This window comes from Felis catus, chromosome A2 (assembly GCF_018350175.1).
Source record: "Felis catus isolate Fca126 chromosome A2, F.catus_Fca126_mat1.0, whole genome shotgun sequence".
Lineage (NCBI taxonomy): Eukaryota > Metazoa > Chordata > Mammalia > Carnivora > Felidae > Felis > Felis catus.
In genome coordinates, this window is record NC_058369.1 from 33,535,716 (window position 1) to 34,454,829 (window position 919,114).

General features: G+C 43.1%; 3 protein-coding genes, 4 long non-coding RNA genes, 2 other non-coding genes and 3 pseudogenes across 20 annotated transcripts; 7 read left to right on the top strand and 5 right to left on the bottom strand.

Moving 5' to 3' along the window:
• Nucleotides 1-20,128: 20,128 nt before the first annotated feature.
• Nucleotides 20,129-21,424, top strand: LOC101087141 (annotated as a pseudogene).
• Nucleotides 21,425-78,893: 57,469 nt separating this feature from the next.
• Nucleotides 78,894-79,978, top strand: LOC101087388 (annotated as a pseudogene).
• Nucleotides 79,164-79,292, top strand: LOC111559636. Its single transcript, XR_002740760.2, has one exon. It is a non-coding gene; the product is annotated as a small nucleolar RNA SNORA64/SNORA10 family (small nucleolar RNA).
• A 2,747-nt stretch (nucleotides 79,979-82,725) lies between the features above and the next one.
• On the top strand, nucleotides 82,726-221,012 carry SLC25A26 (solute carrier family 25 member 26). Of its 11 annotated transcripts, XR_006593880.1 has the most exons (13): nucleotides 82,753-83,099; nucleotides 97,721-97,877; nucleotides 102,089-102,198; nucleotides 121,771-121,875; nucleotides 123,424-123,471; nucleotides 187,073-187,117; nucleotides 207,746-207,784; nucleotides 207,905-207,974; nucleotides 214,178-214,242; nucleotides 215,249-215,322; nucleotides 216,816-216,909; nucleotides 219,739-220,069; nucleotides 220,425-221,012. XR_006593880.1 is itself a non-coding variant. In XM_045051832.1 (12 exons), exons 1-12 carry the CDS (start codon nucleotides 83,001-83,003, stop codon nucleotides 219,808-219,810), a joined length of 978 nt encoding a protein of 325 aa, XP_044907767.1. In that variant the 5' UTR covers nucleotides 82,753-83,000; the 3' UTR covers nucleotides 219,811-220,123. The 11 variants fall into 11 exon arrangements, 10 of the variants coding, with proteins under 10 accessions (XP_044907773.1, XP_044907775.1, XP_044907772.1 ...); XM_045051832.1 differs by lacking the exon at nucleotides 220,425-221,012 and having other exon boundaries at nucleotides 219,739-220,123; XM_045051839.1 differs by lacking the exons at nucleotides 82,753-83,099; nucleotides 220,425-221,012 and adding an exon at nucleotides 90,994-91,012 and having other exon boundaries at nucleotides 219,739-220,123.
• On the bottom strand, nucleotides 220,883-335,449 carry LRIG1 (leucine rich repeats and immunoglobulin like domains 1). Its single transcript, XM_011280158.4, has 19 exons — nucleotides 334,531-335,449; nucleotides 296,498-296,569; nucleotides 286,512-286,586; nucleotides 255,421-255,558; nucleotides 252,902-253,045; nucleotides 250,939-251,082; nucleotides 248,570-248,713; nucleotides 246,492-246,635; nucleotides 244,479-244,559; nucleotides 239,014-239,085; nucleotides 238,103-238,174; nucleotides 233,609-233,772; nucleotides 227,318-227,638; nucleotides 225,741-226,022; nucleotides 224,764-225,183; nucleotides 224,272-224,397; nucleotides 223,515-223,661; nucleotides 222,669-222,953; nucleotides 220,883-222,570 (listed from the first exon to the last, which is right to left on the bottom strand). The coding sequence occupies exons 1-19, from the start codon at nucleotides 334,749-334,751 to the stop codon at nucleotides 222,311-222,313; spliced, it is 3,312 nt and encodes a 1,103-aa protein (XP_011278460.2). The 5' UTR covers nucleotides 334,752-335,449; the 3' UTR covers nucleotides 220,883-222,310.
• Nucleotides 335,450-351,195: 15,746 nt separating this feature from the next.
• Nucleotides 351,196-379,888, bottom strand: LOC123383740. Its single transcript, XR_006593881.1, has 4 exons — nucleotides 379,684-379,888; nucleotides 360,617-360,697; nucleotides 356,558-356,632; nucleotides 351,196-353,457 (listed from the first exon to the last, which is right to left on the bottom strand). It is a non-coding gene; the product is annotated as an uncharacterized LOC123383740 (long non-coding RNA).
• Nucleotides 379,889-380,285: 397 nt separating this feature from the next.
• On the bottom strand, nucleotides 380,286-775,516 carry LOC109496568. The gene is made up of 8 exons (XR_006593882.1): nucleotides 773,307-775,516; nucleotides 534,765-534,880; nucleotides 499,249-499,326; nucleotides 490,724-490,838; nucleotides 451,593-451,640; nucleotides 381,549-381,655; nucleotides 381,318-381,444; nucleotides 380,286-381,090 (listed from the first exon to the last, which is right to left on the bottom strand). It is a non-coding gene; the product is annotated as an uncharacterized LOC109496568 (long non-coding RNA).
• On the top strand, nucleotides 381,415-381,523 carry LOC111559627. Its single transcript, XR_002740752.1, has one exon. It is a non-coding gene; the product is annotated as a U6 spliceosomal RNA (small nuclear RNA).
• On the top strand, nucleotides 422,372-425,737 carry LOC123383742. Its single transcript, XR_006593884.1, has 2 exons — nucleotides 422,372-424,612; nucleotides 425,460-425,737. It is a non-coding gene; the product is annotated as an uncharacterized LOC123383742 (long non-coding RNA).
• LOC123383741 lies at nucleotides 636,546-641,500 on the bottom strand. The gene is made up of 2 exons (XR_006593883.1): nucleotides 638,854-641,500; nucleotides 636,546-637,120 (listed from the first exon to the last, which is right to left on the bottom strand). It is a non-coding gene; the product is annotated as an uncharacterized LOC123383741 (long non-coding RNA).
• A 24,373-nt stretch (nucleotides 775,517-799,889) lies between the features above and the next one.
• On the top strand, nucleotides 799,890-812,561 carry KBTBD8 (kelch repeat and BTB domain containing 8). 2 transcript variants are annotated; one of them, XM_006928926.4, is made up of 4 exons: nucleotides 799,890-800,019; nucleotides 800,597-800,807; nucleotides 804,870-805,984; nucleotides 809,224-812,561. In XM_006928926.4, the coding sequence occupies exons 1-4, from the start codon at nucleotides 800,004-800,006 to the stop codon at nucleotides 809,685-809,687; spliced, it is 1,806 nt and encodes a 601-aa protein (XP_006928988.1). In that variant the 5' UTR covers nucleotides 799,890-800,003; the 3' UTR covers nucleotides 809,688-812,561. The 2 variants fall into 2 exon arrangements, with proteins under 2 accessions (XP_006928988.1, XP_011278459.1); XM_011280157.3 differs by lacking the exon at nucleotides 800,597-800,807 and having other exon boundaries at nucleotides 799,939-800,019.
• A 42,443-nt stretch (nucleotides 812,562-855,004) lies between these two features.
• Nucleotides 855,005-855,168, bottom strand: LOC111559665 (annotated as a pseudogene).
• Nucleotides 855,169-919,114: the final 63,946 nt, after the last annotated feature.

Consider the following 919,114-nt stretch of genomic DNA (forward strand, 5'->3'; position numbering starts at 1 on the left):
AGAGAGTATTCTACACAAACGTAGAAAGTATACATAAGCATTTACAACCTTTTGTTTTTCGCTGTGACTATAAAGCTGTATATATTCAATTATATACTGCATACAGCATATTACATTTGAAATATAGAAATATACGATAAAGCATAAAACATGGCGGTCGGTAGGTCAGGTGACTCTTGGTCTTGGGGTGGTGAGTTCAAGACCCATGTTGGATATACAGCTTACTTAAAAAAAATGGCAAGAAACAAAATCATCCCTCACATCCCACATCCCCAGGCACACACATCACGCCTCAAATTCAACCATTGTTAATTTTAACAGCTTCTATTTTTTCCTATGATTAAAAAAAAAAAAAAAAAAAAAAGCTCTGGGGCACCTGGCTGGCTAAGTCACTAAAGCATGCAATCCCATTTGCAGGGATACAGTTTATTTAAAAATAAAAAAAAAAACGGGGCGCCTGGGTGGCTCAGTCGGTCAAGCGTCCAACTTCGGCTCAGGTCATGATCTCGCGGTTTGTGAATTCGAGCCCCGCGTTAGGCTCTGTGCTGACAGCTCAGAGCCTGAAGCCTGCTTAGGGTTCTGTGTCTCCCTCTCTTTGCACCTCCCCCGCTTGTGTTCTGTGTCTGTGTCTCAAAAATAAATAAATGTAAAAAAAATGTCAAAAAACAAAACAAAACAGAAAACTCGGGGGTGGCCCCTTGGTGGCTTAGTCTGTTAAGCGTCTGACTCTTGGTTTCGGCTCAGGTCATGATCTCATGGTTCCTGAGAATGGGTCCCACGTCCGGCTCCGCACTGACAGCAAGGAGCCTGGTTGGGATTCTCGCTCTCTCTCCTTTTCTCTCTGCTCCTCCCCACTCACTCACTCCCTCTCTCAAAATAAATAAAATAAACTTCAGAAAAAATAAAGTCTGGAAAAATAAGCTTTTTTAAAAAATTTATTTATTTATTTATTTATTTTTTAATTTTTTTTTTTCAACGTTTATTTATTTTTGGGACAGAGAGAGACAGAGCATGAACGGGGGAGGGGCAGAGAGAGAGGGAGACACAGCATCGGAAACAGGCTCCAGGCTCCGAGCCATAAGCCCAGAGCCTGACGTGGGGCTCGAACTCACGGAGCGCGAGATCGTGACCTGGCTGAAGTCGGACGCTTAACCGACTGCGCCACCCAGGCGCCCCTGGAAAAATAAGCTTTATGTACCCCAGATACGACTACATGTGCAGTTGTGTAACTTGGTGTTTTCACTTACCATTAGATCTGAAGCATTCAAAATTCTTTCATTCAGCATGGTTTTTAACGTTTGACCCACTTTGGGGCATGCCTCATCCCTCATGGAATCTGCCAACAAGAATGTCAACCTGTAAACTCTTCAGTAAAATGTTTCCAAATGACCAGACAATTTGGGTAGGAGGAGTAGGGCTGTGCAGGGGCAGATAGGAAAAGAGACGCAGATGAAGGGAGGTGGGTAGGGAAAGAGGCAATGGGGACAGTCACCTTCACGCACCGGATTGGGAGGTCCTGAACACGGAGGATGGTTCTCTTGGTAGATCCTGGAACCCACCCATTAATCTCGAACTCCCTCTGCTGGCTTTGCCAGAAACACATCCACGGCGTGATTAACGTGGACAGTGGCTACAGAGGAGCCGAGCCCATTGACATCACCTGAGACGGACAGAAAAGAGACGCAGCACCCTTTCTGCGATTTTTATAAGACCAAAGTTTACATCAACATTGCCAGAGTGATTGGCTGGTCATGCTTACTCAGTTGAAACAAATCAGCCTTCCACGCCCCTGTCGCGTTGTTTTTCTTGCTCCAGGAGAATGAAATTCTAAAGGTCTCAGCTGTTTTTTTCAAGATGCTTCTTACTCTCCTTCCAGGTCTCTGGTGATCTCCTTGGTTGCTTCCCTGAACTGTATCATGCGGTGGCTTTCTCTCCTTGCTCACAGTCTGTGCCTTGCTGGTGCCGTTCATGAATGAAAGCGTAATGGTAAAACCCTGCCTTTGCCTTGCAGAGCAGTGCTCTGTTAGCGCCTCTGATTATGCAGCCTCTTACTTCTTCATTTGTGCTTAATTCAAAGCTGTAAAAAGCTTTTCAAAATAGGCGTATGCTCTGCTTGACGGTTGTGATAAAACAATGCCTCCAATAAAGAGAAAGCAAGACGCATTGGCAATTTCCTCTTCCATAATTTATAGTGATTTAGCTCCCCCCCCCCCCATCAGGAGGTAAGAATTTCTTTGGGAACAGTTTTCTTTTAATAGCACCATCTGAGGCAGCAAACATTTCTCGTGCAGTCATTAGAGCTCCTAGCCTACGAAACAGTGACTGAAGATTGAATTAGGATTTAGAGAGAGGCTGCCTGCATCATATAAATAAACAATGGGGGCCCCCGCCTTTTTATTACGGAACTTAAATAAGCAGTACAGACTGTCAGCTGCAGCACGGGACATGCATAACCTCTTTAAAAGAGCACGTTACAGGGTCAGAGGCATTAATGTACTCGCAGTGCCGTTCATTTACTCTACTTGAGATACTTCTTTTACACTAAGCATCAGAGCCGTGGGTCAGGCAAATTATTGCAGGCGGTAATTCAGATGAATGAGAAGATAAGAAAATTGCTGAATGATGGGAGGACAAATAATAAATTCGCTTAAGGATTTATGGCCCCACGTGTAACCTAGTAGATGTTATTTGCCACTGATCCTTCTCACTGAGGTCCAAGTGACAAGCCATGCATAAATAAATAAACAAACAAACTCAGATTCATTTAGGTACACACAAAAAGTAGTTTATCCTCTTATTAGTTCATGTGATTGGTAAGTTCAGAGCTTCAGGTATAGCTGGTTCAAGATGCTCATGTAGAACTGTCAGGTCTTCTCTCTTCCATGTTGGCTTCATATACAGCGTGCTTGCCCTGCTGGTGTTCACTGATGCTCTCTGTCTTCAGATGAGTACTTTCAAGTCCATTGGAAAAGTACTCTTTGTCCTAATTATTCTGGCAAGAGATCAGGGATTACATCTCTGTGACCAGTTTTGAGTGTGTATATTTTCTGAACTAATTGTTTTGTCCACAGGGATGGAATGTGTTGATTGAGTCATGGGCTCATCCTGTGAGCCATGAGTGTGTGTTGGGGTTGGGGGGAGGTGGGGGGCTTGTGGATAGCACCACCAAAGCAACTAGATCAGGAGAGGAGATGAGCAGCCCCCCAAAGGGAAATGTAGATGCCAATAGTAGAAGATGGTGGGATGGATGCCAAGTAGGCAAAAATGAGATGTCTAATCCTTCAACCAATACCATTTAGAAAAGAGTATTCACTAGAATCTTCAAATGAACTCATAATTAACACACAAAAGACCCTACAGTAAGCACTGAAAGTGTCTTTATGTCTATTAGTTCTCCTGAGGTTCTGGTTCCAATTACATATTAGCAGGCTGAACTAACAAGTTTTATTCGTAACTAAAAACAAACTAATTGGCATCTTTTATAGGCTACCACTCAATGTTTGTCAACTTTTATGTTGCCTATTTTCTCAAATGACAGAATAAAGTCTTACTGTACCGTGTCCCTCATATTGTTGAACTGAACAGAATACTGCAGCCCTTCTAAGAACCACGGTGCTGAAAGGGTCAAGTGTATATAAAAGCCATGGTTGAACTAACAGGTTCCAGACTGCTAAGCCCCTGCCACTACTTTAGAAATACTTCTTTCTTTTAACTTGTATTTGGAACCATTTACTTGTGGTTACTCTGGTGGTGCCACAATCTCTCTGGAATTTCTTACTAGATAACAGACTACAGTACTAAAAGGAACTATTGTTCTACTTCGATATGAAAGCAGGACACACACACACACACACACACACACACACACAAATGAGTACATGTAAAACCACTGAAATCTGATGGAGTTAGATGGATTATTTTCAACGTCAGTTTCCTGGTTGTGATGCTATCCTCTAGCTTTGCAAGATGGTACCATTGGGGGAAACTGGGGAGAAAGGAACACGGGATCTCTCTGTATACTTTTTTACAACGGCACATGCATCTACAACTATCTCAAAAATATTTTTTTTAATAAAAATAGCATGAGACCAACAAACGACAACAATACCCAAAGACATAGTCATAGGGTTAGCGTTATGATGATAATAATGTCCTGTGTCACCTTGTTGGAAGCAAATGTTTCAAATGTTTTTCCAAATAATGGTGTAAATGTGTTCTTATCTTCATACAGACTCAAAGCTTTGAACTGAAATTGTTGAAGCCCCAGACTAGGTTAAGAATACTCTGGGCTTAGTCATGGAAAGAGTTCTGAAACAAGTTTTGTAGTTTTGTAACTTTATTTTTCAGTCTTCTTTTTTTTAATTGAGGTAAAATTTATACAACATAAAATTAATCATTTTTAAACACATAATGAGCCATTTTATTTTATTTTTCAAAGTTTTATTTATTTAAGTAATCTCTACATCCGACATGGGACTCGAACTCATAACCCCAAGATCAAGAGTCACTTGTTCCCCCGACTGAGCCAGCTAGGTGCTCCATAATTAACCATTTTAGAGTGAACGATTCAGCAGCATTTAATATATTCCCACTGTTGTGCAACCACCATCGCTATCCAGTTCCAAGCAGCAGTAGCACCCCAAAATAAAATTCCGTATACATTAAGCAGCCTCTTCTTCCTCTTTTGCCCCTCCCAGCCTCTGGCAGCCACCAGTTTGATTCCTATCTTTAGGAATTTTGCCTGTGCTGGTTATTTCATAAAAGCAGAATTATATAACATGTCACCTTTTGTGTCTGACTTATTTAACGTAATATTTTAACTAAGGCAAATGTTCATCTGTGTTGTAGCATGTATCAGTACTTCATTCCTTTTCATGGCTGAATAATATTCCACTGTATGGACATACCACATTTTGTTTGTCCCCTCATCAGTTGATGGACATTCATGTTGTTTCCGCCTTTGGGTTATGGTAAATAGTGCCACTATAAGACTTGTGTACAAGTGTTTGAGCGCCTGTTTTCAATTCTCTTGGTTATATACCTGGGAATAAAATAGCTGGGTCATATGATAATCGCATGGTTAACTTTTTACACATATTTATTGGCCACCTGTGATATTCCCTACAGTGCTGGTAACACAATATGGAAGCAAAGAGAGAAGATCCCTGTTTTCCTAGGGCGTATACTGTATTAGCAAAGAAACAGTGGGGAAAAAAAAGCATTTTGTACCTAAGATGCAAAATGAAAATGCAGGTCTCCGGGGTAAGATAAAAACCATTAAAAATGTCATGATGGCAACAGGAGAGCATTAAACCCTATGGAGCATGCTTCAAAGTGTGGAGCTGTGAGAGACTACACATTACTCACCCTGAAACCAACCTTAACAGTAAGCATATAAATATGGTAACTTTCCAAGCACCCACAAATACACAAAATGGGGCAACATGCCAGAGAGCAACTGGAAACGCACGAGGTACTTCGGACAGGCGGTTGGGAAGGTCATGTTCAAACTCAGACCTGGATGATACAAGAGAAACAGCGATATCAAGATCTATGGGGAGGGTATCCAAGTAGCGTGGACAGTTTGAGCAAAGCCTCTGAGACCTGAATGCACTTGGTGTGGTTGAGAAACAAAAACAGTGAAACCAAGCTAGTGTGGCGGGAGCCTAGTTAGCCATTCTAACGTTCTAACAGAAGGCACCAAGTTTTTACACCGCCAATCAGTATGAATTTCGGTGTGTTCTTTGGAATGAAGCTGGTAAAACTGTCTCGGTAACTTCAGGCTCTGGACCCATGGTTCTCAACGAGTAGGACATGGCACGCTGGGGTTCCCCAGGTACTTCTCAGGTGGGCCCCAGATATGCCTAACGTGTACAATTTATTCTGCTTCGATGGAGAACATACCTGTGGGAACAGTGTAGTAGAAATAGGAATATGAAGAGCATCTGTAGCAATGCTGAGCTGCAGGATGGCCGGATGTGGTGTGTGTGGAGGGCAGTTCGATGCTAACAAATGATAAGAAGCATACCATCATGTCAACACGGTGCCAAAGGCTGTCTTCTGGGATCTGCGGAGAATGTGGGTTTCTGAGAGCAAAGTCCCGGAAGTAAAGGGGACTGACGTGAGGCCAGGAGGATGGAAGGATTTTTGTGCACACTCTCATGGATACCACCAGAGAGTGTTCAACTGGAGTGGAGTCTGCACTGTCCTCACTGCTAACTGTTCCAGCGTCTTTTCATCACTTTAAGAAAGTCTTCAAGAGCTCTAATATCCTGCAAGTTCTGGCAACCGGAAAAACTGTGGACGACCCTGCTCCAGCCAGCGTTCGCAAAGACTATGGAGATTCGAGAGTCAGACGTCTGGCTGACCTAGCAGTTCTGTTTGCAGCCGGGAAAGGCCAACGCCAAGAAGGAGGGTTTACAGCATGCCAACACTTGTCTGGAGCCATGAGGTGACTGACAGGGATGATGCAGTCTGGAAGGAATCCCTTAGGAATTACTATAAAGTCAACGATTTAGAAAACTGAATTAATGAGCATGGAGACAACTGTCTCTTAGCAAGGGAGAAAAATCTATATTTTCCGTGTCTTCCCTAAGTAGTATTAGAAACTATGAGAGATGGGCAATCAATTTCACCTTAAAGAAGAAGGTGAAGATACCAGATCATGGAAATGGTTGAGTGTGAATTTGGATGCTCCAGAAGGTTTGTATGAGTAAATGTTTCCCACAAATGTGGTCATATTCCTTTTAAAGGACATTATCTTAGTCATTTGGGGCTGCTGTAATGAACTGTCACAGATGGGGCAGCTTAAATGACGAATATGTATTTCTCACAGTTCTGGAGTTCTCGAGTGTGAGACCAGGGTACCAGCATGGTTGGTTCTGGTGCGGACCCTTTTCCAGGCTGCAGACAGCCAGCTTCTCGTTGTACCCTCACATGGCAAAGAGACAGCAAGAGAGATCTCAGGGGTCCCTTTTATAAGGGCATGAATCCCATTCCCCAGGGCTCCATCCTCTTGAACTAATTACCTCTCAAAACCCCCCACCTAATACCATCACGTTGAGGGTTAGGATTTCAACATATGAATCTTGGGGGTCGCAAACATTCATTCCACTGCAGCCCGTGTCGGGTTCTGATGTGGCCTTCCTCTTCATTGCATCTGAGGAACTACCAGTTGGTGAGGACATTTGTGAGTGGTATCAGCCATGCCTGGGGGCCAGCTATAGGACAGATTTTGGCCGGGTACAGAGGCCCAAATCCTTCCTGTTTAATAGGCATTGCCGAATCAGCATTCCATTCAGATCGTGCAGTATGTAACTTTTGTGTTTTTAAAATTACTCATCATCATGGGGTGCCTGGGTGGCTCAGTTGGTTAAGTGTTCAAATCTTGATTTTGGCTCGTGATCTCACTGTTTGTGGGTTCGAGCCCCACACCGGGCTCTGTGCTGACAGCATGGAGTCTGCTTTGAATTCTCTCTCTCACTCTCTCTCTGCCTTTCTCCCACTCTCTCTCTCTGCCCTTCCCCTGCTCTCTCTCTCTTAAAATGAAATAAAAATAAAATAAAATAAAATAAAATAAAATAAAATAAAATAAAATAAATACTCATCGTTACTGGGAAATTTTTTTTATTCTTTCAAAGTGAAATACCTAGGGAGAATGTTATACTCTATTTAAAGCTAAATATAACAACTACAGATGGAAATAGAAATTAGAAAATGTCCCATTTCCTTTCAATTTTTCCTTTTTTTTCTCTACTATGATAGCATGAGAAATTCACAGAAAGCTAGTCAAGTCAAAAAATATTCCCCACATTGAATTTTCCCGGCCTGAGTAAAATTTGAAAGTTCAGGCACTTCTTTATGAGAGAGAACTCTCAAAATACAGTTGTTTTGAAAAAGGTGAAATTATAATCATCACCATAAAATTCTACAGCCATTAAGTTAACTTTTAAATGATTGAAGTTGAATCTGAAAACATTACCTTCCTAATTACCTGTTTTAACAGGAAAAGAAGCTATTTTACACTCTTTTTTTGCTTTTGAGATTTTTTTCATTTAAACATCTAACCATCACTGCACTTCTGTTAAAAAAAAATCTGTATTTAAGATGCAAAGAATAAAATATGAAAGGGTATATCCCAAAATGTAAGTAATTGTCACATCTAGGGGTAAGATTAGGTATAAATTTTCTTTTCTTTTTTAATATTTTCATATTCTGCAATGACATATATTTGTATAATAATATGGGAGGGGTGAGAGAGGACAAATGAAGGCAAACTATGAGGCTCTTTGCTGTAAACAGATGACATGCCCAAGAATTGAATCAAGTTGAGTCACTTTGTGGAGAGGAGTTGGACAGGGTTACTGAAGCAACAGGGCCTGGGAAGCACCCACACACTAGCACAGTGGGAAGCTGTTAGCAGTCTTACAAAAGGCCAAAGGGATGTGAACATGATTCCGGAGCCTGGAGAGAGCTTGAGACTCGCAGGACTTTGGCAAGGCAGACCGTAGGGGAGACAGTTACCTTAACCTTGCTTTCTTCCCCCACTCAGTCTGAGCCCAGTGGAGCCCAGGTGAGGCACTCCTAAGAGAAGGATCTCAAGACTCAGAGCAGCTCTCAGAGCAGAGGATAACGGATATGCTGCAGCAAAGGGGGGAAGCGGCTGTAGCTCCTGGAGGTTTCCACCATGGTGGAAAAAAAGTTATTTTTCTTTTTAGCCATTATTTTCTTCTCCTTGGCTCTTCATGGAATGGAAATAAATTTTGTGTGTCTCTGTCAGAGGCCATGATGGAGCCGTGAATCAAGGGCACCTGTTTCCCTTGCTGTGTGGTGGACATGTGACCCCGGGCAGGCCATTAGGCATGCTTCCTGTCCCTGGACGTGGGGATAAGTGGGCCCCCGGTTGGGGCCGCTCAGATTCCTTTTCCAAAGACTGGTGTGAACACGGGGAGACAGAAGATCTGTCTCCTTCTCAAATCAAAAACTCCAGGGGTGCCTGGGTGGCTCAGTCAGTTAAGTGTCCGACTTCAGCTCAGGTCATGATATCATGGTTCGTGAGTTCGAGCCTTGCATCAGGTTCTGTGATGACAGCGTGGAGCCTAGAGCCTGCTTTGGAGTCTCTGTCTCCCTCTCTGTCTGTCCCTCCCTCACTCATTCTCTTTCTCTCTCTCTTGAAAATAAATATTACACACACACACACACAAGTACCTGAACCCCTGCAGCACCTGAAGCTAGGAACCCCCCGGACAGCTCAGTTTTATGTTTAGCTTTTCTTTTCAGCTTATTTTACTTTGAGGTGTATTTCCCACACTTGAAACTCAAACATAGCCTGGAAAATAGTATCCAATGACGAAGACGGGGGGGGGGGTGGATAACAGCTCCTGTTCATTGTGTTCTTGCCTATATTTTCATTTATTCCTATAATGACTCTTTGAGGAAAATATTATCATTGCCATTTTCTGCTTAAACAGAGGTACAGAGAGGTTGAGTAACTTGCTAACAACACTCAGGGACTAAATTGTCATTCAAATCCTAGTTGGTTTAACTGCAAAACCCATGTTTGTTTGTTTGTTTGTTTAAGATTTATTTTTTTAAGTAATTTCTCTACCCAACACAGGGCTCGAACTCACAAACCTGAGATCACGAGTCTCATGCTGTACGGATTGAGCCAGCCAGGCATCCTGCAAAACCCATGTTCTTAATGAAACAACTATATAATTTATCAGCTGTGTCAGGGCATTTTTATAGTGACACTAGAATAATCAACAGAAAACGAGGACTGTCCCAGGCAAACCGGGGCACCTACTTCCTTACCTTTCTACCATGACTCTTCTGATCCCTGCCGGACCGCTGAGGAAACTGACATGTAGTCTGGTTAAGTAATTTATCCAAGGTCACATACGAGCACGTGTTAGAGCTCTGGGGTGGGGAGGAGAAGGATTAGGGTAGGTGACAATCAGCCACAACTGTGACTAGGCTGTGACCCCTCTCCCCCACCACAAGGCTTTCCAAGGTCCATAGCCACCTCATTCACACATCAGTACAAAGGCACAGGAGACCAACGTTCAGCCTTTGACCAAGGCGTGTCTCTAAAGCAGAGGAACTTGAAGTACAAAGGTGAATTTGTTTAAATAGTAGGTACTGAGTTGCTTGAACACCAAAGGTATGAACTTTAAAAAATATATGATATGGCACCTAGAAGAGTAACAATTAACAGGATAAATTTGAGACTGTCTCAGAAACTTTGAGATAGTAGTTAATAAGGACATCTCCTTTTCTCCATCACTTACAACACCACCTGGATTGTTCAGTAGTTATTTAATATTTAATAGACCCCTTGTTTTATGTATTTATGTATTTATGTATTTATTTATTTATTTATTTATTTATTTATTTTAAAAGTTCATTTCTTTATTTATTTTAAGTAATCTCTACACCCAACATGGGGTTCGAACTCAAGACCCCAAGGTCGAGAGTCTCATAGTCTTCTGGCTGGGCCAGCCTGGTGTCCCCAGACCCTTTGTTTTAAATTGCGATAGCCGGTGGTGGGAACCAGCAGCTCACACTGTCGAATCCCTTTTGGGTGTGTGTGTATGTGCGTGTGTGTGGGAGAGACGTGTGTGTGCACGTGCATGCGTGTGGGCCAGGTGGGGGGAACCTGGCATGTGTTTTGCACTGTACTTATAGGGTCACCTCTCTCACAAATCCCTTGGAAGCTGTTTTTATTATCCCATTTTACCTGAGCTGGGCCCTTCACCCAACAGGTATTTATTACTCCCCTCTCTGGGCCAGGGTATCCGGTAGAGTGCTGGAGTCCTGATGACAGCATGGTCACTGCCATTGTGGCACGCAAAGCCAAGAAGATGTGGAAACTGGTTTAATCCAAGTCAGCCGACCCATTGCTCCATTCTGCCTGTCAGCCCCACTTAGTAAGCGTGGCGTGAACACGCCACGCTGTGGTGGTCTACTCTGCTGGGCTATGAGGAAAGAGAAAAAAAGATGAGCAAAAGGTGTTGGGAGACGATTGTAGATCATTCTCAACCAGTGAGCTGTGCCATGCTGGAAAGTGCTATATTGAAGAAGTGTCAGTGACCATCTGCAGAGCAAGGAAACCACCAACAGAGTCAAAAAGTATTCTATGGAATGGGAAAAAGTATTGCAAACCGTATATCCATTGAGAGTTTAATCTCTAAAATATATAGGGAACTCCTACAACTCAATGGCAAAAAAAAAAAAAAACAACAACAACTAATAACCTGATTAAATGCATAAAGGACTTGAAAAGACCTTTCTTCAAAGAGGACAAAGGGCCGAGAACTGTATGAAAAATGCTCAGCCTTACTATTTATTAGCAACATGCTACTCAAGACCGCAATAAGATACTACCTCATGCTTGTCAAGATGGCTGGTATCAGAAAAGACAACAAGGGGAAGTGAAGACGTGGAAACATTGGAACCTTTGTACATTGTTAATGGAAAATGGTGTGGAGGTTCCTCAAAAGATTAAAAATAAAGCTGCCCTGTGATCCAGCAGTCCCGCTTCTGGGTACGTATCCAAAAGAATTGCAGTGAGGATGTGGAAGAGATATTAGTGTTCCCGTGTTCATCGCGGGATTATTCACTATAGTCAAGTTGTGACAACAATCTGAATGTCCGCTGACAGATGAACAAATAAAGAAAATGTGGTAGATGTACACAATGGAATACTAAACAACCTTACGCAAGAACTAAATCCTGCAACATGCAACAATGTGGATGGAGCTTGAGGACATTACTGTAGTGAAATAAGCCAGTCACAGGAAGACAAATACTACACGATTCTGCTTATATGAGGTATCTAAAATAGTCAGATTCAAATCAAATAAAGAGTGGAATAGCGGTTGCCAGGAGCTAGAGGGAGAGGGAAAAGGGGAGGTACTAATCAAGGGGCATAAAGTGTCAGTTAAAGAAGATGAATACGCTCTAGAGATCTGCTGTATAATATCGTCAACATACAGTCAACGATAACAAATTGTACACTAAAAAAATTTATTCACTAAGATAAAACACAATTTAAAATAAAGTAAAATGCATTAGTGGGCTTTCTGTTGCTTGAGGATCGAGAGGGAAAACTCCCCAACACGGGTTTTAAACTGTTATATGGCCTGGCCATTGGCCACCTCTCCATGCTCACTATGAACCTCTCTGTTCCCAGCAGCTCTCTTTCCTGGGATTTCTATCCTCTGGCAGCTCATTGAGTTCACCCTGCTTCTTCCCACATGGACTGGCTTATGCGTTGTCCTTTCCTTTTGTTTTGGGTATTCGCTTTACCCGTCCCTCCTTCTCAACTCTTCAGATGTCTTTAGGGCATCCTTGCCACATCACATGATCAGATCAAATCTCCCCCATGTACCTCTCCAGGGTAGTACTTACATAACTGGCACCTTATCATCTTTTGTATGTTTAGGTAATATCTGTGTTCTCAAATAGATGAGTTGCTTAAGGGCAGAGACTGCCTCCTCTCTCTTCTTTGCTCACTTTTTAATATTTTTGCTAAATTTCTAGACATGGTGCTAAATAAATATTTGTTGAGTGGATAAAAGGATGAATGAATCAATGAAGTTGAGGTGTTGGGTAGTATACAACAGGGCATCTAACCTACTCTGAGAAGCCCAGTAACCTTGCTTGTTTTTTGCTTTTCATTGTCTCTCTATCACCTTGCCCAGTGCTTTGGAGATCAGTTATCTAAGCCAGTGATTTATTTATTTATTATTATTTTATTTTATTTTATTTTATTTTATTTTATTTTGAGAGAGAGATTGAGAGCATGAATGGCTGGGGGAGGATCAAAGAGAGAAGGAGAGAGAGAGAGTTCCAAGCAGGCTCCACCCTTAGCATAGAGTCTGATGTGGGGCTCGATCCCACGAACTGTGAGATCATGACCTGAGCTGAAAACAAGAGTCGGACACTTAACCGACTAAGCCATCCAAGCACCCTGCTTAAGAATCTTTTTCTTGGATTGTCTCTCTTTTTTTTTTCCTTTGCTCATTTGTTTGGTTTCTTAAATTCCACACATGAGTGAAATCCTGTGGTATTTGTCTTTCTCTGACTGATTTGTTTTACTTAGCATAATATACTCTAACTCCATCGTGTCGTTTCACATGGCAAGATTTCATTCTTTTTCGTGGCTGAATAATATTCCAGTGTGTGTGTGTGTGTGTGTGTGTGTGTGTGTGTGTGTACTACATCTTTTTTCTTAAGTTTATTTATTTTGAGAGAGACAGAGACAGTGCAAGTGGGGAAGGGCAGAGAGAGAGAGAAAGAGAGAGAGAGAGATAGGGAATCCCAAGCAGGTCCCCTGCTGCCAGTGCAGAGCTCCATGCAGGGCTTGAATTCACGAACTGTGAGATCATGACCTGAGCCAAAACCAGGAGTCGGATGCTTAACTGACTGAGCCAACCAGGCGACCCTATACCACATCTTCTTTATCCATTCATTTGTTGGACACTCGGGCAGCTTCCATATCTTTGCTATTGTAAATAATGCTGCAGTAAACATAGGAGTGCATGTATCCCCTTGAATTAGTGTTTTTGTATCCCTTGGGCAAACAGCCGGTATCCTACCTGAAATATTGATTCATCCGGTTTGGAGTGGGGCCTAGTCGTCTTAACAATTATTTTGATAAAGTTGATTTGAATGCAGGGGTTTCACAGACCATGCTTTGAGAAACACAGTCACAGAATGCACACTTAATGTTGTGCTCTCAGCCGGGAGCCCGGGCTGAGTGTAGAAACAGCCTCATGAAAGGTGATGTCTATGACCTGTGACTAATGTGAGGTAAGAAGGGAGGAAAACGAGACCCTCACGGTGGGGTGGGGGGGACAGTTTAGTTGAGTCCTTGAATGTAATTGTGATGAGCCTTGTTGGAGTTTCAGTGCGTATCGTCGTCTCCCTGTGGTGCCTAAACACGCAGCCGGGCTCCCAGACCCTGAGAGGTTTGGGGAAGGGACTGCCTCATAAACTTGAGCCTAGGGGGCCCCCTGGGGCTCTATCGGGTCTGGTGCTGCAAGCAGACCCGCTAAGATCCCCACTGTAGCAGCTTCAGCAGAGAGAGCTGACTTCTCTCTTTGCCTCTTCTCTTTGCTGCTTGCATTGTTTTGGCAGAGTTTATCCTAAAAATAGTACCGCCGAGCCCCGCCCGGAGGCCTTGTGCCCTGAGTTTCTGCAGGGCTATACAGTGTGTTTGGCTCTTGCACACTTGCCGTCTCACAGAAGAGGCAACATTTTGTAGGAGGGCAAAAAGGAAAAACACAGAGTTGTGGGGACAGAAGACAGCAGTTAATAATCTGCCTCTGCCTCTGACTAGTCTCACTGACTTTAAGTCACTTAACCCTTTTGGGGCTCAGTTGTAGAGACTTGCCTGTAAGACAGGCATCTTCTAAGACGAATCTCATGGAAGCAGCCTGAGGGTCCAATCAGATAGAATATGTGTCACTTTTCGCTAAAGGACAATATGAGGGTTCTTCCTTCTGAGTGGACTGTGGTCCCCTTAATATCAACGATGACTTAGGTGTCTGCATAACCTAGCGCCATTCCTGATATATACCAGGCAGGGTCTGATGCCAAGTTGAACTCACTGTTCCTCTCCTTGTCTTAATTCTATTAATTGCTGTCTCCTTGCCAGAATCCCACAAGGGCAGGGGCGGTGTCTACTTTTTGCACACCTGTTTGCCTCTGTCTTCTAGCCCAGTACCTGGCTCAATAAATACTTGTCGAGTAAGTGAGTAAATGAATAAGTGGAAAATGAATTTATGTCAACGGAGGGTTTGAGGATGCCTCCTATATGCTAGGACTTTGCAGTCAGGAATGGTTTGTGTGCAAGAAATAGAAACCCAGCCAAACTAATTGTGAATTGAAAGAAATAACCAAGGCTGTAACTGAGGAAGTACAGCCAGGTCTCCAGGGACTAGGTGAGCACTGAAAAGTCAGCACATTCGGATCAGCCAGTCCACCTGCCCGGACTCTGTCTCTTTCTGTCTCTACTGCCATCCTTTCTCATCTCCTCACTTCCTCTCTGCGGGTAGTTTTATCCTCTTTGCTGCATACCGGCTCCTTCTGCTTTGATCAGACTTGAGACCAGAACACTCCAGCCTCTCATTGTAAGCACCAACTCTTATCAAAAAGAGTCTCTGAGTGCCAAACCCAAATTTCCAAGAAAGAAATGATGAGTGTCTTAGTTAGGGACGGAGTCTACTCCAGTTGCGGTCAGCTACGATATCATGAGGTGGTGTCAGAGAGAGAGACCTTCCAGCTCGTCCCGCATTGTGCAGGGGCCTCAGAAGCAGGTGCTGATGGGGGGGGGGGGGCATGGACAGGTTCCCCCAGAAGGAGAGAATGGAGACTGAGAGATTATCACCGGTAGAGGCCTGTCGAGTACAGAGGCACTGTGCCGAGTGCTGGGGTGAACACCGTTTACTTATTCCAGAACTATTCACTGGATGCCTATTTTTTTGTGCTAGGCACTGTTCCAGGTGCTGAGGATACAGCAGTGACAAGAAGGACAAGAACCATGCCCTCCTGGAAGCCTCGTTCTACATACAAAAATTCTACGTCCCAGCAAACAAGAACACGAGCAAGAGAACTTCAGATAGTGGTAAGTGCGCAGAGAAATTGGCAATTCGATACACGGTGATGGGTCAAATGGCGGGAAAGTTATTTTCAATTGCCATTTAGAGTGTCCTATTCTGTCATACTGGCCAAAAATACCAAAAATAGTGCCCAGATCTAGTTGTTCTGTTTATAAAGGAGGAAGTGAAATAGAGTTCAGGATGTTCTTTGCAGTTCTCTCTCTGCTTGTCATGTTGTGGGGGACGAATGGGGACACAGCATCTAGCTTGGACTGGATTAGGGACAGCCAGGCCCTGGAGTCACCCTCTCTAACCCTCTTTTGGAACTTACTAATGCAGCCCTGAGAGGCTCAGGACATGCCACATTCCAAGAGCCACCTGCCTCTGCTTGATTTGGGGGCTTGCCCAAAACAGGCTTCAGGGGGAGTACAGGGAATGTAGGGGGAGAGCAAGGTCACCTACCTCAATGTCAAGCCTCTTGGACTTTCCCCAATAGTCTTCCACAGAAAGGATACAGCGAAAGGTAGGGCTGTTCCCTAGCCAGTTTTAGAAATAACAACAAGCTGAGGCTTATTGAACACTTAGCATATGCTAGACATGTTCTAAAAGCTCTATGGGTGTTCACTTACTGAATTTCTACAGTGATCCTGTGAGGTAGGTGCTGCTAGTATCCCTATATTCCAGGTGAGGACATCAAGGCCAGAAAGTTTGTAGAACTTGCTTCAAGTCACGTGGTAGAACTAGACTTCAAATCGTGGCATTCTGGCTTCCCAAATTCATGGCTTTTATGAACAATGCGTGGTCCTAGCCAACTCAGATCCTTATCTCTGGCTTCTCTCAAAGTCAGTATTAAATCAACTAAGTGACTACGTCATGCTCACTATTTTCATCGAATTTTCTACTAAATAAGAGCCACATGCATATCCTAAGATCTTTCAAAGCTCCTATTCAAATGTAGAATAGGGGAGCGAAAAATCTGGGATTTTAGGTCAAACGTAGAATGATTTGTGTAGGCGTGTTTTCTTTTGTTTTGTTTTTTGCAACCTTTCCATCAAACCATTATCGTTTGATACCCAGTGAGGGGGTAAGTACTGTTTTATGCTTATCTTCATTTAGAGACAAGATTGGTCCCACAGATGGCTTCACAAATGTGGAGAGCAGGAAAGTATTAAGATACTCAGATGAAAAGAAGCTCCACGGAATTGTTTCAGGCATCAGCAAGCAGGTGGGGGAAGTATGGGGGGCGGGGGCAGGCCAGCTTTTTGAAGCTTTTAACTGCAGTCCTCAGTAAGGATAGTGGAATGTATCAGCTCAGCCCAGGTCCGATTTTGCTAGAAGGAATTGGGGAGCTGGTGACTCTTTTTTCCGATTCCTCAGCTTTAAAAAATCTTTTCAAATTGAGATGTCACTCACATACTATAAAATGAACGTTTCAGAGCATAGAATATTCACAACGTTTTACCAACCATCACCACTCTCTAATTCCAGAACATTCTCTTCACCCCCAAAAGATACCCATACCTATCAGTCACTCCCTATTCCCCCTTCCCTTAATCCCTGGTGACTACCAATCTACTTTCTGGCTCTATGAATTTACCTATTCTGGACATTTCAAGTGAATGGAATCAGACAGTATGTGTCTTTGTTCTTCTCTCACTGAACACAGTATGTTTATGGTTCATCCATGTTGTAGCGTGTTTCTGTATGTACTTCATTGCTTTTTATAGGTTAATAAAATTCTCTTGTATAGCTATACCCTATTTTATGTATCCGTCCATCATTTGATGGGCATTTGGGTTGCTTTTATTACTTGAGTATTATGAATAATGTTGCTATCAACATGACTGTACTAGCTTTTGTGTGGATTTTTAATTATTTTTATGATTATTTTAATTTAGTTATTTAATTCTCTCAAGTACATACCTAGGATGGAATTGCTGGGTCATGTGGTAACTCTGTGTTTAATATTTTAGGAAATGCCAAACTCTTTCCCAAAGTGGCTGTACCATTTTACATTTACAGTAGTGTGTGAGGGTTCCAGTTTCCCCACAACCTCACCAACACTTGTGGCCATCCCTCTTTTTGGTTATAGTCTGGAGATTCTTGTAGATATTTGGTTCATAAATGGTTCTATTGGGTGACTTTGTTTTTTTGTTTTTTATTTATTTATTTATTTATTTATTTATTTATTTATTTATTTTATTTATTGAGAGAGGGAAAGAGACAGTGGGGAAGGGGAGAGGGAGAGAGAGTCTTAAGCAGGCTCAACATCCAGCCTGGAGCCCAAAACAAGGCTCGATCTCACGACCAGGAGATCATGACCTGGGCCAAAATCAAGAGTCAGGGGCTTAATCAGCTGAGCCACCCAGGCACCCCTAGGTGGCTTTGGTTGTACTGGCTGAAGGAAAGTGAGGATTTATTTATGTATTTGTGTGTGGAGAGGCAGGGGAAAATGGGGGGACACGGACAATAGAGAGTTTTGTCACTCAACCTCGTCTAGTGAATTTATCTTGAGACTCAGGGAAGAGAGGAGACAACTCAGAGCCCAAGAAGTTCCTGAAAGAGCTTCTAAGACTCTTTACACCAGCAGGATACTTTGGGACTCAGGGACCAGGTTCATGAGTGTAGGGACTTTTCCCCATTGACTGATGCTGGAATGTGGGACAGCACAGGGGCGGGGGTGCTGAGGGACACGAGCCCATTGTTGGCACAGTGGTCAATGTTCACTAAGGGCGCTGGGGAGGAAGCAGGGTCTGAAAGCCATCCTCACACAGCTGATGGCAGTGGCTTCCATGAGGAGGCCAGGGTACAAAAACATACCGTGACATGGTGAGTCAAGTCCTGCCTTAGAAGGTCAGAGTCAACATGACCTGGGAGTGAAACTGAGCCACAGGCTGGCAAACTCGGGTACCATGTACCTACTGCCCTGCCTCAGAGGCCCTATGCAAACCCACACCTTTTTACTTTTTTGCCTTCTAGGGAATTCTAGGCCTGACAGGTATCAGTAGCTTTGACCCTAACAAAGAAAAGGAAGACAGAAACATCCATGACCTTTTAAATCCTCATTTTTCTGCCCAGCCTGGTGTTTCTCATTACCATTTTACAGACTGGAAGGAAATAGATTTTGTGCCATGTAAATTATTTTGAGTTTATGGTCTCTGGCTGGAAAGCCAGGGTTGATTCCTCAGAGGATGTTTTATGCCAGCCCATTAGCGTGAGCTTCTTATTGACGAACCAATAAAGCATGACCTGCCTGAGCCTGGTAATGGAATCTCCCAACTCATAATTAATATTCAGGTAAAGTGCCGCCACATTAATCCACTTTCCCTCCCATGGTAATTGGTGTTTAATTTCTATTTTATTAACCAGGATTGGTAAATCTTGGGAAGTTCTGGTTCCAGGCATTTACTGTAAGAGGCTTCTGTGTTCTTCACAGATACTTTCTGGTACACACAGAAGCCTGTAATGCCTTAACTTGTGGTGTACATTAAACTTTAAGAAGCCCTTCTACGATCTCACTTGGGCCCCATGCCAATTCTGGATGGTAGAGTGAGGTAGAGATCACAAAGCCCCATTTTAATGCATGGGGAAACTGAGGTTCGAGAATGGTCCTAAATGGCAAAAAAAAGAATATTGATTCTCTCAGCTCTATACAAGTCCTGTGCTGCATTTACAAAGTTTTAATAATGAAACTTACAAGCTGGTTTTATTGACTTGATTTATCAAATCAGTTCTGTCTTCCATTTCTCTTGGTATAATACTTCAGAAGCTAATGCTTGGAGCTAAAACGCTGTCAGGATGACTGATGTATTCAGTTAAAATAAAATAAAGTTCTGCCCCAGCAAAACAATTTTAAAAATCAGATACAAATGTTTAAGGAGATGCGTTTATTTCCCCAAACACTTGGCCTCTCCTCCCCTCCAATGCCGTACAATGGATTCTCCTACATGCACAATAATCTGTGACAAACTTGAATTGGCATATTGGGTTAATAAACTATTATGAAAATCAATAGTAATTAAAGGGAACACTTGGCTGACAAAGTTGAGAAAACTGAATGTATTTGTGAGCTCTTAATTTTCTTTTCCCCTTTAATTGTTCCCTCTGGCTGTCATGGCTTTCAGTTGTTTGCTATCCAAATACCAAAAAAACTGAGCTAGCCTGGGTATTACTGGGTAATTTCAATTACTGAAAGCACGAATTGGTATTCCACTGGAAAAAAAAATTTTTTTAAATTTATTTTTGAGAGAGACAGAGAGAGGCAGAATCTGAAGCAGGATCCTGGTTCTGAGCTGTCAGCACAGAGCCTGACGCGGGGCTCAAATGCACGCGCCGTGAGATCATGACCTGAGCTGAAATTGGATGCTGAGCCGACTGAGCCATCCAGGCGCCCCTGGTATTCCACTTTTTAAAAGAACTTCTCTAATCTCAGACTTACGCCTTTAAACTCTGTCAGTGTGCACTATGATTGATGGTTTCATGGAAGATGGTGACCAGCTGCTTTCCTATGGAATTAGTATAAATGCTTGTAGGAGGTACCAACTTTAGTTACTTGACAGTTTCCTAATTGTGGATTCCTAATTACTCAAAGAATCTTTCTTATCTCTTCTATCTTCCCCATCCTGACTCCTGTGGGGAGTGTGATGCAGAAATGGTGAGACACAGAACCAAGATACGTAATGGAAAACCCGCCAGAAAATTTCCTTTCACTACTAACAGTTCTAGGACTATGACGTCATAGGTCCAGTGAGGTGTAGATACTTTGATTAGAAGTTAGGGAATTTAGGTAAACCGCCAAGAAAAACGCAGCTCTAAATCCGTGCCTGGTCTTCAATGAGCATTTTCGTTTGCCTAAATCATCTGGAAAACTGACAGGATATTTTTTCATTCATTTCCATCCACCTATGGAAAACATACTCCATGTCTCCTATATGCATCTGGGCAATCAGGTCGGTCTTGATGATGCAGAGACACGTGATCCCTGACCTCAAGACCTTCAGTCATCTATCTACTCCTCAAGACATTTCATCAACCAACAGAAACCCGGCCACCTTAAAAGGACGACGGAACATAGAGGCTGTAGCAGCTGAGCTCTACCCACCTGCAAGTGCGGCAAGTAGGAGGAAGCTAATTGCAGTGAGTGGCGAGGAGGACATGGTGATTGGCCTCTTGCTGGGCGGCACAGAGGAGCTTAACAAGAGCCGTCATCCTAATTCCCTTTTGGTGGAGAAGGACACAAGCATCAGTGAGATCAAAGACGCTTGCCAGCAGTTTCTAACTGGGATGACAACATGGCCTCATGTTCATCCACCAGTACCTCCCAGAGATGGTGTGGTGATGTGCTGGACGCCTGCCAGTGCATCATTCCAGCTGTTCTGGGCATCCTGTCCGAGAAGCACCCCCATGACACTGCCGAGGACTCCATGCTCTGCAGGGCCAGGGGCATGTTCACGGCCCAAGACCTGTGCGAGGGCCCTGCCCACAGCCACGCAGCCTCTCCTCAGGCTTACCATCAGCCCTTCTCTAAGTTTTGAGCCTCAGATTTCCACTTCCCTGCCCCTTCCCCCTCCATCGAGAGGCTAGGTGCGGTGCCACCAGGTTGCTGGGGCCCTGCCGTTCAAGTCAAGGCTGGTTAGGGAACAGGAAGCCTGAGTGTCTTGTCTCCACTACCTCTTTCCTGTGCTGTTACACAAGGTCATTGTTGATGTTGAATTAAAGTAACGTTCTTGTTTCTCTCCCCTCACACATAAAAAAGGGGGGGAGCTAGAATGTAAAAAGGAGATAAGTCCATATGATAAGTGTTTTTTTCAAATGTCGATTTATTTTTTGACAGAGAGACAGAGTACGAGCGTGGGAGGGGCAGGGAGAGAGGGAGGCACAAAATCTGCAGTGGGCTCCAGGCTCTGAGCTGTCAGCACAGAGCCTGATGCGGGGCTCGAACTCACAAACTGTGAGATCATGACTTGAGCTGAAGTTAGACGCACTTAACCGACTGAGCCACCCAGGCGCCCCTTGAATTATCCATTTCAAAGCCCTGTCTCCAAACACATTCTGAGGTACTGGGGGTTAGGGCTTCTACGTACGGATCTGAACAGGGACACAATTTAGCCCACAACACAAGGGAAGTGAATTTCAAACTGGGACTTGAAGAAAAAGTAGGATTTAGTCAAGTCAGGAGCTGGGGAAGAGGGAGAATTTTCTGCGCCAAAGGTGCTCATGCCTCAGGTCTTGGAAGCCAGAGGAAGTCGTGTATGCAGCACACGGCAGGCACTGTGGGATGGCCCCAGCCTAGACGGAACATGCAAAGCACCATGATCGGAGGCTGAGCATGAGGAGGGCTGGATTGTCGCGGTCCCTGCCATCCAAGTTATGGCTGGGACAAGGGGGCTCTTGGAAGAACTTTAAGCAAGAGATTGAGGATTGGATGTGCATTAACCCAATACCTAAAGGCCCCTGATGGGCGCATGAACACATAGCACGAGCCCTCCATAAGCCAGCAGTAGACTGTTGACCCCTCACAGAGAGATGGGAGTTGTGGAGGTCATGAGGATAACCATCCTTGCGGATCCTGGTGCAGTTAAGGAAGCTCTTTCTTGCAGATGACCTTTTGTGATCCTGCCAACTCCAAGCTGGGAAAACGAGGTCTCAGAGAGGCGAAGGGCGCTGCCTGAGGAAGGTCACAGAGCTCAGCACGGGGCGAGTCTGGATCGGAGCTCCAGCCTTTCACGTCTTTGCTGCAGCCCTTTTGAGGAAATCAGCGTCCTTTCTGAGCGATGAACGGCATTCTCTAGCCTCTCTTCCAAGAAAAGCCCTGCAGCACATAGTTCTTTGTGGTCTACTTGACATCCTTGTTAAAACGCTCACTCTTCTAAGGAGGGAAAAAAGCTGTCATTTGAGAGGCATTTACTGCCATAATTACAGCCACCGTTTGGTGAAGTTGAGCGAGAAAACCCCAGTGACTTAAAAGGCAAACCACCATATGCCACAATCTGTCAGGGGCCAGCATTTGACAGAAAACAGTTTGATGGAAACTTTTCTGTTGTATTTTCAAAAGAGACAGGCACGGTACAGAGAACCACCCTGATACATTCATACAGTTTTCTCAGCATTGGGTTGTGGGTTTCCAACCTTTATGTGCTATCTTCTCATCCTACCCTATCCTTTATCAAACTCTTTGCCCCAAAGGGCTACAGCCTCCCTGAGCTCTCTGGGTACCACCGGCAAGATCACATTTCTTTCTTTTCTTCATTGTCATCTGGCTCTCTGTGGTCCCCAGGAATGTTTTGCCTAAGACACAGTCAAAGAAACTTTTCTCATTATGCTCCAATAACTTCTCCATACCAAAAAGGACCAGAAGAGGAGGGTGGTCATGTTTATCCCTGCCAGCTTCAGACCCAGCTGAGATTTCTAGGGTGGCCACTTTCCTCCTCTTCCTTTGTCCTTGGGATCCCATGTAGCCTTCTCAGGGTCTCACCGTCCTCAAGGCCTCTGTGCCTTGACTACAGTTTGACTGGACCCCATGATGAACCTGAAGTTTTGCATAATAAGTAATCTGCACTAGAAATTAATATCCTAAGAATCAGGATATAAGAAATTAGACTAGTGGTTCTCAACCCAGAAGTGATTTTTGTCCCTCAGGGAACATTTGAAAATGTTTGGGAACATTTTTGTTTATCGCAACGTGGAGGAAGGCGTGTAAGCAACATCTAGTGGGTGAAGGCAAGGGATGCTGCTGAACATCCCCCTACAACACACAGGACAGGCCCCCTAAGACAAGAAGTTATCTGGCCCCATATGTCAATAGTGCTGGAGTAGAGAAACTATGACCTAGACAACCACCAATACTTAAGGCTTTATTCTATGGCAGATCTGAGAGTAGAAATAGGGATTCTGTGAGAATCATAGATTTTTGACCCCTCAAAACTCAGTCTAGAGGGGCACCTGGGTGGCTCAGTCAGTTAAGCAGCTGACTTCAGCTCAGGTCATGATCTCACGGCTCATGGGTTCAATCCCTGCATTGGGCCAATGTGCTGAGAGCTCACAGCCTGGAGCCTGTTTCAGATTCTGTGTCTCCCTCTCTCTCTGCTTCTCCCTGCTCATTCTCTCTCTCTCTCAAAAATTAACATTAAAAAAAAACCTCAGTCTAGAGGGGGGTATATATAATTTAGAATGTTCTCAGTTACAAGTGACAAAATTCCCAAAGAAGGCCTTAAAGATAGTTGCACGTTTCTCATGTAACAAAACTCTGGGAGTAGACTGTTTTGGGATTAGTCAAGTGAACAGTTCAACGATGTCAGGTGTCTGGGTCAGTTTCTCCAGAACGCTTTTGGCTTACCCCTCATGGTGGCAAAATGGCTGTCACACAGCTATTCTCACCAGATAGCCCTCAAGGCAGGATGGATGAAAGGTATAAGGGATCTCCTCTCATGTATCCATTCTTATGAGGGAGCAAAATTCTTTCCAGAAGCCCCCCAATGTCCAGTACCTTTTTTTTGTACCCTTCATGTCAAAATTGGGACCTGCCTGATTTAAACTCTGCAGAGAAAGTTGGGAATGGGGTTACCATGGGTAACTTAAACCAGGGCTTAGCATACATTTTTGGTAAAGTACCGTGTAGCAAGTATTTTAGGCTTTGTGTACAATATGATCTATGTTGTACATTCTTCTTTTAATTTTTATAACCTTTAAAAATGTTAAAACTATTCTGAGCTCAGGGTTGCACAAAACAGGCCATGGACCACAGTTTGCTGATGCCTGGAAAAAGTGCTTTCCAATACCTGCACAAAATCAGGATTCTATTAGCAAGGAGAATGGGGATAATGGCTGTTGGTAGGCAGATAACTGTATCTGCCACAGCATAGTGCGAATAAAATGTAATTTCCCTAAATGTTTATTTTTTAAGAGAGAGAGAGTATGAGAGCAGGGGAGGAGCAGAAAAAGAGGGAGACACAGAATCTGAAGCAGGTGCCAGGCTCTGAGCTATCAGTACAGAGCCAGATGCAGGGCTTGAACCCACGAATCATGAGATTGTGACCTGAGCCAAAGTTGGACGCTTAATAGACTGAGCCACCCAGGCGCCCCTAAAATGTGATTAGAGTACAGTGGTTCAAGTGCTGTGAGAATGCACACAAGAGGCTGTGGGAGCCAGCCTCAAAGATGGCTCTCAATGGTCCATGCCTCCTGGTATTCACACTCTTGTGCCAGCTTAGTTTGCTGGGCTGATGCAAGTGATAGTGTATGACTTTAGAGGCTAAGTCATAAAAGACATTGTCATTTCTACCTTAGTCTCTTGGAGTGGCCATTCCGGGGGAAGTCAGCTGCTACATTTTAAGATACTCGACTGTTGAGAGGCCCACATAGTGAGCTGAGGCTTTCCACCCACCACCAGCACCAGCTCGCCTGCCATGTGATGAACCACCTTGCCAACGGTCCTGGCCCCAAACAATCCTCCAGTTGACTGAAGCTTGGGCTGATACCTTTACTGCAACCGCATGAGAGAGGCTGAGCCAGAACTTCTCAGCTCATCTCCTTCTGAATTCCCAACTCACAGGAACTGTTAAATAGTACATATTGGTTTTAGGTCCCTTAGTTTGGGGCTGATTTATTATGCAGACGCAGGCAACAAATACACAGGCATCTAAGAGGGGTGGCCATGCCTTGGCCTTAAGACTCTTAGAATGGAATTTTCAAATATCAGTGACACAGTAAGGTGTGTGAGGGAGGGCAGAGGAGGGAAGGATGCACCAGACGAGGATTTAGGAAACCTGGGACCTCTGGTTCATTTGGGAACTTGGGGCAAATCGATTCACTTCTTTGGACAGCATAAGCAAATCCTGGGGAGGAAAGGGTAAATGTCAGACATATGAGAGAACGATCAAAAGTTTCTGATGCAAGGCTCACTTCTGTTTTCTCTGAGGTAGTAAATAACATATCTTTCCCCCCATCCATCTTGAAAATAAAAATACAGGAAAACCCACTGCAGCAGGAGAGAGTGGGCAGGATTGCAAGTGTCCAACATCACGAAAAGAGACTCTGCGGGGAGTAGTGGTTCAGAACCAAGGACAGTAGCCTACATACCTCTACTGCTTTCCCCCACAGAACACTTAGGGCTTGCTATGCATTTTATGGCATCCATTCTTTGATATATAAAATTAGAAGAGTTGAATCATATGCTATTTAAAACTCAGCTCTAATCTGTAAATTCATGATTCCAGGTTATGTGCACTGCTTTCAAATCCCTGTCAAATCCTCTGCTCAGTTGCTGCCAATGCAGAAGGTCAGTCTTGTCTCTCAGATGGACATAGCATTAAAGGTGATATATTGAACTCACATCAATTTACCGAGGAAATGAGGACAAGCAAAGGGTGTTAATTTATTTCTCTTTATTCAGCTCACATTTACTGCTATTTGCTATCATTTGCCAAGCCCTGCAGGGGATAAAGGAGGGAAGTCACAGATTCTTTCTTCAAGAAGTCTGCAGTCTAGAGGGGAAATGACAAGGACTCAAATAACTCTCCTTTCTGCATTTCTCCTTCCTCCTTTATATATACACTGTGCTCATCTCCTTAAATAAGACTGACTCTCAGAGAACGATCTTATAACATTTTTGCTTTCATGTGGGTTTAACTCACTGTGTTACTGTGCACTTTAAACCTCATCTATCTCATGGAATGGAAGATTTAATCTTCTGGTAAAGAAATTTGAGGCCATCATTGGCAGACTTTTTTAATTTGGTCAAGTCCACGGTTAAAATTCCTTAATCTGCAAAATGGAGCTAACAATATTGACACTGACTATTTGCATCTTTTGTCAGCTTAGCACTCCTCTTCATTCCACTGCTGAGATAGGAGCCCCAACCCTGATTCCATGTGGCTGTGGCTGGGCTTTCAGTCAAAACCACTGGCTGGCCACTGTAGTAGCCTTAGCTCCATTCTTCATAGAGATTGGTTCAAGGGATGGGTACGTGGCCTAAGCAGGGCCACTAAAAATCTCTACACATGGTCTGATTTCTGCTTCATCTGGAATTGCAACCTACAAGGATGATGTAAGCTTTAGCTGTTTGTACGAAGCCGTCTACAATAAGAGAAGATGCTGCTGACGTGTTGGAAAAATGAAGCCAAGATACAGAGAGGGAAGGGGCAAGAGAGAATGAAAGAGACTAATGAGAGAGGTAGAGAGAGGTTGTTTGGTCTCTGGACCTAGACAGGCCTGAACGTCGCACATTTTACATAAGCCAATGCATTCTCTTTCATGCTTACGTGTATTTAAGATATGTATCTTTCATTTATAGCCTACAAGAATCCTAACATGCTAATTATAAGCGTTATTATGAGGATCAAGTAAAATGTTTGAAAGCCCTTTGTCAAACACAAAATATAAAAACTGCAGTAACGTTCTCTGGAGCTAACCCTTTAATCTCGCCATATGTTTCCAAATGCATAATAGATACTATTCCATTCAGTTCCGTCCTGCAGCCTTGATGCAGTGATGATGGGGCAGATCTTCAGTTCTTCTTCCTTTGATATCAAGCTAATGTGTTTCATTTATTAAATTTCTCCATGAACTAAATAATAACCTGAAAAGATCTCTGTGTTCTTTCAATACAGGTTAAAAATGCAGAGCTACTCAAAGTTAAGTGCAACCAGCTTTTGGCATTACTTTATAACAAGAACCTTCAGGGACTCACTGCTCCCTTGATGTTTTGCTTAAATTGCAGTGAAATGGCTGCTGCTCTGGGTGATAGAATTCTCCACCATCCACTGCCCTTGATTTCGTCTGTGCTAAGAGGAATCCATCACAGTGACATTCCTGAAATTCTGAGGCAGGGCAAAAACTTCGGCAGATGTTTTCTCCAGTTAAGTTCCTATTTCTCTCTCTCTCTCTCTCTCTCTCTCTCTCTCTCTCTCTCTCTCTCTCTCTCGTGGGGGGCACAATCTCTTTAGAAAAACCTTAACCTTGGGACACCTGGGTGGTTTAGCCAGTTAACCGTCCGACCTCGGCTCAGGTCATGATCTTATGGTTCATGAGTTCAAGCCCCATGTCAGATTCTGTGCTAACAGCTCAGAGCCTGGAGCCTGCTTCAGATTCTGTGTGTGTGTGTGTCTCTCTCTCTGCCCCTCCCCTGCTCACGCTCTGCCTCTCAAAAATAAATAAACATTAAAAAAAAAATAAAAAGAAGAAAAGAAAAACCTTCACATTTCTAAAGTACTTGTAGGAAGTCCTTTTGGAGCTTTGACTTATAGTCAGAACTGTAATTACTTTTATTTTTGCTCCCAAACTGGAATGATCTCTGCTGGACACATGGGACTTGGCCTTTTCTCCCAAAGTAGGTAGGTACATATTTGGAAATCATTCAGACATGTTGAATATTTGAGGGTCGAAGTAAAAGTAGGCATTGAAGTGGGGCGTCTCAGAGGTTGACGGGTCTGAGCTTTCCCCCAATAGGGGTGGTTTTGAGCCCACCAGAAGCCATCTAGCTCAGCAATTCCTAAAACTTGATCTGTAGCCCATAGGTCTTCCTGTTACGGTATTTAATAATTGAAAAAAAAAAAGTGCTGGTTTTCTAGATTTTCATGATTACACACAGAGTCTCTTCCTAAAAACCCCTGAGTTACTAAGTAATTATTGATGCTTATTCACATTTGACACCCAGAATCTAGACTTAGTGCACTGTCACAGTTACTGAGGCCTCAAATTCAGTGTTAACTATGTGCCAGCTACTCCCGTCCTGTCTCTATTCTAACTATGTGCCAGCTACTCCCGTCCTGTCTCTATTCCTCCTTATTCCAGTAAGACCAACTTCATGACCTACTTTGGGCCTTTGCACTTGTTATTTCCTCTGCCTTGGAATGCAGCTTCTTAATTTTCCACACAGTTGGCTCTGTGTGGGCACTCAGGTATCAGCCCCAATGACTCCTCAGGGATATCTTCCCTGCTCACCTGATTAAAATAGCCGCCCACCAGTCACTCCTGGTCACCTTATCCTATTTCGTTTCATACCTTGCCTTTTATGTTCATTGTCAGTCTCATCCCTGGAATCTCCCTGAGAACAAGGGCCTTGTTCTTCTTGTTCACATCTATATCACCAGCTTCTAGAAACGATGCCCAAATGCATGGTGGACACTCCATAAGTATTTGCTGGATGAAAAAATGTGGTGTCCACGCAAGTTTACATAGTAGCAAGCAGATATTCGATTCCTTCTGGACCACTGGGAGGTGGTACAGGTGGATTATGGTGTTTTTTTTTGCTGCACTAAAAAAATGACAGCAGGCTATTTATTTATTTATTTATTTATTTATAATCTCTACACCCAAGGTGGGGCTTGAATTCACAACCCCAAGATCATGCTCCACTGACTAAGGCCAGCCAGGCACCCTGACTGCAGGCTTTTTAAAAGGTTTGGAGTCACTGATCAAGAAGGGTTCTTCACCTGGAATTCAGAAATGGGGTCTAGTGGCCTATGAACCCTCTGAAATTTTATACACATTTTTCTGGGAAGAAAGGCAATAATGTTCTTCATGTTCCCAGTGGGATGGGCAGCACTGGCCGAAGCTGACTTGTCACCAATCTAGACAGGGTCCAACGCGATTCTGCTGCACCAAAGCACATACCTGCGTGAAGAGCATTTCTGCCTCTCCAGCTCAGACATTCTGCGTTCAGCCTCCAAGCAACTTGCAAATTGATTACTTTTATTGACCTTTATGAGCTTTAAAACTTTTTAAAATTTTTTAATGTTTATTTATTTTTGATTGGGACAGGAGGGGCAGAGAGAGGGGGAGACACAGAATCCAAAGCAGGTTCCAGGTTCTGAGCTGTCAGCACAGAGCCCGATGCGGGGCCCGAACCCACAAACCATGAGATCATGACCTGAGCCGAAATTGGATGCTTAACTGAGCCACCCACGTGCCCCTAAAACAATTTTGAGTTTATTTATTTAGAGAGAGACGGAGACAGCAGAGCGGGGGAGGGGCAGAGAGAGAGGGAGAAGAGAGAGAATCCCAAGCAGGCTCTGTGTCGCCAGGTCGAGCCCAAGTCAGAGGGTGGAGTGGGGGGGGGGGGGGCTGGAACTCAGGAAACCACCATATCATGACCTGAGCTAAAACGAAGAATCAGATGCTTAACGGACTGAACCACTCAGGTGCCCCTGCCTTTATGGGCTTTTTTAAATTGATCGTATATGAAAGAAATACTTAAAATTACTGAAGTTCCAGGGGTACCTGGGTGACTCAGTCGGTCAAGTGTCCCACTCTTGATTTCGGCTGGGATCATGATTCCACGGTTCATGAGTCTAGCCCTCCACTGGGCTCTGAACTGACTGCACTGAACCTGCTTGGGATTCTCTATCTCCCTCTCTGACTCTCTTTCTCTCTTTCTCAAAATAAATAAATGAACTTTAAAAAAAATTTAAAAATACTACTGAAGTTCCTAAGAACTTGGTGAACAGATGTGCAAAACTAAGCAGAAAATATGTTTTGAAAACTCTGATAATTTCTTTGTTGCCCCCAACTCTCTGTGCTTTTATACCGTAGGTATAACTGAAGCACTTCAACATAGTTTGCTTCTACTGTCAATCTTGTGAATGTCTAGGATGTCAGGCTCTGGAGTCAGATGTACTTCTGTTCCAATGCGGACTCAACCACTCTGTGTCATCACGCACAGGTTACACTTTGGTTTCCGCATCACAAAATGGCACATCAGCCTTGTAGAATTGGGATGGGGGTATTATATGCCCAGGATCTTTCTAGCTACTTTATATACATTAGTTTAGCAAGATAAGAAATCCTCCTAAGAATCTGTAAAGTAGGTCATTTAAAAATCATTGCCACTTTATAGACTGGGAGACTGAGGCACAGAGGAGGTAAGGAACTTGACCAAAGACACACAGCTATTAAACATCCCATACACATACGATCCCACAGTGCCTGACACATTGTGCGCATATCATAGCGTCTCTGGAGTTGCTGGAATGACTAAATGGGAAGAGGAACGTCTTACATGGAGCCCAGCACAAAGCAAGCGTGTAATCGATGTTACTGTTTCCTTGAAAGCCGTCCTCCTTGTTGGAATCACTGGCAGCAGAAGTACCCCACATGTAGCCCAGTCCCTGAAGACATTGTGAATATTTGCTTTTGTGGATGACAGTGTATGGGCAAACCCAGCGTGAGCTGCAAAGTGTCTGTAGAACACTTCTCTGTCCTCGGTGACAAGTGACACCTGTAGCCCAGAGTGTGATGCGCAGTATTCAGGGCAGCGGCTGCAGAGTCCTCTCACATCTGGTTGTGTGCACGGTTTCGATTATGGTCTGGCTGCTTGTTTCAGTCAGGTTCTCTGGGAAGCCCTGCAATCACTTGGTTTATGTAATATTCTTGGAATAACCTTTGCGCCAACTTCTTTTTGTCAACCGTGTTCTATTGCTTATCACTCAGGATGCTTGAGATTTTCATTGCATTTGTTCATCAAACATTAAAAAAATTTTTTTTAATGTTTATTTATTTTTGAGACAGAGAGAGACAGAGCATGAATGGGGGAGGGGCAGAGAGAGAGGGAGACACAGAATCGGAAGCAGGCTCCAGGCTCCGAGCCGTCAGCCCAGAGCCCGACGCGGGGCTCAAACTCACGGACCGCGAGATCGTGACCTGAGCTGAAGTCGGACACTTAACCGACTGAGCCACCCAGGCGCCCCTGTTCATCAAACATTTATAGAGCTGCTACTATCTGACAGGCACTGGGCACAGTGAGAGGCACATAGAAACTTTCCTGCTCTCAAGGAGCTTCTGTGAAAATAGCCTTACTCCTCCTTTCCTTCCTTTCTGCAAGTGGTCATTCTGCTGGTAAAATAGCCCCAGCCTCCTTCAATCTTTCCTAGGTAACAAGTTTTAGTTCTATCACCATCCTGGTCCCCATCCCTCATGCTCTGTAAGTTGACAGAGTATTTGTGAGGAATCTTCCATAGCAAGTGCCAGAAACTCAATCAAATTGGATTAAGGAAAAAAAAAAATACACACACACACACACACACACACACACACACACACACACACACGCATTGGTTCAGGAAACGGAAAATTCCAGGGTGAATTAACTTCAGGCTGGTGGTCAGTGACTCTGTACTGATATTGTCTGTGTTTTGGAGGATAGAAGTTCTGGATGAAGGTGTGGGCAGGGTTGGGTTGTTGCCCTCTGAGACGGTGAGAGAGAATGTGTTCCATGCCTCTCTCCTAGCTTCTGGTGGTTTGCTGGCCATCTTTGGCATTCCTTGAAATGAACCTGCTGAAAATATTAAGTAGCAGAGAACAGACAGTATGCCCCCATTCAGTATTCCACAAAATGAGACTTACTTAGTTCTTCCATGAGAGAAGGTTCCTGGCTGATGAACGGCTCTCCTCAGAAAACAGGGTCTCCTTAGTCTCCTCATTAGAAATAAGCAACAGTTCCCGAAGATGCACCTAAGTTACGGAGCCCAGAGCACTCACGCCTCCCCACTTTAGCATTTATATCCACATTTCCATTTTGAACCAAACTTTCTGGAAACTCACTCACTCATGTGACAAGGCTCTCACAAGAAAAGACACTGTGCCTTGAGCGCTTATTAATATTCATCATTATTTCTAAATGAAGACCAAAATGAGATGATGTTGTCAGGCTTATAAAAATGCATTATGAAAAGTCACCAAATATTGCTATGCAGAGGACGCCGCCTAAAGCTTTAAAGATACACTCAGCACTGGGGTGCCCGCGTGGCTCAGTTGGTAAAGTGTCCGACTCTTGATTTCAGCTCAGATCATGATCTCACCCATCTGCGCTGACAGCAAGGAGCCTGATGAGCATTCTCTCTCCCCTCTCTCTGCCCCTCCCCCCACTTGTGCACCCTCTCGCTGAAAATAAATAAACATTAAAAAAAAAAAAAAGATAGAGTCAGTACATTCCAGTGTACCTAGAATCACACTTTAGTTAATCCAGAAAGTGGGTAGAATTGCATGCGGGTTAATTTTATTTTATTTTAATTTTTTTTAATATTTATTTATTTTTGAGAGAGAGAGAGAGAGAGAGAGAAACTGTGAGTGAGGGAGAGGTAGAGAGAGAGGGAGACACAGAGTCCGAAGCAGGCTCCAGGCTCCGTGCCGTCAGCAGAGAGCCCGACGCGAGGCTCAAACCCACGAACTGTGATATCATGACTTGAGCCGTAGTCGGACTCTTAACCGACTGAGCCACCCAGGTGCCCTGAATTGTTTTTAATCTTGAAACACATACCCTATCATGCTGCAAAAGGAGTGTTTCGTTGTATATTTAGTCTGCAGTAGAAGAGTAAGTTATGCCTCTAAGTAACTGTTTTGAAATCCGTCTGCGTATACATACAGTGCGGAGTTCTTTAAGAAAAAAACTGGAGCAAATATTCTGGCATCTTCCATGGAAACTGAGAGAAGTGTTGAGATGTTATATAAGCATAAAGGACTAGGGATGATGGACGCTGTTACAGCCAGAAGGGGAAAAACAGAGGGAGTTTGTGGATGGTGGCGTCCTTTACAAGTGACAGTCCTGGTTTCTTACACTATGCCGCTGTAATATAAATTCAGAGGACGTCTTGGAGCCTAGTAAATCAAAAATACATTTGAACCTTATTGATTAAATAAAAAAAATCAAATCAGTCTTCTCCTGAAACCTATTTGCAGTTACAGGATATTACCTGAATTTTGAGGCCATTGAGGGAAAAAATGCCAACTAAAAACACGGTGTTAGAATTTAGAAAGTAGTAGACTCTTGTATTTACTTGACTCACCTTTTCAAAGTCTGACATCACATTAACCTAACCAACAAAGTAAGTGTTATCACTGGGGGGACAGGAATCAAAGGATACCTGACACTGTCCTTTTTCTTAAGGACCCCTCATAATTTTGGAGGATCTGACGAGCATTTCATTTTTGGTTGCCTTAATTGGGGAGGAGTAAAAGGTGATGAGATGGGCTGAAAGGGAAGATGGTAGGAGATCTATCCCCCTTACCCACGAAGTATGAGAGGGAAGAGGTGTCTGGTCTCTTTTTATACCACACACTTGACCCTCTTATTCTTATGATTAATGACCCGAGATTTCTTTCTAGCCCTGTAATTTTGTAATTCCAAGAATAAAGTCTCTCTTTAGCTATCAAGGCAATTAACGTAAGCCTCACACTCAGGCAAAAGTGAGATTATGGCCAGAGTGATCCAGATACTTATCATAATCCTCTGCTTCCTTTTGTCATTGGCAGCCTGGTATGTGTAATTGAAAGAAAGGCCCCCGGGTGCCTGGGGGGCTCAGCCGTGGAGCGTCTGACTCTTGGTTTCAGCTCAGGTCGGGATCTCACATTTTGTGAGTTTGAGTCCTACATCGGGCTCTGTGCTGATAGTGTCAAATCTGTTTGGGATTGTCTCTCTCTCTCCCTCTCAAAATAGTAAATAAATGAGAAGAAAAGAAAGAAAAAGAAAGGAAGGAAGGAAGGAAGGAAGGAAGGAAGGAAGGAAGGAAGGAAGGAAGGGCGAGCAAAGCCAAGCCAGGCCCTCTTGAGTGAGCAAATGGATGGTTCGTTGGGCTCACTGAGAACTGCAGATACCCTGGGTACCACAGCAAATGTTAGCTGATATGGTCTCTGCCCCGCAGAATTTGCAAAGTGCTCATGTAGCTGGACTGAACACAGTAGAGAGTCTTGGAGGTTTGGGCAATCTTAATGATAATGGAAAGTAACAAGAAAGTTCTGAAGAAAGAAGTTATTCCAAAAGCCACTGGAATACATTGCCTTTGCACATAAGGAGAAACACAGGGGGTGCCTAGCAAAATTGTGAAGACACAGAAAATTCTGTCCAGCCACAATTTACAACTTTCTTAGTTTCACCCTCTTTCCTTTTGAGCTACTCTCTTCCCTTGCAAGCATCTCTTCTTCCCTCCAACTCACCCTGAATCCCTACTCTTGCCTTTTGCCCTATGAGGAACCTATACTATGGCCCCTTCTTTCTCAGATGTGTCCATCCTCTCTCCTAGGACTGCCCAGGGGACATGAATGAGTAGGGTCACCTGGAGAACTGGATGGTGTCTAAAAGCCCCTCAGATTATGGACTCATCCCTTGAAGAGTAATGCTAAGGAAAGCTGGAATTTTAGGCACAATGTGAGGTCCACAGTTCCCAGTCATTTACTGAGTATCTACTGTGTGCTGGAGTTTCACAGATAGCGGTGGCCCATTCTTTTTCACTGTAGTCTGGTGCAGGCCAGTGAGGAAACTGTGATTGACTTTGTCACACTACAGGGCAGCATTTTCTCATTCTAAGCATGGGGAGGAAAGTGGTGAAGACGGGTGGTGTAGACAGTTGATGTTTCGGTTTGCCTTTAGGCTATAGGACATGGGTGACTTCAGTGATGGTGACTGCTCCTTTGGAATTTTCTGACGGAGACAACTCTTGAGGACTGGCAAACCTGCCTTTCCTGTCATTTGCTGAATTTGAGGAAGCAGGCCAAACCCATTCTGTGTAGTCAGATTGGATTCATTTGTAAGAAAGAAAGAGGCCTGCCAATAGCTCTTGTGTAGCCAATATGGCCCCAGCTGGAGGCCAAGAGGTCTGGGTGAGCTCAGATCCACCCCATCTGGCCACGTCCCACTCAAAAATACGCACTGTGGACCCTTCTTTTCTGCTTCGGGTCCTTTTCTGATGCCCTCATGGCCCGTGGATGGTATAGCCCAGAATTGTGGGTGAGACTAATGCCCTGGGGGCCATCTCCATCCAATGGGGCAGTGGAGCTTATAGATGAATCTTCCAGCCTGCCTTCCTTTTAGGCAGACAGTTCTGGGCAGCATTTCATGTGCTTTTCAAGACGTCCTGGTGGAACAGAGCCCCTGTTGCTTCCTCCCCGCCAACGGCAGTTTCTCTAATGCACAGTTATGCTGGCTTTCTGACCCCCACACTTCGTTACTCTTTGCTTCCTGGTTTTCTCCCAATAGATTAATTACACTCAAGTCCTTGTCTTAGGGGTTCCCCAAGAAAGAAATCAGGGGAGTGGCATTTTCTAATAATATTCTGTACAGTGTTGGGACTGTAGATATCCCTCAAATACTTGAACATAATTAGAGTTATGATATGTCTTATCCTGCTAATTAAAGTCAAAAATGTAAATTTTTAAAGAAGCAATAAATATTTTTTAAATGCCAGCAAGTAACACAGGAGGAAAGCCTTCAAGAAAGCATGATGAGATGAAAAATTAAGTTGAAGAATGATTCATTAAGATTCTTACATAACTGTTTAAAGTCACACAAAGTAACATCTTATGTAATTGATGGCTACTTATATTTGTGGCTGAAGGACACATTCCAATTTGTGGTGGTAGGAAGTTAACCAGAGAATGGGGCTTCCAAGGAGTACACAGAGGATTTCAACTCTGTTACTTTTGTCATATGTTTTATTTTTTTATTTACTTATTTTTGAAGATTTTTTTAAAAGTAATCTCTACACCCAATGTGGGGCTCGAAATGACAACCCCGAGATCGAGAGTCACATGCTCATCCGACCGAGCAGGCCAGGCGCCCCTGTCATATATTTTAAAGAAAATAGTTGAAGAGAAGTTTACAAAATGTTAACATTCGTTCACTTGGGTTGGAAAGTACACAAGCATTTGTTATATTTTTCTCTATCACACATTTAAAATTTTTCCCAAATTCAAAAGTTAAGGCAGTTTTAAATTTTCTAATGAAATTCAGTGAATGCAAACCCTTGGAAAAGAACAAAGATGACCCTACAAACTCAATCCCAAACCATAACAGGTATTGCCTATTTGAAATATGTTCCTCCAGGTGTTTTTTTTTTTTTCCTAAGTTAATATCATTGACTTAAAATGCAACTTTTAGTCTTGTTGTCCTCAGAAGCTCAGACCTTCTATTGCTGACTATGGTGACCAGGGAGAAAGCATTGATAACAGAGGAATTTTAAAAATTTATTAATTTCTTTCCCAAAAAATGTGAGATTAGCCCTATGAGATTAATTGTCACAGCCCTATGGGATGTGACATTTCACGGTCACACAGAGAAGGTTCCCAGTGTAAAGAATGTTTGTTTTTGCCCCACATAGCTAAATACCCAATCCAGAATTTTTATCAGGAATAAATCAAATTCAACCCTATTTCTATCTTTCCTCTGCCACCCATCTATAAAAACAATTCCATACAAGCTTTATTCTGTCTTCCAGAAGAACTTCCGGTTCCTGGGCTGGTTTTTTTTGTCTTTTTATGATTACAAATAGCCTCCACTAAATTTGCAAACCAAACCTACAGAATCTCGTGCATGGCTGCCGCTTGGTATTATTTAGTATTATTTTTATTAATACATGTGTTGGGAGACAAGAGAACATTTTGATAAATACTCATGAAATGTGCCAGATCGATGCATATTTAGACCATCTATTTGCACAAAGCAATAATGTGAACATATGGCTCACAAGTTCTGACGCCTGATACTGTTAGAGAGATTGATGCTGGTAATTTATCATGTACGGTTAGAAGCAGAGGGATGAATTGTAAAACCCTTTAATGGCTTCTGGCATCCAGGCCACAAACCTTTCTGGCCTTTCCGTCTGTGCCCTCAGACTCATCAGTATCTCTGTGTAGGAGGATTCAGGGATGAAGTCAGTATGAAACTTTTCCTCTAAGTTTTCAGGAACAGACCAAGGACTCGGTTATGAACAGACCTAAACACAAAACAGCAGAGGAATCAAACCACAATTCATTTTCCTCTGAGGCTTTTTTTTTTTTTTAATTTTTTTTTCAACGTTTATTTATTTTTGGGACAGAGAGAGGCAGAGCATGAACGGGGGAGGGGCAGAGAGAGAGGGAGACACAGCATCGGAAACAGGCTCCAGGCTCCGAGCCATAAGCCCAGAGCCTGACGTGGGGCTCGAACTCACGGAGCGCGAGATCGTGACCTGGCTGAAGTCGGACGCTCAACTGACTGCGCCACCCAGGCGCCCCTCCTCTGAGGCTTTTTAAGGAGACTTACGCCTTTTCGTGCTGGAAATCTTTCTCTTTGTTTCTCCTCTCCCCAGACCCTGACCGGGGAACCAGGAATAATAGTTTCTAATGCCTGAGCGGAGATGGTGGGGAGCACCTGGCAAGGGTAGGGAAGTGATTTGAAAACTCTTGACTCTTTCAGACCCTCCAGGGCCAGAAACTATAAATAGGAATGCTTGGCAAGAGGGGAAGAAGGGACAGAAATTTCACTTCTTCAGAATGCTCTCGAGCAGGAGGGAGAGAGTGGGAACATTTTAAATATTTTGTACAAAACCCACCTCATTCCTTTACGGGAGAGCTGCTTGGCCTTATGGGAGAGTAATCGTCTGAGCAGGATTCAGAGCAGAGAAATTTTGCTGCAGTGGCTGCTGTTGACCTGATGGGATTTTTAAAAACCCTTCTTTGAGGGAGAAAAAGTAAACAACTTTTTTTATTTTGGGGAGTATTTGTCAATGACATGCGTGTTGGTGACTGAATTATGCCCCTCCCGCAGTTCACATGTTGATACTCTATTCCCCGCCCACCGCCCCCCCCCCCCCCCCCAGCAATGTGAGATAGGGCTTTAAAGGAGGTGAATTAGTGTTAAAAGAGCTCCTAAGGGTGAGGCCCTTATAAGAAGCGGAAGAGACAGCAGAGATTGCGCTCTCTTACCTCAAGCACAGGGAAAAGGCCATGTGCAGACACAGCAAGAAGGCAGCGGGAAGAGAGGCCGCCCCAGACACTAACCCTACCAGGACCTTAATCTGGGACTTCGAGCCTCAGAACTGTGAGAAAAGACATTTCTGCTATTTAAGCCATCCAGTCTGTGGTTTTCAGTCATGGCAGACAATGTTGCTTAACACGGGGAGGCAGATTTCGTTTCGTTTCCATCTATGAAAGTCACTGGATACATATCAAGGTCTGAGCGGGAGCAGAGTGGTTAAGAGAATTGGCTGTTGGGGGGCTTGGGGGGCTCAGAGGGTGAAGAGTCTGACGTTTGATCTCAGCTCAGGTCATGATCTCAGGGTCGTGAGTTCAAGCTCCGTGTTGAGCCCTGCACTGGGCGTGAAGCCTACTTAAATTAAGAGAGAGAGAAAGAGGAGAGAGGAGAGAGAGAGAATTGGCTGTTGCACTCCAGCAGGCCTTGTTCAAATCCCATTACTAGGTGTGTGACCTCTAGCAAATGACTGGCCCTCAGTAGGTTTCTTCACGTGTAGAAGAGGAATAATATCTTCTACTGCAAGATGGTCGAGAGGTTAAGTCCTTCCATGCACGTAGAGCGTGCCATAGCGGCTGGCAGCCAGCACTCTGCAGAATGCTAGCTCTCACCGTGGTGCTGGGGGCCTCACTTGTGCATAGTATGTTCCACTTGCAAAGTACTTACATCACCATCATTACATTTGATTTTTACAGCAATCTTAGGAGATTCGTTGGGAAGGAAACATTACACCCACTTGAGGGAAGAGGAAACCCAAATTCAGAGAGGCCAAGAAACTTGCCCAAGCTCAAGTTCCTAATAAATCTAATAAGTCAAGGAGAGCTAGCCTTCAAATGAAGGTCCCCTGACTCTCCATTCAGTGCTTTCCTCACTCAATTTCCTGTCTCTCTCAACTCCTCCCTTCCCCCCAGTTCCCTTTCTTCTTATCTTCTTTTCCCTTTACCAAACACTCATCAAGTTTCTAGCATGTTCTAGGCATTTCCCCTTCTTCCCCAGGATTCCTGTGTTGCTTTTCTCTTTATTCATTTTGACCTGGATGCTATGTGTGTGTGTCCCTGCATGGCTGTGTGCGGGAGTGCGCCTGCGTGCCCACACTCCTGCGTCCTGGGCTGTCATTCTCACTGGGGATGACCCTCTGCCTTGTGTCTCTTCTCCTTACCTGCCAGTTTTTTTCAGCTCAAAGAAGTCAGCACTCAGCCTTCAAGGGCATATTATAAATAGAGCCTTAACAGCCAACTCTCCTTCCTTATCTGAAAACTGACACCAAGCACAGGCAACCAGGACAAAAAGAAAGGCAACAGGGTCAGTGGTGGAGCAGATAATCAATATCTTTAAGTGATATGAGAGCAGAGATTCCCAAAGGGGAGGTGGGGAGAGACCTGAAAATGACAGCCTGAGAAAGCCTGCTGGGCTCTCCCAGGGAGGGGGTGGGAGCAGGCATTGTTTCCAACAGCAGACTCCATGTTACATTTTTTTTTTTAATTAAAAAATCTAATTGGTTTTATTCAGTGATTCATGAATTGGGTGGCATCCCATCTAACAAACAGAAGGGTGCTCCCCGTATTACAATTCTTATATTTGGCCGGGGGGGGGGGGACCCAAAATCTCTTATTCTCACAGTACAAATGACTGAAATTGCAACTCTGCAGAATCTTGACCTCTGGAGCTGTGTAGAGTTGTAGCAGGTCCCAATGGGACAGGAGGTGGGCTCTGAATTCTGAGGTGAGATCATTACCCTGCAGTTTTGGCCATTTGAGACATGAATTCTAAAAGCAGAGAAATGCTTTAATGCAGAGTCTTCAGAAGAGAAGTAGGGCCAGGCAGTTGGAAGGAGTCAGTGCCCAAAAGGTTCCCATAGAGTTTAAAAAGACCATCAAATCCAACCCTTCTGTTTTACAGACAAGGCAGCTGAGGCACAGAGAGAAGTCACTGGCATGAGGGCTAATAGGGCCATACCCAACACTTGCTTTGCCTTGAAGGTGGGGGGATATAATGAAAGATCAGGCACTCTCTGAGAAATCATCTTCTAATTCTAATAGAGAATTAAAACTTGCCTTTAGGAGGCTGGGACCAACCCCAGGGTGCTGGCTCAACAGGCTTGAAGGAAGAGACAGGGAAGGCTACAAGGAACACAAAAGCAGATTCCTCCTGCTGTTCTTTGTGGCTTCTATGTGGTTCCTCAAGTAGGTCCTTCCAAAGACCTGAAGTAGTGGGTTAGACAGGAAGGGATGTGGGGAATCCCAAAGCAGCTGTTGGCTTCCGTGCAAATAAAACAACCCCCCTCTAGGGAATAGAGTTTTTATCGATCCTACACAATAAAACACACCAACAGTGATGGTAACCTTCATTCTCACACTTCTGTCATCTCTGACCCACACCCTGACCTTTAGCCTGAAGCTGAACCTCATCCTTTCTTTGGCCCTGACCCTAAACCTGCCTCTGATCTTTACCGTGTCTCTGAGCCTGACACGCTCACCCTCATTGAGAACATGACTCTGATTATGAGCCTCACATTGAATGAGATCCTCAACCTGACTTTGACTCTGGTTTTCACTCTGACAGAACATGGCCCAGTCCTTCACCCTGTCCTGACACTACCTTGTGTCTTAGCCTGATGCTTGCCCAGACTTTGGCTCTAACTGACATTGACATGGACTGACTCTCATCTTTACCCTCATATTAAAATTGTCCTCTATACTGACTCTGATACTGAGGCTGAGCCTAATCTTGATCCCACAAATGACCTGACCCCCAACTTTCTCCCTGACCCTCACCATATTCCTGCACCTGACTACAGCCCTCACACTGACACTGATCCTTAACCTGGTGATGATTCTAAATATTTCCTCATATTCCCTCTGAATCTTATCGTAATCTTCACTCTGATGCTCACAAAGACTCAGATTCTGAACCTGATCCTCACCAAGATCCTAACCCTAACCTTGATACTCCCAGATACTCAACCAAACTCTTTTCATGACTGAACTCTGACCCTTAACTTGAATGTCACATTGACTCTTATCATAACTCCAAGTCTGACCCCTGAACCTGATTCTGAATAAGCTCCTGACCTTAAACCCGGCTCTCACCCTGACCCTACTTTCATCCTGACCTTCATCCTCACCCTGTCTTTGAACCTTACTTTGAACCTGACACTAATCTAACCTTGATCACAGGCTTCATTTTGACCGACTCTTACCTACACCCTATTAAGACTCTTATCTTGATTCATATCCTTATACTCACTCTAACTCTGACACTGACCTTCATTTTCGCTTTGACCCTGATTTTGACCCATACCCTTACCATGATTCTTACTCTACATTTCACAGTGATCTTGAACTTGACCCTGAATCTTACCCTCACTTTGACCCTAATATTGATCCTAACTCTGACCATCACCCTAATCTTTACTCCGAAAAATTCTGAATCTCTCTCTAACCTTTGACCCTATTTATTTATTATTTTATTTATTTATTTATTTGTTTGTTTGTTTATTTATTTATTTATTTAAATTTACATCCAAGTTACTTAGCATATAGTGCAACAATGATTTCAGGAGTAGATACCTTAATGCCCCTTACTCATTTAGCCCATCCCCCCTCCCACCACCCCTCCAATAACCCTCTGTTTGTTCTCCATGTTTAAGAGTCTCTTATGTTTTGTCCCTCTCCCTGTTTTTATATTATTTTTGCTTCCCTTCCCTTATGTTCATCTACTTTGTATCTTAAATTCCCCATATGAGTGAAGTCGTATGATTTTTGTCTTTCTCTGACTAATTTTGCTTAGCAAATACTCTCTAGTTCCATCTACGTAGTTGCAAATGGCAAGATTTCATTCTTTTTCATTGCCAAGTAACATTCTATTGTATATATATATATACCACATCTTCTTTACAGCATTCATCTGTCGATGGACACTTGGGCTCTTTCCATACTTTGGCTATTGTTGATAATGCTGCTATAAACAATGGGGTGCATGTGCCCCTTCAAAACAGCATACCTGCATCCCTTGGATAAATACCTAGTAGTGCAATTGCTGTGACCCTAATTATAACAATGGCAATGTCACTGACCCTCATTCTTTCATATAACTTGACTCTGACCATAACCCTCACACTCATACACATTCTGAACCTGACCTTTACCGTGGTCCTTACCTCCTATTCTTGGTACCCTGACTGGTCACCTTTATACTTTTATGAACTTATACTAAACATTATCCTTACCCTGATCTTAATCCTAAGTTTCACAATTACCTTGTCCCAAAAGCTTACCTGACAATGACCCTCAACCTGACAATCACCGTGAACCTCATCTCAAACTCTCCATGATCATCTCCCCAAACTGACTCTGATGTCACCCTAACACTGGTTTTGACTTTCTCACCCCTGACCTTTACTTGAACTTGATTCTCACCTGGCTTCTACCTTTAACATGACCCCAATTATCACCCTACATTGAAAGCCCTGAACCAATAATCCTGAAGCAGACCCTGACCAAGACACTACTCTCACACTGACTCAGATCCTGAACTTGACCCTAAGCCTTACCTTATTCTCAACTTTACCCTGATTTTCACTATGTTTTCAATCTGACAGTGATTATGACCATCAAACTCGCCCTTACTCTGACCAGTTACTTCTGTAATTTGCCCTTAGCCCTTACTCTGACTTAACCCTTAACCCTGACCCTCTCCCTGAATTCTTATTCTCACCATGTTTATATCCTTGTCCTTTACCCACACATGTACACAGAACCTTCCCTTCGTTAAACAGACACTAAGTCTCTACTTGACCCTGACCTTTCCTCATTCTGATCTGACCCTGACTCTGACCCTAATATTGACATTTACCCTGTTCTAGACCCTCACTCTAAGCATGCACTTGACTTTGACCCTCACTTTAGAGTGAATCTCATCCATACAATCACCTGACTCTGACCCTAACACCTTGCCTGACATTGATTCCAACCTCACTTTTATCTTTTTTTTTCAATCTCACTTTAATCCTTAATTAAACCTCACTCTAATTCTGAAGATTAACCTGACCATGATTGTCACCCCGACACTGATCATTATCCTGACCCTCACATAATGCTAACCAACCCTGATTGACTTTGACCCTGAAATTGAGTCTTACCTTGACTGTCACCTTGATTATGTTAACCTGTCCCTGAGACTTATCCTGCCCATGACCCTTACATTGACCCTCACCCTAAATGTATCATCTTGACACTGACTGGACTTTAGCTGAACCGACTGTGAACATCACCATGACCCAACTCTCACCTTCACCCTGAACCTATCCCTCACCATATGCCTGATGCTGTGGCCCTAACAATGACCCAGACCCTTATGCTGTCTCTGACCCTATTACCATGACTTTGACCTTGACCTAGAACTTTACTTTCATGACTGAATTTGAGCCTGAAACTCATATGACCCCAACTTTCAGTATTAGCCTGATCCTATCCTTCACCATAATCTTGATGGTAACTCTCACCTGCACCCTTAAACCTTATTCTGATCCTCACTGTGTCCCTGATCCTGCACTTGACCTTGATTTTCACTGGGAACTTGAACCTCAGTCTCAACATGACCATCACCCTTATTCTGATTTGGATGCTCACCTTGACACGAAATCTGATTCTTACTCCTACCTTGACACTTCCCAGATAGTGACCTTCACTTCTGCCCTGTCCCTGAGGTTGACCATGACTGTTAATACCATGACACTCTGACTCTGACTTCTACTTTGATCCATACCTTGACCCAGACTGTCATCTTGTTCTTGACCCTATGAAGCAGATATGCTGACCCTCACCCTGGCTGTCTTTAACTGTGACTATGACTCTGCATCAGACTTTGAATCTGACCCTGATTCTGATCCTTATGCTCATTATTTACCTTCTTCACAACACTTATCCTCAATGTAACATTAACTTTGATGCTACCCTGACACTGTATCTGACTTCCTTATTCCTTGAATATTACACTGTCCTCAATGATCAACCTGACCTTGAGTCTGTTCATCATTCTGAAACTAACCAACACCCTGACTTTGACCCTTACATTACTCTCACCCTGAGAGCGAATCTGATTAGAATCCTCACCCTGACCGAGATCCTCATGCCATCACTCCCCTAAACAATGACTATTACCCTGAGCCTCATCTTTACTTTCACCTTGACCCTGATCCTAACTTTCACCGGGACCCGGAACTTCTTTCAGATGTTTGTCCTCACTCTTGACATGACCCATACATGGAATCTCACCCTGACTCTGACAGTGACCTTGATCCTCAACCTGACCCTCACCCTGACCATCGCCTTGACACTGATCCTTTAATCTACACTCACCGTCACTTGGCCCTATATCAGACCTTCTCTTCTCCCTCATCCTAACACTAATCCCTTCCCTGACCATGACCCTCAAGTTGGTCCCAACATACAATCTGACCCAGATCTTTTTTTTAAGATTTTATTTTTAAGTAATCTCTACACCCAACATGGAGCTCAAATCCACAACCCGAAGATCAAAAGTCACATGCTCCACTAACTGAGCCAGACAGGTGCCCCTCACTCTGACCCAGATCTTGATCCTAACACTAATCCTGACCCCACCATGATCCTAGAACTCCCTGTCATCATGACCCTAACCCTCAATCTCACCCTATGACTATCTCTCTGACCTTCAATATGATTCTGACTCTCATAATGGTTCTTATCATGGTTCTGACATTAAAAATGACCTAAGCATTACCACATTGAGTTTGAACATGAAATTTTGTACATTTACATGCTAGTTTCAACTAGATTTCTTACAACTAGTGTATTGCTATACTTTTGAAATCTATGTATAATTCTGAACTTGTTTATACTTGTACAGCATGTTTTTAAACATGCTGTGTTGACTGGTCTTCATATGGTCTACCTCAAAGTAAGAAAGTGTCTGAGAACATGTGGTTCTCATTGATCTGCCTCATTGATCTGCCTCAGATAAAGCATGGGTTAATTTTAGCCATCAATAAAAAGTTTCTGGAGAGACTAATGTCTGATTTCTTCTTTACTGTTAGTCTGTTCATGCAAATATGATTTTCAATGATATTTGCTTTAACTCACAATTAGAAGTTACTGTGTGAAGAATAACGTGTAAATCTGGCCTCCTTTTCACATATATGGCTTGAGTTCCTCTTGTTCTAACTCACAGGAAGAAAATGCAGTGAATGTGCAGATGAATGCAGATAAATGTAAGTGTCTGAGGTTTCTCGGGTCGTGCCATACACACATCTCTGTGTAAGCAAACAGAAGTGGAACTGAAAAAAATGTGTGTTAGAGCAAAGAGGCTTCATCTCAAGATATTTCTCTCAAAATAAGAGTACATGGAGATGAACAGAGGCATGGATGAATGTGTGCCTTTCATCTCCAAGGCACAGCCTTACTGTGAGGTTACAGCAAGCAAGGAAGAGTCCAGGAGTGGTAGTGAAAAGAATCTGTACTGATATAGACAACCTCAGTGTCAGACTTTCCTCTCAAAAATAAACCCTTATTGCATCTCAGAGTAAAGCAAGATAAACACAAGGACAGAAAACACATTTCAAAACACATTATTCTTAAAAAGAGAAAAATAGATAAAAACATAGTTTTAATTGACTCTTTGTTCTTAAAATATCTGTGGTTTGGCAAAATATGCAAATGACTTTGGGTAGTAATACATATGAAGTTGTATTTGCCTTCTCAAAGCTTTATTATTTATTTAAATAATCTTTACACCCAATGTGGGGCTTGAACTCACAACTCCAAGATCAAGAGTTAAACACTCTGCCGACTAAGCCAGCCCTTCAAAGCTTTTGATTAATGTGAAATAAATGCTCATAAAAATTACCTGGTGGTTTTTAACTTTTTGTACTCTAGGTGTCTCTTGTGTCTAGAGAAAAAAAATGGTTAAAAAAAGTGTTTGCTGTAGGTAGTTGATTATTCTGGGTACAAACACTACAGAGAGATACAGGTCTAAGTACAGGATTTGATTTTCTGTTTCTTTTTAACAGTTATGCAGTTCACCCACGTAATAAATTTCAGATGATATACTGCTTTATTTATGAGACTGACAACTGTATTTTAAAGCTATAGTTTAAGGGGCACCTGGCTGGCTCAGTCCATGGGCATGCAACTCTTGATCTTGGGGTTGTGGGTTTGAGCCCCATGTTGGGTGTGGAGGTTGCTTAAAAATAAAATCTTAGGGGCGCCTGGGTGGCTCAGTTGGTTGAGCGGCCAACTTCGGCTCAGGTCATGATCTCGCGGTCCGTGAGTTCCAGCCCCGCATCGGGCTCTGTGCTGACAGCTCAGAGCCTGGAGCCTATTTCAGATTCTGTGTCTCCCTCTCTCTGATCCTCCCCCGTTCATGTTCTGTCTCTCTCTGTCTCAAAAATAAATAAACATTAAAGAAATTTAAAAAAAAATTAAATCTTAAAAAAAATAAAGCTATAGTTTAAATTATCTATATGTCTTATATCTATATATGTCTTTTTTTAGGTAAGCTCTTTACCCACTGTGGGGCTTAAACTCACAACCTCAAGGTCAAGCACTGCATGCTCTACTGACTGAACCAGCCAAGTACCCCACATATCTATATATGTCTGGAGGCAGACAATTTGTTACATAAGTAATGTACCAAAAGAGTAAAATTAGGATTTGAGGCTTTTGTGTAAAATGACTTATTTTATGCCCAGATCAGAAGTTCCTTTTTGTCACCAGCTATTAATTATTGGTTAATCTTAATGCTCATGCTTTTTGCATACTCTTTAATCATTTTCTTAGTGATTCAGATACTCTTAATCAAATTTTATTTATTAAAAAGAATTTTTTAATATTTATTATTTTTGAGAGACAGAGACAGAGCACGAGGGGTGGAGGGGCAGAGAGAGAGAGGGACACACAGAATCCGAAGCAGGCTCCAGGCTCCTGAGCTGTCAGCACAGAGCCCAGGGCAGGGCTCAAACCCACAAACCACGAGATCATGACCTGAGCTGACGTCTGACACTTAACTGATTGAGCGACCAGGGCATCCCTAATTTTATGTTTTTAAAGTTGAAAATGTTATCCCATAGTTAAGTTCACCCTTTGGACATAGACAAATTCCAGAAATTAAGTCACTTCAGGTGACTAGCATAAATCCCCTTACCGGGGGTTGCCAGGTTACAAAAAATAAAAGTACAAATATTTATACTGATTGAAAATGTGCTTTTGAGGTGGTCCACAAATTCAGAAATGCGATATAAATTGGGCATTAAAGAACTTTTAGAAAATTTGCCATGACCTAAGAAAAGAGCTATAATAAAAATAAAAGGTCAAAGCTAAAGACCAATATTCTCACAGTAATTCTTTGACCACTACGTTAGTGTTAACCCAGATAGATACCTTATAAACAAATGGACAAGACAAGTCTTGGAGAAATTCAAAGAGGCTGTTACTAACTCTCAGAAAGAAGTCTCCAACTCAGTTTCAGGTACTCATTGCATCTCAGGGTGGCTGATTATACCAAGACACTTGAAAATGGAGTTTAACAAAAATTCTTCATGATGTTACTCCTAAAACAAAGGTGAATCAGCAACAATATTCAGCTAACACTGGTGGCCTCGTTTTAGGTGTAGATGCCAAAGATGTTTCCAAAGCAACTGCACAGTCCTGATAAAACAGTCAAGGTGGGTCATGGACAGGAACCAAGGGCCCTATGGTCTTAGGAACACCTCCACATGGACTTCATACAAATACTTTTTGCAGTGTATTAGAAATTGTGCCATTTATTGTGTATTTATTCTCAGCGCGCAATGAAGTTTTACCTTGCTGAAAAGCTACACCCATACATGGGGTGAAGGGTGTAGGGGATGGCTTGGTTTTGCTTTCTCACCTGGCAAATTCTCACTCACAGGGGAGGGGAGAGAGAGAGGGAGACACAGATTCCGAAGCAGGCTCCAGGCTCTGAGTTGTCAGCACAAAGCCCGGCGCCGGGTTCAAACTCACAAACCGTGAGATCACGACCTAAGCCGAAGTCTGACGCTTAACTGACTGAGCCACCCAGGTGCCCCGATTAAGTACTTTTTACATAGAAACTTCACTGTCCCTGGTATCTCCAAGTTCTCAAGAATTATAGAGAGAACAGAATTTTAAAGTAAAATCAACAAAGCTCTCAGAAATCCTCAAAATCCCACCACCCCAACTCCCATGAGCGTTCCAATCTGTGAGATCAACCCCTTCCGGGACCCACACATTTTCTCCTTATTCTGCAGGGGCGAAACTTCCTCAAAGGGTCAAGTGGTTGGGCCCATTCCTCTCTTGGGTGGAAGGGAGCAAGCGGCAACAGATCTCTGCTTGCTTCTTTCCCACTTCCTTTACCTGTGGCCCAGTAACAGATCGCAAGTTTTACACCATCCAACGTCCTTTTGCAGTTTAATTTTTGTGGGCCTCCACGCATGCTCGCTGGCAGGAAGTACCACTGTTGGCAAAGTTTGCAGAGAGGAGCAGCAGCCCCTGCACGCTCCTCAGAACCCCGGGCGGTCAGCACTCACTGTTGCTAGGGAACGCGCGCGCGCGGCAATCCCCTTGACCCTGCCAATTACTGACCTTTGGGGAAAAGCCGCCTGGCTGACTATCAAGCATGCTCCGACTACTCCGGGTGCTTTGGCTGCCAGATTGCTGTTCTGGAAGAGGGAGAGCTAGGGAGAGCCGTCAGCACCCGCCAGGAACGCCTGCTGCGGCGGCCGGGGGAGCACAGGGGTTAGTGGGGAGGTCTGTTGCATCCCCCTCTTTCCTCAAAAGGAAGAACGACACAGGAGGCAGTGGCGGGACTCAGATAAACATCAGATTCCACTTGCTCCTTCAAGGAAGTGCGCTTGCGCTGGGCAGGCCCCTAGACACGCGCTGAAACCAAGGGCAGCGGGGCCCGGAGCGCCGGCTCGAAGTCTCCACCTGCTGGTGATGTGGTCCGTATTTCAGGGTGAACTGATGTCTCTGATGGCATTTTAGAATAGGAACAAATAAAACTAGGTCAGGGCTATCCCAGGGAGTCGTAAAAGAATAGTTAAAAGGTATGTAAACAGCATGATAATTCGGTGACAAAAGGAACTTCTATTGATCTGGGCATAAAATAACTCAGTAATTTTTACATGAAAAACCTAAATCCTAATTTATTCTTTTGGCACATTATTTATGTAACAAATTTTAGGAGATGATCTATTGATATGCATTTGTTTGTATGAATTTAGGAATTCATTCATATACAAACATAAATAGGTGATAATTTAGTTTCTGATTTTGACTTTAAAATACATTTATCCTGAAATCTCTATCAAAATAACACCAGCATTCTTCACGGAGCTAGAACAGACAATCCTCAAATTGCTATGGAACCAGAAAAGACCCCGAATAGCCAAAGCAATCTTGAAAAAGAAAACCAAAGCTGTAGGCATCACAATCCCGGACTTCAAGATGTATTACAAAGCTGTAATCATCAAGACAGAATGGTCCTGGCACAAAAACAGACACTCAGATCAATGGAACGGAATAGAAAACCCAGAAATGGACCCACAAACGTATGGCCAACTAATCTTTGACAAAGCAGGAAAGAATATTCAATGGACTAAAGACAGTCTCTTCAGCAAGTGGTGCTGGGAAAACTGGACAGCGACATGCAGAAAAATGAGCCTGGACCACTTTCCTATACCATACACAAAAATAAACTCAAAATGGATGAAAGACCTGCACGTAAGACAGGAAGCCATCAAAATCCTAGAGGAGAAAGCAGGCAAAAAACCTCTTTGACCTCAATCGCAGCAACTTCTTATTCAACGTGTCTCCAGAGGCAAGGGAAACAAAAGCGAAAATGAACTATTGGGACCTCATCAAAAGAAAAAGCTTCTGCACAGTGAAGGAACCGATCAGCAAAACTAAAAGGCAACTGACAGAATGGGACAAGATATTTGCAAAAGACATATCAGATAATGGGTTAGTATCCAAAATCTGTGAAGAACTTATCAAATTCAGCACCCAGAAACAAATAATCCAGTGAAGAACTGGGCAAAAGACATGAACAGACACTTCTCCAAAGAAGACATCCAGAGGGCCAACTGACACATGAAAAGATGCTCAACATCACTCATCATCAGGGAAATACAAATCAAAACCACATTGAGATACCACCTCACACCTGTCAGAATGGCTAACATGAACAACTCAGGCAACAACAGATGGTGAGGATGTGGAGAAAGAGGACGGCCCTCTTTTGCATTGCTGGTGGGAATGCAAAGTGGTGCAGCCACTCTGGAGAACAGTGTGGAGGTTCCTCAACAAATTAAAGATAGAACTACCCTACGACCCAGCAATTGCACTACTAGGTATTTATCCAAGGGACACAGGTGTGCTGTTTCGGAGGGGCATATGCACCCCCATGTTCATAGCAGTGCTATCTACAATAGCCAAAGTATGGAAAAAGCCCAAATGTCTATCGATGGATGAATGGATAAAGAAGAAGATGTGGTGTATATATATATATATATATATATATATATATATATATATATACACACACACACACACATACATACACACACACAATGGAGTATTACTTGGCAATCAAAAAGAATGAAATCTTGCCATGTGCAACTACATGGATGGAACTAGAGGGTATTATGCTAAGTGAAATTAGTCAGAGAAAGACAAATATCACATGACTTCACTCATATGAGGAATTTAAGATACAAAACAGATGAACATAAGGGAAGCAAAAATAATTTAAAAACAGGAAGGAGGACAAAATATAAAAGACTCTTAAATGCAGAGAACAAACATAGGGTTGCTGGAGGGGTTGTGGGAGTGGGGGATGGGCTAAATGGGTAAGGGGCATTAAGGAAGCTACTCCTGAAATCATTATTGCACTATATGCTAACTAACTTGGATGTAAATTAAAAAATAAATTGATTTATTAATTTAAAAAACACAATTATCCTCAGGTGCCTGGGTGGCTTACTCAGTTGGGCTTCTGACTTTGGCTTAGGTCATGATCTCACAGTTGGTGAGTTTGAGCCCCGCATCAGGCTCTGTGCTGGGAGTCTGGAGCCAGCTTCAAATTTTGTGTCTCCTCTCTCTGCCCCTTCCCCGCTCAGGCTCTCTCTCTCTCTCAAAAATAAATAAACTTAAAAAAAAATTAAAATACAATAATTCTATACATAGGCCTGTGTATCTCTGCAATCCTTATAGCTACTATGAATAACATTTATATTAATTAGGACCTTTAATTAATCAACCCTCCTTTTGTTCCCCCTATAGACATAAAAGCCACCCAGAGAAGAGAAATTTTAAAACCATCCAATGTTTTATTATTTTAAAATTTTGAAAAGGTAAAAACAAGGTATTCTAAGCCTGGCCAAGCTGACTCCACAGGTTCTGTGCCCATGTGTGCGTTTGACTTGTCAGTGCCTTTGAGCCAGACTCTGGGAACATACCTGTGATTGAATACATTGGGCTTGTGACTGGTTGCACTGGGGGAGAATGCACCCACTGGGAACCAAAGGGTGTCACATCAAGAGGGTGTTAGAAAGTACTTATTATAAAATTTGGTCTTTAATTGGGTAACTTTAAGAAGGCCTAAGGAAATGAGTGTTTGCTCTAGACTGAGTGTTGTTAGAAAATGAGGCCAATTCTGTGATGGAGTACTTTGTGTATACACCAACACATACCTAATAATTTAAAGTTTTGGGGGCATCTGGGTGACTCAGTCAGTTGAGCATCCGACTCTTCCTTTTGACTCGGGTCATGATCTCAAGATCTTGGGATCGAACCCCAGGTTGGGCCCCACGCTCAGCGTGGAGCCTGCTTAAGATTCTCTTTCCCTCTGTCCCTCTCCCCTGCTCACACACTCTCCCTCTCTTTCTCTAAAATTAATAAAACAAATAGTTTTTAAGTATAAAGCTTTAAAGTATAGTTTGTCAGTATATTAAATAAAACAATATATATCATCCTAAATTTACAATGTGAACACACTCCAGCAACTTTCTAAAATAAAGAAGCAGAAAATCAAGGAGAAGCTCTCCCTAATTTTTGTACCCACTATAATCAACTGTCTGTGTTAATTATCTTTAATTGAAGAAATCATTCTTTCTTTTTCTGTAGACATAAGTGACACCTAGAGGACAGAAAGCTAAAAACCATCCAGGTAATTTTTTTGTGAGCACTATCTCATATTAATTAAACGTTTTGAGGAGGTGAGTACAAACATATATGTAGTGTCATCCAGAGACATTTGCAGATTTTAATTCACTGATATTTTAAGAAAGAAGGGGGTCAATTAAAATTACAGCGTTTTATGTCCTCTTTTTTTCTGCAAGCAAGAATGTGCCTTTGAAATGAACGTGTTTTGGGGCGCCTGGGTGGTGCAGTCGGTTAAGCGTCCGACTTCAGCCAGGTCACGATCTCGCGGTCGGGGAGTTCGAGCCCCGCGTCGGGCTCTGGGCTGATGGCTCGGAGCCTGGAGCCTGTTTCCGATTCTGTGTCTCCCTCTCTCTCTGCCCCTCCCCCGTTCATGCTCTGTCTCTCTCTGTCCCAAAAATAAATAAACGTTGAAAAAAAAATTTTTAAGAAATGAACGTGTTTTGCTGTCTTTAGGCTTATTTCAGCTTAAGGAGCAATAAAGACTTTCTTACGAAAGGGATGTCAGAGGCTGAGCCAGTTTGGACAAATGTGAATTGTTTGCAATACTACTTGTTTGTGTAAACTGTGAGGAGAAAACCCCCAAATTCACAAACACACTTCCTCTCAAGTTCTCTATCTTCCTAGGAGTTTCAACAAGGTGAGGGTAATCTACTCTGTATATATGAAAATGAGCTCATAGTTACACGTTTTTCTTACTCTTTGCAAATTAAAGCCAAAACAGTTGAAAAATTGTATGTATGTGTTACAGACAAGCAGTAAAGAAGAAACCAAGCTCAGAACTGAACATTCGAACCTCAAAATCAAGAGTTGCATGCTCTACTGACTGAACCAGCCAGTCACTCCTAAGGAGAATTCTTTTTTTTCTTAATGTTTATTTTTGAGAGAAAGAGAGAGAAAGAACACGAGTGGGAAAGGGAAAGAGAGAAAGGGAGAAACAGAATCCAAAGCTGGCTCCAGGCTCTGAGCTGTCAACACAGAGCCTGAAATGGGGACCAAACCCATGAACCGTGAGATCATGACCTGAGCCAAAGTTGGATGCTTAACTGACTGAGCCACCCAGGTAGTTAAAATTAACTGTTAGTGTTGAACCTATGCTTTACCTGAGGTAAATCAATGGGAACCACACGTTTGTCTCAACTGTACTTTCGTACTTTGAGGTGGACCACATGAACACAAATCAGAGCAGCATATTTAAAAACATACAGTACAGGGGCGCCTGGGTGGCTCAGTCAGTTGAGCGTCCGACTTCAGCTCAGGTCACGATCTCGCAGTCCGTGGGTTCGAGCCCTGTGTCGGGCTCTGGGTTGATGGCTCAGAGCCTGGAGCTTGCTTCTGATTCTGTGTCTCCCTCTCTCTCTGCCCCTCCCCCGTTCATGCTCTGTCTCTCTCTGTCTCAAAAATAAATAAACGTTAAAAAAAATTTAAAAAATAAAAATAAATAAAAACATACAGTACAAGTGTAAGTTCAGAAGTATTCACAGTTCTCAACAGTACTTTCCTATCATGAGTTACTAAAGAATCTAGATGAAACTAGAGTATAAGGGTATGAGATTTCATATTCAGAGTCATCTTGGTGATGGCGAGGCTCATGTCAGAGCCAGAGGTCAGGGTCAGTATCAGGGTCAGTGTTAGGCTGTGGTCAGGGTCAGGATATTGATCCAGTATTCCGTGACGATAGGGAGTGTCAAACTGGATAGGGTAGGGTTCAAGTCAGGGTGAGGATATTGGTGAAGGTAAGAGCCAAGCTTTGTGTCAGGGAGAAAGTAATGGACAGATGGAGGATGATCATCAAGGTTCGGGGTCATGTTGAACATGAGCTTCATGGTCACAGTAAGGGTCAGAATCAGGGTAAAAGTGTGTGTCAGGATCAAAATAAGGGTCACAGTCAGTGAAGGGTATATTGTCAGAGTGAGGGTCAAGGGATAGTCAGGTACAATGTCAGAGTTAGTATTAGAGTGAAGGTAATGTCAGAGACAGGGTAAGGGTGTGTATACTATTATGGCAGGTGTCCAAGTGATAGAGTCACATTAAGAATCAAGGTTATTCTTAGTGTCATTGTAAGAGTTGGGGTCAGAGTGAGGGCCAAGTGAGGGCCAAATTATGGGTAAAGATGACTTCGGTTTCAGAAACAAGGGGAGTATTAAGATCAAGGTGAAAATATGGAGTCAATGGTTAGGAGAGTCAAGGTGAGAGTCACAGTCATTTTCAGTATCAAGGTGAGTATTAAGATCAAGGTGAAAATGTAGAGTCAATGTTTAGGAGAGAGTCAAGGTGAGAGTCACAGTCCTTTTCAGTATCAATGTGAGATAAGGGTCAAGGTATAATCAGAGTCAGGGTCAGAGTCAAGGTAAGGTGAGGGTCAGATGCAGAGTGAGCATCAAAATCAGGGCCAACATCTGGTGTTGGTTAGGGTCAGGGTCAGGTTGAATATCAGTCAAGTAAGGTCCAAGGGATGAAGAGGTCAGAGACAGTGTCAGGGCAGTGTCAGGATCAGAGTCAGATTGAGCCTGAGGTATTGGAGAGGGTAAAGGTGAGGGTCAGGGTGAGGGTCTGATGCAGGGTCATGGTCAGGGTGAAGGTCAGATCATGAAAAGGGGAAGGGTCATGTTGAGAGTCAGTGTCAAGTTAGTTAAGGATGAGTGTCAAGGTTAGGGTGACAATCAGGTTCAGATGACAGTCAAAGTAAGAATCACAATCAGGAAGAGGTTCAATGAGGGTCAGAGTGAAGGGAGAATGAAGGTAAGGGTCAGTGTCAAAATGTGCCATTGTAAAAACAAGAGTGTTAGCATCAGGGTAAGGGTGAGGGTCAGTTTCAGCTTCAGGATTAGCAACTGGGCAAAAGTGAGGGTCATGATTAAGATGAAGTTCAAGGAAAAGGACTAGAATAAGTAAAGGATCAAGTTGAGTTTGAGGTTCAGGGTCAAATGCAGAGTCAGGGACTAATAAGGGTAAGAATGAAGTTGAGGGTGTATGTGGTGGTCAGTGTCAGGAAAATGGAAAGGAATAGAATCAACATGACAGTTTTAAGGCCAAGTGTCAGGCCAGAATGAACGTGATAGTAAAGTTCTAGGTTAGGATCAAGGTCATGTGAGGTAATTGAGGTAATTGTGAGGAGCACTGGGAAGGTCTGGTACACAGCGCGTATCAGATTCAGCTTCAGAGTAAAGGTTAGTGTAAGGGTAGGCATCAGGGACACAGTGAGGAATAAGGTCAGGAAAGAGGTGAAGATGTTATGGTTAGGCCATGGTGAATTTCAGGGTCAGGTTTAGTATAATGGTCACCATCAAGTTGAGTTATTGTAAGAGTCAGGGTCATTGTGAGTCATTGTAAGGGTCAGTATAAAGGGGTCAGGATTAGGATAAGTCTCAGGGTTAGCTTCAGGGTCAGATCAATACCAGGTGCAGTATCAGGGAGGATCAGGGTTAGGGTTAGTTTCAGGTTAAGAAGAATAGCTGAAATCATTGTCAGAATGAGCAATATAATCAAGGTCAACGTGAGGGTAGGTTTCAGACTTGGATGAGGGCCAAAGTCAGATGTAGGGTGAAGGTAAGTGTCTGAGTTAGGGAAAGGAAGGCCAGAGTCAGGGTGAGTGTCAATGTCATTTCATTATTCAGAGATAAGGTCAGTGTGAGGTTGAAGATAAGGGTCAGTGTCAAGTACAGGATGGGGTTATTGTGAGATAAGGGGGGGATTCTGCATTAGTGTTTCTGTGAGAGTAAGGGTTAAGGTTATAGAAATGGTGAGTTTGAGACTGAAATTCAGGGAGATCAGAGTCAGATTCATGATGAAGGTCAGGTCTAAGCATGAGGGTCAGAATAAAGGTCAAGGTCAGGTGATGGACATGGATAGGGTTACATTCAGATAGAGGGTGATCGTCAGTGTCAGGATAAGGGTGAGTATATATTTCAGGAAAAGAGCTTGAGAGTCATGGTCAGTATGTGGTTGAGGGTCAAGGTCAGAGCTAATGTTACAGTGAAAGTCAGAGTGAGAGTTAGGGTCAAGTAAGGTTTAGAGTCAAGTTTAGGATCAGGGTCAACATCAGGGTGTTTTCAGCATAGGGTGATAATCAAAGTTAGGGCATGGTCAGGGTCAGGCTAATCTTCACACTGAACCCAACACTCAATATGACCTTTACCATGTCTATGAATATGATTCTCACCTGATTGTGACTCTCATCCTTATCAAGGCAATGCAAATTCACACCGACTCTCAAATTCACATTTACTCTTACCTTGACCATGAACTTTTAGACTCCCCTTTAATCTCACTCTCACCTTGATATGACCCTCATCCTGAAACTAATCCTGACGTGACTTTTACCCTGACCTTGCCTTAACCCTCATCCTGACCCCACATCTGAAGTTTAACCTCAACCTGACCCTTAACCTGACTTTGACCTTCACCAGACACTATCACCCTCACCTACACTCCGACACTTATCCTGACCCGACCTTGAATCTGACGCTCACTCTCACACTTTCTCTGACTTGTTACTCTACACCTCACCCTCTCTCTAACCCTTACCTTCACTCCATGATGATCATCATGCTGACTCTCACCATGACCCTGACCCTTATCCTGATCCCCAACTAACGGATACATTCACACTGACTGTAAACCTGACTCCAACATTCAACTGACCACGACACTAAGTGCGCGTTAGACCTTCATCCTCACATTCACACAATACAGAGCCTGAATGTTACTCTTCCCCTACCTTGACCCTGACTCTGACCCTGACACTCTGACTGTCCCTAATGCTCACATTTATCTTGACTCTGATTCTTCCTCTCACACTGACCCGTTTCATGAAATAGATCTAGAACTTCACCTGACCTTACTTTCACCCTGACACTGAACTTGACACTCAACTTTACCCTTATCATGGTCCATACCCTGAACATGTCCTCACTCCGACCTTCACCTTAGCTATGACATTGACCCTGAATCTCACTAGGTCCTAATCCTCACTTCTTTCCTCACAATGGTCCTGCCTATGATCTTTACACTTACCTTGGCATTCGTGCAGACCTTTGTGATGATTCTGGCTTTGAACCTGATGCCGAACTTGACCCTGCCCCTACTCTCAAACTGACTCTGACCCTCACTATCATTCTGATCCTGGCCTGAATCAGATTCTGAAACTGACCTTACCTTGTCTGTGACCCTCTTATTCACCCTTTAAAAGACCCCACCCTTCAAAATGCCTCTGTCATCCTGACACTCTCTGATCTCCCCACCCATGAGAAGTTACCCTGAAATTGACCTTTAACCTAATCCCAGTACTGGCCCTGATTTAATCCCTGGTTGACATCCTAAACTTGGCTTTGAAGTGTTCTTAACCTTTATACTTCTTTGTCTTTGACCCTGTCCTGAAACTTACCCTGCACAAAGCTTCATCCTAATCTTCACCTAGTCTTTACCCTCAAACAATGCTGACCTGCACCAGGATCCTCACCCTTTCCCTTAATCTGATCTCTCACCCTAAACCTTACCCTGAATCTGAATCTGAAATTCACCCTGACCCTCATCTGAATGTAACCCTGATCTTCACCTCAGGTTGAATCTCCTTGACTTTGACCCTGAACCAGACCTTTTCCCTAACCCTGATTCTTATCCTCACTCTAAACCTGGCCTGTACCCAGCAGCCACCCTGCTCTGAATGTGATTTACACTGTAGACTACCTTACATTGATCCTGATCCTGAACTTGACACTGAAACTTACCCAAATCTAACCTTCCCCCTCACCTTCGGCATGACCCTGACTCTTACCTTGCAACCTGACCATGAGCCTGACCATCAACTTAACCCTTTCCTTGAAATGTACACCCACACTTACTCTGATACTGACCATCATTTCTCTCGGATTCTGACTCTGTCCATCACACTTACCGTGACACTCAAGCTGAATTTGACCTTGACCTTCTGAACTTCATCCCCATCCTTACCCTCTACTCTCACCATGTTTACAACCTTTATCTTTTTTTTTTTTTTTTACAAACTTGATCTTTACCCACACATCTACACTGACCCAGAACTGGCCCCCATCTCAAAATGACTATTCATTGGACACTTCACCCTGAACTTCAACCTCATACTCACCTTATCTGTCACCAGGAACCTGATATTGACCCTCACTCTCCCCATGGCTCTCAACCTTCAACCAGACCATTGCCTTCACCCTGCACTCAACTCTGACATTCACCATCATCTGAATTTCATTCTCATGTGAGACTGACTCTCCCCCTGATGTTCATCTTGGTACTGATTCCAACCCTTACCTGTATCCTTTAAAAAATTTTTTTTAATGTTTATTTATTTTTGAGAGACAGAGTGTGAATGGGGGAGGGGCAGAGAGAAAGGGAGACACCGAATACGAAGCAGGCTCCAGGCTCTGAGCTGTCAGCATGGAGCCTGCTTTGGATTCTCTCTCTCCTCCCTCTATCTCTGCCCCTCTCCTGCTCTCTCTGTCAAAATAAATAAATAAACTTAAAAAAAAAAGAACTTAGTTTCTGGGTCACAGTTTGAAGCTATGAACCTAAATGCTATGACCATTGCAATGGATCTTTTAGGATCCTATTTATTACACTCTGCAAACACACTTCCATAGAGAATGATAATACACACATCAGTCATGCCTAACAAGACCAAGGAGATCAATGATCAGTGTACTTTCATAACCTTTTCCAAGGGAAAAAAACAAATCAACCTATGCTTATGTTTTTAGGAGGTATTTTTATCAAAGTTAATTGGCTTTATAGGTTACACAACTATGTATCTTATAAAATACAACCAGAGATTACTTTTAGAGGTGGCACAAACCTTTGAGAGTTCCTATTGGATAAAGTTTCCATTGAGAACTTTCCAGTAAGAAAATGTCAGTGAACATAGTGTGGGAGAAAATATCTTAAGACTACAGAATCCTTCTGGGATGTCTGGGTGGCTCAGCTGGCTAAGCATCAGCCTTCTGGGCTCAAGTCATGATCTCATGGTACATGGGTTCAAGTCCTGCATCGGGCTCTCTGCTCTCAGGACAGAGCTCACTTCGGATCCTCTGTCTTCCTCTCTCTCTGCCCCTCCCCTTCTCTCTCTCTCTCTCTCTCTCTCTCTCTCTCTCTCTCTCTCTTTCAAAAATAAACATTAAAAATTTTTATATAAAAAAAACAGTACAGAATGCTTCCTGTGTGCCGGACATAGCCCAGGGTGCTATAACCACAAAGGGGTTAGTCTAGTATAATCATTAAATTAAAAAGACTCTGATATTACTACTTTGTAGCCAATAACCTGGCAGTTCACTGGAGCAGCCAATAGTCCAGGCAGAAGAATGACAACTGAATATTTTTCTGACTACACTCCTCTTTCTTACCAGAAGAAAATTAGAGAAGTAAAGCAAAAGTCCAGATATTCGGGAGAAAAGGGAAAAATGGCCACGGCTTACTTTAAAAAATAGAGCATTTTCTTGATCAAACAGAATCTTTTCTCAACTTGCCAAGCAGTTCATTGTTTTTAATCCTTCACTATAAACCCAGTACCTCCATGTTGCAGATGAAGAACTGATCTTGTCATGTCACTTCTAACTTGGTTTGTAAGCCGCATCATCAACATCATGATGAATATTTCTTATATAACCACAGACACCATATCCCTGAATGGACAAGGCAGATGGCTATACTATTAAACAATCAAAACTTAAGAAACACAGCCCATATTTTACACTGCAGGAGACTAAAAGTAACTGCTCTAAAGCCATTAGCTTCCTATAAAAGCTTATTTAAGGAAGAAAAAAAATTATTGGCCAAGTTTACTTCAGTAAAGGTACTGGAGTGTCCCAAACTTGTGGCACCCTGAGAATGACCCCAGAACGATCTTCACCAGTTAGGGCTCCTACGCTCCTTCCTCCTAAAGTTCTAATTTCAGCCCATGGGATTGTACATATCACCAGGCTTCAGAAAAACCATTATCTTGAGAAGAGAAAAGGCACAAACAAAAGACAGAATTCTGCTAAATTAGCTGGCTTTCCTATTTAAATAATTTTATTGGTAAGTATTTGAGTGGCAATCCTGAAACTTCTACATCGTTCAGTTTCTAACAGTTTGTTGCCCATAAAAAAACACAAAACGTTAGTGTGATATTTTGCTTTGTTCAAGACCAAGGTTAAATTGACAATTAAAAATATATATATATTGGGGCACTTGGGTGGTTCAATCGGCTCAACAACCAACTCATGATCTTGGCTCAGGTCATGATCTCACGGTGTGCAAGTTCTAGCCCCACGCTGGCAGCACAGAGCCTTCTTGGAATTCTCTCTCCCTCTCCTTCTGCCCCTATCCAACTCGTGCATACTGTCTCTCTGTCACAAAATAAATAAATAAAGTTTTAAAAAATTAAAAAAATAATTTCTATATTAAATTGTATTTAGCTAACGTAATAGTGGATGTTTCCTTAAATGGTTTAGTTTTATAAAATTTTTATAGTGCAACTCATAAAGATACAATATGTCAACTCAACTGTGATTTCTGATTCTTAACTAACTTTAAAAGCTTAATTAATTCAGGCTCTGGGCTGATGGCTCAGAGCGTGGAGTCTGTTTCCGATTCTGTGTCTCCCTCTCTCTCTGCCCCTCCCCCGTTCATGCTCTGTCTCTCTCTGTCCCAAAAATAAATAAAAATGTTGGAAAAAAAAAAGCTTAATTAATAAATAAGTAATTTGATAATATTTAATATTTAATTAATTTTTAAAAGCATGTAATTTCTAAAGGAGAAATGCAAAAACTGCTAACTAGATAGAATTTTAATTTCTCTTTATTTCTTAAAATGTCACTAGATTAATAAAATATGAAAATGCTTTTAGATGATAATACATATAATTGGTTTTGCCTTTTTAAAATTTTTAAATAGTAGGAGATATGTGCTCATACAAAGTTACCAGGATTTTTAAAATTCAGTGTATTGAAACTAAAGAAAACAATGGGTGCCTAGGTGGCTTAGTTGGTTAAGTGTCTGACTTTGGCTCAGGTCATGATCTCATGGTTTGTGGGTTTGAGTCCCACATCAGGCTCTGTGCTGACAGCTTGGAGCCTGGAGCCTGCCTCGGATTCTCTGTCTCCTTCTCTCTGCCCCTTCCCTTCCACCCACCCCCCCAATCTCTCTCTCTCTCTCTCTCAAAAATAAAATAAACATTAAAAAAAAGAAAGAAAACAAAAACAATCCATCTATTTCTTCCATCACCCCAATCCCCCACCTCTGGCAACAACTGACTTGTTCTCTATATCCATGAGATTGTGTATTTATTTCTATTTTTATATATATTAATATTCCATATATAAGAAAGGTCATACTGTATTTGTCTTTCTTTGACTTATTTCACTTAGCATAATGCCCTCAAGGTCCATCCTTATTGTCACAAATGGCAAGATTTCATTTTTTATGGCTAAATAATATTCCATTATGTGTATATGTGTATATGTGTGTATATATATATATATATATATATATATATATATATAGTATACATTCTTTATCCATTCATCCATCAGTGGACATTTATGTTGTTCAGATATCTTGGCTATTGTAAATAATGCTGCCATGAATATGGGAGTGCATATATCTTTTTCTTCCTCCCTCCTCCTGTGGGTGCATATATCTTTTCATATTAGTGTTTTTATTTTCTTCAGATAAGTACCCAGAAGCAGAATTCCTTGATCATAGGGTGGTTCTATTTTGAATTTTTTTGAGGAAACTCCATACTGTTTTCCATAGTGGGTGCACCAATTTATATTCCCACCAACAATGTATGAGGGTACCCTTTTCTCCATATCCTCACCAACACTTATTTTTAGTCTTTTTTTTTAACATTGTTTAAATGTTTATTTTTTAAGGAGAGAGAGGCAGAGAGTGATTGGGGGAAGAGCAGAGAGAGGGAGACACAGAATCCGAAGCAGGCTCCAGGCTCTGAGCTGTCAGCACAGAGCTTGATGCGGGACTCGAACTCGCAAACCGTGAGATCATGACCTGAGCCAAAGTCGGACGTTCAACCGACTGAGCCACCCAGGCACCCCAGTTTTAGTCTTTTTGATACTAGCCATTCTGATAGGTGTGAGGTGATACCTTATTTGGTTTTGAAATCCATTTTTGCTGATGATTAATGATGTAGAGCATCTTTTCACATACCTGTTGGATATCTGTAGTCTTCATCTTTTTTAATGTTTTATTTATTTTAGAGAGAGCGCAAGTAGAGGAAGGGCAGAGCGAGGGAGACAGAGGATCTGAAGTGGGCTCTGTGCTGAGAGCAGAGATCCTGATGGGGGGGCTCAAACTCATGAACTGTAAGATCATGACCTGAGCCAAAGTTGGATGTTCACCCAACTGAGCCACCCAGGCGCCCCATGGGTAGTCCCTTTAAAAAAAAGTTTGTTCATGGGGCGCCTGGGTGGCGCAGTCGGTTAAGCGTCCGACTTCAGCCAGGTCACGATCTCGCGGTCCGTGAGTTCGAGCCCCGCGTCAGGCTCTGGGCTGATGGCTCGGAGCCTGGAGCCTGTTTCCGATTCTGTGTCTCCTTCTCTCTCTGCCCCTCCCCCGTTCATGCTCTGTCTCTCTCTGTCCCAAAAATAAATAAAATCGTTGAAAAAAAATTTAAAAAAAAAAATAAAAAAAAAAAATAAAAAAAAAAAAAAGTTTGTTCAGATCTTCTGCCCATTGTTTAACCAGGTTTTTTTTTTTTTTCCTATTGAGTTATATGAGGTCTTTATATATTTTGGATACCAGTCCCTTATCACATATTTTGATTCAGTAGATTGTTTTTCTATTTTGTTGATGGTTTTCTTTGCTATGAAGAAGCCTTTTAGTTTGAGGTAGTTCTACTTACTTATTTTTGCTTTTGGGATCAGATTTTAAAAAATCATTGCCAAGACCTATGTCAAGGCAAAAGAAGACCTGTGTTTTCTTCTAGGAGTTTCATGGTTTCAGGACTTCCATTTAAGTCTTTAATCCATTTTGAGTTAATTTTGGGGTATGGTGTAAAGGAGGGGTCCAGTTTCTTTTTTTTTTTTTTTTTTGCATGTGGCTGTCCAGTTTTCCCAACACTATTTGTTGCAGAGGCTGTCCTTCTTTCCTCATTGTATATTCTTGATTCCCTTGTTGTAAATTAACTGACCTATGTAAGCATGGATTTATTTCTGGGCCCTCTATTCTGTTCCATTGATCTCCATGTTTTTATGCCAATCTCACATTGTTTTTGTTACTATAGCTTTGTAATTTAGTTTGAAATCAGGGACCAGGACAGGTTTTAACTTTCTGTCTTCTGGGTGTTTCTTAGATCTAGAGAAAAGAAAATGTCAATTACTTTAAAGATGGCATTGTTTGGTGTGTGGTGGTGTTGATACAAGTAGTTTACTATTTTGAGAGCATTTGGTGCAACAGTTCCACAGTGGATCAATTACACTCAAGGGTGGGCTTGGTTTGCTAACAGAGTGAGCTCGGGCCCTGGTGGTTCACAGCACTACTCTGAGATCATCTATATATGTTTCCGTACCCCTCGTTGTGCCGGGAGCATTACAATGGCAGAGAATGAAACCCAATCATACGTGTATCCCCATATCTAATTTAGAACCTAGCACAAAATAATCATGCAGCATGTTGGAAAGAAGAGGAGAAAGGAACACTCTACCTAGTTTATTTCCCTTGTTCCCCTCTCTCTGAATTTTTATCAAAAATGAGATAATTTGGGGCACCTGGGTGGCTCAGTTCATTGAACGTCTGACTTTGTCTCGGGTCATGAGCTCATGGGTTCATGAGTTTGAGCCCTGTATCAGGCTCACCACTGTCAACACAGAGCCACATGTCTCTGGCTCTCCCCAATTCTCACTCTCTCTCTGAAAAAAAAAAAAAAAGTTGACCTAATGATGCAATGCTAGAATTCCTGGCCTTACAGCTGGAAGCTTACATGAAAATATCAAGAAGAGTTATTTGATGGAGCTTGCGGCCAAAAATACCCATACTGTTTATTCCTGAAGGTTCATCTTTTTGGATTTCCAGAGTTTTCTGTTTTTACGAGAACTTACTAAAATGCCGATAGCCCAGGACGAGCTAGGATATTGTCTGTTGTGTTCACCATCGTACCATGTCATCAAAGACATTGCTTTTCATTTTATATTCCTGGTCAGACCAGTGCTTAGAATGCAGTAGGAGTTCAGGATAGTTGCGTTGAAGAAATGACTTTCTTCTACCAGCTCTGGTCTCTGCTGGCTGTTGCTTTAAAGGGCCTGATGGTGTTTCAGCACTAGATTAGCAGTGTCCGCCTGCACAGTCAGGCAAAGTCAGGGCTTTTGTAACATTTTCTTCCTACCTTAGCTGTCAGCTAACACTTTAGACAGTTGGCAGCAAAGAGGAAGACTATGGTACTAGAAGGTGGGAAAGTGTATTGACGAGCAGGAGTAAAAGGGCTCTGAGATGGACACGAGAATCCTGGAGAACAGATTTTGCAGCTTCTATATTGGCTGACTACCTTGGTGGAAGGGGAGAATTTCAAGCTTTTCTTATTTGCCAGTTTTTTGTTTGTTTGTTTGTTTTAGTTCTCCCACAAATTAGAAGGGTAGGTTGTACAATGCAAATAGTGTTTTAACATTTTAGTAATTGAATGAAGGCAGTGATGCACAACCACGAGGTCTTCACATTTATTTACTGAGGTTGTGCATGCCCTGTGTTAATTTCACACTCTTTGCAAATATATTCCTCCTTGCATTAGAGAGAGACAGAAAATGCCTTGTTGAGGCTCAGAGATAAAGGAGTGATGTTAAAGAACAAAGAAACGGATTTATAATTCCCTGTCCTCAGAGCCTCATATCTTTCTCTGGTTAGGAAGCAGGTGCTGTCATAATTTTTCTAAAGCCAGATTATCTCAACGCTTTGTGTCCAAAATCAGAATGGGGATATTTGCAGGTTTTTTTTTTTAATTAAGAGCTTGAAGAGAATTTGAGGGGTAGAGGAGACATTGTATGGCATAAACACAAAGGTTCTTATACTTCTCCTCACTCAAAGTTACAATATGAATGTTATCACTGCTGTCTAAAACCCCACGAATTTGCATCTGGAATGGGGTATGCTTTGTTGCATTCGTGAAGGGCAGTTTTTTGTCACATTGCCACACGTGCAGTCTGAGGTACGAGCACTCAGTGTTTCACTTGTTCTTCCTTCCCACCTTCCTGATCAATGGAGGCAGCCCACGGCCTCATGCAAGAATCATTCGTTCATTCACTCAACAAATATTTAGCCCTGGGTCAGCACTCAAGTTACAAAATCAGCTAATGGCATTTGTTTCTAAAAGCATCTGTCTCAGTCTGGGTTTCTTGTAAAATAGACCCTGACCCAGAGACTTGGGTTCAGGTAGTTTTTTGGGAGAGACACTTCCTGGAAACACAAAGAAGAGGAAAAAGTGAGACAGGAAAGGACAAAAAGTTACAAGGTTGACATAAGATAGCTGTAGGCAGTGGGGCCGAATTCTCCTGGGGAACCTCTGGGAAACATCAGAGCGAAGGCTGGGGCATTTCTTTATCCATTTATCTTTTTTTTTTTTAATTTCTTTTCTTTTTTTTTTCAACGTTTTTATTTATTTTGGGACAGAGAGAGACAGAGCATGAACGGGGGAGGGGCAGAGAGAGAGGGAGACACAGAATCGGAAACAGGCTCCAGGCTCTGAGCCATCAGCCCAGAGCCCGACGCGGGGCTCAAACTCACGGACCGCGAGATCGTGACCTGGCTGAAGTCGGACGCTCAACCGACTGCGCCACCCTGGCGCCCCTATCCATTTATCTTGATTGTGCCTGCAAATCTCCTGTGGTGCCAAAGAGAAGACTCGGGGAGAGGATAAGAGACTGTGATTCCCGAGCTGGTGTATTGTCAGGGACTGTCGAACTTAGAGGAGCCAAGGACATATGGGGCAGTGCATCACTAGCACTGACTACCAAATCCTTGCCTTCTCTACTAGGTTCATTTTGGAACTAACAAACTTAAGACTGCGGTATAGGTCAGTGCCACCATATGTGGTTGTGTAGGATGTGCACTGGACAACTCCAGGGGTTGTCACTCATATAGAATGCAGCGTAACTTTTGTCCCCCAGAGCTGGGCAATGAAAAAACTCTGTAAGACATTCACATGAATTACAGTGTAACTGGTATCCCTTGGAAGCTGTAGTGCACAATCTGGAAAGCCGTGCACGTGGTTTCTCTTATAAGAACATCTTCCTGTGAAGGGTAGATATTATTTTTGAGATCAAAAAAATTAGTATAGGGGCGCCTGGGTGGCTCAGTCGGTTGAGCATCTGACTTCAGCTCAGGTCATGATCTCGCGTCCGTGAGTTCGAGCCCCGCGTCAGGCTCTGGGCTGATGGCTCAGAGCCTGGATCCTGCTTTGGATTCTGTGTCTCCCTCTCTCTGCCCCTCCCCTGTTCATGCTCTGTCTCTCTCTGTCTCAAAAATAAATAAATGTTAAAAAAAAATTAGTATAAAGCATTTCTGGTTTTTGTTTATTTGTTTGTTTGTTTTAAGCATTTCTGAATAAAATAGACTTCAGTTAACATATTTGCAGCAGCCCAGCAGTAGTTACAGGTTCTAAATGGCATTTAGGCTCCAGAGACCCCGTAGGCTTTAAATTAACACCGTTTGCCTAGTTGTTTAGGTGGATGGATATAGGACCACATGCAGAGCAGCTGTGCCTCATTGGGAAGGCCAACTGCTACTCAGAGTCCCAGCTCTGTGACCTTCCTCACCTACACAGGACATGTACAGCTGCCACACGTACAAGATATGAGTGTGTCCCCTTAGCACAGAGGGGCTGCAGCCTCAGTTTCCCACCACTCCCTGAGACCACGCTAGTCTAGTTCAAGGCTCTTCCATTCGCAGTGTGGTCCCCACAGTTAGAGGTTTTACTGTAAACGAGGCAGATATAACCTTCCCTATTGTCTCTTAATTTGTCGTTTGTAATGAGACAGTTCTATCGGAAAATAGTCTCTGAATTTGTTTTAAAGGCACATCTGGGTTCAGCTCAGGGCCTGATGTTGACATTTCACTCGAAATACTCTCCATGATTCTTTGATGAATGAGAACACAGTGCATACACAACAATTCCTCTCATCTCTAAATTCTTGCCCAAAGCAATTGGCATATGTTGTGAATTTCCATGTAAATAAATCCATAGTTAAGACCAAGTTGTAAAAAAAATTACAAACAAGTCTCATTGTTAATTATAGAGTATTCGAAAAGAAGATAAACACACAATATGGATTTTAGAAATATATTTCTCAACTTAATTTTAAATCTTGATCACAAATCCTGTCCCAATTTTCTTGTCCACCTAAGTTGTCTTTTGGACTATTTTATTTTATTTTAGAAAGGTGTATTTATTTATTTTGAGAGAGACAGAGACAGCATGAGTGGGTGAGAGGCAGAAGAGGGAGAGAGAGAATCCCAAGCAGGCTCTGAGATGCCAGTGCAGAGCCCTACACCCCCGAAACATGAGGTCATGACCTGAGCCGAAACCAAGAGTCAGATGTTTAACCTACTGAGCCACCCAGGCGCCCCTAGAGGACTATTTTAGAAGTTGAGTAGGAACAGAGGCAGAAAAGAAGGGCACAACAGATCACCTACTACTGCCATTGATCAGTTGTTCCACGACAGAAGTAGTTCTACCTGGTTTTCATGAACTAAAAATTCATTCTTTGTAGGCGTGAAGTAAGCATACGATGGGTGTTTGGTTAAGCACAGGATTCTCTGAGCACTTACCGAGGATGACTTACATATCGCATGGGAAAAGACTAATTGAAACACTATGGAAACATTACTTCTAAGGGATTAGTTAATGGTATGCTTACATTTTTGAGAGTTATTTTAAATCATTCTTTCCCCAGGGGCGCCTGGGGGGCTCAGCTGGTTGAGCATCCAACTTCAGCTCAGGTTATGATTTCGGGGTTCGTGCGTTCATGCCCCGCGTCCGGCTCTGTGCTGACATCTCACAGCCTGGAACCTGCTTCAGATTCTGTGTCTCCCTCTCTCTCTGCCCCTCCCCCACTCATGCTCTGTCTGCCTCTCTCTCAGAATAAATAAACATTAAAAAAATTGTTTTAAATCACTCTTTCCCCAGACTTACTATGACAAAAACCTAGGTTTTTCTTTGATCTTCTCATTTCTGCAAGCAACATAGGATGTCATGGATGACCATCATGTCTTTTAAAGTTTTGTTTTTAATGTTTATTTTATTTATTTTGAGGGGGGTGGGAAATGAGGAGAGGAGGGGCAGAAATAGGGAGCTTGAACTCAACAAACGGAGATCATGACCTGAGCAAAAATCAAGAGTCGGGCACTTAACCAACTAAGCCCCTGAGGCATCCTGACCGTCACGGCTTTTAAAAGAGAGGTGCTCGTCTGCTGTTGTGAAATGGCCAATCTATTGTCCACAATGACACTGCAGAACTAGCGTCTCATCCTCCTGATTGGATTCACCTGTGTTTTTGAGCGAACTCATTTCTTGAAAGGAAATCATGGCAGGCCATTGGTAGTGAACTCTGGGAGAAGCAGGGATCAGGGAAATCAGCATAAAGATTGCTCCATGGGTTCTACATGCTCTCTTCTTGCCAGGAACACATACTCCAAATTGACATCCTTCCTTTTCCTACTATCTTCCACGAAGAATAGTTCTCGGGGGCAGGGCAAGAGGAGAAGGGGATCCTGAAGATTTCAATAGCGTTACTAATCCTCTAGTATTGGTCTCCAGGACCGTTTGGTGCCCACTGCCCCTTCTCAATGCACATTAGCCTTGTTACAGAACTGAAGATGCACTTGGGTCAGACATTTCCTTAATTCCTTTCCCTCATTTCTCTCTCCTTTCTTCCCTTCATTCCAACGTTTGAGCTCAACTGTGTCTCTGGCACTGAGTACACAGTTGTGAACTTGATAAACATTGTCCTCATGTTAATGGATTTTATAATCTCGTGTGGGAGAAAGGTGTTAAGTGAGCACACAAATATAGGATTACAAGTTATGACAAGTGCTGGGGAAAATGTATGACACTCTGGGAGAAAACTGGTGGGAGCTGGGTGACGTGAAGAGAAGACAGCCTCTAAGGAAACCTCATTAACTGAGCCCTCATTGAAGTTCACATAAGAAGGAGAAATGTAGGCATGGGGGTTAGGCACGTGCGAAGGCCCTGAGACTGAAGATACGAACAGGATCAACTCATCTGAGGCACCAAAAGCCCTCAGTGTTGCTAAAGCTTCATTAGCAAAGAAAATGGACTGGCAGGCCATGAAGTTGAAGCACTAGCTAGAGGCCAGATCATATAGGCTAAAGGGAAAAATAGAAAATGCCGAGAAATACAACTTGGAAGAGGAAAAAAGTAAACATTAACAAAGGATGTGGGACTTCATTTCAGCGACACATTACTCTGCAGGTAGTACTGTGTTCTTTTGTAATTATTTAGGGGAACTGTGGCCTGCAATGTTAGCAGCATTGAACTTGAGAAATGAATGACAAAGGTATAAGCTCCCTTTTTTCAAGATCCTTTGAACTCTAAGCAGGTTCACCTGAGAAAGATAAAAAAGATTGCTGTTTGGCCTGTAGCATTAAGCCTAGAATGTTCCTTTAGGACACATGCTGCTAGCTCCAAAGAATAAAAGGTTGTGCCCTTTTGAACACAGGACTGTTGTTTGTTTGGCAGAAGGTAACAAAGAAAAAGACCACGGTGCCACAGAGCTGTTTGGAAAGCTTGCAATGAGGAAGGTATAAAATGGTAAACTGAGTCGAGATAGGTATGTGAGGAGAGAGTTGGTGAATGGAAATTTGAAACAATAAATATTCTTTAAAAAATTTTTTAATGTTTATTTGTTCTTGAGAGAGAGATGGGGGGGGGGGAGGGGCAGAGAGAGAGGGAGCCACAGAATTCAAAGCAGGCTCCAGGCTCTGAGCTGTCAGCACAGAGCCCGACAGGGGGCTCAAACTCACAAATCGTGATTTCATGACCTGAGTGGAAGTCGGACACTTAACCTACTGACCCACCCAGGTGCCCCAATAGTATTCGTTAAAAATTTCCCAGTGAATGCTCAGGGGCTCTGTGTTGTGTAATGGAGGGATCCCCTCATGGCTGTCTCCCTGTCCCCTTCCTTCTAGCAACTGACCTATGAGCCAAAATGGCATTGAAGGGATAGGGAGAACTTTGGTGATTGGTTGATTAAAAAAAGTGGTGCCTCAGGTTTTTTGTGTGAGACTGAGATGCATTTCACCTTTGAAATGGAATATATTGAAGATATTCTATCTCCTATGAAGAAAAGGCGTCTTGCTTATGGTGGTTATATACACATAACATGAAAATGACCCTTTTAACCACTTTAAGTGAACACTTCACTGGCAGTAAGTAATCCACACAGTTGTGCAACCATCACTGCCATCCATCTCTACAACTTTTTCATCTTCCCCACCTGAAATTATGTACCCGTTAAACACTAACTACCCATCTCCCTCTGCCCCCTCCTGGCTCTTGGCAACCAACAGTCTACTTTCTGTCTATCAATTTGACTATTCTAGGCACCTCCTGTAGGCAGAAGAATATAGTATTTGTCCTTTTGTAACTGGCTTATTTCATTTAACATAACATCTTCAAGGCCATCTATGCTGTGCCATGTGTCAGAATTTCCTTCCTTTTTAAGGCTAAATAAAATATCATTGTATGTTTACACCACATATTGTTAATCCACAATTGTCGACATTTGGGTTGGAGAAAAAGTGTCTTAATATCAACATGATTTTTTTTTCTTACATTATCTCACTTTTCTTCTTTTCCTTTCTCTGACCTTTCCCTTGCCTTCTCTGGCCTTCCCTTCCCTTCCTTTCTCCTTTCCTTTCCTCTCTGTCTCTCTCCTTGGCTATAAGCAAGATAGAATGTGACTAAAGGTTATTATCATCGGGAATCTCAAAGACTAGTACAATGACTTCCTTTTTTATTTTATTTTTTAAGTTTATTTATTTATTTTGAGAAACAGAGAGCAGGGGAGGGGCAGAGAAAGGGAAAGAGAGAGAGAACCCCAAGCAGGCTCCATGCTGTCAGCCCAGAGCCCAATGTGGGGCTCAATCTCATGAACCATGAGACCATGACCTCAACTGAAATCAAGAGACAGATGCTTAACTGACTGAGTCACCTTTTTTTAAAAAAAAATTATTATTATAGTAGACTTTTTTTTAGACGAGTTTAGGTTCACAGGAAAATTGAGCAAAAAGTACAGAGTTCCCATATATTCCCCATACCTCTCTCCAGCCCATCCCCACTGGAGTGGTAAAATTGCTAAAATTGATGAACCTTCACTGAAACATCACAATCATCCCAAATCCATAGTCTATATAGGGTCAATCCCTCTTGTCATTGTATATTCTCTGGGTTTGAAAAAATGTATTATGATTTGCATCCATCATTACATTATCATACTAATTTATTTCACGGCCCTAAAAATCCTCTGCACTCAGCCCATTCATTCCTCCCTCTTCCTAACCTCTGGTAACCACCGATCTTTTACTGCTCCATAGTTTCACCTTTTGCAGAATGTCATATAGTAGTTGGAATCATATAGGATGCAGCCTTCTTGGATTGACTTCACTGACTTAATAGTCATTTAAGGTTTCTGCATGTCTTTTCATGGCTTAACAACTCATTTATTTTTACTGCTGAATAGTATTCCATTGTCTGGATAGACCACAGGTTATTTATCCGTTCACCTACTAAAGGACATCTTGATTTTTCCAAGTTTTGGCACTTGTGAATAAAGCTGATGTAAACATTCATGTGCAGGTTTTTGTGTGAACACAAGTTTTCAACTAATTTCAGTAAATATGAAGCAGTGTAATTACCAGATCAAATGTTAAGACTATGTTTAGCTTTTTTTTTTTAATTTTTTTAATGTCTATTTATTATTGAGAGACTGAGAGACACAGAGAGTGAGCAGGGGAGGGGTAGAGAGAGGGGGAGACGTAGAATCCGAGGCAGGCTCCAGGCTCTGAGCTGTCCGCACAGAGCCCGATGCGGGGCTCGAACTCACAAACTGCGAGATCATGACCTGAGACGAAGTCGGTTGCTCAACCGACTGAGCCACCCAGGCGCCCCAAGACTATGTTTAGCTTTGTAAGAGACGGCCAAACTGTTTTCTGAGGTGGCCATGAATTCCTTTTGGGTTTTGTTGTTTTTCTTTAAGAAACAAGGAGTCCAGGCTCAATTATAATACCTACATCACAGGTGACAGCTTGGATTAAGTGGGAAAGTAAGTGGGGAAACGGCCAGTCATCTCATAGGGCCTGATATAAAGTGATTGCAATTTCTTTCACTCATGCAGAGCTGTCCAGGTGAACTGGACAGGGGGTTATGGAGTCAGCAGGAGGTTTATATGACTGGTTCATCCATTCATTAGCCAAGATATAATTTTGAAGATGTTTTGCAGAGATAAAGGAGAGGAAGGTAGAGAAGGGGTGTTTTTGAAGGTAATGGTTTGCTTCAAAGATAAATGAGAAATTAAAAGGCAAGCTTCTTAAACTAGCATATTGTAAGAATCATGGAACTTTGATAAAAAAAATGAAACTGGTAGGGTAAGATATTTATATGAGAAAAAGGGGATTATGGACACCCAGTAGGTGCTTATTTAGCACTTGCTGATTGAATTAATTTGAGGAATAATTAAGTTGTGCTTATTATGTGGTTTAATGGTGACATTTCTCTTTAAGTTTCCTATAATGGGAAGATCATGAACCCCATTTATGTTTTCCCATTATCCTCTACTGTAAAGAAAAAAACAGCTCAATTTGCCCTTGAATATAACAATAGTGAGTGACTGAGAAAAATCATTTGCTGTCCCCATCTGTGTCACAAGGGTGACCTGTAACTATTTGTTGCCACTTCAACAGAGGGGAGTGATTACACCAAGGGCACTTCCGTATTATATTTCAGTGTGACAGGCTTGCCAAACTGATGGGCAGTAAATGCACAAGGCATAAGGTTTGAAGATAATTTCCACGTCTGATAGGGTGGAGCTCTTTGTCAGAGAATGCAAAAATTAGCTGAACAAATTTCATTCTGATTATTTTTGTACATATCTTGGAAACCTAGCTATAGCTTCCCGTTGGGTCAAATATGGAACAAAATCCAATTATGGCAGATAATTTATTCACTCTTTCTAAAGTCTAGACAGGTTTATATCAACTTGCTCATGGAAAATGGTAAAGAAATTAAGCAATGTCAAGTGAGGGGCTGTCACAGTTAGAGATAGGTTAGCAACAAGAGATTCAAATGATGATAGCAGTCACAGCAGTAGTAATTATTCATTAGACATGAACAGTAATGCAAAGAGAAAACAGAAAGATCATTTTTAATGTACCCAAAGATAATCGACGATCATGCAGACTTTTTCATGTGCATTTGCAAATTATATTTTGCCTCTAAGATTGCCGCCAATGATTCCTCCTGCCTCTGTTCATTTCCTTGTGTAATCCCCTCCCCCTGAGTGTGGGCTGGTAAAGTTTATGGGATGTCAACTCAGAGGTCAGATGACCAAGTTTGCGGCTTCTAGCCTGGGTGTTCTCTTTCAGTCTTGCTTGCTTGCTCCCTCTGATGAGAGCCAGGGCCATGTTGCAAGCTCCTATATGGAAACACAAATGTGGCAAGGAACTGAGGAAGGCCTCCAGCCGGTAGACAGTGAAGACTTGAGCCCTTCAATCCCATATCCTGCAGGGAGCTGGCTCCTGCCAACACCCACGTGAGTGAGCTTGGAAGTGGATCCTCCCCCACTTGAGCCATCGGATGGAATTGCAGCCCTGGTGGCAGAATGACAGCAGTCTCGTGAGAGACTTTGAGCCAGCCTATGTGTAGCTGGGTAATATTCAGATATTGGACCCAAAGAAATTCTGAGATCGTAAATGTTTGTTGTTTTAAGCCGCCAAGGGTTGGGGTAGTTATGTAGCAATAGATAATTAATACATGTAAGTTTACAAAAATTGGATTGGGGCACCTGGGTGGCTCAGTTGATTAAGCATCTGATTCTTGCTTTTGGCTCAGATCTCATGGTTTGAGAGTATGAGCCCCACATTAGGCTGTCTGCTGCCAACACAGAGTCTGCTTCGGATCCTCTGCCACCCCCTCCCTCGGCTCCTCTCCCACATATGTGTGTGCGAGTGTGCACACATGTTCTCTCTCTCTCCTTCTCTCTCTCTCAAAAATAAGCAGGAAAAAAATTGGATCACATTGTCTTTCATCAGCCAGAGTTTTATCAGCAAAAAGAGGGCACCCAATTGGGATTTTTGAGCAGAACTGTGCACCATGTTAAGAATATCAGTTAGGGGGCGCCTGGGTGGCTCAGTCGGTTGAGCGGCCGACTTCGGCTCAGGTCATGATCTCGCGGTCCGTGAGTTCGAGCCCCGCATCGGGCTCTGTGCGGACAGCTCAGAGCCTGGAGCCTGTTTCAGATTCTGTGTCTCCCTCTCTCTGACCCTCCCTGTTCATGCTCTGTCTCTCTCTGTCTCAAAAATAAATAAACGTTAAAAAAAAATTAAAAAAAAAAAAAGAATATCAGTTAGGTATGAAAGAAGCAGCCAGGGCTTATAACATTATGAAAAATCCATTATCATCCATAGACCTGAAGAAGGAAGGGAAGGAAACCGTGTTAGAAGAGGCCAAAAAAAAGGGGAGCCACAGAGGGAAAGTTGTCTTACAGGAGATTTGTCCAGGGACACACCACCTGTCAGAGTTGGGTCAAGGCAGGGAGCAAGCAGAGAAGAAATACCCTGGCATCGTTCTTTTGCCATCCTCAGATTGCCCATGACTGTTACTGGCCAAACCCAGCTGGAAACCAGAGGGCAGTTCCTAGGGGTCAGCGCCCTAGGACAGAAAACAAGGCAGAGAAGGCAGAGAATAGATCTGCTGAGGCATAAAGAGAAAAACCAGCATATGCCCATGCTCTTGTGCAATTATTTTTATGTTTATCATCTTTCTGTATCATTAACGATTCGTCTCCATTATGGTTTTATTTATTTAACTTTTTTTCTTTTTAATGTTTATTTATTTTTGAGAGAGAGAGACAGAGCACAAGCAGGGGAGGAGCACAGAGAGAGGGAGACACAGAATCCGAAGCAGGCTCCAGGCTCTGAGCTGTCAGCACAGAGCCTGACATGGGGCTTGAACTCACAAACTATGAGATCATGACCCGAGCTGAAGTCAGACGCCCAACCCACTGAGCCACCGTGGTGCCCCTACGTCATGCTTTTAAATAGCTACACATGGGACCTATTACAAATTATCTCAGCCACATACGGATGAACATTTTTAGATGTATAAAAAAATTCTTCTTTTGCTATGGTAAGCAGCGAAGTGAATATCCTTATAGTTCTATTTCTATGGATTAAAAAAAAAAGTTCCTTCGAGCACAATGCAAGAAGTAGAAATAATTAAGGACAAAGAACATTTTTAAAAGGATTTTGATACATCTTGCCATATTACTCACCAGAAAATCTACTATACTCTCCCTCTTGGAAAAAAATCTTTGCCTACTTGATAAGATTTTAAAAATAGGCTTTATTGGGCAGTCTGGTTGTTTTAGTAGGTAGAACATGTGACTCTTGATCTCAGGGTTGTAAGTTCAAGCCCCACGTTGGGTGTAAAGACTACTTAAAAAAAAATCTTAGGGCACCTGGGTGGCTCAGTCAACTAAACTTCGAATTCTTGATTTTGGCTTAGGTCATGATCTCATGGTTCATGGGATCGAGCCCTGAGTCAGGCTCTGCGCTGATGGCATGGAGCCTGCTTGGGAGTCTCTCTCTCCCTCTCTCTCTCTCCTCCTCCCCTGCTTTTGCTCTCTCTCTCTCTCAAAATAAATAAATAAACATTAAAAGAATAAAATAAATCTTTACCCGAAAAATGCTTTATTGTTTTTTAATTTTCATTTTGGTACTACCAGTAAATTTAAAATACTTTCCACATGTTCATTAGCCACTTGTATTTCTTCCTTTATGAACTTTGCCCATTTTTTCCATTTGTATTAGTCTTTCTCTTATTGATTTATAGGAGGTATTTAATGTTAAGGATTCATTGTTGTCATATATACTGTAAATATTTTCCTTAGTATAAAAAAAGTCATGCATAGAACCTGTTTCTTTACCTAAATAATATTAAATATTAAATATTTAATTTAATAATATTAAAATGTTTACCTTTTTAAAACCTATTTCAATAGTTTAATTATGTCAAGTAAAAGTTTTAAGCCATTTGGAACAGTATTTGGAGGTAAAGCATGAAACAAGGATGAAAAATTATTTTCTTCTAAATGTGTGCTTGACTGTCCCCACACCATTTATTGAGAGGACCATCTTTTTTTTTTTCTAACTGATTTGAAATGGAAAGACAAAGCCACATGGCAGGTATACTCTTTTTTTTTCAATATATGAAATTTATTGTCAAATCAGTTTCCATACAACACCCAGTAGTATACTCTTGATTCTACTACTTAAAGGAAAACAGGCTTTTAAATTTTTTTTTTCAACGTTTTTATTTATTTTTGGGACAGAGACAGAGCATGAACGGGGGAGGGGCAGAGAGAGAGGGAGACACAGAATCGGAAACAGGCTCCAGGCTCCGAGCCATCAGCCCAGAGCCCGACGTGGGGCTCGAGCTCACGGACCGCGAGATCGTGACCTGGCTGAAGTCGGACGCTCAACCGACTGCGCCACCCAGGCGCCCCGAAAACAGGCTTTTAAAATGAGCATTTTTGCATTTTTCATTGGACTTCCTTTCCATTACATATATTTGCTATCCTTTGCAGATGGGTTAAAATACCTCCATGGATACTTTTACTGAACGTGATTCTATGACCTCATTTTAAAAAAAAATTTTTTTTTAACATTTATTTATTTTTGAGACAGAGAGACAGAGCATGAACGGGGGAGGGTCAGAGAGAGGGAGACACAGAATCTGAAACAGGCTCCAGGCTCTGAGCTGTGAGCACAGAGCTCGACGTGGGGCTTGAACTCACAGACCGCGAGATCATGACCTGAGCCGAAGTTGGCCGCTTAACCGACTGAGCCACCCAGGCGCCCCTGACCTCATTTTTTAATAAAGATCCACAACAGTGGCCTGGAGATTGGGCCTAGCGCTGCCTGAACATTATGTCCTTCGTCTCCCAAGTTAGGCCTAATGTGTTTTTTGAGGTATGTTTTTTGACTTACTGCAAGTTCTTATAAATGCTATTGAGATTTGAGAACTTGTTTAAAAGTAAACTTGGCTTACGGTGGTAGATTTAATTAAAGAAGACAGTGTTATCATGTAATTTCTCATGCTTAATGCAAATCAACGCTTACCTAATTTCCAGTGTCTCTTCACATTGAAGATTTGAGGACATATCATACCTGCAGGGTGGTGACAATGATGATGCATTGAAATACTCCATTTAAAAGGTATGTTCAAGGGGTGACAGATATTTCTTTCTTTTTTTTTAATTTTATTTTTAGAGAGAGAGCACCCATGTGCTTGCATGTGAGCAGGTAGGGGCAGAAGGAGAGGGAGAATAATTTCAAGCGGGCTCCATGCCCAGTGCAGGGCCCATGACCCTGGGATCATGACCTAAGATAAAATCAAGGGTCCGATGTTCTATCAACTGAGCTACCTGGGCACTCTGGTGACATATTTTTCTGCTAGCATTTTATGAAAAGGAGGTCCCGGGTCATGTTGTAAGATCCGTGTCTCCAAGAGGGCTTCTAGTGGCATCATGAAATACTTGGCGAAGCTTTTACCTTTGTACAAAAGGAGAGAATGTCACATTTCTTCTTGATTCTAGAAGGCATCCAATGCATTGTATTACCTTCCAAGTTACCAGAAAGTGGCATCAACATAATTTCTTCCTACATAGTTGAAGACAGTCATCACATTGAAGAGGAAAAGAGTTTCTCCTTAATTTTAGAACCAAAGAAGTACTGTCTCAAAATTAAAATCAACAGTCTGGGTTAAATTCTTTCTTAGGGGAAGAGTTGCATCTAAGACTTCCAAAATCATTAGTAACTGGAAAGAACATCTGTTTTCTCTTAGGGAGGTATGATAGCGTGTATCACAAAGTGCATGTGCACCTCAATAATTTATCAATCTCTCATTCATAACATTCAGACTCTATAACATCAATGGGAAAATACTGAATAAATTTAATTTTTTCTACAAGCCAGGCAGTGGACTCAGTCCTTTCCATGAATCTATTATTAAAAAATCTCCATCCAGGTAGACAAATATGTTATTTTAGTCAATGTTATTGAGGTATAACCTACATACAGTAAAACGCATCCATTTAACTCATGTAATTAAAAACAATAAATTGTGCAATTCAATGCATTTTTGTAAATGTATTGCATATATAAAACATATACCCAAGCAGTGGCCACCACAATAATGATACAGAATATCTCTATCACCAAAAAGTACTCTTTGGTGTCTCCTTTGGAACCCGTTCCTTGCCTCCACTCCAGGGCCTTGTTTTGTTGCTATAATTTTGTCTCTTCTGGAATTTCATATAAGTGTGATGGACACATGTTTTCATTTCTCTTGTGTAAATACCTAAGAGGCACATTGGAAAGCTAGGGGGTGGGGGACAAAAAGCACTTGGGGAGGTAGAAAATTATAGGTGGAAATTAAAAAAAAAAATGGGAAGAGAGAGAGAAAGGATCTCCTCAGGACCTCAGACTGGCCTCACAGAAGCCACTCTTTCCTGGAGTCATGCAACAGGTCCTGGGTGGGTTACTGCTGCCGTGCAGGTCAGGGGACCATCAACCTTCTCGGGCTGTTCGCAGGCATTTGCTGCCATCGGAGATTACAATGAACATATCAGTCTGGATGTTAACTGCTCTAAGGAGGTAGCCACTGCCATCCATGGGGCCATCATCCTGGCCATGTTTTCTGTTGTCCCCATGTGGCGAGGCTCCTGGGGGAACAAGACTGGCAAGCCCCACACTGTCCCATGCAAGGTGACCGGCCGCTGTGGCTCTGTGCTAGTTCCCCTCATCCTCATCCCCAGAGGCCCTGGCATTATCTCAGCCCCTATGCCCAAGAAGCTGATGCTGATGGCTGGCATTGAAGACTGCTACACCTCAGCCAGGAGCTGCATTGCCACGCTGGGCAACTTCACCACGGTCACTTTTGGTGCCATTCCCAAGACCTACATCTATCTCCCTCCCACCTCTGGAAGGAGACTGAGTTCACCAAGTCTCTCTATCAGGAATCCACCGACCATCTTGTAAAGATCCACACCCCGGTCTCCAGGCAGGGGTACAGCCACCACCTAGTTTTATACAAGAAAAATGAAGTGAATTAGAGCTTGTGGGGAAAAAAAAATGCAACAAAAACATATACAAAACAATAAGAGGGGCATTGGTTTCTGTAGTGGTCGTACCATATTACATTCCTAGCATGTATGAGATGCTCTTCATTCTTGCCACAATACTTGGCCTTTTGGGGCTTTCTGATTGTTGTCACTGTAGTGAGTAGGTCCCTGGATCTCAGTAGAATCTTCACTTGCATGTCTCTGATGCGGTATTCAGCTTCCATCGTGACACTCCATGATTCTCACCTGCTGGTATTCATTCATGTCTCTGTTTAGTACAATCCCATAAAAAGTAGGGATGGCCTGTGGTAACAAATAGCTATTGCAGGGGCGTCTGGGTGGCTCAGTCGGTTAAGCGTCTGACTTCAGCTCAGGTCGTGATCTTGCAGTTTGTGAGTTCAAGCCCTGCTTTGTTCTCTGCGCTGACAGCTTGAGCCTGGAGCCTGCTTTGGTTTCTGTGTCTCCCACTCTCTGCCTCTCTCTCTCTCTCTCTCTCAAAAATAAAGAAACTAAAAAACACACACACACACACACAAATAGGCTATTGCAGGTATGACCACTGAGTGATTTCTCTGATCATGGAAAACATTTTAGTTTCTTTCTTGTTCTCCCTTAGATCACTCACTCTGGGGAAAACCAGCTGCCATATTATCACGACACTCAAGCAACCCTATGGAGAAGTTTCTGTCACAAGGAACTGGGCCACTTGCCAAGAGCTGGCACTAATTTGCCAGTCACGGGAGTGAGCCATTTTGTAAGTGGATCCTCCAGTTCCAGTCAAATCTTCAGCTATATCCCTAGCTGATAACTTGACTGTAGACCCATGAGGGACACCCTGAGACCAAACCCCTCAGCTGAGGCATTCTTGGATACCTGTCCTACAGAAATTGTGTGAGGTAATAAAGGTTTACTGTTCTAAGTTTTGGGATAGTTTGTTACTCACCAATAGACAACCAGTACAGATTTTGGTACCTAAAAACAATTTTTTTTAAGCGTTTATTTATTATTAAGAGACAGAGAGAGACAGAACATGAGCATGGGAGGGGCAGAGAGAGGAGGAGACACAGAATCCGAAGCAGGCTCCAGGCTCTGAGCTGCCAGCACAGAGCCTGACACGGGAATCGCACTCGCGAACCTCCAGATCATGACCTGAGCCGAAGTCAGAAGCTTAACCGATTGAGCCACCCAGGCGCCGCTTTAAAAAAAAAAATTTTTTTTTAAATGAGGTTTTGGTACTTAAAAATGGGCTGCTGCTGTATCAAACATTCAAACTCTAGGAGTGGCTTTGTCACCAGGCAGTAGATTAAAAAATGGAAGGACTTTGAGGAAAGCATTAGTGGAAGCCTACTGATCAAACCTTGATGGCCTTGGAGGAGTCTGCCAGCAAGGGCTTATGGATAAATATGGTTGGCATAATTCTAAGATGGTTCTAAACATTCCTGCCCTGTTAATTCATACGTTTTGTACAATCACATCCCTTGAGTGTGATTAGAACCTGCTAGCGTGATGAAATATAACTTCCATGATTATGTTGCAAAAAAAAGATTTTGCATATGTAATTAAGGTCCCTAATCATTTGAATTAATCAAAAGAGAGATTATGGAGGGCAGGGGTGGGTAGGGCTGACCTCATCGTATAAGCCCTTAAAAGAGACAAACAACAGCATAAGAGGTCCTCCTGCTGGCCCCCGGGGTGGGGATGGGGCAGGTGGGGGGGGGGGGGGGGGGGGGGGGGGGGGGGGTGGGGGGGGGGGGGGGGGGGGGGGGGGGGGGGGGGGGCGGGGGGGGGGGGGTGGGGTGGGGTGGGGGTGGGGGGGTGGGGTGGGGTGGAGTGGGGGGGGGGCGGGGGGTAGTGAACCAGCATATTTTGAGATGGCCTATGGATTGTGACATGTGGCAAACAGGAGAGGACCAATGTTCTGCAGGCAGCATAGGGAAAGGTATTGGTAGAGGGAACAACAGGGGTAAGATGGGAGAGCTTGAAAGTGTATAGTCTGTGACTGGTCTAGCCAGTGGATAGAGTGACAGAAGACACCATCTGGGAGGTGAGTACCATGATAAGGAGCTGGACTATTTCACATGTGCAGCAAAAGAGTAATTTAAATCAGGAAAGTGATGTAACCATCATCGTTAGAGAATACTTCCCGTGCACCAAGAACTAAGTTGAAAACGTGCATGCGTTACCTCACTGAATCTGTAATAGTACCAAAAGAAGTTACTCTCAGTATCCCAAGTTCACAAGGGAGGAAACTCCATCTTGGAGAAGTTTTGCGCAAACCTAGTAGGCAAAGCTTGGAATTTGAAACCTTAAAGGTATGCTGGCTAATTATTTCTAGACCACACATCTAGATGAGAATAAAGAATGGTATGAACATCGATTAAAGAAAGGCAGACAAGGAGCCTGCTAAGGCTACTGCAAAGGTTTTGAGGGAAGATGCGCACTAAGAAAAATTTCAAGCCTGGCTCTGCTATGTTCCCTGTAGCTTTTGGTTGGGACTTCTGGATGTGCGCACTCGTACCACAGCGAACAGGATGAGCAATTCTGCAAATAGATAATTTAAAAAGTAAATACTATTAGATGCAGTAACTGTAAGAGGTTTAGGATGCTAATTTTTACCTGGAGTAAGGAACCTTTTAAAGCCTTTTTCTATATCTTTAATAATCGTCTGATGTTGAGTCTGTTTTATAGCAACTCAGACAAAATTGGTTCAAACTGAGCTAAGAGAAAAATTAAAAAGAACTGGAAACTAAAAGCCTCATCCCTTAAACTAGTCCCGCCCCTTCATTGCCCCGCCTTCCACCAAGCCACGCCTCTTTGGGGCTAACAGTAGCTTTCCCCAGCCTTCACCCGGTGACTCTCAGTTCCAGGATCCCGCAGCTTCATTTGCTCGCGAGAGTTTCTTCATCTAGCCGAATCACAAGGCTGCTGCAGGAAACGGAAGCAGAGAAGAGTCGCGAGACTTGGCTAGACCGCATGCCTCCCCAGACCCCTCCCCTCCCTCCCGGCGCACTTCTGGCCCAGCTTTCTCGGTTGCACGTGTAGTTGTTTTGGCTCAATCTCACGTGGCCGCGGAAGTGCCGGCGCTACAAGTCCGCCCCCAAGATGGCGGCACCCAATGAATGGGGTCGCGATCCGCTTCTGCTCAGTCTCGAAGTATAGCCTTTGCGGTGTCTGCGGGGCCATGGAGCGGCCTGGGTTCATGGCTTCGCTGGTGGTGAGTGCTGGACGGTAGGGTGGGGCGCTCGGGGTGCCAGAGTCGCTCAGTGGAGCCCGTAGTAGTTTCTGTCCCCTGGCACTTCCGGTTTCGCGCGATGACCCGTCTTCAGGTCAGTGGTCACCTGGCAGGTCCCGGAGGGAACGCCGGTTTCCTGGGCCACCGCCGGGCCTCGCGTCAAGGCTGTGCCTTTCCTACCTGGAAAACAGAAGGACACGGGGGTGGGGTGCTTGACAGTTTTCCTCAAAATGGAAAGAAAACAAAAGTTGCAATTATGTAGTGTGACCACATTCTGGAGAACTTGGGAATTAAGTATACGTAACAACAACTACCCCCCCCCCCCCCCCGCCAAAAAAAAGTACCCACAACGAAACAAAAACGCTCGCATCGCTCAGATTCTTCCTGTCCAGGACTATGTTTTTTATTTAGCTGTATTTGTTTTCACTCTCATAAAATGACCTGTTCATTCAATATATAATTAATCTGTTTATTTAAAGTGTTCTTGTAAGCTTTGGGTATATTGATAAGTGTAAATAATTACGGAGCCAATAAGATAGTAGTGTGTAGAAACCTACCAGAATTAACAGGTTTGAACATCAAAAACAACCCAAGAACCAAAACGTCTGTAATATTTTGAAGTCTCTGTTACGTTAGGTCCAGTAGGGATACCGGATACAGCAGTGAACAAGGCAGATTGGCTGCTTGTGTGTGTTTTCATTGTGGAAGAGTAGGAAGAAACAGTAAAAAACAAAAAACACAAAACACAACATTTGAAAAAGCTTCCACTGGGGTAATGGAGGCTCAGTAGAATTTCATTTAATTATTTGTTGTTGCAGGTGTTAGGGATAATATGGTGAACAAGACAGACCTCACGTGGGTCAGATGGTGGAGACAGAATAGTAAAATGTTAGCTGAGGGCTGGTTTCATAGTGTTATGGAGGATGTGCAAGGGAGTGCCTTAGCCTCACTTGTGGGATCATGTTTTAAATCTAGGTCTATTGAGACTTGTGTAAACTAGGTTTTAAGGATACAAAGAAATACACCATTTTGAAGTTTTCCACTCTAGTGAGACAGAAGTAGTAGCTTTGACAATTAAGATTCCTTTGCTGGGAACTGGGGTAAGCTCTTTACATACATTGATTTTTCAAGTTCTGACAATCAGTTAAGTCTTTTTTATTTATTTATTTATTTTTATTTTTAAAAATTATTTTTAATTTTATTTTTTAAAATTTACACCCAAATTAGCATATAGTGCAACAATGATTTCAGGAGTAGATTCCTTAGTGCCCCTTATCCATTTAGCCCATCCCCCTCCCACACCCCCTCCAGTAACCCTCAGTTTGTTCTCCATATTTATGAGTCTGTTATGTTTTGTCCCCCTCCCTGTTTTTATATTATTTTTGTTTCCCTTCCCTTATGTTCATCTGTTTTGTCTCTTAAAGTCCTCATATGAGTGAAGTCATATATTTGTCTTTCTCTGTGTGACTAATTTCAGTTAGCATAATATTCTCCAGTCCCATCCACTTAGTTGCAAATGGCAAGGTTTCATTCTTTTTGATTGCCAAGTAATACTCCATTGTCTATATATACCACATCTTCTTTATCCATTCATCCATTGATGGACATGTGGGCTCTTTCCATACTTTGACTATTGTTGGTAACACTGCTATAAACATTGGGGTGCACGTGTCCCTTTGAAACAGCACACCTGTATCCCTTGGATAATACCTAGTAGTGCCATTGCTGGGTTGTAGGGTAGTTCTGTGTTTAGGTTTTTGAGGAACCTCCATACTGTTTTCCAGAGTGCCTGCACCAGGTTGCATTCCCATGACAATCAGTTAAGTCTCATCTTAGTTTTCCAAATGAGGAACTGAGGTACAGAGAGGTTAGGTAACTTCTCCAGAGTCACACAAGTGATACCTGTTTCACGTGTGTAAGTGTCAGAGCTCAGATTCCAAGCAGGCAGCGTAACATGGGATTTCATGCTCATAAACACTCCTTGATACTCTCCCTGAAGTCAGCAGCAGTAGCTAGCCATTGCTAAAAACAGGTGAGTGCCAGAGTTAACAAATGAATGGTAGTTTTAAAATTTATTAAAATAGGATACAAAGGCCAAAAGATACTTTTTTTTTCACCGCAGTTACAGAAGGCATAATTAGGATCAATAAGTAGAAGTTTCGAGGAGGTTAGATTTCATTCCAGCTAAAGAGGAATGATTTTATTTGTTAAGCACACACAGTTTATCGGCCATGTGTTCTGTCCACCAGGCACTCTGGACACTAGCCCTTGGAGGTATGGTGGCGAACCAACCAAACTCATAAGTACCGTTTAAAAAATGAACTGAGGTGGGCTGGAGATAGAACAATATTGGAGAACCTTCTTGAGATTCTTGGAATGACCAAGAAAGCCCCCTGAGGAGGTAACATCAAGCTAAGACATGAAAGGTAGGAAAGGGAAAGACACTTTCAGGAGCAGAGGAGAAAATTGAAAGGGAGCAGTGTGAACGAAAACCCTCAGGTGGAAGGAATTGAGGATGGTAAAGTGGTGGCTACGGCCTAGTGGGTAAGGGTAGTGTGGCAGGGGGTCTTGTATCAGAGGTGAGTCTTTGTGGGCCATGGAAAGGAATTTGGATTTTTCTTTTCTTTTTTTATTTAAAAAAATTTTTTTTCCAACGTTTATTTATTTTTTTTGGGACAGAGACGGAACATGAACGGGGGAGGGGCAGAGAGAGAGGGAGACACAGAATCGGAAACAGGCTCCAGGCTCCGAGCCATCAGCCCAGAGCCTGACACGGGGCTCGAACTCACGGACTGCGAGATTGTGACCTGCCTGAAGTCGGACGCTTAACCGACTGTGCCACCCAGGCGCCCCTCTTTTCTTTTTTTTTAAATGTTTGTTTGTTTATTTTGAGAGAAAGAGCACAAGCATGAGAGAGGCAGAAAGAGAGGGAGAGAGAGGATCCCATGCTGGCTCTGAGTCATGGGCTGGGAGTCCACTGTGGGGCTCAAACTCTGGAACCATGAGCTCAAATCAAGAGTCAGATGCTTAACTGTCTGAGCCACCCAGGTGCCCCAGGACTTTGGATTTCATTTGAAGCATAATGGAAGTCATTAGAAAGTTCTATTATCAAAGTAGTTCAGCAATGGAATGGCCTCCCCCCACCCCCCCCCACCCCTGCTCAGGTTGGGAGTATCTTTGAGGTAGGCTAGGTGCTCCTGGGGGAGTTGTGTTTTGCTTGTCGCTGTGCTGCCAGGGCCTGGCATTTTGTAGGTACTCAGTCTTACTTACTGAAAGAATGAATGAGAGATAGGTGTAAATGATTGCCGGTCTTGAAGCTTAGGTTCTAAGTATTGAATGAGAATGTTAGATACGCAGTACAGAGCCTGACATGTAGCAGTCATTTAAATACTTGCTTCCTAAAGCTTCACGAGGAGGATTGAAGGGTCGTAGAGTAGAAGGGAAGAGCCCCTGGGATGTTAGTGTTCATTTGGAGCAGAGTAGGCTGTTGAGAAGGAAAAAAACCTCAGAGCACAGTGACCGATTCATACTTTTAGGAAAGCAGTTGGAACCAAGTATTAGCAACCTAAAGATGTTCATAACATTTAATTCAGTGAAGACAATAGAAAGCCACTTAAACGTGACACAAGAGAGAAGTGGTTAGGTAAACGGTAATAGATGCATTTCATGAGCGACTCATGGGCCATTAACAACAGTGCTGGTGAAGAGTGTGTGCTATAACACGGAAAATACTTGTAAAAGAAAAAAAATACAAGACTGCACGTAGATATATCTGCTCATGCCTGATTAAAACTATAAAAATAAGATCTGTTCATGAAAAAAGGACTATTGAAATTTCCCAAGATAATACAAAATAATTTTGATAATAGCATTACTTTTTCTCTAGGTTTTTTTTTTTTTTAATTTTTTTTCCACGTTTTTATTTTTTATTTTTGGGACAGAGAGAGACAGAGCATGAACGGGGGAGGGGCAGAGAGAGAGGGAGACACAGAATCGGAAACAGGCTCCAGGCTCCGAGCCATCAGCCCGGAGCCTGACGCGGGGCTCGAACTCACGGGCCGCGAGATCGTGACCTGGCTGAAGTCGGACGCTTAACCGACTGCGCCACCCAGGCGCCCCTCTCTAGGTTTTTTTTAAGATACAAAAAGTACTTTTTTTTTTTTTTTTAATAAATACCGCCCCCTGTATTACGTCTCCTTTCCTGCCTGCCTCTTCTCTCCCCTTCAGTACGTAACGATTTCACCGTCCTTGTAGTTCATGAATTCATCTGGCTTGTTACTTGAATGAGACACCCAAAACATCCTGCTGTAGTTACTGTGAACCAGTCCTCGGTTCAGGGAAAAGAAGCTTGGCAAGTGTGGGCACTGTGCAGTGTGAAGTAAAGGCGGGCGGTCCTTTGGGTGGTTGCCTGGGTTATCAAAGTAGCCTTGAGAACTGATGAGAAAAGGTATGATTATTTAATGACCTCTAAAAACTCTCGTCAGTGTTAAATGACAGACTCTTGCTGTTGATGTAAATGTGTAAGGAAATGAAAAAAATAGTAAGGCTGATATTTAACTGTAATTTACAACATGAGAGACACAGAGTTTCTTTGTGAAAGTGTGTCAGAAGGAATTTGAACAGTGCTTATTTTCTTTCTTTTAAATTTTTTTTAGCGTTTATTTATCTTTGAGAGAGACAGAGTGTGAGTGGGGGGAGGGGACACAGAATCTGAAGCAGGCTCCAGGCTCTGGGCTGTCAGCACAGACAGAGCCGGATACGGGGCTCCAACTGGGAATGGCGAGATTGTGACCTAGGCGGAAGTTGGAGACTTAATGGACTGAGCCCCGCAGGTGCCCCAAACAGTGTTTATCTTCTAGTCACATAACTTACATAGAACTAGCATCTTTGTTATGCCTCGGCAAAGTGTCACACAGCTTCGGGTCAACTTCCAACGTTTTATCCTGTGCTTTCCGTGTTAGAAAGTATGTCAGAATTCTTTGATGGGAAGACTTTTGCTGGCATCCTTTCCTCTGGGACACTTCATCCTTTTGGTGATAGCCGCTTTCCTCACTGAGGTTGATAAGTTGGCCTTTGCTAATTGCCTCTCTGCATATCTAGATTTCAGTGTTCCCACTTTTCAGTTATTTGCTGCAGTTTGATCTTTGTTGGCCTGCTCCCTCTATTGATTTTCTGCTTTTGGAAAATGTCACTCTGTTTACTGTAATATGAACCATGGTGTTGGATGTCTTGTGTTACTTGTACTTGGAATTCATGCCTCCTCTTCCTGTGTAAGGCACAGGCTGTTTCCTTGCCTGTTCTTTTATTTTTAAATTGTTTTCTTAGGTGGTTCTGAAAAAGTTCTTTCATAATACTGGTGTCTTCTCCCTGGGCCTGACCTCTGGCTGAGAACCACTGGCAGAATGTGACTTGAGGGGAATGACAGGGGTTGTGTTGCTATGGCTTCTTCGGTGGGTGAGCAAACAGTGAAAAGAGAGGATGAAGTACTGGACATACTTTGAAGGGAAGTTTTCCACGTTCTTTGCCATGTATTTTTCTTTCCTCGAAGGTTGCCTCCTAGTTTTCAATCTGGTGTAAAGGGATGTTAGTATCTTATGATGAAATATTATCTCCAGATCTATAAGGAGTTGGGAATGATGCTTCCACATTCTCTAGGTTGCTTCGTGTGACTTTTTTTCTTTTGGCATTTTAAGTCAGAGTGAGCAGATCGTTTTTGCTTGTTTTGATGTTGAGCTGTACCCTGGACACAAGTGTATTCTGAAGTTTGATCAGTCACTGGAGCCTGCAAGGTCCCCTCAGAGACCCTCGGTCATCTAGGACCACAGTTGAGAACCAGTGTTGGTGGACGCCTTTTTTCTGTGTCTCACGTACTGGGAGATGGGACCGCTTTTCCTTTCTCATTTTTCTTTAGGCCTAAGAGGGGGTTGGAGGATTGTTTTAGTATTTGATAATTGCAAAAGACTTGTTAATGTGATGTTTTGTTACCACTTCTGAAAGAAATGCTACCTGTTGAAATAAAAATTTAGTAGTGAAAATTTATATGATACAGAATTTGAGTAGCACTAATGAAATGTCAAATAGAGAAAAGGAAAAAATGCACCCAGGCCTTTTTCACCTCCACAAATCAGGCATCTTTTACCTGTTCAACGAGACATATATGTTAGCCTTTGCTCTGGTAGTGGATAAGAGTGCTTCAAACGTAAGGCCCCTGCCCTCCTGCTTTATAGTCCAGTAGGAGACAGATGTTAAAAAGAAAATGAAACAAAAATTAGCCATGCAGTCGCAAATAGTGATGAAAAGTAGCCATTTACTGAGCACTTTAACATGTGCCTGTGCACATTTTTCACAGCAAGTCTTATAGTTACAGTTTTGTATTTTTTTTTAAGTTTATTTATTTTGAGAGAGAGTGAGCGCGAGTGAGCAGGGAAGGGGCAGAGAGAGAGGGAGAGAGAATCTAAGCAGGCTCCCTATTGCCAACATGGAGCCTGATGTGGGCTCGAACTCACTAACCGTGAGATCATGACCTGAGCCAAAAAATGAGAGTTGGACCCTTAACTGAGCCACCCAGGTGCCCTTTGTATTCTGCTTCTAAAAAATTAACCCATAAATTCAAATCTAACGGTTATAAAGAAATTTGAACGTATGTATTTCTCAAGTTTTTTAGTTGATGCCGAATTGTTCCTGCCATGCATCACATGATTTGGCTTTGTGTGGAGTGTGTCCATAGGTGATTCTTGTCCAGGAGGCAGAATTTGAGGAGAAATTTAAATTCATTATTACTAATAAAAGACTTGAATTTATGTATTTTATATATGAATTTATTAAATTTAATATATGAATGTAATCTTCAATCTTTATCACCTAAGTCTTTTCATGGCCTTTAATAGTCATGTCAGAAATACTGCATCCAGGAAACTTTGAAGGATATTTATAGTAACATACTAAAAATAATAATTTTTATTTATTGATAAGTGATAAAGGCTGGCATTTTGCAGTTTTTTACTGGCGTTTCCAGCTTTTTATTATACACAAGCATGTAACAGGCTCACGTAATTGTATTTAATTCTCATTTAATCTCCCTTTTCCTCGGCTGCAGTGACTTCTTACTTGACATGTCTCTGAAGGCAAGGAAAATAAAAGCAAAAATGAGCTACTGGAACCTCATTAAGATAAAAAGCTTCTGCACAGCAAAGGGAGCACTCAGTAAAATTAAAAGGTAACCAACGGAATGGGAGAAGATATTTGCAAATGACATGTCAGATATAGGGTTAGTATCCAAAATCTGTGAAGAATTTACCAAACTCAACACCCGAGAAACAAATAATCCAGTGAAGAAATGGGCAGAAGACATGAATAGATACTTTCCCAAAGAAGACATCCAGATGGCTAACAGATGAAAAAATGCTCCACGTTGCTCATCTTCAGGGAAATACAAATCAAAACCATGTTGAGATATCACTTCACAGTGGTCATAGTGGCTAAAATTAGCAACTCAGGAAACAACTTCTATTGGAGATGATGTGGAGAAAGGGGACCACTCTTGCACTGTTGGTGGGAATGCACACTGGTGCAGCCGCTCTGGAAAACAATGTGGACATTTCTCAAAAGTTAAAAATAGAATTACCCTATGACCCAGCAATAGAACAACTAGGAATTTATCCCAAGGAAACAGGAGTGCTGATTTGTAGGGGCGCATGTACCCCAATGTTTATAGCAGCACTATTGACAATAGCCAAACTATGGAGAGAGACCAAATGTCCATCACCTAATGAATGGATAAAGAAGATGTGGTCTGTATATACAATGAAATACTACTTGGCAATGAAAAAACAATGAAATCTTGCCATGTACAACAATGTGGATGGAACTGGAGAGTACTCTGCTAAGTGAAATAAGTGAGTCAGAAAAAGACATAGATATATTTTCACTCATGTGGAATTTGAGAAACTTAGCAGAAGACCATAGGGAAAGGGAAGGAAAGATAAAAACAGAGGGAGGGAAAGCATAAGAGACTCAAATACTGAGAAAAAATGAGAGAACCAATGGGGTTGATGGGGGTGCGGGGAAAATGAGTGATGGGCATTGAGGAGGGCACTTGTTGGGATGAGCACTGGCTGTTGTATGTAAATGATGAATCATGGGAATCTACCCCGAAGCCAAGACTACACTGTGCAGACGTTAGCTAACTTGACAATAAACTGTTAAAAAAATATAATCTCAATTTTGAAAAACTCCGTGAAGTAAGGTACTATTATTTTCCCCATTTCATGTACGAAGAAATAGAAGCTTAGAGAGGGTTAAACAGCTTTCCTAAGGAGACCCAGTTGAGATTGAAGCCAGGTCTGTCTGATGTGAAAGCTGTGTTCTTAGGTGATAGTTAATCTGAAAGAATTTCTGGAGAAATTGAAGGGTACTCAAAACATTACTGTGTTCTTGAGAATAGCCTCACTAAACAAAACAACCTACGTGGCCTTTTCCTTTGGGAAGTGATGATCAGCAGAATTTCTGGAGAAGTCACCCTAAATAGATCACAAAGCTATCTGTTGAAATGGAATGCTAAGAAGTATAGTAGCAGACAGATGGCACTGGCTTTCAGCTATCACAAGTGCTCTGGCAAACCACAATTGGGACAAAGAGTGACTTTTTTTATTCTGAACATTTAATCTTTTTATAAAGTGTTTTCTCATCATCTCCCATATCCGTTTGATTCAGACCAGCAAACTAGTGCTGAAGCCCTGCTACATATGAGGCTCCGGGTTAGATACTTAGGAGAGCAAAGGTGACTGACCTGGCTTCTGTTCTGAAGGATCATAATGTCAGGTCAGATGTAATGATTACTTAGTACTGAAAGTGAAATCTAAATGGGGTTATGTAGGGGAGTCAAGGAAGTAGCATTTAATTCTCACCGGGAGCTTGGGAAGGATTTTAGGAAGCTCATGGCATTTGGTCACAGCCTTAACAGTGGATAGGATTTTGGCAGGTGTGTGTGTGTGTGTGTATGTATATGTATGGTGGCAGGGGAGTAGGTAGCCTTCTGTAAACGGGAGACAGAGGGCAAAGAGAGGACATTCCGCACTGAAAACTAAAGCAGGAGGGCAGAAGTGAGAAGTTGTAGGTCATGTTCGGGAAACAGGTTCCTGAGACTCACCAACCATAAGAGTATGCAAAATGAAGCTGGGTAGGTATGAACATGGGTAAGGGTTCTTAGTTACCTCTAAGTGCCAACTCAATACCACATGCAATCAGTGAATTAGGATTTTTTTTTTGGTGGAGCAGTATTATTTGAAATCTTTACTTTTATAAGTTTATAATGCTCATTATAAAACTGGAACAATACAAAAATTAGCAAGATGGTAAAAATACTACTCATTCCCAATCTCTTGCGACAGAGGTAATAACTTGGAGGAATTCAGTGTGTATGCTTCCAAAGTTCAAGTTAGGCATATGTATAGATCCATACACATTTCTTTGTAAGGTGAGATTATATGGCATATATGCTTCTATAGCTTATTTAATTAATGAATATAACATATTTCTGTGCCAGTGAGTTCAGATTGACTTCTTTCTTTTAAAGGTTGTGTAGTATTCTGTTACTCAGATAGAATTTATTTAACAAGATCCCAAGGATGGATCTTTAGACTACTGCCAGTTTTTTACTGTTATAAATAATTGCTGTTGTAAACCGTCTTGTATATTTATGCACTTATTTCTGTGGAAGAAATGTTTGGAAATAAAATCACAGGTCAAGGGCTTTATAAATGAAAATTTTCATTTTGCCAAATTGTCCTTCACAAGATTATAATAATTTGTTTCCCCTAATAGTGCCCATAATCATTCTTCATTTTTTTAACCTTTTTAATTTATGGGGAAATTGTTTTGATTTGTTTTATTTGATCATTAATGATAGGGAAGCACACATTCATAATTTGGTTGGCTGTTTATATTTTTCTTTTGGATATTGCATGGTCCTTTGTTTTGTAGTTTGTTTTTATTTTTATTGATTTTTTTGTAGTTTGTTTTTAATTCAGTGTACCTTTTTAAGGTTGACTTGTAGTACCTTCTAACATATGGGTAGTAACTTTTTATTAGGGCCATTGGTTCATTCATTCTTCAGATGGTTATTGAGTGCCTCATGTGCTGGTGCTGGGAACTTATTGGTAAATGGAACAGGTCTGAACCTTACAGTCTGGTGGGATCAACAGACATCACATCAGAGGTTAGATGCTCAACTATAGAACTAAAACTGTGATCAGCATGTGCAAACAAGAGGGTCTAAACCTAGACTGGGAGATTGGGGAGCATGTGTACACAGTCCTAGACATGAGGAGGGTCAGGTGACATGGAGGAAAAGAGAATCAGATGACATGGAGGAAAAGAGAGAGCAAGGGGGCGGGAAGGTGCCAAGCAATGGGCAGCAGTGGGCAGTGGTGGTAGAGCCAAGGGGGAGTTGGGGACCAGAACTTCCAGAGTTGTAGGCTGTGCGGTGATTTCGTTCTTCATCCTAAGGGCTCTTGGAAAGGTTGGGAGACTTACAGGCTGGAGAGTGGCAAGATGAGATTGAAATTTGCATTTCACAGAGATGCTGCTGCCATGAGTGTAGACAGCCCAGGAGCTCAGCAGGGAGGAGTGGTGATGGGGAAGAGAACTGGTATCCCAGGAGGGTGAAGTCGGCAGTGTCTCCTTTGTTGTGGAGAAACCCGAGGAGGGGTGTTCTCTAGGAGAGCCATGTACATGGTGTGACTGGTTCCTCCTAGCTGTGGTATAGTCCTGCGGCCAGTGATGAGTCTGCTTAGTTAAATTAGACAGGTGGTTTGGTTTTGTCCCATAGTTGAGCAGCAGTGACATTTTTCTGGTATTGTGCCGGCCTCCGTTTGAGAAATAAAGGTTTTATAGCACGTGATCTTGAATTTTTTTCAACTCTCAGTGTAATTTCCAAGCGCTCATTAGATACTTCTTCTCTACAGGCTGTCACACTTTATTAAGTTAGAGGCCTATTTTATGTTAAGTTCTCACTACATTGGTATGTTGTAGTGAGGCTTACTGGTTACATGGGTTATGTTGTGTATATTTGGATTTGGTCAGGTTCTTTTTTCTTTCAGTGTTTTTATTTATTTGATAGAGAGTGTGCACACATGAGCGTAAGCAGGGGAGGGGCAGAGAGAATCCCAAGCAGGCTCTGCTCTGTCAGCACAAAGCCCGACACAGGGCTTGATGTCATGAACTGTGACATCATGAGTGAGCCACACAGGTGCCCCGAATTTTGTCTAGTTCTTAACTTGAAGTTTTCAGTGTCAGCTACCACAGATCTTGAAACTAATCGTTTGCCTGATAACCTTTTTGATAAATGATCATAAATAAAACAATTTCTCTGACTAAAGAATGAAAGAATTTAATAGAGTTCTTTATATTCAACTGATATTGGCATGGGCATTTTGTACATAATTTTTTTTTTTTTTTTTTAGTTTTATTTATTTTTGAGAGAGACAGAGACAGTGTGAGTGGAGGAGGGGTAGAGAGGAAGAATCCCAAACAGGCTCTGTGCTATCAGAGGCTTGAACTTGTGATAGGAGGCTTGAACTTGTGAAACCGTGAGATCATGACCTGAGCTGAAACCAAGAGTTGGATGCCTACCCAGCTGATTCACCCAGGCACCCCTTGTACATAATTATGTACAAAACAGTATTAATGTGAAGTTATAAGCACTCCCTAAAGTTTTTATTTAAATTTTAAATCTGTTGCTGTGTGGCTAAATACATAGGTATTTTTATTTTATTTTTTTCTATTTTCTGTTAGCTGTTTTGTTTTTTTTCAGTCCCATGAATTTAAATGACATTTGACTTATAGAAGTTTGAAATCTCCAGAAGCAATTAGTAACTTTTGATTCATGTTTTACTAGCTAAACAAATTGAATCTGGTTATTTTATTCTCTGAAGATAAGAATTCTGATGAAAGAAGCATTAGAGAATCAATGCATGCAGAGTAGCCAAATAGATTGAAAGACTAATTAACTTACTGATTAAAACTTAGCAGTAGATGGCAAGCATCTCTCCGAACCCTCTCCTAGGATTAAAGAGAAAATCAGAATGAAGTCGAGAATGTTTTTAAAGAATCTAGTCTGAGCAGACATTCCCACCAGGATTTTCGTTTTCCTTGTGTTTTAAGAAAATGAAGAACATGCAAAATATTTTGTTTATGTACTGAATCTTAAAAAAGCCTTTAAAAATAATTGAGAAGAAAGTTGGAAGAGATTGGCTCCTTTTTCACTGGCCTACGTTACTTATGAACATACTCCTATGACTTAGAAAAGGCCACCTTTATTTCCAGAAAGAAAGCCCAGCTTTTTGTCATCCTTTTCCTGCCTCTCGTGGTTTTCTTCTGGCACTTCTCTGTAATGTGTTAGTGACCTCATTTTAGGTCATTTGCAGAGCAGACCTTCATGATCTACGAGATTCAGTCATGTTCCTCAGGCTGATCATATAGTACAGTATTAATGTTTATGGTAATGAGCTTATCTGTTTCTCTTAAAATAATTTTTAATAATTTACCTCTGCTAGTTAATGACTGGATTTCTCATGAGAGTAATTTCATTTTTGCAGTGAACTCTTTATTGGTTTTATGGTGAGTGGTAAGTAGAGCAGACAGTGTTTATTATGTCCTGAGGTTTGTACCATCTGAGCATTTCGTATACCCAAAGGATGGAAAAACTCATCATTTTGAATTTTGCCTGTATGTTTGAATAATACTGATTTTTCTTTTCCTGCATCTTAGTTTTTAATGTATAGTTTTTTTTAAAGTATATTTCTACCTTCTGATAGGTAATCTATCCATGTGGTTCAAAATCTGGAGGATAAGAAAAGTTAATGATTCGTTTTAAAAATTACTATGTAGCAACCGTATTGAAAGTCTTTTTTTCCTCCTTGTAATTCTTCTGTCTGCCCATGGGAAACAGGTTTCGATTCACATTTTAAAAAAATGTTTATTTTGAGACAAAGAGTGTGAGTAGGGCAGGGACAGAGAGAGAGTGGGGGGGAGAGAGAATCCTAAGCAGGCTCTGTACTGTCAGTGCATAGCTCGACGTGGGGCTCGACCCCATGACCCTGGGATCAGGACCTGAGCCAAAATCAAGAGTCGGACGCTTCACCAACTGAGCCACCCAGATGCCCCTGATTCACATTTTTAAATGATGCCCTAAGACTTTGTGTATTGACCTTTGACTCTGTACTTGAGTTGATATTTTACCTAAAATTGTTTTCCTGAATTTCTTTTTGCTTTGACTAAGTTGTAACCAGTTTTAAAAAAAATAAATTCTACATATACTCCACTGTAATCATTAGGTGAAAACTTAGTTTTTAAAGTGCACCTTTCTAAAGCAACATGATGTCTCTTGGGAGATGACTAGTTGGGACCTGGTTTTAATATTCTCTAGGAATTTAGCTCCCCCGCCCTGCTTTTATTTACTTAATTAAAAAATTATCAAGGAATTTTTAAATATAAAGGAGAGAGAATACTACGGGAATCCTTAGATGTGTGAATCTTAAAATAACAGATCTAGTTCCCAAGGACCATTACCTATTTATTTATTAGACAGCGAGAGCAAGCGAGCAGGGCAGAGGGGCAGACAGGGAGAGAAAAAGAAAAGCAGGCTCTCCACACTTAGTGCATAGCCCGATGCAGGGCTCGATCCCATCCTGAGCCTAAATCAAGAGTCCAATGCTCAACTGACTGAGCCACCCAGGCACCTCCCCATTACCTATTTTAAAATGACAGTCTCCCCCCAAAAGTCTTACTTCGGTTTTACTACTCATTTATTAAAAAGACAAAAATATAAATTTGGTCTGATATGGAAAGATCAGCAAGATAAATTACGTGATAAAAGTAAGGTGTGGTGCACTGCCTATTGTATATACCTTTTTCAAAAAAAAGGAAAATATATATTCGTGTTTGCTTGTATATACCTAAAGTAACTTCAGAAGGATCCAATAAGCAAACAGCAGAAGTGGGTATCTGAGTTATTAGACAAGGGAAGGAGGCTTTGGACTCTTAACCTTTCTGAGATTGTTTGCTTGTTTACTTTTTGAACCGTGTGAAAGTATTGAAAATGAATTTAAATTTGATTTTAAAAATAAAAAAAATATTGGGGCGCCTGGGTGGCGCAGTCGGTTGGGCGTCCGACTTCAGCCAGGTCACGATCTCGCGGTCCGGGAGTTCGAGCCCCGCGTCAGGCTCTGGGCTGATGGCTCAGAGGCTGGAGCCTGTTTCCGATTCTGTGTCTCCCTCTCTCTCTGCCCCTCCCCCGTTCATGCTCTGTCTCTCTCTGTCCCAAAAATAAATAAACGTTGAAAAAAAATTAAAAAAAAAAAATAAAAAAATATTGAAAAATTACAAGTTAAGAATATAGCACAATAATCATTATTTCCCCAGGAAAATTTATAAATTCAGGTAGAAGGTCTTTTGTTTGACTATACCAAATAAGTTGTGGATCAACAGGTATGAAAAATGTGCTTTAAAGATTACCTTTTTCTTATCCCTACCCCCCAAATGGCAGGGTAACCTTTGATTGTAACCTTATTTTCCTTTCTCTCTCTCTCTTTTTTTTTTTAAAGGCTGGTGGGGTAGCAGGTGTGTCTGTTGACTTGATATTATACCCTCTGGATACCATTAAAACCAGGCTGCAGAGTCCACAAGGATTTAATAAGGCTGGTGGTTTTCGTGGAATATATGCTGGCGTTCCCTCTGCTGCTATTGGATCTTTTCCTAATGGTAAAATTTATGTTGATATTCTTGTCCCTGCTAGAAAGCCAACATAATGAGGTTTATTTTCCGGATGGTATGCGGTGTCACCCTGTGTAGAATCACTCATGTGTTGTAGCTTATCTTCTGAATTTGTTTTCCATTCATTAACTCATTGCTTTTGAATCGCTAGTGTGAGATCCTGTTCCACTCTACTTGTAATAGAAGTACAATGGTTTTTAAATGTTTTTTCCTGTTAAAATCCCCAGTTAGAAGCTTGAAAATGTTACTCTAATATTGGTTGTCATACCGTAGAGTAGTGGTTCTCAACCTTGCCTGCGTATTGGAATCTCTTGGGAAGCTTTAAAAAATACTGATGCCTATGTCACCCCGGTAAATTTAATTGGTCTGGGTTTTGCCTGGGTATCAGGAGGCTTAGTAGCTTCCTAGGTGATTCCAATGTGAAGCTGAGTTTAATAACTACTGCCTTGGAGATTCTTTTGGAGCAGGTGAACCTAAGAGGCCTTAAACCTTTTCTGTCTTAACTAAATTCCGCTTGTATGATGCAACCATTTCCCACTAACCTTCTCCTGGATACTCCCCTTCAAATGTCTTTGCTTTTGTTTTAGCTTTGGAGCCACATTATGTGATTTATGGCCTTATTTTGTAATCAATATAATCTGTTTTATTTAATCCACTTGTTAGTATACTTACTATTTTAATTGTTTACTGATGGTTTCAGTGGTACTCAAGCAAACCAAGCAAACAAAACCCTCCCCCATCCCCCAATCCCCGGTTATAGAACCTCAGCTCTAGGAGATTCCTAACCTCTAGAGTCTGGTTTCTTTTTTCTCAGGATAATTCATGAGCAATTCTTTCCTGGTAACCTGGCATTTAAATGTCCATCTGTGTTCATCTGGAGCACAGTATTCACATAAAGATTGGTAGTGCAGAGAGAAATTACTGTTTTGGTCCTTTGGTTTCTTCCCCCAGCAGCCCTTAGAACAGCCAACTGTTTTTGAGGTTATCCTTGAGTTTTATTTGTCTTACTACTTTTAGTAATTGACTGTAGCAAGTCATTAGCACCCACTCCCTGCCAAGTCCAGTTCTATATGTGGAAGAGAGACAGTGGTTCCTAAATTTGACCACAGTACAATCACCCAATCACCTGAAGACATTAAAAAAGTACGGACACTGGTGTCTCACTTCCAGAGATGTGATTTCATTGGGCTCAGGTGTGCCCTTGGCATTGATGCTTAAAGTCTGTTTTTATAGTACTCATTGTTCTAAAGTTTTTTTTTCTCATACATATTGCACCGAGGAATTAGTATTGGTAGTATTACCAGTAGTCCAAGGAGTCCATGGTGTTTTAGGCTCACGGGACTTAATTTAAATTCTTGCCACTAGGACTTTAGCTACATGTGGTTTTGAATTTTTGCACGTGTGAGAAAATGTTTTTCTTGCCGTACTTTTTTTGTTTTTTCACCATCTCCTGAACAGCAGTGGATGAGTGATGCTGGGTAGATAGTGCCTGCGTTTCAGAAATGGCCTTTTTGTTCTTCTGGGAGTTTTTGGTGACTTGAAGTTTTCTATCTGGCATCTTTTTTTTTTTTTTTTTTTCTTGTACTATTTAAGTTAAGGTTATAGTTTAGGTTGTAATCTGAGTACCATACACCAATGTAATAGTCAGTGTTTGTAGACTTTTCTGAGAACATACAGTGGTCCTCCTTATCCGTGGTTTTGCTTTCAGTGGTTCATTTACCTGTAGTGAACCGTGCTCCAGAAGTAGATGATCCTCCTCCTGATGCATCATCAGAAGGTCATTAGTAGTGTAATGCTATGTCACAGTGTGTACGCCATTCATCTTATTTGATCTCATCGTGTAGGCATTTTTATCATGTTACATTATCACAAGAAGAGAGATGAGTACAATATAGGTATTTTTTTTAAAGTTTATTTATTTTAAGAGGGAGCACACGCAGGCGAGGGACAGAGAGCGAGAATCCCAAGCAGGCTGCATGCCGCGAGCCCAGTGCCCAAAGTGGGGCTCAGACCCACAAACCGCGAGATCATGACCTGAGCCAAAATCAAGAGTCAGCCACTCAACCGACTGAGCCACCCAAATGCCCCCACTATAGGTATTTTTGAGAGAGAGCCCACGTTCACATAACTTTTATTACAGCGTATTGTTATAGTTCTATTTTATTATTGTTGTATTGTCTATTGTATTATTATTGTTTATTGTTATCATCGCTTACCGTGCCTAATTAATAGGTTACACCTTAGCACGGATAGGTATATACAGGAAAAAAATATATATGGGGTCTGGTACTATCCATCATTTCAGGCACACACTGGGGGGCTTGGAAGAAATTCCCTGTGGATAAGGGAGGACTGTAATACTCTGCAGGGGTCAGGAGTTAGGGATGAAGAGAACTGAGGGTTGAAAGAAGAGGCAGAAGACCCCTCTTCAGGATCCTTACTCTTATTTAGAGGGGAACTTAGGGGACACGCCTGGGTGGCTCAGTCGGTTAAGCATCCAACTCTTGATTTTGGCTCCGGCCATGATCTCATGGTTCATGAATTGGAGCTTTGAGTTGGGCTCTGTGCTGGGCCTGGAGCCTCCTTCTGCCCCTCTCCCCCTTGTTCGTTCTCATTTTCTCTCTCTCTCTCTCTTTCAAAAAAAAAAAATTTAAAAGGGAACACAAAACTATAGGTTTTTGTTTTTAATTTTTTTTTTAATGTTTATTTATTTTTGAGACAGAGAGAGACAGAGCATGAAGAGGGGAGGAGCAGAGAGAGAGGGAGACACAGAATCTGAAACAGGCTCCAGGCTCTGAGCTGTCAGCACAGAGCCCGATGTGGGGCTTGAACTCACCGACCGAGAGATCATGACCTGAGCCAAAGTTGGACGCTTAACCGACTAAGCCACCCAGGCGCCCCGGTTTTTGTTTTTAAAGAGCTGGCAGACTCTGTAGGTATTAGCCCAACCCCTGTTCTTTGTTGTAACTTGTCCATAGCCTCACTTGGAACCTTGTGACATCATTTGCAATTAGTGGGGCTTTCTTGGGTGTCACACAGGAGAGTTTTGGGATTTATATTTCTTTTTTGGATTTACATTTCTAAAGAATTTTGTCTATCACAAAAGTAGCGATACAGTCTGACTAGGTTGAGGTGGTTAACCAGGTAAACGTAGAAACTTGTGGCACTTTCTCCTTTGCCTGGAGGTGAAAGGAGAAGGGGGGTGGAGGGTGAAATGTGCAGCAGGTGCAACTTACAGCTGAATGCGGTTGCAGATATTCTAGCTGTACGTGTAATGTGCTAAAGTAGAAAAAGCCTTATTGAGAACCACTGTGGGAATAGGGACCTAGGTTAATCGTATAGAACTGTTTGCATTGGGACAGTGTGCCTCCTCATTTGGCCTCGTGTTTATTTGTTAGCAGCCTGAGGAGAGTTTAAAAGCCTGTTGATTTTAACTGTGGAGAACTGGTTTTCATTATCAAGCTCTTTTTTTGAGCGTTTTAGACTTGAATGTGATTGTGGTCAGATGTCCTTCAGAAGATGAATTTGTCATTCATTTATCTTTCAGGCCTTATCTTTTATGGAAGTGATAGACATCTTTTGATTAACAGTACATGGCAGGTTTTAAAGCCCTCTTATATAGCTAAGATTAGTTCCTGGTGATAGGTAGCTTTTTTGAGATTTTGATTTACAGTTGGAATTAAATAGTTGATTGTTTCCTTGATGTAAAGGTGAGTTGATGTAGTAAAAGGTAGCCATGGTTATTTTGAGTGAACAGAAATAAAACTTACCAAATAGATGTTTTATTTAATGTGTATGTTTCCAATCTTAACCTGTCTATAAATCAGTGTAGCTCATTATTTTATTACTATATGTAAAGATATTTTGGATCACAGAAATTCGTATCTCATTCTAGAAAGCTTACTAAAAAATATCAAGCGACTTGATACAAAATGGTGAATGCTGGGTTAGCTGTCAGGCTCCCTCAGGGCTGGGATCACGTCTTGTACATTTTCATAAGTCTGGGATTGGCTTTATAACATGGGTTCAGTAGATTCTGCAAGAGTGGGGCAGGAAGGAAGAATATATGTTAAATTATTATCTTTATCTGTTACCTCGTAATTTAATAATTAGAGTTTAATTTTTTTGAGAAACTTATTTCTTAACCGTTTGAATATATATTTAAACTTTGTGAAAGACTGGCTTGTTTTAAATTTCAGCTGCTGCTTTTTTTATCACCTATGAATATGTGAAATGGTTTTTACATACTGATTCGTCTTCATATTTGATGCCCGTGAAGCATATGTTGGCTGCCTCTGCTGGAGAAGTGGTAAGTAACAAGTTATGCATATAAAATACTTAAGGAATGCAAACCGTGCTTATATCTTTGATACAGATAATACTTCATTTCATTTTTAAAAGACAGTTCATTTTTAAGTTATGAAAGTCATAAACTCCAATAAATGTAAATGGATTAAACACGATAGTTAAAACATAGAGTCTAGGTTGGAGGAAAGAAAAATCCAGTGATGTGCTGTTTTCAAAAGACATGCCTAAAATGTAATTGCACAAAGAATAAAATTAAAGAGATGGAAGAAGATATCCATGGAAATTGTGGTGGCTTTGTGTTGTGTCAACATAAATGAGCTGGAACTCCATTTCTTAGAACTCCCTTTCCAGGATGGGTCCAGGTTAGGCTGGCTATGAGAGAAACTTGTACAAGAGTCATAAGGTGGACGTGAAGCAACAGTTGTGTCGGTGCTCAGAAGGTTGGTGTTAGAGTCAGGCATTGTTGCAGTGTATGAACCTCCTCTCTGGTCTCCAGCCTCTCCAGTTCCTACTGGATCTTCTCTGTCAGCTTCTCTAGATTCTGAGTCAAATGTGTTGTCTGTGCGGTGAAGGATGCCAGCTTATACTGCAGGTAACCTGTATCATGAAGGTTGATGAGAAACCAGTGTGGCGGTTTATCCTTGCTCTTCCCCATTTCACACCATTTCATCCACCCCATTGCCTGCTCTCTGATTTCTTTCCTAACGCTGGATGTGGAAGCAACAATTCTATGTAACCTGCTTAATCAACTCCCATAAATACTGTTCACACCTTTAATAACTCTTTATTCTTTTTTTTTTTTTAAGTTTATTTATTTTGAGAGAGTGAGAGTGCAAGCTGGGGAGGGGCAGAGAGAGAGGGAAAGAGAGAATCTGAAGCGAGTTTTGTGCTATTGGCACAGAGCCCAACATGGGGCTTGATCCCACTAACTGTGAGATCATGACCTGACCCCAAATCAAGAGTTGAATACTTAACTGACTAAGCCACCTAGGCACCCCAATAACTCTTCATTTTTATGATTTATAGTGGTTCTACTTCTCTGATCAACTCTGATACAGAAATACAAACTGAAAAAGAGCTGATAGAATAATGTCAATGTCAGGCAAAAAAGACTGAAAGTAAAAAAACAAAGAGACCGTTGTACAGTGATACAGTGAACAGTTATCTTGGGAGATGTAATAAACCTGGACCTGGCGTAAGTAATACAGTCTCAAAGTAAAGCAGAGATGGGCAGAATTATAAGGAGAAATGAATAGAACCGTAATCTTTTTTTTTTTTTTAATTTTTTTTTTTCAACATTTATTTATTTTTGGGACAGAGAGAAACAGAGCATGAACGGGGGAGGGGCAGAGAGAGAGGGAGACACAGAATCGGAAACAGGCTCCAGGCTCCGAGCCATCAGCCCAGAGCCTGACGCGGGGCTCGAACTCACGGACCGCGAGATCGTGACCTGCCTGAAGTCGGACGCTTAACCGACTGCGCCACCCAGGCGCCCCATGAACCGTAATCTTTAAAAATTTAATTTAACTTTTTTTTTCATAAGTGTACTCTCTAATCCCCATCACCTCTTTCATTCATTCCCCCTACCCATCAGACATATAATCTTTGTTGGAGATACTAACTTCTATTTGTAAAAGTCTTAAGACTAGGCAGACATGAACGTTTATTGAGACCGTAGAAGATTTAAAAATGAAAATGGCAAGATTGGGCTAATGGATATATATTGAGCTCTGCAACCGAGACTTAAAGATGATTCAGGTCTTTTTTTTTTTTTTTTAATTTTTTTAATGTTTTTTATTTCTGAGAGAGAGGGAGAGACAGAGCATGAGCAGGGAAGGGGCAGAGAGATAGGGAGGCACAGAATCCGAAGCAGGCTTCAGGCTCTGAGCTGTCAGCACAGAGCCTGACGTGGGGCTCGAACCCATGAACCGTGAGTTCGTGACCAGAGCCGAAATCAGATGCCCAACCTATTGAGCCACCCAGGCGCCCCTATTCAGGTTTTTTTTTTTTTTAAGCATACTTGAAACGCTAATAAAAATGTATGACCCAGTAGTACAACAATGCAAATTTCAACGAGTAGTAAAGAGGCAATGTCATACAGATCATTTGGTATCTGATGGAGTAAAATTGGAAAGCAGTGACAAGATAGGCAGTCCATCTCTACCATGTGTTTTAAACAATTATTTGTCTCTTGTAAATAATTCATTACCAAAGTGAAATCATGATGTAGGTGATAAACTATTTGTAATTAAAAAATAATACAGATATTTTTTCCACCCAAACTAACACAGAGAAAGTTAAAATACCAATAAAAGTTCCCCACTGCCCTCACCCACTCAGCTTTCTTCTAACCCCTCCTACTCAGTACTAACAGACATCCTGTAATAAAATATTTTCGTGTATCCATCCAGAAGTTGTCTGTTCTTTACTGTTGTTATTTTCAAATTACATGGTCTGGTGTTTACGCAGTCTTACTAAACCCAGAACCTTGTTATGGGCAGGGCACATTAACAAGAATGGACGACAAAGTGAAGAGAAGGGTCTTAGTATATAAGCCTGTTATCATTTCATCCATTTATATGATTTTTCTGTTTAGAAAAGTAGTGGTATATGTTTACATGAGGAAATTTGAAAAGTGAATCAGGCTTCATAAGATTTACATTAAATATGTGATACATTGTGGTTTTGTATTCTATGCAGTATTTTTTTTTTTTTTTAGAAAAGTTGGATGAGAATCTATAAACTATTTTGTAATCTAATTTTTTACTTGAAAATACAGCAAATGGGGAAAGCAGAGATCATGATAGAAAAGTAAAAGTACAGATTAACTTTAAGAAGACAATTAAAAATAACAGATTTATTGTAATGTAATTTACAACCTATATAACTCATTTGGAGGTATAATCAAAGGTTTTTTTTTTTTTTTAGTATGTTCAGAGTTGTGCAACCATCACCATGGGCAATTTTAGGACATTGTCATCTCTTCAGAAAGAAAGATCATACCTGTTAGCAGTTACTCCTCGTTCCCTCAACCTTCCCACCACGAATCTACTTTTTGTCTTTATAGATTTTCCTATGCTGGACATTTCGTATAAATGGAAGCCTCAACATGTGGTCTTTTATGACTGGCTTCTTTGGCTTAGCATGATATTTTCAAGGTTTTATCCATGTTGTAGCATTGTCAGGGCTTCATTCCTTTAATTGCCAAGTAATATTCCATGTGGCTTGAATATTTGCGTTATTTTATGGACATTTAGGTTGTTTGCACTTTGGGGCTGTTATGCTAATGTTCCTTTCATGAACATTTTTGTGCAAGTCTTTTTGTTGATGTATGTGTTCATTTCTCTTGGATGTACACGTAGGAGTGGAATTATTGGTCAAAGTGGCTGTGCAATTTTACATTCCCAGTAGCAGTGCATAAGGGTTCTAGTTTCTGCATATTCTTACCACGACTTGATATCTGTCTTATAAATTATAGTCCACAAATAGATGTTTGGTGGCATCTTACTGTGATTTTGATTTATATTTCTCTGATAACTAATGATTTTGAGCATCTTTTCAAGTACTTAGGAGTTATTTGCTTATCTTCTTTGGAGACATATCTATTCAGATCCTTTGTTCTTTAATTGGGTTGTCTTGTTACTGAGTTGTGGAAATTCTTTATATATTCTAGATACAAGTCCATTATGAGGCCTATGATTTGTAAAATTTTTTACCATATTGTGCTTCGTCTTTCCATTTTCTTAGTAACTTGCCATTTTCTTCACTTTGAAGCATAAATTTAAAAATTTTTATTTTACCTGTTTTATTTTACTTAATGCTTATGGTTTGGTGTTACATCTTTGAAACCATTGCCTGATTTGAGATCATGAAGATTTATACCTGTGCTTTCTTTCCAGAATTTTAGTTTTAACTCTTACTTTTAGGTCTTTGATCCATTTTGAGTAATTTTGTATCTGCTGTGAGGTAGTCAAACTTGAGAATTTTGCATGTGGATATCCAGTTGACCCAGCCCCATTTGTTAAAAGACTATTCTCCATCCATTAAAGGGCTTTGGCACCCTTGTTAAAACCTAATAGATTGTAAATGTGAGGGTTTGTAGATTCTCAGTTCTGTTCTGTTGATCTCTGTATCTGTCCTTGTGCTGGTATCACACAGACTTGATTAAGTGTAACTTTGTGGTAAGTTTTGAAATCAGTAACTACAAGTCCTCCAACTTAGTTCTTCTCTGTCAAGATTGATTTGCCTATTCTGTGTCTCTTGCATCTTCACATGAAGTTCAGAATCAGCTGCTCAACTTTGGAAAAAAGGCAACTTAGATTTTGATAGGGGTTGCACCGACTCTGCAAATCAATTTGGAGACTGTTGCTATCTTAAAAATATTAAACTTTGTGATCTATAAATATGTGATGTCTTTCCATTTATTTAGGTCTTATTTTCTTTCAACAGTGTCTTATAGTTTCAGAGTATAAGTTTTGCACCTGTCTCGGTAATTTATTCTTTTAAAAAAAATTTTTTTTTGTTTTATTTATTTTGGAGGGAGGGGGAGAGAGAGAGAGAGAGAGAGAAAGGAGAGAGAGAACAAGTGGGGGAGGAGCAGAGAGAGAGGGAGACACAAAATCTGAAGCAGGCTCCAGGCTCTGAGCTATCAGCACAGAGCCTGACCTGGGGCTCGAACTCGTGAACCACAAGATTGTGACCTGAGCCGGAGTTGGATGCTTAACTGACTGAGCCACCCAGGCACCCTGTTTTTTCTTAAGTAATTTATTACTTTTGATGCTATTCTAAGTGGAAATTTTTAAAAATTTCATTTTTAGTTCATTGCTAATTATAGAAATACATTCATTTTCATATATTGATCTTGTATTGTGCAACTTTATGGAACTCAATCAGTTCTAAAGTGGTTTAGTGGATCCCTTAGGATTTTCTGTACATAAAATCTGTACACTCTATTTGTATGTGCAAATAGGGGTTCTATGTCTTTCTTTTCTATTTCATTTTCTTGCCTTAATTGACCTGGCTTGAAGCTTTAGTACAGTGTAGAATAGGAGTGACAAGAGTGGACATCCTTAACTTTTTTCTGAACTCAGGAAGAAAGTTAGTGTGCCACTATTAACTATGATGTTAACTGTGAGGTTTTCATAAGTGTTCTTGATCAAGTTGAAGAAGTTGCCTTCTATTCCTAGTTTGTTGGATGAAGGTTTTTTAATTTTTGAAGGGCTAAATTTTGTCCTTGATTCTGTTCATCCATTGAGATAATCGTAAGGTTTTTGTTTTTTATTTTGCTGATATGGTATATTACATTAACTGGTTTTCAGACATTTTCAGATCAGTCTTGCATTACTGGGATAAACCTCATTTGATCATGGTATATAATACTTTTTATTTAGTGCTAGGTTTGTTTACTAGTATTTTGTTGAGGACTCTGTTCATAAGAGATACAAGTCTGTAGTTAACTTTTTTTGTGCCTTTCTGGTTTTGGTATCAAGATAAAACTGGTCTCATAGAACGAGTTGGGAAGTATTAGGACAATTTAAAAGAAAGTTATTTTTAAGGGAATGTAGTCAAATTAATTACATCATTGTAGTTGATGAAAACATACCAGATTATATCTGGGAAATCCAAGAGAAAAGGAATTATGGGGGTGATAGTCTATTTTATAGAAAAGCAAGTGTCACTCTGTGTGATAATTTGAATTGTTGAGGTTATGATATTTGATAGGGACAAAGATGACCTTTGGTCTTCTTTGGTATTTTTGCATCTTAAAAATTTATTTTGTATATCTGGGATATATGAAACTATACTTTTCCATTTCTATAAAAATGAATTTCTTTAAAAAACATTTATTTTAGTATAGTTAACATACAGTGTCATATTAGTTTCAGGTATACAGTATAGTGATTCAACAATTGTATATATTACTCTGTGCTCATCATCCATGTCACCTATCCCACCCCCCCCCCCCCCACCCAGCTGCCCTCTGGTAACCGTCCATGTGTACTCTTTAGTTAGGAGTCTGTTTTTTGGTTTGTCTCTCTGTGGTTTTTGTTTGTTTGCTTATTTTTTTTTTTTTAACTTTGTTCATGTCTGTTGTTTCTTAAATTCTACATGTGAATAAAATCGTATGGTACTTGTCTTTCTCTGACTGGCTTAATTCACTTAGCATTACAGTCTTTAAGTCCATCCAGGTTGTTGCAAATGGCAAGATCTCACATCAACGAATTTCTTGATGTGAGAAATCTGTTGTATGGTTCCTTGAAGAGAATGTTGAAATTAGCCTAAGAAACACTAAATTCACTAAAGTTGATTTTATAAAACTTGCTTTGATATTGTTTTAAAAATGATTTTGCAGGGCCCAGGTCCCAAGTTAACTCTGGAATTTTTTAAAAGAAAAATTGCCTTTATCATTTACCGAAGTTAGAAAAGTGATGAGACTAGCAGTGTATTATTTTCTCAGTAGGAAGCAACACAAAGTAGTAACTCCTTTATGAGCTGCAGACCCCTTTAGGGCTCTAATGAAACCTGTGAACGTCTCTCCAGGAAATGAACATGAGGACATTTTGCATAGAATTTCTGGGCATTTTTGTTCCCTCTGCTCTTACCCAAAGTAAGAATTCCAGTGCTTGAATTGTACTGGAAAATTAGTTTAAACTGCAATTTAAAACCAATTTATACTTCATTTAAAAACAAAAAAAATTTAAGCTGTTACCCAAGGTTCAGATTGTTTTTTGTGATTATGTTCTGGCTTTAGAACCTCTTTACATACAGTAATTTTTGAGTATATATACTAAAGAATAACAAGTTGTGTGTGAGAGTTTTATTGTCTCAGGTTGTGAGAGTTTGTTCTTATGACAGCCCTTGCCTCACATTATTTTAGAATTGTGTATTGCTTTAACCTTAAATATTCTCATAAACTCAGTATTTGGTTTATATTTTATATTTTATAGTATGTTGTTGAGAACAAGCAGCAAAAAGAACTTGGCCAAACAGGGATCTCTTGCCTGAAAGCTAATTTGCCATGTTGAAGGACAGGTTTTCTTCAATTTAAGAATTTTCTGTCTCTTAAACTTAGCTGGAATATGTAAAGTAATACGTAATTACGGCAAATGATAGTTGCTAGATTGATCATGTTAATGGCATATCTTTTCATATCTAAAAAATACTTCATATTTTAATACACTCTGTAACTGACATTTAAAAAATATTGGAGCCTTTGTTGTTGTATTCCATGTGAACTCTTGCACGTGGGAGGTGGTATAGGTGGATGTTAGTTAGGAAGCAAGTGTCCATAACACAGGAGATAAACAATTCTGGGACAGTCATACCTTTGTTGTGTCTCTTAGGATTTCCATGGTCCCATAAGTGTCAGGTGTCTTTTTATATTTCTTGTGATGCTTGGAGAACTTTGGAAGGAGAATTGATCAGTAGTGGGTATAGAGGTTGACCTCACAGGTGAAACATAGCTTGATGTTGACCTTTGATTGATTTTAAATTTGGTTACAGTTTCATATGTTGAAGAGATTTTTAGGGTTTGTGGAAATGCTGGTTTTGACACTCCAGATATCTTGGCACTTTCTTTCTTTTCTTTTCTTTTCTTTTAAAGTTTGCGTACATATTTTTATTGCAAACATTGATGAAAGAGTGAACATCACAAGATTTTTAAGCATAAAAATTAATATGTAGGAAAATGGACCAACTTCAAGGAGACAAAGCAATAATGTTAAATTTGTTACAGTTATGGAAATCTTGTTCATGTATTTTTTTTTTAATTTTTTTTTAGCTAGGACTTTTTTATTTTATTTTTAATTAATTTCTAAATTTACATCCAAGTTAGCATATAGTGCAACACTGATTTCAGGGGTAGGTTCCTTAATGCCTCTTACCCATTTAGCACATCACCCCTCCCACAACCCTCCAGTAACCCTCTGTTTGTTCTCCATATTTAATAGTCTCTTATGTGTTGTCCCTCTCCCTGTTTTTATATTATTTTTGCTTCCCTTCCCTTATGTTCATCTGTTTTGTATCTTAAATTCCTCATATGGGTGAAGTCATATGATACTCGTCTTTCTCTGACTAATTTCACTTAGCATAATACCCTCTAGTTCTGTCCACATAGTTGCACATGGTAAGATTTCATTCTTTTTGATTGCTGGGTAGTATTCCATTGTATCCATCTTTATCCATTCATCTGTCGTGGACATTTGGGCTCTTTCCACACTTTGGCTTTTATCGATACCGCTGCTATAAACATTGGGGTGCATGTGCCCCTTTGAAACAGCACATCTGTATCCCTTTGATAAATACTTAGTAGTACAATTGTAGGGTAGTTCTATCTTTAATTTGTTGAGGAACCTCCATACTGTTCTCCAGAGTGGCTGCACCACTTTGCATTCCCACCAGCAATGCAAAAGAGGGCCGTCCTCTTTCTCCACATCCTCACCATTTGTTGTTGCCTGAGTTGTTAATGTTTGCCATTCTGACAGGTGTGAGATGGTATCCCATTGTGGTTTTGATTTGTATTTCCCTGATGATGAGTGATGTTGAGCATCTTTTCATGTGTCTGTTGGCCCTCTGGATGTCTTCTTTGGAGAAGTGTCTATTCATGTCTTTTGCCCATTTCTTCACTGGATTATTTTGTTTTGGGTGTTGAGTTTGATAAGTTCTTTATAGATTTTGGATACTAACCCTTTATCTGATATGTCTTTTGCAAATATCTTGTCCCATTCTGTCGGTTGCCTTTTAGTTTTGCTGATTGTTTCCTTTTTGATTGTGATGAGGTCCCTATAGTTCATTTTTGCTTTTGTTTCCCTTGCCTCTGGAGACATGTTGAATAAGAAGTTGCTGTGACTGAGGTCAAAGAGGTTTTTTGCCTGCTTTCTTCTTTAGGATTTTGATGCCTTCCTGTCTTACGTGTAGGTCTTCCATCTGTTTTGAGTTTCTTTTGTGTATGGTGAAAGAAAGTGGCCTAGGTTCATTTTTCTGCATGTGGCTGTCCAGTTTTCCCAGCACCATTTGCTGAAGAGACTGTCTTTAGTCCATTGAATATTCTTTCCTGCTTTGTCAAAGATTAGTTGGCCATGCGTTTGTGGGTCCATTTCTGGGTTTTCTATTCTGTTCCATTGATCTGAGTGTCTGTTTTTGTGCCACTACCATTCTGTCTTGATGATTACAGCTTTGTAATACATCTTGAAGTCCGGGATTGTGATGCCTCCAGCTTTGGTTTTCTTTTTCAGGATTGCTTTGGCTATTCGGGGTCTTTTCTGGTTCCATAGAAATTTGAGGATTGTTTGTTCCAGCTCTGTGAAGAATGCTGGTGTTATTTTGATAGAGATTGCTATCTTGGCACTTTATTAAACCAGCTTTCCAAAGCCATTCAATATCCATTTTCTCAATAAATGCCTGAGAAATGTATATACCGCCTTTTTATTTTAGTAACTTATATCAGTTTCATAGAGCATAAACTTTTGGTTTCAGATTCATACAGCTGTAGTTTCCAAAAGTGACAGAAAGAAAGGGGTGAATGTAGGAGAAGCAAATTTTCATTCGTAAGGTAAAAAGAAATGGAAAACAAAAACATTTATAGCTGTCATTGGTCAGAAAGGAATAGAGATCTAGAGAAAATAAGAAATAGTTTGGTGATTTTCTGTAACGTTTATTTTGATAGAAGATTGTTAGGTTGCAGACAGATTCCTTAGAAACAATAACGTATTTTGTTGGTATCCAGTGTGTCCACAATTACTTTATCGTAGCAACTATAAGTGTATGAAAGAGACAGAAGCATGCTGCCATAATAATTGTTCCCTGCAGCTGCGCCTTGATTAAAACTTAATGACGAATCAATAGAACCATAACTACCACCTTCTACCTTATGTTTGTAATTTGGAATACAGTAAAATCGATCAAATAAGATTTAATATGTAACAACAGTTAGAGTCTTGTTTGTGCCACTTTTATTAGGAAGGTGGCTGTACCAAATCTCTAAATCCCTACCTCAATTATTTTACAGCTCAGCTTTCATCAGACACAGAAGAAGTCCTGTGAGAAGTAGAATCTGTAATTAGATCAGAAGGGTTGGGCAGGTTTACTTTAATACAACAGATGCTGTAACGTTACAGTAATAGTGGTTTGTTTTTAGTGTTTAAGATTTAACTTTTCCTGGGTCTTATTCTACTTTTGGCTTAGATTCATGTTGTTTTCAGAAACGAAAGATCCTTGAAATTTCTTTGTAGCCTAAGGCTGTCACTCTGAATTTAATGTATGCATGGGTGACGTGTGGATGTCCTTATACATGTAGGTGCTGGTTGATTATCCTTTTGGTCCCATTCTAATTTGGAATTGAGAAAGCTAGGAAATAAATTTTATCATATTTTGTAGTTGCTTTTCTGAGAACCTCTAACAGTAATTCTCCAGGCGTAGTCCAAAGAGCACCTAGACTCCGTTGCCCGGGCAGCTGGTTACAGATGAAGATTTTTGGACATGGCACCAGGAGCCCTGCTTTTTAAACACAATTCCTGGGTGGTTCTGGTGCTCAGTGCTATTTAAACACCACTGATTTAGAGTTATCAAAAATTTAAGGGGCACCTTGGCGGCTCAGTCAGTTGACTGTCTGACTTCAGCTCAGGGCATGATCTTTAGGTTGGTGAGTTTGAGCCCTGCGTCAGACTCGCTGCTGTCAGTCTGTCGGCACAGAGCTCACTTGAGATCCTCTGTCCCCTTCTCTCTGTCGTTCCCCTGCTTGCACTTTCTGAAAAATAAATATTAAAAAAATTTAAATGTCTCTCCCACTACTCAATTTTTATACTGTATTGGTTCAGCAGTCCCATCCTTACGAATATGTCAGTGGGTGCTGAACACGAGGAGTGCCACATGCTGACCAGAAGTGCCATCCCTTTCGTCTGCCTCAGAATTGCAAATTTGCAGACCCACTGAGGGATCTCGTTTAGTGACAACTGACTGGTTCTGAGGGTGGCAGCTTACTTGGACACGTTGATTCAGATTTGGAAGATAGAGTGAGGTTTGCAGCTACATCTGACATTTTCTTCAAGGCCTGTGCCATCCCAGACCCTTGAAAACGAAGACAGTTTATGCTGTTGTGTAGCTCATCTACCACACCTTTGTTGTGCTGTCGTCCATTCGGGGCTTATGGGTTAGCAGCATATGGATTAGGCGAGTTGTTAGCACATCCTCTTTCTTCGGCTTCCCCACTGAATTGGCTCCTTGGAGGATTCACAGGCCTTGAAGCAGTCTAGCGTCTGTCAGGAGCAAAGCACAGCGCGCGTGTTGGTCACCATTGTGTTTTCCCTGGGGGAGATTTAAGCCATTTTTGATGGTGTTGTGAGTAGCTTTTAAAATGTCTGTTTAGGGACACCTGGCAGGCTCACTTGGTAGAGCTTGCGACTCTTGATCTTGGGGTTGTGAGTTCGAACCACTTCGCAGGTAGGGATTATTTGAAAAAAATCTATTTAGTGTTTTTCGTGGTCTTTACTGGCCTTTTTTCTTTTTCTTTTACAGAAGAACCACTGAACAAGATGATAAGATAATAGAAGGAGGTTGACAACTTTAGAAACGTGTTTTATCTTTTGAAATAATCCTAATAGATTTTGAAATACCCATAAATTCTTGGAGAGTCATTTTGGTTTGCAGTTGTAGTATTATTTTGCCAGACCTGTGTGTGGTTGTGTGACCGAGCCATGGAGACAGGATGAGCAGGAAGGAAGATGACTGCGCCCGAAGTGAAGTGTGGTTATTAACTCAGGCAGCAGCTCCGCGAGGCTGCGGACGGAACTGGTTGTGTCTATAAAGGTGGAGGCGGCACGCATGTACAGGTGTTGCTTGGAGATTTGTTGGACAATTAGAAGCTGAAACTGGACTGTCACATGCTTCGCTACTCTCAAACAAGGGCTTCTGTTTTTGATGCTTTCAAGCACCCGCATCATGGGGATGTGCTAAGGCAGCCTTTTACCCTATTCTGTTTATTAGGTAGTGTTTCTGGGAACCTTTTTTTTTTTCTTATTTTGAATGTTTGTTTTTGAGAGAGAGTGAGGGTGAGTGCCTGCGCTCACGTATGAGTGGAGGAGGGGCAGAGAGAGAGAGAGAGAGAGAATCCCAAGCAGGCTGTGCGTGTGGAGCCTGATGTGGGGCTTGAGCCCACAAACTGTGAGGTCATGACCAGAGCCTAAATCAAGAGTCAGATGCTGAACCAACTGAGCCACCCAGGTGCCCCTAAAAATTTTACATTTTTAAGTAATCTCTATGCCCAGCGTGGGGTTCACACTCAGGACCCCACAATCAGGAGTCACATGTTCTACCAACTGAGCCAGTCAGGTATCCCTGGGAACCTTTTTTCACTTTAGGGCCTTAAGCACATTAGGAACAGACTTTTTTTCTTTTTTCTTTTTTCTTTTTTTCATTTAAGAGAGAGAGAGAGGCATGCACAAGCAGGGGGAGGGGCAGAAGGAGAGAGAATCCCAAGCAGGCTCCACAGTGAGTAGAGCCCTGATCTAGGGGCTCCATCCCGTGACTCTGGGATCATGACCTGAGCCAAGAGCAAAGAGTCAGGTGCTCAACCCACTGAGCCACCCAGGCACCCCGAGGAACCCAGACTTATTAATAGTTTCCCAAGAATCCTAAAGTATAAGAATTAAACAAAAAATTATCTCAAGAATGTAGAAATAACTTGCTTTCCACCGTCATCCTTTAAACCCTGTCCTTTTCGTGTCCGTTCCTCACTTGGACGTCTTTGATTCCTGGTACGTAGGCTGCTTTCCTCCAGCTCCTCCATTTACCCTGCAGGTGCAGATTTAGATGGAAAGTCCTTACTAGGTTCTAGGCGTTGGGGATAAAACGGCAAGATAATACACTGCCTTGGAAAGGCTTGCCATCTGAGGTGGAGATGGACGTTTAAGGTGTAAGTACACTAAAGGGTTACAGGTATTTTAAGTAACGTGAGTACAAGATACACTGAGAGCCTGATAAGAAAAGGAATGGTGTTGTCTCGATGGTGTTGATTCAGGAAAGGCCTGATAGAACAGCTAACCCTTGAGCCACATTTTAGGGTATGATTGTTAGGTGGGAGGGTGTCAGCACGGGTATTGAGTTTGTGCAAAGTCCTTATTAGACATTTTCAAGTTCTAGATGGAGCATAGGCATGACTGGGCCATCATGAAATGAAGCAGGGCAGGGGGTGCTGGAGGGCTTTGCCGGCTGGGGGAAGGACTTTGGCTGTTACCTTTTGAACGGCTGCGTAGGAGGGCACCATTGGTGGGGATTTTAGGAACCTGCCCTCGTAGCTGTGTGGGGGTGGATGTGGTGTTTGAACGGAACACAGGAGACTACTCCAGAACCCCCCAGAGAGAGAGAGATGAGCAGAGCCTCAACTAAGGCAGAGGCATGGGGTCCACAGGGAGAAGGTGAATTTGAGTGATAAGAGAATTGGCCTAAGGATGGTAATTCTTTCATTTTTAAAAAAAGTTTATTCATTTTGAGAGAGACGGAGACAGCATGAGTTGGGGAGGGACAGAGAGACAGGGGGAGAGAGAGAATCCCAAGCAGGCTCTGTGCTGCTAGCACAGAGCCAGATGCAGGACTTGAACTGACAAAACTGTGAAATCGTAACCTGAGTCAAAACCATGAATTGGACACTTAACCGACTGAGTCACCCAGGCACCCCAAGATGGTCGTTCTTTCAAAAACACTTCCAACAGCATTCCTCCAATGCATATCGCTTCATGGATACCTTTGTTAGTATGGGGTGGGGGTGGGGGTGAGGGGGTGCATAAGCTTAAACTGTGCAGTGGAGTCTTCTGAGCTAAGTCAGCAAGCACGTCCTGTTTCGCAGTTGTCCCAGCCATCTGAGCCTGAGTGAATGTGCAGAAGGGCCAGGGAGACCCTCTGGGCTTGGCACGACCGATGTCTGCTGATGACCCCACTTTGAGTACGAGCATGGATGTGCAGAGAGGTTTTTCAGGGAGGCTTTTTGTAAAGGACCAGTTTGCCCCACCACCCCTCCAATTTCTTGATGATTTCCTCCTTTAACACATTTCAGATTATTTTCTGTTTTATGGATTTGCTTGTCTCTCCCTAGTGTAGTATGCAGCATTAATTCAGACCATATTGATTCTTGATCTAGGACAGTGCGTTTCATTGACTATCTTGTTTACTTACTGGACAAGAGGGAAGGGAAGCTCTGTGTTGGCTTTTTATTTAAGAGCACTATCAGGTTTTGGAACACAGTTAAGTTCAATTTTATAGAAACAGTGAACAAGATTTTCATGTAAGATGATGAAGTTGAAATCATTTCAAGCCACGGGAATATTTGGTCAGTTAGTGCCACTACATTTTAAATGGAAAAGCCAAACACTTGTCTCCCCAAGGACCAAACTACTGATTAGCCACTTCTCTGTAAGATGTCAGTGATAAACCTTTACTTTCTCACATGCTCTTTGGTTAAGATTAGGGTTCTTACCAGCATAATGAATTAAATCCCACTGTCATAGAATTGCTCTAATTTGTAATTGTATACTTTTCAATATTTGAATGCCTATTCTCTAACACTGTGATTGATGCTAAAAAACATAGAGTAACACATTTTTATCCCTGTCCTTGAGGAGTGTATGAATAATAAATTGGATAAATTTATTAAGTAGCTGGAGAATATATTGACTGCCTCTGTAAGGAGACAGTATAAGGGTCATACCTGTCCAGTAACATAGATCAGGCTTGGAACTCTGACTTGTTACGCACCCTGTTTGCTATGTGTGTCCGTAGGCCATATACCTAACTTCACTGAGCTGCTTATTTTCCTCATCTTGAAAAACAGGGTTAATGCTACCCAACTCACAGTTCTTGTAAGAATTAAGTAGGGGCGCCTGGGTGGCTCAGTCGGTTAAACGTCCGACTTCAGCCAGGTCACGATCTCGCGGTCCGTGAGTTCGAGCCCCGCGTCGGGCTCTGTGCTGACAGCTCAGAGCCTGGAGCCTGCTTCGGATTCTGTGTCTCCCTCTCTCTCTGACCCTCTCCTGCTCGTGCTCTGTCTCTCTCTGTCTCAAAAATAAATAAAAACATTTAAAAAATTTTTTAAAAAGAATTAAGTAGTACATCACTTAAAAAGTGCTCAGCCTAGCATCTGATCTGTAAAGTCCAATTTTCCAGTGCATGTCACACAAAGTGCTTTATGTAGCACATTTTCAGAATTACATATTTTTTGGAGAAAATCATCTCAGAAGAAGACATTGAAATTGACAGAGTTTCAGTGACTTGTTCAAGGTTCCACAGCTGCTGTGGACAGTTAAAACACCATTGGAGAATGAATAGTTAAGACGAACATTTCTCTGTGTAGTTTTTACTTTTGATGTAATATTTTTAAAATGGCAGAAGTGGTGCAAAAGTGGAGATGAGAGGTGTATTATTTGGGTAATATTATGAACTCTGGTTGCTGTGGGTTTCTTAAAATAAGAAAAGGTTGGAGTTCTAAAATGTGCTGTTGGTTACAGTGGTAGGCAGAATAATGGCCCTTTAAAGATTTCCTAGTCGCTAAAACCTGTGACTATGTTACCTAACATGGCAAAAGGGGCTTTGCAGATAAGGTAAAGTTAAGGATCTCGAGGACAAGATTTTCTGGGATTATCTAGGTGAGCCCAAGGTCCTCCTAAGTGGAACGCAGGAGTGTCAAAGGTTTTATGATGCTGTGCTCCGTCTTGAAGAGAGAAGGGACCACAAACCACAGAATGCAGTGGGCTATAAAAACAAGGAACTAGGTGCTCCTTTAGAAACTCCAGAAGGAATACCAACTGGCTGACAATTTGATTTGAACTCAGTAAGACTTAGTTTGGAATTCTGACCTCCAGAATTCTGAGAGATTAATTTGCGTTATTTTAAGCCACTGAGTATGTGGTACTTTGTTAGAGCAGCCATAAGAAAGTGATACAGTTACCTTGACATTACAGTCTCCTCCACTTTCAGATTTTCTATGAGTTGGTATGTATGCATCTGTCCACAGGGCTTTGTCACCTCCTGGGAATTCATGGCTCCTTTCTGTTACAGAAAGGAACAAAAGTGAAAAAGCCATTTACAACTTAAGTCTTATGTAACATTCTGTGAACAGCCTTTAGAAACAAAGCCTACACAATGATATAATTTTTGTTGGGAGGACTATTAAGTTTCTGTTGGAGTCTGGATTATCAAGAACAGTAATTTTGTCAGGCAGGAGAAGACTAATATCTACAAAAATTAAATATTTTCTTCTAATGACTTTTGGCTGTTTATGTAGGTGGAAGGAGTCTAATAAGTAAGAAAGGTATGACAAACTTGTGTCCCCATATCAGTGGATAAAATTTAAATCCCAAGGATGATAAATTAGGAGTTAGAAATTGCTGCTAGGATGGTTTTATCAATAGCTGTGATTCCATTTGTAACCAGAAGATGGCAGAATTGACACACAGATGAACTTACAGTTAACAGGTTTTTGATTTTAAACGATGGTTCAGAAAGATATGTTAGATTTGGAAACGTGTGTTCCAGAAAGAATTTTGAGAATTACACAAAGAATGTGTAATAAAATACAAGTAAGTAACTTGCACATTGCAAAATTTTTCAGTGTCATAAGGTTTTTCTCCCTCTTACTAATTTGCCACACTGGAGTTTACTCTGCAAAGTCCAAAGCAGCCCTTGCTCTGAATATGATTAAACTTTGGCTGTATTCAGTTTATTTAGGTTTCTGTTGAACTGACAAAGATTTACCTGTCTAAACATGAAGAATCAGCCGAACTAAACTTTGAAACTTTAAGTTCATTAGATGCGTGTTGATATATCTTTGATGGGAAATAATTCTGGAGACAGTAATCAAAAGATGTGGGTTTCATCCTAACTTCCTAAGCCAGGTAGTGCTCTGACCTTCAATAGCTTCTGTCTCAGGCTGGTATGTATTTAACGTGCTGACAATTGGCTTCTAATATCAGAGGCACATTTATGGGTCATTGATGAAGTTTCCTTTAGAAAAATGAAAATCAGGTAAATGATCGTGAGCTGTGTTAAAACAATTGGGGAAATGATGTAATGTTAATGGAAGGTACTTTCGGTGGTGCCCAGTGGCCTCAAAGAGCATTTCAAGAGTGACAGGACAGAGGTGAGGCCATAACAGGCTGGCAGCGAGGCGTGGAGGTGTGGGACGTGGCCGTGGCAGTGAAAGGACCAGAGGTTCCTCTTCTCTGCCTTCACTCAGTTTACCAGGTGGGAGGTTGAAGTTGGCAGTAGTTTTTTCCCTTTCACACACTTAGTCTTAGAACTTGTAGTGTTTGTGTCTTGGTGTTTAATAAATACTAAAAGGAGACATTTCAGTTTCCATTACAAAAATAAATTAAAAAAAAACATATCAGGGTACATTGTTTTTTTTAATGTTAAAGAAAAATCTTGGTAGCAGCTTTATTATTATTATCAATTTTTAATCTAAACTTTATCTTATTTTTGACATGTTTAATTCTCATGAAGCCAGTATTGTATTTTAATGTGGCTTAAAGATGGGGACGTATATTATCTTTATGTTTTATTTTTATTAGTTTTATTTTTTGGTAGACCCTCAACATATAAGACGCTCTTGGATATAATGAAAATGCCACCATTTCTGTGTCATGGATTCATACCGAACCCCAGATTTATGAGGAAGGAATTCTCTAGAGAACGGATTTACCAAGAGACCACGGATGACATTATCTTGATCCCCCTTCATGGAATCACAATACTGTAACGTGTTTTTGTTCTTGTGCAGTGAAATACTCTGTTGTAGCTCAGATTCAAATCTAAGAAAGATCAGAGTTAATAGAAAACCAAATCGAAGGCATTGGAGTTACTGGAGGAAATAGAGGCGTTCCTTCGTGGCCTCTCTCTCATGCCAGAATTGCCACGCCACGGAAGTCAAGGAGCCTTGCTGGGCGCTTTGTACCTCTTCCGTTAGTGAGATTGTTTTTCATCTAAGGACCTTTTCAAAGTTTTTGTTTTGCTTCTGTATTTTTAAGAAATAAAAACATAATGTAAGAACATGAAGGGTTATGAAGCATGAAGTTCCATAAATATTTATGCCAAGTCGCAAAAGTAGACCATTCCTATTTTCTTGACATATTGAGGTCATATTTCACTCTTGACCTCTTGAATTGAAAAATACAAGGAGTTAGTGAACCTTTTTCTTTCTTTTCTCTTTCCTTATTTATTTATTTTCATTTCTTTAATGAGTTTTAGAGGCTGGGGGCTATCCTTTTAGGTTCATGTAAGTTTCAGCGGACTTTGTTTTCTGTCCTGGCTTATAAGTATGGATTTAAAAGTTTGCACACTTATGAAGAGTAACACGATTTATACCCAATTTTAGGCCGTAGTGATTAGCAGATATTTAATCTGTTTTTTGTGTGTGTCCTTATCTGTAAAAATTGGTATTTGTCAACGTTAATAATAAGTAGGGTTGCATTGAAAAGCACATTAAAAAAATTTGTTTTTAATGTTTGTTTATTTTTGAGAGAGACAGAGCGTGAGCAGGGGAGGGCAGAGAGAGGGAGACACAGAATCCGAAGCAGGCTCCAGGCTGTGAGCCGTCAGCACAGAGCCCGACGCAGGGCTTGAACTCACGGACCGCGAGATCATGACCTGAGCTGAAGTCGGATGCCTAACCGACTGAGCCATCCAGGTGCCCCAAAAAAGCACATTTTAAATTGGCCCTTTCATTTTATTTTCTCCCTCATTTAAAATCTTTGGTCCATAACATATTTGTTTTCTTTGATATTATGTTAATGAAACTTACCAAGTAATAATACCTGTTCATGATAGAGAATTTAGACATGCGGGTAGGCAGAAAAGGAGAAACGTTCCTTGTAATCCCACTTTGTTTTTTCAAGTCTTTAATATAGGTAATCTAATGTTAAGTACAAAGAAAAAAAATATCTTAAAAATTCTGGAGTATTGGTTGTTGACCTGTCAGATGTGATTACGGTCTGTTTAGGACCTGTGTCAACTTGAATGCTGGAGCAGGACCCAAGAGTACCTGGAGTTTCTCCTCCGTTGTTGCATGGTGGTGTGGTGATAGGGTCTAGGGTGCTGGGGTTGGGAGCTAGTTGAGGCTGGGGTGGGGAGTGGGACAGATGAGTAGGTGTAGCCAGCTGCTGATCAGTCTTGCTTCTGTTGATGTATGCATTATTTACAGTAGAGCAAAAGCCCTTTTGGTTCATTCTTTCAGCCTGTTTGAAATGACTGGCATGTGAACACTAGGTGATGCTGTTCTAGGTGCTGGGGGTTCAGAATAAGTCAGTGTGTTTCTTGCCATTGAGGGACTTCTAGACAGATGGGTCTGGAACAAGATGGCAGGAGGTGTGAGGATATCTATAAGCACAAGGGAGATAAGTTTCTGGGCTGACAAAACAGTGCATGTCCATTAAGGGTCTGAGGCTTTTAGGTTGAAAAAATGCCTTTGGACATGTTGCAGTGACCCTTTATATTATTCCTTTTTGACTGTATTTTTTTGATTATGAAAATAATTTCAATTTTCATAGCAGTTACTTCTTTTTTAAGATGTAATTAATTAAATTATATATTTTAGGTTGCCTGTCTGATTCGTGTTCCTTCGGAAGTGGTTAAACAGAGGGCACAGGTGTCTTCCTCTTCAAGAACATTTCAGATTTTCTCTAACGTCTTATATCAAGAGGTGAGATATGTTTTTAAACTCTTTCTTTATTGAGAAAGATTTTATTAAAAAAATTTTGTTTTAATGTTTCTTTTTGAGGGAGACAGAGACAGAGTGTGAGCAGGGGAGGAGCAGAGAGAGGGAGACACAGAATCTGAAGCTGTCTTCAGGCTCAGAGCTGTCAGCACAGAGCCTGACACGGGGCTCGAACTCATGAACCGCGAGATCGTGACCTGAGCTGAAGTTGGATGCCAACTGACTGAGCCACCCAGGTGCCCCGAGAGAGATTTTATAATAGCTAATATGAACACTGTGGTTCTCATCCCAGGGGCCTTAGAAGAGACTATGAAGATAAATTTAATGCTCAATCATAGCAGCTTTTTATGCCAAGATTATCTTTGCTTTTTTATTTGTTTTCAAATTTTAATTTTAATATTTTTTCTCCAAATTTCTAAACAGCACGTACTGAGTGCCCCCACTGTGTACATGTCCTACATTGTCATTGTCCTGTAGGAGCTTCAGAATCAGACATGGAATAAATCATAAAAATGTGAAGTGAATAAAGATACCATGTTAGAATGTTACCATAGAATTTGGGGACCCATGGAAGAGGAGTACAGTAATGGGCATAGTGACCAGCATCATTATGTTTATATTAAAATTAATTCCGGGGGCGCCTGGGTGGCTCAGTCAGTTAAGTGTTCACCTTTGGCTCAGGTCATGATCTTATGGTTCATGAATTCGAGCCCCACATTGGGCTGTTCACCTGCTTCGGATCCTGTCTCTGTCTCTCTCTGTCCCTCCCCCAAGCGCATGCTCTCTCTCTCAAAAAGAAATAAATGTTAAAAAAAATTAATTTCTTTTTTACTTGTTAATGTTCCACTGTGGATCAAAGGTCATTCTTGCTGGCCAAGTCGCTAGGGACCATCAAGCTGCTTTTCTTTGTATTTTTTTGCAGAAGGCCCCTCCTCCCGTGTTTTAAAAACAGTATTCAGTCACATGGAAATTTCAATGGGTCTGGGTTTTAGAAAAGTTACTCTTAATAGTTTTTTTGTCACTTAGGTGAGGAAATAACTGAGTATTTGACCAGAGGATCATGAGATCAATCCAGTAAAGAGACCCTATTGTGAATCATGTGGACAGTTGAATAAATCAAGGCTTGTCCAGAGATACTTATCACCTTGGAGGATTATTAATGAATTTCTGATATCTTCTGTTTGAAACTATGAAATATAATTCTGTTTTTATAGGAAAGGATGGTTGGCGTTTTGTGTGCATTTGAATTTGGGAATACATACTGAAATCATTCAAGTATTGTTTTCAGGAGCAGAAATTCTGAAAGTGACTGAAGTAGTCAGTTTGATTATTTTAGACATGTTCCCATTTTAAAGAGAGCTGACCCGAGCTTTATATATTTTAGGCCAGTTTATAACCTTTAACCTCTTATAGAGTGTGGTCATTGTGCAAGCTTTAAAACTCAGACTTCAGCAACTCTGCTTTACTCAGAGTATCATTCAGATCTCTGTGCTGTTCTAACTTACTGAACTCTCGGCCTTTTGTTTGTTTCAGGGCATCCGAGGATTGTATCGAGGCTACACAAGCACAGTTTTAAGAGAGGTAACTCACTTAATTCCCAGTACTGAAGTGCAAAAGAATGATGTGCTTTGTTCAGCAAATTCACTCAGAGAAACTGGTTGAAAAAATTAAAAAGGGATACTTTGATCACCTTTGAAACACCGTTTAGTCTTATCCTGGTTCTTATAGCTGACGAATGGGCCAAATAGGTTCGTTAAAAGAGCAATCCCACTGGTCAGAATGGCACCCACGCTTTGGCTTCATTGGTGCTAGGTTGGTTAAATGTCCGTTTTGGCTGAAATCGTAAGAAGCAACCACTGAGGTTAAGATACCAAGTTAATTACCAGAAGACACAGTTAATGAGAAATTGGTAATGAAAGCAACGTGCTAAGAGACAAGTGTCTCAAAAGTCTGTATCATGCGGTGCGCTGTTGTCTTCCCGATGGCCATCGCAAGGTACGGTGAGCCCTGGACCCCTGGCCCTGCAGGTGGCTGGCCGTGCAGTGTGCCCCCAGGCAGCCACTTTGCCTTCTGAGACTTCTGACTCGAAAATTCTGGGATTCAGTATTTTTCTTCTTCTTTTGGTTGAAAAAGCAAAGTGATTTCGGTATATTGCTTGTAGGAAGTATGTTTCTAATTTTTGCCTCACATAGGGGACAATATTTTGAAGTTCAAAGGGTGATTTACATAAGATTTAAGACCAGTCTTTGGTTTGGGACGTAATCATAATTTTCTTTCTTCCTTTTTTTTTTTTCTTTTTAAGAGTTTAATTCCTAGGATTTTTTTCAGCTGTATTGAGATATTGTTGACAGGTACAATTGTAAGGTATTTAAAGTGTACGTTGTGATGATTTGGTCTATATATCCCTTGTGAAAGGGGTTGGGACATAATTTTCTATTAACACAGGAGAATCTGCATGCATACCTGTGCGCTCTCTCCTTTTTTCTATTTGAAGTTCCTTGGTCAGTAACATGTTTGCATTTACAAAAATGTTTTTAATTTAAATAAATGTTGTCATTAATTAGCAAAACTTTGAAATGATTTGAAATCTCTAATTTTATTTCCAGGTAGTTTTTGATTACCTTTTGTTTTTACTATAGATTACAATCTTCTTTATGAAATACAAGCACTGTCACATGTTTTATAAAGCTTTGATTTCTGCAAGATAACAGCCTTAATGTAGTGTGGTGTAGTTGATGTAGATCTTTGAAAAAACTTCTTTTGAAGGAAAACTGAATGTTGTGAAGTGAGTTTGTTTGTGTGATGATGACTTCTGTCTTTCAAAAATATCACCCACGCTGTCTCTTGGTTCTTACTTATTTTCTGAATCACTAAACACGTGTGATTTAGTCAGCTTTCACCTGGGTGCAGCAAACCCAGGGCCACGGGGGAGGGGTGGGGGCAGTGAACCTCCTTTATTTTTCTGAGAGATGCTGAATAAATGAATATATTTACATGCCCGACAATACTGGTTTTGCATACAAACAGACAGAGAAAACACATGGTTACACCTGCTTTCTATTCTTGTAAAAATTTGTTTTGACATATGTCACACTAGTAATTAATTTCTGGGCTGCAGTTTTTGCACATCATGTGACCCTACTGAGATGACTTTGTTTACTCAAAATGGCAGTGCTTTGTTGGAAATTTAATTGGGGTCTTCTGCATTATGCGTTTTCATAAAAGATCCTTCAGATCTGATTTTAGTTGAAATATTGCTTTTGTACAGATTCTCAGAGAGAACGAGAGAAGAATTACTGCTGAATGAAACAGCTTCTTTTCAAAATGAGAAAAATAAGTAGTGATATGTCTGCTTTAAACAACATTTTTGCATTATAAATAGTTTCAAGTTCTTACATTATTCTGACACCAATATCGAATCTTTTTGCCAAGAGAGCTTGTTTGATTATTTCAATAAGAAAATACATTGAAGCCTTAGTGTGAATCACCTGGAAACTTACATGTTTATTCTGTGTACAATTTTTTCTTTAAAACAAGTTTTATCTCCCTGGCCCATTAGAATGAGATTGGAGTTTGAATCCATGCAGTATAGGAGATTATGTGTGTTCTTTAGATTTGGTGAATGCCATCCCGTGTTTTCCGCTACGTTTGATGTTTGTGGAGATTGTGTCTTATCCCTTATGTTCTCTGCAATTATTTTAGTTGCTCTCAACTTTAGACTGAGTGTAAGCAGGGTCAGCAGATTATACTGTAGGCCTCACCCCTTCCGTATTCATTTTTCTTTTGCTCTGGACCAAACATTGTGGTGCAGTGCTGTTATTGTAAGATGGAACTGGGGAGCGAGTCCACAGCTGCCCTCCCCCCAGCCAGGCCAATTTCCCAGCGTCCATTGCCCTGAAAGTTCTGTGGAGAGCAGCCTCATGATCTTCTACGTAGGTTAGGAGGACTTCTAAAGAGGACGAAAGCTGAGAAAGGCACTTTGTTGCAAAAGAAGTAGGTATAAGTTAAGCTCAGCAAATAGGCTTTATCCACAGATTCTTCTTCACAGTCATTTTAAGAGTGCCTCCTGTGTGTTGGGCACCACGTGAAACGTTTCTGCACGGATCCTCAAGGATTCGTGTTCTTACAGGAAAACAGGCGGGAGTAGGCATTTCACAGTGCTGTAACGATATGTAGGTACTAGATGCGGCTGAGATGGTAGAGGAAGCAGCGCTTGGGTGGTACTCAATTAGCATTTGTTGCATTAAAAAACATGAAATGTTGACTTAATTCTCGAAGGAGTGGTAGTTAGAAATAACCAAGGAGACAGGAGTTGTAACATCAGGAGCAAAGGCACAAGGCTGTAAAAGCACGCGTGTACCTCACTTATTAGCTCAGCAGAATTGGAATTTTTATGCGTAGAGAAGAGGCAAGAGTGATTTCCCTCTATGTCAGGCCAAGTGGGGATGCTGCAGGCAGGTGTTCAGCCAAGTGGAGTGTTTGCCAGGAGGAGACGTTGAACCTCTCCCCCTGGCTGGGTGCTTGCCAGGAGACTGGGGGACAGCACACGGGAGAAGGCCTTTGAAGAGCCAGGCATGGCTCCCTGGTATTTGGAGGATAAATGACTGGCATCTGACTCTTCTCTACATAAATCTGATGGCAAGATGGTGGTTGGCTCTGCCTCAGTGGAAGGACGTTGCCATCGTGGTCAGGGATAACTCCGGCTTCTTTTTGGTTGATGAGAGATGTGAGATGGGTGAGGATGATGTCTCCCTGTCTCCACAGCTCTGCCACCAGGCTTCACCAAAAGCAGTCCTCCCACCAAATTCTGTCACACATGCTGTCAAAGTCAAGCAGGGCAGACAAGTCCCTCAGCCTCTCTGTAAGTTCATCGAAGCCTTGGATCTCTCCTTTTAGGGCCCCAAATCCTCACTGATTGAAAAGTTCACTCGCAGGTAGGCATGGCAGCCTTTCAAACTTAGTTCCCCTTATTGTCTGTTTTAGACCATAGAGACCCCCCCCCCCCCCCCCCCCCCCCCCGCCGATGCAGTGGCTGCAGGTGAGACCTTTTAGGAATCAAGCCTTAGGGATGTCCTTCAGCTCTGTTGTCTGTCCCCTCAGTTCCTGTGCCCCTGCAACTCCTTAGGTTGTATAACTCTCTTGTGTGTCTTTCCAGAGATACCCTGTCTTAGGTGTTTGACCTCTTGTTTGTTTCTTCAGCCCCGATTTTTTTTATCTCTTCACAAAGATCTTCCTTTCATTTTTATGATGGCATAGTACTCCATGGTAGACACGACCCATTCATTATTTAGCCAGGTCCTTGTTGGTGGACATTACAAACGTGCTGCAGTGGATATTACTGCACTTAGGTCCTTTTGTACCTGGTTGAGGATGCTTGTAGGGTTAATGACAGAAGTGAGATTGCTTGGCTAAAGGAGTATGGCATTTATCATTTTGATTTTTTTTAATGTTTCTTTTTGAGGGAGAGTGGGGGAAGGGCAGAGAGAGAGGGAGACAGAACCCGAAGCAGGCTCCAGGCTCTCAGCTGTCAGCACAGAGCCCCACGCGGGGCTCGAACCCATGAATCGCGAGATCATGACCTTAGCTGAAGTCGCTTACCGGATTGAGCCCCCAGGCGCCCTAGCATTTGTAATTTGGTACCTACGGCCAAAGTGCCCTTCGTGGAAAATACCAGTCGACCCCTGTTCCAGCATTGCAGGCCTTCTTTTCCTCTGCCTCACCGACTTTACCAGCCGTCTGAGAGGTGATCTCACTGTTGTTTTCATTCTGACACGGGCATAAGAACATACATCTCAGAACTTTTTGATTCCCTTTACTGTGAACTGTGCTGTGTTAAACTTTGTGCTGTGTTAAAGTTCTTGTGAGAATGGCATGGGGAGATCGTGTGAAGGGCTGAGCCTGCCATGTGGGATGTGTTTAGTATGCGCAGAACTGCAAGGGTTTTTGACAGGAAATAACACCTAAGTGTGAATCGCAACTCTGCCCCGTACCAGCTGTCTGCTCTTGGCAAGTTACTTAACCTCTCTGAGCCCACATTGGCCCATCTGTGCTAAGAACTTTGCATAGACCGTTGTCCTTGAAATCTCACGGCAGTCTTAAGAGAGAAGGATTAGAGCAGTGTGGTCTGCCAGGGGACTCAGAAACGAAGAAGCCTCCCTCTAGGTTGTTGGGGTCCTTGAACTGCCGTACAACCTTGATCGGTCTGTGTTTAAGCATCTGAATGCCATTTCATGATGATGAGTAACAATTGTGTTTGAATTACAGGCCAGCCGTTGGTATTACTTGTAAAGTGTCTCAGCTACAATTGGAGGGTGTGTTATCTGAATGTCTTGTAGAGAGGAATTTTGTATTCGTTTAACATACTGCCACCTGCAACTGATTTTGTATTCACTGGCTGCTTCTGTAGGAGAAACCACATACTGGTGGTAAAGATGTCAGAGTTGCCCCAATAATTGGTGGTTGAGTTGGTCAAAAATCGTAATGTAAATATGTTAGAAAAATTTTTTGATGATTCTCTTTTGGGTCCCATTGATAGTTTACTGGAATTTATTTCCCAAGTAAGATTACCCATTTAGAGGAAGGCTTTTCTTACTGAGATTGTGACCCTTGAATGTTTTTCTTTGAAAGATATTTTAGAGCAACTGTAGCTAGAACCTCTGTTACTTATTTGCCATCTTTCCGCCTGTGTACTATTTCCTGCACTTGTGAGAGTGGAAAGAGAAAACACTGTGCTGATGAGAAAGGATTTTTTTCTCCTGGTGTCACTGCTGTATCCCTTTATGTTTCTATGAAATGGTTTTCTTCGATTTGTTTCTTTCTCTTTTGGTTTGTCCTTACCTTTCAGTTCTATTCAGCTACATGTAATGATGCTGACTCAAGAGTCAGACACCATATGATTTGCCTTCAAAACAGCTCTTGGATTTTTCCCTCTCCATAGCATGTGCAGACTCTAGCATAATGCCTTCCCCAGAGTTAGCACTCACAAAATATTTATCGGTTTTTTTATTCTTTTAAGTCTGATTAATTTTTGTTCAGATGCTGCTAGACACAGCATCCCCTTCAGAATGCTGAGGGAGCTCGAGCGGGACTGGGAATTAGGCCGGGGGGTGGTTCAGCCTTGGGCTCCAACTCCACTCCAAGACCTTTGCGTTTTAGACAGCTGATGAAGCACCAAGGAGTATATGATTTTCTAAGATTTCATTCTTCTTAAACCTTGAAAAGATAGTTTCTGTAAGCCTGGTTTCATCAGAAACCAGCTAATTGCTGTAATAATTCCCTTATTTCCCCCCTCCTAGTAATTCCACTGAAAAGGAAAAAGGTGATTATAAACCTTTCCAAACTTTTAATGTGAAACTATTTCTCGCTTAAACTCCCAATGCAAACATATTGAACCCTGTTTTAATCCTCCATAATTCATTTTATTAACTGTGACCAAATAGAACATCTGTTAAAATTCCATAATGTTAGCTTCATGGGAAAAGAAAAAAAAAATGTGTTTGCTTTTGGAATTTTTCCATTGTTTTATTGTCCAGGCTTTCAGTAAATGTGTAACGGGACATTCTTATTAATGGGAGTATTAAACAAATGAAAATGAACTATCCCCTTTAATCACAGAGGTTTATAAAATGAGTCACTTAATTGCATTTACATTATGATAACTTCATACTGTAGAGATGTTCTGTGAAAAATGAGTGATAGTTCATCCTTTAATTGGAGAACCTAAAATTATTACTCCTCAAATACATATTTTAGCCTGCAGTTTTTCATCATCTCTTAAATAAACAAGCGTTTTTAGAAAGAAAGATTTAGTAAAATTATCTTCATATAGAAAAATTACTTGAGCCCTCCAGTGCACATTTCCTCATGTTTTGTTTACAAGAAACCAGCTGCTATTTACTTTTCTCATCCTCTGGACACGTTTCATTTGCTCTCTGCAGTTTTGAAAACGCTGCCTGTTCCCATTGTCGCATGGTGGCCAGGCTATCCTGAAGGGACACCAGTTCCTGTGCACAGAGTTGACCGGCATGTAAGTGCAGTGTCCTGACTCTGCCATGCACACACACCAGAAGGCTGCTGGTTGAAGGTGGAAAAGGTCTCTTAATTCTTCATTTCAGTTAACATCAGAAACCGTCAGGTTGAAGTACCTTTCTCTTTGTTGTTTGTGCTTTTCATCCCATGCAAAGTATTGTCTTCCTTCATCTTTGTGTGTCAGTGTAGACTGCGTTTAGGCGGCACATAACAGAAAATCTGACTGTATCGGCTGTAGCAGATAAGGGTCACTCACCGCCCCCCACCCCCACCCAGTAACAAGAAGCCTATAGATAGTCAGTCTGAGGCTGGTGTACTAGCTAAATGAAAGCATACAGGATCTAGGCACTTTAATTCCACGTGGTTAACCTTAATACTCCGCATGATTTACTCATGGTCACAAAATGGCTTCACCATTTTAGGCCTCACAGCCCCCTTCTAAGCATGACGAATGGGGAAGGGCCAGAGGCAGAACGAGCCCGTCACTCTGTGTACAGAAAACAGAGCTTTTTTGGGCCAGGTATCTTAGTGCCTTCTTGAGTTGAATGGGGAGTGGGGAGTTGAGTATGTAGCTTTTCAGTGTAGGAGGGGAAGCCAGGCAAAGAGGGGGTTGGATCTGATGTTCCTGAGTTGCCCTACAGTGTCTGCCGTGTTCTGTCTCGTCATGTTTTTCTAGCTCAAGTTCCATTTCTGCAGAAAGGAAACCCCATTTCATCCATCTCTCACTTCATCCCATACGTGGGTACTTGGGATGTTAAGAGCATCCAGAGCACTTATCTGGACCACAGTTTTGGACATTTAGTTCTACTCTGTAAACGGGGATGTCTGTTCTTAATCTTTCTTTGTTACCTTTGGTTTTTTGGGCACCAGTTGGGAAGCCTTTCTTTAAAAATCATTTGGCACTCTCTTTTAATTCTGAATTGTAATTATTCTGAAAACAAGAGTTGACTTCGAAGTTACTTATTTTTTATACAGTTTTGATTTCAAAGTTAAGATCTCAGAATACCCTTGTTGGTACATTCATATGTAGACAACTTTCCTTAAAAATATATATAAATCACAATTGAAATACTAGCTAATGCTTGCTAAGTACTCAACGCTGTTCCATTTGCAGTACTAAGTTTTTTATGTGCAGTGTTTCATATAATCTTCCCAGTAACCTGAAACACCCCTGCTTTATAGAAACTGAGCTTTTGTAAGGTTGTGGTTCACTCAAGAGTCTTTGTTCCAGTAGGGGAGAGAACTGAGGACTTCAGAACCCATGATCTTAACCTTGTGGTCAGCTGTATATTTTGCATTTTATAGGCAGATACATTTTTCTAGGAAGGAAAATAAAGATTTCAAATTAATAGTACATTCTTTGATTTGTACACCTTTAAGTAGGCTCTAGTGCTAAGAGTTTGGGGAAAATAGGTTCTCAGCAACTGACTTTAAAAGAACAGTTAGAGGACTTAAGCCTAGAGCATTTGCTTTGGTAGGGATGTTCGTGAGGGTTGGTGGTTTGCAAGTCTGGATTATACATATAATCCCGTATGTCCGTGTGACTTGCTCTTACCTAGCAGGTGTTAGTTGTCATGTCCCTTCTCCGAGGGGCCTACTGTGACCACTCTACCTAAAATACACCTACCCCAGCCCGGAGCACTCAGTTGTTACCCTAGTTTGCACCATTATCTGAAATAATCTTCTTGTTTATAAACTTATTACCTGCCACCCTCCCCCAACAAAAATATATGCACTGTGAGGGCAAGTGCCTGTTGGTTGTTTTGTTCCCTCTGTTAACTCTGTACCTAGAAGAGGGCTTGACAGGTAGCAGACTCAGAAAATGTTTAATGGACAAATCAGTGACTTCATCATGCTTGCTTCTTAGACCAGTTTTAAAGTACTTAGATACTTGTAATCTCCAGCAGGTGCTTAGGCTAAGACGCATTTGGCAAGAATGATGGAATCCTCACTTAATTCCCAGGGAGGGTAGTGGTTTTGTGCCATAGGAACTTTATGCACTGAAAATGAGGTTTTCTCCTTGTCTTTTACCATATTTCCTGGTATTCCTGTGCCTTCCACAAATAGCCTTTATTTTAATTTTGTCATTTCTAGTTAAGGGCTCTTCCTACGAATCTGTCATGTATTTAAAACACTTTTCGAAATGACATAAGAAAACAGTAAATGACTTATTCATGAAGAAAATCCTTCCATTCGTTACAGGCAAATGATATCTCCTGAACACAAGGGGTCAAAAATTACTCTTGAGATTCTGAGTACTGTACAATATCTTACTGCCGGAACAAACATTATCTTGTAAGGAGTATTAAGAAACTATTAATATAGTTTAATATAGAATTATTAGTATTAATATTATTAGTTATTATTACTAATTATTATTAGTATTGGAATTAATAATAATTATTGTTAATGTAGAATTAATATAGAAACCCAGGTTTAAAGAAAATCTGGAATTTTTACGTGTAATTCAAGTATTGTGGTTGAAGGGAATCATTTAAAGAACCTCTTGAAAATGGGCGTTGGGCTACCTGGTTGTCTCTTATCTTGGGATCATATAATGGTACTAGTGACAGTTTGAATTTTGATCATTCACATGTATTTTTCTAAGCTTCAGATAAAACTGTAAGATGTTAACCTTGTCTTACAGATCATCAGGCTGAGGCTTGGGAAAGGTAAGCAGCACGGGTAGTATGTGGCGGGACTAGAAGCTCAGGCTGGGCCTGTGTGATCCAAAGCCTGTGTTTGTTACACTTTGCTTCCTGCTCGTGTCTTGCAGTGGAATTCACTGTTCATTCTTGAAATTTTTCAGTAAATCAGATCAAATCTGTTGACTTGAAGCAGAGCACAATTTCTGATGATTAGCATCCCGAAAGGTAGAATTGGGACCGTATATACAGGCAGAACACAACCAGGTGCTTTTAAATTAGACATTAATTTGATTTCAACATCCTCTGTCCAGCCTCTGTTACGATGGCTTGAAAATGTTTTGACTGACTTTGGACTTTGTCCTCTTTTCTTCTCTGGGCTTCAACATGTGTTCGGAGAGACAACACAATAGTAGGAAAAAGTTGAGTGTTTTTGGCATTGAAATGTTTTTGTATTTAGCTAAGTAATTAACAGATATTATATTGACTAGTAGAGAAGCAGAAAGAGGTGAGAGAGAATCTGGCTGTTACTTTTCTTTTGTGAAAATACTCTGCTTTTTAAATTCAGTTTGTCGATACAGAAGTCTTGTCATAGAATAACCCACTAGAGGGCGCACAATGCCTGTGTTTTAAATATTGGTGGCAGTAACTTAGTCACATAAACCTGGGAGCTCTTGAGGTGATTGCTTTGATACCTTTGAAGTGATTCAAATCAAGAAATGAAAATATAAGCATGATAAGTACTGTTTTCCAATCCGAAATTCCTAAATAAATGCAGTTGTTTTATCTTTTGATCTACGTATGCACAGATTTTACTTGGGTTCTAATTTTTAAAATTTCTATCATGGAAACATTTAAAGATACACAAAAATAAGTTAGTAAAATGAATCTCTTTGAGCCCATCACTCAGCTTCAACAGTTATCAACTCTTGGCCAATATTGTTTGATCTGTACTCAGACTGGCACCCCTTGCTTAAATTATTTTGAAGCGAATGTTACACATTATCTTACTTGATCCCAAAATACCTCATTGTGCATCTCAAAAAAAAAAAAAAAAAGTACTGGTAGACTGGTAGGTACATTTAACTTAGCAAAAATTAAAGTCTGTCTCAAAGTGTTTCTCCCAAGGTATCTACCAGCTGCAAAGGAAAAAATAATAACTTTACAGTTGGAAAAACTGACAGATGCTACCTTATTCAAGTGACCAAGGTTCACATCACCAGTAATAAGATGTGTTGACACCCTGCACCCCCAATGTGATGCACCAAGAAGAACACAATATCACTTTTTTGGTCTTCTTGCCAAAAAATGCATCATCTCAGTCTGATCATGAGAAAACACCAGACAAACTGAAATTGAGAGACTTTGTACACAATCGTCAAGATCATGAAACAGAAAGAAAGGTGAAAGAACTGTCACATCCAGCAGGAGACTGAGGAGACCCAACAAACAAGTGCAATGTGAAATGGTGAACTGGATTCTGGAGAAGAAAGGGTATTAGGGAGAAGAACCGGTGAAATTCAAGGAAGGTGTGTAGGTTACCTACTCGTGTTGCTGCTAATACTTAGTAGTTGGTTTTGATGATGAGTCTCGTTATTTAAGTTGTTAACATGAGGGAAAGCTGGGTGTAGCAGGTATATAACAGGTGTACCATGTTAGTAACTTTTACGAAAGTCTATAAATTATTTAAAAAATAGAAAGCTGAAAAACCAAGAATGCTAGAAGCCTTTGGATGAAATACTTTATTTTTAAATGACCATCTAAAATAATGATAAGTTCAACTTAAAACTTATTACTTTATTTTTAATTTTGTCAAAGTAAAGCTTCATGGATCTGTCGACATGTCATATGGTATAGAACATATGATGAGAAGCAACAGTGTCCTGTGTTCTTTCTCCATTCCATTCTCACTCTCTGGAGATAATGTCTTCTAACTGTTTCTGCATTTAGTTCATCTTATTACATCCATATTTCTGGATAATATATTTTAACATCTGTTTCTTAATTTGTCAACCTTAGATACAATCTGCTGAAGCTTTGGAATGAAATAAGTGGTTTAGCTCACTTTATGCTCCTCCCAAGCATACCTCACCCTAGCATTCCAGTTACATAAATCTTACTCCTTTGGTTATTTTGGAAATTTTAAGTCATGTATTTGTGTCTTGGTTTTTTATCCTACAAACTTGCATCTTGTAACTTTCTCTTTATGAGTTGAGGCTGTTACTTCTTTTTGCCACCTTACACTCTTTGACTTTCAAATCCCACTGTCTGGAATGACTCTCAGGTGCACGTCACTCCAGTTTGTCAAGTTGCCTGTCAGTTTCACCCTGTCCATCATCCACAGTCACTTCTTCCATGTCTTTTTCTGGATTGATTTTAAAAGTTGAGAACTGTGAACTAGTGTTTGTATTGAGTCTTCACAAATGATCAGCCGGACAAGTAGTGTGCTAGGGTTTTACAGCTGACCTTCAGATGTACGTGGGTGTTAAGAGTGCTGTTGCGCTGTGCAATGGAAAATGTGCATTTTGTCTCCCCTCCAAGTTCAACTACTAGTAGCCTGTAGTTGACCAGGAGCCTTACTGATGACATAAACAGCCGATTAACACATATATTTTATGTGTTTTATACACTATATTTTTATGATAAAGTAAGCTAGAGAAAAGAAAATGTTATTAAGAAAATTTTAAGAGTGAGCAGATACATTTAAAGTACCATATTGAAAAACAAATCTGCACATAAATGGGACCAATGATGCACTTAAAAAATTTTTTTTTATGTTTATTTATGAGAGACACAGAGAAACAGAACATGAGCAGGGGAGAGACAGAGAGAGAGGGAAACACAGAATCCGAAGTAGGCTCCAGGCTCCGAGCTGTCAGCACAGAGCCTGACGCAGGGCTCGAACTCACGAGCCATGAGATCGCGACCTGAGCCGAAGTCGGAAGCCTAACCGACTGACCCACCCAGGCGCCCCCCCCAATGACGCACTTTAGACCTGTGTTCCAGGGTCAGCTGCATTTCCTTTTGTATGCGCCCTGTGTCACCCTGAAAGAGAGGTTTCAAATAGACTTTCTTCTTGCACTCCATTAGTTGCTAAAGTTGATCTCATATTTTAATTTGCTGAACATTTGAGGCATGAACTTTGTTATTTTTCTTCTTCAAGTTTCTAATTGCTCTTGGGGGGGGGTGCATTATTTACCTTTTTTCATATATTTGAGCGTGACAACCTCAGAACCTTTTTGTTTTTTTGTACTGACTTTGTTTTTCCCTTGGCAGTCTTGGAATCTTCCATCATTCTGTTCTCATCTGGTGTGGTCACTCGCTGTGTCTGGACGTTGCACTGCCTTCTTTGGGTTGGATTTGCTGCTTCCTGGAGGTCTTAGAGCATAGTGGTTTGGGGTTGGGCTTTGCAGCCAGACTGCATGGATTCTGTTCTTCTGTTTTTATCACAGCTCTGCCTTTGACACGGTTACATCGCTGATGCCATACTGTCCTCATCTAGTGAAAACGTTTTTAGGCACAATAAATTAAGGATATAGCTCATTTATTTAAGGCTTTTTTTGTATCCTGATTTTTTTTTTGTCATGTGACAGTCTGTCTCTAGTGCATAATGAAATTTTATAAAGGTTCTTACTAACAGCATTTGATGATAACTGTTCATAAGGATTCTTCGACCTCGAGTGTGTTTCCTTGATTTTTTAGGTAAGCAGGAATTATATCAATGAATTATGATTCTTAGAGAAGCGTTTTGATGTTATCAGTTTAGTGTGCCTCCTAATTGTATTTGAGAAATAAATGATTACATTTGTGTGCAGGAGTCTTTTAAACTGATAACCAGGTTTTCTGATAAAGCTCCCTTTGACCTTGGTCCACATGTTGTGAGTCTTCTCTGTTGTTTATCCATGAATTATTCCCCACCTCTCTTTGGGAGAATAGAGTGATGACCAAGTTAAAAATCACTTGGGAATGAATTTATTGTTCTTTAGAGGCTAAACTAAGTATATCTTTGGCCTGGTAGAAGATATCAATAATGCCTGTGCTTCGAGGAGACTGGTATGTCTTCTGTTGAGCAACCAAGATCTTATGAAAGTTACACTCTGTGCCATTTATCTGTTGGTTTACACAATTGTTTACAAAAGTTCTTTTCTTCATTCTTAAAGAAATTTAATATGAATTTGAAAAAAAATTGTATGTTATGTACATAACACATCTCAACCATTAAGTTTTGAGCTAGTTTTGATCAAGTAAAAACATGGAAGGGCCTGGCATATATATAGTAAGCTCTTGGTGTGTGGTAAGTTGCACTATCTTGTAAACCATTTTATGAAATAACAGATATTTTCCTATTTAAAACCACTGAGAAAACTGACAGTGGTGTAAGTAACTTGATTTCTATAAAACAGTATAGTTCATAGAGGGCAGAGTTGGACTCTGAATTCTTCGAACTCTTATGTTCTTTTCATAACAATGCACATACATTTTTTGCTTTCTGGGGGCTATGGATGAGTAGGTTTTGAAGCGAATAGTAGCACCTTCTTTTTCTTCTTTGTCTCCCACTTTTTCCTTTGAAAAACTAATTTTACAGAAAAGATAAAATATGTATTATTTTCCCAAGATTCAGTGATGAACTTTTTGCCTTGTCTGCTTTATCCTTCTTTTTCTCTATTTTTTCCTGAAATATTTTAACTAGGTAGCAGATATTTGGTACTTAATATTAAATATTTATATGTCTCCTCTAATAATGGAGTCATGCTTCTCGTAATTACCATACCTTATCATACCCAAGACATTTAACGTTAATATGTTAGTTATTATCTAATTTGTTACCTAATGTATGGTCATTTTTGTAATGTTCGCTATTATCCCAATAATAAAAGCTTTATAACTTTTTTTCCTGTCTCCAGTATCCTATAAAGAATCACACACTGATTTGGTTGTTAGGTTTCCCCAAACTTCTCCCCGCCCCCCCCCCCCCCCCCCCCCCCCCCGCCTGACGTTGATGTTCTTGTATTTGCTTAAAAACAGTCCCATAATTTGCATTGTCTTATTTCCTCGTGATGAGACTCTGGTTGAAGATGTGTACGTACGTACATGGATACTACATGGGTGACATTGGGTACTTCATCTTGCATTACACGAAAAGACATACAATGTCCCCCTGTTGGCAAAGCCTAAGTTTAGTCATTTGATGAAGTTGGTGTTTTCTATATTTCTTTACTCAATTCTCTCTCTCTCTCTCTCTCTCTCTCTCTCTCTTTCTCTCTCTCTCTCTCTCTCTTTTTTAATGTTTATTTCTTTTTGAGAGAGAGACAGAGCATGAATGGGGGGGGGGGGAAGCAGAGAGGGAGAGGAGGACACACAAACCGAAGCAGGCTCCAGGCTCTGAGCTGTCAGCACAAAGCCAGATGTGGGGTTCGAACTCAAGGAGCTGTGAGATCATGACCCGAGCTGAAGTCGAAGGCTTGAGCCACCCAGGCGCCCCATCAGTTCTCTTTTGTTACTAAGAAGTAATCTCTGGGGTGATATTTTGAGACTATGTGATTATCCTGTTGCCCAGTAATCTTTTACCCAATAGTTGGAACATCTGTAGATGCTTCTTGCTTGAAGCATTCATTACATTGGTGATTGCAAAATGATGATTTTCCTAATACTGTCATTTTTCTCTGAATTTGTTAACTGGCGGTCTTCTGTAATGAAGCTTTCCTCTTCTACTCTGTTACCTCCCACTCCAGCTCCATCACCTGTTTAAAATAGCCATACGGACTCATGGAGTCATTTTTTTTTGGTTTTGTTTTTTTTTTTAAACAGTTTGATTGAGATGTCACTTGTACCATTTAAGTCACTCATTTAAAGTGAAACAAACCATCATTATAGTCGTGGGTTCTTTCTTATTCAATAACTAGAAGCCATTAGCATTATTCTTCCTGATGCTCAAACTGTCTCAAATTTGGCCACGGGGAGCCTCTTTAAGCCTACTGCTCTATTTGCAGGACATTTTCCCCATTAATCTTGAAGAACTTCCTTATTGTTTTAACAGGGTATCCTGGTCCTGTAATCAGCCCCTCTCCAAGGAGCCCTTGATTGTTTTTGGTAGGGAGTAATATTTAGAAACGGAGATGTTGACTTGAGGTGTATCACTGCCTCTAGGCTCATTGATTGTACTGAAAGTTTTTTTTAATGAAATATGTTTTTATTAATGCTTATTTAGAGAGAGAGGGGGTGAGAGAGCGTGAGGGAGGGGCAGAGAAAGAGGGAGAGAGAGAATTCCAAGCTGGCAGTACAGAGCCCCACGTGGGGCTCATTCTCATGAACTGTGAGATCATGACCTGAGCCTAAATCAAGAGCTGGACTCTTAACTGACCGAGCCACCCAGACTCTCAGAAATACATTGTTTTTATACTTCATTCCCACTGCCTTATATTTATTTCAGGCAAGAACAACAAATAGTTACTGTTTATTTTATTTTTAAAATTACCACATTGTTAAAATTGACTTTTTTTGGTCTACAGAGCTATGAATTTGAAAACATTTGTCCATTTGTATAACCACCAGCACAATCAGGGTGCAGAACATTTCCATAATCCCTAAAAGTCCCTTATCTTATTCCTTTTTGGTGGTTCTATCCATGTCCCTGCTTGTGACCTGTCAATGACCTCTTTTCCATCACTGTAGTTTTTTCTTGGTGAGAATGTTATTTAAATGGAATCATACGATATACAACATTTGAGACTAGTTTCTGTCACTCAGCATGATGGGTTTGAGGTTCAACCCAGTCATCGCATGTATCGATCGTTTGTTCATTTTAATTATTTCATTGTTTGGCTCTACCACAGTTTTTCCATTGACCCATCCAAGGACGCTTGAATTGTTTCCAGTTTGGAGTCATTATGAAAAGAAGTATTGCAAGTATTCTTGTGCAGGTTTTTGTTTGTACGTAAGTTTGCTTTCTCTAGGGCAGATGGGAATGCAATGTATGGTATTTTTGGGGGTAACTTTATAAGAAAGTGCCCAACTCTTTTCTCTAGTGGCTGTATAATTTTGCATTCCCACTAGTCATACATGCTCTGCATCACCTGCCCTTGTTCCGGGCAGGATTTGAGCCATTCCATTAGGTGTGCAATGGTATCTCATATGATGGTTTTAATTTTCCTTTCCCTATTGGGTAGTCATGACAAACATCTTTTCATGTGCATATTTGCTGTCCTTACGTATTTTTTTTTAAGTTTATTCATTTTGAAAGAGGCGGTGATGGCTTGAACAGGGGAGGGGCAGAGAGAGGTGGGTACAGAGGATCTGAACAACGTGGACCCTGCTGCCAGTGCAGAGCTCAGTGCGGGGCTCGAACTCAGGAACCGTGAGATCATGACCTGAGCTGAAACCAAGAGTGGGACGCTTAACTGCCTGAGGCACCCAGGCGCCCCTGTCCTTGTGTATTCTTTGGTGAAGTACCTTTTCAGGTGTTTTGCCCATTTTTTAAATAGGGTTGTTTCTTAATGTAGTGTTTGAAAGTACTTGATGTTTGGGATGCTTGTCGTTTGTCACTTAGGTTATTTGTAGCTTGAATTTTCCTTCCCTGAGCAGTATTATTCATAAAATAAAAGCTTTACGTTTTGGCAAAGTCCAATTTATTAACTTTTCTTTCACGAATTGTACTTTGGATGTCAGGTCTGGGAACTTTCCCCAAACTCCAAGTCATGAAGGTTTCTCCTTGTGTTTTCTTTTACAAGTTTTGTAGTTTTATATTTGACATTGACATCTATGATCCATTTTGAGGCGATTTTTAAGGGGTGAGGTTTAGGGCAGTGTTTGTTATTCTGCATATGGATGTCCTGTTCCGGCAGCACGTGTTGAAAATACTATCCTTTTCTCCACTGAATGCTTTTGCATCTTTATGAAAAATCCATTGGCCATATTTGTGTGGGTCTGTATGTGGGACAAATTTGTATTGGTTCCTTGCGATGTGTCAGCAAACTCTTTGGTTTTCTTTCTCTACTCAGGGATTTGTGTTCATATTTTTGACCATCAGTCTTAAAAGATGGTGTTTTGATTTCTCTCTGTTTCTTTCTTTAACTGAGAGGAAGAGCTAAGAAAACCCCCCCAAAACTACATGACTTGCTTTCCACTGTGTTTTTTTTTCTTCCTAAAACATCTCTTAAAAAAGAAAAAATAACTGTTCAGAAGGACTAAGAACATTCTCAAGTGTGGAGTCTTTTACCTTTTTCTTCCGTTTTTCTAAGAATGACCTACTTTGTGTGGAATTACTCTACCTTTAATATGTACGCGTCAGTGGAATGGAAGTTTCTTTAACTTTGACTCAGCGTGAAGTTCATGTCACTTCCTTTTATAGATTGGGTCACTTGTTTTTGTTTTTTTTTTTTCTTTTTTTGTTAATTGCTGTTACATTGCCAGGTAGTATAAATAATCATGACATTTATGACTTGAAGAAGGCAGAGGTGTTGTGTATTTATTTTATCCCAGCATGAAGCATCTTTCTTTGAGAGTTGTCCTCTTGGGGCACCTGGGTGGCTCAGTCGATTAACTGTCCGACTCTTGATTTCAGCTTGGGTCATGATCTCTAGCCCCGTATTGGGCTGTGCTCTGGCAGCCCGGGGCCTGCTTGGGATTCTTTCTCTTCCTGTCTCTCTGCCCCTCCCCTGCTCATGAGTAGTGCTCTTGTGTGTGCTCGCTCGCTCTCTCTCTCTCTCTCTCTCTCACTCTCACTCAAAATAAATATTAAAAAAAAGAGAGAGTTGCTCTTTTCACAATGTCCTGTAAAATGCAAGATCTCAAATGACTTACTAAGATCATTCTGCTCATTTGAAGATAAAACCTAGAATTGGATTATGTGACTCTTAATCTAGCAGTGCCTTCCTGGAATGGCAGGTCTGCAAACTTCAGAGTTAATGTGAAACTTTTTTTTTTTTTAATGTTTATTTATTTTGAGAGAGAAAGAGAAAGAAAGAGAGTAAGCATGGGGATGTACAGAGAAAGAGAGAGGGAGAGAGAATCCCAAGCAGGCTCTACACTGTCAGCAAGGAGCCTGATGCAAGGCTCGAACTCATGAACTGTGAGATCATGATAAGCCAAAATCAAGAGTCTGATGCTTAACTGACTATGCCACCTCAAACTCCCCTAATGTGAAACTTTTAGTGCAAAAGACATTATGTAAATTTTCTTTGTACCCTTTAGCTCAAAAGAAGTTCATTGTGTTGTGAGAAAAATACTGTGACTGAGGTGGTGACCCAGTGTTTTTTAGCTCACCTGAAAACATTTATAGAGTGAGTGTGAGGTACAGAGCAATGGAGTTAGCAGTGTGTGGATAAGACAGAGGAGATCAAAGATTCTGCCCTCAGAGAACTCCGGTTATTATACAAGGGCATGTATATGTATTTGTGAAGCAGTTCATCAGTAGTTGAAAATTACTGAAATTGCTTAAGTACTAACAAGTGTAGAAATAAATGAATAGTCAGGGAGTGGATCCCTGTCTCTGGATGAGTTCAATTTTGGATAATCCTTTTATAAAACTTAGGAAAAGGAAGAGGAGAGTAATGGAATTGATAGGTCAGTATGGGGAAGCATTTTAATAAAAAGTGTGCTAACTGCCTTGTAAAGAATACTTTTTTATCTTTTACCCAAGTGGTATAAAAACAGTGAGTTTGGACTTGTAATCACATGTGGTGAACCCTGTTTGGGGTTGGGATCTTTGTTCATTTTCCCCCTCCCCCTTTTTTTTTTCCTTCGTGCCTAACTCTTGCTTAAGTTAGAAGGCAAAAAATAAAAGTGCAAGAAGCCAAGGTGGAATTCACACGAAAGGCTCTGTGTACCGTTCTCATGTAAATTCCAGGAATGGATCTTCTTGGAGCATCAACATTGTTGAATAGAAGAATTAAAAAATATCAATCTGGTGGTAGACCAAAAAAAAAAAAAAAAGGAAAAGAAAAGAAAACAACCATGGAGGTATTAGCTAATTAACAGTCTCCATTTAATACTTAGTACCCTATTTACTATGGATTTTTCATTGATTATCCGAAGTAAATGTTAAGAAAATGGGTAGCAAATTGTGGTAGCAAATGTCTCCACGAGGCTCAAGTGTGTGAATAGTAAAGACATATGCTTTGCTCTTGGCTGTTAGGTGTGGGATTTCACTTGAAAGATCTTGAATAAATCTCTCATTGTGGTTAAAAAAGTAGAACGCTAATCTCTTATCAGGAACACTTCACTATGATTCCTTATGTGGAAGTAAAGTTAGATGTATGCTGAATCTCTTAAAACATGACTGGATACAGAAAAAAATGTTGTGGAATTCATTTCATGCAAATCAAAACCCAAAAATCATTTACGGCCTATTTGATAGCTTAGAATTAAATAAGTGTCACTCATATTTGGGACTTTTTGAGGCATTATTCAACCTTATGTGACTTTGTTAGCTTGGACTAGGCTTTGCATTTTCCCAAATATGCTTGTCGTGCGTTTTTTTTAAAACTAGTTTTAATATTCTGGTTCTTAAAGAATTGGAGGCATCAAAGTTGGCAAGCATTAAGCATGCTAATTAGTTCAACATACTGACCAATTTTTCTGAATTATTAGTTCAAAGAAGCATGTGGACAGGGATGAAATTAGATTTGGGCATTTTTCACTCTAGTTGTTTTAGGATACTCAGGGTTGCTTTGATCTGTAAATAACAGATGCTTTTTCACGCATGGTTCAGGATACATCAAACACGTCTGAAACTTTGTCTCAGATTTAAGACTCATCGTTCTTATCCTGAATTGGATATACATACTTGTAAGTGTACGGCAACTTTAGAAAAGCTTTTTTTGACTTTGTGTTTGATAGTTAAAGCTAAAATATTTTATTTTTCATAATATGTATGCACAGGCTTTACTGTTTTTTTATAAACTGGCGTAAGTAGTAATTAGACAATGCATAAAACTTACGTTGTTGCTAACATAGATTCCCTTACTCAGATGTCACTTTTAGGAGTAAAAGCTTGACAGTTATGAAAGCATAAAAAGTATGTATATGTGTGTGTGCATACACAATAAAGTGTGTGCTTATGGTAAAGTATATTGCTTATTTGTGTATGTATGTATATACACATAATGAGATATGCTGAGTTATCTTTGGTAAAGATAAGCATGTTTGCTTTATTTTTGTTAGCTAAATAATTCTGTTTAACCTTAATAACTAACAACTAGAATTGAGAGCAAGTCTAATAGTCTGCGCAAAACATCGTTTTTAACTTAGGTTTCATAACTTAGTCCTTCTTTTTTGGCTTTTATATGAGAAAATTTTAATACCATTGGGGACAATTTTTGAGAGGTATAATGGCATTCACTGAATGGAGGATAGGATGAGAAATGTGAAAGACTGAGATGGTGAGCCTTGAGAGAGCCTGGTGTCCCCGTTTCCCACAGTCCCTGACCGGAGGGCTGGCTCGCAGGCCCCGCTGTTGCCCGGTGTAAGACGCAGGGGCGCGATGTGACCGGTCCAGGGAGTCCCCTCCACCGTGTAAGCCTCTTGTTTAGAAAAGGTATTAGAAATAGTAAATGATAACGTCTTGTATTAATCAGATAGTATTAAATACATTCTTTTGTTTAGTAAAGTCATTTTTGTTTTCCTTTTTGGTCATTAAACAGCATAAAGTTTTACAAGACATTTTATTTGTGGCTTTTGCCAAAATAATACCGTAACAGCTTCTTTATTGTATCAAGCATTAGGATGCCCAAGTTCTGGTTGCGGTTGTGCCACTTACTATCTTGTGCCTTTTGAAGTTGTGTAACCTCCCTGGGCTTTGGTTTTCTCATTTTTAAAATGGTTGGGAAAGTTGTAGGCCAAGTCTGGACCACAGCCTGTTTTTGTAATAACGTTTCATTGGCACACAGCCATTCTCGTTCATGTATGTCGCATCTGCGGCTGCTTTCACACTCTAATGGCAGGGTTGAGTATTCTGACAGAGTTTGTATGGTCCACAAAGCCTAAGGTATTAATTATCTGGCTCTTCACAGGATCTTGAACTGGATCATCTGTAATCTGCCTGGCTTACATTTTCTTTATGCCAACTTCTTTTTGATCCTAAGGACTAACAGTCTTGTCTTTTTTTTTTTTAATTTTTTAAATGTTTGTTTATTTTTGGGGTGCCTGGGTGGTGCAGTCGGTTAAGCGTCCGACTTCAGCCAGGTCACGATCTCGCGGTCCGTGAGTTCGAGCCCCGCGTCAGGCTCTGGGCTGATGGCTCGGAGCCTGGAGCCTGTTTCCGATTCTGTCTCCCTCTCTCTCTGCCCCTCCCCCGTTCATGCTCTGTCTCTCTCTGTCCCAAAAATAAATAAACGTTGAAAAAAAATTTTTTAAATATTTATTTTAGAGAGAGAGAGAGAGCACAAGTGGGAGAGGGGCGGAGAGAGAGGGAGACACAGACTCCAAAGCACCTCCAGGCTCTGAACTGTCAGCACAGAGCTCGACGTGGGGTTTGAACCCATGAACCACGAGACCATGACCTGAGCCCAAATCAGGTGCCCAACCGACTGAGCCACCCAGCTGCCCCTGAAAGTCTTTTCTATTAAAGATACAGTATACTATATACCATTTTCCAGTATGTTTTTCCCCTTCACCCACTTAGCTAATTCTCAAGGTAGAAAATACTGGCTGTATCCTTGGTTCTCAGAGTAGGGGTTCCTGTCCTGGCAGCAGCAACAACATTATCTGGGAGATGTTTAGAAATGCAAATTCTAGGGGTGCCTGGGAAGCTCAGTCGGTTGAGTGTCTTTGGCTCACTGTTCAGTTGAGTCAGCTTCGGCTCGGGTCATGATCTCACGGTTTGTGAGTTCCAGCCCTGCGTCAGGCTCTCTGCTATCAGCATGGAGCCTGCTTTGGATCTTTGTCCCCCTCTCTCTCTGCCCCTTCCCTCCTCTCCCTCTCTTTCAAAAATAAAAAAAATAAAAAATGAAATACAAATTCTAAGAACTGAATTTCAGGCGTTCGGGCCTCCAGGTGATTCGGATGCTCACTGAGGTGTGAGAACACTGGACTGGGTGATATCAACTTGGCTTAAAAGATTTTCTTGATCTATTTTGAAGTGAAGAAAAACTTAAATTCTGTAGCTGATTGGTAAGTCAGGAGAAGAATGAAATGTTGGATATTACTACAGAAACCAATGGCTAATATTTATTTTCCTCCAGTAAAACCTTTTGTCATAAATTGTGTAGACGTTTTTAATATAATGAAAAATTTATTAAAGATAGGTCATAATAGGTCACGTTCAGCATGATTTTTTGACATGATGAACAATGTCATTGATTTCTTTATGGGATTTTCTCTTTTAGGTGGGGGATTGAGGTATTTTAAAAGTAATGTTTTGAAATAAACAGTTTGCAGAATAAAAGAAATCCATCAACAGTTGTTTTGTTTGTAAGTTAACACTTCAAGAAAAGCGTATCTAGGGGGTATAGTAGCCTGTCTGCTCTGGCTGCCTTTCTTACTCATTTTAAGTGAGATCAGTGTTAAATTGACTTTTTCCTCATTGAGAAAAAGCACTAAAAATGAGCACCAATCAGATACTCATCTACGTTAGGAAAGATCACAAACATAGTGCTTTGTATTAAATCTCAAAGAGAGGAGTAGCAAAATTGCACATGTCAAGAAAGCATTACAGGATGACGCTGTTATTTGGAGAATGGCTTTCATCTTTGAGATATCTCACACCTGCTTCATTTGGCACAGAATGTTCCATCTCATGAAAAACAGCCTTTTTCCTCCCCCTGCCCCCAATCCCAAAGTACTTAGATAAAGCATGGTAAAAGACACAACTTTTAATGTAAAAACTCACTTAAAGGTGCTATCTAAAATTTCAGGGAATATAGCTGAACTTCCTCTAAACTAACTTCATTTTGTTGAAAAGAGACCTGTGGTCTTCTGTGTGTGTGTGTGTGTGTGTGTGTGTGTGTGTGTGTATGCACATGTGCAACATACAGACATGCATGCTATATATATTTATACACTTATAAACAATTTATTTGATATGTGTGTAATTACATATAAACACATTTGTTATGTATATATATTTAAAACCACGCATACAACAGATTTCACATATATAATCCTTTAATACTATTTTTTAACTTCTAAAATCTCTCAACCCTTGGACACTGATACACTTATATAGGCTGAATTTACTGTGCTGGTTACTTTTACTTTTCTCCTTTTTAAGTGCACCAAAAATATGAAGTAATTGGGGTGGACAGAAGGGTGTGTGTGTGTGTGTGTGTGTGTGTGTGTGTGTCGTACGTACGTACGTACGTACGTACATATTCAGCCATCCTTTGTTAATAGAGTAAAATATCTCCAAATTGTAAAATGGTAAATTCTGTGAAGTCTTCTTTTCTTCACATAAAGATTTGGTTTGTTAGGTTACAGGTGTTTTTTGTTTTTGTTCTTTTATTAAAATTATCCTTGTTTGAATGTCATATAACTCCTTGAGCGCCTTTCTCTTGCTAGCAGTTTTTGATGAGGGGAATATTTATTTGCTTCAGTTTTTCAAGGGGGTGGAATCAGACTTCTTTTTCACGTTTTATAGATGACACATTTGGCTGTCCCTGGGCAAAATCTAGTTAAAAAATAATAGCATTTAATATTTAATAAACTACCAGGCTTTTCGAACCATCTGGAACTTTATTTTCTTTGCACGCAGCATCTGAGTTTCAGCTGTTAGCATTTCTCCTTTGCTCTGGGAAGGGTCAATTGCTTTTAAAGTCTTTGATGCTTGCTGTGTCAGCCCTTTTCATATTTTCAAAATGCCCGTGTAAAAGGGCTTTTCATCCATTCATGCTGATAATTCTTTTGAACTTGAAGTTTCAACCAAACTAATCAAATTTAATTATAGCTCAAATCCTGTTACAGTGAACTCCAGTAGACTCCTAGCTTAGGTTAAATTTTTTGTTTGTTTGTTACACTGTAGTTGGCCATTACCAGCATCACTTGGAATGGGCTGTTGACTGTAGTTTGGGCCACCTTTTGTAAAGCTGAGAATTTTGTTCTGTTGACATTGGTGATAGGATTTGAGCTTTATTATTTTCTAAAGGAAATAGTGAATTAGTCTCGAGAAAAATTTCTCTTGCTTTGTGTGTATTTCCGGTGATCTCTTCTTGTTGGTCTTTAACAGTTCAAACAATTGTAATCTAAAAACTACTTTCTTAAAGATTCTGCCGTTTTGTTGTTGCTGATGCTTGTGTTTTGTTTGTTTCAAATATCCATGACTGAGGATTTAATTATATCCTCCTGGGAGTTATCCTCCCGCCCCCCACCCCGGCCATGATTTCTACATATTTGCCTGGTGTTCCCCAGAGATTGTTTTTTTTATTTCTTTTTGTTTCATTAGAAAAGTTTGAACAGTATTATTTACTAGAGAGCAAGTAGGAAATATGAGTGAGTGAAGACTCGTATGAGTGAGACTGAAGTATATATTCAAGGGAGGTAGACTAGTAATGATTTCTTTAGTGCCTTCTTCACAATGATTGCTAACACATGCCTATTGTATTTTAGCATCTTGTTAAATTCACTTGTTACTTTGTATTTACTCACTGCTGAATGTGCAGAGTTCTTTTTCTCTACAGTTTAAATTTCTATTTTTAAATTAGATTTTATTTGGATTTCCAAGCAGATTTGGGAGTAATGACATTGAAGATCCTTTAAGTCCCTTTTCATCTCGAAATAAAATCTATACATTTTTATAATGTTGGACCAGTTTGTGATCTGTAAGAGTAAAATGACAGAACTCACTCTTGCAAGCTTTTGATTCCGAAATGGGAAATTGGGTTCATCAAGAAGAGCAAATTGTAGAATTCCTCCTGTTAAAGATGAAAATGGAATTTTCTTTTTTAAAATTCATCTCAGAATTACCAGTTTCCCAGACTTTGTTATCACAAGTGCTAGTGTTTTGTAATGAAGTGAAATGTGAAGTTAATTTGCATCCTAACTGCTTTGAAGTATAATTTTGCTTCCTAAGTTGTTACGGATTTCCGATACTTAAATTTACAGGAATTTTAGTAATGATGCTGTCATTTGTGGCATCTGTGCAGTTGGCCGTGTGTAGGACAAGTTCGCTGCATAAATCTTCGGTGGGTTTTAGAGTTGTCTGCCATAGTTCTCAGTCTGGTCAGAGAGCGTGGCCACTTCTCACACGCCTTTTGATTTGAGTGCCGGAGAGTGGGACATGTACATGTGTTTGTTCGTATTCTTAAGTAAACGGAAGCCCACACTGTCATTAGGAAAGTACAGCTTCCAACTAACAAGGACTCAGTCTTGCTAGACCTACGTAATCTCTAGAGGGTAGGGTTTAACATTTTCATTTTTAGAAAAAGTGCTTCTCCTTCCATACGTGTTTAGACAGTACACTGCGCATTGTTTTGGCCTTATCTAAGTGTTGCCATTAAGCACTTAGATTGATGAAATCTATTTATCTACAGGTACAGATGGTGACAGATACAGTGTTTAGTGCCTACAGACATAAACACGGGAATCCCGATAGAGGAGATGGGTGAGAGCGTGGCCTCTGCAGGTCGCCTGTCTGGGTTCAGCTCTCAGCTCCAGTGCCTACCACTTCTGTGTCCTTCGGCACGTTATTTAATCTCACCTCATTTTCTCCATCTGCCAAGATGAGGGTAATAATAATACCCCCTCATTGATTGTTGAGATTACGTGTTTGTACCTTTAAGGTGCTTAGGAGAGTGTCTGAAATACACCCTATAGAGTTGTTGTGATGTTTTTGTTACTGCTGTCCTCGTGATGTTGTCATCATTATTAGGGCCGTCCTGAAACTTACGGGCCTCTTCCCAGCCCGTTATCATTGAGCTTCATCCTGAGTGTGGCTAGTAGTCCATGTGATGTACTGAGTATACCCTGGATTTGATCTTTTTGGAGCCTCTTCAGTTGCCCTCGTTATAATTTCTAGACCATAAATTTCAAAGAGGTGGTCCAAAATGTTGGAGCCATGAAGTTTTTTTTTAAACTATAAGCCAACATCTTAAAATTGGTTTTAAACACAATTCTAGATATCCAACTTTTCTCGGAAAAATCAGAATATCTGGCAGCATCTAGTCTACATACCGACACGGTGGCAACACTTGGCTTGAGCCCAGTAGCAGCCGCGTCCTTAGGCAGAAGCTGTGCCCCCAGGTCACCAGAACCTTTACCCCTCCCTGGTATCTCTGACACTTTTCCTCACTGCAGCCATTTGTATCATTTGCTTTGGCTGCATAATATTTATTTGCTGCCGGTACTATAGACACACTCACGTTTCCCTGACCCTTCACTGGTATAGGTTGCCAAATTTTGATCAGTGCGTAAAATATGAATTTGTTAAAATCAGGTGTATGCGATAGTATTTTGATTTTGTCTGTCAGATGGAAGGAACGTTGTGCTGTGCAGGTGGGTCTGTGCTTGAACAGGGTACAACTTGCTGAAAAAAACAGATGAGAAATACAGCATGTGTTTAAGCTCAAGCCAAAGAAAAAGTGACTGAGGGCCAAGCCACAGAAAATTGGGATATGGAAGAATTTTGCCCTGAGTGTGTAAGGGGGCACAGTTGATATAAGTCACAGTGCCACGGGGTCAACAGGAGTAAAAGGAACAACTGTGATGCCTTAAAACAGGCCTTCTCAGCCTGTGCACAGTTGACATTTTGAGCCTCATAAATTATTTGCTGCAGGGGCTGTTCTGTGCAGTACAGGAGGTTTAGCAGCATCCCTGGCCTCCACCCACTAGATACCAGAAGCACCTCCACTCATCCCCTAGTAGTGACAACCATATGTCCCCTGGGGGCAGAATTGTTTGTGTTTGAGAACCACTGCTTTAAAGATACAGGAGACATTATTATAACCCAGCAGTTACTGTTCTCTGGTTACCTTTGACATCTCTGGTGCTGCTTTTAGTCTTTGAGTCTTCTAGTGTCTGCTTTAAAATCTTTCTAAAGCATGCAGTGTTTATTCTGCAGGCATTTAAATGTAATAGAGAGAGGAGATAATTCTTGGTCTCTCCACCCTCTACAGTCAGGCCCATGACTAATCTTTAACAGGAGGCCACCTGATAGACTTCTGAGGGAATACCTTTGTGTGTTGAAGATCGGGGCTCTCGCCCTTCTCCCCTGCTCAGGAGCTCAGTGAGCCTGGGGAAGTCCATGCCCTCGCTTTATGTAGCTAGTCTGTAAATGAGGTGGTTGTATCAGATAGTGATCAAGATGCCTTCTGGATAAAATTTAGACTGCAAGTCAGAAAAAACTATAAGATTTCTAACACCTGAAGTGTATATGTGTGTATGTATATATTTTAGCTATTCCCTCATCTGAGGTCAGACATTAATAGTCAAGATCATTGAGCCAGAATATCCCCCAGTTTTGACTCTTTTAAAATAAAGGACTTCAGTAAGAGGTCACGTCCCATCAAAATGACTTGGGGGAACATTGGAGGTGCTTTAGAGGACTGTGTTGGTTTTCTATAGCTATAATAAATCAGCTCAAACTTAGTGGCTTAAAACAACACACACTTAACCATTCCTTAGAGCATCCTGGCAGTGTGGCTGGGTTCTCTCCTTAGGATCTCACAGAGCAGCAGTCAAGGTGTCAGCTAGGGCTGTGATCTCATCTGACGCCGTGGGGCGTCTCCCAAGCTCACATGGCCATTGGCAGATTTCTTTCCTCCTGGCTCTCTTGATACATTAGGATCAGGAAGTTGATCATGACATGTATTAGGATTTTTTTGAGTTAAAAAGACCTGGTAGACTCACCAACATTTTACTCCATGTTAAACTTGAGAGGTTTTGTCACTAAAAAGTGTATCTTGTTTTTGTTTTTAAATTTTTAAAAAATGTTTATTTTTGACAGAGAGAGAGAGACAGAGTGTGAGCAGAGGACGCACAGAGAGAGAGAGAGAGGAGAGAGCAGAGGACAGGCAGAGAGAGAGGGAGACACGGAATGTGAACCAGGCTCCAGGCCCTGAGCTGTTGGCACAGAGCCGAGCGTGAGACTCGAACTCAGGAACTGCAAGATCATGACCTGAGTTGAAGTTGGACACCTAACTGGCTGAGCCACCCAGGCAACCCTATAAAGTACATCTTGTTTTTGTTAACAGTGGTGTCAGTTGTTAGAATCCTGGAATTTTTTATTAAGCAACTAACAATATTCTGAGACGTAAATTTTACCCTTGCAGCTGTCAAAAGCCAAAGCTATTCCCAAATGATCTTTATCCCCTTCCCCCAGAATAATAATTCACAAGCTTGTTAAGTTTCTTGGGTTCTCATGAATGTGAGAAGTTTGGAGAAGCAGTGTCTAGATATGGGAGATGGAGTTCTTTTCCATTATTAACTGTATTGCTGTAATTTACAGACAGAGGAGAACATAGCTTTTTTCTCAGGTAGATCTGAGTATTTTTCTCCTCGGATGGTTCTCTGAGAGTAATGTGACTGAATAATTTAGCCAGTGGTATAACAACAGGGAGTCCTGGTTAGGATTTTAAGATGATGTTAACAGACACCAAGTTTATAGCTTAAGGTTAGGATATTTAGATTCATAAATTCCAGTGATCCTCACCATTCCCCACCCGTTGTGATGCACACTCTACATACTTATAAACTTTCACACAATACAGATATATTATCTTACACCAAAGGCTGTGAATATAAGAAGGCAGAGTCACAGCCATGCTCAAGGAGCTCACAGAATATCATTTAAACAGAAGTTGTAGAATCAAAGTTAGTGAAGTACGAGCGTGTATTAAGTATACAGCTTATTAGAAATTTCCTATATAGCAGAAGCCATATTACATCAATTTGAATCTAATGAAATTATTTATCTTTTTTTTTTTTTAAGTACCAAAAGTAGTGAAAGAAACAAGTGAGGGATGCCAGAAGCAAGTGAGACTATATACAACTGCAAATTTGTCTTATGGCTAAGCAAGTAAAAATTACGGTCACAGATAACATTCTGATACATAACACATCCTGCTGCATATTTATCGAAACACTTTATGTGTTTTCACTAGGCAGTTCATTTTTCATAGGATTTTGGGAAAACGAAATTAGATAATTTTTTTAAAATGTTTTTTGATTTATTAGAGAGAGGGAGAGAGAGAGAGAGAGAGAATGAATGGGGGAGGGGCAGAGAGAGGGAAACACAGAATCCAAAGCAGGCTCCAGGCTCTGAGCTGTCAGTACAGAGCATGACAGGCATCTTGAACTCACGAACCGTGAGATCATGACCTGAGCCAAAGTCAGACAGTTAACCGACTGAGCCACCCAAGGCTCAGCCCCTGAAATTAGGTAATTTTTAAATGAAACGAGAGTCAACGGCATTCTTGTACCTTCCTGGCCTCCGATTTGTGAGCTAGTTCTTAGTAACTGTTACTGTCTTTCGCAGCTTACTTGACTAAATTTCATGAAAACTGGTGTCTGGTTTTCCATAAGTAAGTTTTCTTAGCATGTAAGTACTGTAGACAAAATGAAGCCAGTAATGGCATGTCTTTATAACTTAAGTGCTCAGCTAAACTGAAATCAAAGTACTGATGCCAGCAATTTAATTTCCATTGGGTTTTTAGGACAGTAATTGACCTTTGAACTTTTTTTTTGGTAGTAAAAAGTATATATATAACAAACTTGGCCATTGTAACCATTTTTAAGTGTACAATTCAGTAGCATAAATTACTTTCACAGTGTTATGCAACCGTTACTCCTGTCTATTTCCAAAACTTTGTCATCATCCCAAACATGAACTCTATGACCATTAAGCAATAACTCCTCATTCCCTCCCCCAATCTTTAATTTTTTTTTTTTTAATGTTTGTTTATTTTTGACAGAGAGAGCATGAGTGGGGGAGTGGTAGAGACAGAAGGAGACACAGAATCTGAACAGGCTCCAGGCTCCGAGCTGTCAGCACAGAGCCCAGCCGTGGGGCTTGAACTCACGGACAAGGGAGATCATGACCTGAGCTGAAGTCAGATGCTCAACCAACTGAGCCACTTAGGTGCCCCCCACCCACCCCTAATCCTTAGGAAGCTCCAGTCTACTTTTTGTGTCTATGTATTTGCTTATCTTAGATATCTCACATAAGTTCCTTATAAAATATTTGTCTTACGTGTTTGATTTATTTCACTAAACACAGTGTTTTCAAGCTTTATTCAGATGTGGTTTGTATATCAAAACTTTAAAAAAAAATTTTTTTTAGACGTTTATTCATTTTTGAGAGATAGAGAGAGACAGAGTGTGAGTGGGGAAGGGGCAGAGAGAGAGGGAAATACAGAATCCGAAGCAGGCTCCACGCTCCGAGCTGTCAGCACAGACCTCAACGCAGGGCTCAAACTCACAAACCGCAAGATCGTGACCTGAGCCGAAGTCGGACACTCAACCGAGCCGCCCAAGCGCCCCTCAAAACTTCTTTTTGAGGCTGAATAATATGCCATTTTATGGGTTAGCATATTTTGTTCATCCCTTTCCCTGTTAATGAACCTGCTTCCACCTTTTGGCTGGTGCGAACAATGCTGCCGTGTCTTAGTCCATTAGGGCTGTCGTAACAAATATCACAGGCTGGTGGCTCGTCAGCAGCAGAAATGTATTGCTCGCAGCTCTGGAGGCTGGAAATCCCAGAGCAGAGTACCAGCCTGGTCAGGTGAGAGCTTCCTTCTGGGTAGCAGACTTCTTATCCTCACCTGGAAGAAGGGGTAGGGAGTACTGTGGGCTGACTCTTATAAGAGCACTAATCCCATTCATGAGGGCCCCATTCTCCCTACCTCATCACCTTCCATAGGCCCCACCTTCTAACACCATCACGTTGGGCGTTAGGATTCCAACATAGGAATCTTGAGGGAACACAAACATGTAAATGGAACATGCAGTGAACATTGGTGTACAAGTTTCTGAGTCCCTGCTTTCTCTTCTTTTGGGTTTATACCTAAGAGTGGAATTATTGGGTGATGTTAGTAATTCTGTTTAGCTTTTTGATCAACTGCCAGCTTTCCACAGTGGGTGCATCATTTTATATTCTCAACACATGAGGGCTTCTATTTCTCTGCAACACTTACTATTTTCCATTTTTGATTATACGCATCCTGGTAAGTATGAAGTGGTTTAAGCCACTTGAGTGTTTTGAAGTAAATTTATGATAATTTATTTACGACAGTTTGAAACTTTGTTTAAAAATACCTTGAGGGGCGCCTGGGTGGCTCAGTCGGTTGAGCATAGACTTCAGCTCAGGTCATGATCTTGTGGCTTGTGAGTTTGAGCCCTATGTCGGGCTCTGTGCTGACAGCTCAGAGCCTGGAACCTGCTTCGGATCCTGTATCTTTCTCTCTCTCTGCCCCTCCCCCACTCATGCTCTGTCTCTCTCTCTCTCTCTCTCTCAAAAATAAACATTAAAAAAAATACCCTAAATTTAAATATTTTAAAGAAATTGTATTCTAAAATATTTTACGTAATCAAAAAATTTGTTAGATCTCATTTTTATTCCAGTTGTCAAGATCTTTAAAGTGTTTTTAGCCGAACTAAAAAGGAAAAGAAAAGGAAACTAATGAAATGTAAACATTCTTTGTGGAGAAAAAGGAATTCATTACACATTAATGCAAACTGTATTCCAACCACAGGGAACTAGTTGGGAATCGGTAAACAGACCAGGTACATCTGCTTATACCAGTGGTTCTCAAAGTGTGGTCCACTGACGATCAGCATCTCTTGGGAATTGGATATAAACGCAAATTCCCAGGCCCTGCCTAAATCAGAAACCTGGCAATAGGGCTCAGAGAATGTGCTTTAACAAGGCCTGCAGATGATTATGATGCATGCTACATTGTGTCACTCCCCCTGTCCTTGATAGCATGTAAAGAGTCTGTGTATCTCCTGCGAAGACTTGCCTTCTCAACCCAGCCACTGCTGGCTCTGGGTTTCCAGAGTGCTCTGCTGTGAATTCTCATAGTTTGTGGGGTATCCCTTCCAGTTTGGGAAGCCCTTTACTGTAAGGATTTGTATCTCTTTGACTTGTTTACCTATTATAATGCCTAACAAATTGTCGAGGCTCTTTAAAGCTTTCTTCATTTGAATTGTATGCCCAGCACAGGTCTGTAGAGATTACCGGGAATATTTGACTGAGGGGGTAGTGGAAAGCATGACAAAATATGGGTTTAAGTTTTTTTAAATTATTCCTTGTGGGGTTTTATTATACTTCCTTGTTGCTTAGCTTTCTTAGATTCCTTTACCTCATTGCCTTTTGCCTTATTTAAAAAAAAGTTTTTTGAATGTTTATTTACTTTTGGGACAGAACAAGTGGGGGAGAGGCAGAGAGAGAGGGAGACAGAAAACCTGAAGAAGTCTCCGAGCTGTCAGCACAAAGCCTTGACGCGAGGCTCCAACGCATGAATTGTGAGATCATGACCTGAGCCGAAGTTGGACGCTCAACCAACTTTGCCTTATTTTAGCAGTGGTATGCTGTTTAGAGTTCAGAATTATCAGGAGGAACTTGCGTTAAAATACACGTGGCTGTCTGAAATGAATTTTGAAAGGAGTTATATGAGGAAGCGGATCCCGAGATGATTGTGTTTTATTTTTTTTTAATTTTTAGTTTAGAGCATGAGTGGTGGAGAGAGGCAGAGGCGGGGATAGAGAGAATCCCAGGCAGGCTCTGCACTGACACGGGGCTCGATCCCGCGACCCTGGGATCATGACCTGAGCTGAAATAAAAAATCTGACGCTTAACCGACTGAGCCACCCAGGCACCCCTGTTTTCGTCTTTAGTATACGGCAAAGTATCTTTTAAGGAAGTTCTTTTTATTAGTATGATTTTACTAGTTCGATAACATGCTTTAGATTTTTTGTTTGTTTGTTTTTTAAAGGACGTTTTTACCCGGCAGAATTTGAATACACGACTAGGTGAAGACATCATTCAAATTTCTGGCACGCATTCTCTCATTAAATACTGGGCTCTGTGTTTTCCGCTTTCTGGGTTAAAAATGATTAACTTGGACAGTGGCTTCAGCCTCGCTTTCACTACAGCTGCAGTAGAGTTTCCTTATTAAGACAAACCTGTTTTCACTCATGGATGGGCTTTTTAGCTTAGGCTTCACAAAGCCTCCTAACTGATCTTGTGTTGAAGTTGAGTGTCTTGCCTTTAACAGACTTGTAGGGCTCTGTTTGTTTCCCACAATTTTCTGCATGTTTGTCTCAAATGAACCATAAAATGGTTCAGTGCCAACATGTGGTTTTAATAACAAAAAAGCACGGGCAAATGAATGTTGCATTAGAATTGGAAGTTTTATATGTATACCATGACTTTAACTTCTAAGTCAGTTTACAGCCCAGTTCTTAGTGTGAAGTAATTTATCAGTTAGTATTTGAAATTTTTCATCCCATGCATCAATTATTTGGACTGTCTGTTGATGATAGAAAGTTACACATTTTTTAGTAAGAAATTTTCTGCAAGTTTTTCATAGTATATTTCTAGTCAAGTTTTATGGTTACATGGGATGGGAGTAAATTTCCTCCTGAGCTCTTTTTTTACCTTCTTGATTTTTAATTATTGTGATTTATATTGCATAAAAATGACCATTTCAGGTACAATTTCATATTATAAAATGCACTTCTTTACAAAAGTTCCTTTTGATAAATGAAGCTTTCTAAGTAGCCATTGACACTAGTAGCTGCTTTAAGCATCAGGATCAGGTGTGAGTGGAGGTTCCTTCTTTCTCCCCCCTCTGGTGGAACAGCAGGAAGTAGAGTCCGTGTAAGTGTGTCTGTTCCTTTAGATGGGCCATGAGCTGGGAGTGAGGGGCACAGAAGGGGGGCAGGACAAAGAGAATTAACACAAGGCCCCCGGAATTGAGGCTCTTGCCTTTAACAAGTTTTTGGCATATCTACAACTAATTTTCCAATCTGCTTTACTGTAATGAAAATGATATTCTGATCTAAAAATAAATAATGCATTATATTTAAAAAGATGTTTTCAGTTTTTGAAGTTCGTTTATAGCTCAGTTTTGTTTCTTTTGCTTTACATTTTGTATCTTTTTTTGGTAAATTCTGGGACTAATACTTTATTTTTACCTAATGATTCAGTCTCTTCAAAGCAGTTGTTCCTTTCAGGTCACTTTTATAGAGCCACCATTTGCCTATAATATGTCCATTTTAAGCACACAGTTGAGTATGTTTTGACATACTCCTATAACCTTGTAACCTATCATCCCAAGTAAGGTAGAGATAAGGAGCAGGTGGCAGCAAATTTTTTGTGTAAAGCGTTAGATAATAAATATCTTAGACTTTGTGGGCCATAAAATCTGTGTTGCAACCACTCAACTCTGCCCTTATAGCGTAAAAGCAGTCAGAGACAACACATAATTAATGGGCACGGCTGTGTTCCAGTAAAAGTTGATTTACCAAAAGAGGCAGCCAGCCTGCACATTGTAGTTAGCCCGTCCCTGATGTAGAACGCTTTCCTCACCCCAGAAAAGTGCCTTTGTGTCCTTTTCAGTCGAATCTCCATCCTCAGCCTCAGCGCTGTGCAACTGCTGCTAATCAGCTCCCCAGCACTTTAGAGCCAGTGTACGTTTTAAAGATCTTAAAATAAATGAAACCATGCAGTATGGACTCTGGCATCTAGCTTCCTTTGCTTCGCAGAATGTTTTTGAAGTTCATCCATGTTGCAGCATGTATCGGGGTTCGTTCTTTTTTGTTGCATGGTATTCAGTTGTGTAAATACATCATGATGAGTTTATCTGTTCTCCTGTAGATCGACATGTGGTTTGTCAGTTTGGGACTATTAAAAAATGATCACCTGGAGCATTCTTATGCATGTCTTTGTGTGGGTATTTGTTTTAACTTATTTTGGGCAGATACCTGCAAGTGGAATAGACGGGCCATATGATATGTATTTTAACTTTTAAAGAAACTGCCAAATCGTTTTCCAGAGGGCTTGTACCGTATTACATTTCTCCCATCTCCGGCTGAGAGTCACATTTGCTCCGTCTCCTTGCCAACACTTGGTCCTGTCAGTCGTCTTACTTTTTTACTCACCTGTTCCAATATGCATTCTTCTTGTTTCCTTACCTTACGTACTGGCTAGACCTTGGAATAAAATGTTAGATAGAAGTGGCAGCCGTGGACCCCCTTGCTGTTTCCCCAGTCTCAGGCAGGGGGAAGCATGCTGTCTTTTGCCAGTGAGTAGGGTGTCAGCTCTACGCTGTTTATAGCTGCTCTGCCACAGGTTGGAAAAGTTGCCTCCTATTGCTAGTTTGTTTTTGTTTTTGTTTTATAACTGGTGTTTAATTTTTCAAAAGCTTTCCCTGAATCCCTTGAGATGATCATGACTTTTCTTCTTTATTCTATTAAAGTAGCAAATTATATTGATTTTAGAATGGTAAAACAACCTTGTATTCCTGGAATAGAGCTCACTTATGTTGCATTATTATCATTTTTATGTATTTCTGGATTCACCTTACTAATACTTTGTTAAGGATTCCTTCATGAGGAATATTGATCTGTAGATTTATCTTGAAATATCTTTGGTTTTGGTGTCAAGGTAATTCAAGCCTCTTAAAATGTGTTAGGAAATACTCTCTTTTACTTTCTAAAAGTGTGGATGTAACATTGGTATTCCTCCTTATTGTTTGGTAGAATTGAACAGTGAAACCATCTGGGCCTACTAGGTTTTCTTTGTAGAAGGCTTTTAATAAATGTACTATGTTGGACAGATACAGAGCTGTTAAGGTATTCTGTTTTGTGTCAGCTTTACTTTTGTGCCAGCTTTTCAAGGAATTTGTCCATTTCATCTAAGTTTGTCTTGTCCTTTTACTGTGATGCCTCCTTCATTCCCAGTATTGGTAATTCGTGTCTTTTTTCTTCTTGGTCAGTATAACTGAAGATTTGTAAATTTATTGATCCTATTCAAAGAGCCAGAGCGAGCAAGCAGGGGAGGGGCAGAGAGAGAGAGAATCCCAAGCAGGCTCCTCTTAGCGGGAAGCCCGATGTGGGGCTTGAACCCACGAACCGTGAGATCATGACCTGAGCTGAAACCAAGAGTTGGACACTCAACCAACTGAGCCACCTAGGCACCCTCAAAGAAATCAATTTTTTAAAATTGATTTTATTCAATTTTGTTATTTCTGTGTCCTTGCTTTCTGCTTTTATTTTTATTATTTCCTTTCTCCTATTACTTTGGTTTATTTTGCTGTTCTCTTTCCAGTTTTATAAGTTAGAAGCTTAGGTATTTTTTTTCCCTCATGTAAGCATTTAAATTTATATATTTTCCTCTAAGAGCCAGATTAGCTGAATCTCCCAAATTAGGATATGTTGTGTTTTCATTTCCATTCATAGCATCATGTTTTCTTTCTTTTTTAAAAATTAAAGTGTAGTTGATGATATCCAGTGTTAAATTAATTTCAGGGGTACAACAGTGATTCAACAATTCTGTACCTTATGCTATGCTTACTGTGATAAGTGTAGTTACTGTTAGCATACAGCATATAGAGTCATTACAGTATTATTGATTACATTTCCTTTTTGCTGTACTGTCCATCCCAGTGACTTATGGGGAAGTTTGTACCTCTTAATCCCTTTCACCTATTTCTGTACCCCCCTCCCACCCCCACCCTCTGGCATCCATCAGTTTGCTCTCTGTTTTTATGAGTCTCTTTCTGTGTTTGTTTATTTCACAATATTTTCTGAAATGAAGTGACAGGATTTTCTTCGGGATGTATAGTGTCACAAGGAGATAATATATAAAATAACAGTACTTTTTCTTGAGCCCATCGTAGAGCTGAGATTGCAAGGCACCCAAGGAAACTGAATTACGGAGGGTCACAAGCCCTTGTCTCCAAGAAGAGACAGGGCACACAACTGTTTTCACCTTTGGTAAATGGGAAGAGGTGTAGCCAAAGAGGGTGTAACAAGGACATACCTGAAATACTAACATCCTTTGGAAGGCTCAGTGTGGTCTGTTGTGAGAGCTTAAAATTCCTTCAAGTCTCAAGGACCAGGAGTATCTGCACCCATTTAGCTCATTTCTTACGTTACTCTGCAAGAAGGATTTTGGGGGTGAGGTCGAAGACCTGACAGAGTCCCCTTGTGGCGTAGAATCCCAGGATGGAGCAGGAGTACCCAGAAAAGCCTGTCTGTGCTTTGGACCCTACGTGAGTTCGAGGTGTTGATCAGGAGAACAAGCACAAAACTCACCTGTATTCCAGGCCAAGGTTGCCTGTGGCTAGTGGAGGAAAGATAGAAATCCTTTCTCGGTTTGGTAATTATACCAGGAAAGTGCCATCTGCCACTAGGAGAGTGCTGGAAAATAAAGCGGAAGTATTGTATTTCTGCACCTTGTTTTGAGGAAGTGACTGAACGCATGTAGAATACCTGGTGGGCTTCTGACTGATTGATGGGGGGCCTCGTTGCAGGACACGTTCACCTGGCGCACTTACTTAGCTTGAGATTACTGCTAGTGTTTCTTTTGAGAGTTTCTGGTCGACATCCTTTGTTAATTTTATGTTTGAGATGTACTTAATCTTCTGTGTACTCAGATGTACTTAGATGTACTTAAATTGTGAAGTACAGCGGTGCCTGGGTGGCTCAGTTGGTTAAGCGTCCGACTTTAGCTCAGGTCATGATCTCGCGGTCCGTGAGTTCGAGCCCCGCATCGGGCTCTGTGCTGACAGCTCAGAGCCTGGAGCCTGTTTCAGATTCTGTGTCTCCCTCTCTCTGACCCTCCCCCGTTCATGTTCTGTCTCTCTCTGTCTCAAAAAATAAAAAAAAATAAAAAAATAAATTGTGAGGTACATATTTGGGATATCAATCTTTGGTCATGTACATTGTAAATATATGCCCAGCTATGTCGGTTGTCTTTTATTTTTCTCCAAGGCTTTTGTCTTTTGTGTTCCATATGGAAGTTTTATATTATTATGTAGACACTTTGTATCCCCTTCCATCATTATTTCTTCCTTTGCTTTTAGGAAAAGGCCTGTATTGGTTTATTTTCCCGAGGCATAATTTATATATTTTCAAGTGGATAGGTCTTCAATGTATAGCTCAGTGTGTTGCGCATAGTATGTGTCTCCATAACCACCACCCAGGTGAAGATAAAAAACTTATTCCTCACCCAGAAGCTCTTGGGGTCTTCCCATTTCGTGTTTACATCCTCTCTCCCCTAGAGTTAACCACTGTTGCGACTTTCCTCATTAAAGATGTTTTATCTGTTCCTGGCCTTCGTGTGAATAGAATCACATGCTGTGTGTTTTGTGTCAGCCTTCCTTTGTTGAGATTCAGGCATGTTCTATGTATAATAATTTTTATTTTTATTTTTATTTTTATTTTTTACAGTATATACCACCATTTGTATGCCACTTGTTCTGTTGGTAGATATTTGGGTTGTCAGCAGGTTTTGGTATCATGAATAGAGCTGTCACGAACACTCTAGAACGTGACTCTTGTGAGTTTAGGTACTCATTTCTCTTGGGTATATACATAGGGGGAGAACTGCTGTGTCATAGGGTAAAATACAGATTTAGCTTCATAGATGCTGCCAAACTCTTAGCCAAAGTGGTTCAACCATTTTGCAACTCCCAGAAAAGTAATTCAGCCATTATTCTTCTCTTGTTGGAAAGATTCTTTTTATTTTACACGTTTCTAGTGAAAATTCTATTTTTAGTTCCTCTTCAAACTGTAACATGCACTGTGAGAAATACTGTTTATATAATTGAGTGACAAAAAACAGCTCTGTGAAACATGACAATAGGTCAGGCCTAGGACCCCTAGCATATCTAAGTATTCTTAAAAAACCATTGTTTAGGAAAAGCACTTACTCCTTTTCAAAGTCAATACATACCTTGAACAACATTTTATTAGCTCACGTAAATTCTTTAGGTGGGATAGACGGTGTTTGGCAAAATTTTGTTGTGGTTTTATTTAAGTGTCCTGGTGTAGAGGAGACTTTTTGTGAATGTTATTTAATTGATTATATTTAAATGAAAACAAACAAAAATGGTTTATTCTTTCTTTAAGGATGTAGGAGAGTCTGTTGTCCCTAAGTTCCTCTTTGGCTTGGAAATCTGGAAATCTCATTCTTAATGTATTTGAGACCTTCAAGGCTGTTTGAGTTTTCTACTGACCTCCTGTAAAAAGAAAGCTCTTCCTATGTTCACATCATGTGTACTTGGCTTGATAAGTGAAATGGTATGATTAGAAAATCTGTGTCACAGGGAAAGAGGTTTGGCTGTTATCACTTACAGAATGGTTGAAGTGCTTAGAAAACATTGAGATATCACATGGAGCCTAGGATTCTCCAAAGATGGGACCACTGTCTCTAGTACTTACTCACTTGGGATTGTTATCATGCTGGTTCAGACTCCGTAAACAAGTTAGCCCCACCAGGGGTCTCCTTCCCCAGGCCTCCATTTTGCTCAGTGGTTTCTGTGCGTTTGTCCCTATATTCATAAAGACATTCTGTGTGGGAATTTCTCATGTTCCCCTTTCTCACTCTTGGACATGCTGGCACTGACTCCTTACCAAGTGAGGTGGCAAGAATAGCAAGAAGGAGCAAACTCTGTTTCTGCTTCACAGTGCCTGCACATCCACTGGCCCATAACACAGATGCTGTAGCTGTCCCTGGTTCCTTACCATGAATCCAAACTTTGCTTGTTCTCTTCTGTTTGTTTGTTTGTTTGGTTGGTTGGTTTTTTTTAATGTTTATTTTTGAGAGAGAGAGAGCACCTTGTTCAGGTGAAAGGTAATGGTAGTTTGGACTAGGGTTGCAATGGAAGGAGATAGGCAGGTTGGGGAGATATTTAGGAGAGCAAATTGACAGGATAGGATTGGCTCCTAGCTTGTGAATGCAGTGATGGTGCCAAGTACAACCCATGGGTCCCTAACACAGTCACCTGGATATATAGTGTCCATGTTCACCAAGATAGGGAACTCGGGAGGATGGGCTTTGAAGGTTGAAACACTAGATCACAAGAGTTACTGAGTTTAAGTGAGTTGCCTGTGTGATAGTCAAGTGGAGATGCTGAGAGAGTAGTTGAACATATGGATCAGGAGCTAGAGGACCTGTCTGGGCCAGCGAGAGAAATTTCAGATGGGTTTTTGAAGAAAACATGTGTTTGTTGACCAACAACTTTGTGAGTCCCATAAGTGTTATTGGAATGTCCAGTATTACAGAAATTAGCAAATGCCACAGATTATTTTAATAAAATCTTTTCTCCTTAAAAAAATATCTTAAAGACAGCAGCAGTGAGGTAAAGTAGCTAGATTAAAAAACCTTGAAATAAGGTTGACTGTAGAACCACCTGTAGGGAAGCTACCATTCATTGAATACCCACTGGCAGCCAAATGTGATACCCAGCTCTTCTATCTCTCATCTTCCCAGTTAGTGCTTCTCTTTGATGGCTTCAGTATTGAGGTCGAGAGACACTGAGTGACTTGCTCAAGGTCATTTGGCAGATCTGGATTCAAACAAGACTGTTTGACTTTATAGCTTTTTCTCTTTACACTAACCTTGTTGCAACCCAGAACACCATTAAAATAGTCTTCAGTCAATTTTAAACTCATTTTTTGAAGCATCTGTGGTCCCACTGATAGGTTGGAATGCCTTCTATTTGCATAGCATCCTCTTAACTTCCCTGTTTGTCTCTTGTAGTAGAGCTCTCTCAGCCATCCAAACTTAATATCTTGGAACCTTAGGGTGCTAAAACTGTAATATGGGCAGGGACTTGAGAGATCTTAGAATCTAATAGGCTTGCTTTATAGGTCAGGAAACATAGACCTCTGGGTCACAGATCCTGTTAATGGGAAAGGCAGACTATAGCACAGACATCACACTCTGTGTTCCCTCTTCACTAGCAGACCCTGCTGTTCTCTTTGACTTCTGTCAGCACTCACATTCAATTGCCAAAGCTTCATCATCTGTTCTTCTTCAACACTTCTCATCCTTGCTTCTATCTCCTAATTTCTACTCCTTCTAGCCTGGTTTAGTCCCCCATGCCCTGTTTACTTCCACCCTGTCGCAGGAACCTCCTAACTGGTCTTTGTCTCAAGCACCACTGTGTTTATGTCCCTCTTTTTTGGGTTTATTTTTCTCTTAGTTGGGAATGAATTTTTACATTGATTGACATGTTATATAGCTGTGCATTTATTACACTATCACTGATTTTTAAAAATCATTTACACTCAAAAGATCATTTGAAATAGGGTTCCACTGAATATTTTCCTCATTAAAAAAATAATACAGGGGCACCTGGGTGGCTCAGTTGGTTGAGTGTCCTACTCTTGGTTTCAGCTCAGGTCACGATCTCACAGTTGCTGGGATCAAGTCCCATGCAGGCTCCTCACTGACTGATGACAGCACTGAGCCTGCTTGGGATTCTTTCTTCTGTCTGTCTGCATCCCTCACCCTCTGCTCATGCATGTGCCTTCTCTCTCTCTCTCTCTCTGTCTTTCAAAATAAACATTCAAAACAAAACAAATTCTTGGTTAGTTTTGCATGTTCAGCCCAGCTTTGTAGCTTATACAAGTAAAAAATGGATATTTCATCCTGTCTGTATCACAGCAATATGTCTTAAAGGGTTTTGAATTTTTGGCAATTGACAGTATTATTCTCACATAGATAATTATGACTTTGGTATATATGTATATGGTATATACATACGGGTATATATACACACACCAGCTAATGTGTATATCTCTTGTCCCTACCTGTCCCCTTTTCCTCTTTCTGTAAACTGTTTTCAATGTTACTTGTTTGTGAATTCTCATATTTTTTGGATCAAAGTTGAATGGAGTTACTAAACCCTTCAGTGCTAATGACCCAGTTTCTTTTTTACCTAGTACAGAGGTAATTGCAGATGTGCAGGCCAAACCAGTTCTCCTCCTTGTTATTAAACTAGTAGCTGAAAGAGGCTGGTTATCCTTCCTCTGATTCAGATTATGATTCTTCTTATCAAGGGGTACCACAGAACTGGTCCCCCGAGAAGAACCTTCTTGAAATAAGGAGTTGCTTCTGCAGCTGTGTCTGGGGGCGGGTATCCACAGAACTTCAGTATCTATCCATCTTCCTGTTTTTTTCAGCCCTGGAATTTGAGAAGGATAAGCTTGTAAGAAGGAAAGTCAGCTGGCCCCCACCTGTATGCTTTGTGCCTTTTCTTGCCACTTCCATCTAGGCTCTAATTCAGTTCAACTGCCTTAGTGGTCAGGCCCTGTGATATTCGTGGGATGTGGAGCCTGTCACTAATATTCAGGAGAGTAACATCTGGTATAGTTAGCTCTTTCTTTTTTTAAAATAAATATATATATACATATACATATACATATATGTATATATATATATGTATATGTATATGTGTATATATATATATATATATATATATATACACATATACATATACATATATATATATGGAGAGAGAGAGAGACAGAGACAGAGAAGCATCAGGGAGGGGGTGAAGAGAAAGGGAGAGACAGAATCTCAAGCAGGCTCCACACAGTCATCACAGAGCCTGACACGGGGCTTGAACCCATGAACCATGTTCTTAACCTGAACCGAAACCAAGAGTCGGAGGCTCAAGCAGCTGAGCCACCCAGGCACCCCTGGTATAGTTAGTTCTTAAAACATTTTTAAGACCGGTAGATTGTCGTCTCCTTGAGGCCAAAGACCTTTTATTGATCATCCTTGTATTCCCAGGGTCTGTATTCGTTCTGGATGCTTAATGGGCCTTCAGTCGAGACTGAATTAAACTAAGATATATGATTTCACTGTGTCTTTTAATTATGCTGATCTTTCTTTGTATTGTGATGATTTTGTATTCTTTCCACACAATTAATAGAATAGAATGAAAAGTCCTATTGAGATGCAAATTCAAAAAATGGATTACTTCATTAAAAAAGTATTTCTTTTTAGTTGGACCTCAATGCCTTTTCCTCTGAAATTTTGTTTGATAGGAAAAACTGCTTCTGTGAGGCACTCCTTGTGTGAATCAGTGTTAGGCCCTCATGGTCTTAAACTTGGTGCATGTGGTTTAAGGCATTACCTGCCAAGAGGTAGGAGTTCAGCTGTGGCTTATGTATTTCTGAAGAGCTCCCCTATTTTCAGATGTTTCGTTGTTATCCTGTTACCATTAACAATGGCATTCTTAAAACTTTGCCATCTGACCCACGTCTGTCTCCTGTTTAACAATCCTTCATTCTTCTAGACCTCCTAAAGTCATCTACTGTATTATAAAAGTTTTACTTGAAAGAAAGCTTGGTGTTCAAGAAATAGCTTTAAGTGTATTTTATTGAGTATTACACATTCTCTAATAAGTAAAAATTGCGTGTCAGTAAAACACACACAATTATGTTTTCTTTAGGTTTCTCCTTTCAAGGTATTCTTTTGTAATTGTTTGCATTTATATTTGTATCCTTAATTTTCCTTTTGTCTAAATGGCACCATTTTAAAATGTTATAAGAAAACATTATCATTTCCTTATTAGATTATGAGAAAAGACTATCTTTAAGGAAAAATTACCCTGTAAACAGGTAATTTACAGTAGTACTTTTGGCTAATTTCTGTTGAAATCCAGAATATATGCTGGTTATTTTTGAGTTGAATTAGAATTAGTTACATATTATAACCTGTTTGTAATGTAAAGTGCTTCAAACGGTGCCTGACACATAGTGAGAGCACTAAGAGTTTGCCTTATTATTCTTGATTTTAAAGATGGAAAAGAAGTGAAATGCCTTTTTTTGATTTTGCATTGAAATTCCATATTGCCATAGTTCATTCTGATAAATTTATAGTATATGCAAGTTGTCAAAGATTGTCTATCTTCAAATTTAATTTGTATTTAATTTGTTTGTACACATTTCCTCCTTTGGAGTTTTTCTATAGTTTTTTTTTTTTTTTAAGTTTATTTTATTTTGAAGGAGAGAGTGTGAGCATAGGAGGGACAGATAGAGAGGGGAGAATCCCAAGCAGGCTCCACGCTGCCAGCTCGGAGTCTGACATGGGGCTGGAACTAATGGAACCATGAGATCATGACTTGAGCCCACATCCAGAGTCAGATGCTCATCTGACTGAGTCACGCAGGTGCCCCAGTTTTTCTGTAGTTTTTAAAAATACGTATCATATTTAAGAACCTCTTTATTTTTAAAAAATTCTGCATGCTTCTGTTAACCAAACCATTTAGAAAGCATTCAAATTCTGTGAATCTCAGTGGTAGTGACTGCAAAGCAAAGGATTGTTTTCTGTAGGAACAAGCCGTATTGTATGCTGTTCTAATAAGGCAGAACTTTGCAGTAAATTTGCTTTAAAAAAAAAATCTCCCTGTTTTTTCCATTTACCCCCACTCCTAAGGATGAATGTAAATGTTAGGCAAAATTGAAGTGAGTTTCCATTAAGGCTTTTGAAGGAATTTTTCATTTTAAAAATTGGATATTTATTACGTTTTGAAATATAAGTGAAATGAAAGAAGAAAACCACTAAAAGACAGTCAGTTTTAATATTTTGTGGCAGATTGTTCATCTTTTTTCTCCACTTTAATATTGATTTAGATGGTGATAAGTCAGCTCCTAGAATTAATAGCTTCTAGAATAAGACATTTTATTCTTCTGTTTCATATGTTTTTTTCTGAGATGTACTAACTTATTTAAGAAATATTTAATAAGAACCTGTTATATGCCAAATGATCTAGGAGCTTTGATTCATTAAGACAGTGTGCCCCACCCCAACCTACCCGTCTCCCAGTCTTCTCCACTCCAGACTTGAGGAGTTTCCAGTAGGTTGGCCTGAAAGACAGGATGTGGTTTGTTAGGGAAGAAGGAGTAGTTCAATTTTCTGAGAGTTTTTGTGAGAATGTTTGTAACTCAGTCAATATTTTAAATTTACTGTATTATAATCTAGAGTTTCAGTATATGGAACATATTAAGGGGAAAAGTCTCCTTTAATATGCTTTTATTGTTTCAGTTTTTGTACTTATAGATAATTCAGTGGTATTTTACTATTCTGTAACTTTATTGTCATAAGGGTTTTCATTTTGAGCACTATTAGAAGCAGATTTTACATGTTTAACTGTTAGTCATTTTTTTCACTCATTTTGTAGCTGTGTAGGTTCAACATATGTCCCTATTTTATATAGGAAACTACTTGATAAAAATGTTATAATTACAATATGAAATAGAATTATCAAATAATATACTTCTCATTTAGGGATGTTTTCCACAGGGGCAATAAAATGATGACTCCTAGGCTTACAGCTTTTAGCATATGTTTGAGGGGCTTCATCTTTATTATTTGAGAAGAGAAAATGTAGATTTCCCCCCCCCCCCTCTGGTTATGATTGTGCTCCAGAAAGCAAATAAAATTGTAACAACCTTTATATCTTCATAATCTTCAACCTTTCTCTTTTTATGCAAGGATATTTTTTCAAAGTATAATTTGTATACCATTATGACTCCTCATTTTAAGTATACAAAGCAATGATTTTTAGTGTAATTACAGAGTTGTAACTTATAAAACAATCTAATTCTTGTCACTCCCAAATTATGTGCATTTACGGTGCTCTCCTGGGATAATTTATGTATTTTTTTTAATTTAAAAAAATGTTTATTTATTTTTGAGAGAGAGAGAGTGTGTGTGTGTGTACGAGCTGGGGAGGGTGGAGAGAGAGAGAGAGAGGGAGACACAGAATCTGAAGCAGGCTCCAGGCTCTGAGCTGTCAGCACAGAACCTGATGTGGAGCCGTGAGATCATGACCTGAGCTGAAGTCAGACGTTTAACCAAGTGAGCCACCCAGGTGCCCCAATTTGATTTATTTACTTATTTAAAAAAACAACAACAACACGTATTTTAAAAGAAAGTAGGGGTAGAGGCGGCATACCTCAAGATCATAAAGGCATATATGAAAGACCCGTAGCTAATGTCATCCTCAGTGGGGAAAAAGTGAGAACTTTACCCTTAAGGTCAGGAACCATGACAGGGATGTCCCACCCTCATCACTGTTACTTCTTCCAAAGTGTCGGAATTCCTAGCCTCAGCAGTCAGACAGCATAAAGAAATAAAAGGCATCCAAATCAGCAAGGAAGAAGTCGAACTTTGACTCTTCGCAGATGACATGATGCTGTATGTGGTAAACCCAAAAGACTCCACCAAAAAACTGCTAGAACTGATACATGAATTAGGTAAAGTCGCAGGATATAAAATCAACGCGTTTAGTTGCATTTCTACACACAAGTGTTTGGTGTGTAGAAATGAAGCAGCAGAAGGAGAAACCAAGGAATAGATCCCATTTACAATTTGCACCAAAACCCATAAAATACCTAGGCATACACCTAACCAAAGAGGTAAAAGATCTGTATGCTGAAAACTGTAGAAAGCTTATGAAAGAAATTGAAGAAGACCCAAAGAAATGGAAAAACATTCCATGCTCTTGGATTGGAAGAACAAATACTGTTAAAATGCAAATCTACATACCCAAAGCAATGTACATATTCAGTGTAATCCCTATCAAAATAACACCAGCCTTCTTCACAGAGCTTAGAACAAGTAATTCTAAAATGTGTATAGAACCGGAAAAGACCTCAAATAGCCAAAGTAATATTGACACAGAAAAGTGAAGCTGGAGGTATTACATTTCCAGATTTCAAGTGATAATTTACAAAGCTGTAATCATCAAGACAGTATGGTGCTGACATAAAAACAGACCCATAGATCAATCGAACAGAATAGAGAACCCAGACATGGACCCACCAACGTATGGCCCACTAATCTTGCACAAAGCAGAGAAGAATATCCAATGGAAAAAAGTCTCTTCAGCAAATGGTGTTGGGAAAACTGGACAGTGACACGCAGAAGAATGAACCTGGACCACTTTCTTACACCATACACAAAAATAAACGCAAAATGGATGAAAGACCTAAATGTAAGACAGGAAACCATGAAAATCTTAGAGGAGAAAACAGGCAACAGCCTTTTTGACTTTGCCCGTAGCAACGTCTTACTCGATACGTCTCCAGAGGTAAGGGAAACAAAAGCAAAAATGAACTATTGGGATCTCATCAAGATAAATAGCTTCTGCACAGCGAAGGAAGCAGTCCACAAAACTAAAAGGCAACTGATGGAATGGGACAAGATACTTGCAAATGACATATCAGATAAAAGGTTAGTATCCAAAATCTAAAAAGAACTTATCAAACTGAACACCCAAAAAACAAATAATCCATTGAAGAAATGGGCAAAAGACATGAACCCTTTTTGAAAGAAGAAATCCAAATGGCTAACTGACACATGAAAAGATGCTCAGCATCACTCATCATCAGGGAAATACAAATCATAACCACAGTGGTTACCATCTCACACCAGCTTCAGTAGCTAAAATTCACTCATGAAACAACATGTTGGCAAGGATGTGGAGAAGGGGGAACACTTTTGCAATGCTGGTGGGAATGCAAGTTGGTGCAACCACTCTGGAAAACAGTATGAAAGTTCTTCAAGAAATTAAAAATAGAGCTACCCTACAACCCGGCGATTGCACGACTAGGAAATTATCCAAAGGATCTAAAAATGCTTATTTGAAGGTACGCATGCATCTCGATGTTTATAGCAGCGCTATCAACAACAGCCAAATTATGCAAAGAGCCCAAATGTCCATTGACTGATGAATGGATAAAGAAGATGTGGTGTGTGTGTGTGTGTGTGTGTGTGTGTGTGTGTACACACACACACACACACACACACACACACACACAGTAGAATACTACTCAGTGATCAGAAAGCATGAAATCTTGCCATTTGCAACAACATGGGTGGAACTAGAGTGTATCAGGCTAAGCAAATTCAGTCAGAGAAAGATAAATATCATATAATTTCACTCATGGGAAATTTAAGAAACAACAGGTGAACATAGGGGAAGGGAAGGAAAAATAAGATAAAAACAGAGGGAAGGAAACCATAAGAGATTCTTAAATACAAGAACAAACTGAGGGCTGCTGGAGGGGTGTTGGGTAGGTGGATGGGCTAAATAGGTGATGGGTATTAAGGAGGGCACTTGTTGGGATGAGCACTGGCTGTTATATGTAAAGGATGAATCACTAAGTTCTACTTCTGAAACCATTAAAAAAAACACAAACTACAAATTCTCCCCCCCCAAAAGAGGTGTCCATTTAGCACATAGTTTAATGACTAAATATGTAAGTTCTTGTTTAACATATTCTAAATTATTAAAAATTTATGTTATTTCTATATTATGAATATTTCAATTAATATTGTAATTTATTTTTTTATGTTTAGTTTTGAGAGAGAGCAAGCAAGCAGGGGTGGGGCAGAGAGAGAGAGGGAGAGAGACAATCCCAAGCAGGCTCTGCACTATCAGCACAGAGCCTGATGTGGGACTCAAACTCAAAAACCATGAGATCATGACCTGAGCTGAAACCAGTAGTTGGAGGTCTTAATCAACTGAGCCACCCAGGGGCCCCTTAATTAATTTTAATTTAAAATTTAATTTAATTTAAATTAATTAAATTATTTTAATTTTTAACTATTTAAATTGTTAATTAAATTATTTTAATTAATATTTTAATCTTGTAGCTAATCCTCCTTGTTAAGAAATTTCAAGTATATTTTCAGAGTATCTTTTTAAAGTATAAAAATCTGGAGCAAAGGTATACATATTTTTTCAGCTTTTCAAACATACCACCCAACTTCTAGTTTGGGTTTCATTTTTTTCTTCTTTTAAATTATAAGCAAAGTAAAAAAAACTAAATATTTATGTACAATTTATATTATATATTGTAATAATTTCATATAAATTCTCTTGTTAAACTTGTAAAATATCTTTAAAAACTTATTTGAGTGCTTCTTTGTTTTTTAATAAACTTTATTTTTTAGAACTGTTTTCAGTTTAGAGTATTATAATACAAGATAATACAGAGTTACCATATTCTCTATACCCTATTCCCCCGTTATTAATATCTTTCTCAGTATGATACATCTGTTACAATTAAGGAGCCAATATTGATACATTGTAATAAACCAAAGTCTTTAGTTTACTCAGATTTCCTTGGTTTTAATGTCTTTTTTCTTTTCTGGGATCCCATCTAGGATATCACATACTTGGTTATCATGCGTCCGTAGGCTCTTCTAGATTGTTTCCCAGACTTTGTTTTTGATGACCTTGACAGGTTGGGAGTTCCGGTCATCACCTCTGGTTGTAGAATGTTTTTTTTGTTGGAATGTATCTGGTGTCTATCTCATGAATAGACTGATGTTAGGGTTCATACTCTCAATACTAGTTATCACTATTAATATCGGCCTTGATCACCTGGCTGAGGTAGTGCTTGTCAGGTGTCTATACTATAGAGTTACTCTTTCCCCCTTTCCATACTCTCCTATTTGCAAGGAAATCACTGTGTGCAGCCCACATTTAAGGAGTAAACAGGTGTGCTTTATCTTATCTGCATGAATTATTTGGAATTCTTTTGTAGAGCTTTGTCACTTCTCCCTAATTTAATCATTTATTCAATCATTAAATTAGTGTGATTCATGGATATTTATTTTATACTTTGGATTATCATTCAGTACTACTTTATTTGGTTGCTTGAATTGTTCCATTTGGGTCATTGGATATCTTTCAGTTGGCTCTTGTGTCCCTTGGACATAACCCCCATCGATGTGAGTGTTGGTTTTGTTTCTGTTTGTTTGATTTTGAGTGTTGCCTTAATTATTGGCTGTACAAGAGGCTCTTCTTCTAAATTGCCTGCCCTCTTTCTAGAATCAGCCCTTTGTACAAGAAGCACAGGTTCTCCTTCCCTCTGCTTTTTTGCCCCTCTCATTCTGTATGGGGACATTTTGAATGTACATTATGTGCTTGCCACTGGTGGTAGGCACTGTGGCTCTAGGGTGACAGAGGATAAATTCCATACTGTTTTTCTGACATCTCAGACTTTCTAAAATTCTGTCCTGGTGTGTCTTTCTAGCTTTCTCTTTTCTTTTTAAATTTTATAATGTTTCTTTTTTTCACATATTCATATAAATAAATAACAGTGCCTAAGAATGTTTATGTCCTCCCTGCTCTGTGTTGTGTTAAAAATGTTTTTTTTTTGTTTTGCCTTTTTCTCCGCTCCCCCTCCCCCTTTTTGCCCTCCATAACGCATATCAATAACAATAAATATTGTGTTTGCATATCATTTTGCTGTTGATTTCACAGTATGATAATCATATCCAAATAATTTTCATTTTATGCTTTGTAAAACATGGCTGATTTGATACACAGTTTTCTGCATTTTGTTTTTCTGTCTTAGTACCTATAGAGGTCTCTTCATGTCACCTTGTTACAGTTCTGATTCATTTGTGTAAATGACTCATCTATGGTGGACGTTGTTTTAATGTACCCAATGATTTCCGTATTAATGACACCCATATACTTTGTCTCTAGGCATCAGCCACTATAAATTCCTTAGAGTGGGTTTTCTGTATCTAAAGATAATGTTTGTAAGATAGAGGTTTCTAGATTGTAACATTCTTTCTTTTTTACATAGAAAGAGAGAGAAAGAGAGAAACTATAACTTAATTTCTTTCAGGCACACACAAGCAGGGGAGAGGGGCCGAGGGAGAGAGAGACAAGGAGAGAATCTTAAGCAGACTCCATGCTTAGCATGGAGCCCAACATGGGGCTCGATCCCATGACCCTGGGATCATGATCTGAACCAAAATCAAGAGTCAGAAGCTCAACCAACTGAGCCACCCAGGCACCTCTGTTACATGTTTTAACTTGTGGTTTCTTGTCCCTTTTCTTAATTTTGCTGGTTTAAGTTATTTTCGTTTTTTTTTTTTTTTTAACTTTTGTTACTTTGGAGTTTTTACTGTGCCTTTCCATTCCATTAATTATTACCTTTTCTTTCCCTTTCTTCATTTCTCTGTATATTTGAGTATCCATACACCTTTCCCCTCTATGTGCCAGGTGTAGAGTTTGAGCATCTGCTTTTCTCCCAGTAGTTGTTAGGACCATTGCTCTAGCTTCTGACATTGCAAGTGAGAAGTCTGGTAGCCCTCTGAGCTTTCCCCTCTGTAAGGAATATGTTCTTTCCACCTGCACGCTTGTAAGTTTTTTCTTACAGAATTGAGGCATTTACTAGGTTATGCCTAGGTCTGTGTCTAGAATAAAGTAAGCTCTGTTAGTCTACAGATTGAAGTCCTTCTTTGGCCCAAGTAAATTCTCTTCTGTTATGTGTTTTGTTATTGCCTCACTACTATCTGTTCATCTTTCTTCTGCTGGAACTGCTGTTCGTCTCATTAGTTCTGTCCTCCAAGTCTCTTATCTCTTCTATCGTGATTTCTCTTTTGCTGCTTTGAGCCATTTTTTCCATTTGATCTTTCAGACCACAAATTTGGACCTTTGCCATGATCCATTCCTTCCTTCCTTTTAATCTGCTGTATGGCTTATTTGGAAAATTGTGTTTTTAGATGCAGGAAGATTTCTCTCTGCTGTAGTTAAATCTCACTAAGTTTGCTTATTATTTTTCTGATCCATAAGGGCCTCTTACTCTTCCAATAGCTCTCTTCACTTGTGGGTTTGCTTCCTTTGCCCTGACTGGTAACTGTCTTTCTAGATGCTCAACCTTGTTATGTGTTGTCATATTTTCCTTGTCGGCTCATAAGGGTCCAGTTCCCACCTTGGCCTCGAATGATTTAGGGAGACCTGCCCCCCCTCCCCAAGGGTCTTCAGATCTCCACAGTCCATGCTTTTTCTAGAATCCTTAGTTTACAGTCATTGTTTCAGGGTTCCAAGAGGCTAGTCTCTGAGCACTTGTCCAGCTCCTAGAAAAAAATTAGAAGTACACATCCCAGTCTCCTGTTCTGCAGTCCAAAGGGCCTAAGCCTTCAATGCCATTTACTATTCTACAGACATCAGGCCTGTTTATCTGTTGCAGCAGATGGATTGAAAATAGTAGTAGGGGTCACGTGAGGGAGGTGGAGGTGTTAGGCTCTTGTCATCATCTTCCTGGAATCTTCTTTGGCCCTGGATATTTCATTTTATCTTTCTCCTAATGGTTGTGGATGTAATTTGGCCTAGAGTTAACCAACGGTGAGGAGAAAAGTATCGGACACGGAAGTTGGAAGATCTGTGGGAAAATTATAATTCTCCTTTCTTTGCTTCTTTCCTTGTAAGAGGATCAATTATTCTTCCCTGCCTGTGGTTAAGTGATTCGCACTGTCTCCCTGTCCTGTAGTCAGGCTTGGCACTATGATTTGTTTTGGTCTGTGGAAGGTATGTGGAAACCAGAGTGTTCTCTCTAGTTCTGGAAAGAGCCCTAAGAGGTGTAGCAGCTTACTCTCAGTTTCTACCTTTTCCCTGGAGAATGGTATGTCTCAGACACGGTCTGTTGCTTCTGATTGGGCCTTGGAATCAGAGAACACCTGGAACAAAAGCCACTGGCTCAAGGCAGCCATGGCCAGCCTATAGCTGACCTGCAGTGTGAATGGGAAGAACAAGTTTGTTGATGCCCCTAAGATTTGAGGGTTTTTTGGTCATGCATCAAAGCTAACTGATAAAATCTGGCTTAATTTCTTGTTCCTCCTTTTATTAGATAATATTTATTTTTACACATCATTAAAAAAAAATCTGTATCAGATCCTAAAGTTTATTTCCTGTCTCTCCAGCTATTCTCTTATTGGCTCACATGCATACAGTAGTATCATGGTTGTGGTCAAATGCCAGCTGTGGAGAGTGTTCACAATTAAATAATAGGACCCAACCCACGTAGCACAACTGAGGATAAAGAAACCAGAAAACTGCGGGCGCTGTCTCGTGGCAGTTGATTACACTCATTTATCTAATGCCCTAAACTCCATACAGGTTACTCTTCTGAAAGCATGGCTTCTCTTTGATGGTACAAAGTAGGTTGTTTATGGTTCTTGCCACCTGGGTTTTAAAGCTGTTTTCTGTTAGAAGTAAATAAGCGTTCATTGGAGATATATTTATAACGTGGCTGTCCAAAGCTTTTATTTCCTGGGATGTGGAGATGGTATGTGCATTTTCATCTGACTTTTGACTTAACTAACAAATGAAATGAATGGGATATGTTTTTGTATTTTATTCCCTTTGCATATGATTGATATTTTCCCCCTTATTAATCAGCTCTCAGAACATCGTTCTAAGAAGTATTTGTAAATCACTAGTTCATAAACGGAAAGAGCATTCAGTGAGCTCTGAGCCAAAAGACCTGGATTCTCCTCTAATTCTGCCACCCGCCCTAGTACCTGCCTTCCCTTCCTCCGTTCCTTCGCTTTGCCTCATTCACTCGTGTGATCGTTAGTGAGCCCTCTGTGCTGCCAAGCCCTGGGGTGCAGTGGGGAGTAAGCCAGACCCCTCTCCCTTCGTGCCCTTAGCAAGCCGCTGCTCTTTTGTTTTTGGCTCCTCAGCCCCTTCTTCTTTCTTCTGACCGTGCTGTGAACTGGTCAGCGCCACACTGCTGCTCAGCCTCCTTGTCATTTTATGTTCGTGGGGCATCTTCACTTATGCTTTTAGTCCCACTGCATCATTCCGCTGAGGCTGGGGTGGGGGGGGAGCGGTCCTGAGAGAGGAAGATAGGTGAGTGGGGGAGGCGGTCAGGGGGCAAGTGAGCCACCCATGTGGCCCAACCCCTATCCAGACCTATTTTTATTTTTTTTATGATTCAAGTTGTAATTCTGCATTAATGCCCAAAGAATGTAGCTATACAGATGATTTGGATATTTGGTGAGATTATTGCTCCTGGCTGGTCTTTTACATTTTATTTATTGTATTTTTATTCCTTAGAGTTTGGGAGACCATTAATTAGAACATCTTTATTACCGAAAAACGGATTGCTTCAGAAATGGGGAGAACCTGGGTAAATAAGCGTGTGCCTCCGTGAACAAGGACATTTGGTAGAATAATAAGAAAAATCATCTACTTTCTCTTGTAGGACTTCTTGAGGGGTTGGTTACTCCTTTTTCCTCCCCCTCTCTTACGCTTGCTGAGGAAAGTGCTAAGCGTGCTGGCTGGACGGGCTGAATGTAATCCTAGGTGAGAAAGCCGAGTGACTCTACGTGCAAACGCCCGCTCTCGCTCGCACACAAAGATCTGAAGAACAACCTGGTTATGTTTTGTAAGGGATTCCCGTTGCTTGAGATTCCAACTGAAAACATCTGTTTCCTGACCCTGTGCCAGAGTTCTAACATCTTGACAGGAATTCTGGTTGTGAAATTTCTCAAGCACCTCCCTCAGCTATATACATACTCTCTGGCTGTTTTCTTAGAAGGCTTAAGTCAACACAACCTAACATATTGGAAACGACACTGAAGAACTGAAAATGAACTTCTTCGTTTGCTTCTTACACAGCGGAAGAAAATCTCAGGTTTTGTTAACAAGTATCACACTCGTTGCTGAGTGACTGTTGTAGGAATTTTGGGGTGATCCACAGTTCATTAAAGAAGCCAATGAAAATAAATGCATCAGTATGTATGTGTGTGTGTGTGCGCGTGCATATGTGTGTGTCTTTATATAAAGATAGATTTTTTTTAACTTTATTACACAAAATGCAAACTTTTAAAAGTATTTCCAACTTTATTTTTTAAGAATCCCAACTGACAAAAATAGTTCATCATTTTAGGTAGGGCACAACTTCTATCTACTTGGGACCTCACAGTTATATTCTGCTCAGTCATACATGCATTGGTTATCTTCAATACCATAATTACCCCATGTAAGTACTGTGTGCAGAGCCCTGGAAGCAGGATTAAATTTTTTTTTTTTCAACGTTTATTTATTTTTGGGACAGAGAGAGACAGAGCATGAACGGGGGAGGGGTAGAGAGAGAAGGGGACACAGACTCGGAAACAGGCTCCAGGCTCTGAGCCGTCAGCCCAGAGCCTGACGCGGGGCTCGAACTCACGGACCACAAGATCGTGACCTGGCTGAAGTCGGACGCTTAACCGACTCCGCCACCCAGGCGCCCCAGTAGTTCATCATTTTAGGTAGGGCACAACTTCTATCTACTTGGGACCTCACAGTTATATTCTGCTCAGTCATACATGCATTGGTTATCTTCGATACCATAATTACGTGTGCAGAGCCCTGGAAGCAGGATTAAATCTTAATGCAAGTGTTGAACATTTGCTAGGAGTTAGTGTTGAATGGTGTGTTAGAATCAGTTACTTGTGGCGTAAAAGCCGGTGTGATTTTGTGATTTTTTTTTCATTTTCAATGATTTGGTAAATTAAACTTGATACCTAAAAGATTATCTCTTTGCATTTTGATAGACCTGAATATTTTTTTAAATGTAATTTATTGTCAAGTTGGCTAACATACAGTGTATACAGTGTGCTCTTGGCTTTGGGGGTAGATTCCCATGATTCATTGCTTATATACCACATCCAGTGCTCATCCCAACAGGTGCCCTCCTCACTGCCCATCACCCATCCCCCCCCACCCCATCAACCCTCTGTTCTCTGTATTTAAGAGTCTCTTATTGGGGCGTCTGGGTGGCTCAGTTGGTTGAGCATCTGACTTCGGCTCAGGTCATGATCTCACAATTCATGGGTGCGAGCCCCGCGTCCGGCTCTGTGCTGACAGCTCAGAGCCGGGAGCCTGCTTCCGATTCTATGTCTCCCTCTCTCTCTGCCCCTCCCCCATTCACACTCTGTCTCTCTCTCCTTCAAAAATAAATAAACATTAAAAAAAAAAATAGAGTCTCTTATGGTTTGCTTCCCTCCTTCTGTGTTTGTAACTATTTTTCCCCCTTCCCTTCCCCCCATGGTCTTCTGTGAAGTTTCTCAAGTTCCACATATGAGTGAAAACTTACAGTATCTGTCTTTCTCTCTGACTGCCTTATTTCACTTAGCATAATACCCTCCACTTCCATCCACGTTGCTGTAAATGGCAGGATTTCATTCCTTCTCATTGCCAAGCAGTATTCCATTGTATATATAAACCACATCTTTATCCATTCATCAGTTGATGGACATTTGGGCTCTTTCCATAACTTGACTATTGTTGAAAGCAGTGGTATAAACATTGGGGTATGTGTGCCCCTAAGAGGCAGAGGGCATCTCAAGCAGGTTCTGCACTCTCAGCAAGGGAGCCTGACATGACAAACCCACGAACCATGAGATGATGACTTGGGGCGAAAGCAAGAGTTGGATGCTTAGCCGACTGAGCCACCCACACGCCCCTATGCAGTATTTGTCTTTTTTGTTACTGGCTTATTTTACTGGTTATAATGTGCCCAGGGTTCATCCATTCTGTAGTATTTGTTAGAATTTCCTTCTTTTTAAGGCTCATATTCCATTGTGTGTATGTGTACACACATACCATATTTTGTTTATTTATTGATGGACAGGTGGACACTTAGGTTGCTTCCACCTTTGGGTTGTGGTGGAACCACATAGGCTGCTTTGAACATAAATGTTCAAATACCTCTCTGAGACCTTGCTTTCAGTCCTTTTGGGTGTGTACCCAGAAATGGAATTGCTGGATCATATGAAATTCTATTTTGCCCTATTGTTTTCCAAATGGCTCTGTCATTGTATATTCCCACCAACAGTGTGCAAAGGGCTCAGTTTCTCCATATCCTTGCCCATACTTGTTCCTTTCTTTTCTTTTTTTTTTTCTTTTCTTTGATGGTAGTTTCCTAATGGGTGCGAGATGATATTTCACTGTGGTTTTGATTTGCATTTCTGTAATGATTAGTACTGTTGAACATCTTTTCACACGATTTTGGGCTGTTTGTAAAACTTTTCAAGAGAAATGTCTACTGAAATCTTTGCCCATTTAGAAATTAGGTTTTTGTTGTTGTTGAGCTGTAGGAGTTTTTTAACTCCTCAATCTTAACCTTATATTCTGAATCTTAATCTCTTATCAAATACCTGATATACAGATCTTTTTTTGTCATTCTGTAGGTTGCCTTTTAATCTAGTGATTGTGTACTCTGATGTACAAAAGTTTTAAATTTTGGTGTAGTCCCATTTGTCTAGTTTTACTTTTGTTGCCTGTGCTTTTAGTGTCCTATCCCAGAAAGCACTGCCAAATACACTGTCACGAAAGTTCTCCCCTATGTTTTCTTTAACGAGTTTTATAGTTTTATGTCTTGCATTTGGATGTTTGATCCATTTTGAGTTAATTTTTTATATGGTGTAATGTAAGGGTCCAACTTTATTCTTTTGCATGTGTGTATCTAGTTTCCTTAGCACTATGTTTTAAAGATACTTTTTTTTAATGTTTGCTTTTGAGAGAGAGAGAGAGAGAGAGAGAGAGCGCGCGTGGGCAGGGGATGGCGGAGAGAGGGAGACACAAAATCCGAAGCAGGCTCCAGGCTCTGAGCTCTCAGCACAGAGCCCCATACAGGGCTCAGACTCACCAAGTGTGAGATCATGACCTGAGCTGAAGTCGGACGCTTAACCGACTGAGCCACCCAGGTGCCCCAGCACTATTTGTTGAAGAGAATACCCTCCCACTGTCCTGGCACCCTTGTCAGAGACCATTTGATTATGTATATGCTAGGGGTCATTTCTTGGCTCTCTGTTCCATTGATTTGTATGTCTTGATGCCACTGCCACGTCGTTTTGCTTACTGTGGCTTTGTACTATGAAATCATGAAATATGAAACTTTAACTTCCTTCTTTTTTAAAGACAATGACTTTTGGCTCCTTGGAATCTCTTGACAATTCATATGAATTTTAGGATGAATTTTATTGATGCTACAGATGTCATTGGGATTTTTCTTAGTAGCACCTTTTGATAAGCAAAAGTTTTAAAATTTGATGTAATCTGATTTTTCAGTTTTGAGAAATTTTATGATTATTGCTTCTTATGTTCTAAGAAATCTCCTCTTACTTCCAGGTCGCCAAGATATTCTGGTCTGTTTTCTTTTAAAAGTTTTATAGGTTTAGCTTTTATTTTTAAGTCAGTGGTTCATCCTGCATTAATTTGTGTATATGGTTATGAGGTTGGGGGTCACGTTTCATTTTTATGCATATAGATATCTAGCTGTTCCAGAATTATTTATTGAAAATACTGTTTTTGAACTGTTTTCTTTTGTTGGGTCTGTGCTTAAGCCTGTTGTCCTGATGATTATCCTGATAACTGTGTCTTTATAGTACTTCTTGAAATCAAATTGTGTTGGTCTCCTAGGATTTGGTGTGATTTTTCAATATTATTTTAGCTATTCTTGGTCTTTGGCATTGTCAGGTAACTTTTAGAATCAGCTTGTGTGTTGTTGTTGTTGTTGTTGTTGTTCTTGTTTTTTAAAGAAAACCTGCTGGGATTATATTTGGGATTTCATTGAAATTATAGATTATTTGGCAGATGATAGATATTTTAGCAATATTGAGTCCCCTAGTCCATTGACAATGTATTCTGTATTTTTTAATTTTTCTTTAATTTCTCATTAAAATATTTGGTCACTTAAATACATAGGTCCTACGAGTCTTCTGTTAACTTTTTTCCCCAGTTGAATTTTAATCCACCTTTAAACACATTTTTTTTTTAACATTTGTTTTTCACTAATTTGCTGCTAGCATTTAGGGATTTTGTTGCTTTATTTTCTTTCTTCTTCTTCTTTTTTTTTTTTTTTTTGTATATTGATTCCTTAAGATTCTTCAGAATTTTCAGCATGCCTAATCATGTCATTTTGATAGTGACAGCTTCCTTCCAAATTTTCTGCTTTTTTTCTTTTTCTTGCCAGTTATACTGACTAGAACCTCCAGTGTAGTGTTGAACAGAAGTGAGAACAGACATCTTTGCTGTGTTCATAATCTTAAGAGGAAAGCATTCAGTCTTTCACCACAAAGAACGGTGTTTGTGTGTGTGTGTGTGTGTGTATGTATACATATATATATATACACGTATGTATATATACATATATATACATATATATGTATATATATGTATGTATACGTGTATATATACATATGTGTGTGTGTGTGTGTGTGTGTATATATATATATATATATATATATATATATATATATATATGTATAGGAGGATTCTGTAGAAAGCAGAGAAAGAACACATAATCACTACCTTCAGTGCCAAAATTCACTAAGGATATGCTGTGCCTAGCACATGGAGTTAATGATTGGTGATATCCTCAAAGCTCCTGGCTGAGTTCTAAAAGATTTACTTAAGAATCAAACTGCTCACATGCATCTCCTTTTCTTTATTAGATTTTGATGCCCTTTTGTCCACTTTGTGCTTTTTTGGAAAGATGTTTTAGGACTTATAGGATCTCTTATAAACCTCAGGAATAATTCACTTAAGATTTTTCCTAATTTTAGGTTAATTTCCTTTATTAGGTAGATGTTCTATTCTCTATATACAGTGCACATAAGTGGATAATGGCTGTTCAGTTGAAAAATCAATGTGTGTTTACTGTTAGAATTCAAATGCTAGCTAGCACTAGACCAGCTTTAAATGGCTGTCACTTTTTTTAATTTAAAAATTTGGAACAATAGTTACTTTGAAGCACAAGGTTTCTTCAGCTTGATTTGTCCTTTGTTACCCTTGGGGTGAATGGTAAAAGGCACAGCCTATTTAAGAGGAGAATGGCTTTGTTAGCAATGCAACACTGAAGTGGAAAACCCTAAATCAATCACAAAAATTTGGACGTTGTCACACAGCCAAAAGGAGAATCTCTTTGGGTCACTTGGAGGGTCCCTTGAAAATCGGAATGGGCCAGTTCTTGGACCCATTGTGATATCCATAGCAGGCCTACCAATCCCATGCTGTATGAATCTTTCTAATTTGAGATCTTAGCAGAAAGTTTAATTTTTTTGTTTGTTTTATTGCTAGAGAATTTGGGATTATTTCTGCCAAGGTACAATAGCTTTCACAGCTTTTAAAACATACTTTTTTATTCTTATGATTCCTAGATCATTCATAATAGTAGTGTATTCATTGTAGCTTATAATCAAGTCTTATTTTTAAGAAAGTGTTAATGCTGATACGACTTTTCCACGGAAAAATAGAATTTTGGTGGTAAATAATACCTTAGATATCATTATCTTTGTATCACCTTGGTTTGTTATAAATCACTTCATTACTTTTTAAGGACCATAAGATGAGGGACACTTGTTTTAAGATCACAAGGCTCAAAGCATTGATTGGCTTCAGTGATGATTCTAGTCCACTACTTAATCAGAGGTGAAGCGTGTTCGTCACGTAATTTTGTACATTCTTTATTTCATTAGTAATGGCCAACACTTCTTACCCTGCTCACCACACCTATATTTGATTTTGTCTACTTCACCTGGAATCCTCACATGCGCTCTTGTATAGAATTATTACTGTGTTTATTACTGAGTGGAGTCCATGTCGAATTTTAGCAGGTTTCTCTCTCTCTGCATCTGCCTCTTTGATGGGAGCTGAGTTTACTGCGCTCGCTTATTAGTGCCCTGGGTCGTAACAACCTTATTCAAACAAAACATCTTAAATGGAGGCATTAAAAAGGTCACAACAGTGAGGCATTTTGTAACTTTCAGAGCAATAAAATGAGTATGTTGTGTTTTGGAATATAAGACCTCTGAGTGCAGCTATTCATTTTCTACATCTATAAAACGTTTCGGAATAACAGCTTACATCTGTTTGGGGTTTAAAATTCCACGTTTTGAAGAAACATCACTGTTATGTAACTCCAAACCAGATTCGGGGAGGGAGTGAGCTCTTTGACAGGCCCGTGTTCTCGGGCAGCCTGGAGAAGTGTTTGTTTTAGCCGTGGAGCACTGTTTGCTGGCGGCCCTCCTTCCGCATGCATGCAGCACATTTTCATTGTTGTTTGTTCCTCTCGTAAACGACCGAAAGCATTCGATAGGATCTTGACTTGAAGAATATTTGAAAAATTTTTACATGTCAGGAGTTGATCTTACAAGGGATATTTCACTACCAGAAACCAGAAGTAAATTTAATTATTTAAGCGTTTACAGCACATTTAATCACCTTAGGCTGTCAGTTAATCTTGTTTTAGAGAGTAAATTGGGGTTTACTGTCGGCTCACTTTTTAAGGTAAATACCCAGTGGAATAGTTTGGCCATTCCAACGGTATGACTTTTACATTACTTCTTTAAATTTGAAGGAACAATTTAATGAATAACTTAATAGAGGAAAATGGGCAAAATGTACATCAGCAGGATTCAAAATCTATTATTATTTTTTTAAGTACCAAAAAAGTGCCGGGAACATACAATGAAGTTTTTACAGGTTATTTTAATCAAGAAGTAAAGAATGCTACCGTGGACCATTACAATAAGTTGTAAGGCCTTTTTTTCTTCTTATTAATGTGGAATATTTACATTCTTATTAAAATGTGAAATATTTACATTAGGGAGGGGAGAGTACAAAGAAGAAAATTAAAGTCATTATCATCCTAGTACCTGTTACAGCCCTCTTGCGTGTTTTATTACACACTGTAAATTTTTTTGAAATTTAGAAAAGCTTTTAGAAAACTAATATGTAGTCAGTTTGGGTGGGGGGCTTGATAGTTAATTGAAAATACAGCACTTTAGTTTCAGAATGGACGTTTTGTCAGGTGCTTTCAAATTTTGGTGACAACAAAAACTAAACTAAATGTCACCCCTGTTGTGGAATTTTGACATCCAGGGTGGGGTGCTGCTTACTCTGAAGACAGCCAGCTTCTCTGAGATTCTGCTCTGTCAGCCTAAACTAGACTGTTGCCTTTTTTTTTTTTTTTTTTTCTTACTGCCATTTCCTGCTTGAGCAGAAGATAGATCTTTTTTTCTGTGTCCACTCTGAAACTCAGGGCCATCATTTACTCCAGCAGAGTAAAGGCAAATGATACTAGACTTGTAATTTGTGATTAAATGGAAATACTTCAGAAGTAATTTAATGCCCTCGATTCGTGTGAAGGTAACTGTCCGTTAATGCCTTCAGAATCGTGGTCTCTACCACACACACCCTTCACGGACTCACACACCCATATGCATATTGACACTGTCCAAAGTCCACGTTTTACTCTCTCCTTTCAAGTGAGTACAGAAAACAGTACTGGGGCCATGCCTTTTTGGCCAGTGATGGGATGTCATCAAGACTAGTGGGTGGTGTTCACTGGAATTGAGGTATTTTTGTCTTAGGAAATAGGGAGGTGTGGTTCTGTTTTCCAATTTTAGAAAATGTCATTGAAAGCAAACAGGTTGTGCTGTGGGTGAATTTATGTGCAGTAAATGCACTGAGAGGTGTTTCAGGCAGAGTAGCAGACGGGGCTGTGGAGTCAGATTGTCTTGGCTTCTTAGGGTGTCTTCAGTCAAGTTATACAGCATCCCCGAACGTCCTCTTCACCTGTAACATGGGGAGAGTAATAATACCTACCCGTCTCACAGGGTTGTTGTGATGTGTGAAATAAAGCTTAGGAAGTGCTTATTAGCACAGTGCCTGATACACGAGAAGTGCTTGGTCATTCTAGCGCGTATTGCTGTCCACATGACTGCAAACACTCACTGTGAGTGAGCTGGTTGTCTTCAGTGTCACGCTTGGCTACTGCAGATGACTCCTCTCCCTGCCTTCCGCGGGGACTGGCCGGCCCTCAGGCCCAGTTGTGCTCTTGGGCCCCTGCACTGCTGACATGCTGTGCTTTCCCACCGCCACACTGGCCTGTTCCTCCTTCCCTGTTTCTCCACTTCCTCCTGTAAGTGGCTCTGTGGCCTCCTCTCTGGTTTCCTGCCTGCTCTTTCCCTCCGCCTGCCTCCCCTCTCTACCCCTTTGTACTCTCCTGCTCCTCCTCCCCTTCCCTCTCCCTCTCTTCCTTTCTTCTCCTCTCCCTCTGGGCCTCTCCTTCTCTCCCTTTTCACCTCTCTTCTCCTCTTCCCTTCTTTTCTTCCCTTCCCTTCCTTTTCTCTCCCATCCTGCTCTGCACCACCCCCCCGTCTCCTCCTCCCCCAGTCTTGCTCCCTCTCCCTGTCTGTTTTTTTAAGTTTTTAAATGTTTTTATTTAATTTTGACAGAGTGAGAGAGGTGGTGGGGGGGAGGGGTAGAGAGAGAGGGAATCTGAAGCAGGCTCCCAGCTGTCAGCCTAGAGCCCAGCGTGGGGCTTGAACTCATGAACTGTGAGATTGTGACCTGATCGGACACTCAACTGACTCAGCCACCCAGGCGCACCTCCCTGTTTCTATTTTAAACCCCAACATTTGGCCCGCTAAGGAGTAGACAGCTCTGGTTCTACAGAAAAATGTCAAGTCTTTAAAGTCCTTATTGCTTGTGATAGGAAATATTTGTTTTGTCAGTTCAGTAGCCAGATCTCTGTACTGTGTTTCTCTTTCTGTTTCAAAAGGGTTTCACACCATCATTTTATGTCCCTTGGGTTCAAAAAGTTAGTAGAACTCTACAGGCAGTTACAGCTTAACTCTTTTTCTGAAAACTGTATATACTGCACCTATAAATTTAATGTTAGTTTTGTTATACACATAAAGTTAAAATGAACTAAGGCTTATAAATAATAATTATAGGTTCATATAGTAGGGCTAGGCAAACTCTGATCTTTGCCGCCTAATTTATTTGATTTTTTTTTTTTCTCTTCAGATTCCTTTCTCATTGGTCCAGTTTCCCTTGTGGGAGTCCTTAAAAGTAAGTTTTCCAATCTTCGTATAAAATTTCTGCCTGATTCACACACATGCCCACCATTTTCAGTGTGGAATAGTAGAATAGAATATTGACTGGCAGTTTAAAAACTCAAAATTGTTGATAGTTGAAAATACTTTTTGTGTGTGATTTATATGCCAGTTCAGCCTTTTAAACTTGTTCTCTCTGTGATACTGGAAAATCAGCACAGCAGGCATGACTGAAATGCATGGATGTTAAGAAAAAACTTGGCTTTACTTCCTTCTCTACTGCAACCCTTTTTCTACCTGGTGGGATTCTGTTTCATTCCGTGTGTGCGTGCATGTGTGTAGAGGCCAAGGAACAACAAGGTGGGTAAATGGACAGAAATAAAGGTCCCGAGTATTTGCAGGCCGGGAGCAGCAGAGGCTTGGATTCTGACAGTCCGTTCCATCTCTGCCGTTCACCCCAGCCAGCTGGGGACCCCAAGGGAGAACAGAGTGTGGTGAGTTGTGAGTCAGCCTCAGGGAAGGTCACTCATGTGTTTAAAGACAAATAGGTGAATTTTTAAAAGCCTGTGTTTAAAACAGGCAAAAATGTTAATGAGGTTTTTTTTCCCCCATCTTCTGGGGCGATGATTTTGAAAATTGTGTGTCATGATATGGATTGTGTGGCTATTTGACAGCATTTTAAGGACTCTAATGTGAAAGGAAATATTAGAGAACATCTCATGGTAAGCGTAAGTCTTATTTCGTACAACCTCAGTGTTGCTTGCACACGCACACACACCTCTCTCTCTCGGGTTGCGACGGAAAATGTGCATAATGGTCAAAAGAATTTGAAAGCCCTTGTTCAACTGAAAATGGCTTATAGCAGACCAAACTGTAAAATGGCAAACTCTCTAGGTGGGCATTTGATAATACAAAGGGTAAAATCATTACTCTCATAACTGTATGGAATTAGTAATCAAAGCATGCTCATACAAAATGTGTTTTGAAAAGTAAAAAATAGATATATTTGAACTCTGAGGTTGTATGCTAAGGATAATAAGATGAGGTAAAACATGACTCGTAAAAAAGACAATCTGGAATATTAAATATTGAGAAATATTTCTTAGGAGTGATCTGCTTTTAAATAGCACAGCTTAGTTTATATCTATGTACTTTGTATAATCGTTTCTTGGGTCTTTTGTTGTCATTTTTGTTTTTACCGTTTTCTGCGTGGTGCGTGCTGAGAATGGGTTCTTGGGCAGTGTTTCTGGGCATGACGTAACAGCTGTCCAGTGAGAAGGCCACATTCCATGAGCATAAGAGCTCTCCTCTTCTGTTTCTGACGGAAGAGCAGTGGAGCCGACAGCTGTCCAGGAAACAAGACTCACTTTATTAGCGCCTCAATAACCAGCATTCACACAGCACACTCACACCCGTACAGCCCTATCTTTGCATAGGAATGTTTTGAGGCCCAAAGAGGGGAAAAAGCATGAGGTTTATCTCTTTTCAGTATTAAGGACATTTGTAGTATTCTAGCTAGTTAAGAAATGTCTAGAATTTTTCGGAGTAATCATAGACAATAAAGTTACACCTTAACAGTTGTCTTTGAGCAAATGTTAAAATGCTGTCTTTTTCTTTTTTCTTTTAAAGTTTGGTTTATTGAGTAATTTTGATACCGGAAAATTCACCCTTTGTGAATGTACATTTTTATGCATTTTGACAAATGGCTTGTGACTACCACCGTAACCCAAATTCAGAATATTTGTAGTTTTCCCTTTTCCAGAATATTTTATAAATACAGTCGTACTATGTATCCTTTGTGCCTTGTCTCATTTCACTGAATATGCTTTTGAGGCACGTTCATATTTTTGCCTGTAGCAGAAGTTACTTCCTTTGCATCACTGAGTAGTATCCCGTTGTATGGAGGTCTGCAGTAGGGTTTGTTTACCTGTGCACTGGGTGATACACATTTCAGTTTCCAGGTTTGTGATTATGAGTAAAGCTGCTATGAATTTGCATGCAGGTACTTGTATGGGGACATACGTTTTTGTTTCTCTTGGGTAGGTCCCTAGGAGTGAGGTCATAGGGAAAATACAAGTTTAATTTGGTAAGACACTGTCCGAGGTGGAGGTTGCCCCATTTTGCAGCAGTGTGTAATGAGAGTCCCGGTTGCTCTGCACCTGTGTCACTTCTTGTTAAATCATTAGATTAAAAACATGGTTTTTAGCTATTCTCATAGTATGTTGCTATCTCCTTGTGGTTTTAATTTGCAGTTCTCTCATGGTTAGACAATATAGAATATCTTTTTCCATAACAATATTATTTTGTTTCAATGTCCAAATGTGAACTCACAGTGCTTCGTAGGAGACCGTTTTGGCCACTTCTTTTATTTTTGTAAATAAAATTTTTACAATTTTGTGAATAAATTTAAAATTTTTCAATTTTGTAAATAAATTTTATTTTGTAAAAGCAAATCCATTCACATTTGCTTTTGTACCCATAGAGAGATTAAAATACGTGCAAGAACTTTTCTATTATGTTTATGTGAGAATACTAAGGAAAATTCTTCCCCACAAGGACTTGAGCAGATCTCGTATGTGTTGTGCTGCAAGGGCGGGGCAGTGGGGGAGCGGTCTGGAAACAGAGAGTGGCCACTGTCATCTGAAGCCTCTTCTGCCTGCAGTTAAAGGTACCACCTTTTTGTCGAATCACTTCCTCCTGCTGCCTCCATTTCTCTTGAGCATACTGCTCGTCTCCTGACCCATTGGTCTCAAACCCTGGGTTATAATTTCATGGTCTCTTTCTCTGTCTGTAGCACATCACTCAGCAAGTCTGGGTGGACTCTGACTTTGTGGACCCTGTGGCCTCCTTCTTATCAGATTCTTATTAACTTAAAAGACGCAGTCGTGACACTTTCTCTTCTCTCTTATCCATTCTACACATTGAATTTATGTGATCTTCATTCAACATCTCTTTGAAGTTCTCAGCGGTTTGTAACTTTCTGAAACTCTAAAACCTAAAGTTGTTGGCACTCATGGATGTCCGCTCTGTGTCTTCACGGTTTTTTCCAGCTCCCTTCTCCCTGTACTTCGTTGTTCAAAATCTTTTCCCTCCAGCCAGAATAGACTCCTTCCTGCTTCTGTTTTTTAGCTGCTTTCTGAAATATGCTTCCACACCTCCAGACACTGTGCATCTTCCAAGACCAGTTGAGTTTTGTTGTTTTTTCCCCTCCTTGAAGTCTTCCAATCCAGGCCTTGAAGATTTATCCAAACTTATCTCACGTTTGTGTGCATTCCTTACTGGTATTTAATCACACACTGTCCTTTGTTTAAAACAACTGAGAACTGAGCTTTAGAGTACTGGAGCAAGGCCTCAGTCCCTTGCGTTTACAAATGGGTGACAGATGGTGTGAGGGTACATGTATTGTCTGTGCACTCCGAGCTGGACGTTGGCCCATTTCACAGCAATGCAAAGATGAATAAGAGGGTTAATGCCTTTGAGGAGCTTGGGGTCGATCGGAGAAGCACAACACCCCCACGTAACGTTCAGCTGATGTGTCTGTAATTGTACACTCTGCAAGGAGATGTGGGGGCCAGTCCTCCTGACTCCCCCAGGGATGTCACTACGCTGCCTCATTTCTTCTGTTTTCCCTTTCTCGTTGTACATAAAGTAAAATTTTTACAATTTTGTAAATAAATAAATTTTGTTTATGTTTGCAAGAAAGAAGACTGACACCGTAAAGAAGAGGAAGAGTAAAAGGGATAGATTTTCATGTCCAGAATTCCTAAGAAGAAAATTTTCCTTTAAGATTTATGTTGTGTTTGGAACTTTCTGGCAACCCAACCAGAAGTGAAACATGATAGATGATGTGGTTGTTATTACCTGACAAAGACCCATCCCTTATTATTTCACCTTGTCCCTTGGCTTTGACTGCTGTCCTTACAGCTCTGTCATGGACCACCTCCTCTCATGTACAGCCTCTTGTGACCAGATTCCTAGTTGACGTCCTCACTCAAGATGTCTCAGGCGAACCAGTTCATATATTTGGGGGCTCCTGTATCTGGCGCATAGACATTTATAATTGGTAGCTCTTCCTGATGGATAGACCCTGTGATTATTATATAATGCCCTTCTTCATCTCTTGTTACAGCCTTTAATTTAAAGTCTAGTTTGTCTGATATAAGTATGGCTACTCCAGCTTTCTTTTGACTTCCAGTGGCATGATAAATAGTTCTCCATCCCCTCACTCTCAATCTGAAGGTGTCCTCAGGTCTAAAATGAGTCTCTTGTAGACAGCAAATAGATGGGTCTTGTTTTTTTTTTTTTTTTATCTATTCTGATACCCTATGTCTTTTGGTTGGCGCATTTAGTCCATTCACATTCAGTGTTATTATAGAAAGATACGGGTTTAGAGTCATTGTGATGTCTGTATGTTTTATGCTTGTAGTGATGTCTCTGGGACTTTGTCTCACAGGGTCCCCCTTAGGATCTCTTGCAGGGCTGGTTTAGTGGTGACGAATTCCTTCAGTTTTTGTTTGTTTGGGAAGACCTTTATCTCTCCTTCTATTCTAAATGACAGACTTGCTGGATAGAGGATTCTCGGCTGCATATTTTTTCTATTCATCACACTGAAGATCTCCTGCCATTCCTTTCTGGCCTGCCAAGTTTCAGTAGAGAGATCGGTCACGAGTCTTATAGGCCTCCCTTTATATGTTAGAGCACGTTTATCTCTAGCTGCTTTCAGAATTTTCTCTTTATCCTTGTATTTTGCCAGTTTCACTATGATATGTCGTGCAGAAGATTGATTCAAGTTACATCTGAAGGGAGTTCTCTGTGCCTCTTGGACTTCACTGCCTTTTTCCTTCCCCAGATCTGGGAAGTTCTCAGCTATTATTTCTTCAAGTACACCTTCAGCACCTTTCCCTCTCTCTTCCTCCTCTGGAGTACCAATTATGCATATATTATTTCTCTTTAGTGCATCACTTAGTTCTCTAATTTTCCCCTCCTGGGTTTTTTTTTATCTCTCTTTTTCTCAGCTTCTTCTTTTTCCGTAATTTTATCTTCTAGTTCACCTATTCTCTCCTCTGCCTCTTCAATCCGAGCCGTGGTTGTCTCCATTTTATTTTGCAACTTGTTGATAGCATTTTTTAGCTCCTCCTGGCTGTTCCTTAGTCCCTTGATCTCTGTAGCAAGAGATTCTCTGCTGTCCTTTATACTGTTTTCAAGCCCAGCGATGAATTTTATGACTATTATTCTGAATTCACTTTCTGTTATATTTAAATCATTTTTGATCAGTTCGTTAGCTGCTGTTATTTCCTGGACGTTTTTCTGAGGGGAATTCTTCCGTTTCGTCATTTTGGCTAGTTGCTGGAGTGGCGCGGGACTGCGGGGCACTTCCCCTGTGCTGTCTTGAATAACTAACGTTGGTGGGCGGGGTGCAGTCAGACCTGATGTCTGCCCCCAGCCCACCGCCGGGGCCGCAGTCAGACTGGTGTGTGCCTTCTTTTCCCCTCTCCTAGGGGCGGGATTCACTGTGGGGTGGTGTGGCCCGTCTGGGCTACTTGCACACTGCCAGGCTTATGGTGCTGGGGATCTGGCGTATTAGCCAGGGTGGATCGGCAAGGTGCACGGGGGCGGGAAGGGCAGGCTCAGCTTGCTTTTCCTTCGGAGATCTGCTTCGGGAGGGGCCCTGCAGCACAGGGAGGGAGTCAGACACGCCGGAGGAATGGATCCGCAGAAACACAGCTTTGGGTGTTTGCGCGGTGCAAGCAAGTTCCCTGGCAGGAACCGGTTCCCTTTGGGATTTTGGCTGGGGGATGGGCGAGGGAGATGGCGCTGGCGAGCGCCTTTGTTCCCCGCCAAGCTGAGCTCTGTCGTCCGGGGCTCAACAACTCTCCCTCCCAGCCCTCCCATTCTCTGAGCAGAGCTGTTAGCTTATAACCTTGCAGATGTCAAGTCCCGCTTGCTGTCGGAACACACTCCGTCCCGCCCCTCGGCTTTTGCCAGCCAGACTCGGGGGGCTCTGCTTGGCTGGCGGGCCGCCCCTCTGCCCCGGCTCCCTCCCGCCAGTCTGTGGAGCGCGCACCACCTCTCTGCCCTTCCTACCCTCTTCCGTGGGCCTCTCCTCTGCGCTTGGCTCCGGAGACTCCGTTCTGTTAGTCTTCTGGCGGTTTTCTGGGTTATTTAGGCAGGTGTAGGTGGATTCTAAGTGATGAGCAGGATGCGCGGTGAGCCCATCGTCCTCCTACCCTGCCATCTTCCCAGGATCCTCTCAGGTGAACCAGTTCAGAACAGAACTTTTGGCTTTCATTCTGCTTGTCTCTAGCCAGTCTTCCTGTGTTGACCCCCTCTCAGTAAATGGTACAAGTATCTGCTGCTAGCTAAAGTAGAAAGCTGGGAGTTACTCCATAGTTCTCCGTTCCTCCCATCCCGATAACCCAGCCCGTCATCAAGTCCACTGCTCTCATTGAGGCCTCGGACTCGCCTTTTGTCTCATTTGGCACTTTGGCTCCTCAGAAGGTCCCCCTGATTCCATTCTTGCTTCTCTAAAATGTGTTCTTTTCACAGCAGCCAGGGTGATCTTTTAAAGAAATCAAGTCATACCACTGTCCCTTAAACCCATCGGTGGCATCTCTTTGAAAGAAGAATAAGATGTAGAGTTTAAGCTATGGCTGACACTGTTCCTGTGTCCTCTGGCCCCCTCCTGTGTCACCCACCTCCTGCCACCCACCCACTAACCACACTGCAGCCACAGTGTCTCCACTTACTGCTGGCCTTCCTTCGGTTCTTTGTGGGCTGCTCAACTGGGGTGTTGCTTAACCCAGGACCCTTACATTTGTTGTGCCCTCTGCCATAAACGCTCTTCTAACATCGTCACTGAGCACTACTCAGTAGTAGTGAGCCTGCTGCATGTCAGGAACTTCTCGGCTTGGGGACAGCATGGTAAAGAGGACAGATGACAGTCCCTTTTCCTCACTGAGCTTCCATTCCAGATCTTTCCCTAGGCTTTTCTCCTGGCCAGCTCCTTCTCCTTCCCCAGGCCTTAGGCCATATGTCACCAGAGAGAGGACTTCCCTTTCCACCCCTCTTCGGAGGAAGACCTTCTCATCTTCCCTCCTCAGGAACCATAGCCCCTGTTTATTCCCTTCCTAGCACTTTAATAAAATTTGTTCAGTTAGGACCTTGTATCACCTGAATACTTAAAAAACATATCTGTTGTGTGTTGAGCAGATACTATGTGCCAGGCACTGGGCTAAGTAAGCACTACACGTTCATTAGCATCTGATTCACATCACCTACAACCTGGGGTGGGAGGCCTTGTCGTCTGCATTAAGACAAGGAAAGGGGCTGAGAGAGGTTGTCTTCATCTGTAATCCAAGTCTCAGTTTCCTGTCCAGCACCCTTTTACTGTGTTAACATTGTTAATGATAGTAACTGTAGTAACAGCATAATACCCAACATTTCTCTAAGTTACAATGCACCAGGAGCCATGATAACCACTTTCCACGGATTATCTCCTATTCAAATTGCATTGATTCCTTAACTTGATAGTATAGAGATTAAAAACACTGGCTGGCATATTTCTTAGATAGACTCTCCCAAGCATCTGTGGTTCTCCTGTCCTTGGGCAGGGATTCAACAGTGTTCGCTTCAGGAGTCAGCCCTGTGACCGGCCAAGGGTGAGCACAGGTAGTTTATGGTAATGAGAAAAGCCAGACCACATTTTTCTGTGTGTTTGTGTTTAATTTCTTGTAGTTCTTCGCTTATTGGAGGAAGGAATTTTGTCTTCTGATTGTTTATATATATGTTTATGTTGTTAATAGTTCTTTTACACAGCAGGTGTCTGTAACGATTTACTAATTGAAGTTTGGCATTCTTTCTTTTTCAAATTCAGTGCAGAGTTGGATAATATATATTAACTGTTTCATTTATAATGAGTTTCTTTTAGAAGTATGTCCACCACTATAGCATACGGGTTTACTCTTAGTGAGCTTTAGGTCAACAATAAGCATATTTTGGAAGGATATGATAAAATTCCCTGTAAGAATGTCACATTTTTTGTATTAACTGAATATTTAACAGAAGTAGCAGTGTAGTTTAGAGGATTGTTAAGAATGTGGTCTGGTCTAAACAGGCTTCTGGCCACAAGGTGTTACAAAGTTGCAAAGCACTAACTGGAAGAAATGCAAGCTTTAAGTTCAGATGCAACTGTTGAAGTAAAATGAAAATAATTTTGGTTATGTAAGACTGTGACACCATGCTGATGATTTTGTAAGCTGAAATCTTAGCTTTGTATTAGAAGTCAGGACAGGGGATTATTCTTTGAGTTATAGTACAATGTATAAAGTCGTCACTTAGATTTTTGATGTATACTTCAAGTGTTTTTAGAAGTTAGTACTTTAGAAAAACCTGGTTTTATTCAAGTGGAAGAGTAAATAACTTGTTTATTCTTGATTCTTATTTTGATAACACTTAAAATGTCTTTCACCATATTCCAACCCATGACAAAATTCTACACCTTTTAACTATCTGAGTAATGCTTTAGGGGAGCCTGGGTGGCTCATTCATTAAGCGTGCAACTTTGGCTGAGGTCATGATCTCCCAGTTCGTGAGTTCGAGCCCCATGTCAGGTTCTGTGCTGACAGCTCAGAGCCTGGAGCCTGCTTCAGATTCTGTGTTTCCCTCTCTCTGTGCCCCTACCCCACTCGGGCTCTGTCTCTGTCTCTGTCTCTCTCTCTCTCTCAAAAATAAACATTTAAAAAATTAAAAAAAATAATAGTAGTTTAGAAGATGCTCAGTGCTCATTGTCCTCATGTACACACTTTCATTTCTAGTGTTGTAATGGACATGTTTGGTCAAAACATGATTGCTAATAAAGGCATGCTAAAGATTGAGAAGGGCAGGATAACAGATCTTGCTCTGTTTTATCTGTGTGTGTGTGTGTGTGTGATTTTTGCTACAAGCTTAGGGTAAGCTTGTACCCTAAATTAAATATATCAGTGTGGAAGAAAACACCTGAAAATAAGACCAAAGTATTTGTTGTATGTCCAGACCACCAGTTGAGTCAGAATGTAAGCAGCTGATAAGGATTTTAGCAAAATCGCAGAATGAAGCAGGCATCTTTGAACAATTCAAAAACTACAAGAACATCTGAATTCTTAATTTGCATCCTGGAAGATAAGAGACACTTTGTGCAAAAAAAAAAAAAAAAAAAAAAAAAAATCTTAGTGCCCTTTCATTCAATTTATAAAAGTAATAGGTGACATTTTCTTGTTTCTAGGGCCACTCAGGTAGAGGGAGAGAGAGAGATCCCGTAATATGGGAGTTAGGAAAATAAAAACTTCCTCCTACTTTCAGGTGGGATTCCGTTTGTAAGCAAAATGTTTTGTAAGTTGTTGTTTTGTGTGGTTTGGGCAAGGCAGTGAGTGAAAAAGAGATGTCCAGGAACACTAAGTAGGGTGGAGGACTGGCCTCTTTAGCAGGGGCCCTGAGACGGCAGCTGGCAAGGGCGTGGCTTCTGGAGCTCTGGCTTCCTCCCCCAGCCCTCCTGTGACCTGGGCACCCAGCTGCCCATCCATGGTAGCTGCAGCGAGAGGCCACAGTGATGACGACACCACGCAGTTCCGTTCCTGAAGGTCAGATTTAAGCCTGCCTCATCAGTGCGACATCTTAGAGGGTAGGGGGTTAGGGTCCTTGGTCAAAAACGGTAAAAACCACGGCAGGATTCTTCCTTTGTCTTCTTTCTTTTTTACATTGATCTCCTCCCTGGGCAAGTTAGTGACTGTAAGGAGATAAAGAGAATCAGTCCCTTAGAAGATGACTGTGTTGAGTCACGTTGCCTTTTTTGCTGAGACAGAGTGTGAAAAAAGAGGCGAGTTGACCATGCTTTAGTTTCATCAGATTATCAAACATAGTACTTTAAAAATGCCTAGGGTCATGCATCCGGCTTCTGTTCAGGTCCTGATCTTGCAGTTTTGCGAGCCCGAGCCCCACATGGAGCTTTGTGCTGACAGCTTGGAGCCTGGAGCCTGCTTCAGATTCTGTGTCTCCCTCTCTCTCTCTACCTGCCCTCTCTCCCTGCTCATGATCTGTCTCTGTCTCTCATGAATAAACACTAAAAAAAAATTTTTTTTTAAATGCCTATAATGATTCCAGTTTCTTGGGAGTTTATATACCTTGCCAGTAGTTGACTTCAGAGGACCCATGTCTAGGTTCACATGAAGCCTCCTTTGAAAAATGAGAAAAAAGGAGGGAGCTTTGTTTTTGTTTTTTAAATTTGCTCTCTGGTTATTTGCGAGCATTTTTGGTGCTTGTTTAGTCTGTCTGGCTTCAGTACGCACTGGGATGGCGTTGCTGCTGCTCCGGTGTCTCTCTCGGCGGCCGTGCCCCGTTGATCAGAGCCCTGCGTCCAGCTGACCCTAAACAGAACCTTTGACCCACATAACAGCTCGCCGGAAAGCCTTGTCCACCTCCGTCACTTGGGAGTCCTGGAGGTGGAAACTGTTTGCCGTTCCCGGTCTATGTGGTTCTCTGCTGGGCCAAGAATGAAAACTTGGGATTGTGATGTTTGGCCAGTTCTTGTCTTCCCCTGCTCTTTACACAGAGGTGAAGTTATCAAACACTAGGTTGTCGCTCTTCATCTAGGGAGCAGGCATTTGCCAGCCTTCTGTAAGGAACAGGGCAGGGCCTGTGGGGAAGGCAGTGAGGTCTCTCTCCTAGAGAGTTAGGGGTGAGATGAGACTGCTCATGAAGGTCAGTGAAAACAGTGACTCCTTACTGTGTATATTTTTCTGGTGCTGTTGAGGAAGGAGGCTTGCCAGTATGTTTGTTTCCAGCTACATGGGGCTTAGCAGGGCAGTCCCTCCGTTCTTTCATTTCACCGATAAAAATCTTTCAAAAATATTGTTCCTTAAATATAGTAAGCCAGGTGTGCGTTTGCAGGCAGAATTATTAAAAATAATCATACCTGTTTTTGTTGACTCCCAGTCAATATCATGAGCATGAGTTACCGTAATTTGTTTTATTTTAACTGTTACTCAGTGATATGTCTAGATATTGTTAACAGAACAGGACCCCTTTTCCCTACCCAAAACTGACAAGACATCCAGAGCCAGAAAACTCCGAGAGCACCCAATCAGAAGAAATGCCTCTCTAGTAAAACTTAGCCACATTTACCCCAAATTAATACTTTTTAACTATAAAACCTCAATATTACTAAGCAACTCAGCATTTGAGCCCATCTTGATTTTGCTCAAGAATAATAAATGAGTTATTTATTACCTTTAATTACCACCACAGTCATTCATTAAAGACTTTGTTACAAATTCTTTGTATCTTCACCACCTTAACTTGTCTAGAAGTCAAGTATCTCAGTATCCCAACGAACCAAATACAGTTTCACCAAAAACGAGTTTACATACCAGCCCACACAAAGTTGGTGCTTTGACACATCTGTGAATGGTTTCCATGCAGCCGCCATTATAGCTATAATTAGCCTGTGTATTATAAATGATTCCTAATCTTCCGTTAGGTACATCCACCTTCAGTTAGGAAAACTATTGTAGCCATTTGATGATGTTGCCAGAGCCATAGTGTGGCAGAAGTGAGAGCTTGACTGTGGTCTCAATTGTATTTAGTAATGTTTTCGGTTTAAAACTTTGCTTTGGAGATCTCTTTTGAAGACATGTTGGTATATGACTACTTACAGAGAGATGATTCATTTAATTGGATAATAACAGGGTGCCTGGGTGGCTCAGTCGGTCGAGCATCCGACTTCGGCTCAGGTCATGATCTCCCAGTTTGTGGGTTTGAGCCCCGCATCAGGCTCTGTGCTGACAGCTCAGAGCCTGGAGCCTGCTTCAGATTCTGTGTCTCCTTCTCTCTCTCTGCCCCTCCCCCGCTCATGCTCTGTCTCTCAAAAATAAATAAATGTTAAAAAATTTTTCATTGGATAATAACATTTTGAGCAGCTGTTGCTTTGTTTTTTAAAGTGTATGTTCCACAGTGGCCCTATCAGCTACAGTCTGGAGAGCGTTAGCGCATCTCTGCTGTCTCCACAACATTCTGGTGGTGGACTCACAACACTAAGGCCTGCACAGAGGATTGTCTTTTGTTTCGTCTAAATAGATTGTCACCTGAGGTTATTAATGTGGACTCAAGGAGATGATCCTGTACGTGTGCCTATCCTTGTACCCCCAAAAGCATTGGCAAAGTTTCATAAGCCTGCAGTACTGGAAGCTGCGTAACTACTTTTGAGTATGACAGCTGAGGTCCCAAACTGGGAGTTTTCCTGCACTAAAGCCAGAACACTTTTTTTCGATTTGTTACTCATTTATAGGACAATAGTGTACATTCGGGTGGGTCTTTTGAAGTGAAAAACAAAGCCTTCTCTTCATGCTTCATACTATTATGCTCTAATAGAAAACACCTGACCCAGGCCTGCCCTCCTAGCCATTTAATAGCACTGAACTTGGTGTTTGCTTTCTATCCTTTGAATGCTCAGGCTAGTAGCTGTTACTCTGGGGTTAGTGGCGGGGGGGGGGGGGGGGGGGGGGGGAGAAGCTTGGGAAAGCCAAATTACGTCATGCCGCTCTTCCTCTCGTAGGCCTTGAGCCATGAGTGAAGAATTGCTTGGGAAAGTAAGACGACCTACTTGTTTTCTTGTGCTACCAATAGGTATTCAGGATTCCTCGTGATATCCTAATGGATGATAGAAATAATGTTAATTTTAAAAAAGCTCATGTTAGGGGCGCCTGGGTGGCTCAGTCGGTTAAGCCTCTGACTTCAGCTCAGGTCATGATTTCACAGTTAGTGAGTTCGAGCCCTGCATCAGGCTCTGTGGTGACAGCTCAGAGCCTGGATCCTGCTTCGGATTCTGTCTCCCTCTCTCTCTGCTCCTCCCCTGCTCGTGCTCGCTCTCTCTCTCTCTCTCTCTCTCTCTCTCCTTCAAAAATAAAAAAATAAAAAATAAAAAAGCTCATGTTAAAAATTGCATATCTTTATAAACAGTATGAATGATGAAATTCGAAGTCTGTATGTGAGTAGTATTGTACCTACTTTAATCTCCTGTATTTCGTTGTACTATAGTCATTTAAGATGTCAACATTAGGGGAAGCTGGGTGAACGGTATATGGGAACCATATTATTTTTGCAACTTTTCTGTAAGGGTAAAATTTCTTCGAAGTGAAGTATCTAAGCTCTTGGAAATATTTTGTAATCAAGCTATGTTATGGAAACTTAATAAAAGTTATAGACACTAAGCTGTGAACCAGACTCCAGGCAGCTGTGAGGATAATAGTGAGCAAAGGAGATGTTTTGCTCTTATGTAGAATCTTGTAGTTCTGCCATGAACATGCCTACCTGTTGTCACTTACCTTCCTAATCAGGAAACAACCATGTAAGCAACATTAAGAGTAATTTCTGCCTGTCTCATTACTTCCACTTGAAATTTCTCACTGACCTGAAATGGTAACAAATATGCATGGGTTCATCTGAAAATTTCAGTTTTTATTTGAAAAAGAAACAGGACATTGAATTGGGATAAATAAGCCAATATTAGGTAAAGGATGCCATCTGCTTTTTTAGTTTTACTTATTTTCGTACGCATCCTCTATCATAGGAGTTGAGATTCCCAATACTATGGTTTTTCACATTTGGGCTCACTTTCTGCCCTCATCCCTACACTCCCTAGTCATTTATCTGCCTGCACAGTAACCATTAGACCTCCATGGAGGTGGAAGTACTTACTTAGGTTGAAAAATTATGGCAATTTAAAATGTTTTGGTGTTCAGATAGGTCCTTAAAAAAATCCTCCATTACAAACCCACATTATTTGAACAACTGGTACAGACATCACAATATTTTAATAACTTACATATTGTAATGTAGTTGTATTAGAAGGTGAGCTGTGTATGGTAGTGAGGAATCTTACAATGATGCATATATGTTATCTTGTCTACAAGACACGTGGCTTTGCGGGGAGCCACCAACCAGCTTCAACTGTCTTGCTTACTGTCTCTCTGACCTTTGACCAATTCCTTACAGTCATTTAGCACCGCCCCCATACCTGTGTTTGCAGATCATAACATTTTCTAAAACTAAATAAGAAATATAAAATCTTTAGCATAGCTCCTGGAACATGCTAGGTGCTCAGCAAGTGGCAAGTACTCTTGTCACCAGTAATCATTCCTACTGTTGCCTGCACTGTGTTTTTATTCCATTTTCCAGTCTACTCAAGTTATTGAGAAGTCACTAGCAATAATATTTACGTTTCCACTGACTAACCTTTCCTGTCTTCCCAGCCAGTTTTTTGTGGATCTCAACCTCGTCGTCCCTGCACATTGATGAACAAATTTGTCATTTCACAGTACTTTGGTAATTCATATGCAGTACTTTCTACCAGTCAGGTTTTTGTTGTTACTAGTGGTGGTGGTGCTTAGGAATTTTAAAGTAGTTCCCAAGTGAAACATTTGTACATAAATTGATCTTTTTAGCTTGGTCTCAATATTCTCCAAAGTTTTGTTGTTGTTTTTTTTTTCTTTTGAGACAATTCCTCATGAAAAAAAAAAAATGCACTCCTCTTATGTAAAGCAAGTTGTTTTGGGCAGTGACAGAGTTTGTTCATTCGCTTGGGTATTTGAATAGCATACCGGAAAAAATTATGGTCTGTATGTAGAAGTAAGGTGTCTTACAAATACCCTTCTGTTGTCCAGACAGCTCTAACTTGCAGGTTCAAGGCCTCTTCTTTCTATTCTGTACCAGAATGTCTCACCCGTTCCAGTTCTGCTGTTGTCTGTTTAAACGTTGGCTAGTTACTTAACTTCTCTGAGCCTCAACTTCCTTGTCTGTAAAATGAGGATAAAAAGGCCCGTCCCTCAGAAGAGTTGGAGGTAACGAGAGTTCATGTATGTAAAGTTCTCAGTGCGTGGAGCGTAAACAAGTTCCATGCAAGTGTTCGTGATTGTTCTTTCTGTCCTGTTCTGTGTCTGCCACTGAAACTTCTCACTGGATTCTAAACCCTCTGGTTCTAGAGATTTTTTTTTTTTTTTTTCAAATACAAAATGATTTCTTTATATGTTCTTAGACTAAATTATTCTGGCCAGGTGATAATGGAAAGTTATGCTTATCTGTGGAGATTTCTATTTTTAAATTGTGTCTTCAGCCATCTGAGTCTATTTTGGGCAAGTGCCCCCCCCCCCCCCTGCCGCTGCCCCAACACAATTTTTTTCCTCCTAGATTAGAGCAGACAATTCTGTGAAGCCTTCTCCATCACCTGCCTTCTCTCTCTTAGAACCCTTTGCTGCCCACACTGTGCCCCTGTCGAATGTTAGACCTAGGGACTGCTCTTCTGTTTTCCTTTGAAAAAAGTGCCTGATAGCCAGTTGCTACTCCGTAAATGTTGAATTTATGAATTAAATAACATTTTTGGTTTTTTTCCTTCTTCTGTATGACCTGTAATTCACATCTTATTATTTGTCCTTTATTATTGGTTATAAAGTCAGCATTATTAGTGTATTTTTGGTTTGTTTTGAGTAAACTTCTGCTCTTTGGAGCTCTTGAAGATACCAGTAGATTAATTGAGGATGACCTTCAGCCATCACTAAAGTCCAGTTTATGTTTAATTTTCCTGTTCTAAAAAGTCAGCACATTAAATCATGGTGTTAAAACTGGCTTTTCCCTGATAAAATGCTCATTCTTCCACCTCTAAAGTAAAAAGATAATAGGGGCGCCTGGCTGGCTCAGTCGGTTAAGCGTCTGACTTCGGCTCAGGTCATGATCTCGCAGTTCGTGAGGTCGAGCCCTGTGTCGGGCTGTGCGCTGACACCTCAGAGCCTGGAGCCTGCTTTGGATTCTGTTGTCTCTCTCTCTCTCTGCCCCTGCCCTGCTCACGGTCTGTCTCTGTCTCAAAAATAAGTAAACATTAAAAATTAAAAAAAAAAAAGATAATCTTTTTTTTTGTTTCTTCTGCTGCCACCAGTGCTTGTATGAATTATGGAGAAAATAATGCTTTCCACAGAAGCACAGAGATATTCACAAACATTAAAGCATTTACTGGAAAAGTACCAAGTATTACACTCAGTGGCAAGGCTATCTTCAGAAGGCTACGTGTGATAAAATATTTTTTAGCGTCTCTGTTTCCATGAGAAGTTTACAAAAATCTATTTGGCAGCTGTGCCCTTAGGCTAGTGAATTTAATAGATACACTTTTTAAGTAATCATTCTCATTAAGCGGAAGGAAATGTTGGGAGCCCTCCGATACCACACATTGTTATATATTTAATTAAGTAATTTGCATACTTAAGCATGTGACTTAAAAGTTGTTACCTGATTTCAGACTATATTACAAAGCTATAGTAATTAAAACGACAAGATATTGGCATAAAACCTGTGTGTGTGTGTGTGTGTGTGTGTGTGTGTGTGTGTGTAATTTATGACAAAGAAGGCAAGAATATACAATGGGGCAAGGACAGTGTCTTCAATAAATGGTGCTGGGAAAACTGGTTAGCCACATGCACAAGAATGAAACTGGACCACTTTCTTAAATCATACACAAAAATGAACTCAAAATGGATTAAGGACTTGAACATAAGGCCTGAAACCATAAGACTCCTAGAAGAAAATGTAAGCTCCTTTAACATAGATCTTGGCAGTGGTTTTTTGAATCTGACCCCAAAAGCAAAAGCAATAAAGGCAAATGTAAACAAGCGGGATTACATCAAACTAAAAAGATTCTGCAAGCAGAGGACATAGGCAACCTACTGAATAGGAGAAATTATTTGCAAATCATATCTGTTAAGGGGCTAGTATCAAAATACATAAATAATTCATAAAGCTCAACAGCAAACAAACCATTTGATTTAAAAATGGGTGAAAGATCTGAATAGACATTTTTCCAAAGAAGACATACATGACCAACAGGTACATGAAAAGGTGTTCAGCATCACTAATACTAATCTTCATGGAAATGAAAGAACCACAATGAGATATCACCTTACACCTGTCAGAGTGGCTGTCATCAAAAAGATAAGAAATAACAAGTGTTGGCAAGGATGTGGAAAAAAGGGAGCCTTTGTGCACTGTTGCTGGGAACGTAAATTGGTGCAGCTCCTGTAGAAAACTGGAGATGTCTCAAAAAATTAAAAATAGAACTGCCATGTCATCCAGCAATCCCACTTCCGGGTACTTACGTTAAGGAAGTAAAAACGCCAACTTGAAAAGATATCTACATCCCTGTGTTCAGTGCAGCATTGTTTATTATAGTAAAGATAGGAAACACTCTAAGCATCCATTGACAGGTGAATGGATAAAGAAATTAGGATATACATACACACAATGGAGTATCATTCAGCCATCAAAAAGTATGAAATCTTGCCATTTGTGACAGCATGTATGGACCTTCAGGGAAGTGTGCTAAGTGAAATAAATATGAGAAAGACAAATACTGCATGATCTCTCTCTCTCTCTTTAATGTTTATTTTTGAGAGAGAGAGAGAGAGTGTGTGTGTGTGAGCAGGGGAGGGGCAGAGAGAGAGGGAGAGACAGAATCTGAAGCAGGCTCCAGGCTCTGAGCTGTCCACAGAGACCCCAATGTGGGGCTTGAATTCACGAACTGCGAGATCATGACCTCAGCCAAAGTCAGATGCATAAGTGACTGAGCCACCCAGGCATCCTTGTATGTATGATCTCTTTCATGTGGAGTCTAAAAAACATATATATACTCATAGGTATGGTGAACAGCTGGATGGTTGGTAGAGGTGGGGGATTACTGAATGAAAGGGATCCAGAGCATAAAAGAAAAAGAGCATAAATCACACATAAAAATTGTTGAAATTGACCAAATAGGGCCATATATGTCTTTATTTATTTATATGGCATCTTCCCCATTTCTGTAGCAGCCTTCTCAATATTCTAGATATAACATCACTGGGGAAATATTGAGAGTAGGAAATTAGTACCAACTTTGGTGTTTTTCTTTCAATTGTGATATATTTGATTGTCTCTAAAAATGTCATGCCACCATCACTTGGTCATTTATATTATTCTAATTTTTTTAAAAAATATATTCAAGAAATCTTTTTTCTAATATTTGTCATCATTACTGAATTGCATACCAGTAGGTTAGAGTTCCTACCCAGTGCATTAAGGCAAGAAAAAGACATAGAAGGCAGTAATCCATATTGGAAAGAAGAAGTGAAGTTATGTTTATTCACAGATGATACAATAATGGATGTAGAAAATTTGAGGAAATCTACAGAGAAGCTATTAGAATGGATAAATTTAGCAAGGTGGCAGTATACAAAATCACTACATAAAAATCAATTTATTTCTACATATTAGCAGCAATCAGAAGCTGAAGTTCCTAAGGCAGTACCATTTACAAGAGTGTCAAAATATTAAATACTTAAGGATACTTGGGGATAAACCTCAAAATACAAGTCCAAAACATATATACTGAAAATTATAAAAACACTTTTGAGAGAAAATAATGGAGACATAAGTAAATGGAGAGATATGCCATAAATATTTATGGGTCAGAAACTCACTTTTACCAATACCTCCATTCTCCAAAATGATCTGTATATTTAATGCAATTCAGGTCCAAATCTCAGCAGACTGTTTTGTAGAAATTGATAAGCTGATTCTCAAATTCATATGGAAATGTAAAGAACCTGGAATAATAAGAACAATTTTGAAAAAGAACAATACTGGAGAGTATTCCATGATCTCAAGATTTACTGAACACCTGTAGTAGTAAAGGTAGTATCCAGTTGGTGTTAAAATAGATCTATAGATTGGAGCAGAATACAGTCTAGAAGTAGACTCACACATAAATGGACAACAGATTTTTGAAAAAAGTGGGAAATTAGTTAATTGGAGAAAGGATAGTCTTCTTGTGGAACAATGAAATACTCATAGGTTAAAAACATAACAAAGGAACCTCAATCCTTACCTTGCAACATACATAGAAACTAACTCAAAATGAATGGTAGATCTAAAAGTAAAACCTAAAGACCAAACATTTCTAGGAGAAAACATAAGTGAAGTATCTTTGTGGCCTGAGTTAGACAAAGATTTCTTGTATGTGTCACCAAAGCGTGATCTAGGTCTAGGAGAAAATATTTGCAAATTACTTTTATCTGGAATGTATAAAGAACCCTCAAAACTCAGTAATTAAAAAACCCAGACAATTCACTGAAAATGTGCAAAACATTTGAACAGACACTTCAAGAAAGGAGATTGAGGGGTGGCATAAATGTACATGAAAAGAAGCTCAACATCATTAGTCGTTGGGAAAATATGAATTAAGACTACAGTGACATACTTCTACACACCTATTAGAATGGTTAAAATTTTAAAGTACCAGTAATACTGTGGGTAAGGATGTGGAGAAATTGGAACTGGTCAGAATGTAAAATGGTACAAGCAACTTGGAAAGTGATTTTGTAGTTTCTTAGCATGTTAAACGTATTCTTAGAATGAAATCCAACTATTGTACCCCTAAGTGTTTCCCCAGGAGAAATGAAGGCATGTGTCTGTATAGAGCCATACATATAAATGTATGGCTTTTATTTTAGCCATCATAATGGCTTTATTTATAATAGCTAACAGTTGCAAAAATCCCAAATGTGCTTCAGTAAGCAGAAACCTATTGTAGCTATATAATGCAATATTATTTAGGAGTTAAACAGGAATGAAGTATTGATGTACACAATAACATGGATGAATGTTACAAAAATTCTGAAGATAAGAATCCAGGTTAAAAAAAAATGTCCAATTACCTTTACATAAAATTCTAGAAAAAGCAAACTAATCTAGAACGACATCACATTGTGTAGGGGGGTGGCGAGGAAAGTCAGGAAAGAGGAATGGCAGAGAAAGCTTTTGGGGGCGATGGACATATTCACTATCTAATTATGGCAGTGTGTGTGTGCGCGCGCATGTGCGTGTCAGAGAAAGAAAACAAGTTGCATACTGTAAATATGTGTAGCTTGTTGGATACCTACTTAAAGCTCAGTAAAGTAAAACAAAAGCAAAAAGAAAGACCAGAATGCAGGCTGTGCTGTTAGAAAGCCTAAGTAAAAGGCGGGTAGTAAGTAACAGGGCCCAACTGTTAAGGTTGTTGTGAGGAGTATTAACACATGTTCAGAGACGAGACCAGTGCCTGATTCATCCGATGTGTGTTCTCCATCCGATGTGACTGCATCTTGTCTCTACTGGATCAGCAGCTCTTGGTGAGCAAGGCACCATGTCTCTGCCATCATTTTGCCTAGTTTGAAACTTGGAATGAGTGTTTATTTGTATAATCTTCAATTTATTTCATGAAAAGTGCAAAAAATGTTTTGATGAATTTAAAATCCCTGCATAAGTAACAGAATTCACATCCTTCAGACATGGGCAATATGGAAAAAGACTGAGAGAAAAACCCGGAGGAATATGGCAGACAGACACTGCTGTGGACTCATTTGTGAATTATGTTATTTATATGTTGAGAATCAGAGGGGAAATATTTAAAATGTTACCTTGTCTTAGAGATCTGTCTTTATTTTTATTTGTACTCGTATACACAAATGTGTGTAGATCATGCACATTTCCTGAAAATTGTTTCCTTTGAGCACTCAAGTGTAGCTGTCACCCTTTTTCTTTGACTTTTTTTTTTTTTTTTTAGAATGCAGTTAAGTCCTTGGGAAAATCGCTTATGTCATCAGTAAGGAATGTCACCAAAATAGCTTCTCACTTAAGTTCCCATCCCCAGAGCTAACCCACGGGAGGGTCCGATAAATTCAAATAGTTAATAACTTGTCTTTTTCTTTCTCCTTAAACACAGGCCCTCTGGTCCTGGAGGCAGGATCACGTGGTGGATTGTTGGCAGTCAGCAGTCTGTGGAGCTTTTGCAGGTGCAAGGGATTATATTATACTGGGAAAGACCAAAGGGGGGAGAAAAATGTGAAAATATTAACTATGCAAAAACAACATTCTTTAGAAATTCCAGATTGTTTAGATGAAGAGAGTTCCACTAGTTGTTTGAGAAAAGAGAGCGACTTCGGGGGCGGGGTGGAAACAAACCCTGCTAAAAAGGTGTCTGCTTGAAAGACAACCAATTTGTTTTTGACAAATTTTTCTTTCTCTTTTTATCTTTATTAAAGCCTTCACTCAGGCCCTTGGATTATCTCAAAGATGATTTATAAAGTCCTCTCTGGGAAGAGACTTGCCGTGGGTGCAGGGCTAAGTGTGCAGCTGTCTGCCTTGAGCAGTGCTTTGGGGGTTTCAGTGATTCCTGCAGAAGGCAATGATTCACGGTTCGTGTGACATGTTTGACAGCACCACAGATTAACTAGTGTCAGGAGGGCCGAGGCTGCTCGGCAAACTTACCGAAGGCTCAACTGCTCTGTGGAGAAAATACGGAGATCTAAACATCTGGCCATTTTCCAGGCATTAAACCAAGAGCAAAGTGACAGTGTGCAATAATAGTGTGTTATCCATCACTAAGTCATGTGAATTTTCCAGTGAGGCTGTAATGAGGACTCGGGTCCTTTACAAAATTGAAGAAGTGATAGGCTTAGCAGTCTAAGAGAGAAGTGCATCTTGCTGTTGCACATAAAGGTGAATTAGAATTACGGTTGAAATAAAGCAAAGTGGAGATGCACCAGAAAACGTAAACTGCTAGTTTTGATGTGTAGCCAGTAAAGAGATAAGTAGTTTTAGGATGTCAACTTTATTAGGAAATGATTCTTTTGCCATTTGTGTAATGGTTGTTGGATTGGGTTTTGGTTGTGGTGATTAGGAAAACAGAAAGCATGTATTTCATAGGATTCTTTATTAATAATTGGACCTATTTGACGTGTAGAATTGATAATTAAAAATAAGAATCTTACCTCTAGACATGAAACCGCCTCAAATGGATTATGATGGGTAATTGTTTCCACGTGACCCTTCGTCATTAGCTGTGTTAAATGACTAGGTGGTCTTGATTCACTTTCCGGAGGTCAAGAGTCTTTACTCCCCAGTCCTTAAGTGAAATGTGTGGGGTTTTTTTGACTCCCTCCAGGGGACAGAGTAAGCATTACGGAACTTTGGTCATCCTGGATAAGGAAGGGCACTTCTTAAATTTAGCGCTTCCATAAAACCTCCACGTGTTGAAGTAAGAAGGGTATATTCTCCGGTCCCATTTCTGAAGTAGCTCATTCAAAGATTTGCTTACAAATGCACTGTTTCTAGTAAGGAAATTTACATTCACTACAATGCCTTTTTCCAAATAATGCTTTGTAATGAGTGCTAAGCAGGTAGATTAGTCAGAAGCGGGGAGGGAAGAACTAGTTATCAGCCATCCGCGGTGCGGTAGGATCCTTTCGGCCGGGCCCTTTCAGTCTGGGGGCTCCCCGGCGGAGTGTGGCCCAGCAGTCCTGTGCTCCGGTGACTGATGGACGCTTCATTGTGAAGCAGGGAAGGGACTTGGCCAGAGCAACATACCTGGTGTGGGCCAGCTTGCTGGACTTAAGAGAATTGTCAGGTCTCAGCTCTGCCCCCAGTTCCCTTCCTGTTACAGGCACGCCCCTCCTGGCCTTAGCGGGGGGATTACGGCAGGGCTAGGTGAGATCACGTGGGTATTAGTACTTGTGATCTATGACACCGAGCTGATTGATGAGAGGTATTATTTCTACTGCAGTGGAAACACCCAATACCCAGAAAATGAAAAGCTGTCATCACATCGATTCCTATTCACCACTGCATTGAGAGAATAATATGTTGATAAGAGTTTCTATACATAATTATCTCTAATAGCATGTGGATTTAAAAACTCCTCCAATTCAGTTGCCTTATTTCTTCTGCTGAGGTTCTGTAAGTGAAGGAGTTTGTCAGGTTCTGCAAAAATCCACCGAGGGTAGATCCACGTGTGTTTCTTCCCAAAAATGAGTGTATTTTTGTTTATATCTCTTTTGTTTTGAAATTTCCGTTGGTGTGCTGTGACAGATAGAGTTACTATTTTAAAAACTTTGTGAAAGATGAACATCATTTAAAAAGTACCGTAACTTGCGAAGAAGCGATCCCCCGTAGGAGTCTGTTGTGACACGGTGCATTGCACACCACAGAGGAATGAATAATGCCTGGTCGCCCGGGGCCGCCCCTTGCAGGCCTGCGCGCTCAGACTCCCCAGCCTCACGCGGCCACAAAGGCAGTGATGTGAGACTTGCCCGTAAGTCAGAAATTAGATTACTCTTCCTTGGGCACGTTTCTGGTTTTAAACTGGTTAAATCATCACGGATGAACCACTCTGGCCCATGTTTGGCGCTCTTCTGTGCCCGTGCTTGTTGTATAAACTACTTGGCACAAATATCCAAAAATGTCCCTTGAGATTGGAGGTGTTGATGGCTTGTCATGCCAGAAATTCCCTTGGCTTGTGGTCAGGGGTTAAACGAGGGGAAAAAAAAGGACTTTGCCAACTTCCTCCCTTCAAGTTAACTTCTAAACATACAGCCATAATTCAGTCTAACTAATTATGACATTTGCTACTCTACTGATACGTGCTTTGATAATCTAGTGTTCTTTGGTCAGTTTCTCATAATTAACATCTACTTACATTTTCTAAGAGAGAAGGAGTGAGACTGAAAGACAGGGTCGGAGGGAAGGAAAGAGAGAGCTTCCCATGGCTTGAAATCCCAGAATAGGGTGAAGGATTTGTCTGGGTAAGACATGGGAAGGCATGACGCGAGCTTTAAACAGAAACACCCTTCTGTTGTTGTCGAAGCCCTCCATGTCTGGCCACTTGTTGGGAGAGCATATGCAAAGGAGGTGCGTGGATGTGCTGTTCTTGCTGTGAGCCTCATCAGGAGATGGGAGGCCGGCCGGGAAGGGACAGTGCATGGCGGCCCTGCGCAGTCCTGTCCCCACCACCGCTTTCACAGCTTGTTGTGAGGAAGGTGGCCCCTTTGTCCAGAGTGCTAAAGAATCTGCAGTTGTTCAAGGACACACGACATGTCATTTCACTGTAAACGTCCTGTTTCCCCCGAACCTGGTGCCTGAAAGCAGTTAGCCCGACATCCTCTAAAAGTCTAACTCTAGTGGAGCCCGTAGAAAATGGTTTCATGCATGATGTGCTGCACCAAGTAATTATTTCCTGTCTAATATGTTAGCATGTTCCTTGTATTTATTACCAGCAGTTTACAGTTCCCTTAAGTAAAATGTAGAAAATAACTACATTTTAACTAAAAGCATAGGTCCCCAGTGCCCTCTCCCTGTTGTGACCCGTCATTCCATTACACGATCTTCACAGGGCCTTCTTTGCAGCCTCATAAATATTGTGAGGGCTGTGTATCACAGCAGTCGTTGACATTTGAAGACATTAAAATTGGTTTCTTAATAATTTGCATAAAATACAGCTACCATCATGGCTGTAAAATTAGGACCCATTTAAGCATATTGTTGGTTTTTGTCTTTGACTTCTCTTCGTATTACCTGTATCAAGCAGCAGTCTCTGAGAGTATGTCACCAAGCACCCAAAGTCGAGGGGCAGGGACCTTCTCACAGCCAAGATAAGCTTGACACCCAGTACCTGCATATACTAGAAGGCAAGGAGTTTTCAGCGTAAGTGACTCAGGAGAGCTTGAGTCGTCAGACAGGGGGCAGGCGAGGTCCTTGCCAACTTTTAGGTCTTTGAAGTTGGTTTAGGAAACTTTGTGAACATTTTTTTTTTTTCAATTTTTTTTTCAACGTTTATTTATTTTTGGGACAGAGAGAGACAGAGCATGAATGGGGGAGGGGCAGAGAGAGAGGGAGACACAGAATCGGAAACAGGCTCCAGGCTCCGAGCCATCAGCCCAGAGCCCGACGCGGGGTTCGAACTCCCGGACCGCGAGATCGTGACCTGGCTGAAGTCGGACGCTCAACCGACTGCGCCACCCAGGCGCCCCTTTGTGAACATTTTCAAATAGGATAATGGTGTATGCACTTCAGAGTTTTAACACTCGGATGCGATTTAGTGTCTTACCACACATGAGACTGATTACGTAGTGAAAGAGCCCTACTTGTGGAGCTGAGATGCACGTGCCTTTGAGTCCCAGCTCCATACTACTGTGTGGCCCTGAGCAAGCTGTCTGTAAAATGGGACAGTAAGACCCACGCAAATGAAACAGAATTAGTGGCCATACCTAGTACAGGCCCAGCATGCCAGGTACAGAGTAAGCACAAATATTGGCTCCGAGCTTCCCCTCCTCCTCTCTTTCAGAGGACGGGTTGGAATCTTGGGTTTATAAGACCCTTGTCCAGGGTACCCAGCAAGCGTTTGTGAGTGTCTGCTGTGGGGGGGGCGGGGGGGGGGACTAGAGACATGAAGGAAAATCGCAGATTATCTCTTCCCATGCAGAAAAGACCCAGTTCCTAGCCAGTTCCTTTGAGCTCTGGTGTGCACCAGGCACTGTCCTAGACACTTCGCACAGACCCACGTAGTCCTAGATCCTGCTGCTGTCTGTGTCTTAGAGACGAGCAAACCGAGGCCACCACGCACCCAGTGGCTGTGAGCCCACATTCTGGAGTCAGTAAAGTTCAGGTCTTAGCTCTACACTAAGTAAAACCTTCTGTGAGTTCTAGAACCTCTCTGAGCTTCAGTTTCCCCACCCATAGCGGGAGGTTGCAGTGACAGAAGTACCTGTCTCCGGTGCTTGACCTAGAGAGTAAGTGTGGTCCCTAAGGCCAGTCCGCTAGTAGAGTAGGGATTTAGTTTAAGGCTTGGTCTTTCTGACTCTGAAAGAGTCTTTCAGACTAGGCCCTGCTAACTCTTGCAGCCAGAGAGGGAAACGAAGTCGATTTGGGGTGGGGGGTTTGGACAGTACAGGTCGCCTGAAGTTTAATAAAGTACTACCTAAATTTCAGGCAGCTTTTCAATCTGGAAAAAAGTGTTTCACCTGTTTGTAACACAGAAGTGGCTACAGCAAAAGGGGACTCTAATATTGATGTAATTGGTAATTTTCAGTCCTCAGATACGTGTCCTTTGTGGATAATCAAATACGGAACATAAAAGCACAAATGGACACATCTTTCAAAATGTCATTGTCCTAATACGTGCTACCAAAGGGAGGCGGTTCCGTGAGGATCCTATTTCAGCAACATGTTTAGAAAGATATTTGGCAGAGATCAAATGACCTTCACAATTGTCCCCATGCCACAAAATTCAGAGGGGGAGGTGCTATTTCTGGAGCATCCTTCATGCATGTGCTCTGTTCACCTAGCTCACGCAAGCTGAATCTTTAGAAAACCCTTTTGTGTTTATTAATTCTGTCTCCTTAGGGCCTCTTCAGCTTTAAAATACATCTTTGTATTTCTCTTAATAAAATATCGACATCATCTACTGTGGTTTCTGTTGAAAAAAAAAAATCCTCCAATTCCTCTGTCCACAGATATGGATATTAAAATAATCAGTTTGGCAGTCATGGTATTCCGTGGAAGAGAAGGTGGGAAGGAAGCTGTAGGAGGATTGCCTGTTGAATCAGCACCGACTGACAGGATGCAGAAAGGGCTAGAAATGTCGTTACTCTGCTTGGTCCGTTATCTGCAGCCTGGAGATACAGAAAGCTTTACTCTTATAACTCAGAAGAATTTAGCCATTAATACCGAGAGTCCCTACAGCAATCTGCATACCTCTGTTTGCCCATTTTGTCTGAGACCAGAAAAGATAGAGGCGTTTCGGAGTCCCATTAACCAAGAGTGTTCCGTAGAAGGTGGGGGCCCCGTGAGAAGCGCAGCGAGCGGCGAGCCTCTCATACTGACGGTGGGTGTGTGAACACAGGCACACAACCGTGTGCACACGTAGGTCTGCTGCTGCACCCACGAGCCCAGTGAATTATGGGGCCTTGTTTTTGTTTTTATCTCTGAGCGTGTAGAGCGTTCTCCTGTCACCTCTCTTACGTGTGGTTCAGCGTCACTGCAGAAGCAGTGGAGCGTGTGCAGTTTGCACGCGTGCATCCTCTTCTGGAATCAGTCAGGTGGACACAATGACAAGGAAGTGATTTGGGCAGAGCTTCGAGGGATTAGAAAGTACAAGTTCTGCCATCCACGTAACACAGTTAACAATACCTCCTTTGCGTGCCGGGTATTTTTATACGCACAGGTGGATTTGCAGCTGTGGTCACCACGCCTCTGGATGTGGCAAAAACAAGGATCATGTTGGCAAAGGTGAGTGTAAAATGTAACGTAGACGCAGCAGATGTTTGTGTGTATTAGCACCAGGGCTCACGTGTATGTAAGTGGCCAAGAGCAGGGTAACGCTGATCTAGAACAGCAGCCTTACGCTGCCCTGCCGAGGCACGAATGACTGACGTTGACGGCACAGTGTCCATAGTCGTCACTATGACCGGTGTCGCCACAGCTTTTGACCTTTAGGAAAACATTCTCACTGATGTTCTGTGAGAAGCATCAGAGCTGGGCCTCTGCCTGGTAATACTGCTTTCCAGTGACCTCTGTTTTTACGGGCGACAGACCTGAGGCTCCCAGAGTTGACTGGCTTCACGCCAATGCCTCAGGTAAGCTAGAGGCTCTGAACTCAGATGATGCTTGGCCTTAACCGTCTGGATCAGGACAGTTGTCAGAATTGTTTGAAAAGTTTTCATTGAAAAGAAACATTGTTAGAAAGCAGTCTGGACCGAGGTTCATGGAATGCCATGCACATAACCTATCTGGGGCCAAACAATAGAAAAGAAAGAGGCATACATACCATTAGGGAAAAGTGCAGCCATAAGGGCGGAAATCTAGTATGGAGGTTGACAAGGCCAAACCTGAGTATCGGTCCTGTTTTAAATTGAACTTGCTAGTACTCTTCGTTAAATGCGGTCATTAGCTGCTCCGATAAGTTCATAATTGGGCCATTTATGCTGATACTCCCCTCTCTTCTCAGATCAGTTACTGTTGCTTTCTGTCTTTTTCCTGTCAAACAGTTGTTGGTGAGTTATCTAGATGAGGCCTGGCTCCAACCTAGAAATGCAGCTTCCTGTCAGTCAGTGCCTCCCTGTGGGCTTGAGTGGAGGGGCTTCTGGTCTGGTGAGGTCCTGGGGTCCTGATTGCAAAGAAGCTCCCCAGTCTACTTCAAACTGTCCTAGAAGACACTGGTTGGGGGCCAGGCATCTGAGGACGTCATTTGGGGGATTTCCTACGATAATGGCCTGTCTGTTGTCCTGTCGTGCAGGTTGGTTCCAGCACCGCTAGTGGGAATGTGCTCTCTGCCCTGCACGGGGTCTGGCAGACACAGGGGCTGGCGGGGTAAGTGCAAGATGGAATGTTCGACTGCCTTCCTGCCTCTCTTCCCAGCTCTTCCTCCTTTAGCCTGAGCAGGAACCGCTTTGCCTCCTTCTGCCCGTCCTGGTTGGGTCTCTGTTCACATTGCACAAAACCCGTTTGATGGTGCCTGTGTGAGATGACCGTGTGCCCTTGAGTCGATGCGGCATCTAGCAAGTGATTGCCCGCCTTGGCTATCTTGATACTGGAGCGCCTCGGCAGGCTCGGCCCCCTCTCGGTTCTGGGCTGCAGCTCTGAGCAGACGGGCTCAGTTAGGTGATGCAGGAATGCACGTGAGCCAGCGTAACATTTAGAAGAAAGCAGTTGGGGTTGGGGCTACTTTTAACTGCCGTCAGTCACAAATTACTTTCAGTGCCCCAGTGTGTGGCTCCTCACTTGCAACCCTCTCTCTTTTCCCCTCGGTGCCTCACCCTGCAAGCATCACGTCCTAAGATGCTTCCCTTGCAAAGCTTGCTTTCACCTTGCTTTTGCAGTCTGTAAACATGTCTAAACGTTGGGATCCGTACAGTCTGTGAAATTACCATGTTCTCTTTGGAATGACCTACGAGGGGTTTTCCTGAGAGAGCACAGCTTGCGGCCGCCTCTTGCAGGGCCAGGAGTGAGCCTGTTGACAGGGTGTGGCCGGTGGGGACAGCCCATCCGTGGCAGCGCCACCTCCTCATCGTAGTGCCGTGTGGGTGACTCGATCTGATCGCCGTGTCGTGTGCATTCGACAGGCTTTTCTTTCGGCTAGTTGATAGTTGGGGAAAGTGGGGCACATAGGTCAGGCCCCAGGTAAGGTTTTTGCAGGAGAACGGCCCCATTCTCTTCAAAATTTGCAACCGTTAGTTGCAAAAGTAGGTCCTGTTGGGTGGTTTTTTGTATGCGGCGGCCCTGAGGGACCGATGCTGGTTGCCTGACAGACTTCCGGGTTCTGAGAGGAGGACTGGGTTTACCAGAAAGGGACGCTTGAGGGCGACCAAGGGCATGGCAGAGCGGTGGCTTGTGCGCCACAGGCCGGCCGTTTACAGCTAACGTGGCGTGAGGAGGGGAGAACGCGATTGCTCGCGGCGCAGACACGCCGGTCCCGACACACATCTCACACGGACACCCAAGTGGCGTGGGAGGAGAAAGCTCTGGAGCAGCCTTTCAGTTAGCGGGTGAAAGATTCTCAGGGTTCCAGGTAGTTGTGGGCCACACAGAGATGGTGCTCGCAATGGCTCTGTTGAATCTAAAGTCACAGTGCTCGATTTCACTGCCCCGCTTTGTTTCCCGTGTGGCTCACACTGGATTCTTTGGCAACCGCTGGTCACACCTCTGCTCTGTGGAGTTGGTATCGAGCTGCAGGTGCGTCCGCCTTTCTTGAGAAAGCGGTGACATGTGGGTGTGGTGTGGTCGGCAAAACCCTGGCCACCGGGAGCCTGAGAGGCAGGAGCTCCCTTGAGCAGATGACTGAAACGAAACCCTCCCTGTCCCAGTGCTGGTGTCTACTTGCTGTCATGTGACCCGGCAGCGCCAGAATTCCGGCAGAGGATGGGTGTCGCGAGCCTTCCTTTCCGGGGCCCTGGAAAGGTAATTTGGAATTTCGCTTACTTCTTAAGCCTTGGGCTCTCATTAGCATACACGCTGTGGTCCTTGGCAGCCCGTTTCAAGCAGCCACGCTCGTCATTTAAGAAATGATAGTTTTGGGGCGCCTGGGTGGCGCAGTCGGTTGGGCGTCCGACTTCAGCCAGGTCACGATCTCGCGATCCGTGAGTTCGAGCCCCGCGTCGGGCTCTGGGCTGATGGCTCAGAGCCTGGAGCCTGTTTCCTATTCTGTGTCTCCCTCTCTCTCTGCCCCTCCCCCGTTCATGCTCTGTCTCTCTCTGTCCCAAAAATAAATAAACGTTGAAAAAATAAATAAATAAAAAAAAAAAAAAGAAATGATAGTTTTATTAGCTTCCTAGTAAGACGATAGAAGGCAACGAATAATTGGACAAAAGATTTTAACTGAACGCAAACAAAGCAAATCCCTGCCCACGTGGGCGGCTGCTCTCCCAGCGGCCCTGGGCGTCCTCAGCCCCGACGGGGTCTCGGCCTGCCTCTTCTGTCCGGCTCCGACACAGCCCTGCGGGCCCTTCCTGCTGCCTCTGAACACACCTGCCGCGTTCCTGAGTGTTCTGGATCCTGGCAGGTAGCTTCCCTGGCGGCCGTGAGGCCCTGCTGGCCTCTCAGGGTGAAGTGGGGGCGCTTTTTGATCTCTGTGTCGGTTCACACAGGGGAAGGCTGTGTTCTGGCACAGACTTGGAATACAGGCTCTAGGGCAAACTGGTTTCTCCAAAATAAAAACACCACATGCTTATTCAGTCCAACAGCCGGAAAGTAGACGGGACGCCCGTTTGTGCCGCGTCGTTCATTCCTACTCGTCCTGTTAATAAGCAGCCGGCTTTTCGTGTTTCCTGACTGTGCCCTTTATGTCTTAACCGCTGCTGCCCCGTGTGCACCCCCTCCGAGCCCCGTGCTCTGCCCAGTACGTTACCTCGTTTGAATCTGTGGTCCCCAGAACACAGCCGCGCTCCACTCAGGTCTCTGCCTCCTCGTCTGGTTGGGGCGCTCACTGTACAAATTACCCTGCTTTAAGGCTATAATTATGTTAATGGATTCAATTGTCATCTGGTGAGACCGTAAACTGCTTCCATCTGCCTCTTGCCAGAAGCAGCTGAGTTCATTAGCAGCAAAAGCTGCACCAAGACACGGGTTTCAGAAGTCGGATCGCGAGGGAGGGTATCGTGGCCTAAGTGCTCTCCTATCTCAGCTTCTGCTGGCCTCCCTCCCGGCACCCTTCTCTTTGTAGGCGGGGCGACAGGAGTAATCCCTGTTTGGGGCCACAAGGTCCCAGTGGCCTCCGTGTGGTAATGGAGGAGTTTTGTCTTCACCTACCACCTTCTGCAAGAACGACCTGCATCGTGCTGAGGCAGACGACTTTTTTCCTTGCATAGTTTTCACGGTTGCTTCTAGAGAAGAGGTTCTCGTTTCATCTGTGGGATTTTACTTCATGATTTAAATCCTTACTCAGCTAACACAAGTAAGGGCCCCCTAATGCTCAGTCCCATTTTCCTCAGAAGTGCTAAGCACGCCATTCAGAGGGCAGGCCAACTGACCTCTCCCAGCAGGTGTGCAGAAACCAGGCGGTGGGGGCTTTGTCTCCTGTCCACCGTCTTGGCCAGTCACCATTGTCCACCATTGTGGACATTTTTTCCTGTTTAAACGGTTATGTCCTTTTCACATAACCTGACCTGTATGTTCGGGCCCTGACCTGGGCCCGAGCCAAAGTCTTCTCACTAGAAGTCCGCTAGTTCTGATTTTTACTGCTTACAGAAGTAAATGCTTTTGGTAAGAAGACTCAGTCATTCGAGAAAGATAGGGGCTGTTTCCTCTAATCCTGCCCCCCGGGAGAGAGTTTAGGGCCCATCCGTGCCGCAGAATCAGATGACACACATGGCTTTGGGACTTTTGTCAGAACCTGTTGGATTTTTGGTCGTGGATCCCGGGGCCTACCTCATTTTTACCGGCTGCGTAGTGTCCCCCCGTGTGGACATGGCACCAGAATTTGTGTCACCAGCGGGGGTTTGCAGTTTCTCTGGTACCAGCAATGCCAGGATGAACACCTCTGAACGGTTACCGGGGGACAGCTACAGGATGGCTCTTACAGAGTGAAGCTCCACTTCACACCCCCAGTAACATTCTTTGACTTGGCCTTTCTTGGTTCTAAAGTCGTGCCACCGACTGGCCTCGTGTGCGTGGGGACAGAACCTGGGGGGACGTGCACTCTGCCTAGCCCGTTCACCTTTCTTGTCCTTCCTCAGAGGAGAAGACAAATAGGGACTCCACGGAGACTGGCCTCCCTGTTCTGGTGTCACATCCGTGGGCCTCTAAGGACCAAATGCAACTGAGTCACTGGGAGGGGGGCAGGCAGAGTCGTGGGGAAGATCTCCAACACCCGAGCCCACCTTCCATCGCTGTGGCTGGCCGCGCCCACCCGAGGAGTCAGGCCTTTGACTCCTTTACAAAAGTCTGTTTCTCCATCTCTCAAAGAGCCAGTCTGGAAGTTTTCCGCAGGACTGCTGTGGGGACAGAGTTCTTGTTTCTTGGCTAATTACTGGACCTAATCGCGAGGCTCCCAAATAAGCTGTTTGGTACTGAGCCACGTTAGCCAGCAAACAGCTGGGCCTAGACTTCAACAAGTCTACTTGGGAATGTAATTTAGTGCCATTCTGAAAGGAAAAAGCACACGTTTTAAGTGCTGTGTGGGGTTTAATGATCCTGGTGTGTTGAGTTGAGCAAGCTGTGGGTGTTGGAATTTAACCTTTCTAACACACACCAATTTGAAAAAAAATCTTTCCTGCTTTTTCCCTTCCCTAGATTATTTGCAGGCGTCTTCCCTCGAACGGCAGCCATCAGTCTGGGAGGCTTCATCTTTCTTGGTGCTTATGACCAAACCCGCAGCTTGTTATTGGAACTTGGCAGAGGGAGCCCCTGAATCCAGGACGGCCCCACATGCACTTCTGTCCAGAAAGGGGGCTGCTGTGCGCACGGGCTCCCTTCCGGCGAGCAGCTGCTCGCCCATCTGAACCGCCCGCACCGCGCCCCTGTGTGAGGATAGGACCTTGAGGATGTCTTGCCTGCTCCAGCCTGGCTGGAATGTCGACTGCCGCCTGTCTGCCAGATCGCCAAGAGGACCGTGTCCACAGCGGTACTTGCGACCATTTTCTCAGAACCCGTTAATAAATAAGTTTGGTGATGCCGAGTCCAGGCTGCTCAGAGCCGTCATTTGATCTGTATCTGATCTTGAGCTTCCTGCCACCTGCCAGTGGACGCAGCAGAAGGCAGAGAGGGTTCTCCTTCCGAAAGGATGGCTAGACCGGGAACAGGAAGGAGACTCAGGAGAAGTGCACGTGGGTGGGTTTCTCTCTATTGTGAGAGCTTAGGGCTTTGTTTAAAAAGCATGAACTGCAGGTGCATAGCCGGCATTCTATTAGGCAACTGGGCTGCTGCTCTTAATTACCCTCAGATTTCCCCGGAAAACACACAGTTGTATTATTTTACAGAGTTTACAGAGAAGGATCCACCGGCCGGCGTGGTGTGTGTGAAAGCAAGCTGGTAGTTGCAGCTCCAGGGACGAGGTGGGCCCGGTGCGTCCGCGGAGGGTGCTGAGCCCCCCCCCCCCCCCCAGGGGCCTGGGCTGGCTGGGGAACAGAGCAGGGTTTCTTCGTTCCTAATCGGGAAGGTTTATTGTCTGCAGTTAGAAGGGGAGGTCACCATTTCAGAGCTTGACTAATAAGCTCCAGGTGTTAGAAAAATTCAGAGAGAAATCTCAGGAATCTAGTGGTGGTGTATCCTCCCTGGGGCTAAAGTATAGGATTTTGCTTCGCATAAAAAAATTTCCCCCGTTCTGGGGGAAAAAAAAGATAATTAAAGGCAGAATAAGTGCATTTGGTTTGTGAGTTTCTGGAATGGAACATACTGCTTACAATGTCACTAGACAAATGACCCCAGCCACCCAATGAACGTTTATAAATGAACCTTTATTAAAGACACTGCAACACCGTTTGTTAGACACTTCAATATTTTACATGTTTTTCAATGTACATTGTACCAAAATTTCTATAAATAAATAACTTTGTACATAAAAGTAATACTTCCTCTTTCACATTGCCTCTCAGAAGCAGCAAATTCACATATTTTGTGGAAGTAACATGAATCAGTTGACTGTTGAGAACACAATTCTAAATGTGCTTACCTTTTGCAACAGTGATGACATCAGACAGTGAAATTTAACAACCCTTTTGTCAATCTCTGCCTTCAGCCTTTTCGCTAAAGGAACTTGCTTTCCGAGATCTTAAGGACCTTGTTTCAATGTCAGTTTTCCTGAACTACACATTGGCACTCACAAGATGGTTAGCTTCGGGTCTCAAAAGTGCAAGTATACCCAGGTGCGGGGCCTAACCTCGTACAGTCCCAGCCCGGGTCGGCTATGGGAGGGAAGGGTGTGGACAGACATGCCCCGGATCCTCAGTAGAGAGAAGCTAGCCCTGAAAAGTAAGGACTCGATCCTTTTCCTCCCCCGCGGTCAACACAGTATTAAGGATATTGGCAGAACTAAAACAGCACTATTGAAAAAATCCACAGGTACCAACACCAGCAGCCTCTATCTTATTAAAAAGCCTCAAATGACAATCGAGTGATACAACCACCACATTCGCTTTTCTCACGGAAGGAAGAAAGGCAGTGCTCAGTTGTTTGGAACAAATGCTTGTGGTGGGTTCACCCCCCTTCTGCTTGGCGAGGAACTTACAAGAAAAAAGTCACATATGGCAAAGGTACGTGACGCGGGCGTCTCGGGACTCTGCGGGGGGTGGGGGGGGTGAGCTCCAACAGCCTCCACACAGGAGCAATACTGACAGGAAGTTCATTCCCACGCAGACGACGGCTGTGGCGGGAAAGCAGGCTAGGGGGTCTGTCCTGTGAAGTGCAATACGAATCCAAGGACTTTCCATCCTTCCCACCCACCAGAAACTCCTGGGAGCAAATGCGGTTTTTAGCTTCTAGAAATTCCATCCATGCATTAAGGCACCAGAACCATCCCCCCTCCCCAAATTAAACAGCAACCTGATAGGAAAAATAATATTGTCAAAATTGTATGATTTCTTTGTTAACCATGCACTAAAGATTAAAATAGCCTCTGCAAAAGATATATAATATATATGAAATCTCTGAAAACTCTTATGTACAATGGTATCAAATACTTTTCTGTTTTGTACACAACAGCCTCTGGCAGTTCTGTGCTGTGGCTGCAAGTCCTTTACACTACGGATACTCCACATGGAAGTTTAAAACCTATGTACACATCAGTGACGCTTGAACCCAAGCTTCCTCACAGCCTCTCCTACCTCCTTCCTGTAGAGACGGACACAAGAGCTGAGGTAGACAAAGCCTAGATTTTCGGTGCAAAGAGCAGGGGCACGCCCCGTTTCCCAGGCGGCTGTCCTGTCAGTGGTGGGTACTCGGGACTGGAGTCACATGCTTTGGGGAGGTGTCCATTGTAAAGAAGCAAGTGCTGGCCTTCGCCGGGGATGTCGGGACAGCCCGAGGAGGCTTCTGTGAGCTCAGGACTGCCTGGAGTTAATGTCAAGGGGGGCTGGAGGTCCACGGAGTCTGACTCACACAACCTTGCTAAAGTCCAAGAAGACGCCCCTGTGAGAAAGGAGAGGACACGTGAGAGCCTCCAGTCTGGCTGCTGCCCTACCCCCACCCACCTGCCGGGAACTCCCTGGAAGACACTGAACATCTACCTTTTCCATCCAGAGGTGCTGTGGGCTTTTTCTTCAAGGAGGCTGGCATTCTGTCGTGGTTACTGGGGTAGAGGGACCCCCTGCAGTCGGCGCGGGACCCGTCAACAGTCCCACCGGTCAGATGGTGCGGAGAATGTTCTCGGTCACTCTGACTGGGCTCCGGGCCGCTTAGCGTACCTGCCTGTGTATGGTCTCTGGGCACAGGCTGAGGACGGGACGCTTGTTCCTTGCAACTGCTGTCCGGGTCAGTGGTGTAGTCACCGCACACAACCAGGCTGCTGTGCTCTGCAGGGCCAAGCCAAAGCCGGATTAGAGCCATGGCCACCGAAGTGTGCGTCCCCACACAGGAGAGGGAGCTGAAGTCCCCTGCTGTGAGGCTGCAGCCCTGCTTAGACCAACGCTGTGGAAGTCCTCTCTCTCCCAATTATGGTCACAGAAAAAGGCCTGGGCAAACAGGAAGTCATTATCGAAGAGTGGGGTCCTCCACGTTTCAACATTTCAGATTAATTTCTGTATCAGAGCAAGTGGCCCTACTGTTATGACATACCATGTAGGGGCAGGAGGCACCTTGATCAGAAATACCTGGTGAAAAGGTTCTTCAGTTTGGGCCATGCCCTTTACTCAAATTGCCCGTAAATCTGGAAACTTCAAGCCCAGGATCACCATACCACAGACTGATGTAAGACACCTCCTACTCCAGAATTATGAGAGCCAGACCACAGCTTCCTGTTTACACACTGAATACCAAATTCTGAGACCATTAATTCCTCTTTCCCTTTCATTTAATGAACAAGTCAACCCAAATTTTAAGAACCAAAAACTATTCCGGATAAAAGCATCTCTTACCCATCTTCTGTGGGCCAGGTCTCCGCTGGGCTTTCTCAGTCACGGCCCAGGGCTCCTTGTTATAACCAGCACAGGGCTTGGGCTGCCTGCACGTCATGCCATGAGTGTCCACCTCTGAAAAGAGGCTTGTGTCTCTTGGACAGACACCTGTAGTAGATTCCCACAGTTAGAAATGCCAGACTTACCTTTTCAGAGTAAGCTTTAGGAGAACAATGGGCAAGGCTAACAGAACAGTCCTTCTTACAATGTTCTTGACAGAGGTAGGTGCCTGGGCGGACCAGCAAGAAACATTTTGTAACAGGCTTCCCAGCAGTCAGGCCTTCCAGTGTGCAGAGCCATGGTGGTGAGCAATTCTAAGAATAAACTTGTCCCCAACAAACAGTCTCCCCTGTGGAGGAGGCTCGCCTGGCAGACCACTCTAGTAGCAGGGACCGGACTACAGCGCAGGCCTGGGCCCTTTCCCTATGGGCTGGTTTCAGGCCCTGTCATGTCCTGTTGGACCTCTTCTTTTAATCCTACCCTATCCCGACTAGGAGATCCTGAGCCCCTTATAAAGCAACCTCCTGCGGTCTGGACTTTTAAAACCCTGCAAAACTTACACAGGGAAGAGCCAACAAAAGTGTAACAGAAGGCTGGAGTCTGCCAGCCTTCTAGGTCAGCTGTGCTCAACCTAAGGCCACACACCTGCCCCGGGGAAGGGGCCAGAGGCCACCTCCAGCTCCTGAGGACAAGATCACATCAGGCTTGGAGCCCTTACCGTTGCTCTCGATGTGCCCATTGGCCTGATGGCCACCCTCAGTCCTGATCACAGTTTCCTGTCGGTCAGAAAGAGTCCCCTGAGAAGACAGGTAGCTTGGAACATCTGGTGGCACAATGGTTTCATCTGCGAGGAGACAGGACAGTCAGACACTAGGTGTCCCAATCCTTCGTGGGGACAGGAAATGAAACACTTGTTCAGTATCAAGCCCAGACACAGCACGGCCACCAGCAGCGGCCCAGGCTGTGCAGAGAGACTGTCCGCAGGGCCCAGCTTAGCCTTCCTTTCCACCTGGGTGTAAAAACAGTGTGGCAGTCGGAGGCCTGAGGCCACCAGAGAGAGCAATGATGCCAAGAGAACCACAACACCATCAGGTCACTGCAGCAACAAGCCACCACGTGGCCACCATGCAATGGGGCGCCTCTGGACCCGGCCTCCTCCACAGCGATCCCTGCTTTTCTCCTGCCCTGAAAATAGTCAGCAGTGGCTAACCTGTGTTGGTGACACTGTATTCCTCACTCTTCTTCCTGGTCTGGTAGATGATGCACACCCAGACCAGGGACGTCAGGACAATACTGCACACCACAGCGATGGTGAAGATGCCCACGGTGGTCCCATCCTTCCTGCAGCCAGGAGTGGGCAAGATGCTCAGCTGGCTGTGGGCGCGCTCCGTGCCCAGGGCATTGGACATCTCGCAGGTGTACTGGCCCGCGTCCTCCACCACCACGTTCTGAACCACCAGCAGCTGGTTGCCGGGGGTGAAGTGGTGGCGTTCGGTGAGGCTCAGAGGGCGGTTCCCCTTGAACCAGGTGATGCGGGGCGCAGGGCTCCCGGTCGCCTTGCACTGGAGAGCCACCGTTTCTCCCATGGACACCACACGGTCTTCCAGAGGCACCACCAAGGACGGGGTTTCTGCAGGAAGTTAGAGGAAGCCTTCCGGTTATTCTACGGGCCTGCCTTGTCTTCTGGGCAAAGAACAGTCCAGCATGTCAATGAAATGCCCTATGAGATCGTTAGCAGACTGGCAAGCTTTTCAGAAGACCTACCACAGTAACTAAATCTTTCCCATTGTGGGGGGTGGCTCCCACAAGGAGGAGGAAGGAACCTTGAGCCACAGGAGCCCCTACTGTCCCCCACCTGCCCTGTGCCACACTTCTGCTTCTAAAGCAGGCCACACCCAGCCAGCGTAAGGGCAGTTCTAGAATGTTCCATACCAAAGCCCTATACTCTAATTCACTGTGGATCTTAAACAAAAAAAAAAAAAAAACAGAAAAAAGACAAAACCACTTGAAGAGAATATTAGAAAGCAACTCAAAATTTGAAACCAACAGAACCAGCACACCACACGCCGCTCCACACCGTAGGCTCCACCCTCGGAGAACCTGGCCTCTAGGTGTCTGGCACCTGAGGCCCCTCTTCCACACCCACACCCACGTGCCCTTATGTACTCCGCGTATGAGTGGTCGGACCTAAGACTGTCAGAGTGGCATTGGCTGAAACGGTGCCGGCCGAGTTCTGGGCGGTGCAGCTGTAAACCCCCATGTCATCTATTTTCACGTCCGTGATGAAAAACACGTCGTCATCGGGCATGACGTGCATGCGTCGTTCGCGAGCAGCGGGGAAATCTGTGCCTCCATCCTTCTGCCAAGCGATCTGGGGGTTGGGGTGGCCGGTGGCAGCACACTCAAGGCGGGCCATCGTGCCCGTCCGGATGGCGATGTCGTGGGGTATTTTGGTGAATGATGGCAACACTGCAAAATACATATGATGTACGGTCAGGCTCGTGTCATGGGAAAGCCAGATGCAAAGGCCAGGACGACCCTCTGCCAAGAAGACCTCCTGCTCTGTGTCCGCGTGTCCCCTTGGGCACCCTTCGTGCCAATGTCTGCTTAGAACCACTCGTGCCATCTTTGAGCGAAGAGCGGCAGGCTTCCCCAAACTGCCCGCCTCTCCCTTCCGTGGGCCGCCCTTGTTCACCTGAGCCTGGCTGTCCCCTCAAATGAAGACTTCATGAAGCGTTTGGCCTTTTGTTTCTCACATGGCTGTCGATGCGGGGACACTCGGTAAATACTAGGGTCTGACACGTGACTGCCTTAATTAAGCAACAGAACAGAGCCTGGGAAATACAAATGATCTGCTCCGGCAAGACACGATTACGGCAGGGAGAGTGACATGCCCTCAACCTGGGCAGAGCGACAGGACGGCATGTCCCTCCCAAAGTCACCTATGGTGGAGACTTGGTGTTGGGGCCACAGTACTGCACCCACGCGAGCTCAAGTATACACCAGCTTATTTCAGCCAAGAAACATCCAGCCACACGCCAGGCATCGCTGCCGTTCCCATCGAGGTTACTTTGCTGGAAAAGTCTAACAGTTCACTGAGTTTTTGATAAAGAACACTCCTTCAGAATAAACCAAGACAACAGGCCACAGTGGGGTAAAGAATGTGTTTTCCTGTGGTCTGTGAGGGCTTAAAGACAGTGGTTCCAGCACTTCTTAACTGGAGGCTTAATAATCAGGAAAACCTTACCAGGTTACTTTGGGGGGGGGGGCGGTGCTTAACTACTCCAGCTATTAACTTCTCTTCTTCTGCCCTAAACTCACTGCAACAATAGCCCTGAAATAAGCCCTGAAAAAAGCCAGCTTGATAGGCTCTAAAGCTGGTTGCAGAGTAAAAACTCCTCATCAGACACCCCAGGGCCATCCTATCGGGCTGGGAGTCCACAGGCTCCGTGGCCATCTACTCAGAGGGCAGGAGCTTCCCCACAATCAGGGCACATGCTTGGAACCTGGACACCAAACATCATGGGTGATGGAGAACAAATGTATAAAAATGCAAGGATGAGGCCCTTCGTGTCACTTAGCAACCGGATAAAAAAGTCACCAAAACCAAAACGACAATTCACTGAGAATAACTTCAATCTATAAAACACGCTCTGGGGCCGACTGGACGGTAATATCCCAGTGAAGCTTAGGCGTCTCCCATCTGCATCCTTCCTGTGTGGATGTGCAGGACTCTTAAACCAGGGCAAAGAGCACTTCCTCACCATTCACGACGAGCCTGGCCTTGTGTGAGTAGGTGGAGCCGAAGTGGTTGGTGATGACACACTGATAGCGGCCCTCGTGCCCGAAAGTGACACGGCGCAGGTGCAGGATCGTGGTGTACTCCATCACCACCCCGTCCTGCGCGCGCACGTGGGCAAAGTTCTCCATGTCGGCATTGGCCAGGACCTCGTTGTCCTTCTTCCAGGCAAAGGTCATCGGGGAGCTGCTGCTGCTGGCTGCCGAGCACGTGAAGCGGATGTCCTTGCCGACCACGGCCATGGTGGGCTCTGGCTGGGTGATGATCTGTGGCTTCGGTAGGTCGTCTGGGGAGAGAAGAACCAAATTTAAGGCTCCCCAACCCAGGCTCTCAGGACACACGGGGACCTCATCTTTCAGTGTCCCTGCACAGCCTCCCACACTGTAAAGGCCAGGAAAATCCATGGATATCTGGCTTTCTCCAGTTATAAACCCATGAGCAGTGATCACCTCTGTGACCACACTCCTTGATTACAACGCATCTGCTATTACTCATGTACCAAAAGCATCGATTTTAGGAGTTTCCAAGAGAATACTACACTTGGCTTCACTTGCTTACCTTAACACAAAACACACTAACAGACAGGAACCACCCGCCATGACTGCACAGACCTTACCATAAACTTTACTCCAAAAGGAGTGGGGTAGAAAGCACTTCCAGAATGTGAGAAGAGCTCTTCCAAAACTGCCCTTCTTTAATGTAGGGAGAACACTAGCAAAAATGGTTGTAATCAACGGTTTCAGAATTCTGGAAAATAACCAAAGGCTGTAACAGCTCATGAAGGGCAGACTCAAGAACAAGTCTGAATCTCAGGAAGAAAAGTGAGCTTTGTGGCATTCTAACTTACGTCCCATCCCTCTCTCCCCTAGCCTTAAAACCCAGCAGCATAGTAACCACTGAGAGGGGCAAAGTAGGTTTGGAGCCCCCGCCACCCCCCGCCCAAAAGCCCCATCCTCTGGGCTGGCATGATTGGATCTGATGTAGTTTGCTGAGCAGGGAAGCCCTCCCCCTGGGCTTCCATTTGATGAAAACAGTCAGCAGGCACCGATGAAGCACTTTCAGCTGGAGCCAACAAGACACTGGCCAAAAAACTAAAAAGGAAAAGTAGTGCGTGAAATGTTGATGGTGGGCTTTGAAAAGGTCTACCGTGTTCCTGAGGATGTAGAAGGCCACAGGCATGTGCAGCACCGTATGCTTGCCCAAGAAAGGCCTGAGAGGATCCTAATTTCTTACCTGTGATTAGGGATCAGCGCAAACAGGAAGTGGTGGCACACCCCCCAGCACACAATGTGGATGCTGGACAAAGGATGGGAGACTTTCTGAAGTGATCTAAGGACTGTCTGTCCAGGTAGTAGCTAACCAGGGCTACTGGTTACTGGCGGCATCCAACAGACTTTAAAGTATTTGTCCAGAAGTGTAGTAACACAGAGAACAACAACAAACCAAGGGGAAGACAGAGAGGGAATCTGATGCCCAGAGTTGCCACATTATTTTAAAGACTCAGTTTCCAACAAAAAACTATAAAACTAGATAGTTTTTATAGCTGACCGCTCAGAGCCTGGAGCCTGTTTCAGATTATGTGTCTCCCTCTTTCTCTGACCCTCCCCAGTTCATGCGCTCTCTCTGTCTCAAAAATAAATAAATGTCAAAAAAAAAGAAATGGTTACTAGAGACAAAGTAACTTTTTATAATGTAAAACAATCCATCAGGAAGACATAAACATCATAAACATATATGAACCTAACAGAGCTCCACAAAACATGAAGCAAAAACTAAAGAAATGGACAGTGCAACAATAAGTTTGTAGAATTCAATACTCCGTGTTCAATGATGGTTAGAACCACTAGGCAGATGATCAACAAAAAAGTACAAGACTTGAATAACACTATAAGCCAAATAGACCTAGCAGACATCTATAGAACTTTCCACCCCCACAAGAGCAGAATAAACATTAATTTCAAGCACACATGGAATACCCTCGAACAGAGACCATATATTATGCTGAAAAACAAATTTCAGTACATGAAAAAAGAGAAATCCTACCCAGTGTCTTCAATGACAATGGAATGAAGCCAGAAATCACTATCAAAAGCAACACTGGGAGTCTAATTTGTGGAAATCAAACTGAACTTCTGTAAGTCAAAGAAGAACTCATAAAGGAAATTAGAAAATACTTTGAAATGAGTGAAAATGAAAACACAGATACAAAAACTTAAATGTTGCAGCTAAAACAGTGCTTAGAGGAGAGATGGAGAGCTGTCTACGTTAAGGAAGACCTCAAATTAATAACCTCACCTTCCTCATTAAGAAATCGGAAAAACAAGCTATCCCCAAACGAAGCAGAAGAAATAATTATAGAGCAGAAATAAGAGAAAAAAGGGGGAAAAATCAATGAAAAGTTAGTTCTTTGAAAATACTAATGAAATTGAAAAATCTGTAGACTAGCAGAATGGGGAGGGGGGGAGAAGACACCAAATACTAAAATTAGGAACAAAACTTACCAACTAACCTCACAGCAGCAAACGGGAATACTATGAATAATTTGTATGGCAACAAATCAGATAAGCTGATAGATGCACAAATTCTAAAAAAGAAAAATTACCAACACTGACTCAAGAAGAAACAAAATCTGAATAGATGTTAATAAGTAAAGAAATAGGATAATTTTGGCATGCCTGGCTGGCTCAGTTGGTTAAGCATCTGACTTCGGCTCAGGTCATGATCTCATGGTTTGTGATTTCAAGTCCTGCATCGGGCTCTATGCTGACAGCTCAGAGCCTGAAGCCTGCTTCGGATTCTGTGTCTCCCTCTCTCTCTCTCTGCCCTCCCCTGTTTGCACTCTGTGTCTCTTTCTCTCTCTCAAAAATAAACATTAAAAAAAATTTTTTTTAATAATTTAAGAACTTCTCACCAACAAAAAGCCAGACCCAAATGGCTACACTGATAAATTTTCCCCAAATTTAAAGAATAATTATCACTAATCCTTCAGAAATTCTTGCAAAAAACAGATGAGTGAACATCTCACTCCACTGTAGGAGTCAAATATTCCCAGACAACAAAATCAGACAGAAACCCAACTATACACCTGAGTACAGATGCAAAAATCTTCTACCGATATACCAGCAAAGCAAATCCCACAACATATAAAAAGGATTATACACCACGACCAAGTTGGATTTATCCCAGGAATGCAAGGTTGGTTTAACACCCAAAAATCAATGTACCATATCAATAAAGTTTGGGGGCGGGGCACATTATCCTTCAACAGATGCAGAAAAAAGCATTTGACAAAATTCAACACCCTATCATGAAAGAAATACACAACAAGTTAGAAATAGAAGGGGAATTCCTCAACCAGGTAAAGGTCATCTATGGAAAACTTACAACTAATACCATATCCAACAGTGAAGGACTGAATGCTTTTGCCCAAATCAGGAAAGACAAGGAAGTCTGCCCTCACCACTTCTAGCCAACACTGGAAGCTCTACCCAGGGCAATTAGGCAAGAAAAAAAGAAAAAACAAAGAAGCTATCGAGACTGGAGAGGACGAAGTACAAGTGTCTTTTTGCAAATAACATAACGATCAAATATAAAAATCCTAAGCAATTCAGTGAAAAACTACTAGAATTAATAAATGATTTCAATACAGAGGCAGGATGCACTCGTTCACTGTTACTGGGAATAGGCAGTGGTGCGGCTACTGATGAAGACAGTCTGGCAAGTGTTCAAAAAGTTGAACAGTTCCTGTATGACCCACAATGACATTCCTAAGAACCACAAGAGAATTCACAAAAACTTACATATGAACGTTCACAGAATTATTTAGAATTACCAAGAAATCCAAACAACCGAAATGTCCATCACCTAATGAACAGCTAAATACATGTATATCCATACAATGTCATATTGCATTAAAAAAAATAATGAATACATAGTAACACATTCTGCTAGGTTAAAAAAAACCTAGTCACAAAAGACCATTATTATAGGATTCCATTTATATGAAGGTCCTCAGGGACAGGGGACAGTGCAGTGACTGCTGTGAACATGGAGTTTGTTTTACGGATGATGAAAATGTTCTAAAATTAGGTGGTAGTGAGGGTCACACGGCTTCCCAATACTCTAAACACTACTGACTGGTACACCTGAAACAGGTGAATGTTACAGTGAGTAAATGATACAACCATCATCACAGTCCCTGAAAGTAATTTAATCTCCCTAAAAAGAAACTCCCTACCTTTCAGCTATCATCCTTTCTCCCTCCACTCTAAGCCACCAGTAATCGCTCACCCTCCTACCACCCCTGGAGTGGCCCTTAGATGGGATCCTATTCTGGACATGTCATGTGGATGGAATCATACAGTGTATGGTCCTGTGTGATGAGCTTCTTTCACTTCAAGTGTTTCAAGGTTCATCTGTTGTGTGAACAATTGCTGTTTATGGCCTGATGATATCCCAGCGCCTGGCTCTACCACGTTTTATTTATCCACTCCTGGAGTGGTGAGCATTCGGGTTATTTCCACTCTTTGGCTGTTACGAGTAATGCTGCCATGAGCATTTGTGGCCAGGTTTTATGTAGATCTATTTTTGTTTCTCCCCAGCACATAGCTGGGAGTGGGTCACGGCTTAACTGTGTTTAATTGTCTGAGAAATTTCTAAACTTTTCCCAAGGGGCTGCACCACAGTGCACTCCCACCAGCACTGTAGGAGGGTTCAGACTCCACCCTCCTCACCGACACTTGTTGTTGCCTGACTTTTTGATTCTAGCAATGCTGGTGGGTGCGAAGCGGTTCTATTTTCCTTTTATAAAGAAGGAGGTGGAGACTCCCACACAGCTTAAGACTTTGATCTCCTGCCAAGTGTTTTCCTGATGCCCATTCTTACGTGACGACGGGTTCGGCATCCTGCGCTGCCATGTGGAGGTGGGCTAACGAGTGTGAACTGCCGTGGGACATGCCAGGGCCATCGGCCGGAGGCTGGGCACAGCAGGTCACAAGTCCGACCCTGGCTCATCCAAAGGGTAAGTTACGCCCTGTGACAGGAAAAGGGAGGAAGGCGCAGGAAGCCCCACTTCAGGGCAGCTAGTTAGCAAATTAATGGTCAGGGCCCAGGTACGTGGTGAACAATGGACGGCACAGTCATCGTGTGCTACTTGGAACACGAGGCGTGCACAGCCCGACATTGTGCACGGACGTTCCCAGAAGACTGACCACTAAGAAAACACCGGATGCTTTTAAGGCTTCTCGCTGGACTGGATCAGCACAAAGGAGGGCGAGCCTGCTGGCAGAGGTGGTGGTGGGTAGATGATGGAAGGGGGCACTTGTATCCTGAGGTCAGCAGGCACACTGGCTCTTGCCGTGCCCAAGGAGGAGGCTGGAGAAGTGGACCACAGGGTTGCCTGCACTGCTCCGGGAGCTCCTGGTTAGGATCATCAGTCACACCCAGGGCACAGGGGCAGACCGGGGAAGACAGAAGGCAGGAGGCACTCACAGGAGTTCCGGTCACGCCCGGGAAGCCCACCCTCGCTCCTGCTTAGAGCAGAGACTGGAAACCCTCCAAGATTCGTCTCATTCTCTGACCACATCTTACTGACCACGAGGCTGCGCATTTCCACGTGAGTGTGGCGTATGGCACGCAGCGTGTGCACAGCCTCCAGTCGTTCAGCATCTTCTGTACCGTTTGCAACCAAACCCGGATCGCGACCACCCCCGGTCCAAAAGATGGCAAGACCCACGCTCCAACAGTCAGAAGGAGAAGAGAGCTCATAGCTACAAGTGCAGATTTCAGTGGTTTGGAGAAACAGCGAGAGTGCAAGTCAACAACAAGGAATTATTTTTACGACACTAACTGTTCTCCTGAGACTTGTTCTTCCTGTATTTAACCTTCCATTCTTGGGGCTGGAAAAAAACACACATTAAAACCCCAGCCTCAGACACGGAGTAAATTCACAGCTAGACCCAGGCACCAGAGCCATCCTGAGATGACACAACTTTCGTCCAATAACCGGTTCTCCTGATTTGTAACCGAACCAAGTCCTGCTCCCTTCTCATTAAATGCATGCACTCCAGGAACCACATAATGAGGCGACTCCACAGTAAGTACTACGTGTGGTTTCAGCGGGAAAGAACTTGCATCCAGCAGCTGATTGGGAACCACGGATTGGGGTTGACTCTGATCACAGAAATCACTCCCATAATGAGGACTTCCTCCTGGCCTCCCTGCCCTTCAGGAAAGAAAATCACAGGGACGGCCTTACCACACACGAAACTCTCCGGCGGCACAGAGAAAATGCTCTGGCCCTTCAGGGATTCCGGGTGGGCACAGGTGGCTGTCACGAAGGGCTGCAGCATCCGGCCCAGTAACCACGGGGGCAGCCACTTCAGCTGGCAGTCGCACAGGAAGCTATCACTGCTGATGTGGCTGAAAGGGAAACAAAAGGGACATGTGAGGTGTGACCTCCAGAAAGGGATATTCCCTCGGCCCACAGACTCCTCCCCCAGTCACCGCTGATCGGCTTCTGTCCTCAACACCAGCCATCTGGGAAGGGAAGAGATTTTTCTCTGTTCCTCTTCAGTGACCCAGAGCAGCACATATAATCTACCTGGAGATTTTGATAAAACGATGCTCTGGCTCAGAAGGCTCGGGGTGGAACCCAAGATGCGGCACTTCTGACAAGCTCCCGGGTGATGTGGACACCGTCAGCCTCAACAACGCCGCGGCATACCAACAGCCCGCAGTTCACACGTGTCCCAAGACGGGCACACACTGCTCCTGTGTGACCCTGGGGGCACCATCTGACCTCCTCCAGACTCTGTCCACCCGACAGAGCTGAGGAGCACTGTGCCCTCTCTGCTTTTTCCCACCCTCCTGATAAGCTACGTGGAGCTTCCAGATTCATCTGCAACTTAGCTCTCGACTCTCAGGTCCTGAGGAGGGCTGTTTTTCTATATTGCTGTTAGTTTTCATTTGGCCAAGCTCCATGTTTTCTTACGTCCAGACGTAAGCCCTGCCAATGCGGCCCCCTCTTGTTTGTGGATCTCTACAGCACCGCTCAGGAGGCCGGCAGAATTCGGCTCCGCTCCCTAAATAGTGCTTGTTAGTTAATTGCCACTGCCCAGGGAGCATGAGAATGCAATACTGGTTTTGTGAGGCTCCAACCAAAACAGAGAATATTTTCTTTTTCATTTCTCAGCAACTGAGAATCAGCTTTTTAAACAGAAATCGGAATCACCATCTCAGCGGACATTCCTTCCTAAGGAGTCACTCGAAGATAAGTCAACCGAAGAGTCTAGCTGCCCTGTTCCTGGAAGAGACCTCAAGGCTATGAGCTAACAGAGGTCAGTGCATGGCAAGGGTGAAGGCACGTGGGCTCCCCTGTCATGAATCGCCTCTGGTACAAGGTACAAAGTACACAGTGACAGAAGGGGTGCTGAAGTGTACTTAGATATTCCACAAGGGGCACCCGGGTGGCTCAGCTGGTTAAATGTTTGACTTCGGCTCAGGTCATGATCTCATGGTCCGTGAGTTTGGGCCCCGCATCGGGCTCTGTGCTGACAGCTCAGAGCCTGGTGCCTGCTTCTAATTCTGTGTCTCCCTCTCTCTCTCTCTCTGCCCCTCCCCCACTCACACTCTGTCTCTCTCTCTCTCAAGAAAAATATGTTAAAAAAAACAATTCCACAAGCATCGCATGGGCCAGGATCCTAGCAATAGCCTCCACCACCCACCATTTCCCTCAGAAATCTTCTCTTCCTTCCTGTTCCTCATGGTTACCAGATTAGCCATCTTATTAAAATTACTTTTGGGGGGCGCCTGGGTGGCTCAGTCGGTTAAGCGTCCGACTTCAGCCAGGTCACGATCTCACGGTCCGTGAGTTTGAGCCCCTCGTCGGGCTCTGGGCTGATGGCTCAGAGCCTGGAGCCTGCTTCTGATTCTGTGTCTCCCTCTCTCTCTGCCCCTCCCCCGTTCATGCTCTGTCTCTGTCTCAAAAATAAATAAACGTTAAAAAAAATTTTTTTTTAAAAATTACTTTTGGAAAGTGCTTTTTCAAAGACTGAAATAATTGATCTCAAAGCCATGCTAACTGGGATGTCTGCCCACATCAGACCTTTAAAGGTCGGCATTTGGCTCCTACTCTTAATTTTTTAATTTTTGTATTTTTATTTGACAGGCAGGTAGCTGTGTGCTTAGAGCTATCTCCCGGAGGGCGGTCGTACTGTGGAGTTACCCAGGTAGCATGAGGGCTCCCCCAGCTGAGCCTGAGAAGTGGCTGGTTCCGGCCCAGTACCTGGGGGGCTACTCCGGGCCGGCTGTGGTGGCGGGTGGACCGGCTGCCGCCAGGTACCACACACTGAGCTTCAGTGACAGAGGGTCAGGGATTCTGTCAGAAGCGCGGTCACGAGCTCCCCATCAAGCCAGTGTTGGGCGCGACTGCCCCTTTCTGGGCTGGCAGCAGGAAAGCCTGAGTAGAGTCTAGAGGAAGACGCTGGGCTATGGCTGTGAGGCTTCAGGCACTTGTGTGGAGGACAGGAGCAAACTAAGGAAGGCCAAGTTGACAGTGATCCTTGGTCACAGATGTGTGTGGGAAGGGTTACTCCTTACACCACGAGTGTAGGCCTGGCTGGCTTGAAGATGTCCTACCTCTCCCACAACGAGGCCCACCTCACACAGAGGAGACCAGACCTCAGAAAGAGGTACTAAGGGTGTAGAGATAGCGTTCCTGAAGAGCGAGTCAGGACCAACAAGACAGACAGTGAGGACACTGACCCCCTGACCTCCCTCCACATGCACACATGGCTTTAAGGACAAAGGTGAGGTTGAAAGGCTGGACCAGGAATTGCCAGCAACCCCGGGGCTTTGCAGATTTCCGCTATTCTTCCTGCTGGTCAGCTGCTCAGGGGTGCGGCTCTCCACGACTCCCGCCTCCGGCCGTCCCATCACTCTGCTGGCTTACGGTGCATTTTCATGATTCCAACTCAAAGTGTGTTTCTAATCATCGCTTGTGGAAATTTACCCAGAGCATGACTAAGTGCACGGTACAACCTGCCTTGATCAGATGGAGGAAGAAAATGACCAAGTGGAATTAACCGTTTCTCCCAGCAGAGGACTGGGCCCAGGGCCAGCCACGGCTGGGTACGTGCAGCGAGCGACGGGAAACCCAGGCAGGGGCCAAGGCTGAGCCTCCAGAACCACGCCGAAGCAGATTTTGGGCGTGGGGTGTGGTGGAGGGTCCCAGTTGCCTAGAAGGGTCCAGTCCTTCCCAACTAGGAAAGTATCTCAGAAAACCTCAATTGTTAAGGAGAAGCAATCTTCTCTCCCTGTCCTTCCCTCTTTCTCTTATACCCTCTTCCCATCTAATGAGATTACTTCCAACATTATATTTGAAAAGTTGCAAACACAGAGAAGTTGAAAGAAATGCACAGTGAACACTTAACCATTCTAAGACCGTGACCCTTTGGAGAAGGCAGTTCTACTCAACAGGCCTGAATCTCACAGCTAAGTAAATGCCATGAGGCAGGTGCCTAAAAGACCTCCTCTCTCCTCACCCAGAGGAATATCACCAGGGGCCTGCTTTGCTTTTAAAGTATGGGGACTGCGCCTCCCTACTCCCCCATTTCTCCCGAAGGCCACCAAGAGTGGCCTCAGGAATGAGGATGAGTTCAGGATGCACAGATGGCTGTCCTCTGTCGTCTGCCCTCCATCAGCACTTCTGAGAACCAAAAGCCACATCTTTCAGGGACTAGTATTACAGCTAGACTTTGCGGCAGCAGAATCAGATTAATGCACAGAAAGAAGAAAGGAAGCTTGGGTGTTGCTACCTGCACACCCTGACGAGCTCCTCTGCCAGAGACTAGGGCACAGGCGAGCTCTTCCAACCCCGTGACCCGGGGGCCCATGGTGAACATCTATGGTGGCGGCACCACCACCTATGAACCGCTGTGGTGGCCTCGGAACAGATGTGGGCTGGGCGCCACATCACTAGTCCACAGTCATCTGTGACCACCCCCCAGATATCTCTGCCTCACTCACAGGCCACCAAACGCGGCAAAGAAGCCACTCTCAGTATAGGTCCTCCATTTTAGGCAGACCTAAATGATGAAAACTTGCCCTGACATCATTTCAGGAATGATCGCCCATTTTCTAGAAGAAAGTTCATGTCCCCTAGAGCAGCAGTCAGTAAGCTACAGCCTGCCCTGCCAGCCTGTTTTTTAATAAATAACTGACTGGCACACAGCCCTGCCCGCCTATTTGTGTATTATTTATGGCCCCTTTCTGCTACAACAAGGGAGTCTGCTTGCTAATGACACAAACCCTATGGCCCACAAAGTTGAAAATTCCATGTGACCTTTTAAGAAAAGGTGTGCTGAGGGGCGCCTGGGTGGCTCACTCGGTTGAGCGGCCGACTTTGGCTCAGGTCATGATCTCGCAGTCTGTGAGTTCGAGCCCTATGTCGGGCTCTGAGGGAGCCCGTTTCAGATTCTGTGTCTCCGTCTCTCTAACCCTCCCCTGTTCATGCTCTGTCTCTCTCTGTCTCAAAAATAAACGTAAAAAAAAAAAAAAAATAGAAGAAAAGGTGTGCTGACCCTGATCCAGAATAAGCCCCCAGGGGGCATTGCTTTTCTAAAAGACAGCTTACACACAAATGCTAACAGCCCCATCTGTTACATATATTGACACATCATGGAATCAAGGCGTTTCTGACTCCAAATTCTCTAGTCATATTAACCAGGACCCTGGAACCCCGGGTACTTACAGCTCTTTGAGATTCTTCATCTTCACAAAGGCATCAGACTGGACAGATCTGACTGCATTCTCTCCGAGGTTCCTGCAAAAGAACACTCTTCAAGTACGGACACACTCTCTGGGCGCCCTTCAGGTCAGCCACCTGTTTGAGCCAAGAGGCTCAGGTGGCTTCCGAGAGAGTCCCAGTTTCCCCAGTGTGCTGGCCGTACCACCCAGACCCCGTGTCCCAAGTCCACTTAAGTGGCTGTCACCTCCCAGACACTGGCACAAGCACACGGAAAAACCTTGGAACCAAGCCAGCCTGAAGGGCAGCATCACAGCTAACGGTGAGGCCGGCTCAGCAAGTCAACAAGCAAAGCTTTACCAACAGAATTCAGGTCCACCTTGATTCCAAGGCCAAAGAGACTAAGAATCAAGCACTAGAGGCATCTGCCCTCGATGGTGACCACACAAATGTGTCCGGGCTGGCCTCATCCTCGTCCTCCCGGGCTCTCAGGGACAACCAGGCCAGAACACCTCCCGGCTGAGCCCAGCGTGTGCTCGGCCCCGTGAAGCTGCTTCAGTGGGGCTGGGAGCCTGCGCCAGGAACGCGCGCCCTCACAGAGGTGAAGGGGAGGCCGGGGCCTGTGGAGGAGCCAGCGCCAGGGGGAGACAGGGTTGGAGGACGGGGGAGGGTATCCATCCAGTCGGCAGCCGCACTCGTTAGGAACTCACCGACCGGCCATGTGTTCTCTAACTGTTCCTGGCATAGGCAAAATAAAGGCCAAAGTTGAAGCTGACTTATAACGAGAAGGAAGCAGCTGGCGTTTCCAAATAGGCTGTTTCTCAGTTTACAAAGATGTGATTAAATTGCTAGCAGACTTCCCCGGCAGCCGCATTTGGCAGGCCTGTGGGTCAGGGAAGGTCTGGTGAGATACTCACAGGTGCTCCAAGCCCTCCAGCCCTGAGAAGGCTCTCTTAGCCACGGACTTGATCTTGTTTCCAAACAGAGTTCTGCCATTTCCAAACATCATCCAGAGACAGGGAAAAAACAAAACGCAGAACCGGAGGGGAAGAGACAAGGGAGGAACGGGAGAAAGAGAACACACAGTTAGGCCAGTGCCATCTGATAAGTCTGTCCAGTGAGGGCCAGGTGGAAATCTGACCTACGTGGAGACTATGGGTCCGAAGTATGCAGGCCTTGCCCTTCTGAAATGAAATGCTTTGATCTTTATTAGAATTTAACGTGATGACAGGATGCACCATCTCGCCTGAAAAGGCTCCTTGCGATGTTTGTGGAAATCCCCTCGTCCAGCCCGGGCTGTGCCCAAGGACCCAAGGGCCTCGTGAGAAGGAGGGGACTCATCACTGTTCCCATGAGAGGAAGCAGAGTCATGGAATGTAATGAAAACTGGAACTAAAATCCGCCACCCTCTTCTGAAAAGTGGGGGTGAAGGTTCCCCGAGCAGGCAAGAAAAGGGCAGGAAAACCGGCCTCCATCAAGACGGCTCCCCAGCGATTTGCACTGAGACATACCCGAGCAGCCAGGACGTGGCCACAGGGAGCTGCGCCCCCGCCTCTGGGAAGGCCACCCGGGGTGTGCAGGGCATGCCCTGGCGCCGTGGCCTCTTAGCAAAAGCCCAGACCTTAAATGATGCCCAGGGGCCCAAGGTTCTTTAAATCGCAGACGCATCCTAAAAGGTCAACCTCCGAGGTGATCTAATACCCAGACCCGTGGACTGCCTACCCACGAGAAAGGGCTCCTACTTCCCGGCACTTGCATTCACAACTTCAACGGCAACTCCTAAGAGTTTTCTCAGAAACCAAATTCTCGTCCCCTGCAGTGCACATGGAAGAAATGAAGGCTTCCTCCAATGGGCTACATAAGCCAACGGACTCTCCAGTCTGTTTGGGGGATGAGGGGTTGGGGGGGGGGCACCCAGAATGCCTGGACACTGGGAACGAAAAGCATCCGTGTTCCAGTTTTCCCTCCTCTGACAGCCGACTGGGGCACTCCCTCTACCTCCTGTAGGTGCGGGCAGCCGTGAGCCCCTGAGAGTCATGCTGACAGACACGTGGGCTCTTCAACGTGACGTCCAGCCAGACTACCTAAAGGGCTAGTCAGGAACGGGGAATGCTGGGAGTCAACTCCTGCCACATCTCACCGGCTCCGGGAGGGGGCTTCGTAAGGGGGCACTGCAGACAGCCTCCGGAGAGCAGCGGTCTCGTCTGGGATCCCACCGAGACCCGTGTTAAGATGGGGTCCCCCAAGAGAAAACATCAAGTACCAGCCCCTCCCTGAAAAGGGCCAGGAAAGCAACAGGAGCCTCGAAGAAAACCAAAGATGGCAGGGCGGCCCAGGTGGCACCTGCCACACGGGCCCCGAGCGTCACCCCCCCTGCATAGGGCTCCCGGCACCACCTACACAAACCCTAGGATGCCGCCTTCGGGAAGACGGGGTCACATGCAGACAGACCGGGCCAGTGCCACAAACCACAGGAGGTGCTCCTCGCCCCGCCCCACTGCCCTCCAGGGCACCAAAAGCCTGGGGGGAACCTGCAGGGCAACCACAGGAGCTTCCGGGTACCCCCACTTGATCACGAACAGACCCCTCCTCTCGGAGCCTGCAGCCTTCGGACAAAGCCAGCACCTCCTGCCTCGGGGAGGATGGAGCGGCCCGAGACCCCTCTGACTGCTCCTTCTCTCGGAGGCAATCTGCATATTTCCACTCTCTCTCCATCTGAAGCTTTGATTCTCAAACACACAGCCCAAACACGCAGAAGTCCGGCGGCCACACTAACTCTCTTCCCCTAACCACACAACTAGCCCAGCAAACACCAGCACACGGCACCAAACCCAAGTATCTGCAAGAGCCTGCCAACTTCTCACTTACTCAGATCCCCCAGGCCGGGTCACTGTGCTCCAGGCCCTAGTAAAATGTATTAACTGTTTAGTGAAATCTCCCGTAAACCAGATCCAGGAAAAAGCTGTGCTTTATTTCATGCATTACGTATTAGTCACACTGACCTCTTTTACAATGAGGGCAGACTGTTATTTCTAATGGTAACAATAGCAATAAAACAAATTCTCAATTACGTAGGGGCTAATCATCCTGCTGCGGGATTAAAATAGCCCCTTACTTTCTCTAGGCGGACATCTGGGGGCTGGGGCTCAAGCTGGCAGACTGGGACAGTTTCAATAAAGGCAGCCGTGCGCAGAACGGATGGCGGGGGCCGCGGGCCGGGTGGTGCTCATTCTGTCCACACGACAGCGGGCAGCTGAGACTCCACTGTCCCAGATCAGGGGCTCCCAGAGAAGGGACCGCAGGGCCGATGCGCCTCACACCCCTGCCTCGGTGCGGACAGCGACCCTGGAAGTCAGCCGTCCACTCCTTCGTGCATCTCTAGTGCTCCCCAAGGCCTTTCAGCTCTTGCTAACACCGCCCGGCAGACGCCAGGGGAGGCCTGGTCCAGCTCACGTTCACCTCCCCACCTCTCCTCCACCTGAGACACTGAACAGCACTCCGTGGGCCCTGCCACTGCTCTGTCAACACACGGGGGAGGGCGATCTTGCCCAGGCTGGGGGGCAGCACTCACCCAGGCCCGCCTCACGGGAGAGGCTTGGCCTCGTGGTCCAATTCCAGGTTTCCTCTAACGTTTCCCTTCGCGCATGTCACGGCCCCGCCCCGAAGAAAGCCACGGAAAGAGCTGGAACCATGGGGCAGGCACTCACACCACCCCTCGTACACACGTGGTTAAGTGCTCCTCTCTCTGCTAATCTGTGTTCCAGAAAGCCTCCCTCCCTGCTCACATACTAGGACGCTGTGCACACTTCCCAGAAGGTCTTCCACCAACATGATGATGGGGGCGCCAATGGGAGGTGAGCATACTGACCACAGGTGAGCAGGTAACACTTGCCCTGCCAGGAAGCTCCGGTTTGAAGAGCTGTCCACATGGCCGTGTTCAGCAGGCGGAAACATTACGGGCAGGACAGCACCCACCACAGCTGCCCAGGGAAGCCTTTTAAGGCTCTGCTGCTCCCGTGTTCCCTTCTCGGAAAAGATTTTAATTTAGGTCTGGCCTCTTCCATGACAGGAAGGACCCCGGGTCCTTGAATGGGTGAAGGCAAAACTTTCTCCCTTCCCATTCTCAGGTCCCTGAAGACCTGACCCCAAGGGCTTCAAAGGCGGGCCCCACCAGGTCCAAGGGACCCAGCACTGACCGCAGCCCCACCGCGTGAATGAGTCCACGTGACGTGACCGCTCTCGAGAGGCAGCCCTTCCCTGTGCTCACACGCTGCCCTTTTCTAATGGATCCCGACACGCTTGCCACCGGGCCGCTCAGTAAGGCAGGGAGGTGTGAGGGCCACATTTCCCAGCCACGGCCACGCAAGAGAGCGTCCGGGCAGCGCGTGGGGGAGGTGGGCGGGGAGGAGAGCCAGGCAGCACCGGTCCCTTCCTTCGCTCTGCTGTCAACCGTTTACTCAACACCTTCCATACACCCGGGGGAGTGGTTTTTACCCAAGCTACGCGCCACCATCACGGTGAAGTGTGTGGGCTTTCCTTTCCTCCCCTTTCCCGGGGAGGACACCGCACACCACAGGCAGGTGGGGGAGCATCGCGACCCCCATGGGTGCCTGCTTCGTCACCCAGGGGTGCTGGTACTACTTCACCTCTGTCCACTGCCCCTTCCCCAGCCCCACAGGCTGAACGGGAACCCAAGTCACGGGCACCACAGCATTTGTTTTTCCATCCGGGACGAGGATTCTTTTTTTCTCTTGCGACGTAACCACAGTACCGTTCCGCCTAAACAACTATATATATTTAATCAGATTAAGCAACTACTATCCCCGTTCCCCCAACTGTGTGTGTCCGCCCTTTATTTTGAAACCTGCCAGCCCCACAATTTTGATCAGTGAGGCTGGGGGGGAGGAGGCTGGAGGTATCGTATTTCAACAAGGTCCCTGGAGTCTCAGGACCGGGTTGGTGCGGAACCCGCGCTGCCTTCCGGGAGCCTGTGTCAAACAGCACAGAGCAAGGGAGGCCTGAGGACTTAGGATCTCAGGCAGAGCTGCTGACCCTGGTCCAGCGGGTAAAAGGACGAGAGAACACAGGGGAACAGGCGGCAGCATCAGGCTGGACTCTGCAGAACCAGGAGTCCCGGCACAGGCACCCCTGCCCCTGCAGGGCAGAGCTCTGGAGACACGTCCGCCCCCGCCCCCGCCCCCTGTGCACACACACACCTGGCCAGGCAGGCCCCGGGGAGCAAGGCCTCCGCCCCAGGGGCACAGCCGCTGTCCTGTCCCAGCGCTTGCCGGGCAAACTGACTAGGAGGCGGGGAGGAGAGGGTGTTTTTTTAGGGAAGAGAAAGGAAGACAGAGACACGCTGGAGAAGAGCGAGAATCCTGAGACAGCCAAGAGAGCTAATCTTACTCAGAACTCTGAGTATAAATGGTGTGAAAAACCACACTTTTCAAAACCACCTCTACAGAAAGACATCCACCGCACCCCCGACAGGCTGTTCCGGAACCTTCCACCCCGCGGCTGCTTTCAGAGTATCTGCTTGACACTCGTACTGTGCTCAGCTCGCGGTCACCCGAGCAGGCCCGAGGAGGTTGAGCAGTGACTGCCTCTTTCTGTCTGCCCCGGACCCTTCCTCGGACTCCCCTGCCCCGTCCCAGAGGCTCCTGCGGTGGCCCACTCAGGGGGAACAGTGTGGGCTCCAGAGCCAGACCGGCCGGTCCCGACCCTCCAGAGCATGTGGTCTTGGGCAAAGGCCCTGCACCCGCGTTTCCTCAACGACAAAAAAGGTTGGATAACAGAGCCTAACTCACGAGGTTGTTGGTTGTTAGATACAACACATGTACACACATGCCTTGCACAGTAACTGACAGCTCCAAGAGGCTTAAAAAAAAATAAAAACATCAGAAACCGGGAATAAAAACGAGTCATTACATTACCTGTCGTAATGACTGTTTCTGTGTGACGTTATGACTGACCACAGAAGTACTGACCAAAGACTCAAAACCGTCGATGGCACTTGGCTTTAGACATCTCACACAATTTCTAGGAATCGAGTATCCGGGTGAGACTCCTTTGTGCAAAGCAGGACAAAAAAACTCAGCCGTTTCCCGGTCAGTCACAAATTCAGCGGGACAGAAAATCCAACAGGCCTCTGAACACCGGATCTTCGGCCCCAAAGGAACCAACGCCCAGGGCAGTGATGAGACCACTGGCCACAGAGAAGCTGGGACGTCTTGGCTCTCTTATTCAGACTTTGCTTCCCAAACAAAGGAAGATAAATGGGAGCCAGCCCTTCTCCAGCTGGGCCCACGAGAGAGGCGGCACGGGGGAGCCTGAGAAGCACTGTGCGCCCCCTCCACAGAAAGGCCAACGCCGAGATACTCACAGCTTGCTGAGACTGTCAAGCCCGGTAAAGGCGCCACTCGTGTCCTCTATTGTGCCCGAAATCTCGTTATGGTCCAGATCCCTAGGGAGGAGACAGAGAGAAGGCTCACCATCCAGCCTGAGTTCTCGACCCGCTTTAACACGAAGCGGGAAAACAGACAGACACCCGCTCTGTCACCCGATGCCCAGCTGTAACGTATGGCCAACACCAGTGTGGCCACTGGGCCACAGGAACCCCGTTCTGCACGCCTTGCGGTGTAGCCTGGCCTTCTCAGCCTTCCCGCATAGCCAAGGCACGCCTCAAACTCACAGCCACCCCAGCTCCGTGGGCTGCTCCCCAGTTGGGTAGGGCAGGGCCCTGGGGTAAGGACAGGGTGCGGACAGCACATGGGAAACCCCCCAAGAGCAGGCATCTGACCACTGGCACTGGGAATGAGCCCGAGAGGTTTTTTGAGGCTCCTGTCTGCTCTCACACCAGCCAGAGTCCCTTTCCTAGGCTTGACTGAGAAACTGCCGAAGGCACATGGAGGAAAGAGCGAACAAGAGGCCCCCACACGGGGTCCTCCCTGGGGCCACTCCATGCTGGCAAGTGGGTTCGGAGGCCCGAGTCGCCCCTCCTCACAGGGTCTGCACAGGCGCGGACTCGGAGCCAGGGACGACATCTGGGCGCTGAGTCAGACTTGTGACCCACTTGCCAGGGTTGGCGGATGAGGCCAACTTTTCAGCCCAGTCTCCTCCAACAATGCAGATCACAAGGCGGATGACTCAGCTCCCTCCCCCCGGCTTCCAGGGCAGAGGACAGCGCCAGGCGATGCTCCCACCTGGCGACCAAGCCCCCCTCTCTGCCCCCACCAGCAGCCCCTCCAACTTCCCCCGCCACGGTTCTTGGCTCCTACCCCTTCCTCCGCCAAACCCTGGCTGAGGCAGGCCAGGAAGAGAAAGGGACACTGCTCTTGGCCCCGTGGGAGCCTTCACAAGGAATGAGCACTGCCAGGAGGGAGGGGGGCCCCCGGCTGAGAGGCACAGTGCTCCTTCTGACCTTGATCTTACAGCAGAAGGCTCGGAGCCCCGAGATTCTGCTGCTGGAAGGGACCTCTCCTTTCAGCGGGTCTCTCCTTATTATCTTCACACTGAAAGCCGGGACCCAGGGCTGCCGCTCTGTGTGCCTGTCTCCCAGCTCCTCACCCTGGCTGCCAAAGCTTTTCTCTTCTTTCTGGCTCAGTCTGAATGTCCCCGGCCTTGTTATTCAGGCCGTGCAAGCGCGAAGGCTGGCTGACCTCGGCTTCAATAGCCTGGCATCCGGGCTGTTTCACACTCCCCAACAACGGCGCAGCACTGAAGCCCGCTCTGCCCTCCCCGCCAGGTGCAAGTGCACAGGGCCTCCTGTCACACTGGAACAGGCCCTCCGGGCAGCGGGGCACGCTGGGAAGGCAGCTTCAGATCTACTACGACTGTCCGTGGAAAGCCATACACCCCTCTCTGGGGGCCTGGAAGTTCTCCAGAGCCAACAAAAGACAAATCTTAACTCCCAGGAAAACATCCTGAAGCAACTTCTGGCAACCCCACCTAATAAGGAATTTGAAAGAAAATGACATGAGTGCCTCTATTTTTTCAATGGTCCTACTGAAGTTCAAGGGAAGACAGAGGAGGCCCGAGATACCTCTCTTGAAATTGGGCCTCCTGGACACGGGTTGTGAAAGCACATGGGGAAGATTCGAGACTCGACAGACGGACCACACGGCCGCTCCCAACAAGGGGGCCCCGGCATCCCAGCGAGGGCATGGCAGAATTACCGCTTGGTAACGGCAGGGTTTTGAGTCGTCGCCTCTATCGGCACCACCCTCGGGGGGACCGAGAGACGTTTCTCTGCCCCACTAGTTCTTTGCTTGACCCTCTGCACAAATCTGACTGCACAGCAACGGGAAGGGGACTCGGCAAGGTGGCATGTTTGCTCTATCCCGCCTTCCCAGCAGGGAACCCCTTCGTTCTGCCCACCCCACGATGAACGACGTACAAGACACGCAGGTTTTTGAGTCCCCTGAAGGCGCCTTCTGCGATGTGGCTGATGGAGTTGTGGCTGAGGCGCAGGATGCTCAAGCTACTCAGGTCTGCCAGGCTCTCCTCGTCCAGCCGGGTGAGATTATTGAAGGACAAAACCCTGGGGAAGGGAGGGGGAAGCAAACGTCACCAACGCGGCACAGGCTCATGCGAGGCCCAAGGGCCAGAGTGGTCGTGCAGCCAGAAACCCAGCAGGGCCCCACACCCACACAGTTAGGCTCCTGGAATACTCGTGCCAGCCACGGAGACCGGACAGCAGATCAGGCTGTGAGGACGACGCAAGGTCATACAACACCAGAACCCTAGGGTTCCAATCTCTCACGCTGGGGTCCGTGCGGGGGTCCTGACTCAGGCCATCAAAGACCACTCACGACAGTGGCCCGAGACCCTGGACGGGGAGCCCAGGAGGTTCTGACGGTGAGCAAGGGAGTCCAGCGAGAGTCCCGACATCGGCCAGCAGAGGGCGCCACCAGCCGCTGCGTGGTGGAGCCTTCCTCCCACAGCAGTGCATCCGACCTGGGCGGCAGTCTCCCGTCCCCTTGCCCCCATCCAGGCCAGCCTATAAGCGTGACATCCTGTAAGCAGGACAGGGAACACACTCCCCCAATCACACACACCCCCAATCACACATCTTCCCCGAGCATCAGAATCAGACCTTCCTCCCAGCACGCCCTCATGGCACCTTGACACCACACGGCCCTGGGTTGTTACTTAGTAGTCCTCCACCGTTGAAAAATGGGAAGTTTGGGTTGGGACAGGAAGAAGCCAAATAAACTCGGAGAAGATTTATGAGTTTTTAAAGGCAGCAGGAAGTAACATTCTTTCCCTCCTGGAGAAGTCAGTCCTGGTGTCTACCAGTCACAAAGACCTGGCAAGTGATCAAAATTGCATCCTCACCTGCAGTTAAAGCATTTAGCTTAAAGGAAGGGCCAGAAACGCTGGAAAGCAATCCTAAATCTGGCTCCGAGATTACCAGACGTCGGGAAAACTGACAGGCTGGTCAAGGCATTTCCATGACCTCTCTGCCCCTTGTGAAGGGGAAAGACAGCTCCACATGGGCCACCTGCCAGAGAGGGGCACTGGGAACACTCCCTCACAGGCTGCCTCAAAACCTGGGGTGCACACAGCCTCCTCACTTAGCCACTGGCCTGGCTCAGGCCCGGGCAGCAACCAGCGGAGATCAGTCCTGGGAGTTGGTGGGGGTGGGGGAGGTAGGGGGGCGGCGGGAGGGCGGGCGCATGGCCTGAGGCAGGAGACGGTCAGAAGCCATTCATTCAATACCACTTGAGAAGAGCAAGCCGCACTGCCCCGAAGGTCTGGAAGCTAAATCTCAAGGGTTAACGCTAACGCACACACTCACAAAATCCAAGGAGGGTACGTTCAAGGAAAGAGACAGGACTATGGGTTTTTGCCTGAGATAATCACGGGTTCAGTGACATACAAACTCCAGGTCAGTGTGCAGTGGGTGTGGGGAGGAGGAAGGGGGAGAAGAGGGAAAGACAGACAAAAACACCACCTGCAAAAGACTCAACACTGAGCTTCAAGCACCCCCTTGCTGGCTGGGTGAAGTCAAGACACACACAAGACACAAGCTTGGCACTTTTAACACCCGGTCATTTCCGTGGGTGGCTCTTTGCCTACAGTCAAGCCTAGAAAAAAAGAAAATCCACCCAGATCCTCTTAAAAAAAAAAAGCCCACAACCACAGTGGAGTAAATTGGAACCGAGAAACCTGGAGCGTGTTAAAGGGAAGGAGCCCACATGGTGAGGATCGACTTTATCCCTCTAAGACCACCTGTCTTCTGCACATGTTGAGAAACAGGGGGACACCGGCACGTCCAGCGGGGGGCCGGCGGTGCCACTGTTGCAGTCAATGACCCAGTGACGCGGCACAAGGCCCGGGCTCCGAGCGCCCGCGCCGGCCGGGCCCCTGGAGGTCGCCGTGCCTCGGGCCCGGGGCCGCCCGCTCCGGAGGGTCGCCCACAGGCTCGGGCTCCCAGAGTCGCCATGCACAGGGCCGAGGCGGGACACTTACAACTCCTGCAGCCTCTGGCAGAAGCTCCAGCCGTCACGGTTGATTCGGGTGATGGAGTTGCCGCTCAGGTGGAGCTGCTGCAGGGCCGACAGGCCGTAGAGCGAGCCGCTGTTCACCTCCACCAGGCTGTTGGACTCCAGGTGCCTGCAATGACACGGCACGGGGGTGAGGGCGGCCCCTCGGCCTCAGACACGGGCGCAGGAGACGACGGGCAAACCCGACGGGGGGCCGCCAGCGTCCAGGTGGACTCGGGGTTCAGAGGGCAAGGGGACCCTGTTAGCCGACTCCAAGGGACCCAGGTGCGCACGCGGGCACACAGCGCCCGGCAGCAGCCGAGCCCATTAAAGGAAGAGAAGAAGACAGAATGGTGGGGGGGAGGGACCTCTTATCCCCATCTGACAGGTAACGTGACACTGAGGCAGGGAGGAGCGAGGTATGACTTCCAAGATTCAGTCCCCAGCTCAGTGGGCAGCGAGGGGCCAGAATTCGAACCCAGGTCTGGTGCCCAGAGACACCTTCGCTCTGGGGTCAGGCTACTTGGATCGATATCCTAGTTTTGCCACTTTGCTGGCTGAATGAGGCGGGAACATCTATATAATACGAAGAGACCCGAGGTGGCAACTTCACAGGGCTGATACGAGGAGCACAGAGGAGAACGCGCGTCACAATTTCAGCACAGTGCCCAGCACTTAGGCCCCACCGGGTCGGTCAGGTGAGGACGTTCTTACCCTGCTTCTCGACCCTGCACACCCTAGCCCAGGACGACCGTCCTGGACTGGCCTCTTGCATAAAACATACTAACTCCAATGTTGCCCCACGTTCAGTATCACAAGGTCTTTGGGCAACGGGGTTCCGCCCTGTCTATCTCACTTTCCACCACTGCCCAAAAGGTGAGCACGTTTATAAATAACCTCTCGGGCAACTCATCCCCCCACAGGGGATGAATCTGCTCAAACTAAAAACCAAATGGGATGTGCTAACTCCATTTTCTTCTGAGACTTCTCTTTGAACGTCGGCATACCCAGCACATAAGCACCTGGGATTCCAAGTTCAAAACGACAGTTGTAAGCACGTCAAGGGCAAGTGTTTCTGAACAGATACAGAGCTGAGGCCAATCAAAGGACCGGGAAGAAGGGGACCAGCAAGACGGCACCGCTAATGCGAATGCCCCCACCCCACAAAGTGTGTGGGTCTGGGGCTGGGCGGGAAGAGGCGCTCATCAGAGACGCTTCGGATAAACGAGCAGGGTGCAGAGCCGATGAAACCGGATGTGGGGTTTTTGTTCTCTGTCTCAGCTGCAAAGATAACAAAGGATGTGAACACAGTGATGTAACTGGTAAGACTGGAAAGGAGGGGGCAGGGGGCGGGGTCCTGAGCAAATTACATCGCTGACCACAACCCAAGAAACCTCCCGTTGACAAACGTAGACACAGTGGGATACGTCCCGGAACGTGGAAATAACCACGAACAAAACTCCACACAGAAAGACCAACAAGGAGGGGTGCCCCTGGCTGGCTCAGTCGGTGGAGCGTGCCACTCTTAATCTCACAGTTCTAAGTTCAAGCCTCATGTTGTCTGCAGAGATTAGTTAAACATAAAATAATAAAAAAAGAAGAGAAAAGAAAAACCAACCGGGAAAGGACTGTAAGTGACCGCCCCTTGGGAGCAGAAGTGGGGGGAAGAGGACAGGGGAAGGGGACCCCCGGCTGCTTTTTTACCCTCATTTTACTCAGTTACGAGTGTATGTTACTTCCCGTTGAAACTAAACTAATTTAAATGTTTAAAAATGGAAGATCAGAGCCGCCTTTCCTGCCCTTCTCCATATGTCTTCCTGCCATGGTTTTACGTGACTCGGCGCACAAGCGAGCTCTGGGGCCGCGCATCTGTCTGGAGAGCGCGCTCCCTGGATAAAAGCGGAACATCTGCGCCGAGCGACTTGATTAGCTCACGAAACATAAATAAATCTCCCAGGATGAACTATACATTTTAGGCCCACCTGCACATCAAGACAGACGGTCAAATCCCCAACAGGGAGACAGGGAACTTCCTGCGGCATGGGGGAGAGGGGAGGGTGTGGGGTGGGGGCCCACTCTGCACCCCGCTGCTCACGGAGGATGCGGAGTGGGGGTGGGGGGGAGCCCAGCAAAACGGCTCCCTCTCCCACCTTCACCAAGCTGCTTCCCTGACCAAACCCTGGGAGAAGACGACGCTCAGCTGGGGCGGAGTCCCCGAAGACAGGGAGCCGTGCCCGGCCAGAGGCCACACGGCGGGGGCCCGGGGCCGGCTGAAGTCCGACGTGACCCCTCCGGGCAGGGGGCCGAAGGAACACACACAGGCCCGTGGCGCCCGGACCCCGGCGTCGCGCTTACAGCACGTGTATCCTGGACAGGCCCCAGAAGGCCCCGTCAGTGAGCTTGCTGATGTTGTTTCGCTGCAGCTTCAGCACCTCCAAACTCTCGAGCCCCTGGAACGTCAGGCCCTCGATGAGCCGGATCCGGTTCCTGTTGAGGTCCCTGAGGAGATGAAGACCGTGGGTTCAGAGGGCTCGCGGCACGCACCCTGCCGACGCCTCCCACCGTTCCCACGCAGGCCCAGAAGCCCGGCCGGGAGAATCGCGGCGAGGATGGCCCAGCGGGGCTGCGACGTGTCTCACGGACACTCCTGCCCGCCACGCAGGCCCGGACGCTGACCGGGCCACAGCTGGTGGAGGAAGGAGCGCACGGGGCTCCCCAGATGCTGGCCGCACCGCGCCCCCACGTGAGCAAATGCTCCACTTCCTCCCCAACTCTCCATGGCTCTGTAGTGAGGAGGTGGGTGTGACTCAGGATGTGAGCGTCTGAGGTGAGGTGTCTGTCAGCTCAGCAACAGAAATCCGTACCGGACGCCTCACCCCGGGAAAAAACCGATCCACTGGGTGCCAAGTGGCAAGGACGCTTCCCACTGAAGGCACGAACGGGGTCCCTACTGATGGAGAGAAGGCAGTGCCCTTGGGCGAGGAGGGGGCTGACACACCAGTGAAGCCCACACATTGGGCTTCCGACGCCAGTGTGACAAAACCTCAGTTGCCCGAAAGATTTCAGGAATCTGGGTGGGCTGGATCCATTAGTAACACTGGGGGAAGGGGAGGGGAGAACACAGAGCTAACCAGAAAGCCCTTGGTTTTCCCCAAATACTTCTGCAGTGTCTCATGACTCTGTCCCCCACACAACCTCCTGAGCATCAAGAGACCTTCTCCAGAGCTGAAGAGAGCAGAGTCAGAGCCTGGATCTAATGAGGGGTGTGTGTGTGTGTGTGTGTGTGTGTGTGTGTGTGTGTGTGTGTGTGTGTGTGTGTGTGTGTGTGTGTATGCACACGCGTGCACAACACAGGCAGTGAGAGCTCTGGGGGGGGGGGGCACACTGTCTTGCTACCAAATCTGGCCCTGAACAATCGGTGCGTTCTGTTTAAACCCCGTTTCCAATATCAGCTTCTTTTCCTGAAACGGTCTCTTCTAATACAAAGAGAATACAGGAAAACGAAAAACCAGGGAACAAACGGTCCACCGGGCTCTGGAAAACAGGTTTTCTTGAATCCAACCCTGTGCCATCTTAGGAGAGCATTCGGCCTCAGATATCAAAGAACTAAACAAATAAATGCCTTCTTCAAAAAAAAAAAAAAAAAATCAACCACCTCATAAGAGGTAGCAGATGGAGATGGTCCATCTCGGTCTACACTAACTTCCTCTGAGACTGCTCAAAAAGTGTGGGACACCATAACGTCCACGGTACAGATTTTTTAATTTGAGAGAGAGCGCACGTGTGCAAGCGAGGAAGAGGGACAGAAGGGGGGAGAGAGTGAATCCCAAGTAGACCCCGCAGTCAGTGTGAACCCCAATGCGGGGCTCGATCCCAAGACCGTGAGATCATGACCTGATCTGAAATCAGGAGTCAGACGCTCAACCGACTGAGCCACCACGGTACAGATTTTATGGGTACTTTAAAAAAAAACCAACACAGAAAAGCCCAAGATAAATAACCCAAGCCACAGAGCCTAAGCATTAGCCAGGATCAGCTCACCAGCAGGACTCCTCGTTTCATTTTGCAAAGTGCCAATGAGGACAAGCATATATATCCTCAGTGGATCTTTTTCTCAGCAACCTGAGGCAGCCCACAGGCACCAGAGCCGGCTTCTAATTTGCTTTTATTAGGTGTCGCCACAAGGCCATTAATGACGGCGTATGTAAAGCCTGACGGGGAGTGAGGAAGGGGTCGCATTTGGAATGAGGTCCGTGGGGAACGCTGGCCTCCGCAGAGTTTGGCTAACCTTAATTAAAGTGCAGGTTTCTATACTCACAGTTGCGTCAGCCTGGGTAACTTGAATGCTTTCACAGGAAGCTGGGTGATCCTGTTTTTGCTCAAGCGAAGCATTACCAGCGACCGGGACAGGCCATCAAACGCTCCCGACTCCAGGCTGCCAATGCGATTGCTTGCCAGGTTGCTGGAAGGACAGAGGACAGAAAATGAAACGGTCAGGAGGAGGCTTCCCTCACCCCGTTACAGACACCGGAGTTGCCTGGGGTGGGGAGAAGCCAAAGCAACACCCAGAGGGGTGGGTTTCCAGGGACACATCGGTCACCTAAACTCCCGGATGGGGGAGCCAGGAGACTTGGGTGTCAGCACCCTCCACTTCAGGCCCTGGTGGAAGTGTCATTTCAGCCCCCCAACGCGCTGTGCTTGTGGCCAGGGCCTTCCGCTGGAGGGCCGGGGGGTCAACGTCAGTCACCTCCACCCCAGCACCCTCGCACCCCAGCCTGGCCGAGCACCGGCCGTCTCCAGAGCTACCTGCAGGAGTCCCTCAACACCCCCCAACCAAGAGTTGGGTTTCAAGGTTGGTGAGAAAAGCCCTAGGAATCAGAATGTCAACTTCCAGGCGAAGGGCAGAATGGATTTACTAATTTAGACAAATAGTCTCAAATGTTAAAGTGGGTCTCACCACACAACTTGATATGTATACAGATACGTTTATACGTTTATATACACACCCACGCACACACACTTACAAATGTGTCTTAACTGATTCATTTTAATCGTTTGAAACGGTATCCAGAGAAACACTAGTGAAGGAGACCTGCACAGGATCCCTTCAATTCTGCAACGGGACGTCCACTTAGCGGATTATGTATGTAAAGGGCACCTCCCCTCACACCACACTACAATATACTAGGTTGCATCCGGGCTTTCCACGGTGCACAAATTCTATCAATAAAAAAAAAAAAAAGAAAGAAAAAACAGAAAGGGAAGGAATGATACACTATTCCTATCAGAAGTCACTGCCATTGGGGCACCAGGGTGGCTCAGTCGGTTAAGCATCTGACTTCGGCTCAGGTCACGATCTCGCGGTTTGTGAGTTCGAGCCCCGCATCGGGCTCTGTGCTGATAGCCTGGACTGCTTCAGATTCCGTGTGTCTCTTTCTCTCTGCCCCTCCCTCGCTCATGCTCTCTCTCTCTCTCTCTCTCTCTCTCTCTCTCTCTCTCTGTCTCAAAAATAAATAAAAATTAAAAAAAAATTTTTTTTTAAAGTTACTGTTACTACTTCTCCTTCCGCCTTCCCTGGACAAATGCTGCTTTTGGTAGCGCGAGGAAAAAGACCAGAGAGAGTCTGCTCCACCAGAGAAGGGAAGAGAAGCAGGCATTTCTTGCCTCCCCACCCGGCCGTGGCCCAGGCCAGGGCACAAGAGGATTCTGTGCAAATGGGGCTGGACTGTGTGTTCTTAACACTCCCCATTACAGAAGAACAGTCTGTGGGATGAAGATACACACCGGCCAGTAGCTACCAAAATAGTCCCTCCTGCTTTTGTGCAGACAGAGGTCAATGTGATTCAGTTGAGCAGTTGTTGGTCCTTCGTCCCAAGCGAGGGAATGCCAGGCGGTGGCCGGACACTTTCACAAAGCCATGAGTGGGGGCTGAGCACGGTCGCACGGGCTTAATAGAGGCCAGGGCCCCCCCGTTTCCAAATCTGGTGCCTTGAGGCAGCATTAGAAAGAAATCACGCCCCCTCCTGGGGGTCTTGGAAAATCCCTGTGCCAAGCCCTGGCCTCCCTGAGCTTAGGGGTCATAACGACCCCTAAACCAGCCTCATGGACGATCTCCAAAACGACTCAGGGTCAGTAAAAGAACACAGGAAATGAAAACTCGTGTCATTTGAAGACCTCTCCGGAGCCTGGGTTTTTCGTTTCTTCCCCGAAGCACCATTTTTCTACCAACAAGCAGCAAGCTCAACAGGCTTTCACGGTTTTTCCTCCCTCCTATCATCCACTGGGTGTGAGAAGGGCTAGGACGAGGGGCGGACAAGACACAGACCAGCAAAGAGGACAGGGCCGGGGAAGCCGCAGAAGGGAGTCAGTGCCTGCTCGAAGAGACCTCACGCCAGGCTTCGGGGGTCAGTGCCGCAGAGGCCAGCACCCACTGCTTCAGCCTCGGCAGGGAGGTCTCCCCGCAGTGCTGTTTTCTAAGTGCCCCCCAGCCTTCTCCCCAAGCTCTCCTGGGAGGCAGCCCGGGAAAGGACAAAGAACACAGGCCCTCTATCAAGACAGACCTGTGTCTGAGGGCCAGACCCTCCCCTCAGCTGGTGGGTGTGAGAGGCCCCTTGCCAAACTCTCCCTGGGCCCACCTCCACCCCTGCTGTCAGAGAAACGCGCTCCTTAGGAAATGCTCTCCACCTGTGCCCAGGGGCGATAAGGAACCCAGGCGCCCTGCCGGGGGAAGCCAGAGGGGTGCGCCCAAGCCCGGAGTCTCAGGCAGGCCACGCGGGGGAGAAGGACACGCGCACTCCGCGTGCACGTGGGTGCTGACGGCGGGGCATGGGCACTTACAGCTCCCTGATGTGCAGCCCCTGCGGAAAGCAGGCGCTCCGGATCTCCGTGATGTTGTTCGAGCTCAGGTCCAGCACTTCCAAGGAAAGGTAAGCCTTCAGCTGACTCCCCTCCACGCTGCGAATCTTATTGTGTTGCCTAAAACACACAAACGGACAAGGGGACCTGAGCGTGTCTTTCTGCAAGGGAACCATTATTCCCCCTACCCCCCCCCCCGCCCCTTTTCACACGTCTTCCTCCCTGCTTTGCTCATCCAGAAAATTATAAAAGTGGTGTCACGTTTTCTTAGCGTTTATTTATTTTTGAGACAGAGAGGAAGAGCATGAGCAGGAAAGGGGGAGAGAGGGAGATCCAGAATCGGAAGCAGGCTCCAAGTTCTGAGCTGTCAGCACAGAGCCCGATGTGGGGCTTGAACCCACAAACTGCGAGATCATGGCCTGAGCCAGAGTCGGACGCTTAACCGACTGAGCCACCCAGGTGGTGCACCTGCCCTCCTTTAAAAAAAAATTTTTTTTTTAATGGTGGTAGCATTCTTAAAATGAGCTCTCCCATTCTTCTTGGTGTGACCTTACCACCTGCTGGCTGGCTGCTACGGTATTGAATTCTCTGTCGATGACAAGTCTGTCCACCCAAACTCAAAGCCTAGGTTCTCCCCAAGGAGAAGCCCGCAGGAGTAATGTGGAAGGCCGCCATGCAAAGGGCAGCGAGACCGCAACTCAGAACTGACCAGGGTGCTTTCCCAAAAGGAATGTGGCCGTGGAACCAGCCAGCTCCTGGTGTGGTTCTCACATAGCATCTTCAGAACGCAGCCCAGCCCCATCACTTAGGAGGCTCCGAGGACCGAGTTCAGGTCTCATCTAACTTAATCCACCGCCATGCACCACACGTTTTGCCAGGTGTGAAGACAGGCACGAGGGATTTTTTGTTTTTTTTTTTTTAACTGACACGATTCTGTCAACCTAAGGGCAACAGGAACTGGGCGCTCAGTCTAGCTGGAATCGAATCCTCCAATCTTTCCGACTCGACCCCCTTGACAGTTTTGTTCCTCGGTTTCCTCGTATGCAAGATGGGGCCACCACCCCTTATTTCAGGCATACGGCAGACCCACTAAAGCAGACGTTAACCCAAGCATTCGGAGTGTTTAACCCCCGCCCAAGGAAGGCAGTCTACCACCGTGACTTACTCGCACGTGTCGTCCTCCTGAAAAACCCACGGTCTAACCGACCGGCCAGTACCGGTTGATCAGGAGAAAGACAAGAAACACGGACAACGGCTGCAGGACCGGGGGTGGCCCCCACCGTGGATTTGGCTCCGTGGGGCAGATTCAAACCCCAGCAGCCCTCATCCCAATATTCAGATACTTCAAAATCTGCTGGGGTTGTGCTGGTTCCAGGCCCTCACTCGGCCCAGTTTCTGAGTGAACAGTGTCAGGGGCCCCGGCCAATCAAAGCATTCTCGAACACGACACGAGTAAGCCAGGCGTCGCGTACCCAGTGGCACCTCTTTTAAACACACGCTTGGCCAAATCGGTTCCAAACAGGCATAAACGAGGCTCTCTCTCCCAGAAGCCCTGGGGCGTCTTGTCCGCTCCTTTGTGTTTTCACAACTCTCCCAGGCCCTGAACCCAACACCCATTTACAGGGGCACAACTCCAGACACGGGGAAGTCTCCCCAGAATGAAAGGCCGCTTTTCCCTTCGAGTCTCCTCCCCACCCCCCAGAAGCTATTTCCTTTGAGTTCTTTACAATGTGTCTAACAGAGATGGTCTCTTCAGTTTTCTGACTCCAAAAGAAAAAGAAAAAAAGAAAAGAAAACCTTTATTATGTTAAGTATGGGAAAGAAAGAACAAGAAATAAAGGCAGCAGAGCTGAGCCTCGTCCAGAAACTGTGAATGCGGGACCAAGGAGCCAGGAAGAGACGATGTGAAAGCAGGCAAGAAGCCCCAGTGCGGCCCCGAAGTGGGGCAGAAAGGGACCGTGCACACAGCAAGGGCCCACGGGACAGCTGCGAGCCCCCCGACATTTCTCTCGCTGCACCTCGTCTCTCAGTCTCTGCCTTTCATCTTACACCTGTCTTTGTCTTTCCTGCCAGTCTGTTTATTTAGCGACTCCAGCACGTTCTGTGGGGCACCAGCCCCACTCTGGAGGAAGGCTACTGTAATGAGGATGGGGCTCTTTCACACGCTGTAGACAGCTCCCCAGTTGGCCCAAGGGGCAGCCATGCGGATGAGACACAACAGAGCGTGGGAGTGAGGGTGTCGGAGGCAAGGTGGACAAAATGTGCCAGGAGCCGTGAATTCTGCCAGACCAGCATGCGGGGTCCAGCTCTGGGGGCAGGACCGGACACTGGGGACAGACAGAGCACACCAGGCGAGGGCCCCCAGGCCACCCTGGGGAGCAGGGACCCCACGTGCCCGTGGTCGAGGAGAGACGGGGCAGCAACACAGACACAGACGCAAGAGAAGAGGACGAGAGGGGCCCCCGGGAGCCGGAGATGACAGCTGGAGGCTGCATCAGTGATACTAAATATTCTGGTTTGCAAATATTAAAATACCCTGGTTAGGCTAGTGGCTATGCCTTCCATCCTTGTCCACATAATGGACCACTCCCAACCCAGTAACCACAGAGATCCTTTAAGGCATCCCAAGAAATGGGGGGAAAACATTTGAAAATCATATATCTGACAAGGGATTAGTATCGATAATATACAAAGAACTCCTACAATTCAACAACCAAAAAACCCCAACAACCTGATTAAAAAATGGGCGAAGGACTTGAACAGATATTTCTCCAAAGATGGACGAGTGCATGGCCAGTGAGCACAGGAAAAGACACTCAATAGCACTAATCATTAGGGCAACGCAATGAGAAACCACCTCACACCCATACGATGCCTATAAGCATGTAGGGAAAGAGGAACCACAACAAAGTGCTGAAGAAAATGCCAGGATGGAGCCTCAAAACATTAAAGAACTATTACATGATCAAGCAGTGTTACTTCTGGTTATATATCCCAAAGAACTGAAAGCACATCTCAAAGACACATGCAGGGGCTCCTGGGGGGCTCAGTCAGTTAAGCGACTGACTTCAGCTCAGGTCATGATCTCGTGGTTCGTGGGTTCAAGCCCCGCGTCGGGCTCTGTGCTGACAGCTCAGAGCCTGAAGCCTACTTCGGATTCTGTGTCTCCCTCTCACTCTCTCTGCCCCTCCCCCATGCTCATGTGTTCTCTCTCTCTCAAAAGTAAACAAACATTTAAAAAAATTGAAAAAAATGAAAGACTTACACACACAGCCATGTTCAGAGCAACATTACACACAATACCCAGAAGGGGAAGCAGCCCAAATGTGCCTGGAGGGATGAGTGGATGAACACAGGGCCCCATACATGGACCACGGACTACTCTTCAGCCCTAAAAGGGAAATTCTGACCTGAGCTACAACATGGATGAATCCGGAGGGCATTGTCAAGTGAAACCAAAAAAAGCCAATCACAGAAAGACAAATGCTGTTTGGTTCCACACCTGTGAGTTTCCTGGCGGAGTCAGATTCACTGGAGCAGAAAGTAGAGTAGTTCTTGCCCGGGCTGGAGGAGGCAGGAAAGGGGAGGTGTTCAATGGGTACAGGGGTTTAGTTTTGCAAGAGGGAAAAAGCCCTGGAAATCAGTTGCACAAAGTGAGCGTACTTCTCATTACTGAGCTTAAAAAAGGATTCCGATGGTAAATATTGTCACGATATAAAAACCAAACCGAAAAACAAAGTCAGTTTACAAGAATCCACTGCCTACAACTCAAAAGATGGCTCTTGCATCTCATTTAGGACTAAGTCCTCACAACGGTCTCCAAAGCCCACGTGATTGCCACACAGCGCCCTGTTGTCTCTGCACTGTTCCTCACACACTGCCCCACATGGACCCTCTCCCACGCAGGCACACACCTGTCTCAGGACCTTTGCACTTGCCCTTCTCTCTACATAGAATGCTCCTCCCCGCCCCCCCCCAGACCCACAGATGGTATCCCCTTACCCCTTTCCCATCTTATTCAAATGTCCTTGGCCATGTTGTCTAAACCCACAGGCTCCTTCACCCCATCTCTCTCTCACAAACACACACACACTTTCCACTACACTTCCTACGGTATTTTTCCCAAAAGCTCTAATTATCACCTAATATATCCAGCAATATGCTTATTTCCAGTTTAACATCTTCCCTCCCACCAGGATGTGGCTCCAAGAAGGCAGAGCTATCAGTCGGTTTTGTCCACCAATGTGTCTCCAACCACTGGAATGGCGTGAGGCACATAACAGGTGCTCAATAAGTATGTGGTGAAAAAAAATGAATACAGGTTAAATTTCTGAACCCCACAGATCTGGGGCTCGCCGGCATTTCAACAGAAGAAAAGCCTGCAAGCAGATGAGTTCAGTTAGGGAAGATGAAGGAAAGAAAGGGTGTCGACTGGCCTGTGGCAGCACGGCCCAGACAACACAAGAGACGTGGCCCGCAGCAGCTCAGGGCTTAAACACCCCTGTTCCCAGCTGCCAAGGATGCACTGCCCTCGCCCCGCTGGACTAGGCTCTCTGCTCCACACTCTTTTTGGTTTTTAATTTTCACTTGCTCATTTTGAGAGAGAGAGAGACAGAGAGAGCGCGCGCACGAGCGCGTGAGAGAGCAGGGGAGGGACAGAGAGAGAGGGGGACACAGAATCCAAAACGGGCTCCAGGCTCTGAGCTGTCAGCACAGAGCCCAATGCGGGGCTCAAACTCACAAACCGTGAGATCATGACCTGAGCTGAAACCAAAGGCTGGATGCTCAACCGACTGAGTCACCCAGGCACCCCTCTCTGCTCCACACTCTAGCCCAGAGCCCTGATCACATCCTTCCTGAACTCCGTGTACTCTGCAAAACTGACCACACAGTTCTGCGTTCCTGTGGACTCTGCCTCCCCTCCTTCTCAAAACAAGAATCCCAGCGGGTGAGAGGTCTCCGTGGACCGGGGCAACTCCACCCACGGCCAGGAGTTCTTCCTGGGCTGGGACTTGGCACAGCACAGAACATGCCGCGAGCACTGCCCTGCCTGAGTTCAAACCCCAGTTACACAACTTCCAGGCGTGAACTTCAAGAGGAGCCTCATCTATAAAGCAACGTGTGAAGTTCCTATGCCCCATGGGTGATATGACCTGACACATAGCAGTTGCTCAATAAAACCGGTTCTTGTTTTTATTAGTCATATTTGTATCCTCAGAGCCAGGCTCAGGACCTAGTTAGCGGGAGGTGCTCTGGCAAGAGAATGAATAAAACGAATGAATGACTGGATCCTGTCTACTCCTCTGCCCTTTCGGTGCGAGGAGGCAGGCCTGACTCCTCTCTCAGCAGCGAAGCGTTGACTCAGAGCTCTGCCTCTTGGCTGTGTGCATGAAACAAGCGTGCTCCGGCTGGAGAGCATCACACCCAGCCACGGGGAGACCGGGCCGTCTTGGGGAGCTGTGCCTCAAAGTAAATCCCAGACGAAAGCTTCTGCAGGACTCCATGGCTAGAACCCCGATGGATCCCCAACCAGCTGCATCACACCCCCTCCTCGCTCCCGCAGCCAAAGCATAGCTTATGTGCACACCCCTGACCCCAGCCCACCAAACTCTACCCTGCCCGCCCCCTATCCCGGGGGAAGTTGGCCTGTCCAAGCCACCCCCCTCCACGCACCCATCCATAAAGGCTCGAGCCAACAGCCAGTATTCAGGGGAAGCCCTCCTACCTCCTTGAGCGTAGACAGTTGGGAAAATGTGGTTGCTGCCCTGATTCCATCAGGTGGTCTACTTTCAAGCAACTGTCCGTGCTTTTTATATTTATTTATTTTTTTTTAAACTTTTTTTTTTTTTTCAACGTTTATTTATTTTTGGGACAGAGAGAGACAGGGCATGAACGGGCGAGGGGCAGAGAGAGAGGGAGACACAGATTCGGAAACAGGCTCCAGGCTCTGAGCCATCAGCCCAGAGCCTGACGCGGGGCTCGAACTCACGGACCGCGAGATCGTGACCTGGCTGAAGTCGGACGCTTAACCGACTGCGCCACCCAGGCGCCCCTGTCCGTGCTTTTTAATGCCACGTGCAAACATGGAAGCGGTCACCAGGTGACTCCTTTACCTAACTGCCCAGTTCCCAAGTAAGTCCACACGCATCTAATTTCTGGGTCCCTGTTCAAGTTCCTTTTAGCAAGAGCTGGCCAATACCTCAACACCTAGAGGCAGCAGGCCCTGGGCGAAAGCCTCAGGGAGATCACACAGCGATTAAAGACGAAGGTACCGTTATTTTCTGTGCATTACGGTGGAAGAAACTGAGGCTTGGAGATCCTGCTGGGATTCTCCTGAGGTCTCACACAGCTGAGAGACGAGGGGAACCAGAACGCAAACTCAGGGGAGGAGGACCCTCCGGCATGCCATCTGAGAGGCTCTCCCAGCAGAATTTTAAGAACCTCGTCCTGGATTCGATCCATAAACCTTCAGCAAAGCTTGGCTAGATCTGAATGCTAGCCGGCTACTTCCTGGTCACCTCAGACTGCTCTGGGTAATTAACTGGCCGCGGCGAGGCCCAGCTTTTGTACCAGCTTCCCGGAGTCCTGCGTGAGCAGCAAATCTGCAGAGGGCTTTGTGCGGGGGGGCCCCATCTCCGCGCACAACGCAGAGGAAGGGAAAGCGCTTACGCAGGACATTCTGCGTAAGAAAGAAGAGAATAGTTGCTTTGAGACCATGTCTTTAGGGACCTGTATGTGCGAATGGCTACCTTTATTCTTAGGGAATGGAGAGCTGGGGAGGGATGCCCAGCCTGTCTCTGCCACTAAACCAAATTAGGACGGTTCTGAGGTTGTGCGGCTGGCGAAGGGTGAAGGGCCCAACATTTGCCTCCACCCTGTGGCAGTTTACCCCTCAGGCTGCCCTCTGGGGCGAGGAGAACTTAATACAGCAGAAGTCTATTAAACCAACACCTGTTAAAGGCTTCAAAATAAAATCAGTCTTCAAAGGCAGAGAGCAGGCAAGATAAGCCCTCTCCACTTGGCTACGTTTTCAGAGCTGATGTTAAATTGGACGGTAAAACAGACAGAGGCATTTGAAACCAACATTTAAAACTTTTTATCATAAGTGACTGCTCCACTATGGTTCTGTGAAAGCCTGGTTTATAAGGTATTCCCCTTGGTGGTGGAAAAGATCTCGTGTCACTAACAACAGCCACAAGAAAGGGCAAGGAGATCAAAGGAGGCAGGGTCAAGGTGGGGCAAATGGATTGCAGCTGGTTCCTGAAGTTATGCACCTATTGTCTACACCACGGGTCAACAAACGTCTTCTAGAATAGACCTGATGGTAAATATTTTAGGCTTGTGCATCATGTATGCTCTGTCACAAGTGCTCAACTCTGATGCTAGAGTGTAATATGACACTGGGTAAATGAATGAGTGTGACTGTTCCAGGAAAACTTTATTTACAAAAATCAGCTGAGGGCCACATGTGGCCCACTACCTCTAGTTTACTGTCCCCTGGTCGACACTATAGCAACTACTGTGCGTCGGTGTAGGGAGTCCCCCAGATTCCATTTCCAGCTCCGAGGCAGCTTAGCAACTCGTTTTGGTAAATCGCTGTCGGCATCTGGTTTAACTGCCTACAAAATGGCAGTAAATGCCTCCCTACAGCGAAGAACCCTCCTATTGTTCCTCCAGGGCTCATGTCAGACATCACTAATTAGAATCTTTCCCACTGATGTCTTTTCTATCTCTTCAGGAAGTTGAGTGGGACCTAAGTCTTCATCATTATTATATTCCTCCAACGACAACCCGGGATCCTGCCTGGAGCCAGTGGAGACAGATAGGTGCAAAGGGTGATCTGAGAGAGAACAGCGATCCTCAGTTTATCCTTACTCTCTTTAATTCTTCCAATTAGGCAGACACATTGAAGCTGGCCAATGCAAAGTCCTCACATTTAAGCAGGCACACCCTTCTGCTCTTCCAGAGAATGATGGTGACTCCCAGAAATCCACACCGACAACTCCCAGAGTATGAATTCTCACTGGTGACAACACATCTTCCGTGTTATCTCAGTCATCAAACTCTCCGTACATCTTACTTAACACAATCAGCAAAATTCAAATTCCAGATCTCTCTCCGTTTGAACTTCTGGCTAAGAAATAGTTTCACACAATCTAGCCCCGAAATGGGGGGGGGGGGGCAGAGTCCCGCACCTGCCAGCACTGCCCCCACCCCGCACTCGCCACCAGGATCCCGGCTGGATGCTCCCACTCCACACCCTGCAGGAAGCACCCTGCAGCCGGCCCACCCCGTGGTGCCACAGAACTCGTGCTCTGGCTCTGCACCACCGTATCTCCGGCCCCCGCACAGGCACATACGCTCGGTGACGCTGGGGTGGGGGGCTGCCATAGTATTTTACAGCCCATACATGGAACCCACAGGAAACGAGACAGTTAGTGACCTCATCACCGATTTAGTGTAAAACCCAGCACGGGCCACAGAGGCCCTGATGCCTGCCTGTGGGGTTTGGCCGCACTATGGCAAGCACCAGAAGATGCTAATCATTTCAGGAACGTGGATGAAGATGGTAATTTCTCCTTTGTTGAAAACTACAGCACTACCCAGCAGACCATATGGCCCAGTGGTGGCAGCTGTCCTATTTGTTTGTAAACGTTTTTATGGCAACCGCACGGGCATGCGGAGAAGTGCGTAAATTCCAAGCGCAGAGCTCGATGCGTTTTTACCAGGGCGTTCACCCGTGTGCCAGCCACTCACATCGAGATACAGAATGTGTGCGGCCTCCTTCCTGTCACTCTCCTAGTGGCTATGCTTCCCAGAGGGAACAGCTCTGTTCTACCACCGGGGACTAATTTTGCCTACTTTGGGGCTTTATACGCATGGAATCATTCCAGGTATGTTCTTCAGCGCCCAGCCTTCACTCAACATTATGTTCATGGGATCCGTCCTTGCCTTAGTAGGGAATTCCTTTTCGTCACTGTGTGATATGTCTATAGAGAGAGTACACAGCGATTTATATTTTCTTCTACCGTTGGTGGGCACTGAGTGATTTCCAGGGTGGGCTACTGCAAGAGTCCCAGCTGTGAACACACGTCTTTTGCATGTATCTTTGGTGCACACTGGCATGCGTTTCTGGCAAGCATCAATGTCCAGGAGTGGCGCTGTGGCACAGTCACAGGGCATGCAAACGTTGTTCCCCCTTATCAAACACTGGCAGTTTTCTTTTCTTTACCAACCCCCCCCCCTTTTTCGGTAGTTTTCTTTTAAACCAAATCCTCCAGAGTTGAAATGTGTCCGAAAAGTCATTTCATCCAAATGCCCTGTTGCGTGCTGCTTCATTCAGCCACACTGTCAGATGGCAACCACCCTCAAGTGCCCCCCTGCCTGCACCTGTCCCCCACAAAAAGCCTCAAGAATACAGCCTGGGGCCACAGAGCAGGGCCAAGCCCAATCGAATCTTGTTCAGGTGTCAGAATGATTTTAAGTGGGCACCTAATGAGCACCAAAAAAGCAAAGAAGAGAAAATAATTCTGAGTCCCAAGTTGGCAAGAAGTAATGTTATGCGAAGTACTGGGAAGAACACCACAAGCCACTTGAAATAAGAAGGTAAGGAGGTTCCAAAAAGAACAAGTGAGCGCAGAAGAGGTTTCCTAGGCCAGTGTGGAGAAGTTTCTCCTCTCGGAATGACGGTCCAAAGCATCGCCCTCTCACCAGCCTGCTTTACATTCACCTTAAGAATGAAAACCAAACCATCTGCATAATAAATCTACTGCATAAATCTACTGACCATTTGCTCTAAGAGACGAGCGACGCCTAAGAAACGGCCCAGCCTAGGGTGTTTGCTGGACAGGAAATGAGAGTCAGAATAAGCAGGTTTCTCTCTCTCTCTCTCTCTCTCTCTCTCTCTCTTCTTCTCACTACCCCCGCCGCCGCTGCTGGTGAATCATCAGTTCCCTGGGGAATTCTGGCAGATTCTCAGCCTGGCTGGAGATGACGTTCCCGATCTGTTTATTCAGGTGGAGATCGGATAAAAAACAAGAGTGGCCCAGTGGCGGGATAAACAGCCTCCGCCAGGCGGGGTCAACCCTTCCGAAGGCAGGACTAGGCTGTGTCAACTATCCTCCTGACCCCTCCACTTCCTTTAGGGTCACTGTCCCCTTAGGGTCTTCAACGAACTGTTTTAACTCCTCGCAAGGGAAACCTGATGTCCCATCCCCATGGGAGTGGGTGGCCCCAGGCACTTCGATGCAGGAGACCCCACTTGGTCCCCCCACCCTGACACACAATCAAGCTGGAAGTCTAAGATCTGGAAGGAGGTAAGTTAGGCACGGCCAAGAGTCAGCAACCACAGTCCTGTAGAGTCTAGAGTGACCCACTCCATAAATGACTATAAGTCATGAGGATCCCCATCCCAACTACTTCCGCCTTCCGTTTTTACATGTGCAAACAAACACAAGAAAACCTCCTAAGGAAATGGACATGGTTGAGCGAATGGAGCTAATCAAAAAAGGCTATCTTGGAATTTACGATTCCAATATAGGATATTCTGGAAAAGGCAAAACTATGGGGCCAATAAAAAGATCAGGACTTGCCACAGGTTATGGAGAGAGAAGGATGGACAGGTGGAAACACAGGGGATTTTCAGGGCAGTGAAACTACTCTGAATAAAAGTGTAAATGGTGAATACAGGCCGTGAAACATTTACGGAAGCCCACAGAACGTAGAACAGCGGGCCCTAATGTCAACCAGAGGTTTACTTCATCATGTATCAATACTGGCCCATCCATTCTAACAAATTTACCACACTAAGGTAGAATGTTAACAGCAGAAACCAGAGGAGGAGGTATATAGGAAGTCTCCATACTCTCGATTCAATTTTTCTATAAACCTAAAAGTGCTCTAAGAGTCTATTAATTATAAACAGATTAAAACAAAGCTTCCTAAGGTATTAAGTAGTCCCATGGTCAACACATCATTAGAAAGGAATTAGAATTTTTAGCCCAACTTCTTTAGTGCTATATCCTTTGCACCCAGTCCCATGCTTGGAACAAAAATGGTGCTCAATAAATATTTCTTGAATAAAAAAATGAATTACAGCTTTAGATCAGTCTCCTACATTCACCATCACAGACCTGAACCAAAAAAAACGTTATTAGGTAAAAAACACTGAGGCAAGACCAACTATCCAATTAAGAAAATTTTTTCAAGAAATTAAAGGTGTAACCTGGAATTACCTTTATTAGATAGAAAAGCCGTCATATTTAAAAAGAAAATGCCTAATAAAATGGACTTTGGGGTTAACTGCACTTCCCCCAGTTTAACCCCAAGCACAGACATTCGCTGATTAGCCAGGGCTGGTAAAGGGGGAACAGCTCTATTGATGGTGCAGCGGCCAACGGTCCATCCGTCCGTCCATCCTTCCCGCATCCGGCAGCGGCGAGGAGCAACTCTACCCACATTCTCCATCGTCCCTGGGCCACAGGGGGAAGGGTGACGAGGAACTCAAGTAGGGGTTCTTTCCTGGTCAAGGCCAACATGGCCGCTCAATTCTTTCAGCTTTCTTCTCACCTAAACCAACCCACACATCCCTTGATTTCTTCTCCTTTTCCCCCTTGCCTTGGCAGCCTGCCGCCCTGCACACGGGTGGTGTTCCTCTCCGGCACCCTGGAGCCCTCACGGAGGAGGCGCCCTGCCTGCAAGTGCACAGAGCGTCAGGCTGTGGGTCCCTGTTCCGTGGAAGCACAAGCCCTGGCACAGCAGGGAGCCTGTGGGGGCCGCAGGAACGTTCTGGCTCACCTGAGTTACTCTCATCACCACTGTCAAGGCCCATGTGTCTGGGCCTGTGTGCACTTGGCTCTGTCCCTCAATGGCAGTAGGGAGGGAAACCAGTGCCCCTCACAAGGGGCTCCTGGCACAGACTGTTCCAGAAAGGAGGGGCTGGCCAAGAAAGGTGGGCAAGGCGGAGAGGTGGTGGCAGTAAGGAGCACGTGGTCAAAGAACCCCCTAAGGCCAGGCTCAGATCCCAGAAACTCTCGCCAAGGGGAGCCCCCTAGCTCCTTGTGGACGGTGTCAAGAAGCCACAAGGGGTGAATCTCCTCAAACTGAGGACTCAACACCAAGAGGGTGGGGTGGAAACATCCCAGTCCCTGCCCTGTGACAGGTTACAGCTGCTACACCACACAGAGCAAGCGCCTCTCCCCACACTCAATGCCGGGGAGCAGCAGGGAAGGGGGTGTGGGCACAGGGGTCACCTGAAAATCTACAACCAGCAACAGCCTTTGTCTTCGGCTACAGCGGTTTCTGTCCCTGGGAGTCCTCACCAGGGCTTGAACACAGGTTCGTTTTGAGCAAAGACGGACAGACCTTAGCACCTGCTTTTGCAAACTGACAGAAACCCAAAGAGGACTTCTGCTTCAACGCAAGGAGAAGTGCTTTTTTGCTTTATACCATTTTGGCTTACAAAAGGTTTCACAGGAACACTCTTCTTCCAGACAGCAGGGGAAACCTGTGAACCCCACCGTCCTCACAATTTCCAAACAAAACTTAATGTTCTCGTGGCTGCCCTCCCACGTCAGCCCTGGACACTCGGGATTCTGCCCATACCGTAATCTAGAGCAAAAGGCAGGGTGCACTGGGAAGTGATTCCCACGACCGCCACTCTCCCCAAGAAGCCAGCAGAAAAAGGATGGGAAATACCCTAGAACGTTCTCTTGGACACAGCAGGATGACCATGGAATTTTTCCCATCCTCTCTTTTGCATATTATTTTCATGTGCTTTTTTATGTAAGTAAATTAAACTGCTATTTGACAAAGCTGTGAACACAGCCTTAGACACCGGACTCTGGGACTTGATCCTTAAGTGTAGAAACGCTGGGCCTGCCCGACTGTCCGAGGCAGAGGGCCTTCAGGGGTGAACACGCCGAGGGGCCGGCCTCAGCGGTAGAGGCCTTTCTTCCCTGCGGGCCAGCAGGGCGGGGGCCCCACCCATTCATCTCCAGGCCGGGATGGTGCTGGGTTCCAGAGTCTCCTCTCGGACCCCGTGAATCCTGACAGTCTCGGGGCACAGAGCCTGCTCCAGGTGGTAAAAACTTCAAAGGGCCTTTGTAGTTGAAGCCTGGAATGGTGCCCTGGGGCCCCTGCAGCCTCCCGGAAACGGTTCCAACGCTCGACTGGGCTGCCGTTCACCCACCAAGAAGGCACACCACACTTCTTTGTGCAAACGGAGCAGTAGCAGGGGCCATAACAGCAGGAAGAGGGGTCTCAAACGTAACAGCGCATGAGAGCTTACCAGGAGCAGGCTCTGGCTAGCTCATTTAATCCTCACGACAAACCAAAGAATGGATACTGCTACGGTCCCCATTTCACAGACGGGGACGCTGAGGCACGGGAACGCGGCAGGAAGCAGCACGGCCAGGACGGGAGCCCAGTCGTGAGTCCTTGTCCCGCACTCCTCCTCCGTATGTGGTACTGCCTCATAATGGAAGCAGGTGGAAGAGGGCTTCCCTGGACAGTCCCCCGGGCCACTCACCTCCTCTCGGCACACTACACCCCCACGTCTGTGATTCCATCAGAGGCAGACCCAACTCTGCGCGCTCAGAGGGGGCTCGCGCGCCTGCCCCTCCACAGGCACACGTCAGCACACGGCTGCTGCCGGGCCTAGCCGACCCTCTCCTACTGATACTCAAGAAGACTGGAGTGGTCCCTAAATGGGTGAGCCGAGCTCTTGACAGCATGACAGGACAACACTGGGCCTTCTCCAAGGAGCAGAAACTTGTTCACCCCCTGCTCTCTTCAGGCCACGGGAGGCACCTGTTAAACCAGGTTCAGAGACGTCAGGCTCTGGGTCTGGAGCCACCCAGCTCACCAGCAGGCAAGCGCGGGTCTCCTCTGACTCCAGGCTGTGCGGCTGTCTCAAGAGGAGATGCACCCAAGTTTTACCAGCCAGCCTGAGGTTAAGAGGACAGAAGACGGGTGTGTGGGTGCCAGGGTGGTCCTGCAATCCCTGGGAGGGCGGGGGGCACAGAAGGAGCCTCCCGGGCGCTTCCTTCCCATGCCAGCTTCCCGGCGGCTCGGGGGTTCCAGAAGAGGAGGAAGTGGCTTCTGCACTTGGCTGCACTTTCCAAGACAAGTCCCTCTCCCCTCTGGGAGTGATACCACTGATGTGCCTTTAAAAATAAAGCCAGGCCCGCTTCCTGCCCCATCTGGAAGCCTTTTGATCTCCCAGTCATATGACTTAGGGGTATCTCTTAACCACGCAATTCCCCAGGCCTTCAGCATAGGATCCGACCGTACTTGGGGAGGGTTCAGGACGGGTACACGTGCGATTAGAGTTGGCCTTTGTAGGTCAGTCCTCATCTACCCTGAAGATGGTGAGCCCCGCTACAGCATCGACGCGGCCCCCTCTCCGGTGGTCCTGCTCTGCACCTACAGCCACGCCATCCCCTCGTCTTGCCTGTTACAGCTTCCTGCAGGAGCCTGCACTTGCTGTGTCTTTCTTAAAACCACAGGCTTCCAGTTTCTTCTTTGCTTCAGGTTGTTTTTTTGTTTTGTTTTTTCAATTTATCATCACAGACCTAAATGTGAGATGTAAACTACAAACTTTTAGAGAAAACACAGCAGAAAATCTTTGGGATCTAAAGCTAGGTAGGGGTGCCTGGGTGGTTCAATTGGGTAAGCATTTGACTCTTGATCAGCTCAGGTGGTGATCTCGAGGTTCGTGGGATCGAGCCCTGTGCTGGGCTCCTCGCTGTGAGTGACGATTTTCTCTCTTTCTCTCTGCCCCTGCTCCACTCACGCGGTCTCTCTCTCAAATAAATAAAAGTTAAAAAAAAAAAAAAAAGCGACACCACCAAATGCTGGCCATGATGCAGAGAACCCAATCATTCGTTCCTCACTGATGGGAATTTAAGATGGTACATTCGTGCTGGAGAAGTGTGGTGGTTTCTTAAAGAACTACACATACAAATATCACACAATGCAGCAATTAGGCTCTACAGCATGGGTCCCAGGAAAGTGAAAATTTACATGCACTCAAAACCTGTACATGAATGCTCACACCGGCTTTATTCTGAACAGCCCAAGTGTGGAAACACCCCAGATGTCCCTCGACAGGTGAATGGGTCAACGAAGTGCGGCACATCCGTATCATGGGGTACTATTCTGTGATAACAGAAGTCACCTATTGATACATGCGACAAGCTAGATGGATCTCCAGGGAACTGTGCTTCCAGACAAGAAGTCAGTCCCAAAAGGGTACAGGCTGTATAAACCCACTCGTATCCCATTCTTTAAATGAGAGTCATATACAGAGAACAAATTAGACACTGCCAAAGGCATGTGGGCAGAAGGGAAATGGGGAAGCTTCCAAAGGCAAAACGAGGGATCATTCTGGGGATGGAGGTGTTCTGTATCTTGACTGTATCAAGGTCAATATCCTAGTTATAAAAAGCTTTCTACAACGTTACCACTGGGGGTAACTGGGTTAGGATATAAGAGGATCTTTCTACACTATTTTTTGTTAGAACTGCATGTGAATCTGTAATTATCTCAGAAGTAAAAGGTTTAAAACACCAAAGACACATGTCACGATCTGCCTTGTGGAATCAGATAGAGGCCTCGGCAGAATTCACGGTGGAATCAGACAGCCAATCTGCTACCTCACTGGGTAGCTATTCCAACAAACCAGCAGAAACTTACTTCCTATGACTCCATTCAGAAAGCCTAACAGTGCTGGGCACTGCGGGATTTCTGAAACATTTCATATGGGTAAGCATGAAATGTTTAATTATTTCCCACTGTTCAGGAAAGGACAAGGGGGCCTGGTCTCCTGGTGAGAAGGGAGATGTTGACAAAGCCTGTTAGAAGACTGCACGGCCCTTGGGGGGGGGGGCGCATCAGGAGTGACCACCCGGTCCTGTGCCCTCTACTTCAGCCGAGGCCCCAACACTGCCTGGCCGGGCAGGAGGGCTCGCTAGGTGGCCACACCTTGACCCGGGTCAGACTTGGACGGCCACACCGGAGATTCCCAAAGCACCATTCCTGAAACACTAGCTTTGGAGGGGCTCCATCAAACGGCTGTGGAATGTCTGCACACATCCACCCTGTGGGTCCTTGCTGACCCCCCGAAGCAGGCCAGCCACAGGAAGGTACTGACGAGGACTCTGATAAAGATACCTTTCGTTCTGCTGGATTCTGCAGTTTGTAAGTTTACGTGGCGCCACTCATCCCACACAACACAGGCTCACTGAAGGTGGGAAACACCAAGCTCCATCCCCTCATTAGTAAAGGCTCTGACACATCCCGCAGCCAAGAAAACCGCTTATCTGTAACTCTGGGTTTTCTCAAGTTTCTTAGACAAGTAGTCAGGACGGGCTGGACGCATGCACAGACCGGCTGTGATTCTCCAGCTTCACTCTGGAGAAAGTCTTTCCCCAAACCATCTGGTGGCCCTCAAGGGTGAGCAGATGCCCGCAGGCCAGGGTAAGGGCAATTTCTTACCTAAAAAGCAGCCAGGTAAAGATTCAAACCTACACCAGGGCCCACAGGGCCCACACTCCTCCCTCGAAGCCACACGGCCTGCCACGCAGTAGTTTCCACTACATCCTTCTCTCCCGTAATCCTCGGCCCAGCCTGCCAACACATCGGGGAAAAGCTAGTCCTATCTCTGGGCTGGAAAGAGCCATGCCTGCTGGAGGTCCTAACAGACGATTTCTGTTATCACTTGTCCCGAGGTGGTCCCGTCATCTCGATGATAAAGGTCTGGAACCACCCAGTATCTGCCCCGTGTTCCACGATCGCTTACTTTTCTACTGACCGATTTAGTGCTTTAATTTTTCGAACATGCCTACTATGTGCAGCTGCCGTAAAAAATAAAAATAAAAAAAGGCATATTTGACGGCAACACCGCCGTCCTCCTTACCCCACCCCTCATGCCCCAAACACGCACGGTGGAGTCGAGGAGGAAAACACAGATGTGACAGGTGCGTTGACAGATGGGGACTCGAGGGTGTGGGGGAGCAGGCTGGGAGGAGAACAGCCACATCGGACCACGGAGACACCACGAACGAGACACAGAATCCAAGCCACGGCTTTCCCCACGTGCAGTTTTGTGCAAAGATCAGGGCAGGAAGTGGTGACAGGGAGAAGGAAACGGAATCGGGACAAAGGCGCAAGAGCTGAGACCTGATCTCGCAGGTAACGGGGAAGCCACAAAGGGATCCTTCGCTCTTTTCCTCAACAAATACAGACTGCAGGGCAACCACAAAGCAGGCAGTTCCCTGGGTGGTAAGCGTGGAATGTGGACTGAGGCTGGGGCTCCCTGGGTGTCTCGTGGGGAGGGAACAGCTGAGTCCGAGCACCTTTGGGACCGAGGCCAGGAGGAGTCCCTGGAGAGACGGGGCAGTCCGCAAAAACTGGCTACGGTGCTACCCCCTGCGTCATTTAACCAGACTTCTCAACACCGTGCCCGGCGGGCCCACCGGACAGATCTCGGCACCATCCGAGCCTCTACGAGGACCCCAGGGTCCCACAGCCAGGTCCCACAGGCTGACAGGAGAGGACGCAGCCACGTGCATTCTGGACACTGCTCCAACGTGGCTGATACAGCACCAGCTCCTTTCCTTACTGGTGAGGGAACAGCAGCTCAAGAAAGGCGCAGTGACTTGTGGAAGACCTTGCAGCAGGGTCTCTGGGCAGAGTCAGGGCTGGAAGCCAAGAGGCTGGACACGTTCCTCTCTGAAGGGTACCGGTGCTGACAAGGGGGAGGCCATGTGCACCAGGAGAAAGGATGCTTCCTCCCCGCCCCTCGGAGTCAAGCACCTCTCACTGCAGGATGGCTTGCATTCTGGGGTCCAGAGGTAGCATGTGCTCTGATGGGTGATGTCCAGACGAGAGAGGCAGGTGGGGTCCTCGCCAGCCTGCGTTCTCTTCCCGGAGATGACCCAGGAAGCCACCAGGGCAGGGAGAGGATGCACCTTGGTCTCACTCAGGAAACCGACCTGATTACGTCCACACTGCACTGTACTCTGCTTTCTGAATCCATCTGCTTGGACGATTTACTGAGTCTCTCAGAAGCTGGAGCTCTTCTTCAGGGATCGGGGCACAGCGAAGACAGGCACTGGACTCTTACGTGGAACCGCACAATGGCTGGAGAACTGTTAACACACACTGGAGAATGAGGGAGGGGGCAGGGCCAGCCTGGTCTGTGAGGAGCCCTCGGGGGCTAAAGGGAGGGATCGCGCTACCGCCTGCGAGGGCAGGAGGAGCGGGGGCTCCTGGGACGGCCGGTCCTCACTCTGACTCCCAGAACCCAATGAAAATTACGAGGCGGGAAAACTTCGCTACGTGTGCCGATAACCACTGTTTTTCTCCTTATAAAAAAGAACACGCTGGATTTGGAACAAACACCACATTCTAAGAAGTCTCAGGCAATCTTTTCCCATCATTTCCAAAATTCTAGTTACTCTTTCCAACCTACGGAAGGGCCTGATTCCAAACCCAGCCCTCACAAACCCCCATCACATACATCACGTGATCATCAAAAATCAACGTTAGCGCTAGACTCCTGCTGTATCCCAACAAGTATTTAAAAAAAAAAAAAAAAAGAACAGTCTTACTTTTGGAATTACGAAGAGCAAGGTTTTTGAAAAGAATGAATTAAGTTTTGCCTGTCACTGTACCATGAAGAGGGCTTTCCCCCCATCGTCAGGAAGGTTCTTCTCTGACTTACAGGTGGAATCCACCTGACAGATGGTATAGTAAACCAGTTTTCAGGGCGAAGAAATGACCTGGATTAGGCGGCGACCCACAGTCAAGCTCCGTGATCACCAAATGAGGTAGGCATGTCCAACAGACCCCAAGGCCCGCCCCTGCACACCCCAAAGGCAAGGCAGTTTCCTAGTAAGTGGATCACTTCACAGTGTCTTCCAGATAAATCAGTAGTAACAACCTCAGATGGGGTCCCCAGGATCCTAAGTGCTAATCTGAAGGTCATTCTTACCACTTACTTCCCCTCCGCCTGGAACAGAAAAAGAAAAAGGAGAGGACGGGAAGGTGGGGGAACCTGGCTACTCTCAGGGACAGGTATGAGAGGGAAGCAGAGAGGGGAAGACAATACCTTTCACTTGCGATTACCCAGCTTGGGCTCATCAAAACTTGGGCAGCGCATCGAAATGACCTCTAGAGAGCTTTAAGAAACTACCAGTGCCTGTGCCCAGGGTCCCTTCCTCCGCAGCCCCCCAGTCCAACGTTTTGATTTACACCGTCTGGGATGGAGCCTGGGCATCTAGGGTTTTTGTCTGTTTTTGGTTTTCAAGCTCCCCTGGTCATTCTACTGTTCAGCCAAGGATGACAGCCACTGCTTAGGTGTTTGCTTAGTGTTTCACGGGCTTGCTGCTCCCAGCCCAGGTAAAGAAACAGCCAACAAGAGGAAAAAAACCAATGCTACCGATTCACCACTGAGCTCTTGTAATAGGAATTCACCTATGAGAAAGCTAAGGACCCCCCCCCCCACCACCACACAAATATGGGGATGATCTATAAATTTCAACTAGGTCGCAAGAGAGGGAGCCATAATGGGTGTCTGCAAGTGAGGTCCCTTTTTTAGGGATGCAAACTGCCTCTGCGCCAGTCTGGCACCAACCCCCTCGGAACACAGCAGCCAGCTGTGTTCCTACACAGCTGGATCGGGCCAGCTCCACCTACACCGGAGGGAGCTCAGTAGACAGGGTCCATCTAAAACAGTATCTAGCAAGGAGAGCCTCGGCGGCTCAGTCGGTTAAGCGTCCAACTTCAGCCCAGGTCACGATCTCTCAGTGCGCGAGTTTGAGCCCCGCTTCGGGCTCTGGGCTGCCAGCCTGGAGCCTGGAGCCTGCTTCCGATTCTGTGTCCATATCCCCTCTCTCTGTCCGTCTCGGAAATAAATAAACGTTAAAAATTTAAAATAGCATCCAGCACTTGGTACACGTTCATTATACACCACACACTGTATCCAGCACGTGGTATTCAGTGAATCCTCACAGCCTGCTGTATCGGAAACTACCTCTGTCTGGGGAAGTAAACTGAGGCCCAGAGAACACGGCAAAGGTGAGGATGAAGACAGGCTTAAGCGGAGATCCTTTTGAGCCAGAGGCTTCCTTAACCACCACGCAGAGCAGCCCCTCCCCATAACGCCCTATGATGCAGTCATTGATGGAAGCTGATAACACCCACTGCACCTACCTTTTGCTTCAGTTACTTGGGGGAGGGAGCCTTGGACTCTACAAGCTTATCTGACAGCAGCCCAGCCATGTCCTTCCCCAACAATAAAATGTCTCTTAGCCCCCAAAGAGACTCTCCACCCACACAGCTGGGCAGAGACCAGTGGCCTCGAGGGAGGACACCTCATGCATGCCATAGAACTGCCTGCTACCAGCCTTCACACATGCTGTTTGAGCTCCGGGTTGAAGGAGTTGAGGAGAAAGCACCACAGATTGGCACCTTTATCTCAGCTGTTTGGGCTTGAAAGGCATCCACGAAGCGAGGAAAGGGTGCGGGAATTTGCCTGGAAGCTGTGTGTTCCAGGCAGGTGGCCGTCGTCCGACAGGCTGCTGGAACATGTGCACTATCCATCCACGGAGACCTGACAACAGAATTGTTTTCCTTCTTGGCGCCCCTAAAACATGGGCAACCGTAATCGGCTCAGAGTAACTAACCTTCGGGTGTGATCAGGCGGTGAGGGGAGGGGCAGCCTGTTGTTCGGGACAGGAGAAGGACTTCCTGTGACTCCACATCCGCTAATGAAAATCACCGAGGGGCTGCTGAGAGTCAGATCACCTGACAGCAATGTGGCAGAGGCCAGCACTCGGCTTTAAGAGAGGCCTCTGCCCTGGGTCGAGCATCTCATCTGCACTGCTGAGCATCCTGGCTGCAGTCCCCAGGCCTCTCCCTCCTGACACAATTTGATAGGTCGACACGTGACATTACAACACCCTACCAGGCTCCCAGACCACATACTTCCATGTATACAGGGAGTGCAAAACCCAAAGGTGGACAGAAGAGAACTCAAGATCCACCTGTGCCAATTACTGTGTGACCTCAAGGCAACTTTCTTGCCCTCTCTGTGCCTCAGGTGCCTCATCGGTAAAATGTGCTGAGAACAGACCCTATGCCGTCTCCAGGGACTGCAGAAGCAATATAATGCGAGGAGGCCTGTGAAGGCACCTGGAGCAGGGCCCTCCGTCAGGGAACCACGCAGACTGAGTTTCATCTCGGAAGGTGGAACCCTAAGAGATGGCTGATGTTTTTTGATCACTTCCGAATGGCAAACAAACGGTGATTTTGTATGACTCTATGTAATGAGTAAAAACTCTTCTACCTTGAAGAACCCCTGCCTTTGGATAAGCAGGGTGAATCTAATATTCCCTCCATAACGTCCAACAATGACAGACCTTATGAAAGGAAGGCCCAGCATAAACGCAAACACATTTCTTCCACTTGGGCTATAAAAGCTGAAAATGGCTCCCAGGTGTGAGCAGACACAATAGGCCCTGCCTTCTCTGCAAGGTCACCACGCGGGTCAAAGTCAAGCCAGCCATTTTCGGATTAACTGCACACGCTCATGAGGCTTCCCCAGCGGTAAGTGGATTACAGAAGCCACCTGCAGGAAGTGGGCGAGAGGGAGGAGGAGGAGGAGGAAATGGTCCCAGTTGGAAACAGCCTGTTGATACGGCCTGCTCCTTTCACACGGGAGAGAGGGGGGACTCTCGTGCAACCCCGGAAAGCGGCTCGCCTCCAGGCTGGGGCTCACGGAGCCCTGGGGGGCGTTCAGCACCCACCGCGGCGAGGACAGGCACTTCCCTGCAAGAGCCTTCACACCTCCCCAGCTTCCCTGTGCTCCCTGGATCTCACGCCCTACCGAGAGCTTACTGGTCATGAGAGAAAATGAGAAAGGAGAGCGGAGCCAAACACACAATAAAAGCCAGCTCTGAACAACAGAACCTATGCTACTGAGTTCCCAAAAAAGAAGTGACCTCCATGGCCACACTCCTATTTCACCGGCCTCCCCTTCCTCGGCTCCCCAGACCCACAGCTGGTGTTCGCTTCACTTTCTCAGCAAATGACTTGCAGATGACCGCTCATCTGGCTGACTCACTACCCCCACTCACAAAGAAATCAAAAAAAAAAAAAAAAAAAAAAGGAAGAAAAGACAGAAGGAAAATGACAAGTCATGACTGTGTGTAATTTGGCAGGCGTGCGGGGGGGGGGGGGGGGGGGGGCGGGGAGCCGGAGCTCCTTTCCCAGAGAGAGGCTCCCTTGGACTGGGGGCAAGAGGCAGCCTGCACGACAGAACCCCTGGGAAGTTTCCGGGACAGAGGGCTGCTCTCCCTTGTAAAGTGCGTGTTTAATTTTCTATCCGGAGGCTCACTGGTGGTTTCCAGCCGCTGCAGGGTCTGCGGTTCTAAGAACCGAGGGTCCTGCTCTGCCTTCCAACAGAAGCGTGCTGGCCCTTCACAGCAGCCTGCCTGCTGACAAAGGCAAACACGGGAACGGGGCGGACTGGCCTTAAAAGGGAACTAGCCATGTCCCGTTCGTCCTCCCCCAAGCACCCCACACGTTGGGCGTCGGTCCAGCTTGCCAGGTGCTCCATCTGACGCCTGTAACTTACACTCTCTTGTGGGGGGAAAGAAAGGAGATCCACGTAAGGAGGAGCCTCAGCTAAAATGTCTGGGAAACTTCCCCCTCTTACACCAACCGTGTCTGTGTCAGCGGGGAAAAGCCCTCCTTACGGGCCTCCCCGGCCCTCGCTTGCATTATGGCTGTGCCCCCAGCTTTCTCTGCAGCTAGCCTGCGGGTTCCTCGAGGGCAGAAGCCCCAGCCTGGGAGACATGTGTGGTCACACTGGGCTTCACCTCACGAGAGCCCTTGCCGCACTGCACGTGAGCCCCTGGTCTCTCTCCATCCTGAACCCCCCTAAGCCTCCTCCCCGGTCATGTCTTTTGCTCGGTGATGAGCAGGATGACGGCCTGGCCATAGCAGAAGGCAGGGAAACCAGGAGGTGAGTAACCGGGGAGGGGGTTGGGGTGCGGGGCAGCTGTGGGCCCTGGGTTTTGATCCCCCCCTAGGGCAGGGGATGACTGCCCACCTCTCGGACCCTCCCTCTCACTTCCACCTGGAACAAAGCAGTGCACCATTCCTGACTTAGGCGGGGGCCAAGATTCATCTGGAGGCAGTGCCTGAATCGGCAGGAAGGTCAGTGCTAAGCGCACCTGCCGGCACCGGCCTGTCCTGCCCAGGGCGGCGGGGTGCTACGCTGAGCCGAGCCGTTCGTACCCGCACGCGGAGGCAGGAACAGGTCTCCCACCAGGCTGTTCACTCAGCACTGCGTGCCTCTGTGGTAACTGGGGAAGGTTGGCTGGGAGACCACAGCCATCACCAATACATAGCAAATTAAGTGACAGACTTCTAACAGCCAGAGCCGTTCTGCCCCTGCTCAGTCATTGTCCACCGCCCCCAGCACTGTGGTCAGAAGTAAATGCCTAACCAGGATTGTGAGCCCCACTGTTCCAAACAAATGCCTTTGCCACACCTGCAACATGAGGAAGTTGTCTAAGTAGCCTACTGCCCTCCAAAAGTTAAGCGGCTTTGTAACAACTCCACACGTGAGTCTTGGAGGGCCGCTCCCCCCGCCCCATCCCTGTGTGAGCCCAGGCCTTCTAGGTGATTCTGACAGGTGGCTCAGTTTGAGAATCACACAGGTGATGGGGAAGCCACCATCTCCCAGGGGAATGGCTGTGATGTTTCATCCAGAGCAAAGATTCAGTTCACACCAACAATCTCGGAGCAAACAAGGCAGAAAGTGAGCATGTCTCTGAAGACACAGGACAGGAAGCACAGCCCCCTTTTTATACATAATGTGTTTTCTGACTAAGGCTATTGCTTCCCTTTAGTGTCTGGGAAATGAACAGGCTGCAGACTGCTCAAGGAACAAGGACAGTCACTTAAACTCAACTTGGGACTTTTTTTTTTTTTTGAGAGACAGAATGAGAGAGACTGAGCACGCACATGTGATAGAACATGAACGGGGCGGGGCAGAGAGAGCGGGAGAGAGAATCCCCCGCAGGCTCGGCACTATCAACACAGAGCCCAACAGGGGGCTCAATCTCACCAACCGTGAGATCATGACCTGAGCCCAAATCAAGCGTCGAATGCTCAACCGACTGAGCCACCCAGATGCCCCGTCGACTTGGGACTTTTACACACAACTTTGTTCAGTTCTTGCCGAAAGTGTCTCAGTCACTGTCAACTCCACACTCCTGATGAGAATGCATGAAAAGACGCCAATGACCCAGACAGGGTATCCTTTTACACCAAAACCAAAACCGACTGGCCTTCCTTCACCAGCCCGGCTGAAGGGTATTCTCAGGTGGAGGGCGCATCTCTGAAGCAGAATGGGGAAAGAGCGACCCAATTCGACAGTTTCTAAGAAACCTGATTAAGTCTGCTCTTAACCTCCTGATTTGTGGACACTTCAGCAAATTCCTCTACAGGAAGGGTGATGATCCCTCCCCTTCAGGAGAACAGCTACCCCCCACCTCACCTCTCGCACACACACCTGCAGTCCCCCGTCCCCATGGGTCCAGCTACGATCAGTACACAAAGAGTTTCACAGTCCTAGATTACCACTCAACATTTCTAGATCAACTATTACTTCTGACTTCTGGTGATAAACATGGTACGTAAAAAGAAAACGTTTTAACGTCAATTCTCTGTTATGTCTGCAGATGATGATGACCTTCCTCAAGATAAGGCAATATGGAAAAGTTTAAAAAAAAAATTTTAATGTTTCTTTTTGAGAGAGAGACAGTGTGAGTGGGGGAGGGGCAGAGAGTGAGAGGGAGACACAGAATCTGAAACAGGCTCCAGGCTCTGAGCTGTCAGCACAGAGCCCAACGAGGGGCCTGAACTCATGAACCATGAGATCATGACCTGAGCCGAAGTCGGATGCTCAACCGACGGAACCACCCAGGTGCCCAAGGGTTTCCTTTTTTTTTTTAATAAATTTTTTTAATGTTTATTTATTTTTGAGAGAGAGACAGAGCATGAGCAGGGGAGGGGAGGAGAGAGAGGGAGACACAGAATCCGAAGCAGGCTCCAGGCTCCGAGCTGTCAGCACAGAGCCCGACACGGGGCTCGAACCCACGAACCGTGGTGAGATCATGATCTGAGCTGAAGTCAGACACTTAATCAACTGAGCCACCCACGCACTCCAAGAGAAAGTTTTAAAGGCAGCTAATTGAAGAGAAAGACAAGAGGCTTCATCCCAACTCACTAGATGGAGGCTCTCTCTCTCTCTCTCTCTCTCTCTCTCTCTCTCTCACACACACACACACACACACACACACACACTTCTAGGAACCCCAGCCAGCTATGTATTACGCAGCGTAATGCCACTTGTACTGTACCCCTGATCACTAACAACCTGGCTCAAATCTCCAAGAGGAGCCTCACTTCTGAAGCTGAGTTCTGATTCCCTTTCTCCATGGCTTCTGAGCCCTCTGAGAGAGTAATTCCTCCCCTCCGCCCTGAGCGACCATGGCCTCCGAATCCTCATCACCGCCTCCCCAGGGAGGCCTGCTCTTTAATTACACTTTAATGTGAATTGATCTTTGCTTTAATGAGCCTGTAAAGAAGATTGATCTGGGGCCTCTTTTTTCCTAGAGGTTTAGCAGGCAGGCACGTGGAGAGTTAAGTACTACTATTGATTTGACTTCCCCAGAAGAATCAGCAGAGAAGAGCCAGCCCTCCATCCTTCACGGCCTCGGGCTCACTCAGCTCCACCCAGGGCTCCTGCCACTTAACTGGCTCTGAGTGGGGTCACAGATAGGACACCAGGTTTCATTTGTGCCAGGTTCTATTCTCCGTAAGTTACAATAAAGACATGTTAAATACACCATCCCTGTTATTTAATCAATTCTTCTTTAGCTAAGAAGAGGTCGCAACAAAATGTGTAACTGTGGAGATTTACACCCACCTCGGGTATTTTTATTTATTCACATTCTAAGTCTTCCAGATACACCTGCTAACATGAGAGAAAAATACTTTTCTCAAAAACAAGTTAGTTTTTAGATTAGTGACTGCCATCTAAGGAGATGGGGGAAATCACTGCCTAAAGGGCATGAGGTTTGTTTTCAAGGTAATGAGAATGTTCTGGAATTAGAAATTGGTTGGGGTGCTGGTTAAGTGTCTGACTTCGGCTCAGGTCATGAATTCGCAGTTCCTAGGCTCAAGCCCCATGTAGGGCTCTGCTGAGAGTTCAGAGCCTGGAGCCTGCTTCAGATTCTGTGTCTCCCTCTCTCTCTGCTCCTCCCCTGCTCGCACTCTCTCTCTCTCTCTCAAAAATAAATAAGCATTAAAAATTAAAAAAAAAAAACAAAACTGGTGAGAGCTAACACTGAGAATGTACTAAAAAGCCGCTCTAAAGTGCTTAAAGCAGCGGGTTTTACTTTATGATAATTTTATCTCAATAAAAAAATTTTCACAAAAAATTTTTTCAAGACTAGAAGTAAAAGGTGTTTCGATGTGTTTTCAAATACAACAGAAACCTAAGGGATTTTAAAAGTACTATTACAGGGCCGCCTGGGTGGCTCAGTCGGTTGAGCCTGTGACTTTGGCTCAGGTCATGATCTCACGGTTCGTGAGTTCGAGCCCCGCATCATTGAGCTCTGTGCAGACAGCTCAGAGCCTGAAGCCTGCTTTGGATTCTGTGTCTCCCTCTCTTTCTGCCCCTTGCCCGTTTACACACTCTCTCGATAATAAATAAACATAAAAAAAAAAAAAGTACTATTACAGAGTCTCAAGTAATCGTGTGCAACTAATCTCCAGCTAGCTCTCCGGTCTGACCTAGGCCAAAGGTGGAGGAAAATGAATGAAAACACATGGTTAAGGGACAAGGTCTAAAATATACATCAACTGGGGGACACTTGGCTGGCTCAGTCGGCAGAGGATGCGACTCTCGGTCTCAGGGTTGTGAGTTCGAGCCCCACGTTGGGGAGAGAGATTAGTTAAAAAAGCAAACAAAAAACAACTACACACACACACACACACACACACACACACACACACACACACACACACACACGCTCCAACTGGAAAAGAAGTCACCTGGACAAAGCCCAGGGCTGAATGGGAAACATGTTACAGCTGACACGCATGAGACAAAGAGCTGCCTGCTTTAAAGCTAATGTCGATTTCACAGCAAGCTTTTTACTCCCAGGACTGAAAAAAGTCCAACTGCTTCGACTGTAACCAATCTTCTCAATGATACAAGTGCAGTAACACCACAGGAAAAGCGGAAATTTTTCTTCACCAGAAATGTCACTTATGCATCAGACAAAATTACTGTTGCCGTGGGAATCGTAACATGAGTTTCCTGGACCTCAAATTAAAAAAAAAAAAAAATCCAAAAAACAGACACATAAAAATCTACCAGCAGATTTTGCCCCCGTTTAACAAAACTGTTTCTTTTTCTGAGAACTGTTTTATCAAATTAGCTCCCTCACTCCCCAACCCAATCCTATTAACAGCTTTTCTTGAGTTTCATGCTTTTTTGTTATTAAGAACAAATGGCTTTGGCATTACCCTCAGAACGCAACACAAATATATCTGCTCTCTGACAAATACTTTAATTGAATTAGATTCCTTTAATCAGAAAGTATTAACCAATTGAAATTATACTCAGCGACTTCAGTTCCCAAAACTCCGCAAAAGTTTGTTTTGAGGCTCCGATAGTAAAGCCAGATGAAAACAAACCTCTTCCCGTGACGCCCTCCCAACCGTGACCCCTGGGAAGGAGGCCCTGAAGTCGGGGGCCGCCGAGCACCATCGTGTGAGCGAGGAGCCGGGTTGCGGGCATGGACGCGAGACACTGGAAACCAAGCATGGAGATGATGAGCTCGTTTGCAGAGGCAAACAAAATCCGGAGGCAAAAGTAATCACAGGCATCAGAGCTGCAAACCCCAAACCCAGACTTCTGCGGAAAGCCAGAGGGCTGCACGAGTGGTTACAGGATGCCAGTCCTGGTCGTTTCTCTTGTGGCGTTACTGCCCCCGCTCCCAGTTTCCGGGTCACAGACGGACTACGGAAGCTGCAAGCGGTCCTTGTACCATCTGTCTCAGCCCCTTCATTCAACACACGAACAGAAGCGACCTGTCCCAGGTCACAACATCAGCCGGAGCTCGGCATATGCCTGGTCCGTCCTTTCTCTGATGCACCTACCTATGAGCGTGTCCCAAGAAAGCTGTGCTGGCTTCTCTACCTCGGGTGGCCTCGGCCATCTGGTCCCTCCGTGCATTTTTATTATTTTTCAGATCCTCTGCCTGCCCGCAAAGGGAAGGCGAGATGGAAATAAGAATGTGGGGACCGGGGATATTAAATGAGAAACTTACTGACCTCCGTGACCTGCGCCATTTTCACACACTATGTCAGGGGCTTCCCAGACAGGACAGCATTGAATCCTCGTGAGGTCCCTCTCTGATGGCATCTGGGCCCCAACGTTGGGGCACAGAAGGTACCTACTACGTGTCTGCTGAACGTATGACACTTTTTAATTCAGTGTTTCTAAAGAGCCACAGACACACCAGCAAAACAGGCTCTTCAAGGCCTGACAGACTGGAATTATCATGTGAACAGAGGTGCTAAGGGTTCACGGGCCAGGTGCTCGCTGCTTACTTTCTCCCCTGTCCTTTGCTTGGTCCCCTTGACAAACAGCAAGGCATGAAGGAGGGAAGCAAAACTATCTACGCAGATGGCATGCTGTGAACCCAGCTTTGCAGGCACTAAACCCAGGGAACACAGGCCCCCCCCCCACTCCCGAGAAAAGGAAGATAAAGACCCTTCAGTTTCTGTAGTTCCAGAGAAATCATTGACCAAGTCAGATGGAGACCAGCTTCAGGCCAAAGAAGCGGCTGCCAATACTAACCGGCATTTTCCAAACTCCATTGAAACCAGGAGGGAGTCTTTATTTTTTTCCCCTGCTTTACAAAGTTTAGCGCTGTCTAATTGGAATAGCAGGAACGAGGCCAACCGGCCCCACTGGCTCCAGGCACTTGGGCCAAGGAACAGAAATGTATTTTTAGTCAGCAGAGCAAAGCGTGATTCAAAGTGCACCAGGCCCTCGGGGCACGCTGGGGGCCCTGCCCGTCTCTGGCACAGGGAGGCACAGAGTCACCTGCCACACGCCGGCACCCAGCGCACGGGGGCAGATGAAGGAAAAGAGCACGGGCTCGGGCATCGGTGTCCAGTCTCAGTCCCACCTCTCGACTGTGCAACTAACAGGAACTCAGGGAGCCTCGGTCTCCTGTTGGCGACAGGAAGATGTTCTGTGTCCCTGGTTTCCTCACCAAGCGAAGAGCAAGGGGCCTGAAGGCAGTGTGTCTCACACTTGGATGAGTGTGCAAAGGGCCAGGATTCCAGCAGGGCAGGGCTAGGATGGGGCGTGAGATTCTGCATTTCTAACGAGCTCAGTGCCGACGGCACATTGCTGGCCCAGGAACCACACTTTAAGAAGCAAGAAGTTAAAAGCACCGTCTAGTGCCTTGCTCTATGAATATACAAGCGAGCATCACACCCTTAATTCGCCTCAGGTATGGGTAACTTAGGGAATTTAGCCCACAGGTGAACACTTTCCAGATGCTGGACACACAGGCAAATGGGTCCAAAGACAGAGTTAGACCCTTGCCTGTCCGTCTTGGGCCAGAAGGCCACAATCTTCTGTCTATCACGTCGCAGAAATGAGGACTGACTCACACATCCTGTGGCCCTACAGGTAAGATCATGCCAACGCCCAAGGGGCTATGTGACAAGTAGCCACAAGCCAGAAGCAGCAGCCCCCATCCGTCTAACACCTGCTGTGTTTGTGCATGACGCCTGAATTGTATATACTACACTGCACTTCTCCCCAACCTCTGGCTCACCTTCCCCATGTGTACAATGGGTTAAGGAAATTTTCTGCCAACGAGGAACATGAGGTCTGGAGGGAGAGAGCGGTTGGTCAGGACATGGAGCTGGGGACACAATTCTAACCCCTTGCTCTCTCAACCCTGCAAGGCCTTGAAGAGGGGTAAGCCCAAGACCACATCTCGTCAGGACAGAGCACCTCCCGATCACAGGGCCCGCTGCGAGCAGAAACCTGACACCTGTGAGCTCCAACAGCCATCATACGGATGATGTCTTCCCAAGTCCCTCTGCTCCGCCTGTCAAGCCTTGGTGTCGAGAAAAGGTACTTGCAGGTGAGCGAACGAGTTGTATATAATACCAGCAAAATCAAAACCAAAGGAAAATGGGGCTGGAACAGAAAAAGGAAATTCAGTGTGAAGACAGCAGTGCTCCACTGAGGAAGCTGCCCACAGAATCTGGCGGAAAAATTGCTGGACTCACAATAGGTTCATCTGGAAAGACCCCTGGTCAGATGTCAAGCAAGCAAGCACCTGTAGCGGAGGGCTAGAGTGGGCGTACCTCCCGGGCAAAGGCTCCTAGCGGCTCACACAGTAACACGCCCCCACAGCATCCCTCCTTTCTCTTCCATTCCAGTCCCTTTACAGCCTTTCTCTTTTCCAGTGTGTTGTCTAACGCTTGACCACGTCGACTACTTCCGTACTTCCAGGCTGATTTGAGACGCCTGGGGGGATTCTCTTTTTGAAAGCGGTACAAGTGAACTGGGTCACGTTCCCGGATTTTGTGCCACAAACAGAAGCTCACTGTCTTGTAATTCACACGGCTTCCTTTAATCATAGTTCGTTCACGCTAAGTTACAGTTTAACCACTAGGACCAAGAAATTTCCTAATTCTATGTACCTCTGGCCATGGGTAAGACCAATTTCCCACCCCCGTCCCCACATTTGGTGAGGCAAATCCTCCAGGTTTTAGTTCTGCAAACCCCACAAGAGCATGCAAGGCATTTGTCACGAGCATTAGGGCTATGTGAAGAAAGGCTGTTCTCCACCAGTGAGCACGGGGACCCAAGTGTTCCTGCCACGAAACGTCAGCAAGAGAACGCCACGGCCTCACGAGCCCAGGGCTCCCCGTGTGGCACCACTTACAGAAAGAGAGAGACGACGTGGGATGAAGCAGCACCCAGGGACGGTATCGCTGTCAGCTCATTGTTATTGAGGTACCTGTGAAAACAGTAAGAAATTCATCATTTAAATTAGCCGGAAATTTCCTACATGCAAAGTAAATAAAAAAACAGTGCCGAGTTGGCTACTGTGAGATGATATTGCAATGTTCGATACAAGATAAAGAATTTTAAAAGGACTTTTGAAAGGTAGAGAAGTCCCGTGAGGTCACAAAACCTAACTACGTGTCACACCCACGGTTTAGCGATAAACACTCAGGGGAAGTTACCTGTCTTCCAGATTCTCATCTAGCTCAGAAATCGGCACTAGCAAACAAGGATGCAGGACAAGAGCACAGAGACCATCGACGAGAATGCTCCTTGTGGGCTCAGTCAGCAAAGGCCTTGGAGAGAAAGACCATCCCTCCCTGGTTGTTTTTACATGTCTGTGACATGGAGCTCTGCGAATTTCAGCTCTGCCCTCAGCCAAGGGCAGACACCTCGCACCCAGAGCTGCCTCCTCACCCATGTTTGGAGTTCCCAGGAGCCTGGGACACGCGGGCCAGTTATCCCAGTGCCTCGGCTGTGCAATAAATAACAAGGAAGCTGGACTCGTGCAGTCTCATCTACTTGTGATTCTGGCCTCCCTGAACTCTGATGAAGCCTCCAAGCACGTTTTCCAGGAATGCATACATACAGACACACACTGCTTCACGAAGACGTTTTGAAAATCCTCCACAGACCAGACGTGCTCTCCAAGACCCTTTCCGGCTCCAACAGGGTAAATCTGTGTTTCCAGAGTTCTTACCTCTTAATGAACGGGAAAGCCCGCAAACCCAAAACACAGTTCGCTGGGTCTGCCCGCCCCCCGCCCCCCCCCCCGGGCCCCAGAGGCTTTGCAATCCAGCCTCCTTACGTGGACATGTATTTCCAAATCTGGGAAGACCCAAAATCAGACTTGCAAAGTGAGCCCAAAAATCCTTAAAGAAGACAGAGCACGGTGATCCAGCTTTCTGCCGGGTGACAGGCTGAAAAGAAACTGTGTCTGAGATGCAAAATCAAACGGGTAAGGCTGAGTTATCTTCTATTTTGTTTAAGCGTATGTCTTACATGGACCATCTTGTTACCGTTTGAAGACAAGGCCACTGAAACGGCAGCTGCACTCATACAAGTATACAGCTAGCCTTTGCTTGAATAGAATAGTCTGGTTTTCTGCCATCTTCTATAGATATGAATGGGAAGGGGGGGGGGGGGAAGGAAAAGGCCTTGAATCATCCCATTTGCTTTCTGCAGTGCCAGAGCCGGTCAGAGATGAGGCTTGGCAATTACTGGGCCGTGGGACACAGAATGTCTGTTTCAATAGCTTCATGACTGAAGCATCTGGCAGAGAGAAAGCAGATCCGTATCATGTGGCAAATCCCTTCTTCACTTAAAGGGCCCTTGTCTGTGTATTGAAGTAGACAATTAATTACTTTAACAGCCTCTTATCTGACTGCCCCCGGAATCAGATGGTTTCTGCTTCATCTCTTTGCTCCTCCAATGATGCAGCGATCCATTTCCTAGCTTGATGCAGGGATGATGAACACTCTCCATCGCTTTTAATCTCTCCTGATACCTTTTCACGGTATCATCCACACACTTATTACTAGAGGAGACCCTCAGATCTTCACAGAGCAAGAAAAACTAAGGTCAGGGCCTGCTGCCAATAAGGTAGCATGCATAAGACCTCTTCAGTGCCTAGAGATCTGTTCTACAACCCAGGTGATGGGGCATAATAATACTAATGTTGGTAGCAGCTAACCCACAGAGGGGCTCTTATGTGCCAGGCATGGCTCTAAGAGCTCTTCAGTGTATTAACTCATCTTTAGACCCTGAGGGGGTAAGTCCATGCACATTCCTGTCACACCAAAGGGGAAATGGAAATGCTGAAATGTCGAATAATTTGACGGGCATCTGCATTAAGTGGAGGGGCCCAGGAAGTGTAGCGGTCAAGTTTAGGTCCTTAACTACTCACTACCCTTTATTTCTCTGTAATTACAATAGCAACTCCCCGTGCATGATGCAACTTCATCATTACAACTCTGAGTTAGGTACCAGGTTCCACGACTGATCCCTCCCCTACAGCTACATGCTGTAAGTCAGGTTCCGGCCGCCATCACGAGGCTAAGGCCACACAAATAGACAGGGGCGCAGAGAAGAGCTGAACCCAGGAATGACTACAAACCAGAGAGCAACGAGTGGAAACGCCGACAGGACACGAGGCTCCTAAGCCCTCAGGTGACATGTGGTTGTGCTTCACTCTGCTGGAACAAACAGCAGGGACCTCTCTGCAGGAGAACGTGTGCTCAACGAGATCCGTCTAGGCCAGCCCCACTGCACACATGACAGACTGCTCTGCCCAATTTCACAGAAATAAATGAATGAGGAAAAGAGGCAGCATTGACTCAACTGCTGAAAGTGGAGTGCACAGGGACAGTGGACCAGTGCTACAGATAAAGGGAGCCCTGTAGATCTAGAGTGGCGGCTCCGAGCGAACAGATTTAGGCAGAGATCATGGGCTGTCTCTCAACAGGGCCGTGCCATTTACACAGCGGACAGTTGGAGCCCCAAGGAGAGGAATGGCATGGCACGTGTGCCCCTCCATCAGTCCTAAGAACTGCGAGCTGGATGGAAGCCCATCGGCGTCACCGGTGCTGGCTTTCTCTCTGTGCGCTCATGCCCTGTAGGCATGACGACAGTATCCTCAGAAGGCAGCAAAGACTGCTCTCACTCTGAGACACGACCGACTTGCCAGATGGAAACAGAGACTGGTCAAAAATAGCACGGCCAGAGCTCGGACGGAAAGTTTAGCACAGTCTCCACGAATAAGCAAACTGGAGGAATTTAGGACAGGGCTTGATGAAGTCTTCTGAGTATGTAGGGTTGTGCAGTTTGCTACCCTGCACACTCCCCCCACATTTGCTCCCAGCCAAGGCCCTAAAAATTATCCTCAAAAGTCTGGCTTCTTGAACTGCCTTTTCCTGATGATCCAGGGACCAAGAAGTCCCTCACTCAGGTGCTTTTGGACCACGAATCGTGGCCCAAGCCTGGAGCTGGAACAGGTGTAAAGAAGGTAAATGGGGCTACAAGGACTGCCTGACCCTGGGCAGAACCTGGAGGTGGGCCTTTGCCACCTCAGCCATCATAAGGTCCGCAGAGGCCTTCTGGGCTCTTACTGAAATTTCCAGTTACTGGGCTTGCTGAAAGATGCGAAACGTTAAAGAGGGCATTCATTTCAGAGTACTTTAATTATTATTATTAACTCATTCAAATGAGGCTTCAACCAACAATGAAAAACAAAGCCAAGAGGTAACTGTGGATTACAGTGCTTTTTGGCCTTTGTGTATTGCTGTATTATTTATTGAATCGCTAATATACGCACACAGAGAAAGTTTCAAACTGTTTCAAAAAAAAAAAAAAACACCAGGAATATCCAGTAAAAAACGAAGCTTCCTTGCAATTCAGTCCCCTGGTCTGCCTCCAAGAGGAAGCGCCCGCCGCTAGCTCCTAAAGACCGTGCACGTGTTTTTCTTTTACATAGATACACGTGAACTATACGGACTGGTCTGCACCAGCCTTTTCCTGAGTCATGTATCTTGCAGACCTCCATCATTCTTCGCCACCTGCTGAGAACTCCTCTGTTGGCATCAATGAACTATCATTTATTTAGCCAATCCACTATTGGCTGTTTCCAAACACAAAGAGAGCTGCAATTAATAACAAAGTTGGGCAGGAGGCTGAAATTTCAGTTAGCCTTGCTTCTTCAAAGGGAAGAAGTCCTCCCTAGCAGGTAGGAGTACAGACTTTGGAGGCAGACCACTTCATCAATAACTATTATCAGGGCTTTTAGCTACTTGAGAATTAGGTCCACTAAATTATGACTCCGCCAAGACTTTATGATGTAGGGTTTCTATCTCAGATGGCCAGATGTTTGGTTTTTTTTTTTTTGTATAGTGCTTGAGGATATAATCACTGTAAGTTAACAATTATAAGCACTAAGGGTGAACTCTGTGCACCAGGCTCTCTGCTGAATGCTTTACAAGCACTATCTCACTGAGTAACATGTCAATCCTTTAAGGAGGGTACTAAATGATCACCCTACCTTAAAAGATGAAACTGAGGCACAGTTACAGAGCAGCCAAGTGTGGATAATTAGGAGGGAATTTTACAGCTAAGATTTTCTTTTTTAATACTTATGCATTTACCTGGAGAGAGAGGGAGCATGTGTGTGCACTCCAGTGGGAAGGGGAAGAGAGAGAGAGAGAGAGAGACAGAGAGACAGAGAGAGAGAGAGAGAGAGAGAGACAGAGCAAGGGAGAGAGAATCCCAGGCAAGTTCTACACTGTCCCCGCAGAGCCAGACGCGGGACTCGAACTCATGAACCCCTAGCCAAAATCAAGAGAGTCGGACCCTTAACCGACTGAGTCACCCAGGCGCCCCTACAGCTCAGATTTTCAAATCGGACAACCCTGGGTTTATTCAACCTCAGTCCTACCCTTTAGCAACTGAATGGCCTCCAGCATGCTCCTTAACCTAACTGCGCCTTAGTTTCCTCTTCGAAAAAATGTAAACAGCACAAGGATCAACTTCATAGGGTTGTGGCAGGACCTGGCTGAAATAATTAAACCTAGCGGCTTCGGACAGAGCCAGAAATAGAGTAAATGCTTAACAGGTGGTGGTAAGTCACAGTCAAGTAGCAGCGCCTCAAAAAGCTAGCCCTCGTTATTTCCCTCCTCCCTCCCACACACTGAGGGGTGACACATCAGAGGGTGAGCCCTAAGTACCCAAAGGCAGGGCACACTCAGGCTCCCTGGCCGCCCTGAGGAACACTTCAGGTCGACGGCCCTGGAAAGCACACAGCAGCACCCATGGGGAGCACTGGCAGGCCAGGCGGCGGTCACGTGACCCGCATGCAGTTCTTAAAGAGGACGGTATAAATAGCCCCTCTTATTAATAGAGAAGCCTGGCCGCCCAGGCCCCCTGGCTGGAGGCCCTCCGGGTGGGTTTTCCTCAGAGCTGTGGGCAGTGAAGGCTGTGTGGCTTGGCAGCAGCTGCTCGAGTGTCCCTGCGGCCTCTAGGGGCCTCCAACAGGCTTGCTTTCTCGCTCCAAGCGGCCAGCGATGGACTGTGGTTCCGGGCCTCCAAAATAAAACCACTGCTAAACCACCGCCTGCTTGCTTGGCCAGCCTGTGGTTCCCCTCTCGCTGAGGTTTCCAGACTCAGAGGGCTGTGCAGGGGTTAGGAGAGCTGACAGCTCCCGGGAAAGCCTCGAACCCAGTTAGTTTAGAAGCAATTGTAGTCCAACTAGAGCTTTTTGCCTTACTTCCAAGTCGTCTCCCACCTCCCCCCCCCTCCCCCCCCTCACAGCCCCTTGACTGTCTGCTTCCAGGATGGATCAGAACTCCCTCCGGCAAACGCCTGGATCCTTATCAGCGACAAGTTCCACTGCCCTGGGCTCCAGGGAACCCGCCTACTAGTCCATCCCAGTGTGACACCAGGGACAGCAGGTGGTCACGGTGGTAGAAGGCTCAACCAACTGGTCCTTCGGGGTTTGGTTCTTAATAATGTACCAAGCTCGGGGGTTGTGTGGCTCCCAAAGTAGCAGAAGGGGAACGACACAGTACCTCCCCATGTGCGAGGCCTTGGACCTCACTTCCAGTGAACAACTACGGTACTATCGATAACGTGCTCACATACATCCATGCTGCAGAAAGGGAAAAGCAGCAATGAGCTGCTAGGTTACTTGTCGAGGGACGCAGACCGGTGAGTGGCACAGCCAGAACCCAAACCCAGGTCTGTCTGCTACTAAAATGTGTGTCCTTCCCACTAGGTCACACGGTATCCGAGAGATGCGGTCTGTCTTTGCGACTACACGCAGCTGGTAGTGTCGCCACACACAGCACGGGACAGGCGTCCACCTGGGGGAGCGCAGGCCCTGCTTACCGCTTGCTGTGCAATTCCAGCCAAGCCCCCACACTTCGGTCCCTTCAACTGAAGTCCTGCAAAGGTGGCAGCGACAGCAAGGAACAGAGCAGCGCTTAGGCCGATGGCTAGCAAAGGTCCACCCTCACGAGCGCATTCGCGGGATGGAGGAGGACAGTCACACAGATGACAAACAGCACAGGACGCGGGTAGGAGCCTCACGCTGCTCACAAATGGCGACAGCCGTTCGGAGGAGGGAGAAAAGTGCGGCCGGAGGGAGAAGAGGCTGGACAAGGAGGACAGTGCACGGGGGACAAGGGGTCCGGAGGAGTAAGAGGAAACAGTCTGGACCTAGGAAGAGAAGACTGGCAAAGAAAGAGTGATACCAGGAGATAAACACTGGATTTTCGGTCTTTCAAATCTTCAGGTGAAGGCTGCAGGTTAAGCGAGGCGTGCGGGAAGTTAGGGCAGCACGCTCCGGCGTTCCACTTAAGCGCAGGTCTGGGGCTCAAACGGACTGGAGTTCAACTCTCAGCTTCACCACCCTTCCAACACTGTGCAGGTTTATTTAGCCTCTCTGAGCTTCTGTTTCCTCCTCTGTTAAGTGGAGGAAGTCACTGTGAAGAAAGTAATTTGTGTCACAGAGGTGGTACAGGCACTGCGTGAGGTAGCACTCACCCAGGGGTTCGTCTCAGGCGCTGCTACGATGGCTGGACTGTTGCCAGGCAAGAAAATTATTTTAAGACTCATAACCAGCACCCCCAGTGAAGGAAACAGGTGGAAGTCCGATGCTCTCAGTTCCAGATCTGGGTGGGGTGTAAGTTCCAAAAAGCACCACGCAGAAGGGAACGAAAAGCCAGAGGTCAAGGGATCCAAAGCAAAAGCGGAAAGCCCACGTGGGCAAGGAAGAAATGTAACAAGAGAGCTGGAGAGAGAACAACATGGAAAATGTTTGCCGGAGCATCCGGCACAAGTCCAGTTGATGGCGGTCAATGATGGTTCCAACTATAACCCAATACAGCCCTCCAGGACCCAAGCCCTGGTCACAGCCCCTCCTGTCATGCATGCCAGGCACGGTCTCTGGTCCTGTTCCTTCCTGGAGCCCTGAATTTATATTTCCTCTAGCCTGCATCATTCACATCAGTTCAGTTGTGACCCTCCTGACCACCCACGCTCCATTACCACACCTCCGTAATTTTAAAAGAAAAGAGCCTCCTATGACCCTGTCCTATTCCCCCTTAACACTTACCACCGGTACATCTTACTATTTCCTTGTCCAGCATATGTCTTCCCCCACCTTAACGTAAGCTCTGTGAGAGGAGAGATTTGTCAGTAGGGCTGGGACTGGGTCAAGTGGGGCAGGACACACAGCGGGGCATGCCCAAAACCTCAGTGGCCAGGATCAAAGATATTTTAATGCGGTGCTCTTAAAACATCAAAATGAATGCAAAGCAAAATCCACAACAAGCAAAATATCAAGGTTTTCACATCAAGACAGGGTCATATCATCGACAGTGCTGTGTCAATTCGTGCTAGAGACTGGAGCCAAAGGAAAGATCAGGAATGCTGATCCTGACTTTACTTAAACCATGGGTTTTATTCACCAAAGATTTTGTCTTGCCTTTGTGTTGAAATTTTTATTTATTTGCTTATTTTCTTTGAATGTTTCTTTTTGAGAGCGCGTGTGTGTCAGTGGGGGAGGGGCAGAGAGAGGGAGAGAGAGAATCCCAAGCAGGCTCTGTGTTGTCGGCACAGAGCCCAACTCCAGGCCCGAACTCTCGCACTGTGAGATCATGACCTGAGCTGGAATCAAGAGTGGGACACTTAACTGACCACGTATTGGTATTTTAAATACTGTATTAAAACATTCTAGGGGCGCCTGGGTGGCACAGTCGGTTAAGCGTCCGACTTCAGCCAGGTCACAATCTCGCGGTCCGTGAGTTCGAGCCCCGCGTCGGGCTCTGGGCTGATGGCTCAGAGCCTGGAGCCTGTTTCCGATTCTGTGTCTCCCTCTCTCTCTGCCCCTCCCCCGTTCATGCTCTGTCTCTCTCTGTCCCAAGATAAATAAACGTTGAAAAAAAAAATTTTTTTAAAAAAACAAACATTCTTCATCTCGGATGCGGAGTTTGTGGCATCCCCTTAACTGTGAGCACCTGACAGCAACACCTCACTTGCCTCACCCTAGTCGTAGCCCCTATCTGTCTGCCCTACTTGTTCCTGTACCCCCAGCGCCCAGAGAAGTGCCTGGCACACAGGAAGTACTCAAGTCAATGTTAAATGAAAGCTTAAATGATGCCAAGAGAAATACCCCAATTTCAATTTTGTCCAATTCTAAAAGAAAATCTCTACGCTTTGAGACTTAACACACAGAGTCGAACATCCTAACCAGGAACGGTAAAGACAGCCTAGGTCCCGAAAAGGCACTGGCTCCTTGATGGACTCGGTTAATCACGTTGGGCGGCCATGATGGGCTCGAGTGTGTCTCCTTAAAATCCCTATTTTGAAGTCCTAGCCCTCAACACCTCAGAATGTGACTATATTGGGAGACGGAGCCTTTAAAGAACTTGCTAAGGTAAAATGAGGTCATATGGATGGGCCCTGACCCAATACGATTGTGTGTCCTTTTAAGAAGAGGACATTTGGACACACAAAAGAGGCACCAGGGACACACCCATATGCCACAAGGAGAGGCGGCGAGGACGGGGCCATCACAAGCCCAGGAAAGAGCCTCGCAGGAAACCAACCTGCCAGGATCTTGGTCTTGGTCCTCCAGCCTCCACAACTGGGAGAAAATAAGTTTCTGTTGCGTACATAACAGCAGTCTGTTGTATTTAATTACGGTAAATTAGTGCAGTGACCTACCTCAGACTTCTTTGCTCCCTCCAATGGCTGTTGACCTCATAGGAAAATTAAGGTCCTGGACAGAGTATTCCCAAGGGCTCCTTCCAACTATGAAGTTCTTTTACTTTGGAAGTTTAAACATTTTTTTAAAGAGACATAGAAGTCGTAAACACAATTTGGACAATGTGGACACGGGGGCTGGGGGTAGCTGCACCAGCTAATGAAATTAAATTTCCTCTAGACAAATCACCCAGCAATGAAATCAAAGAATAATAAACAAGGGCTTTTATCACTCACACATAATGAGCAAAGTGTGTAAAGCACTTATCTAATAAGATCTACTGAAAATACCTGACAATAAAAGCACCGGGTGAATAATTTACGGACTATCCATGCGCAGTAGTTTTACATAAAAATTAAAATGAGACAGTTTTAATATTTTAACGTACAGGATGAAGTAGTCACAAAAGTAAGCGTAAGTCTTTACATATTGTGCTAGTTTCTAAATTTTCTGCAGTAGTTATGCATGACTTATGTAGAAGTTTCTCAAAAGTCCCCGTGGAACTGAAATTCCTGATAACACTGACATCTACTTTACAAGCAGAATTCTTTAGTCGAGAAGAAGGAAAGAGTGATGGCTGATTTAAAGGGCACTGCACGGAGGCCGGCGGCTGAGAGCTACAAAGGCAGTAGTAATGCCTGGCTCTGTTTGGAGATGGGGGGGGGGGGGGGAGAGAGCGAGCCTCTGTTGTCCACTCTTCTCTACCTGTTTCCTGGGATGCAGAAGGGGTGGGCTGGCCCGTATGCACCTGCTGAGCGGGCTGCTCTACCTCCCTGGCAAATGCAGGGAAGTACCAGTGAGGTGTGCCAACACAGCTGGGCCACAAGGTTTCCCACAAGGGAGGGGACCCTCTTAGACACCCACCATGCTCCGCGATTGCTCATGGATTGTAGCACACCCATCGCCGACTGCCTAGGAAGAGAGAGAGGCTGCAGCCAAGGAGCTCAGTAAGCCGTACAATCTGTCACCAACAGCCGGTACGCAAACGTTCTTTCCAACAAGGTTAGACCGCTGATCCCAGAAAGTGAGCAACGTGGCAACAGGAGAGGGTTTCCCAAGGAGCTCTGAGTCCCCCACCCCCAACCGCAGGTTTAGAAGAAAATACTCACACTTCCTGTAGATTCGGCAAGTCCTCAAAGCCCGCAGGATCAATCTCAGAAAGTCTGTTGTAACTCAGGTTTCTGGTCAAGGAAGAGAATTAAAAAAAAAAAGAAAGAAAGAAAGAAAGAAAGTTAAATCAGCATGCAGCATTACACCCCAAATTCAGCAATCTTTCTACTCCGCGCCCACAGGCCCTCTCCCTTAGAATTGCTCCTATCCCGTACATGACTGTAAGTCACCTTATCAGTAGTGACACTGACAGACCTTGCTTCTCCTCACTTGCAACCATCAACAAGTCACTGTGAAAATCTCAATCAATGAGGCTGGCTAAACCCAAATGGATTTCAATCTGTATCATTTCACCATTTGGCAACTTTTTTCATTTTTTGATTTTTTTAAATGACTTGGACATTTGACCTTTAAAAATTTTTTTTGATCACCTTACCTCTTACTCTCTTTTTCTTAAGTTTATTTATTTATTTTGAGAGAGAGAGAACAAGTGGGGGGGAGGGGGTAGAGAGAGTAGAGGACAGAGGATACAGAGTGGGCTCTGTGTTGAGAGCAGAAAGCCCAATGTGGGGCTCAAACTCACCAACTGTGAGATCATGACCTGAGCCGAAGGTAGATGCTTAACCAACTGAGCCACCCCAGCACCCCTCCACCAGGCAACTTTTTTTTTTTTAAGTTTATTTATTTGTTTTGAGAGAGAGAAACAGAGAGACAGAAGGGGAGAAACAGAGAGACCGGGGGGCGGGGGGGGGGGGGGAATCCCACATAGGCTCCACGCCATCAAAACAAAGCCCAACGCAGGGCTGGAACTCACAAACTGCAAGATCATCACCTGAGCCAAAATCAAGAGTCTGACGCTTAACCAACTGATCCACCTAGGCACTCCTCTGTTTGGCAACTTTTAAAGAAATTCTAAAGTAAGCCAGACCTCTACCTACATTAGAGTGTGCCGATCCTAACGTCCAAGGCTGGATCAGATCCAAGGCTATTCTAAATGGCATTTTAAAAATTAATATTTTACTCAAGCATCAAATATCAAGCAATAGTAAAGAAAAAAAAAGAGGGGTCAAGAACTGACCCTTTACTGTCTACAATCAGTGGCTCTCAACCAGGGATGACATTTGGCAATATCTGGAGACATTTTTAGTTGTCACAACTGCAGGAAAAAGGGGGGTGGGAGGCTTGCTACACACATCCAGTGCGTGGAAACCAAGGACGCTGCTCAACATCCTACGATGGACAGGGCAGCCCCTGACAACAATTATCCAGCTCTAAGTGTTCATGGTAATTATTCACCGGTTGAGAAACCCCTGGTCTAAGCAAGAACTTGCAACTAAAAATTGTTAAGATGCATACTCCAAGTTGAAGGACCTGTTTTGAAAGTGGACACCTTTCAAGTCCCTAATCATAAGACTATCCATGAACACACGGCATGCCTATCATCAATGAGTAAATACTGCGAGGGACAGTCACACAGGAGATTCATGGCCAGTTTGAACAAAAGGCAGTGAAAACCTCACACACGAGCAGCTTTCTGGAGAAGACGGCATCTGCCACGACCATTCAGGAAGTGCATCTCTCCGCTCTCATCCCCCAGCTCTACCCTGAGAGGTGCACACGGAGCAAGCTGACCTGTGTTGGCTCAGCAGAGCTCTCGGGTCAGCCCTCAGCCCACACCAGCCTGATCTTTCAGAAGCAGAGATCCACGGAGATGTGGTCCAAATGGGAACTCGGTGCACGTTACGCCTGCTCCCTGCCACCGAAATACGCCCAGTCCCACGTATGCTGAGCAGGTCAACGTTTTTCATCTCAGCTATTAATTCCACTGGCATCACTGCCAATTAACGGTACTGAGAATCATGAGTTTCCGGTCTATCATCTACACAGCACGTAAGTGGCAACTGGCTTTTAAACTCACTCCCTCCAGAGACATTCCAATCAATGCTAACCTAGAGCTGATGGCCATTTCTCTGACAACTCAAGACATTCATCTAAATAAAAATCAGACGACACTTGAAATTAATGGTACATCTGTGTTCAGGGCACAGCCTGAATTAAAAGCAATTTGTCCAGAGATTATGTTACTATAAAAACTGAAGGTGGTAATTTTTTAAACCACATATTGAAGTCAAGCGTGAGCTTGTCTGTGCTTGGGGGTATTTATGATCGGGTTCACAGAAATCAACAGGTTAGACTTGAAAGAGAAAATCCACAAATGGAGAGAACCCCCCCCCCCATCAGAGGGGGACAGACTGAAATTTTATTCTATTTTGAGCACATTATCATCAACAAGGGGGGTGGAAATACTTTTTCTGGGTTTGGAGATAACGTGAGTTTACAATGTCCACAACGTTTGTATCATCTGAGCTGGAGGAGACATCAAGGGAAGACTCAGAAATCACAAAGGCCGGAGGCCTGGAAGGCAAGTAAGTCACAAGGACGGCCACCCTGCCAGGTGTGCAAAGAAGCTTGACACAACAGTGCCGGCTTGCCCATCAACGGGGGGGGCGTTTGCTCCGGTCTCCAGACACGAGGGCAATGCAGACCAGTCTTCTCCACTTCCAAGAGAAGCTTAAATTCTGAATTGTTAGGTGAAATCTTTTTAATTCTTACAAAACAGAAAAAAGAAACTAACTCGGGATGGGCCAAACATAACGTACCTGCAGGCCATATCTGGACTAATGACCACAGTTGTTAACCTCACATCTGGGCCATTGACTCTTCAGGCAATTAGGTTCAAAAGGAATGTCTTGCTTCTGGCTTATATACATGGCCAGGGGGGGAAACCAGTCTCAGGCAATCAACTGGGAAACTATCTGGAATGAAATTACTTCCCTTATGTCCACATTCTTCACCAACTTGGTATTAGAAGAAAACCATTTTTATAATGTTTATTTTGAGACAGAGAGAGAGAGTGTGTGCGCAAGGGGCAGAGAGAGAAGGAGAGGTAGAGAGGGAGAGAATCCCACACAAGCACCACACTGTCAGTGCAGAGCCCGATGTGGGGTTCTACCTCACAAACCCTGAGATTGTAACCCAAGCCGAAATCAACAGTCAGACGCTCAACTGACTGAGACACCCAGGAGCCCCGGAATAAAAACCATTTTTAAAGCACGACACCGCTTGGTCCATCATTCTTCTAAAGAGCAGACAACACTTATTTCAACTTCAATAATGTGTAAATTCTGCTTTTGAGACAAGGCTACTTGCAGAAGGGTCTTCTGTAAGCTAGCCTTATGAAGAAGCTGAACGGTGTCGGGACCTCGTGTTGAGATTCTGGTAAACAGCAGGGAAGAAAGATGAAGACGCCTGTAAGTGGAAATTTAAGCTCTCACTTGGGTCAGCCTGGATGAGGCCACTTTTTTGACTTTCACTGAACTAGAAAAGCCATGTTATCAACAAGTGAGAGTCGGCAGACTGGTTCTCAAGGGGCATTCTCTCAGAGGGCCTCTGAGCAGTTACAGAGAGAAGACAGGTTGACGCTCAGGTCCCCTGGAACGGCTTCCCCTTTTGGACACAGAGCTGCCTAGCTCTGAGGTCTGAGAAGTGACGGGTCCTGAAACCTGCGACACGCTGTTGATCTTCTCCTGCTTTATCAGGAGATGGGCAAAGTGTTTACTGGAGCCTCCTTGACCAGTATCATCTGCAACAAAATCTTCACAGACATTTTCTGGTTTGCTCGTCTCAGCCAGACACACTCTCAACATGTTTTGTTTTGTTTTGTTTTGACTGTGGTAAAATACACAAAATGTTACCATCTTAACCACTTTTAAGTGTGCGGCTCAGGGGCATGAAGTGCAGTCACACTGTTGTAGAACCATCACCAGCATCCGTCTCCAGAACCTTGTCATCTCCAACTGCAACTCAGCACCTCGTAAACAACGGACTCCCCACGCTCCCCTCCCCCCGACGCTGGCACCTCGCTTCTACTTTCTGTCTCTCTGAATTGGACAACTCTGGATACACGTAAGAAGAACTCTACAGTATTCGTCCTTTTGTGTCTGGCTTACGTCACTTAGCATAAGGTCCTGAAGGTTTGTCCATGTTGTAGCATGTGTCAGAATTTCCTTCCTTTTTAGAGTTGAATATTATTCTATTTTGTGTGTATCTACAGACACATAGCCTGTATTTTGTTTATCCGTTCAACAGCTAATGGACATCTGAGTTGTTTCAGATGGGCTACTTGGGCTATTATCAAGAATGCTGCTATCAGCACTGGGTTGGTTTTTTTTTCCCCCCTCCCACTATAATTTTTTATTGAGACATCATCGACATGTACCATTACATTAGTTTCAGGTACACAACATAATGATTTGATATCTCAGCATAATATTTAAATAGAGTTTTTTTAACCCTTTGACTGGTATGTTCATTAACATCACTCATTTCTCAACAATTGAAGAAATGCACTTATTCAGCCCAAGGATTGTGCAGAGAAGGGTCTGAATTCTCATCTCGGGTCAGAAGAACAATCAAAGGGTTAATGGGGGGGGGGGATCTTTCATGAGGTCTTTCTTTCAGGTGGCAGCTGACAGGCACACAAATCTAAAGCATCTCACTTATTTCTCCAAACACGATCGCCCCTTACCAGGCCCGGCATGTGAATGTGTCTTCAGTTGAAGGTTTCAGATTCTCCTGTCAAAACAATTCATCTGTCAGCAGGACAGATGCTGTCAAAAGCATTTCTGCACCTTTCAGTAGCAAAGAGGACTGGAAAGAAACCTCAGGGAATTTAGTTACTGCCAATTGCAGCTTTCACTAAACATTTTGTCAGCCATTGTCATAACAGAAATGTTCCCTGTTCTGGTACAAAGGGTGCGCAGATCTACCAACAATTGAGCCGAGCCGTAGATATTCTTCAGCTAATCCGCTGAAAGATGACCGTCCGGCCCACCGTCTGGAGAACACACAAGAGGCACCTCTGCAAAGAACAGCTCAAGTTGTAGCCCGGTTTTATCTGGGTCTGAGAAGCAAACTGTTTTAACAGTGCCCGGCAACAATCTGCTTGAGGAACATTTCTCCTGACAAAGGACCCCCACCCCCCGACCCCACTGATTTAGAAGCACTAAGTCTTTAAGCAGCTGAGCAATCCCCACCATTATGGAAACCTGTGCCGTCCAGTTCGGGAGCCACTAGCCACGCGGCTACTGACATTTACACTGAAAGTGATTAAGAGCACACAAAATGAAGAATTCAGTTCCTCAGTCACGCTACCTATACTCCAAGTGTGCAACCACCACGTGTGGCTACTGGCTACTGAAAGGCACAACGCAGACAGAGGGCATTTCCATCATGGCTGAGATTTCCGTTAAACTGTGCTGCACTGAAATCATGGCAGGAATTAATGCATATTTCAAGTGAACTGGCACTGACAGAAGAAACTTGGATTTCAAAAATAAATTTGAATTTCCCAATAATTCAAGAGCTTGGGTGGGGCGGGGAAGGGGGCGGTGCGCCTGGGTGGTTCAGTCAGTTAAGCGTCTGACTCTTGATCTCAGCTCAGGTCTTAATCCTGATCAAGGTCATGAGTTCAAGTCTCGTGTTGGGCTTTGCATGGGGTTCCGCGTTGGGCACAAAGCCTACGTTAAAAAAAAAATTGCAGTGGGGGGATGGACACAGATGTTAGCAGACACCTTTTGGGCAAACCAAGTTCTTAACCATCCCAACAGAGGACAAGGCCTTTGAAAATTCAATTCACGAGGAAGACACTCTTAATAAAAATGCCCCCTGAGTGTAATTCTATAGGCTTAATCAGTATTTACATAATCTGGCCAGCATCTTCCTGGATTACAACCAGAACCACGTATTACAAACGTGGCAAACCCTATTCAAAGCTGGAGAACAATAATTCATTGACTTGTTGGAAGTTGAGCGATTAAAAGTTCCGTTTGCTTGTGAAGGAGCCATGGTGAGACCTAAGCCCAATGACATTGCTAGCACTTCATGGTCAAATACAGGCGCTGCTCACCAGCCACTGACAACACACACACACAGCCTCCAGCTCGGAAGGGCAGCACAGCCAGCGCACGGCTGTATTCTTCAACATTAAGGCGAGTCGTAACTCACAGTAGAAGGAACTGGTCCTAAATCTGGGACAAGCACTCCCTGGGGAGTGAGGTTTTCCTGTTCAGTTTGGTTGTCAGGCCAGCCTATTTGCCATTACTCAACCCCGTCTGGCCTCCTGAACGTCGCGGTACTTTGCGTATTTTGAGCCTTCAGATGTTTGCTAAACCAAATAACACAGCCTGGAAGACAAGTGTGAAGCGATCCAATGGGCTATCTAAGGGCGCACCGCGGGGGCACCCAGGACTCGCCTGGTAACCCCTTGTTTGTCCAGAAACCTGGGCCCCAGTGGTACATCTCTGCTCACCTCAAAAACTGCACTGCTTGCTACCTATTAGTCACCTGGGGCGACTGGGTGGCTCATTCAGTTAAGCGGCCAACTCTGGATTTCAGTTCGGGTCATGATCTCCTGGCTTGTGGGTTCGAGCCCCATGTCGGGCTTCTTCCTGACAGTGCGTAGCCTGCTTGTGATTCTCGCCCTCCCTCCCTCTGCCCTTCCCCCACTGGTGCTCACACTCTCTTTCAAAATAAAAAAAATAAACTTAAAAAAAAATAAGAGAGAGAGTCTCCTACTTAGAACTCCCTGGGAAAAACTGATGGGTCCTTTCAAATTTCAAGGGGTGTGAGTGAGGAAGAACATACAACTTGTGAAAGTTACTTAATCCCTTAAGCTTTTAAGGCCATGTCTGCTGCATTTTTACCTTCTGAGAAATTCCGTGTGGTACACATCAAGTTCCAATGAGATCACATTATGTTCCCTAGACCCACGTTATAAGGTTTTATGAGACTAAGTGATTTCTTTTTCAATCTGCAATGTTGAATGCTCATTCTATCTTTTTTTCTGTTATGATGCTTCCAAAAGCCACAACTGAATAGGCTGATTATATGCATTAAAGGCTTATACTGAGAATAATAATTAAAATTGCATCTCAAATTAGAATTTTTTCCTCTGGCATCCTCACCCAAGAATTGTCTCTCTTCAGTAAGCTAAGTAGCCCCATAGTCCCTAAACTGAGGCCTGGAAAAAGAAACACATTCTGCACACAATCAAATGCACTATCATTCAGCTATCAACTCCCTACGTATGCTCATTTTGGTTTTTTGGTTCTTTTTTTTTTTTTAATGTTTATGTTTAAGAGAGACAGAGCACGAGTGGGGGAGGGGCAGAGAGAGAGGGAGACACAGGATTGGAAGCAGGCTCCAGGCTCTGAGCTGTCAGCACAGAGCCCGACGTGGGGCTTGATCTCATGAACCATGAGATCATGACCTGAGCTGAAGCCAGACATTTAACCAACTGAGCCACCCAGGTGCCCCGACATATGCTCGTTTTGTAAGCTTTTGGTCCAGAATGAATCAGTAATGAATCACTTCAATTTCTGAAAATGTTACACTGATAATTCTCTATGCACATGAGGCTTGCACGCAACTGAAAAGAAGAGATAATACACTCTAGCCACATACGGACCCCGCGATGAGTGACTGCTTTTACTCCTTAAAATCAGCAACAGAAACCAGTGTGAACCTCTGAATTCTAATGCTTAAGACATTACCTGAGAGAAGTCACCTCTGCCTGCTTCTGTTATCCCACAGGACTTATGTGACCTTCTCTATCTTAAAGGTCCATACATCTTACCCATGGATAATTCGAATACAGGTCTAAGTGTTGGTCCTGTAGCACCCAACAGATGTCAAGTTCAACAAGTATTCACTGAATGTCTGTGTATAATGTATACTGCACTGTGCTAAGTTCTGATACCAACTGGGATAAGATCTAGTTCGTGACCTTATGGAATTTACAGCCGAGGGGTCAGATGAGACTGTGAACCAAATAATTACGGCCAAAGGCTCTAATATGACAAGCATCTTGGGAATGATGCCAATTGGTGGCTCTTGGGCCAAGGCAGATCTGCAGGGAAATTTGTTGGTTTCTGACTGAAGGGTATTTGGAGAAAAAGTTTCATCAAAAAAATTAAAATGGCAGTTTCTCTTGAAGATAATTACTGGGCCAGCATGCCTGATAGCTATCAGCTACATTTATTTCGCAGGTACTCCAAATGACCGCAGACCTCACCACTCTTATTGTCTCACCCAAGACCTCTTGACTCATTTACACTATCTGCCTGTTCCCGGGGGAGTGATGTCATCTTCGGTATGGATACCACCGAGTCCAGATGGTGCTCAAAGCAGGGAAGATCAGCTGTGAGGAGGAAGGTTAATCAGGAAATGCAAGGCCTTAGCGAACCCTGGAAAAAGACTAGAAAAGGAGCATGGTTTTTGAGGAAGAATACTGGGAAATGAGTTCCACAAAGTAAAATACGCTGTGGTAAGTATGAAACTAGATGAACAAAAGGCCAAAAAGGCAGAACCTCCTGGAAAGGAGAAGGGCAAAACGTGAACAGTTTCAGGGCAAAGTAGCGAAAAGTAGCCCATGTCGTCGGATCACAACCCACCAGTTATGTCAAGGGTTACATAAACCTAAACAAAGCCCAGAGCCAGGCCCCTCGTGACCATTAATCTACAGGGCCATTTAAAGTTGATTGCCAGAGTAGTTGCTCACCTACTCAAAAGGTTTGATCAAAAGAATCAAGAGCCCCACCTCCTCTGAAAGTAATCAGCATTAGCTTTCTATAACATCCCTTAAAGCAGCAGATCTGAGGACCTATTTCTCCTACTCAAATCTTGGTTTGGCTGAAGAGACAAAATAATTGAGTGTATTTCGTCTCATGCTTGGTTGTGGCGGTGGTCCTGGAGGGGAGGCCCACAAACAGCCCGTAACGCTCTCTTGGTACATTTGGTATGTGCATCATTAATCCGTAAAGATTAATTAATTTAATTAAGAGGAGGTACTCTGGCCTCACCAGCTCTGCAGTTGGTGGGTATTTCACAAACAAAGGGAATTTGAGCAGGAAATAGCTGCTGGCCACAGGCTGACCGTCCCACAAACCCATCACGTAGGGAACGCCACCCATGACCACCCCAGCAGGGAAGAAGAGGTGCTACAGCCACCATTTGGTTTTGCTATTACAGAAGTGGCTTTGCAGAGACTTGGAAATGGGGAGGCGAGGAGAGAGGTTGAGAGTCTGGTCACCTACTTTATATTTTATCGTCTCTGAAAAGGGGTCACAAATTTGCCCTCTCAGAGAGTCCTTCAGCTCTACAGGACTTCCCACACTCATCGCGCCCACCAGAGGACCGGTGCACCCTTGCCTCATCAATCTCTTGTCCAATGTGGCCCTCATGTCCTGAGGCACCAGGCGGTCCAGTGCGAGCAGTAGGCTCATCAGTCAGGAACTAGAGGAGAAGGAAATGAAGCCAGAGCCGTAGTCACCTCTGGCAGCACACTTAGGGGCCGGAGCTCACGCAGTGAAAGGACGGAGGGGGACTCTCCTCAATGAAAACCTTGCTCTACTGAAGCAGGAAACAGAGACTTCTGCTTCTGTACAGTTAAAACAAGTCCGTCAAAGGGACAGGAAGTGAGGGACACATGAATCTAGGGGATAAATGGGGACTCCTTGCTTCACCAAGCGCTCTGTGAAGTCGACCAGTGCCCTCTGGTCATGGATTACGGTTTTCCTTTCCTAACACCTCCACCTGAAGCCCTCGGCTCTGACACACATCTGCAGGAAGATTAGCTTCCTGTAGAACCACCAGTGCAAAATGTAAGGTGTTTACTAAAAGCACGACGCGGCTTTAAAATTCATGAACTTTGGTTTCACGTACGAAAGATGCAAACTAGCCATGTCCTATAAACCCTCCTTCGATTGAATGCGTCACGCAACAGAATTGTGTAAACGTTGGCCCAACCACCAACTCTAAGTGACACTGTGATCGATTTCCTTTCCCAACACACTGAGATGATTCTCCACTTAACACTGAGTGATTTCACACACTTTGTGCCCTCACTCAAGGGCTCTCAGAGAGGAAAATAACTGTTTTAACACAGCCCCATAAAATAGCACTCTCGGTCACAAGAACAGGGTGGTCAAATTCCAAGCCTGTCTTTCTGGCAGAAGGTACGGCCGAGGATTTCACCGGGATAAAGGGATCAGGAAATTCTATACCAGTGACTCTGGATTCTTCAGAAATGAAACCTCTAATACTCCAATAACATATTACTTCCCGAGCACTACAGACACACATTAAAATATTCAAAACAAACAAAAAAACTCCTTCCCTCCATCTGAGTCATTACACACCCTCTCAACCGTCTTGTTTAGGAGTTCCCCAGAACCAGGAAAGCGTCGAGGCATTTGGTGGCTTTCTGAACCCCCATTTCTGACAACGTACTCTCTAACATGAAGCCAGTCAATGAAAATAATAGTACACAAACCTCAGGTTACAGAAGCACATGCCAAAAATAAAAAATACAACTGCAGTAACTCACCTCTGGACGTGTAATGACCAGGGTTTGTTGTTGTTGACGAGAGTACAGTTGATCACGGAACAACATGGATTTGAACTGTGTCGATCCACTTATACACAGATTTTTCTGCAGATCTTATACACAGATTTCCCCTTCCTTATGATTTTCTTCATAACATTTTCTTTTCTCCAGTTGACTTTATTGTAAAAATAGGGTACGTGATACACACATAACACACAAAATATGTGTTCATCAACTGTTTATGTGACCGGTAAGGGTTCTGGTCAACAGTCAGCTATTAGGAGTTAAGTTTTGGGGGAGTCAAAAATTATACACAGATTTTTCAACTGTGCGGTCGTGGTGGGGGAGGTGGTACCCCTTACCCCCTCCTCCACTGTTCAAGGGTCAACCGTATTTAGAAGGGTGATTTTAGGCAAATATACTTTGGGGTTACAAAAGAGCAATATATAGTAAGTTGCCTAACTGTCTCCCTTAAAGCAGAGGAAAAAGGAAATGAAAGCTTTCTGTTTTAAGCAAATACATCTGTCCAAACAACAGCTTACCTTACTGTTATCAGCATCTCTTTCCTCCCCTGCCCACACACACAGAAAACTTAAGGGACAAATGACATAAGCAAGTGTAACTACCTTCCCAGGCTAGAGCTACTCATAAGGAAAATCCTTCTGGGAAGCAAGACCTTCCCAAGGGTATGCACTGGAGTCCTCAATCAGCTTCCCCTGGGATGGACGTGCATGTTTCATTTTTCCCACTGAAATCACACCCACTACTCACTAACGCCTGACATCTCTTCAGGCCCATGTGAAGCCAGAGCATCCAAAACCTATAAACCAAATAAGAAATCTAGGGGTACTTGTACTTATCACGACACTCAACATTATCAACAGCTTAAGTGCAAAGTTCCTTCAAATATTACCAATGCAACACCCTCTAAGCTTTCAACATCATCTTCTAGATTTCAAATATTCAAAAGTTACCTTCTGGGTTTATCCTCCCTCCCTTTCCCAGCTACCTCAAAACTTAAAAAGGAAGATCCCTCAGATACAGAGAACAGATCCCTGGTATTAAGTCAGCCAAAGTCAAAAACTCAATTTACCCACAACTTTTCAAGAATACATCCCGCTGTATTACAGGGAGGCATGAGAGTGTCTCTAGCTAAGTATTTTAAAGAAAATGCAGTTTTAATAGGTCAGCCTCGTGAGTAACAGTTAAGTCGCTGACTTTATTAGCCAGCTTATCAACTTGGGCTCTCATTCTGTCAATTCTTCCGTTGGGCTTTTTAAAGTTTATGTGTGTCATGAAATGCCTGGCCGAAGCCAAAAGGCAAAGTTTTTCTTTCAACGATACAAAGATGTCATGAAACGCAGTAAACTTAAAAGCCCATCTACACGGTTTTCCTGGGGCTGCGAAAATTTCTCTGGCCCTGGTCGCTGAATGGCTGAGAAGACACAAGGTCAAAGTGCAACAACCACACAGTATTGCAACATGCATTATCTTACACAGACTGCTTTCTACTAATAAAATACGGCACTTCCTTTTCACTGAAATTACAAGCACAAAGAATCAGATGCATGGGACCTCCATCCTTGAACATATAAAAGTTTTACTATGGCAAATGGCAAGCTGGCTGTGAAAATGACGGAGACATAATATGCTTCCATTTCTGCTGCTTTTTTAAAATCATTCACCAAGGCCTCTAAAAAGATGCCTCACCTCTTCCACATGGGCCAGTTACATTCAGTGAGGCCCAGTGCATCATCACACGCAGAGGCCCTCATGTAGGTGCCCTTCTCCCCTCCTCCCTGTCCCAGGCCAGTCTGCAGTTCCAGGTCACTGACTCCCAAAGGTGTGTCTTAAAGGGTGGGTCCGAACGGTAAATTCCGCTTGCTAAGCTATACATTAACCAAATAACAAATACTGGCACCTATGGGATGGGAGACTGTTTTTCAAGTAAATCACCACCAAAGTTGATGAAAGCCCTACCGGTAACCAACCGTAAGGGACTCCCTTTGGAGCCCCAGGTTCAGGCTGGGGAAACCTCAGTAACACCAGGTGTGGATATTCCGTGTGGATACTCTGTATCCCCTCCGAGTGCTAGGGAGAAGTGAGAGCCATTCAGTTCCCACCTCAGCAGGACATCAAGGCCCACAGGCCCCACCAAACCCAGACAGCAGCTACGTAAGGCAGCTGCCATATGACCATCTGGGACATCTTTGAGTTACAATGCTGGTTATCCAATGAACCCACAGGCCCCCCCCCGACCCCTGCTTCCACAATCACTCCTTTTTAAAGATGATATAATCAAAGAGGACTTGGTTACAAGTATCTGTTCAGCTTCCCTTAGTCAAATAACTACAGCTCGGCCTCCTTCTAATAAGCTCACTACCTTTTCCCGACGGGGTAGGGGGAATCTCAGAGGAGGGGTTGAGGCTCCCTGCATAGGGCACACTAACAAAACTGGCATCACTATGCCTCTTCGGTTAGAGGGCAGTCTGGTTCCGCGCCACGAGATACAGGAGATCAAATAAAGGATGGCTGGAGGTGTGGCACAGTCGGCTCTGTAAGGCACGGAGCTTCGATGGCCAGCCTGTCTTCCAGCTAAGACTCCTCCAGAAGACTCCCTTCTCCTCACTCCCCCCCACCCCACCCCCCTGCACCCCTTCTAAAAGACCCTCCGGGCCCAGGTCTGCCCCACATGGCCACACAAGCATGACTCTGCAAAACTGCGCTGGCAACTTACTTTGCCTGCCGTGCACTCGATGGGGATCGATAAACCAGAGCGGGTTTGGATTCGGTTAGATTTAAGCTTGCACAAGCACAAAGAGAAAACCACCCACTCTCAAACCCAGAGAGCTACTGCAGAAAGCACCTGCACAAACCTGTCAGGGTGGTTTATAAGGTCACAAGCGCCTCAGAAAAGATCTTTTATTCCTAGGGCCATGAGACCAATGGTCGGCCTGCCACACTGCTGGTGTCAATATTTATCTAAGGCCTAGGTATTCATGATGGTATAAACCAGGCACTTTTTCAACTTATTCATTCACGTAATTTACCACTACAAAGCCCCAAAACAGAGATGCATTTACAGCTTGAATTTCTTTTCTTCCATTTCTATACAAGGAGGCTGGCTGTGGGGGCCCATGGTCTATGTCAGCAGAATCCCGGCAGTTTGAGAATAAGTATTCTCAATGTATTTGAGAACTGCCCGTATCAAATGTCATTGCACCTGAGGACAATAAAGAGAGGGAAAAGGGAAACAAAGCGCCAGCTCTCTCCCCTCCCTTGGCATGCATGTTTTCTGCACTGCAAATGAGCAAAGCCTAGGCCTTGAAGTAACCAAACCCCTAGAACCACACCCAGGCATTTCTAAGTGTGACTTACACTGCAGGCTTAATCCAGCAACCAATATCCAAAGGTATGTAATGCTCAAAGGAAGACACGGGCTATTTATTCAACAGCCCTGTCTGGTCAGTTCCAATCTCCCTCCTCTTCAATCCTTTATGGAGTCTTCTTCCCTTCACCTGCAAATAAAGGTCTATATACAATGCCCCTTGCTAGGTAAAAGTCAGAAGGGATGACTAGTTTTACTAATGTGACCTTCAGAACTCTGAAAATAGCTGTGCATTGCAGAAACGAGGTTCACACGTGGATTCCTCCAATCTCTCCCCCATCAAAGTCCTCAAATCTCCTCTCTGCCATGGATGCTAACTGAAGCTCCCTCCATCAGCTATGCTGGCTTCTTCCAAGGAGACGCACTGCTGTGCTCCCATGGCAGGAGCGACGGGGGGGGGGGTGGCCACTTCAGGTTTTCACACCAAGGAAACTGAGGCACGGGACAAAGATGGCTCTCTCTCCAGACAAAAATTAAAGAACCTGAAAGCTCTCTTGCAAAGCAGCTGGGAAGTGACAGACTTCTGAAGCCAGCTACCTGTGATGCACTAAATCTACTTTTCTGATACAATATACACAATTCTTCCCAGGTAGACAGGTATCCCTACCAACCCCCTCACCAGGACTCTGTATACTCTGTGTAGCCCAATAAAGATGATCATACTGATAGCTGCCAACAGGTTGCAAATCACTTCAGTTCCTTCCTAAGCAAAATTACGATGGCAAGTGATGAGCTATGATATATGATCCACGTGTGGCCTGTGAGGGGCCAACATTCCTACCTCTGCTTTAAATACGCCTGTGGAGTGAAAGCAGGCAAGCACTGAGCCCAAAATGGTAGCAGCTGAGGGTGCGGTCAGTTTTATTTTTTTCTTACATAAAAATATACACGACACTTAAGCAGCCAGTATTTCCTCACATACACTTAAGTTAATAATTCACAAACCAACTGACATTCATCAAGGATCAGAAAACTTAAAGGTGGTTTGTGCAAACACTCATGTTCCTGCTCTTACTTAACAGCTGGTTTATTCAACTGATGGCTTCTGTTGCCCTTAGGGGCAGGTAGTACCTCAAAATGTTATTTGTGAAGGCAGTTATACACTACCCAGGTCACTCAGCTTCTGAGTTTCACAGTATCTAAACTCCAGTAATCGTTTTCCCCTCAGAGGGAACAGGTAGACAGTGATAGTAAGGCAAAGAGAGAGGACAAAGTTATCCCACTTTGCTGGTAACACTTTATTGTAATCACGCTCCCTCCTTTCTAATCTGGTCCCTCCTAATGGACAATCCCCAAAGATGCCAAAACAATGCTGGAGCAGTAGGTATGGATGGAATAGCGCTCATCTTAGAGGAAGGCTCTAGATCTCAGACCAGACGTCCTTTTCTACATAAGGCATGCCTCTCTGCCTCAGCTGCCCTCTAAAACCGAGGGCCTGATTCCCTCTGCCCTCAGACCTTATGCTCCCCACCTCTCTTTCTTTTCTCTTTTTTCTGTGTGTGTGTGTGTGTGTGTGTGTGTGTGTGTGTGTGTGTGTGTGTGAGAAAGTATCAGTTTATTCTTACAGGCATGAAAATTACCAAGTGAGATTGATATTACAAAGAGAGAAACAAATTTAGGCACGATTTTTTTCCCTCTTTTTGGAAAATACAGTTCTAAACATAATTTAACAGTTTGAGAAGTCATGAAATAATGCATTTTATTTATTTGGGTAATAATGAGACATTGTTATAGCCATACTCTTGATTTTTTTACTTCATATGATACTGAGAATTTTTTTTAATTCTAATTTTTTTTATTATTTTTTTAATTTACATCCAAATTAGCATATAGCGCAACAATGATCTCAGGGAGAATTTTTTTTTTTTTTTAACTAGTTGACACATAATCCTCTCTTTTTTGATCTCACTTGGTTTCACTCTCTCTAAAATCCTGCCTATGAGTGTTGAGAAGAGGGGCAGGGAGAAGGAACCTAAGGAGCCTTTGCCAACCACTATTTGAGTGTCTCCATCCTGGTGAAGGATAGAAGCATTCTCAGTTGTTGGTTATGTTAGTTTTTCAACCACAGGAAGTTCAACCTTGGAGGTGTGAGTGGCAAAGCTGTGAACCCTCTACAAACACACGACCCACAGGGCAGTCTACGAATCCACGATAGCTGCACAGCCATATGCACACCCATGAACCTTGTAAAAGAGGTTACACATTAACTACCACGCATCTCAAGGAAGATGCTATCACCTCCACCATCTCCACACCTGTGATATATCACCTTTGAAAGGGCTTTCTGGAAATTGCTACCACGAAGTTTAAAATAAATGCATACAGGTCCATTTTCTAATTTTTGTTTTTAAGAAACGGCTCCTTTCAGCAGGTACAGATGATCCCTCAAAGGCATCAAGTGAACCCCCAGGAGGCAGAAAGTAACACCACACCCAAAAGATGTGTAGGACGGCCAACCGGTGGTTATTTCTACAAGTGTGTGTAGACAGATGTTTCAGGGACACAGAGGAACAGTGACTGGGATAATTCACACAGCAGAAAAGCCAGTGGTCACTCACACTTGGTCTGGAAATTAACGAACACACATATGCTTATTAAGCACCGGCTGTATGCCAGGAATGGCTCTGGGTTCTAAGACCATGCTGCAGAAGCTGGCCTCTACCCACAAAAAGTTCACAGTCAGGAGGGGAAGACAGACGCTGAGGAGGTAACCAGAGATGTACTCTCAAGACTATCCCAGAATAAGACAGCAGCCACTCTTGCCTGCGTGTTCTAGGAAAGCCCTCTGAGGAAATGTTTAACCTCAGACCGGAAGAGAAAGATGAGTCAGGGAGGATGAGACCACAGGCAAAGGCTTCCAGGGAGGAAAAGGCTCAGCTAGGGAAGGAACTACCTCGTCCTGTCTGGGCCAGAGCTCAGAAAGCCCCGGGTACCGAGTGACCAGAGGTGGGCAGGAGGAAAGGGTTCTGGGGCTTGGAGTCAAAGGGACGTGTAGCTGAGCCTCAAAGAGCCCACAGTCCAGGCTAATGGCTCTCACACTAAGACTCCAAAGCCAAGTCCCCTTCGGTATTAAAATGCAGAGTCCGAGGCCTCGTGCCACAAATTCAGACTCTAAGGTCAATGGAGGAGTTAGAAAATGCCTATTGGCTAACTTGAGGACTAACAGGGGGCCACCATATAATCCCTATTTCACTTGTTGAGAGATGGCCCACGGGCCTGTCTACCTGCATTGGTGGATCGCCGAAGGTGGGGCTGTATGTTCACAAGCTGTACCTGTAGGCCTTCTCTCAGGGTCCCTTCAACCACCTGGAATCCCCACCTCTACCTATGTACTCGGCTCATCTAGCATGGGACTCAAAAGTAGGAAATTCCAAACAAAAACACAGAGAATCCTATCCTCTACATCCAAGCCTAAGGCTCTAAATGCTTACAGAGATTCAGCACTAGCCCCTGAATAACTCAATGAGCCCCTCTCCCTCTCATTTCTTGTTGTAAAGGAAACCGTTGCAAGGCCTCAGCTTCCTTTCCCATTAAAAGCCACCAGGGCCAGCGTTTTCAATTAGCTGTGTCAGCCCACCGGCCGAAGCCGTCCAAGTTCAATTTGTCTTCCCTCCCCCAGCTTCCGGTTGCCACCAAGCACTTCACACCTCCCTATTGTAAACCCGTCCAGAGCAATTACCCTGCCTGCCTTTGGACAGCCTCAGTGCTGCATTTCTGCCTAATTTATAGCTGCAAAGCTCTGTCAGCAAAGGCAGGCTTGCCCTGGAGCAGAGGAAATGCAGAGAAAATAGTCAGACCTGGCTATAAATGTATATGCACACCAAGTTTCCTGAGGTTACAGGTGAGCAAATCCCCTCATTCTCCTGGTAGAGAACACTGTGTAATGAGCTCCCACACAGACCCTTGAATCTGGATTCGTGGCAAGAATAATCACTGCTCTGTTCTCTAACATTTCCTCCTCTGCCTGGGATTACAAACTGGTAGGGGGGCGGGGGGGGGGGTGGTAAGTAAACCAAATAAGCCTGGTAAGTACTGCCCATTCTATTTCTACCTGAAGATCTGGTCTTTAAAAAAAAAAAATACCCAAAACCTTCAAAATGAAGTTCTTCTCTCCCTAAGTAAAACAGACAAAAGTATGTCTACCTGGGGAAAACCCCAAACCATTCAAAACTGTCTAACCTATCTCTTTTTTTTTTTTTTTAATTTTTTTTCTTTCAACTTTTTTATTTATTTTTGGGACAGAGAGAGACAGAGCATGAACGGGGGAGGGGCAGAGAGAGAGGGAGACACAGAATCGGAAACAGGCTCCAGGCTCTGAGCCTTCAGCCCAGAGCCCGACGCGGGGCTCGAACCCACGGACCACGAGATCGTGACCTGGCTGAAGTCGGACGCTTAACCGACTGCGCCACCCAGGCGCCCCAACCTATCTTTTTTTTTAATGACAGGTAAAAACTGGGCAAAGAATTGACATTCCTCCAAAGAAGATCTAAAAATGGCCAATAAGCACATGAAAAAATGCTCTGCCTCAGCAGTCATTAGGAAGATACAAACCCAAACCACAAGGAGATACCACCACTCCATCCCACTAGGATGGTTACCACTGAAAAGAACAGACAATAACAACTACTGGTGACACTGGGGACAGAGAGGAAACTTCATATGCCTGCTGGAAGACAGTCTAACAGCTCCTCAAAAAGCTGAACACATTTGCCCTATGACCCAGCACATCCACCTTAGGCATATGCATACCCCAAGACAAAGGAAAGCATACATTTGCAGAAAATTTTGCACACCCATGTCACAGCAGCATTACACAGAAGAGCCAAAAGTGGAAACAACCCGAAGTTCACTAACTCATCAGCAGATACACAAAATGTGGTATATCCATACAATGGAACATTAGGCAGCCATATAAAGGAAAAGCACTGATACATGCTACGACATCCAAGGACTGTGAAAATATTTTGCTAAGTAAAAGAAGCCAGACCCAAAAGGCTGGTATTATATGATGGGATTTACATGAAATATCCAGAATAGGCAAATCCATAGAAAGAGGAAGTCGATGTGGCCAAGGGAGGGGAGGGAGAAAGCAGGGAGGGGCAGCTAGTGGGTTCGGGATTTAATTCTGGGGTGATGAACATGTTCTGGAATTAGTGACAATGGCTGTACAACTCTGTGAATATACTGAAAACCCTGGATTTCTTTAAAAGGATGATTTTTTTTTTATGGAATTTGAATTATATCCCAATAAAGCTCTTGTTTTTTTTTTTTTTAAGGGGAAAAAAAAAAACTGCTGCCTTACCAGGCTCTCAAAATTCTAAACTGAAAATGCCAACTATCTACTTCGGTACCACAAACATGCAAGAATACTTTTCCAAACACCAGTAAACAAATGGAGAGCAGGCAAAATACCCAGATTCTGAGTGGTAAAGTCATGACCCCACCTTCCAAAGTCCCTCTTCCCAGTCAGTCCTTCCTGTGTCCTACACTCACTGCCACAGCTCTGCTCGCGAAGACATCGCAAGTGGAAAACCCCAGTTGGAGCATACCTTCCCACAGAAAACAAATTCTCGGGATTTCGAAAGTGCATTTTTCTCTTCTTTTGAGTAATTATTTGACGAGGCTGTGGAAAGCACGGTTCCCAATGCCAGCGATTCAAAAATTAAGAACATGCCAGAACGCAAGAGAAATGTCACCACAGTGGGGAGAAAATAAATTAGTCAGATTAAGATGAAGATCTAATTGATTAAGATCTACGTCCAGGCAGATTTTAGAATCAATGTGCTATTTCTGGAAGGCTAGAGACCATACATTTCCATTTAACAATTTTTTTTTTTTTTACGTTTATTTATTTTTGAGAGACAGAGACAGGGTGCAAGCCGGGGAGGGGCAGAGAGAGAGAGGGAGACACAGAATCCGAAACAGGCTCCAGGCTCTGAACTGTCAGCACAGAGCCTAACAAGAGACTCGAACCCACAAACTGTGAGATCATGACCTGAGGTGAAGTCAGACGCTTAACTGACTGAGCCACATTTCCATTTTAGATTAAAATTCGTTTAAGTTCACTGAAAGCAGATATAAATGCCCAACGCCTCCCACGCTCCACCCCTGCACAGGTATGCTGGTCGTTCTTGGCCCAGAGCGTGTGCCCTAGCCCTCCAAATGCTGTCCTCGCCAGCAAAGAGGCAGTTAACTGGGAAGTCCGAAAGTCTAATGGGGCCTGGATGCTAACCAACATCAAAGAGATTCCAGTTGCTCCCCTTGTGCAATAAACTTCTTTCACCCAACATAATTCACACTTCGAAAGTGCAAAGTTCACTCTGATATTGGTGGCTTTCTCACTTTGTAGCTTTTTTGGCAAGTGCCCCTTGGCCTGGTTGTTCATTAATATATAATCAGAACATTAAAAGCATTGTTTCACCTTCTAGGGAGTCTATGGCCAATTTAATAAGGCTGACATTGTGCCCAGCGCGGGGGAACCACCTTGCAACTGGCAGAGAATTCAAAGATGCACAGACTGGAAGATATATACATGTATATCCACACACACACACACACACACACACACACACACACACACACACACACGGTTATTTCACAAGATGTTTTTGGTATTCCCACATGGCAAAGGGATAAGATTAAAATGCTTATCTTACCACAGAGATTGACCTGGCACTTCCTTCCTTTCAGTCCTTTCAACACCAACTTGCTTCTTACCTTTAAACCCCTCCCAGGAAGTAGTGATAGCTGTGGCAACAAAGACCGGTGAGTGAGAAGCGTAGGGTCACACGCCCATCAGACAGGCTGGGAGAACACTGGTTAGCGCGCTTTTACTTTTCAGATCCGACACTCGCAATGACAACTCACTTTCAAGACCGTGTTTACTCTGCTGAAAGCCACATTCTAAACACGGCCTCGTCTGTAGAGGGGAGGCAGCTTACAGTCCAACCTTGTTTATGCTCCAAGGAGGTTTGACAGAAAAACCACATCAATTTGTTTTAAAATAATTTCCATTTGCTGGAAGCTGTTCCTGAAGGGTTCTCCGCCACGCTAATCTGCTCTGATTCCTACCAGCTGTAGGTACCAGGCACGCCAGCCACAGACAGGGCGGCTTGGGCACAGCCAGGCAGGCTGGCTGTGCGGGGGCTATGGCCGTCCAGGGCTGCTTCTGGGCATCAGCAGAGCCACGCAAAGTTCCCCTCGACAACACACAATCGACTTTGGCTTAAGAAGAACACAAAGACATTTCCTAGTTGAGAGTCAAAAATCTGTGACGTGCCCGCACAGAGCTCGGTTTTCTATGCAGCGACACTTGGGAGAAAGAGGCTTTTCAGACTCTCAGAATCACATCACCTCTAGTTATCAGGGCTATGTATCTGCGTTCAAGCCCAAAGTTTACAGCCGGGGGCATGAAGATAATTTATTTGGCTAACTAAGCATCAGAAAAAGAAGGAAGGTAAAAAAAGGAAACGTCTATGAGTAACACATATAAAGATCTTCACCTTCATTATCCAAAGAAATACGCATTAAAATAATCCAATGCCATTGCCATGTATTAAACTGGTATGTGGTTACAGAAAAAACAAAAAGGAACATCTAACGTTCATGAGGGTGTGGGGAAAATTTCGTATGGAAATTGGTGGCCTCTCGGAAGTAGCAGCACCAAAAATCTTACCAAGTTGTGTACCCGGAGCAATCTGAATTTAATAACTCAGCCTAAGGAAACATGAACGTATAGACATATATTTATAAGGATGTTTACTTCAGTTTAGGAAAAAACTTAGATGCCCAATATCAGAGAAGGTTGAATTATGACTTAAACTGTAGTTTTTAAATTTTTATTTGTTTATTTTGAGAAAGGGAGAGAGTGCAAGAGAAGGGCAGAGAGGGAGAGAGGGAGAAACAGAATCCCAAGCAGGCTCCGTGCTGTCAGTGCAAAGCCTGGGGCAGGGCTCAATCTCACTAACAGTGAGATCATGACCTGGGCTGATATCAAGAGTCAGATGCTTAACCAATGGAGCCCCCAGGCGCCCCTTAAACTCTATTTTTAAAAATGTTTTAAGTTGGAGAAAATAGGGTATCGAGTAAAAAAAAAAAAAAAAAAAAAAAAAAAGCAGAGTTACAAATGTATAGTGGCCTGAATTTTGTATTAAAAAACAGGACTCACAGTAGGTATTCAACCACAGACATCATATTCATACACCACAGTAATAATATTTAGCACTGGATAATGAGATCAATTATTCTTTTTTTTTTATTTTGTAGTTTATTCAATAAACATGACTACCATGTGTCACCAGAAAATTAAAATTAATTAAAATATATGCACAATAACTACACTACAGGTCAACAGCACAAAACCCCATTAACATGAAATCATGGTCCTTGACGTATCACAACTTACTGGGTATAAAAGGGCCTTCCTGCAGAATGCACAGCCTAAGATCTCGATACCACCAGGATAAACATTTGAGGCAGAGCTTACCGGGCTGAACAGAGCTCTCCCACTACCTCTTGTTGCCATCTCTAGGACACTGCCCACACCTGAGATCCAAGCAGAAAGGGGCCAGATTTAGAAATCTATCTGTCCAAAGTCTCCTGCCATGGAAGTTGCTATAAACCTAAGTTGCTAGTTTGGACTGAACCACTGAGGACAAGGTAACCTGCCTTTAGTGTTCTTACAACTTGCTCCGGTCAAGGAGAGCAGCCTTTTCCTCGGCCAGCAGAGACGGAGAAAAACGACGTTGGCCTGACCATCCTTTTTGTGAAAGTAGAGGCCTTAGGAAAGTAAAGAAGAGCCAAGCAACCCAGACCAGCTGCCTGGCCAGGGCTCAGCATAAACTGAGCAGAATAACCACAAGGGGAAAGGTGTCTAGACAGCCTCAGTCTAGGTAAGAAACAACTCTTCCCTGCAGGGTCAACCCTCAATAAAACAGACGCCGAACACCAGCTCCAGCAACAGAGCAGATGAGAGGTGGGAAATGCACTGTGGGCTCCCTCACCAAACACAACATGAAGGAGAGCAGCCGGGTCCGGCCCAGCTGCCCAGGAGAGCCACCGGAGATCCACGAGGGAAGCGACACGAGGGACCCCATGTGGGAGACAGGTCACACACAGTGCTTACAACGAACAAGAGTTTCAGTAACAACACTTGGATATGGGATTTAAGAGCCACCTTCCCACAACAGAGGGACAAACAACACGGTCAGCTCTTCATGTGGCTGGGAAATTGCCTATCATCTTGCAAATCCAACTATTTGTTTCTTATTCCTTTCCATTCTTCTAAGTCTCTCAACACTAATATTTGGTGGGAAACAGAGGAAACTATCAAACAGACAAGGTACGTTTAGAAAATGTACAGACAGATGAGCCCCCGGGAGGCCTGAATTATCCTAAGTACTTAGAAAATGTCTTTCTATTGAATTAATAGGACCACATAGAATGAACACCAACGGCTCTATCTACATCGACATCGACAGAACGTGGGCCAGATTCTTGATGTACAATGGTACGGTTAGACACAAAACCAATCCCTGCTTTCAGGGAGCTTACAGACGAATGCGGGAGTCAGAGAGCGGTCGGCTCATCACTTCCACAACGAGCACTGCAGAGTTCTCAAGGCAGACTTCTAACCCAGCAGGGAAGGTTGGGAATGGTTTCCAAGAGAAGGGATGGCTAAGGGGTGATGAGTAGGAGGGAAGAATATTTCTCCAGGCAGAGGGAAGAGGATGTGAGGGACGTGACACAGGCAGTATTATAAGGGCATGGAAAAAGTCCCACGTGGTGGCCGGGGCACAGGGATCCACGGAGGAAGAAACAATGAACGCTGGAGATGTGGGTGGACAGCCAAAGCTTTAGGCGGTAGGAGTCACGTGTTCCAGTCTGTGACTCTGCAGAGACCCTGTAGCTGGTGGGGGTTCGGGGCGTGGTTGGCCAAACAGGTAGGAGAAAAACCTCCCCCATGCCCCCTAAAATCCGTATGCCTTAATGAAACAATAGAGAAGAAAAGCTGAATATGAAATTTATCATATACAAAACCACTGAGGAATTCTCCCTTTCTTCCTTCCAGCTCTCTGCTGGGTCTTTTTTTTTTTTTTTTAAGGTGAAGGGTGGGGGCCAGTGGACCACTGGTGGCTACCACACTCTCCCAGGACCACATATGTATCTCCCAGGGCTGCAGGACTCAAGGCATGCCAAGGATTTCAGGCAGAGTATAAACTCCAACGGCAGGCTAAACTGTTTATATGTTCTTGAGTTAAAAATACACCACTCAGGTCAGCGTTAACACCAGGGCCTTATCACCAAGGCTGTTTGTAAGCTGGTTACACAAGGCCAGCCTATGACTCGCCCGACTTTTACATGTGCCTCAGTCTACAAATTGTCTCACGATACATCAGTGAGATTATCATAAAGCCACCAAATATACATGCATTTGAGAAAAACACTTTCCAAACCCAAGGATACTTTACTGTTTATAAATAGTTTACTTTTTTGATCCCCGAGCATATAATATTCGCAGTTGCTCCAGAAACCAAAGAAACACGGAACGGGAACACAAACCACAACCTAACAGAAACAATAAACAACAGATGGTGAGACATATGTGCCTGCTACCACCCCCTTCACCAAAGGGGCACACCAAAAATGGATTCTGACACACAAGTCTGCCAATGAAGAAGCACGCTCTTCAAGATCACTGTCAAGACACCATTTAGGCCGCACTGGCCAGAACTGGGCTAGGTGCTATAGGCCCCAAGAGTTGCAGGACCGATCCCTGGCCTCAAAGAATTCACAGAAAGGGAAGCAAGGGCAAACACAAGAAAACCGACAGTACCAGTTCTTACCCTATTCTTTCGAAACACCAGCACGGAGAGGCAGGTTTGAGTTCTAGCTTTGGCAATCGCTAGACCCTGGGCTAGTCACGCAGCCCCTCCCGGCCTCGTGTATCATGCAGAGGGGAACGTATTTCACAGACCTAACATGATAATTACGTTACAGGACACGATTCCTGCTGCAAAAATGTGAACTACAATTACTGCAGTGGTTGTGACAGTGACAGCTCACCTTTCTTAAGCTTTTGCGATGTGTCAGACTCTCCTCTGAAAGTTATACGTCATTTCAATTTCACCCTCATAGCAAGGTTAGAGCTACAATTATCGTCACTTAACACAAGAGGAAGTCGAGTCAGAGGGAAGCTAATTGTCCAAGATCATCCAGGCAGCTTGGACTCCAGAGCCACCCCTCTGACCACTGTGTCCCCTAACAACATGGCTGCTTCATCCCCACGCTTCATCCCCACTACAACCACGCGTGTGGAACAAAGGGGGCTTTGTAGACAAAGGGGACGCGTCGTTATCTTTCCCAGCAGACCCTGGAACACTACACTGTTCTGGGCCTTTTGCTGCTGAACGTGGCTTGAGCTTACTTGAAGTGTTCAAGACAAATGCATCAATAAATTCAGACTCAAGTCCCATTTGCCTTAACTAATGATTCCAATTAGCTGATGTTTACACAATTTTTTTTTAAATCTCATGGGTCTCAAAACAAAGAGGAGGGGTCCCCATAAATAAGCGTGGCTGTCGTGTTGCTTTCCATACACGGGCATGTCTATTTTAGGTATCACAAGCTCATGTCCAGCGATTCTGCCAATTTCACCTCAATGCTCTTTTTTTTTTTTTTAAACTCTGACTAGAATTTTCCAACTACACTGTAACTTTAAGCTTTTGTGTTTCTTCTGCATTTAAAAAGAATGCCATTTCCCAATATATAACTCCCAGATGTAGAATTCACAGATGATTCATCTCGCAGAACAAGTGTTCGGAGACATCAGCTCCAAATAGAGGAAAAACTTGGAATTCCCTTCTCCCTCAAAATAAGAACTCGCCTGGATCTACTCGGCTCAACAAAGTTTGTTTTCAATTATATTTCCAAATTCTTTTAACAATAACTGCATGGCGTCTGGCACCAACACATCTGATGCTTTGAAGTGGTTCTCAAGCAGAAAGGAGAAAATAAGGGGAAAGGAAGGGAGGACCATCCATAATTTTTGTTCTAGGTCAACATTTTCTCCAAAAGTTCACCCTGCCACAGAAAATCAGACAAACCAGGGGCGCCTGGGTGGCTCCGTCAGTGAAGCGTCCGACTCTTGATTTCAGCTCAGGTCATGATCTCAGGGTTCCTGAGAATGAGTCCCACGTCTGGCTCTGCACTGACACCGTGGAGCCTGCCTGGGATTCTCTCTCTCCCTCTCTCTCTGCCCCTCCTCCACTCACACGCTCTCTCTCAAAATAAACAGTTTTTAAAAATTCAGACAAAACCCAAGCTATGACTTTTCACAGAAGGTCTGCAAGGAGCACTCGCCTCTGAAACTATCCCTTTACACGTCAGCTACTGCTGGATAGGAAAACAGATCCTCAACACAAAGAAAATGGCCTTGGACTCCTTGCATCTAAAATCTAAAAACACTTCTGTTAAGTCCTCCACACAGGTCAATCAGGAGGAATCACACTTTGGAGGTAAACATCAGAAGCCCTTTACGAAACAATGATAACATGGGATCCTTTCTGCCCAGAAAAGATGCACCAAGCCCCAAGAAGGAAAGTCACATGTCAATTAACAAATAATTACCAGGAGCCCCTTGGTACGTGAAACTCAACAATCCCCGAGGCTTTCAAATCTAACTGGAGGAAGAAGACAGCGATGTGTGAAAACTTACTAACCTGAGAGACTCTGAGAATCCTGAGAGAGGACTAGATATATAAATAATGAGTGGATGAGGTCAAGTGAAAAACAGAGAATGTCTGACATTAACAAAAGAGGCTCAGAAGGATGGGAAGATTATTTGGTCTATTTTGATCTCAGAAAGCACATGAAAAAAGGCCATTTTTAAGTCTTAAAAGGGGAATGCTTTAAAAAAAAATTCTAGTTCTTTGGATTATTTCCTTTAGTCCTAAAGTAGTCCCCTAATTCCTGTTAAACTTCCTGTCAAGAAGTTCCAAACCACTAATTGTGCCTCCCAACTTCACTGCATTTTAGCTGTATCCCCAAACAAGGTTCCACATTCCAAGGATTTGTTCTAAAGAAAAAAAGAGAAAAAAATCCAAAGGTTCCGTCTGTCTCATGACAATTTACATGACAAAGAATGAGTGGAGAGAAGAGAAAAGCCCAAGACGGTTCACTGAAAGCAGTAATAAACTCCATGTGGAAGAAAGGGAGATGGCCACAACACAGAAGATAAAAACTTCTAGATTCTGCACGATACATAAAGTCTTTTAAGGAGTCCAATGGTGACAGGCTCACAATTTTCAAGAACAGCGTCTGACCAAGAGGAAACTGATGACACAGGCAGATGGGTGGCTTTGGTATTACCCCAACCAAGAAAAAGAGTGAGAGACAGACTTTGAAATTGGGGAAACCAAGCCACAGGACTCTAGATATTAGGCCACTGGGTTTCTACCCTGAAAGATACACACAAACCATCTCTCTTGGTAAGAGTTAAAAGCTGCTCTGATACCCACCATGTTCCCACCACGACGAACCGGCTCAGAAAAGACAGACAAGGTGGTGTTTCACTGCCTTTCCTTTGGCGATTACTACTTAAATCTGTCACAGATGGCCCATCTAGAAATTTAAGGCAGTACCCTCACTTACAACTTCACTCATCCCAAGTATGCACGGAAGGCCTGCTTGAGATGCTGCGGCCCCGAGAAAAGCAGAGATAAGCAACTCTTCGGAAAACCGTACCATTAATTTCTGTGCCTTTTTTGATCTAAATCTGAAAAAGCTCAATCAAAGATGTAAAATAGGTCTGCATTAGCTCCCATAGTTTTCTGGGGGTTTTCCAAAGGGAAAAAAGAGGCAATGGTCAAAGAAAGAAACACCGTGGAATATTTGCTCTGCTTGGATAAAACTTAAAGGCTTACTCATTGAAGTGTCTCCATGCACACAGCCTTTGCTGCCATGTGTATGCATCTGAGGACTCCACTCAGAATCCCCAAACAGGCAAAGATTACTTGTAAGTAAGTACGTTATACACACACATCCATTTTCTAATTCTTGCCATCGGATGAACAGTAAGCTTATTTATTCCCTCTTTGCTTCAATTAGGATGGAATCATAAACCTGAAAATAAGGAGTCATAGAAGTCGTACATCCCTTTATAGGAAGGAAATTAATTATTTAGCCCAAGGTCACACTGTGAATCAGAGGCAGGGCTGGAACAAAACCCCAAGGTCTCCTGATACGCGGCCATGGGCTATTTTTCAGCCTACTACATTTCTGCCTTCAGAGTTTAAGAAAATTAATGTTTCCTTTCAGTTCAATAGTTTTTATCCCTCTTTGGTAAGGAACCCCTTTATGAAGCTTCATGAAATGAAGCCTTTCTGTCCAGAAAGATGTACTGAATTCCAAGATTTCACATATACTGAATTTCCCTACCCCTCCCCCCAGCAAATAATATTTGAGGTCAGCCAGTCTTATTTTAGGACAGTCTGGAATTCAATATAATTTAATCGTTTCTAAGTACGGTTTCAAAGGAACTTGTGAAAGCACCCAAAAATGTCCACAGAAGGGTTCCGGATTTTTCTCCTGGGCAAAGCACAGCCCTCGGTGAGGTCAAATGCCCGTGGCCAACAGTCCTACGCAGACACCATCTCTGAGGAAATGTTCGGAGGAATTTGGGATGAGGCAGGCTTTCACAGCTACAGAACATTTCAGTTTGCCTTCTGGACCTCCTGTCCTCCCAAGGCAGAAGGCAACCCCATCCCCTCCAAGCTGCAGCTTCTGCATCATCAACCAACTTCCTGGAAGCAATGAGTTCCTCTGGCTGTTTATAAGTTTTGCAAGCACTGGGAGCCCGTGTGCCAGAAACTCACACCAGCCCAGGTGGAGAGAAGAAATCACTGAGCAGCCCCCAAATTAAAAGTAAAACGCAAACTAAAACCTAGGCAAGACGCATGGTCATGGACCAAGGTACCACAGTGCTGAAATCGGATGAAAGAATGTAATTATTCCAATTTGCAAAACAAATTAAATGCATAGTCGAAATTTCTCAATTGTCAGTTTTCCACCACCCATAGATTTTTCTTAAACCCTTTGGCATGTGCTTCCACTTTTCTAAAAGTAGAATTCGCTGTAAGATGGTATCTAATCAAACATCATATAAATGTAATTAAGCCCAATATATCCATGAGTTTAACCGGACCACACTGGACAGCTTTAAAAACCACAGACCACTCCATAATCGAAATTGAATTCAATTTTCACAAATATGGAAATAATTCCATAAACCACGATAAGCGAACAGAACTTGGGGAACAACATAACTCCCATTCAGATTCCTAAGGAAGTGATGCTCAGCGTTAAAACCTGAAAGGGTCTTCCAAATACAAACGGCGGCGAAGGCTAAGGAGAAATTAAACTATGGACTTAAACAAAACAAAACAAAACAAAACCATTCTGCAGCTACTTGAAGAAAAGCATTTTCAAGTCTGTGTGAAGCTGAAATCAAGCACAGAGGGTTCCAGGAACCGAGTTCTTCGCTTTTGGAGAATTTTCTTATAGGGTGCCTCTAACTCTATTTAAAGCAGCCTCAAGTAGCCACAGCTGGAGGGTCAGGCCTTGCAAAGTAAACAACAGTTAACTCAATTCTGACTCAAGACTTAACTACAACCAACAGTTAATTACCCCTCTGTTAACCAACAATATCTGAAATATCACTTTTTAAATTACACTTTTGAAATCATGTTTGTTCACTAATGGCTTCCAATCAGCAATTAATAGCACAGTTGAAACATCCCAATAAAGAGCTACAGGGGAGTGAGCAGAGTTCATCAGAATTGCACACCTCCGGCAAAGGACGCTAGGACAAAAGAACTTTCTAAGCACCTCCCACAAGAAGGAAAAAAAAAAAAAAACCCACCTCTATTCCAAGAACATATAAATGCAGAGCACACACAGTATGTGCTCAATAAACATTCTGTAAATATAGCTTAACCACATTTCCTTTCAGAAGAACACTTAAATGATTTCTTTCAAATATTGTTCAAATTCACATTTCTTAAAAACCGCCCTAAAATAAGAGGCAAGTTATTTGAATGACAGATTATAAATTGGTAGAAGGAGCAAAGGACAGGTAGTGGGTGGGGTAGGGGGAGCACTTGCCTCCATTATCTCCACCTCATTTCTCAACATCTAGATAATTCTGCTTGCTGGACAGACCCTCCCTCATTTCTTCCTAATAATGAGACCTTGAGGAAACAAAACAAAACGAAACCCTGCAGATCTTAGATTGGAGATCTATGCACCACAAAAGTTGAAAGAAAAATCAATGCAAAGCGCTTAAAAAGAGACAGGCCATGCTTTCTTTAAACTCTCTGAATGCCACCTTTTGCCAAGACCAACTGAACAAGCAGTGATTGGAACCTGCATCCTGGTTCATAAGGAAACCAAGATGTATTAGGACTTGCAGAGATGAACGGATTGGTTGTTCCCACAATGGGCTTTACCGGTTATGCTAGATTAAATAGTAATAAAGACGCCAACAATCGCAGCCGTTCATGTGGGCAAGGCTGTGAATTGTGGCCATTCACTGGGGAAGGGACGCAGGTACAGGTGCAGAAGGATCAACAGCAAATGCCTTTTCAGATAGCATCCTTGCCAGATTCCTCAAATGACCCTGTGCTCACCACCCATGTCCCCGTACAACACAACTGCAGACAAACCCCAACACATGAAAAATGTCAGAGTTCTCCAGCTCCCTGCATACAACCCAACAATCACCTCCCCTCGCCCCTCCTCCACCCTCAAACATTTCCAAAGAGAAATGGGTACAGCGCAGGATTCAGCTGGCCCCAAAATCTGTAACCTAACCCCTGTCTGGAGGAGTGCACCTGCATTTTTCCAAGCCATTGACTAAGAGGCGCGACCTGCGTCTCAGTAGGGCTCAGTTTCAATGAAACCAGGGAAATAATAGGATAAAATTATTAGTTTAAGGGCCTCTCAGTTCTCGGTCTCCTTCGCACACCCACCTCCCAAAGGATAATGCTAAACTGACAGAAGTATTTGCACAACTGGAATACATTTATAAACCACCTCAATAATTTTTGCTAATTGCATAATTTGTTAATTTGCTGCAACTGTTCACAGCTTCCCGCCAGGTTGCTCCGCGATTCCCAAGGGCACATGAAGTTTTACTTGTTTCACTTTCTACAAATCACCAAAAACTTCATGAGAGAAGGCCAAGTGGGATGGGAGCCCTGCCACCTGCCCACTCCAAAACAAGCCCTTCAGATAGGAAAAGGGAACTTTTCCTAGGAAGCCTCTGTCACCAGGAAATCTGACGTGGAGGGCCTGGCCGTGGGAAGATGCAAAATTTGAGTTACTACCAAGGCTTTAACCTTTGAGCTGTGCTCCGCAATCACCAGCGAGTTGACAGACTCACATCGACGAAGTGGGCTAAACCCATGTGTTATCTGTCTTCATAGTACCTGCACATAGAATATTAGGATCCCCTTTGTACAAACAAGGAGATTTGCCCCAAATCACATGTTAGCTCTGGGGTGGTGGACCCAGGGATGGCCCCTACAAATAATTTCAATCTTAACACTATTCCCTAGAGAAGGGTATGTGCTGGGTGTGATCACCAGGGATGAAGGCATCCACATATCTAACGGAGTGAAAGAGAAGAAAGCTTCACCCTCGCCCAATCTCTTCCCCACCAATAACCCACCCCAAGACCCAGGGTCCAGCTGAGTGGGAAACACTCATTTTGAGGACAAAGAGAACAACTAAAGGCAGGACACAGAGAGCATGAGCATGAAACCCAGGGAAATGGAGCAACAGCTTTTTTTTTTTAATGTTTATTTATTTACTTTTTAGAGAGAGCAGTATCAGGGGAGGGGCAGAGAGAGACGGAGACCCAGAATCTGAGCAGGCTCCAGGCTCTGAGCTGTCAGCATAGAGCCTGACCCAGGGCTCAAACCCAGGAACTGTGAGATCATGACCTGAGCCGAAGTCTAGCGCTTAACCGACTGAGCCCCCCCCCCCCCAGGTGCCCCTAGGGGAACAGCTTTTTAAGAAACCGAGTTAACTTTTGTAAGCAGTTAGGCTTATGGCTTGTGTCTTAGAAGACTACGCATAACATACTTGGATAAGAACCACATATTAAAAATTAGATTATATAATATAGAAATACATAAGGCAAAAACCCTTGGGATAAGAAAAATTCATAAGCATACCCCCCTCCAAAAACAAACAAAAACTAGGATACAAATTGGCAACTTCCAATTATACCATACACAAATCACAATGTTCTTTCTTTCTTTTTTTTTTTTTTTTTTTGACAATCCTGATTTATCTATTCATTTTGCTTCATGACAACAATGGTCACGCATAAAGTTTTTCAGTAGAAACTTTCTTAGCCACAGTCACAGAATTGGCCAATTAACTGGTGAGTCTGTACTATTAAACCCTATAGATAGATAGATAGATAGATAGATAGATAGATAGATAGATAGTGCAGGTTCCAAGAGGGTAAACGGTTGTGAAAATTTTAACCTCTGGTCTTTAAAGTCCTACTTCTTTGCATGGGGAGATACAAACAGATCTGAGCTTCTTGTTCATTCTCACACTTCAACTTGATACAAAAGCAGAAGACAATCACATCACTGACACACAACATGAACTGAAACCATGAGGTAGATGGACTAGACCCCATAGACTCAATGCCATGCTTAAGTTATTAAAACAAAAAACAAACCACCAAACACTACTAACAGTCCCTGCATTTCCCACAGGCCAAGGAACATTGGGGATTTTTAGATATTTCCCCTCCTCTGCCTGGGAATTTTTCTTCCCCCCCTCCTCCCTCCTGTCTCAAGACAATGCCTTCAGCCTTTGAAACTGCATCCATTGTAAACAGCTCTGAATATTAACACAGCCCAGAGTCCTGTTGGCTTTTAAAAGACCCCCAGGGTTTCAAATTGCAGTTGCTGAGGAGGGGGAAGGTCCCCAGAGAACAAATGTCACCAAGCTCATTCAAAAGGAGTTGAAAATTAGGCTTGCTCATGAAACTTACAGTTCTTCAACCCATGGGGTAAGTCAGAAGAATCCTTTTGAGTTTTAAACAAATGAGAAAAAAAAGAAAAGAAAAGACCCTGGTACAACCAACATCCATTATTACTTATAGACTTTGAATTCAATGAATCCCTTTTCCAGACTTCTCTCTCCTTTGGATGTCACTTTTAAAATAACCATAGGCTATGTTAAACAACTTCCCCGTCCTTGGCTCATAGGCCTTCAGGGCTTTAGCAGGTGCACAGAACTGGGCCAGGTGCATTGTTAAGTGACAAAAAAAAAAACAAAAAAAAAAAACAAAAAAAAACCCTAGTGGCTCTCTCGCATTCCTGTCCGCCCTGAAAGGGAGGATGCTGAAAAGCCTTTGCACCAAGGAGACACTTCTACAGAATGGGGGAGAGGCCCTTTCATTGTGAGCACGGTGTCTCAGGGAGAAAAGGTCAGCCAGAGGCCATCCCAACGTGCTCAGGGAAGGCTGCGTGGGGAACCCAGGCAAAGAAATGAACACTGCAGGGAAAGAAACCCTTAACTGAACGATCGGAGCTAGAGGACCGGGGCATCAGGACATCCAGGAGGAACCAGCTCTTATTACAATGCATTGAATCGTCTTCTCTTTTGGAGATGATGAATTATTCCTGACAACACATTCCAAAGCCCAAACCCTGTGAAATCTAGCGACCAAATGTGATTATGGAAAGAGAGGAGCACATCTCTTTTTAAAATAGTCCCTGGGAAAGAGGCCATGAACAGTTCTGACATATCCTAAAGGCAAGGGGCAACTGTGTGCCAACACAGTTCACTTCTATGGGGACGTGGGAGTCTCTGCACAATTCGTAATTTAACAGTATTCAAAAATTACATATGATGCTTATAATTTCACATCAGAGGGACTTAAATAGTGTGCCTTTCTGTCAAGGCACCCAATTTTATTTGCCAGATTCCCTTAGGCAAAACAGATATCGGAGATCTAGTAACAGACAAGTGCTTCACCACGGAGGGGAAGTGAGGCCAGGCCAGGCTTCTGACACTTGTTGCAAAGACAAGGACCCTGAGCCCAAACTAATTATTCCTCAAACTCTGAGAGCACTTGCACCTTTCAGATTTTCTGCCATTAACCTGTGTTTCTGAGGTTCCCTATTCCAAACAACCGCTGCCCATCTTCATAAATCACAAGATGCCGAAGGTCTGCTGAGTTCTTCAGTTTTACATAGAGCCACAAAAAGGAAAACGGACAGAAGGGAAGACCTCAGGGCAACCCTGACAATAATCAACTTCTCAAAACACACACACTCATACACACACACATACGCGAATCTTAGCTGAGGTTCTGGAACAATTTGGTCATCGTTACTTTAAATCTAATTTGCATAAACAGGATGGGAAGTCTTTTCCAAATCCTTAATTCACAACACTCTGCACACCTGGCCCTTCCAGCACAGCTGTAAAATTTGAAAGACAAAGGCCCTCTTTGCTTCACAGCTACAATGGCAACCTGGGCTGGTGCTTATTTTCTAATGCAATCCTGAGCACCACTTTGGAGCCAAAACCCACAAGGTTAGATTTAAGCCCCTGGCTTGGTCCTGCACTGGCATAAGGAGACCTAACACAAAGAGACCCAAATCAATACGCTCATCTTAACGTGGCTCAGGATAACCACACTCGGAGTCCTTGAGTGAAAAGTCCTTACTTTAAAAAGCTCTGTCTTGTCTTCCCTCCACAAAAAAGACCACTGAAAACCCGGATTTGTTCCTCCAGGGCCTGCCCTCCTTCCTATCCCAATGCCATGAGCCACCATGCAGCCCCCAGAACAGTTAAACTAGCAACCTACTGTGCTCAACTTCGTGGCACAGGTAAGAGTCTAAGGTAAGTTGTATTTAATACTGCTTAAACAGCTTCTGAAGCCATGCTCTCAAAAATAATTTCAAAGAAAGCAAACATCTAAGTTCTAAGAAGCTCAACTTCTTCTAAAGTTCTGGGAAGTTGGAATAAGGCTTGGCAGTGCTTGGTGCTATTTATGAATGTGCTGGTCGGGCTATGCCAATCTCACCTACGTCATGGGATGGCAGACTCAGTTATGGCTCAACTACTACAACCATAAGTTATTGTGCTGAATAAGTTATCCTGAGGCCCCAGGAATGAATGTATTTTCCCTTCTACCAGTGCCATTCCATTTTTTCTTTTTTTTTTTTTAATTTTTTTTTCAACATTCATTTATTTTTGGGACAGAGAGAGACAGAGCATGAACGGGGGAGGGGCAGAGAGAGAGGGAGACACAGAATCGGAAACAGGCTCCAGGCTCTGAGCCATCAGCCCAGAGCCCGACGCGGGGCTCGAACTCACGGACCGCAGATCGTGACCTGGCTGAAGTCGGACGCTTAACCGACTGCGCCACCCAGGCGCCCCGCCATTCCATTTTTTCTATTCAAACTGCATTTACGTTCACTAGTAAGAAATTTTACTTTCCCGACGCTAAGCCTAGGAGCAACTCCAAAATTAGATGCACTGTTTACAAAAGCAAAAAACAAAACAACAAAAACTTCCATAAAACCACAGGTCCCCTTCTATCTCAAACCCACAGCCTGAAATTGTTTGAACTAGCTGCAGTAAATCTAGTTCATGGGGTTATAAATGAGCTCAAAGCAATTTTCTAGACACAATGGATTAAGGGTATAAACTTGGTGAAACTACAAGATATTTTATTTTATATATACAGAGACTTTCTCTCCTAAAGTCTTGCTGAATCACAGCCAGGAATATAAACCATATAACTATCCTGATAGAAAACTCAGAATAAGACTAATGATTTAAATGGAGAAATCTGGTCTAGAAAACACACACACACACACACACACACACACACACACACACACTACAACACACTTCATTTTTCTATAACCAGAAAAATGACTTTACAAATATTTTCCAAAAGATACCCATTTTGTACTGAACATGGTATTAACACATACTAATCAGAAATCACTATTCACATCTCAAAATCTAATCAGTTAACACCATAATCAGCATAATCACATCGACTGAAGCTCAAAATACCCACTTAGGTATTTACTGGTCATCAAATGTGTGAGTAAAAGAGACAAGGCTGCAATTTAAAAGGTATTTATGTCACGTGAAACGTCACTCCCAAGCAACAGGAAGCCAAAAAAACGGCCAGTAGTTTTGCTCCAAAAATTAAAGGACAAGGCAAAGTGGATCTTGTGACCACAGGAAAGTGCCAATAGCAGGACACCCTATGCTGTCTGCAAAGTCACTACTTCTGAGCTAAGTGCCTTCCCCACAATGCCATGAACATATGGCATCGGTAGTCATTCTTCCAACAGGTGAACACTCAAGAAGTTATTCTGATTCTGCCCACGTGATTTTATTTGAAAAACTATCCTAAGAAAACGTACAGGAAAAACCACAATACCTCAGACTGCCCCAAGTAAATGAAATACTACCTACTGGCAAGGCTGGGCTCTATCTCCTCCTACTTAACAGCCACTGCCTCTATTAAACCCCACACTACGACCACTGGTCTTCACTAAGTCACTGAATCACATAGAAAAAGCAGAAAATTGCAGGGGAAAAGCTAACCATAACAAAAGTCCAGCCTCAGAACTGTGAAGAACTTGATCCTTAGGCAATATGTAGCATGCTGCGAGTTAAAGATCTGCACCCCGTTTTCAGAGGCACCGGCTCTTCACGTGAGAAAGGAACCAACTTTTCTTCTTTCCCCTTCACAGCAGCCAGATACCCAGACCACTTTTTCTTAGCTCAAGCCACAGGTGTTGGTTAAAAGTTATGTCATCAGTTGTCCCTTCTTCAAACACTGCATGTCCTGTCTGAGGACACTCCTGTGCCCCTCTACATTCTAGGAAAGACGCCCAATTATCCAACTAAAAAGCAGATGACTCAAGCTAGGCCTTTTCTGGAAGGTACTCATAGTTCTGCATAGATGCTAATTACCTATAACTCGATAGGATTTGACTCAGGACCATATTTCTTAAAAGTAGAAAAAAGGCTATTATACTCTACCATATTTAGTGAAGTCTAATGCAGCTTTTTCCTGCCAACTCTCCTGTAAGAAGGGTCCCACTAAGTCCTGATAGGCCAAAACTGTGACAACACAGAAAAGAACGTCTTTCAGGTGAAACAAACGGCTTAAATCAAGCAAGTCCCTGGCACCCTCTCCTGAAGTAACACAACTCCAAAAACTAATTTGCACCCTTTACAGGGGAGAAATGCTCAAGTGTGGGCTCCACCCTACTGGACCATCAAGCCCAAAAGGAAGGGTCTGGAAACACAGCTCCCTAATGCCCATCAGGTGGAAAGAGACCAGCACCCCCGGCAATCACAGATCCAGGAACTCTCCAAGTCCCCTAACTCAGGGCTGCTCCGGGGAAGGCAACCTTCCACCGTGGCCACAGCCAAGTCAGGCCACGGGGTCCTGGGGGAGGTGAAGGCTGCTACACGCGCACTCTCGCTAATAAATAATGTAAATGGAAGACTGGAGCCAAGAGTCACCTTCATTCATTACCCACTGGAAGGCCAAGGAGCTCAGACACCAAAGAGTTGGGTTACAGGAGAGGAAAAAAAGAAACACACACCCGCAGACCCCAGACAGACTTCCTCACACTCTCGCCTCCAGATGTTTCCCACTCCACCCACACACATACGCACAAACACCCTCGCCTCCACACTCTTCACTCACACTCCCTCACCTTCAGACTCTACCTCCCAGATCGCCCTCAGGCCCCGGGCGCAATCACCTCCACACCCTAAAACCTATGCTCGCTCACCTCCAGACCCCACGAGGAAAAGCCTTTTCTCCCATGGAGCCGCATCACCCACGTTCTCACCTCTACACCCCAAAACCTATGCTCACTCACCTCCAAACGCCACGAGGCACACTCTTTTCTCCCCGGGACCCTCACCACCCACGTTCTCACTTCCACACCCCCATCAGGCACACTCTTCCCCTCTGGACCCCCATGTACGATCTCACCACCGCGACACACACACAGGCACGCCCCTCAATCCGCACGCCCTTCCCGGGTAAGCACCCCAGCCTCCCCGTCCCCAAGTGACAGCGCCCCGGGGCTCAGGGGAAGGGCGGCACTTACAGGCTCCGCGTCCAGGCGGGCAGGTCCGGAGGCAGCGCTGCTAGCCCGCGCCCGCCGCAGTCCAGCGAGTCCCCCGCGCAAGTGCAGGCGGCGGCGCAGGGCGGGCGCGGGCCGGCCGCAGCCGTCGCCGGCCCCAGCCGAAGCAGCAGCAGCAGCAGCCACAGGAGAGGACAGGGCGAGCGGCGCGGGGCCCCGAAAGCTCCCCGGACCGGCCGCGCCATCTTGTCTGGAACGCGCGGCGAACTCGGGGCGCGGGGGCTGCGAGGTCCCGGACGACCGCAGGCACCGGCTGGTCCGCGGGGGCTCCGCTCGGCACTAGGCTCCGCGCCGGGGCATGGCCGCCCGCACAAGTTTCCCCCGCTGCCGCGGCTCCGGCGCTCAGCGGGCCCCCGGTGCCCGGACCGCTCCGCAGCGCCCGGCTGGGGCCGCGAGCCCCGCGCCCATCCGGGCCGACCCGGCTGTGCTCGCTGCGAAGCCCACGGATCCGGGCAAGAGCTGCTCGGCCGGCTCTCCTCGTCCTCCCGCCGCGCTCCTGGCCGGATCTTGAGCCCCCGCGCACGCCAACTGCCGCCGCCGCCGGCCGAGGGCAGTGCGGCTGCCTCTGCTGCACAGAAAGCGCTCAGCCTCGCAGCCTGAGCTGTGCGCCCGAATGCATCTTCCTCTCGGCTCGGAGCGCCCGGCAGCCGACTCCGGGCTGGACGGCACGGTCACCCCCGCACTGCTTCGAGGGCCCCGTGCGCCTGGCTGTCCCAACGCCTTAGGCAGAGCGCGCGCGCGCAGTTCCGGGCTGTGCGCGGCTCCTCAGCGAGGCGAGAGCCCAGCCGACCTCGCGGCGGAACAATCAGTCGCTTGCCTCTCGCCTCCCCGCGGCCCAGCCCCGACGGGTCCCCGAGGCTCCACCCCCGGCCGCTCGCCCTCACACACCCCCTGGGCTCCGCGCCCCGCGGCCTTCTGCGGGCCCACGTTGGATGCTTTGCAACAGCGCCCCGCCACGCCCCCTGCCTGCTGCTCATTGGCTGCTGGAGACCAGGACGACCAGCCTGGAGAGCCATTGGTGCGCTCACCATGATCCCGCCCCTCCGACCACCCCGCCCCACTCTCTTTTCCCACCCAAGGTGTGAAGGGCGGGGGACTGGGAGGAGAAAGGGTGAGGCGTCCTCCGAGTCTTAAAGGGGACTTGAAGTCTGGTAGTGGAAAAGCGGGATGCAGACTGGAGAGAAGAGGAAAGACATGCCCTCTGGGGCTAGGGGAGGAGAGAAAGTTGATAAAGAGGGTAACGCCTCCACTTTGCAGTAGTCTGACCAAAAAGTTTCTTCTCTTCTTCCCTGGCTGTAAATAGGGCCAAGGATATAGAGCAAATCTACACTCATTTTCCAGGTGCCCTCTAGGAGCATAGACACAGATTTAAAACTCCGCAAATTTCCTACCTATTGAGGCATCTTTACTTATTTCATTAGGGGTAGCCGCCTTCCTCATCTCACAACTTGAAGCTCCTTTCTGCTCCTGACTTGTTCTTGACCTCTTACACCCAGCAAGATGTCCTGGATTACCAAAATGAATGTGTGCTGCAGAAACCAAGTCTCAAAGGTGCACACACTTCCACCCCCAACCCCACCCTGGTTAAAGGGTACTTCTGAAAATGATCCAGCCTTCGAAAAAGGGGTTGCTTTGTTTGCTCCTTTGTTTAAATCAGGTCCTTTTAAGCCAGTTTTCAAGTACTCCTAGGAGACAGTAAGAAAAATAGTAGTTGTTACAAATCTTCTAACTTTAGCCCTTACAAGTCCGAACATAGTAGCCATGTGTTACGACAGCGCATCCAAAACGTAAGAGCGGGCGCGCGCGCGCGCGCGCACACACACACACACACACACACACACACACACACACACTGAGAAAGGGAAAAGATTAGCCCGGTAATATATAGCTGCCCCTCTGGGCGTTTTGGTTTGCTGGTGTCTCTTGTCCCTTGCCAAATGTATGCAAGTTTCTAACTTGACTGCACACATTGTCAGGAAAATTAAGCAAGTCAAGTCTGTTGAAAAACATTTGCTCTAGCAAATGAAATCTGACTTGTGTTTTATGGAACCGGAGGAGAGGAGACATTTCTCAGGGAAAAAAAGCAAAAACAGTTTTAAAGGGTTTTGTTCCATGTTTGATGTATTCTAAGGGGGTTGTTTGAATTGAGATGTTAAACTTTTCCTCTACCAGAAGAGCTTTTCTTTAAGTGAAATTGGGTTTGGGCTTGGTTGTCTGATGGTTACTGGTTTCCTTCTTATTCCCTCCTCCCCCCCTTTTCCTCCTCTCCCTTCATCTGATTAAGTATGCTATCAGATAATGGTGCTCACTTCTCTCTCTCTCTCTCTCTCTCTCTCTCTGTCTTCGCATGATCTCAGCAATGATGCCCAAAGCAATGTGTGTAAATCAATCCAAATATGATTCCCAAGAAACATTATCAGAAAAATGCTGCACCTGACCCTTCTACCCAGGGCTTTCACCAGCTTTTATATTTCATTTGTAATTCACATAAACACACACCTTCCATTTGGACAAGAAGAAATGTATCTCTTTGTTATAATGCCTTAGTAATAGTAATAGTAATAGTAATAAGCCAAGGAATGGAATTTGAAGGACCCCCAAATATAAGAGGTTCTGTATGTCAATGTTTCCTAAACTTTTCAAGACCAAGGAACACAAAACAGTAATTTAATGCAGAATACCCATGAACATTTCCTTCAAGAAAACCGTCAGATCCTCCTAGCCTGACCCCCACCTCAAAATGAAACAATATACACAGCAAAAAGAAATTGAACTCATTGAACCTCTTGAGCTGCTGACCTAGACTTATCTTTCAGGGCTGTTCCATTAGAAGTACTGTAAAATGGATATTTCTTATCAGATGTTTTCCAAATGCTTGTGGGTGTACCTGTGCCATGCTGTTTTGGGACACCAAAATTCTGAAGGCTGGGTTTGAGAATCTACAAGGGAAGGGTGTGCCCACAAATCTAAAGCATCCCCTGTGGTCTAGTTACCATGCAGCCAGAGAGAAGGATTCCAACACCAGGGAACACTTGGGGGGACTGGGCGCCTGAGCCTTGGCAATTCCTCTCGTCTACAGCAGAGCATGAAGTCATGTCTGCTCCCCATACCATGTATGGAAGTTTGCCCACATACTAGCAACCTGCTTGTGATTGAAAGGAGAGTGTGGGCTTGGAGAGCAGCGATGTCGGGCTCAGGAGAGAATTCATCTGCGGCCGCAACCTAGGATCGGGAGACCTGAATGGCAACAACAATGGCAAATTTCTAAGGGAGTCCATGTCCCTGCTCCTCAAAGAGCAAGTCTTGGCGAACTCAGCATGGAACAACAGTTGATCTGGATACTCTGGGTCCTCGTTTTCCTCCAATGCCCTTTTCACAAGTTTAAATAATTATTCCTTGAAGGGGACATCCAGGCTTTTCGGCTTTCTAGTTCATTTTAATTCACCGAAGAGCAAACTCCAGGCATAAATCCCCCATGAGAATCACAGCAGGTCTCTCTTTTTTTTTTTTTTAATTGTTTTTTATTATTTATTTTTGGAAGACAGAGAGAGCACAAGGAGGGGAGGGGCAGAGAGAGAGGGAGACACAGAATCCAAAGCAAGCTTCAGGCTGCGACCTGTCAGCACAGAGTCTGACACGGGGCTCGAACCCACAAAGCACGGGATCATGACCTGGGCCAAAGTCGGATACTTAACTGACTGAGCCACCCAGGCGCCCCGCAGGTCTCTCTTGAATACAGAAGCCCTAGTAATTGATCATTTTCAACCTATTGAAAAAGAGGAACCCAAAATCTAAATAGCCTAAAATCACCAAGTGGGGAGAGAAGCAAATGATAAAATCAAAACAAAGCAGGTTAATCATGGGAATTTCTTTTTAAACACAAATTCCGTGGGACCGAATCATGGCAGTTTGTTACAGTTCTAGGTGGTGATAATTGGCGGTTTTATGGAATGCTGAGATTCAGAAGTGCTGTCTCACTGTTAGAAGAGGCTTTATATCATGTTCAGTACCTCAGAAGAGCACAGGGCAGCAGTCAGAAGACATGGCCTCTAGCCAGGCCTCATTACCATGAAGCCTTTCCTTAAACCTCGGTTTTTTCAAATGGAGAACAAGGATAATGGTACTTCTGACCTGAGTGCTAAGACAGTTAAGGAAGGGTCTGCTTTGAAAGAGGACACAAGGGCCTGTATAAACTGCTTAGGGCTACCAACATCCAAGGCTGATCTTCAAGGTTATATTGAATTTTTACACTGAAGAAATTGAGATTCCATATACATATCATAGACGGAAATTTGTAGTAGGTGTTTTCAGCATAGAGTGTTCTCCCCCCCCCCCCCAGGAATGCCACAAAGGGTTAATAATTACCTTTAAAACCCCTGAAGACTTGCTGGGTGATGACAGCCCAGCTCTGAGCCTGTTTTGTATCTCTCTCCCAAGGAAAAGAAAGCTGTATACTCATTAACTCCTTCCTCGCAATAATCTTGTCAAGGAGGTAGATCAGCCAGAGAAGGTAAGAGAAGAAGCTAGTGAGTTCAGGGATGGAATAGGAGAAGAGTCAATCTTGAGATTCCTCTGTCCCCCATTCCAACATTTTTCTTTGGCAGAGGTGGGAAGAAGTTATGTTCTGTTGATCAACCTCTGGCTATTGGAATACTGGTTCATGCCCAAATGGTACCAAGCTTTCATTATAAAAAGAATGCTCAACTTGGGGGCACCTGGATGGCTCAGTCGGCTGAGCGTCTGATTCTTGGTTTCAGCTCAGGTCATGATCTCACGGTGCATGGGATCGAGCCCCACATGGGGCTCTGAACTGACAATGTGGAGCCTGCTTGGGATTCTGTCTCTCCCTCTGTCTCTCTGCCCATCCCCAACTCACACCCGCTCACTCCCTTTCAAAATAAATAAACTAAAAAAAGGAAAAAACAAAGAATGCTCAACTCCCTGCCCTCTTCTACAGAGCAGCAGCAACCAGGGACCCAAAGCAGCAGTCTACCTTCTACCAGAAACAAACCTTCACCCACATCCTTGCCTTGTGGATTTGTGATTTTAACCGGTTTGCTGAATGGATAAGGAAAAATTTTATGAAAGCTATCAGCATTTCAAAATCCTGAGAGTCTGGAATGAGGGTCGATATAAGAAGCAGCCTCTTAGGGGCACCTGGGTGGCTCAGTTGGGGAACCGTCTAACTCTTGGTTTCAGGTCTGGTCATGATCTCACAGTTTGTGAGATCGAGCCCCATGCTGGGCTCCAGGCTGATGGTGTGGAGCCTGCTTGGGAGTCTCTCTCTCTCTCTCTCTCTCTCTCTCTCTCTCTCTCTCTCTCTGTCTCTCTCTCTCTCCACCCCTCCACTCCCCAAAATAAATAAATAAACATTTTTTTAAAAAGCAGCCTCTTAGCTTCAATGATGAAGAGATGTGTTAATTCCATCATCAACAGGGACTACACCCCTCACCCTCCATTGGCTGCCTTTCCAAATGTCACTTGGAACAGCACGTGAAAGGGGAGGGGGATGGAAAATCACAGTTTATACCTTACTGCCAACACCTTAGAAGCAACACTATGATGTATATAAAGAACAGCACATTTATCATAACTTATAATAATAATCTCCGTGAAGTCATGTACTTTATATTTTTCCAAGTAATTCATGTCATAACAACAGCCATCACTTACTGAGCACTTATTATGTGTCTGTCACTTGGCTGAGTGTTTTACATACTTTTTTCATTGAGGTTGATGTCGAGAAAACGCCGAAGGCCACCCAAGCTAATACGTGACAAGCCCGAGATTCTAAGCCAGCTCTGTGGACACCAAAGATCCACTATGATATTTGAGCCTCATAAATTTTGAATATGACAGTTGTTATTGTTCCCACCTCGTAGATGAGAAGGCTGAGGTTAAGTGATAGCGTCAAGGTCACACAGGATCAAGAATCAATAGAACCTTAAATCAAAGTTCCGTCTCAACCATCACCACACATGCTTTATAGTCAATATACATCTTAAGAGATGCATCATGATGCTTATTTCTCAAGGATTTTGTGGACATAATTGCTTTCCTCTTCCATACTTGCTAATGGCTTTCCAGATTTTCCTCTACGATTAAAAAGCTAAAAATTTTAGGATAAATATATTGGCCTTCACCACCGCAAACACAGCAACGCTGTCTAGTAATAATGGTTAATATTTACTGAGCTCTTCCTATACACTAGACCTTATTTCACAGGAAGGCTTAATTTCGGCAAAGTCGCATAAGGATTCTATGGGATAGGCACCATAAAGTTCAACTCATAATGACGATACCGCGACTCTGGTCAATCCAATTACCTGAGCCACACCCTAGTTAGGGGTTGGGTCAGGACCCCCAAGCCTGTGCTAGAAGTCACCCAGCCACTCTCTTCTCACTTTTCTATTTGAATTATTTTGTGTGTTTATTTCTCCTTCTAGACTGTCCGCTCATTACGTTCAGAGCCTGAGGCTCAGCCCTGTCTTGCTAGTCCTGTTGTCTAGCACAATTTCAGGCACAGGGTAGACAGAGAGGCAACACTTGCTGCCTGAGCCCCACCTGGTCTGCAAGGAAGGACACTTACCAAGCACCCCCTCTCCACATCTTAAGCAAGCTTGTCGTCCAAATGCATGCACCAACGGCAACAACATCACCTAAAACTCGTCAGAAATGTGAATCTCAGGTCGCATCCCAGACCCACAGGATCCGGATCTGCCTTTTACAGGCCCCCAGAGGATCCATTTGCCCACTTAAAATTAAGAAGCACGGGAAAAATTTTATGAAAGCTATCAGCATTTCAAAATCCTGAGAGTCTGGAATGAGGGTTGATATAAGAAGCAGCCTCTTAGGGGCACCTGGGTGGCTTTATGGTGCCTATCTCGTAGAATCCTATGTACCCCAAATGCACGTCTCCTGTGACTGTCTCCCCAAACACTTCCTGCCACAAAGATAGACTCTTTGCACTTTATGTGTTTTGAAAAATTTTTTAAAGTATTTATTTTTGAGAGAGAGAGAGAGAATAAGTCAGGGAGGGGCAGAGAGAGAGAGAGAGAGACATAGAAGCTAAAGCAGGCTCCAGGCTCTGAGCTGTCAGCACAGATCCCAACACAGGGCTGGAACTCACAGACCGCAGGATCATGACAGGAGCTGAAATCAGACGCTTAAGTGACCGAGCCACCCAGGCACCCCTGCACTTTATGTATTTTTATGTGCACTTGTGCATGCTTACATTTTCCACATTTTCACAGAGCCCTTAATAAAATAATTTCAAAAACATAAGCAAGCATGTGGTTGGCATTACTGCCCCTTCTCTGAGAGCATTCGAAACATCCGCTGCCCATGACACTTTGGTAAAGTCCTCTCGTGCCGTTCAACTCGCTTGTTCTTTGAGATGCGTTCAGACTAATTAGAAGCATTTGAGAATTTTATGGACTGTTATTTTTGTTTGCAAAAGGATAGTTGGGGTTTTGACACTTTTCAAATTTATCATGAGTGTATAGACTGACACATATTATGTGCTTTTCACTGTCATTTTTATCCATGAGCTACATTCTTTACGTAAACATTTAAATATCCTTATTTCCCTGGGGGAGTTCTGACACTCTTCTTGAATTTAGATGGTATAAATCAAAGAAACATCTTTGTCTTGTCGCTAGCGGCTCCCATCCTCACCACCCCCACCTAAAAACCACTATCCTTTCTTATTTGAAGAAGTGCAGTAGGATGTAGAGAAGATATGAGTGTAGACTGATGACCTCCAGAGATGGCCACCAACAACTTCTCCCATCAAGAGGTGGAATACATTCACCTCTCTCCTTGAACCCAGGAGGGCTTGTGATTTGTTTGACCAATAGAATGCGGTAGAAGGGACATCTCCGGTTCTGAGCCCAACAGCTTCCATTCCTGCCCTCTTCCTACCCTGAGCTGCCATGTAAAGAAATCCAGGTTCCCTACTAAAACATGAGGCCATGAGGAGACACTGTGAGAGAAAACAAAACCAGGCAGCTCAGTCAACAGCCAGCACCATAACCCCAACACCAGAGGGAAGACATTTTGGACCTGTCAGCCCAGGGTAGCCTCCAGCTAAATGCAACCAGGTGGGTATACCACAGAGCAGACACAAACCATCCCTACCGAGCCTTGCCCAAACACCAGACCTCCAAAATGGAGACCAATAAAAATGGACCTTGTTTTAAGCCACAACATTTGGGGATAACTTGTTCTGCAGCCATAGAAAACTGAGGCAACAAGTGTGGCTGAGCAGACATGCAGTAAAATACGAGTAGATTCTTTTGTTTTTTAATTTTTTTTTAATGTTTTATTTATTTTTGGGACAGAGAGAGACAGAGCGTGAGCAGGGGAGGGGCAGAGAGAGAGGGAGACACAGAATCCAAAAGCAGGCAGGCTCCACGCTCTGAGCTGTCAGCACAGAGCCCGACACGGGGCTCGAACTCACAAACTGCGAGATCATGACCTGAGCCCAAGTCGGATGCTTAACCAGCTGAGCCACCCAGGAGCCCCAAACATGAGTAGATTCTTTAAGGGAATGGAGTCTAATCACATAAACCTGTCATTAGGAGTGTCAAAAAAAAAAATCAGTTGACCTTCCTGACACTTTTGTCAGGATCCTTGATGGAATGCAACAGGCCAGGCAGCCCATGCAGTTGAACAAAGCTTCATGGATAATAAACGTTCTGGCTCTTCAGCAACCTGCAGAGTGAGCTCCCTTCCTTTCCTCCCCTCCTAGAAATAGGTATGACAGAAACACAGGGCATCCACTTATTAAAAAGGTAGGTTCTCCCATGTATATAGCTAGCAGCAAAGTGAAATAACTGCTTGAAAGGATGAAATAATTGAAGTCCTATTATATTCTTCCTAGAACTATCAGGTAGGGTTTAAAGGGTTTACCCTATTTTTCACAGGGATGAATGTAAAGAAATGGAATCCCAGCCAGAATGCGGGGGGGGGGGGGGGCAGGGGGAGGAGAGTGTGTTGGTAGAGGGTGAGGGTGGTAAGGGTAGTATCTCTTGGACACAGACTAGCCCACTTACCCAACAGCTTTGTGCTTGCCTTTAAGGTCTGCAAAGCATAGCTTCCTGCTTCCCTATATATTATCTTGCACACTACTCCAGCTCTCACTTGTCAAGAGCCTTCACTGTGCATGGCATGGGGCGGGACAGGGCAAGTGCAGGGGCACAAAGTAAGTTAGCCGAGTCCCTGCCATCAAGGAGTTTACAATCTTATGATTCTGTTGACTGCCAGATCCCCAGCATCTAGAACAGCACCTGACCCATAGGAGGTGTTGAATAAATACTGTTGAATGGATAAACGAGGGAATGAATGATGCTTTTGGGCACATGAACCTCATTTTCCCATAAAGCAGGTCACAGGAAGAAGTCATAGAATCACAGATGAGTAGAAGACAAAGGGACTTTGTGGTCATGTAGAGTAGTGGGTCAGGACCACCCCAAACCTGCTGGATCAGGAACTCCAGGGTGGGGTCCGGCATTCCACGTTCTATAAAAGGGGGCTTTCGTGCACGATAAAGCTTGGGAACCACCCATCTCTTCTATACTCTTCATTTTACAGATCCAGAGGGAGGGATAAGATGGCCTCAAAGGAACAAAGCTAGTTAGTAGCTGGAAGTTGAACGAACCTGACCACAAACTGAGGGGCTTTCCCAGGTCACAAGACTTCCAGCGCTAATACAGAGTAAGTTCTGGGCAAACCAGGACAAGTTGGTCACCTTAATCAGAACCCTAGTTACCACATTCACATCTAGAATCCTTTGTCCACCATAGAGCGAACCTATGTAAGAACCAACTATGTGCCAGGGAATGACTTGGGTTCTTTAAATGCATCGACTCACTTAATCCTCTCAATAGCCCTATGAGGTAGGAACTATTATTATCTTCATTTTTAAAAACAGAACACTGAGGCACAGAAAGGTTGCATAGTCTACCTTATCCATGAGAGACACCTTCCAAGACCCCCGGTGGATGTTGGAAACCACAGATACCACCAAGCCCTCTACATACTGTTTTTTTCCCATGTATACATACCTATGATAAGTTTTAATTTATAATTTAGGCACAGTAAGAGATTAACAACAATAACAACTAATAAAAGAGAAAAATTATAACAATGTACCATAACAAAAGTTATGTGAATGCGGTCTCTCCCTCTCTCTCTCTCTCTCAAACTATTTTGTGGTGTTCACCCAACTTCCTGTGACGATATGAGATGAAAATGCCCATGTGATGAGATGGGGATGAATGGCATACGCACTGTGATGTAGCATTAGGCTACCATTGACCTTCTGATGACACATCAGAAGGAGGATCATCTGCGTCCACACCAAGGTTGACTGCGGGGTCAGGTGGTGGTGGGGGGGAGATTACTCAAACCCCAAAAACCAAAACCCCCAAAACTGTGGATAAAGGGACACCACTATAACTTGCCTAAGGTCACTGAGCCAGGAAATTAGACTTCAGAACCCAAGCTCTCAACCATCACTCTTACAGACCTTTTATTTATTATAGTAGATATATACATATCTACTTTTTTTTATTACACTTTTGATAGCTTGCAGTTATTTCCACAATTTGTCAGTCTGTTCTGTACCTCGCTCTCTCTAACAGTAGAAACAGAGCCTGAGGGAAAGGACCACCACCGTACCAGGCACAGCTCCCGCCATGGAGGGGGCTGGGGGCAGATGTGTTGAATGAATGTTGTGAGCATCCAAGCACCCCCTGTATGACTGGTTGACGTCAGTTTTCAAAAGAAAGGGAATCTAATATTAACCACATATCTGCCGTGTTTCAGCCACCATCCAGGTCAAAAAGGGCGCCAAACTTGGCTTTCAGGTGGGATTTATTTGCCCCGGTGTGTTAGTTTTCAAAATTTGAATTTGACCTACCTTTAGGAGTAAGCATCTGCTGACTGTCTTAATTTATAATTTCTGCCTGTCTACCTTGGCAGGCATTTGTTTTCGACTATGATCCTGGGCTTTCTCTAACATGAATTCATTTATTCTTTACCACAAATCTATGCAGTAGGTATTCTCATCTACACTTTATAAATGAAAAAACCTGAGACTTTGGAGTATCGGTAACACGGCCAAGCTTATAAGCTCATAAGTGCAGAATAGTATTCAGTGCAGGCTAACTCTTCCCTATCTCCAGCCCTCCATCCCACTGCCCCCTTAGCCACTGGGTTTCTCTAGGCATCATGAGAACAAGAAGGCCAGCTTGTCTCAGGTACAGGGTCTGTTTGACAAGGGTGAGACTTCCACCGAAGGAGTCCTACATTCAATATCCAAATGAATTCTTGAGGTCTTCTAGATGGCTCTTTCCCACAGCTCAGACCCTTCTCTCCTCCAGGAGAACATCGTGCTCTGGGAGCTACGTGGAAGGAACAGTCAACTGTAGCAAGTACTTTTGGAAGGTCAGGGTGAGAAGTGCAACCTCAGCACTGGATTTTGCAAAAAACATTTCATTTTTGACCTTGATGAGAGCACTCTTTGGGGAGTGTAGGTAACAAAACGCATGATTAGAGCTTTCAAGAGAGAGCCAAAAATAAATGTTGGGCACAATGAGGACAGAGAGCCCTTTTGAGGAGCTGAGCTTTAAAGGGGAACAGAGTAATGAACGGTAGCCGGAGAGGGAAGCCGCGTCAGAGAATTTGTTTCATTTTGTTTACTTTGAGATGGGAGAAATAACAGGATAGGTGTAATGGTGGAGATGTGGTTATATAAAATGGAAGAACCAGTAACGCACTAAGGGAAGGGGAGAAATGTAAGAGCAATATTCTTGAATAGGCAAGAGAGAATGGAGTCTAGGGCACAGGTGGCGAGGTTGATCTCAGGGAGAGGCACAGAACCTTAAAGCTGGAGGGCAGGGAAGGCAGAGTGCATGGCAAAGAAGCAGGTGACTACGGTGGGTGGGGAGTTTTGGATGTTCTCTTCTAATCGCTTCCTCTCCTGAGGGACAAAGGAGGCAAGATCATTGAGAGAGAGAGAATAAGGGTGAAGAAATTGGTGGTTTCATGAGCTATGAGAAGGTATGAATCATCATCTATGACAGTGGGAGTGAGGGAAAAGGAGTAAGATTACCAGGGGGCATAAATATCCATAGGGGGCCAGAGGGCATGAGTTAAAGTGAAACCAATCAGCTGGGTTGTATGTTTCTCTTCAGGCAAGGGCTTGTGCTCAGGTGCAGGTAATCAAACTGGACATAACCAGGACTGAGGTTTTGCCCCAAGAGCATGATGAAGCAACAAAGGAGCAAGAGGACTTGACGATACATGCTAGGGAGTCAGGCCAGCACAAGGCCAGAGAGCAAGAAAGGGGCGAGAGGCCGTGAAAAGGTAGGGGCAGCAACGGAATAGATCCCACGGGAGTTGGAAGTGATTGCAGTCAGATTGCTACATGAAGTGAGCTGGGAGGCTGGATGGGGCCAGGGTTGCCCTGCTTGACAAAGGCAAGGTTGCAAAGGTTGCAGGTTGACCATGGGAGTAAGTAGCTAAGAGAGAGGGCAGGAGGGAGGCCTGGCGTTTCCTAGTCACTGACTATTGAATGAAAGCGAAATCACCGAAGATAATCAGACTCAAGACCCGATATGATGGAAAGATCACTTATGCAAACGGTTTTGAAAAGTACTAAGAATTATGATGGGAAGGTTATTGACAGAGTGGCCATGAGCCAGCAGCTAAAAGTTTCACGGATCTGTTGATGACTGCCACAAGGAGGGTGCAGTGGATGGGAAAATCAAAAATCATGCACTTCAGGGTTGCAGGAGTTTGAGGAGGGAGAAAGGAGAAGAGCCTAGAAGTGGCAGTAAGGAATCAGGAAAAAATCTCCTGGCTCAGTAATGTAAGAGGTATGAGAGAAGAGAAACAACAAGAGTCATCAACCATTAACTTTCCCTGGAATTAATATAAACAGATATTTGGCTAGACAGTCATTAATACCACCGGTCAACAAACTTTCTAGACAAAGGGCCACATAGCAAATATTTTCAGTTTTGTGGGCCATAGAGTCATTGTTGCAACTACTCTACTCTGCCCCCCATAGCTCAAAAGTAGCTGAAGATAATATGTAAATGAACACGTGTAACTGCATTCCGAAATATTTTTAATTTACAAAAACAGGGTGGGGCGCCTGGGTGGCTCAGTCGGTGAAGCACCCGACTTCGGCTCTTGCAGTTTGTGAGTTTGAGACCCGCGTCAGGCTCTGTGCTGACTGCTCAGAGCCTGGAGCCTGCTTCAGATTCTGTGTCTCCCCTTCTCTTTGCCCCTCCCATGCTCATGCTCTGTCTCTCTCTGGCTCTCAATAATCAGATTGTGTCTGCAGGTAAAAATCTGCTAACCCCTGATAAATGTTGCTGAATAAAACACAACTAGAAAAAGGTCTAATGAACAAAAACAAGACCTATTTATCTCAGAACCAAAGGCTTCAAAGGATGTGAATTTAGGATATTGGTTCCAAGTAGAACAGCCAGGTATAGTTGTGAAGGTTGTACACTGGACGAAGTCAAGGGGCACTATTCACATAGACTTCAATGTCACTGACTGCCCTAAAGTGCTGCAGGCCATACTCTTTTTGGCCACATATGATAATTCTAGTTGCAAGAATAGTAACTGCAAAGAGTTTACTACAATGAAATAATTGAGGGAATAGCCCAGCTTGAGAGTATATCCTACTATTTCTAGAAGAGCAATAATTACTTTTTAAAAACTTTATTTATTTTTGAGAGAGAGAGAGAGAGAGCAGAGGAGGGGCAGAGATGGTCAGGGGGACAGAGAATCCGAAGTAGGGTCCACCCTGACAGCAGAGAGCCTGATGCAGGGCTTGAACTCACAAATGGTGAGATCACGACCTGAGCTGAAGTCAGACTGAGCCACCCAAGGCCCTTAGAAGAACAGTAATTACTTTTATTGGGCATTTGCTATACATCATTCACAATACATGGGAATATATAAATATTACCTCATACAAACCTCCTAGTGACCCTGAAGGTATATATTTTCCCCATTTTACTTTGAGGTTCAGAAAGGCTAAGTAATTTGCCCAAAGCACCCAGCTAGTAAATATCTGAACTAAGGTTTGTCTGGCTTCCAAGTCTGTATTCTTTCTATTCCCCTCTCCTTTCTGACTGGTTACAAGGTTCTTTAATGATGACCTGGTAAAACATGTATTAAGAAAATTTCTTCTGGAGACCTAATTAAAAATAATTACATACCTTAAAAGACACTAAAAATATAGCAGGCCTGCCAACGAGGAAGACAGTTGTTATTTTATCAATGTCTTTATGGATTTGGATTCTGTTCAGAAAAGCTCACTCAAAATGTAATTGCTGGCAGCATGCAAAATCCATCAACCCGTAATTAACATGTGACAATTATTCTAATTGCCTCAAACAACATTTCTGTTTTTAATTGTAGAGCAATTTGCCAATCGCATCATTAATTGGCGATTCCTATTTTAAGCATGCAAAAGGCAAGGAGTCTTTATTTCCTCGGAGGCAACTGGATATGCATTAAGTGAATTTTTAAAATACATTTTCTTCTCTTCTCTGACCACAGGACCCCCTTCAGATGGTTCTGATTGCAGTTTCTTCTGGCCAAAGCGTGTTTTCTCTGGGTAACTCAATCTCACTTTAGTACTTTAATACATTTTCCTAAGCAGTTCACTTCGACCAGATCCTCATTTCTCTCTAGACACCCTGAGCAAGGCTCCCATTGACTTCAAAGGGAAAAGAGTGGGTGCAGGGAAAACTAGGAATCTGGTTCCTTGGTTCAAAAACCCTCCACACACTATAAAAACTCATTGGTGTCTTCCTGTGTGTTAAGGGCCAATTAATATACGTGAGTGAAGCCTTTGTATGAAACCACCCTGGCAACTCATGAACTTGCTTAGAAAGCCCGGCAGCTAATGGAAAACAAAGTTTAGTGGACCCATTCCCCTACAGACCACCCCCCCCCATTTGCTCACAGGGAGGGAGGAAGAATTGCCTCAACAGGCAAAAGGGCAGGAAAGACAGCTTCTGACTCATTCTCTCTCTCCATTCCTTCGCTAGGCATGGATAGCCCACCTTGGGCCAAACCAGGCGACAAGTATCAAAAATTAAAAAAGAATTCTTTAGCAGCACCTGGGTGGCTCAGTCAATTAAGCGTCCGACTCTGGTTCGGGTCACGATCTCACGGTTCGTGGGTTCGAACCCCGTGTCAGGCTCTGTGCTGACAGCTTAGAGCCTGGAGCCTGCTTCGGATTTCTCTCTCTCTGCCCCTCCCCCACTCATGCTCTGTCTCTCTCTGTCCCTCAAAAATAAATAAATGTTAAAAAAAATGTTTTTAAAGAATTCTTCACTCAGGTATCATCCTCCCTCCCCCCCCCCCCCCCCCCCCCCCACCAACGACCTTTAAGGATCACTTTCCTCTGGAATGTTTGGGAAAGAGGTGTTATGCCTTACCTCTGCAGCTAAGGCAGCCTGACACATCCCCGTGCAGAATCTTCCCTCTGGGCCGCTGACTGTCACCTGTTTCTCTGCGTCAGCTTTAGTGGGGGAGAATAGGAGGAGGAGTGACACATCTTCCCCTTGTCCCTTATTTCCCGGACAGAATGCATACCTACCACCAGCATGTCATAAAGCTGTACTAGGCTTTGAGAATTTTTTTTAAAATTTTTTTTTAACGTTTATTTATTTTTGAGACAGAGAGAGACCGAGCATGAACGGGGGAGGGGCAGAGAGAGAGGGAGACACAGAATCGGAAGCAGGCTCCAGGCTCTGAGCCGTCAGCCCACAGCCCGACGCGGGGCTCGAACTCACGGACCGCGAGATCGTGACCTGAGCTGAAGTCGGACGCTTAACCGACTGAGCCACCCAGGCGCCCCTAGGCTTTGAGAATTTAGCGAACACCTGCCACTCTCTGCTGCAAACTGGAAGCCAAAAACTTAATAACGTCAAACTCTTCACAACTGTCTACGTGGCTGTTCCCCATAGACCAAGGGGGTCAGCACAGAAAGTTAATACCATGATAGGGGTTTCTGGCCTGGCTTTGTTTTTCAGACTTCTGGGCACCCTGTTCCCAAGACTTCTTTCTCCAAACATACCCCTTTGGTCTTGCCTTGCACAGTGGAGCTCAACTCTGACTACCTATTCCCTGGGCAGCCCCCCTGCCTCCCAGCCCCCAGACCGATTACATCAGACCCTTTGGATACGGAGCCTGAGCATGGACATATACTTCTTCTCTCCCCAGGTGATTTTAACGGGTAGCTAAGGTTGAGATTCGCTGCCCTGGGACACAGATCCTGTCCCTACACCAGGCCACAGGGTGGGGTGGGAGTGGGGGTACAGGTCCCAAGGCTTGAATTAGTCAGTCTAGACCAGAGTTTGCAAATTGGAGGCCCACCCACAGGCTGGATCCAGCCAGAGGATTTGTTTTGTTTGGCCCATATGGGGTTTAAAATTTTTTTTGAATTACTTGCCAATGTTTATTAATGGGAATATATTGCATAAAAATCTGGATATCTGGCTTCTTTTTGAAGAGAAGGAATTTCTGGCCATTCTCAGACTACATTCCTGTGTGACCACAATTGGCTGGAGGGGTGGGGGTGGGGGAGCAGCTAGTCCCATAGGTGCAGCACGGGCTCTCTGATTGACCACAGTCCACACCACTCTCTATTGCCTCACACCAGTCCCACCTCCCTCATTTACCCTCCTGGCCCCCGTCCCTGATGAAAGAGGGGAAAATAGGAAGCCTGTCTCCCTTTGTAGTGTCTCCCCAGGAAGCGCAGTACAAGGACACTAACCGTCATCCACGGGACAAGAATGGAAATAAACACACAAGAGACTGCTGGATTCACAGAACTTTCTATGCACAACTTAACCCGCACAGGCTCTTGCCTGCAATGGGAGAGCACTTAACATGATTCGCACAGAGTGGGGTTGGTGTGAGGTCTGCCCCACCCCCATCCTTACCTCCACCTCCCCTTGTTTGTTCACACTCAGGCTTGGGCTTGCATAGGAAAAAAAAAAAAAAAAATCCCGCCCCCAAAACTCTCTACCCATTCAACGATACATAGTTACTGTTTATCAGTGCCTTAGGCCAGGTCACGTTGCCAGGCCAGATGGCCGCACACCTGTCTTCCTGGGGCAGTATTTCTCAACGTGGGGTTCACACTCCTGTGCCCCACCCTAGACTGACTAAATCTGGTTCTCTCAGGGCGGGGCCGGCTCGTCACATTTACCAAGTGGCACTTCTGCTCAGTAATAATAGCAGCGGCCGCTAATCCGAGCGCTCACCATCATCTCATTTAATTTAAAACTTCACAGAAATCCTTAAGTTAGGTAGTAGTAGCTACAAGAGGAATTGGCGGCCCGGGAGAAGTCAATTCACTCGTTCAAGTTCACACAGCCAGTAAGCAGCAGAGCTGGGATTCGGATCATCTGTTGTAGCTGGTAAACCGCTGCTCCGAGCCAAAGGGAGGCAAGAGGAAGGTTTAGGAGTTCCCGGGTCACACCGGTCAAGGAGGGTGGGGTCGAATGCCGTCCATTGTAACTATACAACTTTGGCTTTGCTCTCAGTTAGTGGGAGCTGTTTGGCGTAGTGACTAGACAAAAGCATACTGCCTATGTCACAGGTTGCATATGATCAGGTGACAAAAACGCCCTGTGCCCCCCGAACCTGGCCTCTGTGAGTCTGTCAGGCATTCCAGCCTCCCTGCGGTCCACCAGGTCTCTGCCCCGGGACTTGGCACGTGTGCTTCCCTCTGTCTGAATGATCCTCTCCTATCGGGGCTCAGCAAACTTCCTCCTAACCAGATGGCTTTGGGGGCCACGCGGTCTCTGTTACAACTACTCGACTCTGTGACTGTAAACAAATGGTCTTGGCTTTGTCCCAACAAACCTTGACAGACCCTGAAATTTGAATTTTATATCATTTTTTATGTGTCACAAAATATTTTCTACCTTAGATTTGTTTTCCGCCACTGAAATACGTAAAACGTAATCTTGGCTTGCAGGGCGCGCCAAAAACCGGGGTCGGCTGGCGTCTGGGGACGGGCCATCGTCTGCCACCCTCTGCCTTCGGTCTCCTCCTGGGCACTGCTTCCTTGTGCCCCAGGCGCAACTCAACTCTTGGCTTCTCAGAGAGGCTTTTCCAGATGCCTGTAGCTGAAGTTGCTTCCACCCTCCTTCTATTCATTTCTCTCCCATCGACTTTTAGAATTAACGTGGTCACACTTCTTGGTATTCTAAGGTTTTTGTGTTCATATGTTAGCTTACGTGTGTCTTGTGGGCTTTCTCCTCTGCGAAGTTGCAAGTTCCACGCGAGCAGGGAGCTTCTCTGTGTGCTTTGCTGTTTCCTCTGTGTCTGAACAGCAACTGGCACATCGTAGGGTCAATACTTGGATAAACGAACAGACAAAACTCTCCGGTGGTACATCTCACATTTCCTTAGATTAGCGTCTTGCAAACTTTCCATGACATCAGCTCAGGGGCGACAGAGATAAAAATATTATCCGGCCACAGCCCATAGGAGTTTTGAGTCATAGAAAACAAAAACAACAACAAGCCAACAATAACCTGATTTCTCTTGTCTAGAACAGAATACTGGTTTCCGAAACAGCCAGGACTTGAATGGGATGTGAATTAGGAGGGCTACAAGCGAATAATGCACATAGTTCTAGGAGTTAGGCATGCTTATTATTCAGAGAGCGAAAATACCATCTTGGGCTAAACGAAGGGTTTCTACACTTCCTTACGCAAAGCTTAAGCAGCGAGGGCTGTTTATTTTCTCTTACGTACACAAATAAGACATCGAGGCAGCTCTTAAATGCTGTACCTTGTCAGGGTGTGAAGAAAGCAGACTCCTTACGGACCGACACTGGCACAGACAACAGAGAACAAAAAGGGGCTGTTTAAACTTTTGGGAGCAGTGGCCTCCGGCTCCGGGGTAACAGGGGAAGGTTCTCCTAAGGCCCTCAGGGTCAGACAGACAGCGCGGATGGGGCAAACACGGACGCTCATCTACTTGAGGGAAGCCTTCCTTGAGCCACACTGTAGACAGAAACAGTCCTCCATTTCCACTGAGGACCTACGTAAGGGGCTTCTGTCCCCGCCCCGCTTGCAGACTGAAGTTTCCATGAGAGCAGATTTCCGCCTCTCGGGGTGTGCGGCCCTAGAAACCCTACAGGCCTGGTGGAGTCCCTGACTGATCTCCAAATCCAGGTGGTGTCAGTCCCATGGGGACCTCACCACACCGATGGCCCAGGCTGGAGTGAGTTTTGTCAGGAGAAAAGACGGCCACAATTCTCAGAGGCCTGAAGCCTGAGGCAGATGCTGCGTCCTCTGTGCGGCTAAGTCGGATGACAAAGCCCCAAGGGGCCCTGTGGGGCATCAGGGCAAAAAGCAGCAAGGTCTAAAATGCCAGATTCCACAGTTAAGACCTGCTGCCTCTCTGACAGCGAGCCCTGCTTTCCTCAACGCATGAACTATGTTTCACTCACCCCATTAATTATCGGTCATTAAAATGACCCGAAGATCCCTTTTTTTTTTTGTCCCTCAGGGCCTGGAGCTTTCATGAGCTTCTCGTGAACATGTACGCCACACAAGGCATTGGGCGGCTGGGTGAGGGGACTGGGTGGGACTGGAATATAAAGATGACCACGGGCGTGGGAGTTACCCTGTCGGAGGTCCCTGTATGGGCTGGACACTGTACTCCGATATTTTGATACTTAGAATTGGGAAGGTTGTTTATTTGCTTATTTATTTATTTATTTATTTAAAGTTTATCTTGAGAGAGAGCGTGCACAAGTGACTGCATGTGTATGAGTGGGGGAGGGGCAGAGAGAGCGAGAAGAGAAAGAATCCCAAGCAGGCTCTAGGCTGTCAGTGCACAGCCAGAGGAAAAGGGGCTCAAACTCATTAACTGCATGATCACGACCTGAGCTGAAACCAAGAGTTGGATGCTTAGCCAACGAAGCCACCCGGGCACCCCAAGAGTTAGGGATTTTAAAACTTGAGCCACCAGGTGCCTGGGTGGCTCAGTCGGTTAAGCGTGCGACTTTGGCTCAGGTCATGATTTCACAGCTTGTGGGTTCAAGCCCCCTGTCAGGCTTTGTGCTGACACTTCAGAGCCTGGAGCCTGTTTCTGTCTCTCCCTCTCTCTCTGCCCCTCCCCTGCTCACACTCTCTCTCTCTCTCTCAAAAATAAACATTTAAAAAAAATTTTTTTTTAATAATAAAATAAATAAATAAATAAAACTTAAGTTTCCTCATCCCTGGAAAAAAAAAATCAACTAAGCTACACTGACTGGCCATCGGAAGCTATCACTCATTGAGTACATAGTATGTGTCTTAGCTCATTCGATTCTCATAGGCCACCAGTGAAGTAGATTCTCTTTTTGCCCCATTTTATAGATGAGGCAACCAAGGATCAGAGTAGTTAAAGAAACATGCAAGTTCACACAGCTGACATATGGCTAAGCAGGGGATCAAATGGGGATCTATCTGAAGTCCAAATATCTAACCACTAAGCTTCTTCTGATAGTGCCTTCCTGGGTTGGCCTAACCCTTAGGTAAGGATGACACTCTTTACTCACTGTGATTAGAAGGGCCGTCCGTGAAGCATCTTCTTCCCTAACTCCATCTGGCAGTCTTATGTCTGAGAGCTCCAATTTTACCATTAGAGATTCATTCCTTTGGGGGGAAACTCTAGATCTCTTACTAAAGTGCAAAGATTCTCCCAGAGGAGTAACACATTATGGCTTTATCCTTTATGAACTGCTCAGTGTCATACTGAAAAGGGGAGGCAAAGAAAGGGTTGTCCAGGAGGTACCAGAAATGTCCACTGTCCACTGAACCCTTTTAACAAGAGTTTGATACTATTTTTGTAGTTTGTTAGTTTGATACTAACAAGAGTTTGATACTATTAGCTCTGGTTTGTGGATGAGAAGAAAAAAGCTCTGAGCAATTAGGCAATTGGCATGCTTTTCTTCAAGCCCATGCTTTCTTATTCTTCACATTGCCTTCTCATAAATTTCTCTTTATAAAATGGATGGCCTTATTATTATGATTATTACTATTACTAAATTTTTAAAAAATTTTTCTGCAAAACCTTTCCAACACTCTTCTCAGAAAAAAAAGGAAGGTAGTGGTTTTTCATGATACAAGTTGGAAGGGAAGCTGTTAAATCCATTTTGGCGGGAAAATTGTATGTTTAAGATTTAAGAAATTTTAATAATTGTATATTTTATTTTATTATTTTTTATTAAAAAAATTTTTTTTAATGTTTATTTATTTTTGAGACAGAGAGAGACAAAGCATGAACGGGGAGGGTCAGAGAGAGGGAGACACAGAATCGGAAACAGGCTCCAGGCTCTGAGCTGTCAGTACAGAGCCCGACACGGGGCTCGAACTCACAGACCGCGAGATCGTGACCTGAGCTGAAGTCGGCCGCTTAACCGACTGAGCCACCCAGGTACCCCTATTTTTTATTTCAGAGAGAGAGGGGTGGGGAGAGGGGCAGATGGAGAGAGAGAAAGAATCTTAAGCAGGCTACCCAGCGAAGAGCCCAACACGGGGGCTCAATCCCACAACCCTGGCATCACAACCTGAGCTGAAGTCAAGAGTTGGACGCTCGAATGACTGAGCCACCCAGATGCCCCAAATTTTTAAGTAATCTCTACACTCACATCGGGACTCGAACTTACAACCTCAAGGTCAAGACTTGCACACCCTATGGACTTGCACACCCTATGGAACTGAGTTAGACAGGTGCCCCGAAAATTGTATATTTAGACAAAAGGTTTTTAATTTCTAAAACTGATCCGACCTAATCTCAGAGCAGAGAGCTGAGGAAAACAATTTTATGGCAAGCACATCAACTATTTGGCTATTACAGATTTAAATTCTGATTGAATCAGCAAAACAAACTATTAAGCAGCATTGAAAATCGATGTGAAATGGCTTTCTATGTGACTTACCCACTCATGAGCTGGAGTTGGACAGAAAGCAGGTGCTTCATTGGAATCCGATTAGAAAGATTGGTTCATACAGCCCTGAAATGATTACCCATAATTCACGTCATAAATACTATACCTCACACCCACGGTCTGCCCTCCAAAGAACATGGTCATCTATTTCATATATACATTTTCAAAATCCTTTAGGTGGCCTTATAAAAAAAAGAATTGTAGTTCCCCACCCCCATCTTTGTTCACTCCATAGAATGTAGAATTAGGTGTAGTTATATTCAGCAAGAACCTGCTGAACGCATTTATTCATGAATACAGCGAAATTTACTGCATTCCTGTTATGGGCAAAGCACTGTGCCAGGCACCATGGCAGCTACTAAATGAATCACACTCTAGTCCTAGAGAAAAGAACTGGCATGTATCAAAGTCCCTAGAAAATGATTTGTGTTCTTTGAAAGAGGTTCTTTGGGGGCGCCTGGGTGGCGCAGTCGGTTAAGCGTCCGACTTCAGCCAGGTCACGATCTCGCGGTCCGTGAGTTCGAGCCCCGAGTCAGGCTCTGGGCTGATGGCTCAGAGCCTGGAGCCTGTTTCCGATTCTGTGTCTCCCTCTCTCTCTGCCCCTCCCCCGTTCATGCTCTGTCTCTCTCTGTCCCAAAAAATAAATAAACATTGAAAAAAAAAAAAGAAAGAAAAAGAAAGAAAGAGGTTCTTTGAAAATCATTTGAAAATGATTTGTGTTCTTTGATACTCTTCCCCTAGGATAGTGGAGGTCCACTTCTCCTTCCTCCGAATTTGATGTGTGGTGGCTTGGGGCGATGAAGTAGGGCAAAGTGATGCTATGCTAGGTCCGGGCCTGCCTTTGCAGGGACTGGAAGCTTCCATTTTGGTCTACTGCAGCCCTGAGCTGCCTCGTAAACATCCCAAATACCTGAGGCCACCATGCTGTGAGGAAGTCCAAGCTAAGCATGTGGAAAAGCTCTGTGGAGACAGTGAGCAAGAGAGACACCCAAGTCAACTCAGCCACGTTCCAGAAATCATGGAATGAAGATCCGCCATACCTGCCACGCTCTGACCAAACTTCTGACCCAGAGAATCATGAAATAGAGTAACAATAGACAGTAGATTCAAGCCACAAAGTTTCAGCATAGTTTGTTGGGTAGCGATGGGAACTAGAACCTGCTTAGTGTCAATAAAAAGGGGGACACAAGAGCCATGAGGCATCAGAAGGGAATTTTATTTCCAGCCTTAACGATGGTGGGAAGAAACAGGGAAGGCTTCCAGGAAGTGGTGACATTTGAGTTGAGTCTGGAAAAGTTCAGGATCAGGAAATTCAGAGATGAGGATTCAAATAAGGACAGTCGAGGCAGAGAAAATAGTGCAGGTAAAGGCACAGAGGTAAGAGACTGTCTGATGCATGTGGGAGAAGACAGAAGGGTCTGTTTTGGCAGAAGAAAGTGGGCTACAGGAGCAATGTGTCGTGAGATGAACAAAAGAGAGGCTTGAACGCTGGAGTGAGGAGCTTGATTCAGTTAAGCGCACAAGGAAGAGCCATCCACTATTTTGAACAGAGAAGGGAAGTTCGCTTTGTGCCTCGGGGGATATTAATCCCGTGGGAATGAAAAGGGGAGTTGACAGAAGGCGCAAGCCGGTTATGAAAGTTCAGCAATTGGACATCTGGAGATTCGCCCTGATTTCTCTTCTGGGTAGGAGTGGGCTCCGAGAAGGACTGGCCTGGCTGGCGGTAAAATGGCCCCCAGAAATATCCAGGTCCTAATCCCTGGGATCTGTGAATATGTTAGTTTATGTGGCAAAGGGGACTTTGCAGATGTGATTAATGGGAAGGACTCTGAGATGGAAAGGTCATTTAGTATGATCCAGATGGGCCCAATTTAATCACAGGCATGCTTAAAAAAAAAAAAAAAAATGGAGATCATTTCCCAGGTGTGGTCACTTCCCAGGAGAGGGATGTGAACACGGAGGAAGAAGGGTCAGGGAGATGGATGTGGCTAGGACTTGAGCTGCCGTTGCTTGGAAGACAGAGGAAAGGGTCTAGAAGCCAAGGAATGCAGCCAACCCAAGAGGCTGGGCAGGGCCCTCAGTTTCAGTCAGCAAAAAATCTGGAACCTTGGTCCTACACCTGCAAAGAACTCTATTCTGCCAACAACCTAGAAAAGCAAACAGTTGAATCCTCCCCCAGAACCTCTAGAAAGGAACACAGCCCCGCCAATGCCTTGAGCCTAGCCTGATGAGACCTGTGTCAGACTTCTGACCCTCAGAACGGTAGGATAACAGACGTGTGCTGTTTAAACTGCTACATGTGTGGCAAGTAAAAAAAAAAAAAAATTAGGGGCCCCTGGGTGGCTCAGTCGGTTAAGCGTCCGACTTCGGCTCAGGTCATGATCTCACAGTCCGTGAGTTCAAGCCCTGCGTTGGGCTCTGTGCTGACAACACAGAGCCTGGAGCCCACTTTGAGTTCTGTGTCTCTCCCTCTCTCTCTGCCCCTCCCCTGCCCCTGCTCACTCTCTCTCTCTCTCTCTCTCTCAAAAATACATAAACATTAAAATTTTTTTAAAATTAACGTTTATGTATTTTTGAGAGAGAGACAGAGTGCAAGTGGGGGAGGGGCAGACAGAGAGGGAGACACAGAATCTGAAGTAGGTTCCGGGCTCTGAGCTGTCAGCACAGAATCTGACATGGGGCTTGAACTCACGAACCGTGAGATCATGACCTGAGCCGAAGTCCTTCACTTAACCAGTTGAGCCACCCGGGCGCCCCTGTGTGGCAATCTGTTACAGCAGTAATAGAAAATGAGTACAGAGCTCAATTAGCGAATGATATGTGTTTTGAACACCACTGCACGGTGTCGTCAGGAAAACAGTGACTTGTTGTTTAAGAATGGTCTCTACCCACCTGGAGAACCTGATCAAGTCCCCTGAGCCTCCAGAGCTTTAGTTTCCTCATCTGTTAAATAAGGGGATTGAATACGAGTGGTGGCTCCAAACACTGTATTTTCCATCATGACATGCTTGACGGAGCATGTTCCCATGTGCGAAGCATCAGTGGGTATCATCTAGGTCTGGGGAAATTTCTGCTCTTCTCCTGATAGCATTCTTTCCTCTCCCCGTCAAGAAGTCAACTCAGGATACAAGTGATGTTCTGACAAGGATCACTTTCCACGTATTCCAATTTATTGAGCTTAGATGCAAGGCTTGAAAATTTATGTATTTATGTTCTAATTTTATAAAAGCCACAGAATTTTATTATTATAAAGCCTGATGAGAAATATATCACACATTATAAATGTCAGCAGTGAATTATTGCTGTTAGTGCCACAATGCTAACTATAGTGGGGATGGTGATTTAGATGGTGGCCATGTTCTTCCCTGCACTGAAATTAAATCATTTTAGGAATTGAAGACCGGCCTGAATTCGTTGACGGTGAACCACTTGCAGCTAAGAAGGTGGAAAGAAGGTGAAGGGGGAAAAATGTTTTTTAAACCTTAAAAAAAGAAATCAATCTCTCCCCCATTCCGTGGCCTACACCATTGGACCAAACCACCGGAACCAAATCTTGATGTGGTAATATGTTATTATACTTGTAATTATTTAATTAGGAAGTAACACACAAAACTCCATCCTAACTTTGTGCAGGAAGCAAGCGTCCAGGGTCACCTAGTAATTCTTAATGACCTTCCTATTGAATAAAAGCAAAAAAAAAAAAAAAAAAAAAAAGTCAACAAGGAAACCGATCGATGTTGATAACAGCCCCGCCTGAGTCATCTATTTGATGACCCAAGAGCTGTTTTGCGTTAAAGAGCTGTGCCAGGAACATAGCTCTATATCTGCACATTTCAATATCTTCAAGGCGGTACGATTTGAGTTAGGCATCCTGGCACAAAGCATGTGAATTTCTAGGAAATGAGACAGTGTGTTGTTGAGAGAGAAATCCTTACATAGGGGCAATGGAGCAGCATTGGCTAAGGCCGTGGGTTCTGGGATCACACATCCCTGGGCATACGTCCCAGCTCTGTCACTTACTATGGGACTGACACCAGGCCAGGTACTTACCCTCTCCCAACTTCAGTAACCTCTTCTGTAAAACAATGGCCCATAGTGCCTTCTTCCCATTCCCCCGGTTTAGGCTGATACCTGGTGGGGAGTAAGGACCCGATGTCAGCTCTGGCTACTGTTAATAAAACCACAGACACCTCGAGGAAAAACCTACCAAGTGGACCAGAGTGTTTCTTGCCATGCATCATTTTAATCAAATTCCGTGCTTACTTTGTAAGCTAATAGTGCATTTCTACACAAAATTTCAAACCCTGCATCTAGGCTTTGAATTGTCTTTTTGGAATTCTGTATAGTTTGACTTTCATGTCATTTCCTTCTTTCAATTCCGATCTTTGGAATTTTTTAATTGAATCAGACTTTTTGAGGACAGGTTTAGACTAGGCCCTCCTGGCCCAGAGTTCAAAGCAAGGGATGTGTTCGTCATTGGGATTCTCAGGTGTCCAGGGTAGAAAGGAAGACCTTCCCTCCCAGTCTGCAGTGACCTGAGAGGTACACAATGAAGAATACAGATACACAGCAGGGGAAATGCTTTTGTTTTCAGGCTCATGATATTGGTAGTTTTAAACAGATAATTGGGCCAGGAGATCAGAGAATAACACGAGGGGTCACTGGTCAAATGACTCAAAGTAGTTGCCTCCCTTTCTGTTAGCACCTGCACACAGAACTGGGAAGGCACAGGGATGGGTACTAACACTTGCTTTGCCACAAATAGGTATTTGACCAAGTCATTTGCCCTTCCTGGGCCTCAAATGTCTCCTCTGCCAAATGAAGAAGGCAAGCTAGATCAGTGCTTCCCACTCTAGCAGGCACAAAACACCGGTAGTATGCGACAGAGTTTGGGTAATTTTGTTACGTACGTACTTTAAGATTTGCTTGGAAAATATACTAAGCCTATCAGACCCATGATTTCATGGATGCTATTGCTTAAAACAAGGCTAAAAATGTGTAGGTTTACAAAGAAGAAGAAAAATGTACGTTATATCAGGCACTGGTCTGATTTCCTAAGATGTGTATCCCAGCTGATGAGATTGACTGAAGTGATGAGATTGACTGAAGTGAAGTCATGTTATTTTCTATGTTCTGTTTTGCTTTGACATTTAGGGGCCTTGCAGAACCAGGTGGGAACTGCCTCTCCCCAGGTTAGCTAATTCCTAGAAAGAGCAAACAACTTGCCAGAATGCACACCTTTGATATGCAAACCAACTCATTCTGAGTCCAAAACCCCCATTCACTTCCTTTTATCAGTCTTCTGCAGTCCGGGACACTATTCCCCTGTCCTGTATCACCCGAGGGCATCGCACCAGACAACTAGGGACCACCTTGTAGTCAAGAGGCCCCTGAAATTAGTCACACTATCCAATACTAAACCTGATCAGTTTATCCACCCTGACTTGCCCATTCCTTCCCAAGAAAACAACAGTAAGGCTCTGGTCCATGCTTTCCCCTCACTCTCTGCCTCCTGCCCACCCTGGGGCTTCCCCAGATAGCCTTGTATGGTGTGGCATGTCTCTTTCTTTCTTTCTTTCTTTCTTTCTTTCTTTCTTTCTTTCTTTCTTTCTTTCTTCTTTCTTTCTTTTTCTTTCATTGTTTTATTTTTGAGAGCGCATAAGTGGGGGAGGGGCAGAGAGAAGAGGACAGAGGACCCAAAGCAGGCTCCACGCTGACAGCAGAGAGAGACTGACACAGGGCTCGAACTCACAAACCGTGAGATCATGACCTGAGCGAAAGTCGGATGCTCAACCAACTGAACCACCCAGGGGCCCCAAACTGTCTTTCCAAGGGCAGTCGTCTCTGATCTGTTGGCCTCACCATATTAGAATACAAACAAAATCCCAGCACACTCTAAAATGTGGTGGAAGAACACCTTTGGTCTATTCTTAACTAGTTTTGAAGAACTTTTAATTCATCATCCTGTGGGCTGGCTCCTCCTCTGCCTGAAAAATTGTCCTGTTACAGAAGGTAGATTGCAGAGGATGGGAGAAGGAGGGAATGGGCATGAAGGCTACTGGGTACTGGGATTCTTTTGGGGGGTGACTGAATATCGTGCTACGAGATAGTAGTGTTGTTTGCACCACTTTGTAAATATACAGTGAAACCCTGGTTTGCGAGTAACATGTTCTGAGAACGTTCCACAAGATAAGCAAATGTCTCTAATCCATTTTAACCTCATATACAAGCGACGCCTTGCAGTACGAGTAGTACGTGCCACCGAATGTCACACGATCACAACTGAGCCAATGGTTCTTGAAATGCGCTTTGATAGCCAAGTGCTTTGGATCACAAACATGTTGCTGCAATGAATTATGCTCACAAATCAAGGCTTTACTGCATTAAGAAACTGTACCCTTTAAAAGGTTACTTTTGTGGTATGTGAACTACAGCTCAATTTTTTTTTTTAGCTCTACTTCATTTCTTTTCAAGTATAAATTAACATACAGTCTTATACTGATTTCAGGTGTACAACACACGGATTTGACAATTCTAGGCATCAGGGCTGACCATGATAAGTGTGGTCACCGACTGTCAGCATACAATGTTATTTCCGTATTCTGGACTATATTCCCAATGCTGTACTTCCCATTTCTGTGGCTGACTTGTTTTATAACTGGCAGTTTGTACCTCTCAGTCCCTTTTATCTATTCTGCCCACCACCAACCCTCTGGCAACCACCAGTTCTCTGTATTGAGAGTCTGGCGTCTTGTTTCGTTTTGTTTAGTTACAGCTCAGTTTTTAAAAATTGCCCTCTTGACCACATTTCCTCTCCTTCTGCCTAATGCGTCTGTGTCCTGCGAGATTCAGTTTCGATGGGGAGTCACCTCCAAAGCTGTCACATGCCTTGCCTTTAGTAACTACAGCTCGTCCTGCTGTGTTTTCATTACCAGTCTATACTGGGGAGTGGGGGAGCGGGGGTGCGGGTTAAGAAAAAGAAACACGTGGGGAGACCCTGCTTGTCGAACTCACTGTGTAACACTCCCTCCTGCTCTCCTCCTCCCCACTCTGGATCTGAGAAGTTGTCGGCAAATCCTAGTTTAATTTCAGCAAAATGCAATCCCAAATGTGTGATTTTCTGGTGTGACTTTTCCCACACTTTTCTCTGGGCCTTCTAAATTAAACAAACACACACACACACACACACACACACACACACACACGAGAGAAGGGACTCTTTGTTTTCCTGTTGGGGGCACTGCTTTTTAAAGATTCAGGGACAGATGAGCCTGGCGTGAAGCGGGCTCCAAGTCCTATCTTTTCTTTTAATTTATGCTGGAAAAGATGACGATTTCATGTTAAAGGGCCTGTGACTTTGGAAAACAGCCCCAATCCACAAGTATCCATCTGAAAGGCCACACTTCCCATTTAAACACTTGAGGCAGGTGCTGACTCTTGAAAAGATGAACTGAGAGTTTTGATCGCTGGTTTCATCAGCCTGTTAATTCGTTCCCGAGGAGAGGAACACCAACCTATCTCTACTTATCTGTCCATATCTTGTCTATGCTAATTGTTTGTTATCTTCTTCTTTGAAAGGGTACAGCAAACCCCCTCACGACAGAAATCCTGATTAACTGTAATGGTGCCCTGAAGATAAGACAAGACTCTCCCTGAACTCCCTTCACTGAGGTAAAAAAGAGAGAGAGACAGAGAGAGAGAGAGAGAGCACCAAACCACGATCTCCTCGAAGAGCAGGCTCGTTTAGTAGCCTGGCGGGTGGGTAGAGTCCAAGGAGGTGAAGGAGACCTCCAGGGTGTTCACTCTTTCCCCCCAAGGTAGGAAGATTCTAGTGCTTCCCAAACTGTAAAGTGCACGCAAATCACCTGACACCTTGGTAAAATGCAGATTCCTGTACGGCAGATCTGGATAGAGCCTGAGATTCTGCATTTCTTTTCTTTTCAAGTTTATTTATTCATTTTGAGAGAGAGCGAGTGAGCACGCAAGCATGTGAGCCAGTGGGGGAGGGGCAGAGAGAGAGAGAGAGAGAGAGAGAATCCCAGGCAGGCTCTGCACTGTCAGCACAGAGCCAAATGTGGCGCTCGATCTCCCGAACCTCAAGATCATGGCAGAACTGAAACCAAGATTCGGACGCTTAACCGACCAAGCCGCTCAGGTGTCCCAGAGGTTCTGCATTTCTTTTTTTATTTTATTTTATTTTATTTTATTTTATTTTATTTTATTTTATTTTATTTTATTTTATTTTATTTTATTTATTTTATTTTACTTTACTTTATTTTATTTTATTTTATTTATTTTATTTTATTTTACTTTACTTTATTTTATTTTATTTTATTTTATTTTATTTTTTTCAATATATGAAGTTTATTGTCAAATTGGTTTCCATACAACACCCAGTGCTCATCCCAAAAGGTGCTCTCCTAAATACCCATCACCCACCGTCTCCTCCCTCCCACCCCCCATCAACCCTCAGTTTGTTCTCAGTTTTTAAGAGTCTCTTATGCTTTGGTTCTCTTCCACTCTAACCTCTTTTTTTTTTTTTTCCCTTATGTGGATCCTGAGAAACTTAAGAGATTCTGCATTTCTAACAAGCTTCCAGGTGACCTTGATGCCGCTGGTCCAGAGGCCACACTGAGTACCAAGGAGAATCTCTGATTTCCCAAGTATTGTTAAAACCTAGATTCAAAACAAGTTTCTGAAAGATGACTTTCTGGGGTTCTTTCTTGCTGGTCCTAGATAAATATCGACAACAGCAATAGTAATCACCAAAAAAACAATCTGACATTCACGGAGCGCTTAGTGGGTGCAAGCAAGCCTCGTCTGACTGTTACCATCTTGTGAGAGGGCTGTCTGTGGCTTAAAGAAACAAAAGAATTTGTTCGGGTTCTCACTGCTCCTAAGTTACACAGCACTAACTCAAACACTGGCTCTTCAGGTGGGCTCTTATATATGACCGTCTTTCATTTTCCAATGTCTTATTGCGGGTTCAGCGGGGTTGAGCATGTAAAGTTTGACCTTTGCTTTCAAAAGGAGTATTTTCCTGGTGCGACAGAACTAAGCCAATAGTGCAAAGCTACCCATGAAATCAGATGGGAGGTGCAGGCAGACAATGAGTGATATGTAGGCAAAAACTCACCCGATAATGACCTGCCGGCTTAGTCTGCACTGATAACAAAATGTTTTCCCCTGTGACTATTTTTTCTACCTTGCAAAGCAGATGCTTAGATTAGGAGAGCGTTGCCACCATACTATAGGTTTATCCAAAATTGGTGAAGAGGTAAGAAAAAAATGTACCTGGTATATATTTTTAAGTCAAAATTACGTTGTTTTCCTTGAGCACAAACCAAAATGCTTGGATGGGACACTGAAAGAACAGTTGCTAAAGGAACTAGTAGTTTGAACTTCATCAAAAATTAAAAATTTCTACACTTCCGATGGCACAGATGAGCCACAAACCGAAAGAAAATATTTGTAAATCATCTCTCTGGTAAAGGACTCGTATCCTTACAAGTCAATAATAACCCAATTAATGTCCAATACATCTGAATAGACATTTTACCAAAGTAGACCTATGATAACCAGTAAGTACATGAAAGGTGTCAATACCATGAAGCATAGGGAAACGCAAGTTAAAACCACAGTGAGATACACATTCGCACTCATTAGAGTGGCTGTAATAAAAAAATATAATATGATAAGTATTGACAAGAGTTTGGAGAAACTCTGATACATTGCTGGTGTGAATGTAAAATGGATCAATTACTTTGGAAAAACAGTTTCAGTCATGCAAAGGATTTTGTTTCCTTGTAATTTCCTTGTACATTGAAATGCCATTTTGGTGGTAAATTTCACACGCTGTGTCCTTGTTTTTTTTTTTTCTTTAACAGAGTTCTCTATAGGCCTCGTTTTGTTTTGTTGTTTTTAACACTTTTTTAAAAGTGTTAATTTATTTTTGAGAGAGAGACAGAGCACGAGCAGGGGAGGGGCAGAGAAAGAGGGAGACCCAGAATCTGAAGCAGGCTCCAGGCTCTGAGCTGTCAGCACCGTGGGGCTCGAACTTGCAGAGTGGGAGATCATGACCTGAGCCAAAGTTGGACACTTACATGACTGAGCCACCCAGGCACCCCTGTTGTGGTTGTTTTTAAAAAAATTTTTTTAAAGTTCATTAATTTTTGAAGGAGAGAGAGACAGAGTGTGAGTGGGGGTGGGGGCAGAGAGAGAGGGAGGCACAGAATCTGAAGCAGACTCCAGGCTCTGAGCTGTCAGCACAGAGCCCGCGGGGCTTGAACCCACAAACTGCAAGATCATCACCTGAGTTGAAGTCAGATGCTCAATGGACTGAGCCACCCAGGCACCCCTTGCTGTTGTTGTTTTTAAATGTTTATTTACTTGCGAGAGTGAGCACATGTTCACATGCACTAGTGGGGGATTGGCAGAGAGAGAACGAGAGAGAGAATCCCAAGTAGGCTCCTATCTGTCAGCCCAGAGCCCCATACGGGGCTCATACTCCCCAGCCGTGAGATCATGGCCTGAGCCGAAATCAAGGGTCAGACGCTTACCCAACTGAGCCACCCAGATGCCCTAGTGTCTTTTGATGTAAAGAATTTTTTAATCCAAAATATTTAAAATTCTCTAGTTTATAATAGCCAAATTATGGAAACAGCCCAAGTGTCCAACAACTGATGAATGGATACAGAAGATGCGGTATCTATATACAATGGGATATTACTTAGCCATAAAAAAGAATGAAATCTTGCCATTTGTAATGACATGAATGGATCTAGAGAGTATAATGTGAAATAAGTCAGCCAGAGAAAGATAAATACCATATGATTTCACTCCTATGTGGAATTTAAGAAACAAAACAAACAAAGAAACAAAGAGGCAAACCAAAAAACATTCTCTTAACTATAGAGAACAAACTGGTGGCTACCAGAAGGATTGGGGGTGGGGAGGATTGGTAAAACAGGTGATGGGCATTAAGGCGTGCACTTGTCGTGATGAGCACTGGGTGAAGTGCTGAATCACGATCTCGTGCACCTGAAACTAATATGACACTATGTTAACTCTACTGGAATTAAAGTTTAAAAACATATTTTAAGTCCTTTAAAAAGTGAAATAACTAAACTTAGATCTTTTTTGTTGTTGCACCTTCTGTTAACCTTATTTATCACAAGCATCGGTTCCTACCCCCAAACTCTGAGTAGTTGATTTTAAAAATCAGCTTTTAAAGTTTGTTTTAACCTGTTAATATTTGTTCATTTTAATTTGCACTTTGTCTTTTAAATTTAACAGATTTTTAAAACATTTTAGAATAGAAGCCGTTTGTAAATATTTCAAGATTTCATAGTTACTTTGATATCCTTTCGTAGTAAGATGTGTGCATATTTGTATGTGCTTGTGTTTATTAATTTCCCCTCTCTGTCTTCATTCTTTCCTAAGTCATTTTTATATAGGATGTGTTGTGCTGGTTAACTTTGCAATTGAGTGCAGACATTTCATAATAAGATCCAGAAGGACCGGAGGAATAGCCCTCAGCACAAATGAAGTGACTTTCTCTGCTTGCCTCTGGGAAGGGGGTGAATATGCTTGTGGCTGTATGGCATCTGGTTGCATGATGTTAGCTGGAAATCGTTTTTTAAAAATGTAAGTACAAGAAGGAGTGCTGGACAGTGAAAAAAGTGAGATGTAGTAGAGCCTTACTTGTTCGGCGGCTCCTCCCTTTCTGATGGGGGAATGGCCGATGGCACGTGCTCCACCTCCTGCAACAGAGTCAGAGAGAGATGACAGATTGTCCTGCTCTCCTCCCTCTGGACGCCAGAATGATTGCAGGTGAGCCCGGAGCAGCCAATGGGCTTTGAATCGTGGTTGAATATCCCAAGAAGAGTCTTCGTGTTCATTCACGGCAGTCTGTTCCTGTCTTAGGGCTGGGGTGCTAATGCTGCTCCCTCTGCCCCCATTGTTCTGTTCCCAGCCCTCTCCGACCTCCTCCTTGACTTTCAGGTCTCTGGTCAGAGGTCACGTCCCTAAAATAACTACTCCATCTGCCTTCTCTGACTCCATTTTTCTCTACGGCATGCATCACTACCTAGAATTATTGTTTATTTTTTTCCTACTAAAATGTATTCTCCATGAGGATATACACATTCTGACTTGGGGCAGAATGGCTCAGTTGGTTAAGTGGCTCAGTTGGTTAAGTGTCTGACTCTTGCTTTAGGCTCAGATCATATCTCATGGTTCATGGGTCCGAACCCCATGTCGGGCTCTGTGCTGACAGTGTGGAGCCTGATTGGGATTCTCTCTCTCTCTGTGCCTCCCCTGCTTGCTCTCTCTCTCTCTCTCTCTCTCAAAATAAATAAATAAACTTAAAAAAACAAAACAAAACATTCCATCTTGTTCCCCACTTTATCCGCAGGGTCCAGAATAGTACACAGCACAAATGAGTGCCCAGTACCCTTTTGTTAAGTGAATACATAGGAAAACTAGCCTGGTGCATTTGAATGAAACTGGTTAAGCTGCAATGAATTAGTAACAGTTTTCTTGGGGTGATTTGAATCTTGAGTGAGTGACACGAAGGTGAGCGTATGATTGGAGTTCACTCTCCAGCAGTGACACGATTCCTGTGTTAACTTACGAAGTTAAGTTAGGGAGTTGTTATAAAGCATGAACATTTAGTTGTACAGACTCTAATTTAAAATGGCATCTGCCTGTAGGCTCTACGACAGTCTCTGACAACTTCCCCTTAGACGCATATAAAAACTAAAAAAAAAAAAAAAAAAAGATAGACACCAGCCCTGAGAGACGATCAGGTGCAGAATATCAGAGGAATTCTCACCAACTATAAATTAAATGGCGCGCAGTATTGGGAAATCCACTCACGGTTCTCTCATGAAACAGTACCACCTGCTTCCTCAAAAGAAAGGAAGAAACACTTCGTTCGTAATTAATTGACAGAGCAATTAAAAAAGCAAAAATAAAACATATACCTACAAGGAATTGCAGAGAAAAGTTTAGCAATTAAAGGGTGAGTAAAATTTTTCTGGCAAATGTAAACAGAAAGGCTCAGAGATGGCAAAATTATTTTCTGACAATTTATTTTTTTTTTCAACGTTTATTTTTATTTTTGGGACAGAGAGAGACAGAGCATGAACGGGGGAGGGGCAGAGAGAGGGGGAGACACAGAATCGGAAACAGGCTCCAGGCTCCGAGCCATCAGCCCAGAGCCTGACGCGGGGCTCGAACTCACGGACCGCGAGATCGTGACCTGGCTGAAGTCGGACGCTTAACCGACTGCGCCACCCAGGCGCCCCATTTTCTGACAATTTAAAATCTGGGACAGTGGGGCACCCGGGTGGCTCAGTCTGTTGAGCCTCTGACTTCAGCTCAGGTCATGATCTCACAGTTCTGAGTTGGAGCCCCGCATCAGGCTAGTGCTGTCAGCACAGAGCCTGCTTTTCTGTCCCCCTCTCTCTCTGCCCCTTCCCTGCTCGCTTTCTCTCTGAAAAATAAGAAGATTCAACAGGTCTTTTGTATACAGAAACTATACCCTCCTCTTGGATATCCATTAATGTTTTAAAAAACTGACCAGGTGTTAGCACACTGAGAAAATAACTTCCCCAAATAAAAATACATCAAGTATCTTGAACATAGTGCGATAAAATTAGAGATAAAGAATAAATGTATGTTATAAATCTTAGCAGTAAATAAAAATACTTTCCCCCAGGGGTGCCTGGGTGGCTCCGTCGGTTGAGCGTCCGACTTTGGCTCAGGTCATGATTTCACGGTTGGTGAGTTCGAGCCCCGCGTCGGCCTCTGGGCTGACAGCTCAGAGCCTGGAGCCTGCTTCGGACTCTGTGACCCCCCTCTCTCTACCTCTCCCCCACTTGTGCTCTGTCTCTCAAAAATAAATAAATGTAAAAAAAATAAAAAAAAAATACTTTCCCCCAAAATATTGAGGTAAAGAAGAAACAAAAAGCACATATTTACTGGCAATTAAGAAATTAATGAGAAGAGAATATCTTCAGAAAACCAGGAAGCCCAAACCATTAGCAAAATTATTGGCTTAAATATGTTCATCATGAAATAAGAAAGAATAAAAGTAAATGAAGTGAACCAAGTGTTTATAAAAAGGGGGAAAAAATAAGGTGAGTGTTCGCCACAAAAACTTATCAAAATGACAAAACATCCATATCTAAAATAGAAGAAAAAATAACAAATACTACAGCAAAAACTGGTGGATTTGGCCAAGAAGAGCCATACAATTGACAAATAATTCTATGGGCTTAAAAATAAAAACAACGCAAAATAGACAAATCTTGGGAAATTTTTACCTAGGACAAAAAGAGGAGAAAATACAACAAATACAATTTCAAAGGAAAACAGAGCAAAGAAAAAGAGATGCCCTTTCTTTTAAGGTGTTGGCGGATTTCAAAGAAATGAATGTTTTTCTGAGAGAATATCCAATCACCAAATAATCATGAAAAAACAGAACTGTTTGTCAGAAAATCGTCTCTAATATAACTTCGGAGGCCAAACAAATGAGGTTTTCAAACTTTCAAGAAATAGGTAATTCCTACGTTTAATGCATAAAATTTTCCAGAGTAAGATAACCACGATTGCCATAACATAATACTACAGACCGAGTGGCTTAAACAATGGAAATTTGTTTTCTGACAGTTGTGAGCGCTGGGAGTCCAAGGTCAAGGTGGTGGCCGTGCTGGTTTCTCTTGAGGCCTCTGTCCTTGGCTTACAGAAGGCCCCCTTCTTACTGTGTCCTCCCCTGGCCCTTTCTCCGTGCCAGACTCCTCGTGTCTCTTTCTCTTCTTACCAACACACTAGTCCTATCTGATTAGGGCCACAACCTCAGGACCTCATTTGACCTTCCTCACCGCCCTAAAGGCCCAGTCTCCAAATACAGTCCCGTGGGGGTGAGAGTTTCCTTGTACAAATTTTGGGGAAACCCAAGCCAGTCCATAAGGGATGGAATTACAGATAAAAAGAGAAACCTGAGGGGCGCCTGGGTGGCGCAGTCAGGTAAGCGTCCGACTTCAGCCAGGTCACGATCTCGCGGTCCGTGAGTTCGAGCCCCGCGTCAGGCTCTGGGCTGATGGCTCGGAGCCTGGAGCCTGTTTCTGATTCTGAGTCTCCCTCTCTCTCTGCCCCTCCCCTGTACATGCTCTGTTTCTCTCTATCCCAAAGATAAATAAACGTTGAAAAAAAAAATTAAAAAAAAAAAAGAGAGAAACCTGAAATTTATAGTTCTGTCTTAGGACATATATGAACAGTTAAGTCATCAGTAGTAACAATGAATATTCTTTAACACTTCGCAGTCCATAAAACTTGCTCATTTATATTATCTCTCGGATCACTCCAGTGCCATCTCGTCACTGAGGGTTTCTCTGAGTAGCACCTCCCTGGATCCTGTGCTATTAGGTCCGTGTAATAGGGCCATTGCTCTGTAACTCACTTCCTGGATTGATTTTTCTTTTGAACACTTAGCATCATCCACTGTATTTATTTGTGTTGTTAGTTACTGCCTGTCCCTTCCATTAGAAAAGGCTTCCTGAGGGCAGACTGCATCTGTATTGTGCCCTACTGTACCTCCGCACCTAGAACATAGGCGCATAGTAGGTGATCAAAACATTGTTACAGGAAAGAGTAAGGCGTCACGTCACCTCTCAATTAACCATGTGGCTATGTAGGTGGTGCAGGAGCTGTTAACAGATGAGGGACCAGACGTTCACAGGAGCGTAGGTGAGGGGTTCTGATTTCCTGTCCTGTATACTCTTCTCGTCATCGGACAGGACAGTCTTCACGACTCACATTCTTGTCTGAGATGATTATATAAACGTGTTTTCTTTGGGGAGAAAAGCGTCATCGAGATAGAATTCACATGCCATATCACTCATCCATTTCAAGTATACAATTCACAGGTGCCTGGGTGGCTCAGTTGGTTAAGCGACCAATTCCAGTCATGATCTCACGGTTTGTGGGTTCGAGCCCCACATCGGGCTCTGTGCTGACAGCTCAGAGCCTGGAGCCTGCTTCAGATTCTGTGTCTCCCTCTCTCTCTGCCCCTTCCCCACTTGCTCGCTCTCTCTCTCTCTCTCTCTCTCAAAAATACACATTAAAAAACATTTAAAGTATACAATTTAATGGGTTTTAATACACCCACAGAATTGTGCAAGCATCACCACAACCAATTTCAGCACATTTTTTTTTTATCCTGAAAAGAAATACCCTTTTAGGTGGCACACTTCAATTCCTCCATCAACCAGCTCTAGGCAACCGTTAATGACGAGTTGCCTTCCCCCTGAACTCATCTCCCTCCCTCTGCTCTGGCCACACTGCCCCTCCACTGTCCCTCCTACTTGCTCCCTTCTTCCTGTGATCCTCTCCCCACCTGCTCTAGTCCCGGCTGACTCCTTGTTGTCATCATATCTCAGCTTCCTCTGGGTCTTCTGAGTGTCTTCTAGAAACTGAAAAGTGCACAGCCACCCTGCCCAAGCTTCAATCCAAGCTCTGTTAGCCTGACAACTGTGTGACTTTAGGAGAGCCTCCTTCTCTGTTTCAGTTTGTTTTTCTGTACAAGGGGACAATAATGGTGCCTCCGAGGATTAAATGAGCTATTATGTGAAAACTGCTTAGCACGCTGTCTGGCATATAGTCAGCACCATGTTCATATCATCACCATTACCATCTCCACTTCCACCGTTGTTATTATTAACCATTTGGCTACAGGTATCAGGGAACTTGCAAGTAAAGTGTATCACTATTGATCCAACGATTCACTTTAAGAAATGTATTCTAGAGGCACCTGGGTGTCTCCGTCGGTTAAGCACCTAACTCTTGGTGGCAGCTCAGGTCATGATCTCGCAGTTTGTGGGATCCAGCTTCACGTTGGGCTCGGTGCTGACAGCTTGGAGCCTACTTGGGATTCTCTCTCTCCCTCTCTCTCTCTGCCTCTCCCCCGATTGCATGTGCACACTTTCTCTTTCTCTCTTTCCCTCTCTCCCAAAATAAATACATAAACTAAAAACGAGGCAACCTAAGTAAACAATTGGACAAGGACATAAGGATTTGTGGGCATCGTGGGATTAAAAATATTTTTTAAAAAGAGGAGTGGAAATTTTGAAACAGAGTGCATGTTGGTTAAAAAGCAATGGAATAATACACAGCCTTATTAAGACTTAACCTACACCGGGAATTCTCAACCTTTTCTTGTTCTATGGACCTCTCAGCCTGGAGAAACCTAATGGATACTTTCCTACAATAATGTTTTTAACTGTATAAAACAGAATACACAGGATTGCAAAGAAAACATTTATGTGAAAATAAAGCTATCAGACATTGAAAAACCTGTAATATATTAATAAATAGGATTCTTTGTATAGAGACAAATAAGATCTAGTAGGTCTAAGAGTTATAATTTTGAACTGCTGGTAAACAAAAATACACCAAGATATATGTGACAAGCTTGAGACAGATTTGCAGGTACAGCTAACATGACTGTGATTTCTTGCCTATATCAATAATTGGAAGAAATGTTAAATTTCAGTTGGAGTCTGTGAAAATAAAGATATAATCTTTTTCCACACCCAAATCCACAAACCCTCAGGTTTAAAAGCCATGATCTAGCTTATGGGTCCCCGGATGGTTTCTATAAAGGTCTAGATAATAAATATTACAGGTGCATCGGCCATACTTTCTTGGTCACAAATACAGTTGAAGAATGTGGGGAATAGGGGTGCTGACCTTCCTGCTGTCAAAAATCTGCATATAACTTAAAAAAAACTTTATTATTTTTTTAAATTTTTTAAAAAATGTTTATTTTTGAGACAGAGAGACAGAGTGTAAACAGGCGAGGGGCAGAGAGAGAGGGAGACACAGAATCCGAAGCAGGCTCCAGGCTCTGAGCTGCCAGCACAGAGCCCGATGCGGGGCTTGAACTCACACACAGTGGGATCATGAGCTGAGCCAAAGTTGGATGCTTAACTGACTGAGCCACCCAGGTGCCCCTAAAAGACTTCATTTTTAAGTATTCTCTACACCCAACATGGGGCTCGAACTTACGACCCTGAGATCAAGAGTAGCATGCTCTACTGACTGAGCCAGTCATGTACCCCCTGCATGTAACTTTGGACTCCCCAGAAACTTAACTAGTAATAGTCTACTGTTGACTTGAAGCCTTACTGGTAACAGTCGCTTAACACACATTTTATATGCTATATGTATCCTATACTATGTTTTTCAAATATAGAAAGCTAGAGAAAAGGAAATGTCATTAAGAAAATCATAAGGAGGAAAAATACATTCAGAGTGTTGTACTGTCTTAAAAAAAATTCACATATAAGTGGACTGCACAGTTCAAACCCTCGTTGTTCAAGGGTCAACTGCACTCAATATTGCCGTTGTAGTGAGAAAGCGATGTGTAAACAAATAGGTGTGGTTGTGTTCCGATGAAACTTTATTTCCTCGAACAGGTCGAGGGCCTGCTTTTGGCTTCTGGAACACGGTGTGCTGTCCCCAATCTGGAGTACTATTTTCTGACACAGAAGAATGTTCTTAAACTGCTAAGTGAAAAAAAAATCAATAATTTTTATTTGATACATAATTATGCACTGTCCCGTTGGTGAAAAAAGCATATCTCTATGTATGCCTTTGCGCATATGTATGCAGGGAGGTATGCATCTAGATACACAAGTCTGAACGACCAACAAAACTGTTAAGAGTGATTATTTCTGGGTGATGGGAATACGAACAATATTTTTTTTCCTTTATACCTTTCTATAGTCTCTCATTCCCCCCCCCATCAGTATGTATTCATTTTATAATGAGAAAAATAAGAATGAAAAAAGAATTAATTTCAGTGGGCTTTAAAAGCCCGAACTCACAAGGAACAGAAGCTCCCCCTTGGGTCCTCTTCATCACTTCTAAGTCCTTAAAGAGAATGAACTCACCGGCATCCTCTCACTGTCACAAAACAAATGCCAATACTGACAATGTTTTATGTGGTTCAGAACATTACCCTGAGGGGGCTCCTGGGTGGCTCAGTCGGTTGGGTGTCCGACTTCGGCTCAGGTCATGATCTCACTGTCCATGAGTTCGAGCCCCTCACTGGGCCCTCTGCTAACAGCTCAGAGCCTGGAGCCTGCTTCAGATTCTGTGTCTCCCTCTCTCTCTGCCCCTCCCCCCAGTAGCACTTTGTCTCTCTCTCTCAAAAATAAAATAAAAACATGGGGCGCCTGGGTGGCTCAGTCGGTTAAGCATCCGACTTCGCCTCAGGTCATGATCTCATGGTCCGTGAGTTCGAGCCCCAGCGTCGGGCTCTGTGCTGACAGCTGAGCCTGGAGCCTGCTTCGGATTCTGTGTCTCCCTCGCTCTCTGACCCTCCCCCATTCATACTCTGTCTCTCTCTGTCTCAAAAATAAATAAACATTAAAAAAATAAAAATAAAAATAAAAACATTAAAAAAATAAAATAAAACATCCTGAGAAGGGGATCCATTAGTTTTCTACAGACTTCCAGAGGGGTCCACGGAACAAGACAAAGTTAGTCTGTCTCCTGTAGGGTCTACACCAAGGATCCTGTTGCAACCCTCTTGGAGTTAAATGGCCCAAGTTTAATGTCTTCACTGCAGCCCTCAAAGGATTACAATCAAAGTCCACACAGACGCCAGCTCAGGACTTACAACTGGTAGGTCCTCTGTAAATGTAAAGCCACCCTCCTTCCCATCTGGTGGTCAATGGGACCTCCACTGGGCTGCGAAGATGGACATCTTGCCGAATGTTACCTCAGAACCCCGGGGGCCCCTCACTCTCCCCTCCAGCACGCTAACCATCAACATCTCTGAGATTTCTTGCGGTCTCCGGTGTCACTCCTGTGCTACTCATCCTAAAGAGGAAGAATACACCTCAAGTAACAGTGTACAGAATTTCCTTCAGCCCTCTCAAACCTAGGGAGCCAGAGAGCTTTAATGGGACCGCAGCCTCAGCAAGGTGAAGACCTTGGCCCCAGGCAACGCGGCCACAGCCAGCAGGGTAAGGAGCCTCATTTCCCACGATGCCTCTGGGGCTCACTCTTGTCCAGTCCCACCTCAACCCCCTCGGCCTATTTCTGACTCCTTGGCTATGCTCCAGCTCAGCCCTGGCTCAGAAAGCAGTCCCTCCCCCTTTTCTCAGTCATCCACCAAGGATCGGAGATCTCACGTCCTCAGGAGAAACATGTCTACGACCAGTTCATTCCATACAACCTTTTCCCTCTGCTGATGCCTTAAAATTTTTTTCTGAGCTTTATTAGAAGCATCTTAAAAATTTTACTTTTAATGTTTATCCATTTTTAAGAGAGAGAGAGAGAGAGAGAGAGAGAGAGAGAAAGCCAGCAGGGGAGGGGCAGAGAGAGAGGGAGACACAGAATCCGAAGCAGGCTCCAGGCTCTGAGCTGTCAGCACAGAGCCTGACACGGGGCTCGAACCCACGAACCGTGAGATCGTGACCTGAGCCGAAGTCAGACGCTTTACTGACTGAGCCACCCGGGTGCCCCTATCATAAGCATCTTATTATACATATCTTGATTTATTCGTTACCACTTAACGTAAAAAAGCAGACACACAATGTTTTAAAGACTACTCGAAACGGTCCCTGGGGTAGGAAACAGAAGGCTACCACTTACTAGTGACGCAATTTTGTTAAATCCCTCTTGGAGCCTCAAGTTGCTCAGTTCCCACTGCCCAAATGGGCATGATGGCTTGTAGGGTTCTGGAGAGGATTAACACAGATATTCTATGGGAAAATGTTTGTTGTAATTTTCCATAGCAGTTTGGGAAGCCCAATGCCTAAAGGAGTCAGGCAGCTAATGTAAAGGAGGGGAGGAGGCCAGAATGAGGCAGTAGGGGTTGGTGGGGACTACTGTGCTTGGGACAGGTTCCGTCTAAATGGACAGGCGTTGCTCAGCGGTGTCCAATTATGGCTATGCAGGAATGAGGACCCAGTACTGCTGGAGTTTAATTTTCAAAAAAGTTTTTCATGATGTTTATTTTTGAGATAAACATCTCAAAAATTGCATTTTGTCAGCATCGTGAACTGAGCCGAAGTCAGATGCTTAACCGACTGAGCCACCCGGGAGACCCTGGGATTTAATTTTCAAAGAGAAATCAGAAATAAAGACTCTTTGGGGCATCTGGGTCACTCAATCAGTTAAGCATGAGACTCCTGATTTCAGCTCAAGTAATGAGCTCATGGTTCATGAGATTGAGCCCCCAGTCAGCTCTGTACTGACAATGAGCGAACTTGCTTGGGATTCTCTCTCTCCGTCTCTCACTCTGCCCCTCCCCCATTTGTGTGTGTGTGTGTGTGTGTGTGTGTGTGTGTGCATGCACGCACACACACACACAGTCTCTCTCTCTCAAAATAAATAAACATTAAAAAAAAGAAACTGGGGCACCTAGTTGCTCAATTAAGTGTCCAATTTCGGCTCAGGTCATGATCTCACAGTCTGTGAGTTCGAGACCCACATTGGGCTCTGTGCTGACAGCTTACAGCCTGGAGCCTGGAGCCTGCTTCAGATTCTGTATCTCCCTCTCTCTCTGACCCTCTCTGGCTCACACTCTGCCTCTCTCTCTCATATAAACAAACACTAAAAAAAAAAAGAAATAAAGACTTTTTATGATATTTCTTGAGTTTTGAAACATTGCATTTGCCAAATACAACCCAGAGCCTTTCTTATAGAAAGCCAATTTACAACTCTGTGCTATGTTTGTGTACGTTGCGTTAAACTAGAACAGACATCTGGATTGGGTCCCTCAGTTATTTTCACTTCAGTGTTTTCTTCACTATGTGCTCTGTGAGTCTAAGGTGTTTTTCTCACCCCTCCTCAATAACATTGTAATGTTCTTGTGGGCAGTTCACATCTCCTGTACTGAAGTATCATTCAAACTGGGTTAATCATCTCCGTAAATAGTACTCGCTTGTTAGTTCTTCATATGGCTTTCTCTCTCTTTTTTTTTTTTTCGTGGTGAATATTTCTTTCTTTTTCTTTTTTCTTTTTTTTTAATATGAAATTTATTGTCAAATTGGTTTCCGTACAACACCCATTAAATTTCAGCATGAGTCAGCAACTGCCCGAGCTGCTTGTTAAAAATGCTGATTTGCCCCCTCCCCCGTTCATGCTCTGTCTCTCTCTGTCCCAAAAATAAATAAACGTTGAAAAAAAAAATTAAAAAAAAATGCTGATTTGCCTTATCACTTCTTTCCAAGGTATATGCCCAGGAGAAATGTGTACATATATCCATCAAAAGACATGTACAAGAATGTCCATAGCAGCTCAATTCATAATAGCTGGCGACAGACGTCTATCCAATTGTCCGTCAGTGTCAGAATAAATAAAAATAATCATTCACAACAAAAATCTATACGGCAATGAAAATGAATTAACTGCAACCATGTGCAAGAACGTGGATGGATCTCACAAATGTAATGTTGACCAAAGGAAGCTGGACACCCAAGAATATGCAGAGTGTGTTTCCATTTATGTAAATACAGAAATTGGCAGAACCCAATGTATGGGGTATAAGGATAATATCAGGATAACTGTTGGAGAGAGGCAGGGACAAAAGGGGACACCAGGCACTTCTGGGGTGCTGGCAGTATTTCTGGTTGCATGGACATGTGAAAATTCACTAAGCTGAACATCATTTATGCTTTTCTGTACATTACCACCTCAATGAAAACCTAACATGCTAATTCCAAGGCTGCACCCCACACTGACAGATGGGAGTCCCCAGGCATGACCAGAGCGGGTCATTGCACGACTTCCCTTTCGAGAAATACATTGCACTTGGAAGAGCACAGATTTATTCCTCCAAGGGGCTTCTGCAGGCACTCTTGGCTAACCCACCCAGCATGTGCATTTCCCAGCTTCTCTTGTGTATTTCTACATTTTACTGGATGCAAAAAGCGACATAAAATTAAGAGGCGTTATGGGTACATTCAAAGGCACTTGAGGGCATAGAGAGAGACAGCTCTGATAATGTGCCAGCTTATAAAATATGGCTAAATAAAATTAAAAGTTTATAGGGTGACTAAGAAACCATATCCCCGGGGAAAAAGTCAAGCGCTCACCGCCGCTGAAATCCAGCCGAATCCTGGCTTCCCTGGGGAAGGAGATTGGGTGGAGGCCAAGAAGCTCTGGGGCTTTCCTGGAAGGAAAAAAGGGGGAGGTTCTCTGACTGAGGTAGGGACAGGGAAGGACCAGCATTGTAGACATTTTGGGAGCTGCACTCTTGAGCTTTGTTTTTGTCAGTGTGGGAATGCTGAAGCTGAGAGATTTATTCAGGTCACATTTATTTACAATTTGTGCTCTTGCATTTAAGAATCCAGAAATAAACTGGATGTCAAAGGGACACCAAAAAGGAATCTTTTAATAAGCTACAGGAAGGCCCAGACTGCATATATGAGCTCCATCTTTGAATCCCCAGCACCTGACACCATGCCTGGCAGCTAAGAATCCTCACTAACTTCATTCATTCATTCCGCATCTATTTATGGAGTACTTACTTTAGGTTAGGTACCATTCTTATGGAGTTGAGACAAATAGAAGTCTCCCACCTCAAGGAGCTTAGAGTCTAAATGACGGGAGATCAGCCAATTCATCAGAGATACAGGATGTTCCACGGTGGGAAGTTCGAAAAAATAAATCAGAAAAGAATAGAGGGTTGGAGGGTTGAGAAATGTTGCAGTTTTACCTGGGGAGGTTGAGGAAGGTCTTACTGAAAATTTGAGCAAGACCCAAGGACAATGAGAGAGTAAGCCATGTGGATATGTGAGGGAAAAGCCTTCTAGGTAGAGGGAACAGCAGATGCAAAGGCCCTGCAGCAGGAGTGTGCCTTGTGTGTTTGAGGATGTCAAAGAGGCTAGAGTGGTTGGTAAAGAATGAATGAGAGGAAGGTAGAAAGAAGTGAGATCCAACAGGTGATGGGGCTGCTGGATCATTGGCTGCGAGGATTCTGGCTTTAACTCTGAGTGAGTCAAAAGCCTTTGGAAGATTTTAGATAGAGAAATTACATGATCAGACTAATTACTGATTGAATGATTAAACATGGCACTGTACACACCACAAATGACTTTACTTTAACATATGTTATTATATTTGATCTTCAGAAGGACCGTAAGAGGAAAGAAGAACAGGAATTGTTAGCCACATTTTCCAAGGATTACATTATGGAAATTAACAGCATGGGCTTTGGAGATACACAGATCTGGGCTTGAATCCTAACCCAGCCACATGAAGATCCAGGACTTTGTGCAAGAGTCAGCCTCAGTTTCCCCATCTCTGCAATGGAGAAAATAACGCTATTGGGAGAGAGGATTGGATACAATTACCAACAGACGTGCCTCATTCAGTGTCCAGCACACTTTTTGCTCAGCAAGTGACATTTGTTGCCACCCTGTCCAGCTGGAGGTGGTTGCAGACATCATCCAACTTTGAGGATCTAAGAGATAGTCTCCAGAAACCTGCGTCAGCATCTGCTGGAGTAAATACAGAGATTCCTGGGCCAATGCCAGATCTCCCGAGTCCTAATTCTGTTGCTTTGGAATCTCATTTCAACAATTTAAGAACTTAAAGCGAATGTATCAATAGAGCAGAGGAGCGTGGAGGTTAAGGTAGCTCCGATATAATAACTGAAAAAATTACATAGCTCTTCTAGCTACGAAGGAAGGTTCTTAAAATGACATTGTACTTAAAATGAACTCACCATAAAAAAAAAAATCCATTTGCAATCCTCTGATTAGTGTTTCACTTTAAACGGTCAAAATTTAGTTTAAAAGAAACTCTACATCCAAAAGATTATCGTGCTCACGTCAGCATCACGTATACTAAAACTGGAATGAGACAGAGAAGATTTGCATGGACCCTGTGCAAAAAGATGATCTGTGTACCATCCAAGTCACCCTGTGGGCTCCCCGGGGCTACAAGCACCACTTACTTGGAGCATCACCAGAAGGACCGCAGGGTGGAAAGGAATAATTTGAGCATCATGTCCCGTGCTGACGCTTTTGTCTCGAGGTTAGGGCACGTCAGTAACCGGTTAGCCTAGGGCACAGAAGGGGCAGATGAAGACAGGGTCTGGTTCCTTCCAGGAAGGCTGAAAATAGACACATTGGTGCCACGCTCTGGAACATTTACACAAGGCAGGAAGCCTCAGTGCGCCCAGGACTACTTTTGCCTAGGGAGACCCGGCAACCGGTTCAAGTGGTTGTCAAGCTGTAGGGCTTGGAGTCTACAAAAAAGAACAGACCTGCAGAGGTTAAGATTTACGCTCTAGGACTGTAGGAGCACCACTTCGAACACACAGTTCACGTGGATTCTTGGCGGACTCCTCCTGGCTTCTATTGCTGTTTCTTTGCCTTCTTGGGCTAAAGTCACTCAAGTATTTATGAAAAGGGAGCCTCACGTGTGGCTGAGGTCCAGCACAGTTCAGTGCAATCAACTCGCAACGCGTCCTCAAATATGCTACGAGACTGATTTGGTTACTAAGTGTTTGATTGGAGAGAACCAAATGGAATTACTACCACTGGCAACCATTTATCAAGCACCTGCGTTATCTCGTGAGCCACGCTAGAGACTTACTGGTAGCTTAACGCACAGCATTTCTGTAAAAGGGGGCCTCATGAGCCCCATACTTTTAAGTTCACCCATTTATTTTGAGAGAGAGAAAGAGAGACTGTGTGCGAGCGGGGGAGGGGCCGGGAGCGAGGGAGAGAGAGAATCCCCAACAGGCTCTCTGTGCCCGCAAACCGTGAGATCATGACCTGAGCCGAAATCAAGGGTCGGACACTTAACTGAGTCACCCAGGCGCCCCAGCCCCGTTTGAAGGATGATGAAATAGAGCGAGGTAAAGTAACCTGCTTGAGGTCACACGGAGACTTAGCCACGGGGCTCAGTTCAAATTCCAGCCTGCTTCGTGCCCAAGTCCCATTATGCAGACGTTCAGACACCAGACGAGGTTTTCACGGCAGAGAGGAAGGCAGCAAGGCTCTGTGGAAGGTCACTCTGTCCAGGCATACGTGGAAGCAAAACGTAATGGTGTCCCGGTATTGGCTTGACTGAATTAAGAACGATTACGAACCAGGAGCGTGGAAGTACTAGACGAACCATCTGAGTCCACACCTTACAGAGCGAGGGGGTTATTAATACCGCAAGACAAGGACACACGTCTCTTACAATGAGCACTTCTGCCAGCAGGTGATATACCCGCAATGGGTCTCCTAGCATCATGCTACGGTTGTCCCGGGGTGGGGAGGGGGTTCTGCACAAGCCACCTGGGGTGGAATTCAGCAAGACGGGACAGAGTGTGGCTAATCTACTCCCCTATCAGTAGCTCGCAGTTAATGCCCAGTCGGCTGTCAGCTTCAACTGTGAAGACTAGTCAGGCAATCAGGTGAGCTGCGGATGTGAAAATGGTCGAGCAGACCCTTGGTATTCTCAGATGTCACACTTAATAACAAGGATGTGAACACAGGGCTTAAAGGTGCCAGCCACCGTTCTAAGCAATTTTTACATGTGACAGCTCATTTAGCCTCTGAGGACTCTCATCCGCGTTTTACAGACAAAGAAACAGAAAAGTAAACTAATCCAGGATCACACGTCGACTCGGTGGCAGAGCTTGAATTTAAACTAGGACAGGACGGCTTCGCAATTTTCGGTCTCCACGAGTTAGTCTGAAGATACACAGTATGGAGTCATGTGTCATTCTTCAGCGGCATGCCACGACATTCTTTTGCTAAGAGGGGCTTTGTGCAAGAAGCGAGACATTTAGCTAGGGACTGAGCCCAGTTCACTGAGCCATGTCTGAAACCTAGAAAAGTTTTGCTGTTTTCTAGTTAACCTAATGTGGACCTTTCAGGGAAAAATTATATGCCATTGTAGGTGTAATAACTACGATGTTTTTGATTACAAGGAACAAAAATGCCAACTAATAGTAGTTTTAAAACAGAGGCAATTAAGCATTTTCTCATACAATAAGAAGTCTGGAGACAGTGGCTCAAAGATCCTCAGCGTGTTGGTGATATCTCTCCTCGTGGTCCCAAGATAGTTGCAGCAGTCCCAAGCATCACATCCCCACACCCCCTCATTCCAAAAAGAAAAGAAGGTGAAGGGGGCAAAACAATTCCCTCCTTTCCTGCAGGAAAATTATTTCCTAGACGTTGCCCTACTTCCTGTCACATTTCATTATCAGAACTGTGCCATCAGTCAACTCCTAGACCAGTGTTTCTCAAGCTCAGCCCTATCAACATTTTGGGCCAGATTAATTCTCTCTTGTGAGGGGGCCATCCTGGGCATTGAAGGATGCTTATCAGCATCCCTGACCTCTACCCACTAGATGCCGGTAACGTATTTCCAGGTATGACAACCCGAAAATGTCTCCAGGAACTGCCAATGTCCTATGGGGATATGAGTGTGTGCATGTAAACTTGACTGGGTTGAGAAGCATTGCCTTGGATGAATGAGTGGCAAAGAGAAACGGGATAGTCATGACTGGCTTAGACCAATCATAGATCAGCCCCCAAGGCTAAGCACGCTGCTATCTGAAAAAAGTTCTACCTTAAGGAAAAAGTGTAATGGCCGTGGATTTGGCCATCGTTCCCCATGTTGCTTTTTTGTTTTTAAAATAAACGTTCTTTATTGGAAAGTCCAAGGGGGAGAACTGAGAAGGACAGTTTGTCTCTTCTTATAACTAAGAAAGCATTCATGAGGCATATCATTCATGGGGAAGAATCAGGTCATAGAAATGGGAGTTTGGGGGCATGTGGGTGGCTTAGTCGGTTAAGCTTTCGACTCTTGATCTCAGCTCAGGTGATAATCTTGTGGTGTGTGGGTTCGAGCCCCGTGGCTGGCTCTGTGCTGACAGGGTGGAGCCTCCTTGGGATTCTCTCTCTCTCCCTCTCTCTCTGCCCCTCCCCCACTTGCTCGTGGGTGCACGCTCTGTTTCTCTCTCAAAATAAATAAATAAACTTGAAAAAAAAAAAGAAACAAGTGGGAGTTTCATTGATATCTAATTTGTGGCTTTGGTGGCCACAGGAAAACAATCACGGGTCAGGGCGGCCATTCTTCTTTTTATTCAGAAAACTTACACCAAACTGCCTTTCTTTGAGGGTATTCCTCTTTTTTTCTTGCCTCGCCTCTCTTTAAAAAAAAGATAGGGGCGCCTGGGTGGCTCAGTTGGTTGAGCTTCCAACTTTGGCTCAGGTCGTATCTCATGGTCCATGAGTTCGAGCCCCATGTCAGACAGTCTGCTGTCAGCACAGAGCCCGCTTCAGACCTTCTGTTCCCTCTCTCTCTCTGCCCCTCTCTACTCTCAATCTTTCTCTCAAAAATAAACATTAAAAAAAAAAAAAAAAAAGATGGGCTCTTGGGTGGCTCAGTAAGTTAAGTGTCTGGCTCTGGGTTTCAGCTCGGGCCATCATCTCACAGTTAGTGAGTTTGAGGCCCACAGAGGGCTCCATACTGACAGTGCAGAGCCTGCTTGGGATTCTCTCTCTCTCTCCCCCTCTCTCTGCTCCCCCGCTTGCTCTCTCTCTCTCTCTCTCTCAGAACAAACAAACAAACAAACAAACAAAAAGACAAACCTGTAATTGCCCAGGGATAGATATTTGGTAAACAAGGACCTCAGGTGGAAAATTCCTCTATTTGTTCCTTAGTTACATGCCTTGGACATTTAAAAATAAACACCGGTTAAAGTATAATTGGCCAGTTTATTCCCAATGTGAGAACAGCTCGCCTCTTGTAAATATGATCATTGGAGGGTGCGACTCCTAGGGACAATAGCCAACTTGTACGGAGCACTACGTTCTGACGCCCCGGGAAATGGCTGGACGTGAACGAAGGCTGTGTGGTAGGTGGCCGGGCCCCGTGTTGCAGAAGAGCCACAGAAGCCCAGGGACGTGCCCCAGTTGCATAGCCAGTAAGAGAAGGGACTAAGCTCTCAGGAAGCTCAGATCTGGGTCCCTTTCTTGTTTTCAAATCACTTTCAAAAACGAAGATTATGGTTGTATCAAGCCAATGTAAAACCAAAAGAAAACCTATCTTCTTCCATTCTTAGTGCTAAAAGATAGTGAAAAAACGAGTGTGTGTTTTTTTAGAAAGCAGTAAAGAAGTGCTACCCTACCCTAAAATACACAGTGCGGACTTTTTAATTCGTGTTTTCGTAAGCAAGAGCCTTTAAAACATAACAGTCATCCCCGTGTTTCCATATTTAGAGCAATCTTTTATACTGTTTTTGCTATTTAAATTTTTTCTTATTAAACATGTTTACAAAAACGTAGAGAGGGACTTTGATGAAAACCATGGTCGGAAGAATAGTTCTTTAAAACCCAAAGCCACACCTGCAACCCTTTAAATCCAAGAAATGTCTTCTAGCTGAAAGTTCTGAATCTCATCTTCTACATACAGCTGAATGTTTAAAAATAGATAGTGTGAGGTTAAAATGACCGTGGGCAGTCAACTGGACAGAATTTACCGATGCTTTTCAAACAAACAATTTGAAAAGTTTGGGGTGGTTTTTGTTTGGTGTATGTGGTGTGTGTCTGCATAATCATAAAATAGATTTTTTTTCCTCTCATTTCATTTTTTCACTATCCTTTAGCAACAAGACACAGAGAACATAGAGAATTCTCAAATGGAACCCAACTTGCATTATTAAAGAGAAAACCCAGGATCAATATGAAATTACTGATCTTAAGGGCTACAGACTCTGATGAAGGCTGAGAACTAATTATAATAAAAGAAAATTCTGCTAGTTTAATCCGCCCCCCAACCCTGGAGGCATACAAACTTCAGAAATTGATTCATTTTCTTTCACTCAGATACTTTATAATGATTCAGCAAAACAAAGTTATAAATACTTCAGCCCTGAGTAACATTAAATTGGGAGCAGATTTGAACCTATTCCCCAAAGCCAGCTTGCCTCGGAAGTCAGCAGTATTAGGATACGCTTCAGTGGAAAAGTTTATCCCGAATTGATTGGAGCAGAGAAAATAAAATCTGATCCATATATTTTTAAACTCCTACTCTTCATCAGGTGCTCCGTGCATCTCCCCCCCGCCCTCATGGCATTTAAAAAAAAAAAAAAAAACCTTTTTCAAAATATTTAATTTGAAAACACAATCAGATTTTGTAGAACTAAAAAAAGAAAAACCTTAAGGTGAGTGTATATGTATATAGAGCCAATTCTCGCTACTCGGGGTAGTTTTGCTCTAGAAAGTCATAGCAAACACTGAATTAGTGAATAGCGAATCATTGCCCCTAAGGGAACTACAGGGCTCTGTTCCTGCGAGCCTTGGCTGTAACATTTTGTTAAGCGATCAACACATAATTTTGTTTTATGTGTGTTTCTGCTTAAAGACATCTTACTTAATATATATTGTTGAGTCATTAAATTGAACTTGTGGCCAAGAACACTATAACTCACGTCTGAACGACGTTTATCTAACACACGTATTTTCTTCAAAGGCACGCCAGGGCCTTATGCTTAGGAATACCAGAGAGCACTTTAGCGTTCTCCTTGCTGGCCACTGTAAACAGCAAAATCGCCATCGAGAAGCACAAAAATGTGGAAAACATGGTGCTAAGTAGACTGTGAAAAGGACACCTGTTTAGAGTATGACAGCTGAAACAAGAAGGCAGAGAGGGTCCCCTTCCTTGACCTCAGCTGGGAACGTGCAACACGCAATCCGGAGACTCAAAATTTTTGCCGCTGTGTGCGTGTTGGTGCAAACGGGCTGCCTTGTACTGAATTTGTGGTTGCAAGTAAATTTTAGCAAGCAGGTGACATGACAGATACAGAACGCATGAGAAACGAGGATTCACTGTATGTATAGATATATTTATACATAGCTGTATACGTACATACACATATCTTATCTGATGGAGCAAATTATCTGTTCTCTGTTAACTATAGCTAAGTGAAAGGACGAGAAACATTCTCTCCACCGGGCCTTTGTATAAAACCCTCTCGTCAGGAGGAAGTGGGCTCTTCAGCCTGGGAAGGTCTGCCAGCAAGGCTGCGGAAGAGACGGCAGGATGGATGTCCTGCCTGAGACCCGGAGTCCTTCGAGAGTGGCAGACCGAAACGACTGACTTGGGAGTTTTAAGGCACATCTACGGCTTCCAGGTCAGAGACCTACTTACTAGGTGTGTGTACTTGGGCAAAGCCTGTAATTGTTTGATGCCTCAGTTTTCTCAACTATAAAATGGGACTAATTATGGAACACCTCTCTGAGTTGCTGGAAAGATTAAGTGAGATACTCCAGGTAATGATGAAAAAGCACCGATCTTTCTTAGAACAACCAGTCTTTCTTAAGAACAGGATGTGGTAACTCCTGAAGAGGTGCAACGTGTGAAACACACGACCAAGGTAGGACATATTATTGCCCAAAAAGGCTGATCGACGCCCCCAGAGCCAACCAAGGGGGATAGAGGCACAAGTTCAAGGGCTCTAGGCTTTGGAGGCAATCAGCGAATCCCAGAAAGGTAAGACAGCTGACTTTGTTTTATTCTTGTTTGTTTGGTTTTGTTTCTTTTTTTTTTTTTTTTTCAACGTTTATTTATTTTTGGGACAGAGAGAGACAGAGCATGAACGGGGGAGGGGCAGAGAGAGAGGGAGACACAGAATCGGAAACAGGCTCCAGGCTCTGAGCCATCAGCCCAGAGCCCGACACGGGGCTCGAACTCACAGACCGCGAGATGGTGACCTGGCTGAAGTCGGACGCTTAACCGACTGCGCCACCCAGGCGCCCCTGTTTGGTTTTGTTTCTACAGAAAGTCAAGGGCATGAAAAAAAGAGGGATAAGGGATCTATTTTAGACTATGAGATGGAAGGGACATAACAATCTGGTGTATTTGCAGATGAACCGATTATAAAAAGACACTTTCGAGACAACTGGGGATAGCTGAATTCTGACTGGCTAGTAAATGGTATTAAATAATTCTTGTTAATTTATTTATTTTTTATTTTTTTATTAAAAACAATTTTTTTCACATTTATTTATTTTTGAGAGACAGAGAGTGACAGAGCACAAGCAGGGGGCGGGCAGAGAGAGAGGGAGACACAGAATCCAAAGCAGGCTCCAGGCTCTGAGCTGCCGGCGCAGAGCCTGACACAGGGCTCAAACCCACGAACCGTGAGATCGTGACCTGAGCCGAAGTCGGACGCTTAACTGACCGAGCCACCCAGGTACCCCGAGTCCCACTTGATCTCAGCTCAGGTCATGAGCTCACGGTTTGTGAGTTCAAGCCCCGCGTTGGGCTTTCTGCTGACAGCTCAGAGCCTAATTGGGATTCCATCTCTCCCTCTCTCTGGCCCTCCTCTGCTTGCTCTCTCTCTGCCTCCCTCTCAAAAAAAAATAAATAAACTTTAAAAAAATTATAAAAAATAAAACATTTCAGAAAGAAAAAAGAACAGGACGTGGGGAAGACTGCTACTAAATTAGTTGTTTGACGAAAACAGTAGTACATTTTTTCAGAGCGATTGCTGTCTAAAGTGCTTCTGGATCTGGGGCGCCTGGGTGGCGCAGTCGGTTAAGCAACTGACTTTGGCTCAGGTCAGCATCTCAAGGTTCATGGGTTCGAGCCCCGCATTGGGCTCTGTGCTGACAGCTCAGAGCCTGGAGCCTGCTTCCGATTCTGTGTCTCCCTCTCTCTCTGCCCCTCCCCCACTTGTGTGCACGCTCTCTCTCTCTCTCTCTCAAAAATAAATGAACGTTAAAAAAAATTTAAAAAAAAAAATTTTTTTTTCCAACGTTTTTTATTTATTTTTGGGACAGAGAGAGACAGAGCATGACCGGGGGAGGGGCAGAGAGAGAGGGAGACACAGAATCGGAAACAGGCTCCAGGCTCCGAGCCATCAGCCCAGAGCCCGACGCGGGGCTCGAACTCCCGGACCGCGAGATCGTGACCTGGCTGAAGTCGGACGCTTAACCGACTGCGCCACCCAGGCGCCCCTAAAAAAATTTTAATGTACTTCTGGATCTAAGAAGAATGTGTAGCTCAGTTATTCTACATGGTTGTTACTACTCTGAGTGAACATTTAAGTTTGAGAGAGAGGGAGACAAAGAGAGAGAGATGCGTAAGTAAGCAACATTTGCTAAGGAATAGCTCACTCAGCAACAGTCTGGCACCTCTGGGGTGCTTGAGATATTAAAAAAAAATATATTTATTTCTGAGAGAGCACGAGGAGGGGAGGGGCAGAGAGAGAGAGGGACAGCGGATCCAAAGTGGGCTCCACACTGTGAGCACATTTCCTGATGTGGGGCTTGAACCCTTGGACCACGAGATCATGACCTGAACTGAAGTCAGTCGCTCAGCTGACCCAGCCACCCACGCACCTCCCCCACCCCCGAGATCTTTGGAGTGATCTGTGGGTTCAAAACTCTTTTTGTAACAATACTAGACTAGACAGCTGGAGCCTGCTTTGGATTCTGTATCTCCCCCTCTCTCTGCCCCTCCCCTGCTCATGCTCTGTCTGTCTCTCTGTCTCTCTCAAAAATAAACATAAAAAAAAAAAAAAATCTAAGACAGAAGTGGCATCACGGTGGGTTTACAGGCGATGCTCACTGATACAATATGAGGGCCCTCTCCCTTGTTGGTTTTCACTGTGTTCTAACTTTGAATTAGTCACCGACATAGGGATCTAGATTTGTCTTCTCTTGAACAATGGGGAGATCCCACCATGCTAGTCCTGTATTCTCTCACGGTAACAACTGGCTGAAGTCACGGCTGGCCTTTTTCGGTGATTCAAGAGCATTCCTATTTGCTACACTCTCCACTATTCCCTGGTGCCCCCGTGGCCAACGCACTGATTCACATCACCTGCCTGGTCTTTGCATTCACGCACACAAACCCAGGCCTGGGGCTCCATCCGTGGCCTTCCGTGACCTGGCTTCTCCTGCCTTGTCTCCATCCCATCCTGAACTTCATGCCCTGGCGATAGGAGATGATGGGAGTTTCCCAGAAGACGGTGTACCTTGGCTTCCTTGGAATGCCCCTTACCTTTTTCTCAGTTCTGCAAAGCCATACTGATGCTTCCACTCCCAGTTCAGATATCACCTCTGCCAGGAGGCCTTCCCTGATGCTTAGGAGTGGGTCAGGATCTCTTTATCTCCTCTAGTTGCTTCTGCCCTCTCTAACCTATGACACTGAGGTGATCGGCCTGCCCAGTTCAGAAACCCTCTCACCTGTGCACGTTCTTTCGTGTACCTTAGCACCTAGCGTCGTGCCGGGCACCTTTACAGGCTGCTGTCATAGACAGTCAAAGACCCTGAGCCCAAATGCCTCCAATGGAGAAGGCCTTGGGAATCCCAGACTGGGGAACTTTCTTGGAGTCTACCCCCATTTCTTTGGCCGTTCTTTTCCTTTTCTCCCCATATCTGTTCCAAGAGCTCTGGCTGTGAAGACAAAGGCCCTTTAGCTTGGTCTTATTGGGTGCTTTGGGTTTTAGAGAGGAGATAATTTCTTAACAATTAAGTCTTTCTGGTTTCTTGCCTCTGCACTCGTGGATGAGGTCAAGGTGGGGGCCTAGGTGAGTCACTGAGTTTCCTCTTAGCCCTGTTGCCTTGTGTGATGGAGGAGACCACTCCTCTGGAAAGGTGCCTCTGGCAATTTTGTGGAGGGGGGCACTAATTCAGAGAAGCCAGCTGGAGGCTGGGATGGATTAACAACTATTTTTGCTCACTGTGGCTATTAATAACCACCAGTCATTTAGACATGAAGTGATTAATCACCACTAGCAAGTAGAGATACTCAGTGAGGCATTAAACACCTTGCCCCACGGCCATCCTTGGAATAAGGGCAGGGCACTGTGGTAATCTAATTTGGAGTCTTCTCGATTGTAGGCCAACTCTAGGAGACTCTGGATGATACGATGTTATTAATTACATTGCACAACATCCTCAGAGGGCTTCAAAGGGGAAACTGATAGATATGTATGTGCTCAGGAAGAGCACAGTTTTTCCCCGGGAGTAGGAGTTATGCGGCTGATGTCATTTCCCTTTTTCTTTTTTTTTTTTTTTTAATTTATTTTTGGGACAGAGAGAGACAGAGCATGAATGGGGGAGGGGCAGAGACAGAGGGAGACACAGAATCGGAAACAGGCTCCAGGCTCTGAGCCATCAGCCCAGAGCCCGACGCGGGGCTCGAACTCACGGACCGCAAGATCGTGACCTGGCTGAAGTCGGACGCTTAACCGACTGTGCCACCCGGGCGCCCCTCATTTCCCTTTTTATGTGAATTGCTAGAAAGCTCAGAGCCGAACTTGGGACTTGCCTGTTGGAGCTTTTATGGATTCATTTTTCGAATAAGCCTCATTCTTAGCGCCTTCCTCTTGGTTTTCTGTCTTTTGGTTTACCTCCGTAACACAAAACCAAATCCTTACCCTACCCTGTCACGAAAGGAATATGAATTCATGTTTAGAAAATGTAGAAAATACAGGACACAAACATAAAATTAGTAAAAATCAGGCAGTCACATCTGGAGAGAACCACGTTCAGGTTCTGGTGGATTTTCTTCCTCCTCCTGCCCCCATTCGTATACACGTGTATTTTGCAAAATGAAATCAATACCGTATATAGTATTTTAGATCAGTCCTCCTTTGACTTCTTACATTCTATCATGCACATCTTTGGTCTTGTAGATGTCTCATAATTTATTCAACCAATGTAAGATTGTTGAACTTTGGCCTGTTTCTAAATTTTTTTTCTCTTTTTATTTAAAGAAACGTTTTGGTCAACACTCACAACTGAATCTTTATGCATATGATGCTCTTCCAGTTAAAATTCTTAGAAGTTCTAATTGGCTTCTAATGTACGTAATCTGGTTTATTTATTTATTTTTTCTTTTTTTTCAACTTTTTTTTTTTTTAATTTATTTTTGGGACAGAGAGAGACAGAGCATGAACAGGGGAGGGGCAGAGAGAGAGGGAGACACAGAATTGGAAACAGGCTCCAGGCTCCGAGCCATCAGCCCAGAGCCTGACGCAGGGCTCGAACTCCCGGACCGCGAGATCGTGACCTGGCTGAAGTCGGACGCTTAACCGACTGCGCCACCCAGGCGCCCCAAATCTGGTTTATTTAATATATCCTGTTGAGCACCCTTACTTTCTGGAACCAGCTGAGGTATAATTAAAGACGGCAAGTCAGGCATGCCTAATCTCCTGTCCTCTGCTCAACAGAACCTTCCATCCACAGACTGGGATTAGAAGTGCACATGCCTTTACATTCAGTTTTCTCTAAGGACTCAGGATACAAAGAATAAGAGATGTTCTCTGCCCTCAAGGGGTTTAAAATCTACTAAGAGAAACAGAAGAGCTATAAAAATACCCAAAGTTCCTTTTTTTTTTTAAGTGCTTATTTATCATTGAGAGACAGAGAGAGACAGAGCATGAGCAGGGGAGGGGCAGAGAGGGGGAGACACAGAATCTGAAGCAGGTTCCAGGCTGTGAGCTGTCACCACAGAGCCTGACACAGGGCTCGAACTCACAAACCATGAGATCATGACCTGAGCCCAAGACGGACGCTTAACCAACTGAGCCACCCAGGCGCCCCCAAAATACCCAAAGTTCCAAACACAAGATTGGGGAAGAGTTTCTATCAACTGTGACATAAGGTACCTGAAATGTGTCAAAGGCAACAGGTCAAGGGGGCAGGTTGGGACACTCGGCAAATATTGACTGTGCCAATGCCGCGCGCGAGCACTGGGGGTGCAGTAGAGACAGAGATACAGTCTTTGTTCTGTAGATCTCTAAAGGTGGATGGGTGAAGGAGGAGGCGTCCTGGAGTACTTAGATCCCTGCAAAACCACACTGACAAATGTGTTTACGGACAGGACACTCGCAGGATCTTCTGGGAGTTTGGAGCCCAGTCTCTTAAAGGGGAAGAGGGTGTCAAACTAGGCTTCCAAGAGTTTAGGCAAAAGAATGAAAAGAGGAAAGTGTTTCAGTAACAAAGTAGACGTTTTGTAGAGAGAAGTGGACTCAGATCTTTGGACTTTTCTTCCCCCTTAAATTCAGTTACAATTTTGATCCAGTAGAGACGTCTGTGGATACAAGGGAAACAAAAGTTCCCTGTATCGATTCTTTCTTGAATACATGCAAATACTCCTTTACTTTTCACTTTAATTCAGTAAAAAAGAGAAGAAGTGCAGTCCACTAAGTCGTTGTTATGACCTACTAGCCTACGATGTGCAGACTGACAGTAGAGGCCCGCACTGGAGGTGGGTTTAGTGTTTGACGGAGCAAAAGTTAAACAGAGAGTGGCTCCGGCTCAGAGCCTCTGGAGGTCAGGATAAAGGCCCTGGAAAAGCCTCTCTTAAGGTGCAAATGAAAAGCATAAATAGGCTTGCATTGTCTTGGAAAAGAGAAGAAAGAACACCTTTTTGTTCTTTTGAGTAGTTTACCAAAAGCTGCTCCCCTCCTTTGTTATGTAAAGCTGGTGCCTGCAGAGAACTGGTCAGTTTTGTGGAAATGGCTCCCCAGTCTCTTGTAGAGAGATCTGGGCCGTTCAGGGTGGCGCTACCAATGACGGGACAGGGCAACGGAGTCCCTAAAATAGTTACCCTGAGGAGAATCATAGAAACGATTGAGTTCAACTCAAAGGGTTGAGAATTCACAGAGGTGAGGCGGTTTTGGCATAGTGGTCGATTGACGATCTGAACTCCCTTGGACGCTGCCATCTTAGCACAGTGGTTGTGCTTCGGTGAAAAGTGCCTGGTGCACGTGAGTGGAAAAAAGCTGTAACACTGAAGCCCCAAACAAGGGTTCAAGTGCGCTTCCGCAGGCGCGTGGACCAGTCAGGATGACCCAGTTATTAAGGGCCAAGCGCCACCAGTGGTGGTGTGGAAGCAGTCTTCAGTGGCGCCCCCGCGTGTTCACGAGAAGCAATGCCAATGGTAACTGGTGAGCAGAGTTGCTCCGGCCTGTGGAAGAGGGGTGGCTCCTTCCCTACTCAGTATAGTTCTGGAGTTCTTGGTGTAAGTGGGGGATGTTTTAAAAAATGACAGAGCACACCCCGCGGTGAAAACAGAGATTAACTTTAAAAAAGAGTGCTAGATTTGAATCCTGAGTTTGTAAAGCAGTTGGCACCATGTGGAATCACTGTCAGGCTAGGGCCGTCTAACTGAGCCCATGTTCTCGGGTACTTCACCAATGGTTCTCCGAGAGGGCTCCCCTCCCACAAGCATCAGCATTACCCAGGAGCCTGTTACAAATGCAAATTCTCAATCCTTCCTCCCCCAGCACCTACTGAATCAAGAACTCTGAGGGTGGGGCCTGGCAACCCAAGGTTGCGCAAGCCCTCTGGTGATTCTGAGGATCCACCGGACACCTTTTGCCTGTCCACAGTTCTCCTCCTCTGCCTTTCTCTTCTTTAACCACCTACCCTGTGCCTTGGCTGGCTCTTGAACTTAAGACAACAGTCGACACCAGTGAGTTGATTAGGACGTTGGGAGAGAGATCGCTGAAGACTCTGCCTGAGGGTGGGGGCTTGGTTTGGTGTTGAAAGCTGCTAGACTTTGACCAGGCAGAGAGCAGACAAGAGGGGAATTTAGGTGGAGGAGAAGGGCAGTGTCAGCAGGGGGAGAAATGGACAAGTTTGGTCCAGGTCAGGCAGGCAGCCGGCGGGGCTGACAGGTGAGCCTTTCCCGGTCCTCGGGCAACAAAGTTGCAGAGGTCATTTAGAGTCATGCTAATGCTGGATCTAGCAAGCAGTAAGGAGGCATGGGAGGTTTTGAGCAAGGGAGTCCTAACCACACTTAATTAATTCATTAATTAATTTTCGTGGGAGAAAGCAATCTGTAGCTTTGTGTACCAGTCCCTGGGCTACATACACTATCTATCTATCTATCTATCTATCTATCTATCTATCTATCTATCTATCTATCGCACGCGTATGCACCACCAGGGAAGGGGCAGAGAGAGAGGGAGAGAGAAGATCCTGAGCAGTCCCCTTGCAGTCAGCACAAAGCTCCGTGAGGGGCTCGAACTCATGAACTGTGAGATCATGACCTGAGCTGAAGTCAGACGCTTAAGGGACTGAGCCACCCAGGTGCCCCTACATACACTCTTATATGCATCCCTCAATTCATCCTTCCAACAGCCCCGTGAGGCATGAGTATAATCCTTACTCTCCCCGCCCCCATCATGTTTAGCAATCTTTAATTCCAGTACGAAGTTTCAGTACAAGCCATTTGCAGAGCTCGGGGCTTGTTCTTTTAAAAACAAGAATGGAGGAACGCCAACGAAATGGTCTTCCCACTTTTCCTTCAAAAAATTTCAAAAAAAGAGTAGATCATGGGACCATGAAAGAGCCTTTTAGTCATAACCACTTTCTCCCCCTACCAATAATCTTATACCAATTTTGTAATCCTCACGCACATTTCTGAGTGAACATTTAGAGTGTATCTTTGCTTATATACCCATTTAAAAATACTACGCACCAGCTTCTTATAAGGCCAAATGAATCACATTCCTACTGAAGTAGGAACCTACTTCACGACGCATGTCTGGTGATAGAACTGAACTCAAACTCAGCAGCCCTGCTCTGGAACCCAGGCCCGTAACCACGCGCATAGTGTTTCTCAAACTTTTCTGGACTGAGTTGCAGAGTCAGAAATATGAATTACTTTGTGACCCAGGACACATGGACTAGGGAGCGGTATTTCACTGTGTCATGTATGCGGATTTTTTTCCTGTTCTGTTTTCTTCTATTTCATTCTTTAAAAGTTTTGTTATGGCTCACTAAATTGATTTCACATCCCACCAAGATTGGGTTATATCCCATTGCTTGAAAAAAAAAACAGCATAAGAATATACTACTTTGCAAAGAAAAAGCCCACCAGCGTGAAAGGGTAAGCATAGAGGACGGGACAGATGGAACTTAAACACCTAATTGTGGGGAATAGGCAGGAAGTGTTATGGTCAAGCATTTGGAAGAGAGAGAGGAGAAGAGAGAGGGAGGAGACAACTGTTAGAGGTCCAATCACCCTTGAAGACTTCCAAGGAGGAGGAAGATATCGTTCTAAGCCTTGAGAATTAACAGAATTTAGTGAAAAAAGTCAGGGAAGGACATATCGACAAAACACTCCAACAATCTCTAGGCCGTGAGTGATTAGAGTCAGACTTAATTCCATCTCGGAATTATCGTTTGTGACATGAGTGTAATAATGGTCGTCACCCGAACAAGTTACTTCGGAGCTGGAAGGAAATAACGCATGGCTCGTGTTTTGCCCCTGGTTGCTTCCTCACTACAGATAAAATGAGAGCCGTGTAAATAAGATTTCCTGGCAGCCACATTTAAAAAAGTAAAAACAGGTGAAATTGATTTTAATAGTACATTGCAGCCAATCCAATATATGTAAAATAGTATCGTTTCAATACACGATCCATATAAAAATTATTAATGGGGTATTTTACTTTTTTTTCATACTGTATCTTTGAAATCTGGCGTATAATATTTAAGCTTGCAGTGCCTCTCAGTTTTGATTAGCCACATTTCTGGTGAGTTGCCACATGAGGCTAGTGGCTGCCCTAGTGGATGGCACATAAGAAGTGCTGCAGAAATATTATTATTTTTTTTCAAAGTTTATTTATTTTGAGAGAGAGAGAGAGAGAGAGCACGCATGTGGGTGAGGGAAGGGCAGAGAGAGAGAGAGGGAGAGGGAGAGAGAATCCCAAGCAGGCTCCGGATGGTTAGCAACACAGCCCGACACAGGGCTTGAACTCGGGAATCTGTGAGATCATGACCTGAACAGAAACCAAGAGTTGGATACTCAACCTACTGAGCCGCGCGTAGGCACGCCCAGAAATATTGATATAATTATCACCATCGTTGTTATTCAGTGTTGAGTAACAGGATCAAGGTTTGTTTTTTTGTTTTTTTTTTGTAGCAGAGGATGGTTGTGTAGAGTAGAGCAGAGGAATAGCCCATTCTCTTACCTTCCAGAACGCTTGCTGGGATTTCAGCGCAGCTAAGGCCTGGAGCCAGTTACGTCCATGGGTCCTAGAGTGTGGCCAAGAGGGGCCCTTGGTGTGATGTACAGACTGTGTAAGGATCAATGTTTATAATACGACCGTGTTTATACTTATGTTTCTGGTATGAATTAATTACTTATGATATTTAATAAAAACCAGACATCACCTCATTGGTGTTTAAACAAAAACAGGGCTATTCATTTTGTTAATTCTGCTGAGGTCATCTGCTGCTGAGTTCACCGGGTGGTGGGTGGGGGTGGGCAGGCAGCCTACGGGGCCTTGGGCCCCCGAGGATCAGCTTCTCATTCAGGGGCACCTCTGGTGGGCACTAATGAAGAAAGGATAACGGAATCGGGCTGTGGAATCAGGGCCCTGGCTGGGAAAGCCTGTGGGTGTGCACACCCAAGGAAGCGGATGCTAGTATGTGGCTCAGAGTGAGGGTTTGATGGGTGCTAAGCTCTTTACGATCAGGATCCCATCTGCTCCTTCCAACTCCACGGTGAAGCACCCATTTTACAGGGGAGAAAACCACTACAGCTCAGAAGTTAGACAACTTGCCCAGCTCCGTAATGCTTGAGCCTGTCTCTTTGGAAGGGTGTCTGACGAGACAGTCTCTGCTCTTCCCCAGTTTGGTATGCGGCAACCCCCTCGCCGGACCTTTCTTACCAGAGCCACGTTCCCCTTGATGCGGCTGTCTCCTGATTTTGGTGGCTGACTACTAAGTCTGGCATGAAGCCTGGTCCAACTGTTTTCTCCTTGGTGAACAGAAACTATTATCCTAAGCGACGTGAACAGGTGTGAGAGTGCTAGGGAATCCAGGTGTCCCCGCTCTCAGGGAGAGGGAGTGAGAGGTTGGGTTCTGGCCCCTCCTCATTCTGCCAAAGGCCAGTGGCATCTCTGGTGTCAGGAGTGCGAGGGCGAGTCGATTCCATTTTCAGGATTTTCACCCCTATCGCTCGGGGTGCCCCAGCCACACTCTTCTCCCTTTGTTTTCTTGAATTTGCCAAGCTCTTCCCTGTCTCTGTGTCTTTGAGCTCACTCTCTTTTCCCAGCTGGGAATGTCCCCTCTTAATGTCCCCTCTTCTTCGCCAGCCACCTTGCCTGACCACCCCAGATACCCCGCTCTCTATCACCGCACTGAGTTTGGGTCTGGTCATTTATCGCATCCTATTTGTTGGGTGACGTGTTGACTGACTGCCATGGTGACCACGGTAACTGGTAAACTCTGTTAGGGTAGAGAGCGCGTCACGTTGGGTCATCCACGAACTCCCCACGCCCGGCACAATGTCTGGCCCCGAAGAGACTCTCAGTAAATATTTTTCACACAAAAGAAGAAATCGGGATAGAAATGCTTCAAGCAAGATTCATGCCCACTCTGTGAACTTGGGTAAATTCCTTCCCTCCCTGGGTCTCAGTTATCTCATCTGTGAAATGGCCTGGAGATGACCTCTGAGCCTTCTTCCAGCTCTGAAATTCCACAGCTCTCTGATCTGACACTGGAGGCTGCCCAGCCCCACCCCGTTCAGTTATTTTGCCTTTTATCGCTGGAGTACTTCCTTAGCAAAGGAGGTGGGGATGTTCTCGTAAACCCTTAATTCCTTTCGGAGCATTGGGCAATTTTCCAATTCTAACAATTGAGTTGGAAACGGGCAAAGTTAACCGACTTATTGATTCTTGAGTTTTGAGTCTCTGCTGGTGAGACCAAACCCAGAAGCTGGCGGCTCGGTAATCTTTCCTTTTCTTTCTTTCCTTTCCCCCGCCTCCCCCCACCCCTTTCTTCTTCTCTCTCTCTCTTTTTTTTTCTCTGTAATGTTGTGAGATTACAGGCCAGTCCCTGAATCAACAGTTCTTTCGCTCTATAATAAAGTTGTATTTTCAAATTTTGCTTTTGACTTTAATTGCAGCCAGGCATGAAAGGAGAGAACGAGGGTGCTGTTCCAGATGAGTGCACGTTCAAAATCATTCAAACTCTACTTGGAAGAGGAGAGGAAAATTAATAATGAGAACAAACAGGCCTTTGGAAACAGGGTCCCCCCACCCTCCCTTCTTTGTAAAATGGAATCCTTCTCCTAACAGAGTAAATGGTAAAAACACCAGCGCAAACAAACAGGGGGAGGTGCGTATAGAGTTGGTTTTTTTGGTCTGTGCAGACCCAGATAAAATGCAGACGGAACTGTGCACGTGACAGAGCCAGATAATTCAACGCTCGTTCATTCATTCTTTCATCCGACAAGGGTTCACGGACCAACTATTCTGTACCAGACATTGGGCTGGCTATGGGAATAACACAGTGAATAAGCCCGATCAAATCTCTATCCTAATACAATAACCTATTCAGGATTATAATTATTGTTATTCATACTTACTATGTGTTTGCCACAGTATAAGTGCTTTGGATGAAATTTCTCATTTAGTCCTCCCAATACCTTTATGAAGCAGGCACTATTATAAGTCCTATTTTACAGGGGCGCCTGGGTGGCGCAGTCGGTTAAGCGTCCGACTTCAGCCAGGTCACGATCTCGCGGTCCGTGAGTTGGAGCCCCGCGTAGGGCTCTGGGCTGATGGCTCAGAGCCTGGAGCCTGTTTCTGATTCTGTGTCTCCCTCTCTCTCTGCCCCTCCCCCGTTCATGCTCTGTCTCTCTCTGTCCCCAAAATAAATAAACGTTGAAAAAAAAAATTAAAAAAAAAAATAAGTCCTATTTTACAGATGAGGAAACCGAGGCACAGGGGCATGAAATGAGTTGTTCCGGATTCCCACGGCTGGAAAGTGGAGAAGCAGGGATGGCTCTAGCCCAGTAGAGCAAGCAGGTGGGTAAGTGGGTGACTTCAAGGTGGTTTCAGACGTGAGGAGAACAAACACGGACAGAGGGTTGTCTTGAGAGGCTGAAGAAGGGTTTGGGCAAGGGAGGGTGGTGAGGCTGGGATCTGAAGGGTGAGAAAGAACGGGCAGACAAAGACCGCAGGGCATCTGGAAGAGCTCAGCATATTCTAGAAAACAGAGAAGTAGAAGAAGGGTACAGGAGAAAGGGAGACGAACCTGGCAGCATAGACAGGAGGCTGGATCACAGAAGGTCCGGAAGGCCAGGCTAGGACCTTCATGTCCTGCCCACGGATGAAGGCCCTGAAGTGGCAATGTCATATTCACATCTTGGAGGGGCTGCAATGGTTGCAAAGGTTGGAGACAAATCAGTTCCAGGGAGAGCTGATCACAAGGCCGATGGCGAAAAAGAGGAATGTACTGGTCTGAGAGTGTTACGGGACGGGACGGGATTTGGTGATCACTCAAATCTCTATGCTTCAAGTCAGGGAGGAGACTTACATCAACAACTTTGGTCGCCTACAACAACTGATGAATCTCCACTTCACTTGTGCTGTACAGACGGGGTCACCTGGGAGAACCAGGGAGCCCTGTATCATTATCTTTCCTCAAAGACCCAAAGCCGATGTGAAGGACGTACCTGCATCCGCGTAACGAGCAGTCTTTGCCATTGTTTCTACTGTTTTTAAGTTTATTTACTTTTGAGACAGAGAGAGACAGAGCATGAACGGGGGAGGGGCAGAGAGAGAGGGAGACACAGAATCGGAAGCAGGCTCCAGGCTCCGAGCCATCAGCCCAGAGCCCGACGCGGAGTTCGAACTCACGGACGGCGAGATCGTGACCTGAGCCGAAGTCGGACGCTCAACCGACTGAGCCACCCAGGCGCCCCATGTTTCTACTGTTTTTAAAGTCACTCAGATGAGGCCCTCTGCTAATTTATAACAAAGATCTGATGTTTTTCCTTTTACCTGGTGGAACGTAGTTTGGTCCGCCATGTTTAATCTTGCCATGCCTCCCAAGAAGTTCAGGGTGAACTTTATACTCCTAATAAATATATTAGTCTAGGGGCTTGACCTGTATGTTTTCCCTTCTTTAATTTAGTTTTACACCTGTCTTTTTTTTAGAGTCATACGTGGCCTCCAATATTGTTTGGAAGAAGCGATGTATAAAATAATAAATACGGATTGCCTGAGAATGAGCTCCCAGCTTCTATGCCAACTCCCTTCTCACCCGTCACGGGTCCTGGCTTCCCCCACTGGACTCACTCTTTCGTGTCAGGGCATCGTCTTCACAAGACCCCTGAGAAGCACACGTATATTGTTTCGGAGGGTAACTTTTCTGACTCATGAGTGAGGTACAAGTGACTCGTGTACCGAATGTAGCATCTGCCACTGAGGAGGGTGTAGGACTTGAAAGGGGTGGGAACTCGGGTAGGGAAATCTTGGTGGAGCTTTGCCGAGTAGGAACACTTTGGAGGCTGGAGCTTTGTGAAGTGGCCCCAGGACAAATCCCAGTGGGAGGCCCCGGAAGGACTGTTCCAAAGGAGGGCAAGAGAAGCGGAAGGCCCCAAATCTGGTCAGAGTATGCTTTGTTCAGCGAGCCTCGTTTTCCACCGCTGTGTTGACACGAGGCAAGTAAGTCACGCCTTCCACCGCCTTGAACAGCAAATTCAAAATACAGTAGTCCCCCCTTACCTGGTGGATATATGTGCCAAGTCCCCCCAGTGGATGCCTGAAACCACAGACAGACCTGAACCCTATGCATACTAAGGTTTTTCCTGTATGTATACACCTGAGATAAAGTTTAATATGTAAATTAGGCACAGGAAGAGATTAACAAGAGGAAAACAGAAAAATTAAGATCATATACTGTAATAAAAGAGACGGGGATGGGGTCGTTCTCTCTCCACATGTGAGTGTACCATCCTCTCCCTTCTCGTGATGACACGAGATGATCAAGTGCCCTGTGACAAGATGAAATAAGATGAATGAGGTTGGTGTTGTGACCTAGCCTTATGCTACTACAGACCTTCTGATGATTTATCAGGAGGATCATCCACCTCCGCCTGTGGCTGACGGTGGGTAACGGAAACCGTGGAATGCAAAACCGTGGATAAGGGAGGTCCCTCTACCACGATCAGGTGCCTGCCCCTGTGGAAAGACGCTTAGGAGGCTTGGAAGGAGGTTCCTGGTTTCTCTGGTCCAAAGATCTTTATTAACATTTCACTCGTCGCATCAAATCATTGCCATTTCAGGAAGTCTCTGCTAAAATGTGAATGTAACAAGGATGAATCTGTAGAAACACAGGCCTGTGAGTTGGAAGGGGTCTGGGAGATAACCCGTCGCAACTCTCGTGTACGCGATAGCTGGGGAAACTTCACAGGGAGGCCAAACTAATCAGAGCGAAGTCACTAAGCCACTGGAGTGGCAAAACCTGGATTAGAACGCAGGTCTCTGGCTTTTGGTAGAAGCTCTTTCTATAACAGGATTAGAGGCCAATCGACATCCAATTCTTTTCCAAAGTGACAGCTAAAGAAAAGGGAACAACGTCCAGGATGAGCAGGTTTTGATATGAAGAGATAAGAGAGACCCATAGTAATTACATGGACCTGCTTATGGAGATTTGAGCCGTTTTTGTGAACACATGTTGTGTCTGGAGAGAATTGTTCTTTATCCACCCTACAGGATTCCGGTGGGTCCATCTGTAAAAAAAAGCCTAAAGTTGCCCCTTCCCCATCTCTCTGTATAGGAGAGAGCACATGACTAAGCCTGGCCAATCAGAGTTTTCCATGCCTGTTTTGTAGCAATTGGGACAAGCAAGGGGCGACCTCCAGATCCAACCAGAGTCCCTCCACGAAATGGGATGTATAGAAGTCTCACTTCCTCTGTATAGACTATTTTGTCTGGAACTGCGAGGGGCCATCTTTCTCATGGCGTGTGAAACACACTGCCTGAGAATAAAGCCAACAGTGAGGAAGCCCAAAACAAGAGTTAAAACGCAAGAATGAGAAGAAAGTAGGGAGAGGAGTAGGGAGAAACAGATTGAGAGAGCGATGAAGAGACCGAGACAGAGAATCTAAGAGCGAGCAAGCATCTGGAAGAAATAATATGAGTAACTGGATCCAGCCACGCCTGAAGCCAGATGCACTCCAGAACTTAACAGCTTACGGGAGCCAGTAAGTATGTTTTATTTTTTTTCTTTTTAAACCAGACTTGAGGTTCTCCTATTTAACTGTAAAGATACTGTTTATAATATAACCTTCTTAAATATAAATTGTCCCACGTGATTCCCTCAACCACCCTGCGAGACAGATATTATTAGGATCACCATTTGTAAATGTGGCAAATGAACCTTAGGGATGTTGAGTCATTGGCCTGAGGTTAGAGAGCTTGGTGAAAACAGCCTGTATCACTCTTCACTAGAACCTTTCTGCTCACCTGCTAACCCGCTGTTGTTCACGGGTTTAGGCTGAGCCGCCTGGGTACCGGCCCGGTCCTTCTGTGGCCTGGGGAGGAGCTGGCTGTCCTCTCTGCAGACTGTTTTTCCTAACGTGCTGTGTTCACGCATCATTAGCCGCCCAGAGGATGCCAGCTAGATAAGGTAACCACACTCGACCACACGAATCTGGGCCTGGACCGCTCACCCGGCAGAGGCGGCTCGTCTCCAGCCCTGTGCCGGGGGAGGCGGCCGCCTCCTCCCCGGGAACCACAGCAAGCCTCCGTGGGAAGTACGACCACGAGCCACTCTCCTGGTGGCGCAAGCGGTGCGGCCGGAAGTCTGCGGTCAGCACGTGGCAACCCAAATAATACACTTCCCCAGGGTGAGAAAGCCACAACTCAGCACGGAGGAAACAATTCGCCGGAACTCTCTCCCTCACGTCTGCCGGGCAGGAGGGCCGCAGCTGGGACGCGCGCCATGCCTCCGAGGTCCCCGGTGCGTCCTCCCCGGAGAACCGTGTTAGAAGACAGGTGTGTTGTGACACAAGCTTAAAAGGCCTGGCTGCCCTCGTCTGGTTTATTTCCTCCAGCACCGGGGCTGGATGAGAACCCACAGGCACATGCTTTCACTTCTGGGGCTTCTATCCTTTCCCTCGGAGATCAGGCCAAGTTCTGCACCTCGCTAATGAAGACGCCCAGCCATCTGGGGGGTGACAGGGTTGTGTCTTTGGATCCGTTCCTCGGATAACTCGGTGCGTCCACCTCGGTTTTTCTTCCCTGCTCCCGGAGAAGGAGCGGTCCTGTGAGCCATGTGGTCTCGCACCACAGGAAGAAAAGTCTGGGAGTTACCGTTCGTCCGTTCGTCCGACATTCTGCTGTCTTCTTCCTGAATGCCTTTCGGCTTTACTCTTCTTTCTCTCCCATCTGGTTTCTATCTGACCCGAGCAGCTGTTTTTTCCATTTAAAATAACACACTCACCTCTTTCTTCTTTACGTGCCGTGTTTTCAGTCTTAAAATGCTTTCTCATATGGACTGAAACAGATTGTTTTGTTTTTCTTCTTCTTCTTCTTCTTCTTCTTCTTCTTCTGCAAGGAAAGATGGACCTGTGTTTTGACCTGGTTGTGTGCAAATTCTTTTTTTTTTCTTTTTTTTGGTTATGTGCAAATTCTTTAAGCAGACCCACGGAACAACTGCAATGAACGCTCTGCCCCCTTGGTCAGGATGCTATTCCACACACCCACACTCACCGGGCTCAGCGCGCAGGAAGACTTTAAGCCATGACTAATATTAGCAAGGCACAGTATATATAACATGGCCAGTCGTGTATCATAAATATTTACGAAGGCCATAGGAACCTCTCTCATAATGCGTTGGATGTTTTTGGAAAATGATGAATAGATGACCTTTTTTCCAAATGACAAAATGCTCTCCCCCCCATCCCCAAAACCTCTTGAATTTTAAAGATAGCTGGGAAAGCAAAGCCCTGGAATTTTCTCTACTGATTGAAGAGTGGGGCGGAATACTTTGCCATCAGCGATGGAAGAATTTATTCCCATTTTAAGTAATGTTTACACTATCCAGCCACACCATGAGGAATGGAATACAGGGAGACTTTGAACAAGAGTGAGGTTCCATATTCAAGACACTGGCTGTTTAAATGAGAGACAAGGCGCTGGGCTCGGAAGGAGCATCAAATCCTGACTCTGCTCTCCGCCAGCTTGGTGATCTTTGTGTTCCTGGATTTCCCTTCTTCCTCAGGGTCTTTGCACATGCTGTTCCCTCTGTGTAACACTCTTCCCCTTGTTTGGCATGGTAGTGCCTTCAGTGCTCTGTTTCAATGTCACCTCCTCAGAGAGGGCTTCCCTGATCACCCCACCAGCGCAGGCCCAGCCAATTGCCTTGTTTGTTTCCTTCCTTCACTGCGCGGAACCCCAGCTCTTCCATGGCCTTGTTTCTTTGCTTTTATCTGTCTCGCCCTCTTGAAGTCTTCATGATGGCAGGAGCTATGGTCTTTCTTCCTTATAAACAACAAAGAAACAAATAAACAAAAACAACCCAAAACAACCGACTTTATTTATTTAGAGCAGCTTTGGGTTTGCAAAAAATTCAGTGGAAAGTACACAGACTTCCCACATACCCCATCATGCCCTCCTTTCCCTAAAGGCCTCTTGTTATTAACATCTTCCATTGGCTGGCACATTTGTTACAACTGGTGAGCCAATGTTGATACATTGTTAACTGAAGTTTAGGGCTTGCATCAGGGTTCACCCTGGGTGTTGGATATTCAGCAACTGGCGTTTAGTGACAAGTATCTACTACGTTAATATCATACAGCATAGTTTCACTGCCCGAAACCTCCCCTGTAAGGCCACCTCTTCATCCCTCCCTCCCTGCAACACCAGGGAACCACTGATCTTTTCACTGTCCCCACAGGTTTGCCTTTTGCAAAATGTCACGTGGTTGGAATGAAACAATATGTAACCTTTTTCAGATTGGCTTCTTGCATTTAGCAGTTCTGTCTCTGCCACATTTTTAATCCTGTGTTCCAGCGTCCCAGAGGTAGGAAGTACCCAGTGAATTTTTATGGAACAGAGAAATAAATGAGCCTTAAATGGTCCCAATTTGTAAAGGGGTCTACTTCATAGACTTGGGAGGATTCACAAAGGGAACCTATGGGCAGGTTTGCTCGGTGTATGGCTGCTGGTAAGCCCTTAGAGCGGCGGTGGCTATTTTTCATATTCTGGGGGGGGGGGGGCGGCATCCTCCTGACGTTAGTGATGCTGGTGTGCATATGGGGTATGTGTAGGGGCTGAGTGTGTGTTTGGAAACTCAGGGTCTTTTCTAAGCTCTGGCTGGTGACACTACAATTTCTCCATCAGCCTCTCTGTCTGCAGACAGCTGCCCCTTAACATCACAGCGCCTTTGGGAAGTCTTGGTGAGCGGCTGATAGGGTGTCTCTGGCCACTGTTTTCAGTGCAAAATATTTCCACTGCTTGCAATTCTTTTGAGAGATGCTTCTTTTCAAAGCGGTTCTGGGGCTCTGCACGTGAACTGCCCTTAATTCTTTTCTCCTACATGCTGTTTAGTAACCCTAGCTTTTCTGGAAGGAACTCCTCACGTGGTGTTTCCAGCTCTACTTCCTTTTGCCACGAAGTGGAAATTCTGATGGCTTTCCCAGCGAGGACTTGACGAGACTGGCCTGGGTGGAAAAGTGTGACCTGTATGTGTAAAGTCTCCGTATCCTTAAACTCTTCAGTCTTCCGAAGATTTCGTATTGCGGAAGCAACTTCTGAAATGGGAAACTTGTAAAGCATTTCACAAGAGCTCCTATTCCTGGATTGTTTAAAATGCTTTGAGAAATGGAACATTTCTGTGTCCCTTTGAGGCCAAGATAGAAATTGTGTCTTCAGCTCCAATGTTTTGCCTATCTAATGCCATATATCCTGGGCCAGGTGACTTGCATGAATGCTCTGGCATTTTCTGGACTGTCAGAATTACTATTGTCTTATAAAAATAATGTGCAACTTTTTAGATTTTTTTTTTTTTTAAATGGCTGGGCCAGAACTGGTCACAAAAATGTAAAAGCCTTTGTCATTTTAATCGGAGGAAAAAAAAAATATCCCTCTTTTTGCTCCGGAAAGAGGAAAGTGTGACATTCAAATTAACAGGCTGCAAAATTTTAAGACAAATTTCCTTCATGGAATAAGCTCATAATCTTTATAGGCTATTGGTTTCAATAATTTAAAATGGTACTTGTAGTTTTGGAACTTTAGACATAAATTGGGGCTCTTCTTGGGACTCAGCTTGCCTGAAAGTTGGATGAAACCCAAAGGTGACACCAGCTGGCTATGAGTCAGAGCAGGGGTTACCAGACACGATTGCCCGTGGGGGTCACTGGGGCATGGGGTGCTCATTAAAAATGCAAATGCCACTCCCCACCTGGATTCTGACTTAATTGTCTGGGTTATGAGATGAAGTTCAAAAGTTTTCAGGCATATTTGGACCAGAAATGTGGTGAGTTAGCGCTGTGTAAACTTCTATGTATAGAGCACTGTTCTTTCTAAAATTTTTTTAATGTTTATTTATTTTTGAGAGACAGAGCACAAGTGGGGAAGGAGCAGAGAGAGAGGGAGACACAGAATCCGAAGCAGGCTCCAGGCTCCGAGCTGTCAGCACAGAGCCCGATATGGGGCTTGAACTCATGGACGGCGAGATCATGACCTGAGCCCAAGTCGGATGCTTAACTGACTGAGCCACCCAGGCACTCTATACAGAGCACTGTTCTAAGAGCTTTGCATGTATCCATTTACCTAATTCTCGTGACACGCCTAGGCAGTGGGTATCTTTATTATCCTTACGCCACAGAGAAAGGACCAATGCAGAGGAGTTCAGCAGCTCACCCAAGTTCACACCTAGCCAGAGCAGAGCTGCCCTCACACTCTACCACCAGAGTCCACGCTTTTCGCCATGGGCTATCGCTGCTTCCTCACTTTGAATCTGGATAGACTCTGTTTTTCAGTTTTTGCCTGAATGAAAATTTACATCTATCTGCAAGTAGTTCAGCCACGTTAAACAGAGCCCTGTGTTGATTGTATCAAGATGACTAGGCAAATAGACATAGGATCACTTAAAAAGAAACGTACGTAGCCATTAGCATGGTTAATAATAAGCGTTCACGAGGCTGTGGAGAAACCGGAACCCTGGTGCATCGCTGGTGGGAATGTGAAAAGGTGTGGCCGGTGGCGGAAAACTATTTGGCAGGTCCTTAAAAAGTTAAACGTAGAATTGCTATTATGGTCCAGCAATTCCATTCCTAGATATATATCCAAAAGACCTGAAAGCAGGGACTCAAACCGAGTCTTCTATGTTCACAGCAGCATCATTTACAGGAGCTAATAGGAAAAATCCAAACAACCACCAGTGGATGAATCGATAAACTAAATGTGGGATATCTACGACACAAGGGAATATTATTCAGCCCCCAAAAGGGAAAGGCAATTCTGACACACGTTACAACAAGGATGAACCTTGAAAACATAAGTGAAATAAACCAGACACAAAAGGAGAAGCCATGATTCCACTTCTACGGGCATAGCTTGGAGACTTGGCAGGTTTGGCTCCAGACCACTGGAATGAAGCACATACCGCAATAAGGTGAGCCAGACGAACTGTTTGGTTTCCCAACAGATATAAAAATTATGTTGACACTATACTGTAGTCTTTACAAAAAAAATTTTTTAATGGTTATTTTTGAAGGAGAGAGAGACACAGCATGGGCAGGGGAGGGGCAGGGAGAGAGGGAGACGCAGAATCCAAAGCAGGCTCCATGTTCTGAGCTGTCAGCACAGAGACTGACACGGGGCTCAAACCCACCAGCTATGAGATCATGACCTGAGCTGAAGTCGGACACTTAACCGACTGAGCCACCCAGGTGCCCCTATGCTGTAGTCCATTAAATGTGCAATGGCATTTTGTCTAAAAAAGAAACGCAAAACAATGTAACTGTAATTAAAAATATTTTGTTGCTCTATGTCGACTATACTTCAATAAAAAATACCTTATCGCTAAAAAAATGCTAACTGTTCACTTCACTTCAGCGAGTCCTAATGGTTTTGCTGTCGGGAGGAGGGTTTCGCCTCGATATTGATGGTGCTGACTGATCAGGGTGGTGGTTGCTGAAGGCTGGGGCGGCTGTGGCCATTTCTTAAAACGAGACAACAGTGAAGTCTGCCGCATGGATGGACTCCTCCTTTCGCCAACGATTTCTCTGCAGCATGCCATGCTGTTTGATAGCATTTGACCTACAGAACTTCTTTCAAAATTGGAGTCTGTCCTCTCAACTCCTGCCACTGCTTCACCAGCTGGGTTGATGTAATATTCTAAATCCTTTGTGGTCATGTCAACAATCTTCACTAGGCATATATGCCATCACAAGAAACCACTTTCTCGGCTTATTCATAAAAAGCAACTCCTTATCCACTCAAGCGTTCTCATGAGATTGTAGCAATTCAGTCCCACCTTCAGGCTCCACTTCTAATTCTAGTTCTCTTGCTCTTTCTATGGAAGTCTTGGACCCCTCAAAGTCATCCATAAAGGTTGCAATCAACTTCTTCCAGACTCCCAATACTACTGACATGGTGACCTCTTCCCATGAATCACCAATGTTCTTTTTTTTTTTTTTTTAATTTTTTTTTTTCAACGTTTATTTATTTTTGGGACAGAGAGAGACAGAGCATGAACGGGGGAGGGGCAGAGAGAGAGGAAGACACAGAATCGGAAACAGGCTCCAGGCTCTGAGCCATCAGCCCAGAGCCTGACGCGGGGCTCGAACTCACGGACCGTGAGATCGTGACCTGGCTGAAGTCGGACGCTTAACGGACTGTGCCACCCAGGCGCCCCCTTTTTTTTTTTTAAGTTTATTTTTATTTATTTTGAGAGAGAGATAGAGAGCAAGTGGGGGAGGGCAGACAGAGAGAGGGAGACAGAATCCCAAGCAGGCTCCGTGCTGTCAGCACAGAGCCCAATGCAGGGCTCGAACTCTTGAACCATGAGATCATAAACTGAGCTCAAACTGTCAGATGCTCAACTGACTGAGGCACCCAGGTGCCCTAGATCGCGAGCGTTCTTAATGGCATTTAGAATGGTGAATCTTTTCCAGCAGGTTTTGAATGTACTTTGTCCAGAACCATCATAGGAATCACGGTCTGTGGAAGCTATAGCCTTCTGAAATGTATTTCTCTTTAAAAATTTTAAATTTATTTTGAGAGAGGAAGAGAGCACGTGAGCAGGGGAGGGGCAGAGAGTGGGAGAGAGACAGAATCCCAAGCAGGCTCTGTGCTGTAAACGCAGAGCTTGATGTGGGGCCCGAAACCACAAACCGTGAGATCATGACCTCAGCCAAGACCAAGAGTTGGATGCTTAACCAACGGAGCCACCCAGGTTTCCCATGAAATGCGTTTCTTAAATAATAACACTGGAAACTCAAAATGACTCCTTGATCCACGGGCTGTAGAGTGGACATGGTGTTAGCAGGCATGAAAACAACATCATTCTCATTGTCCGCCTCCATCAGAACCCTTGGGTGACCAGGTCCGTGGTCGGTGAGTAGTAATATTTCGGAAAGAATTCTTTTTCTGAGCAGGAGTCACGGGTGGGCTTAAAATATTCAGTAAGCCATGTTATAAACAGATGTGCTGTCATCCAGGCTTTGTTGCTTCACTGGACAAACACAGGCAGAGTAGCTTGAGCATAGTTCTTTAGGGCCCTAGGATTTTCAGAACGGCCAATGAACACTGACTCCAACTTGACGTCACCAGCCGCAAGAGCCCCTCATAAGAGAGCCAGCCTGTCCTTTGAAGCTCTGAAGCCAGGCATCGACTTCTCTCTAGCTATCAAAGTCCTAGATGGCACTTCCTTCCGCTAGAAGGCTGTTTCACCTACAGGGGAAATCTGTTTACTGTAGCCACCTTCGTCATATTGTCCTAGTCGGCTTTTTCTGGAGAACGTGCCGCAGCTTGTTCATGCGTACGGGCCGCTTCGCCTTGCGCTTTTGTTGCAGAGATGGAGTCCTTCCAAATGTCAAGAACCTACCCCTGCTAGCTTCAAGCTTCTCTCCCTGCTTCCTCATGTCCCTCAGCCTTCAGAGAACTGAAGAGTCAGGGGCCTTGCTCTGGATTAGGCTTTGGCTTAAGGGAATGTTGGGGCTGGTTTGATCTTCGATGCAGACCACTCAGACCCTCACCGTATCAGCATGAAGGCTGCCTCACTTTCTTATCATTCATGTGTTCGCTGGAGCGGTACCCTTACTTTCCTTCAAGAACTTTTCTTTCGTTATCGCAACTTGGCTAACTGGCACAACAGGCCCAGCTTTCTGCCTGTCTCGGCTTTAGACGTGCCCTCCTTGCAAAGCTTAGCCACTTCTAGCTTTTGATGTGGAGTGAGAAACATACAATTGTTCCTTTCACTTGAACACTTAGAGGCTGTCGCGGTGTTATAAATTGGCCTAATGTCAATATTGTGTTTCAGGGAATAGGGAGGCCCGAGAGAGGGAGAGAGGTGAGGAAGAGCTGTTCACACACACGCAACATTTATTAATTCGCTGTCTTATATGAGCTCGGTTCATGGCATCCCCCCCGAATTACAATAGTAACATCGGAGGTCGCGGATTGCAGGCCACCATAACAAACACTATAATAACAAAAAAGTCTGAAATAAATGTGCCACAGAGACATGAAGTGAGCGAATGGTGTTGGAAAAATGGCACCGATTGGGGCCCCTGGCTGGCTGAGTTGGTGGAGTGTGTGACTCTTGATCTTGGGGTTGTAAGTTTGAGCCCCATATTGGGTATGAGATTATTTACAAATAAAACCTTAGGGGGCACGTGGGTGGCTCAGTCGGTTGAGCGTCCGACTTCGGCTCAGGCCACGATCTCACGGTCCGTGAGTTCAAGCCCCGCGTCAGGCTCTGTACTGACAGCTCAGAGCCTGGAGCCTGCTTCAGATTCTGGGTCTCCCTCTCTCTCTGACCCTCCCCTGTTCATGCTCTGTCTCTCCATGTCTCAAAAATAAATAAACATTTAAAAAAAATTAAAAATAAAACCTTAAAAAAAAAAGAAAACAGCACTGGTAGATATGCTTGACTACAGGTTGCCACAAATCTCCAATTTGTAAAACACACTAAATGTGTGAAATGCAACTAGGCAAAGTGCAATAAAATGGAACACAATAGAATGAGGTTTGCCCTTATCAGGTACCTGGAGTAGGCAAGTTCATAGAGATGGAAAGTAGAACAGGGGTTACCAGGAGCTTGGGAGAAAGAGGAAAATGGAGTGCAGAGCTGCTGTATGTGGTAATGGGAAAGTTCTGGAAACGCAGATAGTGATGATGGCTGCACACCCAATGTGAATATAGTTGATGCCATCGAACTGTGTACTTAAAAATGGTTAAAATGTTAAACTTTACGTTATGTCAATTTTACCGCATTCAAAAAAGAGAGAGCCACCAGCCACGTGAGAAGATGCAGTGAGGCAAAGGGACTTTGGATTTGATTCAGATTCTTATCTCAGCTCTTGGCATTTTATCCAGAAAATTGTCCTCATTGTTATCCATTTCAGTGTGTGCATAGACACAGCTGGGATAACTTTAGAGAGACATCATGGAAATCCATCAAATGTTTACCTTCCCATATGGAATAAAAGTGTTATTCATGCTAAAAAAAAATACAAACCATTAAAACTATTTTAAAACATTAATCTTCTAACAAGTCCTAAGCAATATAACACATTAAAATGAATAAAGTCCCCTGGTTCTTGTAGGGGGTGGTTTACCACACTGTGGCTATGACTAGTGGGTGCTGTAATGACCCATTCACAAAGATGGGCACCCCGGCTATTGGCTCATCCCAGGCATGTGTTCTTGGAAACAGAGTATGCAACCATCACCTCCAGAGTGATGAGCCCTTGCCAACTCAACTGAAAGAGCAACTTGTAGGCTGTATCCAGCGAAGGGCTGTGGTTGAGCAAAGACAAACATCACATAGAGCAGAGTCTGTTGTTCAACCCTGCTGAGGGTGAGTAAAGTTCACAAGAGCTTGGTTCAACATGTGTAACCAGATATGGACACCAAAGAATTAATAGGGACCAGGCAACAGTATGTTACTGTGCATGGGGATGTAATTCATCATGAGCCATGATGCTCTGAAGACAGACTTCATGACTCAGGAATGAAGGAGTGGCTTCTGGTTGACAAGGAAATGATCGCACTTGAGAAAGATCAAAATTGCATGCTGGTAGGGCTATTATGAAGGATACTAAAGCTTACAGTGACCTCTCGTAAGTGCTTTCTACAACATGGTAGATAAATAAACACACAGGGTCTCTATCTTCTTATACAGGGCACTTGTAGAGTCTTCAACAAGTCAGTTGAATGAGCAATGTGCTAAAAACTGAGTTAGTTTATGACTTCTTAATGCCAGTGTCAACAGCTAAGCACCTAGTATCTACCACTTAACAGTGTGCTGAGAACAGTGAATCAGAATAATTTAGGACACGAGGGGCACCTAGGCAGTTCAGCCCATTAAACGTCTGACCCTTGATTTTGGCTCAGGCCATGATCTCACAGTTCCCGAGACTGAGCCCCACGTCGGGCTCTGAGCACACAGTGCAGAGTCTGCTAGGGATTCTCTCTCCCCCTCTCTGTCCCTCCCCTGCTCAAGCTCTTGCTCTCAAAATAAATTAAAAAACTTAAAAAAAAAAAAAGAATATTTTAGGAAAATCTTCCCCCTAAAAAATATTATATAGATATGAATTCCTTTATGTGGTTAACGAAATGGACAACCTCAAAGCTGTTGCCTACTTCTGTTGGTGGTTGTGCCTACGGTCTCCGTGTTCAGGATACAGGGATCGTGGAATGATCTTCGTTTCTCAACTCCCGCAGACTAGTCATATCTCTCTAACCCCCACCGTCATCCAAGCCGCCCTCAACGCTCAGCTGGGCTACTGCAACTGTCTCCTACCTGGTCTCCTTGAGACCATGCTTGCTGCCCTCAACTCATCTCCGGTCCCTCAGCTGAGATATCTCATCATTTCACTTAAAACCATCATCGAATAGCATCCCATTCATTGTGCGTGCAGGATTTAGTCCCTTCCTAGCATTCGGTGCCTGGTACCTGGTCTTGTTCTGGGCCGTGCAGCCTATCGCCATCCCTCCACCCCATCCTGCTAGCCACAGTCCTCGCAGCCTTCCTCCAGTTCTCTGAGCTCACCCAACAATTTCCAGCCTCAGAGCCTTTGCCAGTGTGAGTCCTTCCGCCCGGAATATCCTTGCCATCAGCTTTGAATTGGCTACTTCTTACTTTATAACCCTACTGGTGTTGTCACTTTCTCAGAGAGGCTTTTCTAGGGCACCCCATCAAAATTAGATCCTTTGTGTGTTTTTTCTCTCTCTTAGATCCCTTCCCTAGCACTCGTTATATTTGTAACTAGATTTTTATCTGAGTGTTTATATATTATATGCTTAATGTCAGCCACCCCCTGCACTATAAGCAGGAAGGGGGGCACCGTGTATCTTATATATTAACAAATTTTCAGAATCTAGCAGGTAGATAACCTGGCACAGAGCAGTTTTTCGATAAATACTTGTTGAATGAGAAGCACTGAATCATAACATGCTCTCTGCGGTCAGAAGGGAGACGTTAGGTGGAGACGAATTATAAACAAACCACATGCATTTTATCGGACCCTGGGTCGGTTTCATTAATGTCCAGATACCTAGTTAAATTTAAAAATCACAATTGGGGTGAAAATCCGATTAATCATTTAACTCTCATTTATGTTTAATGGGACTTTCCCAAACAGATGGGGAGCCACGCCTGCCCTGTAAATAGATTTATAAAATGTGCATGGTCAAAATGCACACAAAGCAATTCCATCACCACCCCCCCCCCCCCGCCCACTTCTGCTTTTATTCTTCTTCCACTTCTCATGACCAAGAATCAGGCAAGGACTTGGCAACAGGAGGTGTGGAAATGAACTGGGGACATGAGCAGCAATTGACATGGACCCCCTCGGAGCTCCCCTTAGACCCACATTCTCAGGAAAGCCAATGCAAGAAGGGTAGCAAGGAAAGCTGGTGAATAGAAAGGTCTTTTCTTAAGCATTGCTTAATGCTTTTCGATCCACCTTGAGCAGGGCAGCCAGAACCGTTTTAAAAAATGACCCACTTTATTCTTAAAGCTCTCCAAGAGAAAGAAATGCCACACTCTCCATCGGGATGAGGTAAAGATTAAATCAGATAATCCATGGAAACGATTTGGCAAAGTGGTGGCCACAACAGCAAGCGTTCAATCGCAGTGTCGGCGGGGATTATTAGTATTCAGCAATGCTGGGAGAGTCTCTTTCGAATCGCTACTCTTGGAGCCTGTACTGATTACCTTAAAACTCTTGTGGTCAAAAGGTTTTCGATAAACCAAATCGAGAGTCCCCTCCCCACCATTCAACAGTCCTCGGTACCATTTACTATTGCCTCTGCCTCAAATGTGAAATTTAGAAAGTGATCGCTAACTATTTGATGATGACAACGTCTGAGGGAGTCGTGGTGAATCTCAGGATCCTAGCAATTAGCCAAAGAGCCGAGCCTAGATTCCCCCCCTCCTTTCTATCGTATCCCTTGTTGTTTGGATAACCGCATCAATTCTACACTTCGTTTTGCCTGTATCCCCAGAGTCTCAGCTGTGCAAAAAGGGACGTCCTTTAATGATTTCCTTTGAATGGCTTTCCATCCAGGGAGGAAGAGGGCCCCTCTTGTTCAAATACAAAGGAACCATCCATTCACCAAGACCTTTCTTCTCTGTTAAGTGTCTCTTGAATTTCAAAGGAGGTCTTGGAATTTCTCAGTCTCAAACAGAAACTGCAGCTCCAGAACTGGAGTTTATTTTCTTTGTCCCTTTAAGACCAGAAAACACTACAGGGCGGTGAAATAACTGTTCTTATTTTTCTTGGGTTCAAAACAAGACCAGATTCCAACCTGCTAATGCTTACCATTCACAGTAACCGAGCAGTTTAGGATAATCGGCTCGAGAGTACACTTTCCGTCCAAACAAGGCTATGGCGACCAGCGGCAACAGCTGTATTTTGCTCGTCAATCCTCATGTTAAAGATTTACAGTTTTAAATTCTGTCACTTGGTTTGCCAACTGTTCCTCTTCCTGGGGCTGCCCAGTTGTTTCTGAGGGACCTTGAAGTGGTTTCTTAGCTATTTCAACTCCCCCTGAATGACAATGTGCTCTTGGAGTCCCAGCGAAGAATGAATTCCCTGTTTATATCCACAAGGCTTCTCTGGCTCTCCTTCTTTTAAACATATGCAGAGTCATCGCAGAAACTGGAACCAGATTAAAAGAAACGCAGGCTTTTAAGGCTGAGTTTGAAAAACGTAAAGCTGGAAGCCGGCTTCGCGCTCGCTCCCTGGTCCCCTCGCCGTGTTATGTGATTCATCTGCTCTAATCCATCCCGATTCATCATGCTCGTCCATCAGCATCTTCAAAGCAAAACCCGGCAGCTGCTTTTGCCATTTATCAGTGGGAAATAAAAGAGAAAGGGGGGGGGGAGGTGGGTGGGAAGTAAGGAAAAGCCATCACCACGTTCAGGGGCTTGGGATGATGGGTGTGAAAAAAGGGTGGAGGGTAAAAGCTTAACTAATGAAACCCAGGGCCTTTTCCCCCCAGGATGTGACTTCTCCAACAAAGGACTGTAACCCAGAGCAGGACCAGCAGCTGGTCTGCAACAGTCTCAGGAATACAACCTGGTGGAAACCGAAGGGTAGTGGGAGAACTAGAAGAATGTGTCCAGAACCGTATCCACTCTAGAGGAGTTTACTCCCTCACAATATTCGTAGAAATCCGTTGTTTTCTGTGACCAGTCTGTGTGGGTGGGAAGCTGGTATTTGACCTGACTGCCCTTCCTGACAGCCCCGGGGGCGGGGGGGGGGGGGGGGGATGGCTGAGGTGGTAATTCACAGTTCTTATTCTCTTAAGGGGTCTTGCAAATCACCTGCCATTTAAACGTGGCTTTGGGGTGTCTCAGTCTCGAATTTGTGATGCACCGAGGCTTGCTCTCAGGTTTGGAAGCCAAAAAAGCAAGAACTAGGACTCGGTGATCTCCATTCTTGGGATTCCGCCTGTATGTTTGTAATCCAGGTGACATGCTGTCCGGAGAGGTTAATCTCTGCGATAGCAGAAGGTAGAAACAGCCGAAATGTTCATCGATAACGATATCCTGTGCGCTTAATAGGAAGGATAAGGAGGGGGGAAATAAACTGTGGAAATGCTGTGGGATATATTCTATTATGTATATCGTGAGTATGGATTATATGATGAGTGTATTGATACTCAGCGATAAGAAAGAACGGATTGCTGATTCGTGCAATGACATGCATGAAGCTAAAAAAACAAGAGTACCTACTGTATGATTGCATTTATAGGAAACTCTAGACAGGCAAGGCTATTTTATGGTCGGAAAAGAATAGTAGCCGTATCTGAGGATAAAAGAGTGGGAACTGTCTGACTAAGAACGTGAGGATAGTTTCTGGAGGCGATGCTCATGTTCCACATCTTGATAGGAGTTTATAGGGTATGCAAACGTATTCATTTTCATGAGTCAGTGTGGTGGACCCAAGAGTTGTCGAAATTCAGAATATTCACTTAAGATGTGCACGTTTTCTCATACGTATATCTTCCATAAAAAGAAAAAAAAACGTAAACAAATGTTAAACTGTAGCTAATGACACTGGCTGAAGTACAATGTGAACGGGTATGGAAGTCTGTGATTTAGTTTGAAGTGAATCAAGAAAGAGTATGGGCTGATGGATGGACAGATAGATGGCACAGTGCGTGGATATTTGATAGGACAAGCACAGGAAATTAACTGATGCTAAAACCTAGTTCCACGTATTTACAGTCAAACTACTTACTCCTTGCTTTATTTTAAAATGTTCGTGGGGCGCCCGGGTGGCTCAGTTGGTTAAGCGTCCCACTTCGGCTCAGGTCATGATCTCGTGGTTGTGGGCTCGAGCCCCGCGTTGGGCTCTGCACTGACTGCTCAGAGACGAGCCTGCTTCGGATTCTGTGTCTCCCCCTCTCTCCCTGCCCTTCCCCCGCTCTCTCTCAAATAAATAAACATTAAAAATAAATAAATAAATAAATAAATAAAATGTTCATAAAGCATCAGGAAAAGAAGATTGAGCAAGCTTTTATGCCCCGATAAAGACTTATCCCCGGTTTTATTAAGTGAAAAACGGAATAGCATTTGCGGAATGCTACCGGGTGTAGAAAAAAAAAGAATGGATGCGTAGAGACCCTAGAAATGAATTGTCACAGAGACGAGTTCCATCAGAGGAGGGGAGGTGGAGATGAGAGGGCACATTTTATGCCGCATAAGGTAAATAATTTCATTCCTTTGGTTTTTGTATATGTGACTACAGCACCTGTTTAAAGAAAAAAACCAGAACAAAAGGATATATGCCTGAGCCGTCACAAGTATCTGCAACTGACTTTCTTTGCGTGGCTGACACTCGGAATTTTTTTTTAATATCCATTTATTTACCCAATATTAGCTAATCTCTGTGCCAGGCATTGTACCAGACCCCGGGGAGGCAGGGTAAGGAACCAAAGCCAGAGGCGGTCCTTGCCCGCATGGAGCCTCCTGACTGGTGGACCTAATTAAAGTCCAGGTAGGCATCCTATGGTGACCGAGCCTAGTCTGGGGGTGGGGATGCACTGTGGGGATTCTGCAGTGGTGTGGGGGTGGGGGGAGAGCACAGTGGTTTAAGTCTCTGAAAGAAGCCCAGGACTGAGGATCCCAGAGGACACAGAGGGCTGAGGGAGGAGACGACAGGATACCAGTGGGGACCAAATACACAGGATGTGGATCTTGGTCCTGGTTTTTAACATCGTAACTTACTTTCTGACAACCCATCTCTGTTTTTGCACGTTAAAAAAAATAATACGTCCTGGGGCACCTGGGTGGTTGGTGTCGTCGGTTAAGCATCTGACGTCGACTCAGGTCACGATGTCGCGGTTTGTGGGCTCGAGCCCCTCTCTCTGCCCCCTACACCCCCACCCCGCCCGTGCTCTCTCTCTGTCAAAAATAAATAAACTTAAAAAAAAAAATCTAAGTTCTAAGAGGACATCAGAGCAGAACTTGTTACAGCCCTTTCCCAGAGAAAGGAAGCACCTCGTTAAACCTTCTGCACGTTGGCTTGTCCTTTCCACGTCAGGACACAGTGCCCTGACCGCCAAGAGCCAGGGCCTGCCCGTCTTTGCCTGAGGGCTTTCTCTGGCTGCCAGAGGGTCCTCCTTGCCCATGAGGCCGGCAGAGGGTGTCTCCTGAGAAGTCAAAGCCCTGATGAGTTAGTATATTCCGGTTCCGGCTTATCCACATTTCATGGGCCTCTCTCCCCTTCCTCAATGGGAACTGTGAACAGAGGGGGTTTTGATGATTTCAGCTGCAGAATCTAGACGTGGTGAAGATCCCAGATCTTTTGACCTCCAAGCCCTGGTGTCATCAGAGGACCATGTATTTATTTCTTGTCATATTTTCTTCTCCAGAACACAACTTGCATTTCTTTGATTTTTTTTTTTTTTTTTTTTTTTGTCTTCACTCAAAATAATCAGAGAAGATACATTCATTTGAAAACTGTACTGGATTCCATTTTCTTTTTTTTTTTTTTAATTTTTTTTTAACATTTATTTATTTTTGAGACAGAGAGAGACAGAGCATGAACAGGGGAGGGGCAGAGAGAGAGGGAGACACAGAATCGGAAGCAGGCTCCAGGCTCTGAGCCATCGGCCCAGAGCCTGACGCGGGGCTCGAACTCACAGACTGCGAGATCGTGACCTGAGCCGAAGTCGGACGCTCAACTGACTGAGCCACCCAGGCGCCCCTGGATTCCATTTTCTATTAAAATAAATGTCTAACTTATACTTCTGGTATACTTGTCCACGATTCTCCTAAAGGCACCAAAACCGATATTCTTGAAATTATCAAGACCCAAATAAACAGATGCCGAGTGGTCTGGTTGGAACAAAGATATTACTTTATTTGAGTATTTCTGAGGGGCTTTAACCTTTAAACCTTCCAACTAACATACATGCTTGGCACAGCTAATTCTCTACATCCTGTCTTCTGCATTCTTGACCCGTTAGTTCTGAAAAAGGAGTGGAATATTTTGCAGAGATCAGATGTGAAGAAATCGATGGCAAGGTGAAATTTTCTGCTCCGGATGCTGCCTTTCTATTAAGGTGTCACTTCCCCTCCTTCAGAAGAATGAGGCTGTTTCAGGGTGGGTCTCTACGAATGACTCAAACCAAAACCCTTTTAATTTGGGAAGTCCAAGTACCCAGATAATTTTCACGCTGGGATTAGTTGTCCAGATGGTTTGAGTGAGATTTTCTTGGCATGCTTGCAAGAACACAGGAATTTTCAGGGGGAAACCAGAGAACATAGTAGGGGGAGTGCAAGCTGTGCCTGAGAAGTCAGAGAAAAGTTTTGGATTCCACAAAATGGCACTGGCCAGCTGACCTGGAGTCAGTCCTGGTTACGCTTGGCAACGGTCTCCTTCTCCCTTCTCCAAAAGCACAGACTTCCCCTCTTCACACTGGGAATTACCTGGCTGTCCAAACAGAGACCGGAGGAAGGAAGGACCAAATGGGAATTCACAGAGCTGATGGAGACAGTGACAGAGACGCTGCACGAGGCATCCACACTAGGAAACGCGTGGTCAAGTCCTGTATGCCTGCACGGGGCGCAGAGCTGGGGGACGCGGGGGTAGGAGGCCTGTCACGGGAGATGTCATGGCAAAGAGTTGTGTTAGACCTGGGAACACAGCATGGGCAGGGAGCTCTCTCGGACAGCCTCAGCAGCCACCGTTTAAAAACGGGAATAGGTGTGGAAGAATGCTGAGACAGCCCCCAAGACTCCCTTGGTGTCCGTATAACTTTTTCCAGTTATTCAATCAATCAGTGTCCTAGGCACTACTGGAGAAGCATCTTGCAGAGGTAACTAAGGTCTCAAATCAGTGGGCCTTAAGATAGGGTGTTGATCCAGGTGGATCACAGGAGTCCTTTAAGAACAGAGATGGAGGGGCGCCTGGGTAGCGCAGTCGGTTAAGCGTCCGACTTCAGCCGGGTCACGATCTCGCGGTCCGTGAGTTCGAGCCCCGCGTCAGGCTCTGGGCTGATGGCTCGGAGCCTGGAGCCTGTTTCCGATTCTGTGTCTCTCTCTCTCTCTGTCCCTCCCCCGTTCATGCTCTGTCTCTCTCTGTCCCAAAAATGAATAAACGTTGAAAAAAAATTAAAAAAAAAAAAAAAGAACAGAGATGGAAAAGGAGGAAGGGGGCCAGAGGGAGGTGTTTCTGCTGACCCGGAAGAAAGCAGAGACGTCTACGGAGGCCATGTGGCAAGGACCTGTCTACAGGAGCGGAGGGTGGTTCCTGGCTGAAAACTGGCCGGAAAACGCGCACCTCAGTCCTACAGCCGCAAGGAAGTGGATTCTGCCAACAACCAGTCTGCTCGGAGGAGGGCACCCAGCCCCAGAGGGCAACTGCAGTCCTGGCTGACATCTTGATTTCAACCCAATGAGACCCTGAGCAGCCAATCTAGCCACGCCGTGACCAGACACCTCACCTCCAGGAACTGGGAGATGATAAACTGGTGTGGCTTGAAGCTGCTAAATGTGCGGCAGTTTGGCAATCACAGAGAACGGGATGCTTAAGACGAACGTTAGAGTCATCGCCAGAGGGCTGTGGACCGTGGCCATCCAGAGGATGTGCTCTTTCCTTGAACTTCCCCGATGAAATCCCGGCTCCATCGCTTACTAGCTGCATGATTTCTTAAAAAAAAAAAATTTAATGTTTATTTAGTTCTGAGAGAGACAGAGTGTGAGGCGGGGGAGGGGCAGAGGGAGAGGAAGACACAGAATCCGAGGCAGGCTCAGCTCAGAGCCTCACGCGGGGGGGGCTCAAACTCGCGAGCTGCGAGATCACGACCTGAGCGGAAGTCGGACGCTCAATGACTGAGCCACCCGGGCGCCCCAGGAGCTGCGTGATTTTGAACAGATTCCCTAATCTCTCACAGTCTCAGTTTCCTCAGGTGTAAAACAAGATGGCAATATTGGAGAAGGTGAGAAGAGGCTCATGAAGGTTAAGCGAACGAATGTGTATCAAGTTCTACTAGGCGTGATGCCTCGCGGTCAAAAACGGAGCGCCGCCGCGGCAGCCACGATTCGTGCAACACGGAGCACAAGTTCATTGCTGTGCAAGCAGCTTTACAGAGCTCGTCTTCACTGAAACCCTGTGAGGGTGGAATCATGACACCCATTTTGCAGATGGGGAAACTGACGCTCGGAGAGGTCCAATAACTTGCTAAGGTTATGCAACCGGTAAGTGGAAGGGGCAGGACTAAATTAACAGCGCTCTGTGACCCTGGATCCCATCTGCCAAACCTCTCGATCTTAAGCTCTCCTCGTGGGGAAGAAGTCCCAACTCTTGATCCTTCTTTGGAGGAGAACCAGGGTGACAGGTCGAGATTCGGGCCTGCCGGTTCTTTCAAAATGGAGCCCAAATGATCCGCAGGGCTCCAGCCATTGGTTTTTGATCCCTGGATGCTCTCCCCGGGGCCCCCCTTGTTTATGGACCTCGGCTGCAATATCACTTCTGTAAGAAGGCCTTCCCTGAGCCCACAGACTGGACCAGACGTACTCAACACATTCGCACAAAGTCCTCTCCTTTGTAATCGCTCTCCGTTTGACCATTATGTACAGTGGTTCTCATCTGGGGGCAATTTTGTCTCCCAGGGAAAATATGTCTGTGTCTGGGGACATTCGCGGTGGGTGCAGCTGGACACGGGGTGCTAATACCAGGATTCTATCACGGAGGGCTGCTAAACATCCTCCAACACACAGGGCGGCCCCCGCAGCAAAAATTATCTGCCCCCAAATGTCAATTGTACCAAGGTTGAGAAACCCCATCCTGTAACTACTTACGTTTTTTAGGATACAAATGAGATCACATGTGTACGTATGCTTCGTATCACTTGTGTTTTCAAGTCAAGAAATAATTCTGCACTTTCTCTAATATTACTAGTTCCCTTCTAGTGTGTTGGTACATACAGGGGAGAAAGAATAATTTCATGCCAGCATGTAATTTTCTTCTCTCCTCCCTTCCTCCCTCCTTCCCTTTCTCTCTCTAACTCTCTCTCTCTCTCTCTCTCTTCCTTTCCTTCCATAGACATCACTATCATGAACATCTCTGTGGCTCACTCTTTACACACCTCCCTGACGACTTCTTCAAAATCAATTTGGCCCTAACTGCTTTGGAAATCACTTTGTGTCACTGAATGTAACTGAGATTACATGGCCAATAGCAAACCACAAACACTTCAAGCAAAAAAATGCAAGTGTCTGCTCTCTCCTAATAACCCTGACAGGAGAGCCAAGGTTCTAAGAGAAGCAAGGCAGTACAGCCAATTCTCACTAGAGACATGGTTTTCACATTGTCTAAACCTGCTGGGGCAGGCCAGCCTTTGGCAGGGAGTAACTTTATAATCTCTTTGGCCAGAGACTTCCGAAAATCCTAAACTTCTTTTTGAGTTTCCAGTGAAGATTCTTGACATTCACAGAGAGTTAAAGAAGAAAAAGACGTGCTCGGGGACAAATTAAAAGAGCAAATGCCAACTGTCTGGAAGTCATCTTTTCTGTGTGTGTGGAAGGTGGGGAGCCAGTCAAAGCCCTAAGTAAACAGCCGACAGAGACAAAAGACAAGGTGTTTTCTTTTCGGAGCACTGGAAATTCAGGAACAACTTGCGTCAGATTTTGCAACCTTCGCAAGAGTTTGGGTATCGTAACATAATAACCTTACTCCTGGAACGGATGCAAAACCAATTACCAGGTTTCTTGGACTGAAAGCCAAAAGTGGCCATGGAATCAGCTCACACCAGGTTAGGTTTGGGGGACTAGAAGGGAGAGAACTAGGGTTGGAATGAACGTTTTGGAGACATCGGGGTATATTTGTAAAGATACCAAAATCATTCCCTCTGTCAACTCAGACAAAAGCTTGGCTCTCTGGTGACACGTTGAACTTGAATTATTCTCCAGGTGAGCACGGGACAAAGGCAAAAAGGGAGGAAGGATGTGTTCCGGTGAAATAAGGAATATACCATGTAAGTGTGCAAGGTGATTGCTCGCATCAGGCTCTCAGGACATAAAGGGGAAGAAGCCACCCAACCCAAAGGTAATTAAAGTCGTGTGGTTTTCCCGGCATAAAGCACAGGAAAGAGTCCAGGGGAAGGGAAGAATGTTTTGTTCCTAAAACATAAAGCTAAGCAAACAGTGCAGGTTGGAAAGGAATTGTAGTTTTTTCATATTAGGCAAAAGAATAGATGATAAATCCATTTAGAATTGACAGGAGCGGAGTGTGAATGATCCAAAAAGCATCCCTCCAAGTCCTGGGAAGGAGTAATGTGGTGTCTTGCCCCAGCATACTTCTTTCTAAGTGAGTTTTCTGCACGCGGCCGCTAACATGAATGAGCATCCCCCGAGTGGCTGGGGAAAGGTGAGCTGTGTATCGGGCAGCACGTAGAAAACCTTCCTGGGGTCAAAACGTTCCTGTGGAGAACTCAGGCGAGCCTCAGGGAGCACCGCCTGCGTGCGCTATTGTCTGGGACATTTTTCGAGTTACAAAACCCCTTGAATCCCATACTGTCCACCGATGCTTTTGCTGTGGTTATTCTATGCCGTGTGCCGTGCTAACTACTGGGGTGACATTCTCTGACCTACAGTACCTGCACTGTCCCTTGTCACCTGGTTTATTTTCTTATTTTATTCCCGTTAGCTGGAATTGCATTATTTAATTTTAATTTGTAAACACTTAAAGCAGCACATAAGCTGTGAGGCCCAGGGGCTCCTGTGTTCTGTTCACTGGAGAATTCTCTAGGCCTATGCAGGCGTATCTCCTTTTACTGTGGCTGGCTTTCTTGCACTCTGCGGATACTGCATTTTTTTGTTTTGTCTCACAAATTAAAGGTGGGTGGCAACCCCGTGTGGGGCAAATCTACCAGCACCATTTTTTTCCCCCCCAGGTTCCTTGGACGGAAAGCCAAAACTGGCCACGGCCAACATCATTTGCTCACTTTGTGCCTCTGTGTCTCAGAGTATCTCAGACCTTTTCATTATCATCACCTTTGTTATGAAGATCCATGCTCAGTGATGAGGACTCCCCGAAAACTCAGATGATGGCTGACAACTTTCAGCCATGAACTAGTTTGGAATCAAGGCCTTTACAGTGTTGTTTCAGACCGAACGCTACTGCACGCTTAACAGACCGGTACTGTGTCAACACAACTTTAAAAAAAAATTTTTTTTTTCAACGTTTATTTATTTTTGGGACAGAGAGAGACAGAGCATGAACGGGGGAGGGGCAGAGAGAGAGGGAGACACAGAATCGGAAACAGGCTCCAGGCTCTGAGCCATCAGCCCAGAGCCCGACGCGGGGCTCGAACTCACGGACCGCGAGATCGTGACCTGGCTGAAGTCGGACGCTTAACCGACTGCACCACCCAGGCGCCCCATCAACACAACTTTTATAGGCACTGGGACACCAAATAACTCCTCGGACTCTCCTTACTGCAATATCCACCCCAGCGTCATAGCTAGTCACTTGCCTCTGGTGGTGAGAACCAAGCCCTGCAATCTCTGTGAGGTAGGTCTACAGTATTGGGCACGTCGTAGGAGCTCAGAAAAACCTCTGCTTGACTCGACAACGGCTGCATGTGACACTTTCTAAGGAGGAGTTAAGGCTTCTCTGAAGACTCAAGGCTAGCTGAGGTCCTCCGACTGATCTGCCTGCCTCCCTCCCCTCCTCTTTCTTTTTTGCCTTGTTAAAAAATGAAGATATCGGTTACAAGCAGTCAAATCCACCTAAGTATACAGCTGTGCAAGTTTTGACAAACGCCTACGGTCGTGGAACCACCACGATCAAGGTATGGAAAAGTTCCACCACCCCCCAAATGCCCTGGGCTACTGAGTAATTAACCCCTCCCTGCCACCAGGCCTCAAGCAACCACGGGTCTGATTTTTGCCCCTAGAGTCGCAAGCCTTTGACTCCGGCCTCTTTGACTCAGCACCATGCATTTGAGAGTCATAGTGTTGGATCACTAATTCCTTCCTTCCAGGTGCTGAGTAGTGCTCCTCTGTATGGACGTACCACAGTCCGTTACTCAATCCCCCCTCGAGGGACATGCCCTCACACGGGACAGTCGTGGTCTCCTAGTGGCTAAGAGCACAGGCTTTGGGGCAGCTGGACATGGGAGTGAATTCTAGCCCTGACGCTCCTAGTGGTGTGACCTTTGAGCAAGTTAGTGAAATACGATGACTCCTTTTCCTTAGGAAGAGTTGCGGACATCATTTAGATAACATATGTAGCACCAGGGCTGGCAAATAATAAATGCACAATAAACGATAGCTCTACTCTCCAGGGGAGTGGGGAGGGGGTCCTGCTCATATTTCCCTTCCCCTGATACCTCACCAATTTTGACTCTGTCAATCGGTATTGAACTGGTCTGAACCTCAGTTTCTTGAACTGAAAAATGGGGGTAATAACACTAACTTCCTAGAGGCGCTCTGCAGACTAAGCGGGCTAATCTATGTTACTCTCCCTGCAGGCCGGTGCCTGGCCCAGAGGAGGTACTCGAGAAATGGCGGTTAGGGCACAAATCTGAGAGCACTAGGCTAATGTGAATCTCTCACCATCTTCAGGGCCGGGCACGGATCAGAAGGAAGCGCCCGGCGCTCTTCAGGGGGGGAGGGGAGCGGAGGGCACGCTCTGGAGTCAGACTGCCTGCGTTTGATTCACTGCTCTGCTCCCTCCTGGCTGAGTGACCCTGGACAAGTTACTTAACCTCTCTGTGTCAGTTTCCTAATATGAAGCAAGGGGATAGTAATACCTACCTGTAGGGTTGTTTGGGGGATTACACGAGATAACCGTGTCAAAAGCTTAGAACAGAGCCCAGGGCATAGAGTTCAAGAAACGTCAGCTGTGAAAATGCACGTATCTGACTCTGCGAGATCACCTGAGCTCTAGGCATCTCTCTGCTGCCATGGAAGAGCCCGGCTCGAGGCACCGTGTGGGAGTCGAGTGCATGCTTGTTGACCTGAATTAACGTGGATCTCCCTTTGGGTCACACTGCGATCTCAAATATTATTTTTTAAAAATTTTTTTTTTCAACGCTTATTTATTTTTTTGGGACAGAGAGAGACAGAGCATGAATGGGGAAGGGGCAAAGAGAGAGGGAGACACAGAATCGGAAACAGGCTCTAGGCTCTGAGCCATCAGCCCAGAGCCCGACGCGGGGCTCGAACTCACGGACCGTGAGATCGTGACCTGGCTGAAGTCGGACGCTTAACCGACTGTGCCACCCAGGCGCCCCTCAAATATTATTATATATTGAGATGCAATGCAAAGTGATTTCTCAAAGGACATGTTCTGCAAAAGTCATCGGAGAGAAAATTCGGAAAAGCAGTTAAGGATACATACTTCCCTTATAAGAGGCCTTTCGTTATGATGATCACGTAAAAAATTTTACGCGGGCGTTTCTTTCGAAGAATTTCATCTTTGATTCTTCTGAAAGAGCCTTCGACAGTACACTTGTATTTTCCTCCACAGAAGAACAAATTGAGTTTTTGCAAAGGCTTGGTAGGCTTTGCAAATCAGATGTTTTCTGTTTTCTGATTCCCGGACTAGCCTGCTGTGGGACTCCAGATAAAGCGATTGCCTTCTCTGGGTCAGAGGTGCTGCCTCAGCCACCTCTGTGCGTTGCAGAGTTAAATCTATAGTTCTTGCAGAGTTGCTTGATGTCTGTAAACGTGGTAGGTGTGTGTTGGGGGTAGGGGTAAGCACTGTAAAAGTCACTGCCATTTATTACAAAGAAGTAAGGAGTTTCAGACATTACGTGGTAAGAAGATAGCCTTGTATTGACAATAGTCCTCAGGTACACTGAGTTACTAAGCCCTATTGAATTCGGTTTATTCGTTTATTTTATACTCATCAGGCCCCTACTCTATTTGCTTAGTTATCAGTTGGACAGTCTGCCTCCTGGGTGGGGCGTAAGGCACGTTCTGCTGGCTCCTGTGAATAGTCAGGGGATGCTTAGCATCAAAACTGGTCCAGTTGGAGCGAATTTCTAGCCTCTGGTGGAAACTACCAGAAAAGGGGCTCCACGCTTCCTCCTGGGCCCGAAATTGGAAGCAGTTGCTTCTGGCCATGCCACCCCAAGGGAGACTGTCCAAGGATGGGACCAATACAGAGGAAGATCCCTGAGGAACAGGGAGAGAGAAAGGAGAGCCAGTGACAGAGTCCCAGGGCCTCGCTCCAAGCATATCTGAAAGCCACACTTTCTGTCCATGTGTCTTTCTACTGATGTGTCTGTTGATGTTTTCAATTTTGTAAGCCATTTAGTCTCCCTCTCCTACCTTTTCTTGGCGTGGCCAGGTTTGGGTTTTAATTTAATTTAATTTAATTTAATTTAATTTAATTTAATTTAATTTTGTCTTACATATTAGAGAGAGAGCACGAGAGCAGGGGAGAGGGGCAGAGGGAGAGAGAGAGAGAGAAAGAAGCCCAAGCAGGCTCCACACTCAGTGTGGTGGAACCCGACATAGGGCTCAATCCCACAACCCCGGGATCACGAGCTGAGCCGAAATCAAGAGTTGGACACTCACCCGACTGAGCCACCCAGGCGCCCCTGGGGTGGGTTTTCTAAGGCTTGTAATAGGAAAAGCCCTATTTAATGTTATAACCATTTGCTTGTCACGAGACCTTGGAGTTACTTGGAGCTTCAATTTCTCCATTCATAAAATGGGGATTATAATTTATAACGTGTGGTTTGTTGTGAGAATTAGAAATAATATTAGTATATAGCGCTCCATGAAGAGACAAGTCTTTCGGTCCAATGTTATCCTCCCTGGGAAGACTGCCGGATCCTCCTGTGAGAAACGCCCAGGCCTTAGCACTCCCCATCTCGCTAGGCCTGCCTCATTTCTGTAGTTGTCTTTTCTGTCGATGACAAGGTGATTTATGCAATTGTCCCACCCAATGGCCTCTTTGTATCTGCATCTTTTGTCCTGCAGTTTTGTAGCTCCCTGTCACTCTGAGTTTAGACTCTGTCGTATAACTTTCTTTGATCAATGGGATGTTAATAGCTATGATGTAAACAGACCCTTGAATCGCAGGTGCACATTGCCATTTTCCCTCCTGCGGGACGGGGCTGTTCACCTTTGCGTGTCTGCCTGGCCATGAGGACATGGCTGCGCCAGCCTGCTGGACGGATGTGAAAGCCACGTGAGCCAGAACGGCCTGGTTTGCTCCAGCTGACCTTGGATGACCAAGTTCTCAGCTGCGAGCCAGCCAGCTGCCTCCCAGACCTGTGAGTGGCCCCGGCTGAGATGAGAAGAGCCACTCGGCCTGAATAGCTGACCCACAGAATCAGGAGATAAAGAAATGGTTATAGTTTTAAGCCGTTGAGATTGGGGGTGGTTTGTTATGCAGCAAAAGCTACCTGATACACTGACATGGCTTACTTAATTGCTATGTGTACTCTCCCTCTTCCCCGACTAGTCTTTTTTTTTTTTTTTGAGGGCCATGTCCTATGTCTAGAACAGAGCCTGGTGGACAGTAGGTACTTGACAAATGTTTGTCGAAATGAAATAACATACTAAGTACCCTGTGTAGTGGCACTTGAATTGATGTTTAACAAATGGTAGCTATTACAGTGATAACGTTAAATATTTTTAGGCTAGAGTCAACATGGTTTTCTCTCTCAAGGTCTTCTGTTATTTTTCCCACAGATATTGTTCAAAATCTAGAAGAGCAGAGATGAGTCCCCTTCGGGTATATGACGGGGGAGGAGGGCTGGCAATAATGCAATAATGACACATAACAAGCTTAATTTCTTTTCTTTCCAAAATGACTCGGGGTTGTGGGTGTGACGGAGACACGGCCTCAGGCATTTCATCTGTTAGCTTTGTGTGCCCCACGCTAGCAGCCCTTGGGAGGGGTTGGTGTTATGTGTGTAAGTGGAGCAAAAGAGAGTTTTGCGGCCAGAAGTCCAGAAAGTAGACCTACGGCATAGATCATTGTCTTTCAAAGTCATCATCACATCTAAAGTAATTCATTAGCTACTGGACTGTCTGTTTAATTGATCTCTTCTCTCCCAGGCCCTGAGCTCCGTGAAAGAAGGGGCCCCTTTCTACTTTGTTCGCCATTATACCTGCACCCACAATCCGGTCGCAGGAGTTCAAGTCTATCCGCTGAGGGAACGAATCATGGACCTTGTTCATTGGAAGAGCATCGGCTTCTCAAACCAAAGGACTTCATCCTTCCACAAATACGGGGCGAGCATGATACTAGGGTAGCTCTTTGGAAGGCTGCGGTCACTTTCATCATGGGGCAAATAGTAACAAGTACATTTTATTGAGACATTACTATGTGCCAGGCACTGTTGTAAGCGTGTGATACGTGGATTCACTGTGGAAGGAGGTGCTAGGATAAGCCCCATTTTCCTGACGAGGAATGAGAACCACGGGGAGCCTCTTTGGGAATACTGAGACCCACCTTGAGCAGGTCGCAGTTCCTCCGAATCTCTGCCCCTCACTGGTAACTTCTGGCATTCAGTTTAGAGCAAAGTTTCCGATGCCCTCCAAGGAGAACTATAAATCAGATGTTCTGGGAGAAAAAGACAGACTTTTGTGGTAAGCAAACTTGTGTGCCACACCACATCCCCCTGGCCCACCTCACTCCAGTGTAGCTGTGTGGAAACTTCCACGCACGTTGCCAAGGTTCGTGTCAAGTGTTTCCCTCCGCGCCTCTTCCCTTTGCTGCCTCGGAGCATTGCCGAGAGCCATGGGGGGCTGCTCCGCCGGCTTGCAGGTGCAACCCCGGGATGTGCGGGAGACCTAACCCCCCAGGCGCAACCTTCAACCAGGGGGAAACGGAGCTCAGGTAGCTTTGACCTTTAGGGGGATGATTTTGAGGCATGTTTTTTACGGTTCCTCAGAGGTTCTCCGGCAACACCGAGTTCCAATCGATCACGTTTCTAATCAGCTTGTTAACACAGCTTTATTGCTTTTGGTTCTTTCTCTGGCTTATGTGGCTCACTACTTCATTATGACCACTGGCATCAACTCCTAATCAAGCTGTACTTGAACCCAAGCCTTCATCTCTGCTTTTGGGGGAATTCAAACTAAGACACACGGCCCAATAATTTGAGAAAACACTGCATGCTATGTTCCTCACTCAGACACCTAAAATGCACATTAGCATATTCAAGGTTCTGACAAGTCCTGCTGCAAAGAGATCCATGCAAATTTCTCTGCCTCAAGGTTTCCCAACTCAGTGCTACAGAACTTTTTACTCTTAAGATCTTTTAAGGCTCCCCAGAATAAGTGTTCCGTGGAATATGCTTTTGAGAAATGCTGGTCTGTAGAATCCCCAGGATGTTCTTCCTCACTGGTATTTGTTAAGTTCATGGGTGTATCTAGTGGCCTCAGCTGCCATTCCCGGGCACGGGGCCAACAGCCAAATAGAACTCCCAGGACGGGAGATTTCTCTCGATGCCAGGGAGCAGAACCTTCAGACAGGCCTCCCCAGAAACTGCCTCTTCCCTCTGTTTCCTTATAAATGGGACAGTCAGCCTGCGGGTGAGGCCAGGAATGTTTGGCTGACGGGGCTGGGAGTGCAGCTGTGGGCACCCTGAGAAAAAGCTTCACTTGCTGATGAGGCAGGAGCCCAGATGAGATGAACAGGAAACGGATGCCAGCAAGCCCGCCTCCCCACACTCTTCCCTAACAAGCAGCCATGGGAGAATGGAATTGGCACGACACCAGAGGGGATAATTATTTCCTACGGGGGTGCACAGAAGGGCACTCAGGAGACTCAGCGATTGCGGGGTCAGGAGGACGTGCGCAGCCTCCCGGGGGGGGGGGCTGGGTGGTGGGAGTCGAGGGGGTGACCAACAGCACATCCATGTTCCTTCCCCCCTCAAAGGCTGGCATTCAAGGAGCAACATGTGGGTTCGCGGATGAGGTCAGATGCCGCGGATCAGGTTATGGCTATTTGAGAGAAAAGTCTGAAAGTGTGTATCATTCTCTTGTCTCATAAAAGTGCAACCAGGGAAAATAATAACAACAGTAACAATTTTGGAATTCTCTGTTGAAGGATGTATACATCCAGCCTTTTAGCAGATCCTTTACGCTCAATGACTAGTGGTTGAGCCTTTCAGCCTCAGACTATTGGCATTTGGGGCTGGGTGTTCTCTGCTGGGGAGGCTGTCCTGTGCACTGCAGGATGTTCACCGGCATCCCTGGTCTCTACTCACGAGAGGCCAGCAGCACCTTCCTCCCCCCAAACTGTGACAACCACACATATTTCCAGACATCGCCAAAGGTTCCCGCAGGGGCAAAATCAGTCACAGATGGAAGCTACCGGTCTACGTTAAAAGTGGAGTAGAACGTAATTGTTAAAGCATAGGTTTCCAGCCACGATGTCTTGGTCCCAATTCTAGATCTATCATTTATTAGTTTTGTGACTTTGGGCACATTATTTAACTTCTCGGTGCCTCGGTTTCCTCTTTTGTACAATGGGGATAATAATAACACCTACCTGATACGGTTATTGTAAAGATTAAATAGTAAGTATATATACACGTATGTAAGTATTTATAAAGTGTTCAGGATAGACTGGCACATAAAATCTCTCAATAAATGCAAGCTGTTATTACTATAATCATTATTTCTTTTTGCCTTTCCTTCCTAGACTGTAAACCTTTTGAGCATAGAGACAAGCTTTTTTATTTTATTTTTTTTTAATTTTTTTTTCAACGTTTATTTATTTTTGGGACAGAGAGAGACAGAGCATGAACGGGGGAGGCGCAGAGAGAGGGAGACACAGAATCGGAAACAGGCTCCAGGCTCCGAGCCATCAGCCCAGAGCCCGACGCGGGGCTCGAACTCACGGACCGCGAGATCGTGACCTGGCTGAAGTCGGACGCTTAACCGACTGCGCCACCCAGGCGCCCCACTTTTTTATTTTTAAATTCATGATGTCTACCACAGGTGCACAATAAGGGCAGAGGAAGAAAGGAGGGAAGGAGGGGAAGGAAGGAAAGGAGAAACCGAGCGGTGGAACATCCAACCTGAAGCCAGGAGAGGGGAAGATCTAGAACCTTCCCCACAGAGCTGTCCTGTGCCCCAGAGCCTGGGGCTGGAGCTCTTGGTCTCAGAACAGACCCTCTGGTGGGAGAGGGGGCAAATGAGAGAGTCCACACAAAGCACCAGGACGTGTGTAAGAGGATCTAAACGTACAGCTTAAGTGGCTAAACAGATGTATGCGGGCTGGCTGGAAACTTCCTGGGGCTCTGCGCTAAGCAGAAGCGATCACTACAGCCCGGAAGAGGAAAAGTAGGATGTATGTTGTCTGCTTCTGCCTCAAGAAGGACTGAAGTATGGCCAACCACGTAGTATTAACTTGTCTATCCACAAGCCTCGTGAAGTTCATTCCTGGCAGACATCTGACACAGAGGGTTGAAACACTACAGCAGAAAGGGACAAGGCTTCCGCTGGCCGCCCGGAACACTGTCCACATCTAAGCGCCAGGATGAGGTTGGTCAAGAGAACCACAATGGACAGCTGAACTTTCTGTAGTCACAGAAGCGTTCTGTGTCTGTTGTCCAATATGGTAGCCACTAGCCACATGTAGCTATGGAGCCTTGAATTACGGCTAGCGTGACCGAGGAACTGACATTTAAGTTAAATATAATTTAGATTTAAATAGCCACAAGTGGCGAGGCCTACCATATTGGAGAGGACAGGTCTCCGGGCACCTGGGTGGCTCAGTCGGTTAAGAGTCAGACTTTGGCTCAGGTCATGATTTCCTAGTTCGTGGGCTCGAGCCCCACATCAGGCTCTGTGCTGACAGTGTGGAGCCTGCTTGGGATGTTCTCCTCTGTCTCTGTGTCTGTCCCTGCCCTACTCGTGCTTTCTCTCTCCCAACAAACAAACTTAAAAAAAAAGAGAGAAACCACGTGTCTCTGGATATTCCAAGCTCTCCGAGGACACACTCAAAGAGGGCGGGCTCACTGATTTCAAAGGAGAAGGATGAGGCATAAATCCCTATGACTCCCCATCCATATCCACCTGCTAGACACGAGAAATACTGTCCTGTTCTGGACCATTCCACATTCCTGGGCCACAAGTAGCCTGGTGTGTGTGAGGGAAGAGCAAGAGAGACAGAGGCCACAGCAACAATAAAGACAACTACCATAATCCTATTACTGCTACAACCAAGAACAACACTCGTGGAGTACTCAGTATGTTCTGAATACCTTCCTAGCATCTCACATGGACCATCTCTCATTGGGTAGATCTACTCAATACCCCGGTTCTACAGACACAGAAACTGGGGTACCAAGATGTTACCCATCAGTAGACGGTGGTCAGACTTTAGGATTAGGCAAAGTGAATCCAAAACTAACTCAGATTCTTTTCTGGGGAGGGATCTATAAGAGAGGGTTAATGTTGGCTACTTTTGCAAAGAAGGTCTGGGGTTGAGGAGATTTTTTTTTTTCCTTTTCCTGTATTTATGTCTTTACGGATCATATGAAAAAAATTTACCGGTACATGCATGGCTTTCAGTTAAGTAAAAATACGTCCGCAGGGCTGACATTGGCATTATGGATCTTTTGATTTTTGTATATTCTGCCCTAAAGCAGTCAAATTATTTTAAGATGGAGAGAAATCGTTTTGCACATGAGGGCAACGGTGGGTAAAGCCCAGGGCTCCTCATTGCTTTGTGGGTTTGCGTTTCTCTCTCTCTGAAGATGGGGCTTGACGGGGAACCTATGGCTGACAATCCCACTGATGCCACAGCAGGTGCCTGGGTTGTTGACTTTGGAAGTGGGGTGGCAAAGTCTCCTAGTCTGCACAGGACTGAGGGTTTCCTGAGAAGTGGGACGTTCAGTGCTGACTGGAGAAGTCCCAGGCAAAGCAGGACAGGTTGATGACTATACTTGCAAGAGGGAGAAAGATGAGCCTCGTAGGAGACTTTGATCCACACAGCTCCTGCAGGGAGAAAACAGCTTCCCAGCAGGCCACTATTCAGTGGAAGAAGGGATTGCCAAACCAGGGATATGACTTATGTCCCTGGCATTGCTTGTTTCAGACTTAGAAGTTCAAAGACACAGCCTCTTGAGGAAGCCATCGATTCCAGGAAGGTCTGCATTTTGATTCCCATGGGCATTGGGTATTTTTGCCTTTCTGGGTCCCTTCCCCCTCGAACAGACGTTAACAATTATATTTAAGATTGCATTTGTATAAGGATAAATATAATCTGGGTGGGATTCATTATTATACATCTATTATTATTACATTCTTTGTTTTCTACGGATTTTATTTTTATTTATTAAAAAATTTGTTTTAATGTTTACTTATATTTGAGACAGAGGTGGGGGGCGGTGGTAGAATGCAAGCAGGGGAGGGGGAGAGAGAGACACACACACACAGAATCCGAAGCAGGCTCCAGGCTCTGAGCTGTCAGCATGGAGCCCGATGAGGGGCTCAAACTCATGGACCGTGAGATCATGACCTGAGCCAAAGTCAGACGCTTAGCCAACTGGGCCACTCAGGTGCCCCTGTTTTCCACTAATTTTAAAAGAAATTAAAATGAAAAACATTTTAATGAACCCTTGTAAGTATCGTGGGCCCTCGGCTTTGTGTCTACTGTGCCTAATGGGCAAGGTGGCCCTGGTTCTAGAGCTTGAAAGAGAAGATGGGGAAAGAGGGAGGTTTGGAGGCATCTTGGCCAGGGCTTCCCAACTTAGATAAACCTGGATGGCAAAAAGCCGCATGTCAATTTTCAACTGCCTCTAGCTGAAATTTAACATTTCCGTGTGTTAAAACATAGACAATAAACCATACCCTCAGCATGGCAGTACGTGGTTCTCTCCTACCTGTAAAAATCACAGGAAGTTTCAGATCATATTCCAGTTGTGGTGAGTGCACTGAAATAGCATTTTCTCTCATTTCTTCTTCAAAATCCTGGAGGTTATGAGACTGGCTTCTAGATCACGTGATTTAATGTGTTGCTAAAGAAGCTCATGTATTATTTGAACACAACTTTTCAGTTGAAACACTGTGTCTTCGCATCATTGTTTCTTTTATAATCCAACGTATTTTGTTTTCTGCACTAAAAACAGTTTTTTTTAATGTTTATTTATTTTTGAGACAGAGAGAGACAGAGCATGAACCGGGGAAGGTCAGAGAGAGGGAGACACAGAATCCGAAGCAGGCTCCAGGCTCCGAGCTGTCAGCACAGAGCCCGACGTGGGGCTCGAACTCATGGCCTGTGAGATCATGACCTGAGCCGAAATCAAGAGGAGGACACTCAACTGACCGAGCCACCCAGGTGCCCCTGCGTGTGAAAACCTTATTCTGAGAAGGTGTCCTTGGGCTTCACCAGGTTGCCAAAAGGTCCATGTCAAAGAGCAGATGAAGAGCTCTATGCTAAGTTCCGTAGTTCACGAATTTAGCCCTTTCCGTGGCTTTCTCTCTCCGGGGAAGACACTCTTACTCAGCTGTGCCTTCTCATAGAAAAATCCAGGACAGGGTTAAAGACTGGCTGGCAGAAGATAAAGTCACACCCCAGGTGTGCAGCCTAATAAGGTGTTAATTGGGAACCAACCGAGCTGGAAGAGGAAGCCCAGACAGGTTGCATGGGGTGTTTTGTTCTTGTGGTTTGCTTGTTGACGGAAAGTCACCAGCCCCTCCCGGGTGGAAGCAGGTTGAATGCCTCCCTTTGGAAGGCTTCCTTTGCCGAAAATTCTACTGTTGTGGTCTTGGGGTAGGCCCCAAATTTTCTTCACTTAAGATGCCTCATTGATTTATTTGTTTTAAACCTCCATCGAGCACTTCCTGTGTGCCATGCAATTTGCTAAGTGCTTTACATGCATTATCTCATCCGGGTCTCACAACAACTCCATGGGGAAGGCACTCTTATTATTTCTATTTTTACATATGAGGCAATAGGGGAAGGCTCACAGGAGCGGGGCAACTTGCCCGAATCCACACAGGCCACACGGGGTAGGCTGGGGTCTGAACTCGGACAAGCTCCTCTGAAAGTCTCTTCCCTTTGAAGTTTTGGATTATTTGCTTTTTTGTTTTGACTCGATGGAACTTTCCGAGAGAGACAGAGAGACACAGAGAGCGAGCGAGCTGGGAAGAGGCGCAGACAGAGTGAGAGAGAGTCCCAAGCAGCACAGAGACCGATGACGCGTGGCTCAATCCCACCACCCCGGGATCATGCCTTGAGCCCAAATCAAGAGTGGGACGCTCAGCCGACTGAGCCACCCAGGTGTCCCAGTGCTTCCCTTCATTTTAAGGACACAGCACACCTCAGGCGTATCAGTGGATAGGCAGTGAGCCCAGAAGCAGCGGGAGAGGCCAACAATAAGGTAGGATGTGGTCACCTTCACTGGGGACCTTCTTGGAGCTCTGAGCCCCCTGGAGTGAAGCACAATTTGTGTCACACCCAAACTTCACTGCTCTGTGATAATCACAGAGGCTGAAAGCAGATGGGTCTTGTGCGTGCATGTGTGTGCTGAGGCTCAGAAAAAGCTATCCTCTTTTTTCTCTGAAACTTTTTTTTTCATGTTTATTTATTTTTGAGAGAGAGAGGGAGAGAGAGAGGGAGAGAGCAAGCAAGGGAGGGGCAGAGAGGGAGACACAGAATCGGAAGCAGGCTCCGTGCTGTCAGCATAGAACCCGACGTGTGGCTGGAACTCACGAACCTCAAGCTCGTGACCTGAGCTGAAGTCGGACACTTAACGGGCTGAGCCACCCAGGCGCCCCATAAAAAGCTATCCTCTTATGTTGACATAAAGGTCATACGACGCTTTGATTTTTTCTCTTTTTTAATTTTTAAAGTAGGCCTCAGGCCTAGAGTGGAGCCCCACAAGGGGCTTGAACTCGTGATCCTGAGATCAAGACCTGAGCCGAGATTGAGAGCCGGACGCTCCCCTGACTGAGCCAGCCACGTGCCCCCGTATCCTTGATTTTTCATTAAGAAGTCAAGGGGAGTCAAAAGGTACAAACCTCCAGATATAAGATAGATAGGTCACAGGCGTGTCATGTACAGCCTGGTGACGATAGTTAATAATACTGTTTGCATTTCTGGAAGCTGCCAAGAGAGTGGATCTTCAAAGTTCTCATCCAAGCAAAGACCTTCTGTAACTATGTATAATGACAGATTCCAAGCAGACTTGCTGTGGTGATCACTTTGCGGTACGTACGAACATTGAATCCCTGTGTTGTACCCCTAAAATGAATAGAATGTGGTGTGTCCGTTACACCTCGAGGAAAAAAAAACAAACCTTAACGAAAAAAAAGCCACCTCTCTGTTCCTCCGTTCCCTTTACCCAGTCAGGTTCAAGTCTTCCACTGCTGGGACTTTGAGAGAGGTGGTCAGTTTTCTCCGGCCGCGGTAGGATGGATGGGTTTGCCATCGGAGTTGCTCTATCCTAGCTCTGGGGGCAGCTTTTGTCGGCCTTCAAGCGCCCAGCAACGCTGGTACTCAGATGCAATGACTCCACAAGTCACCTATCCTTTGTCACTGTCTGTTTACATCCCAAAGAAAGATGTGATGTTGCAAAACACTAAAACTTGGAGTTAAGCGGAGTGGGGAACAATCCATTCCTTTTTAATCAAGTTGTCATAATCCAAAGGCAAGCTCCAACTTTAATAACAAACACCCAGTGTTATGACATTTTACCTTTTCCAAATATTTATGTAGGCACAAATATTGTGTTTAAATTTTAAACTACACGGTTAACATAAAACAGTCCGCTTACTTAAATACAGTAAAAATAAAACGAGTTAGGCCAATTTTGCTTCTCATTTAGCCCTCATTCTTTGCAGCTGTCCACTGGGCGCTCAGTGTCAGAGACCGGGCTTGGCACAACATTTCCTATAACGAACCAGAAACAGTCCTCGCAATCTCTACAGGGAAGCAGTAAGAACGGGATGGGGTTCCTTTTACACAGATGTGTGCTTTTCCATCTTTAACATCTCGAAAAAGAGACACCAGAAATGATTTGCTTTCCCTTTTCACTCTCTACCAAGCTCCGTCCCCCGAAACCAAGCTGTATGGGGGTTCAAACGCTCGGGGTGCAGGTTTTCAGTGGTTTCACGAAGTTCATCGGTGAAACACGGGCGTCAAAGTGACGGAGAAAGCAGTATTTCACGGTCGCCCAAAGAAAGATAAAATGTGTGATGCTTAGGAATTGACATCCTGACTCTTCATCCCACACTCAGATGGCAATTGGATTTTAACAAGGAGTGGGGTTTGTGGTTTGGGAAATACGGCATTTTTACTGCCTTGGGTCATATTTGAAATATTTGCAGGCGTTTAAAATAGCGTAATGTTATTTTTTCCCTTGTCTTCAAAACAAACCCAGAAAGCTTTTATAAGTCATAACAACAAGCATAAAATTGGGACATTGGAAAACCCACGGGCAGGGCTTTGGAAAATCCATTCTCCCTCAGGAGAAGTATTTGGATTGGGGTGCAGAGGACCGTGAGCTTCCTGGGGACCCATGTGACCTTGAATGACCTTGAGATCCTGAAGGAAGGGGGAAGGGCTCCAGGGGCAATACAGCTGGGAGGTCCCACCCATTCTTCAGTGCAACGATAGAAGTATGCAACGGGGGCTTTGGGATTTTCCTTCCAGCCAACATGTCCTGTTTTTTACTCTGGAAATTTCTTTGAAAGAAAAAATAAAAATAATCCAGAGACTCATATTTATTTAAGCGACCAATTCCCCAAACCCTACAGTTCTGTCCTGGGAGCCACACCGTCTGGGGCCTTAGGTGGGCGGTGAATGTTAAAACCAAGAAGCGACTTGGCCTCGAATGCAAGGGCACCCAGCTTTCTGTTTTAGAACAATGAAGGATAACCAGTTTTTGCCCAGAAGGAAATATGTACGTTAATACATACTTATATATTAATGTACAGTAAATGCATAGTTATATAGTAAACATGTAAGTTAACGTGTTCCAATTAATCATCATAACAATTCTATAAAAATGTGTGCTATTTTGGGGGGCAGGCACCTGGGTGGCTGAGTTAATCCTCCAACCCTTGATTTCAGCTCGGGTCGCCATCTCACGAAGTGAGTTTGAGCCCCACATCGGGCTCTGTGGACAGTGTGGAGCCTGCTTGGAATTCTCTCTTTCTCCCTCTCTGTCTCCCTCTCTCTCTGTCCCTCCCACTCTCTCACAGGCTCACTCTCTCTCTCAAAATAAATAAAACTTAAAAAAAAATGTGTGCTATTCTTACCTTAATTCTATTCATACAGAAAGCTGATGTATAGTGAACTTAAGTAACCTGCTCAAGGTCACACAGTTAGGAGGCGGTAGAATTGGGACTTGGGTCTAGGCATCTGGCTGCAGGGACCAGACTGAGCACTACTCAATCCACATTGCCATTACTCCCCTGGGGCTTGTCTGTCGAGGCCAAATTTAAACAAATCCCTATCAGGGCACCCGGGTGGCTCAGTCGGTTAAGCGTCCAACCCTTGGTTTCTGCTCCGGTCGTGATCTCACGGTTCATGAGTTCGAACCCCGCACTGGGCTCTGCGCTGACAGGGCAGAGCCTGCCTGGGATTCTCTCTTTCCCTCTCTCTCTGCTTCTCTCTCTCAAAATAAAGAAATAAACTTAAATAAATAAACAAACATCAATCAATCAATCAATCAATCAATCCCCATCTCAGGTGTCTGACACTTTGAAAACCTGGTGGCAAAGGAAAGCGTTTGGTGGTTTTCCTTTTGATTTTAAGTATTTAAAAAAGATAAGCACGATTCTCAGGTTATGTGGAAGATATAAGGCGAGCAAACAAATCAAGAGTGAATTCAAACAGGGTTCCCCTCTCTCAACCCTAGCCATTATCCTCTCCCAAAGAGCAATCGCTACTTTTGGGGATTATCTTTTCAAAGTGTTGAATTCCTGGTCTTGGGAATGTAAGAGGAGGAGGAGGAGGAGGAGGAGGAAGACGAGGAAGACAAGGAGGACGAGGACACAGCATAAAACCGCTTTCGAAGCTGAGTAGGTAGCAGCAGCCTGCAGCCAGCAGTGAAAGGCTGGGGCCGGCCGCTGGAGGCCTCGGGGCTGTGGGAGAGTCCTCTCTGGAAGGAGGACACGGGAATGCTTTCAGCATCCTGGGATAAAAGCCTCGAGAAGAAAGGCGGCCCTCAATGAATGGTGCTCAAAACAGGGGAACGGCTGGACCACAGGAGAAACGGCCCCCGCAATAGAAAGCCGCGAAAGTGCCCTTTTTGTTGATCCCCTCACTGTGAAGTGTGGCTCCCCCTTCCTCCTTGACCCCTTCCCCAGCTCATCTCTTTGGGCGCAGAGAAAAGGCTTCTTGTTGTAATCCCATCTGCCTGCTGCTCATCGACATTCTTTTATCTCTGCCCAGGGCCTGGCAGACGGGCCGGGGTTTCAGCTGCCAGAAATTTTGGGTTTCACATTGACTATTCCCAAGATGGGCATCTGAGAAATGTCAGTTTACATCAAAATTGCCTTCACTAACGAATAGCCAGAAAGTTTTCTTTCCCGAGCAAGGTCAGGAAATAATTCTCTTTTCAAGACCATGCCAATACAAACTCCAATCCACATTTGGGATATTTGACTTAAAGGGACAGGGACCACTTTGGTTTTACGCTAAAAAAAAAAGAAAAAAGAAGTTAATGTGAGAATGGAATTAGAGATGGAAAATCGGTGATGTTTCCTCAACAGCATTTGCGGGGACAAGGAAGAGTGCGCTGTAACAAATTCTTGAGAACAGGGCTGGTGTCTACGGTTAGAGAGGAATTTGCAGGGACGTTAAAAAATCACCAATAGATAACAGCTTGCATGGTTGGCACATAAAAGATCAGGGGAGTAAGGGTAGAGCTAAGAGGATAAAGGAGAGAGAGAAGAGCCTCGTACAGAAATTACAGTGACCTAACTTCGTGGTAGAACGCGCAAAAGAAATTGGGAGAGACTTTGATTTGTTAACCCTGCAGGACATCTCTGTTCGAAACGGCGATGAAGCATGGGTGCGTTTATCCCAAAGATACCACAGGATTCGTGCTTTCTTGCAGGGGAAAATTCAGGCATAGGGCTGGGGCCGAACCTTCTGGACTCTGCAGTAAGGGTGTCCACAGTGAACGCTGCTGCTCATTAGTTCCGGGCCGGGATCCCGAGCGAGGCATGGAAGGCAATAAAGGACCCGGCCCTGCCCCCTTTCATGGTGTCCTTTGTTAGCGGCATTTTTATCTAGGGGTGGGTCTGGGAGGCACAGGGGGAAAGGGGGAGGAGGACGGTTGAGAGGGCTGGGGGTTGGAGGGTGTGTGTGTGTGTGTGTGTGTGTGTGTGTGTGTGTGTGTGTGTAAACAACGGAATGAAGGCTGGCTGTGGCTGGGTGCGGCCATCCCAAGTGCGATGGGAGGGTGATGGCTTGGAGTTTACCACAAAGACTCTGTTCGGTTTTGAAGTCCTTGGCAGCCTTCTCTCCACTCCCATTTTTTTTTTTTTCTCCCTTTTGTGGAGAATAAGCAAATACCTTCAGGTCAGCTTATTTTCCCTTTCAACAAGAGCTCTAATCTAGAATAAACATGAGACGCTAAGGGTCCAGCTAAAAACCCTGCAAAGGATCACCCGTTGTCCTCAGAAGGTGCTGTCCTCTCCACGGCTCAGATGTAGGGGGACTATTTAAGGGATCATCCGAACAAGGACATTTCTGGACGCCACGGTGAGTGCCTTGAAAATGCCAGGACAGGGGCGCCTGGGTGGCGCAGTCGGTTAAGCGTCCGACTTCAGCCAGGTCACGATCTCACGGTCCGGGAGTTCGAGCCCCGCGTCGGGCTCTGGGCTGATGGCTCGGAGCCTGGAGCCTGTTTCCGATGCTGTGTCTCCCTCTCTCTCTGCCCCTCCCCCGTTCATGCTCTGTCTCTCTCTGTCCCCAAAATAAATAAACGTTGAAAAAAAAATTAAAAAAAAAAAACAGGGAGGGTGACAAAGCAGAAGGGACTCATAAATATGGAGAACAAACAGAGGGTTGCTGGAGGGGTTGCGGGAGGGGGGATGGGCTAAATGGGCGAGGGGCACTGAGGAATCTACTCCTGAAATCATTGTTGAACTAGATGCTAACTAACTTGGATATAAACTAAAAAAATAAAATTCCTAAAAAATTAAAAGAGAAAAAGGAAGAAGCCCAGGAAATTACGTAAATTGGCAGTAGGAGTCCAACAGTTGGGACCGGGAGGTATGCCTATCTGCTCCCCCACCTCGTGAACACACGGCGCTTTGACCCTCTGTGTGTTTTCAACGCATGTCAGAGATAAGTGTTCCAACAAGCTGGAAGTTAACAGGTCGAGTGTGTTTCCCCTTTATTTCATCTGAAGTGGCTTCACGCAGGCTGCGGACCCAAGGGAGAGACAACACAAACCCCCACCGCACTAGACCTCAGAAAGTTGGGGACTCCTGCCCTCTCTAAAAGTCATTTGTTCTAGAAATCTTCACTGAGTTGCGGGGCTGGATTAGGGGCTGGATTAGGGGAACCTCCTCGCCCCCAGCATCCTGAGTTGACCTCTCATGGCAGGGACCACACTGTACTGGAATTGAGTGTTTTCTGGTCTGTCGCCCACATCAGACCGTAAATCTGAAAGAGGCTAGAGCCGTGTTTGTTTTCTTCCCTACCTTGTCCCAGCATCTGGCTTCATATCTGACCCAGGACAGGGGCTCAGTAGTTACTTGTGAGACGAATGAACGCAGGAGAAGGGAAAGAAGAGTGTTAACCACAGTTCTGTGACCGTCGCGAGTCATCTGGACATTTGACACCTATGTTTGCTCTGGATCTGATTGCAACAATCACCAGAGACCATTGTTGTGATTCCTACAACTCAGTGGTTCTCCACTTCATTGGCATTAGAATCACCCGGAAGGATTTGTTAAAGTACAGATGGATGGGCCCTCTGCCCACAGCTTCTGACTCAGTTTGTCAGAGTTACTGCCTGAGAGCTGCATTTCTAGCACATTTCCAGGGGAGGCTGATGTCGCTGTGCCATGACCCGTTTGAGAACCACTTTGACAACGAATACAGGAATTGCATTATGAGGGGATTCCTCTTAACACTCGGATTTACTGGCAGCTTTAAAAAAGGCAGCGTTACTGTTAACTTTTTGTTGATGTCACTGTTGATGTAAACAGCTGTTTACCGTTGATGTAAATAACTGTTACTGTTGATGTAAAATCAGCATTATTATTTCTCAAAGTTTATTTATTTTGAGAGAGGGAGAGAGTGCGCGTGTGTGAGAGTGGGGGAAGGGCAGAGAAAGAGGGAGAGAGAATCCCAGGCACTGACGGGACAGAGCGGGCTCAAACTCACAACTGCTGAGCTGAAATCAAGGGTAGGACACTTAACCGACTGAACCACCCAGGTGCTCCAAAATCATCATTATTAATTAAAGTGTGACTTAAGGAACTTAGGAATCTGTAGCATTGACTTTGTGGGAGAAAAATAGAGGGGCTTTTCATCAGTGTGAATGCCATATGTGAAAGGCACATGGAAGAACGATCATGGGCTCTGGAACCATGACATTTGACTCTGTATTTCACTTCACTGTTGAGGGGCAAGGGAGCCTTGGGTAAGTTACTCGCTCTCTTACGTTCTCAGACAGGCGACAGTAAAAGACTTCACAGTGGCTAGCAGAAACGGTAAAACACCAAAAATATCCCTTCCTCGTCAAAGATGAATTGGTTTATGAGATCAAAAGCAGTGGATTTCCATAGCAAGGAATAGAGTGTTTTCTGAAACCGTTCGGCACCCGAATTTTAGGTAACAAAGATTTTAGAGGAAAATTCATTTCCGTGTATTTTGTGACTGAGCTTAGCCGGTAAGAGTTCAGATAGAGGGGGACATTTGTACCAGTAAAGTGACTTGTTACGGACTGGAAGCTCAGTAAGTGATGGTGCAATAGAAAAACCGAATGCAAGAGAACAATGTGTGCATAAGAAAGGTGGATACATCGTACGGGGGAGGCCATCATTACCTGAGTATTTGTTATTTGAGTACCTGCAGGTGGCAGCTGTGAAGAGAGGCTGAGATCACGGCAACATGGAAAATACTCAGCAATGACAAGACTATCTCAAAGTTCTTACTCAGATCTTTCCTTGGTTAGCACCTGCTTTGCACATCAGTTCACACTCTATTTGGGTCCCCCCCCCCCCCGTCTTGCTGTCCATTGGATGCCTACTCAGCAAACACACAATCCCCATGAAACCGACTTGAACGTGAACAGCAAAGTTGACAAATGCCACAGGAATTCGTACCGTTGATGGAAAGATGGAGAACTGTTTTAGTTACGTGGAAACAGGGATCTAGCGGGGTTAGATAAGTTTATACCTGAAGAAGAGAAAATCCAGAAGGATGATGTGTTAAGAGTTTCAAAAGAAAACTACTTGGCTCTCAAGGGAGAGTGGGAGACCCTCAGACAAGTGATGGGGCCTGGTGTGGCACAGTTGACTCTCTTTGATAAAACTGCTAACACCACACAGGGAGGGGTGGTATTGTATTGTGTTAGCACACATTTTGTCAGAAACACTATGTTCAAAACCCATACGATTCTTGCTTTTTCTAAGAATTAGTATCCCGTACGGTTATGACCCAATTAAGGGTGGCCAACTACAGCCTAATGGCCAAAGCTAGCCAGCCACCCGATTTTGTAAATAAATCTGTACTGGAACCAGCTACACTCACTCATTTCCTTCCTGCCCATGGCGGCTTCTATACCGCCTCTCGAGGCTTCTGTAGTTACAGGAGAGATTTTATTGTCCACAAAGCCAAAAGTATTTACCATCTGGCCCTTTACAGAAAAAAAAAAAAAACAAAAAAAACTGGTTGATTCCTGACCTAACTTTAAAAAAAATAAACTTTTCTTCTTTATTAAAACATTTTGTAGGAAGACTCGTTCTAACAAAAGCGTTTTTTCCTTCATTATTTACATTTCTATTTTGATTTCCATTTTAAGTTTGATATATTCTAGGTGACGCCTGTCTCCCTCTTCTTCCTCCCCAAATTATCCTCAGCTGATGGGGCCTTCCTGTACTTCAGGACAAAACACGACTGTTCCTAAAGATGAATTCTTGCTGGTTCCCACTTTAAGGGATACTGACAGTGTTTGTATCCTGGCATTGCTACTTCCTAGCTGACTGCCGGCCAAGTGCTTAACCTCTCTGGGTCTCAGTTTCCCCTTCTGTCAAATGGGGATAACAGCATTGACCTTGCCCAGTTAGTGAACTAAATCAAGATAATGAAGGTCAGGTCCTGACCTCGGTCACTGGTGCACCGTACACACAGACAGTGGTAGCGGTCGTAATTTCTCTTTCCTTATTTCTATTTGGTTTGGAATGGTAGCTTACACTGCCCGGATTCTGGCCCCTAAGCTCCCCTGGGCTTTCCCTGAGTTGCCCACTCTCAGGCTCTTCTCTACCAGGATGGTTTATAAAGCCCTACTTAACCCAACTAACCAGCCCACTCTGTTTGAAAAGTCAGGGATGCATTAAGAATTGGTCTTCACTGTTAAAGGCGTTTCCTTTAGTGAGTTGATGTCCTAAGTATCTGCAGCAGCAGCAATGAGGAAACTCACAACCGTCGGACTCCAGCAGGGAGATGGAGCCCAACCCAGCTTGCATATAAATGTTCCCAGATGCTCCAACTTCCAAAGGGGCGGTGTGTTGTCATCAGAACCAGTGGACAAACGCGACGGGCGGTCGGGCGGTGATTGTAACGAGGGTGGTAATCAGCAGGCCAGGGGAGAGCGCGATGATTTCCTGACTCGATCGTGGACGAGGAACAATACTGGCTTTCTTCCCCCAGACCTTGTCCTGGTTCCCGACACTCACAGGAACAATTCTCATTAAGCTCCCCTGATAGGCGGTTTCTAAATGGGCCCCAATGATCCCACCTCTTTGAATTCATGCCTTGTGTAATCCCCCACCCTCGATCGAGTATGGACTGGACCTAATGACTTAACTTCTAATCAACAGAAATGGCAGAGGTGATGGAATGTCACTTCTGAGACTAGGTTACAAACATGTCTAACTTGCCAGCAGATTCCGTTACTGCTTTCTTGACTTGCTAGTTTTCACGAAACAGGCTGCCACTGGGAGAGACCCAGATGTCAAGGGGCTAAGCCCCAACAATCCTTAGTGAACCTGCCAACAACATGACCAACTGCCCTCCCCCAGGCAAGATTGCAGATGAACCTGTGGCCCCGACTGATGTCTTCATTCTAGCTGGTGAGTGACCTTGAAGAGAGGACCCACGTGACTCATGCTCAGATTCCTGACCCATACCAACCGTGAGATAATTAATGTGTGTTGTGGTAAGCCACTAGGTTTTGGGCTAATTGGTTATGCAGCAATAGGTAACTAATACAGATTTCTTCCTTAAAGTTAAAAAGCAGAGGAAAGGCCTGTATTTCTGCTGGGAGCGGTGTTCAGTTAGAGAGTCACTTATTTGGTTTTCTGTCAGTTCTTCCTCATCTGATACTGTGCTACATTTAACGACAACACACTGCTGACAGACCTGCCTAACACAACTTCTGATACCGCCAGACCCTATTTAAAAACCTTTCCTGGGGGCGCCTGGGTGGCTCAGTCGGTTGGGCGTCCGACTTCGGCTCAGGTCATGATCTTGTGGTTCGTGAGTTTGAGCCCCGCGTCGGGCTCTGTGCTGACAGCTCAGAGCCTGGAGCCTGTTTCAGGTTCTGTGTCTCCCTCTCTCTCTGACCTTCCCCCATTCATGCTCTGTCTCTCTGTGTCTCAAAAATGAATAAACGTTAAAAAAAAAAAAAACCTTTCCTGGCTCACATTGGCTGAAGGAAAGAAGCTCAACTTTTCCGTTTGGTGAGCAAGGCTCTCGTCGATGTCGATGTTCTCCCAGCTGCTAGAACGATCTTCCTAAAACACCCATTAGCACATGACACGGTTGTACTTGGAAGTCTTGGTTGGAGTCCGGCTACCAACTAAACTAAATCTGTGCCCTGCAGCAGGGCACAGATCTGCCACGATCCGGCTCCTCTGCCTTCCTGCCTCACACTTAATGTGTCTGCAACACAGAAGAGCTTGTCCTATGCACCTAACCTGTGTCGTTAAGATGCATGCTTTCTCTCGGCCTCCACTGCCTTCTTCTTCCCGTCATTGCCCAAATCCCCTTCTCTGGAAAATCCATACTTCAAAGATTCAGCCCAGATCATCGTGTAATAAAAAGGAAAAACAAAGAACCCCAAACACACTCATGTATTTGGATCAGCATAGATCATCTCTGGAAGGATCCAGAAGAAACCAATGGCATCGGTTACCTCTAGGGAATGATACTGGCTAGTGGGCACAAGGGACAGACGTTGGGAGAGAGGATTTTCACCGTGAACCCTTTTTGACTTTTATAATTTTCCAACATATGAATGCATTTACCTATTTAAACGCTAAATGAAACAATTACAGGGCCACCTGGGTGGCTCGGTCAGTTGAGCATCTGACTTCGGCTCAGGTCATGATCTCGTGGTTCAAGAGTTTGAGCCCCGCGTTGGGCTCTGTGCTGACAGCTCGGAACCTGGAGCCTGCTCCGGATTCTGTGTCTCCCTCTCTCTCTGCCCCTCCCCCTCCCGTGCTTTGTCTCTCTTGCTCTCTCAAAAATAAATAAAAGAAACAATTACAATGAAGGAAAAAAAGTAAATTTTTTGACTCACCTTTGCTCGGAAGACTTCTCTGACTCTCACACACTGAGTGGACCGTGTGATGACTTAGGTGTATGGATCTGTCAGACCCTCTGGTGTCTGAGGTCACAGAGATCAGGGCTCAACCCTTATTCGCCCTCATTCCGCCCGCCGCTGTTCAGCACAGCGCCTGCTGCTACACGGGCCCTCAAAATCTCTGAGGCATAAAAAGCTACAGTTCCTCAGCCCTCCTCAGCCAGACTGGCTCTCCTACTTATTTTCCAGGTCCTTATTGACACAGGGTATTCCCTGACCACCTAACCCGGTTAGGTACCACCGTTGGTCTCTGTTGCAACACCGTGCGTTCCTGCATGGCACATAATGTAAGCTATCATTACGGCGATTTGTCCAATGGTCTCTCTCTCTCTCCTCCTGGAGCATGAGCTCCTTGAGGGCAGGGGCTGTCCTATCTAGTTTTCCGCCGTTTCTGCAATGTCTTGAGCAAGGTCTATCCCACGCGGGGTAAACACTGGAGGAAATACGATTTACTGGCCGACTAAACAGATGAACGAACGGCTGCCACTGCGTCTCCACCAGAGTGACCATCTGAGTGTCTAACAGGCACTCAAAACTGTTTGTTGAATGAATGAATAATGTACGAGAGGCCGTTTAATCGTGATAATACCGATAACTCAAAGTAACTCATTACATGGTTCTCTCGACCCTTCAGTCTCAGCTCATGGAAAAGAATAGCTTCCTTCAGCTCCGTTTAAATTATTCAGAATAAAGGAAAGGAAGTAGGCTCTCGAGGGATGTGCTAGAATATCCTTCTCCAATTGTGTGTGTGTGTGAGAGAGAGAGAGAGAGGTGCCTCAGCTGCCGTCCATGGACTTGGGGGACAGAGGAATGAACTAGTTCTGTGGTCCTTGGTGCAAATATGCTGCCAGTGGACCATGAAGTCTGTTTTTTTTTTTTTTTTTTTTTTTTTCCCAAAACCAGCAGTTTAGAGGTTGGAATCCTTACTTAACATGCTTTTTAGAGCAATACTGTTTTGGATGGCAAAACTGATGCATGCATTGCAAAGAATTTCAAAGCTAAAGAAAACGTACATAAGGAAATAAAAGCTACCCTTAATCTCACCATTATGGCTGCCTCTTTTTTTTTTTTCTTACCTATATGTGTTTTAGATTCATGCTTTCTCTCTCACCCCCTTCCTCCCTCCCTCCTCCCTTCCCTCTGTTTAACACATTTGTAATCCCTTTATGTTCTGTCCCCGAACACTGTCCCGTAACATTAAATGTGTTTTGACAATCACATTTTCAAGAACTGTATATTATTCCAGTGACTTTGCCCCAATCCCTTATATCAGTTCTTTTCTGTCTATTGCTACTAGCGTTCTACCATTAACTAATATACAGTTAAGGAGTGAACAAATTTGACTTTAACTTTGCATTTCCTTTAACTAGAATTATAGAGAGAGCATTATTGGCTAAAAGAGTACGGAATTTTAAATTACGTTTACAGGAATGGCCAAATTGCGTGGGTAGGATATAGATTCCATGGATCTATATATATGATATAGAGTGCTATAGTTCCATGGTCCTCATCCATAGTGTTTGTTTGATAGTACCCTTCCCATAGATTTTTATCGATACTCTTACATTGTTCTCATGTAATACTGTTATATTTAATTAGAAAGGCCCAATTAGAATATGTTCATCATTTATATCTCTTCTTCTGCAAATTGATTTTCCTTATTCACGTATCTCTCTTTTTAAAAATTTTTCTTAACATTTAGTTATTATTGAGAGACAGAGAGAGACAGAGCGTGAGCGGGGGAGGGGCAGACAGAGAGGGAGACACAGAATCCGAAGCAGGCTCCAGGCTCTGAGCTGTCAGCACAGAGCCCGACGCAGGGCTCAAACTCACAAACCGTGAGATCATGACCTGAGACAAAGTCTGATGCTCAACCGACTGAGCCACCCAGGCTCCCCTCGTGTATCTCTCCTGGAGCCTAAATATTTAAAAATTCAGGGGCGCCTGGGTGGTTCAGTCGATTAAGTGTCTGACTTCAGCTCAGGTCATGATCTCATGGTTTATGAGCTGGAGTCTCATGACATGGTCTCTGCGATGACAATGTGGAGCCCGCCTGGGATTCTTTCTTTCTCTTTCTCTCTGCCCTTCCCCAACTCTCCTCTCTCTCTCAATCTCTCTCTCTCAAGATAAATAAACTTAAAGAAAAAACAAAAGAATAAAAATTCAATTAAACTTACATATTAATGTTGTCTTTGTGCTTGATTCGACTACCAATTAAAATCGATATTGTAAGTATAATGTATAGAGTCATTTGATGTAAATAATCAGCCCGGAATAAACCACAAACATAAAAATGTTGCGCATTGACAGCTCACTTACCTTCAGCTGACTTGTGATTCCATGTGAACCCTTTGGAATTTCGAGTACCTGAACAGAAACAAAAGAACGGATTTGAGCAGCTCAGATCGGGATGCAAGATCACACTCTGAGGCAGCGACACTCAAAGTAAGGCCCCAGGACAAAAGTCAAGACAGTCACCTGGCGGGGACCGAACCCCGTGTGCTGGGCTTTCTCCCACACTCACCAAATTAGATTATCCTGTGGGCCAGGGCTGGGAATTTGCACGTTACCAAGGATCCTGCAGTTTAGGGATGGCTACGGACTTCCTTCTGGCCGTGGACTCTACTGTGCTTTACTCACCATGCAGCCGGCCTGATAGGGTGCCCGTGCCCTGAGGGAGACGGCCCTCGTTCAAACAGAACCGTGACCAGGGGGCACCTGCCACAGGGCGAGTTTCTCCTCTTTGGATATGGGATCTTGAGGACACTCAGACAGGGGCCATGTGATCTAGGGATCTACGTATAATAAGTGCAATACTCAGGAGACGATCTTGAATTTGAGTATCTACGGGGATGATCTGGGAGCTTTTCCCGCCAAGGGGTGAGCTGGTCTTTGACGTTGGGGGTGAGCCGACAGAGGGATGGGGGTAGGGCGAGTGTGATGGGTGAGTGGGGCTCCCAAAGCAAGGTGGAGAGGGACCCTGGACAGGAAGCAAAAGGTTTGCCCTAGAAAACAGGAGGCAAAGCCTCAGAGAAATACTGTGAGTAATCCCCGTGAGGGAGCGTCTTCCTTAGCAGTGTTCTTCTAATGCCCATGGCTCTTGTGGCTCCCACAAAGTTTTTGAAAACCTATTTATTCCTCACATTTTAAAATGGAAGGCTAACCTATTTTATCATAAGGTTATATCGTTGGGTAATTTCTAGCACACTTTAATGTTGACGCTGTAAAATAAAATCAGTGTTATTCGCTCTTTTAAATTCATACCGGAGAAGCTAAATATTATGGAGACTTGACACATTCCTCTTTTTTCTGTTTCCATTCCAGCCCCTGCACAGAATTTACTACAACGTCATGTATTTTAACGCTGGAGAGGCTTTTTTATTGATCCCTCTGTTACAATTTTCTGGATCAGGTTTCCGTACAAAGTTAAGCTTTGAAACCTTTGATATCTTCTGTGAATTTGATGCTATAAATGTTAAACAGTTTCCTCTGTGTTGAATTATCATTACAACTATTTTTATTTGTACTCCATTGCTCAAAACAACAAATACATTATACATTTTGATAAATAATTATGGAACATGGGAAGCACAATTTTATTGGAAGCATATATCTGAAATGAGAAGGGGACTTTTCCCTTCTATTAACTCCTGAATATTTCTTATTGTCTAAAAGAGATAGAGTCCAGGATCAGTTTTATTCCTTTTTTCCCCCCGTTAGTCATACTTGCAAACACTGAAAAACTTTGTTCACATAAGCGGTGGGAAAGGACAGAGTTTCCTTATAGCAACATCACTCAATTCTTTAAACTCTTCCGGGGTATTTGCCAAAAAATCGTATGGCGATCTATCATCAAAAATTATTTTTAATGATCTACTAACTGACAACTCCATCAGATCCTTCTTCAATTTTGTTGAAAGCAAAGAGTTGAAAAGGATTTGTAACCCAATCATTAGAATCATTCACTTTCTCAACACTAACAGCTAGATTCTGAATCACCCCTTTGTCTGGAGTCCCGGATTGTCTGTAGCCTGGGGGACTGCACCACAGTAAGATTCGGGGACTGGGTGAGAGGTAGGCCTTTCTTTTGTAAAAGGGGACAAGAGGCAGCTCTCAAAGGGAGGTTGGAGAGAGGACCAGCTGGGGCATCCGTCCCTTTGTGTTCGTGGAGTCCTGCAGGAAGGACACCCTGAAGTTGTGCCCCCCTCCCCCCACGAAAGGAGAACCAGCCTGGTCTCAGACAGCAGTTTTAGAATCATCTAGAGGGGAGCCGACAACCTGGAAACTATTCCTTTAAGACCATTCATGCCAAAGTCACCCTTAACAGAATTTCGTGGCAAAGCTAGGAGAGTAATAACAGATTCAGACGAGAATCATCAGCAGAGGCCAGAAGTGCTGGGGCATAGTCCGATGAGGAACGGGGCAGCTACGGGATCTCAAAACGTTTCTCCGTAAAACACGGATTAATTACTCATTAATTTCCAAATACAAACTACTTGTAAATAAATTAACTTTACCACGGAGACGCTAGCAGATGCTCCATATGGACAGACACTATATATGGGTGGGTACCGACCGAGAGGATGCACTGAGAAAAACATACTGGCGTTTTGTGCTAGTTCTGCCTAAAAAAGCAAAACCTGCATCTAATCGTGGGGAAACACGTTGAGATAGATACACCCAAACTGAGGAATGTTCTGCAAAGTAACTGGCCTGTATTCTTCAAAAATGGCCAGCCACGGAAAGCGAGAGAATTTGACAGCTAAATGCCACATGTGGCTGGGGTCGGAGCTGACCTGTAAAGGACCTTACTGGGATAATTCGTGAAATGCTAGGGACATCTGCAGATCAGAAGCTATTGTTTCATGGCTGTATCTGGCTATGTAAGGAAACATAAGCTAGAATATTAAGGGGTAATGGGGTATCATCTCTGCAAGTTACTTTAACATTTTTTCTTTTAATGTTTATTTATTTTTGAGAGAGAGAGAGAGACGGAGCGCAAGCAGGGGAGGGGCAGAGAAGGAGGGAGACACAGAATCCGAAGTAGGCGCCAGGCTCCGAGCTGTCAGCACAGAGCCCGACACGGGGCTCAAAGTCAGGAACCGTGAGATCATGACCTGAGCCAAAGTTGGACACGCAACCGACGGAGCCACTCAGGCGCCCCTGCGAGGTACTTTTAAATGGCTCAGAAAACAAATATAAGTATACATATTAAGAGGGTAATAAGGGAGAGGCGCCTGGGTGGCTCTGTCGGTTGAGGGTCAGACTTCGGCTCAGGTCACGATCTCACAGTTTGTGGGTTTGAGCCCGTGTCGGGCTCTGTGCTGACAGCTCAGAGCCAGGAGCCTGCTTCACATTCTGCGTCTCCCTCTCTCTCTGCCCCTCCCCTGCTCGCGCTCTGTCTCTCTCTCAAAAATAAACATTTAAAAACATTTAAAAAGAGGATAATAAGGGAAATAGGAAGAGTCTGAGTGAAGAGTACACAGGAACTCGTGCTATTACTGAAGTTTTTCTGAATGTGGCTCAGTCAGTTAAGCGCTTGACTCTTGATTTCCGCTCGGGTCATAATCTCGCGGTTCTGTGCTGACATTACAGAGCCTGTTTGGGATTCTCTCTCTCCCTCTCTCTCTATGCCTCTCCCCGCTCTGGTGCTCGACCTCTTTCTCCCCTAAATAAATAAACATTCAATAAAAAAGAATGAGAAGGTCCTCACTTTGTAATACTAATAAAAACATGGAGAGATATGTGAGTGACTGTCAAACAAGGGAATAGAGAAGTTCCTTGGCAGCCGGATAATGAGCTTTTTTTTATGTTTATGCAAAGGGAGGGTGGATGAAGGAAGGTTGAGTAACACTACCACAGACAAGAGAGGGAAACCCCCAAATCTGAGACAGGCATAAGAAGACACATAAGGATAGGCCATGGCATCTGATGTTCAAATTTGGTACTTTTCATTGAGAAAAATGATGATGACTCTTGTTCAGTGTAGCCAAGGGGATAACCCCTGTACCGGGCAAGACTGGATTCTTCTCGCCTGTGTCCAACCACATATGATCCCATCTCGTTTGGGCTCTTGCACGCTGGGATACATATCTCTCAATTCAAGGTCCTTACTGTGAAATATTTGCCTTCAAGCCTCGATCAGGTGATTTCTGCTACAGGCTTTGCTTCCTTCCCACTGACTTGGCAGATGATAGCTATTGTTGTGTCATGTTGTAGATCTGCGTCCAGCTGGCGCCCCTGTCTCTGTCCAGATTCTTGACCTAAGTATTTTCCCCCCAACAAGTACTTGGAATGGTTATTGTTTAAGGAGGAGAAGGCAAACTGGCCTTACCTCACCAACTGGTTGGTAATGGGCCTCTTGGAGTCCTCCATTAAGCAGGATCTGGAAGCCATTTTGGGGCTCAGCGGAAGCCATTTTGGGGCTCAGCGGTTGAGAGTGCCATGACGGATTAGTGAGGTTTGCTACGGCCCTGGGAACAATGATGATAAAATGCTTGGTATAAGGGGGCAAGCAGCCTCTGTGGTGGCCCTTAGGCATCCCCTTCTTGGTATTCTTCCCGTCGAGTGTAGGCAAGACTTAGTGACTTGCTTGGAATCAACAGAATACAGAAAAAGTGAAAGAACGTCACCTCTGTGATGAGGTTTCAAAAGACTGTGACTTCCATCTTGCTAGCAGATTCTCTCTCTCTTTCTCTCTCTCCATGGCTTTCATGAAGCAAGCTGCCTTTTTGGAGAGGCTCACGTAACAAGGAACGGAGAGTGGCCTCCAGACAATAGCTGGCAAGAAACTGATGCTCTCGGTCCAACATTCCTTGAGGAACGGAGTCCTGCCTTCAGATGAGACCCCAGCCTGGCTGGATGCCTCGAGGGTATCTGGCCATGCCAGACAGCCTGAAGTAGAGGGTCCAGCTCAGCGTGCTCGATTCCTGACCCCCACGCACTGTACAATAATTTGTTACGCAGTAATAGATACAGAACATACCATGTATTTGTCATCCTCAGTTTCACCACTTCATATGCACCTTGCTGCGGTACAAAAAATAGTAGGAGCGGCACGACACATCTAGCAAGCAGCAAGAGACTATAGGCGAATTTAAAGAAGATAAAGTTACCAGGATCACTCACAAGAACTCAAGCCACAGAAATCAGATGCCAGTTAGTGGCAACCAGTCCTGGAGAACTTAGCCAACTTTGAGTTCAACTGGTTTTGATGCTCGGTCCAGTGTAGTTCTTGAGTTTTTATTTTATTTTATTTTATTTTATTTTATTTTATTTTATTTTATTTTTATTTATTTTTATTTATTCTTGGGGGGAAGAGGGCAAGCCGGGCAGGGGCACAGAGAGGGGGACAGAGGATCTGAAGCGGGCTCTGCACTAACAGGCTGACAGCAGCGAGCCCGATGCGGGGCTTGAACTCACGAACCGTGAGATGGTGACCCGAGCCAAAGTCGAATGCTCAACCGACTGAGCTGCCCACGTGGGCCCTTAAGTCTTTGCTGCTCCTATCCGAGCACTCCAGCACGACTCCTTGTTTCTCTCTCTTCTCCCCCCCAACATAGGTTTCATAAGGACAGGGACTCTGTCCACTCATGTTATATTGCCCACGTCTGGCATAGTACCTGGTACATACTAGGCTTCACTAAGTATTTATTGAATGAATAAATATGTCTCAGAGAATGTCAACAGGTCACAAAAGTTTGCCACACGTTTAAAAAACAAAAGAACCAGAAATGGTTACAAAAAAGATTTGTGTGTGTGTGTGCAAAAAGGGGCAAGTCTTCCTATCTGGCCAATTCACTCATTTAGGGCATCTAATTCCCTGATAATGTCAGTTAAGTGGGGCATCACTGTAGTAAGTACCATTAATTATTCATTGCTAACACAGTGTTCAAGGTCAAATGAAATCTGATGGAAAATCTCTTCACTGTGGCAAAAAAAAAAAAAAAATCACTTGCTGATTGTTATCACAACTTTTGCGGCTGCTGTAAAGAACTTATCTCTTTCCAGCATGTTCAGGAGGGACAGGAGCCACTAAATTCATTTTATGGAAAATAAGTCAATTTCATTTACCCGATTGCACATTTCTCTGCTGTTAGGAATTTCCTTAATTTGTAAATAATATTATTTTTGTTTTGAACTATTAATTTTTTAAAGGAATTTTCTTTTTTAAGTTTTGTTTTATTTACTTTGAGGGAGAGAGAGAGAGAGAGAGAGCATGAACAGGGGTGAGGGGAGAGAGAGAGAGGATCCCAAGCAGGTTCTGTGGTGGCAGCAAAGAACCCAAAAGAGGACTTGAACCCACAACCTGTGAGATCATGACCTGAGCTGAAATCAAGAGTCAGATGCTTAACTGACTGAGCCACCCAGGCACTCCTGTTCTGAACTGCTAGAAAGAGAGAGAAGGAAATAAGCTATGGTAGGATAGAGGCAGAATAAAAGAAAAAAAAAAAAAAGATGACCTATGTGAAAGAGAAACATGGAGAGCAAGTATCACCAAGCTTTGGAGATCAACCCCTCAACTGCCAAGTATTAAGTTCCTCGGGAACAAATCCACAACTTACACTAAAGCGATTAATTGAGCATTTGCTTAGCTGGCAAAATGACAAATGGGTGTTGATGCTTTTACTCAGGAAGAACCAGAAATGCCACTGAGGCTTGTCTGGTTGTTCTGTGTTAAGAAGGATTCTGAGGCCTAGCGTAGGAGCACCATAACTGACTAACGAGGGCACGGAGCCTAGAGTGAATGTATTAATCAGTGAGTTTATGAGCCTTAGATTTCTCTAATGTAATACAGTTAGTCAATTTCAGGGTCATATGTAACTCAGTGGAATCCAATTATGATTTATTTTCTGTATTGCAAGAGTATGACCAGACATGTCTCTAGATTTAAGGAACTTTCAGAAAAAAAAAAAAATTCTCTGCTCTTCTAGCCTAGACTTGGTTTACACTTACCTTCAACAGGTTATTTTAGCTTAGGGAAGGATTTCAGGCTCTGAAATGCTATCAGGTTACCCATGAGTGAAAAACAAAGCCCATAAAAAAAAATAAATCATTTTTCAAAGATGACAGAATCCACTGATGCCTCTGGCTTACGTGTTTGTATTTCACCATAAAGCAATAACTATATGTCCACTGGTGATGTGCTTTAATCTTAAAATAAATAAGACCCGTTGGCACAGAAACTGGGAGTAGGGTGGTCAGAGGGTAAACAGTACGGCCAGTACTTTCTTCTCACATTGTACACGATTTCCTTGGGGGCTCCAGCCCCTTTGCTAACCTCGATTAGCACACCAAGCCTTTAAAAAAACGTATATTAAGACCCAAGGAGGGGCGCCTGGGTGGCTCAGTTGGTTGAGCCTCTGACTTCAGCTCAGGTCACAGTCTCACGGTTCGTGACTCGGAGCCCAGTGTCTGGCTCCTTTCTGTCAGCGCAGAGCCCTCTTCGGATCCTCTCTCCCCCTCTCTCTGCCCTCCCTCACTTGCGCTCTCTCAAAAATAAACATTAAAAAAAAAAAAAAGACAAAGGAGCCGAAAACACTTTACAACGCGGTCATCGAACTTGGAATATGTAGATCGCGTAAAGACAGTGAGTATTTTTAGACACCCTCAGCCTGTAAAACCCTTTTTTGTCGCACTCACTATGACACCTGCCACCCTGATGGCAGGACCACAGATGCCTTCCATTTGGCGGCTGGATACTCGGCCTGCATGTAGCTTTCGGCACAGTGTCCACTAGATTCACCGGCTGCATGCAGCCGCCTTCTCCTCCCCCTCAAATGTAAGGTGTGGAGCAAGTACCTTCTCCAAGGACCCACCGTCTCTTTATCACCGGATACTAGTTCCCCATCATGCTGGTCTTGCGTCCATCCATTCATTCGCTTACAGGTAAGTTTAATAAGAATGTACTGAGAGCCTCGTCATGCCAGCTGGGTGCTAAAGTTAGAAAGGTAAAGAGGAGGGGCGCCTGGGTGGCTCAGTCGGTTAAGCGGCCGACTTCGCCTCAGGTCATGCTCTCACACAGTTTGTGGGTTCGAGCCCCGCGTCGGGCTCTGTGCGGACAGCTCAAAGCCTGGAGCCTGTTTCAGATTCTGTGTCTCCCTCTCTCTGACCCTCCCCTGTTCATGCTCTGTCTCTCCCTGTCTCAAAAATAAATAAAAAAGTTAAAAAAAATTAAAAAAAAAAAAAAGAAAGGTAAAGAGGAGACCAAGTGTACAGGCATGATACACTGTAGTGAGAAAGACCGAACGTAAACAGGTAAACACATAACGATAAATTGTGTGTTACAAAGGAAATAAATAAGAGACTGAGAAACAGAAAAATCAGGGAGGGATTTCTGGTTTTTGTTAAAACATAGTAAGACACTAAAAAACAAACAAAAAACATGGTTGCCTGGACAGGAGGGGATGAGAATTCTGTGGAGGCCAGAAATGACCAGAAAGCAAAATGATCAAGGGAGACGTAACTCTGGAGTTGGCATTTGCTGTGGGGTAAATCTTGCCTCCAGTAGCCTAAATCCTGGGTTTTAATCAGCCACATTTAGGGGACAAGAGGCAGGACATAAGATTGGATTGATGAACCTTCACATAAGTCCGGAAACAAAAGGTCAACAGTCCTAGTGAGTGAACTAAAAAAACAAAACAAAACAAAACAAAACAAAAAACACCAAACCCTCGCCATAGAGGACACTGGGGGTATAATGTCTGACTCAACCTTTGGGTGAAGAAAAAAGAGAACAGAATTCCTTGAGAATTCCTTATCATAAACCCATGGTAAAGGCAATTGGCAGGTTTGGGATTGGATCCACACAATTAACAGAGGACCTCATACCAAAAGTGGAACTTTAGGGGTAAGGTGGCGGGTAGAAGGAAAATCTTAAATCTGCGTAGAAACACAACCTGGTTTCAACCCAATTCTCAGAAAATATCCGGCAACCCAATTCTCAGAAAATACCCGGAAATAACGTCCACAATCAAAACCACTACAACATTAGGAAACAAAGTTGCCATAAATGAGAGGAGAAACAAAATAAAATTCCCAAGCTGGTGGAGAGGACAAGATGTGATGAAGAAAGTTCCCCCCCACCCCCGCCCCCATTTGAAGTGGAAGGTGTTCAACTGAAAGCTTAAAAGATCATAGGAATAAGCCCAAATAGATCAGTAGTCACAATCAAATAAATAAAAAAGAAACCGGACATTTCAGGAAGAAATCAGACCTTATTAGGTGACACCCAAACCGTCCAGCAATACAAAAAGATTGAAAATGAAAGGGTGACTAACCTAAAGAAATATGGGAGCCTGTACTTGTAGAAATAACGCTTCCAGGGATAAAGAGGGTCACTATATTTTGACAAAAGTTTCAATTCATCAGAAAGAAACAAGAATTCTAAACTTATGTTTCCAATAATATAACTTGAAAATATCTAAAGCAAGAGGTTCAAGACCACAAAGATAAATGAATAAGTCCCCTACTACAGTGAGTAAAAACTTAAAAAAAATTCTTTTAAGTTCATTCATTTTGAAAGAGACAGACAGTGCAATGGGGTAGGAGCAGAGACAGAGGGAGAGAGAGAGAATCCCAGTGCAGAGCTTGATGTTGGGGCTCGAGCTCACGAAACCATGAGATCAGAACCAGAGTGGAAACCAACAGTCAAGGCTTAACTGACTGAGCCACCCAGGCGCCCCAGGGAGTAAAAACTTTTTTTTAATTAAAAAAAAATGTTTTTTAAATATTTACTTATTTTTGAGAGAGAGAGAGAGAGTGTGCATGATGCACGAGTGGGGGAGGGGCAGAGAGCGAGGGGGAGACACAGAATCCGAAACGGGTTCCAGCCTCCGAGCTGTCAGCACAGAGCCCGATGTGGGGCTGGAACTCACGAGCCGTGAGATCACGACCGGAGCCGAAGTCAGACGCTCTACCAACTGAGCCACCCAGGCGCCCCAAAACTTCTTAATCAATAATTGATAAAGGTAGATAGTAGAAATAAAAAATATAATAAAGGAATTTCAAACATGCATATAGAATAGCGAGACTACTCTGGTGAACGCGCAGAGTATTATTACTAGCGACTAGAAGAAGCCTTTCTTTGTGCGCATACAGGCAACATATGTGACATTTGGCTGTGTGCTGGGGCCCAGAGCAAGTATCAACACATTCCAAGCTGTTGGTATCATACAGACAATAGCATGCTGGTAAACTACCTCTGGGGGGGGGGGGGGCGGGGGAGCGGCCCTGCTTTGTAATGTTTCCAGATTCCTGTCCTATAGATATTCCCACTACAGCTGATTTCAGGCTATCAATGTGTTAACAACAGGTCTGAAAAATTCCTGAATCTCTAACAATCACATCTTGTGTTGTCACTGCAAGTTGGCTGCAGCACTGTCTACGAAAAGTAAAGCCACAGGGCATCCGGGTGGCTCCGTTAGTTAAGTGTCCAACGCTTGATCTCAGTTCAGGTCTTGATCTCAGGGTTGTGAGTTTGCTCCCGGCATTGGGCTCCACACCAGGCATGGAGTCTACTTATATTTAAAAAAAAAAAAAAAAAAATGCTGGGACGCCTGGGTGACTCAGTTGGTTAAGTGTCTGATTTCGGCTCGGGTCATGATGCCCTGGTCTGCGAGATAGAGCCCTGCATCAGGCTCTGCACTGACAGTGCAGAGCCTGCTTGGGATTCCCTCTCTCTTCCTCTCTCCACCCCTCCCTGACTTGCACTTTCTCTCTCTCTCAAAATAAATAAATAAACTTAAAAAAAAAAAAGTAAAATTAGCGGTTAATAACAAAAGTGTAACCCTTCATTCGTTTAGATATTAAAAGCCCACTTCTCAATGGTGCATACGTCAAAGAAGAAAAGACAAGGGGCATTCAAGCGGACTGATAATGAAAATACTGCATGTGAAATTTGTATGATGCAGCTAAATTGTTCTTTGTAGCTCTTTATGACATCTTTGCAGCCTTCGATGATTCTATTTAAAAATAGGAAAGGCTGCAAACGGATGAACTCACACCTTAGAAAAAACAGCACAAACAAACAAAAACAGAAAAAAGCCAGAGAAAGTTGAGTGAGGGACATCATAACAAAAAGACAGACACTAATGAATGGTAACACAAATATACAATAGAGATGATGGCCACACACAGATATCGGTTGACTTATTAAAGTGATATAACTGAGGGTCTCTTACAAGATGGATAAAATAAAAAGAAAACCCAAACAAAACAATTATAAGGGGGAAATGATGAATGCAAGAAAAAATGAAAATAGGAGACTTGTGTGAATAATTTCATGTCAATAAATTGTAAAAAGTTCAGGTGAGATGGATGTGTTCTTAAGAAAGTATAAATTACCCAAATGGACTCAAGAAACAAAAAAATGTGACTGGTGCCACCCATGAGTAATCTACAAACCGCCCTACCGCTCCGTGACTTAAAGAAGTACGTGTTATTGCTCAGAAGTCCATGGGTTAGCTGAGTTGTTCCTGTGGTCTTGGCTAGGCTTACTCATACGTCTTTGGCCAGCCGCAGACTGGGTAGGTATGGCTACCAAATGAGGTTGAACTCTCTCTCACACATGTTTTAAGGGCAGCTGGCTGCACGATGGTATGGTGTGGCCTCCGTTGAGACATCGGAACGGCCCTCTACGTGGCCCCTCATCCTCTGACAGGCTTGGCTGAGCTTGTTCATGGGGTTGGGCAGGGTTCTGAGAGAGCGAGCAGACGTGCAAAAGGCCTCTAACACCTGTGTTTGAAAACAGTACGGTAGAAGAACTGTCTTCTGTTGGCTAAGAAGCTCACAAAGGCCAGCCCAGATTCTAAAGGTGAGGATATAGGTACTTGCTGTTTGGTGACAGGCCACAGACATAGAGAAGAATGAAGGATTGTGGCCATTTTTGTAATCTATCGTATCCTCTCATCATCAAAGAGGTTGATTCAGTTAAAAAGTCTTCTCCCCTGGGCACTTTGGGTGGCTGAGTCGGGTAAACGTCTGATTGTTGACTTTGGCTCAGGTAATGATCTCATGGTCATGGAATCGAGCCCCATGTCAGGCTCTGTGCCGAACGTGAAACCTGCTTACGATTCTCTCTCAATCTCCCTCTGCCCCTCCCTCGCTTGTGTGTGCATGTGCGTGGGCAACTTCTTTCTTTCTCTCTCTCTCTCTCAAAAAAAAAAAGGTCTTCTCCCCCAACACATCCACTCATACGGGATCTCTTCAAAAACAGGGAAAGAGAGACCACCCCACAACTCATTTTTACGAGGCTTGTAAAACCCAGACACCAAAATTAGACAAGAACAGCGTGAGAGAAGAAAAGTAATAGCCCAAATGCACTGAGGATCATAAACACAATTCTAAGTGGAATCTAAGGAAACAAAATCTGTCAACATATAAAAAGAAATAACGTATCACAATCAAGAAGGAGAGCAAGTTTGGTTCACCCTTGGAAAGTGTACTAAATCACTAAGTCAACAAAACATAGGAAATAAATTTACCCAGTTAAAAAGCATTAAATAAAATTCAGCAAACATTTATGGTAAAAATTCACGGTAAATTTTAAGACTAGAAGGCAACTTTCTTAATTATAAAAAAATTTTTTTTAACGTTTTTATTTATTTTTGAGACAGAGAGAGACAGAGCATGAATGGGGGAGGGGCAGAGAGAGAGGAAGACACAGAACCGGAAGCAGGCTCCAGGCTCTGATCCATCAGCCCAGAGCCCGACGCGGGGCTCGAACTCACGGACCGTGAGATCGTGACCTGAGCTGAAGTCGGATGCTTAATTGACTGAGCCACCCAGGCACCCCAACAACTTTCTTAATTAAAAAGAAACACACATACACACAACAAAGCCCCCACAATATCTGCATAAACCTTTAACTGAACATTAGACTCAAAGTTGAAATGTTAAAAAACATTTCTTTTAGGGATACCAGGGTGGCTCAGTTGGTTGAGCGTCCAACTCTTGATTGTGGCTCAGGTCATGATCCCAGGGTTGTGGGACTGAGCCCTGTGTCAGGCTCTGTGCTAAGCGTGGAGCCTGCTAAGATATTCTCTCTCTCTCTCTCTCTCTCTCTCTCTCTCTCTCTCTCTCTCTCCTTCTCTCTCTGCCCCTCTCCCCTGCTTGCGCATGCTCTCTCTCCAAAACAAAACAAAACAAAACAAAACAAAACAAAACAAGAGAAAACACAAAGCACTTCTTGTGGAACCAAAATCAAGAAAAGAAAGTTATTTTCTTCAACAATGTTTTTGAGGTTCTAGCTTATGAAATAACGTAAGAAAAGTAAATGAGTGTCTAAATACTAGAAAGGAAGAAACCAGACTCACATCATCTACTGATGACAAAAAAAGTCTGTATAGAAAGAAAACACATAAAATAGTCCACAAGTAGCTTAATATGAGAATTGAACAAGTTTGTGGAATATATCTCTATAAAATTAATGACATCTCTCTGCACTAGCAAAAAACAGGAAATACAACTAAGATTCTATGTATAATAGCAATATTATCTGTCTCAGAAACAAATGTAACGAAAAATGTTTAAGATCTGGCAGAGATATATAAAAAGCATTTAACTGAATGACCCAAATAAAAGCAGTGAATGAGTTAAGTAAATGCAGAGTTAACTCCCATTTATGGACAGAAAGACTCAATAGTTAAAAAATGTCAATTCTTCTCAAATTAATGTGTAGACATAAAGTAATTCCTTTTTTTTTTAAATTTTTTTTTCAACGTTTATTTATTTTTGGGACAGAGAGAGACAGAGCATGAACAGGGGAGGGGCAGAGAGGAGGGAGACACAGAATCGGAAACAGGCTCCAGGCTCTGAGCCATCAGCCCAGAGCCCGACGCGGGGCTCGAACCCACAGACCGCGAGATTGTGACCTGGCTGAAGTCGGACGCTTAACCGACTGCGCCACCCAGGCGCCCTGACATAAAGTAATTCCAATGAAAATCTCAGAACAAGCTCTTTGTTTTTTAAGTTGCACTTGACAGGCTGTTTCAAAAATTTATATAGAAAAGCAAAAATTGGCAAGACACTCCTTAAGAAATAAGTTAGTAAAGGCAACTTGCCATAACACATGTTAAGACTACACGAAATAGGGGAGGCTCAGTCACCTGAGCGTCCAACTCTTTGCTTTAGTTCAGGTCATGGTCTCATGTTTTGTGAGATCGAGCCCCAAGTGGGGCTCCACGCTGACAGGATGCTTGGTGTTTTCTCTCTCTCTCTCTCTCTCTCTCTCCCCCTCCCTCCCTCCCTCCCTCCCTCTCTTTCTACCCTTTCCCTGTTTGGGCTCTCTTTCTCTTTAAAAAAAAAAAAAAAGGACTATACAAAATAAAGCGGGGTAGTGACTGGCCAAGGGATTGGCTAACAGACCACAGAAACAAGAGTTTCACCTGGGATTAGTGGGAGAAAACTGGACAATTTGATAATTAATGCTAGAACACCTAGCTATCCATACAGAAAAAGATAATTGAGTCCCTTTTCCACAACTTTCAAAGTCAATTCCAGATGCATCAAGGGCTTAAATGTGAGACACAAAACTTTAAAACTTTTAGGAAGAAATACACAAGTTTAACTCCACGCCCTTGGACGTAGAGAATGATTTATTAAACAAGAAACAAAAAGCACAAACTATCAAGGAATAGATTGATCAATCTGGCTCATTAAAATGAAGAATTTTTGCTCACTCAATGATTCTGTAAAGAAGGTGAAAAGATAAACCAAAAACTGAGAGAAGATATTTGCAATACCCAGGACAGCAAAAAGGATCGACGTGTAAAATACTAAGGAAAAACAGAACTCACTTTGATACGTTTGCTACGTTAGTCACGGAAGGCATCTGTGAGGTGGTGACCAGGAAGCAGAGCTCACAGGACGAGAAGGAAGATAAGGGAGGAGGAGCATTCCAGCCAGAGGAAAGGCTAAGTTCACAGGCTGGGAAGTGTAGGAAGGAGACCAGTGTGGCTGGAAAGCAGAGGAGAGAGGGGGAGGAGATGGGCTCAGAAGGGTGGGCACAGGCCAGAGCAAACAGGTTGGTAAAGGGGAGGGCGGGAAAGATTTCACTGAACACACGTGGCTGCTTTGTGAAGCGTGGGTGCAGGTCTGCCTTGCTTGTGGGGAGAACATGGGGCCTCCGGAATCTCACAGAGGATCTGACACAGAGCCCCAGAGAGGCAGCTATGAGGTCTGGGTGAAGACCATACATTTGGAGCCATATTACCTGGGTTCCTGTCCTCGATCTGCTCCTTACATGCCCCTTGACCTTGGGTAAATTAGGATTTCCGTGCCTCAGTCTCCCAGTCTGTGAAAATGGGTTATACCCGTGCCTAAACCCCGTGGCGGTCTGGCGTGGTCTGTGGATCCCTTCTTGGAAAAAAAAAAATCTTTCTAAAAGCATAGAATAAAATACACAGGATTCCAAAGGAAACCAAATATGCCAAAATATTGTTATCAAAATATTTAAGCAGATATTTTTAAAATTTAAAAAATGAAATCCCATTCATCCAAGCAGAAAGACGGAGAATTCCAACCACTAAGCCTTTGGACATCTGTGGATCCTTGCGTGAGTCTGTTTAGGCTGCTAGAACGGAATACTCGGGACCGGTTGGCTTCTCAACAACGGTGTATTTCTCACAGTTCTGGAGACGGGAAGTGCAAGACTGAGGTGTCTGGTGAGGACCTGCTTCCTGGAACACAGAGAGCTGTCTTCTCAACGTCCTTACTGGGAGGAAGGAGTGTAGGGTCTCTGTGGGGTCTCTTTCATAAGGACGCTAATCCCATTCAGGAAGGCTCCACCATCTTGACGACCTCCTCTCCTAAAGCCCTCACCTCCTACTGCCATCAAATTGGGGATTAGGTTACAACACCTGAATTTTGCGGGGGGGGGGGGGGCACAAATATTGAGTCTCTAGGACCACGGTTCTCGAGAAAGCACTTCCACTAACAGGTGGCCCAGAGCAACTCTAGTTATTGTTGTTGCGGTCACTGCCATTATTTCGAGAGGTGGGATGGGTAACAGTGAGGATTTTCTACGACACCAGGGCAGACAGCTTTACCACATTCTAGCTCTGTGACCTGGCCCCCCCCCCCCACCCCGCCCCGAGCCTTGAACTGCCATGGCGTCTCTTCTAGAAATGTTGATGGGAGGGCTATGGGAGGGAAGGGAAGCAGAGCAAGAAACTGGCTTCAGGACAGGTCCTGCCAGGTAGTGCTTCAGCCCAACGACAATCATTATTTGTCAACTATAACTGCTCGTTCTCTGGGTTTTATTGTTCGTGGAGGGCTGAGTGTGACATCCTTAATTAGAGTCAGGGGTTGGACGCCCAAGGAAGAGGCATGGAGACCATGTGAAATTCTGAACCTAAAATAAAACTCTTCAAACAGATTATTTTTGTAAGAATAAAGCTTTATGTGCTCGTTGGGGGAGGAAAAAATCTTCTCTTTAAAAAAAATTTTGAGCCCGTGAAGTTTCTTTTGAACCCAATGGTCCCATAATTCACAGGTTTCCTGCGGCCTTGCAAAAAGCAGGCTTCTTGGGTTCTACTGGCTATTTGCACTTATACTGTGAAATACTGTATAATTATAATACGAAATATTTTCCTACCTACTATCTCATTACTTTGCTTCGTCCCACAGGGCTTTGGAGCACGTATGGTCACCTTTTGCCCGAGTTAGCCGGCGGAGGGTAATTTTGCAAGCGATCTACATTTCTTTGCTGCGAGACTTCTCAGAGCTTCTACACATGAATGTGCCCTGGGAACCCCAGGCAGGGGAGGTCAGCACGTCTCCAACTTGTGTGCCCCACTTTCCAGCAGTATCATGAAAGTCGGGGTGATACGACAGGGCTGAATCTACAGCGGGGACTGAGTTGCCTTAGAAAGACCCCACGGCTTTGAAAAAGACCATCTTGTTTGCCTTACTCATCTTGCGATTGTTCTGAAGACTGAAACGTCATTCCCAGGCGGCATGTGCGGGCTTTGGATCCATCTGCCAGGTCCTGGGTCTTCTCAAACAGCTCAGGACAGATTTCCCTCTTCCAAGGTCTGCCTCCGTGGCTGTGCCCAGGGGCCAGCTCTTAGCTCTTTCTGCTTTCTTCCCGGTTCGTCTTTGACCCCACTCGGCCCCCCCCTCCCACAGAGGTGCTGTTTGCTGGGATCGTCTGCCTAAACCAGGTGGTCTGAAGGAAAAGCTGACCGGCCAGCCCTGTGGAACAAGGCATGTGGGTGTTAACGTGAGTCATGAGGGGCTGCAGAACATCTGGGCTGTCAGCAACCCAAGGCTCTATCTCTTCGGAACATGAAAGGAAGCGGCCGCAGAACACTTCCCAGATGGGGGAGTTGGCCGGGTGGATCAGGCGGCAGATGAAGAGAATTCTTACTTGGTTTCCCTGCCGAGTGGGTGTCAGCCTGCTTCCCGCTTGCTCAAAGCAAGAAGTCAGGATTTGGAGAACCATCTCTTCATCCATCTGGCCGGCTTTAACTGAGCATCTAGAGCAATGGGTCTCAAGCAGGGATGGGGGTGTCCCCAGGGGACACGTGGCAATGTCTGGAGACGTTTCTGGTTGTGGCAACGGCGGGCGTGGGGGAGTGGGTGGCGAGCGGGTAACACTTCTGGCGTCTAGCAGGTAGAGGCCAGCAAAGCTGCTAAACATCTTACAATGCGCAGGGCAGTTCCCACAACGAGGGACGATCTGACCTCAAACAGTCAGGAGCGGCACCAGGGCCGAAGTTGAGGAGTCCCGCTCCAGAGCACCGTGAGTAACCACACGGGTGCTGGGGTCGGAAATGCCAGGGTTCAGATCCTGACTTCTTCACCTAATGCCTGGGTCGCCTCGGCAGATCACTTAATTCTTTCCTTTGGGAAAGGAAGCTACTAATACCCACCCGGTAAAGCGCTGGCACGTGAGACGCTAAGATTTTTACCATTATGACCCTGTAAAAGGTACTAAAAGACAGGAAGTTGACAGACACAGAGAGAACCTGACGTGCCCGGCACTGTCGCATGTGGAAGAGATGGTGAGGCGAGTTTGCAGAAGAGAAAGAGTACAGAGACGTGGTCCTAAGTCCCACAGCATCTAGAGCCTTGTTGTCCAATAGGACTTGCTGCAATGATGCAAATGTTCCATGTCTGTTCTCTCTGATATGCTAGCTGCTAGCCACGTGTGGCTTAAGCACCTGAAATTGTGCTACTACAATCAGGGAACTGAAATTTCTTTTTTCCTAATGTTTATTTTTGAGAGAGACAGAGACAGAGAGAGAGAGAGAGAGGGTGCCTGTGTGCAAGCAGAGATTCACGATACAGTGTGCGTGTGGGTGCACAGCTGTGGAGCGGGAACTAAGGGGCCGAAGGTATGAATTGTGACCAGGCCCTTCTTGGAAGAGACTCACGAAAGGTGGTCCTGCAGGATGGACAGCTTCTTGACAGCAAGAATGGGGGCCACTGAGGGGGAGCAAATTCCAGGCAGAGGAAGCATGTGTGCAAAGACTAGGTAGGGAGGTGAACTCAGTATGTGAGTATGGATGGAGGTCAGGCTGTAAGACAAGAATACAGCATCTTCTAAATGCAAAGGATGTGACTTTCGAATGTACAGCACCCTAAACAGACCACATCAAAGGGAGTTAACTTGACAACATATCTTGCATGAAGCCCAGGACACTCAAACACAGAATGGGAAGGGAATGACTTGGAACAAAGAAATGCCATGGTGTGTGTGGACAAATCCTTACTGAATCTAACAGCATGCGGTAAATGCAGGTCTTGAACTCAGGTCTGGGTGACTTTCAATACGGTGTCTTCCACTCTACCCCAAGGAGAGCACTGGGTCTGCGTGTGGGCACAGAAGTCGGAGGACTAACACGAGAAGCCAGAAGACTGCCAAGGGCAAATTTGGACAATTTGACGATTTGCCCCAGGCTGTTCCGGTTTCTGGAACCCAGGAGAGGATGGGATGACACGGATGGGCAGAGGATAATTGGTACTCCACAACTGTGTCTCAATCCAATTTTCCTGCAGACATCCAGACACTGCCTAAAACATTTCCTGGAAATCCATTAAGTATCATGACTCTACCAAGTGGTACTTATTTAATAGCTAGTGGGGTGGGACTGAGATCTGCAATTGCTTTGGGGATTTCACTACCAGTCAAGAGACAAGTATCTCATCACATGGGAACCAAGGTTTGCAATTGCGCTGGCTGCTGGAGTAGGCACATTGATCTGTTAACAAAAGGGATACACGCAAAATATGCCGAAGTGTAACGTTCACTCAAGACAAATAAAGAACCGTCAATAAGGCAAAAGTTTCTTATGACAAGAGAAAAATCATCTTGTGCAAACCAAAACTTTACCAGTTTTGGACATTGGTTAGAAACAAGGATTCTTGGGGCACCTGGGTGGCTTAGCCAGTTAAATGTCTGACTTTTGATTTAGGTTTGGGTCATGATCTCATGGATAGTGAGGTCAAGCCCTGCATCGGGCTTTGCACTGTCGTTGCTTGGGATTCTCTCTCTTCTCTCTGCCCCTTCCCTGCTCATGCACACTCTCTGTCTCTGTCTCTGTCTCTGTCTCTCTCTCTCAAAACAAACAAACACACAAATAAATAAATAAACAAACATTAAAAAAAACAGGGGTGCCTGGGTGGCTCCGTTGGTTGAGCATCTGACTTCGGCTTAGGTCACGATCTCACGGTTTGTGGGTTCGAGCCCCGCGTCGGGCTCTGCGCTGACAGCTCAGAGCCTAGAGCCTGCTTCGGATTCTGTGTCTCCTTCTCTCTCTGCCCCTCCCCGAGTCGCGCGCTCTCTCTCTTTCAAAAATAAATAAATGTTAAAACAAATTAAAAAAATTAAAAAATTTTAAAAAACAACAAAAAAGAAACAAGGATTCTTATATAACCAACAAACAACTATGGCTTCTCAAAGCAGGTGGATTTTTAAAGTTGCATGTCTTAAAATATCTAGCTCAGTGAACAATAAAAAATATTGACAAATAAAATGGAAATAAAAATTTCATAGTCTGTGGACTGCCCATTAATGTTGGAAGGAAAAAAATAACAGAGATAGCTCCAAATAAATATTTGGATGTTGAGAAAAGAAAGACCGAGGAAGAGATATAAATCTCCAAAAACATCTTTGAAAATTGGGCATGCTGCTCCGAAAAGCCGTCCCACAGAAGAGTTAAAATGTTGGAAAAACAGAAGCTTGATGACATTATCAATCTGTGGCTAGCTTAATTCATGATTTTAGTCATCTGGTATTAATACCATAGTTTCATAACTTAAAGGGAAATTTCAAAATCACTTTCAGGTCTCCTCTTGTGTAGGAGTTCAGGTTTGCAGAGTTTTATTCCGTGTAGAACCCAGGACAAGAAATCCAGGTGACAAGATTGTCATTTTTCACCTCCCTGATTTACAAAGCCCTAGGCCCTTTCTGTGCTCAGACACTTTGGATTAAGTCAGATGTGTTTTCAAACTACTTTGCCTCTTAATTTTTAAACCCTTGTTTATTTTAAATAAAATTTAATCCATATGTTTCTGATTCATTTACACTTAACTCATCAAAATGCTGTTTCATAAAAAGCTCTTTGATGTTCAAATTGCCTTTGGAGCTATTTTTAATAAGTTTTTTTTTTTTTTTTTTTTTAAGCTTCCCTACTTAGAAACAGAAAGTTCCATTTCATTGCTATTTAACAACTAGGGGTCCAAATGGTCGGGTTCAGTTCATTATTTAAATGAAATAATGTATGTAAAATGCTTCATAAATTCTAAAGCAATCCATGCCTGTTAGTCATTACGGCTGCTATTGTGGTTATTACGACCACGCAGAGGACATAAGGTTTGAGGTTTCTCCTTCCTACAGTTGGCTGGACTAGATCATCTCGTAGCTCCCTCTTATTTATAGCATTTTCTCATTCTATGAACTTCTCATTCTTAGCAACACGTACAATAAACACGTCAAATGACTGGCGAGGTAATAAGGAAGTGTGTCAGACGGAGAGCCACCCACACAAATTGGACCCCTTTTAGTTGAGGTTTTGCTTGGACCTACTGTGTGGAACATAATTTCCACTGGGGGTCAGGGTCTAGTTGGTGCATTATACGTATGAACTGATACTCTCCGACAGAAAAACAGTTCACCGAGAGGGAAGTTTTGTGAGCAGGCACCTGGGGGCAGGAGGGGAATAACTAATGAGAGGCAGGGTCTGCTCCCCAATCCCCTGAATGCGCTGTAAGCCTTAAGGGGAGTTCCATGAAAAGCTGCAGTTGTTTTCAAGGGGGGCTCTGGCAATATGGGCACATCCAGTGTTGCTTAGGGTCATGTGGCAAAATGTGGAGCGGAGCATTCTCCCACTTCCGGGCGGAACCCAGCTCTGTCTGGGGCTCATGGGATTCTTCGACACTGATGATAGTGTCTCTGGCAACAGTGGGACAATGGTGGCTGAGATTCTACTGCCCGGTAGGAGATGGCAGAGAAGTTTTAGCCATACGCGGCAGTTGCCTGTAACAGCACCATCCGGTTGAAGCTGGCTTAAGAGCAAACGGGGCCCTCCTGGGGTCTCTAGAAACACTCTGATGTCCGCGTGTGGGGGTGTCCCAGGGGGGTCTCGACGACGTCATTCTTAGCATCTGACGAGGCCCGGGGCCATTCGGCTTCCATGTGAAAAGAGCACAACCGCCATTTTGCTTCCCCGGTCTTGACAAATGCGTAGAATGTCTGGACCACTCTAACAAAAGTGAACAGGAAACCTTTGTCTCCTGGAAGTTGACCCCATCTCGTGTGTGAAGCATATACTTTCAGCTTTCGCATGCTCTCCCTATGGCTTGGTCGATTGCGCACCAGGCTGCCTTTAGGAATTTGGAACCAAACATGAAACTCTTTACCACACAATGGAGAGAACATTGCTCTGCCCTTTCACACATCAGTCTTTCCCGGTGAATGGCTTCCTAGCCTTCCGATTCTTGCCGTATGGAACAATTGGCCCCTTCAGTTAACTTGCCAGCAGTAATCAGTTATTTCTCCTAGCCATAAATTTTAACCATTCTTTTTTGAGGGGGAAGAAATTAAAGTAACAAAGGGAGGTGGCTATAAAGAACAGAACTGTCAAAACAGCAAATGCTTGAGTAATTTGTTGGGTCCTTGGTTTAGGGTTGACTGATGTTAGCACTGATTGTTGGTTTGGAGTACTTCTTGGGACACATAATCCTTATTTTAATCCACATCTCCAACAAAGACTGCGACTGCAAGTGTGGAAAAGCTGGTAAGATAATTTTTTTTTTTTTTTAGGGGAGAACTCTGGTATCTGCCTGGCTATCTCCTTTTTCATGAGACAAACCAGATTTCTGACAACACCGACTGAACGCCGTCCATTACAGACATTGCCCGAGAAACCACCTGGCCCAGCTAAACTGTAATAACCGCGCTGAGCATCTAATTCCACCAGGTCTTGTTTGAAAAAGAGAAATTCCCCAAATGACTAATGCTTTTAGGTCCGGCGGCAGTTTTTCATTGTCCTCAAAGCACCTGGTGTAACCTACTTGCTTTCAATTCTTCTGAGAGCCTGCGGATTGGAAATGAAAAAAGAAAATAGGATCCCCTAAGTCCACAGGGCAAGGCAATCTGCTTTCATTAAAGAAATCTCCGAATGTTTCCGAACATGTGGCCCACTAAGCTCCCCCGTCAGGCTCAGATTTATGTATTTGCTCTGGAACCAAGATTTTTGTACACTAGGCACAATACTTGGAGTATTTACAGCGTAAGCTATTTTTCCTCAAGCAAACAGCTGCACCCCCGGGCTCGGTAAACCCCTCTGTCCCCAGACACAGGAGCCAGAACCTTCTTGGGGAGCAGGTGTGCCTTAACTGGGAGGAGGCCTTCCTTGGGCCCGATTCCCTGAATGTTTGAACATTTCACCCCTTCCAGAGATGCAATCTGATGACTTCTGAGGGCCTATGAATGGCACTTTTTTTCCCCCCTTACTTCCCCCCTGATAAGAAAAACTTAAAAAAGGGTCCAGTTGTTATAGTCTAAAGGGAAGGGCTGGGTAGAGATAGGTGGAGATAAAGTTTGGGCTGTTACAAAGGAACTTTACTTTCTTTTTTCTCTTCCTCTTCCTCCGCCTCCTCCTCCTCCCCCTCCTCCTCCTTCTCCTCTCCTCCTTCTCCTCTCCTCCTTCTTCTCCTTCTCCTTCTTCTTCTTCTTTTAAAAAAAAGATTTCCCTCCCTCTTTTCTGGCAGGGAGGGTGGAGGCCTCGATCAAGAGCAGGAATTTGAAAGGGAAACAAAAGGGAAACCATGAAGCCGCTGTCTGCAATCTCAGTGGCTCTTTTCACTTGGGAGAGCCTCCTAGCTGGCCTCCATAGGTGGAGGTGCAAAACCATCCACGTTCCTTCAAACAAGGCTTTAAGAAACCACACAGAGGTGGAGTGAGGGGAGGGAGTGATTCATTTACTGACACATCCCATAAATATTTAGTAAGTACCCACTTGGTATTGGGGACTAAGGTTGCTGTCACCAGGCAGTTGGGTATCATGCCTGCAAGGGATCAAGCAAAGATGTCTCCTTCATTAGCTGACCCAAACGCTGGAAAATCTCCACCCTTCTGGAGAACAGACATGATGGGCAGCTGCGAAAGTAGAGATGCTGTGTGAGGATGGTTGCTATTGTTCTATCATATATAATAATCTTGGTTTGAATTATGGGGTCCAAATGTAACATGCTATCTGGGGGGAATCACACCTGAACAGCCAGGAGCGTGGCGATCTTTTTCTGGCTCTGTTAATAACTAGCTGTGTTACCTGATCGTGTGCCAGTGCCTTTCCTTCTCCGGGCCTCAGTTTTTCCAAAGGCCCAATGAGGGGGAAAGGTTTTTGAACTGTCTTCCAGCTTGGTGATTCTACACCTCTTTAAAGGTTTAAAGCAGTTATCTAGACAAAATGTGATGGGTGGGCTCGGCAGGTGGTCTAATCTGGAAGAAAGAGAGGCAGAAAAGAGGGAGCCCTGTGCACAGAGGTGAATGAGGCCCACTAATAACCAATCAAGATAACTGGGGGCAGTGGAACGTGGCAGAACCATCATGGGATGTGGAGTCAGGCTTCCTGGGTGTGAATTTTGGTTCTACCAAGATGTAGCCTGAGACCAGTTATCTACATTGTCCAAATCTCATCTCTGTAATGGGTTAATATTAGCACCTACCATATTGAATTGTTGTGGGGACACACAGTTCTCTGCATCGGGGATCCTCCCGTTGTGGTCTGGAGACCCTGGGGAATCTGTCAGGGGGTCTGTGAGGTCAAAATGGTTCTCATGATAATACGAAAATATTTGCCCTTTTCACTCATTAGTTTTCCAGAGGCTTCCGTACATGTGACATCATGACAGATGGAATGTAGAAGCAGTTATTAGAATCCAACTGTCTTCTATTAAGCTAACCGTTAAAAAAAATGATTAAAAATATAGACTAATAGCACTCTTCCTTTTTTGTTTTTGAAAATACAGCTATTTCTTATAAAGTATGCATTTTTTTTGGTTAACATGCAGTGAGCTTCGTGTTGCTCTTTTATTTAATTTTTTAATTTTTTTATTTAAAAAAAATTTTTTTAATGTTTATTTTTGAGACAGAGAGAGACAAAGCATGAATGGGGGAGGGTCAGAGAGAGGGAGACACAGAATCTGAAACAGGCTCCAGGCTCTGAGCTGTCAGCACAGAGCCTGATGCGGGGCTCGAACTCACGGACCGCGAGATCTTGACCTGAGCCGAAGTCGGCTGCTTAACCGACTGAGCCACCCAGGCGCCCCAGTGTTGCTATTTTAAATACATTAATTACTTAATACATTCTTAGTCTGAATTTCTAATATGGCAAACAGCAGCAGCTCTAACTCATATACACAAAAGCTATTTGGAGTTGTTTACGAGCGTCGTTTTAAAAATAAAGAAAAAATACATTCTGCATTAGTTTCCAATTGCTGCGTAATTGCTGTAGCAAAACACCACGCACTTAGCGGCTTAGAACAAACATAGATTTATTACCTGAATGTGTGGGAGGTTAGAAGTCTCAAATAGGTCCCCAGGACTAGGTCCCTTCTGGAGGCTCCAGGGGGGAATCTGCTTCCTTGTCCTTTCCAGCTCCCAAGTCTGCCTACATCCATCCCCTGGCCTGTGGCAGCCTTTCTCCACCTTCAACCCAGCAGTGGAGTCTCTTCAAACCTTTCCCGGCTTTTGGGCTCATACTGTCTATTGTCTCTCTGATCTACTGCCTCCTTCTTATAAGAACCCTTGCTAACTACTGGGATCACCTGAATAATCCAGCACATTCTCCCCCCCGGCAAAATCCTTAACTTAATCACACCTGCAAAGTCCCTTCTGTCGTATAACATAACTTATTCACAGGTTCTGGGAAGTAGCACAAGGCCATCTTGGGGACCATCATTTAGCCTACCACAAGTCCAGTTTTGAGTTATTTACAAATTGGATCCTTAACATACAAACAAAACGACATTGTTAAAATTTATGATAGTACCTATAAAGTTGAATGCAGATATATCTTTTGAACTCATTTTGTCAACAAATATTCTTCAAGATCTATATGTAAGTCTTTGCCACTCTTTCAACTGCCAGCTTCAGAGTCCCCTCTTTTTGAAAAATTTACTTTTTTTTGAGAGAGAGAGAGAGAGAGAGAGAGAACAAGCAGGGGTGGGCAGAAAGAGAAGGGGACAGAGGATCTGAAGGAGGCTCTGTGCTGACAGCAGAGAGCCCTACGTGGGGCTTGAACTCATGAACCGTGACATCATGAGCTGAGCCGAAGTCGAGCGCTTAACTGACGGAGCCCCCCAGGCCCCCCAAGAGTCCCCTCCTTGATGACATCTTCTTTATTGCCTTCAGGAAGCTTTCTTTTTCGCAACATCTATGGAGAGCCAGCCAGAGTAAGAACTCCGTAATGGTTAGCTGGCATTACTAAATTTTTTTTTTCAATGTTTATTTATTTTTGGGACAGAGAGAGACAGAGCATGAACGGGGGAGGGGCAGAGAGAGAGGGAGACACAGAATCGGAAACAGGCTCCAGGCTCCGAGCCGTCAGCCCAGAGCCCGACGCGGGGCTCGAACCCACAGACCGCGAGATCGTGACCTGGCTGAAGTCGGACGCTTAACCGACTGTGCCACCCAGGCGCCCCTAGCTGGCATTACTATAATGACTTCTCCATGTTTCTCTCCTCTGTTGGCCTCTAACCTACCATTTCTTAAAGCATGTGCCATAAAACACTTGTCCCATGAGATTTTACCACATAAAACAGCTTTATGGTCAAAACATTTCAGGAAACACTGTATATCTTATTTTTCTTCTTGGAGATTCATGGTGCACATCAACATATTAAAGGCTCTGAGAAGTCCTACAGTGTTGATGGGTGGAGATGAGGTTAATTTAACACAACATTTTTCAAGGAATCTCTTTCTCCTATAAAACTGATGCACATCCCATTGCCAGAAACACTGCTCTACATTCTTTGGGGTAAGGACCAAATTGTGTCCTTCTTTGTATTTTCTGGGCGAGCCTGTTCCTGGGCTATTATTGTAAGTACTTGATAAATATATGTTGAGTGAATGCAAGGCCAAGGGGAAGTCAAAATTGATAAGACAAGATTTCTTCCATCAAGTTGCTAAATATGAGTAAGACAGATGCATAATTATTTATATAGTAGTAGGTAAATGAAATATGGTCTAACCTAGGATTGTCAATAAGAAGGAGAAAATCAAATCCAAATGCTGAAGACCAACCTAAGAGTTAAACAGAACTGAAGCAGGTAATTCAAGTAGCCCTTTGAACTTTGTGGATTGCCCTTTCTCAAAAAGGAAACAAGAATATTAGATCTGTGTGGCACAGAGCAGAAGAGAAAGAAGTAGCTGTCTTCGGATAAAGAATGAAAATTATTATAGAAAAGATTAAGCTAGGAATAAAACGCCCAAGTCATGGCTCTATTGCATCCCGAATGATGGCTGGGAACCCAGTACTCACATCCAATTGTGCCTATGAATGTGCAGGCGGTCAGTTTGAGGGCAAGAGCCCGGAGCTCGTCGCCAAAGGTTGTGCGTGAGTTTTCCAATCCTAGCTGCCATCATTTATCAGAAACAAAGGTCCTTCTGACATGGACAGCAGTGATGGCTCCACTCAGAATGGCAGCAAAGGCCAGGGCAATCTCTGGTTGAACCAGTCATACCAACAGCTGCTCTGCCGCCATGCTGGGTTCCTCTGCTGGTTGACTCTGAGAGCTAATTCAACCAAGGTCACAAAGGGGCAGGAGCAGTCTTTTCTAAAAAACAAACAAAACTAGGTCATACAAGGAGAGAAAGAAGTTGGTATGGCTCAGTGGAAAGGGGCGAATGGTTTTGGGGCCACCAGAACGATCTGGGTTTTAATCCTGATTCTGACACCCTTGGCCATGAGCAAGTTACTTAACCTCTGTGAGCTTGTGTCTTCAGTTGATGAATTTGCATATAACTTCTGTGTTGGGTTGTTCCAAGTCCCAGAAATCGGTGTTATAATGTGCACAAAGTAGGCATGCAGTAAATAATAGAATAGGATTATATAATAAATAATGTTTACTAATATATAATAGCATTTATATTAATGTAATAAGATATACTCTAGTAAAATATAATAAATTATAAATTTATAATAAGCCATAAATAAGTTATTAATAAATGATGGTGGGATAACATCTGTGAATTTCTAATCTTTGTTCCCTCCATCCCTCTTCCAAAATTTCTTTTTATCCCATAACCATGTTGCTCATTTGGGAAGTTGTACATTCTGGGTTCACTGTCTCAGGAAATAGAGGAAGTAGCAGAAAAGCAGATAAAAAGGAGACTCTTCTGGATTTTGCGTTTAAAGAATTAGGCAGTGCAGGAACAGAAAGGAAGACTCATGGCATACACTTGTGCTGACCAATATGGTAGCCACTAGCCATATGTGGCTACTGACTGCCTGAAATGTGGTTGCTCTGGTGTTCTAAGTATACAACACAAACAGGGTTTCAAAGACTTAATACAAAAAGGAATGTCAAATACTTCATTACTTATTTAAAAAATTGATTATATGTTGAAATGATAGCATTTTATTGGGTCTAGTAAAATACCTGATTACAATCAATTTCACCAGTTTCCTTTTTTAAAAATAATGGAACTACTAGAAAGTGACGTATGTGGCTCACCATTTATGGCCCACATTCCATTTCTACTAGACAACATTGATCAAGACAATAAAGGAGAGAAAGGACTCATGATGTGGTCAATAGATTGGGGAGAAAAATCTATTCAGTCAGAGCAAGTTTGTTTGTTTGTTTTTTGTGGGTTTTTTTTTTTTTTTTTTTTGCCACTGGGATTAGAAAAGAATCCCTGGCCTGGGTAAGGAGGGTCAAAGGCTTGCCATGAGAGCTAAGATACAAGTTTATTCCTTTGTTTGGCATGACCTGTAAGTCTCTAGCCTGAGACTTGAAGAGGGGGTGTCGCTGTCCCCAGATAGGGTTTCGGGATCAAGGATCAAGGATTCCAAACTTTGCCAGGAAGAATTCTGATGTGGCAGCAGGATTCTAGACAAGAGATGACCATAGGTGGTCTCAGCTAACAGGGTCTTAGTGGCCTCATTAGGTTTACCCTACTCCAGGATAAGAATTCCCATGCACCCCAGTGTGTGTCCCCAGGCACAATAAAGCAACTGTTGGATCTGAAAAGGCTTCATGGTAGGAATGGGGCTAATGCAGCAGTGAGCTGACAGATGGTTAGCCTACTAGACTTGATGTGCTCAGCACAGATTCTTCTACTTGGCTGATCATCTGGACTCCTGGCTGCTAAAGGTGTGTATTGTGGGCACCCCACACTTATACCCCTCTAAAGGGGACTGCCCTGCGCTGACTGGACCATTCCTCCCAGAGACGCCCAGACAGTCATGGAGGGCACACTTCCCTTCATAGCTTTGGCACAGTATGATTCTCAACCTTAGAGCTTAGCAGCAACCTTGGGAAAGGAAGACAGATCCTAAATGGGTGGGGAGTAAGTTTCTCCTATCTGTGCTGAAAAAGGATTTGAAATAGTAATTAAGACAGAGTGTAGTAAAATTGAGTTTTATTCCTTGTATACTTGAATCATGAATCGAGATTCAGTCTTTGTTGTCAGATTACTAAGGCACAGCAAGCTAATAAAAAGGTGGCAAAGTGCATGTGAGAGAAAAAGTACATCTGGTGACAAATACATACAACTTTCTTAAAAAGAAGAAAAAAAGAATTATATGGTATTACTCCAGTATGAGCTATTTGTAATGCTGATGAGAAATATTTATATATTCCAGTGGTTACAGGATTCAATGTCCAGGTGGATGTTAAATGTCCCGTGACGAATCTGGAATGATCGTAGCAACGCCATAAATATCTCATCAACACAGTGCCACAACCCATAAAAAGAAAGCGCTTACTGACTTTATTCATGTGGCCACCATATTTTCTCAAGAATGGTACAAACATTTAGATTTGTTTAATTCAAGGGAAAGACAATTTGGTTTTATCGTATCAATCAATTTTTTTTTTCAAGTAAGCCCTATGCCCGAAGTGGGGCTCAACCTCACCACCCTGGGATCAAGAGTCATATGCTCTACTGACTGAGCCAGCCAGGAACCCCAAGGGGAAAAACCATCTGGACCAGAGGAAGGTGCCCGGAGCTCCTGGCACTTTGACTTCTTCATGGATGTCATTTAATGCGACAGGTTTCTCTGCTTGTATTTGTTTGCCCGATTAATTAGACCAACTCCAGTTTACATGTTTAGCCCATCCAAATTTATAAAGGAGCAAATAAGAACTTAAAACCCCCACATTCAGAAACAAAAAAAGGGTCAAACTCCCAAGGTTGTGGAAAAAGGACTCATTGTTCCGCCAAGTATTTGTCAGTGTCAAAGGTGCTAGTCGACTCTTCCTTCTCTTTCGCCCGCCTTCAACAATTCCTCTGTGTTCCCTACGCTACTTTCCCCTTAATTTGATTTGGAACTCGCATGCAGTCTCCACTATGTTGTCCTTAACCATTTTCTGTACAGTTTATCTTATTCTTTTGGGTCACTTATTCATGGAAGTCAAGAAATGTTTCCAGAGTTCCTGTCATGTGCCAAGCGCTGTGCTGGGCACCAAGGGTCCGATGGTGACCAAAATAGGTCTTGCTCTCTGCCTTCTTGAAGCTCACAACAAGCAAACTGCCATCCACTGGGCTAAGAGACAACATCAGACCTACGTTTTGGTTTTGTTTTTGTTTTTTTTTTACATTTATTTATTTTTGAGAGAGAGAGGCAGAGCATGAGCAGGGGAGGGGCAGAGACAGAGGGAGACATGGAATCCGAAGCAGGCTCCAGGCTCCGAGCTGTCACCACAGACCCCGATGTGGGGCTCAAAAAACCATGAGGCCATGACCTGAGCTGAAGTCGGACACTTAACTGACTGAGCCACCCAGGTGCTCCTCCAGACCTGCATTTTGTTTTTTTTTTTTTTTTTTTTTTTTTTTTAATTTTTTTTTTTTTTTTTTTTTAACGTTTATTTATTTTTGGGACAGAGAGAGACAGAGCATGAACGGGGGAGGGGCAGAGAGAGAGGGAGACACAGAACCGGAAACAGGCTCCAGGCTCCGAGCCATCAGCCCAGAGCCTGACGCGGGGCTCAAACTCACGGACCGCGAGATCGTGACCTGGCTGAAGTCGGACGCTTAACCGACTGCGCCACCCAGGCGCCCCTAGACCTGCATTTTGAATCTGGTTTCTTTCCAGCAGCTTTTATTCCACCTAATATTTGTAGTTGGTCATAGAAGCAGTGATCAATGTCTATTAACCCAACAGGGCAGGGTACATGTGGCTTTAAAACATGCTAATTCTTTCCTCATCACAACAGCCCCGTTATTCCCATCTCATAGGAGGAAAACTGACTCCCGAGTTCACACAGGAGACCACGACTGGTTCTAACTTCTGTTTTATTGTTCGCCCCCACCCCTGAAATTATTAAGTGGACCATGTGTATGTAATAGCTCATTCCTTCTGGTTTTAGAACCCCTCTGTTTCCGGTGGTGTTAACCTCCCTCCTTTATCTTGATGGCACGCTGGAAGGGAAGTGATGAATCAATGCCTGCTGAAGAATCATGAGGGTACCTAATAAAGAGAGTTGGCGGTCACTGAAAATCTTTCAGACTAAAGGTATGCATCTCCAACAAAAGGATTTGCAGGTGCTGCAACAAAGGTTGATAGCTTTTCCATAGCTGAATTTGCCCCTTCTGCCTTGATAATGGAACACCCATTCTTTAGCTGAGACCATGACCACCCAAAAGAAAGATGACATTTCCCAGCCTCTCTTGCAGCTATGGTGACCAGGCCATTGAATTTTGGCCAATGGTATACAAAGGGACTGGTCTGTGCAGCTTCCAAGAAGTGTCCTTAATGGAAAGAAGTGTGATCTTTTATGCCAATTCCTATTGACTGAACACAGATTTGAAGGCTGGGGCTCAAGCAGTCAGGTTGGCACATGAGGTTAAAGTAGCGTATTGAGGCTAATGGAACAGGAAGCTGAAAGATTAGGGAGCACCCCAGCAGACCTGGGCAGCTTACCTTTGGACTTTGCTTATGTAAGAGAGAATAAAACTTCCATCGAGGTATCTATTTCCTTGGGTTTTATGTCACTAGCAACCTAATTTAATCTTATTAAGCAGCCACTATGGCAGGCTAGCAGGGAAATGAAAATACAGGCAGCGACTTTCCTGGTATCCTTGAGTCAGGTGGTTACAGAGACTCCCTCCTTAGGGGTTCGTTCATATACCGTACTTAAACCAGAATGCAACTTGGTAAGACAACAGTTTGTTAATGATCAGAATGCATTCTGGTAACCATATTTCAGGGGACAAAACCCCTGTTCCTGGAAGATCCTGGGGGAGTCACCCACCCCTGAGTCTGGTCTTTGTACAGCCGTCCCTTGGGAAGCCTGTTTGTGACAGGAGCCATCACTTCTATAACCTCAGCCCGGGGAGTCACAAACTGCCCTGACCGCCTCGTACTCAAGATGACTTTGTGAAAAGAAGCCCAGAGGACAGAGAACACAGAACAACAGGATCAAATGTACGACTTGGAAATAGTGGTATAGACTGGATTGGAGAGGGAGGGATGTCACATCGGGAACAAGGACAAAAATTGGGGGGGGGGGATACTGAAATCATACAGATGAGAAGTGACAAGAGGTGGAGCTAAGGCACTGCCCATAAGAATGTAAAGGAAGCAACAGTTTAATTTTAATTGCTGTGGGCATGGATTTCATAGTGAGTATTCACGGAGGCAAAAGAGGGGAATATTACCAATGAAGTCCTGCTTAAAAGTGGGCAGAAGAGTGCGAGCCAGCAATGTAAATGGGGAAAATATAACCACCAAGATAGGGAGAAGACCAAGAGAGACAGGCATCACCAAACAGTGTGTGTGTGTGTGTGTGTGTGTGTGTGTGTGTGTGTGTGTGTGTTTTCTAATGTTTATTTATTTGTGAGAGAGTGCAAGTTGGGGAGGGGCACAGAGAGTGGAACAGAGGATCCAAAGCAGGCTCTGCACTGACAGCAGTGAGCCCAGTATGGGGATCAAATTCATGAACCGAAAGATCATGACCTGGGCCGAAGTTGGACGCTCAACCGACTGAGCCACCCAGGTGCCCTGAGGGTGTGTTTTTAAAGAGACGGTGGTAAACAGAGTAAAGAGGACTAAAGAGAGGAAGCAGGATAAGGGGGGAAATGTATCCCTTGGCCTCGGCAACATGGTGTGGCCATTGGGAACTCTAGCCTAGGCAGATCTGGTGGACCGATGGACGTGGAAGACAGATTGCAGTTGACTGAGGAGCTAGGCTTCTCCTCCATCCTCCAGTAATGGAAGACATGGGGTGAAGTGCTGTTTCTAAATGGTTTCTCAATACAGAAACTGTTGGAACACAGACATCAGATGAAGGTAAATTCTTACAAGAAGCTTGATTTGATAACATGGAACATTCCAAGGCATACTTATGTTATCTTTGGCACACTGGCAACGGTACGAACACAAAAGCCTCAGCATCGTGACTGCCCTCGACTGTTTTGCACATCTTGACTACTGCCCAGTTGGTCCAAAATCAACGAAGAAATTATGCACATGGGTGCGATAACAATATACCAAATGTTTGTGGCCCACACCAAGAGAGAGTCATGAAAAGTTCTGCTAATTAGGTCCTGTTTATATTTCCATTATCATGGCTAATTACCTGTTTTATTTAATGATATGCCTTATTAAGTATCACTAGGGCACTTGTTCCTCAGCATATTTTAAACATCCGACAATGCTTTCTCTATCTGTTGGGTGTCCTTACCAGCCAAGGTTTTGCTTGTATTAGGAAGCAACAGGTAAATGGAACATGGCGTGCCAATTATTGAAGGTACTCCCTCCCTTTGTTCTTTCGCTGCGAACTATGGCCATAGGCTGGTCAGATTTTAGCATCAGAGGCAAAGAAAAAATTATAAATGCTATTTAGGTTAACAGTTTTCACCCCAGGAGTGGGGAGAAGATCTCTTGATGGAATGTGGGAATTTTATTCCAGTTACAAGACAAAACTGAAAGTCACCATCTAATGCATTTCCGTAAAACTGCTACAACTTTGTTCCCTAAAACTGTTCACACATGGCAACTATGACAACAGAATGCCTATAGAATTGTGTTTCTCAGAAAAAAAAAAAGTAGACATTTGGCTTCTATCATGGTAAGTTCCAGGTGTTTGAAACAATGATTGGTGGTCTGTAAGATAATGGAGGCAATATCTGCATTTTATGAATGCGAGAGAATGAAGCCCATAGGGGACAAGGGACTGTCACGGAATTGTCAAGTGTGGAAACGGCAAAGTTAGAACTAGAATTCTCATCTCTTGCTTCTTCCTATGGCGTCCACCCCACATAGTTCATGCTGGAAAGGTAGGTGATGGTTCCTTTTAAAAAAAAATTTTTTTAACATTTATTTATTTTTGAGAGACAGAGAGAGACAGAGCTTGAGTGGGGGAGGGACAGACAGAGAGGGAGACACAGAATCTGAAGCAGGCTCCAGGCTATCCAGGTTATCAGTACAGACAGAGCCCGATACGGGGCTCGAACTCACAGACTGTGAAATCATGATGAGCTGAAGTCAGATGCTTAACTGACTGAGCCACCCAGGCTCCTCAGTGATGGTTACCTTTATGTGTGAACTTGAGCGGGCTAAGGGATGCCCAGAGAGCTGGTCCAACATTACTCCTGGATGTGTCTGTGTGGGTGTCTCGGGAAGAGATCAGCATTTAAATCCGTAGATGGAGTAAAGAAGATTGCCCTCACCAATGTGGGTGAGCAATATCAAACCCACTGAGGGCCTGAATTGAACAAAAAAGCAGAAGGAGGGTTGATTTGCTCTCTTTTTATGGGAGCTGGGACATTAATCTGCTGCCCTTCGACAGAGGCGTTCCTAGTTCTCAGGTCTTGGGACTGACACAGGAACTTCTACCATTAGCGTCTCTGGTTCTTGAACCTTTGAATTTGACTGAATTACTCCTCTGGCTTTCCTGGGTCTCCAGCTTGTAGAAGGCAGATTGTGGAAGTTCTCAGCTTCCATAATTGTGTGAGCCAACCCCTATAATAAGTCTCCTCTATATATGTGTCTATATAATCTTATTTGTTCTATTTCTCTGGAGAACCCTGACCGATACAGCAGCTCAGCTCTGGGGTCACACAGACCTCACGCTGAAGGATTCACCCTCTGTCTCATTTGCCTCATCAGGAGAATGGAATCACAGAAGTCACTACTGTGTGATTGTGTTGATGGTGAAACAACAACAAAAAAAATACATAGGATGTTCCCACCCAGGACTTGGCACATGGTGATTATCCAGAAAGCATCAGCTACCTTTACTAACACAGACCTAGCTGGCTGGGGCTTTGCTGGGCATATCCCAATCTTAGGAGTATAAGTCTAGAATCCCTATAAATATACTGAAATGCGGTCAGCGTTCACCAGATTCCAATCTGTCTGGTCTTCAGACACTTGGCTGGTGGTCAGTTTCAGCTTAGACCCATCTATCCCATATTCAAACACCAAAGGTATGTGAGAAAAAACATACGTACGTTGTTTTCTACCTATGTGTATCTAAGTGAATTGATCAGCGGACAAACACTATACTATCTTGTGACTTAACTGAGGCCACACCTCTGAAGCTGAGCAGAGAAACGAACAATACTGCATTGGGCTTCTGTCCCGTTACCTGAATGCTTTGGGCAAATTACTCAGCCTCTGTGTGCCTCTGTTTACTCATCTACAAAATGGGGATAAAAGAGGACCTACCTCTTAGGTTGTGAGGATAAAATGAGAGGCTGCAAGGGCACCTGGGTAGTCCAGCTGGTTGAGTGCCTGACTCTTGATTTCGGCTCAGGTCATGATCTCACGGTGCGTGGGTTCGAGCCCTGTGTCAGCTCTGCGCTGACATCACGGAGTCTGCTTGGGAGTCTCTCTCTCCCTCTCTCTGCCCTCCTCCCTTGTTCTCTCCCTCTCTCTCAAAATAAAAATTAAAAAAAAAAAAATAGACACACAAAGTGCTTAGCCAGAGAGAGTTCATCGTAAGTCCTCAACTATTGGGCCACTGGCATTATTTCTATCTCCCCTGTTGTCCCCATGATCTCATTGTGGAGCTTGGTTCAAATGGGAAACAGGATATACAAACGCCACCTGTAATTTAAAGAGCTGTGAGTGTGTATTAACAGCATCAGGCAGGCTGAAAGAGGCCCAGCCTTGATCCTCTGCTGCAGCCTATCCCTCTTGCGGCCAAGCAGGTGGGGTGAAACGGGGAGGAGAAACCCTGCGTCCAGGATTCCCTGGGCCACTGAGTTCACAGGCTTAGATCACTCACATAAGAGAAGCCTCACGGGACTAGAGCATGACCTGGTCTCTCCTCGCCGTAATTTCCCACCCTCTCTGCTCTCAACCTTTCCTTGACTGTTGATAAGAGCTTTCCTTGCTGTCTAATGGTGTATAAAGATCTCCGTTCCGGTTCTGGGTGCCTGTGCTAAAGATGTTGAGGATGACGGGAAGTCACATGCGTGAAGCACCAGTCCAACCTGTATCGTGCACACGGATCACAAGGTGAACTTGGGGGGTACGAGCCCCCAATCTCTGGACTCAGCCAGTTCAGCAGAGTAATCTGCTCCTTTCTAAGCACCAGTCCAGATGGTCCAACCTAGGGTCATCCCTGAACCGCACAGTGAGAAAAATGGTTCTAACGCATGCTCACATCAATACTCTCTCGCTTTGAAACTTGTTGCTTAAGTAAGAAAATATTGGCTCTGGCACGCAGGGACTGCTTGTGCTCCATCCATGGTAGGGCACCACCCGTCCTCCACCGCCAAGTCATTTCCTGAGATAGGCTTTAATATCAAGAAGCACTTTTAAAGTCCACTTGAAAAAAATCACATTAACTTTTTAGCCAAAGGAAGAAACAGAATCAAGCACAGCATTGGAGAAAAAGGATACAATTAAAACAATTTTTTTTTTAAATCACGATCTTTTTTTTTTTTTAATTTAAAAAAAAATTTTTTTTTTCAACGTTTAATTATTTTTTTTGGGACAGAGAGAGACAGAGCATGAACGGGGGAGGGGCAGAGAGAGAGGGAGACACAGAATCGGAAACAGGTTCCAGGCTCTGAGCCATCAGCCCAGAGCCCGAAGCGGGGCTCGAACTCACAGACCTCGAGATCGTGACCTGGCTGAAGTCGGACGCTTAACCGACTGCGCCACCCAGGCGCCCCTAAATCACGATCTTAAGATGCCAAACTTACTCCTTTGGTTAATGGAAGAAAAGAGGGTATTTATTCAAAACCCACTGGCCAATTGACGAGGACTTGGATTTAGAATAGATTCCTGCCATGTGGACCAAACTCCCGAAGGAGAGACGTAGCACGGTGTAACAGAGAGAGCACAGATATTTCTATCGGAAGACTTGTATCTGAATCCTGGTTCTATCAATCCAGTCATGTGACCTTAACCTCTTGGCTTCCCAAGGGGAATAAGGGTGTGGTAAACATTAGTGATAATGTGTATCACTTGCTTAGTCCAGCTATTTGTAGTATTCATGATCATTGCTATTGTCATTTATCTTCTCTTCCCTTTGATTAGTAAGGTGGGAAACATAATGGTACTATTTTATAACTCTGCTATGAGGATTACTAAACTAGATTATTACTAGGCTACACCTTTAGTGCTTATGATGCACCAGGAACTATTCTAAGCACTTTACATACAGCAACTCACTTAATACTCACAACAACCCTATGAAGTTCTCCCCATTTTACAGATGAGGAAACTGAGGCTCAGAGCTATTGAGTTCATTACTCAAGATCACACAGCCAAAAGGGGTAAAGCTAGACCGTTGTATGTGAAGAGGTCCACTCAGTACCTGGCTCATGGCAGAGTCTCAATAAAAAACAATATTCATGGTGTTGTGTGGAGAGAGTACCTTTCCTAAGGGGCTGCCTTAGGAATATGAGAATCATGGCTGGGTAGAAAGTCCACATTGGTCAGCAAGTTAGTACCGATGGAAGTTCATTCTTTGATGGATGATGGGTTTGGTGTTGCCCTCACTAACAAAAAGAGATACCTCTAAGCTATGAGCTGCAAACAAGGATGCACATGTATCTAAAAAGGGATTGGGTCAAATTCATCCCATGTGGTCCCCAAATTAATAATACCTGTCTACAAAGAAACTCCTACACTGAAACTGTTATACCGAAATTTCCCTGTTTAGTCCTGAGAATATGACCGTGTTGCAAAGGAGCAGTTCTTTAGATGGGCTGGGAAAAAAAAAAAAATCCTCTCTTATAAGTTATATTTTGATGGGCCAGCATTAGACACAATAAAGGCAGTGATATTTAAGTTGATCAGGGACAGATGTTTAACATATTTTACGTAAGAACTGTAGACACGGTTAATTGCCAAAACAGACTGTTCCCTGAAACATTGGACAGATGGAACCAGGAAGATGTACTCCTGAGGAGTCTGAACTCCTCAAAGTGACCCTAACGTGAAAAAAAAAATTAGTTTTGATCAAAGTACTTCCGTTATTTCGATTCTTTTGTTTCTGTACTTTGTTCACTTTTTCATGGCTACAAAGGTATGTGGGATGTAAAATTTCTCTTTCCCCCTCTGTGTGTGTGTGCGCGTGTGTGCGTGCGTGTGTGTGTGTGTGTGTGTGTGTTACACATGTGTGAGTATCCCTGGTTTCAAAAGCGTACTTTGTTTTCTTTTCTTTCTATCATTCACTGTGGGAAAACCCAATGTGCAGTACACATTGTTGGCTCCCTCCCCAGCATCTGCTCTCCTATACTCTTGCCAACAGCCCCTGATTTCCATTCGGGGATCTGGGGTCCCAGGGATGTTGACTCCATACCTTGTCACTGCCTGCCTTGTTCCTCCTTAAATGTGGCAGGCAGGGTCCCACTCCCGTGCCTTCTCTACCTCTCTGATCTGGTGGAGAACATCTCAGTGAACAAGACAAGCGAAGACCTTGACTGAGTTTAATAGTCTTCCCCCCACTTTCTCTTTTTTGCTCAACGAAGAAAATTGGCCAGTAAAATCAGATGAATGTTAAGCATTCACCGTTCAATGCTGCATGAGGAGTTTGCACCAACATTCTGCCCTGGTAAGAATTTAAGAGGATGTGTAGGAAGTCCTTCTTGTGTGCATGAAGAACAATGTGCCATTCAGTTGTGGAGAGAAGGCTTTGTTGAAAACAACTGAAAGAGTTATTTTCTGGGTGGGGTTTCGATCTTGCCGCATTTACATAGCACTGGCTAGCCTGCTGATACTTAATGAAACTTAAAAATAAAAACATCTGGAAAGTGTGCCAACCGATGCCGGCCTCACCGGTTCAGCTTTCTGGCTTGCCTCAAGTCATTTTAATAAAGTATGTTAACTCTACCAGGGTCTTGAAGGAATTCTCGTTCTATAATCTGGCCCTCTCTACTGCTACAAGACTTTTGGAAATCGGCCCGTGAATTTAATGAAATACTTAAAATAATACTCTAGGAGACTTAAATCTTGATAATTATGCAAGGAGTTGTACTTCAGGTATATTATATGATCCTAAAATGGCACATTGTGCCTAGAATTCTGATCGTTGCAACTTACAGGAGCTGTGGTTACCAGGATCAAATTTAAATAGAGTCTTCAATTCGCAGATGACCCAAAATGAAATTCATGCAACTAACAGTAGGGAGACATGGGGCTATACCACTCTCTTGAGTTTGCCTTCTAATGACTCCGTTTAATTTCCTGTTTTAAAGAAAAAACTTGAATGGAATTTCTTCTTAAGGGATTGTTTGGTTTAAATCTGATCCTCCCAAATGCGAAATCCCTCCTAAATCCCTCCTTTGAGGATTTGGACTCCAGACTCACCTGAAGGTATCATTTCAGTTCTTGGACGAGAGACACCCTCTTCATCATTCCAGAGCAATCCGAGAAAGTCCTCTGCCACAAACGGCACCAGCAAATGTACAAAGCTCACTTTGTTCTGTGGGAAATAAAATGGACTTTTAACAGCGCATCCTCGGACGGAACGAGGAAGAGCCTTCACCTGGGCACCACCGCAAGTCAGAATCATTGCTGTTCACAACAACAGCCGTGGCTGCCACTCACGCACGTGGTGTTCACTGTCTCTCTGTCTTGTTTCATTCAAGTATCACAATATCTGCGTTTTGCTGGCAACTCCAATCTGGGCTTTTTGCTATTAAACTTGGCTAGGAACATGAGTAGTTAGTTAGACCAGAGAGCCTAAGAGCAAGGCCTCCATACTTCTCTGGCCACGGGCAGTTAGTGGAGCGAAAGTCCTCTCAGTCCACCCATCCATGCTCGCCCGCTTCCCAGGGGAAAGAAAGGTCACTGATAAAATGAAGGGTCAGTGTCTAAGAAAATTATGCTGGAATTATGCATACACCGGCTTTAGCAATTGCCAGGAGGATGACCCATTTTGAACCATGTCACGAAAGGTACGTGCAAGGTGAACGCATGGGAAGTCATACGCTGGACATACCGCTCACACAAATAGGAATTTCTACACATTGTCAAGTTCGGCAAACAAGTCCACAAACTCAGTCACTGGGAGCTTTAACCAAGAGCAATTTAAGATTAAAAAAGACACACCAAGTAACGTAACACACCACAATGTATTCTAACCCGCAAGGCTCAGGGATTCCAGTGCTCAGCGGGGGCTATACACACAGTAAGGGCTTCAGAGTTCTCTGAAACCTTCAGCAGAAAGATTTCTAAGCAGAACTCAGAAACGAAAGCCAGAGTCATCTTCTAGTTCTAATGAATGAATATCAGGTTTTTGAAAACTCTGAATAATTCACTTTTTGGGTTACTAGGAAGTAGCCCTTAATTATGCATGAAAATAAAAGTCCATGGAATCACCCAGAAGCCCCCAAAGAAATAACATACATTTAAAACATTTTGGCTTTGGGGGATAATTTTAGCTTTCCATTCAGTCGTAAGAAATTATACAGAGAGATCCAGTGTGCCCTTTACCTGGTTTACCGCAATGGTAGTATCTTGTAAACTACAGTCAATATCACAACCACAACACGGACACCAGTATGATCTAGATACAGAACATTTCCATCAACACGAGAATCTCTCATGTTTTCTTTCTATAGACAGACTCCACTCATCGCCCATGGTCACCCTCTTTTGAACCCCAGGCAACCATAACCTGGTATCCATTTCTATAATTTTTTCATTTCGAGAACGTTGTATCAATGGGATGATTCACTATGTGAACTTTTGGGAAGCTGCCACCTTGCTTTCCAGAATGATTGTACCATTTTGTTTTCTCTCCAGAAGTGCAAGAGTGATCCAGGTTGTTTACATCATCTCCAGCATTTGGTGTGGTCTCTATTTTTTATTCTAGCCATTCTGATAGGTGTGGAGTGATATCTTATTGAGGTTTCAATTTGCATTTCCCTAATGGCTGATGATGTTGAATCTGTTATGTGTTTACTTGCCATCAGTATATCCTCTTCAGGGAAATATCTTTTTATAGCTTTTGCTCATTTTCTAGTTGCCCTATCTTTTTTTTACAGGCGAGCTTGAGAATTCTTTTGTAGTCTAGATACTAGTCCTTTGTTGGATACGTGTTTTTCTCAGTCTATGCTTATCTTTTCATCCCCTTGCAAGATATTTTGCTGAGCACAAGTTTTTAATTTGGACGAAATCCAACTTATAATTTTTCTTCTTTTACGGAACATACTTTTTGATGTCAAGTCTAAGGATGCTTTGTCTATTCCCAGATCCCAAATATGTTCTACTATGTTTTTTTTTAATTGTTTTATGTTTCTACATTTAATTCTGTGGTCCACCTTGCATTTGTTTTTGTATAAGGTGTGAGGTTTATTTGGAAGTTCAGGGTTTTTGCCTATGAATGTCCACTTCCTTCAGCACCATTTGTTGAAAAGCCTCTCTTTTCTCCATTGAATTATTATTCTCTTTTAAATGGTTATTTATTTTGTGTGTGAGAGAAAGAGCTTGAACAGGGTAGGGGTGGAGAGAGAGCCACACAAAGAGTATCCCAAGCAGGCTTTGTACTGCCAGCATGGAGCCTGATGCGGGTCTTGAAACCTACGAACCATGAGATCATGACCTGAACCAAAACCAAGAGTTGGAAGCTTAACCAACTGAGCTACCCAGATCCCTCCATTGAATTATTTGTAGACCTTTGTCAAAATCAGAGGGGTGTGTTTGTATGGATCTATTTCTGGGTTCTATGTTTGGTGCCATTGATCTATGTGTCTATCCCTCTGCCAATAGCACACAGTCTTGATTACTGTTGATATATAACATGTTCTGAAAATGAGTAGACTGATTGCTCCCACCTCTTCTTTTTCAAAATTATTTTGGACACTTTTAGTTCCTGTACCTTTCCATATAAATTTTAGAATAACCTTGCCTATACCTACAAACAATGTTCTGAGATCTTTATAGAAATTGCATGAAACCTGTATAAAACTGGCGGAAGGGGAGCTCCTGGGTGACTCACTCAGTTGAGCGTCCGACTTTGGCTCTGGTCACGATCTCATGGTTCTTGGGTTCGAGCCCCACTTTGGGCTCTGTGCTGACAACTTGGAGCCTGGAGCCTGCTTCAGATTCTGTGTCTTCATCTCTCTGCCCCTCCCCTGCTCATGCTCTGTCTCTCAAAAATAAATAAAAATGTTAAAAAAATAAAAAAAAAATAAATGAAATTGGGGAAAGAAATAACAACTTGACTATTGAGGCTTCCGATCCAGAACACACTACGTCTTTCCATTGATTCAGATCCTCTTTGATTTCCTTCACTAGCATTGTGTGCTTATCAGCATAGGCTTTCTGTACATACTTTATACAATATTTCTATTTTTTTGAGGGATTTTAATGGCATCATATCTTATTTTTTAAAAATGTTTATTTATTATTTTGAGAGAGAGAGAGAGAGAGAGAGAGAGAGAGAGAGAACGCGAGCAGAGGAGGGGTAGAGACAGAGAGGGAGAGCGAGAATCCCAAGCAGGCTCCACACTGTCAGTGCAGAGCGTGATGCAGGACTTGAACTCATGAACCATGGGCTCATGACCAGAGGCGAAATCAAGAGTCAGCCACCCAGGCGCTCTGGCATTATATTGTAAAATTCAGTGTCTGTGTGTCATTGTTACTACATCAAAATAGAATTAATTTTTATATGTTTATTTTGTACGCTGTGACCTTGCTGAACTCACTTATTAGTTCTAGAAGTTTTTTTGTAGATTCCTTGAGATTTTCTGTGAGACAATCATGTCACCTGTAAAGAGAAACAGTTGTACTTCCTCTTTCTGATTTGCATTCCTTTTCTTTCATTACTGCACTGGCTGGAACTTACAGCACTATGTTAACTAAGAGTGGCAAGAATGAGAATCCTTCCCTTGTTCCTGCTCTTAGGGACAAAGTACTCAGTCTTTTGCTATTAAATATAATGCCAGCTGTAGGTTTTTTGTACATGTTCTTTGCTGAGTTGGAGAAATTTCATTTCTATTTCTCTGAGAGTTTTTCTCATGGTAGGTATTGAATTTTGTCAATGTCTTTTCTGCATCAATTGATGTGATCATGATTTTCTTCTTTAGGTTGTTAACATCTTGGATTACAGTGAGTGGTTTTTGAAAACTGAACCAACCTTGCATCCTGGAAATAAGCTCCACTTGGTCATGTTGTATGGTTTTGGAAGTTTTTACATTACAAATGTGATTAACAATTTTTTTTTATAGCCCTTCAAATGATCCTTTTTATACTGAGTTGTAGTTTGTGCCTTTTGAAGAACTGGTCCATTTCATCCAAGTTGTTATATTTGTGTGTAGAGTTGTTTACACTGTTCACTTGTTATTGTTTTGAGGTCTGCAGAGTCTGTAGTGATGGCCTTATTTCATTCCTGATATTGATAATTCATGTCTTCTTTTTCTTTGTCACTATTGCTTAAGGTTTGTCAATTTTATCGATCTTTTAAGAAAAAAAATAGCTCTTTTTTTCACACATTTTTCTCCAAGAATTGTTTTTCTGTTTTCAATTTCATTGAGCCCTGATCCTTTATTGTTTCTTTCCTTCTTCTTCCTTTAGGCTTATTTTTTTCTTTTTTTGGATCTTCAGGTGGTAATTTAGATTCTTTATATAAGATTTTCCCTCTTTATATATATTTACTACTATAAATTTGCCTCTCAGCACTGACTTAGCTGTGTCTAACAAATTTTGATATGTTGTGTTTTTATTTTCATTCACTGCTATGTTTTTTCAAATTTCTCTTGAAACTTCCTCTTTGACCCATGGATTATTGAAAAGTATGTTCTGTAGTTTCCAAGTTTTGGTGATTTTCCTGTTAACTTTCTTTTATTGATTTCTAGGTTGATTCCATTGTGGTCATAGGTCATGCTTTGCATGATTTCAATTCTTTTAAATTTCTTGGTATTCGGTGTATGGTCTAAGAGATACCACTTCTTGGTACATGTTCTGTGTGCCCTTGAAAAGAATGTGTATCTGCTGTTATTGGGTAGAATGTTCTATAAAATGTTAATTAGATGCTGCTGGTTGATGGCACTGTTGAGTTTTTCCATGTCCTTAGTGATTTTCTGCCTAGTTGTCCCATTAAATGTTGAGAGAGGGATGCTTAAGTCTTGAAATTTAATTTTATATTTGTCTATTTCTCCTTCAATTCTATCGGTTTCTGGCTTTCCATATTTTGTAGCTCTATTGTTTGGTGCATAACAAACCTAGTATTACTCTGTCTTCATGATGGTTTGACCCTTTTTTCTTGGACTCCAGTAATTTTCTTTGCTCTGAAGTCCACATTATTCATTGTTTTTGTCTCTGCCAAGCTCAGTCTTGTGTATTTTTTATTTAATTGTATACAATACACTATATATAATTTTTATAACTAATATAGATATAATTTATATTTAATGTAATTATTTATATATTAGGGCTTAAGCCTGTCATTAAAATTTTTTTCTGCTTTTTCTGTTTTTCATTGCTCCATTTTCTATTTCTTAGCTTTTATAAGTTATTCTTAACATTTTTTTACATTTTCCTTTTATTTTAATAGCTATTTTAATTTGTTGCTCTAAATATTACATTATATACACACGTAACTCCTCCATCTACTGGTGCCATCAATATACCAGTTTAAATGAAGTGTGGAACATTTATCTCCCTTTATATCCATTAGCCTTCCTTGTTTTTAATCATCTTAAAATAGTTCCTCTCTAATACTTAGAACTACAGTAGACAGTATTATAATTTTTTGCTTCCATTATCAAACATAACTTAAGAAACTCAAAAGGAGAAGTCTAATGTTTTTACCCATATTTTTGTTTAGTCTTCTTTCTTTTCTGATATTCTGAGTTTTTTTTTATTTATCATTTTCTTTCTGTTGGGAGAACTTTTTTTAGACATTCTTTTAGGGAAAATCCTCTTTGTTTTCCTAAGAGAATTGTCTTGATGTCCCTTTATTACTGAAATATAAAATTCTGGGTTGACAATTTTTTTTTTAGTACTTGAAAAATGTTGTTCCACTTCCTTCTTGCCTCCATGGATCCTGATGAGAAGAAATACACTGTCAGCTGGATGGGTTTTCCCTCAGAGGTGTCATTTCTCTCTTGCTGGTACCATGATTATTTTCTTATGTTTGTTTGCAGAAGTTTGACCATGACATGTCTCATAGATTTTGAGTTTATCTCATTTGGAATTTGCTTTGGTTCTTGAGTCTGAAGGTTTATTTGCCAATCTGGGAACCTTTCAACCATTAATTCTTCAAGTACTTCTTAGTCCTGCCTTTTTCTCCTTCCATCTAGAATTTCAAGAGCACAAATGTTACAGTAACACAGGTTCCTGAGGCTCTGTTTATGTTTTTTCAGTCCATTGTTTTCTTTGTTGCTTAGATTGGGTAATATTATTCTATCTTTCAGTTCAACAATTCTTTCCTATGTTCACTCTCTTCTGCTATTTAACTCATTCACTAAGTTTTATAATTTTGATTATTGTATTTTTCAGTTCTAAACTTTTCATTTGGTTCTTCTATCTTCTACTTCTTAGCTGAGATGTTCTATTTTTTATTTATTTTGATTCTGTTCATGATTGTTCACTGAACCAGTTTTATGATGGACGCTTTAAGTTATTTTCCTTTAAGTTTTTAAAATGTTTATTTTGAGAGAGGGAGAGAGAGAAAGAGAGAGCGCATGAGTGGGGAGGGGGAGAGAGAGAACAAGAGGGAATCCCAAGCAGGCTCCAGGCTCAGTGTCGAACCCAAAGTGGGGCTTGATCCCATGCCTGCAAGATTATGATCTGATATCAAGAGTCCGATGCTTAACCAACTGAGCCACCCAGGTGCCCCATGTTTTAAATTTTAATTCTAGTAGCATTAACATACAGTGCTATATTAGTTTCAGGTGTACAATATAGTGACTCAACAATTCTCCACATTACTCAGTGATCATCCTGATGAGAGTACTCTTTAATCCCTTTCATCTATTTCACCTATCCCTCACCCACCTCTCCTCTGGTAACCGTCAGTTTGTTCTCAATAGTTAAGAGTCTGTTTCTTGGTTTGTCTCTCTTTGTCTTCTTCTTTTACTCATTTGTTGTGATTCTTAAATTCCACATATGAGATGAGTGAAATCATTTGGTATCTGTCTTTCTCTGACTTATTTCACTTACTATTATACTCTGTAGCTCCATCCATATTGTTGCACATGGAAAGATTTCATTCTTTTTCATGGCTGAGTAATATTCTACTGTGTACATAATCCACATCTTTATCCATTTAGCAGTGAACACTTGGGCTGCTTCCATCATTTGGCTATCATAAATAGTGCTGCAATAAACAGAGGTGCATGTATCCTTTTGAATTGGGGATTTTACATTTTTGGGGTAAATATCCAGTAGTGTGATTGCTGGCTGGATGATAGAGTAGTTCTATTTTTAACTTTCTGAGGAGCCTCCATACTGTTTTCCACAGTGGTTGCATCAGTTTGCATTCCCACCAACAGTACATGAGGGTTTCTTTTTATCCACACCCTTGCCAACATTATTGTTTCCTGTGGTTTTGATTTTAGCCATTCTGGAGTGATATCTCATTATAGTTTTGATTTGCATTTCCTTGATGATGATGATGATGTTGAAGATCTTTTCATGTGTCTGTTGGCCATCTGTATATCCTTTTTTGTAGAAATGACTAGTCAAGTATTCTGCTCATTTTTTAATTGGATTATTTGTTTGCTTTAAATTCTTTATCAGATAATTTTAACATTACTGCCACCTTGGTTTTCAGATTATATTGTCCTTTTTCACTGTTTGAAATGTTTCTGGTTCTTGGTATGATGAACAGTTTATGATTAAAGGTGGATAACTGGTTATTATGAGACTCTGGAACTTAGTTAGATTTTCTGTTTTAGTTGACTTCCTCTGACACTACAGCACCTCCCTTCTTCTTACACAAAGCGTTTGAGATTCATCCATACTATTGTGTGTATCAATACTTCATTCTTTTTTTTTTTATTTATTTATTTTGAGAGGGACAGGACAGCGTGAGTTGGGGAGAGGCAGAGAGAGGGGGACACCAAATCCCATGCAGTCCCCATACTGCCATCATGTCAGCTTGAACCCACAAAACTGTGAGGTCATGAGTTGAGCAGAAACCAAGAGTCAGACGCTTAACTGACTGAGCCACCTAGGTGCCCCAGTTCATTTTTTTTTTTTAATTATGGAATAATATTCCATTATATGTATATGCCATAGTTTATCTACTCACTGTTGAAGGACACCTAAGTTGCTTCAAGATTTTGGTGATCATGAACAGAGCTGCTATAAACATTCATATTCAGATTTTTGTGTGAATATGTTTTCATTTCTCTTAGGAGTTAGTAAATATTTTCTATAGAGGGGCAGATAAGAAATATTTTAGGCTTTGTGGGCTATATACAACCTGATGTTTTTTTCCCCCTCTGTTTCATATTCACTTTTTAAAGAATCTTTAAATATGGAAACATTTTGCATAGCAGTCAACACAAAAACAGGTTGTAGGATAGAAATGGCCTATAATTTGTTGACCTCTGCATCAGGGTAAATATCATTTAACTTATTTATTGTGATTTAGACTATATCTCTTTACAAAGGTTTTAATTGGTTATCCTAATGATTAAAGTATATATATATTTAATGTCACATAATTTATTTACGAGTAATATTTTACCACTTTGAGTGCAATGCAGACAACTTATTACCAGGTAGGTCTCATTATATTCCTCTCTTTACATTGCAGTTGTTATGTCATATCTTCATACATTAAAAACTCCGTATACAATGTTAAATTTTTACCTTTCAGTCATCAAATATTTTAAAGAATTCAACTGAGAGTTCTTTATGTTTATTCAGATACTCACTATTTCTGTTGCTTTCCCTCCGTTGCTGATGTTCCAATTTTTCCTTCTGGAGTCATTTCACTTCTGTTGAAGTATTTCCTTTGGCAAAAAAAAAAAAAAAAAAAAATTTAGAGCAACTCTGCTGTTAGTTGTTCTTTACTAAGAATATCTTTATTTTACCCTCATTGCTGAAGGATTTCTACACTGGATATAGAGTTCTAGGTTAGCACTTCTTTACTTTCAGGGCTTCAAAAACGTTGTGACACTCTCTTCAAGCATCTGTGGTATTCTGATGAGTAATGTGCAGTCACTTGGTTCATTGATTGCCTGTAGGTGATGCATTGTTTTCCTCTGGTGGCTTTCAGTAAATTTCCATTGAAAATTCATTCTCTCTAATGTAGTAGTTTGGTAATGTTTGGTCTTGAATTTCTTTGTACTTAGTCAGTTTGGGGCTGGCCACACTTCTGGAATCTGGAGATAAAGGTCTTTTTTTTTAATAGACATATATTTTTTAATTTTTTAATTTACATCCAAGTTAGTTAGCATATAGTGCAATAATGATTTCAGGAGTAGATTCCAGTGATTCATCCCCTATGTATAACACCCGGAGTTTATCCCAACAATTGTTTTCCTTAATGCCCCTTACCCATTTAGCCCATCTGCCCACCCACTTCCCCTCCAGCAACCTTCAGATTGTTCTCTACATTTAAGGGTTTTGTCCCCCTCCCTGTATTTATATTATTTTTGCTTCCCTTCCCTTATGTTCATCTGTTTTGTATCTTAAATTCCACATATGAGTGAAATCCTATGATATTTGTCTTTCTCTGACTGACTTATTTTGCTCAGCATAATGCACCCTAGCTCCATCCACATTGTTGCAAATGGCAAGATTTCATTCTTTTTGATCACCAAGTAATAGTCCATTGAATATACATACCACATCTTCTTTATCCATTTATCAGTCAATGGACATTTGGGCTCTTTCCATACTTTGGCTATTGTTGATAGCACTATAATGCTATGAACAATGCTATAAACATTGGGGTGCATGTGCCCCTTCGAATCAGCATTTTTGTACCCTTTGGATAAACACCTAGTAGTGCAATTGCTGGGTCGTAGGGTAGTTCTACTTTTAATTTCTTGAGGAACCGCCGTACTGTTTTCCAGAGTGGCTGCACCACTTTGCATTCCCACCAGCAGAGCAAAAGTGTTCCTCTTTCTCTGCATCCTTGTTAACACGTGTTGTTACCTGTGTTGTTCATTTCAGCCTTTCTCACAGGTGTGAGGTGATATCTCAATGTGGTTTTGATTTGTGTTTCCCTGATGATGAGTGATGTTGAGCATCTTTTCATGCGTCTATTAGCCATCTGGATGTCTTCTTTGGAAAAGTGTCTATTTATGTCTTTTGCCCATTTTTTTCACTGGATTATTTCTTTTGTGGGTGTTGAGTCTGATAAGTTCCTTAAAGATGTTGGATACTAACCCTTTATCTGATATGTCATTTGCATATATCTTCTCCCATTCTGTTGGTTGCCTTTTAGTTTTGCTGATTGTCTCCTTCGCTGTGCAGAAACTTTTTACCTTGATGAGGTCCCAATAGTTCATTTTTACTTTTGTTTCCCTTGCCTCTGGGGACATGTCAAGTAAGAAGTTGCTGTTGCTGAGGTCAAAGAGGCTGTTGCCTGTTTTTACCTCTAGGATTTTGATGGATTCCTGTCTTATGTTTAGGGCTCTTAGCCATTTTGAGTTTATTTTTGTGTATGGTGTAAGAAAGTGGTCCAGGTTCATATTTCTGCATGTCGCTGTCCAGTTTTCCCAGCACCACTTGCTGAAGAGACTGTGGTTATTCCATTGTATATTCTTTCCTGCTTTGTCAAAGATTAGTTGGCCATACATTTGTGGGTCCATTTCTGGGTTCTCTGTTCTGTTACATTGATCTATGTGTCTATTTCTGTGCCAGTACCATACTGTCTTGATGATTACAGCTTTGTAATACAGCTTGAAGTCCGGAAATGTGATGCCTCCAGCTTTGGTTTTATTTTTCAGGATTGCTTTGGCTATTTGGGGTCTTTTCTGGTGCCATACAAATTTTAGGATTGTTTGTTCTAGTGCGGTGAAGAATACTGGTGTTATTTTGATAGGGGTTGGGTTGAATACGTAGATTGCTTTGGGTAGTTGTAGATAAAGGTCTTTTGCCAAACTTGGGGTTTTCAGCCATTGATTCTTCAAGTACTTATTCAGCATGTTATTCCTTCTCCTTCTCTCCTTGGACTCTGATGCCATGAATGTTAGACCTCTTGTTAGTGGTTCACATGTCCTTGGGGCTTTATTAGCTTAGAAAAATATTTTTCTATTGTTCAAATTAGACAATTTCTACTGACCTATTTTCAAGTACACCAACTCTTTCCTGTTATCTCCAATCTGCTTTTGATCCCATACAATGAGTTTTTAATTTTGGTTATTGAGTTTTTTTAGTTCTAAAATTTCATTTGGTTCTTAGTAGTTTCTATTTCTTTGCTGAGACATTCTGTTTTTCATTTATTTCAAGTGTGTTTGTGATTACTTGTTGGAACATTTATATAATAGCTGCTGTTAGGTCTTTGTCAGATAATTCCTATATATATGTCACTGTCATGTTGATGTCTGCTGATTGCCTTTTCCATGCAGTTTGAGGTTTTTCTCATTCTTTGTATACTCAGTAATTTGGAGTGTATTCTGAACATTTTGAATATTATATTATAAAAATCTGTGTCTTGTTTACATCTGATGAAAATTGTTGATATTTTTATTTTAGCAGGCAATCAATCTGGTGAGGTTAAGACCATAAATTCCAAAATATGGGCACTGTTTCCAGTGTCATTTCAATTTTCAAGGTCTTGATAGTCCTATTAGGATCTGTCCTACTTGTGTGTCACTGATTCGTTTGGGACCTTGGCCATGGGCTATCTGTTAGCTCAATTCTCATAGTTGCTGGCTGGCTGATTAGGATCAGACTCCAGCAGAGACAGCTCAGAGGGAGCAACTTTAAGCGTTGTTTTCTCAGTTTCCCTGCCGGATGCGTTTGGTACTTTTCACTTCCCTTGGGCTCCTTTTTTGGCCCTGTGGCCTGATAGCTGGGGCTTCATTTACTTTTTCTGTCTTGCATATCTGTGACCGTACCCATGTCTGGGCCCAAGTGGCAAGAAGATACAGAAGGCACCAAATTCAATGGAGGGCTTGTCCCACTCTCTTGGGATCACATCTCCAACTATAGGAGAGGAAGATGTCCTTCCCTCAGGGTTCTGGCTCCTGCCAGCTTCTGTCACTACCACCGTGGGACTGCTGAGGTGAAAGGGTGAGAGAGAGACAAGAGAAGGAAAAAAAAAAAAAAAAGAAGGCAAAATGGAGGATTCCCACATAGTCTCTCAGGGTTAGAAGTTTTCCTGTCCCCTCTTCTCAAGCCGGGACTAGGGTTCTCCTGGAGCTCTGTGTGCACCTCTGTGCTCTCTTTGGGGTTTTAGGCTGCACTGTGTTCGGGCTGGGGCATGCTAGAAGAGAAACAATGATAAACGCACAACCATTCTGGTAATGCTTTAAATTCTAATCTTTGCCAATTCACCTGCTACTAATCATGTTTCAGAGTCCTCCAACAACTGCTCTATGCCTTCTGTCCAGATTTTATAGTTACATTTGGTGGGAGATACAGTCTAGAGTGTGTTTATTCCACGTTACCTGGAACAAGAACTTTATTATTTTTTTTTTATTTAAAAAAAATTTTTTTTCAACGTTTATTTATTTTTGGGACAGAGAGAGACAGAGCATGAACGGGGGAGGGGCAGAGAGAGAGGGAGACACAGAATCGGAAACAGGCTCCAGGCTCCGAGCCATCAGCCCAGAGCCTGACGCGGGGTTCGAACTCCCGGACCGCGAGATCGTGACCTGAGCTGAAGTCGGACGCTTAACCGACTGCGCCACCCAGGCGCCCCTAGAACAAAAACTTTAAAACGTGTTTTTTTTTTTTTTTTCCAACTCGTTAACACTTATCATAAAAAGCCTCAGGCCACGCTTTGAGAAGAACAGGTCAAAAGCAAGGTATATCAATCTCCCATTTTTTCTAAGGAAAGAACAAATTTATATTTATCACTCTTTTCATCATGACATAGGCATCATTAATTAAAAACGTGTGACTTATTGCCTTCGATTCTCTAGGCATCTTTGAAAAACTACGTACCTTGAGGCTATGACTTTAGCTCTTGGTGGAAATGTGCTCAAGATGGTGATGAAAAACAGACTTTGGTTTTTATCCAAAGCGGAGAAAAGGAAAAGTCATCTAAAATTTGCTTTGTTATCTTTTGCAATTCTACTTTGGAAGACACGGTCCATTTTGTTCAACAGTGTTTAAAGAAAACATTCCTCTTTGAATTCCATGTAAAGAAAAGGTTCATCACTTCTTATGAACTCACATACTTCTTATATGACTTAGGTGTTCTCTTTGTCCTGCTAGTAGGAATATCAGAACCTCATATATATTGTTTAATGACACTGGCTCTCCTTAGCTAGGTTTCTTGGAACAACAGATTTTTTCCCTAACATCTTACGATTTTATACTCATTTTGTTGGTAGAGACGAAGTCATACTGAGTAAGACGCAGTGTGGGAACGTTAGTAGTCTCTGCTCTCCTTTTTCTTTGCCATTTCTTTTGGGCTTGGCTACCGCGCTCTTTTAAAAAAAATATAGCACCGAACCTGGGTGATGAGCACATAGGATTTTGTAATTTAATCATGTCTATTTTGCATATTCCTGAAATTCTCCGCAGTAAAAGATTACAAGTTAAAAAAAAACAAGTGAAATGATTGTAACAGTATGGCATTGCTATAGGAATAAAAATGTAATCACTCAAATAGAACGGGTAGCGTGAAGCAGACCAAGCACGTTGAATTCTGACCTATATGTTGAAGACATTATCATAAATTAGTGGGGAAGCTTTTTTTTTTTTTTAATTTTTTTTTCAACGTTTTTATTTATTTTTTGGGGGGACAGAGAGAGACAAAGCATGAACGGGGGAGGGGCAGAGAGAGAGGGAGACACAGAATCGGAAACAGGCTCCAGGCTCCGAGCCATCAGCCCAGAACCCGCCGCGGGGCTCAAACTCACGGACCGCGAGATCGTGACCTGGCTGAAGTCGGACGCTTAACCCACTGCGCCACCCAGGCGCCCCGTGGGGAAGCTTATCTAACAAGTGGATAATATGATGGCAGTGAATTAGCTATTAAAAAAAAAAGTTTACTGGATACAAAACTTCCATCTGAATTCTGGGCATACTTAAGAGTTAAAGAAGGGGAAAAAAACCCTTAAAGCACAAATATCTAAAAAATAAGTGATTACTGACTCTTCATTTGGGGAAGAGCTTTTATTTTTTTATTTTTATTTTTTTTAATGTCTATTTATTTTTGAGACAGAGAGAGACAGAGCATGAATGGGGGAGGGGCAGAGAGAGAGGGAGACACAGAATCGGAAGCAGGCTCCAGGCCCTGAGCTGTCAGCACAGAGCCCTACGCGGGGCTTGAACTCACGGACCGTGAGATCATGACCTGAGCCAAAGTCGGATGCTCAACCGACTGAGCCACCCAGGCGCCCCACGGGGAAGAGCTTTTAAAAGTAAAAACAAAAGACAACAATCCCAAAGGTTAAAGATTATATCATATAAACATTTCATACTTTGTATTTTGCTATAAAAGTCACAAATAATAATCCAACAACAAATGAGGGATAATATTTATCTCAAATAACTCTGGCAAAAGGTAAGTATTCTCTGTCAATCTTAAACTAGATAAATGAATAAGATGCATCGTAAAATTGAAGCAGAGAAACAACCAAATATCTTGATAGTTTACAAAATACAAAATAGCTAATAAACATGTAAAAGAAATACATTCTTCACTGATAAGCTATGTAAGAGAAATCATAAGTATTAGATATAATTCTTATTTATCTACTAAATGTGATAAACGGTTTAGAGAGAATTTGGTGAAAGTCTTTTTTAATAATAAATATAAAGATTTTTTAAGCTTATTTATTTATTTTGAGAGAGAGAAAGAGTGCAAGAGCATGAGTGGGGGAGGGGCAGAAAGAGGGAAAGAGAGAACCTGAAACAGGTTCTGCTTTGTCAGCAAAGAGCCCCACGTGGGGCTTGAACCCACCAACCTTGAGAACATGATCTGAGCCAAAGTTGGGCACTTAATGGACTGAGTCACTCAGGCACCCCAATAATAAAGATTTAACAAAGCTGTTTTGTCAGGAACTTTAAAGCTTTAAAATACTTCACATTTGCCCAGTAAATTCACTCCCAGGAGTTTTTTTCAAGGATAGAGTAATACGCATATGAATTATATGTTATATAATCACATATCACGTACATGAAATATGTATGTGAATATATGTAAAATTATGTGATACCGACTTTACACCATGTGTTGTACAAATGCTCCAACAAGCAACTGCAAACACAGTTGACACAAATGAAAATCTAGAATATCACAGCAGAGATTTAAATACCAGATACAAAGGAGAACCAAACAGAAGCATGCTCGCATATAGGTGCTTGTTGCTGCCTTAGAAGAGAAATGTGGAAACAACATAATTGTCCACAGTTCTAATAATGGTTCAATAAACAATAGAATATCCATATAAGAAATATTTTGTAGTCAATATGAAATGACGTTTAGAAAATATTTTTCTCCAGGGACCGTGGGCATGGGAGGGATGGGGATAGCGGTTCCGTTGGGCATGACGAGAAAGATTTGGAAAAGAGGTAGTGGTGATGATTATACACCATCATGAATGTGTTTAATGCCACTGAACGGTATACTTAAAAATGGTTAAAAGGGTAAATTAATAAAGAAGGAATTATTTTGTGATGGAGGAAAATGCAGTAAAAGTTAGTGCTATGTTAAAAATGAGGATGTTCGTGTCATACAAAATGTGTCAAAGGAAAAAGAAAACCGACCTCAAAGCTAAACACACATAGAGATTTCTTGCAAAGTTATTCAGCAGAAATCTCTGTAAGATGGAATAAAAGGTGGTTGACAGTTCATTATATAGTCACTTTTGGATGCATGTTACTTCGAGATTCTTGCATGAGTGTTAGATGTACAATCCACAGAAAAATTTATGAAAATTAGTAAGGAAATTCGTCAATGAATTACTTATGAAGAAGACAGATTTCCCATTTTACAACTTGAAATTACCCCAAATCCCAACTTCTATTACACGGAGTATCCTTGTTAGTACAGCCAAATGTGTTCTGTGTCCAGAGTTGGTTGAGACGTGAAAAAGTTTATCTACCTTTCTTGGGGTTATAAGATGACAGATGATCAATTCCCTCTCTTTTCCTGTTCCTCTTCTGCCCTAGCCCACTGCAACCACTGAATACAAATTTATTCAGGCCCAGAGGGGCTAGGTGGGGTTCAGTCTCATACTCTGTGTGGTCAGGGACGGAGCTGTGTAGGTCTTTAGGGCTGCTTTCGTGGGACACAGAATCCAAAGCAGGTTCCAGGTTCTGAGCTGTCAGCACAGAGCCAGATGCGGGGCTGGAAGTCACAAAGCGCGAGATCGTGACCTGAGCCGAAGTCGAACTCTTACCCGACTGAACCACCCAGGCGCTCCAACTGCCTTATTTTGATTTAACGTCTTGCTTACCTTAAGGGCTTGCAATAAATCAGACACAGCCTTAATAAAATCAGGTCCAGGGACTAAGACATTTTGGCCAATATTTCAGTTTGTGTCAAATACAGTCTCTCTCTCTTGCTCTATATGAAATACCATGCCCATCTCCATCAGATTTCCATCAAATCCTTTTTCTTGGTGTAAATCACTTCTTTCAGATGAGTGCTAACCATTTCCCAAACTTCTAACCCCAAACCCAACCCTATTTTCCAGTATAATGTTATCTTTGTAACATTTGTGTTTGCAGTTGAAGTGGTGAGCTTCAAACATGTTTTCTCCTTTTGCTATTAGATGATAGAATCCTCGAGGGCACAGATTGAGGGGTAACCTGTGTTAACCACCAAGCACAGTGGCTGGTCTATCAAAGGACTTAGTCAGCCTTGGTTCTCTTGCAGTGGTTTATTTATTTATTTAAAAAAATTTTTTTTAATGTTTATTTATTTTTATAAGAGAGAGAGACAGAGTGCAAGCAGGGGAGGGGCAGAGAGAGAGAGGGAGACACAGAATCCGAAGCAGGCTCCAGGCTCCAAGCTGTCCGCACAGAGCCCGACGCGGGGCCCGAACCCACAGACCGTGAGATCATGACCTGAGCCGAAGTCGGACGTCCAACCGACTGAGCCTCCCAGGCGCTCCTCTTGGCAGTGGTTGCTTAAGTCATGCACCGAACATGCTTTTCTGGAGCTGCTATCGTGTGCGTGTTGGAAAAATGCCGCTCGGAAAGAAAGATGTTGGGGAGGAAGAGAACTCATGCTCAAGTCAGTGAGCATGTTCGAGCATACGAGGGTAGAATTTGAAGAGTGATATGTTGGTTGTGCTCTCTTCCAAAACACCCCCAAGATTTGGGGGCTGGAGAATCGGCCAAGTAGGAAAGGTTCCAAGATCCAAACCAAATGAGAACGTTGTGCTGCACAGTGTCCATCCGTCCCTCCAGTACCATTCGCTTCTTTACCAAGCTCTGTGCTGATCTTTATGGACTCCCCCAACGGGCTCCCTTTCCCTCTGACTTTCTGTTGAATGCAGGCCCATCAGGGGCACTGGCAGGAGATCTGAGAGTAAGGTCACCACGCTTACTTCCCTTCCTCCTTCCTCGTTCCTCCCTTTTCCTTCCAACACAGCGTGGCTGCATCTTCCTACTGAAGGCCATGCTTCCGGTCAGCCAAGTTTGGTTAGAGCTCCCTCTCCAGTTGCGGGGAAATTCTGGCTCTGTCTCCTCTCGCCTTCAAGCCTGAGCAGACGCAGCCCCTCCGCAGCTAAGCACAAGGCTCGACCCCACCGCTCGCTGGTTTCCCTTAACCATACCCACACTTTTATAAACAGCTCTTTACTTTTATTAAAGTCTCCACAACTGTCCCATGGGAGGCGGCCATGTGTGTCCCTGCTAAGACTCGGAGCCACACTTCTCTTGATGTGGGGTCATTTTTTTTCCCCATTATGCCTTCCCTGAAGAGCTAAGCACTGTGTCTGCTAGCCGGATGGCAGTGATGGTTTCAAGATGAGGCCTCTTCAGGCTATCTTGCAGGGTGAGGAAGGCTTCACAGAAAAAAAAGCATGTGAAGCCAGATGGGCACCCTGAAGTCAATCAACAGGCAGGAAAAGCAGGACGCCAGCGCTCACTCCCAACCCTCAGTGATTTTTTTCTCGTCTAAACAAGCTGTGCCTTACGAGCCCTGGTCACTGACAGTTTCTGCCCAAAGTCTACAGCAATACCCAACCAACTCAAAATCCAACTTGCCAGTCCGGTAGGGGTTCCGATTTAGGAAACCAACGCAGACTGTAAGGTGACTATTTGCGGAGTGCTCTGCTACTCAGTCGACGAACCCACTGCATTTAACCTTCCCACAGCCTCACGCGCAAGATATTACCAAGTTACAGATGAGAAAAGCCAGCTCAGAAAGGTCAGGCGACTTGCCCAGCGTACACGGTGAGCGGCAGAACCAGCATTGAGATGCAGACCTGAGGTTCCGAATGGTTGGAGTTCTCGTAGAAAAATAGCTCTGGGGATCAAAGCGCTGTAGTTAAGTCCTGACTACCCTGCTCTGGTTGGGTAACTTTAAGCACCTTACCTAACTTCTCTGGGTTTCACTTTCCTCATCCCTAAAGAGGATAAAAACATTTTCCACGTTACAGGCTAACTGTGACTCTTGAACAGTAGCACAAGGTTAAGAATATTTTAAAGACTTAGGGGCTATAAAGCACGATTCCTTTGATTGCCTTTTTCCTAATTCCCCTTGACCTTGGAGGTGGTGAATCTGATTCTGGGTTCCATTTTCCACGAGAAACCCAAAGACAGACTCGTGAGGTTTGATTTCTCAATAGTCATGGTAAGAGTTATGATACCAGTAAAAAGAATAACACTGATGCTTCTAGAAACAACTCACATTTATTGACCGCTTACCACGTGTCAGGCACTTTAGTCAGAGTGTGTCGCTTAATCCTCCCGCCTACTCTGTGAGTAGACATCACTGTCATTTTCTTGGATGAGGAAACCAATCTCACGAATAACTGGATGTGGATTATGTATTTTGGATATGCTGGTTTAAAATATATTATTAAAATGAATTTCAATTATTATTATTGTTATTATTTTTGCTTTTGAAGATATGTCTACTACAGGACTTAAAATTGCACCTGTGGTTTGCATCATCTCTCCACAGGGCAATGTTGGAACAGAGTGATCTTCCGGGTACAGTAAAACCTTGAATTGTGAGGAACTGGTTTTACGAGCGTTTTGCAAGATGAGAAAACATTTCTGATAAATTTTAAGGTGATAAACGAGCCACGTCTTACAATACCCGTAGTATGTGATGCCAAAAGTCACATCACAACTGAGCCAATGGTTCTTGAAATTCGCTTGAAATTCCAAAGTACAAGTGCTTTGGATTACCAGCATGTTTCCGGAGCAAATTATGCTCGCAAACCAAGGTTTTATCGTATTTCATAAGCCTTGGTTGGGCCTATTTCTAAAACTGTACCATCTGTAGCCGTAACAAAGGAAGAAGACCTTTGCTTTTGATGACATTTATAGGGAGCAGGGGTGGGGGACGGAACCAAACTCCTATTGCTGTAGCTTCGAGAAAACCACAGCTTTGCAGGTTTATCTTCACCAAGAGAGGGATCTGCTCTGTGGGCTTTGGCGTATGTGCTTCTCTAAATATTCTGATGGTTGAATCCAGCCTGAAAGCAAACATTTCAAAGCCTTTGGCAGAAGCAGTTGAAAGAGAGGCATCCAAGCCATCAGGCCAGCAGATGATGTTTACTTCTTGTGACATAAGAGTCAAGTCAAATTTTATTTCATAGCACTTACTTTCATGTCCTGAGAATAGAAAAATGCCTTCAGATGACCAAAACATCCCTGCACAACCCAAATCCCATTAGCTAAATCTCTGTTTGTAGAACACAGTGATTCTTTTTTTCCAGTCAAGACAGGTCCTTTAACTTCCTGAGGTGCTTCTTACCTTAGCAGAAGGAGTGTGTGTGTGTGTGTGTGTGTGTGTGTGTGTGTGTGTGTGTGTGTGTTTCTTTAAACAGACTGATACGGCCGGGTTCAAAGGGATGCCACCAAGTTCAGTAGGGAGATTTGGAAAGCTCAAGGCCCTCCTGCAAATACTTGGCATGGGACAAAGACTGTTACAAACAATAAGATACGCTGCCGCGCACAAAGGCCTTTATATTTTCCTAAGTTCTTTTGCGTTGGTGATTTCATTGTACCGCTCTGCCACCACCCCCATTCTTGATGAGGGAGCCGAGGAAACAGAAGCCAGGTAGAATTCCAGCTCAGCACTGGGGAGGAGGGTAAGATTTAGGATCAGTGGGCTTGCTCTCAAATTTCTGCTCTGCTTTTCTGGCTGTGTGACCCTGGACAAGTTGCTAAACGTCTCTGAACTTCCTTTGACTTACTTGTACAACGTGGCTGGTACAGACTCAAGAGGCTATATGCTGTATGATTTCACTTATATGACATTTTTTTTCAATTTTTTTTTTCAACATTTATTTATTTTTGGGACAGAGAGAGACAGAGCATGAACGGGGGAGGGGCAGAGAGAGAGGGAGACACAGAATCGGAAACAGGCTCCAGGCTCTGAGCCATCAGCCCAGAGCCTGACGCGGGGCTCGAACTCACGGACCGCGAGATCGTGACCTGGCTGAAGCCGGACGCTTAACCGACTGCGCCACCCAGGCGCACCTATATGACATTTTAAAAAGACAGAACTGTAGGGACAGAGAAGCAGTAGTTTCCAGGGGATAGGGCTGGGTTGGGGGAGGATGTGACCACAAAGGTTTAGCACAAGGGGAAGTTTTTTTTTTTTTTTTTTTAACGTTTATTTATTTTTGGGACAGAGAGACACAGAGTATGAACGGGGGAGGGGCAGAGAGAGAGGGAGACACAGAATCGGAAACAGGCTCCAGGCTCTGGGCCATCAGCCCAGAGCCTGACGCGGGGCTCGAACTCACGGACCGCGAGATCGTGACCTGGCTGAAGTCGGATGCCTGACCGACTGCGCCACCCAGGCGCCCCAGCACAAGGGGAAGTTTTGAGGCAAAAGAAGCGCTTTGTATTTTCACCGTGGAGATTACACAACTGGCTGCATTTACAAAAACTCCTAGAACTAGCCTTACAGAAAAAAAAAAAAAAGTGAATTTTGTAGAAAGTAAATTTTAAAATAGTTAGTCAAAAGATGGGCTAATAAAATGTGTCTCTCAGTGTTGTTGTGGCATCTGAGTTTACACAGCAAACAGTGGGGTGACCACTGCTCCTTTTTCGTCCTAACTTGATATTTCTAAGCTTGCAGCTGCTGAATAGAAGTAGAAGAGATGGGACCCAGCAAATTTAATTTCAACTCTTAAAACTGGTGAGAAAGACACAGGGCAAAGTCCAGGGCTCTCCATGGTTCAGTGACGTGGTGACAGTCGAAAACGGGCGGGAGATGGTAAGGAGGGAGGGAATCCATATGTGCGTCTATGCAACGAATCCACCAGTAAGAGAACTCGACAGTCTTTTTTGTCCTCTCTGCTGGCCCGTTTTATCTTCCACCGGCGGCCCCTTCCCTGCCCGACCGACTCAAAACTTTCTCACCAAGTTTCACACAGATCTAGTTGTTTCTTGGTTGTTTGTTTCAGGCACACTGCCAGCTGGCTGGATCCGCCTCCTGCTACAGAAAACAAATCTCTCCTCCATTTCTCACGTGTTACCAGCCTAACAAATAAACTACTGTCTGCGTTTTACACTGATTCCTGCAAACGCCCCAGTCCTTCCCAGGCGGAGTGCGTTCTGCAGGCGGGGAGTTTTGAAAAGATGAAATATAACGAACTGGCGACGGTGTGGTCCTCAGAGCTGGCGGCGGGTATTTTTAGCTGCTAGGTTTTCCTTAATGACGCTGGCTGCCGTGGGCCATCGCCATTGGGTTCTTCTGTCTTGCCAAGGGGAGCGTGCAGCTCCGAAAGACAATTCAGTCTGTCTACAGGGTCCCAGCCCTGGTTCTCAGGGAGCTCATAGGCGCGTCTTCATTTTTAGGATGCTCTGAATTTTAGAGGCGTTTGCGTTGGGGTGCAAGGAGAGAAGTGATTTCCCTGCCCTCTTGGCAAGATAGGCTCCCCTGTGCCTTTGCCTGGGAGATCAGATCAAGCTTTACAGCTTCTCACCCCACACGAAGATGTGTTTCAAAGCTCAGACATCCTTCCTTGGGAAAAGGAGCTGGGGGCTTAAACTTGTGACGACCTCGGAGGACAAAACTAGAAAAAGGGAGGCTGCTCACTACAAGTGCCCTCAAATGCTTTGACGTGGAGTGATCTTCCCATCAATAGAAGCATTCAGGAGGGGGATGGACTGCCAGTTGCTGGGGATACTTGAGAGACATTTTCTGCATCCCAGAGGGATTGGTGCTTTCAAAGCTCGGCTAAGCTCAAGAGTCTGTGCGTCCACGTACCTGCCTAACTTGAGTAAGATGCTGATCCAGGGAGGGAGTGGAATCAAACTCTCCTGGAAATTAGATTTGACACGATCCTGGGCTGGATAACTTCTGTCTGTCCTTCCAGCTCTACTTTCCATCCTTCTAGATTTTTCTGTGTTCGGGGAGTCTGACAGATATGAGTTACATTCACAGGCTCTGTGCCCTCAGGCTTCCGGGTGAGTCTGGCCACAGGGGACCCCGGGAAGGTGACCGGAGGGAGGGAGGAGCATGAGGCTGGGGTTCTGTTCCGCCAGCTCTCCTGCTATTATGGATGAGACACATAGTGGATGTGTTCCTTGGATAAAGATGGCTGACTGTTGGTCTCTCCATTCCACGTCCCCCCATCATGCCCCTTCGGGCCTGGCCAGAGTTCTGTTACTACCCGGAGTTGCTGCCCTATCTCCCACCATTTCTGTACACCTGCCTCCACCTTTGCAAATTGTCCCTGTGCCACGTTCTCCTCACGTGATTCCGTTTGGGTAAGGTCATTTCTTTCCTGGAGGGGCCTTGACTGGCATGCATATTTAATACACACCTACTCGGGGTGCCTGGGTAGCTCAGTCGGTGAAGCGGCCGACTTCGGCTCAGGTCATGATCTCGCGGTCCGTGAGTTCGAGCCCCGCGTCGGGCTCTGTGCTGACAGCTCAGAGCCTGGAGCCTGTTTCGGATTCTGTGTCTCCCTCTCTCTGACCCTCCCCCGTTCATGCTCTGTTTCTCTCTGTCTCAAAAATAAATAAACGTTAAAAAAAAAAAATTAAAAAAAAATACACACCTACTCTGTGCGACGGAGAAGATGACACAGTTCTTGCCCTCAACTGCTTTCCGCGGTGGTTATGGAGATAAGATGAAGATCTTGGGGCTGGGGGGAACGGACACATTTTTGTTGTGGTGGCTGTTGACTACGTGAGCCCTTGGAACCCTAGGAGACGAGAACTTTGCCTGGATACGCGAGCCAACAAGACTAAATTCAGCTAAAAATAAAACAGACCAACTCTTCCATGAATTCAATCGAACGCATGTCTTATTTTTTGGCTTTCTGACAAACCAGATTGACCGAAGGTTCCTTCTGGGCTAGTTGTTTTAGGCGCGGAGTTCAGACATGGCCCCCGACGGCACCTGTGTCATGACAAGGTCGACTCTGGGGGAACGACGCACAGCGGGGACGCGTGGTTTCTGGCAGCCACGGGGGTGACCTGGGAGGGTCAGAATGAGAACACATATGTTGGGGCTGGATCCCAGGATAAGGTAAGAACACCGCCCTGTGGGACCCCCGCAGCTGCCTGGTCGTGAAGCGGAACGAGGCCGAATTCCCTGGTTGGGGGAGCACCTGCAGACTCATTAACAGGAACAGGAAGTCAGTGCCCCTTCAGGGAGGAGTGCCTCGCGGTGGAAGAATGGACTCACGTCTTCGTGAAGAGACGCGAGGAGCGGCCCAAGAGCCTCCACAACCGCACCCCAGTTTACGGAATCCGGAGAGCACGAACCCTCGTGCATGGACAGCTTTGATTTTTCTGTCCAGCGCTCTGTTTCCCCGGAGGCTAACACCTAGCAAGTCAGGGGTGCACCACACCTGTTTACTTTATCTCCAGGACTCTCTCTCTCTCTTTTCAACGTTTATTTTTGAGAGAGACAGAGCGTGGGCAGGGAAGTGAGAGGGAGCCACAGAATCCAAGCAGGCTCCAGGCTCTGAGCTGTCAGCACAGAGCCCGATGCGGGGCTCGAACCCACGGACCGCGAGATCATGACCCGAGCCGAAGTTGGAGGCTTAACCGACGGAGCCACCCAGGCCCCGCTTTATCTCCAGGTTTTAACACAGTAGCTGACCCATAGAAAGCGCTGATGAAATGATTGTGAAATGAAGGTGGAATTGATACGCCTTTCTTTACCTGTGAGCCCACTTCTTCCTACTCAAACTGCGTAACTCTGAGGCCTGAGTTTCATCACTGTAATCCTTTTTTTTAAATGTTTATTTATTTTGAGAGAGAGAGTGGGCGGGGGAGGGGCAGAGAGAGGGAGGGAGCCAAGCAGGCTCCATGTTGTCAGTGCAGAGGCCGATGGAGGGCTTGAACCCGTGAACCGTGAGACCTCAGCTGGAATTTAGAGTCGGACGCTTAACTGACACAGCCACCCAGGTGCCCCCCTCCTTAGTGTGTTTTTAAGGAGATGTACCTCCTGGGGTAAGTATGAGAATCCCAGGGGTAGTCACTGGCAAAAGGGGTCATTCTTGATTACCATCCTCTACAGAGAAAACCCTGGAAAATATCATGAGCCTGCGCAGGAAGCTCATTTGGGGCTGTTTCTGTCACCATGGTTGCATAGTGTGGCTCTTGAAAGCAAGAGGTCCAGAAACTTGCAGTAGTCTCGGACCAATGCAGAAAAGTGTTTGGTTATCAGTACTTTTTGGCATAGCATCAATCTTGTTGGGTCTTAGAAATGGAGAAATGAAGCCTTTCTCTCTCGGTGACATTTGCTATTTCCTGCCCTATCCAACCTAAAAGAGTGCTAGACCCTTCTCTCTTAGTCACTTCTTATCCGTTAATGTTGCAACCAAACTCCATTTATTTCTTTGTGCTTATGATTACTTGAAATCATATTTATTTGTTATGGAGGGCATGAAGGCAGGGACACCTGTACCCCACCACCTAGAATGTGCTGAGCATACAGTAGGTACTCAATAAATGAGTTTTGTTTTTGTTTTTGTTTTTGTTTTTTTTCAACGTTTATTTATTTTTGGGACAGAGAGAGACAGAGCATGAACGGGGGAGGGGCAGAGAGAGAGGGAGACACAGAATCGGAAACAGGCTCCAGGCTCCGAGCCATCAGCCCAGAGCCCGATGCGGGGCTCGAACTCACGGACCGCGAGATCGTGACCTGGCTGAAGTCGGACGCTTAACCGACTGCGCCACCCAGGCGCCCCGAGTTTTTTTATAATAGATTATTATTTTATATTAAATGGTATTATATTGGGGTATAGGCTTTCAAAAATATATGCAATTCTTTATTTTTTTATTTTTAACGTTTATTTATTTTTGAGACAGAGAGAGACAGACCATGAACGGGGGAGGGGCAGAGAGCGAGGGAGACACAGAATCGGAAGCAGGCTCCAGGCTCTGAGCCATCAGCCCAGAGCCTGACGCGGGGCTCGAACTCACGGACCGCGAGATCGTGACCTGAGCTGAAGTCGGACGCTTAACCGACTGAGCCACCCAGGCACCCTGAAAATATATGCAATTCTTTAGTACATAGCTCTTCTAATATATAAATACCCATTTGGATAAGGAGGGATTTCTAATTTCACCCACTTATCATATGTGGAACAAATTTTCATTCGTAAAAACATGACCTTGGCTTTAAGGTAAAGCAACAGGCAAGTCTATCTTATCTCTTTTTTTTTTTTTCAACGTTTATTTATTTTTGGGACAGAGAGAGACACAGCATGAATGGGTGAGGGGCAGAGAGAGAGGGAGACACAGAATTGGAAACAAGCTCCAGGCTCTGAGCCATCAGCCTAGAGCCCGACGCGGGGCTCGAACTCCCGGACCGCGAGATCGTGACCTGGCCGAAGTCGGACGCTTAACCGACTGCGCCACCCAGGCGCCCCTAAGTCTATCTTATCTCTTATGGTGAATTCCCTTCTAGGTACCCTATCGTTCTCTGCACTATCCTGTTTCATCAGAAGTACTACATAAGGTTGAGCCTCAGAAGGTTCAGAAGGTAGAGGGCTCTCAACACTTTCTTCTCAAGATTCCCCTTGGTCCCTAAGTCAGAGATGTCAATTTGTCTTTCAAAATCATTTGGTTATCTTTCTGGTCATACAGGTGGACTACATTTTCCACCCTCATCTGCAGGTAAGTACGGCCACATGACTGAGTCCTGCTCAGTGTAATGTGGGCAGAAGTGAGGTTCATGGAAAAGTCTTCTCTCTCTCTCCCTCTGTTTGTCTACTGGACTCAGAAGAGGCTGGGGAGGATGGAACCACAAGAGAGACCCGCAAGAAGGACACACAAGCCTGGGTCTTTAATGTGGTCCCCCTAAAAGTCAATCTCTATATGAGAGAGAAATAAAACACTGAGTTGAGCCATTGAGATGTTCAGGTTCATCTGTGATGGTAGGTAATTAGTTATGCTAACTAATACAGTTTCTACACAAATGCATCATCTAGCCTGAAGTATTCTGTGAGATGTGCAGACCAGGAGACATGGGGGAATGCTAGCCTTTCTCAAACCACAGCATAGAGGCTTTGTTGCCCTGTGTCTGCTAACTCCAAAGGGCTACTCTGAGCTCTTCTCCAGAAAAGAAAGTGTGACTGGATGTTTCCACCACTACAAAGCTTTTGGCAATGACTACATGGAAAATTTGGTTTTTTAATTTCATCAAACTGGGACCTCACTGCAAGTGAATAAATGTACAAGCTCACGGCGATGGAAGCACTTGCTATGGGATAAAACGGTATGATACAGTGACAAATATTTTTGGATGAACAGAGATACAACATGGTTCTAACCCTATGGCTCCGCCCTAACCAGCTGTGAGAAGCTTGGACTCTCTCTACACTTTGTGGGGCTATTGAAAGGATCAAAGAAGACAAACTACTTTAAAATAGGTCCAGGTTCTGGGCGCCTGGGAGGCTCAGTCGGTTGAGCGTCCGACTTTGGCTCAGGTCATGATCTCATGGTTTGTGAGTTCGAGCTTCACATCAGGCTCTGTGCTGACAGCTGGAGCCTGGAGCCTGCTTTGGATTCTGTGTCTCCCTTTCTCTCTGCCCCTCCCCTACTTGCACTCTGGCTCTCTCTCTCTGTCTCTCTCTGTCTCTCTCTCTCTCAAAAATGAATAAACATTAAAAAAATAGGTCTAGGTTCTGTAACTTCTAATGAGATAGGCAATTTGAATCAACAAACCTTGATTAGGTTTTGTTGGCGGGGGTTGATATAAATGAGATAAGACATAGTTCCTGCCCTCCAGGAGACACATTTCCCCTGATGCTTCTTTTGAAGGGAGAAGATAGCTTTTCCAGATGCTTTCTAGCAGATTTTTCTTTATTTTCCATTAGGCAGAACTGGGTTCCATGCTCATCCATAAACCAGTCACTGGTATGGATAATGGGATGATCATTATTGAATTAAACTGGAGGAAACAAATACTTGAATAACAAACTACAACCCTTAAATTATCAGCAATGTGATCGGAGTGTGTAAAAGAAGTGATTAATTTTGACCTTGATAATGAGAAAGATTTCAGAAGGGTTTGTAATATCCCTAGGAAAAAAGGCAAAATGTATTAACATGACTTAAAGGTTATATATGATTTGTCCTCCCTCCTTTACTTATTTGACCTTATCTCTTGCCACTTCATAAATAATATTTTATGCTGCAGTCATAGCCACTGCTTTTGCATTTTTAAACTTGCCGTATTCTCTCCTCCACATCTCTGGACCCTTCTTTATAACCTCTCCTCCTATTACATCATGTGTACATATCTTTCATGCTTTAGTTTATGAGTCACTTCCTCCAGGAATCCTTCTTAGATTCTCCAGTCCAGGTTAGATACCCTTGCTACCATTTATCATGCTGCTGGCTATAAGTAACAGGTACTAAAATACAGTTGTAACGTCACATAAGAAATCTGGAGATACACAGATATAGGGCTGATTCTACGATATGATAATGTCAACACTTAGATTCGTTTGCGGCAATTCTCTTGGCTTTTACCTCATGGTCACAAGACGGCTGCTGTAGCTCTGAATCATGCCCTCCCACGAAACAACCAAGAGCAGAAAGGGAAGAAAACATTTCTGGGGGATGATCTTACTCTTTGAGGAAAATCCTTCTTAGAAATCCTTTGAAGGCTTTCCTTTATGTCTCGCTGGCCAGAAGGGGCTCCTAGGTACATGTCCTAGCCACAATGGAGGCTGGAGAGTGAGTGTCTGACATTCACAGGGGAGGAGGCTCTGCCAGCCTGGAAGAAATGTGAAGGTAGTGTCTGTCGGGTAAGCCAACGCCAGACCCTCCCTCTGGACCTCCAGAGCCCCCAGTTCCCTCTCTGGTCCATCATCACACAGTAAATAATTCCTTATGTGGTTGTATCCACTAGCCTACAGTCTTTGTTAGGGGAGGACAACTGCACCGAATAAATGAAAAATAAACACAGCGTTATCACTACCAACACTCCCCATAACAAAGCCACAGGCTGGGATCACTTCAGTCTGCGAAGAGCTGGTTTTAGAACTACTTTACCGGCCAGTGGCTCCCTGGTGAAATTCTAACAGGTAAGATCACAACCTCAAGGACTATCAGTTATGAAAAGAAAATAAAACAAAGCACAATTACTAAGTCGCTATTGGGGGCTAAGATGAGAGGGGGACAGAGCTTGAGAGCTGGTGGGAGCAAAGAGACCTGAACCGGCCTGGGAAAGACCGAACAGCAATGAGCATCATTCGGGACTGTTTTGGTGGCAAGAGACAGAAAATTCAAGTCAGTTCCCATAGTAAGGAACACTTACGTCCTCAAAAACAGGAAGTCAAGGCAGGGGCAGGGTTTATTCTGCTTTATTATCTGCAGCTTAGCATCCCCCAGGGTTAAAGATGGACCCACAGTTCCATGCTCTACACGCACAATGCCGAGGGAAGGACACATGTTCCCCTATGCCTCTTTTTAAGGGAGAAGATAGCTTTTCCTGAAGCCTCCCCACAGATTTTTCTTTGTTTTTCACTTGTTAGCACTGGATCACATGCATCTCCATAAACTCACGGCTATGGTTAATGGGACGATCATCCCTGAACGAAGCCAGCGAAGATTTATCTTTGTGACCTGTGGAACCCCAACAAAATTAGCACCTCTTCTTCGAGGGAAAAAAAAAAAGCAGGCATCGGAACGGCCGTTGGACAAGCACGCAATGACCTTTGTTACAAATGGCTCCCTTGGCACGAAGCAAATTCCAACGTTGGAATGAACAAGTCATACGAGGCTGAGTCTCAAACCACACCTGGCACTGCCAAAACTCTTCAAATGGAAGAACAGCCCCGGTCACAAATGCTTGTCAACCGGGTTCTTCTGCTGTAGTCTCATAAGGGATTCATATTATTACTTTAGCATTCCTAGGGCAAGGATAAAGAGTAGTTTATGACATTCATACCCTCTGGGTTATCTCTTTGCAGAGGGGCCAGTTCAGCTGTCTCTAAGCACCAGGAGTTACATACCCTGAACTATTCTAGAAAAGGAAGATGCTGGCCTTCACTCTCTACTCTTATGATTTAAGGCTGGGCCTTGGCCTCCTACTTCATTGGTGTCTGAGCCCTTGTGTCTCATCACTTACAGGAAGACTTCCTTGTTTCAGATTTGGAATGTGATTTAGTTGGTCCCAAACTGTGAGCCAACACCTTCAATAAAAGTTGTTAAAGTGAGAAAAGGTGTTTTCCCACCAGGTGGGAGCAAAACAGTTTCAGAGTGGGTTTTGGTTCAGCTGGTCTGGAGGAACATTCGTGTTATCTTTCATTACCCAAGGCCTGGCTCAGTTGAGGCCAGGAACTCCTAAGCCATAACGTTACCCGCAGACACAGAATTATTCTTCTGCCTGGTCATCTGGGTTCTTTCTATGAGATGTTTTGAGATTCTGAGTCAGAGGTCAGCAGACTAGAGCTCGTGGAACAAATCTGGCCCACCATCTGTTGTTGTAAATAAAGTTTTATTGGGATACAGCCACTTTTAGTTGGTTACGCCTTGTCTGTCTATGGCTGCCTTTGAGTTACAATGGTGGACTCGAGTAGTTGCGACAGAGACCCTATGGCCCACAAAGCCTGAAACATTTACCCTCTGGCCGTTTACAAAAAAGTGTGCTGACCTTTGTCTGAGAGGGAAAGACCAAGTGAGAAGCAAGGAAGCTGTAAGCAAGACAGATGCCCAAACTCCTATAAATGAATACTAAACAAAAGTTGCTGAGAAGTTAGAATGGATTCGGGTGGTTTGGAACAGGCCACTGTGGGTCAAGCCAGGCCTTACCGGGACTTTATTCAGCCCCTGATATATATGGGCGTGTCCCAGCCCGCCGTGATGGTGTCATATCTCCCTGGGAAGAAGCACGTCACTTCATTGGTGTTTGTATTCCCAAATGTGACACCTGGAAGTGGTTTTCTAAATCTTCCGGTTGAAGTGCTCCAATCAAGATTGTTTTGCAATCTGACACACACATCCATCAGAGCTGTTCTATGGAGCCTCTGGACTGGCCGTAAAACACTCAGCCACAGGCCTCCTTCGTTTTCAAACAGGAGCCAAGGGAAGACCACAACAGAAAGCTGTTTATACAATTCAGGTCTTCTTAGTGACATAAGGCAAACGTCAGACAACTAACTGTAAGAATCAATTGCTGCTGAAGCCTAAGGCAGACAGAGTCGTCTGCTTCGGGTCCCGGTTTCTCACCTTTCTAAACCAAAAATAAGTAAAAAAAAAAAAAAAAGTTATTAAAGATCGTAATTATCTGGGGCGCCTGGGTGGCTCAGTCGGTTAAGCGTCCGACTTCAGCTCAGGTCATGATCTCATAGTCTGTGGGTTCGAGCCCCGCATCGGGCTCTGTGCTGACAGCTCAGAGCCTGGAGCCTGCTTCCGATTCTGTGTCTCCCTCTCTCTCTGCCCCTCCCCTGCCCATGCTCTGTCTCTCTCTGTCACAAAAATAAATAAAGACATTAAAAAAAAAGATAGTAATTATCAAATACTCTTTTTTTAAAGTTTATTTTTAATTTTGAGAGAGAGAGACAGCAAGCCAGGGAGGGGTAAACAGAGAAGGGGGCAGAGGATCTGAAGTGGGAGCTGAGCTGGCAGCAGACGGCCACATACGGGGCTCAAACTCACCAACCATGTGATCATGACTTGAGCCACAGTTGGATTCTTAAATGACTGAGTCACCCAGATGCCCCGGTTATCAAATACTCTTACTTTATTTTATCTGATTTTTAAAAAGAAGATTTTATTTTTAAGTAATCTCTGCATCCAACATGGGGCTTGAACTCTCAACCCCGATATCGAGAGTCCCCCCACATTTCCCCGACTGAGCCAGCCAGGCAGCCCTCAAATACTCTTACTTTAGACATTGTGTTGAGCAATGTCCTTACCTACATCATCTTACTTAATCTTCGCAAGATACTGTGAAAAGGATAGTATTCCTGTGTTACCTCCTTTTTATCGATGAGGAAGCTAAGGCCGGGCACAGGGCTCCCAGATCTGGAAAGCTTGTTAAAACACAGATTCCTGGTCCCTGTCCCTAGAGCTTTCCATTCAGCCTTCAGAGTGGGGCCTGAGTTTCTGCATCCCACTGAGTTCCCGGGTGATGTGGACTCTGCTTGCCCGGGGCCACAATGTAAGCGCAATGGCTGGGCATTTAAGTCAACAACCCGGACGTATGGCCACTGTGGCAGGGTCATGTCTCAAACCCAGATACGTATGTGTAACTAGATCCAATCTTTTAATCATTTTTGATCTGATTAAATGCCTCCCATGAACTCAAAAAAGACCGGGTAAAAGATACTCAAACACACACTCTGGAAATCTTATCAATAACTCAAGTGTGTGCAATTTCCCAGATGACCCAAGTCCTTCTCAGTTGGGGACTTGGCATTTTTAAGCCATTTCGGGAAGGGATGCTTGCACACCCAGAGTCACATGGCCCGATAAACAATTGAATTGGCACTTTGGCCTAGCATAGGAGATCCCACAGAATTATCAATTTTAAGCAGTCTCACCCAAGTAACCACACCCCAAGCCTTTTTATGTACTTCTAGGATTTGAGGAAGAGGCGACTGCTATATGATCTTGCTTCAATAGTTTGAGATCTATATATCATACCTTCTCTTCCCCTACAGAAGGGAAATTTATGCATAAAGGGATTATTTTTTCCTGTTCTAATATCCCATGTTGTTTTGTACCTGAGTATACAATAGCCAAGGTTCTATACTATGTAGAGTATCTGGATAGTTTGGCATAGTGTTAAGAATGTGGGTTGTGCTTTCCAACTTTGCGTTCATGTACAACATCACCACCTACTATGTGACTTTGGTCAAGCTCCTAAACTGTTTCCTTATCAATAAAATGGAGATCAAATACCACCTTGAGGTTGCTGAGTATTAAATATAAAATACTTAGTCAAAGATATGAAGAGGCCTAAAGGTGCTAATTATATATTATTCTACATAAAACCATACCATATAATGGTATCATTATATCTAACCGTATCAAATAATTACATATTAATATTAGCTAAGGCATTATTAATATTAATTGTATTACTAAAATATTAATTACATACTATAACTTAATTATGAACCATAATATGATATTAATATATGAATTACATAATTATATACAACAGACACTATCCAATTATATGTAATTATGTAATTATAGATTATTACTGAAGCTGTAGAAAATGTGTTAACTAAATGCACCTTTTAATATGGTGTTTTAGTGGGAGAAACACACAGGCGCCCCAGATGTATTAGTTCATATACGCCAGCTCCCGGCAAAAATGCCGTGAACAAGGTTCCATGGTTCTTAGCCCATTCCCCTTTGCTCAGATTGTTTTCCTTCTGGAATAGTCTCTCCGCTCTTTGCTCACGTCTTCATGTCTTTCCTCTGCTGTAAGACCTTCCCAGACCATGGCCATACTCTCACTTCCCCAGAACATTACCTTTTGGACACCTAGGACAGATGAGTTTAGACTCTTCCCAATTTTTTTTCCTATGTATAATTTTCTCCAGAATAGACTCTCCTTTGACAATCTTTATTTCATTTTATTTATGTGCTCATTTATTGGCTCCTCTGCCAGAAAGAACTGTCTCGGGGAACACAGACTGTCTTCACTGCTAAGATCCCAACATCTACCGCACTGGCACACAGACCTCAACCTGTTGAAAGAAGGGATTAACTTTTTGGAACTGCAGTGTGCCAGTATTTACAGATGAAGTACCCCAACCAAACCCAGAGAGGGGACGTGGCCTGCCGGTGTCACCTGCATGCCAGGTGGGGGGAGGACACGTGTTCCTTGAACAACCACCCAGCGCTGGGTGCCCGAGATGTGTCATTTGATCAGTGACCTCCCCCCCCCCCAGCCCCAGGGTTTCTGTATCCAGGTTCTTTGCAAGATCTCCACTCTGCCTCTACCCCTTGCCTGCAGCAGCCGTGGGGGCCCATTACCCCAGAACGTACTCTCCTCGGGGGCAATTATTCACCTATGATTTGTTTTGTACTGGCCACATCATGTGATAAATACTTAAAGATGAGCGTGGAGAAAGAGAATGAATTTAAATGTGTTCTTTGAAAAGAAGCAGGGTCTCAATGGTAAAGCAGAACACGACAAGCCCTTGCCAAATAATCACTAGTCCTATCTTATAAAATACCACTGAATTCAAACCAGTGCAAGGGCAATGCTTACTCGGGGTTGTACAGGGCTCTAAGCAGGTTAGATAAAAAATAAGGAGGCTATTCTATGCTATGCCCACAGCAACAACACGATTTGGCCCATGCTAGAGACTGGTAGCATAAACATTTCTTAACGTAGATCTTAAAAAGGGGCTGTAGTCCTAAACTCACCTCTTCTTGAACAAAGTTACGATGTTCTGACGTTGGGCTAGATTAAAATGTCACATGGATTTAGCAGCTGAACTTTGGATACTATAAAGATGGGCATCAGGGACATATTGTAGAAAGCACGGTGAGTTTTCAAATTCTCCTTAGACAAACTTTTATATTTTAATCCTAACACATGACTCTATATCCAGAGAATTTTCAACTAACTTGAAATATTGATCTTGATACAGGAGACTGGAACAGCTGGTGCTAAGGATTACGTGTTCATGGGAGAGAATCAGCACTACCCCCCTGGACTGATGTGGTGATGTCGCTCTCTTCACCGGAATCAATTTGCTGACCCATCTTGACTTCTTTACCAATAGTCACAGGAGAGAGAAGTACCATTTCCCGTGACAACTGATAAGTAGCACAGTTCTTCTCAAACTGTAACGCGCACACAAATCACGTAGCGATATTGTTCAAATGTAGATTCTGACTCATTAAGTTGAGGCGACCTACAAGTCTGCTTTTCTAATACCCCAGGTGATGCTGATTCTTCCGGTCCAAGAACCCCACTTACAGTAGCAAGAATACGAGTTAACCATGGCTGCATAGGCCAATGAGCCTGGGTACAAGAGGCATATAGAAACAAGAACCTTCTAGAAACGAAGACTTTACAACAAGCCTCCTATCCAGTGTCTCTTATCAGAGATGTCTGTTTTACTAGCCCAAGGTACATGCTTTCCTTTCAAAATTTGCAAAGCAGGGTACCTTGGTGGCTCAGTAGGTTAAGGGTCTCACTCTTGGTTTCGGCTCAGGTCACGATCTCACGTTTTGTGAGATCGACCCCTATGTCGGGCTCTGGGCTGACAGCACAGAGCCTGCTTGAGATTCTCTCTCTCTCCACCTCTTTCTGCCTCTCTCTCTCAAAATAAATAAACTTAAAAAAAAAAAAAAAGATGTGCAGAGCAATGACTCCTGAGAAGTTGCTAGTTAAAAGGACGGAAAATGAGTGGGATCATAGGACGTCCCAGGCTCTGGGATCAGGCAACCCAGGTCTAACTCCCAGCTATGCCACTCATCCACCAGCTGTGACTTCGGGCAAGTTGCCTTCTCTTGCTATGCCTCAGTTTCCAGAGTTGGAAAGCAGGGACAATACTCCTGGGGCTGTTGTAAGGACTAAAGAAAGAACATAGGTAAAGCACCTCATTCATATAGGGCACATGCTAGTCAATAAATGGTAGCTTCTATTTTTTCTATGAGGAAATCAACCAGTCCAGGATGACTGAGTACTTGCTCAGTGAACACTACTGAGGTGTTCCCAGGGAAGAGTAGGTGAGGAAGAAAGGAGGAGGAGGAGGAGGAGGAGGAGGACAAGAAGATACAGTCACAGTTCTCAAGTAAATTCTAAAATATACCTGGAGAGGCAAACACAGGCACATATGGAATGATTTAATATTTCCACAGTAACACGCCAAGATGCCTCACAAGTGGAGTTATACAGAACGCATAAGCGATTTGGAGAAAGCAAATGTTTAAAGCGATATTACTGGAGACAGGAAAACTGAAGGGGTCCCTAGACAAAGTCAGGACTGTATAAACTTAAAAAAAAATTAGTCTCATTCTTCAGCAGGATATTGACAGGAGCTGCCGTCATATGGAAACTTTTTTTTTTTTTCCGAAACACCTGGCGGGACTAATTTGGGGGATTAATTTCTTCTTTTCACACAGATTCAACACACAACAAACTACAAGGTGTGTCTGAGATGCAAGCCTGGTCAGAGATTAGATCACGGGAGATAAATTACGACAATTCCCCTATTATTCTTGATTATGGTTTGAATAGAACTTTTTGGTCACAAGCCACCCTTCGCAAAGAACCCGAAGAAATTTCTGTAAAGTCCACAACGGTCTGAAGGCTGTTTTGATACTTTTTCTCATAAAGGCAACCCTTCAAAAATATCGTAATGAAATGTTATTCCTTTCATAAAATGCCTCCATTAGCTTATTTAAAATTGGGTGGCAGAGCAGACAGTAGGGGCAGGAAGCAGATCAGACCCAGGGCCAATCTGAACTCAGAGCCTTTCACCCTCAGAAGGGCCTCCACTCGTGATCTCCCCATCCTATTAATGGTGCCACTGTTCTCCCATTGATCCAATGGCAGAGCCACCAGTGATATAAATTATATCACACACGTGATATCAAGGTCTATTGATACATTAGCTTCCTTTGTGATTAAATGTGACTATTTTCCTGGTTCCACGGACCAGCCTGCCTGTATGCAACAATGGGACAGACTCGTGGCCCCTGAGAAGATGGAAATAGGCGTGTTCAGGGAACGAGAACAGAGCAGGGCATGAATCACACTTACGGCTGCGTCTTGATCTGACTCCACCTACTAGACGGGGCTACGCAGAGCTATTTTGAGTAAGTTTTCTGGACTTGTGGTGTAGAGTCATTGTTTTAGTTCCATTAAAGAAAATGCTAAATTTCCTCTAAAAATAAAGCTGTTCTCTTCATTATCTTTTCTTTGTCTTTCCGTCTAAGGTCCTACCTTCGGCTTCCATATTCTCCCTTACTGGACAATGCCTCGGGCTTCCCCTAGATAGTTGGCAGGCCCTGCTAACTTAGGTAAGCTCTCCTGGGACACACTGACTAAGACTCCATTGGGCGGTGAACCGGCACGGATCACTGAGGCTTGGTCCCTGCCCTCAAAGAGCTGAGTTGTAAAAGGCGGACACAAAAAGAGGTCATTTCACAACAAGACGGTAACTACCAAGTCAGAAGTATCCCCAGGGTGGGATGGCAAGCATGGAGGAAGGAAGCTGTGCTTAGAAGGGTGAGTTTGGGTGGTAGAGATAGTGTCTGAACTTAGTCCTGAACCAGGAATACTTATAATTGCATATATCTTTACAGTTCCTACTCTATAAGCCTTAGTTTCCTCATTTGTACAATGGTGATAGCCATGATCGTCTACCTTTAGGCCAACGTGGGGATTTAAAGGTTGATATATGCACACAGTGAATGTGACCAATGGCCAGCAGAGAATTTATATAACGGGCCAAGTCGTACACTGAGTGGTGGAGCTGGGGGATGAACCACACGGTCAAAGCCTAGAGGCTGTGCTCTGTATCACAGTGCTGTCCTGCGAAGGTGGGGAGAGAGGAGGAAGGGCCAGAGACTGGGGCAGAGACTCGTACCCATGCTAAGGAACTTGATCTACATCATCTGAGCAAGGGGTTCCAAGCAGGGGGTGCAGGGGGTATGTGTATATGGGGGATAGGCAGATCTTGTTTTGAGTCATCACTCTTGCAGTGAGTGTTAAGGAGGATGGGGCTTTGGGCAAAAAAGCTGAAGACAGCGTGCCCTATTAGACTACAGAATGAGTGCACTGGAGCAGGGGGAGGGAGACGGAGAAGAGGGGACTGGTTTGAGAAAAATGGAGGCTGACTGGCTGGGCTTTGCTGCTGTTGTAGCAGTTTTGGAGATGGCCCCTGGTGATGCCTGCCTGGACATTCATGCTCTTGTGTAGATTCCTCTCACCCCGGGCCAGAAGGGGGGCACTGTGGCCAATGGCATACAGTAGAAATGGTGATAGGTCACTCTTGAGATTAGGTGACAAAAGACTATGCCCTACACCTTGGGTCCTTTCTCTTGGGTCACTTGCTGTCGGAAGGACCAGCGGCCACGTGAGAGCTGCCCTATGGAGAGGCTCCCATGGTGAGGAACTGAGGCCTGCTGACAACACGAGCGAGCTGGGGAGTGGATTCCCCAGTTCCAGGTGAGTCTTGGGATGCCTGCACCCCTGGCTGACAGCTTGACTTCTGCGTCGTGAAAGATCCCGAGACAGAATCACTCTGCTAAGTCACAACTGCACGCCCGACCCTCAGAAACTGTGTGAGATAATAAATGGTTGTGCTTTTTTTAATGCTGCTTAAATTTTGGGGTGATTCATCACGCAGCAATAGCTGACCAATACAGTAACTTCAGGAATGGCAGAAAGCAGGAGACATCTGTGATGGCCTCCAGGCTTGGGTGGCAGAGCAGACAGTAGGGGCAGGAAGTGGATCAGACCCAGGGCCAGTCTGAACTCAGAGCCTTTCACCCTCAGAAGGGCCTCCACTCGTGATCTCCCCATCCTATTAACGGTGCCACTGTTCTCCCACTGATCCAATGGCAGAGCCACCAGTCTCTTACACATATGGCATCAAGGTCTATTGGTAACTGTTTTCAGGTGGCTTCCACTTCAGTCTCATTTTCCACTGCTCCAACCACTCCTTGGCGGTAAAACTGCAAAAGCTTCTTTATGTAATCCCCTTGCCCTTGGTTTCTCCCTCCTTTACACTGATATAAGTTAATCTTCATCAAATACCATCTACTGCCGTCTTTTCAAACGTAGTCCACGCCCCTGAAGCTTTGTGTTCAAATCTCCCCATTCTTTCCCTAACCTACCAGCTCACCTCCTTCCCTTCATCATCCCAGCCTTATTCCACCTGCAACAACTGACCAGACCTCTGTTCCTACTGTTTCTGCCTCTTGCAAAGCTCTCTCCTTCGGGTCAGGCTTTCAGATCTCTGTCATAGCCCCGTTTGACACTTACGACCGCTTTCCCGAAAACTTTGTGTATCTAAATAGTAAATATGACTTGAGGTCCTCACAGGACTTTGGTAGCTCTTTGGTGGCCCTTGGATTACTTGTGTATCAATGTTCTTGCCTTTTCTCTTATTAGACCTCAAACTTTTCTAGGCTGGGATTATGTCTTACTCGTGTTTGCCTGGCATGTGGAACAGGGCTCAAAAAATGGTTGTTGAGCAAATGAATTTGCTTTCCTGGCCAAGCCTCCCTAAACTGGTCAATTTACCATGATTCGCTATGCTCTTTCTTATCCTCTCTCCGGCCAAAATTTTATCATACAACTACATAAATAAACTATAAGAATAAAACAACTCAGTGAATGCAATTCACTTATTTGCATCAGACTCGGTATCACAGTGGTCCGTATCAAATAGGAAGAAAAATAAAACCAATGTAACACTGAGTGGTCTGGAAAAATCAAATCTGTGGCCACACGTGGGGAAAAAAGCTTTCAGCGACCAAAAGCTACCGTTCACAGACCGCTTCCTACGCCCCTGGCCTGTGTGGATGCTGCACAATTGTCGTCAATGCTGTACTTAATTCTCACAAGAAATCTAAGATCCTCGGACGATTATCCTGTTCATTTTATGGAGAACTCGCAGCGTGAAGAAGTTGAGCTCTTGCCTAATGTCGCACTGCTAGGAGAAGTGCAGCTGGAACTTGAACTAGGGTCGATGCTCTTAAATGCTCCCTCTGAACTACCATTGCCGTAGGGTGGCCTTAGTTTTGTAAATGTTTTCTTGGGGAGGGTTGAGCGCTTGTGATTTATTTTTCAAGAGTATGTGCCCCCCCCCCCGAAAAGACAAGGATCCATGCAAGAAAAGCTGGGTTTCTATCTTCTTGGGCTTGCTGTATATGCAAGACCACTGCTCCTGACAGGTGGGTGCACGTCCATCCTGAGGGGCCTCTCCCAACACAAATTCTCTCCTCCTTTTCACTTCCGTCTTTCACACACCCTTTCTCAAAGAACACCCGGGTTTATCGCAAGCCCAGTACAAACACACCTAGAAGGACCCAGTCCTGGGACACTAGGAGTCATCGTGTTCTCCTTTCTTTTTTTTTTTTTTTAAGATTTTTTTTAATGCTTATTTATTTATTTTAACGTTTATTTATTTTTGAGATAGAGAGAGACAGAGCATGAACGGGGGAGGATCAGAGAGAGGGAGACACAGAATCTGATCAGAGAGAGGGAGACAGAGAATCTGAAACAGGCTCCAGGCTCCGAGCTGTCAGCACAGAGCCTGACGCGGGGCTCGAACTCACGGACCGCGAGATCAGGACCTGAGCCGAAGTCGGCGGCTTAACCGACTGAGCCACCCAGGCGCCCCATCGTGTTCTCCTTTCTGTTAAGAGGCCAGAATGTCAACGTGGCGGAGGAGACAGAGGTGAGCAGCGTTCTGGCCCCTGTCTGTACCAACAGCAAGTTGTTTAATCCATCACAGCCTCCAAGATTTGTAACCTTCCCACCGAAGCCTTTTTCATCACTATACTTTCTATGGTGCTCAGAAACTTGAACTGAGCCTCAGAGTTCTGGGCCACGGCTGTCGGTCAGAACATTCTGCAGAGATGAAATATTCATAATTTGTGCTGTCACAGGTGGCTCGTGAGCCTTTGAAAGTTAGCCAGTGCGACTAAGGAAACGATGTTTAAATTTTATTTAATTCGAATTAATTTAAATTCAAGTAGCCACACATGGCTGGTGGCTATGTATTAGCATATTTCTTGGCTAAAAATCAGGAAAATAATTTGCAATCTGTTTATCTTAGAGGGGTGCGGTGAGGAATAAATGAAACGATAGAAATAAAAGGCAGCATCACGGGATGACATCAGACGTCCTGGTTTAATATCAGTTCCATCCCCTGCGATTTCTTTTTTCTTTTAATTTTTTTTAATGTTTTTTACTTTTGAGAGAGAGAGAGAGAGAGAGAGAGAGAGAGAGAGAGAGAGAGCACAAGCAGGGGAAGGGCACAGAGAGAGAGAGAGGGACACACAGAATTCCAAGCAGGCTCCAGGCTCTGAGCTGTCAGCACAGAGCCCAATGGGGGGCTGGAACTCACGAACCATGAGATCATGACCTAAGCTGAAGTCGGATGCTCAACTGACGGAGCCACCCAGGTGCCCCATCCCCTGTAATTTCTGGGACCTTTAGTAAGTTTACTTAGCCTCCTCAAGCCTCAGTATTTTCATCTGAAAAATGGGCTTAATGCTAACTCTCTTTTACAGAGGGGTCAGGTGGATTAGGTAACAGATACAAACCGCTTAGCATATTCACTCAGCATATAGTAAACACTCAACAAATAATATTTTTTTTTAATTAAGAGTGTTCTGGAAAGCATAGCTAGGATTCTTAGCAGGTGGTGACGTAGCCCGCGATTTCTCCCCTGAGCTATGCCTTCTCTGGAGAGGATATGGCTTTCTTAGCCTCTTTCTCTTGGACGGTCCTCTTTTGTGGTCAGGTATTAGCTCACAAAAATATGAGGCTCCAGATACATCCCTGAAAAAAAACTTTCTCGGTTTATGGAACCAGCCTGGCTTCTTGAGGATGAACAGCAGCACACTGTCCCTGCTGGTGTGTGTGTGTGTGTGTGTGTGTGTGTGTGTGTGTGTGTGTGTTGCAGGGGGGGTGGTGGGGAGGGTGTTGTACTGAGGCCTGCTCCTTAGGTTTCCTCGCGCCTGCCTCCGACCCCGGTTACTTTTTGTTGGAGGCTTTGCTGCAGAGATGGGCTTTGTCTGGACAAGCAGAGGCCGGTCTGGCTGCCACAGCAGCAAACATCCTCGATTGTTCCTCTCAGAGCTGGCTGCCAATCCCCTTTTCTGTTTATCCCCTCGGGAGCCGAGGCTCTAGGTGTGGACCATGGGGCTTTGAAAGAGAAAAAGCAGACTTTCCTCAGATGTCACGGCCACGGCACCAGCCACGTTTGCGGTGTTATTTAGACGGCTCGAGCTTCAAGTGGTCAAGGGCAGCACACTGGCTCTAGTTACTGAAGCTGCCACCAACATTTTACAGCTTCCTGCCAGCCACTAGCCTGGGAAAGTTCAAGTCGCTTCAAGGAAGCGCCTTCTCCCCGCTGAGCCTGATGCTGAAGCAAAGCGAGCTATTCACAACGCCAGGGAACACAGTCCAGTTCTCACTGCTCTATTGTCCCAACTTTACCCTGCGACCAGTTTGCAGATCTATCTAGCAGGGGGGAAGCTGAGGAAGGGAGGGACTGGTTTACAGACCCGGAATACTTTTTTAGCAAACGATTGCTGAGGGTAAGGCAGCGGTGAGAGCTGATCGTTGCAGAGAGAGCCTGTGGACCTCATTTATGGACTTGATTGTTTACTGTCCACTCCTTCCAACAGAATGTAAGCACCACGGGGGCAGGAACTGTGCCTAGTATGTTCATCAACATGTCCCCACATCATGGCACAGTGACACTCCTTAATAAATATGAGCCTGGGTGGCTCACTTGGTTGAGCGTCCGGCTTTGGCTCAGGTCAGAATCTCCTCATGGTCTGTGGGTTCAAGCCCCACGTTGGGCTCTGTGCTGATGGCTCAGAGCCTGGAGCCTGCTTCGGATTTTGTGTCTCCCTCTCTGTCGCTCCCACTGATGCTCTGTCTCTCTCAAAAATAAATAAAACATATAAAAATTTTTAAATATGTGTTGAGTAAAGGACTGAAGGGTTCTTTCCTGATGGTTGAGTCGTTCACACAAAACTTGTATCCTGAAAGCCCTTACGTACAAATCTGCCTGAAAAGAAAAAGAAATTGGGGCCCCTGAGTGGCTCAGTCAGTTAAGCGTCTGACTGCGCCTCAGGTCATGATCTCCCAGTTTGTGGGTTCGAGCCCCGCGTCAGGCTCTGTGCCGATCGCTCGGAACCTGGAGCCTGCTTCACATATTGTGTTTCTCTTTCTCTGCCTCTCCCCTGCTCACACTGTCTTTCTCACTCTCTCCAAAATAATAAAATAAAACCTTAAAAAAACTAAAAAGAAACAAATATTGATGTGGAAACACATTCATTCATTGAATCAATGATGCTTGCCAACTCCCTCACTTCCTACTCTCCCTCTCCTTCTCTCCTTTTCCCTGCCTTCCCCCCTCTCTCCTCCCTTCACACGCTTACTTTTTCGTTCCTCTGATATTCAAGGGCACGTGAGCAGCAAGGCGCTCTGTAATGCGCATTGATAAGACATGGCCTGAAAGACATTTGTCTTTGCTCATCCAGTGTGTTTGAAAGCAACGGGGGCCCCTCTACTGTGTGAAGAATGAAGGTTTATTGGTGCTTGAAGAATTTGTTGAAAGATGGGATTGAAACTAGAGATACAAGTTGAACGAGGCGGTTTACAGCCATGTCCTGAAAATCACCCAAGGAAAAAAAATGTAAGCCGGGAAGATATAATCTTACTGTGATATTTTTATGGTAGGAATATTTCCTGGACTAAGTCACAGATTCAGAATACACAACACAAATCCATTCCACGGAAAGGCCAAACTAAATTCTTCTTGAACACAAAGACTATGATGTCAGCAGGTAATATTAGCATTTGGGGGCCTGGGGTGTCCAAAACAGCGTAGACTGGTCTAAAGCAAGGGTCAGCAAATTATGGCCCACAGACCAAGTACATGGCTCATTATCAGTTTGTATAAATAAGTTTCACTAGAAGGCAGTAATAAATTTCATCGTTTAACAAATGACTTCTGGTTGTGCTCACACTGCAATCGCAGAGTTGACTAGTTGTGACGGATACCATATGACCTGCAAAGCCAAAAACATTTACGATCTGGCCTTATGGAAAAAGTTTGCTGACCCCGGTCTAAAGGAAAGACGTGCCGCTGCCAAATGAGATCCTTTAAAAAAGAAAACACTCCTCACATTCAGTTTGGTACATTTATGTTTAGACACCTGCTTTCGCTATCAGTGAAAGAAAGCCAACGGTTCATATCATTACATCATCAGTCCCCAGTATGCTATTGTTCCCTGTTACTCCTTCGGCAATACGACCACTAAGTTAACGACCTGAGATACTTTTCCAAAAACTGAACTGTTGAACGATCAAAGTACTTTCACCCTGGGCTTCATACTGCAGTGCCCTTCTGCTCAGTCATGCCAGAGCTGGATCAAACAATCGTATCACCTTCCTGTTTATCCCGAGGCTTGACTTGGCATACAGCAGCCTTATAACTGACGATTTCTTCACCTGTGCTTGTTTTGTGGTTACGGGTCTCCAAATGCCCATAAACTTGATTAAACTTGTCCCCTCTACGCCTTCTCATTTTGCATGTGGATTGTTTATGATTTTGAGTTATGTAATTCTCGGTTTCTCAATAAAGAAATCGGCAGGTGGTATGCCTCTTTGTTTGGAAAGTTACCTCCCTGTGTAAAAATCTGGAGCCAGGTGTCTCTCGCAGAGTTCATCAGACCCGGGTGTCCAGACCTCCTAGGCCTTCCTTATAACCCAGCCCTGCTCTTTAAAAATGGAAAACAAATATTTCCAAAGAAGGAGTGAAGATTTTGGCCATTCTCTCTTCTCTTACCATGATGCAGAAACTGAAAAATGAGTTCCTCCTGCACTGTTTTGGTGATAAAGCCTTGTTAGAAAGGTAATCATTTAAGCAGATGTTTCCAGATTACACATTTAACAGGAACCTCACCATCCAAGAGAGCTCTTTTCACCCTACTACAAATAAAGGAACTGACAGTTCCAGCAACTCACCCAAAGGCACACAGCTTTTGAGATGCAAAGGCAAGAATGAACCCCGTGCCACTTGGTGTTCTTCTTCCCAGCAAAAGCATGAGAATGAGTACCACAGAGTTCTCCGTGACCAATACCTAAAGAAAGAATCGATAGGCTGTAGTCAGAGGTTTAGAGACTCCTCCTAGAAATGCAAGTTGGTTTATACAATTTTAACCAGTGTGCTACGAGCAGTTATTTTTGTTGTCATTTCAAATGAAGATGGAGATGGTGAGCATTTGGAGGGTGGTGGTGGAGGAAGGAGGAAAGAGTAAATTAAATGTGATTTTTATTGGAGAAGCCAAATCTGGATGACCAGGGGAGGTGTGGTCAAAGTCAGCTTTAAGAACTCAAATATTCTGTAGTTCACGCAGACTTTGGTAAAGTGTAACGGATCTCACCAGGAATTCAGCGATAACTGCTCTATGATATCAAGTCTCTTCTGTTCATTGGCCCTCCCTTGTCTTTCCCCCTTTCTTCTCCCTCTTTCTTCTCTCATGTATTCACCCATTGAGTGAGCACTGCCTAAAAATCAGGTTTTTAAGTGAGATCTTGGGGATTTAAGGACAATATGACATAAGTCTTGCTCTCTAGGATCTGTAGTTTAGGACCTTCATATTGAAGTCATTCTTCCTGTTTCCCACTGTGGGGATGGAGAATGTGGGGGGATACCACTGAACTACAACCCTATTTCCCGGGTCCAAAACATCCTGGCATTATGCCAAGAGACTTGACCTTCCGATTTGAAGTTCTGACCTAGGAAATTACCTACTCAGGCATCTCTGCCTCATCACTGCTTTTTCTGATCTTCCCAGCCTCTAGCTCCACAACTCCAAGTTGAGTTTCTTTTGATCCATGGGGATGTAGGCCAAAGGAGAAGTGGGGAGGAGTTGGCTTACTGCAGCTTCCCAAGCAACCCAAAGGCAGGGGGAAGGTGTACAAATAAAATATTGCTATGGTGAGTTCAACCCACACTCTCCCTTCTATGATTCATCTGCATTTTGAGATCCCAAGAAGACTGGGTAAGTGGAGATGAGAGATCATAAACATCCTAGTTCCCTTTTTTTTTTTTTTTTTTACATTAAGCACAATACAGCAATTTATTTAGATGCTTAAAATGAATACAAAGGGAAACAAAGATCACAAAATTAGACATACTACAACAGTGTGTCATATATTAGATGGTATAAATGAAGACACCAGGGTGGTGTTTAGCTAAAGATAAAACTAAATATCCACAACGCAGCACTCATTGGTTTGCTGCTTCAACGCAACACACTTTCATAGAGACCTAAAAGGTGTCAAAATTAGTAGCTGCAAAGTCAATTCCTGCAGGTGATTTTTAGCTTAAAAGATTTCAGAAAACAGATCTGAAATACCAGTTTTTGTTTCTGCCGGTTGTAATGTCAAGGGTCTTCAGAACAAGAAAAATTCTACAATACGAGAGAGTCCAGATATATATCCAACATGGTTGGCCTCTGTTGCAAGACTGTACAAGGTTGTGTGCAAAAACTAAGTCTGTCCAAAGGTCCATACTAGCGTAGTTTCAAGCTTTTGCTAGGTAAACTAGATATAGCGTTTATTACACAGCAAGGGCAACACTAAAAAAAAAAAAGAAACAAATCTCTGATGGGTACACAATACCATAGGCATCACTTGCATAGGTCTAAAAGACTGTACAAATATACGTTTCAACTCTTCAGAATGAATACATGAAAATAAAATTGATTTTCCCCAAAGTCTACTATACACGCTGGACTGGCATCTTGTCTGTTGGCCCTGCACCACCACGTGAATCAGGAGAACGCTGCCCAAGGTCATCCAACCAAACATTTTACAGAGGGAAAGCAATGTTGAGAAGGCAGATAAAATAAACCTCTGCTTTTTTTTCGTGTGCGTTCGTGGGCCACCAGCTTATTGGTTTTCCACATTTATTTACCGTGTCTGTCACAGCAGGTTCTGAAGCCAGATCAGCCAATCGTGTGTCAGAGACTTAGAAACCACCACTGGGTTGCAGTGGCCACGCATCCCCACAGCCCGATGACCCAGCGCTCAGAAGGCAGTACCAGTTAGAGGACAGCTGTGCAGTCCTACCACCAGGAGAGCAGAGTTCCAGGCTGCAGCATGTCCCCGATGCCTGAGAGCCTGGCACTTATGCCTGTTGGCTGCTCATTTTAACTCCGTCTAGGATGCCTTGAGTTGGCTCAGCAACCCCACCAGTCATGTTGTCAAACTGCTCCCTGTCCTCACTGTCACTTGTGCTATCCTGCCACTCAGTCTGTGGGTTACATAAGCGCTCATCATTTTCAGATGCATTCTTCCACTGTGGCTGGTCCTTAGACGAAAACCCTTAAACTCTTCCATGGGAACTATTCTTCCATTTCAACTGCTCTCTGTCACCTTGCATGGTAGCCTTTTTTCCCCCCTTTCTTGGCAGCTGGCTCACTGCTTCTTGTAGCTTCATTCTGGGAAGACTCATCAGACCAGGTTCCTGGTTTCATTTCACATGCGTTGTCCTCAAAGTCTGGCACTTGTTGGGAACCAGGACCACTCTCAGATGGAGAAGCACCGTCTTTCCACTCAAAAACATCACCCTGGTCAACCTCACTGTCGGAAGCATCATGCATTAGTGTGGTCGGTTCCTCAGTCAAATGAATAGTTCCATACTTTGAACCATCCTCCTCCTTTTGGTCTAGCTTCTCTGATTCTAAAGCATCCTCAGAAACATCCTAGTTCCTTTTCATAACTCAGAATAGTTCATTAATCCACTTTTTAAGAATAACTTCAAAACACATTCACTGCTTTAAAAAATGGCAGAGGCCCACAGAACGTGCAAGACCAAGAATGAACCCAACGTAAACTGTGAACTTGGATGATAATCATGTGTCAGGATGGGTTCATTGATCCCACTGTAGTAACAAATGTACTATTCTCGAGCAGGAGGTCCTTTGTGGGGGAAACTAAGCATGCACGTGTGTGTGTGTGTGTGTGTGTGTGTGTGTGTGTGTGTGTGCGCGCGCGCGCGCGCGCGCGCACGCAGGGGAGTAGGGGGTATATAGGAATGCTTAGCTCAATTTGCTATGAACCTCAAACTGCCCTAAAAAATAAAGTTTATTTTAAAAAGCATGCATATTCACAGGCTCATTGGAAAAACCTGTCAAAACCAGAGAAAAACACAAAGAGGAAGGTAAAAATCACCCAGCATGTCCTTCTGTCTTCAGTGTGAGAGGTGTAGGGTTAATGATTTGGTGACCATCCTTCAACGCATTTGTCTGGCCGTACCTATATGCGCACAAAGTTCCATAAATAGGGATGGATATGTGTGTGTGTGTGTGTGTGTGTGTGTGTGTGTGTGTGTGTGTGTAATCAGTGTTTCATCCAATGTGTTTTCAGGTCAATGTTCATGAACATCATTTTTTTAATTTACTTTATGTGAACATAATTTTTTAAATAGCTACGTGGTTTTGCAGATAGGAACATGCTACCATTTACCCAGCCAGTCTCTTATTTGATAATTATTTAGCAATTTTTCTTTTTGCTCATATAAATAACGCTGCAGTGAACACTCCTGATGGTACATCTTTTGCCTCTTACAGTATTCTTTGAATCTGTGAATCCTTCCAGTCCATATCACATCTTGGGGGAGATTACGGGTTAGGTATACTCAGTACACCACTGTGTGAATTAGTATATACAGTGCGTACTTCTAGGCAGAAAACCCTGAATAATTCTAGGCCTAACATTTCTATTAAAGAAAAAATGGGAGAGGGTGTGACTACGAGATCACATACATAGTGCTGGTAGCTGAGAACTTGTGTTCAGTGAATGAAGCTGCTCTGATAGTATCTTTGCTGTTTTTTTGCTTTGGGCCACGTCTTTTTGCTGAGTATGGCACAGAATGGCCTGAGCCACAGAAGGTACAAAATGTCACATTTTTATACTTTAAAAGTGCCGGGCTCTGGCTGTAAAAAGTTGTGAGTTTTAGAAACAAATGGTCAACTGTAGAATACAGCTCACTCAACCATTCTCTTTAGATACACAGTGAAATGGCTGTAAAACAGCAACACATAGAACACATATCCAGTGGCCACCATAATAATGGTGGACAGATTTTCTTATTCATTGGACTTCCATAAATATTATTCCCTGTCAGATTCTGAGGGCTAGGACTCTGTCTTGAAGCTCAAGATCAACACCAGATTAGTCCCAGAGTCTTTTTTTTTTTCTTCAACGTTTATTTATTTTTGGGACAGAGAGAGACAGAGCGTGAACGGGGGAAGGGCAGAGAGAGAGGGAGACACAGAATCGGAAACAGGCTCCAGGCTCCGAGCCGTCAGCCCAGAGCCTGACACGGGGCTCGAACTCACGGACCGCGAGATCGTGACCTGGCTGAAGTCAGACGCTCAACCAACTGCGCCACCCAGGCGCCCCGTCCCTTTGTCTTTAACAAAAGCCTCTGGTATTGTGTGGCCTTATGCTTTTTAGTTATCACACAGTTGTAAAAACTAAAACAAAAAAACAAAAAAACAAAACACCACACCAAAACCCCAAAAAACACCAAGCCACAACAAAACAAAAACCAAAAGCAAACCCTGAAACAAAAACACCTAACAACCATATGCTTCTGCCCGTATCTGCGAAACTTTTTATGAGACCACGTGAGGCTCCCGTTCATGCTATGACTTGAACATCAACTTTAGGGGGAAAAAAATCTTGCAACTGGTCCAGGCTCCGATTTATGGCTCTGTTCTCTGCCCCGAAGTGAGATGGAAGCAGCGAGGTTAGAAGTAAATAACATGCCCCAATGTTCAGTGAAAAAAAAGAAGAGAGAGAAATCGAGAGTGCATTTGTGCCTGCCATTGTGTCTGTGATAGAACTCATTTAAAAATTATAAGATACCATGTTTTATTCACGCTGGAGGAAGCAGAGTAGGGAGCATTAAATTTGATACTAGGATTAGAAATAACAGAAAAAAGTTTTTCCCTGCTGCCTCCCTGACCCTTATTCAGTAACTAGTCTCACCAGTCATGGCTTCTCCCACATGAAGTCTGTGTCATCTCAGAAGAGTGACACTTTCTGAATTGAAATATTGTTTCAGCTCAAAGAAACTTAACTAGAAATAATAATTATGGCTGCCATTTATTGAGCACCTACTGAGCATCTGGTCTGAACTTGGTCCTTGGTACACAGGAATCACTCGGTATTTATTAAAAGCCTACTGTGTGCCCACTACGTGCCCACTAGGGGCTGAAGATACAGCAGTAAACAAGATACTCAGAGTCCCTGCTTAAAGCTTCCATTCCAATAAGAGGGGACAACCACAAGTTCATAAGCAGTCAATGCTATACAGAGAATTAAAATATAGTAATAGGAGAGAGAGTGATTGGATCAACAAGCAAAGTCCCTCTGATGGGGGTATATTCAGGCTGAAACTTTAATGAAAGGAAGATGGACCTCACTGGGGATGAGGGGCAGAATTTAATCCTTATGATAACATGATCAACTTTATTTCAAAGAGGAGGAAAATGAAGCTCTGAAAGGCTAGGTAACTTCTCCATAGTCGGGTTGGGATTCAAATACTGTTCCCATGTCCACTAAGCCCTACCATCTTGGGAATAATGATGGCATGGCCTGGTCACAAATGTCTCTCAAGATAAGAGACCAGAGATCTCAAATGAGTATGGTGGCCACAGAGTGGGAGGGAAATAGAGAAGGCAGGTGATTTGGGACATGCAATCTCAGAGTTTGTTACTGCGGGTGTAACCAGCCTGAGTAAAATATATCTGCAAAGACAAAATGAACTGACTTTCTGGTGAGCATCCAAAGGGTTTGTCCACTTGGAGAACATGGGATGGCCAAAGTCCACACAGGGCCAGGCCAGCACCCAAATGGCCAGTATTTGAACCTGGCTCTCAGTGGGTATGGCACCTTCTATTTGCGTTACTGGACGTAACTACTTTGCACTCCTGACCCTCACATTTAATATCAATCTCTTTAAGGGGAATGATCCCTAAGGAGATTTGCTGCCTTTTGAGAGTATCATAACCTGTGTTCTTTACTTTAGCTCATTAGCTTACTGTCCCAAAGAAGAAAATATGAGAAAAAAAATCTCATTAGGCTCAAAGTCTCACGTATTCTGGCCATCTCTATTTGCCTTTGGGGGCTATTTTTCTCTATTTTGCAAGCCTGTGACCAGGGATTTATGATAAACTCAGACAACTCCTGAGAGCAGGGGCCTGTTTCATTGGTTTCTGTATCATCCATATGTTTGTATAAACACAGGCAAGTTTGAGAATCTCTGGTTTAGGACAGCGGTTCTCAACCTTGGAAACATATTAGAGTCACCCACTGAGACTTAAAAAATCTTGCTGCACAGGCCGTATCCAAGTCCCAGCAAATTAGACTCTCTGGATAGTGAAACTCACACATCTATAGTTTGGTTTTTTTTTTTAAGTGTTTTTATTTATTTTTGAGACAGAGAAAGACAGAGTATGAGGTGGGGAGGGGCAGAGAGAAAGGGAGACACAGACTCCGAAGCAGGCTCCAGGCTCCGAGCTGTCAGCACAGAGCTCGACGCAGGGCTCGAACTCACGCACTGTGAGATCATGACCTGAGCCGAAGTCGGACGCTTAACCGACTGAGCCACCCAGGCGCCCCACACATCTATAGTTTTTAAAGCTCCTCGGGTGATTCTAACATGCAGTCAAGGTGGAGCTGCATTGGTCTGGAGCCTTTCTCTGGCACAACTTGACACAGGGCAAAACTCAAGACGGAAAAGTCAGCCCTGAACTTCCTCCATTGAAATACATGATTTCAAGTCCTGAGAAGCCATCCTTAAGCATTAGTCACATTTTGTCCTTTGATCAGAAAGGCAGCTTTACCAAACAGAGTAGAACGCATGTCCGCAGTTGTCTTTACAGCTGTGTCACCATAAAGATTCCTCAGGGAACTTGCTAAAAGGCAGACTCCAGGGCCTTACTTCTAGGTAGTCATTGACTCCACAGGGTCAGGGTGAGGCCTGGGAAACTGTATTGTTAATACGCACTTGGGTAATTCTGATGTCATTTTCCCTCAGTCCAACTTTGGGAAACACGATTTTACACCAGAACTTTTCGAGTAGGAGTAATTCTTTCTTCACTTTCAGGGCACCTGTGGCAATGTTTTGACCACCACAACTCGTGTGCGTGTGCGCGTGTGTGGGCGCGGGCACACATGCATGATGGGAACCTAGTAAACAGAGGCCACAGATACCGCTCGGCCTTTTACAAAGCGGAGAGCACGACTCTCAACAGAATTATCTGGTCCAAGTGTCAACACTGCCGGAGCTGAGAGACCCTGCCTTGCGTTAACATCTCTTCTACATCCAATTCCTTCCCCGATGCCCTGAAAGAGAAGACATCACCCTCTTCGGAACTTCCATAGCTTTTTTTTACATTAACAATCATCTTCATGAATGTGCTTCATCTCCCTGATAGTAGAAAACTTCTTTTAGGCCAAGAGCCTGGCTTCATTCATTTTTGAGTCTCCTTCAGCATACAGTCCTCACGCCATGAATGTTTAGGCCATTTCAAATAAAATTCATTTAAAATACTCTTTGGGCCTAACCACGAAATGGCTTTGTGACTGGTAACCGTAACTAGGGTCTACAGGGAGAAGGAAAACCCAGGGACCTAATTTTCAGTGTGAAAGTTTAGTACAAACCCCTCTAGTCTCCATTCAAGAAAATGGCTCCTGGTATTTTTTTTTTTCAACATTCACCGAATATTACAGTAACTTCTGGAACAGCCTGGAGGGTCTGCAGGTGAGTCAGTTGTGTGAACATGTGGGCCACCCAAGGAGCTCCATCATTACCTGAGGGACCTCACTGGCTGTGTCTGTTGTAAGAAACTGGCTACCAGCTGGCACCTTAGAGCAAACTCATTTAGTCCCTAAGCCAACCCTGAATTCCAGGAAATCAAAATTCAGCAAATAGTTCTACACAGACCTGTGAGGGCACTGGCCAAGGAAACAGGGCCCTCAATGCCTCTAAAAATAGCCAGGTAATTACCTTTGAAGATCTTTCAAGAAGATGCACTTAACGGCATCGACCACAGCAGCAAAGGACTCATTTGTTTGTTGATAGGAGCTGTCTCTATGTAGTCAGTAGACTCTGGAGTGTTGGAAACCCAATCAATATTTGGGTACTACGGAGTTACTATGCTACCGGGCTGACCATAGTCAAAAACAAGACACTGCCCTTAGGAAGGCTGACCTGACCACATTTTTTTACTAAATTGATCATGGCAGTTTTCCGGACTTTGATTTTTTTTGTTCCCATTTTAGCACTTGGCATGGCACGAATACTGGGGTGAAGTGCGTTCACTCCTTTTTCACTTTACATGTGGGAGCCATCTATCAGCAGCATCAACTCTGTCAGCGCTACTTTAAAGATATTCTACTTCCAGCGAGATCGTTGAATCCAGAAATGAAATATGTCATAGACTGGTTGTTAAGCTCAACTAATTTAGCAATTTTCCTCCTGTGGTTAATCACCCACAGAATACTTGGTTTGCTTTTTTTTCTTCTTCGTGTTTTAATTTTCAGTCTTGGCAATATGTGCTAAAATGCCTTGGAATTATGAAAAGTATGAAAATGTGTTTGTTTCAAATAGTTGGCTGCGTTCTTCATCTGCCGGAGGCCCAACACAGGTGTGAATATTTGTTTATAATCCAAACACAGCCAAGTAAACAGTCCCATTTTGCACCCCCTTTTCTTTCCACACGATGCTTTGAATATTTTCTTTGTGATGGTCAGTGACTTTGTTTAACTTTAAAAAAAGCTGAATGGAAAGGAAGGGCCTGGAGACTTGTAACTGTTTGTACAAGGCCCTGAAGTGACTGACGGCTGAACTAAGCTGGGCATAGAGCCCTGACATTTTGTCAGCTCCCTGAGGAGTCAGATGTGATGTCCACCACTCACCTGTCAAGTGCTGATAGAAAAACAACTCTGTCATACGTAGCCTTCGAGGCTACGCACATGACCCCTAACCCTGGAACCCCTTCCGGAGTTTTCCCCTGGGTATCAAAATCCTTTCAAATATTTCCAGCTGGACATCTCCTTGAGTTATAACAGCAGTTCAGCCTTTTACAATCGGTGGTCATTGTTGAGGGAATTTTTCCTTTTTACTCCCCCCTGGCAAGGACAAATTTTGGAATCTCATTGGTAGCAAGAGAGAGGGGCTGCCCTTACTGTCCAAAACACAGCCTTTGTCTCCCAGTTGAATCCAAGAGTCCCCCTGAACGTAGAATACTTTTTGTGGCCACCCAGATGCCAGCCCTCAGGTCAAATTTCTGAAACCCTGAAGGATCCTGCAAGATGATGAACTTTTCCTTGCTGTAAGGTTTAGTCTTCCAAGGCCTTGTTTTGGTTTCGCTTCTGTAGAAGAGGCAACGACAAAGGGAAAGCAGCTCAGATGCCTCTGGCAGCAAGGTTTGGTGTTAAAAACCTAGTACTGAATTTAGGACAATTTTCAAGCCTTTTGATCTTTATTTTCTGCTACTGTGCTAAACGCCACCAAAGATTATGGATGGATGGGTGGATGGATGGATAGATGGATGGAAGGAAGGAAAGAAGAATGAAAGAAAGAATGAAAGAAAGAAAGAAAGAAAGAAAGAAAGAAAGAAAGAAAGAAAGAAAGAAAGAAAAGAAAGAAAGAAAAAAGAAAAGAAAAGAAAAGAAAAGAAAAGAAAAGAAAAGAAAAGAAAGAGAAAGAAACATGATGGAAGAAAAGAACAGAAAGAAAATGGGAAAAACCCAACATAAGATATATCCAACAGAAAAGAATTCAGGCCTAAAGCAATCAACATCCCACAAAGAGAAACATGCATCTTCAGTCAGCATGCCAAGTAAATAATTGAGTCGATTGAGTCCATTCACAGTAGTAATTAATAACCTTCATGCAGAAAAACAAAATCATCTTAAAACTATGTCAGTTGAGCTCTAAGAGGGTTTAGGAGTCCCTGGGTCGGTTACAGCGTTTCTCAAGATAAACTGAGATGGCCTTGGACAGAGTGTCCCCAAACCAAGAGATCCACAACAGGCTAGCTGAAGCCAGAATATTTCCACTGCTCATTCCAGAGATGGTTCCTTTTTTCTCCGGTTTCCCAGCTTTTCAGACGAAAGGACCCAAGCATTTGCTGAGCACACGGAAGCTCATACTCTCCGTTCCTCTACAGAACTTTCCATTGAAACAACCTAAAAATAACCACACGGAAGGAAAACCACGGACTGTATCTTTAGACAGTATGAGCGCCATTTCTACAGACAAAGAAATGGGGGTCCAGAGAAGTGAAGTGGCTTTGTCTCCAGGTTACAGAACTGGTAAAGGGCAAGCTGTGGATGAGGACTCGAATTTCCTTCGTTTCCTTAAAGCCTAGTGCTTAAAACTCAGTGCTGATTTCTAAAGCAAAATTCATACATTCATACACTCTGATACCAGGAATGCCTTATTTGTCTGACTCTCCTAGGACAACTCCCCATACAATAAGCTTCGGGGTTTGTCCAACCTTTCTTGGCAACCCAGGTTAGCTCTGGGAGGTGAGCTCAGTTCTCATTCCTGCCCCAGGTACTGCAAGGGCTGGTAAGTCAACTTAGCTCTTCAACATCAGAACGGGGGTCTCTGAACTTGTCATTCAAATGCTTGAAGCTCACCATCTGGGACACTGGTGGTGGTCTTGATGGTGGTGGTGGGGTAAGGATCCATCTCTGGAAGGAACAATAGAAATGTTCTGGGTCAAACAAAAGTCGGTTTGTGAATATTCTTTCTGAGACCATTTAGTTTGTCTTGAGAAATACTGTGAAGGTTTTATTTTATTTTTGTTAAAATTTTTTTTAATGTTTATTTATTCTTTGAGAGACAGAGTGTGAATGGGGGAGGGGCAGAAAGGCAGAGAGAGAGAGACAGAGAGAGAGAGATAGAGAGAGAGGGAGACACAGAATTGGAAGCAGGCTCTGGGCTCTGAGCTGTCAGCACAGAGCTCGATGTGGTGCTTGAACCCACGAACTGTGAGATCATGACCTGAGCCAAAGTCAGATGCTTCACTGACTGAGCCACCAAGGTGACCGCCCCCCCCCTTTTTTTTTTTGAGAGAGAGAGAGAGAGAGAGAGAGAGCAGGGAAGGGGCAGAAGAGAGGGAGAGAGAGAGAATCCAAAGCAGGCTCCACGCTATCAGAGCAGAGCCTGATGCAGGGCTCCAACTCACAAACCATGAGATCATGATCTGAGCCAAAGTCAGATTCTTAACCCACTGAGCCACCCAGGCGCCCCGACACTGTTAAGGTTTTAAATGCAAAGGACAGTGTGTTATCTTGTTGCTCTGTGTACCCATAGCATCACTATCACTTTGAACAAGGTCCTCAGGTGATTCATGTGCACATTAAAATCTGAGAAGATTCTTGAGGCTGAAGAGACCCACATGGGTCCTTCTTCAGCTTTGCCCCTCTTATTCACGGCTAAGCGGGTAAGCTCTTTCCAACCAGTTCTTTTTCTTCTCCATCGCTACCTTGTTCATCACTTCCCTTCTCTTTCAGTTTCTTTGTCCTGCCTATCCACCACTGGCCCTCTTCTCTTTAATTCCTTAAAATTCTATTTATATGACATGAAATATTGCTATATAGTCTGGTCTGTTTCCTAGAGAAGTTTTATTTGTGAGACGTTTCTCATAGAAACTTCTATGAAATTCTATTCCTTCATAGGAGTCCCTTTTCAAGTAGACGCCACTCACTCTTCTTTACTTTGTAGAACTCGGGACAAAAGGTAAGAGTCAGATTTGCTTTCACTTATCTTGGTTGCTTCCAAGATCACATTCATTCTAAAATAGCTTCTTTGAGGATTTTATTTAAAAAACTTTTTTGGTGTTTATTTTTGAGAGAGAGAGACAGACACAGCGTGAGTGCAGTGGGGGATGGGCATAGAGATGGAGACACAGAATCCAAAGCAGGCTCCAGGCTCTGAGCTGTCTGCACAGAGTCTGACACAGGGCTTGTACTCATAACTGTGAGACCAGGACCTGAGCCAAAGTTGGACGCTTAACTGACTGAGCCACCCAAGTGCCCTTAAAAACCCCTTTTTTCTAATGTTTATATTTTGAGAGAGAGAGAGAGAGAGACAGAGAGGGAGAGCGAGCTAGCTCATGTACATGTGCATGCTTGAGAGAGGGACAGAGAGAAGGGGAGAGAGAGAGAATCCCAAGCAGGCTCCAGGCCGTCAGCCCAGAGCCCAATGCAGGGCTCGATCTTATGAACTGTGAGATCATGACCTGAGCTGAAACTGAGAGTTGGAGGCTTAACTAAGCCACCCAAGCACCCCTCTTTGAGGCCTTTTAAAATACTGCAGAGAAAAGCTTGATCCATTTGTGTCTATTAAAATTAAGAACGTAGGTTCAACAGAAAACCAGCAAAAGCAAAATGAAAGAACCGAGTTTTCTAAATGCAGATACAATTCAGGATTGTATCTAGAATACATAATAAAATCCTAGATCTCAATAAAAATAATCCAAAGAAAATGGGAAAAACATTTGAAGCAATCCACAGACTAGGAAGCATGAATATCACACAGAAGAATGAGGAGACGCTCAATTATGCTACCAATTAGGGAAACACATGCCCAGACCTTAGTAAATACCATTTCACATCCAATTAAGAAGCTGGACAACATCAAGTAGGACGATGATACGGAGTATTGGAAACTTAACCTCCTGGATACAGTATCAATGTTAATGACCACACTGGAGAGCAATCGGTGTATCTAGTCAAGCTGAAGAAGCCCTTACTCTGTGACCCATCAGTGTCATTGTTGGGTGAGGCCAAAGCAACCGTGACCCAGATGCGGGAGGAATATGTACAAAATGTGCACTGGAGCAACGTCTGAGATGACACAAGTTGTAAACAACTTAACGTTCACCAAGAAGGCTACGCTGTATGCTCATACGATGAAAAACTGTGCAACACGTGTATGGGAAGGCAAGTGAAGTAAGTATGCGGGTATGTGCATACATTTATATTTGTGCATCTCAAGTTGGATGAATTTCACCATTTAATGTTCAATTAATAGGAAACTGTAGAAAAGTATAAAGTATATCATTTATATAAAATTTAGAAATACAGAAAACAGGCTCCGTTTAAGGATACATGGGTATGTAGTGAAAACATAAAGCAAGGCTTGGCGACGATAAGCATCACATCTAGGACAGGAGTTATTTTGCTAGAAGGAGGACGGGGGACAAATCTATGATGATTTATAAGTTAAGACAAAAAACCCTTTTTCCTTCAAGACTGCATAACTCAGGAAGAGAGTTCATGAACTCTCACCTGTACCCAGCCTCCGATTTTCCTTTCGGTGCTTCCCGTCATCACCGGGGTGATTTCGGCAGCCCTGTTGCTCAAATAGCCAACGAGCCCATAGGTCCTGGTCCGTCTATGCCCCAGCAACCTTGAACATCACTTGCCTGAGGAACTCAACAGGTTGCATTTTGGATCTTGTCACCCAGAACATGTCTATCCAATGTCCCCCTGACTCTCTTCTTCTATTTCTTTCATGCTCTTGCCCACCTGATGTGATTTTCACACTGGTGAGCTCGACTACCTTGACCTAGTTTATTCCCCCAATCCTCTCCTGATTTATTTTCTCCTTCTTAACCAATCTGGACCCATAAGCCAATACCTTAGCACTTTGGTCACACCCACGTTGCCTAACTCTGATCATACATTCTCTCAACTCCTGGACTAGGAGATGTAATAATGCTCACAGACACCACATAACAGTCTCAACCTGCATCACTGCAAATCCATTTTCTCCAGAGCAGCTAGGTTCCAGGCTCTGACGCTAGTCGTTTTTGCTCATTCCTTGTTGAAATCATTCCCGGCCTGCAAAATCAATGGGTAATGGTCCCCTTTGGTCTAGAATGTCCTGCAGAGCTAAGGTTTTGGGGGCTTGCCTCGGGAGTGGCTCAAGAAGACAAGGCGTCTCAGGCTGGCTTTGGGAGCCGCCCTCACTTCAAAGAAGGTCTCCTTTAATCATTTAAAATATTGGTCTTCCAAATAAGAGTACAATCAATCAATCATTCATCAATCGGTCAGGGTGTGGGGAGAGTAGTTCCTGGTTTTTAAACCAGTCGGTGGCTTTCTGTTGCATTTGGTACAGAACACAATCCATCAGCGCGTGTGTGGACCCGGTCCTGCCTCCTCTCTGACCTCATCTTGTGCTATTCACCTCTGGTGGGATCTCTGCCTCCCACTGTCCTTTGTTTCCCACCTCTAGGTTGTGTGCTGTTCCACATACCTGTCGACGTACCTGTACTTTTGCTCTGTGTCTGACTCCTCGCTTTCAAAATTCTCCTTATATGTCACCTTCCCTGGTCTTCCTCATTATTTTCCATCACACTATTTTATTCCTTTTCCTTCACAGTACTTCTTGCCATCATCTTTATCAAATTTTTTGTTTGCTTCCTCATTTAACATCGGTTTCTCCCACCACTAGATCGCAATTCTCTTGCAGGGAGGCAGCATGGTTGTTTTGTTTAACATTCAGTGGCAGAGCAAAAGGGTGGCTTCAGCCCCTCTTCAGGTCCTCAGAGTAGGACCGTCACCTCAATCCCACCCCCCCAAATAAATAAGTAACCTAAGGAGAAGCAATACCCCTGCTGTACACATGTGCCTTCATGGAAAGTTCCGCGGCCCTCCCCTTTCCAGCCAGATGCTACCCCTGGACTGTCGCCACAGAGAAATTTGGGAGCTGCCCTGGGATCACTGTATCTTTAGTGGATCCTATTCCCGTGCATAGAAGGCATTCGGGAAATACTATTTTGAATGAATCGATTGATCTTTAAAAGTTTGAAAAGCAGCAGCCTAGGAAATAAAGTTCAGCTCCCCTAGATCAATACGAGCAAGAAAAAGCGGTAGGAAGTCAGCCTTCCCTCCCCTCTTCATCATCTATTACCTGCCCTACTCTAGTCTATTCCAGGACAAAGGACAAGACAGAACAGATAAACAACTCTGCCTCCCAACTGTGTGCTACACAGAGTCTCCCGAGATGATGCGTTGGGACACCTGCAGAGGCACTCGGTGAAAGAGTTAACTGATTTCAGAATAAGCTGGCTCATCACTTAAGTTGTTTCAAGACACAAGCCAAGCGTCCTCAGTCCATCTTGAAACAACACGGCAAGCCTTTCAGGGGGTTGGGATGGCTGCAGTTCCATGGCGTCACGCTATGTTACCAACTCACCACAGGACAGAGAACAGTAGTTCTGACTTCAAGCATAGGAGGCAGATTAGATATGATCAGGAGTTAAGAAAGCCAAACCCCCAACAGAAAAATCTCAATTATACCCTGTGCGTACCTGGGGTGTCATGGCCACCCCCCCCTTCGCAAGTGCGTCCAAGTACATTTTCTCCCTGAGCTGCCTTTCCTCTTGCCTGCTGTGATTGTCCTCAAGTCTTAGAATGAAACACGGTGAGATAGCAAACATGTGGCTTGTGTGGGTGTATTTGTTTTTCTGTGCAAACAAGATTGAGTCCTTTAGAAGGAATACATAGGCAGGAGTTGGCTTCGGGCAAAAAGGAGGGTGAAGCAATGGTGACGGGGGTGGGGGGGAGCTCAGGCATGTGAGCTGGGCGTCTGGGTTAGCACAGGGACTGGAACGAAACAGGAAAGGGGGTGGAGGTTAGTTTAGTAGGGTGAGGGAGTCTCATGATTTTCTAGCTACTTCTTTAGGGGGAAATAGGGATCACAAACCAGGTGCTATGTTCTCTACTTAGGATTGCTTATTTAACCCTTTCAGAAAGACTATGAAATGGGTACTCTTATTATCCCCATTTTATCTGTGAAGATAGGCTCAGAGAGGTTAAGTCATTTGCATACGGGGACACAGTGAGGGCCAGAGCCCGAATTTCAACCTAGGATTGCCCACCTCCAAAGTCTGGGCTCATCACCCTGCTCCCAGTTGGGAGGTGAGTCGGATCTCAAGAGAGAGGTTAAGCTTACAAACTGCCATCACAGAGGGAAATTTCCTAGTAGATAACAAAGATAACATAAGCCAACCTCTGGCAGTGACACTAAGGTTTATCATAAAGGAGAGGCACGAGGAGTCCCAAAGGTTTGTATGGGAGAAATTATGTTTTGCTGCTGTTCCTCAGTTTGGGGATAGAATAAAAGGAAAAAAAAAAACACGTAAATCTATGCCCAAAGTGAAGAAAAGAAGAGTAAAACAGAAAAACAAAAAAAGCAATAACCACTAAAATATACACATCAGTTTTCCAAATGCTTATAATTGCTGGTGTTGTGTTTGGGGTTGACTTGCCTTTTACATGGGCCACGCCACGGCATGCTTAAGGGATTTACTGATTTAATGGCGGTTAATAATGTTTCTGAGCAGAAAAAAGGAGGTCAGCTGGCTCTCCATAAAAGAGAAGTCAATAAATATCAACGTAATAGGTAATTCATTCCTCACTATAGATGGAACAGAAACCTGGTCTGATGTATCATAACCAATGCCTCTAGAGTTTTGCTACACAAAGCATGACCCATGAATCATCGGCATTACCTGGGAGCATCACCCAAGATTCAGTGAAACAGAACTTGCATTTTAACAGGATCCTCAAGCGATTCCTATGTGCAATAAAGCCTGAGAGGTCCTGCCTTAGAATTTGTGTCGTGCCATCGTGGAAACTCGGTCAACTCCTGTTCATCCTTCAAAGCCCAGCTCACATATCACCTTTTTAAAAAAGTTCCAGTATAGTTGTCATACAGTGTTATATTATTTTCAGGTGTACAATAAAGTGATTCAACAATTCTATGTGCTACTCAGTGCTCATCATGATGACTAGACTCTTGGTCCTCTCCACCTGTTTCACCCGCTTCCCCACCCACCTCCTCTCTGATAACCAAGAGCTTGTTCTCTGGAGTTAAGAGTTTGCTGTTTGGTCCGTCTCTTTTTTTCTTTGTGCAGTTGTTTCTTAAATTCCACATGTGAGTGAAATTATATGGTATTTGTCTCTCCCTTATTTCACAGCGTTATACCTTTAGATCCAGCCAGGTTAGGCAAGTGGCAAGATTTCATTCTTTTTTATGGCCAAGTAATATTCCATCACACACACACACACACACACGCACGCACAAAACACATCTTTATCCAGTCATCTATCAATGGACACTTGGGCTGCTTTCGTAATTTGGTTATTGTAAATAATGCTGCAATAAACACAGGGGATATCACTTCTTCTTTAAATCCTCCTCTGGTAAAGACTGACAGAGTCAGTCATCCACTACTCCCTGCTATTTTTTCTGGACCTCCTACTCTTCTACAAAGAGGGACATCTTTTTATTCTAGTGTCAGCCCACTGTATCATCTTGACAAGGTAGATTCTAAAAAGTATTCAATTATTTAATTTAGTTATTGTTACTCAATTTAAGTCTCTCTTGGACAATAGTTATTAAAGTTTTCTATGCACAAAAATCACCTGGTAAGCTTGTTAACCTGGAGGAGTGGGGACCCCACACCCAGAGATTCTGATTCTGCATATTTGGTTGGGTCCCAAATTTGCATTTTTTCTAATTGTATTATTTATTGGTTTTTTTTTAAGTTTATTTTTTTATTTTATTTTTTTTTTCAACGTTTATTTATTTTTGGGACAGAGAGAGACAGAGCATGAACGGGGGAGGGGCAGAGAGAGAGGGAGACACAGAATCGGAAACAGGCTCCAGGCTCTGAGCCATCAGCCCAGAGCCCGACGCGGGGCTCGAACTCACGGATCGCGAGATCGTGACCTGGCTGAAGTCGGACGCTTAACCGACTGCGCCACCCAGGCGCCCCTTTTAAAGTTTATTTTTGAGAGAGAGAGACAGAGACAGAGACAGAGCACGAGTGGGAGCGGGGCAGAGAGAGGGAGAAACAGAATCCGAATCAAACTCGACTCTGAGCTGTCAGCAGAGACCCCGACGTGGGGCTTGAATTAACCAACCGTGACATCGGGACGCGAACCGAAGTCAGACACTTAACCGACTGAGCCACCCAGGCAGCCCTATTTATTTATTTAAAAAAATTCATTTTTTTAAATCATCTCTATACCCAGTGTGGGGCTCAAACTCACAGCCCTGACATCAGGAGTTGTACGTCCCACTGACTGAGCCAGCCAGGTGCCACAGGAATTTTTAACTAGCAGCCCTCAGTACTTCTGATGCGTATGGTCCATGCAAAACTCTCGTTTAGAAATATTTCTAAATTGGAATCTGGGATTTTGAGCTTCTGGTCGAGGGGACTGCTATTATCCTGCTTTTTGCCCTCGTGTCTACATCCTGCAGACGCCAAAAGTGACCAAATCCGTCAGTGAGGGAGCCGCCCAAGTATGTGTGGACTATGTTTCAGTAAGGACGTGTTTCTCTTCATAAAGAAATAAAAGAGGGCTCAATCTGAGGCTGTAACCGTCTGGTACTGTTATTATTCGACACTGACGGGCAACTCGACGGTTGTAGAAGTCTTCCTCCCGACGTGGACCCAGTGGCGGGTAGGACACTTTCCAATATTCTGGAAACACATGAATATTTTCCACATGTACAGCTCTGATTGTGCAAGTGCTGCTACGTGCCAGGCAATGTGTGATATTTCATTTAATTCACACAACAAGGCTAGGACGCAAGGGACACAACCACCCTTTTAATGACAAGGAAACCAAGCTTCGGAAACATTTCATAACTCACTTGGAGTCACACAGTTAGAAAGGGGCTGACCCCGGTTTGTCTGTTTCCAAAGCTGTTGCTTCCTTCTTGTTTGTCTCTGTTTCCTCAGCTACACTTTGTGCACAGAATCCCCCAGGGATGGGCACAGCTGGGGATGGTTAGAACCTTCCACAACATCCATTCACTGCACTTCTTTTAATATTAAATTTTTTTTTTTTTTGGGACAGAGAGAGACAGAGCATGAACGGGGGAGGGGCAGAGAGAGAGGGAGACACAGAATCGGAAACAGGCTCCAGGCTCTGAGCCATCAGCCCAGAGCCCAACGTGGGGCTCGAACTCACGGACCGCGAGATCATGACCTGGCTGAAGTCGGACGCTTAACCGACTGCGCCACCCAGGCGCCCCCATTCACTGCATTTCTGAGCTGCATCCATAACCACTCTTCTCCAGCTATAGAGCGTATCTGTACTAACACAGTTCTCTTCCTAAGAGAATTTTTAACTGGTTTGACTTTTCCCTTTGCTGATGCTCTGAGTCCCCCCATACCTTCACGGCTGACACATGGACACATATTTCTGAGTTGCTGTAACAACGGAATCAAGTCTCAAGAGAGTTGTTGTAATAACTGAATCAAGTCTCAAGAGTGTAGGCCATCAATCTTTGCAGTTGATGGGTAGACAATGAAGAAACTGGGTTGGCAGGGTGCAGCTACTTTAATTAGCTATCTAAAGTTCTCAGGGAACTTTAAGCGAAGTTGTTTTTTCTTGGGAGAGGATATTTGTTATTTTAGGGGGTAGGAGGAAAGAATGGGTTAAATATATTATGGTATATCCATAACATGAGATACCGTACTGCTGAAATTTCTTCCCATGTCTACTATATGTCAGTCACAAAGATGAACCAGTAGGCCTAATTTCTATCTTCACAGAATTGACTATATTTTGGCTGAAGCAGAATGATATAGATCTATATATTCTAGCAATGAAAGTCACCTTAGGCATGCTATAAAAATGCAAGGTGCAATTTGCAGAGGAGTATAGAAAAAGGGAAAAATGTTTAGATAAAAAGTTTGAATGTTTGTATTACAGAAACATTTGCCAGATGGTCAGAAACAATTTCATTAATGGTAACTGTCCCCAAGGACTAGGGATGGGATTGGACTGGGGATGGAGGAACGGATGAAAATGATGGACTTTATATATTTTTGTGGCAGGGACTGACAATCGTCCTCCCTCAAATCCCTTCTTCCTTAAAAAAAATAAGGCAGAACATTTCCTAGACTCCTCGGGGCTGAGTGTAGCTATGTGACTAAGTTCTGGACAAGGTGGAAGTTAAAAGTGTTGTGTAGGACAGGTAGCAAGGCTCCTTAAAAGGGAAGGGACTAGTCCTTTTACCCCCGTTCCTTTCTGCTGCTTGGAACGTGGATTCATGGTGTGGCTCCAGCAGCCATCTTGGACCCAGAGGATATCTTGAGGGGGGGAGAATACGGGATGAAGGAGCCTGGTCTTCTCCATACCCACCCACAACTGCTCTGTGTCTACCGTGGGAGCCATGAGCCACATGGAGATGTTTTAATTTAAATTAATTACAATCACATAAAATAAACAAATTCAGTTCCTCACCCCCCTAGTACATCTCAAGTGTTCACTAGCTACCTGTGGTGGCCAGTGACTACTGCATTGGACCACACAGATAACGGAACATGTCCATCATCACAGTAAGTTCTGTTGCATAGTGCTGCTCTGCTACTTGCTTCCAGACTCGACAAGAGAAGAAATCCCTAAATATTTATGTCTTGGTTACTTGTAGCTGAATTAAACACACACCATTCAAATTCTTTTTTTTACAAGAACACAGATCAGCTTTATAATATAAAACTAATACAGTTTTAAATACTCGACTACACATCAAACATGGATTAAAGAAATAAAGATCGGGACGCTGGGGTGGCTCAGTTGGTTAAGCGTCTGACTTCGGCTCCAGTCATGATCTCATGGTTGGTGGGTACGAGCCTTTCATCAGGCTCCACACTGACAGTGCAGAGCCTGCTTGGGATTGTCTCTCTCCCTCTCTCTCTGCCCCTCCCCTGCTTGCACGCGCACGCTCTGTCTCTCTCTCTCAAAAATAGATAAATAAACTTTAAAAGAGACAAAAATTTAATGTAAATAATCTGGTAATAAAACAATAGAGGAATACTGTGTTAAGAACGATTTTTTTAAAGTCTAAAGTATATAAGAGATCTGGAAAATTATAAGACTTTATATTTGTCTTCTTGTTCAGAAGGAGAAGGTTGGGCACCAAAGTTTATATAACCTCCACTTTGAATTGACATAGACCACACACCAGGTAGGCATATACATTTCTATAGAGTTGTTGTCTACATATTCAGCTATGGAGCATATTAAGAATGTTCTGAGAGATACAGTTAACATTCACGGGAGACACTTTTATAAGGATAAGATATGGTCTAGTGCTCTTTAGCTATTCATCAAACTCTCTGCTGTTTGCATTCTGAAAATATACAATGACCTTACATTTTAAATACACTGAGTTATACTGTGCTCTCTTTGAACCTGCAGCAAAATTATGATACCATTGTGTATTTTTAAAGATTAAATATTTCTCATATTTTTGTGCTACACCAAGCAAACGAAAGGCTTTTAGCATTCCAGGTCATGTAGGCGATTTCAACAAGGTTGTTTATTCTTCGTTCAATGTGTGCGGGATTCAGGGAAATCATTTCCATCCTTCTAAGAAGGTGCCACCCAGATCATCTCTGGCAAATGAATGTCAATACATATTCTCATCTGGCTGGAAAATGCAGCATACAAAACCCATTTATCGGGGCTAAAGGAGCCAAGGGCAGATAGATGAAGACTCTCTGGTAGGTGCTTCTAACAAAAAAAGAAAAGCCTTCTACTCAGTTTCAACAGGGCACCAGATGTAGTAAGCCACCAAACCCTCCATCTAGTATTCTGCCAGCCCAAACCAAGGTCATGTGTCTTCTCCCCTCCTCCATGTCTGTGTGTGTGTGTGTGTGTGCGTGTGTGTGTGCGCGCGCGCGTATGCATTTTATTTTTCAGGTCACAATGATCTGACATATATGCTATTTCTGTACATGTTTAGTTTTAATTCCACTGAAGGTCTTAGAGCCTCAGTGAGGTGAGAATCAAAAGCCAAGCAAGTGTGTTCTCAGTCGGCAACTGGCGCCATTATGAAATCCCTTTTTCATCACGCTGGGAAAGGCAATGGTTTCAGTTGTGGGCTGTTCTTTACAGCCACCACTTCCTTTTCGCCTTTGCCAGAGAAACAAAGGAAGGAGAGCAAAGACTAAAGATGGCAGAGGGGCACAGTCTGGACTAAAGATGGCCGAGGGCTCTGGGTCCCGCCCTAATACTGACTTTGAGAGGGCTGAGTATCTCCTTCCATTTCCATCAGCGATGGTGATCCTCTTGCGCAAACTTTCGGATCTGGCACTATGGGCCACGACTGTCCGTGCGACACAACATCAAGTCTGCCATCCAGAAAATACTAAAGAGCAATTTAAATTTTTACTGAAGTCTCTCGAAATACTGTGCAGAGGGGATCACATTCCCAGCCCTTGTAACCTTAGGAAGTCTTCTTTCTCCCTCTTTGGCCGTGGTCTCTGGAGTGCAACCACCTCTTGCTACACGCCCTCCCCAGCACCCCACTATTTCCAAACTCCCTCTGATATAAAGATTTCTAGATTTTTCAGGCCGTCTTTCAATTCTCCTTTTGCTATTACCAGCACTAACACGAAGGCCCTGGGGGATGAGCAGGCACATCCAGGAGATCCCTGGGAAGCTTGGGAATTGGGAAAGCATGAGCAACTGGCCTGAATTTTTATCTTTGTGGACTTCTGCTGCAAATCCTCTAATGCCCTTCTAACTCATCGCCCCACCATCAGACGTCCATGCCCTTCTAATCTTCCCTGACCTGCAACTTGGCCAGTTTCTTTCCAACTACTTATCCCCAACCCACTGCTAGCCACTCACCCCTTCCTCTGTCCCACCTGCCTCTGCTTTGTGACTCTGAGCTAGTCACCTCCCATCCCGAACTCTTGGTTCCCTTAGCTGGAGACAAGACATGCCCTAGAAGGCATCTGAGCATGCTCCTATTGTGCGGTTTTAAGATTCAGGTCAGATCGGCTCAAGAAAAATACAGTAACTTGGTTACAAGTGAATACTGGGCATCGTTACTCTTTCTACTCTGAAGTATGTTTAATGGCATGAGTCACATGTAAGTATTTCTTCCTACGCAAGATGAAAACCCTGTAGGTTAAGAGTCAGACTGTTGTTTCCCCTGATCCCGACCTGCACCACCTCCTTGTTTTCAAGTTCAAAGAAACACAGGACCCTCCAAACGTCATCTACTTCACTTCTTTAGGAAGTCCTTTTTCTGACGGTTTTCTGTTTTTATCCACATATGCATATCCAGAGAAACCACGTAATATTGTTTTGTGAGGTTTTCAAGCCTATATGCTTGGGGTTGCTGTACGTTGTTGTTTTCTAGTTGCTCTGACTGGCTGAGAGGCTCATCCAAGAGAGGTGGAAGTCGGGCAAGTGTGTTGGTGGTAGGTCCCTGATGCAGTTAGGAATTCAAAATATAAATGTAAATGGTATATACTGGTCTTGTCGTTTTCCTTCTCCCGCCCCCCCCCACCCCCTTGCTATAAGTTGCTACAGGAAAACATAGGCCACTCTCTCTCTCTCTTTTTTTTTAAGATTTATTTATTTTGAGAGAGACAGAGCATGAGCAGGGAAGGGGCAGAGAGCGACAGGGAGAGAGAGTCCCCAGCAGGCTCCGCCCTCAGCGCAGAGCCCCACACGGGGCTCCGTCTCACAACCGTGAGGTCACGATGTGCGCGGAAATCACGAGTGGGACGCTTAAGTGACAGAGCCCCTCAGGCGCCCCCATAGGTCACTCTTTTTGACAGCTCGCTACTGTTCCATGTAGCAATAATAATAGCTATGATTTATGGTCTGCTGATTATTTGCCAAGAACTTTTTCTTACCGAATCTTCATGAACTCCATGAAATCAGGAGCCGATATTGACCCCGTGTGACCAAGGAGAAATCTCAGAACCAATATTTCATTTTTTCACCATGCCTTATTTCATCTCCTTCGGGCCACTGAAGGTGTTCCCAACTGCTTGCCACGACATACGTGCTACCATATCTCCTCGTCCAGGTGTCTGTCTGAGAATGGTGCACGTGTGCGCGTAGGCAGGGGTTCGCGAAGGTGAAGGGCTGAGGCTGACGCGTGTGCATCTTGAGGTTTAAGAGATGCTTCCAAACTGCCGCGAAGATCTTGTCAAGTGAGCCCGTGATCTCTGAGAAGGAAGAGGGTGCGCTATGCAATAGGGAGGGACTGGCAGGATGGCCAGAGAGGGGACAGTGAAGGGCCACCCCAAACTCCAACTTGATCGGTTTTTCGACTGTTCACAAGAACAATCCCGGGTAAAAGCAGGAGTTTCCCACTATTTCTCTCCCGTGTCTCCTAAACTTCAAGGCGTCTTCTCGTTTCTGCTTTGCCTCCCCAGCCCTAGGACCCTCCACCCACTCGGCACTGCATCTGGGCACCAGCTGGGCCAGCTTTGTTAGGCTTAGGAAAGACGTCAAGCCCTTCAGTATTTACTTTATCCCAAGAACATTAAGGAAGGTAGACAGGCCTCCGTCCCCATGCACCATTTGCACAGATGTCAGGCTGTGGATGTAGGTTCATTTTTCACTCGGTAATCTGCAGGTATGAATTAAACCATAACCTGCCTTGCTGACACCATGGCATCGATATTTTCTCAGACTAGAACATGGTCTCCCTGTTCTTACCCACCACTTAAAAATAAACCTAACATATGGCGTTTGTCTTATGGCAAAGGAATGCAGTGTGTTTTTCTTGACATCTGATTCAATTCAAACACCAGGCCAAACTTTGATATTTCAGAGACGTTTGCTGCTGGAGGGAATATGTTTGCTACCTTCCCCGTTAAATGGGCTAATTCCCTGAGGCAAATTTCCAGAATAAAATCCGGAGCTGAGATGTTCCAAGTTTCTCAGATAATTGAGTTCCTTAAATCCCAGTCTGCGTGGTACAGACCCGGGGGTAGTACTGGGTGCTCAAGGAGACACCTCAAAACAGACTAATCTACAAAATGGGTACAAGGTGGGGATATCTACGATGAAATGTATACAGTTTTCCCAAAGACCCTACAATGCTTGGCCAATCATTTAAACACACCTCAATGTCACCACACAATTGGAGGCAAAGCAAAGAGGACCGTATAGCAAAAGCTTGCAAGTAGAGGGTGTCTGGCTGGCTCAGTAGGTAAAGCATATGACTCTTGTTCTCGGGGTCATGAGTTCAAGCCCCATGTTCAGGGGGTAGAGTTGACTTAAGAAATAAAAAAATTTGCAAGCGGGGAAAACATTCAAATACAAGCAGACCAGTAATACTAGTAATGAAATAACTGCCACTCAGCTTAGAATTCTTGGTACTCCCATTCGTATTCAATACTCGCAATAGCCCCTGAAGCTGGTAATGTTATTATGTCTCCATTTTACATATAAGGAAATGGAGATGTAGAAGGTAATGTACTTTGCCCAAATGTTCCTATTACAGGGTAGAACTAAGGTCCAAATACACTTCTGTCTGATTCGAAACCTGGTCCCACCTGGCTAATACATAACAAAGGCCTGTTATTATGTATCACCAGAGACAGGTGGCTGTAAATCCCAGGCCTCAAAATGCAGCTACAACTCTCATACATTTTCACCTCTATGTAACTTCTAAACTTTCTAACCTGCCTTAGTTCAGGTCTTCCTATTCTTACCGGGTACAATGAAATTGCCTCCTAGCCGCTCACTCTATATACTAAGTGATTCTCCAAGGCTACCGGGAGAGCCACCTTTCAGGAGGAAACAAGTATCGTGTAACCCTTGCTCGCAACTCTTCAGTGGTTCTTATGTGCCGCTCCTACCATGGTGTGGAAAGTGCCTTATGGACAATGAGCACCCACTGGACGCCAGGTGAATGGCAAAACATTTCTCAGACTATCTGCTTCCTTTTCCTGACACAGTTTCTCAAATTAAGTATCCAAGGCCACGGGTATCGATCCAGCAATGTTAAATACTAGAAAAATTCCATCCTTAGAGGCTGAAAGGTTTAAGCTCTGTCTTTATTAGCTCCATGACCTTGGGAAAGTCGTTTTTTTTCCTTGGGAAAGTCATTCTTTTTCCTCATGTGTCCCCCTTATCTGGTCAGTGTGAAGCTAGAGGTGATGTATGCCTGAGGCGTATAGCATGCTCATATTGATAAACACGGTGAGGACATTCCATCAGTCAATCACACCTTAGTAACTTGATAGATCTGGATGTTTTCCCCAGTGACAGTGAGGCAGGAGCAGGGTATTTAGGGAAGAAAAGTTTTTGTGGGCAGGACAAAGGAGGAGGCCCTTCTGGACTCTGGAGCCCCACCTGGTGACAAGCTGCCCCTGTGGGGGCCCTGGCATCTTGGAGGAGCCTGTGGGAGGACAGAATCTCTTGCAAGAGGAGAGAAGAATACATAACAAGAAGGTAGAAAGGGCCACAGACATACTTTACTGACATAACCATTTTGCTTAGAGTGAGCCTGGGATCCACACTGAGCTGTTGTGGGCCCAGGAGAAGCAGAAACACAGTTGGGGTGGGGGGTGGGGATACAACTACCTTGGCCTCTGTTGCCAGCCACCTTTGGCTAAAGCAATTCAATCCTGGGGACTCAGGGCGAATTTTCAAGTTCTTATTTCCCAGAAGCAAATCCCTAAACAGCAATGATTTATTTGTCCCAATTTGGTGGGTTGGCAACCTAGGTGGTTCTTTGGCTGGCTTTGCCTGGGTTTGCTCATGTAGTTATGTGACAGATTTACTGGGGCTGAAAGGTCCAGAGAATTCATTTCCATGGTGGGTGGCTGGTGGCAGCTGCTGATGTGCAAGGTGCCTCATCTCTCCACTACGTGCCCTCCCAAGCTCCAACCGGCTAGATGGGGCTTCTCCACACCGTGGAGGTCTCAGGGTTCTAAGATGGAGGGAACTGAAGCTACGACGTCTCTTATGGCCCAGGCTCAGAGCTTGTACATCACTTCTGCCACATTTGATTGGTCAAAAGAAGTCACGAGACTAGCACAGATCATAGAGGGTAGGGAGAGGAATGGAGATATCCTATTGCAGAGATGCAGGGACAGGGAGGCATGATTCACCTGGGTCCAGTATTGTAACAGTCTATGACAGGGGATATTCTCTCCCACAGTCACCATTTCCAGAAAGTTCTCTTCCTATGAGCCTATGGTTTTTACCTATAAATTATATGGTTATTTGGTTTTCTGGAGTCACCAAGATACTTAATGGTCTTTAGTCAGTGTGACTGGTTACTGACCAAACAAGGGACAAAGCCAAAGCATAAACTTTCTACTAGAGTTTTCTGGGTCTTTGGGTTGACTTCTGTCAACTTCCTGCTCTTCTTTCTCCTGAAAAGCATGTGGGCTGTATATGGTATATGTATTGGATATTGACCTAAGGCTACAATAAGGACAAAGCAATATTATTTTGACACCTGAAAATGGTTTTTACCACCTTTATGAAGGGGTTCTAATTCTAAAAAAATTTTTAATGTTAATTTGTTTTTAGGAGAGAGAGACAGAGCACAAGCAAGGGGTGGGGGGGGAGGGGGAGAGGGGGAGAGAGAGAGAGAGAGAGAGAGAGAGAGAGAGAGAGAGAGAGAGACACCAAATCTGAAGCAGGCTCCAGGCTCCGAGCTGTCAGCACAGAGGCCGACACGGGGCTCAAACCCACAAACTGTGAGATCATGACCTGAGCCAAAGTCGGACGCTTAACCATTTGAGCCACCCAGGCGCTCCTAAGAAGGGTTCTCATTCTAAGGGCTGTTCGGTAATGACACTGTAAGGCAGGAACCCATGGGCACAGTCTAGGAGAAGCATCAAATATAAAGATACCAAACGCATAAGGCATTCTAGACTTGCGTCTCCTGAGGAACATTAGAAAAGATTCGGTTCCTAATCCAAAGCACCGTTTCCTCTCAGCTGCTGTCTCACACCCACAGTCTTTCTCTCTCGCTCCATTTTCTCTTCAGACACTCTTTGCTACTACTAAATGGTAGAACCCACTCTTCTCTCATGCACTCTCTCCTGTTCCACGTGAATTTTTCCCCTCTAGAAACACCTCTCAAGGCTTTCCAACAACAAATCTCTTCTCTGAGTCCCTCCGCCCTCTGACAAGCTTATGTTACCAATGACATTTGGGTCCACACGTTTTTCGTTGTGGGGTTGCCCTGTGTATTACAGAATATTTAGTAGGCTTCCACCTACTAAATAGTGTGTGAGGGCCAAACAAGTCTTCACACATTGCCAAATGCCCCCTGGGTGGCAAAATAACCCCAGGGGAGAACCACTGGATGATTCTAATCTATTAAAGGCCCTAGGAGATTGAAGGGGAGAGGCAGAATGCTTTGCCTGGGCAGTGGCCAATGCTAGTTTTCCATAGTGTGAAGGGAAGAGAAATAAACTGAAAATATATTTGCAGTTAATAATTTGTGCCTATTACAGTTCCACGATCCAGCAGTGTGGTTAGGAAAGAAAAATGACTCAACTATGACTTAAATTGTGTGCCCTGGGCTCTAGCCCAAGAAGAGTATGAGAAGCTAACACAAGGTTACCCCCTGCCATCAGGAAACAATCGGGGATCATTGCATTCAGGTTTGAGATCTGCCACTGGTCATCAAATTCAGCAGGTCTAGGCTGGGCCTTGGGCTTGAGCATTTGGACAGGCTCTTTTTTAAATGTTTATTTATTTATTTTTAGACAGAGAACAAGAGAGCGAGAGAGCGACAGTGCTCGGGGGAGGGGCACAGGGAGAGGGAGAGAGAGAGAAACCTCAAGCAGGCTCCACGCTGTCAGCACAGCGCTGACGTGGGGCTCGATCCCACGAACTATGAAATCATGACCTGAGCCGAAATCAGGAGTCTGATGCTTAACCAGCTGAGCCACCTAGGTGCTCCTGGAAAGGCTCTTTAGGTGTTTCTGATGTGTCCTTCTGGTTAAAAAACTCACACTAAAGATTCAACAAATGGAGGGACCTATGATGGAGAGTGTGTTAGAACGATAAGTGAGAGGCTTGAGATCTCTATCAGGTGGATCGCTGTCTACCCATGTGACCCTGACACCAGCGTTTCACCGTCCAAACTCGTTTTTCTTGTCTTCCAAACGAAGGAGTTGGGGTTAATCAGTGCCTCTTGAAGTGTGGCTCAGGACCACGTGGGATGTTCGTCAAAATGCAGATTAATGGATTGGAATCTCTCAAGGTGGGAACCCAGAGTTCTACATTTTAAAAATGGACCCTAAATGTTTTCCTACACAAAGGCGGCTATTTAGAGATGATTTCTAGGTATCAGATTCTATTCTTTTTTTTTTTTTTTTGATGTCATAAGACCTACCTAGGACCTGAGTTTTATTATTATTATACCCATTAGACGGATGAAGAAACTGAGGCTCACACTGACTTCCCCTATGTCTTAGGAGTAGTAAGTGTGGGGAACCAGGCTCCAACTCAAGGCACGTGACTGCAGAACCCCTAACCCTTGTACACTCTGCCTCTCTTCTGAATACTGATTTTTGAGAGCCTCTGGACTATGACGACTTCAAAGGCTCCGGTCACCTTGCAAATTTTAAGTCTAATTAAAGTTCTTCCAAACTATATGCCTCTGTTGTCAGCAGTGATGGCTTCCTGAAAAGACAGCTTTAGTGGGGACAGGGGGAAGGAAGAGGAGGAGTCACTAAAATAAACAGGAGAAGAACTTGGCTTCTAAGCAGCGGCCATTTTTCATATTAAGCACCTTTCTCCAGACCATCAGGGCTAATTCATTGCCATATTTCATTATAGAAACTAACTTAAAGGTTCTCAAGGAAGTACTTTTCCCTCAGAGGTTGCAGTTAATTTCAACCTCAATCCTTAGTGATGTTTCTGATTTCATGCTGATTGACGATGAAATTCCAAGGAGTCACATGGAGACGGCTTTTGAGTTCCAGCCTCTCATCTTCTTTCTTAGATACACTGTTTCAAACAGCCTTACTGGAGAGACCAGGAGAAGCATTTATTTTGATTTTCCTCATTAATGTTTTATCCCTCCAGGATAAATCACAGAGCACGCACACCAGGCTGGACATTTGCGAGCAGATTCCGCAAAATCAAGTCAAATTCAGGAATAATCTGGTTATACCAATTCATCATGTCCAACACTGTTGACAATATTCAGACAATGTAATTACTATTACACCTGCTTTTAGAAAAAAAAAAATCTAGTCAGTAACCCCAAATTAAATTAACATTTTTAGTGCATATAATTTGTAGTTTGGAATGAGCTATAATTATCATTTAGGGAAAACCATATGGAAAGCATTACCAGCCTTCCCTGAGTCTTGGGGTTTCACAGTGATCCATGACTCAAAATGCTTTATCCAAACAGGTTGTAAGCTGTAAGACAAGCAAGATGCCTTTCAGTCATTGTTATATTAATTCCAAATGAAGAATTCATTGTCTTTTCAAATTATAATAAATTGGAGACCAATTTCCCACTAAACAAATCAAGGAAATTGAAAAATTACTTCTCTGGGAGCTGTTTTCTACGTTCTCTCTCTCTCTCTCTCTCTCTCTCTCTCTCTCTAAGTTCTTTCTTTTTTTTAAAGACGTGCTTCTATCAGTCATGATGTGTATACTAACAGGCATCTGCATTGCCAAAACGATTTTCTTCCTCTTCTTTAAAGTGGAAGGTGAACTCTGAAAAATGTTTAATGTTCAGTGTAATTTCATTCTGGGGTGAGTCTGGAGCCTGCAAAGAGAGCTCACATTTAAGAACCTCAATTAATACTTAGATGAGCTCCGAAAGCCACCTCCCTTCTCTCTCAACGATGGCCTTCAGTTCCCAGGGAATCACAGGACTCTTTGTGTCACGGTGAGGCCACAGATTCACCAGAGCTGGGCTGTGTGGGCACCCAAGCATCCCCAAAATTCTTGACGTTGCTAAATTAATCTGAGATTTCAAATGATGCACACGCTAATCCCATGAAACAGAGAGGGAATGGTAGCCAATAAAGGGCAATAATGTAAACCAAAATGGAGAGAAAAACCAAAGCCAAGAAACAGTGTTATTGCATAGAGAATGACCATAAGCAAATAAAATGAGTTTTAAAAATAACGTTGGCTTTGCCTTTTGAAAAATCTATCCTCCCTGTCTCCTCCTTGTATAGAGACATGGGAAGATTCTTTCACGAAAAGGGAAGAGGGCCATGTCTGTGTGTTGATATTTCTTACTCAACCAATGCAGCAAAATATTTGGATTTACTTCGGAGATTGAGTTGGTCTCTATTCGGGTTTTGTGGGCCCAGGACTGTCTGTGCAAAGCCTTTTTTTTTTAATTTTTATTTTTTTTACAATTTTTTAAAATTTTATTTATTTATTTTGAGAGACTGAGGGGAAGAGAGGGAGACAGAGAATCCCAAGCAGGCTCCACATTGTTAGCACAGAGCTCAACGTGGGGATCAATCTCATAAACCATGAGATCATGACCTGAGCCAAAATCAAGAATCGGGCACTCGGACAGTTAACTGACTGAGCCACCCAGGTGCCTCTGTGCAAAGCCTTTTTTCTTTTTCTTTTTTTTTTTTTTTTTAACAGCTATTGCTTCATTGCAGAGGCTTTTGAAAATGAGTCAGGAGGTTTTCATTCCATAGTTTGTGCTTTCTCCAAACAGACCAGTTGGCGAGCTCTAGAACCAGAGGCATCCTTCCTTGATGGGAAGAAGAGTTTGTCCAGTGGGCCACATGTGGTCAGAGGAGTTTGCTGAATTCTGAAAGTCTTTTCTGAAGGTGCCACGGAGGGTTCCTCTGAAGGGTGTCCTGTTGGCAAGATTTGGTCTTGGGTTGGTCACTGGACGTTGGCATATTTTAATTTGGTGGTTCCCAAACGGAGACAAATCAAGTAACAGACACATGTCATCAAACTCAGTGGAATTATTACTGTTTCCCATGAAACTGTCCTGTTTTTGTAGCATGAAGACAATCTTACTACACTTCATTTTATACTCCAGAGTTGGGTGAAGAAGAGAGAAAACTAGAAAGAATAGTTTTTGTATGAAAAATAAGTAACAGCCGCCATGTGAAACATGCTCCTAATTGCCCCAATGTGTGTCAATACAAACACAAACACAGACTTTTAGACTTAATGGTGAAAGTTACCAATACACCAAGGGCAACAAAGTCCAAAGCCAAGTTACAGACTATCTTGGAGGTCAGCTGTGGAACAATGCTGGCTCCAAAGCTCCATTCCAGAAGGGAACCAAAGAGGGTTGGTTTGAGCCCAACACTGATACGCCTTGCTTGCCAGCAGGATCCTAAGTAGGCTGGATACAGATCATGAGAAGGTCCGTTATAGACCTGTACCAGTGACAGGGAGGAGGACATGCTGTTCTTTTCTTTAAAAGCTTTTTCTTGGGGCGCCTGGGTGGCGCAGGCGGTTAAGCGTCCGACTTCAGCCAGGTCACGATCTCGCGGTCCGGGAGTTCGAGCCCCGCGTCGGGCTCTGGGCTGATGGCTCGGAGCCTGGAGCCTGTTTCCGATTCTGTGTCTCCCTCTCTCTCTGCCCCTCCCCCGTTCAGGCTCTGTCTCTCTCTGTCCCAAAAATAAATAAACGTTGCAAAAAAAAATTAAAAAAAAAAATAAAAGCTTTTTCTTCCTCCCTCCCGTCCCTCCTTTCTTTTTCCTCTTGTACAGATTCAGCATGGTTTTGGTATAGTAAAAATTTAGAAGCACTGAAGAAGTGTTTAATATTTTCCTCTTGATGATTCTCAGAGCGGCAATTCACAGAGCTGTGAAAAAAAGTCCAAAGATTCCACTGCATTTCTTTCTCGCTTATATATTAAGTACCTGTCACATACCAAGCTTTAGAAACACGTTTGCTATTATTATAAGGATTACTGTGAGAAATAAATGAGATAAGGTATATAAATCCTTCGGCAGAATGCCTGCCACGTAATATGTGCTCAACAAATGGTATTAGCGACAGACATTATTGTAAATCACATAATAAAAGATATAAATATTTATTATCATTATATGATTATTGTCTTTGGCAAACTTCTACTTACCCCCTAAAACCCCAACTTGAGTTCAGTCATCTCTGCCCCCCAAATAGAACTAACCCTATCTTCTACAGCACCTGGGTACTTATATGTTATAGGTACTTATTATACGGGATTTTAACAAATTGTGCGCTGGTGTCCACTATGATAGGTCACGAGGTCCTGGAAGGCCAGGACCTCAGGCTGTTTTCAGCCTCAGGCTTCCTGTAACACAGAGGGCAGAGTCTGGCCATGCAGTAGGTGCTCCAGAGACTTCTGTTAAAGGGAACGAAAACACCGGGCTACAGACAAAGGGGACCCTCCCATCCTTGTGCCCAAAGGAAGATGGGGATGTGGGGAATGTTTTTCTTTGGGGGGGAAAAAAAAGAATCTCAGGGGCTTCCTTGAAAACAGCCCGAGGCTTACAGAAACGAGTGCCGAAAGCAATGCACAAGCAACTCGGGCCTGGGGCAGCCCCAGCGCTAACAACCATCCCGGGCTTCCTCTCTGAGCAGCTGCAAAACAGATGGCAGTGAGTGTGGCTCCGTCACGCTGCCACTGCATTGGGGAAAGGGGCTCAAAAGGAAGAGAATGTTCTCTCCCACGTGTTCGTTTGAAAATAAAATTGTCTTTCAAGATCACCGCCACCACACCAACATAACTTGATATGAGTTTTGGTACTCCCAGCAGGAAAGGAAGAGTCTAAGAGGCACCGAAAACCATCTTCACGGGCCCCCCCATGGCAGTGGGGAGGCTGACGTGTGAGCCATCTTGCCTAAAGATGTCCTTTCATCTTCCCCTAGGGCTTGCGTTTCTTCAACCCACAGAGGGACGTGATCGCAGGACAAATGTAGTCAGAGTGGCGGGAAGGATCTGAGCAGAGAGCTTTGGCCCAGAAAGCCAAAGTCTGCAAAAAAAATGTCAATTTATGGGGCCCAGTCTGCAAAAAAAATGTCCTATAGGTTGGCCCTAAACCAATGCCACACGAGCAAAATTCTGAGCAGCTCTGTGCGGTGCCCCCCCCCCCATTACCCCCCTGCCCCAGGCTGAGAGATTGGCCTTCATCTCCACTGCCTGCCTGCCAGAAAATTCTCCAAGTGAGCCGGCTATTGTTACCCCACATCATCGTGAGCCCCATCCCCAGACCACAAAACAAAGGATGGCTTTTCTTCTCTGATTAATGAACTAATTGTTGCATCCATTCAACCAACATCAACTGGGGTGCGAACCAGGCATGGTGAGAGGTGAGGTGATGCACCAGTTGGAAGCGGTGGTCGTCTTGAAGGACCTTCTTGGTGACAGGGATTGTAAACATGTGGTCAGAACAGTTTTATTAAGTCCCCACAGAAAAATACGTTCAAATGATTGTCAACGGTGACACAAGACGAGTAATTCGGATTAACTTCCCTGGTGAATGGGTAAGATGGGGGGGTCTTTGGTTGGTTCACTGGGGGACACTGGAGGAGATTCATGCCAAGTACGGGTTCCAGAGGAGGAATCATAGGTCAGAGTAGAGGCCGTTTCGTCATAAACGGTTCAAACAGCCATCAGTTACACAACAGGTATGAGAGAAATAACTTGTTTGCATTCAGTTCTTCCTCTTGAAACTGGGTGGGTGGTTTGCAAGATCTTAATGGTATTTGTCTAGCACCACCATAGCCTTCATTTACTCCAGGTATGAGGTCTTTGCACACATGGTTCCAATCTAGAAATTTCTTTCTGCATGATAACCATGGCCTGAACTTCCTATTCTTTTTGGAGTTTGGCAGAAAGCAAGATACTCCATTTCCCCAAATTCTGGACAGCCAACTATTTGTTCTAACCCACTGAAGGTGCTCTACACTCTGTAAAAGCTCTATATTCATTAAGAAGCTGGTAGTCGGGGCAGAGGAAACTCAAGACAGTTGATAGGAAGCATGTATTGTCCTAACCTCCAAACACAAACTCTGTTAGCACCACAGGAGGAGAGAGGAGCAGAGAAAATGATCCAAGGCAGAAGAGTTTGGGGCTTTTGTGTAGCCTTGGGGTGGGGGTGGGGGGGAAGTCTCAAACTTATAGTTTCTCAAGTCACATTTTCTTGTCTCCCCAAGAGGTTCTGATTTGTGTCCTTCAGAAGCTTTACATTGAAGCATCTTTCAGAATAAATGTGCCCATGAGCAATAAGGATCATCTTTTGCAGAAACATATTGATGTATGATGACGTTTTGTCTTCATTTTGTTTCTCTGTCTTACCAAAAATCCTTTCCCTTTACCAGGGCTATAGAGAGGTGGGTAGGAAGGGGTGAGGCAGCTAGAAAGAGAGAGAGAGGCAAGACAAGGGAGGGAGGCAGAGGAAGCAAGAGTGAGTGAGTGAGAGAGAGCGAGAATGGAAGTCGTAAGAGGGGACAAAAATTCCAACCTGCTACAAAATGTATTTCAGGGGAAACTTATGGGTAGATATGTCTCAGGGGGAGGGGGTTACCCTTTAAGAATAAAACTAAATATGAAGATAGTAATTATATTATTTTGAGAATTAAAAATTAGTATGATTCATAGATAAAATGAAACTTTCCCATCAGAGCAGAATGGCATTTTTTTTTTCTATAAAGGGGAGGGAGTAAATATTTGTGGCTTTGTGGCCCTGTGCTCTCTGTCACAACTACTCAACTGTGAGGTCATATCTCAAAAGCAGCCACAGACAATACATAAATGAATGGGTATGGCTGGATTAGGCACTCTGGTAGTAATTTGTAAACCCATGTTAGCTGGGAGAATAATAACAGCTTTCAATACACCTTCAGAAGAAGAAAAGTGTCTTGGGACACATTCCCACCACTTTCCCAATGTTGATAGGCCACCGTTTTGCATTAAGTCAGGAAACTTCATGTTATGTCTCTGAGATGGCAATCTGTGGGGCATGATTCTTTCCCCCAACTTCTCACTTATTCTATTTGGATCGTATGTTTTTTTTTTTTTCAACGTTTATTTATTTTTGGGACAGAGAGAGACAGAGCCTGAACGGGGGAGGGGCAGAGAGAGAGGGAGACACAGAATCGGAAACAGGCTCCAGGCTCCGAGCCATCAGCCCAGAGCCCGACGCGGGGCTCGAACTCCCGGACCGCGAGATCGTGACCTGAGCTGAAGTCGGACGCTTAACCTACTGCGCCACCCAGGCGCCCCTGGATCTTGTATGTTTTTAAAGAAGGGAGGTACCTTTGTGCCCTAAGAGAACAAGAGATCGATAGATATCAGGCCATCTTCTTGAAGGCTCAGCGCAAGGATACCGTGACCACACTGTATGGTCCTTGTCCAGAAACACAGCTAAGAACTTGAGGGAAATTAGATATGATTTGCCCAGGGGATGCACGATCCAGTTTCTGTCTCTGAAAGGACAGCTCATACGTGGTTTTTCAGGATCGCACTAGAAATCTTAACCTTCAAAAAACACTTGTATTGTACTTCTGTGCCTGTCTGTCCTTGAGCTAAGCTTAGTGACATTGTGGGTCAGGCACTGAGTTACAAAACCTAGTTTTCCAGTGGAGAAAATAAAGAGTGGGAAAGTGGAGGGGGGTTTCCCCTTAGGGAATTCCAGAACAATATTGTCCTGAGTATGTTCCAAACCATTCAAGCACCGACTCTTTACTTTTCCCTTAGCTCAGTTGTTAAAATAGAAAGACTTCAATGTCAGATAGGTTACATTAAAATCACTACATTGCAAAGATAATCCCTAAAGAGTAAAACTGTTTCCAAGACCTAGCCATTGGTCTATTTATTTAAAACAGTAATAGATAAAGCAAAATTCCTACACAAGAAAAGGATCTGACAAGGCCCTCAGAGGTCATTTCAATAGGATTTCTGGGCCCCGACAAGTCTAAAGGGTCCGAGGGTATCAAGAGAGACATTTCAAAGAAGGATCTTATTTTAGTTACGGCAATGACTCAACTGTGAGAACGAGAAGGACAATACCAGCCCAAGAACCTGACAGTTATCGTAGCGAGGAAGGGACATTTGACAAACGGAACCCTTTCATGATAATCTCAACAATGTAATCTATAAATGTGTGTGCAACTCCACCTCAGAGGCTGGGAGCCAAGTGCAGGGGCTGCCCAGAGTACGAGCTGGCCTTGGAATATCTGTAGGTCATACACTTTTTTGTTTTTCCACCAGCTTTCCGCCTCTCAAGATGAGCTGGGAAATTTCTTTCTTTCCAAGTGACATTTTGAGAACCTTAAACTTTGGCAATAGTAACAAACGTTGAGAAATAAACCTGTATTGTTGGAAAATGTTGAAATCCGTACAGATTTCTTCCACCAGCCCGAACCCTTTGCCCTATCAGCTGTTGAAGATTTGCTTCTCTCTTCTTAGAGCCTCGTTCACATTCTTCCAAGCACAGTGTATACAGGCAGAAATGCACAGAACAGAGTGTTGGGCTTGGTAAATTTTTAAGAAAGTGAGACACCAAATTAGACGCTGCTAAATACCTTGCAATACACAGCACAGCCCCCTGTAACAAAGCCCGCAAATGTCACTAACTGAGTCACTAATGCCAAGACTGAGGAACCCTGCTTCACAAACAGCACCACTTGGGAGGTTTCCCTATGTGTCTGGCTTCTCTCACACACTGCGACTTCTGTGAAATTCATCCATGTTGTTTCGTGTATCAGTACCGCTTGCATTTTAGAAAGGTGTTTTGTTTTTTGCCCAGATTTTAACTTGACGCTATTTTTTAAAACGTACTGGTCTTTTTCCAGATTTCAAGTCTTAATTCTATGCCTTTGCTTTGGACGGCTTGAAAAATTGCATTGCTTGTTTCCTGTGACCTGTGACATGTTTCCTGTGACCTTGTCCACTTGTGTGTTTGGATGGAAATCCAAATACCTGCCAGACTCTCGCAGGTGCCGGAGCGTGCAGAGATGAAGGAGGAACTTAGATACTGGTACTTTTCTTGGGTACCAACAAAAGCACACTCAAGTTTCAGGATCGGGGACAGGGGTGGTGTCACACCTGGAATTGGATTGGGGCTGGGTTGGGAGCACTAAGAAGGATGCCACCCTTTACCATCTTCTCAATTTGTTGTCTGGATTTTTTTTAATGTTTATTTATTTTCAAATGTTTATTTCTGAGAATGAGAGCATGAGCTTGCATATGTGTGGGAAGGAGAGAAAGAGGGGGACAGAGGATCCGAAGCCCGGGTTCTATGTTGACAGCAGAGAGCCCGATCTGGGGCTCGAACTCACCAACCAGGAGATCATGCATGGCCTGAGCCAAAATTGGATGCTCAACTGACTGAGCCACCCAGGTGCCCCTGGATTTTTTTTTTATACTGTTCCCTCCTACTTCTTTTCATCATGAGCTTACAAACCATCCGAAAACTCCTGAAAAGGCAGAGCTTTGGGAATATTTGCTTAGGGGGAGGCTCCCCCTGCCACCTGCTTCTGAGTCCCACAGTGGATGCTACCTAATTGGCAGGGTAATACAGTTCATTTGGTCCTTCAGGCACTAAATAGCTAGAAGGGACTCCAGGTTAGCCTATTTCCATGTAAATTTCATACCAGTTCCCAGAGCAAGTTGCACTGCAGTGATGTCCTCAGTCAAGGTTTTTCAATCTCAGCATTACCGACATTTCGGGCCATTAAATTCTCTGTTGTGGGGGCTGTTATACGCACTGTTGGAGGTTTAGCAGTGTCCCTGGCCTCTCCCGTCTAGATATCAATAATACGACTCCCTCTCCCCAGCTGTGACCACCAATATTGTCTCCAGACATGTCTACCTGTCCCCTGTATGAACGGGGCAAAATCATCCCAGGTGAGAACTAATGTCCTAGTCTACATACAACATGCATTTCTTTATCAAGCAGAAATTTCCAGTGCTTTATTACTAAACAGCCCAGCTTAATAAAAGCATTGCGATTTGAATGCAAGCAGAGGAGGTATCTTCGGTATTCCTTCTGTTTAAGACATAAAGCAGATTTAAGAACTGGAGAAAAACATAGCAATCAGTGAAATTATCACGTGGAGATCAGACTCAAAACAGCTACAGGCCTGGCTCCATGGTTCTGTTTTCATACATAGGCCTTTGCAATGTTTAAAGGTCAGCTCTTGTAGATAAACCTTTCAATCCATAGCCTCTGCTTTGGCTTGGACGCAGGTTTAGTCTGGGATGCCTGGAAGCCTGATATCTGAGGACATTTTCCTTCTGCTTAACTTTTTGGGACATGGTGTTTCTATTGTGCTTCAATATCCCATCCCAGGATCATGGTTTTCAACAGTGAGGTTCCTGAACACCCTCACAATGGAGGAAATCAGCCTCTGGTTGACAGGAAAGGAAAAAACTAAAATTTGTGGAACACTTAACTATTTTCCAGCATTGTGCAAATCGTTACATACGCTTATTTTCTTGAATCGTCATAGAAAACTTAAGGGCAAATATTATTATGTACGTTACTCCTAATGAGGGAATCGACGTTAAACAATTTAAGGCAAAAGAGCCAGGAGGTGGCCCTCCGAGGGTTTGAACCCAAATGTGATGGATTCGAGAAAGCTGCAGATTCTTTGCCAATGCACTTTGGTTGATTTCCCCTGACCTTGAACCTTGGCTGGCTCTGTGACCCGTTCTGATCAACAAGAATAAGGCAGTTCTTAAGAGATCTATGGTCTCCTCTTTTGCTCTTCTTGGACTATTCCCTTACACTTCATGCAGCAAGATGCCATGTAAGAAGTTTGATTATCCTAAGGCTTCCATATTGTGAGGAAGCCCAAGCTAACGCGGAGAGAGAGACGATGACGAGAAGCAGAAGGTGCCAGAAACATGAATGAAGCCTTCTTGGACCTTCTAGCCTGAGCCGGTTTCCAGCAGAATGAATGACCTCAGCTGACACCATGCGGAGCAATGTTTTCATGCTGCCAAGCCCTGCCCACATTGCTCACCCACAACACTGAGAGGCTATAAATTGGTTGCTGTTTTAAGCCACTAAGTTCTGGATAAGTAAAACACTAGGTTGGCTGATCTCCAACACCAGGTCGTTCATAGGAAGACTGGGGGTAGAGGTCAGAAGACCTTTGTTTTACTGCCACCACCTAGGAGGGGAACAGTGGGTGTTCAGGCTCTGTGGCTGAGGCTGGATTAAATTCTGCCCCCAGTTCTAAGGCTCTGATGCCAAATGTTCAAGGAGCCTTGCAAAGCCTGTACTTTTGACAGTTTTCTTTTTTTTTTTTTAATTTTTTAAAAATGTTTCTATTTATTTTTGAGAGAGGCAGAGACAGACCGTGAGCGGGGGAGGAGCAGAGAGAGAGGGAGACACAGAATCTGAAGCAGGCTCCAGGTTCTGAGCTGTCGGCACAGAGCCTGACGCGGTGCCCGAACTCACAAACTGTCATGACCTGAGCCGAAGTCGGATGCTCAACTGACTGAGCCACCCAGGCACCCCTTGACAGTTTTCTTGAAAACTTCTTTAATGTTTACTTATTTTTGAGAGAGAGACAGAGTACAAGTTGAGGTGGGACAGAGAAAGAGGGAGGCACGGAATCTGAAGCAGGCTTCAGGCTCCAAGCTGTCAGCACAGAGCGCCATGTGGGGCTCAAACCCACGAACCATGAGATCATGACCTGAGCCGGAGGTGGACGCTTCACCGACTGAGCCACCCAGGTGCCCCGAAAGTTTTCCTTGAAGCATCTTTTTCTTATGGATCTCTCCAGAATCTGTAGCTTCCACTAATAACCTAACACTATGGAAATCTCTAGCTAGATAAGTAAATTAATATTTCCCAAACTGGGAAAAATATGTTTTATGAAGACATCATATTATTTATTTATTTATTTATTTATTTATTTATTTATTTTTTTTTAAAGTTCAGGGCACCTAAGTAGCTCAGTCATGGTTTGTGAGTGTGAGCCCCACGTCGGGCTCTGGGCTGACAGCTCAGAGCCTGGAGCCTGCTTTGGATTTTGTGTCTCCCTCTCTCTCTGCCCCTCCTCTGCCTGCACTCTGTCTCTGTCTCTGTCTCTCTCTCTCAAAAACGAAATAACATAAAAAAATTAAATGTTTTTAAAAAGTTTATATATTTTCTGGGGCGCCTGGGTGGCGCAGCCGGTTAAGCGTCCGACTTCAGCCAGGTCACGATCTCGCGGTCCGTGAGTTCGAGCCCCGCGTCAGGCTCTGGGCTGATGGCTCAGAGCCTGGAGCCTGTTTCCGATTCTGTGTCTCCCTCTCTCTCTGCCCCTCCCCCGTTCATGCTCTGTCTCTCTCTGTCCCCAAAATAAATAAACGTTGAAAAAAAAAAGTTTATATATTTTCAGAGAGAGAGAGGCAGCACAAGCCGGGGAGGGGCGGGGGAGGGGAGAGAATCCCAAGCGGGCTCCGAGATAATCAGGGCAGAGCCTGATGTGGGGCCCAAACTCACAACTGTGAGATCATGACCTGAGCAGAAATCAAGAGTCCGACACTTGACCGACTGAGCCGCCCAGGCGCCCCTGTTTTATGAATACACTGAAGCAACTAAGAGTTATGTATTTCTTTTATGGTTACCTTCCACTTACAGCAAGTGACACTGCCTTGCATTTGTGTCAATGATAGAAATTTTAAGACAACTGTAAGTTAAAAAAGTGAATTGATTAGAAAAACCACCAGGTAAACAACAGTACCACTGGCATGAAAACAAGGCTAAAATAGTGAAGGTGACAGACGCATGAGTCCAGCGTGGGAAACACCTGATGACACCGAGAAAGAAAAAGGCCACCGTAACAGGCATCTTTCTGTGTCTGTGTTTTTGACCTGATTATTCGCACCTGGGGCTGGCTGTTTTGGCTGATGACACAAGGGGACCACTCTCGGTATACAGATCGTTACTCGCTAGGTCAGTAACCCTGGCACTGCAAGACAGATTCCAGAGGAAGAAGAAGTACACAAGGATAAAAGTGTGGGGGGTGGGGAGGGAGAGGGGGAGGGAGGGAGGGAGGGAGAGACTGGAATAGCTGAAGCTGGAAAGCAATAGATTTAGACAGGAGTGTTAGGTTTCATTTGGAAAGCCTGGATAATAATTAGCATGACGGGTTTGGGCTGCAAGGGTAGGGGAAGACATGGAAAAGCAAGGAGCCAGAAGTCAACTGGCTGGCTCAAGACATGTGGGTATGGCCCGAGATGCTGGGCTGGTTTGGAGACATCACCGTGAAACCCCGCCTTTGCCACCCCCGTTGCGCAATCCTATCCTGGATGCTACAACTACTAACCTGCAACTGGGTGGTGATTCATGCTTTTTGCATTTATAGTAATATAAGCATAGGAATAAACCCGCACATATAGGCATCGAACCTTTAAGACCAGTTACTCTTATGGGTAAGGAATTAGTGAGACGTTCAAATCTTAACGTTTGAGTTTTCACAATGCCATGTATTATATGTCTACACAGAAAAACCTTAGAAAGTTGAATAAAGAGAAATGAGAGTATGTATGTCTGTGTATAAATACACAGACACGCATACTTCCCGTTGTTTCCATTTCTCTGTAGATTCCTAATACAACAACCCATTAACGCATGTAACACAAACTCAAACGCGAAGTCCCTTACTGCATTTGGGCCCCACAACAGCACTTCTAGTTATGCGGGATCTGCAACATTATTCCCTTCCCCGAGTGAGGAAACTGACACATACAGAAGCCAAGTGTCCCCACCTCCGCCCAAGAGATGATTCATAACACGGCGGGGCAAGTGTCTTCCTGCTAACATTTCTCCTTCCGGCAGAACTTGTAACATGGTGCCACAGACACCTCAACCTGTTGCTCATGAGTATCTAACTGCACATAGCCCTGGACTCTCTGGATGTATTTTGAAATGGATCTGACACACAAGGGTCCTGGACATACAACTGAGATCTTTTGACCCCTGATATACAGGTGTGACCTTGCCCTTCCCCCACGCCCCCCCACCCCCACCCCCACCCCCACCCCCAGCATCTCTTCTCCTTCTGCACAGAACCGGACCCCTGGTGGTTCCTCGTGCAATTTCCACCAAGTTATACTGGACTCTCCACCATGCTGATGGGTCGTGCCCTTAGGCTTTTAGCAAAGCTGGCAGCTTAAGGGAGATACAGACAAATTTTGTGTTGTATACATGTACACACACACACACACACACACACACACACACACATCATTTTCCAGTTGATTTGCTCATGGAATTGGGAGAACGGGGAAATCAGAGCATTTCAGGGTAAAGGCTCCTAACAGTCTTCATTCCTAACTGCTACTGAACCTTCTATCTGAGGAACACATCGTTTTCCTTTGTCACTTGGGGCTGGTGTAGAACAACGCATGTTTTGCGAAGAAACCACAAGTAGGCACTGTCCTGTTCCCCAGCCTGACACATCCCTCTGTTTTTCTGGAGTGGTTTAATCCGGATTTGTCTTCTTCCTGTGTCCTTGCCTCACTTCAAGGCCAAACAGAGCCTGGTTTAGAGCTTTTGGGGATAGGAGAAGCAGGAGCCATTATTTTAGGGTGACCTGGGATTTACTCTGGAGTTAATCCAGAGTTAATCCAGCATCTACTTCAAGATATTTTTCCTGCATTATCTTTCAGATCTGGGGGTCATTTCAGAGCTTACAAACATGTTTGCACAAATGACTATATTTGAGATTCACAAGATTGTGGAGTTAAGGCAAAATTGCAGGCATTTCCTGCAATACATATCATGCCTGTAAGAGATAAAGTGATTTAGATAAATGGCATAGCTAGGGAGCGGCAGGTTGCTGTTTGAATATTATACATCCAAGGCTTTCTCTTCAGCACCAATTGTGTCCTTCATTCAATCAACAACAACAAAAAATTTAACACCTGCTATGTGCATAATACAGTGATGAATAACACGCACAGAGTTTCTGCTCTCATGAGGCTTACATTCTCCTGGGGTCTCTTTCTGAAGCAGGTTACACAAGCGGTTCCCAACCAGGGTTAATTGTGGCCCCCAGAGGACATTTGGAACGCATGGATATATTCTAGGTTGTCATAACTACAAAGGGGAAATACTACTGTCATCTAGTAGGTAGAGGCCAGGGATGTTGCTAGACGTCCTACAATCCACAGAACACCCCCTCAACAAAGAATTACCCGGCACCAAATGTCAATGTGTCAATAGTGCTATTGTTAAGAAACATAGCATGTTAATAAACATGCTATTGTTAAGAAACATGGCATAGATCAACTATTTCCTTAAATATAGGTGTAAAGAATAGAATTTAAAATTTATTAAAAAATGTTTTATGTATGTATGTATCTACGTATAGAGAGCATGAGCAGGGGAGGGGGAGAGAGAGACAGAGACAGAGAGAGAGAGAGAGAGAGAGAGAGAGAGAGAGAGAGAGAATCCTAAGCAGGCTCTGGGCTGTCAGTGCAGAGCTCAACATGGGGACTCTGTCCTACAAACTGAGGTCAGGACCTGAGCCGAAATCAAGAGTCAGACACTCGACAGCCTGAGCCTCCCAGGCTCCCCAATTTATTTTAAATAAGGAGCCCCAGATACACATGATGGAGGTTCTACCACGCAGAAACTTTGGCTATACGGAAACGAAACTTGAAGGGATTTCTCCCAAAGAAAAATGTTAAAAATACTAATTCAGAAGATCGTCCAGCTACACACAATAATGACAGACTCTAATGGCAATGACATGCTACACATGAAGAATGTTTTCATGCTATTGTGTCTCTGAATTTTCCAATAATCCAGTCACAAGGAAAATGAGCACTGCACATTCAGATAAATAAGGGCCCATCCTCCCCATGAAATTGGAACACTGCCATTGCAGATTCTAGGAACCAACATTAAAAAAAATTATTTATTTTTTTATTTTAGAGAGAGTGTGTGAGCAGGGGAGAGGGGAAGAGGGAGGGAGGGAGGAAGGGAGGGAGAGAATCTTAAGCAGGCTCCATGCTCAGTGCAGAGCTCAACATGGGGCTTGGTCCCACGACCATGACCTGAGACAAAATCAAGAGTCAGATGCTTAACCGACTGAGCCACGCAGGCATGCCAGGGAACCAACTTTTTAATTTAAAAGTCTAACTGCGGGGCACCTGGGTGGCGCAGTCGGTTAAGCGTCCGACTTCAGCCAGGTCACCATCTCGCGGTCCGTGAGTTCGAGCCCCGCGTCGGGCTCTGGGCTGATGGCTCAGAGCCTGGAGCCTGTTTCCGATTCTGTGTCTCCCTCTCTCCCTGCCCCTCCCCTGTTCATGCTCTGTCTCTCTCTGTCCCAAAAATAAATAAACGTTGAAAAAAAAATTAAAAAAAAAATAATAAAAAAAAATAAAAGTCTAACTGCTACAAAAAAGCAAGGAAGCGTTATAGGTAAAAATAATGTCTTGGTAAGATGGTGGGATGACTGACTCAAGAGTTTTCTTTTCCCAGCAAAGAGGGAAAAGTGGAAGTGAAGTCACTATCCTAGGTGTTCCACCTGTGACCCTGGTGGGACTATCTAGTTTCCCAAGGGTGGCACTGTTTGCCAGTGCTCAGTGCAAATAGCTTTCTCAGGCCAGGACAGATATACATGGCTGGTTCAACTACAGTTCCCTTCTCTTTGACTGTAACATGCCAGGCTTTTTCTTCAACACAAATCTTGGGATGCTAATAACTCCTATAGGACGACTGAGCAGGAAGTTAAATAAGCAAATCAGTAGCTGGGAATAGATTTTAACATTGTGTTTACACTCGTAAACATGTGTGTCCTTGGACAAGTTATTGTTGTCCCTCCTTGGCCCTTAATCTCCTTGTATGTAAAACGAGAAGGGTGGGTTCGATGATTTATGAAATCCTATGACTCACATGTTGACAGAATCAATTTTGCTTATTGGGATTAAGAAGTGTTCAGGATGATCCCTTGTCTTCCTTCTTCTCCAGCTCTTTCTGTCTCTTCTGCTTGGTTTTGGAGACAAATTTTTAAATAAGACGAACAGGATGCCAATTGTCTCTGGAAAGAGCAGGCTGACAGACGGACACGAAACTACATGAACTCTTATGTTTGAGGTCAAGTGCTAAAATTGCAAACCAACAAAAATATATAAAGACAAAGTCAAGAGTTCATACAACAAGGCCAGAGGCCATACCTCTATCTTACTTGTTCTGCTCATGGTCAAGGTTGCTTTGTTATAAGACCTAGGAAAACGGCATTGAGGGTGCTGCGCAACCCGTCCCTTTAATTTAACATTTTATTTATGTTTGAGAGACAGAGAGAGATAACGCATGAACAGGGGAGGGACACAGAGAGAGAGACACAGAATCTGAAGAGGCTCCAGGCTCTGAACTGTCAGCAAAGAGCCTGATGCGGGGCTCGAACTCATGAACCACAAGATCATGACCTGAGCCCAAGTCAGACGCTTAATTGACTGAGCCACTCAGGCGCTCCACAACACCCTTACTATAACCAGAAAGTCATCTGAAGCCCCTCTGAGTGTAACCTTCTCCTCTCCAACAGGGTAGAGAGGTTGCAGTTAAATATGGAGGTATACTCAGGTTCTATCTGGAATCTTTATTTTCTCTTGGATGTTTGTGTTGTGCACTTAAAAAAAAAAAACTTATTTTTGAGAGAGAGACAACTTATTTTGAGAGTGCAGAGCTGGACGCAGGGCTCAAACTCACAAACCATGAGGTCATCACAAACCATGAGATCATGACTTAAGCCAAAGTTGGATGCTTAGCCAACTGAGCCACCCAGGCTCCCCTGTTGTGCACTTTTGACTGGGTTGATCCCGTTGGTTTCTGAAGAGCGTTTGTGTTTGGCATGGGCCTCAAATAAGAACCAGCAACTTCTGCTTATAGGCTTTTTTAATCTGCAAGGTCTCTCTGGAAATACTCAGTTCTCCAGCTCAACTGAAGTTATAGGGAGATTCCAAAAAATGACCACCAGACGCCATTGCTGTTTCTCTGCTGAAGGTGACTGCAGGGCCCTCCTTGGGTGTTGGGCAGCATCTTTGCCAGTAACGACGTCCCCTGGCTCTGACACTCTCCCACCAACGTGCTTGAAGGAGATAACCTTTGCTTTTTAGAGTGGTTCAAATATTTTAGTTTAATTTATTTTTTTTATATCATCAAAGTTTTTATTTTATTATTCTTTTATGGCTGAATAATACATTTTTAAATTTTACATCCAAGTTAGTTAACATATAGTGCAATAATAATTTCAGGAATAGAATTTACTGATTCACCACTTACATATAATACCCAGGGCTCATCCCAACAAGCATCCTCCTTAATGCCCCTCACCCCTTTTAGCCCATCCCCCACCCAACCCCCCTCCAGCAACCCTCAGTTTGTTCTCTGTATTTAAGAGTCTCTTATGGTTTGTCTCCCTTTCTGTTTTTATATTATTTTTGCTTCCCTTCCCTTATATTCTTTTTGTATCTTAAATTCCACATGTAAGAGAAATCATATATTTGTCTTTCTCAAACTTATTTCGCTTAGCACAATACACTCTTGTTCCATTCACCTTGTTGCAAATGGCAAGATTTCTTTCTTTTTGATTGCTGAGTAATACTCCATTGTCTATATATACCGCATCTTCTTTATCCATTCATCCATTGATGGACATCTGGGCTCTTTCCACACTCTAGCTATTGTCAATAGTGCTGCTGTAAGCATTGGGGTGCGGGTGCCTCTTTGCATCAGCACAAGGAGGTAGCCTTTAGGAGATGCTTGGTACTCAGGGCCCTGGCTGTGTTGCCCCTTAGCTCACTTCCAGAGCCCTGGATCTCACATCCTCACTGTGGTCTGGGGAGTTCCCTAAAAATGTTTTGCCAGCGGAACAAAGCTTATTGTCTGTCCAGACAGTGCTTCTATCAGCCTCTAGACTAAATCACTAAGGAGACAGTTCTCATTGCAGGAATTAACAAGGACAATGGAGGTTTCCTTACCCAGGGCAGGAATAAAATAGGCAATTTATCACCCAGCCATAAGGCCTCGGTCAGTAAATGCCAGTTCTTATTTTATGGCCCTTAGAGAACCAGGTCAAGCAAACTCTATGCCCCCAAGTAACCCTGAAGCCAGGTGGTTCCAGCTCTTTAGGCTCCTTTCCCAAAAATTTGTACAGCAGCTTCCTGGAGCTGGCTGGGAGGAGTGGAGACTGTTGGAATTCGGCCTGGGTTTGTAAATCTTTAGCTAACAGGGGCCGAATTCAATGCTTCATTTAAAAATTGGAAAGATAATGAGCGTTGCTCTAAATTACCCTGGGGTTTGCAACCTTCTTGATTTCCGGCTCTCCCCACAGAAGACCTTCATTTTTCTCACCGTCTGTAGTACCTCTGTAGGTGAGCTGCACAAGGGGCTGTGCCTTCAAAAAAAAATGTCTCATTGTTTGAGTCTCTCATAGTTGTCTTTCAACATGCTGATTTTCTCTGGCTACGCTTTTGGAAACTGGCAGCCTTAGGGAGGATTTTGTGACCAGCATTATGACTCTGCTGTGAGCTTGCCAGACCCTTTCTGATTCTGGTCGAGTCAGTCCTGTTGGGTCTTGATGCTTATTCTCTTTTCTGTTTACTCCACAGGGGATTTCATCACTGTGCCTCAGGGAATGGCCTGCATACAATTTTCTGTATATAGGATGGGACTCAGTCTCAAAGTGGATTCCAAGTATTGGGCAATCTCTCTGCAGCCTCCTTACAAAATGGTACTTTCCTGCCATTTTTTTTTTTAACCTGCTTTCAATGGTGGGTTTTGCCTCCCTTGCCAATAAAAGAAGTGGCTGTTGGAATTTTTTTCTTTTTTTAAGCTCTAAATTGAGAATGATGCAGTCTGAGGGCTGGAAAGTGACTTTCTAGGGAGGCTTATCTCCTTCAGGACACCCTTCGGGTTGGTTCCATCATTTAGAATCTAGAGTTGTGTCCAGTTGGAAAAGGGTTCACTGTAATTTTATGATTGGACTTATTATGGATTTGGTGGAGTAACCCAGGCTGGCTTTTGGGTTATACCCATCAATCCAGGTATTCACAAGAGCTGGTATATCTATCTTTCTGCTTGAGGTTTTCCAGTATGATAAAGGACAATTCTTCCAACCACCAGATGAGAGCGCCTAGAGATAGGGGTTTTCCTATTACTCAAAGGAACAGAACAAGGGAGGCCTTTTTTTTTTTTTTTTTTTTTTGTTAATCATTAATCAACATCAAGTGTACTTTGGGAAGTATTTCTGGGCCCAGAGAAACCAAGTCGGGGCTAATTCCAAACCCCAAGGGATCTCGGAGCAAGGCTGCTTCACCACTGCAAATCCTTCCCGAGAACACGAAGAATGCCCTCAGGTCAGCTCAGTCTCCATTTCCTGAGCATTCTGCAGTCATTAAGATGGATATTGTAGACAGAGCTCGCAGTCCCATCCTTCTTTTCTTTTCTTATTACTCCTTTAGGAGAGAGTTAAGTCTTCTTATCTGGTTTTGGAAACAATGAGGAGACCAGGCAACTTATGCACGTTAGTTCCAAAATGCAATATATGAAACTTCATTCACAGGGCAAAAATTCCTAAAACATGTCAGCAATTTGATGCACTGTTACTTCTCTGCTCTAAATTCTGTAAAGGCTCCTTATCTCACTAAGTGTAAAAGCTGTAACCCTTACAGAGACTTCAAGGCTCAAAGCTTCTGGCCCCACTGTGCCTTCTGACCTCATCTTCTATGACTCTCCTTCCTGCTCATTCCTTGCTGTTTCCTGAGTGTGCCAGGCATGTGCCTGCTATTGACCCTCTGCTTTAGATGTTCTTTCTGCCCCCGGATATCCAGCCACATGACTCACTCCTTATCTTCTCCAAGGGCCTGCTAACATTTCACTTTCTCAAGGATGCCCTCCCTGACTCCCCTATTTAATCCTGCTATCGGTCTCCCTAACCCTCCTCAGGACTCCTGACTGCCCTGTTATTTTTTCCCAAACATTTAAAAACACCATGTAACCTAATTTTTTTTAATGTTTATTCATTTTTGAAAGACAGAGAGAGACAGAGTCCAAGCAGGGGAGGGGCGGAGAGAGAAGCAGAAGCAGAATCCGAAGCAGGCTCCAGGCTCCGAGCCGTCAGCACAGAGCCCGACGTGAGGCTCGAACTCACGAACTGTGAGATCAAGACCTGAGCCGAAGTCGGATGCTCAACCGACTGAGACCCCCAGGCACCCCATGTAACCTAATTTTTATGTTGGTAACTCACCCACTGGAATGTAAGATCCATAAGGGTAGCAATTTTTGTCTGCGTTGTACAAAATGACTATGACATGCCTAGAATAGTGCCTTGGTACTGGGTACATAGAAGGCTTTAAATAAGTAAGTAAGTAAGTAAACAAATAAATAAATAAATAAATAAATAAATTTTTTATTTTTATTTTATTTTTTAATTAATTTATTTTTTAATTTGCATCCTAGTTAGTATATAGTGCAACAATGATTTCAGGAGTAGCTTCCTTAATGCCCCTTACCTATTTAGCTCATCTCCCCTCCCACAACCCCTCCAGTAACCCTCTGTTTGTTCTCCATATTTAAGAGTCTTTTATGTTTTGTCCTGCTTTTATATTATTTTTGCTTCTCTTCCCTTAAGTTCATCTGTTTTGTATCTTTTTTTTTTTCCAAAATTTTTTTTTTCTCAACGTTTTTATTTATTTTGGGACAGAGAGAGACAGAGCATGAATGGGGGAGGGGCAGAGAGAGAGGGAGACACAGAATCGGAAACCGGCTCCGAGCCATCAGCCCAGAGCCTGAGGCGGGGCTCGAACTCACGGACCGGGAGATCATGACCTGGCTGAAGTCGGACGCTTAACCGCCTGCGCCACCCAGGCGCCCCGTCTGTTTTGTATCTTAAGGTCCTCATATGAGTGAAATCATATATTTGTCTTTCTTTGACTAATTTCGCTTAGCATAATAAGTTCCATCCACATAGTTGCAAATGGCAAGATTTCATTCTTTTTGATTCCGAGTAATACTCCATTGTATATATCTATCAATTGATCGACCAATCGATATCACATCTTCTTTATCCATTCATCCGTCGATGGACATTTGGACTCTTTCCATACTCTGGCTATTGTCAATAGCACTAGTATAAACATTGGGGTGCGTGTGCCCCTTTGAAACAGCACACCTGTATCCCTTGGATAAATACCTAGTAGTGCAGTTGCTGGGTTGTAGGGTAGTTCTATTTTTCATTTTTTGAGGAACCTACATACTGTTTACCAGAATGGCTGCACCAATTTGCATTCCCACCAGCAGGGCAAAAGAGATCCTCTTTCTCTGCATCCTCGCCGACATCTGTTGTTACCTGAGTTGTTAAAGTTAGCCATTCTGACAGGTGTGAGGGGGTATCTCATTGTGGTTTTGATTTGTATTTCCCTGATGATGAGTGATGTTGAGCATTTTTTCATGTGTCGGTTGGCCATCTGGATGTCTTCTCTGGAGAAGTGTCTATTCATGTCTTTTGACAATTTCTTCACTGGATTATTTGTTTTTTGGGTGTTGAGTTTGATAAGTTCTTTACAGATTTTGGATACTAGTTCTTTATCTGTCATTTGCAAATATCTTCTCTCATTCCACCGATTGCCTTTTAGTTTTGCTGACTGTTTCCTTTGCTGTGCAGACGCTTTTTGTTTTGACCAAGTCCCAATAGTTCATTTTTGCTTTTGTTTCCCTTGCCTCTAGAGATGTGTTGAGTAAGAAGTTGCTACGGCCGAGGTCAAAGAGGTTTTTGCCTGCTTCCTCCTCCAGGATTTTGATGGCTTCCTGTGTTATGTTAGGTCTTTCATCCATTTTGAGTTTATTTTCGTGTATGGTGTAAGAAAGTGGTCCAAGTTCATTTTTCTGCATGTCGCTGTCCAGTTTCCCAACACCGTTTGCTGAAGAGAATGCCTTTTTCCATTGGATATTCTTTCCTGCTTTGTCAAAGAATAGTTGGGCATACACTAGTGGGTCCATTTCTGGGTTCTCTATTCTGTCCCATTGATCTGAGTGTTTGTTTTTGTGCCAGTACCACACTGTCTTGATGATTACAGCTTTGTAGTACAGCAGCTTAAAGTCCAATTTATGATGCCTCCTGCTTTGGTTTTCTTTTTGTTGTTTTGTATTGTTTTCTTTTTCAAGATTTCTTTGGCTATTTGGCGCCTTTTCTGGTTCCATACAAATTTTAGGATTGCTTGTTCTAGCTCTATGAAGAATGCTGGTGTTATTTTGTTTACGTATTTTTTTTAAGTGAGAACATACGATACTTGTCTTTCTCTTTCTGATTTATTTCACATAGCATAATGCCCTCAACATCCACCCATATGGTCACAAATGGCAGAATTTCCTTCTTTTTTATGGCTGAATAGTATTCCATTTTCTTTATCCTTTTACCCATTAATGGATACTTAGGTTGCTTTCATGTCTTGGCTATTGTAAATAATGCTGCAATGAACATGGGTGTGCATGTATCTCTTCAACATAGTGATTTCATTTCCTTTGTATATAGAACCACATGTGGAATGGCTGGATCATATGGCAGTTTTATTTCTAAGTGTTTGAGGAACCTGCACATAATTCTCCACAGTGAGTCACCAGCTATTTATTTATTTATTTATTTATTTATTTATTTATTTATTTATTTAATGGATTCTGCTTTTTTTTTTTCCAAGCTGTATGTCTTTTATCTGAAACCAACCTTTCTGCTCTCCAGGGATAGGAAGATTCAGCACTCTAGAGATTTTATGTGGACACAGTTAATTGGTTCGGGTTGGGGGTATTCTGATTTTGGAGGGAGGGAGGGAGGGAGGGAGGGAGGGAGGGAGGGAGGGAGGGAGAGAAGGAAGGAAGGAAGGAAGGAAGGAAGGAAGGAAGGAAGGAAGGAAGGAAGGAAGGAAGAAAAAGAGAACTCCTCTATATTTATCAAGAGAATAGTGACCATTGGAAAATCATACAGTAAATATGGTTCTTCGTATTGTGGCAATTAGTGGAGCTAGAGAGATTTTTTATAATTCAGATTATACATTTCTCTGCTCAAAACCATCCAGAGGCCTTCCATCTCCCCATTAAAAGTCAAAAAGCCCTTATAATGACACATGAGGTGGTTTACACTTTGTCAGTTTCATTGGGCTGGAATCGCGTTACCCAGAATCCTCTTCCCTGAATGATTCTGGGTCAAACTGGACAAAGAGGAATTTGTTTGAGATTTGGAATGCAGCAATGCAACAGTTGTCATTACTCTTTTGCAGTCGATTATAGTAAACGACAAACACAGATGTGTCTAGCAGGTTCCAGGTGTATCTTACTCTCCTCTGCTCCATGTCTAGCTCATCCTGGTTATTCATCAACAGCCGTATGAAGCCCATCTCCAGATGCCTTTCTATGGACACACAGGTGGTGGCTATGCACAGGCTACAGCTTTCTGTAGACCCTTCTAGCAGCTCTTCATAGCCGCATCCCAGCAGCTGGACATGCCTGGCTCCTAGATCCCCCTCGCTAGGCTTACTGACCTTCACCAAGCCTGGTTACTGACTCTTCTCTGACATCCAGTGACCTCTTTGAGGCTGTTGCTTCCCTAGCACCTTCCACAGTTGTCTAAAGTCTAATTCCCGTAAAAAGCCCTGTTCCCAAATCCTCATGGTGGTTCTGTTTCCCAGACTAAATCTTGCCTGATGCAATCTATAAAGCCCAAAGAGGTGGGACCACACTTGGTGCTTCCTCTGCCTAGAATGTTCTTTCTGTAGATAGTCACAGGGCTCACTTCTTTACTTCCTTCAGATCGGTGTTCAAATGTCAGCCTAGAATGGCATTGCGGATGTAAAATAGGAAATGTTCCCCTACTCCACACATAGCTCCACCTCCCTTATTTTGTGTTATTACCCTCTGTGATACATCTTACCAGTTTGCATGTTATTTATTTGTTTATTTACTGTATGACTTCCTACAAGCAACTGACACCTAGGGTCAACCTGGGTGTCTAGGAGGTCCTTGGATATGAAAATAATCATACTTTGTTATTACCTTCTAACTGAAATTTAGCAGTTCCTTCATCTATGAGTACAGACAGTAAATCCCAAGGTTTAGCTGTGCCTGTGACTTTTTATCAACGAAAAGTCACACGTGTGCTTTACCACATTATAGTTGTCAACAGTATTTTGAAATATCATTTATGCTCATCGCTTTGAAATGATGGTAGTCATTAGGGTTAGCAGTGATTTGGCATGTGAGTGAAGCCTTCCTACCCAGAGATGCTCACAAGACATAGTTGGTCAGTTACAGAGAAGCTCTGTACCCAGTTGTCATTCAGCCATCAAATAGTGAAACCACGCTTTCTTATGTTGGTGACCCAGACATCTCATTGCCTTCTAGTATTTCCTACTTACAGTGTTAATCAATACATTGAAGGAGTTGTTTCTATTGTTCGTTAACATTTTACAAGACTGGACAGTCCTGTTAAAAACATGACAACAGGCTAAAAACAAAGTCGCTTTCGCTGAGCCCCATGCCACCAACCTAAGATTTAACTAAATTACCGTTTGAGCTCTCCCAAAAATGGATTCTTAAACCAGTCCATGAGGCACCACCCAATCAGCACTAGTTAGGCAATCTGCCTAACAGGCCCCTGGCCCTTCCATCCCCTAAAGGAAGCGACTTTGTAATAACCAACCTGCTTTTTTGCCTAGTATAACTTCCTTGTTCCCGCTCTCTTCTGCCTATAAAAGTCTCTCATTTTGTACCAGTCCTCAGAACTCCCTTCCATCTGCTACATAGATGCTGCCCGCTTCATGAATCACTGAATAAAGCCAATAAGATCTTCAAGCTTTACTTAGTGGAATTTTGTCTTTTTAACAATTCAAATGAGAATTCTTAATTTTCTATAATGCTGCATGGCCTTCTGTAACAAGAATAGGCATGCAGTCTGGGAACAGAGACGAGAGAAGTTCCAACTATTGTTGGTGAACTGTGCAGTAATGTGGGGTCAAGCACAGTGTTGCAAGTTACTGAATTCCGGTACAATTGTTTTTCTTTCATATGTGTTTTATTTCATACATTTGAAAATACTATTTTGAGAAAAGATCCAGAGACTTTACCAAACTGCCATGGGGCCTGAAGGCACAAGAAGAGGCTAAAATGTACAATGAACTCCAAGGGAATATAGACTTTTTCTCTTTCGTTCATTTGCGATTGTTTCTTTTGCTCAGAAATCTACAGTTGGCGAGACTTGACTAATTTCAAGAATAACCTAAGGCCAGCTAGTACTCTGTTATTAATATCCACACCTTGGTATCCACCCCCTCACTTGTCCTGAGGGCTGCCCTTCCCTTTATTCACTATTGGTGGCATATTCACAAAAGGAACTGCATCCTTTGGAAGTGACTGCAAACAACATTCCTGAAGATCCTGCTGACAGGTAAGGGCTTTTCAGGACACAATGCCAGAACCTCAATACATTCCTGTTTAAAAAAAATCACCTTAACACAATACCCTAAGAAACCCAGTGATAACTTCTTTTTGGGGATTTCCATGTCGCTTCCCCTACATCCTGCCCCATGAAAGAAGTTTGACACTGTATTCAAAATTGGCATTTTCACTGTTTTAAGAATATCAAATCAAACTACCTTCTCTCATACGGGTCTCAAAAACTTGGAGATGACAATTTTTTTCTCTCTCAAAGTCCTCTGGCACTAGAAGAAGGATCTCAGCATCCCTACTGCTCTACTAGTTGGGTAGGAAATTTGTGAACACTTCTCATATTAAGAGGAAAAAGTCCTGGGGGAAAATGCAGTTTTTAGCCCTGTGGTTCATTTTAATGAATGCAACCAAGATACACAAATCAAAGAGCACAGCAACAACACGATGTAAGTGGTAACCCCATCACCACTCCATCTGCGTGCAAACTTTCTAAGGTATTTCCAAACCTGCTCCCTCATTTGACTTCCCAACATCTGGAAGTCACGGACTGAACAGTTCCAAATAGATCAGAAGAACCCAGTTATGGACCACTTTCTTACACTATCCACAAAAAGAAACTCAAAATGTGAGACGTGAAACCATAAACATTCTGGAAAATAGCAAAGGCAGTAGTTTCTCTGACATCAGCCCTAGCAACATTTTTCTAGATATATCATCTGCGGCAAGGGAAACAAAAGCAAAAATAAACTATTGGGACTACCTCAAAATAAAAAGCTTCTGCACAGCAAAGGAAATAATCAACAAAACTAAAAGAAAACATACTGAATTGGAGAAGGTATTTGCAAATGACATATCTGACAAAGGGTTAATATCCAAAATATATAAAGAATTTACACAACTCAACACCAAAAAACAAAACAAAACAAAAAAACCACAAACCCAATCCAATTAAAAATGGGCAAAAGACATGAATAGACATTTCTCCAAAGGAGACATAGACGGCCAACAGACATATGAAAAGATGCTCAGCATCTTTCATCATCAGTGAAAAGCCAGTCAAAACCACAATGGGATCTCACACAGGTCAGACTAACTAAAATAAAAAATACAAGAAAAACAAGTGTTAGTGAGGATGTGGAGAAAAAGGAATCCTTGTGCACTGTTGGTGGGAATGCAAACTGGGGCAGCCACTGTAGAAAACAGTATGGGGGTTCCATAAAAAATTAAAAATACGACTACCATATAATCCAGTAATTCCACTACTGGGTATTTACCCAGAGATTATGAAAACACTAATTCAAAAAGATACAGGCACTCTTATGTTCAGGGCAACATTATTTACAATAGCCAAATTATGGAAGCTGCCCATGTGTCCTTCGATAGATGAATGGATAAAGAAGTGGTGTGTGTGTGTGTGTGTATATACATATATATATATATATATATATATGTATATACACACACACATACATACATATAATGGAATATTACTCATCCATAAAAAAAGGTGTAAAATCTTGCCATTTGCATCAACATGGATGGATCTAAAGGATATTAATACTAAGTTAAATAAGTCAGTCAGAAAAAGACAAGTACCATACGATTTCAATCATATGTGGAATTTAAGAAAGAAAACAAATTAAGAAAAAAAAACACAGACTGCTAAATACAAGAGAACAAACTGGTGGTTGCCACAGGGGAGGTGGGTGTGGGGAAGGGTGAAATAGCTGATGGGGATTAAGAGTACACTTATTGTGGATCCTGGGAAGATGGCGGCGTAGGAGGACGCTGGGCTCACCACGGGTCCTGCTGACCACTTAGATTCCAACTACACCTGTCTAAATAACCCAGAAAACCACCAGAAGACCAGCAGAATGGAGTCTCCGGAGCCAAGCGCAGAGGAGAGGCCCACGGAAGAGGGTAGGAAGGACGTCGAGGCGGTGCGCGCTCCACGGACTGGCAAGAGGGAGCCGGGGCGGAGGGGCAGCCCGCCAGCCAAGCAGAGCCCCCCGAGTCTGGCTGGCAAAAGCTGAGGGGCGGGACGGAGTGTGTTCCGACAGCAAGCGGGACTTGACATCTGCAAGGTTATAAGCTAACAGCTCTGCTCAGAGAACGGGAGGGCTGGGAGGGAGAGCTGTTGAGCCCCGGACAACAGAGCTCAGCTTGGCGGGGAACAAAGGTGCTCACCAGCGCCATCTCCCTCGCCCATCCCCCAGCCAAAATCCCAAAGGGAACCGGTTCCTGCCAGGGAACTTGCTTGCACCACGCAAACACCCAAAGCTGTGCTTGTGCGGATCCATCCCTCTGGCGGGTCTGACTCCCTCCCGGTGCTGCAGGGCCCCTCCCGAAGCGGATCTCCGAAGGAAAAGCGAGCTGAGCCTACCCTTCTGCCCCTGTGCACCTTGCCGATCCACCCCCGCTAATACGCCAGATCCCCAGCATCACAAGCCTGGCAGTGTGCAAGTAGCCCAGACGGGCCACACCACCCCACAGTGAATCCTGCCCCTAGGAGAGGGGAAGAGAAGGCACACACCAGTCTGACTGTGGCCCCAGCGGTGGGCTGGGGGCAGATATCAGGTCTGACTGCGACCCCGCCCACTGACCCGAGTTATTCAAGACAGCACAGAGGAAGTGCCCCGCAGTCCCGCACCACTCCAGGGACTAGCCAAAATGACGAAACGGAAGAATTCCCCTCAGAAAAACGTCCAGGAAATAACAACAGCTAACGAACTGATCAAAAATGATTTCAACAATATAATAGAAAGTGAATTTAGAATAATAGTCATAAAATTAATCGCTGGGTTTGAAAACAGTATAAAGGACAGCAGAGAATCTCTTGCTACAGAGATCAAGGGACTAAGGAACAGCCAGGAGGAGCTAAAAAATGCTATCAACGAGTTGCAAAATAAAACGGAGACAACCATGGCTCGGATTGAAGAGGCAGAGGAGAGAATAGGTGAACTAGAAGATAAAATTATGGAAAAAGAAGAAGCTGAGAAAAAGAGAGATAAAAAAATCCAGGAGTATCAGGGGAAAATTAGAGAACTAAGTGAGGCACTAAAGAGAAATAATATACGCATAATTGGTATTCTAGAGGAGGAAGAGAGAGGGAAAGGTGCTGAAAGTGTACTTGAAGAAATAATAGCTGAGAACTTCCCGGATCTGGGGAAGGAAAAAGGCATTGAAATCCAAGAGGCACAGAGAACTCCCTTCAGACGTTAACTTGAATTGATCTTCAGCACGACGTATCATAGTGAAACTGGCAAAATACAAGGATAAAGAGAAAATTCTGAAAGCAGCTAGAGATAAACGTGCTCTAACATATAAAGGGAGGCCTATAAGACTCGTGACCGATCTGTCTACTGAAACTTGGCAGGCCAGAAAGGAATGGCAGGAGATCTTCAATGTGATGAACAGAAAAAATATGCAGCCGAGAATCCTTTATCCAGCAAGTCTGTCATTTAGAATAGAAGGAGAGATAAAGGTCTTCCCAAAAACAAACAAAAACTGAAGGAATTCGTCACCACTAAACCAGCCCTGCAAGAGATCCTAAGGGGGATCCTGTGAGACAAAGTACCAGAGACATCGCTACAGGCATGAAACCTACGGACATCACGATGACTCTAAACCCATATCTTTCTATAATAACACTGAATGTAAATGGACTAAATGTGCCAACGAAAAGACATAGGGTATCAGAATGAATAAAAAAACAAGACCCGTGTATTTGCTGTCTACAAGAGACTCATTTTAGACCTGAGGACACCTTCAGATTGAGAGTGAGGGGATGGAGAACTATTTATCATGCCACTGGAAGTCAAAAGAAAGCTGGAGTAGCCATACTTATATCAGACAAACTAGACTTTGAATTAAAGGCTGTAACAAGAGATGAAGAAGGGCATTATATAATAGTCACAGGGTCTATCCATCAGGAAGAGCTAACAATTATAAATGTCTATGCGCCGGATACAGGAGCCCCCAAATATATAAAACAATTACTCACAAACATAAGCAACCTTACTGAGAAGAATGTGGTAATTGCAGGGGACTTTAACACTCCACTTACAGAAATGGATAGATCATCTAGACACACGGTCAATAAAGAAACAAGGGTCCTGAATGAGACATTGGATCAGATGGAATTGACAGATATATTTAGAACGCTGCATCCCAAAGCAACAGAATATACTTTCTTCTCGAGTGCACATGGAACATTCTCCAAGATAGATCACCTACTGGGTCACAAAACAGCCCTTCATAAGTATACAAGAATTGAAATCACACCATGCATACTTTCAGACCACAATGCTATGAAGCTTGAAATCAACCACAGAAAAAAGTCTGGAAAACCTCCAAAAGCATGGAGGTTAAAGAACACCCTACTAAATAATGAATGGGTCAACCAGGCAATTAGAGAAGAAATTAAAAAATATATGGAAACAAACGAAAATGAAAATACAACAATCCAAACGCTTTGGGACGCAGCGAAGGCAGTCCTGAGAGGAAAATACATTGCAATCCAGGCCTATCTCAAGAAACAAGAAAAATCCCAAATACAAAATCTAACAGCACACCTAAAGGAACTAGAAGCAGAACAGCAAAGACAGCCTAAATCCAGCAGAAGAAGAGAAATAATAAAGATCAGAGCAGAAATAAACAATATAGTATCTAAAAAAACTGTAGAGCAGATCAACGAAACCAAGAGTTGGTTTTTTGAAAAAATAAACAAAATTGACAAACCTCTAGCCAGGCTTCTCAAAAAGAAAAGGGAGATGACCCAAATAGGTAAAATCATGAATGAAAATGGAATTATTACAACCGATCCCTCAGAGATACAAGCAATTATCAGGGAATACTATGAAAAATTATATGCCAACAAACTGGACAACCTGGAAGAAATGGACAAATTCCTAAACACCCACACGCTTCCAAAACTCAATCAGGAGGAAATAGAAAGCTTGAACAGACCCATAAGCAGCGAAGAAACTGAATCAGTCATCAAAAATCTCCCAACAAATAAGAGTCCAGGACCAGATGGCTTCCCAGGGGAGTTCTACCAGACGTTTAAAGCAGAGATAATACCTATCCTTCTCAAGCTATTCCAAAAAATAGAAAGGGAAGGAAAACTTCCAGACTCATTTTATGAAGCCAGTATTACTTTGATTCCTAAACCAGACAGAGACCCAGTAAAAAAAGAGAACTACAGGCCAATATCCCTGATGAATATGGATGCAAAAATTCTCAATAAGATACTAGCAAATCGAATTCAACAGCATATAAAAAGAATTATTCACCATGATCAAGTGGGATTCATTCCTGGGATGCAGGGCTGGTTCAACATTTGCAAATCAATCAACGTGATACATCACATTAATAAAAGAAAAGATAAGAACCATATGATCCTGTCAATCGATGCAGAAAAGGCCTTTGACAAAATTCAGGACCGTTTCTTAATAAAAACCCTTCAGAAAGTCGGGATAGAAGGAACATATTTAAACATAATAAAAGCCATTTATGAAAAGCCCACAGCTAAAATCATCCTCAATTGGGAACAACTGAGAGCTTTTTCCCTGAGATCAGGAACATGACAGGTATCCCCCTCTCACCGCTGTTGTTTAACATAGTGTTGGAAGTTCTAGCATCAGCAATCAGACAACAAAAGGAAATCAAAGGCATCGAAATTGGCAAAGATGAAGTCAAGCTTTCACTTTTTGCAGATGACATGATACTATACATGGAAAATCCGATAGACTCCACCAGAAGTCTGCTAAAACTGATACAGGAATTCAGCAAAGTTGCAGGATACAAAATCAATGTACAGAAATCAGTTGCATTCTTATACACTAACAATGAAGCAACAGAAAGACAAAGAAACTGATCCCATTCACAATTGCACCAAGAAGCATAAAATACCTAGGAATAAATCTAACCAAAGATGTACAAGATCTGTATGCTGAAAACTATAGAAAGCTTATGAAGGAAATTGAAGAAGATATAAAGATATGGAAAGACATTCCCTGCTCATGGATTGGAAGAATAAATATTGTCAAAATGTCAATACTACCCAAAGCTATCTACACATTCAATGCAATCCCAATCAAAATTGCACCAGCATTCTTCTCGAAACTAGAACAAGCAATCCTAAAATTCATATGGAACCACAAAAGGCCCCGAATAGCCAAAGTAATTTTGAAGAAGACCAAAGCAGGAGGCATCACAATCCCAGATTTTAGCCTCTACTACAAAGCTGTCATCATCAAGACAGCAGGGTATTGGCACAAAAACAGACCCATAGACCAATGGAATAGAATAGAAACCCCAGAACTAGACCCACAAACGTATGGCCAACTAATCTGTGACAAAGCAGGAAAGAATATCCAATGGAAAAAAGACAGTCTCTTTAACAAATGGTGCTGGGAGAACTGGACAGCAACATGCAGAAGGTTGAAACTAGACCACTTTCTCACACCATTCACAAAAATAAACTCAAAATGGATAAAGGACCTGAATGTGAGACAGGAAACCATCAAAACCCTAGAGGAAAAAGCAGGAAAAGACCTCTCTGACCTCAGCCGTAGCAGTCTCTTACTTGACACATCCCCAAAGGCAAGGGAATTAAAAGCAAAAGTGAATTACTGGGACCTTATGAAGATAAAAAGCTTCTGCACAGCAAAGAAAACAACCAACAAAACTAAAAGAACCAACGGAATGGGAAAAGATATTTGCAAATGACATATCGGACAAAGGGCTAGTATCCAAAATCTATAAAGAGCTCACCAAACTCCACACCTGAAAAACAAATAATCCAGTGAAGAAATGGGCAGAAAACATGAATAGACACTTCCCTAAAGAAGACATCTGGATGGCCAACAGGCACATGAAAAGATGCTCAATGTCGCTCCTCATCAGGGAAATACAAATCAAAACCATACTCAGATATCACCTCACGCCAGTCAGAGTGGCCAAAATGAACAAATCAGGGGACTATAGATGCTGGAGAGGAGGTGGAGAAAGGGGAACCCTCTTGCACTGTTGGTGGGAATGCAAATTGGTGCAGCCACTCTGGAAAACAGTGTGGAGGTTCCTCAGAAAATTAAAAATAGACCTACCCTGTGACCCAGCAATAGCACTGCTAGGAATTTACCCAAGGAATACAGGAGTACTGATGCATAGGGGCACTTGTACCCCAATGTTCATAGCAGCACTCTCAACAATAGCCAAATTATGGAAAGAGCCTAAATGTCCACCAACTGATGAATGGATAAAAAAATTGTGGTTTATATACACAATGGAGTACTACGTGGCAATGAGAAAGAATGAAATATGGCCCTTTGTAGCAACGTGGATGGAACTGGAGAGTGTTATGCTAAGTGAAATGAGCCATACAGAGAAAGACAGATACCATATGGTTTCACTCTTATGTGGATCCTGAGAAACTTAACAGAAACCCATGGGGGAGGGGAAGGAAAAAAAAAAGAGGTTAGAGTGGAAGAGAGCTAAAGCATAAGAGACCCTTAAAAACTGAGAACAAACTGAGGGTTGATGGGGGGTGGGAGGGAGGAGAGGGTGGGTGATGGGTATTGAGGAGGGCACCTTTGGGGATGAGCACTGGGTGTTGTATGGAAACCAATTTGAGAATAAACTTCATATATTGGGAAAAAAAAGAGTACACTTATTGTGATGAGCACTGAGTAATGTATAGAATTGCTGAATCACTATATTATATACCTGAAAGTAATATAACAACTATACTGGAATTAAAATAGAAAGTATAAAGTACTAAAAAAAATTGAAAAATTAAATATTTAAAAATGTATTAAGTACTGCTTTTTAAACGTAAAACTAAATTTTTTTAATTTCTTTATGGATTTTGTGTAGACAAGGAGAATGAAAATTAATGCTTTCCTCTGTCTCTATAACAAAAAATGATACATTAAGTTGGAAAAGAAAGAACCTAGTAATTGCAGAACCCTAGTTTCTTTTGATGGGACAAATGATGAGAAAGAGAATTTCAAAGAGAATTACATTAAATCTGATTAATATCTGATTAGTAATGTTCTGATATCTGCTTAATAGCTGTCCTATTAAGGTCACTCTTAAGGGACCCTAAGGTCCATTTAAATATCTATATTTTCTTATAAATATTTCAAGGAGAGAGATTTAACATTTACTGCCTTTTTTATTACTTCTAAGGAGAGTGCTTGTTGTTATACAAATATCCCATTTGGGGCGCCTGGGTGACTCTATCGGTTAAGCTTCTGACTCTTGATTTTGGCTCATGTCATGATCCCAGGGTTTTGGGATTGAGCCCTGCATCGGGCTCCATGTTCAGCATGGATCCTACTTAAGATTCTCTCTCTCCCTCCCTCCCTCCCTCTCTCTTGCTCACATGCACGTGCACACATGCTATCTCTCTCTCTCTCTCTCTTAAAAAGCAAACAAAAAGACCCAACAAAAACAAATATTCTATTTGAATTTCCCCACATACCCTATGAGGTTAATATTAGGGGTACTGAAGCTCTGGGAGGTTTAGTGCTTGACAAGGTCACACTATTCCCATCCCTCATAACGTTGCTCTAAAGCTCACAGAATTCCCCAGACTTCAGCCATTTCATATCATTGTCCTGACTGTAATATTTGTTTAAGGTTGTGATTTAAATTGGCTGGCTTAAAAGATTACAGGGCGTCTGGGTGGCTCAGTTGGTTAAGCGTCCGACTTCGGTTCAGGTCATGATCTTACGGTTTGTGAGTTTCAGCCCAGTATTGGGCTCTGTGCTAACAGCTCGGAGCTTGGAGCCTGCTTCGGATTCTGTGTCTCCCTCTCTCTCTGCCCCTCCCCCACTCATGCTCTGTCTCTCTCTCTCTCTCTCTTTCTCAAAAATAAATAAACATTAAAAAATTTTTTAAAGATTATATACATATGTTTAAAAAGGAAACTTTGCATTGTTGCAGGTAATCAATAAATAGTACCACTTGTGATAGGCTGAGGATAATTGTAAAAACAAATGCAATGGAAACAGGACAATGTTAGCACATTTCAGCCAACTGTGGTTGTGAGTCAAAGTTCTGAGCCTGAGGCTGACTCTGCTAAACAGGGAACTAACAAGTGTTGGAGATGTATTTAAGCCATAATGAGTATATTAGTTCGCTTAAGGTTGCCATACACAGTACCAAAGCCTGGATGGCTTAAATAACAGAAATTTGTTTTCTCACAGTTCCATAGGCAAGAAGTCCAAGACCAAGGTGTTGGTGGGGATGGTTCCTTCTGAGGCTTATCTTGGCTTATTCATGGCCAACCTCTCCCTATGTTCTCACATGGTCTTGCCTCTGTACCTCTGTGTGTCCAAATCTCATCTTGTGATAAGGATAGCAGTCATATTGGATTAGGGCCCACTCTAATGACTTCATTTTTACTTAATTACCTCTTTAAAGACCCTCTATTTCCAAATTCAGTCACATTCTGAGGTGCTGGGGTGGGGAGAAGTTCAAATTACGGATTTTGGAGGGACGTTATTCAGTTCAAAACAATTAGGACCAAAATGAGCTATTTCTCTTGGATAATGAGAAGGGTTAAAACAAAAGTGAAAAGAACTTTCTCACCACATGATTCAATGCTATTTATTGTCATGACCCAGCATCATCTAAAATCCTCATCTGAACCACTGGTGGTACTTGTCCTTTGCTTTGGAAAACACGATACGACGTGCCCTACTGTAGAAATCTTGGTCAGATGAGGTGGGCAGATCCTGGGGTCCATGCTAGATGACATAGAAAATTCCTGTAGAGCTCCTGTGCACACAGCTAGATGCTGAACTCAGCCTGAGGGCTTTCTGTGGTCCAGAGGAGCCTTCTTGGCTAGCTTTCAGGAGGTACAGGCCTGAATGCAAAGAGTTCATTTCCCTAAGAACAATCCTTCAATAGAATAAAGTAATGATGGATAAATCCACCTGCTTTTTTATGATCTGTAGGGCTGATTTCAAGGGTATTTCCATACCATCCCTCAAAAACTCTCCAGCAAAACTGAGCCCCAGGTACCAGAGCAGCAACCTGTTCATTCACATTCCTGATTACCATTCTTCCCTTTTCGGTCTCATTTTTCCATTTCCTCACTGGGCTGCCTGGGATTTCCTCCTCCAAATAAACTACTTTCACTTAAATCCTTTTCTTAGGGTCTGCTTTTAAAGGAATGCAACCAAAGAATATACAGATGATTTGCCATCTAAAAATGAATAAATAAACAAAGAAAGAACACAAAATAAAGCTATCTACTTGCTCTCACTTCTGGATAATTAACCCAAATCCTGTATTATTTTCTCTTAGAACAATGAGGTGAGCGCAGGATATAGAAGCAGGCATGGAGATGGAATGACCTTCCAGAAACGTCAACAACCAAGAGTTTCTAACTCAAGTCCTGATCATCGTTTTTGATGATTCAATCTCCCTTCTCATTCTGGAAAATTGAAATGTGATATTTAATATGACCTTAGTAACCACAGTGGGTATGCCGAGTTGTCTTTTCTTTCTATTCTGTAGACAATCTGGGAGATAACTTGATTACATCTTAAGTTTCTTTTGTAGATTAGACTGGTTGGGAGTGGATTTTCAAGTGATAAATGTAAAAGAAACCCCTATGCCCGGAAAGGCAGAATAACCTGACTGATCATTTTATTTAACACTGAAGAGGTTTGCTAATGCTGTGTAGACTTGACTTCAGAGCACAGTATAAATAGAATTCCATGCATGTTGTCAGAACATTCTCTGCAGAAGTTACCAGGTCCACAAATAAAGCAACAAACCATACAAACTCACTGAGGCTTATAATTCCCAGAGAACTTAAAAAAAAGTGTGTCAACAGGACAGGATAGAGAAGGATATACTGAAGGCTCACTTACAGCACAACTTTATGAAATCTTAACAATTTGCCACAGCCCTCTTTCTCCTTTCAAAGAAATAAAACAACATTAATATGCCTGAAATTCTCGAGTACCTCTCTTTATTCCTATTCCCCTCCAACCACAGATGGATTTTGTTTTTATCTTAGATTTTGTTTTTATCATCCTCAAGGATGTTTTAATATTTTTAGACACATGCAGTATCACAAACTATAGTATTGTTCCACATGTTTTTAAAACGTTCAGTAAGTGGATCATTCTGTTTGCATCATTTTACAACTTGATTTTTTTTTAAGTCAGTATCATATTTTAGGGATTTATCCATGTTTATGTATGTAATTTAGCTCACTCTTTTTAACTGCTGCAAAACATTCCATTGTACAAATAAACCACAATTTGTTTTTCCATTTTTCCAGCTGATAAATATTTAGGTTGTTTCCAATGTTTTTATATAACACACAATGGCTTTACAAATATCCCTCGACATGGTTCTTTGCGCATAGGGGCAGAAGTCTCTTGTAAGATATATGCCCAGAAGTAGAAATGCTGGGATATATATGATGTGTGGCCTCAAATTTATTGAAGACTGCCAAATTGCTCTGTAAAGACTGATTTATAATCCCACCAGCATGTGTGAAGGTTTTCTTTTCCCCACATTCTCAACCCCCATTTAATACTGACAGACTAAAAATTTTTGCCAACCTGAGGTTTGTGAAAAGTATTTCATTCTGGTTTTAATTTGCATCTTCCAAATTACTAGTGATTAGAAGGGTTATTTATATATTTTGGAGGTTAATCTTTTGTGGGTTTATATGGATCACACATACCTTCTTCCAAGTGAGTGAATTTCTTTGCACCTTGTTTTTGAACGGAAGGTCTGGATTTTAATGCAGTCAATGTTATCTATCAATCTTTCTCTTCACACTTGGTGCTTTTTGTGTATCATTTAAGAAATCCTTCCCTTCTCTGAGGACATTCAGACACACTCCTGCATTTATTCTAAAAGTTTTATATTTTTACCTGAACAATAAGGTCTAAAATCCACCTGGAATTGGAATACAGAAGGGCTTTGATTCAATGTTTTTCCTTAGGATACCCAAAGTCCCAGCACCAGTTATTGAAAAGACAATCATTTTCCCACTGCCCTGTATAACCACTATTATCATGAATCAAGTATTCATATGTGCACGAAGATAGCTCTTGATTCTCTAGCCCGTTTTGTTGGTCAGCCTATTTGTGTATCAGATTCATGACATTTTTATTGCTAAGTTTTATAATGTTTACATACACCAGTGCCAATATCTTCCTGCACATTCTACTTTATTCTTAATCATAAATGCCTTGGTTTTTGTTTTTTTTTTTATAGCTGTTTCCTCTTCTGCACAAATTCAGAACGAGGTTGGTCAGTTCCATGAAAAGTCCTGCCGATTAAAATGGTAATTAGATTTTTTTGAATTTATGAACTTAGGAATAATATTTTTATGACATCAGGTCTTCCTATCCCTGACATATTTATTATTTTTTCTAAAGACATTTCAACAACATTTTATAATTGCTTTTAGATAGATGCTACATTTCTCGGGTTCCTCCTAAAGGAAGGAAAAGTAGATTCCACCTCTTGATAAAAAGTAGCAAGGCTATGAAAGAGTATGTGAGGAGATCAGAATCATTCCCATAGCCATTTTGGAAAATACATTTTGCCACAATCTGCCCTATGGCGACAGTAATTTATAGCCCTATTGCATTCAAAGCAGCCTCCCCTCTCTCCAAGGACTGCAAAGTCTACTTCTATTATGGCTTTAATTTCAGGCTCACAGTCTAAGACCTTGCCATCCAGATAATGCTCACATGCAAATGAGGCTCTTTGGGTTTGGTTCCTCAAGGAGAGCTTCGAGGGACAGTTCCCATTGATCTTGAGACTTGTGAACTTGAGAAAGAATTTGAGCTGCTGTATAGGGAAAGCACATTACTGTTGGGACAGGTACACAGTGACTGCTGTTGACCCTTCTCTTTCAAAAGAGGGGAAAAGGGAAGCACACAGGAGTTCATACCAACTTTGAAATCCAGTAGGGCACACGTTGCCATTTACTCTACTAGGGGACAGTATTGCCACTTGGCACTGGTGGACCATGGCTCTTGGTTATGACCTCCAAAGCTTTCCTTTTCTATAAAAAATGGCCCATGTGACAGCTGAATGGTTTCTTTCTGTCTGTTTTCTGCATGTAAAATATTGACTACACCTCCCTTTCCATCTCAGCTGATACAATTATTTTAAAAACATTGTGGGTTTCTTATGAATCAATACATTATGAATACATTCCATGAGACAGCCACCAACCTTGTCAAATAAGTTCGTCTCTATCTCGGGCTTGATGTAAAACATCTAATGAACAGCATCCTTCAGATTCTTAGTTCTGCTGGTTAACAGAGGGTCTGGGGAGCATTCCTGTAAGATCGTCGGAGGGCCTTCTGTCTGAGCAAAGCAGTATAGAGGCAGTGCCTTGGGTATTTCTGAGGTTCTAACAAAGGCCCTTAGGATCTGGTCCTAGGTTTAGTATTTGCTCTGAGGCTATCTCAAAATTTGAGACTATGGAGGAGGCTGGGAATTAGAAATCATTTTTTTTTTGAACATATCAAATCCTGGCTCCTTTATATTTTTCTAAATGTTACTTGAAATGTAAATGGTTTCTTTTATTTTTTCTCCCAAGGTCATCTTTTTCCTTTTTCATTTTATCAGAGACAATGGGAAGCAGTTACAAGATGCTTGTAAGATTCTGTCTGAAATCTCCTTGGCTAGATCTCCTAGTTCACTAGTTTAGATTAGTTCAGTTTTCCACACTGCTTTAGGAACAGTGTTCCTGCACTTTGTCTCAAGGTATAACAAGATTTCCCCCAACTTCCAAACATTTTCCTCACCTTCCTTTACTCCTTCACAGATAACTTCATAAGGGGTTATCAGGCATCCTTTACTGATCTCGAGATTCTTTAGATTTTCACGAACACTCTCCTTAAGCTTTTCTAGTTCCTGCCCCCTACCTTCTCCCAAAGCCATTCCGACATGTTTTAGGATTTTTATTGTCACCACATTTCACTTTTCGAAGCTGAAATCGATTCTAATGTTAAAGATTTGTAATAAATTACTCCAAAAAATAGTAGCATAAATAACCATTCATTTTGCTCATGAGGCTGCGATGTGGGTAGGTCTTGGCAGGACTAGCTCCCATCTACTCCACTTGGCATGAGCTCGGGCAGCTTGAAGGCTGTGAGCTGGAATCACCTGATAGCTCACTCACTTCCGTATCTGGTGACCACTGCTGGCTATTGGCTGAGACCTTAGCTCGTGGCTGTTGAATGAAACAAACCTGTAAGCGGTCTGTTTACTCCTTCGCAAAATGATGGCTGAGTTCCAAGGGCAAATATCCCAAGAAAGGGAGAGCATCAGAAGAAAGCCGTATGACCTCTTATGACGTAATTTTGAAACTCCCAAGCATTATTTCTACTGCATTCACAGTCACAAGGCCCATCCGAGGAGAGAAAAAACAGACTCCACCCCTTGCGGAGCAGTGGCCAATTCCTGGAAGGTCATATGGGACTGGAAATACTGGTAAGGCCTCTTTGGGAAAACAATTTTGCTTTAGTTACTATTTTATATAAAATTGTCAGGTAGACTTCTCTCAAGGTGACATCTGGACACATATCCATAAAAGTGAGGGAGTCACGTTTACGCTTGGGAAAGAGCAGTGGAAACAAGTACAAAAGCCCTAGGACAGGTTATGACGGATGTATTTGAACCAGTTTGGTTGAAATCAGATAAGCCAAAAAGAGAATAATAGTAAATTCAGTGAAGTAGCCAGGAGCTTATGATCTAGGGTCTGTAGGCCATTGCAAAGACTCTCTGCCGTGGGGCAGGGGGTGGTTACCAGAGGGGGAGCCATTACTGGCCTTAGGCTTTAAGAGGATTGCTTATTGAGCTACAATGCCTAGGAGTTTATGGTGTATTTGTTATCAGTGTGAAGACCAGCCACACAGAGATAAATAGGAATGAAGTTCATTGCTGCACACCCAGAGAACTCAATTCTATTTGAGCCAAGAAGATGACTGATAAATCTTCGTCTCTTGTAAATGTCTCTCTAAAATCGACATTTGGCTTAAAGTTGAATTTATACTTTTCAGGCATTACTAATAAAATTTAGCACCCTCTCCAAGCAAGCATTTTATGGTTTTGAAAACTTTTATAGGTGCGGGCTGGCAAGTGTCCTGGATACTTCTTCGCTGCCATCTAGATTCGCATCCTATACTTTGCTGTCTGGTAGGGTAGCCAATGGAAAGTTCTAGTGGGCAAAAGGGAGGGAGAAGAGTGAGATCAGAATTAAAGATTCTTTTTAATTAAATGTTTGTTTGTTTGTTTGTTTGTTTGTTTGGGACAGAGAGAGAGACAGAGACAGAGGGATACAGAGAATCCTAAGTAGGCCCGTGCTGTTAGCACAGAGACCAACGCGGGGCTCGAACCCACAGACTGTGAGATCATGACCTGAGCCAAAATCAAGGGTCAGATGCTTAAATGACTGAGCCACCCAGGCACTCCCAGGATATTAATTCTTACAGTCTATTTTAAGAGCTCCTCAACTGTATCTTGACAGAAGGTCATAGCTTCTCTCAAAGCAGCAGTTCTATGAGACTGTCTTTTCAGTCCTGGTAACCTCTCTCTCCCCTTTAGGCTAAGGTGGTGGCCATTACTCCCCCTAGTCCCTCATTCATGCACTCTCCCTTTTGGCTCCCTATATGCACACCATTGTAGGTAGATCCTTTGCAGATATAACCTTCTCAAATAATCTTTTTTTAAAAATTTTGAGAGAGAGAGAGAGAGAGACAGAGCATGAGCAGGGGAGGGGAAGAGAGAGAGGGAGACACAGAATCCGAAGCAGGCTCCAGGCTCTGAGCTGTCAGCACAGAGCCCGACGTGGGGCTCGAACTCAGGAACCGCGAGATCATGACCTGAGCCGAAGTTGGACCTTAACCGACTGAGCCACCCAGGCGCCCCTCAAATAATCTTATTTTTACATGTGCCACCTGTTCTTTTGGGGACCCTGAGATAGTGTCACAATACTTAAGCTTTAAAAATTCAAACTAGGGCACTTATGTATTTAATTTTGATTTACCCCTCTCCTCTCTTTTTGTCATCTTTTTTTCCTCCCAGCCCTATAACTATGGGAGGGTAAGAACATGTATACAGACATATTTTTGAGGAGGCAGTTTATTCAGGAGTACAACTCTCCAAACTCAAATGTGATATAAGCAAATACATAACCATTTTTAAGTGTCTGTTTGGGCATCAAAGTCCATGTGAAACTGGCCCATGTATTTTCCTTATAGTAACAGGTACTGGTGACCTCTTACCTGCTACTGCCTCTATTCCTCATGCAACCCTCCCCAACTAAACCTTTTATTTTATTTTATTTTATTTTATTTTATTTTATTTTATTTTATTTTATTTTATTTTATTTTATTTTGTTTTATTTTTTATTAAAAAATTTTAATGTTTGTTTTTGAGAGAGACAGAGAGACAGAGCATGAGTAGGGGAGGGGCAGAGAGAGGGGAGGGAGGGAGGGAGACACAGAATCTGAAGCAGGTTCCGGGCTCTGAGCTGTTACCACTGAGCCTGTGGCAGGGCTCAAATCCACAACTGTGAAATCATGACCTGAGCTGAAGTCAGACACTTAACCGACTGAGCCCCCCAGGTACCCCATAAACCTTTTAAATTATATTATCACCTATGGACATTTTTCAAGGACAGCGAGTAGAGGACTAGAAGAGTGAGCCATTCTTATATCTGAGGACCAAGGTCTAAAAACTGTCAAAGTTCTGGAGTGGGGACAAGTTTGGAGGCCAGAGATGCAAACACCTTAAACATCTTGACTCTCTCTTACAGTCAAACTTAACACGAGTACATCACCTCACTTGGTCCTTAGGCCTTTATATTTCTCTTGGTTTGCTGATCTTCCTCTCCTCTTTCTTCTTCCTTTTCCAGGGAAGACCAATATGCAGAGGATTCATAAGTCAAGATTTCAAAGACACGGCACAGTTCTACTTTTCTGTTGTTGCTGTTGTTAAAATTATTATTCAGTATCTCTGGACTGAATGAATTCACTTGGACAAAGGTCAGTACTAGTGTGAGCAGCTCCCTGGTCAACACTGTTGAAGGACTGGCTATATCTTTCCTGAAAGAGGCCAATTACACATCTGGCTTAAAATGGCATTTGGCTTGCATGCGCTGAGATAGCTTCTTATTCCCCCAACAAAAGACCTATGAAAACTGAGAAAAACACGAAAACTTAAACAATAAGAGAAAGCCTAATGGAGATAACTCTCCCGGTAGAGTTGGACCAAGACGAATCTAGGCAAGATTTCCCTCATGGCAAACTCAAGGTGGCGGTGTAGCAGGGCGGGCCAGGACAAAGGAGGGATGGAGAGCTGCTGAGAGCTTACCCTCACCCTGCTACAACAGTTAAGAGCATCATTCCAGTTACTCTGTCTATATAACAAATTACCTCTAAAAGTAGAGGTTTCAAGCACTGGTGATCACTTTTTACCTCTCATAATTTTTCTAGGTCAGGAATTTACACAGGGCACAGGGAGCAGAGCATGCCTCTGTTCTGTGAGGTCTTAGAACCACAGCAGGGAGACTGGAAGCCTGGGGCTGGAATCACTTAAGGGTCCATTCACGCACAGATCCAGGGGGGTGAGGCTGGCTCTTGGACTAGGGCCTCCCCAGGAATGTCAGCCAGAGCATCACACAAGGCCTCTCCACGTGGCATGGGCTTCCTTACAACATGGTGGCTAGATTCTAAGGGGAAGTGTTCCCTGAGAGAAAGACAGCTCGGCAAAAGTTGTATTGCCTTTTATAACCTGGCTTGAAAATCACACAGTGCCATTTCCAGCACATTGTGTTGGTCACGACAGTTACAAGGGTTCACTCAGGTTCGAAGAGAGCAATACAGATCCCCACTGTTTGATGGAGAAGCATTACCATATGTCATAAGACGCCATGTGGGATGAGATCCATTGGTGCCGCCATCTTTGGAAAATACAACCTGCCAAGATGGGGGCTGTCAGGTTATATGGCCCGGGTTAGAATCCATGTTGTGCTACTTACTAGCCATATGACCTCGGGCTAGTAAATTACTTGGCTTCTCTGTACTGCAGTTTCCTCATAGGGTTGATACGAAGATTCAATGAATTATGTGATGAGCAAGGAGACTAGTACTTGGCATATATCAAGTGCGAAAAGAAATGTTAGGTCTTATCAATAAGATGTAGCAAGAAGGGTGCTCTGTCCTTGCCATTAATTTCCATCTTCCCATTCTCTAGGTGGAAGGGAGAGTCTTTTAGCATATAACAAGTTAAATTACACCAGGGGAGATGGCTGAGAGTGGCAGGGAGAGGAGGGAGTCGTTAATCTGCTACAATTCTTTTCTTAAGGAATCTGACACCCTTAGCCTGGTCCTTGGAGGCCTACAGGACATTGCTTACTGCAGGGAAAATACAATCTGCTACAGATAAGGGCTCCCAAGTTAGATGGCCGTGCTCTGCCAGGTGGTCGAGGCTCACAGGATAGAAGATGAAGCAGAGACCCTACAAGCAGGAAGATGGGTGAAAGAGGAAAAAAAGAGCAGGAAAAATGCTCACATTTCTGAACCTGATTTTGTGTGTCTCAAAAGACAACAAAACAGGACTCTGTGTTCATGATATCCTACTAACCAGACCGGGTTTTTGTGGGCCCAAAGGTTGTACCTGCACACTTTCTAGATATCACGGACTTCGGGAAGTTGCCTATTTGCCAACCTCTCTATCCACAGGAAAAGGCACCAAAAATATTAACACTGACTTTCCTGGGTGCTGCGTTACAAGTGCTTCTTGTTTTGGTTTTAGAAAATCTTTTCCAAATCTTCAATTTCATAATTCAAATAAGTGTTGGGGGGAAAGTGTCCTCCTGATACACAGTAGCTGTGCTTGCATATCAATAACGCCTCTGGGGATCGACTACCAGTACACTGACACGAGCATTTCAATGGGAAGACATGGGCCAAACCAACCTCCGAAGCATCCTTTCTTTACAAGAGAGAAGTATTGGACGAGTTTCTCTTGAACCCAATTCTGCAGAATCCCCAAGATGCACTGACTCACAGAATGGTAAAGAGGTCAGCTTCATGGCCAGGGTGGAGTGACCCTGGCGACTGACCCCCTTAAAGACCCAAAGCCTCTCCAGTTTTACCTGTTGACCTTCGCTGAAGAGCCCAATGAATTTCTCAGTGACCCAGCTCCCTGTGACTTGAACATGGCTTCTGTGATTTCAATAGAAACCACTGTAGCCCATAGAAAAATACAGGGTGGGTGGGTGGGGCCTATGAAAGATTGCAGAACACAGCCAAGCTGCACCCCACCCCTCCTCTCTACAGCTAACAGCACACCCAGAGGTCCTTAGGGAGGGGTGAGTACAATAAGAAAACACCTGTGAATTCCTTGCAGAACTCCCCCGATGGCCACATTCCACCCTTTCCTCTTTTATAAAAGACTCCATTTGCTCCATCTCTGACCCCAGGGCATGGACAAATGGATGGAGGCCTGGTGTGGCTTCTCTGCTCTTGGCTGAGTTCCTCATACTAATTAATCACCGGACCTCAGCCTGACAGGCTCAGCTCTCTGTGGCTGCTCATCTCCTGGCTGTTCTGGTAATTACTCCAAAGCCTTCCCCAGATGCAGACATTTCTCAATGTTTTTTCTTCCCCACTGCTCCAGCTCATGTGCTGGCTACTGCACAGAGGGCGGCCTTGGCCTTCTTCTATTTACTGACTGTGGTCAGTAAGGATCCCTGAGCATCCAGTTTGAGTTCAGGCTGTGTTACCTACTAGCTCTGCCACTTTGGACTTGTCACTCGACTTCCTAAGTTTCTTCATCCTTGGAAAGGATAACAATGAACTATGTTGCCATCTTCAAAGAGTCATTGTGATAATCTGATCAGGGATGATTCTTAACCCTTTTTCTTTCTTTTTTTTTTTGCCAAAGATCTTTTTGGCAGCCCGGAAGCCACAAATCCCTTTTAGAATTGTGTTTTTAAATGCATGACATAAACAGGATTGCAAACAAAACCAGACATATTCAAATACAATTGCTTAGTTATTAAAATCAATTGATATAAAAATAAATGTGTCTCTAGTAAAGCCTTAAATTATAAGATTTAGCAGTCAGTCTGAAGACTGAATGATTTCAAACTATTAGGGAGCCTAAATGATATGTTCACATGTCTACAACAGCAGTGATGTAATATGAAAAGATCTCTGACTTCAGTTCATGATAAAGGCACAGGTACATTCTGGGCTGTGGTTTGTTGCTTAGATTCATAATTGATGGAAATGCTCATTTCTAGTTAGAGTTTAACGAAAAAATTTTCTCATTCAAGTTCACAAGTGCCATGAAATCTCCACATATTCTTGAGGGGATGTGGACTTCAAATCACGAAACTCTGATAACAATAAATGAGATCACATATGTGAAAATGTTTTGTAAACCATGTGACTTGATGCATGTGAAAGATTGAGAAAGACACCCCCACAAAAAAAAAAAAAAATCCTACCAGGTTCAAGTTTCCTTGAGTCTTTGTATTTCTTCTACGTTGGTTTCCTTCAAGAATTTTTTTTAGAAGTTGGTTGGGGGAGAATAATCCTTATAACATGGGTATTTTTTTTTTTTTATCTACCTGAGGAATCACGTGTCCAAGTTAGTCCATTATATTCCGTGTTCTCAGGTTCAGCAAGCATGTCTCTAGCTGTGGTCCCTAACTCATCTACATTAGAATAACCTAGGTCGGGGAGAGGGTAGGCTGTGTACATGTTAAAGACAGAACTTCTTAGGCCCTACCCGAGTCCTACTCAATCAGAAGTAGGCCCAGATGATCTTCTTTTTCTTTTCTTCTTAAAAAAAAAAAGGATTCTAGATGATTCTAATGCACACTTAAGTCTGAGAACCTCTTGATTAAGTAAAATTGTATCTCTTATTATTATTCTTGGAGAACCCGAACTGTTGCCTGTGCAGAGGATGGGCAGATGATCTTCTAGAAATTTTTCGGCTTATTTCTTGAGCCGACATCAAATAAACCAGAATTCATGCTCCAAGGGGTGCCCCATAAACTTTTCCTCAAACAGCTACCCCAATTATAATGGTTGGAAAATAAACATCTCCACTCAAGGTAGAACCCCAATTCCACTGTCAGCTTGGCACTGCAGGGACCCCTACAAGAATCAAGGGCATAAAACAAAACAAAACAATACAAAACAAAACCCCTCAACTATAGGTAAGCAAATCACCAAGAGTGTATACCCAGAATTCTACCACAGAGGCATATCATGGGGTAGTAGGAGATGCCCCACGCCTGAGATACACCAGATGTTGAGTGTTGCTTGGGGGAAAGTAAAGAGCACCTAGGGTGAAAGGGAGGTAGACCTCACCAGGAGAAGCTTTGCTTCACTTTGGTCACCCTTTCCTAGACACAAAGAGCCCAATCCAGGGACTCTTACACATCAGATACTCATGGCTTCACGATGTCTTCCTGGTCTCTCAGGCAAGGCAGATAGAGAAGAGGGAACATTGAAGGTAGGGGGATCCCTAAAGGGCTGCCTGGCTCATTTTGTGAAAGTATTTCTGTCTCTACTCAAGAGCCTGATGGTGGGGGAAGAAGAGATTTTGTCCTGCCAAAGACAGATGGAGACAAAGAGAACGGGCATTAACAATCTCCATTAGGAAGAACTGATGATTCGAGAAGACATTTTCCTAAGGCAGGAGATGTGGGGGAAATCAAATGTCATGGTTGGTAGTGTGGGACACGCACAAATGTTAGGAGGTATTGTTCTCAAATGCCCCTTTCTTGAAGGTTTCAGTGAGCTTCTGAGAATATTTGGCGCCTTCTCCATATGGCACAACCAAGAGTACTTTGAGGGGACAGTGACGGAAGCATTACAGGGCCCTGGTTGACATGCACATTTACAGGCTTCTTCGCCTGCTGCCAGGGGTTTTGAGCACTGGGAAACAGAGCAACGTAGAGCCGGAGCCTGGAGCTTTGTGAGCACAAAGCTCTGGCCGGTTGCACCAAACACTGGTTCCACTCCCCTCTCCCTACCCCGTTAGCTCCTTTCCCTTCCACTTTGAGACTGTCCTGTTCTACAAATAGAGTCTAGGTGATTCTTTGTGTGACAGAGGGCTTGATCTCTCTCATTTCCCTTCCACCCACCCAAGCACAGCTCCTTTCCTGCCTTCCTTCCAAAGAACACACGGGCTACACACCTGGCTCTCCCAAGGGGACTCTTGCCTGTTTTTTGCCCATTTTGGGGAGAAACAGAGCCCAAATGAGGGGGCAGCAAGCTGTGACCTGTGGGCCAAATCCTGTTGTCACCTATTTTTGTCAGCAAACTTTTCTTGGAACACAGCCACACACGTTCATACCGTCTACGGCTGCTTTCTGGCTGCAAAGGTAGAGGCGAGTCGTTGTGACTGAGAGTTTATGGCCTGCAAAGGCAAATATATTTTCTGCCTGGCCTTATCACGGAAAAAGGCTTCTAGTGCCTGGCGTAAATCATGGAGCCATGGGTCAGAGCAGCTGAAAATTAAGGGATTCCACGAGTTAAATGAGGACAACTAAATTTCTCATCTTGAGAGCGTAAAAGCAAGGGAGGTAGCTCCCTGTTTGCAACACAGTAAGCAACACGTACTAGACTTCCCGTGTGCCCAAGCACTGCACCAATAACTTTACATATATTCCCCACGAGGCAGGTGCCATCATTATTCCCATTCTACAGTGGAGAAGACAGGCCCAGAGATGTTACGTTACTTGCCCTGGCCATCCGGCTAGTAAGTGGTAAGGTGAGAATTGGAACTCAGGGCAGATTCCAGAGCCCAAAGTCTTCACCATGGGGCCACTCTATGGAAAGACTCCATGTTCCAAGAAAGTATGGAAATGGCTGCTTCCTCAACTGCCCGGAAGAATGGTGCCCAAAGTCTTAGCACTGCATCACGGGGAATTCGGATTCCTTAAGTCTTCAAGCTCCCGCAACTGCTCTCAAAATATCCTGGCTGGAGGTCGGGGGGGGGGGGGGGGAGGACCTCCCTGCCCGGCTGAAAGGGCTTCCCTCTGCCTCATGACTGGATTTTAAGAACCCAAATATTATCGGTCACATGGCTGTTTGATAATTTGAAGATTTGCTAGGGAGTGAGGTTGAAATGGTGATAATTGAAGTCCATTATCGGCATAATAAAAAGCACTTTTAAAAAGTGTTTCTGCGCTAGCCTTTCATGTAAAAATTTCCTATGACTTCACAAGCAGTTACTATTCACTTTTCTAGGACTCCCTTGGGGACAATAATGGAGTATGGCTGCTTCAAGACCTGAAGAGACTCTTGATGTTGTGTAATATTTTCCCAGTTCTTTCTGGATAATGCAAGAACTTCACCAGTATTTGGGTGGGGTGAGGGAGGGGAATGTTGTGTACCAATTTCTGCCTTTGTTTAAATTGGCATTTACCTGGGGCACCTGGGTGGCTCAGTAGGTTGAGCATCCGACTTCCGCTCAGGTCATGAGAGACAGTACACGTGGGAAAGGGGCAGAGAGAGAGAGGGGGACAAAAGATCTGAAGTGGGCTCTATGTTGATGGCACTGAGACCCTTGCAAGGCGCAAACTTTAAATCTTTATGTAAAGATTTAAATAAATCTTAAAAATAAATAAATTGGCATTTACCTAAATTAGTACTTCAGGCACAGCCTGGGTGCAAAAGGCTGTCATAGTAAAAGAAAGAAGAAATAACCCTAAAGGACAAAGCCAAAGCAAAACAGCATTTAATTCACCATCTCCTTGTAAGGAGTAAGGAGGTCAAGTACCCAGGACACGTAGCCCAGGGTCAGCTCCGGGGATGGTGGGTTCATGTTCAGCTTTGCTTTAAGAAGCAAGTCGGACATCTTTGCATCCCATCAACCAACCAGTGTGTGTAAAAATGATTCTTAGTGAGCCCGACTCCGTGCCTACTCTGGACAAGGGGCTGCATGCAGCCTGACCTCCAAAGAGGGTAGGATGAAGACGGAAACTCCTAATTTCTATTTCTTTTTAATGTCATCCTGTTAAGTGATTCTTGGTATATGCCTTATAATGTACATCGCATGGCATTTAGCAATGCACAAAGTACGATAAATGAGCACCTGCTCAACCATTTGTGAATGAAGGGGCATGTGGGAAAAAGTCACCATTTTGCATTCCGTATCTCAGCATTTGATTGGCGTTAGACTCTCAGGGGTCACAAACTGAATGTCCCAGGGGCCAGTGACTAAGAGGAGAGCCATCCGTGTGGATGGAGAAGATGCAGCTCCGATCACCCAAGTTCTGGCCACCGTCACCACGTAGAAACAAGGACTCAGCGTGCCCCGATCTTTAGATGTTTTCTTTTTTTTTTTTTTTTTTAATTTGTTTTAAATATTTATTTATTTTGGAAAGAGAGATAGTGTGAGTGGGGGAGGGGCAGAGAGAGAGAGAGACTGAGAGAGAGAGAGAAAGAGGGACATACAGAATCTGAAACAGGCTCCAGGCTCTGAGATGCCAGCAGTGAGCGCGACACGGGCCTCGAACCCACAAACCATAAGATCATGACCTGAGCCGAAGTGGGACGCTTAACCGACTCAGCCACCCAGGCACCCTGTATGTCTTCAAGAGAAGCTAAAAAGCTCGTTTGTATGTGAAAATTCATGATCTATGTGTGATCTCTCTCTATACTTAAATATTGGAGACTTTGAAAAGCCACACTGTGCTGGCCAAAGAACTCTACATCCGTTGGTCAGATTTGGCCCCGGGACCTTCAGTTTGCAACCCCTACCTGAAGGTCACATCCCCAAATTCCCATGGTTAAATAAACTTGCGAAATTCAACAGAACGGAGTCCTTCTTAGATAGTCTTAAAGCAGGTCAGTATATAAAATATCCTCAGAAGCAGTGCAAGACTAAAGCCTATTGCGCTTCTTTAAAACCCCCGTTCCCCGAAATTGTCAGCCTGTGGACCCCCTTAGCTCCCATGTTTCAGCAATATGCGGAAGTATCGTTGCTAAGAATATACCCTGGGCCATAAGTGAGCTGCACAGGTATTGCTATTATTATTCTCATTTCATACACAAAACCAAAGGAGGCCGTGCAAAGTTAAGAAAATTGTTTGGGGTCCTATTGCTGGTGAGGGACAGACTCTGTGCCAGACTTTAAAGCTGAAACTGTTTCCACTACTTTTCATAGCTAAATCCCTTCCTAACCCCCAACCCCCGCCCCCCTCCCCCTGCCCCGCAAAACAAAAAACCCTGTGGATTTTGTTTTTTTCTACAACTGGCCCAGCAACAATTTCAGGATTCAGAATCTGTTCTTTGGTAGAATTGTTTCAGAAGAAAATCCACATCCTATAAAAATCTATCAATGACACCGGTTCCATAAGCCACACAGGGGCAGAGACCTCGCTTTCTAACATCGCTTCCCCTGGGGAGGCTTTGTGGATGCCCTCCTCTTCTGCCCTGCCTTGCCCTGCCCTGAGTGTTCTGAAATGGCTCCTCTGGCCCTCCCCTCTCCCACCCTCCCCAAACCTCGCGACCTTTCTCTCCACCCAACGGAGGCCCTGATTCAGCAGGCCTTGCCCAGTTCCCTCTGCAGACACCCAAGTGGGAGCCAGAGGGAGGGTAGGTCAGGGCCTGGGATGAACGCGGAGGTCTGGGAGGTCCTGCTCTGTGGGGCGGGGGTTTGGAAGCAGGCTGGGCTGGCTGGGGTGCGGTCAGGGCTGAGAAGGGGTGAGGGAGGCCCGAATTACTGCCTGGCCCCCTCTTACACCATTTGGACACCAGATGCAGAATGAGGGCTGCCATTTGGACAGCCTTGAGCCAAACCCCATTCCCAGGAGTGAGACATCCATCCCTGCTATGTCTTAAAGGACCCCAGAGAAGCTCCTTCAACTCGAAAGGGGAATTGACCCCTCCCTTGGCAATCACTCCCAGGCTTAACTAACCGGTCTTAATGGGAGAGAGTTCATTTGCAGCTTGCACAGAAACTCTTCCTGAAGCTGGGTTGCTTCTCAGGGCCTCTCCAGAGGCCCTGAAGGACAGGAGAGCCTGCCTTCCACATATTAACCTTTGGTAATCTTGAGGGCGACAGAGGGAGTAACCAAGAGCGTGAGGCAGAAGTGGGTTTGGGTCTCAGAGCATTAACTAGCTGCGTGACCTTGGGCCAGTTACTTAACATTTCTGTACCTCAGCTTCCTCTATAAAATGGGGTGCAAACACGGTACCTTCAAGAGACATGAAGCATACAACCATACAAAATCTTGCACATCAGTTCCCAGAGCGACACTGATAATTGCCTGAAGGTAGAAACAGCCTCAATGTCTATTATGGATGAACACGTGGAGTATCACACAGACAGAGAAAGGAATAAAGTATGGGTTCCTGTTCCAACATGGATGAACCCTGAATACGTTACGCTCAGTGAAAGAAGCCAGCCACAAAAGACGATCTACGGTAGGACTCCATTTATATGAAATGCCTAGAAAGGGCAAATGTATCGTGATAGAAAGTGGTTAGTGGTTGCTTAGGGCTGGTGGGAAAATGGGGAATAAAGAGTGATTGCTGATGGGTATGGAGCTTTCTTCTGGGGTGACGAAATGCCCTAATGTTGACTGTGGCTGTGGTTGCAAACTCTGAACATATTAAAAACCGCTGGGAATCATACCTCAATAAAATAGTAATGTTAAAAAAGGAGGAAAAAACCACAGGCCGGGCCTCATAGGGTATTGTTCAAATTAGGTAATGCAATGCCTGTAAAATATTTAGCACGGTGCCTGGTAAGCCACCAAAAAATATTATCTTCGATAATAACAATAATAATTAATATAATTATGTGTAATCATACATTACAGTATCACAAAAGCAATAATTATGATACAGATATTATACTAACTGTATGTGAGATATAAATTACATTAAAATAATTATAAAAAATTATTATTGGGGCACCTGGGTGGCTCAGTCGGTTAAGCGTCAGACTTCGGCTCAGGTCACGATCTCGTGGTCCGTGAGTTCGAGCCCCGCGTCGGGCTCTGGGCTGATGGCTCAGAGCCTGGAGCCTGCTTCCGATTCTGTGTCTCCCTCTCTCTCTGCCCCTCCCCCGTTCATGCTCTGTCTCTCTCTGTCTCAAAAATAAATAAATGTTAAAAAAAAAAAACTAAAAAAAAAAAAACAACTTTAGGATTCTGGAGTAGTCCTCTACTTTTTTTTTAATATTGTTAAAATTATTTTTGAACATTATATCATGTGACATGATATATATAACATTATCATAACTGAAATATATCTATATGATTACTATGTATGTTAACATATAAGGGTACATATTTCATGCTATATAAAGGTATAGAATACGTGAGATTTTATTTGATAAAATTATTAAGAAATATTGTATTGGTAGGAATATTCACCCTGTGACTTCTCTTCTCTAACCTTTCTGAATTTGGACCAGTTTCTTCAGTTCTTTGAAATGTTTCCTGGCCTCTTATACATTTGGAGAGAAAACAGCTGAGTGTGGAGAAATTCAATTACAATCATGAGTCTAATTCAACTGCCTGGAGTAGCTGCAAACAGAAAACAGGAAAAAGGCAGCATGCTCCTGCATCCTGGAGAGGGACCACGCAGCAGCGAGCTGGGGCTGGGGACCGGCCAGGGCGACCTTCAGGGACTAGTGCGCCCCCTCCAAATCCCCGAATCCCAATCCCATGCGCCCTCCCTAATGGGCTCCCTGCAGCCTGGGTTCCGGGGTCCCTGGCGGCCTGCCCTCCTCGCCCCCAGGCACGGGGGAGGGCACTGGCACAGGTGTCCTACTTTCATTCAGTCAGGAAACCACAGCACCTACTGGATCCGACAACAAAGACATCCCAGAAGCCAGGCCTCCACCGTCCATGTCCAAGGCCAGGGCCAAGGCCAAGTGAGGACACTGGTGTTGATCTCCACGGGAGGTGTTCTCAGCGTGGCTTCCCCACCCAGAGCTCAGCTCTGATTCGGTCATGGTCATGGGTGAATGCTGGACTTCTGAGAAACGCCAGCTGGGCCCAGTTGCTGCGACTTCAGGGCTTATTTTTCATACTTGCAGGGCAAACTTCTCTGTTCACGGGTCCTATCGATTAACTCCAGGCGGGGGAAAGAACCACCTTATTCTGCAGAGATCTTTGAGGTACTGGAGGTTGTACATGACACGGTGGCAACCTTCTTGAAATTCTTGATTTCTTATCAACCTCTTTAAAATATATATATAGGCACACACACATTCAAAAAGTGTTTCAGAAAGAAAAAGGAATATATCTGTGAAAGTTATCCTTTTTTTTTCCCCCTCAGAACAACTGCTAGAAGCTAAGTCACTTAGAGGTAAAGGCTCAGCAAACTGGAATCACAGAGTATCTGAGCCCGACTCTGCTGCTGTGATAAGGGCCAGAGGTAGTCTGGCTGCTTCTCTGCGTGGAGGAGGAAGAGGCCAGCCAAAGCGTGTCCCCAGGGCACAGGGCTGAGGAGTAGACGGTGGGGCTGCACTTAGTCTGGTACTGGCCCCCTTGAATGGGACATCCTTGGGGAAGGCACAGTCCGCCCAGCTATTCACGGGCACTCTGGGTCTGGCTTACCCCTCCCCAACTCCCCACTCGATTCTAAAAATGGAAGCTTGGGGATATAAACTGACTTCTGTCCAGAGTCACTCGGCCGGACAGTCACAAAGCTTTCCATGGTGAATGGAGTCCTAACAGCTCTGGCAGTGCCCCCTTGAACCCAACCAAGGAGCCACCGGTTGCCAAGTGCCTCCCAAACAGTAGCATCTGTAGAGGTCCGGTACTGTTTCTATAAACCCTTGAGTCCTCGGAGGAAGAGGGGGAAAAAAAAAATGGGCCCTGGAGGGAACAATTTCAATATTCTCTCATGCAAGCTGTACAGTTTTGAGGAGACATAAAAGCACTGGGCAAAAACGGGGGGAAATGTAACAGAAGATTTGGAAAGAATGAAGGATCGCAAATATCGTGATACAGACCTACACTGAGTGCGGATGCGGTGCCTACACTTGGCACTCCTGGAGCATCACGTGTCTGCATGTAACTAAGCCAGTTCGCTTTTCCTTTTGAGCCCCTGTCCTGCCAGACTGGGGGGAATCTTCACTCTCAGTCATTGTTGGGATTCCTCCTCACTCGTGTCTAACTCTGAGCTGAGGGGTGGTGTGGTGGGGTACCTTTTGAGCACAGTGGTGGTCTTGGGGATACCACTGTCACCATCCACAGAGGCTGGTCCTGAACCTTGTGACTGCTCCGGCACGAAGCCCGGGGGACGGAGCTCATCTCCGTGGCTGCCTCGATGCTCAAATGAGCCATTTTTCTCTGGGATTCTGAACCCTGGGATTCTGGCCCCATGGTACTTTTCCCGTCAGGTTTCTCCACGCTCACTCTTTTTCTCTGCCCTCAAAAAGAAAGTTTCTCTCTGCTCTCTGCCCTGCCACGAAATTGCAGAAGGCCCGAACCTGCTACCTGCTTAAATGAGGGAAGGAGTAAAAAAAAAAAAAAAATGCACATAGAGAGAAAAAATGAATTAGTATGTCAAACTATTCTCTAGTCCCACAAACAAAGGATTTTGCTCCTGGATGAGACTCTGACTATATTCATCCTAAGCCCCCTGTTTTGCAAACAAGGACATGATATTTAGAGAGACAAAGTGATTGAGCTGGTCAGTGTAGAAGGCAGGATGTAAAAGGGGAAAATTTCATGTGACAGATCACATGTTATTTTCTTTTAGTGTATATTTATTCATCCTGAGAGGCAGAGGGGAGGGGCAGAGAGAGAGGAGAGAGAAAATCCCAAGCAGGCTCTGAGCTTGAGCACAGAGCCAGCGGCAGGGCTCGGTCCCATCCAGTGAGATCAAGGCCTGAGCCAAAATCAAGAGTTGGATGCTTAACCAAATGAGCCACCCGGGCTCCCTTCAGATCACATTTTAAAAAAATGTTTACTTATTTGACAGAGAGATAGAGAGCAAGCAGGGGAGGGGCAGAGAGAGAGGGAGAGAGAATCCCAAGGAGGCTCCACACTGTCAGCACAGAGCCCAACACAGGGCTTGACCTCAGGAACCCTGAGATCATGACTTAAGCCAAAATCAAGACTCGGATGCTTAACCAACTGAGCCACCCAGGCGCCCCCCTAACCTCTGCCCCAGATCATTTTATGTGTGTTTCATAGCTCATACTTCAAGAAATTCCAGGAAAATTTTTCCTTTGAAGCTAAAAAGAAAAACCCTGTTGTCAAGTAAATAAACATCCCCAATTCCTACCTGTTCCATGTGCTTGTGCTTAGGCATAGAGGATTCTCTGAGAGTAGATTCACCTGTTTCCTAAAGAATTATTTTTATTGGACACGCCATGCTCTTTGAAATTATCTTCCTCAGTGATGTTACGATAAGGATGATTTTACATCCTGCCAATGGTGCGACCAGATACCAAGACGTCTCTCCCCGCAAAGTTGTTTCCTTCAGTGATTTCACCACTCAGAGGCCGGCACCTCTCAGTAAATAAGATGAAAACCCTATAAACCCCGCTCCCTGTCCTAGGTTGGCATTTACTATCAGAACATTCTTCAGTAAGTCACGTTCAGGGGTGCCTGGACGGCTCCGTCGGTTAAGCGTCCAACTGCAGCTCAGGTCATGATCTTGTGGTTCGTGGGTTCTAGCCTCACTTGCGTCGGGCTCTGTGCTGACAGCTCAGAGGCTGGAGCCTGCTTCGGATTCTGTGTTGCCCCCTCTCTCTGCCCCTTCCCTGCTCACGCTCTGTCTGTCTCTCTCTCTCTCAAAAATAGATAAACGTTAACAAAATGCAGTCATTTCAATTCACTTACAAATTTGGTGATCTGAATGGAACACATGGACTCGTATGATGATGGAAATGCCAGTCGGCTTACAAGTTCTTGGGCTCCGGTATGCACTTCCTCTGAAGCCAAGATGGAAAATCTAAGGCAGAGGCCACAACAGGCCCAAGAGATCTGGGCCGTATCATTAACACCTCCAAACGACACTTGTCCATTTGTCTTCAGAGGTGGGAGGGATTTTATGACAGGGCTCCCGAAGCCAAAGGATGAAGGAATGCGGTAAGAGATGATACCAAGAACACAACCATTGCTTTCTCCTCAAGCTCCCAGCTGGGCTGTGAGAACCAGGCCAGAATCTACTACATTCCAGGCGAGAATTCACTACATAGCCCTGGACACTTCTAGTGGACCTGATATGACTCGCTTTCTCCTGAGCGGGAATTCGATGTAAACATAATAGGTGCCAACTTTCCTTCTGTGTTTTATTCAGCCAGGTACTAGTAAAAGCAGTATCTTCTCAGCCCTCACAATCGCCCAATGAAACAGGCACTGTTACCCTTCCTAGTTTACAAACGACGAAGCGGAGCCCAGAGAAGTTAAGATACTCGCTTTAGGCCACAGAGCAGAGCCATTATCTGGACACGGGGCTCTCGGCCTACCTGGGCGGCAGCCTTTACCACCGCACAGGATCACCACCTGACGGGAGCACAGTCCCTCCACACGAGATGGTTCGTCTGCATAATTTCCTCCAGGTTGGAGGAAATCTGGACCACAAATGCAAATGATGATGGAGTCCATGTGAATACTATGTGGCCTCCTTGGAGTTTAAACTTAACTACATGTGCCAATTTGCTTGGGGCACTGTGAAAGAGTATGTCTCAACTCCACTTCATAACAGTTGACATCTTAAAAACACCTTCCAGGTATTCTTTTAATGACTTCCAACATCAACATATGAGATGATGTCCAAAAGGGTGGAAAACATACTGATAATGTCTCCCTGGAGGGCATAAGGACGCAGTGGCCACCCCGTTTAAAAATAAACATAAGGGGGCACCTGGGTGGCTCAGTCGCTTAAGCGGTTAAGTGTCCGACTCTTGACTTTGGCTCAGGTCATGATCTCACAGTTCATGGGTTCGAGTCCTGCGTCAGGCTCTGCATTGACAGTGTGGAGCCTGCTTCGGAGTCTCTGCCTCCCCCTCTCTCTGACTCTCTTGCGTGCTCTCTCTCTCGAAACGAATAAACTTTAAAAAATAAACATAAGACCAGTGTGGGGACCCCACTTATAGATCCATCCTTCCGTTCGTTCATTCATTCATTCAGTGATTCAACAGTTCTTTGAGTGCTTGTCATGTGCCCAACACCATGAGAGACAGCAGATCACGGCAGTTAAGAGTATGGGCCTGAGCCAGGCTGCTGGGGTTAGAAACCCCGCTCTGCAACTTATCATCTGCATGACCTTGGCAGATGTTGACAAGGTCATCTGCATGACCTTGGGCACATCACTTCACATTACATAGCAGAGAAACTGCCCAGTTGCTGAGGCCAAAATCCTAGGAGTATCCTTCCTTTTCCTCTTTCTCTTGTTCCCTCCCATACATAATCCATAAATAAGCCCTTAGGATCTCTATCTCCAAAATTTATCCCCCAAAGCTATGTACCTTTCTCAGTCTCCACTGTTATCTAGTCTATGCCCCCATGCTCCCCTTCCTGGACCTCTGCCATGGCCATGCTGTCACCTCCTCCTAATCTGTTCTCCAAAGTAGTTAGAATGATCTCAGTAATACACAGATCGTCCCATGGTGCCTCTGGAAAGCCTGCCACTGGTTTCTCATTACAGACGGAAAACCATGCAAACTTCTTACTATGTCCTAGGTGAAGAGTTGCCAGAGGAAAAAAAAAAAAAAAAAAACAGGACTCACAGTTAAAACTGAAGGTCAGGAAAAAACAGTGTTTTAGTCTAAGTATGCCCCAAATACGGTCCCTGTCCGTGGCCTGTGTTTTCATTTTCTTAGCTGCTAGCCACCAAATCTTAGGTCGTTTCTTCCAGGGTACTCTCAACAGCAAGACTGTTTTATGATACCCACGCCACTCACCCCTTTATGAAATGCTCCGGTTTATTATGGACGTCCACTCACTAGAATTTAAGTGCCACAGGGACCTTGTCTTTCTGAGTCACCATTGTATTTTCAGGACCTAGATCTGTGCCTGGCACAGAACAGACGCAAAACACAGAGTGATAACACCCACTGATTCTCTCCGAGCGCTTCCGAGGCCCTAGGCACTCTGCTAATTACTTTTCATGATTTGCCTCGTGTAAACCTTAAAATAACGCTGTGAGGTAGGTTCTATTATTTCTTCCATTTACTAGGGACGGGCTAAAAAAATAAAATAACGTGGTTATTAAGCCGTGTTCGCTCCAAATCTATACTCGGCTAGCGATGCCAGGAGCTTCCTGTTCGGTTGCCCAATTAGGGAACACTAGACAAAGGAGGCAGGGAGGAGGGAGAGGAGATCTGCTCCCCTGGTTTTACCTGCTGTTGCTGTCAGCGTTTCTCTACCACTGGGTTTAAAAAAATTTTTTTTTTCAACGTTTACTTTTATTTTTGGGACAGAGAGAGACAGAGCATGAACGGGGGAGGGGCAGAGAGAGAGGGAGACACAGAATCGGAAGCAGGCTCCAGGCTCTGAGCCATCAGCCCAGAGCCCGACGCGGGGCTCGAACTCACGGACCGCGAGATGGTGACCTGGCTGAAGTCGGACGCTTAACCGACTGTGCCACCCAGGCACCCCTACCACTGGGTTTTAAAAAGAGCACATTCCATTGGTTCCACCTGTAGATCTTTCCGTTACCAGAACCAGGCGCATCCAACTCTCCCACAGGTAGCAGCACCAGCGAGAAGCCCCTCAGCCTCAAAGGACTGGGCTCCAAGGAGGTGGGGCTGCTCCGCCAAGCCTCTTACTCCCCCCACTTTCTTTTCAAAGTTTCTTTCAAGTTTTAACAACTCAGCCTGTTCGTCCCCTTAACGCTCGGGGTGGGCGCGCTTTCTGCACCACTGCCTCCGGGACACGCTGGTGTCCCTTTTGTGCCTTTTCGATTTCCTTCTGCACAGTTAATGACACTTTCCGTGAGCTACATCCGTCCTGAGAAAATAGTTGGGATCGTGACTGACGCCAGACACTGAGCGCAGAGAATGAACAACTGTCCTGACTGACAGCCAAGCAGGAGTAGGACGCTTACACAATTAGCTTCAACAAAAGGAAGAAAGTTAGAAGTGCCCCTGGAGAGGAACAGACAAAACGAAGACCGATTTGGCAGTATCTATTTAAATCTATTATAATGATTCCCAGAAGGCAGGAACATATTGTATGATCTTGGCAACTCCCACTTGGAGCCGGGCAGGGTCAATTCTTAGAAAAGGGATGTTGGATGGACAAGCCAATAAATGCTCTTTTTCAGCGTTGTTTCAGATCCAACCCAAGTGCTGCTTCCTCCACAGAACCTGCCGTGGCAGATACCCTCAGAAGCCCCTCAGACCACAGGGCTCCTTATTCCTAGCCAGGATTCCGTGATCGAGTGGAAAAGGCAAGATCAAACCCTCACGGCAATCCTTGGGGTTGGGGTGCGGGGCTTATGACCCAGTTCTGGCCAATGAACTGTAAGAAGGAATTGCTGAAGGAGGCATCTGGGGAAAAATTTTGTGCAGAGACACGCCAAGAGACTGTCCTTCCTTAAAAGCCCCCGATCCCCTTCTCTTTGCTGCCCTGGGTCCGTCCCGCTTCCTGCTCTCGAATGTGGCTGAGATGCCTGTAGCTGCAACTGTCATACTGGACGATGTGACAAGCCCAAAGATGAAGGATTACTGAGGAGGCAGGAAAAACCTATGTCCTTAATGACACCGTTGAGATGCTGAATTAGCTTAGGAACAGCCAGCCTCAGACTTCTTGCTAAGAAATTAAAGCTCATGGTTTAAGTCGCTGGTAGTTTTCTCTTGTATTTTAACACATTTTCCTTGGTACATCTTCCAGCCCCCCTAGCTGGAAGTATTTTTCTTTCTGGCTCATTAATCCCTGTTCTGAATTGCCCTGTGATTTTTCGAGTCTAACTCTGAGACACTAAAAAGATTTATAAATGCATCTTCATTTTCCAACCAGACCTCGAGCTATGAAGGCCGGGAGCTCTGATTCACCTGGACATTCCCCACTGCCTCTGGGAGAGCACCTAACACATGGTTATTACTAATGACAGCATATGCACATCTTCTCCCTCTACCTTATGCAGATGTAGGGTTATGTCGACAGCTTCTATTTGCTGTTTAGAATTTGTGTTGTCAGAGGAATCTTACTTAAAAGCCCCAACTCGGGATCCAGATGGTACTGGGTACCTGTCTTGGCTCAGCCCCGTTAGCTAGGTGGCTCTGGTAAGTTCTCATGTCTCTACAGTTCACTGTGTCCCAATTCAGATACCACCTTCCACATGAAGCAGTCTGGGCTCTTGCGTGCTCTCTCTCTCCCCAACTGGGAAGTATTGTCTTATTTTTTTATTTTTAAGTTTATTTATCTTGAGAGAGAACAAGAGAGACAGAGAGAGAGAGAGAGAATCCCAAGTAGGTTCCGCATTGTCAGTGCAGAGCCCGATGCGGGGCTTAAACCCATGAACCTCAAGATCATGACCTGAACCGAGACCCAGAGTCAGAGGCTTAACCGACTGGGCCTCCCAGGGGCCCCTATTATCGTCTTCTTCTTAACTCATCATTCCCTTTTCTGAAATTTTGCATTTTTGATTTACTTTTTGCACACATGTGATCATTCAACATACATGTTTCTGCTACTTGACTTTTTCGCTTCATGTGTTTTTTACATTTTCTTTTTTTAATGTTTATTTATTTTTGAGACAGAGGGAGTCAGAGCGTGAATGGGGGAGGGGCAGAGAGACAGAGAGATACAGAATCTGAAACAGGCTCCAGGCTCCGAGCTGTCAGCCCACAGCCCGACGCGGGGCTCGAACCCATGAGCCGTGAGATCATGACCTGAGCCGAAGTTGGACGCTTAACAAACAAACCCTCTTCTTCTCATGACCTTCTCCCTTCCTCTATTGTTTCCTGGCATTCTTCAGTCCTTGGAGATCTATGGGGAGTTGATGGTATTTATATTCCATATGAGAACCAGTGCAGTGAATTTGAAATAAAAATGAACATTGATCTTCGGTAGAGAATTTCATCCTTTGAGACTGCTTGCTTCTACAACATGGGTGGATGTGTCAAATTCATCTCTGAATCAGGCCAACATCCTGAGCAAATCCTACTCACTGTAAATCCCCAATTAATAATGGTTGAACAGATAAATCAATTCTGCTTTAACCACAGCAGTTTTATGATGGGACTCTTCTGGGGACCAGGGGTTTCCAAAAAAATAAAGACGAGACCAATCCCAGTTTGACATTTTGATGACATGATTGATAACTGAGGCATTATCACTTCAATCTCGGGATGCAAACTTCTCGACAAAACAAAGGAAAATTCCTGACATCAGCACTGAAAAAAAGGGGGAGTGAAACTCCAAAGAATTCTGTGCGATGCCAAGGAAGAAGAAACATGCCATTTGTTAGAGAGGTCGCGTTGAGGAATAGAACTGACCAGTGGGTCTGCAGAAGAAAAGCAGACAGAGGCCTTCATAAATGCAGGAAGAATAAAAGACTCTCAGAATCAGGCGCCATACTAAGAGCTCTGGATGAAAAGATGATTTTACAGCCCTCATAACTCCGTGGAAAATGTAGCCGGTCTGGGGAAGCACTGTACTCGAGCAGATAAAACGCACAGACTCTTCTTGAAAAACACAGTGCCATTCAGAAAAAGATTCAACAACATTTCAATCAGGACAATACTCCTGGGGTAAAGGTTGAAAAACGTGGTGTATTATGGAAAAAAATGCCCTGCTGGCATTTTAATAATCTCCGTATTAAAAATGATTACTCCCTTCAAAGGGACACCTTTTAACATAGATTTTTTTTAAAAAACCAAAGGTTAGAAAACCTTTCTTAAAAACAAGCAAACCACCTCATGGTGAGCTTACAGTGTGAGAAACAACTAAATTTAATTATATGTGTGCTGAGTATTTATAACAATAACTGTAATATAATGATAGGTATAATATAAACATATAATTTATGTAACATATATGATCATTGTAAATCTTTTTTTAAAGTTTATTTATTTTGAGACAGAGTATGGGGGGCAGAGAGAGGGGGAGAAAGAATGCCAAGCAGACTCTGCCCCGTCAATGCAGAGCCGGACATGGGGCTCTGTCTCATGAACCGCGAGGTGATGGCCTGAGTTGAAACCAAGAGTTGGACGCTTAACCAACTGAGCCACCCAGACACCTCTATGATAATAATTATAGATATAATATATATGATATACTATAGCAACATAACATGAAATAATAAAAAATAAAACCAGATAATTCATCTTGTTACACTAATAATACCTAGTACTTCTGAAATGCTTTCAGGATTAAAACATGGAAGTGTTCTTAAGTTTACACAAGGAAGCCAAGACTGAGAAAGGTTGCTAACTTGCCCAACATCATCCACTTAGTAAAGGAAGAAACTGGAATTTTAATCAATGTGATATATGACTCCAGAATCCATACTTTTAACTGTTTGGGATGTGAGGTTCTACCCAGGGCACTGAGATGCACACGTTAAGCTAACCTATCCTGAAAGATGCTACATCTCATTGGTGAAATATACACAGACCTCAGCAACCACAATACCGGTCTGAAAAGGTAATACACCAACCAGAAATTCTGGTAGCAGGGAACAGGAACTGATCGTCTGATTTGAGCAGTGAAAGAAGTTACGGTAAGCGTGTTGATAACATCACAAAATCACTGGAAAGACTGATAGCTAGTATCAGAAAATGGACAGAGACGGAGACCACCTGAAAGCAAGACGCTCAACAAATCTTCCCTCAACCAGATATAACTATGTTTAATACCGAAAGAAAAAAGTTGAAAATCTAAAGATTAATCTTCCTTAGTTTGTTAAACGTACAGTATCTAGTGTTAACATCACTGAATGTGGTTTTCGCGTTTCTTACTTGTTTGTATGATGGAAAATAAAAACGAACTGTAAGGGTCTGGTCAATTTTCACATGAGGGTGTTCAGAGGTTATAACTGGGATATCTTATTAGTATCACGGAGCTGTCAAGAGTTTTCTGGATTTGCAGAAGAGGCAAAGCAAAGCATAGGTGAAAGGGACCATCATGGCCCCCCTAAAGAATTTGAGTACCCAGATAAGTCTCCATAACTTTCATAAATGTCTAAAAATGTCTCCCTATATTTATAATGATAAGTCATAGACCCAATAGGTGATCTTTTTGAGACAAGAATTTTGTTTCCTTTCAGAGATTATTACAGCACCAGAATAACTGAGGCTCAGGAAAATTTAGCAGACGACCCGGGCAGAACGATGACATTGGGTAAAAGATTCTCCCCTCGACTTTGAGTCTCTGCCACCCTGGCCATCAAACATATTTTATGGACCTGCCAACAGCACCTTCCTCCTTTTTCAAAGAGTATAAACATTAAATTCACTTCTCTTTCCTTGAGCACACACAGATGGCTTCTCTGCTCTGGGGTTTTAATTGTGTTTTCAAGTCCCTACTTGTAACCTCTCAGAACTTACCTAAAAATAGTCACCAAAGCTGCAAATCTAGAGTTTCCAATCAGGAACTATTCTCTGGTTTGTGAACTGTACGAGTTGGGTAGAACTGACAAAGCCTCATCACTCATCACAGGCTACTTCTCTCCCGCTCACTCCTGTCTCCCTGTGTGGTCATGGCTCAGAAATGCCGTTAAGACGAGACGGTAACACAGCCTCATTCACCGTGGCAGCCAGGAAGTCAGCACTAGCTTTTGGTTCTGAGCCTGGCCAGCGAGCCCCAATACCTGGCTGCGATGATCAAGGCGAAGTTCATCCGAACACAGGGCCGTAGCCAGAACTGCTTGTGGTAAAATTCCATTCCAAGCAAATACGTGGATTCATACTACAGATTGGACCCGTGCAGACATTTGTGTATCTTCGGAGAATTATTCTTCAAATGCTAGAAGACATCAAGGTTTATGTACCTCCAAGTTCGACATGAAAAATGAGATCCAGGTGATGCGCTACAAGTAGAAAAGAACTGTGAACCTCCCATACCTGTGGGTCCCTACTCAGAATGATGGAGTTTCCTCCTTCCCTCTTGCTTTCGCTTCATGACTTCATATTCTCTTTCAAAGTTTCCCAGGCAAAAGTGTGACTAACTCAACTTAGAACACCTTCCTGCTCCCGATAGGAAGAGGAAAAAAAAGTCCCTTTGCTTCTCCAGGGGTAGGAGGAGATGACTCTTCCAAGGAAAGAAAAAAATCCTTTGGCTTCACTTGCCTGACTTGAGCAAGAGCATAACTAGGACACAGGTCTTCTGACTTTGACTCCATTACACGTACTGGACTTGCAAATCTGATTGTCCTTGGTGGCCAGATGGGTACTATAAAAAGTGAAGGCCGTATTTGTCTTATAATGGCACCCGTGGCCAAGATAGTAACTGCTCACCACACATTCGGTGCGCTCTCGTGCAGTTAGGCTAGGGCCATGTGAGTATTTCTGACCACGGAAGCAAGTCTCTCTCTTCTGGGTCAGGGTTGTTAACGGCGAGCGAGCCACCTCTACTCCTCTCTTCCTTGGCGGTGCTGACTTTGATTCCATGTAAGAGGGAGAGAGTCCCTGATCTACATTCCACAGTAGGCAAGATAGAAGTCTCTACCATCAAGCTACTGAGATTTTTCAAGTTTGGTCCAGAGGGGCAGTTAATGTTAGGTGCCCAAATGCATCATGCTTGTTTTTTATTTTGTTCTGAGAGAGAGAGAGAGAGACAGAGCACGAGTGGTACAGAAGGTCCGAACCAGGCTCTGTGTTAACAGCGGCAAGCCCGACGCGGGGCTCAAATCCACAAACGGCATGATCAAGACCTGAGCCCAAGCTGGACGCTCAACGAGCCGAGCCACCCAGGCACCCCCCAAATACGTCATCTTAAACTGTGTATTTGGACGCTGATATACTTTGTTTAGCAAACGTATAGATATGTTCCCTACTGTCCCAGTGAAATATCCTGTCTCTTATTTTTCTTTTTTAATATTTTTAAAATGCTTATTTATTTTTGAGAGAAACAGAGAGAGAGGGAGGGAGGGGGAGGGGGGAAGAAGGAAAGGAAAGAGAGGCAAAGAGAAAGGGAGACACAGAATCGGAAGCAGGCTCTAGGCTCTGAGCTGTCAGCACAGAGCCTGATGCAGGACTCAAACCCGTGAACTGTGAGATCATGACCTGAGCCGAAGGTGAACACTCAACCAACTGAGCCACCAGGTGCCCCCTGTCTCCTATTTTTCTTAAAAAAAAACTATTATTTTCCACACATACATTAAAGGGTCCATATCCAAAATACATAAAAAACTCTTATAACCCAATACACCAATAAATTGCATTAAAAAACTGGGCAGAGGAACTAAATAGACGTTTTCCCAAAGAAGACATCCAGATGGCCAACCAGTACATGAAGAGATGCTCAGCATCACTCATCATCAGGGAAATGCAAATCAAAACCACAGTGAGGTATCACCTCACACTTGCTAGAATGTCTGTCATTAAGAAGACAGGAGATAACAACTGTTGGTCAGGCTAGAGAAAAGGGAACCCTTGTGCACCGTGGGTGGGAATGTAAATCGGTGCAGCCACTATGGAAAACAACATGGAGGTTCCTCAAAAAATGAAAAATAGAACTACCATGTGATCCAGCAATTCCACTTCTGGGTGTATATTTCCGAAGAAAGTGAAAACGGGATATTTAAGAGAGAACTGCACTCCCACTTTTTATTAGAGCATTATTCACTATAGTCGAGATACGAAAACAACCTGTCAACAGATGAATGGACAAAGAATATATATAAAACACATATATAGAATATTTTATAATAAATATGTATATAAAACATATAACAAGACTATATATGAAAAAACATATAAATGAAATATTATCCGGCCTCAAAAGAGAAGCAAATCCTCCTGTTTGCTGCAATATGGATACGCCATGAGGTCATTGAGCTAAGAGAGATTAGTCAGGCAGAGCAGGAGAAATTCTGCATGATTATCACTTATATGTGGGTTCCAAAATAACCCAACTTGCAAAAACAGAGAGTGGAAAGGTGGTTTGCAGGGGTTTGAGGATGGGGGAACTAGGAGATGTTGTTTAAGGGTCCAGATTTGCAGCCAGTAGATAAAAAAGTCCCGGAGCTCTAATGAGCAGCATCGTGACTACAGTCGACAATCCTCTAGGATAAACCTCAAATTGGCTAAGAGACTAGATCTTAATTATTGTCACCACAAAAAAGAAATCATAATTACTTGACATGATAGAGGGATTACCTAATGCTTTGGTGGCAATCACACTGCGATATCTAAATGTATATCACATCAGCACGCTGTAACCTTAAACCTGTGAATGTTATATGTAAATTATATCTAATTGTAATAATTTTTAAAAAAGACTAATGATAGTGGCCAATATTTATTTTGTCATCACAGCGTCCCTTTATTACCCCCAGTTTACAGATGAGGAAATCGAGGCACCGAGAAGCTAGTAACTTGCCTAAGGTCACACACCAAATACAAGTGGTAGATTTAGCAAATAAAACTACAGGGGATGTCCTTATACTAAAGATTGTTCAATGTTTATCTGAAATACGGCTTTCCTATCTTCTATCTGGCCACCCCAAGTAGGAGGGTTTACCAGAATCTGAACCCGGATGGTTGGACTCGGGAGTCCAGGAGCCTGATCATACGCTCTTCTGCTTCCCAGGCTATTTTCAGTCTTCTAAAACATGGCTGAAAGCAGTATCTCATTTTCCTCTCAGCTCTATTTGTGAGAGCAAACAAATGGAAGCGGAGTAAATAAAATGACAAGTGGCCAATATGCTGCGACCGCAAGATCAGTCATACAACAGAGAGTGGTGGGGACTAGGACAAATTGGAGACCACAGGCTTCATCTAAAGAGAAAAGTTTCTACTACGTATTGTGCAGACTGTGGCCAAGTGGGAACGCAGGCGTCCCTAAAAGAAACCATAGATCCCGGTTCGTTGGTGAGGTTCTCCAATGGTAAGATGTTGGCAACTCAATTGAAACAGTTATAATCCTGCATGTATCCACACAGATCGAACCAAACAGAACAGGTCTATAGGCTAGAATCAAGCTGTGGGTCACTGGGTGTGATCTCTGCATTCAGAGGAAGAATCCATCTAATCCACTGTTGCATGAGGTTGCTGGGAACACCCACCCTCTACCTCGTCTTCCTCCTTCGGAGGAACTAGTTTAGGGCTATAACATAAAAGCTAACATCATTATTAGCTGTATAATTAACTGAAGCCATCAGTTAGTTATCGAGCTGCTAGGACAGGGCATTGTGCTAAGCACCACAGGGCTGGAGACATGAGCAAGTTACATGGCCCATCTTCCCTCCTATCCCCAAATCCTGGTAAGACAAGTACATAGAACACCGGGGCAGATTGACGGTAAGCAGTGAAGAGAGGGACAGACTCAGTGTGAAGTGTATTCAGACAAACGAGAGGCACCTGGCTGGCTCAATTTGGGAAAATTTCATAAAGAAGAGTCCATTTTTAAAGACGGTGAACAGGTAGGGTTTAAGTGAATTGGAAGAGAGTGAAAGAAAAGGCAGCAGTGTAGATAAGGGTGTGGACTTGAGAAAGTTTTCCGTTTGGCGGAAGCAGGAAATGGTTCTCGAACTTGGGGCGAGATCAGGGTGGAAAAGAGGATTGAGGACCAGGCAAAGGAAGACTAAAATCAAAATGGCACACTCTCATGATATACTTTGACACTTTATATCAGCCTTGTTTATACTCCAAAGCCCTCACTGATATTTTCTCCATTTGTCCACAGGGGTAACATAGCTGCTCAGCACCTGGGACAACTCAGAGAGGTTAATTCACTTCCTCAAGGTAACAAAGAAACTCAGAAAGGTAAGATCGACATAGAAATCCTCTAAGTTAGGGGTTGGCAAACTTCCCGCCCAAGCACTAGATAGCAAACACTTGCAGTTTTGTGGGTCATTCTGTTTCTGTCGCAACTGCTTAACTGCCACGCCTGGGTGAAAATAGCCACAGATAATGCAAACAAATGCGTGTGACTGTGTACACAGTCAATAAAACTTTATCCATTAAAACAGGCTGGGTTTGGTCGTGGCTATAGTTTGCTGACACCTGGTCTCAATTTTTTCACAGAACGTTTCATAGGTGCTTTGAGAATGTTTGCTGACAGAAGAAAGTCATGTTCCCTGAGACGTAACATACTCACCCACAACAACCTGATTCAATACATTCGATCCTGGAACCATCCCCTCTTCCTACTGCCTTCCCCTCTAACCATATTCAGTTGCATCAAGCCCGATTGATGCTTTTTAACTATCTTTCTCCACATCCACTGTCACCACTATCATTTCCTGTCTGGAATAATTCTAGCAAACACTTAGCGTTCACACATACCCACTCTTGGTGCCATCTAATTCAGCCTCGACATGGAAGCCCCGTCTAAGAGCAGGTACAGTCCGCTTAAAATTCAATCGAATATCACCTCGTTTTGAATAAAAGCTAAGGTATTTGTGTAAAGAGTCCACTCATAATCGAGAGGCCCTTGAAAGCTCTCTCATCCCATCGGTGACATCCCCTGTACCCTTTCACACCACTCACTTTGCTCCCTTCTCAGATGAGATTAAGTTGTTTCCTGCCACAGGGCCTTTGCACAGTCTCCTCTTTGTCCCCTTTCCTCCGTGTGTCTAGTTCATAGCTCTTACAGCGTTCAGACTTGTTTCCTGGCTCTCTAAACTGCTCCTGCACACCAACCTCAGAGTCCTCGCTACATTTATAGTCAAGTAATGAGTTATTTGATTCACTCTTTAATGCCTGTCTTCTGCTTTTTCTCACCAATGTACATCTTAGTACCCAGCACAAGTGCCTTCTCTGTACCAGGTATTCTATAAGTACTTTCTAAAAAAAAGTTTATTTTGAGAGTATGTGAGCAGGGGAGGAACAGAGAGGGAGAGAGAGAGAATCCTAAGCAGGCTCTGCACTGTCAGTGCAGAACCTGATGGGGGACGCTGGGGGGGGGGGGGTGGAGGGGGGCTCCATCTCATGAACCATGAGATCATGACCTGAGCCGATCAAGAGTTGGATGCTCAACCAACTTGAGTCACCCAGGCACCCCTCTATAAGTACTTGTTGAATGACTGGATGACCTCATAGGATCTTAGGTTTGGAAAGGACCTTAGAGGTTTAATTAATTAAATTTTCTGTCCAAGGGAACATTCTCAATAATTTCAGGGGACTTATAAGGTGCTGGGCTTGTCCCTTGGCTTCAGCAATCCAAAGCAGCCCTTTTTTATTTAATTGCTGCACTCTAATAGGAACCTTTGTAAAAAATGCTAATCACAACCCCCAAATGTGTTCAGGCTTATGAACTGTGGATATCTCCCCTACGGCTGATGATTTTTCTCCCTCCATCTTTCACTTTCCGATTTTCCCATATGTATCAGGTATTACTCTTAGGATGAGTAGAAGTTCTACAAAGTCATCTTGAATTTACATCCTGCTTTTCCTTCCAAGCACAGTGATGTTGTTAAAAATTATTTAATGTTTGGGCGCCTGGGTGGCTCAGTCGGTTAAGCGTCCGACTTCGCTCAGGTCACGACCTCACGGTCCGTGAGTTCGAGCCCCGCGTCGGGCTCTGTGCCGACAGCTCAGAGCCTGGAGCCTGCTTCGGATTCTGTGTCTCCCTCTCTCTCTGGCCCTCCCCCCATTCATGCTCTGTCTCTCTCTGTCTCAAAAATAAATAAATGTTAAAAAAAATATTTAATGTTTAATTATGAAATATTTCATGCATAAACAACTGAGTGAAAACAAAACTGCGTCCACACTCAAGCCTGGTGCTTGTAAAGTATTTGGCTTTTGTTTTGCCTTATGTAACAGAGGAGCAGAAGTAAGATTCAGTTCCATTTTCCAGACGGATTAATAATCCAAGAGAGCATAAATGACACTTCATGTTGATATAGTTAGACAAAAGAAGGAAGTGGAATCACGTTCAACGCAGTTCCAACACCCAGAGACTGTATGAACTTGGGCTCTCCCAGACTCTGTGATACACGAAGAATAGCTCTAATTTTCCAGTTATAATAGTGCTAAAAAGCGGTGAAAATTCAAGTGCTCCTGAGGGCATATGGTAAATTGACCTCGAATGGACAAGGTCCATTCTCTTCTCTTAAGGCAGCATCGAATACACTGATTGTCCCTGAGAAGCCACTGTTACGTCTCACTCACGAATGCAAACCAAGAAACAGAAGCAAAGTGCATGCCTTTCTCTGGGCGTCAAGACGGCATTTCAAGTAGGCGACCTTCAGGCCAATTAGACTTTTGTGGCTCCCGTGGTGCTCAGCTGTCTATAAAAGGAAAATTTCAACCCTAAATTTTAAATGTCAGATCTTAACATTACCTTAAGTGAACTAAAGGCTGAAGAGAATACTCTGCATTGGAGATCTATTCGCTCTCTTTCTGTAATCTTTATTTCCTTGTCAAGAGGCTAGGGTCAGTTTCTGAAAGGCTAGTTAGGGTATCCTGCACCCCTGTCTGAGGTGCTGAGAAGTCAAGACAACCTCTAAGAGTGCAAGAGAAACTTGTTGATAAGCGGTGACTATAATTATTTTCAACCCTACAATTTCTCCCTGTTGGGTTGTGTTCACTCTATCTAAACACACTAGTGCCACCTATTGGAAAGCCGTATTTGTAATAAAAATAAAGTGGCAGGCTTAAAGTCTGCAATATTGTAAGAACGTCTCCCTGGATGGCAATTTCCCCTGTCAAAGGAAAACAAAGTTAAGCCAGCTCGCTGAAGGAAACCTACGTGAGCTCTAGGTATTTTGTTTCTTTTTTGGGGGGGCGGGGGGAGGCTTTTCATTTTTCAACATAACAAGGAAAATATTAAATAATAATAAAATGGGAAACCAACAAATACCATAGTTCAAGAATGTGCTTTTCTGCCTGTTGTCTCATGGGCCCTCCCCATGGAGGCTGAGTTCCTCGGGATGAAGGATAGAGGGGTCCTTCCCCTGGGCTACAGGGCTTTGTTTCTTGAGCTCTGTTATTGAAGGACCCAGGTATTTGGAAAAGAGGCAGGGATGACCCTAGGAGACCTTATCTACCTTCTTACAGAAAACCAACAGCACTCTTTCCCCCCTCCTCCCCTTCTACTGACCAAGAGCACAACTGATGTGGTTACAAATCATAAAATGTTCCTGCTTACTCTTCCCCCCCAATGCCCTCTACCACCAAAGCACTTTCTTTTTTCATTTTTTAAAACCTTTATCTATTTTTGAGAGAGAGAGAAAGAGAGAGAGGCAGGGTGAGCAGGGGAGGGGCAGAGAGAGAGGGAGACACAGAATCTGAAGCAGGCTCCAAGGCTCTGAGCTGTCAGCACAGAGCCCGACGTGGGGCTCGAACTCATTAACCCAGTTATCGTGACGTGAGCCGGAGTCAGACGTTTAACTGAGCCACCCAGGCACCCCTACCACCACAGTACTTTTAATGTGGTAGTGTGAAATCCGTGCAAATGTCCTTTAGGGGAAAAACAGTACAAAGAAGATAAGCAACAAATAGGTCAATTTTATTATGCTCTGTTGTGTGCGAGTTAGGAGAAGGAGGAGGAGGAGGAAGAGGAGGAGGAAGAGGAGGAGGAGGGGAGGGTAGGAGGAGGAAGAGGAAGAAGAAGGGGAGAATGAGCAAAGGGAGGAGGAGAAGGAGAAGAAATTAAGACATAAACCTGGCACATGGCATAAACGTTTCCTGAAGGAAATGAAAAACAAAACCACCAAAATGAAAATTGAGGCACTGAAGTTACATTTAGAGTAGAGGGGGCAGGGAAGGAGGATTTTGCTTTCCAGTTCATGTCTCTGTGCTTTCAAATTTTTCTGATGATATACCTAATTATTTTTGTCAATTAAAGGAAAAGAATGCCAAGGCAAAGCGAATCTGTGCTGGGGGAAATCCAGATGGAGCTTCCCTTGGAAGCGGGCAGTGCCTGGAAGCAGCCAAGGGGACTTCTGGGAGGCTGGTAAAGTTTGCCTTGATCCGGGAGCTGGTAACAGGAATAAAGGTGTATTCAAGCTGCATGCTTCTGAGGTGGGCACTTGCCTGCATGTGTGCTCAGTGGGAATCAGACTATAAAAAGGATGCCAAGAAGATTTGTTAGGTAGTAAGATTGGAGACCATTCGTTTTCTTTCTATCTCCCCGTATTAAAATAAACTAGCAATGTGTTATAAAAGTCGGTGAAAATAAAATCAATGTTGATACCCCCCCCCCCCCCCAAATGTATGTTTCACATACATCTGTTCACACATTGTTGTGGTCTACGGAGTTAGAAAAAGTCAGTACCGTCCCTGCTGAAAGTTTCTTTCTCACAAGCAGGAGCTCTCCTGGGAAAGTCTGGGAGCGAGCCTTGTTAGTTTAGTGTGGTCTTAGAAGTCCTGGCAGGGAGACAGGACAGGGCCCTCTGCCCACATGCCCGGGCTTTCAGTAACCAGTGTAAAAGCTTCTGCATTCCTTAATGGGAGGCTGTTCGCCGGCCAGCGGGCCTGATATCCACACTCCAAATCAGGCAAAGTCCTCTCTCTCTCCCTGGCAAGGGAGACTCAATCGCTCCCTGTCTGCAGGAACCCACCGGTTCAGATTACCTGTTTACCGGCGAACATTTGATGGGCGGCCAGATATCCTGGCAGATAAGTTTTCAAATGATTATGCCTGCCATGCCCTTTATTTAGAAAAGCCACAGTACACCCCTGCAGCTGGCGAACAAGTACACTGTATTTCCCATCAGCTTCTGATAAGGGTGAGGCATACTGAAGACCCAGGTAGGGTTACAAGGGAACCGTGCGCTTGATAAATGTCCTACTGTCAACCCCCCACCTTTCTCCCCCCGCATTCATAGTTATTTATCAACTGTGCTTGACGTACGCATCAGAACTTTAATCTCATTCCACTCAGACGGCAGATGAAGTTTGCGTGAGATCAGTAGGGGTCTTTTCTGTCACCCCCCAAAAAAGCAGCATGAGGGGTCAAATGCTTTGCTTTTGTAATTTCCCACTATTATTTTCTTTTAAAAACCAACCGAGTGGGGTGTCCGGGTGGCTCAGTCGGTTAAGCATCCGATTTTGGCTCAGATCATCATCTCACGGTTCAAGGGTTCAAGCCCCGCGTCTGGCTCTATGCTGACAGCTCAGAGCCTGGAGCCTGTTTCAGATTCTCTCTCTCTCTCTCTCTCTCTCTCTCTCTCTCTCTCTCTCTGCCCTCCTCTGCTCACTCTCTGTCTCTGTCTCTCTCAAAAATAAACAAACATTAGGGGCGCCTGGGTGGCGCAGTCGGTTAAGCGTCCGACTTCAGCCAGGTCACGATCTCGCGGTCCGTGAGTTCGAGCCCCGCGTCCGGCTCTGGGCTGATGGCTCAGAGCCTGGAGCCTGTTTCCGATTCTGTGTCTCCCTCTCTCTCTGCCCCTCCCCCGTTCATGCTCTGTCTCTCTCTGTCCCAAAAATAAATAAACGTTGAAAAAAAAATTTTTTTTAAATAAACAAACATTAAAAAAAAAAAACCCAACTGATTAAATTCTAACATGTTCTTATTGCTGGCAACTTTTCCATTTTTTTTTCCATTTTTTTTCCCATTTTTTCCACTTTTCCATTTCAAAGTGGATTTATACATTTTACATATCTTAAAACCTGGGGCAGAATAAGAAAAAAAAATCTTGAATTTTCAAAGAATAAGGATCTATTTCCTGGCACGACTTTCTAGTCTTCATTGAAAAAATTACGTGGAAAATGGACTTTCTTTCACCAACAGGATGAACAGCAGCAGCGAGGACAATGGTAACTTTAGAAGCCGTCACTTGTCAGATACTTACCATGTGCCGCGTGCCGAAGTTCTGTTGTGGTACACACCGGAGCATTTAATTTCCACCTCACATCATCCTTACCCATGAGAGAGGGCCTGAGTCCCGAGACATGTGAGAACCTGCCCACATCACCCAGGTGGTAGGGACGCGGCACAGGTGGGATGTGACCTCCGATCTTTTCTACTCCGAATGCCTGCTTGCTGTCTTCATGGGTTACACTGATGCGTTGTTATTGCCCTTGCCACTTGGAATATTTGCAGCTAGACCATCTGGGGCTAACTGTTGGCTTATTACGTGAATACAGAGGGACTGGCGCCTTCCTGACCAACTCTAGAAGGGTGACGGTTTGGGAGACAGAATCTCGTAAGAGGTTCAAGGAACCCTGTTGTGATGGTTCTAACATGCTAGGTTCTCATGGGCGGAAAGAGAATAGGTTCTAATAAAAATAAGTCTGTTGGTCTTTATGGTGATGGCGGTGGGGTGATTCTAGAGAACACAGACCCACTGGCTAAGATTGGAAGCGTTGGCTCGAGCCATGTCAGCGATGCCCGGCGAAACCATAGGGCGTTAGGGAGGTGTTGCTGGCAGTGGGGGTTTGCTTTATTTGTTTCTTAAATCTGCAATCGAAAAGCACACAATCCAGGCCAAACTATCTCCTCCAGGGGACGAAATGGTACATAGGCCGGTGCTGGATATCTAACGTGAACAGAAGTGTATTAATCTGGAAATGGCGTGTTTTTAGGGTTGTGGTCATTTTTGATAGAAGCTGGCTATTTCACAAGCCAGCCAACGAAAAGGAGAAATGGGAAAGCAAATACTCCTTCCACTTAATCAATTCTTGGGGAATAGGACCCGTGTGTGCACGTATTTTACAGTATTCTCGTCTTCGCTTGGCTTGGCATCCGACCCGGTGGCAGTACGGACGTTAAGGTCAAGCAGAAATTTGGCTTCAGAAGCTGCTACAGGAATCCTGCTGCCCACAGAAAGATGAGTTTTGCACACAGGATTCCCCAAAGCAAGGAGTCAGACGAGGCGGACTTTGCAAAGTTTGCATAACAAAGAGCAATTCTGTTAACTAAAATGATTAATTCCCGTCAGCACACATCAAACAGAACGGTCACAAAACATTATTGTCCGGGTTCACTTTGCATCGTAAGGGTTTTTCACAAATTCCATTTCCAATAACTCTTTTGACAAAGAGATTTTTTTTTTTTTTCATTTCCAGAGGAATCCATGAATGGGGACTGAGTAGGCTGCCGTTTTAAGTGTGAGATATGTCACACTGATGTTGTGGCAGGAAAAAGACAACAGCCCTTGTGAGGAGTGGAGGCTGTCTAGGGAACAGGGCTTCATGAAAAATGCCCCCAGCCGTACAAAGCCCAGATTGTTCTTCTCCTCGGAGACAATGGGCTATTTAAAAGGCTCACAGCCCCAGAATTCTAACTTACTTCTTCCAGGCATCTTTGAGTTTTGTGTCTCACAGATGACAGTAAAAGTGAGCAGAAAAAGCCTGTTTTCTAAACTGTCTGGTGATCAAGCAGGCGGTCTTATTTAGAAGACGCTATGTGCCTGCGAGTATGGTTATTCTTGAAAGGCCTAACAATTTAATGAGCTCATTTTCTGCTTCCTAGAAAGTAGCGATCAGGGCGAAGAAAAGCACTTGACTCTCAGATGGAAAGGTCTGGATTCGAACACAGCTTCTGCCAGTTACCTGGGTGACCTTAAGCATAAGGGCTAAGCTTTCCGGACTGTAAAGGTTAATATCTGTCCCTGAGCCTACTTCTCAGAGTCGCTGTGAAAAACAAAAGCAATTATCAATGCAAAGGTAGTTCCCTATGAATAGTTTCAGGCACAGAAATGATCATTGTCACTAATATTCCAGTAGGGGCAATTGTGTCCCTCAGAAGGTGATTTGGGGGAGGGCTTCAACAGGTCTGTCAGGGCCTTTTTCCTTGGATGAATCCCCTTGCTAGGGATTAATTTAACTCAGCTTCCTGGTTATTCGGTTAAATTACTTGCTCTAAAGTAAATGCATTAATAGCAATCATAGTGAATCTTAGGGTTGGGGGGGTGCCCATAATCTGCAACCAGACCCTTAAATAATCTTCATTCTCCAAAGCTAGTACAACACACACTGATCTTCTTTCTTTTTTTCCTTCCGCTCGGGCCAACTTCGTGAAAACGAATCCTTAGGCGTAACTTTGTGCACACAAATGAACGGCGGTGGCCTTAGCAGCAGGGACCTAAAACACCTGAGTTCCAAAATTAAATTTCTAAAGCTGGAAGGAAAGTGTCACGCTAACATTTCAAAGCTGCAGCTTTCTTGAGATGCCAGAATACGTATGGCCGGCCATAGATGGCCGGCAGAACAAAGAGCCCATTAGTTTGGGAGCCTCTTCCGTGTGAGCTGCGCGAATTCCCATTCACAGGGCTTTGTTAGGGGGAAAAGGGCAGACGCTGAAGGGGAGGCGAGGCTAACCATTAGCCTTCCAGATCTTCACGACTCGTATTCTTTTCTCCTTCTCTCTCTCTTTGGCCAGTCATCTTCAAGAATCGAGCGGCAATGCCACCCCAGACCCTCAACTTATTTCTGGCAGAAACGTACGACCCTCACTCACGTGGACCATCCATGGGAAAAAAGGGTTTTCTATTTAGGATTTCTAGGCTGAACTACGGAAGATGCTTGGGAAAGGTTTACACAGTTGTCCGGTGTCCTCGCTGCAGCAGAAATGATCTTAGGGAGTCACCCTGCTCAGCGTTAGGAAGGGAGATTACCCCTAAGGCGTGAAAGGCACCCCCCCTTCTAAGATGGTTTGTATGCATTCCCGGCAGTCTCCCTTATGAAGTCGTGCCAGCACACTCCAGCGTTCAGAAAGGGGGTATACGCAAACATTTTGTGCGAGAAGTTCCCAGACCCCTATGGGTGACTTGGGGGCTGAGAGGTTGGTTGGGGCCCTAAACAGTAATAGACATGTGGGCCCACATCGGCCCAGCCTGGGTAATGGCTGAGCACGTAAATGATCAGCTTTATGACGTGTTCCTTTACCATCCAGACGAGGATCCATCCACTTGATGCCTCCTACAGGGGCTTGACTCACCAGGTCGATGCTCCCCTTTGTGGTGATTTGTGGTGTTGGGCTCTCAGAAAGGAAACGGGGAATGGGAGCCAAAGGCTGAGAACATAACCACCTGGAGATGAGCACTGGTGCCTCCCAAACTGAACATCGGGATGGCGACATTCTAGTTAGATGCTGGCTCCAAATAGTACATGTAAAAAGCAGCCAGTGTGAGAGGTGTCTAAAACAATGCAACTTTTGGGGCGTCTGGGTGGCTCAGTCTTGGTGTCTGACTTCGGCTCAGGTCATGATCTTGCAGTTCGTGAGTCTGAGCCCCGCATCAGGCTCTCTGCTGACAGCTCGGGGCCCGGAGCCTGCTTTGGATGCCGTGTCTCCCTCTCTCTCCGCCCCTCGCCCACTCGTGCTCTGTCTCTCAAAAACTGAATAAACATGAAAAAAAAAATTATGAAAGAAAAAACTCCACTTTAGGGGCGGCTTGGTGGCTCAGTCAGCTAAGCGTCTGACTCCCGATTTTGGCTCAGGTCACGATCTCCCGGTTCGTGAGTTCAAGCCCCACGTCGGGCTCTGCACTGAAGGGCTGAAGGTGTGGAGCCTGCTTTTGATTCTTTCTCTCCCTTTCTCTCTGCTCCTCTCCCACTCATGCACACACACACTCTCTCTCTAAAACAAAACAAAACAAAACATACAAACAAAAAAACAACCCTCAACTGTGAGTTTTTGAGATAACTCTTACCACTGGCTGTTTTTAAATTCTCTTGCTTTGAAATTCTTACTGGAATCTTCCCCACCTCACAAATATCTCGTACTGGTTACGTCCCTTGTCTGGGGTGAGTGGAAATGCAGTGATGTCCAGCCTGGTCGATTACAGTGCGATATCTTGCACCCGGTACCATGCCAGCCAAACAGCTTGACACATGTTTTCATGAACACAAACTATAACCTCCCCCAACGTAACTTTCTTTGTCTTGTCTTTTCTTTTCAGTCTTACGTCCCAATGCATTTTAAATGGTTCTTGTTATACCTACGCAGAGGACGCTAATCTCATGTTTACTTAATCAAAGAAACAGCTTCCTTTGCAAGTGGAATCAATCATCAAATGTGCCATTTATGGATCCATTCCGCCAAGTACTCATTCTGTTTGACCTTAAGCTGTGTCTGCCAATACTCATAACAGTTGTTCTAAGCGGCACCAGGACCTTAACTGGAGGAAAGATAAAGCATGTGTTTGCTGTATGACCTTGATCACAACGTGTTTTGATGGGATGATACGAATTTACCTTGACTGACATTTGACCACGGCCACAGATGCTGTTTCGAATCAGAAGAAAATAATTTACGTGAGAGAAAACATCCCATGAGTTTAAGTCAACACTATGGGAACCAGACTATTCCTACGGTTTTGTTTGTTTGCTTGTTTGTTTTTGGAAATCAAATAATACCAAGTCCCATGTAACAACCATGTAATATCAGGGCTAGTCCAGGCATCCATACATTCATTCTAATGAAGCCAAAATCATCACTGAGCACCTACTGTGCCTAGGAGAAATCTAAGAACCTTGGTAAACACGGCTTCTTATTCTACCTACCACAATTTTAACAAGTTCCAATCAATATTTGCTTTCCATTCATTACACACTGCAAGTTCTTTCAGCATGCCATCCAATCACACCTTTTGTGTTTGCCCTTCTCCGGGTTTTACGAAATGTTTCAGACACAGACTATCAAAGAGTGAGGACTATACAAATGTCTCCCTCTGATAGCAGGACGCAGTGGCGACTTCAGCGGCTCCGAGTCCCGGGAAACTTTCCACTGCCCTCCCTAGTGCCCTCCCCCGACTGCAGGAACTTGGGAGAGCTCCATGGGCTGAGCCCAAGGTGACTGTCTTTGCCCTTCCGGCACGAGTCCTTGGATGGCCCTTGCGCCAGCATTATAGGTACAAGAGCTTTATGGCCACCTGCTGTCCTCTGTCCTACAGCCCACTCCCTCTGCACTACGGATGGGGAATGTGAAGACCAGAAAGAAGTGACTTCTGTTGCGAATAGAGCTACGTGCCAGCAGTGGAGCCCCCATCCCAGGCCTCCTATTTCCATCCTGTTCTTTCCATTGATCTAGATCATCCTATAACCTCTGAGCTTGTGCAGACGAGCTGTTCCACGGGCAATACTCCCCTGTCCCCATGCTACCCTCGGGCTCTCTGCTCGGACAAGCAACTGTTTTATCCTGAATATCTTAGTTAAAACATCACTTCCTCTAGGAGGCCCCTTTTGATCCTCCGAGACTGTCAGGTGTCCTTCTGTGTCTTCTCCCACCGTTCTGTACGGAAGCCACCTCCAGCATCTCTCACCCTATAGTGTCCTCATTTAAGATCTCTGGCACACTGCTGGCTCAGTGAGGACAAGGACATGCCCCAGTGGTGAGCAGCCCGGGGCCCGGACTCCCTAACTGTACTGTGAGTGGATAAATGGACAAACCAGCAAGTGTCCTCTCTTAACAAAGTGAGGGCAGAAGGAAAAGAGCTAGGGATAGAGAGGGACCCAATTTGGACAGGTGGGGAACTGGCAGAAAAGGGGATGGGTCGGGGAGATCTGGACCCCAGCTGAGCCTTTCTCTCTGGGGTGCTCTTTGAACCTCAGGAGGTCTACTCTTCAAATTCTAAGGATTTGGAATTTCTAGACGGGCTTGCAACAGAGCCTTGAGGGACTGAGGAAGGAAATGCCTAAGAGGACCCCACGTGCCATTTCTCCCTGGGTCTGCTGGAGAAGTCCTCTCAGCAGACACCTGTCAAGGGAATTCGCAAAGGCTCCCCTGGGATCAGGTGGGAGTGGGGGGCTTGTCTCGGCAGGTGTGGCTGGCTGAGCCTATTTATTTAAAATTTTTTTTTTCAACTTTTATTTATTTTTGGGAGAGAGAGAGAGCATGAACGGGGGAGGGGCAGAGAGAGAGGGAGACACAGAATGGGAAGCAGGCTCCAGGCTCTGAGCCATCAGCCCAGAGCCCGACGCGGGGCTCGAACTCACGGACCGCGAGATCGTGACCTGGCTGAAGTCGGACGCTCAACCGACTGCGCCACCCAGGCGCCCCTGAGCCTATTTATTTTAAAAAAAATACCTGTGGATGGCTGCCAAAGGTAGGTTCTTATTTCAATTCATGACCATGGTGTAGCTCACACGGGAAAGGGAAGAGAAAGATACTCTGGTGCTAACATAACCCAGGTGCCTATGGGCTTCTAAGGATAGGCAGCTTAGTCTGAACATCAACCTGGACATTTAGGGTTCCCCTTGGGGCCGCCTAGCCAGCAAGGTAGTCTCAAGCAGCATTTCCAGTAGAAATCTGGCTTTAAGGTAGAGAGTGGGTATTTTTTGCTGTTCTTGGATCTAGAGATCAGTGAGGCTGGGCTTGGATACCTCCAGAGGAATAAAGCATTTTCCCCTGTGGTAGAATTTTTAGCAGTGGCCAATCCTTACTCCATGATGGCTCTCCCAAAGCCGAGAGCACTCGAAAGGCTAGGCCTATGACAGAAGCTGCTGAAATAGGACCATTACTCAACACTATTGTTTCAGAAAAAAACACCATCATTCCTCCCCAGGTGACTTCCCACATATCACTTAGGACATCAGTTTCTCATCTGGAAAGAGACGGACTTGAATGAAATCACCTTCAAAGTCTGTCTTCTAAAATTCTTTGATTTTATCATCAGAGTCCCTGCCTCCTGTCTCAGAATATTTTCTCTAAAATGTTAGTTTTCTGACCTGTGCAGACATGCCCAAGGTGTCCCAGAGGAGAGACTTCTGAAAGCCCATACTGAATGGCCACAGGGGTTTTGTCATCTTGGAATCAACTTCCTATTTTACGGTACACATGACTCAGCCTCTGGCCCTCACCTGTGCACACAACCCCCCGGCTTTCCCCATAGCCCTCCCCCAAAAAGTTGCTTGAAACTACCTTGCTGGCCAGCTGGTCCCAAGAGGTACCCTAAAAGTCTGGGTTTCTGTTAACACTAAGCTCCCCTCTCCCCTCCCCTCTACGGTGTCTGAGTAGCTCTAAGCACTAGTCTTTGCTCTGCTGAGCAGGGGGCTCTTGTCCTCCCTGCAGGCCCTGGGAAGAGTCTGGCTTGCTCCTCAGGGAACCAGCTTCTCACCGTGTTTTGCACAGAATCCCTGCCAAGGGTTGCCATGTACCTCCAAGCACCAAAGTTGTACAAGAGCCCTGGGTAAGAAGAGAAGAATGATTTTTCCCCTCATTTGTGATGCTCTGTTAACCTAAGGGAGGCCTCCAGGCAGGGATTCTCAACTACTAATCTGACCCCAAATTTAGGGAAATCACACTTTTAGTATTTACTCACAGCCCCGTTCTCTAACACTTGCACATGCAGTCAGAAGGCTGCTCCAGGGATGTCACTGGAGGAATGGTCAACACACTTGACCCAGAATCTTTCCGTCTCTCTGATGACTGGGTTTATTATTTACTTTGTTATGCCACTTTCCTTTTTGAGATGAGTCCTCTTGGAGGAAGCTAAAAAGCCCATTCAAAGAAAATGTGGGAGCTCCCTCCCACATTTGCCAGATAGGCCCACCATACTTGGACCCCAACAGCGGACATGGGCATGACCCACACTTGAGAGAGGGAGTCCGGATGCATAAAGACTTTGGAACTCCTCGCAGCTTCCTGGTCATTTCTACTCTGTCCTGTTCTTCTGATAAATCCCCTATTCTGCATAGTGATTCTCCTTTTATTCATTTGGCCACAGGCCGCTGTCGGGTGCCCACAGAACACATTCCATGGGTCTTCCGAGAAGATCTTGACATTGCTCCTGTCCTAGAGCAACAGGATTGAGCGTGCGAAATACAGCCCCAAGCTTCGGGAGGCTGGCCAGTCCTAGAAGGAGAACATAAGGAGAGAAACTGACACGATCTGGATGTGTCAGCCACAGAGATGCGCTCAACAGTCTGTAAGTGTGACCATTATGGAACATTCTGCCTAGTTCGCTCTTCCAAGAAGTATCTGTCAAGTACCCACTGTGTGCCAGTACGGACTGACTGCATTATTGTTCTAGGCACCAGGATGGTGGTGAACGAGAAGGGCCAACAAGACCTGGAAAGCCAGTGGGGTGTAGGTGGGGCCAAGTTCTTGCTGCTGGACTTCAGAGCAGTGCAATCATTTAAGAAGGAACACTATTTTACCCTGACATGTTGAAAGACTACCCGTGTGCAGTATTTTACAAGAAACCGTGAACATGGGGCCTTGGAAGCTCTGGCTGTAGGTAGCCACATGGAACAGGAAGCACATCAGACAGAAATCTCTGATTTATGAGACAGATGAGATAACATCTTTTAGGAGAGGAGATGGGGACCCTTAAGGAAAGAGAAGTATCAGTCTGGAATCAGGTTCTGCTTACGCGAGGCTGTGCTGTTGAACAGAAAGGTAGGGGCTCGTCACTTCCTTCTGGCAGCGGAGGTTGGGTGTCCTTAAGTGTCCTGCCACTGATGACCAAGAGCCCGGCTTGGAAACATGAAGGTGAAGGGGAGATTTATCTAACCGGCAGGTGCATTAAATGAATTTAACCCCAGAGCCCAGACTCCAAAGATACATTCAGGATTGCTTACTGAAACCTCCGGGTGTACCTGCTCAGAAGAACTGCCCAAGAAGTGACAGAAGTGACGCAGAGTAAGAGGCGGGGGAGGCCTTGGGGACATAGAAGCCTGAAATATGCTTTGCTGATCAAAGTCAACCAAGTTTCTTTCCCACAGGACTCCTCAGAGTCTTTAATGTGAACGTGCACTTTTTGAAGCAACGGGGGTTGGAAGACAGGAGAGGGAGTCTGGAGCGATTTGCAAACATATTTGGAAAAATGGAACCCTTCCCTAGAGGCACATCACATGGGGCCAGTGTTCTTGGAAAACGCTTCAGAAAACACTGGCTGAGGACTCCGCTGTCATCAGGCTTGAGCCATCATTTAGAGCAAAATTAAGGGCGCTATTTGCCTTTTTCTCCTTTCACCGGGACTTGCATTTTATTTTGAAGAAACTTTCTTTCGCATTTAATCTTTTTGAAACTGCCAGGCTTCCCGTCAGAGAGTGTAGCTTAAGTGAAGCACGACAAGATAAATAAAATAAATAATAAAGAAATAAAACAAATAAAAATAAAAGAAATAAAATGAGCCACTGCCACCTTCCCCTTAGTCTCTTGTATTTCAAAAGCCCATGTTCCTCTAGGGCAGCATAGGGGCTACATAAAACCTTAATTTTGTTTTTCTTATCACCTTTTAAAAAATATTTTCCATTTTTACTGAGGGGAATTTTTTAACGTTAGCTAGATAAAAAGATCTCTATGTCTGTCTGTATTTATAGCTATGCACTCCTCTATATGTTTGTCTACCCATCATGTTTCTACAGTCCATAGGTAAAATTAGCAAAACAAAAAGAACCAAAAGATACTTAAAAATTTTGGTTTGTTTAGGGGCGCCTGGGTGGCGCAGTCGGTTAAGCGTCCGACTTCAGCCAGGTCATGATCTCACGGTCCGTGAGTTCGAGCCCCGCGTCAGGCTCTGGGCTGATGGCTCAGAGCCTGGAGCCTGTTTCCGATTCTGTGTCTCCCTCTCTCTCTGCCCCTCCCCCGTTCATGCTCTGTCTGTCTCTGTCCCAAAAATAAATAAAAATGTTGAAAAAAAAATTAAAAAAAATTTTTTGGTTTATTTATTTTTTTATTGAGGGAGAGAGAGAGACAGACAGACAGACAGAGACAGCACAAGTGTGAGCACAAGCAGGGGAGGGGTAGAGAGAGGGAGAGAGAGAATTCCAAGCAGGCCCCAAGCTGTCAGCACACAGCCTGATGGGGGCCCAATCACATTAAACTAACCATGAGATCAAGACCTGAGCCGCAATCAAAAGTCGGATGCTTAACTGAACCACCCAGGCGCCCCCCAAAAGATACTTTGAAAAGGAGGAAACATACAGACAAATCAATCTACTTAAAATATAAAGACCGTTTTATGATATTTATTTATTAATTTTTCAATATATGAAATTTATTGTCAAATTGGTTTCCATACAACACCCAGTGCTCATTCCAAAAGGTGCTCTCCTCAATACCCATCACCCACCCTCCCCTCCCTCCCACCCCCCATCGACCCTCAGTTTGTTCTCAGTTTTTAAGAGTCTCTTATGCTTTGGCTCTCTCCCACTCTAACCTCTTTTTTTTTTTCCTTTTCCTCCCCCATGGGTTTCTGTTAAGTTTCTCAAGATCCACATAAGAGTGAAACCATATGGTATCTGTCTTTCTCTGTATGGCTTATTTCACTTGGCATCACACTCTCCAGTTCCATCCACGTTGCTACAAAGGGCCATATTTCATTCTTTCTCATGGCCACGTAGTACTCCGTTGTGTATATAAACCACAATTTCTTTATCCATTCATCAGTTGATGGACATTTAGGCTCTTTCCATAATTTGGCTATTGTGGTTTTATGGTATTTAAACCATGATTATTAATCTATTATTAAAGATTTGGTAAGATGGCATCCATTTTAAAACCACCTGGAGGGCTGATTAAAGATGTCATTTTTTGGGACTCCTCACCAGAGATTGATCTAGTGGGTCTGGGGTAGGGCCTGGGAACCTGCATCTTTAACAAGCCCTTGCAGAAAGTTCAGATGTATGGGCATTACTTTGAGAGAAATAGGTGGGAAGGTAAGAAACATTGTGGGTTACTAAGCCTTTAGTTATGATGAACACGACTACGTGTGAATTGAAACTGGTCAATACAATTTTGAAAAAAAAATTCAAGAATACACTTTATTATAAAATGTTTGTCGGCAGCTCGAGCTTTGTGACAGGCATCAAAGAATAAGCAGATGTGGTGGGATAAATAGTCTGACTGGGGCCTTTGGGTGGCTCAGTCAGTCGGTTAAGTGACGGACTTCAGCTCAGATCATGATCTCATGGTTCACGGGTTCAAGCCCCACGTTGGGCTCTGTGCTGACAGCTCAGAGCCTGGAACCTGCTTCTGATTCTGTGTCTCCCTCTCTCTCTCTCTCTCTCTCTGCCCCTTCCCCACTCGCAGTCTGTGTCTTTCTCAAAAATAAATAAACATTAAAAAAAATTGAAAAATACAGTCTGACCATGTGTTTCTCTGTTATTCTTCCGTTGGTGACAAATGGTGTGTTTCTTGTGTCCCAAGTTTATCTACTTGGGAGCAAAAGAGATCGGTCAATATCTGCAGTTTCTGGAACATCTGGCATCTGCTTCGTGTGCTGAGTTTTGTGATGCATAACGTTACAAAGCATTTTCCTCCACAAACATAGTTAAAAGGGCATATTAGGTTGGCCCTTGAGACAGGTTGGGTAGGTTTTCATCTTAGCGTTTGATGAAACACAGAAAAGCACAAGGGATGCAGTCTTTAAAATATCATCCTAATAAACGTTGCTGGGATCAGCCCTGACTCTGCCAGCAGCCCTGAGAACGTTAACGAGTCACTGTTACCAGCCTTGCCCATGCAAGGGAAAGGAAAGAGCAGTGCCTTCTCTGCCAGATTAAGAATGGTCACTTCTGCCTCGTGAAGGCATCGACATCATCAACCAAAAAAGGAGACTGTCATTCTCTATCTCTGAGAAAGAACTCGGAGATTGCTCAACAACCAGAGTGCATTCTAGTTTCCATCAGTTTCAAAAAAAGGCTGTAAAAGCAGCTTCATTCGCCCCAGGTACACGTCTTTGCTTTTCTGTCCACCTGGTAATAACGTGAGAAGAGAGATGGTGGGAGGAGCAGAGAAAAGCTTAGCCTATAGAAGGTGGGAAGGACCGGGAACGCCAGCGCTCCCCACACGAACGCACGCACGCACATGCTGATTAGGGACTTCGTTTCACGTGTCATCCGCACAGCCTGGCAAAATATTTTGAAAGCATGATTAACTAAGAGAAGATTTATGTTTTCCCAGCATTACCCTTTTCCTTCTCCAATACCATAATTTTTGTGGCAATTGTTCAAAAAGCCAATTTACTTTGGAAATTACAATTTTTTTTTCCTGTTTGCCTTAGGGAACCCTTATCTCAGTTTATTTTGATCAACCCTTCAGCCAGCCAGTCTCAAGACGTGGAAACAACTGCTTTGCAGATACTGTGATAGAAAAGTGAAGTCCAAACAAGCAGAAAAAAAGTGAAGAGTCTGAAGACACATTTAAATTTCCATGAGCTGACCGGCTACCTTGTTTGAGCTCTTGAACCGCTGTTTATATATTCTTTTAATTGGAACTTTATTGTGAAAGAATTGGAGATTCACATTTGGCTGCAAGGAATAGAAAATACCAATCCTGAGTACGCTTCATCCAATTTCCTCCAATGTTAACATTTTACAAAAATCGAGTATAATATTACAACCAGAATGCTGACATAGATACAATCCACCAATTGTATTCAAATTTCTCTGGTTTCATTGACTTGGATTCATTTGTGTCTCTGCGTATGAATTTAGTTCTATACAATTTTATCACCTGTGTGGGTTCCTATCTCCACCACCATGAAGACGCTGAACACACAAATCCGTGGAGCTGGCTTTTTATAACTACACTCAGTTTCCTCCCGTGGTTACTAATCGCCCCTGGCCACCACTAATATGTTCTCAGTTCTTAAAGCTTTGTCACTGATGGAAGCATCAGTGTCTCATCTTTGAAGATTGATTTTTTTTTTTTTCAGTTAGCATAACTCCCTGGAGATTCATCCAAGCTGTTGCTGTATTAACAGTTGGTTCCGTTTTACTGCTGAGCAGTATGGATGGACTATAGGTTGTTGTACCATCCACCTGCTGAATGACACTGGGTGGTTTCCAACTTGGGACTATTATAAATGAAGCTACCACGAACATTCACGTACAGGTTTTCTTTTGCGTGGAGATCAACATCTCAGTCTGGGCTGCTATTACAAAGTATCGTATACTGTGTGACTTGTAAACAAGAGAAGCTTATCTCAGTTTTGGAGACTGGAAGTCAGAGATCCGGGTGTCAGCATGCTGTCAGGGTTATACTGAGGGCTCTCTTCTGGATTGCAGAATGCCAACTTCTCCCTGTCCTTACAAGCTGGGGAGCAGAGAGGGGCAAGCACTAATCTCATTCCTGATAGCTCTGATCCTAATTACCTTCCAAAGCCTCTGCCTCTTAATACCTTCACATTAGGAAGGACAGCTTCAATACGTGACTTCTGCGTTCAATCCACAATACTATATTTTCATTTCTCTGGGATTAGTGCCTAACAGTTCAATGTCTGGACCACGTGATAAATGCATGTTTAGTTATATAGGAAACTGCCAAACTGTTTATGAGAGTGAGCAGTGTGTTTCCACTAGCCATGTGTGAACGATCCAGGCCTTCCTCAGGCATCATGGTATGTGGCATTATTGCAATTTTTTATATTAGCCACTTCTTTTCTTTAAATAAAAAAAAAAACAGAAGTTTCACCATCCTATTTAGGGTCCTTGGTAATCACTGATGTGTTTACTATCTCTATCGTTCTGCCTTTTCCAGAATTTCATACAAGTGGAATTATACAGCACATAGCTTTTCCACATTTCCAGGCTTCTTTCGTTTAACAATATGCATTTAAGACGGATTCATATCTTCTCGTGGCTTGGTAGCTCATTTCTTAATGTTGCTGAAGAATATTCCATTCTATGGATGTGGTACAAATTGTTTATCCATTTACCTATTGAAAGACCTGTTGGTTGCTTCCAACTTTTGGCAATTATCAATCAAGCTGGGTAAAAATTCATGTCCAGGTGTTTAAGTGGACAAAGTTTCCAAATCAGTGGGCTGTATACCTAGGAACATGACTATTTGATTGTACGGTAAGGTAACGTTTAGTTTTGTAAACAAATTGCCAAAATGTCTTCCAAAATGGCTGTGCCATTCTGCATTCTCTCCAGCAATGAATAAGAGTTCTTGCTGTTCCACATCGCTGACAGCAGTTATTGTCAGTTTTTGGTTGGATGTGCCGTGGTATTTCATTGCTTGCATTTGCAATTTCCTAATGGCACATGATGCCGAGCATCTTTTCATGCACTTACTTGCCACATGGATATCTTCCTTGGTGAGGTGTCTGTTCAGATCTTTTGCCCTTTTCTTAACCAACTTGTTTGTTTTCTTATTGTGGAGCTTTAAGAGTTGTTCGTATATTTTGCATATAAGTCCTTTCTCACATATATGTTTTGCAAATGTTTTCTCCCAGCGGCTGGGGTGGGGGGTGGGGGGTGGGGGCGGTGGGCGCTTGTCTTTTGTAGATGAAATTTTAAATTTGACTTAGCAACTTTTCTTTCAAATATCCTTGCTTTTCAATGCTTTTGTTACTACTATTGTATTTTCAAAGTCATCAGCAAACCCAAGTTCATGAAGATTTTCTACTTTGTTCCAGCAAGAAGTTTTACAGTTTCACATTTTATACTTAAGTTCAGGATTCATTTAAAGTGCTTGTATAAGACAGGGGCGTCTGGGTGGCGCAGTCAGTTAGGCGTCCGACTTCAGCCAGGTCACGATCTCGCGGTCCGGGAGTTCGAGCCCCGCGTCGGGCTCTGGGCTGATAGCTCAGAGCCTGGAGCCTGCTTCCCATTCTGTGTCTCCCTCTCTCTCTGCCCCTCCCCCGTTCATGCTCTGTCTCTCTCTGTCCCAAAAATAAATAAAAAATAAAAAAAAAAAGAGAAGAAAATGTATCACAAGAACAATACAAGTTCAAATGGGTTGGGGGTGGCTGGAGAGAGAGAAGGATCTGGTAGTGAGCAAACAACTGAGAAAAGGGCTCGTTATCAGGAAGCTGAGCAATCCAAGGGCTTGGATTCAGCAATGCCATTACTTGGAAAGGAAAACCGACTCTAATGAATCAGGAAAAGAAGCCATTTCCTCCCGAGGCACTGAAACTGCTTTGGGTCTGGGGATGGGGGTTTGCAGAGAGTTATTTAACCTATTTAATTCGAGACTGCAATTTCCAGTCTCTTAATTTTGGCTCAAGATTGTCAAAGGATATTTTATTAGATTAAGGGCTGAAAAATATCAAGTCTGTTATATAATCCTTACCATACTCTATGGAAACGGAAGCACATGCACCCTTACATGTTGCATAACTGGATGGTTTTAATACTTTTGAGCCGCATTAATAATAGAAGGAATATAAAATATATTAAGGCTGTTCTAATATAATTTCCACCCTATTTAAAAGGCTATTTAGAAGAGACCGTGCCAGTCTATCTCCCATTCACGCACTATGTATCTTTCCATTCTTTCTCAATGTGAATACTGCCCTCTAGTGTTTGTCTTTTAAGAATTTATAGACAAAGTCCGGTCTGAGTCAACCGTCTGGTTGCTAAGGAGAGATTCGTAGACAAAGTGCTTCAGAGAAGAGGTCCACAAATACCTGCCACACACCTACTACGTGCTGATCCTGGATGATGAAGATCTGTCTTATTCTGGAAGTACTTCAAATACTGCCAGTTACTTCAGAGAACCTCTATTAAAGAGACATATTCTTGAAGAGCGAGAGAATATTACGGGACTCAGAGTGCAAGACAAGGGCTGATCTACCACTGACTCAAAATCAAGAAGGCAAGGATCCTGCTCACGTACTTAAAACAGCTACTTCCTGAAATGTTTATTCTGGCAAGCCGTTCTGGTCAGGGATCGGTTCCCGACAAAAAGAGTTTCAAAGATAGGATTTCTACAAAATGCCAGATATTTGGGTGCGCGGATGGCAGTTTTTCATGAGAGTGATCTAATGAGGTTTTTTAAATGTCTTATTAGAGAAAATTGCAGGGGCGCCTGGGTGGCACAGTCGGTTAAGCGTCCGACTTCAGCTCAGGTCACGATCTCGCGGTCCGGGAGTTCGAGCCCCGCGTCGGGCTCTGGGCTGATGGCTCAGAGCCTGGAGCCTGTTTCCGATTCTGTGTCTCCCTCTCTCTCTGCCCCTCCCCCGTTCATGCTCTGTCTCTCTCTGTCTCAAAAATGAATAAACGTTAAAAAAAAAATTTTTTTTTAATTAAAAAAAAAAGGAAAAAAAAGAAAATTGCAAACATTCACAGAAGTAGAGTGAATGGCACACTAAGCTTCCACCTGCCCACCTCAGCCATTAAGGATAGTCTACCAAATTTCATCTGCAATTACCCCTCCCACTCCAAACCTCCTCCTTTCAAAGGATATTCTAATCCATGTAATTAATTGCCTTATTTTGAACATCAAAATCCATTTCTCAGTGCTTAAAGACCTTCTGTAAAATGCTATCCGATGTCCTGAACTCTACTTGCCTGAGGGAAGACAAATGAAGTTACAACAGATGGAGGGCAGTAAAAGTAAGGTGCTATAAAGGTGATACCAAAGTTAGTCTCTGGCTAACTATTAACTGGTTATTACTCAGGCAAGAAAATGTCATCAAACATAATACAGAAATAAAGAAAAAGAAGCATATTGCAAGACGGAGACAGGGAAGAAGACAAAAAGGGGGAAGTGAAGGAGTCTTAAAGAATGAATAGAAAATGTCTTTCTTGCAGCCACCTCCTCCAAGAAGCCTTCCCTACATGGTCAGACTGAACTACCCTTTTCCCAGCTTGCTTTTTATTATTCCATTCTGCTTCATTTTTAAATAAAATGCTGCAAAAATCCGCTTTCCCCAGAAAACATTTAGTTATGTATTTGTTGAGGGCTAGAATTATGTCCTTCTTTCTATGTATTGCCCTTCCATGGATCATTCAAACAGGCTTCAAAGAAGTCTCTCTGAGTCTGTTCTTGACCTTTACGGTTTCTCAGATAGCATTCCTGACTGGGGTCACATTACTCCTTTATTAAAAACACTATAAAGACTTGCCATTTCACTCAGAATGAAACTGAAGTCCTTACAATGATATCAAGCAGTCCAGGCACCCTCTGCCTCAGGGCCTTTGCACAGCCTGTTTCTCCTGGCAGGAACACTGTATCCCCCAAACGTCTCCCTGATTCATTCACCTTTTTCAAGCTTTTGCTCAAATATTATCTTTCATTTCCTTGCTCTGGCACTTATCCTTCCCTTATGGTACTCTCTTTTACTCCAAGGCAAGTGTCACCAAATGGGGCTGTCTGCCCCCTTGGAATGTAGGCTCTATGTACAGAATGTGACTTCAGTGCTTTGCTTAGAGCTTGTCATATAGTAGATACTCTAGGAGTATCCGTGGGACAAATACTGAACGATCATCTCCCATATGGTGTGTAGTAAACAGTAGGCACACTTAATCAATGAGCCAATGAGTGAATTCTGAACCAAATTTGTTCTCAATAACCAAACTTCCTGAGAAAACAGAGGGGAAATACCCAAAAGGTTAGGGCAACAGAAAGTAAATTTTATAATAAAGAACAAGATAGTGGTTCCAGTGACTGTGAACAATGTAGCTGTGAGCCTGGAGTATGAGTTCCAGAAATCAAGTGGGATGTTCTGCCCAGTTCTGTTTCAGCACCCACTTCTCATCCTGAAAGATCCATGCTAAGTTTTTTCTTCCACCTCTGGCTCTGGTGCAAATCTATTGAAAAGAGAAGTTAGTAACTCCCATCTTCCCTGATACTGCGGGTTTCAAAGCAGGCTTCTCTCCTACTAAATGTATTCTGTTTAACTGTTTCTCAAGTTAAATGGAAATATTCACCCTTGTGCAAAAGAAAAAAAAAGTTTTCATCTCGGTCACCCTGCAGCAATTTCCTTGGGAACAAAATAAGTGTAGAAATATCAAGGGAAAAGCACAAAGGCTCTTCTTAAGTGGGTGGTCAATATTACTTTAATTCTTTGTTGTAATCCTCCCAAACCCAAAGCCCTGTGAACTATTAAATTACTATGGGGATTTCCTCTGGGCTCTTTGCCCCAGCTGGTCCCAGGATGTTCTGGGCAACAGGCAGCTTGGGTAATGCTCCCTGAACACCTGTCACCTGCTTCATACCATAATCTAAATAGAATGTGAATACAAAAGGCCTATTATCAATTATGCAATGATCAGTTTGGCTCAGACTGCACGTCTGTGTGGCCTCTTTTGGAGCATGTCGAACATTCCCTTAGCAGGCACATCAAAACGCAGGAGACAAGAAAGGACGTGAAGAGATGGTTGCTGACTCCACTTCCAGGTTCAGGGAAATGAGTCTGGGCATATGGAGGTGACCAGTGGGTAGAGGCAGATGTTTGTATAATGCCAAAGGCAGGGCTTGGGCAAGCCCTGTGGTATCCAACCTCTAAAACGTGTGTGTACACAGTGTGTGTGTGCGTGCGTGTGTGTGTGTGTGTGTGCGCGCGCATTTAGTGAGTAGTTCTTTTTCTGCTGATGTTACACCAAGTGATATTCCAACTCTCAGTAATGGAACCCTGGCTTCTTACTTTTGCTACCATATTTATTTAATGCCTGGCAGGTTCAGGGTAACCAGCTGTCCCCACTGCACAGGACTGAGAGGGCAAGGGATCTGAAATGCTCCAACTGGGAAAATCCTGGGTAAACTGGTACAGGTTGGTCACCCCGTATCCTAAGTATTCAATATTTGTTTGCATGGAGTCTATTTTCCACTCACGGGTAATGCGCAACTGTCCTAGATTCCGAGAGGGACTAAAAACGATATTAAGGATGTTTGGAAAGCAAGACTACAGAAGGGATAAACACGAAGGCAGTGGTGTCGCAGGGGTGGAGACGGAAGCCATGGCTCCTGGGGAAGCAGACGATAACAGAGTGCACCATACGCAGAGAAATTTTCAAACGATGATAAAACGGACTACAAGTCAGTCTGCTTTTAATTATCAGCCTGCACCAGCAATTCTAAATGAAGTCAGTGATAAAATACTCCTCCTGACTGGGGCAGATAACCCCCGCTCCTGGTTATGCCCCCGTGGGGAGCAGAATGTAATCCATTATCTGTAAATTTCCTTTATTCAATTGAGAGCCTGCCGTGGTTATGTCGAGCCCTTTACATGACTTTCTCACTTAATCCTCCCCCCAATTTGTAAGGAAGATACTCTTAAATTAGCCCTTTTTAAGATGGGGCACTAAGAATGTAAGAGTCTCGTTTAAGGCCACACAGACAGCAGACGATCTGAATCCCAGGAGGCCTAAGGTAATGCTCTCGATCCAGGGGCTATGTTGCCTTTGCTCTTACGTGGGGACAAGTCTGGGAGCTGACTCTAGAACGTTGCACACTCAAGTGGCGGGCAAGGGGTGGCACTGGTGATTCAGAGATAAGAGCTGCCTCACAGCTATCTGTTCAATAACTGAGTGAATGAATACATGGGGTGAAAACTAGTGCCTTCATAGAGTTAGCAGATTCCGGATAGCTTTGTGTTTAAGCAGGACAGATTTTTTTGTTCGTTTTTGGATTCTTCCATCCGATGGGACTTGCCAGAGTCTTAAGAGTTTAGAACGTGGAAGACTGACCTGGTTCCTGTCCCTGTCACTCTCCTTTTGGGGGAGACGATTACATCAGTGGACACCAAGTGTTTGTGGATGAGCCATGTGAAATGGAGGACCCAGAAGTGAGGTAGCTCCTGATGGTCTGATGCAGCATCATTGATGGGGTTCCCAAGAAGTGTCAGTGCTTGTGAACCCGACCTGACATGCAACAAGGCTGACGCTCCCCACTCTTCCTACAACAGTCTAATCCGGAGATTTTTCCACGATTTTAGGGACAGGGTTGAAACTGGAAGTTGCGTGCTAATATTCTACGGCTTACGTCTGGTTACTATGCATGTTTTGTTTGACCCGGAGTGTTCCTCGTTTTGTGCAGGTGATATCTTAAAGAATAAGAAGACTTTATGCAAAAACGTGCATTTCTGGCCTCTCCTGAAACATTAGAGAAGCTACCTATACACCTGCTCAGCAGCCCTGGCAGACGAGTACCGGCTTCTTTTGACAAGGCTGTGTCTCCAAGTGCCACTACACTCTTTCGTGGACTCAACTCATTGCATTCATCGATGCCACCTGTCTGTGCCCTGGATAAGGTTTGCGGTCCTTGCTCTGGATCCGCACTGACCAATACGGTAGCCACGAAGCACACGTGGCCAGTAAGTTTGTGGTTAAGTTAACTGACATAAGATTTGAAATTTAGCTTCTCAGTTGCTCTAGCTACGCTTCAAGTCCCTCTTAGCCACGTTATGGGCAACACGGATCAGAACATTTCTATCACCCAGGGGATTCTCCTGGGCAGTGCCACTGCAGACGTGAACTGTTTCAGAGTCACGGCTGGCACCACTAACAACCCACTCAATCGATTTTACGTGCTGAAAATCCTATTATAGCAAGAGCAGAAGGCGGAGAACAAGGAGAAAGAGGAGGAGGAGGAATCATCTGTAGAGCACTTACTCTCTGTCAAGCATTGTAATGAGAACATTCCACAAATGACCTAATTTGCTTGACCAGTTCTACGAGATAAGGGAGATTATACCTTCTCCTCATTCTAAAGAGGAAGACACACAGGCTTAAAAGTTCATTACAGTGTTGAAGCTCACATCATTAATATATAGTCGTCGAGGATTTAAATCAAGGTCTGTTTGGTCCTAGAACTCACGCTCCTTGAGATCATTCAATAACACAGGGTCTGTAGAAATGAACCCACAGCCCTATTAGCAGTGAGCCCGCTGGAAATCCAAGGGGAGGGATATGGTGCCCTTGGTCCCCTGGGATATGCCTGAAGATTGTTCCAAAATTATACAATGAGAGAATTTATATTCTTGACCAATCCTAATGGCCAATTTCAGTGAAAAACAGGAAATCGTCCATTTACATGTTGACAATTATGTTTTCATTTCTGTGTCAATTACGTTGTTGCTTCTCTTCCTTGGTGGCGAATTCACAGCTGTCAATTATAAGCTGATTTTAAAGCTGTTCCGTTTTTATTTAGAAGGGTCATTTTCACAAACCACAATTATTTAATAACATTATGTGTCCAGAACGGAAAAAAGAAAAAGATAACCACTTCGGTTTTTGCCTACAATATCTTAGAAATTACTGATCCCTTGGAAAGAAGGGGGTCTTAGGCTAATTAATTTCATTATGGGTAAGAATTTTGATATGGGTGAGAATTTTCATGTCTGTTGGCAAAATAATTACCAGGCTCCAAGTGCACAAACATGTTGCTTCTGTACATGTGTCATAACTTCTTCCCGATGATTCTCCTCCTGCTTTCTTTGTAACTTTTTACTATAGGATGGTCCATTTTTTTCACTTGCACTGTTTTACCACTTTCACGCTGCTAAATTATAATTTCTCTTTGAAGAATGCAACGCATAAAATTACATCAAGAGTTGCCATTCGCTAAAGAAGAGTGAAAACATTTTAGTCAGGAAGAATTAGTTTTCAATGTAAAGGGGATACATTCACTTGGTTTCTGTCATCCTGGGCCCATGTTCCATATGCAAAATTATTCTGCTGTTTCCTAAACTATAAACACTTATCAGAAATGTTTTTAGGACAGGATTTGCTTTGCCAGAGCACATAATTATCATCAGCTTTGCTTGCCAATAAAGAAGAATGCTTTCATCTGGATGAATTTATGCATAGGATGTGGATGGCAAATTCTTTTTTGAAGGGGATTTTCATCTACAGCTTAGGGGCTGGGGAAAAAGCTTTTTAAAAATGTAGACAGAGAATTTGATTCACAAAATTTCTCATTTCGATTACAACCAACGTGAGGCTGGTTCTCCTATAAATGCAATGACTGATATTGGTCATATTTTCCTTTTTTTTTTTTTTTTTGATGGAGTTTTAAAATGTCTCTGCTTTACCATCCAGACTCCTATTTGCCAACCAAATCCTCCACTGGTTTAGGAAATGTTTTCTTAGGAGGAAAATACAGAAAAAAAAAGATGTTAATATTAAAATCTGAGAGGAAAATGATTTCTCAATGCAAATATATCCTCTCTTAGTAGTAAATGTTGGGCTGAAGAATTTACTTTTTTTAAACTTTTTAATTTTGAGAGAGAGAGAGAGAGAGAGAGAACGAGTGTGAGCATGGGAGGGGCAGAGAGAGGGAGAGAGAATCCCAAGCAGGTTCTATGCTGTCAGCCGAGAGCCCAAAGAGGGGTTCAGTCTTAGGACTGTGAGATCATGACCTGAGCCCAAATCATGAGTTGGATGCTCAACCAACTGAGCCACCCAGATGCCCCGTTTTTACCCTTTTAATTACCATTTTCCAAGTGCACATCAAGTGGCCCTCATTGTGCTCCATGCTAGTGCTTATCAAATTTAATGTGCCTAGGAAGCACGTGGGATATTATCATGCAGATTCTGATTCAGGAGATCTTTAAGATTCTCTATTTCTTTTTTTTTTTTTTTTATTTTTTTTTTCAACGTTTATTTATTTTTGGGACAGAGAGAGACAGAGCATGAACGGGGGAGGGGCAGAGAGAGAGGGAGACACAGAATCGGAAACAGGCTCCAGGCTCCGAGCCATCAGCCCAGAGCCCGACGCGGGGCTCGAACTCACGGACCGCGAGATCGTGACCTGGCTGAAGTCGGACGCTTGACCGACTGCGCCACCCAGGCGCCCCGAGATTCTCTATTTCTAACAAGTTCCCGGGTGAGGCCAATGCTGGTGGTCCAGGAATCACTTACTAAGTAGCAAAACTCTTGGCATCAAAACATAGATTAATCAAATAAAGCCCCACGATGGGATCTTCAACAAACAGAAGAGAGATGGGTAACTGAAGACTTAGCAAAGAGTAGGAGGGTTCTGCTTTTGGCAATGGAAATAACAACCATAAATTCTGGGCAAACCAAAGAAAACTACCACCGAAAGGCATACAAGAACAACCAGAGGAAAGCATATACTGTACCCGAGTTGATAAGACCAAAAAAGGAGTGACACGTGGGGAATTTCCCATTTTTTGACGGCATCAGCCTGACAGCAGTCCTTACTCTGCTATGTGGGTCAACTCATACTCAGAGAGAAAACCCCGCAGTGTATTGGCCTGAGCGTCAGATGTCAGAGTTTAGGTTATGTATGGCAGCTCGAAAGTAAGGGAAGACAGATGAAGGAGAGAGATACAGAGAGAGTCCCAAATTTTGTGTATAAACTCTATCCCAGCCTGTGGCTAAGCCCCAACTCACATGCGCATGAAGAAGCCTCCAAGCAAACCAGCTAAGGCTAAAAGAACTGAAAAGATTGCATCTGCTCCTGATGGCAGGGGAGAAAAAGTTTGCAGCTTGAGTTCAGCAAAGTTAACTTCCGGTTTACAAAAATAATCCATATTTTTCAAAGGAACGTAACAGAATCCAGAGACTCTTTGGTGTATCATCCTCAATATCTAGGATACGATCCAGATTTTTCCTGTCCTATGAAGAACCAACATATATTTATTGACCAGGTACTGGTAGGGTCTTTTCTACCTAAATTAGCTTAAGTTATCCCGTGGTCAGCTGAAGATCGCCAGACCCAAGTGGCTCCATGAACGTGACGCTATTTCATAATACATGTGGCCTCACAACAAGCATGACTTGGAACGATCATCCCTATGTGTCAGGTAGCAAAACAAGAGTGCAGCGATGGTATTTCTGAAATAGTAATTGATGTTTTTCCCCCAGTCTTTCCTGCTTTGACTTTGTCCTTGCCTTCTTTCATCAATCAAGTTGCAGTGAGGCTACCTGGGGCTCACTGATGCAAGGAAGGGACATGTTCTCTGGAAGGCAGAAAAAAAGGTGATTCTACTAGGTTTTGAGACGCAAAAGCCTGGGTCCTGAGGGAAAGGGCAATAATTCAGGGCCTAGCACACAGATTTGGGAGATCCCATGATCACTTAAGAGCAAGACTTTTGATATCTTCAATCTATAAGAAAATTTTGAGCTAAAGTGAAAAAAAAAACTTTCAGGGGGAGAGAATAGAATCTTGGAAATGGCAAGTCTTAGCCTGTCTTATCATCTCCAATGTTATCACCTTAGGTCAAACGATTACGTCTTGCTTACCGTGATAACTTTTCCCAACAGGTGTACCTGCTTCTACTCTTGCCTCCCAGCTCTTCCCTGCCAATCTGCTTTCAGCAAAACAAAGTGGTTCCTGTTATCATCAGTGCCTGATGAGGACAATCTCCCTGCTCACAGCTCTGCAAAGGCTCCCCATGGTACTCACAGTCAAAGCCATAAATCCTTTGCAAGGATTACAAGACTCTACACACATGCCCTGCACTCCTGATGAGACTCCTTTCCATTTATCCTAGTCTCCCTCTTGTCGCTTAGTATGTCTTCAGTACATGAGAATAGTCTTCTTCTTGATAACTGCATGGCTCATTCACCCACGTCCTTCGGGTTCTTATTCAAATATCGTATCTTCAGTAGGTTTGCCCTGAGACACTGCATTCCCAATCTATTGCTCTTAGGGTGTTCTATTCTTTTCCGATTGCACTTTTAGTATATACTTTACGTTTTTAGTATATAATTCACTTAGTCCCTTTTTTCTATTCTTTATTGTCTGCCTCCCCTTTTCGAATGACAGAAGGGATCTTTGTTTCGTGCATCGGTGTATCCAAGGAGCCTAACGTAGCGCCTACCATTTGGCAAGAGCACAATAAATAATGGGCACATTCTGAACCTCTTCCCTTTCTTGTCCAGGGGTGAGTCCTGGGGAGGGAAAGCAGGACTAGCAGGTAGGACTGGGGGATGTATGAGCAGACGTATGTCCGTTCCCAGCCAGGACATTGTATTAGCAGCATATCCTAGAGAAGAAATGCATTGTCTAGGTTGGGGGTGTTTGCTGTAGCTGCATGCAGTTTCTGTGAATAGTGCCTGTGGTCCCAAGAAGGACGGAAGGGGCCAAGGGCTTTGGGTGGTATCCACAGAATCTCCCATATGTAGGGCAGGAGCAGCAAAATGATTGCCCTTCATGGACAGCACCAGCAGGGAGAACTGCAAAACCCAAAGGGAACTTCTAAATGCATTAAGGGATAGGTTGTCTGTTATCTAAGCAGGAGGTACATATCTCCGAGGCTGCAACCATAATAAGATCAGAAGTCAAGTTTATGTACTACCCCAACCCCTTGTCTTTCCCAAGGGGTGCAATCTTTTTCTGCAAAGGGTCAGATACCAAACAGTCTAGACTTTACGGGCCATGTTTTGTCTCTGTTGCGTATTCTTGTTTCTCTTCAAAAATAACTCTTAAAAAATTAAAAAAAAAAACACTCTAAGCTTTCAGGACATACAAAAACAGGCAGCCCACAGGCTGTAGTTTGCGGATTCTAGGAAAAGTGAAGGATTCTCTGATGACACATGTAAGTGGAACAAAAGCTTGAAGCTAAGTTGTTTGGGAAAAATAAAGAAACTTACATTTCTTACGTATTGAACTTATGGGTTGAGGCTTCAATTATATAGAGCAGCTTCAGGCTAAGAAGGACATTATTATCCTTTGGCTCAAGCAAGCAGGAAGAAGTATGGTCAGCTGTTTCTCTGGCTCCGAGTTGGCCCAAGGGGGGAACTATGTTTTGCCTGAGGGTCTCTGGAGGCCCACCAGCCCATGGTAAAGTCTGGCAACATGAAGAGCATTCCAGTTATTAATAAATATCTGCTGTGTAAAACCTCCAAAACCTAGTGTCTCGAGACAACAACCATCGTATTATATTCCAGAATTGTATGGGCCAGGAATTTGGATATGGTTTGACAGGATTGTTCTTCTGCTCCCTGTGGTGTTGATGGAGGTCACTTGGTGGTATTGGCTGGCAGAAGGGCCGGTCTGGAGGTTCATGATGGCCTTGTTTTGTAGGCCTAGAACCCTGGCTGGAAGGAAAGCTGAACTTAGCTGGGACTATTGCAAGGAATTCCTACACATGGCTTCTCCAGCATGCTCAAGCGAAGTTGGATTATTTCAGGGTGATTTCAGGCTCTAAGAACGAGTGTTGCCAGAGAAAGGATAGAGAGCTACCACCCAAGACTGGCCTCTCAGACAGGCACAAACTTCCACCAAATTATTTTGGCCAAAGTAGTCACAGAGCCCACCCAGGCTCAAGGGAGAAGAGACGCTCCCCTCTAGATGGGAAAATTATCAAACATTTTTTAGCTATGTTTAACTTTCCATCAAGTGAAATCAGCAAAATGTTACTAAGAACAAGATCCCAGTGAGTACCGTTTCATGCGGACGACATTTACCTTCTCTGATGCTCCCAGGGCATGCGAAGAATGCCACCTTTACAATATGTTTTAATTTCTTTCTTTCTTTTTCTTTTTTTGTTTTCAACGTTTATTTATTTTTGGGACAGAGAGAGACAGAGCATGAACGGGGGAGGGGCAGAGAGAGAGGGAGACACAGAATCGGAAACAGGCTCCAGGCTCTGAGCCATCAGCCCAGAGCCCGACGCGGGGCTCGAGCTCACGGACCGCGAGATCGTGACCTGGCTGAAGTCGGATGCTTAACCAACTGCGCCACCCAGGCGCCCCTACAATATGTTTTAATTTCTCAGCAAACAAGCGAGACAAATATTTTGTTATTCCGCTCTCCACTGTCATTCTTGACAACTGCCAGTGGGGTAGAAAGAAAGTAGAATTAAATTTGGATTCTGAGGGAAATTGGGAAGAAAAAGGTGAAGAAACATAAAGCATTGGGGAAAAAAGTTTACACAAGGAGGAGGGCAGAACGAAACCATTTATCTCAAAGACAAGAGAAACTGAGATGTCGTACCCAGAGAGGGAAGGCAGCTGATTCGTAGTGGGGGACAAACAAGTGTAGGAAGCAGTAGAGAGAGAAACATCACTTCAAAGTCAGTTCTGTGTGGGGAAAAGAAGAAATCGGGGCAAATGTGTGCTTGAAGCCAAACAACAAAAATCAGACCAAACTTTGGTTCTAAAGATTTCAATAGAATGCAGAATTCTTTATAAGGAATTCAGAGAGGAGGGAAGAATAAATTACCGTAAAACATACAACTAAAACTTGAGTGGTGTTCCTTTCAGTGTGACCGAGCAGGAAAAAAGTCTGATTTTTACGAAAGCAGTTACAATTACTTTTTATCTACACTTGAGAAGGAACAACATAGTAAGCGCCTAGGTTTCCAATTCAATTTCGAAATACAACAACAAAAGGGCCAAATGCCAACAAACAAAAAACCCCCCAAACGCTCCAGCCGTATTTTGTGCAGTCTCCTACTTGAGAGTCTGTCCTCGCAGACTTTCACCCACTGTGAAAAAATATGAAAAATCTATTTTCCGCGCGCCCTGTAGCAAGAGAGTATTTGCGGCTACATTTCCTTACAGATGGAAGGGTTTTGTTCTCCGGTGCTCCTGAATGTGCACTGGAGCTGTGAAGCCCGGAGAAGGCTAGGACAAAAGGACTTTCCCTCTGAAATGGTGGCTAACAAAGCGTAGGCCCCATGCAATTCATCTAGAAGCAGCTGGGGGGGGTGGGGGGTGGGTGAAGGCAGCCGCAGCTCCAACAGCCCCAGAGAGGACAAACCATGAACAGACAGGCAGTGAGCAAGAAAATACGCTCTGTTTTCAGAAAAACTCTGAAAAGAGGACCCAAGTTGGGAGGATATATTCATTTCGGGAACAAGGCACCACCTGAAATAATCAATGTATGTATTCCTGCCCTACCTATTCCTTTCTCACGCCAATTTTCTCCCCTCGCCCACGGCAGTTCCCTGACGGTTTCCCTCCGATCAATACTCAGATCTCAAACTTATAATAAGCTGGGCTTTTCACTTCAAATGAAGAGTTTGTATCTTTTTCTTTTGAAGGAGGGTAGAAAGTACTGGAACTGTCTCCTCAAGCCAAGCCTGTAAACGTAAAATCTGATGTGGCAAAGGCACGAGAAGAAAAGAAAAGGCAGCGAAGGCATGTACAATTCCAGAAAGAACACGTTTCTCAGCTATGATCTACATCAGTCTCTAGTATTACAGTGGGAGACTAGACTGGGGTCAAATCCAGATGGAAACTCATCTACTGGGCGGTAGCAAAAACGGTTCCGTTTCCTAGGACTGATTTTTTGGGGGGCAGACCCGTGAGTGTCACAATGTTGGTTGTTTTGAAAGACACTGCTGTCAATGAAGATGAGTAAGTGAGGCAGATGAATAAAACAGGCAAAGATAAGGAATGGCCCTATAAATAGAACTTATGTACCGAAAGTACGTTCTTCATAAAAGAATATTGTATTTAAAAAAAATTTTTTTTTAATGTTTATTCATTTCTGAGAGACCGAAAGAGACAAGGTGCTAACAGGGCAGGGGCAGTGAGAAAGGGGGACACAGAATCCGAAGCAGGCTCCAGGCTCTGAGGTGTCAGCACGGAGCCCCACGTGGGGCTTGAACCCACAAAATGCAAGATCATGAGCACAGCCGAAATTAGACACTCAACCTTGTGAGCCACCCAGGTGCTCCCCAAAATACTGTATTTTTATACGTGTGAACTAACTCCATGACTCTATAAGGATTATCTTTGTAAAGATACCTTTATAAGGAATTTGCATAGTACAAGCCCTTTTTTTTTTTTAATTTTTTTTTAACGTTTATTTATTTTTGAGACAGAGAGACAGAGCATGAACGGGGGAGAGTCAGAGAGAGAGGGAGGCACAGAATCTAAAACAGGCTCCAGGCTCTGAGCCATCAGCCCAGAGCCTGACACAGGGCTTGAACTCACGGAGCGTGAGATAGTGATAGGAGCTAAAGTCGGAAGCTTAACCAACTGAGCCACCCAGGGGCCCCCGTGCAAGCCATTGATTTACATGACTATCATTCACAATAAGCAAGCAGGGTATGGGGAGGGGAGGAGCATTAGACTAACAGAAGCAAATAGGATATGGGGCTTCAAAGAATTAGAAAATGCTGATGTTGGGAAAAAGGGTCGTAGAGAATTACGTAGCTCAATTTAATATTACTTAAAACCAGAGATGGTTATTCATTTTCCTAATGTCACACATCTAGTAAGTGTTGGAGCCAAGATTTATCTAGGTCTTCTCACTCCAGATCCAGTGCTCTTAACGCTCTCTTAATATTTTAGTAACTTTAAGATTCTACAACAGACCTACTCCGAACCTCAGGGGTTCAGCCAACAAAATTCAAGGGAAGTCAAGTGCAGGTAAGTGGGGGCTCCCTCGGTCCACGGAACTCGAGGACCAGACTGTTCAACTTGAACCACTTCCCTATGACAGGAGGGTTTAGGTAACTACATTCGCGAAAAAAAGAACGTGGGTTACCACCCCAATTCTTAAAAGCTTTAGCCTGGAAGTTTTATGTATTACTTTCACTCACATTTCACGGGCAAGAATTAATCACAGCGCCTCATCTAGATCAAATGGGTTTGGGAAGTGCAATGCCCCTGTGTGCCCAGGAGGGAGATGAGAAATGGGCGAGTACTTACAACCTCTCCCTCCCACGCATACCTGGTCTTCAAGAAGCACCAAGTAAAACAACCAGTCGACGAAGTACGAGGACTTTCTGAGTGATGACGAGATAAGAAGGACACAATGACACATTCCCCTAAATTCTTACCGAAGTGTGAAGGCCTGGCGAGAACCGCGGAGGGCTTATGAATTTGTATCGTTTAGTACGGTCATTCTAAATCCCCAAGTCAGACCTCGCAAATATTATGATCCAAAATACTGGCCACCTGCTTTGTCTGTAAAATTGTACAGATCGCAACTCTAAATTGAATCTCTCTTGCCAGGGCATTTTGGAGCTTTCAGTTGGCCCCATGTCACAGGGAACGGTGCCTCCCATAAAACGGATACAAATATTTGTAAAGCTCATCCACGGTTGCTCCAAAGGCAGGCCACAGCCAGGCCACAGAAAGCGTGTGCTTTGCTGGCACATGTCATGTCCTAACTGACATGGCCCAGAGAGTACCTGGAGACTTTCCAATTCCAGAAAACTGTGGACTGTAGCCAAAAGAAGCAGTCATCTGCTTTTTCCTATTTGTAGTTTTAAAGACAATATTTGTTGCCCTCTCACCTATTTTGTTGACGGGAACACTGTAGTTGTGGTTTACCAAATACTAGAGTGACAGGCATCTAAACTTTCTGAGTTAATTGCTTTTTGAGTTGGTTGTGATACTGGAGACTTACACACGCGCGCGCACCCACACCATAAACTCCTTTAGAATGGACATTTTCAATCTTCAATGTGCAAACACCTGGAGATCTTGGTTAAATGCAGATTCTGATCTAGAAATTCTAGGATAGGTCCTGCAATTATCTTTGCAACAGACTCGAAGATGATTCCAATAATTCGGTTCTGTCCAGTGGATCCCCGGGATTGCTTTTACCAGGTTCAGTGTATCCATTCCCCACTGGCTACCTGTTTTGCTGTTAAGGTCTCTGAATGATGGCCCCTGGGCTATTGTTTATGTCTGGGTACTCCATTCTCTGCAAGGGGTACCCAGTGACTCACAGGCATGGAGGAACAAAAACCTGTCCCCCTTGCCAAAAAGTGGGACAAACCCCGGGTGCAATTTCTGCTGTAGAGCTCCTCAGCAGAGAGGAATTAGGCTGAAGCTAGGCTTCACCTGAAACCACATCCTTACCCTATCCAGCTTCCTATTCTTCCTTAAAGGTATCTTCAGAGAGCAGTGGCTTGTACTGCTCTATAAAACACCATTGTGGGCTCTGCGTCCAGGAAACCCACTTAAGACATTTGCAAACCACACTTTGAGAAGCCAGTCTAGAGTGCTCTAGAATTAGCTGAAGCAAGGTACTGACCTGGGATCAGGCAGACTGGGTTTTAAAAAGTTACCCAACCCTTTTTTTTTTTTAGCTCTTACTGTAGGCTAGGAACCGTTACAGGCTCTCTGAAAAGATTAAGTCACTGAATCTTAATGACATCTCTTTGAGTAGGAACGGTAATTAGTTCCACTTTGGAAATAAAGAAAGAGATCAAGTAAAAACATCCACCTGGAAAGTGGCAGAGCTGGGAGCTGAACATGGTCTGTGTTGCCAACCAATAAATGCCCACTTCCCTCTTCTGTGACTGCAGCCTACACTTTTCTGATCCTCTAATGCCTCATCTATGAAATAGAGATTATAATACCTGTCTTTGGGATTATTCAAGGATTAAAAGAAAGACTTATACAGAGTACCCAGTATGGACCTGGGCACGTTTTTGGTGTGCTGTTGACCTCATCCAGCTAATCTCTTTGATGTTCAACTGAGATGTCTATCTCCTCTTGCCAACCAAGACTTACATCAGACTTTAAAGACTGCTGGCCAGCCTGCTGCAGTGTATGTTTTCTTTTGGTGGATAGACTCAGGTTTCAAGCCTGTTTATTTCTAAGCTCGAGCTTTTTGACCAAGTTGTCAAGGGCCCTACAAGATGAAGCTCACTGTGCTTAACTGGAGAAGATAAACCAAGCCCAAGTTCAGGCCTGATAAGGTTTCATTCTTCGCAAAGCTGGTGGAAAACATCTCTTATTCGGATTGGGGGAGATGGTTTTTGAGGTACAACGTGCAGACTCTGGAAACACACCCAAGTCTCCTAGATGGACCAAAGCCTGATTCAAAATAGCAGGTTGGAAACTGCCTTGATGGAACGGCAACTTCCAAGTAAAGCAAGAGCCATGCTTCCCCAGGAGTCTGGGGAAAGAGAGGCTCACAGATCTAGTTAAGATGCTGTGCTCACCTGTTTGAATTAATTTACAAGATATATGGAGAAGCAAGGAGTGAGGCAGGTTGACGCACGGACTGGGGTGAAGTGGGATGGAAGGGGCCACACGTGAGATGGCGGTGCTTCTATGTCATGTTTTGTGCTGTGTTGCAGCAACCTTCTCTGCTGGGGGTGAGGACCAGGGCCGAGGTGTGAGCTAGAGCTGGCAGACGGCAGGAGCTCATGGCCAACATACACTTTCTCCATCACTCCCAGGGCCAAGGACATCTGGCTACAGGTTTAGCTCTCCCATTAATCTGACCGCTTCTTGAGTAGAGGAGATGAGGGGCCAAAACTGGTGTCACTGATGGTTGGCCAATTAAAGACCCTCATGGATATTGGGAGCCTCCCTAGCCTCGTGTTTATTTAGTGTGACTGTTCGGGGCCTCATGGATATTTAATGTTTACTTGGTCCTTCCACCCCTTCCTATCTATGTTCAGCACATATGTGCTCCTCTTACGTTTTTTGTATCTAGTGCGTATTATATGATGTGTACCGCTAATCTTGATTTCAGCTTTTTTGAACGTTTACTTTTGAGAGAGAGAGGGAGGGAAGGAGAGAGAATTAGCAGAGGAGGGCTACAGCCAGAAGGAGAGAAAGACAGCATCCCAAGCAGGGTCCACACTGTCAGTGGGGAGCTCAAACTCACAAACCATGAGATCATGACCTGAGCCGAAATCAAGAGTTGAATGCTTAACCGACTGAGCCACCCAGGCGCTTCTCAGCTATCTGTTTTGCCTGCTTCTCCATTTTCTTTTCCATAGTAGGATGGAACATATTTAAATGAAGCGAGCACAATGGAGGACGTCTAACACCGACAAATTAATTTACAACAAAGATGTTGGCCCCCCAAAAAGGGGTTAGAAAATCTGAAAATGTGACTGAGAAAACCCAGAGATTAGAAAAAGTGGAAGCATCTATCCACCCTAAGAATGATGGACAAGGTAAGGAGGTGCTTGTAACGGGGATCCAGGAACCAACCTAGCTGGAGGAGGGGCCACGGAGGAGGCAATTCTGAAGCAGCTGGAACTCTGGCGTCTCCCTTTCTCCTGTTTTCTTTTGCGTCAGTGCCAATCTTGGGCTCACATTAGAGGTCAGTGGGTAAGGGAGCTGAAGAACACAACGTAGTCTGCAGAAGTAGGCACTTACAGTACAAAGCAGAGCAAAGGCAGCGTGGTGAATGGGGACCTGCACAGTAGCCCAGCTAAATTAACTGGCAGTGACAAGGTAAGGTCTACTGACCAGGGGAACCCAGGGAAACTCTGACCTCTTTAGCTTGTGACCTAAGTGTGAGAACCACTAAGCTAAAAAGTCAATGAATAAAGATAAGGGTCTGCTATAATTATAGAATAATTATTAAAAAATTTTTTTAATGTTTATTTAGTTTTGAGAGAGAGAGAGAGGCAGACTGCAAGCAGGGGAGGGACAGAGAGAGAAGGAGAGATGGAATCGGAAGGAGGCTCCAGGCTCTGAGCCATCAGCCCAGAGCCCGACGCGGGGCTCGAACCCATGAACTGTGAAATCATGACCTGAGCCGAAGTCAGCCGCTTAACCGACTGAGCAATTCAGGCGCCCCAAGAGGATAATTATTTTAAAGCCAACTGAGTTCTGCTTTATGGGTCAGATTAGACCTAATGACATCTAGGATTTTTATCATCCTGTGACTGACCTCCAAGATTCAGAGTTGAAGAAAAATTTACCTTCAAAGACTGAGATTTTAAAAGCTGATTCGTATATTCGTTCATGATGAACAGTTTTAAAACTGGGGGGCAATCACTATTTTTGAGAAGAGATCATTCAAAGAAACCAAACACCAGTAGAAAGAAAAAGTCTGGTTATGTTTACTAAGAAAATAATTCCAGTACTAGCTATGGGTAAAATCTTTCTTGTATTTAATGGTTATGTAGCAACTGGCTAAGGGGAGAGAGGAGGAAATTTGTATTTGTGATGACAATGGCTTTACTTAAACAAACCAAAATAATGACAGTAATGATCCAGGATTTATATCCTATAGTCAAGAGCTGTGTCAATTGCTCTCACAGCGGTGTCTCAACTACTACATTACTGACATTTTGGGCTGGATGATTCCTTTATAAGGAGGGCTGTCCCGAGCATCATAAAATGGTTAGCATTATCCCTGGCCTCTGTCTACTTGATGCACTCCACCACCGTTTGTGACAATCAAAACATGCCTGCGGGTATTGCTAACTGTCTCCTAACCCCAGGGGTGGGTGGGCAAAGTCGCCCTTGGTTGAGAAGCTCTGCTCTGTAGGCATCAACCTATAATTATGCCCAGGGCAATGATGGAAAAAATGAGGCTCACCAAGGTTAAATGGCTCGCCCAGCCTCATGCAAATAGGGAGCTGGTGCAAGCGGGATTCGAACCCAGATCCATTTCTAAACCTGTACTTAATCTCAACATCGAGCCACCTTCTTTTTGTTCTATTCTTCCAATTTTCTGAGAAGTGCGTATATATTTTCTGAATCTGAAGAAAAATAGCAGGCGAAGCAGTCATTTTTGGATTTGAATCTACAGCAAGAGGTTAACTGGGTTTCTGATGTCAGAGTGGCTTTATGCTGCTTAGATCACAGAAATTCGGAAGCTTCTAAGAAGCCTCAGCGCTCATCTGCTTCGGAAAATGCTACTGCGGACAAGCAAGCCCTCCACAGCAGTATCTGACAGCACCTGGTTCATTTTAGGGGAAGAAAGAATGTGCTGCAGAGCCTGCCTGTTTTTTTGTGTGCTGTGGTTCTTGTTGAATCTCCTTTCTCTGCAGTGCTGTACCGCTGCAGTAAATGATCAATTTCAACTTCACGCAGCCAAGGTCAGGTGCGAGGGAACAACAGGCACTCTACTAAACCATGTAGGAATGATTTATTGCTCTTACAGAAGAGGATTCTTGACATTTTGAAAATGTAATGTAGAGCAAGAGTAATTAAACCGAAGGTAGCCTGCTGCACAATTGATTGGCGTTGTCAGAGAAGCCTGATTAGCTTAGATGCTTCAAGAACTGATTTTGCCAGCTATGAATGAAAGGTTAGTAATTAAATTTATGGGCCACGGCCACGGTCTCCAGGTGGCATTTCACATAGGGGCACTTGGGTTTTGAGAGGACAGGCAAATAAAGCAAACATCAGTCGCCTCTTTGCTAACGGTCTTTGGTAAAAAATGTCTTTTCAGAGAGAAAGGAAAAATAATATTGAGTCAAACTTGTCTGTAAGCCAAGGTATTGCTTAGTATATCCAATGACGTTTTTAAAAAGCAAGCTCTAGCTACATTCGAAACGACAAATCCAAGAGAGGTAAGAGGCGTTCACATCTACTGTATTTATTTACCAGTATGCTTTGTGCGAGGGAATATTTAGTTATGAGTTATTTGTTGCTTTCTCCATCGCCCGGCACCAATTTTCCGGAAACTGCCCTTTCCCTCCCCCTCCCCATCCTTCCAACAAAATTCTTATGGAAGCAGACATATTGAAAGATACGCTGCCCTTCTAAGGCATTCAGAATCTTTCCCTAGGGAATTCTTTTCTATCCCATGTTTTTTAGTATATTCATAGACTGTACAACCATCACTATAACCAATTATAGAACATTTGTTACACCCACCCCCCAAAAGCACTCACTCTCCCCTTCTTCCTTTTCCACCCAGGCCTACCCGGTCGCTGTTGTACTTTCTCTTAGATGGGCCTGTTGTAGACATTTCATACACATGTCACACAATATGTGCTCTTTTGTGACTGCTTTCATTTCAGTCAGCATATTTTTGAAGTTCATTGATGATGCAGTATTTCATCCTATATAATGTAATGAAATACTATGTGACATATACTATATAACATATAGGATCAAATACTATATAACATACACAATATTATATATCATATAAAATACTTTATAAAACATATACTACATACTACATATTATATATTATATATATTATATTTCATCTTTTTATGGCTAATATTCCACTGCACAGAAAGACCATATCTTTGTTGCCTGTGCATTAGTTGATGGACACGGGGGTTATTTCCCCTTTGAGGCTACTGTAGACAACGCTGTTTGCTCTGAACGTGCATGTATAAGTTCTTGTGTGCACATAAGCTTTTACTTGTCTTGGGCGTATCTCTAAGAAGTACAATTGGCAGTGGGCACCTGGGTGGCTTAGTCGGTTAAGCGTGCGACTGTGGCTCAGGTCATGATCTCACGGTTTGTGAGTTCAAGCCCCGCCTCTGAAGCCTGCTTCAGAGTCTGCGTCTCCCCCTCTCTGTCCCTCCCCTGCTCACGCTCTCTCTCAAAAGTAAATAAACATTTTTAAAACTTTAAAAAGAAGTAGACTTGATGGGTCACATGTTTTGAGGAACGGCCAAACTGTTTTCCAAAGTGGCTGCACCAATTTACGCTCCCATCAACAATAAATGAGGTTCTAATTTCTCTACACCCTCACCAGCACTCATTATTGTCCATCTTTTATGATTTTAGCCATCGTAGTTTGGTGTGACACAGCTTTGCATTTCCTTAATAACTAATGAGGTTGAGTATCTTTTCATGTGCTTACGGGTCATTTGCCCGTCTTTGAAAATAAATGTCTATTTTAATCCTTTGCCCGTTTTTAAATCAGTTCTCTTTTTTGTGAGTTATAGGAGTCATTTATATTCTTGATACAAGTCTTTTATCCGAGAGAGAATTTGAAACCCATCTCTCTCATTCATTAGTTTTTCACTTTCTTTCGGAAGAAATGTTTACACTTTGAGGTAGCCCAATTTCTTTCTTTTTTCTTTTGTCACTTGTGCTTTTTGTGTTTCTTGAAGAATCCATTGCCTAACTCAAGGCCACAAAGATACACTCATGTACTCATATATTTTCTTTGAAGAGCTTCATAGTTCTGCCTCTTATGCTTAGGTCTATGATCTATTCTGAGTTTGACGTAGGGGTCCAAATTCCTCGTTTGTGTATGTCAGTGTCCCACTACCATTTGTTGAAAAGACGTTCTTTCCCAATGAAATCATTTGGCACCTTCGCAGAAAGTCAACTGACCATCAACGTACAGGTTTACTTCTAGATTCTCAAGTCTATTCTGTTGAAGTACATGTCTACCTTAGGTCAGTAGCACATTACTGTGATTACTGCAGTGTTATAGTAAATTTCGAAATCAGGAAATATAGTCCTCTAACTTTGTTCTCTTATTTCAAGATTGTTTTGGCTCTACTGGGTAAGTTGCATTTCCATATGGATTTTGGGATAAACTTGTCAATTTCTGCAAAGATGGCATCTGGAATTGTGACAGGGATTGTGTGCAACCTGTGGGTCTACTTGGGAATTACTGCCGTCTTAGCAAATATCAAGTCTTTTTAAAAAAAATTTTCTTTTCAACGTTTATTTATTTTTGGGACAGAGAGAGACAGAGCATGAACGGGGGAGGGGCAGAGAGAGAGGGAGACACAGAATCGGAAACAGGCTCCAGGCTCTGAGCCATCAGCCCAGAGCCTGACGCGGGGCTCAAACTCCCAGACCGCGAGATCATGACCTGGCTGAAGTCGGGCGCTTAACCGACTGCGCCACCCAGGCGCCCCTAGCAAATATCAAGTCTTAACATCTATTAAGACTTGGAGGAAGATGGGCTGTCTTTCCATTTAGCTAGATCTTCTTGAGTTACTTCCAATGTTTTGTAACTTTCAGAGAACAAATTTGTACATCTTTTGTTAAATTTATTCCTCAGTATTTAACTTCTCGATGCGATTGTAAATGGCATCTTGGGAATTTAAATAAGGATGAAGCGATCCCAGGCTCTATTTGTCTCGTGTTTTGAATGGCAGGAGTGTAAATCTAGCTAATGTGGGAAGCCATTTTCTGCTTTGTGGTAGAAATGCAAAAAGCCATAATACAGTCTTAAAACAAAAAACAGACACAAATGAGAGATAGAGAAGGCTCCCACGATTTCTTCTGGCACTGGAGACTCTAATTTTAGCTCAGTTTTTAAGCCAGCTGCATCTCTATCCATTTGACAATGCTTTGCTTTTGTTTGAACTACCTCTAGTGCGTTTCTCCCTGCTACGCTCAACTAAAAACGCAACTAACATGCTATCAGCAAGCAGAAAACACACACTGCTTCTGCTGTTGGGGAAGAAATGGGTTGTTTCAATGTCATCTACATCTCTCAGCTCTCAGCTAATTGCTCATTTTTTATCTCACGTGAAATAAACAACATAATATTTTAATGGTCATCATTTATCCTGTGAAATTACAAAGCCACATTAAGCTTTTTGGCACTCTTACTGTGTTAAACTACCCAAAATATAACAGAAGTGCCTAAGCTATGACAACTGGCACTAGATTTATATCATTGAGCACAGGGCTTAATACTTACCTCTGTTGGACAGATAGCTTGCTGAAATGCGATAGTTTTTGGAAATTAGCGATATAAAGTGAAATGGTTTTAGAAATCTTTTACCAAAGTCACACACATAAATCCTCTGGTGCTTTCTGGGCTCTAGACCAACAATTCCCAAACCTAATTTTGATACAAACCTAGCACCAATTGTCTCAAGGGCTTTATGAAATTTTCAAAGCACAACCAGGTACAATTTAATTATTTTCATGTACATTTGTAATGTATAGACAATACTTGCAGGGTATGTCATGTAAATACCTCCTCCTAACATGTGAATCATATAACCAGAAAGATACCATTCCAATCAAAGGATTTTTTATAAAAGCTCCAAAAAGTCTCCATCTTACAGCTAGTTAATGCTTCAAACCTCTAGTAATAAAGCCACATCAGATAGTATTTAAAATTAGACACACCGCTCTTTGATATAGTATTCCTATTTCTATAAAATTATTGTAAGGAAATATGCACAGAGATGTGCATTGAGCATGTTCAGTATTATAAATAAAAGGTAGAGAGAGACCAAAAGTACAATAGCTATTACCTACATTAATTATAGTTCATTCACATGATGGAATAGTAAAGAGCCATTAAGAGTCATGCTTAGAAATTGTAATGACTTGGAGAAGCTTTCTAAATACAGTAAGTGGAAAAAAGGTAGCATTACAGAATATTCCATTCTGGTAAAATAAAATTTCTATGTCCCAATATTATGCACAGAAGCAAAACCTAGAAGGATAACAAATTATAGGGAGGTTATTTTATTCTTGTTCTCTTTTATATTTTTTACACAGCATTTATTACCACTCTCAAAAAGACTCGGGAAATGTTATCCCCCAAGATTTATTTCTTAAAAAGTGACAAATAACACAGATGACAGTGATCTCTTCAGAAGGCAGAGCACTGTATTTGATTCTATCTGAGTTGAAGGAGAAAGTGCAGTGTCCTAAACTTGACTTAGTTACTGAGAAAACAAAAGCAACTTTGTCTTCTTACACACCGGTTTTCTGCCCTCATAATCCCTGTCCTCTCTACCTTTCAAGGTTGTAGCAAGGAGCTGACTTAAGAAGCTACTTTGAAAAATATAATAAAAGTGTAAGATACTATTATCATTTATAAAATAACAAGTAGTAATAAACAGGTACCATTCGTGATTGCTTAATTGACATGTGGCCTATTATAACTGCGTGAGTCAATATCAGAAATAACTATATAATACAGGCTAGGTTTGAGGAGTGTTTTTGGCAGAATGGGCTCTATTTACCTAAGATTATTGAGGTTATAAGAACTAAGAGATCTTAGTCTTCCTTTGTTCCCTCCCAACGCCAGGGCTTCTCTTGCTTCCCAGGATCCCTTTGGGCTCCATAACCCAGACCAAACACAGAGAACTTTTTTATCCACTGCTTTGGCCCCACACCAGTGAGAGAGGAGACATCAAAGGGTCTATAAGTCCCCTCCTTTTGGTCTCCAATGACAGATTGCCCAAAATCACTTCCAAAGGGAAGGAAAATACTTTCTTTTTTAATAATAATATTTCATCATATCAGATCATATTATATCCTATCATGATGGAGTATCAAATCTCTTCCAGTCAAGATTTCAGCGTGTGGCATATCTGACCTCAGGTCTTTATATAATTCAAATGTCCCCACTACAACACTACAACCAATTCATCAGTATGCTGAAACCACATAAATTCAAACATTTAGTAATCGTACATACACTGAGGGCTAAAAACCATTACATTTTGTTTTCATTTTTTTGGATGATAAAACTTCCTTTTCTTCCTTTTCAAGAAGTCCAGGAAGACTTACCCAAGGTCACACAAGTTACAACTTGCACAGACAGAATTCAAATAAAGATGAACTTCATCCTCATGTATGTTTCATACGACTCTTTACATTGACTTTGGGAAACTGACAGCCTGAACCAGAAAGATATTTATTTCTATCAGAAGGAGATGAGGTGATTATACCCTCCAGCTTACTAAAAGAGCAAGGCCATGTACATTTAATAAATCATCTAAACCAAAAAGGTGTCTGAATATTCACTTCTAAGTTTCAGTTGGGGAGCGTATCAATACTTCATTGGGCTGTAAGGAAGTTGGCACTTATTCCACTGGCTGTTATAAAGTTTAGAGTGATAACATTGAAGGATATGTCACAACAAGGAGAAAATGTGAGTGTACCACATAGATGCTCAACACAGCGATAAGTGAATATGTAAAAGAAGATAAATGTTAAAAGGTATCAAGAGTAAATACATGGATTCTGATTCTAGTAATGGCCAAGTATCTCTTAATAGACCAACCCTCCCACATAAATAGAAATATAAAAAGCAAGTATCTGGAGGCACTAGAAAGTGATGAAAAGCTGGTATATATTGAAGGTGAATTACCACTTGGAGGAAGGGAACAGTAGTGGGCGAATTTCCTGATCTTTTATAGCTTCCAGTCTGCTGGCAAGCTTCAGTTCATGATTTTGTGGGTGGTTGAAATTCAGTTAGAACACAACAGCAGTCTTACTGGTTTGAAGAACCAGAGGACAAATTTGAAAGCAGTGTAGGTACTGGAAAATCATGAAAGAAATCTCCAAAAGAGAGATTTTGAGAGGATTCCCAAGTTTTACCGATAAATTCTGCCCAAATCTCTGACCTATCCCTAACTCTGCATATGGAGGACACATTCCAAGAAAACCAAGTAGGTCTGCAAAAACAGGTCAATAGGATTTCAGCGGCAACCCACTGCAGAGGAAACACGTTAGGAAAAAGAATCAATATTTTTCAGAGGAACATAACAGAATGTGGAGTTTTCTGGATATAATTTACAATGTTTATAATATCATCTAAAATTATGCAACATATTAAAAATGAGAAAACATGACCCACTCAAGAAAAAAAAACCTCACAATCTATGGAGATCAACCTCAAGAAGACTCAGATATTGAGTTTCACAGGTGGGGTTATAAAGACAATTCTTTTTTTTTTTTTTAATTTTTTTTTTCAACGTTTATTTATTTTTGGGACAGAGAGAGACAGAGCATGAACAGGGGAGGGGCAGAGAGAGAGGGAGACACAGAATCGGAAACAGGCTCCAGGCTCTGAGCCATCAGCCCAGAAGCCGACTAGGGGCTCGAACTCACAGACCGCGAGATCGTGACCTGGTTGAAGTCGGACGCTTAACCGACTGCGCCACCCAGGCGCCCCTAAAGACAATTCTTACAATAAATAAAAAGAAAGGGAATCCAGCAGAGAAAAGGACTATAAAAATAAACAAAATATACTTTCAACAATGGATAGATCATCCAGACAAAATCAGTAAGGAAACATGGGATTAAACTACACATAAGATGAAATGGACCAAATAGGCACAGAACGTTCCATCCAAGAGCAGGAGAAAACACATTCTTCTCAAACACACATGGAATATTCCCCAAGATGAACCACAAGTCACAAAACATATCTATTTTAATACATTTTAAAAGACTGAAGTAAAATCAAACATCTTTTCTGACCACAACAGTATAAACTAGAAGTCAATTACAAAAAGAACACTGGACGGGCGCCTGGGTGGCACAGTCAGTTAAGTGACCGACTTTGGCTCAGGTCATGATCTTATAGTCCATGAGTTCAAGCCCAATTATGGGCTCTGTGCTGATAGCTTAGAACCTCGAGCCTGCTTCAGATTCTGTGTCTCTCTCTCTTTCTGTCCCTTCCCCCACTCATGCTCTGTCTCTCTCTCTCAAAAAGAAATAAATGTTAAAAAAAATTTTTTAATAAAAAAAATAACACTGGAGAATTCACAATATTTTGAGATTAGACAACATGCTCCATTGAATAAGCAACAGGTCAAAAAATTTTTTTTAAGAAATAAAAAAATCTTGGGACAAACGCAGTTCTAAGAGGGGAAGTTTACAGGGATAAACATATATATTAAGAAAAAAGAAAGATCTTGAATAAGCAACCTAACTTTACATCTCAAAGAACTAGGGAAAAAAACCTAAACTAACCACAAAGTTAGTAGAAGAAAGGAAATTACAAAGATCGAAGTGAAAAAAAAAATGAAATAGAAATTTAGAAGATAATAGAAAAGATAATGAAAGCAAGAACTGTTTTTTTGAAAATATAAAAAAAAAATAAACTGGACAGCCTAGAATAAGTGGATATATTCCTAGAAACATAAAACCTACCAAGACTGAATTATAAAGCAAGATAAAATGTCAGCAAACTGGTTACCAGGAATGAGATGGAATCAGAAATCAAACCTCTCAACAGCAACAAAAACATCAAGGACCAGATGGCTTCGCTTGTGAACTCAATGAGACATTTAAAGAAGAATTAATACCAATCCTTCTCAAACTTTCAAAAAGTAGAAGAGGAGGGAACACCTCCAGACACATTTAATGAGGCAAGTAATCAAGACCACTGCAAGAGAAGAAAATTACAGGCTAATAGCCCTAATGGACATAGAGACAACAATCAGCAACAAAATATTAGCACACTGAATACAAGGGTACATTAAAAGGATAATATACCATTATCAAGTGGGATTTATCTCTGGGATGCAAGGATGGTTCAACATTGGCCAATCAGTCAATGTTATACACCACGTTAACAAAATGAAGGGTAAGAATCATATGATAATCTCAGTAGATGCCAAAAAAGCATTTGACAAAGTTCAGCATCTTTTCATGATAAAAACACTCAATAAAAGTGTATATAGAGGAATGCACCTCAACATAATAAAGCCCACAGTTAACATCACACTCAATGGTGAAAAGTTGAAACCTTTTCCCCTAAGATCAGGAACAAGACAAGGATGCCCACTCTTGCCACTTTTATTCAACATAGTACTGGAATTCCTAGTCAGAGCTATTAGGCAATAACAAGAAACAAAAAGCATCCAAATCAGAAAGGAAGAAGTAAAATGGTCACTATTTGCAGATGACATGCTATTTTACACAGAAAACCCTAAAGATTCCACCAAGAAACCATCAGAACTAATAAGTGAGTTCAGTAAAATTTCTGGATACAAAATCAAAAACAAAATCACTTGTGTTTCTATACACCAACAACAAACTATCAGAAAGAAAAATTAAGAAAACAAATCTATTTCTAATGACATCAAAAAATATACATATTTAGGAATCATTTAATCCAGGAAGTGAAACAATATACACTGAAAACTTTAAGACAATGATGAAAGAACTTGAATAAAACACAAATAAATGGAAAGATGTCACATGCTCACAGGTTGGAAGAATTAATATTGAAGTAAAATGTCCATACTACCCAAAGCAGCCTACATATTCAGTGGAATCCCCCTAAAAATGCCAATGGCATTTTTCACAGAAATACAAAAAACAATCATAAAATTTGTATGGAGCCACAGAAGAACCTGACTGATCAAGGCAATCCTGAGAAAGAAGAAAAAAGCTGGAAGCACCACAGTTCCTGATTTCACATTATAGAGTTATAGTAATTAAAAGAGTATAGTACTAGTATAAAAACAGACACAGAGATAAATGGAACAGAAGAGAGTCCAGAAATAATCCCATGCATATATGGTCAATTACTTTTTGACAAAGGAACCAAAAATGTATGATGGGGAAAGGACAATCTCTTCAATAAACAGTGTTTGGAAAAAAGGATTGCGAAAGAATGAAATTAGACCACTATCTTACACCATACACAAATCAACTACAAATGGATTAAAGCCTTAAACATAAAACCTGAAACTATAAGACCTAAGAAAACATAGGGGTAAGTTTATTGTCATAGGTCTTGGCAATGATTTGGGGATTTAACACCAAAAGCAAAGGCAACAAAAGCAAAAATAAATAAGTGGGATGATGTCAAACTAAAAAGCTCTGCTCAGGAAAAACAATTAACAAAATGAAAAGGCAACCTATGAAATGTGAGATTACCAAACCACAAATCTGATAAGGGATTAATATCCAAAATACACAAGGATCTCATATAACTCAATGGCAAAAAACAAATAACCCAATTTAAAAATGGGCAAATAACATGAATAGACACTTTTTTTCCAAAGAAGGCATACAAATGGCCAACAGGAACATGAAAGGGTACTCAATGTCACTATTCATCAGGAATGAACCTGGAGGGCAGTGGGCTAAGTGAAATAAGACAAACAGAGAAAGACAAGTACTACATGGTATCTCTTATGTCAAATATGAAAAAATAAAGTTGGACAGTAGAAAAGTGGTTACTAGTGAAGGCAAGGGGATGGAGAAAATAGGGAGGGATTCATAAAAGGGTACAAGCATTCAATTATAAGATGAAAAAAGTCTGAGGATCTAATACGTAGCATGGTAACTATAGTTTGTAATACTGTATTGTACAACTGAAATTTGCCAGGAGAATAGAAATTACACATTCTCTCTCTTACACATACACACACACACACACACACACACACACACACACAAAGGCAAATATGTGACATAATGGATGTGTTAATCATTTGTAAACTCCTTTCACAATGTATACATATATCAAATCAGTGTTGTACGCTTTAAATATCTTACAATTTTATTTGCCAATTTAACTCAATAAAGCTGGAAGAAATGGACCAAATATAAATTCTATTACTGAAAAATGTCCTATATTAAATAAAAATTCATGGTTAGGGCTTAGAAGCATAGAAGAGAATTTGATAGCATCAGACCTGTATTGAAAAACAGGGTAAAGGAAATTCATCAGACTGAAAAAAAATGATATAAGATGGTAAATTAGATCTTCAAGAAGGAATGAAGAGTACTGGATATAATCTATTTTCCGCATTAATTCCTTTGAAATACTATTTTTGCATTACGCTTTCTTTAAATTACATCTATTTGTTTAAGTAAAATATTCTAACAATAGCATTGGGGTTATAATGTGTATGTTTATGTAATACATATGACAATTATAGCATAAATGATGAGGATAGCAAGACAAATATTGCAAGATTCTTACCTTTTATTTTTACATGAAAAGATATAGTATCAACACTAGGTAAAATGAAAACCTAAGAATGTGTATTTTAATCCCTAAAGCAACTCCATAAAATATGAAGAGATAGAGCTAACAAGCCAACAGACAAACTAAGATAGATTTCTAAAAGAATATCCAATTAATTCAAAAGAAGGCAGGAAAGAAGGTACAGAGGAGCAAAAAACAGAATGGACAAAGAGAAAATAAATGGCAGACCTAAATTTAACTCTATCAGTAATTAAATTTAAAGGTTTTTTTTTGTTTGTTTTGTTTTTGTTTTTTGAGAGAGAGAGAGGGAGGTAATGGGGGAGGGGCAGAGAGAATCCCAAGCAGGTTCCACATTGTCAGTGTGCAGCCTGATGTAGGACTCAATCTCACGAACCATGAGATCATGACCAGAGCTGAAATCAAGAGACCAACACTTAACCGACTGAGCCACCCTGGCACGCTACTAATTAAATTTAAATAGACTAAACAGTCCAATTAAAATTCACAAATTGTCAGAATGAATAAAAATACAAAGACCCAATCATATGCCATCTACAATAGATACCTTTCAAATATAAAGAGTGGGTCAATAAATGGATAGAAAGATTTATCGTGTAAACAGTAAGCATAAGAAAGTTGCAGTAAATATATTAACATTAAACAAAGAAGATTTCAAGATAAGGAATATTATCAAACATGGATAGGAACACTTCATGATGATAAAAAGGCCCAGGCATCAGAAAGACATTACACACATAAATGTAAATATGCCTAATAAGACAGCATCAAAATACATGAAACAGGATGGATTCCGGAAGATGGCGGCGTAGGAGGACGCTGGGCTCACCGCGCGTCCTGCTGATCACTTAGAATCCACCTACACCTGCCTAAATAACCCAGAAAACGGCCAGAGGATTAGCAGAACGGAGTCGCCAGAGCCAAACGCAGACGAGAGGCCCACGGAAGAGGGTAGGAAGGGCGGCGAGGCGGTGCACGCTCCACGGACTGGCGGGAGGGAGCCGGGGCGGAGGGGCAGCTCGCCGGCCAAGCAGAGCCCCCGAGTCTGGCTGGCAAAAGCGGAGGGGCCTGACGGACTGTGTTCCCACAACAAGCGCGACTTAGCGTCTGGGAGGTCATAAGTTAACAGCTCTGCTCAGAAAGCAGGAAGGCTGGAGGACAAAGGGAGGGAGAGCTGCTGAGCCCCCAGACAACAGCTCAGGTTGGTGGGGAACAAAGGCGCTCACCAGCGCCATCTCCCCCGCCCATCCCCCAGCCAAAATCCCAAAGAGAACCAGTTCCTGCCAGGGAACTTGCTCACTCCGAGCAAACACCCAACTCTGTGCTTCTGCGGAGCCAAACCTCCGGCAGCAGATCTGACTCCCTCCCGCTGCCACAGGGCCCCTCCTGAAGTGGATCACCTAAGGAGAAGTGAGCTAAGCCTGCCCCTCCTGCCCCCGTGCACCTTGCCTACCCACCCCAGCTAATACACCAGATCCCCAGCGTCACAAGCCTGGCAGTGTGCAAGTAGCCCAGACGGGCCACGCCACCCCACAGTGAATCCCGCCCCAGGAGAGGGGAAGAGAAGGCACACACCAGTCTGACTGTGGCCCCAGCGGTGGGCTGGGGACAGACATCAGGTCAGACTGCGGCCCCGCCCACCAACTCCAGTTATACACCACAGCACAGGGGAAGTGCCCTGCAGGTCCTCACCATGCCAGGGACTATCCAAAATGACCAAGTGGAAGAATTCCCCTCAGAAGAATCTCCAGGAAAAAAACAACAGCTAATGAGCTGATCAAAAAGGATTTAAATAATATAACAGAAAGTGAATTTAGAATAATAGTCATAAAATTAATCGCTGGGCTTGAAAACAGTATAGAGGACAGCAGAGAATCTCTTGCTACAGAGATCAAGGGACTAAGGAACAGTCACGAGGAGCTGAAAAATGCTTTAAATGAAACGCAAAACAAAATGGAAACCACCATGGCTCGGATTGAAGAGGCAGAGGAGAGAATAGGTGAACTAGAAGATAAAGTTATGGAAAAAGAGGAAGCTGAGAAAAAGAGAGATAAAAAAATCCAGGAGTATGAGGGGAAAATTAGAGAACTAAGTGATACACTAAAAAGAAATAATATACGCATAATTGGTATCCCAAAGGAGGAAGAGAGAGGGAAAGGTGCTGAAGGGGTACTTGAAGAAATAATAGCTGAGAACTTCCCTGAACTGGGGAAGGAAAAAGACATTGAAATCCAAGAGGCAGAGAGAACTCCCTTCAGACGTAACTTGAATCGATCTTCTGCACGACATATCATAGTGAAACTGGCAAAATACAAGGATAAAGAGAAAATTCTGAAAGCAGCAAGGGGTAAACGTGCCCTCACATATAAAGGGAGACCTATAAGACTCGTGACTGATCTCTCTTTTGAAACTTGGCAGACCAGAAAGAATTGGCACGAGATTTTCAGGGTGCTAGACAGAAAAAATATGCAGCCGAGAATCCTTTATCCAGCAAGTCTGTCATTTAGAATAGAAGGAGAGATAAAGGTCTTCCCAAACAAACAAAAACTGAAGGAATTCGTTACCACTAAACCAGCCCTGCAAGAGATCCTAAGGGGGATCCTGTGAGACAAAGTACCAGAGACATCGCTACAAGCATGAAACCTACGGACATCACAATGACTCTAAACCCGTATCTTTCTATAATAATACTGAATGTAAATGGACTAAATGCGCCAACCAAAAGACATAGGGTATCAGAATGGATAAAAAAACAAGACCCGTGTATTTGCTGTCTACAAGAGACTCATTTTAGACCTGAGGACACTTTCAGATTCAGAGTGAGGGGATGGAGAACTATTTATCATGCCACTGGAAGTCAAAAGAAAGCTGGAGTAGCCATACTTATATCAGACAAACTAGACTTTAAATTAAAGGCTGTAACAAGAGATGAAGAAGGGCATTATGTAATAATCACAGGGTCTATCCATCAGGAAGAGCTAACAATTATAAATGTCTATGTGCCGAATACCGGAGCCCCCAAATATATAAAACAATTACTCATAAACATAAGCAACCTTATTGAGAAGAATGTGGTAATTGCAGGGGACTTTAACACTCCACTTACAGAAATGGATAGATCATCTAGACACATGGTCAATAAAGAAACAAGTGCCCTGAATGAGACATTGGATCAGATGGACTTGACAGATATATTTAGAACTCTGCATCCCAAAGCAACAGAATATACTTTCTTCTCGAGTGCACATGGAACATTCTCCAAGATAGATCATATACTGGGTCACAAAACAGCCCTGCATAAGTTTACAAGAATTGAAATTATACCATGCATACTTTCAGACCACAAGGCCATGAAGCTTGAAATCAACCATAGAAAAAAGTCTGGAAAACCTCCAAAAGCATGGAGGTTAAGGAACACCCTACTAACGAATGAGTGGGTCAACCAGGCAATTAGAGAAGAAATTAAAAAATATATGGAAACAAACGAAAATGAAAATACAACAATCCAAACGCTTTGGGACGCAGCGAAGGCAGTCCTGAGAGGAAAATACATTGCAATCCAGGCCTATCTCAAGAAACAAGAAAAATCCCAAATACAAAATCTAACAGCACACCTAAAGGAAATAGAAGCAGAACAGTAAAGGCAGCCTAAACCCAGCAGAAGGAGAGAAATAATAAAGATCAGAGCAGAAATAAACAATACAGAATCTAAAAAAACTGTAGAGCAGATCAATGAAACCAAGAGTTGGTTTTTTGAAAAAATAAACAAAATCAATAAACCTCTAGCCAGGCTTCTCAAAAAGAAAAGGGAGATGACCCAAATAGATAAAATCATGAATGAAAATGGAATTATTACAACCAATCCCTCAGATATACAAACAATTATCAGGGAATACTATGAAAAATTATATGCCAACAAATTGGACAATCTGGAAGAAATGGACAAATTCCTGAACACCCACACTCTTCCAAAACTCAATCAGGAGGAAATAGAAAGCTTGAACAGACCCGTAACCAGCGAAGAAATTGAATCGGTTATCAAAAATCTCCCAACAAATAAGAGTCCAGGACCAGATGGCTTCCCAGGGGAGTTCTACCAGACGTTTAAAGCAGAGATAATACCTATCCTTCTCAAGCTATTCCAAGAAATAGAAAGGGAAGGAAAACTTCCAGACTCATTCTATGAAGCCAGTATTACTTTGATTCCTAAACCAGACAGAGACCCAGTAAAAAAAGAGAACTACAGGCCAATATCCCTGATGAATATGGATGCAAAAATTCTCAATAAGATACTAGCAAATCGAATTCAACAGCATATAAAAAGAATTATTCACCATGATCAAGTGGGATTCATTCCTGGGATGCAGGGCTGGTTCAACATTCGCAAATCAATCAACGTGATACATCGCATTAACAAAAAAAAAAAGAGAAGAACCATATGATCCTGTCAATCGATACAGAAAAGGCCTTTGACAAAATCCAGCACCCTTTCTTAATAAAAACCCTTAAGAAAGTCGGGATAGAAGGAACATACTTAAAGATCATAAAAGCCATTTATGAGAAGCCCACAGCTAATATCATCCTCAACAGGGAAAAACTGAGAGGTTTTTCCCTCAGATCAGGAACACGATAGGGATGCCCACTCTCACCACTGTTGTTTAACATAGTGCTGGAAGTTCTAGCATCAGCAATCAGACAACAAAAGGAAATCAAAGGCATCAAAATTGGCAAAGATGAAGTCAAGCTTTCGCTTTTTGCAGATGACATGATATTATACGTGGAAAATCCAATAGACTCCACCAAAAGTCTGCTAGAACTGATACATGAATTCAGCAAAGTTGCAGGATACAAAATCAATGTACAGAAATCAGTTGCATTCTTATACACTAACAATGAAGCAACAGAAAGACAAATAAAGAAACTGATCCCATTCACAATTGCACCAAGAAGCATAAAATACTTAGGGATAAATCTAACCAAAGATGTAAAGGATCTGTATGCTGAAAACTATAGAAAGCTTATGAAGGTAATTGAAGAAGATTTAAAGAAATGGAAAGACATTCCCTGCTCATGGATTGGAAGAATAAATATTGTCAAAATGTCAATACTACGCAAAGCTATCTACACATTCAATGCAATCCCAATCAAAATTGCACCAGCATTCTTCTGGAAACTAGAACAAGCAATCCTAAAATTCATATGGAACCACAAAAGGCCCCGAATAGCCAAAGTAATTTTGAAGAAGAAGACCAAAGCAGGAGGCATCACAATCCCAGATTTTAGCCTCTACTACAAAGCTGTCATCATCAAGACAGCAGGGTATTGGCACAAAAACAGACACATAGACAATGGAATAGAATAGAAACCCCAGAACTAGACCCACAAACATATGGCCAACTCATCTTTGACAAAGCAGGAAAGAACATCCAATGGAAAAAAGACAGTCTCTTTAACAAATGGTGCTGAGAGAACTGGACAGCAACATGCAGAAGGTTGAAAGTAGACCACTTTCTCACACCATTCACAAAAATAAACTCAAAATGGATAAAGGACCTGAATGTGAGACAGGAAACCATCAAAACCTTAGAGGAGAAAGCAGGAAAAGACCTCTCTGACCTCAGCCGTAGCAATCTCTTACTCGACACATCCCCAAAGGCAAGGGAATTAAAAGCAAAAGTGAATTACTGGGACCTTATGAAGATAAAAAGCTTCTGCACAGCAAAGGAAACAACCAACAAAACTAAAAGGCAACCAACGGAATGGGAAAAGATATTCGCAAATGACATATCGGACAAAGGGCTAGTATCCAAAATCTATAAAGAGCTCACCAAACTCCACACCCGAAAAACAAATAACCCAGTGAAGAAATGGGCAGAAAACATGAATAGACACTTCTCTTTTTTTTTTTTTTTTCAACGTTTATTTATTTTGGGGACAGAGAGAGACAGAGCATGAACGGGGGAGGGGCAGAGAGAGAGGGAGACACAGAATCGGAAACAGGCTCCAGGCTCTGAGCCATCAGCCCAGAGCCCGACGCGGGGCTCGAACTCACGAACCGCGAGATCGTGACCTGGCTGAAGTCGGACGCTTAACCGACTGCGCCACCCAGGCGCCCCGAATAGATACTTCTCTAAAGAAGACATCCGGATGGCCAACAGGCACATGAAAAGATGTTCAGCGTCGCTCCTTATCAGGGAAATACAAATCAAAACCACACTCAGATATCACCTCACGCCATTCAGAGTGGCCAAAATGAACAAATCAGGGGACTATAGATGCTGGAGAGGATGTGGAGAAATGGGAACCCTCTTGCACTGTTGGTGGGAATGCAAATTGGTGCAGCCGCTCTGGAAAGCAGTGTGGAGGTTCCTCAGAAAATTAAAAATAGACCTACCCTATGACCCAGCAATAGCACTGCTAGGAATTTATCCAAGGGATACAGGAGTACTGATGCATAGGGCCACTTGTACCCCAATGTTTATAGCAGCACTCTCAACAATAGCCAAATTATGGAAAGAGCCTAAATGTCCATCAACTGATGAATAGATAAAGAAATTGTGGTTTATATACACAATGGAATACTACATGGCAATGAGAAAAAATGAAATATGGCCTTTTGTAGCAATGTGGATGGAACTGGAGAGTGTGATGCTAAGTGAAATAAGCCATACAGAGAAAGACAGATACCATATGGTTTCACTCTTATGTGGATCCTGAGAAACTTAACAGGAACCCATGGGGGAGGGGAAGGAAAAAAAAAAAAGAGGTTAGAGTGGGAGAGAGCCAAAGCATAAGAGACTGTTAAAAACTGAGAACAAACTGAGGGTTGATGGGGGGTGGGAGGGAGGAGAGGGTGGGTGATGGGTGTTGAGGAGGGCACCTTTGGGGATGAGCACTGGGTGTTGTATGGAAACCAATTTGACAATAAATTTCATATATTAAAAAAAAAACAAAACAAAATACATGAAACAAAAATAGGATTAAAGAGAGAAAGAGATACATCTATAGTTGTAGTTAGGTATTTTAACACTCCTCTTTCAGCAACTAATAAAACAACTAAACAAAAATTCCAGTAAAGATGTCGAAGATCTGACTAATGTATTAACCTCCTGACCTAGCTGACAATTGTAGAACACACCGGGCAGCAAATGCAGAATATATGTTCTTTTCAAGTGTACACATTCATATATGTATGACAGCCATAGGATGGGCCATAGGCCTCAACAAATTTTAAAAGGTTGCCATCATTAATACAATGTTCTCTGACCTAATTAAAACTAAATTACAAATGAGAAAAAAAGAATCTATATTTGGAAATTAAACAGCACACTTTTATATAATTCAATTATTAAGAAAGAAATAATGAAGAAAGTTGGAAAATATTTTTACTAAGTGACAATAAAAATACAATATATCAAAATATGTGGGGTGCTGCTAACGCAGTGCTTTGAGGAAAATTTATAGCTTTATATTAGATTAGGAAAGAATAAGGCTTACAAACAATGATCTAAATTTCTAGTTAAACAAGAAAAAGAAGAGCAAGTAATCATAAAGTCAAGAGAAGAAAGGAAATAACACAATTTAGATATCATTGGAATATAAAGCATACACAAAATAGGAAAATTTAATTAAGCTAAATCCCTAGATAGATTGGTGTGTGTGTGTGTGTGTGTGTGTGTGTGTGTGTGTGTGCGCCCGCACTACTGTAGGCATGAAAAGGATAGTTATGGATATTATAAACAATTTGATCCAGGATATTCAACAACCTAGGTAAACAGACAAGTTGTTTGAAAAACCAGACTGATACAAAACAAAATCTGAGTATCTCTGTTTCCACTTAAAGACACTGAATTTGTTGTCAGAAAACTATAAGCCCAGATCCTTTTATTAGTAATTTTTATCAATTTTTAAGGAAGAAACAGTACTAATCATACACAAATCATTTTAGAAAATAGTCAAGAGAATACTCTTCAACTCATAAGGCTCACAAAGCCTGCTAATCAAAACCTGACAAAGACATTACAAACAAAAAAAAATTACAGAGAGATTACACACAATGAACACAGATTTAAAATTTTTAACATAATCTTAGCTAATTGAATCCAGCAGCATGTAAAAAGAATACTATCTCATGACCTTCTGGGGTTTACCCCAGGAAGGCAAGGCTGGTTTAACCACAAAAAAATCAATTATTGTAATTTACTATATATAAGATTAGGTGAGCTGGATTTTTTATTTTACAGAACATAGTCATTAAAAAGGTAGTGTGTGGGGCGCCTTCAGACATTAAAGGGGAGTTATCAAAGTCATAGTGACTGGGCCAGCGCTGAAGGAGAGATGGGGATACAGAGGCAAACAATCAGGGTTTCAGCTCACAAGCAATTCCCTGTCAAAGATGTCTTGCTGCTCCCCAAGGCATCTGTGAAATGTTTATTCAAAGTCTTTTAGGCATCAGGAATATGCTGTCTGCAGTAACATCACTGGGTGAATTTCAGTTTTCAGTACTATGGGGTATGAGTCGAGATTAAATATTAGTATTACATTGGGTTTGCATCCAAATTAAATATTAAGATTACATCACGATATAGGGGTTATTCTTCCCCTAAGATTTCTGTTCAACCTTCAGGTTTCAGCATAAATGCGACTTCCCATGATTTCCTTCACAATCGTTCTTAAAGTTTGCAATCACAGTATTGTGTGTCTTATTCATTATTGTTTACTTCTTCGTTGTTTGTTGCCTTTGCAATAGAAACCAGGAAACCTGGCAGTCTTCTTCAGCACTGAATCCTCCTAAAAGTGACTACATCCTAGATCTGTACCATGGGAAAAGGAGGAGCTTAACAATGAAGGAAGGAAGGAAGGAAGGAAGGAAGGAAGGAAGGAAGGAAGGAAGGAAGGAAGGAAGGAACAAGGAAGGAAAAAAAGCAAAGGTTAAATGCAGATGTAATGTCATCAGTAACTCTTAGTCATTAGACAATTGACTCACACACAAATACTTTTTTTTGTGGCCTACCGTATAATTCCACTAAGTGGTCCAGCAAAAATGATAAGCAAAATATATATATATTATGTACATTTATATAAATTTATATAATATTATATATAGTAATGTTATTATATATAATAATATATATAATATATATATAAATATAAATATATAAAAATATACATAAATATATAATATTTAATTTATAATATATAAATATTTAATATTTATATAAATATTAATTATATATAAAAATATATATTTAATTTATAATATATAATATTATAAATATATATTAATATATAATAATATATATTTATTTATAAATATATATATACACATACACGTACATACATATATATATATTAATGTTCATTTTTGAGAGAGAGAGAGAGAGCGCACGCGAGTGGGGTAGGGTCAGAGAGAGTGAGACACAGAATTTGAAGCAGGCTCCAGACTCTGAGCTGTCAGCACAGAGCCTGACACGGGACTCGAACACATGAACTGTGAGATCATGACCTGCTGCCATATCTGAATTTGTGAAACTGGAAAGATCAAGAGTATACATTCTGAAAACTGTGTGTAGAAGTCAAACTCTACTGTATTTAAGAATTACCTGTCCATTCCCAGACTCCACTGTGTCAACGATAAATTCAACTGAAATGAACACTGAAGAGTTAGGAGACCTGGAAGCAAACCCTGACTCTGCAATGACTACGTGAATCCGGGCAAGATATTTCTCTTTGGTGTGCTTCTCTCCATAAGCAATATGAGAGAAAGAGTCCAAATTAAGTTTGACTTCCTTTCTTGCTATGGCATTATGTAATTCTGTGGGTTCATACATATTTGAGAACTCTGTGAGACCTTGCGTGGAATACAAAGATATGTAATTTATAGACCTTCTCCTTAAATAGCAAGAAAATAATCAAACAATATAGTAAAAAAAGCCAAATGAAAGCTTACCACATATCTTGGATTCTAAGATGCAAATATCTTTCCTTCCACAACAAATGTTTTAGAAATTGAAAAATATCTTACAATTAATTTAATAAAAAGAAAAAGTCAGGGGCGCCTGGGTGGCTCAGTTGGTTGAGCATCTGACTCTTGATTTCGGCTCAGGTCATGATCTCACAGTGAAATGGAGCCCTGTGGTGGGCTGTGTGTGGACAGCACAGAGCCTGCTTGGGATTCTCTCTCCCTTTCTCATTGTCCCTCCCCTGCTAGTACATGCTCGCTTGCTTGCTCTCTCTCTCTCTCTCTCTCTTAAAATAATAAACTTTAAAAAAGTTCAAGGAAGAGGAATAAATTGTGATATAGTTATGTTCCTTTGCATATTAAGAGAACAGACCCATTTCCAGAAGGTATACCTGAGGTAGTGAGATCATTTCAATTTTACCTGAAACTAGGACATCTGACAGTTGCCTGAAATGTCTTCTAAAGTGATAATACTGTGATGTACTACTGAAACAAAAACTGATTGAATCAATCAAGAAATGCTGTCAACACAACAGGCAAGACAATGGCAGTACAGTCTACTGAACTTGACAGGCTAACTCAGAGGAGTTCAAAGTGAGGAAAGGCTGGCATGTTTGATTTATTTATCTTGAAAGCCTATTACACAGTTGCTGAACACTTATCCATCAAAAGCCCCTCCCACTTTTAAGAGAAGCTAAATATATAGTTAAATATAAGGGGAAAGCAAAATGATATGCCCAAATAGAACGACGTGGATGGATACAGAGACTATTACGCTATGTGAAATAAGTCAGAGAAAGACAAATACCATGTGGAATTTAAGAAACAAAACAGATGAACATTGAGTGGGGAATAAAGAGGCAACAGAAAACAGAATCTTAACAATAGAGTACAAACTGAGGGTTGATGGAAGGAGGTAGGTGGGGGACAGGCTAGGTGGGTGATGGGGATTAAGGAGGTTACTTGTTGTGAGGAGTACTGGGTGTCATATGTAAGTGATGAACCAATGAATTCTACACCTGGAACTAACAGTACACAGTATGTTAACTAACGGGAATTTAAATAAAAACTTGGAAAAAATGCAGGAGAAATTCCAGTACGCTTCAATATGACTCAAGGTTATTGTGTTGGAAAGCAGATGAGTGGTTGCCTGGGGAGAAATACTGGTGGGGAAAGGGAGGAAGGACTTTAGCTTTGACAAAGAAGTACAAGGAAACTTTAGGGGTAATGAATATGCTCATTATCTTGATTGCAGTGGTAGTTTCATGGGCATATGCATACTTCAAAGCTCAACAAGTATATTCACCTTAAATATGAGCATCGTGATGTATCGCAGTTATACCTCCAAACACTGAAAAGGCGCTTAGTTTGTCAATGACAAAGATACCACAGAGATCACAGTCATGCGAATGGATCATCAAGGGCAGTGGGACAAGAAATGCCACACCAAAGTGATTTGGGATAATCCTCAGACTCTGAATAACAAACATGTAAATATCATCACCATCTTAACGATCAACATTAGCCTTTATTAACTGCTTACTCTGCACAGACCAGCCACTCTACAAACAAGTTTACTTATGCTACCTCATTTCATCGTCACAGCTACCCTAGCTTAATAGGTATCCGCATCTGGATAATCTTACTATTATCCGCATTTTCCTGACAGAGGAACAAAGCTATATAAGGGTTAAAACTTGACCTAGGCTCACAGAACTAGTAAAAACCATATATAAGATTTGACCCAGTCGGAATCTGTGTCCTTAAACCATTATTCTAAGATATTTAAAGGTTACTATTTGATAAGATGTTTCATATTTGCACCGAAGGACAGAATAAGCAACAATGATATTTCTTTTTTAAAAAAAATTTTTCTAATGTTTATTTATTTCTGAGACAGAGAGAGACAAAGCATGAACGGGGAAGGGTCAGAGAGAGGGAGACACAGAATCTGAAGCAGACTCCAGGCTCCGAGCTGTCAGCAGAGAGCTTGACACGGGGCTCAAACCCACGAACTGCGAAATCATGACCTGAGCCGAAGTCGGACGCTTAACCAACTGAGCCACCCAGGCGCCCCAACAGTGATATTTCTTAAGAAGTTCTGTATCTTGCAGGGCCTGCATACATACGTCAAATCTGAAAAAAATAACAACTATTGGCAACGATGTGGAGAAAAAGGAACCCCCATGCACTGTTGGTAGAAATGGAAACTGGTCCAGCTATCATGGAAAATAATACAGAGATTCCTCAAAAAATTAAAAATACAACTACCATATGATCTGGTAATTCCCTTATTGGGTATTACGCAAAGAAAACGAAAACACTAACTCAAAAAGACACATGCATACCTATGTTGATTGTAGAATTACTTAAAATACCCAAGATATGGGAGCAACCCAAGTGTCCATCAAGGAATGAATGGATAAAGAAGATGTGGCGCGCGCGCACACACACACACACACACACACACACACACACACACACACACAGGAATATTACTCAGCCATAAAAAGGATGAGATCTGGTCATTTGCAACAACATGAATGGATCTAGAGAGTACTGCAGTAAGTGAAATAAGACAGAGAAAGACAAATACCTTTGGCTTTCGCTTATATGTGGAATCTAAAAAGCAAACCATAGATACAGAGAACAAACTGATGACTGCCAGAGGGGAAGGAAGGGCAAACGGGTGAAGGGAAGAGGGAGATAGTCTTCCAAGTAACGGGATGAATAAATTATGGCAATGAAAGGCTCAGCATAGGGAATATTGTCAGTGATATTAGAACAGCACTGTATGGTGACAGATAGTAGCCACACTTGTAAGCAGAGCAAAATGTACTGACTTCTTGAATCACTATGCTGTACGCCTGAAACTCACGTAACATTGTGTGCCAGCTGTATTTCGATTAAAAAAAAAAGACACGAGATTAAAATATATAAGCATGTGTATATCAAGTCTGTGGCCTATCGTAGGGTAACCACAAATTGAAAGTCTATCTTCAAAACAGTACTTGGGAACTTGGGACAGGTCTGGTTTGAGCAGTATGTAGTTAGGGTTCCCAGTTGTGAACAAGAGGCAGAGCTGCCTAAATTGTGATTTGGTCATTTTGTGGCTTTTTATTTTATTATTACTTTTTTAATGTTTATTTATTTTTGAGAGAGACAGAGGCAGAATGTGAGTGGGTTAGGGGCAGACAAAGAGGGAGACACAGAATCCGAAGCAGGCTCCAGGCTCTGAGCTGTCAGCACAGAGCCCAACGCAGGGATTGAACCCACGAGCTGTGAGATCGTGACCTGAGCTGAAGTTGGACGCTCAACTGACTGAGCCACCCAGGCACCCCTCATGGCTTTTTAAAGAAATGGGTGGTGAATCAAAGGGCCTACAGGGACTTGGAAACACTGAACATTTCCAAACCTAACACGGTGCAAGGTGTATATTATATTCTTCATTGTTGTCTTGTTTTATTTTTACGGGGGTTAAATAACCAAAAGATAAAATTTACCAGTTTAACCATTTTTAAATGTACAATTTAGTGGCAGAAATTACGCTTGTTGCCTTATTTTTAATGGTAGTATTTCATTCTGAGGAGACAGCGTGCATGGTGGTTAAGGGCGGGGGGTGCTGGAATCAGACAGAAGGGCATTTGGTTTCCACTTCAGCCTCTTATTAAATGATGACCTTGGGCAATTTAACAACCTTCTCTAATCTTCCAGTTTCCTCATCTGTAAAATGGTGACAAAAACCTACCAGATAGTACTGTTGCAAAGATTAAGGAATATAATGCATGTGAATGACTCAATGTAAATCCTGGCATGGAATAAACTCTTTCAATATGATATAGGAAATGTAGTTAAATTTGACCCAGTATTTCTGCAGAGTCAGAGGTTCTTAAACTGGGGAATGTGAGCCTGAGGGAGTTCTGCATTGGGCTTGAGGGGCTCTGTGAGTCTTCTCCATCATGTGCGAATGTGTGAGTCTTCCCTGTGTGCCTGTCTGTGATTTGCAAAGTGTTGGGAGGATCAGGGAAAAGAACCCATAAAGCTCCTCAGAGAAATACCTATAATCAAGATTAGCCTTGCTTCGCCTCCTACTCAGAGGCCTTTGATCACTGACCTAAGTTTTCCCCTTCCCTGTCTGGAGAGGACAGGTGAGCAGGACAGCAAATTCCTTCTTCTCTGTCTCGGGATCACGGTGTCGAACCCATGGGGTAAGAGTCACAGTCCCTTGAGTTGTGGCCTGCAGTCTGCTCACATCTACCTACTCGACGCCCACCCCCCACTCTAGACACCTGTAGGGACACAATGCAAATTGGCCAGCGGGGTTGCTGTGAGAGTGTGAAAGGCAAGGCCAGGGGCTCATGGAGCTCAGGAGGCTCTGCTGCCCTGTGTCCTTACATCGTGCCCTTCTGCACCCTAGCTCATTAGGCAGTGCCCTGCATATGCCTCGAGCTATATTTTACGTGCATTTTAATCATCTGGTAATCTTGTAAAAATGTGGACTCTCACTCAGTAGGTCTCAGGGGGTGGGGCTGAGATTACATACTGCTAACAAGTTCTCAGAGACCGCACTTGGAAGGGTGAGGCTCTAACCTCTTCACGATGTAATTATTAATTTACTTGCTTGTCTCATCAAAGGGTCCCTGGGCACACCAAAGGCAGAGGAAGGACCTTACCTGATTCTGGCTCCCGGGGGTTTCTGTCTCCAGGACAGACAGGGCACAGAGATGTTGAAAGTAAAAGTTTAACAAGTGAATGAATGAATGTGAGGAGGAGGAGGACTTGTCACTGCAAAATACGCTTTTTTAAAAAAATTTTTATTTCTGAGAGACGGTGCAAGCGGAGGAGGGGCAGAGAGGAACTGAAACAGGCTCCGGGGCTGACAGCAGAGAGCCTGACATGGGGCTCAAACCCACAGACCGTGAGATCATGACCTGAGCTGAAGTCAGGATGCTTAACCAACCCCAAATATTTTGGTGCCCCCCAAATACGCGTTTTTGGCATAAGGATTATTTAAGGCCGATTGTAAGAAACAGCAGACACAGGACAAACTCTGACAATCAAGCACAAGTTGTGTTTCCCTAAGAGACATTTACGTTTATAAGAGAACTCTCCATTGGTAAGGCTGTCTTCCATAGGATGGCTAAATTTCTACAAACTCTTAGCAATGCAGGAGGCGATCAATTTACATCTTTGTAGCCACCTTACCCTCGTTTATTGTTTTGACTCCTACTCTCTAATAACCCGCTTCCCACTCGAATATTTTTCTTTCGTCTTACCTGGAGATGGTATTTTAACGTGGCGGCATGGACCACTTCTGGGACTTACTCCAATCACCTGGGTCTCTCCCATGTGTATATAGGAGGCTATGTGCTATTAAACTTCTGCTTGTTTTTCTCCTGTGAATCTTTTATTACTGAAGGAGGGAATCTCAGCCAAGAACCTAGGATATAGAGAAAACTATTTTTCCTCACCTATAAGTGAATGACTGAAACAGATCCTAGAAAAGAAAGGAGCTTTTCTCCAGGGGACATGAAGGTACTCAGTTTGTCCCAACTGGACACATTTTCCAGGTACCTTTCTACTTCTCAGATGAAAATCCCCTTCCTCTCTGAGGCTCAAGGAAGGAATCCCCTTCCTGAGCCAAAGAGATGAAAGAGAAGTCACCACTATGACCCCTAATAAAGAGACACACATTTCTCAGACAGCAATTTTGAGTGAATAGGAACATTTACTGTGAAGAGACTCTTAAATACTGAGAACTGAGCTTTGAGGGGGGTGGGGGAGAGGGGAAAGCGGGTGATGGGCATTGAGGAGGGCACCTGTTGGGATGAGCACTGGGTGTTGTATGGAAACCAATGTGACAATAAATTATATATATATTTTTTATATATTATATTTATATTTATATTAGTATAATATATTATATATATACTATATATTATATATATTATATTATTATATTTTATTATATTTATTATATATTATATTATATTATATTTACATATATATTTTATATATTATATACATTTATATATTTGTATACACAAACAATATATATATTATATATAATATATAGATTATAATATATAACGTATATAATATATAGCTTATCATATATATCATATATAATATATAATCTATATATTATATAGATTATAATATATATAAATTTTTACTATAAAAAATATATATTATATTATTATATTTTATTATATTTACTATATTATATTATATTATATTATATTATATTATATTTATATTATATTTATATATATTTTATATATTATATACATTTATATATTTACATACACAAACAATATATATATTATATATAATATATAGATTATAATATATAATGTATATAATATATAGGTTATCATATATATCATATATAATATATAATCTATATATTATATATATTATAATATATATAAATTTTTACTATCAAAAAAAATAAAAGAACATTTACTGTGTAATAAAATTAACCATGCAAAACCTTCCCTAAGCATAAAAATCTACAGGACGAAGATGCTCACAAGGGCCATTTTATACGCCTGATTTTACCATAGGCCATTCTTTGGCACGTGTTACAAGGTTTAACCTACGCAGTTATTTTAGCCTTTACCACTAATACATGAAACATAAAGACTCAGAAAAGAAGAAAGAATGTCTTGGGAAAGTATTTCACCAAAGCAGACACAAAGTGTGGTTGAAACCCCCATCACCTTGTCACTTCTATTACACCAGGTAGAAACAGCTATAACCCCAGGTATGACCACGCATTACCTTTCCTGTTCAGAGCCACTGCTGCATTTACTTGCGAGCAGACCATTTCGTAGAGAGATAGAGAACGTGAGCGCCTTCAGTCAGAATGCTGTGCCCGGATGTCACGCTACTTTATTAGGCAATGATGAATCACACTGGAGTTCTCACGTCTACTTTCCCATGACCTCTGCGCAACAAGGGAAAGCTCAAGAACAATTCTGGGCATTCGATTTCCCTAACAAAGCAACAGAGGGCCCAGATTAAACTGGCCACTTGGAAACTTAAAAGGAACCACCATTTGTCACCATGTAAGAGGGCAAGCTGATAAATGGGCAGTGAATAATCACAAGACAATTCACTGATTAAATGTATAGCCATTGTAAACCTAAGGCCAAACCCTTGGAAGGAAAGAAATGCAGACCCTTGAGTTCAGTGGAGTCTGCTTGTAAGTTCAATATTTTTAAAGAACGTAAAAACCACAAAGCCAAATTTGAGGAAGCACTTCTAAGACACGTGAGTTACGGGGGAAAGCAACATCTGAGCACACGCTGTGAATGCAGTTAGCCTCTTGAATGTGGTTTTGACTGTCGCAATTCACCTGTTACTACCAATCCAAAAATGTCTACAAAAGCTGGAAAAGCAACCCATCTTCACCAAGATGTCAGTCCTGGTTCAAGGTGTGGAGACGGTGATGAGGAGGAGGAGAGCTGATGGTAACTATTTTTTTTAAAATACAATTTACTGTCAAATTGGTTTCCATATAACACCCAGTGCTCATCCCAACAGATGCCCTCCTCAGTGCCCATCACCCACTTTCCACTCTCCCCTACCTCCCACCAACCCTCAGTTTGTTCTCAGTCCTCAAGAGTCTCTTATGGTTTGCATCCCTCCTTCTCTGTAACTTTTTTCCCCCCTCCCCTCCCCCATGGTCTTCTGTTAAGTTTCTCAAGATCCACAGAAGAGTGAAAACATACGGTTTCTGTCTTTCTCTTGATGGCAACTAATTTGCCATCAGCTAGGTACTTGAAACATTCTTCATATATTAAACTCTTTACTCCTCAAAACAAAGTAAAGTAATTAACCTCATTTTAACTGATGAGGAACCCAAGGCATGTAGAGATTAAAATAACTCGCTTAAATTTACACAGCTAGTTACTTTGGGTAGTCTGGTACTACCCTGCATACTTCCCCTCCTCCAAGCTTTATTGAGATATAATTCACATACAACATTATGCAACGTTAAGATGTGCACTGTGTTGATCCGATACACTGAAATATTGCAATGTGATTACCACTATAGCAGCTAAATCTTTGTTGCATAATTAGTGTTCTTTTTGGTGTTTTGGCACGTTGACAACTTTTGAGATCTATTCTATTACCAGCTTTCAAGTATATAATACAGTATTGTTACCTGGAATCACAACGTGCGTTCAATCCCTAGAACTTAATCATTTTCTAGCTGGAAGTTTGTACTATCTGCCCATTTTCCCTATCACCCTCACCCCCAAATCCTGGTAACCCCCATTCTACTCAACTTCCATGACTTTGGCTTTTTTAGGTCCCACATATAAGTGACATCATACAGTGGCACATTCCTAAGAAATCTGGGGCAAGATTGAGGTTTTTTTTTTAAGTTTGTTCCTTTTGGGGCACCTGGGTAGCTCAGGCGGTGAAATGTCCCACTTCAGCTCAGGTCATGATCTTGTAGTACGTGAGTGTGAGTTCTGCATTGGGCTCTGTACTGACAGCTGAGAGACTGGAGCCTGCTTTGGACTTCGTGTCTCTCTCTCTCTCTCTCTCTCTCTCTCTCTCTGCCCTTTCTCCACTCGTGCTCTGTCTCTGTCTCTCTCTCTCAAAAATAAATACACGTTAAAAAAATAAAGTTTATTCTGAGAGAGAGCGTGCACGGCAGGGGGGAGGGGCAGAGAGAGGGGGAGGAGAGAGAGAGAATCCCAAGCAGGCTCTGTGCAGAGCCTGATGCGGGGCTTGAACTCGTGGGGCTGAAACTCACCAACCATGAGATCATGACCTGAGCCAAAGTCAAGAGTAAGCTGCTTAACGGACTGAGCCACCCAGGTGTCCCTGGGCAAGATTGAGTTTGACAGAGTGTTATAAAAGGCAAAGAGGAAAAAGGTCCTTTGACTGGGAGGTTGGGAAATTCCTTTTAAGACTGGCAGGTTGGTCTTCTAGGGTAAGGTAAGCTAAAGCGTTAGAGGGTTGTGATTGGTGTGTGTTAGCCTTCCCTGACAGGGAGGCATCTCTCCCAAGTGCAGGCTCACTTAGGTTTAGATCTGTGATGTGTGCTGGGCCATGGAGGTGGCCTCCATCTTGAGTCTGAATGTATGAATTAACTTTATATACCTCTAACTGTACCTATGTCTATATATCTATAGATGTATCTCACATCTTCTTTTCCCATTCATTTCTTCCATTCATTTGCTGACAGACTTAGGTTGCTTCCATATTTTGGCTACTGTGAATAATGCTTCAATGAACACAGGAGTCGCCCGTGTGCTTTTAATTCCTCCTAGCACGGATAATGATGACGCCAGCACACTGAATGCTCTACTTTCATGGCAATGCAGATTCCAGAATATTAAACTATCTATAAAGAAACTTGCCTGGTTCTAATATTCCTGAGACTGTGAGCCAACCACTGTTTCAAAAGGTTGATGAGTGGTTCAGTGCATTGCAAGATATCAGTCAAATAATGAGCGCCTAGCTAGTCCTTACGGAGGCACAGTTGAGGAAAGAGGGTGATGGGAAAAGTAATAAGAGACACACAGAATGTGGTCCCTCTCCACTGTCTTATCTTCCAAAAGATAGGTTTGAACCAAAAATGCTTGAACCTTGAAAGGCCTCACCAAGAGGACCATATGGCCCCCATAAGGGAAGCCAAGGGTGGTGGTGGTGAAAAGCACCCTTTCACCTTTCCACTGGTAACAGCACCCTGAACTTCTTTTGAAGCATCTTATCTCCTGTTCCCCTAAGATGCACAGTCTCGTTTTGATAAGAAGGGGCAGGCAAGCGGCTTGAGCTATGCCACTTGGCATTATCCTCATGGGAATTCAAATTTTGAGAATAATGCAAGGACACACACACACACACACACACACCCTCAACATCAACACAACACAAAGGGCATACTCGTTTGGAGCAGTGGTGATTCAATTCTGCTTCCTGGACCTTCGGATCCTAAAGCTAACCTGGTTTGTGCCCTTCTGAGTCTCTTTCTTCAGTGCTGCTTAGATCCTGTGTGATCTGTATGCCTCAACAAATTCATTTTGGGCCTAAGTTGCCCAGTTTCTGCTGCCTGTACCCAGATGACCCTAACTAGTACCCCCAGGCTATTATAGTCAATTATTGTATAGACCAGTTAATATTAAACTACTCATATCTCAAGTCACTTTACAGAAGCACTCTGTTGGTCACAAAGGGGAGTGATTAGGTATGATTTAAATAAACCTGATGAAAGTATAGGTGGCCCTATTTTTTTAAAGACAGATACCCCCAAAGGCGTGCCTGGGTGGCTCAGTCAGTTAAGCATCTGACTTCAGCTCAGGTCACGATCTCACAGCTCGTGAGTTCGAGCCCTGCGCGGGGCTCTGTGCTGACAGCTCAGAGCCTGGAGCCTGCTTCAGATTCTGTGTCTCCCTCTCTCTCTCTGCGCCTCCCCCACTCACACTCTGTCTCTCCCTCAACAATAAACATTAAAAAAAAAATTTAAGACAGATACCACACTAGAAATGTTCCTCAAACTTTCTTTGCAGTCATTTCATTAACTATACAAAGCACTGAATCAACAATCAGAGGTACTTACTGCTAGACCTCACTTAGCTACAACAAAGCTGTGTATCCTGGGACAAATTACTTCCCCTCTCAGAGCTTATTTCATATCTGTAAAAGTAAGGAAGGGAGGGTCTTTGGGTATTCAAATATTGGAGTTTCTAAAGTTCTAAATTGAAAAAGATGCTTTCATAATTGAAGAGATGTATCTCAAGATCTGTTTTTCCTGAAAACGGAGATTTCTCTCCTATGGATTGGTAAGATGGAGTTGAGTTCCATCTTGACTCCTTGAGGTAGACATTGTATGGTATGCATGTTAGGGAGGATCCAGAACCTTTCTTGTGCCTGCAATGATCTTACCATTCAGGAGAAGACCCCCAAAGGTCAGGATTATGAAATAGCTCTTCTGTCATTTAACTGAAACCTAGCTATGGACCAACTCCAAAGAGGTCGGCAACAAATGTAACTTATTTGTTAGCCATTAATAAATGAGTTTTAGGTTCGCCATGAATAAATGAGCTTTAGATTCGGACCTTCAAGGAAACTCTGCATTGAAGAAATATTCATCACAAATTTTATTGGATTTTTTTTTGTTGGCAACCTTCAAATTTTATAGTTTCCAGGTTCAGACATATCACTAAAGAAGCACAGAGGGAAAAAAAACCAAAAAACATGTCTCATTTAAAATAAGCAATTTGAGTCCTAAGATGTATTTATCTTTTCATCATGGTTCCTCATCTAAAATTCCTCTGACCTCCAAAAGCCGCCCTCCAAAAGCCGCCCAAACCACAGACTTTCTAAAGGTACTCCTGACCTACTTCAGCGTTCACTACAGTTCACCCCTTTTGCCTTTTAATGACATCATTTTTTGGCCCTGTGGTCAATGGTGTCAAGTTGAGCAAAAATGGTCAGTTCACGTGGTGAAAGAATAAATACCAAAGGATTCAGACCAATTCCATCTAGAGCTAAATTCACCAGACACAATGAGGACACACAATTAATGGGAAAAGTTTACTTCCTCCAAGTATTGGTTGAAAACTTAGGCACACAAACTTAAAAAACATCAGAAATACAAAGACCCTGCCTATATCCACGTAGTTTTTCTTAACAAAACTAATTTCAGAACACATTCTTTCCTCAATTACTATCTGCAAAAACTTTATCAGCTGGCATTAAGATTGACATTAAATGAGATAATATATGGAAAGCCGTTAGCATGACTTTGGGGCTTTAGAAGAGCTGTCAACTCTTGACCTTTGACACTGAATTTGACACTGTAACGAATTATACTCACATCATTTGATTCTAAACCAGATTCTTGTCCTTTAAAACAGATGCTATCAGGGGCGCCTGGGTGGCTCAGTCAGTTAAGTGTCAGTTAAGTGTGGCTGAGTTAACTTCAGCTCAGGTCATAATCTCACAGCTCGTGGGTTTGAGCCCTGCATTGGGCTCTGTGCTAACAGCTCAGAGCCTGGAGCCTGCTTCAGATTCTGTCTCCATCTTGCTCTGCCCCCACCCTCTCTCTCTCAAAATATAAATAAATATTTAAAAATGGGGGAAAAAAAACCCAGATGCTATCACTATTGCATTTCCCTGTTAAGGAAACTGAGGCTCAGAGAGGCAGAGTATGTGGTAGCAGTCACACAGCCAGAGAATGGCAGAAGTAGGGCTCATGTCTAAGTCTCGTAAGGTTCATTCTTTTACCTACCCTGTCATATCATAAATTCACAGTGAATGTGAAGGAAAAGGAAAGGGGACTGTGGTTTCTTGAAAACTTTGAAATGTGACGTATTATGCCATAGGGGGAAAAAGGCATTTTTCCCTTTCTAACTGGCATTGCTAGGAATCACTGATGCTATCGTATATACACGTATGACACCTGATGTCTTGTCCATAAGCCACCAGCATACCTCACGATTTCCCATTTGAACTGATAGTTTGGGGTCTCACCAGTGAGGTGGTTTGGAGGGGAAGAGAGGTCATTATCAAAAATGTTGGTTCATTGTCACTGAGAGGTGAAAGCTAGAGGGGTTGTGACCCTAAGCAAACATCTTCTTGGACAGCAATCACCACTGGCTTTGACTAGGGATGCTTCCGTAAGAGGATCCATCTGTGCTGTCTTCTCAGGAGGGGGTCACATATTTATCTCCCGAGACTTTGACACAAGCCATTTGTCAGCCATGGTCACACGTGCTTGCTGCTGTCATGCTTTATCCTTTTAGTCAAAGCAATAATTCCTTGTTTTGAGAGAGCAACTGTGGGGTCCCAGGTGTTGGTATTTTAGAAACAAACAGCGGCAGGGACAGCTGTGGTGGCAGATTTTGATTTTTGCAGCCAAGCTGGTGACAGCATAGTATGCCCAATGAAATTAAAGAGTTTCGGATGCGAAGCCTTTGCATCTCCACAATAGTGCGTGATTTGTGATGACCTTTCTCAGAAGGACTCCCTCTGGAACTCACCTTCATTCTGTAGCAGGGAGCTTCCAAGAGTGGCTGCACTAGGGCACTTACTTGCACCTACTGAATGCTGTCATCCTTCAGAGTTTCCCGTGGGGAGGCCCTCCGCCATTGTGCCTGTGCTCATCATTATCATTCATCAAAATACACCCACGTTTGTGTCAATTCAAATTCAGTGTGACATTTGCTTTCACTTTCCTTTGTGGGTCAACGTCCTTCTGAGCCTCACAAGTACTGGCCATGGCATAATTATTACTGCTTTGGCTCACGGTCATTTGCACGTTCTGATTTAATTAAGAGAGGATAATCCAAAGGGGTTTTTATGGAATCTCTTCTTTCTCAGGTAAAAGTAGCAAGAGTTAACAAAAATCAGGCCTCGAAGATTCTTCAGTAGGTAGTTACATCAGGACATCAAGTAAGAAGCAATTTCAGTTCACTACAGGAGTACTAGGATAATACTTTGATATGTTCACCGTTGAGTCCAATGGTTTTAAAAAATGCTGCTGTGTTCACATTGGGACTTAATTTCTTTTGAGAGTTTTATGAAGCCATGTATCTCTTCTCAAAAAAGATGCAAATATGCTCAAAGTTTTATATGTATTTTCAGGTTTTTATGGATCCAGACACAGCTTTAATGTATGCTCTAGATCCATGCTAAAAGATCTTTTTGTGATAAAAAATGTCCTCTAAATGTACTGTCCAACATGGCAGCCACTAGTCATGTGGCTACGGAGTAGGTAAAATGCAGCAGGCGAAAATGAGGAATCAAATTTTGAGTTTAATTAAATTTCAAGAGTCACATGCAGCTAGTGGTTACTATACAGGGCAGCTACCTAGCTCTGCATTAGCAGTCATTTCCCATCTCCCCCAGTTTCCCTAGCCCTAGGAAACCATTAATTGACTTTTTTCCTCCATAGATTTATCTATTCTGGACATTACGTATAAATGGCATCATACAAGATGTAATCTTTTGCTATTGGCTTCTTTAGATCATTCTTTAAGTGGTTCTTTATAATGTTTTTTTTTTAAGTTTATTTATCGAGAGAGAGAGAGAGAGAGAGAGAGAGAGAGCGCGTGAGCACGAGCAGGGAGGGGTGGAGAGATAGACCAAAGAGAATCCCAAGCAGGCTCCCCACTATCAGCATGGAGCCCAATGTGGGGCTTGCCCTCACAAACCGTGAGATCATGACCTGAGCTGAAGTCAGACACTAAACCTACTGAGCCAGCCAGGCGCCCCTTTATAATGTTAAGGTCCATCCATGATGTAGTATCAGTGATATTAATCGTGAAATGTAAGTACTCCATTCCTTTAAACTGTTGTTGAATAACATGCTATTATATGAATAGACCACATTTTGTTTACCCACTTACCAGCTGATCAACATTTGAAATAATGTGGCTACTGTGAATAACGCTGCCATAAACATTCATGTACAAGTATTTGTATGGATATATATTTTAATTCTCTTGGGTATTCACTGAGAAGTGGAATTGCCAAGCTTTATGATAACTTCATCTATAATATTTTCAGGAACTGACAAACTGTCTTTCTAACTAGCTGTACCATTTTATATTCCCACTAGCCAGTTATGAAGGGTACAATTTCTCCACACCTTCACCAACATTTATTTTATTTTAGCCATCCTGGTGGGGATGAAATATGCAGTTTTGGTTTGTATTTCCCTAACAGCCAATGACGCTGAGCATCTTTTCATGTGCTTATTGGCCATTTGTGTATCTCCTTGGGAAAAATATTTGATCAAGTCCTTTGTCCATTTTTTGATTGGGTTGTCCTTTTATTGTTGAAATTTATGAGTTCTTTATATATTCTGGACAAGTGCCTGATCATACATATATTTGTAAATATATTCTCTCATTCTCCAGATTGTCTTTTTACTTTTTAATGGTGTCCTTTGAAACATTAAAGTTTTTCATTTTAGTGAAGTCCAATCTTTTTTTCTTTTAATTTGCAATTGAGCTTTTCATAGCGAAAAACAAGTTGTCTAATACAAGGTCATGACAATTTATCCCTATGTTTTCTTCTAAAGGTTTATAGATTTAGCTCTTTTACTCCAGTCTATGATCCACTGTGAGCTCATTTTTATGTAGAGTGAGGAAGGGGTCCAACTTCATTCTTTTGGTTATGGATATCAATTTGTACAAGTACCCTTTCTTGAGATGACTATTTTCATTTTTCTTTTTGTCACTCTTGTCTCTGTTTTCAGCATGTTCCCAAGTGCTGCTGATTCTGCCGCTGCTTGTTAGAGAACATATTTGGAGATGGTAGGCTCTATTCAACTGCTTGGAATGCCTTTTCCACTTATTCTTTGTGATCAAATTCAAATGGCCCTTTCCCCAAAACTCCTGTCTCTTGGCCCCCTAGTCAGAGGTGAAAAGTTTTTTCCTATAACACCTTCTTCATAGACTAAAGAGATCAGGGGCGCCTGGATGGCTCAGTCGGTTGGATGTCCGACTTGGGCTCAGGTCATGATCTCACGGTCTGTGAGTTCGAGCCCCGCATCGGGCTCTGTGCTGACAGCTCAGAGCCTGGAGCCTGTTTCAGATTCTGTGTCTCCCTCTCTCTGACCCTCCCCTGTTCATGCTCTGTCTCTCTCTGTCTCAAAAATGAATAAATATTAAAAAAAAAATTTAAAGAGATCAAATTCTCTGCCTTTTATGACTTTATCTCCACTGTCTTGGCTTAGTGTGATAGCTTAGACTAGATGCTTATTAACTATCCTGTAAACCAACAATGATCGTTAACACTTATGTGCATAAGATGGGCCAGTGTCAAATGTCTTATAAGACATCATCTCGTTTAATCATCAGACCAGCCCTATGAGGAAGGTCCTATCACAACCATTTTACAGATGAGAACAGAAAACTTGTCTGTGCTCATGATCAGTTGAGTTTGATCCTGGCTCCCTTAGAAAATTAACTCGGCCTAATTTAACTATAGTAACCAAATCTCTGAGGAATCTAATACGTGCTACATTTTATTTGTGTATGCTTTGGCAGCCAGTTAAGAAAAACAGCAAAACACCTTTTCCTCTTTCGCTTGCATGGGACAGTGAGATCAGTCTGCGGCCACATTGATACTGCTCCTCTAGCTCTGCTCTCACCTCTGCTTGATTGGTCAATGCTTTTATCTCCCATCTTGCATCCTGGCTTCGAGTCCTGTCTTCCATGTTTCCTCTAAAATGTGGAACTGATCCTGCCACTGGTTGAAGTTTTCAGCGATTCCTGGTTGCCCTATAAAATCATACACAGGGGCACTTGGGTGGCTCGGTCGGTTAAGGGTCTGACTCAAGTCATGATCTCACGGTTCATGGGTTCCAGCCCCACGTCGGGCTCTATGCTGACAGCTCAGAGCCTGGAGCCTGCTTCAGATTATGTCTCTCTCTCTCTCTCTCTCTCTCTCTCTCTCTCTCTCTCTCTGCCTCTCCCCTGCTCATGCTCTGTCACTCTCTCTCTCAAATATAAACATTATAAAAAAATTAAAATAATATCCAAAATAATTAGTTCAGCTTATGATCCGCCTGTATACAATTTGTCTAGCATTTCTTCCTGCTATATACTTTACACTACCGTACTTCTGGAATCTAGAATGACTACCCATTCCTTAAACAGAACCAACTTTACTCCTTTGGGTCTTTGCAAAATCTCTTCCCACTGTTCTCAACTGTCCTTATCAACCTGTCCCTTACCCACCCATTCTTCAGGACTCAGTTCCTACCAACTCTACTGAGAAAAAACGCCAGTGCACCCTGTGACTTCTTCTTTTTGCACTTCTTTAGGATTACACACAGAACTGTGATGTCACAGTTGGCAAATTTTCTAATAATCTATTTATATGTCTTCACTGGGGGACTAAGAGCTCCTCAAGGGTAAGAAATGTCTCATCTTCATATCTGCAGCATCCGGCACAGGACTTGTCAGTCAATAGATGTTGGTAAATAAACCAGTTTTATCAAAATATGAATGGTCTGGGACTAAGACACCAGCTTTTAACCTTATCTACAAAAAGAATTCTTTCACCTGTGTTCCCACAGCTCTCCATGTGACCAGTAAATATCACATCTGCTGTGAATTCGCGTTGTATTTGTGCACGGGATTGTGCGCTCCTCCGAGGGGCTGGGGTCACAGCACATCCATCTGTGCAGCCCTTGGCTCACAGAGAATATTGTCTGGCACACAGAAACCATTCTGTAAAGGTCTGCAGAACTGAAATGAGTTTAAGTAGCTTCTCAGGTTTTAGCCAAGCTATTACAAAGCCTCCCACTACTCTGGGGAAACAATTATCTCTAACACAGGAGTGAAGGATGTATTGCAAGGCTCTTTGATGTTTCACACTCTCACATTCCTCTGGCAGAAGAGATCTTCAAACAGATGGGCGTACTGTCTACTCTGATTACACTGGTCAACACCTGACCCAGATAACAGCAATACAAGGGATATAAAAAGAGGGGAGTCTTTTTAGAAGGCAGAAGTCAATGGAAGAAGTAGTAATAGTTCATAGAGTGAAATGCATTTCCATTAAGACAGTGTTCCTATTTCTACCCTCTTTTTCTTTTGTTGTATCAGAAATGAATTCGTGGTGCATATCAGACCATGGCTCTCTTAAATGACTTCTTCACATAACAGGCTCTGGCTACTTCACACTTATTCTTTCTCATGCACCAATCTGCAAATATTTATTGACCATCAGCTAAGCATGAAGGACTGTGCTAGGCACGAGTAGGACTAGAGATTAGGAAGGAAAAAAATACGGAATCCGAAAACACTAATGGGCACTTGAAAGTATCTTCGATATAAAATTCAAGGAAGAGTGTATGGAAGCACCAAGATTCATACCAGTAACTACTTTAGGTCATATGGGTTTTTAAATTCAAACTTGCTGCTGGATATTGCAAAATCAATGGCTGAGATAATTCTAATCGTTATATATGATCAACATTTGCTTTTCTAATTGAAATGAATGTACCTGCTCCTAGGATGAAGACAACACATTAATATGGCCATTGCCCTGTTCACCGACCTCATCTCCTGCCACACTCCTCCCCTTCTCCATGCACCTAGCTGCACTGGACTTGGTTCAGAGTCTTGGACGCTTTCTTCTTCTGTGATAAAGTTTGCTTATACTATTCCTTACGCCTGGAACATTGTTATTTCCCTTCCTGCATGGACACGAGTAACTCGTGTTTATCCTTCATGTACCAGCTCAATGTCAACTCCTCAAAAGTGTCACTTCCATGACTTACAGCTTGTATCTTTGTCTTACACACTCTCCCAGTACCATATACCTCTCCTTCAGGATATTTACGGCAGCTGCAATTTTGTTTTCTTAAAAAATCTTGTTCGTGTTTGCTAATCTGCCTGTCACTTCTACACTACAAGCTCCATGAAAGCAGGGGTATGATTTCTTTTTGTTTATCACTGGCTCCTCACTGCTCCACAAAGTGCAGAGATGGCACTCCATAAAAACACTGTGGGAGAAATGAATACAAAGTAAGTTGAGGTGTCATGGAAAATAAAGTTACTCTAGTGATTAGTGTTATTACATTAGAGTTTAGAAATGATTCTATGTTAGCAGATAGATATAAAAAAGTGTGAAATGCATGACAGGAAAAAGAAACTATGGAACAGGATTGTTGGAGAAGAATCTCACAGGAATATTTGCAAAGATATAGATTTAATGTGAATTCTGAAAACATGAAGAATGATAAGACCAGACGCCTTTATACATAAAGGGAAATAATGGATAAATTATAACAACCTTCCCCAAATTCTGTGATGTAAGAAAAACGTGGGCCACAGACCTTTCAAACTCTGAGGATAAGGAAGTAATAACACAGGCAAAACGTGTTCACATTTATGGTAGAAATGTAAGACTTTTCTAGGACTGAGAGAGACACCAGAGAACAACAACAACAAAAAACTACTTTGGAGATCAGTCAATCAAAACTCCATCTGAATCCACCATGGAGATTTCCCAACATGAACTATGAAATAAGCACATAAATTAAGCATCCGAAAGTGAAGTGAGGGTGTGGGTATGTGGAAACAAAAAAACGTGATTAATACATCCGTCAAAAATTAGAATGCCGTGCCAGTTGGTGATTTGCCTTAAAATTCTCTCCCTGAGAGGTCATGTTGCAAAAGATGCCAGTTGTTCAGTTTGACGTAACCATTTGTTTTTGGAGGGCCACCTAGAATTGGGTCTTAGTCTATAATGAAAGAAATAAGAAAATGACTTCTTTCTTAACTGCCCTTAGCTGCCCTGTGATATGCATGGTCCAGTGGAATACTCAGATCCATAAACAAATTCTCCTTTATGAAAACACCGTTTAGAAAGCTTTTGGCTAGAGGTGGGATATAATTATTTTCCAAAGGGGACTACCCAAATCTACACGGACCTAGCACAAAAGACCTGGCTCCCTCAGCAATTATGGAATCCCTGAAAAGAACAGGCTTGCATGCTAATGATCTAAACGCTTAGACAGCAAGAAGTTCAGGGGATTGCCATAATGTGAAGTTCCCAGGCCTATGGAAACCGACGTGCTTTGAGATAAAATTCTAAATTGTTTTCTCTGCCTCTGCTCATCTTTATCTTCCATTGCTCCCTAATTCCTGGTACCATGTGTTTTCCTGGCTATGTTAAGTGGCGGACTCCTCTGCAACATGACTCTTGTGAAGGGCCCATGATTAATTATGGAAGAGACTAAAGCTTGGATAATCAATTGTGTAATGCACCTGTTCATAACCAATTTCATGGTTGTTTTCACCCTCTCAATGGCACATGGCCAACTTCTTCAATGATTTTGGTAAACTTGGACATGTGGGGTCTACAAAAAAATCCTCTGGGCATAAAGTTAGTGGTAATGGAGAGTTACTTGGCTAACAATATTTAATGGAACAGTAGAGAAACTCTTTTTAAAGAAAATTTGGCAATAGTCACCAAGCATCAGGAAATGTTCATAGCTTTTGACACACAATTAACATCTTTTTAAAAAAAAACACTCTAAAGAAATAACCCACATACTGAGAAAAACTATATATACAAATATATGTAGTACTGCATTTTTATTATAGCAAAGAAATAGAAACAAATCAAATGGCTAAGAGAGGAACTGTCCAATAAAATGTGGTATCTCCACTTGTGGAAATTAAGTGGCTATCATCAATGGCAGTAATCAATACCAGGAAGCAAAATGAAAAAAAAAAATCACTCAGGATTAAAGTAGGGAAAAAAGAACAGAATAAAAAATTAAATGCAATTTAAATAAAAACTAAGAAAACTAAATGTTGAACTTAAGAAAATTAAATGTATATGTAAATTATAAATCACATGATATACACATAATAAAATGCAAGCAGGAAGCACATTAAATTGTCCCCAGGAGTTTTTCAATTGGAGCATTGCTAGCTCTTTTAATCCTCATCTATATTTTCCAAATGTACAGTTTTGTGAGTGTGATTGTCGAAGAGCACTTCATAGAGATCTATTTCATATACTATAAAATTCTTATTTTTCAGGGTACAACTCCGTGGTTCTTAGCATATTCATAGAGTTATGCAACCAGTACCACTAATTCCAGAACATTTTCATAAGCCCTAAAAGAAACTTGGTACCCTTTTGCAGTCATTCCCCATTTGCCCTCCCTCTAGCCCATGGCAACCACTAATCTGCTTTGAATCTACAGAGATATGCCCTTTCTGGAGATTCTACATAAATGGATTCATACCATACAGCCCTTTGTGGTTGGCTTCTTTCCCTTAGCTTAAGGTTCATCCATGTTGTGGCATGTATTGGCACTTAACTCCTTTCATGGCTGAATAACATTCCATTTTATGGATGTACCACATTTCTCTATTTTTTATTAAAAGAATATTAGGGTTGCTTCTACTTTTTGGCTATTATGAATAACGCTGCCACAAACATCAACTACAGGTGATCATTTCTATCATGGGTATATATTCAGGGGTAGAATTGCTGGGTCATAAGGAAACTCTATGTTAACTTTTTTGATGAACTGCCAAACTCTTTACTCAAGCAGTGGCACCATTTCACAATCCCTGCGAGCAATGTGTGAAGGTTCCAATTTCTTCACATCCTTTTCAACATTTGTTCTGGTCTTTTTTGTTTGTTTGTTTGTTTGTTTGTTTGTTTTAGCCACTCTAGTGAGTGTAAAGTGGTATCTCAATGTCTTTTTGAAATGCATTTCCTTAATGTTTAATGATGCTGAGCACTGTTGCATGTGCTTATTATCCACCTGTATGTCTTCTTTGGAGAAATGTCTATATCCATCCTTTACCCATTTGGGGGGGCAACGGTTATTTACAGGGTTATTCACAGCTTTATCGTTGCATTTTAAGAGCCCTTTTTGTGTTTTTCATCCAAGTTCCTTATCAAATATGTGATTTGCAAATATTTTTTCCATTCTGTGAGTTAGATTTTTCACTTCCTTCTTTTTAATAATGTATTTATTTAAATTCAAATTAGTTAACATACAGTGTAGTAATGGTTTCAGGAGTAGATCCGGGTGATTTATCACTTCCATCTAACATCAAGGGCTCATCCCAACAAGTGCCCTCCTTAATGCCCATCACCCACCTGCCCCATTCCTCTACTCATCTCCCTTCCAGCAACCTTCTGTTGTTCTGTGTTTAAGAGTCTCTTATGGCTTCCTTCCCTCTGTTTTTATCTTCTTTTTCCTTCCCTTCCCCTATGTTCAACTGTTATATCTCTTAAATTCCACATATGAGTGAAATCATACGATATTTGTCTTTTTCAGACTGACTTATTTCACTCAGCATGATGCACTCTAGCTCCATCCACATAGTTGCAAATGATAAGATTTCATTCTTTTTTGATCACCATACACAAACACACACACCATCTCTCCTTTATCCCTTCATCCATTGATGGACATTTGGGCTCTTTCCATAATTAGGCTATTACTGGTAGTGCTGCTATAAACACTGGGCATATGTGTCCCTTCAAATCAGCATCTTTGTATCCTGTGGATAAATACCTCATAGTGCAATTGCTGGGTAGTTCTATTTTTAACTTTTTGAGGAACCTCCACACTGTTTTCTAGAGTGGCTGCATCAGTTTGCATTCCCACCAACAGTGTGAAAATGTTCCCACTTCTCCACATCCTGGCCACTATCTGTTGTTTTCTCAGTTGATCATTTTAGCCATTCTGAAGGATGTGAGGTAGTAAGTATCTCATTGTGGTTTTGATTTGTACTTCTCCAATGATGAGTGATGTTGAATGCCTTTTTATGTGTCTGTTAGCCATCTGGATTTCTTCTTTGCAAAGTGTCTATTCATGTCTTCTACCCATTTCTTCACTGGAGTTTTTGGGTGTTGAGTTTGAAAAGTTCTTTATAGATTTTGGACACTAACCCTCTGTCTGATATGTCATTTGCAAATATCTTCTCCCACTCTGTCAGTTACCTTTTAGCTTTGTTTATTGTTTCCTTCACTGCACAGAAGCTTTTTTATCTTGATGAGGTCCCAATAATTCATTTTTGCTTTTATTTCCCTTGCCTCCAGAGGTAAGTCTAGTAAGAAGTTGCTACCGTTGGAGTCAAAGAGGTTGCTGCCTGTGTTCTCCTCTAGAATCTTAGTGATTTCCTGTTTCACATTTAGGTCTTTCATCCATTTTGAATTTATTTTTCTGTATGGTGTAAGAAACCAGTCCAATTTCATTCTTCGGCATGTCGCTGTTCAGTTTCCCAGCATCATTTGCTGAAGGTACTATCTTTTTTCCTTTGGGTACTCTTTCCTGCTTTGTCAAAGATTAGTTGGCCAAACATTTGTGGGTCCATTTCTGGGTTCTCTGTTCTGTTCCACTGATCTATGTGTCTGTTTTTGTGCCAATGCCATACTGTCTTGATGATTACAGCTTTGTAATACAGCTTGAAGTCCAGAATTGGGATGCCTCCAGCGTTGTTTTTCTTTTTCAATATTACTCCAGCTATTTGGGGTCTTTTGTGGTACCACACAAGTTTTAGGATTGTTTGTTCTAGCATTGTAAAGAATGCTAGTGTTGTTGGGTTTTTTTAATGTTTATTTATTTCGAGAGAGAGAGAGGGAGAAACAGAGAAGGAGACAGAAAGGGAGGGAAGAGGTACAGAGAGAGAATACAAAGAGAATCCCAAGCAGGCTCCACAATGCCAATGTGGACCTCGATGCAGAACTCGAACTCATGAACCATGAGATCATGACCTGAACCAAGATCAAGAGTCAATGTTTAACCAACCCAAATGAGCCACCCAGACACCCCAGATGCTAGTGTTATTTCGGTAGGTATTGCACTGAATGTGTGTCGATTGCTTTGGGTAGCATAGACCTTTTAACAATATTCATTCTTCCAATGAATGAACATGGAATGTTTTTCATTGTTTTTGTGTGTCTTCTTCAATTTCTTTCATAAGCTGTCTATAGTTTTCAGCATACAGATCTTTTACCTCTTTGTTTAGGTTTATTCCTAGGTATCTTATGGTTTTTGGAACTGTAAATGGGGTCAATTCCTTGATTCTCTTTCTGCTGCTTCATTATTGGTGTATAGAAATGCAACTAATTTCCATGCATTGATTTTATAACCTGTGACTTTGCTGAATTCATGTATCAGTTCTAGCAGTTTCTGGTGGTCTTCAGGGTTTTCCATGTAGAAGAATATCGTGTCATCTGCGAAGAGTGAAATTTTGACTTATTCTTTGCCAATTTGTATGCCTTTTACTCCTTTTTGTTGTCTGATTGGCTAGGACTTCTACTACTACGTTGAACAATAGTGGTGAAACAACATCCCTGTAATGTTCCTGATCTTAAGGGGAAAGCTCTCAGTTTTTCCCCCTGAGGATGATATTAGTGATGGGTCTTTCACATATGGCCCTCACATATGATGTTCAGGTATGTTTGAGGAATTTTATCAAGAAAGGATGCTGTATTTTGTCAAATGCTTTTCTTCCATCAATTGAGAGGATCATATGGTTCTTATCCTTTCTTTTATTAATAGGATATATTACGTTGGTTGATTTGTGAATATTGAACCAGCTCAGCAGCCTAGGAATAAATCCCGATTGTGGTGAATAATTCTTTTAATGTACTGTTGAATTTCATTTGCTAGTATCTTGCTCAGAATTTTTGCATCCATGTTCATCAGGGATACTAGCCTGTAATTCTCCTTTTTAGTGTGGTCTTTGGTTTTGGAGTCAAGGTAATGCTGGCTTCATAGAATGAGTTTGGAAACTTTCCTTCCACTTCGATTTTTTGGAACAGTTTGAGGAGAATAGGTATTAACTCTGCTTTAAATGTCTGGTAGAATTCCCCTGGGAAGCCATCTGGCCCAGGACTTTTATTTGTTGGGAGATTTTTGATAACCGATTCAATTTCTTTCCTGGTTATGGGGTGGTTCAATTTTTATATTTTTTCCTGTTGCAGTTTGGGAGTGTGTGAATGCCTACAAATTTTTCCATTTCTTCCAAATTGCCCAGTTTGTTGGCATATAATTTTCATAGTACTCTCTTCTAATTGTATTTTTGTGGTGTTGGCTGTGATCTCTCCTCTTTCATTCATGAATTTAGCTATGTGGATCCTCCTTTTCTTTTTGATAAGTCTGGCTAGTGGGTTATCAATTTTTTTATTCTTTTAAAGAAGCAGCATTTAGTTTCATTGATCTATTCTACCGGGTTTTTTTAATTAAAATTTTTTTTAACATTTATTTATTTTTGAGACAGAGAGAGACAGAGCATGAACGGGGGAGGGTCAGAGAGAGGGAGACAGAGAATCTGAAACAGGCTTCAGGCTCGGAGCTGTCAGCACAGAGCCCGACGCGGGACTCAAACTCACGGACCGCTAGATCATGACCTGAGGTGAAGTTGGCCGCTTAACCCACTGAGCCACCCAGGCGCCCCTCTACTGGTTGTTTTTGTTGTTGTTTGTTTCTGTATCACTTATTTCTGATCTTTATTATTTCCCTTCTTCTGCTTGCTTTAGGCTTTATTTGCTGCTCCTTTTCTAGCTCCTTTAGGTATTAGGTTAGGTTGTATATTTGGCACATTTCTTGCCTCTTGATATAGGCCTGAACTGCAATGTACTTTCCTCTTACAACTGCCTGTGTTGCATCCCAAAGGCTTTGGACTGTCGTGTTTTCATTTTCATCGGCTTCCGTGTATGTTTTTTATTTCCTCTTTAATTTCCTAGTTAACCCATTCATTCTTCGGTTGTATGGTCTTTAACATCCATGTATTTGAGAGCTTTCCAAATTTTTTCTTGTGGTTGATTTCAAGTTTTATAGCATTGTGATCTGAAAATGTGCATTGTGTGATCTTGATCTTTTGGTACCTTTTGAGGGCTGATTTGTGATCCAGTATGTGATCTCTTCTTGAGAATGTTCTATGTGCACTTGAGAAGAACGTGTATTCTGCTGCTTTAGGGTAAAATGTTCTGAACCTGTTAAGTCCATCAAGTCCAGTGTGTCATTCAAAGCCACAGTTTCCTTGTTAATTTTCTGCTTATGTTATCTGTCCATTGTTGTAAGTGGAGTGTTAAAGTCCCCTACTATTATTGTATTATTATCAATGAGTTTCTTTTTGTTTGTGATTAACTGATTTATATATTTGGGTGTTCCAAGTTGGGGGCATAAATATTTATAATTGCTAGCTCAGCTTAGCTAGACTCCTTAATTATGATATAATGCCCTTCATCTCTTGTTACAGTCTTTGTTTTAAAATCTAGTTTGTCTGATAGAAGTATGGCTTTCTTTTGACCTCCATTAGCATGATAGATGGTTCTCCATCCCCTCACTTTCCTTTTTTTTTTTTTTCTGGTGCAATAGAGATGTGGGTTTTTTTGGGTTTTTTTCCAATATATGAAATTTATGGTCAAATTGGTTTCCATACAACACCCAGTGCTCATCCCAAAAGATGCCCTCCTCAATACCCATCACTTACCCTCCCTTCCCTCCCACCCCCCATCAACCCTCACTTCTCAGTATTTAAGAGTCTCTTAAGCTTTGACTCTCTCCCACTCTAACCTCTTTTTTTTTTCCTTCCTCTCCCCCATGGGTTTATGTTAAGTTTCTCAGAATCCACATAAGAGTGAAAGCATATGGTATCTGTCCTCCTCTGTATGGCTTATTTCACTTAGCATCACACTCTCCAGTTCCATCCACGTTGCTACAAAGGGCCATATTTCATTCTTTCTCATTGCCAAGCAGTATTCCATTGTGTATATAAACCACAATTTCTTTATCCATTCATCAGTTGATGGACATTTAGGCTCTTTCCATAATTTGGCTATTGTTGAGAGTGCTGCTATAAACATTGGGGTACAAGTGCCCCTATGCATCAGTACTCCTGTATCCCTTGGGTAAATTCCTAGCAGTGCTACTGCTATGTCATATGGTAGGTCTATTTTTAATTTTTGGAGGAACCTCCACACTGTTTTCCAGAGCAGCTGCATTCCCACCAAAAGTGCAAGAGGGTTCCTGTTTCTCCACATCATCTTCAGCATCCATAGTCTCCTGATGTGTTCATTTTGGCCACTCTGACCGGCATGAGGTGGTATCTGAGTGTGGTTTTGATTTGTATTTCCTTGATGAGGAGTGATGTTGAGCATCTTTTCATGTGCCTGTCAGCCATACGTCCATCCCCTCACTTTCAACCTGCAGGTATCTTTAGGTTTAAAATAAGTCTCTTGTAAGCATCATATAAATGGATCTTGCGTTTTTCGTTCATTCTGATACCCCACGCCTTTTGATTGGAACATTTAGTCCATTTACATTCAGAGTGATTATTAAAAGATATGTATTTAGTGTCATTGTGTTACCTGAGGAGGTGGTGTTTCTTGTGATGTTCTCTGGTCCTTTGTAGTCTTTGTTCCTTTGTTGTTGTTGTTGTTGTTGTTGTTGTTGTTTTCCTCCACTCAGAGAGCTCCCCTTAAAATTTCTTGCAGGGCTGGTTTAGTGGTCATGAACTCTTAGTTTTTGTTCATCTGGGAAACTCTTTATCTCTCCTTCTATTCTGAATGACAGCCTCACTGGATAAAGAATTCTTGGCTGCATATTTTTCCTATTCAGCACATTGAATATTTCCTGCCACTCCCTTCTGGACTGCCAAGTTTCAATGGGCAGGTCTGCTACTACCCTAATGTGTCCACCCTTGGGTTAAAGACCTTTTGTCTCTAGTTGTTTTCAGAATTCTCTCTTTATCTTTGTATTTTGCAAGTTTCACTATGATATATGTTGTCATAGGGGAGTCCTCTTTGCCTCGTGGACTTGAATGCCGGTTTCCCTATCCAGATTAGGGAAGTTCTCAACTATAATTTGTTCAAATAAACTTTCTGCTACTTTTTCCCCAATCTTCCTCTTCTGGAACTCCTATTATACAAATATTGTTTCATTTCATGGAATCATCTTAGTTCTCTAAGAGCCCCTCATGACCTAATAATTTCCTTGCCCTCTTTGTTTCAGCTTCATTATTTTTCATAATTTCATCTTCTCTACCACCTTTTCTTTCCTCTGCTCTTTCAACCCTCACTGTCACCATATCCAGTTTGTTTTGCATCTCTGTTATAACATTCCTTATTTCATCCTGACTAGTTCTAAGGTCTTTGATCTCTGCAGCAAGGGTTTCTCTGGTGTCTCCTATGTTTTTCTTCAAGCCCAGTTAGTAGTAGTCTTTTGGTGTTGTTCTAAATTCTTGTTCAGATGTATTGTTTATATCTGTTTTGAGGAAGTCCCTGGCTATGATTTCTTTGTGGCCTTTCTTTTAGGGAAAATTCCTCTGTCTTGTCAAGTTAGCTAAGTTTCTGTCTCTTGCGTGTTTTAAAGCATGTTATGCTTCCCGCACCTGAAAGTGTTGCTGTATTAAAAAGGGGTCATACACTGTCCAGGGCCTGGCACTCCAGGAAGTGTTTCTGCTGCATGCTGTGTGCACTCTGCTGCTGTGTTTTGGCTGCTCTTTCCCACTGGTCAGTCCTCTACAAAGCCTCTCCTTGCTTGCAGTGGTGGAGGGTTAAGACTTTTAACTAGGGTTTTTTTAGTTTGTTTGTTGAAGTAACCCTGAAGAAAGGGGGGGGGGAGGGTGTAGGAAACCTGATCCCAAAAAGAAGAGAAAAGGAAAGGGAAAAACAACAACAAACAGAATCAAAAAACTATAGGGCTGATTCCAAAGAAAAAGAAATGAAAAAAATAAAGAAAAAAGGAAAGAGAGAAGAATAAAAAAAGTCTGATCCAAAGAAAAAAGAAAATGAAAAACAAACAAAGAAACTATGAGCCTGATTCCAAGGGAAAAAAAAGAAAAGAAAAAAATAAAGAAGAACTGTAGGTGTCATTCTGAAGCACTCAGTTTTTAGCTCGTGGCACAGGGGGGATGCTGGCTGTGCTGGTTTGGAGGCTAGGTCTGCCGCATTGGCTCAGAATCAGTCTTGACCCAGTAAATAAGCAGTTGCCAGGCTTGGGGGGTGTGGTGTGGTTTAAGTGGGTCCCACCTCCCCTGGGGACCATTGTGCTGCTCTCTGAAGTCTCCCTATGTTGGTGTTGGGGGGAAAATGGCAACACACCCCATCTCTTGTCCCCGGAGCAGGGATCTCAACCCCCACTATTCAGGCTGCCCTCACAGAAGATCACGGGCAGTCATCTTGCCCTGTGCCACAAAAATTCTCCTGAGTTTTTTCTTTGGCGTGTGGCTGGAATTCAAAACCCAAGGACTCAAAGGGCTTGGCACAGTGCAGATCCACCCACTCCTATGGAGTATAGCCTTTCCACCCTGCTGATGAAAGGCCTTTGGCTGGCACCTGCAGTGTCTTTTGTCCTTGGGGATGCAATAAATCCTCTTCCAAAAGTACTCCAGGAAGGGGACTATTCTCTCCCAGTGCACCCTGGAGATCACTGCACAATGCTGTGCACTCTGGGGCCAGTTCCCTTCTCCCCGGGAGTGCATGCCATAGCTCCCCTCTGGACAAAGTCGCACACTTCCAAAACCTGAGAGTTTAACCTCCAAATGCTGTTTGCAAAGAAGAACTGGGGCACTCAGTACTTCTCACTCCCTAGCTTGAGGTCCAGAGAGGTATTTCCTTCTTGTGTGAACTTGATGCTGCACTTAGTCAACGCCTCTTTCTCTCCCTTTGTCTCTCCACGGAAGGATCTCCTCCCCCCTAAGCCACATGGTGCCACCATTTTTTTCTCTCCCCCAACTTACTTTCATGTACCACACATCTGCCAAACTGTCTCCCTCCAACTGTGGAGATCCTTCTGCCAGTCCACAGATTGATTTCCTGGGTGTTCCAAGTGATCTGACCTCAATACAACTATGTTTGAGGGACAAGAAAAGCCCAGAGTCCCCCTACTTCAGTGGTATTTTAACTCTTCCCTTACTTTCTTGATAATGTCCTTTGAAGGCCAAATATTTTTCATTTTGATTTTCTATTTATCTATTTTTTTGTTACTTGTGTTTTTAATGATGTGTCTAAGGAACCATGCCTGATACAAGGTCACAAAGATTTACTCCTATGGTTTTTGAAATTTTTACAGTTTTAGCTCTTAAATTTAGATATATCATACATTTTGACTTAATTTTTACATGTTATATGAGGAAGGGGTCCAACTCCATCATTTTATATGTGGATATTCAATTGTCCCAGTACAGTGTGTTGAACAGATTATCCTTTTCCTATTGTATTTTCTTGGCATGTTTGTCAAAAATCCAAGGACTATAAATGAAAGGGTTTACTTCTGGATTTTCAATTATATCCCACTGATCACTAGGTCTATCCTTATGAAATAGCACACTGTCTGTAACAATGGAGCTGTATAGTAAGTTTTGAAATTGTGAAATATGAATTCTCTAACTTTGGTCATTTCAAATATTGGTTTAGCTATTCTGGGTCCTTGCATTTTAAGCAAATTTAGAATAAGGTTAGAAATTTCTGCAGAAATGGCAGTTAAAATATTGATAGCAATTTCATTCAATATACAGGTCAGTTTGTCAGAGTACTGTCACCTGAACAATATTAAGTGAATCCATGAATCTAGAATATTTTTTCCATTTCTTTTCAGCTTTCTGAATTTCTTTGAATGATTTCTTGTAGCTTTCAGTATACAAGTTTTGTATCCTTTTGGTAAATGTATTTCCAGGCATTTTCATTCTTTTTGATTCGATTATAAATGTTCTCTTAGTTTCATTTTTGGATTGTCAATTGGTATTGGATAGAAATGCAATTAATTCTTGTATTTTGATCTTGTGCTCTATAAGCTCACTGAAATTCTTGGGTGTGTGATTTTAAAATAAAAATTAACCATCTAAGAAGGAGGGAGTTAGAGTCCCCTTAAATCTTGCACAAAGGATGTGGATACTCTGGGAATCATCACCTACAAATATGTTGCCTTCTGGCATGAGAAGTAAGTGGGAGCCGAGGAAGTTCATTGTGCTGACATGATGGTATACCCAGATCGTGTATCTAGAGAGAGTGGATAAAAATAATAACGTAATTTGTGCTATTTAGTGAATATTTGTGTCCCCATGGAAATCTGTATGTTGAAGACCTAATCCCCAATGTGATGGTATTTGCAAGGGGTGCCTTTGGAGGGTAATTAGGGTTAGATGCAGTCATAATGGTAGAGCCCACATGATGGGCTCAATGTCCTTATAAGAAGAGAAAGGGACCAAACTTCTCTCTCTGCCATGTGAAAACACAATGAGAAAGTGGCCATCTCCAAATGAAGGCACGGGCCCTCACCCCACACTGCCTCTTAGACTTCCCAGCATCCATAAATGCGAGAAATAAATGGTTGGCTAGCCAGTTAGTTATGTGTTACTGTATGGTTGAAACTTTAAGAAAGAAAGGCAAATCACCAAGTTGAAAGAATAAACAACATGGAGTTCAGAGAATCAAAGTGCCAGGCAAGTGAGATGACTCTGCACCCTTCCCGAAAGCTTTCTGGACTGCTGGCAGCTCTCAATTTGGCTGTTAATGATACATGAACAGAAAATGAGACCTAGAATGTGACAGGGCAGGGAGAGAGAAGCAAGACCCTCCAAAAAACTGGGCCCTCAAAGGGTCTAACAAAGGGGACAAATAATCTTTACCCACCAGGCCAGTTAGGTGACAAGGGAGCTTCATTCTATATCTTGGTTTTAACTGGGAAAAGTAAAATTAAAGTTTTCTGAGATAAATCACAACTCTGAATTTAGACCCCTTGTGGCTTTAGGGGTGTATACTTCAATTCAAATATATATAATTCAAATATAACAGGAACCCTCCCAACTGAGAAAGGAAACAGAAACCTGTATGGTCCAGTGATGCTCTAGGTCTGCCACTGAGACGGGACTATAAAATCCACCTTGAGATGATACTTTGGTTACCCAGGCCACCACATGGAATTCATATACACATAAATAAAACAAGCACAAGGTGATACAAATATACAGCCATACCTACGGATCCGTCCTGAAAAGAACCAGCAAACAAAAACCATAACACAAAAACAAAACAGAGGGATAAGAACCATGAGGACTCCTGATTAGGCTATTCTAGGACAGAGAAAGCAAATCAGATACATGGAATCAAATATCAAATATACTGAAAATGAATTCAGGGATAAAACAAGGAATAAGATTCAAAAGGAAAACAGTTAATTTGCCAAGAAACACCAAGAATATGTGAGCTACACCTCAGTTAAAGACAGGAGAGTAGGTTCCTAACAATATGGAGAGAGTGGACAGCAGTGAGTGGATAGAGAGGGAAAAGCCACCAGGGCTTATGAGAATGTATCCGTTTCTCAGCAGTCATGTTTAAGTTTCAAGGTATTAAGAAACAGAATGGGCTTTTTCGTCAATGGCATTGTACTTAAATACTGATTGATGCTCTTACTCCAAATAACTCAAACAGCTGTATTTCTTCAACCATTAGCAACGAGTTCTATAATCAGACCATCATAAGAGATCCTGGATCAGAAGTCAGAACAGGTTAAGCCGGTGTCATAGCCACTGAGTTCCTCATGCTTTGGGCATCACATACCACTGATACTGCTCCCTCACTCCTTCTAATGACCCACTTTATCTCGGCTCTGAATACCACTGGCTGAATCGAATCTATTTTTACCTTGTTACTTTCTATTTTAGAGAATAAATAAGGCATAGACAGTGCTCTATTTTTGAGTACGTTCCTCTCTTAGAAGCTGGTACCGAGTCTCCCAACTTGGAAACATTCAGATTTCTATCTCAGATATTTTTGTATTTCTACAATCGATGGAGGTCTTCAATGACAGTGATCTGTGTACAGTGATTTATAACCCTTTTTGGCTATTCAGGTCTTTGTCAATGTAAATCTGCAGGGTTTTTTTTTTTTTCCTTTCTTTTTGTACTGTGAATGCTACCGCTTTGTTTCTTACATCCTCTTTCCTTCCAAAGTCATTCAAATCATTTACTTTCTGCTCCACTTAAAAAACAAAAGACAAAACAAAACAAAACACCGGTTATTCTTTAAGAAGCTTATGGTTGCTTGTGAATGCATGAAATGTATTTATTCCTTTAGAGAAAACCTAAAACCCCAAATGTTAATTACTGGACAAATCTTAGAGTTAACCATAAGCGAGATTCCAAGTGTTTACATTCGCACTTTATTGTTCTTAGAAATGTCCCTAGAACAGTTCAAATTAATAGCTCCTCACAGTTGGTTTCCTTATACTTTAGGTGAAGACAAAAATATGTTCTTTCTCCTTAAAAGATGCTAAATTTGCAAAGAGTTACAATCCGTACTTTTTTTCCCAGATACTTGATTTTCTAATTAAAAAAAAAATGCCCCAGAAGCTTATCATGTGTCAGTGATCGAGCACTTTAGTGTTGGATATCTTCCTCTCCAGAGCTAGATTTGCTGAAGAACACTTCTGCCCATGGGGCAGGCAAGTCAGGCATTAGGGAGCATTTACCAACTTCCCCTGCTGTAAAATCATTAGAAGTCACCAAGCTTTCTACTTACAACTGAGTCCTTTCTTAATCTAACAAAAAGTGGTCCTATTCTGCCAGAGAAGGGCCTGGGTCTTCATGAATCACTTCCTTTATTGGGCCTGTGACTGCATCTGTTGGGCCAGTTGGTTTGAGACTACAAAAATAGGGGCACCTGCATAATTATGCTAAAACAAAACGTAGTTCTTTCAATTCTCCATTTAAAAATAACCTGTATGAAGAACTTCTAGAAGGATGGCGAGTAAAAGCCTCTGAAAATCTGCTCATCTATAAAAGCAATGAGAACACTGGCAAAAATGTTCAAAAGCAACTTTTCAGAGCTCTGGAAATTAACCCAAGGCTTGCAACAACTCAAGGAGGATTTATGCAAGAGGAATGGTGGATGCTCAGCTCAGTAAGAACGTTTTATCTTGTTTCATCCCACCCCCTCCTCAGCCCTTTTTTATGGTAGCCTTGAAAACCAACAGCCTCACTACTAAGGTAGCTGTGAAAATCTGTTGCACAGCAGCCAACTGCAGGGGATAGAGAGGGTTTAGAGCTCCTCCAGCGCCTCATTCCTACAAATAAAATTAGAAAATGTTCTCTATTTTACCTGTCTGGCAGCTTTCTGAGAATCTCCACTTGTGGAACTCTTTATTTATTTGACATGGCTCAGAGCTTGCTCAACGCCAACAGCCTTTTCCCGGAAGCATTTGTTGAAACAATCAGTTGTAATTATTCAGTATCACAGCTGTCTGAGGTAAGGATATCAGGGGAAACAAAGAACGCCCAAAAAATGTAACAGGACAAGCAGAGGAATGAGATGTCCATCTGGGGCTTAGAAAAGTTCCAATATAATCCCAAGAGATCTAGAAGGCCACATGTGTGTTTAAGGTTGTACTTGTGCACAGGAAAGAACTCAGAAGATGCTATTCTCTCTAGGTGACCTTTAGCCTCTTTACAAACAGCAAGTAAAGGCTCAAGCAGGGCTGTACAGTGCTCATGAGAGCATTGAAGGCATGCCCCAACAAGCATACAGAACCCCTCGGCAAAGCCGGAGACACTTGTTCGTTTAAAGAAGTTAACAGAACTTCTATCTAAGCATTAACTGACTACTAAGTCAACAAACTGACTACTAAGTTAACAAACTTCTATCTAAGCAGTAACTGACTAAGTTAACAAACAGAGATTTCAGCGGCCACACATAACAAAAAATACAAACGTTACAGAATTAGTTCCAAAAATCACTCAATAAGCGGCAACAGTGGAAAGAACAACAAATAGCAACAACCAAACACCGTGAAGAGAGAAAATTTGATTCGAAGAGTTGCTATATTACAGCATTCAAAGCATCCAGTTTTCAACAAAAAATTAAGAGACACACAAAGTAACAGAAAAGTATGGCCTATACACAGGGGGAAAAAAGCAGTCACTAAAATTATCTCTAGGAAGTACATGGATTTTGTAAGACAAAAGCTCTAAATCAGCCAGTCAAAATAAGTCAAGAACACAGTATCTAGAGAACTAAAAGAATGTGTAAGATGTATATCCAATATAAATTATAAGTAAGAAGGTAGAAATTATAAAAAAGAAACAAAGGGAAATTTTAGAGTTGGAAACTCTAAGAACAAATTAAAAAATCACTAGAGGAATTCAAGAGTAGATATGATTTGTCAGAGTAAAGAATGGCAAACACAAAGCGAGGTCAACCGACATTATCTAATCAAGGGCGAGAAGTTAAAAAAAAAAAAAAAGAAAAATGAACAGAGTCTCATAGACCTGTACTGTATTGTCACATGTACCAATACATTCATAATGGGAATTCTTTTTTTTTTTTTTTCAACGTTTATTTATTTTTGGGACAGAGAGAGACAGAGCATGAACGGGGGAGGGGCAGAGAGAGAGGGAGACACAGAATCGGAAACAGGCTCCAGGCTCTGAGCCATCAGCCCAGAGCCCGACGCGGGGCTCGAACTCCCGGACCGCGAGATCGTGACCTGGCTGAAGTCGGACGCTTAACCGACTGCGCCACCCAGGCGCCCCATAATGGGAATTCTTTAAAGGGAGAAGAGAAAGAAAAGGATAGAAAGAATATTTGAAGAAATAAGGGCTGAAAATCTCCCACGTTTGAAAAAGAATGTTAGTTTATACATCCTAGAAACTCAATGAATTTTCAATAAAATAAACTCAGAGATGCACACTTGGTACATCATGGGCTGTCAAAAGCCCATGACAAAAGTGAAAAATGTAAGTTGTCAAAAGATACTGACCAAAAAAACCTGAAAGTAATGAGAGAGGTGATTCAGCATAAATCAAAGACCCTCAAGATGATTAACAGCTCTTTATCCACAACAGTGGAGTCCAGAAGGCACTGAGAAGACATACTCAAAGTGCTGTAAGATTTGTCAACCAAGAATTCCATATGTAACAAAATTATCCTCCAAAAACCAAAGAAATTAAAACGTTATCAGATTTTTTTTTATGTCATAATTCCTTGCTAATAGACCTGATCTATAAAAATTACTAAAGGGAGTAGTTCAGGCTAAAATGAAAGGAAACCAGAGAGCAACTTGAAACTACACAAACAGAGCACCCAACTACATAGGTCAACACAGAAGACAGCCACGAATGAATGGTAAGTGTGGATGGTGACTGGCTTATCACATATAAAGATTTAATTTACATTATAATAATGGTGTGAAGGAGCAGGGAGAAAATGGAGCTACAAAGAAGCAAAATGTTGTATGCTATTGAACTTAAAATTGTATTTTTCTAAACTAGATTTTTATAAGTTGCGAGTTATAATTCTCAGGACAACCACTAAGAAAATTAAGCCAAATTTATAACAAAAGAAACAATACAAAACTAAAATGATACACTAGAAAAGATCTACTTAACACAAAATAAGTCTTTTTTTGGTGGGGGGGAAACAGTGGGGTGTAAAAAGACATAAAACATATGGTGAGTAAATAACAAAACGGCTGATGCAAATCCCACCATATCAGTAATGATATTAAATAAAATGCGCTTAACACTCCTCAAAAGGCAGAAACAGGAACAGGAAGAATGGACAAAAATATTACGATCCAATTGTACGCTGCTCACAGGAGAAAGGCTTTATATTCAAAAACGTGAATAGGAACATATACCAAGCAAACAGTAATCAAGAAACACTGTTGTGGTTGTGGGAATAAAAATCAGTGCTGAGTATCACAAAAATATTTTATGATGGGGATACCTGGGTCACTTAGTCAGTGGATCATCTGGCTCTTGATTTAGGCTCCAGTCATGATCCCAGGGTTGTGAGATAGAGCCCAATGTTGGGCTCTGCGCTGAGTGTGGAGCCTGCTTGGGATTCTCTCCCTTTCTCTCTCTGCCCCTTTCCCCCATGGCACTCTCATTCACTCAAAAATTAAAAAAAAAAAATGCTTTATGACAAAATACGTTACTACAAGTAAGGAATATTTTATGATGAAGTGATCAATTAATTAGGAATATGTAACAATTGTAAACACATGTGCACATAACAAAAGAATCTTAAAACACATAGGGGAAAAAAACCCTGAAAGAACTGAAGGGAGAAATGAACAATTCCAGTAATAGTGCAGACTTCAGATCTTTGCTTCCAACAACGAACAAAACAACTAGGGAGAAGACAGACAAGGAAAAGGAAGATTCTGAACAACAGTCAGACACCTTACAACACTTTGCCCAAAAAGAGAACACACATTCTTCAGTTTCCAGGATTAACTGTATGTCAGGCCATAAAACAAAACTTAATAAATCAAAAAGCATGCTCTCGGGGCGCCTGGGTGGCTCAGTCGGTTGAGCGTCCGACTTCAGCCCAGGTCATGATCTCGCGGTCCGTGAGTTCGAGCCCCGCGTCGGGCTCTGTGCTGACAGCTCGGAGCCCGGAGCCTGTTTCAGATTCTGTGTCTCCCTCTCTCTCTGACCCTCCCCTGTTCATGCTCTGTCTCTCTCTGTCTCAAAAATAAATAAACATTAAAAAAAAAATTTTAAATAAATAAATAAATCACAAAGAGCATGGTCTCTAGCCAGAATGCAATGTAATTAGAAATCAATAACCCAAGAACATTTTGGGAAGTCATAAATATGTGGAAATTAAGCAACACACTCTTAAATTTTTTCAAGTTTACTTATTTATTTATTTTGAGAGAGAAAGAGAAGAGTGAGCAGGGGAGGGGCAGAGAGAGACAGAGAGAGAGAAATCCTAATCAGGCTCTGCCCTGTCAACACAGAGCCCGACGTGGGGCTCCAACTCAGAAACCATGAGATCATGACCTGAGCCAAAACCAAGAGTCTGGCACGTAATCGACTGAGCCACTCAGGTGCTCCCAAATAGCCCACTGTTAAATAGCCAGGGGGTAAAAGAAGAAATCACAGGAAAATTAGAAAATACTTTCAGAAGAACAAAAATGAAAACCCAACAAAATTTATGAAATGCAGTTCCAGAAGTGCTTAGAAGGAAATTTATAACTGTAAATGCCTTCTTAAAAAAGAAGGCAAGTCTCAACTCAGTAACCTAACCTTGTATCTTAAAACAAAACAAAACAAAACAAAACAAAACAACAAAAACTGAAAAAGGGGCTCCTGGGTGGCTCAGTCAGTTAAGTGTCCAACTCTTGGTTTTGGCTAGGGTCATGATCTCATGGTTCAGGAGTCTGAGCCCTGCATCAGACTCTACGCTGATGCTAAGGAGTCTTCTTGGGATTATCTCTATCTCCCTTTCTCTCTGTCCCTTCCCTGCTCATGCTCTCCCTGTCTCTAAATAAATAAACTTAAAAAAAAATTTTTTAAGTTAACAAGCAGAGGGAAATAATTAATAAAGACTAAAGTGGTTACATATGAAACACAGAATGGAAAAACCAATAAATAAATCAACAAAACCAAAAGTTGGCTCTTTAAAGACAAGCAAAAATGACAAGCCTTTAGCTAGACTGACCAGGAAAAAAGAGAAAAGACTCAAATCCTGTATCAAAGAGGGACATCGCTACCACTCTGAGAGAAATAATAGAATTATAAAGCAATACTATGAATAAGTTTACACCAACAAATAGGTAACTTTGATAAAATGGGCAACCTCCCAGGAAGTCACCAACTACTCAAACTGAAGCAATACATTGTGTGAATAGCGACAAACCAGAGGGAGAATTAACAATCAACAATTTCATGAGAAAATCCCAGGCTCTGATGGTGAAATCTGCCAGATGTTTAAAGAAGAATTATCACTAATATTTCACAAACTGTTCCAAAAATCGAAGAGGGGGGAACACATTCCACCTTGTTTTATATGGCCAATATTACCCTAACACCCAAACCAGACAATGATATGTCCAGAAAACTAAAGACCAATATCCCTTAGGATTTATAAACATGAAATACTAGCCAACTAAATTCAGCATGATATAAAAAGGATTATATATCACAACAAAGTGCAGTTTATCCCCCAAGGATGGGAGATTAAGTCAACAGGTGAGACATCAATATAATACACCATATTAACAGAATCAAGGACAACATTCACATCATCATCTCAAGAAACACAGAATCTGACCAAATTCCAACACACTTTTAGGATAAAACACCGAACAGACTAGAAACAGGAAGGAATTCCCCCAATCTGATAAATGCTACCAATGAAAAATCAACAGCTAACATCACACCTAACGGTAAAAGAATGCTTTTACCCTAAAATCAGGAACAAGAAAAGGATGTTCATTCTCGACATCTTTATTCAATATTATACTAGAAGCTGTAGTCAGGGCAATTAGACAAGACAAGGAAATACAAGATATTCAAATGAAGAAAAGGAAAAAGTTAAATAAGGAGAAGTAAAACTTCTCTATTTGCAGATTACATGATCTTGTATAAAGAAAATTCTAAGGGAGTCCACTAAAAGTTTATTAGATCTAATAAGTGAGTTTAGAAAAGATACAGACCACAAGATTAATGAAATCAATTGTATTTATAGGCATGGGTAATGAACAATTATAAACTACATTTATAATTGTACCAAAAATAATAAAATACTTATGAGTAAATTTAATAAAAGAAGTATAGAACTTAATACTAAAAACTACAAAATATTTTTGAAAGAATTAAAGAAGACTTACGTAAATGGAAACACATGCCATGTTCATGGAGAAGACTTACTATTAAGACGTCAAGACTGTCAAAATTGATCCACAAATACAGCCTAATCCCTATCAAAATTGCAGCTGTTGCCTCTGCAGAAATGGACAAGGAGATCCTAAAATTCAAATGCAAAGGACCCAGAAGGGCCAAAACAATCTTGAAAGCAACAACAGCTTTTTGAGGTTTTGAACGTTCTGAAATTAATGGTTATAGCTGCACAATTCTGTGAACATACTTTAAAAACCTCTGAATTGTAGGGGCATGTGGGTGGCTCAGTCCGTTGAGCATCTGACTTCGGCTCTGAGCCCCACATCAGGCTCTGTGATGACAATGCAGAGTCTGCTTTGGATCCTCTGTTCCTGTCTCTTTCTGCTCCTCTCCTGCTTGTGTTTTCTGTCTCAAAAATAATTAAAACCTAAAGAAAGAAAAACTCTGAATTGTACACTTGGCAAGTGTGAATTTTTTGGCATGTGAATAGAGCTGTTTGTAAGAAAACCCGTGGCAGACAGGTCGGGCCAAATACAGTGATAGTATGCAATTTGGTGTGCTTTCCCCCATTCCCTTCACACTAAGGGATGTTCAAATATTTATGCCTTACTTGGAATCACTGATCCAGACCTATTTCCTGGAAAATAATATTCAGGGTCTGAGTTCAGGGTAATGAGTCAGTGCAGAGATGGGTGTTTCTGAGAAATGTTTTAGTTTGGCCATTATGCATGACATTCACTAGGTGTGATCATTTCGGGCTCTGTAAATGATCAAACAGTGATTTTAAGGATCTTTACAAAAATTATAAGATGTCCTGTAACTGGGAAATTTCCAGTGTATAATAAGACCTTATCAATAGAAGGTCAAATGTTAGAAGCAGACCAGCTGTCAAGGTTTTTCACCGTCTTTGTTTAAATCAAGAAAGCACATTCAAGCATCTCCTTTATTCCTTTATGCCAAATGTTGGTCTTCGTAAGATCAGCTCATCTGGACTCCTATGTTAGGGACTGCTGACTTTCAAAACATTAGGCTAACAAGCTTCCGAGGGTAAGTAATAAAATAAATATTTCACGACCGGAGAGCTACAGGCCTAGATCACGAACATTAATTTCAGATACCATTTCCCTGCTTGCTTTCTTTTCGACTTTGCAGATTAAGTAGACGTAAAGAAGAATAAGGGGAAAAAAGGTCTAAGGCTATTCAAAGAAAACAGTTATCACATATTGAAAGATTCTTTTAAGGTGCCTGATGTCTTCTGGAGAAATTGTTAAAGGAAAAATGTTTTGCATACCAAAACTTAGAGTGGAAATACACCAATAATCAGGAGTTAGGTATTTATTTTAGCTCTTGATCTTTGTAAAAGATGGTATTAACTTTGGGACAATCCACTCAAACCCCTGTCATATGGACAACTGTTACCAGCAGCAGTCTCTCTCCACAGGGAGAAGTCACCTGCTAAGACAGAGAACTGCCAATCAGGAATACCATCTGTATCAGCCAAGGTTAATGTTAGGGTACTTACTACCAGGAATGAAGACCAATAAGCAATACCAACTGTAAGAAGACTCCTTAGGATCAACATGGACGAAATACATACAAACAAGTGCAAATATTTCAAGGCATGACCCCCAAGACTCTGGAGCTAAGGAGTAGAGTCTTGTTGAGAACTTACGTGGAATAAACTCCTAACTCACTTATTAATTAACCCAAGGTGACCAAGTCGGGAAGGTTTTTCCGGGATTTGCAGCAGGATGTGAGCTTCTAAAGCCCATGCACTTGACCTTAATCCTATATTGCCTTGTCAGATTAAAAATGGCTATCATCTAAATAAAAATGGATAGGGGCGCCTGGGTGGCGCCGTCGGTTAAGCGTCCGACTTCAGCCAGGTCACGATCTCGCGGTCCGTGAGTTCGAGCCCCGCGTTGGGCTCTGGGCTGATGGCTCAAAGCCTGGAGCCTGTTTCTGATTCTGTGTCTCCCTCTCTCTGACCCTCCCCCGTTCATGCTTTGTCTCTCTCTGTCCCAAAAATAAATAAAACGTTGAAAAAAAAAATTTTAAATAAAAATGGATAGTATCCAGTGAAAACCACTATTATAAAGACAAAGGCAGAACATTCCTCATTTGTTTGTATGGATACTGTGTACAACATTCTTTCATTCCACAATTATGTATCATGTGCCTACCATGTGCTTGAAACACAGTCTTCAACACAGTATTTTAACTGAATGGGAAAACGAGTAGGGTGAGAAGTCAGGCGGAATTGGACTGTATCATTTTAACTATTTTCAGTCAGCAGTGCAGTTGCCTGTCAAGCTAAGAATCTCTTTACAAACAGGTTTATTACCAACTATCAGACAAACACTTGGACCAGAAAAATAGGCATTTCTGTATCATAAGGATTTTTACATACAAATGTCCTTAATGTTCACTTGGGTTGTTACCTAACGCATGAATATTTTTTTTAATTTTTTTAACATTTATTCATTTATTTTTGAGAGACAGAGACAGAGCACAAGCGGTGGATGGGCAGAGAGAGAAGGAGACACAGAATCTGAAGCAGGCTCCAGGCTCTGAGCTGTCAGCACAGAGCCTGACGTGGGGCTCAAACTCACAAATCGTGAGATCGTGACCTGAACCGAAGTCAGACGCTCAACCGACTGAGCCACCCAGGTGCCACGCAGATGAATAGTTTTTAATTAACTCTTCAAGGACTCTGTTTGGTCTTCTGATATCATGGGAAAGGGAGAGACTAAAAAGAGGTTGATACTTTGAACCAATTCCCCTGTAGGATGACAAGTCAAAGCCAACGAGATGGTTGGCTATTACATATCTACCATTTTTGCTTTTCTCTGTCTCAATTCCTAATATGTGTAAGATGAAAACATTCCCAGCCTGAACTCGAGCTTGAAAAGATGAGAAGTATTTTGTGTTGCACAGAACAGAAATAATTCACTTATTCTCCTTAAAAGTCCTCTGCAGCTTGAAAAACTTCTCACGCACACAGGGGAAGGAATCCAGCTTTTATCTGACAGGCTGTTTAAGAAGTTTGACCTCTGGCTTCCTTTACATTGCTGGAACTTAACTTTTCATGTAGTAAGTGTCCAGCATACTATTTTTTCTCCCATGCAAATTTTCCTGTCAAAACTACAAACGGACATGTGATCAAAGGTCAGCCCTCCTTCGCATTCCCGTTTGATAAAGAAATTTCTATTTCACCTTTGGCTGTCAGGCCAGTTTGAGAATGTGTTACCTGCCAGAGACATTACTGATGCATTCCTCCCTGGTCCTCTTCAAAGTTTTCTGGCCTCCCCTCATTTTCTTCTTTTAAATCTAATGGGTGTTTTAATTTGAACACATTCTCACTTTTTAATGGAATACTTAAATTAGCTGTGGGAGGAATGTGAATTGTGCTTGTTAACTGAAGTTGAGTTGCTGATAGATAATACCCAGCAACAGGTAACAATAATCATCCACCTTTTTTCATCCGCCATTTTAGGTCACAGTGAACTTGGCGACCTTGTGTATAGACCTTTAGGCGACCTCGCCTAAAGAAGGTGAGTTTTTACTTAGAGCCAAATGAGGACTTTTATCTCTCCAAATACTCCTTTGTCTTTCTTTCGGAGAGAAAAAGGAAGAGAAAAATAAAGGAATTCTTAGTTTGTATGCATATGCTATTACTGTGTCATCAATTCATTCACACTGCAAACCCAAGTTGAGTTTTAAAAGATGCTCAATCATTTAGAGTATGTGAGCTGGGAAGGGAAGGTTAACAATGCGATCCTACCAGATAGGTGAAATTCCACCTGAATTTCCACCCCACTGTCTCAGCTGATTACAGATGGTGTAGAGCCTTGAAACCTTAAGATGTTAAAGGGTAGCTATTGAAACATTACGTTGCAGAACAAACAATGTTACAATTATGGTTAAAGAGAGAATACTGACTGCAACACAAAACTTCCAACAGAAATTGTCAGTGAAAATTTGATGAACTAAGTAACAGTGTGCCTTGTAGAATACTTCACTATTTACTAAAGGGGATGGCGACCTTTAGAAAAATATTGTGAACCCAGTATTGCCACTTCCTAGGTATTTGTAACTAAATTTTCTGAGAGCCAACTGGATCATCTGTAAGATAAGGATGAAGTTACTTAGGAAAACTCAATATATTTTATTCTCTTCTCTTTTACATACAATAAATATATTTGTATATAACAGACATGTATAAAATAAATATAGTAATAACGTTGTGGTAAAAACAGGTTAAATATTTGCCTTTATTATCCATTTGAAAAAGGGAAAATTAGAGAGGTTAACTGACCTGCTTAGCATCCTACAGTAAGAAATGGGTCAAGAAATGGGTTCTGGGTTTGTGCTCAGAACTTCTCTGTCTCCAAGTTAAGAATTCCTCTACTAGTAGAACATAGAACAGAAGAACTTCAAGAATTCTTATACAGTGTGGAATCTGAAATGTTTCAACAAAATATTGTTGTTTATGTACTCGACATCTATCCTAAAAGGTTTATCAATTTAGTTGGCACTTTATAAAGTAAGCTGTTAATAAATAATCCTGTCAATCTTACTGATTTTGAAAATGAGCCCACAGAGGAGGAAATTTGCTTCCCTTTAGGGAAAGGACAATGTCCTTATACTTTGTCTCCAGGATTCTAAGACCCTCTGGTTCTGTAGACCCTACTGTCTACATGTACCACCAAATTTTGCTTTTAAAGACAGATCTAAAGGGTACGGTTAGTGGGCACATCCAGGGAGAATTTTTGACCCAAGTGATCAATCTCAGGGCAGTGTGTCAGGCAAAGATCCGACAGACCCACATCCCAGCAACCATTGGGAGCTCAAACCCCTTATTTTTATCTTTCAAAGCTCAGGAATATAGGGGACCGCTGTAGCCTGCCACAACTTCCCCTCCTTTCTTCTGCAATTTGCCTCACGCTGTCACTCCCTGCAGACCCCATGCCCCTGTCCCCCAGAGTATCCAGCTTCTCCCTCCCTCCGTCTTCCCATCAGCCCTTTCTCTGGTCCTTTATCAGGCAGATTTACAGGCCTTCTTTCTTATCTAGAGAGTGTGAGGTAGGGAGAAAACTACCTGTAAGTCTAGGATTCGCTTCCTCTTGAGCCAGGTGCGTGGAGGAAGGCTAAGAAACAAGTGCCTTCGCACAAGATTGATACAGCCCTTCTGAGCTGCTGTATGCATCAGGTCAAATTTTGGGAACATGAAGGAACACGGCTGGGGATATGGGGTTGTTTAGGACAGGGAAGCACCCCTGAGCAATCAAGAGCTAATAAGGTCACAGGTGGAGAGAAGTCGGAAATTTGCCTCCGCTCAGATATTTAGGGAGAAATGAATCAAGATAGTGAAGGAATAGGGTGAGCAGACACTGATACTTAACGGTCTTGCCAACCTAGACGTCTTTCTTTTGCTTGCTGCCCCTCCCTCGGGTGAACGGAGGCTCGTGTTGAGTCCAAATTTTTCATAGTTGAAAGCCATCATCTCTACCATGTGGCTTCACTACAGTCAACACCTGCAGGAAGGAAAAGAACCGCATTCTGGTGGTAGGACCGAATCACCCTTCACTTCTTTTCCCTTTTTGTTTTTGGGAATTAGCACAAAGAACATGTACCGGGCGGCAATATGGTCAGTGAAACCGCCCGAGACATCTGGACGTGGTCCTCTAATCAAGGCCATTGCCGTTACTGGCAGGCATTCAAAGGAACCACGCTGCTTGCTTTCAGGGAGGTGGTTACCTTTTACCCCCGCCCCCTTTTTCTTGGAGCAAAAAGAAGAGTCTGGCTGCACCCAGAGCTGCTAACAGGTTTCCTAGCTAGCGGGTCTTGGTGTCCCCATGCCTCGTCAGCAATAACCTGAAAGGCAACACCTCTTGGAACTCCAAGTCCGCACCCCACAAGCGCACCCAAGTGGGAACCAAGCACCACGTTATGAACAATTACAGGCTGCGAAGTTGATCAAGAACAGTGGCATTTATCTCCCCTTTCCTACATGTGTGGTGTTAGGTTGTCAGGCCTACCCAGGGGGTTCTTTTTCTTCAATCACAGGTTGATTGAGAGATAATCCATGTACCATTCAATCCCTCTATTTAAAGTATAGAATTCAAAGGTTTTTGTTTTTTTTTTTAATTTTTTTCAACGTTTATTTATTTTTGGGACAGAGAGAGACAGAGCATGAACGGGGGAGGGGCAGAGAGAGAGGGAGACACAGAATCGGAAACAGGCTCCAGGCTCTGAGCCATCAGCCCAGAGCCCGACGCGGGGCTCGAACTCCCGGACCGCGAGATCGTGACCTGGCTGCAGTCGGACGCTCAACCGACTGCGCCACCCAGGCGCCCCTCAAAGGTTTTTCAAAATATATTCACAGAGTTGTGGGAAAATAACCATCATCAATCGAGAGCATTTTCATCATCCCAAGTGAAATCCTGTACCCATTCACTCTCCATTCCTAACTCCCCAGCCCTAAGCAACCTCTTATCTACTTTCTTGTCGCCATTTAATGGCATTCTTTGAACCCCCCCCCCCTTTTTTTTTTAAATCAGTGAAAGAAAATCTCTCTCTCCGTGCTGCAGAGTCCAGACAGCGTTAGGACTAGGGTCAGAGACAGACAGTCGCAATGAACTAAGAGCTCAGCCTCTAGAAAGACAGACGTGGATTTAAGTCCTGACTCTGTGTGTGCTGTGGGTTCTCAGATGAGGTAACCTCTCTGAATCGACTTTCTCAACTACAAAATGGGAATAACAACAACTCCCATTTATGGGCTTGTTTCAAACACTCAGTGAGAATGCATATAAAGCACTTGGCTTCCAAAGCTTCCAGTTTTCTCGGAATAGCACATGTGCTCGTTGCCTGTTAATCTGTATTATCACGTTTATTCTTGTTAGTCCCAAAACTCTCTGCAGAATAGATCTAGTTTATGTAACAACTGCCACAGCTTAACGGTTCCACTGTACTTCTTCTGAAGTGACTGGAGTGGTCCCTTACCAGGTCCCCTGTGAAATGGCTTGGGAGCAGCGGAAATAGATCCCGCATCACAGGTCAGGGATGCAAGGAGAGTTGGGTGAATGCAGGCACCAAAAGCAGACTCCCCTACCAAGAAATTGGGCGGCAGCCTGAGGGGGAGTTCTCTGTAGGGCATACAGGGTTTACAGGAGGAGGAGTTTACAGACCCTGCGAAGGAACTGATACAAGGAGTGAGACTGGTAATGCCAGAGAAACGGGGTCAAGGTCATTAGGACAAGAGGCAAGGCCACCCTGGAAATGGACGTAACAAAGGGAATGACTGGATATGGATTTTTTAAAGTCACAGCCAAGAAAATGAAAAATAATAGTGTCTTATCCTGAGTCCCCCTGAAAGCAGAGCTTGCGAAGAAGGCGAGCTCATGTAGTGTATTTGGAAATGTGATCCCAGGGAGCAGGGGTACAGGGCAACATGAGAGAAACAAGAAGGATACTTTGTACACGGAGACGGAGACGGACTCCTCTTCAGGCAAATAGTGCTTACTTCCACGGGACCTTCTGTGAACCTAAAACATGCTTCACAACTGTCTACCTAGGGGCACCTGGGGGGAGGTCTCTTGGTTAGGTGGCAGACTCTTGATTCCGGTTCAGGTCATGATCTCGTGGTTCGTAAGATCAAGCCCCACCTTGGGCGCCATACTGAGAGTGTGCAGAGCCTGCTTCTGATTCTCTCTCTCCCTCTCTCTCTCTGCCCCTCTCCTGCTCCTACGCACTCTCTCTCAAAACAAGTATACTTAAACATTTTATTTAATTAAAAAAATAAAGAACTGTCTACCCTAGGGGCAAAAAGAGAAAGGTTTTTCCTTCATCTCCCTTTCTTCTAGGTCAAAGATGGTCCACTCGATTAAGTCCTCTGCATTTTGGGGATGAGAAGCTGTGAATGCCAGGCAGGTTCCCAAGGGTACCCAAGCTGTGACTTCCAAGAAGCTTCAGGGTAAAAGCGAAAGGTATCGGGCTCTGGCCCAAGCACAGGGCTGTGCCACTGTACCTGGGGAAAACCTGTCAAAGACTACACAGCGCCGTCACCAAGCAGTAGCGGGATGGAGAGGCAAGGCGGAGAGGATATTACGGTGGTAGGCAAGAGATCGTCCCACATGGGGAGCTATCATTACTGAACATTTATGATACACGAGGCACTGTTCCAGGCATTTGATATCAACTGGTGATACTCAAGACTACCTTGCACTACAAAGGAGGAAGTTACGGCACAAAAACTTGAGTACTCCATTCAAGGTCACACAGTTATTAAATAGCAAAACTGAGGGTCAGGATTCAGCCTGTAAACTCCGAACCACAGCACTGCATATCATCTGATGGAACCAGGCCGGTTGAAGCTGGGGCCCAACAGTAACTTGCATACAGGAATAAGCATCCTACTCATTCACATCTCCCTAGCTCCTTCTGGTCAACAGTCCATAAACAACCTCTACTGACTTCTAGGTTTAATTTATTCCTGTTGAGACATTCCAGGACTGTGCTAAATTCTTCCCCACCTTGTTCCCCAAAGTGAAACATAACTTAAAACAGACCTCGCCTGCTGGTTCAGGTTAACCTTGGAAGTTTTCCTGCTCACTTAGTCTTCACTGAGTTCTGCTGAAATCATTTGGACATCACTACAAAGGGTCACTTCCAAAGCATATGTTAAAAAATTAACTTCAAAAGGGATTTAAACAAATACACCTAGAATAAAAAAAAAATTTTTTTTTTAGGGTAGCCATAGCTACATTTGTCTACTGAGCCCTTGACATGTGGCAAGTTCAAACTGAGGTATGCTCGGAGTATAAGACACATCAAATTTGAAGGATGCAGTAAAAACAGGGAAGTATCTCAGTATTTCTTATATTCATTGCATGTTCAAATAATTCTATTTAAAATACTGTGTTAAGGGGCGCCTGGGTGGCTCAGTCGGTTGAGCGTCCGACTTCAGCCAGGTCACGATCTCGCGGTCCGTGAGTTCGAGCCCCGCGTCAGGCTCTGGGCTGATGGCTCAGAGCCTGGAGCCTGTTTCCGATTCTGTGTCTCCCTCTCTCTCTGCCCCTCCCCCGTTCATGCTCTGTCTCTCTCTGTCCTATAAATAAATAAACGTTGAAAAAAAATTAAAAAAAAATAAAAATAAAATACTGTGTTAAATAAAAAACATAACTAAAATTAATTTCATCTGTTTTTCTTTTTCCTCTTTTTAAAGTATAGCTTCTAGAAAAGTTAAATGGCACATGTGACTCACATGTTAGGTCTACTGGACCACACCACTCTAGATAATCTGTCCTCTGCCCATTTGCTCTCTTTCCCAGACTCCTTTGCACTTTCTCTGTCAATACACTTGTCCTTCTTAAAACACCCAACATGTTCGTACCACAGGGCCTTTGCAGTTACTGTTTCTTCAGCCAGCAATATTCTTTCCCCACAGCTTACTTCTTCGTTTCATTCTTGACGTCTTCAGAAGAACATTCCTTAACTACTCTATGTAGATAGTACCTCCAAATGCCTTTCCCCTGCTTTGTTTTTCTTTACAAGAGTTAAAGTGGGGTTGTGTCCTCTGTCATTGTTCTGCTTATATTACATTGGAAATAAATGGATGGACGAATGGGTGGGTGGAATGAATTGTTTGTTTTCTCGTGACCAAAGTTTTAGATAATGGCCAGTTAAAACAAAAACACTTGCCCACCTAAATGGACTGTTCCATCTCTTGGCCTTGACAGCAGTTACTTTGAAGGACTGGATTGGAGCTTAAAGAACCTTACAAGGTCTCTCCCCTTGGAAGGGAGGTGGACCTGTCTCGCCTTCCAGGAGAGGAAGGGATAAGGGATTCCCATCTCTTCTAATTCAGAGGTGCTTCAGTTGTCTCTCTCCATTTGTGTCCTCTGCTTGCAGAGACAGTAGAGGGCAGCAGAGTCCTTCCCACCAGAGCATTTTGAGCAAAGACGTAAGACTTTGGGCTGTGCACAGTTAAAGTCAAGCCCCTTTTAGAGAAAAATAGCTAATGAGTCCTATTATGTCTAGGATGGGACTTACAGCAATGGCATATTTTCTTCCATCCCTAATTATACAGATGATTCAAACTTCTGAAGACACGGACTTTGCATATTTCAAAGTTCAAATATTATAGCAACCTGGCCTGAAAACAGACTGTAGTCTTATTTTATGGTCTCCAGCCTCTTTATTAAATATTTATTCTATCTGGGGTTTTATTTCCTTATGTACTACTTATTTATAGATTAAGGGTTGACTGAGGGGATTTGTGACTAGAATAAGTTGATACTGGTGGCTTATATCTCACTGATTTGGCTTATATCTCATCCTGGACTTTCCAGAAAGAAGGCTGGCTTCTTGGGGCATGTAATTCTGTATTTACCTGTAATGATAAGACTGAAGGGCAGACTGTCTTAACTGTGACTTTCCACATGGCCCAGGAATGACTGTTCTCACTAACCCATTACCATTACAGCACTGAGGATTTTCAGTAAAAAGCAGGTATATAGAATATATGATTAATAACCCCCAGAAATGAGGCAGGTAAATGCTTGCCAATCTTTCAGTTTGTCAGGGACACAGATATGCTTCCTAAGAACATATGAAGATCTAATTTCTCACAAAGGATTTTTTTTTTTAAGATGCAATCAATACTGGGGATGCTTGTAATAAATTGCCAAGTATCTTGGTCACGTAGTGACTTCAGAATTAACTCTTAGCTAGAAACTTCAGTAAACCAGCAACTTAAGTATGTTTTCCCTGCTCAATTTTTTTTAAAGGGGGGGTGTTTAGAAAAGACCACTTGACCTTGGCATGTTGGTCAAGAAAGTTAGCAGCTGGGGCGCCCGGGTGGCTCAGTCGGTTAAGCGTCCAACTTCAGCCAGGTCACGATCTCGTGGTCCGTGAGTTCGAGCCCCGCGTCGGGCTCTGGGCTGATGGCTCAGAGCCTGGAGCCTGCTTCCGATTCTGTGTCTCCCTCTCTCTCTGCCCCTCCCCCGTTCATGCTCTGTCTCTCTCTGTCTCAAAAATAAATAAACATTAAAAAAGAATTTTAAACAAAAAAAGTTAGCAGCTACTGACAAGAAGTTTCCTCGATGAACTGTATTCAGTAGGATTCCAAAATTTTAAACAAAAAGAAAAGCAAGTTAGCAGCTACTGACAAGAAGTTTCCTCGATGAACTGTATTCAGTAGGATTCCACCTAGATGCTAGTTTGCTGTGTCTCAGTAACAGAATTTTGATTTCTATCTGAATTTATTCTCAAATCGTGTCCCCCTGTTTTGATACCTAGTACTTACACAGGTACCTGCTATCACGTTCTGGTGAGTGTTATGTTTTTTAAAAATTCTGTTTAGGAGAAGCAGCCCCCAGATGCTTAGGGGCTAGGGGAGACAGCCTTGCCTTTGCTAAGCGATAATCATAGTTATTATAGCAATAGCCACTGGAAGATTTTGCTGCTGTTTATGGCCACACAAATCAGTCTCAGGGTGGATTGTTTGGGCTTTGTTTGAATTTGATACTTAACTTTGAACTCTGGGTTTTGAAAATTTCCACTCAGTCTCAGAAATATAACCTTAGGAAATTGGATTCTCAAGAGACGGCAGAAGATAGTGTTGAGCATGCCTTTTAGATATAAAATAGGATTAAAGAGCTTCATCCTGCTGAAATTATTTACCATTGGAGACTCTGAATATAAATGTACTCCTAAAGGCAGTGAAGCTTAAGGCAGCCATATGAGGAGCATACGAAAAGACTTCTATTATTATACATGTGAGATACTGAGAAAGAGATGAGGGGCAAAAAAAAAAAAAACTACAAGGAAAACATAAAATGGATGTGGGATAGACATTCCATTTTAAGTATAACAAGATGCTGTCAGGGGAAAATTCTATTTTTACCTTTAATAATTCCGTGCAGCACACATAAACCAACCAAATCTTATTCAAAAACTTAATCCTGGCTTAAGAAGTGGGAAAAAGATTTCTGCATTCTGAATGTGTGCTGGAAGTGGGAAGCAGGTGAATTATGACAAGAAATCTTATTGAGAGACACCAACTCAGGACACTGCGAGTGTAAAGAATGCAATGAGCCCTCAGTCTCTGGCCCAATGCAGTTTAGTGTCTGGTCGAGGAGAGTGAACAAGTAATTGAATGCATTTGTTTAACACATCATCACAGTACAATATAACAGGTGCAAAAGCCACAGTATGGGCACACTGGGGCTGGAACAAGTACAGAGAGGAGACAACTTCTGAAAAACTCTTACCTATGTATCCAAAACCATTTGGTCTGAAAACAAACCAGTATATCAACACAGAAACGCAAAGGTTAAGAGACTTGCTCTGTAAGTTCCAATTAGTTTTGAGTACGATTATTTCTTTATAATGACAGTCCCAATAATTTTGTTCTTGGGGCTACGTGAGATTCCAGTTTTGTCAAGTCGTGGGAGGACTCTCTCAGAAAACCTGGCTCTCAGTTGACTTCTCTTCGAGTTCCTCCACAGCACCAAACACTGGATCAGCATTCAACAAAACTTCTGGAGCCAAATTAAATTTTCATATGGTCTTACAGGGCAGATGACATGGGAAAAGAGAGTTACTCATTGGTGATATGTGAAGCAAAACTGGACAAGGAACTAAGAAAAAGGAAAACTGTATATGTCCCTCTTACTTGGTCATCTGCTGAAATTCCACATTAAATACACTATTTAGGACTAAAAAGATAACCTTATCACTTCCACCATTTGACACAGATTTATTGTATTTTTGGTATAAAATGCGTATCAAATAATCAGTAAGTAGAAAATTCTGATATAAGGGGTGAATTTGGCATTTGTCCAAGGTATTTTCTTCTTTATACAAATGTTCACTAGATTATAAGCATGGATGGATCCAGGATGGTCTGGTCTTAAGTATGAATGAAGGCTTTAATGACTTTACTAATCCATTGTTTTTTCCCTTGGAGTGAAGGTGTGACTTTTCATCATTGAATTTTTCAGCTTTGTTTAATTAGGGTAAAAAGAAATGCCCTGTCTGAAGCATCAGCAAGCTGATGGGGAATTTATTTGGGTGCTTCTCCCTTGTAGCCCTTCACTCAAATGACATCTCATTGATACATGCCAATTAGGACTAGCAACTCTTGGACCAAGAACTCTCTATGCAAGGAGTTGCCCAAACCATCATGTCAATACCGGCTGCATTTTACTCAAAGCCACACATAACTGCCCATGATGATATGGACATCTTGTACTGTCACCAAACATTATGTCATGGGACTCGAGTCACATCGTGGCCAACTTAGTATATCTCCACTCTTCAGATGTAGAACCAGCTCACTGAGGTTTCCAGAGATGAAAAACACATATGATAAGCACAAACTTAGATCCTCCAGTAACAAGTGATATTGGTCTCATTGTACAACTCCTCCCTCCCAACCCCCCGCTGCGCATAGTGTTTTAAAAGCTGGGAAGATAATGCTCATTTCATGAATCCACCATTTGTGGGTACTTTATGTTGTTAACCATAGTGTAAATCATCACCCATCCAGAGTGAGCACCACCAAAAAGGATCTCATACGAGCATATTATTGGCGGAATTTGACAATTCTTTTGTTCTTGAGTTCTTTTATTATTTTTTTAATGTTTATTTTTTGAGAGAGATAGAGAGCGAGCATGTGCAAAGTTGAGCGGGGGAGGGGCAGAGAGAGGAGACACAGAATCTGAAGCAGGCTCCAGGCTCTAAGCTGTCAGTGCAGAGCCCGATGCAGGGCTCAAACTCCAAAGCCATGATATCATGACCTGAGCTAAAGTTGGACACTCAACCGACTGAGGCACCCAGGCGCCTCATCTTTTGTTCTTGAATTCTGAAACAAACATTTAATGAGCATCTACTACTCTGAAGATACAGTATTCAAAGCACAGGGTATAAAAATTTATTTATATATAGATTCATATAAATCTACTTAAAAGTTTTGATAGTCCACTCGCAGAGACGGAAGATGTATACAAAAATTTAACTAGTACTTAGGGGCATATTCAATAAGTACTTTAGACAGGGCCATCAGCTCTAGGAGGGCAGAGAGTTTTTTCACCCCTGTATCCTCAGCTTCTAGAATAGTAGCAGGCACATAGGGTATAATGGGGGGGGGGGTCACCTTGGTGGCTCAGTCAGTCAAGTGTCCAACTTCAGCTCAGGTCATGATCTCTAAGCCTCCTGCTTTGGTCATTATCTCACAGTTCTTGAGTTCACACCCTGTGTCAGGCTCTCTGCTGTCAGCACAAAGCCCTGTTCATATCTTCTGTCTCCCTGTCTCACACTCTGCCCCTCCCCCGCTTGTACACACTTGCTCGTTCAAGCCCTCTCTCTCTCCCTCTCTCAAAAATAAACTTAAAAAAAAAATAGAGTATGATGAGACTCAGGTTTAGAGACCTGGTCAGAGAGGTCCTCAATGGCCCCATGGAGGAGGGGACATTCAAGTTTAGGCGGGCTTATTAAATTTAGTGCCTTATTTATATGTCAGGTACTGGGAGACGGCCATGCAAAAACCACATCCCTCCCTGATCTAGGATGATCCTGAGAATTTAACTCATAGTCTAAAAGCCACCCCTTTCTGCCAAGTTATTTCCTGTAGTTCAAAACACGTATGGAGAAGCAAAATTCGAGTAAAATAATTAAGCAACAGTCGATTGCTTTCTAAACATGATTCAAAAGTTCTGGGGAGAAGTAGAAATTCAGAGGGACAGAAATGCTATTGTCTGTGTCACTGCATGTGGAAGGGATCCCTTGGTCTTTGTTGTCCAGGCTGGAGGCTGGCCGCACATTAGGCATGGCTGCCTGGTCTTTGCGGTCTAATGCCAAGTCTAACTGCTCTCCCCTCTCGGTCAACCCATTGCCAGTCCTCACCCTGAAGGCAATGAAGTCAGTCTCTCACCATTCTTATTGCTCTAAGCAGCTAACAGGGTCCTTTGGTGTCCTGGTTGCAGCAATTCAACATGGAGCGTTTTCTCATGTTGCTGGACTCAATGTTTTAAAAAACTATTAAAAATTTAAAAATCATAAATATATGTACGTATGCATGCATATATATCTTTTGTTTGTGCTGCCCTCATTGTTTGGCTTTACTTGGGAAAAGGATCAATTTAGGAAGCCGGTGTGGCCCCCTATAAAGACTCTAAACTTCAGACTGCGACACGTCTTGGTTTAATCCAAGTCCCTCTGTGTACTCCAAGTGGGGAAACCACCGGTGTTCCCCTGTATTTATTAGGGGATGTCAAAACATCCCTCATTGCATTGCTGTGATGATTAGATGGGTCATTCAATATGTTGCTCATAGTCCCTGAGGCAGGGTGCATACTAATAAAAGTAAGCCATTATGACTTCTCTCATGTTTCCCAGATTGAGAGTCTTGGGCCTGACCTCAAATTAATCACCTTAGTCTGGCTTTCCTTTGTCATTTATCCTAATTATTTAGGCTGAACATCTTACAGCAGGATTTCTTCATCTTGGCGCTATTAACGTTTTGGACCAGATAATTCTTTGTTGTATGAGGGCTGTCATGTTAGCAACATCCCTGGCTTCTACCCACTAGCTGCCAGCAGCAGCTGGCACCCTCCTCCCACACTGTGACAACCAAAATTGTTTCCCGACATTGACAAATGTCCCCTGGGGGACAAAAACCATCCCTGGTTGAGAACCACAGTGTTGGAGTCATTTTTAACGCCTCTCTTTCTCCCCCACACTCTTCCACCTAATCCATCAATAAACCCAGTTAGCATCACTTTGAAAATGAACCTTTCTTGCTCTCTCCATGGTTCCTACCTTAATCCATGCCCCCCGCATCTCACCTCAGTTTTCTGCTGGTCTCCTCATCGCCTAGCCCCCACCTGCACCTTCACCCTGTTCTAGCCACAGTGGCCTCCTGGCTGTTCCTTCCACGGAGCAGGAAGGCTCCAACCTTGGCAGTGGCTGTCCCTTTTGTGGGAACCCTTCTTCCTCCCGTGATATCCGTGCTTCATGCCCTCACCATCAGGACTCGGCTCGTATGTTACCTGGGTGGTCAAGTCTTCCCCCATCTACCCCAAATCGGGCAACTCTGACATCCCATGCCCCTCCTATCTGCTTTCTTCTCCAGAGCACCTTGTTCCATAGAATACAGCTTATTTTTATTCATTTTCCTTATCCTCCTTCACTACACTGTCAACTCCATGAGGATAAAGACTTTCTTGTATATGGAGTTACTGATCGTGTTCCCCTGCAGCAGAAGAGCTCCTGGCTCATAGTGACCGCTCAAATGTTTGCCAGATAAATGATTATGCTTATTATCATCATTTGTTACAAGTTTAAAATTGTGGTAAAGGAGACAACATAAAACGTACTGCCTTGATCATTCTTAAGTATACAGCTTAGTACTAAGTACATTCACAATGTTGTGCAACCAATGTCCAGAATTCATGATTTTGCAAAAGTGAAACTCTGTACCCATGAAACAACAACTCAGTAACTTCCCGATGCCCCCTCTTCTCAGCTCCTGGAAACCATTCTATTTTCTTTATTAAATTTGACTCCTCTAAGTGGAATCAAGTAGTCTTTTTTCTTTGTATCAATGGCTCATTTCACTTCATTTAACTTTCTCAGGTTTCACCCAGGTGCCAGAATTACCTTCCTTTTTAAGGCTGAGTAATCTTCCACTGTATGTATATATTCATACATATATACATACACTGTATGTGTATATGTATACATTCAAAAAGATCCATCATTAGCTAGGAGACAGAGGTAGAATTACCAGGTGACTCAGGAATTCCTTTTTTCATCTTTTGAGGAACCCCTACATTGTTGTCCACAGTGGCTGCACCATTTTATATTCTCACCAACAGTGTCAAGGGGTCTAATTTTCCACACCCTCACCAACACTTGTCATTTTTTGGTTTTGTTTTTATGTTTTTTGACGGCCGCCATCTTCCCAGGTATAAGCTGCTATCTCACTCTAAGTGTGATTGTTGTTTCCCTAATGATGAGTGACGTTGAGCATCTTTTCAAGTGTAACCCCACTGTTTTTAGCAGCTAGGCCCCCCTCCTTGGCTGACCCAGGGTCCCATAAATCTCCATCTCTCTCACCTGCTACCTGCTCTATCCTTGAGCCTAAGATCTCTGCTCCAGTCTTAATTCAGCACGGTTCGCTAGTTAGCAAGGAAAGAGCCTACCCTTTCTCACTTGAGAACACACTAGAAACCTGTGGAGTCAAGTCCTTTTTTGTCCTTCTCTTGGCTGACATTAATCTTTATGCTTCTACAGGCAATTATCTCACAGCAAAGTTACAAGAGTAAACAATCAAATGGCCAAATTAGGAGGGTCATTGGTGAGGCTTTTGGAAGCTTTCTGAGTGGATGACTCACTCAGCTGACTCATTTCTACAATCTCAATAGAACACTTGTCAGATGTTTAACCTGAGCACAGGGTTTCTTTTCCGTTTCCACTTTTTCTCTTTTTGACCTTGCAACATCTAATCTCAAACTTAATTGCAGTCACTGACTTAGTTTATCTTGTACATAATATTCATATTAATCAGTAAAATCTTAACTAAAAGCTGGAACATGTGTATGCACACGGAGCACATATAAAGTAGTCTCCTAACCTCATGTTAATTTTTTTTTCCATTTAGCACTGATGACTTCCCTCTAACAAACTCCAAAATGTGTCTTCCAAGAAATATTAATTTGTGCAGATACAATTCTAGACGGATCTGCCTTTGAGAGCTCATTCCAGTCAATGAGCTCTTTCTTCACAATGGCATGTATTGCAACAGTGACCCAAGAGTGATTATCTATGGTCACATGGCAGTGTGAATTTGCACACCTCAAGGACACCAGATAGTTGATTGCCCAGAAAGTAGATAGTATAGTCATCTTTCTTTACGGTCTTCCTTTTTTTCCCTAACTTTTCCTTGAATTCTTCTTTTGGTTTCTCCCTATGCTGCAGTTTTCCATTCTACCTCAAGAGAGCTCTTTCTCCGTCTCTTTCAAAAGTTCCTCTCCTTCTTTAAACACAAGTACTCCTCAAGTGTCTTTGCTTAGTCTCCTGCTTAGTCTTTCTTGTCAGGCCCATTCATTTAACATCCATTTCCACCACTCGAATCCACACCACTGGCACAGCTTTTCCGGAGCTGCAGACACGAATCCCTGTCACTTGCTAGGCATCTTGTCAAACCACATGACCCTAAACCCAGTCCTCCCCCCATCCACCATACCTCCTTTTTGCTCAGTGACTTACTACATTCAGTTTACAAACTTTCAATAGCTTTCCTACTTTCATTTCCACTGTGAACAGGAAGTAGACATGTAAAGCAAAGAAAGACTGTTTGGGCTTCAAGCACTCAGGGAGGGCACCAAGGAAGAAGTGGCTTTTGAGCCGGCCTTTCCACAATGCAGAGAAGATTAGGTCAGACCAAGATGAAGGGTAAGGGAGTCTTCAGACAGAGGACGGAAGAGGCAAAGGGGCCATGTTTCAGGAGGAGGAGAGTTAGCTGGCAAAACTGGCTAGAATGGACTGCAGAGGGGAAGAGGAGTTTAAGGTTGAAATAATGACCATCAGGAGTTGGAATGAAGGGAGAAGTCCTGAGAACTCAGTCAAGATTTCCTAGTAGGAATCACATCATGTGACGAACTTTGCGTTATTTCACTGTAACCTAGGTTTTCTCTTCCCTGGGAAACTTTAAATCCTTGGTTGATCTCTCTCCCCAATTCTTTCCTGTATCCCCCACCATGTTACCCAGAACACTGGAATTGAGTAAATGCTGGATAAATGGACCAGTAGGAGAGTACAAGGATGAAGATACAGTGACTGTAGACAAACTCCTACTAAAATAAAGATTGCATTGAGTGGGTGAACTTCTTACGCTGTTAGGCTTGTCCTCTAACAACCCCCTCACTTACCTATCCCTTTTTTTCTCCCTCAGCTAACCCGTCCTATTTCTGGGTAGTGTATCAACGATGACCCATGGAAAAGATTAAGGCCTCACAAGGCCGCTTGTGGGAATCAGAAAGACACGTAAACTAACTCTGAAACACGCTGCAAGGAGGGTTTTAAGAGAACAATGCCTCACATTATATGGAAACACACTGCACAGAACAGCTAGCTACCTGGAATGGCACCTGAGCCAGAGACCATTTGCTCCGAAAACATCATCTCCTAGGTGCCTGCCACATAGCTGGAGGTATCCCGCGTGGGACGCACAGGAAGTCAGGACCCCCGTTTCTAAGAACTTTTAGTCTAATGAGTAGTAAGTACTGTCATTTATTGAGCAACTGCCATTATCCTGCAGGCGCTCTCGTAAACCCTTGACACAAAGAAAGATGCCGAGTAGACAGAGAACTTGCCCAGTTGGGGTTGGTGTTGATTTCAAAGCTCGTGCTCTGCTTACTGCACACTGCCCCCCATAAACTGTCAGTAGAAGGATGTCCACAATGTTACGAGAACTTAGAAGTAAGGACAGATACAGGAGACTTGGGCCAGTCTTCCTGGAAGAGATGGGGTAGAAGATCCACAGGACAGCTATTACCTGCTATTTTCTCTAATGAAAAACATTTTAACATCAACGTCTAGTGACAGTACTTTTCACCAACTCCACTATGGACCCAAAGGAGGACACAGGTGCACTTTTACTGTTTTGCTTCACTTGGGTATCCAAGGTCGCGCGTAGAAGTGATTCAGGGGTGACATTTCTAGAAGACTTTATTTGCCCCAAGAGAAGTCTGTCGCCTGAGGGCTTTACTCTCCTATTTTAATGCAATAACAAAAAAGCTTGGGGCTCAAAGTTCAGTACCTATCGTTACAGAAAACAAAGCGAGGGCACTAAGGAAGGTAGGCTCATCTTTTCTCCTCATCCCAGCATTGCTCACCTGAAATCAATCAATTTATTTGGACTGGGTTTGAGAGCAGACATTCGAGCTTTATGTGTATCAAACGCAAGTCACAATATCCCTACCCTAAATAATTCATGTTGTTTGTAAGAGCTCTTTTAAGCTTTCGGTTAAACTTGAAGATTAACTTTTCCTTTTTTTCTTTCCTTAATCAAAGCTTATTTCGATTCAACTTTGAACAATTCCTCAAGCTGGACGATTCAACTGTTTGAGTATTTTCGGGACTTGGAAGCAGGTTGCTACTGGTTCTTAGGCCTGCTATATTATTCAATGCCTTTGTAAATGATGAATAGGTTCAAAGCCTAGAAGGCTATTTTCTAATTTCTCAAGGGTCTCTTTACCACCTAATTTTCTTTTCATCAGATGTTATTTACTGAGTAACTCCAATCAACTGCTTTGGTATTGCAGCTTGCTGTGATTCTACAGATAATAAATGTCAGTATGGGGAGGGTAAGAGATCCGAGCCTTGAATTTAATAATATTGTTTGTTTGAAATTGGCTTCACTTTCATCATACGGAGTCTCAGAGGGGGCAAGACCTTTACTCAGCCATCTTGATAAGATCCTTAGGGTCTCTGTTGGCATCTCTAGGATTTACCATATGGCAAGAGAAGAAAAGATTTCAAAGATCTAAGAAACAAAGCAATCTATTATTTGTCTTGAAAATCATATTATATTCTGTGTTTTACAGGCACAGTAGGCATATTAATGTACAGTGTATCAAAGGCAGAGGAACAAAGATGTGAAATTAATATGTCACATGGAGCTTAGCAAAAAAGAATCATTTCTACTTGGAAGGTAGGAAGATGAAAGTGGGAAGTCACAGAGGGCAAATACATGGAAGGCAGTCAGAGCACCTCCTTCCACACGACAATAACCATTGCACTCACACCAAGCACTTTCATGCTGAGCTCAGATATAGCTCGGAACCTTTCTCAACACAGTCTGGCAGGAAGCCACTGCTGATCTTGAGCTGCGATGCCAGAGGAAAGTTTTAGCCATTCCTGTTCTTTTAGGGAAATTATGTCCAAATGCAGGGATCATTACAGGCCAATCCGGAGGCTGCCTTAGAGATATTCCCTATTAAGTATCGTAGTAAAATAATCTAACAAAATGCTGCTAGGGGTGGTTGGGGGGATCCAGATCATTATTTCAGTATTTGGTATAGGTTGGTAGTAGCTAGTTTTCTGCCATTGTCAACTAGTCTACTTGATTAATAGCTATTTTACCTGATAACAACAGGCTCCTACCTGCTTTGAAGCTTTTGGCCAAGATCTCTGTACTGGCTCCCCTTAGTTTTGGCATCCTTGACCTTCATTCACCAGGGCTTTTAAATTTTAACCCCTATCACAAATCTTTTATACCTGAAAACAAGAAAAGTATTATCTTTTATGTTTGAGAGAGAGAGAGCAAGTGAGCAGGAGAGGGGCAGAAAGAGAAAGGTGAGAGAAAATCCTGAGCAGGCTCCACAGTGTCATTGCAGAGCCTGACATGGGACTAGATCCCATGAACAACAGGATCGTGACCTGAGCCAAAACCAAGAGTCAGCTGCTCAACTGACAGAGCCACTCAGGCGCCCGAAGAAGAGTAATTTCTATTGCCCTCTATGAACTGCAAGCAAACAAGAGATACTACAGTTTACTCATTCACATTCTGAAAAATGTAGGTGTCTTTCAATTCTGTTGAGGTCTAAATATGATAGCTCTTCATCCACGTGTTTATTTCTCCAACTGTGACTTTAAGCATGACCTTTCATGACCTTTATATATAATCTTACATGAAATATTAGTTGCCTCACTTGTGTTAAGTCTTGTCCTCCTAAAACGGTTTTTAGGTCTTTGACATTTGAGGCAAAGACTAGACAGTATCCCCATCTTCCTTCTGGTCTTGTGTTTTTCAGAATGTATGAAAAGGCAATTGAGAGAAGACAACAACTTATTTCAAACGAGTGTTAGAAGGTATTTTATTATTCCCATCAGTAATCTCAAGTGTCAACTTCACTCAAAGAGGGGTCCAATAGAGATATAGGCATGCATGTTACTTTCAGTGATATGGGTTTCTTCTTTTTTTAAAAAAAATTTTTTTTTTCAACGTTTATTTATTTTTGGGACAGAGAGAGACAGAGCATGAACGGGGGAGGGGCAGAGAGAGAGGGAGACACAGAATCGGAAACAGGCTCCAGGCTCTGAGCCATCAGCCCAGAGCCTGACGCGGGGCTTGAACTCCCGGACCGCGAGATCATGACCTGGCTGAAGTCGGACACTTAACCAACTGCGCCACCCAGGTGCCCCTGGGTTTCTTCTATGTGCCCTTCTGCTAATAAATGAGGACACCAGTTTGTCCAGTGCCTACTAGGCCACCCTGCCAGGCTTCAAAGATCTGCATTTTGTAGAGGAGGTATCAGGGGCTACCTCCCTGAATCCCTGTCCTCATATAATTCTGGATTACAGTTTGCACATGTATGAGATCTGGACGTTGAAAGAAAAGGAGAAGACCTCACTCCCTTGAGGCAATTGTGTGTAGCCAGACATGTGGTCAGAGAGGTTTCAGAATAGTTTCCTGGTAAACGAAAGAAAGAAAGAAAGAAAGAAAGAAAGAAAGAAAGAAAGAAAGGAAGGAAGGAAGGAAGGAAGGAAGGAAGGAAGGAAGAAAGAAAGAAAGAAAGAAAGAAAGAAAGAAAGAAAGAAAGAAAGACAAAGAAAGGAAGAAAGAAGGAAAGAAAGACAGAATGAAAGGAAGAAAGACAAAGAAAGGAAGAAAGAAGGAAAGAAAGAAAGGACAGAATGAAAGAAAGGAAAGAAAGAAAGGAAAGAGAAAGACAGAATGAAAGAAAGAAAAGAAAGAAAGAAAAGAAAGAAAGAAAAGAAAGAAAAGAAAAAGAAAGAAAAGAAAGAAAAGAAAAAGAAAGAAAAGAAAGAAAAGAAAGAAAGAAAAGAAAGGAAAGAAAAGAAAGAAAAGAAAGAGAGAAAAGAAAGAAAAGAAAGAAAGAGAGAAAGAAAGAAAAAAGAAAAGAAAACTACACTTCATTTTTGCGGAGGGAGTGGTAGGAGATTCCCAGAGATGGGAGAATTGCAACAAAGTCTACCAGCTCAGTGGGACCACGGCTTCAAAGCTCCTGGCTGAGATCTTTCGGTGGCATCACCAATCTACTCACTGCAGCCTCTCACATTTGCATAACTTCCCAATTCCTATCTTCATCACACCTGAAATGTGGTTAAGTCACCAGATACGTAAGTAAACGGATAAATGAATGAATGCCTTGAATATCCATTATAGATAGCTCATCACATTATGAGAGCAGTTAAAACACAGACATTTGCTGCTGACCAAATATTTCATTTTGTGTATTTCCCTTTCTTCTTTGTACTTGGTTGAGGCCCTGTGATTAATGCTGGCTGTGAGGCCTGCCCTTCAACAGAAAGGATGGGCTGTTTCAGGGCCAAAGCAGTAAGGAGCCTTCTGTGTTACCTGCATGCATACTCAACTACCCTTCCGCAGAGATCATATGTTATGAAGGCACAGCTACATAATGGTAGCACTCCCATGACCCTGGGTCTCTGAACGAGAGCCGTCTTGTTGAGCTATGCTGCACATGTAAGATGAAGAAGAAGTAAACCTTTGTTGTGTGAAAACTGCTTGGATTCTGGTTAAATTTGTTACTGCTGCCGACCCAAGCTCAGCCTGACCATTCCACAGGCTTACGACCGACTTTTTAAGGGACAAAAGACTCTATTCCCTAGTTTTGAAACCACGAAAAAGTACATCTTCTAAATGAAATGTACTATATCATACTTCTAAAAATCCCGTTGACTTTGTCAAATTCACACAAGGGTAAGTTAAAAAAAAAAGGAGTAAAAACAAAGGGAACAGCAGTGTGTACAGAAACATATACAGACACACACCTGTACATGTATGTAAAGCTCTCACTGACTTTCTAAGAACTACAAAGTAGCTAACTGATAAATCGATGGGGGTACATAAAAATGTAATTCACACTTTAAAATATTAATTCCAAACAAAGTGTTCTCCTTTACTAGTAATCAGTATGCCAACTGAAATCAGGGATCACTTCACAGTTAGGAGAGTATCAGTTAAATGATCCCCTTTAAAAGACAATACCTCATTGAGGCACCTGGGTGGCTCAGTCGGTTAAGCGGCCGACTTCGGCTCAGGTCACGATCTCGCGGTCCGTGAGTTCGAGCTCCGCGTCGGGCTCTGTGCTGACACCTCGGAGCCTGGAGCCTGTTTCAGATTCTGTGTCTCCCTCTCTCTGACCCTCCCCTGTTCATGCTCTGTCTCTCCCTGTCTCAAAAAAATAAATAAAACGTTAAAAAAAAAATTTTAAAAGACAATACCTCAGGTTTGTTCAGTGACAGGCAAACTTGCTCACCCAAAGTTCTGGAGGGGCAGTAGAAACATGTTTTTGGAAAAGACTTTGGTTAAAAAACGTGATATAAACAGGGTCCTAATCTTTGCCCTAATAATTCCATTCTGATGAATAATTGAAAAATGGAGGAAATAACGCAGATAGGAATAAGCTTGTTGCCAACATTGCATATAGTAAGCTAACAACTGCAATAAAAATTGACCTATTTAGGTAACGGTGGTGAGTTAACATGACAGGATGTAACACAGCTATAAAAAAGCGGACTCTCATCCTTCAGCATGCATCAGAATCCCACGTTGCTGGGCCTCATCCCCAGAATTTTGGAGGTAGTAGGTACAGGGTGGAAGCTGAGAATCTGTATTTCTCACAAGGGCTTAGTGATGCTGGTCCAAAGTCTACACTCCGACAACCCCTGAGAAAAGGATTGCCAAGCCTAAGTCTCTATTTCTCCTTTAAGGTTAAGTGAGAAGAAAAAAACCTTGAAATCATGCACTAAGATAGATCTATTCAGTAATGCAAAAAGACATTTTAGCAAAATAGTGATTAAGAGCACAAGATGAGGGGCGCCTTGGTGGCTCAGTCGGTTAAATGCCCAGCTCGCGGTGTAAACTCAGATCATGATCTCGCAGTTTGTGAGTTTGAGCCCGGCATTGGGTTCCATGCTGACGGTGTGAAGCCATCTTAGGATTCTCTCTCCCACTCTCTCTCTCTCTCTCTCTCTGCCCCTCCACTGCTGGCTCTGTCTCTCTTGAAATAAATAAACTTTAAAAAAAAAAAAAAAAGCACAAGATGAGAAATTGGCCAGACTCAACGGAACACCAGCTCTGATAGGAGATGCTACGTGGGCTTAACGTTCTCGTCCTACAAACTCTTCAAGGTGCTCTAAACATGCTCCAAGAAGCAAATTATTATTTAAGTGTCTAAAAACCAAAACACTAGGCTTATCAGTCAATTGAAAGTCACCTCCTAATAAAACACAGATTTATTTAAAGATGTGAATGCATTTAAATATATCTGCTATGGAGCAGAGAGGGGCCTCAAGAAGTAAGGAATCTGGCTTCTTTGTCACTAATATTTCGAAGCCAATCCCAGCCAAACATTTACCAAAGACTAAAGCAGAGCCCGCCATTACCATCATCTCACTGCCTTCCTCTTTACCCGACGTCCCACGGAATGGTGTTGGTTACACTGTACTCTACGTGGAATCTACTCTCCGCACTACAGCCACAGCAGCTTAAATCAGACAGATCACCCATTAAAACTCCCCAAATGGCTTCCTACAAAAATTCAAAGAAAAGAAAAAAAATGCAAACCCTGGAAGTACAACAACCACACCCCCTGGTTTGCCTGAGTCAGACAGGCTTATCCCCTGTTGTCCAGATCAGCTGTCAACAGCAACCCTTTCACTCAAAAGTGTTCTAGTTTGGACAAGAAGGGTAAGGTTAAGGTTGCCAGATTAAATATAAAAATACCAAATACTCCATGAGACATAGTTACACTGAAGTTTTTTTCATTGTTTCTCTGAAATTCAAGTTTAACAGTTCCCTCTGTTTATAGTTGCTAAAACTGACACCCGCATTAGCCCCAAGTGAGGGCCTTAAGGGTCATGACCCTTTGTACTACTCTGTCGTGATTGTGCCCTCTCCTCTCTGCCCCAGGTGCCCTAGTGCGTGTGTGCCTTGATCATCCACACTCACTCCCTCCTCTGGACCCTGCACCTGTATCGCTTACCTGAACTCCTGTCAGTTCACTGAGAAAGACCTTCCAGGTCACCCACGTGAAGGGCGCTCCATACCTTTCCCTCTCCTATCACTATAGAAAACAGCATTTGTTTTTGTGGTTGTCTTTCTTTCCCCGTTGGGATAGATATTCCATGAGATCAGGGGACACGGTCTTTCAGGATGATTGCTGGGGTGGCGTATACATGCCTACATCAATGCTTGGAATGTAGTAGATAAGACTTGTTCACTGTCAACTGGACAAATACATGTGCAACAAAATGCAGTGTCTTGCATTACCTGGCCTACCAGCACGGCACACACGTACTTTTTCCCTAGAAAGAGGGTTACATTTCTTTAGAAAGACCCAAAGACTTGAATCTGAGCTATTTCCAAATGCGCAATGGGAGTGTATATGGTAATGGTTTCATAAAGTATGTTAATCAAGGAACCACAGAAATCATTTAATCTAGAAGTTTTCCTCACCACCATCAAATACTGATTATATTTACATAGAAATGGACTCATTATCATGCCGCTGATAAACATTGCTGAAGGGAGAGCCTGCAGACATGTATTTGCCAGAGAGAAGCTCCAATTCCAACCTCTGACAGGAAATAATCATTTTAAAGACTGCCACACAAAAAAGGGACATTCCTGTGCCATCGCATTTCCTTCCCCTAATAGAAGCCAAGATTAATAAAGTTAATAAAAAAATAAAGCTGCCACATTAAAAAATAAAATGTTAAGATATAGAAATGCATGAGGATAGACGTCATGACGCCTAAAATAAGGACATAAAATGACTATTTCAAGTTCTAAAGACCTATTTAGGATGTTAAGCTGTTAAAAACATTCAAAACAAGGAGAATAATGATGCGATTCCACGCATGATTTCAACAGATGTGTACGTATGAAACCATTCTCTAATTGTGTATTTTGTAAATAGACACAGACAGATGCACACACTTGAAGTAAAATTTTGCTTTCCATTTAAATTGAAACAAAAGGTATGAAATGTACATTTAAATATTCAAGCAGTATATTTTCAGCGCGATTTGCATTCTTCCATGTGTTTAAAATAAGCATCCTCCTTAGTGATGCTGTAGATAATTTTAATGAGCACAGACAGCCACATGCAAACCTGGGCTCGGTCTTGACCTGCAGCTGGAACCAGGACGAAGTCTGTCCCACCAGTACCTTGCCCATTGTGCCGCTCTCCCTGCCCTGTTCCAGGGGCGATTCTGGGATACTGACCCTTTGGTTAAAGGGCTGCAATGTAGCATATCAGGTAAGCTCGGCTTTGCACTGGTCTTAAGAGTGAAGCTACTTCTACAGGTTTCTCTTACTCTCGACAACGTTTTGTGTGGAGGGCCTACACTGATGTCTATAATGCAAGAATTGAAGAGTATTATCTGGTAAGATTTTCAGAATTCAGGGAGATCAATATCATGCTTAATTTTCTTCCGATTTACCCCTCAATTTCACTCTGCTACCCGTGCCATTACTGGCTAAAATGATAATGCTAGCAGTGGTTTGCTAAGTGTTAAGAAATTAACTCATGATTTTATAAAGAGAGTTTCTACAAACTCTGCCTTCAGTTACATCAAAAGCTGCAGGGATCAAAGACCCAGTGAAATGAGAATATGAATCAAAAACTGTTCAGAGGCAAGCCAGGAAAAACATTCTGCAGTGCAATGCATTGCTCTTCTATTTTGATTTCCACTCTGGGATAATTAGTTGTTAATTTAAAAAGACCCCTAGAAGAGTACAGGGTACAGCACCTGAGGATTTGGGATGGCCTTTGTTTGACTCTGGATAATGGAAGATATTTTTCTTCACTCCCTAATCAAGACAAACCTCTAGGTGACATTGTGGGCAAAGACTGGTCACACTTTTAAAGGAGAGATTGTGTCCTATTTATTTTTATTCTCAAGCTACTCAATAATGTAGCTAAGTTCAATACAAGGAAAATATTCTGCTTGTTCTCACATGTGGCAGAAAGGGCTCTGTCATCATTCATCTGGACTCTACTTAATCTGGCTGGAGACTGGGGTACAAGGTAGAGAGAATTAGGCAGAGACAAGGAAAAACTAAGCAGGAGCACTGGCAGATGTAGTCAGGAAAAAAGTGGTTCTGAAATTTTATCCAAATTCAAACCTCCTATCTGGAGATGTATTTGAGCCCAAGGTGGTGGTTTAGTTATACAAGAACTTGCTCTATAAAAGAACACAGTACTGTGCGTAAAGGTAAACCGTCTATGAAGAGCATTTTTCCAAAATGACTCAATACATTACAGTCTTATATGGACCATTTCATATATCAAGTCAAAATTTAGCATGTATTTTCCCATACGTCAATCATTACTATAATTCAAATAACAAGACACTTAATGAGTAGAAACATTTCGTTTTGCCTATGTTTGCACTCAAGACTTACACAAAGTCCAGTTTAATGAAACCCTGCAGACCTTACAAAAATAAAAAAAACACATTCTTTCCAACTTTGAGACGCAGCTGACATGTAACATTGCGTAAGTTTAAAGCGCACCATGTGTTGATCTGATCAACCTCTATGTTGCAAAATGATTACCAACATAGCCTCAGCCTATAGCTCCATCATGTCACGTAACAACCATTTTCATTTTTGCGGTGAGAACATTTACGATGTACTCTCTTACCGACTTTCAAGTATGCTCTATAGTATTATTAAATTATAATCATCGTGCTATACTTTAGATCCCCAGAATGTGTTCATCTTATAAAAGTTTGTACTGTTCGACCCATATCTCCCCCTTTTCCCCACCCTCAACCCCCAGTAACCACCATTTTCGTTTCTGTTTCTATGAATTTCGGCTTTTTTAGATCCCACATATCAGAGTTACCATACAGTATTTGTCTAACAAATACATTTTTGTTTTTTATTTTTATCTTGAAACTATCTCAAATGTACAAGAGTTACAAGTACTGTAGGAGTTTTTGTTTGTTTGTTTGTTTGTTTTCTTGAGCCATTTGGGAATAAATTGCTGGCCTGATACCCTTGGCCCCAGAGTTTATTTCCCACAAGTGAGGACATTCCCCTATATAATAATACCCACACAGAACTGGGGAATTGATAATGATTTATACTACCATCTAATCTTCAAACCCTGTTCAAGTTCCTCCAATTATGCCAATATTGTCCATCATAGTAAAAACGATCCAGAAAAGAATAAAACATTGCATCTAGTCATGGTGTCTTTTTGATCTCTTTTAGTCCGGAAATAGTTCCTCTGTACTTTTTACAACTTTCTTGACTTTGACACTTTCAAAGATGACACAACAGTTCTTCTGTCGACCTCCCCTCAGTTTGCGTTCGTCTCATGTTCCCTCAAGTTTAGATTGAGGTTCTGCATCTTGGCAGGATCGAGGCTATGTTGTTCCACTGCATCCCATCAGACATCACATGACTTCCATTTATCCCATCACAGATGATATTCACTTTGACCTCTTGGATAAGGTGGTCTCTACCGGGTTTATCCACAGTAAAGTTTCTCTTTTTCTCTTAGTAATTTTTAAATATTTGGCAGAGGTACTTCAAATCATATAAATATCTGATTCTTCATCATACTGTCAATTTATTCTTTCATTTTTTTCAATATGATACTAGGTTTCCTGTTTTACTCAACGGGTTATAATCTGTTTTTGACATTTACTCTGTCCCCAGTTTGGCCAACAAGAGTACTTTTGAGCTGACATGCCCCCATCACTCTTTGTGCACTTTCTTGCTTTCTGGCCAACAAGATACCCCAAGTTCATCTTCTACTTTGCCTGCCCTAGCCTTGGAATCAGGCATCTCTGTAAGAAGCCCTGATTCTCGTGAGTAGAGAATGGTATTTATAAGTCAAGATTTGGGGGCCAGCTGTGTTCACTGCTATCATAGTGTTTCATTTTCAAGAATTCCCAATGGAGGGAGTTGGGGAACACACACACACACACACCCCATACACAAATTCATATGTGTGTCAATATACATGTGCATATACATACAAATATACACATACTTACAACCATCATTCTATTTTAATACGTGTAGAGTTACTTCTATGTATATAAGTCTATATATCAATTTTTAGATCTATACATTGAGATCTATGAATTCAACTAATATATTTAACTTCATGCTAACATCATACGATTCATTGGCTCTGTCAACAGGCTGCTTCTTTGCAAGGATCCCTTCTCATCCCACTGGGGCTTCACCTCTTGTGCCACTCATGTCACACCCACAAAGGCCACCCACATTTCAGTCATCATCAAGGAAATAGCAAGAAAGCCTTCATTACACACGTGTCAACAACGAAGTAACACATCCACCTAATGAAAATGTGGGCAACTCCAAGGGCCTCAATGTCCCGCCACCAATCCCACTTGTGTGCATATACAAACACGTACACACAAACCTCCTCTCGTTTACACACAGATGAGATTATACGGTGTTAACTGCTCTGCCTTTTTTTCTTTCCCATTGAATACATCTTGCAGGTGTTTATATGGCAACACAACACATTTACTTTTATTACTCACTTAACAATTTTGTTTGAATTAAGAATGGGTATCAGTCATTTACTGATGGGCATTTAGGCTGTTTCTGTGCTTCTAGTAAACAATGCTGCTGTGTAGTCCATGTAGGGTACCTTTGGGTATGTATCTATTCACATTTTTTTTTTTAACATTTATTCATTTTTTTTGAGAGAGACAGAGAGAGACCATACGAGTGGGGGAAGGACAGACAGGAAGACACAGAATCCGAAGCAGGCTCCAGGCTCTGAGCTGTCAGCACAGAGCCTGACACGGGGCTTCAATCAAGAACAGCAAGATCATGACCTGAGCTGAAGTCAGACACTTAACTGACTGAGCCACCCAGGAGCCCCTATTCGTATTTTCAATATTTAAAACTTTAGTCCTAAAATCAAGTAGTTCAAACAAACAAGAATGTGAAATGCAGGCTATTTAAAAGTCCTTGTATCATATCTTAACCATAAATTAGATTTGTTCCAGAGAACATGAGGTTAAAAGGTTAAAAAAAAAAAAAAACAAGGTTAAAACCATTTTGTCCAAACACGAGATTCTACCTAAATCCCTCTTAAGGAAAGATGAAGGAAGCTTGATGGGGAAAGTCAAAGCAGTTCAATGACAAAGCGAGTGCTAGCACCAGTAAGTCCAAACTGGGCTCCACCCGAGAGTAAACACCATGGCAAAATCTCAAACTCCGAGAGGTGACCCTGTCACTACCTGGTTTAGTGTCCCCTGCAGTTCTACCTGGTACTGCATTGCTTACATTCACGAGCCTTTCAATTCCCTGAGGGACAGTTTACTCATGGACATAAGTGGGACCCTGAGACTGAAATCAAGTTAAACTTTTTGCTCCTGTTCTATTTGTCTTCCAGCATTAAATCAATGACTTTGTTTTCAGCACTTAATTATCTTTATCATCCCCAAATACATCACATGTAATGAAAGACGAGATCAATAAGGAAGAGGAAGATCAATAAAGATAAAACTGAGAACAGGACCTTAAAGATGAAGCCACCCAGGGAAGTGGATAAAAAAATAGAGCAGAACAAAACAAGGTAAAAGTGGTTCAAAAGGGCAAATTACCTTGTAAGAATTTAGAGAAAGGCTGCAAAGGTACAGAAAATTCAACAGGTAAATTGGGGGCTTATAGAAGTATATAAATTTCTCAGCTAAGCTTGAGAATAAGAAAAACTTGGCAACATCAGGGAAAGAACAAAAAGCAAAAGTTGTGGCTTGTTCTCCTCAACTTTAAATATTTATGTGTCAAGTTATTTCCCACTACATCTTCCTCAATCTCAAACTGAGCAGTTATATTTGAATTGCATTAATTAACCATTATTTTAAATCATATTATTAACATATGCACTGCTATTAAAACATTATTTGAAATCATCATTTTGCATTATTTGTTCGTCACATGCTTGTTTCAACTCAATACAGAGGAAAGAAATAACACAGGCATAAAACACAAAGTATATCCCCACAAGAAAAAAGGCCCATTGCAGTAAAACTACTACTTAACACATTAAATTACCGTGGTCTTTCAACTTATCAAAACGAGATATGTCAACTTTCTAAAAGCTTTTAATGCAAATCTCAAGTTCATCCTTTATGTCTCCTATCAAAGAGCAACCTGTAGGAATCATTAAGTAATTTTTTTTGTACAACTCTAAAATATACCAACTCAAGAGTCTGATGATTCTGGAGATGGAAAAAGCCTCAGAGGACTGCACTATTCCTGATGGTTTCCTTCTCCCCGGCCCACACATTCATAACGAGTTCCTTTAGTAGACATTCCTTCAAGTACCCCAATTCTAATGTGCCATCTGTTTCTTCCTGAAACCCTTGCTGATACAGAATGTGAATGTGGAATATTCTTTCAGGAAGCCTGGCTATACAGGGAAAGGCAGTAGTAGGTGTAAGTAGTGAAAATAACAGGGTGAAGTCATTTCTTCATTCTTTCAATCTATTAGATCATGTGTGCATCTTATTATGTTTGAGTACAAAAACCTAAAACCTTATTTTTAAAAATTCATACAGTGACATGCAGCTCTAGCAGTACTTATCATGATTAGGACTAGGTCTCCAGGTTGAAAGGTCCAAGAGAATGGGGTAAACCCTGAATTTCTGTCCCTGGGAATTACTAAAGCAGGTGTTCATTCCCTGAACATTATATAATTCCTGTGGAGGTAAGCATCCTCCTGCCTCAGCTGAGCCAAAGAGAACTTTTGATGAGTTTCCCAAGACCTCAGAGACTACACACCCCACAGCTACTCCTCCAGAGCCCTGCACTAAGAATTCATCGTGCCTCAGGCACCAGAATATTCAGACCTGGCAGCCTTCCTCCTTTTCTGGATAGCTAAAATCTACTTCTTACCATGTCTGGCCAACACAGCCAAAATGGATGCTCAGTGGACTCCTGATGGATGGGAAGAACATGCTTCATCTTCCTCCAGTCCATCTTCCAGAGATTCCCAAGAAATACAATTCTAATTAGACCCTGATCACATCACCCTCTGGTACTGAATCAACTTTCATTGACTTTAAGATAAAACCGAAGTATGAAATAAATCACAATCCTGCCTCCAGCTCTCTTTCCATTCTACCTTCAGTCACTCACTGTCCTCGCTCACCAACAGTCTGTCTATATCCCAACTTCACAGAGCTACGGATCATCCCTGAATACCCAGGTAACAGAATAAAGTAAAATTAATGCCTGTCTAAGATGTGTCACTCACTGTGTCAGCAGTTTGATATAGATCTCATTTAATCCCACAACCAACCACAAGACTGAGGCTCAAGCACATTACGTAGCTTACCCAAGGGTTGAGAGTCAGTAAGTGCTCAAGAGGTTGCTCACTGGGGTCCAGTCCTTCTGACACTGTGTGACCTCCAAGGTTCAGAGCTACCACAGGCAAAGCTTTCCCAATCAGAATGGTCTTTTCTACCTTCTCCACCTGGTAGAACCCTCTGCTTCCTCAAAGTCAAGCCTCAGTTTTCATCTCCTCTGATTTCCTCCATGGGTATACTAAACAGGTTGGTCGGTTCTCTCCCTTGGACCCCACAGCAATTTCATCACCTCCTATCACTGTTTTTATCTCACACCTTCCATGCTACCTTCATTTGTCACAGATTCTAGTTGCTAATTGCAAGAGGATTTGGTGAACAAGGGCTGTTGGTATGTTAATCATCTTTGATTCTCTGATCTTGCAAGACCTGATGCTTTATCGATATCTGATTAAGAAATAAAGAACAGGGGCGCCTGGGTGGCGCAGTCGGTTAAGCGTCCGACTTCAGCCAGGTCACGATCTCGCGGTCCGTGAGTTCGAGCCCCGCGTCGGGCTCTGGGCTGATGGCTCAGAGCCTGGAGCCTGTTTCCGATTCTGTGTCTCCCTCTCTCTCTGCCCCTCCCCCGTTCATGCTCTGTCTCTCTCTGTCCCAAAAATAAATAAACGTTGAAAAAAAAATTAAAAAAAAAAAAAAAAAAGAAAGAAAGAATAAGGTAGAGTCCAATCATCATCTCTGGATATACACGGAATGGAAAAAAAATATGCTTTGCTTGGTAGCAAAGTTTCTAACCATATACTATTTAGTCATGCCAAATAATGGGATAAGTCATTGTGCATGATATTGGAAATAAGAGTTTGGCTAAAACGTCAATGAAAAGTAACATTTAATGATACTACTACTAAAAATAGTGGCAAAAAGTACATCATGCCATATGGTTTTGGGATACTGACTCAGTTTTCCAAAATTGACCCAGAACCCAGAACTCCCTGAATTAAGGTCAAGAAGAGGCATGGCAGAAAGATGAATTATTTTTGTATAAGGGAAATGATAAAAGATGACCAACTTGTTAAACAGAAGACTAGAGGATTAACCATTTGTAATCAAAAGTGACTTCTCCAAGTCTCTAAAGTTCAATTAGGAATTTTAAAAGGTGGATTTTCGTGTTCTATATTATCTTTATTGTGGCTGAGATTAATAAAAGTTAGCAGAATATAACAACTAGGATCTAAAATTCTTATTTTCAGTGCTCTAATCTAAAATTAAGAGGAAAAATGTAATCAAATATTTTAACACCTGTGTATTAGAAATACAAGGTATACAGTATTAATAAATTCTCACTTAAGAGATGTGAAATCCAAGGATTTCCTTCTAGGTGAAGGTAGAGCAAAATACATTTACTATCCTCAACACACATGAGCCATGGTTTTAACAAAATTCCTTCAGTTTTGCCTGTGTACATTTGTATGAAATACTACAGTGCTGAGAAGCTAATTAATGTCAAGTCAAAACATTAAAATGGTAATCATTACAAGGATGTAATATTCAAAATTCCGTACTCTGTCTTTCCACTGATTGCATTAAGCATGAAATAGAAACAATTCTAAGAAATAGCACAACTGTCGATTTTAGAAATTTATCAACAGTGGCCCAGTAGTTAGAAAAAGGGAATGGCCTTGACCACAACACAAGGTCCATGTGAGGTAATAATTTTTTAAGTCATTTGTGCTGAATTAAAGAGTAAGAGAATCCAGGAGGATTATTTTAGTCTTTCATATACTTAATTAATTTCAAGAATCTTCTTCTTAAAAGTAACCACTGCAAAACCAGCATATTTTTACTGAGACACTAAGTCCCTGAGCTGCTTACCATAAAATGAATGAGTTTGGAATATATCAAAGAAGATGGGAAAGTGTTTTATCCAAGGAGAGTTCAGAACCTGTGTATAAGGAACACGGCTTCTGACTCTAAGGCACCGGCATATATGCAATGATTATAAAATAAGTATATTCAGGATGGCGGGTGACCTCAAGTTACTAATTTTGTTCACTAAGACTAAACAAAACACTTGGTTTTAGAGGTAATGCCAAAAAACTGTTACTACATAGTGAATGCTCCATTTTGGGAAGACAGCTGTTGCACATTATTATATTAGAAATGAACTTGAGGAGATTCAACCAAAACAGACTGTGGGTCAACAGTTCTTATTTCTAAACCTAAAAGGAAGGTCATTATTTTACATGCTACTCACACATTCCTTTCCATAGATTACCCAAAATCAGTTTTGAACCTCACAACAAAATTCTACAGCCATCTTCTTTAAGAAAGAACAATCAGTAGCCTCAAAATTAGTGTTTCGAAATATACGAAGGGAAACAAGTTTGCCTGATTGTTTATGTTTCTAGTTCATTGTTTACTGTTCGTTTAATTCCTATTTCTCAGAGTGCTCTTCCCTTCCCATCGCTCTTCTGAGCATTTCCTCAGGATTTAGGAAGTGAGCTGAGACAGAGAAGAGAACAAGACAAATTTTATCTCTGGTCTCACGTAACTTACAGTCTAATGGGAAACACAGATAGGAAGTCGTGTTTGCACAAAAATACACTTCTTCCCTACAGGATGGTGCAATGGAAAACTCTCAAGGTTTGGAACCAGGCCGCCCACAATCAGATCCTGCCTATTGGTGAGCCTGTGACCACATTTTAGCCTCTTTATTTTTTAGCAAAATAGGGACTGTGAAAGTGACCATAGAGAATTCTTCCTAAGACTAACGGGATAATGTCTGGACAAGGCCTGACAGTTTCAATAGGCATTCAAATCATTCCTCTTTCCTCCGTTATTTGCATGTGCCCTAATTTTCCATTCACCTAATACTGGTAACAAGATTCGACAGTGAAAAACCCTTTTCCTCTACCAAATTTAAGAATTTATTTAATAAAAATGTTCACTTCAAAACAAAAGCTAAAATCATTTTCCTAGTTAATGAAGACGTTATCTATATATTGAGATTAAGTGTACCCTGAATTTTGTTATCCAGTTCCTAGCCTATTTTCAGCGTTCATCCAATTTCCTTACAATTGAAAGCGTTAAAAAAAAAATAACATTTTCATTGCCTTAGGGAAAACTTGATTTTATATTCAGAACAACAAAGCTTACAGAAAGCAAAGAATAAAGTACGTACATTCTGTGCTGTTTCCTCTTAGGTATAAGAAAACCAAGCTTATGGAATTAAAATTATTTAGGTCTTTGCAATCAATATAAATTCGAACAAAGCTAATGCCGTTAAGGCAATTATCAGTAGTTTATGTGAGTAACAAAAATTATTTTTGCTTACAGTCAAATGAAATTAAATGTGTGTGAGTAAAATAAAATATTAATCTTCATTGGAAGTTTTTGTGCATATTAAGATTTCTCTAGGGTTGCTTTTAACTCTATTTTTAAGGCATGAAGCAGAAGACTTAATCTTGCATGTGACGTTATGAAGAATGACAACCATACTCTTTCTTACATCTCTTCAGGTACTGTGGTGCCTTTTTAAATGCTGTAGACTGAGCTCTGAGCTTCTGAATTCATTACGGTTCATTTTAATATGACCTTCCTTGGAAGAAGGTTTAGAATTTTGCTTATCATCTAAAATTCTGATGAACAGAATCCTGCTGCCTCCTTTTCTTGAGATAGCATGAAAGAAAACAGCTGTCTTAACTGCAGAATCATAGCACCCTGTTGTAGGAAGAGAACTTTAAAGAGGTAACTTATACCAATTATCTTATTACATTGATATGAGACAACTCTGGAGGTCTAAGGTCCCATTGCTTTTCTCTTTTAATTTCTTTTTAAAGTTTATTGATTTTTGAGACAGAGGGAGACAGAGTGCGAGTGGGGGAGGGGCAGAGAGAGAGGGAGACACAGAATCTGAAACAGGCTCCAGGCTCTGAGCTGTCAGCACAGAGGTTAATGCGGGGCTCAAACCCACGAACCATGAGATCATGACCTGCGCCGAAGTCGGACGCTTAACTGACGGAGCCACCCAGGTGCCTCCCTATTGCTTTTTTTTTTTTTTTAAAGTTTATTTATTTTGAGACGGAGAGAGGGAGCGAGGGAGAGAGTGAGAATCCCAAGCAGGCTCCACACTGCTAGGGCAGAGACTGAGGTGGGGTCGAACACACAAACTGTGAGATCATGACCCAAGTAGAAATCAAGAGTTACATGCTTAACCGACTGAGCCACCCAGGCACCCCTAAGGTCCAATATCAAGTAGTACCTGAGCCAAGACTGGAGCTTCCTCTGTGGTCCATATGTGCGGATGGCTCTGAAGGTGTGGCTCATACAGGTGCCGTGTGAGGGTCCACATCTGTTTATTTCTTCTGTGTACTGAGTGCCAACTGGGCACTTCACAATGTCTGCTATACTGAAGGGTGGGAGGGACGATCTTCCCACTGATCTCAAATTGTTCTGAATCCAAGTTTTAGGGTTCACACATGTGCTGCTAGCATTCTGTGAACACGTTCTAAAACTATTTTAAGACCACAATTAAAGGAACAAATCACACCAACAACTCAATGTTTTATATACCAAATTTGAATACATTAGAAGCCTCCGGTACCTAACTGTTCGCTGCTAAACCGACTCGCTTTTCCGCAGGCCTTAGAATAAAGCCGGGTCACAAAGCAAATGAAATCAAGGACCGAGGAACTAATGGGACATCTATGAGGAACTGGAGGGCGCAGCCCCACCTAAACCAGGCAGCTGAGTGGTAGCTGAGGCAATACAGAGCCAAGGTTGACACCTCTTAATTCTTTCCAGTCATGAAAGAAGACCTTATCTTTATGAAATAAGAAAACAGGAAAAATTCAGTTAAGGATCCAACCCGTCACTGCCTTCATTATCACTTGCTCTAATTAACTCAAGTTACTAACCACAAGGTAAAAAAGGCCCATCAGATGACAGAGGACTAGCACAACGTTAGGAGCCAGAAAGTCCTGGGTCTGAATGCCTCTTTCTTCATCTAGGAGTCGCTTCACCACTTGCAAGTACGTAACTCAAAGGAGAAATCAATCTGCACATGTCAAGTAGAGAATAACAAAACCACCTCGTGAACTGAATGCAAATTCAGTAAGATAAGGCACACAGATATTATGAATAGTGCCATGCATTCGATAAACCGCTATTATTACCATCATCATTATGTTGAGACTGCTTCTTCACAGGCATACTGAATCGAGTCAACGCTCTAAAACCCCACACAGCAAACCGATGAACCCATTCTACGTGGAAAAACAAACACCCCAAATGAATTCATGTCTATCTTTGTTGTTTGATACAAACATACTGAACGGTTTTATAAAAGAATTTAATCCTTTCCACGTACTTCAAAGTGAAAAATTGTTTTTGTAAATACAATATGCACAAAAGATAAAAAGACAATAGAGGTGCAGGAAATTATAGGAGATCCACCCTGACTTAGATGATTGAGTATTGTTCCCAGCTGTAATTGTTTACGTAGTAATAAGCATCACTTGGCCGAATTCTTGAACCCGCAAGCGATACTGGCCCTATTGAAATAAAATCTCCAAAGGCTATCATTTTTAGATGATCTTTTCTGGAGACATTTGCGTGTGATCTTTAAATTTCCTTCACTATCAAACTGCGATAATTTGGGGAAGTTTTCTTCCCGCACCAAACTACAGATGACCATCTGTTTCAACGATGTTGTTCAATCAAGTTGCTCCCATCTGTAAGAAGTGACATTTGTTAACAGGAGAATCTCCATAGCACCACTTGAATTTTCAGTTACTTCTAGACAGGCCCAATCATTGTCATGGAGAGTAATTAAAAAAGGCACTTCTGCATCTCACGGCATTCACACGAAGTCAACAAAGGAAAATGAGGTGAATGATTCAAAGATAACTTTTTAGAAAAGCTATTACAAATGTAAGCTGGTGCATAAAATACTTAATTATAAGTTAACTGTGCCGCTTTAAAATGATTGAAAAAATGTATTCAAAAGGTAAGGATTTTACATAGTGCTTCTTAAGGCGCGCTTCCTAAATAAATGCCAGTATGTATCAACAATCATCACAGCAATTATACAGACATAAACCCTTTCCTTTGCAAGGGTCAGAGGCAAGGAAACCACCCTTCAGAGATTGAATGACACACACCCACACACGCGCTTCCGCAGAAGAATATCAAGACTCCAGTAGGGTGAAAATGAGAAGTCAGGGGCTCCTCTGTACCTATAAACAGGAACAACGGCTATATTCTCCTTATTTCCCCCACGGAAGTTCCGAAGTACAGAACATCATCTTTTCCCTCAAAATGCCCCCTCAAACTGGTTAGTTCAAAAACTGCCCTGGAACTTCCTGACTTCGTTTTTGTCCAACCTCATACTTATTGTCCTACCTCATACTTACTGTATAAAAGACCAGATTTCTGACAAGCCGGACAACATAAACCATAGACAAGATTCTACAAAAGAATCCTACACTATACCGTCAAATGCAAGACTCTGAAACTGAAATGGATTCCAAGAAATTGATATTCACACATGTGGATCTGAAATCCACCTTGGTTTAGTTTCATTTCTCCAAGCAATGGAGTATTAAACCCCATTTTCCAAAAGATCAAGGCGTGGCCACATTTCACAAGAGGTGGAAAACGCCTGGGGATGAGGAATCTTTACTGTAACACAAAGAATACATCTCGTAAAAGACAACTAGATTCGTAGTGCGCAGAAAAGACACTTGTCAGAACACTGAAAAGAGCGTCACCTTTAAGCCGAGCAGCGCTAGGTGGCAGAGGAGAGTCGACCAGGCGTCCAGGCTCTCCAGACCGCTCCGGCTGGAGCTGCTTTCCAGCTTTCAAAGAGAAGCCTTTAGGCTGGCTTGAGTTCCAACAGCGGCCTCTTCTCTAGGGGAAAACCGCTCTGAGCTAAATAGAACTCTTTGGAACGTTCACCACAATTTATTGGAGTGGCTGGATTACGCCCGCGTTGAAGGGACCTACCTGGACAGCCGTGTTCTCCTGTCTAGCAGATCACCTTCACGATGCAACCCCACATCAATAAGAGAAAGACGCTGAGGGGGCGGCCGGGGACTCCTCTCGCCCACAAAGCAGGAGCTGAATTACTACCAAAGCTGAATCTTGGGAGGAAGGGCTGAGATGGGGCCTGCTTCCCGGCATGCTACCGGCTGAAACTGGTTTAGGTTGAATCCTCCCTAAAAGGCTTGATTGGAAGGTCCACAGGGGGAAGGCACGCAGGAACAGGTGTGTGCTTGCATGCGTGGCTCTCATCATCGTTTGATGGTGTTTACAAAACTGGAAGAAGACGTTCTTCTAGGAATCGAGCCTTGGGAGCCACCCAACGTCTAAGCCTCATTTACTTTGTTTCAAAAGGAAGATAATAACAGTGCCTATTTAAAGGTCCTTGTGAGGCGTAAATGAGATGGGTGGTCCATGAAAAGTGCTTTGTAAATAAAGTCCTCAGTAAACGGTAGCTATCCATATTGCCACCCTCAAACGAGACAAGCAATGGGAAGGGTTTATAAAACAAAGAACAGCCATCATTATCATCCTCGTTGTTATTACCACTCTCCTTATGCTGTTTCTCTCTGTTCCTGCCAAACCGGGTGACTTGGTAGTACCCTATAATTCCTCTCCTCTCTCGTGTCTAGAGCAGAATTCACAGCTCTCGGTATGGAGTTACATAAAAGTGATGATACTGAAATCTGTCTCTGCTGTTAACCAGCCACGGAACTTTGGGCGACTGGTCTCATCTCTCTGAGCCTCAGTTTCCCCACCAGAAAAACAAGGATAGTAATAGGCCTTTCCTCCATAGGTTACCTATGAGAATGAGACACCATACTGTCTGATGCAGGGTGACAGTTCACCAGATGCTAGCTCCTTCTAGCAGTATTATTACTATTCGTTTGCCTTGGCATACTCCCCACACCTAAAACTTAATTCCTTTGAGGCTCAGTTTTAACATCTCCTCCATTCATCCACATACTCTCTCAGGTGACCTATATTCTGTGTCTCTTTGATACTCTGGGGACTTAAGTACCAAAAGGCTTAGCTCCTGGTATCAAGAGATCCTACCATGGGAGCCAAAACAAGTCAGATGTACAATGTTCTTAGTGAAATGAAGAATGTGAAGGGGCCAAAGAAGCGTTGATTTTAAAGACGGTGTTAATTTCACCTAGGAAGACTGTAGGAAAAAAGACTACGTGCACCATCATGATTAGAAGCATGGAGTTTTGTGTTACAGTGCTCTGAGTCTAGTCTCAGCTTCGCCATTTGTTCCCTGGCTGGATAACTTTGGAGAAGTTATAATATTGTCACTGAGGCTCAGTGTATTCTTCTGTAAAACAGGGATAATCGTAGGACCTATATAATCGTGGGTAAAGTGAAGGTCATACGTGCAAATCTGGTTAAAGTGCTACAAATGTTTCAATATAGGTTCGTTCATATTAGCAGTAATCATATCAACATAAGTAATACCATCATCAAGTCTTAGTGATGGAAACACTGAATGTGCTTCTCGAATTAAAGAGCGGTATTTGAATACAAGGCTGGGGAAAGGCAATGAGGCAAGAAGAAAAACTTGGAAGGGAGAAAGAAGGGGAAGTTTGGAGGAACGAGAAAGTAGTTCACGTTGGCCTCATTAAGCACGAAATGTGTACTGAGAGGAACTCTCTGTCCTGGGTTGCCTGGGGCTGATGAGTTCACCAGAGAAGCAGTTACTTTCAATACCAAAACTGGGTAACTTCTGGGAAAATTGGGGTGAGTTGATCACTCCACACTTAGAGGATTGTAGCCCAGCAAACAAGGGTCTTGAAGGACACGTGAAGGGGTTTAGGCTCTATTTATACGAAACAGGGAACACGTGAAAGTTCTTCAGTAAGGGAGTAACTGATCAGAAGTGCAGAAGCCTGTGCCAAGCAGCCCGCACAAGGAAGACTCGGTCCCTCTTTTCTTCCAGATCAGTTTGCTCCTCCCTGCTCTTCTCATAGGATTTTATTTGTCCTCTAGCAATTAATCACATGTTGTCTGTGTTACATATTTGTGTGTGTCCTCATACTCTTACAATATACTTTACTTGCTACCAGGATTGAGTATTTATTATTTTCTCCTCATGCTACCCTAGACATAATATAAGCACAATATGCATTGAATTAAGTTGATTAAAATCGATGATTCTCTGCAATACAATATTAATTGACATTTGCTATTCGTCTCAGTTCAAAATCGAACATCAGTTTTCTGTGCCCCTAGTAATGATTCTTCATGGGACATAAAGTCAGTCTATTAAAATACTGACCGGCAAATATACACACAAAATAATTTTCTGTGAAATGTAAGGGAGTATTCTCCCCCTCCCATTAAAATTAAAAAAAAATTTTTTTACATTTTATTTATTTTTGAGAGAGAGAGAGAGAGAGGGCACAAGTTGGGGAGGGGCAAAGAGAGAGGGAGACACAGAATCTGAAACAGGCTCCAGGCTCTGAGCTGTCAGCACAGAGCCTGATGCGGGGCTCGAACTCACAAACCACGAGATCGTGACCTGAGCCAAAGTTGGACACTTAACCGACTGAGCCACCCGGGCGCCCCTCCCATTAAAATTTTAAATTGAAGACATTTTTCTTATTCATTCATTCATTCATTCATTCACTCAACCAGCAAATGTAGCTTGGTAGTACTATGTGTTTGTTCCTGTCCTGGAACCCAAGATACAGGTAAAAAATTGAGGTTCCCCACCATATGTGGTGGCCAGTCAAATTCCTGTAAGGCAGAGCACCAGGGTAGAGTTGCCATGCAAAGTTCAAGTTAGCTTAAGGTCATCCTCAAATGCTTAAATAGCCCCCTTAGAAAAGTATGTTTTAAGTACTATCAAATCAACAAATGAAGTTAAAAGCATTTGTTCCTATGCATTAGTGACTTTGGAGAAAACCAAGATATATTAGCTAGTGGGAAAATATAGCATGGTGGCTTTAAGGCAGGTGTTCTAGGGTCAGAAAGACATGGGTTCCCATCTCAGCTGAATATCTCATTTCCTTACCTTGACTACCTTTACTGGCGAAACAGGGGCTTCTTTGTAGCCATTTCGTTCACTCAGGTATTCATGTATTCAATCACAGAGTTTATAATCATTGCGCTGACCAAGCTTTGAAATTATGTGATTCTTGATCAATTTGGGGTTTCTGGGTAGGTTGGGTTGGGTTCCTGGCAGGCAGACTCTGAGTGGAGATAAGCATTTGGGAACTTTATGAAGGAATGACATCAGGATCAAGACCTAAAGGGGAAGGGAAGGGTTCAGTCCTAACAAAGGTACCAGTTGACCCCACAGGATGCTCTTTTAGGACATCCAATGTTCAGGCTTTAAGATCCCTGTTTTAACCAGTTCTTGGAGGGAAGTTGCCCGGTCTTGAGTAGGGGCAGCTCTTTTCAGATGAGGCACTCTCCCAAGAGACACTGAGAGGCCTCTCAGCCCATTTCACTGCCAGGAGGTGGGTGAATAAGGTCCTAAAGGGGGGGGGGAGGACTCGGCAACATAGCACCCCATCCGCTACATAATTGTCAAGATTGCAGATGTACATAGAGTGAAAGTTTATATTGTAAGTGACAACTTCAAAATTATATACATGGTTACCTTACCGTGTACGTTTCCTATCTCTCCCATTTTGCCACCTTTAGCTAATTCTTCATTTCTCATCTTCTTCATGGTGTCTGTCTTGTAGCATTCTGGTGAAGATTAAAAATCATATAATGTATGTAAGGTGCTTTGCAAACTTCCTGGCACTCAGCAAATGTCTGGTATGTGTTAGCTGTTTTTATTAAGAGAAGGTCTAGGAATACAGAAGGACTCAGTAATAAGTGAAAAAAAGGAAACTATGTCAGAATTCTAAAACTTACAGACTGACTTAAAGCACTGAGCCTGTCACTGGCAAAGTTTACATTATGGTATTTGACTAGTGGGTGTCTCAGTCTGGTTTTATGTCAACATTAAATAAAGGTTTGGGTTTCGGCACCTCGTGGGAAGTCTCAGCTAGACTGTTAACATTCTTCGGTCCCTCTTATGAGCAGGGAATTTGAGAATGTTAGAACTGCACTCTGTCCGTTTGGGAAATGAACAAGTAAACAGTGATGACAAGGGAAGGATACAAACAAGATATAATGAAGGATCTAAGTTCAAGATACAGGGTATTTATCTCCCAACTAGGTTGTCACACGAACCAAATTTTTAATATTGATAATCTCGCTTGAATCCTTAGCACATGAGTTCTCTTAGGCAGACACCGAATTTCTGTAATGGCTTTTTAATTTACTGAACATAGTATCAGCATTAATGGACAGATGAGAATGTTCCTCTTGCCTGTCTTACTAAGGAGAATGGTTATTTGTTCAATATGTTTCATGTACCTATTTGTAAAAGTAGATCCAAAACAGGCTTCCTACTGTTGCCCTGCTCCCTTCCCCACCCCTAAAAGAGGGTTCAAACGCTTTTGGGGGGATGAGGAATCCTATTCTGATTTTGTCTCATTTTTTCTGTTTTGTTTTCACCTCCACCAATACCTAGTGGAATTCAGTGTGCACTCAATAAAATTTTGTGGAATGAGAGGTGCCTGGCTGGGTCAGTTGTTAGAGCATCTGACTCTTAATCTCAGGGTTAGGTGTACAGTCTAATTTAAAAAATTAGTCTTGGGGGGGGCTCAGTCGGTTAAGAGTCAGACTTCAGCTCCAGTCATGATCTCAGTGTTGGTGAGTTCGAGCCCCGTATCCAGCTCCTTGCTGTCAGCACAAAGCCACCTTCAGATCCTCTGTCCCCTCTGTCTCTCAACCCCTTCCCTGCTCTCTCTCTCTCTCTCAAAAATAAATAAACATTAAAAAAATTTTCAAAATGTATTGAATGAAAAAACGAATGAATTTCAGAGCTGGAAAAGACATTAGAGATAATAGAGTCCTCATTTTAAAAAATGGACAGAGGCATATTCAGGAGTGTACGTGGCTGTCTGAGTCAGAGCAAGGACCCAGCTCTCACAACGCCCCACACCCCCTCCGCTCCCAAGCAAGACTCTTACTACCATAGCACACTGCACCTTCTGTGCTCTAAAAACCCATGTAAGTCTGCTCAGAGCATTGCTTGTCAGTCATTCTTACTCAGGGCATTCATTTCTTGAGATATTTGCTTCTCTAAAACTAGACATAAAACAAAGTATGCCTTCCTCATTATAGCCCATCACATAATGTTAACACACTCCAGGTACCTTCACACTTTTTTTTTCTTTCACATATTTGTGAAATTTCCTTTTATTTGTAGGATCTGCCAGATGCCTTCTTTAATCAATCCTCATCATTCTGAGGTTTCTCTTATCTAATTTATTCCACAAATTTGGAGTAGGTCTAGATAATACATCAGACACAGAAATAAGGATGGAAGCAGGATTGAAAGGTGTAAATCTGTAACAAATGTATTATAAAAACTATATAGTCATCATCAAAAGAGAAAAATGTTTTTTGAAAATCATCCATGATCTCATCCCCCCTAACATAACAAAGATAATAGCATTCTGGTGAATTTCTTCATATTTTTTTTCTTTGTTTTGAAGATTTTTAAAAAATGTTTATTTATTTTTGAGAGGGAGAGAAAGTGAGGAGTGGGGAAGAGAGAGGGAGACACAGAATCTGAAGCAGGCTCCAGGTTCTGAGCTGTCAGCCCAGAGCCCAATGCGGGACTTGAACTCACAAACCATGAGATCATGACCTGAGCTGAAGTTGGATGCTTAACCAACTGAGCCACCCAGGTGCCCCTAGTTTTGTTTTGTTTTGTTTTGTTTTGTTTTGTTTTGTTTTGTTAGCCATAATTTCCCATAGGTATAAATCAGAGTGCGCTGATATCTATAACTTCTACCTGTTCACTCAATGTTATATCATTAGTATATCCATGTTTTAACGTAGCCTTTATGACTACAATTTTCATTGATCCTGTAATGTTCTCTTTAATACATACATCACAACTGTTGGGGAGGAAGAATTTCCTCTCTCTTTCAATGTCCTTCCAGCTGAACTTAGAATCACATTGACATGAGAAAGATTAATAGGAGAAAATCAAATTTAATAGTGGATGTATGGGGATCCACATAGACAAGGAAATTCCAAAGACAGTGAGGCAACATAATGCTTATATGCACTAAGAGAGGGTTATAGATCAGAGGATACACAAGACACAAAGGCCATTAGCCAGAAGGTGTGAGGAGGTGTTTGGAAAACAGGTTGCTCTCTTACACAGATAAGTTTATTAAGTAAAGAGGAATCTCTCTAAATAGCTGTCTGTCAATGTCTCTCTCCCTGAGTGGGAGGTAAAGAGCTTTTCCTAAGTCTGCTGGGTTTGATTGTTTTATTCAAATTATTCAAAATAATGTTCCTGCCAAAGTGGCTCATCTTGGGGCACCCTGCCCTTGGCCTTTACATAACTGATCTGTTTCCCTAAAGGTGGACCTGAATGCTTTTTCCAGTCATTTGATATTATAAATCAAGTAGGGATGAGTATTTTGGGTCACATAGCTTTTTCTATGTTTTGCTTTGTTCCCTTAGGACAAATTCCCAAAGTAGAATTACTGACTCCAAGAGAATGGACATTTTTATAACTCTTCAAGCATATATTGCCAAGTCCCTGGGAGGAAGGAGAGAATGTTGAATTTAATTAAATTAGGTAAGGGGCAGCAGCTGAGGATTCCTGTGATCAGTATTTCCAGGCAGCCAATTAGGACTCCAATAGTGTGAACAGAGACGGTTGTTTGGAGCTTTTCAGCCCAGCCTATAGAGACTCATGAGAACTGTGTTGGGTCACAATTATTTCTTAGAAATATGCATTTGAAATTCTAGATGCACCTCAGTGTTGACTTTCCTTAGTCCTGTTTTTAATCTGTGACAATTGTCTAATAAGGAAACAGGAAAAGAAGGCTTTTTAGATTAACACCTTTTCGTGTCATTCCTTCTAATCAGGTTAAAAAGGTTCCAAAGCTGAGACTTAAAGAGAGAGTATTAGCTCAGACATTCCTGTAACATTCAATCACGTGGCCAGAAGCCACTATGGCTTAGGAAGAGGCCCCTGGTCAAATAGGATCCTCAGGGGCCCTGATTTACCTCTCAAGGCACATAGCAGTGAGATTGAGGGTTTGTTCTGTGCCCTTAAGTGGTTATGCTGAGGTGAAACCCTTAGAAACACATTTCATTAGTCAGGAAAACACATCTGGTTGTTTGAATCAGTAGAAAGGGACCCCCAGCTATTCTTTAACGACACACCTAATGATTGAGTAAATAGACACTCTCTTACCGGCATGCTTATTCCTCAAAGCAAAGAAGACTTTATCAAGTCCCAGAGAGTGACTACACGTAGATGAAGAATTAGTAAGACTTCTAGCATTTGTGCATGCTTCATAGTTTCACGGATATTTTCACACAAGTAACCTTCACAAGAGCCTTGAGAGTTTAATGCTTTTATCCTTCCCATTTTCCAGATGAAACAGTGAAGGCTCAGAAGCATCCATGATTTTCCTTCAATCATGAGGCCTGCAAGACACTAAATCATGACTAAAATTCCTGTCTCTGAGCCTAAATCCTGTAGGTGTATTGCCTCCATCACCACAAACACCAATCACAGAAATATATTAGGTGAATGTCAAAAATCCTGGCGCCATTTCAAAGAAAACTTCTGAGCATGAGAATTACAACCGATGGAAATAACAAAAATTTGGGTCAGAACATTCTCAGAGCCAAAGGCAGCAGAGAAAACTGGGGCAGCAAAATAATGTACTTCTCAATCACAGGTGCAGCTATCACTGAGGCCAAAGATGACATGGGGCTCAGACGACTTCATGACCTAAAATACCTATACATTTTCCATTCAAACAGCTTCTCCCCATGCCTAATTTCTAATTATCTGGAAGACTGAGATGATACACTTGACCTCACAAGCCAAGATTTCATAATTGCATACATTTTGTGCTCTCTAAACCACCTGTGTGTCCTTTGTAATGCTCTTATAATTTTACGAGATCCCTATCGATTATTTGAGCCAGTCTTCATTCTAATCTGCCAACAAATCTGGATTATTACCCACATGAGGAAACTGAAGTCTGGACGGTTGTGACTTGCTCAAGATCCTGTATTCAGTCAAGGTAGAAGACAGAGGAAAAGAGTGGGCTTCCTACAGGTAAGGTGCTTTCTCCACCATAATTGAGGGAGAACCAACTTTTTCCTCTTTCTATCGTCCTTTCCAGACAATAAAACAGAAATTCCAGCTAATTGGAAACGTTGAAACTACCAGCTTTTCAATACTTCTCATGAGAAAGAAATCAATGAGATGACAAAAACTGCCATCCACGATCTGTATTTTTCTGCTAAGAGACACTGATGAGTTCAACATTGCTCTGTTTCTGTGGCTTCACTCTCTCCGACTCCCTGAGCTTTTAAGACACAGCTCTCTCTTCTCCACATTTGAGGGGAAGCATTTAGAATTCCCTTTTGGCCATCTGTCCATTTTATGTTCTCTGATCAGGAGTGGCCAGGTAGAAAGCTGGTACCCTGCTCCTGTCTGCTTTCTATGCCAAATCTCAGTGTGTTTAGGATCCAGAGGGAGGGGAAGGTATGAATTAACTGCCTTCCTTAGGAACTTTAACAATGTCCAAATATTTACTTCCGATATATTTTGACCAACTTAATTCTTAGTTACATCTAATAGAGGCTCTCTTAACAAACCTCCACTTAGCAACTTGCCAGATCAACTAATGCTCTCTAATCCAGGGTTTCTCAACCTCAGCACTATTGACATTTGGAGCCAGATAATTCTTTGTTGTGAAAGGCTGTTCTGAGCATGGTAGGACATTGAACAGCATTCCTGGCCTCCACCTACTAGATGCCAGTACCACTCCCTAAGTAGGGGCAGCCAAACATGTTTCCAGACATTGCTAAATGTCTCGTGAAGGGCAAAATCACCTCTGGCCAAGAAGCACGGCTCTAAACCATCAGTGACACAGAATGCCTGATAAGCAGGGCCTGCTGAGCCCTCCAGGTTAGAAGGTTCCCCTCTAAGATGCCCATGTCCTCCCCATCCCAGTAGTTGGTCTGTAGACTTAGCAAGTTTCAGTTTTGTATTTCAAATATACTTATGTCCGTTGCACTGTTGTGATTTTATTTCACATAAATAGCACAGAATCCAATGAAATATGAGATCAAAATAAGAGACCTTTTATTTCTATTCTAAGTTGAATGATCAGAAAAGCCTCCATATGACAGAAACAAATTATATTTCTTCACCGTATCCCTTTTCTCCAGGATATACAACTAAACAATTCCCAGCTTCCCCTGCAGTTAGGGGGAATCCATGTGATTGAGTTTTTGCCAGTAGAAGGTGGGCAAAAACCATGCACACCATTTCTAAGTCTGGCACTTAAAACTCCACTTGCTCTCTCATACTGCACCTGCGAAGAATCAAGAAGAGGTCTCTGATGTCCTAACGTACAGGCTGGCAAACTTCTTTTGCACAGGGCCAGATTGTAAACATTTTCAGGTTCACATATTCTATTCTATGCTATGCTATGCTATGCTATGCTATGCTATGCTATTCTATGCTACTCTATTCTATTCTATTCTATCCTAGCCTAGCCTAGCCTAGCCTAGCCTAGCCTAGCCTATCTTATTTATTTAGAACAAGTGAGGGGATGCAGAGAGAGAGGAGAACAGAGGATCCCAAGTGGGCTCTGTACTGACAGCAAAAGAGCCTGATGCAGGGCTCGAACTCGCAGACTGCAAGATCATGACCTGAGCTGAAGTTGGATGCTTAATTGACTAGCCACCTAGGTGTCCCATATATTCTTTTTTTTTTTTTTAACAATCCTTTAAAACTGTAGAAACTGTGCTTAGCTTATAGACTGTACAAAACACACAATAGTCTGGATTTGGCTTATGGGTAGTCAAAAAAAAAAAATCCAGTCAAATTAGGTATAGCCAAAACAACTGTAAAATATTACAGGGGACCATAAAAGCCTAGAATGATTCTGCATATAGTTGTTTCAAATCTCTTTAAGTTCTTATTCTACTTTAAAGAAATTGAAAAAGGAAACCATAGGCTTTGCCTTACAGATACTGTGTAAGGAAGAAAAATAGTGCAGATTCCAACTAGCAGATTCAGTCCAAGGTGAGGCTCTGGTCTCACAAGAGAAGACTGGTGAAAAGGAGGTTTATGCTTTGAATTCAAATTAAAGTTTAAACTCTGTATCACATTTGTATGACTCTCTATTTTAATAGACTTTTATTCAAGTATGAAGGCTTCTTTTTTAACTCTCTTTTGTGTGAAAACAGACTGAGAGGAGATGAGAGGAAAGCCTCAAAAGAAAAGAGGACAGTACCACAATAGTGACGCCTCTGTTCTGGGTCTTGGCTTGCACACCAGCTCTCCCAGGAATTTATGATAATACAATTGTGGCAATGTTCTACATGCAGAAATGTTAGACTCTCTAAATGTTTGCTATACAAAGGTGTACAAAAAGAGCAGTTAGTATACTTAATATAAATGGACATGGGCCAGGAGTGAGAATCAGCTTAAGAACATTAAAAAAAAAAAAAAAAAAGCCAGTCATCATTCACGTGAATGTGTCTACCTATTCTAATATACCTTAAGTTAAAAAACAGCCATTCATCGCATGGAAACCCTACACAGACTGGCTTTCAGATTTACAAAGTACTAACTATATAGCTAATAGCATCCTCTCTTTTCTGCAATTCCTATCAGCTATCACAACAAAGTGTTTCCAGTTGTCAGCGTGGGCTGCCATAGTAAGAGACCATGCCTGGCTTAAAAAACAGGAACTTATTTTCCCTCAGTTCTGGAGCCTGGTAAGTCCAAGATCAAGGGGACAATATGGATGGGTTTTGGTGAGAGCTTTCTTCCTGCCTTAGATGTGAGGAAACAATCCAGAATGGGAAAACAGAGTTGTATGAAGGGGGGAAAAAAAGCATCAAAATATGATAAGTATGTAGGAATGTAAACAAACTTTGACCATATAAAGCAGTAATGGTAATGTGGGGTTTAAATTATGCCAAATAAAATTCCTGCACAGTGCCATCTATATCAATAAGGAGATAAATGGAATTAAAATGTTTCTAAGGACCTTACCTTCTCTGGAATAAGGAAACAAGATTAACAGTAGACCATTATAAATCAATGATGTATCTTATCTGTGTTATAATAACTCAGATTACTACTGAAGAAAAGGAATAGTGCTTATAACTTCCAAACAAAGGGAGAAAATGGAATGATAAAAAATACTTTATCAATTAAAAAAAGAATAGAACATATAGGCTGGGAAAAAAATCTGAGGCACATACAATAATGTTAAGATTTAAATTAAATACACAGTAATTACATTAAATCTAGAACTAAATGTTCTATTTCAAAATTTTCAGACTTGATTATAAAATACGTGCTATTTATATTAAAATAGATGCCAACTTAAATGTAAGGATACAGTAAGGTTGAAAATAAAAGGAGAAAAAGTTAGACTGTGTAAACACCAATAAAAAAACTGTTTGACTGTATTAATATCAGAAAAAATAGACTTTAGGATGAAAGGTGTTATTAAAATAAGGACTGTCACTTGGTAACGGAAAAAGTTGAATTTTCTAGAAAGATAAAATAATTCTTAATCAGTATGTACTCCAAAATATGGCCAAAAGGCCTATCAGTCAAATTTATTTAAAATGTATTTATTTATTTTTATAAGTTTATTTATTTTGAGAGAGAGAGAGAGAGAGAGAGAGAGAGAGAGAGAGAGAGACCACAAGCAAATGAGAGGCAGAGAGAAGGAGAGACAGAATCTCAAGCAGGCTCTGGGCCATCAGCACAGAGCCTGATGTGGGGTTTGAACCCATGAACCTCAAGATCATGACCTGAGTTGAGACCAAGAGTCAGATGCTTAACTGACTGACCCACCCAGTCGCCCCTATTTAGAATGTATTATATATCATATATCTGTATAATTAACGTATATATTTCTAAAGGACAAAACATGGAGATTATTTGGTGACAAACTATGCCAAAATAGGAGAGGATATTTAGTGTTTTATTCCTAGCTTTAATCCATCTCTTAACCTACTGAATCTATTTGATTAATTTGTGTGGCAAGTAAAAACACAACATTTTATTTTTTACTTTTTGTTAGTTAACATATTGTGCAATATTGGTTTCAGAAGTAGAATTCAGTGTTTCATCACTTATATACAACACCCAATACTCATCACAAGTGCCCTTCTTAATCCCCATCACCCATGTAGCCCATCTCCCTCCATCATCCCTCAGTTTGTTCTCTATTGTTAAATCTCTTGTGGTTTGTTTCCCTTTATTCTCTCCCCACCCTTGTCCTATGTTCAGCTGTTTTGTTTCTTAAATTCAACGAGTGAAATCACATGATATTTGTCTTTCTGTGATTGACCAATTTCTCTTAGCATAATACATTCTGGCGCCATCCACATTGTTGCAAATGGCAAGATTTCATTTTTTTTTTTGAAGGCTGAGTAATATTCTATTGTATATGTGTACCAAATCTTATCCTTTCGTCAGTCGATGGACATTTGGGCTCTCTCTGTAGTTTGCCTATTGTTGATAATGTTGCTATAAACATTGGGTGCATGTACCCCTTCAAATTTGTATTTTTTGTATCCTTTGGGTAACTACCCTAATAGTACAATTGTTGGATTGTAGGGTAGTTCTAATTTTAGTTTCTGAGGAACCTCCATAATGTTCTCCAGGATGGCTGCACCAGTTTGCATTCCCACCAGCAGTGTAAGAGGGTTCCGCTTTTTCCGCATCCTCACCAACACCTCTTGTTTTCTTGTGTTGTCCATTTTAGCCATTCTGACGGTGTGAGGTGGTATCTCAGTGTGGTTTTGATTTGTATTTCCCTGATGATGAGTGATGTGGAGCATCTTTTCGTGTGTCGGTTGGCCATCTGGATGTCTTCTTTGTAAAAGTGTCTATTCATGACTTCTGCCCATTTCTTAACTGGGTTGTTACTTTTTTGGGTGTTGAATTTGATAAGTTCTTTACAGATTTTGGATACTAACCCATTATCTGATATGCCGTTTGCAAATACCTTCTCCCATTCCATAAGCTGCCTTTTAGTTTTGTTGATTGTTTCCTTCACTGTGAAGAAGCTTTTTATCTTGATGGAGTCCCAATAGTTCATGTTTGCTTTCATTTCCCTTGCCTTCAGTGACGACAATGTGTCTAGTAAGAAGCCGCTGCAGCCGAGATCAGAAAGGTTGCTGCCTATGTTCTCCTCTAGATTTCGATGGTTTCCTGTCTCACATTTAGGTCTTTCGTCCATTTCGAATTTATTGTTGTATCATATTTCATTCCTTAATCTACCCACCCATTTCACACCGTTATTCACCATCTTGGGGCAGGGACAAGCTCAAAGGCATCTTCAGAGTTGTAAGGAAGGTTGAAATTGGGTTGAAAGTATAGAAGCAAAGGGCAGGCTGCCCCAAGATGGGTCACTTTGGCATGCAGATTATGCCAAGCTGAAAACAATCAAGGCCCAAAAGACTCAGGCAGAAACTTTGACTTCCCTCCCCTACTAACAACTGACCAAAAGAATTTTGATAGAGGACCTGTTCCAGGAAGAAAGCTATTGCCATAGATAACTGCATTATAATATAAACTAGATACGATAGGGAAGAAGTCAGCAAATCCTCTTTAATCAACATTCTTTCTATGCCCTATTATTCCTGGGTGACTCAGCAAACATTTGTTTACCAAACATTTAGTCTTTTTCATCTTCTTGTGAATTGCATTCCTTCCCTTTGAAGTCCCAGGCCCCTACCCCTTTCTCCTTTGTTCAGGATGATGTGTATTCCTTATTTTCTGTGATTATCTGGAGTTTCAAGTCTGTGTGGATTCCCTGTGTGTACAAAATTCAATTTGATTTTCTCCTGTTGATCTGTCTCATGTCAGAAATTTGTCTCAAATATCAGCTAGAAGAATCTTAAAGTGTTAAGAGTAAAATTCTTCCTCCCCAACAGAAGCTATATTATAAATACCTTCCCTTGTTTAGTGTGATTTAAAACAACATGAAACCTACTGGAATCATAAGCTGAGACTCTTATAGTAATTAAGATAATTTCTTAAGAAATCATTTAAGTGGGGGTACCTGGGAGGCTCACTGATTGTCTAACTCTTATTTCAGTTCACATCATGATCTCATGGTTCGGGAGTTCGAACCCCACATTGAGCTCTGCACTGACTGTGTGTGTGCCTCCTTGAGATTCTCTCTCGATCTCCCTCTCTCTCTGTCTGTCCCGTCTCTCTCTCTCTCTCTCAAAATAAATAAACTTAAAAAAAAAGAAATCATGTAGGTTTTCCTGTTAGTTTTGAGAGACATTTATTGCTATTTCCACTATACTTTTTTCCTCTAGAACAAGAAATAGTCATAAACATGGCAGTTTTTAGAATAACACCAAGATATTGAGTCTTCTTAGGAGACTGGCATATAATGTTATTCTTTCTGTGTAACCAGACTGATGTTTTTCTCGAGTAAAAATGTTAAAATATACCGTGGTTTGATGTTAGTTTATATTGTAACTTCATTTATCACCGGTCATCTCAGTAACATAGCAAATGATTTAAAACATAAAGCCGTTTCCACCTTTCTGTACTAGCTAATGTACAAACACGTATATGTGTAATATTCTATGCAAGTATCTCACTCCCCCAATTAGTATGATAGTTTTAGTTTTAACTTTATTATTGAAGTTTGTAGAACATTAATTCACATTAACAACATATGTTCTCTTTTGAATAATTATAAGTTTATGTGATCCCTTATACTTTAACAGAAATTCTTTTGGTTTCTCTTTGTGTCTGTACATGGCGGGGAGATAGGGCTCCACCCTATCATGGCAGTCCCATGATATCACCTAAAACTACCTTCCAAAGACCCCATTTCCAAATACCTTCACAGCTGGGTGCATTAAAAAGGAGATAACGGGGTGGCACCCAACTGGCTCAGTCAATAGAGCATGTGACTCTTGATCTCCACATCAAGAGTTTGAGCCTCACACTGGGGTAGAGTTTACTTAGGAAAAAAAGAGACAACAGGACCAAAATGGAATCACTTGTCAGGCCCACCTCAGCAAACTGAGATGAGTATCTAACCTAATTGCACTTCCTACCTTCTCCAGGAATATAATCTCAATTGGTCAGTCTGGAACTTCTTGGTCAGCCTGAGTGAGGTCATCTTCTGATGGACTGATTTTGTCCCCCAAAAGAAAGGACCTTGCCTGAAATAGTCTTTTTTGTTTTTTGTTTTGTTTTGTTTTGTTTTGTTTTGTTTTGTTTATGTGTCCCTTGTCCTAAGCCCTATCTGCCTTTTAAAACCTTTTCTGTAGCTCTTTTTTGCTCCTTTCTATTTGCTAGATGGGATGCTGCCTGAGACATGAATCATTCATTAAAGCCAATTAAATTTAAAATTTATTCAGCTGAATTTTTGTTATATAACAAGAGTTAGGCCTTCAACATAGAAATTCCGAGGGACACAATTCAGTCCATAGTATCATTCAGCAAGGAGGTATTCAAGGTACAACCCACTACAATCAACTGTCAGACCTTGCAAGCACTGAGTGCTAATTAAGCACTTTTTATCTCGGTACAATCTGTAGCTACTTAGTGAAGCAGCTTAGGGCCCAGTGCTGATGAATCAAAGTCAACTCAGACTGAATCATGCTAAAAAAAGCTTACCTTTATTTTCGCCTGAGTATGCCTTCTTGTTGGTAAGGAAAGGAACCAGTTGACATTGTGTGGCTAAATCTGGAATCCTCCACCATCACTGTTGAAAATACACCCTGGGGAGAGACGCATCATCAATACGATTTAACAAAGATTTGAATAGTGTGTTCCATCATATCCTAATATTATTATTTCTACCGCATTTTCTCTAAGGAAAAAACTAAGACAATTTTTACTGTTATCTCATTTTAAGATTTCAAGTTTACATCATAAAAGCTCTTCCTTTCTGCTACCTTACACATCTGGGGTTTTTGTTTATTTACTTCTACTTTTTTTTACTTGAAAAATTTAAACCTGCAAAAGCAGTACAATGAATCCAGTAAACTCTTCATTTCAGTTTATCAAAAAGATAACATGTTGCCAAATTTGCTTTATTCCTGGGTGTGTGTAAACTTTTATACTTAGGATTTGTGCCAAAACATTTGAGAACAAGTTGCAGGAATTATGGACCCATCACTCCTAAAGACTTGAGCCTAGATTCTGTTTGACCAAATACATTTACTTAATAAACATAACCCAGAGAATAAAAGGGAAAAAATGGTTGGTATTCACCAAGGACAGATATGAAAGGGGCCATTTTTTTTTATGACGAATTTGCATAACAATTAAATTTCCCTTGTGACTTCAGGAAACTTGTAAATCAAAGAATTCCAACGTGGGTTTAGGCCTGCTCCTTTAACCTGTTGTAGTCTGAGTAATGAGGAAAGTATTTGGATTTGGATTTGTGCTACAAGCTTCAACCCCCTGAGGAGACAGTGAGCTAACACAGGTGGAAAAGTTAGCAATTTATTGATTTGGTACATTCCAAACATAGTTTGGAGACCCCAAACTGGGATCATTCTTGTAAATGATTGTATTGGCTTCCTCTCAGCCATCAGGATTAACATGCTGCTGGGCCAGGGTTTGCCTTTTGATTCACAGATTAACAGCCCACAAATAACCTTTTGCCAAGCACCACATCATGCCTCTGGAACCAGTCATCTGCAAGCCTCAGGCTTGAGGCTCAGACCAGAACACAAAATTCGCTGTCTGGGAACTAACTTTAAACCCAAATTCAAACACAAGTTGACTTTGGAAGGTTAAAATTCCCTCAGTGTAGTTTACTTATAGCTCCCAGTCTTTAGGTATAAAGAATTCATTCCACATGCCTCTCTTGCTTCTGCATTCATTTGTGTCTGTAAAAAGTTGTCTCACAAACTCAGTTAGTACCCCTGAGCTTTAGCACACCCCCTTTCCTTGGTCACTCCCTATTGTCCATCGTTTCTTGACGGCTCCTATCATGGTGGACTGTTCCTAGAGAAAGGTGACCCTGTCAAGGTCTTACCATAGCCTGATATAAAGCTTATTATCCATGGTAAGCATCTCATTAACTCATGCCACTTTTTTTCCTCTCACGGGGACTAAATTTTGCTCTAATTAAGTTGGCATACATGTTTGTGGTACTGTTTTGAAAAGCAATGCTTTAAATTTGAATTTCAAAGTCTTTTTGGGGAAAAAAAATGGAAAATATAGTCAACTCTCATGTGGATCTCAAAACGGATGTACCAGATGTGCACTTCTGAATAAAAGTACCATACCTGAACATGAAATGTATGATGGTAGAGCATGATTAAGTTATGGGGGTGATGGGGAGTTCGTGGGGTCCAGGGCTGATGGCCAAGAAAGAATTCTTGAAGACATCTTTGGTGCAAAAAGATGATTTCATTAAAGCATGGGGACAGGATCCATGGGCAGGAAGTGCTGCATGGGGTCGTGACAGGCAACTCACTATATACCCTCAGGTTGGGAAGGGGTCAGGGATAGAATAAGTCTCCATAGGATTTTGGAAGCAAGGTTTCCAGGACCCTGAGGGGCTAGCTGTTGCTAGGGAAACACCATTTATTACCACTTAATAAAACCTCAGTCATAAGACCCTTCCGATGCATATCAGGGGGCCATAAGCTTGGAGTGTGATTGCTAGCATGTATCTTGGGGCAGTTGAGATAAAGGACGTTGACTTATAGGATCATCAAGGTTGGGATAATGTTAAACTAAGCTAAGGTTCTCTTTTGCCCCTAGCAAAATGTCATTATCGAGGCAGCTGAGTCCTAGAGGGAGGTCAATCTGCTGGTTTCAAGGACTTGTGGATGAGCTGTAGGCAGTAAGGGAATTTAATTTTTCATTTGCCTTAGTTTCCCACATTACCATGGCAAGCACTTAAACTCCTTTCCTTTGTTCTTGGGTAGCCAGGAGTGTCTGAGGACTATCACACATATTCCACCTTGGTGGCGGGGGGGGGGGGGGGGGGGGGGGGGGGGGGGGGGGGGGGGCTGCAGCCTGTATTTTGCCCTCAGCTTGCCCCAAGCTCCCTCATCAGAGCACGTGTGGGCTTCTGGTTACTTCTGTCTAGTAAGGTCTCAACTACAGATATTTGACAGGCCTAATACTCATTTCAGTGGACGTAGAAGTGTGTGTGAGAAAGTCTGAAAATTATAAACCAGAGTTTTTCAGCCTCAGCACCTTAGACATTTGGGGCCAGATAGTTTCTTTTTTGTGTGGGGAGCTTTGCTGTGAGTTGTAGGATACTTAGCAACCTCCCTGGCTCCTCTGCAACACTTTAATATGTGAAAACCAAAAATATCCTCTGGGGGACAAATTCACCCTGGTGGAGGACCCCTGCAATAGAGAGTTGGCTTTGGTTTCTTTTTCCCATGCGATTGGGGGAAAATAATTGTAGCAACTGTTGGTTTGTTTTAAAGTCATGTATGTATGCTACAGATTCTCTTCCTAATTGCCAGGTCACTGAGAGTGGGTACTAGGTGTTATTTACTCCTGCATCACTAAAAGTGTCTAGCACAATCCTTACACGGTATGTTTGTCATTGATGTTGGTCTCTGGCCTTGCTGCTTCTGAGAACAGTCGAATTGGACTTCCCATCCCATATGCTGGTGCAGTTAAGAGTGGCCACATGACTCTTCTGGCCAATGAAATGGGAAGAGAAGTGATGCATGTCTTTCCAGGTGAAAACTTTAAAACTTGGGTACACAATTTACCACATACTTTTGTTAGGAAGGGAGAATTTTCTCTGCCCTTCAAGGTCCTTCTAGTTGGACCAAGAATCAAATTGAGGTGAGGCAGATAAACAGGAGAAAGTCAAATTTGATGGTGTTTGTATGGGGAATCCACACACACAAGAAATTCCAAAGACAGTGAGGCAACATGATGCTTACATGAGGTAAGAGAGGGGTAGATGTTTGAGGATACAAAGGGGACAAAGACCATTAGCAGGAAGATGAGAGATGTTCAGAGAACAATGCTTTCCCTGTTATGTAGCTAAATTTCTTAGGTAAGGGGGAATCTTTGTTAATAGGTTTCGTCCTGGTACAAACCGCCATCGAGTGGGAGGTAAAGAGCTTTTCTGAATCTGCCAGGTTTTGATTTCTTTTAACTCAAAATAACATTCATACCAAAGTGGCCCATCTTGGGGCAGCCTGCCTTTGGCACCAACATTTTCTTTCTGGCATAGTGACCATGAACATTTGCAATGGTGGCTGCTCCATCAGTTTGGGTCTCTGAGTAACTGCAATGAACAGAATGTCTGCTTGCCTGTGCTGGACATTAGCAAGAGTCAATCCCATACTTTATCCTTACATATACGTGCTAGTTTTAATATGACAGACATTTGCATTCAGAACGCCTATGGGGGTGGTTTGATTCCTCTTCCCTTACCGTTAGAAAGGCTAGAGATCACTAATGATGAGCCTATGACACAGTATTGAGGTAGGAAAATACAGTAAAACCTTGCATCGTGAGTAATTTGTTCTGCAAGTGTTCTGCAAGATGAGCAAACATTTCTAATACATTTTAACTTGATAAATGAGCCATGTCTTGCAATAGAAGTTGTCGGTGATATGGAACGTCACATGATCATAGCTGAGCCAATGGTTCCTCTCTCTCTTTCCCTCCCTCTCTCTCTCTCTTTCCCTATGCAGGATTGTGGGTGCTTGACTCCCATGCTTGGATGCTCGGTATCAAACCACAGTGTTTGGCAGATATCAGTGATTTTTCAGAATGTTGGAAGTGTATTTTCTGTCACTTCAAAGCACCTCTAGACAGTCCTTTGCTTTTCCATATAAGAGTAAGCTTCACTTCCATACAAGGGAAGCTTTGCTTCATTCTAGGTCAGGCTGCCAGCAGATATAGAGCTTTTCTTTGGCTGCCTTATTGCCAGTTACATTAAATACAGTATATGCTAAGAGTTTATCACACATCTGTGTGAGCATATACGATGGCCCCAATGCAGAAAAAGATTCCATTGAGCCAAGAGAGAGCAGTGGTTCCATAAGTGATAGTGAAAGTTATCCTACACAATAACCTACCTCTCTCGTCTTCCTCACACAAGCCACGAAGGTTTTCAAAGGCAAGTGCAGGTTAATTTATTTTTTTATATTGTGTATTTTCTTTATTATTTTGTATGATATTACAGTATTATAGCCACTTTTATATGAATATTGTCAGGTTGTGGAACAACTCATCTGAGGTTCCATTATTTCTTATGGGGAAATTCGCTTCGATATACGAGTGCTTGGGATTACAAACATGTTTCCGGAACGAATTATGCTCACAAACCAGGCTTTTACTGTAGCTGCATCCCAGGTTCCTGCTCAGGTTTATCTATGAGTAAGCTGCAAACGGGTTAATATGCCATGAAAAATAAAAATTAATTTGTCATTATCTGCAATGATATATATACATATTTAACCATTTAATTTAATTATTTAGTGGTTCTCAACATGGGACAACTTTCCCCATAAGGGACATTTGAGAATCTCTGGGGACATTTTTGGTTGGCACATCTTTGTGAGAGGCGTTACTGGCATCTGATGGGTAGGGGCCAGGGGTGTTGGTGTTGCTAAGTATCTGATAATGCACAGAACACCCCACCATGACAAAGAGTTATCTGGCTGCAAATGTCAGTAATGCAGAGATTCAGAAACCCTGTGATACAACAACCAGAAATAAAAATTAAATATCCCTGAAATTACTGCGGTACACCAAGACATTTGCTTTATAAATATTGATAGTTTGGGGAATTAAAGTACAATTAACTCCTTATCCTCTGTGTTTTCTCTGCTGTGTTTAATGTACTCCTTTCCTGTTTCTGATGCCGATTCTGCCCGAATTTCATTTCCTGTGTCTACATGCTCAAGACTACTGCCCTCTGATATTCCCTCCCATTTGGCTTTTTTGTGATTCTGTAAGCTTCAGAGAAAAAAAAAATTCAGATCATGACTGAGGTTAGAGAAAATCAACAATCGTTGTTTAGTTCCATTCATTCCATTTGGATTATAAGCTCATCTTCAAGCAGGGAAGGGTGTTGAAGTCTCACATTTGACTGTGGCCTTGACTCTCACACAGATTCTAAGCTTAAATATTATCAAATAACTCAAGGGTCCAGTATGGTAATTCCATTCAGTCTCCAGTCTTGTAGAATAATTCAACCTTGCAGTAGAATGGTGAAAAATAGCCAAGTTAATAAATATTAATGATTAATCGTATTTATACATATTTAAGCATTTTATTTAATTATTTAGTGGAAAGATAAAAAATACTAAGTTATTATACCTTTAAATCTATTAGTTCAGTCTGACAAAGTCAAATTACTTTAGCAGTGTGACTATTTCCCCTGTGACTTTAAATTTTTTTTTCCATTTCTTGGGGCATGGAAGTATCTCAAACCTACACCAATAGTACTGTCCATTTGATAAATACTAGGAGATACTATTTGACTATGATTTGATACAGACCAAGACCTGTTTAAAGGAGAAAAAAATTCTACAACATCTTATTTTCAATACTCTGTCTTATTCCTGGGGACCTTTATATACTGTAATCAAAACAGAGTTGGCTTTAGAGCCAAAGATCTCTGTCTGAGTATGGACAAATTATTTAAGTTCTCCACTCATTAGTCTTTTCATTTGTAACACTGTTCTTATACTATTTAATTAAAACATGAAATTCAGTGAAATAATGTAGGTGACACATAGCCATGAATTTCTTATCCTTGTTCAAGCCCTGAATTAAGCCCTGTCAATACTAAAGTATGGATGAATTAATGCTTTACGTTGTGTGTCAAGCCAAGATAAAGCAAATGGGTAAGAACATACTCTATCCCTTTTGTGAATATCTCTGTGGTATATCCTCCTTTGGTGCCTAGCTGAAATCTCACACCAGCTGGACAAAATCTCATCTGTCTTCTGAAATCCTTAATATTAATTTTCTGAAAGGCTTCTTTTATTCCAACTAGGGCTGCCCTCAGTCCTCATTTTTTTAGTCGAGTTTTATGTGAAAATGTGAATTTTCATGTTTTATCTCAATGGATAAAATGTATATGTATATGGATAAAATCATATACATATATATTCCTATATATACCTTATATCACACACACACACACACACACACACACACACACACACACACACACACCTTAGTCGAGTTAGGCTGCTGTAACAGAATACCATACATTAGGCGGCTTATAAGCAGTAGAAATTTCTCACAGTTCTGGAGTCTGGGAAATCTAAGATCAAGGCTCTGGCAGGTTTTGTTTCTAGCGAGGTTCCTATCCTGTTCGTGGAATTATTGTCTTCTCTACCTGTCCTCACAGGGTGGAAACCCTCTGGGGTCTCTTTTATAAGGGCACTAATCCCATTCATGAGAGCTCCACCCTCTTTACCTAAATCACCTCCCACAGGGCCCTCCCCCATTGTTTTTGATTTCAGGAATATTACTTTATAAGGTGCCTGCACAGAATGCAGATTGGGGTATGGTAATAAATATCTTGGGAGAATTGCATGTGCCTGCCACTAGTTTTACAGTCTTTTGTTTTTCATATATATGCTAAATTTCAAATACTTAAAAGACAAATCAGTGTGTTTTAACATCCCTCTGTATGGTCAAATTCAGTGATTCACAAAAGGCAGTCTTCTAGTTAATATCATGTTGAATCCTCACATCACTTCAAGGGAACTAAAATTGAAATATAGGGTGCTTAGCTGTCTCAGTGTGAAAAGCATGCAACTTTTGATCTCGCTCATGAGTTTGAGTCCCATGTTGGGTGTAGAGATGACTTAAAAATAAATTTAAAACATTAAAATACAACAAAGGCCAGAATGTACAATCACTAAACCTGATGTTAATATCTCTTTAGAGTTTTGAACTGAAAAGAAAAAATCATATGAAAAGTATCAGGCTTTAGACATTACAAAAAACCCACTTTTTTCTGTATTAAATTTATATGCAAACAATAGCTTTTGTTGCTTCATTTATAGCATTAATTCAGGGGCACCTAGGTGGTTCGGTGAGCTGAGCACATGATTCTTGATTTGGGCTCAGGTCATGATCCCAGGATCACGGGACCAAGCCCTGAGTTGGACTCCATGCTGAGCGTAGAACCTGTTTAAGATTCTCTCTCTCCCCCTCTGCCCTTCTCCCTGGCTTGTGCTCTCTCTCTATATATATAAAAACTAAAAAAATAAATACAAATATAAAGCATTAATTCAGCCAACATAAAAGTTGTTAGCAAGTACAAATGTCACATTTTGCTATAGTTATAGCCTGGGAAGGATACATACAGAAGGATGTCATTTGTTAAAAGGTAGCAGTCACAGGTATTCTCTCTTTACTTTCATTTTATATTACTCTGGTCAATTTCACAGCCTCAACCAGTACTGAACAGGGAAATTGGAAAACAGCAGAATCGATTTGCAGGGTGATGTCCTATTTTCGTTTATACCTTCTTCATCAGGGCTGCTATCATTCTTGTGTTGTGTGGTATTATTATCAACAGTAGCCTGGGCACAGCTGATAATTTCTGAAAGTCATTCTCTTAAAGTAGAAGCATTAAAAAAAAAAAGAAACAAAACAAGGCAACTGTGCAATTTTCTCATTTTCCAAATTTGCTGCTTTCATAATACTTCATCTTTGCTAGAGTTTTAACGTAAGGACTTTTTCTCAAACAACCATGATTATAGCAACCTTCTTTCCTTTTGGTTCCTAGATAATTAAGTATTAAAATAATAAAGCTCTAAGTGTCTCATTTGAACTAAATATAGGTCGCTCAAGTATCTGGTTTGCTTTTTCAATTTCCATCCTTACTAAATTTTACTTTAAATTATAAATATATGAGAAAATGCTTCACAGGAAAATATAGTACTTAAGGCATTAACAAAACTGGCTTACTTTTGGGGCTGCCTTTCTAGATTGGCAGTAAGTTCTTATAAAATTACAAATTAGAGCTATTTGAAAACAAAGCTGTAGACTTTGGCTGTTTAGTATCAACCCTGAAACAAAATCTCCTTTGTATTCTTAAAGATCATTGAGAATGAGTAATGTGGGACTACTGGCTCAATTTTTACATCCCCCTATTTCTTCTTCTTCTTCTTTTTTTTTAACGCATTTCTAATGATGATGAAATCTTTACTATGTAATGCCATCTGCCCAGTAGAATGGAGACTATTTACAGTGTCATATAAACGGCAACCTTGCAATTGTAAATGTTCACTTTTTCTCCTATTTATATTTAGATTGGCCTTTGTTCTTTGTATCCTGCCACCTAGAAATTCAGAAATTTTTGTGGGTCAAAGAATCAAAAGCTTTCTTTGAATCAATTAAACTGTATTGCCAAGTCTATTTGTTAATTAGGTGAGAATTAAATGAAAAAGAAAACTGGCCAAATTTCTTAAGGCTTAGATAGTTTATGAGGACAAAAACAAAACATAAGAAAATTAATATTTTAGGGGCGCCTGGGTGGCTGAGTTGGTTAAATGTCTGACTCTTCATTTCTGCTCAGGTCATGAGCTCACAATTTGTGAGTTCAAGCCCCGTGTGGGTTCTGTGCAGACAGTGCTGAGCCTGCTTGGGGTTCTCTCTCTCCCTTTCTGCCTCTCCCCTGTTTGTGTGCAAGTGTGCACTCTCTTAAAAAATAAATAAAGATACTTCAAAAAATCATGCATTAAAAAAAAGGCAATCAATATTTTAACATATTTGAAAAGGTTGCCAGATAAAATGCAGAACACCCAATTAATTTTGAATTTTCGGTAACAAATATTTTACTTATGTTGTAAATATTGCGTGTCCTCTATTTTTATTTGCTAAATCCCTAAGGATTGATGCCAGTTTTGTCTTAATACTTTCAATACGGTGAGTGAAACCTCCAGTATTTTCATAAGTCACAAAGCAACAGCACTGAGATCATAATAAAATGGAAATTTAAAGTTCTGAGTATCAAGTTTAAATCAATTTTATCCATGCAGAGCTGTGCAGACAGGGTATACAGGGTACAATCAGGGTGTAGACATAGTGTAGACCTCAATGTTTGTATACCCCAGCCCCAAGGAAATGCCAATTCTTGTTAACTTGCATGGGATTATAGTATTTCGAGCTCTAAATTTTTCAGCAGAGCTAGAACTGGATTGTTTTTCATCATTCTCTTTCTTTCTCAGTCACAACTTAAGTTCCGAATCCTTTATCAAGAAGCTCAACTCTTTGATCTTTTCAGTGTTAGAAAAGCTATGCGCACAGAATATCTATATCTCTACTAAGAATTCCTTCCCATTCACTCATGATACTTCCTTATGTTTCAAAGGTCTACAAATAGCATTTCCAATGTGAGGTCACCTGTGCCTTACATTTGTTTTTAAAACATTAAGAATCTATCATGTGCCAGGCACCCTGTTAGACGCTAGAAACACAAGACAAGTAAATCAAAACGTGTCAACTGTAAAATTTCTGCTTTCTTTCCAAAGGCCTGTAGGCTATGGGGTAGATGGAATAGTAGTTGTAATTCACATGGTACAGGTGAATAGCTAAGTGCCCCAGATTTAAAAGGTCTTATCTAAGTTCACATATTTAGTAAGGAAAGAGCCAGGGCTTCAGTAATGATCCCTGGCTCAGGCTCAGGGCACCCTCCACTATTTCTTCAAAGGAAATCTCAGACCATCCAGTGTCTTAACTTCTCCATTTCCCAGGAGCAAAAAGGAAAGCATCCTGAATCCCTCTAGACTGTTCACGCCCTCTTAAAAGTGGAACAGGTGTTCTCTGGGTGTTGGAGAAAAGCAAGGCATGAGTGGGAGTTAAAGATCCTGAGCAGCCGTTGTAACCAGACCAATTAATCTGTAGAAACCAGAGCACTCGGCCAAGGCGATGCTATTTCAATTGGGTGTCACAGGTGACTCATCAGAGATGGCTTGCTTTGGGGCCTCCTGATATTTTACTTCAGGGTGGAGTGTCAGATTTCCTTCGCATTTTTGGACAACAGCCCTCTTGTCCATTTCCAAATTTTTCTGGTTTCACAGCCCTCAGGCAGAGCCCGCTCTCAGACCGGAAGCTAGTCACTGGCGAGAGGTTTAGGGAATGAAGAAAAAAGGTGAAAAAAAAAAAAAAAAAAAAAGAGCCGGGGCCTGGAGAGGGGCCTAAAATGGGGGAAATGTGCACTTCAAGAGCTTTCCTTACCCCAGCCCCTCAGAATGACAGCTCTCCTCAGCCAGAAGACTACCTCTCCCGGCAGGCTCTGCACGCCCCACAGACACAGGCTGGCGAGTTCCCAGCTCTCCACCTCCGCCAGAACCAGCCAATAGGAATCACCGGCCTGAGCCTCCGCCCTACTCGGACCACGCGGGAGCGGGGGCAATAAAACTACATTCCCCGAAGCGCCTTGCGCACTTCATGGCCAATCGGAGCATGGAACTCGGAGGCTGGGGGCGGAGCCGGATGCATAGGCCACCCCATTGGCCAGGTGAAGCTAAGAAGAGCCGGAACCCGGGAGCGAGAGAAGCGAAATGACATTTCCTCTTTAAATAGCTGGAGCCGGGCCCCGTAGAGAAATGGCCGCGTCGGCAGGTGGGTCGTGTGGTGGCTAGGGAGGTGTGTTAGGGGGGAGGTGGGCCAGGGTCCAGGCTTAGACTGCGAGCTGAGGAGGTGGCGACGAGGAGCCGGAGAGAAGGATGGGGAGGTGGAGAGGGATGAGGGGAGGGAGGATGGATGGCGTGGAGGGCGGTGGGCGGTCCGGCTGGGCAGCGATGGGGAGGCCGGGTACCCGCCGCCACCCCGACGCGTTCATCAGGCGGTTGAGGGGGCACTGGCGGCCGCCATCCATCGAGCTTCCCTCGTGAGGCTGCTGCCCTCCGCTCTCGGCTGGGACGTTCTGGCTCTCGGCGGAGTCGCCGCAGACGCCGAGACTGTTCTGCCGGCACAGTCCCTCGGCGAACACGGGGCTTCGGGCTCGCCGGGCTCCCGGAGGAACAGGCTGGTGCTTGAACTTGCATCGCAGTCCTCTCTCTCTCTCCCAGATCCTACCCCGCGGTCCCTTTTGATGGTGTATGACTCTACACATAATAAGTATTTTTCTAGGGGCGGGGGGAGCGTGAACGCCGTAACTGGCTCGGAACTTCTTGTGGTTGTACGATTTTTCTCCTAGATTTAAGTAAGTCTTCCCCAACACCGAATGGGATTCCATCTTCAGACACAGCCAATGATGCCATGGACCCCTTCCATGCGTGCAGTATTCTTAAGCAACTCAAAACAATGTACGATGAAGGACAGTTGACAGACATTGTAGTGGAAGTGGATCACGGGAAAACATTTTCCTGTCATAGAAACGTTCTTGCTGCAATCAGCCCTTACTTCAGGTATGATGATGGTAGAAACTTCTGTCGATGTCCGCACGGAGTTCCCTTTGTCCCTCAGTATTGCCCACTTGATTACAAAACGGAGGTGAGACGATGAAATGAAACCCGCGGGTTTGTTTCCTTAAAATAAGTAACAGGCCCTATTTTATTAAGCCCTTGTTTTTGACTTGATGGATTCTTCTAGAATTCAGGTGGTTGGTGTTTAAGTGAGTGAATATATTTTTGTTTGTTTCTGGCACATAACTACAAAATCTAGAATTGGGCTGCTCAGCATGGCCGCCACAGGCCACATGCAGCTCTTTAAACGTCATTGTTTTAAATTAAATAAAATAAAAAATTCAGTGCCTCAGGCAAACTAACCACATTTCAAGTGCTCAGTAGCCACGTGGAGGTTGGAGCTGCCAGTTGTATGACCCAGATAAAAGTTGGGTGGACAGTGCTGATCTAGTATTTGTTCCAAAACTCCAACCATGACACATAGTTCTCCGGTGCCTGTAACTCTTAGAATTTAAAACTTACTAGCGCGTAACTTGGGAAACAAATTACCATTCGGTAGTTTGTTTTAACGCCACAGGGGTCAAAGCAATGAAATAAAATGAATGAAATACAGTTTCTGCGTTATCTTAGGCTCCAGACTCATGATCGTTTCCAAGATTTCCAGAAGTGTTTTTAAGTGAAGTTTTCATTTTCATTGCATTCTTCTTTGGGTATCAAAAAGTTACAGCAGTACAGTTTTAAAACCTGGATCTAACAAAGAATTTCCTACTCTAAGACCAGATCACTGATACAGACAGTTTCCTGCTTGAGTTTAACTTCCTTGGTTTCAAGTGCTCATTTTTTTAAGCCTTTCAGTGTTTCACTAACAGTGTCTGAAAGACAGTGAACTAATTTTCTCAACTACGGTCTCAAAGTGCTGTTTTTCTTTTTCAGGGTGCTTTTCAGTGTAGCGTTCCAGACCGTAGTTTCTGGTTCCTCTTTCTCAGAATACTGGGTTAAATATAGTCGCTTCATAGCCTGATGCTTATGATGTAACCATTAAGACTTGCCTAGGGATAGGTCATTGGACTGTTAAGTATTAACCATCATGAGGCAGTGAGCTGGAAGGAAAAAAGAAGAAACTGATATGCACAGAAGGTAGGAAGTTGGGCCTGGTAATGGAAACTGCCCGGGGAGATTTGCTTGTCCGGACTCTCCGTTAGACATGGTTAGTTCATCCATGGATTTAAATATATGTCCCGGTTACTACTGATCAAATTCTGGGCTAAGCTTACTTTACCTACATTGTTTTATATGTCTTTACAGTCCTGTCTCTGTACAGTTATTTCCATTTTAAATGTGAAAAACTGAGATTCGGGGAGGTTAAATGAACTGCCTAAGTCATCTAGCTACTAGGTGGCAGAGGCTGGATTTGATTCTAGAGCCAAGCTTCTTAGTCACTATCATGACTTTTAACAAACAGGAGTGGGTCCTCTTTGAAGTTGCCTTTCAGAAATTTCTATTGTATGTTAAATTTGAATGGTTAAAAAAAATTGAAACTTGAAAGTGAAGATGTCTATATTTTATACTGCAATTTTATACTCTGGCTTGGATCATTTAAATTTTATACTTAATTAAAATTAGTTTTGAAGACTTGGACTAATCACCTTAAAAGAAATATGCTATAGTAGATTTTCTTAGTTAAAAGAAATTAAGGAAATGCTTGGAAAAGTTTCTAAGCATAAGAGAGGTGAATTCAGATGAAGGTATTTGGCTAGAAAACTTAAGGATTAGGTTCTTATCTCTTGCAAGAGCTATTTGTACAGAAATTTCTTGGCACTGGTGCTGCTCCTTATGTGAAATCGAGGAAGACATACTTAATAGTTTCTAAGTCTTGCATCACTGGTGGAAAAATAAGAATAGCTTGAAATCTGGCATGGTTGTGTCACGATCCCAGTGACCTGTCAGAATTAAAATTTGCATGATCATTAGAAACTTTCTGCCGCTCAGGATTTTGTGTGAGGAAATGCTCCATCTTTATGTGGCATTTCCAGAAAGAACCTAGTAGAACAGAGAACCCATCAGGTATCACACTGCTCCTGTGGGTGAGGCCAGCCTATTCAAGTCAGCAGAGTTCCCATGATAAAGGGGTATGTGGTAATGTTCTCCTTTGAGAGTTAATCTTTGCCTAATGAAAGGCTTTATTTTTCTTTTTAATTGGTAGCTGTATAGCTGGTTGTTTCAGCACCTGAACTGGAAAACCAGCTCCTACATTGGGACATCTAGTTTTCACTCATGAAAAAAAGCCCATTTGATCTTAAACTTAAGATTTACATTGTAGAAGCCAAAATAGGACTCAGAGGTGGTGAACCCAGGCAGCAAGCTGGGTCCTTGTACCCAGGTATATACCCAGTGTTTCTCATTGTATCTTAAAATTAACTAGTTAAGGATATTTTTTTTACAACCTGGCGTTGTAAAATGAGAAGGGCCTAGAACTGTATCAACAACTTTATCACAAATGTTAGGTTGATTTCTTCAATAGACATCTATTAAGCACCCAAGGGCAAACAGCCCTTTTCTTTTTCAACGTTTATTTATTTCTGGGACAGAGACAGACAGAGCATGAACGGGGGAGGGGCAGAGAGAGAGGGAGACACAGAATCGGAAACAGGCTCCAGGCTCTGAGCCATCAGCCCAGAGCCCGACGCGGGGCTCGAACTCACGGACCGCGAGATCGTGACCTGGCTGAAGTCGGACGCTTAACCGGCTGCGCCACCCAGGCGCCCCAAAACAGCCCTTTTCTTAAAATCTTTTTCAAAGAACCTTGATTTGATTTTTGTATTTAATTTTGACAGCAGTCCAGGAAGAAGCCTTGAAGGAGGGGAAAAAAAGGCAAATGATGTGTATACACGACTAATAACACTTAAATACAGAGTCAGACTTTTGGCTACTTAATACTTTGGCCAAGAAGAGCCCACAAATGCAGATACTTACAATAAATAGATAAATAAATAAATAAGTAAGTAAGTAGGTAAGGAAGTAAATAAGAAAGTCTGCTTTCAAAGGCAAAAGCTTGGGATTTTCAAAACCGTCATCTCCAAAGAATTAATTCTTAAACTCTCTTTAGAAGTACGTATCATGGGGCACTGGGTGACTCAGTCGGTTAAGCGTCCGACTTCAGCTCAGGTCATGATCTCGCAGTCCGTGAGTTTGAGCCCCGCGTCGGGCTCTGTGCTGACAGCTCAGAGCCTGGAGCCTGTTTCAGATTCTGTGTCTCCCTCTCTCTCTGCCCCTCCCCTGCTCATGCTCTGTCTCTCTCTGTCTCAAAAATAAATAAACGTTAAAAAAAAAAGTACATATTATATTGAGCCTACTATAATCTATTTATATTCAGATATACCTGGGTAAAATATGGTACCTTTGAGAAAACTGAGTATATTTCTTTAAGCAAAGGTTTTCACACTGTCGAAGGAAAAGTGAAGTGATGTTCTTTATATTCCTTATAATGATGAAGGAAGCATTCAAAAGATAAAGGGAGTAGGTAGAGAATATGAACTTCTGAAGAACATCCTGTTTTTCTGAGATGAAATTTTTAAAGATCTATTTTGGGGACAAGTTGCCTTGTACATTTCCACTGAGACATGAAAAGTTTAATCAGTCTATATATGCCAGTGTCTTACACTGACACCCTCCATGCATTCTTAAATTTTCTTACTGGTCTGGTGAGTTAAGATCTCAAGTCCCCAAGGCAACTGATAAGAAGGTTCGCTAGGGACTCCAAGGAAAGTAACGTGTCCTGGAATATTTCATGGCATCTTTCGGTGTGCTTTATTTAGGTATATTCTTTTTGTCAGAGTTGGCATAAAGGGGACTGGCCCTCAGAGTAGGATTTTCGAGATTAACCAGGCTAAATCCTTATGCTAGATGAACAACTTTTACCCCCATTCGGAATATCAGGAAACACATTAGGAAATTTTTTTCTGTTACAAAGGTTATCTCTGTGGTAACTGTATACCTCCAAAAATTTGCCACCATAATTATTTATATGGAGTGCAGATATACTATTAACCACTCTTTCCTTCCTAGATCCATGTTCACTAGCGGCCTTACAGAAAGTACTCAAAAAGAAGTTCGAATAGTTGGTGTTGAAGCTGAATCCATGGATTTAGTGTTGAACTATGCCTACACCTCCAGAGTTGTTCTGACAGAGGCCAATGTTCAAGCCTTGTTCACTGCAGCTAGTATCTTCCAGATTCCTTCCATCCAAGACCAATGTGCTAAGTATATGATCAGTCATTTGGACCCGCAGAATTCTATTGGGGTCTTCATCTTTGCTGATCATTATGGTCATCAGGAACTCGGAGATCGATCAAAAGAATACATTCGTAAGAAGTTTCTGTGTGTCACCAAAGAACAAGAGTTTCTCCAGCTGACGAAAGACCAACTGATAAGTATATTAGACAGTGATGATTTAAACGTAGACCGAGAAGAGCATGTTTATGAAAGCATCGTAAGGTGGTTTGAACATGAACAGGATGAAAGAGAAGGGCACCTTCCAGAAATTTTTGCCAAATGCATACGTTTTCCTCTGATGGAGGATGCCTTTATAGAGAAAATTCCACCTCAGTTTGCACAGGCTATAGCCAAAAGCTATGTAGAAAAGGGCCCATCCAGTACCAATGGCTGCACACAGAGACTTGGAATGACTGCCTCCGAAATGATCATATGTTTTGATGCTGCCCACAAACACTCAGGAAAGAAGCAAACAGTGCCTTGTCTAGATACAGTCACAGGAAGAGTGTTTAAACTATGCAAACCACCAAATGATCTAAGAGAAGTGGGGATTCTCGTCTCACCAGACAATGACATTTACATTGCAGGAGGGTACAGGCCGAGCAGCAGCGAGGTCTCCATCGACCATAAGGCAGAAAATGATTTCTGGATGTATGACCATTCCACCAACAGGTGGCTCTCCAAGCCCCCCCTGCTGCGAGCGAGAATAGGCTGCAAACTGGTGTATTGCTGTGGTAAGATGTATGCGATTGGAGGTCGTGTTTACGAAGGTGATGGGAGAAACTCACTAAAATCCGTGGAGTGCTACGATAGCAGAGAGAATTGTTGGACCAGCGTTTGTGCGATGCCTGTTGCCATGGAGTTTCATAATGCTGTGGAGTACAAAGAGAAGATCTATGTCTTACAGGGTAGGTGCCTGAGTGGTTTATTCTCCATGAGAGGGTAGCAGAATAACCTACTTCTGTTAAAACAGGTGCTTGTTCCTGTTCACTGGGGACTTCCTCTGGCTTTCTTACCATAATCTGTTGGTGGGAACAGTCTATTCTAGAAAGGATGTTTAAAGACCATCAGCTTTTGAATCCACAAAGGCAGGCATCTTTAAATGAGCCTGTAAGTTTTTATGTTCTTACTGTGTTTTGACATCACGTAGAATAAGTATTTTTCAAAACTTTTTTTTCAAAAAGTTTGGCCTTCTGGGGAAAACTATTTCAGAGCCGTTTTTAAGACTTTAAGAGAGCAAGTCTGATACATGTCTTTTTACTCTTCCATAATACATAATCAAGAGATGTAGCAACTACTTTTTATGGAACTTAGTGGATTAGTTTGAAAGAGAAAAAAGAACAAAGAATTTTGTGATCAACCTTAGGATTGCCAAGGTCATGAAACAGAATTATAAAGAGTTTGAAATTGCAGTCTTTAGATTTTAATTTCACCGCAGTGTGTGATACCTTTCAAAATAAGTTTTTAAGCTTTTTCACTGAAAAACTTGGGATGCCACTTTTTCTTGCGTTTGCTATTACAGACGAAGAGGGACTAACAAATCTACTTAGCTTTAAACATTTTTTTTGTTTGAACTACTGAAGGCTAGGACTCTGGTAAAGATGATGTAGCAGCAGTAGTAGAAAGAATGACCAAGTGAGTAGAAATAAGAGAATTTATCGAAGGTTCAAATTGGTGATAAATAACGTTTTCCCTGTGTTCGGTTTCGTAGACATTTTAGTCGCTTGGATGTTGAATGCGATGATGATACTACCAACGTCTTTATTCCTCTTCCTGTGTTTCTTAATTGCTTATACATGTTTTCCTTACACTATTACTTTAATAAAATAAGAAAAAAGGGATGATTCTGTATAGATACATAAGATTTTTTTCGCTGTCACACCATTAAAAAAATATATTCTTTGCTTGTCATCCTTATTTGACACAAAATGCCTGAACCCATTTGTTTAAACTTCAATATCATTTTAATTCTCCAAAAGGAGTATTAACTAACTAGTATCTTATTTTAGTTAAATAGGAACATGGGCATGGATAGGTTTATTGGTCTTGCTGAATAATGGAATATAAGAATGGATACATAATCTGTCCAGTATGGTTGCATAGGTTATATCCTCCAATATGATGAAGATTTCTCTACATATATTTTGGTCTTGCTGGCTAACCAGTTAGTTCGTAGAGATAATTAATCAAGAGATTCCCAGTTGTGAGGTAAAGGTTATGTATTAATGTAAATACTAAAGCAAAGTAACAATTAATAGCATTTTCAGGGCTGGAATGAACATTGTTTAAGCTGAGATTATGTTTTATGTAAGAGGAATCTGAGACTCTAAAAGTTTTCTTAATTGCCTTTCACTGGTTAAGCTTTTAAAGAGGACTTTAGATTTTAAAAATTTACTTTGTCATCTTTCCTTTTTATAAGAAATTTGTAGGGGGTGTCTGGGTGGCTCAGTAGTTAGGCATCTGACTCTGATTTTGGCTCAGGTCACAATCTCACGGTTCATGAGTTTGAGCCCTGCATCAGGCTTTTGCTGACAGCCCGGAGCCTGCTTGGGATTCTATCTCTCCCTCTCTCTCTGGCCCTCCCCTTCTTATGCTGTCTCTCTCAAAAAAAAAAAAAAAAAAAAAAAAAAAAAAATTGGAGAGAGGTAGTACACATTAGTTTTAATTTATTTTTCTTTTCTTTTTTTAAACATGTTTGTTTATTTTTGAGAGAGAGAGTATGAGCAAAGGTGGGGCAGAGAGAGGATCTGAAGTGGGCTCTGGGCTGAGAGGGAGATCATGAGGTCATGACCTGAGCCAAAGTCAGAGGCTTTACTGACTGAGCCACCCAGGCGCCCCAGAAAGTTTTCATTTCTATTGTCTTTATTAAGAATCCTGTTAAGGGGCGCCTGGGTGGCTCATTCGGTTAAGTGTCCGACTTAGGCTCAGGTCATGATCTCCCGGTCCGTGGGTTTGAGCCCCGCGTCGGGCTCTGTGCTGACAGCTCAGAGGCTGGAGCCTGTTTGGGATTCTGTGTCTCCCTCTCTCTCTGACCCTCCCCCGTTCATGCTCTGTCTCTCTCTGTCTCAAAAATAAATAAACATGAAAAAAAGAAAAAAAATTAAAAAAGAATTCTGTTAAAAGTCAGTGAGGGTAGGTGATGTGCAACCAAAAGGTGGTAGTTTAAGAAGCTCCTCTAAGAAAAATGGAAATTATAGTGTCACTACTACTGAGTAGTCCGTTAAATCTGTAGATAAGAGTAAATCTCGTTCAGTTTTCAAGGGGAAGCTCAATTTAGAAGTAGGTATTTCTAATCTAAACAAAGCCTCTTTATATAAATAAAGTTGACATAAATAGAAGCTTATGCTGTGCTATGTGTGGCTATTGGAGTATCATATAATCTGTTCATAAAGGGTCCAGATTTTTAAATCAAGGATTTTATGCAAATGTTATAGTTAGCCAAACTCTTGTAAACCTTCGCTAGTTAAATTCATGCGGACATTTTTATATTGGCAGTCTGTCTCCGCACACCCTTTTGTTATCAAAATAGAATTAAAAGTGACCCAAATTCAGCTCCATGAAATGTATGTTTTCTATCCTGTTAAAGCCATGTTTTTGTCTCTTAAGTATTTGTCTTTGCATTACGGCAGTGCTAAAGTAAACATATCCACGGCCTGTAGACACATAGACACACATCTGAACAATTCCGTGTGCTGCCTTCTAATTAAATAATTAGCACATAAATTTATAGGGGTTTGTTCATGATGAAGCTGTATACATACTCTGACCGTACTGGCTAACCATTAGTAATTGTGCTTTTTTAGAGCTGGCTTAAAATAAATTTTCTGAAATATGCCATTGGGTAGAATAAATGGAGCCAAGCTCTCAATTCTTATTCTGTCTTCAAGTCAAAGTAACTCCTTCTCCCTCCCTATTTCGAACCCCTCCCCAATTCAGGTTAACTATAATATTACGTGTTATGTTCTGCCATGGAATGAAGACATTTTAAACTATTTTATACTATATAATGTATCTCTGGAGATTATACAAGAAATCTTTTAGAAAGTGAAATATTTAGAAAATTAGGCTCTTCAACATATAACCAAAAAGACACATGTAAATATATATACATATATGTATATTCTTGTTTTTCTTTCTGTTTTTTTAGGAGAATTTTTCCTCTTCTATGAGCCTCAAAAAGACTACTGGGGTTTTTTAACCCCCATGACTGTGCCTAGAATCCAGGGCTTAGCAGCTGTATACAAGGACTCTATCTACTACATAGCTGGAACCTGTGGAAATCATCAACGTATGTTCACTGTAGAAGCCTATGATATTGAGCTCAATAAATGGACTCGGAAGAAGGACTTTCCATGTGATGAGTCCATAAATCCGTACCTTAAACTGGTACTTTTCCAGAATAAACTCCACTTATTTGTTCGAGCTACCCAAGTGACCGTTGAAGAACATGTCTTCAGAACCAGCAGGAAAAATTCCCTTTACCAATATGACGACGTCACTGACCAGTGGATGAAAGTGTACGAGACCCCAGATCGGCTCTGGGACCTTGGCCGGCATTTTGAATGTGCTGTTGCTAAACTCTATCCTCAGTGTCTTCAGAAAGTACTTTAATGAGTAGCAGGCCTTAGTGAGCTCACTGGCATCTTGGGCTTGGGGAAACAATGATACAAGAAGTGCTGTCAGTATTTAAGAAGCTGAGAGAGTTTATATATGGCAATGGGTGCTCTTAAAGATTATGGTGTAGGAGGGATTTCTTTTCATCCTTGTGATGTTTTCATTTCATTAAGCAAAAGGTAACAAAGTGCAATTATCAGCATTTTTTTTTTTTTCTGGTATAAAAGTAATCCTTTTCATTCTAGAATTTTGTGATAATTCGTCACTGAGATACCAGATGAATCAACAACTATGCACTCTTTTAAGAGCAGTTAGGGTATTATTGGTCAGAGACATCCAAACTAGTTTGATGTGACTTTTTATTTTAAATACGGGTAAAAATTTGAGGCAATATCACTAGGACTTTAGCTGTGACCTCTCCAACACAGAGAAGCACTAACTTAGACCCTCATTCTTAGTATGTGTATATATATATATATATATATATATATATATATATATATGTATATACATACACACACACACATTTGTGTACTGTTTTCAAGTGTACTGAGATTTAAATATGTTATTAGAGTAGGCTGAAGGAAAACAAATACGTCTTAGAGCTTTTCGTCTGATTGTTTCCTATTTCCCACGGAAGTTTAAGTTAAGCTAAGTTTTTAGTCGTTTTTTCGTTGATAACTTTTTCGTGTGCTCACACTGTCTCATTATTTACAAATCCCGAAAAGGGCTTAAATTCACAGGTGGCTGGTGCTGGTGTAAGTGAATTCATGTGTATACCTAGATAGGTTTAAATTGTCTGAGCCTATGCTTACCTTTCAAATTGGCCTGTTAGTTTTGTGGCATCGTACTTTACCTGTTGAACTCTTGTGGTTTCACAGGATTCTCTGCCTACATGACAGCAAGATGTCTAACTGGACTCAGAATAGTGAGAACATTACTCTCAGTTTGCACTAACACGGGCCATTTTGTTGCCCGACCTCCTTTTCCATCCTCCACCTGTCCCTTCATTATCGGTACAGTGAAAGTTAACTTATTTCTCTTCTGCACAGAGCATAATGTGAAGTTTTACACCTGCTTTTACATTTTTGTTTTCCAGAAACATGGAACTCCTTCGGTGGTCTAATTTAATGGCTTTTAAGTTACATATGACCATTAAAACCTCACTTTTTTTTTTTTTCATTTTTGCACTTAATAGTAATGTATATTTTTACATTGCAAACCTTGTTCTAGCTGAAGGTGACTGAGAAGGAAAAGGGTGAGTGAGTAGAACCATAGCATTATAGGTACTAAATCTCTTTTCATATTGAACGGATGGATTTCTAACAGTCAGTTAGTTATTAACATAAAGGACAAACCAACTCATTGGTCATACCTAAGGTGGATATTTGGATCAGTGACTTGTTTTTTACTATGCCTGGAAATAATTGATAAAAAGTAGATGGATAGCCCGGAGTCTGTCCTCAAGTGGGATATTTTGATTCTCTTAAGGAAAACAAACTGGCATGGTTTGTATTAGAAACTCTTGCACAAATTGTCATGTGATACTGTGAAACAAATTTGAAACATTGCCTCTTTGCCTCACATACCTCGTTTTTCAGAAACTTTCCAAACGGCTTGTCCTTGACCTCTGCAAGTAAGGAACGTTTTCTGAAGCAGAATTTAAAGTGGACAGCATTTATAGAATTAACATTTTAAAATCAAGTCTTGGGGAAGTTGGATATGTGGTTTCTTACTGGCCTTGATAGTATGTCTATAATCTCTTTATAAACTTTGTCAACCACTTGTTTTTTTTCTCTCTCTAGTTTTTCTTCTGTTTTCCTTTATCTACATGCTGTTTGGGGGCTTTTGCTGTGAGTGTTTTGAAGCATCTTTACAGTGTTGCATCGCAGACGGGAGGACAAAACAAAAATCCCTAACTTTTGCAAGAGATGTTCATGTAATTTATTTTTGGAAGCTTTGTTGAATACCTTAAGATTTCCTGCCGCTTCTTGACAATCTTCTGTATTTATTTAGAACAATGTGTTACTTGAAAACATGACATAGAACAGTGAGTTAGCAATTTACACGTGCTGTGTGACATATAGGGGTACAATATACTGTGGTCAATTCTGCAGTAGGTTTATTCCGTTCATCTGCACAACAGTCGATCCTTTGCTATAACAATTTATATCGGGGGTGTGATCTAAGTATAGTGTGTCAAAGCCAAGGCTTAGAATTTGCTACAGGAGTAGAATATATATTGAATTTTGTACGAAGAACTATTTGTTTAAATTATATAACTGGGATATTTTGCCACTTTTAAAATGATTTCAGAAGAGGTCCTAGAAAACTAAGATTAGTAATTTGTGTGGGTATGTGTTTAGATATTTAAGGTACATTTGCATAGGATGATGAGAATAAAAGTAAAAGGCACAATGGGGACTACAGAATTAAAATCTAGGCTAACATATGCCAGTCCCACTTGAACTTCGTTTTTGCATTTGAAGAATGTATGTAGCACTTTCCTCTGTATTTTTTACACATTGGAAACTGGACTTGGTGTAACTGTGTTATAGGAAAGTAGGAACCGTATTCTTTATTTTCCATCTTTGTTTTCTGTTATCCTGCAAAGATGATGCTTAAGCATCAGGCTGATTTCATGGGTGCATGAAGAAAAGAGGGTGTGCTCTGCAAGGAATCAGATTCCCGACGTGAAGCAGTTTAAAATGGCATTCAATGTTCAGTGCTCAGGTATGTAGTTAAGTACTGTAGTCCTTTGGGGGCAAATGTGTAGATATTTTTAAACATTTTGCCATAATTGCACAATTTTTTGCATTTTTACCTGATGGCATTGTTTCTTATAATAAAACCTTTTCTGATTAAAAACTACCATTGTTGTAACTGGACCTCTGACTAGGGAGTTGTACAGAATTAAAATTTGGTGAAAAACATGAAATACCTTCTGTCGTAGTAGAATGGAATAAGATTTTAATCTCTCAAATATTTGGCCTCTGAGACAAAATGAACTAGTTCATATCACCTTATATAATGCTCTTTAAACTCCAAAGCAAGCTTGCTTATGTCATTAATACCTTGGATGTGTTTGTTCTGGCCTGAACTTTTGTTATTTCACTCCTCTGTCACACACCTCACATCCAATCCATCAGAAAATTCTGTCGCCTCATCCTTCAAAATATACCTACACTCTGGGGCGCCTGGGTGGCTCAGCTGGTGAAGCATCCGACTTTGCCTCAGGTCATGATCTTGTGTTTCGCGGGTTCAAGCCCCATGTCAGGCTGTGTGCTGACAGCTTAGAGCCTAAAGCCTGCTTCGGATTCTGTGTCTCCCTCTCTCACTGCCCCTCCCCTGCTGTCTCTCTCGCTCACTCTCTCTCAAAAATAAATAAAAACATTAAAAATGTATACACACACACACACACACACACACACACACACACACCCCTAGACTCTGACCAGGTACCATTAACACCATTATCACTGTAGTCTAAACTAGCCTACCTTGTCCACCTTAATGCACTGCTCCTGAACTGGTCTGCCTTCTGTCACCCTGGACTGGTTGTAATCTGTTCTGTTCTCCACACAGTAGCCAGATTACGTCCCTCTTCTGCTCAAACCCCTCCAAGAGATGACTTCTCATCTCCTTTCTGATGAGAGCCAGACTCCTTCCTTACATGATCGACACCTCACAACCCCACCTCTTGGACCTCAGGTAACATCCCACCAGCTCACTCTATTCCAGCCACACATACTGCCATTCCTGAGACAGGCCAAGCCCTTCCAACATCACTGCCTTTATCCTTGCAGTGTTTTTAGCCAGGGAAGCCCTGACAACCCACTTTACTCAAGCCTCTATTAAAATTCCAGACAGGACCTCCCTGATCACATTATGGAAAAGAGAACACTTTGCTTCCAACTCTACTCACCCATACCACCTGTCTTCCCCCATTGAAATGTAAGCTCCATGAAAGCAAGGAATTCATTTTATTCATTATGCACCTCGGATCTGAGTCTAGCATATACTAGGCACTCAACGAGTGGGGTTTTTTTAACGTTTTTCTTAAAAAAATTTTTTTAATGTGTACTTATTTTCGAGGGACACAGCATGAGCCAGGGAGGGGCAGGGAGAGGGGGAAACACAGAATTCAAAGCAGGCTCTGGGCTCTGAGCCGTCAGCAGAGAGCCCAACGCAGGGCTCAAACTCAGGAGCCGTGAGATCATGACCTGAGCTGAAGTCAGGTGCTTAACTGAGCCACCCAGGTACCCGTAGGCAATCAATGAGTGTTTGTAAAAAAAAAGAAATGAATTCTCAGTTAAATCTTAGAGAACTCTGAGATGTGGTAGGACCCCTACAATCCTATTTCATCAGATAGAAAACACAAAGATCAAGTGAATTGCTGAAGGTCATCTAACTAATAAGGAGTTCATCTGGGATTAGAACAAAGATTTCCACTTTGGCCTTAGTCTATTTCCTACACGCTCCATTAGTTCCAAACAAAACTGAAGAAGAGGTAGCAACTTTCTAAGACAACACTGTTACATAAAATATCCACTGTAATTTTTAACTGTGATTGATCATCAATGAGGGAATAGATGAGGTGGGAAAATACCTTCTCTTTGTCACCCCACCTGGATATCCCATTTTTATATCATTATGCTAATATACTCCTGTTATGAGTTCTGACCCTCAAGTAAGTTGAAAAACAAGAAGTAAAGGCTTGTGAAGTACTGTTATTTTGGTTCTTAAAATGACTTAACGTGTTAATTTTATGTTTTAAATGTTTCAAAATGTTTATTTTGAGAGAGAGAGACAGAGAGAGTGGGAGAGGGGCAGAGAGAGAAGGAGACAGAATCTGAAGAGGGCTCTGGGCTGGCAGCAGAGAGCATGATGTAGGGCTCCAGCCCATGAACTGCGAGATCATGACCTGAGCCAAAGTCAGACGCTTAACCGACCGAGCCGCCCAAGTGCCCATGAGTTGCCATTTTAAAATCTTGGTTTTGTATGCCAGTGGTTTTTATTGAAAAATTCTTTGCAAATACAAAAAGTAAGTGATCTGGTATCTCTAAATCTTCGGAGCAATGATGTAAATGGCATCTGCTTAGTCTTTTTGAAGTGAAATCTGGCATTTTATATAATGGATTTGAGTGGAGGGAAAAGTATTTTCCCATCATTTATGCTTCTAGGATACACTAAAACTTCTTGACTTAGAACTTGGGTAGACAGAGTTCAAGTGCTTTTCAATATAAACATGAAGAGGTAGCATTAACTACACCAGTTCTAGTGAGTCCCTAATGCTCATTCTCCATACTCGATTTTGACTACCTGTATCTCTCTGGTAGAAGATTCAAGAACCTGGAAAGTTGGGTCTCTGGCTCATGAGTCTGCTGGTTTTCCTTTCTCTTTTGGTAACCTGTGTTAGCCCAGATACTGTGTGTATACACAAGCAAGCTGTTGCACACACGCCTACAGGTGAATCAATATGGCTGGCATTTCAGAGACAAGAAAAAGCACAGTCACAAAGTAAACATTTAGAGATTTAAATTGCTAGGCCATACAGGCACAATTCTCATCTGTGAAAGTGGGAAGTGTTTTATGACTGCTGAGGGGGAGCACAGTCCAGTATGACTAGGTAACCATGACACAATATTTACTTCCACTCTTCAATCATGTATTTTAAATTAGTAAAATGGCAAAAAATATGCAATAAACATCTCACAGCCACCACCTCTATTGTTGAAACTCTCTTGCTCAAGAACCCTGTTACCAGGTTTGGGGTTTCATTGAGATGCCAACCCATGGACCCCACTGCTTTTTCTACTATCCATTAGTCCCTATTGGGGAACTTTCCTGAACTTAGTCAACTTCAATTCCATGATTCACTCAGAATAACGTCATTTTACATTTGCTCAGTTACCTTGTCTCTTTTTACTGCCGCCATACCTGCCTGACAAAACCCCATCCCCGAGTGATTCCAGCTATGATCCTTGTCTGTGCCTGGCCCCGAGTGGCATAGAAATCCCATTCTTGCTGGCGGTTGGACCCTGCCTGGTCCACTGTAAGGCAGGCTGGCAGTGTCAGAGTTAACACCCCGGAGGGCTAGACTGCACCCAATTCCTGTTGGGACTGGTTGATAAAATCCCAGCTTCTTTCTACAGGTGGAATACGTGACACATGTTCTCTACTGTCTCCTAGAGTTCCTCAGTGCACACGAATCCCTAGTTGACCATGAAAGTAACCTGCTTGATATCACACCTTCCCTGTTTCACTTTCCCGCCCTCCTACCATTGCCTCTTGGGACATCCCACCTCCCCTCAATGAACCAACTACTGGCACTCAAATCCTTCCTTGGACCTGCAATCAAATACTTGCTCAGGACTGGCTTCTGCAAAAGCCCAACGTGAAGACACTGGCCATTCTTCCAATTCCTCAAGGCTTTCCCGATATTACAAACTTTGTTCATATTGTTTCCTGTACCTGGAGACTCCTCTTCACCTGTTCTTTGCATAACTATTTCATTCTCATCTTTCAGGTCTCAAAGAAATCTTCCCTGATAATCCTAGCTAAAATAAATGCCCTGTCATGCTTGATCACACCATCCAAAGTGGTTCTCTTCCCATGACTTTTTGTTTGGTTCCCCATCGAACAGTAAGTTCCGTGAGGACAGGCACCAAGTTGGTTTGTTATGCAATGTGTCTGGAGGACCTGGAAAAGTGTCTAGCATATGATAGACTTTTTTAAAATATTTTTTTAGAGTTTATTTATTTTTGAGAGAGAGAGAGAGAGAGAGAAAATCTGAAGCAAGAGCCGGGCTCCGAGCTGTCAGCACAGAGCCTGATGTGGGACTTGAACCCATGAACCATGAGATCATGACCTGAGCTGAAGTCCGACGCTTACCTGACTGAGCCACCCAGGCGCCCGAGACCTTCTTTGTTTTTGATGACTTCGGCAGTTTTGAGGAGTACTTCCTGGTCAGATGTTTTGTAGAATGCTCCTTAATTGGCATCTGTCAGATTTTTTTCTTTTACATGATTAGACTGGGGTTATGTATTGTGGGGAGGAAGACCACAGAGGAAAAGTACTATTGTCACAGCTTATTAAGGGTATATACTCTCAATCTGACTTACCACTGTTGATGTGAACCTTGATCACCTGGCTGGGACAGTGTTTGTTAGGTTTCCCCACTGTGAAGTTATTCCCTCCCTATTCCATACTGTACCCTTCGGAAGGAAGTCGCTATGGGAAGCCCACACGTAAGGAGAGCAGAGTTACTCGCCATCTCTTGGGGGTGGGGCATCTACATAAATTATTTGGGATTCTTCTCTCTAATCTATTTATTTATCCATTTATATCAGTATGGGCTTATGAATACTTAATTTATACTTAGGCTTATAATCCACTAATACTTTATTTTCGAATTGTTAACAGCTTTGGCCATCGGGAGCTCTTCAGTTGGGGCCTGTGCCCTTCTGACCTACTCCCATCAAAATAAATGTTTTTGGTTTATTTAAAAAAAAAAGGGGGGGTGTCTATTTTTGACACTGCAAGATGCACCAGGCCCATCTTGTATATTTCCTTCCCCAGCCCCCAAATCCGTTTTCCCAAGTATCTCCAGTTGTTGTTCTCTGAGATGCGGGCGTTAGGTGCGCTTGTTGCTACTGGGATATTGTTTCTAGAACCTCTCAGCCAACTAGATAAGGAAGTAAGAACGTGTACGTACTTTAACCGGGCTGCCACCATCCACCATCCATTTACTTAATTATTCAGTTCTAGTATATACATAGAGTGCTGTAGGGATTGTTCACCCACACTCCCATGGAAAGTCACTTTATCAGTGAGAGTACAGTCCTTTTGCCTTCACACTTACTGACTCCATTCATTTCTAGACTTATTCAGGTCGACACCTCTCCCTCCCATCTACTTTCATGAAACTGTTTTACACATTTTTTATAATTTCTATGATAATACTTCTCTTCTTTAGCCTGTGATATGGTGGATTATATTCACTGACTTTTCAAATGTTGAACTAGCCTTATATATCTGGAATAAACCCCACTTGTTATGATGTATGTTTTTATACATTGTTGGGTTTGATTTGCTTAAATTGTGTTGAGAGTTTTTGACTCTATGCTAATGAGAAACATCAGTCAGTAGTTTTTCTTTCTTGTAATGTTTTTCTCTGTGTTTAAGATTAGGGTAATGCTGGTGTCTTAGTAAGAGTTAGGAAGATTTTATTTTTATCCCATTTTTCTGGAAGAGATTGTGGAGAGATGGTATAATTTGTACCTTGAATGTGTTGTAGAATTTATAAGTGGAACCATCTGGGCTCGATGCTTTAATTTTGTAAAGTTACTAATTATTAATTCAGTTTCTTTAATAGTTATTGGGTTGGTTACTCAGACTATATATTCTTAAGTTTTGAGTTTTTCAAGAAATTGGTTCACTTCATCTACAATATAAAGTTGAGCGTCAAGTGGTTTATAGTATTTATTCCTTTATTCTTCTAATGTCCAGGGAATCAGTAGTGATTAACCCCTTTTTATTCCTGATGCTGGTAATTTGTATCTTGCCCCTTCCTTCCTTCCTTCCTTCCTTCCTTCCTTCCTTCCTTCCTTCCTTCCTTCCTTCCTTCTAATCCAGCTAGAGGCTTATTAATTTTATTGGTCTCTTCAAAGAACCAGATTTTGATTTTAATTAATTTTCTCTGCTGTTTTGTATTTTTAATTTCATTAACATCTGCTCTAATTTTTATTATTTTTTTCTGCTTGCTTTAATTGTTCTTTTTTACTTAAGATGGAAACTTATGTTACTACTTTTAAATCTTTCTTCTTTTTCTAATATGATGGATGTGATGCTATAAATTTCCGTCTAAGCAATGTTTTTGTAGTATCCCACAAATTCTGATATGTTATATTTTGCCTTCTTTAGTACAAAATATTTTGATCATGTCTGCTTGTAGAACTGGCCCTTTTCATAATTATGTAATGCCCCTTTTTACCCCTGATAGTTTTCCTTGTTCTGAAGGCTTTCTATCTTAAATTCATATGGCCACTCCAGTTTTCATTTAGTGTTAATTTGATGTAACTTTCTCCAAGCGATTTAACTATGAGTCTTAATACTTAAAGTGGGTTTCTTGTAAATAACTTAAAGTTGGGGCTTTTTCTTTTTTTATATCCACTGTGAGAATCTATCTTTTAATTGATATAGTTAGGACATTTACATTTAAGTTGATTATACAGGGACGCCTGGGTGGCTCATTCGGTTAAGCGTCCGACTTCGGCTGAGGTCCTGATCTCCTGGTTTGTGAGTTCGAGCCCCGCGTTGGACTTTGTGCTGACAGCTCGGTGATTGGAGCCTGCTTCGGATTCTGTCTCTCTCTCTGTCCCTCCCCCACTCATGCTCTGTCTCTCTCTGTCTCAAAAATAAATAGAACATTTAAAAAATTTTTTTAATTGATTATACAGCTGGATTAATATCTACCATATTTCTTACTGTTTTCTATTTGTTGTCTTTATCCTTTCTCTTTTTCATTTATTTTCTGCCTTCTGTTTTTTTTTTTTTAATGTTTATTTATTTTTGAGACAGAGAGAGACAGAGCATGAACGGGGGAGGGTCAGAGAGAGAGGGAGACACAGAATCAGAAGCAGGCTCCAGGCTCTGAGCTGTCGGCACAGAGCCTGATGCAGGGCTCGAACTCGCGAACCATGAGATCATGACCTGAGCCGAAGTTGGATGCTTAACTGACCGAGCCACCCAGGCGCCCCATGCCTTCTCTGGTTTAATTGAACATTTTATATGATTCTGTTTGAGCTTTTCTCTTATCACATCAAATATACATCTTTGAATTTTTTTCTTCCAGTGGTTGCCCTAGATTTACAATACACATTTTTTAACTAATTCAAATTCATCTTTAAATAACACTATACTGCTTTGTGTAGTGCAAGTACCTTACAATAGAGTTTCCAATTCCTCCCTTCCATGCCCTATGGATTTGACTGTTCATTTCACTTATCCATAGGCTCTAGTCACTTAATACGGTGTTGCTATTTTTACTTTAAACGGTTATCCTTAAGATCAATTAATGTAAGAAAAATATTTTGCTTTCATTTAATCCTTCTCTGACAATTTCTTTCTGTAGATCTAAGTTTCTGACCTATATCGTTTTACTAGTTTCTGAAGAATTTCTTTTAACATTGCTTTTAGGACAGGTGTGCAAATCATAAATTGCTTTAGATTTTGTTTGTCTGGGAAGGTCTTTATGTCTCCTTCATTTTTAAGGATAAGTTTACTAGACTTAGAATTCTAGGTTGGTGGGGTTTTGGTTTCAACCTTTTAAATATTTCATTCCACTCTCTCGTTATATGCATAGGTTTCAAAGAGAAGTATGAGCTGATTCTCATTCTTGTTCCTGCCCAATGATGGATTGTTTTTTTCATGTTGCTTCTTTAAAGTTTTTCTCTTTGGTTTTGAAACTTCCAATATGATATACCTTGGTGAAACTTTTGGTATTTATCCTGCTTGGTGTTCTCGGAACTTCCCAGATCTCTAGTTTGGTGTCTGTTATTAATTGTGAAAGCTTTTCAGCATCATGCAAATATTTCTTTTGCTCATTTCTCTCTTTCTTCTCTACCTGGTGTTTCAATTTTGAATATATTATACCTTTTATAATTATCCTACAGTTCTTGGATTTTTTGTGTCTTTATTTTTTTTTTTCCTTTTCATGTCTATTTGCAAAATTTCTACTGGCATCGATTTAAGTTCACTGATTCTTTCCTCAGCCACATCCAGTCTACTGATAATTCCAACAAAGACATTTTTCATTTCTTCTATAGTGTTTTTGACTTCTAATATTTCCTTCTGATTCCTGCTTGGAGTTTCTGAGATCTTTGCTTGTATGTTGTCTGCCCTTTTCATTAAATCTCTTACCTCTTAGAGTTGCTTCTTTTTAAGTGATTGGTTTTTAAAAAAAAATGTTTATTTATTTTGAGAGAGAGAGAGAGAGAGAATGTGTGAGTGGGGGAGAGAGTCAGAGAGAGAGGGAGAGACTATCCCAAGCAGGCTCCATGTTCAGCATGGAGCCCAATGTGGGGCTTGATCTCATGACTCTGAGATCATGACTTGCGCCGAAACGAAGAGTCGGATGCTTGACCAACTGAACCACCTAGGAGCTCGATTACCTTACTTCACATTACTTGATACCTCATGTCTGACTTTCAGTGAATAATTACGACATGCTAAAATGTATGAAAAATATATTCTGAACAGAAAAATCATGCATCAGAGTCATGAGATAGAGCCCCGCATCAGAGGCTGCTTGAGATGCTCTCTCTCCCCCTCTGTCCCTCTCCCCTACTCAGGCTCTTTCTTTTTAAAAAAAGAAAAAGGAAAAAAAACTAGGATACATAGACCTATAGCATGAACACTTATGTTAATATGGCTAGGAGTTGGGCTTTGTTAAATGATTGCTATACTTAAGGTCTTAGAGGCATTGAATTTCTCTAGTACCCTTGTTTTCTCTCCCCCTTGCCTTTGGTCTTCTCTGAGTACTTCTACTCAGAGAAAGTCGACGTCTTGCAGCTCTTATTATATGGAAGCTCGTTGGTGTGGTTGCATAGGTACTGGAGAAAGACCGCAGTATAAAGTTTACCAATTGAATCTAAGTCTTTTAAGTGAGGTTGTGTCATAGAGCTGTGACCTTCACAGTTATTTTTCCAGCGGAATAGTGTTTTATTTTCCCTCGCATCATCTTCCTTTCCCCATTATGGCATTCCCAATCTGTTTCTGACCCCTATTGACTATGTACATTCCTTTTTCCCTTAGGTGAGACAGGAAGGCTAACTCTTCGTCCAGCTTTTATCAAGTTCTGTCGACGTATTTTTCTCTGGAGAGGCTATGGAAAAGGCTCTGGGTATATGTCACAATTATTACCCCTCCCCTGCTGCTGGAGCCACTGGGGAACCTTTCTCAGATCTTTGCCATAAGACTGCTGGGATGACTGTAGGTAAAGCCCGCAAAAGTTTGGGGGCTCCCCTAAGATGGCAGTTCCCACGGCTTCTTCACTCTCACGCTAGTCCACAATCAGCCTTCAGTAGTTCATCGAAATTATCATTGACGTGTTCTTATGGCTCTTGGGACTTTTGGGCCAGGTAAGCAAATGCTGACTGCAACTGCCTGGATTTAGCTGTACTCCAGATTTCAGGGTGACTGTTTGCCCTGCAAACAATTTCTCTGATGGGTCCAAGAAAAGTCACTGATACTCTTTCTAAAACAGCTTTATCTTGCTGCAAGTTTTGTGAGTGACAACTTCCAAGCTCTGTACATTCCGGGGCTGAATCTGGAAGTTTATAAAAAGCTTCTCATATATATTTGTCAACGGAATGAGTTATTCTTTAGTTCCTACATAAATACGTTATGCCCTCTTTTATGTATATATGATATATTTCACAATAAAAAAATAAGTAAAATAGTCTTACTTTATAAAATATGTTCATACACGTAGTCATATTTAGGTATCTTTTGTTTGTAATTGACATGGTCATGGTGTTATTTAACATATAGTTCAGTGAATAATGACTCTCGAGTACCTAATAACCCAGTTTTCTAGGACCTAATTAAAATTATATGATATGATTTAATTAAAATCATCAATCTATTTTGAGATTTTTAAAATCCTACTTTGAAAACTAAATTGAACATTAAAATGTAATCATTTTAAATTATCCTTATCATGTATACACAGAACATTTTCTATTGATTAGTTTGTTCAAAGTAAATGGAATTTAATAGATCTTTTTCTTCCTTTTCCACTTCCACAAATATACGCGCAACTATATGATTTGGTGAAAAAAAAAAAAAAAGAGTATAGGGGCACCTGGGTGGCTCAGTTGATTAAGTGTCCGACTTCAGCTCAGGTCATGATCTCACAGTTCGTAAGTTCGAGCCCCACATCGGACTCTGTGCTGATGGCTCGGAGCCTAGAGCCTGCTTCAGATTCTGTGTCTTCCTCTCGCTCTCTGCCCCTCCCCCACTCGCACTCTGTCTCTCTCTCTCTTTCAAATATAAATAAAAACATTAAGAAAATTAAAAGAAAAACAAAACTAAGCATAAATATTAACAAATAAAAAATGTTCATAGATTTTCGAAGTATTTTTTTGTTGTTGGTCTGATGAACAGAAATTATAGTGTTTTTGGTGAATATGAGATTTCTTAACCTCTCAGAGCTTCAGTTTTCTTGTATATAAAATAGGACTAATAATCCACCTAATACACTTTTTGTGAGGATCGAGTAAGCATGGCAAACTGTTATTACAGAGCCTGGAACATAATGAACACTCTATAAATGTTCATTGTTGTTAGTATTATTAATAATTATATTATAGTCTTTCAGGTATATTCAAAATGTAGCTTCAGCAGAACAAGATTTTCTTAATAGCTAGTATGACATATATACTAAAGAGTAGGGAAGCCATTTGCAGTCCTGTTAATGACATTGCGCCCATAATCCCCAAGTGAAAGCAATTTTCACAGTTTTCTGGTCACACAGATCTCACTTTCCTTTCTGCCTTGTGCATTTCTCAAGGTTTGAGCTTCAATAGTATTTAAAGCAAGCTTGTAACCTTTGTCTGCAAAATAAAAATGAGGGTTTCTCGTTGTTTGCTTTTAAGACCTGTCCTTTGAGTTTATCTTGTCCTCTGCTGTCATTTAGAGATAAGGATCTAATAGAGTTCGGGTCACGTAGGTCACCTCTTGAAAACTGATTCCAAAGATCCTTTAACGATAAAGAGACAAGGTCAAAACACCGCACCTCCCACCAGCAGTCAGATTAGGATGTTTGGCATCTATCCATAAGTCAGGCAGCCAAAGTGAAGTTTTAAAAATCATACACAGGGAGTGCCTGGGTGGCTCAGTCGATTGGTTAAGCCTCCAGCTCTGGATTTTGGCTCAGGTCATGTTCTCACAGTTCGTGGGATGGAGCCCCTTGTTGGGCTTCTTTGCTGACAGCATGGAGCCTGCTTGGGATTCTCTCTCTTGCCCTCTCTCTCTGCCCCTCTCTCGCTTGTTCTCTCTGCCTCAAAATAAATCAAAATAAACTTAAAGAAAAATCATACACCGGGAAGAACCTGTACAACACGGGAAAGAATTTCCATGTCAGCAGTGAGCATCTGAGATGGTGAGAAGTCTGGATGCTCTCTGGCAATTGGGCTAAGCTCACGAGTTAGGTCAAAGTTAGCAATGGAAATCAGGATTCTGGCGTCTACGGTGCTGGTTTTAGCTGAATTAAATTTTTTTTAATGTTTATTTTTGAGAGAGAGAGAGAGAGAGAGAGAGCGAGCGAGCAGGGAATGGGCAGAGAGAGAAGGAGACACGGAATCTGAAGCAGGCTCCAGGCTCTGAGCTGTCAGCACAAGAGCCCGAAGCAGGGCTCAAACCCATGGACCACGAGATCATGACCTGAGCTGAAGTCAGACACCCAACCGAATGAACCACCCAGGTGCCCCTAGTTTTAGTTGAATTTGAGTGAACTGATGGATTAGCTCAAGTAGACAATGCAGAATGAGAAGAAAAAGTATCTAAGAACAAAATCTGAGAAATTCAGTTGGAGGAGAAGAAAGGGGACCTGTGAAGGAGTCCTGCAAGAGAGAGTTTCAAGAATGAGATCCATAGAGAATAAGGGAAATGTAGGCTACAAAGGGGCTCCTGGGTCTGGCAGCTTAAAAGTATTTTTTTTTTTAACGTTTATTTATTTTTGAGACAGAGACAGAGCATGAACAGGGAAGGGGCAGAGAGAGAGGGAGACACAGAGTCGGAAGCAGGCTCCAGGCTCTGAGCCGTCAGCCCAGAGCCCGACGCGGGGCTCGAACTCACAGACCGCGAGATCGTGACCTGGGCTGAAGTCGGACGCTTAACCGACTGAGCCACCCAGGTGCCCCCTGGATCTGGCAGGTTAAAGCCTGAAAATGACAGAGCAGATTCAGCAGGGTGTTAGGGACAGAAATCACACTGCTGTGAATTGAGGTGCATATGGAGGGTGTGAGTGGGGGTGGGTGGGCAAGGGTGTGGGCACCCGGCCCAGGAAGCCTGGAGGCGAGGAGACTCTGAGACACGCAGGCCTGGAGCCACCAAGTTAAAAAAAAAAAAAAAAAAAAAAAAAATCAGAGCACTTAATACCTTTCTGATAAAAACAGGAGATGAGAAATACCCATGCAAAAAGTCATAACCTATCCCCCTTCTAGACCATCCCCCATTGAGAGTTCGGCATGTAATAAAAGCCATGTAATAAAAGCCATGGAGACACGAACATGCAGAAACCTACAGGCAGGGGTCTGGAATGATGAAAAACAACTCCCTAGAAACAGCAGCAGAGTGAAAGAAGACAAAGGGAAAAGGACACACTTTTGGGGGCCTCTGCATTTGTGCAAGAGCATAATGTGAGGTGGGAAGTTTTTGCAACTTCTTGCTACTTTGCCCCACAGGCCAGATGAAATTCTACCCAGAGCCAGCTGCGGTTCTCACCTCTCACCCAAAACATCTGGTTTGTGGTAAGTACTCAAGGTCCCGTGTTTGCGAAAGCATGTGGTGGGTGTGGTGATGGCAGGAGTGACAGGACCCAGAATGGATGGGCTAATCAGAGGGTGCCAGACGGGAAGGTGGCAAAGACCCGAGTCCTTTCACATAGTGGTGTTGTACCAGAGAGGTTAGAGAGGTAGTACCCATGACCTAGACCCGCCCCCGGTCCTTCACTGATTCATGGGTTTCATTCATGGTTTCTGGATCTCTCCACTAAGTTGTAGGGCATGCGCCCAGGGATTTAGCCCTGGGACAGCTGTAGTCCACGGTTTATAAAGCCACACTACAGCTGGGGGTAGGCAAAGAGAAGGCATAGGGCACGTGGATCTATACTTTTACGGTCATGCATAAATGTGATATATAGCAAAATATGTACATCTATATATGTATGTCTTTCTCGAAGGTTTCTAAGAGATACGATTTTCTCTTAAACCTACATTTCACTATTTCAAAAATAAAATACTATCCACGTTTTATGGGGTCCTGAGCTGCACAAGTTTGATTTGTCGTTCGGCATGACAAACTCTATATTTTAAGCCCATGTATCCTATTTATCATACTTGTATATGACACCAGCCTCCCATGCAAAAAAATATTTTAATGTTTATGAGCCACCGGCTGACATCTTATTCTTGCGCAACTTTTTACTTTCCAAAATGCTTTTATATACGTTATCTTTTTGGAGCCGATCGCCCGCACAACAGCCATCTGTCACTGCTCTGTTTTTAGTGTTGTGGAAACAAACAAACTGAAAGGGAATTGTGACGTGGGTGGGATCCGACCTAGCTGTACGTGAAAGTGGACACATCGAGTTCCTCCCAGGCCCCAGGGAATGGGGACCCGGGAGGATGGCTGGAAGGGTTCCATATTCACAACCAGAATGCTGGAGGTGTTAGGAGTGCAGACAGTTGGAAAGGAAGCCGGTGTGGGATGTGAAGAGGGTGAGCTCACTTTTGGAAGAGCCGCGTTGCAAGTGACCGTGGGATAAGGGTGTATAGATTGCTTGTGCAGACAAGCAGCCAGGATGGGCGTGGAGGCAGGAAACCGAATGAAGGTGACAGGTCAAGCGAAGATGTGGATTTGGCAGCCGTCCAAGCACTGATCAGCTCGGGCTCCTGGAAGGAGCCTGGACTGAGAGAAGGACGCGCGAGGGAAAAGCCAAGCCCGGGAGGCCCCACGTGAGGCACGGGAAAGGGAAGAGAGACCTTCTGGAGAGCCAAGAGCAGAGAGGTCCTGAGGAACGTAGCATCGAGAGTGGAAAGGGGCCGCGTGGTCTTGCCAGGGCTGGGTGTTCGGAATGACAATGACTCCTGGAAAGAAACTCAGTAAAGACTCTTGTGCCGCTGCTTTGTCCGTTTTAAACGCGGACTCTGAAAACTTGGTTATTCATTTGGAATCACCAGATGATTTAATGAATCTGAACACCTCATTCCCTAACCAGTATGGCCGAAGGCATTTAACTCCATTTTTTAACGATTGCCTGATTGTCCTTTTATACCCCTGCGCCTCCTCTCGGCGCTCGGGTCCTCCTCTGTCCCTGCCCAGATCTGAAACTCCTGACGGCAGGGACAGTGTGCTTTTACTCTTGAGTGTATACTGAGCACAGAGCCAGGTGCCCGGAGCTTGGAGTCCCTCGCCTATTTGAAGAATAAATAAACCACGGGTTTAGTCTCTAGGACTTTCTGACTCCACATTGCCCTATTGTTTGGAAAGATACATTTTTTCAGGCTTAGGGGTGATTGGCAAACATATTTATACAGGACGTGGCATTTAAACATCCGGAAGAGTTGTGAAATCAATTTTCTGCAGATAAAGATGGACAGATGGAAATATCTGGTGCTTTTCTACACATGTGCAATATACATAATGAGATCACTGCTTATTGTGCTGCACTTGAACTCTGTTTTACCAGATTTTAGGGGGAGTATTGTCTTTTGTTTTGGAGCCTGAATCCTCAGTGGAAATGCTGCCTCCTGACTGAAAAGAGAGCTGGGTGTGGAACGTTTATCGGTGTTGAGCTTTCCTATACGTTTCCTAAACACTGACCAAATCTCTTTGGAGAATTTAGATTTCCTTTCTCTCACTCAGTGTACAATTGCCCCGATTCCCTCTCTTTTATCGTGTTGTATGTGGTTGAAGGAAGGGGAAGAAAAAATAAAATTAACAGAAATGGAAAAAGAGAAGGGAACTACTATTTTTTAATGTGGGAGCCCATCTTGGAAACTATAGGATCTGTGAGCATCAAGAAGCAGATTGCTATACTTTAATCTCGTAACTCAGATATGGGGAATAATAATTTCATTATTTTAGCTATATGCAAGCAGTCCACCTTTCTGGATCCCCACTCACTGGGTACTGGGAGGAAATTAATAAAATGTCCATTTTCATTTACACCTAAATTAGATCTAGCACGTTTAATAATTTCCTTATAGGAGCCCTTAGATTTTCAGGTAAACACTCCCAGTTTTATCCCTGCCTGACAGGCTGTCCTGCCAAATCAGTGTGGCCATGTCCCGGGTTGGTGTGGGGGCAGCCCAGGGGATGCTCTCGTCCAGAGTTCTCTGCCCATGATGTTGCTACATCTGTCGTGTCCTCGCCACTCAGTTGTCCTGTGCACTCCTCCACACCATCTCTCTCCCCCTACAGTCCTGTTTTACAGAAACCTCCAGATGCCAGATACCAGTCTGGCACTTGGTAACGTGAGAGAGAATGGTACAGGAATGAAGGACTCTGCCTCAAAGGAGAAGCTGGGTTCACAAGCTTATTTTCTTGCCTCATAATCCTATTTTGCATGCCTTACACTGAGTACTGCTTTAGTCAATGTCTCTGCTGTCTGTCTCTAAAAAATCCTAACCACATGTAGAAGATAGTTAACTCCTAGGGGCCAGGAAAACACTCTTTTTAAAAAAAAATTTTTCAATGTTTATTTATTTTTGAGAGACAGAGAGAGACAGCACATGAGTGGGGAAGGCGCACTGTGCTGTCATCACAGAGCCCGATGCAGGTCTTGAACCCACGGACCATGAGATCGGGACCTGAGCCAAAGTCGGACACCTAACCGACTGAGTCACTCAGGCGCCCCTCTTTTTTTTTTTTTTTAGGTTGATTTATTTATTTTGAGAGAGAGGCAGAGAGAGCAAGAGAAAGAGAATCTCAAGCAGGCTCCACATTGCCAGCATGGAGCTTGATACGGGACTTGAACCCACGAACTGTGAGCTCATGACCTGAGCCCCAAGTCCGAGAGTTGGACGCTTGACTGACCGAGCCACCAGGCACTCTACCAGGAAAACATTCTTGAATGGCAAAAGGAAAAATATTACCCCAAATCAAAAGCACCTTCTTGTTTTTTTCTAAATGCCATTCAGATCACCTTTTCCCCGCCACTGACCCCCCTTTTCTTGGAGCCCTCAACCAAGTACCGCAGAGTTCTCCATGCTTCTGCCCCCAGAGCCCACTTCACAGCGTCCTTTTACAACCTTTTTCCTACTCTACTATGTTGGATTTACTCTTTCTTTTTTTCTTGACCTCTGCTTCATTTTATATTAACCCATTCTCTAGCAGTTTCTAAGAAAGCATGTTGGGAGGCAAATTTTATTAAATCCTTGTTTATCAGCAGATGTCTTCATTTTACTTGACGTATGACTGATCAATTCTGAGTACATAATTCTAGATGGAAAATAACTTCCCCCACTATACGGAAGCCATTGCTTTCTAGCATTCAGTCCTACCATTGGTAAGCACTAAGTCCCATGTCCTATGTTCCCTATCCCATTTTCTTTATTCTTGTGGGTTTATGGTGTGTGTGTGTGTGTGTGCGTGTGTGTGTGTGATACTATATTATGTATGTATACATATACATAGATTTTTTAATTTTTTATTATTTTTTTATCCAAATTTTTACACCATCATTTAATGGAGGCTGAAGATGGTGAGGAACAAATGTACACATGGCTTACATATCATTTTCATCAGATAGCTCCTTTCTCATCGTTTTTCCTATATAATTTTGTGTTTTATCCAAGTATCTTCAAGTGATATGCTCATAAAGCATATGGATACACCCATAAAGTTCATGGGTAGTATACTTTTTGAATCCGTGTGTAACAGAAAATGTTTTTATGTTTTGTATCTTTATTTCACCTTAACCCTTGATTGTGAAAGTTCACAGTCCTTCGCTCTTATAACTTTCTAGGCTTTTCTCCATTATCTTATAGCATTTGGTGTCATGGATAAGAAGCCTGATTTGTGTTTAATTCCTATTCCTTTGTAAATAATCAGTTTGCCTCATTCTAAAATAGGTATGGATTTCACTTTATTCTGGAAATTTAAAACATCAGGAAAGGCTACCATGGGGTTAGTGGCTATGGGAAAGGTACCAAGTCTCTATTGCTTCAGCATCAATCAGAAGTACTGTCAGGACCAGAGAAATGGGCTGCCACCATGCACTGGGTAATAAGTTTTTCTGGATCTCATCTTCCCAGAAAAGGTGAGGCCAGAGAGGGGTTGTTCAGTGTGTTAACTTCAGAACACAACTGCGCAGAAAAATATATAGGAAAGAGTTGTGAATCCGTCTAACAAAGAACTATCAGCTGTCATTCTAATCCAGTTCCTAACAAAATGGCCTGCCAACCCGCAAATTTGAGGAGTTCCCCTGACCGGGATTATAAACAGTATCCAATCTAGCAGAGCTGACCCTTAAAGGAAGGGATTCGACACATTCAAAGAGAAAATGGAGTATCCAAAATTGGTGACTCTGGATATGCACAGCCGAGGACACGTGTCTTTCCCCTAAGAAGCTGAATTGCCGAACAGATGCTACATACCGTTAATACCCAACTTTTGTTTCAGATTCAAAAGGCAAGCTTCCAATGTTTCCCAGGTAAATGTGGAAATGTGGAATCAAAGTAATACCTCATGCTAAAACTAGCTGGATAGATCTACGTTGTGTTTTTGGTTTTTTTTTTCTGAAGTCAGTGAAAGGAGCCTGAAAGATTCTCTAAATGAATGGTGATTTTCTTAGGGAGAGGCCACAAGTGAAAACCTAGCTATGGGGACCTCACTGCAGAGTAGAGGAGGCAGAGGGATGGAGGAGGAAATGCATGGACTGGCCATCTATACTTACACCGAACTACACGTCTTTCCTAGGAAAGATGCCTAAAAGTGCAAGCCAGTAAGTGGGAGAGAAGAGCAGTGATCAGCTTCGCATGTGCTAACCAACTCAGCTGTGCGGAAAGAAGGCAACAGTGAGTCACTGCAGGATTTGTGACACAAGAGGCCATTCTAACCTCTTGTTAACCCCAAGTTGGAGAATGCTAGAAACCTAGGAATGATGTTGCCTCTAGGGCAGAAGTCTTCACGGACTGGATGAGAAAGTACTTAAAAACAAGATGTCCAGGGGCGCCTGGGTGGCGCAGTCGGTTAAGCGTCCGACTTCAGCCAGGTCACGATCTCGCGGTCCGTGAGTTCGAGCCCCGCGTCAGGCTCTGGGCTGATGGCTCGGAGCCTGGAGCCTGTTTCCGATTCTGTGTCTCCCTCTCTCTCTGCCCCTCCCCCGTTCATGCTCTGTCTCTCTCTGTCCCAAAAAAAATAAATAAACGTTGAAAAAAAAATTAAAAAAAACAAAAACAAAAACAAACAAGATGTCCAGATTAAAGCTACTGGCACACAATTGCTTCCCCAAACCATCCCTACTCTGTTCTTGACAGAGGACACGATAAACTGTCTACATTCCAAGAAGAGTAACATGAAGAAAGGAACAAGCTTGGGATCTGTGCATTGATACTACAGAGAGAGAGAGAGAGAGAGAGAGAGAGAGAGAGAGAGAAGAAGACGACGACGACGATGATGACGACGATGGAGGAGGAGGAGGAGAAGGAAGGTGGGGGGAGGGGGGAGGGGGAGGGGGGAGGGGGGAGGAAGGTGGGGGAGGGGGGAGGAAGAGAGAAAGATGAAGAAGGAGGAGGAAAGGGGGGGTGGGGAGGAGGGGGGGAGGAGGGAAGAGAAGAAGGAGAAGAAAACATAACAAACAACTTGGAGATAATGAAAGCATGACAGAACTACTCCAGAAAACAAAAGAAAATTTCAGACACATACTAATCTATATTCTCTTATCAGTTGAAGAAAACATACATGATATAGAAAAAGAAAGTGGTCAAAGAAGTGATAAGGAAGCAACAGAAAAAGAACAATATGCTGGGAGAACTTACTAAAGAAATGGGAGCTCTTCAAATCACTGCAGAGAGCAGAAGAAACATAGAAAAGACAGCTGCCAGGGGCCTGGGGAATGGTTTGAAAATCACAGAGAGAGAAGCCATACTCTCCCACTGATCTATATAAAATTCAGTACCTACAGTGAATATAAATATTCAACAAGTTAGGAAGAGAAATAAATTTGCTTTGGTTGACACAGACTACCTTAGAAGAAACTCCCATGAAACATTTACGTTGGAGTAACTGTATAGGCATTCCTACTCAAGTCGGATGAAGAGTGCTATCATTTATCCCTGCCCTGGCAGTGTAAATTTAGACAAGGGAGTAACAATAAATTTCATGGGCAAAAGACGGACAAGATTATTTCTCTGTAAATGATTGGTTTGTCTATCTAGAAATTTAGGAGAATCATAATGAAAAGATTGGAACGAATTACACAGTTTAGTGAGTGAGGCAGGGAGATAAACTGTCAATACAGGAATGAAAACACTGGAGCATGCAAACCTAAGACTTTTCCAAAATTATGATTTTAAATGATGATTTGATTTTAATGTTACATTCAAGGTGGCAATTAAAAAATATCCCTTTTGTAAGACAGTTTATCATTCTCTGTCAAGATTTCCCCAAACACATAATCTTGAATCCAAGAATCCTACTCCTAGGAATTTGTTCCAGAGAAATTCAGCACAAGTCAAAATATATGTAGAAGAATATTAATTGCTGTGTTATTTGTAACAATACATAGAAAGATATTTTAAAGACAGAGAAACATGTATTTTAGATATTAAGAGAAAAACTATATACGTTGTATAAATATGTCCCATTTTTATAAAAATGCCTCCTGTATTCATATATATAACTCTATATGTGTACCTATATACCTTCAACAGGGTTTACTTTTAGAGACTGAGATACAGAAGCACTCTTATTGTTTCATTTCTAAGTTGTTTTTATTTATTTTGAACAAAGAGAATGTATCATTTATTACACAAGTGAAACAAAGCTAACACTAAGCTCCCTGAATTTGACCCTCAGCTCTACCTCTCACTGACTTACATGATCTTTGGGAAGTTACTTAATTTTCAGTGTCTCAGTTTCCTAATTTTTAACATGGGGATAGTAATAGTACCTAACTCACAGAGGGGTTAGAAGGTTAATAAGTTAATATATGATGGGATATTCTCCAGAATATATCACATACTGGGTCACAGATCAGGCCTCAAAAAGTACAAAAAGATTGAGAGATCATACCATGTATCCTTTCTGACCACATCTCTATGAAACTTGAAGTCAACTACAAGAAAAAATTTGGAAAGACTACAAAAACATAGAGGTGAAATAACACATGACTAAACAATGAATGCATTAACCAAGAAATCCAAGGAGAAATAAAAAGAAAAAAACCATGTAAACAAATGAAAATGAAAATGTAATGGAACAAATCTTTGAAATGCAGCAAAAGTGCTCCTAAGAGGCAAGTATATAGCAATACAGGCCTAAGAAAAATCTCAAATAAACAACCTAACCTTACACCTAAAGAAGCTAGAAAAAGAACAATAAACAAAATCTAAAGACAGCAGAAGGAGGGAAATGATAAAGGTTAGAGCAAAAATAAACAAAAGAGAAAGTAAAAACACAACAGAACAGATCAATGAAAACAGGAGTTGGTTCTTTGGAAAAATTAGTAAAATTCATAAACCCCTCATCAGACTTATGAAAAAGAAAAGACAAAGGACCAAAATAAATAAAACTGCAAATGAGAGAGGAGACATAACCACAGAAATATAAACAATTGTCAGAGAATTATATGAAAAACTGTATGCCAACAAATTGGACGACCTGGAAGAAATGGTTATATTCTTAGGCACATATAAACTACCAAAATTGAAACAGGAAGAAGTAGAAAACTTGAACACACCAAGAACCAGCAAATAAATTGAATCAGTAAAAAAAAAAATCTCCCAACGAAAATAATCCAGGACCAGATGGTTTCATAGGTGAATTTTACCAAACATTTAAAGAAGAATTAATATCTATTCTTCTCAAACTATTCCAAAAGATCAAAAATGAAGGAAAACTGTCAAATTCATTCTATGAGGCCAACATTACCCCTATACCAAAGCCAGATAAAGATTCCATTAAGAAAGAAAACTACAGGCCAATACCCCTGAGGAACATGGATACAAAAATTCTCAATAAAATGCTAGCAAAGTGAATCCAACAGCACATTAAAAGAATTGTTCACCACGATCAAATGGGATTTATTTCTGTACATGATTCTCTATACAGAAAACCCAAAAGACTCCACCAAAACATTGCTAAAACTGATGCATGAATTCGTAAAGTCACAGGATACAAAATCAGTATACGGAAATCTGTTGTATTTCTACACACTAATAATGAAGCAGCAGAAAGAGAAATTAAGGAATCAATCCCATTTATAGTTGCACCCAAAACAATAAGATACCTGGGAGTAAATCTAACCAAAGAGGTGAGAGATGTGTACTCTGAAAACTACAAAACACAACTGAAAGAAACCAAAGACAACACAAAGACACAGAAAGACATTCCACGCTCATGGGCTGGAACAAATATTGTTAAAATTTCCAAACTAGCCAAAACAATCTACATATTTAATGCAATCCGTTTCAAAATACCAGCAGCATTTTTCAAAGTTCTAGAACAAACAATCCTAAAATTTGTATGGAACCGCAAGAGACCCCCAAATAGCCAAAGCAACTGTGAAAATGAAAAGCAGCGCTGAAGGCATCACAATTCCAAACTTCAAGTTATATTACAAAGCTGTAGTTATTAAGACGGTTTGGCACTGGCACAAGAACAGCAAAGCCAGAAATGAATCCACACCTGTATGGTCAATTAATTTTTGACAAGACAGGAAAGGGTATCCAATGGAAAAAAGACAGTCTCTTCAACAAATCGCGTTGGGAAAACTGGGCAGCAACATGCAAATGAATGAAACCGAACCACTTTCTTCCACCATAAACAAACATAATTTCAAAATGGATTAAAGACCTAAATGTGAGACAGGAAAGCATTAAAATCCTAGAGGATAACATAGGCAGTAACCTCTTTGACATCAGCTAGAGCAACTTCTTACTAGACCTGTACCTTGAGGCAAGAGACACAAAAGCAAAAATAATCTATTGGGACTTTATAAAAAACCAAAAACCAAACAAACCAAACAACAAAACAAAGAAACCCACTTCTGCACGGCAAAGGAAACAATCAACAAAACCAAAAGGGAACCTATGGCATGGCATGGTAGAAGATACTTGAAAATGACCTATCTGATAAAGGGTTAGTATTCAAAATGTATAAAGAACTTCTAAAGTTCAAGACCTGGAAAATAAATAACCCAATTTATTCATTTAAGACATGAATAGACATTTTTCCAAAGAAGACATACAGACGGTATACAGACTCGTGAAAAGATGTTTATCACTCATTATCAGGGAAATACAAATCAAAACTACAATGAGATATCACCTCACACTCGTCAGAATGACTAAAATCAACAACACAGGAAACAACAGATGTTGGTGAGGATGCAGTGAAAGGGAAATTGTCTTATGTTATTGGTGGGAATGCAAACTGATACATCCACTCTGGAAAACAGTAGAGAGTTTCCTCATAAAGTTAAAAATAGAATCACCCTATGACCCAGCAACTGGACTACTAGGTGTTTACTCAAACGATACAAAAATACAGGTTTGAAGGGGCACACACACCTTGATGTTTAGAGCAACATTATCAACAATAGCCAAATTATGGAAAGAGCCCAAAGGTCCATCGACCAATGAATGGATAAAGAAGATGTGGTATAACTACGCAATGGAATATTACTCAGATGTCAAAAAGAATGAAATCTTGCCATTTGCAATGATGTGGATGGAGCTAGAGAGTATAATGCTAAGCAAAATAAGTCAGAGAAAGACAAATACCATATGATTTCACTCATGTGGAATTTAAGAAACAAAACAAATGGTCATAGAGGAGAAAAAAAAGAGAAGGCAAACCAAGAAACAGAGTTTTAACTATAGAGAACAAATTGATAGTTACCAGAGGGTCGGTGGGTGGGAGGATGGGTTAAATAGGTGATGGGTATTAAAGAGGGCATTTGTGATGAACACCAGGTGATGTATGGAAGTGTTGAATAGCTAAATTGTATACCAGAAACTAATATTACATTGTATGTTAACTAACTGGAATTTAAATAAAAACTTAGAAAAAATAAGTTAATATATGTAAAATATTTAGAAAGTTCCTGGCATATACTAAGCACTCTGTATCAGCTATTAATTATGGGTACTTATTTAAGAGTTGTGAATTATTTGCCCTAACTCACTTTTTTATTACCAGTTAATTTTTATAAACAATATATTCAATAAAACTTCAGTATATGTATTTACAAATGTATATCAATTTATGTGTTTTATAAAATTATACTTCTCTACTACTTACTGCTCAAGTAAGTAGATTTTATGGCAATTTTCTTATTTTTCTTTTTCTTCAACTTTAATACTATTATTTTTCTTCAAATTTAATACTACTTAAGATATATTACTCTCAATATACCAGTCTGTTTTTAAAAATAAATATAATGTAGAAATTTACCTTACTTAAAAGCCTATCATCCATAATATTCCCCCCACTGCCCTCACCCCCCTCCCCCCACATTTCGTCATTCTTTAATTTTATGCAATGACTCTCACATCTAGAAGGCTGCAGAACTTTGAACGAGTCTTTTTGGGAGCCCATTGTAAAAGAACACTTATCTTTCATTAAAAAAAATAAGTACCCTGAATTTATTATGCATATATTTTTATGCACATATCTAAGTAGAAAAGGTAATAAATATTTTGTGGTTATGTTTTTTTTTTAACGTTTATTTATTTTTGAGACAGAGAGAGACAGAGCATGAATGGGGGAGGGGCAGAGAGAGAGGGAGACACAGAATCGGAAGCAGGCTCCAGGCTCTGAGCCATCAGCCCAGAGCCCGACGCGGGGCTCGAACTCACGGACTGTGAGATCGTGACCTGAGCTGAAGTCGGACTGAGCCACCCAGGCACCCCTGTGGTCATGTTTTTATCTCTATATTAATTGATAGATTTGAAAAACTCAACAGGCTTCCCTCTACTATCCCCAGACTGAGTTAAGGGCCACCTCTTTATGCTCCCAAGAGAATGCTCCATCATATCACTTGTTGGTTTATGGGTCCATCTCTGTGACCTCTTTGAGGACAACGATTTAAAATGTTTGTGGAAGGAAATTGGAATTTTAAAATGTATTACTACTGTTCATGGCAATCCATGTTAACTTGATGTCATTTACAAATTGTACATCCTGATTTCCTTCACTCAGAAATATATAAGAAATAACATCTGACATTTATTGAATGTCAAGGGCTATTTTAAGACCTTAAAATATTAGTTCATCTAAGCTTTCCAGCAACACTTTGGGGAAAGTACTATTATTTATTATTCTCATTACAGATAAGGAAACAGACTTATAGGAAGATTAAGATTCTTGCTAAAGATCACACAGTTGGAAATATGGTCAATGATACTGTAACAATGTTGTATGGTGATAGATGGTAGCTGCACTTGTGGTGAGCAGTTGGTGAGTGAAGTGGGAAAATTTGAACCAAAAAAGTTTGTCTCCACCTTATACTACACTGCCTCTCCTTTGTCACCGTGGTCATTTTAAATATAGTTCATTTCAGTTCTATTATCAATATCTTTTGAATGACGTGGCAGCCATAGACTAGCCACTGACACACAGCAATTCCTGCCCAAGGGAATCAATAATCTCAAGGAGGAAATAATTGTATAATTAAAATACTCTGTGATAAGGGCCAAATACATGTAGGCACTAGAGGAGGAATAGAAGTTATCTCTTGCTATGTAACAAATTACTCCAAACCTGGCAGCTTAAAATAATGAACATTTATTATCTCACAGTTTCTGTGGATTAGGAATTTGCACACAGCTTAGCTGGGTGCCTCTGTTTCAAGCTCCCTCACGGAGCTACAATAAAGGTGTTGGCCAGGGTTGTGGTCTCATCTGAAGGCTCAACTGGAGGGGGGATCATGTGATTGTGGCTGGGATTCAATTTCTCATAGGTTGGTAGACTGAGGGCCTCAGTTCCCCACTGGCTATTGGTTGAGGCCTCCCTCAGTTCCTTGCCACCTGGGCCTCTCCATAGGGTACAAGCATTGTTTCAGATATCTAGTTTCTTTCCGTGCTCACCAGCATCTGGTAATATCATGAGTTCTAATTTTACCCACTCTGATGGTTATTTAATAATATTTCTATTGGGGTTTTACTTTACTCTCATTTCTTATGTGTAGCTGTTGTGGTGTTTTAACTGACCGCTTTGAGTATTCAGTGAATTTTGTCCACCACGTCAGAAGGTAACTCAAATAATTTCATGAGCAGGCTCCAGAAATTGTTCATCAAACAGTTCCCAGTAATTATTTATCCATTCCCTTGGATTTTACCCTATACATACATAAATTTGTAATCAGCCAAAGACTCAAGGGGACCCATGCCTATTTCTGGAGTCTCCATCTTTGGAGACCTTAACATGTACAATATTAATCTTTAGAATCTTCTGGTTTCTCAGTTCCTTCATGTTTCCAGATGTAACAGTCACCACCTCTACCGTACCCAGCTTCTCTTGGCTAAAATAGACCCTTCCAGGGGCGTCTGGGTGGCTCAGTTGGTTAAGAGTCCAACTCTTGGTTTCGGCTCAGGTCATGATCTCACAGTGTGTGAGTTCAAGCCCCGCATCGGGCTCTGTGCTGACAGCACAGAGCCTGCTTGGGATTCTCTCTCTCTCCCTCTCTCTGCCCCTCCCCCACTCACTCTCTCTGTCTCTCTCTCAAAAATAAATAAATAAAACTTAAAAAAAATTTAAAATAGACCCTTCCATCTTCTTATCCCATCTCTTGGACCTTCTTCAAGGCTCAGCAGTTACCCACTGGTAGAACCAATAGTGGCTCCTCAAAGATGTCTATACCCTGATCCCTAGAGCCTATGAAAGTGTTATCTTACATGGTAAAAGGGCTTTACAGATGTGACTGAATTGAGGAGGATCTTGAGATGGGGAGATTACCCTGGACTATCCAGGTGGGTGCTATGTACTCATAAGGTTCCTTATATAAAAGAGAGACAAGAGGCACAGTCTGAGAGAGAGAAGATAGAAGCCGAGATCAGAAGAGGAAAAAAAAAATGTTACTCTGCTGGCTTTGTGGATGGAGGAAGGGACCACAAGCCAAGAAATGCAGGCGGCCTTTAGAAGCTTTAAAGGTCAAGGCAACAGATTCTTACCTAGAGCTTCCAGAAGGAATATAGGCCAGATGACACCTTGATTTTGGGCCAGTGAAAGTGCTTTCAGAATTCCAATATCCAGAAATGGAAGAGAATTTGTGTGGTTTCAGCTACCAAGTTTATGGTCACTTGTCATAGCAGAGGAGACTGCAACATGCCCGTTATGTTGTCTTTCAACGGAGCTTTCAGTTTTCCTCCTTGGCTTGGTTCCTGTCCCTCCCTCTATAAATGCTCTCCAGCTCCTCTGGAGTCTGAGCTCCTGCATTCTTTAGGGCCATTCTTCTTCAACACTGTCCTCCTTACTGCTCTCACACCCTATCCCCCACTCACCACTTCATTCTCTGTAAATTCCCTGCCCACCACACACTGAAATCTCTTTGGTTTTAACTCACACACATATAACCGACAGGCCAATCCTGTGACTTCCTTCTGTGTCTCTGCAGCATTTGATAAAGTGGATTGCTCAATGTACAATGTCTCTCCCTTTAAAAATAAGAAGATGATTTTTAGAACAGTTTTAGATTTACAGGAAATTGAAAATACAAGACAGCAGCTTTCCACATATATCCCTCCATTTTTAATGTTTATTTATTTTTGAGAGAGAGAGAAAGAGCGGGTGCAGGAACCCTTGAGCAGGGGAAAGGCAGAGAGTGGTGGAGGGGCAGAGAGAGAGAATCCCAAGCAGGCTTTCTTCTGTTAGCACAGAGCCCGACACGGAGCTAAAACTGTGCGATCATGAGTTGAAATCAAGAGTTTGATGCTTAACTGACTGAGTCACACAGGCACCCACGTGTATACCCTTAACCAGTTTCCCCTATTGTTAACATTAATATGGTATATTTGTTACGATTTCTGAATCATTATTGGTGAATTATTATTAACTAAATTCTACATAACACGTAGATTTCCTTAGTTTTTGCCTAACATTTTTTTTTTTCTGTCCCAGGTTCCCATCCAGGATATAATACAAAAAAACCCAAAAAAACATTTCTTTGAATTTATCCTCAGACCCCTCTTATCTGTGATGGTTTTGTACAGTTTCCTTGTTTTGTTTGTTTTGTTTTGTTTTTTGGGGGGTTTTTTGTTTGTTTTTATGACTCACAGTTTTGAGGAGTACTAGCCAGATATTTTGTAGAATGTTCCTACTTTGAGTTTATATATTTTCCTCATGATGAGACTGGGATTATGAGTTTTGAGGAAGAATACCACAGAAGTGAAAGGCCATTTTCATCATATCATGCTATCCACACGATCTATGGCGGTCAAGGTTGACTTGATCACCTGCCTGCCTGGTCTCTTCTCTCCACGTAAAGTTCCTCCTTTTTCTCCTTTTCAAACTCTCCTTTGTGGAAGCAAGTTACTATGGGCAGCTCATCCTTAAGGAGTGAGGAGTTATGGTTCCTCTATGTTCACTTCTAAATCTCCAGCCTTGAAATGTTCTCACAGAGCACAATGTTGGTTTGTTTTTTCTGATATTCTACATGTAGGTCTAACCAAATGTCCTGTGTCAATGGTGTCTCCTTTTCCCTCCTCAGTAAACCCTCCTTTCCACTCCACTTCCTTATCTTCTCTGCTCAGGAGAGGCTAAAAGTATAATCTTAGCCCTGGCCCCTCTCCTGAGCTCAAAAGCCAGTTATCTCCACAACATTCACCTGTGAGTATGTGACAGTTCAACCTTTGAAACACTGACCTCTTCACTTTCTTTCTTTAGTCATGTCTTTGTTTTTCAATATTTTTAAAGTGTATTTATTTTGGGAAAGAGAAAGAGAGAGAGTGGGCGAGCAGGGGAGGGACAGAGAGAGAGAGAGAGAGAGAAAGAGAGAGAGAGAGAGAGAGAGAATACCAAGCAAGCACCATGCTATTAGTGCCAAGCTGGATGCAGGGCTCAATCTCACCAAAACCACGAGATCATGATCTGAGCCAAAATCAAGAGTTGGATGCTTCACCAACTGATCCACCCAGGCATCCCTATTTCTTCATTTCTACCAACAGCTTCTTGAATTGCTTAGTTGTTCAGTCATGAAACCTCAGAGTGATATCAAGCCGTTCTTGCTTGCAGCTAAATCATCAGTTCCCGAAATTATCCGTATAAAATCTCTCTCTCTGGCACTTGTGATGATGAGCACTGGATGTTGTATGTAAGGGATGACTCACTGAATCCTACTCCTGAAACCAATATTGCACTGTCTGTTAACTAACTAAACTTTAAAAAATAAAATAAAATAAAATAAAGTAAAATAAAGTAAAATAAAAATAAAATAAAATAAAATAAAGTCAAATAAAATAATCTCTCTCATCAATCTCTCTCTCTCTTTTTTTAATCCTACGGTCACCCAGAGTCAAGTCCTCATTTTCTCTCATCTAGGTAGTTCCAGCGGTATTCATTCATATATCTCTCTCCTCATTGTCTATTCTAGGCCTCCTGTTAGACTGTTTATTCATATTCAGTACAGCTAAAAGGGGTAGTATTGAGGTAAACATCTCCAGTGCCTCCCTATTAGTAAATAGCACCCTCCCTCCCCTCCTTCTTCCCTTGCTTCACACACCCACTCTGCCACCACCATCCCCAACACCACCAATTACTGAATGGCAAGCATCTGACTCAATGCTAGTGGGGTAGAGACGGGTTGTTGAAATGTGGCTCTTGTCAACCGGGGTGAGGACACATTCCTCACGTTGACATATAAGGCACCAAATATTCTAGCCTCTACCTCCAAATACATCCTCTTCTCACTGTTATAAAAACATGTCTAATATAAATGCTGCCTTAAACATATTATTTAATCTACCTAGAAGGTCCTGTATTCTGAGACAACCCCATTACGAACACACAGACACGCGCGCGCGCACACACACACACACACACACACACACACACGTTATCTCGCTTGTCTTCAGATTCATGTAGCATTCTGTTTGTCTTTAACACATGGGGCTTTCCCCCTGCTAAATTATCGTCTTGTCTGTACATGTCGTTTATCCCTCCCCAGACCGGTAGTTCTTGCAAGCCACTGCTGTGCTTTAGTTATGTCTTATCTCCTCTAGTGCTTGCGCACAGGAGACCTTCAGTAAATCATTTTGACAGGTTACCTTGCTTTGTGTTGGAGAGAAGTCCTTGAAATGAGAAACAGGGCCTAGATAATTCCTGTAAACCTTGCCCCGTGTACCCTACAACACTATCAGGAATGGGCTGCACTTTGTATCCGATCTGGCACACATCAAATAATTATCTGTCTGCCATATGAGTGTTGTTCGGATTTAGTTTCTTTTATCAGTAAGAAAAGTGGCATCGATAAGAAACAATGTGAAAAACAAAGCTCAGGGTGTCTGTACTTACTTAAGTGGCTTTTACTTAGCAGCTTTTTTTAAAAAAAAAAATTTTTTTTTCAACGTTTATTTATTTTTGGGACAGAGAGAGACAGAGCATGAACGGGGGAGGGGCAGAGAGAGAGGGAGACACAGAATCGGAAACAGGCTCCAGGCTCTGAGCCATCAGCCCAGAGCCCGACGCGGGGCTCGAACTCCCGGACCGCGAGATCGTGACCTGAGCTGAAGTCGGACGCTTAACCGACTGAGCCACCCAGGCGCCCCATCAGCTTTTTAAATCCCTTGCGGGCCAAGACATTTTAAGCACCTTCCTACTCCTTAATTGCACAAAATAACTACGGTTTTAGGGTTGGACTTTTCTCTTTTGTGTACTTTCCAGAATTCACTTCAGACATAGTTTTCAATTTTGAATAATAACATTTCAAATCGACCCCAAGGTAAAAGTTGTAGGACAACATAAAAAATGAAGTCACTTTTCATGTGTTTCCCATTGGCAAATTACTGTGTTTTTTCTGCCACCAGGCTTCATCTAACGATGTGACCTTTACCGTGCTAATGGACAGCAAACAAAGATCTGCCAAATAGTGATAAAATATAGGTTTTAAATATAAAATGAATTAAGCTAAGAAGATTTATAAAGGTCAAAAGCTTGGAAAGAATTAAGTTGAAACAGTGATTTGTGTTTGACACACGTTATACCAGATTTTCTCCAAGGTTATTTTCTGAAATCTTAATGCTTAATAACTGTACAAGGGAATGCACTTTTTTTTTTTTTAAGTAACACTATGATAGTATTGACCAATGTTTGTCCGGGCTCAGAGATTAATTCATTCAATAATTATTTATTGTACACCTTAATATGTGCCAGGTGATGGGACGCATTCAATAAACTCAATAAGGATCCTTAACATTTTGCAAAATACAGTTTAATAGGCGAGAGAGATAAGGAAATGTTTAACTATTTCAGGGGAAATGAGGGGGAAAGCTGTACCTCCCTCACCCAGACTTCTAAGTTGAGCCCTGAAAAGAAGATGGACTATGCTGGGTATACAGCAGGGGAAGAGAACTGCACACAAAAAGAGTAGAGAAAATACAAAAGTACGGAGGAGAGAAACAGTGAAAGAGCTGGAAGAAATTTGTTCACGGTGTGAGCGTCAAGCTGGAAGGCGTAAAAGACTATACACTGGTGCTTCTCAACCAGGGATGAGTTTGGCCACAGGGACATCTGTCAATGTCTGCAGATGCTTCTGGTGGCCATTAACTGTTGTGTGTATGGAGGCTTACTGGCATCTAGTGCATAGAGGACAGAGATGCATCTAATCATCCTCTCATGCACAGGACAGGGCCCTAAAACAAAGAATTCTCTGGCCCCAATGTCAGTAGTGCCTAGGCTAATGCTGTTATAGATAAACCTGTAGACTTAAGTTGGGGTTTGGTCACAAAACTGACGGAAGGAATTTGGGATTTATGCCGGGAGTCATGGGATACCACTAAAAGATTTCAGCACACATTTTTTTTTTTGTCACTCCAAGAGCCCTCTATTATTACGGCTGTAATTAAATATTTGTTTATAGTGAGTCTCACTCATGAGACTGGAAAACAGGGCTTGCTATGAATTACATCTATCAGTCTTACAAAGATGGAAAGCCCACCACTGTGGAAAGTTTGCTAGAAGTTTAAAAGCCAAAAGGAAAGAGGCCTTAACTCTTTGGTCCTTGCCAGTCCCAACATCATTTTTAAAAATGTGTGTATTTATTTTATTGGGCTCTCTCCTGTCACAGATTCATGAGTACCCACTTGCATGAATCTGAAGCACTTCTGGAGATCAACACAAGATCACAATGAACCATCGGGCATTTCAACCAGGAAAGAGAAAAAGAGAGACAGAAAGAAAAACCTTCTATGTCCTGAGTGAAGAGGAATCATCCGAAACTCCAGAACACTTCTTATTTATTTATTTATTTATTTAGTCCATAGCCGTTTGAACATCTGGACGAGTATGGCCTCTCTTTTTAGAAATAGGCCCTTATCCTCCCAAATAGTGCATCTAATTTGAGGGATCTGTAGACCCTTTAGAGATACAGTAATTTCTCACATGATGCTGATGTTCCCCAAAATATCTAAAGGCTAGATTTACAGCAACAGAAATTTGCCAAAGAAAATATGGCACCAGTTAGTATCACCTAGAGAAAGCTTTGCATTTTTAATCAATGAAGAACTCTTTCCAAAAAAGCCAAGATACCACTTGTGAAATATAAAATTGCATCACAGCAAAAAAAAAAAAAAAAAAAGTCAATGGAAACAGGCATTTTTTCTTACGATCTATAATGAGGACAATATGTTGCTCTGGTTACAATAACCTCTGTGATAAACAATTCTGTATACCATGAGCTTTCTGCTGATTCCTGTTCATGTAATCATGACTTTCTCTAAAAACAGTGATTGCTGACAGTCTCAGTGTCTTATAAGTGGGAAGAAAGAGCAAATTGATCTTGCTGGTGTTCACAACTGTTCTTCTCCTCTACAGTCAAGGACTGAACTGTGAATTCCCTTCACCCTCTTGTATCACAGATGTTCAGCTGCCTTAGTCAGGAGAGAAATGCCCCCAGAATACCCACACCATCATAAACACACACATGCACATGAACATACGCTCTCATCAGCTCTTTGGAGGAGATCAGACATGCCTATCTAATGGTTTCCATCTCTCGTGATACTATCACCATTAATCCACTGTGTTTTCTGTTTCTTGTCTGTCCATACACCCTTCATTTTTTTTTACTTCCTAGTCTGTACAAAGAATCTGAGCATCACCAGCTCTCTGGGATTTCTCCCAATTCGCTCTGGGATTTCTAGTAATTTGTTCACTTGAACCAAATTCCATGATAACAATCCGAATGTCCCTTGATGCCCTTTAGATTGGGGTTTTGCGTACTTTATGAATATGAGGCAGAAATTAACATCTAGTCAGAATCAAGGTGCTGGCTGGGACTCTGGGTCTTCTTACAAGCTCATCGGTTGTCTGCAGAACTCATTTCCTTCTCATGATTTTTGCACGTCTGGCTCCATCTTCAAACCAGTAATCATGGCTAGAATCCTTCTACTACTTCCTGTCTCTCTCTTCTCTTTCTGCCACATTTCCCTGACTCCAGGAAGAGAAAGTTCTCTGCTTTGAAGGGCTTTGGGATTAGATCGGGTTTACCTGGATAACATAGGATACTCTGTCTTAAGGTTCCTAACCTTAATTACTTGTACGCAGTCCCTTTGCCACGTAACATAACATACTTGTGGATTCCAAGGAGTAGGTTCTGGACCACCTTGGGGCATTACATTACCACAGAAAACTAGAGGTAAAAAGTATCACGGACACTCAGAAGAGGGGTGGGGGTGATCGGTTGTAATTAGAACTGTCATGGAAGATCGGAATCACAAACAGATATTACCTCACACCTGTTAAGGGGCTGTCATTAAAACGACAAGAATAACATGTGCTGTCAATGATGTCAAGAAAAAGGAACCCCTGGGCACTGTTGGTGGGAATGTAAATTGGTGCAACCACTATGAACAACATGTGTACGGAGGTTCTTAAAAAAATTAAAAATAGAACTATCAGGTGGTCCAGCAATCCCACTTCTGTACGTATATCCAAAGGAAATAAAATCAGGATCTTGAAGAGATATCTGCACCCCCATGGTCACTGCAGCATTATTTGCTATAGCTGAGATCGGGAAACAACGTAAGTGCCCATCACGGAATGAAGAGACAACGGAGATGTGGCATGCATAAGTGGTGGAATATTACTCAGCCATGAGAAAGAAAGAAATCCTGCCATTTGTGACCGCATGGATGGACCTTAAGGGCATTATGCTAGGTAAAAGAATTTAGAGAAAGACAAATCGTGCATAATATTACTTACACGCTGAACTCTGGAGCACGTCTCTCTCAAAATAAACAGACTAAAAAATAACCATGCTAAACTCACAGAAATAGAGAGTAGAATGATGGTTACGAGTGTATGAGGTGGGGGCAGAGGAAATGGGAAGACACTGGTCAGAAGGTACAAACTTTCAGTTAGAGGATGAATCCATTTTGGGGATCTAATGTACGGCATGGTGATTATTTATAATTATATATATTACATATATTATAATGATATACTTGCAAATGGCTAAGAGAATAGATCTCAAATGCTCTCACCACAAAAAAAGAGATGGTAATTGTGCGAAGTGATGGTGGTGTTAGCTAACACCAGGGGGGGCAATGATTTTGCAATATAGAAGTGTATCAAACGAACATGCCATACTCCTTAAACTTGCAAAGTATCATAGGTCAATTAAAAATACACAAATACATAAATACAGACATTAATAGGTAAAATTTTCTAAAACTAAAGGTTGGAAAAAGACCCATAATGGAAGAAGTACATAACTAAAACTATTAGAGGTGGCAGGGTGCCTGCGTAGCTCAGTCGATTGAGTGTCCAACTTCAGCTCAGGTCATGATCTCACAATTGGTGGGTTCGAGCCTTGCGTTGGGCTCTTTGCTGACGGCTCAGAGCCTGGAGCCTGCTTTGGATTCTGTGTCTCCCTCTCTTTCTGTCCCTCCCCCTCTCACACACTCTCTCTCTGTCAAAAAATAAATAAACATTAAAAAAATTAAACAAACAAAGCGATTAGAGGTGGGACCTTAGGTTTCTAGCAGGGCCTTAAGGTTTGAGTAGAATTTTAACCAATGGAGCTGAAATTGGAGGGCATAGAGATCCAAATATGGGAAAGTATGAGAGTATGGGAGAAATACTGAGTAGTCAAATTTGGGGTGTGAAACATGAAAAAACAGGATAGAACTGGGGACGAGGGGACCTTAAACTATGGGTCAATAGTTTACTGTTACTAAGAATGTGACCTATACCTTGAAGATATTAGATAAAAAATGTATTAAGATTACAAAGCTAAAAGAAAAACATTTCTTGATGCGGCAAGTGAATTGTGAGAAAAGCCAATTCTGTAATGGTTGGCTAAATTTAGCTGCAGAAAGTATAATGTTAGTGGTATGAATTGGGTTGTGGGAAGGGCCTGAGAACTGATGAAGGCAAATGCAGAAACAGTGCCTCTTAGCAATTCCTAAATAAGGACTTCCCATGACAGTCTTAATATTTTCTGTGAAGTAAAGGCTCAGATTTTACCGATGTTCATGCTCAAACATAATTGTAAGTGCCTGCTTCACCACAAATGTCAGTGACTTGTAGGTTACCTCTGTTCCCTTTTATTCTTGATAATAATCAAATGTATTATGTTTGAAAAAACCTAGAGATAAAAAATTCAGAAGAAGTAAAAGATCTTGCTTACAGTAGCAATGACAAAGATAAAAGGGAATAAACTTAACAAGAAATGTGCAAGACTTACGTGAAGAACCCTTTCAAATGCTATCAAGGATATGAAAAAAGACTTCAACTACTGGAAATATGTATTAAGTTCTGAATCAGGAAGACTCAATATCATAAAGATATTGATTCTTCTTCTGTTAATTAAAAAAAAATTTTTTTAACGTTTATTTATTTTTGAGACAGAGAGAGAGCATGAACGGGGGAGGGGCAGAGAGAGAGGGAGACACAGAATCAGAAGCAGGCTCCAGGCTCTGAGCCATCAGCCCAGAGCCTGACGTGGGGCTCGAACTCACGGACCGCGAGATCGTGACCTGAGCTGAAGTCGGTCGCTTAACCGACTGAGCCACCCAGGCGCCCCTTCTTCTGTTAATTTAAAATTGAATGTTATAATACCAATAAAATACCAACAGTCTTCATTTTTTTTTTTAAACTGGACAAACTGAATATAAAATTCACATGGCAAAATCAGTAAGAATACCCAAAAAGAAAATATTTACAAAAGAAAAACAGAGGGAAAATGAATCATATTGGATAGTAAATCATACCCTAAGTTTCAATAATGTACACATTATGATAGTAGTCCAAGATTAGCTCAAAGTCTGGAGCCTGTTTCAGATTCTGTGTCTCCCTCTCTCTCTGCTCCTCCCCTGCTTGCACTGTGTCGCGCTCTCTCTCAAAAATCAATAAACATTAAAAAAAAGCATAAATGTACAAAATGAAACCATAAGAGCACTAGAGGAATCCATGAAAAAAATCCCTTTATGACCTTGGACGATCAAAAGTTATAAAGCATGCATGATTACATCAAGATTTTGTTTCGAGATGAAAGCAACATAAGCTGAGTCAAAATACACTAGTTGATAACTGTAGTCGCAGTAGTATTTAAAATGGCAGAATATTGGAAACATTTAAAAATTTCCTCTGTGGGGACCATGATTAAAATCATGTTGGATCCATATAATGGAATACTATGCTGCTATAAAACAGAATAAGGGAATTCTCTATGTATCGGTATTAAAAGAACACCAAGATCTATTATGAAGTGTAAAAAGCAAAGTGTAAAACGCTGATTTAGCATGCTATCTTGTATATATAAAGGGGGAAAATTGAAGGTATATATTTATTTGCTTGTATAGGGATGAAGGAATTTTGGAAGTATACACAAGAAACCAAGATTAGAGCTCATCTGCAGGTTGAGAAATGGAGAGGAGAGAATCATAGGTGAGAGCAGTATTTTTCTCTGAATCCCTTTTTTTACATTACTTTCTTTTATATTATTGATTTAAAAATTTAAATAATAAAAGAAGTCTTAGTGTCTTTCTCTTTCTAGGCAATCCTAACTCATTCTATCAATTCTTATTCTATTAAGTTACCATAGAGACAATTACTAACCACAGAATTCAATCAAAGCAATGCTTAGTTTGGCTCAGTCGGTTAAGCATTTCAACTCAGGTCATGATCTCACGGTTCCTGAGACTGAGCCCTCCACTGGGCTCTGTGGTGAAAGTGCCGAGCCTGCTGGGATTCTCTCTCTTCCCCTCTCTCTGCCCTCCCCCACTCTCTCACTTGGGCGTGAACGTGCTCTCTCTCTCTCTTAAGATAAATAAATAAACCCTTAAAAAACAAAACAAAACAAAACAAAACAAAAAACCCCAAGCGATGCTTAGTTTGATAAAGGTAAAGTCCTTCTGGGTTTTGACCTCTAATGGCTCTCATACCACTTCTGAATAGTTGATCACACTCTTGAAACTCACTGAATCCATCCATTAGGCTATAAAATAAAACTTGAAGGATCCAGTGAGCCATGCAGTGAGTTCTGGGGCCAAGAAATGATCAAGTGAATCCACAAGTAGGATAAAGAGTTAGTCAACATAAGGTGCATACCAAAGTTGGCCAGGGTCTGCATTCTGAATTTATTTCTCTCCTTGCCTGGCCTCAGTAAATCTATCCTGACCTCCCGTCTCTGCAGGGCCTTGTGAATTCCAACATGGTACAAAGGAGGGAAACAGGAAATTAAGCAGAGGGGGAGAAAATTGCCATTTTTAGCTGCTATATAAATGAATGGTATTTTTGGTTAATGAGATGTGTTGGAAAAGCTGTCTTATCGCTCCATTTAAAACCATTTTTAGGGGCCCCCGGGTGGCTCATTCGGTTGAGCATCTGACTCTTGATTTCAGCGCAGGTCATGATCCCAGGATCGTGGGATCGTTGGGCTCCGCGCGAAGCATGGAGCTTGTTTGAGATTCTCTCTCTTTCACTCTCCCCTGCTGGTATACTCTCTCTTTCTAAAAAAATAAAATAAAATAAAATAAAATAAAATAAAATAAAATAAAATAAAATAAAATAAAATAAAACACATTTTTATATTGTGCTTAGGTGTCTTTCTTTAAAAAGTAAGATTCTGGGAAAAGAGGCCTGGATCCTTTCAAATGTGGCAAGCTGAGATGCTAAAGATCATTTGTGTGTGTATGGAGGGCAGCAGGCAAGCTTAGAATAAATGAAATTCCATTTCAATTAAAAAGGGATTCTTGGAAGCACCTCAACCAAGCTAGAATTACTGTCATGCCTGTTGACGTTTTAATCTCTCCTTTTCTATTGGCTGAAAGGCATATGAAGGAGCAGAGAAACAAGGCAAGTAACTTGAGAAAGCAAATGAAGGGTTTGTGTGTGTGTGTGTTTTTTTTTATTCCTTTATAAATTTCAAGTGGAAAGAGCCTGGCTAAAGTTGAGATGGAGTTACAGTATAAACGGTCTGAGAAGAACAAAGGCTACAGTGGTTTTGATAACTGATCATGGCAAATAAGAATTTAATTCCTAAAGAAGCCCTAGAAAATGAAAAAAATCAGATTGCGAGGAACTCACTCAAGCTCTGAGGGAAACTCAAGGTTAAATCAAGCCATGAGCAACAGAATTGAAGATGAGTTAGAAAAATATCCATTCTTACCTGGTATCATTCCTAAATTTTTCTCCAAACTGTGCATTCTGTTTAAAGAGAGTACTTCTTCCTGTTTCTGCTGTCTTGCTTAATAGAGAATTCTATTTCAGGTAAAGCCTGAGTAGAAAATATAGCTAAATCCTGTGACTGACTTAATCATGCTTGTGGGAAGCTAGCTATTCACATCTTGAAGCTAAGACAGCACTCTGAATAGAATGACACTTTATTCCGGGGCACCAGGGTGACGAGGGTAAGCCTCCGACTTGAACTCAGGTTAGAATCTCACAGTTTGCGAGTTCCAGCCCCGCATTGGTCTCTGTGCTGATAGCTCAGAGCCTGGAACCTGCTTTGGTTTTCTGTGTCTCCCTCTCTCTCTGCCCCTCCCCACTCGCGCTCTGTCTCTCTCTCTCAAAAGTGAATACACATTTGAGAAAAGGCTGACACTTTATTCAAACACTGGCAGTGGATCAGGAGAAATTTAGATGTCGCTGACACACTAGCGGGAACATGCAAGCGTACAGAATAACCTTGGCAACTCTCATACCGTGTAAAAATACCAGTTTGTAGGATCTGTTGCTCAGAGGACAATGCTGAAATGGGCTGTTTGGGCAGATGCAGTTTTTAAAGCGAGAAAGAGACCTTAGGACTTCAGAGCCTACATAACAAGGAAACCAACAAACAACTTAGGGATGATCACTGGCGTCTATTTAATGGTTGGCTGTGCAACTTAAAAGCCAGTAATTTTAATCTTTGTATTATTTGAACACCATAGTATTGAAAAATTTTAAATGACAGTGGGACTCATTTTTCAAATACTAACCTTTTACAGAACCTGGGTCCGTGGAACAAACAAAACATGGAATTTTAGGAGTTTTAACCTGTAAGTTCCCATTTCGAACAGTTTTTTATTTATGGATAAGAACAGAGAAAATGGATCAGGCTATCTTGACAAGTGGATCATTTGACCGCCAGGGTTGTGATCACAGTAGTTAGGACAGTGTGGTCTTTCAGCCTCTTCAGCACTCAACCCATTTTTGTATTTTTGTTTGCACAACAAGGAGAAAATCCATTTCACTAAATAGGAGCACACCACAGAAGATGCTAGATGTTTTCCTACATTTATTTATTAATATTATCTAACTGTTGGTAGATAAGTGTTCAAACTTCAGAGAAGCTCATAAAAAGATAGAATCCATTTTTGAGGAACTTGTTTAAAAATCTATCTTACAATATGGTGTTTGGTGTAGTTATTTCATTCATTAAAGAAGTCTTTTGTGTACTGCTTGTCTCTAGTCAATAGTTACTTAAAGTAATATAGTCAAATAGTCAAATGAATTTCATTTTGTGTGTGAAGATTTGGCCTCACTGCTCATATTGTCTGCTTCGAAAGGATGGTACTATTGCAACCTGAATAGTTTAATGAATAGTATTCGCATTGCAAAAATTACTAGCAAGACGCAAAAGCTGATGTGAAATGTAAAATCTAATGCACAGCCCTGAACGCTATCAAAAAGACATGTACGCCAAGCCATGTAAATTTTTTAGGATTAGTGCGGCATTTATAAGAAGTGCAACTGTGTGCAGAAACTGCAAAGCCAATGTTATTTTGAAATTTGTAGCTACATGTTTCACCAGAGAGCAGAGAGCAGGCATTCTTGCTTTACAGTGTGTTGAAATACGGTATTGGACGCTTTTGAACATGTGGGTTTGTGCGGCTGCTCCAGTTCAAACAATATCTAAAAATGTATGAAATAATGTTTGAATTAAACTACTGCGGGGTTTAGGAAGCATATCTTGAAATATCTTTCAAGACATCTCAATAGCGGAGTCAGAGTTTTGGGACCTAGGGTTGGAAACAATTAGTACAAGCCTAAAATCCTGAGCTTTCAAGTTGGTGTATAAATCCCATAAATCTCTTAATCACTCTTAGGGCGAGCTTTCATCTAATTTTCCCAAGAGAGAGTTATCAAAGCAATTCTCGGAGTTGAATTAGGACACGTTGGAGCTCTTTAGAGGATAGGCTTCGTACAGTTCTCATAAATCAATACGTATCTCAGGCTTGCGTAATATAATAAGTGTGTTAGATCCATTTCTTCAGAATGTTGTGCTTTGACATTATCACAAAACATCACCCCAAAAAGGTTGAATTTCTTTTCCAAAAAAATGTAGAGTTAAGCCTTCTTTAATAAATAAGAGAGTACATTTTATAAGACTACCTCACAGCGAGTTTTCCCGGTTTGGCCCTTAATGTCACCTCTTGTCTATGTCAGCTGAAGGTACTTTATTTCAGATCTCATGAACCGTCATGACTAGCGATAAAAGCTACAAGGCCCTAACTTTTCTCAGCAGGCCGGCAATCCAGTCGGAAGCATAGGAAATGCTGATGTGTACTCCTCACATTCCTGATTTGACTCCAAGGGGAAAATTACCAGAGTGTGTAGTTACAGCCCCATTACAGCTTCCATTTTCTGCGTCAATTACCGTGAAGTGAAACCCACTAAAAAAATGTATGCTCTTCCTATCTCAGTTTGTTCTTCCTGTCGTCCTGTTTTTGGTTCTCAGCTCCTCGTCAAACATAGGCAAGGTTCTTGAGTCCTGACTTTAGTCACATTTTCCTCATTATGATGATTTATCAAGCAACCTGTGAAGACTAATATCACAGCTCTGACCTCTGCCAGCTAGACGTGTGAGGTATAGGCACTCTCTCCCATCTGTTTCCTGTTTTGACCTAATGTGGATCTGCGAAGTGTGTGGAAAATAAATCCTTTTAAAAAAAAATATTGTGATAAAAACACTTAAACATCAAATCTACCCCTTCACAGATTTTTGGGAAGTTTTATTTATTTATTTTGAGATAGAGCGTGCATATGAGTGTGAGCAGGGAAAGGGCAGAGAGACAGAGAGAGAATCCCAAGCAGGCTCCACACTGTCAGCGCAGAGCCCCATGCGGGGCTTGAACTCACATACCGTGAGATCATGACCTGAGCCGAAAGCAGGAGTCAGACGCTTGACAGACTGAGCCACCCAGGCACTCCTACCCCTAACAGATGTTTAAGGGGTCAGTATATTATCGTTGAGTATAGAGGTACAATGTTGTATTGTTTTTGCCTCTGTATTTCAGTGGCCACGCAAGATTCCTGAAGGTACATGGTGGGAAGTACCATGGGAAGACACAAAGAACTTCAGGAAGGTAGTTCAGATGACTCACTGGTAAGGAGCAGGGAGGATATACTATTGTATTCTAGAGCTGAATACAGCTAAAAGGTTCTCTGGACAGCCAGATTTAGCAGTCGAGTTTAGACTTCTTGCTCAGATATATTTTAGCTGGATAGAAAAAGCTTACAAAATATCTATTCAATCCATCAAGATGCCCAGCTATGGGAACAAGTTGTGTTAGATTCTGGGTACTGTAGGAACTCCATTTTTCACCAAGGCACAATAAAAAGGCTCTGCTATAAAGCTATTCCTGTGTAGTGCTGACCTAGTGAAGAACTAGAAGAAGGTCTATTAAGCCAAACGAGAAAAATCTGTTCTTGTTTTTTAGCATGTATTTGCACATATATATTTGAATGTGTCATTCATTCTAGAAATTTCCATTGCTTACACAGTCAAGCCACACTAAACTGAAGTAAACAGTAAACTATGATGACCTGGGGGCGCCTGGGTGGCTCAGCCGGTTGAGCGTCTGACTTTGGCTCGGGTCATGATCTCATGGTTCGTGAGTTCGAGCCCCGCATCGGGCTCTGCGTTGGCAGCCCGGAGCTTGAAGCCTGCTTCGGATTCTGTGTCTCCCTCTCTCTCTGCCCCTCCCCCACTCATGCTCTGTCTCTCTCAAAAAATAAATACACGTTAAAAAAATTTTAAAAAAACTATGATTATTTGACTCAAAAGACAACAAATTGATGCTTCTCATTCTTTCTCTGCTGATCAGTTCTTCCAGTTCTCAGGCAGCACCCCAGTGATTGAAGCAAAGCGGTAGCCTTGAAAGACTTATTTTTTTGCGTTTTTTAGCACCCACTTTACCTATCACTTAGGAAAAATGAAGTACTTTGCCATATATTCCAGCTCCCAGAAAAAAACAACAACAACAACTATTCACATACGTTGGAAAGTTCTTAAAAAAATTTTTTTTCAACATTTTTTATTTATTTTTGGGACAGAGAGAGACAGAGCATGAACGGGGGAGGGACAGAGAGAGAGGGAGACACAGAATCGGAAACAGGCTCCAGGCTCCGAGCCATCAGCCCAGAGGCTGACGCGGGGCTCGAACTCACAGACCACGAGATCATGACCTGGCTGAAGTCGGACGCTTAACCGACTGCGCCACCCAGGCACCCTGGAAAGTTCTTAAATGAGTGGAGCAGGTAATACTGTCAATAACATTTTGAAGGCATGACTTAGCATGATTCCTCAGATACTCTCTCCAAAGGCAAGTGCCTCATTTATCCCATCTGTGACAGTCATATGGAGGTCTAATCATTTTATCTAACTATCCAATAATAATTTTATAATTGCATGCTTCACACAACATACAAAAAGTTTCAGGTGATCAAAGGCCTAATATGAAAAGCAAAACTTCTAGAATTCTTTTTAGAAGTTATGAGAATAGTTTTATGATATTGATGCATAAAGAACCAGATTATAAGATATTAAACTGACAAGAACAGATACTACACTTGATCTTAGCCAAACTGGCCGAGAAGCGATAAGGACCAGATTATAAGAGAGAAGACTGACAGATTAGACTACATGTAAGCAACAACTTGTATTAAAAACAAAAACAGGGGCGCCTGGGTGGCGCAGTCGGTTAAGCGTCCGACTTCAGCCAGGTCACGATCTCGCGGTCCGTGAGTTCGAGCCCCGCGTCGGGCTCTGGGCTGATGGCTCGGAGCCTGGAGCCTGTTTCCGATGCTGTGTCTCCCTCTCTCTCTGCCCCTCTCCCGTTCATGCTCTGTCTCTCTCTGTCCCAAAAATAAATAAATGTTGAAAAAAAAAATTTAAAAAAAAAAATCAAAAAAAACAAAACAAAAACAAAAACCATTATAGGGGCGCCTGGGTGGCTCAGTTGGTTAAATGTCCAACTTTGGTACAGGTCATGATCTCGCAGTTCGTGAGTTCAAGCCCTTCATTGGGCTCTGTGCTGACAGCTTGGAGCCTGGAGCCTGCTTTGGATTCTGTGTCTCCTCCTCTCTCTGCCCCTTCCCCACTCACACTCTGTCTCTCTCTCTCAAAACTAAATACACATTAAAAATTTTAAAAAAAGTAATAAACTCAGTTAAAAGACAATGACACATGGGAGAAGATATTTGTGAGATGTCACTATCCAAAATCCACAAATAGTTCCTACAAAACAGTAAGGAGACACCATAATAGACAAAGGGGAAATAGATATGAGTAGATAAATCTCCCATGTGAAAACCCAACAAACATGTTAAAAGATGCTCAACCTCACATTTAATTTGGGGAATGCAAATTAAAACTACAATGAGGGGCGCCTGGGTGGTTCAGTCGGTTAAGCGTCCGACTTTGGCTCAGGTCATGATCTCATGGTTTGTGAGTTTGAGCCCCGCTTCAAGGCTCTGTGCTGACAGCTCAGAGCCTGGAGCCTGCTTTGGATTCTGTGTCTCCCTCTCTCTCTGCCCCTCCCCTGCTCATGCTCTGTCTCTCTCTCTCTCTCTCTCTCTCTCTCAAAAATAAACATCTAAAACTACAATGACAACATTTCATGCTCTAAAATTTAATAGTTGATTCATACCAGGCATTAGCAAGCACAAGGTGAAAGAGGAAATTTTCATCAACTCTTGGCAGAAGTGGAAATTAATACAACCACCTGGAAAAGTAATTTGGTAATAATTAGTAAAGTTGAAGACAAGCATTCCCATTTTCAGGTATATACCTTAACCCTTGCATAAAAAACACATGAGGATATTCATTATAGCAAAGGAAACAGGGGAATGGACACGTAACTGATAGAATTCTATATGGCAGCTAAAATGAATAAATTTGCCTTATATGTATCAAAATATAATGTTGGGTAAAAAGCAAGTTTCATTTAATGAAATTATTAGAATAAACAGAAAAGTACACGGAATGATATGGGATATATTCGGGTGTCTATGGCCCAGATTCGTAGATGTTAACTTCTGTCATGATTGCTTCAGCAATTATTTTTAAATAAATAAAATATTACAGGTAAGTTTAAAACCCCCATATTACTTCCCCTGAACTTTGCCCTCTCCAAGTTTCTCTCTCCAGAGACAGCCTCTTTCCTGAGGATGGTTTGTAACTTTCCTGTCCATATCTGTATATATTTGCCACATAAACCAAATTTAAATATTTTATATAGATGGTATAATATTTTTATCATTCCATAACAAACAAAATGGGTAGTTATTCATCTCAAAGATAAATTAACAATGAGTTCAAAGCCAAAAATTCACAAAACTTAAAAAAACTTATCTCCCAAAATAACCATTGGTAAAAGAAGATATTTTAAAAATTAAATAACTGACTTTTAAAATAATAAAAGTGGAATATTACATAGTAGGACTTATGGAATGTGGTCAATATGTTCCTTCGACAAAAATTGGTTGTCTTTAATGCATTTACTTTAAGAATTAATTCAGAACAACTAATTCAAAACCTGAGGCAAGTAGGTGGAGGCAATGTAAAGATGACTGTGGAAATTAATTATTTAAAAACTAATTCTTAAAAAAAATTTTTTTTAATGTTTATTTATTTTTGAGAGAGAGAGACAGAACATGGGCAGGGGAGAGGCAGAGAGAGAGGAAGGCAAAGAATCCAAAGCAAGCAGGTCCAGGCTCCGAGCTGTCAGCACAGAGCCCGACGCGGGGCTCAAACTCACAAACCGCGAGATCGTGACCTGAGCAGCGAGATCGGACGCTTAACGGACTGAGCCACCCAGGCGCCCCATCAAACTAATTATCCTTAATAAATCAATGAATTTGTCTCAAATCTATATCCAATGTCATACGTAGGATGAAGAAAGCATTTGAATTATTCTCTATTTAGCATTGTTCTTGAAATTCTAGAAGAGCAAAACAAAATAAAACAAAACAAAAAAAAACCAGAAAAAAGTTGTATATGTGTAGTAAAATAGAACAAAATGATCATTATTGTTTACATGTGATGTAATTTACATGTGTTTTTTTTATAAAAAAAAACCAACAGAATGAGTTGAGAGCATCTTAGAGTTGATAAGAGTATATCAGACACTAGAGGTACATATGTCTCTAAATATATAAGTCCAATCTCTCTATAAAATATGTACATATTATATTTATACAAAATATGCATATTTTTACATATGATATACATATCTCCACATACACATGTAGGCACATATGTAATATATATCTTTGTAGCGTTTGAACACATCAAACAATAGAACTTAAAAAGAAAAAGACATACGAACACATTATACATACATCTCTCTCTCTCTTTTTCTCATTAAGAACAAATGCACTACCTTGGGATAAATGGCAATATTAATAAATTATATGGGGAAAATATCCTACTGATTCAAAGAATCAACTTGTATCCAGTAAGAGAAAGCAGGTATCACCAGTTTTTATACAAGAGGAATAAATATAAGAAGGATAATTACTATTCCCAAATTAATACATTAATACAATCCATTTTTTTTCCACTGAACAAAATAATTCCAAAATTGATCTTAAAGATTAAACAAGTGAGCCTCCAGCATAGTGCCTACGACAGGGTAAACACTCAAGCTAGTTGCTTTCTCCTAACATGGAGGTCCAGCAGAAGTCAGCTACTGATCTAGTCTCAGTCCCCAGCTGGACCTGGTTGAAAACAACTGAGCACACATTCTCTCTGGTCAGACTTGCTCCTAAGAGGAAGAGAGAAGACGGTTGTGCCTAATATCCGAGAGCGGTAAACCTGAATGGTCACCTGTGGTCATGTCATTCAGAGAATACTATTTAGCACTGAAAGTGAATTAAACACAGACAGAGTCATCAAGGATAAGCCTCAAAGACATAACAGTAGCAAAAGAAGTGACTGGCAGAAGAACCCAAGCAGTATGCTTCCATTTAAACAAAGCTCAGAACAGACAAGGCTGAACAAACAACTGTTCAGAGCTACATACATGGGAAGGAAACTTTTAAAGCAGAAGAATGATTGTCACAAAAACCAGAACGTGATTATCTCGGGGAGCACACAGGGGCTGTAATAACAGTCACAAACAGGGGCCTTCTAAGGCAGTGGCACGTTCATAGTCTTGGGTGATTGGTAAATATGCATTTTCTATATTCTTCTGTGTGCATGATGCATTTCAAATTGGGAGAAAAATGGAGACATGGTCTGAAAAATAAGAATTAGAAAACCCTTCTCTCTTGAATACCTGTATCTTCGTTTTCCTAAACAAACCATCATAATTCATTACACTTTTACCTGTCTCTTTTGGAAAGATATCCGTTGGCCCCTTTCTACCTTTCGCCACAATGTTTTTAATTTAAAAATATTAATGATAAATTCAGAGGAAGTCACAAAGAGAGCACAAAAAAGGTTTTCAGGTATCCTCTACCTGTCGTTCCTCAAGGGTTATGTCTCACAGAATTACAGCACACTTTCAAATCAGTGCCTTGACAGTTGTATGTATAGGTTTTATCAGGCATACATTTGGACAACCATCACCGTAATTCAACATACGGTAACAATTCCATCACCACGAAGATTTCCCTCACGCCATATTACATTATATTTCCCTCAGGTATAGCTTACGCTCACTGCCAGTGCCCATTACCCTTAATCTCAGGCAGTCCCTAATCTGGTTTCTTACTCTCTAACTATGTCATTTTGAGAATGTTATACAAAGGGAATAATATGAGATTGGCTTTGTTTACTGGGCATAATGCTCTTGATCCATTCAAGGTGTTGAGTGTATCAATTGTTCATCCCCTTTTCTTCCCTAGTAGTATTCTACGGTATGGATGTATCATAGTTTAACCATTCACTTACTGAGGGGCATTTTGATTGTTTCCAGTTTTTGGCTTTTACGAATGAAACTGCTGTGAACCATTGTGCACAAGTTTTTGGGTGGACGTAAATTTTAATTTATCTGAGATGAGTGCCCAGGAGCACAATACTTGATCATATGGTAAACGTATGATTAATTTTTAAAGACACTACCAAATAATTTTCAAGAGAGGCTGTATCATTTACATCTCTCCTAGCAATGTATGGGAGATCCAGTTTCTGTACATGTTCACCTGTACTGTTACTATTCTTCAGATTTTATCTGTTCTCGTGGGTCCACAGTAAGAGCTCATTGTGGTCTCAATTTGCATGTTTCTAGTTGTGTTAATTTCCTATTGCTGCTATAACAAATTATCACAAACAGTGCCTGAAAAGATAAATAAATTTATTCTCTTACAATTCAGGAGGTCAGAAATCTAAAACGGGTCTGCAGGGCTACGTCTCTTCTGGAGGCTCTAGGAGAGAATCTGTTTCCCTCCTTTTCCCAACCTCTAGAGACTGCCTACATTCCTTGGCTCCTGGTCTTTTTTCTGTCTTCATATCATTTCATAGCGTCTTCTCTCTTCCTTGATCCTGCCTCCCTACCTTATGATTACATCAGGCCCACCTGCATAATGTAAGGCAATCTTATCTCAAGATCCTTAATTACTTAATCACGTCTGCAAGGTTCCTTTTGAATATGAGATAACATATTCCCAGGTTCTGGAGATCGGATGACCGGGCCTTATTCTATCTACCAGAGCGAATGATGTTAAGCATTTTCTCCTGTGTTTATTTACCATCCATATAACCTCTCCGGGAGTGTCTTTTTTTCTATGAAGATTGTTAGGGTTTTGTTTTACTGTTGAGTTAGGAGGGTTCTTGGTATATTTTAGATCTTTGTCAGATTTAAATAAGGTCTTTGTCAGATATCGTTGAGTCTGGAGCTTGTCTTTCGTCTTCTTAACAGGGTCTTTCACAGAGCAAAGGTTTTAAATTTAACTTTGATGGAATCCAATCTATTTTTTTTTTAAGAAATAATCCTTATGATGTCAAGTCTAAGAAGTCTTTGCCTACCCCTAGATCACGAAGATTTTCTCTCACATTACAAAAACGTCTATAGTTTTACATTTTACGCTTCCGTTCATGATCTGTTTTGACTTACTTTTTGTAGAAGGTACAAGGTTTATATCATAGTTCTTTTTTTTTTTTCAACGTTTTTATTTATTTTTGGGACAGAGAGAGACAGAGCATGAACGGGGGGAGGGGCAGAGAGAGAGGGAGACACAGAATCGGAAACAGGCTCCAGGCTCTGGGCCATCAGCCCAGAGCCTGACACGGGGCTCGAACTCATGGACCGCGAGATCGTGACCTGGCTGAAATCGGACGCTTAACCGACTGCGCCACCCAGGCGCCCCTATATCATAGTTCTTTCGCTAACACTTTCTGTGTCTTTGCTAAGACTTGCCATTATTTCGTCTGCTTCAAGCGCATTTGTAATTACTCAGAAACATTTTTATGATGGCTACTTTCAACTCCTTGTCTGACAATTCTAACATCCGTGTCATCTTGATGTTGGCATCTGTTGATTGCCTCTTTGTTGTTCAAGTTGAGGTTTCCTTGGTCTTTTGTATAGCAAGTGGTTTTTCGAATGAAGCCATTCTGCCATTCCTTAGGTTTGAGGTCTTTAGCTTGTCTGTCTTTTTCTCTCCAGCTTTCAGATTCCTCTGTCTTTTTTAAAACATGTAACTTATTTATTTTTTTATTATTTTAGAGATAGTGAAAGCAGGTGAGAGGAGAAGGAGAAAGGGAATCTCAAGCTGAGCATGGAGCCTGAAACGGGGCTTGACCCAATGACCCTGGGATCATCACCTGAGCCCATGCCAAGAGTGGGACACTAAGCCGATTAAGCCGCCGAGGTGCCCCCCTTCTATCTGTTTTATGTATTATGTCCAGGGGTTTTAGATGTGGCTAGCAAGAGGAAAGAGACAACTATGTCTATCTTTATAGAAGTGGAAGTCTCCACAAATTTTCTTTAAAAAAAAAAATATTTATTTATTTTGAGAGAGAGACCTAGCAATGGCAGGGGAAGGACAGAGAGAGAGGGAGACAGAGAATCCCAGGCAGGCTCCGCACTGTCAGCACAGAGCCTGGCGTGGGGCTCACACACATGAACCCTGAGATCACGACCTGAGCCAAAATCAACAGTCGGACGCTTAACCGACTGAGCCACACAGGCGCCCCACTACAAATTACTCTTAATGGTGTTTGATTATTGGGCACAATAGGTCACAATATTTGAGTGAAAATTTTTCTTCTGCTACATCCTATTGTCAGCATTTGGGGGTATATACTTGATTGTAGGTCAGTAGTTATTGCAGGGGACCGTATCAGGGCCCTGGGGATTATAATTTTGATATTCACCTCCAAAGTCATAGGATACATATGTGGATGGAAGGAGTGGTAGGTATTATTTAATAATGAACTAATGCAAACTTCTAATATCTTCCCTAGATAGTCCTAAGAGTTTTAAAAGCCAATCGATTTGGGAAAAGTTAGGCATTCTGGTACTTTATATGAATGTCACCCATATAATTCTCTAACCCATTTATCTCTAATCAGAGTTGTCATATTTGGTTGTGTAGATTGTGCACTGCACAAATGTGGGGTGGGAAGTCCATTCACAATGCTTTCTATTGTAAATAGGATACAGGAAAGGAAAAATTATCATAGCACCTGGCTTCTGGTGCACCGCCACATTTTACAATCTTCATTAACCTTAAGTATGCTTATTTGGTTTACTAGAGCAGAATGACTAGTTCAGAGTTATCCAGCAATCCTCAGGCGCAGAGTTAATTGGACTCTAAATCTCCAATCCTCTCTCTTCCTTCCATACATAAACACGTTGCTTACAAAGTACCACTGGGAGCCCAAGGGTTTTTAAAGGCTGCAGTAATGCAGACAAAAGGAAGGAGAAGGAGGGGATTTATAGCTGACAGCAAGGTGATAGTTCCATTAGGGTTTCCTTCCATTTCAAGTTCTACATGTGCGGCTCACATAGGTCTGGCTTTGGTAAGGAGCAAGTAGTTCCCGGCCTCACTTCTAGATTCTCCATATATCCCCATGGATGGCAGTTTCCCCGAGGGAAGTGGTAGCTCTTGACTCCTACCCTGCCTGAGGGAGGGGGGGGGTCAGAAGAGGTGACATTAAGGACAAAGCATTGCTGTGAGAGCCAGCCTTGCAAGAGAAGGCTGGATGTTTTTCTCTTCTCACCTGTTCGAGCGGTAGATAAGCATGATTATAGTCCTTTTTTCCCCTAGCTTTGTGGGGGTGGGGGTGGGGAATAACATAAGGAGCAAAGTGGTTTTTTATTTTGTTTTATTTCATTAAGTTTATTTATTTATTTTGAGAGAGAGAGAGAGAGACAGAGACAGAGAGAGAGAGTGCCAGTGAGGAAGCGGCAGAGAAAGAGAGAGAATATCAAGCTGGCTCTGCACCACCAGTGTAGAGCCCGACGTGGGACTCGAACTCATGAACTGCGAGATTATGACCTGAGCCCAAGTCAGATGCTTAACTGACTGAGCCACCCAGGCGCCCAGCATTTTTATTTTAAAGCAGGAAGCATAAGCATCTGTGAAAAGGACTTTACACTTTCACCCTAAAATACAAAAGTACCCAAAGAAGGAGAAATGCGTGGACAAATATAGTTTCTTACTTTTTTGCTAATATTACTAACAACCAGAAACACCACTAAAAGGTGAAATAAATGACAGTGACAACACATTCGTAAATAACTGACTTTATAATGTAAAATATCAATTTTTAGAGGGTATCGCTAAATATTCTTGAAAGAAGCATTTCTGGGGCGCCTGGGTGGCGCAGTCGGTTAAGCGTCCGACTTCAGCCAGGTCACGATCTCGCGGTGCATGGGTTCAAGCCCCGCGTCGGGTTCTGGGCTGATGGCTCGGAGCCTGGAGCCTGTTTCCGATTCTGTGTCTCCCTCTCTCTCTGCCCCTCCCCCGTTCATGCTCTGTCTCTCTCTGTCCCAAAAATAAATAAACGTTGAAAAAAAAAATTAAAAAAAAAAAAAGAAAGAAGCATTTCTTGGCAATTTAAAAACATTTGTTTTTAGGGGCGCCTGGGTGGCTCAGTCGGTTAAGTGTCCGACTTTGGCTCAGGTCACCATCTCACGGTTCGTGAGTTAGAGCCCCACATCAGGCTCTGGGCTGACAGCTCAGAGCCTGGAGCCTGCTTCGAATTCTACGACTCCCTCTCTCTCTCTCTCTCCGTCCCCTGCTCACATACTGTCTATCTCTCTCAAAAATAAACATTAAAAAAACACATTTGTTTTTATAAAATATGACAGATTACAAATTAGTTTTAATTACCCACTAATATCTGGAGACCCCAAACTGACAAACAATATCTATTTATAAATAATTAAAATCAAAGAAACTATTTCTTTTTTTTTTTTTTAATTTTGTTTTTCAATGTTTATTTATTTTTGGGACAGAGAGAGACAGAGCATGAACGGGCGAGGGGCAGAGAGACAGGGAGACACAGAATCGGAAACAGGCTCCAGGCTCTGAGCCATCAGCCCAGAGCCCGACGCGGGGCTCGAACTCCTGGACCGCGAGATCGTGACCTGGCTGAAGTCGGACACTTAACCGACTGCGCCACCCAGGCGCCCCAGAAACTATTTCTTTAAGTAGTCTTCATATATCCTATATTTCTGGCATTAGCTTAAAGTAATTAAATTTTACCTTATCTCAAACTCAAATTCTGACAATGTGTAAGTTGGCTTCTCTGGGTCTCAGAACTGTAAAATGTATCCTTGTCTGCTTTAGCCATTTAATAAGGTGGCCTTGGATGTAAAATAAGGTAGGAATTTGAAAAAGGCTTCAAAGAAATGTGTAAGTGGTTAACATGGTTGTCAATTTATGCTGTTGATTTGAATATTCTTAAGATTAAGACCAAAAACTTTAACATGGACTGTAGAGTATTGCCCAGTCTGGACCCCCGTGCCTCCCCAGCCAGCATCAACCCCATGGCTCACTCTCCCTGACATGGCTCCCTTGCACGGCTGGAGCACGTGAGGGCCATCTACATGCTAACTCTTTCCTCCCCTCGAGAGCAAACAGTTGTATGCAGACGGTACGAACAGTTCCAGAAAGTGGCCTCGGAGATAGCTTTCACTGAGAATGGCTTCAAAACCCTTAAGAAAGAAAGTCATCTGCTAATGGCATTGCAATGACAGCAAGTCTAGTGACTCTAGCCTTTCTGCTCCCCTGGAACTAATTGATGCTACAGCTAGTGCTGCAGGGGGAGTTTATCCTCTTAGGTGGAATTCTCCTTACTTTCTGGCTACCAGGGATTCTTTACGGGCCCGTTAGCCTAAAGGCAAAGAAAGCAAGGTTGAAGCCACGGGCAATGGAGTAGATGACACCAAACCGCACTAGCTGAAAAAAACACACGGTTTCGTGAATACTGATAATATCTTAGACGTTACATTTTAAAGCATGGAACTTTGCTAATTCTCTTGGTGGGAGTTGCAGAGACAGTATTCTAACTCTTTCCTTTCTGAATGAGTTTGCGAGGGCCGCCATAACAAATACTATAGACTGCGTGGCTTAAAGGATAGACATTAATTTTTTCTTAATTCTGGAGGCTGGAAGTCCAAGATCAAGATGTTGGTTGGTTGCTTCTTCTCTGAACCTCTCTCCTTGGCCCATAGATTGTCTTTTCCTGTGTCTTCATGTGCTCCTTCCTCATGTGTGTCTGTGTCCTATCTCCTCACCATTAAGGACTCCAGTCATAATGGGTTAGGACCCATCCGAATGACCTCTTTTCACTTAATTACCTCTTTAAAGGCCCTGTCTCCAAACACAGTATCTGAGGTGCTAGGAGTCTGGGCTTCAACCTATGAGTTCTGGGGCAACACAATTCAGTTCATAACACCTTCCAAAGCTACTTCTGATAGTTCAGTTAGGCCATAGCAGTGAACCATCTATAGCCACTTCTCAGAGCACGAGTACCTTGGAGGATATGGTTTTCATTCCTTAGACTTGAATACTGGCAAAATCTAAAGAGGCCAGCCTTTCATTCTATTTGACAACAGTACAGTAATTCTGTACATTGAGATCATGTAGATTAGCATAAGTTTTTCAGAACCCATACTCATTCAGTAGTGTATTGTGTGTGTGTGCATTTTAATTATTTTCAGTTTGCTTCTTTGTTTATTTATTGAGAGAGAGAGAGAGAGAGAGGGAGAGAGAGAGCATGATCAGGGGAGGGGCAGAGAGAGGGAGAGAGAGAATCCTAAGCAGGCTCCGTGCTGTCAGAGCGGAGTCCAATGCGGGGCTTGAACCCATGAACTGTGAGATCATGACCTGAGCCAAAATCAAGAGTTGGACGCTCAACCGACGGAGCCACCCAGGCACTCCATGTTTTCGTTAGAATTGTTTTATAGAGATAGAATTCCTGTCCCCCCCCCCCCCGCTCCCCAATTCCCCTTTGAAGTGTCAAATTCAGTGACTTTTAGTATATCCACAGAGTTGTACAACTTAATTCCAGAACATTTTCATCTCCCCACTGCTGTAAAAAAAAAAAAAAAAATCATGCCCAATAGCAGTCTCTCTCCTTTCCCCCTTCCTCCAGCCTTTGGTAACTACTAACTTATTTTTCTGTCTTTATAGATTTGTCTGTTCAAGACATTTCATATAAATAGAATCATACAATATGTATGTGACGGTTTTCTTTCACTTAGCATAATGTTTTCAAGGTTCATGCATTTTGTAGCCGTATCAGTATGTCATTCCTTTTTGTTGCCAAATAATATTCTATTGTATGGATCTGTGACATTTTGTTTGCATGTATCATATTTTGTTTATTCACTCACCAGGTGGAGGACATTTGCATTGTTTCCACTTTTTGCCTATTCTGAATAATGCGGCTGTGAATATTCATGAACAAGTTTTTGTGTGGACATATGTTTTCAGTTATCTGGGGTATAAACTGAAGAGTCAAATTACTAGGTCATATGGTAACTCTATGTTTAACATTTTGAGGAAATGCCAGACTGTTTTGCAAAGTGACTGCACCATTTCACATTCCCACCAGCCATGTATAAGGGTTCCAAAACCTCCACATTCTTGCCAACACTTGTTATAGCTCATCCTTTTTATTTTAGACATCATGGTGGGTTCAAGAGCATATACTGCACGATTTCTCTTCTTTTAAATTTGTTAGGATGTGTTTTATAGCTCAGAATGTGGTCTTTGTTGGTGAATTTTCAAAGTGAGCTTGAGAAGAATCTATGATCTCCTGTTGGTGGATGAACTTGTCCATAGATGTTCATTATATCCAGTTCATTGATGGTGCTGTTGAATTCAACTATGTCCTTACGGATTTTCTGCCTACTGGCTCTCTCCATTTCTGATAGAGGGGTGCTGAATTCTTCAACTAACAACTGAATTTATCCATTTTGCTTTGCAGTTTTAACAGCTGTTGCCTCAAATCTTGATTCTCTGTCATTAGGCACATACACATTAAGGATTATTATGTCTTCCTGGAGAATTGACCACTTCATCATTATGTAAAGCCCCTTTTTATCCCAATAACTTTCTTAGCTTTGAAGTCTTCTCTGTCTGAAATGAACAGAACGACTTCACCTTTCTTTTGATTTGTGTTAGCACGACATATCTTTCTCTATCCCTTTACTTTTAATCTATGTATCTTTATATTTCAAGAAGATTACTTGTAGATACCATGCAGCTGTGTCTTGTTTTTGATTTACTCTTGTTTTTTGATTTACTCAGTAAATCAAAACTGCACCTTAGGTGCAGTTTCCTAGGTGCAGTAGAGCTGGGGATTAAGTTAGACTTAATGGTCTAACTTTAAATTGATACAGTTAGACCACTGACACCTAAAATGATTACTGGTATAACTTGATTAATATCTACCATATTGGTTACTATTGTCTATTTGTTGTCCTTGCTCCTTGTTTCTATTTTTGTCTTCCAAGTGCACTTTCAAATAACACTGTAGTACTTCATGGGTAGTCCAATTATCTTATAATAACAATGTATTTCTAATTCCTTCCTCCCGCCTCTTGTATCATTGCTGTCCCGCGTCTCACTTATACGTAAGCTATAACCATCTAGTACATCGTAGCTATTGTTATTTTGGGCAAACTGTCATTTGTTAGACAAATTAAGAATAGTAACAACAAAATCTTTAATTTCACCTTCACTTATTTCTTCTCTAATGCTATTTCTTTCTTTATGTAGATCTGAGTTACTGATGTGACTCTGTTTCTTCTCTGCAGAACCTCTTTTAACATTTCTTGTAAGGCAGGTTTATTGGCAAGAAACTCCCTCAAGTTTCGTTTGTCTGAGAACATCTTTATTTCTTTTTCACTTTTGAATGATAATTTCACAGGATACAAAGTTCAGGTTGGTGGCTTTTTTCTCAACACTTAAAATATTTCTTAAGGGGGCGCCTGGGTGGCGCAGTCGGTTAAGCGTCCGACTTCAGCCAGGTCACGATCTCGCGGTCCGTGACTTCGAGCCCCGCGTCGGGCTCTGGGCTGATGATGGCTCAGAGCCTGGAGCCTGTTTCCGATTCTGTGTCTCCCTCTCTCTCTGCCCCTCCCCCGTTCATGCTCTGTCTCTCTCTGTCCCAAAAATAAATAAACGTTGAAAAAAAAAATTAAAAAAAATATTTCTTAAGAAAAACTTCTTTATTCCCTCAGGCCCCCAACACTTTAAATATTTCACTCCACTCTCTTGTTACATGCATGGTTTCTGAGGAGGAGAAGTCAATTAATCCTTGTTTTGCAACTCCATGGGGAAAGTGTTTTATTTACTTGGGCTTTTTTCAAGACTTTTTTTCCTTCTCTTTAATGCTTAGGTGTAGTGTTTTCTCCCTCCCTTCCTTCCTCCTTCCTTCCTTGGCAATGATCATTGTGTTCTCTGAGTTTTGTGAATATATGGGTAAGTGGGGAAATTCTGTCATTATCAGTTCAAATATTTCTTCTGTCCTTTTCACTCTTTCTTCTGTTACATATTTTGTAGCTATCCCATAGTTCTTGGATATTTTGTTCCAGGTTTTCAGTCTTTTCTCTTTGCTTTGCAGTTCTGAAAGATTTTATTGACATATCTAATGAACCCATTAAACCAATGAACCCGTTAGGCGAGCATTTCTTTTTTACTCTTTTTAGATTTGCCATCTCTCTGCTGACATTACCCATTTGTTCTTGCATATTGTTTATTTTTTCCATTAGAGCCCTCAGCCTATTCATCATAGTTGTTTTAGATTCATGGTCTGATAAGTCCAGCATCACTGCCATATCTAAGTCTGGTTCTGACGCTTGCTGTAGCTCTTCAAACTATTTTTTCGCCTTTAGTATGCCTTGTAATTTTCTATTGAAAGCCTGACATAATGTACTGAGTAAAAGAAACTGAGTAAATAGGTCTTTCGTACTGTGGTGGTAATGTGTTGGGGAGAGGAAGTGTTCTCTAGTCCTGTGATTAGGTCTCAGGCTTTGAGCGAGCTGTTGCTTCTCCTTGGGAACCTTGCAAGTGCTTCTTAGTTTTTTGCCCCCTCAAGTGGGACAGGATGGCTAGAGGGGGGGTAGAGTTGGGTATTTCCCTTCCCCTAGGTTAGTTAGGCTTTGATTAAAGCTTAATTGGTTAGACTATGGTCAAACGGTTGCTCTCAAGGTCAAGACTTATTAAGAAGAACAGAATGCTGTGATCTATTTCAAAACGGCTCTCTTCTTCTTAGAGATCACTGTGAGAACCTGAAAGGGATCCTGGAGGTAAATTATGGAAAGAGCCTAAATGTCCATCAACTGATGAATGGATAAAGAAGATGTGGTTTATATATACAATGGAATACTACTTGGCAATGAGAAAGAATGAAATCTGGCCATTTGTAGCAACATGGATGGGACTGGAGAGTATTATGCTAAGTGAAATAAATCAGTAGAGAAAGATTCCATATGTTTTCACTCATATATGGATCCTGAGAAACTTAACAGAAGACCATGGGGGACGGGAAGGGGGAAAAAAGTTACAGAGAGGGAAGGAGGCAAACCATAAGAGACTCTTGAATACTGAGAACAAACTGAGGGTTGATGGGGGGTGGGAGGGAGGGGAGGGTGGGTGATGGGCATTGAGGAGGGCACCTGTTGGGATGAGCACTGGGTGTTGTATGGAAACCAATTGGACAATAAATTATATTAAAAAAAAAAAAAGAAATGTGTATCCCCACACTGGATCCCCTGGAGTTTTTAACCCTGAGACTTGTCCACAATGAACCTCTAGAAATTCATCAATTACAGTTCAGGTTCTCCTATCCCAACAGCTGTTTTCATCTGAGTTTCTGCTCATGGAGTCTTCTGCTTGTGAGTCTCTGCTATGGTTGTGATTCTCAGTATCCACCTGTCTGTCGTTCAGAAGTCTCTGGAGGAAATTTTAGCCTCTGAAACCTACAACCAGTATACTAGCCTAACTCGTGATCAGGTTAACATACAGTCACACGCTAAAGGCTTATTTACCCCATTTCCTTTTATCTAATAAGTCATGTCTGACTTTCAATTAAAAAGGCTTGCTAAATAATACAATGTGAAACCTCTGGATTTGGAATGTTTTCTCTACTTTTAGGATTTTTGTTGTCATTGTGGTTGTTGTTGCTATCTGCTTGTTTTGTGACCTTCCTGGTCAAATTATGTAAAGTATCTATTCTTTGTCATGTGAAGTCACTTAAGTCTGTGCTTGGTTAGCTTAGAAGGTACGCAATGATTGGATGGAGATTTCCTCGAACCAGTAAACCTTCCTGCCTTTGCCACAGGGCTCTGTGTTGGGGCACACCTTCAATGCCCAGGCTGGCATTTTAAAACTTTGCCTTAATATTCGTGACCTGTCTCACGGTCAGCCAAAGGTGAGAGAAAAAAGCCTTCTTACGTCTCTCCTGAGCATACACACCACCCTGCCCATGCTGTGTTCTAGCTTTCCAGGAGTTTGCATGAGATTTTCAAAGTTCCCCATTGACATCTAATTCTCCAGTTTCTCCCTTTAAGTGTTTTTATCAGGCTCTTGTTAGCCTCAACTGGTGTCACTGTCATAGGCAAGAGTGATGTGAAACGAATGCTGCTGATTTTGTGTGTGTATGGGGGTGGGGGGAATGCCCTAGTGTTGGGGCTGTTTCCACAGAGTGAGCTCTGAATCAGGTCAAATAAAGACAAGCCCTGTAAACAGAACTTTTCCAGGAAGTTTTCAAATCGGCCGATTAATGGCAATTCTCTGGGGATGGTGCTTTTCGGGGACTCGAAACCTGTTCTGCCTTGTCCAGTGGCTGCCAGGCTGCTGGTTTTCATAGCTACTATAGTGAATAAAGCTGTTGTTTTCCTAGGTGCAGTAGAGCTGGGGATATAAAGATGGGAATGGGGGGGGCGCCTGGGTGGCGCAGTCGGTTAAGCGTCCGACTTCAGCCAGGTCACGATCTCGCGGTCCGGGAGTTCGAGCCCCGCGTCGGGCTCTGGGCTGATGGCTCGGAGCCTGGAGCCTGTTTCCGATTCTGTGTCTCCCTCTCTCTCTGCCCCTTCCCCGTTCATGCTCTGTCTCTCTCTGTCCCAAAAATAAATAAACGTTGAAAAAAAATTTTTTTAAAGATGGGAATGGGGAAGAAGAAAAGCCACGGAGCTTGTAGTTCTTACGGAGATTCTCCTGTTTTTCTTGCATAAATGCACAAATAACCCAAGGATTGTTGCAAGTTTTTGGTTAATATCCACAGTTCTGCCAACATTGATTTTCATGACTTTTTGCCAGTGTTCTCACTGTTATGCACAAGAGTGGATTTTTGGAGGTCCTTAGTCCACCATTCCAGAAGTGCTTCTCCTGGACTGTGTTAATGGCATATGTCTGGGTGTGACTGATTCACTACCGTTTGAAACTCTTCCAGTCATGGTGAGAAGTACCTGATATACAAGCACTGTTGGGAATAGTCTTGCTGGGAATGTTTTGCTATCACTACCTGATGTCCAATTTCCCTTTAAAAAAATTTTTTTTAAATGTTTATTTACTTTTTGAGAGAGACAGAGACAGAATGCGAGTGGGGTAGGGGCAGAGAGAGGGAGACACAGATCCAAAGCAGGATCCAGGCTCCGAGCTGTCAGCACAGAGCCCGATGTGGGGCTCGAATTCACAAGCCATAAGATCATGACCTGAGCTGAAGTCGGACACTCAACCAACTGAGCCACCCAGGTGCCCCTCATGTCTCTTTTCTTAAATGTAGCTACAAATGAAGAATAAATCAAAGAGGTTCTGCCAGGATATAAAAGAATATATGCTACATCAGTTAACCAGAAACTCCCAAGGAAGAAATTGATTAGCTTGTCAGATAAAAAAAAAGAAAGAAAGAAAGAAAGAAAGAAAGAAAGAAAGAAAGAAAGAAAGAAAGAAAATATTCCCCTGTTATCACTTGCAGGTGGATACAGTTTTCCTTCAAAAAGTATTCAAAGTGAAAATACTATGTTACTTTTAAAAATGGAAATTATTGCAAGGTCCCATGAGTTATGGGGAGGGCAAAGTGAGTGCTTTTTCTTTTTTCTTATTTTTAAAACATTCAATCATTCTATATATTTTTTCCTTAAAATAGCAAGCCATTAAGATAAGGTTTTGACTTTAGGTCTGATGCTCATTTATATACCATGAGTAAACAAATATATTTTTAAGACTAGCCTGGACATAAGGGAATTAGCTGTATTAAATACAGTAATAACACTTTAACAATGTTTTAATGGAAAGAACATTATTGTAGTATTTCCTGTGATTTAAGATAACCAGTCTTGCCATAAAGTTTGGAGATTGCGGAGGCTTTATATTAGATTAGGCATTATTACATAAGACACTTCCTACTTATAAGCTCAGAGCAAAGGGAGGTGATCAAATTGTCTAAATTAATTCTATAGAACAACTAAATCCGAACCATCACAATTTAGAATGTCATTATTTTCACATGGATGAGCCAAAGTTTTTCTCTACTCTCTTTATATTAAAAAAATGTTTGCAGAGGAAGTTAATTGGATAAAAAAATTCTTAGGAAGAAACTATAAGATGTAAGAACATATGAATCATGAACATACAGACTTAAACTGTTATTTATTTGTTAAGCAAGTCAGAAAAATTTCCTATTTAGAAACAGTGAAACAATTTGTATGAAGGGATTTATTTGGTCATTCATCCATGACCAGTAAACATTTACTTAATCCCAACTAGGTGCTAGACATTTACAATATAACACTGAAAAGACAGACATGGTCCTCATGGAACACGGTAGAAGACCCAACTCTTCTCCCTACTCCATCCTCTCTAAAGTCAACAGAAATCAGGGGGATGCAACATGAGATAACGATAGACAGGATCCCAAAGAGGCTGAGACATTAAAAAAGGATAAGAGTTAGAAGCACTTGCTGTAAATAGTGCAGTCATGGGAGACCTCTCTGATGTGGGATCCCAATAAATGACAGGCCTGGGTGACTAAAGAGAAGTATGTCAGTTAGGCAGGGGGACAGCATGAACAAAAGTCCTGAGGCTAGAGAGAACTTGAGTGTTTCATGACCTGAAAGAAAGGTCATGATGCATAATGAGAAATTGGGGGTAGGGGACAGGCAGTAAGTGACGTAAATGTCATGTGATAAAGATGGGAAAGAGGCAGAATCCAGCTCAAGCGAGGCCTCAAGTTATAGTAAGGATGAAGTTCAGGGTTTTCCTCTCAAGGATATAGTGCTTATATTAAAAACAATTTTTTGAATGTTTATTTGTTTTCTAGAGAGACAGAGCACAAGTGAGTTAGGGGCAGAGAGAGAGGGAGACACAGAATCCAAAGCAGGCTCCAGGCTCCGAGCTGTCAGCACGGAGCCCGATGCAGGGCTTGAACTCCCGAACTGTGAGAGCATGACCTGAGCTGAAGTCGGATGCTTAACGGACTGAGCCACCCAGGCCCTCCTACAGTGCTTACGTTTATTCACCAGATAAAGCAGGAATATTTGAAGCTAACAGGCAGAATGGAAAACCCTTAGGATTTTGTTCCCTTTATGTTAAAAGAAAAACATTGCTTCCAAAAGTCTGTCAATGAAGCAGATACATTTGCATTCTCTCCTCTGGTAAACAGAAATACTTGCATGTTATCTATGGCAGCTCAGAGGACTTCCCAGTCAGACTCTTGTGGCCTAAAACATCTTGGATAGCTTAATAATGACGTGAGGCAGTTTTAGACTGAAAACCAAAGGTCTCAATGATAATAACAGCAATGGCTACCATTTATCGAGTATCCGCTGTTATCAGTGCTCTATATGAATTAACTCATTCAATCTCTGTAGCCCTATGTAACTATTATCACTATCCCCATTTTATTATTTTTGTATTGTTTTTAATGTACTCTAATTTACATCCAAGTTAGTTAGCATATAGTGCAATAATGATTTCAGGAGTAGATTCCATCCTATCCCCATTTCAAACACATAGAAACTAGAGCAGGAAGAATTTCAGTAATTTGCCCATGGCCATGTTGTTAGAAAGCGACATGATTGGGATTCGAACACAGTAATTCTGGTTTCTGAGGCCAGGCTGTGTCCACGACACTTCTTTGACTACTGTGAGGGTCGTTCTCTACACTTCAAGATTTGGACTCGCCATGCCGTATATCTGGAAGCTCGGCCATCAGTTTAGAAGGGGAAGCTCCACTGCCCATATGATAAAAGGCTGATTTCTGTCAGCTAGGGGGATTCACTAATGCAGATTTTTTTAAAAAGGTATACTGACATACGATATCCTATTAGTTTCAGGTGTACATCATAGTGATTTAATATTTTTAGACATTGAAAATGATCCACAATTAAGTCTAGTTAACATCTGTCACCATCAAAGTTATTTGCATGCCAAAAGTGAAAAAAAGGTCTTTGGGTTGAAAACCAAGTGAGTGTTAGAGGACCGCCCAGCACACGTATAGAATCTGAATCAGAAAGGTGTCTATGAGGAGGAATATTGGTTGCTAAGGTCATCTAATCTTAAAATATGGTCTTTCCTCCAAACCATCTCCTGAAATAACCTGGGGTGATTCATAAACTAGGTGGCCATGGAATTATAAGTTTGAAAGTTGGTGCCTAACTAAATTTGCCACGGAAGGCATAAAGAATGCTGTTTGACATGAGCACTTTAAAATCATATTTCTAAAATGTCTATTTTTCAACTGTGTGAACTGAAAAGCTGTTTCAATTCAGAGATATGTGAATATTTGGGGAATAGGCTTTTCTTGCATAATAACATATAGGATGCATATTTCCAGGATATATCAAAACTTTCTATCTTAGAAATTCTTTAAAGTTACTTCCACATATCTTTTTAAAGTTAAATGTTAATTTGTAGACTAGAGATTCTATCAATGAATTTTGTAATTCAAAATGCATATGTTAAAATATAACCCACTAAAGGAAGGCATTAATTTCTCATATCTTTTTCATGTGATATGCTAATGATCTCCCATTGGAGAGAACATGCAATCATAATATATGAAGGAGAACCAAAAGAAGTCTTTTAGAAAAACACTTCTTGTTTTCTCTGGCAGTAACATTTTTTTCTACCTTCTAAGCTTATACTTTATTTTCTAATTTACAAGCATAATTACAGATAATTATGCGTCTTATAGCTATGTACTTGTCCTAACATAGTTAGCATATAGAGTTATATCTAGCATGTAATAGCTGAGTTCTATTCTGGAATTTTCTTCTATTTTACGGTGGCCTATAACATAATAATTCAAAAGGAGAGAAAAGAGAGAAATAAAAATGAATAATGAAAGAGTGCAAGAAGACAAAAAGCATAAATCAAAAGTGCAAATTTGAATAGTTGAGAAAATCATAAAAGCAAAAGCTCTAATCTAAAAGGAAATTAAATGTGTCTCAATTACCTAATTTTAAGGACAGAATGATGTTAGCATAAAATGGACATTAATTAGTTTCTGAACACTCTGAAACATAGAGAAATCTTTATAACGCTTTAAAATATTGTCTTCTATCCACAGTTATTTCATAGTTAAATATGACTTTACTATCAGTGATTCCTAAAAATATGTTAACGTTGAAAATATTAAGATTAAAAAATAAGGTATTATATATACCTGAAAATGATGACATTTTACAAGTACTAGAAACACAAGGATAGAAGGAAATCACATGGATTTGGTATTTTATCAACATTTCATAGCTTCCTATTTTGGGGTATCAAAGTACACATTACAAATATGATGTTACTACAACTATACTGATTTAAGAAGTATGATACATGTACAATATACTCAAAACACCCCGTGTTGAGATTAATACTGAAATTACATGCAGCTAATATAACAGTTCATTGGATCTGTATGTGCGCCAATAGGCAGTGCTAACACACCAGAATTGGAACCATATTATTCCAGTGGGATAGAACCCAACGCATAAGCCCGGCATTCTAAAACATTCACTATGAAGTAAGATTTTAGATTCTGGCCATTTCCAGTTAGTAGGAAATCCTTGAGTCTTTGCTGATACTGACACTATTTTAAGTTTTCTACCCTTCTATGTGGTCAACAATTTTAGGTGGTCACTGTTGTTCATTCTAAGTTATAATGTGGTATGGTACCTTTGATTGGTATTTTAGAAATATTTATCATATGAAATACATGGGCACTTTCCGATCATACATGCTGTTTTCTATCTAATCGATACTAGCAATGCGAATAAAAAAAAAAAAAAACCCGTGGGGAGTTCGACAAACATCCGATCGACTCTATGAAATGTGAACACTACAACTTTCCTACCAAAAAATAATTTAAAGTTGTTCTTTAGAACATAAACTGTTCGGAAACAATTTTGTTACTTTTAGATGGGTGGTTGAATAGGAGGCGTATTTGTGGCTAGAAATACAAAAGGTTCTAGTTAATTGTACGTCTTATAAAGGTAATCATCACTGCTTTTCAAACTTTATGTGATCAGTTTTTAAGAAAGGTTTAGTTTATTCGTAACATTTTGCATTTTGTGTTTCCATTTGTCATTTCGAAGGGAGTTAAGAATTGTTATAATAATATTATGTTTTAAGACATCAGTAGTAACTGATTTCAATAAATACAGTGAGCTCCATTATGTAAGGAGCTTGCTTTGCAAGGAAAGGTAGGAACTGTTTCTGTATGTACAAAGCATAAATTTCTATAAAGTTTTCATGAGGAATAGGTGGAGACAGCTTGGAGGAACCTGTATCCAAAGCTAGTTTTGATTCACGAGAAGCCCCAGGAAGAACTACAGAGGAGCAGAATTTAGCAAAAATGTGGATGGTCAACAACTTGGGTTGGCATAAAGTCAGCGGCGCATAGAGTGTGCCCAGGACAGAAAACAAGCCAGTTACTTACTGATGGGGGACCTCTTGTTCACTTGAAGGTATAAACTGAGATGTATTGAGGTGCCGGATAATTTAAATGGGCGTCTAATATAAAATAGGAGTGAATTCAGAAAGAGCAGAAAATTTCAAAGGATTCAGTCATTCAACAAATACTTATTAAGCGACTATTGTGTAAGGCACTCCTCCAGGTACTGAGGGCACCGCGGTGAACAAAACGATAAATTCACTCATGTCACTTACTTCCAGTGGGGAAAAGAAATAATAAAAAAGACGTGTGTGTGTGTGTGTGTGTGTGTGTGTGTGTTCAGTAAGTTCAAATCACAATAAAGCTAAAGATAAAACAGAGGTATGCAGAGGTACGGGATAAGGAACATTGGGCTTGGCTCAAATATCACACAGTGACCAGAAAAGGCTTCCCAAAGGAGATCAGCAGGGTAAGGGCTGAGAAGTGAGGCAACTAGCTATGTGACGGAGGGTAGAGCTTTTCTGGCCCAGGGCACTTCACGGGCAAAGACCCTGGAATGAGACCATCCTGATAAGTTCTGTGACCAACAGTGACAGCCGTGGGGCTGAAGCAGTTAGTGAAAGGAACAGCAGTATGCAATTAGGTAAAAAAGAGGAGTGCAGATCATGGAGGGCGTTTGGATCATGGATCATGGGACACCCTTCGTGGGTTCGGAGCAGAGGAGGACATGAGCTATAAAGGATTACAACGGCTGCCTTGTTACACATATTCCATAGCTGGAGAGGAGAGGAGCAGGGGAGATGAATGAGGAGACTACGACACTAATCCAGGGAGTGACGAAGCCAGCTCAGCAGAGGTGGTGGCAAGTGGGATGACTGGATATATTTTGAAGCCATGGCCAATAGGATTTGCTACAGACTAGCTGTGGGGTGCAAGAAAAAGAAGTCAAATATAACAACCGTGTTTTAGCCTAGGCAAATGGAAGACAGGAATTTCCAGTAACTAAAAAGAGGTAGGCTACAGGAGGAGGTGGCTTTGGGAAGAAAGTCAGGAGCTCAGTTTTGGACCCCTGGGCATCCATGTGGAGATGTCAAGGGGCAGTTGAATATATAGGGCTATATAAGGCAGAGGACTGGAGATAGAAAGGTGAGCAACATTAGAATATAGATGGCATTTAAGGTCAGGAAAATGGATGTGATTACATAGGGAGAGGATGTCGACAGAAAAGAGTAAATCCAAAAAGTGGGTCATGGAGGACTCCTCCTTTAGAGATCTGGGAGGGGAAGAGGGACAGGTGAGAAAGTGGCAAACAGATTGAGAGCCGACGGTGCTTGCCACATTGCTCATGCCTCTGTGCGGTGTGAAGGAGTTGGGTCCTTACACCCTCATACCTGCACTAAATATGGCCACCCTGGGAATACCAGGAAGAGTAGCTGCTAAGAAAATGGTGACAGTAACGCACCTTTCCTGGGCGTTTACATGTTTAAGGCATTGCGTTAAACAAATACAGGAAGGTGCAACTATTTTTATCTTCATTTTTCTCCACAAGAAACACGTAGATTAATGGGATTAAATAACTTGCCTGGGGTCACACCACTGGCACGTGCTGAAAATTGGATTCACATTCAGGCAACGTGCCTTCGGAGCCAGAGGAAGCTGATGATTAATTGAAACCAAAATTAACACCACTGATCAGGATCACGGCTTTAGTGTCAGGATGACTTGGGTTCTAGCATTCACTCATTAATTCTTTGGACTTTGGGCACATAGTTAACCTTCTGGAACCATAACTTCCTCATTTGTAAAAGTAGGTGCCCTCTTTCCTGAATGGTTACGCAGCCTCCAACAAATGGAATCTCTTATTCTTGAGCATTATCCTTGCGTTCTCTCTCCTTTACCAGCCCAACCCAATCAGTTCTCAAGTCTCATTGTTTCAAATCTTCCGTGGCTTGAATATGTCTTTCTTTCTACCCCCACGCTAGTAGAGGCCACCATTCTCTCCTTTCTGTATTTCTTTCTTCCAGATTTCCCTGTCCCTCTTTCTCCAGTCTTTCCAAACAGCAGAGTGATCTTTTTAAAATGCAAATCAGATCAGGATGTTTATACTGGTTAAAACCCCTTAATAGCTCCCTGTCACCCTCAGGATAGAGCAGCTTGGAGGTCACTTCTTAAAGCTTTTCCTGGGGCGCCTGGGTGGCGCAGTCGGTTAAGCGACCGACTTCAGCTCAGGTCACGATCTCGCGGTCCGGGAGTTCGAGCCCCGCGTCGGGCTCTGGGCTGATGGCTCAGAGCCTGGAGCCTGTTTCCGATTCTGTGTCTCCCTCTCTCTCTGCCCCTCCCCCGTTCATGCTCTGTGTCTCTCTCTCTCCCAAAAAAATAAATAAATGTCGAAAAAAAAATTAAAAAAAAAAAAAAAAGCTTTTCCTAACCCAGACTGTGTTAGGTTCTCCCTGTCCTTGCCACAAAATGGCACATTAGGAAATGGATTGCTACTGTTAGTTTGCAAGCCTGCGCCCCTTACCTCCTTCCGCATGCCCTCTAGCCTAATGTAAATCTCTACAGAGCCAGGAGAATGATCTGGATCATATTCCAGTGAATCCCCAGTGTCAAGTATAGGGCAGTAAATATTTCTTTAAGAATGACACATAGTAAGTGTTACTGATAAAATGACACAAAGCATTCCTGGATGAATGACGTGTAGTATTCCTGAAAAAGTTAAGAAATGAATAATAAGGAGCATGCCAAGGCATAAGCTGTTCACTTAAGTTTAATCTGCAAAAGGCAGAGGTCTCACTGTTGTAGGATGGACAGTCAGGGGTGCTTTGAAACCAATGTCAAAATTGCAATCGGTAAAGCATATGAGAGAGGAGGAAGGGGCTGTGTTATTGAATCACCGGGTATGCGTTACATGAACTCCTTTTGATCCTTAGGATGTGTTAGACCCTGAAGGTATGAAGCCCCATACACCTGCTGTGTGATTATTTGGTTATGGATCCTTGAGTTTAAAATGCAGTATAACAGAGCAGGTGTAATCCTTGGTCATTAGGACCGGCAGCTTAGTACCAGGTCAAAATACAAGTAGCTTAGCGTGCCCTACATACTCTCCTTTCTCACAAGCATTTGGGTTCCATCCCTCTGGGAGACATCTGAAAGTGCCATCCTGCTCAAAGGTAAGGAGAAAGAGTAAGACAGAGACCAAACCAGTCAACCTTAGAGACCCGTGGGAAGTGGTGGCTATGATGACATAAAAGAAATGGGAATGAGTGACACACCCTGTCTCCTGAAATGGATGGGGATCGCTTCCTGGGTGCATCCAAGTGTATCCGCTTGGAAGTGATCCTACATTTGAAGCATTCTGTGTTTTTCTGGTCTACCATGCACGTTTCTAGTTTTTCCTCCTGGTGGCCGAGCACGTTTTTGAGTTTTCTCAAAGCAGAGCAGGTTCAAGGACCAGTAGCCCTGGCATTATCTAGGGATTCATTAGAAACACAGAATCTCTATTGTAGCAAGGTCCCTAAAGTGATTGGGCTGCACATCAAAATTTGGGAAGCACTATTTTAGAGGACTGCCAGAGAAAAGCAAGACATCAGTGGCTCTCCAAGTGTGGCCCCTGCACCAGTCCCATCAACATCACTAAGGGCACTTGATAGAAATGCACATCCTCATCCCTACCCCAGAACTACCGAATCAGAAATTCTGGGGTGAGGCCCACTACTCTGTACTATAACAGGTCTTCCAAATGATGCTGATGATCACGGAGGTCTGAGAACCCCCAATCGAGGCAGACTGCCAGTAATCAATCAAGGGGCTGGGGGCATGTGGTGCAAAGGGAGGAGCAGGCAGGAGATGCGGAGGCTGGGTCTCTTGCCAGCTGCGATTCATTAGCTATGTGACCTTGGGGAAGGAACTTGACTAATTGACTGGATCCAGTTTCCTTAGCTGCAAAGGGAGAAGGATATAAGTTCTCTGGGGTAAAAGCTGTCAAAGTGTGGTTCACAGGGGTCCAGGTGATTTACCTAGGGCTCTGTTGGCAGTTGACTTATTTTGGAGCTATAAATAATAGCACACATAATAAAAAGAAGAGGCAAGAATGTGTTTTGTTTAAATACAGGTATTGATTCTGAACTATAAGGTATGAATGCTACAGAACTGTGATTAAACACCACAGCGCATGCTATGGGGTCTGGGCTGGACAAGGCTGACGAGCTCATCCCAGTTAACCTTTAGTTAACAGGGTGCAGATAATGTCTCTAATGTGTTTACACATCATACACTTCTTAACCATGTACGTTTGTTAATTTCCCATTTTTCTTTGTTGCAATTATACTATTCTATAATTGCAATTTATAAAAATGGTCCATTGGCTCCGAAGTGGCTCATTGATGCATAAAAGTGTCAGTGCAATAACAACATAAATGCTATTTCAGAATAACCCTGTGAATGTAATGAGTAGTACTCTGGGATGAATGTAGGGTTTGAACCTGATTACATAGGGACAAATGAATCTTTGGTATAAGAATATTACTCATGCAGTAGGAATATATGAGTTAAAAAGATAATCTAAATATCTTCTCTTAGTCTTCACCATGCTGTATGTTAAGAAAATTCGAGGATATGCCTTCCTGTTTGTTGCTTTCTACTGCCAAAAATGTAAGTGCCGTACTCCGTCCAGAAAGCTTGTAAACACCACATTAATGACATATCATATCTGGGTGGGAAGAAAAAACCAACTCTTGGCAGATTCCTTTATCACAGTGTTGCATAATTGGACGATTCCAGTAACGCACACGTGGAAAAGCCATGGTGACACATGTATGTGTGGTAAGTCGGATGAAACCACCAAGATGCAAAATAGAAATCTCCTCTGTGCACACCCACCTAGTGTGTATATAACAAGGGAGTGCTCAATGATTTCTTATTCTGCATTCCACCTGCCACCCATGCCATACAAGAGAGAAGAGATTGGTCATTTAGCCAATGCTCATAGCGCTTGCCAGATGTAGACTTGGAAAAGGTACCCTGTGGTCAGTGCTGATGGAACAGGGCAATGTAAGAACTCTGAAGGGTACAGCTCGGGGAGGGAAAGAATGCCAACCTGTACATGGCTTCATTCACAGAAGAGCTGGAGTTCGACAATGTGCCTCTTGATCTCAAGTCAGCACTGATAAGTACAATTACAATTGTGGATGTGATTATGTTATGGCCACTGAGTGAACACACATCCGATGGGGGAAGAAATCGCAAGGAGTCCAAGGCTTTTTTCCACATTGAATCATTCTGATTATCCACGGCAAAAGTGCTTATGGGGATTTTTAAATTTATGTTTATTGAGGAATTATTTGTCTACCCTCATATGACTGTCAGTAGTAATCATAATATGGAACATTTCTACCACTCCCCAAAGTTCCCCGTGCTTCTCGTATGCTCCTTTCCTCTCCAGTTCCTGACAACTCCTGACCTCTTTGCTGACCCTAGTTTTGTTTTGCCCAGAATGTCATATAGTATGCACTCTTGGGGGCTGGCTTCTTCTCAATTCTTGGTGAGATTCTGGCTGGAGAATGAGATAAAACACTATTTGAAAAGGGCAGGAGGCCTTATTTCTTTGATTTCACGTGATATGCTCAACAGCATATCTCCGTAGGATATTTATATCTTCAAAACCTAAATGCAACCCTTCATAGCCAAAATTCTAGGATTTATCAAGATCAAACTGTGGAACAGATGCTTTGATTGACAAGAGTCTGACTCTTTCCCACAATTTAGTCGTTTTTCCATCTTTAAAATTTGTGTTAGGTATAGGGCACCTGGGTGGCTCAGTCAGTTAGGCGTCCGACTTTGGCTCAGGTCATGATCTCAAGGCTCGTGAGTTCGAGCCCCGGGTCGGGCTCTGTGCTGACACCTCAGAGCCTGGAGCCTGTTCCGGATTCTGTCTCCCTTTCTCTCTGCCCCTCCCCCGCTCACACTCGGTCTCTGTCTCTCTCAAAAATAAATAAACATTAAAAAAATTGTATTAGGTATAGTTAACATACAGTGTTATATTAGTTTCAGGCATACAATATAGTGATTCAACAATTCTATACATGGCTCAGTGCTCATCAGGATAAGTATAAGTTTTTTTTCTTTTTCTTTTGAGAAAAATCAATGATCTCATTAGTCATTAAACACACACACACACACACACACACACACACACACACACACACACTGCAACAGAGTATGAAGAATGCTTCCCAGAGCCCCACAGCAACTAGAGAGTGAATTATGAATCCATCAGCTATCATTTTTCAGGTTATTTAGTCGCTCTTGCAGCTTTAGAGTGTCAGGTGCATTTGATGGTAAATGGTGTTCGGTGAGAATCCTGTATGTAATTTCATGGTCCATCCATGTTCAATGGGACTTTCTATAACTGTTTACACCAAAAATGACTTGCCACCATTTTTACCTTGAGTTTCATGCTCATATTTTACCCACAGTTTATAAAACTTACTCGTCTGTTTAGTCTTTCTTTAATTTTTATTTGTATCGTCATGATTATTTTTATTATCCTGGGTGAGAGAGACTTTTTGTATAATTAGCATGGCTCACAGTGTGTTCCAAAGAGACCAGGAATTTCTTTATATTTTTGAGGCTGTTTTCCTGTTTCTATTTTTTTCCCCCTATGGATCTAAATAAATGAAAACTCTCAGTTGAGATTTTCAGGAAATCACCCAACTACAGGCTGATCCAATGCGTTGCCATGAGAAATTGAATATGCAAATCATTTTTACACGCGCATTTATGTAGAAAAAACACCTGCACATCTGGGTTCCCAGCAGTCCCTGTTGATTAATATGCATGTAACCCAGAACTGCCCATTGCTGGGTAATAAGAATTTTAAATGCACTTGGCTTGTTTTCAAGTAAATCCCTGGGTCTTCAGTATGCAATTGAATGTGCCAGGTTAGACACTCATTTTATATTAAACAAACTTTCTACCTTATGAAAGAAGCTCCATTTTGTATTCAATATGTATTTTTCTCTTTACTTGGGGGAAAAACAATGACTCCAGTTAACAGCAAACAATGGGCTTTACATTGTAAAGAAAACCATCTGGTAAACTAGACTGTTTTAGGGAATGAATAGAAAAAAAGTCGGGAGATGGCTCCTGCCCAAATGTAACTGAAAAACATAAGCCAGCTGGCCAGGTTGCCCCTGGTGAATGATATCTCCTTTTTGTGGAGTACTTATAAAATTCAAATTGTACATGGCTTATTTCACTTGGGCACCTACAAAGCCTTGGAGGTAGGTAGTAAGAAGTAGGTTGTATTTTGAGGCGGAGAAATCCTTCCAACTAAGTGGAAGTAAAGGTCAAGAGTAGAGTTGAATATAAGTCATTTCCTCTGCTCAGGCATCTGCCGCCTGCTTGTTCTGTTTGGCAGAGCTCAGTCTGGGGTATTTAGATCATTTATTCTATCTGCATAAGAAACAAAAGCTTTAACTTACAACCTTTTAATAACACCCTTTACATTTTAGCGGGTGCTGTCTGTTGCTGTTATTTTGGATTCTGGAAACAGGTATCCATCCAGGAATGTTGAGGCAGAAAATCTCCAGGAATCCATTACCCACCTCACCAGACTCTGAAAAGTATGAAGTTCAAACTGGTTGCTGTTACTTGCAGGAGAAGGTTACCACATAAAATAATCTAAGAAATATCTGACAGCTATACCTGACACCTTTTATGATAGTCCCCCAGAAAACACAGTTTCTGTGATTCTTTTATTTAAAAAAAATTACTCTTTTTTGTACTTTAGTAATAGCCCTTCATAATAGAATTTGGTTTAAGCCCGTGTCAAATAGGGGATTCTAGGAGTTCTTTACTTATGTCAGGCATTACATACTTAATTTCATTTGCCTAATTTAATCCTCAAAACAACTTCATGAGGTAAGGAGTATTATTTTCATGTTACATATGAGGGAGGTCAGACCGAGGCAAGGTGCATGAGTCGTGCACTATAATCGTGTTTTCCTACCCCTCCCATCCCTGCCAACTAGGGAGTTCTTTCTTTCACCCCTTGTCCCACACATTTCACCTTCTATTTACTTAAATTTTTTTTTCTGAATCAGGTGAACATCTATGATATAGTGAAGGAAAATTCATCAAGAAAAGCAGTCAATAATGAGTCAAAAAAATACAGTCAAAGACTATGAAAAGAGATAAGATTCAAGAAAATATTCTAAAGATTGGTTCTACTTTCCTAGTTTTTGCTTTACTAGTATTGCTTTACATCTCTTGTGACTTTTGGAGGGACTGTTTTGACCCTTCAGCCACCCTTTTATAACCACACTCTTGCACACGTTGGTGCCATTTTCCCACTTCTGATGCTGTCAGTGCAGACATTCTATGTTCAGACAACAACCCTTGCTGGGTCTCCCCATTCTTATTAAGAATTCAATTCTCTGTTCAATACTGAGACCTGCAATTCTTTCGGGCTCCTCTCCCAGCCTCCTTCTTCATTTTTTCCCACTATTCAAGCCTAGCTTAGAATGTGTCTCTCTTCAATGACTGTCTTGTAAATATCCTTAACTCTCTTGACCCTTGGCCTTCCCATACACCTGACTTACCAAAACTCTACCCACATTTGGATGAGTCCCAGAGTGGACTGCCCATACACCCTCATTACTGAGAAGTGTTTGATGGATAGAGCCGCGCAGACTGGGGCAAATTTGGGTTTGCAATCACTGACCTCAGACAGCTGGTGCATTTTCTCCAACAATCTTATTTATATTCTTATTCCATGCCCATTTCCATGGCACATCAACATTCTCTACTCTTGTTAGGCCTCCAATTGCCTCTCTCATTTATCCTATGTGATATTTTCTTTTCCTGAATTGCACTCTTACTTGGGATGCTCTGAAAACTAAAGCTTGAGGTGATACTTACATGCTAATGCTTTACAGGGACATGCAATCCCAGGGCAGTGGGAGTGAGGGAAAGGAAATGTGGGTCAAGGAAAGAAGATACAGGGTGGTGCATCACTCAGCTGTCCACTTCTTCACGAGGTGGAAACAGATACAGTCAGTCACTTGCCCAAGTGGGCTACCTCTTGAAAGGATGTACAGAATATAGGTATTCCAGAGTAGTCCAATAGAAAGAGGAGTTAAAAGAGAAATTTCTAATCGTTCCTGTTAGTCTCATCTTTTACTGGTCAAAGGCTGACTCATGGGTAGCTGTCCCCTCCATACTTCTCTTTTGTGCCACTTTGCACATTTTCGAGTTTTCAAATGGGTAGAGGAAACATGGTGGAGTAGGAGGGAGGGGGGAGTTGAATGAAATAGATGACTGAATAAGTCACAGACATGATAAGTAAAGCATAGGAAATACAGTCAAAAATATAATAATGTTGTATGGTGATAGATGATAATTATCTTTACTGTGGTGAACATTCATAATGTACATCGTTGTTGAATCACTATGTTCTGTACCTGAAACTAATATATTTCAACTATACTTCAATTAAAAAAATAAAAATAAAATTTTAAATGTTTTTCTTCTCTCTTATCCTTTCTATCCTCTCCTCTTTGGGACTCCATTTACACATATATTTGGTTGCATGAAGTTTCCCAAAGTTCACGGATACCTCTTTCGGTTTCTAGAGCTGTTTATCTCTCTAATTTATTTTGCATTGTTTCTATTGCTATGTCATCAGGTTCACTAATCTTTTCCTCTGCCATGCTGAATCTGCAATTATTTTCTATCCTGTGCATTTTGCATCTCCGACATCATAGTTTTCATCCTTAATAGTTTGGTTTGGGTCTTTTTTTATGTCTATACTTAATATATTCAATCTTTCCTCTGCCTTCTGGAGTATATGGACTGGTTGGAATAACTGCTCTCATGTCTTTGTCTAGTTAGTGCACCATTGTGTCATTTATAGATGAGTTTCTCATTATTATGGGTTACATTCTCTTGCTTTTTTGCAAGCTTGGTAAGTTTTGACTGAATACCACACATTGGGACTTTTGGCTAGTTGGGTGTGGAGTCTTTTTTTTTTTTTTTCCTCCTATAAGTCAGCTTTGTTTTGAGACTTGGTTAAGTTGCTTGACTTGGTGTGATCATTTAAGGTCTTGCTTTTAAGCTTTGTTTTAAGCCCTTTAAGGAAGGGCTAGAGCAGTGTTTGGTCCACATGAATTTTCCCATTCAGATGCTTCTATTTTCTCATACATCCTCATATACCCCCCACAGGAGACTGTGGTTAGGTGGCCATATCTGTGGTTTCCAAGAGGACTCCCAGGTTCTATGATTTATTACAGCCAAAAGACAGAAATCAAAATCAACAGAGGTAAAAGGTTCCTGGGGTAAAGTCTAGAGGAAACCAGGCCCAAGGGTCTTCTCTTAGTGGAGTTACACGGAACATGCTTAACTCTTCCACCAACAAGTTTTGACAACCCATGTGAACTGTGATCTACCAGGGAAGCTCATTATTGACTAAATGCTCAGGGTTTTTCCTGGGGGCTGCTCATGTAGGCAACCTCTGTCTGGCATGTACTAAGGTTCCAGACTCCCAGAAAGAAAGCAGGTGTTAAGCATACATCATGTTATGTGTACAAGTAGTTCAAATACAATAAGCCATTCTTGTCAGAGAATGGTTGGCACTCTCATGAAATCCAAGGACCAACCTGGTTAGCAGGATTTTTAAGGATAACCAATATCATGCCTGCTATATTTACTCTTCTGCACAGTGCTAATCTTTTAAGTTTCCATAACACCTTGTACTCCTCCTCTAAATCCATCTGTTCAACTGTTTGCCTCCCACACACTGTAAGCTTTATGAGAAAAGAAGACACTACTACTTTGTTCAAAATCCTGTCTCCTGTGCCTGGTATAAAGATTAGTATAAAGTAGATGCTCAATAAATACTTGTTAAATGAAGACAAAGGATTAATATTGTGAGAATATATAAAACCCTTAAAACTATAAAGGAAAATGGGTAAATGACATTACAAAATATTCAGTAATAAGCAAATATATCTAAATTTAAAAACTGAGAGACTTTTTTCATGTTTCAAAGTGAAAAAAAATTTAAAATGTTAATATGCAAAGTTAAAGTGTGATTAAATAATACTTGTTACACCCTGCTAACAAGAATACATAAGTTATATAGATGAACAATTTAGTAATGTGTATCAAGAGTTTTAAGATGGTCATAATCATGTCTCAGAAAATTCCACTTACAGTAACTGATCACAAGAAACGAATTAAGAGTTAAATAAATAAATATGTTAATCGCATCATTATTTACAATGGCAAATATCTGCAAACAACATAAATGTCTAATGGTAGGAGCAAAGGACATTCTCTACACATTCAGCGAGTGTAACCTGGCACCATCTATCTTCAGGGACCCCCGTGCATTACGACAAAGGACAAATCATGTTATATTTTCCTCCTTACTTAAGGTGGTTGGGATTTTTTCTGTACAAACTAGAATAAACCTGTGAACCCTGATTAACCTTCAAAAAATAAATTATGGGATATAAATACAGGGAGGTATTAGGACATCAACTATAGGCTTTTTAAAAAATGTTTATTTATTTATTTTTCAGAGAGAGAGACAGAATGTGTGTGTAAGCAGGGGAGGGGCAAACAGAGAGAGGGAGAGAGGGAATCCCAAGCAAGCTCCATGCTGTCAGCACAGAGCCCAACATGGGACTCAAACCCATGAACCATGAGATCGTGACTTGAGCCGAAATCAAGACCTAGATGTTTAACCGACTGAGCTACGCAGACTAGGAAATAGCCAGGCTATTTCAATAAGTATCTTACGACATGGAAAAATACTCATTGTATAGTAAGTGAAAAGTTCAGGATATCAAATAGTTAATATAGTATGAGCCAAATTCTGTTCTGTATGTACATTTACATATATAAATGTATTTTATTTAAAAATATAATAAATATGTGTTATAGATGCTGAAAGATTAATAACAACTATTTCTGAAAGTTTATTCATGGGGTCACTAGTCTTCTTCTAAATTTTTATGTGCTTTCTAAAGTGGGTATATTTTGTAATTATACACACAACTTGCATACATATACAACCATACAAATGAACATATATTTCCTAATTTGTTTCACTATTTGATCACTGATATTGGGTGAAGGACTTCATATTAGACATCAGGAAGTTAAGTGAGTCTGCCCCCATGAGATGACCAATTCTCACAAGACACATATGGAGAACTGCCTGATTCTTAGCTGGTACTAATCCAGTATCACTCACCATTATCAGTATTTTACTTGAAGATATATTTCTGTTGGTCTAATTCTTTCATTTCAGTAGTTAAATACCTTTCTTCATGATCTCAGGGCTATTTATCTCTATTTCTGAAGCCTTGTGTATGAAGGTGTCCACAAGACATTTTATGTTGTCTTTGACACTGTGATTTTGTCATCTTTCGTATTTAAAATTCTAAAGCATTTGCTTTTAAAATGTGAGTGAAATGTGCAGTCATCAGAGGTTAATTAAATTTCTCTAATCTATTTTGAATATTTATGCAGGATTAAAGGATTTGAGCACACACTCACATATACACAGAGACTTGTCATTCTGGCTCCCAAACCCTCATAAGGAAAGCTATGTAATTTATGACAAATGATTTATTAAAAAGAATCTTTCCTGACAAATTGTATTCCCTGCAACATCTGTCATTTTCTTATCTGATTATGATGTTTGCCTTTCATTCCAACCATTACAGACCATGGATGTTTTGATAAGTAGATCCGCAATGCTGAATTATTTCTAAAACCAGGCTCCCTCTCTTGTCTTGGTTTAGGTTCCTCCTAAAGAAGACCCTGAGCCAAGGATTTGGCTGCAAGTAACTGATTTGGGGGGTAATCCCAGGATATATGGTGAGGGACTGGGTAGTAAGGCAGGGGAGGGATGGATGCCAATGAAGCAGGTGTTTATGAGCAAGGTACTTCCAAGGGCAACCAGAGCCCATTCTTGTGAGTGACTCTCCGAGAGACTGTGGAATCTCTCTCAGAAATGTCCCACTTAAGGACAGGGAAGCTCAGTATGAATCATTAAAAGAATTTTTTTTTTAATTTATTTTTGAGATAGAAAGAGTGACCAGGGGAGGGACAGAGAGAGAGGGACAGAGAGGATCTGAAGCAGGCTCCACACAGAGACTGGAGAGCCTAATGTGGGGCTTGGACTCATGAGCTGAGAGATCACAACCTGAGTCGAAGTCAGACACCTAACCAACTGAGCCACCCAGGCGCCCTGCTCAGTATGAATCCTACTCATCCATCAACACTTCTCTGTCATTTCTTGAGGGTCATCCCAGGGACACGAACTTGCAGTTATTTCCAGCCATCCTCCAGAGCGGGCCACACATGCCTACAGGCAGAGAGAAGAAGATGCTCTCTCTGTGGGCCGTCTGCAGGAGACAGGCATCAACTATACCCTCTGGGTAAAACAAGATGTGGTGAGGCAGAAGAAGTAAGATTCTGGCCATTTTTCTTTCACAGAGACTTCAGGGCCCAGGGTCACTAGTTCTGACTTGAGTCTTAGCACCAACGATCCCTGCGACTTTGAGCCAGTTACACAACCTCTCCAAACCACAGGCTTTCTCCCCTGGACTAGGGTTTTGTCAGAAAAAATATCTTAAACTCAAAAATGAGCAAAAGGATCACTGGATGTTCCTTCTGTGATGTCCTGGCCTTAATTTTCTACTCACTTGGCTATTTTATAAATCTGGAGGGGCAAAGGTTACTTTGTAGACTTTGCTCTATAGCGATGCAAATAATTTATTTCCAGTTTTATTTTTTTGTATGATGTTTAAATAGTTGACACACACAATATTACAATGGTTTCAACTTCTCTATATGCTATGCTGTGCTCACCACAAGTGTGGCTAACACCTGTCACCATACAACACTATTACAATATCATTGACCATATTCCCTAGGCTCTGCCCTTGATTGATGTAACTTCTTCATTCCATAACTGGATGCCTGTATCTCCCTCTCCCCGTCACCCATTTGGCGCATCCCTTCTACCCCTCCACTTTGGTAACCATCAGTTTGTTCTCTGCATTTATAGGTCTGATTCTGCTTTTTGTTTGTCTATTAATTTGTTTTGTTTTGTCTTTTAGATTGCACATGAGTGAAATAGTATGGTATTTTTCTTTCTCATTCTAATTTATTTCGCTCAGCATAATACTCTCTAGGTGCCTCCATGTTGTTGTAAATGGCAAGTTCTCATCCTGTGTTTATGGCCCAGTAATATTCCATTACACACACACACACACACACACACACACACACACACACCACATCTTTCTTATTCATTCATCTATTTATGGCACTCAAGTTCCTTCTCTATCTTGGCTACTGTAAATAATGCAGCAATAAACACAGGGGTACATATATCTTTTTGAATTAGTGTTTGCATTTTCCTTGGGTAAATAACCAATAGTGGAATTACTGGATCATATTGTGATTCTATTTTTAATTTTTTGAAGAACTTCTATACTGTTTTCCACAGTGGCTGTGCCAATTTACATTTTGAACAGTTCATGAGGATTCCCTTTTCTCCACATCCTCACCAATTGTTATTTCTTGTCTTTTTGATATTTAGCCATTGTGACAGGTGTAAGGTGATATCTCATTGAGGTTCCCATTTGCATTTCTCTGATGATTAATGTGGTGTTGAGCATACTGTCATGTATCTGTTGGCCATCTGTATGTCTTCTTCGGAATATATCTAGGCAGGTCCTGTACCCATTTTTTAAGAGCATCTATTTATTTTGAGTGCTCGCTTTGGCAGCACATATATTTTGAGAGAGTGTGGAGGGGGGTAGAGAGAGAAGGAGAGACAGCATGGAGCCTGATGTGGGGCTTGATATGATGAGATCATGACCTAAGCCAAAATCAAGAGTAGAATGCTTAACCAACTGTGCCACCTAGGCACCCCCTGTACCCATTTTTAAACTGGATTATGTGGTTGTTTGGGTTTGTTTGTTTGTTCTTTTGTGGTTTTTTTTTCTTTTTTGGTGTTGAATCTGTCTCCAGTTTTAAATTTTTTTTAATTTTTATTTTTGAGAGAGAGAGAGAGAGACAGTACATGAGCAGGGAAGGGGCAGAGAGAAAGGGAGACACATATCTGAAGCAGGCTCCAGGCTCTGAGCTATCAGCACAGAGCCTGATGCAGGGCTCAAACTCCTGAACCATGAGATCATAACCTGAATCAAAGTCGAATGCTTAACCGACTGAGCCACCCAGGCACCCCGTCTCCAGTGCTAAAGTCTTATTATACGTACAATAGAATACTACTTGGCAATGAAAAAGAATGAAATTTTGCCATTTGCAACAATGTGGATGGAACTACAGTGTATTATGCTAAGCAAAATAAGTCAGAGAAAGACAAATATCATATGATTTCACTCATATGTAGAATTTAAGAAGCACAACAGGTGAATGTAGGGGAAGGGGAGGAAAAGTAAGATAAAAACACAGAGGGAGGTAGGCAAACCATAAGGGACTCTTATATACAGAGAACGGAGTGGGGGTTGATGAAGGCGAAGTGGGTGGTATGATGAGTTGAACGGGTGATGGGCATGGAGGAGGGCACTTTTTGGGATGAGCGCTGGGTATTGTATGTGAGACATGAATCACTGGGTTCTACTCCTGGAACCAAGACTGCAGTGTATATTAACTAACTTGAATTTAAATTACAAAAAAGAAAAAAAGAAAATCTTGTTTTAGCTTTGAAACTCTCCTATCTAAGCTGACATAAGACCAGCTGTTTGTAAAACAGATTAAGTAAGTAGCTGGGAATGGGGCACAGATATGCCTACCTCCAGGTTTCTTAAAAGATGGCAAGTAACCTGTCTGTCTGGCTCTCTGAGTGTTACAGGTGCTCTTCTAATGATCCCCAGACCCCTTCCAGCTCTTTTTTTTTTTCTTCCAGATATCTCTTTTATAGAAGAAAAATCTGGAAACAATAAAAACCCACCCAAATGAGAAAAAGCAAAGCGTATTTATTTATACAAAGGAGTCAGCTGCTGTCACTTGCATTTAGCAGAGACTGGAAGGCAGGCAGTGAGGTGGAAAGCTTTAAAGTGGAAAAAGGGAAGGATTCAGGTATGCCTTGGTTGGAGGCTGTTGGTATAGGGAAGCTGTAGAAGGGCTGAGTAAAAGCAGGGCATCCTACGGGATTGGCTTGGGGGGACATATTTGGCTTTCTCTTTCTGATTCTAAGTTGGAAGCAGGCACAAATATTAAAGAAGCTGTCAGTTATTGATTAAGTACAGACCCTTTTGGGCTGATTGCTATAGAAATGATGGTTTGGTCCCCTGGACTGGTTGCTACAGATCGTGGATTGGAGTTCCATTTGCGGGTATCATCTGGCCATTGTCCATTTGTTTCTTCGGCCTTTGAAAACTAAGAGTTAAGTATATTAAGTTGCTTGAGGTCCCACACAGTGGCTAAGGTAAGATTCCATGTCTCCCATGCATTCTAGCTTTAGTTTCCCTGTAAAGAGCTCAGGTTTCTTTGGTTGGGAAGTGACACAACTTCCTGAGGCCCAGACCCACTGACAGCTATAGCAGCAGCTACCAGGAGGGCCTGGCAGAAGAGCTGGAGAGCAGCTTGTGAGGACATGTGAGAAATCCCAAGGCCTTCCACACAATGACACTTCAAAATGAGCAGTGAAGACTGAAAACTGAGGGACTGTGTGAAGTTGGCAAAAATCTTGGTATTTACGTGACCTCTGAAACCCGAAGCGCGTGGAACCCGTGACAAGGTTCCATCTACCTCTACACTTGAATACCACATACTGAACCAGTCATATTCCCTCCTCAGGAATCTGCAAACAGCTCTGCACACCAGAGCGTGACCACCTCCCTTATCTGAGAACAGCATTACAAACAGAGCAAAAGTCGCTCTTGCTATGGGGATGGATCGAAAGACTCTGTGATCAGTCATTCCAGTCACGAGAGTCTATCCCTAAACCAGAGATGGTAATGAAAGTAATTTAACATACATCTATAATTAATTTGTTACACTTTCCCTGCTTCTGGCAAATCATACTATTTTAGAAAAGTTCATGGAACTAATCTCCCAGAAGAGAGGTGGGATGGAAAGCCTTCAGAAATAAATGGTTTTGTTTACTCCTAAACATGTGAGGTTTAAGAGCCAATTTTGGTTACAGGTCGGGGTTAATTTAGTGTTTCAAATCTGTCTTTTAGAAAATTATATAAAGTCAAAGATCTTCTCCTTCCCACCAGATATACAAAAGGTCTGCAGCATAAAAACCATTTTCCTTCTTGAATGATTCCAATAATCTGGTAAAGGCAATAGATAATAAGTTTTATTTTTTAAATATGAAGACAATATAAAGGTAAGCTATGTTAGAAAAAAGGACTGTTGTGTCTAGAGAATAAAGAAAATATGGTGCATTCCTGATATGGGTCTTACTTAAGTGATTTAGATGACAAAGGTATATCATCATTATGTTTGTAGCTGACCAAAATTTGGCCAGATTGCTAAGTAATGTGGCCAACCCATGGTGACTTGCCCAGGACTTTCCTAACTGTAGCAATGAAAGTCCTGTTTCGTGTAGTCCTGGAAAAACTGGGATGATGGGTCAGCCTACCTAAGACTGCAGATTTAAATTTAAATTGATTCAATTTTGAAAAATGATGACCGGTATAATATGGAATCAAGTCAGAATGAATCCTGATCAGTGTCCTTAAACAGATTTCCAAAATATGTGATAAGAAAAAATTGGTGGAGAAATATAGGAGTCAGAGATATCACAAACCACACAAGATTCACAGAATTGGATATTTGAAAAAAATAATCATTTGAGAGCAACCTCCCATTTCATATCCAGGTAGCAAGCCAAGATAAGGCAAGACATGCCTGAGATTCTTTGACATTCATATTTCTTTCATTCCGCTGGATTTGTTGTTGTTGTTGTTGTTTTGTTTCTAAGAATATCTGGAGGAGTGGTCCTCAAAGCACATTACTAGGCCAGCAGGAACAGCACCACCTGGACACTTATTACAGATGAAAGTTGCTGAATCTGAAACTCTGGGGGAAGAGCAGAAATCTGTTTTCTCAACCTCTCCAAGTGATTTTGACGTAACTTAATGTTGAGAACCACTGATTGAGAGCAATCCTCCCTAACCTTTTTCATATCATGGGATACATCAGGAATGATCATATTTAATATAGCACATGGGGCAAATGGACGAGGCCACCTGAGGCTGTATGAAGAAGAAAAAATAATCACTTTCTCAGCATGACTGCAATCAGGCATTCAGAGTTCGTGTTTCAGCACACCACGTGGGAAAGGAATAGATGGCTACACTTACCTTTTCTACATATTTGTCACTCTTGGTCACCTATCATATGAACCAGTAACCAGTAACCAACAACGGGTAACCAATAATGGGTTTTGCCATGTTCTGATGCCACTAAACAAACGACTTCCAAACTGTCTTGTGTAGATGAATCATAATAAAAACTCAGGCAATCTAAATGATAGATCTTTGCCTCAAACATGTTTCCAAACACAGATACCCTAAATCCTGAGGCATCCTGTGGACAAATGAGTCAGAGAACAGTGAAGGAGGGACCAGAAGAACAGGTGAGTCCTGGTTTTGAGCCATATTGCATTGTGTTTAATCTAGTAGACTCTCTTACATTTTAAGGAAAAGAGTTTGAGTTTGTCATCGTTTTTAGACTCCAAAGGAGATGTTGCCTTAAGTGTCTGAGGGGGGTGGTATTTTACTCATCAGTAAAGCTGGAATTTGATCCCACTGACAATTAAGAGCCAAGGCGGGAGTCTGTCAGTGAGTCTTCGATGACCAAAAGAGCAGTGAATTGGGGCAACAGCTCAACAGAACTTTAAATTTCTTGTTGTAAGGATCTTAACTTAGTGGAGACATAAATGATTTGAATGAACTAGTTTATAATTCAGGGTGGATGATGTCAATACGGCAAGCAATATACTTATATGGGAAGCTGTGTCAGAAAATGTTTACCCTTAGTCTAAAATTTTAGATACCCTCACATTGAGAAGTGTCCGGAAATATATTTTAAATTTCAACAACCACTGCTGACTCCTTCCAGAGAGGCCCACGTTTATTTAGCACATGGCTTTGTGAAGATGTATGTATCTTAGCAACAAAACAGAAACTTTCCCCAATTTGAAGACATTTTAGAGCCATTTAAAATCCTTCAGCTATAAATTAAATTGGACAAATGTCTAATTAGGAACAACTTGCAAAGCATTCTTTTCTTTTCAAATCATCAAAGCGATATTTTCTTTTCTTTTTCTTTTTAAATATAATTTATTGTCAAATCGGCTAACATACAGTATGTACAGTGTGCTCTTCATTTGGGGGGGTAAATTCCCATGATTCATTGCTCACATACAACACCCAGTACTCATCCCAGCAAGTGCCGCCCTCAATGCCCATCACCCATTGTCCACTCTCCCCACTTCCCCATCAACCTCAGTTTGTTCTTTGTATTTAAGAGTCTCTTATGGCAAAACTATATTTTCAAAGTCTCAATAGAGCACCTGCATCTTCCAGTATAGTCCTTGTTTTGTCATCCAAGGTTAATTCAATTGTTGTATAATTTTACTTCCATAATTTTTGCTTTTTCAGATAGGGTTGGCATGGTAATTGCTTTTGAGCAGCTCTAACACTTAAGACTTTAAAGGTTGTAAAAATGAAGAAAGGAAAACTCTCATTCAAAAGGGAGTCAGGAAATCCTGAAGGGGGCACGCTCCCACATAGCACTCATGGAAGCTTAGTTTACATAATCTAGCAGGTGGAAGGAAGATTTTCTTCTCGTCCAGCAATAATCCAGCCAATGGGAATCACCGCAACTCAGCCAAGGAGAAGTTGTTAGGAACCCAAAACCTTGCTCTTCTCCAATGGACTTTTGTTTCAAATAGCCCCTTCCAATTTGCCTTCTTGCCTCTCTAAAATAATGTTCTTCTCCTTCCTTCCCTGGATTTGCCTATGCTTTTCCATAATTTGCATATCATGAATTGCAATTCTTCTGCTATTCTCAAATAAACTAATTTTGTTCAAAACCTGGCTACTTTATTTTCAAGGTTGACAAAGTCAAAGACGACACAAGTGCAGAGATAGATCAATTTCCATAAAAAGACTGAATTCCAAAGCTACGCTTATTATCATTATTAGTTTAGTTTATTTACTTATTTTGAGAGAGAGAGAGAGCGTGCGCACACAGGGGAGGCAGAGAGAGGGAGAGAGAGAATCCCAAGCAGGTTCCACACTGTCATCACAGAGCCCTTCGCAGGGTCTGAACCCATGAAATGCAAGAGTCTGATGCTTAACAAACTGAGCCACTCAGGCACCCCTATGCTTTATATATATATATATATATATATACATACACATATATATATGTATATATATATATATCACCTCTATGCCTATATTAAAATATATATAAATATATATAAATATATATTTATATATATTATATAATATATATAAATATATAAATAATAATATATATATTTTAATATAGGCATAGTGTTGACATATATATATCTATTAATATAGGCATAGTGTTGATAAAGGGTAACTTTTGTAGGAATGTGGTTTTATTTAAACTTAGTTCAAGGTTATAGAAATTAATGAGCCTGTGGGACTTGAACAAAAATTCACCTTCAAATTTGTTTCCTGGACAGTGTGTGGGTGGAGGGTAGGGAGAGACACTGGAGGAGGGCTTTTCTAACATCAGCTTTTTCTTTCCAAACTCAAATACGCTTGGGAGGATTTTTACTTAAAGCAATTGACGATAAGGCATGGACAACTTAATCAGTGTTGCTCTCCTTTTCAAGAGAACAGACGGTAAAAGAGAAACATCTTCAGTCGAGGAGGGAGGAAAGGTAATCAAAATGCCAACTTCTCAATTTTGTCGTGGATTTGAACGAGGTACCCCAAACTAGCAAAAGGCACTCAATATTTTCACAAGGCAGCTCATCTAAGTAAGATGGCAACTGCAATTCTGCAAAACTGATAAAACCATGCAGTAAATATTTACTGAGCTCTTATGCTTCACCAGGAAGAACACTGCTTCCCCATCTCATTTAAATCTTACAACTCTTCATGATATCATTACTATTATTGGACTCTTATGACTCCAATTAAAGAAAGCCAGGAGTTTTATCAGTTCTTTGCATATTTTGGGTACTGACTTTTTATCAGACATACCATTTGCAAACATCTTCTCCCATGCTGTAGGTCACCTTTCAGTTTTACTGATTGTTTCCTTGGCTGTGTGGAAGCTTTTTATTTTTATGGAGTCCCAATAGTTTACTTTTGTTTTTGTTTCCATTGCCTCAGGAGAGATATCTAGTAAAAGGTTTCTTTGGCTGATGTCAATACTCAAAAAACAAATCGTCCAATTAAAAACTAGACGGAGGGGCGCCTGGGTGGCGCAGTCGGTTAAGCGTCCGACTTCAGCCAGGTCACGATCTCGCGGTCTGGGAGTTCGAGCCCCGCGTCGGGCTCTGGGCTGATGGCTCAGAGCCTGGAGCCTGTTTCCGATTCTGTGTCTCCCTCTCTCTCTGCCCCTCCCCTGTTCATGCTCTGTCTCTCTCTGTCCCAAAAATAAATAAACGTTGAAAAAAAAATTTTTAAAAACTAGACGGAAAACACGAATAGACATTTTTCCAAAGAAGACATCCAAGTGGCCAACAGACACATGAAAAGATGCTCTGCTTCACTCATCATCAAGGAAATACAAATCAAAACTACAGTGAGATATCACCTTACACCTGTCAGAATGAGTAAAATTAACAACAAAAGAAACAACAGGTGTTGGTGAGGATGTGGAGAAAGGGTAACCCTCTTACACTATTGGTAGGAATGCAAACTGGTGCAGCCACTCTGGAAAACAGTATGGAAGTTCCTCAAAAAGGTAAAAATAGAACTACCCTATGATTCAGCAATTGCACTATCAGGTTTTACCGAAAGAATACAAAAATACTAATTCAAAGGGATACCTGCCCTGATGTGTACAGCACCATTATCTACAATACCCAAGACATGAAAGCTGCCCAAGTGTCCATCTTGGAATGGAATATTACTCAGCCATCAAAAAGAATGAAATCTTGCTATTTGGAACAACATGGATGAAGCTAGAGAGTATTATGTTAAACGAAATAAGTCAGTCAGAGAAAGACAAATACCTTATGATTTCACTCATATGTGGAATTTAAGAAACAAAACAAACGATCAAAAAGGACCAAAGAGAGAGGCAAACAAAGAAACAGACTCTGAACTATAGAGAACAAACTGATGGATACCAGAGGGGAGGTGGATGGGAGAAGAGGGGGAAATAAGTGATGGGGATTAAGGAGTGCATTTGTTGTGATGAGCACTGAGTGTTGCACAGAATTGTTGAATCACTATATTGTACACTTGAAACTAATATTATACTGAATGGTAACTAACTGGAATTTAAATAAAAACTTTAAAAAAACCCCAGGAAACAGAGACTTAGAAGCAATAAATAACTCTGCCACCCATAAGAAATAATTGGCACAACTAGGAAACGACTTGGTGCTTTGAATGAACAACTACACTGCTCCTCAAAAGCCAAAGCCTCCCCTTCCCATGGCTGTGTGTCCTGCTCAGGGGGCATGAGCTGACTGGCTGAGGTGTTAAGAGAAAATTTCAAAGGCCCACAGTTAACAGGAGCTAATTTCGCTTTTGAGTCATAACATACACCAAACTGGGGGAAGGGTGGTTCCTCAAATGGGCAGGCCTCTGCTCTCCTAAAAAAAATTCCATATTACTCATAAAGCCCTTGATTCAATCCAGAGCTTGTAGAGTTTGCTCTGCCCCTGGCCCTCTTCAAAGAAGGTGTTACTTACTGATTCTTTGGATCTGCCCTAATTTGGAAATAGGCAGCCATAGTTCCCCGAAATGGCTCCTTATGAGGTCGGTGTTCAGAGCACACTTTGCATCTCTCACAGACACTCATACAGCACAAGTCTCTGGTTCAGAGGTATTAGGATGATGTTTTACCAGGAAAACTGAAATAGAGAGTCGAAGCAATTTTCTAAAGCAGCTTAGGCAAAAACTTCAGATGAATGATCGTGATGTTCTACAGTATTCTCATGAGCCAAATAAGTGTCCATTTCTTGACTCTTCTACTCATTCACAATTGTTTTAAACAATTGTCTACAGAGAGAATTTATACCACTGGGAACAACTGTAAACAAGCTAGGAGCAATATGGCTCTGAAAAGAAATGTCAGAGACAAAATCCAGAAGCATAACTATTGACACCTGAACAAAGCCATCCTCAAGTCAAATGGGCCATCGTCAGACGCGTTTGCTTTCTTCCTCTGAGGGAGAATTCCAAGTTGTCAGTAGAAAATGCCTACCTTTCTTTGAATCTGAATTCTCCCATAATCTATGCATTATACCTATACAGGGATTTTTGCAGGGTGGAACGGAAAAGGTACAAAAGGCTACAATGCCTGATTCAAAGTTTATACTTCTTCCCCTGAAAGAACCCAATCCTTTTTCTCACAAGTGTGCTGTTAAGAATAACTAATGAATGATCATAAACCACCCAGACAACTTAGTGTGCAGCATAAGTGATGGATCCTATTTTTTCTCTTGTGGCTTTCTTTCCATTTTATATAGAGCACAGAGAGTCTGAGTTTTATGTCTGTGCTCTGTTATGTGATCCCTGTGGCTTTTTGCAAGTAACAAATGCCCCTCCTCAGCTAATACACACATCAAGCCCCACATGCCTGTGTTCCGTGGAGACTGCTTTTATAGATGAGGTGACTGTATGTGATTGTACCTTCTGTGGTAATGACCTTGTAAGTTTTGAATATGTGAAGAACAAGCTAATGAGAGGCAAGCCTCAAAATGTATTTCTGCCCTATAAAAACAGCCGCCAAGCACAAGAAAAATCCAGAACTGTTTTTGAATTAGGTGTCTATCACTGTCAGAGTCAAAGCCAAGGTTTTCCCAGAAACCATTTGGAGAGAAAGAGAACACTGCTTGGGGCTAACTGCCTTGTTAAACAACAGGAGAGTCTCAGAGCATCATATCAACATAAATTCACTCAATCTTCTGTTTGGAGAAATACAGGGAATAGAAAACGAGTCACAGAAACTGTTTGCTGAGGACCCACACAAACAACCATCTCTGTAACCTCAGGGTTACAACCTTCATAGTAGAAAGGTAAGAGTCCTTTTCCCAAAGAGCTAACTGTGAACAGGAGCCCAAAAGGATGGACAAGACAGTTGTTTCAGCTCCAGTTGTTTATTTCAAACTGGAGAGAGGTTGCAGAAGAGATGGGGACCTGAGGAGTCTCTTCTATGCTATGAAACTTGTCCCAGCTCTGTAAGAACTATGGGGATTTCATTTAAATTTATGCCATGCCTTCTGTTTTCAGCTTATATATGTAAAGAACTTGGGAGTCAACACTCTCATTATTAAAACAGGAAAACTATGGACAAACTGGAAATCAATGACTTTTGTTGGACCCAACAGAGTACTGAAGTTGTGAGGCAAACTCACTCCCAAATATGGAGAAACAGGACCATTGAGAGGGACACAGTCGATATACACCTATCTGGGGGCGGAAGCAGCTAGAGCTGTAAACTGGTGAGACCATTTAAATGAAAGCTTTGAAGGACTGCTGGAGACTGAGTGTGGACTAGTTTGAGACTGAAACTCCTGGGTGACACAATCTTTCGGAGATGCAACACTTTTTTGGCTTATACATCTAGGAATCTACCAGATTCTCACACTGAAGATCTAAGAATATCCCTGTGACTTCAGAAGAGGTAGAGGAAGAATAATTATTGTGAAATCTGCCCAGAGCCTTCTACATAACAAAGGTCTACTGGGGCTGGGGGGAGGGGTGGGGAAGATTTTGCCAGAGTGTTACCTTAGTTATCTCAGTTGTGGTAAAACCACTTCCCTCAGCTCCCCTCTAGTTGGATGGAGTGAACTAAAGTATTTGCTATGGGTTGAATGTGTTCCCCCAAAATTTGTATGTTGAAACCTTAACCCTTAGTGTAGATATATTTGGAGTTGGGTTCTCTAAGGAAGCAATTATGGTTAAATGAGGTCATAAACATGGAACCCTGATCTAGTAGGTTTAATGTCCTATAAGAAGAGACATCAGAATGCCCTCCCTCCATTCCTCCCCTCCCCTCATGTGTATACACCAAGGAAAGGTCATGTGAAGACACAGAGAGAAGATGGCCATCTGCAAAACAGAAAGAGAACCCTCACTAGAAACCATATTGGCTAGAACCTTATCTTAGACTTCTAGTCTTCAGAAATGTGAAAAAATACATTTCTATTATTTAAGCTGCCCACTCAATGGTATGGCAGCTGGAGCAGAGTAATACAAAAAAAAAAAAACCAATCTAAAATTCTATATTCATGGAAATTATCCTTCAAAAGCGAAGGAGAAATAAAGACTTTATCAACAAACAAAAACTGAGGGAATTCACCAGTAGATTTTTCAGGTAGAAGGAAAATGATACAGGTCAAAATCTGGAACTATACAAAGAAAAGAATAGCATTGGAGAAGGAATAAATTAAGGCAAAGTAAAATATTTTATTTTTCTCATTGCTTAATCTAACTGTCTGTTTAAGCTAATAGCAACAATTTACTGGGTGTTTGTAGCATACAGAAAAGGGAAATGAATGACAAGATATGGGAGGAAGGGATTGGCAATGTTCTGTTATTACATACCTGTACTACACGTGAAGTGTTATTTGAAAGTGGACTTATATAATTAAAAACACATATTGTAAATTTAAGGCAACCACTAAAATTTCTTAAAGGAAGTACATTTGATATTTTAAGAGAGGATACAAAATAGAACCACATAAAATGCTCAATTAAAATCAGAAAAATGGGCGAGGGGAGGGAAATAAAGAACTAATACAGAACAGAACAATTAGAACAGAACAATTAGAGACATGGTAGCTATTAATCCAACCATATAGCTAATTACTTTAAGTGTGAATGACCTTTAAACACCAAGTAGCAACAGAGATTTTCACAGTGGAGATAAAAACACATTCCAACTACATGTTGCCTATAAGAAATGCACTTAATGTATAAAGACTCAAGTTAAAAGAAAGGGGATGGTGAAAGATGTACCAAACTAATAATAATCAGAAAAAAGCTGGAGTAGAAAAATTAATTTCAGCAAGGCAGACTTCGAAGAAAAAATGATTATGAGGGACAAAGAGGGGCATTACATAATCATAAAAGGAACAATTCTCCAAAATGCATGGCAACCTTAAATGAATATGCATCTGTGAGGAGAGCATCAAAATATATGAGGCAAACACTAAGAAAACTAGGAGGGAAAACAGACAAATCCACCATTATAGCTGGATACTTCAACATTCCTCTGTCAGTAAGTGATAGATCAAGCAAGCAGAAAATCATGAGTATGTAGTCATTTGAACAGCACCATCAATCAACTTGATCTAATTGATGTTCATAGAATAATCCCTCCAACAACAGCAGAATGTATATCCTTCTCAAACTCATATGGAACATTCACCAAGATAAACCAAATCCTGAGGCATAAAGCACACCTTCACCAATTTAAAACAATAGAATTTATACAAATATGTCCTCAGAAAACAATGGAATTAAACTAAAAATCAATACAAGGAAGATATTTGAAAAAAAATCCCAAATATCTGAAAATTAAACAACACACTTTTTTTTCTTTTCAAATTTTTATTTAAATTCTAGTTAGTTAATATACAGTGCAATGTTGATTTCAGAAGTAGTGATTCATCACTTACATACAACCCCCAGTGCTCATCATAACAAGTGCTCTCCTAAATACCTATCACCCATCTAGCCCACCCCTCACCATGTTCATCAACCCCATTTGTTTTCTATTGTTAAGAGTCTCTTATGGTTCAACAACACACTTTTAAATCAACCATAGCTCAAAGAAGTCTCAAGAGAACTTTGTAAAAATATTTTGAACTAAATGAAAATAAAAATATAACTTACCAAACACGTGGGATATAATGAAAATAGTTCTCAGAAGGAAATTTATAACATTAAATATATGTATTAGAAAAGAAGGAGAATCTAACAGCTACAACCTAAAATTCTGCAATAGAAAACTAGAGAAAGAAGCTTTAAATCTAAAGCAAAACTAAGAAAAAAAATCAGAGCAAAAACCAATGAGAGTGAAACATAAAACAATAGAGAAAATCCATGAAATCAAAAGCTGGTTCTCTGAAATAAAAAATAAAATAAAATTGATAAACCTCTATTCAGGCTAACCAAGAAAAAAAAGGAAAGAAGAAACACATTATGACATCAGAGATGGAAAAAAAACCCCATTCATTTCTATTGACCCCTTGAACATTTAAAAGATAATAAAGGAATGTTGTGAACAGGTATATGTCTACAAATCTGTTAATTCTGATGAAAAAGACCAATTTCTTTCTTTTTTTTAAGGTCAATTTCATGAAAGATAAAAACTACCGAAATGCACATGGATAAACAGATAACCAGAATTGCCCTATATCAATTTGAAAGCTTGAATCAATAATTAATAGCCTTCTAAAAAAAAAAAAAAACAACCCAGAAAACTAGACTTCCAAATTTACTGATTAATTTGACCAAGCATTTAAGTTAGAAATTATACCAATTATTCACAATCTCTTCTAGAAAACACAAGCAGAGGGGATATTTCAAAAGTGTGAAATATTCTGAGTCTAGCATTACCCTAATATAAAAACCAGATAAAAACATTAAGCAAGAAAGGAAAACCACAGGTCAGTATCTATCGTTAAAGTAGATGCAGATATCCTTGACAAAATATTAGCAAATCTAGTATATATTTATAACACACATATACACAAAATACATGTATAATAATTATACAACATGATCAAGTTGCATTTTTTCAGTTATGTGAGTCTGGTTCAACATTTAAAAGTCAATCTAACCCACCACATCAACAGGCTAAAGAAGAAAGACCATATGTGCTTATCAACTGATGCTGAAAAAGCATTGCATAAAATCAAACATCAAATCATTATAATTCTCAGCAAACTAGGAGTAAGGAGGAACATCAACTTAATCAAGAACATCTACAAAAAAGCTACAGCTAAGTCATTCATACTTCATGGCAAGAGACTAGATAATTTCCCTTTACGACTGGGAACAAGGATGAGACAAGGATGTCCTCTTTTCTGCTCCTATTCAACATCATACTGGAAGTGCTAGCTGGTTCAATAAGAGAAGAAAAAGAAATGAAATGGATACCGACTGGAAGGGAAGAACAAAAATGACATGATCATGTAGGTAAGAAATGCAAAAGAATCAACAAAAAAATGGAATAGGTGAATATAGCAAGTTTGCAGTAAAAAAGGTCAAATACAAACTCAATTGCTGTATGTACCCGCAATGAACAACTGTATTTTTGTTTTGTTTTTCTTTTTTCTAAAGTTTATTTATTTTTGACAGTGGGGAGTGGCAGAAAGAGAGGGGGTTGGGAGAGAATCCCAAGCTGGCTCCATCCACACTGTCAGCATGGAGTTGGGTGTAGGGCTCAAACTCACAAACCATGAGATCATGACCTGAGTCGAAATCAAGGATCACCCAGGTACCCCCTTTTAAAGGTTTTATTTAAATTCCAGTTAACATACAGTGTAACATTAGTTTCAAGTGTACAATATAGTGATTCAACAATTCCATACGTCATCCAGTGTTCATCACAAGTGCACTCCTTAATACCGATCACCTATTTAACCAATCCTCCCACCCACCTCCCTTATAGTAACCATCAATTTGTCCTCTATAGTTAAGAGTCTCTCTCTCTTTTTCCCCTATGACCATTAGTTTTGTTTCTTCAATTCCACATATGAATGAAATCATATGGTATTTGTCTTTCTCAGACTGACTTATTTCACTTAGCATAATAGTCTCTAGCTCTATTCACGGTTCCAAATGGCAATATTTCATTCTTTTTCATGAATCTGTAAAAAATCTGTCCATCTGCCGATGGACACTTGGGCTGTTTCCATAATTTGGCTATTGTAGATAATGCTGCTATAAGTATTGGGGTGCATGTATCCCTTTGAATTAGTAGTTTTATATTCTTTGGGTAAATACCTAATAGTGCAATTGCTGGATCATAGGGTAGTTCTATTTTTAACTTTTTGAGGAGCCTCCATACTGTTTTCCAGAGTGGCTGCACCAGTATGCATTCCCACCAACAGTGCTCTCCACATCCTCACCAACACCTATTGTTACTTGTGTTGTTGCTTTCAGCCATTCTGACAGGTGTGAGGTCATGGTATCTCGTTGTAGTTTTGATTTGCATTTCCCTGATGATAAGTGATGCTGAGCATCTTTTCATGCGTCCGTTGAGCATCTGGATGTCTTCTTTGGAAAGGTGTCTATTCATATCTCCTGCCCATTTGTAAACTGGATTGTTCATTTTTGGGGTGTTGAGTTTGATAAGTTCTTTATAGATTTTGGATACTAACCCTTTATCAGATGTCATTTGCAAATATCTTCTCTTATTTCACAGGTTGCCTTTTAGTTTGGTTGACTGTTTCCTTTGTTGTGCAGAAGCTTTTTATTTTGATGTAGTCTCAATAGTATATTTTTTATTTTGTTTCCTTTGCCTCAGGAGACATATCTAAAAAAATGTTGCTCCAGTTGAGGTCAAAGAAGTTATTGCCAGTGTTCTTTTCTAGTATTTTATGGTTTCAAGTCTCACATTTATGTCTTCAAGACATTTTGAATTTATTTTTGTAAGAAAGTGGTCGAGTTTCATCCTTTTTCATGTTGCTTCCAGTTTTCCCAACATCATTTGTTGAAGAGACATTCTTTTTCCCACTGCATATTCTTTCCTGATTTGTCAAAGATTAATTGGCCATTTAATTGTGGGTTCATTTGGGGTTTTTATTCTGTTCTATTGATTTAGGGGTCCATTTTTGTGCCAGTACCATACTGTTTCGATTACTACAGCTTTGTAATATAATTTAAAATCCAGGATTGTGATGCTTCCATCTTCCCTTTTCTTTTTAAAGGTTGCCTAGGCTATTTGGGGTCTTTTGTGGCTCCATACAAATTTTAGGATTGTTTGTTCTAGCTCTGTGAAAAATGCTGTTGGTACTTTGATAGGGAATGTTTAAATGTGCAGATTGCTTTGGGGAGTATAGACATTTTAACAATACTTGTTCCTCCAATCAATGACATTGAATGCCTTTCTATTCCTTTGTGTCCTCTTCAATTTTTTTCATCAGTGTTTTCTACTTTTCAGAGTACAGCCTTTTCACCTATTTGGTTAGGTTTATTCCTTGGTATCTTATTTGAACAAGCGGAATTTGAAAAAAAAAATCCATTCACAGTTATACAAAAAAAAGATCTAAATGCAAAATACTATAAAATTCTGGTGAAAGAAATCAAAGAAGATGTAAATAGATATTCTATGTCCCTCAATTGGAAGACTCAACATTATTCAGGTAATTCTTCCCAACTCGATCTATAAATTCACCATAATTTTCATCAAAATTCCAGCAAAAGGTTTTATATTGACAAACTGACTCTAAAGCTTATACGAAAAAGACAAAGACCTAAAATAGCCAAAACAATATGGAAGAAGAACAAAGTGGGAGGACTCCCACTACCTGATTTTAAGATTTACTATAAAGTTACAGAAATCAAGACAACATGGTACTGGCAGAAGAACAGACACATAGATCAAGGGAAGAGAAAAAAGACTTACCTAAATATAGTCAATTGATTTTTCTCAAAGGTGCAAGGGAGAAAAGAATGTCTTTTCAACAATTGACGTAGGAAAACATGGATGTCTCGCTATAAAAATACGAACCTAGAGGGGCTCCTGGGTGGCTCAGTCAGTTAAGTGTCCGACTCTTGATTTTGGCTCAGGTTTGATCTCACAGTTGTGAGACCCAGCCTTGTCTCAGGCTCCATGCTGGGCATAGAACCTGTTTAAGATTCTCTCTCTCTCCCTCTGCCCCTCGCTCCCCACTTTCTCTTTCTCAAAAAGAAAAAAAGAAAAAGAAAAAGAAAATACAAACCTAGAAACAGGTCTTACAAAGTTCTCAGAAGTTCCCTCAAAATATATCATAGACCTAAATGTAAAAGGCAAAACTGTAAATCTTTTAGGAAAAAAAACACAGGAGAAAATATATGAGTTTGAGTTTGGGAAGGAAGCTTTAGATAAAATGCCAAAAGCACAATGCATGGAAGAAAAAGTTGATGACTTGACTCTATTAAAAGAAAAACCTCTGTTCTGTGATAAACACTATTAAGAGAATGAAAAGACAAGCCATACACTGGGAAATGATATTTTCAAAACGCATATCTCATATTGGACTTGTGTCCACAATATGTAAGATACATATGTTAAAAGTTAACAATAAGAAACAACCCAGTGAAAATCTGAGCCAAAGATCTGAACTGAACTTGACCCCAAAAGATATAAAGATGGCAAATACGCATATGGAAATATGTTAAATGTCATTTGTCATTAGAAAAATGCAAATTAAAACACGATACATACCTATTAGAATGATTATAATCCAAAAAAAAATGTGTAATATCCATTGCTGGCAAGGATGTGGAACAACAGTCTCATTCACAGTTGGGATGAATGCAAAACTGGCAGAGTTACTTTGGAAGAGTTTTACTACGTGGTCAACAATATTGCTTCCAGATATTTAGTGAATTAATAAGAAAATGCATGTCCACACAAAAACCCAGCATGTGAACGTTTATAGTCACTTTGTTTACAATCGGCATATACGGAATGCAACCAAGAAGTTCTTCAACAGGTAAATGGATAAACAAACTGTGATATATCCATACAATGGTGTACTCTTCAGTAAAAATGAATGAGCTATTATACCACTAAACTTAGGTAGAGAATTAGGTATGCCTATAATCTGATGGTTTAGAGCTGTGCTGTCCAATATGGTAGGCACAAGCCACCGTGGTCATTGCGCACTGAAACATGAGTAACATGACAGAAGAGGTGAATTTTAAATTTTATTTTATTTCAATTAATTCAAATATAAATATCCATATCTGCTTAGTGGCTGCCATATTGGGTGGTCCAGCTCTAAAACATGAAGCTCTGCTCCCTGCCTCCCTGCAATTTTCTCTAATCTCAAGTCCAATGGATTTTTCCTCCTGGCTCTGTTAGTATGAGGATCAAATTAGCTTTTCCCTCCTTAGTTCTTATTTGATGATCTGTCATAGTGGCAGGTGGGAATTTGGGACATGGAGAGTGAGGATAAGCAGAATAGTTGACTTAACAAAGGCAGTACTCTACGTTTTAGTGTTGGTCACTACTCTAAACATTTTGTATGACTAATTTTATTTAATTCTCATAGAAACCTTTTATCTAAGTACCACTACTATTTGCATTTTATAGATGCAGCACATGATGCACAGAGAGCCTTGCAATAGTCACTCAGCTAGAAAAGGCCAGATCCAGGACAAATTCACATGGTAAACCACTGTGCTATAGTGCTTCCTGGTATCAGTCTATCTTATTCGGCCTAAGGACTAGACATGTCACTAATTTGCTTCTAAGGCTTGAGAGTTGAAAGTGGCAGCTTCTGGGATTTAGGCATTATTAATGATTAGTGCCTTTGTTCAAAAAAATACGTCAGTTCCCTGCTTTACATTAGGGTCCTGAGGGAGTGGGGCATAGGACAGTGAAGGGTTGATAGGAGCTGGGGAAAACAAAAGACAGCCATGTGCCTCTAACATTTGCACTGATCAGGTTATTCTCTAGGTCAAAAAACTTCAATGGTTCCCAGTAGTCTCGGTACCAAAAGCAAACTAATCTTTGTGACCTTATCTTCCACTCTTTGGGTGTGTAAGCCTTTTGTAACCCACTGACCACTAAGCTCTTCGGGCATTAGTCTTCATGTCTTCTCAACGTGTGATTGAAGCATCTTTCCCACTGGGATGTAGGATGTTACCTCTATTCATGCATCCCAATCCTTTCTCTCCCTCTAAGGGCATGAGGCTGAATGATCTCCTCCTTTCTATTCCCACTGCCACTGCTCTAGCTCACGTCCACATTACCTAGACCACCACAGTCTTTTAACTTCTTTATCATCCATCTCCAAAATGATTTCCCACAGATGCTGGCCTGGTTTGCCTAGCACAGCTTAGCAGCTCAGACTCTCACGTGTTTGCTCAAATCTTTTATCCGTTCCTCACACTGTGGTAATAGTAACTGTTAACTGTTTTCTAGCTCCCCTGATCCTTAGACTTGCATTTCCTCAAGAATGTCGGTGTGTTTCCATCCCAGAGCCTGTGCACCAACTGACCTACAATGCTCTGTCTCCAGATGTTTGAGTGGCCATCTCCCGCACGGCAGGCAAGCCTGTGTTCAAATTTCACCTCTCTGAGAGGCTTCCCATGATGAGCGCACCTACTCTAGCTCCTCTTTTATTCTCTTTTCCCCTGCTTTAGTTCTCTTTGGGACACTTATTATCACCTACCATGTGTATCCATTTTTTGGTAATTTCTATATTCAAATATTATTCTGCGAAGGCTTGCTTATTATCTGTTTTAGTCACTGCTGTTCCTAGCACCCAGAACCATGCGGAGGCACCCAGTAAACATTTTTTGAGAAAATGAGAAAACGTGAAATAGAAATTAGAACAGCTCTATTAATCACACACCCGATTACCTGGAACAGAAAACTAGGATGGCAAAATTTAACATTTATGAGTGGAAACAATCTATAAAACTTATGAGTATTGTTTTTCTGGAGTTGTATTTTCCAAACAGGCTCTATCAAATACCTGCACACTTAGTTGGGAAAAAAAGTGTCACGTGGACAAAAAACATTAATAAATGTTGCTTTCCATATCCAGCTCATGAAGATTCACTATGTGTGTCAGCATATTAAAGGTTCTGAGCAGTATCAGCACAGAATCCCTTCTCCAAAGAGTCCCTTAGAGTAGACTCAAGCTAGGATAGTCACCGCTCATGCAATAATTCTATCCTTCCCTTTTCTGATACATACACTGTGTATCCTGGCACAAGGGTAGTCAGGAATATGACCCATGCATGGCAAATTATATGCCTTATGATTTGGCTAAAGGGTAGGCACATGAACTAAACGAGACCAATCAGAGCAAATTCCTAAGGTTTAAAGGCTAGGACTGGAAAACAGACTTCCCTTGTCTCTCAGGCTGTAATGTTTAAATGGCCTGTTACACACTCTTTGCTATGTGAAAAAGGCCTGTATATGGCAGGAGAAAAGCCAACATTCAGGGAGAGACTTAATTGAGAGATGGAGAGAAAAAGACGAGGGAAAACTGAATACCTGAGAATAATACTGATAAATACTAACCATATGGCATTTAAGTTTCTAAATCTAATCATCCCTGAAGCCAGATACATCCCATCCTGATACTTAGATATATAAAGAGATGCATTCCCTCTCTCTCCCCCCAGTTTAGACTGGTTCACTAACACATATTCAATACCATTTTCTGCCAAATATGCTCTGAGAAATCCTGCCCCATGGCAACCTCAGCAATAAGACTGAGTTGTTGATTACCCACTCAAAAATTAAAAAAAAAATTAAAATGCTTATTTTTGAAAGAGAGAGAGATGATGATGATGATGATGATGATGATGATGAGCAGGGGAGGGGCAGAGAGAGAAGGGGACAGAAGATCTGAAGTGGGTTCCGTTTTGACAGCAGAGAGCCTGATGCGGGGCTTGAACTCACAAACTGTGAGATCATGACCTGAGCTGAAGTCAGACGCTTAACCGACTGGAGCCACCCAGGTGTCCTTAGCCCACTCAAATTTTAAAGGAAAAAAAAATAACGATCCAATCCACAAGAGAAAATGGTACACTTATCTCCGGATGATATACAGGTCTTATAAACATAGATATGCTCCCTGAATGAAATCTATGAGAATTCCTAGCTTCAAGCCAGAGCAAAGTATTCAGACACAGTGTGACGTTACACAAGGACCAGGGTGAGCACAGTCGGATTTTGTAGCACACGGTTCCAAGGTAGGGGTCGATGCTGTTCACAGCAGTCTTTGGAGAAAGTGTGGCATACCTGACTGTGTGAGTCCTCTATGTCTCTATTATCTTCCACCCAGGAAAGCAAGACACTTACCCAATACCTCTTTATGTCCTCCAACAGCGTCTCAGCAGACAAGGGGCTTAATTCATATTTGTGGACTGAATGAAACTCAGGCTGGGCCTGTTCTTTATTAACATGGTTATAGTCAAGGTTGACTTAAGGAATTCTTAATAAAATTTATTTTCAGCACATTACTTCATGAATGCTATCCTTGTAGATTCATATATATTCAGTGGTTGATTTGAGAAATCTAAAAATACCGTCCCTTGGCATTTGCCCTAGAACAGCGTGCTGCCTTGATGTAGCCATAACAGCCACACCATATGGGAGGAAACCTGGGTACTTTCAAACAGACTCTTCTTTTAGGATCCAGTCTGCTGCTGTTGCTCGGGCTTGCAACGTCCTGAACCTCTTTATTTAGGTACAGCATTCCAGGGCTATTATTTCATATGTAGCGTTTTTAAATAGCTTGTAGTTTGGGCTTTTCACCACTAGAGTTCAATCTTGCTCTTATCTACGTGATTTCATAGAAGAAAAATAAAACGGCACACCCCCCAACACCCAAACACAACAAAAGTCAGGGAAAACTCCCAAAGTGCTTTCTCCAATTCAACTCCTGACCTGTGGCTACCAAGAGCTGACTTATTGATGTGCCTTTTCATTTTGACACATGTACTTCCTAATTGGTATTGTCCTCAAAGTATAAAATTCTTGAATGCCTTTGCTTTGTTACAAGTAATTTGTCAGTGTTTGGTAAATAATTTCTTTTTTAGAGTCAGTTTGTTTCTTTCTAGGTAAAATCTTCAGTTCTAATTTATAGGCTGATTTATAGGAGAGCGTGCTTCTGGTCAGTGGTACTTGGGGGTTCATGGCAGCGAGAACTATAGTAAACACAACACTGCTCTCTGGTTCTCAAAGTTGATCACTCATTTTTATTTTTTTATTTTTTATTATTTTTTTTTTAAAAATTTTTAACGCTTATTTACTTTTGAGACAGAGAGAGACAGAGAATGAACGGGGGAGGGTCAGAGAGAGAGAGGGAGACACAGAATCCGAAGCAGGCTCCAGGCTCTGAGCTGTCAGCACAGAGCCCGATGCGGGGCCCGAACTCATGGGCCGTGAGATCATGACCTGAGCCGAAGTCAGACGCTTAACCGACTGAGCCACCCAGGCGCCCCGATCACTCATTTTTAAAGAAGTTTTCAAAAAACAATTTAGATTTCTCCACGAGTCTGTGATTTCCAAATTTAAAAAAAAAACTACCGCTTCTTCCCCTTTTTACCCACTGTCTGCAGATATATTCCTGATGAGACCAATATCAAAAATAAGACTACAAATCCCAAATCCTGCTTCCTATATGACCAGTGACTCCAAAACTTATCATATATGCCTAGAACATCCCAATAAAGTGACCTTAAGAAGTGCAGTTTTATAGAGTGCAGGCATGTATATTTATCATCATTCTGTCTCTTAGGGCCTTACTCTTTGAAGTATCTCTCATCTATCACACACAGCGCTCGAAGGATACCTTGGAGTGAGTTCATCTTTGTCACCTATAGAGGTTTTGCCAGACTTTGGACACAGTTAAGGCAGAGAAAACCAGACTGAGTTACATAATAACAGCCTGAGGAAAAATTTGAAAACCTCATCTCATAAATGAAACTTTGTTTTATAAACAACTCAGAACCATTTTACAAGTTAAGGTACAAATAAGTATGAGTTATGTTTTCCTATTATTTACTTTTTGAGGGGAGGTGGGCAGTTAGGGAAATAAATTCTATGGGAAGAAAAGGAACATTGACAAGAGAGGCAGCAAAGACACAATTTTGTCACAGTGATGCTATCAGGCAAAACCCCTAGAGCCTCTAAAACAACGGTGTACCAAATTAGGGATATAGAATAATATGTGATATTTACTGAGTATTTACTGCCTGCTTGGCATTTTCTGTGGTTTATTTCCTGTCATCTTTACATCAGCCTCATTATTCAAGTTTGCTTCTTAGTCCCATTTTTCGAATAAACATATTAATGGATGTAAGTAATTTGATGAGGGCCACCCAGACAGTAAATGGTGATGCTGGAGGTCAAACCCAGGTGTCCACCTGCACAACGTGATCAATAAGGGTTCTATATTCATATGGTCTGAACTTTTTGGAGTTACAGATTAAGAGAATAATAACAACCCTGATATAAAGAATGGCCATTTCCAGGCAGAACGGAAAGATCTGAAAGGCAAGAGAAGATCTTCAGGAGCTAGATGATAAATCATGTGCTAACAGTGAACATGATCATCAATGAGGGTGTAGCCATAGGAACATCCTGCTCAGAGAGTTGAAGTATGTAGGCTCCAGCATCTATAACAACAGAGGACATGGCCATGTGGCAAAAACCTCTCTCAGTCACGTAAGTTAAAGCTTTTATCAATTTTTTTGATAGGAGAGAGAAAAATGAACAAATGAGCAAATACACAATATACATGATGGTGATAAGCGACATGGAGAAAAATAAAACTGGGAAGGGAGACAAGAGGCACTCTTTTGTTGTGTTTGTCTTCCAACTTTGAATAATAATAGTAATATAATAATAGTAATAATGAGAATAGTTCCTACCACTGAGTCATTATAGACATTGGTACAGCTAACATTTATTCAGTGCTTACTATGTTCCAGGCCCTTTTAACTTATATCTCATGTAATCAACAATCTTTCTGACACATAAGGAAAAAAGACCAAAAAAAAAAAAATCATACAATTTGTTCAAATCACACAGCTACTAAGAAAAAGATGAGGGGCGCCTGGGTGGCTCAGTCAGTTGTGCATCCAATTTTGGCTCTGTCCATGATCTTGTGGTTTGGGAGTTCAAGTCCCGCATCAGGCTCTGTGCTGACAGTCCAGAGCCTGAGGCCTGTTTCAGATTCTGTGTCTCCTTCTCTGTGCCCCTTCCTCACTCGTGCTTTGTCTCTCTCTCTCTCTCAAAAATAAATAAACATTAAAATTTAAAAAAAAATGCAGACATTCTGAGTCAGAACCCAAGTTCTTAGTCCCACCAGAGGCTTCGTTTTGGATACCCCTGCTATAGTCTGTAAATATCTACTTAAGAGACAACACTGAGTGAACCCTGCCAACTGAGTTTTCTAGTCCTGCTTTATTTCATTCATGGCAATATAAAGATTACCTGTTTATTTTCCAGCAGTAACTCCTCAAATATACTTGCTAAATGGAATAGCTTAAGCTAATTGGAATTATGGTTTATTTGTATGTGTAGAATATGTACCCGCTCTACATTAAAATATTTATAGCAGCTGACAACATTTAGTGCAAAACAGACTATTTGGAAGAATTATAAATTATAAATAGATGAATTTTTAGTAGGCTGTGCATAGGAAAACAAAATAAATCAATTAATGATAAAATCGAATAAGGTTCATTTGAAGGGGCAGAGGTGCAGGCAATATCAAGCATTTGAAATGAACTCATTACTACTATTAGAAATTGAATTTGGCTATACATTTTCTAGCAGCTCATACAAAGAGAAAACCATACTAGGTTACACGATATTTATTTTTCTGTTTGGACAAAAGAAGGCCGAAAAGTTGCCTTGAGAGAAACTTTCTCTTGCAGCTGAATTCTTTTAAAAGGTTCATGGGCTAACAGTGAAGAATATCTTCAACTTTGCAGGAGGCACAGAGCCCTGCCAGAGTGATTTTTACCAAGCTTCTATAATAAATGAGAGCATAAATGCAATTGGCATTTCTGAGGGGACCCAACTGAGATAATATGATCCAGGTATTCTGTGTGCTGCATACCTTATTTAATAAAGGGGTAAAGAATGGCAAATTGGATAGTTAACATTTCCATGGGTTCTTTCCCAAAATATCAATTACACTAAGCCAAGTTTTGGCATGTGCTGTATCAAAATCAGTCCCATGGCGAGGAAAATTCTCCTCTGCTCAGGATAATCATTCTCTGGCTTTAGTCAGATAATTGCAACAGCCTGTGGCCACAACCAGTATGATCAGAATGTGTAGAAAACAAAACACGTATGTGTTCCCAATCGTCTAGGTAAAAATAACAAGTGTTAGCAAAATGAGAGAACCATAAAAATTACATGAAGTCAGCTCTACTCCTTATTGATAGGGAAAGGAAGCAAGGAACAACTCTGGACACTAATATAGCTGAGGATCCCTCCTCAGGTCCCAGTATAAGGAGAAACAGCTGTGACTCACAGCGGACTGCTATTTCAGAACCAAGGACAGCAGCAGACATCCCTTCCACGAGGGGGCAGAATGGTCATTGGAATTGTTTACGAAGTGAGCCTGATTCTCCAATAGGCGGAAGACTAGCTCCATTTCCTTAGCCTCAGAGTGAGTAGCCAGGGGTCCAAGAGCCCATATTTGCCCTAGATAATAACTTTGGGCCTCTTTAAGGATTTGCGCAAGTATGCAGTGGATACCTCAGGTTTTGCAGTTGGTATCAGAGTGTCAAAGAGCTGGAAAAAAGTACAAAATACCAAACATTAGATGAGAGTTTTGACAATGTCAGCTTAAAACTACTCCTCCAAGCCCTTGTACAAATGTAGTTTTATTTCATATTTACCCACTGAGTGACAGTAATACAGGCCTTTCTAGGGCAGTTTTGGAACTAGCCTTAGCTAGGCTATTCAAAGATCAAGATGGGGGGTATTCTGGAAGGAATATAACAAAAATGATTAAATAGATGGTCTTTGGAGACCAACCGATCTGGGTGTACACTTGATGCCTTCACTTACCCTCTCTGTGACTTTGAGTAAGTGATAACCGCTCTTTACCTCAATTTCCTCAACTATAAAATGGGAATGGGGTGAATGAGTGGCTCAGTCAGTTTGGCTTCAGACTTCACCTCAGGTCATGTTGTCATGGTTTGTGAGTTCAAACCCTGCCTCAGGCTCTGTGCTGACAGCTCGAAGCCTGGAGCCTGTTTCAGATCCTGTGTCTCCCTCTCTCTCTCTGCCCTTCCCCCACTCACTCTCTGTCTCTCAAAAATGAATAAACATTCAAAAAATAGGAATAATAATAATGCACATCTTACACAATTGTTATAATGACTAAATGAGTCTCTGAAGTACTTGGCTTGAAGCCTAGCACATGATGCTCAGTAGATGATGATAACTATGATAATAATGATGATGGTTCTGTTTTGTGGGAAAAACAACAACAAAAAACCTCAATGTATGCCAACCTACAGTACTCAATATAGTTTATACTTCTCAAACAAATAAAGGAAATGCCTATAACCATTCACAGGTTCATTTACTCATTTATTTGTCAAGCATTTATTAAGCATCTAGTGTGTGCCAGGCAAGGTGAATACAAAGGTCGTCATTAAGAGAGATCACAACTATTCTGGCATACGGTAAGGATTATGCCAGCCAAAAAATGACATGCACAATTGCCATGTGGTAGGTTCAAAAGCTTGTGTGTGTGTTGCCATGCTTTAAAAAAAATTCCTCCAAAGCAATGTGTAATGCTACAGATAGAGTCTGCTCTGCCAGCCTGGGTCCCTGAAAGAAAATGATGACAACGCAGAGGAGAGGCTCCAGCTGACTCTTGATGGACATAAAATGTGCACAGAAATCAACTGTTTTTTTTTTTTAAGTCATTTAGATTTAGTATCATTTAATACCTCAGCATAAACTTAGCCTATCCAATATGATGCAAGGCTATTGCTCTTAAAGCAAATTATAATGCAGACTCCAGGGACCAAGGAAGGGGGAAAGCAAACAGGTCAACAATTGTCTAAACTATAGTGTAAATGCTGTTAGAAAAATAAGAACAAAATGTTATAGAGCAGAAGCCAAAGCTATAACTTTGTGATATGATGTCAGGGAGACTTTCACAAAGAACGTGACACTCTACTGGACTTGAAAGGGTAAATATGACCCTTTCTGGCAGAGATATACCTAGGGAGGGTACATCGGGGAACTCCATTCTAAGCAAAGGAGACATTATCTTAGGGGATACAGGGTCTAAAACCAAAATTAGATACTTCATGTCTGAATGAGTGGGTTTGTGTGGAGTATGTTGTGTGTATGTGTGTGTGCATGCATGTGAGTGTTTATGAGACTGTGTGTGCCTGAGAGAGACAGAGACAGAGAGAGAGAGGGTAACTCGCTTCTCCTGAAAACTCACCATGCCTTCTTTTTCCTGGAGAGGAGAAATAAAATGTATTTCCCTCCATGATAGTCTACAAGCCCCCAAAAGAAAAGAAAGTAATCAGTGCTGAGGTGTCTGTAGCTACTACTGTTGTTAAAATAACTCATCATGTTACCTTGTAAAAGCTTGAAGAATTCAATGTAACCAAACCTGGCAGGAATAGACAGAAAGGAGAGAGAAGGAGACGTTATCTCCTCTTACGATACAATAGGAGCTTTCTCAATTAGGACTTGAAACCTCAACTCTTCAAGGAGTAGCAATCCCTTTAACATTTAAATTGTGAGTAGGCTGTTTATTTCTTATAGGATAATCTTGGGAGAGATAACCAATGACACAGGGACGGTAGCTTAGAGGCAGAATGGACCAGGAACTTTTGATGGCTATGCCACTTTCTGAGAATAGTGCATAGATTTTTAGTAGATATAACTAAGACTTCAGACATTAACTCTAGTCACTGATATGGCCATTTTATTTTATTTTTTAATTTTTTTAACGTTTATTTATTTTTGAGACAGAGAGAGACAGAGCATGAACAGGGGAGGAGCAGAGAGAGAGGGAGACACAGAATCTGAAACAGGCTCCAGGCTCTGAGCTGTCAGCACAGAGCCCAATGCGGGGCTCGAACTCACGGACTGTGAGATCATGACCTGAGCCGAAGTCGGACGCTTAACCGACCAAGCCACCCAGGTGCCCTGATATGGCCATTTTAATAAACACATTGGATACTGATTCCTTTCAGATAAATAGGAAGAAGCTTTCTTAGGGAAAAAGAAAAAGTCTAATATAGGGATTTTTCATTTTCAGTTAGTCAACCTGTTTTCCCTATGCACTGTAATACACAGTTTCAATGCAGACCCAAAGGGTCACATATCTGAAAAG

Excerpts from the sequence above, each read along its gene's own strand:
- SLC25A26 (XM_045051832.1), top strand. The coding sequence starts at position 83,001 with ATGAATGGGGTCGCGATCCGCTTCTGCTCAGTCTCGAAGTATAGCCTT. Across the intron at positions 207,975-214,177 it reads AGTCTGTGGAGCTTTTGCAG|GTGGATTTGCAGCTGTGGTC; the intron begins GTGCAAGGGATT and ends TTATACGCACAG. Across the intron at positions 214,243-215,248 it reads CAAGGATCATGTTGGCAAAG|GTTGGTTCCAGCACCGCTAG; the intron begins GTGAGTGTAAAA and ends CCTGTCGTGCAG.
- LRIG1 (XM_011280158.4), bottom strand. The coding sequence starts at position 334,751 with ATGGCGCGGCCGGTCCGGGGAGCTTTCGGGGCCCCGCGCCGCTCGCCC. Across the intron at positions 255,559-286,511 it reads CACGTCGTCTCTCTCTTTCT|GCAACACAATAAGATTCGCA; the intron begins GTAAGTGGTGCC and ends TGTGTGTTTTAG. Across the intron at positions 222,571-222,668 it reads AGCACCTCTGGATGGAAAAG|GGGCGTCTTCTTGGACTTTA; the intron begins GTAGATGTTCAG and ends CCTTTCTCACAG.
- KBTBD8 (XM_006928926.4), top strand. Across the intron at positions 800,808-804,869 it reads GCAATCAGCCCTTACTTCAG|ATCCATGTTCACTAGCGGCC; the intron begins GTATGATGATGG and ends TTTCCTTCCTAG. Across the intron at positions 805,985-809,223 it reads GAAGATCTATGTCTTACAGG|GAGAATTTTTCCTCTTCTAT; the intron begins GTAGGTGCCTGA and ends CTGTTTTTTTAG.